Source organism: Loxodonta africana, chromosome 5 (assembly GCF_030014295.1).
Source record: "Loxodonta africana isolate mLoxAfr1 chromosome 5, mLoxAfr1.hap2, whole genome shotgun sequence".
NCBI classification, from domain to species: Eukaryota; Metazoa; Chordata; class Mammalia; order Proboscidea; family Elephantidae; genus Loxodonta; species Loxodonta africana.
This window is the reverse complement of record NC_087346.1, coordinates 63,330,343-64,483,775: the sequence shown is the minus strand read 5'-3', so window position 1 is coordinate 64,483,775 and position 1,153,433 is coordinate 63,330,343. Positions and strand designations below refer to the sequence as shown.

At 38.9% G+C, this 1,153,433-nt stretch overlaps 9 protein-coding genes and 1 long non-coding RNA gene across 47 annotated transcripts; 6 read left to right on the top strand and 4 right to left on the bottom strand.

The window, feature by feature from the left end:
• Positions 1 to 59,820: 59,820 nt before the first annotated feature.
• On the bottom strand, positions 59,821 to 90,343 carry PPM1K (protein phosphatase, Mg2+/Mn2+ dependent 1K). 3 transcript variants are annotated; one of them, XM_023553263.2, is made up of 8 exons: positions 90,007 to 90,343; positions 83,030 to 83,144; positions 82,007 to 82,522; positions 80,458 to 80,558; positions 72,536 to 72,701; positions 72,209 to 72,353; positions 70,708 to 70,842; positions 59,821 to 65,627 (listed from the first exon to the last, which is right to left on the bottom strand). In XM_023553263.2, exons 3-8 carry the CDS (start codon positions 82,444 to 82,446, stop codon positions 65,496 to 65,498), a joined length of 1,119 nt encoding a protein of 372 aa, XP_023409031.1. In that variant the 5' UTR covers positions 82,447 to 82,522; positions 83,030 to 83,144; positions 90,007 to 90,343; the 3' UTR covers positions 59,821 to 65,495. The 3 variants fall into 3 exon arrangements, with proteins under 3 accessions (XP_023409031.1, XP_064141647.1, XP_003414133.1); XM_064285577.1 differs by having other exon boundaries at positions 83,030 to 83,139; XM_003414085.4 differs by lacking the exon at positions 83,030 to 83,144.
• Positions 90,344 to 167,380: 77,037 nt separating this feature from the next.
• On the top strand, positions 167,381 to 238,610 carry HERC6 (HECT and RLD domain containing E3 ubiquitin protein ligase family member 6). Of its 5 annotated transcripts, XM_023553257.2 has the most exons (24): positions 167,381 to 167,742; positions 169,333 to 169,492; positions 170,515 to 170,591; positions 174,428 to 174,655; positions 175,193 to 175,287; positions 176,460 to 176,587; positions 177,797 to 177,933; positions 178,430 to 178,497; positions 188,144 to 188,262; positions 189,301 to 189,360; positions 189,850 to 189,943; positions 192,638 to 192,827; positions 195,420 to 195,574; positions 201,159 to 201,272; positions 201,591 to 201,698; positions 202,736 to 202,915; positions 214,999 to 215,169; positions 215,558 to 215,701; positions 225,844 to 226,010; positions 227,960 to 228,023; positions 228,967 to 229,037; positions 234,224 to 234,407; positions 234,492 to 234,594; positions 236,769 to 238,608. In XM_023553257.2, exons 1-24 carry the CDS (start codon positions 167,550 to 167,552, stop codon positions 236,993 to 236,995), a joined length of 3,237 nt encoding a protein of 1,078 aa, XP_023409025.1. In that variant the 5' UTR covers positions 167,381 to 167,549; the 3' UTR covers positions 236,996 to 238,608. The 5 variants fall into 5 exon arrangements, with proteins under 5 accessions (XP_023409025.1, XP_023409026.1, XP_023409028.1 ...); XM_023553258.2 differs by lacking the exon at positions 189,301 to 189,360 and having other exon boundaries at positions 236,769 to 238,609; XM_023553259.2 differs by lacking the exon at positions 202,736 to 202,915 and having other exon boundaries at positions 167,383 to 167,742; positions 236,769 to 238,605.
• A 12,565-nt stretch (positions 238,611 to 251,175) lies between these two features.
• Positions 251,176 to 299,462, top strand: HERC5 (HECT and RLD domain containing E3 ubiquitin protein ligase 5). Of its 3 annotated transcripts, XM_064285576.1 has the most exons (23): positions 251,176 to 251,702; positions 255,386 to 255,506; positions 256,425 to 256,501; positions 259,024 to 259,245; positions 260,289 to 260,380; positions 260,635 to 260,765; positions 263,289 to 263,434; positions 264,593 to 264,669; positions 265,638 to 265,741; positions 266,569 to 266,628; positions 268,186 to 268,279; positions 271,139 to 271,328; positions 273,190 to 273,344; positions 282,945 to 283,058; positions 284,386 to 284,496; positions 285,429 to 285,599; positions 288,570 to 288,713; positions 289,543 to 289,709; positions 292,151 to 292,217; positions 295,001 to 295,071; positions 297,542 to 297,725; positions 297,809 to 297,911; positions 299,193 to 299,462. In XM_064285576.1, exons 1-23 carry the CDS (start codon positions 251,414 to 251,416, stop codon positions 299,396 to 299,398), a joined length of 3,096 nt encoding a protein of 1,031 aa, XP_064141646.1. In that variant the 5' UTR covers positions 251,176 to 251,413; the 3' UTR covers positions 299,399 to 299,462. The 3 variants fall into 3 exon arrangements, 2 of the variants coding, with proteins under 2 accessions (XP_064141646.1, XP_064141645.1); XR_010322053.1 differs by lacking the exon at positions 299,193 to 299,462 and having other exon boundaries at positions 251,218 to 251,702; positions 297,594 to 297,725; XM_064285575.1 differs by lacking the exon at positions 284,386 to 284,496 and having other exon boundaries at positions 251,218 to 251,702.
• Positions 299,463 to 305,774: 6,312 nt separating this feature from the next.
• On the top strand, positions 305,775 to 307,734 carry PYURF (PIGY upstream open reading frame). Its single transcript, XM_003414185.4, has 2 exons — positions 305,775 to 306,208; positions 307,566 to 307,734. Exons 1-2 carry the CDS (start codon positions 305,790 to 305,792, stop codon positions 307,705 to 307,707), a joined length of 561 nt encoding a protein of 186 aa, XP_003414233.3. The 5' UTR covers positions 305,775 to 305,789; the 3' UTR covers positions 307,708 to 307,734.
• Positions 307,671 to 308,497, top strand: PIGY (phosphatidylinositol glycan anchor biosynthesis class Y). The gene has a single exon (XM_003414084.4). The coding sequence runs from the start codon at positions 307,802 to 307,804 to the stop codon at positions 308,015 to 308,017; it is 216 nt and encodes a 71-aa protein (XP_003414132.1). The 5' UTR covers positions 307,671 to 307,801; the 3' UTR covers positions 308,018 to 308,497.
• Positions 308,498 to 368,092: 59,595 nt separating this feature from the next.
• LOC135231433 (uncharacterized) lies at positions 368,093 to 373,507 on the bottom strand. The gene is made up of 2 exons (XR_010322054.1): positions 372,471 to 373,507; positions 368,093 to 370,745 (listed from the first exon to the last, which is right to left on the bottom strand). It is a non-coding gene; the product is annotated as an uncharacterized LOC135231433 (long non-coding RNA).
• Positions 373,508 to 373,680: 173 nt separating this feature from the next.
• Positions 373,681 to 509,704, top strand: HERC3 (HECT and RLD domain containing E3 ubiquitin protein ligase 3). 15 transcript variants are annotated; one of them, XM_064285562.1, is made up of 26 exons: positions 373,681 to 373,812; positions 376,398 to 376,466; positions 389,941 to 390,195; positions 430,059 to 430,218; positions 433,585 to 433,661; positions 434,500 to 434,721; positions 435,647 to 435,738; positions 436,754 to 436,884; positions 437,902 to 438,062; positions 441,886 to 441,962; positions 446,411 to 446,535; positions 448,155 to 448,214; positions 452,222 to 452,333; positions 452,761 to 452,950; positions 454,778 to 454,941; positions 455,074 to 455,187; positions 459,185 to 459,208; positions 459,476 to 459,565; positions 460,731 to 460,901; positions 463,817 to 463,960; positions 464,798 to 464,964; positions 469,647 to 469,713; positions 470,211 to 470,293; positions 485,395 to 485,578; positions 485,802 to 485,904; positions 487,732 to 509,704. In XM_064285562.1, the coding sequence occupies exons 3-26, from the start codon at positions 389,970 to 389,972 to the stop codon at positions 487,938 to 487,940; spliced, it is 3,153 nt and encodes a 1,050-aa protein (XP_064141632.1). In that variant the 5' UTR covers positions 373,681 to 373,812; positions 376,398 to 376,466; positions 389,941 to 389,969; the 3' UTR covers positions 487,941 to 509,704. The 15 variants fall into 15 exon arrangements, 13 of the variants coding, with proteins under 13 accessions (XP_064141632.1, XP_064141634.1, XP_064141640.1 ...); XR_010322051.1 differs by lacking the exon at positions 485,395 to 485,578 and having other exon boundaries at positions 487,732 to 487,845; XM_064285564.1 differs by lacking the exon at positions 459,185 to 459,208.
• A 58-nt stretch (positions 509,705 to 509,762) lies between these two features.
• FAM13A (family with sequence similarity 13 member A) lies at positions 509,763 to 873,591 on the bottom strand. 11 transcript variants are annotated; one of them, XM_064285550.1, is made up of 26 exons: positions 873,194 to 873,591; positions 828,207 to 828,304; positions 816,986 to 817,175; positions 809,083 to 809,292; positions 787,853 to 788,030; positions 727,510 to 727,663; positions 699,925 to 700,008; positions 645,500 to 645,660; positions 640,065 to 640,127; positions 602,451 to 602,492; positions 588,492 to 588,533; positions 585,474 to 585,653; positions 576,536 to 576,722; positions 562,448 to 562,524; positions 562,028 to 562,070; positions 550,661 to 550,808; positions 543,100 to 543,313; positions 542,420 to 542,558; positions 541,395 to 541,476; positions 540,309 to 540,529; positions 539,585 to 539,668; positions 526,710 to 526,805; positions 524,729 to 524,812; positions 515,272 to 515,468; positions 514,579 to 514,680; positions 509,763 to 511,941 (listed from the first exon to the last, which is right to left on the bottom strand). In XM_064285550.1, the coding sequence occupies exons 1-26, from the start codon at positions 873,366 to 873,368 to the stop codon at positions 511,815 to 511,817; spliced, it is 3,378 nt and encodes a 1,125-aa protein (XP_064141620.1). In that variant the 5' UTR covers positions 873,369 to 873,591; the 3' UTR covers positions 509,763 to 511,814. The 11 variants fall into 11 exon arrangements, with proteins under 11 accessions (XP_064141620.1, XP_064141621.1, XP_064141623.1 ...); XM_064285551.1 differs by lacking the exon at positions 602,451 to 602,492; XM_064285553.1 differs by lacking the exon at positions 828,207 to 828,304 and having other exon boundaries at positions 873,194 to 873,299.
• Positions 873,592 to 873,768: 177 nt separating this feature from the next.
• TIGD2 (tigger transposable element derived 2) lies at positions 873,769 to 889,133 on the top strand. Its single transcript, XM_064285549.1, has 2 exons — positions 873,769 to 874,080; positions 874,248 to 889,133. The coding sequence occupies exon 2, from the start codon at positions 875,280 to 875,282 to the stop codon at positions 876,855 to 876,857; it is 1,578 nt and encodes a 525-aa protein (XP_064141619.1). The 5' UTR covers positions 873,769 to 874,080; positions 874,248 to 875,279; the 3' UTR covers positions 876,858 to 889,133.
• Positions 889,134 to 1,048,735: 159,602 nt separating this feature from the next.
• Positions 1,048,736 to 1,123,140, bottom strand: GPRIN3 (GPRIN family member 3). 6 transcript variants are annotated; one of them, XM_023553249.2, is made up of 3 exons: positions 1,122,792 to 1,123,140; positions 1,118,659 to 1,118,869; positions 1,048,736 to 1,052,492 (listed from the first exon to the last, which is right to left on the bottom strand). In XM_023553249.2, exon 3 carries the CDS (start codon positions 1,052,377 to 1,052,379, stop codon positions 1,050,025 to 1,050,027), a length of 2,355 nt encoding a protein of 784 aa, XP_023409017.2. In that variant the 5' UTR covers positions 1,052,380 to 1,052,492; positions 1,118,659 to 1,118,869; positions 1,122,792 to 1,123,140; the 3' UTR covers positions 1,048,736 to 1,050,024. The 6 variants fall into 6 exon arrangements, with proteins under 6 accessions (XP_023409017.2, XP_023409016.2, XP_023409015.2 ...); XM_023553248.2 differs by lacking the exon at positions 1,122,792 to 1,123,140 and adding an exon at positions 1,122,541 to 1,122,784; XM_023553247.2 differs by lacking the exon at positions 1,118,659 to 1,118,869.
• Positions 1,123,141 to 1,153,433: the final 30,293 nt, after the last annotated feature.

Genomic DNA, 1,153,433 nt, shown 5'->3' with positions numbered 1-1,153,433 from the left:
CATTATATACATGGTTTCAGAGAACAGAGGATTATTTTCAAACCTTGAGAACAAATGCAATGTGTTCTGCTGACTTGCTTGGTGCCTATTATCCTTTCTTTCCCTCCAATTTCTCCCATTTGTAATGGAAATATCTACCTTGTGCCTGTTTCACCATTGTACTTGGGAAGCAGATATCTTGTACTCTAGATTTCATAGACGAAGAGGGATTTTTTTAGATTTTGGACTTGGAGTTGATTTAAGACTTTTGCTTTGATATGATGGGGTGAATGTGTTTTACATGTGGCAAGAACATGAATTTGGGGGCCCCAAAGTGTGGAATGTCATGGATTGAATTGTGCTCCCCAAATATCTGTCAACTTGACTAGGCCATGATTCCTAGTACTGTGATTGCCCATTTTGTCATCTGATGTGATTTTCCTATATGTTGTAAATCCTACATCTATGATGTTAATGAGGTGGAATTAGAGACAATTATGTTAATGAGGCAGGACTCAATCTACCAAATTAGGTTGTGTCTTAAACCAATCTCTTTGGAGATACAAAAGAGAGAAGCAAACAGAGAGACATGGAGACCTCATTACCACCAAGCAAGAAGAGCCAGGAGTACACATCTTTTGGACCCAGGGTCTCTGCCCTGAAAAGCTCCTAGACCAGGTGAAGAATGCTGACAACAACCTTCCTCCAGAGCCGCTAGAGAAAGAAAGCACTCCCCTGCAGCTGGCACCAAAAATTTGGACTTCCAGCCTACTAAACTATGAGAAAATAAATTTCTCTTTGTTGAAGCCATTCACTTGTGGTATTTCTGTTATAACAGCATTGGGTAACTAAGACAAGTGTCTGATTCAAAATGGCCAACATCAGTCCATTTCAGCTCGCTAATGCCTAGTATATAGGTGTTTATGCATTCTATTTAATTTTTGACAACTTCCAATTCCCCTAGATTCATAATTTGTACATTCAATGTTCTGATTATTAAAGGATGTTTGCCACTATTTCTTCTCATTTGAGTTACATCACATCAGCAAATGAAGGTCTCAGAAACCTTACTCCATTCACGTCATTAAGGTCAGCTCTACCTGAGGAGGCAGCTCTTCCCCAGTCATGTTTTGAGTACCTTCCAATCTTAGAGGCTCATCTTCCAGCACTATATCAGACAAGATTCTTTTGCTATTCATAAGGTTTTCACTGGCCTTTTTTTTTTCTTTAGAAGTAGACTGCCAGGTCCTTTTTCTTAGCCTGTCTTAATCTGGAAGCTCAGCTGAAACCTATCTGCCAAGGGTGACCCAGTTGGTATATGAAATGCTGGTGGCAAAGTTTCCAGTATCACAGCAACATAGAAGCCATCACAGTACGACAAAATGACTAACATGTGGGGTGGACCCATCTCCTTAAACCATACATAATCTCTAAATAAAGATAATTATAAAGTCATACTTGTGCCTGACATGATACAATTAACATGTGTACAACTGAAAACATGCTAGCCCTGTTTACATCTTATAGTTTATAAGTTACAAAAGCAAAAATATTTGATGCACACTTACAAGGAAGCAATACTCAAAACAGTTATAGTCCTCATTTCTGCAACTGGTCACGTGGTTGCAGCTGATATTTAGAACTACCTTCTTCCACCACGCATTCCTATTGCCTTTACCCTCAGTGTGCACCCCCGCTGGTCGTGGTCCTTTGCCTGGTGGGGTGACCCAAAACTTCATTCCTGAAAGTTCTGAGCCATGAGTAGTCATGTTGGAATTGGGCTGCTGTAGTTTTTCATTGATTTTAATTACAGGGCATGGTAGTACTAAGAGACGTCCTAAGAGATCTCCTGCATTCCAGACATACTCCATTATGTAATACCTCCATTATGTAATACCAACCTGATTTCCTCTTGGTAATAAGGATCAATCACATCACTATATGATAACTCCTTTCTTTGCCTTTTGATCCAGAGGCATAAGGAGTCCAAAGTGGCTGGGTGGCATTCTTAACTTCCAGTTCAGTGGAATCAGTGATATGTCTCCAGGTGGGAGCATTCCACCCTTTGGAACTAAGACCTCTGGGCCTGCAGTGCATAGGGTTTTGGGTAAAAGAAGAAAACATTTTGCAAGTGGGTGGCCAGGGGTAATAGTGAATGGTGCTACTCCCATTTCCACTCCTTGATTTCTGGATCCATGAATCTCGGCTATGAGAGAAAAAAAAAGAGCACCATATATTGGATACTCCTTTAGAGTATATACAGTTCCTGGAGAACAATGCCCCAATCCTGCAAGGTATTGCCACCTAGCTGGCACCGTAATTGTGTCTTTAGGAGGCTGTTCTATCATTCTATAAAGTCAGGTAAGACCAGTTGTCTTAGTCATCTAGTGCTGCTGTAACAGAAATACCACAAGTGGATGGCCTTAACAGTTTATTCTCTCACAATCTAGTAGGCTAGAAGTCCACATTCAGTGTGTCAGCTCCAGGGGAAAGTTTTCTCTGTCAGCTCTGAGAAGGGTCTTTGTCATCAATCTTCCCCTGGACTAGGAGCTTCTCTGCACAGGAACTCCAGATCCAAAGGATGTTCTCTGCTCCTGGCACTGCTTTCTTGGTGATGTGAGGTCCCCCGTCTCTCTGCTAGATTCTCTCTTTTTTATCTCAAAAGAGATTGACTCAAGACACAATCCAATCTTGTAGATTGAGTGCTGCCTCATTAACATAACAGCTGCCTGTCTTAGTCATGTAGTGCTGCTATAACAGAAATAGCAGTGGATGGCTTTAACAAAGAGAAATTTATTTTCTCATAGCAAAGTAGGCTAAAAGTCCAAACTCAGGCGTCAGCTCCAGAAGAAGTATTTTTTTCTCTCTGTCAGCTCTGGAGGAAGGTCCTTGTCATCCATCTTCCCTTGGTCTGGGAGCACCTCAGCGCAGGAACCTCAGGTCCAAAGGATGTGCTCTGCTCCTGGTGCTGCTTTCTTGGTGGTATGAGGTTCCCAACTCTCTACTTGCTTCCTTTTCTTCTTATCTCTTGAGAGATAAAATGAGGTGCAGGCCACACTCCAGGGAAACTCCCTTTACATTGGCTCTAGGATGTGGCCTGAGCAAAAGTGTTACATCCAACCCTAATCCTTTTTAAGGCAGCGATTATGATTTATAGCACATGGGAAAATCACAAAATGGAGGACAACCACACATGGACTAACCAAGTTGATGCATATTTTGGGGGGACACAATTCAATCCATTACACCTCCCATCCCACCTTTTTAACATCATAGAGATAGAATTTACAACACATAGGAAAATTACATCAGATGACAACATGGACAATCACACAATACTGGAAACCATGGCCTAGCCAAATTGATACACATATTTTTGGGGACACAATTCAATCCATGACACCAGTGAATTACATGAGTATGTGCCCACTGCCATACTTCATTTGCCGTGAAGTGAGTCCCTTGATCTGAGGTGATGCTGTGTGGGATATCATCAAGGCAGATAAGCCGTTCTGTAAGTTCATGGATGGTAGTTTCGGCAGAAGCATTGCGTGCAGGGAAGACAAGTCTGTATCCAGTGTAAGTGTCTATTCCAGTAAGAATAAAACATGTCCCTTTTCAGTGGTCCAATATAATCAGCATGCTACTGGGTAGCTGGCTGATCACCTCGAGGAGTAGTACCATATCAAGGACTCAGTGTTGGTCCCTGCTGCTGGCAGATTGGGCATTCCACAGTGGCGGTAGCCAAGTCAGTCTTGGTGAGTGAAAATCCATGTTGCTGAGCCCATGCATAAGCTCTATCCCTGCCGTCATGGCCACTTTGTTCATGAGCCCATTGGGCAATGATGGGAGTGGCTGAGGAAAGAGGATGACTGGTTCTACATAACATGTCATATTAGCGACTTGATTGTTAAAATCCTCCTCTGCCGAGATCACCCTTCCCTGAGCATTCACATGAGACACAAATACCTTCACTTCTTTGGCCCATTCAGAAAGGTGTATCCACATACCTCTTCCCCGTACTTCCTTGTCACCAATTTTGCAGTCACATTCCTTCCAGCACCCTGAGCCAAATCATCAGTATACAATCGCATATCTGGCCATTTCTCCTTCCAAGCAAAGTGAACAATCAGGTTCACTGCTCGAAGTTCTGCCCATTGGGAGAATCTCCCTTCACCATTGTCCTTCAGGGAGGTCCCAGAAAGGGGCTGTAAAGCTGCATATCATGCAGAACCATATGTAAACCAAGCAGTGGTCTTCTCTTTCTCAGTCAACTGATCATAAGGAACTCTCCATGAGGCCATAGGTGTAGACTGGGAGATGGGAACTAATGCAACAGAAGTGGAGACCATGGGCATTTGGGCCACTTCTTCATGCAACTTACTCATGCCTTCAGGTCCTGCTCAGGCCCAATCTTGTATATATCACTTTCATGTAATGATGGAGCCCTGCTGTGCACATCTGACTTTATGACTCTGTGGATTAGATACTACCCAGTTCATGATGGGCAGCTCAGTCCACATGGTGACTTGGTGGCCCCTTGGTTAAACCTTCAATCTCTACTAAGGCCCAGTAACAAGCCAAAAGCTGTTTCTCAAAAGGAGAGTAGTTATCTGCAGAGGATGGCAGGGCTTTGCTCCAAAATCCTAAGGGTCTGTGCTGTGATTCACCAATAGGGGCCTGCCAAAGAATTCAAACAGCATCTTTATCAGCCACTGACACTTCAAGCACTATTGGATCAGCTGAATCAAATGGCCCAAGTGGCAGAGCAGCTTGAGCTGTAGCCTGAACCTGTTGCAAAACTTTCCTTGTTCTGGGCCCCCACTCCAAATAGCAGTTTTTCAAGTCACTTGATAAATAGGCTGGAGTAGCACACCCAAATAAGGGATATGTTGCCTCCAAAATCCAAAGAGGCCCACCAGGTGTGGTGCCTTCTTTTCAGCTGCGGGAGGTGCCAGATATAATAACTTATCCTTCACTTGAAAGGAATATCTTGACATGCCCCACACCACTGGACCTCTAGCAATTTTACTGAGGTGGAAGGCGCCTGAATTTTTTTAGGATTAATTTCCCACCCTCTAGCATGCAAATGTTTTACCAATATATCCAGAGTCACTGCTACTTCTTCCTTACTAGGTCCAGTCAGCATAATGTCATCAATGTAATGGAACAGCATGATGCCTTGTGGAAGGGAAAGGTGATCAAGGTCACTGCAGACTAAATTATGACATAGGGCTGGCAAGCTGATATACCTCTGAGGTAGGACAATGAAGGTGTAATGCTGGCCTTGCTAGCTGAAGACATGTTGCCTCTGGTGGTCTGTCAAAACAGGTATGGAGAAAAAGGCATTAGCCATATCGATAGGTGTATACTAGGTACCAGGAGATACATTAATTTGCTCAAGCAAAGAAACCACATCTGGAACACTAGCTGCAATTCGAGTCACCATCTGGTTAAGTTTTCAATAATCCACTGTTATTCTCCAAGATCCATCTGTTTTTTGCACAAGCCAAATAGTTGATTTGAATGGGAATGTGGTGGGAATCCACCCCTGCATTCTTCAAGTCCTCGATGGTGGCAGTAATCTCTGAAATCCCTCAAGAACTGCGGTATTGTTTTGGGTTTACTATTTTCCTAGGCAGAGGCAGTTTTAATGGCTTTCACTTAGGCTTTTCTACTATAATAGCCCTTATTCCACATGTCAGAGATCCAATGTGTGTGTTCTGCCAGTTGCTGAATATATCTGTTCCATTTGTGCATTCTGGAGCTGGGGAAATCACTACAGGATGGATTCAGGGACCCACTGGACCCGCTGTGAGACAGACATCAGCTAACGTTGCATTAATAATCCGACCTCCAGTCTGGCTGGTGGGCCACAGTGACATTTGAGTCCCATGGAATTAGTGTCAGTTCAGAGCCAGCATGATCGTTAATGTTGTGTGTCAACTTGGCTAGGCCATGATTCAGATTTTTAGCAGCTACTGTAGTAGCCAGAAAGTCCACTTATATTGGATGCATACCACACCTCCAGGGAAACACCCTTTCAACTGATTGGCTACTCACAGCAGATCCCGTCATGGAGATTATCGCATTTTATGAAATCTCATCATGGAGGTGATTGCATCGTTACATGACTGCCAAACTACATCATAAATGCCAAACCACTGAGAATCATGGCTTCATCTGAGGCTCTGACAATAAGTTTTATCTAGAGCCTATTTTTTTCTATTAAATTGATCTTACCAAAAAATGCTATATACACTTTTAGAAACTAGGATCCCCCTATCCTTGTTTTGTGTGGTTTTGTTCGGTAAGTTTATGTCTCCTTTTGTTCTGAGAGCTTGCTTCTGGTGTACAGCATTGTATCTAACTTTCTGTCTTACCAGGTTAGAGGCTATGGCTGACAACTGCTGGTTTTTTAAGGCTGTTTTAGAACCTCAGTTATTTCATCTGTTTTATGATTCAGATTTTTAGTAGCTACTTGGAGAAACTTTGATATAAATTGGTCTCTTTGAAAAGTACGCCAAGATCTTTACGTCTGTATGTCAATCTTAGAACCAAAACCTAAGTAACTTAAGCTAGATGTTTTATGAAATGTGTTTTATTTAAAGAAAAAGGATAGTTCTGTCTTAAAGTAACAGTTACAGAACAGTAATAAGGGAAATTAGCTACATTTTGCCTTTCAAAATTCCTAGGTTGACTTAAACATACCTAAATGAATTAGAGTGACCTAATATTTTTTTAAATCTACCATGAGTTAAAAAGTAGGTAAGGGCAGGGCAAGATCAGGCCTTCTCAGCCCCCAGCCCTAGTCTCCAAGGTGGTATACTCCAGGGAAGCTTTTGAAAGACTGTTTAGAATTAGGTGGAGACCCTTGTAAGACAAAATATTAAAAAAAAAAAAAAAATGCTGCTTTGCTATAGTTATCAGAAATTGGGTGGATCCCAATCATAAAAGAACTGTAAACAATTTCTATTGTAGGAGGACTTTAAGAAGCCAAAAAAACAGAAATTGCAATAAGACATACCTGAAATGGCCTGGAAAAATATCTTCAACAGTAGCCAGACACTTAAGGTTATATCCAAATCAATGAATTAGTCAATAGAACAGAGACTTTGTGATTTCCAAAGCCAGTTGGTAAAATCTTTAAGGGTTAAAATTAGATTGGGAAATAGTAAAAGTTAAATGAAAACTTAGAATGTTTAAACAAAGTTTATTTCAATTAGTTATATTTTATGGTATAAGGGCTTAAAATAATTTCTAAGAACTTTTAGGTAGTTTATTGAGGTTAAATTGAGTTAATAGATATTCATCATAATTTAAGTCTACTTTTGCTTTTTATGCCTCAGGAGAAAAGATATATATATGTGTGTATATTTAAGTTTGCAAATGAGACTCTTCATTTTTGCCATTTAAAGGGATGTGCTATGAGAGACATGCAACAAAGACAACGCTTATGAGGTTTATTAAAAAACAATTTATTAGATGTGGTCAAAAGTTCTATCTGTCTGACTGAAGTTTATTGGTTTAATTTATGAGGTTTTTAGGAGCTTTAATGTTAAACAGCATATAAAACAAAGAACTAGGTTTCTAGGGGTTAAAATAACAAAATTTTCTTTGATTACTTAGTTCAAGAGTTCATCTATCCTTTGTGTAATTTGTCTTGAAAACAAAGGTTCAGCCTCTCAGAATGAGATTCCTGAATCGGAAACTAAGCCGCATGGCTTTAGGAAAAAAAAAGATAAGGTCTTTTTTTTTTTTTTAAAGATCTTTGGTTAAATAAAGTATTGTTTCTTGGTAACTTATGACAAACTCCTTACAAGTTTGAAAGCCATGAAAAAAATTTTTTATAGAGAAAAAGTGCTAAAAATGTTTATTTAACATGTTATAAATCACATGGAACACGTTAAAATCAAGAGAAATGCCTGATTCTTTTTGGGTTAAACTTTATGATAGTATTTCCACTTACATTTGCCTAATGCTAGACAGAAAATGCATAATACTATGTCATAATTTTATTATTTTATTGCTAACTTGGTCACGACTTTATTTTTTTGAAATGATCATCATCAAGCCCAATGTTTAACTGAAGAATTCACATCATTTATCTATGAAGTTTTTTTTTATTACTATTCAGGTATTTAGAGACTTGATGACCTTTATATATATACCCTTGGTATATCCTGACTATGGTATTTTGTCTCAAGATTATTATGTACTATATCGGAAGCTGTGAAAATACGGTTAATGGTTATATTTAAAAATATTTTTATCTAAAGTTTTTTTTAACTGATTTTATTTGGTTTTTATGTTATGCTTGTAATTAATTCCTATCAGGTCATTCATTACTAAGAATATTATTTTTATAAATCAACCATGGCTATATTAAGTTTTGCCATCTGCAGATAAGTTTTTACTTTGTTGATTTTCTGAAAATGCATTTGACAGGAATATCTCAATAACAAAAAAAGATGGACTATATTGGACTTATGAAAAGGACTGTGACTATACTCAATCAAGATTTCCAGAACTCCTATGCAGAAGTTAATGGGTTCGCAGACTGCACCCAGTACAGAATCACCTGAAGCAGAAATTAACGACACAAGACTGAGTAAATGAACCGATACTATGGGTTTTATGTGAGAATATTGCCAATGTTTTAAGGTCTTTCTATCTGGAAATAAGATATGCTTTAAGGTCCTACTTTCTGGACATAAGAAATAATTTTCCTCTTCTCCTAAATTATCAAACTAATGGGCTTAGTTATTTTAACTCTTGAGTTAGTAGTTCCTGTTGGTAAACTTAGCAAAGTTGTAAATATCATAGCCAGAGAAGTGCCTGAAATTTGAGCTATGATTTTACAAATTAGAATAGCATTTGCTTTCCTGTTAGTATCTCAAGGAACAGTTTGTGCCTTAGTAGATAAATGCTGCTGTATTTATATTAATATGCAATCTGAGGTTTTGCATAATGTAGTTGCTGCTGAGGCACGTGAAAAGCAGTTACTTACGCTGCTTATACGTAAACAAACTACTCATGAGATTTGTTTCCTGGTTCAAAGAACTTAGAGTCATGGTTTCATTGGTTATTTCAGACAGTCGGCCTAATATTATTGTTAGTATATCTATTCTACTTCCTAGCTCTCTGTATGGTGCCGGAAACACTGGTGTTGTAGTGGTTAAGTGCTATGGCTGCTATCTGAAAGGTTGGCAGTTCGAATCCACCAGATGCTCCTTGGAAACCCTGTGGGGCAGTTCTACTCTGTCCTGTAGGGTTGCTATGAGTCAGAATTGACTCAATGGCAGTGAGTTTTATATGGTGCCTGAGATCTTAAGAAACAGAGCCCAATTATCATTTATTGAGCAGTTTTGATCAAAGATTCTATAACAAGATCATGATCCAAAGGAGGGAACCATGAAATAGTTGTAATTCTCCCAGAATCCAGATTTCTGGCTTTCATGGCAGTTGGGGCAACCTACACCTTTGGGTGTCCTTTGGAACCTAGAGCTTTGAGAAAAAAAAGTGATTCCTGAAGCCACTTTGAGCCAAACGATAATCCAGATAAACTAGTAAAACTGTCTTGCTCTGGGCACTGTGCTTTTTTTTTTTTTTTAAGAAATTCAGTCTGTTTTGAGCAACTGACTCCAAAGATCGGACTGAGAGTTACATCTAGGGTAAATTGGTAAACAGGGTTATGTAATCATTTTAATCAGTCTTCAAGACAATGTTGTATGAAATACCTGTCTAATGTTTATAATCAAACTCTCGCCCTCATGCTATACAGAAAATTATGTATCTTACAGAAATCAGGTTTTCATAGGAGACGGACCTCATGGCTCAGATTCCATTTTGTCCTAGATTCCACTTCTGCTTCTGAGAAAGTAAACCATGACTGTTAACAAATAAACCAAGGATAGGCAACTTGCCCTCAGAGAGAACATGTAGTGTGTTTTAGACAGATTAACTGGAGACCTCCAACAGAAGTCCATCCTGTATTATCTTGCTAGTCATGTATTCTTTAATGGAAACTTGTTTGTTGTGTGTGAGTTTTTCAATACCTTCTGTTTTTTTTTCTGGACAAGCTTATAAATATATGCTTTTATGCGGTAGATCCAACTAAACTAATTTAGATGATCCCTTTCCAATTGACAGCGAATTTATGCAGGCAATTTCTTGTTTAGATTCCTGGCGAATGCGTGTACCATGCACTTTGGGAACTGTCTTAGTCATCTAGTGCTGCCACAACAGAAATACCCCAAGTGGATGGCTTTAACAAAGAGAAATTTATTTCCTCAAGGTCTAGTAGGTTACAAGTCCAAATTCTGGGCATCAGCTCCAGGGGAAGGCTTTCTCTCTCTGTTAGCTCTGGAAGAAGGTCTTTGTCCCTAATCTTCCCGTGGTCGAGGAGCTTCTCAGGTGCAGAGACCCTGGGTCCAAAGGACATGCTCTGCTCCTGGTACTGCTTTCTTGGTGGTGTGAGATCCCCAACTTTCGGCTTGCATCCCTTTCCTTTTATCTCTTGAGAGACAGAAGGTGGTCCAGGTCACACCCCAGGGAAACTCCCTTTACCTTGGATTAGGGAGGTGACCTGAATAAGGGTGGTGTTACAATCCCAGCCTAATTCTCTAAACATAAAATTACAACCACAAAATGGAGGACAACCACACGATGCTGGGAATCATGGTCTATCCAAGTTGATACACATTTTTGGAGGGACATAATTCAATCCATGACAGAAACCTTAGGATTACCTTTAGATATTCATAGTAATGATGCTAGGAAATATTGGAAAGGTAATGTTAAATTTTTACCCATTGTAAAATGAGAGTCAGAAGAAAGCCCATTGGTCCAATACTCAGGGTGTGGTTGGTAGCTTTAATTCCTACTTATGGTGTATTTGAACTGGACAAATCTTTAAAAATTTCTCAATTACTATAGGACAAACTGCTAGTGGGATGAAAACACAGCAGTGATCTCTGACCTCATAAACCAAGCTGAGATGAGATAACAGAATAATCTTAGATTTTTATTATCCCAAAAAATTATAGCCTGTGCTGTAACAAATGCCTTTTGTTAAATTTGGATAAATAATACAGGAGTAGAACAAGATATATATATAACATTAGACAGAAAACTACTTGGTTACACACTGTAACACCCTTACAAACACCAGATTTATTTGGTTGGTTACCATCAGGGATAGTCCTGATGGTATTAGGCATAATGAAATTTATCCTCTGTCTTACACACTTAAAAGGCAAAAGAAGGCCTCAGGCTAAAATGTTGATGTACGTTGAGTCTGCTCTCTTTAGCAATACAATTGATGAGAACTTTGCTCCTACTTAATAACCTGCTGAAGAACCAGATGGTAAACTAGCACTGCGTTTAAAGAGCCTGCAATGGCCACCATCTAGGAGCTCAACTAAGTCCAGGTATTGATCACTGATGTGCTATCTCCAATCTCTGATCAAAAGGGGGAATGATTTAGGAGATAATATTGGAGTCATCATTCTCTGTCCTTGAGCGTAGAGAAAGTAACTCAGCTGGAGCTGGGCTCACAAGGACTCATGTGCTTCTCTGTTTTCCCATTCTTGCTTATTCTGTAGTTCCTTGGACTCAGGCAAATGTGGCTGTGGCAGTATGTTTGTCCTTTTTCCCATTCTTGCCTATTCTGTAATATTCTCTGGACTTGGGCAGACATGGCTATGGCAGCACACTTGTCAGTTTTCCCATTCTTGCTTATTCTGTAATACTTCCTTGGACTCGGTCAGACATTAGCTCTGGCAGCATGCTTGTCTGCTTCCCACTTTTGTCTTTTTGAATATATGCTGAATAAAACTTTCTTTTTGCTTTACTAAACTTTGTAATGTTTTCTCCCCTACAACAAGGGGGATAGCCGATGGTGTTTTGAAGGAATAAGAGAACTGTGGTTGCTTTGGGGAAAAGAGAATTGATTATAGGATGGAGTGGAACTGCCCCCATAGGGTTTCCAAGGCTGTAAGTCCTTACAGAAGGAAGCTGTCACATTTTTCTCCCACAGAGCAGCTCGTGGGTTTGAACTGCCGACCTTTCGGTTAGCAGCCGAGTGCTTAGCTACTATACCAACAGGGCTCCCTGAGGATGCTTATGGAAGTATTTAATTCCATAGTAGAGTAGGTGGGTTCTACATGGAAGTGGACTTAAAACCAAGGTCTCAAGCTGCTAAAATACTTGTCTGTTATAAAATTATAAGTTACAAAACAAGTTCAAGAATTCCATAAAACAGGAAGACCAGGATGGCTTGAACAATGTTGCTTAGTCATTGGGAGTCGTAGTTTTGACATTGCTTTCTTAAAAGCTGCTTCCTTCTTGGCAAGGAGCTCACTGTTTATGCTGTCCTAAAGCATTTCTATCAGCAGGCATAAATTAGGAAATGTCCAAAGGATTCCTGTAGTTTTGTTTCCTCCAACCTTTAGAACTTGGCAGCCTGTCCTCTTCCCTGAAGCACAATCACCAAAGTCATTGAAAAGTCTCCCAAAGACTCCAGCAGATTGCAACATACCAGTTATCCCAGCATGCACATTACCTCTTCAGGTATGGACTGCTTTGAGTCCTCACAGGTTTATCTGGTAAACCCGAGATTTTAATCTTAAGACGTGGAAGCATTGAACACCTAGGATATATGTGCCTTTTAAGTTGCAAATTTCTCTTCTGTCTTGAAATTCTAGGGGTCTAAACTTTTCCTTTCACACTATCTTTCTATATACACATTGACTCCAACTCATCGGGTATTAAAAAAAAAAAAAAAAACTATAAATTGACCAACAGATGCATACTTCATTCTGAAAATTTATCCTCCTTTGCACTTTCATAAAGGTACTCTTATCTTTTGTATGTGGTCACCAGTCCTCTCAATTTGTCCTTTGGAATGTTAGAAAAATATTTCCAGAACCTCTGACCTCATCTTAGCCTTTTATCACTTGACATCTGAACTGTTTTCTAACTAGTCTGCCAACAACACTCCAGCCTCTATCTCGTTGTTGCTAGCTGCCATCCAGTAGATTCTGACTCCTGGTGACCCCATGTGTGCAGAGTAGGATTGCTTCATAGAGTTTTCAAGGCTCTGGCCTTTTGGAAGCAGATTGCCAGGCCTGCCTTCTGAGGTGACTCTGGGTGTGTTCGAATTTCCAGCCTTTCTGCTAGTAGCTAAGGGTTTAACTGTTTGGGCCACTCAGGGACTCCTCATCCAACCCAAGTTATTATAAACCTTGTCCCCAGTATAATCTTAATTTGAAAAAGACCAAACTCTTTCTTCATCTTATTGACTGTTGGAAAACCATTCGTTCTTCTCACGACTAAGAGAATCAAATCCAAACTCCTGAGTCTGAGAGCGTGGCCACCACATCTGGCAGCAACACAAAGGACCAACAAGCCATCACACAATCTTGCCTCTTGTTTTCTGACTTCTGTCCTTTGGCTCACACTCTTGCTTCTCATGCCTTTCCCCACTCTCATGCCTTCAAATCTGACATACTATTTAAGACCAAGATTCAGGTCAACCTTCTCCATGCAGCCTTCCTCTACCACTCTAGCCCACAGTTTTCTCACCCTGCTTTGAGTTCTTAACACTTCCATTTGTATGGCAACTTATCATTTACTGCCTCTTGTAAGTCTCCAAAATCACCATCTCATATTATCATTTAACTTTAGAGACATTTACAGCTTATCCCCTCGACTAGATCATGAGCTGTTCCATTCATTCAATAAATATATACTGGGTGCTAGGCTAGATATGGGGAGAAAGTCCCTGTTTTTTCCTTAAACTACAGTTGTCCAAAGCAGTATATGTATTATTATTTATGTATGACAAGTAGACTTCAGGCATGACTGCTCTGTTAGAGACCCCTGCCACACTCCTCATTATCTGATGGAGAAATCTGAAAAGGGCATTAGAGAATATTAATAGACTAAATTTTATTAACTTTCTGGAACTTTAACACCATAGAATTACCAGCTATTACATAAGTTCAATTAGCCTCCTTACTTGCTGGTGCTTTTGTGAAATCCATACTTTGACATCACTTTCAAAGGCAGGCTCTGTAGGATGGTGTGATACAGTTTACTGTCAGTTTTGAGTGGTATAAACAGGGCTGGATCCTGGACCCATTTTAAACTGAGATCTTAGTTATATGAAACTGTGGGTGACTTCAATTAATGCCCTTTTGCTACTGAGACTAGGAGAATAAGTAACCTGCTATGGGCTGGGTTTTACACTGGGTATGGGCTGATGAGATATATTAAAAAAAAAAAATTTTTTTTTTTAAATCTCCTAGAAGGAGGTTTTTGTGGGCTGAAAAGCCTGTTCCATGTTTACTTGGGTTTTCACAAATTTAATATTTAATGATTAAAGTTACAAAGCCAAGACTCTAGTTTTTGGGAAGCTTGTAAGTTCAGTTTACAAATCCTATTATTTTGTTTATAAGTCTAGTGAATTTTAATATTCACTTCTAAGGAATCATCAATACTGTTTGGCCTTATAAACTTAGTTAACTAAACACCTTTAAACACTTTAGGCTGCACTTGAAAGTTTAGTGTGTACACAGTGGTGCCCTAAACCACTCCCATGTTCTGAGAGTCATTGGTAGGAGTTATAGCACTCAGCATACAGTTTTATGCACGGCTAAAGATTTATTACAGTGATATAGTAAGGATACACAGCTGGTCATAAAGAAAAGAGATGCAACTGGAGCCTGAAGGAAACCACGTGAGCCTTCCCTATGTTCTGTCCCTCCCATGAGCAGTCACATGGAGCACACTCTTCCCTCAGAATAAAATTCAGCAACACGTATGCAGTATTTTCACCCGGGGAAGCCCATTAGAGGCTTAGTGCCCAAGGTTTTTATTTGGGGCTAGTCACGCAGGCACCTTCTGCCTAACCAGTTGCTGCGGAGTTGACTCCAACTCATGTGACTCCATGTGTATCATAATAGAACTGTGCTCCATAGGGTTTTCAATGGCTGATGTCCAGGCCTTTCTTCTGAGGCACTTCTGGGTAGACTCAAACCTCCAACCTTTTGGTTAGCGGTTGAGCTTTAACTTTTTGTACCAACCCCCAGGGACTCCACTCTCTTTCTAGCACATACCAAAATTCCAGACTCCCGGTAGGAAAGTAGGTGGTTAGCATAAGTAGTTGTTTGTGCAAACTCTCTAGATACAATGAACTATCCTTAATAGTTAATCCTGACTGGAAACACTGTCTCAGCTAAATTCTCAAATGTTAGCCAAAGACCAATCTTGCAAACAGGTCTTTCTAAGGAAAGCAGTCTTAGGCCTGCTATGTTAACTTTTTTCTACTCACTTACCAAAAAATCAAATACGTTACCATGGAGTCGATTCGACTCATGGCAACCCTATAGGACAGAGTAGAGCTGCCTCAGAGGGCTTCCAAGGAGCGGCTGGTAAATTCAAACTGCTAGCCTTTTGGTTAGCAGCCATAGCTCCTAACCACTGTGCCACCAGGGTTCCATACACTTGTTGCTAGGTGCCTTCTAGTCAGTTCTGACTCATAGCGACCCTATATACAACTGAATGAAATACCGGTCCTGCGCCATTCTCACAATCATTGCTATGCTTGAGCCCACTGTTGGAACCACTGTGTCAACCCATCTCATTGAGGGTCTTCCTCTTTTTTGCTGACTCTCTACTTTACCAAGCATGATGTCCTTCTCCAGAGACTGGTCCCTCCAGATAACATGTTCAAAGTACGTGAGACGAAGTCTCACCATCCTCACTTTTAAAGAGCATTCTGGCTGTACTTCTTCCAATACAGACTTGTTTGTTCTTTTGGCAGTCCATGGTATATTCAATATTTGCCAACACCACAACTCAAAGGCATCAATTCTTCTTTGGTCTTCCTTATTTGTTGTCCAGCTTTCACATGCATATGGAGCGATTGCAAACGCCATGGCTTGGGTCAGGCATACTTTAGTCCTTAAAGTGACATCTTTGCTTTTTAACACTTTAAAGAGATCTTTTGCAGAAGATTTGTCCAACGCAACATGTTGTTTGATTTCTTGACTACTGCTTCCATGGGTGTTGATTGTGGATCCAAGTAAAATGAAATCCTTTACAACTTCTACACACTTAGGTGCTTCTATTTCCTAATTTAAGTAAACCTTCCCAAGTACTCAAACAACATATGCTATGGATTGAATTATGTCCCCCCAAAATGTGTCAACTTGGCTAGGCCCTTGTTCCCAGTATTGTGTGATTGTTCACCATTTTGCATCTAATGTGATTTTTCTACCTCTTTTAATGCGGCAGGGTTAGAGTCAGTTATGTTACGAGGCTGGACTCAATCTACGAGATTAGATTGTATCTTGAGTCAACCTCTTTTGAGATATAAAAGACAGAAGCAGCAGAGAGACAGGGGGATCTCCTACCACCAAGAAAGCAAAGACTGGAGCATAGCGCTTCGTTTGGACCCTAAATTCCTGCACCAAGAAGCTCCTGGACTGGGGGGAGATTGATGACAAGGACCTTCACCCACAGCCAACAGAGAAAGACTTACCCTAGAACTGGCACCCTGAATTCAGGCTTCTAATCTCCTAATCTGTGAAAGAATAAATTTCTCTTTGTTAAAGCCATCCACTTGTGGTATTTCTGTTACAGCAGCACTAGATAACTCAGACAACATGTATAATTCAAACAAATTGAATCATAAATATGGTCAACCTTAGTTCTTTTAAATGTCCCAATGTTTTCTACAAACCTAGTAAGAATTCAAATCAAAAGCCTGAATTAATTACCTAATTACACATTTGAAACTGGATTTACAAAATTGGTCTCACCTTCTAATAGGCCAGATTCTATTAAACAATACAAATGCATAAAATAGGTAAAAATTCTTTAGTGTTAAAGTCTTAACATGGACTTGATTGCCCTAAACATCTTTCTGCTTAATTCAAATCTTCCCAGAACGAAGGGTGCTTTACCCACTAAGGAAGCTACGTGTCACTCCTAGCACTTTAGGTAGGTATCTTAGAAGCTCGTTTAGGTAGCACAACCTTGGATTTCTGCAGGGGTTGATTTCTTAACCTTACCCTGATTCTTGGTTGCTATCAGTGATTAGTTAACTTCCAAATAAGTTGCTGCAACCTTATGGCATTGAGGTTATATATTATCTAATTTTTAAAATTGCTGATAGAAGTCTGCAATTTACCCTAAATTACCCATCACCTGAATGCTGCCTTTTTTTTTTTTTTAATTGGGAGTAAGCTGTTAATGTAATTGTCATTTTGGTCTAAATTTAAAGCCTTTTGAACTTCATGGAATCCTTCATTCTTTCATATCCTCCCTACCTTTTAGGACTACACAAGTTTTTTTGAGGTAAAAATAATGTCCGATTGAATACCGGCTATGCATTTGTGGTTTTATCTATTTGGTCACAAATCTCAGGATCATTTTTTCACATCATTTTATTGTTCTAAGTGGCTTCAATATAGAGTTTTACTGTCTACTCGTTATCAGGAAGAGTTTTTTTTTTTTTTTAATTTGATTGTGGTGAAATACACATAACAAAATTTGCCATTTTAACCATTTTTAAGTGTGAATTTCTGTAGTGTTAATTACATTTCACAAGTGTGAAAATATCACTCACTGTCTACATCTCCAAAATTTTTTCATCACCTCAGACGTGCTGTGTAACCATTAGGCTATAACTTCTCATTTCCTTCTCCTCTCAACTTGTAATCTCTAATCTGCTTTCTGTATCGATGAACTTGCCTGTTCTAGATATTTAATGTGATGCATTGGTGTTTCAGTAGTAGAATTCTCATGTTCCGGGTAGGGGATCTGAGTTCGAGTCCTGACCAATGCACCTCACGTGCAGCTGCCACCTTCCTGTCAATGGAGGCTTGCATGTTGCTGTGATCCTGAGATTTCAGTGAAGCTTCCAGATTGAGACAAACTAGGAAGAAAGACCTGGCAATCTACTTCTGAAAATCAGCCATAGAAAACTGTGTGAATCACAGATGGTCTGATCCTCAACCAATCAAACCCAGGCAGCGTTTCATTTTGCTGTGTATGAGGTCACTATTAGTCAGGGGTCGCCATGAGTCAGGACCAACTAGATGGCAGCTAACAACAACAAATATTTCATGTAAATGGAATCATGCAATTTTGTCCTTTTGTGTCTGGTTTATCTCGCTTAGCATTATATTTCCAAGTTTCATTCATGCTGTACCATATATCAGAACTTCATTATTTTATATGCTTGAATAATTTTCCGTTGAATGTATATGCCACGTTTCGTTTATTCATCTGTTGGTGGACACTTGGGCTGTTTCTACCTTTTGGCTCTTGCAAACAATGCTGCTATGGACATCAGTGTACAAGTATCTGTTTGAATCCCTGTTTTCAATTTTTTCAGGTTTTTATAGTTAGGAGTGGAATTGCTAGGTCATATGGTAATTCGACTCGATGGCACTGGGTGGGTTATGGTAATTCTATGTTTAACCTTTTGAGAACACCCAAACTGTTTTCCACAGGAACAGTATTATTTTACATTCTCACCAGGAATGCATGAGGGTTCCAATTTCTCTACATCCAGGATGAGTTTGTAATATCAACTATTTCAAAATTAAAACTGTTATTTTAGGCATACTGTAAAATCCAATTGATTATATTTACCGTACCTGTTGCCATCAAGTAAATTCTGACTCATAGCGACCCAATAGGACAGAGTAGAACTGCCCCATAAAGTTTCCAAGGAGCACCTGGTGGATTTGAACTGTCGACCTTTTGGTTAGCAGCCGTAGCACTTAACCACTACACCACCAGGGTTTCCAAATGATTATACTTAGTAACTGAATAATATCAATTTAGTGTCTAGTTCCACTTAATATGTGGCATATTAACACGTCATGCATTTATTTATTTAGATATTCGTTTTGCAGTTCCTTCAGTCTTGAAGGAAGCTACAATGCTTTAAATTATAAGCCAAAACAGAGCATTATAGAGCTGTTTCTAGAAGGTTACACAGCCTACTTGAAAAAAAAAAAAAAAACATAAAATTGCCAGGCCCAAATCTCCTAACCTGTGTTCTTTGGCTCTTCTGGCAGGTTCTTGAATATAGGCACGCTAAGTTTAAGCTCATATAACTCATTTACAAAACCATTAACAGTTGGCTTAGGGTGCTTCAGAATCACACGAGGTACTTTTAAAAAATACAGATTCTTAAAAAATTCACCTCTCTCCCCCAAAAAGAGATTCCGATTCAACAGGTAAGAAGTAAAGCAGAAATCTGGATTTTAAAATAAGCACCACTAGGTGATTCTGTTTATGCAGGTAGCCTGTGGACCACACTTTGAGAAACACTGTGTATGGGGTAAGAAGGGAGACTTGATCGGTCTTTTTTTTTTTTTTTTTTTCCTCCTTTTCGTGCACTAAAATGGGCCCTAAATTGACTCCCAAGAAAAATACCTGACTTTGCCTTGCTTTAATATCCATAAAAGGATTTCAACATCAAAGAGTGAATATTTGTGGGCTACATATAAAGAGGAGAAGCAAAATTCACTCTTAACTAGGATGAGGAAAAGAGAAAAAAATCTGTCCGTGGGCTGAGGAGGGTGTAAGTAGGAAGCAGAGTGAATACACTACGTAGAGCGAATGTCAACTGTCATGGTTTTGTAAATGTGTTTATCAGTTTAAGCTTAGTTAGTGTGCTTATAAGGTCCCAGGTGGTGCAAGCAATTTGTGATTGACTACTAATCTAGGCTGGCAGTTCTAACCTACCCAGCAGTGCTGTGGGAGAAATACCTGGTGATCTGCTTCCTTAAAGATTAAAAAAACAGCGAAGGAAACCCTATGGAGCAGTTCTACTCTGTAATATGAGTCAGAATCAACCGCAACAGGGAAGTGTGCTTATAGCTACATTCAAAACCTGCCAGTTACCATTTCCCAAAGCATTTTGCCAGCTTGAAATGAAAACACAACTACTTGCAAGCAATTTTTAAAGCAAGCTTTTCCAATGATGTCTTCTACAGAAGAAGCTACTAATGAATGATTGCATTTGGTGATTGACTACATCAGCTTTTCAGTAATTATATGTAAATGCTATCTATATTTTTTTCTATTTAGGAGAGATGCCCCCATAAACTTTGTATCTCATTTCCATCATAACCCACTGTTAACTTAGGTTTGTCCTTGATAGTCTATAAACTATACTCCAGTTTAAAGCCCCTCTTAATTTAACAGGTTAAAATTCCTATTCTGAAAAGAAATATAACCAGTTTTGTACAAGTGGTTCTTAGAGAATCCTTCCCAAGTCATTGTTCTGGTCTTCATTTTACTATGTGCCCACAAATCCACAATCGTTTCACTAATTCATTTCAGAATTCTGAGAAGCCAAACTTGTCAGTGTCAGTTATGCTTCCTGGATCATGCACTCTTGGCTATTGGTATAGCTTGAAGTTCTCCAAAAAACATCAACTTTGGGATATAAAGGAGAACCCATGAATGGCGATTATCTGAATTTCACTGACTCATGCCTCTACCTCTATGACAAATTTTTTCTGGGATCGGATTCTCATGTTTGTCTTCCAATGCCCTTCTACTCTGTCCCACCAAGGTCAGCAGCCCATGATCACTGAAGGTGCTTCATTACTGCAGCTGACTTGCATGAAACTCTGACATTCCCTTGCAGGGGTTCTTGTGTTCTAGGGCTCCAAAATCTAAATCTAAAAAGACTCAAAGGCATCAAAACAGAGTCGCAATCTCTTCAGTCCTCACTGTGCCAGAACTCTATGTGGAGCACACAGGTGCAGCACACCTTGCTTCTGACCCCAAGTCTCACGTCTCACTCTTGAAAACAGACCGTCAACTTCTGTTTGCGGGTCCTCTTTCCCCAGGCTGCAGATCTAGTCTAGATCAACTGAGCTCCAGATACTATGCTGGAATTTCAGTTTTAACTCAGCTACTACACCAAGACACTTGTCCATGTTCAGTTTTCTAGTTTTTCTCCTGCTTTGTAGATTACTGATAAGGCCCTATTTAGTCCAGCAAACAGATAGGACTCAAAGAGGATGCAACCATGCGGGGAGGACAGAGCTAAGGCAAGAGGTTGATTAAGCCGAACAGAGTGCTACGTTGATAGATCACAAGCAGAGACAGCATTAACGGACAGGTAGTTTAGTCACACTAAACTAGGTTTTGGAACGCAGACATCTCATGGGGTTTTGAGTACAAGAGTTGAGACATTGAAGGGTAACAGGCAAATAGAGGCAGCTGAAGACTGATAGGTATCAGAACCAATACCCTGAACAAGGCAAACTGAAGCACAAGCTGAGATCCACAGAGACAAGCAGCAGGTAAAACCAAGCCAGGATCAGGCCTGAGGGTCTTATTTCTGAAACTGTTTTTTTTTTTGTGAAGGCCTTGACACCCAGTGGCTCTGCAAACATACAAGAAAATTATTTTGGCACCCTGGGATGTATTTATCTAATTAATCCATTAAGTCAACAAAAAAGTATTTCGAGTACAAAGCACTGGGTTAGGCACGGTGTGTCCTACATCTGTGGACTTAGCCGGTTCTTGCTATCAATGGATTTGTTAGCCAAAGAGAGAAGAGAGAAATGTGCGCAAAGATACTCTATAGAATATTTGCCTCATAAGTAACACACAGAAAGTTCAACAGGAGTTTAAAGGAAAAGAAATAGAAAACTTCATTGAAATACTATCCAATTTAACCCTCACAATTGCTGGGAAAGTTGAACGCTATTATTCCTATTTCACAGATGAAAAAACTGAGCATCAAGATGTTTAGTAAATTTCCCTAAGTCACACAGCTAAGAAGTAGGAAACTTTAAAGCTCTTGTTTCTCCCTCTCTCTTTCCACTTCAGCAAAGGTAAAGGGCTCACTGACGAGGCGACATTTAGGTGTGGAGATCCTAATCATTTTCAGCTTAGTGTACTCCTACTCTACCCTTTGCTACCTTGGTTTTCATCTCCTCATTATAATATTTATTTTTCCTTTTGATAGTTTGGAAATGTTTGTGCTTCCTGTGGCAGAAGCAAGGGACATGAATTGAGCCTTGATAAAAATCATTTACCGTATTTCACTGATTCTAAGATGTACATTTTTCTCCAATCTTAAATCACTAAAATCAGGATGAGTTTTTCAGTCAATGACATCTTACAACTAACTGCTGTTGGTCAGGTGGCAATCACAACAAATTGTTGTCATTGACTGTGCAGTCCTAAATATCAAAACATCAGAATCTTTCAGAACAGACATCAACCTCAATAATTCTCAGAAGGAGGTGAGGAGGTAAATATTTAGCAATGTTCCTGGACATTTAATGTAGGCCAGCTCTGCCTAACTTCAAACCCAGCTCAAGAACACAGCAAGAATAGATTTTAGTTCTTTTATGGATAATTTTAAGAAGTGGCAGTATCACCGATGTTCTCGAAGGCACAGAGGATGATACTGTGTTAAAAAAAAAGGACATCCATGACTAAGTCAAAAGCGATTCTAAAGACCACACGAACCACAGCCTCCCATAGCCTGATATGGCCCTAATACCTTACAGCATGTTTTCTCCTTTTCAAAATGGGCAGTTGAGAGCTTGACATAACTAACACCATAATGATTCTCTAACCTATAAGTTTTTTTAGCTGCACTGGTCCCTTTTCAAAGGATTGCGGGGCCTTTTTGGCTCTTGTGGCCTTGGTCTCCCTTTTCTTCTTTGTTCTCTTGGGAGATGGCCTTCAGCGTGCAAGGCGGAGGCTAGGAAGGCTACCTGGCACTTCTGATCTGCAACTTTGTTTCCTGCTCTTTATCTCAGTCAGAGTGAACTTGGCAGGCCAGTTCCACTAGAGATTCTTAGTTTTTGTTTTTTTGCCCATTATAAAGATTAGATCCAGATGTCTGGCATGCATATCGTTAGTTTAATGAAGAGTTTCTTGTAGTTGTGATATACAGTGTTCCAACTATGTGTGGGCTACATGCTTGAAGACATGTAATCCTTGCAAAAATGGTATGTAAGCGCTCATGTAAAAATTGCTTTTCGGGACTCCATAAAGAGAGCCTGCATTGCTGTCAGACTTTCCGTTGGTGTCACCTCCTAATAAACCTTTTCTCTCTTTCTGATTAGGACTATGTTTCATTTGACTACTGCAGGGCGTGGACCCCAATCAGGTAACACTGAGATCAGAAGAACTAGATGGTGCCTGGCTACCACTACTGACCACTCTGAGCAGGATCACAATAGTGGGCCCTGGACAGAGTGGGAGAAAAGTGTAGAACAAAATTCAAATTCATTAAAAAAAAAAAAAAAAAAGACCGGACTTACTGGTCTGAGATACTGGTAGAACTCCTGAGACTATGGTCCTTAGACACCCTTCATACTTGGAACCGAACCAATTCCTGGAGATTGCCTTTTTGCCAAACAATAGGCAGACCTATAGAGTGAGCAATAACACCAGCAAGGAATGATCTCCTCAGAACATTCAAATATACGAGACTAAAAGGACAGCATTTAATCAAAAACAAAGTTCAGAAGGCAAGAAGGGGCAGGGACACTGGACAAATGGAAATGGGGAAACCAGGATGGAAGTGGGGAGAGTGCTGATACATTGAGGGGATTGCAACCAATGTAACAAAAAATTTTTTAAAAGTCTGTTTATAAATTTTTGATTGGGAAACTGACTTGCTCTGTAAACTTTTACCTAAACCACAATAAAATATTCAAAAAGGAAAAGAAAGCCCCATGGAGCAAACAGAACAACCAGAAAGGAAATATAATAACAAAGTTCACTCATTGTGAAGAATATAACCAATGTCACTGAACAACTTGTGTAGAAATTGTTGAATGAGAATCAAAACTGCTGTGTAAACCTTCACTGGAAAGACATAAAATATTATTTTAAAAAAGTGATTCATAAGAGTTAGCTGAAGGTGAAGTTTTGGGAATAGCAACCAATTAGCTTTTCATTTTGTGTACGCACAAAAGTGGTGTATGATTAAAAAAATTCTCTAATCAAATTTCATAGAGCTCTTTAATAAGTAGAAATAAAAATTCTAAGTAAAAGGAAGGCACTTTTGTCAATTTAAATAGGGTATATTTTTCTTGTTTGTATATAAAATAATGGAATAACGGTGAATTTTAGACTCAAGGCAATATGGTATCAGCAATATACTGTGTCCATCTTGTCCAAAGATAACCTAAACACAAAACAAACAAACAAACACCTCTCTGGTGTTCACTGTTTTTCCCAATTGTCAGTTGCTTTTTGACTCAGTTTTAAAAGGACTGAATGCATTTCCCCTGTTTGTACCATAGCATTGTTGTTGTTAGTTGTGGTCCATTTGGCTCCAACTCATGGTCACCTTATGTAAAACAGAACAAAACATTGCCAGGTCCTGCACCATCTCCATAATCTTTGGTATGTTTGAGCCCGTTGTTAAGGCTATTGTGTCAATACATCTCACAGAAGATTTACCTTAGTAGTACAGACCTTTCCTTCCCTTAGTGGTGCCCTACCTTAGTGGTTGATCCCTCTTTATATACATCCTTTTGACACGTCTTTCTGAAAAATCTTAGTACCCTGTGTAGGAATATTACTTTGTGCGTGTTCAACACAGGCCTAGAACATTGCTAATCACATACAAGTTGGTCATTAAATATCTTTTGACTGAATTAGATAAGATTAGGGGAAACAGAAGGTCCCTAGGTGGTGGAAATGACCAGAATTGACAACAACGGATTTTTTTTTTTTTTTAACTAACCTAAATGTTAGCTGTCCAAACCTACCTAGTGGTGCTGTGGAAGAAAGGCTTGACAATCTGCTTTCATAAAGATTACAGCCAAGAAAACCCTATGCAGAAGTTCTATTCTGTAATACGTGGAATCGCCATGAATCGGAATCTACTCAATGGCAATGAGTTCTGGTTAGAGGAATGAATATAGGGAATCTAATATTTTTTATGTTAGTGGAAGAGAAAAAAAAGTATAAATCCATTTATAATTTATTTTGAAATACTCTCTCTAGCAGCCTTGCCTTACCACTTATTTTCTTGAGCTATTATTTACATTAGTCCCCATTTGCTGATGATGAAGGGTGCAGCTCCAAAGCAAAAAGAATGGTTGAAATAAGCCCCATAAGGTTGAGCATGCCACTGATAGCTATAAATACATGCATACGCATAGGCACATACTTGTACATACATACATGTTTTTAAATGGACAATATAAGAAAGAGTTATTTTATTTGCGCTTGTTAAGAAGACACAACAGTTTGGCTAATTAAGAAAGGAGAGAAAGTTATAAAGGACTTAAGAAGAGCCATTTTTAACATCTGTTTTTAAATACCCTCAACATATAAGCCATAGCTAAAAGAATAAATAAAACAAGTACAGAATAATATAGAAGACAAAAGATATACAGAAAAAGAACTGTGGAGATTTAGAGGATGATTTAGACTTTTTTTTTTTTTTTTTAGACTACTTTCAAGTGACCAAGATATTTTGGGATTAAGAACAATTCTCCTACTTGAAAATGTAGTCAAATTAGGATTGCAGTGAAAGGAAAAATGAGAGAGGCAATAAATCTGATGAAGGAGGAAGAGGAGAAGGTCTTTCTTGACCCTCTTTTCAAGATGAAAACCAGTTTGGCCATTTTTCCCTGTCTCAATTGTTTGTGTGTCAAAAGAATTTCTAGTGATTTTGGGAATCAGAGCTTTGGGCACAGCTAGCACATTGTTAACCCATTCTCATACTGTATAGGGTAGGATGTGAGCATACAACTCAGTTTGCTTGTGAAATTCCCAGGGTACACGTATTTTCCCAAAGTAATTATTAATAAAAAAAAAAAAAAAAAAAAAACTCTTTGCCGTGGAGTCGATTCCAACTCATGGTGACCCTATAGAGCAGAGTACAACTGCCCGATAGGGTTTCCAAAGAGCATCCGGTGGATTTTAACTGCGACCTTTTGATTAGCAGCCGAACTCTTAACCGCTGGTCCACCAAGGCTCCAATTATTAAGAGTTTACCCAAAACAAACAAATTGCCATCTAGTTGATTCCGACTCATAGTGAGACTACAAGACAGAGTAGAACTGCCCCAAAGAGTTTCCAAGGGGCGCCTTATGGATTTGAACTGCCATCCTTTTGGGTAGCAGCTGTAGCGCTTAACCACTATACCACCAGGGTTTCCTTATGGTTTGGTAAATACAGTTGTCCTAGCTATAGATGAAAAACAAAAACAATCCTTTGCTGGATTCTAGCGACCTCTTGTGATAAAAGCATGAAAAGTCTAAGGAAACAATTTTTCCTTGAGGTTAGTTACATTTGGGCATTTCACATTCTTAGATTGCTTATTCTGAGAAAGAAACCTCTGGAAAATACGAACATCCCAAAGTGGATCATCTACTAACTTCCTCCCAAAGCCCTTAGCTTTGAATTTCATGTCATCAGACTTTATATCACTATGCGTCATGGTTGCTATGCACACCAGGCACCCTGACCCATATTTATCAGTAATTTTTTTTTTTAGCTCCTAGCATACTGCTGCTCTCTCTAACACTATTTCTGTCTTAATTCTTGGTAAATTCAATATACACATAGATGATCTTTCCAACACCTTGGGCTCTGACTTCCTTGAACTTGTCTCTGCCCTACCCTAACCATGTACTCCAAGCCATGCCATAGATTGTCATTACCAATCACACTTTCTGGCCACCACATACCATTTTTCCACCTAAGAATTACTCTCTAGTAAAACCTTTGACCCCCCACAAGGACCTAGAATCCACTAATTATAGCAATGCTTCATTGTGTCTCAACCCCAAGTGTGTCCTTTAGTCCCCATATCAGCTTAAATTCCATGATCATGTACCACAATAATACCCTTGCAAACACTCTTCCTTTCTCCTTTGCTCCAATACTCTCTTGGCAAAAGCCACAAATCCTAACCAGTTAACGTGGAGTAGTTTCTGGCTCATGGCGACACCATGTGTTGCAGAGTGGAACTGCTCCATTGGGTTTTCAATGCTGTGACTTTTTGGAAGCAGAGCATCAGGCCTGTCTTTCCAGGTACCTCTGGTAGGAAACCCTGGTGGCATAGTAGTTAAGAGCTGTAGGCGCTAACCAAAAGATCAGCAGTCTGAATCTACCAGGCGCTCGTTGGAAACGCTACCGGGGAGTTCTACTCTGTCCTACAGGGTCACTAAGAGTCAGAATCAACTTGTTGGCAACAGTTTTCTCCGGCAGGGTTCAAGTCACCAACCAAAAGGTCAGTAGTCAAACACTTAACTGTTTGTGCTACCCAGGGACTCCTTCACAAACCCTAATTAAATTCAAATCTCACTCCACGCTGTGTACATCCCTGCAGCTGAAAGTGAGCTGGGAAAAACACATAAGAATAATGACTCATCTGATTTTAAATTCATGATGAAAAATCTCAGCGCTGGGACCCTCAACGGTGCCTGGCAATTCATAGTGTATTTCTCCAGCCAATTCACTCCTCTGTTTTCGCTTTTCAATATGTCACACTATCTTGTCTCTTCTCAGTGCCCTGTCCCGTGGTCATTCTTACTTGATAAACTTGTTTCCTACTTTATTAAGAAAACCAAAGTAATCCAAAGAGAGCTTCCAGATTCTCACTGTATATGTATCCACCCACCTACCAGCATGCTCTGCCTTCCTTTCTCCTACTCTGGTCTAGTTGAACTGTTCATTCTCCTAAGGCCAAGGACTCTACTTTACTAAGCCCCTCCCATACCCTCTTTCCCAACTCAAGGACAGTGCTCCTACAAATTTCCCCTCTCTTCTACATCATCATATATATATAGCCCTCTTTACCAGATCATTCCCAACAGTATAAAAAATGCAATTATTTTTCCCATCTTACATAGCATCTCTCTTCATTCCACATCACCCTCCAACTACGCTCTATTTCTCTGCTCTTTTTTACCCAAAAAAAAAAAAAAAGGCCTCAAAAAATTCTCTACATTTGCTTCTCCAATCCCTCCTCCATTCTCTCTCAAATCCATTCCAATCAGGCTTTTGCTCCAGCATTAAACAGTTTTGTAAAGACCAACAATGACCTCCACAATGCTAAATCCAATGGTCAATTCTCAGTCCTCACTTCTGTGACCTAGCAGCACTCAATCTATGTTGACAGCTAGATCCTAGAGGCATTTTATTCACTTGTTTTCCTGGACACTACACTTTTGGCCTATCTCGCTGGCTACTTCTCTGGCCCCATTTCTGGTTTCTTTCTTTTTTTTCCTTTAGATGAAAGTTTACAGAGCAAATTAGTTTCTCATTAAACAATTAATTCACAAATTGTTTTCTGACATGGGTTGCCAACCCCATGATATGTCAACACACTCCCTTTTTTGACCTCAGGATCCCAATTTCCATTTGTCCAGTTTTCCTGTCCCTTCCTGCCTTCTCGTCTTTGCTTTTGGGCTGATATGCTCATTTGGTCACGTATATGATTGAACTACATGTGTTATTGTTTCTTTTATAAAACCAAAAACCAAATCAGTTGCCATCAAGTTGATTCCAACTCATAGCAACCCTGTAGGACAGAATAGAACTGCCTCATAGGGTTTCCAAGGAGCAACTGGTGGATTTGAACTGCTAACCTTTTGGTTAACACCTGTGACTCTTAACCAGTATGTCACCAGGACTCCATTTGTTTTATAGGCCTGTCTAATCTTTGGCTGAAGGGCGAACTTCAGGAGTGGCTTCAGTACTGAGTTAAAAGAGTGTCTGGGGGCCATACTCTCTGGGTTTCTCCAGTCTCTGTCAGACCAGTAAGTCTGGGCTTTTTTGGAAATTTGAACTTTGTTCTACATTTTTTTCCAGCTCTGTTCAGGGTCCTCTATTGTGATCCCTGTCAGAGCAGTCAGTGGTGGTAGCCAGGCACCATCTAGTTGTTCCAGACTCAGTCTGGCAGAGGCTGTGATAGTTGTAGTCCATTAGTTCCTTGGACTAATCTTTCCCTTGTGTTTTTGGTTTTCTTCATTCTCTTTTGCTCTAAAAGGGGTGGGATCAGTAGATGTATTTTAGATGGCTGCTCATGAGCTGTTAAGATTCCAGATGCTACTCACCAAAGTAGAATGTAGAACATTTATAAACTATGTTATGCCAATTGTGTTAGATGTCCCCCCAAGACCATGGTCCCCACCCCTCAGCCGAGTAACTCAGTCTGTCAGGGAGTTTGGATGTGTCTTTGAAGCTTCTATGACTTTACCTTGGTCAAGTTGTGCTGACTTCCCCAGTATTGTGTACTGCCTTACCCTTCACCAAAGTTACCACTTGTCTATTGTCTAGTTAGTGTTTTCTCCCTTTTTCTGGTTTCTTCTCTTCTTACCCCAGGGCTTAATTCTTGGTTCTCATCTATTCAATGTCACAGTCACTCCCTTGGACACTTCATCTAAACTCATAACTTTAAATATAATCTCTATGCTCAAGACTTTTAAGTGATTTTATCAGTCCAGACTACTTCCTGAACTCCAAACTCCGCCCACCCAACATCTGCATTTGGAGGTCTAACAGACAACTCAAACTTAAAAGTCCAGAACTAAACCCCTGAGTGTACCCTCCCCCCAATTTGCTCTTCCCCTGTACACAGTTTTCCCAGTATTGTTAAGGACAACTCCATCACTACAGTTGCTTAGGTTGAATATCTTTGGTCATCCCTGACTCTTCTTTCTCATGCCCTACTTCCAAGACACTGCCAATGTTGTTTCTATTTTCAAAATATATCCAGAATCTGACCACTCTCACCACCGCTGCAGCTAACATCTTGGTTGAAACACTTTCATCTCTCATTTAAATTACAGCGGAAACCTCTCATCCAGTCTCCTCAATTCTACCTTTATCGCTTTATAACCTATCCTTGTGAGTCCTGGGGTGGTGCAAACAGTTCGGCAATCGACTACTAGCTGAAAATTTGGCACTTTGAACCTACCCAGAGGTGCTTCGGAAGACAGGATTGACAATCTGCTGAAAGGCCACAGCCTTGGAAATCCTATGAAGTGCTTCTACTCTGCATATATGGGCTTGTCGTGAGTCAGAGCCGACTCGACGATGACTAACAACAACTATAGTCTATTCTTAATGTAGCAGCCAGAGGGACCCTGTCAAGATATTCTAACAGCCCCTTCTGGCAGATATGCTCTTTAATCCGTCCAAATTTACTCTCTTCCCTTGGCAACCCCATGTATGTCAGATGAGCCCTGTGATTCATAGGGTATTCAGTGACAGATTTTTCAAAATTAGATCATCAGCCCCTTCTTCTGACATGCCTCTGGGTGGATTCAAACCTCCAACTTTTCAGTTAGCAGTGTAGTGTATTAACTATTTACACCACCCGGGAACTTCTTACCTTAGTATATATTTCTTTGTAGCTCTTCTGGCCTTTTAACATACTACATTAGTTTTTATGTTTATTGTTTATTTGTCTTCCCCCACTAGAAGATGAGTTTCACAAGAGCAGGATTTTCTATTTAGTCATTGCTCTGTTCCCAGTGTCTAAGGCAGTGCCTAAAACACAGTAGGTGCTCAGTAAGATTTCTTGATTAGCTTGAATGAATTACTTGAAGGTTGTTGGAGAAGAGTAAACAAATATTTCTAGTCTATTATTTTTATCTATATCAAGGGTTGGCAAAACTTTTCCTGCGAATGGCCAGATAGCAAATATTTTAGGTGCATGGGTCACACAGCCTTTGCTGCAACTACCTCACTCTGGGAATGTGAAAAAGCCATAGACAACAGGAAAATGAATGGGTATGGCTGTGTTCCAACAAAACTTCTTTACTAAAACAGGCAGTAGGCTGGATCCGACCCTTGAGGTGTAGTTTCCCCACCTCTGGTCTAGATGAACAGTTACCCAACTGTGAACAGTTTGATGCTGCAATTATGGGTGATACATGGAGAGGAAAGAGAAGAATTGCTGAGGTCCTGGGAACTGAGAGCCAGAGAAGGCAGCTGATACAGAAACCCAGTGAAGAGAACATATTTTACACAAATATGCCTGTTAAATTTCTTCTTCATTCTCTCTCACTCCACTATCACAGCTAATTTGCTAAAGGCAAATTTTCAGTTTGACTTTCACTTTTGAGTGTTATACATTTAAAACTCCCACAGAATGCATTTAGTGTTACAACCTCCAGGTGGAACCCTTTCTTTTTTTAAAAAAAAAATTTTTTTTTTTTAATTAATGAGCTGTTGTTTATTAGTTTATTCCACAAATATTTATTGGACATCTAATAGGTGCCAAGAACTGTTGAATTAGACAAGACCCTATTCTTAGAGCCCTTACATTCTAATGGAGAAGACAAATGATAAATACGTAAGATAATTTCAGACAGTGATGAGTTCTACAAGGAAATTACGTAATGGGAGTAATGGGAGGGCTCCTCTAAGGAGATAACACTTTCAGAGGAAAACCGATTAGGAGGATGAGTAGAAGCCAGTCATGCAAAGACCTGAGGGTAGAGTTTTAAATGCAGAGTTCACAGCAAGGGTAAAGAACCAGGGAAGAACTCAGCAAAATTCTTCTGTGAAGGACCAGACAATAAACATTTTGGGCTTTGCAGGCCCTGTGGTCCCTAGCAATTACTCTGCTATTTTAGCATGGAAGCAATTACGGACAAAATGCCAGCAAATGGGTGTGACTCTATTCAATACAATTTTTTTTATTATTATTCAATAATTGCAGGATCAGTTTGGCCTGAGGGTGGTAGTTTGCCAACTCCTGGACTAGAGATCATGAAGAAAACCATTGCACCATCCGAAAAACCAAACTCACTCCTGTCAAGTCAATTTCGACCCATAGTGACCCTATAGGACAGAGTAGAACTGTCCCACAGAGTTTCCAAGGAGCGCCTGGAGGATTCGAACAGCTGACCCTTTGGTTAGCAGCCATAGCACTTAACCACTCTGCCACCAGGGTTTCCATCATGAAGAAAGGGTATTGTAATAAGATCAAAGATGACAATGAAGGAAAATTAGGCTGGAGAGATAGGTGAGGGCTGAATCAGCAAAGCCTTGTAGATTGCAAGGAGCTGTTGATTTTTTTTTTCCTTCATTCATTAGCTCACCAAACATTTTATTAAGGGCTTCCTGCTGCAACGGTTGCTATGAATCGGAATCGACTCGACGGCAGTGGGTTTGATTTTTCGGATGGTGCAATGGTTAAGCACTTGGCTGCTAACCAAAAGATCAGTGGCTCAAATCCACCCAGTGTCCAGCTGTTCGTGTTAAGATTACAGCCTAGAAAACCCTATGGGCAGTTCTACTCTATCACATTGAGTTGCTATGAGACAGAATCAACTCGATGGCACACAATAACAAGGAGCTAGGGGCTGGAACTGCATAGAAGTTAGACTCAGTCCTAGACCTCATGGAGTTCTGATCCAGAGGACAAGAGGCTTACGCTAAGAAGTTTTAATACAATATCCTATTTCCTATCTGCAGTCCTTGGGTGGTGCAAATGGTTAAGTGCTCAGTTATTAATTGAAAGGTTAGAGGTCTGAGTCCTCCCAGAGGTGCCTCAGAAGAAAGGCCAGGCAATGTAACTTCAAAAGGTCATAACCATTGAAAACCCTATGGAGTACAATTCTACTCTGACACACATGAGGTTGCCATGAGTTGGAATTGACTCGATTGCTTTGGTTTTTATCTCCTACCTGAGTCACGCCATATCCTACATTCCATCACCTGAACCATGGGACCCCTGCTCAACACATAATCCTTATTGCCTCAGTTCAAGCCCTTATATCTCTCCAGGACTATTGTAACAGCCTCCAAACAGGTCTCTGCCTCTAACCTCATGTGCTTCTAAATTAACCTTAACACTGTGGTGAGAAACATTTCTAAATGTGATTTTTATTGTCACTCTCAGCTTTAAAAATACTTTGATGGCTTTAATCATGGTCAGAGTCAAGTCCAGGCTCCTTAGAATGGTATACAAGGCCTTGCCAACTTCTCCAGCCTTATCTGCTCTCTCTCAAGAGCCAGCTGACAGCTTAGGACATCTACTCCCCCTGACGCCCAGGCAAACATAAGAACATGTCTGACTAGTGGTTAATCCCTAGGGTAACATCTGCATCAGAGAAGAACACTGATATGCGAACAAACAGAAAAACTCACACTCTGTTTGAAATTAAAGCAAAGAGGTTTATTAAGGGAGAAAACAATTCACAAATTGGGGAACACAGGGTTGAGGGCTCTCAACACAGCGTTCCACCTGTCAGAGGCCACACAGGGCTTAAATATTAAGATATCAGGAACTAACAGTAAAAAACATTTTGATAGGCTAGCTAAAGTAAGTTCTTCTGATTGTCTATTTTACGTAAATCTTAAGGACACGCCCAGGCAAGTTTCCTGTGTAAGCGTCTTTCTGCATACTAATCTGTTTTCAATCACATTCTTCCTGAGGGCAACCTGCCCCATCCTGGGTTTAACCAGACTTGTTTAAAAATAGCCATATTTTTTGTTTAATTGTTGGTAAGCATTAGGGAAGTAACATAAAGAACTTCAAATGGAGTCTGAAGTTATAACAAGACTCAAAATGGAGTTCAGGCTCCAGCTATAGACTGCAGCCTTCCATAAACCAAGTGCTTTAGATTTTAGGCTGTCATACAGATATCTGGGCGAATTCTTGTTGTTGATGTTTCTGTTGTAAAGTATAGCTATGTATTGAATAAGACTGTAAGAATAACAACAACAAACACATAAAGGGATTATCTGTCTAAGGCACTGTTAGTCATTTAGTCCTTAGGACTGCTTTGTGAGTACGCATGCTCATAATTATCCTCATTTTACAGATTAGGAAACTGAGGTACAGATGGGCTACTTTCTTCAGGATCACACATTTGTACATCTGGTGAAATCAGTATTCAAACCCCAGCATTCTGGCTCTAGAGTTTATGTTCTTAAGCACTTTACAATTTTGCCTGCACAGGAGCCCTGGTGGCACAGTGGTTAAGAGCTCAGGCTGCTAACTAAAAGGTTGGCAGTTCAAATCCACCAGCTGCTCCTTGAAGACCCTATGGAGCAGTTCTACTCTGTCCTATGGGGTCGCTATGAGTTGGAACTGATGCAACTGGTATGGTAAGCCATAAATAAAGAAGTCCTGGTGATGCAACGGTTAAGTGCTTAGCTGCTAATCAAGTGTTTGGTGGTTCACACCCATCCAGCTGCTCCAAGGGGGAAAGCCCTGGCAATCTGCTCCTGTAAAGACTACGGTCTAGGAAACCCTATTGTAACCGAATGCCACTTGGGTTCTTGTCCTGTCTTATTAGCCGATTGAAATAAGACGGACACTGATTGCAAGGGAAATAGAATGTGGCAAGTTTGTTGTCTGCACATACAAGGAGTGCTTGGGGTCTTGTAACCAGAAGGCCACGTGTTCCCTGACTAAGGGGTCTGGGGAGCTTTTTGTTTCCAGTGGCATCAGGGGCTGGGTTTGGCACCCGGAACTTTCTGCCCTTAGCCCTCCCATACCCATATTTGGGGTCCAGGGGGGTCAGTTGAAGGATGCGATTTCTTCAATCTGTGCATGCTTCAAGGTGTTACTTGGGCTAGTTCAGCAGATGGAGGCACTGCCTGCTGCGACTTCCTGAAAAATGTTGCTCAAAACAAGCTTGTGGTTAGCAAGACAAAGAGAGGGGGGAAGGGGTGTTGATTGGGGTTTCCAATATGGCTGAGCAGTCTGTTTCACCATGAAGCAGTTGTATTCTGTCACATGGGGTAACTATGAGTCAAAAATCAACTCAATAGGACCTCAAAACAACAAATCATAAATGTACATTTTAAATACTGATGGAAGCAGTGCCTATAGTCTACTATCTGGTCTCTGGATGGTAGCTTTAAGATCACCTAGGAGCTTATCGGAAATGCGAATTCTCAGGCTTCGTCCCTTATATACTCAATCGGAATCTCTGGAGTTGGGGCCCAGGAATCTGAGCTTTAACAAGTTCCCAGGGGAGTTTTTAAGCATGATAAAGTTTGAAAAGCACTGCTCTAAAACATTTACTCCTGGAAAGTAACAGCCTTAATGGAACCAAAGCTTGATTAAGACAAGCACATGAATAACTTAACAAAAGAAGTAGAAATGGGATTCCTCTTAATGCAAAGGCAACAGGTACGACATTTCCAAAAACAAAAAACCAATTGCAGAAGAACATAGGTCATCATAGGCCTTGAGAAGATGCCGAAGCGATAAAAACCCAACACTCTGCCGTTGAGTCGATTCCGACTCATAGCGACCCTACAGGACAGAGTAGAACTGCCCCATAGAGTTTCCAAGGGGCGCCTGGCAGATTTGAACTGCCGACCTCTTGGTTAGCAGCCGTAGGACTTAACCACTACGCCGCCAGGGTTTCCCAAAGAGATAAAACTATGGGATAAAACTGAACTTAGAGCAAACAGGCCTGAGTTTAGATGCTGTCACTTCCACTAAACAGCTGTGTTCCTTTTGGCAAATTACTTAGCCTCCGTTCCTTCATTAAATGGTTAAAACAACAACTCCCTTGACACATAGCCCATGGCAGTTGTGAAAAAAAGTCAAGTGGAATAAGTTATATGACAACGCTTTATACAGTAGAATAACTCTGCCCAGAAGAATATATGTATTTTCCCTTTTCCTACTCAAAAGGATTAGGATTTTGAGTCTTGCCATATCTAAGTGTAGGTTGCAGGAGATAGACAGCTAGAATGATGGGTTGCTCTGGGGTTAAAACAGAGGGAAGTGGCCTAATGTGAGAGAACAGGCTAGAGAGTTTGCAGGTGCTGAGGGGAACAGGATTATATTAGTCTCTGAACTCATCTGTAGCTTTACAATTCTACTCTGACATACGTGGGGTTGCCATGAGTTGGAATTGACTCACTTGTTTTGGTTTTTATCTCCTACCTGAGTCACGCCATATTCTACATTCCATCACCTGAACCATGGGATCCCTGCTCAACACATAATCCCTATTGCCTCAGTTCAAGGCTTTATCTCTCCAGGACTATTGTAACAGCCTCCAAACAGGTCTCTGCCTCTGACCTCATGTACCTCCAAACTAACATTAACACTGTGGTGAGAAACATTTCTAAAATACGATTTTTATTGTCACTCTCAGCTTAAAAAATACGTTGATGGCTTAATCGCTGTCAGAGTCAAGTCCGGGCTCCTTAGAATGATATACAAGGCCTCGCCAACTTCTCCAGGGATAGTTTAGGCCAATATTCAGCCTAGTGCACTCTTAAAGTGTCCTATCATCTGGATACTGCTGTATAGGCTGTTCACAGCTAGCTTCTGCTCTGATTGGTCAATGTTGCGTCACATAGGCGGTTAAAATGTTTAATAACACTTCTGGTTATACCTTATAATGTAAGGGAACATTAAAGGCTTATTTTGAACAGAAGAGATTTCCATCTGTCTGGAACAGTTTAATGGGTTCATATGAGGTCTCACTTGGTCCATTCAGTCCAATAACAATTTGATTCTATTGTGTAGTCATTCTTCAACATAATGACAGATGGGTTCAGCATATCGTTAAAGCAACAAAATTTATAATTCACCTACTCTGTGTACAAGCACATTTCTCCGGCTGTAGAAGATGCAAGGTACTACTCTAGAAGAAAGGAGCCGTGGTGGTGCAATGGTTAAGTGCTTGGCTGCCAACCAAAAGGTAGGTGGTTGGAACCCACCAGCAGCTCCGTGGAAGAAAAGACCTAGGACTCTACTCCCAGAAAGATTACAGCCTAGAAAACCCTATGGAACAGTTGTATTCTCTTCTATAATGTCACTATGATTCATAATTGACTCTACGGCACACAACAACTCTAGAAGAACTTCCATAATGTGTGTGGGAAAGAATTCTACTTCTAGGTTAGGGTTTCTTTTATTCACTTTGTGAAGTTGTGACTCCTGTTGACCCCAGACACCACTCCTCATTCTTTCCCCTTTTCTCTCGCATTGCTATTTTCTCCCCTTAGCTGAGAGGACAGAATAGATACTGAGACAGTAGGGTTAACTGTGCTGGCAGAAAAAAGAGCTGTTAAAAGATTACCATCTAGAAGTTGAATAAACAGGAACCACACTCTGCCAATAAGGTTAAAACAACCCGTGAATTACTACCCCCTCCATAGTGTTTTTCTAGTCCCTTCCTGGATGGTTTTTTCCCCCTTTTTACTGGTTCCACAGGAACAGAAGAACATGTGACTGCTGTTTGGCTTTCCTTAGCCCACTGAAGAGGACCCCATCTTGAATATCAGCAGGGTTCCAGATGCACGGGGTGGGGCGGGCGGGGCCAGGGAGAACCTAAGTAGTATGCAGCACCATCCTGAGAAGTACCCATCCCCTGAACAAAACCCACTAAGTATTCATTATTCTATTGTCTCCAGCGAACCCATATAAGCCCTAGCCCTGCCCCCCTTTCTGAGACAGACTTCTGGAGCCTCATGAGCCCTCTCTGACTCCTTTTACGTGTCACAAGTAAAACAAACCTGTTAGAATTGAATCCAAAATTGTCTCCTCTGTGTATTCTTACAAGACACAGACAAGGACCGATCCATTGAGTCCCGAGAGCCTCCACGCCCTCAGCGGTAAGAGTACCAGTTGTTGTCAAGTCAGTTCTGAGTCATGGTGACCCCATACCTGTCAGAGTATAACTGTGCTCCATTGAGTTTTCAATGGCTGATTTTTCAGAAGTAGATTGCCAGGCCTTTCTTCCAAGCTGCCTCTGGGTGAGCTTAAACCTCTAACCTTTCGGTTAGCAGCCTAGCAGGTTAACCATTTGCACCTCCTGGGAACTCCAAGAATAGGTACACTTGTGATCTATTCATTTTCGGGGAGGAGTTTGGTTTATTTGTCTTTTGGATTAAAAGTGATTTTCAGATAAATGATGTACTATTTAAGACAGAGAGTGCACTCAGTTTAAAGAGGAGCATTCTCAGGCCTCTTACTAGCAAGATAAAATATATTTATTCCTTACTCAAAATGATTTTAAACAATGTCATAGATTCACATACTTTACAACCTTCAATTCCAAATGCTAGGAGTAAGAAGCCAGTTATTTTTCCAGTATGTATAATTGAAGTTGAAATGTTCAAAGTGACCATTAGCCATACCAGCTGAGGCATGATATGGACAGTTAATCTTAAGAATCCTTAAAAATTACAAAAGATTTCTGCCTGCTTAGAGTGGCCCTTGCATTCTAAGAGCAGTTCAACAAGTGACTTAGAACGACCTGGCTTACCACATCTAGGAACTATGTACCAGAAACCCCAAAACTTAAAGATAGTCCATCAAATTAGGCATGACCAGAACAAGAATGTGTTCTGATTTTCTTCTCAGTTGCTCTACTAAAGTCCTCTGCTCAGCTAACTGCACCTATTCCACCTGCATCCCTTAGTCCCTTTCAAAAAACCCCCAAATATAAAGGGTTTAAGCCTGTATCATTCGAGATGTGGTCCACGGACCAGCAGCACTGAGGTCACCTGAGAGCTCGACAGAAATGCGGAATCTCAGGCCCTATGCCATACCTACTGAATTTCAGAGCCTGCTTTTTAAAAAGATCTCCAGGTGATTCATACACATATCATGTAAGTTTGAGAAGTACCGGTTAAAGTGACACATTCATTGCTAAAGCACAAACCAAAAAAGAATCAAGAAAAAAAAAATTCAAGAGGTGATCTTCTACTCAGCATGAACACTTGAAAAACAAAAACAAACAAGCAACTCACTTGAATTACTAAGTGTCACATTGAAGGGAAAGCAGCCAAGTCTTAGGACAGAAGGCAGTGGTGATATCAAGATTTCTATGTTTGTTAGTTTTCCTATAGAGATTCAACCAAGATCCATTCCTATTAAACAGACAAATATAGTGAACCTGTGAGAGCAAGAACTCAACAGGACTGGCTTGTTTTTCTGGGTCTCGAAAGTTTTCCACCCGTGACAGCGTACAACCTCACCACTTTTCTATTGTTTGTCTTAGTGGAAAATATTTGAGTTTTCCTTTCCCTGACAGGTTTCCCCCTTGCCAGTTTCCAGCTTTTGCAGGTTTTTACTGTAGCTTTTCAAGGAGTTTCCCTTCCTGCCAGCTCTCAGAGGTCAGGAGAAAGGATCATAGAGGAAAACTCTCCAGCCTCCAGTGAGGTCCTGCAGCTTCCAGAAAGAGTTGAGGCTTTCTAAATAAATTAGCTCAGTGGGAATGTTCAGGGTGAAATCATTGTTATTAGGTTGGACTGACTGTTGAGTCAGTCCAATTCATAGCGACCCCATGTACAACAGAACAAAACGCTGCCCAGTCCTGTGCCATCCTCACAATCTTTGCTATGTTTGAGTCCATTGTTGCAGCCACTGTGTCAGTTCATCTCATTGAAGGCCTTCCTGTTTTTCGCTGAACTTCTCCTTTACTAAGCATGATGTCGTTGTCCAGGGACTGGTCCTTCCTGATAATATGTCCAAAGTATGTGAGATGAAGTCTCTCCGTCATTGTTTTTAAGGAGCATCCTGGCTGTACTTTTTCCAAGACAGGCTTGTTCATTCCTCTGGCAGTCCATGGTATATTCAATATTCTTCAGAGACACCATAATTCAAAGGCATCGATTCGTCTTTGGTCTCCCTTATTCATTGTCCAGCTTTCGCAGGCATATGAGGTGATTGAAAATATCATGGCTTGGGTTAGGGCACCTTAGTCCTTAAAGTGACATCTTTGCTTTTCAATACTTTAAAGTGGTCCTTTGCAGCAGATTTGCCCAGTGCAACGCATCTTTTGATTTCTTGACTGCTGCTTCCATGGGTGATGATTTGTGGATCCAAGTAAAATGAAATCCTTGACAACTTCAATCTTTTCTTTGCTTATCATCATGCTACTTATTTGTCCATTTGAGAGAGTTTTTTTTCTTTATGTTGAGGCGTAATCCACACTGGACACTGTGGCCTTTGACCTTCATCAGTAAGTGCTTCGTCTTCACTTTCAGCAAGCAAGGTTCCATCATCTGCATATTGCAGATTGTTAATGACTCTTTCTCCAATCCTGATGCCCCACTCTTCTTCATGTAGTCCAGCTTCTTGGATTATTTGCTCAGCATACAGATTGAATAGGTATGGCGAAAGATACAACCTTGATGCACACACCTTTCCTGATCTTAAATGACGCAGCAGCCCCTTGTTCTGTTTACTGACGGCCTGTTGGTTATGTACAGGTTCTGCACGAGCACAATTAAGTGTTCTGGAATTCCCATTCTTCACAATGTTATCCATAATTTGTTATGATCTACACATGTCTGTCAGTTTGTCGTACTGTGGGGGCTTGCATGTTGCTGTGTTGCTGGAAGCTATGCCACCAGTATTCAGATACCAGCAGGGTCACCCATGGAGGACAGGTTTCAGCTGAGCTTCCAGACTAAGACTAGGAAGAAAGACCCGGCAGTCTACTTCTGAAAAGCATTAGCCAGTGAAAACCTTAGGAATAGCAGTGGAACATTGTCTGATATAGTGCTGGAAGATCAGCCCCCAGGTTGGAAGGTACTCAAAAGATGACTGGGGAAGAGCTGCTTCCTCAAAGTAGAGTCGACCTTAATGACATGGATGCAGTAAAGTTTTCAGGACCTTCATTTGCTGATGTGGCACGACTCAAAATGAGAAGAAACAGCTGCAAACGTCCATTAATAATTGGAACCTGGAATGTACGAAGTATGAATCTAGGAAAATTGGAAATCGTCCAAAATGAAATGGAACGCACAAACATCTATATCCTAGGCATTAGTGAGCTGAAATGGACTGGTATTGGCCATTTTGAATCAGACAATCATATAGGCTATTATGCTGGGAATGACAACTTGAAGAGGAATGGTGTTGCATTCATCGTCGAAAAGAACATTTCAAGATCTATCCTGAAAGGAAACTCCCTTTCAACTGATTGGCTACTCATAACAGATCTAATCATGGATGTGATCACATTATATCAGATCTCATCAGGGAAGTGATTACATCATTGAACAAGTGCCAAACTACATCTTAACTGCCAACTAAGAATCATGGCCCATGTCAGTGATAGGATAATATCCACACACCTACAAGGAAGACCAGTTAATATGACTATTAATCAAATTTATGCACAAACCACTAAGGCCAAAGATGAAGAAATTCTAGATTTTTATCAGCTTTTGTAGTCTGAAATGATCAAACATGCAATCTGGATGTACTGATAATTACTGGTGATTGGAATGCAAAAGTTGGAAACAAAGAAGGATCGGTAGTTGAAAATATGGTCTTGGTGATAGAAACAATGCCAGAGATTGAATGATAGAATTTTGCAAGACCAACAAATTCTTCATTGCAAATACCTTTTTTCACCAACATAAATGGTGACTGTACACATGGACCTTGCCAGATGGAACACACAGGAATCAAATCAACTACATCTGTGAAAAGAGATGATGGAAAAGCTCAATATCATCAGTCAGAACAAGGCCAGGGCCCCAACTATGGAAGAGACTGTCAATTGCTCATTTGCAAGTTCAAGCTGAAACTGAAGAAACTCAGAGCAAGTCAACGAGAGCCAAAATACAACCTTGAGTATAACCCACCTGAATTTAGAGACCATCTCAAGAATAGATTTGATGCATTGAACACTAATGACTGAAGACCAGATGAGTCGTGGAATGACATCAAAGACATCATACATAAAGACAGCAAGAGGTCATTGAAAAGACAGGAAAGAAAGAAAGATCAAGGTGGATGTCAGAGGAGACTCTGAAACTTTCTCAAGAACATCTAGCAGCTAAAGAAAAAGGAAGAAATGATGAAGTAAAAGAACTGAACAGAAGACTTCAAAGGGCAGCTCAAGAAGACAAAGTAAAGTGTTAGAATGACATGTGCAAAGAGCTGGAGATAGAAAACCAAAAGGGAAGAACACGCTCGGTGTTTCTCAAGCTGAAAGAACTGAAGATAAAATTTAAGCCTCAAGTTGCAATAATGAAGAATCCTATGGGCAAAATATTAAATGATGCAGGAAGCATCAAAAGAAGATGGAAGGAATACACAGAGTCATTATACCGAAAAGAATTAGTCGACATTCAACCATTTCAAGAGGTAGCTTATAATTGGGAACCTATGGTACTGAAAGAAGAAGTCCAAGCTGCACTGAAGGCATTAGCGAAAAACAAGACTCCAGGAATTGAAAGAATATCAACTGATATTCTTTCAACAAATGGATGCAGCACTGGAAGCACTCACTCATCTATGCCAAGAAATTTGGGAGACCGCTACCTGGCCAACCGACTGGAAGAGATCCATATTTATGCCTATTCCCAAGACAGGTGATCCAACTGAACGTGGAAATTATCGAACAATATCATTAATATCACACTTAGCAAAATTTTGCTAAGGAACATTCTAAAGCAGCTGCAGCAATATATACACAGGGAACTGCCAGAAACTCAGGTCAGATTCAGAAGAGGACGTAGAACCAGGGATATCATTGCTGATATCAGATGGATGCTGGTTGAAAGCAGAGACTACCAGAATGATGTTTACCTGTATTTTATTGACTATGCAATTGTATTCGACTGTGGGGATCATAACAATTATGGATAACATTACGAAGAATGGGAATTCCAGAATACTTAATCTTGCACATGAGGAACCTGTACCTAGATCAAGAGGCAGTTATTCAGACAGAACAAAGGGATATTGAATGGTCTAAAGTCAGAAAAGGTATGTGTCAGGGTTGTATCCTTTCACCATACCTATTCAATCTGTATGCTGAGCAAATAATCTGAGAAACTGGACTATATGAAGAAGAATGGGGCATCAGGATTGGAGGAAGACTCATTAACAACCTGCATTATGCAGATGACCCAACCTTGCTTGCTGAAAGTGAAGAGGACTTGAAGCATTTACTGATGAAGATCAAAGACTACAGCCTTCAGTATGGATTACACTTCAACATGAACAAAACAAAAATCCTCACAACTGGACCAATGAGCAACATCATGATAAATGGAGAAAAGATTGAAGTTGTCAAGGATTTCATTTTACTTGGATCCACACTCAACAGCCATGGAAGTAGCAGTCAAGAAATCAAAAGACGCATTGCATTGGGCAAATCTGCTGCAAAGGACCTCTTTAAAGTGTTGAAAAGCAAAGATGTCACCTTGAAGACTAAGGTGCCCTGACCCAAACCATGGTATTTTCAATCGCATTATATGCTTGTGAAAGCTGGACAATGAATAAGGAAGACTGAAGAAGAATTGATGCCTTTGAATTGTGATGTTGGCAAGAATATTGAATACAGCACGGACTGCCAAAAAAGGAACAAATCTGTCTCAGAAGAAGTGCAACCAGAATGCTCCTTAGAAGCAAGGATGGCAAGACTGCATCTTACATACTTTGGACATATTATCAGGAGGTATCAGTCCGTGGAGAAGGACATCATGCTTGGTAAAGTACAGGGTCAGCGGAAAAGAGGAAGACCCTCAATGAGATGGATTGACACAGCAGCTGCAACAATGGGCTCAAGCCCATTGTATGGATGGCGCAGGACTGGACAGTGTTTCATTCTTGGTACATAGGGCCTCTATGAGTCGGAACCATACTTAACAACATCAACAACACACAGTTGAATGCCTTTGCATAATCAATAAAACATAGGTAAACAACCTTCTGGTATACTCTGCTTTCAGCCACGATCCATCTGACTTCAGCAATGGTATCCTTCATTCCACATCCTCTTCTGAATCTGAGTTGAATCTGTGGCAGTTCCTCATCCATGTACTGCTGCAGCCAGTTTTGAATGACCTTCAGGAAAACTTTACCTGGGTGTTGTCTTAATCATCCAGTGTTGCTATGACAGAATTACCACAAGTGGATGGCTTTAAGAAAGAAAAATTTATTCTCTTACAGCCTAGCAGGCCAGAAGTCCAAATTCAGGGCACCAGCCCCAGGGGAAGGCTTTTCCTTCTGTTGGCTCTGGAGGAAGGTCCTTGACATCAGTCTTCCCTTGGTCTGATAGCATCTCATTGCAGGAACTTCAGGTCCAAATGACACCCTCTGCTTCTGGCACTGCTTTCTTGGTGGTAAGAGGTCCCTTTCTCTCTCTGCTCACTTTTTCTTCTGTATCTCAAAAGAGATCGGCTTAAGACACTATCTAACCTTGTAGATCTCATCAGTATAACTGCCACTAATCCATCTTATTACATCATAGTGATAGGATTTACCGTACATGGGGAAATCACATCAGGTGATAAAATGGTAGACAATCACACAATACTGGAAGTCACCACCTAGCCAAGTTGACAGATATTTCTTGGGGACACAATTCATGACAGGTGTGATATTAATATTGTTCCATAATTTCTGCATTTCCATTTGATCACATTTCTTTGGAATGGGCACAAATACAGGTCTTTTCCAGTTGGTTGGCTAGGTAGCTGTCTTCCATATTTCTTGGCATGGATGAGTGGGTGCTTCCAGAGTTGCATCTGTTTGTTGAAATATCTCGATTGATATTCCATCAGTTCCTGGAGCCTTGTTTTTTGGCAATGCCTTTAAGTGCGGCTTGGATGTCTTCCCTCAGTATCATCAGTTTTTGATGATACACTACCTCTTGAAAGAGTGGAATGTCGACCAATTCTTTTTGGTACAATGACTGTGTGTTCATTCCATCTTCTTTTGATGCTTCCTATGTTGTTCAATATTTTGCCCATAGGATCCTCTAATATTGCAACTCAAGGCTTGTATTTTTTCTTCAGTTTTTTCGGGGTGAGATTAGCAGCTCTCATGTCTCTTTGAGTTCCATTTTACTCCACGATTTGCTGTTATTTCATTCTTGATTGCTGAAATTCCAGCTGAAGGCCTAACACCTCTGATCCTTTTTTGGCATTCTTGGCAAGATTATGGAAAAAGGAGGAAACTCACATGTCAGAGAAACATTTTTATACCTTTCTCATTGTGCAATAGAATCCTGGTAACAGCATCTCCAACACTAACAGCAGCTTTCGTTTAGAAACAAGAGGATCAAAACCAATTCTAGCAAATGGTTTTGCTCTGTATAAACTTCCTGTCTTCTGCTAGCTCTGACATAACAGGTATCTCCTTTCATCAAGCCTACCTTCTAGTAAAAAATACAAGCAGGAAGATGACACGGATTTGAAAAGGAAGCAAATGAAACCAAGGCAAAGACAGAGTTAAGTTTCACTGCAAAGACCTACCGGAGATTTAAAGGGGGCAGAGAAGTTATGCTTGGAACATGCTATCCTTCTAATGTGTTCCTTTCCTAAAGCAAAATTATAATAGGAGGTTAAAACTAGATTAAATATGCATTCCATATTTCTGAAAACGTGACAGATGATGAGTGAAATAATAAAACATTTATTAAGAGCTTCTGGTTCCACTTTTTACTAGGTTCAATAAGTTTTTAATCTGGGCCTCCCCAGCTGTCTTACTTTCTCAGTGCTGCTAAAACAGAAATGCCACAAGTGGGTGGCTTTAGTGAACAAATTTATTTTCTCACAGTTTAGGAGGCTGGAATTCTAAATTGAAAGGCACCGGCTCTAGTGGAAGGTGCTCTCTCTTAGTTGGCTCTGGGAAATTGTCTTCAGCTCTTTTCAGCTTCTCTTCCTAGGTTCCTTGGGGAACCTTCATGTGGTGTGGCATCTATCTCCCTCATCCGTGCTTCCTTCTTCTGTGCCTAATCTGCTTTTATATCTCAAAAGTGATTGGCTTAAAACATGCCCTATGCCATATGGCCTCATTAACATAACAAACAATACCCTATACCCAAATGGCATTACACTCACAAGCAGGGATTAGGATTTATAACACATATTTTTGGGGAATACAACTCAATCTATAATATCAACTATAAAATGGTGATAATAATAATGCCTTCAAAACAGTGTTGTTATGATAATTACATGAGATATATGAAATATAGATTACTGAATTTGCCATGTATAGTTTCTTGAGAAGTCACCATCCTGATTCTTCTCTCTGTAATGCAATACTGTCTTAGGCTGCGTTCTTTAAAGAAGCAAAACCAGTAAAGTGTATAAATACTTATAGAGATTTATATCAAGGAAAGGGCTCATGTGGTTGTAGAGGCTGGAAAGTCCCAAGTCCGTGAGTCAGGCTGGAGGCTTCTCCTGATTCATGTAGCCGCAGGGGCTGGCAAACCTAAGATCAGCAGGTCAGACAGCAGGTGTCTGGCTCACAGGCTGCAGAGACAGACGAATCCCAAGATCAGCTGACGAGATGGCAGGTAAGCTCCTAGCTCCAGTCCCAAGAACCGGAGGTCAGATGAACAGGAGCCAGCTGCAGAATCCAGCACGAGCAAAAAGGCCATGGGCTTTGCCAGAAAGTCTGTCTTTATTGCACACAGGTCACACCCCCAAGGAAACTCCCTTTCAACTGATTGGCTACTCACACCAGATCTCATCATGGAGATGATCACATTATATCAAATCTCATCAGGGAAGTGATTACATCATTGAACAAGTGCCAAACTACATCTTAACTGCCAAAGTACTAAGAATCATGGCCCAGCCAAGTTGATGCACAACCTTAACAATCATAAATACCTAGCACAAATTAGGCATCCAATAAATACTTATCAAAGTGAAATAAAAAATTTTAAAATCCTGAAGTTGTTAAAAAAAAATCCATCTCACTATTATACCTTGGGAAGAACAGATTTTGATATTGTAGAACAAGGACAGAGATATGTGAGACCGTAGTTTCCAGGGTTATTTTTATGTGAAGACCACTTCCCTCATCCATAGTACCAAGAATAACAGGCAATTCTTGAAAATAAGTTTACATTTTAGTTGTACAATACAAATCACTGTATATTTGAAATACCTCTGAGATTATTACCTATTCCAGCTAGAAACAAAATCCTAGCCTTAATAAGGCTCTTTATTTCCCTTTCTAAATGAAAGGGAAAGCAACTTGCATTGGCACTCACTGGGTACCAGCAAATATTCAAATCTCATCCCATTCTTAATCATAAATATGAGTAAGTATGAAAATTATTTACATGATATTATTGTGATCCTATGTGGTAATTTCCCTAGTTATTGCACAGCTGACCATTTCACTGTGACAAAAGCACGGACAAAGCAGAAGCACTTGCATTTAATTGATCAAGGTATATAGTATAATAGTGCAATTGTTTGTATACAAGCAAAGAGGGTGGGTGGGGAAAAAACCTAGACCAGCACAAAGCTACAAACTTCCTAATTAAGGACACATTTAAGGACGTTTAGAAACATACAGGGAGATGTATTTAAATTTTATTCGAAGTTTTATTCTAAACCAAATAAAGCTAACCTGGCAAATGCAGTTTTAAGAATAATTAAAACATATATTAAAAATAACCATGAGTGAATATCAAGAGAAAATTGTAAGGCATTGTCTTTTTCCTCTAGGGGCTGACGTTAATGTTGTGCGGACAAGACTAACACACATGACCTAACAACAGTGCTGGCTGAATGCCATTTGGTTTAGGCTATAACCAGTTAAGGAAAATAGAGCCCAGCATGGAATGAATCAGATCATGGGCCTTGGGCCCTCACTTTCTAGGATGTAGACCTCAGGCCGAGAGATGACTTGGCTGAGGTGACACAGTGATCTCCTAACAAAGTCTGAAGTAACTGGGCTCAGGCTTTCATGATTCCTATTTATTCCAGAACAGTAAATGTTAGATAAATCCTTACTTAAGATGTAACTGAAGCCTCTTTTCCTTTGGGGCAGTTTAGGAAAAACATATTGCTTTTCTGACAGAAGATAACACAAGCTATAATGACAGCAACAACAACAACAAAAAGTGTGTAGTTACATAGGTAGATATGTACATACATGTATATAGGAAGATATATGTGTGTATATACGGGTGCACATATAGGGCGAATCTGTAGGCATACATATATATACATGTATGTGTGTCCTGCATGTATATTCATATATATAATAAATCACGTAGGGGGCACAGTTATGGGTACTTCCTAGAAATAACCAAAAACTTCTTGGGATTCGTTTACTGGATTTGAAGGCTTAGGACCATATAGTCTCCTGGGACAACTTGGTCAATTGACATAACATAGTTCATAGAAACAATCTAAATGCCCATCAACAGGCGAATGCATCAACAAAATGTGGTACATACATAAAATGGAATACTACTCAACCAGTAGGAGAAATAAAGTTTTGATACGTGCTACAATATGGATGGAGCTTGAAGACATTACGTGGAGTAAAATAAGTCAATAATGAAATAAGTCAATATAAAAAGACAAGGCAAATGTATAGAGACCAAAGTTTATTAGTGGTTAGCGGGGGTGGACGGAGGGTGGAAAGGATCCTTAGGGGACGATGAGTTTATGTTAATGGGGGAGGAACAACTCAGAAAAGGAAGGTGAGAGTGATCATAGTACTCAAAGAATATAATTAATGTCACTGAGTTGAACACATAGAAACGGTTCAATTGGTGTATATTTTGCTGAGTATAATCTCAACAACAACAAAAAATCAACTTTTTGAGCCTAAACGGTCAACATTTACCCTAAAGCAAAGATGAGAAGGTAAAGGGGGGGTGCATCAGGGAAGCTAGATTAATAAAAATGGAACAACCCAAACAGAAATGAGAATGTTGACACATTATGAAAAATGTAATCAATGTCACTGAACAATATGTAGAAATTGTTATGCTGTGTAAACTTTCACCAAAAACACAATAAAATATTATAAAAAGGAAGATAACATGAGACTTAATTTTTTAATTTCCTGTAACATGTAATTTTATGTTTTTAAATATAATATTAAAGTAACAGTAATTAAACATGGAAATGAAAGAAGAAAAAAAAAAAGGGAGGAAACCCTAAATGTCTACCAGTAAAGGTGTGGTTAAAATGCGGCACATGCATACAATGGAGAATATCATGCAACGGTTTTTAAAAAATGCATTGACAAAGGTCTCCAAGACATATTAAGTGTAAAAAGCAAGTTGCTAATTAACATAGAGCATATAAGCACATTTGTGTTAAAAAATACAAAACCTGCACAGAACAAAAGTATGTAATTCTATATGTACCCATCTACGTAAAAACCTCTGGAAATACATGACCCCAAACTGCAGCTATCTCTGGGAAATGGTATGGAATTGGAAGGTGGCAGTGGTTTTTTGAAAATTTTGCTTAAAGACTTCCCAACATGTATTCATATATTTCCCCATTTTTCTTAGTGTAAAAGCCAGACTTTTACAATCTGCGTACCCCACCCCCACTTCTCTAATCTTTTTTTTATTATTATTAACTTTTATTGAGCTTCAAGTGAACGTTTACAAATCAAGTCAGTCTGTCACATATAAGTTAATATACATCTTACTCCTTACTGCCACTTGCTCTCCCTCTAATGAGTCAGTCTTTCCAGTCTCTCCTTTCGTGAAAACTTTGCCAGCCTCCAACTCTCTCTATCCTCCCATCCCTCCTCCAGACAGGAGATGCCAACACAGTCTCAAGTGTCCACCTGATATAATTAGCTCACTCTTCATCAGCATCTCTCTCCCACCCCACTGTCCAGTCCCTTTCATGTCTGATGACTTGTCTTCGGGGATGGTTCCCATCCTGGGCCAACAGAAGGTTTGGGGACCATGACCGCCGGGCTTCCTCTAGTCACAACCAGACCATTAAGTATGGTCTTTTTAAGAGAATTTGGGGTCTGCATCCTACTGATCTCCTGCTCCCTCAGGGGTTCTCTGTTGTGCTCCCTGTCAGGGCAGTCATCAATTGTGGCCGGGCACCAACTAGTTCTTCTGGTCTCAGGATGATGTAGGTCTCTGGTTCATGTGGCCCTTTCTGTCTCTTGGGCTCTTAGTTGTCGTGTGACCTTGGTGTTCTTCATTCTCCTTTGCTCCAGGTGGGTTGAGACCAATTGATGCATCTTAGATGGCCGCTTGTTAGCATTTAAGACCCCAGATGCCACATTTCAAAGTGGGATGCAGAATGTTTTCATAATAGAATTATTTTGCCAATTGACTTAGAAGTCCCCTTAACCCATGGTTCCCAAACCCCCACCCTCGCTCTGCTGACCTTTGAAGTATTCAGTTTATCCCAGAAACTTCCTTGCTTTTGGTCCAGTCCAGTCCAGTTGAGCTGACCTTCCATGTATTGAGTGTTGTCCTTCCCTTCACCTAAAGCAGTTCTTATCTGCTAATTAATCAGTAAAAAACCCTCTCCCTCCCTCCCTCCCTCCCCACTTCGTAACCACAAAAGTATGTGTTCTTCTCAGTTTATAATATTTCTCAAGATCTTATAATAGTGGTCTTATACAATATTTGTCCTTTTGCCTCTGATTAATTTCACTCAGCATAATGCCTTCCAGGTTCCTCCATGTTATGAAATGTTTCACAGATTCCTCACTGTTCTTTATCGATGCGTAGTATTCCATTGTGTGAATATACCACAATTTATTTACCCATTCATCCGTTGATGGACACCTTGGTTGCTTCCAGCTTTTTGCTATTGTAAACAGAGCTGCAATAAACATGGGTGTGCATATATCTGTTTGTGTGAAGGCTCTTGTTTCTCTAGGGTATATTCCAAGGAGTGGGATTTCTGGGTTGTATGGTAGTTCTATTTCTAACTGTTTAAGATAACGCCAGATAGATTTCCAAAGTGGTTGTACCATTTTACATTCCCACTAGCAGTGTATAAGAGTTCCAATCTCTCCGCAGCCTCTCCAACATTTATTATTTTGTGTTTTTTGGATTAATGCCAGCCTTGTTGGAGTGGGATGGAATCTCATCGTAGTTTTAATCTGCATTTCGCTAATGGCTAATGATCGGGAGCATTTTCTCATGTATCTGTTAGCTGCCTGAATATCTTCTTTAGTGAAGTGCGTGTTCATATCCTTTGCCCACTTCTTGATTGGGTTGTTTGTCTTTTTGTGGTTGAGTTTTGACAGAATCATGTAGATTTTAGAGATCAGGCGCTGGTCGGAGATGTCATAGCTGAAAATTCTTTCCCAGTCTGTAGGTGGTCTTTTTACTCTTTTGGTGAAGTCTTTAGATGAGCATAGGTGTTTGATTTTTAGGAGCTCCCAGTTATCTGGTTTCTCTTCGTCATTTTTGGTAATGTTTTGTATTCTGTTTATGCCTTGTATTAGGGCTCCTAAGGTTGTCCCTATTTTTTCTTCCATGATCTTTATCGTTTTAGTCTTTATGTTTAGGTCTTTGATCCACTTGGAGTTAGTTTTTGTGCATGGTGTGAGGTATGGGTCCTGTTTCATTCTTTTGCAAACGGATATCCAGTTATGCCAGCACCATTTGTTAAAAAGACTATCTTTTCCCCAATTAACTGACACTGGTCCTTTGTCAAATATCAGCTGCTCATACGTGGATGCATTTATATCTGGGTTCCCAATTCTGTTCCATTGGTCTATGTGCCTGTTGTTGTACCAGTACCAGGCTGTTTTGACTACTGTGGCTGTATAATAGCTTCTGAAATCAGGTAGAGTGAGGCCTCCCACTTTCTTCTTCTTTTTCAGTAATGCTTTGCTTATCCGAGGCTTCTTTCCCTTCCATATGAAGTTGGTGATTTGTTTCTCTATCACCTTAAAAAATAACATTGGAATTTGGATCGGAAGTGCATTGTATGTATACATGGCTTTTGGTAGAATAGACATTTTTACTATGTTAAGTCTTCCTATCCATGAGCAGGGTATGTTTTTCCACTTAAGTATGTCCTTTTGAATTTCTTATAGTAGAGCTTTGTAGTTTCCTTTGTATAGGTCTTTTACATCCTTGGTAAGATTTATTCCTAAGTATTTTATCTTCTTGGGGGCTACTGTGAATGGTATTGATTTGGTTATTTCCTCTTCGGTGTTCTTTTTGTTGATGTAGAGGAATCCAAGTGATTTTTGTATGTTTATCTTATAACCTGAGACTCTGCCAAACTCTTCTATTAGTTTCAGTAGTTTTCTGGAGGATTCCTTAGGGTTTTCTGTGTATAAGATCCTGTCATCTGCAAATAGAGATAATTTTACTTCCTCCTTGCCAATCCGGATGCCCTTTATTTCTTTGTCTAGCCTAATTGCCCTGGCTAGGACTTCTAGCACGATGTTGAATAAGAGCAGTGATAAAGGGCATCCTTGTCTGGTTCCCGTTCTCAAGGGAAATGCTTTCAGGTTCTCTCCATTTAGAGTGATGTTGGCTGTTGGCTTTGCATAGGTGCCCTTTATTATGTTGAGGAATTTTCCTTCAATTCCTATTTTGGTGAGAGTTGTTATCATAAATGGGTGTTGGACTTTGTCAAATGCCTTTCTGCATCAATTGATAAGATCATGTGGTTTTTGTCTTTTGTTATGTGGTGGATTACATTAATGGTTTTTCTGATATTAAACGTTTTTTTTTTTGCATACCTGGTATAAATCCCACTTGATTGTGGTGAATTATTTTTTTGATATGTTGTTGAATTCTGTTGGCTAGAATTTTGTTGAGGATTTTTGCATCTATGTTCATGAGGGATATAGGTCTGTAATTTTCTTTTTTTGTAATGTCTTTACCTGGTTTTGGTATCAGGGAGATGGTGGCTTCATAGAATGAGCTGGGTAGTATTCCGTCATTTTCTATGCTTTGAAATACCTTTAGTAGTAGTGGTGTTAACTCTTCTCTGAAAGTTTGGTAGAACTCTGCAGTGAAGCCATCCGGGCCAGGGCTTTTTTTTGTTGGGAGTTTTTTGATTACCGTTTCAATCTCTTTTTTTGTTATGGGTCTATTTAGTTGTTCTACTTCTGAATGTGTTAGTTTAGGTAGGTAGTGTTTTTCCAGGAATTCATCCATTTCTTCTAGGTTTGCAAATTTGTTAGAGTACAATTTTTCATAATAATCTGATATGATTCTTTTAATTTCAGTTGGGTCTGTTGTGATGTGGCCCTTCTTGTTTCTTATTCGGGTCATTTGTTTCCTTTCCTGTATTTCTTTAGTCAGTCTAGCCAATGGTTTATCAATTTTGTTAATTTTTTCAAAGAACCAGCTTTTGGCTTTGTTAATTCTTTCAATTGTTTTTCTGTTCTCTAATTCATTTAGTTCAGCTCTAATTTTTATTATTTGTTTTCTTCTGGTGCCTGATGGATTCTTTTGTTGCTCACTTTCTATTTGTTCAAGTTGTAGGGACAGTTCTCTGCTTTTGGCTCTTTCTTCTTTTTTATGTGCGCATTTATCGATATAAATTGGCCTCTGAGCACTGCTTTTGCTGTGTCCCAGAGGTTTTGATAGGAAGTATTTTCATTCTCGTTGCATTCTATGAATTTCCTTATTCCCTCCTTGATGTCTTCTATAACCCAGTCTTTTTTCAGGAGGGTATTGTTCAGTTTCCAAGTATTTGATTTCTTTTCCCTAGTTTTTCTGTTATTGATTTCTAGTTTTATTGCCTTGTGGTCTGAGAAGATGCTTTGTAATATTTCGATGTTTTGGATTCTGCAAAGGTTTGTTTTATGACCTACTATGTGGTCTATTCTAGAGAATGTTCCATGTGTGCTAGAAAAAAAAGTATACTTTGCAGCAGTTGGGTGGAGAGTTCTGTATAAGTCAATGAGGTCAAGTTGGTTGATTGTTGTAATTAGGTCTTCCGTGTCTCTATTGAGCTTCTTACTGGATGTCTTGTCCTTCTCCGAAAGTGGTGTGTTGAAGTCTACTATAATTGTGGAGGTGTCTATCTCACTTTTCAATTCTGTTAAAATTTGATTTATGTATCTTGCAGCCCTGTGATTGGGTGCCTAAATATTTAATATGGTTATGTCTTCCTGACCAATTGTCCCTTTTATCATTATGTAGTGTCCTTCTTTATCCTTTGTGGTGGATTTAAGTCTAAAGTCTATTTTGTCAGAAATTAATATTGCTACTCCTCTTCTTTTTTGCTTATTGTTTGCTTGATATATTTTTTTCCATCCTTTGAGTTTTAGTTTGTTTGTGTCTCTAAGTCTAAGGTGTGTCTCTTGTAGGCAGCATATAGATGGATCGTGTTTCTTTATCCAGTCTGTGACTCTCTGTCTCTTTATTGGTGCATTTAGTCCATTTACATTCAGGGTAATTATAGATAAATAAGTGTTTAGTGTTGTCATTTTGATGCCTTTTTATGTGTGTTGTTGACAATTTCATTTTCCACATACTTTTTTGTGCTGAGAGGTTTTTCTTAGTAAATTGTGAGATCCTCATTTTCGTAGTGTTTGACTTTATGTTTGTTGAGTTGTTACGTTTTTCTTGGCTTTTATCTTGAGTTATGGAGTTGTTATACCTTTTTGTGGTTACCTTATTATTTACCCCTATTTTTCTAAGTAAAAACCTAACTTGTATTGTTCTATATCGCCTTGTATCACTCTCCATATGGCAGTTCTATGCCATCTGTATTTAGTCCCTCTTTTTGATTATTGTGATCTTTTACATATTGACTTCAGTGATTTCCTGTTATGAGCATTTTTTTTTTTTTATTAATCTTAATTTGTTTTTGTGATTTCCCTATTTGAGTTGATATTAGGATGTTCTGTTTTGTGACCTTGTGTTGTGCTGGTACCTGATATTATTGGTTTTCAGACCAAACAATATCCTTTAGTATTTCTTGTAGCTTTGGTTTGGTTTTTGCAAATTCTCTAAACTTGCGTTTATCTGTAAATATCTTAATTTCTCCTTCATATTTCAGAGAGAGTTTTGCTGGATATATGATCCTTGGCTGGCAGTTTTTCTCCTTCAGTGCTCTGTATATGTCATCCCATTGCCTTCTTGCCTGCATGGTTTCTGCTGAGTAGTCTGAACTTATTCTTATTGATTCTCCCTTGTAGGAGACCTTTCTTTTATCCCTGGCTGCTTTTAAAATTTTCTGTTTATCTTTGGTTTTGGCAAGTTTGATGATAATATGTCTTGGTGATTTTCTTTTTGGATCAGTCTTAAATGGGGTTCGATGAGCATCTTGGATAGATATCCTTTCGTCTTTCTTGATGTCAGGGAAGTTTTCTGTCAGGAGTTCTTCAACTATTTTCTCTGTGTTTTCTGTCCTCCCTCCCTGTTCTGGGACTCCAATCACCCGCAAGTTATCCTTCCTGATAGAGTCCCACATGATTCTTAGGGTTTCTTCATTTTTTTTAATTCTTTTATCTGATTTTTTTTCAGCTATGTTGGTGTTGATTCCCTGGTTCTCCAGATGTCCCAGTCTGCATTCTAATTGCTCGAGTCTGCTCCTCTGACTTCCTATTGCGTTGTCTAATTCTGTAATTTTATTGTTAATCTTTTGGATTTCTACATGTTGTCTCTCTATGGATTCTTGCAACTTATTAATTTTCCCACTATGTTCTTGAATAATCTTTTTGAGTTCTTCCACTGTTTTATCAGTGTGTTCCTTGGCTTTTTCTGCAGTTTGCCTTATTTCGCTTCTGATGTCTTGAAGCATTCTGTAAATTAGTTTTTTATGTTCTGTATCTGATAATTCCAGGATTGTATCTTCATTTGGGAAAGATTTTGATTCTTTTGTTCGGGGGGTTGTAGAAGCTGTCATGGTCTGCTTCTTTATGTGGTTTGATATGGACTGCTGTCTCCGAGCCATCACTGGGAAACTAGTTTTTCCAGAAAATCCGCTGACTGGGACGCTGGCTCCAGGCTCCGAAAACAGTCGCTGCTTCCCTGTATTTGTTCATTTTCCGTCTCTAAATCTGTGTTTGTTGTTCAGGGTTAGTAGATTGTTATGTATGTGATTGATTCACTTGTTTTTCCGAGTCTTTGTTGCAAGAGGGATCCGAGGTAGCGTCTACCTAGTCCGCCATCTTGGCCCCGCCTCCTCTAATCTTTTTTAAAATAACTTTATTAAGATACATTTTATGTATTGTAAATTTCATCCTTTTCAAGTGTGCAATTTTTAGTTATTTTTTATCAAATGGCAAAGCCATTATCATAAATCAGTTTTAGAGCATTTTCATTCCCCTAAGGAAATCCGTGATATCCACTGATGTTAGCCTTTGCTCCAACCCCAGCTCCAGGCAATTACTAATCTACTTTCTATCTCTATAAATTTGTCTTTTTTGAACATTTCGTATAAATGGAATCATACAATATGTGGTCTCTGATGTCCAGCTCTTTTCATTTTGCTTAATGTTTTTGAGGTTCATCCATAATGTAGTATGAGTCAGTAGTTCGTTCCTTTTTGTTGTTGAATAAAATTCCAGTGTAAGGATATACCGTATTTTATTTATCTACTTATCACCTGAGAGCCCTGGTAGCACAGTGGTTAAGAGCTCGACTGTTAACCAAAAGCTCAGCTGTTGGAATCCACCAGCTCGTCCTTGGAAACCATGTGGGGCACTTTCCATTCTATCCTTACAGGATCTCTATGAGCTGGAATAGACACAATGGCAATGGGTTTTGGGTTACTCATCACTTGATGGACTTTTGGGTTGTCTGTACTCTTTGGCTATTATGAAAAATGCTGTTACGAACATTCATGTACAGATTTTTGTTTCCAATTCTCTTGGGTAAATACATAGGATTGGAATTGCTGAATCATACGGTAACTCTATGTTTAAGTTTTTGAGAAACTGTCAATCTGTTTGCCAAAGTGCCTGGACTATTTAAAATTCTTACTAGTCATGTATGAGTATTCTTGTTTCCCCATATCCTTAATTTAATGTAATTTTAATAAATTTAAATTTACGTAGCCAGACTAGTGGCTACTGTATTGGACAGCACAGCATCTAATGAGCATCATTGTGGAAAGGGAGGATGGATGGAACGATAGGCTGAAAGGACAGGGAGACTAGTTCGGAGGCAAAATGAACCTGATGGCATTCTCCAACTCTTCCAGCATCATTAACTGTAAAGAAGCGATAGCCACAACTCTCATCACCATTTCTCCAAATACCAGGAGTAAAGAAATAGCACAAACCACTGATATTGTAACCAACAGGGTTAAACTGTTCCCCTTCCTCCCATCACACCCAGGCTCTGAGTTCCTAATAAGGTATTTGGGCATTTTGCCCAAAGTCGTCTTACTTCTTCTTGGCTCAAGGCCGCTTCACTACTCACCAACCACCTCTCCATTTGAACATGACCAATAAGCCACAAAGTTGTCCTTAGATAAACTTTATGTGTCATACCCCCCCAAAAAACACAAGCCCCCAGCTGCCATATTGCACCTCCCCCCACTTCACCCATTGTTGTTGTTATTAGGTGCCATCGAGTTGGTTCCGACTCATCGCAATACTATGCACAACAGAATGAAACACTGCCTGGCCCTGCGCCATCCTTACAATCATTGCTATGCTTGAGCTCATTATTGCAGCCACTGTGTCAATCCACCTCGTTGAGGGTCTTCCTCTTTTCCGCTGACCTTGTACTTTGCCAAGCATAATGTCCTTCTCCAGGGACTAATCCCTCCTGACGACATGTCCAAAGTATGTAAGATGCAGTCTTGCCATCCTTGCTTCTAAGGAGCATTCTGGCTGTACCTCTTCTAAGACAGATTTGTTCATTCTTTTGGCAGTCCATTCAATGTTCTTCACCAACACCACAATTCAAAGGCATCAGTTTTTCTTCTATCTTCCTTATTCACTGTGCAGCTTTCACACGCATATGATGTGATTGAAAATACCATGGCTTGGGTCAGGCGCACTTTAGTCTTCAAGGTGACATCTTTGCTTTTCAACACTTTAAAGAGGTCCTTTGCAGCAGATTTGCCCAATGCAATGAGTCTTTTGATTTCTTGACTGCTGCTTCCATGGCTGTTGATTGTGGATCCAAGTAAAATGAAATCCTTAACAACTTCAATCTTTTCTCCATTTATCATGATGTTGCTCATTGGTCCAGTTGTGAGAATTTTTGTTTTCTTTATGTTGAGGTGCAGTCCATACTGAAGGCTGTGGTCTTTGATCTTCATCAGTAAGTGGTTCAAGTCCTCTTCACTTTCAGCAAGCAAGGTTGTGTCATCTGCATAACGCAGGTTGTTAATGAGTCTTCCTCCAATCCTGATGCCCCGTTCTTCTCCATATAGTCCAGCTTCTTGGATTATTTGCTCAGCATACAGATTCAATAGATATGGTGAAAGAATACAACCCTGACGCACACCTTTCCTGACTTTAAGCCAGTCAATATTCCCTTGTTCTGTCCGAACAACTGCCTCTTGATCTATGTAAAGGTTCCTCATGAGCTCAGTTAAGTGTTCTGGAATTCCCATTCTTCGCAATGTTATCCATAATTCGTTATGATCCACACAGTAGAATGCCTTTACATAGTCAATAAAACACAGATAAACATCCTTCTGGTATTCTCTGCTTTCAGTCAGGATCCATCTGACATCAGCAATGATATCCCTGGTTCCACGTCCTCTTCTGAAACTGGCCTGAATTTCTGGCAGTTCCCTGTCGATACACTGCTGCAGCCATATTTGAATGATCTTCAGCAAAATTTTGCTTGTGTGTGATATTAATGACATTGTTCTATAATTTCCACATTCGGTTGGATCACCTTTCTTGGGAATAGGCATAAATATGGGTCTCTTCCAGTCAGTTGGCCAGGAAGCTGTCTTCCATATTTCTTGGCATACACGAGTGAGCACGTCCAGTGCTGCCTCTGTTTGTTGAAACATCTCAGTTGATATTCCATCAATTCCTGGAGCTTTGTTTTTCACCAGTGCCTTAAGAGCAGCTTGGACTTCTTCCTTCGGTACCATTGGTTCCTGATCATATGCTACCTCTTGAAATGGTTGAACATTGACGAATTCTTTTTGGTATAATGGCTCTGTGTATTCCTTCCATCTTCTTTTGATGCTTCCTGTGTTGTTTAATATTTTCGCCATAGAATGCTTCACTATTGCAACTCAAGGCTTGAATTTTTTCTTCAGCCATTGGAGGAAATGCAAATCAAAACCACAGTAAATATCATCTCACCCTGACATTACTGGTATGAATAAAAAAAAAAACAGAAAATAACAAATGTTGGAAAGGCTGCAGGGAGATTGGAACTCTTTATGCACTGCTGGTGGGAATGCAAAATGGTACAATCATTCTGGAAAACAATATGGCACTTCCTTAAAAAAGCTAGAAATAGAAATACCATATGATCCAGCAATCCCACTCCTAGGAATATGTCCTAGAGAAATAAGAGCTGTCACACAAGTAGACATATACACACCCATGTTCATTGCAGCATTGTTCGCAATAGCAAAAAGATGGAAACAACCTAGGTGCCCAGCAACAGATGAATGGATTAAAAAAAAAACTATGGTACATACACACAATGGAATACCATGCAACGATAAAGAACAATGACAAACCTGCGAAGCATCTCACAACATGGATGAATCTGGAGGGCATTATGCTGAATGAAATAAGTCAATCACAAAAGGACAAATGTTGTATGAGACCACTACTATAAAAACTCATGATAAGGTTGACACCAAAAAGAAACAATCTTTGATGGTTATGAGGGAGGGCAGAGATGGGAGAGAAAAACACTAAATATACAATAGGTAACTTTGATGAAGGGTAAGACAGTAAAAAATACTGGGGAAGCCAGCTTAACTGGTACAAGGCAATGTCATGGAAGCTTCATAGACATATCCAAACTCCCTGAGGGACCAAATTATAGGGCTGAGGACTGTGGGGACCATGGTCTTGGGGAACATCTAGCTTAACTGGCATAACATAGTTTATGAAGAAAATGTTCTGCATTCTACTTTGGTGAGCAGGATCTGGGATCTTAAAAGCTTCACCCCATCTGGAGCAAGGGAAAGATTAGTCAAAAAGACTAATGGACCACATCTACCACAGCCTCCACCAGACTGAGTCCAGCATGTCCAGATGGTGCCTGGATACCACCACTGACTGCTGTGATAGGGAGAACAATAATGGTCCCAGATAGAGCTGGAGAAAAATGTAGAACAAAATTTTAACTCAAAAAAAAAAAAAAAGAGAGAGACCAGACTTACTGGTCTGACAGAGACTACAGAAACCCTTAGAGTATGGCCTTCCAACACCCTTATAGCTCAGCAATGAAGTCGCTCTTGAGGTTCACCCTTCAGCCAAAGATTAGACAGGGCCATAAAGCAAAACAAAACTAAATGGGCACACCAGCCCAGGGACAAGGAAGAGATGGCAGGAGTGGTCACGAAGCTGGTAATTGGGAACCCAAGGTTGAGAAGGGGAGAATGTTGACATGTTGTGGGGTTGGCAACCAATGTCACAAAACAATATGTGTATTGTTTAATAAGAAACTTGTTTGCTCTGTAAACCTTCATCTAAAGTACAAAAAAAGAAAAAACACACACAATAGCAACTGCAGAGCATTAAATATTTCATTATTAAATACATTTGGCTTAATATTTAAAATATTTCAATGCCTCCTTCCCCGCTAACATAAGCAAAAATTAATGAACATATACTTCAATGTATTAATTTACTCAAGAAATGTTAACAGTTGCTCCTTATTGTTAAACTATGGACAGCGTGCTAGGTACAGAGTTTGAACAAAAGAGAACAGACCTCTGCAGCCATGAAGCTTGCCATGCCACCTTTGGGGAAACACTCTAGAAGAGGTCCTTCTGCCAGTGGGATGTGAAATTATTACATATTATTCAATCAATGCCAAGACATTAGAAATTATCCTAGTTAACTGCACAATGAACTGAATTCCATAGTATCACTGCCAAACATCTATTTCTAGTTTTTAATGCAAGATTGTTGCAGGAAATATATCACAAAATTATTGAAACCATTGGCAAACCATTGTAGAACTCAGCATGGCCTTTTTTCTAAGGGACCAACGTACATTTAGGAGGAGGAAAATAAAAGAGAAGAATTTTGTTATAGATTGTGGCAAAAAGATTTAAATAGATAAATAAGCATATATGTATATATATACATGTTTTCAAACATTCAATTAATTTTGACAACAGCCATAATTTGGCTAGTAACAAATTTCCAACTGTTCTTTCACTTATCAAGTCGGTAGAAACTCCGGTGGCGTAGTGGTTAAGAGTTCAGCTGCTAACCCAAAGGCTGGCAGTTCAAATCCACCAGGCACTCCTTGGAAATCCTATGGGGCAGTTCTTCTCTGTCCTATAAGGTCGCTATGAGTCAGAACTGACTTGATGGCAATGGGTATTGTGTCAGTGTGCACAGGGTCTCATACATAATAAACGTTGGAAAGTTTTTTTTTTTTTTAATTTTAAATTGTGACTTTTATTCAACCGCACATAGCTTTAACTGAGAGGCATGAAGAAGATGGAGATCCCTGTCCCAGTTCTTAGAAATAGAAAACATCTAAAACAGTTCATCTTGGGTTTGTGCTTTGGTTTCATGGTTTTCATGAGGCTTGTTCAACACATGCCAGCAACATCTGGAACTGGGAGCGTTTCTGGTTCATTGCAGTAAAAGCTGGCTCACTTGGCTGGTTTCTCTGCAGGAAGAGGCCCAGGAGGCAGCACAGCAGAGTCTGCAAGTGCACCAGAGGCAGCAGCCCTGGGCCGGGAGTGACGTGCTTCTGCCTAATGAGAGAGCAGTCATTTGGTCTGATCAAGGCAGGACCCAGCAGGTAGAGAATCACCACCCAAGGACGGGAACTTCACACTGCTCTGCACCTTACTTTAGCCCAGCCAATTCCCTTTCTCTTTGTTGGTAAGTCTTGAAGCCAAATAACAGAGCTGGATAAAACAAACAATTAATTAATGCTTGTACTTTATTAAAGCAGTGTTTTGAACACTGACAAAAGTGATTTTAGTCTGCTCACAGTTACTTGAATACATACACTTAAAAACTGAGTGGCCAAGGCAGCAATTACATCAATTTGCTATAGGAAGAAAACACCTTACACCCAAGTAGTACTTTGGTAAATTATAAAACAAATGTACAAAAGAGCACTTCAGTAGAAATTATTTTGTGACATACTGAGCTGCTAAATTCTGTACTGGAGTCCAATGTCAGAAATCTGGAGGTTTGGGAAGAATTTCATGACTTCATAGCCCAGAACATTCAATACAGCCATCAGTGGACCATTCCAACCACCTAACAGCCAAAGGGAGCTTCTGAAGAGTCCGTCTGTCTCATCCCTGATGCCAAAAGCAACAGTCATCACTATTTGCTTTGTTTACTTTGTAATAGACATGACGTTTTATTTTTAAGTCATCCAGATTAAGTGAATCTAATAAATACAATAAGATGGAGCCCAACCAAAATTTCACATCACTTTTCACAGACATGAGAACCACTGAGGTGCTCAAGGAAAACACAAACACGCATTTGGCTATTCAACATTAAATGTGAATTATCCCATTCCCCGCCTCCCAACCCAGAGATTTTACTATCGCATTAATATGAAAATAAATCCACGCCTGTTCTTAGAAATGAAACCAATGTCCTGTCTTCTAAGAGGCAACATAGGCCTCTTCATTCTCTGCTGAGATTCTAAACAAGAAATCAAATTTCATTTTAATAGGCAGTATGTCTAGAAAAGAATTTCTATTTTTTAGATTATGTGCTGATAAGTTCTTCAAAATAAGTAATTAAAAAAAAAACTGTTAGAATTCAGAAAAAGTTCACATCAGAAGATAAAAAGAATGAAAACTGCTCCCTCCAAAATGGATTTTTCCAGAAAACGCATAAGATCTACTGACTTTGAAGAACTTAAGAAACATAGAGATCTGTAACAAAGGAACGGGTTATGGAAAGCGAGATTACATTTACTTTGGAATATATAAACTGCTTAAAAACCTACACTTGTGAAAAATCACAGTGCTTTTAAAAATATTCTGCCAAACACATTTTGGCAACACATATTAGAAAGATGATTCATACACTACACATAAATGAAAGGCAAATATAAATACAATTGATTTAAGTTTTATCATATCAATATAATTTATGCCATACCTACACTCACATGGCAATACCCACGTGGCAAATTCACAGTTATAACTAAGAAAACTATATTTAGAGCAGTCTTTGTTTTTTTCTCTTTTCACTACTATTTGCATAACTTTCAGTAATAAAAGCCTAATACAAGTATGCTTATCTTTTATGGATTAGAACAATCTCCATTTTAAGTTACTATTAACATTGTGGAAACCCTAGTGGTGTAGTAGTTAAGAGCTACAGCTGCTAACCAAAAGGTTGGCAGTTTGAATCCACCAGGCATTCCTTGGAAACCCTTTGGGGCAGTTCTACTCTGTCCTTTAGAGTCGCTATGAGTTGGAATCGACCCGATGGCAAAGGATTTGTTTTGTTTTGTTTTCCTTTTTTATTAACATTGTGGCTTGAAAAACATAAACACCAACATGTTTTATCCTGCGGTCAAATTTGGCTGGTTTAGGGTTTTAAAAAGTTTCCAGGTAAAGCGAAGTCCACTCCAGACCATAGAGCTACAAATTTCTCTTTGTCAAACCTGATAATCCACCTCAATCCATCAATGACTCTTAGGCTTTTGAATTTGATAGCATCTCTCCCTAACTTAGTTTTTAAAGTAATATAGGGAGGAAAGTAATATGAAGAATTTAAAACAAAAATGAAACCTGCATCTGTAAAATGTCATTTTTGTGCTTTAAGAGTTTTTGTTTGTCTGTTTATTGGAAATTCTCCATACTCCTAAATGAAGCTTCCATATTTCCTTGCCAGACCTATGGCAAGAGCAAGACCATTTGCCAGCTTTCTTAGTCTACCTTTGGTTCCTCATTTCTCAAACAATGAATAGGAGACTATATATAGTCTTTCCTGTAACATTCTTCCTTCTTTCATCTAACTTCCTTGGGGAAAAAAAATGAAGTATTTACTCAGCACTGCTTTTTTTTTTAAAGAACAATTCCTGAGTAATATAGGCAAGAAAACTCAAATTTTATTCTACTCCTGAGAAGGTGAACAAAAGATGTGAATATTTATCTTGGGCCCTCTTCCATCTTTTAAGTCTTAATATAAAGCTTAAAGGAGAAAAAAATCAACTCTGAAAACTGAGAGCTGAAGGTATATACTGCCTCAACATTTTCTTTTTGGTTTCTTTTTCTTTTATTTCTGCAACAAAATTCCATGCCATTTTTAATACTCAGTATGTTTTCACATCCTATTATTTTACATGCAAATTACCAAATAGCAAGGTAGCTTCAACGTGCTGACTCTGTTACTACGTTTTCCAGGTGAATTACCAACCCTAAAGTACTTTTCTACTGTCATTTTTAATCTGCTACCTTATCTGCCAATAACCACTGGTTCTGTACTATAAGAAAACTGTCCTCAGCTTCTCATATCAATAATTTAAAGCTAACTGGTGAAGGAGCTCTACAGGTTTGTTCCCTTTAATGTTATAATACTCCAAAATATCCATCTATACAAACAACCACGTATAATACACTTCCATACTATCAGGCAGAAACAAACTGCAGATAAAATTTCAAAAACACATTCAGAGATTCACATTTTAACAGCAAAAACATGCGGAAAAAAGAAGTATGATTTTGCATTGCTAAATTACATAGCAAACTGAAATATATAGAGAATGTTTTCATGCTTGCTTTAGATTTACTCTTTCTTGTAAGTCTTTGGAACGAGCAAAAAGAAGACATACATCAAGTTATGTCTATTAGCAATATCCTTCACTGTGGTATTATTATTCTTACTAACAAGAGATCCAACTTGCTTACTCTATACAAAAAGTGATATACACATAAAAAAATAACAAACACAACACATCAAGTTGGAGATAACAAATAAGAACTTTAAACAAAATACTTGATACCGTCAGTATTTAACCTTGTATTGCTTTGACCAAAGGACTCTTAAATGCTGCATTCTTTCTGACATTAAGAAATTAGTCGCATCTATGTAGTATTCGTGCCTACAGAAAAACAGGAACAAATGATGGCGAGGCCCTGGGGACACAGTTCACAGTTGAAATACACAAGTACAGTGTTCATAAGTATGTGTATCATTTAGCCATGCCACAGTATCTGCAATAATTTTTTTGCATTGTTACGTTTACCAGTAAGTGGTCTAGAATATAAAATTCAGTAACAGAAACCTCAGTTTTACGCTTAATCCCTGGTACAGATGTTCAGAATAAACATTTGCAGATAACACACTGAATAGTTGTCAAAATGCTGACTAATTTTGAAGAACTTGAAGACGAGAGCCTGTTCAAGTGAATAAAGAACAAAAACAACCAAAAGAAACCCACAGGTGCCTAGGAGTCTTAAAAATTAGAAATTTAACACTCTCATCAAGTGTATCAAAACCATTTCTCACTTGCTCATGAAACCCATTATTCACTCAACTTGGAGACTCACAATAGCTTAATTACACATATCTTTATACTAAGCATATTAAGCTGTACATACATACGATAGGTGTTTATGAAACACTACTGTGTAAGTAGTTACAAGCTTTACATTAACTTGTGGACTGACTTAGTCACAGGGTCACGCTGGTACAGGTGACTGTTTTGATCTTATCAGTTTCCTGACACGCTTAGTGAACGAACTACTGCACAGAAAATCTCAGTCCCAGCAAGCTCTCAGGCCCATCGTCCACTGGAGGCAAAGCTTCTGCTGAATGAGAAGTTGATTTCGGAGTTCTTATACTTTCCCCAGGCACCAAAAGGCACTACTACTGCAGTACTGTTATCTTCTGTGCCATACTGTATTGCCTACAAGGTTTGGCAGGAAGGAAGAGAAAAACATTGGAAATTAGAGTCTGTACGAAGAGAAATCTCATGGTGACCCCATATGCGCAGAGTAGAACTGTTCCATAGGGTTTTCAAGGCTGTGACCTTTCAGGAGCAGCTTGCCAGACCTTACTTCCAAGGCACCTCTGAGTGGGTTTGAACTGTCAACCTTTCAGTTAGTAGTCCAGTACTTAACCATTTGCTTCATTCAGGGACTCCCATATGGGGCTGCCATAAGTCAAGATCAACTCGACTGCAACTGCCAACAACACAAAGAGAAATCGCCTGTCCTCTGGAAGGTCAAACTCTTTTTACACACAGCTACTAACCTGATTATTTCACAATGGTTTGATTTTTTTAACCCTGTATTAATGCCTACATAGATTATTAGATTGCACAGGTAATAACCAATGACCTAAACAACCACATTAACTATCTTCAACAGTAGCAATTTTGGCAATAGGCACACCAGTGACTAAGGTACAGTGCAGCTCCTGAAGAAGAAAATGCACGCAAAGCACTTAGTGTAGGGCCTAATACATGGCAAGGGCTTGATAAATGTTGGCTTTTACCTAGCAATTCTGCTTCAGGAATTCGAACTAAAGAAATAATATCCTATGGGAATGGATGTGCATAAAGATACAACTATAAGAACGTTTATTATAACCAAAAAAAAAAAAAAACAAATCCACTGCCGCTGAGTCGATTCCGACTCATAGTGACGCTGACTATATTGTTCGCTATTTGAATTAGTTTCTAAAATTGATTTACAATTCTCCTAATGCAGGAAATTTAGTTAAACTCCTTACGAAAGGGAAAAGTGGGTATAAACTAAATTTCCTGCATATGAGATGTTTATTATTGTTGTTGTTAGGTGCTGTCAGGTCAGTTCCTACTTATAGCGATCCCGTGCACAACAGAACGAAACACCGCCTCGTCTTGCGCCATCCTCACAATCGTTATGCTTGAGCCCATTGCTGCAGCCATTGTGTCAATCCACCTCATTGAGGGTCTTCCTTTTTTTGGACGACTCTCTACTTTACCAAGCATGATGTCCTTATCCAGGGACTGGTTCCTCCTGACAACATGTCCAAAGTATGTGAGATGAAGTCTTGTCATCCTTGCTTCTAATGAGCACTTTGGCTGTACTCCTTCCAAGACAGATTTGTTCATTCTTCTGTCAGTCTATGGTATATTCAATGTTCTTCACCAACATCATAATAAAAAGGCATCAGATCTTTGGGTCTTCCTTATTCATTGTCCAACTTTCACATGATTTAAAACATCATCGCTTGGGTTGAGTGCACTTTAGTCGTTAAAGTGACATCTTTGTTTTTAACACTTTAAAGAGGTCTTTTGCAGCAGATTTGCCTAATGAAATGTGTCTTTTAATTTCTTGACTGCTGCTTCCATGGGCATTGATCAAGAATCCAAGTAAAATGAAATCCTTTACAACTTCAATATTTTCTCCATTTATCGTGATATTGCTTATTGGTCCAGTTGTGAAGATTTTTGTTCTCTATATGATGAGGTATAATCCATAGGGAAGGCGGTGGTCTTTGATCTCCATTTTATAAGGATGTTTATGATACTCCTTATAAAATGGAAAAGTGGGTATAAACCAAATTTCCTGCACGAGATGATGTTTATTATGTCCTTGTTGTTAGGTACCGTCAAGTAGGTTCTGACTCATAGTGAACCTATGCACAACAGAATGAAACACTACCCAGTCCTGCGCCATTCTCACAATTGTTGCTAAGCTTGAGCCCATTGTTTCAGCCACTGTGTCAATCCACCTCACTGAGGGTGTTCCTCTTTTTTACTGACCTTCTACTTTACCAAGCATGATATCCTCCAGGGACTGATCCCTCCTGAGAAAAAGTCCAAAGTATGTGAGATGTAGTTTTGCCATCCTTGCTTCTAGGGAGTATTCTGGTTGTACTTCTTTCAAGACAGATTTGTTCGTTCTTTTGGCAGTCCATGGTACATTCAATATTCTTCGCCAACACCACAATTCGACACACAATTCGAAATTGCCAATTCTTCTTTGGTCTTCCTTATTCATCATCCAGCTTTTGTATGCATATGTGGTGACTGAAAACACCATGGCTTGGGTCCGGCACAGCTTAGGCACAGCTTAGTCCTCAAGGTGACATCTTTGTTTTCAATATTTTAAAGAGGTCTTTTGCAGCAGATTTGCCCAATGCAAATTTGATTTCTTGACTACTGCTTCCATGGGTCTTGATTGTGGATCCAAGTAAACAAAATCCTTGACAATGTCAATCTTTTCTCCATTTATCATGATGTTGCTTAGTGGTTCAGTTGTGATGATTTTTGTCTTCTTCATGTTCAGTGGTCTCTGATCTTCATCAGTAAGTGCTTCAAGTCCTCTTCACTTTCAGCAAGAATGGTTGTGTCATCTGCATAATGCAGGTTGTTAATGAGTCTTCCTCCAATCCTGATGCCCCGTTCTTCTTCATATAGTCCACACAGAATACCAATTGAGATGTTTCAACAAATGGATGCAGCGCTGGAAGTGCTCACTTGTCTATGCCAAAAAATTTGGAAGACAGCTACCTGGCCAACTGACTGGAAGAGAGCCGTATATATGCCTATTCCAAAGAAAGGTGATCCAACCAAATGCAGAAATTATTGAACAATATCATTAATATCATACACAAGTAAAATTTTGCTGAAGATCATTCAAAAGCGGCTGCAGCAGTATATTGACAGGGAAATTCAAGCCAGATTAGAGGACATGGAAAAAGGGCTGTCATTGCTGATGTCAGACGAATCCTAGCTGAAAGCAGAGAATACCAGAAAGATACCTACCTGTGTTTTACTGACTATGCAAAGGCATTTGACTATGTGGAGCATAACAAATTATAAATAACATTGCCAAGAGTGGGAATTCCATAACACTTCATTGTGCTCATGCAGAAACTGTACATAGATAAGAGGCAGTCTTTTGAACAGAACATCAAGGTTGTATCCTTTCACAATACTTACTCAATGTTCATCATACTCCTTGTAAAATGGCAAAGTGGGAGTAAATGAAATTTCCTATGTTAGGATAATTGTAAATCAATTTTAGGAACTAATTCAAATAGCAAATGATATGGTCAACATTGTCAGAAGCACTTGGGATTGTACTTGACACCAAGTGAATTTTAAAACACCTCATAGTGTGGGGCTGCAATTGTGAAGTAAAGGTTGAGAAAAATATCTGATGAAAAAGGCTTGAATAAATTATAAAGTTTTACAAATAAATTGAAAGATTAAAAAAACTGACAATGTTGGACAAAGTACTAATGTACTTAATATATAGGAAATTCATACAATAAACATGAAAAGGATAAACGCATCAATAAATATCGTGCCAAGAGAAAAAAAAAAGCAAAACAGCAATCCATGAAGAAGAAATATAAATAGCTAACAAACCCATGCAGGGCAGTTAACTCCACTAACAAAGAAAAACACAAATTTAAATCAAACTTTAATTTTCTAACTATTGAATTGAAAAAAAAAAAAGAGTAGTTACGATAATCACAAACTTGGAGAATCACAAACTCTAAGACATGCTAAAAAAAAAGACATGCTAGTGAAGTATAAATTGATGTAATATTTCTGGAGGGCAATTTGGAAAACTTACCAAAAGCTTTAGAAAACTGTCTTTCTTTTGCCTAGCAATTTTACTTCTAGGAACTTAACCTAATAAAGTAATAACTGAAGGAAATAGATAAACACAAAGATATAGATACAGAAATGTTTATTACACTACAGTACTCGCTATAATATGGAAAAGTGAACATAAATGAAATTTGCTGACTGGTGGAACTTTTAAATAAATTATGGTACATAAATATGATGGAATACTACGTAATCATCGCAAATAGTGTCCTTGTAAATTACAACACACATATCCGCAAGACAAGTAGGTGAAATTGAGTAAGAAATGCTCATTCATGGAATCCGCCCATCTCCTTAATTTCATGGGCACCCTGTTGTGGAGCCCTGGTGGCGCAGTGGTTGAGAGCTTGTCTACTAACCAAAAAGTCAGCAGTTTGAATCCACCAGCTGCTCCTCGGAAACCCTATGGAGGCAGATCTACTCTCTCCTATAGGGTTACTGTGAGTTGGAATCGATTCGATGGCAACGGGTTTGGTTTTGGGTTTTCTGTTTAGCACAAATTAACGTATTTAACATAATAACCAAATGAAGAATTGTATTGACACATTGAAAGGGATATATTAGTGTTTACTATTATTATTATTAATTATTGTTTTTATTATCATTTCAAGGGGTGTGTAAAGTCATAAAATAATCATAGCACATCTCCTTGGCCTATTAATTGTGATGGTTAAGGTTATGTGTCAACTTGGCTAGGCCATGATTGTCAAGCATAGCCAAATGATGGTTTGGCAGGTATTATGCAATCATTCTCCATTTTGTGATCCGATGTCAGTTGAAAGGCCGGTCAGTTTCCTTAGGGGTGTGGCCTGCATCCAATGTATATGGATGTTCCGGCAAAGCTCGCCCTGTCTGGATCCTGCGCCTTTAACTCCTCATCCTCTGACCCCTGGTTCTTGGGACATGAGCCAGCAGCTTACCGCCTGACCTACAGACCTTGGGATTTGCCAGCTCTGCAACGCTGTGAGTCAGGAGAAGCCTCCAGCCTGATGCATGACCCATGGATTTGGGACTTGCCAGCCTCCACAACTGTGTGGACCATTTCCTTGAGGTAAATCTCTCTCTCTCTCTATATATACATATGTATATGTACACATATACATGCTTCACTGGTTTTTCTCCTTCAGAGAACCCGGCCTAAGACATTTATCTTAACTATTCAGGGGAATCCCAACAATTTTTAAATGGAAATATTATGGAATCAAATGTAAAGTTCACTGTAATATTGAAGCTAGAACATAAGACTTCAAAGAAATCTCAAGCCTGTAGTGGTTCAGGCTGCACCCGGACCACATGCCTCGGGCTGTCCTTTACTCTCCTCCCCCCTTGGAGCTTTTCTAGAGGCAAAGTAGGAGAAGCTCTGCTGTGTCACCTGTTCAGTCACCGCATGGGCTGCTTCAGTGGGATCATGGCACTGATTGACAAAGTCACAAATCTCTTGACTATTCACCATGAAGTTAATTCCATCTGTAGTGAGGACCAGGAAGCTGTCATCAGCATGATGGAGCTGCAATCAGAACCAAATGTGTATGATTACAAAGCAGACGCTCCCTTAGAATCTTTAGAATTCAAAGATTTTATCTGTTTTGCTGAATGGCTATCTCTATAATGGCCTGTAAGAACATCCAGCCAGCATAGCTATGCACTGTGAATAATTCATCTAACTCTACTAGGCTAACAAGAGTGGAAAAGGAAAGGTTGTATTTAGGGCAAAAGTAGTAACATTAGTATCAGCCACTGAGGACAAATGTAGTATTTACTTAGTAAGAGCACAACAGAATGCTGAGAGGCAACTCTATGCAGTGGTAGTGGTGAGGAGCACTGTCTTTGGAGCCAGGGGTCCTGGGTTTGAAGCCTAGCTCTATTATTCAGCTGGGAGAGAACAGAGGGGTTGACATCTTTATGCCCTAGATTTGTTTCCTCTGTAAAACGGGGATAGAACTACCTGTTTTGAACAGAGCCTGGTGCATAAAAAACAAAAAACGTTGCCGCCAAATTGATTCCAACTCATGGTGACCCCACGTGTTACAGAATAGAACTGATCTATAGGGTTTTCTTGGCTATAATCTTTACAGAAGCAGATTGCCAGGGCTTTCTTCCACAGTGCTGCTGGGTGGGTTTGAATTGCCAACCTTTAGGTTTGTAGTCCAGTGCAAACCCTTTCTGCTACCTAGAGACCTTACGGCAAGCCCTATGTCAGTACAGAAAATAAATATAAGTGGGATACTACAAAACACAAAATTCTTCATTCAATTAACAACACTGTCATGTTGAAAGCCTGCACTATGCTGCACCAGGTCTGACAGTAGGCTCAAGGATTTCAGAGAGGAAAGTGTCAGCTCATCAACTGACCGTGTATTGGGGCAGTTTAGGAAATGGGGGCATTGATTAGGAGAATACAAAAGGTGCCACGGAAATAGAGGGAGGGCATATATGTAGCCTGGTGAAGAAGTGAAGTCAGGGACAGCTTCCAAGAATAACTAACACTGGTTGATGAGGTGCAGGTGGGAAAAGGAAACAGAGGCGTTCTACCAAGAGAATTCCATAGCTGGGGTGAAACAAAAACCACTTGTTGTTATTGTTAGTTGCCATCTAGCTGGCTCTGACTCACGGAGACCTTACGTATAACAGAAAATGTTGCCTGGTCCTGTGCCATCTCCACAAATGTTGGTGTGTTTGAGTCCGTTGTTGCCGCTATTTCGTCAATCGTCACATCTTAGGCCAGGAAAATAGTCTTATTTTATCTATCCTTCCACAAATTACTCCCTCTTAAAAATCATTTTTGCTTCAACTGATGCTTCCAAGAAAGCTTCTAGCTGGAGACAAATTCTGCATTCATTCTTTGGACCAAGCGTTTGCAAGTCCCTTCTTACCTTAATCCTCTTCGTTTCAGGTTCTGCAATCACACCACTGGTTTTAAGATCCAAATCTCCAATACTCCTTGTCATTGCAAGTCTGCCATTTACGTGAGGCTGTCCCAAACTATTCCAAGCTACAAAGCCACCAGATTTCTTGATCCTGGTCCAGAAAAAGTTAAAAGGCTAAGATGTGATATGTATAAAACCGTAGCATTTGTACGAATATAAACTTAAGTCACTGTTAAACTTAAGCATTGGACCAGTTTAAAAATGCAAAATTACATTTCTATTTTGAACTATAAACACCATCCCCACAGAATAACTGATCAGTGGAGGTAATACCTTTCTTTTTCATCTTTCCTTTCTGGAGTATGGTCAATGGTCAGCTTCATAGATTTTCCTTTTCTACACAAAATAGCCCGGCTGTCCCCAACACTGGCTACAACCAATTCAATACCATCTCGCAATAGGGCTACCGTCGCAGTAGTGCCAGAGGTCAGAAGGGTTGCTACAAATATTATGAGAAAGTACACATTAGTGACAATCAAATGGCTGGATGTGTAATTTTTATCACAAAATAAACACAAGCATGATAAACTACTGTTGAAACGTATCATTCTAATTTAACTAGAGCTATGCAAATAAAATACAAATCAACAATGAAGTAAGAACATGCAGAGAAGGAAATAATTTAGTAACAAGGCTCCATGCAGACAGAAAAAGTTGCTGACCTACTTTGTTAAACAAGGCATCACTGCCTCCAAGTGGCATCTATTTATAAAAAGCAGATTTGACTTCAATTTGTAACTACATTGACACCTTTGAATGCCCATTGGATGTCAGGGCTAAAGGTATTAAAACTCAAGTAGATTGGCTAATGTGGCAGGATGACTTAGGTCTACTGAGCTCATTCAGGCAAGCAGACTTCTCTGTAATCTATGGACCCAGAAGGCTTTCCCTTCCATTTCTTACTCTCATTCTGTGAAAGTATTATCAGTTAGGCTATATGAGCTACGCCAAGGGCATCTCATTTGCTCTTCAAGTGTTATATATTCAATATTGTTCCCTTATACAACTGTTTTAATTTTACAAATTCACCAGAAAAAAAAAATCTTAAAATGGCTAAAGACGCACATTCTTTTCTGTTTATCTTTGTTCTCAAACAGGAAACAAAGTTACAGCCATCATTTTATCAGCAGAAAATGTTGAGTCATTCCAGTTTTCCACAGGCTTGATGTAGTTTAACTCCTAGCTTCAGAAGAATCTAAGAGAGTCTGCATCCAAATGCTGTACAGTACTGTCAAGTTCTACTCCTGTGGCTCTGCTTGGACCCAGAGCGCTCCAAGAATGTTTATTTTCTCTAATAACAAAATTAAATGTTACTGGGCTTGAGGTTGCCACTGCTTCTTCTATGCAAGTCAAAATGTATTACATATCCTTCTGTGATTTAGTCTAAGAGTGTCTGTCCTAAGTTCTCTGCCACCGGTTTAATATTTGGAAGTGCACTGAGCCTTGCCAAGAGTGAGCATACTGTGAAATGATAGGCTAAAAATAAATTGGAAGAAACTGAAAAGAGAATTTATTTAAAGCAGGTACTGTCTCCAGTAACATGGTTAATTCTTTAAAGCATCTAAAGAAAATACTCAGGTGCTCATCCAGAGGTTATTTTGACTTCAAGAATATATATACATATATATATATATTTTTTTTTTTTTTAGGAAAAATGAAATCCTATGTAGATTTGACTGGTCAAGGTTCAATCTTTCTAAAATTTTTTTTCAAAAGATAGTTACTTAAACTTCATCAATTGTTTTGGAGAGAAACATATATACGTAAAACATTTTTTTCCAATAAATATATGAAAATACCTGCTTTAACCAGAAAAGTAAAATGGAAAAATGAATAAACCCTGCACAATCTATATCCATGCCCAATTTACTTTGTTAAGGGAAAGTATTTATTGTTGCATTATCTTCCCATTTATCTCGATTTTGGAACTGTTGTGTCAAAGTAATAATATCTTTGCAGTTCTAAAATATCTCATATATTTGTCATAAATGTTTTAACATATGCATCGGTGATGTTTATATTAACAAATATTTATTTTTATTTAACTTAAATTATCAATTAAAAGATTTAACTTAAGGTCCCCAAAACAACTATATGACAGGATTCTTACAGTTTAACAACTGTGATATTTTCAAGTGACTTAACAGGCCAGGCAAGAGAATACAGGCATTTACTCAGATACTATCCGTCCAGGGAGTTTCAGTATTCTTCCTCTTGGTTTAAACTACGTCTCAGCAGCAGCTTTAAAAAAGCTGTTTGCAATTGGCTGCACCAAAAGCATTAAAAGTTCATACACGAAAATCTCAAGTTTAACTGTTCAGTCTCATAATTCATGGCCCTGCCACCTAGAAAGTTAAAACAGCTAGTGTTTTTACCAATTCAACTTCACAGTTCCAAAATCCTGGGATTTATGGGAAAGCTTTCAAACTAACTGTTGTTTCTAGTTTGCTAAGTGTCTAAGACTATAAACATTGGATCAGCATTTATTTCCATTTAACATTTAACATGGAAGTAAAAATTTTCATGTTTTACCCTAACAACAAAACTATAAAACTAAGACATCTTTCAATAAGTTCTTAACACTCACTGGACAATTTCTACTGCAAGTCATCTCAACTAATGGGACAAAGAGGATGTGAGAACCTTCCAGTAGTCCAGGCTAGGAACCGCTGGACTCCTTCACCTGGGACAAAATTAAGCAGATCTCTTTTTCCACTGAAGCCCAGCATATAGCGTCCACAGGCTCCAGATCTAGAGCTGCTGACCAGGCACAGTTCTCTGCCACAAATAACACGCACAGAGGCAAATAGGAAATTCACCCAGGAATTGTGCTCAAACATTACAAACCTGCAACACAGGGGAGGACAGAGAAAGAGCTGCAAAGTAAGGGGAAGGGTTTTTATTCTGGTGAAAATGTCACTGGCAAATTACATAATATTTCAGGAGATGCTAAATCAATGGTTCCAAGCTCAGTTTGCTCCATGATGGTATTCTGTAGTTTGAGCCTTTTTTTTCCTCCTCATCAGAGTAACATATCTTTCTTAGTTTTATGGCTTCTCAGGAAGAAAAAACTATATTCACATGCATCCACACCAAAACACGTATGTGGGGACGCTGACACACAAATGTACACTCATACGTGTATACTCACACTTACATATGAACACACACACTCCCTTAAACTCAACTTTATTGAGTTGCAAAACAAAATAAAACTTGTTGCCATCAGGTGGATTCTGACTCATAGCAACCCTATAGGACAGAGTAGAACTGCCCCATAGTGTTTCCAAGGAGTAGTTGGTGGATTCAAACTGCGAACCTCCTGGTTAGCAGTCGAGCTCTTAACCACTGTGCTACCAGGGTCTCAGTTGCAAAAAGGTGCTGTAACTTTGGTAGCAATATCAGAATTGTCCCAGTAACAAGAGGGAAAATTCACTAATTAATACCTGACGAGCAGTACATACTTACAGAGAATGCGAATGACAGTATGACACCAAATTACTGGAATTTAATTGTAAACCAAGAAGAAATCAAAGCATCTCTTATACCAGATATAAGGAGTAACACATTTTTTAATGGTGCTTAGAGGAGGAATTTCGTATCTAGGAGGCATTTTTCAAGTAGAATCACTGACTTAAAGTTATTCTTTAAATAAAGGCTAGTAAGGCTCTTGAGCTCTAAAGCATGTTTATAATTTTATATAATTCATAAAATGGGTATTTCTGCAGCTCTCTCTTTCCTCCAGTGTTGCAGGTAGACAGATCAAAAGAAAAATGATCAAGATTTTAAATGGTAACATAAAGAGTAAAAGCTGTACTTTTCAAAGTATAACGACCCCAGTCATATTCCATCTTAAATAAGAGATATGTATAAACTAATACAGTTTCAATACTTATTAAAAATGAGTGTTCTAGGCATGTACGGCTTATGAACACCAAAATCAAAGTAATGAGCTGAAGCAGTAACAGCACAATAATATTATCTCTTCAATGCTGTCCCTATTTATTTTTTTTCTTTTGGCTGCCCCCAGCATAAAAAGAGTACTCAAAAATGTTGCCTTTACAACACTGGTTATTTTGTAGCTTAATTCTTCCATAAAGAAAGCACATAATAGGATGAGCATGGAAAGTTTCCCATGAGACTCACAATGCTGCCATCAAGGTCTCCCACTGTGAGGGTCAGAGCAAGTCTTCTCTTTCAGATCCTTTTGTCTCTTGTTGCTTTCAAAGCTTAAGCAATCTAGAAACACTTTCAAGAGTTTATGGGACGTATAGGATTATGATCTAAGTTTTCTACCACCTGGTTTATTTTAAGTGGTTTTCTCTGTTCTTAAATAAACAATAGATGAATAAACAGGCTATCATTTGAATTTATTAGCAAGTTTCATTAACTATAAAAATACACATTATGGGTATAAATTGAATGAAAAAAATTCAAAGATAGTAACGGCATTAGCTATTTGTAAAAAAAAAAATATTTTTTTTTTGGTAAATAAGGGCAAATTCAAAATGCATTAACAACAAAACAATGAAATAGCTGGCAATTTCTTAAGGGCAATAAGGTGGCCTTATGCTTGCTGTTTCTTGGTAAGTGGCAATCCCATTTTGTTTCACTTCAAATTATCCCTGGGTTAAATTGAAAGGTTTTTTGTTAGTTGCTGTTGAGTCATTTCCGACTCATGGCAATCCCATGTGTGCAGAATAGAATGGCTCCACAGAGTTTTCAATTCTGTGAACTTTTGGAAGCAGATCACCAGGCCTGTCTTCCAACATACCTCTGGGTGGGTTTGAACCACCAACCTTCTGGCTAGCAGCCGAGCACTTAACCGTTTGCACCACCAGGGACCTAAATTTAAAGAGTGAATATTTTAAATACTAATGAGATAATTTGAAATGCTTTAAGCAGATGTGAGGGCTTTGGCACTAAAGCCTTGAAAGAACAAAAATTTCTTATTTTCACTTTCTTATTTCTCTTAAGAAAACTAACGTGGTTTGGTTGAGCGGTGCTCCTTCCATTTATACCTGAAATTTCACCATTAGTGATTCATCAGTATGGTTTAGCCAATCTCTTTTCACGATTCTGCTACTTAAGTTCAAATCCATCCAGGAGAGCCAACTCATAAAAACTCATTTGTTGTTGTTGTTGTTAGGTGCCGTCGAGTCGGTTCCAACTCATAGCGACTCTATGTACAACAGAAAGAAACACTGCCCGTTCCTACGTCATCCACACAGTCAAGCCCATTGTTGCAGCCACTGAGTCAATCCATCTGGTTGAGGGTCTTCCACTTTTCTGCTGACCCTCTACTTTACCAAGCATTATACATTACATAAATAATTTGGTTAAATCAGCTAATATGATATTCAAGAAACAAATTACAATAACTGTAGTGAGAAGAGTAGGCAGTAGAGATCAATTCAGTCCAAATAATTATTGATTATTGAGTACCTTTCAGATTCCATGCAAGTTGTTGAACACTGGAGATTGCTAAATAATTAAGGCATGGTGGTCCCTGCCCTCAAACTGCTCACAGGAAGGGTTGAACAGGAGGGAAAATGGGGCTGATAAGAAAAGGTCATCATGACGAGAAAAGGTGGAAGACACCTGGAGAGGGCAAACTGCACTTACTTTACAATTTTGTTTACCTAGCATTGGCCCTATTTATAACTATGCTGAAAAGAATACTATCCACTCTTATAATACTGATACTGCTTCAGTTCTTACTAAAAATTAGGGGGGAAAAGGAGACTATTTAAAATTTAGATAATAACTTGAAAATCTGAAATGGCATACATTTTTATTTTAATCCACATATTGAAAAGTTAAATGACATATAGAACTTGATCTTTAGTGGCTTTAATATATTTGATAAAACAAACAAACAAAAAAAACCCAAACCCACTGCCGTCGAGTCAATTCCAACTCATAGCCACCTTATAGGACAGAGTGGAACTGCCCCATAGCGTCTCCAAGGAGCACCTGGTGGATTCGAACTGCCTACCTTCTGGTTAGCAGCCATCACACTTAACCACTACACCACCAGGGTTTCCATTTGATAAAATAGGCCCCAAATATCAAAAGGTAATTTTTGCCATCTTTGAAAGCTTCAGCAACTTATTAAGAATAAATTTTAAATTGTTCCCAAAACAGTAACTAAAAAAACAAAAAACTGCAGCATAATTGACCTGTAAGAGTATACGCATAATAAGATTTCACAATAATAAAGTCATTATAGAACTTTTATTGTGCAGCAGCACAGTAAGCATCATTCTGTCTCGCTCCATTATGCTCACAAACTATGGCCACTAAGTGAAAAATATATATATTTTTAATCTCATGAAAGTTCCAGGAGCATTACTTCAAAACATATGATGAAGAAATTAAATAAATACATTTTAATTCCACTATTAGAAATGAATTAAATTTTTACCATTAATTTCTTTGCACAACTGTCTGTTTATGTGAGAAAGGCATCTTTACAAAGTTTCTTTTAAGGTAGGCAAGTTAAATCAATTTTCTCCCTAAGCTCAAAATTATCTTTAATTATAATTTATTATTTAATAAATGAAGGCCGTCCTCTCATAGTTTACCCTGATCGTTCCTACCATTGACTGTTTTAAGCATCTGGGCCCATTATAGTTTTTCAAATGGACTGACTGCACCCATGAAAGGTAAATGTTTTTGGTTGTTGGCCACACGCCCATGATAAACTTGAAGCTTCTCTTCTGAAAACCTTGCTGAATAAGCTGTACCTGCTGACAAAGCAGCTGTTTACACACCACCAGTGTAATAACCCACATACATGGTGTGAGATACAGCCGGACTCACAGCAACCTGGTTATCAATGAAATAAAGAGCATACCAAATTTGGAGAGCTATAAAAATAAACCTATAAGAAAGCGTTTTAATTTCCTTTTCCTCTCCATGTTTTATCTTGCCCTTTAGGAACAAGAGCGACATCTTATGCATAAAATTTACCCTCTCTCCCGGTTGAGAGGGGAAAAAAAATCCAAGGAAATGAAGAAGAGATAATGGGCCTGAATAATACACTAGAAAATAAATCCCTAAACAAAGGAAGAGCTGCTTTCCTGAGAAGTAGGGAGCAGGAAAAACCTCAAGATGGCGAATCTAGCCATCCCACAGTCCCCTTCTCCAATTCCTTAATTAAATATGCCAGTGGGAGAGGGTACACAGGGCACCAAAGACCCCATCCCTAACTCTGCTGCTGACCATTACCTCTCTTTGAGCTTCAGTTCCTTATCTAGGAAATGGGGAGAATTTCCATTCCTACCCATTCCAACAGAAATTTGTGAAAATGACATTTTTGTGGTACACTTTGACCTCCTTTAAAGAAAAGGATGAACCAAACACTGATTAACATTATTACACGGTTCCTTTTCAGATCAGGTCTCCATGCACACACTAATATGGTCACCGCAGAAATTTTAAGATTAACTTTATGACCAAAGATTTTGGGACCAGCTCACCAGAAAACATTAGCTGTATTTTCCTGAAATGCTTTTGATAAATTTAGTAAAAGCTAGAAACATTTTACTTTCAAAATTGAAGGAAATGTGGTACATTAATTTTTAAATTCAGCTGGTATGCCCTGTATTAACATATGAAAACAAAAGTATCACTGGCTAAAGGAAATCTGGAAGATCAAGCTTTTTTTAAGGATGGAAAATATCTTCTAATTGCAAATGAATGCATATTAGCCATTGGCCCTTTCTATTTAGGATGGATTAGCATTTTTCTTCTTGTCTGTGCCATTCCTGCCCTCTCTAGATAGGATAAGCCTATAGTTTATTTCAGCACTTTCTCACCGGGCTCATTTAGTAAAAATAAACCTTCTTGTAGTATGGCCATCTTGTCCACTAAAATAAGCAATCAAGCAGATTAAAATTTTCTTTAAATCCTTTTAAAATTATAATCCAATATCAAAGTAAATTATTTCAAAGAAGAGTTTCAGAGCTTATCTTTCTGAAAACTTCTCCAATATGTTTCATTTTAAAGTGAGGTACAGACATCAGTTTGGATTCCCAAAAAGCATTTAAAATAATTCTTCACATGAAATAATCATCTACATAAGTATCCTTACAATTAAGCACACATTAAAATTCCCAACCCAGCCTAAATTGTTTCCTTTTTACCCCGCCACTCCAAAAGGCCTTGAGAAATGTGATTGTTTTACATACCATCAGCAGACAGGTGGGCGTGCCTCGAAAAGGCTTTATCTATTTCTAGAAAAGCCATGGTCAGCAAAGATTCCAAGTTCTTCTCCTTAGGAAGCAAATCCCTTTGTGGGGAGGAAAAAAGAGTTCCAATCATTTACAATGCTTTTTTTCCACCTTCCTCATAGTTACTCTTACCTAGTTACTCTTACCTAGAGGAGTCATTCCACAGAATCCACAACTTGGCTTTCCTTTCAGGTGCTTAAGACCCACTGATTCAAGGCTTTTTATTGAGTACCTATCAGGCACTGTGATAAGCCTTTGTTGTTGTTAGCTGTCTTGAGTCAACCTCCTGACTCATGGTGACCCCATGCACAACATAGTTAAATGCTGCCTGGTCCTGTGCCATCCCTGTGATCAGTTTCAGTTCGGGCTGTTAAGACCCACCAGGTTTTCAATGACTGATTTTTGGAAGGAGATTGCCAGGCCTGTCTTCCTAGTCTGTCTAGGTCTGGCAGCTCTGTTGAAACCTGTCCAGTATCATAGCAGCATGCAAGCCTCTACTGACAGACAAGTGGTGGCTGTGCATAAGGCACACTGACTGGGAATCGAACCAATGTGTCCTCTATGCAACCCTGGAGCCCTGGTGGCACAGTGGTTTAAGAGCCTGGTTGCTAGCCAAAGGGTCAGCAGTTGGAATCCACCAGCCGCTCCTTGGAAATCCTATGGGGCAGTTCTACTCTGTCCTACAGGGACCCTATGAGGCAGAATCAACTTGATGGCAAAGAGTTTTTTTTTTTTTAATGACAGCGCTGGAACCCTAGTGGCACAATGGTTAAGAGCTCAGCTGTTAACCAAAAAGTCGACAGTTCAAATACACCAGCTGCTCCTTGGGAACCCTGTGCAGTTCTATTCCTCTGTCCTATAGGGTCGCTATGAGTTCAAATCGACTCAACAGCACACAACAACAACATAAATAATTAATACGAGGGAAGACAAGAAATGGTTACTTGGTCCAACTCTGTCACATATTTTCCCCCTCTTTGAATTCTAGCAGTAGGGTGATATATCAAAAATGCATTCATAATAATTGGAGTAAATAAATATTTAAAGTACTCCAAACCACCTGCATTAAACACATTTCTCCCACGCTAATGCCAGTTTAAAAAGTCAATTATTCAAAGCTATCCACACCACTGAAAGAATAATTACCGTTTATTAAAACACTATGTGTCCTGCACTGATAAGAGCAAATGCTTCTCCTACACTATCTCATGTACGTTATGTAATTTGCTTGAAATAATCACAAATCAAGTGCTGTAAATTCTGGTCCACACTTTCACCAGGGGAGTTGTTCAAAGGCACATTTCTGAAATGATCATTGCAAGTTAAAGCAGCTTCTCTTTTATCGTCAACAATAAGCTGGAAAATGGGATTTTTAAGCTACAGCTTGTTCATAAAGGGACAGTAGAAAACCACTCAAACAGCTACACTTCGAAGACTCAAAGTTGAAAGTTTACAACATAAGCATAAAGCAAACCACAAACTCCAGAGTGGAAGTCACTGTACGTACATAATGCATTTCTCCATGTGGGTGTGACAGAAATCAGCGGCTGCAGGTCCCCCATGCCCATCATACACTGCAAAGTACAGGACCTCCTCTGTTAACTGAGCAAAGCCAAAACGGTCTTCATTCTCTTTCCGTTTGCCAATCTGCGAGGCGCAGCCCACCTTTTCCAAGCTGATTTTGGGAATTGGCTTGCCATACTTAATGCTGGGTGGCAGCAGAATTGGTTCATCAATGCGGTTATCCCAGATCCCAAAACTGTCCCAGGTGGCTGGACGCCCACTACCGTCTGGGTCAAACCGAGAACTCCTGGGCTCTGAGGTGGAGCTGTGGCATGTGGGCGTCACCAGCCAGTCGTCCTGCAGCAGACGGGAGCTTAGCAGCACTCTCCTTCTCACCTGGTTACCGCCACTTCTAACCAAAGTAATTAAGGCAGCTGTTGACATAACTCAGCTCCAGTGGACTTAGTAATGGGGGAAAGGTCAGTAGAATAACGGAATCTCTTCAAGAAAGATGATGCAACTGGGTAAAAAAAGGAGGAAGGCTCGTCAGTAATTTGGCAGAAAGATGATGCAACTGGGCTCGTCAGTAATTTGGCGTAACTCATATGTCATTGTTATTAGTTGCAACTGAGTCGATTCCAACTCATGGCAACCCCATGTGGACAGAGTAGAGCCCCGTTCCACAGGGTTATCAAGGCTGTGACCTTTTGGAAGCAGACCACCAGGTCTGTCTTCTTAGGGTGGATTTAAATGGCCAACCTTTCAGCTAGTAGTCAAGCGCTTAACCGTTTTCAGCATCTGGGGATATTACCAAAAATGAAGGCTATAAAGGATCTGATATACTATGTGTTTAGCCAGTGTGGTTTTCAGCAGCCTACTTCTAAAAATAGTGGCTAGTATATGGATCAACTTACCTACCCCACTTTAAAAAAAAAAAAAAAACCACAGGGTTCAAATTCCATAAAAATTTGACACTGTGTTACATATCATATAGAACAGCACTTCTTAAACTTTAACATCCAATCACCTGGGGAATCTTGTTAAAATGCAGATTCCGATTCAGCAGGTCTGAGGTGGGGTCTGACTTTCTGATGTCTAATAAGCTTCCACGTGATGCCGAAGCTGCTGATCTGCAGGCTATACTTTGAGTAGCAAAAACAAAGAATGCAGGGGTAAACAAATATTCTTCCCCTCATTAAATCTATTGCTCTATAGAAAAGGTAAGGCCAAAATATAATAACAACAAACTCTCTTATGAGAGGTAGAAATAAAAGAAAGATAAATAAGTGGTTAATAGAATATTTATGATAGTCCTGATCACAAAGAATGGCCACGTTTCAGCAAAGACAGAATCTAGGATCTAAGCTTTTTGTTTGTTCTAAGATCTCTCAGCTTATTAAGAGTTTTACACACTAAATTACCACGGTTAAAAGAATGTGGTTCATGCAACATCCTCATAAGCATAGAGATAAGCCGGTTCTGATGTTTCTCTTTGTGGTAGACACACACGGACTTTTGGGAGGTGTGTGTGTGATTTCAGGAAATGAGTGGCACTCTTGTGTGTCAAGCAGCCCTGAGTTCCCCGTAACTGACCTATGCACTTACACTAACAGCTGCAGCTCCCCTCCTCCAACCCAGGAGCCCACCCACACCTCTCCCACCATCGCTGACATCTCCAGCAAAGACAGCATCGGAGCCTACACTTCTTTGAAACCATTACTCTGCAAAACTTGAAGTGAGAAAGGTGACTCTGCCATTCCCCAGCACCTCCACTTCCGGACTCCGCCCCAAAGCTCAACCCTAAAGCCTCCCCGGCAGTGTTGTCAGGGGGTTCCTATCCCCTGCAGGGTGGGCTGTGTTTCTGGCAGTTTTCCATACAAAGGTTTTAAGCACAAATTCATCTCCATAGTACTTTGTTTGCTTACATTAAGAATGAAACACCAACTTGAGAAGATGGCATAACGTTAAGATTTGAAAATGATGGTATAGAGGATATGTAGTCTTTGTTGGTGGTTAGTCTTTGTTGTTAGCTGCTATGGAGTAGCCTCAACTCATGGCCACCCTATGCACAATTGGATGGAATCATTGTGATCCATAGGGTTTTCACTGGCTGATTCAAGTGTTATATTATTTTCAATTCTACGTTTGAATTGAGGAGCAGTGGTTAAGTGCTCGGCTGCTAACCGAGAGGTTGGCAGTTCAAATTCACCAGCAACTCTGTGGGAGAAAAGACCTGGTGATCTGCTCCTGTAAAGATTACAGCCTAGGAAACCATATGGAGCAGTTCTACTCTGTCCCACAGAGTTGCTTATGAGTCAGAATCGACTCGACAGCAATGGATTTGGGTTTTTGGGGGTGTTATGTTTGAATTATTTCACAATAAAAAATAAGCTTGAAAAAATATATCCGCCCCCCTCTCCCGGCCAAAAAGCTCAAAAAGCCCAGATGGAGTATCTGTACGAGAAAATGCATTACAGATTTTAAGCGATCTTTTCAAATAAACTCTGGGAAATCAGTTTAGCTATGTGTATGGGTCACTACTCCTTCCAGTGGGTAAAGCAGCTGAAAAAGGGATGACGTTCCAAAGAATACCCTTAGTTAGATTATTTAAGCAATAAAACACATATTAGCCTTGCCATCAGGGAATTTAGAATAAAGGTAGTCCCACAAACAATGTATCGCAAAAGATTTAGGGGACCATCTTTTCTTGGCCTCTAAGATCAATCATAAAAGACTGAAATTCACTTCTTTTTAAAGACAATATCTGGGGGCTAAGGGAAGGGAAACAGCATCTCTGGTTACTGCTTTAAGTGAAACATCCAGTCAATTATCAAAAAGAAATAAAATGAGGTGTGTGCTCATCTACTTCTGATGGAAGGTTTTATTTTATTCAGCAACAATATGTCAACTGTAGGTAATTACCTATAGTGAAGTTTCAAACTGTAATATAATCTAACAAGTAATAGAAGTAAGTACTAATCATTGGTGGAGATAATTCACAAAGTAGCTTTATGCCATATAGATTTAAAAAAAAAAAGACTTTAAATAAAAATGTTTTTTAGAAAACACATTCGTATTTGAAGAGTGCAGCAGAGATAGCAAAGTAATACTCTTTTTTCCTGAGTCTGAAAGCATGCACCTACTTCAAACAAGAGTACTAGAATTACAAACAAATAAATATTAAGTAATTTTTTTCTGCAGCTCTTCTAGGATACTCTTGTCTTTTTTTTGTTTTTCTTTCTACCTTCTAAAAAAGTAGAACTGCATTCTTAGCACGGAGCAAATATCCACTGGAAATATTATCGAAGGATGAGATAAAATGCAAGTTGGGCAGTTTCTTTAAGCCTCTGTATACCAAAATCAATCATCAACCTGGCCTCCTTCCTCATTTCTTGCCTGTACAACCATCTCATAAAGTAACCAGAAGAGTCACAGGAAAACTACTTTAAGGCATGTTATTGGCAGAGATGAAATTCCAGCTAATTACACAGTCAATACTACGAAACTAGGTCAGCAAACTACGTCAGCACCACTTACGCCAGCTGGATTCAATCTCCTTTTCCATAGGCAATATCACTAACTCCTATTAATTGCCCTTCCCCCATATTCCCAAAGAAACTATTCAAACTTGACCTTTGTTCCCAAGTTAAATAACAACTTTAAGTTAAACCTCCACAGGAAGAAATTTTTTTTTTTTTTGAGGTTCAAACAAAACTGGCCATCACCTGGAATCACAGCCCCCCAGCTGCCCATGGAACACTAACTAGTGGGCAAAGGAAAAGAATCTGTGATGGAAAAAATGACAAAAACTTAAAAAAAAAAAAAAAAAAAGCAATCAGTGTTCTTGATAACAAAAAAGAGTGGACAGCAAACTGACAAAACACCTAAGAACTGTCTTTATTAACTGTTAGTTCAGCAATTATAAAGAGGGTGACTTTATCATTCCACAAACTGACAAACACAGTTATTCCGGAATCTTTTTGAGTAAGCAGGAGAGGCTTTATGGCACTCTCTCAATCTGAAATAAAGGTTAGCTTATTTTTATAAACTATTTTAACATTTATATCTGATCTTTGGAAGTCAAAGCCACCCAAAAGAGTCAAAGGGCATATATAATTGTGTTTGAAAGCCATTTGAAAACACAAAATATATCAAAAGTTAATGAACTAAGCACAAGAATACAGCATGCCATATAGCATATTCTAGTAGTGAAAATAAAATTTAAAGACCATGCTAAACAAGAAAGTAAAGATAAATAACTTGATTGGAATCCTAGCTACATAAAAACATAGCCTAGGTTATTTCTGTGTTGTTAGTTGCCGTCATGTCCACTCCAAATCAGGACAGCCCCAAGTGTGCAGAGCAGAACTGCTCTGTGAGTTTCCAAGGCTTTGACCTTTCGGAAGCAGACCATCAAGCCTGTCTTCTGAGGTACCTCTGGGTGGGCTTGAACCGCCAACCTTCCCACTAGCAGTCAAGTGCTTAACTCTTTGTACCACCCAGGGACTCCATGGTTATTTCTATAATCAGCTTAAAATATATTGAGTCAGTAGTCCGAAGGGAAAACAATGGACGATCATCTTCCACCTAGACTGAAACGTCTTCCATATTACTTTTTATTCCCCAATCAAAACAAAAATGCATGGGTCACAATGTACTTCGGCCACATGAATTTTTTAAAGGCATGTGTATGTTTATCCGTGTGTGCATACACACCCCCAAAACCTATGAAAATCTGACTCATGGCGACCCCATGCGTGTTTCAGTAGAACTGTGCCCCATAAGATTTTCAATGGCTGATTTTTGGGAAAAGGACAGCTAGGCTTTTCTTCCAAGTTACCTCTGGGTGGACACTGCCCACCTTTTGGTTAGCAGCCAAGAACTTAACCCTTTGCATCACCATGGAACTCCAGCTAAAACCTATATGTTCTATATATCGTCAATAGAGAAACATCTGAAAAAGAATTTCCTTTTCATCTTGATTTGTGTAACCAGGTCTTCCCCCCTCCTTCCCTCCTCGATGCTTTAACCAGTTAATCCCCTACTCTAAGGATCTGACACAGGATACAGGCAGTAGGACAGAGTTGATAATTCTGGTTTGATAATTCTGACTGGCAGGGTGATTCTCAGCACCCACAGTATGCACAGAGATTCTATGTGAGACTCTACATATAGTGAAACCCACATGCTGACACAGGAAATCTCAGGACATGGGCATTAGGAAGAAAGGGAATAAAACATTTCGTTTGTAGCAAATCATACTTAACTTGAAAGAAAAGGGAGAGAGGGGGAGAGGGAAAGACGGAGAATGGGAGAGAGGGAGAGAGAGAGGGAGAGTGGGAGAGAGGGAGAGAGAGAAAGAGAGGGGGAGAGAGAAAGAGAGGGAGAAAGAGAGAGAGAGAGAGAAAAGAGAGAGAGAGAAAGAGAGAGAAAGAGAAAGAGAGAAAGAAAGAAAGAAAGAAAGGTGGGGGGCTGACGCCATAGTTTACGGCTATAAGATCGCTATGCCAATTTTATTTTTTTATCTTACTCCATTTTATAATCCTTCCTTGGTTTAAACAGCTCAGAGCTCTCCAAATTTATTTTTAGAAAAATGAGGCATTGCCTCTGGCAGGAGGGTGGATTTGAGATTTCAGTCAAGCTGCTCTTGAGATGTTGAAAGCAGATCAAAAGGTCAGTTTATTGTTGCCATTTTAAGTACATGCCAAAATTATTAAAGAGAGTTCTACTTTGTCCTATAGGGTCGGCAACGGGTTTGGTTTTTTGGTTTTAAGGATCAGTACTACTGAAACTTGCTTAGATTCATCCCTCTAGCAAAACAAGTTTAAGAAAGTATTCCTACCTGCCCATTTTAAAATGGCACTCAGGTACCGTTACATGAAGAGCTTCCACATTGGAAATACAAGGGAATTTCTAAGAGTCTTGAACCAAATACCCCTGGTCTAAGAAATGAACTTCACAAATATTTCTCTACTGACACAAATGTTTCCCAATAAATCCAAATGATATGAAAACCTCCAGAACATATTTCAGTAAGTTTGGATCCCAATATCTTCTCTACCAGCGCTCTGCTGGGAGGAAGGGAAAGAAAATGTACTAGTCTCCCTGAGAGAAAACTGAAAACAAGCAGCATCAACAATCCCTGAGTGAAAAAAGAAAACAACAGCAAAACCCCAAGGGACTCGCCCTAGGTTTGATAGAGAAATGCTTTCTTTAATGTGAAAAGTATTCATTATTACAATTCTGTAGATATCTTTTAAAACATTTTAGTCAATGTGGACACAAGACATAGACCATATTCCAAACCTGTAACTTTATACTTGAGTGAATTATTTTCCCTTACATTCTATTCTACGTTACCAACACTCTCCTCTCTTCTTTTCATTTCACCACGACTCCAGTTGAGGGAGGTGTGTGTGTGTGTGGTGGTCGGTAGAAAGTGACGCTGGAAATTTATCACTCAAAAAATTATAACTAAGTTCTGCTTATGGTGATGGAAAATTTGTCAGTGACTATTGGTGATGATTGTACAAAATGATTAATATAACTGATGTCACCAAATTGCATGAAAAATGCTGAACTGGTAAATATTGGGTTATATATAATTTTACAATAAAAAAGTTAAAAAAAAAAAAAAAAACCCAGTGCTGTCGAGTCGATTCCGACTCACAGCGACACTGTAGGACAGAGTAGAACTGCCCCATAGAGTTTATACCTAAGTTATTTTATGATACAGTGGTGCATCTGTTCTTTTCCAGTTTTTATACATTTAAGCAGACACACATTGAAACACATTTACTCACACGCTTCACCCTTCCTTCTGCCACAGGAGCACGACTAGCATACCACAGCACCATTACAATCTGTCACTTCAGTCGCTTATTCTGAAGCCGCCTGACAACCTCATTCTTTCTACCTGCAGTGTTGGAGGGTGCAAAGAACTGTGGCCTTGTTGCACATTCCCAGTCTCAAGCTCAGAACGCCAGTGGAGCTTTAGACACTCGAAATTCCCTGGCTAGGTCCACCCGGAGCATCATCTTTGTCACCTGCTGTGAATTCTCTAATCTACAGAAAACAACTGCTAAAAAAAGACAGCGGCCACAAGGCCTTGTGATCACAGTTGCTCTCCTGGCAAAGCAAAACCCAAGCCCTCAGATCAAAGCCAACAAGGGCTCTGCATCCTTCTTTATACCGATCCCCTGAAAAGCCCATCCTCTGGGAGCTTCAGGATCCCGGGCTCGTGGCCGTAGATTCTGGCCGTGGCAGACGAGTGCGATGCAGGGCAGGAAAAACACCCTCCAGCCCGTGCAGCGCGCCACACTTGCAGACGGCTCGGTTCTCCCAGGACCTTCCGCCGCCGGGTCTCCGCCTCCCAAACTCTCGGTCTGCGCACAGATCCCGGGTGTCGCCACGTCTCCCTCGCTGGGGCGGCAGCTGCGGCGGCGCTGCAGCGCTGCTCCCGGCAGCATCCTCGCCTCCCGGGGCTTGGAGCAGGGCGCCCGCGGGGCCACGCTGGAGGAAACACAGGCGGGAGGGACCAGGCACCTCCTGCTTCCTTTCCATCCTCCTTGCCTCCCTCCCTCGGACTCCGGGAATCCCCGCCTCGCTTTCACCTTCCCGCTCTCATTCCCACCCCGGTCCACCCCACCTGCTCGGGTTGCACAGCGCGCACCTTCAAAAGCGGTCAAGTTCAAGGCCCAGCGCGGATCTCGGCAGGAAACGCCTTTTCCCGGCTGCACCGCCAGGGTGGGCCCCACCGCGACCGGCTGCTGTTGACTTCCGAGGGGGGAAGAGAGCGGCGCACAGAGAGCACGGAGAGCCTGACCGTGGGGCTTGCACCGATGGGTCTGGGAAAATTAAACCGTTACCCCTCCCCTTTCCCCGGAAACCTTTCTCCGTTTACTCTCCATTCCCGGGGCCGGGGCCAGTGAGATGCGACCCCAACAAATAACATCAACTGTTAACCAGAAATAAATGAATTAATTGCACTCTCTAGTCTCTTACCTCGTGATGGTTACGTTCCTGTAAAATTTTTAATAAGATAATGGAGGACAAGGGAGGGGCTTTCTTGATCGGTAAATATAATTGCCTTCTCCGATGTTTCTGACCTCTGGAGCAAGCAGCTAGAACCGCAACTGCCTTCTCTCCTGGAAATCCTCGAAAATTTTTCGGCGCAGTTGGCCAGATGGAGAAGGGAAGTCTGTTCCCGCTGACTGATAGCAACCCTCTCCAATCCGCGTTTGGCGGGTGGGCGCGGTGGCCTCTCTGGCCCTCGATCGCAGCAAATTACAGGCCCCGATGGAACGAGCCTCCTCGCAACTGCAATTTGACTTTGCAGACTTCTTTCACTGCAGAGCGACATCGACCTTGGCCAGTAGCAGCTGGCGGTGGCGCCCCTCCCTCCGGAGGGCCTGGGGACGCCGACCAATGAGCGGGTGGGCGGGTGGGACCGCCGACTTGGCGCTGCGCCTGGCGGTAGGTGAGGGGGTGTGTCACTGCGGCCGAGGGGGCGGGGTTGTGGTAACTAGGAAACCGAGAAGGGATTGCCAACCCTGGCCTGAGCTCGAAAAGGTTCTGGTTTCGTGCCCTTTGAAAAGTTCGCAGTCCAGCGTTTTCTTCAAGACTGAATAGGCATCTTGTGATCCCTTAGAAGTGTCTATTCATTAACTCGACAAGTGTTTCTATATTTATGGAGGACCTTTCACGTGCCAGACGCTGTACCAGGCACTGTTGTTGTTGTTAGGTACTGTGGAAAATTACAGCAACCCTATGTGCAAGAAAACAAAATACCGCCCGGTTCTGCGCCATCCTTACAATCGTTGTGAGTCCATTGTTGCAGCCACTGTGTCAATCCATCTTGTGGAGGAGCTTCCTTTTTTCGCTGACCCTCTACTTTACCAAGCCTTATGTCCTTTTCCAGGGACTGGTCCCTCCTGATAATATGTAGAAAGTATGTGAGACAAGTCTTACCAACCTTGCTTCTAAGGAGCATTCTGGCTCCACTTCTTCTAAGACAAATTTGTTCGTTCTTCTGACAGTCCATGATATATTCAATATTCATTGCCAATACCGTAATTCAAAGGCATCAGTCAAGAAGTGATGCCTTCGACTTTAGATAACCGAAAACCAAAACCAAACCCAGCGCCCTTTCCGACTCATAGCGACCCTATACTACAGAGCAGAACTGCCCCATAGAGCTTCCAAGGAGCGCCTGGCAGATTCGAACTGCCGACCCTTCGGTTAGTAGCCTGCGCACTTAACCACTATGCCACCAGACTTTAGATAGGAGTGTGAAATATACTTTTCTGACAATGCTTAGGGGACACTGCGATTCCGTTAAGAGTGATAGTAAAATTTGGGAATGGATAATGGTTAAGAACATGATGAATATAATTAATGTCACTGAACTGTACTGTTGAAATGTCAAATGTTTTTGTTAATATGTATTTACCACAATTTAAAAATGTGTGTATACCTTTGTGAGATGACATGTAAGCTGAGTCTCCAAGAGTGAGAGGGAAAACAGCCAGTTAGCCATGAAATGAGTAAAGAAATGAGTGTTCTGGGCAAGAGGGAACAATAGAGCAAAGGTCCTGAAGTAGGAGAGCTTGGCATTCTGGAAGAACAGAAGAAGGCCAGTGTGGCTCTAGCTTAGGGAGGGAGGGTGGAGCAGCATGACCTGAGGTAGCTGAGGTAGCCAGGGGCCAAACCGTGTAGCCATGCCTTGAACTTTGCGTTACATTTTAAATTTATTGGGAATGTACTGAGGCATTTTAAACAAAGGGGTGAAAAGACCTGGTTTAGGCTTTAAGCCACTTTAGTTAATGTGTGAAGAACTGGTAGAATGGTCTATTGGGAGATGAGTTAGGAGACTACAGCAGATGCAACTCAAAGTGGGAGATGACATGGCTTAAACTCTGGTGTTATCACGGGAGGTGGAGAAAAGCAGAGAGACTAGAGATTTTTAAGGTAAATGATTAGCTCGTTATGACATTTTAGGTATCCTTGTCCAAGAGCAGCTGTTCTGAATCCGGTTTATTGCACACTCTGATCAGTTCATCACACTGATGGCTCTCAAATTCAAATAATGACGTTGAGCATTATTATGTTGGATTGACATTTAAATTCTACGAGCTTCCTGGCATTCTTTAAAACGTTTTATGGAAGTATAATATACATACAGGAAAGCGCACATATCCTAAGGGTATACACCTCAATGAATTTTCACGATCTAAACACATCTGTGTAGCCAGAACCTAGGTCAAGAAACAACATTATTAGCATCCAGAAGCCCCTCTCATTCCCCCTCCAGTCACTGCCTCCTTCTAAAGGTAACCTTTATGCTTCTTTCTTTCTTTTTTTTTATTGTGTTTTAAATGTTAGTTTACAAATCAAATCAACCTCTCATTCAAAAACTTACATACACCTTGCTATACACTCGTAATTGCTCTCCCCCTAATGAGACAGCATGCTCCTCCTCTCCATCCTGTATTCCGCGTGTCCATTCAACTAGCTCCTGTCCCGCTCTGCTTTCTCATCTGGCCTCCAGACAGGAGCTGCCCACATAGTCTCATGTGTCTACTTGAGTCAAGAAACTCACTCCTCACCAGTATCATTTTCTATCTTACACTCCAGTCCAATCTCTGTCTGAAGACTTGACTTTGAGAATGGTTCCAGTCTTGGGCTAATAGAAGGTCTGGGAACCATGGCCTCCGGGGTCCTTCCAGTATTCACTCAGACCATTAAGTCTAGTCTTTTTACTAGAATTTGAGGTCTGCATCCCACTATTCTCCTGCTCCATCAGGGATTCTCTGCTGTGTTCCCTGTCAGGGCAGTCTTTGGTTGTAGCCAGGCACCATCTAGTTCTTCTTGTCTCAGGCTGATGTAGTCTCCGGCTTACGTGGTCCTTTCTGTCTCTTGGGCTCATAATTACTTTGTGTTTTTGGTGTTCTTCATTCTCCTTTGCTCCAGGTGGGTTGAGACAAATTGATGCATCTTAGGTGGCCACTCACCAAAGTGGGATGCAGAAGGTTTTCTTAATTTATTTTGTTATGCCAATTGACCTAGATGTCCCCGGAAACCATGGTCCCCAGACCCTGGCCCCTGCTACTCTGGCCCTCAAAGTTTTTGGCTGTATTCAGGAAACTTCTTTGCTTTTTGTTTAGCCCAGTTGTGCTGACCTCTCCTGTGTTGTGTGTTGTCTTTCCCTTTATCTAAAATAGTTCTTGTCTACTATCTAATTAGTGAATACCCCTCTCTTTCCCTCCCCACCCTCATAACCATCGAAGGATATTTTCTTCTCTGTTTAAACTATTCTTGAGTTCTTTTAATAGTGGTCTCATACAGTGTTTGTCCTTTGTAACTGGCTAATTTCACTTAGCATAACGCCTTCCAGATTCCTCCATGTTATGAGATGTTTCACGGATTCATCGTTGTTTTTTATCATTGTGTAATATTCCATTGTGTGACTATACCATAATTTATTTATCCATTCATCCGTTGATGGGCACATTGGTTGCTTCCATCTTTTTGCTATTGTAAACAGTGCTGCAGTGAACATGGGTGTACGTATATCTGTTCTTGTGAAGGCTCTTATTTCTCTAGGATATATCCCAAGGAATGGGAATGCTGGATGGTATGGTAGTTCTATTTCCATCTTTTTAAAGAAGTGCCAAATCAATTTCCAAAGTGGTTATACCATTTTACATTTCCATCAGTAGTGTATAAGTGTTCCAGTCTCTCCACAACCTCTCTAACATTTATCATTTTGTGTTTTTTTTTTTTTATTAATACTAGCCTTGTTTGAGTGAGATGGTATCTTATTGTAGTTTTGATTTGCATTTCTCTAATAGTTAATGATCGTGAACATTTCCTCATGTACCTGTTAGCTGCCAGATTGTCGTCTTTGATGAAGTGCCTGTTCATATCCTTTGCCCATTTTTTAATTGGGTAATTTGTCTTTGTGTTGTTGAGTTTTTGCAGTATCGTGTAGACTTTAGAGCTCAGATGCTGATCAGAATTGTCGTAGCTGAAAATTTTTTCCCAGTCTGTAGGTAATCTTTTTACTCTTTTGGTGAAGTCTTTGGAAGAGCATAAGTGTTTGATTTTTAGGAGCTCCCACTTATCTAGTTTCTCTTCTGGTGTTTGCGCATTGTTAGTAATGTTTTGTATACTGTTTACGCCAGGTATTAGGGCTTCTAGTGTTGTCCCTATTTTTTCTTCCATGATCTTTATCATTTAGATTTTATATTTAAGTCTTTGATCCATTTTGAGTTCGTTTTTCTGCATGGTGTGAGGTATGAGTCTTATTTCATTTTTTTTGCAGATGGGTATCCAGTTACACCAGCACCATTTTTTAAAGAGACTGTCTTTTCCCCATTTAACAGACTTTGGGCCTTTGTCAAATATCAGCTGTTCATATGGGGATGGATTTATGTCTGGATTCTCAATTCTGTTCCACTGGTCTATGTATCTTTTGTTGTACTAGTACCAGGCTGTTTTAACTACTGCGGCAGAATACTGTGTTCTAAAATCAGATAGTGTGAGGCCTCCCACTTTGTTCTTCTTTTTCCAGTAATGCTTTACTTATCTGGGGTCTCTTCCCCTTCCATATGAAGTTGGTGATTTGTTTCTCCATTTCATTAAAAAATGTCTTTGGAGTTTGGATTGGAACTGCATTGTATCTATAGACTACTTTGGGTAGAAGAGACATTTTTACAATGTTGAGTCTTCCTACCCATGAGCAAAGGCATGTTTTTCCACTTATGTTGATCTCTTTTGTTTTTTTGCAGTAGTGTCTTGTAGTTTTCTTTGTACAGGTCTTTTATGTCTCTGGTTAGATTTATTCTGAAGTATTTTATCTTCTTGGGGGCTATTGTAAATGGTATTGATTTGGTGATTTCATTTTCGACATTCTCTTTGTTGGTGTAGAGGAATCCAACAGACCTTTGTGTGTTTTAGCTTGTATCCTCATGCTCTGCTGAACTCTTCTGTTAGTTTCAGTAGTTTTCTTGAGGATTCCTTAGGTTTTTCGGTGCACAAAATCGTGTCATCTGCAAATAGAAATACTTTTACTTCTTTCTTACCAGTTTGGATTCCCTTTATTTCTTTATCTAGCCTAATTGCACTGTCTAGGACCTCCAGCACAATGTTGAATAAGAGTGGTGATAAAGGCATCCTTGTCTGGTTCCCGTTCTCAAGGGGAATGATTTCAGACTTTGTCCATTTAGGATGATGTTGGCTATTGGCTTTGTATAAATGCCCTTTATTATGTTGAGGAATTTCCCTTCTATTCCTATTTTGCTGAGAGTTTTTGTAATGAATGGGTGTTAGACTTTGTCAAAAGCCTTTTCTGCTAAAATTGTTAAGATCATGTGGTTCTTGTCTTTTGTTTTGTTTATGTGATGGATTACATTGTTTTTTTTTTTAATGTTGAACCATCCGTGCATACTTTGTATGAATCCCACTTGGTCATGGTGAGTTATTTTTTTTTGATATGTTATTGAATTCTATCGGCTAGAATTATGTTGAGGATTGTTGCATCTAAGTTCATGAGGGATATAGGTCTGTTGTTTTCTTTTTTTTGTGGTGCCTTTACCTGGTTTTAGTATTGGGGATATGCTGGCTTCATAGAATGAGTTTGAGAACATCCCATTCTTTTCTACGCCCTGAAATACCTTCAGTAGTAGTGGTGTTACCTCTTCTCTGAAAAAAAAAAAAAAAAGAAAGTTAGGTAGAATTCCCCAGTGAAGCTGTCAGGGCCAGAATTTTTTTTTTTTGGTTAGGATTTTTTTCATTACCTTTTCAATGTCTTTTTTTTGTTATGGATTTATTTAGCTGTTCTACCTCTGTGTTGTCCATTTCTACTAGGTTTTCAAATTTGTTCGAGTACAATTTTTCATAGTACTCTGATATGATTCTTTTAATTTCAATTGGATCTTTTGTGATATTGCCTATCTCATTTCTTATTTGGGTGATTTGCTTCCTCTCCTGTTTATCTTTTGTCAGTTTGGCCAGTGGTTTATAGATTTTGTTAATTTTCTCAAAGAACCAGCTTTTGGCCTTGTTAATTCTTTCAATTGTTTTTGTTTTCTATTTTGTTTAACTTTGCTCTAATTTTTATTATTTGCTTTCCTCTGGAGAGTGAGGATTTCTTTTGTTGTTCTCTTTCTATTTGTTCAAGTTATAGGGATAATTCTTTGATTTTGACCATTTCTCCATTTTGGATGTGTGCGTTTATTGATATAAATTGACCTCTGAGCACTGCTTCGCTGTATCTCAAAGGTTCTGGTAGGAAGTGTTTTCATTCTCATTGGATTCTATGAATTTCTTTATTCTGTCCTTAATTTCTTCTATAACCCAGTCATTTCTGAGCAAGGTGTTAGTCAGTTTCCAAGTGTTTCATTTCTTTTTCCTGCTCTTTCTGTTACTGATTTCTACTTTTATGGCTCTGTGGTCAGAGAAGATGCTTTGTAATATTTCAATGTTTTGGATTCTGTTAAGTCTTGCTTTATGACCTAATATGTGGTCTATTCTAGAGAATGTTCCATGTGCACTAGAAAAGAAAGTATACGTGGCTGCTGTTGGGTGGAGTGTTCTGTATATGTCTATGAGGTCAAGTTGGTTGACTGTGGCATTTAGATCTTCCATGTCTTTATTGAGCTTCTTTCTGGATGTTCTGTCCTTCACTGAAAGTGGTGTGTTGAAGTCTCCTAGTATTGTTGTGGAGCTGTCTATCTGACTTTTCTTCAATGTGTTAGAGTTTGTTTTATGTATCTTGAAGCCCTGTGGTTGGCAGTGTAAATATTTAATATGCTAATATCCTCTTGGTATATTGTCCCTTTAATCATGATACAGTGTCCTTCTTTATCCTTTGTGGTGGATTTTACTTTACCGTCTATTTTGTCAGAAACTAATATTGCCACTCCTGCTCTTTTTTGATTGTTGTTTGCTTGATATATTTTTTTCCATCCTTTGAGTTTTAGTTTGTTTGCATCTTTAAGTCTAAGGTGTGTCTCTCGTAGGCGGCATATAGACAGAGCGTGTTTTTTTATCCATTCTGCCACTCTGTCTCTTTATTGGTGCATTTAGACCATTTACATTCAGCATAATTGTGGGTAGGTTTTTTTTTTTTTTTTTATGAGTTTAATGCTGTCATTTTGATGTCTTTTTTTGTGTGTTGTTGACAATTTCTTTTTTCCACTTAATTTTTTTGCTGAGTAGTTTTTCTTTATATATTGTCTTTTCCTCTTTTTCATTGTTGTTGATTGTGTTTTTGCAGAGTCTTTATGTTTTTCTTGTATTTTATGTTGATGTATAGGATTGTTAGGCTCCTTTGTGGTTACCTTAATATTTACCCCAGTTTTTCTAAGTTTAAACCAGACTCTTGTTTCTTTATGTTGCCTTGACTTCCTCTCCATTCGAAAAACCTATAGCTACATTTTTTAGTCCCTCTTTATTGATTTAATGTTGTCATCTTTTACATTATGACATCGCTGTTTCCCTGTTTTTGGCATTTTTTTATCTTAATTTATTTTTGTGATTTCCCTATCTGGGTTGATATCTGGTTGCTCTGTCTTCTGTTCTAGTCTCAGGTTGATATTGATGTTATTGATTTTCTAACCAGAGAACTCCATTTAGTATTTCTTATAGTTTTGGATCGCTTTTTATGAATTCCTTAAACTTCTGTTTATCTCGAAATGTCCTAATTTTGCCTTCATATCTGAGAGACAGTTTTGCTGGATATATGATTCTTGGCTGGTAATTTTTTTCCTTCAATGCTTTCTATATGTCATCCCGTTGCTTTCTTGCCTGCCTACTTTCTGCTGAGTAGTCTGGGCTTATTCTTATTGACTCTCCTTTGTAGGTGACTTTTCGTTTATCCCTAGCTACTCTTAACATTCTCTTTATCTTTTTTTTGGCAAGTTTGATTATAGTATGTCCTGGTGAGGTTTGGGACCTACTTTATGTGGGATTTGATGAACATCTTGGATAGATATCTTCTTATCTTTCACAATATCTGGGAAGTTTTCTGCAAACAAATCTTCAACAATTCTCTCTGTATTTTCTGTTCTCCCTTCCTGTTCTGGTGTCCAATCACTCATAGTTTATTCCTCTTGATAGAGTCCCACATGATTCTTAGGGTTTCTTCATTTTTTAAAATTCTTTTATCTGATTTTTCTTTGAATATATTGGTGCCAAGTGTTCTATCTTCAATCTCAGTAATTCTGCCTTCCATTTCCTCACTTCTGCTCCTCTCACTTTCTATCGAATTGTCTACTTCTGAAATTTTGTTGCTAGTCTTCTGAGTTTCTGATTGCTGTTTCTCTATGGATTCTTGCAGCCTATTAAATTTTTCATAATGCTTTTGAATAACCTTCTTAATTTCCTCCACTGCTTTATCTGTGTGTTCCTTGTCTTGTTCTCCATTTTGCCTGATCTCTTTCCTTATCTTTTGAAGAGTTCTGTAAATTAATCTTTTGTATTCTGCCTCTCATAATTCTAGGAAAACATCTTAGTCCAGAAGATTCCTTGATTCTTTGTTTTGAGAGCTTTTTGAAGTGATCATGTTCTGCTTCTTTATGTGATTTCGTATTGACTGTCGTCTCTGAGCCATCTTTAAGTTATTGTATTAATTTATCTGTATCCTAGCTCCTTGCTTTGTTTCATTTTGATATGCCCAAATAGGCTGCTTGAGAGAGCTAGCTTATTTGTGCCTTTGAAACTCTAACATCCTGTCACCAGATGGCTAGAGCTGTCACCATGTATATGAGCCTAGAAGTCCATTTGCTTTTCTTGTATGGATTTACCTCAGGTGTCCAGGTGTTGGTCAATAAGTGTGAGGTCCAGGCTGTGTCTTAAAGTCTTATAGGGGCAGGGGTTATAGCTGTAGGCACAGGTGTCTAGTTGCAGCTGGGGGTCATGCTCTGAGCAAGGCAAGGGGCTGACAACCATCCCTTGAGTGTCTGTGAGAAAGGTGAATCCTTGTTCCCTAGAGTGCACAGGTGGCTTGGTTCTGCAGCTGGACCATGGGCACCCAGTGCTTTTGATTGCAAAGACTGGGAATCACCACTTATCCTTGGCCCCTGCTACGGATGGTTAGGTGGTATGGGTGGAGCCACCAGTACTCAGATCCTCATGAGTGAAGGTGAGGACCCTGTTTATTAGGCAGAGAGGTGTCAAATGTCAAAAACCTACCTCTTCATCATACAGCTGAAACAGTTGATGTCAGATCTCAGGCACACAGACCACTGTAGTCTGCCAACAAGGGCCTAAACTCCTGAAATGGGCCCTCACGGTTCCATGCAGGGGTGAAAGGCATTCAAAATCCGTGGACTTTTTGTGCCTGGACAGGAGCCATTTCTGCCCTGAGTTCCTAGCTTAGAGGAGCTGGCAGATTACTTTTCCCCCACTTTTTAATTTATTCCTTCTCCAAGGCTGGAAGAATGGCTCAGAGCACACAGCAGTACCTGTCTCAGGCCCAGGGAGATAGACAGCCACGGAAGCCAGCTTGGGGGCTGGAGACGAAGTAAACTATATATGCACTCATCTGTTGCCGAGAGTGCTGTTTTTCTCTGATTCTCGATGAGCGAGTAGACTGTGTGGTTCACTGTCTCTCCCTGAGGAACTCGTGTCCCAAACACCACCAGCCCCATTGCGGTCGTGCCAGTGGATCATGCCTGAGGGGCTCCGGTTCCTGCTAAATCAGGTCTGGCAACTTCTCACTGTTTCTGAACTGTCTCTCCCTCCCCCCACTGCTCAGTGCAATTTCCTAACTTTGCCTTTGATGTTCAGGGCTCCTAACTTGTCGTATATATAATTGCTGCACTCGTTTTTTTCAGGTCTTTGTTGTTAGAGGTATTGCTGGAAGTGTCTGACTGTTCTGCCGTCTTGGCCCCGCCTCCTCTATGCTGGCTTCTAACAACATAGATTAGTTTTGCCCATATCTGTACTTTATATATATAAAATCATAAAACATGCACTCTTTTGTGTTTGCCTTCTTTGACACAACATTATGCTTGTAAGATTCTTCCATGTTGTTATATATAGATCATTCATTTTATTCTTTGTGTGAATATATCATAATTTATGAATTCATTCATCTGATGAGGAAATTTGGGTAGTTTCCAGTTTAGGGTTATTATGAATAGTGCTATTATGAGCATTCTAGTACATGTCTTTTAGTGATGGCCTTTCCTGTTGGGGTGTTTTGATGACTGAGTTTTAAATACAGTTAAGTTATTTTTGAATCTGTTCATCAATTATGTAATGCCATTATTGCTATATGTCAAACATTTGGATCAAAGCTGGGCACAGATAATGAAGGACTTTCCTGCCATAAATGTGCAGGCTTTTGGCAACACCATGGAACTGGTAACGTGGGAACTTTTTTTTTTAATTGTACTTTAGATGAAGGTTTACAGAACAAACTAGCTTCTCATAAACAGTTAAGTACACATATTATTTTGTGACATTGGTTAACAACTGCGTGACAAATCAACACTCTCCCTTCTTGACCTTGAGTTCCCCTTTACCAGGTTTTCTGTCCCTTCCTGCCTTCTAGTCCTTGCCCCTTTAGTCTCATTTTTTTTTATAGGCCTGTCTAATCTTTGGCTGAAAGGTGAACCTCAGGAATGACTACATTACTGAGCTAAAAGAGTATCCATGAGTCGTACTCTTGGGGTTTCTCTAGTCTCTGTCAGACCAGTAAATCTGGCCTTTTTTTGTGAGTTAGAATTTTGTTCTGCATTTTTCTACAGCTCTGTCCAGTACCCTCTATTGTGATCCCTGCAGTATAGTCAGTGGTGGTAGCCAGGCACCATCTAGTTGTGCTGAACTCAGTCTGGTGGAGGTTGTGGTATTTGTGGTCCATTAGTCCTTTGGACTAATCTTTCCATTGTGTCTTAATTGTTCTTCATTCTCCCTGCTCCCGAAAGGGTGAGATGAGTGGAGTATCTTAGATGGCCCTCACAAGCTTTTAAGACTCTAGACGCTACTCACCAAAGTATAATGCAGAATATTTTCTTTGTAAACTATGTTATGTCAATTGACCTAGATGTTCCCCAAGACCATGGTCCCTGTGGCCCTCGGTCCTGTAATTCAGTCCCTCAGGGAGTTTGGATGTGTCTATGGAGATTATGTGATCTTGCCGTGTACAATTTGTGGCTTCCCCAGTACTGTGCACTGTCTCACCTTTCACCAAAGTTACCGCTTATCTATCGTCTATTTAGTTTTTTTCCCTCCCCATCCTTCCCCTTCCTTGTAATCACCAAAGATTATTTCTTTTTGAGTGTAAACCTTTTCATGAATGTTTGTAGTAGTGGTCTAATACAATATTTGTCTTTTTGTGGTTGCCTTATTTCACTGAGCATAATGCCCTCCAGACTCATCCATGTTGCGAGATGCTTTGCAGATTCATCATTGTTCTTTATCGTATGTAGTACTTCACTGTGTGTGTGTACCATAGTTTATCCATTCATCTGTTGATGGGCATCTAGGTTGTTTCCATCTTTTTGCTAATACGAACAACACTGCAATGAACATGAGTGTGCATATGTCTAGTCATATGACGACTCTTAGTTCTCTAGGATATATTCCTAGAAATGGAATTGCTGGATCATATGGTAGTTCTATTTCTAGCTTTCCAAGGAAGCGCTGTATTGTTTTCCAAAATGGTTGTGCCATTTTGCATTCTCACCAGCAGTACATAAGAGTTTCCATCTCCCTGCAGCCTCTCCAACGTTTGTTATTTTCTTTTTTTGATTGGTGCCAGTAATGCCAGGGTGAGATGGTATCTCATTGTGGTTTTGATTTGCATATCTCTAATGGCTTTTTTTTTTTTTTTTTTTTTTGAGCATTTCCTCATGTGTCTGCTGTCCACTTGAATGTCTTCTTTGGTGAAGTGTCTGTTCATTTTTTTGCCCATTTTTTAATTGGATTATTTGTCTTTTTGCTGTAGAGGTGTTGGATTTTCCTGTAGATTTTAGAGATTAGACCTTTGTCAGATTTGCTATAGCCAAAATTTTTTTCCCAGTCTGTGGGTTCTCTTTTTACACTTTTGGTGAAGCCTTTTGATGAGCATAATTGTTTAATTTTTATATGATCTCAGTTATCTAGTTTATCTCCTAGAGTCTGTGTGTTTTAAGTTATGGTTTGTATCCCGTTAATGCCGTGTATTATGGCCTCTAATGTTGATCCTATTTTTTCTTCTATGTTTTATAGTTTTGGGTTTTATATCTAGGTCTTTGATTCATTTTAAATTAGTTTTTGTATATGCCGTGAGGTATGGGTTCTGTTTCTTTTTTTTAGCAGATTTACATCCAGTTTTGCCAGCACCATTTGTTAAAAAGACTGACTTTTCCCCGTCTTATGGACTTTGGGCCCTTGTCAGAGATCAGGTGATCGTAACTGGATGGATTTACATCTGGGTTCTTAATTCTGTTCTGTTGGTCAATGTATCTGTTCCTGTACCAGTACCAGGTTCTTTTGACTACCATAGTTGTATAGTAGGTTCTCAGGTCAAGTAGTGCGAGTCCTCCTACTCTATTCTTCTTCAATAGCCCTTTACTTATCTGGGGCCTCTTGGCTTCCATATAAAGTTAATGATTAGTTTTTCTGTCTCATTAAAGAATGTTGTCGATATTTGAATCAGGATTGTATTGTATTTGTAGCTTGCTTTTGGTAGAATTGTCATTTTCACAGTGTTGAATCTACCTATCTAACACGGGAAATTTTAAGCTTGGAAGTCTAAAATATTTTGAATTAGCCCTGGAGCTTTGACCTTATTTTTAAGCCCTTGCAAACTGCATACCTAGCATTTTATAACATAGTGACTTTGCTACATCCTTTTACTGTAATAGACTCTAATACTCAGTCATATGCTAAGCAAGGTCATTTAGGCTGTTCTGAAGAACATGAACGTCTTCCATGCTAATACACTCCCTGGAATCACATTTGAAAACCATACTATCCCACATCCTACCGCAGTTGATTAAGAATAAAGCTATAAGTTTACTCCTTAAAAAGTTGAATGATCTTTTGACTTATATACTTCTGCTTTCCATTGGAAACCCTGGTGGTGTAGCGGTTAAGTGCTACAGCTGCTAACCAAAAGGTCAGCAGTTCAAATCTGCCAGGTGCTCCTTGGAAACTCCATGGGGCAGTTCTACTCTGTCCTATAGGGTCGCTATGAGTCGGAATCGACTCGACGGCAGTGGGTTTGGTTTTGGGTTTGGCTTTCCAATTTCTGAACCTTAGCTAAATATACTATAAAAAGAATTCACCTCAGGGGCTGACTCGATATTCAGATCACTGCATAATGTCCAAAAGAAGCAAGTAGATTCAAAACTCCATAACTTCTTGAAGGTGAGCTCCTTCCTTTTTCACTTTGTATTGGAAACAATTGAACTATTTGATGAAAACTAGCGGCCGTCAGGAAATTATGCCCAAGACAGATCATAAGGCTTTGGGTAGGTGGGTGGGGCTTTGTAAAATATGAAGTAAGCACCTATGAGTCTTCATAAGCCAGTTGAGATTTAAGCTAATGAACCACCAGAATTCTACCCACTTTCCTGAATGACTGCCAGTCCTACTGGGACTCCAATGCTGTGCAATCATGAGTTGATAATTTTATTAATATTCTAATGAATAATCAATTAATTTCTTGCTGAAAAATTAGAGATGGATATTTTTGTATATTTGTAATCAGCAATTTTCCAGGTAGCTATCTGTGTGCTACTTTTGGTCTCTTGCCTAAAACAACATAAAGCCTGAAATACCAGGATGTATTTTTCCACTGTTCAAGTTGCTCTGTCCTTAGTTGTTTCAAGTCCCTTCTCTGTGTCACCAGGACAATTGCCAAACACTGACACAAAGAATTTTTAAGTTGTGCCCTTGGATCCAATTAAAACTTGCATCAATGATTTTATTTTAAAATACAATTTTTCCCCTTTGTGTAATTTGTCTCCACAAATGTAGAATACATAAACTTTGTCCCGTACCAGTGGTACAGAAATTTAGATTATCATTCCATTTCCATCTCTGACTTTTGTATTTGACCATATTCGAGTATTTAATTTCATGTCTCAATTTCCCGTATAGAACTGTAACAAAGAGAACTGCATTTTGTAAGAAAGATTATTTTAAAATTGCATTTTACTTAAATCGCAAAAGCCTAAAATCAAGGAAATGAAATATGAAGTAATTATTTGCTAAATATTTCCCGCTTTCCACGTCCCAGGCATCTCCTGGCTCCCTTGTGGATAATATGGGGGCCTGGTGACTAGTTCTGTCCAGTGAATTGTGAGTCGAGGGAACAGAGTTATTTCTGAGTTGAATCATGTGCTGTTCCAAAGCAAACCCTCCAAGGCTCAATTTCCTCTGCCATTGTAACCAACAATGTTCCAGATAATGGCTGCTCTGTCAACCTGGGTCCCTGAATGACTATGAAAAACAGAGTCCCCCTGCCAATCCATGATGACCATGTAGCTATAGTGAAAAACAAACCTTTGTTGTTTTAGCCTCTGATAACTTGATGTTGCTTGCTACTACTATATCTTAACCTAACCTAACCTACTCTGGAGTCCCTGGGTGATGCAATTAGTTATGTGCGCAACTACTAACAGAAACGTCGGCGGTTCTAACTCACCCGAAGGTACCTCAAAAGAAAGTTCCGGCAATTTGCTTCTGAAAGATCACAGCTTTGAAAACCCTATGAAGTGCAGTTCTGCTCTGAAACACATAGGGTTGCCATGAGTCAGATTCTACTCAAGAGCAACTTGGCTGGTTTTTAATTTTTAACCTAGACGATCTCCACTGATGCAGGTATTAGCTCCAACTTAAAATAATTTGGTTGAGTTTTTCTTGGAGCAATTATTGTCTAAAAGAACTTTTCATTCTTTTAGTCAATTAATATTCATGAAGTTCCTACTATACAGCTGGTACTATGTTAACCAAAAACAAAACAAAACAAACCCGTTGCCATGGAGTTGATTCCTGCTCATAGTGACCCTATGGGACAGAGTAGAACTGCACCATAGGGTTTCCAATGAGCGGCTGGTGAGTGCAACCTACCAACCTTTTTGTTAGCAGCCAAGCTCTTAACTACTGTGCCACCAGTACTATGTTAAGCTCTGGGTTTATACCAACGAATAGGCAATATCAACATGGTCTCTGCTTCCTGAAAATTGAAAGAAGGCAGAGGGAGAATGTAGGCATGTATCTGAGTATAATGAATGCCACAATGGAAAAGTATACTGTTCCCTAAGTATTATCCAAGGAGCTCTGGTGGCACAGTGGTTAGGTGCTCGACTGCTTACTAAAAAATTTTGGCAGTTCAAACCCACCAGCTGCTCCTCTGCAGAAAAAATGTGGCTTTGGTGGAGATTTACAGCCTTGGAAACCCTGCAGGGCAGCTCTTGTAGAGTTGCTACAAATGGGCATCTACTCAATGGCAACAGTTTTTTTCTTTTTTTTTGGTAAGTACCAGCAGAGGATTCTTGTGACTCATCTCCCCTTCTTTGCCTCTCTTTTAGTTTAATTTAGGGGATTAATCAGTTGCTGAACATTACACAAGGCTACCTGGAACTAATGGGGCAAGAGAAAATAAGTTTCTAACACTTGAGAGGTATGTTGGAATCCTAGAAAATGTATTTTACTTAAGTCTGGAGCCCTGGCTGCCAACATTGCTTTTGTTCAAGATACAGCCTTAGGCAAGTAACTAACTTCCCTGTACCTCTGCTTCATTATCTGTAAAATGGGACTAAACATAGCCTGCCCTGGTTGACTTATTTTGCTGCAAGGATTAAATTAGGTAGAGAATGTAAATGTCCCATAAAAATAAGAAGGGTTATTATTACCTTTGAAGATTTTATAGTGCGTTTGAGGAGCTTGTAAATACCCAGTTTAAAAAAAAAAAAATGAAACAACTTGGAGCACAAGTAAAGCAATATATAAACAAATTTAAATTAATATTGTACTCTTCTAGCTGTAGGAAATAGTGTAGAATGACATAGTGAAAATTGTACCTTGAAGAATCTAAAATCCAGTGTTTATTGCCGAGTAATAGCTGCTAATGCACTGCTATTAGAATATGTCTGAAAAAGGTAAAAAATTCCCTTATAATCTTAAATAAAGAACATTAAATAAATACTTCTCTTGTTAATGGAATGGAAATGAATGTATGAATAACTAGTTTTGTGGAGATGGACAAACAATAGAAAATGCACACAGTATTAAGAAAAACTGCCATTATCTTTGAAATCTATAATGTCAGAAGCAGAACCTGTTGGAAATGATATCTAATTTTCTAAACTCATTTCCCTCTTCTGAGACTTATTTAGATTAGAGCTTAGAATCTCCAGGTAATACTGTAAGAGATGATGAAAGGCACATTTGTCACTGGTTGTCTGGCAACCAGAAGCATGAGTTATTGGCATGTGCAAGCACATTTCCTTGTTGTGTACATACAGTGGGTGTAGGTGCTAAACTGTGCTTCTATTGGCCAGTTTCTCATCCAATGACAGAAAATAGAGTATTATTTTTCTAGCAAATTAGCATACTCTGGGAAAAGAGCCAACGATACTTCTTTCCCCAGCAGTGTTAAATATAGACTTTAGGACCAAGGTTAGCATTTACCATTTTAAAAGTTATTTTGAAAAAACTAAAATGATAAAAAGTTATTTTAATATTGGGTGATCTAGATTTTATATACAAGAGTACTTCAGAATAAGTTTTTAAAATTCATTAAACTAATAGTAAATAATTGTTACGCTGTGTGTCTTAATTTCTTAGTGCTGCTATAACAGAAAAACCACAGATGGGTGGTTTTAAGGAACAAAAAAATTATTTTCTCACAGTTAAGGAGGCTAGAAGTCCGAATTCAAGGCGCTGGTGCTCGGGGAAGGCTCTCTGTCCACTCGGGGCCAAAATCCTTGTCTGTTTTGCCTTCTCTTCGTTGGTTCCTTAGTGATCTCCACATGGCATCAGTCTTTCATCGTTTGTGCTTCCTTGCTTTTGTGCCCAACCCGTTGTTTTTATACCTCAAAAGTGATTGGTTTAAAACACACCTACACTAATATGGCCTCATTGACATAACAATGAATAAACCTATTCCAAATGGCAAGTATAGGGATTAAGATTTACAGTACATATGGACATAATTCCGTCCGTAACACTGTGAGACAAGTGATGTCTGTGTTCTCGAAGGTGCTTTAATATAACAAAAATAAAAATCCACAGTCATCCTCCCAGGCTGAAACCAGAAAAACTTTCCCCAGGCCACAAAGGACAACAAAATGGTGTCCCCCACCCTCACCGCACCTTTGCACTGACCATAGAGAAGAAGCAAGAAGCTGGCACCTGGGAGAGAGGAGAGTTCCAGCAAAAAAAAAAAAAAAGAGGAAGGGGACCAAGGGCGGGACATCAGCCTGTGCATAGGAGGGGTCCCGGTATAGACTAAAATCTGACCCAGTGAAACCAGTAAGGAAGCACATGCTTAGTGCTCTTTCTGGCAACAGATTGTGTGTTGTTGCTGTTAGTTGCCATTGTGTTGATTCTGACTCATAGTGACCCTGTGTGCATAGTAGAACTGCTCCACAGAGTTTTCAAGGCTATGACGTTTTGGAAGCATATTGCCAGGGCTGTATTCCATGGCACCTCTGAGTAGGTTGGAACCACCAACCTTTTGGCTAGTAATAGAACACCAACCATCTGCACTGCCCAGGGACTCCTTAATGGGCTGTAATATAACTCGTTAAATAAAAATAAATAAATAAATCTAGACATTAATAGGAAGAAGCTTTATTCAGCAAGGAAAGGTGAACAGGGAAAGGGACTATGGTGGTAGTGGGGTGGGGGGGACCAACTACAATAAGGAGAACACCCCACCAGAGCTCAGCAAGTGTCCAAAGCGTTTAGGGAGAAAGCATTTTTCTTTTACAGAGACTGAGAGGAAACAAGGCTAGAAAAAACTCAGCTGTGGAGAAGTGGGACAAAAGGGTGATAGCATGTGATAGTAAGCCAGAATGTTTTATTCTGTGGTCAGCCTATTCTCTGGGAGGGGCCCTTAAAGAGAGGCAGTATATTCATTCAGGTTGAGGGTGGGCCAAAGTTTAGGAACTTGGGGAAAGGAGGGAAGCCTAACCAATGTTTGGCTAGCGAACATTTTGTTTCTGATTGTTCAGTGGAGGCAAGTAATTCAGTTACTCGTTCATGAGGCAAGGAATGGGAATTTGGAGGGTCTGTGTCTGGCCAACAAGGGGAATCATGAGTATTATCTAAGTCATATAGGAAGGGGTTGTTTGCAGTAAGCTGTTTTTCTGATCACAGAGGGTAGGGGGGACCTCCTTAACCATCACTATTTTCCAGTATCACAGAATTCAGGTAGAATTCAATATTAACATTCTTCCCTTTTGTTCGAGATGAATGATATTCATTTGTCTCTGAGCAAGCTAGAAGGATTATAGATTTCTTGATTGGAGCGTAGTTGGGTTTAAGAAATAGTCTCTTGAGAGAATCCCTGATGGAGCAGGAGAACAGTGGGATGCAGACCTTAAATTCTCATAAAAAGACTAGTCTTAATGGCCTGACTGAGACTGGAGGGACCCTTGAAGTCATGGTCCCCGGCCCCTTTGTTAGCCCAAGACTAGAACCATTCCCAAAGCCAGTTCTCCAGATAGGGATTGAACTGGACTATAAGATAGATAATGATACTGGTGAGGAGGGAGTTTCTTGGCTCACGTAGACGCGAGACTATGTGAGCAACTCCTGTCTGGAGGGGAGACAAGAAGGCAGAGGGAGACAGAAGCTGGTTGAACAGACACAGGGAATACAGGGTGGAGAGGAGAAGTGTGCTGTCTCATTAGGGGGAGAGCAGCTAGGAGTACATAGCAAGGTGTGTATAACTTTTTGTATGAGAGACCGACTTGATTTGTAAACTTTCACTTAAAGCACAACAGATTAATTAATTAAAAAAAAAAAAGAAACAGTCTCTTGAGGACTCTCGTTAGCATTGTGTCTGCAAAATCAGTTGAACCATCTGTAGAGAGGTGGTTTCAAGTCAGTTGTTTGAGGGTTAGGCATCTCAAAAGAGGGCTGTCTAAAATGCAAAAGAAAAATATTACTATAAAAGGTTGTATTAAAATCCAAGAGGTCAGTGGATGAAAATTGATTATGCGGCACAGCTCGTTGAGTTTCTTGAAGCTCAGGTGTTTAGAAGCCTTTGATGATGTTGTCCACTCCAGGTAACTGTCACAAGGACATGTGTGACCTGAGAATTTTACCAGACTTCATTAGGACCCAGTGGCTCGTCCAGAGAGAAACCTGGCCCACATGTGGTCTGTTGCAGTGGTGGGTCCTTTGAGGTATATCTCAAGTCATTGGGCTTCTTTAGGTCCCAGGGGAGGGGAGGAGGGTGCAGAATCCAGCTGCAAGACAAGCTAGAGTCTCAATGAGGATCTGTGCAGTCAGGTTTTAGTTCTTAGTGACTCCAAGTCAGGAGGGCAGGAGAAAAATTAGAAACTTTAGTTTGGAGAGTTGTAGCCAGATATTACAGGAAACTGGAAGACATGAAAATTTGACAAGGGCTGACAACGTGTGTAAGATGGCAGGATCCAGTCCAACTTAAAACTGATGCATAACAAAATCATCAATTATTTGCAGTTTACAAAGAGGTGGAAAATAACTCAAAGACAATGGACAGAACCAGAATCAGATAGTCCCACAAAACATGCTATAGTTTTTCTATTAAACCATAAAATGTTTTTCTAGTCACACCCCCCCCAACCTTTTTGATTAAATAAAAAAAAAAATCTCAAAGCAAGATCATTCTTAATCAGAAAATAAGGCTGATCTTTATTATTTACATAATAATTCTTGCAGCAAGAATTATAATTTACCATACAGGCCTTTTAAAGTTTGCTCTGCTAGAAGTTTACATAGGAATCTCAGACTGGACTTTGTAAAAAGCCTCTCTAGGCTTAGGCTTTTTTTTTTTTTAGGCTAGGAAGCCAAATCAACAACTTGCCACCAGATTTCACCTGTAGTAACTATGGATTTGGGTGAAGTTCTCTCTTCTTGAGGTCCCAAAATATCAGAAGTTTCTTGGGCCTTCCAGGAAGTGACCTTCTTTACACACCTGTAAGGCTGACTCCAAAACCAAACCAAACCCATTGCCGTTGATTCTGACTCCTAGCGACTGTATTGGACAGTAGACCTGCCCCATAGGGTTTCCAAGGCTGTAATCTTTACAAAACAGGCTGCCATATCTTTCTCTTGCAGAGAGGCTGGTGGGTTCGAACCACTGACCTTTCAGGTAGAAGTCCAATGCTTAACCGCTGTGCCATGTAAGGCTGGGAGCCCTGTCGACCAGGTACCAGGCCAGTTTTCCGGGGAGGGTTTTGTAAGCACTGACTCTATTAAGTCAGCGTTAGCTCCTTAAAAGGGCCTGGTCATACCTGATTCTGAGGATCGTTCTCAAATATTATGCTCCAGCCCAAGCGTTATTACTCAATAAAATTTTTCCAACTCTGGACGGATCAGGCAAAGAGAAAAACATATATGCTTAATTTTGTTTACAAAGGCATAGTTTGCTAAATTGAGTTACAGATAATAAATGCAGAAATTATCAAACAATATCATTAATATCACAGACAAAGTAAAATATTGCTGAAGATCTTTCAAAAGCGGCTGCAGCAGTACATCGATGGGGAACTGCCAGAAGTTGAAGCTGGATTCAGAAGAGGAAGTGGAATGAGGCATATCATTGTTCATGTCAGATGGACCCTGGCTGAAAGCAGAGAATACCAGAAGGATGTTTACCTGTGTTTTATTGACTATGCTAAGGCATTCGACTGTGTGGATCATAACAAATTATGGATAATATTGTGAAGAAGGGGGATTCCAGAACACTGTATCATTTCACTGTACTTATTGAATCTCTATGCTGAACAAATAATCCAAGAAGCTAGACTGTATGAAGAAGAATGGGGTTCAGGATTGGAGGAAGACTTACTAACAGCCTGCATTGTGCAGATGACACAAACCTGCTTGCTGAAAGTGAAGAGGACTTGAAGCACGTACTGATGAAGATCAAAAGCTACAACCTTCAGTATGGATTACACTTCAGCATAAAGAAAACAAAAATCCTCACAACTGGACCAATAAGCAACATTATGATAAACGGAGAAAAGATTGAAATCTTCAAGCATTTAATTTTACTTGGATCCACAGTCAATGCTCATGGAAGTGGCAGTCAAGAAATCAAAAGATGCTTTGCACTGGGCAAATCTGCTGGAAAAGACCTCTATAAAGTGTTGAAAAGCAAAGATGTCACCCTGAAGACTAAGGTATGTCTGACCCAAGCCATGGCATCTTCAATCACATCATGTGCATGTGAAAGCTGGACAATGAATAAGGAAGACCGAAGAAGAATTGATGCCTTTGAATTGTTGTGTTGGCGAAGAATATTGACTATACCGTGGACTGCCAAAAGAACGAACAAATCTGTCTTGGAAAAAGTACAGCCAGAATGCTCCTTAGAACCAAGGATGGCGAGACTGCGTCTTACATACTTTGGACATGTTGTCAGGAGGGATCAGTCCCTGGGGGGACACCATGCTTGGTAAAGTGCAGGGTCAGCGAAGAGCAGGAAGACCCTCAATGAGATGGATCAACACAGTGGCTGCAACAATGGGCTCAAGCATAACAATGACCATGAAGATGGTGCAAGACCGGGCAGTGTTTCGCTCTGTCGTACATAGGGTCGCTATGAGTTGGAAGAAACAAATGGCACCTAACAACAACAACAACATAGATAGCTTAAGAGAAAAGAAAAAGGGGTTCCTCATATCCAAAAAATTAAAGCATCAGCGGTATTCCAAACAAAACCCATAATCATCCTTCATCACTTCCTTTAGTCCTATATAGAGTGAAACCTGTGAGAGCCACAAGTCGACAAGACTGCCTTGTCTTCCTGAGTCTTGCAAGTTTTCTGCCTTTGACAGGATGCAGTATTATCACTTTTCTCTCTCTCTTTTAGTGGAAAATACTTGAGTTTTCCTTCTCTGAAAGCTTTCTACCTTACATAGGTTCCAGCTTTCATAGGTTTTACTGTACTTAATTTTTGTTCTGCTTGATCTTGGGTTAGCAGTCTCATGATCTCATCAGCTTCTCCACTAAACCAGTTGTTGTTGAGTCAATTCTGACTACTGGTGACTCCATGTGTTACAGAGTGTGTGTTCTATAGGGTTTTCTTGGCTGTAATTTTTTAAATTATGCTTTGTGTGAAACTTTGCAGAGCAAATTAGTTTCTCATTCAACAACTTAAATACAATTTTTTTTGTGACATTGGTTGCAGCCCTCACAATGTGTCGACACTCTCCTCTTCAACACTACAATTCCTCGTTTCTATCCGTCCATTATTCCTGCCCCTTCCTGCCTTCTGGTCATTTCTTTTGGGCAGGTCTTGCCCTTTTGGTTTCATACACGATTGAACTCGTTCCTCATGTGTGTTATTGTTCGTTTTATAGACCTGTCTAATCTTTGGCTGAAGGGTGAATTTCGGGAGTGGCTTCAGTTCTGAGTTTAAAGGATGTCTGAGGACCATAGTCTTGGGGGCCCTTCCAGTCTTTGTCAGATCAGTAAATTTTGTCTTTTTTGTGTGTGTGAATTTTGTTCTACGTTTTTCTCCCACTCTCTCCGGGATCCTCTATTGTGATTCCTGTCAGAGCAGTTGGTGGTGGTAGCCTGGCACCATCTAGTTCTTTGGGGGTCTATCTAGTGGAGGCTACGGTACTTGTGTTCCATTAGTCTTTGGACTGATATTTCCCCTATATCTTTGGTTTTCTTCATTCTCCTTTCCTCTGGATGGAATGAGACCAGTAGATGTATCTTAGATGGCTGCTTGCAAGCTTTTAAGACCCAGATGTTATTCACCAAAGATGGATGTAGAACGTTTTCTTTATGAAATTTGTTATGGCAGTTGACCTAGATGACTCCTTAGACCATGGTCCTCAGCCCTCAGCCCCAGTAACTCAGTCCCTTAGGGTGTTTGGATGTGTCTATGAAATTTCTACGACTTTGCCTTTGTCTGGTTGTGCTGACTTCCCTTGTATTGTGCACTGTCTTTCCCTTTACCACAGTTAACACTTATCTACTATCTGGCTAATTTGGCTGTAGTCTTTATGGAAGAAGATGGTCACGTCTTTCTTCTGTGGTGGCGCTGGGTGGGTTTGAATTGCCGAAATGTTAGTGGCTGAGTGCTTAACCATTTGGCCACCCAGAGACTTTTTGCTTCTCCACTAGAATTCTGGAAATTCTGATTCAGTCCAATGGTATGGTCTCAAAGTTATTTATGCAATGCCATCAGAAGCCTGTGCCCAGAATTCCTGGCATAGTCTTTTCCATGGGTGTCTGAGACAGTCCCTTTTTGTTGAACATGAAGTAGTCTGGTACTGATTCCAAGTGCTTTTGGAGAAGCACCAGAGTAAAACAAAAACTATTTATGGTTGATAAAAGACTTAACACAGCTGTACTTAACTTATTATTAATAATTTTTCAAAATGTAAAATCTAATAAGAATTCATTACAAAAATAATTCAACTGACAATGAAATCTACTTGTTTCTGTGGCAGGCAATATTTTTTTAAAAAGCTGAAATTATGATTGATAACATTATATTGTCTAATATCAGGCAAAGCAGCACTAGGACATCTTATGGCTAGTGAGGGCACTGACGAATCCCTAGGAACTTTACACAACTTCTGAAATATTTATACTAATGACATTTTTTTTCCTACAGATTTAACCCAGGGAAAGTTAAAGTTAAGCATCTCTTATTTGACAACACTTCCCATAGTTCAAACCAAAAAACCTGTTGATGTGGAGTCAATTTCCACTCATAGCAACCCCACAGGACAGAGTAGAACTGCCCCATAGGGTTAACAAAGGGGCAGCTGGTGAATTCCAACTGATGTGGCCTTTTGGTTAGCAGCCGTAGCTCTTAACCACTACGCCACCAGGGTTTCCATCATAGCGTGTTAAATAAGCCTAATTATTTCTAATATCTTTCTTTTTTACAAGGTAAAAGAACAAATCCTTTGTGATTTTCCAGCGGCTCTCTGGAAAATTCCCAAAGACAGTTTTAGGTATAAAAGATAACATCTAGAATTAGATTTGGGGAGGGCAAAGTATCAAAAGTTGTCAGGAGGTTTGAACACTTGGTTAAGTAGGATCATGGGTCACTGAGATGCAATATTTAGCCTACCATTTAAACAAAGTGACAATAAAAGATTTTAAAAGTAACATGACTTTTAAAACTTTAGCTCCTTTAAAAGTGAGAAAATTTGTTTCTCTTTATCAAGGATGTGATACAAGGCAGGGCAGGAGAGTTATTTCGTTAAGACAGAGAACCTTTGCCTTCTAGGCAGATTACTCAGAAGGTAAAAATCTTTTACAGCCTCTTACCAACAGCAAGCTAGAAATTCTGGAAATTTGTGTCATCTTAACAGAGCAAAATAGAGTCTAGTTTTGCATCAGTACACTATTTGATGCTAAAATCCCTTTAAAATCTTATAAATAGACATACCAAATCTTTGCCAACTTTGACCAAATAACTTGCCTGAGGTCACATAGCCTGTAAATGGTGGAACTGGGACTTGAATCATCAGTCTAGCTCCAGAATTTGTTCGTAACTACTTGCTATTTATCACTCAAAAAAAGAAAATAATAGTGGAACTCATTGATACCTTATAAATTCTTCCCATTGCCCTCCATAAAAAAATTAACATTGGTTGAACGCCAATTTTATATATAAACTTTACATATGCCCACACAACAACTCTTTGACATAGGTAGTGTTATCCCCATTTTAAGGAGCCCTGGTGGCGCAGTGATTAAAATGCTTGGCTGCTAACTGAAAGGCTCGCGATTCGAGCTCACCAGCCACTCTGCAGGAAAACAGGTTTTAAAAGCTGACCTGACGATCAGCTCCTATAGCCTAGGAAACCCTGTGGGGCAGTTCTACTCTGTTGTTTACTCAGTCATATACTCTGTCATATGCTTTGAATCAACTTGATGGCACACAACAACAAATCCCTGTTTTACAGATGAGCAGATTTTGAGGCACAGAGAGGTTAATGAACTTGGTCCGGACCACACAGTAGTGAGTAGAACATCAGGGATTTGAACACTGGCCCCTGTATCTCCAAAACACATCCTCTTATCACACTTTCTGTACGTAGTTCATCAGTATTAAATATTTTAAAGGTGTTCCTGCACATGTGTGTTCTAAAGCCCTTAAATTTCTTTATTGAAAGTTGGCTTTCTGTTTTGATGTGTTGCATAAGTGATGTACACTGTGTATATGAGCCTAAGTTTCTGACTGCTTCAGAAAAGAACATAGATTGTGGCTGAAGTATATGGGGGAGACAAAGGAAAGAGCATTTTTCTCTTTGCCAGGTAGAGGTCAGATAGTACCATATATTGGGGACTGCTCTGTTTGGAGAGTGGGAGCCCTGGCGGTACAGTTAGCAGACCTTGTCTGCTAACCAAAAGGTCAGCAGTTTGAGTCTACCAGTTACTCCCTGGAAACCCTATGGGGCAGTTCTGGCAATTTTTTTTTTTTCTTGGTGTTTGGAGAATGGGCAAGGGGAGACACATTACTCTCCCTGAAGCACTGAAGTTGGAGAAAAAGAGCAGTTAGGTTCAATCAGAGGAGAATATAAATTGAGCTTGATCGGTGAGTTTGCTCAAGACAAACTTTCTGGCAAGGGCTTCAGTTGAAAAAAAATCCATCATAGTCGAGTCAGTTCTGACTCATTGTGACCCGCACATGTGACAGAGTGCAACTGCTTCATAGGGTTTTTTGTTTGTTTGTTTGTTTGTTTACTGTACTCTTTACAGAAGTAGGTCGCCAGGCCTTACATTCATGGAGCTGTTGGGTGGGTTTGAGCATGCAACCTTTAGTCAAGCATAAACTGTTTGAGCCACCCAAACCAAACCTACTGCCTTTGAGTCTATTCCTACTCATAGTGACCTCACAGGGTTTCTAACTCTGTAAATCTTTACGGAGGCAGACTGCTACATCTTTCTCCTGTGGAGCCGCTGGTGGTTTTGAACTGGTGACCTTTTGGTTAGCAGTCGAGCACGTTAGCCACTGCGCCACCAGGGCTCCTTTTGAGCCACCTAGGTGCCTTTTAATTGAAAAAGAAAATATAAAACATAAATCACCCATTTTGCAAAGTCGGCTTGTCATATTGGAATTAGGTGAGCTTATTTTTAGATTTTTTTTGTGATAAAATATATATAGCAAACATTTGCCATTTCAACCTTTTTTTACATGTGCGATTCAGTGATATTAATTACATTCACCATGTTGTGCTACCATTATCACTATCCATTTTCAGCTTTTTTTTTTAACGGTCTTAACAAAAACTCAGTATTCCTCACTATGTGTGCTGCCAAAGTGAGCACTGAAACTCAGTACTCCTTAATCAATAACTCCCCATTTCCACCTCCCTCCTCCTCTGGTAAATACTAATAAACTTTGGTCTCTATACATTTGCCTATACTAGATATCTCATGAACCCCTGGTGGCTTAGTGGTTAAGAGCTCGGCTGCTAACCAAAAGGTCAGTAGTTTGAATCCACCAGACGCTCCTTGGAAACCCTACGGGCCAGTTCTACTCTGTGCTATAGGGTCGCTATGAATTGGAATCGACTAGACGGCAATGGGTTAATGGGCTTAGATATCTCATATAAGTGAAATCATACAATATTTGTCCCTTTGTGACTGACTTATTTTACTCAGTATAATGTTTTCAAGGTTCATCCATGTAGTAACATGTATCAGAATTTCATTTCTCTTTATGGCTGGTTAGTTTTCTACTGTATGTATAAACATTTTGTTTGTCCCTTCATCTGTTGATAGACTTTTGATTTGTTTCCACCTTTTTTGTATCATGAATATTGCTGCAAGAACACTGGTGTACAAGTATTTGTTTGAGTACCTGATTCCAAATCTTTTGGGTATATATCTAGGAGTAGGCTCGCTGGGCCATACGGTAATTCCATATTTAAGGAACACGAAACTGTTTTCCACATTGACTGTACCATTTTACAATCCCACCAGCAATGGATGAGGGTTCCAATTTCTCCACATCTTTTCCATCTGTTTTTTAAGTGACTGACGTAGAAAGTTTTATTCCAGAAGGGAGCTTGATTTCCTTATGGGGCCCATGAGAGGGCAAGGAATACTGTAGGTTTACTACAGATTTAAAAAAAAAAAAAGTTGCCGTTGATAAGGATCATACTAAAGCAGTGTTTGCTACCATATGACCTTCCACCTTCTCTTCTTGACTCTATCAAAATTTACAGCTTGGGAAGGGCAAGGCACAGAAGTTTTTATGCCTGTCCAGAAGTCAGTAAGATCAAAGAGTTTTACAGTTGGATGATATCTTTGAATTCATTTCCTTCTCTCCTTTCCCACTTCGTTTTGTAGAAAATTAAATGCAAAACATGATAGATGAAGAGATTTGCCCAAGGCTGGTTAACAGAGCTAGTTAACTGCAGCCAGGGATTATAGGCCAAATTCCTGGCATCCCAGGCAAATTCCACTTTTTCACACTGTATTCAATCACAACTCCTGAAAGCAGAACAGGTAAGAAACCCAGGATTCTACCAAGAAGGTGCCATTTTGTGGGAAATTTTTGTAAAATTAAATCTATTTCTTTGGAATACCTTAGGCTGTTTTAAGGTAGTATTGACTTTAGGCAATATTGTGAATTATTTGAATTCAGTGTCCTTAGACTTGCCTCTTCTGAGAGGTTATGAAATATAGTGGTTGACAGGGAACATCTAGTTCAATTGACATAATGGAGTTTATAAAGAAACTGTTCTACATCCTACTTTGGTGAGTAGCATCTGGGGTCTTAAAAGCTTGTGAGTGGCTATCTAAGATACTCCACTGGTTCCAACCCATCTGGAGAAAGGGAGAATGAAGAAAACCGAAGACACAAGGGAAAGATTAGTCCAAAGGACTAATGGACCACAACTACCACAGCTTCTACCAGACTAAGTCCAGCACAACTAGATGGTGCCCGGCTACCACCACAGACTCCTCTGACAGGGATCACAATAGAGGGTCCTGGGCAAAACTGGAGAAAAATGTAGAACAAAATTTTAATGCACAAAAACAGATCAGACTTACTGGTCTGACAGAGACTGGAGATACCCCAAGAGTATGGCCCCTGAACACCCTTTTAAATGAGTACTGAAGTCACTCCTGAGGGTCACCCTTCAGCCAAAGATTAGACAGGCCCATAAAACAAAACAATTCTAAATGAGCAACCCAACTTAGGGGCAAGGACAAGTAGGCAGGAGGGAACAGGAAAGCTGGTAATGGGGAATCCAGGGTCGAGAAGGGGAGAGTATTTACAAGTCCTAGGTGTGTCAACCAATATCACAAAACAATATATGTATTAATTGTTTAACAAGAAACTAATTTGCTCTATAAGCTTTCATGTATATGTGTGTGATTCTGGAGACAACCTACCTGTTTAAATACTGGCTCGACCATTTATAATCTGTGTGGTTGTCAGCAAGTTTCTTAAACCTTGTTATACCCAGATTCCTCATGTATAAATGGAGGTAGTACAGGTAGTCCCCGATTTACAACTGGGTTCCATTCCAACAACTCTGTAAGTTGGCCCTGATTTAAGTCAAATACTTCATTTTCTTTTTCTTTCTTAGTTTTCATTATTATTCGTTTTTATTATCAGTATCTTTATAAGTATGATCTATATTTGCCTTTGAGGATTGGAAAAATTACATATAGACTTACAAATATATTTTAATACATAAAAAAACCAAACCCATTGCCATCAATTCTGACTCACAGTGGCCCAATGGGACAGAGTAGAACTGCTCCATAGGATTTCCAAGGAGTGGCTGGTGGATTTGAACTGCTGACCTTTTGGTTAGCAGCCGAGCTCTTACAAAAATCATAAAAGTTTCTTCCAACAATGAAGAAGAGTTGGATGACGTTGGCGTTTTTGTCAGTCGTGGTAATAACTCCACTTGTAGAAGGTTCTGGATCGTCTGGATTATCCCTAGGAATATGGATGGCATTTTTAGTCAGAAAATTATTAAGAGTTGTCTGTATGGTCTTTTCCTTTTTTTCTGCATGTATTTCATGGTAACATTTCACTGCTTCCCGAATCTGCCTACAGATCAGAGATTGAGTTCGTATTTTCAAGCAACTTAAGGCCCTGATTTAGTTTAGAAAAAACTCCTGTTAATCTTTTCACTATAAAATTTTTTGACAACTTATCTTCTTCCTCTCCCAATTTGTCCAGCTCATCCTTGAATTTTTCAGCAGCTTCAACATCAGCACTTCCTGCGTCTCCAGTTATACATATCATGTAAGCCAAATCTGTGTTTGAAGTGATGAAACCAGCCCTTCCTGGCATGAAAGTACTGGTAGTCTTCTTGCTCTTCCTTCAGGTTTTCAAAATGGCTGGATGCTTTTGTCTGAATTGTCAGTAAACTCATAGGAATCATCTTCTGGATTTGGTCTTCTATCCAAATCATCAACAGCTTCTCCATCTGTTGGACTGACCCTTGCCTCTTCTTTATTCAGATTGTTGATTTTATGCCAATCACTCTTTCAACTGCCCCCAAAATCCTGTTCTTATCCTTAATGATTGTCAAAATGGTCAGATGAGAAAGTCCTTCCTCACATGCCATTTTGCTGACCTTCTTTCCATTATCGTAGTCTTAGGGATCTTCATCTTTATATCCATGTCTAGAGATTTTTTTCACCTTTTTGAATTAGAACTTCAGTGACATGGCTTCTTTTGCTAGACTTATTCGGGGTATAAGCAGTGCAGTTGTTACAGTTAAAGAAACTTGAACAACTCGGCTTCAAATTAGCAACCAATGCTTCTTATGGTATGAAACGCTGAATAAGATCACATTATAGGCCTAGTCTACAGTGAAGTCAGAGCCCTAGCAATGAAGTCAGAGTTGTAACAGCTGTTGGGTGTTTGCATGGTTCAATTGTTATATGTCATTAGAGCTGAACATTGCTCAACTTTCTATCTGTTATGACTCCTGACAGACACATATTTCATTGTAGAACAGGTCATAGCCTGCTATAGCAGTGTTTTGAACAGAAAATCATAAAATTGAACATCTGGGACTGAACACCTAAGAAGGATAACATTGTATGTAGTACATATTACTAATGATTAGATGCAGAAAAAAACAGATGATCATACATGCAGTTCATCATAACTCAAATATGTGTTAAGTCAGGGGCTACCTGTACTACTCAACTCATAGAGTTGCTGGAGCCCTGGTGGCATAGTGGTTAAGACTCAGCTGCTAACCAAAAGGTCAGCAGTTCAAATCTACAAGCTGTTCCTTGGAAACCCTATGAGGTAGTTCTCCTCTGTCCTATAGAGTCGCTATAACTCAACTACCCCTAACAAAGACAACAACATAGACTTGCTGGGAGGATTAAATGTGTTAACATGTGTAAGGTACCTAGAGCAATTCTTGGGTCTAGATAACCTAGCAAATGTTAGGAATTGTGATTCTCTGTCATTGCCCAGAACATCCTGCTTGTTCTAGGCTTGCTGGCCTCTGACATTGTTTCCTGCTCCCAAGATATCTCCCTTCTTCCTCCTTCCTCTATTAAAACTTTTTCTTCATTAATGTAGTAAATGACTTTTCACTTTCAAATTGTATTTATATAATACATGCTATGTTCCGGTAGGAAACCCTGGTGGCATAGTGGTTAAGTGTTATGGCTGCTAACCAAAGGGTCGGCAGTGCAAATCCACTAGGCGCTTCTTGGAAACTCTACGGGGTAGTTCTACTCTGTCCAATAGGGTTGCTATGAGTCAGAATCGACTTGACGGTACTGGGTTTGGTTTTTTGGTTGGTATGTTCCAGTAGGAAACTCTGGTGGCATAGTGGTTGTGCGCTACAGCTGCTAACCAAAAGATCAGCAGTTTGGATCTATCAGGCGCTCCTTGGAAACTCTGTGGGGCAATTCTACCCTCTCCTGTAGGGTTGCTATGAGTCGGAATCGACTCAACAGCAATGGGTTTGGCTTTTTTTTTTTTTTACGTGCCAGTACCACCACCCATCTGTCGGTTTGTTATACTGTGGTGACTTGTGTGGGGGTATGAGGTTGCATTCTATGCCACCAGAATTTCACATACCAGCCGGGTCACCCATGGTGGACAGGTTTCAGCAGAGCTTCCAAACTAAGACAGACTAGGAAGAAAGGCCTGGTGATTTACTTTTAAAAATTAGTCAGTGAAAACCTTATATATGAGGGTAAGTCAAAAAGTACTGCTACAAAACCACAGAAATCTTGATTAAACAAAAATGCCAAAATGTGAAGCTACTGTTTCTCGACATATCCTCCATCTAGGCCCATACACTTCTCAAGGTAGTGCTTCCATCTCTCTAGCCCTTCCCCGAAGAAGTCTGTGCTCTTTGATTTATACCACATGGTAATAGCAGTTTTGAAGAACATAGTTTTGACATCCTTGAGGGACACAGATCATGTTCCTTTTAAATGTTCTTTGAGTTTTGGGAACAAAACGAAGTTTGAAGGGGCAAGATCAGGGCTGTAGGGTGGATGGAGTAAAGGTTTCCAATGAAATTCTCCTAGGACAGCCCTTGCAGCCCTCTAGGAGCGAGCAGGTGCATTGTCACAATGCAAAACAAATTCCGCCACGCAATTTCCTGGCCTTTTTCTCACCAGTTTTCTTAAAACCCCTTCATGATAAGCCCCCATGATGGTTCTGTGTACCTTGAGAAAATCCTTCAAGACAGTAGCCATAACCTTCTGAGCGGCCTTCCCTCTCTTGGCTCATCTTTGAGGTCCTCCTGACCTTCCTTAAAATGCTTGATCCATCTAAAAACCGTTGTTTTATGTGGGGCAGCATTCCCATAAACTTGTTGCAAAGAAGATTAAGCTCTAAAGCTGTTGTTTTATGTGAGGCAGCATTTCCATAAACTTGTTGCAAAAAAGAGTAAGCACAAAGGCCCTGAAATAGCAGTGTGACAAGAAAGCCACAGTGATGAGAATATAGAGAGTAGGTGAAATTAAGAGGAAATGAGGTCAGAGAGATAACCAGGACTCAGATCCTGAAAGGCCTTAGAGGCCATGATAAGGAATTTGAATTTTATCTTCATTGTTGAGAAATCTTTGGGAGGGAAAACAGATGAGTGTCATAAACTGCTTTGTGTTTTAAAAGGATCACTCAAATTGCCGTGCAGAGACTACACAGCAAGGGGACAAGAGCAGCACCAAAGGGACAAGGCCAAACCGTTCTTGTCAAGGCAACTCCGACTCATGGTGACCCCAAGTGTGTCAGAGCAGAACTGCGCTCCATAGGGTTTTCTTTCTTTTTTTAGTTCTGCTGAAAATATACATAATGAAACATACGCCATCTCAATACTTTCAGCATGTACAGTTCGGTGGTATTGAGTACATTCTTCAAGTTGTGGACCCATTCTTGCTATCCTTTTCTAAATCATTCTACCACCATATGGTTTTCAGTGGCTGAATTTTTGGAAGTAGATCATCAAGGCTTTCTTCTGAGGTATTTTTGGGTAGACTTGAACCAACAATTTTTTTTCATTAGCAGTCCGACCCATTAAAGGCTGGCACCACACAGGGACTCCTAGAAAGTTGTTAAAATCCTTCAGGTGGAGTTTCATGAGAATTAAGAGTTTGGTTTTAGGTATGTTAAGCTTGTGATGCCTAGTAAATATACCATGAATATACATATACCAGTTGTTCCAGGGAGAAGACAAGGCTAGAGATACAAATTTGGGAGTCATGGGGGGAATAGAAGGAATGTGAAGCCGTGAGGATGAAATCACCTAGAGGGTAAGTATGAATGGAGAAAAGGGGAGACTGGAGGTCAGAGCCGGAGAACTTTCAGAATTTAGAGGTAGGAAAAAAAGAAAAGAATCAGGCAAAGAGACACAGGAGCAGTAACGAGGTAGGAGAAAAATCAATAAAAATGAAGGAAAGGTAGTAAAAGAAAATTTCAAGAAGAAGAATGTGAGAAGCTGTATCAAGTGTAGTTAGAGATTAAATAAGATAAGGTCTATGAATTGATCATTGGATTTGACCACATACAGATCATTGGAGACCTAGACAAGAGCAGTTTCCATGCAGTGGGGTATAAAAACCCATGATTGGCATTAGTTCAAGAGAGAATGAAAAGTGAGGAAATGGAATGAGGAAGCACTTGAGAGATTTGTATTAAGATAAGGGCATAAAAATAAGGCAGCAACGACGGGTGATTTTTTTTTTTTTTAAGATGGGCAATACTAAAGCATGTATGCCTGCTGATGAGAATAATTCTGAAAGGAGTGAAAGCTGAGATCACAAGAAACAGAGGGATAATTGCCAGATCAAAGTCCCCAAATAGGTGGGAGGGGATGGGATTCAAAGAACAAGTGGAGGAGTTGGACCTCCATCTGTTATAATAGGAGACAAAGCAGATTATATGAGCACAGACAAAGGTAGGATGGTGGATTTAGTGGTAGAAAAATAAAAAAAAAGTCCTCTATAGATTGCTTCTATTTTCTCAGTAAAGTAGGAACCAATGTTGTCAAATAAGATAGAGAAGGAGGTATGGATGTTTGAGGAGAGAAGAAAAAGGGCAAATTAGTCATCTAGAATAGAAGGAGAGTTAGCAGACGCAGGAGCTGCAACAAGAAAGCTGGACAGCTCTGAGATTCCATGTGAGGCTGGTGTTCATGAATTTAGAGTGAGACTGGTTAGCATGTGCTAATGTTTTTATCCAACCATGTTTAACTCCTTGTGTATAGATGCAGATTAGGTGAAGAGTTAGATTTATTTAACCAGGTTAAGGTTTAGCTAGGTGGGTATAACAAAGCAGGAGAGAGACAAGGGAGTTATAACAATGGACCGTGGAATCTAATTTGGGTAAATAAAGAAGTGAGAGCATGAGTGGTGCCATGGAAAGTAAAAAGGTGGTAGGATCAATGGTTTGAACAAAACCTAGGACAGCATCTTTTTTCCCAGAATGACTCTAAAATATGAATGACTGCCGAATGACATGCAAAGATAACTTTCCAAACATTTAACAAGAAGATTTGTTGTTGTCAAGTCGGCTCCAACCCATGGCGAACAACTTATGTATAACAGAATAAAACGCTGTCTGGTCCTGAGGCATCTTCACGATCATGGGCGTGTGTCCATTGTTGTGCTATTGTGTCGATCCATTTCATAGAGGGTTTCCCTTGTTTTCACTGATCCTCTGATTTACCAAACATAATGTTCTTTTCTTGTGATTGGTCTTTCCTGATGACATGTCCAAAGTAAGCTAGTAGAAATCTGTACATCTTCCCTTCTCAGGAACATTCTGTTAGTATTTCTTTTAAGACTGATTTGTTAGTTCTGACAGTCCACAATATTCTTTGCCAACACCACAGTTTGAACACATCAATTCTCCTCCTGTCTTGGCTTTTTTAATATCCAACTTTTGCAAGCATATGAAGCTATTGCAAAGACCGTGGCTTGACGCAGACACACCTTAGTCATCAAAGTGATGTGTTTGCTTTTTAAAACTTTAAAGAGGTCTTTTGCAATAGATTTGCTCAACATAATAGACCATTTGATTTCTTAACTGCTGCTGTCATGAACCCTGATTGTTGATCCAAGCAGAACTAGAAGATAGATGCTTCTTAACACAAAGTGACCTATTTCATTTTCTGTTTTATTGTACTTTAGATGAAGGTTTACAGAACAGTTTCTCATTACACAGTTAGTACACGTATCGTTTTATGACATTGGTTAACAACCCCATGACATGTCAACACTATCCCTTCTCAACCTTGGTTCCCTATTACCAGTTTTCCTGTCACCTCCTGCCTCTAGTCCTTACCCTTGGGCTATTGTGCCCCTTTAGTATAGTTTTGTTTTATGGGCCTTTCTAATCTTGCAGAAGGGTAAACCCCGGGCTTGACTTCATTACTGAGATAAAACGGTGTCTGGGGGCCATACTTTCAGGGTTTCTCCAGTCTCTGTCAGGCCAGTAAGTCCGGCCTTTTTTTTTTCTTTTTTTGTGAGTTACAGTTTTGGTCTACATTTTTCTCTAGCTCTGTCTGGGACCCTCTATTGTGAACCTGTCAGATTGGTCAATGGTGGTAACTGGGTACCACCTTGTTGTGCTGGACTTAGTCTGGTGGATGCCATGGTAGTTGCAATCCATTAGTCCTTTGGACTAATCTTTGCCTGTGTCTTCGATCTTCTTCATTCTTCCATGCTCCCAAAGGGGTAAGACCAGTGGAGTATCTTAGACGGCCACACACAGGCTTTAAGACCCCAGATGCTACTCGTCAAAGTAGAATGTAGAACATTTTCTTTATAAACTATGTTATGCCAATTGAGCTAGATGTTCCCAGAGACCGTGGTCCCCATAACCCTTAACTCAGTAATTTAGTCCCTCAGGAAGTTTGGATGTGTCTATGGAGCTTCCATGACCTTGCCTTGCACAAGTTGTGCTGGCTTTCCCAGAATTGTGTATTGTATTACCTTCACCAAAGTTACCACTTATCTATTATCTATTTAGTGTTTTCCCATTCCCACACCTCCCCTCCCTTGAAACCATCAAAGATTGTTTCTTTTTGTATGTAAACCTTTTCATGAGTTTTTACGGTAATGGTCTTATACAATATTTGTCCTTTTGTGATTGACTTATTTCACTCAGCATAACACTCTCCAGATTCATCTTTGTTATGAAAGGCTTTGCAGATTGATCATTGTTCTTCATCTTTTTGTAATACTCCATTGTGTGTATGTACCACATTTTGTTTATCCATTCATCTGTTGATGGGCATCTAGGTTGTTTCCATCTTTTTGTTATTGTGAACAATGCTGCACTGAACATGGGTGTGCATATGTCTATTCATGTGATAACTCTTATTTCTCTAGGATATATTTCCAAGAGCGGGATTGCTGGATCATATGATATTTCTATTTCTAGCTTTCTAAGGAAGCTTCATATCATTTTCCAAAATGGTCGTATCATTTTGCATTCCCACCAGCAGTGCATAAGAGTTCCAATCTCCCCACAGCCTCTCCAACATTTGTTATTTTCTGTTTCTTTGATTTGTGCCAGTAACACCAGGGTGAGATGCTATCTAATTGTGGTTTTGATTTGAGTTTCTCTAATGACTAGGGATCACGAGCATTTCCTCATGTGTCTGTTAGCCGCTTTAATGTCTTCTTTGGTGAAGCATCTGCTCATTTCCTTTGCCCATTTTATAATTGGGTTATTTGCCTTTTTGTTGTAGAGGTGCTGGATTTTCCTGTAGATTTTAGAGATTAGGTCTTTGTCTGAGGTAATAGCCAAACATTTTTTCCCAGTCTGTAGGTACTCTTTTTACTCTTTTGGTGAAATCTTTTGATGAGCATAAGTGTTTAATTTTTAGAAGATCCCAGTTGTCTAGCTTTTGGAGTTTGTGTGTTGTTGGTTATGGTTTGTATCCTGTTAATGCCGTGTATTAGGGTCTCTAGTGTTGATCCCATTTTTTCTTCTATGAACTTTATAGTTTTTGGCTTTATATTTAGGTCTTCAATCCATTTCAAATTAGTTTTTGTATATGGTGTGAGGTATGGGTCCTGTTTCTTTTTTTTTTTTTGCAGATGAATATCCAGTTTTGCCAGCACTATTTATTAAAAACACTATCTTTTCCCCATTCCATGGACTTTGGGCCCTTGTTAAATATCAGGTGAACATAGGTGGATGGGTTTACTTCTGGGTTCTCAATTCTGATCAATTGATCAAAGTATCTGTTATACCAGTACCAGGCTGTTTTGACTACTGTAGCTGTATAGTAGATTCTGAGGTCAGGTAGCGCAAGTCCTCCCACTTTATTCTTCTTCTTCAATAATGCTTTACTTATCTAGGGCCTCTTCCCTTTCTATATAAAGTTAATGATAATTTTTTCCATCTCTTTAAAGAATGTTGCTGGTATTTGGATTAGGATTGCATTGTATCTGTAAATTGCTTTGGGTAGAATTGTCATTTTCACAATGTTGAGTCTACTTATCCATGAGCATGGTATGTTTTTCCATTTATATAGATCTCTTTTGGTTTTGTTTTGTAGTTTTCTTATAGGTCTTTTAAATCACTGGTTGGATTTATTCCTAACTATCTTATATTTTTAGAGGCTTTTATAAATGGTATTGTTTTCCTGGTTTCCTTTTCATCATTCTCTTTATTGGTATATAGGAATCCATCTGCTTTTTGTATGTTGATTGTATATCCAGCTACTCTGCTGAATCCTTCTTTGAGTTCCAGTAGTTTTCTCATGGAGTCTTTTGGGTTTTCTATGTATAGAATCTTATCATCCACAAATAGGAACAGTTTTACTTCTTCATTACCAATTTGGATGCCTTTTATTTCCTTTTCTTGCCTTAATGCTATATCTAGGACTTTCAGCACATTGTTAAATGGAGTGATGATACAAGGCATCCTTGTCTGTTCCTCTTCTCAAGGGGAATGTTTTCAGCCTGTCTCCATTAAGAATGATGTTGGCTGTTGGTTTTGCATAGATGCCCTTGATTATGTTGAAAAATTTCCCTTCTATATTTATTTTATTGAGAGTTTTTATCAGGAATGGGTAATGGACTTTGTCAAATGCCTTTTCTGCATCAGTTGAGATGACGATGTGATTCTTTTCTTGCCTTTTATTTATGTGATTTACCATGTTGATTGATTTTCTAATGTTGAATGTTGAACCATCCTTGCATACCTGGTATGAAGCCTGCTTGGTTGTGGTGTATTATTTTTTCGACATGATGCAGAATTCTATGGACTAGAATTTTGTCAATAATTTTTGCTTCTATATTCATAAGAGGTATTGGTCTGTAATTTTCTTCTTTTGTGGTGTTTTTGCCTGGCTTTGGTATCAGAGTTATGCTGTCTTCATAGAATGAATTAGGAAGTATCCCTTCCTTTTCTATGTTCTGAAATAGTTTGAGTAGTACTGGTGTAAGCTCTTCTCTGAATGTTTGGTAGAATTCTCCAGTGATGCCATCTGGGCCAGGGCTTTTTTCTGTTGTTGGGAGTTTTTTAAATTACCTTTTCAATCTCTTCTTATGGGTCTGTTCAGATTTTCAACATCACTTTTTGTTAGTTTGGGTAAATAGTATGTTTCTAGAAATTTGTTGGAGTATAGTTTTTCATAAAACTCTGTCATGATTCTTTTTATTTCATTTCGGTCTGTTGTAATATTCCCCATTTCATTTCTTATTGGGGTAGTTTGTGTCCTTTCCTGTTTTCTTCTGTTAATTTGGCCCGCGGTTTGTTGATTTTGTTGATCCTTTCAATGAACCAAACTCTGGTTTTGTGGATTCTTTCTATTGTTTTTCTATTCTCTATTTCATTTATTTCTGCTCTGATCTTTATTATTTCCTTTCTTCTGGTGCCTGTGGGCTTCTTTTGGTGTTCTCTTTCTATTTGTTAGAGTCGTGTAGCTAATGTTTTGACTTTGTCCCTTTCTTCTTTTTTGATGTGCCCATCTATTGCTATAATTGACATTTGAGGACTTACTTTTCTGTGTCCCAGAGATTTTAGTATCATGTGTTTTCATTTTCCTTGATTCTAGGAATTTTTTGATTCCATCTCTGATTTCTTCTATTGCCCAGTCGTTTTTGAGAAGGGTGTTATTCAGTTGGCATGTAGTTGATTTTTTTTCCTTGCTCTTCCTGTTATTAATTTCTGCTTTGATGGTGTTGTGGTCAGAGAAGATACTTTGTATTATTTCAATGTCTTGGATTTTGCTGAGGGTTGCTCTGTGGCCTAAAAGGAGTTCTATTCTGGAGAATGTTCCATGTGCATTGGAAAAGAATATGTACTTTGCAGCTGTTGGGTGGAGTGTTCTATATATGTCTGTGAGGTCAGTTGGTTGATTGTGTCCTTTAGCTCCTCTGTATGTTTGTTGAGTTTCTTTCTAGATGTTCTATCTTTTACCGAGAGTAGTGTGTTGAAGTCTCTTACTATTATTGTAGAACTGTCAATTTCTCCTTTCAGTGCTGTTAGAGTTTGTTTTATGTACTTGAAGCCCTGTCACAGGGTGAATAGATGCTTATTATGATTGTGTTTTCATGATGGATCATCCCTTTAATTATTACATAGTGCCCTTCTTTGTCTTTTATGGTGGATTTTGTTTTAAAGTCTAATTTATCTGATATTAGTATTGCCACTCCTGCTCTTTTTTAGTAGCTGTTTGCTTGATATATTTTTTTCCATCCTTTGATTTTTAATAAATTTACATCTTCGTTTCTATGGTGTGTCTCTTGTGGACAGCATATTGATGGATACTTTTTTTTTTCTTTTTAATCCATTCTATCACTCTATGCCTCTTTATGGGTGCATTTAGGCCATTTGTATTCATTGTAATTATTGATAGGTGTGAGTTTATTGCTGTCATTTCATAGTGCCTTTTTTTTTTTTTTTTTTTTTGTGGTGCTGACATTTTCTTTGTTCCTCTTACTCTCCTGTGCTGAATTCCTCTTTTTGTAGATTTTTTTCATTTCTTTTGTTTTTGTAGATTTTGTTTTTACTGAAACTTTATGTTTTTCTTCTTTATTTTGATAAGTAGGTTTGTTAACTTTCTTTGTGGGTCACTTGAAATTTAACCTTATCCTCCTAGGTTTGAACTAGTCTATTATTACTTGGTATCCTCTTGCCTTCCTCTCCATTAGAAAGTTCTATACCTACACTGTTTATTTTCTCTTTTATTTTTCTGACATTGTTGTCATTTACAGATTAATCTCTCTGGTTTCCTGTTGTAATTCTTTTGGTTTTGGATAGTCCTCGAGACTTCATTTCCTAGGTTAGTATCTGCCTGGTACAATGTTGCATCCTAGATTCAGGCTGTGGCCTAATGTTGTTTGCTTTCAAACTGAAAGACGCCCTTGAATAATTCTTGTAAGTTTGGTTTGGTTTTTGGACATTCCCTTAATTTCTGTTTATCTGAAAATGTCCTAATTTCACCATCATATTTCAATGAGAGTTTTGCAGGATGTATTATTCTTGGTTGGCAATTTGTTTTCTTTCAAGGTTTTATATATGTCATCCCATTGCCTTCTTGCCTGTATGGTTTCTGCCAAATAATCCGTGCTTAGTCTTATTGTTTCCCTTCTGTATGTAATTTTTCATTTTTCGTGAGCTGCTTTCAGGATTCTTTCTTTGTCTTTGGCTTTAGCCAGTGTGATTATGACATGCCTTGGTGATTTTCTTTTGGGGTCTATCTCATATGGGGTTTGTTGAGCTTCTTGGATGGTCAGCTTTTCATCTTTCATGATATTAGGGAAGTTTTCTGTCAGCAATTCTTCAATGATCCTCTCTGTGTTTACTATTTACTCTCTCTGTTCTGGAACTCCAACCACTTGTGAATTTTTTCTTTTGATTGTATCCCACATAATTCTCAGGGTTTCTTCATTATTTTTTCTGATTTTTCCTAAAACAAAGATGTATCCAAATGTTTGTCTTCAGTTTCACTGACCCTGTCTTCCATTGTTTCAGGCCAGCCCCTCAGCCCTTTTATGGCTCTGTCTCTTTCTGAAATCTTTTTGTTTACCTTTTGGATTTCTAATTGTTGTTTTTGTATGATTTCTAGTTGTGAATTTTTTTTTTGGCGTTTTTTTTCCTGTATTATTTTCCCGAATTCTTACATTTTTTTTTGTCTGTATTTCCCATGAATTTGTCTGCCCTTTCCATGAATTTGTCTATTTTTTCCTCATTTTTGTCTGCTTATTGCTTCAACTCTTGGGTAGCTCTGAATATTAGAGATTTGAATTTCCTATGAGGAAGTTCTAGTACCTTTTCTTCTGGAAAGTCACCTGGTGTTTTATTTTGGATGCCTCCTGGAACCATCCTGTCCTGTTTTTTTTTTATGTTTTGATATTGTCTGCTGTCTTCAGAACATTCAGTAGTTATTTTCTCAGCTTATTGGTTGTATATTTGTTTGTTTTGTCCTGCTTTTTTGTTTTATTTTGTTATGACTGAGGAAGCAGACTGTGCTTTTTGTTGTTTGCTCACTTGTGGACATGATACTTTTCATGTCCTTGTGCAATAGGAAGAGCCAGTCATTCAGCTATGATGCAGCAGGGCAGGTGCAGCTGAAGAGAAGGAGCTGGGATGGGTTTTTTGTTGCTTGTACTAGGGCCTACAGGGTTGGCTGGGAGTCAGTGCAGGGCAGTTTCCAGTAGGCCATGACCATTCTGCACAGTTCAGGTATGTAGGAAGGGGATGGGGTTGTGGCATGTGGAGCTAAGATGGGTATAGAAAAGAAGATAAAGAGGAGTCAGGAGCCAAAAGACAAACAAACAGAGAGCTAAGGGAGCTTGCTGTTGAAGTGGAAAGATGAGAAAACAAGAAATGGAGTAAAACAAAAAGGAAAAGATAAAAAGAAGAAAAAAATGAAGATTAAAAGAAAAGAAAAAGTCTTAAGGATCTCGCTGGTGCAGTTGCGCAGACCAAGGCAGTGGCTCCCAAACTGTGCAGTGTAGTCTGGCTACAGGGGGCTCCCAAGCCATGTTAAGGAAAAGAAAACAAACAAATAAAACAAAACAGAATAGAACAGAACAAATAAAACACAGAGCAAAATAAATAAATAAATAAAGGCCCCAGGGTCCTACCAGTGTAGGAGGAGTAGTTCCTCAGCTGAGCGGTGCTTCACAGCCTTTCAAGATGAGGCAAAGCTGTCACATGGAGCCAGGTGTTCAAAGGAAAGGAGGGGGAGGAGGTGAGAGTCAGGGGAGAAACCAGAAGAAGCTGAGAAAAGCATCACCACCAACACAGAAATAGCACTGAGAAAGCCGGCCAGTGTCGGTAGGGTGAATCCAAGCAGCATAGAGCTGAAGCTCATACCTCCTGGCCAAGAGACGGACAGCAGGAAGCAGTGGGGGCCGAATGGGGAGGGAAGAAGGGTAGGTGGTGGGAAATTGTATATCGCTGGTTACCGGCTGCTCTGTCTCCTTTTGGGAGCTCTGTTGAGCTGCTTTCTTGTACCCTCCATCCTCCACTCTTTGATGGGAGCAGGGCAAATCCAAACAACGGCACAGAGTCTGCAGCTCCTCACTGGCCAAGCAACCTCTGACAGCTAGGAAGTTGTTGGGGCTGAGTAGGGCTGAAGGGAAAAGGATGGGGAGTGGGAACTCATATATCTCAAGTTACCAGGTGCTCTGTCTCCTGCTGGGAGTTTCATGAAGCTGCTTTCTCATGCTCCCTGTCCACCAATCTCTGACAGGAGTCCAAGATGGCAAATCTGTGCTGCGTTAGCTGATAGGGGACCTCTGCTAGTATCTCTCCTTGCTCTCTGTTCTCTGTCAGTTTCTTATTCCATTCAGTGCTTTGCTAGGTTCTTTATCTCTTCATGTGATGCTTAGGGTCCAAGGGTTGATGTTTGTCTCTGTTTTACTTAGTTTTTTGGGTCTTTGCTGTGGAGGGACAGCATGGTGCTTCTGTCTGCAGCACCATGTTCAAAGTAACCAATTTCTAATGAGAGGCTTTTAGGGATATTTGGCAAAGGAATGGGTAAATATTGAAGGATGTATCCTTAACAGTACTATTTAGGGACTTCCCCACTTGTCCTAAGTGTGAGGCTGGCAGTGCTGTATGAGTTGAAAAGAGTGGTGACCCATTGCTGTCTTAGTATCAGATGGGAGTTATTCATCAGCTAGAAGTCTAATGAGATGAGGAAGTAAGGATCCAGCCATGGATACAAGCATCACATTTTCTGGACCAGTTTCAATTTCATTATTTTCAATGATGGCAATTCATTAAAAGTCTAGCTAGTACTAGCTTAAAACATAAACCAAAACCAAACCAAACCCACTGCCATCAAGTCGATTCTGACTCATAGTGACCCTACAGGACAGAGTAGAACTGTCCCACCTGGCAGATTCAAACTGCCGACCTTTTGGTTAGCAGCTGTAGCACTTAACCACTATGCCACCAGGGTTTCCACTTAAAACATATTAGTTAATATATTTTAACTAATATCTAATATTAGTTAAAATACAACTAACAACAGCCAATAATCTTTTTATTTTATAAGACATTTTATAGAAGTAAATTCACACATAAGGATAAAAATCTTTGATGATTCATTTTTCCCAATTTTTGGCAGAGCGTTCTATGCCAACCACTGTGCCAGGTGTTGAGAATACAAACACAATTAGAACACAATCTCTGTGAAATACCAAGGCACGTTATACAAAAATATAAGAGTGGAATTTATATTGTCGTTGTTAGTTGAAGAGGAGCTAGCTGCAGGATCCAGAACAAGCAAAAGCCCCAGCAAGGAAAGGAAGAAGAGCTAGGTGGAGAAGTGAAGACTAAGGGGGATGGTGAGCCACCTCAGGCCCTGCCCCTGCCAGTACCAATTCACAGCAGATCTTATCATGGGGGTGATCAATCACATTTCACATCTCACCAGGGGAGTGATCACAACATTACACCACTGCCAAAACACTGAGAATCATGGCCCAGCCAAACTGACACACAATCTTGGCCATCACAGCAGGGTAGCCCTGTGTCTCACCACAGAATTACAGATTGACTGGATCAGCTCTGCTCTGTGTGTCTCTCGTTCTTGGAAAAGCGGGCTACCTAGGATATGTTCTTCTCATAATGCTGTCAAAAGTACAAGCCAGTGAGAGGAAATATTTAAGGCTTTTAAGGCCAGGAGGCCTGGTGACACAACAGTTAAGAGTTTGGCTACTAACTGAAAGGTTTGTGGTTCAAACCCACCCAGTGGCTCTACAGGAAAAGGATGTGCAGATCTGTTCCAGTAAAGATTACAACCTGGAAAACCATATGGGGAAGTTCTACTCTGTCACATATGGTTACTATGAGTTGAAAATTGACTCCATGACACCTAACAATAACAACGGCTATGGAACTGGCATATTGACACTGTTGACTACATACCATAGGCCAAGGTAAGTCACATGGTGTAGTAGATTCAATATGAGCACAAATTCTTTTCAGCTCTTCCCATCAAGAGGTAGATTTTATTCTCCACACATATTCCTCATCTCTTTGAATATGGGCTTGTGACTTGCTTCGACCAGTAGAATGTGGTAGAAGTGACATTTTACTACTTGTGTGCCCCAATTTACAAAGACCTCCAAGTTCTTTTCTTAACTCTCTTGGAATGATGCTGCCACAACAAGAGGAAACTCAGCTCATTCAGCCTTTTTGTGGATAAAGACTACATGCAAAGAGGCCCAGCCATCGCAACTGTCCCATGTTGGGACAGCCGATCCTCTAGATGAATGTAACTTCACGAGTGAGCCCCAGGGAAGACTAGCAAAAGAGCCTCCCATCCAACCCACAGAATTGTTACACAGTTGTTTTAACCCACGTAGACAATTCTTCAAAACAAAGAATTGCCCAATGCCTAAGGCAAAACGGTCTTCATTGAGCTACTTACTAGGCTATTGTTTGGGTGACTCTAGGAAACCAGCTTTTCAAAGCTCAAGGTTCAAAAAAGATCTCAGGGCAGTGTCTTGTGTGGGTCGCTCCAACTTCAGGGACCCCAGGAATCTGGATTCCAGGAGAATTAAAACTGTTTCTTATCACGCAGTACCTATCTGAACAGGCAACAAAAACCAAAAAACCAAACCCATTACCGTCAAGTCAATTCCAACTCATAGCGACCCTAAAGAGCAGAGTAGACGTGCTCCATGGGGTTTCCAAGGAGCAGGTGGTAGATTCAAACCACCAACCTTTTGGTTAGCAGCCAAGCTCTTAACCACTCTGCCACCAAGACTCTAAGCAAAGGGGCATGTATTTCAGAGTGAGCAGCCACTGAGGCAGTGGGAGCTTCACTCCTGAGGGTAAACCTGTAGATAAAGGAAGAGGAAGTCTGTAGTAATTTTCTAAGTCTTGGACACTGGTCTGAAATCTACTGTGGTTTCCCTAAATCTGGGCATCCACTGAAGTTTCCAACAAACTTTGATCCAAAATCAGGCCATCAAAGTATCTCAAAATTCAGAATCTTTCATCTCTTCAATTATTTTCTCACCAGGAACATCTCTCTCTCAACAGCTTTATTGAGATTGTAATTTATATACCATATAATTCACCCATTCGAGGTGTACCAGGCCTTTCTTCAGAGTCATCTCTTGCTGGACTTGAACCTCCAACCTTTCAGTTAGCAGCCAAGCGTGTTAACCATTTACACTACCTAGGTTCTTCTAAGGTCCCAAACTTAGTGAAGTTACATGTTTTGTTTTTCTTTCCCACAGAGATAATGAAAAGATAATCCCAAAACATTAACCAGGTTTGTATCTAACCTTGCAATCTTATTCTAACATTCCTTTGATAGATTACCCCTTTAGATTCCCTATAAACTAATTAGTTGAGTAAAACCCTTGACCTTTGTTTGTTATATATTTGTGTGAGAATCATCTTTTTAACTTTTGGAAAATTACTTTGATGTCCTCATGGAGCTTACATTCAGTTACATACTTTCCTTCTTTGCTTTCTTTTTACAGCTTGGGGTTCAAACCAGAGAGCTGAGATAAAATAATGCTCCCTATAAATTTTTCTCCTTCCTTTGGCTTTTTTTTGGATGGTAAAGAAGCATATCACCCTTACAGATCTCATTTTGACTCTGTCCCTGCAATGCAGATGACAAACAACTGTTGAAGCCCATGGTCATATAGCCTGATTGTAGGTAGGCATGCAAAGTTTGATTTTTACAGATCAGGCCTAGGACCAGACAAGGTGACTTCAGCAAGATCTTGAGTTTGTGAGCTATAGAAGAGGAAAGAGGCTTTCCTGGTTTTTCATGTCTTATTATTAAGTCACTCTGCCTCTGGACATTACCTTACCTTGAGCCGAGGCTGCAATGGAAAATTCAGCATCTCTTTCTCTCTCGTTGCCTTTAGAGAGAATATTCTAGCTAAGGTGAGCAGAGTTACACTTCACGTAAGGGTCAAATGGAAAAATTCAGGAACCTCAAGTGCACATTATTAATCCAGCACAGTGGACCTGAGGTGATGTAACCACTTTAAATGTAGTTTAGGCTAAATGCATGCCCACTTGCCCCTTGTAGGGGTTTTTCCCCTTCATTTTCTTCTCCTTTGTTCTCTTTTTCATTATCTCGACATTCATTTAACAAATCCATGTTAGATGATTATTCAATGTGGAGCACTGAGGTAGATGTTGGAAATTAAATGGTAGTCAAAACAAACACATCCCTATATGTCATGATGGGGTTTACAGTAATTCTCTCTCCATGAAAAACAACATCAACAATAGTGACAACTGATACATATAGAAGGAGCTCTGGTGGTGCAACAGTTAACCACTTAGCTGTTCACTGAAAAGTTGGTGGTTTGGACCCACCCAGAGGCTCCTGTGGAGAAAGACCTGGCAATTTGCTTCCGTAAAGATTACAGCCTAGAAAACCATATGGAGTAGTTCTATTCTGTCACATTGGGTCACTATGAATTGAAAATCGATTCAACCACACCTGACAACAACAACAATAGATATAGAGTGCTGACTATGTACCAGGCACTCTTCTAAGCACTTTACATGCATTAATGAATTTAATTCTCACACAACCATAAGGGGAGGAACTATTAGTGTTTCCAGTTTGTAAATAAGGAAACTGAGGCACAGAGAGTTTAAGTAACTTGCCCAAAGTCACATGGTAGAGCATATATACTATTTTCTCTTCTTTAATATATTAATTTCTTACCAATGTAGATGTTATCTGAGGTATTATACTAATCCATTCATTCACTAACTTACTCACCCATCATACAGGTATTGAATATCTTCGATGTGCCAAGATGTGGGCTGAGTAATGGGCAAACAAAGGGAGATAAGGCACTGTCCTTGTCATTAAGTAGATCACAGTCTGTTGTGAAGACAGTTTCATAAGCACATAATTCCAGCCCAACCTGTTCAGTGCAAAGGTAGGGCTATCTACCAAGTGAAATGAGAACAGAGAAGAGGAAGTGACTAACTTTCCCTGGGATTGTTGAGAAAGACTTCACAGAGGAGAAAAATTGTACCAGGGTGTCGAAGGTCAAATATCAATGCATTAGCTAAAGAATAATAGGAAGATCAATTGGGAGAGAGAGAGAGGAGAGACCTGGAGTCACGCCAGTGCAAGGGGCGCACTAACAATGATGACTACTGTTGAGTTTCTGTGTCTGGAGCATAAAGTAGGTAGAAGGAAATAGCAGGACTTGAGGATGAAAGGTTAGGTTGGAAACAGTGACTTTGATCATATGCAAGAGTTTGGCCTTAATTCGATCACTGAAGGCTTTTAAACTGGGCTTATTGCATAAGGATCTGTATTTTAGAGATAATCTTTCACATCTTTTTGAAAGACATCAAGGCTAGAAAATCTTGAAGGCAAGAAGAACAAATTGGTAGCTATTGCATCAGTCTAAGCAAGGGTTAATGAATAACTAAGGCATTTACTGGAGAGGAGAGAATGGACTTGACAAATGTTTAGGAGGATGAAGCAACAGGATTTGGTGACTGCTTAAGTTTTGGGAGGACAGGGTGATTTGGTGGCTCAATGCTTAGTGGTAACTACCAGAATAAGACAAACAAACAAAAAAATCTGTTGCTGTTGAGTCAATTCCGACTCATAGCGACCCTACAGGACAGTGTAGAACTGCCCCACAGAGTTTCCAAGGAACTCCTGGTGCCTTGGTGGATTCGTACTACTAACCTTTTGGTTAGCAGCTGTATTCTTAACCACTATGCCACCAGAGTTTCCAACAATTGGAATAGTACCTCAAATTCTGCAAAATTACTTTTGAACTGGATTCTGGTCAGGGTACATTCAAGCCGGTATCAGTTGTACCCTGAAGGCCCGGAAAAACAATAGCTAACTAAGACATAGCTGGTACAATCACTTCATATGCATTAATCAGTTGTATATCACTTCATATACATTAACTCGGTTAATCCACACAATCCCATAAAGCAGCATGGCCATATTCCCATTTTACAGATGAGGAAACCAGTGAACAGAGAGATAAGTTGACTTGCCCAGGCTACACAGCCCATAAGCAGTGGAGTCAGGTTTCAAACCCAGGCTGTCTGGTTTAATATTGCTTTGTTAGAGATTAGGGAGTAAATATGGAATGTTGTGCAGAGATTAGGGGTGGATGACGCAGCACATTAAAGGGCAAATTTTCCTAAAAATCCCTTTAAACATCTCTCCTTCTTCCAAAAGTTCTCACCTTAGATGCTAAAATAGCTCTTCCATGCTCCACAGGGCTTCTCGCTGCCACACTGCTATTAATGGGAGCTTCTTCCCTCTCCTGTCTGGCAGTTTATGCCTCTCTTAGTCCTCAGGTGGTGCAAACAGTTAATGATCTCACCTGCTAACCTAAAGTGTGGAGGTTTGAGTCCACCTAGAGGTGACTTGAAACAAAAGCCTGGCGATCTCCTTTGGTGTGTTATTGACAGTTTCTGTTTTCTACTTAATTTTTTGTGCTGAGTAGTTTTTCTTTATATATTGCCTTTGCCTCTTTTTCATTGTTGTTAATTTTGTTTTTGCTGAGTCTTTATATTTTTCTCGTATTTTCTTTTGATGTGTAGAATTGTTAGTCTCCCTTGTGGTTACCTTAATACTTACCCTTATTTTTTCTAAGTTTAAAACAAAATTTTATTCCTTTCTGTTGCCTTGACTTCCTCTCCATATGAAAGATCTATGACTACATTTTTTAGTCCCTCTTTATTGATTTAATGTTGTCATCTTTTACATAACGACATTGCTGTTTCCTTATTTTGAGTGTTTTTTTATATTGATTTATTTTTGTGATTTCCTTATCTGGGTTGACATCTGGTTGCTCTGTCCTGTATTCTAGTCTTGGGTTGATATCTGATGTTATTAATTTTCTAACCAGAGAACTCCCTTTAGTATACTTTGTAGTTTTGGTTTGGTTTTTGCAAATTCCCTAAACTTTTGTTTATCTGGAAATGTCCTAATTTCACCTTCATATCTGAGAAACAGTTTTGCTGAATATGATTCTTGGCTGGCAATTGTTTTCTTTCAGTGCTTTATATATGTCATCCCATTGCCTTCTTGCCTGCGTGGTTTCTGCATAGTAGTCCAAGCTTATTCTTATTGACTGTCCTTTGTGGGTGATTTTTCAATTATCCATAGCTGCTCTCAAAATTCTCTCTTCATCTTTGGTTTTGGCAAGTTTGACTGTGATATGTCTTGGTGACTTTCTTTTGGGATCTACCTAATGTGGGGTTCAATGAGCACCTTGGACAGCTATCTTTTCATCTTTTACAATATCAGGGACATTTTCTGCCAACAAATCATCAACAATTCTCTGTATTTTCTGTTCTGCCTTCCTGTTCTGGTACTCTAATAACTTTAAGGTTATTTCTCTTATTAGAGTCCTACATGATTCTTAGGGTTTCTTCATTTTTTAAAATTCTTTTATCTAACTTTTCTTTGAATATATTGGTACCAAGTATTTTATTTTCAGTCTCACTAATTCTGCCTTCCATTTCCTCACTTCTGATCCTCTGACTTTCTATTGGGTTGTCTACTTCTGAAATTTTGTAGTTGATCTTCTGAATTTCTGATAGCTATCTCTCTGTCCTATAGGGTTGCTATGAGTTGGAATCGACTCAACGGCACTGGGTTTTTGGTTTTATCTCTGTATGGATTCTTGCAGCCTATCAAATTTTTCATTATGCTCTTGAATAACCTTCTTAATTTCCTCTGCTTCTTTATCTGTGTGTCCCTTGGCTTGCTCTGCGTTTTGCCTGATCTCCTTCCTGGTCTCTTGAAGAGCTCTATAAATGAATCTTTTGTATTCTGCCTCTGGTAATTCCAGGAAGACCTCTTTGTCCAGAAGATTCCTTTATTCTTTGTTTTGAGAGCTTGTTGAAGTGATCATGGTCTGCTTCTTTACAGGATTTCATATTGACTGTTGTCTCTGAGCCATCTATTAGTTATCGTATTAATTTATTTTATGTTTGCTTCCTGTATTCTAGCTTCTTGCTTTGTTTTGTTTTGATATGCCCAAATAGGCTGCTTGAGAGAGCTAGCTTGATTATTTGTGCCTTTGAAGCTCTAACGTCCTGTCACCAGATGGCTAGAGCTGTTACCAGGTATATGAGCCTAGGAGTCCATTCACTTTTCTTGTGTGGATTCAGCTCAGGTGTCCAGGTAGTTGGTCACCAAGTGTGTGGTGCAGGCTCTGTCCTACAGTCTTAGAGGAGCAGGGGAAATTGATTTAGGCACAGGTTTTTTATCTTGTTGCAGCAGGGGGTCATGCTCTGAGCAAGGCAGGGAGCTAACAACTGTCTACCGAGTGTCTGTAAGGAAGGTGTATCCCTGTTCTCTAGAGCTCACAGGTGGGTGGTTTCTGCTGCCAGACCATGGGCACCCAATGCTTTTGGCTGTAAGGGTAGGGAGGCTTCACTTATCTGTGGATCCCTGTCATGGGTGGCTAGGTGGCACAGGTGGAGCCACCAGTCCTCAGGCCCCCGAAATGGGTAAGTGAGGACCCTGTTTAGTAGGCATGGCAATGTCAAACATCAAAAACCCACCTCTTCACCAGACAGCTGAACCAGTTGATGTCAGATCTCAGGCATATACATTGTTGCAGTCTGCCAACAAGCTCCCAAAATGGACCCACACAATCCATGCAGGGGTGAAAGGCATTCAAAGTCCATGGACTGTTTGTGCCTGTATAGGAGCCGCTTCTGCCCTGGGTTCCTAGCTTAGAGAAGCTGGCAGATTATCTTTTCCCCCAATTATTAATTTATTCCTTCTCCAAGGCCAGGAGAATGGGTCAGGCTGTGCAGCAGGACCTATTTCAGGCCCAGGGAAATCAACGGCCACTGAAGCTGGTTTAGGGGTTGGGGGCAAGGTAAATTAGATGAAAGTACGTAGCTTTTGCCAAGAGTGCTGTTGTTCTTTGGTTCCAGAGGCATAAGTAGACTGTGTGGCCTGCTGTCTCTCCCTGAGGAAGTCACTTCCTGAATGCTGCCAGCCCCACAGTGGTCTCGCCAGGGGGTTGTGCCTGGGGGCCTCCAGTTCCTGCCCAGTCAGTTCTAGCAACACCTCGCTGCTTCTTAACTGTCTCTCCCTACCCCTACTACTCAGTGCAATTTCTTAACTTTGCCTTTGATGTTTAGGGCTCCTAACTTGCCATATATATAATCACTTCACTTGTTTTTTTTGGTCTCTGTTGTAAGAGGGATCACTGGAAGCATCTGACTACTCTGCTGTCTTGGCCCCACCTCTCCTGGTGATCTACTTCTAAAAATTCAGCCACTGAAAACCCAATGGAGCCCAGTTCTACTCTGACACACTTGGGATCTCTATAAGTTGGAATTCCCTCAAGGACAACTGATGGCTCTGAAAATGTGACCCTCATAGCCTAGTGCTGTCCTAAGGGAAGTGAAGTCCCCTTCCAGAGATGTTTTTCTGGAGAGAATGAAGCCCTACCTTCAATTCCAGGGACAGATGGAAGGAGAAGTCTGGAAATGTGAAGGAGTTAAGGCAATGAATTTAATTTGGGGTTTGTTTTAATTTTGGTACCTCAGGGACATTCAAGTGAAGATGAGAAGAGAAACCACAGGAAGAAGAAAACAAGGTAGGCTTAAAATTCTGCTACTGAAATTACTCACCAATTATTTGGTTCCAGACACTTGACAGAAGTGTACAAACAGTATCTGCCTGGCTATTGTTGGTGAAATAAAATTAAAAACAAAAACAACTGACAACCCAGAAAACATCTCCACAAAATGGAAAAGAAAGAAAAGTTTTATTATTGAATAATCATTAAACCAGAATATGATGCATCACAAGCAATACGCTGAAAAGACTGCAAAGACAGAAAGAAACCTTACTCTTTGTATAGCTAAGTGGCTACAATCCATTGTAGTCCTGCTTTCAAGACAAAATTGCTAATTTTATGGTACCTTTATGGCAGGAGAAAACCCTGGTGGCGTAGTGAAGTGCTACAGCTGCTAACCAAGAGGTCGGCAGTTCAAATCTACCAGGTGCTCCTTGGAAACTCTATGGGGCAGTTCTACTCTGTCTTATAGGGTTGCTATGAGTCGGAATCGACTCAAAGGTAGTGGGTTTGGTTTTTTGGTTTGGTTTATGGCAGGATACCTGAAGTTATGCTAATCTCCTTCCAGGAAACTGGGAAGTAGGGGTGTGATCTTCCTTGAGGACTACATTTGAAAAGAGATGGCTCCTCATCTTTATGAGACCAAACAGTAAACAATTACTTTAAAACAAAGATGAAAATGCAAGGGGACAGGTGAACTAGATTAATGGAGATGAAGCAACCAGAATGGAAATAATGAGCATGTGCACAAGTTGTGAAGAATGTAACCAATGTCACTGAACAACCTGTGTTAGAAATTGTTCAATGGGAACCTAAAATGTTACGTGAACTTTCACTGAAAACACAAACAACACAATAAAATATTAAAAAAAAAAAAAACCCAAGGGACAGGGGAGATAGCTCCCAAGTCCTTGAGGAACCATCCTTCTCTTGTATACTTTTCAAAAAGACAGAGGAAAAAATTTACAATTATGTTTTCTAAAGTGAATTCTGAAAAAAAAAAAAAAAAGGACTGGGTGGAAGGGCGTCTCTTCTTTTATTTTCAACTATGAGTATTAAAAGCTCTTATTTTTTATTTGAAGGGAGAGTGGTGGTTCAGTGGCAGAATTCTCGCCTTTCCATGCAGGAGACCTGGTTATGATACCCAATCAGTATCTTTGGAGACTTGCATGTTGCTATTTTGCTGAACAGGTAACAGCAGAAATTCTAGACTGAGACAGACTAAGAAGAAGGGTCTGGTAATCTACTTCCAAAAACTTAGCCAATGAAAACCCTATGGATCACAATAAATTGATGCTATTGTACATGGGGTCACCATGAGTCAGGGGCCAAGTCAATAGCAGCTGACAACAAATTTTTAATTTGTATTTGCTTATACTTTTACTTACATTATTACTTCTAATATTTTGGAAAACAAGTTGCAAGTCTTATACACAGCTAAATAACTTTTCCAATTAACTTTGAAAAGGGAACTAAACCAATCATGTATCACTGGCCAAGTTCTTGAGTCCCTTTTTTTTTTCTTTTCTTTTCTTTTAATATAGGATTTGTTCTAAAGATAGTTAATGTAAAAAAAAAAAATTGAAAATAAGAAGTTTGAATTCTCTCTGTTGAAAATAATAGAAGACAGGAGAACTAGATGGTGCTCAGCTAACACCACTTGCTGCTCTGACAGGGATCACAATACAGGGTCCAGACACAGCTGGAGAAAAATAAAATTCAAATTCACACAAAAAGATCAGACTTACAGGTCTGACAGAGACTGGGAAAATCCCCCAGACTATGGCCCCTGGACACCCTGCTAACTCAGAACTGAAGCCACTCCCAAAGACCACTGCTTGAATTGTGTCCCACAAAAATGGGTGTCAACTTGGCTAGGCCATGATTCCCAGTATTGTGTGATTGTCCACCATTTTGTCACCTAATGTGATTGTCCTATGTATTGTAAATCCTACCTTTACGATGTTAGTGAGGCAGGATTAGAGGCAGGTATGTTAATGAGCCAGGACTCAATCTACAAGATTTGGATGTATTTTCAGTTAATGCCTTTTGAGATATGAAGAGAGAAGTGAGCAGAGAGACGGGGGGACCTCATGACACCAAGAATGAAGAACCAGGAGCATATGTGTCCTTTGGACCTGGGATGCCTGCACTGAGAAGCTCTTAGACCAGGGAAAGGTTGATGACAAGGACCTTCCTCCAGAGCCAACAGAGAGAGAAAGCCTTACCCTGAAGCTGATGGCCTGAATTCGGACTTCTAGCCTCCTGGACAGTGAGTGAATACATTTCTCTTTGTTAAAGCCATCCACTTGTGGTATTTCTGTTATAGCAGCATTAGATAAATGAGACACCCGCTTTTCAGCCAAAGATTAGACAGGCCTATAAAACAAATAGTAACACACTTGAGGAATGTACTTCCTAGTTCAATCAGGTGTACAAGACCAAACAGGCAGCTCCTGCCCAAAGGCAAGACGAAAAGGCAAGAAAGGACAGGAGAACTGGACGAATGTACACAGGAACCTGCGGTAGAAAGTGGGAGAGTGCTGACATATTACGGGGATTGCAACCAGCGTCACTGATGTCACACAACGATTTGTTTATATATTTTTGAATGAGAAACTAATTTGCACTGTAAACTTCCACATAAAGGACAATAAAAATTTTTAAAAAGGAGAAGAATATAATAGAGGAGAATTTCTTCTTCCCCTGTTCTTTCAGAATTAACTGCAGATAATTTGTAATGGTAGGATCTTTCTTTGTCTTTCTGAAGGGTAGGTAAATCAAGGGTGTTTCCTCAAGGACCCAGAGCCGTCTGATTTCAAATGTAATCATCAAGAAAGCTCACACTCCTACCTTCCAGTTTTCTGGAAATATTTGAAAATTAGCAATTTTATCTTAAACACAAATGCATAAATGAGTTGTATTTACTCAGTTATATGAAGGATAAGATTTCTTTCTATTTTTGCAATTTCATTTCAGGAGGTAGAATATGATCAAGAACCGATAATATTGAAGGAAGGAGTCCAAGCTGCACTTAAGACATTGGCAAAAACAAGGTTCCAGGAATTGACAGAATACCAACTGAGATGTTTCAGCAAATGGGTGTGGTGCCTGAGGTGCTCACTCATCTATGCCAGAAATTTGGAAGACCTGGCCAACCAACTGAAAGAGATCCGTATTTGTGCCCATTCCAAAGAAACGTGATGAACCCAATAAGGAAACTATAGAACAATATCGTTAATATCACACAAGTAAAATTTTGCTGAAGACCTTTCAAAAGCAGTTGTAGCAGTACACCCACAGGGGAACTGCTAGAAATTTAAGCCAGATTTAGAAGAAGACGTTAATAGGGGATATCATTGCTGATGGATCTTGGCTGAAAGCAGAGAATACCAGAAATATGTTTCCTTGTTTTATTGACTGTGCAAAGGCATTTGACAGTGTGGATCATAACAAATTATGGATAACATTGTGAAGAATGGGAATTCCAGAACACTTAATAGTACTCATGAGGAACCTGTACATAAACTAAGAGCTAGTCCTTTGAACAGGGCAAAGGGATACTGAATGGTTTAAAATCAAGAAAGTTGTGCATCAGGGTTGCATTCTTTCATCATACTTATTCTGTCTTATGCTGAGCAAACAATTGGAGAAGCTGGACTATATGAAGAAGAATGTGGCATCGGGATTGGAGGATGACTCATTAACAGCCTGCAATATGCACATGACACAACCTTGCTTGCTAAAAGTGAGGAGGACTTGAAGCACTTACTGATGAAGATCAAAGATCACAGCCTTCAGTATGGATTACACCTCAACATAAAGAAAACAAAAATCCTCACAACTAGACCAAGAAGTAACATCATGGTAAATGGAGAAAAGATTGAAGTTGTCAAGGATTTCATTTTACTTGGATCCACAATCAATGACCATGGAAGCAGCAGTCAGGAAATCAAACATTGGGCGAATCTGCTGCAAAAGACCTCTTTAAAGTATTAAAAAGCAAAGATGTCACTTTGAAGACTATGGTGTGCCTGACCGAAACCATGATATTTTCAATAGCCTCATATGCATATGCATGGAAAAGCTGGACAATGAGTAAGGAAGGCAGAAGAAGAATTGATGCCTTTGAACTGCAATCTCTTTAATGGATTGCCTCTGATGCATCACATTCTGGTTTAATGCTTACTCAATAATAAAATTTTCTTTTTCTTCTATTTTTATGGAGCCATTTTCTGGGTTGGGAGTAGATTTCATTTTTAGTAATTTTCTGCCAATATTTATGAATCTAATTCTGAAACTTGTCATCTACTCAATTTTACTCAGTTAATATTAATATTGTTGTTAGGTGCCATCCAGTCTGTTCCAACTCATAGCAACACTATGTACAACAGAACAAAACATTGCCTGGTCCTGTGCCATTCTCACAATCATTGCTATGTTTGAGTCCATTGTTGCAGCCATCGTGTCAATCCACTTCTTTAAGGATCTTCCTCTTTTTCATTGACCCTCTAATTTAACCAAGCATAATATTCTTCTCCAGGGACTGGCCCCTCGTGATAACATGTCCAAAGTAGTGAGACGAAGTCTCGCCATCCTTGCTTCTAAGGAGCATCCTGACTGTATTTTCTCCAAGACAGCTTTGTTCATTCTTCTGGCAGTCCACGGTATATTCAATATTCTTGGCCAACACCATAATTCAAAGGCATCAATTCTTCTTCAGTCTTCTTGTTCATTGTCCAGTTTTTGCACGCATTTGAGGCTGTTGAAAATACCATGGCTTGAGTCAGGTACACCTTAGTCCTCAAGGAGACATCTGTGCTTTTTAATACTTTTAAAGAGGTCTTCTGCAGCAGATTTGCCCAATGCAATGTGTCATTTGATTTCTTGATTGCTGCTTCCATGGGAATTGATTATAGATCCAAGTAAAATTAAATCCTTGACAACTTCAATCTTTTCTCCATTTATTTTTTTTATCATCATGTTGCTTATTTGTCCAGTTGTGAGGTTTTTGTTTTCTTTATTTTGAGGTGTAATGCATACTGAAGGCTTTAGTCTTTGATCTTCATCAGTAAATGCTTCAAGTCATCTTGGCTTTCAGCAACTAAGGTTGTCTCATCTGCATATCAGAGATTGTTAATGAATCTTCCACCAGTCCTGATGCTGTATTCCTGTTCATATAGTTCAGCTTCTCAAATTATTTGCTCAGCATACAGATCAAATAAGTATAGTGAAAGGATATAACCCTGACACACACACTTTTCCTGAATTTAAACCATGAAGTATTCCCTTGTTCTGTTCGAACAGCTGCCTTTTGGTTTAAGTACAGGTTCTGCACGAGCACAATTAAGTGTCCTAGGACTCCCACTCTTCAGAATGTTATCCATAATTTGCTATGATCCACACAGCTGAATGTGTTTGCATAGTCAATAAAACACAATTGAACATCTTTCTAATATTCACTGCTTTCAGCCAAGACACATCTGACATCAGCAATGACATCTCTTGTTCCATGTCCTCTTCTGAATCTGGTTTGAATTTCTAGCAGTTTCCTGTCAATGTACTGCTGTAACTGTTTTTGAATTACCTTCAGCATAATTTTACTTGCATGTGATATTAATGACATTGTTTGATAATTTCCTCATTGGGTTCACCGGCTTTCTTTGGAATGGGCACAAATATTGAACTCTTTCAGTCAGCCGGCCAGGTGGCTGTTTTTCAAATTTCTTGGCCTAGACAAGTGAGGGTTTCCAGGGTTGCATCTGTTTGTCGAAACATCTCAACTGGTTTTTGTCAATTCCTGGAGCCTTCTTTTGCATCAATGCCTTAAGTGCAGCTTGGACTTCTTCCTTTAATATTATTGGTTCTTGATCACATGCCGCCTCCTGAAATGGTTGAATGTTGACCAAATCTTTTTTGGTACAGTGACTGTGTATTCCTTCCATCTTCTTTTGATGCTTCCTGTGTTGTTCAATATTTTGCCCATAGAATCCTTCGGTATTGCAATTTGAGGCTTGAATTTTTTCTTCAGTTCTTTCGGCTTGAAAAATGCTGAGCGTATTCTTCCCTTTTGATTTTCTAACTGCAGTCTTTGCACATTTCATTATAATATCTATGGTGAAAGGATTCAACCCTGACACATACCTTTCCTGATTTGAAGCCATGCGATATCCCGTCAAACGATTGCCTCTTGGTCTATGTACAGGTTCTGCATGAGCCTGATATTAAGTGTTCTGGAATTTACATTCTTAGCAATGTTATCCATAATTTGTTATGATCCACACAGTCGAATGTCTTTGCTTAGTCGATAAAACAGATAAACACAGATAAAGCTTACAACCTTGGAAACCCTATGGGGCAGTTCAACTCTGTCCTATAGTGTTGGTATGAGTTGGAATGGACTCTATGGCAATGGAGTTTTGGAAATCTTTATGGAAGCCGATTGCCACACATCTTTCTCCTTAGTATTACACTATTTAGTTCAAATGAAGCTAAATCTACTCTCTGGCTCTAGAGGTGGGAATGTTATACATCCCAGTCTCAGGAGAGTAACAAATTCTCCTGTCCACAATGATTTGTTCAAAACTGATCACATAACCCATAGTAAGACAGAGCAGTTAACTCTGGCAGTAGAATAAGTTCTTTCTGTTGGGGTTGCTAAACTACAATCATGTAGCTTGAAAATACCACTCATTACCTGAGACTGAAACCAACGAAGAGGAAAATAAACCAGGACAGATGTAGTTGCGATTGAGCCAACTCCGACTCATAGTGGCAACCCTATGTAGAATTGTGCTCCATAGGGTTTTCGGTGGCAGATTTTTCAGAAGTAGATCACCAGGCCTTTCTTCCAAGGGGCCCTAGTGGACTTTCAGTTAGCAGCCAAGTGTATTATCCACTTGCACTGACCATGGACTCCAAGAGGAAAATGGAGCCTAGAAATGGGTCAAGAAAGACAATGTCTTGATGACATCATGTGAATCCCTGGATGAAGCTTTATCCCAGGTTTGTTCCTTGGTCTTCCAGCTATTGAGTCAATAAATCTCCTTTTAAATTTAAACTAATTTGAACTAATTTTTTTATTTACAACAGAAGGAATCCTGACATTTATCTTTTATGCTGCCCTTTATGATGGCAACTAACAACAGCCACCATTTGATTTTCTGAGTGAACAACTTTGAGTCTTGGGCCTTCCCTAGCTCTTTATGCCAATGTTAAGTGTGATTTCATAAATATATCTCAGGCCTGTTCAGACTTTCCTATTTCACAGAGGCCTTGTTCATGGGTATGATTTAAACATTTGTGCCTGACAGCATGTATATGGTTCTGTGCGTGAAATGAGTGCTCAACTAATTTAGATGAGGATATTCTAAATGTCATCTTTCCTAGAAAACTTCTCTGAGTCCCACACTTAGTTACAGCCCAGATTAAGAAGATCACACATAGCACTCTGTGCTTACCCTTAGTCTAGATTCTAGCCCTCTTATTCTATGTAATTTTTCCTATTTGCTTTCCAGAATGGATTATAAACTCTTTTTTTTTTTTTTGGTAATCTTCAATACTCAACCCCGTGCTTTACACAGAGAAGGCACTTGACATACAATTATTGAACAAATGGATAAACAGCTGCATGAAAAATTTATTAAAAAAACATGAATTAGGGAAAACTTCTCTTTTCCCATATCTTCTCCAAGAAGGCTGCAGAAAATCAGTGTCTGCATCCAAGAATTCTGCTCACTGATCTTGGTGCCTTATCTTCTGTTCTGTGAGTCACAGTGGGAGATGGATTTGACAAAGTAAATATTCAAAAGTTGGCAGTCAGGTGAAGGATTGAAAATTGTAGCAAATGAAGAACAATGTGACAGACGAAGGAACTGGAAGTTTAGCTTGAGAAAAGAAGATCTGGGGTGGGGAAGACATGTATCTTCAAATACTTAAAATAGGTGGGACGCAGGGCAAAAAATCAGGTCAATAAATTTAGACTGAGGTTCTTTGGCAATACAGAGCTCTCTAACACTTAGGACCATCTAAGTTTGCTGTTGTTGCTGTTTGTTTGTTTTTTACTTTGTCCACTGAACCTCTGTTTCTTGTTTAAGGAGATATTTGCAGATGAAAAATCCTGTCCACCGCTGCTCCATGCTATGCGGGTAGACAAGGCCACCATATAGATCAGAAGCATGGCTCAGGATTTTGTTAGAACAGGCTGGGACACGTGGGATTGCCCAACATATGCGCTACGTTCCGCTCAAACCTAGGCTTAGGGCTTTATTGGTGGAACATTTGCTCAAGTATGTGTCTGGTGTGTGTGTGTGTGTGTTTGTTTGGGGGTGTGTGTGTCGGTGTAATTCTTGCTTGTTGTCTTTAGGTGTTGGCTGATCAAATAAGTACACAGGCCCTTCCTATGAGAACCAATATTCCTGGGCCCCACTTGGGATTTACTAAATCAGATTCTCTGTGGGTCGGGCCCAGGAATCTGCATTTTCAAAAGCTCCCCCAGGTACTAGTAGTGGGCTCTAATGCTTGAGGATCATGACTTTAGGAGGTAGCAGGGTAGCAGTGAGGGGCTTGCTGAGCAAAAAAGTTATCGCTTTTGGGAAAACTGCTGACTTCCCAAATGTCAAGGGGCATACCCAGTTAAGGAATAGTTTAGCTGAAGTTTTTTCATTGCTAATTTCCTGAAAAAAAAAAGATATGCCTTTAATTCAAATGACAGACATAAAATTATATTTTTAATTGTTAAAGTGTTGGAAAGAGATTTTAAATTATAATTCTATAGTTTCTCATTTATTACAGAATATCTTTTGCTTAAAAAGAAATCAAAGGGGAAATTGGGCACTTGACATATTTAGAGTCTTCAAACAATATTATTAATTAATCTTTTCAAAAATCTTGCATTAAAATCATGAAGAATGAGAAATGTGAGGATATAAGTAAAAGTCTTACACCTACATGTCTATTGTATAGATGAAATGCAGTAAGTAAAGATTGAGAGAATTATAGTCAAACTCGTTTGATCCAACATACCAAAGGTGTAATGGAAAATTATATAATTCTTCCCATTTTATATTGACACATTGCCTCTCCAGACAGGCACTGTTCCAGGTCAGAGAAAGTAAGCTAAACTGTGTATGAAAGTGATTTCTAAGATTCACATTTTGTTTTAATTAGGACGTACTCACTTGTTCATCAGGAAATATCCCCTTTGAGTGGTGTTGGGAAGAAATTGCTACCCACAAACTGAGATATCCGACATACTCTGTCCAGTAATGACTGAAAATTAAAATGAGCAATGAAAAGCCTGGAACTTTAAACTAGAAGACCACTTCCACTGAGAAGACTGATATTCTTGCAACTTAGCTTTTTAATGAAGCACAGAACATGATCTAGCCAGTACCTCTGAACCTCGGGATTTTGTTTCAGATGCTCTCATGTTCTAGCTCTGGCTTTGGTTGCTGATATCTGACCAATATTTGATCTCACCGTGTCTCCACTTCCTATGTATCAAACAATGGCAGTTATGTTTATTGCTGTCTATGTTCTACGGTTGTTGTTGTGTGCCCTTGAGTAGATTCCAACTCACAGCAACCCTATAGGACAAGGTAGAACTGTCCCACAAGGTTTGGTTTCCAAGGAGTGGTTGGTGAATTCAAACTGCCAGACTTTTGGTTAGCAGCCTGAGCTCTTAACCACTTCACCACCAGGTCCTCCACTGGGAGAAATTTGCAAACAAAAAGTACTATAAAAATGACAAGTGGTAACGTAAGTAGGGGTAATTTTCCTTGTGTTTTCAAATAGCAGTTAGTCCCCAGTCTCAATCTATGTTTTGTTGTTTTATTTCTATTACTAGAAGTCATATGGGCTGAAGACTTATTCAGTGCCCTGTACTCGCTGACTGGAAAATTGTTGATCAAGATAGCATGTCCTGTACGTCCAATGACCACTGTTTTGAGTTGAACAGGCATTGATAGGTAGGCATGCTATGAGCTATTTTGTCATGGGGATTAAAAGTCAGGAATATCATGCTCTATTGTATTGATGAAATGCAAGAGGTAAATATTGAAAGAATATTTGATCCAACATACTTTAGGTATTTTTTTGTATATCATATTTTAATTTTCTCTATACATGCACATTGGTTGTGTATATTTAATCATAAATGTACAGTTCCATTTTTTATGCATGTGTACACCAAGGTAACCTCCATTCGGATCAAGATACAGAAAATTTTCAGCCCCCAGAAGTACAATTTTTATTGCATTTTAAAATAATATATTTAAATAATACTTAAAATACCTTAAGCGTATTTAAGTAACATGTTAAAATATTGAAGTAAAATGTGATCTAGTACTACAGAAATTTTATAAAAAATTCAGAGGAGAAAATCATCGTCCTTTTTTTTTTTTATTATTATTGCTTTACCACCAATTTTAATTCCTGATAATTCCCTTCAAGACTCTTTTCATATATATTTTTTAAAACTTGTGAGCAGAGTACCTAGAACATTTCGAATTCTGCTCTTTTCATCTAACATTATATCATCTGTATTTTCCATGTTGCCTCATCACTCCTTGTATTTATAATTATTTGACAATGCATGATATTGCATTGAATGAACATACTGTAATTCTCTTAACTATTCCCTTTTTGTTAGAAATGAAGTTTCTTCCAGAATTTTGGTCTTCCCTTTGATGAATATTTTTGTGTATGAAGATTTTTCAGTTTGGTAATGGGTTTTCAAATGTGCCTTTTACTAGAAACAAAACAAATAAAGAAACAGGTGTCTTTCTTTCAGTACCTGTGCCAAGACATTAACTTTACTTGACTTTCTATTCAGCAAATACAGGATCATAGCATACAGGTCTGGAGGGAACCTTAGAGTTCTCTTTCTAGGGTTTGTTATCCATTCTCTCACCTTGACCTTTCAGGTCTAGGCATAATAACAGCACTTATTCCTTGTGATTTTCCTACACTTTGGTAAATAGTCCCTATAATAAATCTATTTGACTATCCTAATTTGATTATACCATCTGCTTCCTGTTTCCTGCTGGGACGTGTCTGACTCATTCTAGACACACTCTTAACAAATGCAACACTTAATAAATGTAACCCAAACCAAAACAAACCTGCTGCCTTTGAGTATATTCTGGCATATTGCAACCCTATATGACAGAGTAAGCTTTCCAAGGAGTGGCTGGTGGATTCAAATTGCCAGATTTTTGGTTGCAGCTAAGCTCTTAACCACTGAGCCACTAGGACTCCAAATGTAGCCCAGATTGTCACAAAACAAGTTATAACTACTTGCTTTGTTGATACTGATGGCTGAAGTTTCCAGAAAAATATTGACATGGCTCACTCTGCTAGTGTATGTACTTCTTCATCTCTATGTCATCTCGTCAGAACGAGAAGAAACTTCACTAATGGACGCGGATGATAAAGCTCATCCTCAATGGCTTGTGAATGAAAAGACTTTCTTTTTGCTCTCCTTTAAATTCTAGATACTTATCTAGTGAAAATTCTCACGTTAGGTAAGTATCTGTGCCAGAGTTATTTTAATAATAACATAAATACATGGCGTAAAGCCTAGGTGTATATTTTTCCTTGATGAATGCTCACTGCCTAGCAGGCTATTGATGAAATAGTTACTTTGGTAATCACAACTTTAAAAGCAATAAAGATTCAAACTCTCTGAGTAGCCAGGTGGTTCCTTATCTCTGAGACAAAACCTAACTAAACCCGTTGCTGTTGAGTGGATTCCGACTCCTAGTGACCCTGTAGGACAGAATAGAACTGCACCATGGAGTTTCCAAGGACAGACTGAAGTAATTCTTTCAGGCCTTCCGGGCATTACTTGGCAAGTTACTTTCTGGGCGTGTACTTAGTCTAACTTTTCATTTTATAGGAAAAATGCTTTTTGAGTATTGAGGAGACACTAAAAGAACTAAGGCATCAAAGAATTGCCAGGCTAATTATTTACTTTAAGGAGGAATGCTTTAAACTCGAGACCTATCTGAGGCGAGGCTGTCCCAACGGTTAACTTAATCCATTACATCATTTGTTCTTATGTTAGTCCTTCTGACTTCTAGTTGGACTTGTTTTGCCCTTGACAGAGGAGAGGGTGTGGATCAGTGAGTGAAAAAAGAAGTGAAAGGTTGAATCACTGGGCTTTCTCACTCAGTGATGGAAAATCTCTTCTCACTACTCACTTTTCATACACAATCTCGTCTACTTCCACGCCTCCAGTTACCACTTATCACAGTCCACTTCCAAATTGGTAAAGGTAAAACTATTTCTCTTTGACAAGAATGGGTTAACAAATGCCTAGTTATCACTGACATATTTGAATTACTTATTGATATATTTATATTATCTGAACATTAAACCAGTCAGTATAGCCACCACTTTTTTAAAAAAAGAGTTAGAAATTTATAAGTTCAGTGTGAGAAAAATTTCTAACACTCAAAGTGACAAAACTTTTGCCACCTCTTTCTTCATCTCCATCAAGGGTGATAAAATTCATTCTTCTAAATAGCCTATATATAAACCAAGGGAATATAGCAGTGGTTATTTTAGGTGAGAATGGAAAATTCTCCTCTTCCCTGAAGGACCTGAACAGTACCCCTCAGGCATATTCATGGGATATTGCAAGATTGGTTGACAGGGATCCTGCACTGAGTCACACAGTGCACTAAATAAGGGGCAAATCCCACCTTCCTAGGCAGTGAAAGATACCCCCTCCAACCCTAGCCATCCAGAGGTGGTTCAAAGTTCACAAGCTAGACAAACATGGTTCTTTAGGCCAGCTGCCCATACAGAACTTCTCTGACCTTAGCCACCTGGAACTAGGTCAGAGCTGACAAGTTAAAATGACACCATCCTTCAGGCTGCCAAATAGGTAGACATGAGCCACAAGCTAGGGGAATCCACACACACAACATCCCAACCTTCCGCCCTACTGGCCACAGATTCGGGCCTGTTTTCTCACTTCCCACTTCTACCCCTTCAGGATGCCAGCCACAGGCTCAAGACTACACATGACACCCTTACTTTCTGACCTGCTGGTTCCCACTGCCTCTTTGAGTTAGGAAATTCACTGGAATGACTCACAGAATCCCACAGAGTGTATGCCACACTTGACACTGCAGATTTGCTACAGCCAAAAAAGATATAAAAGAAAAGACACATAGGATGATGTCTGGGAGGGTTTCCAAAGTAAATCTTCCATGCCCCAAGAGACAACACGCCCTCCTGAGACCAGATGTTCCTACCAATCAGGAAATCCCCTGAGCCTTCGTGCTCAGGGCTTTCATTGGCCAGTCCTCCAGGATAGGCTAAAGCATGCCTCCAGAGGCTAGGTGATATCAGCCTCCCAGGTGAATCTTTTCTGGTCTGGCTAGGCCCCCATAGCTTGAGATGTGGCCCAGCTGGAAAGAACTAAGAACAAAGGCTAAGCTGCTTTCTGCAAGGTGATTACACACCTCTCACAGAAGAGTCAGCAAGCCTTGCACCAGTTAGACCTGTTCTGGAAGCCCATCCAGTCAATGATCAGCCCAGCTTCACTTTGAGTCAATCAAAGCACTTATACATGTAAATTTAACCTAAATTCTTTACTTCCCAAAGCTCTAGGGAAGTACTGCCTTTTGCCTTGTTTGTTTTGGGAGGCAATTTTCTTCTTTTTATTTAATGAGCATGGGTTCTTTTGCAATGAAAAAGAAGACCTTATGGAAAAAAAAAATTTATAATGGCAATGACTTTCATCATTGCATGCTATGTGACCACTGCCTCAATATCAGTAAAATCTAAGACTTGACCAAGTGACACACAGTATACGATGTGTTCCACACCAACCTGCTCCACATTAAAGATACAAAGCAGTCAATATAACTTTCAGCCAAACGACAATTGCATTGCGAAGTCCCACAGCATCTCAGGCGCAGATCCCTTTCATATGAACTTGGAGAATTATCCTTTCCATTACTTTTATCTTTCTTACTGTGCCTGTCACACAGCCCCTCTGGGAGTATTGCTGAATGCATCCTTCATATTGTCATGTATTTTAATATGGGAGAGGAAAAGAAAAATAGATAAAGTATTTGGGGGGAGTGGAAAAGGACATATATCGATGATCCCTTGTGTGTAAAAAATGACCTGGATATTTTGATGGCGCAGGACGGGGCTGCGTTTTGTTCTGTTGTACATAGGGTGGCTGTGAGTGGGAACCGACTCCATGGCACCCAGTGACAACAGTATAGGCATAACATATGGGAGTGTTGGGAAGATACGTTCTTTGGAGAGGCTGCTGTTAGGGAAAAAGACTTGATTCTCTGTCAGACTGAAGACAGAAACCTTAGAATCAAGCCCAGTTTATTCTTCCTTCTTCACATCTACTTTACCCACAATACCTTTAGCTGCCTGGATGGAGCTAGTCAGGCAACCAGCTGTTACTTCGGACACCAGATTAAAACAAGCAGGGACAACAGGGAGGTTTAAAGTGAGGAGCTGTTAAAAAGTGTCAGCGAGCAGGCTGAAGGTTGTGTGACTAATACTTGGTGGAATCCACAAGAGGATATTGGATTGCAGTTGGATTACCTCAGCTCTGAATAGAAAGACGTGCACGATAAAGAAGCTAAGGAAAATAGAGAAAAGATTCATACTTTTTTAAGGCTAAACCCAGAGAAATAACTAATTTTTCTTTTCTGTAGGAATACCTATAGAACTGGCTCTTCAGATTAAAGTTGCCCTTGAAAAAGAAGGCAATTGATTTAGGATTTTTACTTCAGGTTAAGGATTACAAAAGGCAGGAAACATGAGTGTACAGGAAAACAGGTCCGAAGGGGCAGCTGTGAGAATTTTAACGTTTTGTACTCTGTATTTTTTGTTTAAGCAAGAAGCTTATTTGCTCACTGTTAGTTTTTTTAGTAGACATAATGCCTTAGAGCTTAAGACAGAACAAACCTGTTTCCTTTGGCACCACAAGTTCTACTGGTTCTGTTCAGTCAATAATCAAGGATTTACTGAGAGCCAGTCCTCTCCTAGGCACTGGCATTTCCCAGCAACAGAACAGATAGAAATCCCGCTTTGACAGAGCATGTAATTTGATGGGGAAGAGAAACCATAAACAAAGTAAATCAGTGAATTCTATAATATTTACCAGTTGTGTACAGTCAATTCCGATTTATGGCAACCCCATGTGTGCCAGAGAAGAGCTGCGCTCCATAGGGTTTTCAATGGCTGATCTTTTGGAAATAGATTGGGAGGCCTTTCTTCTGAAGCACCTCTGGGCGGACTGCAACCTCCAACCTTTTGGTTAATAGCTGAGTTCATTAACTGTTTCACCACCCAGGGACTTTGTATAAAATTTAGAGACTGATAAATGCAATGGACAAAATAAAACAGGGAAGGGGATGGCTGTGAAGAAGTAGGTATACTTTTTTTTTCTTTTTCTTTTTTGCAATGTACATTTATTTTCAACTCCTTTTGCTGTCTTCTGTGAAAAAAAGCTTTAAAAAATTTTTTTTGGTGAAAATATACACAACAAAACATATACCAATTTAATAATTTCTACAGTTCTAATAACAACTCAGTGACATTGGTTACATACTTCAAGTCGTGCCACCTTTCTTGATATCTTTTTCCAAATTATTTCACCATCATTAACATAAACCCATTGCCCCCCCCTAAGGTTCTTGTCTAACCTTTAGAGGTAGATTTAATTTTAAATAGTGTGGTCAGGAGAGGCTTCTCTGAGAAGATGATATATGAGCCAACTCTTGAAGGAGGTGAGGTGCAAACCATGTGTATCTTGAAGGACCAACATTTGAGATAGAGGGACCTACCGGTGCAAAGGGCCTGAGGTGATAGCATGTCCAGCATTTTGAAAGAACTGTAAAGAGTCCAGAGGGATTAGAGTGAAGCAAGCAAGGAGGAGAATGCTTAGGGATGGGGTCAAAGATTTAAGGAGATGGCGGCATTGACTTTTGGCAAAATGAGTGAATTTTCTCTTTTAAAGGGTATCTGAGACCCACTCCTATTCACTATACCTTCTGACACCCTGCTTTGTCCGTAATCTTCCCAACCCCTCTGCAATAGCACTGTAACATCCTACAGACCGCTCACCAGGGTCAGGATTAGGGTGAGGTGAGGGAAGCACTTGTTTCTCAGGCAAAATTTGAGGGGGTACCAAACATCTCAGTCATGACTGACTTATTCAGATTTTGGTATTTTTTTCCTCATGGATTTTTGCATTAATTTTTTAAAAAAATTATTTTATTGTGGTGAAAATATATATTTGGAGTTAATTTTGATTTTTTTTTTTTTTTTTTTTACAAATGCTACATTAAAGTATTATTTATTTTAACTATTGGGTTTTTTTTTTTTTATAGTGTCACTGTAAGTCAGAACCGACTCAATGGCGCTGGGTCTGATTTTTTGATTTGGTTTTCTTCACTTTTAAATTTTGTGCCCAAGACATGTGCCTCGCTTGCCTCACCTAAATTCTAGCCCTGATGCTGCCTCTTCTCCCTGTTCCCCCAGCATAGGTGTCAACCAGGGATCTGTGAAGGCAGGATAGCAAATTCTTGGCTTTGTAGGCCTTATAGTTTCTGTTACAACTACTCAACTCTGTGTTGCAGCCATCAAGTCACATTAAACCAATGTGACAGCTATTTCTCAAGTCATGTCTTTCATTACAGTCTCTGCTGGCACTGACCCAGTTCAGACCACTCCGTACCTCTCGGTCTTACTTTTGCAACAGTGTCTTACGGTCCTCATTCTCGGAGGCCAAAATCCACCTACCCATTTCTGTGGCATAGTGTGCATGCTACTCAGCAAGCGCTCCAGAATACCCTGTTCCTAGATCATCGTTGTAAGTTTCACAACAAGGCGTGGCATTGTTGTTGTGTGTAATGGTTTGAGACATGAGGATGTCTTACTGCCACGTTATCCAAGCATGACCAGGGATGCTCCGGCTGACCTGGCCAGTGAGGAGAGGAAATCAGCCTTCCTCCTTCACCACTCCATGCTCAGCCTCCCTGTTCTCAGTGGCCCTGAATGAGGGGCATGATTTAAAAGTGGTGGAAACATCAGCCAAATACTATAACCAGTATGAGTCGCTCAGAAACGAAGACAAGATTATTTATCGGTTGCCAAAAAAAAAAAAAAAAAAAATTCTATCGTCAATTCCAACTTATGGTGTCCTCGTGCTTCCGAGTAGAATTTCATTCCATGAGGTTTTCAGTGGCTGTGGTCCTTCTGAAGTAGATCGCCATGACTTTCTTCCAAGGTACCCAACACTTAATCATTAAAGAAACTTCTATTGGTTACAGTAGACAAAGAAAAAAGGAACAGCACCAAGTGTCTTTCCCTGAAATCTCCCATCCTGAGTGTCCTTAGCAGGGTGCTCTCAAGCTGTGGGCATTTGCCTTCAGAGAATGTGGCTGGAGACTAAGGAGCAGGGGGCAATGGCTCCTGTAGGATGACATTTGGGGGCACCGGTTCCTCCACCCTCTGCGCTAGTCCTGGCAGTGATTCGGTATCCCCTTGAGCCCCTCTGCCATTTCTGTGCACGTGGACTCCTGGGAACTTTCACTCTCAACACCCAGTACCTGCTTCACTGCATTGAGGAACTTCCCTCGGCTGCCAGAACATGTTCTGCTGGCCTGTAGGGACAGCTGAAGTGCCCGTGATTACATCCTCCAGGGGTAGCCCTTAGCCAGTGGATGCAGAGAAAAAATACTTCAGCTCCCTGATTCTGACTTGTGTGTCAGGGCAGAACTGTGCTATATAGGATTTTCAACAGCTGATTTTTCAGAAGTAAATCTCCAGACTTTTCTTTCCAGGTGCAGCCAATACCTGGTCAATACAACTCTGAGGATTCACCTAGGCCTGCTCTGTGTGATGATGTAGTCGCTAGCAGGACCGGGCAATGTTTGGTTCTGTTATAGGTAAGGTCGCTATGAGTCAGAGCCAACTCGATGGCACCTAACACCAACAGCCACACACACATGGTTACTGAGCACATGAAATGTGACTAGTCCTTACTGAGATGAGCTGTAAGGGTAAATTACACAGCAGATTTTAAGAATTCCTATGAACAAAAGGATATAAAAAAGACAAAAAGCCAGACCGGTTGCTGTCGAGTCGATTCCAACTTACCACTACCCTGTAATGCTGCAAGACAGAGTAGAACTGCCCCACGGGGTTTCCAAGGAGCAGCTGGTGGGTTTGAACTGTTGTGCTTTTAGTTAGCAGCCAAACATTTAACCACTGAGCCACCAGGGCTCCAAGAATGTAAAGTAGCTCGTTAATAATCTTATACTGATTATATGTTAAAATGATAATGCTTTCTTACATATTTGGTTAAATAAAGCATATTATTAAAATATATTAGGTAAGATTCAGTTTTCTGTAAAATTTAATTTTGTTGTCTATTTGTTAAATCTAACAGCTGCTTCTCTGTCCTTCCCTGTTGAAATTATGTACCACATTTAATTGTTATTGACTTGAGACCCTTTTGTCATGAAATTTGCTCTCCTGGCCACAAACCTCTTCTTTTCTCCTAATTCTCTGACTGTTATTAGTATCATGAGCATCCTCTCCTTCTACATTTTGCTCAATAAATGTAAGGATGACCTAAGGTTCTGTCTTTGAGTCCTTTTACATCTTACACTAATCTCCCTTGGGAATCTCATCCTCATCTGTCCCAGGGCTTCGAAGATCCCTAACTATACAGCAGAAACATTGAACTCTGGCCCATATGTCCAATGGTTTGTTGTATGTATCTACAGGGGTGTTCTGCCAAGCCGGTATCTTTAATATGTGGGAAGGGGGACTATCTGGAATATGAATTATTTACATAATAAACAAAGATTTAAACTAGAAGAAATGGAGATCGTTTAAATCACAAGTTTAAGATCCTTGCCCACCCAGAAGCCTAGAGGCTTGAGAACAAGTTTAGATTAAGTTGTAGAAAATCCAGGTTTTATTGCATAGTCTAACTGAATTATCAACCCTGTCCCAGAGCCAGCTACATAATTTATAGGACCCAGTATAAAATGAAAATATGGAGCTCCTTGTTCAAAATCAGGAAAGTATTACCATTAAAGGCACTAAATTTAAAGCTTTTTTTCTTTTCTTCTGTGGAAACCCTGGTAGTGCAGTGGTTAATTTCTACGGCTGCTAGCCAAAAGCTGGGTGCTCCTTGGAAACTCTGTGGGGCAGTTCTACTCTGTGCTATAGGGTCGCTAGGAGTCAGAATACACTTGACAGCAATCAGTTTGTTTTTTTTCCTTCTATGGTCTCTTTCAACTTGTCATGGTGCTTTTTATTCATTATTTAATGTTTTTTATTTTACTTCATTTGGGGGATTTTCTAAGTAAAAAAAAAAAATATTTAAGTTGTTAGCATGAATTTTACCATTCATCTCCATATTGTGCAATACCAGTTCTATATGCAATATAAGAGCATTTAACTCATATGCAGGATCACCAAAATTACATAATTGATATTTTGTAGCTCTTCGTATCCATGAGCCTCTTGGGGCAGTTCTACTCTGTCCTATAAGGTCGCTATGAGTCTGAATTGACTCAACGGTTTTTGGTTTTTCTTTCATATCTGTATGTATTTTGTTCTTACCAGAAGAGTAGAAACATGGCACAAAACTAACTCAACAATTTCTGCATCTACAATTTAGTGGCATTTATTACATTTTTGTAAAAGAAAGTTGTGCAACCTTTCTTTGTATCCTTTTCTAAATCATTCCACCATCATCAACTGGTTTTATTTCACTTTTTTGGGGGGGGGGGGTAAATTTTATTGTGGTAAAAATATCTATAACATAAAATTTGCTTTTTAACCGTTTTTAAGTGTACAACGCAGTGACATTAATTACATTTACAATGTTGTACAACCATCACGTCTATTTCCAAAACTTTCACCACCCCAAACGGAAACTTAATACTCATTAAGCAATAACTCTTCATTCTCTCCTTCCCCCAGTTTATTAGTAACCACAATTTCACATGGGCTTTGTGGTGAAAAACAGGTGAAATTGTGCACTACAGATTAATAAGTAAGCACAAGGAAGCCCGCGCATACCTTGTTTATTGGGAAGTCCGTCCTAGTGGACACTATATACAAAGGGGCAGCAAGGAAGGGCAGACATACCTCCTCTGCTCGCACACATGCTCTATTGTCCCATCAGACTTCACTTACAGTACACAAGTTCAAAGAAAAATTACGAAAAATTCCAAGATAGAGCAGAGTATGGAGCCCTTGTGAGATCCCGGTTCTGTGCAACTGCACAAGTGGCACGCCCCTGAAGGCAATTCCGATTTTCACACACGTTTGAACTAAGCATCTCAAATTACTTGCTGGCAGGTTGTAGAAAGGCTGCTTGTTGCCACCTAATAGCTATTTTCCCCTTCTTCCTTGGTAACAGAACCTTGATTTCATTTGGTATCACAATGTACTTAGCTAAAAACTGCATTTCCCAGCTTCTTCTGCCATTTGTATAGCTATATGAATAAGTTTTGGTTAATCAAATATAAGCAGAAGTGTTGTATGAGATTTCTGGGATAGTGGCTTCATTCGTTCTTCCAACTCTATAGAACAGAGTTGTGATAGCTTGAACTCCGGCAGCCATCTTGGAACATGAGGTGACCTTAGAACATAGGGATGGAAGTTAAGTTCTCAAATGAAACAGAGAGAAGGTTCCTGAGTTCCTGAAAAATCATGGAGTTGCCACACCAGCCCTTGGCTGCTTACTTCTGCATATTTTATGTGAGAGAGAAATAAACTTGTATATCTTTAAACCATCATTATTTGGGGGTTTTATTATATACAGCCAAAGCTAGACCTACCCAATTTACAAAGAAGGCTCTACTAGTTCACATAGGTTAATGAATTAAGTTAAATAGTGTTTTAAGTACAAATCTCAGGCGGTCCTCCATTTGCTGTTGGACAACATGTTTAGAAGCTTCAGCAGCAACAATTTCTAGGATTCAGAGGCCCTTTTTCTCTTTATTTTCAGTTCAGGACTAAGTTCTGGAGCTTTGAAATGGCTGGTAGGCTTTATATAAACGAGGTTTTATTATAATAACAACATGTGAATATAGCATTTTATATTTTTTTCTAGGTAAGTAACAAAACACTGCAATGGGCATGTGGAATAAAATCATAAAAATCAATATTGATAACCACAAGACTACCTATACAGAAAAGGCAGCACCATTAGTTTACCTACCAACCTGACAAAAATAGCTCTAGTTCTAAGATTGAAAAAAAACAAGTTGGCTCATACTGCCATCTAGAGCTAAAATTCAAAACTACCGTTTCCTGTCTACAAAACCCAGCCGCAGTTCCTTAAGTGAACTCCGACTCCCGGCCACCCCATGTGTGTCAGAGTAGAACTGTGCTCCATATAGTTTGCAATGGCTGATTTTTCTGAAGCAGATCACCAGGCCTTTCTTCCAGGCATCTGTGAATATACTTGAACCCCCAACCTTTCAGTTAGCAGTTGAGTTCTTTAACCATTTGCACCATCTAAGGACTCATTCTTGTCTGTTACGTTGTTGTTAGATGCTGTCGAATCCATTCCGACTCAGAGCAACCCTATGTACAACAGAACGAAACACTGCCTGGGCCTGCGCCAACCTCACAATTGTTATGCTTGAGCCCACTGTATCAATCCATCTCTTTGAGGGTCTTCCTCTTTTTTGCTGACCCTCTGTTCTACCAAACATGATGTCCTTGCCTAGGGACTGGTATCTCCTGATAACATGTCCAAAGTATATAAGATGGAGTCTCACCATCCTCCCTTCTGATGAGCGTTCTGGCTGTACTTCTTGTCTATACACACCACACACACCGTTGCTGTCGAGTCAATTCCAACTCATACCGACCCTACAGAACAGGGTAGAACTGCCCCATTGGGTTTCCAAGGAGTGCCTGGTGGATTCGAACTGTCAACCTTTTGGTTAGCAGCTGTAGCTTATAACTATCACCCCACAAGGATTTTCTCTTGTCTATAAGGAGAGTCAAAATGGGATTTTAGTAGGCTGTCCCCGGTCTTCTCCAACAATGACTTGTACTGGGCAACCTTGTCCATTTGTGAAGAAATATTTGATGACATTTGCCAAGGAGCCACTGGAGGTGATTGGAGTGGCAGTGGGAATGTAATCATAAACTATGCCAATATGTGCAATGTATCCCATTTTCCATTTGTCCTGTCTCAGGGCTGGGAGCAGTAGCACAGGCTTTGAACTTAGAACATTGGGGGTTAGAGTAAAAGAGAGAGTAAGTAGGAGGAGGAGGGCAGAGGAGAAGTGATGAAAACTTGCAAAGCCTCTACATCTTCTCAACTGTTCTCCTTCTAGCTGATCCTCAATGATTTACCTCAGACCTATTTTCTTCCCTCCTTACTGGTTTATTCTGTTTTTCCGCAGCCCTATCCACTCCATGACGACTTTTTGTAAGCTCATCCTCTCTCCCATCCCCTTCTTAACATCTTTCTCACCTCATTTTGAGTTAGTGCTGTTTGGTGGAAAGGTGAAGAAGGGAGATGTGGATTTGAATCTTATCTTTCCATTTTTGGAGGGGGAAGGGCAAGTCACTTAAATTTTCTGACTCTCAGGTGGTTCATCTTTATGGGGGTATATGTGGACCTTACAGCGCTGTTGCAAAGCTTAAGTGGGGAAATATATTGTGAAGGAAACTCGGCATGTGGCAGGTAGTTAGGAATTTTTATTACTTTATTTTCTTTCCCTTCTCTCCTTCACAAATCACTGTTAGGGGAAAATTAGTACAAAACAAACACCCCAAAAACTGTAGTATGAAATATTAAGTATAAATAATCTTCAGAATTTGATTTTAAATATATGATGACAATTCAGGTTGATTTCCTGTTTTTCATTTGAGTGTTCTCCGAGAAAGGGAAGCTCCTTAGGCTTGGCGGTGTATTGGGAAGAAAAAGCACTTATTCATTTGCAACCTGGGTAAAGTCACTCTTACTTCTCTGAGCCTAAGCTTTTTGTCTGTGAAACAAAGACAGTATCCTCTCTCATGCCTGCTTGCCCTGTAGTTATGAGGACTCATGAGGTAAAATAGCTACAGGGATTTTGTGAAGTCTAAAGTATGTATTAATGTGGGTCATCATTATAATCTTTTGTTTGTTCTCTGTTATACTCACAGTGGATATCCAGGACAGATTTTTTAAAAATTTATTAACCACAAATTTTAACTAATTAATTCACTGAATAGTCACTGAGTGCCTACTGAGTGCCAGGCACTGTATTTAGCACATATTATGTAACACGAAAAATACAGTGCCTGGCATTCAATAGGAACTCAATGCTATTTAGTGAATTAATTTACCATGTATTATGTAACAGAAAAAAAAGAGCCCTGGTGGCACTCAGCTGGAAGAACAGGGGAGGAGGGGAGCCGAATCTCTTAAACAGGGAGGCCTGGTGGCACAGTGGTTAAGTCCTCACCTGCTGACTGCAAGGTTGGTGGTTGAAACCCACTAGCTGCCCCACAGGAGGAAAGGCCTGGCGATCTACGCCCATAGAGATTCCAGGACAGGAAACCCTGCGGGGTAGGGCGGACCTGACAACACAGCGGTCCTACGGCTGCTCCACAAGAGGAAAGGCCTGGCGATCTGCGCCCATAGAGATTCCAGGACAGGAAACCCTGCGGGGTAGGGCGGACCTGACAACACAGGGGTCCTGTCCAAGGCAGACCATGAGGACGGCTGCAGAACTGGGAAGCATTTTACTCAACTGTGCATGGCATCGCCAGGATTCGGGCGAACTTGAGGGCAGTTAGCAACACCAATTTAAAATGTAGTGATAAAGAGAGAGGAGCTAATATGATAAATAATAAATCAATAGCACTGGCGATTGCTAACCTTGTCAAAGTTGCCAATAACCTTCCTCCATTTTGAAAAACCTAGAATCAATAACCTGTTGTCACCAGTTACTGTTGAGTTGATTCTGACTCATGGTGACCCCGTATACGTCAGAGTAGGACTGTTCCATAGGGTTTTCAATAGCAGCTTTTTCAGAAGTAGATCACCAACCCTTTTTCCAAAACACTTCTGGGTGGAGTTGAACCTCCAACTGTTTGCACCATGAGGAGACTCCATTCTCAATCTTTACTTGCATGACTCCTCAACAGCAGTAGACAGAGTCGATCGTTCCCTTGTTCTTCACTTGCTCTGTGCACTCCCCCTCCTCCTGGTTGTCCTCCTACCTCCCAGCAGCCCCTCTCTTCCACTGCTGAATGCCGTACTCCCCCAGGATCAGTCTTCTCACCTCTCCTTTTCTCATGGCACACCCATCCCCTGGTCATCTCATTCAGCCATCAGGCTTTAAACATCATCTCTGTGCTGATGACAGCCAGACTTCTCAAGTCCAGACTGATTTATCTATCGCCTACTTGCTGCACGTGCTTCTCAAATTTATCACAAAACTGGGTCCGGAACCTCAGCCCCAAACCTGTGCCCCCCTCAGGGTTCCCCATCCCAGTAAGGGCTACCATCCTTCGTGCGGTTGCTTAGGCCAACCTGAAATCCTTTCTTCTTTCCATCAGCAAATCTGTGGACTCTCACTTTCAAATACACCTTGAATCTGATAATTTCTCACCTTCTTCCCTCCAGGATAGCACCTCAGTTCAAGCATCATTCCACTCACCTAGGCTCCTACAGCAGCTTCCCCTAACCAACTTTCCTGCTTCCATTTTTGCTTTATTATTTTCCACCCTGCAGCCAGAGTGGTTGTTTTCAAATAAAAGTCAGATCACATCACTTCTCTGTTCCAAACCTTCCAATTACGTCCCTTTACCCTCTGCCCTTAGACATGAATGTGACTCTTTTCCTCATTCCCACCTTCCCTCAGTTCTCTGCTCAAATGTCTCTTCATCAGAGAGGCCTTCCCTGATGGAAGGGAACTATCGAAAGGATAGTTCCTTCGCAACTCTAGCCCTTTACTGCTTTCTTTTTCTTCACTTTGCTGCTTGGCATTATTAAAAAAAAAAAAAAAAAAACCCAAAAAAAACAGTTGCAGTAGAGTAGCGCAAGCCTATTGGTTAGTAGCCAGTGCTTAACCCCTTAACCCCTTTGCTGCCACTTAGGGACTCCTACTTGACATAAAACTAGTATTTGTCTTTTTATGTTCTCCCTCTTTTTTTTTCCTCCCTCAGGAGAATACGGATTTTCTTTTTTTTTTTTTCCCTGTACTGTATATCAAGTGCCAAACAACAGTGTCTGGAAGTAGGTAGGCATTCAGATGCTTTTATGACCACTCTAGGCATTATTCTAAAATAAATTATATATACATATATACACACACACTATTGGAAACCACGGTGGTGTAGTGATTAAGAGCTACGGCTACTAAGCAAAAAGTCAGCAGTTCAAATCCACCAGGCGCTCCTTGGAAACTCTGTGAGGCAGTTTTACTCTTTCTTACAGGGTGGCTATGAGTTGGAATCCACTCGTCGGCAGCAGGTTTTTTTTTTTTTTTTTGGTATATATACTATTAAGTTTTCCTAACATTGGATTTGCTGTATTACTGCCCACATTTCATAGATGTGGTAGCGGAGGCACAGAAACTTTAAGTAACTTGCCCAGCTGGCAAGTAGGTAAAAATAGCGAATGTAAATTTCTCCCTCCTTGCATATTTTTTTTTTTTTTTTTGCTCTTCAGCACTTAGATCGGGCTGGGCATCTGGAAGGTGCAGAGCGCTCCCGGGAACCAATTGGAAGGCAGGTTGAGACCTGATGCTGGCTGTGCACCCCACCTCCAGATTTCCGGAACATCACAGAAGTCTGTGGGAGCCTGTCCCGGGTGCAGTGGACCGCATCTTCCCAGGGCCCGGGCGCGGAGCGGGATGTACTTCTGCTGGGACGCGGGCTCCAGGGGTCGGCAGAGCCGGGAGGCGGCTGGGGGCGCCGAGCTGCGGCAGGCGGCCTCCGGGGAGCGCCACTCGCTGCTGCTGCTGAGCGATGGCACCGTCCACGCCTGCGGGGACAACAGCTGCGGCCAGCTGGGCCGGAGGGGCGTACCCCACAGGAAGCGGCCAGGTGAGCGCCAGGGTCCAGGTGCAGCGAGCGGGAGAGGGGAGCGTGGGGCCGGGGCGTCGGCGGGAAGGGGCAGGTGGGGATGTTGGGAAACTACCATCTGCACGGACAGTTGTGTGACCTCTAGGGGATGCCAACGCACAGCTACTCCATGGGAAAGAGAAGAACTGCCCCACAGGGTTTTCCAGGCTGTAATCTTTACCGGAGCAGATCGCCAGGTCTTTTCTCCCAGGGAGCGGCTGGTGGGTTCCAACAGCTGACCCTTCGGTTAGCAGCGCAGCGCTTAACCTTTGGCCCACCAGGCCTCCTTCGCTGAGCCAGAGGAGACGGGAAAACGGTGCTCGACTCTGCCCAAGTACAACTTAAGTTTCGTTTTCCAGACCCGCCTCCAGTTTGTTTCAGTTTCAAATGCATCTTTAAAGCGAAACTGAGAACCGAAACTGCTGCACGGCGCTCTTTTGGGCAGAGGTATAGTCCGTCCCGCTTGCCTCTCAGACCTCTCTCCTGGCTTGTGCGGAACTATCTGGGGAAGTTAGCCTGACTTTCCTAACGTGGTTTGTGGGCTGGACACTTGTAACTTCCTCAGAAATACCCAGTGGCATCAATTTCTTAAAAATTAAAAAAAATATAGCATTGTTACCATTACTGATTGTTGTAGAAAGTTGGAGAAAGAAATCACTTATAATTCCAACACCTATAAAGACAACTAATACTTTGACGCATTTCCTTTGTGTATTTTCTCCATGTATATGTTTAATCTTTATAAAAATCATGATCGGTTTTGTAGATAGTGTTAATACAACTGTGTGGATTGTTCCTTCACTACATATAATATGAACATAAAAACCAGAAAACCTAAACCCACTGCTGTCAAGTGGGTCTCATAGTGACCCCATAGGGCTCCAAAGGTGGAGCCATGGTTAAGCGCTGGCTGCTAGCCAAACGGTCGGGAGATCGAACCCACCCACTGGCTCTGTGGGAGAAAGACCTGGCAATCTGCTCCCATAAAGATTACAGCCTAGGAAACCCTATGGGGCAGTTCTACTCTGTCATGTACAGTCACTATGACTCGAATCCACTGGGCAGCACACAGCAACATCACAAAGAAATAGTCTGGTCAAATGTTATTGTGTTCAGAGGGTCCCTCCCTCCCCAATGCCCACCTGTTTAAATAGAAGGTATATTCCCATAAAGACTGTACTCCTACATTGAGCTTATTTCCTTCAGTCCTTTGGCATGGAGTTTATTTAAAAGCTCATTCATTGGAGGAGACGAGGAATCTGATGACCCTTCCTTCTGAAGGATAAAACAAAAACCAAAACTGTTGCTGTTGAATCTGTTGCAACTCAGGGTAACCCTGTGTGGTACAGAGTAGAACTGTTCCATGGGGCTTTCTTGACTGTAATCTTAATAGAAAGCAGATTGCCAGGCCTTTCTTCCAAGGTACCTCTGGGTGGGTTTGAACTGCCAATCTTTAGTTAGTAGTCCAGTGCAAGTTATTGTGTTACCTAGGGATTTTGAAGGATCGCACTGCCTTAAACTTATTAAATTAATAATCTTGGGCGGGCGGTTGTTTTGTTTTTCTTCTCAAAGGACTTATTCAGGCATTAGAAACCCTGAACGTCGATCTCCTGAGCTGTGGAAAGGAGCATTCCCTGGCAGTTTGTCATAAAGGAAGGGTCTTTGCTTGGGGAGCTGGTTCTGAAGGGCAGCTGGGGATTGGAGAATTTAAAGAACTAAATTTTACACCTATGTAAGTACTTCAATTCATTCAATATTTTTGAGTACCATGTGCCAGACACCATGCAAGATGCTAGGGTACAAAGATGTCTGTGGCAAACACAGTCCCTGACCAAAATGATTATAGCCCAGTGAGAGAAGGATGCAAGAAAAAGCCGTTAGCACTAATTATTACTTAATTAGAGTCCAGTGAAGGAAAAGAGTGGGGTGAAATGAGAGCACGTGACCCTTGGTCCTAATCTTACCTACTGGAATATGACCTTTTGGCCTGTCATAAACCACTGGGTTCTACTAGTTCAATTAATAAAATAAAAAAAAAAATCATGTATCTTCACAAACAGGGAAGGGGATATGACACTGAATTGTGTGTTCATGAATTACGTGCTTGGGGAATTTTTAAAACTACATTTTTTAATACTAGGAAGTTGCTTCTTGTTACCGCCTCTGGTCATTAAATCCTAAGAGAGATCTTTGTGGCTTGGGGGACTAAGCATTGAGCTTGGAATGAAAAGACCAGGGTTTGAGCCTACTTCCACACCTTGGTAGCTATCTGACCTCTCTGAGTTCTCTTAGGTTGAATCATATGAAACTGCTAATACTTGTCTACTTTTGATCCCAAAAATGGCAATTTTGTAGCATTCAACCTAATGGTTTCTTTATCTCACAGTGCTTAAATTAGGTCATATGGGTGACAGTATTCTATGAATTCTATGCTATATGTGTATGAAGAAAATTCTTTTTCTTTTAGGTTGTTAAGTATAGAATAAAAAGGAATGCATCGTATAAGGCATTAAAGCACCATTTTTGCATTATATACTGTTTTGGATTCGGTCCTGTACCTTGTTTTAGATTCAGTCCTGTCGACGTCCTCAAAACAGTTTGAGGGCTTTGGAATAAAAGTACTACAGAAATTCAAGAAAATAAAATGGTTTCCCTAGACCAGATGTATTACCTGTGATAGTCTTCCATATCTTAGTCCACTTGGTGACCCACCCTAAAGAAGGATTAATAGAGTTTGTCTCATTTTTATTATAGGAAAGTAAAAGCTCTGGCTGGTATAAAAATCATACAAGTTTCCTGTGGACATTATCACTCCCTGGCATTATCTCAAGGTAAAAAGTGACGATTTTGGAGTCTCCAGAGTGCCAATAAGAAGTCACTTTTTTTTTCAAAACTAAAGTACATAGTTTATTCAGATTCCCTTAGTTTTTTGTTGTTGTTGCTTGTTTGTGCGTTTTAGTGAAAGTATACACAGTACAAGATATACCATTTCAACAATTTCTACATGTACAATTCAGTGACATTGATGACATTCAAGTTGTGCCACCATTCTTGCTATCCTTTTCCAGATTATTCTACCACAGTTATCTGAAACTCACTGCCCCGTTAAGCTTTCCATCTAACCTTTTGAGTTGCTGTTGTCAATTTGGTCTCACAAAGATAATTCTTTAAAAGAGCACAACGCTCTAAGCAAATGTACTTTACAAATTAAAATAAACTAGTTTTTGGTTCAAAGAAGACTTTAGGGGATAGTTTTGGTATAAGATTTAAAGATTATCTCAGGGCAATAGTTTCAGGGGTTCATCCAGCCTCAATGGCTCCAGAAAGTCTGGAGTCCATTGAGAATTTAAAATTCTGTTCTGCAAGGACATGACTTTTTGAATACAAATGATAACTGGGGTTTGGAGTTCATTTTAATGCATTTAGAAGTTTTTAACTCCAGATTTTATTAAAAGTGTTGTTCTTTGTATTTTTTTCAATTTTGTTTGTTCTTATTATACTCTACATCGTTTTTAATTCATATCTCATTGCCATAAAGATCCCTCTCTATTCACATGACCTGACTGGTAGGCTCCCTGGGAATTTAGGAGCAGTTTTATTTCCAGCCCTTTGCCCTTTATGCTGAATGGTTTGCTCACACTGGCGAACCCAGACAGACTAAGGGCTGTTTGTCTCTTTGACTTAAATCAAAGAAAGAAAAGTCAAGATGTCAAAGTCATGACTCTACATTTTTTTCTACTAACCTCCACCTTCCTGTGCCCATCTTCAATCCAGGCTTCCAAATGGAGAGACACATAACACTTCTGTGTCCCTCAGGTGATGTCTTGTGCCTCAGTGCCTAGCTGAGTTATGAACAGCCAGCATTTTTTCATTGCTTTCTATGTGCCAGCTACTGAGTTAAATGCTTTATGTCTGTTATCCCTTGCAGTTGCCTCACAGACACAGTGGTCAGATATTATTCACATCCTCATTTCAGAAATGAGGAAATTTAGTCTTTGAGACTTTAAATAATTTGCCCAAGGTTACACTCTAAGAAACAGAGGTGGGAATTGAATGTAAACTTGTTTACATCCCAGCCCTAAGGTGTTAACCGTGCCCCATGCAGACTCTGAGACCAGAGTACCTCTCTTATGGCTGTGGTGTGATTCCTTCTACCTACCATTTCTTGCTGTTTCATCTTGGACAAGTCACTTAACCTTCTGGAGTCTCCATTTTCTCATCTGTAGGGATATTGATGCCTAACTTGCAGGTTGTTTAGAAGATTTAATGAGAGAGGGTATGTAATATTCTTTTGCACAGTCCTTAGCATAAAGTAAGGGTACAGTAAATACTGGTCTTTTCCCCTTTCCCACTTTCCTTTTTTTTAACTATCAAAAATTTTTTCTTGGGTATTGATTTGTTTTTATATTGTTCTGGACCACAAAGGGCTGTGTAGAGTCTAGGCATCTAGTACATTTGCCATAGTGAACTGTGAGTTCTTACAGCCCTCCGTGGAGTTTGACATTTTGCAGTGTGCCTTCGTAAATTCTTTCCGTCAGTAGAAATAACTTTAGAAGGGTTAATGATAAACATTGATATACCCAGTATACCCAGTGCGGTTGAGTCGATTCCTACTCATAGTGACTCTATAGGACAGAGTGGAGTTTCCAAGGAGCACCTGGCAGATTCGAACTGGCGACCCTTTGGTTAGCAGCCGTAGCACTTAACCACTATGCCACCAGGGTTTCCAACATTAATATAAGAACTTATAAAATCTAAGAAGTGTTGACTCTCTCTCAGTATAAATATTAAAAAAGCATGATTTTTAATCTGGTGTAAATTATCCATCCCTAGTCAAATTTTTAGTCAAATTTGGAAAACCTGGTGGCGTAGTGGTTAAGTGCTATGGTTGCTAACCAAATTGTCGGCAGTTGAAATCCACCAGGCGCACCTTGGAAACACTATGGGGGCAGTTCTACTCTGTCCTGTAGGATTGCTATGAGTCGAAATCGACTGGACGGTGACGGGTTTTGGGTTTAGTCAAATTCGACATAAAATCTTATTTTTTTTCCCCACTCATTCATTCCACAAATATTTATTGAGTGCCTACAACGTGCCAGGCAAAGAGTATATAGAAGTGAACAAGCCTAAGACCCTGCTTTCATGGAGCTCATTTTCTGGGGTGTAGCCGGGGAAGTGAGCCGATAACCACCTAGACAAATAGTTACATAGTATAACAGATAGAGATAAGATCTATAAAGAAAAGTAAGGCAGGATAAGGGGACATAGAGTAAGTGGCTGGGTGGAGGGAAGGGGTCTTTACATTTTATAAAGGAAGTTAGGAAAGATCTCTCATAAGGTGACACATGAGCAGAGACCTATAGGAAGGCAGGGAGGGAGCCCCAGTGCTAACTGGGGGAAGAGTGATCCAAACAAGGGGAATGGCAGATGCAAAGGCTATGAGGTAGGGGCATGTTCACATGAGCAAGAGGAAGAGGAGGTCCAAGAGGTGGTGGGGGGGAGTACTGGTAATATGAGGCTTATTAGCCATGGTAAGAATCAGCCCTCTATCTGATGAGATAGCAAGCTCCTGAAGGATTCGTTCTGATCACTCCGGGAAACATCCCAAGTATCCATCAACAGATGAATGGCTAAATAAATTATGATATATTCATACAATGGAATATTATTCAGCCATAAAAAGAAATGAAATTCTTATACATGCTACAATGTGGGTGAACCCTGAAAACGTTCTGAATGAAATAAGTCTGACACAAAAGGACAAATAATGTATGAGCCTACTTATATGAAATATCTAGAATAGGCAAATTCATGGAGACAGAAGTAGATTAGAGATTATCAAGGATGGGGGTAGGGAGGAATGGGGAGTTATTTCGCCTGATGGGTACAGAGTTTCTGTTTGGGGTGATGAAAATCTTTTGGCAATGGATAGCGATGAAGGTTGTACAGCATTATGAGTGTAATTAATGTCACCAAATTGTACACCTAAAAATAGTTAAAGGAAAGCTTTATGTTTATTTATTTTACCACAATAAAAATTTAAAAAGATAACTCTAGCTACCCTTTGGACTGATAGGGACAGAGGTGGACTCGGGGAGACCAGAGAGGGGATATTGTAATTTTCAAGGAGAAAAATATGGTGGCTTGGATTAGGTGGCAACCATGGAGAAGTGATAAGTGGTTGGATTCTCAGCAGATTTTGTTTTGTTTTTGCGTTTTTATTGCAGTGAAATACATGTAACAAAACATTTCAACCATTTTTTACCTGTAAAATTCAGTGACATTAATTACATTCACTATGTTGTGCAACAAAGATTCTTGATAGATTTTGAAGGTGGAAGCTTTAGGATTTGCAGGGTTGAGGAATGTGAAAGAAAGAGGAGTCAGGGATGACTCTGAGAATTTTTGGACTGAGCAACTGAAAGAACACAGTTGCCATTAGCTGGGAGGGAGAAGAGTGGGCATTGTGGAAAGGGCTTTGAAGTTGAGCTTGATCACCCCCCTTGCCTTCAATCAGAATACTTTAATCCTATTTTCCCTTTTATCTTTGATGTATTCTTTAAAAATTTGTAGTATTAGAGTGGTAGTTTCTACCTGAATTTAGTATTCAAATGTGTGTACAATTCTGAATTTCTCTCTCTCTCTTTCTCATTTTTTTTTTCCATAGATGGCCAAGTATTTTCATGGGGAAACAACAGTCATGGTCAGCTGGGCCTGGGGAAGGAGTTCCTCTCCCAAGAGAGCCCGCAAAGGGTGAAGTCCCTGGAGGGGATCCCGCTGGCCCAGGTGGCTGCAGGAGGGGCTCACAGCTTTGCCCTATCTCTCTCAGGCACTTCATTTGGCTGGGGAAGCAACAACGCAGGGCAGCTGGCCCTCAGTGGCAATAACGTCCCAGGTAACAAGATATTCTTGTTCTTCCAGTAAATAATTATTTCTTTCCAGTTGGAAATTCTCACAACTGGACAAATAAGCAACATCATGAAAAATGGAGAGGATACTGAACTTATCAAGGATTTCATTTTACTTGGATCCACAATCAATGACCATGGAAGCAGCAGCCACGAAATCAAATGATGTATTGCAATTGGGATAATTATCATTACGTATTTGCAAATACCTACTATGTGGCAGAAATGAGTATGACTCAATAGCAATAGTATTGGAGATGGGGGTCTTGAAGCTTAGCTTCAAGGCCAGTAACCTCAAGCACTCCCAAAGGTTAATAGCTTCCAGAAATAAATTCTAAATGACCAGATTTTTTTCTTTTCTAAAGCAGCGTTTCCCCTCTGATAATACTTCTGATTGTTCACATTTTAAAATTATTTTAAACACAATTGAGTTATAATTAAATATAAATATAAGGCATTTTATTAACAATAATGAAATCTGAGTTTGTTTCTCATGCTTTAGAAATTCTGCTTTCTTTCAACAGTGCAAAGTTACAAGCCTCGTTCCATTGGAGCACTGAAGGAACTAGGTGTGGTTTATATCAGCTGTGGTTCTGAGCACACTGCAGTGCTTACCCAGGTAATCCAAGATGTGTTGCTTTTTTTTTTTTTTTTTATAATCCCAGAGAAATATTACCACAAGGTTTATGTACTATTTATTGTTGAAGTCAAGATGTGGCTCAATATGTGGACATACAAATTCAATGAACAAATATCTAAAAAGGAAAGTTTAACCAAATATAAGCCATGTGATTTTCAAGATTCTTTACAAAAGCTAATTTCAGCTTTAGGGAATATTTTGATACATATTAAATTGGATTAATATAGGATCTAATCCTTTTAGCAATTATTCATTGATAATATAGCTTTGGAAACCCTGGTGGCATACTGGTTAAGTGCTACAGCTGCTAACCAAAGGGTCAGCAGTTCGAATCCACCAGACGCTCCTTGGAAACTCTATGGGGCAGTTCTACTCTGTCCTATAGGGTCGCTATGAGTCTGAATCGACGGCACTGGGTTTGGTTTTTTTTTTTTTTTTTTTTAAATATAGCTTTACAGATGAAAATTTTTATAGAAGCAAGGTAATTTTCACAGTTTTCAATAACTCATATTACAGACTAGCACATACTTTGTTCCATTTCTTGCTTGGCACAATCCTGAGCCAGCCTCCTGAATTTTTTCCTCCCTTGTATCAGCCATGCGATGTGTTCCAGCGGGATGGATTCTCTCCATAGTCGTAAAGAATAGATTTGAAAACTATTCGTGTGGTTAAAATGTTTATTTTAAAACTATATACCCCCCAAATTTTTATTCTTGGAAATGTATCGGTTAAATTAGGAAGCCCTCAATTGTTGGGATTATGTTTTTCTTAGGTGGCAGGAAAAAGCTAGATTTGTATTTAATCACCAAATCATCTTTTCAAAAGAGAATATATTCAGGAAAATGCTCAGATAAATAAAGCAATCCTATACTTAAATTTTGGCATTACTCTTGAACCAGTTATGTCTTTTCATTCATTCAATAAGCATTTATTACGTGCCAAGTTCTTAAGGGAATACCAATGATTTTTCATGTTTACTATGTTAACTCTGCATTCAGTATTAGCCGTAATAAATAAAGGACTCTTCCTGTTTATAGAGAGCTTATATTTCACATAATGCTATCATGTTAACTCTCTCTGATATTTAATCTTTAAGCTTTTAATTATGTTTTTTAGGCCAAAGTTAATCTGATTCCTCCTTTTTTAAACAGGATGGTAAAGTGTTCACATTTGGAGACAATAGCTCTGGACAGCTGGGACATGGTCCTACTGCTGAAAAGAGAGGCCCACAACTCGTGGAAGGAATTGATGGCCTAGTTTCACAGATAGATTGTGGAAGGTAACAGGGTTTATCACTTTACCATGGATAACCAGTAACCCTTTGCTGTCAAGTTGATTCTGACTCGTGGCGGCTCCATTTGTTTAGAGTAAAACTGTGCTCCATAGGGTTTTCAATTATTGTGATCTTTCAGAAGTGGATTGCCAGGCCTTTCTTCTGAGGTACCTCTGGGTGGATTTGAACCACCACCATTTCACTTAATAGCTGAATGTTTAAGTGTTTGCACCACCCAGGGACTCCTTTAGCATGGATAGAAAGGGTTATATTTTATTACTTAGAAATGACTCATATGGAATGTTATTAAACCCTAAAATACATAGCTGCTATTTTTATAGGTCCTTTTCTGAATATTTGTTTCTTTCAAATATAGTTTAGTTTTTCAGTTTTTTCTTCTTTACCCAAAACATTTAATTATTTAACAAGAATTAATTGCTAATCTACTGTATATACACCTTATTAGCCGCTGGGGTATGGGGAGATGGATTGATAACAGAAACAGTGGTGTTTGCCTGCTTGAGTTGATAGGACAAGATTAAACAGAACAATTTCATGTGTGTTGTTGTCACGTGCTGTAAATTTATGTTCACTTTATGTATAAGATAATGAAATGTGCCCAGACAATATCTTGTTGTTATCCGTAAGGTTTCATTGGCTAATTTTGGGGAGTAGATTGCCAGTCCTTTCTTCCTAGTCTGTCTTAGTCTGGAAGCTTTGCTGAAACCTGTGCACCATGGGTGACCCTGCTGGTATCTGAAATACCAGTGGTATACCATCCAGTATCATAGCAACAAGGAAGCGACCATAGTATGACAAACTGACAGGCAAATGGTAGACTGCCCATCTGTCATGTTTGTAGATGCTGTCTATTTGCATATATATTCAAACAACCTAATTATGAGGACTCTGAATAATATCTACCCAATTCATTTAAAAGAAAAAAAAATTGTATTTAAAACACAAGTGATAGAAACCAGATAGAGGCCTTTGTCCCCCATCAATAATATTCTGCCTTTAAAGTTAGTAGTAAGTTAATATTTATCTGTATTTGCATATCCACATTATTTAGTACCCCTCCTAGTCTAGCGTTGTGAAAGGAGATCTGGGTACTTTGTCTAAGATAAATTCATTATTTTGTGCTAGGAAACATTATTTTTCCCAAAAAACCACCAATGCGTCGGTCTTCACTGTAACTTTCTCTCTCTCCTGTAGTTATCACACCCTTGTGTATGTCTACACCACTCGTCAGGTGATATCTTTTGGTCGTGGACCAAGTGACACAACCAGCTCAACTCGTTCAGATGCCCTGACCAAGAACTCTGATGTTAGCTGCCTGATTTCGGCTGATGGTATAAGTGGTTCCATTGATTTATGATTTTGTGTTAATTGTTGCTACTGGTGGAGAAATATTATCCAGCTTTCTTCAGAGGACCCCACAGAAGTGTGGTTCTTCTAGCACTTTCATTTTAAATTTGTACTTTGTCTATTTTTTCTTATGCATGATTCCTGTAGTATCTGGTAATCATATTTAAAGATTAAGGTAATGCAAAAGAAGATGCTAAACCAGTCTTTTAAGCATCAGAACACTTATATATATATGTAGTCAAACCTCTCTAAAGCTTGTTAACCTGGCTTCATTATGCAAATGCATGAAAATTAAATTTTAAACTAAGTGATTTATATGATATGCTGTCTTATCAAAATTACTATTTTATGTTGTTTGTAACCAACATCCATTCATGGGTGTATACATTTCTAGTAAATAAGTAAATTTGACTTGGTAATGCAGCAGATATATTTTTTACTTCTAAAAACTCTAAGCATGGATTTATAACTTTCATTTAGACCTTGTGAATGTTCAAGTCAAACACATTTTTGCTGGAACCTATGCCAACTTTGTGACAACTTATCAGGTATTCTTGTTTCTTTAAGATTTTTTTTTTCCTCTAGATATCAAGGTGATACTTGAAACATTTTATCATTTGTATGTATTCAGATTCCTTACCATACTAGATTCCTAGGGCTTCCATAAAACACTACCACAGAGTGGCTTAAAACAATAAAAGTTTGTTTTCTCACAGCTCTAGAGGCTAGAAGTCCAAAGTCAAGGGGTCAGCAGGACTACTCTCCCTCTGAAGGCTCTAGGGAAGAGTATTCCCTTGTGGCTTTCTAGCTTCTGGTGGCTGCTGGCAATCCTAGGAAGTCTTGGTTTGTAGCTGCTTCATCCCAGTCTCTGTCTCTGTCTTCACGTGGCGTTCTCTCTGTGTGGCTGTCTCTGTGCCTCTTCTCTTCTTAGGAGGTTATCAGTCATACTGGGTTCAGGCTCATCCCAGTTGGGTATCACCTCATCTTGATTACATCTGCAAAGACCCCATTTCCAAATAAAGACACGTTTTGAGTTTCTGGATGGGCCTGAATTTTGGAGGGACACTATTCAAGCCACAATACTTCCTAAAATAATAAGACTCTCTGTTAGAATGTTTTTAAAAAATATTACATAATTCCCCCTTCTTTGTTTGCCTGGCTTCCTAACAGATTAGATTCCCAAACCCGAATTCATTGCTTTGACGCTAATTTTTTGTTAACAAATAACGCCAATGAGGATAATAATAGTAACAAGATTAATTGCAGTCACCAGGTGTCAGGTACCAGTCAAAGTGCTGCCAGTGGATCAACACGTTTAAACCTCACATCACCTCTAGTTGGTATTGTTTCCCTCATTTTACAGATGAAAAAACTGAGGCTTAGAGAGCTGAACTTTCCCAAATTGCATTGCTAGAAGTGGCAGAGCTGGATTCGAACTCAAGCAGTAAGGCCCCAAAGCTTGCAGCTTTGCCCACCGTGCTATACTGCCTTCTGCATTGCCAACATCACCACACCACCGGTTGCCGTTGAGTTGATTCCCACTCAGGGCTACCAGGGTTGGATTACCCAGTAAGCAAGGTAGCGGCTTTGCTCGTGCTTGCTTACTAACCTGTGGTGCACAGTTTCACATGGATTTATTTGCAGTTGTGCACTGCAGATTAGTAGGTAAGCACAAGTAAACCCATGCTTACCTTGCTTACTGGGTAATCCATCCCTGTCAGGGACTGTAAATTTGAAAAGAGGCTTTGATTCTGTAGGAAGATTCTGTGGTGTTGGGAGAGAGACAGATGGTAGCCATGCCTAGGAGCAGAATCTTTGATGTGGTGAAAAAATGTGAAATTGTTCACCACAGACGATCTGGTAAGCAAGGTAAGCACCATGCTTCCTCAGGTGCGGGAAAATCCAGCCCTGATAGTGACCCATGTGTGCAGTGTAGAGCTGCTCCGTAGAGTTTTAAAGGATGTAGTTTTTCAGAAGCAGATCACCAGGCCTTTCTTCTGAGGCACCTCTGGATGGGTTTGAACTCCCAGCTTCTCAGTTAGTAGTCGAGGGCTTAACCGTTTGTGCCACCCGGTGACTCCTATTGTTAAAACAGAGGATTTTATCATTATATTCCTGGATGAGTTCTGAAATGTTTGTATGGAGACAAAAGCTTACTTATTTTCCTAGTGGTGTAATTTTTTTCCATTATCAGGAATGTTTTAAACTTAACATCTGTAGAGACTCTGTCCATATTCTCTGGGACAGAAAATGGTCAGAGAGCAAGTTTTCTGTGCTGCTGGGGACAGTTAGGAGATTATACTTTGGTTGCCCTATCATAGCCATTCATTCAGCCAGTCGGTAAACACTTATTGAGTGCTTTCTGCCCTATTCTTGGTGCGGGGGATAAAAGTGAGTTATACAGACAAGGTTGCTCTCATTCATGGAGTTTGGATTCTAGAGGGAGTGATGGACAACAAACAGGTGAATACGAAAATAAATAAGATTGCGTGAGAAGTGCTCTGAAGAAAACAAAACAGGCTTCTTGGTCAGTGAAGGCCTCTTAGAGACTTAACTTTTGAGCAGAGACCGTACCTATGCTTAAATCCAGGAAAAGAGCATCCCAGGCTTAGGGAACAGCGTGCAGAAAGTCCCTCAGGCAAGAGCTTGGCACGTGTGAGGGACAGAAGAAAGGCCATTGAGGCAATGTACTGTCAGAGAGGATGAAGGAGAGGTATATGAGTTGGAGCCAGTTATGTGACGTGGAGTCAGTTTTCTTTTTTCAATAATTTGCTCTATTTTTGTTGTTGAACATGTATACATTAAAGCATACACCAGTTCAACAGTCTGTATATGTACAATTCAGTGACATTGATTGCGTTCAAGTTGTACAACCATTCTCACCCCCCTTTTCTGAGTTGTTTCCCCCCCATTAACATAGACTCCCTGCCACCTAAGGTTCCTCTCTAATCTTTCGAGTTTCTGTTGTCAATTTTTTTAATAAAATTGTATTTATTTTGTTGTTCTTGTTGAGAATATACCCAGCAAAACATACACCAATTGAACAGTTTCTCCATATGCTATTTAATGACATTGATTACATTCTTCAAGTTGTGTAACCATTCTCACCCTCCTTTTCTGAATTGTTTCTCCCTCATTAACATAAATTCACTGTCCCCTATGGTCCCTATCTTATCTATCAAATTGTTATTGTCAGTTTGATCCCATATAGATAGTTCTTAAAAGAGCATAATACTCAAGGCAGACATTTTTACTAATTAACCTAAATTATTTTTTGATTTTAAGAAGACTTCAGGGGGTATTTTCTTTCTTTCTTTTATTGTGATTTAGGTGAAAATTTACAGAACAAATTAGTTTCTCAATAAACAGTTAATACACAGATTGTTTTGTGACATTGGTTGCCAACCCCGTGATGTGTCAACACTCTCCCCTTCCCCACCCCTAGTTCCCTGTTTCCATTTGTCTAGTTTTCCTGTCCGTTCCTGCCTTCTTTGCTTTGCTTTTGGGCCATTGCGCTTATCAGTCTCATGTATATGATTGAACTCTGAAGCACGTCCCTCACACGTGTTGTTGTTGGCTCTATAGACCTGTCTAATCTTTGGCTGAAGGGTGAACCTCAGGAATGACTTCAGTACTGAGTTAAAAGGGTGTCTGGGGGCTGTACTCTCAGGGTTTCTCCAGCCTCTGTCAGACCAGCAAGTGTAGTCTTTTTTTTTTTTTGGTTAATTTGAATTTTGTTCTACATTTTTCTCCCACTCTGTCGGGGACCTTCTATTGTGATCCCTGCCAGAGCTGTCAGTGGTAGTAACCAGGCACCATCTAGTTGTTCTGGGCTCAGTCTGGTGAAGGCTGTGGTAGTTGTGGTCCATTAGTCCTTTGGACTAATCTTTCTCAGGGGATCTTTTCAATTTAAGATTTAAAGATTATCTCAGGGCAATAGTTTCAGGGGTTCATTCAGCCTCCATGGCTCCAGAAAGTCTGGATTCCATGATAATTTAAAATTCTGATCTATATTTTCCCCCTTTTGATCAGAATTCTTCCATAGAATCTTCTATCAAAATGTTCAGTAAGTGTAACCAGGCACCATCCAGTTCTTCTGATCTCATGGCAGAGGAGGCAGTTGTTCATGGAGGCAATTGGCCACACATTCCATATCCTCCTCCTATTCCTAACTGTCCTCCTTGCTCTGTTGCTCTAGGTGAATAGAAACCAGTTGTTGTACCTTGGGTGGCTACCTGCAAGCTTTTAAGACACAGGTTCAGTCTTCAATGTCTTTGGAGTCATCACTGGATATTTAAATCTGGAGCTCAGAGAAGATGTTGTCTAGAGATACAGACATGACGGTTACCATACTGTAGATGATATTTAAAGCCAGAGGCCTAGATAATAGTTCACCTAGAGATTGAGTAAACATGAGAAGAGTAGAAGGATAAAATCAAGCCTTGAGGGGCTTCTTTTTTTAGAGGTCAGGCATCGGAGGAAGAGTCAGAAAAGGAGACTGAGAAGGACCAGTCTCTGAAGTAGCAAAAAACCAGGAAAGGGTAGGTCATGAAGCTAAGAGAAGAAAGTATTTCTAGAAGGAGGACGTGACCAATTCTGTTAAATACTACTGAGAGATCAACACAAAGAGTTTCTTTTTTTCTTTCTTTTTTTTTTGATTTGGTAAGATGAGGTCATCTCAGCAGAGAGAGGATAAAAACATGACAGGAGTAGAACAAACAGAGAATAGGAGGGGAGCAAATAGAAGCAATGACTTTGACAACTCTGAGAAGTTTTGTTGTGAAGGAGCATAGAGAATCATGACAGAGTTTTGTTGTTGTTTAGAGAAGTAGTATTTTTTTAACAGCTTTATTGAGCTATAATTCACATACCATATAATTCACTGATTTAAAGTGTACGATTCATTGTTGTTTAGTATATTCACAATGTCGTGCAAGCAACATCAAATCTATCCCACTATTATTGATACTAAGTTTGATTCCTTGGTTAAGGTGGTAGCTACAAGAGAAAAGAGATATTTTAATTCTACAAATATTTTTGAGCTTAAAAAAAAAAAATTGCTCTCAAATCTATTCTGACTCATAGCGTTTCCAAGGCTGTAATCTTTACAGAGGAGCCCTGGTGGTGCAGTGGTTAAGAGCTATACCAGTTTGAAACCACCAGCCACTCCTTGGAAACCCTGTGGGGCAGTTCTACTCTGCCCTGTAAGGTCACTATGAGACGGAAGGGGCTTGACCGCAATGGCTTTGGGTTTTTTAATTTTATTTATTTATTTTTTAATCTTTACAGAAGCAGACTGCCACGTCTTTCTCCCTCAGAGCAGCTGGTGGGTTCAAACCACCTCCCTTTTGGTTAGCAGCCAAACATTTAGCCACTATGGCACCAGGGCTCCTTTTACTGAGTTTAAAGAGATAATATTAAGGCACGTTTATACACCTGTGAGAATGATCCATTTCAGTAGGAGAAAGGGATGGTGCATGTGAAAGAGGGAAAAATTGTAGCTGTGCCACTATAGCCGCTACTGGACAGATGACGGTTACAACTCGGCTGATAGCACTGCCGCCGCCACAGTTCCGGAATAGGATAGAACGAGTGGGAACCAGTGCAGACTTGAGGGGTTTAAACAGAATTTTCTGGCCCAAATTCCCTTTTGATAATTCTATGAAAAGAATTATCCGGACCAAAGCCCTAGTAGTGCCAAAGTTGAGAAAGCTTATCCAGGCAGAGGAAAAGAGTGGAGGTGAGATCAAGAACTGAGAGACCAAAATGGGAGACATAGGTTGTGTTCATCAATTGTGAAGTTGCCAAGAATGATGACAGAAGTGGCAGTGCTGAGGAAGATGAAAAGCCAAGTGCCAACACTTTCAAAGAATGAGGGGAGTGACCAGGACATTGGGAGGTGACTTTAAAAGGGGGAGGTAGATGATATAGCCTAATGTTGTATACTTAGTGGGGCTGGGGTTTTTTAAGAAGAAAGCAGAAGAAATGGTTTGTAAATACCAATAGGGAGAACCTCTTTATCCTAAGTTTCCTAGGATGTGTGAGAAAAGAAGACTTCCTTTTGATTGAACTGTAAGGGATCCCAGGACTCAGATCAAGAAGCTGAAGGGAACTTTGTGTGTGTGTGTGTGTGTGTGTGTGTGTGTGTGTGTGTGCATTAGGTGAAAGCTTACTGGGCAAATTAGTTCCCAATTCCATAGTTTGTACAAAAAGTATTTCATGGCCTTGGTTTCATTCCCCACAATGTGTCAGCACTCTCCCGTTTCTGCCCTGGGTTCCCCATTTGTTTTAGTCCTGATTTTCTACCCCTTCCTGCCTTCTCGTCTTTGCTTTTGGGCAGATATTACCTTTTTGATCTATAATTAGTTGTTCTAAGGAGTATTTTTCTCTCGGGCATTACTGTTTATCTTATGGGCTTGTCTCGTTTGGCTTGTCTTGTTTGGCTGGGAGGTGGCCTCCAAGAATGGCTTCCGTTCCAGGTCAGAAGGATGTCTTAGGGACATAGTCTTGGGGGTTCCTCCAGTCTCTGTCAGACCAGTAAGTCTGGTCTTTTTTTTAGTTTGATTTTTTTGTCCTGTCATTTTGCACTTGCTCTGGGACCCTCTGTTGTGACCCCAGTCAGAGCGGTCAATAGTGGTGGCCAGCCACCATCTAGTTTCTTCTGGCCTCAGAGTCATATAGACTATGGTTCACATGGAACATTAGTCCTTTGGACTAATATTTTCCCTGTGTCTTTGGTTTTCTTAATTCTCCTTTGCTGCGGATGGTAAAAGACCAATAGTTGTATCTTAGATGGCCACTCCAAAGCTTTTAAGACCCCAAACGCTACTCACTAAAAGTAGGATGCAGAACATTATCTTTATGAACTATGTTGTGCCAATTGATGTAGATGTCCCCCAAATCTATAGTTCTTTGTCTTCTAGCCTAGAACTTCATCCTGCAAGGTGTTTGCTTATGTCTAAGAGGTTTCCCTGACTGTACCCCTGTGTACTTTATATGAGTCATGTATGTGGATATATCCACCACCAAACCTGTATCTGGCAGTGGGTGTATTCCCTTACACCCTCCCACATCTCTTGGCTTGTCTATCTACTTATTTATCCATTCATAAATTATTACTTGTAAATACTATTGTTGCAGGTTTGTCTAAGCTATAGTTGTTACCGTAGTTGCCCTTTAGTCTTGCATTTCTCTCAGTGTCCTCTCTTGCCTTGGTCAGGCTGTGCTGACTTCCCTCATATTATATATTACCTTTCCCTTCACCACTATTAACATGTGTCCTCTATCTAATTGGTAATTTTCCCTCCATCCCCCCATCCCTGATAACATCAAAGAAACGTCTTTCTTTTTGTTTTTTCTCATGTGTGTAAACCTTTTGTTGTTACTTGATAATAGTGGTCTAATACAACATTTGTGCTTTTGTGATTGACTTATTTCACTCAGCATAATGTCCTCTAAATTCATCCATGTTGTGAGATGTTTTGTGGATTCGTATTATTCTTTATTGTTGTATAGTATTCCACTGTATGTATGTACAACAGTTTGTTAATCCATTCATCTGTTGAAGGGCACTTAGGTTGTTTCCATCTTTTTGCGACTGTGACTAATGCTGCAGTGAGCCTGGGTGTGCATATGTCTACTCATGCCAAGGCTCTTATTTCATTTAGTATATACCTGAAAGTGGAATTGCTGGATCATATGGTATTTCTAGCTTTTGAGGAAGTGCCATACTGTTTTCCATAGTGGCTTACCATTTTACATTCCCACCAACAGTGTATAAGAGTTCCAGTCTCCCCACAACCCCACCAACATTTATTTTCTGTTTTTTTTTGTTTGTTTTATTGCCAGTATTGTCAGGATGAGATGATACGTCATTGTAGTTTTGATTTGTATCTCTCTAATAGCTAATGAGGAAACCCTGATGGCATAGTGATTAGGTGCTACAGCTGCTAACCCAAGGGTCGGCAGTTCAAATCTGCCAGGTGCTCCTTGGAAACTCTACGGAGCAGTTCTACTCTGTCCTGTAGGGTCGCTATGAGTCGGAATCGACTCGATGGCACTGGGTTTGGTTTGGTTTGGAATAGCTAATGATAATAAGCATTTCTTCATATGTTTGTTAGCAGCCTGAATGTCTTCTTTGGTGAAGTATCTGTTCATATCCTTTGCTCATTGTTTGATTGGGTTGTCTTTTTATTGTTGAGCTGTTGAAGTTCTCTATAAATTTTAGAAATGAGTCCCTTGTCAGACATGTTATAGCCAAAAAATTTTTCCCAAACAGTAGGTTCTCTTTTGACTCTTTTGGAGAAGTCTTTTGTTGAGCATAAGTGTTTAATTTTAAGCGGTCCCATTTATCTAGTTCATCTTCTGCTCCGTGAGTGTTTTTGGTTATGTTTCATATTCTGTTTACGCCATGTATTAGGACCCCTAGCATTCTCCCAGTTTTTTCCCCCATGATCTTTATAGTTTGAGGTTTTACATTTAGGTCTTTGATCCATTTTGAGTAGTTTTTGTGTATGGTGTGAAGTATGGGTCCAGTTTTATTTTTTTATAGATAGACATCCAATTTTGCCAGCACCACTCATTGAAGAGACTGTCTTTTCACCCATTTAATGGTTTTAGCCCTTTGTCGAAGATCAGCTGACCATAGGTGGATGGATTTACATCTTGGTTCTCAATTCTGTTCTATGTCTCTGTTGTTATACCAATATCAGGCTGTTTTGACTACCCTGACTCTAGGTAGAAAGAGGCCTCCTACGAAGGGAACTTTAAGAGTCATGGTTACGCATCTTTTTCAAGAGGTCTTTATTTGAGCATTATGTAAAAATGACACAAGAGTTCCTGACTGATAATAAGTTCAATGGAGGTGTCATGGATTGGATTGTGTCCCCCCAAAATATCTATCGTTGCCTAGGTCATGATTCCCAGTATTGTGTGAGTTTCCACCATTTTGTCATCTGATGTGATTTTCCTTTGTGTTGTAAATTCCTACATCTGTAATGTTAATGAGATGAGATTAGCAGCAGTTATGTTAATGATTCCGGACTTAATTTACAAGATTAGGTCATATTTTAAGCCAGTATCTTTTGAGATGTAAAAGAGAAAAGCCAGCAGAGAGACAAAGGGACCTCATACCACCATGAAGCAAGAGCCAGGAGCATAGCAAGTCCTTTGGACCCAGAGTTCCCTCACTGAGAACCTCCTTGACCAGGGAAGATTGATGACAAGGACCTTTCCCCAGAGCCGACATAGAGAGAAAGACTTACCCTGGAGCTGATGCCCTGAATTCCGACTTCTGTCCTCCTAGACTGTAAGAGAATAAATTTCTCTTTGTTAAAGCCATCGACTTGTGGTATTTCTGTTATAGTAGCACTAGATGATTAAGTCAGGCAAACCCAGTGCCGTCGAGTTGATTCCAACTCATAGCGACCCTATAGGACAGAGTAGAACTGCCCCATAGACTTTCCAAGGAGCGCCTGGCAGATTCAAACTGCTGACCCTTTGGTTAGCAGCCATAGCACTTAACCACTACGTGGAGGCATAGGTATAATGTTTCGGAAAGCACTGTTGCCTTTGGAAAACTCTACTGAAGACAATTTTTCCTTTCAAGACCATGATTTTTTACACCTACATCTGGGTCATTTGGTTTCAGGTATTGCATAGACCATGGCTCTCAAAATGTGGTCCCCAAACCAGCAGCATCAGTATCACCTGGGAATTTGTTAGATGCAAATTCTTGAGCCCTCTCCACAGGTACTGAAACTCTGGTGATTGGGTGCAGCAATCTGTTCTTTAATAAGTTCAAAGTGATTCTGATGCATGCTAAAGTTTGAGAACCACTGATACAGAGGTAAAAATCTATGGATGATTAAAGATAGAAAGCTATGTTTTGAGCACCTTCTGTAACCCAAAGGCTTTGCATACCTGATATCATTTAATCTTTAGAAGAGTCCAGTGAGGCAGACACTGTTATCCCATTTCTTTTTAAACGATGAAACTAAAACTCAGATTCAACAAGGTGTCCAAGGCTAGAAAGTGGAACAGCTAGGCCCGTCTGAGGGCAAAACCCCTTCCACCAAGCACCACTGCCTGGGGCCAATCATTCACCAGTGCCATCTGCTTTTTCATGTTATTTATTACTCAGCATGTGTGTGTGTGTGTTTACCTGATCATTCTTTTTGCCTTTCTTCCTTGAAGGATGCTACTTCCACAAGTGTTTCCAGGAAAACCCTGCCAGAAATAAGCCGAATTAACCAGCCCCTCATAAAAAAATGGATAGCAGTGGAAAGAAGTACTGAACATGAAGTGGCTAAGAGGTTACTCTGTCTGATAAATTACAAATCACTTTTATTGGGTTCTGAAGCCTCGATCATTTTAAACTAGATATAAGAAAGAGGTTGTGGGCTTTGTTGTGAAGGCATTTGCCTTTCAACCACGATTCTCTTGCACTACCTACTAGTTTGAAGAATTCGTTGATGTATTATTCATTCATCTATTATTGAACAAAGACATAGTGAGGACGTACAACATCCCAGGTACCTTGCTGAGTGATGGAGATGAAGGAGTGAGTCAAAAAACTTTTTGTCTTCATAAGGCCTTTAATAAGGTGGAATCTTCGTAGTTTACTCTCTGGAGCGCCATACACTTCAGTTTTCAGTAGGATAATTTGTATTTAAATCTAGACGATTTGAATAAATCACCTTCGAAAAGAAGAGTTGTGATGAGATTTAACAATAGTAGGCACAAAGTACCCATCATTTGGGAGACCTTAGGAGATCTTAGTATCATTGATAATGACTGCATGTGGTAAGTTGGTCATACGTAAGAATAAAGGAGACATGCTTTTGGGTTGGGTTATTGTTAAATTTGTATTTTGCTCTCCAGACTTGCAGGAATTAAAAAACTCTTTGAAAGAGTTGAAGAGGATGCTTCTAACTGGGGGAGGGGGAGCCCCCCATTTCAAATCCTTGCCTTCTCAGGCTTCGTTGGTGTGCACAAAAGCGTTTCTCCTGGCATACAGCAAAATTTGTCTGCTTGCTCAGAAGTTTTAGTTCAGATATTAAACAGATCCTCTTAAAGAGATAAGTTTGAATGGTTAGGTGTACTGTATGTCTTGCTGTTACAGGACCTCAAAGTATATGCAAGGTGTTTTGTTTTGTTTCTCTCTCTCTGCTCTTTGCTTCCTATAAAAACTCTCACCTTGCATTTGTTCAGGGAAGTACCACCTAGTTTTTGCTAGGACTTACGCGTCTACCCATCAATCTTTTTGAAATAAACTCTGTAAAATTAACCTTGTCAGAATATATATTTTTAATGTAAGTGGTGATTTTACCTTTATGTTACTACTTTTGCAGTGAAATTAGAATGATATTTTCATCTCCTGCTTGTCTGACTGCAAGTTTTTTTAATAAAAGGTAATACTGACATGAGATTTACTTTCATTTAAAACTCTATAAAGATAATATATTGTTATTAAAAACCATTGCCATTGAGTGGATTCCAACTCATAGCGACCCAATAGGACAGAGTAGAACTGCCCCATAGGGTTTCCAGGGAGCAGCTGGTGGATTCAAACTGCTGACCTTTTGGTTAGCAGCCACAGCACTTAACCACTACACCACCAGGGTTTCCATATTGTTTTAGTACAGATATAATATCACGGTAGAGATAATAAATGTTACTAATGCTCTTTTAACAAGAGGATCATAAAATGTGTCATTCTGTGTGTGTGTGTGTGTGTGTGCGTGCCAAGTTGATTATTTTGAAAGGAGGTGAGCTTTAAGGAAAAATTTTATATTTGAAAGGTAATAAAGCAAAACAACAAATAGTGATATATGAAGTTCGGAAATATCCCTTTCGATCTGTTTATGTGTTTGTTTGTTTTTTATTTTTTGTATCCAAAGTGAAACTGGAGAAACTATTTCCATTGATATGGCCTTACAGATGGCAAGAAATACCTTCAAGAAGTTAACAAAAAAGGAATGGATTTCCTCCCTGGTAATAGTCAAGATTCACTTTAGAAATATAGCAATAGAATTTACTGGAGTTTAATTTTGTTGGGAGCTGGGTGAGAAGGGATTATGATTGGGACTAAGATGGCAAGCTAAAATTTGTTATGAGATGGCTATATTCCAGACATGATATTAGGTGGTGACTTTTGTTTTTTCACTGAACCCTTCAATATACAGTAGACATTAAGCTTAAATTTTCAATACAAGAAAACCAGTATTCAAGAGGTTAACAGCTTCTAGCATTACATATGAAAACAGTACTGGGTTGGCATCCATCCCAATCTTAGCCTTGTTAAAAATAAAATAAAATTTTTACTATATTAAATTTTGTGTATGAATTTATAAGCTTTATTTTTTAGTTCATGAATCAGGGAACATCTGGTCTGGAAGTCAGACAAGAGTTCTGGAGGGTGGTGCAAAGCACAGACACACAGGAACAAGGAAACTATACTGGGCAAATTTCAAATTGGCTAGTGGGCATTTTCTTTCCATATTTGGAATTAAGGGAAAATTTTGAACTAGGTTAAATTGGGCAAGTAAGTCCTAGTTGGCTAGCTTAGGTTTCTGAGACAGTCAGTAGATTGACTTGAGTTTTGGCTCCTGGTAAGGTCAGGCCTTTACCAGAAATAGAAACTTAGGTTTTGGTTTGCTGACCTGTGGCTTAGCACAAGCGACTCCATCTTTGGTCTAGTTTAGTCAGTTTAACATCCTGAATTGGGAGACGGAAAAGCCTGTTCTCAGTTCAAGCTCTGCTACTGATTTATCCCTTATCTACTTTGGGTTGTATTTCCTTTACCTATAAATTGAATTGATTTCATCTTCAAGGTCCATTTCAGTTTAATATTTTGTAACTCGTGGTTGGAAGGGAGAGGAGGGAAAATGTCCCCTAATTCATGACCAAATTATTTTTACACATGTCCCCTTCAGACAGCAGCACATACTATAAATGGGACATTAGCATCCCAAGAACAAAGAGGCAAAGAATTTAAGTGGGTCTTCTATGTCCCAGGAGTCACAAAAGGGTTTTAATGTGCAGTAGATGCCCTATTTTTATTTTCAAGTTAAAGAAATAAGAATGATAGAAATTATCGAGTATATTTTTAAAATGAGTTTATTTAGGTGGTGAGGGAGATAACTTGGGATGAATTTCCCAGTGAGTCCAGGGGACACTCATCTTTTAGAATGCTTCTTTAAAAAGGGTTCTTAGAGAAATAACTTTTGGAACTCCACATACTATTACCGAATCATGATGCACATTAACAAATTAAAGATTCTATAATGTCATACACCGAAAAAAATCTAACGTTTTTGACCCTGTTTTTCTCAAAGTTATTTGACTTTGTGACCCTATTTTCCCCTGCATAACATTTAGCATTCCACTGATACAGTGTCCTGCTGGACATGAGAAAAAAACACATAGTTGTGAGAATACTGATGTAGTAACAGCAACAACAATAGCAATAATATTAAGTATTTCACAGTTTATAAGGCACTGTTGCATATATCATTTTATTTAAACCTTACGACATATGGAGACAGGCAGTATAGTTAAAAGAATATTTATTAGAATAAATAAAACTTCCAAATCTTTGTGGCTTAATACAATAAAGACTTATTTCTCACATCATAGTCCAGTGAGGGTTGGAGGCAGGAAGCACTGCTGGGGGAAATCTTTGTGGGTGTAGCTGGGCTTCTCCCTTCTGGAGCCTCTGAGTCCTAGGGCCATGAGGTCCTCCATTGGATCTCTTGTGTCTGCTCAGCAGATGAGGAAAGAGTATGGAAGGTCACTTGAGAGGTTTTAGGGACCAGATCTGGAAGTGTTATATATCACCTTCACCCATGTTCCATTGGCTAGAATTCAGTCACATGGCCCCACGTAAGGGCAGGGGAGGCTGGGAAATGCTGTCTACCTGAGTACACACCCAAGAGGAAAGTGAAGCAAGATCAGTCAGGTGAACAAATGGCATTGTCTCTGCCACAGCAGATTTTAGATCAGATAAATCTGGCTATGGTCCCTCTCTCTGTCAGTTTCTGAGTGATCTCAGAGACTCCTTCCTCATCTGTAAAACCAAGGTAAAAAAAAAAAAAAAAAACTTTCTTACATGATTGTTAAGAAGATTAAATAAGAAATGATTTTCATGAGGTCACCTGGCACATGGTGGATATTCCATGAATGTTCAAACTAATGCAAATATAAGCTCATACAAATTCACGTTTTTATATGTGTTCTATTTTAAAAGTTTACCTCCTGGTGAGATGAATGGTATAAAAATTGAGAGCTGTTTTTCCTCTGAATAATTCCCTACTAATGTATGAGAAAAAAAGAAAAAAAAGGGTTGTGATTTGTGTGTGTGTGTGTGTGAGTAAGAGAGAGAGAGGCAGCTCTCCTTTAAAAAGGAGACACAGAAGTGTGACCTGTGTAAAATATTGCCATTGGAGGGCTTTGTGTTAGTTCTGAATCCACTATTCACTCAGTCACTTTTTTTTTTCATACACTCTGATATAAAATGGTGGGGGTTGTTGTCACATCAGGGGCCTTTGGGAGGCTAGGAGTGACAGCATGTAACCAATAGGTTTCCAAAAGACGAATTGATTATTCCAATTAGAACATGGTCCCGTAGTTTATTTCTCATGATATTCTGTATTCTGTGCCTTTTCCTTTTTCCTGTTTTGACCACAGATAACCACATGCCTCAGGGAGGATCTGCTCAGAAATCTTCCATTGCGTTCTCCACACCAAGAAGCTTTACAAGTTTTCCTCCTCCTCCCAGAATGTCCTGCGATGCAGGATTCTCGCAACTGGGAGAGCCTGGTGGTTCCATTTGCAGAGGCTGTTTGTAAAATGAGTGACCAGTCTTTACAAGTCCTGAGTAAGTTCGATTATATTTTATCCATACACAGAAACCCTGGTGGTGTAGTGGTTAAGTGCTATGGCTGCTAACCAAGAGGTCGGCAGTTTGAATCCTTCAGGCGTTCCTTGGAAACTCTATGGGGCGATTATACTCTGTCCTATAGGGTCGCTCTGAGTCGGAATCGACTCAACAGCAGTGGGTTTGGTTTTGTTTTGGTTTTTATCTGTACACATCCACTCCATGGCACTGGGTTTGGTTTTTTGTTTTGGTTGACCTGTACACATATGGTTGCCATGAGTTGGAACTGATTCAACAGTCATTTGTTTGATTTTTTATCTGTACACTTAAGAGAAAGTCACTGAAATAGAAATTGTAGTAAATTTAGGATAGATGTTTCTTATGTTTGAATACCTGGTCTGTGAATTATTCAAACGATTAACCTAAAGCTATTACAATCATTACTCTTATCGTACAAAGCAAGTATAATTCTTAGAACTGAACATGGCTTTGATATCGGAGTTTGATAACTATAGAGTATCCAGTCAAGATAAATCATACTCTAAAACTTTTTGTCCATGTTATTTTGAACTTCAGATATTTTGACCTGAGGTGATAATAAACAAATATTAAACTTTGAGTTATTATTATTTTATTTTATTCAGTGGTATGGAATGCACTGAACCTGATCATAACAGTGTCAAGCTAATGCTCAAGGCTCAAAGCTTGAAAGATGCAAAGTACATATACAGTGAAATATAAGCCACCGTCCCCAGTTCCCTTCTCAAAAAGTAGTTTTAGATTCTAGTTTCTTGTGTAGCCTTGGAAAGATTATTTCTCTATATGTATTCAAATATACCCTTTCTGTTTTTTAGTGGCAGCATACCATTCACACTCTTCAACAACTTGCCTCTTCCCACTTAACAGTATATCATGGAGATCATTCCATTATAGGACCTGTGAACTACCTCATTTTATTTAATGTCTGAATCGTGTTCTATTGGGAGGATATACTATAATTTATGTTTAACTAGTCTCTTATTAATAGAGAACTGTTTCCAATCTTTTGCTGTTATAACAATGCTAAAATGCATTTCTTTGTACACATAAATTTACAAATGTAGAAAAAAATTCCAGGAAGCAAAATTACTGGGTCAAATTACATATATGTGCATTTTAAATTTTAATATGTTTTACCAAATGGTCCTCCATACAGATCAGGACCATCATGTCACCTAACTCTAAGGGGGTGCTATTCACACTGTAGTCTATGTAAATTGTGCCCCTGTATTGGGTAACATGGCAACCCTGATAGAAGGTGCACCAATTTATACTTCTATAAAAAAATTGAGAGTTAGCCCACATACTTTTCAACACAGTGTTATTAAACTTTGAACTTTGCCATTCTGGAAATAAAAGCTAACAACTCTTACTTTTAGTTTGCATTTCACCTGTCCTGGATGAGGTTGTGCTGGTTTTCTCATATTTCAGATCTATTTTTATATCATGTTCTGTGAACTGTCGGTTCCTTCTTCTTGCTCATATTTTCATTAGTTGTTAGTATTTTTCTTTTTTATTTAGGAGTTCTTTATCAATAATATGAGTCGCAAATGTTTTTTCCTAATGTTATTTTTTAAATTTTTTTACTTTGTAGTGTTTTTTTCATAGATAATTATTTCAAAAAATTGTATGCAGCCTAATTTTATTAACATTTTCTTGCATGGTTTCTGGGTTTGAGATCATACTTAGGAAGGTGTACCTCATTTTCATTTTTTTTTTTTAAATATCTCATGCTCCTACTAGAATTTTTATTGTTTCATTTTTATGTTTAAATCTTTAATCCATACGAGTTTTTCTTGGATATACTTTATTTTTTCTGGATCCCATTCAGAATGTCTCAACATGTTTACTGAAAGATCTGTTTTGTTCCCACTACTCTGTAATGCCATCTTTAGCATATAATAAAGTCTCATGTGTAGTAGGTTCATTTCTGGAATCTCTAGTCTGTTACACTGACTTGCCTTTCATGCATCTGGGCCATACTATAATTACGTTAGCTTGATAATGTATTTTAACATTTCGTAGGTTTGTTTTCTGAGGGTTGCCCTTGGGTACAGAAATCCAGGTTGTAACCTCAGTAATATAAAAATATAATTATCAAACTCTTTTTATACACTGTATATATCCGTATATACCAGGTGTTTATTTTTTACAGATTGAAAAGGTTCTTCATGACATATGGATTTAGATATAGATATATAGATATTTGCCTATATTTCAGACTTCATAGGCACCCTGTAGAATTGTCAGTTTAAAAATTATGAAATCAATTAAGTAATCAAATGCAAATTTGAACTATCAACAAATTTCTTCAGAATCTTGAATCCAGCTTTTAATTGTAATGATAGTTAATCAGGGAAAACATTTGGTTTTCCTTATATGTGAGAAATAAGTGTTGTTGTGGATGATTTCCTTAGAAAAGTTATTTTATGAGTTATCCCATCAAAAATATCGTCTATTTCTTACATTAAAGAATTCAGTAAAAACTGAGGGATTTTTTTTTTCTTTTTTTTTTTGGCCCATATTTATTGTTGCCAATTTTACACCCCTTAGAGAAGTGTTGGGCATCTTTGCACAAATCCTCTCTCAACACACTGGTCCAGATGCTTAGAACAGCCATCGTTTCTCAACTGAGTTGTTGGGCTGAAACCAGCCAGAGTCACTGTAATGTTAAAGCTCTCCTAGGAATGATGAACAAATTGTATAAGGTAAGGGTTCACTTAAAGGAATGTATATACCATTTTGCTAAATCAAAATCTAGGTCTCAGCCAGTTGTCTTCTTAAGAATCATGATGAGTCAATTATTATGGAATATAAAGTAATTATATTAATTTGTAAAGTAATATATACAAGGGAAATGTTTGAAAGAAAATAATTGGAGATTTAAAAGCTGAGAAGCCTCACGAGAACTTAGGAAGATGCTTTGTAATGGACTTCTTTCATTAAGAAAAAGCACACTGGAGACAGTGCCAAATACAACAGGAATGAATCTGACCAACATAGTGATGAGCAAAAGATCACATATTCTATGATTTCATATATATGAATTTCAAAAACAGGCAAAGCTAATCTACAGTGATAGAAGTCAAACTAGTAGTTATCTCTTGGAAGGGTGATTGACTTTGAGGGAGGCTGAGGAAGCCTGCTAGATGCTGCTCAAAGTGTTCCATGCCTTGATCTGGGCAGTGCTTACACAGGTGTATATGTACGTAAAAACTCTTCAAACTGTACATTAAAGATTTATGTACTTTATAACTCTGCAAGAATTAAATAAAAAGAGAAGAAAAAAGGTTTGCAGAGGACTGTGGCCTGAACAAAGCAAGGGTCCGATGAATAATGCTAAATCTTGTGATTCTAACAGTCCATATTAGAATGTTTGTTAAACCCCACTGTGGATCAGGTGAGGCCATGAGGACTTGGTGTCCACATGCTGTGCAGCCCTGGGAACATTTGGGCCACTCAGAGCGCAAGGTCTGTTCTAGCAGGGATACCTGGAGTCAGTGGCATCCTAAGTCACAGGGCTTGATTATACCGTCTTCATTCTACTTTGGGTGATTGTCTCAGTGAAATAGGAATTAAATTGTGCTCTTAACCAGAGCTAAGAACATAATATTCCAGAGGAGTTGACTGAATTCCCACAAAGATCAGGGATTCCCAGAGGACCTCTTAAATTTCAGAGATAGAGACCAGGGGTAAAAAAAAAAAGGGGGTAAGCCTGGTTATATACTGACTGGCGCTGACGTCAAACGCATCTAGAGCAGCGCTTTTCGAAATTTAATATGCATACTAATTACCTGAAGATCTTGTTAAAATGCAGATTCTGGTCCAGTAAGCCTGTTGTGGGGCCTAAGATTCTGCATTTCTAACAAGTTCCCAGGTGATGTCAATGCTGCCGGTCAAAGGACTGCACTCTGAGTAGAAAAGGTCAGTGTATAGAAATGAAGTTAATTTTGTTTAACCTTGTTTTTAGCAATCTTGCTAAATTCACCTGTTTATACTTACCTATTGATTCCTTTGGATTTTTTATGCATACGGTAATATTAATTGAGAGTAATCACAGTTTTATTTCTTTCTTTTTCTTAACTTACTTCACTGGCTTGAACCTCCAGTACAATGTTTTATAATCTTGTTCTTGATCTCGAAGGGAGAACTGTAACATTAAGTTTTATGTTTGCTGTGGGGTTTTTTAGAAACCTTTTAATGGGTGAGGAAGTTTCATTTTATTCCTATTTTGCTAAGAGCTTTTTTTTTTCATGAATGAACACTGAATTTTATTAAATTAGTTTCTGTATACAGATGGATTTTCAACTGCTGAACTAACCTTGCCTCCTTAAATTAGTCCCCCTTGCTCATGATATATTATGTTTTTCATATATATCAACAGATTCAGTTTGCTAATATTTTGTTTTGGATATTTGTATCTATGTTCATGAGAAAAATTGGCCTGTTACTTTACTTTCTCATAATATCCCTCCTGGGTTTCTGGATCAAGCTATCATGAAATGATACGGGAGGTATACCTTCTTTTTCTATGCTATGGAAGAGATTGTGTAATGGTGACATGAGTTTTCCTTGGATAATTGGTAGAATTAGTCTGTGAACTCTTTTGAATCTGGAGATTTCTCTGTGGGAATGCTTAAAATTATGAGTTTAACTCATTTCATAACTGGAGAATTGTTCAGATTTTCTATTTCTTGTGTCTGTTTTATTTTTCTTGAAATTTGTTTACCTAGGTTCTCAAATTTTCTCCTTTTTTAAAATTTTTTATTATGTCTTAGGTAGAAGTCTACAGCACAAATTAGTTTCTTTTTTAAAAACCTACACACAAATTGCATTGTGACATTGGTTGCAATCCCTGCAATGTGTCAGCGCTCTCCCGATTTTCCTTTCTACCCTAGGTTCTCCCTGTCTATTCGTCCAGTTTTCTTGCCCCTTCCTGCCTTCTCTTTACTTTTGGGCAGGTGCTGCCCATTTGGTTTTGTATATTTGATTAAACTAAGAACCACATTCCATAAGTGTGTCATTATTTGTTTTATAGGCCTGTCTAACTTTGGCTGAAAGGTAGTCTTCAGTAGTGGCTTCTGTTCTGAGTTAGCAGGTGTCTGGGGGCCGTAGTTTCTGGGGTTCTTCCAGTTTCTGTCACAACATTAAGTCTGGTCTTTTTGTGTGTGAATTTTGTGATCCCTGTCAGAGAGGTGGTGGTGATAGCCAGGCACCACCAGTTCTTCTGGGACTAATCTTTCCCCGTGTCTTTGGTTTTCTTCATTCTCCTTTGCTCTGAATGTGATGGGACCGATAGATGTATCTTAGATGGCCACTTCCAAGCTTTTAAGACCCTAGACGTTACTCACCAAAGAAGGCTGGAGAACATTTTCTTTACGAAGTATGTTATGTCGATTGACCTAGATGTTCCTCGAGACCATGATCCCCAGCCCTCAGCCCCAGTAATTTGGTCCCTCAAGGTGTTTGGATGTGTCTAGGAAGCTTCTGTGACTTTGCCTTGGTCAGGTTGTGCTGACTTCCCCTATATTGTATGTTGTCTTTACCTTCACCAAAGTTAGCACTTGTCAACTGTCTAATTGGTGATTTCTCCTCCCTTCCTCATAACCATCGAAGATTGTTTTTTCCTGTGTGTAAATCTTTTCTTGGTTTTTATATAGTGGTCTCATACAATATTTGTCCTGTCGTGACTGACTTCTTTCACCCAGCATAATGCCCTCCAGATTAATCCATGTTGTGAGATGTTTCTCAGATTCATTGTTGTTCTTTATCCTTCCAAAGTATTCTATTGTGTGTATGTGCCATAACTGATCTATTCATCTATTGATGAGCACTGAGTTGTCTCCATCTTTTTACTATTGTGAATAATGCTGTAGTGAACATGGGTGTGTGTATGTCTATTTGTGTGATGGCTCTTATTTCTCTAGGATATAGTCCTAGGAGTGGAATTGGTGGATAGTATGGTATTTCTACTTCCAGTTCTTTAAGGAGACACCATATTATTTTCCATAGTGGTTGTACCATTTTACAATCCTGCCAACAGTGCCTAAGAGTTCCAAATCTCCCCGCAACCTCTCAACATTTGTTATGTTCTGTTTTTTTGATTAGTGCCAGTAATGCCGGTGTGAGATAGTATCTCATTGTAGTTGATTTGCATTTCTCTAATGGCTAAGGATCAAGAGTATTTCCTCAAGTGTCTGTTAGCTACTTGAATGTCTTCTTTGGTGAAGTGTCTGTTCATATCCTTTGCCCATTTTTTAATTGGGTTATTTGCATTTTTGCTGTTGAGATGTTGAAGTGTTCTATAGATTTTAGATATTAGAGCTTGAATACGTCATAGCCAAAATTTTTTCCACAGTCTGTAGGTTCTCTTTTTATTCTTTTGGAGAAGTCTTTTGATAAGCGTGTTTAATTTTTAGGAACTCCCAGTTATCTAGTTTATCTTCTGGTGTTTATGCCTTCTTAGTTACGGTTTGTTTTCTAATTATGCCATGTATTAGGGCCCTTAGCGTTGTTCCTATTTTTTTTCCATGATCTTTATAGGTTTAGGTTTTATATTTAGGTCTTTGATCCATTTTGAGTTAGTTTTTGTGTATGGTGTGAGGTATGGGTCTTTTCTCCATTTAATGGACTTTGATCCTTTATCAAAGATCAGCTGGTCATAGGTGGATGGATTTACCTCTGGGTTCTTGATTCTGTTCCATTGGTCTATGTGTCTGTCATTGTAACTGTATCAGGCTGTTTTGACTATGGTGGCTGAATACTAGGTTCTGAGATCAGGTAGTGGAATGCCTCCTACTTTGTTCTTTTTTCTTCAGTAATGCTTGGCTTATCTGGGGCCTCTTTCCTTTCCATATAAATTTGATGGTTAGTTTTTCCATCTCATTAAAGAATGCTCTTAGTATTTGGATCGAGATTACATTATATCTACGGAGTGCTTTGGGTAGAATTGTCATTTTCACAAGGTCGAGTCTTCCTCTCTGTGAGCATGGTATGTTTTTCCATTTATGCAGGTCTGTTTTGGTTTCTAAGTAGTGTTTTGTAGTTCTCTTTGTATAGGTCTTTTACATCCCTGGTTAGATTTATTCCTAAGTAGTTTATCCCTTTAGGGGCTATTATAAATAGCATTGTTTTCCTGATTTCCTTTTTGAAGCTCTCTTTGTTGGCGTATAGGAATCCAACTGATTTTTGTATGTTGAGCTTGTATCCTGCTACTCTGCTGAGTCTTTCTGTTAGTTCCAGTAATTTTCTTGTGGAATTTTTGGGGTTCTCTATGTATAGGATCGTATGTCTGTGAATGGGGATAGTTTTATTTCTTCCTTTCCAATTTGGTTGCCCGTTTTTTCTTTTTCTTGCCTTATTGCTCAAGCTAGGACTTTCAGCACAATGTTAAATAGGAGTGGTGATAGAGGGCATCTTTGTCTTGTTCCTGTTCGCAGAGGGAATGCTTTTAGCCTCTCTCCATTGAGAATGATGTTGACTGTTGGTTTTGTAGAGATGCCCTGCAAATTTTATCTTTCAATCTCATTACAATCTGTAGTTCCCCCTGCCATTGTCATTCCTGATGTTAGTAATTTTGCATTTTCTTTTCTCCCCTTCGATCAGTCTTACCAGAAAGGGGTTTTTTTTTATTCTTTTTTAAAGAGCCAGCCTTTTTGTTTGTCGAGCCCCTCTCCTGTTCATACGTTTTTTATTTCCTTAATTTATAGTTCTACCTTTCTTGTTTTCTACCTTATGTCTTTTGGATTAGTTTGTTGCAACAGAGGCTCAGATCATTGATTTTCAGCCATTACTTTCTCTGAGAAGCCTCCTTGAACCTCTTAAGTCCTTCCCCGTTTATAAGATTTCTCACATTCTACCCTAGATGCCCGTTTATTGTCATTATTACCCACTAGACCATGCGTTGGCAATCCATGAGCCAGTCTTTCGTTTTTTTAAGTAAAATTTCATTGGAATACATTTGTGCACATTTGCTTATGTATTGTCTATGGCTGCTTTTTTACTATTGTTGCAGAGTTGAAAGGTTGTGACAGAGACTATGTGGTCCTCAAGCCTAAAATATTTACTGTCTGACTGTTTAAGAAGATGTTTGCCAACACCTGCACTGAACAATAACTTGTGCAGGACCAGCTTAAGCTGGACAAGGACCATTATCTTATAGTTTGTCCCATGCCTGACAAATGTGCAAATTAATTAATACATATATAATGAATTAATAATGAATACATATATGTCATATATTAAATTACTTATTGATACAAAATGAAATTCACAGGTCACGTTTTTTTTAAGGTAAACAAAGCTAACACTCAACTGCCTGAAAATGCTTTCAACATAGATGAACTCACCAACTCGCTCGACTTTGTTGTAGATAGAGCCAGAGTATTCTTTCGGAGTAAAAACCTGGTAAGAATAACATTTGTACCTCAGAAAATTCTCATATTTTAAAAAGGACGCATTAGTAATTGTGCAGGTATCCCTCTGATAAATCAAGATTTGAAAAATTTCTCATTGCAATTCCAAATTTGCAAAATTAGATGATTGTTAAAAACTTGAACACCTTTCATTTGCAAAACAAATACATTTTTAAAGAAATTTGTTTCTTGGCAATTTGGATTCTTAAGAACAGATCCTGAAAGAGGGAACAAATTTTAGGTAATAAGGTAAAGGAATGATGTTTTCCTTTTTTAATTATCAAAACTATTGTGTCTGTTTATTTTTTAGGTACCTGCAGATAACATCAGTCCAGTTATTTTCAGTGACTTTCCATTTGTCTTTAATTTTCTCTCCAAGATGAAATTGTTCACAGCTGATTCATTTATAAAAATGCAGGTATGTGTGCCTACTTTCAACTTTTTTATTATGTAAAATTTCACACATACACAATGAACCCCAAGATTCAATAGTTATCAGTATTTTGCCACACTTGCTTCATCTTTCACTTTTGTTGTTTTGGTAGTTACTGTTTTTGAAGGATTTTAAAGTAACTCCCAGGCCCAATTTCTTTTCACCTCGCCACACTTCATTGCATTTTGTCTAGTTGTCCCACTCTTGTTCATACTGAGATTTATCAATAGATTCAGGTGGTGACCACAGGATTCTTCCATTGTAAAGTTTCCCATCAGCTTTTTATTTAATAATTTCATTCACTTATGAACTTTGCCTATATATAATCTTTTGTTAAGGTTTGCAAAGTAGCGATATTTCTAATCCTATCATTCCTTCCGAAATCATTAACCAGAGTTTTCTAAAGAACTGTTCGTCATAAGTCAGGGTTATTTGGTTACCCTGAAAAACCATTCACATAGGAAAGGTGGTGTAATGCTTAATCCTTTCCCTTTAGTTACCAGTTTTCATAGGGAGCAGTTGGTGTTGAAGTAACTTTTAATGGTGTTGAATAGGATTTTATTTCTCTTTATTTCTGAGTGTATCTTTATTTGAATATCAGTAAGGACTTGAGTATTTTTTAAAACTTGGCTGACTTTGTTTTTTTGTTTTGCTTTGTTTGTTTTTTGCTTTTGTTTCAAATGCTTAAATACCCTTTTGCCAATGCAAGCCCCTTCATCTGGTTCCCTTGTCTATAATTCTTCAAAAGCTTCCTTGTTTTCTGGCACAATAAGGTGTCCCAGCCTCATCTTATACAAGTTCTGTCCCGGAGCTGGAATTAGTTATTGCTGCAAGGAGCCCTGACTCCCTTTCAGAGGGAAAGGCATTTATAAGTCATGATCTAGTCACCATAATGCTCATTACAACTGAGTTGCCATTATTTCTAGGACATCTCAGTGGATAGAACTTGAACTTACATATTTTCATAAGTAGGAAAAAAATCATTACTTCTTAATAATTCCAATTCAAATTTAACATTACAGCCTCTGCTTCTGGCCTTAAAAGAGCAACTAGGAAACTTGCTCTTACACGAACAAACAAGCAACACTAGCAACGACAGTAAAAACAAAACAAGAAAATTGGATACTGTATGTGAAACAGCTGTTTTCAGATATTGGGACAATAGGCAGTTCATTATCCCCAAGAAAGGGAAGACAAACAAGGTAAATTCAATGATTGCCTTGGTTTCCTGCCTGGAGGCAATTTCTAGACCTCGGTACAGAGTGGGGAACTCAAGCAGAGTGTGGTTAAAAAACAAAACAAAACAAAACAAAACCATTGCCGTCAAATCAATTCTGACTAATAGTGACCCTACAGAACAGAGTAGAACTGCCTCGCAGGGTTTCCAAGGAGCGCCTTGTGGATTAGAACTGCCCATCTAGAGTATGGTAGCCTCCCTAAATTGAGTAGTCAAAGATCAGTGACTGGAGAAGCTGAGGTGGCAGAATTTGTGGAGCAAACTACAAGATGGAAGGGAACTATGTAGAGATAGCTCTAGAAATCTGAATGGGTGTACCCTGAATGTCTGCCTGAATAACAATCTGGGCATATAGAAGGCAAAACCCCACAAGGCTGGTCAAAGAACAACTGTCAGTAAGCTAATAACTGAGCAATTACCAGAGCTTGCACAGGCTGGGAGACACTGAAATTCAAAGCATCCATAGTAAAAGCACCTCACTGAACACTCAGGACAATCATAGAGACTCCAGAAGGGTCACACCTTTGCATTAAGGCTAAACTAGTCCTAGGGTCCTTGATGTCATTCCACAACCCTTCTGGCCTTTGGTTATTAGTGTTCAATGTGTCAAATCTATTCTTGAGATGGTCTCTAAATTCAAGTGGGATATACTCAAGGTCATACTTTGCCTCTCGTGAACTTGCTTTAATTTTCTTCAGCTTCAACTTGAACTTGCATATGGGCAGTTAATGGCCTGTTCTGCTGTCAGCCCCTGGCCTTGTTCTTACTGATGATATTGAGCTTCTCCATCACCTCTTTCCACAGATGTAGTCAATTTGATTCCTGTGTATTCACTCTGGTGAGGTCCATGTGTATAGTCACCATTTGTATTGTTGAGAAAGGTATTTCCAGCGAATAGGTTACTGGTCTTGCAAAATTCTATCATGCAATTTCCGGCATCGTTTCTATCAAACATAGCAATAATTGTGAGGATGGTGCAGAATGTGTTTCATTCTGTTGTACATAGGGTCGCTATGAGTCAAAACCAACTCAACAGCACCTAACAACAATATCAGTCCTATAGTAAAGGTTAATGTAGCTTTGCTCTAAAAAAGCATAAAATCAAGTCTGACTGAAAGCAATCTATGAATTCAATGCAATCCCCACCAAAATTCCAACGGCCTTCTTTACAGAAATAGAAAAGCCAATCCTCAAATTTATATGGAAGGTCAACGGACCTCTAATAGCTAAAGCAATCTTGAAGAAGAAGAATAAAGTAGGAGGACTCACACTTCGTGATTTCAAAACATACTATAAAGCCACAGTAATTAAAACAGCCTGGTACTGGTATAATAACAGACATCTAGACCAATGGAATGGAATTGAAAGTCCAGGAATAAGTCCATACATCTATGGTCAACTGATTTTCAGCAAGGGCGCTAAGTTCATGCAATGGGGAAAGAAGAATCTCTTTAATGAATGGTGCTGGGAAAATTGGATTCCAATATACACAAGAATGGATCAAGATGCATGCCTCACACCATACACAAAAACCAATTCAAAATGAATCAAGGACCTAAACATGAAAAAATAAAATCATGAAATTCTTAGAAGAAAATAGGGGGAAGTGGCTAAAGGGCCTAATTTTTTTATGATGGGTTATCAGATATGACAATAAAAGCACTAACAGCAAAAGACAGAATAGATAAATGAGACTTCTGAAAATTAAATAATTTTGTTCATCAAAGGACTAATCAAGAAGGTGAAAAGACAACATACAGATTAGGAGAAAATTCTCGGGAACCACATATCAGATAAGGGTCTAATATCCAAAATACATAAAATTCTTTTACAAATCATCAGCAGAAACACAACCGAATCAAAAATGGACTAAGGGCTTCAACAAACATATCACCAAAGAGGGTATTCAAATGGCCAACATGCATATGAAAAGATGCTCAACATCATTAGCTGTTACAAAGATGCAAATCAAAACTACAATGTGATATCAACTCACCCCCATTAGAATGGAAATGACAAAAAAAAAAAAAAAAAAAGGAAAACAGCAGGTGTTGATAAGGTTGTGGAGAAACCAGAACCTTCATCCACTTCTCCTGGGAATGTAAAATTGTACAGCCATTGTGGAAAACAGTTTGACAGTTCCTCAATAAGTTGAACATTGTTATATATTGAGTTATGTCCCCCAGAAATATGTGTCAACTTGGCTAGGCCATGATTCCCAGTATTGTGTGATTGTCCACCATTTTGTCATCTGATGTGATTTTCCTATGTGTTATAAATCCTACCCCTGTGATGTTAATGAGGCAGGATTAGAGGTAGTTATGTTAATGAGGCAGGACTCAATCTACAAGATTGGGTTGTATCTTGAGTCAATCTCTTTTGAGATAGAGAGAAGTGAGCAAAGAGACAGGGGACCTCATACTGCCAAGAAAGCAGAACCTGAAACAGAGCAAGTCCTTTGGACCCTGAGATCCCTGTGCAGAGAAGCTCCTAGACCAGGGGAGGACTGAAGATAAGGACCTTTCCCCAGAACAACAGAGAGAGAAAGTCTTCCTCCTGGAGCTAACACCCTGAATTGGGACTTCTAGACTGTGAGAGAATAAATTTCACTTTGTTAAAGTGGTCCATGTGTGGTATTTCTGTTACAGCAGCACTAGATAATTGAGACAAACATAGAACTACCATATAACCCAGTAACCCCAATGCTAGGTATATACACAGAAGAAGTGAAGGTAGGAACACAAACAGAACCCTGTACACCAATGTTCATTGCAGTATTTCTCACAATAGCCAAAAAATGTAAACAACCAAAATGTCCATCAACAGATGAATGGATAAATAAAATGTGGCATATGCAAACAAAAGAATATTATTTAACCATAAAGAGAAATGAATTTCTGATACATGCCACAACATGGATGAACCCAGAAAACATCATGCTGAGCTAAATAAGTCAGTCACAAAGGGACAACTATTGTATGGTCTTATATGAAATAAATATATAGAAACCAAAGATTATTAGTGGTTATTAGGGTGGGAATTTCCATTCTTCACAATGTTATCCATGATTTGTTATGATCCATGAAGTCAAATGCCTTTGCCTAATCAATAAAACACAAGTAAACATCTTTCTGGCATTCCTTGCTTTCAGCCAAGATCCATCTGCAATCAGCAATGATATCCCTCATTCTACATCCTCTTCTGAAGCTGGCTTGAATTTCTGGCAGTTCCCTGTCAATGTACTGCTGCAGCCATTTTTGAATTATCTTTAGCAAAATTTTACTTACATATGATATTAATGATATCGTTCAATAATTTCTGCGTTCCATTGGATCACCTTTCTTTGGAATGGGCACAAATAAGGATCTCTTCCAGTCAGTTGGCCAGGTAGATGTCTTCCAAATTTCTTGGCATTTCAAAGAATGGAAATTCCAGAACACTTCAGTGTGCTCCTGAGGAACCTGTTCATAGACCAAGAAGCAGTTCTAATAGAAGGGGATACTACGTAGTTTAAAATCAGAAGATGTGTGTGTCAAGGTTGTGTTCTTTCACCATATTTATTCAATCTGTATGCTGAGCTATTATCTGAGAAGCTGGACTATATGAAGAAGAATGTAACATCAGGACTGGAGGAAGAATTATTAACAACCTGCAATATGCAGATGACACAACCTTGATTGCTGAAAGTGAAAAGGACTTGAAGCACTTACTGATGAAGATCAAACACTACAGACTTCAGTTTGGATCATACCTCAACATAAAGAAAATAAAAATCCTCACATTTGGACCAATAAGCAACATCATGATAAACGGAGAAAATATCGAAGTTGTCATTTTACTTGGATCTACAATTAACGCCTGTGGAAACAGCAGTAAAGAAATCAAACAACGTCACCAGACTGAGTCCAGCACAACTAGATGGTGCCTGGCTGCCACCACCAACTGCTCTGGCAGGGATCACAATAGAGGTCCCGGACAGAGCTGTAGAAAAATGTAGAACAAAATTCTAACTCAAATAAAGAAGAAGAAAAAAAAAGACCAGACTTACTGGTCTGACAGAGGCTGGAGAAACACTGAGAGAGTGGCCCTGGACACCCTTTTAGCTCAGAAATCAAGTCATTCCTGATGTTTACTCTTCAGCTAAAGATTAGATAGGCCCATAAAACAAAGCGAGACTAAGTGGGCACACCAGCCCAGGGGCAAGGATGAGAAGGCAGGACGGGACAGGAAAGCTGGTAATGGGGGGATTAGCGGTCGAGAAGGGGAGAGTGTTGACATGCCGTGGGGTTGACAACCAATGTCACAAAACAGTATGTGTATTAATTGTTTAATGAGAAGCTAGTTCGCTCTGTAAACCTTCAACTAAAGTACAATTAAAAAAAAATCAAAGAACATAGTATTGCATTGAGCATATCTGCTGCAAAAGACCTCTGTGAAGTGTTAAAATGCAAAGTGTCACTTTGAGGACTAAGATGCGCTTGACTCAAGCCATGGTATTTTCAATCACCTCATATGTATGTGAAAGCTATACAATGAATAAGGAAGACCAAAAAATAATCAATGCCTTTGAATTATGGTGTTGACAATGAATATGGAATAGAATGAACAAATCTGTCTTGGAAGAAGTATAGCCAGAATGCTCCTTAAAAATGAGGATGGCAAGACTTCGTCTCATGTACTTTGGACATGTTATCAGGAGGGACCAGTCCCTGGAGAAGGACTTCATGCTTAGTAAAGTAAAGGGTCAGTGAAGAAGAGGAAGACCCTCAAAGAGATGAACTGACACAGTAGCTGCAACAATGGACTCAAAACATAGCAAAAATTATGGGGATAGCACAGAACCAGGCAGTATTTCCTTCTGTTGTACATAGAGTGGCTATGAATTGAAACTGACTTGAACTCCAAACACCTGGCAACAACAATAACAACCTGGGAAGAGAGGGTGGGAGAAAGGAAAAGTTTTTATGTAGGGGGCACTGAGTTTATGTTAATGGTTGGGATGGTTGAGGAAAGGATAGTGAGAATGGTTGTACAAGTTGAAGAGTGTAATCAATGTCACTGAATTGCACATGCAGAAGTTGTTGCGATGGTGTATGTTTTATTTATATTTTCACCACAATAAGAAAAAAAAAATGCAAGACTGAGATGGGTCAAGCTGATCTGCAAGTAATTCAGGTATTTGTCAGAACAAAATTCAGTACTCTTTAAAGGAAGACTACAAAATCTAAACACTCAGCTATGTAACTCTTCCATGTCTGGCAACCAATCAAAATTTACTAGACGTGCAAAGAAGCACAGAATGGGGAAAAAAGGAAGAGATGAACAGAAAGAAAAGCTGAAAGAAATAAACAGTGGGACGTTATTAAGGAGTCTATTGTTGTTAGTTGCCATCGGGTCAATTCTGACTCACAGAGACCCCTTCTGTGCAGAGTAAAACTGCACCGTAGAGTTTTCAAGGCTGTAACCTTTTGGAAGCAGATCACCAGGTCTGTCTTTTGAGGCACCTCTGGGTGGGTTTGAACTACTAACCTTTCAGCTAGCAGCCGAGTGCTGTAATGGTTAAGATTGTATGTCAGTTCAGCTGGGCCATGATTCTCAGTGTTTTTATGTGATCACTCCCATGATGGAATATGCTGTGAGTAGCCAAGCAGTTGAAAGGGAGTTTCCTTGAAGACATGGCCTGCATCTGAAAAATAAGCAGATGTTCTGGCCTTTTGCTTGCTCTGGATCCTGCAGGTGCCCCCTGTTTGTCTGACCTCTGGTTCTTGGGACTTGAGCTATCAGCTTATCTGTGCATCTTCGGATTCATCAATATTCACAACCTCTGAGTGGAGCCCTGCTGTCCAACCTGCTGATCTTGGGTTCTCCAGCCACTGTGGCTACATGAATCGGGAGAAGCCTCTATCCTAATCCATGGACTTGGGACATTCCAGCCATTTTTTTTGATATAAATCTCTCTCTGTATCTATATTTATACGCTTTACTGGTTTTGCTTTTCTAGAGAACCCAGCCTAAGATAAGTGCTTAACCGTTTGTGCTACCCAGGGACTCTTATTAGGTAGGCAGTATAACATGTTTCATTTAAAAGTCTCAAAAAGAGAGAGGTACTGTCTACCCACTCGAATGGCTATAGTTAAAATTTCTGACAATATCAAGTGTTTCCAAGGATTTAAAGCTAATGGAACTCTTGTGTGTTGCTTGCTGGTAGGAATAGAAAATGGTACAACTTTGTAAAACAGTCTGGTAGTTTCTTATCAAGTGAGACCTATATTTACCCCTTGTTGTGGTTGTTAGGTGCTGTGGAATACAATTTTTGACTCATAATGATACCACATGACAGAGTAGAACTGCCCCATAGGGTTTTCTTGGATATAATCTTTACGGAAGTAAATCCCCAAGTCTTTCTCCCAGGGATCCATTGGGTGGATTTGAACTGCCACCCTTTTGTATAGTAGCCAAACACTTAAATGTTGTGTCACCAGGGCTCCTCTATATTTACCTTATGACTCAGCAATTCCACTTCTAAATATTTACCCCAGAGATGTGAAAACTTGACCACACAAAGACCTGTACATGGATGTTCACAGAAGCTTTATTCATAATAGCTCTAATTTGGAAATAGTCCAAACGTCCATCAACAGATAAATGGATAAACAAACTGATATAACCATACGATGGAATTTATTCAGCAGTAAAGAGGTCCATGGATCGCCAACACATGGTCTAATGGGTAATAATGACAAGTAACCAGGTATCTGGCGTATAGTGTGAGAAATCTTGTGATTGGGGAAAAATTTAAGGGGTTCAAGAAGGCTTCACAGAAGAAGCAATTCCTGAAAATCCATGATCTAAGTCTCCATCACAACAGCTAAGTCACTGATATTTCAAACACCAGCAGGGACACCCATAGTGGACACATTGCAGTGGAGCTTTCCGAATAAGAGAGAATCTACTATCTACTTCTAAAAAAAAAAAAAAATTGGCTGGTGGAAACTTTATGAATAGCAGCAAAACATTGTCTGATATACTGCTGCAATATGAGCCCCTCAAGTTGGGAGGCACGCAAAATACAACTGGGGAAGACCTGCCTCCTCAAAGTAGAGTCGACTGTAATGATGTGGATGGCATTGAGCTTTCGAAGCCTTCATTTGCTGGTATGGCACTGAGAAGAAACAGCTGCAAACATCCATTAATAATAAGAACATGGAATGTATGAAGTATGAGTCTAGGAAAATTGGAAGTTGTTAAAAATGAAATGGAATGCATAAAGATCAATATCGTAGGCATTAGTGAGTTGAGATGGACTGGTATTGGTCATTTCGAATTGGACAATCATGTGTTCTACAATGCTGGGAATGACAAAATGAAGAGGAATGGCATTGCATTCATTGTCAAAAAGGACGTTTCAAGATCTATCCTGAAATACAACACTGTCAGTGATAAGATAATATCTATATGCCTACGGGAAGACCAGTTAATACAACTATTATTCTAATTTATGCACCAACAACTAATGTCAAAGATGAAGAAATCGAAGAGTCTTACCAATTTCTACAGTCTGAAATTAATCAAATACACAATCAAAATGCATTGATAATTGCTGGTGATGGGAATGGGAAAGTTGGAAACAAAGAAGGAACATCAGTGGTTAAAAAAACAGTGTTAGTGATAGAAACAACACCAGAGATCAAATGATAGAATTTTGCAAGACCAATGACTTATTCATTGGAAATACCATTTTTCAACAACATAAATAGCAACTATACACATAGACGTCACTGGATGAAATACACAGGAATCAAATTGACTACATCTGTGAAAAGAGACAACGGAGAAACTCAATATTATCAGCCAGAACAAGGCCATGGATTAACTTCAGAACAGACCGTCAATTGCTCATATGCAAGTTCAAGTTGAAGCTGAAGAAAATTAAAACAAGTGCACAAGAGCCAAAGTACAACCTTGAGTATATCCTACCTGAATTTAGAGACCATCTCAAGAGTAGATTTGACACATTGAACAGTAATGACCAAAGATTAGACTGATTGTGGGATGACATCAAGGATGTCACATGTGAAGAAAGCAAAAGGTCATTAAAAAGACAGGAAAGAAAGAAAAGAACAAAATGGATGTCAGAAGAGACTCTAAAACTTACTCTTGAATGTAGAGTAGCTAAAGCAAGTGGAAGAAATGACGAAGTAAAAGAGCTGAACAGAAGATTTCAAAGGGCAGCTGGAGAAGATAAAGTATTATAATGAAATGTGCAAAGGATTGGAGTTAGACAACCAAAAGGGAAGAAAATCCTCAGTATTTCTCAAGCTGAAAGAGCTGAAGAAAAGATTCCAGCCTTGATTTGCAATACTGAAGGATTCTACGGGGAAAATATTGAACTATGGAGGAAGCATCCAAAGAAGATGGAAGGAACAGAGTCACTACACAAAAAAGAATTGGTAGGCATTCAACCATTTCAGGAGGTAGCATAGGATCAGAAACTGCTGGTGCTGAAGGAAGAAGTCCAAGCTGCACTGAAGACATTGGCGAGAAACAAATGTCCAGGAGTTGATGGAATACCAATCAAGATGTTTCAACAAATGGATGCAACACTGGAAGCACTAAGTCATCTATGCCAGGAAATTTGGAATACTCTACCTGGCCAACTAACTGGAAGAGTTCCATATTTGTGTTCATTCCAAGGAAAGGTGATCCAACAGAAGGCACAAATAATCAATCAATATCATTAATATCACAAGCAAGTAAAACTTTGTGAAGATAATTCAAAAACAGTTGCAGCAGTGCATTGATAGGGAACTGCGAGAAATTCAAGCCAGATTCAGAAGAGAACATGGAAAGAGGGTTATCATTGCTGATGTGAGATGGATTTTGGCTGAAAGCAGAGAATACCAGAAAGATGTTTCCCTGTGTTTTATTGAATATGCAAAGGCATTCAACTGTGTGGATCATAACAAATTATGGATAACATCGTAAAAAATGGGAATTCCAGAACACTTAATTGTGCCCATGAGACACCTGTGCATAGACCAAGAGGCAGTCGTGCAGACAGAACAAGGGGATACTATGTGGTTTAAAGTCAGGAGTGGTTTGCATCAGGGTTGTATCCTTTCACTATACTTATTCAATCCGTGTGCTGAGTATTAATCGGAGAAGCTGGACTATATGAAGAACAGGGCATCAGGATTGGAGGAAGACTTATTAACAACCTGTGATATGCAGATGACACTACCTTGCTTGCAGAAAGTGAAGAGGACTTGAAGCACTCACTGATGGAGATCAAAGATCATAGCCTTCAGTATGGATTACGCATCAACATAAAACTAAAATCCTCGCAACTGGACCAGTAAGTGACATAACAATAAACAGAGAAAAGATTGTTGTGAAGAATTTCATTTTGCTTGGATCCATAGTCAACACCCATGGAAGCAGCAGTCAGGAAATCAAATGACTTATTGCATTGGGAAAAAAAAAAAAAAAAAAATTGCATTGGGCAAGCCTGATGCAAAAGAACTCTTTAAAGTGTTAAAAAGCAAAGACGTCATTTTGAGGACTAAGATGCGCCTGACCCAAACCATGGTGCTTTCAATCGCCTTACTTGCATGCAGAAGCTGGATGATGAATAAGGAAGACTGAAGAAGAATTTATGTCTTTGAATTATGGCATTGGCAATGAATATTGAATAGACCATGGACTGACAGAAGAACAAACAAATGTGTCTTGGAAGAAGTGCACCCAGAACACTCCTTAGAAGCGAGGATGGCAAGACTTCATCTCACATACTTTGGACATGCTATCAGGAGGGACCAGACCCTGGAGAAGGACAGCATGCTTAGTAAAGTAGAGGGTCAGCCAAAAAGAGGAAGACCCTCAATGAGATGGGCTGACACAGTGGCTGCAACAACGGGCTCAAACATAGCAATGATTGTGGGGGTAGCACAGGACCAGGCAGTGTTTCATTTTGTTGTAACTAGGGTCACTGTGAGTCAGAACCAACTTGACAGCACCTAACAACAATAACAAGAATTAAAATTTACCATTTTTTTCTACTTTATCTGTCTGAGATTATTAAATTCCCCTATTACTAATGTGACTTCTTCTGTTTTTCTTCCATCTGCTGTTATTCCTGTTCTGTGAACTTTACTGCTGTTATTTGGTTCATAACCCATTCCCGTCAAGTCAATTATTACTCATATTGACCCTATAGAACAGATTAGAACTGCCCCATACTGTTTGGATGGCTGTAGTTTTTAAGGAAGCAGATTGCCACATCTTTCTCCCTTAGAGCAGCTGGTGAGTTCGAACCACCTACCTTTCAGTTAGCAGCCATGTGCTTAATCACAGTGCCATTAAGCCTCCTTTATTTGGCACATAGACAGGTATTGATAATTGTTATATTTTCATTGTAATTTGTGAATTATCATTTACATTATAATTTAGTATTACACTGTGTTCCCTTCCCTTTTTAAATCTCTTTTTGACTTGACTGTCTGCTATCCAAATCTAATTTTGCATTTACATTATATACCATTGCCCTTTCCTTGCTTTGCTTTGGGTTGTGTTTAATATATGCACAAATCCTCAGTCTTTCTTAATGTAATTTATTTTATCTTCTTTCTCTCTTATTTTTTGTATTTCTTTTGGTATTTAGGGAGGTTTCCCTTTTGCCTAGCATTTGCCTTTAATCTAACACCTTTATGTAATCCAGTAGTCCTTACTTTCTTTACATACTATCTGTTGTTTTCCTACTATGAGCAATACTGAAATTATCTTTCTCCTTCCCTTGTCCTCCTTGATCCAGTTTTAGTTACTACTATGATGGCTCTGGGCTCTGGGTCTGGGTATGTGCTTAGTGTTAAAGTCTTTGGTTTTTTTGTCTCTGGTTAAGCAACAACTACTTGGTTTGTAAACTCCAACTGATAATTCTTTTATTCCCAGATGATGCCTATGAGTCAGTTAGTTAGTTTACTCTTTATTCCTCCTTCTGCTTATTTCCTGGGTAGATGTATTATTGCTGCATAACATTTACATACTATTTTGTCTTTCTGATCAGCGCTAGTTCTCAGGTAAGCATATATATTATGCTAAAGCTTTTCCAAACATTTTCTGATTGCTTGAAGCTAGGTCGTTCTTCAGGAAAGGTTCATGTCTATTTATTTATAACCTTTATACTTTGAAGAGTCACAGAAAATCAGAAATCACACCTGGTACTTTTTTTTTAATAATTCAAAGGATACAGGTCATCTGGGTGAAACGTGAAGGAGTCTGGGACATCATTTGCATAAAGTAGCCATTTCAGTTATAGAACATTTCCTCTTTATATCCTATTAATTACATCGCTTACATTATATTTTTACAATAAGCCATGCTGCAGAAATCCATAAATCCCAGGTTTATTTACAGTAAACAACCTGGACAGACCAGGTACATCTACTGATAGCATTGCATAGATAAGGACTCACCTTCTGGATAATATTAGTGTATTTTCCAGAAGTCTGTCATCAGTATGTTTACAAGGAGATCTATCTAGACCATCTTTCATTTTTAAGTCATCTCTTGCAAAGGGAGAAGATGGGTTGTGTCTATCCTTTTCAAATCTAAATTTCCCTTAAAGTTCCCTTTAAACAAGTCTCCCCCTCTATGGTATTCCCTTGTACAGCAATATTTCTCTCTGTCTTGAGTGGTGCAAATGATTAAGGACTCAACTGAAAAGGTGGAGGTTCAAACCCACTTTTCAAAGGGTACCTCAAAAGATGGGCCTGGCCATCTGATTCTGAAAGGTCACAGCCTTGAAAACCCTGTGAAGCGGTTCTACCCTGCATGCAAGGATAGGAATTGACTCAATGACAATTAACAAAAACAAATCTGCTACTCTGTTAGTGAGGGCTAGGTGGACAGTGGACTTAAGCAGGTTGCACACCATGAGGGATTAGGAAAGACTTGACCACAAGACTCTGTAAAATATTTAGTTGAAATATTAAATACTTCCTGGGAGGTAAGCTCAAAAGGAGAAACCAAGTAAAATATTTATTTTCCTAGGGTTCAAGAGAGAAATTTGAGCAGGAATTTATGCACATGGTTATACAGAGAAAGAGTGAATTTCCTTCACCTCCCCAGTTTAAGCTGAGAGTCAGACGGAATCACCTGGTTGAAGATGCTCTGCGACAATTAAGCCAAGCTGAAGTCAATGACCTAAGTAAAGAATTAGTGGTACAGTAAAAAGTCTCATTGGATATTTTATTGATGTGGGGGGTGGTAGCATTTACAGTGTAGCAAAGGCCTTCTTATAAGAATCTGCATTTGTAACTATAGTTATCAGTCTTATGATTTCAAAAATTCTCCTCTTATCCTTCAGAGAACAGGTTATGAGTCAACTATTAGTTACCTTTGGCTTTAAAAATGCTGCGTAATGACTCATTCCAAAGCTTAAAATAACAATCATTTATTTCACAAATGTGCAGTTCAGCTGAGGATCTGCTAATCTAGGCTGAACTCATCTGGGTTGCTTTGCAGATCTTAACTGAGTTCGCTTGCATGTCTAGGAGATCATGGCATTGTATTTTAAATCTGAACCTGGAAGTGCATTCTCTTTCCTCAGATTGAATTTATTGAAGAAATTACTTCTGTGGCTGGAGGAGTCAAGTCAGAATTCTTCCACTGTGTATTTGAAGAGATGACCAAACCAGAATATGGAATGTTCATGTATCCTGAAGATGGTGCCTACATGTGGTTTCCTGCCAAAGTAAGTTTTTATTTCTTTTCTTATGTTTTTTTTCAGGAAAAAACATAAGAAAAGGAAAGGTGTACCAGATACTGCAACATTCAAACTATAGAAAATACTGTAGCATTAGGCCATCTAGAACCTTGCTAGTCAAAATACGGTCCATAGACCAGCAACTACAGCATCACTTGGGAGGTATTAGAAATGCAGAATCTCAGGCTCGCCCCAGATCTGATGACTCATACCTATGTTTTAATAAGATCCTCAGGTGATTCAGATGCACATTGAATTTCTTAAACAACTTTACTGACATACAATAAACTGCATATATTTAAAGTATACACTTTTCTAAGTTTTCATGTACTTATACTCATGAAATTATCACCACAATCAAGATAATGAATGTATCCATCACCCCCAAAAAGTTTCCTCTTATCTCTTTCTAATTTCTCCCTCTTGCCCCTCCCCCCATGCTCAAGCAACAGCTGACCTGATTTCTGTCAATATGGCCTAGTCTGAATTTCCTAAAACCTAACATAATGGAATCATGTTGTCTTTTATATCTGCCTTCTTTCACTTGGAAACTCTGGTGGCATAGTAGTTAAGAGTTCAGCTGCTAACCAAAAGGTCTGCTGTTCATATCCACCGGGTGCTCCCTGGAGACCCTATGGAACAATTTTACTCTGTCCTATAGGGTCACTATGAGTCGGCATTGACTTGACAACAATGGGTTTTTATGAGTTCTTTCACTTAGCATAATTATGTTGAGATTCATCATGTTATGGCATATATCCATAGTTCACTTCTTTTTATTGCTGAGTAGTATACTATTGTGTAGACCAGGCAACGTTTAGTTAGGGTTGCCTTGAGTTGGAGCCCACTCCATGGCTACCAACAACAGCAACATCCGATTGTATGCATTTACTACAATTTGTGTACCCAGTCTCCTCTTGGTGAGTATTTTGGTTATTTCCCAAATTTTGAGAAGAACTAATCTTTTTTTTTTTTTTTTAATCTAGAGTGTTTCAAATTAGCAGAGAAATTATTAGTTGAGTCTTAGAGATAATTGCCAATTATAATAAGGAGATTAATTTCTTTAATGCTGTTTAATAAAGATCCCCAAAATATAAACATTTTAAAGTAGCAAAAGACTTGTCTTTATTTCCCTATTAGTAACACAGAACAAATAGTTCTAAAAAGAATCATATGTTGAGTTTGTTGATCCTCTTATTTATTGACGCCCTTATCCATAAACTTCCAAATGTTAGTCCAGATGACATGGGGAAGGTTTGGGACCCAGAAAAGACAAAGAAGGGAAGCAGAAAGATGAATGGGTATGAAAAAAATTGTGAAAGGTTCTTTGTATCATTTTGAGAAAGAATGAATCTCTGTCTTAGTTTCTCAGTGCTGCTATATCAGAAATACCACAAGTGGGTGCCTTTAACAAACAGAAAATTATTTTCTCACAGTTTAGGAGGCTAAAAGTCTGAACTGAGGGTGCTCGCTCCAGGGGAAGGCTCTCTCTGTCCGCTCTGGGGGAAAATTTTTGTCTCAACTTCTTTAGCATTCATCTCAGGTGTTCCTTGGAGAGCTACAGGTGGCATGAATCCTCCCGCATTTGTCCTTGCTTTCTTCTGTGCTTAATCTGCTCCTTTTATATCTCAAAAGTGATTGGCTTAGAACACACTCTATACTGGCATGGCCTCATTAACATAACAAAGAAAACCCTTTCCCAAATGAGATTATATCCACATATATAAGGGTTTGGATTTACAACACCCATTTTGGGGGAACACAATTCAATCCATAAGAATGTCTAAAAGGTAGGAAAGGTCCTCAGTATTGTGAAAATGTCAGTACTACTCAAAGTGACCTACAAATATAATGCAGTCCTGACCCAAATTCCAACAGCATTCTTTAAAGAGATGGAGAAACTAATACCAACTTTATATGGAAAGGGAAGAGGCCCCAGATAAGTAAAGCATTATTAAAGAAGAAGAACAAAGTGGGAGGCCCCACACTACCTGATCTTAGAACCTACTATACAGCCACAGTAGTCGAAACAGCCTGGTACTGATCCAACGACAGACACATAGACCAATGGAACAAAATCCGGAACCCAGATGTAAATCCATCCAGCTACAGGCAGCTGATATTTCACAAACAGCTGAAGTCCATTAAATGGGGAAAAGACAGTCCCATTTACAAATAATGCTGGCAAAACTGGATGCAAATATGTAAAAAAACAAAACAGGATCCATACTTCACAGCATACATAAAAACTAACTCAAAATGGATCAAAGACCTAAATAAAAGCAGAATAAAGATCATGGAAGAAAAAATAGGGACGACATAGGGGCCCTAATACACGGTATAAGTAGAATACAAACATGACTAACAATGCACAAACACCAGAAGATAAACTAGATAGCAGGGAGCACCTAAAAATTAAACACTTATGCTCATCAAAAGACTTCTCCAAAAGAGTAAAAAGAGAACCTACAGACTGGTAAAAAAAGTTTTGGCTATGATATATCCAACAAAGGTCTAACCTCTGAAATTTACAAAACACTTCAACACCTCAACAAAAAAAAGACAAATAGTCCAATTAAAAAATGGGCAAAGAATATGAACAGCTGCTTCACCAAAGAAGACATTCAGTCAGCTAACAGACACATAAGGAAATGCTCATGATCGTTAGCCATTAGAGAAATGTAAATCAAAACTACAATGAGATACCATCTTACACCAACATTACTGGCGCTAATTAAACAAACAGAAAATAACAAATATTAAGAGGTTGTGGGGAGATTAGAACTGTATGCATTGCTGATGGGAATGTAAAATGGTACAACCACTATGGAAAACGATATGGCGCCTCCTTAAAAAGTTAGAAATGAAATGCCATATGATCCATTAATCCTATTCTTAGAAATATATCCTAGAGAAATAAAAGCCATCAAACAAATAAACGTACGTACACCCATGTTCATTAAAGTGTTATCACAGTGGCAAAAAGATGGAAACAACTTAAGTGCCCATCAACAGATAAACGGGTAAATTATGGTGCATGCATACAATGGAATACTGCACAATGAAAAAGAACAATGATGAACCTGAGAAACATCTCACAACATGGATGAATCTGGAGGGCATTATGCTGAGTGAAATAGGTCAATCACAAAAGGACAAATATTGTATGAAATCACTATTACAAAAACTCAAGAAAAGGTTTACACACAGAAGGAAACATGATGGTATTATGGACTGAATTTTGTCCCCCCAAAATGTCTGTCAACTTGGCTAGGCCATGATGCCCAGTATTGTGTGGTTGTCCACCATCTTGTGATCTGATGTAATTATCCTATGTGTTTTAAATCCTACCTCTGTGATGTTAATGAGGCAGGATTAAAAGGTAGTTATGTTAATGAGGCAGGACTCAATCTACAGGATTAGATTGTATCTTGAGTCAATCTCTTTTGAGATATAAAAGAGTGAAACAAGCAGAGAAGAGAGGTACCCCATACCACCAGGAAAGAAGTGCTGGGAGCAGAGTGTCTCCTTCGGACCTGGGGTCCCTGTGCTGAGAAGCTCCCCCTGGACCACAGGAAGATTGATGACAAGGACCTTTACCCACAACCAACAGAGAGCTAAAGCACTACTCAGGAGCTGGCACCCTGAATTCAGAGTTCTAGCCTCCTAGCTGTAAGAGAATAAATTTATGTTAAAGCCACCCACTTGTGGTATTTCTGTTACAGCAGCACTAGATAACTAAGACAGGTGGTTACAAGGGAGTGGAGGGGTAAGGAGGGGGAAATTACTAACTAGATAGTAGACGAATGTTAACTTCGGTGAAGGGAAAGACGCTACACAATATAGAGGAAGTCCGCACAACTTGGTCAAGGCAAAGTCATAGAAGTTTCCTAGACATATCCAAATACCTTGAGGGACCAAGTTACTGGGGCTGAGGGCTGGGGACCATGATCTTGGGACATGTAGGTCAACTGGCATAATGTAGTTTATAAAGAAAATGTTGTACATCCTAATTCGGTGAGTAGCACCTGGCATCTCAAAAGCTTGTGAGTGGCCAACTAAGATACATCTATCGGTTCCATCCCGTTTGGAGCAAAGGAGAATAAAGAAAACCAAAGACACAAGCGAAATGTTAATCCAAAGGACTAACAGACCACATGAACTATAGCCTCTACCAGCCTAAGCCTAGAACACTAGATGGTGCGTGGCTACCACCACTAACTGCTCTGACAGCGATCACAAAGAGCATCCCAGACAGAGCAGGAGAAAAATATAGAACAAAATTCAAATTCATAAAACAAAAGACCAGACTTACTGGTTTGACAGAGACTGGAGGAACGCCAGACTATGGCCTCTGAACACCCTACTAACTCAGAACTGAGGCCACTCCCAAAGTCCACCTTTCAGTCAAAGATTAGATGGGCCTGTAAAACAAACAGTAAAGTGCTTCTTAGTTCAGTCAACTATATGAGACCAAATGGGCAACATCTGCCCAAAAGCAAAGAAGGCAGGAGGGGACAGGAAAACTGCATAGGGAACCCACAGTGGAAAGAGGGTGTGCTGACACATTGCAGGGATTGCAACCAAAGTGAAAAAACAATTTGTTGTAAATTCTTAAATGAGATAAACTAATGTGCGCTATAAACTTTCACCTAAAGCACAATAAATTAAAAAAACAAAAGAGAGATAAAGGCAATTTTACTTCCAGGATTGGAAAATGACAACAAAAATGATAGGAATGGCCAAGATGTTAAAGGTCAGATTTTTAGCAGTCAGTCAAGAAGCATTTATTGAATGTTTATGGAGGGTTCCATTTGTATTAAATATTGTGGGTGTTTCAAATCAGCATAAGATGCAATCCTTTTCCTTCTGCAGCTTTTTAAATATGTAGATAGAGTGATAAGACTTAAATACCAGAAACTATCAATTAGTTGTAAATTATGGATGCTTTCTACTAGCTTGTCTTACTGTGGTGCCTTGTGTGTTGCTGTAATACTGAAAGCTTTGCCAGCAGTATTTTAAATACCAGCAGGGTCACCTTTGGTGGACAGATTTCAGCAGAGCCTCCAGACTAAGGCAGACTAGGAAGAAGGACCTTGTAGTCTACATCTGAAATAATTGACCAGTGAAAACCTTATAAATAGTAGCAGAACATTTTCTGATGTAGTGCCAGAAGATGAGCCCCTCAGGTTGGAAGGCACTCAAAATTCGACTGGGGAAGAGCTGCCTCCTCAAAGTAGAGTCAACCTTAACGCTGTGGATGGAGTTGAGCTTTCAGGACCTCTGTTTGCTGATGTGGTACCCCTCAAAATGAGAAGAAACAGCTGCAAACATCCATTAATAATAAAAAAAAAAGAATGTGAAATGTACTATGAATCTAGGAAAACTGGAAGTTGTCAAAAATGAAATTGAACGCATAAAAACTGATATCCCAGGCATTGGTGAGCTGAAATAGACTGGTATTGGCCATTTTGAATCAGACAAACACATGGTCTACTATAACAGGAATGACAAAATGACGAGAAACGGAGTTGCCTTCATAGTCAAACAGAACATTTTAAGGTCTATCCTGAGGTACAATGCTGTCAGTAATAGGATAATATCCATATGTCTACAAAGAAAACCAGTTAATAGGACTGTTATTCAAATTTGCACCCCAACCACTAAGGCCAAAGGTGAAGAAATTGAAGATTTTTACCAACTTCTGCAGTCTGAAATTGACCAAATATGCAATCAAAATGAGTTGATAATTACTGGCGACTGGAATGAGAAGTTGGAAACAATGAAGAAGGATTGGTGGGTTGAAAATATGGCCTTGGTGATAGAACTGACATGGGAGATCTCATGATGTAAGTTTGCAAAACCAATGGCTTATTCACTGCAAATAACATTTTTCACCAACATAAATGCGACTATAAACATGGACCTCATCAAAAAGAATACATGTAAATCAAACTGACTCCATCTGTGGAAAGAGATGATGGAAACGTTCAATATCATCAGTCAGAAAAAGGCCAGAAGCCAACTGTGGAACAGACCATCAATTGCTCATATGCAAGTTGAAGCTGAAGAAAATTAGAACAAGTCCACAAGAGCCAAAGTATGACCTTGAGTGTATCTCACCTCAATGTAGAGACCATCTCAAGAACAGAGTTGATGCTTTGAACACTAATGGCCAGACGAGTTGTGGAATGACATCAAGGACACCATACATGAAGAAAGCAGGAGGTCGTTAAAAAGACAGGAAAGAAAAGACCAAAATGGATGTCAGAAGAGGCTCTGAATAATGGTCTTGAACACAGAGTAGCTAAAGCAAAAGGAAGAAACGATGAAATAAAAGAGCTGAAGAGAAGATTTCAAAGAGCGGCTCAAGGAGACAAAGTATTATAATGAAATGTACAAAGACCTGGAGTTAGAAAACCAAAAGGGAAGGACACACTCTGCATTTCTCAAGCTGAAAGAACTGTAGAGAAAATTCAAGCCTCCAGTTGTGATACTGAAGGATTCTACAGGGAAAATATTAAACGATATAGGAAGCATCAAAAGAAGATGGTACACTGAGTCACTGTACCAAAAAGAATTGGTCGACATTCAACCATTTCAGGAGGTAGCATACGATCAAGAATGGATGGTACTAAAGGAAGAAACCCAAGCTGCACTAAACGCATTGGTGAAGAACAAGGGTCTGGGAATTGATAGAATACCAATTGAAATGTTTCAGCAAACGAATGCAGTGCTGGAAGCGCTCACTTGTCTATGCCAAGGAATTTGGGAGACAGCTACCTGGCCAACGGACTGAAAGAGATCTGTACTTGTACCCATTCCAAAGAAAGGTAATACAACATAATGCGGAAATTATCGAACAATATCATTAGTATCACACACAAGTAAAATTTTGCTGAAGGTTATTCAAAAGCAGTTGCAACAGTACATCAACAGGGAACTGTCATACCAGAAAGACAATTACCTATGTTTTATTGACTATGCAAAGGCATTCGACTACGCAGATCATAACAAATTACGAATAATATTGCGAAGAATGGGAATTCCAGAACACTTAATTGTGCTTATGAGGAACCTGTACTTAGACCAAGAGGCAGTTGTTCAAACAGAGCAAGGTGATATGGTTTAAAATCAAGAGAGGTGTGTGTCAGGGCTGTATCCTTTCACCATACTTATTCAATCTGTATGCTGAGCAGTTAATCTGAGAAGCTGGAGTATATGAAGAAGAATGTGGCATCAGGATTGGAGGAAGACTTATTAATAACCTGCAATATGAAGATGACACAGCCTTGCTTGCTCAAAGTGAAGAGGACTTGAAACACTTACTGAACCAATAAGCAACAACATGATAAACAGAGGAAAGACTGAAGGTGTCAAGGATTTCATTTACTTGAATTCACAATCAATGCCCATAAAATCAGCAGCGTCAAAAAAAATCAAATGATGCATTGCATTGGACAAGTGTCCTGCAAAAGTCTTCTTCAAAGTGTTAAAAAAAGTAAAGATATCACTTTAAGAACTAAGGTGCACCTGACCCAAGCCATAGTATTTTCAATTACCTCATATGTGTATGAAAGCTGGATAGTGAGTAAGGAATACTGAAGAAGAATTGAGGCCTTTGAATTATGGTGTTGGCAAAGAATATTGAATATACCATGGGCTGCCAGAAGAACAAACAAATCTGTCTTGGAAGACGTGCAGCCGGAATACTTATTAGAAGCAGGGATGGTGAGACTCTGTCTCACATACTTTGGACATGTCATCAGGAGGGACCAGTCTCTGGAGAAGGACATCATGCTTGGTAAAGTAGAAAATAATCCAAAAAGAAGACCCTCAAGGAGGTGGATTGACACAGTAGCTGCAACAATGTGCTCAAGCATAACAGTGATTGTGAGGATGGTGCAAGACAGGGCAGTGTTTCATTCTGTTGGTGGCTGTAAGTCGGAAGGCTCCTAACAACAACAACTCTTTAAGTGTTATTGTTGTTGAGAAGCATGGCAGGCGAGGAAGGAAGCCCAGGTGTGGCATCATAATCCCAGGGTTCTAGTCTTGACTGATGATGGGCAGAATCATTTAGCCTCTGAATTTTTGGTTTGTTCACCTGTAAAATGGACATCATAGTTTTGCTCTGCATGCTTTAAGGCACTGTTGCGAGAATAAAGCAAGTTATGCGTAACTATGAAAACTTTAAAGGTGCTATACAAACTTAAAACAAAAAAGCCCTATTGCTGTCTCATAGAGACCCTATAGAACAGTGTAGACCTGCTTTTAGAGTTTCCAAGGAGTGACTGGCGGATTCGAACCGGTGACTTTTTTGTTAGCAGCCAAGCTCTTAACCCCGGCACCACCAGGGCTCCATACAAACTTAAGGGCTTCTTAATTAGCACAGAAAGAAATCAAAGAAGGATGGAAGTGGCTGTGGAAAGTGTCATAGAGAAGTTGAGACTTGAGGGTGATGTTGCAGGATAGATATGAAATGGATCCAAGAGATAGATGCAAGTGGAGGATGGAGAGAAGAAAAATAAACTTTACCTCAACCCTGTGAGGTAGGTAGTTTATTCCCATTTTACAGAGGAAGAAACAGAGGTTCAGAGAGATTAAATAAATTACCAAAGGACATACAATGAGCAAGTGATGAAGCCAGGACGTGATTTCAGGACTATATGCCTCCAAAACCCTTACTCTTAAACATTTTGCTACATTGCCGGATAGAAAACACAGAGATAAAAATTAGTCTGATTTGTTTAGGACTCAGTGAAAAGAAAGAAGTAACTGGAACTCAGGGGACACATTACAAATCACGGGAAATAAGACCGATTAGGTGAAGTACGGCCAGTTCTGGACATTACTTGCACTTTTGTTTTCGAAATCCAAATGTATTTTTACTGTGGTAAAATATATGTAACAAAGCACTTGCCAATTCAACAGTTTTTACATGTATAATTCAGCGACATCAAATGTATTTTAACATTTAGCCTTACAATCTCTCAGAAGTTAATAGGGCAAGTAGGTTGAGGCACAGAATGTATGTGAGTGGCCCACAGTCATGAGCTTACTAACAGTAAGGATGGTGCTGGAATCTAAGTCTTAGTATTTTCAGGCTAGTGATCCCTCCAGTGGGCCGCAGTGATGGCCTGGACAGATAAAGCCCGTCTTTTATCTAGGACAGCAGAGTATAGAGAGAAGTGAAGCCAACATTGTCAGTCTCTTTCCATCTTCCCCTCTTTTCTTCTACCCAGCTTCTTGGTCAGCAGCATCGGCTACCTTCCCTGACCCATACGCTTTGTCCTGGAAGCACACCTGGGCTGTGGACTGCATTGCTGAAGAAGACAGCCCCTCATGGCACTCACAGGACATGTTTGATGTCCAGTGAAAGTGTTTTAGTTTGCTAGTGGTGCTGTGATAGAAATACAGGAGAGTGACTTAAAAAAAAAAAAAAAAATCTCATAGTTCAGAAGGCCAGAAGTTCAAATTCAGGCTCTAGGGGAAGGCTGTGTCTCTGTAGGCCCCAGGGGGAAAACCTTATCAATTCCAGCATTCCTTAGTTCTTTACTGATCTTCACATGGTATGGCATCTATCTTCCCCAACTTGTGCTTACAAGTCTCTGTTTCTGTCTTTATATCACTTAGGAGTGATTAGATTTAGTTCACATGCTACACTGATATGGCCTCGTTAACATAACAAAAAAGTCTTATTCCCAAACACTATTACATCCACAGGTATAATAAGGGTCGGGACTGAAATACACATTTTGGGGGGACATAATTCAGTCCATAACTATGCTCCCTCCTTTGTTCAGTTTTGTCTTTCGACATGAATTTGAAAGCAAAGATTATAAAATTCAGTAGTGGAAGCTTCAGTACATAAGAATATCTGCATGTATTTTTTTTATTCCAGATCTGTTAGCAACAAAAAATAAATCTATTTAATCTTTGGAATCATTAATTTGTATTTAAAATTATTGAAGAAATTTAAATTGCATTATAGCCTGTATAAGAACTCCATTTTGTTTCTAACTTGTCACTTTTAAGAAAAGGGAATACAAAAATCTTACTAATCTAATTATCCCCTTCTATTATTGATTACTTATAATACATCAGCGATTTTTTTTCTCCTCCTTTTTCAGCCTAAATTTGAGAAGAATAGATATTTCCTCTTTGGGATACTGTGTGGCCTCTCCTTTTTCCATTTAAATGTTGCCAACATTCCTTTCCCACTGGCTCTGTTTAAGAAACTTTTGGGCCAAAAGCCATCACTGGAAGATTTAAAAGAACTTAGTCCTCTTTTTGAGAAGTAAGTAAATGCGATTGCTTTTCCTAGATTATATCTAGTAAATCTCAGTTGTTTAAGCACAAATAAATAATATTTTACATGCACACACACACACAGACAAGATTTTCAACTTCTATGAATGTATGCACTTTATGTGAATTTCTATTTTAGCATAACTTACAATACAGTAAACCTTCAAAAATGGAGAAAAGCCAAACGCTTTTCTAAGTATCAATCGGTACAATAAATCAGGAGACTCTAGGTGATGCAGACAGTTAACATGTTCATCTGCTAACTGAAAGGTTAGTGGTTTGAATCTACTTGGGGGCACCTCAGAAGAAAGGCCTGGTGATCTACTTCCAAAAAAGCAGCCATTGAAAACCCTCTGGAGCACAGTTCTACTCTGACACACATGGATGTCCATCGTGAGTCAGAGTCGATTCAATGGCAGCTGGTACTGTTGTGATAACCATAGCTTTGACCTTGTCCCTTCAAATTATTCCCATGGAAACAATTGCTTTGGATAGCATACAATATCCTGAGTGAGAATCACCCATGCTATATTTATCTTAAATATTTCAGCATGTCATAATTTATTTTTTAAGGGTAGAAAAATACCTGTTCTAAGTTAGAAGGCAAACTATACCCTGTGAGGAAAATACTGACAACATGTATGACAGATTCATGATGTATAAATATGTGTGTCGTCACACATAGCAATATATATACATATAGCTAAATAAATATATACAAAAAAAAACCCCAAACCCGTTGCTGTTGAGTTGATTTCAACTCACAGGGACCCTGTAGGACAGAGCAGAACTGTCCCATAGGGTTTCCAAGGAGCAGCTGGTAGATTCGAACTGCCAACCTCTGGGTAGCAGTTGAGCCACTGTGTGTGTATATTGTTACTGATGTTGTTAGTCGCTGTTGAGTCGAGATTTGTAAACTGCCAGTGGACATACAACTAGCAAGTGATGAAGCCAGGATGTGAATTCAGGACTGCCTGCCCCAAAGCCTTTACTCTGAAGTATTATGCTATACTGCTGGATAGAAAACACAGAGATGAAAATGAGTCTGATTTGTTTAGGACTCAGTGAAAAGACAAAACCTGGGCGGTGCAGACAGTTAAGGTCTAGCCAAGAGGTTGGTGGTTCGAACTTACCCAGAGGAGCCTTGGAAGACAGACCTGGTGATCTACATCCATAAAGCTACAGCCTTGAAAACCCTCAGCAAACATGGGGTCTTCATGACTTGAGGGCCACTAACAATATACATACATACATATGTATATAAAAAAATAGCTAATTAAAAAATAAAAATATGCTCAGCCTCACTAGAATTGAAGAAATGCAAATAAGAAGTCATTTTCTGCATACACATTGACAACTGTTAAAGATTTTTTTTAATAAAATATTGGGTTGACAGCAGAGTTGGGGAAAAAGATTCTCTGTTCTCATACGCTCTTAATAGAGGAATAAACTGGCTAGATTGACACTGTGTGCCCTGATAGTGTAGATCAGGATTAATCAACTTCAGCAATATTGGCATTTTGGACTGGATAATTCTTTGTAGTAGGGGGATGTCCTATGCATTGTAGGATGTTTAGCAGCACTGACACTAAATGCCAGTAGCAACCCTCCCCCAAATCATGACAACCGAAGACGTCTCCAGCCTTTGTTAAATGTCTCCTGGGGGGCAAAATCAGCACTGTTCGAGAATCACTAGTCCAGAGGAAGGGACACCTTTTTGTAACTCCCTCAGTGTCTGTGTGGCAGCAGTGGTCCAACAACTCAAACTGTAAACAGAGGTTAGCTCTAGGAAGAGGGATTGGGAATGTGGAAGAGAGGAAATTTACATTGCATTTTAGATATTTCTATATATTTTTCAATTTTTTTCCAATAAATCTTTATTACTTTTGAAATTTTTTGAGATCAGTAAAATAATTCTTAAACCAAAATTTTCATTAGGAATTTGCAAGAAGTTCTAAATGATGAAGCTGATGACCTTGAAGAACTTTACATTTTTTTTTCTGTGAGTACTAATGAAAGCCATATTATGGTTTAGGTTTAATCTGGTTCTTTGTGAATATGTATATATAACACAACATTTGCCAATTTAATGTTTTTCACATGTACAATTTAGTGACACCAATTACATTAATCATGGTTATTAAAATAATTTTTATTTTTATTTATTTAATAGCATCACATCTTGAATGGGGAGTCCCTGGGTAGTGCAAATGGTTAAACACTCAACTACTAGCCAGAAGGCTGGTGGTTCAAACCCATTGAAGGCATCGGAAGCAAGGCCTGGTGATCTGCTTCCAAAAGGTCACAGCCTTGAAAACCCTATGGAACAGTTCTACTCTGAACACTTAGGGTTGCCAAGAGTCGGAGTCGGTTCGGTGGCAACTAAGAACAACAACAATCTTGAATTGGAGATCCTTTTTTTAAAAAAAAATAATATTTTATTGTGTTTAAGGTGAAAGTTTACACAGCAAATTAAGTTCCCATTTTAATAATTTCTAAGCAAATTATTAAGTGATATTGGTTACATTTTCACAGTGTGTCATCATTATCATTCATTCCATTCTGGTTGTAGGGGTTCCTTTTTTGAAGGATGTTTTACTTCTGTACTACAGGACTTTCCTCCCACCCTCTCATTTAATACCTTATGTTTTTTTTTTATAGACTGCCAATAAAGTGAAGATGTAACAATTGTTCAATTAAAGGGAACAATGTAAACAAACAAATGGAATGACTTATGCTTAAAAGCATGTACAGCATGTTCTAGAATAGGATGACCTGACAATTTATTATTTTTTATGCTTATCTAAAATGTTGAACTGCACAAATAATTACTTAGTTTCAGTTATTTTAAAATGCTCTAAGGAAAAATGTACTGGCAATAATGGTATTACCGGCAGTTGATTTTGCAGACTTTCTTTCATGCTTTGAATACATTTTGGTTACAGATATATTGGGACAAAAATCGTGCTGATTTAATTCCAAATGGAATATCTATACCTGTGGACCAAACCAACAAGTAAGTTTTGAGACCTAGACTATCAGCTTTGAATACACGTAAAACATTTGTATCATTAGACTTTTAAAAGTGTATTTTCACTTCTTGAATTATCAGTTCAACTACTCATCATTCAGAAAGATTATAGAGTAAGAGAAGGGGAGAAAGGATTAAATATTTCCTTTGCAGCACTATTCATTGTTTATTCATTTAACAAATACTTTTGAGCCTCTTCTCTGGGCCAGGAGGAGCCCTGATGGTACAACGGTTAACTCAGCTGCTAACGGAAAGGTTGGCAGTTTGAACCTACCCAGTGGCTCCATGGGAGAAAGACCTGAGAGAGTACAGCCTAGAAAACCCTATGGGGCATTTCTACTCTGTCACGAGGGGTCGCTATCAGTCAGAATCAACTCCATGGCGCACAACAACAATAACTCTCTTCCAGACCCTATTCCAGATGCTAGAGATAGAACACTGGACAAGAGAGACAAAATCTGGAGCTTAAATTCCAGTGTGGCAGAATGTAATATGGTGTGAGATAAGGATGAGCCCTCTGAAAAAAATTAAAGCCAATTAAGAGACTAGAGAGCTACAAACTAATATGCTGGAAACAGTTGGTACCAGCTTGTGAAAGCTGATTGTTAAATTTTCACCAAAAATGCTGAGACCTGGTTGTTGAAGCATTACTAGCTTGAAATCTACTGCGGTGGGAATATTTACTCCAAAGAAATTGGCAAATACTGCAAACGAGGGCTGGCTCATTTGTGTGCACTCTTTCTCTCTTGCTTTCTCTTTTCTTTTCAGAGGCCCAGTTGAGTAGGGAGGGGTTGATATAAATAGGCCAGTCCAGTAAGAAGGAGCCCTGGTAGCACAACGGTTAAGCACTTGGCTGCTAATAAAAAGGTTGACAGTTCGAACTCCTCGGCAGAAAAGAACTGGCAATCTGTTCCCGTAAAGATTCCAAGCAACCCACTGCTTTCCAGTCGATTCCGACTCATAGTGACCCTGACTCATAGAGACCCTATAAGACAGAGTAGGCTGGTGGATTCCAACTGCCATCCTTTTGGTGAGCAGCCGAGCTCTTAACCACTGCACCACCAGGGTTCCCCCCCCCCCATAAAGATTACAGCCTAGGAAACCCAATGGGACAGTTCTACTCTGTCCTGTATGGTTGCTATGAGTCGGAATGGACTCGACGGCATACAACAACTACATATCCGGGATGGCCGCTCAAAGGGTAGGAGACAGTCATGCGAATATCTGGGGGAAATATTTCCAGGCAGGAGGATCAGCAAATGCAAAGATCCTGAGAGAAGGAACAATATAATGGTTTGTTTAATGGTGACCTTTTTTGAAAATCTCTATGGATCATGTTTATCATCTTCAACATTGTATCTCCAGCATCTAGCCCCAGCCTAGCATATTGTATAAATTGGTTGGTGAGTTGGGTGAATGAATAAATGGATGAAGAAGAAGGGAGAACAGGTGGAAGGAAGGAGGATACGAGGAATGGAAAGAGGACTATTATTCCTATTCCTGGTTTTTTGGTCTTCAGCCTACCTTGCCATACCTCCTTGAGTGCCAGGTCAGCAACTCCTAGCTACGTCAGAATGACAGATTCATGGATTCACGGTGTCTTAATTTCTTTGTGCTACTGTAACAGAAATACAAGTGAGTGGTTTTAACAAACAAATTTGTTTTCTCACAGCTTAGGAGGCTGGAGGTCTGAATTCAGGGTACTAGCACTAGGGGAAGATTTCTGTGTCCACTCTGGGGGAAAATACTTGTTTTTTTCAGATTCTCTTCCTTGGTTCCTTGGTGATATCCACATGGCATCAATCTTTCTTCATTTGTGCTTGTTTCTGTGCCTAAACCGTTCCTTTTATATCTGACATAGCCTTGTTAATATAACATAATACCGTATTCACTGATGAGATTATACTCACATGTATAGGGGTTAGGATTTACAACACATCTTTTGGGAGGACACAATTTAACCCGTAACACATGATTAGAGAGAAAGAGATTGATATCCAGAGTGAGCTTATATTTAAATGGAGGCAAGTACGTACGCATATAGAAAACTCATATCATTCCAGGTCACAGTAGCTTTCTGGGTCCAAACTTACGTGTTACTGTTGAAGCATCAGGAAAAAACAAGAGCCAGCTCAGTGTCTAGTACTAAGGGCTTAATGATTCCAGAGTAAATGTGGAAAACAGAGATAAATTACACTGTTTCCTGTTATATTGGGTTTTTTTAATCAAGTTTTTTTTTTTGTACATATATTGGTAACAAATCACTTGCCACTTCAACAGTCATCACACTCACAGTTCAGTGACATTAATTGCACCCACCATGTTGCTCAACAATCACCACCAGCCATTCCCAGTTTCCTCCACCATCCTCCACAGAAGCTCGGTGACCGCTAAGCATTGTGTCCTCCTTTCCCCGTCCCTCCTACCAGCCCCTGGCAACCACCAATGAACTTTCATCTCCATACACTTGTCTATTCCAGATATTTCATACAAGGGGAATCACACAATATTTGTCATTTTGTGACTAACTTATTTCACTCAGCACAATGTTCTCAAGGTTCATCCTTGCTGTAGCATATAGCAAGACCTCACTTCTCTTTATGACTGAGTAATACTCCATTCTGTATGCCACATTTTGTTTGTCCATTCATCTGCTGATGGCATTTAGACTATTTCCACCTTTGGCTATTGTGAATAGTGCTGCAATAAACATTGGTGTACAAGTACAAATTGTTTTTTGTTTGTTTGTTTGCTGTGATTGTCCCGATTCAGTGCGTGTTGAATTTATATGTTAACTGAACATATGAGAGCCTGTGAGATGACGAGTCCAGATTTTAAATGTTAGTTAAATAAGCTCTTCGGCAAGTTGTCTGTGTAAGTAGAGCTTATAATTTTCAGAATAGAACAAACCCGGGTGAAACCATTTTTTAACCAATGTTAAGGGCAGCCCTATAAATTAGGGCATCCTGGCTCTCTGCTTATCAAAGTATGTGGAGCTTCAGAGAGGAGGTTATTGTGATGTTCTGGCTGCCTAATAGTATGAGCTTTCACTCACTATACTCCGCTTGCTATATGGGTGACAGATTATGTGGGATATAGGAAATTTAATGTGATAAATGGCCTGGTGAGGTAGATAATTGTCATGAATTGAATTGTGTCCCCCCAAAACATGTGTCAACTTGGTTAGGCCACGATTCCCAGTATTGTGTGGTTGTCCTCCATTTTGTGATTGCAATTTTCCTATGTGCCGTAAATCCTAATCTCTGCCCATGGTTAATAAAGCAAGATTAAATTATGTTAAAGAAGATTAGGGTGGAATGTAACACTCTTGCTCAGGTCACATCCCTGATCCAGTGTAAAGAGAGTTTCCCTGGGGTGTGGCCTGCACTACCTTTTATCTTAATATCTTACAAGAGATAAAAGAAAAGGGAAGCAAGCAGAGAGGGGGGACCTTTTACCACCAAGAAAGAAGCACTGGGAGCAGAGCATGTCCTTTGGACCTGGGTTCCTGTGCAGAGTAGCTCCTAGTATAAGGGAAGATTGATGATAAGGACCTTCCTCCAGAGCTGACAGAGAGAGAAAGCCTTCCCCTGGAGCTGATGCCCTGAATTTGGACCTCTAGCCTACTGGAGTATGAGAGAATAAACTTCTATTTGTTGAAGCCATCCACTTGTGGTATTTCTGTTATAGCAGCACTAGGTAACTAAGACAATAGTCTTTCAGAATCGGGGTCAACCCAGGGACAGTTGTTGCTTGTCTTGTTCTGGGCATTCATTTGCACAATCATTTGTCTATTAAAGACATTTACTGTGGTTCTACTTTAGGCCTGGTAGTAGGTTAAATGGAAACCCTGGTGGCGTAGTGGTTAAGTGCTACAGCTGCTAACCAAAGGGTTGGCAGTTCAAATCCACCAGGTGCTCCTTGGAAACTCCATGGGGCAGTTCTACTCTGTCCTATAGTGTCTCTATGAGTCAGAATCGATTCGACGGCACTGGGTTTTTTTTTTTTTTAGTATGTTAGATATGTGGAATATGACGATACAGCCCCTGCCATCAGGAAATTCATCAGGTAGTGGAGGAGACAGGCCCTACAGATATAACTTCCAGAAAGTGATGTATGTTGTGACAGAGGTGGGGGAGAGGAACAGAAAGACCCACCTTGAGAAAGTCATGTTCATTCTGAGATCTGATGGATGGTAAAAGTTGCCGGGTGAAAAGGAAATAATATATACTGCTGCTAGTTGCAAAACAGAAACAGTAAGGTGATGAATTGAATGTTAAGTAAGTAAGTATGACTAAAGAAAGGAGCCCTCACGGCACAGTGGTTAAGCACTTAGCGCTAACTGAATGTTGGTGGTTCGAACTTACCAGCTGCTCCGAGGGAGAAAGATGTGACAGTCTGTTTCCGTAAAGATCATAGTTCAGGAAACCCTATGGGGCAGCCTACTCTGTCCCACAGGGTCACTGTGAATCGGAATTGACTCAACAGCAGTGGGTTTGGTTTTAGTTTGTGGCTAAGGAAAGAGCCTTGGTGGTGCAGTGGTTAAGCACTTGGCTGCTAACCTAAAGGTCAGCAGTTCGGAACCACCAGCCGCTCCATGGGAGAAAAATGTGGCAATCTGCTTTCTTAAAGATTACAGCCTTGGAAACCCTGGAGGACAGTTCTGCTCTGTGCTATAGGGTTGATATGAGTCGAAATTGACTCAATGGCAATAGGAGTTGGGGTTTATTAGAGGTTACCAGGATCAGGAAGGAGGGAAGGAAAAAAGGGGACTTGCTGCATGGGGGAGAGTGAGTTTCTATTAAGGGAGATGGGAAAATTTAGCAACATGATAAACGTAACTAATGTCACTGAATTGTACGCGTGAAGAATGTTGAAAAGGTTTGCTACATATGTATTTACCACAATTAAAAAAATAAAAAAAAACCCAAAACAGAAAAAAAATTAACCTGACTGCAGTGAGGAAAATGAGAACAAAACGAAGTCTTAATCCTTTTGTTTATAGTCTCTAAATTCCCTTCTAGCTGAAACCATATTGTACAGTGTTATGTACTATGCAAAAATAAATTTTCTTTCCTAATAGAAATGATAATAAAGGACAAAGTACAGACTATTTTAATCAGTGGTAAATTATGTCATTGGCCATTTTCTTTTTTTTGGCTTCCTTCAAGGAACGACTATGCTTCTAAATGTGTTGATTACATCTTCAACACCTCCGTAAAGGAAGTCTATGAAGAATTTCAGAGAGGATTTTACAGAGTCTGTGACAAGGAGATAATTCAGTATTTTCAGCCTGAAGAACTAATGTCAGCAATAGTTGGAAATACTGATTATGACTGGGAAGATTTTGAAAAGGTAAATGATACCAAAGTGCCTCACATTTTTCCAAACAACTTCTATATAATCTCCCCCAAAACTATTTTTCTCCTTCTTCTCAAGAATGCAACATATGATCAAGGATACTACAAATCACATCCTACTATTCAGATGTTCTGGAAAGCTTTCCACAAATTAACTTTGGATGAGAAGAGAAAATTCCTCTGTAAGTATTACATTGAAATATGAATCTGTAATTATATATATGTACATATATATATAAAATAAATATCTTATTTGTGATAAAGTCATTATTAATCATAAATTATAGATTAATGGCAAACTAACTGTTAGAACCCAGGTTCCCTGCCTTTTTTCTCTTACGCAAGCTGGTTTCCCACTAAGATAACAATAATAATAATACTAAATGGTATTTTACTGCCTTTTGTACTGATTCAAATCCCACCTGCAGTTTCTGATTGTATTTTCTTTCCTCACTCCAGTTGACTTTTTTAAATATATTTTTTTATTATTGTTGTTGTTGAGAATATACATAGCACAACATACACCAATTTAACAATTTCTGCATGTACAATTCAGTGACATTGATTACGTTCTTCAAATTGTACAACCATTCTCACCCTCCTTTTCCAAATTGTTCCTCCCCTATCAACATAAACTTACTGCCCCCTAAGCTTCCTATTTAATCTTTTGAGTTGCTGTTGTCAATTTAATCCCATATAGATAGTTCTTAAAAGAGCACAATGCTTAAGGGAGATATTCTTTCCTAGTTAAGCTAAACTATTGTTTGGTTTTAAGAAGACTTCAGGGGATACTTCTGGTTTAAGTTTTAAAGTTTATCTCTGGGTGATAATTTTGGGGGTTTATCCAACCTCTATGCCTCCAGAAAATCTGAATCGCATGAGAACCCTGTTGACTTTGTATCAAGCCTTTTATCTCACATGCCATCCTTCATTTAATTATCTGTGTCTCAGGACCATGGAAACTGTCTCTAATACTATTTTAGAAATAAAAATAGCAATAATAGCAGAGGATAATAATAACAACAACATTTCTTGCATGCTTATTTTGTGCCAGGCACTACTACACTGATTATAAGGTAGGTACCATTACTTTTTCCTCTTTCAGACAAGAGGAAAAAGAGGCTTGAAGCCTTTAGTACCTTGCCCATGTTCAGACAGCTGATTAGTGTCAGAATAGAATTAGAACCCAAAAGCCTGACTCCAAAGCCCAGACTCTTGACCACTAAACTATGTGACCTCATGGCATAAGAACTTCTCTTGGTGGGAACCCTAAGGCTTAAGACAGACTTAATGACTTACTCTCCTACCTTCTCATCCCATTTCGTCACTCTTAATTTTTTAGTGCTTTTATAATGGAAATATCATAAGTGGATGGCTTTAACAAACAGAAATTTATTTTCTCACAGTTTAGGAGGCTAGAAATCTGAATTAAGGGTGCTGGCTCTGGGGAAGTCTTTCTCTCTGTCAGCTCTAGGGGAAGGTCCTTGTCTCTTCAGCTTGTTTCCTGGTTGCTTGGAGATCTATCTCCATGTGGCTTGGCATGTATCTTTCCCCATCTCTGCTTACTAGTTTGCTTGTTTAATTTCTGTTATATCTCAAAAGAGATTGACTCCAGAACACCCTACACTAATCCTGCCTCATTAACATAACGAAGACAACCCATTCCCAAATGGGATTATAGGCACAGACACACAGGTTAGGATTTATAACACATATTTTGGGGGGACACAATTCAATCCATAATAATCATCTCTCCCTGAAATATACATTTTTCTTCTTGTTATTTTTGTTCCAACTTGTTCACAAGGCCAGGCTACCTTTCCAGTTTTCTCTGGTACATGAAACCTTTGCTTCAGCCCAGTGGTTCCACTGTCTACACATTCAGTGAGTTTACCTTACACCTTCCCACCTCTGGCTTTTTTTAATTTTTCTTTGAGCTTTTTCCTCTGACTTAAATGCTCATACTTCTCTCTGCCTCTCCAAATCCCTGTCTTCTTGAGAAACTAGCTAGTTATGATGTCTGTGAACGCTTGCTGATGGCCCCTGCCTGGCATCTCTCCCTCTACCCTCAATTCCGCCATCATATTCTTTATCTTCCTCTTGAGCCAAATCAAACTTGCTTGTATCTTGCTATTATCTTTTCCCTCAATGTATGTATTTCTCCTCCAACTAGACTGTGAATTCATGAAGACAGTGACCAAATGTCATGATTTTTCTACACTCTACATGGCCCTGTGTAGTTTTGTCTACACCAGGACTCAAATTATTTATTCAATGAAGTGATTCATTTTTTCCTTTTCATTTTGAATTTTGTTTTTCCTGTGAAAAATCTTAACCAGATTTTATTCCTTGCTAGTTTTTCTTACAGGAAGTGATAGGCTGCACGTAAAAGGTATAAGGAATATTGGAATAGTATTTCGCTGTCCTGAAACTTTCAGTGAAAACGATGGCCCAAGATCATTGACATGTTATAATATCCTGGACCTCCCTAAATATTCTACAATGGAAAGAGTGGAGGAAGCACTTCAAATAGCCATCAACAACTGCAGAGGATTTGGCCCACTCAAGATCACATTGCAATAATCATCTCTACAAGTCTCAGAGGGGCCTTTCATTCTCAGGCCCTCTTGCCACTGGATTTTCCTATTCTTCCTTAGATCTAATTAGTACACAAAGTTGACAGATTTTAGTTAGAATTAGTTGCCCAGCGCTGGAATAAACCATGAGTGATGAATCAAGGATAAGATTTTTAATCAAACAAAATTATGAAACAATTCTTGTGTTTCTAAACTTACTATTTAAAGTGTTTACTTTTTACTGAATTATTTCCTGAATAATTGTCATTTAAAAATTGTGACTGTTAAAGACTGATATTTTAAAAATATTATTGTACATCTAATAAACACTGCCTGCAAATATGAAAGACATGTTGAAATTTGAATGAAATACCAAAAATATAAACTAATTTAACATTTTAGCATATTTTTGAGGTTTGTAGATATACATTTTATATTTAAGAATGTCTCTAGAGCTCTGGTTTTAGCAAACTGCTTGATAATTTATTCGAAAAATCTAAATGGTAAGGGATTCATTAAGTAATTACTTATACTCTATAGTGTGTTCCAAGTATCATTATTTTGGTGAAACACTGAGCCTAGCCAGGAACTCCTATTTAATTTTAGTTGGAGAAATGTGAACAGGATAAAATATATCAACATCATGGCTATAGAGCATGATGGGAAATGACCAATGAATTTTGTGGAGCAATTATCTCTAATACTAAATTTTAAACTGTAAGCTATGTTATAAATGCCTGCTGTTATCCCAAACCATACCCAAGAGCCTTGTGTTAGTGGTGCTTTGGGGAATGAAGGAACACAGAGCAAGGTTCACCCTGTGCTGCTGATGTGGAAAGAGGACAGGAATCACATGAGGCAAGAATCACATAGAGTAGAGAATTTATGAGAACAAGGATGCTAGACTATGTGGTGGCCAGTAGAAACGTGAGCCCCAACAAATCCACAGAGTTATTTTGAACATACCTGTTTTCCATAATAAATGAAATGAAGGCCTGGATTTGTTTTATATGAATCTTAACGAAAGGGGGATCCTCAATCTTAGGCATCCATAGGCACCTGACTTTTAGGTTGTGCTCTTTAGGCCTTTCAGCTTCAGCATGAATTTTTCTAATGAAAATGGATGAATTCTACCAAACATTTAAGGAAGAAATAATGCTAATTCTGTACAAACTCTTTCAGAAAATAGAAGAGGTGGGAACACTTCCCAATTAATTCTATGAGGTCAGTACTATCCAGATACCAAAAACCAGGCAAAAAACATTACAGGAAAAGAAAACTATACAAAAATATCTCTTGTGAACATAGACATCAAAAAATCTCCACAGAATTTTAACATATCAAATCCAACAAAATATAAAAAGTATAATAGCTCACTTGTATCAGGTGGACACTTGAGACTGCATTGGCAACTCCTGTCTGGAGGGGAGATGGGAGGGTAGAGAGGGTTAGAAACTGGCAAAACGGTCATGAAAGGAGAGACTGGAAGGAGGGACCAGGTTGACTCATTAGGGGGAGAGTAAATGGGAGTATGTAGTAAAGTGTGTATAGGTTTATATGTGAGAGACTGACTTCATTTGTAAACTTTCACTTAAAGCACAATAAAAATTATTTAAAAAAAAAGTGTAATAGCTCATGACCAACTGCAATTTAGCCCAAGAATGTATTTGAAAATCAATTTTATTTTACCACATTAATAGGCAAAAAAGAAAAGCCATACACTTTCACAGATGCAGAAAAAAAACATCGGATTATTATTCATGAAATTTAAACTTGTTACCAGTAACCCCCATTTAAAGAAGGTCAGGAGGCTGTTTGCTCTGATTAGAAATGCGTTGGAGAGAACCTTGTTTGAAGACATCTATTTTGTGTCTAGTACAGCCAGATGAATTATGGGATGACATCAAGCACATCATAAATGAAGAAAGCAAGAAGTCATTAAAAAGACAGAAAATAAAGGAAAGACAAAAATGCATGTCAGAAGAGACTCTAAAACTTGCTCTTGAACATAGAATAGCTAAAACAAATGGGAGAAATGATGAAGTAAAAGAGGGGAAAAGAAGATTTCAAAGGGCAGCTGAAGAAGGTAAAGAAAAGTATTATAATGAAATGTGCAAAGACCTGGAGTTAGAAAACCAAAAGAAAGAACGCGCTTGGCATTTCTCAAGCTGAAAGAACTGAAGAAAAAAGCCAGCCTTGAGTTGTAATATTGAAGAATTCTATAGGCAAAATTTTGACTGATACAGGAAGCATCAAAAGAAGATGGTAGGAAAGACAGAGCCAACATGGCACCCTAGACAGATGCACCACACTATTCCTTTACAGCAAAGACCTGAAAACTAAGTAAAACAGATACAAATGTCAGTCCTAGAACCCTGAGCATCAAATGAAGGGATAATGAACTAAATCAAATATCAAATGGAAAAGGAAACTGATGGAAAATAGAGAATGAGGAGACATACAGAGTGGAGGTCTCCTGCCAACCAACACAGCACAACCTGGCTATTTTGAAATACAATCAGCAATGACCCTGGACATTGGGGAAAGACAACTTCATGGAGCTCCCATCAGGTGATAGAGCACCCAGTAATCAGAGAAACACACTTTCCCACCCCTCACCCTTCTGGTGAGTAGAAGCAAGAACCCCCCTATCCCAGCAGCCCCCACCACCAGAGTTCATGTGTCCCGCCAGCCACCCCAGCCCCTCTGACCGCACAGCTTTTTTCTTTCCTTTCTTTCTCCCTTCCACCTAACCCCATACACCACCTCCCCGCACCTGCCAGCCCCCATCACACTGCCACAGCTAGAGCACTACCAGTGCTCAAGCCCACCACTGCACTGGGTCTGCCCCACTCCCACCCACTCTCTCCTGATGCGCTGCCTTTTTTTTCCTTCTTCCTTCCCACCTAGCCCCATAAGCCACCTCTCATCCATTCCCACTGGACCCAGGGTTTGCTCTACCTCCTCTACCCAGTCCCCTACACCACCATTTTTTCCTTTCTACCTCCCATCTAGCCCTGTACTCCACCTTTCCCCTTCCTTTAGGCCCCCGCCACACCACTGCAGCTAGAGCACCATTAGCACATTGGCCCACAACCGCCCATGTCTGCTCTGCCCCCACCTGCTGGTTCCTGCTGCACCACCACTTTTTTTTGTTGTTGTTCTTTTCTTTCTCCCTCCCACCTAGACCTATAAGCCACTTCCCTCACTTCCCACCAGCCCCTGAGTCTGCCCTGCCCCCACTTGCTGGTCCCCACTGTGCCACCTCTTTTTTTCTTTTTCTCTTTTTTCTTTTTTTTCTCCCTCCCACCTAGCCCCATACTCCATCTCCTGTGTTTCCCATCGGCCCCCATTGCACTGCCATGGCTAGAGTACTGACAGTGCTCAGGTCACTCCCATCCATTGACCAGCTGCTGAATGGTGGGAAGCCAACCTGTAGCACTCTCCATCCAATACTCCCACCTATCTAGTAAGGAGCTGTGAACATTCCAACACAGCCGGACCATCAGCAGACAGATAGTATCCACCCAATAGGCCCTCAGCCACCTCACCAAAACAGTGTACAGTGAAGAAGGCTCTCCCTCTTTGCCACCGCCCTGCCTACCTAGATGAGGTGGTGACAGCTATTGTGCCCACAGATGAGCAAGCAGTAAAGCACACCCAGCACACTCATGCTGACATATCAAAACAAAACAAAAAAACAGGACAAAACAAATGAACATACAATCAAAAGTAAGAATATACCTTAATGTCTTGAAGGCAGCAGACAATACCAAAACATAAAAAACAGGACAAGATGACTCCAGCAAGTGACCAAAATAAAGAATAAGATGACCTTCCAGCAGAAGAAAAGGCAGTTGAACTACCTCACATGGAATTAAAAAAGACTAATATTTAGGGTGCTTCAAGAGATTAGGAATGAGATCAAAGAAAACACAGACAAAACCAAGGAAAAAATAGACAAAATCATGGAAAACACAGATAAAACCAATGAAAACATAGCAAAAATCAAGGAAAGCACAGACAAAGCTGTAGAAGAATTCAGGAAAATAGTGCAAGAACAAAATGTCAAAATAAACAAACAATTAGAAATCATACAAAACTAGCAACTAGAAATTCAAAAGGTAAGCAACAAATTTTCAGAACTGGACAACTCAATGGAAGGTTAAAGGAGCAAATTTGAAACAAGGGAAGACAGACTCAACATGATTGAAGACAAATCCATGAACACCACTTCCCTGGAGAAGGACATCATGCTTGCTAAAGTGAAAAGTCAGTGAAAAAGAGGAAGACCCTCAATGAGATGAACTGACACAGTGGCTGCAACAATGGGCTCAAACATAGCAATGATCATGAGGATGAGCAGGACAAAGCTTTGTTTCGTTCTGTTGTGAATCAGGTCACCGTGAGTTGGAACCAACTCCGCAGCACCTAACAACTACCAGGACAATTTTGGGTCTTGAGTTATCTCATCTGAACACATAATAAAAGTGCCATTATTCATCCTGAACTTGTAAAAGGTCCACAGGTTGTCCTCTGCCATTATCTAAAAATTTGACTGAAAACAAAGAAGTAGATATGATCATTGTGATCAGTATTTCTTTCTCCTAGTGATGAGTTTCCTTAGAATATCTTACCTTACTTTGGGTTCCCACAAAAGCAGAATCTGAAACAAGTTCAGGATGGAGAGACTATATTTGGGAAGTGATCCCAAGGAAGCAGGAGTGAAGGTATGGACAGGGAAGAGAAAGGAGACAACGAGTGTGTTACTGAGTTGGTTATTGCTATAGACAACTGTGCTGGATCCCACTGGCTGCTGTCTGAGATACTTCAGGGAACATGTCTCATTTTTGGCCCACTGGAGGCTGGGGTAGAGTCTGGGACATTTATCTACCAACTTCCCTTCCCCTTGATTAAAGGCTGCTCCGTAGACATTAGCTCCCCCTTCGCTTCCAAATAGGCCTTTTTGCTCCTGCAGTGCCAGAGATAGCCCTTGGGCAGAAAAGAGAAAAGCAAATGGCTGAGGTGGGAATAGCTACAGGGGGATTTTGTATGTGGTAGGACATAATGGTAAGTGGACCATAACTGTATTCGAAAGTATCTATTCCTTCACTGGCACTTCTATAAGGCTGATGGAATCAAGAAATCCTAAACTGAGGACTTTGAAGACCTTCTTGTTCAAGGGTCACAAATTCAAATACTGCCAAAGTGAGTGAAGCAGACAGGATGTGAAAAAAGCAACAGCATGATACCAATGATAAATGACAGTGACACATGTGGGTGGTAGTTAATTCCACTGAGGACTCTGGGAGCCAGTGTAGAATTCATGCTCAGAGTTATCTCACCTAAGGGGTGAGGCAACTGGAATATTTCCACATCAATTACCTTGTCAGTCACTGGTTGAGGGCAGTTCCTGGGAAGCATTAATTTCTAGGCACTTCTGACCTGCTGGGTAGTGGGACAAAGGGGTTTCTGGCCCCTAGTGGAAGCCCTCAGGAAAAGAGATGCAGATGCTGCCAGCTGGAAGCTAGGCCTGTAGGCACTATAATGGTAAGGCCTGAGGGGATATGGCTGGGCAGCTACAGAGCAGCTACCTCCCCTAACTTTTAGTATGTAGTCAGTATTAGGGCATATCATATTTTATCTTAATTCCCTGAGCAGTGCTTGGTACATAGTAATTGCTCAATAAATATTTGCTGAATGAATACTTCATCAATATGAACATCTCATCTGCTGGTATGCCAGAGGATAGAGACTGTAACTTTATTTACCCAATATGTGCTAGACAGATGCTAAGTGATATATAAACATTTGCTGAGTAAACAAAAAAATTAAATAAAACATTTGACAAAATTCAACATCCATTCATGATAAATATTCTTAGCAAACTAGGACTAGAAGGGGACTTCCTCAACCTGATAAAGAGCACCTACGGAAAGTCTACCAAATCAAAAACCAAGGAAGCTCCAATGAGTGTTCCATGAGTGCAGAATAGAACTCCACAGGATTTTCAAGGCTGAGTTTTTGGAAGCAGGCTTCAAGCCTTTCTGTCAACCTTTTGGTTAGTAGTCCAGCGCTTAACCGTTTTCTACTATGCGCTACCCAAAAAGTCTACAGATGCCTCAAACGTGTGAATACTTTTCCACTAAGTTTGGGAAAAGGCAAGGATGTCCACTTGCACCACTTTTATTCAACATTGTGCTAAAGGTACTAGTCCAACAATAAAGCAAGGAAAAGGGAGAAAAGACATACAGATTGGAAAGGAAGAAGTAAAACTGTATCTTATGTGCAGACAACATGATTATCTATGCAGAAAATTCAGAGGAATCTATAAGAAAAAAAAAGAAGAAAGAAACTACTAGACTTAAATGAGTATAAAATGATCTCAGTATACAAATCAATATAAAAAAATCAATTGTATTTACATATGCCAGTAATAAGCAACCACAAATTGAAAATTTAAAGAACATCATTCGCAAAACCATCAAAAATAAGTACTTAAGGATAAATTTAACAAAATAGCCTTTGTTGAAAGACATTACAGGAGCTTTAAATTAGCAGAGATACACTCATAGATCAGGAAACTCAATATTATTAAGATGACAATTCTTCCCAAATTGATTTTTAGGTTCAACGCAGTCCCCAAATTCCACCAGACTGTTTAGTAGAGATTGAAAAGTTGATCCTAAAATGTACATGGAAATGCAAATAGCCAAAACATTGTTGAAAAAGGACAATGTTTGAACACTTGTATGAATTGATTTTGTGACTTACTTTGAAGCCACAGTAGCCAAGACAGTATTGTATTAGAATAAAGGCCAATGGAACAGAACAGAATGTCCAGAAATAAATCCAATCATATATGGCCAAAATGAACCAAAAAAACGACCTTGAATATATCCCATCTGAATTCGGAGACCGTTTCAAGAACAGATTTGATGCATTGAACACTAATGATGAAAGACCAGACAGGTTATGGGATGACATCAGGGACATAATACATGAAGAAAACAAAAGGTCATTAAAAAGACAGGAAAGAAAGACAAGACCAAATTGGATGTCAGAAGAGACTCTGAAACTTGCTCTTGAATGTAGAACAGCTAAAGCAAATGGAAGAAATGATGAAGTAAAAGAGCTAAACAGAATGTTTCAAAGGATGGCTAGAGAAGACAAAGTATTATAATGAAATGTGCAAAGACCTGGAGTTAGAATATCAAAAGGGAAGAATGCACTCTGCATTTGTCGAGCTGAAAGAACTAAAGAAAAAACTGAAGCCTTAAGTTACAATATTGAAGGATTCTACGGGCAAAACATTGAATGACACAGGAGGCATCAAAAGAAAATGGAAGGGATACACAGAGTCACCGTACCAAAAAGAATTGGTTGACGTTCAACCATTTCAGGAGGTAACATATGATCAAGAACCTATGGTATTGAAGGAAGAGGTCCAAACCACACTGAAGGTATTGGTGAAACATGAGGCTCTAGGAATTGACGGAATACTAATTGAGATGTGTCAACAAATGGATGCAGCACTGGAAGTGCCCATTCATCTATGTCAAGAAATTTAGAAGACAGCTATCTGGCCAACTGACTGGAAGAGATCCATATTTGTGCTCATTCCAAAGAAAATTGATCCAACAGGGTGTGGAAATTATCAAACAATATCATATGCAAGCAAAATTTTGCTGAAGATAATTCAAAAGTGGTTGCAGCAGTACATCGATAGGGAACTGCCAGAAATTCAAGCCAGATTCAGAAGAGGATGTGGAAAGAGGGATATCATTGCTGATGTCAGATGGATCTTGGCTGAAAGCAGAGAATACCAAAAAGATGTTTACTTGTGTTTTATTGACTAGGCAAAGGCATTCGACTGTGTGTATCATAACAAATTATGGATAACATTGTGAAGAATGGGAAATCCAGAACCCTTAATTGTGCTCATGAGGAACCTGTACGTAGACCAAGAGGCAGTCGTTTGAGCAGAACAAAGGGATACTTACTGGTTTAAAATCAGGGAAGGTGTGTTTCAGGGCTGTATCCTTTCCCCATACTTATTCAATCTGTATGCTGAGTAAATAATCCAAGAAGCTAGACTCTATGAAGAACCTGGCATCAGAATTGGAGGAAGACTCATTAACGACCTGCTATATGCAGATGATACAACCTTGCTTGCTGAAAGTCAAGAGGACTTGAAGCACTTACTGATGAAGATCAAAGACTACAGCCTTCAGTATGGATTACACCTCAAAATAAAGAAAAGAAAAATTCTTACAACTGGACCATTGAAGTTGCAAATGATTTTATTTCACTTGGACTCACAATCAATGCCCTTGGAAGCAGCAGTCAAGAAATCAAATGACTCATTGCATTGGGCAAATCTGCTGCAAAAGACCTCTTTAAAGTGTTGAAAAGCAAAGATGTCACTTTGAGAACTAAGGTGCACCTGACCCAAGCCGTGATATTTTCAGTTGCCTCATATGCATACAAAAGCTGGACAATGAATAAGGAAGATTAAAGAAGAATTGACGCCTTTTTACTGTGGTGTTGGGGAAGAATATTGAATATACCACGGACTGCTAGAAGAACGAACAAGTTTGTCTCGGAAGAAGTATAGCCAGGGTGCTCCTTGGAAGCAAGGATGGTGAAATTTTGTCTTATGTACTTTGGACATATATCAGGAGGGATCAGTCCCTGGACAAGGCCATCATGCATGGTAAGGGAGAGTGTCAGTGAAAAAGAAGAAGACCCTCAATGAGATGGATTGACACAGTGGCTGCAACAATTGGCTCAAACATAGCAACAATTTTGTTTAAGAGTGAAAACTACGACATTTCTAGAATATAACATGAGAAAAATTTTATAAACTTGTGTCATGGATTGAATTGTGTCCCCCAAAAATATGCGTATCAATTTGGCTAGGCCATGATTCCCAGTATTGTGTGGTTGTCCTCCATTTTGTGATTGATGTAATTTTCCTATGTGTTGTAAATCCTAATCTCTGCCTGTGGTTAATGAGGCAGAATTGGGTTATGCTGAAGAGGATTAGGATGGAATGTAACACCTTTCTCAGATCACACCCCTGATCCAATGTAAAGGGAGTTTCCCTGGGGTGTGGCCTGCATCATCTTTTATTTTACAAGAGATTAAAGGAGACAGAAGCGAGCAAAGAGTTGGGAGCCTCAGACTACCAAGAAAGCAGCACGGGGAGAAGAGCATGTCCTTTGGACACAGGGCTCCTGCTTGGAGAAGCTCTGAGACAAAGGGAAGATTGATGACAAGGGCCTTCCTCTAGAGCCAACAGAGAAAGAAAGCCTTCCCCTGGAGCTGGTGCCCTGAATTCAGACTTCTAGCCTACTAGACTGTGAGAGAATAAACTTCTCCTTGCTAAAATCATCCACTTGTGATATTTCTGTTAGAGCAGCACTAGATAACTAAGACAACTTGGGTTAAACAAAAATATCTTAAATAGGACTAAAAATAAGCACAAATTATTTAGAAGAAAAATTTGATAAATTGGACTTCATTAAAATTAAAAAATTTAGCTCTTCAAAAACAGTAAAATGAAAATACAAGTTACAGACAGGGAGAAACTATTTCAAGATGGTAATAAAGAACTTGATATGTAATATGTAGTGAATTCAAATATAATATGTAAAGAACTCTTCAGGAATAAGATAAGTAACCCAATTTAAAAAATGAGCAAAAGATTTGAATAGACATGTTGCCCAAGAGTTATAGATAGGAAATAAATGCATGAAAAGATGCTGAACATCATTAGACATTAGGGAAATGTAAATTAAAACCACAATGTGATAACACTATAGAATATTACAATTGCTAAAATTAAAAAGACTGACAATACCAAATGTTAGCGAGGATAAGTAGCGAGTGGAGCTCTTATATGTGACTGGAGGGAATGCAAAACAGTCACTTTGGAAAACAATCTGTCAGTTTCTTATAACAGTATTCATATACTCACCGTATGACCAGGTCCCTGGGTAGCGCAAATGGTTTTCACTAGACTACTAACCTAAAAGACGGCGCAGTGTTTCATTTTCTTATACATAGGGTTGTTGTGAATCAGAACTGACTTGACGGCACCTAACAACAAAAACACTAACCTAATGTTTGGTAGTTCGAACTCAGTCACGCAGTAGGAGAAAGGCCTTGTGAAATCCTTTCACTTTTGCCAAGAAAACCCTATACTCTATAATACATGGGGTCTCTGTGAGTCAGACTCACAGACAACAGTCTTGGTTTCTACCATATGACACAGCAATTCCATTTCTAGGCATTTATTCAAAAGAAATAAAAATGTCCACTTGAGGACTTGTTCACAAATATTCATAGCAGCTCTATTCATTGTAGCCAAAAACTGGTGAATGAACAAAAAAAAAACTGGTGAATGAATAAACAAATTATGTCATATCCATATGTCTTCAGCTGGGTTCTCTAAAGAAGCAAACCCGGTGAAGCGTAGATATAAATATGTATAGAGAGATTTATCTCAGGGAGATAAAGCACATGGCTGTGGAGACTGGTAATTCCCAAATCCATGAGTCAGGCAAAAGGCTGGAGCCTTCTCCTGATTCTCATGGTTGCAGGGCCTGACGAACCCAAGATTGGCAGATTGGATGATAAGCTGTTGGTCCACAGGGCTGTGGAAGCTGATGAATCCCAGATTTGGCAGTCAGATGGCAGGCTGGCTCACAGGGCTGTGGAAGCTGATGAATCCCAAGAGCTGCAGGTCAGGTGGAAGTATGTTGACTCACGGGGTTGTGGGAGCTGATGAATTCCAAGATTTGCAGCTCAGGCAGCAGGCTGCTAGCTCACATCCCAAGAACCAGAGGTTAGAGGATGAAGAGTCAGATGCAGGATCCAGAGCAGGCAAGTGAGTTTTGCCAGAAAGTCCATATGTATATTGGATGCGGGGCATACCTCCAAGGAAACTCCCCTTACAACTGATTGGCAGATCACATCAGATCATGTCATGGAGGATGACTACATCATTACATAACCACCAAACCAGTAAGAATCATGGCCCAGCCAAATTGACATACAACCTTAACCACCACAGTCCACCCCTTGTCAATTTGGTACCTGTACATTATCTCCTTAAGCCATATACAATCTCTCACTAACAAAAACTCAGCGCCATCGAGTCGATTCCGACTCATAGCAACCCTAGAGGACAGAGCAGAACTGCCCCATAGTTTCCAAGGAGCGCCTGGCGGATTTGAACTGCTGACCCTTTGGTTGGCAGCCGTAGCACTTAACCACTACGCCACCAGGGTTTCCATACAATCTCTAAATAAAGACAATTACAAAGCCATACTTGCACCTAATGTGATACAACTAACATGAGTACAATAGAAAACACACTAGCCCTGTTTACATCTTCTATTTTATAAGAGAGGAAAGAAAGCAAAAATAATTGCTATATATACATGTGTATATATATATATATGTACACATATAATAAAACAAGGAAGAAATACTCATAACAATAATGATAGTGCAACTGGCCATGTGGTCGCAACTGGTATTTACAACTACCGTCTTCTACCACCCATTCCGTATTCCCTTTGCCCTCAGCAAGCACCTCAACCAGCCGTGGTTCTTTGCCTGGTGAGATGACCCAAACCTTCATTCCTGAAGGGTCTGGGCCATTAGTAGTCATGTCGGAATGGGGTTGCCATAGTTTTCCATTGACTTTAATCACAGGGTGTGGTAGTACTAAGAGATGTCCTAAAGGATCTCCTGTATTCCAGACATACTCTTCTTTACCTCTATTATGCAACATCAATCCAATTTCCTCTTAGTAACCAAATAAAAAAAAAAAAAACCCAAATTAATCATTGAGTCGATTCCAACTCATAGCAACCCTGTAGGTAGCCAGCTCAGGGTCAATCAAATCAGCCAATATTGTTAATCTTTCTCCCAACCTTCCCCAAAGGCATCTACGGCCTTTTATGAGGGTGACTGTTAATTGGGAAAAAGGAAATAATCAGACTTTTCAGGGATTATTGGATACTGGCTCTGAACTGATACTAATCCCAGGAGACCAAAACATTACTGTGGCCCACCAGTCAAAGCGGGGGGTGTATGGAGGTCAGGTTATTATTATTGGAGTCTTCACTCAGGTTCATCTCACAGTGGGTTCAGTGGGTCTCTGAATCCATCCTGTAGCAATTTTCCCAGTTCCAGAATGTATAACAGAAATACACTCAGCAACAGGAAGAACCTCCATATTGGATCCCTGATAAGGGGAGTAAGGGCTATTATGGTTGGAAAAGCCAAAAGGGAGCCATTAGAACTGCCCTACCTAGGAAAATTGTAAACCAAAAGCAGTACCACATTCCTGGAGGGGTTTCAGAGATTAGTGTCTCAGGGGTATAGCAACTCTCCAGCTCCATCATATTTTAGTCCATAAGCACCTTGATCGCCTTTCCTTTCCACAAGGTGTCACACTGGTCCATTACATTGATGACATTGTGCTGATTGGACCTAGTAAGGAAGAAGTGTCAATGACTCTGGACTTAATGGTAAAACATTTGTATGCTAGAGGGTGGGGAATTAATCCCACAAAAATTCAGGCACTTTCCACCGCAGTGAAATTTCTAGGAGTCCAGTGGTACCGGGCGTGTCGAGATAGTCCATCTAAAGTGAAGGATAAGTTGTTATATCTGGCCCCTCCTATGACCAAAAAGGAGGCACAATGCCTGGTAGGCCTCTTTGAATTTTGGAGGCAACATATTCTTTCTTTCCCTCCAATTTCTCCCATTTGTATTGGAAATGTCTGCCTTGTTCCCGTTCCGCCATTGCACTTTGGAGACAGATAACTTATAGCCTAGATTTCACAGGTTCACAGATGAAGAGGAATTTTGCCACAGGATGGAATATAGCAATATTTGATTTAGATGATTCAGAAGATGAGGTTCTGGACTTGGAGTTGATTTAAGACTTTTGGGATGATGTAATGATGGCAAGGACATGAATTTGGAGGGGTGAAGGGTGGAATGTTACAGATTGAATTGTGTCCCCCTCCCAAAATACGCGTCGTAAATCCTAACCTCCATGCCTGTGGTTATAATCTCATTTGGGAATAGGCTGTCTTTGTTATGTTAATGAGGCAGGATTAGTATAGGGAGTATTTTGAGTCAATCTCTTTTGAGATATAAAAGAGATTAAACAAGCAAACTAGCAAGCACAGGTGGGAGAAGATAGATGCCAAGCCATATGGAGATACTCAAGTGAACCATGAAACAAGCTGAAGAGACAAGGATTTCCCCCGGAGCCAAGACCCCTAGAGCTGGTGCCCTGCATTTGGACTTGAGACTCGTTAACTGTGAGATAATAAATTTCTGTTTGTTAAAGCTATCCACTTGTGGTATTTCTGTTAGAGCAGCGCCAGATTATTAAGCCACACCATATAATGGAATATCACTCAGTAATAACTAGAGGAATGTACTAATTAAAAAAAAAAAGTATGAATCTCAAAAGCATTATGCTAAGTTAACAAAGCCAGACACAAAAGACTACATACTGTATAATTCCATGTATATGAAATTCTGGAAAACTGTCGAAGCAAGTGTATAGAGACCCAAGTTTGTTAGACGTTGGGGCGGGGGAGGAGAATAGAGGGACTCACCGTTTAGAGGATACTGAGTTTCTGTTAAAGGTGATAGGAAAATTTGGACACAGATAATGGCAATTCATAGCACTGAATTGTACAACTGAAGAATGCTGATATGGCAAATGATTTGTTATGTATAAATTTATTACAATAAAAAATCAAACAATTAAAAAAAAAATCTGTTTTGACAGAAAGCAGATCACTGGCGCCACTGCCTGGTAACTCTCTTACCGCTATCCTGTGGCTTGAACCTGGAATACAATGCTTAACAAACTTTAAATTCGTTATCACAATATACTTTGGAAAATGGCCTCCAAGTGGAATTGCAGTGTTTCTTTCAAGGCCATTCAGTCCAGAAATTTAGGTAACCTCTGCTCGCCCGAGGAGAGCTTCTCACTCCTGTTCACCCATTTCATAACCCGCCACGGGTTTGTTTACTTCGGTCGCCTTCCAAGCCAGTTCTGAAATCATTTGAGTTTCCCTTTCGTTTTCCGTTCGGATTCCGCACTCTTGAAAACAAAATCAGTTTCGTTTCACTTGAATTGAGGCCCCGCCCCCAAACAGCAACTTAAAAGCCCGGCATCTGAGCAGAGAGGAAGTAGAAGCCTGCAGTCCCTCGACGTCGCCCGCACACTCCTGCTGTGCAACGCGACGCCTGGAGGCAGCGGTCGGACGCAGACGTTGTTCCTCTTGCCCTTCCCTGTGCCGGGTTGGCGGCTGCAGCTCCGTTTCCCCTCAGAGAGCCGGGGGGCGTTTCTGGAGCCCGGGAGAGCAGCGCCGGGTGCGATGAAGCGGATGCCACGAAGGAGGTCGCGGGGCCCCGAGCGCCCAGCGCCCAAGCCGAAACCCGCATCACGCCCCGGCGCGCGCAGCTCCGCAGCCTTTTCGGACCCGAGGGGCGCGCAGCTTTGGCTCTTCCCCAGCTCGGCAGGCCTCAGCCAAGCGTTGTCAGGGAGGTGCAAGAAGACGCGCCAGATCTGCTGCACGCAGGACCGGCTGGCGGTGCTGGAGCACGGCGGGGCCCGCGTCGAGGTTCACCAGCTGCCGGTGGGGAGCCACAGCGCCGGGAAGCCCAGTGAGTGGGGCGGCCAGCGCCGCTCGGCCTTCCAGCCTCGGGTCGGGGTGTGCAGGGTGGGCGGCTGAGGGCCCGTGCCTCAGCGTCTGCCTGGGCTGGGGCCGGCGCGGACCCTCCTTTTTATAAGCGTCCAGAGTTGGAGTGTGCGGTCCTGTTCTCTGAGCGGGAATGAGCGCTCCGAAGGGGACCAGGCGCTACAGCGGTCCTCGGCTGCCACAGAAACTTGCCGGGCTTCAGCCATTGTCCCGTTTCGCAAGTGCAGTGCACCTGAACTCTCCTTTATCCCTGTTCCCAGTTTGCGCAGTTTGCAGAAAGTTGCCGAGAAATAGATCGTCCCACCTGTAAGTTGATGAGGTGCGGAGGGAGTATGCAGGCAGCATCTTCATTTTTTCTTGGCCAGTGTTCTTGTATGATGTTTCTTTTTAGAGCCCCCCACCTCCTTACTCGGAAACTCTGGTGGCGTAGTGGTTAAATGCTATGGCTGCTAACCGAAGGTCAGCAGTTCAAATCCTTCCGGCGCTCCTTGGAAACTCTGGGGAAGTTCTTCTCTGTCCTGTAGGGTCGCAAAAGTCGGAATCGACTCGACGCAACGGGTTTGGTCACTCCTTCTTAGGACATACCTGCGTGGATTTCGTGAGCCTTTGGAGAATATAGTTAACTTGTTCTCAATTATATTACATTTGCGAGCAATTTAAAGAGTGCTTTCGGTTGCACCTCTCGAAATCCCCTGTCAGCAGAGATAAAGTCAGGTACTGTGGTTCGATTTTACAGGTAGTTGTGTGCCTTGAGGGGATTCCAACTGATAGCGACCCTATAGGACAGTAGAACTGCCCCATAGGGTTTCCAAGGCTTTAGGAAGCAGACCTCTACATCTTCCTCCCTCAGAGGAGCTGGAGAGTTCGACCAGCTGATCTTTTGATTACTTAACCACTGCGCCACCAGAGTTTCCTGATTTTACAGGTAAACGAAACCAAAACCTTGCCTCGAGTCAATTCGGACTCGTAGCTGCCCAATAGGACAGAGTAGACCGCCCCGTAGGGTTTCCAAGGAGTGGCTGGGGGCCGATGGATTTGTGTTGCTGACCTTTTGGCTCTTAAACCACCAGGGCTCCAACTTTACAGATGAGAGAAAGTAAACACCTGCTTTCTTCTAAGAGTTTTATGGTTTCAGTTCTCACATTTAGGTCTTTGATACATTTTGAGTTAGTTTTTGTATATGGGGTGAGGCATGGGTCCAGGTTCTTTGTTTCGCTTGTGGAAATCTGGTTGTCCTAGCACCATTTATTAAAGAGAAAATTCTTTCCCCATTGGATGGACTTACCACCCTTGTCTAAAATCAATTGACCGTGCACGTACAACACCCACATTTTTTTTATGTTAATGTTTATTGAGCTTCAAGTGAATGTTTACAAATCAAGTCAGACTGTCACATATAAGTTTATATACACCTTACTCCGTACTCCCACTTGGTCTCCCCCTAATGAGTCAGCCCTTCCAGTCTCTCCTTTCGTGACAATTTTGCCAGCTTCCAACTCTCTCTATCCTCCCATCCCCTCTCCAGACAGGAGATGCCAACACAGTCTCAAGTGATCCCTTGATATAATTAGCTCACTCTTCATCAGCATCTCTCACCTACCCACTGACCAGTCCCTTTCATGTCTGATGAGTTGTCTTTGGCGATGGTTCCTGTCCTGTGCCAGCAGAAGGTTTGGGGACCATGAACGCAGGGATTCCTCTAGTCTCAGTCAGACCATTAAGTATGGTCTTTTTATGAGAATTTGGGGTCTGCATCCCACTGATCTCGGGCTCCCTCAGGGGTTCTCTGTTGTGCTCCTTGTCAGGGCAGTCATCGATTGTGGCCGGGCACCAACTAGTTCTTCTGGTCTCAGGATGATGTAGGTCTCTGGTTCATGTGGCCCTTTCTGTCTCTTGGGCTCTTAGTTGTCGTGTGACCTTGGTGTTCTTCATTCTCCTTTGCTCCAGGTGGGTTGAGACCAATTGATGCATCTTAGATGGTCGCTTGTTAGCATTTAAGACCCCAGACGCCACATTTCAAAGTGGGATGCAGAATGTTTTTATAATAGAATTATTTTGCCAATTGACTTAGAAGTCCCCTTAAACCATGGTCCCCAAACCCCCGCCCTTGCTCTGCTGACCTTTGAAGCATTCATTTTTATCCCGGAAACTTCTTTGCTTTTGGTCCAGTCCAGTTGAGCTGACCTTCCATGTATTGAGTATTGTCCTTCCCTTCACCTAAAGCAGTTCTTACCTACCAATTAATCAGTAAAAAACCCTCTCCCACCCACCCTCCCTCCCTCCCCCCTCGTAACCACAAAAGTATGTGAACACCCACATTCTTAATCTTTGAAATTTGCTTAATTGGCATCTTTGAAAAAATGGAATCTTCCTGTTATTTGTTTTGCATTTTGAGTGCAATCGAGCATCTTTTCATTTTTTTATTGGTCATTTGCCTTACTTTTTGGTGAACTGCCGTTCATATATTTGCCTGGCTTTTAAAAACTTGGTTATTTTTTAAATTTTAATTTATTTTAAACAGTTGTTTGAATATTGACTAAGTTCAGCCTTTATCATATGTGTTGTAATATTTTTCCAAACTTACTTTTTTGTTGATGTTATTTTTTGTTGTGTGCAATTTAAATTTTTATATAGTCAGCTTTGTCAATCTTTCCTTTCAAGTCTTGTGGATTTTGTGTTAGGTAACAAAGCTATCCACACAAGAAGATTATTTTTTTTAATGTACCTATATTTTATAGTAATCTTAAGATTTTATTTTTAAAGTTAAAATTTTAGATACATTTAGAATATATTTTGATTTAAGGAGTGAGATAGAGGTCTAGGTTTATTTATTTTCTAACCGGCTAGCTGAATATCTAAATACCATTTCTTGAGTAACTTTTTTTCAACAAATTTGAAATGCTAAGTTTCTAGAAAACTTTAGTCTGTTGACCATTTCTTCTGTATTATGAAACTGTTTGGTTTCCTTAGCATTTGTAACATGAAATGGCTTGTGCTTTCAGGGTTTTATGTTAATGGAAGCTATTTCATTAGAACTGAAAAGTGAAAAAAAAAAAAAAGCTCCAAACTATCCTAGTTTAATTTTTGTGAACAAATTAAATGACATGAGAGTAAATAGTAACTAGTGGAAGGTTTTAAATCCCTTAGTTTTTAGAAAGGGCTAAATATCCACTAATACAACATTTTCCAAGGCATCCCTTTTAAAATAGTCCCCTTTAAGAATAAATCTTGACATCTAGTTGAAGCAGTCAAAATGGTTGATTATATTTGTTTTGTTTTCCTCAATGAAGTTATGTGTAGCTGTAGATCTTTTAACTTCTATCACGTCAAATTTACATTTCTCCGTTCCAGCTTATTAAATAGGAAATTAAAAGCAAATAACCAATTTGCTATTTTAAGCATATATCCCATTTAAAGCAAAATATTAATCAGTGCGTCCCCAAATTGAAAAAAAATCCTTTGTCAGGACAATAATCGTTCCTAGTTTGTATGCTTTTCCTACTTGAATTTTCTTGAAGACAAATTCTTGTTAAGTCAAAGGTTGTCTAGTTGAAAATTTTCCAGGCCTTGTAAGTGTATTATGGAATCAGTAATAGTAGTGGGTAATAATCAGAGTGATGATTGTTCCTGGTTGGATTTGCTCTTCAGAATATATGACATTAGAAAGAAAAATGATGATACATTCCATTGACCAAGGAGCAGAGCACATGCTGATTCTATCCTCGGATGGAAAACCATTTGAGTACAACTACGGTATAGAGCCTGCAAGGTAAGGAGCTGTTTTTTGTTAAAAACTATTTTAAATGGAACAAGCAGAATGGAAATAATGAGAATGTTTACACATTGTGAAGAATGTAACCTGTGTCACCAAACAGCCTGTGTAGAAATTGTTGAAAGGGAGCCTAAACTGCTGTGTAAACCTTCACCAAAAACGCAGTAACGTATTATTTTTTAAAAAAAAGTAAAAGCAGAGTCTGAGAAGGGCCAATAGCAGCACAGAAGGAAAATTTTTTTTTTTTTTTTACATTTTACTCAGAGGGCAGTAATCGTAATAATTTTTGTAGGAAAATGTTACTATATATGATCCTGTCCCTTGCCTTATGTAGTAGCATCTTAAGTAAACAATGAATTCTAAACTGACTAGTGAAATTCCTAGTAAACCAGAAACCATTTGATGTCTCCTAGGCAGGTGTCACGTGTTGCTTTGGCAACTAAAGGGAAATGATTGGTTAGTCTACCTGGCCCCAAATTAGACTTTCACTTTCATTAACTCATTTGATTCTCAAAATAGTTCTATAAGTTAGATTTCAAAAAATAAAAGTGTTTTTTTCCCAACTTAGAAGGAAAAAAATGCATTACTGTGGGATAATTTATGAGATTTTCCCAGTAGATTATATGAATTAGAATTTATTTTCATCTTGCATTGTTATTGCATCGTAAAGTTATTTTGCAAAAGAGTCTTTTGGAATCATTACAATTATATAATACACGTATTTTCCATCAATTAAAACATATGTTATTTTTTATAATAATTATTTTATATTTTAATAATTTTTGATGTATGAATGTGAGGCAGTATATTTAAATTTTTTCCTTGAATTTCAATCCTAATTAAATACATTTGATAGTTTTAACTTTGATAATTATGACTTTCATTTTGGTGACTGACATAAAATATTTTCTTCAGGTTTCAATGTGTTTTACGAGAAAAAATTATAATTCAAATCGCATGTGGAGATTATCATTCTCTTGCACTCTCCAAAGGTACTTTTCTGGAATAATAACTGTTTTTTAGAGGCTGTGAATCGTATGTGTCTATGTAGAGTTAGTAGAATGTATGTATTTCACCTTGTAACAGGATAGAAGTGTGGTTTTGAATTTGGTATGGTTTGGAGCACTGTTGAAGGAGATAAAAAATAAGAAATATTAAACCTGTAAAATCTTCAAGTTTCCGTGATTACTATCCATACATTTTTCAAATATGAAACAAAGAAAATTTTCTGCATAATCAAAATCATTCTGTCTGGAATGAGGACCCGGCCTGGGCCACTCTTTTCTACAACCTTTTTCCCTTTTCGTAGCGCTCTTCCAACTTCCACGGCAGGTGCTCAGAATCCCCCAGGTCAGCCTGTGATGTGTCTTAACAATCACCTTTTGAATTTAAGCGTTCTCCCAAGTGCTTTGTTATTTCCTATTTTATATTAAATTAAAAAATTAAAAAAAAAAACTTGAACCCTAAAGAAATTTGACTATGGAAAGAATAATTAAGACAAGAAATTGATAGAGGAGAATTCAGGGTTAAGGCATTTTTTTTAATATACGGGACAGACATGAACATGTTTATAAAATGAACGCAAGTTGAGATTACGGCACCACCCCAGTTGCTATCAAGTCGATTCTGACTCATGGCAACCCCGTGTGTGTCAGAATAGAACTGTGCCCTGCAGGGTTATGGATGGTTGATTTTTTGCATGTAGATCACCAGGTCCTTCTTTCGAGGCACCTCTCTGTGGACTCAGACCTCCAAGCTTTTGGTTGGTAGCTGAGTGTGTTAACCTTTGGCACCACCCAGGCATTCCTTACCCAAACCAAAACCCGTTGCCATTGAGTCGATTCCGACTCATAACAACCCTGTAGGACAGAATAGAACTGCCCCATAGGGTTTCCAAGGAGCGCCTCATGGATTTGAACTGCTGGCCTTTTGGTTAGCAGCTGTGGTTTGCCATAGCTCTTAACCACTGTGCCACCAGGGCATTCCTTATAAAGCAAAAAACCAAACCCATTGCCCTTGAGTCAATTCTGACTCATAGTGACCCTATAGGAAAGAGTAGAACTGCCCCATATGGTTTCCAAGGAGTGCCTGGTGGATTTGAACTGCCGACCTTTTGGTTAGCAGCTGTAGCACTTAACCACTGTGCCACCAGGGTTACCAGGGCATTCCTTAGGTGGAGTAAATAAGCAAATATTTGACCACTGAAAATCCCATTCAGGTTTAAGAGAGTGAATTTGTATTGGAAAAAATTGTCCTGTTCATTTGACTTCATCCATTCATGAATAAGTATTTCAGATTGAGTACCTACCATGTTTAGAATATTAAGATGAAACAGGCATTCCCTGCCTTCAAAAAGCCCACGGTCTAGTGGAGGGTGTGGGATCAGAAGGGAGAAGGGGATGTTCAGAGTTTATTATTGGTAAAGTGCAACCTGGGAAAAAGGGAAACTAGGAAGGGAGCTGATCATGCTCATCACCTCGTAGGTTCCTGGTGGCTGGTGAATTTTAGAAAACCAAGCCTGCTGCCGTGGAGTCAGTTCTGACTCACGGTGACCGCATGTGTTACAGAGTAGAACTGTGCCATAGGGCTTTCTTGGCTGTGATTTTTATGGAAATTGATCACCAGGCCTTTCTTCCGTCGTGCCTCTGGGTGGCTTCAGACTACCAATCTTTAGGTTAATTGAGTGTAAACTGTTTCCACCACCTAGGAACCTTGGTGGCTAGTAAACATGTTTGAAGGAAAGCTTTGTCTCCTACCAGATCCTGGACAGTAACTTGCAAAGAGATGTTTTGTAAACATTAATTCTCCGATACATTTTTTGGACTCCATGAGATATTGTTAACTCCATTAGAAAACATCTAAGCATCTTTTTAAAAATCTTCTCCCTGTGTTCTATTAATAGAAGAAGCTGATTTTTTTAAGATGCTGCTGCCATTTCAAATGGATTTTCAAGTTGCTTGTTTAGGATCTTTAGGGACATAAAAGGGGAGGAGAGAAAATAATAATAATAGATCATATTTTCCCAGATGTAGCATGTTTCTGTTTTTCATGACCCCATCCTGTGGGTAAAAAAAATTTTTTTCCTTGAATTTGATTGCGATACGTTCGAATAGCTTTAGCCTACCCTTTAAGGTGGGGGATAAGTATTAGGTATAACTGTTAACGGCTGAAGAGAAGATTCTTCTATGTTTTTCTGATTCAGACATACGGGATCTGAGAGTTCTACCATTTGAGCATATGATATTTTGATTTTATACTATGTATAAAAAACCCATTGCCGTCAAGTCGATTCCGACTCATCATGACCCTGAAGGACAGAATAGAACTGCCCACAGAGTATCCAGGGAGCACCTGGTGGATTCAAACTGCCAACCTTTTGGTTAGCAGCCTTAGCTCTTAACCACTACGCCATCAGGGTTTCCATACTATGTGTCCAACGTATGATACCCTAGGGTAATGTCTGCTACATTTTAAACTTAATAAATGAGGATTTTCTTTGTTGATTTTTGTCAAGGTGGTGAACTTTTTGCCTGGGGGCAGAACTTACATGGCCAGCTCGGAGTTGGAAGAATAGTTGACTCAACCCCTACACCACAGATTGTGGCGCATCTCTCAGGAGTCCCCTTGGCTCAGATATCTGCGGGAGAAGCCCACAGCATGGCCTTATCCATGTCTGGAAATGTGTACTCCTGGGGAAAAAACGATTTTGGACAGCTAGGCCTGGGCCACACTGACAGTATGGAAATATATTTTTCAAATCCATATTATCATTTAATGTATTTGTTAGATAAAAGATGGATTTAATATAGACCTAACGAAAATGATTCAAATCCTTGCTTTTCATATGCATTATTCTTCCTGATTATCTCTCTGTGTTTAAGGCAGAATCAGTCCAAGAGGCTGATGCATAGTGTGGAAGTTGTTACTGTAATTGAGACATATGTCAGGGGGATGTGGGGAAGGGGAAAAAGGATTGGACTGGAGATCAGAATACATGGGCTTTATAACTGTAGGGCCTTGCCGAGTCACTTAGTTTTCTTTAGACTTTTTTTTTCTTTGAAGTGACAAGTTTGGACAAGATGACCTCCAAGGTACCTTTGCATGTAAAAGTCTCTCAATAATATTTATTCCTGTTATTAAACTACCTCTGCAAAGCAGATGACAAAGTTTCTCATGATTCCAAACAACTTATTAGAATTTTCAGGTGTAATAAACTCTGCTGCTTTACCAAACTGTGATGCTAAACATGTCATGCCCTGCTCACTGGTCAAACACTGCATTTCTCATTAACATGGTCCAATGCTAGTTACACAGGATAACCCGTAAGTTAGTGTTAGAACAATTGTTAAAGAAGAGAAAGGAGCAAAGGGACAGTTCAACTATTTTTGCAGAATCTCATAAGAGGAAAATAATCGTGAAGGAACAAAGAGGTGGTGTGAAAAAAGATGATTCTAAATGAGAATTAGAAATATCCAGTAGGCTGCGATTAGCATTAGTCAAGTCAGGTTGAAACAGAACAGGTTGTGGGAAGTGGCTTGACCTTTTGTCAGGTGGGCCCTTCCAACTGTGGCCCTGTCAACCTCTGCACCACCCACACCTTTAGGCCTAGAACTTGGGCCTAAATATGCCAACATAGAGCCTTTCTTATCAGAAGGTGATGACAGCTGTTATTTCTGTTTTGAGGGGTGGCAGTACAGGTGTTTTACCAGTAGCATGTAACTCTACTGTGAAACCCAGCCTGTATTTTTGGTCTCTTCACCTATTCTTTCCCTTGCATAGGTAAAGATTCTCCTTCTCTTATTGAAGAACTAGACAATCAGGATGTTGAATTTCTCACTTGTGGTGGCTCTCACACTGCTCTGCTGACAAAGGTGGGTGTACCCTTGTATTTTTCTGACCGTCATTCTGCAAAAAATACTTTGTGGTGGGGAAAGCACTAGATTATCGAGGTGTGGGTTGTTAGCGTTTGCCAGAGAAGAAAGATCGCTTCCAGTGTACAGGACTTTGCCTCCTGATAATTTGGGGGCTTTGCTTTGACGATGCTTTTATTAATTATTCACTAATGCAGAGGCTGTTACTTCTCTGTCTCTTCTCTAGAATCTGATATGAGGTTTTCTTTCTTTAGGATGGGTTGGTGTTTACCTTTGGTGCTGGACAATATGGGCAACTTGGTCACAATTCAGCACAAAATGAGCCAAGGCCTCGTTTGGTGACTGAGCTCGTTGGGAATAGAGTGACCCAGATAGCATGTGGAAGGTAAGTTGTGAAGTGTCGACAAAAATTGACCAAATCAATGCAGTACATTTAAATAGGTAATTTAATAAAATTTCCATGAGTTTCTTTGACTGAGATATAAGTATCAAACATTATCAAATGGATGAAAAGCTTGATTTACATTAGATAATCATAATAAATCTTAATCTTAGTACACATGTTCCTTTTCATTGCTTTGTTTTTAATGAGGAAATACAATTAACTTTATATTGCCTTTTAATGAAATACTTTTGTAACTTTTCTGATACACCTTTATTTCTAAGAAAAGTTAGTATTTGTTTTATTTTGGAAGAGGGGTAATATATGAACACGAATCACAAAGGATTATTCATTGATACAGCCATCTTCTCTCACAACTCCTCCGGGCCTGCGTACTTTTTAGTTACCATAATTCTTTCAGAGTGACCTGCTCTGATCATAGTGAAATACAACGCAAAGGCATTGGTGGTTTAAATAGAATTTACTTTGCACAGATTTTTTTTTTTTTTTGAAGTGAAACAAAACAAAAAACTTGCTCCAATTCCTTGGCTTACTTAATTATTTTCTTCTTTGATGTTTAGATTCATTGGTCTACTGCTTATCAGTGCGATGCTGGGTCTTGGTAGGGTTAATACACTTCTTCCTGTGGGCAATTTTCCCCTCACTAAACACAAGCAAATCCATACTCTGTCTGAATATTGGGTTTACCCTTACTATAAAATAGTCAATAGCATGTTATGCATACTCTTTTGTGATGATGGAGTAAAATTATGTAAATGAATACGCTTATATTAGATTTTGTAATACTCTATGTTCTATATCTCTCTGTCAACCAAAGAAGCATTATCATCACTTTGGATTCTTCATAACACACTTTACCTTGCATAACATGTATTACGAGGAAAAGAGCCAAGTTAGAGATGTTAGAGATGCAAACCCTAGGCCATACCTCTACTGACACAGCAGAATGGCTGAGTCCCCTATGGAATTGCTTAGAGCCATCCGCCTAAATCTTCCCATTTCTTTGGAGTCTCTTGATTATCATTTAAAAATTCCAATTTTTCATACTACCTCAAAATATACCTGTTTCTCGTATTATAAAAAAAGTATATCATTTGCCAAGGAGCAAATAAAGTGGTAGCTCTTGTGCCCCAGTTTGAGAAATTCTGTCTCAGGAAGATTTACCGGGTGCCACCTTCCCACCTTACACGGGGACAGTCGGCAGTCTCTGGGTAGGGTTAAGCACACCTCAGGTGGTGATGCTCATTTTCACTGATCCAGAACTTTTTTCACAGCACCGGCAGTTGAGCCGTTTATAAAGGAATGGCATATTAACCAAACTACCAAGAAACTAGTATCATCTAGTATCCGCGTAGCCATACCAGTGAGGAAGAGTTTTCTTTCTGTTAACTAAGGAACTTGCGCCCCTAGTCTAGGGAACTTGGGAAACTGACTTAATCTTACTGTGTGCTATAGTTTGAGTAACTACCCTTGCCTCATGCCACATTCACCTTCACCAGAATGAGTGTCTGTTTAGGCTGGGAATTCAAAACATTGCTTGTTGCTAGCTCTTAGAACTCTGCTTTTCTAGATTGATAATGTGTTATTTGATGGTGGGTCAGCCTACCTCTGTTAAAATGTTACACCTTTCGTTAAGGTGCAGTAAAATTGATTGAGTTAAAGCTTTCTAGTTACAATCATATTCAAGCTGTGAGTCTAAACCTGGTCACCTTCATTTATACAACAAACTTATTATGTGTCCAAAGTCCGATGCTGTGCTAAGCCCTGAGAACAGAGACATAACTCACAGTCCCCACTTTCAGGAATTCCCAGTGTAGTGGGAAAGACCAACAAGCAAATCGGTAAGAAAACCAATGGAATGAAGGTCTTTGGAGAATTGAGTGGGAGCTCAGAGAGGGTCACTTAATTTAATCTTCCAGCATGAGGAGAGGAGGGACTCAGGGATGGTTCCTAAGAGGTAGTGACCCTCAATCTGAGACCTGAAGAAAGAGCAGGAGGCAAAAGGAGATGATTGTTCCTGACAGAGGGAACACCATTTGCAGCATCATGAAAAAGCCTGGAGCAGACCTAGACCACCGTTTGCCAGTAGAGTCAGCGCAGACCTACAACGTTGCCATGTGTGTCAGAGTACAGCTATGTGCCGTAGGGTTTTCAGTGGCCATTTTTCAGAAGTAATCCACCAGGCTGTTCTTCTGAAGCACCTCTGAGTGGACTCAAATCTCCAATCTCTCGGTTAGAGTAGACCTTTTTGTTGTTAGTTGCCATCGAGTCAGCTCTAATTCATGACCATCTGATGTATAACAGAACGAAAGACCTAGTGGTTCCAGAATCATCTCAGCCATACATTAACAATTTATTGGTTTCCAGACAGCTAATTTCACCCAGTGTGGGTTGGTTAACTATTTCCCTCTCACTGAGTAACCTAATTTCAGCACTTACCGTATTGCTACAACTGGCATCAGTATGGGTGATTGAAAATTGACCCTATGTTCTTTTATTTAATAGGGATCATACACTTGCCTATGTTTCTGATTTGGGAAAGGTCTTTTCTTTTGGTTCTGGAAAAGAAGGACAACTGGGAAATGGTGGAACACATAATCAGCTGATACCTCTTCCTATGAAATTGCCATCGCAAGAAGAGCTCAAATTTGGTAAATTCTGTAGAAGCACAGCATTTTGCATAAACACTATTTTAGAGAAACTAATTTTTCTAAGTGTGTAATGTAACAAGGGCAGCCCTGCATAAACAGGAAGGGAGTTCCTCTCGTCACTGATTTTATTCTTTTACTTGCAAACAATTTAAAGGAGCCAACTAACTGATAAGTCAAAATAACCGTTATTTTTTTACTTACCCCTTCAGATCAGGATTAAGGTGAACTCAAATGATACAAAATAAAAATAGCTTGTATGGATTCAGAGGCACTTGCTGCTCTCATTCCAGTTTGCCAGAGAGATTAATTCCATGGTATTCATTTCCCTACCTGGTTAAATTGACCCGTGATTGTGTAGAACGCTCGTGACGAAGAGCAGCTGACGTTGCCAGGCGCTGGAACTGACTGTGCTCAACACTTATATACGTTATCTCAACCAACCCTCATAACGATTTTGGGAGATATAGACTCATTTTCATTTTACTAGAGGATACAGAGGCTTGGAGAGCAAAGGAAGTTAGCCATGGTCTTGCAGCTAGTAAGTGATTTGGCTGGGTGTGAACCCTGTCCTGTGTAACCGCAGAGCCTGAACTCTGAAACACTACAATAGAAGTACTCTGAGCACTTTTGGTACTTTTTTCTGAAAGTTTAATGGTGACCTAAAATAACAGAATTCTCCCAGTTTTTCTGCAGAAATGAACAACAATTTCCCTAAGCAGTTCACATAGCATCTTTTTGGGGTTTCTTTGTAATCAGTTACATGAACTTGAAGTACTTGTTTATCGTTATCACAACCAACGATCACTGCTTAAATCTTCAGTTGTAAAACATGGTTTTCAGTAATGGAAGCTGAACTAAACTAAACTAGGGAACAATCAACCGATCAAATATTCGTTTGACTTGTTCTGTATGGAAGCATTTATGCTTATTTAACTGATGGTACATGTTTACATTGCGAATCACCTGTGTTTGCCAATTAGCCTTTACTCTGAAAGATATGTATTTCTGCTGCTTAATTGCTGGAAAATGTGCTGGTTCTTTGTGTGTTAAAAAGATAAAACCGCAAAGTTCAAGAAGAATCTGAAATTATTTAAATTGAGTGTGCACATTTGTGCCAGATGACTTCCTAAACTCTTACTTTTTATACATCCCTTGCAGAAAACTGCACCTCAAAAAAGGAGTTAATAATGATTGCCGGAGGGAATCAAAGCATTTTGCTGTGGATGGGAAAAGAGGTAAAAATATATCTCTAGATGCTCTATGAGGCAGCTGGGTCACACAGGCCGTTAGATGTTTGACTACTAGGTGAAGGGTTGGTGGCTCGGAACCACCCAGAAGTGCCTCAGGAGACAGGTCTGGCGATCTGCTTCCAAAAGGTCAGCCATGAAAACTCTATAGAGCAGTTCTGCTCTGCACACATGGGTCACTATGAGTCAGAATTGATTCAATGTCAACTAACAAAAACAAGAAGATGTTCTGTAACTTGGTATTTTAAACAAAATAAAAGGCTCCACAATCCAGGTTTGGTGAATTCTAGAGACATCAGGTTATGAGGCTGTGTCTTTAGAATAGCTGGTCATTCTCGATCCTTTATTATCTTATTATTTACCCACAAAAATCAGCACAGTTATCCCTAGTGGATGCTGAATCAGCGATTCCCTTACACTCTAATTTTTTTTTTTTATTTTTATTTTTTGCGGTGGGGGAGGGTACCTTACTGACGGCATTTAGTCGGTGTCCTAGAGAACCAACAGGAGGACAGATTCTAAAATGCCTTTGCCAGCCAGTACTAAAAAAAGGCCTGAGGTTCACTGGCTTTCTTATGAACAGTACATAACCTCCCTGCTCTGCCCTTCCAAGACAAAATCAGTTCCTTCCCCTTCTGTACAGAGCCCTCTTAGGATCTCACTGTCAGGACTGTCTAGTGTTCAATTTAATCTGATTTTACTTTGTTTAAAACAGTGAGTGTTAGGCCACTCAGAGAAATGATTTTGGGTCAGAGCAAGCTCTCTTGGATAAGAAATTGGCAACCAGGCAAATGATGAATTACTTCTTGGTAGGATCTCACTTTATGATTGCCGTAGAGCTGTATTACCCACACTTAAAAACAATGTTACCATGTATTCTTAGAATGGCCCAAAAGTTGGATACTTAGCTGTGTTGTGTTTACATTATTCTATTTTCCTTTTTTGCTTGTTTACAGAATTCCTATGTTAATCTGAGGAGGAAAATTCCTACATTGAAAGAAGGGACAGTAGAGAGATGGATTGCTGATGTGGGGACTAAACAGTGGCATAGTACACAAAGGTCCGTCCCATGCTTATGTGTCTCTCTAGTGTTTCTCAGACTGGTTCTGCAAAATACAGAGGTGTGAGATTCTGTGGTCTGCTAGCATGTAACTCCAAGAGTTCAGCTTTCTTTACTGCAGTACTTCTCTGGGCCTTTAGTATGTTCACGTGTATTGTGACTCTCTGAGCAGGAAACGTAGTCTACTGCGTTTCCAACCCTGTTTGACCGTGGACCTACTTATTTGTACATCTCCTGTTCACAGCTGAATAGTTTGGCCAACCTGCTTTAAACCATAGAATGCCTACCACTGGCAAAAATTATACTGATAAGCATCTTTTAGACATATACTTAGGTATGGCTTTCTAATTTTGGAAAGCAGCTGCACATTTTAATCTGCAGAGCATAAATGATCAAGAACTATCTGTAGAATTTACTTCTAAGATGAAACTGAATATAACCTATCCCTGTGTGTCCCTTGCTTAATTTATGTATTTTGTCGTTGTTGTTTCTACTTCAGTGCTACCAAACAGAAATAAATAGGGGCTGGGAAGTTTGATGGGTGGGAGGGTTTATTTGCCCACGAAAATGCTGACCCTAGGTCAAGCCGTTACTTCTCTCTCTGTGGCTTCTCTGAGTATATATTTTTATTTCTTGTATTTGCCACTGAAACTTTGAGATTTAGCAAATGAAATAGACGTTTTAGATGCCCACGGTACTATGTAAACAAATAGGAGACAGAAGTTTGGAAAACACTTACGAGATGTTTTATATATCATGTTTCACGGTATTAGGAGGCATACTGTGTGATTTGATTTGTTTTAACCACTGTCTAATTTCTTATGTAGGGAAATCAGAGAAATATTTTCGTCTCCTGCTTGTCTGACTGGAAGTTTTTTAAAGAAAAGGTAATACATACTATAAAATAAAATTCTACTGAAAATACAGTGAAAGACTTAACGTTTTACAAAAAAATGCTTCTATTTTTAGGTAATATGTTCAGTTCAGGGTATTATTTTTCAAGGGTAAAATAGCTTATCTCAATTTTTAAATCTGTTTTTTTTTTTTTTTTTAACAAAAGCAAATAGGTGGTCAAGGGAGAAAATGTGAAAATTAAATACATGCAACAAGAAGAAAGTGAAAATCCCTTAATCCATTACTTAAAGAATAATAGCTAGCATTTGTTTACATACCCTTTTTCTAGGTAAATATGTTGTTTTACAAAAAGTAGGACCATACTCTTTTATATCTTTATATTAATTATCCATTTTCCATATTATTCATCGTTTTAATGGCTACATGATATCCCATGGGAATGACATACCTTAATTTATTTAACTGTTTCCTAACTGCTAGATACTAAGGTTTCTTTCAATTTGATAGAAATATGAAAGAACTACAATGAAAGAACTATTTTGTATTTTTCCTAAAATTTTGCATAATATTATGTTTATTTTTTAAAAGAAAAAATTTTTCCTAGTTTTAGTCACTAAATATTTGTAGTTTTACAAAAATGTTTTTATTTTTAGATAATGAATATGTTCAGCATAAACACCATTCATAGTTTAAGATATTTTATATATTGCTTTAATAATTTTTTATTGGAATACTAAGAACTTATAATTCACTTTAACCTAGCTTGTGTCCTCTGAAGCCCTTTCTTTTGGTCCACACTTTCAATTCATGCAATTAGAAGAAATTGTCGTATTTTTTCAGAAAGGGGAAAAACCTTTAATTTTTCTTCCTGTGACAATTTCTTGTACTGGACAATAAATATTGATTATCCATTTTAGATAAGGCAATATCTGAGTTAAAGTCTGATGGTGTGTGTGTGTGTATATATATGTATGTGTGTGTGTATATATATATATATATATATATATATACACACACACCTCTCTATAGATACATGGAAACCCTGGTGGCCGTAGTGGCTAAGTGTTACAGCTGCTAACCAAAAGGTCGGCAGTTCGAATCTACCAGGAGCTCGTTGGAAACTATACAGGGCAGTTCTACTCTGTCCTATAGGGTCACTATGAGTCGGAATCGACTTGACAGCAGTGGGTTTGGCTTTGTTTTTTTTTTATAGATATATACGTATATCCCAAACCCATTTCCATCAAGTGGATTCTGACTCATAGCAACCCTATAGGACAGAGTGGAACTGCCCCATAGGGTTTCTGAGGAGCAGCTGGTGGATTTGAACTGTCGACCTTTTGGTTAGCAGTTGAGCTCTTAGCCACTGCACGACCAGGGCTCAGTATATATATTGTATTTTCAGCTGTATCAGTATTTGGCCAAATTATTATAGTTCCAGTAAAGTTGAGAGAAAGAGTAATTTTATTGAAATGATCAAGGTTTAGAAGAAATTTTGCATTTAGATAGATAAAATAATGTACTTAATTTAGAAGTGTTTGTTTTTATTTATTTATCTATCCACTTATATACTTGTCTTGTTTCTGCAGAATACCTGCGGAAACAATGTCTATTTCTTTGGACTTAAATAAAGCAAGAGACACCTTCAAGGAGTTAACCCAGAATGCTTGGATTGCTAACACGGTAATATTCTTTGCATTGTCATTTGGAGAAGAAAATACATTAGAACATTTCAGAAGAAATATTTTGTTTTGAGAGATTCTCTGAGACTCTGTAGCATATACAGATTAAGTAAAACTCATCATTCAGGAGTATACCCATAGGGCAAAAGAGTTGGTGCTATATTCGTATAGGTTACAAATAGTCTAAATAGTTCATTTGTACACACACATGCACACACATACATGCACACACACTACTAGCGGGAATCTTTTCAACTCAGGGCTTTAGGAAGACGATTAAAGGATTTGTTGAGATGGGCACAATAGAATAAGAACAACATTTTATATGCAATTATTTTAAGCATAAATATAGATTTGAAGACACTGTTTTTGATACAAACATCTCCCTCACTTAGGAACTGCCTGGATTCTTCCCATTGCACTTCTTCTTTTCTGTAGGTTCCAGAATGTTCTTGTCCTTTCTGGCACTATTGCTTCCTTGTTTCAGTAGCATTATTACTGTTTTTCAGTTTTATATCTGCAGATGCTCCAAACATGCTTTATTTATTAATGTAGTCTTTCTTAATACAACCCTTATTAATTTATTTCTCTATTGTGCTGCTGCTTCTAGGGATCGTACTTCCAGTGTTCTTCTCGCAATTTGTTTCTGGGTCTCACTCTGATACCTTATTTTTTTCTCTCTCTCATCCCCTACTTCCCTCCTCCTTACCTTGCCTCTCTTTTTATGTCATTCCCTCTGTTTCTATATCTCTCCTTTTCTTTCTTTCTCAGTCTTGCCCCTATCTCTCTCCCTGTCTTCTAACTCTTCCTCCTCTCAGCTCCCTCACTAGTTCTTCCCCTGTCTGCCATTATCAGCATTCTGTGTCTTAGCTGCAAGTTCTCTCTTTCACACATTCCTTTCTCTCAAGGAGAGATAGAAAATTCAATTCTGCTAACTTTGGCAGCACAGTTCAATGGGGACCTGAGGTTAAAGTGGACTCCTAATTACACAGTGTCCTGACACATTTAGATGAACACCTTCATCAGGACTCTGCAGCACTTAGTGCTGCCTATAACATAACCCAAGAGCTATCCTATGGACTGTTTCGTCAGCATTTGTTCTTGCTCATTTTCTACTGATCATTTAAAATCCTATCAAGGCCAGTTTTAACTTTCAGCAAGATTTTGAGTCATTGTTAAGGGTACAGCCATGGAAAGACCACTACAAATAGAAAGTCATTTCTACATTTATGAAGGGAAGAGGTTGGATCAGTTCATCAGTAAGGTCCCTTTCTGCTACTAATTTTATGTTGGTTGTGCCAGAAAAATAACATGTAACGTGCAAGTAACATAATCATAGGGCAATCTTCTATCATTTCAGAGGGGGATAGTTGGATTACAAGATATGGAAGGTTTCCTTCCACCTTGAGATTCTATGATATAGATTCACAGACTGGCATTCATTCATTTATTCAGCAAACATTTGAATACTCACTATACTCTGGGCACTGTAATGAAGACTCTTAATGAACAATGAAGGAGATATGCCCTGTCCTTTAGAAGCTCTTGGTTTAATAAGTTAAACAGACACATAAGTGCAGGTCTCAGTACAAGACAGGGTGTTTTACACTCTGCTGTTTTCCCTATTTCCTAGCTTAAAACTTATTAGGTATGCAATAAGAATTTTTGAATGAATAAATTCAGTCAGCATTAGGGCAATGAATGTCAGGTTTACCTAGCATACTCAGAGCGGGCTACTCAGAGGAAGTCGGAGTTTACCAAGTACCCACATGGGGAAGGACATTCTGGGCAGCCAGGAAATTGTGCACCAAGGCATAGTTGTGAAATAACAAAACTGGCTTGAAAGAATCACAGTATCACTAAAGGTTTTGGGAGTTAGGGGTGGGAAGTTTGGAGGTATAGCTAATGATGAGCAAAAAGGGCTGCATGCCACTGAGATGTGTTAAAATAGAGTGGTCAGATATATATAATTCCAAAGACTGAGCCTTGTAGTAGGAGCCCAATACAATGTTTTGATATTAAAAAAAAAATGAAAATTTATACATTTAGAGATATACCATTTAGCCAATATCCCATTATAATTTCCTGATGAAGAGTAGGCTTTAGAGTCAAATCCAGGGCTCCTACTCAGCTATGTGATCTTTAGCAGCTTACTTACTCTGAGGTGCAAATTCCTCATCTGTAAAATGGTGCTAATCATTTATATTATAAAGCCATAAATATAATCTAATGTGTGTAAGGAAACCCATAAATATATATAATCTAAGGTATGTAAGCAAACCCTGATGGTACAGTGGTTAAGTGTTCAGCTCCTAACCAAAAGGTTGGCAGTTCAAATCCACCAGGAGCTCCTTGGAAACCCTATGGGGCAGTTCTACTCTGTCCTGTAGGGGCACTGTGAGTCGGAATTGACTCAACGGCAACAAGTTTGGTTTGGTTCTAATATGTGTAAATCAGTTCAATAATTGACGAGTAATAAGTACTCCATAAATACTAGTTTATCTTCTTAGTGCATTTAAAAAAATATATTACTACTTATATGAGCACACAAACTAAAACCCACTGCCGTCAAGTCGATTCTGACTCATAGTGACCCTAAAGGATAGAATAAAATTGCCCCATAGGGTTTCCAAGGCTGTACTCTTCACAGAAGCAGATTGCCACATCTTTCTCCTATGGATCCACTAATGTTTTTGTTTTTTATTTTTTGTTCTGATACATTCTTCCTCTTAAAAATCATCAGGTGTGATAGTGCGAACTGGAGGGTAGAGTGTAGTAGTTAATATTGGGAGGACTATTTACTAGTTCTAAAAGCAGTCCAGTGTAATCCTTGCACATATGATTTCTTTTTTGACCGTAGATAACCACATGTCTCAGGGACAATCTGCTCGTAAATCTTCCATTGCATCCTCCACACCAAGAAGCTTTAGAAGTTTTCCTTCTGCTCCCAGAATGTCCTGTGATGCAGGATTCTAACAACTGGAAGAGCCTGATGGTTCCATTTGCAAAGGCTGTTTGTAAAATCAGCGACCAGTCTTCAGGGATTCTGGGTAAGTTTGATTATTTACATTTGAAAATATTTTGGAAAGACAGTTTACCTTGTAATAAAATTTATAGCAAAACTAACTTAAATGTAAATTCATTCATATTTTTAGTTCATATTCTTAGCATAGTCTAGAGATGCTATAATAATTACTGTGGTGATCTGAAATAGATTTAGTAATTTTTTAGAGTTCTTGGAATGATACATACATGGCTTGGTCAAGAGGGCTTTTGTCCCCATCTTTTCATTATGAAAAATTTCAAACACACAGAGAACTTGAAAAAATATTCCAGTGAATACCCATATACCCTCTGCCTTAGATTCAGGTAGCAACGTTGTCATATGTGCCTTGTCTCCCTTTGTGTATAGATTATATTTTATGTTTCCTGAACTATTTGGAAGTTGAAGATTTCACCCCTCATATTTCAGCATGCATCTCCTAAGGATATGGAATTGTACATTACCATGATATCATTACCATGCCTAAGAAAAGTAGCTGTAATTCCTTAATATTATCTCATATGCAGACCATACTCAGATTTCCTCATTTGTCTCAAAAAGTTTCTTGTAAGTTTTTTTTTTTTTAAAGAGTCCAGATCCATTGTCTTGTAGTATGTCCCAGATACATCCGTTTGTTTCTTCCATTACCTGTATTTGCAGTACACTGGAAATTCAGTCTCAGAGGCTTAATTAGATCATAAGTTTTTCACATACATAGCATATGTACCCCAAGGAAGCCCATTCTTAAGTTTTATTAAATCAAGATAGCATTGTAAGTGATGAAAAGCTATTTTAAAGTGTTTTTTGTTTTCGACAATGCTGAAAGATGATTTTTAAGAGTTAAATACTTAAGCTGGGAACACACACACAAAAAACAGTTAAAAACAATTCTTAATCTAGTTTGTAATACATTATGTTATCCCACCTGGACAAAGAATATGATTAATTTTGTCTTCGTATTTTCTTCACAGATCAATTAAATCAAGTTTGTGGGTCTATTAACTATTAAAAGTTTTTTTTTTCCCCCAGAACATTACATTCTAAACATTTAATTACAATTATATTTATTCACTAAAGAATTTATTACAAATGTGGTTTTTTAATTGTGATGTATGTTTTAAATATCTTTTCATTAATGGAAAATACCGATCTTTTTTTATCGTCAAGAATTTAACAGGAGAAAAATGTAGAATAAAATTCAAACTCGCTAAGAAAGACTAGACTTAGTGGTCTGAAAGAGACTGGAGGAACCCCCGAGACTGTGGCCTCTGGACACCCTGCTAACTCAGAACTGAAGCCACTCCCGAAGTCCACCTTTCAGCCAAAGATTAGACAGGCCTGTAAAACAAACAATAACACATGTGAGGAATGTGCTTCTTAGTTCAATCAAATGGACAACACCTGCCCAAAAGCAAAGATGAAAAGGCAGGGAGGGACAGGAAAACTGGACAAATGGACACGGAGAAACCAGGGTGGATAGGGAGAGAGAGTGATGACATGTTGCAGGGATTGCAGCCAATGTCATAGTACAATTTGTAAGTTTTTTAATGAGAAACTAATTTCTGCTGTAAACTTTCTCCTAAAACAGTAAATTTTTTTTTTTTTTTAAAAAGAGAAAATTTGAGAACCTAGATAAATTTCTAGGAAAATAAACTAGACGTAAGAAGAAATTTTTTAATGAGAAAGTAATTTGTGCTGTAAACTTAAACCCAAAACACAATAAAATTAAAAAAGTAGAGCATCTTTAAATATAAAAAATTATATATTAAATATTTGCTTTTCTTTAAAAAGAAAAAAAAGAATGTAAGAGAAACGACACAGTATGTATATTCCCTAGCAATTATACTGACCTCCTTTGTATTCCTCAGAAAACTATTGGGCATCTTTGGAAGAATCCACTTTTAGTAAACTGGTCCAGGTGCTTAAAGGAGCCATCGTCTCTCTAATGGATTATTGGACTGAGTCCCATGAGAATCACTGTCATATGCAAGTTCTCCTGAAAATGTTGAAAAAGCTGCACAGGGTAAGGGTTCATTTAGAAACTTATGTATCTTTATTTGGCAATAAAAATACCCTCTTTTAACTGGCCTGAATCTTATACAGACTCATATGAAACATTTCAAGTTTATATTGCAATTTTTAAATTTCGTGTTTTTTTTTAAATTATATGATGCATACAAAAGAGTGTATATAAAACCTATATACAATTTGAAGAAAAGTAATAACCATCAGTATACCTGATATGAAGAAAGCAAACATTTCTAGCACTTTAGAAACACCTGTGTGTCCCTCACAGGTTGCACCCCCTTCTCCTCTACCTTGATCCTGGATTTGGGGGTAATAATTCCCTTGCTCTTCTTTATGGTTTTAAGACTACATATATTTGTCACTAGATAATATGTTGTGCAGTTTAGTTGTTTTTGAATTTTATGTTAGTGGAATATTTGCATCTTACACTCAACATTTTGTTATATCACTTCATCCATATTAATGCATATAACTGTTTTCATTTCTGCGTGGTAGCCCACAGTGTGAATATACCATAATGTACTTATCTAGACCTCTGTTGATGTATGTGTGTGTTGTCCAAAGTTCTTGTTGCTTTGTTTTGTTTTGCTTTTTTTACCCCTGTACCAGAAAACATGCTGCTACAAACATCTGTGCACATACCTTTTGGTGCTCATGTATCAAGAGTTCATACCTGATTTTGGAGTTGATAGGCTGTAGGATGTGCATAGGTCCTTCTTTACTGGTAACAGTAAACTTTTCTGAAGTGGTTAGACCAATTTAAATCTCCTCCAGGAGCTGATGAGAGTTCCTGTTGCTCCACATCTGATTTTTAAAATTTTGGAAATATTTGAGGTGTGAAATGGTACCACATTATGATTTTAATTGTATTTCCTTGGTTCTAATGCATTCGGCCATCTCATACTGGTCATTGGAATACTTGATTCCTTTTCTGTGAAATGTCTGTACTTGACTTTTACCCGTTTTTAAATGGGTTGTTTGACTTTTTTTTATTGATTGTAGGACTTTTTTTTATTTTGGATACTAGTTCTTTATCAGTCACAACTGTTACAAATACTGGATTCCAGTGGGTAGCTTGTCTTTTCACTTCATGGTGTTTTTTTGATGAGCTCGTGTTCTTAATTTTAATGTAGATAAATTCATCAATCTGTTCATAATTTTTACTTTGTGCCTTATTTTAAACCTTTTTCTTGTTCCAAGGTTAAATTATTACCCTAGATCAGAGGTTGGCAGCTCTTGTTTTTGTTTTTTTTCCTGTGATGGGCCATTTAAGTAAAAATTTTAGGCTTTGAGCCGTATGATTTCTGTTCAACTCTGCTGTTGTAGTGTGAAAGCAGTCACAGGCAATATGTAAAGTAATGGTGTTGCTGTAGTCCAATAAAGCTTTATTTACAAAAATAGGAAGAGAACTTGATTTGTCCTGTAGGCTGTAGTTTGCCTCAGATAGTATTGTAAGAGGATTATAGCCAGGACTCAGAGCAAGAATTCAAATCGAGACCTGTATACATTATGTTTAATATTCGAAAGGTTAAAAATATAGGTAACAGACTGTAAAATAAAGTAAGATATACTCTATCCATCCTTCTTGACAAATAAGTCTTCATAATAACAGGGAGGCTAGGTTTGAATTCAGAAAACTTGAACTTCTGGTAGACCACTGAAAAACAGAGGCTTGGACAGAGCCCTTCCTGAATCTGGGGGCCTGTGCTCTTCTCTTTTCATCCTAGTTCTCTCCTATACAGGAAGGGGTGTCACATGTCCACACGTGAGTACACTAGCTCGTATGTCTGACTTCCACCCCCACCCCACAATAACCGCTCCTTAGCCATCTTTGGGGCCTAAGTATGTGCTCGTCTGTGGCACAGCCCACTTTCCAGATAGTAGGGAAGAGACCTGTGCAGTTGTGGAAGCTGGCTTGTGGCCATTTGAACAGGGTATTCCAGGCTTTGGGTATCTGGAACCCAGTCTAAAAGGGGATACGTGGGATACAAGTAGACATGTCATCTTGGTCCTGCAGACCTCTTCCCCTGTGGGAGGCAGTTGGTCGGAGAAGGGCCGGAGCAAGGACCTTTAAATCATGGTCCCACAGCAGAGGCATTCTTGTCTAGGTTTTAAAAAAACAAATAAAATAAATTTTAAAAAAATTAAAAAAAAAAAAAAAGGTTTAAAGGGAGTATTAATTTTAGCTTTGTCCTTCACAATTTGGTGGTTAATCCAACTGGGAATTTTATTTCAGTTTTTTTTCCCATGTGGAAAATAATTGGTGTTATTAGGTACCATTGAGTCGGTTCTGACTCATAGCAACACCAATGAAACACTGCCTGGTACTACACCGTCTTCACAATTGTTGCTACGTTTGAACCCATTGTTGAAGCTAGTGTGTCAGTCTGTCTCATTGAGGGTCTTCCTCTTTTTTATTGACCCTCTACTTTACCAAGCATGATGTCCTTCTGCAGGGACTGGTCCCTGTTGTTAACACGTCCAAAGTACATGAGATGAAGTCCCACCATCCTCGCTTCTAAGGAGCATTCCGGCAGTACTTCTTCCAAGACAGTTTTGTTCATTCTTCTGGCAGTCCATGGTATATTCAGTATTCTTCACTAACACCATAGTTCAAAGGCATCAATTCTTCTTTAGTCTTCCTTATTGATTGTCCAGCTTTTGATTCCTGTGTATTCCATCCGGCAAGGTCCGCGTGTATAGTCACTGTTCATGTTGTTGAAAAAAGTTATTTGCAGTGAATAAGCTGTTGGTCTTGAAAAATTCTGTCATGAGATATCCAGTGTCGTTTCTGTCACCAAAGCCATATTTTCCAACTACTGATTCTTCTTCGTTCCCAACTTTTGCATCCCAATCACCAGTAATTGTTAATACATCTTGATTGCATGTTTGATCAGTTTCAGACTGCAGCAGTTAGTAAAAACTTCGGTTTCTTCATTTTTGGCCTTAGTGGTTGGTGCATAAATTTGAATAATACTCGTATTGACTGGTCTTCCTTCTGGGCGTATGGATATTATCCTATCATTAACAGTGTTATACTTCAGGATAGACCTTGAAATGTTTTTTTGATGACGAATGCGACGCCATTCCTCGTCATTTTGTCATTCCTGGCATAGTAGACCATATGATTGTCTTATTCAAAATGGGCAGTACCAGTCCATTTCATCTCACTAATGCCTAGGATATGGATCTTCATGTGGTCCATTTCATTTTTGACAACTTACAGTTTTCCTTGATCCATACTTTGTACATTCTACTTTCTGATTATGAATGCATATTTGCAGATGTTTCTTCTCATTTTGAGTCATGCCACATCAACAAATGAAGGTCCTGAAAGCTTTACTCCATCCATACACGTTGTGAAGGTTGACTACTTTTAAGAGGCAGCTCTTCTTCAGTAGTAGTTTGAGTGCCTTCCAACCTGAGGGACTAGTATTCTGTCACTATATCAGACAGTGTTCCACTGCTATCCATAATGTTTTCACTGGTCAGTTTTTTCAGAAGTACATTGCTGGGTCCTTCTTCCCAGTCTGTCTTAGTCTGGAACCTCTGCTGAAATCTGTGCGCCTTGGGTGACCCTGGTGGTGTTTGAAACACAGGAGGCATAACTTTCCACACCACAGCAACGTGCATGCCACCACAGTGGTGGGAAATAATTACCCCTGCACTATTTACTAAAAATCTGTCTTTTTCCCAATAACACGCATTGCAAACTCCGTCATATATCAAGCTTCCATATTTAATTTCACTTCTGGGCTCCCTATTCTGTACTGTTGGTCATTCTGTATGATTCCAATACCACACTCCTTTAATTATTGTAGTTCTGTAATCATTACTTGTATCTAATAAGAGAAGTATGCCTACTGTTCGCTTGATGTGTATCTCAGCTATTTTTGGCACTTGGGTCTTCTATATAAATTTTAGAATTGGTCTGTCAAAAAAATTATTTTTAAATTTGAAATTGGATTTGGGATGCATTGACTCTACCCACGTTAAAAAGAATTGACTTCTTTACTATTTTGAATCTTGAAGGTGTATATTTCTCTATTTCTTAGGTCTTCTTTAAAGTCTGTTAATAAAGTTTTTGTTATTTTTCTATGAAAGCCATGGATATATTTAGTTAAGTGTATTTCCAGATACATACGTTTTTTAGGCTACTGGAAATGATAACTTTTAAAAATTATATTACCTGTTTGTTATTGGTTTGTAGGAATGCATTGATTTTTGAACATTGATTTTTCATTTTATCGAGATATAATTCACATAATTTATAATTTACCTATTTAAACTGTACAGTTCAATGGTTTTTAGTATGTTCACAGGTCTATGCAGCTGTCACGACAGTTGATTTTATAACATTTTCATCACTTCAGAGGGAAACCTCATACTGTTTAGCTATCTCCCCCATATCTCCCTGTCTCTCTCACTGCCATCCCTAAGCAGCCAGTGATCTACTGTCTGTCTCTATCGATTTCCCTGTTCTAGACCTTCATACGAATGCAATCATATAATATGTGGCCTTTTGTGACTAGCTTCTTTCTCTTAGCATAATGTTTTCAAGGTTCATCTATGCTGTAGCATGTATCAGTACTTCATTTCTTTTTTATGTCTGATTAAGATTTCATTGTATAGATTATCAAATTTTGTTCATCCATTCATGCACTGATGGACATTTGTGTTTTTCTACCTTTTGACTGTTATGACTAATGGCGCTTTAAACATTTATGTACAAATTCTTGTGTGGACATGTTTTCTTTTCTCTTGGGTGTGTACCTAGGAGTGGAATTGCTGGGTCATGTGGTACTGTTATGGATTGAATTGTGTCCGCCAAAAGTGTGTGTCAACTTGGTTAGGCCACGATTCCCAGTATTGTGTGATTGTTCACCATTTTGTCATCTGATGTGATTTCCCTATGTGTTATAAATCCTATCTTTATTAACGAAGTAGGATTAGCAGCACTTAAATTAATGAGGCAGGACTCAATCTACAAGATTAGGTTGTGTCTTAAACCAATCCCTTTTGAGATATAAAAGTGAGAAGTGAGCAGAGAGACATGGGGACCTCATACCACCAAGAAACAGGAGCCAGGAGAATAGTGTGTCCTTTGGACCCGAGATTCCTGCACTGAGAAGATTGATGACAAGGACCTTCCCCCAGAGCAGACACAGAAAGAGTTCCCCTGGAGCTGACACCCTGAATTTGGACTTCTAGCTTACTAGAGAGACTGTGAGAGAATAAACTTCTGTTTTGTTGAAGCCATCCACATGTGGTATTTCTGTTACAGCAGCACTAGATAACTAAGACCAGTACCTCTATGTTTAATTCTTTGAGGAACTGCCAGAGTTTTTTCCAAAAAAGCAGCTGCAAAATTTTACATTCCCACTAGCAGCATATGAGGATTTCAGTTTCTCCACATCCTCTAGAACACTAGTTATTGTCTGTCTCTTTTTATTATAAGCATCCTTGTAGGTATAAAACAGTATCTCATTGTGGTTTTGATTTGCATTTCTCTGATGCCTAATGGTATTGAGCATCTTGCATATGTTTATTGGCCAATTGTGTATCTTCTTTGGAGAAATGTCTATTCATATCCTTTGTCCATTTTTTAATTGAGTTTTCTTATTATTGAGTTATAAGAGTTCTTTATGTATCTCAGTACAAGTCCCTTATCGAATATATGATGTACAAATACCTTCTCCCATTCTATGGGCTTTCATTTCACTTTCCTGATGGTATTCCTTTAACACAAAAGTTTGGTGTGCTTTTGATGTAGCCCAATTTCTTTCTTTTTTCTTTTGTTGGTCATATTTTCGGTGTCATATCTAGGAATCCTTTGCCAAATCAGAGGTCATGAAAATTTACCCACATATTATCTTCTAAAGGTTTTATAGTTTTAGTTCTTACATTTAGGTCCTTGATTCATCTTGAGTTAATTTTTGTGTATGGTATGAGGTAAGAATGTAACGTTATTCTTTTGCATGTGCCTGTCCAGTTGTACCAGTGCTGTTCTTTCCCTGTTGTATCATCTTGGCACCCTTGTTGAAAATCAGTTGACCGTAGTGTATGGATTTATTTTGGAACTCTCAATTATTTTCCATTGATCTATATGTCTATACTTATATCAGTACCACATTGTCTTGATTACTGTTGCTTTGTAGTAAATTTTGAAATTGGGAAGCATGAGTCTTCCTATTTTGTTCTCTTCAAGATTATTTTGGATCCCATGCAATTACAGGTGAATTTTAGAATCAGCTTGTCAGTTTCTAAAAAGAAGTCAGCTAGGATTCTGATGGGCATTGGACTGAATCTGTAGATCAGTTTGGGAAGTATTTTCATCTTAACATTAAGTCTTCTGATCTATAGGCATGGGAGGTTTTTCCAGTTATTCAAATCTTCTCTAATTTCTTTCAACAATGTTTTATAGGTCAGAGTATAAGTTTTGTACTTCTTTTATTAAATTTATTCCCAGGTATTTTATTCTTTTTGATGCTACTCTAGATGGAATTGTTTTTAAATTTTATTTTCAGACTGTTCTTTATAAGTCAATAGAAATAGAATTGATTTTTGTATATTGATCTTACATGCTGCAACCTTGCTGAACTCATTTATTAGTTCTAATAGTTGTTTCGTGGATTTCTTATGATTTTCTATATACAAAATCACATCATCTGCAAATAGAGAATTTTACTTCTGCCTTCCCATTTTGGATGCCTTTTTTTTTTTTTTTTTCTTCTTGCCTAGTATCCTCCATTATAATGGCTAGAACCTCCAGTATAATATTGAATAGAAGTGGTGATAGTGGACATCCTTCTCTTACTCCTGGTCTTAGGGAAAGGCATCCAGTCTTTAACCATGAAATATTATTTTAGCTGTGGGCTTTTCATGCTTTTGTTGTTGTTAGGTGCCATTGAGTCGGCTCCAACTAATGGCAACTCCGTGTACAACAGAATGAAACACTGCTCAGTCCCGTGCCATCCTCACAGTCATTGCTATGATTGACCCCATTGTCGTAGCCACCGTGTCAGTTCACAGATGCCCTTAACTAGGTTGAGGAAGTTCTCCTCTATTTCTAAATAACTGAGTGTTTTTATCAGAAAAAGGTGTTGGATTTTGACAAATGCTCTTTCTGTGCCTATTGAAATAATTTTTGTTTTTAATTTTATTGTGGCAAAAATATACGTAACAAAAAATTTGCCATTTAACCATTTTTAAGCATACAATTCATGATATTACTTTTGCCATGTTGTACTACCAATACCACTATTTATTTCCAAAAGTTCTACATCACCCTAAACAGAAACTCAGTACCCCTTCACCAGGAATTCCCATTGCCTCCTACGCCATCCTCTGGTAACCACTAATAAACTTTGGTCTGTATGCATTTGCCTATTCTAAATATTTTATGTAAATACCTAGAATATTTAGATACATTCTGAATCATACAGTATTTGTCCTTTTGCGTATGACTTTTTTCACTCAGCATCATGTTTTCAGGGTTCACCCATGTCATAGTAGCATCTATCAGCACTTCATTTGCCTTTATAGCTGAATAATATTCCACTGTGTATATACCACGTTTTTTTAAACCCATTCTTCTGTTAATGAACACTGGGATTGTTTTCCACCTTTTGGCTATTGTGAATAATGATGTAATGAACATTGCTGTACACATATCTGTTTGAATCCCTGCTTTGAAGCCTCTTGGGTATATATCTAGGTGTGGAATTGCTGGACCATATGGTAATTCTCTAACTTTTTGAGGAACCAACAAACTGTTTTCCGTAGCAGAAACACTGTTTTACATTCCCAGCAGCAATGCGTGAGGGTTCCAGAGTCCCTACATCCTTACCAACACTTGTGATCATAGCCATAATAGCGGGTGTGAAGGTCCCTGGGTGGGGCAAGTGGTTTGCAATTGGCTGCTAACCTAAAAGTTGGCCATTTGAACCCACCCAGCAGCTCTACAGAAGAAAGGCCTGGCAATCTTCTACCATAAAGATTACAGGCAAGAAAACCATATGGAGAAGATCTACTTTATAACACATGGGGTTGTTGTGAGTCAGAATCGACTTGATGGCTACAAGAGTCAGGTATGAGGTGGTACCTCATTGTGGTTTTGATTTGCATTTCCTTAATGATGAATGACATTGAGCATTTCTTAATGTTATTTTTATTTTTTATTGTATTGATATGAGGTATTACACTGATTGGTTTTCTTATGTTGAACCAGCCTGTAACCCCTAGATAAGTCCCACTTGGTCGTGATGTATAGTTCTTTTTATATGTTGCTGGATTTGGTTTGTTCGTATCTTGTTGATGATTTTCGTGTCCATTTTCATAAGAGATATTGGTCTGTGGTTTCCTTTTCTTGGGTATCTTTGTCTGGTTCAGTATTGGGGTAATACTAGCCTCATAGAATGCTTGGGAAATGTTCCCTCCACTTCTGTGTTTTGGAAGAATTTGTGAAGAACTGCTATTAATTCTTCCTTAAGCATTTGGTGGAATTATGCTGTGAAATCATCTGTGGCTAGCTTTTCTTTGTGGGAAGTTTTTTTTTGTTTTTTATTACTATTTTAGTCCCTCATTTGTAATAGGTTTATTCAGATTATCTATTTCTTCCTAAGTTAGTTTCAGTAGTTTGTGTCTTCCCAGGAATTTGTCTATTTCTTCTAAGTTATCTATTTATTTGGCATACAGTTGTTCATAGTATTCTGTTATAATGCTTTTTATTTCTGTAGGATCAAGAGTAATGCCCCCTCTTTCATTTCTGATTTAGTAATTTGAGTCTTCTCTTTGCCAGTCTACCTAAAAGTATGTCAATTTTTTTGACCTATTCAAAGAACCAATCTTGGTTTCATTACTTTTTCTCTATTGTTTTTCTGTTCCTTATTTTATTAATTTTTACTCACCTTTATTATTTCCTTACATCTTGCTTTAGGATCAGTTTGCTCTTCTTTTCCCAGTGTCTTAAGGTAGAAGCTTAGGTTATTGACTTGGGATCTTTCGTCTTTCTTAATATATGGATTCACAGTTATAAATTTCCCTCTAAGCATTACTTTAGCTGTATTCCAAAAGATTTTGGTATATTGTGTCTTCATTTTCATTCATCTCAAATTATTTTCTGATTTCCGTTTTGATTTCTTCATTAACCCATTGGTTATTTAGGAGCATGTTGTTTAATTTCCACATATTTGTGGGATGAGGGGCTGGAAATTCCCTCATGGTTTGGGAGGGAAATATTTCACATATGCCTTGACAGAAGAAATATCTATAAATGACATATTGTTAAGCTTTGAAGATTAAGACATGGTGCCTAGAGTAGTTTGGATTCATATTGTACTGTTTTTATTCTTTGGACTTAAAATTCCCCAAAACGTTCCTGTTAATTTTTTCTTTTTTTAATCTACTGTTAAATCTTAGATATTCTTTATGTTCATGAAAATTTGAGGGTCAGGCAATTTAGGAATTGGATAGAACTTTATTCTGGTCATTAAAAGGAATGTTTAATTTTTGTTTATTCCGATAGTCTTATTAATGCATTAAGCCAAATTGTCTTTAAATATAAAACTTTCTCACAGGTCATATTTTATTTAAGGTAAACCAGGCTAAATGTCAGCTGCCTGAAAATACTTTCATCATAAATGAATTCTTGCATTGGCTCAATTTTTCTACTGAGGCATTAAGAAGAGCCCTCTGGAAAATGGACTTGGTAATTATTGCATTTTTAAAGGGGATATTAGTAATTAACCACTGAGTTAATATGGGCATTTCTGCTATAGCTTTCTATATGAGTATCTGAAAAACATCTCACTCTGCAGAATTGTGCAATAAAAATACCAGGGATTAAAGCAAAAGTAAGACCAATCAAAAAACCAAATCCATTGTTGTGGAGTCAATTCTGACTCATAGCGACCCTATAGGACAGAGTAGAACTTCCCCGTACAGTTTCCAAGGAGAGCCTGGTGGGGATTTGAACTGCCAACCTTTTGGTTAGCAGCCATAGCTCTTAACCACTATGCCACCAGGATTTTCAAAAGTAAGAGAGACCCCTCAAAACCTATGTAATTTTATAGCTAGAGTACTAATGGAAGGGATAATTGATACCTGGGGAGATAACTTGGGTCAACCAAGCAAGCAGCTCATGGAGACTGCCATGAGAATGTGAAAAATACACAAAGGCAAAACAATGAAAATCTATCCACATTTTAATTAGAAAAAGACTGATGGTAATGAGATAACACAGATGAAGGTGGAGCTCTGAGCCCATGGTGCTGCTGTTAATGTAAGCACAGAGGCAGCACGACTCCCCAGGAGCCAAGAACTGGCAATAGAGAGGTGCAGCTTTGAGGAAGGTGCTTTGAGTATAGGCACTTCCTTTTTATTTTCTTAAAATACAGCTAGAGCTCCTGCTGCCACTGCAGCAGCTGACCTGAAGTTTTTCCTTTTTCTCTGAAGGTTTTAATTCTACTCCTTCTAGCCCCTCAACCCCTTACCCAGCAAAAATCATGTATGAGCTAAATAGCTTTCTGAGTTACATCATTCCCTTACGCCAAACACATCTAAGCTCTTTCATATTATAGAAACACAGGTTGCAGCAGATCAGACTCTTTGAGAAAGTATTCAAAGTTTATAATTAATTACTAAATTAAATGGGCATTGAAAACATTAGGCTTATGTACCTTCCATTGATGACTATGAAACACATTTTCTTAGAATTCTATATACTTATATACCAAAAAACAAAAAACCCAAACCCATTGCTGTCAAGTCAATTCCGACTCATACTGACCCTACTGGACAGAGTAGAACTGCCCCATAGGGTTTCCAAGGAGCGGCTGGTGGATTTGAACTGCTGACCTTCTGGTTAGCAGCCAGGCTCTTAACTACTGCACAGCCAGGGCCCCATCTAAATACTATTGCCTGGCAATTTGGATTGCTTTGTTCTAGGGGTACTGAAACCTTAAACCACTTGGGTGTGAGGTAAGGTGTAAGATTTCTCTGCCCTTTATCAAAATTATTGACATTTCCATTTTTAGGAAACATCAGTAGACATCGAAGGTTTTGTGTTATTCAGTCACTTTCCATTTGTCTTGAATAGTCTGTCGAAAATTCGATTATTTCGTGCTGACTCAGCGTTAGAAATGGACGTATGTATGCCTATTTCCTTTTTTGTCTTAATTAACATAATTCACATGATAAATGTCATCTTATGCATGTGATATTTTAGCTATAAGGAAACTAGCCAGTGGTGAAACTAATGATCATAGATAGCATTCATGGAGCTTATACCCTAATGTAGAAGGCAAGGCAGACTTATAATTTGGGCTGGCTAGGCTTTGAAGCATATTAGGACCTCAGTAGCAAAGGATACAGCTTGGGCAAATGAGTTAGCTGTATTCTTTTACCTGAAATTGGTAGCTTGTAGTCTTTTGAATAGTACTCAAAGAAGCATAGCATACTTGGCCTAGATTGGGACTAGCATCAATATTTAAGGAGGTCCAATCTAATTAAAAGACACGGCAACAGGAATAGAGGTGGCAGAGGATTCTAGAAATCAGATGCAAAGACATTATGGCCTTTAGGTACACTAAGATTAAAAAAAAAGCCCGTTGCCATCGAGTCGATTCCAACTCATAGCGACCCTATAGGACAGAGTAGAACTACCCCATAGGGTTTCCAAGAAGCGCCTGGTGGATTTGAACTACTGGCCTTTTGGTTAGCAGCTATAGCTCTTAAACACTGCGCCACCAGGGTTTCCCATTAAGATTCCTCCTCCTCCGCAGTGCCATCGAGTCGATTCCGACTCATTAAGATTAGGGACCGCAATAAGTGGTTGGTATTCTGTGATGGTGCCATAATAAAGGTTTGTAAAAGGTGCCCCTTTTAATGTACTGTCACTGGATAAGTGGTCACTCAGTAAGTACTGAGTGTATAGCTTATCTGCAGAGGTGTCTATAAATTCCTTTTCATAAATGCTTCTGAAATGCATATGTAAACTGAACCAATTTATTCCACTTTATAAATTTCTACTTAGAGAAGATGAATGGAGAAATGAAATAAAACATTTCTGTTTTTCCAGGTGAAAAAGTTCATAGCTTTTATGCCGTTGAGTGAAACTGAAGCAGTAGGAGAGTCCAAATCACCTTTGGAGCCCAACTTTAATCTAACAGTCAGAAGGAGTCACTTGGTTGAAGATGTTTTTAATCAGCTACATCAGTCTGAGATTGAAGACTTGAGGAAGGAGTTATGGGTAAAGTATAATACTCAATATTTTTGTTTTTGAGAAAAGTAAAACAAAAAAATGTAACAAAGTGTTTCAGAGAGGGGAAGTTATCTTCCTTTTGCACTGAGGTTGCCTGTCTTGCCGTTCTCTTAATTCCCCAGTTAGTACATAGACCAAGAGGAATGCACTTTGGGCATGTTGTCAGGAGGGACCAGTCCCTGGGGAAGGACATCATGCTTAGTAAAGCACAGGGTCAGCAAAAAAGAGGAAGATGCTCAGCAAGATGATTAACACAGTGGCTCAAACATTAGCAACAATTCTGAGTATGGTACAGGACTGGGCAGTATTTCGTTCTGTTGTACATATGGTCACTGTGAGTTGGAACCGACTCGAAGGCACCTAACAACAACAGTCATGGGACGTCCAGACAGAAATGTGGGGCAGGCCTTTGGAAATATGTCTGTCAATCATGAGAGAAGAAAGAATGGGTATGAAGGTTCAGTGCCTGCAAGTGATAAGTGAAGTTTAAAAAGAAAAGATTCTGGGAAAGGGCAGAAAGAAAAGGCAGAAGTCTCAGGATAGAATCGCAGGATTAAGCCAGCAAGGAAAAGAAAGAAAGAAAAACTTGAATGTTACATCATAAGAGAAAACAGAACAAGGGGATACTTCACGGTTTAAAGTCAGGAAAGGTGTGCATCAGGGTTGTATTCTTTCACCATACTTTCTCAGTCTGTATGCTGAGCAAATAATCCGAGAAGCTGGACTATATGAAGAAGAACGGGGCATCAGGCTTGGAGGAAGACTCATTAACAACCTGCGTTATGCAGATGACACAACCTTGCTTGCTGAAAGTGAAGAGGACTTAAAACACTTACTTATGAAGATCAAAGACTACAGCCTTCAATATGGATTACACCGCAACATAAAGAAAACAAAAATCCACACAACTGGACCAATAAGCAACATCATGATAAACGGAGAAAAGATTGAAGTTGTCAAGGATTTCATTTTACCTGGATCCACAGTCAACACCCATGGAAGCAGCAGCCAAGAAATCAAATGAATCATTGCATCGGGCAAATTTGCTGCAAAAGACCTCTTTAAAGTGTTAAAAAGGAAAGATGTCACCTTGAAGAGTAAGGTATGCCTGACGCAAGCCATGGTGTTTTCAGTCACCTCATATGCATGCGAAAGCCGGACGATCCATAAGGAAGACCAAAGAAGAATTGACACCTTTGAATTATGGTGTTGGCAAAGAATATTGAATATACCATGGACTGCTAAAAGAAGGAACAAATTTGTCTTGGAAGGAGTACAGCCAAAATGTTCCTTAGAAGCAAGGATGACAAGACTGTGTCTTACATACTTTGGACATATTATGAGGAGGGATCAGCCCCTGGAGCAGGATATCATGCGTGGTAAAGTAGAGGGTCAGCGAAAAAGAGGAAGACCCTCAACGAGATGGCTGCAACAATGGGCTCAAGTAGAACAACCACCGTGAGAATGGAGCAGGACTAGGCAGTGTTTTGTTCTATTGTGCATAGGGTCACTATGAGTCAGAACCGATTGGACAGCACCTAACAACAATGACAACAAGAGAAAACAAGGGAGAAAAGAGTGCCAAGAAAGAGGGAATAGTAGTATAAAATGAGTTAGTGAAATCAATGAGATGAGACATGAGAAAAAGTCCTTGGAATTGGGGGTTTAGAGGTCATCTTACAGAGAACCATTTAAGTAGAGAAGTAGGTACATTCTTCTTTGAAGTTTGGCAACCTAGGGTTGAAGGAGCCTGTATTGTCTATATTAGAGACAATGGTGTTGAGCTTTGTTGTTATTGTTCTTTTTACTAAAGATAAAGGAGACTCCAACACTTTTGTAAACTGAAGTGAAGGATTCCAAAAAGGAAAGGCAGGAATGGGGGAGTAATTGAAGGACCAAAGATGGGTTAAGAAGGAATCATCTTGGGGAGGGATCGATGTCAATAGGTGGGATGCTACCTCTATCAGGAGTAAACAGCCAAGCTAGGAACTTGTCTTAGTCATCAAGTGCTGCTAAAACAGAAATACCACAAGTGAATGGCTTTAACAAAAAAGAAATTTATTCTCTCACAGTCTAGGAGGCTAGAAGTCCAAATTCAGGGTGCCAGCTCCAGGGGAAGCCTCTCTTTCTCTGTTGGCTCTGGGGAAGGTCCTTGTCATTAATCTTCCCCTGGTCTAAGAGCTTCTCAGCACAGGAACCTCGGGTCCAAAGGATAAGCTATTCTTCTGGCTCTTGTTTCTTGGTGGTATGAGGTCCCTCTGTTTCTCTGTTCACGTCTCTCTTTTATATCTCAAAAGAGATTGGCTCAAGACACAATCCAGTCTTGTAGATTGAGTCCTGCCTCATTAACATAACTCCCACTAATCTCAGCTCATTTGACATCATAGAGATAGGATTTACAACACACAGGCAAATCACATCAGATGACAAAATGGTGGACAATCAGACAGTACTGGGAATCATGGCCTAGCCAAATTGATAGACATGTTTTTGGGGGACACGATTCAATCCATGACAGAGCTCATATAAATACATTGTGCATTTTTATGAAAATCCTAATATTTATATCTCTCTATGTTTGAAAAAAAAATTTTTTTTTTTATGTTTATTCTCATTATACTTAATCTACTCTATGAGTATTATAGTGATACCATTTGAGGTCAATTTAGTAGTAAAGGCCTCAGGCTTTGGGGTTTGACAGACATAGGATTAAATCCAGGCTACATCACTTAGCTGTTGTATAACCTTGGGAAATTTATTTAAACTCTTTTGAAGCCTCATTAGCCTCATAGAATTGATGGGAAGATTAAATGTGGTAATACAAGTAAGATGCTTGCCATAATGCTGACCAGATATTTGTGGCCACAATTATGTTATCTTCTAGAGTTACTAAATGAGACTGAATACATAGCAATACAGAGCCCTGGAAGTAATGGATTATTTACTCTCTTTCCTCAGGTTTCATTTAGTGGAGAAATTAACTACGGCTTCGGAGGAGTCAGATTAGAGTTCTTCCACTGTATATTTGAAGAGATGACCCGGCCAGAATATGGGATGTTCATGTATCCTGAAGAGGCTTCCTATATGTGGTTTCCTGTCAGGGTAGGCCTTCTTTTCTTTGCTTATGGTGTTTTGTGACAGAAAAGGTGTGTCATAGAAAATTAGGTTGTCTAGAGTGTTTCATATTAGGAGAGCAGTTATTGATATAATTGTGGAGATAATCTTCAATTCTAATGAGGTGATTACTTTCTTTAAAATGGAGTCACCTTTCCCTGGGTTCTCATGTTTGCCACACAGAAGAATTTTGACCATTTATAGAATGTATAAGGTCCCTAGGTGTTGCAATGGTTTGTGCTCGACTGCTAACCTAAAGGTTAGTGGTTCAAACCCACCCAGCATTACCACAGTACCACAGAAGAAAGACCTGGAGATTTGCTTCCATAAGGATTACAGCCAAGGAAACCCTATGGAGCAGTTCTACACTGTAACACATTTAGGTCATTGTGAGTTGAAATCAACTCAACAGTAACGAGAGGTTTTTTTTTGGTTTCCCTTTTTTTTAATATATAGAATATATAGGTAAAAATGAACCCTTCCTTTCTCAGTTACTCATTTCTTGTTTCAGTTCCATTTTTTCCAGATGAATTTGAAGATGAAGGCTATGAAAATAAATTGTGAAAACTAGATTATAAGAATCCCTGGCCTAATGTGTTTCTATTCCTGTTGTGTTCTAGTAACCAAAACTGTAGCAGGGATTTAAATTGACTTAATGATTTAATATAAACCCTAAATATTCTAATCTCAAGCTTTCTGGTTTTGATTTGCAATTTCATTTTGAGAAAGGGTAAAATGGTTTACCTAATAAAAATGTTCCATGATATTGGCAAAAAATTCATAATATTTTTAAGAGTTTTTTCCCCTCTTTTTTCAGCCTAAATTTGAGGAGAAGAGATATTTCTTCTTTGGGGTACTATGTGGACTCTCCCTATTCAATTTCAGTGTTGCAAACATTCCTTTTCCTCTGGCACTGTTTAAGAAACTTCTGGACCAAACACCATCATTGGAAGACTTGAAAGAACTCAGTCCTGTTTTGGGAAAGTAAGCAAGCAAAGCATAGTTCCTTTTTCAGAACCCTGTCTAACAGATTCAGATAAATATTTAAACACACATGTACATCAATAATATTTTCATGTCCAACAGTAACATTCTAGACAATTAAATAGATTTTAACTGTGGCAAGAGTTTTTGTATAATTTAACTTCCTAAAATTAAGAATAGTTCCTATGACTAGTCTTTAGTGCTTGAATTAATCTTTGAACTTTTTATCTGTGTAGAGCAGCCCCAATGTGTAGAACACAGGTTACACCTTGGCGGGAAATCTGCAAGTGATGTTTATTCATTTATTTATTTTAAATAGATTTTATTTTTAGAGCAGTAGTGATGTTTGGAGCCCTGGTGGCACAATAGTTAAGAGCTACAGCTGCTAACCAAAAGGCTGGCGGTTCAAATCCACCAGCTGTTCCTTGTAAACCCCGTCGGGCAGTTCTACTCTGTCCTGTAGGGTCGCTATGAGTTGGAATTGACTCGACAGCAGTGAGTTTGGTGTTTGAGTGATGTTTATTTTAAATCTTGTTTCATGTCATCCCCTTCACCTATTAGATACCAAGAATAATTGTAAAGCAATATTAATTAGGACAGTTTGGTATTGGTACAGGTTTTCCAGTGCAGTAAAAGAGAGACTCAGAAACTGACCTGTGCTTATATGGGACTTTGTTAGAGGTGGCATAGTAGATCAGTAGAGACAGGAGGTACTGTTCAATAAATGGAGCTAGAAAATTTTGTTATCCACCTGGGAAAAAATGAAAGCAGATCATTACCTCATGCCATATGCAAAAAAACAATTCCATATAGATTAAGGATATAAATTTTAAATGCAAAGATGATGAAAATATGGGCTTTTCTAGAACTTTTCTAATATCTTTCTCACCTATGAAATTTTTCAAGCAAGACACAAAATACCATCTTTAAAGAAAAGACTGATGAATTTAATTGCAATAAGATTAAAGAACTTCTCTGTTCATCAAATAATACCTTAATGAAAGAGAACAGACAGCCCTCAAACTAATATATATAATACATTTTGGGGGTGGTAGAAGAATGGGATAGTAAAGTAAAGGGTTGTAGAAAATGAAGGAAACTCTCAATGAGATGGATTGACACAATAACCAAAACAATGAACTGAAACATACCCAATGATCATGAAATGACACAAGACTAGGCAGCATTTTGTTCTGTTATACATAAGGTCACCATGAGTCAGAACCAACTGTACGGCACCTGACAACAACAACAGAAAAATGGAATAGAGGAGTTATCATCTTTAGGCAGGCGTAAGATATTAGCAGTGTTTCAGCTCTATTTTGGGAGTTCATAGGTATTCATCATAAACATACACATAAATAGATAGGCAAATAAGCCAGATGTGGACAAGTGATGTCAGTGTATCCTGAACCAAGGGTTGTGATTAATCCAGTTCTGTCAGCTGAGTTCCCATTACCTTCCTCAAAAAAATCACAATGACTAAAACACGGTTTGTTTTATCCCAATCCATTAATAAAAAAATCCAGTGGATGGAGGGGAAACACCTTCCTCTGGAGACCTTCCCCAGTGACGTGTATTCCTTTGGAAAGAGTTAACCAAGCTCTTTTAAGCTGTACTTCTACCATTTACATATGTCACTGGCTGCACATACCTCACTGTACTATAGGTAAGACGCCTATCAGCCTATCTCACCTACTAGTCTGAGGATTTATTGACACTAATTTGTTAGTCTCCACTTTACATTCTTTATACCTGCCACCCTAGGTGCTTAATAAATGTTTACTGAGTTTATAAATGAGTGAATGAGTCAACAATACAATATGAGGCATCTTACATTAGATATTTCTATATATAAAGTACCATAGGGCTACAAAAGATAGAAATATAAAAAGGCTGGCTACTGTCCATTCTGATATAAGCTCTATTCTCACAGATGTCTTGAAATAATTAAGGTAGTCAAATTTCAAGTCTTTCTTATGCTTAATGATACTGGGACAAGTACAGAGGTCTTTTTGCTCATCTGCTCCTCAGATTTCCTCAGTGATACCTGATGTTTAATAAAAGACCTATTATTCTTTAAGTAAAAGTCAAAAGCTGGAATAAAAGTAAGACTAGTTTGAGTTTCCCTATCAATAAAAATATTATCAATCTTTTTATAAATAGAAATCTACAATCGCTGGGTAAAGGAAATTAGGGTTGAGGGAAGAGAGCTAAGAACCAAAAAAGACGCCTGCAGAATTGAAGATAAGCTTCTTCAAACTTACACGTTTGGCTGAGGTCTGCCCCTGTGTAGGTTTTCCGCACACACAGAAATGGTTGCTGTGAGCTATACCTGACCTGCCACCGTCAGAATAGCCATGCACTTGACATTGATTTAGATGGTGTTATCTAGTGATCATGATTATTTCCTTTTTAAAAACAAAAATTTTGTTCTTTAGGTGTTTGCAAACACTTCTAGATGATGAAGGCAAAGACTTTGGAGAAGTGTTTTATATCCGTTTTGATGTGAGTAACAATAAAAACCAGATCACAAATCAGCTTTAATCTGATTTACCTAAATACACGCCCTTTACTATTTAAAAAAAAAAAAAAACTTCTTAATTGAGCTAGAGAAAAAGTTTTTCTTTTTTTCCTTATGGTTTCATAAGCTGAGTGTACCAGTTAGATTTTACTATGTAACAAACAGCCCCAAAATTTAGTGGCTTAAAACAACAAACACATTTCTGTGGGTTTCTAGACTTGGCCAACTTGGTCTAGCTGGACGGTTTGCAGTGGCATCACATACCTGGCAGTTGGTTTATAGGTCATCATCTGAACAGCATGTCTCTGTTCCACATGGTCTCTTATTCCCTAGTAAACTAGCTGAGACTTGTTCATATGGTGGTCTTAGGGTTACGAAGAGTAGTAAGAGATAGCAAGCCCCAACACATAAGCATCTTTTCAAGCTTCTGCCTGTGTCAGATCCCATTGGCCAAAGTAATTCACATGGCCACACCCAGATTCAAGGGGTGAAAAATAAACTCCACAGATTGATGGGAGGTGTTGCAGAATCACGTTGCAAATGGACGTAAATAGCAGGATGGGAGGAATTTGTGGCCATTTTTGTTGTCTGCCATACTGGGTTTACACTGTATAAAGTGAATAGTAAGCAAGAGATCATTGAAAAGACCAAAATGAGTGTCATAAGAGACTCAAACTTGCTCTCGAATGTAGATCAGCTAAAGCAAATGGAAGAAATGATGAAGTAAAAGAGCTGAACAGAAGATTTCAAAGGGTGGCTTGAGAAGAGAGAGTAATGTATTATAATGAAATGTGCAAAAACCTGGAGTTAGAAAACCAAAAGAGAAGAAATGCTCGGCATTTCTCAAGCTGAACAAACTGAAAAAAATTTGCCTTAAGTTGTAATAGTGAGTGAAGGATTCTGTGGGCAAAATACTCAACGACACAGGAAGCATCAAAAGAAGATGGAAGGAATACACAGTCACTGCACCAAAAATAATTGGCCAATGTTCAGTCATTTTAAGAAGTAGCATTTGATCAGGAATCGATGCCATTGAAGGAAGAAGCCCAAGCTGCACTGAAGGCACTGGTGAAAAACAAGTCTCCAGGAATTGACAGAATACAAATTGAGATGTTTCAATAAATGGATGCAGTGCTGGAAGTGCTTACTTGTCTATGCCAAGAAATTTGGAAGTGAGCTACCTGGCCAACCGACTAGAAGAGATCTGTATCTATGCCTATTCCAAAGAAAGGTGATCCGACCAAATGTGGAAGTTATCAAACAATATCATTAGTATCACACACAAGTAGAATTTTGGTGAAGATCATTCCAAAGCAGTTGCAGCAGTACATGGACAGGGAACTGCAGAATTTCAAGCCAGGTTCAAGAAGAGGAAGTAGAACGAGTGATATCATTGCTGATGTCGGATCGTGGCTGAAAGCAGAGACTACCAGAAAGATGTTTGTCTGTGTTTTATTAACTATGCAAAGGCATTTGACTGTGGGGATCATAACAAATTATGGATAACATTGCAAAGAATGGAAATTTCAGAACACTTGTGCTGGTGAGGAACCTGTACATAAATGAAGAGGCAGTTGTTTGAACAGAACAAGGAGATACTGCATGGTTTAAAGTTAGGAAAGGTGTGTGTCAGGGTTGTAGCCTTTCAACATACTTACTCAGTCTGGATGCTGAGCAAATAATCCAAGAAGCTGGAATATGTGAAGAAGAACAGGGCATCAGGATTGGAGGAAGACTCACTAACACTCTGCGTTATGCAGATGACACAACTTTGCTTGCTGAAAGTGAAGAGGACTTGAAGCACTTACTGATGAAGATCAAAGACTACAGCCTTCAGTATGGATTACACCTCAACATAAAGAAAACAAAAATCCCCACAACCGGACCAATGAGCAACATCATGATAAATGGAGAAAAGATTGAAGTCGTCAAGGATTTCATTTTACCTGGATCCACAATCAACACCCATGGAAGCAGCAGTCTAGAAATCAAATGACGCATTGCATTGGGCAAATCTGCTGAAAAAGACATTTTTAAAGTGTTGAAAGGTGCCTGACCCAAGTCATGGTGTATTCAAGAGCTGAACAGTGAATAAGGAAGACTGAAGAAAAATTGACGCCTTTGAATTATGGTGTTGGTGAAGAATATTGAATATACCATAGACTGTCAAAAGAATGAACAAATCTGTCTTGGAAGAAGTACAGCCAGCATGCTTCTTAGAAGCAAGGATGGCCAGGCTTCGTCTCACATACTTTGGACATGTTATCAGGAGGGATTAGCCCCTGGAGAAGGACATCATGCTTGGTAAAGTAGAGGGACAGCGATAAAGTGGAAGACCCTCTACGAGGTAGATTGACACAGTGGCTGTGAAAATGGGCTCAAGAATAACGATCGTGAGGATAGCACAGAACAGGACAGTTTTCATTCTGTTGTACGTAGAGAGACTATGAATTGGAACCAACTTGACGGCACCTAAAAGCAACAGCCATACTGAGTTTACACTGTTTAAAGTAAATACTAAGATATGGCAATTTTCTGATTTCTTCAGTATGATCAGGATTTGAAAAAAATATTTTTCATTCTGCATGATAAGGTGGTCCTTTTTTTTATTGTCATTTTTTATACATTTCTGGCTAGTTCTATGACAAAAATGTTACATTATTACAAATTCTTTAGGAAAAGATAGTATGCTCCAAGGTGTTTTTGTTAATGATAGATTGTTCAGAATTATTTTGGAGATATTATCTGAGTTCATTTGTGGTTACAGGCCCATTGGGACAAAAATGAAGCAGAATTAATTCCAAATGGAAGTGACATAATGGTCGACCAGACTAACAAGTAAGTACAAAGAAATAAAATATTTGTTCTGCATATATTGTATTTCTTTCACTGGGTTCTAAAAGTTCCTTTTAGTTCTTATAATTTTGCATTCCCACTAATCATTTATTACTAAGGCAGAAAAGCTGATGTGTGTTGTGCATATGTGTGTGTGTGTGTCTCATGGAATTTATATTCTGCTAGCAAAAGGAAATGGCTTTCTTAGAAGGCCTTTCCTTATCCTTCTGTATAAAATCATACCACCAGCCTCTATCCTTTATCCACTTATCCTGCTTTGCTTTTTCTTTTCATATAACACATTATCTACCGTTAGGATTTATTTATCTGGCAATGAATTAATCAGTATTTCCCAACTGTAGTGATAACTTCAGGGTCTTGGTCTGTCTTGTTTACTACTGTACATCTGGTATGTAGTCTACAATAGTGCCTGGTACATAACAGGCACTTAGTAATTATTTGTTGAAGAGGTTACTGTGGTATCTGGACTTCTAATACCTAATACCTATGGGAAGCTATTTAGAGCCATTGAGTTTGGGATTATAGGACATTCTCTTGACAGTTGATCAAAGTGGCAAAGAGATATGTTGTGAGCATTCTGGCCTAAGCCAAATATGTTTCTTTAATTTTTGTAATTTTAGGTTTTCAAAAAAACTTAGAACATACAGAAAAGTGTACAAATCATAACTGTATAGTTCAGTGATTTCACAAAGTAAACACACCTGTGTAATTACTAACCAGATAAAAAAATAGAACATTTCCAGTTGTATAGTTTTTTTTCTTTTTTCTTTTTCTTTTCTAATGATCCTTTTTATTTCAGTTGGGTCTGTCGTAATGTCCCCCATTTCATTTCTTATTTGGGTTATCTGGGCCCCCTCTTGTTTTTCTTTTGTCAGTTTGGCCTGTGGTTTGTCAATTTTGTTGATCCTTTCAAAGAACCAACTTCTGGTTTCGTTGATTCTTTCTATTTTCTATTTCCTTTATTTCTGCTCGGATCTATAATATTTCCTTTCTTCTGGTGGCTGTGGGCTTCTTTTCCTGTTCTCATCCTATTTGTTCGAGTTGTGTAGCTAATGTTTTGATTTTGTCCCTTTCTCCTTTTTTTGATGTGTGCATCTATTGCTGTAAATTGACCTCTGAGCACTGCCTTTGCTGTGTCCCAAAGGTTTTAGTATGATGTGTTTTCATTCTCGTTTGATTCTAGGAATTTTTTGATTCCATCTTTGATTTCTTCCATCACCCAGTGGTTTTTAAGGAGGGTGTTACTCAGTTTACACGTATTTGATTTTTTTTTCTTGGTCTTCCGATTATTAATTTCTGCTTTTATGATGTTGTAATCAGAGAAGATACTTTATCTCAGTGTTTTTTATTTTGTTGAGGGTTGGTCTGTGGCCTGAGAAGTGGTCTATTCTGGAGAACATTCCATGTGTGCTGCAAAACAATGTGTACTTTGCAGCTGCTAGGTGGAGTGTTCTTACACGTGTCTGTGAGGTCTGGTTGGCTGACTGGCCTTTAGATCTTCTATATCTGTTGAGTTTCTTCCTAGATGTTCTGTCTTTTATGCAGAGTGGTATATTGAAGTCTCCTGCTATTACTGTGGACCTGTCAATTTCTCTTTTAAGTGCTTTTAGAGTTTGTTTTATGTATTTTGGAACCCTGTCATTGGGTGAAGAGGTATTTATTATGGTTATGTCTTCCTGATGAATTATCTTAGTTCTGCTTAGTTTCTTTCCTCTTCCTTGCATAGCTTAAGAATTTAGCAGATGCCTCACAAGGAAATTGGCAAGTGCCCTAAAGGGGAAAACAGCAAGGAAAATAGAGGGCTCACCTCAATGACATTGTCTTTTTCTTTCTGCAGTCTGGGCCTCTTGAGTTTTGGCTCATATCTGGAAGCCTTGAGCCAGATGTATTTGTGTTTTTATCTGGCTTTCCTAGTTCTTTTCAGTTGGAACATTTGTCTGCTAGATGTTACCCCATCATAGCTAGAAGTGGAGATCCCCTCTTTGTGTTTAACCACAAATACCATTCTTACTCACTGTGGCAAATTCAGACAATAGAGAAGAGTATAAAACAAAATGTGAAATTTCCCTTATCTTCCAAGCCCATTCCCCAGAGGTAATCACTGTGAGCAGGTCAGGTTTTATTCTTCCAGTCTTTCTCTCTTCTAACTTGTCTTGATTCTCTGGACTTTGTCGCCTTGAGCAATCATTTAACGTAACTTTCTTAGTTTCCTTTTCACTAAAATGTGCATAATACAAAAATCTGCCTCAGACAGTTGTTAAAACAAACCAGTGCCATCGAGTCGATTCTGACTCATAAGACAGTTGTTAGGGAGATTAAATTAGATAATAATATGAAAAATAACTATAAGTGGTCATAACTGTTAGGTGTTCTAATTTTTACATGTTATCCCCACCCCCAATTTTATTCAGAGTATTGCAGTATTTTGAAATAACTTTTTGTTTCATTAAAGGAGAGAATATGTTTCAAAGTATGTCGATTACATCTTTAATGTCTCTGTAAAGGGAGTTTATGAAGAATTTCAGAGAGGATTTTACAGTGTGTGTGACAAGGAGCTTATTGAAATTTTTCATCCTGAAGAACTAAAGGATGTGATTATTGGAAATACAGACTATGACTGGGAAACATTTGAAAAGGTACATAATAAAGGCCAAGTTATATAAATTTCATTTTCTTTTCTATTTCCTAAATAATTTTTTTTTTTTGTATTTTTCTCTAGAATGCATGTTATGAAGAAGGATATAGCAGTTCACATCCCACCATAGAGATGTTTTGGAAGGCTTTACACAAATTGACTTTGGAAGAAAAGAAAAAATTCCTTGGTACGTATTGTATCAAGGAGTAGACCTGTAATCTTAGAATGTATCTGTTTGTTTTAATGGCATAAAAATCTCATTTGTAATAGGGACCATGTGCAACATATTTGAAGTTATTAGTGTCAGAGACACTTCTAAATCCAATCAAATGTCCTCTATGCCAGATTGTCCCCCCAAATAAACAAATATTAATATAGGTGATCATTTTACCTGTGATTTCATCCTTGCCTCTTGCTTTATAAATTGTTTTCTCTTTTTCACCTAAGCTAAATATTATGCTTTCTTTCCATAGTCTCTGTCATCATTCAGTTCTCTAGGTCCTCTGGGATTAGTCAAACTGTATAATATCACTGACTCCAAGTCTTTTTTACTTCACATTCCAGTTTTTGATCTGTTTCATGCTTATCCAGTGGTTTTCCTGAGACTGGTTTAATGAAGTTCTCATTTTCTTACTCCATTTCTTTACTTTGAGGAAATACTTATCTTATTCTTGTTTGTGTGGATAGTATTTGTGTTAAATGATACTTAGACTTCTCCAAAAGTGCAACCTACCTTTCCAGTCTTACCTCTTCTAGGAAATCTTTCCTATGGCCTGACATTCCCGCTGTCTGTACATTCCAGAGCTCCCCTTGCACCTTCATACCTCCAGGCTTCTCTGAAGTTTCTTCCCAAACTGTTTTGAACTTTCACCCACTTCCTTATTGCCTCTCTAAACCTTTTCCCTTCTTAACCCCTTGCTGTCAAGTCGATTCTGACTCATAGCAACCCTATAGGACAGGGTAGATCTGCCCCATAGGGTTTCCAAGGAGCAGCTGGTGAATTCGAACTGCTCACCTTTTGGTTAGCAGCCATACCTCTTAACCACTATGCCATCAGAGCCCCTTTTCCCTTCTTAAAGGCCCAGGTTAATTGTAAACACTGGAAAGTCTCTCCAATAATCCCAGGCTGGCTCTTTTCTCCCCACTCTTTATCACAGCATTTACACTCAGGAGGTACTTAACTCCATGGTACCGTGTTTGGCTGCCTTATACCTTTTAAATTTTCTCTTGCTATTTGGCTATTTGTCTTTTTCTGCACAAGAATCTAATATTCCCAGCCAGACTATAGGCTGCTTGAGGGCAGTGACTGTGTGTCAGACTTTGTCCTGATACAATCCCCAATGCACTTATGAGTGTAGGATTCTGCACATGGGCCCTTAATAAATAGTTTTGAATAACAGATTTTTCTCTATAGAAAGATTTTATTCTCTGTGTGAAACGTATCTCCCAATTTTATTCCTCTTTTTAGTGTTTCTTACAGGAACTGACAGACTACAAATGGGAGGTCTTAAGAATATGAAAATAACATTTTGCTGCCCTGGAAATTTGAATGAAAAAGATCCCATAAGAGCACAGACGTGTTTAAGTATCATCTACCTCCCTAAATACTCAACAATGGAAAGGGTGGAAGAAGCACTTCATGTAGCAATCGACAGCCACAGAGGATTTGGCTGACCCTTTATCGCATTCATTACTTCTTTCTGTAAATATTTTAAAAATAAAATTAAGAACTCAAAAACTAGCATGTAAGTCTTGATTACTATTCAATGTTTACTGGTACAGCAGCAATTGGTGTTCAGTGTCTCTAAGCATACCCTTCAAGGAGGAATTTAAAAATTTATTTTGGCTGTTCTTTTCTTGAGGATTGGCTATTATTCCATTTTTGGTGCTTAGCTTAGTGAATGGTCAATTTCCAAAAGGTCCACCAGGAGTAAGACCTGCTTTCACCATTGCTAGTCAACATTGTGCTGAAAGTTCTAGCTAGGATAATTAGACAAGGAATATAAATAAAAGGCATCCAAATTGGAAACGAAAAAGTAAATGTATCTCTATATGTGTACACATTATAAATCAAAAACCAAACCCGTTGCCATTGAGTCGATTCTGACTCATAGCCACCCTGTAGGACAGAGTAGAACTGCCCTATAGGGTTTCCAAGGCTGTAATTTTTTCAGAAGCAGACTGCTACATCTTTCTCCCGTGAAGCAACTGGTGGGTTTGAAACGCCGACCTTTCAGTTAGCAGCTAAGTGCTTAACCACTGCGTCACTAGGACTCCTTATAGACATGATACTATATATAAAAAAGTCTTATACATAAAAAATCTTAACCCACAAAAAACTACTGGAACTAATAAAGCCAGCAAATTTGCAGGATACAAGATGAACGCACAAAATCAGTTGTGTTTCTATACACTGGCAATGAACAACCTGTAAAGAAAATTAAGAAAATAAACCCATTTACAATAGCATCCAAAAGAATAAAATATATAGGAATAAATTTATCCAAGGAGGCAGAAGACATGTACAGTAGAAACTACAGTAGGAACTATAAAATACTGCTGAAAGAATGTAAAGAGGACCTAAATGAATGGAGAGACATCGCATGTTCATGGACTGGAAGATTTAATATTGTTAAGATGGCAATACTGCCCAAAGCCATCTACAGATTGAATGCAATCCTTAAAAAATTCTAATGGCCTTTTTTACAGAAATGGAAAAGTCAATCCTTAAACTTACATGGGATTGCATGGGGCCCTAAATAATCAAAACAATTTTGAAAAAAAAGAACAAAGTTGGAGAGCTCACACTTCTTGATTGGAAAACTAACTACAAAGCTACAATAATCAGAACAGTGTGATACAGGCATAAGGCTAGTCACATAGACTAATGGAATAGAATTGTGAGTCCAGAGATAAACCCATACATCTATGGCCAATTGATTTTCACCAAAGGTGCTATGATAGTTTTTCATGGATAAGAAACAGCATAAAGCTGATTCCCAGAAGGCAGCAATCAATCATATCCTTGCCTTCCTTCTTCTCAATCATTCTGAGACCAACCGCCCATGTGGCAGACTCTCTCTGACCCTGGCCACGCAGAACTAAGGCAGATCTCACAGATTAAAAGTACCCTGTCTTTTCAGGCTGTCAAATAGGCAATGCCAGCTGCAAATTCGGGAGTACACACAGTACCTTCGCTTTTACTTGCCATCTCCCCCTTCTCCTTTGGGTTCGATAATTTGCTGGAACAACTCAAAGAACTCATGGAGAGCACTCTACGTTGACTACCAGTTTTACTATAGTAAAAGGATACAAATCTGGACAGTCATAAGCAAGAGGTGAATGAGCAAGATCTGGGAAAATTCCCAATGTGGAGCTGCCATGTCTCAGAGAGGGCACAGCACCCTCCCTTTGCTGACCAGGAAGCTTTCTGAGCTTTCCTGTTCTGTGCTTTTATTGCCCAGTCCTGCATGATAGGCTAAATCATGCCTCCCGAGGCTAGTTGATATTGGCCTCCCAGGTGAGTCTCTTCTGGTCTGACCAGCTCCCACTTGCCAGCACAAATCCTCAGATGCGATCTGAAAGCCCTAGATCAAGGCACCCCGATTACTTCAATGGTTAACTCTCTGGAGCCAAGAACAAAGGCCACTTTACTTACAGTAAAACTAAACCCTTTACCCCACAGGTGCCAAGACAATTCTATGAGAAAATAATAGTCTCTTTAACAAACAGTGCTGAGCTAATGCAAAAGAATGAATTTTGACCTCTACCTCCACCATATACAAAATGCTCAATATGGACCAAAGATCTAAATGTAAGAGCTAAAACTATACAACTCATAGAAAAAAAATATAGGAGCAAATCTTAATGACCTTAAATTTTACAACAGATTCTTATATATAACACTAAAAAGATGAACAACAAAAGAAATAGGTAGATAAATTGAACTTCATCGAAATTTAAAATTTGTGTATCAAAAGACATTATCAAGAAAGTGAAAAGACAGTCTACGGAATGGGAGAAAATATTTGCAAATCATATATCTGATAATCTCTTATCCATAGTATATAAAGAACTCTTGACAACTCAAAAAGAAAACCCAGTTAAGAAATGGGCAAAGGACTTGAATTGACATTTCTCCAAAGAAGATATACAAATGGCCAACAAGCACAAGAAAAGATGCTCAACCTATCAGTCATTAAGGCAATATAAATCAAAACCACAAGGAGATACCAATTCACACCCATTAACATCATAGAGGTTAGGATTTACAACATATAGGATAATTACAGCAGGTCACAAAATGGAGGAAAACCACACAATACTGGGAATCATGGCCTAGTGAAGTTCACACACATTTTGGCGGGGGCGGGGGGGGGCACAATTCAATTCATAACAAAGGTCTTCCTCTTTTTTGCTGACCCTCTACTTTACCAAGCATGATGTCCTTCTCCAGGGACTGGCCCCTCTGGATAACATGTCCAAAGTAAGCGAGATGAAGTCTCATCATCCTTGCTTCTAAGGAGCATTCTTCTGGCTGTACTTCTTCCAAGACAAATTTGTTCAGTCTTCTGGCAGTTTGAGGTATATTCAGTATTCTTTGCCAACACCATAATTCAAAGGCATCAATTTTTCAGTTTTCCTTATTCAATATCCAGCTTTTGCACACGTACGAGGTGATGGAAAATACCATGGCTTGGGTCAGGTGCACCTTATTCCTCCAGGTGACATCATTGTTTTTTAACCCTTTTGTAGCAGATTTGCCCAGTGAAATGCATCATTTGATTTCTGGACCACTGCTTCCATGAGCACTAATTGTGGACCCAAGTAAAATGAAATCCTTGACAACGTCAGTCTTTTCTCCATTTATCATGACGTTGCTTATTGGTCCAGTTTTGAGGATTTTTGTTTTCTTTATGTTGAGGTACAATCCATATGGAAGGCTATAGTCTCTGATCTTCATCAGTGAGTGCTTCAAGTCCTCTTCACTTTGAGCAAGCAAGGGTTGTGTCATCTGCATATCACAGGTTCTAAATGAGTATTCCTTCAGTCCTGATGCTGCCTTCTTCATGTAGTAGAGCTTCTTGGATTATTTGCTCAGCATATAGATTAAGTATGGTGAAAGGATACAACCCTGAGGCACACCTTTTCTGACTTTAAACCACACAGTATCCCCTTGTTCTGTTCAAACAACTGCCTCTTGGTCTATGTACAGATTCTGCATGAGCACAATTAAGTGTTCTAGAACTTCCCTTTCTGGGTGCCGTGGCAGAATGGGCCTGAGGTCTGGGTCAGGTCCCCTTGGGGACTGTGGGCTGCAGGGTGGGGTGGGGTGTGTCAAGGCAGAGGCAGAAGGGACTAGATGGAGGAGGGCAAGAGGGTGGGTTGGTACTCTGGTTCCTGGCTGTATGGGTTGCTAAGTGGTTATAGCCACTATTCACCAGAGGGGTGGGCGTTGTAGGAGCGTGCTCCTGTGGTTACCTGGTAAGACAGCCTGGGCTTCTCCGTGAGTTGCAGCCAGCAAATGTGGTCTTACTTAGTCCTGTGTGTCTGCACTGTACCTCTATCTATAGAAGTGCCTTTCTGTGTGCAGGGTTCTTGGCTTTATTCCAACATGGCAACACTGAGTCATGCTGTCTGGTCATGAACCTCCACTCTGTACCTCTATTCCTTCCCCATTTTCTATCAGTTTCTTCTCCTCAGTAACTTCCAATCTAATACTTTCCCCCTTCATTTAAGGCTTGGAGTTCTAGGACTGATGTCTGTATCTATTTTACTTGCTTTTGGGGTTTTTGCTGCTGGGATGGTTTAGTGCATCTGACTAGTCTGCCATCTTCTGGTGTGTACATTTGAATAATAGTTGTATTAGCTGGTCTTCCTTGTAGGCGTGTAGATATTATCCTTCACTGACAGTGTGGTACTTCAGGACGGATCTTGAAATGTTCTTCTTTGACGATGAATGTGATGCCGTTCCTTTTCAATTTATCATTCCTGGCATAGTAGGCCATATGATTGTCCAATTTAAAATGGCCAATACCAGTCCATTTCAGCTCACTAATGCCTAGGATATTGATCTTTATGCATTCCTTTTCATTTCTGAAAGATTTCCTAGATTCATACTTCGTACATTCCATGTTCCAGTTATTAATGGATGCTTGCAGCTGTGTCTTCTCATTTTGAGTTGTGCCACCTCAGCAAATGAAGGTTTTGAAAGCTTGATTTCATCCACGTAATTCAGGTCTTCTCTCCTTTGAGGAGGCAGCAATTCCCTAGTTGTATTTTAAATGCCTTTCAACCTGAGGGGCTCATTTTCTGGCACTATGTCAGACAATGTTACACTGCTATTCATAAGATTTTCACTGGCCAATGTTTTCAGAAGTAGACTGCCGGGTCCTTCTTCCTAGTCTTAGTCTGGAAGCTCCGCTGAAACCTGCCCACCAAGGGTGACCCTGCTGGTATTTGAAGTACTGGTGGCATAGCTTCCAGCATTACAGCAATATGCAAAACACCACAGTAGGACAAACTGACAGATGAGTGGTGGAAGAGGATACTGAGCGGTTTAAAACAACAAAAAAAGGTGTGCATCAGGGCTGTATCTTTTTGCCATACTTATTTAACCTGTATGCTGAGCAAATATTCTTAGAAACCAGACTATATGAAGAAGAACTCAGCAACAAGATTGGAAGAATACTCATTAACACTCTGTGATATGCAGATGACACAACCTTGTTAGCTGAAAAAGAAGAGAACTTGAAGCACTTAATAAGAGCAAATACTACAGCCTTAGGTAAAGAAAACAAAAACTTTCACAACTGGACCAATAAGTAACATCATAATAAAGGGAGAAAAGATTGAAGTTGTCAAGGATTTCATTTTACTTGGATCCACAGTCAATGCCCATGGACACAGCAGTTAAGAAATCAAAAGACTCATTGCACTGGGCAAATCTGCTGCAAAAAACCTCTTTAAAGTGTTAAAAAGCAAAGATGTCACCTTGAGGAATAAGGTGCACCTGACCCAAGTCACGGAATTTTCAATCACCTCATATGCGTGAGAAAGCTGGACAATGAATGAGGAAGACTGAAGAAGGACTGACACCTTTGAATTATGTTGGTGAAGAATACTGAATACACCATGGGCTGCCAGAAGAACAAATAAATCTGTCTTGGAAGAGAGTACAGCCAGAATGTTCCCTGGAAGTGAGGATGGTGAGACTTCGTCTCACATACTTTGGACATGTTATCAGGAGGGACCAGTCCCCAGAAAAGGACATCATGCTTGGAAAAGTTCAGGGTCAGCAAAAAAGAGGAAGACCCTCAAGGAGATAGGCTGACACAGTGTCTGCAATGCTCTTGGGTGCAAGTATAGCAACGGTTGTGAGGATGGGGCAGGACCAGGCAGTGTTTGTTCTGTTATACATAGGGTCACTATGAGTTGGGATGGATTGGAGGGCACCTAACAACAACAACATACAGACAAGGAAACAGCAATTATTTGTCAGAAGTCTTCCAGCTAGTTAACTAAGGAGCTGGAACCAAGCTGTACAGGTCTCAGAGCCTAATCTCTTGCTACACTCTAAGATCAAAACCTGCATCACTCCCTTGGACAGTCACAGGCAAACATGGGGTCTTAAATTCAATTAATGGACATCTGCCTAATTATACAATTATTTAAACTCCTCGCTGCCTCCAAGCGCAGTAAATTAGTTGTCATTTATTATGCAACTGAAATCACAATGCTTGAGTCATACAGGGTAAGAAATATGAAAACTCTGGATGTTTTGGAGGTTAAGAGGCTCAAGCCATTCTTTTCAGGTTCTTAAATTTTATTTTTTAATGAAGGGGAAAAAAAGGTCAAAACAGGGTTACAGAAATTCACATTAAACACTAAACGAATTAATGCTTTTAACAAAGAGCTTAAAGCTTCATTTGGAGATAACTGCGTATGTCCACGTCTAAAAAGCTGTGTGCATCTGAGACCCGGACACTGGCTTCCTGACAGCCCTGAAGAAAACTCAAGAGAGCCCGACTTAAGCATCGGTTTTGTCTGTGGTTGTGTAAATGCGATGGGTTGGGCACCCGCGGCCTCCGGCCCCAGGCAGTTACCTCAGCCGCAGGGCGGCGATACAGCCAAAGCAACTGGATCAAGAGCGCCTCCGGAACTAAAGCGTTGGCCTGTGTCTGCTCCAGGGCTCCGTTTCTCCGAGCACCGGGGGGCGGGGCCTGGCCAGTGGGGCTCGGCGGAGAGCAGCCCGGGCTGGCTGAGGGTGCAGCGAGGTGAGGTCGCCGGCTGCTGGACCATGCTGAGTGGCGCGTGCGGCAGGCTCGTCTCAGCGCCGCTGTCCGCCGTCGCCCGCAGGTGGCTGCACGCGTCGGTGCCTAGACTGTCAGCGGACCGGAGCGCGAAGGCGGGGGAGCAGCCCCGCGCCTTGGACCCGGCGCTGCTGGAGTTCCTGGTGTGCCCGCTCTCCAAGAAGCCGCTCAGGTGGGACTTGCCGGGCTCCGTTTTCCCTTCGCGGCCTCCTGTTGGGAGGAGAGGGCAGGTAGACCGCGCGGCCTCTCACAGCCTTTGGGCAGCTTTTCAGGTTCATATGTGGTCTCGGCGGCCATTTTGTGGGCCCAGGCCCTGCTGAGCGCCCACGCAGCTTCTCCTGCGACCTGAAGGGCGAAAGGAGACTTGAGGCGAGCCGAGCCCCAGGCCTCCCAAATTAGCCGCCGGCCCGCCGGAATGCATCGGAGCGTTGATAGGTGCCCTAAGGAATCACCAGGGTGCATTTGCGGGGCGGGGGGGAACCTTCTCTGGGTACCGACACGAGCGGACCGGGTCGGAATGCATGGGGGCGGGGCCTGGACGTTTGTTTTTCTGAAAAGGACCATGGATGATTCGTGAAGCGTTCAGATTTTAAACCCACGGTGATGAAAAATATGCTAGTATTTTATTTTTGTGAAATGGCCGTGTGCAGCTACTGCCTAACAGTATTTTAAACGTTTGAGCTTTGTTTGCTGCCCTTTGGCTCTTCGCTCTGAACTAACTGGTTATTGTAAATGCTTTCTTAACCTTTAACGTAGTCTTTGCTAAAGCGGCTGTACAGTTCCAGCTATTAAAACTGAACATTGACAACGGTAGTGTTACAAATTGCATAAACTAAACACCAAAATGTTAACAGTGATTATCTTTGGGTGCTAGATTGCCGGTAATTTTTATTTTCATCTTTTTGCATTTCTCTTTTATTAGTGTGCCCTATAATTAACATAACGGTCATTCAATTTTTTTTAAACCTTTAAATTATTGTTGGGTCTGTCTTTTAGCTAATTGTGTAACTCGCTCACTTTAGACTTGTTTCCAAAGTTTCCTCATTTCTGCCCTCCCATCGTTCTCAAACTTTTGTGTATTTTGATTTTTCAGCGATTTCCTTCTAGTGGATCAGTTAGGATACTTTATTGAGCATTTATTCTTAAGTCAGGAAATTGAATTTTTCTCTAGTTTCTGTTCCAGTAGTAAATGGATTGGGATGGTTTTGGGGTTAGCCAGAGGAATGAAGGGATGTCTGGATGAAAAGAGGAAATATTTTCTGAGCAGTATGAGAGAAAACTTTTAACTAAGGCATGACTTGGGAATACAGTAAAAAGAGAATTTGAGAGAAATTGATTAGAATGGGAACAATTACAGATTTTATAAGAGAAATGGTAATATTGGCTATTGCTGCTTTTGGAATTAAAGAATACAGTTCAGTGTTAACTCTGTCAAGAATTGGACAAATAGTATTATTTATTGAATATCAAGGTCTTCCAAGAATTTTGTTTTACAAAATTCGTTTTGTGATTCTTTTCTTTTTTCCTAGATACGAAGCATCGACAAATGAATTGATTAATGAAGAGTTGGGAATAGCATATCCAGTCATCGATGGCATTCCTAATATGATACCACAGGCAGCTAGGATGACACATCAAAATAAGAAGAAAGAAGAAATGGAGCAGCACTAAACCATAATTTTTTTAAAAAAAAGAAAACTGAATTCTCTTAATATCATTTATCTTTTAAAAAGTCAGAGTGGCGGGTAATAAGTGTGGAAGAAGAATGTTTCTGTCTCTTCCTACGTTGACTGTCCTTATTCCGCTGGTTTCTTTAGCAGGACTGTTCTACTCAGCCTCTGTGGAAGAAAACTTCCCTCAGGGCTGCACTAGCACAGCAAGCCTCTGCTTTTATAGTCTGCTCTTGCCGATTACCATACCGGTTTATGTGTTCTTCCACCTTTGGACTTGGATGGGTATTAAACTCTTCAGGCATAATTAATACAACCAGATCCAAGATGGTCTTGGGCCTTTCTCTGAAAGTTCAACCAGATTGAAATACTGGAACCCCGTTTAGTTTGCAGGAAAGGTACTTTGCCTTGCTTCTGTCAGAAGCTTAGGACTATGGGAGGCTTAAGCTGCAGGAGCTTCTTTTATTATACTCTTGTTCTGCCCTTATTTTTTCAAAGTTCTGATTTATAACAACTACTATATCAGAAGAAACATTTTGACAAGTGTCTTGGAAATTAATAGCCTCATCCATCAGCTGATAACTTTATACTTTATCCTACTCGTCTAAAAAGTTAGTCATTTGAAATGTTGTTTGGTTATTTAGATTTAAGCTGTTTAGTCAAGTCACATGCTAGGAACGATTGAAACAATTCCAGAGAAGCTGTGCTAGAAGAGTTCTAAAGAAATGCCTTTGAACTGGTGTGATATAAAACCTTACAATAAAATGGAAATTTCACATACTTAGAAAAAATCTTAGTTTGTAAAATTATCTTCATTTCTTTGGCATCACATGCTTACATTAATAATAATAAAATAAAATGTCCACACTTTCCCAAGTCGATTCTGACTTACAGGGTTGCTATGAGTCGGAATCCACTCGAAGGCAGTGCGTTTGGTTTTTTTGGGGGTGGGGGGGTGGGTAGTGCTTTTTGTCACAAGAGTGGTATAAAGGGAGAAAAATTGTAAAAATGTTCCAAATTTTAAAATGTAGGCTATGTTGAGAGACATGTACTTTGGACATGCTGTAACAAATACCACAAGTGGATGGCTTTAGCAAAGAGAAATTTTATTTTCTCACGGTCTAGTAGGCTACCTACCTGTTGCCATTGAGTGGATTCCGACTAGAAATCCAAATTCAGCTCGTCAGCTCCAGCTCCTTGTCATCAGTCTTCCCCTGCCTAGGAGCTTCTCCCCACAGAAACCCCTGGTCCAAAGGACACCCTCTGCTCCCAGCAGTGCTTTCTTGGTGGTATGAGGCCCTCAACTCTGCTTGCTTCTGTTTGTTTTATCTCTTGTAAGATAAAAGGTGGTACAGGCCATACCCCAGAGAAACTCGTGTTACATTGGATTAGAGATGTGACCTGAGTAGGGGTGTTCCATCCCACCCTAATCCTCTTTCACCACAGCAGAGATTATCATTTATAACACATAGGAAAACCACAAAATGGAAGACAACCACACAATACTGGGAATCATGGCCTAACCAAGTTGACATATTTTGGGGGGACACAATTCAATCTATGACAGTTGTTACGAGTTGGAAGTGACTCAAAGTTACCTAGCAACAATGTTTAGAGACACATTTAATACCTAAAATAGAAACATTTCCCAGGAAAAGAGCTCCACTTACCTTTGGGAGGACTTGCAAATAGCTGGTTATGCCTTGTTGAGCTTAGAGTTACTTTCAGTTTTATTTTCCTGACCTAATCAGAAGACCTGTTTAGCACTACTAAGGGTATGCACATTTGACACATTGATAGCTGGTGATTCTCCAGAAGTCTTTAAACAAGCCTGATTGAGTATGATACAATAACTATTTCAGAGGTGTAACAAATGTTTCAGTACTTATGCAAAAAAAAGAACAGTTTCATTAATTCTTAATAGAATCGTAAAGTAGTTTAACAGAAGCTTTGGATAGTGACATTCAAGGAAAAAACGAGATTAGATGCATTTTCTACTTCATTAAGTGTATACTGTAGTACAAATAACATTTTTAAATTACCCTATTATGACAATATACAAATAACCTGGAAGACTACAGAGGTTCCCAGTCATTTCCTGATGAGGACTTGTATTTAATTGACACTAAATCTCAAGATTAACCAACTTGTGAAGTGTGGTCACTGTAAATGAAACAATTTGCTGGCAAAACAAGCACTGTATTCTGAAAAATCAGAATTGCAAAGTTAAAAACCAGTTGTTGACAAGTTAATTCTGACTCATGGCAACCCCACGTGTTTCAGAGTAGACTGCATAAACAATTTGCAATGGCGGATTTTTTGGAAGTAGCTCACCATGCCTGTCTTCCAAGGACTCAAACCACTAATCTTTGGGTCAGCAGGGAGCACGTTATCCCTTTGCACCACCCAGGGACTCGTTTGCAAGTTAAGCATTTTGTTAGCATTGTGGAGGAAACTGATTAGCAAGCCCCTGGGGGAGTTCACTACTCAACTCCATCTTCCCACTAATAAAATTTAGTTAGCAAGTACTAGTACAATACAAACTACACCAGGTATGAACCAAAAATCTGTTGCCGTGGAGTTGATTCTGACTCATAGCAACTCTAGGTCTAAGCATATTACATGTATTAAAAAAAAAAACCAAACCAAACCCAGTGCCATCGAGTCGATTTCCGACTCATAGCAACCCTATAGGACAGGGTAGAACTGCCCCATAGAGTTTCCAAGGAGCACCTGGCAGACTTGAACTGCTGATCCTTTGGTTAGCAGCTGTAGCACTTAACCACTACGCCACCAGGGTTTCTATTACATGTATACTCCTTTATTTTTATCCTAAACCCTAAACCAAAGCCAAAGCAAACCCATTGTTGAGTTAATTCCTACTGAAAGTGACCCTATAAGAGATGAGGCGAGTACCATTAAACACGAGGAAACTAAAGCACAGAGAGATTAAGTGAATTACCCAAGGTCACACAGTTAGCAGTTGGACTGAGATTTAAATCCGAGGCTACCTGGCTTCAGTTTGTCTCCTTAACCACTTGTGCCTCTTTACTTTGAGTAAATTCATCTTTTCTCTACAAGAATAGAATTAGGAGTCAGAACGCTAGGATTCTATTTCCTACTCAAGACTGGATTAGGCGCCCCTCTGATTGTGTTCCCAAAGTACCATAATCTTTATTTCTATACTACCAAAACCCAGTGCCGTCGAGTCGATTCTGACTCATAGCAACCCTACAGGACAGAGTAGAACTGCCTCATAGAGTTTGCAAGGCACTTAGCAAACAAAAATAAAAGTGTTATGGTCGATTCACACTCAGTGACCCCATAGGACAGAGTAGAACTGCCCCATAGGGTTTCCAGGGAGCAGCTGATGGATTAGGACTGCTGACCTTTTGATTAACAGCCTGAACTCTAAACCACTGCACCACCAGGGTTCCTGTATAATTGCTTGTTTTTTGTCTCCTGTCTAGACAGTAAACTTGCTGAACATATTTGAGCTAATGTTTAGCAGACAGTAGGCAACCAGTAAGTACTTCCTGAGTGAAAATGACTCTGGTAGGTCCTAGAACTTTAGGCAAGTCAGAACGTCTCTGGTCCTTATCTTTAGGGCTAGAGGTTCCCTACTTTAATAAAGTTGTGAGGATTGAATTAGATTTTACATATCAAAGTATTTTGTAAAAAATTAAGTAATATCAACTTCCAAAATGGCAGCATAAAGAGCTCCAAGGACTTGTTCCCCAGCACAACAAGCATAACTGGTGAAAATTTTAAAACCATTTAAAGTCTGGAAATTGTTCTAAAGATACAGAACAAATGAAAAAGCATTTATTCAAGAAAGAACAGGGAATCTGGACCATGACCCACTCTCTCTCTCCTTCTGAGCTCAGATGACTGAAACTAGACTTCACGAGTGTGCAGCCAAGACACGGAATTCTTTCTTCTCCCAACTCCAGGTCAAGTGCTACAATATCTTCTCAAGAGGGGAAGTCTGCCAGCATTTCTCATCTGTCTCACCCACAGCCGTGTGTTGCAGAGGCTCAATTTCCAGGTGAGTAGAGCCCAGAAGTCAGGTTCTTTTCTTTTACTTAGCCCTTACTCATAGGGTAGAACTTCTACCTCTGGCATGACATGCTGGCAACCCTGAGGCCCAATTGACCTCACCCTAGGTTATTCATAGGGCAAAGGTTCTATATCAGGAGAGCCAAGAAAACAAGAGGCTGCCCCTTACCCCCTGCCCAGTGCCATGCTCTTAAGGCAAGGATGTCAGAGAAGCATGCCACTGTACTCACCCCCAGCTCTAGAGCCATAGCTCAGAGATTTTGTCCATGTGAGAGGAAGGCCGTAAAACAGAGTTCCAAAGCTACCCAACGGAACTGACTTTATTTGAAAAAGTGTGGGGAAGCTCAGGCCTAAGGATGCTCTAAAAATTAGTGGAGGTTTTAGTGGTAAGTAATTAAGAGGAGCTTGTTAGCTTCATGAGAGATATAAGCTAAATCATGGGCCAGCTAGTTTGCCAGAGAAAATCAAAGAAAGCTAAGAGCTTGTCTTGGGTCTGAACAAATCTCAAAGGCTGACATCAGAAACTACAAAGGAGCCTAATTTAATTATATGAGATTGTAGAGCAGTTTATGCCCCAGGGTATTGTTGAAAATAATAGAGAAGTCAACCAGCAGTTAGTGTAACCAGAGGGAAAGAGGAACCTTGGTGGCACAGTGGTTAAAGCACTTGGCTGCTAACTAAAGGTTGGCAGTTGGAACCCACCAGCTGCTTAGTGGGAGAAAGATGTGGCAGTCTGCTTCCATAAAGATTACAGCTTTGGAAACCCTATGGTGCAGTTCTACTCTGTCCTGTAGGGTCACTATGAGTTGGAATTGACTCAACAGCAATGGGTTTTGTTTTATAGCGAAAAAGACAGTCAAAGAGAGGTTGATAAAACCATTGTCACCCCAAAATGACTGTGTGCTTGCCCAAGCCTGTGCACTCAGTATCAATATAGGAGGCTTCACACTAGGGGCAAAGGGGGAATAAAAGTCACTAAAATAGTCCAGCCTGTCACTAAGTAAACAAACAAGCAAAAATAACAAGTCCAGGAGAGAAGAAGAGAATGAGTATCCAGAATTGCTGCAATATATTATCTGAAATGTCCAGTTTTCAACAAAAAATTACAAAGAAATAGAAAAGTGTGACTCATTCACAGGGAAAAAATGAGTCACCAGGAACTGCCAATGAAAGAGACTAGATGTTGGATTTAACAAAGACTTCAAAGTAGCCGTTATAAGTATGTTCAAAGGACTAAAGCAAACCATCTTTAAAGAAGTAATATAAGGTATGATGACGATGTCTCAATAAATAGAGAATGCCAAAAAGAGATACAAATTATAAAAAAGAACCAAATGCAAATTCTGGATTGGAAAGTACAATAACTAAAATGAAAACAGTCATTAGAGAGACTCAACAGTAGGTTTAAAGTAGCAGAAGAATTAGCAAACTTGATAATACATGGGTAGAGATTATGCAGTCCGAAGAATGAAGTGAGAAAAAACAATTGAAGAAAAATGAACAGAGCCTCAGAGAAATGTGGGACATCATTAAGCACACCAGCATATGTGTACTGGAAGTACCAGAAGGAGAGGATAGAACAAAAGGAGAAGAAAAAATATTTGAAGAAATAAGGGCTGAAAACCTTCCAACTTGACGAAAAACTTACACATCAGCTCAGCCAACTCCAAGTGTAATAGACAGAGACCCAGCACATCACAGTAAAAATGCTGAAAGCCAAGGACAGAAAAATCTTGCAAGCTGCAAGAGAAAAAGGGTCATTATATACTAGGAACTCCCTTTCCAATAAAATTAACGGCTAACTTTTCATTAGAATCAACAGAGGTGAAAGGCAATGGGATGCCACAGTAAAAGTGCTGAAACTAAAAAACCTGTCAACCAATAATCCTATATCCAGCAAAACTATCATTAGAAAATGAAGGCAAAATAACGGCATTCCAAGATAAACAAAAAATAAGAGTTCCCCTCCCACCCTTGGAAGATGACCTGCCTTACAAGAAATTCTAAAGGAAGTTCCACAGACTGAAAGTAAATGGCCCCAGACATCAATTCAAATCTACACACAAAAAAAAAGAACATTAATAAAGGTAATTATGTAATTATAAAATTTAGTATAAATGAATATTCTTGTAACTGACTTAAAGAGCAATTATATAAAGCAATATTTAACTGTCTTGCTGGATCTATGACATATGTAACATATTTACCATGAACAGCACAAAGAAAGTGGTTAGGAGCAAAGCTGTACTGGAATAAAAAATGATACCAGATGGCAAATCCATAGGAACAAATGAATCAGAAATGGTAAATAAGAATATTAATACAACAAACACTGTAAGTATATATTTGCTTACTTTTCTCAGCTTTAAGAGACATACAAAAAAATAACATAACTATTTAGCTGGGTTTGTAACATTTAGAAGTATATGTATAATAATACACAAAAAGAGAAGGAATAGAGCTATATACAAGTAATGTTTCTCTATCTCAATGGAATTAAGTTAGTATACATCTTAGGTAGATTTTGATAAGATATATATGGCAAGCCTTAAAAAACTACTAAGTAAACAAATGATTGTGTTGTTAGGTGCTGTTGTGTTGTTTCCAACCCATAGCTCCCCATGTGACAGGGTAGAACTGCCCCATATAGTTTTCTTGGCTGTAATCTTTATGGAAGCAGATCACCAGGTCTTTCTCCTGTGGATTAAAATGTTACAATAGAAAATATTCACTTATGTAAAAGAAAGCAGTAAAGGAGGAATAGAGGAACAAAAAAGACATGGGACATAGAAAACGAAAAGTAAAACGGCTTATATAAATCCAAGTATATCAATAATAACATTAATGTGGATGGATTAAACAATCCACTCAAAAGGCAGAGATTGTCAGAGTGGATAAAAAAAACAGGATTCAAATATATGCTTTCTATGGGAGACATTTTAGAGTCAAAGATAAAAATAAGTTGAAGGTAAAAGGATGGAAAAACATATGGAAATAGCAACATAAGAAAGATGGAGTGGCTATACAAATATCAGGCAAATTAGACTTTAAAATGATAAAAGGGTCAATCCCTCAGGAAGATAAAACAATTACAAACATGTGTACCTAACAACAGCGCACAAAAATACATGAAGCAAAAACTGACAAAAATGAAGAAAGACAATTCAACACTAATAGAGATTTCAATACCCCACTTCCAATAACAGATAAAACAACAAGGCAGAAGATCAACAAGGAGGTAGAAGACTTAAACAATACTAAATGGAAAGGCTAAATTTTAATATTGTTCATCATATTTAAAAAATATTACTACACTATTTGATGTACATTGCTCACTGATGCTCAAAAGATAAGGGAACTCCTTTTTCAGAGAGATCTTTAAGAGATAATGAAAGACTCCGATTATCAAGCCCTTCCTCTTTTCCCCCAAAAATCTTTCATAGAGCTTTCCATTATTAGAGTTACAAATGGACTAAGGCCTGGGGTGGTTGTCAGGAGTGTAGCTTCAAGAGAACTATCGTAAGGTTCTTTTGTTACCTTCACACTAGTTCCTACGAGGGCAGTAGCAGGAATTAATTTTTCACTTGAAGTTAGCTGATACTTTGGACCATAGAATAACAGCCGTGGCCGTGGAGCCAGTTCCAACTCAGGCTACCCTATAGGACAGAATAGAACAGTCCTATAGGTTTTCCAAGAAGTGGCTGGTAGATTCAAACTGCTGACCTTTTGATTAGCAGCCAAGCTGTTAACCATTGTACCACCAGGGCTCCTTGGGCCGTAGGAAGAGAGTGAACTAACAAAAAATATGTTTCAGCAAGGTATGGGGAAGCAGAGCTCGGCTGCCACCAGCCTTAAGTGAGTCCAGTCCAGGTTGAGCAGGTCCAGGGCCATAGCCACTGTGGGTTAGAGACAGGCAACCATACTTAAGGTCAACTTTGTTAGCCTCACCTAGCCTGGCTGATAGAGATCCCTATCAACTAGGTTTTGTAACCAGCCTATAAATAAGTTAGTTTCAGTTTGCCACTGTATAGAAGGTTTGAGGCAGATCAGCTTACTTGTATTTCATTATTTTCTTAGTTTTAGGGGAGAATGGGGAGTAACAGCAAAGTATGAAAATGTTCTTGAATTTATAACACCGAAAATCAACTAATATTTAAGAAACATCTGAGTGTGTGACTGTTATTGGTCCAAACCATGTAAATTTTAAGTTGCAAAATGTCAAAGCTACCAAAGTATTCTAAGTAGCACTCCGTAATTCAAGAATACATCATTTCTGCTTGTAGTACACTAAGCCAAAAAAAGATGACAGTGTAGAGCTGTAAAATCTCGGGACTGAAATCGATGTTTCAGAGGTTAGTCTTTTTTATTTTTACTGTTGGCATGACTATGTCCCGCTGCACAGTACTGTGCACACATGTAATGACATGATGTGCTTCACAGCCTGTTCAGCCACTGTATTAGCTGCGTGACCTAGGGGAAGTTACTTAAACTCTTTGCCTTAATCTTCTCGACTGTAAAATATGATAATAACGTATAAGCCCCAGCAAAACCTTTGTTTGGGGGAATGGAGGCTAGCATTGCCTGGTCCCTCTCTGTCCCCGCTCGCCAGCCTTTACTCTCTTTCTGCCACTAATAAACCTTTGTTCATGTGGAAAAAAAATAAAATAGGATAATAATAATACCTATCTTACAGTTAAAAGGTCCCTAGGTGGTGCAGTTTGCGATTGGCTACTAGCCTAAAGGTTGTCAGTTTGAACCCACCCAGCAGTGCCATGAAAGAAAGGCCTGGTGAGCTGCTTCCATAAAGATTATAGTCACAGGCAGATTAACCAGTAAGCACATATGCACTAGCTTACAGTAAGAAGGTACATGGACATGAAATTGTGTACTACAGATTAATAAGTAAACACAGCTAAGCCCATGCATACCTTGCTTATTGAGTAATCTGTCCCTGAAATTTATAGCCAAGAAAATCCTAGGCAGCAGTTCTACTCTGTAACATGTAGGGTTGCCATGAAGTCGGAATTGACAGCATCAACGGAGTGGGAAGAGGGAGGATTTTCTTACAGTAATTGAGAGGATAAAATAAAATAATGCAAGTAAAGCAGTTAGCATAGGGGCCTGGTACAGAGTATGCAGTCAGAGAATATTATCAGCAGCAGAATTACCTATTGTGATAGAATAATGCCCCCGCCCCACAGACATTCACACTCTAATCCCCTGTGAATATGTTCCCTTACATGGCAAAAAGGACTTTGGGAGGCAGGAGAGAGAGTCAGAGAAGGAGATGTGACCACGGAAGCCGAGGTCAGAGTATTGTGGAGCCATGAGCCAAGGAATGCAGGAAGCCTCCATAAGCTGGAAGAAGGCAAGGAAACAGACTGATTCTCCCCTAGAGTCTCCAGAAGAAATGCAGCCCTGCCCACCTATTTTAGACTTCTGATTTCCAGAAGAGAATAAATTTGTGTTGCTTGAAGCCACTAAGTTTGTGGTAATTTATTATAGCAGCAATAGAAAACTAACACACTTAAACAATAGCAAAGGATAAAGATATAGCAATTACATGCAGAAACAAGAATATGCAACAGGACATGAATTAGAACATAAAGAATGGAGAGCATTTGGAAAAAAATTGGTGAAAATTCTGATGAAAAGGAAAAGCACAGTGTACCCCTGGGGACCCTAATTTTAACTGAAATGACATTTTTATAGTTTCCAGTCTGGATCCTATTAAAACACAACTCTTGGGCAGTTATACACATAAAGTGAGTTAGAAATCTCCAAGCAGCAGAGTGGCTGGAATCTGTATTTTAACAAGTTCCCGTAAATACCAAATATTGGGATTGAAATTTAGGAAGCTTTGATTCGCAGGAAAAAAAAAAAAAAAAATGATTCGCAGAGGTAAGTTAAAATCAATTTTCCACTAGATGGCATCATCCAACATTTGTACTAACGTTTACACCTCCTTGTACTATATTTTTCTTTCTGTGATTTCGAAGATCTGTTTTTATTTTGCCGGTTGTTTCCTTAACTTGATGACATTTATTTTAGGAATAAAAATCACAAAATCCTTATTAATAAACTGCAATTGTAATGACTTCATTAAAATTAAGGTCCCTGGAGATCAATGGAATGAACCCTGGTTGGTAATGCAGTGGTTAAGCGCTCATCTGTTAACCAAAAGTTCAGTAGTTTGAACCCATCAGCCACTCCTAGGGAAAAAGATGTGGCGGTCTGCTTCCATAAAGATTACAGCCTTGGAAATCTTATGGGGCAGTTCTACTCTGTCATATAGGGTCGCTAGGAGTCGGAATCAACTTGATGGCAATGGGTTTCCTATATTCTCAATATTAAGTGAGGAGGTAAAAAGGAGGGGTGTAAAGATATTTAAGATGTGATGTCTATTTTCAAGAAGTTTTGACTCTTAAGTGAAGTAAACAGCACATGATAGAGTTAAATAAAAACCCAAGTTTATGTATGATCCATTCTTTTATTCACTCAACATTTATTAATCCTATATTGTATATCAGGTTCAGTAAGGAGGGAGTGATAGCTGTGTCTAGTAGAAGGGTCTGGGGATGTCAGTAAAATCTGGGTCATGAGGCGCTATCAAATTACTTAAGCTTCAGGAGACACCAATTTTATATTTTGTCTTCTTTTCTAATCTTTTTTAATCCATGAAAACAATTTTAATATTGCAAGTAGGCTATAGATATTGGCTAGGCAGAGATGACTATGAGGAACCGTCAGTACTATGTAGCAGCTCAGAGAAGATTAATAATGTGGTGTGGAGTGTACCTTGTAGGGCTACATATTAATATGTATTTTAAATGGCTTCGGTTTATAAGTGTCAGATTTCAAAACTGATCATTCAAATGATCACCATCATTAGGATAGAGATGTGAATGGAAAGAGGAAGAGTATTTCTTAAAGGGGCTCATTATGACTGTTTTGCTTTTTAAAATATTCCATTTATACATATTTTGGAGTACTTTAAAAATAAGAGGTCACAAACTATACATATATCAAAGTGAGGATATCTAGAAAAGCAATTCTTCATATTAATTTGTCTATTTAGAATAAAGGAGCCCTGGTGACGCAAATGGTTAAGACTTGGTTGCTAACCTAAAGGTTGGCAGTTCAAACCCATCCCATGGCTCTAAAAGAGAAAGACCTGGCAATCTGCTTCCATAAAGATTACAGCCAAGAAAACTCTATGGGGCAATTCTACTCTGTCACAAGGGGTCACTATGAATCGAAAATGACTCAACAGCACTTAACAACAACAATGTAGAATAAAGGAAATCAAGGAAAAATTGAAAGACGTTCTTTCCAAGTCTGTTGTAAAATAGGGATAATATTAGTACCCATCTGTGGCAGCTACGTTGGCTCTCTCAACTTTGATCCATGCTTCTTCTATTTGAAGACCTTGTAAAGTTTAAAAAGTATTTCCAGACTGTCTCACAATTAGGGTTCTAGATGTTAAATAACCAAAAGCAAACCAAACATCTCCCACGTGTCTGTCAGTTTGTCGTACTGTGGGGGCTTGTGTGTTGCTGTGATGCTGGAAGCTATGCCACCGGTATTCAGATACCAGCAGGGTCACCCATGGAGAACAGGCTTCAGCTGAGCTTCCAGACCAAGACAGACTAGGAAGAAGGACCCGGCAGTCTACTTCTGAAAAGCATTATCCAGTGAAAACCTTATGAATAGCAGCAGAACATTGCCTGACGTAGTGCTGGAAGATGAGCCCCCCAGGTTGCAAGGCACTCAAAAGATGACTGGGGAAGAGCTGCCTGCTCAAAGTAGAGTTGACCTTAATGACGTGGATGGAGTAAAGCTTTCGGGACCTTAATTTGCTGATGCGGCACGACTCAAAATGAGAAGAAACAGCTGCAAACATCCATTAATAATCGGAACCTGGAATGTACGAAGTATGAATCTAGGAAAATTGGAAATCATCAAAAATGAAATGCAATGCATAAACATCGATATCCTAGGCATTAGTGAGCTGAGATGGACTGGTATTGGCCATTTTGAATCAGACAATCATATGGTCTACTATGCTGGGAATGACAACTTGAAGAGGAATGGTGTTGCATTCATCGTCAAAAAGAACGTTTCAAGATCTATCCTGAAGTACAACGCTGTCAGTGATAGGATAATATCCATAAGCCTACAAGGAAGACCAGTTAATACGACTATTATTCAAATTTACGCACCAACCACTAGGGCCAAAGATGAAGAAATAGAAGTTTTTTATCAGCTGCTGCAGTCTGAAATTGATCAAACATGCAATCAAGATGCATTGATAATTACTGGCGATTAAAATGCTAAAGTTGGAAACAAGAAGGATCAGTAGTTGGAAAATATGGCCTTGGTGATAGAAACAATGCCGGAGATCGAATGATAGAATTTTGCAAGACCAAGGACTACTTCATTGCAAATACCTTCTTTCACCAACATAAACGGCAACTATACACATGGACCTTGCCAGATGGAACACACAGAAATCAAATTGACTACATCCGTGGAAAGTGACGATGGAAAAACTCAATATCATCAGTCAGAACAAGGCCAGGGGCCAACTGTGGAACAGACCATCAATTGCTCGTATGCAAGTTCAAGCTGAAACTGAAGAAACTCAGAGCAAGTCCACGATAGCCAAAATATGACCTTGAGTATATCCCACCTGAATTTAGAGACCATCTCAATAATAGATTTGATGCATTGAACACTAGGGACCACAGACCAGACGAGTTGTGGAATGATATCAAGGACATCATCCATGAAGAAAGCAAGAGGTCACTGAAAAGACAGGAAAGAAAGAAAAGACCAAGATGGATGTCAGAGGAAACTCTGAAACTTGCTCTTGAGCGTCGAGCAGCTAAAGCAAAAGGAAGAATTGATGAAGTAAAAGAACCGAACAGAAGATTTCAAGGGCCTCTTGAGAAGACAAAGTAAAGTATTATAATGACATCTGCAAAGAGCTGGAGATGGAAAACCAAAAGGGAAGAACATGCTCAGCGTTTCTCAAGCTGAAAGAACTGAAGAAAAAATTCAAGCCTCGAGTTGCAATAGTGAAGGATTCCATGGGGAAAATATTAAATGACGCAGGAAGCATCAAAAGAAGATGGAAGGAATACACAGAGTCATTATATCAAAAAGAATTAGTCGATATTCAACCATCTCAGGATGTGGCATATGATCAGGAACCGATGGCACTGAAGGAAGAAGTCCAAGCTGCTCTGAAGGCATTGGCAAAAAACAAGACTCCAGGAACTGATGGAATATCAATTGAGATGTTTCAACAAACAGATGCAGCGCTGGAGGTGCTCACTCGTCTATGCCAAGAAATATGGAAGGCAGCTTCCTGGCCAGCTGACTGGAAGAGATCCATATTTATGCCTATTCCCAGGAAAGGTGATCCAACTGAATGTGGAAATTATAGAACAATATCATTAAAATCACACACAAACAAAATTTTGCTGAACACCATTCAAAAATGGCTGCAGCAGTATATCGACAGGCAACTGCCAGAAATTCAGGCCAGTTTCAGAAGAGGACGTGGAACCAGGGATATCATTGCTGATGTCAGATGGATCCTGGCTGAAAGCAGAGAATACCAGAAGGATGTTTACCTGTGTTTTATTGACTATGCAAAGGCATTCAACTGTGTGGATCATGACAAACTATGGATAACGCTGTGGAGAATGGGAATTCCAGAACACTTAATTGTGCTCATGAGGAACCTTTGCGTAGATCAAGAGGCAGTTGTTCGGACAGAACAAGGGGATACTGATTGGTTTAGTCAGGAAGGGTGTGTGTCAGGGTTGTATTCTTTCACCATACCTATTTAATCTGTTTGCTGAACAAATAATCCGAGAAGCTGGACTATATGAAGAAGAACGGGGCATCAGGATTGGAAGAAGACTCATTAACACCCTGCTTTATGCAGATGACACAACCTTGCTTGCTGAAAGTGAAGAGGACTTGAAGTACTTACTAATGAAGATCAAAGACCACAGCCTTCAGTATGGATTACACCCGAACATAAAGAAAACAAAAATCCTCACAACTGGACCAATGAGCAACGTCATGATAAACGGAGAAAAGATTGAAGTTGTCAAGGATTTCATTTTACTTGGATCCACAATCAACACCCATGGAAGTAGCAGCCAAGAAATCAAAAGACACATTGCATCGGGCAAATCTGCTGCAAAGGACCTCTTCAAATTGTTGAAGAGCAAAGATGTCACCCTGAAGACTAAGGTGCGCCTGACCCAAGCCATGGTATTTTCAATCACATCATATGCATGTGAAAGCTGGACAATGAATAAGGAAGACCAAAGAAGAGTTGACGCCTTTGAATTGTGGTGTTGGCGAAGAATATTGAATATACCATGGACTGCCAAAAGAATGAACACATCTGTCTCAGAAGAAGTACAACCAGAATGTTCCTTAGAGGCAAGGATGGCGAGACTGTGTCTTACATACTTTGAACATGTTGTCAGGAGGAATCAGTCCCTGGAGAAGGACATCATGCTTGGCAGAGTACAAGGTCAGCGGAAAAGAGGAAGACCCTCAATGAGGTGGATTGACACAGTGGCTGCAACAATGAGCTCAAGCATAACAACGATTGTAAGGATGGCCGCAGGACCGGGCAGTGTTTCGTTCTGTTGTGCATAGGGTCGCTATGAGTCGGAACCAAGTCAACAGCACCTAAGAACAACAACAACAAACCAAACATGTTGCCATTGAGTCAATTCCAACTCATAGTGACCTTATAGAACAGAGTGGAACCACCCATAGGGTTTCTAAGGCTGTAATCTTTATAGAAACAGACTGCTACCTCTTTCTCCCACAGAGCAGCTGGTGGGTGTGAACTGCCAACCATTTGGTCAGCTGAGCTCTTAACAACTATCCCACCAGGGCTCCTTAGATGGGAATTAGACAGCCAATTAGACCCACTCACGTAAGATCTGAAAGGGAAGCAGAGGCCAGCTTCCTACAGCAGGGGAAGCTGACAAACAAGCTCCAGCAGACACAAGGTTGGCAGGGGTTGGATCCATGTTGCACTCTCTAGGTGCATCTTCTTGCATTTGAGGCAGCTGTGTCAGTGACAGCAGTGGTAGTTTCCTTGCACTCTGGATGACAACTATGAGGGTACGACCTTAACAGCAAAACTCCAGAGGAGCCCCCTATTTCTGCTTCTAGCCCTCCCAATGAATTTATAAAACCATTTCCCTCGATTAAATTCCTTCATGTTGGAAATACCTAGAGTAGTATCTTTTTCTTACACTGAAAATAAGCTACCAATGTGAGAATTAAAATAATTTATTTGAATCACTTAGAATAGTGCCTGACACTTAGAACTCAATACATGTTAGCTATTTTAATTTTTATTCAGGGGATAGGTTCAAGCTGTAAAGTCTTAAAAAAAAAAAAGCTAATGAGCACAGTTCTACTCTGACACACATGGGTGCCATGAGTCACAGTCTACTTCACAGCAACTGGTTAGTTTATATGCTTAAATACTAAGGGGGAAAATACTCTACATGAATATATTCTCCTGTAAATTTAAAACAAACAAACAGAAAGTATATTAAAAAAAAAAAAAGAACAACCTAGACCCGGGGTCAGCACACTATGATTTGTGAGCCAAATCCAGCTCCCTGCCTGTTCTTGTAAATAAAGTTTTATTGGAACCCAGTCACGCTCATTTATTTATATATTTTCTATGGCTTTTTTTTTTTTTATGGCTACAACACAGTTGTAACAGAGAGTACATGGGCTACAAAGTTGAAAATATTTCCTGTTGGCCCTTTACAGAAAAAGTTTGCCAATCCCTGATCTGAACTATTAGAAAGAATGAAGAGTATGAGTATTAGGAAGTACTAATGAAAATGATCAGCCTCTTGACAAAAATAATCAGCCTCTTTCTTACTCCAGACTTGTAATATTTAGGAAAAATATTTTGGGAAATTTTCTTTCTGTAAGCGTTCAAAGTAAAGCATTAGGGACAGAGGTAGTGGTGGGACAGCTTACTATACCATGCAAAATTCTGATTTTATAAATAAAACTGGAGAGATAAAAGGAGGTACAGTTGTCCCTTGGTATGCACAGGGAATTGGTTCCAGGACCCTGGTGGATACCAAAATTCAAGGATGCTCAAGTCCCTTATATAAAATGGCTTAGTATTTGCATGTAACCTACACACATCCACCTGTATACTTGAGATCATCTTAAGATTACTTATAATACCCTAATACAATGTAAATAGTTGTTATACTGTATTGTTTTGGGAATAATGATAAGAAAAAGTCTGTACATGTTCAGTACAGACCCAACCATCGTACACATCAGATGCCAGGTGAACAATGCTCAAAGGACGAGTGCTAGAGAGAGACTGAGGATTTGTAAAATGGCGGGAGGGTACAGCAGGGTGTGCCTACACGTTTTTTCCCCCCAAATATTTTTGATCTGTGGTTGGTTGAATCAACGGATGTGGAACCCATGAATATGGAGAGAAGACTGTATACTGATATCACCTGAGGCCTATGCAAGTAATCTGATGGTACTCATGGGATTTATCCCCCCTTTTTTTTTTTACATTTCCTAGGATTTCTTTGGGATAATGCAGCCTAGTCTAGAAGGTGACCATGTGAGAAACAGCCTACCAAGTCAATGCTATCTCTCTTTCACATCCAGCTGGTCACCATTTCTTATGATTCGTTTCTTCGTAAGTCTGTCTTTCACCTTCTTTGTTTGATCTTAGTAGTCACTGTTCTAATCTAGTCCTCAGTGATTTAAAATTCTGGCTAATTTAATATAGCCCTAACTTCCTTATAGGTCCCTGGATGGCACAAATGGTTTGTGCTCCTCTACTATAGAGCTTGGTGGTTGAAACTCATTCAGTGACACTGTGGAAGAAATCCCAATAATGAAAGGTTCTTCTCTAACTTCCTCACCGACAACTTAGTCAAAAATGTCACAAAAAGAAAAATTATGCTTGATTTTAAACTTTGATGTGTCATCAATTTTAACCAAGTTTCTTGGCTTTTTTATGTTTCTCTTTCTCCCTATCTCCCTCTTTCCACTGTCAACGCTTTTTTTCATTCTTCCCCACTCCCCTCCCACTGGTGGATAAATATGATCCCTATAATCTGACAGAGCTTTTCAAACTTGAATGTGCACATGACTCACTTGGGAATCTTGTTAAAATGTAAATTCTGATTCACTGTGTCTAGGATGAGGCTGGAGATTGTCATTTCTGACAAGCTTCCAGGTGATGCTGCTGAGCTGCAAATCACACTTTTAGCAACAAGGTTGTAGAACCAGTGTTCTCAAAATGGGGCAATTTTTCCCCCTTCTCCCCCCTCCAACCGCAGACATGTGGCAATGTCTGGAGACATTTTTGATTGTCATCACTGGAGAGGGGCTGCTGACATCTAGTGGGTAGAGGCAAGGGTGCTGCTAAACATCTCACTATGCTCAGAATAGCCTTCCACAACAAAGAAGCATCTGGCCCAAAAGTCAGTAGTGTTGAAGCTGAGAAATCCTGCTCTAGAATTATCTTAAACATTACAAATATCTAGTGGGTACCTTCTATAAGCCTAACAATTTTTTTTTTTTCTAGTTGGCTCACTTTCCAGGAAGTTGCTCATACTTCTTATCACTCTTCTTAACCAATTCCTGTGTCTAAAATGGTTTATTATCTCAAACAAGGAAGAGTTTTCTTCTTTCATAAGTCTACCCTTTGACCATATCCTTTCCCAGTTTATGAAACGAAAATTATGAATGGAATTTTTATGGCATTAACATGATTTTAAAAGCTCATACTCCTGGAAAAAAGATTAAAAATTAAGGTAGGAAGTTTACAGCCTTGAAATGTATGATCTTATATGATTTGGAGTTCCTGGGTGATGCAAATAGTTAAGTGCTTGACTACTAGCCATAAGGTTGGCAGTTGGAACTCACCCAGAGGTGCATTGGAAGAAAGTCCTGGTGATCTGCTTCTGAAAGGTCACAACCTTGAAAACACGTGGAGCAGCCCTCGTCTGCACACGTGGGGTCACTGTGAGTTGGAGTCAACCGGTTGGATTTGGTTGGTCTTACGTGACATTTATATCCAGGTTTATATTAGTGAATTATAGGGCCTTAGAAAACAACTGAAGTGATTCTCAAAATGATCATTAATAATTTATCCTGTGCATGTTTCCAATGAATCTTCAGACTGTATAAATGAAATAGTCCAAACCGTAAAAGGAAATGAACCTCTAAAAGAAGTCTTTCCGTGGACTCAGGTCAGATTTGAAGATGAGCTAGGCCAGAGGAAAATAGGGGACCGTCCCAAGAACTCTTCACTCTGATTGAAAAAGTTGTGTTTTCCATGGTTGAAGAGGTCCAGGAATTGTAAGGACAGTAAGCTGACTTGTCTCTCCAGTGATACGGTTTGCACAAAAGAATTATTGCATATGAAGAATAGGATGATTTCACCAAAATCATGATTAAGTGAAAAAGAAAATTGAGTCCTGAGTCTTTTTATTTAAACTATGTTCACAATTCCAAGTTTTTGAAAGTCTGCTTTTCATAATTTTCTAAGCCTGTCAGACACCTTTGGCTGACTCACAGCCCAGTTTTGGAGTTGGCACTTACCACCTGGCCTGCCTGCCCCTGGGGCACAGCCCTGTGCCTCACTCTACCCTGGTTTCATCTTGATTTCTTTGCAATGGAATAGTGATTCTTTGAGTTCTGCTTGGTCTAAGTCAACGAGGACTTTTACTTTTGATGTAATGATCTCATTGGAAAGAACTTTATTAACCAATTCATGGAATTCATAAACTGAAAAATGTCATAGGAGGTAATCAGCTCAGACAATCATCCTTTTAAAGTTGTAATCCACCTCACCTCTTTACTAGGTGTGGTAAATGATACCACTGAGTCACCTTGCCTCTGATCTGAAGTCATCCTAGCCTTCACCCTTCCTCTCACCTCCCACATCTGTTCAGTCATATGCATTCCCCATGGCTTCTGACTTAGTTTACGTCCTTATGACTTTTGTCCTTTCCTTCAACAATAGCCTTTCAGTCTTGATCTTTTCTAATTAAACCCCCACACTGCTGCCAGGGTACTCTTTAACTGTGGAAAACTAATCACAAAACTCACCAATTTAAAACACCTTTGCTTAAAACATAATTTCCAAACTCCTGAATGTGGCTGCTTTAAGGAATTAACCCTCCTGGCAGTCTCTGAATTTGCATGCTTTTAAATAAGAGAGTAAAAAAGGTTCAGAATCCTGAGATGGACAGACATTGGAAAGACTTTTTCATTAAGCCTTTTATTTTTACTCAAAATAATCTTAAGTAGTCAACATTTATTTCCTGCACTCACTCCTAGCCTTGTGATTGTAAGGTTCCTGTCTTTTATTGCTGAACTCTTTCAAAGTCCTGAGCAGAGATTTTAGACTCCCCTTGCCACCCTGACTCAGGAGGCCCAAGCCAAGCCCACTGCCGTCGAGTCAATTCTGACTCACAGCGACCCTATAGGACAGAGTAGAACTGCCCCATAGAGTTTCCACAGAGCACCTGGTGGATTCAAACTGCTGACCTTTTGGTTAGCAGGCATAGCACTTAACCACTACGCCAGTCAGGAGAGGCAAACAAAAAGGAATGCACCTAAGGTCAAGCACGGTGGTCTCCACGGGGCCTCGGCTTTTCTCCATTGAGTAACTTCAAAGTAATTGACAGTAGTGATATTCAATTACAATTTCAAAGTTCTCCTTCAGCACACTGAGAGTCAAACCTCCTCCATCCCTTAGAGATACTACAAAGTGGCAAGAATGCAAACATTTCTCATAACATCAGATGTAAAGATGAGAAAACATTCCATGCTGTGTTCCATTTCCATTTTATAATTAATTATAATTAATTAGTACAAATCACCTCAATGCACTTGCTTTGCCAGTGACAGCTTAACAAACCCGATATTCAGAAATGCAGAGAAGTGGTCAAGACTCCCCAACCCAGCTTCCACAGGACTGTGCAAAAAGTTCCGGGCACAATGGCTTATAAGCTTAGGAGGCCCTCAAGGAACTGGCCCCTGGCTCTCTCTTTCCAGCATCTTCTTCCACTGTGGCCACTTCCCATCTTGAATTCAGCCATTCTGAATTATTTGCCGTCCCTCTGATATTCTAGGCTGTTTCTTAACTCCATGTCTTTGCTCATGCCATTCTACCTGCTTGGAATACTCCTCCTAAGACAGGGAGCAAATGCCCTGAGTTCAGAGGGTGCCTGTTTGAGAAATAGCGAAGAGACTGGTGTGGTTAGAGGAGAAGCAAGTAAAAGAAATAGACTATACTATCAGGGAGGTAATAGGGGGTTGAGTGTGGAACCTAGAGACTTAGTAAGACAGAGAACAGAGAGGCCCCAAAATCTGCAAACGAAATAACAAGAAATGGGCCAGGGCGCAGAAACAAAGCCATTCCCCAGAACAATGGGGCAGGGTATCTAAAAACAGCACGCAAACTTCTTTAAAGTTGCCTTTCAGAAGCAGCTGGAGAAAACCAGGCCCAGGGACATGCACGGAACATCCACCTGTGGCCGCTGTGTGACCTTCCACCAGGGGCAGTGAGGGGAGCAAGAGACTGTGCAGGCACGACACCCTGTAATAAGTCCTGCTATGAATCTCAGAGACATCTGGGCCAGGAGCCATCTTGGAAAGCTGCCGCGCAAGCACCTTGGTTAACATATCCCCACTTGTGTCTATGAATAAACATGAATCTTTTCCCACCCAAGAACTTTTAAAAACTCAGGCGTCTTTTGTTCTGGGAGATGAGGGTAAGCATTGCTCTAGGCCCTCCTCATCTCCGCTTGCAAGCCTCTTCAATAAAGCTTTGCTCCTGTGGGAAACTACGTGGCCTTACCTGCCCATTTTTGACCAGTGAGAGGCAAGAGCCTTATTCCGGTAACACTCCTACTTGTCCATCTAAATCACTATTCATCTTTTAAGAGCCATTTCAAGTACAACCTGTCTTACAGAGATTTTCCTGACTCCCTCCTTTTCCCTGCCCTCTAGGAACTGGCCAATCCATCCTTGTGCACAGTGGCAGCCACATACACAAACCACGATTATTACAGCACCTATACTGTCTTATTGCAGTTATTCATTTACATACCTGTCTCACCTGGTAGTCTGTAAGCTCCTTTAGGTCACGTGTGTGTTTTCTTTATCATAGTGTCTAGCACAGTGACTGGTTCCTAATAGGTTTTTAATAAATGTTTGTAAGATGAATGTGATGTGCCCAGTAAAAAATGTTATTTGTTCTTCTTAACCTCAACAAAAAAAATTATTACTCAGTTATAGAACGTGCAAGGAATTTAACTACCAGTGAAAAGAACATCACAATAAACTTTCCTTTTTCAATTTAGAGAAATTTTACATATATAAGCTCTTTTTCCAGTCTGTTTATAATTTTGAACAACATATGTTAGGGTAGAGTTAACAGAAGTACTGTACCAGACCTAACTTCTAAATTCTTTCTTGATTGAGGTCATATATTTTGTAAACTTCCATCAAAGTTATAAAATAGAAGAATTTTTATATACTCTTATCCTGTTTCTCTTATGTTTTTTCTGTAGAACCATTTTTTCTATAGCTAGATTTTTAAAACCCATTAGAGAATAAGTTGCAGGTATAAGGCCCATTTATCCTTAAACACATTAAAAGCAAAAAAAAAAAAAGAAAGAAATTAAGGACATTCTCTTATATAATCATGGTACAATGATCAAGATCAGGAAATTAATATTGATACACAATCATTGTATAGCCTATTTACTTAAATGTCAGCAGTGCTCCTTGTCCCATAAATGTAGTTTTACAGCAAAAGAAAAAAACATTTCTGCACCAGGATCCCCTTCAGGATTGAGTATTGCATTTATTTGTCATGTCTTAGTCTTTTCACCCAAAACATTTCCTTGGTCTTTTTTTGTATTTCATGACCTTGACATTTTGAAGCATATAGGCCAGTTTTTTTTTACAGAAAATCCATCCTTTAATTTGGATTCATCTGATATTTTCTCATGATTAGATTCCACAGAAGTGACTGTGTCCTTCTCAGTGAATCATACCAGGAAGCATTCCTGGTGAAGCTAAGTCTGATCATTTTATTAAAATGGTGCCTATAAGTTGTCTCCATTGTAAATTACCGTTTTCTTCTAGGTAGTTTATAAGTATTATATGAGGATGAGGTAATAGTTTAAACTACGCCAAAGAGAGAACAAGCTCCCCTAAGTGATCTAATGGGAAATTGTTTAGCTGTGTTATTTGATCTTTCTAGAGGTTATATAAATTAGAAGACTGTTTAAAATGGTGATCTCCTGACACTTTCAGTACTTTAGGCCTCAAAATTATTTATAAAAACAAGACGTAGGTGTAAACTCAGGAGAACTGAATATTAAAGCACTATGTAAGTGGGAGTTCTGCATTCAGCAACTATCGGGGAATGAAAATTTGAATAGCAGCAGAAGAGCTGTTTTGACGATGCTCTGTGCATTTGGCCCCCTGTTGGATCACTCTTCAAAACCCTCTGACGGGAAGATAATGTCCTATGTTATTAGTCACAAGGAGTCTTGGTGGTGCAATACTTTACAATCAAAAGAACAGGTTTGTGTGGTATTAAAGCTATGACTCTTCTTTGTGTAACCTACATACCTTTTAAAGAGAACTATACTGAAATTGTACAGGTGATTTGATGCATGCTTACTTGCTTTCTTGAATTTTAAGTCTTGCATAATAGAGATGTTTTTAAACTCTTCTTTCAAGTGATTCTATGTAATACTAAGGAATCAGACAGTTCTGAGCGGAGCACTTCTTTTCCTCACTACACTCCAGCTAGAAGACCTTTGTCACGTTGAACACCCCTTGGAATGGCACTGTATAATATGAAGATAGTTTTTCCTCCAGTACCGCTGGCTTGGTACAAAAAGTTCTTTGCTATTCTGACAGCTTTACAAAATCTAAAGGACGGTATCAAATATTCTAAAGTCCCTTAATAGACTTCATAATACATATTTAAATTAGTTTAAATTGTTAAAGGAATTAATTCATTTGGAGAATTATCAATGATTAAGGAATTATGTACGAGAAACTTATTAATTTCTAAAGTAATGATTTCTCCAAGGACAATATCTGTATTCCTTTTTCATACACTCGAAGGTAACTTGACTATAAAGAGCTTTTGCGGTCTGAACTAAAAAAAAAAAAAAAATTTTTTTCGGGAAAAATTCTAAACTAAAGTCCAATGTAAACTTCCCCTGAGGTAAAGATGTAATGATTCAAGTGCTCACCATATCTCATACTCCCTTAATAGAGGTATAAATGTGAATCCTGATCAAATATCTTAGAAGGGACTTTCTTGCCCTTTGGGAAAGAATCAATTAGGATAGAAGGTTTATTTCTAAACACTTTTTATTCCATTCATCTTTATGTCTATCCTTATGCCAGAACCATACTGTGTTGTTGATTACTGAAACTTTATAGAAAGTTTTGAAATCAAGATGTGTGAGTTGTCCACTTTGTTATTTTTCAAGATTGTTTTTGCTATGTTAAACAAGGTCCCTTGAATTCTCATATGAATCTTAGGCTCCCCTTGTCAATTTCTGAAAAGAAGTCAGCGGGGATTTTGATAGGAAATATTGCCATCTTTACATATAAAGCCTTCTGATCCATGAACACAGGATGTATTTCCATTTGTTTAGGTCTTTAATTTCTTTAACATTGATTTATAGTTTTCAGAGTATAAGTTTCACACTTCTTTTGTTAAATTTATTCTTTAGTATTTTATTCTTTTTGATGCTATTATAAATCAAATTGCTTTCTTAGTTTCATTTTCAATTCATTGGTACTGTGTGGAAGTACAATTGATTTTTGTATAAGAATCTTTTATCCTGTGCCTTGCAGAACTTGTCTATTAGTTCAAACAGTTTTTTTTTTTTTTTTACTGTATTACTTAGGATTTTCTATATACAAGATCATGTTACCTGTAAATAGAGTTTTACTTCTTCATTTCCAAACCAGATGTTTATGTATTACCCAATTGCCCTAGCTAGAACCTCCAGTACAAAGTTGAACAGAAATGGTGAGAGTGGACATTCTTGTCTGGTTCCTGATCTTAGGAGGAAAGCATTCAGTCTTTCACCATTAAGTATGATAGTAGTGTGGGTTTTTTGGTAGATGGTATAAATGATCTTTTAAAGAATTTATAATTATTACATTATTCTTTTACGCAGTTGCATTACATATATGTAATAGCATTTTAGAATCTGATAAATTTGAGATAAACATTAAGCAAGGAGTAGGGTTACATCTTGTTGTCTCCTCTGTAACTACCGGCTGTCTTCATCTTTATGCTTGCCCTGTTCATACCCTCTGGAAAAGGAAACTGAACTACCAACAGATCTTGCTGACTCAGCAGCCATATTTGGTTTCATGATGATATCTTCCCCTTTTTTACCCCACCCCACCTCCACCACCATTTATTGGACTGGAATAACCACCTGACCCAAGAACAACTAATCCTTAAGTGAGGCAGTAAGCTTCACCCTCTAAGGCCAGATTATAAAAGATAAATTTGACCAAGTGAACTCTGTTTTGCATGAATTGAACCTAAGGAACTGAGAGAATTTGTCAGTTACTGGTGGAAGCTTTAACCGAAAAGTTATGAGACAGAATTGGACTTTGGGATGTCATGATAAACCATGTGCAAGCTAAAATTATGGGAAAGTAGAATGTATAAATAAGCAGAGGAAGCCTATCAGAGCAGGATAGAAAGATGTAGATACTTAAAGTAGAGAGGAATAACACTAACAACAGAGTACCAGAGGAAAGATTCTTGACCTCCAGCAGCTGAAGTTTCTGGAGTGAGCTTGAATCGAAAGCCAAACTCCTTGGTATCTTACATAGTTCTCGTTCTTGAACTTCCACAAAATCCTAGTCTCCTTAGTCCTCCACATGAGCTTACTTGAACGAGTATCTGTTGCTTGTAAATAAATGAAATAAATAAAAACACTCAGCATACACTCAGTCATTTTGACAATAATTTTGTTCTCAAGTGTCCTGAATTCTGAAGGGGAAGACATATGAAAAGAGAATGGAAATTATTTTGGAGGGAGGACAGGATGACATGCATGAATAGAACGAAGAATAAAGCAAATAGGAGAACCTTAGGGTCCTCGCCCTTAAGCAATCTATGCTGTTGTTGGTTGTTAGAAATGTGGTCAGTATTGACTAAACAGTTCCTATTAAGAAGAAAATATTTGGTAAGGTGGTAATGAAGAAATTGTTAAAATGATAATATTGTACTTGATAAATTCTTCAAGGATAAGACAGTTGGTAAGAAACCTTGTTAATGGCAAACATCCCCTAAGGATTTAAAATGGTATGCCAATTATGAATAATGTGAATGGCAAGAGGCATGTCTTGGCAGCTGATACATCATTTTGAGCAAAGAATACAGTAACTGTGAAGACGAGTTAAATGAAATAATTGATCTTAGTTAGAGTTGGACATTAAACAACAATGACTGCTGTTTAGTCTCCCTGAACAATTGAGGTGTAGGTTATAATTTTTCCCAGTTGAATTTGATTATGTCCTCTCAGCTGCCAAGTAAGTTAAGTAAGGACTTTGCTGATGGAAGAGCTAATGAAGGAGCGTTGGAATGTAATTGAGATGGGGGATATTTTTGCATGTTGGAGGCATATATGAGAATTAAATGGGATACCTTGGCACTTAATCTTGAAACAGATAAGGCCTAGCTCCATGGGTAGAGTCAAAATTATGGTGATTGAGGTGTGAAGCTTATACTACATTTATTGGCCGGTAATCATATCTAGAATTAAACCAAGTAAAAAATAATTGCACAGGTAAACTTTACTAAAGAAAATAGTGTGGTATAAATTGACATTTCGATAATTTAATTAACTGACTTCAGTGGAGTATGAGAGCATGAGGAGCCCTGCTGGCGCACTGGTTAAAACACTCGGCCTCTAACTGAAAAGTCAGCAGTTCAAACCCACCAGCCGCTCTGTGGGAGAAAGATGTGGCAGTCTGCTTTGATAAAGATTACAGCCTTGAAAACCCTATGGGGTAATTCTACTCTGTCCTACAGGGTCGCTGTGAGTCAGAATTGATGGCAGCGGGTTATGATAGCATGTTTGCATTCTTTCATACAGGTTTGAATCCTAAAATTTATTTGATCAAAGTAATTATTATTCACATTCACATTTATGATTATGCAGTTTAGTTATGTTAAAAACACATGATATACTTAAGGTGGAGAATGTTCATAGGTGGCTATTAGGTCAGAGGAGGTGGCTACTGGATATGTCACGAGTAGGTATTTGTTTATAAACATATGGGGTTATGTTTTTATGTGACTAATTTTTATTAATTTCGATAGAATTTGATATAAAATGCTCTCAAAAATGATATTTAGTGTATTTATTGAAAATATTGTCATACTCTACTAATAAAACATTTCAAGTGGGTAAGAAGGTTTTTTTTAAATAATCTGAAATACATTTAAATATTTACTGTTATGATAATGGGTGTTTAAGTAAGGATGAAGATAAATCTTATCAGTGTCAGAGATTGAGCAGGAATATTTTTGAGAAGATGAGGATAAGGAGAGAAGATAATGATAGTGAACAACGTTGATCTACAAGAGATTGTTGTTGTTAGGTGTGGTCAAGTTGGTTCTGACTAATAGCAACCTTATACGTAACAGAACAAAATGTTGCCTGGTCCTGTGCCTTTTTCACAATTGTTGCTGTGTTTGAGCCCATTGTAGTCACCTGTCAATACATCTCACTGAGGGTCTTGGTGCTGTTAAATGCCAATGAGAAGCATTTTAGTTTGGGAAACTTATCAGATTAGAGAATAGACTGACAAGTAATATGTAGTGAATATGAGTGTAAGCCTTCAATTCGTATCTATAATTGGGTAGAGTTTAGAGTGAGGGAACATGAGTTAAAAGTCAGAGTCAAATGGGGACTATGCTTTGAAATCGATGATGTTGGAAGTAGTAAATACATGAAAAAAAAAAAAAGATCCTTTGTTGATGCTAGCTATCCATGCTACAAATCCTTGGCATGATATATAAAATCTTTCTTGCCTTACCAAAGGTCTTGCCATTCTCCAATATCTTTTAATGAAAAATGAAGCAACCTGGGTAGGAGCAGCTGTGTTACATAGGAGGTGCACTGGCACTTCTAAACCACAAGTGACACTGTGAAAAGCAGTCATTTTGAATATTAGCACCTCTTTATTTTTCAGCAGCCCAAAAGCTTTGTGCAGACATTTGTAGTAGTGGACTAAAACATGAATCATACGGTAGTAAACCCTAATAGCTCTAAAACCACACTGTTTTGCAGCATTAATTGCAACAAATGCTCTTATTTTAGAAGAATTAGCTGGTTGAGACAAAACAGTTCAAAGGAAAAAAGCAATTTAATTACAACCCACAAACATTTATGAGTGTTTATTATGTGAAAATGATCTCTGTGATAAGGGCGGTAGAAGACACATTCTTCAGCTACTTCGTTTCCTAAAATCTCCCATCAGATTGGTCACAGGTACTATAAATTCTACTCCTCTCCTAGCCTTGATTTAGACCCTCACTTGCACTCATTATTGATCTAGCTGGCTCACCCTTCTGAAATCCATTCTCCACCCTGCCGCTACAACCATCTTTCTAAAATAGCAATTAGGTCCTGTTGTTTGTTTGCCCGCCTAAAATTCTTCAATGGTGCCCTACAGTCTTCAGAACTAATTTTAAACTCCTCTGCATGGTACAAAGCCTTATTATTCTCATCTTGGTTTCTCCAGCCTTATTTCTTACCATGCTGTCCTGTACCTTATGTTCAGGTATAGTAAGCTATTTATGTTGCTGTTGTTGTTAGGTGCCATCAAGTCGGTTCCAACTCATAGAGACCCTATAGGACAGAGTAGAACTGCCCCATAGGGTTTCCAAGGAGTGGCTGTTGGATTTGAACTGCTGACCTTTTGGTTAGCAGTTGAGCTCTTAACCACTACACCACCAGCCATTTATAGTCCTGCAAAATGACCATACATTTCCCCCTTCCCTCTACGCATCTCTTCCAGATTCATTTCATCTGGGAAACACCCACCTCTTCTTTCCCTCCCCTCCTTACCCTTCCTGTCTTCCTCTTCCCCAAAGTCTGAGCTAATCACTGCTTCCTGGGCTACCATAACACCCTATCATACCCTCATCATAATGCTTTCCATATTGATTTGTAATTGGTTTAACTGTTTGCATCCACCACTGGACTGGAAGTTACTTCAAAACAAGAGCAGTTTCTTTCCCTTCAGGATCCTCAGTATTAGCACAGTGCCTGGCTCATAGCATGGGCTCAGTAAGTAGTCATATTTGCAGTGAAATCTATTTTCTAAATACCTCTCATATGGGTTTCCTCTTCACTATCCTCAGTCACTGCCTTAACTCAGGTCCTCGTCATTTCCTGGGTTCCTAAAACAACCTCTGTCACCTCTGTTTTTAGTCCTTCTAGCTACTGGCCTTCTTCATACTGTCACCACTGATACATTTTGTACTGAGGTAAAATTTACATAACTCAACCATTTTAAAATGTGCAATTCAGTGGTATTTGGTATATTCACAATGTGTACAATCATCACCTCTATCTAGTTTTAAAACATTTTCCTCGTCCCAAAAGGAAACCCACCACTCATTTTCACTCTTTATTCTCCCCTCCTACCAGTCCCTGGCAACCTGGCAACTACTAATCTACTTTATGTCTTTATGTATTTTCCTATTCTGGATATTTTATAAAAATGGAATATGTGACCTTTTTGTCTGTCTTCTTTTACTTAGCATGTTGAGGTTAATCGATGTTGTAGCATATATCATTACTTCATTCCTTCTCCTGACTAATATTCATTGTATGTATACACCACATTTTTTTAATCCATTCATCAGTTGATGGACATTTGTGTTATTTCCACTTTTTGGCTATTGTGAATAGTGCTGCCATAAACATTTGTATACAAATTTTTGTTTGAATACCTCTTTTCAGTTTTCTTGGGTATATAACTAGTAGTAGAATTGCTGGGTCATATCGACAGCAGTGGGTTGTTTTGGTTATGGTAATTATATGTTTATCTTTTTTGTTTTCCGCAGAAGATAAACCATTTACATTCCTATCATCAACGTACCAGGGTTCTAATTCTCTACATCCTAACCAGCACTTGTTATTGTTCATCGTTTTAATTATAGCAGTCATAGTAGATGTGAAGTGGTATCTCATTGTGCTTTTGACTAAAGATGTTCAACACTCTTTCATGTGTTTATTGGCCATTTGTTTATCTTCTTTCTAGAAATGTCTATTCAAGTTATTTGTCCATTTCTTAATTGGGTTATCTTTCTGTTGTTGAGTTGTAAGGGTTCTTTATATATTCTAGATCCTAGACCCTTATCAGATATATGGTTTGCAGATTTTGCCTTCTATTCTGTAGGTTGTTTGTTCACTTTCTTGGTAGTGTCCTTTAATGCCCAAAAGTTTTTTAATTTTGAGTAAGTCCAATTTTTCTGTTTTTTTCTTTTATTGCTTGTGCTTTTGGTTTCATATCTAAGAATCCGTTGCCAAATATAAGGTCATAAAAATTTAACCCTATGTTTTCTTGTAAGAGTTTCATAGTTTTAGCTCTTACAGTTAAGTCTTTGATCTATTTTCTGTTTATTTTTGTGTATTTTTTGTGTAGTAGGGGGCCAAATTCATTCTTCTGTATGTGGATATCCAGTTGTTCCAGCACCAGGTATATATTGAATATGTAGATTGGATACTTTCCTTGCTGACTTAAAATCATCATGCATTTCTTCATTCCCTATGAATAAAGTCTAAATTTTTAGCAAAGCATCCAAAGGCTTTCAGGATATGAGTGTTGTCTCTCTTTCTAGTCCTGTCATCTACCATGACTCATAGTCATTGCACCTACATGCTGTGCTCTAAAAGTGCCTTGTTCTGTAGCCTCCTTTCCTTTGCATGCTTGGTTACCTCTGCCAGTACTCTCCTCCTCTTACTTCCCTACTGCTAACTCCTAACCATCCCTACACACATCCTCTCAGAATTATTTCCTGCCATGGCCCGCCCATCCTTGCACCCATGCCCACTGTAGTGTAATGGTTGTCTTTCTAGTCTTTCTTCCATATAACTTTTAAAGGGCAGGGGCTTTGACTTGCTAATTTCTCCAATTGTTGATCAATAAATATTTGTTGTACAAGTAAATGAAAGATATATTTGATACACCTAGGTATATTAAACTGGAATTTTATTTACTTGTTTCCAGTGGTATTTGCTTTAAAAACTTTTTGTTGATTTAAAACCCTGCCAATGGGTTTTAGGTTCAGAACAGAAGTGTCATATCAATTCCAAAAACATTTTTTGAATGCTACTACAAGGTCGCTATGAGTCAGAATCGACTAGATGGCAGTGGTGGTTTTTTTTTTTTTTTTTTACTATGTTCCAGCTAATACACTGTAATGCTATTGCTAGAGTTTATTTTCTTTTCCTTAACTATACAGCCTTGAAACTGTTCCTTTTCAACTTCTTTTGGTCATCTATTTATTAAATTAACTCTGAGTTAAAAAAAAAAACTAGCAACACTTTTCAATTTAGTATTAGCTACAGATCAAATCAAATAAGCATGCTCTCTACTCCACTTCCAGTTCAAGGGTAAAAATATTAAATGACACTAGCAAAGGAATGACGTCTGGCTATTGCCTTTTGATCCATCCCGACAGTCTAATAGTAAACCAGTGACATTTATTGTGCTTTCATTTTCAATCAGTTGTGTTTCTACTTAGTAATATTACTAATATTTTTTTTCTTAATAATAATTACATAATTTCCTACCAAAACCATACAGGATGTTTTCTTTGTTAGGAGTTGCTGGTCTACTGGAAGATGATGCTTAACTAGGAGATCTGTATCTATATTTCAAAGTAAGTGATGGTTTTCCTTTTTAATGGAAACTACTACTTACACTGACTGATGTTTTGATAATAAAGGTATAAGAAGATCTAGATTCTTGTTCAACTAAAATAAAATGATACTAATTTCTATCTTACTAAATATAATCAGCAATTTCTTCATTTCTATTTTGTTCATAGTCATTTTTCTTATTCATTAATGTAAGACACACATTTAGACATGGATCCAACAGCAATTTATCAAATTTACCAATTGCTTTATATATCTATAAAATAATTACATAATAACAAAATACATAGTATAACTGACTCAGAAATACTATAAAAATAAATGGATTTTGACAAAGGTGCCAAGACAATTCAATGGCAAAAGAATAGCCTATTCAAGAATGGTACTGGGAAAACTGGAAATCCACATACAAAAGAATGAAGCTTGCCATGGATTGAATTGTGTCCCCCCAAAGTATTTGTCAACTTAGCTGGGCCATGAGTCCCAGTATTGTGTGATTGTCCACCATTTTATGTGATTTCCCTATGTGTTGTAAATCCTATAACTATGATGAAATGAGATCTATTAGTGGCAGTTATATTGATGATATATACAAGATTAGATAGTGTCTCAAGCCAATCTTTTTGATATATAAAAGAGAGAAGTGAGCAGAGAGACAGGGGGGACCTTATACCACCAAGAAAACAGCACTGGGAGCAGAGCACGTCCTTTGGACCTAAGGTTCCTGTCCTGAGATGCTCCCAGACCAAGGGAAGACTGATGACAAGAACCTTCCCTCCAGAGCCAATAGAGCTAGAAAGCCTTCCCCTGAAGTCAGTGCCCTAAATTCGGATTTCTAGCTTACTGGACTGTGAGAGAATAAGCTTCCTTTGTTAAAGCCATCCACTTCTAGTATTTCTGTTAAGGCAGCACTAGATGACTAAGACAGAGCTGGTATCCTACCCCATACCATAAACAGAAATTAACTCAAAATGGATCACTGAACTAAATGTAGGCACTAAAATTATAAAACTTTTAGAATAAAATATGAGTAAATCATCATGACCTTAGGTTATGCAATGGTTTCTTAGATACAACACCAAAACTGCAAGCAACAAAAGAAAAAATAAACTGGACTACATCAAAACTAAAAACTTTTGTACTACAGACAATACCATCAGGAGAGTAAAAAGACAACCCACAGAATGGGAAAATATATTAGCAAACTAGGTGCTTATATCCAGAATATATAACAGATTCTGAAAACTGATAATTAAAAGACAAATAACCCGGTTAATAAACGGGCAAAGGACTTGAATAGTCATTTCTTCAAAGAAGATACACGGATGTCCAACAAGCCCATGAAAAGGTGCTCAATATTATTAGTCATTCAACCATTCATTAGGGAAATGCAAATCAAGACTACAATGAGATACCACTTCATATCTACTATATCTACTAGGATGGATAAAATACAAAGATAGACAATAGCAAGTATTGGAAGACTTGTATGTTGCTGGTGGGAATGTAAAATGGTATAACTGCTTTGGAAAATAGTCTGGTAGTTTTCCTCAAAAGTTTAGACATAGAGTTATCATTTGTCCCAACAACTTTACTACTAGGTATATATACCCAAGAGAAATGAAAGCATATGTCCACATAAAAACTTGTACCTCAGTGTTCATAGCAGCATTATTCATAATAGCCCAAAAGGGGAAACAACCCAAATATCCATCAACTGATGAATGAATAAACAAAATGTGGTAAACACACACAGTGGGGTATTATTTAGCCATAAAAAGGAATGAAATACTGACACATGCTATGATATGGATAAACCTTGAAAACATTATGGTAAGTGAAAGAAATAAGTTACAAAAGACCACATATTGTATGTTTCCATTTCTATGAAATATACAGATTAGGCAAACCCAAAGAGTGAGAAAATAGATTAGAGGTTACGAAGGTCCGGGGAAGGTTAGGAGGAGTACAGAGCGACAGCTAAGGGGTATGGAGTTTCTTTTAGGGAGGATAAAAAATCTCCTACAATTGATTGTGGTTATGGTTTCACAACCCTATGAACTTACTAAAAATCATGTACATTTAAATGGGTGAACTGCAAGCATGCTATGTGAATCATATCTCAATACAGTTGTTAAAAATATTAATGCGACAGCATTACCTAGTAGTCTTTAAGATGTAAATGTAAGTTCTTTCATTCATTGAACAAATTCTTATTGAACACCTACTTGATTCCCTGGGTGGTGCAAATAAATGGTTTAGCGCTTGTCTACTAACTGAAAGGTTGGCATTCTGAACCACTCAGAGGCATCTCAGAAGAAAGGCCTGGCGATCTGCTTCCAAACATCACAGCTGTGAAAACCCTGTGGGGCACAGTTCTACTCTGACACGCACGGGACCACCATGAGTTGGATTCGACTCCACTACAAAGGTTTTTTTTGTCTGTTTTGTTTTTGTTTTTACTATGCTCCTGGCATTATTTTAGTTCCTAGGGATACAGTGAGTGCTGAAGAAAATATTTAAAAGTCTTTGCCCTTATATGGCTTACAAACAAGTAAATATATATGACATAATGTTAATAATAAGTGCTATGAAGAAAAATAAAGCAAGATAAGGTGAGAGTAAAAGTTAGTGGTCACAAAAGGACAAAAACTGTATGTGACCACTATTATAAAAACTCATGAAAAGGGAGGGGAGGGATAGAGAGGAAAGCACACTAACTAGACAATAGATATGTGGGAACTTCGGTGAAGGTAAGACAGTATACAATACTGCGGAAGCTAGCACAACCTCACTAAGTCATGGAAGCTTCATAGACACATCCAGACTTCCTGAGAGACCGAATTACTGGGCTGAGAGCCAGGGACCATGGTGTCAGGGGACATCTAGCTCAATTGGCATAACATATTTTATAAAGAAAATGCTGTACATCCTACTTTGCTGAGTACCGTCTGGGGTCTTAAAACGCTTGTGAGTGGCCATCTAAGGTACTCCACTGGTCCCACCCTGTCTGGAACAAGGGATAATGAAGAAAACCAACGACACAAGCAAAAGGTTAGTCCAAAGGACTAATGGACCACAACTACCATAGCCTCCACCAGACTGGGACCAGCATGGCCAGATGGTGCCCAGATACCACCACTGACTGCTCTGACAGGGATCACAATAGAGGGCCCTGGACAGAGCTGGAGAAAAATGTAGAACAAAATTCTAACTCACACACACAAAAAAAGACCAGAGTTACAGATCTGACAGAGGCTGGAGAAACCCCAAGAGTATAGCCCCCGGACACCCTTTTAACTCAGTACTGAAGTCACTCCTGATGTTCACCCTTCTGCCATATATTAGACAGGCCCATAAAACAAAACAAAACTAAATGGTCACAACAGCCCAGGGGCAAGGACGAGAAGGAAGGAGAGGACAGGAGAGAACAGGGAAGCTGGTAAAGGGGAACCCAAGGTTGAGAAGGGGAGAGTGTTGACATGATGTGGGATTGGCAACCAATGTCACAAAACAATAAGTGTATTAATTGTTTAATGAGCAACTAATTTGCTCTACAAACCTTCATCTAAAGCACATACACATCACACACACAAAAAAAAACTTTTATCTAAAGCATTGCTATGAGTCAGAATCAACTAGACAGCAATGGGTTTTTTTTGTTTTGTTTTTTTTTAATCTAAAGCACAATTAAAACAAAAAACAAAAAACCTTGATCTAAAGCACACCAAAAAAAAAAGTTGGTGGTCAGGGAAGCTGTCTCTGAGGAAGTGTCATTTGAGCAGAAGCCTGGACAATGTGAGGGAGCAAGACAGGCACATATCTGCAAGAGGAATGCTCAAGGCAGAGGGCTCTTTCTAATATATAAAACAAATACACAAACAAGCAAGGCACAATTGTTCTCTATTCACCTAGAGCAACAGAGGAAGAAGGAGAGTATGGAATATGAGGAGGATATGGAGCATGTGGCTAATTGCCTCCAGAAACAACATGAGACTGGAAAAATTGGATGGTGCCCTGCTACAATTACTAAACATTATGATTAAAGATTCTATAGAAGAATCCCGATCAAAAGGAAAAATGCAGAACAGAATTTCAAATTCTCATGGACTCCAGACTTTCTGGAGCCATGGAGGCTGGATGAAACTATTGCCCTGAGATAACCTTTAAACCTTAAACCCAGAATATCCCCTGAAGTCTTAAAACCAAACAATAAAAACCAAACATAATTTAGCTTAATTAGTAAAAAAAAGGTCCGCCTTGAGCTTTACGTTCTTTTAAGAACTATCTATATGGGATCAAAGTGACATCAGCAACTGGAAAGATTAGACAGGAAACTCAGGGGGCAATGAGCTTATGGTAACGGGGAAGAACAGCTCAGTAAAGGAGGGCAAGAACGGTTTCGCAACTCGAAGAATGTAATCAGTGTCACTGAATTGTACATGTAGAAACTGTTGAATTGGTATATGTTTTGCTGTGTATATTCTCAACAACAAAATAAATAAAAATTAAAAAAAATCAAGCCAGCTTCCAGTAAGTCAATTACAACCCAGGGTGACCCCTTGTGGGGTAGTTCTACGCTGATCCTACAGGTTCAGTATGGGTCTGAAACCACTCGATGGCAACAGTTATGGGTGTAATTTTAAAGCTACAGTAGCAAGTTGTGCTCCTGGTAGCCCAGCTGTTTTCACTTTTTTCATGGCTACAGTCTGCTTTTGCTAATTAGTCACCCTGAGATGTGGGACACGGTTCACAAGGAAGCCAGTGAAAACGAGTGCAGATGGTTCCTCACCTGTCAGTCATCACCGCTGGAAGACACGAACTCCAAGGCCCCGCTCTACTTCACCAATGTCATCTTTACCTTTGAAGAACTCTATCATCATACTACCAACATAATAGTCTGAAATGACGTGCCGTCGGTGCTCCAAATTTACTGTTATGGAGTGATTTAAGTATTGGGAGGCCGACATTTATGACATCAAAATCAAAGATTCACAGAATCCTAGAACTTTGAGCTAGGAGGAACCCTAAACAGAAATTGGTTCAAAGTCCCACATACTGCACAGAAACTTCCACAGCATCTCGCAAATGTCATTTGTGCTATTTTTAAATATGAAGAAATCAGTTATACCTGACTCTGATAGAATATCAATAGGAAATACTAAGTGTAAAGACAAATTACGCTAATTTCCACACAAGTATTCGTTATTCATGCCTTCATTTCTTATAAAATTGAGAGTTTTGAATATTCCAGGCATCGTTCCAAATGCTAGGATACATTGAGCAAAATGGACACCAACTTGGTTCTCTCAGAGTTTGTCGTTCCTCAGGGAATGCACACTGAAGTTCAATAAAGTGTGAAAAGTGCTACAAATGGGGAAGTTAACAGGGTGACAGGAGCACATATAGCAGGGATCTTAAATTATTCTGATGTACGACCAGGCAAGCTTCCCTGAAAAAGTGATGTTTACCTCCAGACCACAAGGATGAGAAGGAGTCAAGCACTGGAAGGAGGAGAGAAAAGTATTCAAGCAAAAGCTGTAGGGTGCGTGAGTGCCTGGAGGTCAGAGAGAGCCTGGTAACAGTGATTCTTGCAAAGAATACAGCAAGTTATTCCACATTATATTTGCTGTACTTTCTCAACTGCAATGAGGCTAGTAGTCATGAATAGAGCTATAGAGATATAGAACACTTTCTCTTCAATGAATTAATTTGTGAATCATCATATATTCCTTTCCTTGTTTACACCTTTCTCTTTCCATCATCTCCATGAAATTTCTCAGTGAAAGTTCCTGGCTCAGGTTGGCTCAGTCAGTTCAGGGTTGGCTGTACTTAAAATTTCATTTATTTATTGAGTATGATACAGTATGCCTATATTACCCCATATAACTCTTACAACAATCTTGCAAGCAAGTAATATCATCTCCAACCTATAAATGGGGAAACGGAAGTCTCAAAGAAGTTACATAATATGTCCAAGGGCACACAGGGCCAAGATGCAAACGTCTGCCTGTCTGACGCCCTTGCCCATTCTCTTTCCACTCTGCTTTCTTATCTTGTTGTCGTTGTTAGCTGCTGTGGAGTTGGCCCCCAACTCATGGTGACCCCATGCACAACAGAAGGAAATGCTGTGTTGGTCCTGTACCGTCCTCATGATCAGTTGTGGTTTGGACTGTTGTGCTCCATAGGCTTTTCATTGGCTAATTTTTGGAAGTAGATCACCAGGTCTTTCTTGCTAGTCTGTCTTAGTCTGGCAGCTCTGCTGAAACCTGTTCAGCATCGTAGCATCATACAAGCCTCCACTGACAGGCAGGTCGTGGCTGTGCATGAACTGCAGTGGCTAGGAACCGAATCCAGGTCTCCCGCACAGGAGCTGACAATTCTGCCAGTGAACCAACCACCAGTGCCCCCCCGCACTCTTCTTTATTGCCTACCAATTGCATATTGGATTGCGAGAGGCCACATTTCAGAATACAAGGTCAACTTTTTCAAATGGAAAGTCTAACCATGAGACCCTTCCTTCCAGTAGGTCTTCCCTCCATTCTCTCATCTACATGACTGTCTTTGAAAAACTTTTCTCTCCTGAGGGAAGCTAGAGATTTCTTATATCCCCCAAATCCCCAAGTTACCAGTTCCAATATTTGAATATTCACACCATTGGGGAATTTATCCCTTGATGGAATTCGTTCCTTCATGCTTGAGTTTAAATCAAATGTCTTTATTAATGTGGTCAGTCGAAGGAAAAAAAGCAGAGATGAAACAGAACTACTGACTCAGAGCACCTGCGCCAGGAACTGTGCTAGACTTTCTCAAAATAGTAGCTCATTTAATCCTAAACATAATCTCTGGAGTAGATATTATAATTTCCATTTAACAAATGAGGAAACTGAGGCAGAGATGCTTCAGCTGCAGAACTGGGATTCGAACTGTAGTCTGTAAGTATTCAAAGTTCATGATTTTTCCACTATACAATGCTGATCACTCATTTATTTTCAAAATATTCATTGAGAGATTCTATGTGATAAGCACAGAGACTATTAAGATGAGAATTGAACCCAGTATTTTAACAAGAGCTGTATTTTTAAAACGGTTCTGTATTGCTGATTGGTAGTTTGTAGTATTAGTGCGTAACATAATAGGAACTTGAATAGTTGATGAATTACATTTATCTGATCTTTACCCCAGAATTTGATCATCTGTCACTTTGTATATGTATGCAGTTCACATCATTTAGTGTTTCCCCTGTGTATACTACTTTGGGAGGCAGTGGTGGTTCAGTAGTACAATTCCCCCCTTCCATGTGGGAGACCTGGGTTTAATTTCTGACCAATGCACGTTATGCGCAGCCACCAGCATCTATCGATGGAGGCTTTTGTGTTGCTCTAATGCTGAATAGGTTTCAGCAGAGCTTCCAACCAAGGGAGACTAGGAAGAAAGGCCTGGTGAGCTGTTTCTGAAAAATAGCCAATGAAAACCTTATGGATCACAACAGAACATTGCCCAATTCACTTGCTTTGAACATCAGGAGTATCAGATGCTAGATGAGGACATCATGTTTGGTGAAGTAGAGGACCAATGAGAGCATAAGAGACCCTTGGTGAGATGAATCAGCACAATAGCCGCAAGATGGACTTGAATATGCTGATGCTTGTGAGGCTGATGCAGTACTGGCAATATTTCATTTTGTTGCATATAAGGTCATTATGAATTGGAGTCAACAACATAATTAAAGTTACATTAATGAGGACATTTTAATTGTAAATCATACCATCCAAATAAGGCTGGTAATTTGATACTGTTATCTGAAAAATTGTATTTGGAGACACCCTTGGGTATCAGATGCAAAAAGTATGGGGCAAGACCATACAGGGAGAAAAAGAGCAGGAAGAAGCATTCACTGGATTTTAGTTAAAATGTTATTTGTTGAGTGTTGCATGTTTTTGGAGTGAAAGACATCTATATGTTATAAAAACTAATCAAGACTTTTTTGTTCACAAAGAGAAACAGCTGAGTTTTAACATCTGAGAGTATTCAAGATAAGTTTTCACTGACACAAAGAATATCCATAGTCATTTGGAGAAGAAAATGAAAATTCAGCTTACTCATCAGTCATTAAAAAACACTGCGTGCACATGGAACACAAAACTCATCCTGTTTAGAATCTAGTCACTATTCCCGTTATTATAAAGCTTGATCTCTTGATCCGATGCCATTTTTAGTTGAACATTTTAAACTTGAAATTAGAAATTTCCATAATATAACCATTTATTCACGCTGCTACCAGGCAGTGTCACTGGGCACCCATGCATGGCGGACCACATGCCTATTCAGACTTCTGGAATTTTGGAATAAGATGATAGGATAATGACCCAGACAGCTCAGAGCTTTCCTTTTGCCCCCTCTTTAGTACACTGACTTGAAATCTAATTCTAACTTATCAGGCTTGTGAGACTTGTTGGTCCCCAAATCTGCCATTTTTAGCAAGCAACATCTGAGAGTCTTTAAACAACCTTTGTCTTGGAATATGACTCTAATCTGGATATAATGAATCTGAGAAAAGGCTGATAGGTTCACTGATAGTCCCCAAAGCAATTCCTTTGCCTGAATCTGCCCTTTCCAAAATAAATCAGCAGAAGTAAAGAGAAAATAATATTTTTAAACTGCACTTAGCCTGCAGCTCTGACAGCATTTTCTAGGTGCTAACACTTAGGAATTATGATCACTTTTTCTCCTAGACCAGTGTTTCTTGACTAGCAGTGATTTTGCCCCTGACATTTGGCACTTGGCACTATATGGAGACTTTTTTATTTTTTGGTCACAGTATGTATGTATGTGTGTGTGTGTGTGTGTGTGTCCGCTACTGGCATCTAGTAGGTAGAGGCCAGAGATGCCGCTGAACATCCTTTGATACACAGGCCAATACCCTACAACAAAGAATTATTCCGCCCCAAATGTCAATAGTGCTGAGGCTGAGAAACTCTGACCCAGGCCACTGCTATTAACCAGCAAAATTTCATCTCCTGCAATTCTGAAGAAAGAATATGGTATATTCTCCTCCCCTCACTTTCCAGACCCCTAACACTCTAAAAGATGGAGTGCCCATTAAACTTCAGTCTCCAGTGTACACTGCCACATTTTCATTCCTTCCTAGATCCCGCCCAGTTGCTTTCAGGAAGTTCCAATTCTCAGATAGGTATTGATTGATTTGGGGGGTGGAGGTAGGTGGGACTAGGGAAGCCTGCACTCTGGCTGCCTCAGAAAATTGTACCCACACATTCAAGGTGTGGCATAGAGAAGCAAGACAGAGAGGGAGGATGAAGGATCTTTATATCTTCTTTCAACTGAGAAGGATCATTCTATTTTGGCAGCATAATATGGGTGGTCTGTCAGTTATTTTCCTTTTTCAATTGTATTTTGTTGCTTCATGGATGAAGGAAATTCTTTTTAGAGTCTGGCAATACACTGACCAATTCTACCATTTGGGGGAGAGAGAGTTTAAGGTTTTCATATTTTCTGGAAAATGCAATACCACTAGATGCCAGTAGTACCACTTCCCCTCAAGTTATGACAAACCAAAATGTCTCCAGACAATGCCAAATGTCAGGGGCAAAATCGCTCCTGGTCAAGAAACACTGATCTAGTTGAAGAAGTGATAATCAAAGGTACAATAGAAGAATAGATTGTTGAACAGAAAAAAAGACTTAGGTATGTAAATCAAAGTGGATCTCTGGGCTCTAGGCAAAATCTCTGGCGGCTGATATTTATTGAGAGCTCATTATATGCCAGGTACTGTTCTAAGTACTTTACCACATTATCTCATTTAACCTCACACCACCCCAAGAGGTGGATAGTATCACTCTCCGTTTCACAACTGAAACTGAGACAGAGAAAGATAATGCAGGGCCCCACTGTTAAGGGGCAAATCTGATTCAAACTCAGTCTGACTTCAGAGACAGATGTCTAATCATTGAGGTATAAAAATTTATAACTGTATACCAAGCCAAAAACCAAACCCATTGCCATCGAGTTGATTCTGACTCATAATGACCCTATAGGACAGAGTAGAACTGCCCCATGGAGCTTCCAAGAAGTGGCTGGTGGATTCGAACTGCCTACCTTTTAGTTAGCAGCTGAACTCTTAACCACTGCACCACCAGGGCTCCCCTCCAGGATAGCCCTTTATAATTTACAAGCCATTTTCACTGTTGGTTGGTGCCTCTCCCTCGAATTCCACCTATATTCCATGATGGTTTCCTCCTATAGGTTTAATCTCAGGCTGGTAAAGAGTCTGTTTCGACCATGGGAGGCAGTACAGTTGTAGTCCCAGACCCATCAGCTGTGGCCTGGCATTAATTTAAAGCTTTAAATCTAGAATCTGAAATACCTAAGTTGAGTCAGATCCTTCCTGTACTCCTTCTACATTGGCCTACACCCCTGTTTATGTCTCATTTTCTTCTACCATGTTCCAGGTAACCTGAACCCCATCCACTTGGATGAATTTTGTTATTGTTTTGCTGCTGTAGAGTCAGTCCCCAACTCATGAGGACCTCATGTACAATGGAATAAAATGCTGTCTGGTCCTGTGCCATCTCCACGAATGGTGGTGGATCAGACCATTGTGATCCATATGGTTTTCACTGGCTAATTTTTGAAAGTAGATCACCAGGCCTTTCTTCTTAGGCCAGCTTAGTCTGGAAGCTCCGCTGAAACCTGTTCAGCATCATAGCAACATGCAAGCCTCTACTTACAGACAAAGTGGTGGCTGCACATGAGGGGCACTGGCTGGGAACTGAACCCAGGTCTCTCGCATGGAAGTAGAGAACTCTACCACTGAACCACCAAGGCCTCAAACCAGTTGCTGTTGAGGTCTCAAACCAGTTGCCTGACTCATAGTGACCCCATGTGTGTAAGAGTAGAACTGTGCTCCATAAGGTTTTCAATGGCTGATATTTTCAGAAGTAGATTTCCAGACCTTTCTTTGAAGAGTGGACTCAAACTTCCAACCTTTGGGTTAGCAGCCAAGCATGTTCACCATTTTTGTACCGTCCAGGGAATCCCTGATCAACCTGCTTCTTGCCAATTGCCTCCCAAATAGTTGTTTTCTATATGCCATGCCTCCAGACAATGGATGGGAATATATGTTTTTTTTTTTTTTAATTGTGGTGAAAATATGCATAACAAAACATTCACCAACTTGACAAGTTATACATGTATAATTCAGTGGGAATGTACTTTTGAGGTCCTGCTTCCCTGGTGGGGCTGACTCTCCGTAGACAGTGACTCTGACCCTCATCAAGTCTGAAATTGTTATGTCCCTTGGCACACTATGTTTGGAGTTGTTACCACTGCCCTACCCTTCAGGTGAAAGCCTTACATATAGCCAGTTCCTCAGGTTCTGGTCCTTCCTTGACCAGGCTTCCACTCCTTCCCTAGGGCTCTGTCTTCAAGTTCATGTCTGCCTTCTTGCCAATCAAGGTAGGGGACTATTAACCTTCTTGTTTTGTTTTTTGTTGTTGTTATTTTGATCCTCAAAAGAATTTGTGTAGTAGGTAGGGTATATATTATGATCTTATTTGAGCAAACTAGTGTTTAAAGTAGCTGAATGACTTCACCTATTACCACAGTACTACTAAGTGGAAAAGCCAGGTCTTAAACCTGGGTCATGAAACCATAGCTTCTTAGAGCTTGAAATGCCTTTAAAAGACATCTAATCCAACCAAATAAACAAAGCTTGGATCTCCTCCACAACATCTCTGCCACGTGGCTGGTTAACTAGCCTTTGTTTGACCGACTTCCCTGGCATGACTCCTCAGTTTCATCTTTGGCTAGTTCTGGTAGTCATTTGTTTAATCGTTCTCACATTCCTTAATTCATTCAGCAAGTATTTCTGGGCCTAATATGTGTACCACCTGGTGCTGTGTGGCTATTGAAGTAATTTCTGGAAGTAACTTTGGCTAGAGGTAGAAAATGAAAAGTTCTACAAGTTAGGTACTGATAAAGTACTACAGGGAAACTGTCAGAAAGTTCTTCCTCTCACTGATCCAAAACCTGTCTGACTGTGTGGCTTCCAACTTTTGGTCTTCTATTTTTCCCAGCCATAAAGAAGCAAACTACCTTTTTTCATTACAGCTAGTCTGCTTCTTTCAGTTATTTCTCATAAGCTAATTCTCAGGTCTCTTTTTTCTCCTGATTGCTCCTCTCTGAACCCATTTCGGGTTGTCTACACTTCTCTGAAATGGTTTCCACATAGGTGAACAGAACTCTATACGGACTGCTCAGAACAGAAAAGAGGTGGACTGCCATTTTCTCAATCTAAACAAAATTATTCTATAGGTCATTTTTAGATTACATTTGCTTTTAGGTGACCACACTTGCTGGACTATTGCCTCAAATTGACCTTATTATTAACTGAAACCCACTGTGCCAGGCATTTCGAAGACATTGTTATGACTAGGATCTCACACTTAAGTGTCCTATGGCTGTCAGATTATTGTAATATTGCTCATATGATAGACCACTTACTACTTAAAGTTAAATAATAGTTAATTTTTAACTTTCAGAATATTAAAAAAAAAAGTTTTGCATGCTGTCTTAGTCATCTAGTGCTGCTATAACAGAAGTACCACGAGTGGATGGCTTTAACAAACAGAAATTTATTCTCTCACAGTTTAGGAGCTAGAAGTCCGAATTCAGGGTGCCAGCTCCAGGGGAAGGCTTTTTCTCTTTGTCAGCTCTGGGAGAAGGTCCTTATCTCCTTTCAACATCTGTGGGCCCAGCATCCCTTTGAGATTTCCATTTGTCTTGGCATCAATTTCCCTTAGGTCTAGGAGGTTCTCAGCTTAGGGTCTCTGGGTCCAAAGGACAAACACTGCTCCTGGCTCTCCTTACTTTGTGCTACTGAGTTTCCTCCCTTTCTGCTCTCTTCTCTCTCCTTTTATCTCTTGAAGATAAACGGCGGTGATGCAAGCAACACTCCAGGAAAACTCTCCTTACATCAGATTAGGACTATGGCTTGAATAAGGGTGTTGCATCCTACCCCTGTCCTCACTAACATGATCTAATACTGCTTCATTAATATAACAGATAGCTAACTCCCAAATGGGACCATAACCACAGGCATAGAGGTTAGGATTTATAACACATCACAAAATGGAGGACAACCACACAATACTGGGAATCATGGCCTAGCCAAGTTGACACCTGTTTGGGGTAGACACAATTCAATCCATGATACATGGCTATCCAAGGATTTTTTGTTTTGCTTTCTTTTGTTTTTAATTTCATACAGACAAGATACAAAACTTTAGCTCTGGATAAATTTAACTGAAACGGAGGTCTCTCTGATCAAATCGAGGAAACCCTGGTGGCATAGTGGTTAAGAGCTACAGCTACTAACCAAAATGTTGGCAGTACAAATCCACCAGGCGCTCCTTGGAAACCCTATGGGGCAGTTCTACTCTGTCCTATAGGGTCGCTATGAGTTGGAATCAACTTAATGGCAACTGGTTTGGGTTTGGTTTTCTGATCAAATCTGATTTTCAATGATACGCAGAGCCAACTTTTGAACAGCCTTTATTGCAATAGTATTTATTGCAATAGTAAAGACACTAGACACCAATTACCTATTGAAAAGTACTGGAGGAACGCTAATAAAGATACACCCTTGTATCCTTCAGTATGGGATTTCTCCTTTCACACAATGAAATCCACGTTCTAATAGAGATGGGACATGCAAAAAGCATATTGATGTGATTATGCTAAAGCCATGCTGCCCTCAGAGTTTAAAAGCTGAATATCGATCTGGTCTCATATCATTATAGGGCTTCTCCTTACCCTGTCACATCTGACAAGCATCAACAGCTGACACGATGTCACTTGCTCTCGTTTTCTCCTTGTGTACTGAAGGGCAGTGGTAAGTGCCTTTAAGTGGCAACTCTAAAGCAGTAGAATTGAAGAACTTCAAGCAATAATAAAGCCTTCATCTATAGTGAAATTTTTATAGTTTTTTTCCTTCCTGAAGGTAAATAGGTATATTTACAGCATCAGACATTTCATACAAAATGTTCCTTGGTTTACATAAGGCTCACGTGTGTAGAAGACATTAACTTCTCACTGTCACTCCATGCACAAGTAAAAAAAGGTGAATATATCCCACGTGCATTTAATATTTTATTTAAAATTACTGAATCCTCTTTTGCAAGAGGTGAATGGTCAGGACGTTACAGGGTTGTCATCAAACCTTCAATCAATATTCATTAATCCAGCAAACACTGCCTGTGTGCTAGATGCTGGGTGAATACGGACAAGCAAAGTATAAACATAGAACCTCCCTCAAGGATCTCACACTTTTAGAGGACACTTGATTTACATTCTAAAACTTGCTCCTCTCTCAATCTTCCTCACCTTAGTAGAGGGCATCACCATTTAGCCAGCTGCTCAAGTCAGAGATCTAGCTAGGACTTTGATTTATCCCTCTTCCTAACCCTCAATCCATCTCCCTTCTCTTCTACCTCTGAAACAGATCTTGACTCCATCTATTTCATCTGAACTCAAGCCACTACTATTTCTAGCCTAGATTAATAGTCTCAATGTGCTCCTGACTGGTCTCTCAAATTCTAACTTTGCTTCCTTCCCACTATACATCCAAGAACCTTCCAATGGCTTGGCGATCCACCCAGCAACATTGCAGCGGCTTCTCATTGTATTTACAGTAAAATCAAAACCCCTAAAAAGCTCTGCATAGTATGTCCCTGCCTTTTTCTCTAAATTTATCTCCTGCAACTCCTTTCCTTGTCCACTTGCTACAGCCACGCTGGTGATCTGACAATCAATCCTTTCAGTGTCTTGACAATGGCAAGCTCTTCCCAGGCTCAGAGCTTTCGCACATGCTGTTCCCTCTGCCAAGGATGCGCTTCCCCTACCTGGTATCTCTGCATCCTTACTGTTCAAGTTTAAATGTTTTCTCTTCAGGGAAGGATTCCCTGTAAATGCCAAATAGGTCTTCCCATTAATGTGTGTTGTGTGTTGTGTGGTGTGTGTGTGTGTGTGTGTTGCCTGTTCAAGACCTCTGACATTTTTTTGGTTGGAGTAATTTTTCTTATTCATTTGAAAAAGGCTTTGTTGTCTATAGTACAAATCTTTTCCCCAGCTGAATGTTGCCTTTTAACTTCTTTAAAGTTTAATTTTCTGCTTTAACTTTGAAGTAATAAAGTCCATCAATCTTTTCCATTTTGTTTCATAAGTATTCACTTAATTTTCTTCTGAAACTTTGGTACTATTTCTTAAAATCATCTGGAATTTGTTTTGTATATGGTATAAGGAGGAATTTATCTTTTTCCCCCTAAACTGTTGGCCACAGTAACTACTTCTCCCCTCCAGGGAGGAAGAACTGCTATGGATTGGTAATGTTAAAGAATACTAATGGGGCCATGCTTTCTCAGAGTAGAGTTTTTGTGGGAGGGGTATAAATAAGTTTGTAACAGGGATTAGAATACCAAGATCGAAGACTTGGATTTGAGCTATAAGGTGGAAGCAGAGGAAATATGCCTATTTTGGCTCTAGGTCTTTCAGGCTGATGAGGCTTAGGCAAAGGTACTTTTCCCACCTAAATTCTGAATTGGTGTCTGGGATTAAAGGTTGGCAGTTCGAACCCATCAGGCATTCCTTGGAAACTCTATGGGGCAGTTCTGCTCTGTCCTTTTGGGTTGCTATGCCTCGGAATCAATTCAAAGGCAATGGGTTTTTGGTACTAAAGCCTTATCTAGTAACAAATGTTATTTGGATTTGCTTCATCTTCTGTGCATATTTTCCCCTTTTGGGCCTGTAAAAATGGTGTGGGGGCAGTGTCTAACCTCCTCTAACATCCCAAAGGGAAAGGAGAATCAAGATCAACAGCCCAAGGCTGATTCCTAAGAGGTGGAGGTTAGACATGCCTCCTCTCTCCATTGTCTTTACCAATTCTGACATCAACTGTCCCTCCCACGGCTCTCTCTACTTCTCTGCGGCATTCAATAATTCCTTGCAATGGCCACACAGAATTTACAGACCATGCTAACATTACGGGGTTTATTAGTGAAGTAACAGGTTACAATTCGAGCTCAGGAACACTCAAGAATACAGTTCTTCCATCAGGATAGCCACTTCCCAGCTGTGCTCGCAGGCACGCCTTTCCCTGGCCCTGGGCCTCTATCCAAAGGCACTCAGCTTTCGCACTCCACAGGCCGGGAAGCCCCCATGCCATCTCTTGCTGCTGAGTCTCTGCTGCCAGGTCTTTCCTGCATTGCTTCTCACAGTCTTCAGGGTTACAGCTCACTCTCTCTCAGTCTCCTGCTTCTAGGAGCTTCTCAGCACAGGGATCCTGGGTCCAAAGGACATGCTGGCTCCTCTTCCTTGGTGGTCATGGTATCTTCTCTCTCCCACCTCTGAGGTGGCTCATTTCAAGCCCAGTGGGATGGCAAAACTGACCAATCCCTTTGGTGGGCCACGATTACCATATTTGCACAGCCCCACCCAATCACTTGGGTGGAAATTAAAAGATCATAGCTAGAAAGGCCACACAAAAGTGGTCCATCACACTGCAAGACCTTTATGAAAAAGGTTGCTGGCCTTATTCAAATATTTCTGGTCAAAGGCCATATTAATTACACCTCCCCATTTTCAACTTCAATTATACATTCGTCTTTGGAAGTGCATTTTATCATACTATCTTCAGTTAAACATTTATATGAATATTACATACGCATTCTGATTTTAAAAATTCTTTGCATTAGAACAAATGATATTTTATACTTACATATATGTAAAATAGGGTTGTAATACCAGAAACAGTTTCATATAATAGCTATTCGAGTAATAGCTACTGATTTAATTATACCTAGCAATTTTTTTTTTTTTTTTTAGCAATTAGTGGAAAAGAGTTTTCTGTCTCCATAAACAGATTTGGGTTATCATAAATTAGTACCACAGAATGGTGATGCCAAGTGGGAGCAGAGGTTCAGAAGATAATTCAAAAGCTAAGAAAGGGTTATTTATTGGTTAAGTTGGTTTCTGGCCCTATTCACAGAATTATAGAATTAATGAACTTTGGTGCTTCAAAGGACTTTAGGGAATTTCAAATACTGCCCCTTCATTGTTCAAAGATAAACTGGGGGAAAGGAGGTGACGTGATAGGCAGACTCTAGAACACTAGAAGATTCATTAATTCAGCTAATACTTGATGAAGGCCAACTATTTGCCAAGAAGTATCCTTAGGTGTTTCCAGAGTGAATCAAGCATAAATCTTCTCTAGACAGTTTAATAGAAATGTAAATACCTTAGTAGAAGTGCCAACTGTTAAATAGAAGAGAAGGTGTTCACTTGTATAAACAGGATGAGAAATAGAAAGTGTTAAGGACCAGATCGGTGCTCTGAAAACCATATCAGAATGTCCCTTTACATTATCATAATTATTATCAAAGCAACGATAGTGATAAAAGAAGCATTTATCGAGTCTACACTCTATATGGCATGATGTAATAGTCCTTCATAGAAATAGTTCTTGCCCTCAAGGAATATTTAATATATTTTTTTAAGGATATAGGCTATATACTGAATAAGATCAATAAGAAAACAGAGGAGGAGGTAACACTTATTGAAAACTATGTTAAGATTTTAAGCGCATTGCTATCTCTTTGAACCTCATAACAACCCTATAATTAGGGTGTGAATATTGTCAGTTTTACAAATGAAGGAAGGGAAAATGACTTGTTTAAAATCACATAGTGGGAAAATAATACAGTCGGGATCTATACCATCTAGCACATTGTAGTAAAAAGAGTTTATGTGGCCTTTTGCCTTGGTCATGTGGAAAAGAGAGAAAAAGAAAACAGCTTGGGAGATATTTTCCCCTGGGCCCTGAGGAGTTACAGTTGCCCTTATTATAGTTACCCAGGGGAGAAACCAGTCCCTGCTGATAGAAAATGTCAATTATTATGCAAATAGATGGGGCCACTTGAGAGGGGATTGGTCAGTTTAGTCCAGGAGGGGATTGGTCAGTTATTATGAAAATAAGGTGTATAAAATCCATCCAATAGGATTGAGCCACTTGCCTATATAGGCACCCATCCCACAGAGGTTGAAGGGGACCTCAGTATCACCAAGAAGAAGAGCCTGGAGCAAACCATGTCCTTTAGACCTCAGGTCGATGCACTGAGAACCTCCTAGACCCAGAAGACAGAGATAGCTATAACTTTGGAGTGGTGGCAGCAGAACCAGGAGACCAGTGTGAAACAGTGTGGTAGGCTTCCTGGCCCACAGAGTGAGGTGGCTACAGTGGGCATGCTGACTCATGGAGCAAGGGAGCTGAGCACCTTTGGGCAGGAAGTTTGTTGGCGAAATAGGGTGCTTCAGGTACTTCTTAACGGAGCTAAAGGAGCTTGCAGAGCCACTGAGGGACAGAGCTGAGGCCTTTGGGCAGGAGGCTTGCTGGTGGAGTGGGGTGCTCCTGGGCACTTGTTGATGGAGCTAAAAGAGCTGTAACACTTGCCCAAACAGGGCAGGGACCGCAAGAAGGCCTGTCCTAAGAGGGATGAGAGGAGACCTGTTCTCAGGGGCAAAAAGAATGCCTGTCCTCAGGGGCCCCAAAGAAGGCCTGCATGGCCAGCAGAGATAAAAAGAGAGACAGAGAGCTGACCTACACCTTCACTTTGGGGGAGTCTCCCAGACCTTGCCTGTGTGCTTCCTGACATTGATACTGTTCCTATTACTTCCAAGTTAATCCTGATCCCATGTTACTTCCCCTAAACTGTATAAATGTGAGTATGGTCTGAGTTCTGTGTGGCCATTGCAATGAATTATCGAATTCAGGAGAGTAGAAACAGTGCCGAGGGGAGGAGGGCTGGTGTCAGAATTGGTAAAAAGGTTGGAGAGTGGAGGTATGTCTGACTTCCACCTCATAGGAATCAGCTTTGGGCTGATCCTGGTGTTGATTCTCATTCTCCCTGAAGTTAGACGAGGCCCAACACTACCACTACCCCATTGCACATATAATAAGTGCCAGAGGAATCATCCCAACAAAAAGTGCTTTGGACAGTCAAAGCAGAAACTAGTGTGAGATGGAACTGTTCAGATGACTTCATGGAAGAAGTGGCACTTATGCCAGCCTTCGGCATAAATGGGAGAATTTGGGGGCGGGAATAGGAAGGAGTGATCTCAACAAAGCAGGAATAGCCTTGGTTTATGTAGGTAGAGAGACAGTGACAAGAGTGACCAATGCCAGGCCAAAGTAGACTAGGGTCAAAGCTTTGGAATGGGTGTGGGGAACAGGATGAAGAACTAAGTTTTGAGGATTATTTGTCACTGGTATGCAGAATGGACAGGGGATTGAGGTGAGAAGCTGGGGTCAGGAAAACTAGTTTGGGAAATGTTGAAATAGTCCAGGTATACAAGATAAGGACCAGAGCCGCAGATGAGGAAGCAGGGTGGTGGACTGAATAATGGCCCCCCAAAGATGTCAAAAGAAGAATGGAAGGAATACACAGAGTCACTATACCGAAAAGAATTGGTCAATGTTCAAACGTTTCAGGAGGCAGCATATGATCAGGAACCGATGGTACTGAAAGAAGAAGTCCAAATTGCACTGAAGGCATTGGCGAAAAACAAGGCTCCAGGAATTGATGGAATACCAATAGAGATGCTTCAACAAACGGATGCAGCACTGGAAGCGGTCACTTGTCTATGCCAAGAAATTGGGAAGACAGCTACTTGGCCAACCAACTGGAAGAGATCCATATTAATACCTATTCCCAAGACAGGCGATCCAACTGAATGTGGAAATTACCAAACAACAATAACATTAATAACACCTTGCAAGCAAAATTTTGCGGAAGAGCATTCAAAAGCAGCTGCAGCAGTACATCGACAGGGAACTGCCAGAAATTCCAGCCGGATTCAGAAGAGGATGTGGAACCAGGGATATCATTGCTGATGTCAGACGGATCCTGGCTGAAAGCAGAGAATACCAGAAAAATGTTTACCTGTGTTTTATTGACTATGCAAAGGCATTCGACTATGTGGATCATAACAAATTATGGATAACATTATGGAGAATGGGGATTCTAGGACACTTAACTGTGCTCATCAGAAATCTGTAGATAACCAAGAGGCAGTCAGTCAAACAGAACAAGGGGACGCTGCATGGTTTAAAGTCAGGAAAGGTGTGAGTCAGGGTTGTATCCTTTCACCGTAACTATTCAATCTGTACGCTGAGCAAATATCCGAGAATCTGGACTATAAGAAGAAGAACAGGGCATCAGGACTGGAGGAAGACTCATTAACAACCTGCATCATGCAGATGACACACCTTTGTTTGTTGAAAGTGAAGAGGACTTGAAACACTTACTGATGAAGATCGAAGGCCACAGCCTTCAGTATGGATTACACCTCAACGTAAACAAAACAAAAATTTTCACAACATCACAATAAATGGAGAAAAAATTGGCATTGTCAAGTATTTCATTTTACTTGGATCCACCATCAATGCCCAGAAAGCAGCAGTCAAGAAATCAAAGGACGCATCGCATTGGGCAAGTCTGCTGCAAAGGACCTCTTTAAAGTGTTAAAAAGTAAAGATGTCACTTTGAGGACTAAGGTGCATCTGACCCAAGCCATGGTGTTTTCAATCGCCTCATATGCATGCAAAAGCTGGACGATGAATAATGAAGACTGGAGAAGAACTGACGCCTTTGAATTGTGGTGTTGGTGAAAAATATTTACTATACCATGGACTGCCAAAATAACGAACAAATCTGTCTTGGAAGAAGTACAACCAGCATGCTCCTTAGAAGCCAGGATGGTGAGACTACGTCTCACATACTTTGGACATATTACAGGAGGGATCAGTCCCTGGAGAAGGACATCATACTTGGTAAAATAGAGGGTCAGCAAAAAAGAGGAAGACCCTCAACAACATGGATTGACACAGTGGCTGCGACAATGGGCTCAAGCATAGCAACAATTGTGAGGATGGCACAGGACCGGGCAGTGTTTCATTCCATTGTGCATGGGGTCGCTATAAGTCAGAACCAACTTGACAGCACCTAACAACAACAAAGATGTCTATGTCCTAATCTCCAGAACCTGTGAATATACTGCCTTATACAGGGTCTTAGTTATCTAGTGCTGCTATAACAGAAATACTACAAGTGGATGGCTTTAACAAAGAGAAATTTATTCTCTCACAGTCTAGTAGGCTAGAAGTCCGAATTCAGGCCATCAGCTTCAGGGTAAGGCTTTCTCTCTCTGTTGGCTCTGGAGGAAGGTCTCTGACGATCTTCCCCTGGTCTAGGAGCTTCCTGGCACCGAGACCCCAGGTCTAAAGGGCGCACTATTCTCCTGGCTCTTGTTTCTTGGTGGTATGAGGTCCCCCATCTCTCTGCTTGCTTCTCTCTTTTATATCTCGAAAGAGAATGGTTTAAGATGTAACCCAATCTTGTAGATTGAGTCCTGCCTCACTAACATTATAGAGGTAGGATTTACAACACATAGGTAAATCACTTCAGCTGACAAATGGAGGACTGTTGCACAATACTGGGAATCATAGCCTAGCCAAGTGGATACATATTTTGGGAGGACACAGTTCAATCCATGACATGCAGGAAAAGGGACTTTGCAGATATAACTGAATTAACGATCATCAGATGAGGACATTTTCCTGGATTATCTGGGTGGGTCCAGTGTAATCACAAGGCTTCTTATAAGAGGGAAGTAGGAGGGCCAAAGTTTGGAGAAGGCTTTGTGACTATAGAAGCAGAGACTGTAGCGATGCAGCCACAAGGCATGGAAGGCAGCCTCTAGAACCCAGAAAGACCCCAACGGCACTGTGGTTAAGTGCTCAGCTGCTAACCCAAAGGTTGGCGGTTCAAATCCACCAGCCACTCAAGGGAGAAAGATGTGACAGTCTGCTTTCATGAAGATTACAGCCTTGGAAACCCTATGGGGCAATTCTACTCTGACAGCCAAAGGGTTTGATTTTGGTTTCTAGAATCTAGAAGAGGCAATGAACAGATTCTCCTCTGTAGCCCCCAAAAGGAACCAGCCCTGCTGATCCCTTAATTTTAGCCTTGTAACACTCATTTCAGACTTCTGCCTTCAGAACTGTAACAGAATAAATTTGTGTTGTTTTAAGCCACTAAATGTGTGGTAATTTGTTGCAGCAACAATAGGAAACTAATTCATAGATGACGGGATGAATATGAAGGACATTACAAAGAAAAAGTGATGGCATTTGACCGCTGATTGGATGTGGGGAAGATGAGTTGAGAATCAAGATAATTCCAAGATTTTTAATTTAGATTACTAAGGCAACGAAAGAGTAATTAATTTTCTGGGCAAAAGATGAGCTCAATTTCATATATTTTGAGTTGAATTCGAGGGAAGATACTCAAAATCAAGCTTAATTTACGTGAGGGTTTCATTTTTGGGCTTTAGGAAGGCTCCATCCTGCAAAATGATACTTTCATTACACAGTTAGAGATGAAGTGACTACACTTAAAATTACCTTGTAGGAGAGGAACTGTCAAGTATAAAGCCTTATTGCACTTTAGTATGAATGAGCTTATCAGCTTCTTTTACTGAGAAATCTGGTAAGGGATTGAGGCAAAGCTTTGCAATAATGAAGAGGATACATAGGATGATCCATAGATGCAAAGAACCCACGAATACTCCTAGAATGGTATTCATAATTGTGTGGGCATATGCACTGTGTTCTGAGGAGAAAATGCAAACTTTCATCAGATCCTCAGAGGGTATAGGTGATTGTTATGGACTGAATTGTGTCTCCCAAAAATACGTGTTGAAATCCTAACTCCGGACCTGTGAATGTGATCCTGTTTGGAAACAGGGTTTTCTTTTGTTATGTTGCGTGATGGTTAAGATTGTGTGTCAACTTGGCTAGGCCATGATTCTCAGGGTTTTGGCAGTTGTATAATGTTGTGACCACTTCCCTGTTGAAATCTGATATGTGATCACCCCCATAGTGGAATCTGCTGAGTAGTACCAGCGGGGCTGGGGCCTGTGGAGGCTCACTGCCCTCTCAGCCTTCATCTCTCTGCCTTCTGCAGCCTACATGTTCTTTAAAATTCTGTTTTGGTATTTTATAACATATTTCATCTAAGTTTCATAATGGATTTTTCTAAATATTACAAATACTAATATGTCCACAAAAAACAAAACAAAACTTGTTGCCATTGAGTTGATTGCAACTCATAACAACCCTATAAGACACAGAGAAATGCCCCATAGAGTTTTCAAGGATGTGAACTGCTGATCTCTTGGTTAGCAGCTGAGTTCTTAATCACTATGCCACCGGGGCTCCAATTTCCACAAAGTGGGTATTAAACCAATAAGTAATTATGATTGGCAATCTCTTTTTAAAGAATAGATGAGACATAAAAAGCCTAGGTAGCCTCTGTTGTTGTTTTGTTGTTAGGTGTCATCGAGTTGGTTCTGACTCATATTGACCCTATGTACAAAGGAATGAAACACTGCCTGGTCCTGTGCCATCCTCACAATTGTTGCTATGTTTGAGCCCATTGTTGCAGCCACTGCGTCAATCCATGTTGTTGAGAGTCTTCCTCTTTTTTGCTGACCCTCTACTTTACCAAGCATGATGTCTTTCTCGAGGGACCAGACCCTCCTGATAACATGTCCATAATAAATCTCACTATCCTCCTCCCTTCTAATAAGCATTCTGGCTGTGCTTCTTCCAAGACAGATTTGTGCATTCTTCTGGCAGTCCATGACATAGTTAATATTCTTTGCCAACAGCATAATTCAAATGTATTAATTCTTCCGAGGCAACTGAAAATACCATGGCTTAGGTCCGGTGCACCGAAGTCTTCAAAGTGACATCTTTGCTTTTTAACATTTTAAAGAGGTCTTTCGCAGCAGATTTGGCCAGTGCGATGCGTCCTTTGATTTCTTGACTACTGCTTTCTAGATTTTGACTGCGGATTCAAGTAAAATGGAATCCTTGACAACTTCAATATTTTGTTTTCTTTATGTTGAGGTGTAATCCATACTGAAGGCTGTAGTCTTTGATCTTTATCAGGAAGCGCTTCAAGTCCTCTTCACTTTCAGCAAGTACGGTTGTGTCTTCTGTATAATGCAGGTCGTTAATGAGTCTTCCTCCAATTCTGATGCCCTGTTCTTCTTATAGTCCAGCTTCTCCTATTATTTGCTCAGCATACAGATTGAATAGCTATGGTGAAAGGATACAACCCTGATGCACACCTTTCCTAACTTTAAACCATGCAGTATCCCCTTGTTCTGTTTGAACAACTGCCTCTTGGTCCATGTATAGGTTCCTCATGAGCATAATTAAGTGTTCTGGAATTCCCATTTTTCAAAATTATGTTATCCATAATTTGTTATGATCCACACAGTCAAATGCCTTTGTATAGTCAATAAAACACAGGAAACACCTCTCTTTTGTTTCATTCAAGCTCCATCTGACATCAGCAATGATATCCCTCATTCCTTGTCCTCTTCTGAATCTGGCCTGAATTTCTGGCAGTTCCCTGCTGACGTATAACTGAAACAGCTTTTGAATCATCAAAATTTTGCTTTTCTGTGATATGAATAATATTTGATAATTTCCGCCTTCCATTGGATCACCTTTCTTTGGAACAGGCACACATATGGAACTCTTCTAGTCAGTTGGCCAGCTAACTGGCTTCCAAATTTCTTGGCATAGACAAGTAAGGGCTTCCAGCATTGAATCTGTTTGCTGAAATACCTAAGTTGGTATTCCGTTAATTCCTGGAGCCTTGTTTTTTGCCAGTGCCTTCAATGCAGCTTAGACTTCTAACTTTAGCACCACCAGTTCTTGATCATGGTCTATCTCCTGAAATGGCCAAATGTTGACCAAATCTTTTTGGTACGGTGACTCTGTGTATTCATCCCATCTTCTTTCAGTGCTTCCTGCATCAATATTGCAACTCAAAGCTTGAATTTTTTCTTAAGTCCAGCTTGAGAAATGCTGAGCTTGCTCTTCCCTTTTGGTTTTCTAACTCCAGATCTTTGCATATATCATTATAATACTTTGTTCTTGAGCCGCCCTTTGAAATTTGTTCAGCTCCTTTACTTCATTTCTTCCTTTCACTTTAGCTACTCTATGTTCAAAAGCAACTTTCAGAGTCTCTTCCAACATCCACTTTCATCTTTTTTTTTCTGTCTTTATAATTACCTTTTGCTTTCTTCATGTATGATGTCCTTGATGTCATCCCACAACTCACTTGGTCTTTGGTCATCAGTGTTCAATGCATCAAATCTATTCTTGACCTGGTCTTTAAATTCTGGTGGCATATACTCAAGATCATACTTTGGCTCTCATGGGATCGCTTTAATTTTCTTCAGCTTCACCTTGAACTTACATAGGAGCAATTGGTGGTCTGTTTTTCAGTCAGGCCCTGTCCTTGTCCTGACTGATCACACTGAGCTCCTCCGTTGTCTCTTTCCACAGATGTAGCCAGTTCGAATCTCTCATGCATCAGATGTCTGATAAGGTCCATTTGTAGAGCCGCCATTTAAGTTGTTCAAAAAAGTTATTTAGAATGAATAAGTTAGTTGTTCAATCTTGCAAAATTCTATCCTATAATCTCTGGCATTGTTTCTAACACCAAGGCCATATTTTCAAACTATTGACCCTTCTTCTTTGTTTCCAACTTTCACATTCCAATTACCAGTGCATTTTGATTGCATGGTTGATCAATTTCAGACTGCAGAAGTTGGTAAAAATCTTCATCTTTGGCATTAGTGGTTGGTGTGAAAATTTCAATACTAATCGTATTAACTGGTCTTCCTTGTAGGCATGTGGGTATTATCCTATCACTGACAGTATTGTATTTCAGGATAAATCTTGAAATGTTCTTTTTAACTATGAATGTGACACCATCCCTCTTCAATTTATCATTCCTGGCATAGTAGACCATATGATTGATTGTCTGACTCAAAATTGCTAGTACCAGTTCATTTCAGCACACTAATGACTAGGATAGTGATCTTTATGCATTCCATTTCATTTTGGCCACTTCCTATTTTCCTAGATTCATATTTTGTACGGTCCATATTCTGATTATTAATGAATGCTTGCAGCTATTTCTTCTCATTTTGAGTCATGCCACACCAGCAAATGAAGGCCCTGGAAGCTTGACTCCATCCACATCATTAAGGTTGACTCTACTTTGAGGAGGCAGCTCTTCCCCTGCCCTATTTTGAGTGCCTTCCAACCTGAGGGGCTCACCTTCTGGCACTATATCAGACAATGTTCTGCTGCTATTCATAAGATTTTCACTGACAAATTTTTTCAGGAGGACATTGCCAAGTCCTTCTTCCCAGTCTGTCTTAGTTTGGAAACTGCACTGAAAGCTGCCCACCTGCTGATATTTGAAATACTGGTGGCATACCTTCTAGCATCACAGCAACACATAAGCCACCACAGTATGGCAAACAGACAAGAGAAATGGAAGCCTATAATACATGCTTTTTTGTAGCATCGTACTTACCTTCCATGCCATTTAGCCTCAGAAACAGTAGTACAATTCATTAGAACACAATGCTAGTAAGGCCAAGGATGTGTGCTCATTTCAGGTACTGGGCAAGTCATTTTAACCGGTTCTAGGCAGACAGCTACAGTTACCTTGAAATTTTATCTAGCTAATCTAAAAGGGAACTGGGTAAAGAACTTGGAAGGAACATTTACATATCTACATCTAAAGTCTACAAAAGAACTGAAAGTACATTCCCATGAAAGTACAAAGCATGAAATTGGGACATACTGGTCCAGAAATCAAGGTGACTGATGGCATATGTGATTGGTCCACAATAGATGTTCTAAACCATAACACTCAATTTGCTTTTTGAGAAATAGACAATAAAATGTCTTCTCTGGCTAGGGTTTTATCACTGGATTTCATATATTTTGACACCCTGTCTGTTTTTTTTTTATGGAACTTGGTGCAACATCAACTCATTGTTATTGGCTTTTGATGTGTACTAAAGATAAAAATGACTAACAACAGTTTGAGTTTATACAGAACTTCCTTTTTAGAACCTTTTATTTTTAGCAGGTGTGTGGCAGGGCTAGGGAAATCACATGATCTCAAACAGAGATTCAGCAAGGGCTAACAATCAGTCATCAATTTTTATGTATTTAGGTAATTTTTGGTATGACTATTTAGAAACATCTTAAACCCAAACCAAACCTGTTGCTGTCGAGTGGATTCCAATTCATAGCAAGCCTATACTACAGAGTAGAACTGCCCCATGGAGTTTCCAAGGATGTCATCTTTACAAGAACAGACTGCCACATCTTTGTCACACAGAATGGTTGGTGAGTTCGAACCACTGACCTTTTGGTTAGCAGCTGAGTGCTTTAACTACTATACCACAGGGCTCCTTAGAACACATCTTACCTAAGCTGATTTTTAGATGTCTGCCACATTGCTTTTCACTTTACTAGATAGTTGTTTTGTTTTATTTTTATTTGTTTATATCCCTGATGTTTCTGCTAAGACTTGGCATGGCTTACAAAACTAATACAACAAAAAAGATAAAATAACATATCTGGTCATGGCGGTGGGCATACGCTACTTAGATATTGTTTGTGTTTGGCTAGTGCCATCATTTTCTAGTAGAGAAACTTGATGGTACATATTACAAAGCTTTAGGAGTCTGCACTCTCCCTTACCTGGCAATTCCTCTTTTCGGAATTTAAATTAAGGAAGTAATCAAGGTTGTACTCAAGGGTGGGATCCCCGGTGGCACTGTGGTTAAAGCATTTGACTGCTAACTGAAGGTTGGGGTTCAAATCCACCAGCCCCTCCTTGGAAATCCCATGGGGCAGCTCTAATCTGTCCTATGGGGTCACTGTGAGCTGAAATCAACTCGACGGCAACAGATTTAGTTTTTGGTTTAACCAAGGATGAAGGCAAAAATTTAGCTATGCTCACTGTATTTATGTTGCACCATTGAAACTGATTTGAACATGCAATGGGGGGAAACTGATTATAGTACATCTATTTTGTGGATACCACGCAATTGTTTAAAATGCTGTTGTAGAATGGTATTTAATTCTATTGAAGATATATATATAAATTCAGAAAGCAGAATGTTATGTATAAAATGAGTCTCTTTTTAAAGTGCATAAATACACATATGGGGAAATACTAAAATATTAAGAATTAAGTGTATGTGATGAAAGCAGATAATTTTTATTCTCTTCTTTTTTCTGTATGTATTTTATGCATTTTCCATAGTGAATGTGTATTACATTTGTGACAAGAAAATAGTATATATGTTTTTTAAAGTAGGCAAGGAAATGAGTACAGCATGAGTACAAAATGGTACAAATGACATAACCTGTTGCCGCTGAGTCAGTTCTGAGTATGGGTTTCCAAGGAGTGGCTGGTGGATTCAAACTGCTGACCTTTTGGCTAGCAGCCATAGTTCTTCACCACTGCGCCACCAGGGCTCCACAAACAACACAGCAGAATTAAAATGAATCTTGAAATGAATTTACTTCTCAAAACACATCCAATGAGGCTCTGTATAGGTGAGCCATACATTTTGCTCTAGGCTTTCAAGAGTCAATGGAAGAGAGACAGAATCAGGTATGTTATCCCCTGTATGTCTAAAATTAGAATAATCTGTTGGTCTGCAACTTTACAAGTAAATATAATGGCAGATATCATTGGGCTTTTACCTACATGCAGCCTGAAAACAAAATTCTGAAGGTCAATAGAAAGTTAAATATCCATTTATCAGTCTCTTTTATATTCAGGGCGATCATAAGGATGGAAACACAGACAATATTATTTTTTTACTGATTTATTTTAAATAAATTATATTATGTTGTAAATATTGAACCCCATTGATTACTACTTCTTCTGGGGTATGCTAAAGGTGTAGGTTTATTTAGTAAAAATCAGAGGGAAAAATCAACTGAGAAAACACATTACAGATATTTTGCTGGGACTGAGGAAGATGTGCTAATGCAATGCACCATGCTCATTGCAACATGAACTATGCATTACTACAAGGGGTAATACACTGAACACATCACATAATGTCACTGTACACATCATGTCTTGCAATGTAGTAACAATAATCCATTTATTATGTGTATTTGCCTGTGTTCCCACACTTTATGTCCCACCTGTAAAGCTGTCTAACGTTATTTTCATGCCCTTTTGAAATTTCACAGGCTCAGTTTAACTTTTCTAAGATACAATAAAATTCTTTAAATTCCATTTGAGCCAGATTTAAAAAACTTCTAAGAAAGGTTTTTTTTTTTTTTTTTTCAGTTTTGTATCCTGATTTGACACAAGTAAACTTTCAAAGAATACGCTTCTTTGCTTCTAGAAAAGGAACACGACTACCTAATTTTTGGCAGCTAAAATATGTACATACTATGTAGCGACAATGACAAATGTGATCTTTGCTGCATCCCCCTACGTACTTATTTTGTCAATCCAGTCACAGTGATAGGTTGGATGTCATTTCCAAGGGTACAGTTTTTGAGACCTTTTGAAAAGAGAAAGCTTCCACTTCCTAAAGGCTTTATTAAGTCCTGGTTGCACAATGCATAAGCATTCACCGGCTCGCAGTTTGAATCCACTTAGCGGCTCCGCAGGAAAAAGACCTGGCAATCTGCTTTCATAAAGATTATAGCCAAGAAAAGACCTGGTGATCTGCCAAGAAACCCTATGGAGCAGTTCTACTCTGTCAATGGGGTCGTTATGTGTCAAAATCGTCTGGATGGCACCTAACAACAACGACAATGGCTTTATTGCCTGAAATCTTCAGAGATAAGCCAATGCTCAAAGCTTTCTTAGAAAATGGTCAACCATCCAGTCCTGCTAATATTAATAAGTTTTAACTTATATACCGATGAGTTTCTTATATTTAAGTTTCTGTGCTTCATCCAAATAGCTTGATAAGAAAAAAGTACGCAAACTTAAACTACAAATAGTTACATGAAAAACAAAGAAATAATCGTAATGGCTGTAAGCTCTCTCTAGTCAGGAGTGAGGCTTCTTGTCTAGCAATACTCACTATAGAAGTCATTCAATAAATACTTGTTTAATGATTATATGATTGATGGCAACATTGATATCGTGATTTATCATGATATCTTTCTTCCAAATTATTTTTCATGTTAAATAAATGAATGCTGTGTGTTACAGGACAGTTGTCAATAAGTTTAGATAATATAGCCTGGATATATACAGGCCTCTTGGATAGACTGTATTCAACAACCAAAAACAATGAAAAAATGTGGCAAATGTTTTGTAAGCAATTTTTCCCTTGATTATCGGCTAGATAGGAAAAATGAGTAATTTTGGGGGAGTCAGAGGGCATGAACTCAAGAAACACATGGGTCATTCTTCAGCTATACAGGGTGCACATACTTTACCTGTCAAATAATCAGTTAGTACTTTTTCCTCCTAGAGGTGAAGAAACTTATTCTTCAAAAGTATACCCGTGAGACAGGATAGCACGGCTAGCTTGTTTTTCCCCCCAGGTTTGATCTGAGATATCAGAAGTGTATCTGTCTCTTTCTAAGCTTACCAAGTGTATGTTTTGTCTGCAAAGCAAGTAAGTTAAACACAGAGAAGAAAGAAAACCAATCACCATTAAACAGTATTTCTACTCAGTTGGAATTTTTTTCCAATTCAAAATAGGCGTCTGCATTTTAAGACGTGAGGGCGAAGGGTAGAGCAAGTCAGTACATGTTCAGGTGGAAGTGGAGCAGCCCAAGGAGTCACCCTTTTGTCACTGGGGATTCCTTATCTCTGAGGTGATGGGGATGGAGCCTGTGATTCCTTCTATCCGTCAAAGGTTATGGTTATTATTGTCAGTTGCCATGAATGGGCTCTGACTCATGGTGAGCTCATGAAATGCTGCCCGGATTTCCAGGATCAGTTGCAGATCAGATAGTGTTTTGTCAGTGGTGTCACTATGGGGGTGCGGGTGGTTTGGACCACACTGCGTGACATCGTTCGAGGAGGTGACACCAAAATTACTGTCTATAGAATTTCTGTACCGCGTTTCAGCAGAGATTTATTATTTCTTATAAAAATATTCCTGTAGTTATAACAAAAAATTTTTTTCATAAGCCCAGCTTACATATATCAATATACTTACAAGGCTAAAACTCTACACTGATTTACTTTTTGAACCTTCAAATGCACTCCGGTCAGAGCTGTCATTATTACCCAATTACAATGATCCTTCAAATCACGTGGTTTCATCTGCACGAGCTACAAGCACGCTGTTGTGTTCACTGCTGCTGTTTTTTTGTAGTTGCTGATTTTGGCAAATTATCTGGTGTTTTAGCTACAATATTGTGGTAATTAGCATGGGGGGATGACACCACGAGTTACCTTACTGGGTGACACCAACCTTAGTGACGCCACTGTGTTTTGTTATGATCCATAGGATTTTCACTGGCTGATTTTTGCAAGTAGATTGCTAGGATTTTCTTCTTACTGTATCTGAGTCTGGAAGGTCACTGAAGCTATCCAGCATCATAGCAACAAGAAAGTCACTACTGTATGAGAAACTGACAGATTGTAGTTGTTCCTGAGGTACACTGGCCAGGAATTGGATCTAGGTTTTTTTTTTTTTCTCCTGCATGGGAAGCATGAATACTACCACTGAATCACCGATGACTTATATAGGTTATGGTTAGAATTTATTAAACTTTTTATTTTTAACACAAATGTTTTTCTTTCGTAAAATGTATCTTGGTTAGCAATTACAATGATTATTTTGTTACTGCTTGCCTCCTTCACTAGACCGTAAACTTCATGGCAGCAGGAACTGTACTGTTTTCCTCATCAGTGTATCTCCAGGGTCTGGCATTATAGCAGATGCTCAATATACATTTGACAGAGAACATACGGGAAGTCTGAAAGAAATGGAAGGAATCCAGGGCTATAGAAATGGGAAGAAAAAGTAAACCATAGCCTCTTCAAACCACTTTAAAGATCTGCTATTATGACTATTGTTGGTGATGGGGCCACTTAAAACCATTTTGGTAAATAGAGCAGGAGCTGCTTGCCAAGGAAATTCCCATCTTACATTGGTTCAATTAAGAAAATTAAAATGAAGTATTGTGGGTATCCTCATTGCTATTCTATGTAAGAGTAAATTCCCAGGGTTCTGGCTGTTTATTTCGTAAGAAAGCTTATAGTATCTGTGGTGCAGTGAATTACTTAGTATGGCCCTTGTAGGCATAGCTTTGAACCCCCACCAAATGACTGGGTGAGAACTATGCAAATGAGATACTTGTCACCCACCAAGGGGATTGGATAGCTTGTTAACAATGTAAATAAGGCACATGGTACCCTTGTGGGGTGGGAGCATGCAAATAAGGGGTATGGAACCCTAACAACGAGATTGGTCAATTTTTCCATTCTGCTAGGCTTAAAGGGAGACATGCAAAGAGGAGTTGCAACACGGAAGACAGAGAGAGGTAGCAGAGGCAGCAGAACCAGGACAGAGAAGGAGAGCTGTAAAACTGGAGACTGCGAGAAACAGCAGCAGCGAAACGGTGGCAAGAGAACCAGGAGACCATCAGGAGACTGGCAGGAGATGGCTTGGTGGGCTACCTGGACCACAGAGAAAGCTGAGTGTCTTTGGGCAGGAGCCTTGCTGGCGGAGTAGGGTGCCTCAGGCACTTGGTGGAGCTAAGTTTGCTGACCCACAGAGCATGAGCTAAGTGCCCTGGAGCCTAGGCTTACTGATGGAGTGGGGTGCCTCTGGGTACTTATTGGCAGAGCTAAAAGAGCTTTGTAACATTTGCCCAAGCAGGGCAGAGGCCTGGCTAAGAGGGCAAGGGCCAGGGAGAGGCCTGCCTTCAGGCACGGTTGAGAAGAGGCTGCACTGATCGAAGGACTGTATCCTGAGCGTTCCTGAACCTGAATTGCAACCTGTTAACTTCCCTAATAAAACCCATAACTGTAAGTGTGATCTGTGAGTTCTGTGTGGCCACTACAACAAATTATCGAACCCAGCAGATAAGCAGAGAGTGCAGTGGGAGAGGCAGTTGGTGTCAGAATTGGTCAAATGGATGAAGGATGGAGGCATGTCTGTTCTCTGCCTCATAGGAATCCACTTTGGGCTGATGCTGATGGTGACTCTCTCTCCCCCCTCGTGATGTTAGAGGAGGTTACAGGCCCCACTGTGCCATTTTTACAGTATCTTAGTTTGTAATTTAGATACACTCCTGCCCCACCCTCCAGGCTTGAGTCTTTGATAACCAACCCTTTCTTCAGGACAAAATTTCATACTAAAAACTTGAGCCGAGCACTGATCGATTATAGACCCCTTATTTGACACAAAAAAATAAAAATCACACTTTCTCCTTCTTAAGTACCCCAACCCCCGCCCCCGCCTTCTGCCATGACTCCTCTTTGGCCATCCTTTCAGCTCATTTTGGTGATACCATCTCTCCCTAAATTAGGATTATGTCTTTTCAATAGCTTGAATTTTTGGGAAACTGACACATATCAGGAGCATAAGTAAATTCTGTTCATTTTGTCCTCAGTGTTTCTAAAAGGTGTCCTGTGTGATTCAAATTTCAAAGGTTTATATTATTTTTTTAGATTACCTCAGCTCTCTGATAACTCACCTTATGCTTTCTTATCTTCCTTGCCTCAGGAACATTTGTCAAACTGCCTATTTCACTGCAGGTTCATGTGCTAGCCAACACTGCCTCATCTCCAGTACAGGCCACTTCACAAAACTTTTTTTTTTTTTTTTCTGCTAGGTCAGTCTGTCTGTTAGCTTTTCAGAGCAGGTGATTGCCAACCTGAGGTGATTTGAAAGTCCTTGGGAAGAATCCTAGTCTCAAAGGACCTTCCCAGTTCAGATGCCAGAAATTCTGATTATAGAAATTCTTCCACAAGAAGAGTCATACCTTTGGGTTAAAGTGCTTTCCCAGAGTTCTACATTTCAGACATAAGTTAAAGGGGGCAGACGCACGAAGTCATCTTTATGCAAATGTTTTCTTCAGAAGATTATCTGTGGATCAGGTAAGGGCCAGGGGATGTCTGAAAGCACTTGTGACCTTGAGGAGGAAGCTCTGAGATTCAGGGCCAGGGTAAGTGGGGGACGACAAACTTCTTTATCCATTACTGGGTTTTAGGCCCCAGATTATCTTTCGGATCATAAAATTTAAGATCTCGTGCTCACTGACTCTTATTTTCGTGCTCCCCCGGCCACCACCCTCCAGTCTCCCCCGAGCCCTCTTTTCCTCTGCAGCACGGCTCTCCGACTTCCAACTCTCCAGAAGGGCCCTGACAGCGCAGCTGATGCACCGAACCTCCTCCTTCTCGCCGCCTCTCCCACCAGCATTTCGGCTCCGCGCTTCCCACAGTCCTCCCGCAGGCAAATAATACAGACCGCTCCTCCACTGTGAAATAAAACGCTCACAACCTACCCTCAATTGTCACCCTCTAGCATTCCGCCTCTGCCCAAGGCTTTTGGTCACCTCTGTATAAATAAGAACAGGAGCCAAGAACCTGAAAAATCAACCGCTGATCAGTCCCACTTGCTTCCCCGCCAGTGAAAAGCATTCTTATTCCGGCGCGGACGCTCTGCGTCCTGCTGTCCGATCTCGGCTGACACACGCCCAAGCCGCTGTCCCCTCGCCGGGCCCGCAGGTCCTGTCACCTCGCGCCGCCCCCGCCTCCCTCCCGGGCCTGGGCCTCTCCCCGCCCCTCTCCCGCGGACCCCATCGCCCCGCCCCCGGTCCCCTTCGCTGCCGTCGCCATTGGTGCTGGCCAGCGCCAGGGGGCCCCCCATTGGCCGGTTGGGAAGTCACTCACCTCGCGCATTCCACCGCCCTCAGGCTTGCGGGGAAACTTCCTTATTATTGTGACGCCGAAAGCAGAGAAACCCCGAGCCGGGCCCGGAGGGGCTGTCACAGACGGAATCCCGAGCGGCGGTTCTGCAGAGCAGCGGCGGCCAAGGTGCGTGGGGCGGGGGCCGGGGTTCCAAGGAGGAGGGGACTGCAGAGCTGCGGCCGCGCGGTCGCCGCGTCCCGCTGGGCATGGCTGTCAGCGCGGGGCTCCCGGAGGGGCTGCGGCGGCTCCGGCAGCTCGTGCGGCGGCGGCGGCTGCAGGGCGCTTTTTGCGACGACTTGGGGCAGGTCCCATGGGTGGTGAGGCAGGCGCGCGGGGCGGCCAGGGTGCGGTGCCTACTGAGCCTGCAGCTTCTGCAGCGCGCGGGGTGCGGGCGACGGGGCTGCGCGGGGACTCGGGTCTTGCGTCCGCCTCCCTGGAGTTCCCCGGGGCTAGCCCAATTTCCAAAAAGAGCCCCCGCGCCGGGACAGGCCGGAAGCAGCCTTAACAATCTGAGCGCCCCAGCTCCCCGCCCTGACTCTCCTGCCTGCAGACGGTGAGGAATTGCGACGCAGAAAGTCAAAAAGAGGACCCTCCCCTTCCTCCTCGCCAGCCCCTATTTAAATTCCGGGGAGTCGGGAGGTGACACCTCGTGGTGCGGTGAGCGAACGCTTCCGCGCGAAATGGGAGCCGGCAAGGCCACGCGCATTGCCGGTGCTCCAGCCAGGGTCTCTGTGTTTGGGGGTGGCTCGGCGGCGACCGCCGGGAGTTTGCGCTAACGACCTGGGTCTGGTGCCGGCGATGACAGCTCGGGTAGGGCTGCGGCGCGGGGCACCACCCACCTCGCGGAGGCCGTGCCCGGCTGGCTACCTCCGAGTCCACCTCCTGGGCGGGGTCGGGGCGGGGGAGAGAATGTGTGTGTGTGTGTGTGTGTGTGTGTGTGTGTGTGTGTGTGTGTGTGTACGCACGCAAGTGTGCAGACTGGAGAGGGGTGTCCGGAGCTTGAACGTTTGGGGGCAGATGGGACTTTGAGTCATTGTAAAAGTGTGGAGTGGGCAAACCAGGACAACCAGACAGGAGAGCATGTGTAACCGGAAAAGAACGAGCCGGGGAGTGCTATAGAGACAGTACAACTGTGCGTTGCTGCAGTGTGTGCAGCGTGGGCTCTAGGGAACATGTATTTGTACTTTGTTTTTGGTATATTACCGTTTTTATTTTCTTATTATATTTTACTCTAACTTTTAAAGCAGTCCCATTAGGAAGTACCTTAAATTCATAGCTAAGCCGTCCGTGATTCTGCTTGCATTCGTTACGCACGGAATGCTTTGAGAAAAATGATTTGAGAGTTCGCTTCCATTTTTGTGTATCTGGTCTGGCCCATTCCACAAATAGGAAGATATTTCTGTAACCTTCCATTTGATGATTTGATGACGTTGAGTGGATCGATTTTTAACTCTAGATTAGGGAGAAAAAAAATAAAATGAGGATTAACAACAGCCTTTTAAAAAACAGTGACCCCGTAGAGACAGATGTCATGTTTTAGTAGGCAGATTACTGTGAAGCTTTCTCCTTTTGTACTTTACTTTAAAAAAAAAAAAATTTTTTTTTTTTTTACTATGAGGGCGGGGGTAGTGGTGGTATTATAAATCGAGAAGGGGGAGTAGTACATTTAACTCCCCTTTAAAAAAAGCAAGATAGATGAATTACATATTCCACATCATTGTCTGACCCTAGTGGTCTGTAGAGGCTGGGAAACTTCTAGAGATAGTATAATGCAGGAATCAAGGAGACAGAGAGAAACCTCTTTGGCAAAACAACTCCTTTGGCTGGGAAAAAAGAAAAGAGAAACATGCTGTATCAGTGTCCAGCTCTACTTTTTCAGTAAGTAGTTGGATTTTGTTTTTGTTTTAAAAGAAACAGAGATTCCAAAATGCTCCAAATGGTGTGGTTGAAGCCATTGGTTATAGCATTTCATTCTGAGGAACAATTTCAAATTTCTTAAGATTTGCATAACCAATTTAAAAAAATTTTGGTACATAATGAGAGTAGTCCCTTACTGGAGACACAGACAGTTTTGTTTTAGTTTCAGAAATAAAAGCAATATTCTCCATATTGAAAGGGATTTTCTACGTAAGGAGGTAGGAATGAAGTTGTGATGATAATCTCTTAAAAATATTCAGGACTTTTTTCTTTTGAGAGGCTATAGGGTCGCTACAGATTAGAATCTACTCTAAGGGGCTTAACAACAAAGGTACCTCTCAGTCTCGTTCTGCATGGAAGAGGCTGTGGTGATGAGGAAGGACAGATAGGAGGAAATCGTCATAACAATTGTGGCAAAATCAGCTATAATGTGTGTGATACATGGAAATATCAAGGAAAATAACCCAAATCGGATTATTTTTCAAAACTTTGTAAACTAAATGAGAGATTTAAAAATAATTTCGTTCATATTCCTTCCTACCAAATGTCAGGCATTTTATAAGGTGATATCCATGCCTGCAGTTCAGTTTTAGAGGTGACATCTGCAGAGTTGTCTTGAGATTATTTTGTTTATATTTTGGTCAAATTCCGGTCTTCAGATATAATGTTTGGGAGAATGTTCAAACTTGAATAATTTCAAGAAAATTTCAGAAATTTGCTTCTGTCTTTTGGTTTTCAATAACATGAAAGCACTTTGCAGAATTCCATACTAATGGGAATTATTATTTCTTTAGCTTTCAGATCTGTAAGGTGAGGTGGAACAGTTCTGGCTTCTAGTCCCAATGCCAGTTGCGTGACCTGTGGTGAGTTACTTAATTTCTTTGAACCTGTTGACTCTTGTAAGTGGAGATAATAGCTAACTCACAGAATTGACAAGAGGATTAAATAAGATAATATATGCCAAGGACTCAGGGTAGTATCGGTTTCTAGAGAGAGACCTTAACAGCTTTTAATGCCTTCCTTCGGCTGTGATGTAGTGAAGAGAACAAGTTGACCCCAGGAGGTAGGAGACCTGATTTCCTTCCAGTCTCTGTTTCAACCACTTACTTCCCAGAGGACCTCTGAAGGTCTCAGCTGCCATTAAAATGAGGTTAGGAATGTGTGCCTCTTGCCTAGAGGTGTTGGGGAAAAGTTGCAAAAAACAAAATCTACTCCCAACCTAGAAAACTTCTCTATAAATATAAAAGGGAAAGAAGAGTTTTATTATTGAATAAGCATTAAACCAGAATGCGACGCATCACAGGCAATCCACTAAAGAGGTTGCAAAGACAGAAATGAATCTGACCTTTTGTGTAGCTAAGGGGATACAGCCCATTTTATTCGTGTTTTCAAGATAAAATTGTTGTTGTTAGTTGTATTCAGGTTGAATCTGACTCATGAGAACCCCTTGTGTGCAGAGTAGAACTACTCCATAGGGTTTTCAAGGCTGTGACCTTTTGGAAGCAGATGGCCAGGCTTGTCTTCCAAAGCACCTCTAAGTGAGTCCAAATCACCAACCTTTGGAGTTGGGCGCTTAACTGTATATACAACCCAGGGACTCCAAGAAAAAATACTAATATTCTAATATCTTTGTGGCAGATGCTTGAAGTAATGCTAATCTTCTTCCAGGACACTGGAAGGTGGGAATGTGATCTTCCTTGGTGATTACATTTGAAAAGAGATGGTTCCGAGGTCCTTGAAGAAACAGCCTCGATTTACATACTTTTTGAAGTGACAGAGAAAGAATTTACAATTACAAGTTATCTAAAGTGAATTTTGGAAGAACAGAAGAGGAGGGGGCCATTTTCCTTGTTTCCAACAGGGAAAATTAAAACCTGTGTTCAGTTTGTATTTGTCCTTCAGAAGCCCAAACCAAACCAAACCCATTACCATTGCATGGATTCTGACTCATAGTGACCCTATGGGACAGAATAGAACTGCCTCATCAGGCTTCCAGGGAGTGGCTGGAGGATTCAAACTGCTGACCTTTTGGTTAGCAGCCGAGTGCTTAATCACTGGGCCACTAGAGCTCTGTCAGAAGTTGGAACAAATGGACTTTTAAGACCTCTTTAATAAGACTATCCCTTTAATGACATAACTTTGCTCCCTTGGGGCATTTACTACGTTTAGACATAGTATTTGCTGGTTGTAGGCGCGTGTGTCTCTGTGTAAGTGAATTGGTTTTATTATAAGTGGAAGTGAATGTGGAGGAAACATCTGGTTCACTCTATTTAGATTACTTTGCTCACCCCTCCATTCTCTAACATGAGTCCCAATTGCTTGTAATCGTGACCATGATTAATTTACCTGACATCACCTCGCCTATTGCGTGCAACATCTTCTGTAAACTTTTATTTTCAAAATTGGAGAAGAGGGTGGCTTTGTTTTATCATCCTCTTCTCTGTTTAGTTGTCCTAGTTTGTCCACGCCACCCATTTACAAATGACTCAAAGTTCCACCTGTCCCCAAGTGTCCATGCTCTTAAGTGTACACACACACACACATCCACATACATCCACACACACATCAACTCTGGAGCCTAGTGGACTATATTTGAATCCTGCCTTTGAGGCTTACTAAGTAAGTTTCCATTTCAGCTACTTCCTTACATGTCCTTGGGCAAGTGACTTAACCTTGCCAAGCCTCAGGGTTATCATATAAAAAAAATAAGAATTTTTTTAATAATTCTTATTTATTTATTTATTTTTATATGATAGGGTAGGTGAAATAATCTGTGTGAAATATGGACAAGAATGCTAATTTAGGCATTGTTTGAAATAGAAAAAAACAAAAATGACCCAAATGCCCATCAATAGGCAAATGAATAAATAAATTACAGTACATGCATAAAGTAGAACAGAATTTTCAACAGTGAAAAATCAATTAACTTCAACAAGAAAACAAAATTAAAAAAAAAATCAACTACAAGCATCAGGCTAGCTAAATCTCTAAAACATTCTTGTACATAGTTCTTGGTGTGTATATTCATGAGTTTTTTTGCTGCACTATACAGTAAGATAGACGTTCCCATATGTGGCTACTTATATTAAAATTCAAAATAATTTAAAAATCCATAAAATATCAGTTTTTCATTTCAAGTGTTCATTATTCACCATGCAGGTAATGGCTTCCGAGCTCCTTTGAAAGAAAGCTTATCCCTGTTTTCAGTGAGATTAAAAGTCCTGCCTGAGTGTTATTTAGGTTTCAGTGACATTCACACAGAGGAATAAGATCGAGTGGTTAGACTGCTGTGTGTATGGCCTGATTATGAATATGAATTTCCAAGACAAAGTTTTGGAATTATAGCCTGTCTTTTAGCATTCATGGACTAGGACGACGGGTAAAAGAGATTTGTCTACCCCCTTGCCCTTCCCAGATTTTAAAAGAAAATACAGGCAGAAAACTTTTTCCTAGCAACCTCAAATTCCCTTCGTGAAAGTTGTGACAGCCGGCGGCAGTGCTGCCTTGCCGTGGTGCATATTTGGCACTGCTAATCACAAAAAAATCACAGTGGGAAGAGAGGACTCATGTCCTGCCTGCTGAGGGCTCACACCAGAGCACTAGAAGGAGGCCTAACAGTGACTATAAATCGATAAGAACCAAACTCCCTGCTGTCAAGTCAGTAGCGACCCCATGTGTTACAGAGCAGAACTGTTCCATAGGGTTTTCTTGGCTGCAGTCTTTCCGGGAGCAGATTGCTAGGCTTTTCTTCTGAGGTGCTGCTGGGCGGGTTCAAACCACCAATGTTTAGGCTAGTAGTTGAGTGCAAACCTAACTCTGACTATAACCAAAAACCAAACCAAACCCAGTGCCGTCGAGTGGATTCCGACTCATAGCGACCCTATAGGACAGGGTAGAACTGCCCCATAGAGTTTCCAAGGAGCGCCTGGTGGATTCGAACTGCCAACCCTTTGGTTAGCAGCCATAGCATTTAACCACTACGCCACCAGGGTTTCCACCGTGACTACAGCAACTAACATTTACTGGAAACTTATTACGTTATGAGCTCAGCTGCTAACCACAAGGTCGGCAGTTTGAATCTACCGTCCATTCCTTGGAAACCCTATGGGGCAGTTCTGCTCTATCCTGTAGGGTTTCTATGAGTCAGAATGAACTTGAGGGTGTAGGGTTTGTTTTGGTTTTTTTATTGCTGTATGCCAGGCACTGTGCTGAGCACTTTCTATGTCCAACATACACTCCTTAATTCTCACAGCAATCTTATTATTCTCTCCATTTTAGAGACTGGACAACAGGTTTAGAGTGGCTAAACATCTTCCCCAAGGTTTTACAGCTAGTATATGATAAATTCAGGGCCCAAACCTATAGTTCTTCTGAGCCCTAAGATGATCCTGAATCTTATACCAAGAATAGGTGAGAATAAGGACTGGGGAAAGTGGCAGGCGTGACAAGGAGAAGAAGCTGTCCGTCCTTTTGTGGTGGGGCAGGAAATGGAGGGGCTGAAACTGAGGTGGCGTGGGGCAGCTAAGGTGGCTGGTATGGGTGCTGAGCCAGAGGGAGCTGCAGTGCAGTCCTGTGTTCTTCTGCAGTGTCTTTTCATAACTGTGCATTTTGAAGGGAAATAAAAGATTCTACTCTTGTAGGAGAAAGGGAGAGACAGTGAGAGGAAAAATGGGTGGGAGGGCCTAGGGGATCACAATGTCCAGTGATGCCGAACATTGCTGAAGCTAGATCTACCAGATTTGGGGGTCTGACCAAAGCGTACTTTCATTTTTTCCCTCCAGAGTGTATTTTTAAGTGAAAGCTGTATGAATGGTTGGCTTCTCTTTGATGCACTGAATTTCTCCTCTAACAGCTAGATGATTCTGTTGCCTCCTGCTGTAGTTTTGGCAGAGCATCATGGTGACTAGACAGGCTCTCAAATTTGGGTTGATAATCCATTCATCCACGACTCGTCATTTTGTCGTACTGTGGTGGCCTGTGTGTTGCTGTGATGCTGGAAATTATGCCACTGATATTTCAAATACCAGCAGAGTCACCCATGATAGACAGGTTTCAGCAGAGCTTCCAGACTAAGACAGACTAGGAAGAAGCACCTGGTGATCTTCTTCTAAAAGAATTGGTCGGTGACGACTTTATGAATAACAGGGAAACACTGTCTGATATAGTGCCAGAAGATGAGCCCCTTAGGTTGATTGGAAGGCACTCAAAATACTACTGGGGAAGAGCTACTTCCTCAAAGTAGAGATGACCTTAATGATGTGGATGGAGTAAGGCTTTCGGGACCTTAATTTACCGATGTGTCACGACTCAAAATGAGAAGAAATAGCTGCAAACACCATTAATAATTAGAACATGAATGTATGTAGTATGAATTTGGGAAAATTGGAAGTTGTCCAAAATGAAACGGAACACTTTCAGATAGATATCCTAGACATTAGTAAGGTGAAATGGACTGATATTGGCTATTTTGAATTAGACAGTCATATAGTCTACTATGCTGGGGATGAGAGATTGAAGAGGAACAGTGTTGCATTCATTGTAAAAAAAGAACATTTCAAGATCTGTCCTCAAGTACAACACTGTCAGTGATAGGACAATATTCATACACCTACAAGAAAGACCAGTTAATCTATTTTTCAAGTTTATACACCAATCACTAATGCCAAAAAAAAAAAAAAAATGCCAAAGATGAAGAAATTGAAGATTTTTACCAAATTCTGCAGTCTGAAATTGATCAAACATGCAGTTAAGATGCGTTGATAACTACTGGTAATTGGAATGCGAAAGTTGGAAAGAAAGAAGGATCAGTAGTCAGAAAATGTAGGCTTAGTGATAAAAATGACTTTGGAGATGGCATGATAGAATTTTGCAAAACCAATACCTATTCATTGAAAATACCTTTTTCGACAACATAAATAGGGACTACACACGTAGACCTGGTCAGATGGAACACACAGAAATCAAATTGATTACATCTGTGGGAACAAGGCCAGGTGCCAACTGCGGAACAGATCATCAATTGCTTATTTGCAAGTTCAAGTTGAAGCTGAAGAAAATCAGAATAAGTCCCAGAGAGCTGAAGTTTGACCTTGAGTATATCCTACCTGAATTTAAAGACTGTCTCAAGAATAGATTTGACACGTTGAACTCTAATGACTGAAGACCAGACACGTTGTGGGGTTGCATCAAGGTCATTATACATTAAGAAAGCAAAAGGTCATTAAAACGACAAGAAAGAAAGAAAAGACCAAAATGGATGTCAGAAGAGACTCCGACACTTGCTTCTGAATGTAGAATAGCTAAAGTGAATGGAAAAATGATGAAGTAAAAGAGTTGAACAGAAGATTTCAAAGGGCAGCTTGAGAAGACAAAGTATTATAATGAAATGTGCAAGACCTGGAGTTAGAAAACCAAGAGAAGAACACACTTAGCATTTCTCAAGCTGAAAATACTGAAGAAAAATTCAAGCCTGTAGTTGCAGTATTGGATTCTATGGGCAAAATATTGAACGATGCAGGAAGCATTGAAAGAAGATGGAAAGAATACTCAGAGTCATCTGTACCAAAAAGAATTGGTCAAAGTTCAGCCATTTCAGGAGGTAGCATATGATCATGAATCGATGATGTTGAAGGAAGAAGTACAAACTGTATTGAAGGCATTGCTGAAAACAAGCCTCCAGGAATTGACAGAGTATCGATTGAGATGTTGAACAAACAGATGCGATGCTGGAAGCACTCACTCGTCTATGCCAAGAAATTTGGAAGACAGCTACTTGGCCAACTGACTGTAAGAGATCCATATTTGTGCCCATTCCAAAGAAAGGTGATCCAACAGAATGAGGGAATTACTGAACAATATCATTAATGTGACACACAAGTAAGATTTTGCTGAAGATCACTCAAAAGTGGTTGCACAGTACATCGACAGGGAACTGCCAGAAATTCAAGCCAGATTCAGAAGAGGACATGGGATTGAGATATCATTGCTGATGTCAGATGGATCTTGGCTGAATGCAGAGAATATCAGAAGGATATGTGTTTTATTGAGTGTGCAAAGGCATTCGACTGTGTGGATCATAACAAATTACGGATGACGTTGCGAGGAATGAGAATTCTAGAACATTTAATTGTGCTCATGAGGAACCTGTACTTAAACCAAGAGGCAGTTTTTCTAACAGAACTAGGGGATACTGCATGGTTTAAAGCCAGGAAAGGTGTGTGTCAGGATTGTATTGTTTCTCTGTACTTATTTGATCTATATGCTGAGCAAATAGTCCAAGAAGCTGGACTATATGAGGAAGAACATGACATTAGGATTGGAGGAAGACTCATTAACAACCTGCAATATGTAGATGACACAGCTTGCGTGCCAAAAGTGATGAAGACTTGAAGCACTTACTGATGAAGATCAAAGTCTACAGCCTTCAGTATGGATTACAACTCAACATAAGGAAAACAGAAGTCCTCACAACTGGACCAATAAGCAGCATCATGTTAAAAGGAGAAAAGATGGAATTTGTCAAGGATTTCATTTTACTTGGATCCACAAACAATACCCATGGAAGCAGCATCAAGAAATCAAACAACATATTGCATTAGGCGAATCTGCTGCAAAAGACCTCTTTAAAATGCTAATATAAGGCACTGATACCACTTTGAGGATTAAGGTGCACCTGACCCAAGCCATGGTATTTTCAGTCACCTCATATGCATGTGAAAGGTGGACAATGAATAAGGAAGACAAAAGAAGAATTGATGCATTTGAATTACGGTGTTGGATAAGAATACTTAATATACCATGGACTGCCAGGAGAACAACCAAACTTGTCTTCGAAGAAGTACAGCCAGAATGCTCCTTAACAAAACGAATGGCCAGACTTCGTCTCCTGTACTTTGTGTATATTATCAGGAAGGACCAGTCCCTGGAGAAGGACATCATGCTTGGTAAAGCCAATGGTCAGCAAAAAAGAGGAAGACCCTCAAAGAGATGGATTGACACAGTGGCTGCAGCAATGGGCTGAAACATAGTACAGATTGTGAGAATGGCGCAGGATTGGGCAGTGTTTTAGTTCTGTTGTACAGAGTTGGAACCAAGTCAACTGCACTAACAACAATAATTCATTCATAGGGACGAATCTTATCTGTGGTTGTTATTTAATTATTTCCCTTAATAAGTAGGTTTTAACTGATTTTTTTCAAGATACCATACTGTGACTTGGGTGGGAAAGGTTTGAATAGTCCTTTTCATTTTCTTTTTCATAAATGGTTTCTACTAGTTAATCAGAAATGAGGTCTTACCTCAGGCTGCTTACTTAGGATTGCCCAGTGGTATCATCTTTTTGGATTACAAAAACTAAATTCGTGCAAAGCATTTAGAGTTCAGCTGACTCTCAGGTACTGACTCACACTATACAAATTTATAAGAAACTGATAGATCCAGGATGCCACATTAATAATGAGAAGTAGAAGTGCCAAGAACACTTGGATGCTTTGGTCAGCTGATCAGCATGTTCTTTCCCTGTAGTAGGATTTACTTTGGAAACCAAGTTATTTAAGCTTACCTGTTAAGTATGGTATCTGTGCAAGGCAAGTGACCGAATGAACTTAATGACTAGTGTTGTGGAGTCTGATCCACTCGTCTTCACTACTGGAAATAATTACTAAGTAGATCAAATATTCAGGTTGACTGATAAGGATACCCTTTCTCTCTGGACAGTGCTACAGGTGGATTGGGAACTTCTGACCCTTTCATCTGCAAATTAGAAATACTAATAGCAGTATTTACCTCATAGAAAATGGAATGAGTTAGTATCTATGAAGCACATGGAAAAGTGCCAGACCTAGAGTAAGCTCAAGTTTAGTCTTACCTGCCATTATTAAAGGAGTTTTTTAGTGATGCGGTGGTTAAATGTTTGGCTGCTAACCAAAAGGTCAGCAGTTTGAATCCACTAGCCACTCCTTGGGAATCCTATGGGACAGTTCTACTCTGTCCTATAGGGTTGCTATGTATGAATCAGAATTGACTCAAAGGCAACGGATTTGTTTTTTTCTTTTTTGGTGCTATTATTAATAATGTAACTATTAATATTATCGGTCAATTTTTGATAAGTGACAGAAACTCAACTGAAACAAGCAAACAAATAAATGAAGAAGGGACTTATCAGACAACTAGTTAGAACAAGTGAAGATGGTGGTGCTGGCACCAGGTAAGAGAGGTGCAAGGCTCAGTCAATGTCACTGGGATTCATTCTGTCTCTTGCCTGTGATTCTCTATGGATAAAAAATCCGGATGGTGGCTTCATAATCTTTTATAGGTGTCCTCCATGTGTCAAAATAAGTAATTTCCCACAGCCTCAGTTATCCTTCAGAGACAAAGGCAATTTTCACTCACAGCTCCATGGAATATCCTGTGGGAGGACTCTGACCCAGTTGGGAGTATGAACCTATCCCTGTACCAGTCACTGTGCCTGACATTCTCTGATTGACTTGGCCTGAATCATGTTTTATGGCTTAGGGGTGGTGGTCTCTGGCTTGGCAGGGGTCATGTGCTCACCGCCGTGGACTTTGCCTCCAGATAAAGGGGAGCCTAGAGAAGTATTAGGCAGACAAAAGCAGTGGATAACACACATGAATTTTTTTTAAAGTTAATCTTCATTCTTCAGAAAAGTTGCACTAGGGTGCAGCTTTCTTATATATTAAGTTCATCCCAGTCGTGGCCCCCCCTCCTCATCTCTCCCCCCTGCCCTTTTAATTGATGAGTAGTGTTTTATTGTATGAATATAGCACAATCTGTTTATCCATTCTTCTACTGATGGGCATTTGAGTTGTTGCCATTTTTGGTTAGCATGAATAAGGCCACTGTGATACTCATTTACGGATCTTTGCCTGGACATCCAGCTATGTCTTCTTGATACCATATTTTTAGACACATTTGAATGTACTCGGCTGCTTAAGTGGGTGGCTTAACTCTATAGCTGCCTAATCTCATCTGCTTTCTTTTAATTCTGACTAATTTCAATCCCAGAAGGCAACTTTATTTTAAAGTTTTCAGGACACTGTATATACTGACTACATTCAGCAAAGATTTTTGTGTGTTTCTGGTCTTGTGAGTGTCATGTAAATCTACTTGGGTGGCAGTGTATTCCAGTGGATAAGAGTGTGGACTTTGACATCAGGCCTAGATTCATAGTTTGGCTCTGCCTCTTCAGCTGTGTGACCACGGGCATGCTTCTTAACCTCTCTGAGACTAGCTTCTTTATCTGAAAATGAGGCTAAAAATAATACTTATGCCACAGGGTTGTGTGTTAACATGAAATGAAATGATGATATAAAATGCTTAACACAGTGGCTGATGTGAGCCCTGTGATGTTACTTATATAATCATTGGTCAAGGAGATAAGCCAAACTCATGCAACATTAAAAATGAAGAAAGAAACTAGGATTTGAAAAGTTCAAAGAGTAAGTCAGATAGGACTACTGTAAGGGTGTTGTAAAATTAAGTTGTATGTACTATTTAATGTCATTGAGTTAGAGGCAAAATACTATAATTGTTGTTAAGAGTGGATGAAAGAATTTACTTCATCTGTGTTGGAATCTTTACTTTTTAACTCTTCAGCATGGTTTCACTTTGAGAGAAAGGAGTTTGTCATTTTAAAAGCTGAGTTTGCATAGAGTAGCCTGTTAGCTCTCTCCTTTGTACCTTTAGGTTCATAGACATTAATGAAAATTCTCTCCTATAGATTGGTTAGTAAGTTCAGCTATTAAGTGTTCTGCCCAGTGCCGTAATTCAAAGCAAGACTTTGCCATTTCATTAGAATCCTCCGTCTTTTTCATTTGCACATAAATGCTACAATGGATTAGGTAAGACACCTTTGGATGTCTGCTGTCTTTCTGTGAAATCCTTACACTTTGACCTGTAGAACCTATGACAGTGATTCTCAGTGTGGGGGGAATGGCACTTTAAGAAGTTAGAAAAGGATATTCACTATTACAATTAAAATTTATATTTGGAAAATCAAATGTAACCTGAATGTCCTCAAGATCAATCTCCTGGATGCTTTCCTTTAACATTGACATGAAGTGATTCAGGCCCAAGACCACACTTATCAGAGGTTTAACGTCCTCCCCAGATTTCTAAGAGTTCTTGAGGATAAGAAGGATGTTGCTCTATTATGGCTCACTCAAAATTCTTGCTCTTTGCTCCATCCTTTAGTCTTCATGAGGGCCTCCATGGCCTTTTTTCAAGGTCCTTTTGAATCTACAATGCTTTGCAGAGCACAACTGTTTTAAGAGTACTATCTTAACTTTTACATACGGTTTGGGATTTTGAAGAGTAACTACAGAACAGACAACAACTTCAAACTGAATGTCAGTCATTACTGTTCTTAAAATTCTGCCATTCCCTGCCACAGGCAATCTTCTAGTTATTGGCCATGCTCCAAGCTTGCAACCATATTATAGGCCTCAATCTCTCCCTCTTAATTTTGTATCTTAAACAAGAGCTTTTACTTTTCTGCAAGACTTAATTTTGATTTCTCCTGCATCCTTTCTTCTCTAAATCCTGGACCCTTCTTTTAAACCAAAGGAGCCCTGGTTGCACAGTGGTTAAGCACTTAGCTGCTAACTGAAAGGTTGGCAGTTTGAACCCACCAGCTGCTCTGTGGGAGAAAGATGTGGCAGTCTGCTTTTGTAACAGTTACAGCCTTGTAAACCCTATGGGACAATTCTACTCTCTCCTACAGGGTCAGTATGAGTCACAGTTGACTTAACAGCAATAGGTCCTCCTCCCCCCCCACCCCCTTTAAACCAGAAGGGCTCATTAGGTATTTTCCTGAACAGAAGGGCAATCAACTGGAGATTTCCAACTTCAGCAATAGAAAGAGAAGAACTTCTGAAGTTACAGGGGTTTTTTCTTTGTTTCTGATCAAAGCCTTAGGCAAAGTATTCCCTTCTCTTAAGTCTATGTAAGCAGAAAGCAGCAATAGAAAAGTGATACTTGCCTCCTTAAAAGCCATGGTAAATCTAGGGGTTGCTCTGTCCGCCTACCTTCTGTTCTAGGAAAATACTTCTGTTAAGCATTTTGTGCCTATTACTTTTGTAGTGAAATGTTCATTAATTAAACTCAACAAAGTATTGTTGGTTGCTGTGGACCCACAGAAGCATTGGACATGTATATTTAGCAAGAAAAAGAAGATTAGAAAAAAAATTTTTTTAAACATCTTTATCGAGATGCTGTCGACATACCATAAAATTACACATTTACGGTGTAAAATTTAGTAGTTTTTAGGATATTCATCAAGATGTACAGCCATCACCACAATCTAAGTTTAGGACATTTTCATCACCCCTTGAAAGACACAGGAGCAGTCATTCTCCACCTCCCCCAACCGCCAACACTGGGCAACCATTAATCTACTTTCTGTCTCTGTTTGCCTATTCTAGACATTTCATATAAATGGAATCATATAATATGTGGTCTTTTGTGACTGCTGTTTTCATTTAGCATAGTATTTTCAAGGTATATCCATGTTGTAGCCAAATAATATTCTACTGTATGGATATACCACGCTTTGTTTATTTATTGATCCTTTCATGGACATTTGGGTTGTTCCTTCCTTTTGGCTGTTATGAATAATGCCGCTGAAAACATTCATGTACAAGTTTTTATGTGGATGTATGTTTTCAATTTTGATGGGATGGAAATAAAACCAAACCTACTGTTGTCAAGTTAGCTATCACAGTGACCCTGTAGCAGAGAGTAGAACTGCCCCATAGGGTTTCCAAGGCTGTAACCTTTACAGAAGCAGACTGCTGCATCTTTCTCCCATGGAGCGCTGGTGGGTTCACACTGCTGACCTTTTGGTTAGCAGCCGAGTGCTTTAACTACTGTGCCACCAGAGCTCCCTGGGATCGAAATAGATTTGCTATATCGTATGGTAACTTTATGTTTTAACTTTTTGAAGAACTGCCAGCCAGACTCTTTCCCAAAGTAATTGCACTGTTTTACATTCCCACCGGCAATGCATGAGGGTGCCCGTTTCTCCATATCCTCACCAATACTTGTCATTTTCTGTCTTTTTTGATTATAGCCGTCCTAGTGGGTGGAAGGAAACCCTGGTGGCTTAGTGGTTAAGTGCTACGGCTGCTAACCAAAGGGCTGGCAGTTCAAATCCGCCAGGCACTCCTTGGAAACTCAATGGGGCAGTTTTACTCTGTCCTATAGGGTCGCTATGAGTTGGAATCAACTCGACGGCACTGGGTTTGGTTTTTTTTGTTTGGAGTGGGTGTAAAGGAGTCCCTGGGTTGCCGAAACCTTTAAGTCCTGGACTGCTAGCCAAAATTGGTTGTTGATTCAAACCCACCCAGGGGCACCTCAGAAGATTCGCCTGGCAACCTGCTTCCTAAAGATCACAGCCTTGAAAAAACTATGGAACACAGGCCTGTTCTGCACACATGTGGTCATCGTGAGTGGGAATCGACTCAACAGCAACTAACAGAGATTTTCCTTTTGTTGTTTATTTAAAAGGGGAGCATGAATTTTTAAGAGGTGGCTAAATTCTGGACTAGAGTCAGCAGTAATCAATCAGCCAAAAGTTGATAGAGAACCTGCTGAATAGAAGAGGTATAAGTTGTACTGTAGTGTCTATGTTTGAGGAGGTTAAAATCCAGCCGGGAAGTTGAGTTATAAAGATACAGAGAAAGCTACCAATCAAGGCAATATAGTCAATGTGTCAGAGGGATGCAGGCTGATTGTGGCAGGAATGGCCCCCAGAGGCTCTCGGCTAGGAACTGAACCTTGATTCAAATCTGGGTAAGAGGGAGTGACAGAGAAGCTAACTGTTTTTTTTTTCCATTTCCCATTTTCACTTCAGGTGGTGAAATACTACTGTTCGAGCTAACAATAGAATACCTAAAGGAATTAATTTGTTAAAAAAAAATAAACAGAAAACTCAAAGGAAAGGTACAGTGAGAAAGGCCAACATGAGATCATGAGAATAAGTTTCAGACTATTAACTGCCTTAATGATTTGCAGGGATTGTTTCAGCAAATTCCCAGTGCTCATCAATGATCTGAGAACCATGTTCTGTCTGAGTTTACGCCTAAGCCTATTGGGAAGACCAAATTTGTCTAAAAATACTTTTTAAAACTTATCCAGAAGTAAAATATCATTGTTATAACTCGTAACTACTTTCGACAATATCAATATTTGTTTTATTTTTAGATGCAAATTATATGAAGAATATTAGGACTATTTTAAAAATTGGTTACATTTATTAAAATTCATTTTCTCTGACCTTTTTATTTTTTTCTTTCTTTTTAAAAAATAACTCTCTTCTAGGCTACATGATTCCTTGAAGGATAAGAACAATGTTATGTTGGGGATATTGGTCTCTGGGCCAACCTGGTATCAGTACCAACCTGCAAGGGATTGTGGCTGAGCCGCAGGTGTGTGGATTCATATCTGACAGAAGCGTCAAGGAAGTCGCCTGTGGAGGAAACCACTCCGTTTTCCTGCTGGAGGATGGGGAAGTTTATACGTGTGGTTTGAACACCAAGGGACAGCTGGGCCATGAGAGGGAAGGAAACAAGCCAGGTGAGTGCACCTAGCCTGCATGATTTATCAGGGAGAATCAAAGGCAAAAGGGAGAGGGGCTGGCTGAAGTTTCCTCACCAAGTGGTTATCTTTCAGAGAGTCTCTTTGGAAAGGTGCAGTGATTCCCTACCGTTCAGAACCTTTGTGTCTAATGCAAGCCTTTTGATGGAAAAGCAGACTTTCCTTTTTCATTTTATTAAATACGACATGTAATATCATTTAGCGGGGGAGGGAAGATGACTAGTTAGTTCAGAGTTCGAGAGAGAGGATTTTCCCAGTAATCAAATGCAAAGACAGGCGACAGTTTTGTGTACAGATAACCCTTATATGATTAATATCATAAGTTTTTCTCCCTAATTACTTATTCATTCGTTTATTTATTTCTGCAGTGTGCTTTTGTTAAGCATTTTGTGTCAGGTGCAGTGCTTGGTGGTGTGAGTAGAAAGGTGAGGGAGATACAGTGTTTATGTGGCTCCAGCGATTTCCTGTGCCAAGTGCTACGATGGAAGGGCAGTAAGGTGAAGAATATGCTGGGGGGCAGGAGGGGTTTGTTCTGCCGTTGGGGGTTGAGAAGAAGGATGAGTAGAACTTCAGCAAGCATGTGTGCACATGTGTGCATGTGCGTGTGATAGGAACACCAAACCTATTTTGTCCTGAGTACACCCAGTGATAAACAAAGGCATGGATACGAAGGTACAACAGTTGTTGCAGGAATGTTGAAGAGTGTGGCGAGACTGGTGGTGAAGGGTAGTGAGAGAGGATAAAGTGGAAACCTCTCCCCCACAAAACAACCGACTAACCCAACCAGTTACTATGGAGCAGATTCCGATTTGTGTGACTCCATGTGTTGCGGAGTAGAACTGCGCTCCATGGAGTTTTCAATGGCCAACTTTTTGGAAGTAGATCTCCAGGTCTTTCTTCCGAGATGCCTCTCTGGGTGGATTCAAACCACCAACCTTTTCTGTTAGTAGTTGAAAGCTTAACCATTTCTACCACTTGGGGACTCCTATAAGCTGGAAATATTTTAGTACCTTTCATTTATTTATAACAGGCACTGTGCATATTTAGCCCGTAGGTTTGACTGTTTTTTTTTTTTAATTTCCACTTTTATTGTCTAAAGAATCTGAGTTTGACCTTAAGTATGTATGTAACATGGATTTATGAGGTACTTTCTCACCCTTAGACTTCAGCTACGTTTGGGGTAGGAGTGATGATATTTGAGTGAGTTCCTTTTAGTGAGTCATGATAGGGTAGTGCCTTGATGACTAGGACTATGTATTTGTCACACTAGCATGGGCGTGTGCCATTTTCTTTCTTGCCTGCTTCCCTTTTCACTTAATCAGATCAAACCCAGTAACCGAAGCTTTATTAAAGACTTGCTGTTTTCTCTAGGTTATTATTTTGTGTGTATGTGTTCATTTAGGCAAGTAAGATTGCCATCAGGATGAGATAAATTTCTTCTGTGACACTGTCTCCCTCATCCCTCTTTTACTTTGAAATAGCTCTATGGCTCATAAGACCTTTGCATATTAAAAAACAAACAAACACTATGCAGTAGTAAATGACAGTTACTTTTTTAATCAATTGAAACTACCCAGAGTATACATTTTTAAAACAAAAAATCCTACAGAACTGAAATTCTGAAATGAAATTATGACTTAGATACTATGACAAAATAGATAATTCTTTATAACACTCTCTCTTCTCCCTCCTGTATCCTTCCCATAGCAAGTGCCTGTGCTCTATAGTTTCCCTGTCCAAATGTCAGTATTAATTTATAATCATTAATTTTTATATTGACCTTTGGAAAAAAGGCTACAGGGCTGGTCTTAAGCAAAGCTATAAAGTATGTGAAATGTGCTTGGTAGGCTCCCACTTCTCCATGCTTTGCTCCCACATTCCCTCATTGGAGCCCTCCCTGGAACACCCCACCAGATCTGCTTACCTGTGAGCAATGCCCAGTGTTCTAGGCAGGGGTTTCCTAACCTGTGGGTCCTGAACTCTGCGGAGTTCAAGGAAGGGTTGGTAGCATTGTTTACGCACCAGCACCTTTATGTGTATAATGTGTCTGATACTACAGGTTATGAAAGGTCAGTAGATCCTGTTGTTTACTAAAATCAATTAAAAATCAATTAAAAGAGCCAAACCAAAAAACCAAACCTGTTACCATTAAGTCGATTCTAAATCATAGCAACCCTATAGGACAGAGTAGAATTGCCCCATAGGGTTTCTAAGGAGCAGCTGATGGATTTGAACTGCTGATCTTTTGGTTAGCAGCCATAGTTCTTAACCACTGCGCCACCCAAAACCCATTGCTGTCGAGTCGATTCCAACTCATAGGGACCCAATAGGACAGAGTAGAACTGCTCCATGGGGTTTCCAGGGATTGCCTGGTGGATTCGAACTGCTGACCTTTTGGTTAGCAGCTATAGCTCTTAACCACTATGCCACCAGGGTTTCCACTGCACCATCAGGGCTAATTAAAAGTGCCACTAATCCACGTATCGAATTAGTAAATTCTGTTCATTGCATGTTTTACCAGTGAATATGATATAAAAGTATAATATACACCTGTCATTGAGGTATCAGGATTGGAGGAAGACTCATTAACAACTGGCCAGATGCAGATGACACAACCTTGCTTGCTGAAAACAAAGAGGACTTGAAGCACTTAGTGATGAAGATCAAAGACTACAGCCTTCGGTATGGATTACACCTGAACATAAACAAAACAAAAATCCTCACAATTGGACCAATAAGCAACATCATGATAAATAGAGAAAAGATTGAAGCTGTCAAGGATTTCGTTTTATTTGGATCCACAATAGACGTCCATGGATGCAGCAGTCAAGAAATCAAATGACGTATTGCCTTGGGCAAATCTGCTGCAAAAGACCTCTTTAAAGTGTTAAAAAGGGAAGATGTCACTTTTAAGGACTAAGCCATGGTATTTCCAGTTGCTTCATAGGCATTTAAAAGTTGGACATTGAATAAGGAAGACCAAAGACGAATTGATGTGTTTGTATTGTGGTGTTGGTGAAGAATACTGAATATACCATGAACTGCCAGAAGAATGAACAAACCTGTCTTGGAAAAAGTACAACCAGAGTGCTCCTTAAAAGCGAGAATAGTGAGACTTTGTCTCATATCCTTTGGACATGTTATCAGGAGGGACCAATCTCTGGAGAAAGACATCATGCTGGATAAAGTGGAGGGTGAACAGAAAAGAGGGAGACCCTCAAGGAGGTAGATTGACACAGTGCCTCCAATAATGGGCTCAAACATTGCAATAATTGTGAGGTTGATGCAGGACCAGGCGGTATTTGGTTCTGTTGTATGTAGGGTCGCTATGAGTGGGAACCAACTCAACACCTAACAACAAGATTTATTATTAATTTTTGCTTCACAGTATCGTCTGTGAATAGAATAATACTTGTCCCCAGCACCCAGTCTGCTGACTGGACCTATTTCTATTCCTATTAGGGCCTTCTACCAGTATGGATGTGATTATCTAGCATAAGTCTAGTGGATTCATTTCTTTACCTGGAAATTTTGTTTCCTGATAAAATGCAAATAACCTTGGGGCCTGTACATAGTTCATTACTTGCTGAACGGAAGGAAACATGGTGGTGGACAACAGTAGGCACAAGGGTGGAATTCTTCTATTTGAACATTTACCTTGATTGTCTTTTGCCAGGTGTCAAATATTAGTTTATACTCTTTATCTCTGACTGGCACAATTGCAAGGTACATGAATTTATTTCTTTTGGAGGCATAATTATGTACATACCACACAGCAGTGGTGTAAAGAACTCCGCAGTGATTTTAAGGGTTTCTTTCTTCTTTTTTCCTCCGGGAGAATATCTGCTTCCTGGTGCTGTTGCTGCCCCTGAGGCTACTGTGTTTTCCTTGAATTCTCCCTCCTTTCTTTACCTCTCACATAAGTAATGCCCTGATGAGGCCAATTTTGTGTGTGTCTCTGTGTATGGTGGTGAGGGGCCCTCTCAAGGACATGTGAAATACTGAAACTCCCGGTTGTGTGGTCCAAAATATTTTTCCAGTGTGTCAGGAAGCACAGGGTTCTAGCTTAGGTGTGTCAGTGACTCACTCATTTGTGCACTGGCCAAGGGCAAAGAGGTCTATGATTCCAGAAGCATTTGTCATGAGCAGAATATTAAAGTCCCATCTAAACTCAGTGTCCAACTTTTTAAAAAAGTGTTGGATTATAACTCTTTGGCACATTCCTTTCCCATATAACTTTTCCCTCCTTCATTCTCTCCAGCACATTGTGGTATCAATCTCATCTCCTTTAAAAATCAGGGATATTTTTCAGTGTTTAGAAGCATTGTAGGACTGTTACTAATTTCTTCGTGTTTTTGTCCACTAACAGTTTCCTAAGGCACAGAGGTACAGAGCTGGCATTATAGGAAGACTTGTGTGCCCACTCTCCTTTTTTTTTTTAATAAACCCAAGCAAACAAAAATAACTCAAGTGTTTTTTTGAAATGGCGATATTTTCTGTAAGTGATTAATTTATGACTGGACATTAAGGCAATTCTTGAAATATTTTATTAAACTAAAATAGAAACTGGTTGCCCACAGAAAAAATTTTTTTAAATTTACCTCAGATGACCTTTCTTCTCTTATTTCCCCACAACCACAGTGTAAACACTACTCTTCAGTTAAATGGATGGCTCCCCTTTCCCCATAAATTCTCCTGATTTCCAGTATTTGGATTTTAGCGTAAACTAATCCTTGTGTTATTAGGGATATCTGAATATATGTAAACCTCCTCTAACATTTCTTCCTATGTTAAGTAGGCAAGAGCTGTGGTAGGCATGATTGTTTAACCTGAATTGAGTATGTGAAATTTTAAAAAAATTTTGCGTGGATGTCTTAGGAAATGTCCTAGTATACCCTAAGGGTCACAATTTATAAGCAGGCTCTGACATTTCTGTGCAGCCCTGTTTGATTCATATCTATGATTTGTTCCTTTTACTTCTCCCTGAGTTAATGTCTCTTTTTCTTCAGGTAATTTAATCCAATTCATATTCACATTTTGTATTCAGTCTAAGCATTTCCATGATGCCCATCACCGTATATAACAGCTCTTGTGCTGTTTGATGAATGAGGTTTATACAGAGAATGTCTCAAAAGCCTCAATTTCCAAAGCTGTGGTTGCTGCTAACCCTGGTAGAAAACACTTTCAACTCGCTTATCAGGTTGCTGTTGGGCATCTGAAGGACACAATAACTCTGTCACGTTAATCAGCTCTTGCCAAAAAGCACACTGGCTGAGCTGAAAGGAAATGGAAGAAATCCCGTAACAAGTTCCTATTATTGAAGTGCCTGTTTCCGTGGGCGTAACTCTGATATAAAGGCAGAAATTGCCATAGGGAATGTCCAGATCTCAACATGCCACTTGTTAGGTTCCTTCCTCGTTAGAATGGCACATGGCCCAGGAGACTGCACAACCCTTTTGACAATGATCACAACAGTAGTAATAAAGCTTCAAAGTATATACCCAAAAGAATCGAGTGTAGGAACAGAGACACATGTACAACAATGTAAATGGCAGCAAAGATGGAAACAACCTAAATGTCCATCAACAGATGAATAGCTAAATAAAATATAGTATATATATATATATACACGATGGGATATTACTCAGCTATAAAGAGAAATGAAGCCCTGATACATGCGACTACATGGATGAACCTTGAAAACATCATGCTGAGTGAAATAAGCCAGTCATAAAAAGGACATACGATTTCACTTATAAGAAATATCTAGAATAAGCAATTGTATACAGACCTAAATTTATTAGTGGTTACCAGGGGTGGATGAGAGGGAGGGGGAAAAGAAGGACTCATGACTTAGGGGACACTGAGCTTCTGTTAAGGGTGATAGAAAAATTTGGGAACGGGTAATGGTGATGATTGTACAACATGATGAACACACGTCTCTGAATTGTACACGTGTGGAATGTTGAGATGGCAGATGTTTCATTACATATGTACTTAGCACACACATACAAAGCTCAGGGAGAAAAAAAACAGAAAACCCCAATGGGATGTCTTGCCCTCTTTGATAGCTGGGTAGACAGCTTTTTGGTCCAGAGACTTAAGGATGAGAAGCAGATGTCATTTAATAATTTCATTTTCTGGTGTGGTTGATCAAATGTCATGTTTTTTGTCTATGTAGTCAGCTTACTTTCTTTAGTTAAAGATGTTTTAGAAGATATATACTTATTAATGAACATACTTGTTAATATGGGGAGTTATTTGTAACTCTAAAAAATTTTCAGTATTACTTTTAAGTAATTAACACAGTAGTTTGCATCTTGGTATGAGGCCGAGTTCATTTGTTAATTGCAAAAGTGGTTAACTATATATAGGTCTTCATCTCTGATACGCTTAGTGTTTTTTAACTGTTTAATCCTCATGATAGCCCTGTAAACTGGGTCAGTATTATTATTCAAGATTTATGTGAGGGGGTAAGGAAAGGGAGTTCAGTTTGAGCCTTGCTTGGGTACTGACAGTGTGGTTTTAACAATCCTAGAATTGTGTCTGTAAATATCTTTTTAACCTCTAGCTGATCAGGAAAGCCAGACAGGATTTTACTCGCCAACGTTTTTTCTTGTTTATGTTTAATTTCCATTCAGTCCTTATAGAAGAAATAAAAAGGATATAGACTTAGCCACCAAGAAACTTGTATTCTTTATTTTATGGGTTAAATATTAAATATGACCAAGGTGTTTTGGTAAAAGATACTGAGAAATCATTACCTTTCCATCTTTAAAATCATTAGGCAACTATTTGTCAGCCAGCTCTTTTATACTCTTTTGAGTACCAAATAATATGAGTATACATGATAATTTATATTTTAGACTGCTATATTTTGCCTTGCAATTTCCTTCTCTGTCTTTATTTCCTTGAACTATTTACTTCTCATCATTCAATTATTGATCTGGCAGATATTTTCTTAGTCACTAGACTGTTATGTTCCTGCTTTGTGCTAGATTACTGTCAGAACACAAAAAGCTTAGTGCAGATCCTACCCTTTGGTAGTTTACAGACCAGGTGGAAAGGCAAGATGTGTCCCTGTAAAGGTTACATAACGTTCATCACTAAAAAAGGTACTAAAAAAAAAAAACAAAACCGTTGCCGTCAAGTCAATTCTGACTCATAGTGACCCTATAGGACAGGGTAGAACTGCCCCATAGGGTTTCCAAGGAGTGCCTAGTGGATTTGAACTGCCAACCTTTTGGTTAGCAGCCTTAGCTGTTAACGGCTAGGCCACCAGGATTTCCAAAAAAGGTACTAAGTGGGTCTAAACGAGAGTTGTTTGTTGCAGTGAAGAGTTAGGTCTAGGAGAGGTTACCCACAGAGCTGAATTCTGGTTTCTAACAAATGTCATTTTTTATACCCACTAACTTGAAAGTTTGTCTTAGGTTTGTGAGGTTACTAGAGGAGCAAACTCTAGCAGTTCAGAGAAGCAGTAGCTTGGGTGATGGTTTCAGTGCTTTAGGGACTTTCCATCATTTTTGTGAGTAAGCCCACATTTATTTCTGAGGTCATTTGTGTTGTAACAGCGATTTTTTTTTTTTTGGGCAATTTTCATGATATCTTATCTTGGTTGATGATCTGTGCTCATGATAGATTTGGGGTGGGGAGAAAGTTTCTAAATTGTTTAGTCTAGGTGGGTGTATATCTAGTCAGCTGATATATTACAGCTGTTCAAAAGCTACTGGAATTCTCTGTAAGCCTTTTTCAATGAACTCCCGGTGGTAACGTGTGTCAGGCACCTAAATGCGCAGAGAAACACCAAAAATTAGTGTAACGAAATTTATTGTGAGTAGATATGATTCAAATCAGGCAGCGTCAACCCAAAGGCTGAAGAGGGGACAGTGAAAACAGGTTATAATAGGTGTAAAAACAGTATGGGGGCAGTGTCTGACCTCTTCTAACTTCACAAGGGGAAGAAGAATCAAGATCAATAGCCCAAGGTTGACTCCCATAAGGCAGAGGCCAGACAAACCTCCTCTCTCTGCCATCTTTACCAATTCTGACACCAATGGTCCCTCACACAGCAATCTCTACTCCTCTGCTAGGTTCAATAATTCATTGCAGTAGCCACACTGAACTCACAGACCACACTCATAATCATGGGGTTTACTATGGGAAGTAACACTCAGGGATACAGTTCTTCCATCAGGACAGCCTCTTCCCAGTCGTGCTTCCCAGCATGCCACTCCCTGGCCCTAGGCTCCTGCCCAAAGACACTCAGCTTTCTCTCTGCATGGGCTCACTGCACTATCTCCTGCCAGTTTCTCCTGCCACTGCTTCTCTTCCAGGAGCTTCTCAGCACAGGGATCTGGGTCCAAAGGATGCACTGGCTCTTTTTCCTTGGTGGTGGTAGGATTATCTTTTTCCAGCTTCTGGGGTGACTTATTTCAAGCCCAGCAGGATGACAAAACTGACCAGTCCCTTTGGTGGGCCACAATTACCCTATCAGTTATCTCGGTGGGAGTTACAAGACCATGGCGAAAAAGGCCACACAAAAGCAATCCATTACACTGTGATAGGTGGGGTCCTGGCAGGGTAGTCTCCTGAAGGTTATCGCAATACTCCGAAAGAGCCTGATGCCTGAAGTAGAATGTTCTCCACTAACCTGCTTACTAGGCTGTTGTTTGACTTGAAGGTGACTTTAGGAAAACAGTTTCTTAAAGGCTCAATGTTCAAAAGAACACTTAAGGGCAGATGGCCTGAGTGGGCTACCCCAACTCCATGGACCCAGAAATCTGGATTCCAGGAGAATTAAAATGGTTTCTCACGTGTAATGTTGGCATTTTTCTTTGATAACTTCTCTAACAGATATACAAATATCCTGGCAGATTTCAAATCATTTTTTCACTCATTATTAAAATATGTATTGGAATTTCTATTATAATTATTAAACTACTCAAAGTAATTGAAATCACTATTACAAATAATTTTAATTTAGAGAATAAACTGTGTTGCTGTTGTTGTTATATTCTGTCAAGTAGATTCCGACTAACAGTGACCCTGTAGGACAAAGTAGAGCTGCCCCGCAGGGTTTCCTAGGCTGTAATCTTTACAGAAGCAGACTGCCACACCTTTCTCCTATGGAGCGGCTGGTGGGTTTGAACCACCAACCTTTCTTTAGCAGCTGAGTGCTTAACCACTGCATCACCAGGGCTCTTTAAATTAATTATAGAGGCAGTTTAATTAATGGATTCTGGAGCCAGATTGCCAGGGTTGGAATTCTGGCGTTGCTACTTACTGACTGTGTGATTCTGGGAAGGTTCCTTAACCTGTCTAGGTCTCAGTGTTCTTAGTTGTAAAATGTGCAAAATAATATCTACGTATAATTTTGTTGTAAGGCTTTAATAACTTACACGTCAGGGGTTTGGAATAATGCCTGTCCCATAGTAAGCACTCAGTTAGTGCTAGCTATTATTGTTGTTGTCAATAGTAACTGTTGAGTCCATTCTGACTCACAGCAACCCTATAACGACAGGGTAGAACTGCCTCATAGGGTTTCCAAGAAGCACCTGGTGGATTTGAACTGCCAACCTTCTGGTTAGTAGCTGTAGCTCTTAACCACTATGCCACCAGGGTTTCCATCGTCAATAGCAGTAATAATAATTTGTGTTAACATCTTCTGTAGTCTAGCATCAGGGTCTGTCTACATTTAGGAGGAAGGATGAAAATCAAGATGGGCACAAAGCTGGTTCCTATGAGGTGGAGATGGGGCATACCTCTGCTCCCCACATTCTTGACCATTTTTGACACCAGCTATTTTATCCCCCCAGTGCCTTGTACTTCTCTGGTGAACTACTTCCCTAATAAACCCCATAATCATGAGTATTGTCTGCAAGTTCTGTGTGGCCATTGCAGTGAATTACGGAACTCAGCAGAGAAGTAGAGAGCACTGTGGGAGGGATGACGGGTATGAGAATTGATGAAAAGGTTGGAGAGTGGAGGCATGTCTGACCTCTGCCTCTTAGGTATCAGCCTTGGGCCGTTGATCCTGATTCTCCTCCCTCCTTTTGAAGTTAGAGGAGGTCAGATGCCATCCCCACACCATTTTTACACTATGCAATGTATACGCTGCCCTTGTTCTCTAAAAGGGAGATAGAGTTGCTAACAGGGCTTGGACCCATAATTTTTCCTGTTGCAGCTGTCTTTCCGGTTCACCATAACTTTAAAAATTTGGGTCTGTTTCAGTGATGCTTCCTTGGCCGTGACTTACCCAGGCAGAGCCAGTTCGAAGTCCTGCTCCTGCCGTTCTTCTGGTTCCCACTTCTTGTGTGGCTGCCACTGTTTCTCTGCCACTGGGCTCTGCTGTGCTTGCTGTTGTTTCTTGTCTTGTGCTGCCTTCATTTTTAAAGTTCTCCCTTCTGAGTCTTGGAGGTTCTCGGCACAGGGACCCTGGGTCCAAGGGATGCCCTTTGCTCTAGATTCTTCTTGATGTTAGTGAGATCTCCCTCAGCCTCTGTGGGATTTTATAAGGCATGGTCCTCTCAGCCAGACCATGAAGTGACCAAACCCCTTGGTAGACCATAAGTCACTCAATTTGCGTATTAATTGGCCAGTTCCTTGCCATATTTTGGCCCAGCCTATCATTTTTGGCAGAATTATAAACTCAGGGCCAGAAAGGCCATAAATAAGAGAAACCTGTTGCACTTCACCCTCCATTACAATTTTTTTATCTTGCTATTGTAGCTTATTAAAATTAATAAATTTATTGTTATTCTTTATAAATAATTGTGTTGGTCATTTTAATAGATTCCGTTGACACTGTAGGACCTGATGGTGGTATGGATATATTATGTTCATTTTTATATTTCGAGTTTTACAGGACAGTCTGTTTTCTTTTAAATTTTTAGGATCCTTTATTGTCCCCAAGAAAAGTACCTTGAACATATTGGGCACTGTCTGAAAACTGATTATATATACACAGATATGCAATTAAAAAAAAGCTGCCATCAAGTCAGTTCCGACTCCTGACGACTTCGTTTGTGTTAGGTAGAGCTGCATGCCATAGGGTTCTCAATGAATGCGATCTTTCAGAAATATCACCAGACCTTTCTTCCTAGGTGCTTCTGGATGGATTCGAACCACCAACCTTGCGCTTAATCATCTGTACCACCCAGGGACTCCTACAGACATGCATACGTATATTTTTATCTCTACATCATGGTTAACACTGCCTCTAGCCTTCTGCTCCAAAATTGCAAATATAGGGGAATTAAATTAGGCCACTGTGGGCATTATGGCACAGCAAGGACTACTTTGTGCTACTCCAAAGTGTCTAAAGTGGTTTGGCAACAGTTGGCCAGTTAACCTGACCTTGCCACAGGTTCAGAAAATGGAGTACAATCCACTGACACTGAGCGCACTTGAACTCTGTGGGTAATTATCTTAGGCTTCCAGTTAGCATTGACGGAAATGGATCTTTGGAGAAAGATTTAAATGACGTGAAAGAATGTTTCCCCTTTCTGCATTCTGCAGCTGTCTAAAAAGAGATCGCTCTGGAGGCAGAGTCTCTCTGATTCCTGTTTTTTTTTTTTTTTTTTTTTGAAATGGGCCTGTATCAGGATGCTTTCAGCTGCAAGTAACAATGCTAAACTAAATGTGACATCAATAATGTGTAAAATTTATTATCTCACATAAGAAGTCCATAGAGACATATTTATAAAAAAAAGAGGACCCGACAAATGGCACGTGATACCTTTCTCATCTCACTCTTCTGCCTGCCTCAGTTTTTGACATTCTTCCTTGGGCTTGTCCCTTCTTGGTCACAGGGTGACTGCCACAGCTCCAGACATTACATCCCTCACAGGGCTGTATCTAAAGGTGGAAAAGAAGGGGAAATTCTTCTTCCCTGTCTCCATTCATAATGAGAAAATTCTTCCCAGAAGCCCCCTAGCAAACATTCTCTTATGTCTCATTGGCCAGAGCTGGGTTGCATGTCTATCCTAGACCAGTCGCTGGTATGACTCAATACATAAAATGGGAATAATTTGATTGACATAGTCAAGGCTTATCTTCTAGACCTGGGGAGGGGATCAGCATACCTGAGGGTGCTGTTGCAAGGAAGAAGGGGGGAATTGTTGATGAGTAAGTTTCTTTTACAAGGCCGATTTCATATTATGTTCGAACTTGGGCCTTTGAACCTTGAAGCAGAATCATGGAGTCTTATTTTTGCTGCATATTGTGATCTGTAGTTCCTTTTGTGAACTCAATGTCTCTATGTCTGGTTTTAGAACAAAACTAATGGCTGTCATGATGAGGCAATGGCTTACTCTGAAGTGTGTATTACATGACCTATGGTGTGGAAATGTGTTTATTAAGAGATGGTATCTTATTCATCTTTGTGGAAGCAGTGTGGTAGGTACTTAGTGCAGGAAATGTTAAATAAATAAAACGCCTCAGAGGTGTTCTTATTTTCTTAATTTGCATTGTCCTATATGGACTCTATATAGGGTTGCTATGAGTCAGAATCGACTCAACATCAATTTTTTTTTTCTTTCTTGGTTTATATGGACTCTGGAAGAGTGCTGGGGTTAGGTCAACAAAGATCAGAGTGATCTGTGTTTAAAGAAAAATGCTAACTATTAAGCATGGAGCATAATAGAGGTCCTTGAATGGCAAAGATTTCAGTGTATTAGGATTAACAGAACTAAAAGAAGATGTGGTATCACATAGCGGAACTCCCCTAAAGTGAGCTGTAGTGGCCTTAGCAACTTCAGCTCAGTAAGCTTTACCATCAGTTATTACAGATGTCAAAGAAAAAAACACCAGACATCTTACACTGATTTTAAGGTTTCTTCTTACCCATAAAACCAAATATTAACTGTTAAAAAAAAAAAGAGAAAGGCCTGACCCAAAATGCAAAAGCATTGATTTCTTTTTGGCCAGGAACTGCTCTACAACAATGTAACTTTGTCTTTTCCTGCTGGAAACCAAACCCGTTGCCATGTGAGTCGATTCTGACTCATAGTGACCCTATAGGATACAGTAGAACTGCCCCATCAGGCTCAAGGAGCAGCTGGTGGTTTCAAACTGCCAACCATTTGGTTAGCAGCTGAGCTATTAACCACGGTGCCACCAGGGCCCTTCCCTGCTAGATGACAGCAGTAGATACAAAACCCTTACCCCATGATTTTCTGGACCCCATGATTTAATGAAAAAGACTGCAGGCTTACTTAATTTAAATTTCAAAAGGTCTCCTGGCTACAGCCAGACCAGAGACCACCCTGTGAACTGAAATGAATTGATCTCAGAAGGAGAGGACAGGGTTCAATCAGTCAGGTAAGGATTAGCCAGTGGTTGACCTTCTATTCTCCCTTGTCTTCTCTTTATAAGCTTCTTTGTAACTGGCCTATCTCGAGACATTTTACTTTTTTTAAAATCAGAATAGTCTCCCTATATGCATATAGAATAACTTGACTGCTAGGAGTAAACCTTGTGTTTCAATTTCTTAGGTTTTTGATTATTTTTAGCAACCAGTTTTAGAAAAATCACAAGTTTTAGAAAAACCACAAGATTATGAGAGTGGCCTGGGAACATTGCCTTTAACAGCGGTATTACTTGGTCCATACATTAGGCATTCATTTTTTAGTGCCCCCTCCAAACGAACTGTCAAACTAATCAAAATTGTGCAACAGAGCAGACCCCAAATTACAGTCTCTCCAATGCCTCCCATCTCTCTGCTACCATCCCTTCCCCCAGCAATAAATAAACTCTAAGTAAGTAAGGGTATCTATTTGTTAATATGTTAATATGATTGATACAAACATATGGATTTGTGGATGGATGAGGGTGGGAATTTTGTAGTGATGAAGAAGTTTATTCTTCCTGTCAATTCTCTAGTCCACTGAAATGGTTCTAAGATTTGCTGGGCTCCATTTAAAACCTTTCTTTATTCCTCAGGCCCTTTACCAACAGGGTCAGCCCTGCCACTATACTGTATCTTTTCAGATACCAGAATCAGCCAGTTATGTTGAAAGTTTTATTATTTGCTCCCTTGTGATATTTTTCTACTTTGATACTCTGTTAGCTAATGAAATGGAAACACTTGGAGTGGAATTTCAGAGTTTCAGAAGGAATGTGACTTACCTCATTAAAATTTGGGAGGGTCCAAAAACTTTGCCTGAGGTCTAGTCACAACAGAATCTCAGACTGTTGACTCTTTTTAGGGGTTGTTCATATGCTCTGAAGAGGGTTACGAGGCTCTGTCTCTTTTTCCACTTTTCAAAGTTATACTAATAAGAGCTTGCAGATAGTCCTTTAGCAATTTTAAAAACCTGTTCCCTTTTCAAATAAATTTTTGATAAATCAGTATACCTATCACTTGAAAGGACCCTTGTGTTTATTTTTTTAGAATTGGCCTAGCGCTATAGGTATAGTGTTGATCATGGTGAGATTAAGTAGACTTTAAGGTGAGGTGGAAACAAGGCACCAAGCAGATCTTGAATGTGGAAATCTTTTTTTTAAAGAAAATTTTGCTTTTTTAAAATACAAATGAGGAAGAGACTAATGTCATGAAACATAATACGAGTGGCTTTATTTCTAGCACGCTTTTAATTATTTAAAATTGGATAAACTTTTCACTTCTCTGTACTTCTTGCTTCCTCCCCCGCTCCACCACTTAATTTTACTGAAGGAAAAAAAGAAAATGTTCTTCGTCTTGCTCATAGCATGACTGTGCTGATTGAGAGAGACAGCAAGTTCTACATCTGTCTGTACACAGAGACTCTTAGGGGGACAGAGTCAGAAGAGGATCTCTGAGAGATGAGGACTGTTAATGCCCTTAGGCAGCGAGGCCTCTTTGGAGGCAGTTGGTTTCCTTCAAGGAGGGAGGGGTGGAGTGTCTAGATTGTGCTGGGTCTTTTCCAGGCCGTGCTGCAAGCAAGAATGTTGGGAGTGGAAAGGAGGAGAGAAAGGAAAGATAGGGAAAATGGAGATAGCAATCATGCTGAGCTTACCAGGAGGTGCCAGGTATGCACTGTTTTCCATTTAGTATAAAGGAAATAAGGTTGAATTAAGTATGGAGTATTTTGATTTACTGTGAGATTAGCATATGATGAGCCTATCTCAAACCAAGTTAGCCAGGGATGAGGAATTGGAAGTTTTTTTGCAGTGTCTGTATGAGTCGGAATTGACTCGACGGCAGTGGGTAGTGGGTGGGTATGAGTGCTAGCCCATGCTTCACCTTTCTTTCTGTTCATCCTTCACTAAGGGCAGCTCTTGAAGCGGAAAAACATTGGCAAATGCCTTTAGTATTTGCAATAAAGGAATGTTAGGAATGAACAATATATTGTCATTCAGGGTATTACTTGCTCTACCATTGGTCACTGGGAATATCATTCTCATTGACTAGTTGCCTGTCTCCTTTCTTTGCTATTCCAGTTTGTTCATAAAGCTTCTGTATGATGCTGAACAGGTTTCAGTGGGGGTTCCAGACCAACAACAGACGAGGAAGAAAGGCCTGGATATTGATTTGTGAAAATCAGCCAGTGAAAATCCTATGGATCCCCATGGTCCAATCTCCTGTGCATGAGGTTGCTATGACTTGGGGGCTGACTCAGTGGCAGCTAACAACAACAGCCCTCTTATATGGAGGAATATTTGCCTTTAGTTATGGTTTTATAAATAGCTACTTTTCATATTACTAAACTGACAGAATATGATTAGCAGTGGAAAGGGGCAGGGCAGTACAAAGAGAGAAATGGGATATTTCTCTTTTCATGTCTCTCTCTCTCACGTGCATACACACACACACACAAACACACAGCCATACAAACACTTCACCAGACTTAAAACGCTCAGCGGGGAAAGGGTGTCAGTACGTTTCACTCAGGGTTGGTTAGGGTCATTGGATCTATAAAATTCCTTTTCCTTAGCATTTTAGGAATTCAAGAAAAAAAAAAAAAGAAACAAAACAAACCCTTTTCTACCTCCTCACCACTATCCCTTGTTATATCACCTTATGAATTACTGTTTCACTTCCTTACTCTAGATATTTTGGGTCAGAAAGTAACTAACACTATTTCTGAGTTTGTCCACAGTTAAATGAGCCATTAACTTTGTCAGGCGATGAGGTCACACAAGTTCTAGCCAAACAGAGATGTCCAAAGACCTTAAAACTGACCCCTGTGTGTCCAGCCAGGGGGCATTCAGGCTGTAGTGCCTATCTGTGGGACCAACCAGTAAAAGCTTTGTGACAGGAAAGGAAGCCAGAGACTTCAGAGTACATGGATCGTTTTCTGTGTTGAGTTTGAGTGCCTACCCAGTCCCTCCTTCTAGGCTGGTCATCCCGGAGGGGCAGAGGTGCTAGCAGCACGCTGTTCCACAAGTTAAGGAGAAGCCACGCTTCTGTCTTCTTTCAGCTTTACTGTTGTTCCCTTTCTTTTAATGCACTTTTTTTCTCTTTAATGCATTCTTCACTCTGAATTTTGTTTGTCACTGCTGTGTGTAATTTGCATATTTATATAAAGTACTAGGGCACGTTGACTTAAGCTTTTATGCAGAATTTATTTCTGGTCAGGATTGCATGGCTGCACAAGTCAGTCAGGCATAGGGTAACTAGGACATCTCAGTGGGAAGAGGATGGCTTACTTAATAGATGGTGTTGGTATAATTGGGCCTCCATCTGGCAAACACAGCTAGACTTCCTAGTTCATATCATTTGTAATAGCACATTCCAGATGTATGAAAGATACAAATGTAAAAAATAAAACTGTAAAAATAATAGGAGACATTGGGGGAATGTGCTTAGAACTTGAGGGGTTTGAAAGCAAGACAGGTGGTCCAGAAGCCATAAAGGAAACGACTGGGAGATTTGACTGTGTGGAAATTAAAAATTTCTGTATGGCGTAAGATATCCATAAACAAAGATAAATGATGATAGAGAAATATTTACCACACATTGCCAGGTAAAGGCTTAGTATCTCTGACTGATACACTAGAACCAAAAAAAATCCAAACCTGTTACTGTCGAGTTGATTCCGACTCGTAACGACCCGTTAGGACAGAGTAGAACTGCCCCATAGAAATTGCAAGGAGTGCCTGGTAGATGTGAACTGCCAAACTTTTGATGAACAGCTGAGCTCTTAACCACTGTGCCACCAGGACTCCTAATATACTAGAGCACCCTCAAATTGATAAGAAAAAGATAGCAACAACCCCATAATAAAATGCACACTTTACAGGCAGGCACTTGCAAAAAGCCAATGAATATGTGCAGACATGTTCAGGGAAATGGAAATTAAAATGCAGTAATGTTTCATCATCCATTTGATTGGCAGAAATTTTAAAAGAGTAATAATGCCCAGTGCTCCCTGTGTAGGAAGATGAATGCTCTCATGCTCAAACAGAGGAAGTGTGAACTGCTACAATGTTTTTGTAGATCAACTGGCTACATTTAATGAACACTTTAGTGTTCATACCTTTTGAATGAGTAGTTCCATTTTTAGGAAGCTTCCTTATGCAGAAATGTGCACATGTAGCGTAAGGAGATAGGTCTAAGGATATGTATTGCAGCAGTATTTTTAATACCAAAATAATGGACAGAGCCTGCTCATCCTCTGGAGAATAAAAAATAGAGAATAGGTTGAATAAATATAGCAGATGGTCACAAGATAAAGCTTTAAACTATTGACTCAAATTATTTCTGTCCTCGACTAATCTGGTTCCTGACTTGATGTCCATTTTAAAATCTTCTCTTGGATGTCTAGTTGGTGTGTTAAACTTAACATATCCAAAGCAAAATGGATTTTCTCCCTTACACCTGTTCTTCATGCTGTTTTCGCCATCTCAGTAAATGGTATCTCCATTCTTCAGGGCATAAACCTTGGAGTTATTCCTGATTCCCCTCTGTCTCTCTTTACATTTCACATCTAGTTCATCAGCAAAGTCCTCCATATACATAGGAACTGTCTTGAGAATATATCCAGAATCTAATACCTCTTCCCACCTCCCTGCTGCCTCCAGGCCAAGTTATCATCATCTCTCTTCTGGATTATTGCAGTAGTCTAACTGTTCTGCCTGTTTCTGCCCTGACACTGCACCACACGGTCATGGGCATATTACTCGTCTCCTCAGAATCTTCCAGTGATTTCATGGTTTGTCTCTTATCACTCTTCCCCTCACCCGTTCTGTTCCAGTCACACTGGCCTCATTACCCTCTCCTGAGAATGTTTACACTTGTTAGTCCATAATCTTGGAATGTTCTTCCTCCAGTTTCTTTTTTTTTCTGTTAAGTTCTTATCTACTATCTAATTGGTGAATGCCCCTCTGCCACCCTCCCTCCCTCCCCCTTCTCGTAACCATGAATGAATGTTTTCTTCTCAGTTTAAACTATTTCTCAAGTTCTTATAATAGTGGTCTTATACAATATTTGTCCTTTTGCAACTGACTAATTTCACTCAGCCTAAAGCCTTCCAGGTTCCTCCATGTTATGAAATGTTTCACAGATCCCTCACTGCTCTTCATGGATGCATAGTATTCCATTGCATGAATACACCATAATTTATTTATCCATTCATCCATTGATGGGCACGTTGGTTGCTTCCATCTTTTTGCTATTGTAAACAGTGCTGCAATAAACATGGGTGTGTATATATCTGTTCATGTAAAGGCTCTTATTTCTCTAGGATATATTCCAAGGAGTGGGATTACTGGATCATATGGTAGTTCTATTTCTAGCTTTTTAAGGAAGCACCAAATCAATTTCCAAAGTGGTTGTACCATTTTACTTCCCACCAGCAGTGTATAAGTGTTCCAGTCTCTCCACAGCCTCTCCAACATTTATTATTATGTGTTTTTTGGATTAATGCCAGCATTGTTGGAGCGAGATGATATCTCATTGTAGTTTTGATCTGCACTTCTCTAATGGCTAATGATTGTGAACATTTCCTCATATATCTGTTAGCTACCTGAATGTCTTCTTTAGTGAAGTGTCTATTTATATCTTTCGCCCATTTTTTAATTGGGTTATTTGTCTTTTTGCAGTAGAGTTTTTGCAGTATCATGTAGATTTTGGAGATCAGGCACTGATCAGAAATGCCATAGGTAAAAACTTTTTCCCAGTCTGTAGGTAGTCTTTTTACTCTTTTAGTGAAGTCTTTGGATGAGCATAGGTGTTGGATTTTTAGGAGCTCCCAGTTATCTAGTTTTTCTTCTACATTCTTTATAATGTTTTGTATAGTGTTTATGCCATGTATTAGGGTTCCTAATTTCCATATTTTTTCTTCCATGATCTTTATCGTTTTAGATTTTATATTTAGGCCTTTGATCCATTTTGAGTTAGTTTTTGTGCATGGAGTGAGGTATGGGTCTTGTTTCATTTTTTTGCAGATGGATATCCAGTTACGCCAGCACCATTTGTTAAAAAGACTGTCTTTTCCCCATTTAACTGTTTTGGGGCCTTTGTCAAATATCAACTGCTCATATTGGAATGGATTTATGTCTGGATTCTCAATTCTGTTCCATTGGTCCACGTATCTGTTGTTGTACCAGTACCAGGCTGTTTTGACTGCTGTGGCGGTATAATAGGTTCTAAAATCAGGTAAAGTAAGGCCTTCCACTTTGTTCTTTTTCAGTAATGCCTTACTTATCCAGGGCCTCTTTCCCTTCTGTATGAAGATGGTGATTTGTTTCTCCATCTCATTAAAGAATGTCGTTGGGATTTGGATCGGAATTGCATTAAATGTATAGATCGCTTTTGGTAGAATAGACTTTTTTATAATGTTAAGTCTTCCTATCCACGAGCAAGGTATATTCTTCCACTTATGTAAGTCTCTTTTGGTTTCTTGCAGAAGTGTACTGTAGTTTTCTTTGTATAAGTCTTTTACATCTCTGGAAAGATTTTTTCCCAAGTATTTTATCTTCTTGGGGGCTACTGTAAGTGGCATTGATTTGGTGATTTCCTCTTCGATGTTCTTTTGGTTGGTGTAGAGGAATCCAACTGATTTTTGTATGTTTATCTTGTATCCCGATACTCTGCTGAACTCTTCTATTAGTTTCAGGAGTTTTCTTGAGGATTCCTTCGGGTTTTCTGTGTATAAGATCATGTCATCTGCAAATAGAGATACTTTTACTTCTTCCTTGCCAATCTGGATGCCCTTTATTTCTTTATCTAGCCTAATTGCTCTGGCTAGGACTTCCAGCACAATGCTGAATAAGAGTGGTGATAAAGGGCATCCTTGTCTGGTTCCCAGTCTCAATGGGAATGTTTTCAGGCTCTCTCCATTTAGAGTGATGTTGGCTGTTGGCTTTGTATAAATGCCCTTTATTATGTTGAGGAATTTTCCTTCTATTCCCTTTTTGCTGAGAGTTTTTATGATGAATGAGTGTTGAACTTGTCAAATACCTTTTCTGCATCTATTGATAAAATCATGTGATTCTTGTCTTTTGTTTTATTTATGTGGTGGATTACATTAATTGTTTTTCTAATGTTGAACCATCCCTGCATACCTGGTATGAATCCCACTTGGTCATGGTGAATTATTTTTTTGATATGTTGTTGAATTCTATTGGCTAGAATTTTGTTGAGGATTTTTGCATCTACATTCGTGAGGGATGTAGGTCTATAATTTTCTTTTCTTGTGGTGTCTTTACCTGGTTTTGGTATCAGGGATATGGTGGCTTCATAGAATGAGTTTGGTAGTATTCCGTCCTTTTCTATGCTCTGAAATACCTTTAGTAGTAGTGGTGTTAACTCTTCTCTGAAAGTTTGGTAGAACTCTGCAGTGAAGCCATCCGGACCAGGGCTTTTTTTTTTTGTTGGAAGTTTTTTGGTTACCTTTTCAATCTCTTCTTTTGTTATGGGTCTATTTAGTTGTTCTACCTCTGTTTGGTTTTCTTTTTTTTTTTTTTTACCTCTGTTTGTGTTAGTTTAGGTATGTAGTGTGTTTCTAGGAATTCATCCATTTCTTCTAGGTTTTCAAATTTGTTTGAGTATAGTTTTTCATAGTAATCTGATATGATTCTTTTAATTTCAGTTGGGTCTGTTGTAGTATCACCCATCTCATTTCTTATTTGGGTTATTTGCTTCCTCTCCTGTTTTTCTTTTGTCAGTTTGGCCAGTGATTTATCAATTTTGTTGCTTTTTTCAAAAAAACAGCTTTTGGTCTTGTTAATTCTTTCAATTGTTTTTCTGTTTTCTGTTTCATTTAGTTCAGCTCTAATTTTTATTATTTGTTTTCTTCTGGTGCCTGTGGGTTTCTTTTGTTGCTCTCTATTTGTTCAATTTGTAGGGATAATTCTTTGATTTTGTCCCTTTCTTCTTTTTAGATGTGTGCATTTATTGATATAAATTGGCCTCTGAGCACCGCTTTTGCTGTGTCCCAAAGGTTCTGATAGGAAGTGTTTTCATTCTCATTGGATTCTCTGAATTTCTTTATTCCATCCTTAATGGCTTCTATAATCCAGTCTTTTTTGAGCAGGTTATTGTTCAGTTTCCAAGTGTTTGATTTCTTTTCCTGTTATTGATTTCCACTTTTATGGCCTTATGGTCAGAGAAGATGCTTTGTAATATTTCAAAATTTTGGATTCTGCTAAGGCTTGCTTTATGACCTAATATGTGCTCTATTCTAAAGAATGTTCCCTGTGCACTAGAAAAGAAAGTATAGTTGGTTGCTGTTGAGTGGAGTGTTCTGTATATGTCTACAAGGTCAAGTTGGTTGATTATGGCATTTAGAGCTTCTGTGTCTTTATTGAGCTTCTTTCTGGATGTCCTGTCCTTCACCGAAAGTGGTGTGTTGAAGTCTCCTACTATTATTGTGGAGCTGTCTATCTCACTTTCAGTGCTGATAGAGTTTGTTTTATGTATCTTGCAGCCCTGTCATTGGGTGCATAAATATTTAATATGGTTATATCTTCTTGGTGTATTGTCCCTTTAATCATTATATAGTGTCCTTCCTTATCCTTTCTGATGGATTTGACTTTAATCTTTTTTTTTTTTTTTTAATGCCATTTAGGTGGAAGTGTACTGAGCAAATTAGTTTCTCATTAAACAGTTAATACACAAATTGTTTTGTAACATTGGTTACCAGCCCCACGATGTGTCAACACTCTCCCCTTCGCCACCCCTGGTTCCCTCTTTCCATTCGTACAGTTTTCTTGTCCTTTCCTGCCTGCGTTCTTGTGTTTGCTTTTGGGCTGATATGCCAATTAGTCTTGTATACATAATTGACCTATGAAGCATGTTCCTCTTGTGTGTTATCGTTGGCCTATAGACCTGTCTAATCTTTGGCTGAAGGGTGAAGCTAAGGAGTGACTTCAGTACTGAGTTAAAAGCGTGTCCAGGGGCCATACTCTTGGGGTTTCTCCAGTCTCTATCAGACCAGCAAGCCTAGTCTTTTTTTTTCAGAGACTTTGAATTTTGTTCTACATTTTTCTCCTGCTCTGCCCAGGACCCTCTATTGTGATCCCTGCCAGAGCAGTCAATGGTGGTAACCACGCACCATCTGTTTGTTCTGGGCTTCTTCCTCGATTTTCTATGTGGCTCATGCCCTCACTTCCTTCAGGTCTCTGCTCACATGTCTACTTATTAGAGATGCTTCCTTTCACTGCCCTGTGTATTTCCCACTCTTCCCATCACCCCCATCCCCTTCTCTATTTTATGTTTTCCTTCGTAGCATTTATCGCCATCTGACATATTACACACACATACACACACGTGCACACCAACTCTTTCTCTCTGCCTCTGTGTGTCTCTCTGTACTTCTGTGTCTCTGTCGCCAATACTTGTTTAAGACCCATAAGCTATATCCACAGTGCCTAGTACAATGTGTGGCACATAGTAAATGAAGCTTTCAGTGTAAGTATTCTTTTGAATACATGAATAATTATATTGAGAAAAGAAACAAACAAAAAAATTACTGATTAAAGGACGTAGAATCCCATTTTTATAAAAAATTAGCTCAAAACTCAATTTGATTTTTCCTTCCTATGGCTGTTGGGGAATTCATTTCAAGACAAGATCACACAGCTGTAACCGTCAGGTGTTTGCCTGCTGACTTGTAATGGCATACATGTCTTACAGAGGTGAAACCCTGAGAAAGAAAAAGGTCACCTCTAGAAATTCTGCCAGCACTCATACAACACGATTTGCCTAACTTTGCTTTTAGGGTCCTAAGTATTTGTGAGATCAACTGGAGGTATATAAACTTTTTGTGCTAGGGATCCTATATACGTTGAATATCTACATCCCACATTGTGTTAGTTGTCTTACCCAAATATGTGTGGAGTTTTTTTGTACTCCTAAAACTATAAGTATCTTAAAATAAATAAATAAATAAAGTAGCCCTGGTGGCTCAACAGTTAAGTGCTCAGCTGCTAACAGAAAGATTGATGGTTTGAAACCATCCAGTGCCTCTGAAGGAGAAAGACTTGGCAATCTGCTTCCATAAAGATTGAAAAGAGACACAGCCTAGAAAATCGTATAGGGCAGTTCTGCTTTGTCACATGGGGCAGCTATGAGTCAAAATCGACTCAAGGGCACCTAACAACAGCAGTCCAAAATTAGAACTTATATGACTGCATCTGCAGTAGATAATTGCACTTACATTGCCACGACAGCCTTCTAACTCGTGCTGTGACATGTTATTCGCCCTGAGATGTCTTTTTTATTTTACAACAACTTTATTGAGATGTAATTCACATGCCATATAATTCACTCATTTAAGGGGTACAATTCGGTGGTTTTTAGTATGCTCACAGGGTTGTACAACCATCACCACAGTCCATTTTAGGACGTTTTCATCAGCCTAAAAAGGAACCCTGCACCAGTTAGCAGTCATTCCCTGCTTCCCTCCTGCCTCTGCCCCCAGCCCTAGGCAACCACTAAATGACTTTCTGCCTCTAGTGATTTGTCTATTCTGGACATTTCATATAAACGGAGTCATACAATATGTGACCTTTTGTGACTGGCTTCTTTCCCTCAGCATGTTTTCAAGGTTCATTCATGTTGTAGCTTATTTAGTACTTAATTCCTTTTTATTGCTGAATAATATTCCATTGTATGGATATATCACATTTTGTCTTTTCATCAGTTGATGGCCATTTGGGTTGTTTGCACCTTTTGGCTATTATGAATAATGCTGTTATGAACATTTTTACACAATGTGGACCTATGTTTTAATTTCTCTTGGCTATATACCTTTTTTTTTTTTTTATATACCTAGAAAGTGGAATTTTGGGGTCATATGGTAACTCTGTGTTTAACCTTTTGAGAAGCTGTCAATTGCTTTTCCAAAACAATCGTACCATTTTACATTCTCACCAGGTGTGTATGAGGGCCTGAGAGATCTCTTAAAAATGCATATCTCTTCCTAAGAGTGCCTGCCTCATAGGGTTGTTGTGGGAGTAAATAAAATAAAACATAGAAAGCTTTTAAGACAGTGTGTGGTACATAGAAGTCACTAAGTGCTGGCTGTTATTATTATTGATATAGCAGGTTGCTGTATGTGTATAAAAAGTTCAAAATCAATGCAGTGTTTCTCAACATCAGAATCACCCGATCAACTTTTCCAAATACAGATGTCTGGTCTTCTTAAATTTTCTGATTCACATGGCTGGGATGGACCCCAGGTGCGTGTGTTTAGAACAAGTTCCTCGAGGAATCTAATGTCTGTTTTCTGTTGTGAATCACTGCTTTACAGACTCCACTCTGGGTGTTGACTCATCCTCTCTACAGTCATAATGTGCTATGTACAGTTTCGTCATTGGATTTTTCTCATAATGTAATCTTTAAATCTGTCTCCTGATACGTAGACTTTGAGTAACTTTGAACGAATGAGTAGATGGATGAATGAATAAATGAATAACCAGCGCGTATCTCTCAGAACACTTCTTGGACGCTACCTCTTCCAAGAAGCGTTTCCTAATACACACACACGTAGACGCTCTCTCTTTCCATCCACAGGCTGAGTCAGGTGCCGCTCACATGGGCTACTATTAACCATCCCACATTTCTTTCATCACACTGTGCTGTGACATCACTTCATATGCCTTGTTTGCTTCTTCAGTCAGAGGAAACTTGAATGCAGAACCCTGTCTTATTCTTTTAATCCCTACTATTTAAAGAGCCTTGTATATGATAAATTCACTCAGTTTTTTATGTGTATGTGAGCTGTATTTTATTATTTTTAAATCAGCTTTATTCAGATGTAATTTATAGCTACGATTCACTAATTTTAAGTATGCAATTTAATGAGTTATGACAATTGTAGAGTCAGCTAACTGCCACCACAATCATAGAGAACATTTCAATCACCCCAGAAACTTCTCATGTGCCCTCTTGTAGTCAATTCCATCTCCCTACCAACTGCTTTTTGTTATTCTTGCTTTGACTTCTCTAAAATTTTATGTAAATGGAATTGTATATTATGTACTGTCTTGCATCTGGCTTCTTAGAATAACGCTTCTGAGATTTATCCACATCGTTGTATATATCAGTAGTCAGCAGTGTTTTGTTTGAGTAGTATTCCTTTTTATGGATATAATACATTGTTTATCCATTCACCGGTTGATAAACATTTAGCTTTATTCTAGATTTGAGCAATTTTATGTAAAGCTCATATGAACATTTGAGTCTAAGACTGTAGAATCTATTACAATGATCATTTGGGTTTTCATTTTTCGTCTGTTAAGATGGTAGATTACATTGGTGACTTTTTAATATTAAACCAACTTTGCATTTCTGGGATAAATTCCACTTGGTAATTTTTATATATTGTTGCTTTTTGAGTTCAAAAATTTTGACAAGGATTTGTGCATTTATATTCATAAGGGTTATGGTTTTCTTATAATGCTTTTGGTTTTGTTATCAGAGTAATGCTGGCTTCATAAAATGAGTTGGAAAGTGTTCCCTCTTTTATTTTCTGAGAGTTTGTGTAGAATGGTTATTATTTCTTCCTTAAATGGTTGGTAGAATCACTAATGAAACCATCTGGGCCTACAGTGTTGTTTGTGGTAACATTTTAAACTATAGTTTCAAATTTTTTAAAAGATACAGAACTAGTCAAATTATCTATTAGGTGAGCTTTCATAACTTGCATCTTTCAAGGAATTTGTAGACTTCATCTGAGTTGTCAGATTTATTGGCATAAACTTGCCTGTAATATTTTATTATCCTTTTTATGTCTGTTAGGTCTATGTTTCTGAGATAGGTAATTTGTATCTTCTCTTTGTTTTCTGATTAGAAGTTTATCAATTTTATCGATCTTTTTTCAAAGAACAAGTTTTTGGTTTCAGTGATTGTTTTCATTCTTTTCGTTTTATCTTTTACTGATTTGTGCTCTTATATTATTTCTTTCCGTTCAGTTACTTTGAGCTTAATTTGCTATATGTTTTTGGTTTCTTAATGTGGAAACTTAAATCACTGCTTTTTGACTTTTCCTGTAATGAGTATTTCATGCTAAAAATTTACTTTAAGTTCTACTTTAGGTATATTTCACAAATTTTAATTTAATATATTTTATTTTTATTCAGTGAATACTTTGTAATAATAGCCTTTATGGTTTCTTCTTTGACCCATAGGTTATTTAGAAATGTGTTGTTTAATATTTATATGTATATATGAATTTTCCTGATCTCTTTCAGTAATTTATTTCTAGTTTAATTTTTCTGCGGTTAGAGTACATATTTTGTGTGATTTCAGCCCTCTTAATTTTCTGACACTTGTTTTATGGCCCAGAATATAGTCGGTCTTGGCAAATGCTCTGGTGTACTTGAAAAGAATGTGTTCCGTATTTTTACACGAATTACACACGCCTTTTGCATTTGTTTGTCAACCACACCATCCCCCGTCAAGTATTTTTGTAAGCATGCTATTGTAATTTTCTTTTTTACAACAACATGTAAAAAAAAAAAAAAATTGGCATAGTTCAGCTTATGAAAATACTTCACGGGGGAAGAGCAGAGTTGGCAAAGATAGAAGGCATGTACTGTGTAAAAATACGATATTCTTCTGTTGATGGGTTGAATGTGCTATAAATGTCAGTCAGGTCAAATTAGTTGATAGTATGGCTAAAAAAAAAAGTTTTTTTTTTTTTTTATGGCTACATGTATTTTGAAACTCTGTTATTAGCTGTGTACACATTTGATTGTTAGGTCTTCTTGATGAAAAGACCCTTTGAACATCATGAAAGGTTCTTTTTTATCCGAGATAATCTCCCTTGTTTTGAATCTGTTGTTGTTAGCTGTCATCGAGTCAATGTTGACTGGTGGTAACCCCAAGTGTCACAGGGTAGAACTACTCCATAGGTTTTTCTTGCCTGTAATCTTAATGGAAACAGATTTCCAAGTCTTTTTTCTGTGGTTCTTTTAGTTAATGTTAGCATTACGGATCTTTTTCCATCCTTTTACTTTTAGTATTTCTGTCTTCAGATTTAAAGTGGGTATCTTTTAGGGAGCATATAGTTGAGTGTTGCACATTAACTTACTAGCTCTGCCTTTTAATTGGGATTTTTAGATACATATTTTTAAAGAGAAAAATGGACAGATGACTACAATTCCAAAGGTAAAGTAGATGGATCCCAATGCAGGGATGTTTTACGTGATATTATAAAATTTTATCCACTTCTATAAAAATTAAGTAGGATTAACTATCTTCAGGAAACTCTTCCAGAAACATCACATCTTGTATAATAATCCACGGTGACATTACTCATAAGTAGCACCTGGGCTAAAATAATCAGTGAAATGCAATTTTCAGGCTTGGGAAGGATCTCTGGTTAAATTACATTCAATGAAGAAGGTTTGTGCTGTAGAAAACAAATTCGACTAGGAGAGGGAAATGGCAAGAAGTTCTTTAAAAACATTAAAAAAATTTTTTTTTGTATTACAAAAGTAATACATGTTTATTGCTCACAATTTATAGTATGCCCAAAAGCAAAAAGAAGCAAATAAAAAATATCTTTTAATTCTCCATCCTGAACAAAAAAATGTTGTTATCACTTTGATATATATCCTTCCAGTATTGTTTTTTACCATGAATGTAGTTTTAAAAACAGGGACGCACCACACATATTGCTTTGTAATTTTTTTTTCTGTTTAGCATCTCATAAATGTCTTAACATGATAATGATGGTAATCATGTTCATATTGATATCTATTATTTTTTAATGACTGCATATTTCATTTTAGAGTGTATAATCCCAATTTATTTCAAAATGTGTTTCCTGTTAGCAACAGTGCAATGTAAATTATATGTTTAGGATATATTCGTAGAAGTATAACCATTGGATCAAAGTTTATGCCTGCCTTAAAGTTTATACTAACGGGATACTAACTTTAGGTATTTATTATTTTGGGAGGTATAAGTTGGATTTGTATTATAACTTCAACTTGCTGGCTCTTCCTTCATTTTCTTCTGAAAGTTAATAATAAACTTGTATCTCGATGTTTTGATTTAATGGAAGATAATTTTTACATTTACCACAAATAGTTTAAGTGCTAAGTCAAAAATAGACTTTTTACACAGCCTGTTTGGAAAGAAGTAGAGTGACAAGTATTTTATTGTGATTTCGGTTAAAATATCTCAGCTTCACTTTGGTGAGTAGCATCTGGGTCTTAAAAGCCCATGAGTTGCCCTCTAAGATACTCCACTGGTCTCACCCCTTCGAGAGCAAGGGTGATAGAAGAAAACTAAAGACACAAGAACTAATGGATCGCAACTTCCACAGCCTCTACCAGACTGAGTCCAGCACAACTAGATGGTGCCCGGCTACCACCAATGACTGCTCTGACAGGGATCCCAAAGAGGGTCCCAGGCAGAGCTGGAGAAAAATGTAGAACAAAATTCTAACTCACAAAAAAAGATCAGACTTACTGGCCTGACAGAGACTGGAGAAACCCTGAGAGTATGGTCCCCGGACACCCTTTTAGCTCAGTAATGAAGTCACTCATGAAGTTCACCATTCAGCCAAAGATTAGACATGCCCATAAAACAAAACGAGACTAAAGGGGCACACCAGCCCAGGAACAGGGACTAGAAGGCAGGAGGGGACAGGAAAGCTGGTGATAGGGTATGCAAGGTCGAGAAGGGAGAGTGTTGTCATGTTGTGGGATTGTTAACCAATGTCATAAAACAATATGTGTACTGTTTAATGAGAACCTAGTTTGTCCTGTAAACCTTCATCTAAAGTAATATATATATATATACACACACACACACATATACATCTCAGCTTCTCAGTGTGTGTTCTGTGACTTGGTATAGAGGGCTTTTTATTCTCTTTTGGGTCAGTTTATGGGTATTGGCTGCTGTCTAAGAAGACCAAAGTTAAATTACTTAATCTCTAAGGAGGGAGAATAGTACTACTGGGTAATTGTGGCGTGTGGTGAAAATTAGGAGTCCTGGTGGTGTATTGGTTAAGAGCTTGGCTGCTAACCAAAAGGTCCGAAGTTCGAATCTACCAGCCACCACTCGGAAGCCCTATGAGGCAGTTCTGCTCTGTCCTATAGGGTCACTGTGAGTTAGAATCGACTCAACGGCAAAGGGTTTTTGTTTTTTGGTGAAAATTAGGGGAGTAGGTTTTTATTTTGAAAGAGGATTCATGTTCTGTTTTTGTTAGCGGATCTAGCAGAGATTGATTTATTTTCTAAATGGACCTGTCTTGGTTCTGTCACTTCTCTAATTCATATATCCTTTCTCCACTCTATTCCATTGCCCTCATAAAGGATGATGATGCTTTTAAATGTCCGTGAACTCCCCCAATCATTTTGAAACAACTACTGTATTTTTCACATAGTGCGCTCAACATGTAATAACTTGTAGAAACAATGAAGTTAAGTAAAACAGTTCTGGCATAGCAGTTGGCAAAAAACATATGATGCGTGCATCCATTTGCGTGAAATATAGTAGTTTATGTTTTCCTTTTCTTAAATATGTGTTATAACATTGTAATTTTTTTAATTAAAACTTTGGCAGTCATTTGAGACATTAGTCCCTGAACTGAGAAACACCACTCTGAACTCTTACCGTAAGTGATCTTTTTCTCTCTTTCTTTAGTTTAGAAGATTTGGTTTATTGATTTTTTTAAGTTGGGCAGTCATACGTGGGATTAAATAAATTGGTGCCGGGTATGCTCAGATAACTTCAATGACGCCTCAGCTCCTCAGAGATACTGCCTGCCTCCAGGAATCTAGTCCTTTACTGTGTAGGAAGGCTAAGTCCATTTTTAGTTCTTGCAGCATTCGTGGGAGAGCTGTGCCTTTGAATTTTTTTCACTTAGACACATTGAACGAAGACACACTGTGGACTTTTTCTGATTTAAAATATATATATATATATAGCAGGAAGAAAAAAATGTTATTTTTTTTAAACTGGCTCTGGAGTAAGATTGAGTAAGCATATTCCTTTTTTCTCTTCCACTGAATGCAACTATGAAACCTGGACAGAATGCATGGAGCAGCTATATAAGGACTCCGTCAGCAAATAGTGGCAGGTGGATTGAGAAAGAAGATGAGAATTCAAAGTACCATTGAACTGGCAGTGAGTTTACCATGTTTTTCTCTCCATTTCTCCTGCCATTTGGCCCCAGAGACAGGCACAGCTATGGCAGTGCATAGACTGGAGGACTAAAAAGGAGAGACCCCGTTAAGCACCTCAAAGGCCAAGACCTCCAAAAATGTTTAGCCCTAAGTAATTAACTAATTGGGATAAATTATTTTACAAATAAATAATTGGGATATGGCTTAGGAACGGGACCTTTCAGACACAGAATCAAAGAAAATGAGGGAGAGAGAGCCCAGTCACGTTGTGGCAGGCCAGGGGACCAGGAGAGGCAAGTTCTGGGAAGTTCTCAGGGCAGGGAATTGAGTAGATACAGTTATCTTCCTCATGCCGAACTTTCAGTAAAAGTCTGCTGTACCCTACAACCTGGATGGATGGTACTTTGCAGAAAAAATGGCTATTGGAGAGCAGAATACAGCAGCAGCAAGCAATATGTGAATGAAAGCGAGAGTTCAGTAGGAACAAGAAATCAGAACTGGGGGTGAATGTGAAGATTTGGAATCTACAGAAAGGCAGGGCAAATCTCTGTATTTCCCACAGCATGGCTCTGCCTTTTCCTTTTCTGATGTTAAAGGAAAGTGTAATCTTAGACAATTCGGGGAAACTCAGAAAGGAGACATCTAAGTGATGAAAGTTTAACCCCTTTGTCATACCAATTGCTGACGATTAATTTTGTTTTAGTTTTGTTAGTTAAAAATTTAGTACTAAATATTGTTCAACCTTTCACACATTTTGTATATGCTTTCCAACCAGCTGCCCATGTTATAAACTATAAGCCATTGGATATGTTTCTCATCTGAATAGACACTGAGGGAAAAGAGTCAATATCCTATTATTTATATGTAGACTCTTGACTCTGTAGGTTACTTTTGCCAATTTGAAATCTGTCTGGCCCTTCTCCGTGAGTAAAGACGTTGCAGGTATAGTGGGTTTGAAGCCAGACAGACCTGGATTCCAGCCCTACTTCTACCAGTATTAGCTGTGAACCTTGGCCAAACTACTTACGGTTTTGGAGCTGGTTCCAGTTATAGTGCCCTTGCCCCATAGGGGTTGTTGCAAGGGCTAGATACCACCATCATCTACCTACCCTCTAGGCTCATGTCATCCTTCTCTATTACCATCCTTTGGTGGTCTGGTGCAAAATTTACTATAAATTAAAAAAATTTAAAAATGATGATGAGCTCAGAAGCCAAGTAGAAATAATCCTAAAAACTAAGTCCAGTTGAACTGCTGACTTGCTCTAAGCAGCATCCACATTTGTTACTGTTCTGTCCTATTACCACGGCTTGTTCAGAGTTGATAACATTGCTAAAGACTTTAAGGTGTTGCTGTGAGAGGATCAGAGAGAAAATATACTTTTATCCTCTAAAAATGCCAAATGTTTCTTCAGTGTGTTTAATTATTTTAACGTGTGGGTTGAGGTTCTGTCATGATCTGCAAAATATAGCACTCAGTCTTGACAGAGTGAATCAGAAGAGACTGCATATGGAAATGTGCACCTCAGCCTGAATGTTCCCAACTGGGGCAGGGGAGTATTCAGTGAGAGGTGTGAATGGAGCATTCATCTGCATATTGGCCTGACCTAGGAGGAGATTGTGGAAATAGATTATGCTTCCACTGTGACAGATTCCTCAGCCTGAATCAGATGAGCTCAGGTTCCTAGGAAAAATAAAGTAAGTTGGACTTGATGCAGTCAGTGGTTTACCGTTCCACAAACCCTTACACATCTAACCAGTACCTCTGCCTTTTGGGCTGTATATTTTGTGGTGGTAGTGGTGATGGTTTGAGGTCTGTTTTTGTGGCTGATGTGTGATGGAACAGGAATTGGTTTGCAGATGGCTTGACCAGGCTGGGAATGACAGGTAACTGGAATCTAGCTTTGCTCATTTATCACTACTCAGCTGTGGTAAAGACAAGATTAAGAGGGATGCTATTGACAGATTTTGGGGTGAGGAAATACATGGAAAATTAGATAGATAGTGTCCTGTCAGGACACTGGAGAAACTTAGTAATGTCGTGTTAAACTTGTTGCCATTGAGTCGATTCTGACGCGTAGCAACCCTATAGGACAGACTAGAACTTCCCCATAGGGTTTCCAAGGAGTGGCTCGTGGATTTGAACTGCCAACTAAGACAGGGAGCAAAGGCCCTGAGATCGGAGGGTGCCTATTTGAGAAATAGCAAAGAGACTGGTGTGGTTAGAGAAGAAGCAAGTAAAAGAGAAATATACTATATTTTTTTTTATCAGGGAGGTAATAGGGCGTTGAGTGTGGAACCTAGAGACTTAGTAAGGCAGAGAACAGAGGGGCCCCCAAATCTGCAAACAAAGTAACAAGAAATAGGCCAGGGCACAGAAACAAAGCCATTCCCCAGAACAATGGGGCAGGGTATCTAAATAAAAATAGCACGCAAACTTCTTTAAAGTTGCCTTTCAGAAGCAACTGGAGAAAACCAGGCCCAGGTACATGCACAGAACATCCACCCATGACTGCTGTGTGACCTTCCATCAGGGGCAGTGAGGGGCTACCACCCCAGCGGGGGAATCGAACCCTGGGAGCAAAAGACTGCGCAGGCACCAACACCCCATGATAAGTCCTGCTACGAATCCCAGAGGCCTCCAGGATAGGAGCCATCTTGGAAAGCTGCTGCGCACCTTAGATAACATATCCCCACCTGTATCTATGAATAAACATGAATCTTTTCCTGCCTGAGAACTTTTAAAAACTCAGGCCCATCTTTTGTTCTGTGAGATGAGAGTAAGCATTGCTTTAGGCCCTTCACTTGTAAGCCTCTTCAATAAAACTTTGCTGGTGTGAAAAACTATGTGCCTTACCTGCTCATTCTTGACCAGTGAGAGGCAAGGACCTTATTCCGGTAACACAACCTTTTGGTTAGCAGTCGAGCTCTTAACCACTGCACACGCCATCAGTGCTCCAGTTTCATGTTAGGGTATGCCAGCTTTCACGCAGGCAAGGTTAATGGCTGGCATCAGAAAGTCGCGTATCGGGATTTAGGCCTCAGTCACAGGCCTGGTACCCAGGCCCGGAAGAACATAACGGTTGACCAAGTCCTGAAACTTGGTCCTGGAATTTGGCCTTTAGAGCACAGATAAGGATTTTGAGTCACCTGAGCTGCTTTTGTAGGAGTTCCTTAAACTTTTCCAAAGTAAAAACAGGATTGTTCTTAGTGTTTGGGGCAAGGCTGGGTTGAGAAGTGAGAATCTAGTAGCTAAGTAGAGAGAAAAAAGATGTAGTACAGCATCTTTCTCTTTATATGGAGTTTCCTCTGACGTGAGCATATTTTAAAAAAAAGTTTTATAGTTTTCAGATGATATGCTTATACTGTTAAACTCTGTTTAAGTCAAATAGCATTTCCCTTATCTCACCTACCCCCACTGTTGAGTGTCACTCCCAGAAACTCTCACTTTCAACTCCTACAGCTTTGTTTTGATATTTAGCTCCGTATTTTGAATAACATGCTTTTATAATGCTATTTCTTAATTTTTCAATGTTGGACATTATCTGGAGACTTGAGATTGGGGAAGATTAGAATTGAGTTCTCATATTCTCTACTTACTCTTTCCTCATCATTATCCCTAGATACATGATACCTCACCCATCTCAAAGAGTTGATTTTTTTTAATCAATTTTGAGAATTTAATTGCTAATTATTTTTAGCTACGTAAATTATATTTCTTTGGCTACTATGACTTGATGTGCCATGATTTCCTATATAGCATTTTGTTTCTCATGGAGTTAATAATATTTTTTTTCTTTTGCATAGTAACAATGAATAATTTACCTCTGTACTCTCTGACAGAAATCTCATGATACTGTAAAACTCATCAGGTAGTGCTTTGTTTTTCACCTTGGAGACCTTCCCTCAGCTGTGCACTCTGACCGGCTGCATAGCTGTCCTGGGAATGTTCTTTACCTCTTTCCTGGATCCTGAGTTTTCCTTTATTTTGAAGAAACGCATCTACCAGTAGCTTTTTGAGGAAGGTGACATGAGAGGTAAAATATTTTGAGAGCCTTGTTGTTAGGTGCACTCAAGTGGATTTTGACTGATACTAACCCCATGTGACAGAGTAGAACTGCCCAGTAGGTTTGTTGAGCCTGTAATCTTTCTTTCTTTATAATTTTTTTTTCTTTATTAACTTTTATTGAGCTTCAAGTGAACGTTTACAAATCAAGTCAGACTGTCACATATAAGTTTATATACATCTTACTCCGTACTCCCACTTGCTCTCCCCCTAATGAGTCAGCCCTTCCAGTCTCTCCTTTCGTGACAATTTTGCCAGCCTCCAACTCTCTCTATCCTCCCATCCCCCCTCCAGACAGGAGATGCCAACACAGTCTCAAGTGTCCACCTGATATAATTAGCTCACTCTTCATCAGCATCTCTCTCCTACCCACTGTCCAGTCCCTTTCATGTCTGTTGAGTTGTCTTCAGGGATGGTTCCTGTCCTGTGCCAACAGAAGGTTTGGGGGCCATGACCCCTGGGCTTCCTCTAGTCTCAGTCAGACCATTAAGTCTGGTCTTTTTATGAGAATTTGGGGTCTGCATCCCACTGATCTCCTGCTCCCGCAGGGATTCTCTGTTGTGCTCCCTGTCAGGGCAGTCATCGATTGTGGCCGAGCACCAACTAGTTCTTCTGGTCTCAGGATGATATAGGTCTCTGGTTCATGTGGCCCTTTTGTCTCTTGGACTCTTAGTTGTCGTGTGAACTTGGTGTTCTTCATTTTTTTTTATAATTTTTATTGTGCCTTAAGTGAAAGTTTACAAATCAAGTCAGTCTCTCACATAAAAACTTATATACACCTTGCTAAACCGAAAAAAAAAAAAAAACCCAAACCCAGTGCCGTCAAGTTGATTCCAACTCATAGTGACCCTATAGGACAGAGCAGAACTTCCCCATAGAGTTTCCAAGGAGCGCCTGGTGAATTTGAACTGCCGACCCTTTGGTTCGCAGCTATAATAGCACCTAACCACTATGCCACCAGGGTTTCTGTACACCTTGCTACATACTCCCAATTACCCTCCCCCTAATGAGACCGCCCTCTCTCTCCCTCCACTCTCTCTTTTCGTGTCCATTTCGCCAGCTTGTAATCCCCTCTACCCTCTCATGTCCTCTCCAGGCAGGAGATGCCAACATAGTCTCAAGTGTCCACCTGTTCTAAGAAGCTCACTCCTTACTAGCATCCCTCTCCTACCCATTGTCCAGTCCAGTCCATGTCTGAAGAGTTGGCTTTGGGAATGGTTCCTGTCCTGGGACAACAGAAGGTCTGGGGGCCATGACCACCGGGGTCATTCCAGTCTCAGTCAGGCCATTAAGTCTGGTCTTTTCATGAGAATTTGGGGTCTGCATCCCACTGCTCTCCTGCTCCCTCAGGGGTTCTCTGTTGTGTTCCCTGTCAGGGCAGTCATCGGTTGTAGCCGGACACCATCTAGTTCTTCTGGTCTTAGGCTGATGTAGTCTGTGGTTCATGTGGCCCTTTTTGTCTCTTCGACTCGTAATTACCTTGTGTCCTTGGTGTTCTTCATTCTCCTTTGATCCAGGTGGGTCGAGACCAATTGATGCATCTTAGATGGCTGTTTGCTAGCGTTTAAGACCCCAGACGCCACTCTTCAAAGTGGGATGCAGAACGTTTTCTTAATAGATTTCATTATGCCAATTGACTTAGATGTCCCCTGAAATCATGATCCCCAAACCCCTGCCCCTGCTATACTGTTGAGCCTATAATCTTTACGGGAGCAGATTGCCAGGTCTTTTCTCCTGTGGAGCTGCTGGGTGGGTTTGAACTACCAACCTTTGATTAGCAGCCTAGCATTCAACTGTTACATCACCGGGGTTCCTCTGGAGTGCCTTACATGTCTGAAAATTGTCCTTTTTTTCCTCTCCCCATATTTGATGCATCCAAAACCCAAAAACCCACTGCCGTGGATTCGATTCCGACTCATAGCTACCCTATAGGACAGAGTAGAACTGCCCGATAGAGTTTCCAAGGAGCGCCTGGCAGATTCAAACTGCCAACCTCTTGGTTAGCAGCTGTAGCACTTAACCACTATACCACCAGCATTTCCATTTGATACATAGTTGGCTTGAAATAGATGTCTCAGTTAGAAGTCATTTTCCCTCAGTTTCATGAAAGCGTCGGTCCATTGTCTTCTAGTTTCCAGTGTTGCTTCTGAGAAATCTAGTGTCTTTCTAATCTCTGTTCTGTAGTATATAAAGTTTTTTTCTTTCTTACAAACTTGAGAATCTGTCTTGGTGTTATGAAATTTCAAGATGAAGTGCTCTAAAGTGGGTCTCTTATTATTCATTGTTCTGGGTACTTAATTGGTCTTTTTAGTGTGAAACTCTTGTGCTTCAGTTCTGAAAAATTTCTTGTTTTTCTTTTTTTATGATTTTTCTGCCTTGTGTTTTCCCCATTCTCTGTTTTTGGAAGTCCTGTTTTTCAGATGTTAGACCTCTTTGAATAATCCTCTAATCTCTTATCTTTTCTCTCTGATTTTTTTTTTTTAATTTTTATTGTGCTGTAAGTGGAAGTTTACAAATCCAGTTGGACTCTCATACGAAAATTATAAACACCTTGCTAACTAATTGCTCTCCCCCAATGAGACACAATCCTCCCCTTCACCCTTTCTTTTTGTGTCTATTCCGCCAGCTTTTGACCCCCTCATCTCCCCTTCAGACAGGAGATGCCAACATAGCCTCATGTGTCTACTTGATGCAAGAAGCTCATTCTTTCCCGTAGTCCAGTCCAATCCCTGTCTGAAGAGTTGGCTTTGGGAATGGTTCCTGTCTTGGGCTAACAGAAGGTCTGGGGACCATGACCTCCAGGGTCCTTCTTGTCTCAGCCATACCATTAAGTCTGGTCTTTTACAAGAATTTGGTTTCTGCATCCCACTGCTGTCCTGCTCCCTCAGGGATTCTCTATTGTGTTCCCTGTCAGGGCAGTCATTGGTTGTAGCCAGGCACCATCTAGTTCTTCTGTTCTCAGGCTAATGTAGTCTCTGCTTTATGTGGCTGTTTCTGCCTCTTGGGCTCATAATTACCTCGTGTCCTTGATGTTCTTCATTCTCCTTTGATGCAGGTGGGTTGAGACCAATTGATGCATCTTAGATGGCCACTTGCTAGTGTTTAAGACCCCAGATGCCACTCTCCAAAGTGGGATGCAGAATGTTTTCTTAATAGATTTTATTATGCCAATTGACTTAGATGTCCCCTGAAACCATGGTCCCCAAACCCCTGCCCCTGCTATGCTGGCCTTCAAAGTATTTAGTTTATTCAGGAAACCTTTTTGCTTATGGTTTAGTCCAGTTGTGCTGACCTCCACTGTATTGTGTGTTGTCTTTCCCTTCACCTAAAAAGTACCTATCTACTACCTAATTAGTGAAAACCCTCTCCCTTCCTCCCTACCCCCTCTTGTAAGCATCAAAGAATATTCTCTTCTCTGTTCCTATAAGAATATTATCTTCTCGTATTCCTATAACTGTGGTCTTATACAATATTTGTCCTTTTGCAACTGACTAATTTTACGTAGCATAATGCCTTCCAGATTCCTCCATGTTATGAAATGTTTCAGGGATTCATCATTGTTCTTTATCGATGTGTAATATTCCATTGTGGGACTATGCCATAATTTATTTATCCATTCATCCGTTGATGGGCACCTTGGTTGCTTCCATCTTTTTGCTATTGTACACAGTGCTGCAGTGAACATGGGTGTGCATGTATCTGTTCATGTAAAGGCTCTTATTTCTCTAGGATATATTCCGAGGAGTGTGATTGCTGGATCATATGGTAGTTCTATTTCTAGTCTTTTAAGGAAGCACCAAATCGATTTCCAAAGTGGTTGTACCATTCTACATTCCCACCAGCAGTGTTTAAGTGTTTCAGTCTCTCCACAACCTCTCCAACATTTATTATTTTGTGTTTTTTGGATTAATGCCAGACTTGTTGGAGTGAGATGGAATCTCATTGTAGTTTTGATTTGCATTTCTCTAATGGCTGATGATTGTGGGCATTTCCTCATGTATCTATTAGCTATCTGAATATCTTCTTTAGTGAAGTGTCTGTTCATATCCTTTGCCCATTTTTTAATTGGGTTATTTGTCTTTTTGTAGTTGAGTTTTGCAGTATCATGTAGATTTTAGAGATCAGACGCTGGTCGGAAATGTCATAGCTGAAAACTTTTTCCCAGTCTGTAGGTAATCTTTTTACTCTTTTGGTGAAGTCTTTGGATGAGCATAGGTGTTTGATTTTTAGGAGCTCCCAGTTATCTGGTTTCTTCTTTGTCTTTTTGTTCTGTTTTCCAGAACATTTCTTCTACTCTAACTTCCCATTCTGCTTTTGAAGGTTTTTTTTTTTTTTTTTTTTAATTTACACTGCTGCACTTTGATTTCCAACATATTTTTGTTTGCTTGTTTTTTTGACTGTTGAATGCTCCTTTTCTATAGCACCTTCTTAGTTCATGAATTGAAATACCTTCTCTTATTTCTCTAAAGATTTTTTTTTTAAAAATCTTTGTTTCCTGTATGATCTGTTTCTTCAGAGTTCATTTTCTTCTGTTTATTTTGCTCTTTGTCTTTTATGTTAAAGTTTTTCTTTACATATATAGTGATCCTTGGCAGGCCTTTTATATTTAAGACTGAGTCACTAAAATCTGAATGGGGCTCTCTCTGTTTGTGAAAAAGACTTGTCGTCTGGTGGGAAACGGGGCATTTCATTGAGGAGACTCACAAATGTCAGTGTATCTTTGGGTCTTTTCTCTTGGGCCAATTTTCCCAGAGAGAAATCTTCCTATCTTCTGCTCTATGTGTGTAAGACTGACACAGTGTTTTGGAACTGATTGAGGTAAAGTGTGTGTGTGTGTGTGTGTGTGTGTGTGTGTGTGTTTAGAGGTATTTCATTGTTTGTAGGCAGAATTGCAGAATTTCACTCAGTCTCAATGCTTTTAGTAATTTGCCTTACTCCACTCTCACTTGGACCTCTCTGGTTCAACATCTCTAAATAGTAAACCTTTGGGTTTCTCCCGGGATTGCAGAGGGCCAAGCACATGGCTATACTGGTTGAGGGAGCACCTGGAATGTGTGTGCTAGTATAGACGTGTGCTACTCAGTGAAGCTTGGATCGAAATTGATAGCTTCTGAAATATATAAAATTTATAATCTCTATAGATTTTTTTTTTTTTTTTTGCTCTATATAAAAACCAAGCTGCCTGGGAAGACAATTCTATGTAAGAGTAGCACCATGCCTGTTTTCTGGACTGTACATTTTCCTCCTTTGGTTTGATCTCTTGCAGAGCAAATTGGAGCTTTGGCAGATCAGCATATTGTCCATGTGGCATGTGGCGAGTCCCACAGTCTGGCCCTCAGTGACCGGGGCCAGCTTTTTTCTTGGGGTGCAGGGAGCGATGGACAGCTAGGACTCATGACTACTGAGGACTCCGTGGCAGTACCCAGGTAAGAATTCACAGAGGGGAAAATCTGGGTTTTCAAATGTCAGCAATTGTTCTGAATATTATTTCTTGCTCTTGCTCTGTTAAACTCCTTGTTTTTGTTCTCTTTTCTTCATTTAATTCCTATTTTCTTTGTGCCACTTCTGTGCCTAATACTATTGAAGCACTTGACACAGACATTGTAATTATTTACACAACTGTCTGTTTCCTGTTCAAAAACATGAGTTTTTTGGGAACTGTACTTTATTTGTTCTGGTAGCCTGGTTGCTAGCAGAGTGCCTGGCACATAAGAAACAGTAAATGTTTGACTAAGAAAGGCATCCCTGCACATGTTAGGTTTATTAACCTGCCACTTAAAACCTCAAGTCTGAATCAATTACTCAATTAAGTACTTTAAAATAGAATCACAAGGCCAGCCTGTTACTCTGATAATAGGGGAAATTATCTGAAGCATTACCAACAGCTAAATAGCAAGTATGCATAGGTTCTTTAACACAAAAATACTAATATAATGGTTTCGAGTCTCTTAAATACTTATTTACTGACTTCTAAATCTTACATGATTTAACTAAATATTTAACAGATGTTCACTGCAAAGAAAACAATTATGTCATCATCTAAAATATTGAAGTGATTTTCAGGTGGAATTTTGGAGGGTGGCTTCTCAGATTGTTGAGAATTCTTGATCATCAAAGAGACCACTGGTTTATTTACTTCATTTAATTCCTGTTTCTTTATTTTACCCTACACTGCATATCCCTATTATAGTACTTGTCACATTCTTTGTAATTATGTAATGTCTGTTTTTTGTACAAAGCTGTGAGCTGTTGATGGCAGGAGAGCTAGATTATTCATTTTAGCTTCACCATAGCAAACGGTGCTCAGCACATACATTATTCAGTACAAGTTGGTTTAATAAATGGCCTCTCCTCCTCGGCCCAACTATCACTCCCTTTAAAAGACAGCACATTCTTCTTCTTCTTCTTCTTCCTTTTTGCCCTTCTTAGATTTTTGTCTCTTTAATCAAAAGCTTTTTTAAGGAAAAGGGGAACGTGGAGGTAAGGGTGATTTGATTCACTTCCTGATTTAGAACAGGTAATGTCTTAGATTTGTTCCTTCCAAAAATTAAATTTTGGGGGAGAGGGAGAGTGGCAGTAAGAAAAAAGGATGCTGTGTTTTAACGACATTGTGTATAATTTTAGGGAAAAGATTTATAACATTGATGACAAAAACATTTCGCTTGTTGATGACCCAAAATTCAGGTCAAAGTTTTTGATGACATTTCATTTCTAAAAATGAAGTGTATTCTGTGTTATAACAGCAATTTAATTTTTATTCGTCATGTATAAATTATGGATGATATCCAAGGCTTGGATTTGTGTACTAATTTAAATAAATCCACTAATTGATGTCTAAGTATTGTGGAAAGTAACACAGCTTTGAAGTCAAATATCCTCAGATTCTAGTTCTGGCTTTATTACTCATTAGGTGAGTGACCTTGGGCAAATCGTTTAACCCCTCTAAGCCTCAGTTTCCTAACTTAAAAATGGGGTTTTATATTGTATTATTGGGAGGATAGAGTGAGCTAAGTGCGTGAAACACAGCATATACTTGCACTAAAGACGTTCTCTCCTCAAGGTATAATTTTCCTGTTACTTGTCTGTCCTTTGATCTGCTTTCTTTCTGTAACTGTGATTGTGAAGGTTGTGACAAGGGTAATGGTGACCCACAAACAGAGCATTGCGGGGAACTGGAGTGGAAGCGGGCCAGGAAAAAAGGCTGCTGCTGTAGAGTGACTCCTGAAACACTGGCCTCCCAGGCAATAATGCATTTTCCAATTAAAAAAAAAATTGGGGGGCTCTACAAGCTATTGATACACACAATGGATGAATGTCCCGGGAATTATTATCCCAAAAGGCTACCTACTCTATGATTCCATTTCTATAACGTTTTTTGAAATGATAAGATTTTAGAAATGGAGGCCAGGTTAGTGGTTGCCAGGTATTAGGGCTAGGAGAGGAGAGAAAACAAGGGAGGTGGCTGTGGTTTATAAAAGCACAACTTGAGCAATGTTTGTGGTGTTGGAACCCTTTAGTATCTTCATTGTGGTAGTGGATACGTGAACCTTCACAGGTGATAAAATTGTATAGAACTGAATGTACTTACGCTCAAATGAATACAAATAAAATGGGAAATCTGAATAGGTTTGGTGGGCTGTATCAATGTCAGTATCCTGGTTATGATATTATACTATTGTTTTGTAAAATGTTAATCCTTTGGGGATCTGGACAAAGTGTATACAGGATCTCTCTATTATTTCTCACGAGTACATGGAATTCTGCAACTATCTCATTTAAGAAGTTAGTTGGGCTCTGTTTGGTATTAAAATGCATATGTAAACTCTTTCAACTTTTTTGTATCTGAGAAGATAAAACATTAACGAAAGTGTTATCTACCTGTTACTCTAATAATCCTTGCCCCCCACTGGACATCTGTCCTCCAAAATGTCCCTATTTTGATGGGGTGTCCATCTGACTCCTTTGTTCCCGTGGCATATTCTTAATGAAGATGAACATGACAACTTGTAAATTCCTGTTAAAATAGAGAGCAGGAGATACTCTCAGGCTGCCCGGCTCTGTTGGACAGCTCCTAGCATGTTACATGGATTTTCTTATTTAACTCTCACAGGTTCTCTTCTTATCTGTATGTTTCACACGGAAAGAGTGAGATTCAAAAAGAAATCATATGCTCCTCCTCTTTATAATCCTAAGGAATCGGGGTTTGGGCAGCATTGCCCTTATTTTGAAAGCCATTTAAACACCTGGCATATTCTTAGGGCTCTACTGTAGCTTACTCCATTTGTCCCTGAATTGAAGATGACAAGGTGGGAAGTAACATAAGATGGTAGTAATGGGTTGAAGTATGTAAGATTGTGTTGTTGTTGTTGTTAGGTTGCACTGGGTCAATTTCAGCCCATAGTTACCCTATAGGTTACAGTAGAACTGCCTTATAAGGTTTCCTAGGCTGAACTCCTTATGGAAGTAGATTGCTAGGTCTTTTCTCCTGTAGATCCACTAGAGGGCTCGAACCCCTGACCTTTCTATTAGCAGCCAGGCACTTAATCATTGTGGTGAAAATACTTTTAGAAAGGGGTGATGTCTTTTAGGAAAGATGATGTTATTTGTTACAACTGTTTTATTTAGCTGGGAGTATTTCTGATAGTTGTACTTGAGTATGAATATTCTTTTTAAGGAGAAAACCTTTTCCGTTTTAGGTTAATACAAAAATGTTCTTTTTAAGGAGAAAACCTTTTCTCTTTTAGGTTAATACAAAAATGTTCTTTTTAAGGAGAAAACCTTTTCTGTTTTAGGTTAATACAAAAGCTGAACCAGCAGACAATATTACAAGTTTCCTGTGGCAACTGGCATTGCTTGGCTCTTGCAGCTGGTAATGTTACATTAAATGTGTGCTAATGTTGTGTTAAGTTTGACAGCATTTCTCTTTGTATTTTTGTGTGTTGTTATCTAACTGGAAACCTTTACCTGGTTAGGGGCTGTGCGCTTCTGTTGGCCCGTGGCAGTTCTCAGGCAGCCCGGGGCATAGCTAGGTTGGGTGATGAAGGAAGTGGTTATACTGTTGTTCCGTTCTAACCTCTCACCCAAGGGAAGATGAATAGAGGCAGGACCTTACATAGGTGTTCTTGAGTCTATGGAAGATTGGGTTTTTTTAGCTACATCCCACTATCAAGCTGTATTTAACCTTTAAGCTCCCCCCAAAATAGAAAAGGAGCTATAGAAACCTAAGCCAGCAAATAGTACAGTACTTTATGTTAGAACAAATTCGGGGGAAGTCTGCACTTATATACTGTGTCAGATGCTCTGCAGTGTGCTCCAGGTCTTCACAGCTGAACCTCCTGAACTCCTGATCTTCATGGTTTTGGTGTGGTCAGAACAAGTTCAGCTTAGTGAATCCGAGCCTAGTATTGGCCTGTTCAAAACTAAATTGACTTAAACGTTTAATATTTTCTTTGCATAAACATTAATAGCCTTTGAAAGGGCAGTAAGACACAGCTTATGTCTCTGTTGTCCTGACAAGTAGGAGTTTTGATTTTGGCCATCGTACAGCATGAAGTGTCTCTGTTTCCTTGCTCTGAGGTGGGGCTCAGGGGGCGTGGGGCAACTAACAAATGACCCTACTGGGCAGCTGTATTGTTCTAACTAGATTATTTATGTGGATGGGATTTGTGCCAGTTCTGGTAATACCAGTTATCCTATTCTTATTTCAGATGGGCAGTTCTTCACATGGGGAAAGAACAGCCATGGTCAGCTGGGCCTGGGGAAGGAGTTCCCCTCCCAAGCCAGCCCGCAGAGGGTGAGGTCCCTGGAGGGGATCCCACTGGCCCAGGTGACTGCAGGAGGGGCTCACAGCTTTGCCCTGTCTCTCTCAGGAGCTGTTTTTGGCTGGGGGATGAATAATGCAGGGCAGCTAGGACTCAGTGATGAAAAAGGTAGGTGAATTCTTCGTATGTACCTCTTTGGTTTAAAAGCGCGTTCATTTGTTTAGCACATGTTTACTGAGTATCTATGCCAACCCTGTGTTAGGTACCGAGGGCGTAGCAGTGCACAGAACAGATAATATCCTTGGCTTTGTGGAGATTATATTCTAGTGGGCGGAGGAAAACAACAAACAAATATGTAGCATGTCAGAGGGTTTAAGAATAAAGCTTCCTGTTTTACGTGAGGCAGTTAAGGAGGGCCTTTTCTGATAAAAAAGATGTTTGAGCAGAGACCTGTAGGAAGTCAGGTAGGAAATGAGCCATGTCGATATCTGGGGGAAAAATGTTCCAGTCAAAGGGACCAGGATGTGCAAAGACTGCTGCAGGAAGTGGGGTGCTCAGGAGAGGAGTCAGCAAGGGGAAGAATAGCAGCACTGGGGGTCAGAGGGGCAGTGCGGGCCCAATATGGAGGGCCCTCTAGGCAAGTTACATTACTGGTTCGAGCTTCTTCTGTCAGTGAGAAGGAGAGATGCTGAAGGTTATGAGGAGAGGAGTGACCCACGTTTGGAGGTAGTGAGAGAGAGTAAAGTCAGATTCTGAATGTATCTGAAAGATGGAGCCAACTGGATTTGCTCATTGTTGAAGTAAAGAGAGGAAGAGTTGAAAGAATGAAGTTGATGTTTGTTAAAATGGGAAAATGTTGTTTGTGATGAAAGAGCAGAGTTGGAAGGTGTAAGGAAACCATGAGTTGGGTGTTAGATATACTAAATTTAAGATGTCTGTTAAACATTCAAATGGAGATGCAGGCCAGAATTTGAATATGTGAGTCAGGAATCCAAAATGGTCCTCCTCCCCAAAACTAAGATGGCTGGGTAATTCTGTCTCAAAGGCAGATGGTATTGACATTCTGACATTTTATTTATTTGTCTTATTCTAGATCGAGAGTCTCCTTGTCACGTGAAGCTCTTACGAACGCAGAAAGTGGTCTATATTAGTTGTGGGGAGGAACACACAGCAGTCCTCACAAAAGTAAGGGGCTCAGGATTCTCTGATTTGTTCTGTAGTGCTTTGGTGCTGGGTGTGAGACGGACGATTATCATTGCTTCATTATTTTCGATAGCATCTTTTAGAAAGAGTTGTGCTGGTGTTTATTAAAGTATTGTGTACAATACCTTAGCTTGATTGTTTTCCATAGGATTAGGAAAAGACTGGTTTTTTATGTGCTTGTGTTTACCTCTTTGGTAATATCTTGTAGATTCTCATAGTAACATTTAAAAATAATTCAATGTAAGTTATCTTTATATAGCATATAAAACATCATTCTATGTTAATTTAAATAGATAAAAAAGAGATGGCAGTATAATTGATGTTTTATAAATATCAACTTCTAAATATAGTTATATCTGAACAGAATGAAAATGTATTTTTGTAGTGAATGCTATTATAACCAAACCAAACTCATTGCCACTGAGTCAGTTCTGACTCACAGAGACCATATAGGACAAAGTAGAACTGCCCCACAGTGTTTCCAAGGAGTGGCTGGTGGATTCAAATTGCCGACCTTTTGGTTAGCAGCCAAGCTCTTAACCACTGTGCCACCAGGACTCCAAATACTGCTATAGAGTCACTTTAATAAAATGTCTACGGCTGTGTGTAAAAAAAAAAGTTGTATTTACCAAGGAATTTGGAATTTGTGAAATACATTGTGCAAAAACCATCTCATTTCATCTATCTCCTTGTTTCTCTCTCTCTCTTTTGCCTCTTAACACATCATTGTACTTTCAAACAATTTTTAAAATTTACAGATGGAACACATTTTCTTGAATAGTGTATCTTTGTTCCATAAAGATACAGTCTTAAATTCCTTTTTTATTACTCTTCTATTCAGCAAGTGTTCCAGAGAAGTGATTTGAGCTAAGTATCAGGTGAGCATAGTGAACTTGGACAGACCATTGTGATGTGAATTCTGTATACAGAAGGTTTTAGAGAAGTAAGTTCAAACTCAGAGATGCAGCAAACTCATGTGGTGTTTGTTCTTTGTTAGAATGGAGGTGTGTTTACCTTTGGTGCTGGTTCCTGCGGGCAACTTGGACATGACTCCATGAATGATGAGGTTAATCCAAGAAGAGTTCTAGAGCTGATGGGCAGTGAAGTAACTCAGATCGCTTGTGGCAGGTGAGTGCTTCTAAGAGTTTCCTGGTATCTACTATGACCCAGAAATAGATCTTGTCTTTGTAGTGATAGAGAATGTGGTTAGACCTGTTGTTGTGTGCCACTGAATTGATCCCGACTGATAGTGACCCTATAGGACAGAGTAGAACTGCTCCGTAGTGTTTCCAGGCTGTAATCTTTATGGAAACAGATTGCCATGTCTTTCTGCCATTGAGTAGCTGTTGGGTTTGAACTGCTGACCTTTCAGTTAGCACTCGAGTGATTAACCACTGTGCCACTGGGGTTCCTTAACCACCATCATTTTAAAGAAATCTTAGCCGCATGCACAACACCTATGTTTAAAGTTTGGAGAAAATCAAATCTGAGTAGGGTGTGGCATGGAAGGGTTTTAGATAAACCAAGCAGCATGAGGACATTAGGCTTCTTTTGGGATGGAGGATAACAGGATACGGAGAGGTAAAGAAAGGAAAACAAGAGCACCCCAAAGAACTTCTTGGAAATTTTGCCTGAGTCTACCCTGTTTCTCTCCACTCATTCCAAAGGCCAAAGGCAGCCGATCATTCAGCTGTTTCCAAGTCCCACTGTCCTACCCTCTGCCTAGCAGATAGTGTCGTGGAGAGCTAGCCACTGGAAGAGGAGATGGCCAACTCACCTACACTGTCCTACCCACTGCCTAGCGGATAGTGTCGTGGAGAGCTAGCCACTGGAAGAGAAGATAGCCAATTCACCTACACTGTCCTACCCACTGCCTAGCGGATAGTGTCGTGGAGAGCTAGCCACTGGAAGAGGAGATGGCCAACTCACCTACACTGTCCTACCCACTGCCTAGCGGATAGTGTCGTGGAGAGCTAGCCACTGGAAGAGGAGTTAGCCAATTCACCTGTAAAACTGGGGGAGGCCTTACCAGCACACACCTAAGAATTACTGTGCTCATGTGTAGAAACTAAAAGCCAGAGCCTGAGTGTAGATCCAGATTGGTAAAAACTGTGCTGACAAGTTAACTAAATTGTTTTTCCTCAGACAACACACGCTAGCCTTTGTGCCTTCTTCTGGACTCATCTATGCGTTTGGTTGTGGAGCAAGAGGTCAATTAGGAACTGGACACACTTGTAACGTTAAGTGCCCGTCTCCTGTGAAGGGGTACTGGGCTGCCCATAGTGGCCAGCTTTCAGCCAGAGCTGGTAAGAGGATTTTCATTGGAACTTAATGGTATTTATGATAAAACAACTGTTTATTATTCACCCTTGAGGCCTTTTGCAGGCAATGAATATGAGATATTTTTTTAAACATCAATCAATAAATATTTAATGAAGCTCTATAATTAAGATCCTAGAGGATAAGTAAAGCAGAAAGTATTATTTTGGCTCCCAGTTATCTTGGTAGTACTATATAAAATGTATTTATTATTATTTAACTTATTATTATAAATAATTATTGAATGCTTAATTAAGTTCCATTACTATGCTAAGCTATCACAATGACCTTAAGAACTAGTGGTTTTTATCCCTCTGTTAGAGATGAGGAAACTGAGTGCTAAAAAGGTTAAGAACTTGACCAAGATCACACACAACTCTTGGAGGTAGGATTTGAACCCAGGTCTGCCTCATTCTAAAGCTCATGCTCTTAATGCTTGTGCTATGCTACCTGCAGTTGGCCGTTACTGTTCTGGTCATAACATGATGTGATTTTTTTTTTTAAGCCATTTTTTTTCTTCTCAAAAAAATTGTTAAATAGCAGTGTCCATTTCATTAGAAATCAAAGAAAGGCTGACATGTTGGGTTACTGCCTCATCTTGAGGCATTAATCCTAGAGTCTGAAGTGGGGCTGGAGAATCGTTAAGAAGAATTGTGATTTAATGATTAATTTTTATCTTGAAGTCTTTAAAGTGATATACTTATGACCTGATCAGACTTTTTTTTTTTTTTTAAACAATAGCAATCATACGGTCCCTACTGGATTAGACAAAGCTTACGGACAGGGACTGAGTCTTTTCTTCTTTAGCATATAGCACAGAGCCTGGTACAAACTCGTAATTCAATAAATAGTTATGGGATGAATACATGAGCATCTAAAGACGCAGTGGAACTTACAGTATAAAATAAACATGGTTTTGTTACGGTGATTTTCCTAAAAACAAAACATGGCTTGGTCTTCTTCTCTGTGTTTTGTAAATTTCATTTTCTCCAAAGCATTTTAGTCACACTGAAAATATGTGTATTTAAGAAATATGTGTTATTGTTGGGTCATTTCCAACCCATAGCAATCCTGTGTACAACACAACGAAACACTGCCTGGTCCTGCGCCATCCTCACAATCATTGCTACGTTTGAGCCCATTGTTGCATCCCTGTGTCAGTCTGTCTCATTGAGGGTCTTCCTCATTTTTGATGACTCTCTACTAAGCATGATATCCTTCTCCAGGGTCTCTTCCAGTCTCTTCTGATAACACGACCCAAAGTAAGTGAAATGAAGTCTCACCAACCTTTCTTCCAAAGAGCATTCTGACAGTTCTTCTTCCAAGATGATTTGTTCATTTTTCTGGCAATCCATGGCATATTCAGTATTCTTTGCCATCACCATAATTCAAAGGCATCAATTTTTCTTCAGTCTTTCTTATTCATTGTCCTGCTTTCATATGCATATGAAGTGATTGAAAATACCATGGCTTGGGTCAAGCGCACCTTAGTCGTCAAAGTGACATCTTTGCTTTTTAACACTTTAAAGAGGTCTTTCGCAGCAGATTTGCCCAATGCAATACGTTATTTGGTTTCTTGACTGCTGCTTCCATGGGTGTTGATAGTGGATCTAATCTTTTCCCTGTTTATCATCATGTTGCTTATTGGTACAGTTGTGAGGACTTTGTTTTCTTTATGTTCAGGTGTAATCAATACTGAAGGTGGTAGTCATTGATCTTCGTCATAAGTGCTTTAAGTCCTCTTTATTTTCAGCAAGCAAGGTTTTGTCATCTGCGTATCACAGGTTCTTAATGAGTCTTCCTCTAATCCTGATATGGCATTCTTCTTCGTATAATTCAGCATCTCGGATTATTTGTTCAACATACAGATTGAGTATAGTGAAAGGATACAACCCTGACACACACCTTCCCTGACTTTAAATCACACAGTATCCTTTTGTTCTGTTCTAACAACTGCATCTTGGTCTGTGTACAGGTTTCGCATGAGCACTATTAAAAAAAAAAAAAAGTGTCCTGGAATTCCCATTCTTTACAATGTTATCCCTAATTTGTTATGGTCCACACATTCGAATACCTTTGCATAGTCAATAAAACACAGGTAAACATCTTTTTGATATTCTCGGCTTTCAGGCAGCATCCATCTGACATCAGCTATTACACCTTATTCCATGTCCTTTTCTGAATCCAGCTTGAATTTCTGGCAGTTTCAATACCAGATGTTGATGTACTGCGGCAACGTTTATGAATATTCTTAAGCAAAATTTTACTTGCATGTGATTTAATAGGAACCCTGGTGGCGCAATGGTTAAGTGCTTGGCTGCTATCCAAAAGGTCTGCAGTTCAAACCCACCAGCCCACTCCACAGGAGAAAGGTGTAGGAATCTGCTTCTGTAAAGATTTACAGCCTTGGAAACCCTATGGAGCAGTTCTGTTCTGTCCTATAGGGTTGGTATGAGTTGGAATCTACACTGTGACAGTGGTTTTTTTTGTGTGTGTGTGTGTGATATTAATGATGCTGTTCAATAATTTACACATTCTGCTGGATCACTTTTCTTTGGAATGGGTGCAAATATGGATCTCTTCTGGTCACTTGGCCAAGTAGCTGCCTTCCAAATTTCTTGGCATAGAGAAGTGAGCACTCTCAGTGTTGCATCCATTTGTTGAAACATTTCAATTGGTACTCCATCAATTCCTGGAGACTTGCTTTTTTTCCAGTGCATTCAGTGCAGCTTGGACTACTTTCTTCAGTAACACTGGTTCTTCATCATATGCTACCTCCTGAAATGGTTGAACGTTGACTGATTATTTTTGGTATAGTGACTGTGTGTATTCCTTCCATCTTCTTTTGATGCTTCCTGCCTCATTCAATATTTTGCCCAGAATCCTTCAAAGAAACATACCGCTTTTAGAACTCAAGTGTTTTATAGGTTAATTTAACATCGCAAATTTGTAAAGTTTAACTACAACTTATGTGATCATAAATTTGTGCTTGAATGTTTTTCAAATGATTTCATAACATAAGTAAATTAAAATATTATATGATAAATGCTGTGGTTTTAGGAACCAGCCTATATGGTAATGTGAGAGCCCAGAGGAAGGCATCAAGGAGTATGCTGGTGTGGAAGTTTGAGCTGGGTGTAAAAGGGTGATTTGGAGCCAGCTAGGTAGAGGAGGACCATGGGGGAGTGGGTGGTTGTGAGTAATACAGAGTTGCGCAATCCCAGAAACACCATTCAGTTTATTGTCCAGGAGGCACCATTCATAGGTTCCTGCTGGGGGTGGTACAGGGAAAAGGCAAGGAGGCATGAAGTATCGTGATGTATTAGAAATAAAAGTGGTTTGGATGCTATTAGAGTATTATGTGGACCCAAGTGTGCTGAGAAATAAAGCAGGGAATGGAGGCCCTCATATGGTAAGCCTTATCCTGAAGGGGCTAGGGATCACCACACTCAGATATTGAATTATTCGTTAAGCTTATGCTACCATTTATGGTAGTGCTCATTTTAGACTTCTGATCAGTGCGTACACAGAGTTAGAATGAAAAATAGGAACCAGGTTAGGATTAGGTGCAGGGCGAGGCAGTGGGTCAGGACAGAGGTAGAGTTATAGCAGAAGATACCATTTTATATGTTTATTTTTAACTGAAGTAGAAACATTGCTGGGCAAAGAGCCAGGAGAGGTTTCTTACTTCTTTGTCATAATTAAAATGAACAGGAAACCTTTCTCCAGTACAATTTAGAATATTAGAAAAAGGTATCAAGGAGAAACTTCAATTATTAAAAAACATACTCTTGAAAATTTTTTTGACAGATCGCTTTAAATATCATATTGTTAAGCAGATCTTCTCTGGAGGAGACCAAACTTTTGTACTTTGCTCCAAATATGAGGTAAAATTTTCTTTTGACTATTTTTTTGGAGTGGAATAATGGTGAACCAATATTTATTTTAACAAATACATCAGAGTAATGTTACTCTTTATTGCTGCCAATTTTGTCTTAATAAGCACACTAACCCTTGAAGACGTTATCTCCATTTTTCTCCCTTGAAGTGCTGATAATTTTCCTGGTATGTTAATGATAGAGTTCTAATTTATCATTTAAAGTTATTTATACCCATATTTGTTCCAAAAGAGATTTAAAGAGGCCTAGAGTATTTGTCCTTACTTTGGCATTATTAGTCTTTCCATTTTTTCCTTCCCTTTTCAGTAGCAACAAATGCTTAGGTATTTAAAAACTTAGTTTTTTTTGTTTGATGTGATTGATATAGAGAAGATATCACAATTTTCATGTCCTTTATTATGTATGATATGCTCATGGGACCACATTGCATTTGCAGCAGTTAAGAGCTATGGCTGCTAACAAAAAGGTTGGCAGTTCGAATCCACCAGCCACTCCTTGGAAACCATATGGGGCCAGTTCTGCTCTGTCCTGTAGGGTTGCTATGAGTAAGAATCCACTCGACTCCGTGTGTTATTGTCTCCTGCAGTACTATAGTGGGTAAGCCAGGAAGAACAAAGTTAAAGTATCTTTCAGGATTTAAGGAAGACTGAAATGCAAATCCAAGTATCTATGACAGAGCTTTAATTCGTCCACTCTTTCTGGGCAGAGGAAATCAGTCTAAAACTCCACAGGCTTTTTTTTTTTTTTTTAACCCCCTTTAATCTCCCTGCTCTTGTACCTTTTTTCTTCTCCTTTTCCTCCTCCTCTTTCCCCCTTACCCCCTCCATTTATTCAACAAGCATTTAAAAAGGATTAACTATAGATGGTGCATTGATCAGGAGCCCTGATGGCGCTTGACTGCTAACCAAGAAGTCAGTGTTTTGAAACCACCAGGGGTTACTCAGGAAAAAGATGTGGCAGTCTGCTTCCATAGAGATTTACAGCCTTGGAAACCCTGTGGAGAGACTGAGTCAGAGTCGACTCCACAGCATTGGGTTTGGGTTTCAGTTGGTGCGTTAATCCATTATCCTCTCCTGGAGTAGCATGAAGGGACCATTAGTGATTCTAAAGGACCCAGAATTGGCCAGGAAGGAAATGAGGAACTGTGGAAGCAGGGAGTCCTGGAAGCTCCCACCATGGTCCTGATACTTTGCTACCCTGAAATATATCAGTTTCTTCCTATTTGGTCAGTATTATTCTATGATTTGGTAGAAAAGGTTCTGATGTAGCTCGAGGCTGCAGTTGGACAGCTGAAACTGATGATGGGATAGTTTCTGGGTCAGGAGTCTGGATAAGGCTCTGTTTAGTGTAGCCATCTGGGGTGATTTGGAACTGTGCTTTAAATTTATTTTAGAACCAGCTTTAGACTTTCACAGAGAAATCCTGAGGAAAGCTGAGATTCTTTGTTTCTTCAAGATGCCAGTGCAATGAAATATGAAAAGCACTGAATCTCTGCAGGAAATAACTTTCCATCCATAAGTAATACAGTTGTAAGTATTCGTTTTCATAAAAGCTGCTTTGAGTATTATTACCTAGCTTTAATTTTCTCTTGAAATTCAAGTAGATAGAACATAAAACTTGGTTTCGGTCTTTAAATAAATATAGTATCTGGTGTGTGACATTGGATATTAAATTTATTGTAAATTTAGTGTTGGAACTGGAAAGCACTCGTTGGTGAGTAGGAAGTTGAGCAGTGTAGCATTAGAGAAACAGGGCAGGTTGAGGTTCAAACAACTGCGAAGAGTGGTATGCACGAAAAATGTAAGATAACAGAAAAAAGAAACGAAAAGTAGAATATTGCTTAGGAAGTTGTTGCTCTTTCTTTGTAAAACTGAAAACTAGACAAACGTTATATTAACTGTTAACCATAGATGTTTGTTTAGATATAGGCCCTGATCAAATCATATGTATTTATTAGCTCTTAAAGAGCCGCTTAAATAGCAAGGAAAAACTTCTGTGTAGACAAATCTAAAAGCCCATGGCCATTGAGTCAATTCTCACTCACAGTGACTGCATGGGACAGAGGAGAACTGCCCCATAGGATTTCCAAAGCTGAAATCTTGACGGAAGCAGACTGCCGTGTATTTCTCCCGTGGAACAACTGGTAGGCTTGAACTACCAACCTTTAGGTTAGCTAAGCACTTACTTAACCATTATGCCACCAGTTTCCTATCTAGACATACTCTGTTTTTGTAACCTGCCCACTCATTCATTAGTGCTAGACCTTCAAGTGGAAGAGGCAAGCAGAAGAATTATATTCAGATAATCTTTAAATACTCTCTGCATTTGATTCTAGGTCTTGACAAGTTAGTGAGTGTAAAGCATGATTTCTAGTTTTCCTTTTGTCTCTTTCCTTAGATAGATTGAAGAGGGAATGTGTGTGTGTTTGTTTGCATGTGTGTGTTTGTGTGCATGTGTGTCTGTCTGTTTCACATCCTACTAGGTGACCTTTTTTTCCTAGAACAGTGATACTCAACTTTGGTTGCCCATTGGAATCACTGACAGCTTTAAAAAGTAGATACCTCTAGAGGTTCTGATCAGGCTGGGTGTGACTTGACCATCAGGATTTTTGAAAATTCTCCTGGTGATCCAAAGTGCAACAGCAGTTCAGAAAAACTAACCTAGACCAATTTTTTTTTTTTTCTTTTTGGCTTGTATGTAATTAAACCCATAAGAAAATAAACCCATTGCCATCGAGTTGATTTGGACGCATAGCAAGCCTACAGGACAGAGTAGAACTGCTCCATACGGTTTCCAAGGCTGCAATGTTTACAGAAGCAGACTGCCACACCTTTCTCCCGTGGAGCAGCTGGTGGGTTTGAACCATTGACCTTTTAGTTGGCAGCTGAGCACTTAACCACTGTACCACCAGGGCTCCTCATGTTATTAGAAGGCACAGAAAAATGATGCTTTTTCTTGTTTTTTTAAATGACTCTGAGGTTCTGCTTCATTCAGGGCTCTCTGTGGCTCATTGGACATGCAATGAAGAAGAAGAAAATAGCTCCACGTCTATCTTTTATTGTAACTCTATGTTAGAGTCCATGTTCAGTTGCCCCTTTGAATGGGGAAGGTAATTAGACTTTATAAAACAGTAGTTTTAAAACCAGGTGGGAAAGAGGCAATCTTGCTCGCGTGTGCTCAGGCGTCCACTTTGGCTTACCAGCTTCCTCTATATAAGTCAAGGTGGCTTTTGTTCTCTCAGTAAACATCTGTGCCCACTTTTAGTAGACCCGTTATCAAGCACCAGATGATCAAAACCTTTGTCAAACATGTCTGATTTAATACATGCCCTCTTCCTTCCCACATTAACTCACAACTGTGGGAGAGTAAAGCAAGAAAATTTACTTTGCAAGTTATGTTTTTATATGTAGGTACAGAGGAGACAAAAAGAGATTATTTTATGAACTGATGGGTGAATGCTTTAATGTTGCCTTGTTCTTTGATATTAGTGTCAAGTGTAGGAGATAAAAAGCACTTCCAAGTTTTAGTTCTAGATCAAGAACAGGGTTTTAGGAAAATAAATTGAAAACAAGCAATTTAATAAAATGCAAGTACTTATGTGTTTTGCTTTTTAGTCTTAGAGTGAATAAAGCCTGTATAATGCTGGGCAGCATTTGGGACTTTCGAGGCCTTTACTAACATCCCCAATATGCATCTTTCTTACGAATTTATAACTATGTACTTAATGCAAGAAATTAAGAGGCAAATGAAGTTTTCATAGATTAAATGCAACATAGAGTATAACTGAACTCTGACTTTTATAATATATTTTGTTGGAGTTTGGCAAAGAGTTTTGGTAAATGATTAATAACTTAAAAACCTTGATGGTATGTTGATTCAGTGCAAAGGGGAAAGAAGTCTGGAAAAATTGTCTTGAGTTGAGTTCTCTAAAAAATAAACTCTGAGACCGAGATTCATGCTGAATAAGATTTTTGGGGAGTGCTCTCTAGGACAACATCTACTCAGGGATGAGGAAGGCAGGACTGGGCAGAGGAGGAAGTTGAACTGTAGTTCGGTGGTAACAGAGGTCTCAACCAATCCCTTGGGGAGCTCTGAAGTTGGGGTGACCCTTCAGCCAAGTCCTAAATCGAGGCAAGTGGGCTGGGCCTTTGTATCCCACCTTGATCTGCCATTGGTTTTGAAAAGGGTGAAGCAATAGTCAAATATGATTCCTGGAGAGCAGCCCAATGATGAGGTGTCAGGAGCTAACGCTCAGCATCTGGGGGAGTAATTGACTGCCCCCATTCTGGAGGGTGGGGGGGATCTAGGCGTTGCCCCACAGCGTCCACTACATAAGCGAAACACAAAATGGAGAATGTCAGGCGTTGGGGGGAGGAAAGGAGCCAAGACCCATGCTACATAATTTCTCTTTTTGATTGGTATATTTAATCCTCTAGAATTATTCTCCTGCTGTTGACTTCAGGACTATGAACCAAGCACATTACACCAGTTTAATAAATGATGAAACTATAGCAGTTTGGAGACAAAAACTCTCAGAACATAACAACGCAAATACAATCAAGTACGTGGCTGCTTGTCTTCATTTAATTTTTTCCGAAGCGTATTGGAACTTTTGTGCTTAGTGATTTTCCCTACTTCGCTATTGAAGTTGTGTGTGGATATAAATGAGTTTCACATTTTAGGGAATCTTTTTTTTTTTTTTTTTGCACACATTTATTCAGGCTTTGGTGCCCTGATCCCCAGCTAACATAGTGATGGTTTGTTCTGCCATTCTCAGTCAGAGTACATTCCTCAGCCTACCTTGTTCACTGAGATCTTACAAAATCCTGACTGATTAAGGCCTGAGTTAGCCTTTCTGCCAAGGGAGTTCAGTGGTATTGTTATTTAACCCCCATGAGTCCCTTCATAAGCGTGTTCCAAAGCATCCCAAATCTCAAGCAGTTATTATCTTGCCTAATCTGAAGACTTTCTTGCATTTCACCATTGAAAATGATTAGTTGAAATGGTAATCCAGAGTCAAGTAGAGAAAAAATATATAATAAAAAGGATTGAGAACTTTTATTAGGCTTATTTTATTAAAATATAACTTTTTCTGCTCATTTTAAAACATTTTCATTGACTTTCCTTAGTATTTCTATTTTTCTTCAGAGAACTTAATTCTTGGGAATGAATAAATCATGCTCTGTACTAAGCTACGGTCATTCTCAGAAATGTGCATAATGTATCTTGGTTTCTGACATAGATCGTAGTGGGGCAAATGGCCACTAAACTTTGTGATCTTCTGCAGTGGCAAGTTTTTGAGTAAGGGATCATTGGGAATGCCCAACAGCAGCACCATGGAAGTCCTCATAATCCCCACCTTAGGGGACTCTCCCCGAAGTTCAGACCAGAAGAGGACTAGATGGTAGTCAATAGGGTGAAATTTTACCCTTGCTGGAGACCTTGAGAAATTACCTCACTGTTAGTTCTCAGTTTTCTTATTTATAAAGTGAAGGGATGGAAGAAATGATCTTTAAAGATTGTTCCTGTCCTCAATTCTGTGATGAACAGGAATTACTGCAGTCCCTTCCCCAACCATGTATTTGTTTTATTCTTTCCCTTTTCCTTATAGTAAATGAGAGGGTCCAGGGTTCCTGACATGCAGTTTCACTCTGGGTCCCTGGAAATTAGCTATTATCCCAGAGCCCGTATAATCCGAGCACTATGAATAGACACTCATTTCACTTATTTTTAGTTTCTCAGATGGGCAACAAAATAAGGAGTACGTGGTTGTTCGGTTATTAATTTGCAAAGTTAATTTCTGTATTTGAGAAATAGCAGCTCAGGTTGTTTTTTGGTTTTATTTTGTGTTCATGTTTGGAGGTAAGGTGAGGAGTGTCTTACGTGGTTGGGGTAGAAGAATGTTCAAGATCATCATTAGGGGCAAGAGTTTCTCTTTCAGTGGCTTCGATACTCTTTTTATTCTTACACGACTTACAGAAAACTTAAGTTCTTATCCATTTTGAGATATGATGCAGTGTTTCTCCAAAGCAAATGTCCATTTTCCAAGACTGCATCTGGGTAAGAAAGAGCTGCTGTCAATGAAAACCTAGAGTAGATGGCTAAGCAATTTCTGATGCTTAAATATACCTTTAATTTATAATTTATTAAAGACTTCTTTCCCTTTTTATTTCTGGGCAGTGGTGTTGTTCAGATATTATCTTCTGCAGCCTGTTGGAATGGAAGTTTTCTTGAAAAAAAGTAAGTGACTTAAAATCTTAAAAAACCAACACGTGATGCAAGTACTTACTTATCAAAGGCTGTGAAAGACTTCCGTTCTCCTTGATGGTGGTTGGCCTTAATTTGGTGGATAAGCCAATGATTAGCACAAAAATCAGAATGCATAATAATGATGAATGAGGGGCCTTCAGGAAGGGCAATGCTGATTTATGCCTAGTTGGCAGAGAAGTCTGTTACCAAAGAGACGGACTATGTCTCAGAAACAGTTGGTGTAATCAAAAGTAAGATTTTTCCGGGTATTCTAAAATGTTACTCAGATTTTCAAATAAGCATGTGAAACTCTTCATATAGACTATATGAAACTTTTATCTCTACTTTTTAAGATTTAAGAGAAATCCATTGATATGTTAATTATATCAGCACCAACAGTGCGTGGACCTACACTTGACATCTCTATACAGATTAGACAAATATTAATTATATATAAAAACTAGTAGAAGCCTTTAATTTGCCATTATTGTTCTTGTTTTTAATGAAGATATAAGGTGCTTCACCTAATTTTCTTAAAATCATAAGCTGAAAGATCAAATAATATTCAATGTTTATTATGTTTTTATATAAACTCAATATGTCCCTGATTGTGTGTAGCAGTGATTCAGTTGACTTGATTTGATTGACAGACACATTGTTAAGTGTTGTGCAATGAATTTAACTTCCCAGATGGTCAGTAATCCATTGACAACAGCAATATGACTCCTTCAAACAGATTTGTACTGAACAACATTACAAGGCAAAAATATAAAACATCTCAAAAAAGTGTGATTCAAAAAATTAAAAAAATTCTTTATACCCCATTTTTCTACTCTCTACTCAGCTCCTCATCATGGTGACCCCAAGTGTTGTAGAGTAGAACCGGTTCATAGGGTTTTCAAGCTGTGACGTTTTAGAAGGTGACCTCTGGGTGGGTTTGAACTGCGAGCCTTTTGGTTAGAAGTTGAGTGTTTAACCATTTGCACCTTGGAAACTCTATGGGGCAGTTCTACTCTGTCCTATAGGGTCGCTATGAGTCGGAATCGAGTCAACAGCAGGGGGTTTGGAGTGGGTTATGGAGTAGTAGAATCAACTCAGTGGTAACTAACAACTCAGCTTCTCCTTCATTTCCCAATCAATGCTATTTAACAGTATTTTCTAGATTTTATTTGTTTGAGTAGTGATTCTCAAGCCTACAGGCCAATTCAGTATGGCCAAAGGTGTCTTGGGACATTATTGCAGCAGTCTGATTCCAACAAAATTCCCCAAGAAGAGAACCCATCTTTATTCTTCACTTCTGAGCCTGGAACATTTCTTAACCTGGTGTTAAGATTGTGGTTGCCAGTAGAAGGCAAAGAACATTGAATTACCTCAGAGTCTTCCTTCTCACCCTTTTTCCCACCTCTCATCCCTGTCCCTCCATCTGGCTCCATCCCACTCACTTTCAAGCCCCTATTCCACTTCGCTCTTTCTTCCTTTTCCCTCTGGTTCCCCGCTTCCTCCCATCCTTGCCCTCTCGCCCGCTTCAACAAGTATTATTGAGTGTTTACAATGCTCCAGGCACTGAGGATATGACTGTGAGCAAAACAAAACCTTGACTATTAATGAATTTACAGCAAAATCATTTGAGTACCACCTTTGCTCTTCTACCCCGTAGAATGCTAAATCAGATGATCACCAAAAACTGAAGTTTGTTTATCTTCCATTTTAGATTTATTTTAGGACCCCATATACTAGTGTGTTTTTAGAAAAGATGGTCTAGAATAAGCCATGATTCTTTTTATGCCACAAAATACCTAATCTCATTAAGTCTTCCTTATTTTTAAATTTTGGCAATTAATTGAACCACCCCAAACTTGACTCTTGGGGTGTTTTAGCCATGGAGGCCCAGTTTTGACCTCTGGGTAAATGACTTTCTTCAACAAGACTCAAGATGCCCCTCCTCACCAAGATGACATATTTTAGAATCTGATGCAATGGGGGCGACTTCTATTTAGATTGCTTTTCTCTTCTTTGTGGCTAGAGACTGGAATGGTAAAAAGGAAATGCCTCTTATTAGGCATCCTAATATTTTTTAATAGTAGTGCTTTGGAAACCCTGGTGGCATAGTGGTTGAGAGTTTGGCTGCTAACCAAAAGATAGGTGCTTTGAATCCATGAGGTGCTCCTTGAAAAACCTGTGGGACAGTTCTCCTTTGTTCTGTAGGGTTGCTATGAGTCAGAATGGACTCAATGGCAATGGGTTTTTTTTTTTTTTTTTTTTTTTGTAGTGCTTTAGACCTTGGGGGAGAAATTCTTTTCTCTTTTTTTCCTTAAGTTCTTTCTCATCGACCCTTCCTCCTTTGCTCCTGCCAATGTGTACAGAATTTGTGGTTAAATTCTTAATTCTTTAAAAACACCCTTCTTCGTTTACCTTCTCCCTTAGTTTTTCTTTTCTCAATAGGAATGAGCTTAGGTGGAAGTTCAGGGAGGCTTCCAAGGCTCCCTGAACTCAGGTCCAGCCTTGCTCACCAGGAAATTACATTTGGGTCTGAACTCCCAGGTAGTTTATAAAGTGTTCCTTTGCTTGGTTTATCCCTACTGCAAATATCCCTCTGGGAACCTCATGCAGGAGAGGGTCTTGTCATGAGTTTTGATCTTTGGCGATCCCAAGTCCAGACCACATCTCTCAGTCCTTTCTGCCAGTGACCAGGCTAATGAGATTTGGTCACAGAATGAAGACTTACTTACATTCAGTTTTGTGCGAATCCACCCCAACCATGCCCCCAACCCCCGCCCCCCCAAAAAAGTGTGTCTCTAACTGGGTTGTAAGAAGTCGTTTCAAGAGCTCTTTTCCGTTACAATTAGAGATTGCGGAGTCATTTACTTTAGAATGAACAACAGTAAAAGACTCAAAAACAAAGTATCTTCTCTTGATTTGACCGTTTGAGTTCCAATTTATATGATTTCTTTTTAATGTTAGAAGCTGTACTTACATTTTTATGAGTCATAACATTGTCAGGGTATTAAAAGTGCCACCATTACTCATAAATAGGAACTTCTTTTATAAATTAATAGATGTGCTATGTCCAAGAGTGGGAATTTAAAAGAGACATTTTTCTAAGTATTAAAAGACTAAGATTTTTTTTAAAGTTAGAAAAACGATTTAGTTGTTAGGAAGTAAAAGAGTAGGAGTGAAATTAGTTCTTGGGTGAGTGTAATTGTATCGCTTGTGTTAACTGAGATTCATTGTCTGTATGATTTTTATTTTAAATACTTTGTTGAGAAAGTTTTTTTTTTGTCTTTAATGTAGCAGGGATGGTTTTATTTTTTATAGTTTTTATTGTGCTTTAAGTGAAAGTTTACAAATCAAGTCAGTATCTCACATAAAAATTTATATGCACCTTGCTACATACTCCCAATTACTCTCCCCCTAATGAGACAGCCTGCTCTCTCCCTCCACTCTCTCTTTTCATGTCCATTTCGCCAGCTTCTAACCCCCTCTACCCTCTCATCTCCCCTCCAGGCAGGAGATGCCAGCATAGTCTCAAGTGTCCACCTGATCCAGAGAAAGGTTTTAACAAGGAAGTTCTACTTGCCATTTGTTGATGAGTGGGCCAGTTTGCTTAGAGGATCGGTTTTACACCAAGACACAGTGTCTACATCCACTCCAATGGGCCACAATTACAGAAAACCTAAAAAAATTCCAGAGTACAAGCAAGGAAATACACTCTGCTTATAAATTTCAAGAGAGCCTCAGCTTCAAAGGATGATCCTTGTACTTTGATTGACTTGAAGGAGAAAAGAGTTGAAAATTTTAAGATCATTTTGTAAAAGGAATTCCAGAGAGGATTATTCTGTTGGGCTTCTTCCAAGGATAGTAATTTTATAGATCTTGTCTGCTGGGTCAAATTTAAATCTCATCAGTATGGATAGACTATTTTGTTTACTTATCCATAATTCCTATCCTGGTGTTTTCTTTTTTTTTTTTACATACTTGGTTTGTTTTTGTTTGTTTAGAATTGATGAACATTTTAAAACAAGCCCCAAAATCCCTGGGATTGACCTGAACTCAACCAGAGTGTTATTTGAGAAGCTGATGAACTCTCAGCACTCCTTGATTCTAGAACAGGTATGTTCTTTACATTTCCAGAGTGCATGCTTAAAAAAGGATATTTTTTGCATTGTGATAATTCAGCTTTTAAGAGGAAAAGAGAAGAAAAAGCAGAAATCTTATAAAGATAAAAAAGGGAAACTCTAATACAAATCTTAACTTTATAAAATCTCCAGTTTGGGAATTTGACCTACCTTTAACTTCCTTTTTGGCTTTAATCTTTCTAAGGAAATGGCCCTCTAGAATATAAACTCTGCGTGGGCAGAGATCTTTGTCTTTTCATTAATGTGTCCTGAGAGCCTAGATCATTGTCTGGCACATACCAGGTGCTCAGTGAATACTTATTGAGAGTTTGAGAGTCTGTCAGATAGTTTATGAATTTAGAGAGAAGTTAATTAGATCTCAAGTACATTTGAATGTCTCAATCCCCTTTTCTCTCATTCAGATCTTAAACAGCTTTGAAAGTTGCCTGATTCCCCAGTTGTCGAGTTCACCACCAGATGTTGAAGCAATGAGAATCTATTTAATACTACCTGAGTTTCCCCTGCTCCAGGATTCCAAGTATTACATAACATTGACTATTCCTTTGGCTATGGCCATCCTACGGCTGGATGCAAACCCCAGCAAAGTATTAGGTGAATTTGCTAAACTCAGTACCAATGGGTTTGTGCTTATTTGTTTTGTTGGTGTGACCACTGGGATTGGGTCTCAGTGGATTGAGATCCAAGAATCAATTGTTGCTATTTAATATCTTTAACATTTAAACATTTCTTGCTTTGCTGTTTGTTTCTAGCTAACCATACTTACAGTTTGAGCAAACTGAACCATTATTTAGGTTATTTGAAATGATTCATGCCAGATTACACTTGATTTTCAAATATCCAGTTAGATTATTCAATTTTAATTTTTTTTGTTTTCTTTCCTCTCACACTTGCTAGTAGTTAATAGTGCTCAAAAATTAGTGTCCATCTGTCTTTTTCCTATACCTAATTTAGGGGGTGGGAGTAAAATGAACAGTTTTGGTGATACAGAGGTCTCCGAAAAAGGAGAGGAAGAAAATGACCTAGTGGGGACTTATCAAATGTTTGTTTTGCTTTTCTTTTTTAGGACAGTTGAGTCCACACTGATTTTTGCAGGCTACGGACACTTTGCTGAGATAAGAACCTTCCGTTCCTCAGTGAATTGGAGAGTATCTCTTATGGGAGTAGCACCTGAGGTGTTTTTATTAATCAAGTACAGAAAGTCTGTCAACTGGCTTATTTATTCATTTTTGGCCCTGGTAAATTTTTTTTTAGGTGTTCATTGCAACTCAGTAACTTCTGTGTTCCAGATGGACTGGGATGTTACTTGAGTGTGGTCTCTCCCTGAGTGAAGAAACCTGTGTTACTGAGGGTGGACTAGTGGCTTTCCCATATTGCTTCCACCTTTGTAGAAGATATAACAACAGAAATAATAATGAAAGCACTAGTATTATGTTAGTACTTTATTTTTTTTTTTTACAGATCAAAAGCCCTTTGGGGGAATATGATCTAAGGTGTTGTAATAGATTATGAGGTAGAGAGATGACAGTCTCTGGGGGAATTTTATCTGACTTTTAAGTTTGTTTTTTTTTTTCCTTTACTTTTTTCCAGATAGGGTACAGAAAGAAATCAGAATTGTTCGGGTTTATGCTTAAATTGTTTTTAACTTCGTATTATAGAACTTTAAGAGAATACTCCGAAGTAAAGAGAACACTACGTGTACCCATCACCCAAATCCGATTATCACTATTTTAACTATCCCTCCCACTACCACCACCTTTTAATTTTTACTGGAATAGTCTAAAGAACATCTCAGACATATTATTTCACCCTTTAAATATTTCAGGATGGATGAATTTATTTCTGACAGAATGGAAGCCAGTGGTATAATTGTTTTTTCTGATTATGAGAGAGTGTTGTCTTTAGGAAACAGAAATAGTAGTTTTTCAACTAATTATGCCCCTTGAAGGGAGGGAATAGCTGCCATATTGGTGCTGTTTCTAGGGCATATCATCATTCGCTTCCTTGGGGCAGGATTTGAGTGGTGGCTGAGAATAGGGCTGAAAGGCTGGGATATTTGAATGTTCTTTGGAGTAATACTGTGGACATCACTCTTGCCCAAAGTATGTGCCTTACCATCTTGTCCACATGTAACCTTGGAATAGAACTTTTAGGTTAGCATTCTGAATGAGCCTTTGAGGAAAAAAATCTGATCAAGCTTTACAAAAGAAAAAAAGAACTCCAGGGATTCTTATGCAGCTGCTGCTCTCTCCTGAAATGCTCTCTCCAATGCAAGCAGATGGGTTCTCTTGAAAGTTATTTCGGGGAATCTGTGTTTTAGACTAATGTTCATCTTGTAACCGGAGCAGTTGTTAGGTAGTAGTGAGAAGACATACACATTTCATAAACATGTTGAAATATGTCTTTTCTTTCTTTCTAAAGATAACTGGTGGTCTCAGGTATGCCCGAAATATTTCATGAAGCTGGTAAACCTCTATAAAGGTGCAGTCGTTTATCTCCTGAGGGGAAGAAAGACATTCTTAATTCCCGTACTGTTTAACAATTACATTACAGCAGCTCTTAAACTCTTGGAAAAGTTATATAAGGTGAGCACAGAGAGGAGCCAGTGGGGAGAGGGGTGTGTGGATGGTTAGGGGAAACATCCTGCTCAGGTGTTCTAAGGGAAGCCATTTTCGAGTTGTCTGGGTTTTAGTTGTCCTTATTTTGTTCTTCATCAGGTAAATCTTAAAGTGAAGCATGTGGAATATGATACGTTTTACATCCCTGAGATTTCTAATCTTGTGGACATTCAGGAAGACTACCTCATGTGGTTCTTGCATCAAGCAGGGATGGTAAGGATTCATTTAAAGCGCGCCTTAAAGCTTTAGTCTCAGTACAATTTGGGACAGGAAAAGCACACGTGAGCCCTATATAACTTGTTCTTTACTTTGGTGTTAACGTCACACCTGTATTTTATCCAGGTAGCTTTTGCATTCTTGAAAACTTTGAAGCATTTTGAGTAAATACATGGTGATAACGGTTCATAAACAGAATGTTATACATTTTTATTAGTTGCATTTAAAAATCAAGACATTACGCATAGAAAGAATGAATTTGCGGTTTTTCTTGAAAATTGGAAGATCTGGCAACTCTGGGCCTATCTTCCCAGGTAACATCAATAAGGTGGAGTTCAGTAGTAGCTCTTTAGATGAGGGTTATGTTTTTCACAATCCCCACCACAGCTTGATTTATCCATGACACTGAGGAAAGGATCTTTTGCTAATCATCATCTTCTAACAGCCAGTTAGTTATCTGTGTCAGTTGTTTATGTCAGCTGCCTAGACCCTGTAGGCCACCTCTGATTTAGGATTGCATGCCTGTGAAAATGTCACACATCCCAGGCCTAGGTCGTACTGTATGTTAGACATGCTATCCAAGGAACTGGGGATTTCTGCAGTCCCTGAGGCCCCTGGCTTGACAGGAACTGCTCAGTTTGATTGAGGACTGGCTTGAAATGCTCAAGACTCTTTAGGATCCCCCATCGGTGGAGTATGTGTAAATTTGAGTTATGTCAGAGGACAGAATGGTAACTTGGCTACTGCATGTAGTAAAGCCATGTGCAGCAGGTGCATTGAGGTGAGTCCTTGCCGGCTTAACAGATTCATCATCAACATTACAGTAGTGTTTTCCTGTGGGATTTTTGGAGGTCAGCAGTGGTTTCCATAAGCAAGGTATTTAAATAGGTTTCTTTAACTAAATAAGTAAGATTGTTTTCTTTGTCAAATAATAGATGACCAGTGCTAGACACAGCATTGTATTTTTTAATAAGACTTAATGGTTACCTTGAATAAACAAAATGCTTTTTAATGAAAATGATTTAGAGTCTGTCTTAGTCATCTAGTCCAGCTGTACCAGAAATACCACAAGTGGATGGCTTTAACAAAGAGAAATTTATTCTCTCACAATTTAGTAGGTTACAAGCCCAAATTTAGGGTGTCAGCTCCAGGGGACAGCTTTTTGTGTTGGCTCTGGAGGAAGATTCCTCGTCATCAATCTTCCCCTGCTTGAGGAGCTTCTCAGGCACAGGGACCCCAGGTCCAAAAGACATACTCTGCTCCCAATGCTGCTTTCTTGGTGGCCTGAGGTCCCCACTCTCTGCTAGCTTCCGTTTCCTTTTATCTCTTGAGAGAAAGAAAGTGGTGCAGGTCACACCCCAGGGAAACTCCCTGTACATTGGATCAGGGATGTGACTTGGTGAGGGTGTAACAATCCCACCCTAATCCTCTTTAACATAAAATTACAGTCACAAAATGGAGGACAACCACAAAATACTAGGAATCATGGCCTAACCAAGTTAATACATTTGTGGGGGGACATAATTCAATCCATGACATAGTTTTCCAAATAGGTTGACATGGGAAACTTAACATGTAGGCTAGCAATGAACTCTGCTTTTACCTGCTGATTTAGAAATTGTAAAAAGATAAACTTTTCTGTTTTATCAATTTGTGAATGATTATTCATTAAATAATAAAATATTAGAGTTTAAACAAGCCTTATGAATTACTTACACCAACTGCTTTGTATCCAGATGAGGAAATGGAGGCCCAAAACCCAAAAAAAACAAACCCATTGCCGTCGAGTCGATTCCTACTCATGGCGACCCTATAGGACAGAGTGGAACTGCCCCATAGAGTTTCCAAGGAGCTCCTGGCGAATTCAAACTGCTGACCTCTTGGTTAGCAGCCATAGCACTTAACCACCACGCCGCCAATGGAGGCCCAGAGAAGTTAAATAATTTTAGTACCAATTCAACTCTTATCAAAGCTAGTTCTTCTGACTTCTGGTTTACTTTTTGACTTGACGCTGAGTAAAATAATTCTTTTCGACCCTGAAAAAGAAGTTGCTAGTGTTAAAATCTAGATTATCATGATTGTAGTCTCTGAATTGAAGTGCATAAGTATGTAACTTTTACAGTTTTTCTGTATAGTTCTTTTCTTCAAAAATTTGATAAGCAAATTTAGAGGCTCATTTTCTCTTCAATTTAGTAATTAAGGTAGCAGTTACTGAAAGATAGAAAATGCAGTGATATCGCTGTGTGACATTTTGTGGTCTCTGTAGAATTTTTTTTTTTGAATGTGCTTTAAGTGAAAGTTTACAATTCAAGTCAGTTTCTCATAGCAAAACTTATACACCTATTGTTATGTGACCCTAGTTGCTCTCGCTACAATGTGACAGCACACTCCCTCTCTCCACCCTGTATTTGCCATGTCCACTCAACCAGCTCCTGTCCCCCTCTGCCTTCTCATTTTGGCTCCAGACAGGAGCTGCCTGCATAGTCTCAAGTATCTACTTAAGCTAAGAAACACACTCCTCACCAGTATCATTTTATGTCTTATTGTTCAGTCTAATCTTTGTCTGATGAGTTGGCTTCGAGAATGGTTTTAATTTTGGGCTGACAGAGTCTGGGGGCCATGACTTCTGGAGTCCCTTCAGTCTCAGTCAGACCATTAAGTCTGGTCTTTTTACTAGAATTGGAGGTCTGCATCCCACTTTTCTCCTGCTCCATCAGGGATTCTCTGTTGTGTTCCCTCTAAGGGTCTGTAGAATTTTTTCTGTTGTGTAAGGTACAATGCTATTAGGAACTGAAATTTACATTTCTCGGTATCTTGAATTTTAACTTAAAATGCTAAGCCATTGCATACATAAATTTATGTTTATTTTAATCACTTTTTAGTGGTATTAATACACAGTGAAGGAGCTCTGATGGAGCAACGGTTAAGCACTTGGCCGCTAACTGAAAGGTCAGTGGTTCGAACCCACTAGCAGCTCCACAGGAGAAAAGACCTGACGATTTGCTCCTGTAAAGATTTCAGCTAGGAAACCCTATGGAGGAGCTCTACTCTGTCCTATAGCGTCGCTGTGTGTTAGAATAGTGTATGATTCCACTTATGCCCCACAGGGTTTCCAAGAAGTACCTGGGGGATTCAAACTGCTGACCTTTTGGTTAGCAGCAGAACTCTTAACCACTATGGCACAAGAGTTTTCATATGAGATATCAATTGTAGGCAAATAAATAGAATTAAAATTTTATTAGTGGTTACCAGAGCCTGTGGAGAGGGAAAATGGAGTTATTGTTGAAGGGGTACTTAGTTTGATGAAAAACTTGTGGAAATGGATACCGGTGATAGTTATACAACGTGGTGAATGTAATTAACGTCACAGAATTGTACACTTAAAATGGTTAAAATGGCAAATTTTTTTGTTACATATAATTTACTACAATAATATATATATTTTTTAATATTCACACATTCATTAATATATTGGTGGAGTACCTTCTGTGGGCCCAACAGTGGCCTTACTGCTAAGCCAAGGATAGCTTATTTCATAAAGTGCTTTTAAAGAGCTCTTTGAAATACTTTCTAAATATTTGGCTTTTTCTAAGAGTTACAGTCTCTGTGTGTATAAAGGAAGATGTAGCATGCCAACAAATAAAATGTAATTTGCATTATCCATGTTACCCAACAAAATTAACCTCTGAAGTAAAGATTGTAAAGGCTCCTGTTTGGCATTAGGCTTCTTAATAAAAGAAAATTCCAGTGATGCTGTGAATTATGGAGAGTTGGTGAAAGGGTCTTTAAAGGTCATTTAAACATTTTTTATAATTGTTTTCGTCCTTTTTCTCAGTTTTTGTCCATCAAAACATCTGGTCTGTTAAGTCAGCAATCCAGCCGTTCGAATGGTGTTAGTTCGATGGCCAAATAGGCATTTCACATTTGTAGGGGGTAAAAAGCTCAGATTAAAAAAAAAATCTAAGTAACAGACTTTTTATTTTTCTTTACACAGAAAGCTAGACCATCTATAATACAGGTAAATAATTGTTTTTTAATATTTATATATGTATATATATATATTTCCAGAAACCCTGGTGGCGTAGCGGTTAAGTGCCACAGCTGCTAACCAAAAGGTTGGCAGTTCGAATCCACCCCTACTCTGTGGGGTAGTTCTACTCTGTCCTATAGGGTTGCTATGAGTCAGAGTCGACTCAACAGCAGTGGGTTTGGTTTTTTTATATATATTTCCAGCAGTATTCTCAGTGGAATACTACAGTTTTACCAGTAATATGTTTTATTCTAGGATGCTGTAACACTGTGTTCCTATCCTTTCATCTTTGATGCCCAAGCCAAGACCAAAATGTTACAGACTGATGCTGAACTACAGATGCAGGTATCACATATTAAAAATTATTTTCTCTTCTGTGTTTTTCTCATCCTAGACAATTGTAATTTTTCCTGATAGGAGGAAGTATATTTGGATCAAATTTCATTATATCTCTTAGTGCTATTCTAATTTTTTTCAGCAATTTTATGTTGAATATAACACATATATGTGACTCTGCATTTATGTAAATCCGGGGTTGGTGAACTTTTTCCATAAAGGTCCAGGTAGTAGATATTTGAAGCTTTGTGGTCCCTGTTTCAATTACTTACCTCTGTTGTAGCATAAAAGCCTCCATACATAATGTGTAAATGAATGAGTGTGGCTATGCTTTCATAAAACTGAAATTTGAATATAATCTTTACATGTCACAAAATATTCTTTTGATTTTTTTTCAACTATTTAAAAATATAAAAACCAGCTTTAGCTCAAGAGCTGTACAAAAACAGGCAGCCAGCTAGATTTAACTACAAAGCCAGTGGTAGGGGTACTGATGTAGAGAAAGAGAGTTAATTAAGTGGAGCTAATAATTATTTATTGAATAAAGAAAAAAATTAATAGAGATTTATTAATAGTGTATTTTAAACACACGTTTTTATTATAAAATAGATTTGATCTGACAAGCCTACAAAAAACATTCATGAAGTAGCAATCCAAATCCACCAATTCTGACCCTTGGTAGATATATAATGTCATTCATTTCTTCCTCTCTCTGCCTCACTCCAGCTTTCTCTGTATCCATTTATCTATACATATAACTATTTTCATGGTGATATATTTGCAATACTGACAATTCGAAGGTTTTCCAGAGAAGATTGACATTTTTCAAAGAATAAAAACCATTTAGCCAGCGCTTATCAGGTCTAGTTCCCTGCCATTTTGAAAGTCATGTTTCTTCAAGTACAGTCTTAATTTTAGTCTTAATCATTTTCCTGAAACTGGTTACGGATCATATGGTTCATAAATTGTTTCAATCAATCTCTTTGAGTTCAGATGAGAAAGATTTGTGTGGTATGTAAACATGAGTAATTTAGACAATCTGTGAAAGTTAGAGGGGAAAAAGGACAAGATGGAGGTGCTGCGAGTTCTCTCGGGTCCAGAAGCATAGCTGGCTGCTTTCTGGGGTGCACTCTAGTGCATGCTGAGTAATTATTCCTTGGGTGTGCCGTTCCAGGTGGCAGTCAACGGAGCCAATCTGCAGAATGTCTTCATGCTTCTCACCCTGGAGCCTCTGCTGGCCAGAAGCCCCTTCCTGGTCCTTCATGTTCGCAGGAACAACCTCGTTGGAGATGCGCTGAGAGAGCTGAGCATTCATTCTGATATTGATTTGAAAAAGCCTCTCAAAGTGAGCTCCACAGCATATTCCTCGAAGTATCCTTATAGATTTTCTTTACACAGTGTTGATGAAGCAGGAAAGATTTTATTGTAATTGTGGAGTACAGCCACTCATTATTACACTTTCATTCATTTTGTTATTTTTGTTTTTGTGTGCCGTTGAATCGATTGACTCTTAGTGACCCCAAAGTATAGGGTAGAACTGCCCCATAGAGTTTTCTAGGCTATGATCTTTACAGGAGCAGATCTCCAGGTCTTTTCTCCTGTAGGACAGCTGGTGGGTTCAAACTGCCGACTTTTCAGTTGGCAGTCGAGTGCTTAACTGTTGTGCCACCAGGGCTCCTTTCATCCAGCTTACAAGTATTTAAATACATCTTTCTGTCAAATCACCAAACAGAACATTTCAACAATGCCAGTGGGTTATTTGAGGGATCATGGGGTTTTCTTTGCTTCTGCTGCCGGTGGTGTACCTGCCACTTCCCTACCAAAAACAAGCAAAGAACATCAAAAACAAAAGCTTTACACAGAAATAATCAAGCCACCATCTAGGAAGATTTTGTTTGTCAAAGATTTACGAGAAAGAAGATAAAGCAAGAAAACAGAAAGGTAGTAAAATAGTCTGGGAAGCTGCTGACCTATTATGATAAAACAAAAAAACCCCAAACCTGTTGCTGTTTAGTTGATTCCAACTCATAGTGACCCTATAGGACAGAGTAGAACTGTCCCATAGTGTTTCCAAGGTGGGAATGTTTACGGAAGCAGACTGCCACACCTTGATCCCAAGGTGTGGCTGGTGGGTTCATATTGCCTACCTTTTAGTTCACAGCCAAGTGGTTAACCACTGCGCCACCAGGGCTCCTTAGACATGCTTCAAAAAACCAAACCAAATCCATTCCCACCAAGCCGATTCCAACTCATAGTGACCCTATGGGACAGAGTAGAGCTGTTCTGTAGGGTTTCCAAGGAGTGGCTGATTGATTTTAACTGCTGACATTTTGGTTAGCAGCCATAGCACACCGTAGCTCTTAACCAGTGCACCACCAGGGCCCCAGACATGCTTAACACCCTGAAATTATTAAATTAAGAAATTGTCTCTCCCCAAAGACTGTGTATGTTTATATTACTGTTTATTCCCAGGGCTTAACACAATGCTTGGTACACAGTAGATGTACAATAAATGATCAGTAAGTTATATGAAGGTGTTTGAAGTTATTCATCTTTTCCTTTAGACAACTTCCATATCTGTATTTCCAATCATGTTGTAGGCTCAGTCTTCAGAAACGTAATAGGCAAGAAACTAAACTGATCTCCTGCACAATATTGTCACCCTTTCCAGAATTTCCAACCAGTAGCATAAATCTGCCATCAATCTGCCTGAGAGTTCTTCCCTGAATTTCTGGGTTATATTTTGATATTGCTGTTCTCTTTGCCCCCATTCTCAATGATTAAGATGAGACAGCTCTTGCTTAGTCGCATGTCTGAGTTAAGTCTCTGTGTCGTATACTGGTAATCAAAGTCCAAGTGTCTGTCCCTGCATTGACTCTAGTCCTGTTCTAGTCATCCTTGAACATAGTGACAAGGATAAGCTTTCTTGAATACTGTTTTCAATTCTCTGCCTGAGCTCTTATCTGTAAAATAAAGATGGTAACAGTAATCCTTACACATAATGCTGTTCTGAGGATTGGTTAATAGAATTTATGTGCTTGCGCAAAGTAATTTCTCAACAAGTATTAATAATTGGCTTGTCATTGTTACTGTCGCAACCATTATGGGCTCAACCCACCTGTTCATAGCCCCTCACAGAGCCCGTTTCTATAGCTTCTTGGAATGTCGTCCTCCCTTCCACATGCATCAGTTGCTTCAAGAACCCCAGTGAATTCTTCCCAGAAATTTTTCTTGGCCCGTTAATAACTGCTTTTCTGTATGTGCAGGAACAGTTACCTCTCATTGTCTATTTGATTCTTTGAAAATAAAATGTATCCTCTAATTGCCTCTTTTATGTTTGTCTTATTGCCCCAAATAGATGATAAACTCTGACCTCCTTTGTATGTCTTGAAGCATCTAGTACAAATTTTGTGTCTGGAAGTGCTTTATTAAAAATTTATACTACCAGCGAGACAGAACACATACACCTTGCCGTTTCTGTTGTGTCTGTATATTCTCTGTTATGTCTTCCTTCCCTTGTCCTGACTTTGGAAAGAATCTGCTTAAAAAAGAAAAGATAAAACTTAACCAGTGTTGTTATTGTTATTGTTAGGTAGTGTCAAATCTGTTCCAACTCATAGCAACCCATGTACAACCACAAAACACTGCCTATTCTTGCACCATCTTCACAATCCTATGTTTGAGCCCATTGTTGCAGCTGTGTCACTCCATCTTGTTGAGGGTCTTCCTCTTTTTGCTGACCTTCTATGCTACCAAGTATGATGTCCTTCTTCAGGAACTAGTCTCTCCTGATAACATGTCCAAAGTGTGTGAGATGAAGTCTTGCTATCGCTTCTAAGGAGCATTCTGGATATACTTCCAAGACAGATTTGTTTGGTTTTCTGGCAGCCTGTCGTGTATCCAGCATTCTTCACCAACACCGTAATTCAAATGCATCAGTTCCTCTCTAGGCTTCCTTAGTCATTGTCCAGCTTTCGTATGCATATGAAGTGATTGAAGATACCATGGCTTGGGTCAGGTGCCTCTGAGTCCTCAAAGTGACAACTTTGCTTTTTTAACACTTTAAAGAGGTCTTTCGCAGCAGATTTGCCCAATGCAATACGTTGTTTGATTTCTTGCCTGCTACTTCTATGGGTGTTGATTGTGGATCCAAGTAAAATGAAATCCTGGACAACTTCAATATTTTCTCCATTAAAAGTTTAAATATTGAAAACTTAATAGATTTTCCCAAAGTATTAATTCTATTTTCATTTTTTTAAGGTAATCTTCGATGGTGAAGAAGCAGTGGATGCTGGTGGTGTTACAAAGGAGTTCTTTCTTTTGCTGTTAAAAGAACTTTTGAATCCCATCTATGGAATGTTTACCTATTACCAAGATTCAAATCTCTTATGGTTTTCAGATACAGTAAGTTAGTGATGTCAAAATTAAACACATGAATTAAATTAAACTGTGTTGTCAGACCAATCCTCTGACTTCTGACTTTGCTAAGGGGAGAATAACAAAGATAATACTTGAAAATGTCTGAATACTGTATCCAGTCTGCATTTTTTACTTGTTGCCAAGACTTCATAGTGCATTTTGTCAGCCATTAACCCCACGTCCATTTCTAAGGTCTTGTTATCCCTGAAAGGGTGAAAAGAACACAGCATGATAAAGACATTGATTTTATGACATGTGGAAAGTTGCTAGTCAAATATGTCTTATTTTAATAATGACAATGTATGTAATTTATTTTTTGAAAATTCAGTAGTAAAGCTAAGTTTTTAAAGGCATTCTAATTTCAACCAGACTATAGTTCTTTTTCTATCAGAGTTTTCTCCAGGTCTGCGCTGTCCCAGAAGGTAGTTACTAGCCCTATGCAGCTATTTAAATTCAAACTCATTAAAATTAAATAATAAATATTTATATCCTCAGTCATACTAGCCACATTTCTGCTTAGTAGATTCATGAAGCTGGGACAGCACAAAATAGAAAGTTGTCCATGTTTTATTGGACAGCAGTGTTTTATTATAAGTTGGCGTCTGTATCATGAGATGTGCTGTAAATGCTGAACTTTGTCTACATTGCATCTTTTGAGGGTAATTGAACTTTCGGCAAGGGTGTGTCTCTGCTTCAGAAGGCAGCTAAATATTAATCAGATGTTTATTCTTTTTATTGAAAATATGTTGAGGTAAATAGTAGAGTGTTTTAAAGGAACCAAACACTATTTCTTTTTAACACATTTGCATGTATTCTAAAAAGTGTTTTGTAGAGCATAACTGGTTTCACTTGATTGGCATAATCTGTGGACTAGCAATCTACAACTCCACCGTGGTTGATCTCCACTTCCCATTGGCTCTTTACAAGAAGTTACTGAATGTAAAGCCTGGTTTGGAAGACTTAAAGGAGCTGTCACCCACTGAAGGAAGGTACAAAGCAAAAAGATAGATCGGTGTGGGAAACTCTTCTGGCTGCCTATATAAAAAAAAAAATAGCACAGGAAAATACCATGTGTACAAGATTGAGTTTATTGAGCCATATGATTAAACTGTTGTATATGCTTTATCTAAGATGTAGCTACATAGCTACTTGCTTGAAGCATTGCCTATGTTACTGTAAGGGCAGAAGAAAAAAAAGAAGTAAAAAAGAGATTACAACTCAAAGATTCTGTAGAAGAATCCTGATCAACAGGGGGTAAAATGCAAACAGAAATTCATATCTTGGTGGAATCCAAACTTTATGGAGCCATTTAGGCTGGCTGAGCCCACAAATCTATTGCCCTAAGATATTCTTTGAACTCTAAACCTTAAACCAAGACTATCCCCTGAAGTCTTTTAATAAATAAAATATGTCTACTTTGAGCAGTATGTACTTTTCCAAAATTGACAACCACGACTCAAAAGGTTGGATGGGAAGCTTAGGAGGCAGTGAGTTTAAGGTAATGATGGTGGAATAATGTTGAAAAGAATACCGAGAATGGTTGCACATCTTGATGAATGTAACCATTGTCACTGAATTGTACATATAGAAATTGTTGAAATGGTATATCTTTGGCTGTGTATGCTTTCATCAAATAAAAAAATAAGTAAAAAGAGAGAGAGAGAGGAAACCCCTGCTTTCATTATCCTGAACAAAAAATGAGGACTATAGGACTTATGATGGTCCAAAGATACGGGCAGAAAGAGTATTGAAAGGGAAGCATGTTGATTTTTTTTTTTTTTAAACAATTCACCCATATAAAGCATGCAGCTCAATGACTTTTAGCATGTTCACAAAGTGGTGCACAATAATTTTAGAATATTTTCTTCATTCTAAAAAGTATGTCCCAGCCCTAGGTAACTGCTACTCTACTTTCTGTCTCTATATATTTGTCTGTTTGGGGCATTTCATATAAATGGAATCATATGGTTTTTGTTTTTTTTTGTGACTGGCTACTTTGACCCAGCATGATGTTTTCAGGATTCATCCATGTTATAGCATGGATCAGTACTTCATTCCTTTTCACTGCCAAATAATATTTTATTGTATGGATATACCACATTTTGTTTATCCTTTCATCAGTTGATGGACATTTGGGTTGTTTCCACCTTTTCGCTGTTATGAACGATGCTGCTATGAACATTTGTGTACAAGTGTTTTGTGGATGTAATTTTTTATTTTTGGGGGAATGTATAGGAATAGAATTGCTGGGTCATATAACTCTGTTTAGCTTTTTGAAGAATTACCAGACTATTTTCCAAAGCAGTGAAGCCATGTTTTTATGTTAGTCTCTTTCTGGCTCTCAAAACTCCTTTATTCTTGAGTTTCTTTGTATTGATTTTCAGTAGCATGAGATCAAGTGTATAAAAAGCACCATATTCTTGGCTTTCTATAAACAGTATAACTGTTTAGATGTCAACAGGAGAGAACATCCCCTTTTTATAGAGAAAAAGGTACTAATATTAAAATGGAGAAGAGGGCTAGTCTTGAAGGTACCCTCCAGAAATTAGACTATCACACATCCAGTATGGGATACCAGCACTGAGAAACCACAAAGGGTGGGAGAGATGGGAGCACAGAGAAAAGAAGAGAGAGTGTAGAAGAAATATTTTTAAAAATTGGCCAACCCTTCGGGAACAAGGAAGAATGAAGAAAACTAGACAAACAAGGGAAAGATTAGTCCAGAGGACTGTGGACCACATCTTCCACGGCCTCCACCAGACTGAGTCCAGTACAGTTAGATGGTACCTGGTGTCACCACTGACTGTTCTGTCAGGAATCACAGTAGAGGGTCCTGGACAGAGCTGGAGAAAAATGTAGAACAAAATTTTAACTCACAAAAAAAGACCACCCTTACTGGTCTGACAGAGACTGGAGAAACCCTGAGAGCATGGCCCCTGGACACCCTTTTAACTCAGTACTAAGTCACTCCTGAGGTTCACCCTTCAGCCAAAGATTAGGCCCCTAAAACAAAATGAGACTAAATGGGCACACCAGCCCAGGGACAAGGACTAGAAGGTAGGAGGGGACAGAAAAGCTGGTAATAGGGAACCCAAGGTCGAGAAGGAAAAGTGTTGACATGTCATGGGTTGTTAACCAATGTCATAAAACAATATGGGTACTAATAGTTTAATGAGAAGCTAGTTTGTTCTGTAAACCTTCATCTAAAGTACAATTAAAAAAAAAAAAATTGGCCAAGGAGAGCCAGACAGGAATAACTTTTTGCAACCGATAGAGAGGTCTATGGTATTTACTTTGCCAGCCTGGCCAAGGATTATGTATTTTATGTAGTGATTTTTGCTGGTTAACTGGTAGCAAATTTAAATTCTACTCTGGGAATTTTCTTCCTGGGCTACTCTTTTTTTTTTTTTTTTAATAATTTTTATTGTGCTTTAAGTGAAAGTTTACAAATCAAGTCAGTTTCTCACACAAAAACTTATGTAAACCTTGCTACATACTCCCAATTGCTCTCCCACTAATAAGACATCCCGCTCTCTCCCTCCACTCTCACTTTTCATGTCCATTTCGCCAGCTTCTAACCCCCTCTACCCACTCATCTCCCCTCTAGGCAGTAGATGCCAGCATAGTCTCAAGTGTCCACCTGATCCAAGAAGCTCACTCCTCACCAGTATCCCTCTCTAACCCATTGTCCAGCCCAATCCATGTCTGAAGAGTTGGCTTTGGGAATGGTTCCTGTCCTGGGCCAACAGAAGGTCTGGGGGCCATGACCACCAGGGTCCTTCTAGTCTCAGTCAGACCATTAAGTCTGGTCTTTTTATGAGAATTTGGGGTCTGCATCCCACTGCTCTCCTTCTCCCTCAGGGGTTCTCTGTTGTGTTCCCTGTCAGGGCAGTCTCAGTTGTAGCCGGACACCATCTAGTTCTTCTGGTCTCAGGATGATGTAGTCTCTGGTTCATGTGGCCCTTTCTGTCTCTTTGGCTTGTAATTACCTTGTGTCCTTGGCGTTCTTCATTCTCCTTTCATCCAGGTGGGTTGAGACCAATTGATGAATCTTAGATGGCTGCTTGCTAACGTTTAAGACCCCAGATGGCTCTCTTCAAAGTGGGATGCAGAATGTTTTCTTAATAGATTTTATTATGCCAATTGACTTAGATGTCCCCTGAAATCATGGTCCCCAAAGCCCTGCCCTTGCTACACTGGCCTTGGAAGCATTCAGTTTATTCAGGAAACTTCTTTGCTTATGGTTTAGTCCAGTTGTGCTGACCTTCACTGTATTGTGTGTTGTCTTTCCCTTCACCTAAAGTAGTTCTTATCTACCAACTGATTAGTGAATACCCCTCTATCACCCTCCCTCCTCTCGAAACCACAAAAGAATGTTTTCTTCTCAGTTTAAACTATTTCTCAAGTTCTTATAATAGTAGTCTTATAGAATATTTGTCCTTTTGCAGCTGACTAATTTCACTCAGCATAATGCTTTCCAGGTTCCTTCATGTTATGAAATGTTTCACAGATTCCTCACTGTTCTTTATCGATGCATAGTATTCCATTGTGTGAATATACCATAATTTATTTATCCATTCATCCGTTGAAGGGCACCTTGGTTGGTTCCATCTTTTTGCTATTGTAAACAGTGCTGCAGTAAACATGGGTGTGCATATATCTGTTCGCGTAAAGGCTCTTATTTCTCTAGAATATATTCCTAGGAGTGGGATTGCTGGATGGTATGGTAGTTCTATTTCTAGCTTTTTAAGGAAGCACCAAATCAATTTCCAAAGTGGTTGTACCATTTGACATTCCCAGCAGCAGTGTAGAAGTGTTCCAATCTCTCCACATCCTCTCCAGCATTTATTATTTTGTGTTTTTTTGGATTAATGCCAGCCTTGTTGGAGTGAGATGAAGTCTCATCGTAGTTTTGATTTGCATTTCTCTAGCGGCTAATGATCATGAACATTTCCTCATGTATATGTTCATGAACATTTCCTCATGTATATGTTAGCTACCTGAATGTCTTCTTTAGTGAGGTGTCTAGTCATATCTTTCGCCTGGGCAACTCTTCATGGACCTGCAAGATTCAGAGCTCACTTTAAAGAAGGCAGTATAACTGAGGTCTAGTTAGAGCTAGGAAATGATTGTTATTGGCATAAACATATTCTTCTTTTAAGAGAACATTTTCCAGTGTTCTTTAGTGTGAGAGATAATAGACTGTTTTACCATGCAAAGCCCTTTGCTTTAAAAACTTAGGCGTTAAGATTCCTAAGGGGATGAGACAACTTTGTAGTTTTATGGTGGAAAAATTATTCTACCAATGCATATGGATGAAGCTAGTCTGTAGGGCTGCTGCAGTACCATGTCATCATACATCTACTTCCAAGCATACCAGGATTAAGAGAAAACAAGTGTTCAGATACAAATCCAAGTTAAATTTTTTCATAAATCAAATAGGATTTGTAGGTAGGCAAAGGGAACAATTAATGAATGTGTTATGAATTTACTGCTGTAATTCTTTTCAGTGTGGAAATATATGTTTTTTTTGTCAGCCTGAATTTATGTTTAGTCTAGAACCATCTTTTATAGTTTTTTTCTTACAAACAATCTGGGCATATAACTGAAGTAGAACATTGTTGCAGTGTCTGACTTGCCTCTCTTGCTTTCTTGGTTGTTAAATGATTAGGAGTCTTCAAGAGCTTCTAGATTACCCTGGGGAAGATGTTGAGGAGATTTTCTGCCTCAACTTCACGGTAAGGATTGCTGCAATTTACTTATTATGATTGTGACCTTCCCTTGGATCATGCTTATAAGTTATAGTTGGCATTAGTTCTTATCTAAATTAAAAAACAAATTCAGGGACTTCTCTGAATCAAATTATTTTAGTCACAGTTTCTTGAGTGTTGTGGGAGTTCAATAAAATGTGTTGAATGAATAAATGAATGAGTAATCTATACAGTTAATAAAATTACTGAAGCATCAATTCCCTTTCCTCCTGTTACATATATTTCTTTTCTAGAGTTCTTGTCTTTTCTCCTTGATTGCATCTATTGGCAACTCCATGTCTTAAAACAAAAGTTGTCTTTTAGGTGCAGATGTTTTCTGACTCAGGTTCTTTTGCTTGCCCCAAGAATTTTATGTGGTAATGAGCAGTCATTAAGCTACATTTGTTCTTAAAACTCCCCTTATTCTGTTGAAGCACAAATGGTAAACAAAACTGAAATGTTTCTTTTTCCCCCCTTAAATATAGATCTGTCGCGAAAGCTATGGAGTGATTGAACAGAAGAAGCTGATACCTGGGGGAGAAAAAGTGACCGTGTGTAAGGATAACAGGTCAGTCCACACCTTTGGGCTGCAGATGTCACTAGTTCTTTGTTTCTTTGCTGTTTTACTTTTGAGACGAAGATTAAAGTTACATTTTAATCTCATTTGCAGAGAAAATGAAGGTGATAGAGCAAGATTTTGCAGATTTTAATGAATGTTTTATTGTGGAGCAAACACTGGACCTGGATTTAGATGACAGTTTTAGATCTAGACCTATGTCTTACTGGCTTGGTACTGCAAATCATGTAAACCGTTTGATCTCAGTTTTCTCATCTGTAAAATGGAGATAATAATAGCTACCCTGTCTGCCTCATGAGGTGGCTGGGAGAATACGGTGAGATAATTTATAGGACAGCATTTTGGAATGAATGAACTGCAGCATCCAGCGCAGTTTCTAGCATCTAGAAGAGTACAGCACAAAAATGATGAGGTATGTGTAGAATAAATGGATGTTATAAAGATGCTTACTCTTACTATTACTTTACTGCTGGAGGATTTGTAATATAAGTTTTAAGTTATTCTCTCTGTTCCATGAAAATTCAAGTACATCTAATTTTTCAGGACAGTTTCCAATATTTGTGTTATGTCTTTGGAGGAGAGAAAAATCTCAATTTTGCTTACTTTTGTATTAAATTATGAGTGAGATTGCTGGTAATCTGCATATTAGTTAATTCATTTACAGACACTGAGTGCCTACTGTGTGCCAGGCATGTTGCTGGTGTGGGAGGTGAATAACCTCTAACCTTGAGAAGCTCAAGATTGGATGGGAAGTGCCAGTATAAGTGAATGACTGCGATAGATTATAGTGAACATGAGAGAGTTATAGGCCAGGTATCATGGAACCAGGGGAAAGGCTAGGATACTTTTACTGGACATTGAAGAATGAAAGTGGGAGAAACATTTTAGGCACAGGGAATAATGTGAGTCAGGACTCTCAGAGAATGATGAGCATTTATGGGGTAGGGGTTCGCATATGGATGGAGGCTGGGTTTGATAGCATTACAGTGGAGGTTGTCAAGCCCTTGAGTAGAACTTGGATGAGGAAATGGTTGATCATTGTTTTAGAAAGATAATTCGGCCGCCGTATGGAAATAGACTTATGTTTAGGAAGCTCCATCAGGAGGCTCAGGGGAAGAGTGAAAGTGGTGAGGCCAGAATGAAGATCGTGGGAATAGAGTTGTCTATGTGTTAATTGTCTAATCAGCAGGCACTAGTGTCTGATTATATATGGGTGGTGTGAGCAAGATTTCTGATTTTGACACCTGACTGAGAGGGAACAGTCTACGGAGCAGGTTTGAAGGAAAAGGAGTTCCATTTTGGGTATGTTGATTTGAAGTGTCTGTATGATAATCCGGAAACCCTGGTGCCATAGTGGTTAAGTGCTACGGCTGCTAACCGAAGGGTCGGCAGTTGAAATCCGACAGGCACTCCTTGGAAACTCTATGGGACAGTTCTACTCTGTCCTATAGGGTCACTATGAGTCGAAATTGACTCGACAGCGCTGGGTTTGGTTTTTTTGGTTTTGTATGATATCCAGACTGTTACGTTTGGAGTTAGAAATTCACATGTATCTCAAGAGTGGAGACTTTGTATGAATATTTTATTTGCTTAGTTACTTACGTCACCTTAATCACTGGTGAACTTGAGGTTACTTACAACAAGAACCACAAAGAAGGAAGGGGTGAAATAAAGCAAAAAACTAGGACAGGGAAAATGTGCATTCTTAAAGAAACTATATAAATTAGGATAAAAGTTAGACTCTTGAAATGAGGATTTGGAGATCATTAGCATATAGGGTAGAGGTAGAACTTCTCGACTTGAAGATATAGTAGGTGGTTAGAAGATGGGAAAGATGAAAGAATGAGCAGTCTCCACTTGGAAGGCTATGAGTGAGGGAAGTCTTCACAGGGTAAAGCAAGGTTTCGTGTAAAGTATACAAAAAGTTGCAGACATAGAGAAGTTGAGTGCTGTTTGTAAGCATGTTGGGAAATTAAAACTAATTTGCTCTGGCCTTTAATTGGGTTATTACAGTAAATAGTTCTAAGAACAGAATGGGGCAGTGTCTGACCTCCTCCTAACCTCACAAGTGGGAAGGAGAATCAAGACCAACATTCCAAGGCTGATTCCCTATGAGACGGAGGTCAGACATGCCTCTGCTCTCTGCCATCTTTACCAACTCTGACACCAATAGTCCCTCCAACGGTGCTCTCTACTTCTCTGCTGGGTTCAGTAATTCATTGCAGTGGCCACACAGAACTGACAGACAATACTCATGCTTATGGGGCTTATTAGGGAAGTAACAGGTTACAGTTCAGGCTCAGGAACACTCATGATACAGTTCTTCCATCAAGACAACCTCTTTTCAGCTGTGCTCACAGACACACCTCTCTCTGGCCCTAGGCCTCTGCCCTGCTCAGACAAGTGTTACAAAGCTCTTTTAGCCCCTGCCGGTAAGTCCCCAGAGGCATCCCAGGAACGCAACTTTCTCACTCCCTGAGCCGGGAAGCCCACTGCACAGTCTCCTGCCAGTCTCTCCTGCCATCGCTTTTGATCATCTTCAGGGTTACAGCTCTCTGTCTCTTTCTCCCTCTCTCTCCCGTCTGTCTCCTGGTTCCAGGAGCTTCTTAGTGCAGGGATCCCAGCTCCAAAGGACATGCTCTCCACGCTTGGGTGTTCTACTTTGGTGGTGGTAGGATCCTCTTTTCCACCTCTGGGGTGGCTCATTTCAAGCACAGCAGGATGGCAAAAGCTGACCAAACCCTGTGGTGGGCCACAGTTACCCTATTTGCACAGTCCCACCCCATCACTTGGGTGGTAGTTATAAGACCGTGGCGAGAAAGGCCACACAAAAGCGAAAAATTGCACTCTAATAGTTCAAGGATCCAAACAGAGATCCTAGGAAAAATCCCCTCTAACCAAGTGATCTGCCTTGGCCTAGTTCCATAAACCTCCCTTTCTGAAAACGTTAAGGGTAGAATAACTGTCAGACCTCTTCTTCCATCCTTTACCATTTTTAGAGATGGCTAGATGCCAATGCGATCTAATACAACATTCAGTGACTTTGTCATATAAATCAACCAGACTTTTCAGCAAGCTCTTGAGTTTGGGGGCAGTGTGAGCTACAGTGGCAGGGTTAAATGAAATGTTGCAGAAGCCACTGAACATCCAAAGAAAACGCCTTCAGGTGATGAAATCATCTTGGCTTTAGAAACCTAATAAGGAGGTTATGTTGTCTCAAGTAGATGTTGCAATTAAAACCCTTACTTGATAAGATCTCTTAGAGCTAAAAGCAGTTTCCTTTCTTTATCTATAAAACATTGGTGCTTTTGTTAACAGCAAATGGTTTATTTTCAGGAAATATATATGCAGGCTTATAATTCCATACAGTCTGAAAATGTTTTTGGATTAAGAAGTTTGTAACAAAATGTAAAGTGAACTTTTTGGCCCAGGTTATTTCTCTTCGCTCCTACTTTCAATGATCACTTTTATAACATGTATGTATAGATGCATATCAGTGCATACATGGTGTCAGCCTTCAAAGGATGCCTTAACTTTTACATGAGGTTTCAGACTAAATAACGTAGGCATCACTCCTTAGAAGCTACCCCTGGGGATAGCCACGCAGCCTTAGAAAAAAAAAAAAGGGAAAATTCAGACTGTCTTCATCCTTTAGTGAGTCATCATGATGCTGTGTGTGTCTGGGGGAAAAGGTGATCTAGTGCAGGCATAGGTAGTTTCTGATGGGATCTGCAGCTGAGGAGGTTGTTGTAGGGACTTATAACTCTTTCGTATCTTTATAAAATTACACCCACTCCTCACGTATTGACGTGGTTAGGTTCCAAAGACTAGGTCGTTATGTGAAAATCAGCGTTATACAAAGATGAAGGTTTTTTTTTTTTTTAGACCATCCGTCTGATTTTTTTATTTAGAAAACACGGTCATAGAATAATAACAGCTAAGATATACTGATGTGCTCATCACTGTGATGAGTCCAGTTACGGATTATTCCTCTGTGGAGAAGGAGTTTTGGAGGGGACAAAGCTGGATAAAGCCTGGCTGTGTGACTGGAGGGCCCACAGCTTAACCACTTCACCTTCCTCCTGTGCTGGGTCAGAGCTTGCCTCACAGAGCTGCCTCCAGGGCTCCACTCCCACCCTTGCAAGCCCTGCATTCAGGATCCCAGAGCCTGCTCTGCTTTCAGAGCCTGGCAAGTCATCAAGACTCTGGAGCTTCCTGCAAGGACAATGGGAGCATGGCTGTGCATCCGGCCCCACCAAGGGGAGGCTTCAGGTTCAGTTTGCCTCACTTTGGGATGTCATTAAACTGCATATTTCTTTCAGACACCCCCTCCGACACTTCTTTCTTTCCTCCCTTCCCACCCCACAGCAATTTTGAGCTACAGGGCCTCAGGGTGCATAGAAGCTAGGAACCTGGAACAGGCTCCAGTTGACTTGATGCTGCCTGTGTGTCCTCCCACAGGCGGTGGCCAGGTTGGAGGCTGACCCCACGTGGCAGGATGCGTGCACCCTCGCCAGCAGGAGGGAGTGGAGAGTGCCGGGTAGTGCAGGTCAGCTTTCCGGAGGCCGCCTGGGGACCTTCCTCAAGGAAGGGAATGCTCCAAAGCCATTGCCACCATGCCTGCCGCCTTGTTAATGCACAAAATAGTCAGATAGTAGATTTTTTACTGTTAGTGTAAGCGCAAAATGTCAGATAATGGGATTGCCGGTAAATGAGGAGTAGGTCTGTTTCTCTTGGCATACTTTTTGTCTCTGTCTTTTTTGCTTTCTGTCTCTGTCCCTATGTGGATCTGAGTTTCACCATATTTTGCTGTTTCCCCATCCATTTCCAAAGGTTTTACATCACCCCAAACAGAAACTTAGTAACTCCCATTCTCTCCTTCTCTTAGCCCCTGGTGACCACTAATAATCATATGCCTCTTCTAGATATTTTGCAAGTAGGATCATACAATATTTGTCTTTTTGTATCTGACTTAATGTTTTTAAAGTTCACCTATGTTGTAGCATTATCAGAATTTCTTTTCTCGTTATGGTTGAATAATATTCCATTGTACATATATATCATATTTTATTTATCTATTCATCTGTTGATCAAGATTGAGAGTACCTATTTTGTCTTTACAAGCTCTGGGTAGTCTTTCCTTTTCAAAATAATCTTGCTAATTTAATAAGAAATTATATCTCATTTTTACCATTTGTATTTCTTTCACACATAGGTTACTTTATATGCCGTATACGACATTGACCCAAAATATTTTTGTTAAAAAAAAAAAAAGTGATGCGTGTGTGCGTGTGTGAATGTGTCTGTGTGTGTGCACACAGTGTAAACACTCAGGCAGGGAGGGCAACTGTGCGTGTTTGGACAGCAAGCATTAGCATGCTACAGTTTTCTGCAAATGCTCTTAGCCAATTGAGTGTGTAATATATTTTCTTTCTGCCAGTTACTTTGTGCTTCGTTGACTAAATTTGGCCTATAATAGATTAAAAATGATTTATGAGTGTTTGGCCTGCCTTGAAGAAACAAAGGGAGGGTATCCGGCTAGATGTTAACATGTGAGTTTTATGGCTGCCTGAGGAACTATCAAATGAGTAGTTCAGGAAACAGAGGGTCAAGATCAAGCCAGTTAGGAAATGGTGGAAATTGCTGGACATTATGAAGGGCATAGTAAATGCCCCTGTATTCTGGAAGGGGTGGCCAACAGTGGTACACTGGTAGCTGGAAAACTGTGACGTCTTACCATGAGCAGAAGATTGTTGGCTAGAGCCTGTGGCTGGGAACTTATCCTTAAGATGATATTTTCTAGACCTCCTCGCTACAGCCCTGGTACACCTTGTGCTGCCCCCTTCAGGAACATGTTTCCCCACTCCAGACTGTGTTGGCAGACATTTTTTCCTAATTTTGACATTCTCTGATGATGTCCTTTGCACAAATCTCTATTGGGACTAAATGATTTTCATATGATTTGTATGAACTCTTTATATTAAAATAGTAACCCATTGCCATCCATATTTATGGCAGATTTTATTCCCATTTTATTGTTTGCTTTTGAAGATGTGGAGTAGTGTATGTGTTTAAATCTTCATAAATTTTTTAATTTTTGTGTCATCATGTCTGTGGAATATTTCTTTGGGTCTTCTATCACTCTAAACTTAGCCTTTCCGTGTCCAGTAATTAATAAATATTTATTGCATTTTCTTGAATTAAAAAAAGTGTTTTTTGAGTCTGTAGTGGCGTAGTGGTTAAGTGCTATGGCTGCTAACCAAGAGGTCGGCAGTTCGAATCCACCGGGCACTCGTTGGAAACTCTATGGGGCAGTTCTACTCTGTCCTATAGGGTTGCTATGTGTTGGAACCGACTCAACGGCAGTGGGTTTAGTTTTTTGGTTTAGTCTGAGATAAAAATGTAAATTTTTTTTCCAAAATCCAGTTGGAGTTTTTATTTGAATTGTGCTGTCAACAAGTAATCTGGGAAGAATCAGTACTTTTGTGATATTCGATCTTACCATCCAAAGGCTTATTTTACATTTCTTTGTGAGGTGCTTTTTTTTTTCTTTCCATATAGGTTACACACATTTTTCATTAGAGATTTTTATAAATATTTTGGTTCCTTATTGCTACTATGAAGAGAGGTTTTCCCATTATATCTTGATTATTACTAGTGCCTGGCAGTAGTTACTGGATTTGGTATATTTAATGGATATCCAGTCAGTTCATTAGAGTTATTAAATCTAGTGGTTTTTCAGTTGGTTCTCTCAGGTTTTCTATGCATATAATCATGTATCTGCTGAAATTTTCCCTCCAATAATTATACTGCTTATTTCTGTTTCAGTCAATTTTGCTTTTACTGGACCTAGAAAAACATTAAATGACTCTTTCATTCCTAGATAGAAGAAATTAATATTGATTTTATTATTATTATTTTTTTTTTTTGCTTTTTGCTTCTATTTAGATAATCATATGATTAAAAAAATCATCTGACTTCTTATGTGGTATACAATTCCTATTCTTTCTTTTGACTGGCCTGGTCCTAAAACCCATTACCTTAGGGTTGTCTCTAGTCAACTAATGTCATCAGCCACAGGTCAGAGATGCCTTCCATCCCTCCAAATAAAACAGTCTAATTTTGCTTCAGGGAATTTTTAACTCTGAAGGGAAATGGAAGAAGATGGCATCTGAGTTCTCAAGTGTTTTTTTAAGGTCTTAATTATTTTATTCTTTTTTGTTTTTCTCATTCAGGATGTCCAGATGTGAAGTTGAAGTAACATTTTTTTACCCATTTTGTGAGGAAATCAAAACCTGCTTTTATATTGAGGAAACCAAAACAAGATAGCTTATTGATCTCCTGTGTTTCTGAATGAAAGGCCACGTCCTTCTCTGATAACAAGGAATCATAGGCTTAAGGACATAATACTAATACTGTCTGTTTTCTCCCTTTTGTAACTTAGAAGGGAAGGAGGACTGAGCTTCCAACCCATGTCTTCATCCTTTATATAATAATAATAATAATAGCTGAAACGTATTGAGCACTTACTGTGTATCAGACACCATTCTACAGGCTTTATGTGTATTAACTCAGTCTTCACAACAACCAATGAAGGGGGGACTATTATTATCCCCTTTTTATAGACGAGGAGAAGCTGATCACAGGGAGATTAACTGAATTGCCCAAGGTGCATGGCTTCTGGGAGGTAGAGCTGGGATTTGAATCCAGTTAGAGTGTAAGTCTTATTGAGGTAGAAACCAAGCATTCTGAAGTGTACAATTCAGTGCCATTTATTGCATTCACAATATTATGTAACCCTCACCTCTATCTAGTTCCAAAATACTTTATCACACCAAAAGGTAACCCTGTATCCATTAAGCAATCAGCCCTCATTGCCCCTTCCCCACAGACACTGGCAGCCACTAATCTGCCTTCTGTCTGCATGGATTTACCTATTCTGCATGTCATATATAAATGGAATAACAAAATATGTAAACATTTGTGTCTGGCTTCTTTCACTTAGTATAACTTGTTTAAGATCCTTCCAGGTTTTAGCAGGTATCAGTACTTAATTCCTTTCTATGGCTGAATTCCATTGTGTGGACATAAAATATTTTGTTTATTTATTCATCTGTTGGTGGACATTTGTTGGATTCTACCTTTCAGTTATTGTGAATAGTGCCTCTATGAACATTTGTGTATGAACATTTTCTTGGGAGCTGCATGTCTGACTGCAGCCTGTTTTCACTTTGTTCACCACTCGTACCCAGACATCTGTCTTCCCCTCTTTTGCATCTCCCCATAGCTGGGGTTGGTCTGCCTTGGTATTGTGTCTCTGGCTTATCCCGTGGAGTCTGATTTGATCACATCTCAGATTACTCTGAGTTTCTCTCCAGGAAGTAGAGGTGTTAGGGTACATGTGTAGACAGGGAAGCTTGCGTACCCAAGCTCTGTACCCATCTCCCACCCAACTGTTCTCCTTGTCCATTTCCCACATCTAGAGGTGTACACGCTCGTGGCAAGGTCTCACAGCAGGCTGAACGTTGGAAATGGTTTTGGAGTCCTTTGGGTAGGGAATTTCAGGTATCCTGGAATGCATTCTAGAAAGTCCTGAAGACTTCTAGGCCTTTAGGGAGAAGTGAAGCTGGTGGAAGTGCAAGGAAAAGTAGGGCCCTCTAAAGCATGGGGCCCAGGACAAGGGTGAAGGATGTATAGTACTGCACCTCAGTGGGGACAAACAGACACACATGTACACACATCAGTTTCCCCAAGGCACTCCGTAGCTCAGCATCTGCTCAGTGGTTCTTGCCTGTAATTTGTACTTGAGAATATAAAAAACCGTCTTAAATCGTGCACTCTTGTTCTCTAATAGCAAGCGCACAGAAATTTTATTTCCTTATCTTGTTTTTTAAACCCAAATTACAGCCTTATGAAAGACAAATGATCTTTCCAGAGAATCCTCAGGAATGTTTCCAAATTCAGCATTATTGATTTAAACTGCTTTTCTTACCCTGAATTGGGACTTGATGAAGCTTTTCCATTAAGCACTGTGAATCTTAAGAAATTATAACTTTCCAATGTACATTTGGTGCCATCTATTGGTTCTTGCAAATGTTGTTTGTTAACATTTGTAAAGCATTTCAGTAGTGCTGACACATAGTAAGTACTTGATAAATGTTATAATTTTTGTACAATAATTGCATTTATTAGTACACTATGATAACCTAAAGTAATATCCTCTCTTAGAAAAGAACATCTTTGTCCCCTTCCCCAAAGAAAGTAACTATTTACAAGGTTCCACGTATTCCCATTATCAAATATCTTAGCTTTTTTTCCGTTACCTTTTGTAATGAATGCGTTTTATCGTTAAATAAATTTCAATCTTAGCTTTGACTGAATTTGATGTAAAGATTGGCTGGCAGTGTACATAGCCTATGTTCTATATATTATACATGTATTATATATTTCATCTCTTTTGATGGTTAAACCACCTTGAAGTTAGGAATGGTTTTTCTCATTATACAGATAAGAAGCTTATAAGCAGAAAAAGAAAGTGAAATGAGTAGCCTGTTACTGAATGTATTCACTTGATGGTCAGAATCATGGGCAGAACCCAGGTCTTCTGACTACTACACCCATGTATCGTAGAGGGTGACTATCCACTTGACTATCCATTTTATCCATCTGACTAGCTTAACTTGCCTGAGACAACCAGTATATCCTCATCTTTCAGGATTTTTGTGTTCCCATCTTAAAAGATCTTAAAACTTGGTGTTAAGCTAGGCTACTTTTTCTAAAGCCAGTTTTATTTAGGCATAACTTATGTACAGTAAAGTTCACCGTTTTTGGTCTTAAATGCCACCAAGTAGCCATCTAAGATGCATAAATTGGTCTCAGCCCACCTGGAGTGAAGGAGAATAAAGAACACCAAAGACATAAGGTAAATATGAGCCGAAGAGACAGAAAGGGCCACATAAACCAGAGGCTCCATCAGCCTGAGACCAGAAGAACTAGATGGTGCCCGGCTACCACCAATGACTGCTCTGACAGGGAACACAACAGAGAATCCCTGATCAAGCAGGAGATCAGTGGGATGCAGATCTTAAATTCCTGTAAAAACACCAGGCTTAATGGTCTGACTGAGACTGGAGGGCCCTGACGGTCATGGTCTCCAGACCCTTTGATAGCCCAAGATTGGAAGCATTCCCAAAACCAACTCTACAGACAGGGATTGTCCTGAACTATAAGATAGACAGTGGTGCTGGTGAGGAGTGAACTTCATGGCTCAAGTAGGCACATGAGACTATGTGAGCAACTCCTGACTGGTGGTGAGATGAGAAGGAAAAGGGGGACAGGAGCTGGTTGAATGGACGCAGGGAATACAGGGTGGAGAGGAGAAATGTGCTGTCTCATTAAGGGGAGAGCAGCTGGGAGTGTACAGCGGGGTGTGTATGGATTTTTGTGTGAGAGATTGACTTGATTTGTGAACTTTCACCTAAAGCACAATAAATAAATTTTTTTTAAAAATTCACCCTTTTCAGTGTATTTTGACAGACAATACGGCCGTGTAATAACCACTGTAGTAACAAAGATACAGAACAGTTCCATCACCCAAAGATTCCTTCATGACCCTCCCTTATTCCCTGTCCTGGCGACTACTGATCTATTTTCTGTCTCAGTAATTCTTTTTCTCCAAAATATCATATAAATGGAATCATATATATTTAGCCTTTTGAGTATAACTTTTTCACTTAGCATAAAGCATTTGAGATTCATTCATGTTGTTGTGTATATTAGTTGTTCATCCCTTTTTATTGTTAAGTGATACTGCCATTTGGGGTGTTCCTGGTATTTGATGATTATGAATGATGCCACTGTGAAATCCATCTACAGATTTTGTGTAAATATAAGTTCTTATTTCTCTTGAAGTGGGAATGTTGGGTCATATAGTAAGTATATGTTTAACTTTAAAAGAAACTGCCAAGCTGTTTTCCACCATTCTGCTTTCTCACCAGCTATGAGGGAGAGTTGGCAGTTGCTTCTCATCCTCACCACCATTTGGTGTTGTCTTTTCTATTCTGATAGCTGGATAGTGGTATCCTTAATGACTAATGATAGTATCTTCTCGTGCTTATTTTCCATCTGTATGTCTTCACTGACGGAATGAATACATTTTTTTAATGTCTTCATTGATGAAGTGTTTGATCAGCTCTTTTTGCCCATTTCCAAATTGAGTTTTTTGTTTTCTTAATGAGTTTTAAGTGTTCTTTTTGTATTATGGATACAAATCCTTTATCCGATGTGTGTTTTACAAATATTTTTTACTAGTCCCGCTTTTCATTTTTTTAACAGTGTCTCCAAAGAATAGAAAATTTTAATTTTGATGAAGGCTGTTCTATTAGTATTTTTCTTTTATGGGTTGTGCTTTTGGTGTCATACCTAAGAAATCTTTGCCAAAGGCCACAAAAAAATTTTTTTAGAAGTTTTGTAATTTTAGGTTTTACGTTTAGGTCTATGGCTCATATTGAGTTAGTATGTGTAGGAGGTGTCTTAGTTATCTAGTGCTGCTAGAACAGAAATACCACAAGTAGATGGCTTAAACAAAGAGAAATTTATTCTCTCACAAGCTAGGAGGTTAGAAATCCAAATTTAGGATGCCAACTTCAGGGGAATGCTCTCTCTCTCTCTCTGTCAGCTGTAGGGGAAGGTCCTTGTCATCAGTCTTCTCCTGGTCTAGGAGCTTCTCAGCTCAAGGTCCCGGGGTTCAAAGGATGGGCTTCCTCCTGGCTCTTCATTCTTGGTGGTAGGAGGTCCCTTTCCTCTCTGCTGGAGTCTCTCTTTTATATCTCAAAAGAGATTGACTTAAGATACAACCTAATCCTGTAGATTGAATCCTACCTTATTAACATAACTGCCTCTAATCCTGCCTCGTTAACATCATAAGATTTGCAACACATAGGATAATCATGTCAGATCACCACATGGTGGACAGTCACACGATACTGGGAATCATGGCCCAGCCAAGTTGACACACATTTGAGAGACACATTCAGTCCATAACAGGAGGTATGGGCCAAGCTTCATTTTTTTTACGTATGGATGTCCTATCAATCCAGGGCCATTTTTGAAAACGCTATCCTTTCTGCAGTGAGTTGCCTTTGCATCTTTGTCGAAAATCACTTGACCATAAGTATGTGGGCCTATTTCTACACTCTGTTCTCTTCCATTGATTTATGTGTCTATCCTTTCACCATACCATACTTGATTTCTATAGCTTTATAGTATGTTTTGAAATCATGTGCTGTAAGTCCTTCAACTTTGTTCTTCTAGTTCAGAATCGTTTTGGCTACTCTAGTGCCTTTGCCTTTCTATATAAATATCAGAATCAACCTGACGAGCTAAGCTACTTTTTAAACAACCTTTACTGCAATGGCTTGGATGCAGACTGCTAAAAATAATTGGCAATGCATGTGTTACCTACTCCTTTAAATGTGTGTGTTTAAAAATCATATCGATTGATAAGAGTTGCCTCATTTTGTGGGCTTATGGAATCAAGTATATAACTGGGGATGCAATAAAACATATTTGTGAATAGTGTAGATGAATTACTGTGTCATGAAGTCTTTGTCTTGGGATACTGTAACTTCTCAAGTAGCCATTACATTAGAAATTAAAATAAGTAAGGTAAGGGGAAGGGAGGGCCCTTGGTGAGGTGGTTGAGGGCACAGGTTCTGTATTCAAACACCTGGGCTCCATTTCTGCCACTGCCCTTGCACTAGTTGTTTGTCCCAGACTCAGTTCTGAAACTGGAATAATGATGATACCAACTCCAAATGGTTGTTTTTTATTAATAGATTTTTTGTGTGTTTATGTATATTAGAATATAATTCTCATACCATAAGATTCACTCAGAGGGTTAGTTTTGAGTATTAACTGCGATAATATATATCCAAGAACTTATTGCAGTGGTTGGCACCCAATAAACACTTTGTAATGTTTAGCGGTCGTTAGTAAAGAATGTCCTGAAAGCAATGCTAATTGACACACAGATTAGAGTCTGTAATCAAAAGAGCATGTTGATGGTGCTTCTCTGGACAGGTATACCAGAAAAATATCGTTGGCTTTGGCTAATGGGTTTCAGGAATGTAGTGCATCATTTGCACTGTGAGAAACTTCCAGCATCAGTGGTCAAGATGTATAAGAATCTTTTCACATTAATGTTTTTTTTTTTAAAATGAACACTTAACTCATTTTAAAGGTGAAAAAAGAGAGGTTTAGTAGCTGATATACAGTGGCAGAGGGCCCTTGTGGTACAGTGGTTAAGTGCTACAGCTGCTAACCAAAAAGTGAGTAGTTCAAATCCACCAGCTGCTCCTTGGAAACCCTACAGGGCAATTCTGCTCAGTTGGAATCAGCTCCGTGGCAATGGAAAATCAGTGGCAGAGCCTGGATTTGAACCTGTCTGCCCAGCTCTAGAGCCCATGTGCTTATCCATTGTGTTATATACCACCTCTTGATTAGTGTGGATGGTGACCTTTTAAAAAGTGTCCCCTTGGAGGATAGTCAAGATGTTCAAGTCCAGTTTTATGAAGTATTATTACAGAAGTTGGTAGGTGGAAAGGACCTGTCTTCATAATGTCAATTTTTTTTAATATGAAAAAAATCTAAAATGGAGAAAAGTACAAAAAATAATATGATGGACATAACTGTATCTGTCATCCAGATAAAGAGATATTTGCTTTATATTTTTTAATAAAAGAAAAAAGGTTACCAATACCATTAAAGTTCTCTTTGTATCTCACCCCTCCCCTAGTCCCATTCACTTCTTCCAGCCCCCTTTCTTACCCAGACAGAATTCTTAGGAATTTGATTTGCATTCTTTCATGTTTTTATACTTTTATAATAAACGTGCGTATTAAGATAAAGATCCTTTTGCATTAATGGCCTTTATTTTTAAAACTGAGCACTTACTCATTTCATATCCAGAAACAAAATCTCACACCCATAAACGGTATGGTAATAGTAGCCAAAACTTAAAAAACAGTTACTCAGTTTCAAGCACTTTTCATGCATTAATTTGCTTAATTCTTACAACAATCCCATGAGTTATGTACTCTTATTATTTCCATTTTATAGCTGAAGAGACTGAGGCACAGAGAGGTTAAATAGCTTACCCCCAGATCACAAGCTGTAAGTGGAAGAGCCACTGACTCTTATACAGAGCATTGTTTTAAGTGTTAAAATCAGCTTAATATAGTAAATGTTATTCTGTTGTACTTGCTTTTTCACTCAACATCGTTCTTGACATCTATTCATTTTAATAAACATGTATCTAGTTAATTAGTAAGCTGTACTTTATAAATTCCATTATATGACTATATTATCTGTTCTTTGTCCATTCTCATATTAATGGATATTTAGTTTTTTTCTCCCCAGTTTCTCTACATTACGAGTAAATGCTACAGTGAACACCCTGTACTTGTCTTCTTTTGCACTCGTGTGAGAGTCTGTCTGGGTTACCCACCTGGCAGTAGAGTAATTGGGTCAAAGTTATTCTTTTCACACTTTCAACTCTTCTAGATATGACAAATTGTTCACCCAAGTGTTTATGTCTCAGATCACAGTTGACATTCCCACTAGCTGTACGAGATTTCCACCAGTTCACAGTGGGGAAAGTCCACCAGCTGCGTATGAGCTTCCCATTTCCCCTAGGACCAATATTTTAGACTTTTTCTATTAAGCAGGAAAGGTCTTTTATTTATTTATTTATTTTTAAACAGTTTGAAACAGGACCATAACTGGGACTCCTCAGGTAAGCCAGTCATATGGTTCTACCTCCCTGCCTTTCTCCTATTCCTACGTGGCCTCTCCTACCCCCAGATCACCTGGGACACCTTGATTGAATCCTAGGGTTTGGGGAGAAGTGGGGACCACAGAGTGGGAGAGTCATGAATCCTCCATAATGTTTTAAGATGCCCCTTGGTGTGAGAATTTAATGAAATTCCATTTTTTATCACTCGCGATCTCAACAATAATGGTATAGAAGGGTAACTTCATAAACTGTGTAAGACTTGGAGCTAAATATACTCCATTTCTCTGGTTTTTGTCAGGCAGGAATTTGTGGATGCTTATGTGAATTACGTCTTCCAAATCTCAGTTCATGAGTGGTACACAGCCTTCTCCAGTGGCTTCCTAAAGGTGTGTGGTGGCAAAGTACTTGAGCTCTTTCAGCCCTCAGAACTGAGGGCCATGATGGTGGGAAACAGCAACTACAACTGGGAGGAACTAGAAGAGGTAAGCACAAAAGGTGGCACCGTCCTAACTGTGGGGAAGCAGCAGTGCTCTGAGTAGGTGGCCCAGAGCCTGTCTCTTGAGAAGTGTACTCCAGTTGAGTATGATCTGGAGGCCTCCTGCATTTCAGTACATATTTCTTAGTCTCAAATACAAATGGTACACAAAAAGCCACTATTAATATTCTTCTTCTTCTGTAAAGTACCTTTTTTTCTTTTTTGGACAGACTGCCATCTACAAGGGTGATTACTCAGCTACACATCCCACTGTGAGACTATTTTGGGAAACATTTCATGAGTTTCCGCTGGAAAAGAAGAAGAAGTTTCTCTGTACGTATCGGTAATCTCTACTTGGTATTTCTCCACATTTCAGTCTTGAAGATGGTGTAGGTTCTACTCTTTTAAAATGGTAAAAAGTAAGTAAGTACATGTCATACTTTTTGTCTCAGTGAAATCTCAGGCACAACATATGTTGTTAATCCATATGGTTGCCTAACAGGAGGGAGGGATTATATGAAAGGAAGATTAGAAGTATTTTGCTGGTTTTCAGTTGCTCTAAAAATACTATTTTATATGTAAGTGATTTCTTTAAGTGTTTCATTTATAAAATCTCATTGTTTAGATCAACTTCCCTTCTCTCTCTAACCTTTTAAAAATATTAAATAAAGCATCCACTGCAGATGGAACTGGGGAGATGTGATTTATAAGAGCTTTACTGAGATATAATTCACATACTATATGATTCACCCATTTAAAGTGTACAATTCAGTGGATTTTCGTGTATTCACAGAGGTGTGCAGCCATCACCACAGTCAATTTTATAGTATGTCCATCACTCTAAAAGGGAACCCCATACCCATTAACATTTGTTCCCCATTTTCTCCCAACCCTTCCAGCCTTAGGCAACCAGGAATCTACTTTCTGTCGCTATGGTTTTGCCTGTTCTGGACATTTCATATAAATGGAACCATGTGGCGGCTGGGCATGATTGGCTGGCTAAAATTTGAGAAGGGTAATATATTTGGAAAAGAGAATGAAGTCTAGTTTTAAAATAGTTGAAATCTTTCTCTATTTTTGTCAGTGTATAACCAGGGTCGAAATTAGCCAGTGACTAGTGTCGAATTTTTAACCATATAAAACCATCAAACAGGACTTGAAAAGCAGCCTGTTCTGCTTTATAAGACAGAACATATATTAATATTAATGCAAGACTTACGCCTAGATGCTACCACTTACATGGAACAGAGATAAGAGGAAGTGCAGATCCAACATAAGAATTCCTGTGAAAAAGAACCCCACTCCCCCTCTGTCTAGTCACATGGGCTACTGAGAAGCCGTGGCTTATGAATGGAATGACAGGTCAGGATCTGCCAAATGAGCCTGTAGGGCTGTGGCAGTTAATTCAGAGAAGCCAGCTCCTGTTGTTGGGGATTTCCCTAGAAGTCATTTTTTTTTTTTTTTTCCCAATCCTGAAATCATTAGATTTATGGAGATTTTTTATTAACTCTAGAGATTTTGGCTAGAATGTTCACATGTGGTAGGCTTAGATAGTGACAGGTTATTGGAAAGTGCCGTGTCTCTCATGACTTCATTGTAGTAATTTCTAGCAGTTCAACAGTGGACTGTTACCTAGCACTAGAAAATGGAAAAATAGATAGGCTTTTTTTTTTTTTTTTGTCAAGTCACAGTGCATGTCACAAGAGTGAAGTGTGTAATACAGTGTCAACATCAGCTCTTCTGGTTTAAAAAAAGGGAGAGATGGGGAAAGGAGCACAAATAGCCCCCCAGTTGGGAATTCAGTTTGATGGTGCAAGCATCAAACGAGGCCTTGATATCTTATAGCTATTGGTCTTCTTCCTAGTTTTCCCCTTAGGTCAGCCCCTCTTTTCTTGTGTCTCAGTAATTCCTTTCCTTGTTGGTTTCATAAAACAAGGCTTTGAAAGCTCATAAAATTTATGAGGGCAAGAATTGATTGAAGGCATTTTTGATTTGAGAACATTTTGAGCATCATTCCATTGAATATATATTGACACACAAAAGTAATTGTACTTCTCATGCGAGCCACAGGGTGTCACTCATTCCTATCTGTTCCTAGGGGGACAGTGGAGAACACCTCCCCTTTGCTTAGCTGTTAATGCTGTCTCTATTTCTTGCCAGTGTTCCTGACGGGCAGCGACAGGATTCCCATCTACGGCATGGCGAGCCTGCAGATTGTCATCCAGTCCACAGCCAGCGGGGAGGAGTACTTGCCCGTGGCCCACACTTGCTACAACCTTCTTGACCTTCCCAAGTACAGCAGCAAAGAGATTCTGAACGCTCGGCTGACCCAGGCCCTTGACAACTATGAGGGGTTCAGTTTGGCCTGAGGTTCCGCAGCTTGCCCTGGATTTCCCTTCCTTCCTCAGTGTCTGCATTGACGCCTATACAGAAAATCTGGGGAGTGATTTCTATTTTTTTATTGTAGAAGTAGGTTGGGACTTTTGAATCCTGAGCCTGGTTGATGGTGGTTTCTGGGGTCGTAAGCAGTGAACAACCTTTGGGAAAAATCAGGCGTTGTGGATGGGGTGAAAAATTGGCTCTTGTATGGGAGTTGTTTGTTTTTTTGTTTTGTAACCAACTGCCCAGTGTTCTTTGCACTTGTGAATATGTTGCACTCTGCTGGATGAAATGGCAGTGGTTCCCCAAGCTCTCATTGCCCAGCCCTGACCTGGCCTCACAGTGCTTCCTTGCCCTCCTCTTGACTTCTTACTCCTCAGCAAGGATGATTCTGACTGATCCGTCCCTTCCTACTGCGCATGCAGAATTTCTGCTCTCTGCAGCCTTGGAAATGGCCTGGCTTGTTGCAGCCCTTCTCTAACCCAGAGGCGGCAAGGACTATTTCAGAACCTCCACTTCCAAAAGACTGAGTCTGGGTCCAGTATTTTAGTTGAACTTTGGAGAATTTATAGGAGGCTTTATGAACACAACTTGGTTTTTCGTTTTTTTTTTTTTTTTTAAAGGGTTCTTGAGGGAAAGCTAATCTTCCTCTGCCTATGCCTAGCTCCTGGACCTCCTTAAAGACGTGCAGAGCAGTTTAGAGTTGCAGCTGAGCCAAGTTGTGTTTTGTTGCTCGGCTGTGTCCCTTTGACAGTAAGGTAAAGCGACAGGCTCCTCCACCCCTTCCTTTATCTCTCTTTTGGAGCAAGTTGCATTGATTTTTTAAGAGTCTCTATCTTCTCCAAGAAAATTAGAAATGATAAATTTCTTGTCACTTTCCCTATCACCTTGTGTCTCCTACCACTTTCTCTTTTGTTCCTTCTGTTATTTTCTTCTCTTCCTGTTCTCTTTCCTCCCTTCCTCTGCTTTCCTCTTTTCTTTGCTTCATCCCCTTCTTTGCTACTTTACTGAATGTTCCTCCTTCTTCCCCTCGTGGATGCATGCCGTCTATTTTTTTTATTTCTATTTAAATTGCAAAATTTCTTCTCACCTCTTTTTTTTCCTCTTCCCTGATTGCTAAGACTTAAAAAAGGATATTCTTTATTATGGAAGTTTGTTTATCAGATTTGAAATGTTTGTTTACAATGGGATTTCAGGGGGGATTGTGTTTAAATCAAATATATGTATCTCTAAAATAATGACATGCTCAGCCTTCCTCATCATGGGATAAGAAAGTTCTACATGATCAAAGAACCCATGTTGGCCTAATTTTAAATTCCTAGCAACTAGAGAAAAGACTTATTTATATAAAATGAAGTATTTATGGACCGTGATACAGCATCAAATCTCAATGAAGCATTGTAGATTTTTGCTTTTTCTTTTTGTTTTTTAAACTTATTCCAATTGCTAAATTGGTAGTTTTTCAGTCTTTATAATACAAGATTAAAAAAAGATATACAGTTATATGAAATGTTTATTTTCTATGTGTGTGCAAATAGTTCAATATTATGCAATAAATTTGGTGTTTTAACTTTAAGCTAATTCCTGTTGTACTTGCAGAATGGGTAGCTTGCTTCCAGTAGAGGCATTAGGTCATATACCAAATATTCGAATACGAAAACCAAACCCATTGCCATCGAGTCGATTCCGACTCATAGCGACCCTATAGAACAGAGTAGAACTGCCCCGTAGAGTTTCCAAGGAGTGCCTGGTGGACTCGAACTGCTGACCTTTTGGGTAGCAGCTGTAGCACTTAACAGCTACGCCACCAGGGTTTCCAATATTTGAATAGAAAGTAAAATTAGGTTCCTGCCGTAAGAAGGTAGAACCAAGTGTGTAGAAATGGGGGAGAAAGCAAGGGTGGGAGCCAGGGTAAGGAGAGTAGATGGCCTTGTGGATGGGTAGGATTTCTAGAGGTTGTGATGGATGAAAAGGCATTTCCCATAGAAGGGGGCAGTCTTAGCCAACACATGAACCTGGGGCGTATTTAGGGAAGGGCCAGGAATAATTTGATGGGAGCATCAGAGGAAATAGGAGAGTGATGGTAAATAAAACTGGGAAGAAGGTAGGTTTGGGGCTGAGGAACCAGGATAAGCATTTGGAGCTTTAGTTGGTAGCCAGGGAAGAATTTTTTAAAACATTAAGCACCTTGGGATGGGGTAGGAAGTAGTGATATGACATGAACCTGGTTTTAAGAAGAAGTAAGTAGACAAGGCCCATTGGAGGGATTGGAGTGGGAAAGACTGAGTCTTGGATGGGGTACATAGGCAGAACTGGAGTGGAAAAGACTGAAGACAGTAACTCAAAGCTTAGGCTGGAAGCAGTGCCCATGGCAGCGGTGCAAGTAAAAAGTGCATGAAGTGAGAAATGGGGAGAAGGAAGCAGAAGCCTTCAAGAGCTGAAAGGGAAAAGGAGAAATTAAAGGTAATCAGAGACTTTTTAATCTAATGATTGATGCTGAGCCCAGTTATGCACACCAAAAGAGGGTGGGGAACACAGCTTAAAAATCTTTTCAATAAATTTGTAGAGCAAGTACAATGTATTATTTTGCCAGACTTAATAGATATTTTAAGGTGGTAAAGACAACAGTATCTTTCCGTTAATAAGTTTCATTTAACAAACATTTGGTAACCTACATATGTGCTGAGTTTGAAGGGGAAAATGCCATATTTTTTTGTCTTTTATTGTGGTGAAAACATATGTAGCAGCACTTACCATCTCATCCCAGCCACGTTTCATTTTGAGTAGAAGAAGCCAAGTTAGTTTACATTATTGGGTCTCAAAATCCTCATCCATGAAATAAAGGGATTGGATCAGCTAATTTCTGTGGTCCCCTTGAGCTCTAAAATTCCAGCACTGAGAACAGCACCTGGCACATAGAGGCACCCAATCCATATTTGTTGCATGAATGAGACGGTGCTGCTTCTAAAACACTGTGATTTTTCTGTGATAGTTTCCTTCTTTTGTCTTCATCACTTCTTTAGAAGATCCTGCTCTCCCAGATAGGCATTTATCTACCTACCTAACCTCCCCTGTCCCGCAGACCTTTGGAAGTTTCTTCACTGTTTCAGTCATCTACCAATTTAATGAAATCATTTAGCAGCTTTCTTTTGGTGGGTGGGGTTCAATGCAAGTGTGTGTAGACAGCTTAGCAAAACCTACTCCTCTGTGTGAAAGCCTTTTTGATGACATGAATGGCACTCTGGTAATAATCTAGGAGAGCAGGGAAGGGTTGTCCAATTAGGAAGCCCCCCCGCCCCGCCCCCCACCGGGGCTAAAATCGTTTTCACATTTTTAAAAGGGTTGAAAATTTAAAAAAAAAGGAAGAATACGTGACAAAGTCTGTAGGACCCACAAAGCCTGAAGTAATATTTGGCCTTTACAGAGAATGTTTGCTAACCCATGTGAGACCAGACTAGCAGGGATCACAGTAATAAAGTAGGTACTCACTGAAGTCGTATGAGGAACGTGGGTCAAATCTGATGCTGAACCAGAGAGAACAAGTGTGTGGGCTTTTCTGACACAGGGGTAAGAAAATCACGCTTCGTCTAGAAACAGGGTCCAGAAATGGGCCCCAGGGTTTTGACCACAATTTTCATTAACACTTACTGTGTGCTGTGTTGTATACCAGGCCCTGTGTCCAGCATCTGACGTGAACTTTATAGTTTAATTGCCATCAGAGTCTTCCTGGTTCTATACTTACTAGCTGTGCAGGCTTGGGCAGGTTTCTTAACCTCTCTGTGCCTCATTTTCTTTGTTTTGAAAATGGGGATTAAATAAATGAATTCACATTAAGCACATAGAACAGCGCCTAGCACATAAAAGCTCTTTGTAATGGCTCAGTGGTAGAATTTTGGTGTTCCATGCAGAGACCAGGGTCCGATTGCTGGCCAATGTACCTCCTGCAACCACCCACCTGTCAGTGGAGGCTTGCATGTTGCTTTGGTGCTGAACAGGTTCAGTGGAGCTTCCAGATTAAGACAGACTAGCAAGAAAGGCCTGGGGATCTGCTTCCTGCAGTCAGTCAGTGAAAACTCCATGGATCACAACAGTTTAATCTGCAACGAGTCGATCACGGCGTTGGCTCAGGACCAGGCAGCATTTCATTCTGTTTTGCGTGGGGTCACCATGAGATGGGGCCAACTTGACTGCAGCCCGCAGCTGTATTATACAAATTTTTCACGTGAAGAAATTAATGTTTAGAGAAAATAATTTGTCTACTAGCACATAAACAGCGGTGAGATCTAGAACTAACAATTAACCCATATTATGCCTTGCTGCTAGAGATGGGCAGCACATTTGACTGAGGCTGCTTAGTGGCCACATACAAAGGACAATCATGTGGCAGATGACTTCCATGAATCTGCAAAGACACCACAGGGAGTTTTGTTAGGCTGCCAGTGTATAGTCAGTAAAGGCAATTCTGTCATCATGGGGCTAAAATAACAATCCAGTTCTCATGTCATCTGCAATGGGTCTGAGGTAGAGCTGGGCTGTCACTGACTGGGGTTTTCTGTTGGCATTTAGTGGTCAGGACACCCTATGTTTAATGTCTTTCAGTAAGTCAGATACCCTAAAAAAGAAGAGAAAAAAAAACCTGTTGCAGTCAGGTTGATTCCGACTCCTAGTGACCTACAGCACAGAGTAGAACTGCCCCATAGGGCTTCCAAAGCTGTAACATTTATGGAAGCAGACTGCCACATCTTTCTCCCTCAGAGCAGCTGGTGGGTTTGAACCACTGACTTTTTGGTTAGCAGCCTTGTGCTTAACCACTGTGCTACCAGAGCTCCTTGTAAGATAGTCCCTCTTTATTCTGCCCAGAGTGCCAGTTGTGCCCTTTGCAAGGCATTGAGGGAGGGATGGGGACTTCATATCCTTCAGGTTATCCCTCCCTGCAGAATTTTTTTTCACAACAGGCTTTTTTTTTTTTTTAACAACTTTTTTTTTCCTGAATAATTTTTGATTTATAGAAAAGTAAATGTAGTACAGAGAATTCCCATATATCCCTCACTCAGTTTCCCCTACGTTAACATCTTACATTAGTACCTTTGTCAAAACTAAGAAACCAGTGTTGGTACATTGCTATTAACTAGTCTAGACTTTATTTGGATTTTTACCAGCTTTTCCACTTGTGTTCTTTTCTTGCTCCAAGGTCAAATCCAAGACACCTCATTGCATTTAATACAACTGGCTTTAAATAAAGGAGTCCTGGTGGCACAGTGGTTAAGAGCTCAGCTGTTAACCAAAAGGTTGGAGGTTGGAACCCACCAGCTGCTCTGCAGGAGAAAGATGTGTCAGCCTGCTTCTGTAAGGATTTACAGCCTTAGAAATCCCCTCCAGGACAGTTCTGTTCTGTCTTGTAGTGTCTCTATGAGTCGAAATCAACTTGACGGCAACGAGTATTTGGTTTAGCTTTTAATAAGTATTGGGCAGCAGAGCAAGGCTTTGCCTCAGGCTAGAACTTGGAGTGTAAATACGCTTTACAGTGTCAGGGGCAGAAGGTAAGTAAAGGTCCTTTTAGTAAAGACAGGCCATGAGGCCACTCCATGGGACCAGGGAGACCATCACCACACAAATGTTCCCTTCCTCAGAAATGGCTCCGTGTTCTCAGAAATAGGAATAAGTGGGCATTGAGGCCTTAGTAGCTGACAAAGGGCAGGGCAGCATTTCCTGTACTGCTATGAGAAAACACGTTTTATGAGGGCAAAAAAGGAAGTTTGTATTTATGTAAGTTTGGGTATCTCAGGCTTAAGGAAAGTTAAACCATATTGCAAGAATTCTTAGATAACTTCATGAATCCCTAAGGAGGACATAGAGTATGTAGCATTTCTCAAATTTAGGTTTCCACTGAATCTCCAATCTTTTGGCAAGGGGAAGGCTTAATACCTGTTACCTTCATCCAGAACCATAGTTGGGAATTAATAGACAGGAGTAGAGGTGGGATGAAAGGAGTGCATTTGATAGAAGAGAACAATGGATCTGAGGTGAAAGCTAGTCAGTAGAATACTTTGTGTTAGAGGCAAATAACTTAAAATCAAAGCAAATCTGTAGAATTTTATCATTTCCTTTTAAGAAACTTGCCTCTAGTTTTCTTTAGTTTTTAAAATGAAACCAAGCAGATCTTAAGCCAGTTCCTAAATCTCTAAAATGTGTAAGAACATGACGCTTATGGCCTCACAGAACCATGGTGACTGTCACCTTTAATAACCTTACCTTTCTTAAAGCCGAGGTTGCTTGAGTTACGAGCGTTCTGGTTTGTCAATGTCTTCATTTTTAAGAGACACCTTTGTGGAGCATTGTCATTGTTAGGTGCTGTTGGATCGATTTTTCGACTCACAGCAACCCCATGTGTCAGAGTAGAGCTGCCCCATAGGGTTTTCTAAATTTTGATCTTTATGGGAGCAGATCTCCAGGTCTTTCCCCAGTGGAGCCACTGGGTGGATTTGAACTGCCAACCTTCCATTAGCAGCTTAACATTTTCGCCATCAGGGCTCCTTTCTGAAGCATAGTAGGGAGCCACTGGTGGGCTCCACCTCCTGCCTTATCTTGGGAACAGGATCTCACAAACAGAGCAGAGGCATGTGGTAGACAGACAAAGAAGAAGAGAAAGAGACCAGTTCCTTGTGTCTTGAGAAAAGGTGAAAACTTTCATGTTGATTGGGCCAAGGGATTTCTCCAGTTGAAAGTGACATACCTCTGGACCTTTCCAACCCAGGTTTTTGATAAAAAGGGATTAACCCCTTGAGGGACTCCTTGGGTGGTGCAAATGGTTGATGCTTGGCTGTTAATGAAAGGTTGGAGATTTGAGCCCATGCAGAGCATCTAGAAAGAAAGGCCTGGTGACCTACTTCCAAAAAATCAGCCATTGAAAACCCTATGGAGCAGAGTTCTACTCTGATACACGTGGGGTCATCATGAGTCAGAATCAACTCCAGCACTACTGGTTTAACTTCCTTAGAGCAGAGCCCTGTGAAGCCTGTGGCAAATGTTGGTCTCTACCTCTCCATTTTGGGATGCTACGCCAGACTGGTTCCACTGTGGGGCTTGGGGGTGATGCTTGCTTACACTGAGTCAGACATGGATTTGGGTTTCCAAGGAAGCTCTGACGCGTCCTAATGCCCATTTACTTGTGCTGTGAGCTACTGAGAATATGCAACGGAGTAGGTGCTGGAAGAGGTGTCCGCCCCAGTGTGGGGAAAGCTCTTCGGATTTGTATTAAGAATGGCCTCTCCCACACATTAGCCAATCCAGGCTTTGGTGTTTTGTTTCCTTCCTTAAATAACGGAGTGTCTATCCCTTAGTTACATGTAGCACCAAGAAAATTAGTTCAGATGTCAGCTTTCTGTCTCAGAGTGACTGGAAGCTTGGCATGGTGCGCAATCACATGGTCTTCAGATCTTTTAAAAGCTGATTTTCCTGGGCCTAATCCCGTGGGAATTGGATACAATCTATAATTATTAATTCAGCTCCCATTGACGTTGAACTTCCTGAGAAACTTAAATTAAGAATTAAAACACACACACACACAACTCAGATGGAGCCAATCACTAAATCACATTGATCTTTCATGGTCACCTTTCTTTAGGATTAGGAGAAAAAGGAAAAGAGTGGGGTTGGAAATACAGGCAGTCCCTAGGTTATGAACAAGATCTGTTCCTAAGAGTGTCTAAGAATTTGTGGGTTAAATCGGAACAGGATCTTATTTAGCCTTACTTTAGCGCAGGAAAAGGCTCCAAGGCTTTTCAACGATTTAAAAGCTGCACGTGCAGAAAGTGAAGGTGAATGTAATGAAAAATTTGTTGTGAACAGGTGTTGGTTCAATCATTTCAAAGTGATGGCAAATCTACATAACATTACAGGGCAGAGTTGTCTGTAACCTGGGGACTTACTGTAACCCCATTTCCCACTGGGCCAAAAGAGGCTGAAGTAGTTGAGAGTGAAGGTCAACAGCAAATGCCAACTAGGTACTGGCTCGAGGTCCCAGGAGGCCTGGCTCATCACTGCCAAAGGCCACCTGACCTTTCATGCCTGGGCATTCTTGGGAGCTCAGATGTTTGTGAACCAGGCTCAAGGATTCTCAAGTTCACGTCACTGGCAGATGGTTTGGAGAGGAGACCTGGAGTTTCTGAAATTGCGAGGTAATCAGGGGAATAGGTCTGGTATAGGGAGCAAGGAGACTATAAAATCATTTGACTCTGAAAGTTTTACCTTTTCCCGATCTGAGAGCTAGCAAGGAACCAAAGCACTGGCACCTTCATTGGCCCCTGCCTGGCAACTTCATGAGGTTGTGGAGGGGACTCCAGGTACTATGTAGCCTCAGCCTTTGCCACAGGCTTGAGGAAATTTAGTATGCTAATTAGGAGCTTGCCAAAATCAGAGAAACTCCCCTCCCGGGGGTAGGCCTAATTTTTAGTTGTTTTAAAAATACCCCATTAGACAGAAATTTCAGGACACCAAGTGACCTAGAAATCAGTCCAAGGTTAATTCTCCTTCACTGCACAGGACTCAGACATTTTCATTTTGGTTCAGCTGCCATCTGAGGCAGTGCATTCTTTTTACATGTCTGAGCAGATTTGGGTTTCCCAAAATATTTTGGAATGAAGTAGAGGGGTTTGTCTTGCTTGGTGAGGGAAGGAATTTAGCAAGCACTGATCTTTCTGAGAAAGGGGTGCACACATGATTTACTTGAGAATATTAACAGTCACTATCTTTTCCCCAAGAGGAATGGGTCAATGTTTCCATACTCACCCTGTCAGCACTAATTTGAGCTTACAGTGCTAGAGGTACATTCTGTTTCTCACACACACAAGGCATTAGAGTGGGAGGAGGTGATGGGTGAGGGGAATGATACTGGGAAGTACAATTCCTTTTTTACAGAGATTCAAAATGTCTTGCTGGACTCAGTGTTGATTATAATGTCACCCCCACCGCTACCACAATCTTATATGGAGGATTTACTGGGAGCTCACTAACTAAATTCACCAATTAAACTCCCACGGTAATCCCAGGGCAGATTAACCAATAAACATGGTATGCACTGGCTCACATGGAGCAAGGTACACGTGGGCTTAATTGTATTTACTTGATAATCTGGTGAGCAGTTTCACATGGGTTTCACCACATCTTTGACATGGTGGTGGGCAGGTGAAATTGCGCACTGCAGATAGGTGGAAAGGCACAATTAGGCCCATGTGTACCTTGTTTACTGGGTGATCTGGCACTGGATCCCTATATTATAGGTATTGAAGATTTTTACCAACTTCTATAGTCTTTCTTGATGAAATATGCAATCAAGATGCATTGATAATTACTGGTGATTGGAAAACAAAAGTTGGAAATAAAGAAGAAGGATCAGTAGTTGTAAAATATGGTCTTGGTAGATGACAGAAACTATGATACAAACTATGCCAGAGATCACACTGTAGAATTTTGCAAGACCAACGATTTCTTCATTGCAAATCCCCTTTTTCCAACATAAACGGTGACTAAACACGTGGACCTCACCAGATGTAATACACAGGAATCAAATCAATTACATCAGTCAGAACAAGGCCAGGGGCTGACTTTGGAACAGTCCATCAATTGCTCACATGCAAGTTTAAGTTGAAGCTGAAGAAAATTAAAACAAGACCACCAGAACCAAAATACAACCTTGAGTATATTCCACCTGAATTTGAAGGCCATCTCAAGAATAGATTTGGCACATTCAACACCAATGACTGAAGACCAGACAAGTTGTGGAATGACATCAAGGGCATGATATAATGAAGAAAGCAAGAGGTCATTAAGAAGACAGGAAAGAAAGAAAAGACTAAAATGGATGTCAGAAAAGACTCTGAAACTTGCTCTTGAATGGCAAGTAGCTAAAACAAATGGAAGAAAGAATGAAGTAAAAGAGCTGAAGAGAAGATTTCAAAGGGCAACTTGAGGAGGCAAAGTATTATAATGATACGTGCAAAGACCTGGAGATAGAAAACCAAGAGGGAAGAAAACGCTTGGCATTTCTCAAGTTGAAAGAAATGAAGAAAAAAACTGAAGCCTTGAGTCGTGATTTTGAAGATGGTCAAAATATTAAACGATGCAGGAGGCATCAAAAGAAGATGGAAGGAATACAAAAAGAATTGGCTGGCACTCAACCATTTCAGGAGGCATCATACATATGATCAGGAACCAATGGTACTGAAGGAAGAAGCCCAAGCTGCACTGAAGGCATTGGCAAAAAACGAGACTCCAGGAACAGACATAATACCAATTGAAATGTTTCAACAAACACATGAGCTCTGGAGATGCTTACTTATCTCTGACAAGAAATTTGGAAGGCAACTACCTGGCCAACCAACTGGAAGACAGACATATTTGTGCCCATTCCAAATAATGTGATCCAAGAGAATACAGAAATTATCAAACAGTATCATTAATATCACACGCAAGGAAAATGTTGCTGAAGGTAACTCCAAGGCAGTTGCAGCAGTACATTCACAGGGAACTGCAAGAAATTCAAGCCGGATTCAGAAGAGGGCATGGAATGAGGGATATCATTGCTGACGTCTGATGGATCCTGCCTGAAAGCAGAGAATACCAGAAGGATGTTTACCTGTGTTTTATTGACTATGCTAAGGCATTCGACTGTGTGGATCATAATAAATTATGGATAACATTGCTAAGAATGGGAATTCCAGAACACTTAATTGTGCTCATGAGGAACCTGTACATAGACCCAGAGGCAGTCATTGAGCAGAACAAGGGGATACTGAGTGGTTTAAAGTCAGGAAAGGTGTGTGCCAGGGTTGTGTCCTTTCACCATACTTATTCAATTTGTAAAGATAAGCAAATAATCCGAGAAACTGGACTATATGAAGAAGAATGTGGCATCAGGACTGGTAGAAGCCTTATTAACAACCTGCGATATGCAGATGACACAAACTTGCTTCCTGAAAAGTGAAGAGGACTTGAAGCGCTTACTGATGAAGATCAAAGACTACCACCTTCAGTACTGATTAGACCTGAACATAAAGAAAACAAAAATCAACAAGCAACCAATAAGCAACATTGTAATAAGTGGAGAAAAGATTGAAGTTGTCAAAGATTCCATTTTACTGGGATCCACAATCAACTCTCATGGAAGCAGCAGTCAAGAGGTCAAACGATGTATTGTGCATCAGGCAAATCTGTGGCAAAAGACCTCTTTAAAGTGTTGAGAAGCAAAGATATCACCTTGAGGACTAAGGTGTGCCTGACCCAAGACATGATCTTTTCAATCACCTCGCGTGCATGTGAAAGCTGGACAATGAATAAGGAAGACAGAGGAAGAATTGATGCCTTTGAATTATGGTGTTGGCAAAGAACACTTAATATCCATGGACTGCCAGAAAAATGAACAAGGCTGTCTTGGAGAAACTACAGCCAAAGTGCTCCTTGGAAGTGAAAATGGAAAGACTTCATCTCACATACATTGGACATGTTATCAGGAGGGACCAATCCCTGGAGAAGAACATTAAGCTTGGTAAAGTGGAGGACCAGCAAAAACAGGAACACCCTCAATAAGATGGCTTGACCCAGTGGCTGCAACAATGAGCTTAACCAGCAGTGACCGTAAGAATGGTGCAGGACCAGGCAATTTTTTGTTGTTGTCCATAGGGTCGCTATGAGTTGGAACCAACTCAGTGGCACCTAACCACAATTATTACTCCCTGTAGTCCCTGGTTGGGCGCAAATGGTTAAGTGCTCAGCCACTAATTGAAAAGTTGGTGACTTAAATCCACCTAAAGGTTCTTCAGAAGAAAGGCCTGGTGATCTACTTCCGAAAGACCATAGTCGTTGAAAACCCGATGGAACACAGTTCTATTCTGACACACGGGGGTAGCCATGAGTCGCAATCAAATAGATAGCAACTGGTTTTTCAAATTTATTTATTTTAATGATTCCTGTTATTCAGATAAAGACATGGAGCTTTAGGGAGGGTAAGTAATGTGCCCAGATGGTACTGCTAAGCCATCTGGCTGCAGTCTGAGCCTTAAGCATCAAATAGTATTTGGCCTCTCTTGGAGTTGTCAAATGTGCCGGTCTAGATTTTTGTATTGATTGATGGAGCTGCTCATTTCCACGAATACCCAGGCATGCAGTCTGCACCCTCTTCTTGAAGTGAAGTCCTTGGACCAAAAGTCTGGCAGCCGGTGGCAACTTACCAGAAATGCAGAATGCAGGTCCTCCTGGAGTCACTGTATCACAACAGCCCCAGGCACTTGCCTGCATATTCAAGTTTGAGAAGCACTGCTCTTTGCTACCTAGAGGAATATATCCTTCACTCTGTTCTTCCTCTCCCCGTGTCTAATCTTGTCTAGTAATTTTAAGTTCTTTAAAAGTAACAATACCTCCAAATGTCTTACCAAGAAGTACTCAAAAGTGCAGAACTAGAAGCCTGACATAAGAATTTCTGGGCATCTTTGAATTTCTTAAGGAGAACTTGAAGCAAGCTCTAGGATCTAAAAGACCCCAAGTTTCAGAATTCACAGTAAGGTTAAGGAGCCCTGGTGGCACAATGGTTAAGCTCTCAGCTGCTAACCAAAAGGTTGCCTCTTTGAACCTACTCAGCAACTCTGTGGGAGAAAGATCTGGCAATCTCCTCCCGTAAAGATTACAGCCTAGAAAATCCTATGGGGCCATCCTACTCTGTTACATGGGGTCCCTATGAATCGAAATCGACTCGAGGCCACCTAACAACAACACAGTAATGTACAGCTTTTACATACATGGGCCCGACTGAGACCTGGGATTCAGAGCTGGCTCAGACACAGTTCACGCTTGGTCGCACTGGGCCCTGTTCCCCTGGGGCAGCGGCAGCACAACATGGAGCCATCCCTGTGGTATAAGCCTTGTTGATGGCAAGGAGAAGTGAGAACCAAGCTGTCAACAACCCTGGTTACTGCCAAGCCCTGTTTGTCTGCCTGCCAGCAGGAATCTAAAAATGCATTTAGGAATTTGGACGTTTGGCTTTTACTGAATATAAAACTCTGCTCTGTATATATAGCCTTGATGAGCTGACCCAGCTTGGGGATAACTGATTTTTTTTTTTTATTATTTTTATCGTGCTTTAATTGAAAGTTTACAAATCAAGTCAGTCTCAACAACTGATGTTTTTTGTCTTATAAGATTCAGACTCTATTTCTAGAAGAGGTAATAGTGAGGCCATTGAAAGTACTGCCTCTCCTACTCCTCAACTTTTGCCCCCCACTCCCGAGTGTAGGTCCCCATTCTGAAATCCCATTCAGGTAGTCCACAGTTCCGCACACTGTTATAGGATTAGAAGCTATAATACGAGGTAGGGGGATTCAGAGTAAAATCAGGCTTTCTGAGAGGTTGTAGAACCTGGGTGCCCTTGGAGTAACACAATTTTTTGGTCCCCCAAAGTGTCAGCTTCAAAATATTACGTAAGAAAATGGAGGATCACTGAATGCTGCCTGCTACTTCAGCCCAAATTCCATGACCTTGCATCCAGTGTTTCCAAATTTATTCTGGGTGAGCTTCAATTTTGGCAGAATGGCATTAAACTGCATCTATGTGAGCAGTAAAAAAGAGCTGTGGTGGCACAAAGGCTAAATGCTTGGCTATCAACCGAAAAGGTTGGTGGTTCAAACCCGTTCAGCAGTTCCATGAGAGAAAGACCTGGCAATCTGCCCCTGTAAAGCTTACATCCTAGAAAAACCTATAGGGCAGTGCTACTCTGTTACATGGGTCGCTATCAGTTGGAATCAACTTGATGGCACCCAGCAACAAGGTGAGCAGCACAGCATCCTTACTTGAGGCAGACAAATCTAGTTGTGAATCCTGGTGTGAGCACTAGGACAAGGCCCTTACTCCAAGCCTCCGTATATGTATGTTGTTGTTAGGGGCCATCAAATTGGCTCTGACTCATAGCGACCCTATGCACAACAGAATGAAACACTGCTTGGTCCTCTGCCATCCTCACAATCATTGTTATGCTTAAGCCCATTGTTGCAGCCACTGTGTCAATCCGTCTCATTGAGGGTTTTCCTCTTTTTCACTGACCCTCTACTTTACTAAGCATGACGTCCTTCTCCAAGGACTGATCCCTCCTGACAACATGTCCAAAGTATGTGAGACGTAGTCTCGCCATCCTTACTTCTAAGGAGCGTTCTGGTTGTACTTCTTCCAAGACAGATTTGTTTATTCTTTTGGCAGTCCATGATATAGTCAATATTCTTCTCCAACACCACAATTCAAAAGCATTCATTCTAATTCTTCAGTCTTCCTTATTAATCATCCAGCTTTCACATGCATAGGAGGTGATTGAAAATACCATAGCTTGGGCAGGTGCACCTTAGTCTTCAAGGTGACATTTTTGCTTTTCAAGACTTTAAAAAGGTCTTTTGCATCAGATTTGCCCAAAGCAATGTGTCTTTTAATTTCCCGACTGCTGCTTCCATGGGTGTTGATTGTAGATGCGAGTAAAATAAAATCCTTGACAACTTCAATCTTTTCCCTGTTTATCATGATGTTGCTCATTGGTCCAGTTGTGAGGATTTTTGTTTTCTTTATGTTCAGGTGTAATCCATACTGAAGGCTGTGGTCTTTGATCTTCATCAGTAAGTACTTCAAGTCCTTTTCACTTTCAGCAAGCAAGATTGTGTCATCTGCATAACGCAGGTTGTTAAAAAGTCTTCCACGAATCCAGATACCACATTCTTCTTCATATAGTCCAGATTCTCGGATTATTTGCTCAGCATACAGATTGAATAGGTATATTGAAAGGATACAACCCTAATGCACACCTCTCCTGACTTTAAACCCTACAGTATCCTCTTGTTCCGTTCAAACAACTGCCTCTTGATCTATGTACAGGTTCCTCATGAGCACAATTAAGTGTTCTGAAATTCTCATTCTTTGTAATGTTATCCATAATTTGTTATGATCCACACCGTTGAATGCCTTAGCATAGTCAATAAAACACAGGTAAACATCTTCCTGGTATCCTCTGCTTTCAGCCAGGATCCATCTGACATCAGCAATGATATCTGTGGTTCTGAATCCGGCTTGAATTTCTGGCAGTTACTAGTTTCACTAGTTGATATACTGCTTTTGAATGATCTTCAGCAAATTTTTTATTTGTGTATGATGTTAATGATATTGTTTGATAATTTCTGCATTCAGTGGGATCACCTTTTTTGGGAATAGGCATAAATATGGATCTCTTCCTGTCAGTTGGCCAGGTAGCTGTCTTCCAAATTTCTTGGCACAGACTAGCGAGCACTTCCAGTGCTGCACCTGTTTGTTGAAACATCTCAACTGGTATTCTGTCAATTCCTGGAGTCTTGTTTTTAATCAATGCCTTCAGTGCAGCTTGGACTTCTTCCTTCACTACCATTGTTTCCTGCTCATATGCACCTCCTGAAATGGTTGAATGTTGACCAATTCCTTTTGGTATAGTGACTCTGCATATTGCTTCCATCCTCTTTTGATGCTTTCTGAGTCGTTTAATATTTTCCTCATAGAGTCCTTCACTATTGCAACTCAAGGCTTGATTTTTTTCTTCAGTTCTTTCAGCTTGAGAAATACAGAGCATGTTCCTCCCTCTTGGTTTTCTATTTCCAGGTCTTTGCACATGTCATTATAATACTTTGTCTTCTCAAGCTGCGCTTTGAAATCTTCTGTTAAACTCTTTTAGTTCATCATTTCTTCCTTTCACTTTAGCTACTCAACATTCAAGATCAAGTTTCAGAGTCTCTTCTGACATCCATTTTGGTCTTTTCTGTCTTTTTAATGATCTCTTGCTTTCTTCATGTATGATGTCCTTGATGTCATTCCACAACTTGTCTGGTCCTTGGTTATTAGTGTTCAACACTTCAAATCTATTCTTGACATGGTCTGTAAATTCAGGTGGGATGTATTCAAGGCCATACTTTGGCTCTTGTGGATTTGAGCTAATTTTCTCCAGTTTCAACTTGAACTTGCATATGAGCAACTGATGGTCTGTTCCATAGTTGGCCCGTGGCCTTGTTCTGACTGTTGATATTGAGCTTTTCCATCGTCTCTTCCCACAGATGTAGTCTATTTGATTCCTGTGTATTCTACCTGCTGAGGTCCACATGCATAGTCGCTGTTTATGTTGGTGAAAAAAGTTATTTGCAAAATTCTATCATGCCATCTCCAGCATCGTTTATATCACCAAGGCCATATTTTCCAATTACCGATCTTTGTTTCCAACTTTCACATTCCAATCACCACTAATTATCAATGCATCCTAATTGTGTGGTCAATCAATTTCAGACTGCAGAAGTTGGTAAAAATCTTCAATTTCTTTAACTTTGACCTTAGTGGTTGGTGCATATATTCGAATAATAGTTGTATTAACTGGTCTTCCTTGTAGGCGTATGGATATTATCCTATCACTGACAGCATTATATTTCAGGATAGAAATTTTCTTTTTGCTGATGAATGCAATGCCATTCCTCTTCAAGTTGTCATTCCTGGCATAGTAGACTCTATGATTGCCCGATTCAAAATGGCCAATACCAGTCAATTTCAGCTCATTAATGCCTAGGATATCAATGTTTATGTGTTCCATTTCTTTTTTTTTTGAACATTTTTATGTGAAAATATTTCGTAAGACAGTTTCTCTCAGAAAGAAAAAGTAGGTCAGTTTTATCAATGTGAAAGATGATTTAAATCTGAATGCATTATTAACCTATCCTTGAACATGACAAAAACCTGCCTTTGTGTTTTCATATCCTTCAAATTAAATCCTATAAAAATCTAAGTTTCCAAAGGGGGAAAAATGCTCAGAAAGTTTTAATTAGGTTGAAATACTTCATTACTCCCTACCCACAATCAGGTAAATGCTATCAATTCAGACTGATGATGCAAAGCATTTCTCAGGCACTTATTATTTCAGTCACATTGCCTATTCATTTTTTTTTTTTTAAACTTAACAATTTTACCAGATCTTTTCTAAGGAATGCTGTCACCTTATACCTACTATAATTTTTAAAAAAGTTTTTGTTGTGCTTTAAGTGAAAGTTTACAAATCAAGTCAGTCTCTCATGCAAAAATTTATACACACCTTGCTATATACTCCTAATTGCTCTCCCCCTAGTGGGACAGCACACTCCTTCCCTCTGCTCTCTCTTTTTGTGTCCATTTGGCCAGCTCCTGACCCCCTCCGCCCTCCCATCTCCCCTTCGGACAGGAGATGCCAACATAGTCTCCTGTGTCTACTCGATCCAAGAAGCTCACCCTTTACCAGTTATCATTTACTATTCCATTGACCAGTCCAATCCCTGTCTGAAGAGTTGGCTTTGGGACTGGTTCCTGTCTTGGGCTAACTGAAGGTCTGGGAAACATGACCGCTGGGGTCCTTCTAGTCCCACACCATTAAGTCTGGTCTTTTTATGAGAATTTGGGGTCTGCATCCCACTGCTCTCCTGCTCCCTCAGGGGTTCTCTGTTGTGTTCCCTGTCAGGGGAGTCATCGGTTGTAGCCAGGCACCATCCAGTTCTTCTGGTCTCAGGTTGATGTAGTCTCTTGTTTATGTGGCCCTTTCTGTCTCTTGGGCTCATAAGTACTTTGTGTCCTTGGTGTTCTTCATTCTTTGCCCTAGGTGGGTTGAGACCAACTGATGCATCTTAGATGGCCGCTTGCTAGCATTTAAGACCCCAGACACCACTCTCCAAAGTGGGATGCAGAATGTTTTCTTAATAGATTTCATTACGCCAATTGACTTAGATGTCCCCTGAAACCATGGCCCCCAAACCCCCGCCCTTGCTACCCTGGCCTTTGAAGCGTACAGTTTATTCAGGAAACTGCTTTTGGTTTAGTCCACTTGTGCTGACCTCTTCTGTGTGTTGTCTGTTCCTTCACCTAAAATAGTTCTTATCCATTTCATTTCTGACAACTTCCAATTTTCCTAGGTTCATACTTCATACATTCCACGCTGTGATTATCAATGGAAATTTGCAGCTGCTTCTTCTCATTTTGAGTTGTGCCACATCAGCAAATGAAGGTCTCAAAAGCTTGACTCCATCCACATCATTAAGGTTGACTCTACTTTGAGGAGGCAGCTCTTCCCCAGTCCTTTTGAGTGCCTTCCAACTGGGGGGGGGGGGTTCATCTTGTGCATGTGGCCAAACAATGTTCTGCCACTATCATAAGGTTTCCACTGGGTAAATCTTTTCAGAAGTAGACTGCCGGGTCCTTCTTTCTAGTCTGTCTTAGTCTGGAAGCTCAGCTGAAACCTGTCTGCCATGGGTGACCCTGCTGGTATTTGAACACCAGTGGCATAGCTTCCAGCACCATAGCAACAAGTGAGCCCCCACAGTATGACAAACCACAGACTCATGGGCGTAATATAAATATGTATAAAAAAACCCACTGCCATCGAGTCGATTCCAACTCATAGTGACCCTATAGGGCAGAGTAGAACTACCCCATAGAGTTTCCAAGGAATGCCTGGCGGATTCGTTATGTATACAGGTTCAGTTTATTTTTGATGTTTACTTTCATCACTTGGTATACAAGTAACATGCAGTTTACAGAATTCCTGCATGGCTAACCACCACAGAGCTGCAGTTTTCTTGTCTGTAAGAAGGTACGTGAGGGCTGATACTGCACAACTCACCGGGCTGGTGCGAGGCTTGAGGGAGCACCTGGCAGGTACTTATCACTATGCCTGGTTTTATGAAGGCTACACAAAGGCTGGGGCACTCTCTTCACACCACTTAAATGTGCTCTTTCTTCTGAGTCAGTGTTTCAGTGGCTTTATTAGCTTCAGAATAGTAAAAGACTAATGTTATTTATCTGCGACGGTTTTATAGACTTTGGAAGTATACTTAAATTTTTAAATTTACTTTGATTCATTTGTTTCTACGAATTGTTTTAAAAGCAGCTGAATATAGAACACAGACACTCTTTTCTAGGTACAACCTCAGGTAAGCCTAGCTTGTACCCAGTTTCCTTCACCTTCCAGTGCCCTCCTGGAGACAGAGCAACAAAAACATCCACAGTTAAAAATATTTTATTTTCCTTAAATTTACACAAAATACAGTCATGTACAAAAAAATGTGCACATTTCTCAATTTACATTTTAAAAAAGGACAACGGCAATTTCAAATACTATCTACTTATATGTCATGTAAACATTGTTCTGGGCCCATGTTATTGACTAAAATTTTATCTCTTCTGAAACAGAGATGTACGTGACTTACAGTTGCTTTCAGTTTGAGAATTAGGTTTGTCAAACCGATTTCTCAAGCCATGAACGTGACCATGGCTGGCCTGATTCTAGGCAAAAATGAAATTCTTTCTAGACATGACTACGACTTCAGAGCAACAGAAGTTGTAACTGCACCTGGTTTCCATGTTACATACACATCTGTGTAACTGTTAAGTCTGAGCTTGACCTGTATACATCACACACGGAGTTGCCATCAGTTGGAATTGACTCGATGGCAATGGTTTTTTTGTTTGCTTGTTTATTATGAAGGATCATTTGTGGCAGCATACAGATACACGTGGAGGCACAGTCTCCTTTTGGGAAAGGCACCCATGTCACAGTGCAGTGCCAGACGCATGTATTAATCTTGTTTGGGGCTTGCCATGTTGGTCACCATTTGAAGAGGTGCCCATATGCACAATTTAAATACATAAAAATTTGAAAATATGTTTAGCTGGTCTGTTGACAAAATGTACTCTTTAGCCTGAGGGGCAAGTGGGGGGAAATAAAAGAAGGGAGTTTATAAAGGAAAAGGAAAGGAAAGCACATTCTGGGTTCTGTCAAATACATGGTCTTCAGAGAAAACACTGCTTCAACATGTTAGTTTTGTTTTCTCTCTCTCCTATGATTTAACCAAGTGGATAATGAAAAAGAACAGAGCAAAGGTGTTGATCTTGGCTCAGAAACCATCTCTCCCTACCTAGGTAAACAAACAAAAAACCCAGGAAGTAGTGGATCAGGAAGAACCTCTCTTGAAAGCAAAATAGAATTTAGACTACAGCTTGCTTTTCACAAAGCAGGTAATAATAGAGTTTTAACTCTAGAAATACCATCAAATGAGTAAGGTGTTATTACTTTTAAGAAAAATGGCATCTTCATGATTATAACCCAAATCTTAAAAAAAAATGAATCAACAAACTTTAAACTTTGGTTTTCATGTAAATCTGTGGTAAGTTCTGGACACTGGGCCCAATTCTATTGGGAATTAGGCAGCCCCCAGACAGAATCAACTCCAGTGACATCATGGCCACCCTCTCCTGCTGAAACCTAAATATTCATCTTACCAGGAATTCCAGGCTCAACCACGTTAGCAAATGCTCAGCCATCAGAGAGGCTCTAAGACTGAGGGCCCCAGGGCATCTCGGTGCAATATTTATGACAAAAGCACAGCCCTGAGCCATTTGTCCTGGGCCAGAAATGCCACAGCTAGGAGCAGACACACCCTGCAAGACGCTCTTTCACAGCCTCGCAAGCATTGCATCAGGAAACAAAGCAAGAATTATCCTGATGGTACAAATAGAGGCACTGGCTGATCCCTACCTTGGCAACGAATAATAATCTTTTGACTTCCAATCAGCAATGAAAGAGACAAATAGGAAATCTTATCTAATTATTAGTTCACAATGCCTTATAAAAACCAAAAAAAAAAACAAACCCAGTGCCGTCGAGTCGATTCCGACTCATAGCGACCCTATAGGACAGGGTAGAACTGCCCCAGAGACTTTCTAAGGAGCGCCTGGCCGATTTGAACTGCCGACCCTTTGGTTAGCAGCCGTAGCACAAAACCACTACGCCACCACGGTTTCCCAATGCGTTATAGCTAGCATTTAAAAACAATGAATTCAGTTCTTCAATTTGAAATTTGGTCTTTCATGAGAATTTTCACCTAGTATGGGAGCTTTCTTCTACCAGCACAGGACAGACTTTTGCTGTCTTGAGAAACTTCTAAGCAGGCCCTTACACTAAATCTTGCACATGCATGTCTTAGAAAGTGACACCCTAAGTGAACGATCCAAAGATGAAACGCAGTAATTATATCATCCTTAATATAAACATCTATTCCAATGTTTACTCCGAGTGGGTACAATAAAAGCAAGTGCCTGTGGAAATTACAAGCCTTTGCCATCTCTTAATTCTTAAAATCATACAATCAAGTGTATTCACGCTTAACCTTTACTTATCATTGTTATTAAATAACCCTTAACGTTTATTTTGTTGGCATGTGCTAATAAACACACATATTCCCAAGAGAGCAAAGGAAAACCCCAGTCCAAAGTATTCTGTGTGAAGCCAATTAAGAAACTTGCCTCCAGTATCTCGAGGTCTTAGGCAGCAGCCATGGTTGCCGTGGAAACAAATTTGCCTTGGCATTTCCAACTGAGCCAGAAGCTATTGAGCAACATGTCTTCAAACAGAACCTAGTGTAAACAGACTGCCCGCCCCCCAACCTGGGCTCCATTCTATGAAGTATACAGATGATTAAAAATTACAAAGGAAGACAGAACAATCCATACACGATTTATTTCACTATAACTGGGTGTTTTCTTTTATTCAATCATATAAATTTGAATGGGGATTCCTGAATATATCCTTTTAGTTAATTTACCTTTGGCAGAAACAACAGATTTCAAAACATTTAGTAATTGGTTTCTCCTACTACCTTAAAAAAAAAAAATCCCGCAGCATAATTTTCAAAACAATATTCTTAAACAGATGTGCTTTGAGAGTTAACTGGTAATGACTTGATTTACAATATAGCTTATTTAAGATAACAATTACTTCAAGAGGAAAGACTAGACATGTATCTCTTCTTAAAAAATACAATTTTTGGTCATGTGTGATTCACGTTCAGATTTCAAAAATAGAAAACGTCCTAAAGTGCATCATTTTATTTATAATATAACTCCTTGAAATTATAACGATCTGCAATGTAAACAGTAGAGCAAAGAATACCAAACTATATTTTCATGTACATTTAAATGTGTGGGCTTACGTACCGTCTTTAAGCGTGTGCATTATTAACACCAGGGCACTTCCAACACAGGGCTCATGCTTCTACATGATTATGTTCAAATGCAAACTTAAAGGCATTCTTTTTCCCCTAGACTTAAACAATTTTCAACTAACAGAGGAAAGCTGCCACCTCACTTCAGCAATGGAAAATGGTGCTGTAAATCCAACCTGACCACAGAGTTTCTTAAGAACCCATTTTGAAACTGACAACTCGTCAGTACAGTTTTAGGTTTTCTTTCTCTTTTCTTCTTTTTATTTGGAAAAAAGAAAAAAAATACACTTAACGAGGGTAACTCTCAAGATACATAGGAGGGCATCCCTGATGTTCCACACTCATCCTGCAACATTATCTTCAAAAGGCAGGACCTGCTGAAACACGGCTACCACGTGTAGACACCTCCGCTGGGACCCCGAATGGACACGCTGGACCAGAACCCAGCTTCTTCAGCGTATACACAAAAGGTTAAAAAGAAGCAACAGATCACAAAGCAATGCTAACACACTGAAGAGATGATTTGGTGTCTTAAATCCCCTGGTCCGCCCCAAAATGTCTAATATAGACAGCTTTGTAGTACAGTCTTTGAAAAAATTATCATAATTGGCCATTTACCATTCTTTCTTCTCTTTATGAATATTCAGCATCATCTTGAATATAGTGTAATTTAGATTTTACTGCCTTGGGCTGAGCTCTGAGGACTTATTTGCCCTTCAGTTTGGGGATTTTTAGTGCAGGGTTGCTTTTTTTCTTAAGTTCTGTAAGTACTCAGGAGGCTGAGAATTTAGGCTCCCTCTCTCCCATGATCCTCTACACTTAGGCTAAGAATTAAGCAAGACCGTTTATGTTTGGCTAGTGTCAAAATGAAACCGGGCCCTAAAAAGGTTGGCCTTGCTTAGTGTTTGATGTTAAATGTCTTTTAAACATCTGAGGCTGATGAGTGCAGTCAATGTTAAGGAAAGAATTTGCCAGGCTCTTCACCCTGTTTCCTGATTTAAAATCAATCATTATACAGCTGTTACTATAATCCCTCTGTCTGTTGCAGATAATCCAGTTCTAGTCAGGGACCAAAGTTTTTTGTCAGCTGAGGGCATCCTGAATAAACACACCATCGAATAAATGACTGCATTGCATTCTGGGCAGATGCAGCTTCCATCTACTGAGAGCGGAAGAGGAAAAACAGCAAATTCACACCAGTGGGAAAGGCGCAGCTCTGTGTGTAAAGGTTACTAGAATGGCCAAGGCAGCAAACAGGGGTCTCCAATGCAGGTCCACACTTAATGGGTCCAAGGAGAATACAAACCTCCACGGCAAGTTCGCTGTACAAAACGAAGTCCTGAGCTTGTTTTGATCACAGTTAGACAGAGAATGGTCTCATGTTTCCCAGTTCTCCAGGGAAAGAACAGTGTATATTCTCTGCAGATAAGTGTCTAAATGTAGTGATTCATCACTGGTAGTGTTAGTAAAGCTTTCACTACAGTGTTGTGTGTGTGTCTGCATGTGTGTGTGTGTGTGCGCGCGTGCATGCAGGAATCTTGATTTTCTCATTACAAAATTCCTAAGTCAGGTCAAGTTGCCTTTTCCCATCTAGGCACTCTCTCAGGCAGGCAATGCAAACAGGGGCTGGACCCAGTGGCATGGAGGCAGAAGGGCAGCATGCTTCGCAGGTCCAGGAAAGCCTTCCTTGTACTCTCCAATCCCAGCTCCAAGGTTGCCTTCCAGTTTCTACAGAGCTGCTATTTACCAGTGGAGGCAGCTGGTAATTCACCCTGCATCTGCTTGGCCACCTTTGCCAGGGCTGGGGCTGCCTCCTTACATGGATTTGGAAGCAGTGTCTCTCTTGCTGATGAGCACCTCCAAAAGCCTGAGTTTTGCCTTTATGTGCTTGTATTCGTTGTATTCTTCAGCCATAGGAGTGCGGTCTTCCTTCTGGACATTTCTAGTGGAAACAAAGGACAAAAGGGCAGAAGATCATTTTCTGTCTTTTTTAGACAATACTTTTCAACAGGTGAATTATCATCAGGGAACTTTGCAATTCATCACCCTTCAGAATCAGTGTTGCCAAACGTCACTTGGTATCAAGACTACAGCTGGATTGACAAGCAGTGAAAGATAACTTTCCCCAGAAGATACCATGTGACTGGGTTTCTATGTAGTTAATTTGACACTTTGTAGAATGATATGAAGGGCTAAGAAATGTGGAACTTTTCTCCCTCTGCTCTTAAGTATGAGTTCACATTAAGCATTTCCATATATTGAAATCTTTTATTCATCATTATAACTCAGTGCTTTTTCATTTTCATATATTTCATCTAATGAACCATTAAATTTCTAATGAGCAATTAGTATACCCACAATTTATACATTTTTAAAAAAGAGATAGCTGACACTCCTCATTATTATAAAATTAGTCTTGAAATTCAGCAGTTGTATCACGTAATACTAGTAAGTTTTGCCCTCATAGTTTACTAAGCAATTTTCTATGTATACTTTTTATATGAACCCCACTCATAGCGACCCTATAGGACAGAGTAGAACTGCTCCATAGGGTTTCCAAGGAGCAGCTAGTGGATTTGAACTGCTGACCTTTTGGTTAGCAGACAAGTTCTTAACCACTATGCCACCAGTGGTCCTTTATATGAACAATTATTAACTGAGGGTCAAGCACTGTGCCAAGCATGTTATATACATGATCTAACATAACCCTTACAACAACGTGATGAATATTTATTTCCCAATATTCTACACAAGATTCCCACCAGGACTGGAAGTCAGGTGGACTCATTGCAAAGCAACTGCTGTTAACCAGTACACAGTCCTGTGTCTCATTTCACTTTAAAATGCAAAAGTCAAACATTCTTATTGTTAAGGAGGAAATATGGGAAAGGTTTATTTAATTTGTTCAATGAACTAAACATAAATGGATTTTATTTGTGCCCTGCCTTGTTCTGGGAAAGAATTCTAGGTGGTTTTTCAGTAGGAGGCAGTGATAGGAACAGCAGATTAGGAATGCAAATATCTGGTGCCTAGTCCTCCTTGTGCTCTTTGTCCTCGTTGTGCTCTGAGGGGTTTCATTCTGCTCAGACATGGAGTACCATATTTTTACACAAATAACATGCACCTTCTACATTTGTCTGCCAATCAATCACTGCCCCCCCCACCCCCGTGAGGTATTTGCATAAGTGCACGATGCTGCTGTAAAAAAAGTAGCCTAGGGTGTTTACGAAAATACCTTGTGGGGGGAGCGAGCAGTTGGCAAACAAATGTAGGAGGCCTGCGTTATTTGTGTAAAATAAGATAATGGAACCGTATTATATGATATCTTTAGGCCCTTCCAGTTCCAAATATTTATGAGAATACCACCTATCAATTATACTTTCTTAAAAATTTTTTATACTTTTTCATAAAACTTGAGCTGGTTACATAATTAGATGTTGCTCGTGTATAGAATATCTATACATGATGTGACTATAATTATATGAAAAAAAGAAACAGACACAAACCAAAAATACGCTTACAAAAAGATTGGGAGGAAACATACCAAAACATTAATCATGGCTTGTCTCTGGATATTACTTCTTTGGGTATTATAATTATTTTCTCTTCCTTACCTGCTTATTTATGTTTTCTAAATATTCCATAATGTGTAGGAAAAGAAAAGCAAACATTTAGGTATAAAATCATATATAAATCTTTTGAAAGTCATTATAGGACAGATCTAAATAAGAAATTCTAAAAATAAATTTATACAATTGAAATAAACTGGAATTTAATGCACTTTAAATGCCAAAGTTAATTTTTATGGTGCATTTATTTCCCAATATTTTCCAGAAGTATAAAAGAGGACTTGAAAGAAACTATATTGACATAGTTTACACAATTTGGATTAAAATAAAATCAATTCAAAATGATAAAACTTAACTCTAATTCAAGAGGTACAAATCTGCTTCCTGTTCTATCCCTGGGCTTATGATGTGGTTTTGAGTACAGCATTCTGTGCAGTCACTTGCAAACACGGAATACTGTTTACTTCTCAGCATAATGATATATGAGGATGATTAAATTATACCGTAAAACTCACTTGAGAAAGGCAACCTATCAACCAGATGGACTCACTGCTTCTCATATATATCTCTCATTCAAACTTGGCACCTATCATCTTTGCTTTTAAAATAAGCTTAACAACTAGCAATACTTAAAGTCCCCTTTCCTTATCTCTCCCTCTAATTTTTGAAAGAAAAAAAAAAAAAAACCCAAAAAACCAACAGTGCTGTCAACTGGAGACTCAGCTTCAAGTTTTTCGTTTTAGGTTAAAATTTGACGTGACAGGTTAGTTTTAAAGTTGTTAGCTGAATCTGCATCAGTCTTGGACAGTATCCAAGGAGCATTTCTTCCTGAAGGATGGCAGAGGCCTCATCATTTCACAGGAAATCTCTAAGTGTTCCTGGGCACACACCCCTGGACTGAGCTGCAGGGAAGCTGCAGAGCAGTGCCCATTCTGGAGGTATTCCACAGATCTGATAGGAGAGAAAGGGGATGGGTGTGCACAGGGGAAGATGGGAAGCAAACACACTACCTTCCATTCTGTCTGAAAAAGTTGTCTTCAAAATCACGAAGTTTCTTTCTAATTCTTTTCTTTTCTTCTCTCATTTCCTGAAGGTGTTCTAAGAGTTCAGGTCTAATAGGGCAGAAAATGTCAAGAGAATTGTATTAAATCTAAAATGTTATAAATGTAATGAATGTGCAACTCAATGGGGTTGTGGAGAAAGGGGGAAACAGGTAAATGCAAAAATGCTGAGGGAAACTTTAGGGTCAGCAGAATGGATGTTTTCTATCTCTTGAAACCCCAAATGGCTGACAATAAAAATGGCTTCCACAGGCTTCTGCTACTTAGGAATTCTTAAGGCTTATGAAATCCCATGGCGCTTTGTCATACTTTGCTTTGCGAGAAAGAGATGACATCTGTGCTCAATGTGTGTTAAATTATGAGCTGTGGAGTACAGAATCACGAAATGCCATTTATAGAGACCTTCTGGTTGTTTAAGTAAGATCTCAAAAGCTCCCTCCAGTAATATAGGATGAGCAAATAAAAAACATTGAGCCAGGAAATTAAAAAAAAAAAAATTTATCCACATAAACAACCTCAGGTAATTCACTTGTATTTTTGTCAGCTAGTTTATTTAAACACAAAGGCTAAAAATAAAATTGAAGAAAGCTCTTTTCACTGGAACAGTTCAACAATGACAACAACAACAACAAAATGACATACATTGAAGCAGCATGGAGATTGGAAAGCCCTGTGTCCTGGCTGCACTTTGATGGCATTATATCATCCATTGGGGATATAAACCCATCAGCATCATCTTCAAGTTGGTCCAGAAAGCAACGTGCACTGAAATCAGTTTTCAGGGTGACTGTGAAGTCTGGCTTTGTGTTGGTATCGTCTTCTGAGCCCTCCTCTTCTTCCTGGAGATACACAGCAATCTCAATAAAAATCTGGTTATTTTTTCTGGCACTCTTTCATTTCGAGCATCATTTAACAATCATCTATAATTATCCAGACATCATATAAATGTATGTTTCTAGTTTCTTCTATATTTATACTCACTAATACATTTGGTGCATTATGGATATATTATTGAATATTTACATGTACCATTTAAATAATACACACACTAAACACACCCACTCAATAGGAATGGAGACTATAAAACATGTGTTCACAACATTTAGCTTATGGCACTATTAACACTTGTCAAGGCTGAGAGTAGGAAGAAACAACCATCAGAACTTTATATCCTAAATCAAATGAGCCAAAAAAGCCTATAAATTTCCAGTTCTGTGACAACACAACTCTGTGACAGCACTTAACAAAATCCATCACCACCAATCAGTGTCTTAAAGGCTCTATTACTTGTGTACCTCAAAATATCTCTTATTGAGCTATAAGCATTTTCAGAAATAGTCTTTCTAAAATATATTATTATAGATAAAAGTATATATTATAAATATTTCTACAATATTTTATGGTTGCTTGAAGCACAAAATTTTAGGAAGCTTTTGGGAAGATTAAAACATATAATTTATCTTCTCATTATTGGGATCACAAAATTCATAATCTTTTTCAAGGAACTTCCAAGGGTCACAACTGTATCTTTCAGCATTCAGGCTTCTAAGAAAAGTATGATATTCTCCATCAGCTCTGATGATAATGCAAACAGAAAAACAATGAAGTCAAACTAATTCTTAGTGCCAATTTGAAGCAATGTAAAGTCTAAGGAATAAATAACATCAGAGATTGAAAGAATTTGAACGGAGTCATTTACTGCCAAATGTACAGTCAGACCAGAAGAGAATATGTTAGTATCTTGAAAATTTAATAAACTGGTTAGGAATACAGCTACATGAGCAACAGACAGTACAGCATCAGTTGTTACAATAAAATCTAGCAGCTTCAAAGCCAAGGCAGTAAATCAATCTCAGGAGGCAGGAGTAGTCAACCAGCAAGTCAAGACCAAGTTTGCAAACTGCATGTGGTAGATTTTCTTATCATAAATTTTGGTATGTTTGTAATGGTGTCTCTGGAAAGAAATAATGTGAACAAACAAAACTAAAAAAGGATTATGTGACTACAGTGTAAGTCCCATTAAGAAGACGTGAAAATAAAACTGGCAAAAGCTAGGTGGCTTTTCCAAATTCTCTTAGCTCCAGATCTTCCATCTCTTTGCTTGGTCCATGGAAGTCGATATCTCATTAATAATTTTTTATATTGAAATTATTAAAATTTACATAGGGTAAAAATGACTTTTAAATTAATAATTCTTTACAATAAAGTTGCTCTTTTTTGGGAGCAGTAACAATTCCTATCTATGGAGTGTTCATAAGAATTAACTGAAATAACATGTGTAAAGTACCTAATAAGGTACCCGACACACAGGGAGTACAAATAAGTGTCCAGGCTTTCCCGTCCTTGGATGAGGAAGATAAGATAGAACTACCTGATTATAAACTCAGTGGAAGCAGGGATTTGGGATTGTTGGTTCACTACTGACCCCAGAGCTTGACTGATGTCTGCATATGGTATGTGCTCAATGACAGCTTCTTAAACAGTCTAGCAAGTCTGTTTTAAAAGATAAATACAAATAACTATTATTGTTGTTGTTGTTAGGTGCCATTGAGTCAGCTCCGGCTCACAGAGACCCTATGCACAACAGAACGAAACACTGCCCAGTCCTGCGCCATCCTTACAATCATTGTTATGCTTGAGCCCACTGTTGCAGCCACTATGTCAATCCACCTCATTGAGGGTCTTCCTCTTTTTCACTGATGCTGTACTTTGCCAAGCATGATGTCCTTCTCCAGAAACTGATCCCTCCTGACAACATGTCCAAAGTATGTAAGACGCAGTCTCGCCATCCTTGCTTCTAAGGAGCATTCTGGTTGTACTTCTTCTAAAACCCACCCAGTGCTGCCGAGTTGATTCCGACTCATAGCATAGTACTTCCTCTAAGACAGATTTATTTGTTCTTCTGGCAGTCCACGGTATATTCAATATTCTTCCCCAACACCACACTTCAAAGGCATCAATTCTTCTTCAATCTTCCCTATTCATTGTCCAGCTTTCACATGCATATGATGTGACTGAAAATACCATGGCTTGGGTCAGGTGCACCTTAGTCTTCAAGGTGACATCTTTGCTCTTCAACACTTTAAAGAGGTCCTTTGCAGCAGATTTACCCAATGCAATGCGTCTTTTGATTTCCTGACTGCTGCTTCCATGGCTTTGATTGTGGACCCAAGTAAAATGAAATCCTTGACAACTTCAATCTTTTCCCTGTTTATCATGATGTTGCTCACTGGTCCAGTTGTGAGGATTTTTGTTTTCTTTATGTTGAGGTGCAATCCATACTGAAGGCTGTGGTCTTTGATCTTCATAATAAGTGCTTCAAGTCCTCTTCACTTTCAGCAAGCAAGGTTGTGTCATCTGCATAACGCAGGTTGTTAATAAGTCTTCCTCCAATCCTGATGCCCAGTTCTTCTTCATATAGTCCAGCTTCTCAGATTATTTGCTCAGCATACAGATTGAACAGGTATGGTGAAAGGATACAACCCTAATGAACACCTTTCCTGACTTTAAACCAATCAGTGTCCCCTTGTTCTGTTCAAACAACTCTGTCTTGATCTATGTAAAGTTTCCTCATGAGCACAATTAAGTGCTCTGGAATTCCCACTCTTTGCAATGTTATCCATAATTTGTTATGATCCACTCAGTCGAATGCCTTTTCATAGTCAATAAAACACAGGTAAACATCCTTCTGGTATTCTCTGCTTTCAGCCAGGATCCATCTGACATCAGCAATGATATCCCTGGTTCCACATCCTCTTCTGAAACTGGCCTGAATTTCTGGCAGTTCCCTGTCGATATATTGCTGCAGCCGTTTTTGAATGATCTTCAGTAAAATTTTGCTTGCGTGTGATATTAATGATATTGTTCTATAATTTCCACATTTGGTTGGATCGCCTTTCTTGGGAATAGGCATAAATATGGATCTCTTCCAGTCAGTTGGCCAGGAAGTTGTCTTCCATATTTCTTGGCATAGACGAGTGAGTACCTCCAGTGCTGCATCCGTTTGTTGAAACATCTCAATTGATATTCCATCAATTCCTGGAGCCTTGTTTTTCGCCAATGCCTTGAGAGCAGCTTGGACTTCTTCCTTCAGTACCATCAGTTCCTGGTCATATGCTACCTCTTGAAGTGGTTGAGCATTGACTAATTCTTTTTGGTATAATGCCTGTGTATTCCTTCCATCTTCTTTTGATGCTTCCTGCATCATTTAATATATTCCCCACAGAATCCTTCACTACTGCAACTTGAAGCTTGAATTTTTTCTTCAGTTCTTTCAGCTTGAGAAACACTGAGCGTGCTCTTCTCTTTTGGTTTCCAGCTCCAGCTCTTTGCACGTGTCATTATAATACTTTACTTTGTCTTCTTGAGCTGCCCTTTGAAATCTTCAGTTCTTTTACTTCATCAATTCTTCCTTTTGCTTTAGCAGCTCGACGTTCAAGAGCAAGTTTCAGAGTCTCCTCCAACATCCATCTTGGTCTTTTCTTTCTTTCCTGTCTTTTCAATGACCTCTTGCTTTCTTCACGTATGATGTCCTTGATGTCATTCCACATCTTGTCCGGTTTTCGGTCACCAGTGTTCAATGCGTCAAATCTATTCTTGAGATGGTCTCTAAATTCGGGTGGGATATACTCAAGGTCATATTTTGGCTATCGTGGACTTGCTCTGATTTTCTTCAGTTTCAGCTTGAACTTGCACATGAGCATTTGATGGTCTGTTCCACAGTCGGCCCCTGGCCTTGTTCTGACTGATATTGAGCTTTTCCATCATCTCTTTCCACAGGTGTAGTCAATTTGATTTCTGTGTGTTCCATCTGGCGAGGTCCATGTGTACAGTCGCTGTTTATGTTGGTGAAAGAAGGTATTTGCAATGAAGAAGTCGTTGGCCTTGCAAAATTCTATCATTCCATCTCTGGCATTGTTTCTATCACCAAGGCCATATTTTCCAACTACTGATCCTCCTTCTTTGTTTCCAACTTTCGCATTCCAATCGCCAGTAATTATCAACGCATCTTGATTGCATGTTCGATCAATTTCAGACTGTAGCAGCTGATAAAAATCTTTTATTTCTTCATCTTTGGCCCTAGTGGTTGGTGCATAAATTTGAATAATAGTCGTATTAACTGGTCTTCCTTGTAGGCTTATGGATATTATCCTATCACTGACAGCGTTGTACTTCAGGATAGGTCTTGAAATGTTCTTTTTGACGGTGAATGCAACACCATTCCTCTTCAAGTTATCATTCCCAGCATAGTAGACTATATGATTATCCGATTCAAAATGGCCAATACCAGTCCATTTCAGCGCACTAATGCGTAAGATATTGATGTTTATGCGTTCCATTTCATTTTTGATGATTTCTAATTTTCCTAGATTCATACTTTGTATATTCCAGGTTCTGATTATTAATGGATATTTGCAGCTGTTTCTTCTCATTTTGAGTTGTGCCACATCAGCAAATGAAGGTTCTGAAAGCTTTACTCCATCCACGTCATTAAGGTCAGCTCTACTTTGAGGAGGCAGCTCTTCCCCAGTCATGTTTTGAGTGCCTTCCAACCTGGGGGGCTCCTCTTCCAGCACTATATCAGACAACGTTCCGCTGCTATTCATAAGGTTTTCACTGGCTAATGCTTTTCAGGAGTAGGTTGCCGGGTCCTTCTTCCTAGTCTGTATTTGTCTGGAAGCTCAGCTGAAACCTGTCCTCCATGGGTGACCCTGCTGGTATCCGAATACTGGTGGCACAGCTTCCAGCATCACAGCAACACGCAAGCCCCCATGGTAAGACAAACTGACAGAGAGTATTAAAGCCTAAGACAGGTCAGAAATAAAGTAACAGAGAAGCACCTAGCCACCCTTAATGAAGTCAGGTATTTCAGTCTTACCAAATTATCCCCCAGGGTCCTGAGAGAACTTAAAAAATGTGAACCATGCCATGCACATAGTGAGCACTCAGTGTTCTCTGAGATGAAGCTAAACAAAACTACTCAGTAACCTCTGAAAATCATGGGGAAAAAAATCTAAATAGATGGATCTTCAAATTTTAAGACCATCAGGTTGTTGTGAATATTGGGTATATTCTAGAAAGAATTAATACATAGATAATGTATGAGTAACAGGAGAAAAAAAAAAATCAGTGATCAACGATGACTAGTGCTGGTTCCTTAAAAGCAAGTCATGAAGACTAACCATTTTTCCTTTTAGACAGGATTGCTGGAATAGCTGGATTTCAGTAAGGAGAGAGGTGGGCCAAATCAACAAAAGGAAAGCTGACTGCCCAATTCTATGCAAAATGATGATGCAATGGTGATGTAAGCCTGGAGGGTAGCCTGTATCAGGCTCCTCATCTGACCCTGCCTTACTCAGTATCTTACCATTCACTTGGATAAAGACGTAAAAGGAATATTCACAAGATATGTAAATAATACAAATAGGTAGGGACATTTGGTATGGTAGAATACAAAACTTACATGTAATCTATCTCACAAGGCTGAAATAAGTAAAAAAAAAAAAAATTAGAAAACTGAAGGGCCTATAGTTGGGCAGGGGGAGGGGGTAGGAACTAGATACATAGACAATAAGCTATCGATGGAAAAGGAAACAGGTTGCACAAGACCATAGCTCAGCGTGAGCCAACAATGAGACATGGCCCTGGACCAGTGGTTCTTTACTGGGGACAATTTTACCCCTTAGGAGACATTTGGCAATGTTTTGGAGACATTTTTGGTTCTCACGACTGCATTGGGGAGGTGCTATTGGCATCTAGCAGGCAGAGGCCAGGGATGCCGGTAAATATCCTACAATCCACAAGGCAGCCCACCACAACAAAGAACTATCTGGCCTCAAATGTCAACAGTGTTGAGGTTGAGATGCCTTACCCTAGTGATTAAAATGAACTTACGATACACTGAGAGTTACATAGTCATGGATTCGTAGAACTGAAAGGGCCTTCGTTGTTCAGATCAAGGTCAGGCCTGGTCCTGTGGTCCACTATCCTGGTTAAATCATTTCTAGAAAATGCCCAGTTCTGGATTTCAGTTTTCAAGAGGGGCACACATAAACTGGTGTGTGTGTGAAAGGCCTGAAACCCATAACACATGAGGAAGAGTAAGGAGAACTTGGAAAAAAGATTTGTACAGGGCGTGGGTAGGAGTAGGCACGGCAGGTGACTATAAATACATGACATCCTTTCAGGGTAGAAGCAGTTTGCTTATTCCTTTTTGCTCCAGAAGTCAAAATTAAGCCCATTAAGTATAAAGTAATAAATTAACAAAACTATGGATATTATAATTTTCATTAATTGTGATATATATATTTATTGAAGTTATTATATATTCTTGAATTATATAATATATAAGTGTATTATATTTTATCACTTAAAATTATAAAATGATATAAGTTTTTAGCTATTATTGAAGCCCAGCCCACGTAATGAGCTTTTTTACTCTCCCTACGAACTTTTCAAGCTGAGGATGAAGTCTTTTCTTATGGACAGTGTCTCCATTCTGACAGAGAAGTTTTAGAAGAGAGTCTTAGATTAGACAGGAGAATTGGCTATTTACTAATAAAAAACCAAACCAAACCCACTGCCCTTGAGTTGATTCCGACTCATAGCGACCCTACAGGACAGAGTAGAACTGCCCGATAAGAGTTTCCAAGGAGCGCCTGGCAGATTCGAACTGCCGACCTCTTGGTTAGCATTTAACCACTATGCCACCAGGGTTTTTAAAAGATTTAATAATAGCTGATTCCTTCACATAAGCATTTAAAACCAGGGATGGTTTATAAAGAAAATAATTAAAATCTTCTTATTTGTACACACACCAAATTCTGAATTGTATCAGGATTGCCAAGAATTAGTACAATCCAAATACATGTTAATGAGTCTAGCCAATTGTAAGAAAGTGAAACAAAAGACATTACTATTTACAAAAGCAATGTAATCACTGCAAAATTATCTGAAATTCTGACCATTATGTGGTCCAGTATGAAAGCCACGGCCAAAACATACTTGTGAAAAAACAAACTAAGCCAAAGAATAAACACTGGAAGAATGTGCCCTTTTAAAAAGAGCGCTGTTAATATTTCTTCAATACATTTAATGAGGCGATTATTAAGTATCATATTTTAAAGTGTTAAAGAACACATTTTTATCTAGTAACAGTTCTATGGCATGCTCCTAACAGTAACACGCTAAATTTCATACACACCATTGGCCACATTTGTTCCATCACAGTGGTTTAATTTTTGTGTTGTCTTCTTTCATTAACATCAAGGCTTATTGTTAGAAAATAGCTCTGAATTTTTACGAAATAATATAGCATACTGGCCCGAATATTTCAATACTAAGTTTAGAGCATTTTCATAAAATAAGTTTTTTTAAAAAAAATACACATAGTGAGCATCATCCTTGCCTAATACCTTAAAATAAGGCAGATGAAGTATTTATGATGACTAAGAAGAAAAGGAATGGAGTAATAAATATGAGAGATTTTGTAGCTTATGGCACTTTACCACAATTATAATGACAAGAATCAGGCAAGAAAATGGAGAGGTTCTCAACTGATGTCTCTCAGTGGGAATAAAAAAACCCTCGATACTGTCGAGTCCATTCCAACTCACAGCGACCTCATAGGACAGAGTAGAACTGCCCCATAGGGTTTCCAAGGAGTGTCTGGGGGATTTGAACTGCTGACCTTTTGGTTTAGCACTTGTAGCTCTTAACCACTATGCTACCAGGGTTTCCCTTGGTGGGAAAGAGGCCCCATATTCTGAAATAATCATTTTTTAACTACAGTAAATAAATAACTAGCCAGCCAACTCGGAATTATCAGAGAAGAATGACGAACTAAACTCTTAAAACTCATTCTAGCTTTGGATTTAACTCCCCCTTAGGACTTCAAACAACTGCTAAAAAACAAAAACACTGATTTTAAAAACAATGACTGGCTGATTTTTCACCTCTGGAGTCCTGTATAAGGCAGTCCAGTTTCTTCAGTTCTCTGAAGAAAACAAAATGAAAGAGGCTGATCCTAGTGCAGACCAATTAGGTCCCTATAGAGAAACACTCTGGTCTGTGGCCACAGATTACACGTTCCATTGTAGCCAAAGTAGCCAAGGGCTAAAGGGATTATCTATACAAAATCCTTAATTACTGCTGGGAAAAAAATCAGAGCATATGTTCTAGTGTCTGCCGGTCATAAGCACCATGTTCACAGATAAACAGAGGATTATAAAATTAGTACTGAGGAGTAAATGTGCCAGAGTAAGGCAAGAGGGGGGAAGAACAGGTGTAATTTCACCAACAAATGTGTCAGAGAGAACTAAAATATTTGTCTATAAAATTATACTTTTTCATTGTGTGTGTGACATATATATCTATGTACATGTATATATATATCTATATACACGTCCACACACACACATATATATACCCGTTGCTATCAAGTCGATTCCGACTCATAGCAACACTACAGAACAGAGTAGAACTGCTCCACAGGGTTTCCAAGGCTGTAAATCTCTATGGAAGCACACTGCCACATCTTTCTCCTGAGAAATGGCTGGTGGGTTCTAACCACTGACCGTTTGGTTAAGCACTTAACAGCACTTAGTCAAGCACTTAACAGGCTTGGAAACCCTATTGTGTTGCTATGAGTCAGAATTGTCTCAAAAGCAGCGGATGGGATATATATATTGCTTCTGTTAATTTTGATTTTTTCTATAAACTCAGTAAATTTTTTTTTTTTTTAGTTTCCTAATGAGCTAATTTAACCAAATTTTGGAATAAAGAAAACCCATTCCCCAAATGGGTTAATTATAAAACATCAGTGTGAAAAAAGCAAAACAAAATAATGATCTCTGAAGCAATGTAAAAACAAACAACAAAAACAAAAACAAAAGAAGGGGAATGAAATGAAAATAATATAAATCAATAGGAACTGTTCAAAGCTGGTTATACGCAGCTACTGATCTTGAGACACTACAAGAAGCCATCACCAAAGGGCCCAATTACGACCTGTTTCCATTCACATGAGTGAGGGAGGAAGGAAGGAACTTAGGCAGATTTAGCAATGGCTTTTTTTTTTTTAGCAGCTGGAGGTCTTCACCTTTATCTCCTTGAAGAAGGAAGCAGTTTCGCCCTCGATAATTGGCTGCAGCAAAGGGCTTCTCCGCTTGCTGGAGGGGGAACCCTGTAACAGGCGTTAACAAGTAGGTTACACTGTGAATCCCTTCCCTTTTTCCTCAGCTCTCTCTGCCTCCTCTGACCTCACCAGTGTTTTATACCATCTTTTAAGTGAATACTCTAGCCCCTCCATAAATATGCCCAGGAAAATCTGAAACAATCAAAGTTCTTTTCTAAGCTGCTGTTTCAGTTCAAAGCCCACACAGAAACCAAGGAGTGTGTATTAGCACAAGAACAGCACATCAGTACCTTCACCATACACCGTGAAAAAACCTGTAGAGAAACACCTGCCTCCCACCCTCTTTCTTCCCCAATCACAAGTAACTACAAGAACACTTTAACTATAATAAACTGAGAATAATGTAAGCTGATCAAGCAACTCAAAGGTTATCTGATTTTGAACTGCTGACCCTTTGGTTAGCAGCCATAGCTCTTAACCACTGTACCACAAGGGTTCCTTTAAGAACACAAGGGCTCCTAACTGGAGAATGAAAAAGATTCCTTAAAGTGCTTAGCTTCTAATCAAAAGGTCAGCGGTTTGACCCCACGAGCTGCTCCAGGGAGAAAGATATGGTAGTCTGCTTCCGTAAAGATTTACAGCCTTGGAAGCCCTATATGGGGCATGCTCTGTCCTATAGGGTTGCAATGAGTCAGAATTGACTCAATGGCAGTGGGAATTTGTTAGTTTACTTATTAATTTATTCTGAAGGAAATTTTCGGAAGAGTTGCCTTCTTCAAATATACTTGCTTGAGGTCTCTGGACCCTCCCTCATTCATAAAAACAAGTACATGATTACAAGAAATAAAAATACCATATTTTAGGCTTAGAAATAAGGAAGGGCTAGGTAAAAGCAGCAGCTAAAATGGATATGCATCTCAATAAAGGTGAAGTTGTATCTATTTATTAAAAAGTGTAAAAGCCAGCAAAAGAAGTTCCAAGGCCCCTGGAGATGAGAGCACTGAAACAGGCAAATAATTTCCCAAGAGATGGTCAGGATGTTAACAGCCTGCTCATAAACCAGGGAGTGGAAAGGCCCAGGCTGATAAGTGATGACAGCACGCTGGCCAGAGCCTGAAACGCTATGCCAGAGCTGTAGGCAGGTTGCTGCTGCTTACTTTCAACAAAATAAAAACATAGGGGTCCCAGACCAGCTCTGTATGAGGCTGGTGGCCACTAAGAACAACTTCGCAATTATTAGATTCCCTTCCTTTTCTTTCCATTCCCTATACTTCTCCACATCCTCGAAGAAGAAGATGGGTATCTCTCTCTTGAATTTCTTAGTGGCTTTTCTTCCTTGATACGCTTCACATGGGGGTTATCCCTCTCTTGGAGGGGAGAGATGATTATTTATTAACAGAGGGCCCTTAGAATCAGAGAGGCATTCTTTGGAGTGGGAGAAGCCTGTAAATCACGGCCCCTGTACCCTTAGTGGAAACCCTGGTGGTGTAGTGGTTAGGTGCTAACCAAAAAGTAAGCAGTTGGAACCCACCAGGTGCTCCTTGGAAACTCTATGGGGCAGTTCTACTCTGTCCCATAGGGTCACCATGAGAAGGAATCAACTCGATGGCAACAGGTTTGGTTTGGTTTTGGTACTCTTGGTGTTCTGTTTTTGAGGAGAGGGTGAGGGGCTTGGTCTAATATATTTCAGGTGGATGTATACAGCCAATGTATGACTCCCAAAAGGGAAAAAAAATCCTTTCAGTTTCAGATTTGCTCATTTTCGGCAAATACTGCCTCAGGAGTCTTTGGTAAGTTCTTCATTCCTCAAGCTTGTGGGCCATAGAAATCAATGGCTGGTTCAACTATGATAGCCTATTCTTTAATGAGAAAGCAGGTTAGGGCCTATTAATACATCCAGGGCACATTCAACCAGGTAGTGAACAACAAAAAGTATTGTACTCACAATGATGGGTATGGTGTTGACTCGGGACAGGATCTGTTTGACCAGCCTGTACCGGTCATATAGCGGCTTCATCACCTGACGTTCATTCTTTGTTACCTGAAAAGCAAGAACAAAAGAGCTGAGAGGACTGCTCACAGTGCTCAAGCTTCCAGCTATGGGGCCTTGTGGTCCCAGAGAGAATACAGATGATTCAACTTAAGTCTTGCCATTCTTCCAATATTTATTTAATCTGACAGCATTATTTTGTCAATAAATATTTAAAATATCTACTTTAGCCACGAGATCGCTGGAAATCACTCCATCAGCAGTATTGCTTTTTCAAAAACAAAACTATGATCATTACTAGACCCCTACTTAAAACTACTCCAGGTTCAGAATTCCAAGACTATTATCTTCTGGTTCCAGGAAAGGAGAATGTGTGTATTTCTATTATAATCCTTATCCTGCAGTTCTGTAATCAATTAATTTACATGTCTTTCTACCTCATGAAATTGTTGTATACTTAAGGACGGGATTCTGGAAAACAGTATGTATTCAAGGAACATTTGATGACTGAATAAATGGATTGGCTCATCTCTGTATTCTAAAATCTGGCACAGGTTCAACAATTTTTGCTGAACTAAAGGACTGATTCCACAGGCAGTGGGGAGAAATCATGTCCAACTTCCTGGGGCAGTATTTAAAGCCGTTCATGGCCCTTGTCTAGCAAACCAACCTCATTATCTGCTGCTACTACTCTTCTTCATCATACTCAGGCTTTAGAAACAACAAACAAACTAGGCAGTTTCTTAGCTACTGGCCTCGTTCCTTCTGCTCTGGAATGGTCTCGTCTTTACTCTTTGGGCAAATTTCAGATCAAGAGCTTCTTCCCTGTGAAGCTTTCCTCCAACATCCCACATTCTGGAACACTTACTCATTCTGTCTTCTGTGTCACCACTGTCCCCTGTGAACACCTTGCAATTTCACTGACACTTTTACATTATATAAGTATTTGTTGACACACTTGTCTCCTCCTTTAGACTGTAAGCCCTTTGAGAGCAGGAGTCTATGTTTTTGTATCCCTAGTAGCTATTTCAGTGCCTGATATAATGGAAATATTCTATAAATATTTCTGAAATGACTGAGTGGATATTTCAAGCATAAATCCATCATTACCACCACCATCACCAGTTGCTGTTGACCACGACTCATGGCAATCCCATTTGTGTCAGAGTAGTACTGTGCTGAACAGGCAGATAGGCCTAACTCACAAATGAGCGTCTATTTCCGTTAGTTATTTAAATGGGGAATGAGAGGAAGTATCTTTGCTTTAAGTTTGCTGTTTGTCTTCTGCATTTTATTCCCATTCCACACATAACAAAGCAGGAGATACAGAGGTTAAAAAAAAAAAAGAGGGCAAATAGCACTGGCTTTGGCCATTTTTCTTATAGGCCTTTTGGGCTCTCAACTTTGAAGGCACAACCTTAGATTATGTACAAGTGGATTGCCATTGGCTGCCTTTTGTATTTGCCTGCCCCCATGTGTCTGTTTGTTGTACTGTGGGGGCTTGGGTGTTGCTGTGATGCTGCAAACTATGCCACTGGTATTCAAATACCAGCAGAGTCACCCATGCAGACAGGTTTCAGCTGAGCTTCTAGACTAAGACAGACCTGGAAGGATGGCCCAGCAGTTTACTTCTGAAAAGAATTAGCCAGTGAATAGCAGTGGAACATTGTCTGATACAGTGCTGGAAAATGAGCCCCCCAGGTTGGAAGGCACTCAAAATATGACTGGGGAAGAGCTGCCTCCTCAAAGTAGAGTTGACCTTAATGACACGGATGGAGTCAAGTTTTGGGGACCTTCATTTGCTGATGTGGCATGACTCAAAACGAGAAGGAACAGCTGAAAACATCCATTAATAATCAGAATGTGGAATATACGAAGTATGAATCTAGGAAAATCGGAAATCATCAAAAATGAAATGAACGCATAAACATCAATATCCTAGGCATTAGTGAGCTGAAATGGACTGGTATTGGCCATTTTGAATCGGACAATCACATGGTCTACTATGCCTGGAATGACAAATTGAAGAGGAATGGCATTGCACTCATTGTCAAAAAAAAAAACATTTCCAGATCCATCCTGAAGTACAATGAGTCTTCCTCCAATCCCGATGCCCTGTTCTTCTTCATAGAGTCTAGCTTCTCAAATTATTTGCTCAGCATACAGATTGAATATGTACGGTGAAAGGATATAACCCTGATATACACTTTTTCTGATTTTAAACCACGCAGTATCCCCTTGTTCTGTTCGAACGACTGCCTCTTGATCTATGTACAGGTTCCTCATGAGCACGATTAAGTGTTCTGGAATTCCCATTCTTTGCAGTGTTATCCATAATTTGTTATGATCCACACAGTCCTGTACCTTTGCATAGTCAATAAAACACAGGTAAACATCTTTCTGGTATTCTCTGCTTTCAGCTAGGATCCATCTGACATTAGCAATGATATCCCTGGTTCTACATCCTCTTCTGAATTTGGCTTGAATTTCTGGCAATTCTCTGTTGATATACTCCTGGAGCTGCTTTTGAATGATCTTGGCAAAATTTTATTTGCATGTGATAGTAACGATACTGTTCGATAATTTCTTCATTCGGTGGGATCACCCTTTTTGGGAATAGGCATAAATACACATCTCTTCTAGTCAGCTGGCTAGGTAGCTGTCTTCTAAATTTCTTGGCATAGACAAATGAGTACTTCCAGTGCTGCATCGATTTGTTCAAACATCTCAATTGTTATTTTGTCAATTCCTGGAGCCTTGTTTTTTTCCCAATGCCTTTAGTGCAGGTTGGATTTCTTCTTTCAGTACCATTGGTTCCTGCTCATATGGTACGTCCTGAAATGGCTGAATGCTGACCAATTCTTTTTGGTATAGTGACTCTGTGTATTCTTTTCATCTTCTTTTGATGGTCTATTATACCAGGAATGACAACTTGAAGAGGAATGGCATTGCATTCTTCATCAAAAAGAACATTTCAAGATCTATCCTGAAGTACAATGCTGTCAGTGATAGGATAATATCCATATGCCTACAAGGAAGACCAGTTAATATGACTGTTATTCAAATATATGCACCAACCACTAAGGCCAAAGATGAAGAAACTGAAGATGTTTACTAACAGTTGGAAACAAAGAAGAAGAATCGGTAGTTGGAAGATATGGCCTTGGTGATAGAAATGATGCCAGAGATCGCATGACAGAATTTTGCAAGACCAGCAACTTCTTCATTGCAAATACCTTTTTCCCACAACATAAATGGGGACTATACACGTGGATCTCGCCAGATGGAATACACATGAATCAAATCGACTACACCTGTGTGAAGAGATGATGGAAAAGCTCAATATCATCAGTCAGAACAAGGGCAGGGGCTGACTGCAGAACAGACTATCAATTGCTCATATGCAAGTTAAAGATGAAACTGAAGAAAATTAGAATAAGTCAAGGAGAGCCAAAGTATGACCTTGAGTATATCCCACCTCAATTTAGAGACCATCTCAAGAATAGATTTAATGCGTTGGACACTAATGACTGAAGAACAGATGAGCTGTGGAATGATATCAAGGACATCATACATGAAGAAAGCAAAAGGTCATTAAAAAGACAGGAAAGAAAGAAAAAACCAAAATGGATGTCAGAAGAAGCTTGGAAACTTGTTCTTGCACATTGAGTAGCTAAAGTGAAAGGAAGAAACGATGAAGTAAAAGAACTGAACAGAAGATTTCAAAGGGTGGATTGAGAAGACAAAGTAAACTATTATAACGACATGTGCAAAGACCTGGAGATGGAAAACTAAAAGGGAAGAACATGCTCTGCATTTCTTAAGCTGAAAGAATTGAAGAAAAAATTAAAACTTCTAGTCACAATACTGAAGGATTCTATGGGAAAAATACTAAATGACTCAGGAAGCATCAAAAGAAGATAGAAGGAATACACAGAGATAAAAATCAGAATCATGGAATATTAGAGCTAGAAGAGCCTTATTTTTTAGATGCTAAAACTAAGCACTGTAGAGGGCAATGATCTGCCCAAAGCAACAGAGCTGGGTTAAGAACCCAGGTCTCCTGTCATGAAGTCGAGTGGGCTGCTAATAGAGTGTCATGATATAGTGCTAATACAGTGTCATTACCCTCTAAGTAGGGTTTGATGAAGATGTCTCCTTAATATAAAGAATTTTGCCTTCCAAGGTGAAACATTTGCCTTTACTGATTTTACAACGCTCTCTGGTTATGAAGGAACCCTGGTAGAACAGTAGTTAAGAGCCTGGCTACCAATCAAAAGCTCGGCAGTTTGAAGCTGCTCCTTGGAAGCCCTACGGGGCAGCTCTACTCTGTCCTATAGAGTTGCTATGAGTTGGCATTGACTCGACGGCAACAGGTTTGATTTGGTTTTTGTGGTTATGAACAGTTGCACAGATGTACAACTTTGTGAGAAACGGTGGTATAGACAGACAAGATACTACACTGCCTCAAAATCTTAATAAAACAAAAACTAGTTCGAGTCTGTATATGGAAGGATACCGCTGAGTCATAAAACTGCTAGAAGGAAAAGACAAAATGGGATGGATTCTTATAACTGTTGTATTCTTGACCCATGCCCTGAGAAAACAGCAACTCTATCTTCTTTATTATCAGGTTATAACGGTAGGCTGTCTGTGACAAGATCAGATAATCCAAAATAGCAGACAACCAAACTGCAGTATTTATGTATGGCTTTAGAATTTATATTTGAACATGACTATGTTTACTGTCTTATTAGTTTCTAAGGTTTTAAAACACATGAATAAATGCCAGTGAGGAAGAGACTCAAAAAGAACCCAGAGGCTCTCATTAAGGGGCCTTTCTTTCCTCCTCTACATTTACTATCAAGGGGTTCTATTTAAAGAAGACAATGCAGTAAGCTGCAGTTATTTGTTTTATTTCTCTCTGTGATAAGACCTTTTGATGAGACTCTTAAGTGTTGAAAAGAACACGATTTAATAATAACAGAGAATTACGTCCCAGTGTCTAAATGAGTGTTTTTGTTTTTTATACACACGCCAATCTGTCATAGAGTGCCCTGTTAAAGTAAACAGCCTTGTTAAAAAATGTATGACTAGAAGCGGCAGGTAACTGCTCTGGCCTGTGATCTTAAAAGCATCTGTTTAAATCAGAATATGGAGACTCGGCAAAAACCCAGGAGCTCTGAATAATCGCTTTTCTGAAAAATTGGGGTTTGCAATTATAGGTTAGTTCTGGAGGCACTTATTTTTCTTCTTAGAAAAACTATTGCCCAAATGCTATTTAGAGTCCAGGGTCCATGGTAACACCATACATCTAAGAATTAAAAGGTCTCTTTTGGGTTTTCAGCTGGCCAGATATCAAGTGAACTCTGCTTTTCCTGAGGAGGTTGGTCCACCATGTTCCAGAGACAGGCAGAGAGCCTGGCCTGGGACCAGGAATAAAAGACACTCAACCTTCTTATTGCTCTATGAGATGCTGGAATCTGGAGTCAAAAAGATGTTCTTTCTTCAACTGAAAGAATGATGAAAGAAAAAGGAGTAATAAGGCAGGGTTAAGCCATGAGTTGCAGTCTACTTGACGGCAACTGGTTTGGAGTGAGTCCCTGGGTAGTGCAAATGGTTAATGTGCTTGTCTGCTTAAAAAAAGGTTGAAGGTTTGAGTCCACCCAGAGGTATCTCAGAAGAAAGGCCTGGTGATGTACTTCTGAAAAATTAGCCATTGAAAACCCTATGGAGCATAGTTCTACTCTGACACACATGGGGTTGCTATGAGTCAGAATTGAGTTCACAGCAACTGGTAGTGGTAAGAACTAGTATTTCATATTCCTAATGATAAGAGTGCTAAAAAAGGTACATTCTTTCTCCTGACTCAGTCATTTAATAAGAAGTAAGCCTCAAAGAGCAGAACATATAATTGTAACAGAAGTAAAAACTATCATTTACAGTGCAGCTCTCCACAGCCACCCGCCCCACCCTCTGTGTGCCAGACACCCAAGTTTTGAAACCTTGGGAACTAATAAGACAGAAAACATAGCCATGTGCAAATTCTAAAGCTACATCTAAATACTATCCTTGATTATCTGCTATTTTTTTTCTGATTTTATTATTTTTTTCATTTTTATTGTGCTTTAAGTGAAAGTTTACAAATCAAGTCAGTCTCTCACAAACTTATATACACCTTGCTACATACTCCCAATTGCTCTCCCCCTAATGAGACGGCCTGCTCCCTCCCTCCACTCTCTTTTCGTGCCCATTTCGCTAGCTTCTAATCCCCTCTACCCTCTCATCTCCCTTTTCTGCTGTTTTGGATTATCTGATCTTTGCACAATCTACTGTTACTACTAGATACTAAGGAAGATAGAGTTGTTTTTCTCAGGGCACGGGCCAAGAATGCAACAGTTATAAGAATCACCCCATTTTGTCTTCTCCTTCTAGCAGTTTTATGACTCAGAGGTACCCTTCAACACAAACACAAACTCAAACTCAAATATATATATATATATACACACATATGTTGTAAGGTGTTGTCAAGTCAGCCTGAAACTGGTGACCCCATGTACAGTGGAATGAAATGCTGTCTGATCCTGTGTCATCCCCATAGTGGAATGCAGATTGGACCATTGGGATCTACAGGTTTTCACTGGCTGATTTTTGGAAATAGATTGCCAGGCCCTTCTTTTTAGTCCATTTTAGTCTGGAAGCTCAGTTGAAGCTGTTTAGCTATCGTAGCAACATGTAAGCCTCCAATGACAGATGGGTGGTGGCTGCATATGAGATGCATTGGCTGGAATTGAAAATTGGTCTCCTACATGGAAGGTGAGAATTCTACCACTGAACCACCAACCACTATATATTAACCCATTGCTGCTGAGTTGATTCTGGGTAGAACTACCCCATATGGTCTCACAGGCTGTAATCCTTACAGAAACAGACTGCCATATTTTTCTCTGCAGCTGGTAGGTTCAACCCGCCGACCTTCTGTTTAGCAGCTGAGCATTTAACCATTGCACTACCAGGCTCCTTAGCAATATTATGATTGAAAGAGAAAACAATGAAGTTGTCAAAGATTTCATTTTATCTGAATCCACAATCAACATCCACGGAAACGGGAACCAAGAAATTAAGCGATGTATTGCATGAGGGGAAAGCTTGACAATGAATAAGGAAGATGGAAGAAGAATTGATGTCTTTGAATTATGGTGTTAGTGAAGAATAATGAATATACCTTGGGCTGCTAGAAGAATGAACAAATTCGTCTTGGAAGAAATACAGCCAGAATATTCCACAGAAGCAAGGATGGTGAGACTTCATCTCACGTACTTTGAACATGTTACCAGAAGGGTCCAGTCCCTGGAGAAGGACATCATGCTTGGTAAAGTAGGGGATAAGTGAAAAAGAGGAAGACCCTCAATAAGATGGACTGAAAAGTGGCTCCAACAACAGGCTCAAACATAGCAATAATTGTGAGGATGGCGCAGGATTGGGCAGTGTTTCACTTTGTTGTACACAAGGTCACTATGAGTCGGAAGTGACTCGACAGCATCTAACAATAACAACAATTGCACTGGGTAAATCTGCTGCGAAAGAGCTCGTTAAACTGTTAAAAAGCAAAGATGTCACTCTGAGGACTAAAGTGCACCTGACTCAAGCCATGGTATTTTCACTTGTTTCATACTCATGTGAAAGCTGGGCAATGAGTAAGACCAGGGAAGAATTGATGCATTTGGATTATGGTGTTCGTGAAGAATATTGAATATATCATGGACTACTAGAAGAACAAACAAATGTGTTTTGGAAGAAGTACAGCCAGAATGCTCCTTAGATGAGAGGATGGCTAGACTTCGTCTCACATACTTTGGACATGTTTTTGGAGGGACCAGTCCCTGGAGAAGGACATTAGGCTTGGTAAACTAGAGGGTCAGCGAAAAAGAGAAAGACCCTTTATGAGATAGACTGACACAGTGGCTGTAACAATGGGCTCAAACAAACCAACAATTGTGAGGATGGTGCAGGACTGGGCAGCGTTTCATTCTGTTGTAGACAGGGTCGCTATGAGTCGGAACCAACTCGACAGCACCTAACAACAACATTATATATAATGTGTGTGTATATGTATTTGTATATGTATATGTCGTTGTTGCTGTTAGCATCACCCATGGTGGACAGGTTTCAGCGGAGTTTCCAGACTAAGACAGACTAGGAAGAAGGACCTGGTGATCTACTTCTAAAAAAATTGGTCAGTAAAAATTTTTTGAATACCAGTGGTACATTGTATGATACAGTGCCGGAAGATAAGCCCCTCAGGCTGGAAGGCACTTAAAATACAACTGGGGAAGAGCTGCCTCCACAAAGTAGAGTTGACCTTAATGACACGGATGGAGTAAAGCTTTCGAGATGTTCATTTGCTGTTTTGGCACAACTCAAAATGAGAAGAGAAGGAACAGCTCCAAATATCCATTAATAATCAGATCGTGGAATATAAGAAGTATGAATTCAGGAAAATTGGAAGTTGTCAAAAATGAAATGTGTGTGGATACTGTCATTTAATTTCCATGACAACTTACAAAAGGCATCTATAATATAGATAAAACACTGAGACTTCAAGACAGTTTGGGTTGCTCAAGTAGTCCAAATCATGGCTTGTCTTTTTAGTGCTGGGCTGTGCATCTACGTCTGCCAATTGTAAGGTTCATGGTATCTGTACACTGCCATAGTCCAGACAGAATGAGAGAACCTGTGCCCAGCTCAGAGCAACAAATACTGCAGCCCACAAACCACTGAACTGGCAGTCATGCTAAGTCTATCCATGGAGCCCTGATGGTGCAATGGTAAGAGCTGTGACTGCTAACCAAAAGGTTGGCTGTTTGAATCTACCAGCAGCTCCTTAGAAACCCTGTGAGGCAGTTCTACTCTGTCCTATACGGTCGTTATGAGTCAGAATCAACTTGACAGCAATGGATTTGGTTTCTAAGTCTATCCTGAAAGCAGCTGTGAGCTCTTCTCACACCTGGTTAACTGGAGATCTCATGCAAGGAAGTCCTTCAACGGAACTGTCTGTGCCATAACCTGGATCCGCACATTGAAAAGAAGAAAATTTAAAGAAAGAAAACATGCAACTCTTGCCACCTCCATTGAGGCCTGCCTTGTGGTCATGAGGAGATCTCTACTTAGAGGCTGTGAGCCTACAGTGCAGGAGGGGTTTCTCCCTGTTAAAGTGGCTCAGCTCCACCTCTACAAGTTCTGACTACTCCAGTAGAGAAGGACAAAGTTTCACAACATATTTGAGCTCCAGTGCATTTACTATTTGGTTCAATGCCTTTACAAAATCCAAAACAAAACTTGGCTGAAACATGAACATTATCCCAGAGTGTCGGTATTTTTCCACTGCAGGGACAGGCCAGCAAAATCAATCATCATCAGCTCCAACTTTTTTTTTTTTTTTAATTTAAAACTGAGGTCAGAACCAAAATGCCATGGAGGATGCGTTTTCAGGTAGTTATTGGGCACATGCTATGTGTCAGGTCATATGCTGGATGATGAGAGTTAGATTCACCTTTAGGTGAACAAAACCGAGATCCCTGTCCTCACAGACCTTACAGTCTAGTGCATTGTTCCAGAAGCTTCTTTATCTAAGAGCCTATTTTTGATGAAAAGACTATAGCCACTCCATAGGTATGGTTGAGGCAGGAGAAAGACTTAAGCTTTCTGGCTGTATGAAAAGCCAGCTGTAAACCTAAACCTCAAGCTTCCTTAAACCTGTTCTTAAGGCCTTGTCTTCTTGGGTTCTTGACAACATTCCTGAATAAGAGGTTACTAAGAGTAACCAGCAAGAAAGATATCTGATTATAAGTTCCTCAAGGAAGAGCAGAAGCCTGTGTACTGTCTCTCCTACAGCTAACAATAAACATCCAATAAATGCTTACTGAATAACAAATTACCTTATATGCTTCCTGTTGTTATGAAAAAGCAAAGCCATATTTTGGATTCCTCACCCTTTTAGTTCTGAATGGCAACTGAAACTTCATTATGAACAAATATTGGTTGTAATTGCATTGCAGAGGGATTGAATTTTAGAGCAGATCATTTTATAGATAAGCAAACTGAAGGCCAGAGCAGCTGGATGACAGCTAATGGGGGAGACCTGGGGACAGAGCAGTCTCCTGACTCCAGTGCTCTGTGCACAGACTCATACCCTCTCTACCTTTTCTCCCCTGGAAACTGTGACACTAATGACTAATGACTAAATTCTAGTTCCAAACTAACTTTTCTTTGGAACACAATTAAATTCAGTATCTACTACTGAGTGGAAACCTCTTCATTATTGGCTAAGACATCAGAAAGCTTAGTTATGGTGAAAATATATAGTAATCTATCTTTGACAGAGTCAAAGTCCATTCAATGGGAAAGACACAGTCTCCTTAACAAACGGTGCTAGCAAAACTGGATATCCATTTGCAGAAAAATGAAACAGGATCCATATCTCACAGCATACACAAAAACTAATTCAAAATGGATCACATGCCTAAATGTTAAAGTTTCTGGAAGTTAAAGTTTCTGGAAGATGACATAGGGACAAAGCTAGACGTCCTAATTTTTGGCATAAATATACTATCAAACACAACTTAAATGCATGAACAACAGAAGTTAACTAGATAACTGGGACCTCCTAAAAATTAAATACTTATGTTCATCAAAAAGACCTTACCAAAAGAGTAAAAAGTGAACTTACAGGCTGGGAAAAAAATTTTGGTGATGACATATCTCTCAAGGGTCTAATCTCTAAAATATATAAAAACTTCAACAACTCAACAACAAAACAACAGACAATCCAATCCAAAAATGGGCAAAGGAATGAACAGACTTCATCAAAGAAGGCATTCAGGCTGCTAGTAAACTCATGAAAAGATGCTCATTATCATTAGCCATTAGACAAATGCAAATCAAAACCACAAGATACAATCTTACCCTTAAAAAATGGCATTGATCAAAACAAATAACAACAAAAACAGTAAACAACAAATACTAGTGAGGTTGTGGGAAGACTGGAACTCTTACACACTGCTGGTGGGACTGTAAAATGGTACAACCACCATGGAAAATGGCATGGTACTTTCTCAAAAAGCTAGAAATAGAAATACCTTGTGATCCAGCAATCCCACTCCTAGGTATATATCCTAGAGATATAAGAGCAGTGACAGGAATAGGCATATGTACACCCATGTTCATTGCAGCAGTATTCCCAATAGCAAAAAGATGCAAACAACCTAAATGCTTATCAATGGATGAATGGATAAACAAATTGTGGTACATACATACAATGGAATACTACCAACGATAAAGAATAATAATGAGTATTATAACATCTTATAACATTGATGAATCTGGAGGACATTATGCTGAGTGAAATAAGTCAAACACAAAAGGACAAATATTGCACGATACCTATTCTTTTATAAAAAGTCAAGAATAGGTATACGCACAGAAAGCAATGCTTTTTGATGGTTACTGAGGGTGGGATGGGGAAGAAGGGGGAATCACTTATTAGATAGGAGGCGTATGTTAATTCTGGTGATGGGAAAGGCAATACACAATACGGGGGTGGTTAGCACAACTTGACCAAGGTACATGAAGACACTGAGAGGTACACAAGAATAAAGGACAATTTATGGTAAATTCTGTAACATATACAACTTTGCAACAACAGCAATAACAAGAAAAAAATATGTGGGTGGTTACATAGGTAGATATGTATGCTATATGTGCATGGGAAAGCATATGGGGGTACATGTGTGTATATATAGATATATTTGTGGGCATATGTATACACATGTTTGTATGTGCTGCATATATATTCATATATACAAGACAGCACAAAGAGGGCACAGTTATGGATACTTCCTAAACATATTCAAACACTTTGTGGGATTGATTTACTGGGTTTGAAGGATCAGGACCAAAGTCTCATGGGACAACTAGGTCAATCAGTATAATTTAGTTCATAAAGACAATGTTCTAACTTCTAGTTTGATGAGTAGTGTATGGGGTCTTAAAAGCCATCTAAGATGCAATTACGGTATTGGTTACTCCCTGTCTGGAGCAAAGCGGAGTCATGGAAACCAAATACTCAAGGAAGAAATTAGTCCACAGGACTAACGGCCCATGTGAACCACAGCCTCTTCTAGGTTGAGAGCAGAAGGTCTAGATGGTGCCTGGCTACCAATACCGACCGTTATGACCAGGGACACAATAGAAGATTCTTGTTAGAATGGGAGAAAAATGTAGAACAAAACTCAAATTCATAAAAAAGACCAAGCTTACTGGACTAATTAGAGACTAGAGGAACCTCTGAGACTATCACCCTCAGACACCCTTTTAATCTGGAACTAAAGCCATTCCAGGAGGTCACCTTTCAGTCAAATAATAGACTGGCCTATAACATAAACAATAACATCCGTGAGGAATGTGCTCCTTTAATCAGTCAACTATACAAGAGCAAACAGCCAATATTTATCCAAGAGTTGTGAAGGCAAGGAGGGGCGGGGAAACTGGATGGAGGGAATGGGGTGGGTGGGGTGGAAATGGTGAGTGCTGACACATTGCAGGGACGGTATCCAATGTCATGGAACAATATGCGTATGAACTGTTGAATGAAATCTAATTTGCTGTGTAAACTTTCACCTAAAACACAATATTAAAAAATATAGATAGTAATCTCCTTTATTCTAAAGTAAACATTAGGGAACCCCATTCACAAGATACTGAACATAGAAGATCCATTTCTAAAGCCAGAAAATTTACTGCCAATCAGAAAATCCAACACATTTACATACCGGCCGTCCATGAATGCTTTCATAATACAACAGCGCTTTCTGGAGAGCCACTTTCTCATTAGCAATCTGGTCTTTGGTCATATCCTGTAAAAACACCAGGACACAGAAACGAAAGAGGAGAAAGCACCTGTTAATATTCCAGCTTTGTTATTCAAAGGAATTTACTAAAGAAAGGTTAAAAAGAATTCTCATATAACAGCTCTCTCCATTTATATCAAAAGCTCGCTGAGGAATTAGCTATTGCTGCCTCTTGCTCAAAATATGGACAGCGTAGCAGATCCTCATTAATTACCTGCATCTCCCACGCAGCAGCAAAGGCATGCTGGATAATGAGGTAAGCAAGGCTGCAACGCACATGGGGCTTAGGTTAATGGCCCAGGTAATGACTACAGTGTTGAGTTACTCAGTCCCAAAGGTTTCTCTGTAATCCTTCTACCTCAGAGACTCACCAAAACATCTATTAAACAAGTCCATTCTGCAGTATGGAGAATAGTTTTCTGCTTTCAATTTGCAGTCAAAAACCAAAGTACCCACAGTCAAAAGACTCTGAAGTTGTTTGATCTACTTCTCTAGGCATCTAAGAGTGTTGGGTTCAGGGTGTGGGAAGTTTCAAAGGTATCAGTGCTTCACCCTCCCCTTTGGGATTCATGTGGCATGGCCTAAGTGTCTACCATATTGGTTTAGGATCAGCGGTCAGCTGGGGTCCTTCACAGGCTCACCACACCTTAATGTCCTCTGGACGGCTGGTTTCTGCCCGCTTCTCCTGAAGCTTTCTCTGGATGGATTCCAGCGTGGCTTCGACACTAGGCTTGATTGCTTTTTCTACCAGTTCTTGCTTCTTCTCCTCATCTTTCTCAAGCTGGGAACCGAAACTCTTGGGGAGTGTGTTGCTCCGCTGCCGCATCCTGGGGGTAAGGTCCTCTTCAGATATCTTCAGTTTTGACTCTAGGTAAAAAGATTTGGGGGTAGAGATATATGAGAATTGATGTCTGCTAAACCCTAACTGTTTTCCTGTGGTGTCAATAATTGCTTAGCCTCACCCGTCTCTTCTTTTTCAGAGAGTATCTAATTATAATATTAGTGGAAATTCTCTGGGTATTACGTAAAACCTGAGATAATGATAATATCTTCTTGGACTTATCTGGTGTGTTTCCCTAACTCTAACTCCTAAGAAAGCTTTAGTTATTTTAGCATCCATCCTTGAGCCACACTAACCTGTTTGCTGTTCTCAGAATGTGACAGGTGTCTTCCTATGCTTGTTCCCTTAGTCTTTAAAGGTATTTATGAATCAGCTGCCCAACTTCTGGCCAACTTTCCCTGTATGACTTATATACCTTATTTTTAAATTATGTTCACTTTGGATTCTACTTAGTTGTTTCTATGATTCTATCCCCTAAAAGACAGCAAGCTCTTTGAGGGACAGGGACCAAGCAGTTTTTGGAATTTTCTCTGTATCTCTATGTCTTCTCCTCTTCTAACACCAAGCAAATGGAGCCTTGGATTAAACAGGTATTTAGGAAGTACTGAGTTGAAACCATCATCCTTCTGTTAGTGATTTAGGGAACTGTAGAGATGCTGTAGAATTTCATCTTACTTGATCTGAGTTACCCTGCAACTGAGACCAGGGGAAGGCATGGGCTGGGGTAGGTGGATGGTCACTCTGACAAGCTGAGAGCACTAAGAAGAATGTTAAAGGAATCCTTCTTTTCTGGAATATTTTAACAGTGGCCCTTGGTGTAGGGTGAGATGATGGATTTTGCACCTGGCTTACTGTAGAGAAACTGTGCCACAGGTCCAGAACTTTACCTACCTTTAAGCTGTTTCCGGAATCTGGCAAGGTCATTTGTCCATTTCAGGACCTCTGGATTGGCTGCTTTGTCACTGTGGGAAGGCTGAGAAAGGGAAGTCTAGAGTAAATATTTTGGAACTGGGGCAGGAAAGAGAAGTGTTTAATGATCATTTTCATTTTAAACAGGAGGAAAAAGTTGAGTCTCAGCTATCTGAATAGAAATGAACCATGATTAATTAGAGCAAACTTCACAGGTGTAATTCCAGTCCCAGGGTGGTAAAAACAGTTAAGTGCTTGACTACTAGCTGAAAGGTTGGCAGTTCAAACCCACCCAGAATCACCTCAGAAGACAGGCCTGGCAATTTACTTCCGAAAGGTGAGAGCCTTGAAAACCCTATGGAACAGTTCTACTCTGCACACATGGGGTTGCCATGAGTCAGAATTGACTGGATGGCAATTAACAAAAAACAACACTTCATAGCTAGCTAGTTTTGAAACTTTTAAAGAATTCCTCAGAGGCAAAATGCCGGGTTTTATAACCATGTTCTACTGTCAGGTTATCTGTGGAGTCTTTTTGATTATTTGTAGGGCTGAACTTGTAAAGCTAACTGAGTGGAAAGCAGAGGGATATGTTTTACACTGCAGTCACCATGAAAAACGTCTTTCTGCCACTCTTCTAAGGATAGAGCTGAAGGTAGCATGAGGTCAGTACTAACGACATTTTAGAAGAAGATAATCTTAATTAAGTTTTAACCAAACAGAAGGCTTTATTCAATGATCTTTCTCACTCTAGCTCACTGATAAATTTACATGGACTAAAACTTTCACTTTATTCATGAAGATTAACTCATAGAAGAAAAATGCTGATACATGTTTGGGATTTATCAGAGCTTACTACTTAATTTTTACTGCCTTTTTGTTTTGAAATTCCCTAGTGATTTCCCATACCCTGGCTGGTGACCTTTCATAATTTCTCTGTACTGTTGACACACCTGCGTGTCAGGGGAGAGGAGGGGGTGAGGAAAACTCTGTGAGGAAACACTTACTCTGTACTTCCTCTCTTCTTCAAATCTTTCTTCAAACTTTCTAATCTTCTTTTTAAGGCTCTGAATCCTCCGCGTGAGCTGAGCAGGTGTCAGGTCTTCTTGCTCATCATCGTAGGACCCCAGAGAGGAGCTCCGTCGCCTATGAGGGGCATGACTTGGGTCAGCTTCCCCATGAGCTGTCAATGCCTACTGACGTGGCTCTTGGGGATGTGAGATGCCATGTAGTAGGAAGGAGGGGAGTCAAAACGGTCTACATCCTCTTGAATAAGAGAAAGTTGACTAATTTTTAAAATCTGAATTTTAAAACTTAAAATTAATTTTGTGACTTTGAACTCTGTATTTCCCACCCATTAAATAGAACTAGCCTTTTGTAGCTCACTATTTTTTTTTTATTACAATTAGCGAAGGTCTGATAGGGTGCTCTGAAATGTGTGCCACAAGACCTAAAAGTTATATTTGAGAGAGCCTTGGAAAGAGGTGCTAATGGAAATTCTATATATGATGTTGCTGTTAGGCCATAGTTCAGCGGAAAAACACCACCACAACCTGTCAAATAGGATAGAGAACGTTCCTCCACAGACTGACACTTAAATGAAAAAAAGAAATTCCTAGTCACAGCACCATTCCTACTCTTTCTAACATAGTGGGATCGTGCCTTTCAGGAACACGAAGGAACACACCTCATGAAAGAATGGGCATTTGGTGGAGACGGAGGCACTTCTGTGTCATCCAAGTACTGCCTACTCTGCCCATAAGCGTAGAACCGCGGAGAGAGCATGGGGTCGCTGTCTTCATCCAGAAGCTGACGAATCAGGCGCCCCGCCTGCGGGGAGAGGCGGGCTTCGTCAGAGTCTACGCTCTCCCGCTGCCATGTGGAGAAAGTAGGGACGGGTTCTGGAAAACAGTGGTGGTTAGAGGTCACAATTGCTCGTTAAAGCACAACTGTTTCCCAAGTTTTCTGAATGCTTTCAGAGGCTGCCCGTTGGTTTCTCATTTTAAATTTAAGGTCCAGGCTAGGGACACTATGCCTCAATGTAAATCACCAATATATCTGACAGTCATCATATATCTTTCTATCTTCGTTCTCATTTGCCCTCCAGGGAAAAGCTGCAAGGGCTGCCCTGAAGAATAGCCTTGAAAAAGGAGAGCTAAAAGTGTAAGCTTCCAACGCTTCCAACAGGGCTTTAACACAGACTTCTCCATGTGAGGCCACTACTGAAAAGAAAAGCAAGTGAGGCAGGGAAGGAGATATCACCACTACATCCTGCATTGAAATGACTAACGGATCAAGCTAAGAAATCGTATTAATCTTATGAGTGCCTATCTCTTTATGAGTTCGCAACTTCCGTTTAGGTCATTCTGTAAGCTGGTTTGCGTGCTTCTGCTTAGTGCCTTGGGATTAGCACATTTAAGATGCATGCTTTGAACTTGAAACTTCAGAAACTGCTCAACACTGTAGTCAAAGTAAGATGAGTCTATACATTAGTCAAAAAAAAAAATTAAAAAGATAGCCTTACAAAGGACAAATCTGTACAAATTAGTTTAGACAAACTTTAAAGAATAAAACATACACGTCACAAAATTCTGATGTGTCATTTGGGGAGAGAAGAGGTGATATTTGCATTTACTACAAGATCCAATATATTCCTTTCCTCATAAAAACAAATAAAATTCTAGGTAACAGAATTTAATGATAGATCTCAAATGATATAGGGAATATGGTTTGTAATACCCTCTGCATAAAATAAACGTGCTTTACATTTACTTGTGGATGGTCACGATTTATGCCAGATTGGAGTTTGGTCATGATCTTCAATTTTGGAACTCCTGGAGTCTGACTCATGAACAGTTGCTCCTTTAGCTATCAAACTATAAAATTTACAAAATTATCTGAGAATAAGTGCTTACTCAGCATTTTATGTAAAAAGACCTTATTATAATTGTAGACCATTAGAGCCAGGTGAAACTTGGTGATCATCTAATCTAGTGATTCTCAACCCTGGCTGTACATTAGAATCATGCAGGGGGATTTAAATAACTACAAATACACAGGTTCTCATCCCACCCAACTGAACAGTATTTATGTGAGGGCACAGATATGCCACCCTCCAACCTCTCCTCTGCCCCCACACACATAAACACACATTTTAAAAAGCTGCCCAGGTGATTTTAATGTGCAGCCAGGTTTGAGAACCACTATTCCAATCCAGTAGATTATAGATAAGGAAACTAAAACCCAAGAACGTTTAGAGATTTGTCTAAGAATAAACACCTAATCAATGACGACAGTTGGAACTGGAGACTAAATCTCCTGACTTCCATGTCAGTGCTTCAATTCAATGCTCCAAGAACTCCAACAACAACGACTGTGTACAGTTTCTGAAGATGCCCCAAGTGTCACAGGAGACATAAGCATATACATTGAAAAAGATTAAACTCATGTGGAATGAGGTCCATAGATTTTCAAATTTTAAAGAAAACTAAATTACCTGGGAACAAAGACAATGACATATTTGGAAAACTGAAAGCAGTGTTAAAAACAAATTCTTATCAATTGAGACTCCAAAATTAACGGAGAATGTTGGTAGATATATTTGGCCAAAGCTGGAGATGAACCAGTGTCTCATTATTTGTACTAACACTACTGGCCTGCTCCACTTAAGTAGCAGGTTTCAGATATGAGCAGCATGAAACTGCAAACATAAAACTGGTGCAAACATAGAGGAGTAAAAAATGGTTTGAGAGATGAAGGAAAGGAAGGGTAAAGAGAAAGTAATCCCTAGAAAAATAGAAAAATTAAAAAAAAAAGTGCTAGGTTTCAGAAAATGGAACTAATAAACTGACCAGATTGCATCTTCTATTTCATATTTCCAAGAATAGCAGTAATTTTCTACAGGGACTAAAATTAATCAAGCCAGGACAGGAAAAGGGTTAAGATGGCTTAAACAGGGTGGCACATGAGCAAAACAACCAGGGGGATGGGCAAGAAGGTTTACTGAGGACAGAGGGCATCAGGAAAACAAAGTCTGATGTTGATATTGGCATACGGCTGTGCTGGCTAGTTTGACATTTTTATTCATCAAAAACTCATTTGACAAGGTGTTACTTTAGTCCAGAAGCTCTTTGTCTAGCAGAATATCTCTTAAAAATGTCACAATTAATCTCTAATTCAAGTTTTTAATCATGTGGTTTCTGTGTACAAAAAATTTTGCAAAAAGAATATGTTTGCGTGCCTGTGCCCATTAAGCAAACACAAATTATAATCTTGAATTAACTAAGGAACTAATTATGGTAATGTGATGCTTTGTGGCTGACACGGGGCCATCTGTAGGTTTTCCTTTCTGTTAACATAGCTGTATTTTTGTATTTTCTTGGCCAAGCGCTTCACTAACAGAAAGACCAAATGCATTGTGTTCCTAGTGTCACCACTGGTATACATGAAGTGCACGGCTGAATAAATTGTAGATAATGGGTGGCATTTTCTCATAAGGAGGCCTGGTGGTGCAGTGGTTAAGAGCTCAGCTGCTAGCCAAAAAGTCAGCAGTTCGAATCTACCACCCACTCCTTGGAAACCCTATGGAGCAATTCTACTCAGTCCTATAGGGTCGCTATGAGTTGGAATCAACTCAATGGCAACGAGTTTGGGTTTTTTTTGGTTATTTTCTCTTAAAGCATACTTAAAAATGAGAGATGTAAAGCCATCATTAATTTCAACTTTACCAAAATAAAAAGGAATCTGCATGTAGAAGAGAAGCGAAAGGTTTCTCTCCTATGCAACATGACATGCTTATATGATTTCTCCTTTTTTTTCTTTTTATTCTATACAGTCTTGCAATTGAAGGCTTAATCCAAGAGTTATAAAATTGTATGCAATACATAGTTCAATATAACTAAAGAACCAATAAAATCAACTCCTTGCCAGTTTTAGTTTGAAATGATCTAATATCACAAGCCTATCTCATGTTTTGGCACTTGACTAGAAAAACAAGAACAAAACAAGAACTATATAGGACACGTGACAGCATGTCCTAGTGCATTACCTGTAAAGAGAGCCAGTTTTTGTATTCACTGTATTCAGTGTATCCACTGACCACTCCCAATTGCTGGTTTGGGAAATATTTTCTATTTTAACCAGTAATTCTAGAGCAATGCAACAGACGAGGATATTGTAAGAAAATTATTCAAAGGGACAAGAGAACAGATTTGAATGTTCAAAATGAATTTTCATCTAAAAGCACCATATATCTAGACCAGAATTCCAGTACAGCGATTTTGATTTTAGCCCCGTGTCTTGTGACAAATAATTCTGTGTATACGTATGGCATGTATTCCTATTAAAAATTAATCCACCCAGGTCATTTGACATCACAGCAGGTCAGAAACAACAGATAAAACCTGTATGCTTGCTACCTAATAAGAAAGAATAGGTCCCAGGGGAGTTCCAATTCACACACTATATACACGTGGAAATAAAAGAAAATCACGGTAGGGAGAGGGCAGTAACTCTGCGTAATGCTAATGTGCTCATTGGGACTTAGCTATCCTCTATTTAGCTAGTTGTGTCTGTTTACTACACAAAACTGGCTACTCCGATGATTTATTTCTAAGAAATCTGCAGAAAATTAAGACAGCTGATGTTTTCCACATTTCATTTCCAACTATATATTATTTAGAGCCATTACTACTTGACATGATGTCATAACCATCTTTCAAGGAGGCCACTCAGGAGTGCTAGGAGGTATTTGCACATCCGGAAAGAAAGATGTAAGCCCCATGAGGGAGGGTCTTTACTGGGGAGAAAAACTGGGGAAGCTTTTTTATAAAAATTTCCTTAGCGCTCCAAAATTTAACCTCAGAACCTATTAAATTGTTCAAGTAGTCCTGCAAACTATCAGAGTTTAGAAGGAATCTTAGCAGTCAGCTTTATCAATCGACAATCTAATCCTTAAATTTCATATATCAGCTTTGCCTCATTTGCAAATTTAATAAGCAGGCCCTCAATAGCTTCATTTAAATCATTAATAAATACGTAGAACAGGATAGGGCTGAGGACCTTATCTAATAACAACATCCTCTTTAGAGCTGACTTTGATCCATTTATCTGCACATTTAAGTGCAGCTGCTCCATCAGTTACTAATTCATTCCCCTACCTGACCATCTTCTATCCCTTCCACATCTCTGACAAGCCTATCAAGTCAATGTCAAAGGCCCAGCTCAGGTCTTTTCAGATACACCATTTCCCTAATATAGAGTCTGGTAACACCATCAAAGAAAGAAGGGAGCTTGGTGTGAATCGATTGTTGTTGTCAGGTGCCCCTGAGTTCATTTTCAAATCATAGTGACCACCCCATGTCATAGAGCAGAACTGCCCCACAGAGTTTTCTAGCCTATAATCTTCACGAGAGCACATTGCCAGGTCTTTTTTTCTGTGGAGCCGCTGGATTGGTTTGATCTGCCAACCTTCCAATTAGCAGCTGAGTGCTTAACCATTGCGTACCTTGCGGATTGATTCAAAACTCGAGCCTAAGTGTTGAGTCAATTCTGACTCACTGCGATCCTACAGGACAGAGGGAAATTGTTCCATGGGGTTTCCAAGGCTGTGATCTTTAGAGAAACCGACTGCCACATCTTTCTCTCTCAGAGCGGCTGGTGGGTTTGAACCACCAACCTTTTGGTTAGCAGCTGAACTCTTAACCACTGTACTACCAAGGCTCCTTGTGAATTGATTAGTCCTTAGTAAATCCATGGAGCCTCAATAGACAGGCCTGGTGATCTGCTTCTGAAAGGCCATAGTCTTGAAAACCCTATGGAGCAGTTCTATTCTGTATACACGGGGTCACCATGAGTCAGAATCGACTCAATGGCAACCAACAACAATAAAATCTGTGGAGGACCTAGTAATTACTGATTCCTCTTCTGTGTGTTCAAAGCCACCCAACATTACTAGGTGGAGTTGGGCCTTGGTTTTAAAGAAGGCAAACTTAGGCTGATTTCTCCTGAAACTATACTTGGAAATATTTTATGGAAGATAACAACCACCACCAATCACATAGTACCCACTATATACCAGGCACTGCACTGAGCACTTTATAGGATACTAGCTCATTTAATCCTCATAACAAATTTACTGTTATGTCTATTATCTACTGCTGTTATCCCTATTTAAAGATGGGAAAATTGAGGCAGAAACTGAGAGTAAGGTTTACTAACTTGTCCACAAAGCTGGTAAGTAGCAGAGCCAGAACTGGAATCCAGAGAGTCTGGTTCTTAACCACTATGTTCCACTGCCCAGAATGCTATATCTCTGGCATTGCAAAAACATAACTTGGAAAGTGAAAATAAATATATAATAAAAAATGGCAACTGGGAGCAGGAACCAAATGATCAGAACAGATCTTGAAATGCATCCATGTAGATTTTTTAGCTATGCAAGTTCATTGACAAATGCAAATGTAGTAACTGGCAAAAAAAAAAAAAAAAGTCAAAGCAAGCTACTTTATAAATTATATGAATAATACAATTCACATTTCCAAAGCTATTGATATGCAATGTTTTTTTCTCCTAATAAACTTTTTTATTCCATCTACTTTCCCAATACAAAATAAAATTGTTGGTTTCTTGATATTAATTATTTATCTGGGAGGACATTCTTTACATTGAGTAATAAAATTGTTTTAAGGAGACTGTAAATTGACTTTTGATTCTCTAGAGAGAATTTTTCAGCTTTATATTAGCCTCTTTAAGTGTACTGGAAGAAACTATAAATTTATCATAAGCCAAAATAAAAATAATTAAACTGAGCTCATTTCAGGAGGAAGAAGAATTTACCCCAGCCTTTACTATATATAATGTGGGTAACATACATCTGACTAAAAAAGTCTTCATTTTTATCTAGAGCTTTATGTTAATTAATTATATGGGTATCTAACAACAACTTCATATTTTTGAAACCCAATTATAGCATTTATTTTGGTTACTGTTTTTTTCTTTTATCTGGGTAACAGTGACAACTGTGGGTCTTTTCTAGCTGTTTTGTTTTTAATGTATGATAAATGACTGACAACAAACGTGATTATTTCAAAGTGCACAAAACAAGAACACAAAAGACCAACCCAGGAATGTAACAGTCAAATTAAAAATAAACAAAAACCATACTTTCTTTGCACAATGGATTGTGAGAAGGGAAGATCTGACAAGATTTCAGATAGACTGCTTAATTATATGAAGAGAGCTTGAACACATTTCTTAAACTGCAAGGAAGGAGAACTAGAATAAAAAACTGTTCTCACTCACTAACGCCCTGTATGTGAGGTGCACAATGGAGTTACTTTTTTTCATCTTGTGGTCTTTTTAGCTCACTTGTGGTTCCTCATTTAAGATCATTAACATAACCAGTACTCTAGTTAAAAAAAAAAGGGAGGGATATAAGACAAGGAAAAACTCAGGAGATGATAAGGAATAATATTTAATAGTTGTGATTCTCTGCTAGTCACTGTGTTAAGTCATGCTAACGTACTGAAATCAGGAACACAATTTCTCTCTCTTTGTAGCCTTCAAATGTACATACTGTCTGTCACACACGAACTGCATGGCAGTCTGTAGAGGCAGATCGGCATTTATTTTGGATATGCATCAATATACACGTTTGGATGCAGACACATGGATAATGAAAGCACAAGCAGCTTGATGACTGCTTCCTGACATACAGTTTCAACAAGATAAGGACACCTTTTTTTTCTCCAACAGTGTATTTACAACGTTTTCACCAAGAATCTCTAGAAAAAACCTAAAGCACTGTATCATAGGTTTTCAAATAAGGGGCACTTTTATTCCATGTTCTCTGTGATAAACAAATCCCTAATGCTTGCTAAACTGGATTAAAAAAAAAAAAATCATCCAGTTCCATAACTCTGCTTGGTACTACTAGAAGGGAAACACACACACACCCATTGGCATTCCCAGTGAGTAAAAAAGAAAAAAAAAAAAAAAAGGACTACAAGGTGAAGCTTTGATAACAGACAAGCATTATTTTCTTTCCGAGATTGCAATTATTATTGGCAGTATTTTACATGACACATTCCTATATCAGGTAAAAGATTTTTGGCGATTTAGAAATAGTTACTTCTGCAAGCATAGCACTCACTTTCCCCCACGTGTACGTGCCCTTAGATGCCTCTCATTTACGATTATTTATCTATGTTTTTGCAATATTAAATTATCCAAGTATCGGACGACCTTACCTTCCCAGCTCTTCTCATCACACAATGCAGTCAGGTCCAACTGGGGCACTTCGGAGACAAAGCTCTCCTGCTGGTCATCAGTGTCTTGATTCCTCTGCAGCTTGGCGTCAGGTATGCTGGGATGCTCCTGAATCTTCATTGTGGAGCTCTGCAATAACAGTACAATGTCCCCAGATCTCCACTGCTCACCAAAACCCAAAAATGTCTACAGCAATTCTACTCCTGGACAAAACCTCCCAAGCCACAGCTGCTGATGCACCCAGCACAGAAATCAAAACCATGGCTTGATGTCCCCTGGATACTAGCTGGGCACTTGCATGCAAAAAGCGACTCTCCATCTGCTTTCTTTTAACTTCTCTGAGAAAGACAAGATGATTTCCTCAGGCTGCTCTTCCTGATAACTGCGGCCAGCTGACAGTTCTGATTATTATAGACTGGGGCAAGAAATAAGGGAAAGGAGTTTGTGTTGTTTCCTTAAAGGAGTATGGCTTTCCACGCTGTAAACAACAATAACACAAACCGATACTGCTGTTGCTAAGGCGGCAGTAGCAACATGGTGCCTTTCCCACGCAGGCAGACTTGGTTGCCCCTTAGGTAAACAGTCCTGCAAGGCGGCAAGCACAGGCAGTGTGTGTGCACGCTGCTCTCCCGCCAGCCCTGCAGGCTTAGATCAATTCAGTGGGGCTAGCTGCACATTCCCAGGTTGCCTGGGGTTGTTTTCTTGCTGAGTGTGGGGAGAACAGACTATTTATGGAGGAGCTCGAGGTATTAAAGCATTGTTGCGCAAATTCAAACAGAAGAGGGGTTTGGCATCTCATCTCAGCTAGCAGTAAGAAGCGGGGACTCTGGAAATGAGCCAAAATTACACAGAGAGCATGACTTTTTTTTTTTTTTCAGTGAAAAGCTCAGAGCTGGCAAGTCGGTGATGCGTAATTTATATCTTACAAATATCCAACTGTCACTTGCTTTCCTACTATTCATCTACTCTGAATATTCATTAAATACTCAGCTACCCTTAGCTTTGCTCACTGGCTCCACCTATATCAGGCTGGAACATCTGGGGGATGGGAGAACCCTCCCCCATAGGCTGATATTTTATTTAAGCAATTTTATATGTTTTTTTTTTTTTAAACAAAGCTTTGAAATGAATTCTATTACACTGAAAATCAATTTTTTTTTTAACCTTGATCTTTTGGCATCTTGTAAGCCCAACCGTTGTCACTTTTTCCTCTCACAAAATTATAAACAAGAGTGTTTACCAAAGTGTTTATATTTCTCAAGTACCACAGCTCTGTACAGAAGATTTTCTTTGAGAATAACTGGAAATCTATTCTAACAAATGTATTATCATTAAATGAAAAAACTAAAAACATCTGGAAATCAGTTTCACTAACATATGAGAAATGGCCTTATGCTGAAAATAAAACACTACTTAAGACTTCTAGCTACTTTTAACAGCTATCCAACCCATTTTGATATCATCAAGGGACTATACAAGGCTTTTACTAATATATTTCCATGAAATGACGCAAGAGGACCAGTTCCTTCCTTCTTCACTTTTGGGATAAAATGAAATACCATTAATCGGTTCATGATGAGCTACTAAAGTTAGATGGTAATGCCAAGTAAATCTGGAGCTTTAAAATGACCTTAAAAATGCTGTTTGTCTATTTGAAAAAAAAAAAAAAGATTATGCATTTATGTCACAAAAATTATTTGTCCCTTCAGCTGAATCCTAAGTGGGTTAGGATTGAACAGCCAAATCTGGTGCTCAGTTTTCTAAAAGCTACAGAGTCAATCTGTAATACAATCAATTGATGGTGTTAAAATATGCACACAGCAAATAAATATTTTCTTAATAAAGATTTACAACACTTTTTGGCATCTAGAGACACCAAAAAAAAACAGAAAACACAATACGCATAGTTTCATATTTTCAGTATGATATTTTCTTCAGGAGGAATATACATATCAAGTCATTTAAACCATAATGGAATGGAAAGGACATAGATTTTGCTTACAGGGAGACCTAGGCTTGAAGACTGATGCTGATATTTACTAGCCTGGTGCTCTGGCTGAGCTGCTCTATTTCCCTGGGCCTCCATTTCCTAATCTATAAGACGGCATCAATGATACCAATTTTGCGGGGTTGTTTTGAAGACCTGAAAGAACGTATGAAAAGCCTTTAGTATGGTGTCTGGAGCAGAAAAGCACACAAATGAAAGCGATCATGATTTTTATTATTATTAGGCACCATATGGAAACCCTGGTGGCATAGTGGTTAAGTGCTATGGCTGCTACCCACGAGGTTGGCAGTTCGAATCCACCAGGAGCTCCTCGGAAACTCTATGGGGTGGTTCAACTCTGTCCTATAGGGTCACTATGGGTCAGAATCGACTCGATGGCAGTGGGTTTTTACATGAAGGTGAGTAAAGCACTGACCCATCTTAAAATCACTAGAGAGGAGTTGGAGACAAGGCATAGAAACAACTGCAATTCAAGGTGAAAATGTGATACAACAAGGGCTGGTACAAAGGTTTATGTGCATTATGAAAAAATATTAAAGAGCCACTAACGTTCCCATCAAGCAGACTTGGTTGCACAATGGTTAAGCGCTTGGCTGCTAACCGAAAGTTTGGCATTTTGAACTTCCCTGCTGCTCTGCAGGACAAGGACCCGGCAATCTCCCCTTGTAAAGATTATAGTCTAGGAAACCCTATGGGGCACATCTACTCTGTCAAATAGGGTACCATGAGCTGAAAATCAACTTGATGGCACCTACCAACACAATACAATGTTCCCATCATGAATCGGCAACAGCAATTTTGACTTGGGGGTAAGGATGGATAAGGAAGAGTCAGTCTGAAAGGCAGAAGGGCGTGGGTCAGGGGAGCTAGAAGAGCAAGTGAAAAGACAGGCATGGCAGTGTGGTATGCTTGGCCACTTAGCAAGAGGAGTGGTTCCCGGCTGCCAGCCCTTAGGATAGAAAAGGAGGAGCTGCAGGAGATACCATTGTCAGATAAGCAGACACAGGAATGTGAAAGGCTAGCCTAAAGTTTGGGTTTTACCCTGTAGCAGATAATGGAAAGCCACTGAAGGATTCTGGCATCACAGAAACATGGACAAAATGTGTGCTTTCAAGGATGACTGGCTGGAGATGGAAATACATGATGGTGGGAAGAGCTACAGGCTAAGAGCTGTGCGCTGCCAGCAGCCTGTGTCCTTTCCTAACGCCAGTCTCTGGCTCTGCCCCCTGCTCTCCCAACCCCAGCCTCTGGCTCTGCCCCCTGCTCTCCCAACCCCAGACTCTGACTCTGCCCATACTCTCCCAACCCCAGTCTCTGGCTCTGCCCCTGCTCTCCCAACCACAGCCCCTGGCTCTGGCCCCTGCTCTCCCAACGCCAGCCTCTGGCTCTGCCCCTGCTCTCCCAACACCAGCCTCTGGCTCTGGCCCCTGCTCTCCCAACCCCAGCCCCTGGCTCTGCCCCCTGCTCTCCCAACCCCAGCCTCTGGCTCTGCCCCCTGCTCTCCCAACCCCAGCCTCTGGCTCTGCCCCCTGCTCTCTCAACCCCAGCCTCTGGCTCTGGCTCTGCCCCTGCTCTCCCGACGCCAGCCTCTGGCTCTGCCCCCTGCTCTCCAGACGCCAGCCTCTGGCTCTGCCCCCTGCTCTCCCGACGCCAGCCCCTGGCTATGCCCCCTGCTCTCCCGATGCCAGCCCCTGGCTCTGCCCCTTGCTCTCCCGACCCCAGCCTCTGGCTCTGGCCTCTGCTTTCCCGATCCCAGCCTCTGGCTCTGGCCCCTGCTCTCCCGACCCCAGCCTCTGGCTCTGGCCCCTGCTCTCTCAACCCCAGCATCTGGCTCTGGCTCTGCCCCTGCTCTCCTGACAACGCCAGCCTCTGGCTCTGCCCCCTGCTCTCCCAACGCCGGCATCTTGTTCAGTCCCCTGCGATGCCTGTTTCGCCTGCAGTGAGTGACGTGGCACAAATAAACTGAATTTACACACATACACAAACTAATTTAAAAATGTGTACTTTTAATAATTGCTACATCTGCATATCACCAATTTCAAAGTTTAAATTAGAAACATTTTTCTCTATTTTTTTTTCCTACCAAAGTGTATGGATTTATTAATTTCTTCAACAAAATTGTTTTGGTGCACCCACTCTGTGCTGGGCTCTGTATGAGACATGCAAGACCTCTGCACTCAGTGGACAGATATTTAGTGGAGAGGGGCTCCAGGGTATTCAACAGAGTTTAGACGACAGTACATCTGGGCACAATATGGCAATGGGCCACCTTGTATTCACAAATGAGCTGCCCTCCATAGTGTTCAAATGAAGCCTGGGAGTCAAAAATGTTGGAGATGGGGAAATTCTGACCCTGGGTAAAAAGCTGGAATGGATAACCTCTAAAATTCTACTTGGAGTTCCTCAGTGGTGTAAATGGTTAATGTGCTGAGCTGCTAATTGAAAGGCTGGAGGTTTGAGTCCGCCCAGAAGTACCTTGGAAGAAAGGTCTGGCAATCTACTTCCAAAAAATCAGCCATTGAAAAATCTATGCAGCACAGTTCTACTCTGACACACATGGGGTCACCATGAGTTGGAGCTGACTTGATGGCAACTGGTTAAAATTCTACTATTTAAAAAAAGAAAATCAGGTCAAAATTTTACTTGTTTATTCAAGAAACGTTTATGGGCTGCTTAATAAAAAAAAAAAATTTTATTACGTTAGGCAATGGAGATTCAAAGCAGATTCATTCAAGAAATATTTTTTGAGTACCTACCATGTGCTGGACAAATTTTTTAGATAATGGGGAAACTATACAGAAAAAAAATATAATCCCTCACCTCATGAATCTTACAGAAAAGAGAGAGTCAATGAACAAAAATATAAGATGTCAGGTAGTGATAAAGATTCTGGAGAAAAATGAAGCAGCATTAAGAGGACTATTGGTGGCAGGGGCTAGGATCTGTTAAAGTACACTGGGTAGTCAGGGATACCCTCTCTGACAAGGTGACATAGGAGCAGAGAAATGAAGTGAGGAAGCAAGCCACCTTTGGGCAGGATACTCCAAGAAAAAGGAAAGCAAATGCAAAAGCCCTGAGGCATGGCCATTTTTGTATGTTTGAGGAATAGCAAAGAGGCCATTGTATCTGGAGTCCAACAGAGACCACCACATATGGGTATTTAGGATGTGCACTGTGCAAAATACAATAAAGTACCACTTACACTACAGACCAATGTTAACTTATGTGAGTTTCTGAACTCCCTGGATGATTTCTGGGGCAGTGGTGGAGAGATTCAACCTCCCTAGAAAAACCCACACTAGCTTACACAGCCATGGATGCACGTGGCACACTAGCTTACACAGCCATGGACACACCTGGCACAGAAAACACTCACCAGCACATACGGGTACCAGCTCAACTCTGTCCTGAGTGCTCTGTTCAATCCCTAAGGTTGCTCTCTCACTTGTCTGCTGCTCAGGAAGGCCTTGCTGGTCTCTGAACCTGACACAGTTGCCTCACCTGGGGTTTCAGAGTGGGCTGCTGGTGGTGAGGACCCAGGGTTATAGATGCACACAGCCAGTGCTGCTGCCCTCGTGCTCTGGGAAGCTCCCCATGGGGAAACTCTTCAGGCTCTGTAGCAACATACTAGTATAAAAACTCACTCTTCCTTCAAATACAAATTAGCACGGTCTGGGTTAGGCACCTTTCCTGGTTGTTCACACACTCTCTATAATAGTGCTTATGTTATAGCATCACAGTTGTCTACTTACTTGTCTTTTCCCCTATTAGATCATTAAGGTTAAAATGCAAAGGGTATTCCAAATGCCAATATAGTTTTGGTTTCAACTTTGTTGCTTACATGTCTTACTTCTTCAGTTAAATCAGAGAGTAAATAAATCAATTCACAGTTTCCAACTTGGATACTTGTGCTGTGATGTCACATGCCAAACTCTTATCAAAAAGCTGACACCATATGAAAAACACACTAAGTATTTGTGTATTGAAATAAACTGTTTGGCTCTTGGGTGAGACAATATGATATGGCGATAGGGAATGGGTTTTGGATTTAGATACCTGAGATTAAATAACAGTTTACTAGCTGCACGATCTTCAGTGAGTAAACCTCTTTGTACCTTTGCTTCTTTTTCTCTAATGTGGAAACAAGACTTGATAAGGTTGTTGTGAGGATTAAATGAAAAACATGTATAATCACAGCTAGCACACAGTAATCATAAAAGAAATACTATCTCCATTTGTACTCTACATCCTTTTCATATTCTCTGGTTCACTAATTTGGCAAGTGTTTACTGACCACGTACTAAGTCCTAGGGACTGGAATTATAGGAATGAACAAGATACAGGATCAAGTGGAGAAGAGAAACACTGAAGATGTTAGTGCCAAGTATCAAGCATGCATGTTATAAAAGGAAAGCAGAGAGAGCAATGGGAACAAATACTGAGAGAACTCACCCTGCTTGTGGCCTCAGGCAACATTCCACATTCAGGTCAAGGAGCCATTAACTACTAGGCTATCAGTCTAATCTTTGCTAAGGCTTGTCTCCCATCTGGCTGGGTTTGGCTTTCTCTATCCCCAGACTCAACTGGCTGCAAATATAGTTAATGAATTTTTGTTCCATCCTTTCTCCCTACCTATGCAGGATATGGGTTAAGTGTATGGATAATGAACAGCTCACTAGAATGTGGTGTACTATCAGACAGTGTACTACATAACGCAGTTCGCACAGGAAGAAACCACTCAGTGTTAATAGAAAAACCACAGGGAACCATAACATTTACTGTTTTGCCTGACAATAAAGGAAAATGCCTTTCAAGATTGGATGGAACCGGAAGTAAATCTAAACAAATAACTGATATTAAAACCAATAACAAAATCCCGAAGCTTCCGTGAGATACGGTGACGTTGAAGTATCAGGCTCATCCATTTCATCAATACTTGTTGGTGGGAATAGTTCAGAAATCTCTAGCCTTCTCGGGGCAAGTGATCGCCTGCACTTGAGATCTTGTGATAACTGTTATCAATTTCTCAGTCTTGATTGGAAAGCCTTGTCTTCTTTTCTCTCTCTCCTCTCTTTGTCCTTTCTTCTGCTTTTGAAGCAGGGTAAGAAGAAGGAAAATAGCCTTTTTGTTTATTATGAATGTCTTGTTTGTTAACAATGGTATGCTTCTAAGCTCTCCTAAGCAGTAGGCTTAGAAAGCATAAAGAATGTAAAAATATCTTGAAAGAATTTAACACTTCATGGACCTTACAATTCTGACGTAAGATGATCTTTCTCAGAAATGTAATACAGGCAGTTCCCCTGGCTACAAACATCTGACTTACATACAACCCGTAGCTATGAACCAACACAGGTAAAATATTAAAAATTAGAGGTACATACAACGGTTTGTAATATCAAATCGGTGCTACTTTGCAACATCAAAACATTATTATTACTATATTATTACGTTAAAGATGTTCTAGTGTATCTCGAAGTGTTTCTTTAATCTTTTTATGCATAGGAAGGTACACTATATAATACATATTAAGACAAACATCTGACTGACGTTAGGCACCTAACCGTTCTTCTGACTTACGTACATATTCGACAGACAGACTTAGGAACGGAACTCCTTCGTAATCCAGCAACTGCCTGTACCTTCCGATTTAGCTCATAATTCTTACTTGTTTTGATTTCTTGACAAAGAGGTTCATTATAATATTATAGATTTAATATTCTGGATATCATATGGAAGCATAAAATATTTCACAACAGAAAATAACTTGGAAGAAATTAAAGCTTAAGGTATAAACTCCACTGTAATCAGAACTTCGAAAAATCTGTACCCTATAATGATATCTTTTAGAATCTAGAAATTGCTAATTTTAAAAATGACCTCTTTTGGCTACATCTAGGTGTTCACTGAGTTGAAAACAACCAAAAATATTCAGGGAGCGTGTATCTAATTTTTTATAGACCAAACTGGAAGATTACTTAAAATGTCAGCCTTCTCAAAACCTACTTGAAGAAATCCTACTTTAATTTTTGGCATTTTGAAGTGACTCTTTTTTATTGTCTGAGTTTCACCAATTTCTAATCCAAACCAAACATAACAAACTTAGATGCAATAGAAATGAGTAAACTCCACTGACCAATGCCCATGTGAGATCTCAGCAGACTCTCTGTTTGGGTAAGATCAATTGCACAATTCAGGAAGAGTAAAAGGACATTCGACAAAGAGATAAGCCCATGCTCACTTTTCAACACATTCATTCAAACAAAACATATTTAAGCCTGAAAATTGATTATTTAAAAAATAAAGTCACAGCTGTGCCTCTATTTGCCTTTGAGAAGCAGACTCTAAGATAAGTCTCTGCCTGTATGTCCCATAGGGAGCATCTCTGAGGTTGAAGGTTAATGTTCCTAACTCTAAAAGAAATACTAGCCAAAAAAAAAAAAAAAAAGAAAGGAAATAGCTGTCCTTTTTGTGTTACCCTATAGGAATCTGAGAGTTTCCAAGGAGAATTTGAAAGAACAATATCAACGAGGAGGGATCTGTCTTAATGGAAAATGAAACTGGGAACATTAGCATATCCACTCATGCTGGGTGTGTAAATTTTGGGATCGCAATCTGATGCTACAGGAGACTTGAAATAACATATTGGTAAAATATTAATTCTAGAAATTCTAAGAGGGGTGACCAAAGCCTAGAGTTATTTTTCATCTCTGAAATTTAGGGATTATTGCTGTATCACCAAAAAACCAGATTAACTATTTGGGTTGTATAATAAGTTCTTGAACCTGCCACATATATTCAAAATTAAGAATTGACGACACACTGGAAACTGGGGAGAGAGATTTAAAAATGGAAAACAGACCTTTTCACAGTCCTTCACTAAGAATGCTGCTGTTGTTGTTAGATGCCCTTGAGTCAGTTTCGACTCACAACAACCCTACGTACGTACAACAGAACAAAATGCTGCCTGGGTAATAAACTATACTTCTTTCAGTGAAAGAAACATATGCCTTCATGAGTGGGAAACAATCCTGATCTTCTTGTAGAGTGGTATCTTTTTTTCCCTTTGGTGCAGTTGTGAAAGAAAGGTAACATGGAGGGCTTAGTCTAGATTTTAACTCATAGTCTAATTTTATCTCCTAACTGAAATTGTTATGATGACCATGATTATTAATAATGAATGCTTAATGAGTGGCAACAGTAGGCTAGGTGCTATTGGTAGCTGCACAGGGGTGACACATATAAGAATAGGACCTGGCACATGGAGGAAGGGTTTTAGATTCTTTCCCCATGATTCACCCACTGCTATGGGAGCTGTCAACAAAAATATCAAGGCAAATTTAGTTTGGTGTGAATTTAGTTTAGGTACCACTTGGAATTTATGAGTTAATGTTATGAAATCCATCACAAAGGTTGCTCTATACCCTTTTATCTCATAAAGGATAACAGACATCAAAGTGAAGAATTGAGAAGACCTCTCCAGGAGGCTGGCAAAACAATTTCCTTTAAAATCACATTCAATGGCATGATGAGTAGGTGCTCGCTGTGAGCAGAGGGAAATGGCAGAGAAAAGATGAAAACAGGAGAAAAAAAATACTATCATGGTGAAACTGTGCTCTTAAGAAAGATACCCAGCGACAAGGAAAGAATGTCAGCTTGTTGTCTGAATCTCAAAGAGGGAAGCATAAATGAGTAGGAAGGAAATAAGAGATGAAAGAGTAGCTTAGAAGCTCTGACGTCAGAAAGAGGAAGAATTTCCCTCCTATTATTTGACTGGGTAATGAAGAAGTATAGATGAAAAGACTGAATAGAGGAAATATGAAGAGTCCATGGCTTTAGGGGGTGGCAGTGCCCACTGTTGTTGTTATTAGGTGCCATTGAGTTGGTTCCAACTCACAGAGACCCTGTGTACAGCAGAACAAAATACTGCCCTGTCCTATGCCATCCTCATAATCATTATTATGCTTGAGCCCATTGTTACAGTCACTCTGTCAATCCATCTCATTGAGGGTCTTCCTCTTTTTCCTGACCCTTTATTTTACCAAGCATGATGTCCTTTTCCAGGGACTGGTCCTTCCTGAGAATACGTCGAAAGTATGTGAGACAAAGTCTCTCCATCTTTGCTTCTAAGAAGCATTCTGGCTGTACTTCTTCCAAGACAGATTTGTTTGTTCTTTTGGGCAGTCCACAGTATATTCAATATTCTTCACCAATACCATTAATTCAAAGGCATTATTTCTTCATTTTTCCTTACTCATTGTCCATGCATATGAAAAAGGCAACTGAAAATACTGTGGCTTGGTTCAGGGATACCTTAGTCCTCAAAGTGACATCTTTGCTTTTTAACATTTTAAAGAGATCTTTTGCAACATATTTGCCTGGTGCAATACATCATCTGATTTCTTGACTGCTGCTTCCATGGGTGTTGATTGTGGATCCAAGTAAAATGAAATCCTTGACAACTTCAACTTTATGCAAAAAATCATGAGCCTGCGTTTTTCTAAGAAGAGGTTCCATAGCTTCCAGATTCTTAACCCGCTAGATTGTAAAACTCCAAGGGGGAAGGGATTGTGGCTGTCATTAGATCTCAGCTCTAAGAGGAATTAGGTCAGTCCCCATCAAGGATTAAAAATCACTGGGTTAGCGGAAGAGTTCTATAAATAATCTTCAAGAGTCAGAATCCAAGAACAGGTTGAGAAAAGCCTCTTGCCAAAAAGAAAACTGATAAAAAGATGGAAGGTGGAGTTGGAAGCATTTGGAAGTAGCAGATGGAATACACACATGAGTGAAAAATGAGGCTCAGCCCTCTAAATGAAAGCCAGAGTTGGAAGCAGGGAAAACCAAACTGTTGGGTCAGCATGTGGATGTGCTAAAAGGACAGAGGGAAAGTCAGGGAAGTAAATGAAACTTTAAGATACAGACAGGAATTCTCCATTGTTTATTTAAAATGAGGCACAAAACTCAGAAAAAGAATTAGATTAAGTAACTCAAACTGAATTTATGTGAATTTGAAAGATATTTCAATAGTCTCTGTGATGAATCTACTAACACTCACTATTTATTTCAATCATTAAAAAAATGCATCAAAAAACCCAGAAACTAGTAGCTTTGGCTTTTTTGTTTCATTTTGATTTTATGGATAACCTAAAGAGAAATCTCCATTCTGTTAAAGTTTACCTTCCCAAGCAAAATAATAGAGTTCTTACGATAGCTCAAGGAATCTTTAATCTCCAGAAATCACAGTCCTTTCACTTATCTCATTATCCCTAATTGAGGGATAATAATAATCAATAATGTATGAACAAACCCATCACAGTTACAATCTCATTTGTTAGCTACTCACCTCAGAATGCTGGGCATGTCCCCCATCTTTTTCATGTTCTTTGCTATAAACAACAGCAACAACAAAATATTATAAAACATCAATTTGTCTTGTAACAATTTTTTTATCCATTGACATTATGATTTCATTTATTTTAAAAATGGGCTGAGTAGTTCTAAACCAAATTCTTATAAAATTTAAAAACAAAATCAATAAAAATAAAACAAAAATCAGAAACATGTACAAGTAAGAATACAGTCATTTGTATTTAATTCCACCATGGTACATGTTCTAATCGTTTTCCTTGCTATAAAATACTGGTGGTAAACCTACAGTCTTTTAACTCTATTCTTCATAGTTGTCATAATGTATACAACTTAAGGGAAACAAAAATCTTTTCATCCTCTTGAAAAAGATGGGAGAAGGAAATTCTGAAACTACCTTTCATCAGACATCAGTTCAATATCATCAGGTCCAGTCCTCTCATGAGATCGTGTGGAATTGAGACTTTCCATATTCTGTAACAAAACAAATCATTGGCTGACCAGTAGGAATGGTAAGAAATATGCAACAGCAGACAACTCCTTTCTTTAAAATAGAAAAATCAGATAATATGCAGATAAAAACTGATTCCAGTCTACATTTTCTTTTTTAAAACTAGTGAATTTTGGGTTTATTACATACTTCTTCCATAAAATTGTACATGAGCTTTATCATCCCTTTAATAAAGATATTTGAAAACATCCTAGAAATGGTAGTTGTGCCCTATAATGTCTTTGCTATCTTTGTTAGGTATTATCCATAATTTATAGCTAAACATAGTGAAAACTCAGGTTTTCAGAGGCTCAGGATGGCGTCAGAACTAGAATTGAGGAATCGAATCAGAAACCTGTAATATCTGCTGCTTACTTAACATCTTTGAGGTATATATTACCAGTAAGATCTAGAGTAATATATAGCTTATACTTAAGCTATAAAACATCCATGAAAAAAAATGAAGTTAACGGAAAAAACATTTCTTTCTGAGATATTTAACGTTAATGTTTACATTAGCTAAAATGGAAAAAATATAAATAGGACACTTACTTTGAGTACGTATTTTAGGCTGACCCAGTGGGCTCAATGCTTATTAGGGGTTATATTTTAAAGATTATTTTTATGACTGCCTCTGTGTACATGGTCAGTGCCTTTTAAACACAATTCATGTGACTGAGCACGAAATAAGTAAGCAATAACTATGAAGGAAGATTACAAGTATGCAAACAACAGCACATTTAAATTCAGCAGACTCAAAAACATAGCTGTCTTGGAAAATGTGACCCTTAATTTCATTAAACTCAGTGACTCTTATCTGCATTGAAAGGAAATTAAATATAAGCTACCCACCCTGTATGGCTAAAAAAAAAAAAAAAACACGCATGGACTGAAGCAACGTGTTTATTTACATATCAGTAATCTTCCATTATGAAAAAAAATCCTTTACAAAGTAAATCTGATTGTTGTTGTTGTTAGGTGCTGTTGAGGCAGTTAAGACTCATAGTGACCCTATGCACAACAGAATGAAACACCGCCCGGTCCTGCATCATCCTCACAATCATTGCTACGTTTGAGCCCATTGTTGCAGCCACTGCGTCAATCTGGTTAAATTTAGCAATAGTCCCATGAACTCAACATGCACAAGCATCTCTATAAAATAAAGATATAATTTAAGTATAAAACTAATCTTTGCCTTGGTAGATAGATGGATTATTTCCATTTCCGTTGCTTTGGTGAATTTGTGTAGGATAAAGTTCGAAACCCTGAGTTCTGTCAAAGAATAGAGACAAAAGGGAAACGGCATAACATAAGGGTTCTGAAGGTGGCTCTGGAGTCAGAAGTCCAGGTTTAAATCCTAGCTTTATCATGTACCAGCCGTATGATCCTACTTGAATCTCAGTTTCCTCATCTGGAAATGGAGATAGCAACAATATGCAACATGAGGTTGTCGTCATTAGGGTTGAGACAATACATGGAAAGTACTAGAATTATGGTTGGTATATTTAGTGAATATTAGCTGTTGATGATGTTATTATTTCTAAAGCTATGAAATCTTCGAGGAAAAGATTTCACTTGCCCTTGTCCATAATTCAGACAGTGTCCCATAAAAGGGATACACAGTTTGAATAATGAATTCATTTGTATACTGAGCATCGATTTACACACTCAGATAATTTTAGAAAATAGCCCTGTGGAATAAAAAAAAAAAAAAAATTGTAACATTTTTATATCCCTCTGCATTTTTATACCTCTTAAGTTTGAGTTAAAAGAAGCCTCTATGAAATGGTTTCTATTAAGCCAAAGCATAATTGCTCTTATTATTCGGGTGTGAACTTCCTTAAAAAGAGGGATACATCTGCAACAAAGATTCCTTGTTTGTTCCCACTGGTGATTTTCAAAATTTTTAGTGTAAGATCTAGTGCAATAGTATTAAGTTTTCCTAAAGCTCTGAGATATGAATTCTTTTAAACTATTATTAGGGAAAACACAATCCTCTACTTTCAGATTGTTTTAAAACAATGACAGTGAAGAGATACACTTATAATGATATACAAACAACTATTTCAGAAGAAATAAGAATCTTCAGATTAGGGATACAAAACCTTCAGAAAGACTGTGAGAGGATAGAAAATAAAAATGGTTTTTTTTTAGCATGATATAAGTTTAGAGATATTTTAGTAAAGATGTTAGACACTTGATTTTTTTTTTTTTTTTCTAAACAGAAGGATCCAAACATAATTGATACAGGTTTTCCGAATTATAGAAAGAAGTCAAATTATACAATGGAAAACTTTATAAGAGAATGGTCAGCTGATCTCAGGGTTAAAACATGTAAGTAGTAATTTCTTAAACTTTTTTTTTTTAATGTTCGATTTATATTTTTAGAATTCTCCAAGAATACGGGTTTTTAGAGATGTAGTTCATAAAGGGTGACTTTCAATATTCACTATTCTTCTCTAAAGATTTAAAGTAATTCCAGTTGTCATGCTGTTCTTCACACATTGAGACTGTTGAATATTCATGGTCTTGTTTCATTAAAACAGCATGTAAGCACATAGTGTTCCTTTGCTAAAGTAGTTGAGTTGCACCTATAACCTTTTGGGAATAGGGAAGAGCTGAAGAATGTGCTACAACTAGCAAAATACCCCATTTTTTTCAGTGAAACTAACAAGGGTAGAAAAGACTTATGAGTACACTAACAAGGCTACCTGTTTTTATGGATACACCTTCTCCTCACTTACTGACTATCTCGTTATCTGACATTTTGTATTTATGATAATAGTAAAAAATCTACTATCTCACTTACCGGCACATTAATGACGTACATTTGGCAGTAACAAATGCTGAGGTGCAAGGTGAGAGCATCACTGATTTTGGTGGTTGTTATGTGTCAGCTTGGCTCAGCCATGATTCTCAGTGGTGTGGAACCATATTTTTATGCAAATAATGTATGCCTTCTGTGTTTGTTTGCCAACCTCTCCCTGCCCCCTGCAAGTGTTACTTGGGTAGAACTATGGTAATAATGTATTTTGGAGTTACATAATGATATACCCTTCCTCCATTTTGTGATCTGATACGGTTAGCCTCCATTTTTGCATAACGCCAATTTTGCATAATAACCTGGTCTTTGGAACCCAGCCATGTCAGTAAGTGAGGAGAGGGTGTAAAATATTTGAATTTTTTGTAAAATTCTAATTCCCATCCTTTGCCTAGTGTTTAAGGAGAGAAATGGATCAGTAATTCCCCTTCACTGAGATGGAGAAATGGGTAAATGTCAAAATACAGGTCAAAAACCTGCTGAAAAAAAAAAAAAAGAAACATAGCTTAACACTGAACTTTCAGTGTGTGCTACTGAACTTTCAGATGTGCAGTATTTTTTCACTGAAAAAATACTGACTCAATATCTTCTGAAAAGGTCTGAAATGTTTTGTGTACTAAACACTCCCCAGGTGTGGTAAAAGAGTAGCTTATTAATGCTTTTATTTATTAAAGGCTGAAGTAATAGAATTCTTAAAGAAATGTTTTATTGTAGTAACTTCAATTTTAATTACTCTTCTAATGTTAGGATCTTTTAAAGGTAGTGGGTTACTTAAAAAACAGAAAAGAGATTATGATTTTAAGTATAATTTAGTGAAAGCCCAGTTTATAATCCATAAAATTCTGACTCATATGTCTTTACTAGTGACTTTCAAAATAGATTTGCTATGATCCAATTTATTTTGACAATTTTTGAATGTCTGAAAAAAAAAATTTTTTTTTTTTTTTTTTGGGAGGGAAGTGAATTTTAAAAATCACCATCCTCAACTATAAAAATAATCTCAACTCTAAAGGAGCAAAAGCTTTGATAAAATTAGCTTTAGGTTGTGAAATTTACTTTCATTTTTTTTTTCTTCTGTGTTTTGGCACTGAAAGTTAGACTTAAAACCTGTTTGACTACTGAAGCCTTTGAAAACACTTCCAGCAAAAACAAATTTGTCTTTCAAAACTGTAAAATACTAACGAAGCTTTTATAGAGGGCACAAAAAATGTCCTCTTTCAATATACAAAACAACTCAATCTGAAGGCCGCCTGGACCACTGCTAGTCAAAACAGATTCATTAGAACACAGCAAGGTGTATATAAATTTTTGTATGAGAGACTGACTTGATCTGTAAACTTTCACTTAAAGCACAATTAAAAAAAAGAAAGAAGATTCTCAGGGACTCCCCCCTCCCCGCAAAAAAAAAAAAAAAAAAAAAAACAGGTTCATTATTCTAACCTTGAGCTCTAAGAGAATGAGAAAATTTGATATATTCTTATTAACAACGGATTAATGGCAGATTTGAATTTCCACTTGTACATATTAGTTCTTATTATTTAAAACTGTATAAACTAATCCATATTCAAAAAGAACAACTGGTACCATGAAAGAACACCTATGGAAGAGCCTGCTAGCTGTCCACCCAAACCCATTCTGCTTTTCTTCCACAGTAATGAAATAGCCATATGTCAAGAAACAATACATCTCCCAGCCTCTCTTGCAATTAAATATGGCCATGTGACTAGCATGTCTACAATAATGTGAGAAGTGATGTGTGTGGATTTCAGGCCTGGCCAATAAAATGCCCTACTAGGTACATTCCTCGATGCTCATTCCCTCTTTCTGTGAGCGGGAATGGAGATGGAAACCATGAGAGTACCCTGGAAGCTACTTACTGAAGATGGCAGAGATGTAGCAAGACCTCCACTCTTCTCCCCAACCCCTGAATTCTTGCTTCAGGTTGTCACATGAGAAAGAACTTACATTGTGTTCAAGCCTTTGTGTTTTCGGTCTTTTTGTTACACAGTGTACCCTAAACCATAAGGTGGCCATTCCTTCGTATTTGTTTTTAACACATTTTTAATGAGTGCTAAACTATGTTGGGCACTGGGGATACTATGGTGAATAGTGAACAAGACAGACATCAGTCCTTGCCATCATGACATTTACAGTTTGGTTACTGTTCTAGCTATAACTTGTTAAACTGTTTATATTACCTTCATTTTCATGATAGAGTCCATCTGAAGAGAAATAGTAAACATCAGTTGACAAAACATATAATTTAAAACTGCAGGTGCATTTTTCCTTTCCTGAATAGTATGTAAAGGAAAAGAATCCTACACATGTGTATAAATAAGGTGAGCTTGATTAAGAAAGTTAGAAGCGTATTCACTTTTCTTAGATAAAAGGTAGGTTGTGGTTAGAACACAAGGATGAACCTTAGATGTCATGCAAAGGGGGGAAATCGTTTAAGTTTTTGATGAGATGGTCTTGAGATCAAAATAATTTACGGTCAGATCCTCCACTTGTCTGCTAGGTCCCACGCCAACGCTTACTCAAGAACATTGTTCTTGGAATGGATCCCTCTCTCTCTTGCATCACCATTTCCCCATCTCTTAATTCTCTAGTATCACCTATATTTAAGAAACCATTCCTTAGTCTCATGTTCTCTCTAGCTGCTGCCTTATTTCTCTTCACATCTTTAGAGCACAACCCATGCAAAGACTTTCCATACTTGCAGTACTTAATTCACTTCCTCCTACTCTCTCTTGAACCCATTTAATCAAGCTTTTGCCTCCCCCTTTCCACCAAAATAGCTCTTGTCAAGGTAGATATATGAGCTACATGTTAGTGAGTGTTAGTTACTCACTCACTACTCTAGTTTTTCTCTTTTGACCCTCTCTTGACTTAAATGTAATGACACATGCCCCCACGATGCCACCAAAACTGCTAGCTGCTCCTCTTAGTCTCCTTTACCTATCGTCTAAATGTAGGTCTGTGCCAGGGCTCAGCCTATGAATCCCTTCTTTTTGCCCTCTATGCCTATTCCCTAGGTGTCAGTTCATTCAGGTTCAAGGCTTCAAACACCAACGCTGTGCAAAGACTTCCCAACTTATTTTGCCTCTCCCTTGAATGCCACATGCACATACCTAACTGCTTACCTAACTTCTTTACTTGGATATCTAATAAACATCTCATGCTTACCATGTTGAAACAGAACTTTTGACTTCCCCCCAACTACTCCTCCCTAGACTTTTCCCATCTTAGTAAATGACGATTCCATCCTTATAGTTACTCTGAAAGTCTTGGAGTCATTCTGCACCCCTACTTTCTTCACATTCCACATCTAATCCATCAGAAAATCCTTTTGGATTTGACTACTTCTTACCACCCCCAGGGCTATCACCCTGGTCTAAACTGATATTATCTCTTGCCTAGAATATGTCAATTATTTTGCTTCAGTCCTTGTCCATCCCTCACTGTACCAGGTTATTCTCAACATAGTTGCCAGAACAGTTCTTTCATAAGGTGTATCAAAAAATGTTTCTCCTCCCCTCTCAATTCTCTAATGGCTCCTCATTTCACTCAGGGTAAATGACCAAGTTCTAAAAATGCCCGCAAAGTCTTAAATAACCAGGACCCCTGCCATGTCTCTGACTTCTTCTTCTATAACTTTCCTCTCTTAACTCTATTCCAGCCATAGTGACCTCCCTGCTGCTTCCTTTGCCTGGAGAGTCTTTCCCTAGATACCCTGATGGCTTACTCCCTCACCTCCTTCAGGTTTCTTTGCAAATATCACTCTCTGAGGCCTGTCTTGATTATCCTGTGTATACTTCAATCCTATTCTCTTACCTCTTCCTAGCCTCCTTACCCTGCTTTATTTCTCTCCAGAGCATATATTGCCATCTGACTCTATATTTACTTGTTTCTTACCTGTCTCATCCTATGAGAACATAAATTCAAGGAAGGAAGAAAGTGTATCTGTTTTGATCACCACTGTATCCTTGCCACCTAAAATAGTACCTGTCATACATGTAATTGTTGTACGATTGAAGGAATGAGTAATTCTAAGTCAGTGACTCACAATGTTATGTTTTTTCACGTTATATTTGACACCAATCAGAGAATCTTCGTCACGTAGTTTTTGATAGAAGTTCCTGCTCAGATGTATTGCACTGAAAACAAGGGTTGAAAACTACTGCAGTAAGTAGATGATTGTTTTTCAGCAGCAGATAAGATGGTTCTGAGAGGGCAGAGAGTGGAGGCATGGAGACATACGGGGCATCTGTTTTGCTATTCTAGGCTAGTTATAAGAAGGGCCTCAGCTATGAGATGGCAATTCAAAGGGAAAAGGAAGACACACATAACATATTTTCTAAACACGGCCAGCTAAATTTGACAAATGATTGAAAACTTAGAAGAAAGGAGTGGGGTTAAGGAAAAGGAAATCACTTAGAAAATGACTAAGACGGTAATGAAGCGAATAAACCAGATGGGGATCTTGGGTGAAAAGGAAATCAAGGAGGAAAACATGATGAGTTTGCTTTTCACATGTCGACTCTGAAGAACTAAGGTGAATTTGCAGTAAGCACCAATCAAATATTGACTTGGAAATCATTTGTAGAGAGGTGGCATTTGCAAACCCGGAAGTGGAGAAGCTTTCAAAGAAAGTGCTGATGGAAAAGAGCTATGAGACAAAAACCCGTGTAACACCCACACAAAATCTGTGGAAGATTAGCTAGTGAAGGGTACAGGGAAGAAGAAAGAGAAGTAAGAGAACAAGAAGAAGTCAACACAGAGAACAACGGACAGAGAGTTCTGAGAAAGTATCGACCACCACGAGGACTTGATGCCAAGGACTAAGCAGATGTCATTTCACAGGGATCTGAAAAGACCAGTAATAACCTGGAAAAAGTGTAGAGAAGTGGGATAGAAAACGGACAGCAGCAGTTGATGAACAAGTGTGAAAAGAAGAGTTGGAGCTAAAATGTTCAGACTGTTCAAAATGTTTGATGGTAAGATGAGGGAAAGAAATTAGACATCAGAGTAGAGTTTGTATTTTATGCTAGACATTATGTTCAGTTTTACCTATTATGAAATGCAACATTTAGCTGTATTTAAAAATCATAAAAATGCAATAAGATATTAATACCCCCATTTCATAGTTATTAAGTGAAAGTTGGAAGTAAAATTCAGGTCTGTCTGTTGCCAAGACTTATGCTCTCTCCTTGAACCATGTCTGGGATTTTAGGGAATACACTGGTATTAAATGTTGGTTGTTTATAAATAAGAGAGCTACTAAACTACATTTTTGGTACAATAAAGTTTTCTTATATATTAAGTTTAATTATTGTTATATAATAAGCATAATCACCTAGGGACAATTTAGGAAAAAAGAAAAAACAAACAGTAACAATTGTTTCTACTACTGCCATAATATGACCATAAAACACTTCTAGGTATATCTGCCTTTAATTTTTTTTCCTAGAAGTAATTATTTCATATACGTATACACATACAAATATAAAAAAAAAAAAAAATTTTTTTTTTTGAATATACACATAAACAAATATACATACATAACTCAATACTAAAAAAAAAAAAAAACGTTGTCATTGAGTCAATTCCAACTCAGGGTGACCCATGTGTGTCAGAGCAGAACTGTGCTCCACGGGGTTTTCAATGGCTGATTTTTTTGAAGTAGATCACCAAGTCTTTCTTCCAAGGTGCCTCTGGGTGGTCTTGAACCACCCAAGGATTCCATCACCGTATACACACATACACACATACATATATACATATAAATATATATACACAGGTACGTGTGTGTATATATATATATACACACACATATATGTATGTGCATGCACTGTAGCTACTGTTTTATAACCTACCTTTAATGTTGAGAGACAGTATAGTGTTTAAAGGTGTGGACTCTAAAGCGAGACATACTAGTGAAATTTCACTCCATCACTTATGTATGACCTTGGGCAACTTGTTTAATCTCTCAGTACCTCATGTTTTGAATGGAGATAATAATAATAATAACACCTACCCTACAGATTACTGCAAGGATTAAAATTGATAATATATGAAAAGCACTTAAAATGATACTTGTGAAACATTTTCCATTTTATCACACAGTCTTCATAGCCGTACTTTTTAATTGTTGCATAGTATTTTATTGAATTGACATACAAATGTTACTTATCTGGTATCCTACTTTTGAATATTAAGTTCCTTCTAATTGTCCATGATTATGGACAGCATTTTAATGAACAAATTAGTACACATGGTCTTTTCTATATTTAAGATTATATCCTGAAAACTGAGTAGGATTAATGGATAAAATGCATGAGTGATTTATGGCTTTTGATTCAAAATGCTACATTGTGCCCTACAAAATTTTTAGAAATAAAGAGACCAATACATGGACCAATAAAGAAGTAATTAAAAATGCATGTGTGAGTATGTATGTATATGTGTTTGTATATATGGGATGTAGAGAGTCAGCAAAAAAAGGAAGACCCTCCACAAGACGGACTGACACAGTGGCTGCAACAATGGACTCAAACATAGCAACAACTGTGAGGATGGGGCAGGACCGGACAATGTTTTGTTCTGTCGTACCAGGGTTGCTATGAGTTGGAACCAACTCGATGGCACCTAACAACAACATGTATGGGATGAGGTTGGCAGATGGATATAGAAAACAGAATTTGCAAGGATTCTTCTTAACTTTAGAGGTTAACCTTAGAATTTAGGAAAATCATTTTATTGTCTGAGCAGGTGAAAAAACAAAACGAGTGGTTCTAGAGAAATTCTGAAGCAGGGGTGAGGACACTTGTTGAAACACAAGCTGGCTGTCTTAACTTGTCTAAGGAAAGCAGAGGATAAGGTTTTCTTCTGAAAGAGACACAGGCATGAGCTAGGAGTTTAGGGAGTGAGAGAAAAGCTGGGAACATGGCAATAATTAGAGATAAAAGACAGCAGTCTAATGCTGTGATTGGTACTTGGCTACCACCAATTTCTGAGCTTTGAATTATCTGTAGTTTCTCAGTCTCTGATGGTCTTATCTGTGAAAGGACAAATGGGAAAGTACCTGGACAGTTCCACTTTAGAGTTACCAAATCTGTAAGATATGTTTTTAGGTCTACATCATATTCTCCTCTCTGGATGTGTGTTGGGCTAGTGAGATCATTACAAAATTATTACTGTCTTCAGTTACTTTCCTTCCATTTACCCTTGAGAATGGCTTTTGCTCCCATTTCTCCAATAAAGCTGTACTTATTAAGATCACTAGTGACCTTCACCTTGATCCAATAGTCCAACCCCCAGTCTTCTATCTGATCTATCATCTGACTTCCCTCTCTATGTGGTTCACTTAGCTTCCTAGACACCAAACTTACCTGGCTTTTCTTCTACTTTTCTGGCTGCTCCTTCCTAGTCTTTTCTGCTGGAAGCTTTTCATCTCCCAATCCTCTAAATGTTGGTATGCCTCACTGCTCAGTCCCTGGACCACTTCTCTTCTCTATCCACACTCACTTCCCAGGTTATCTCACTCAGTGTCATGGCTTTAAATACCATCTGTGTGTTGATGACTTTCCATATTTATATCTCCAGTCTGAACATTTTCTGTAAACTCTAGAACTAGAAATCCAATAGTTTCCCTAATACTTTAGACTTCTACTGGCTGCTCAATCTCAACATGTCCAATACTGAACCAATGATATTACTCCCAAAACTTCTCCTCTCTGTCTTTCCCACTTTAGTAAATTGGCAGCATCAATCTTCTAGTTGTTCAGGCCAAAAACCTTGGTGTCATATTTGACTCCTCTATTTTTTTATTACTTTCATACCCCACAGCTAATCTTTCAGCCAATCCTGTCAATCCTATCATCAAAATATATTCAGAATCCATCCATTTCCCCCTACCTTATGACCACTGCAACGCACAATTTCAGGAAGGACCATCTGCATTTTTGTTGATGTAAACACTGCCCCCTGGAGGAGCAGTCTACAGCCTGTGAGGCCATATGTGCTGGTTCTGCTATCACCATAGTTCAAACCACCATCGTCTCAAACTGAGATGATCTCAATAGCTTCTTAACTGTCTGCCTGCTTCTGCCCTTGCCTGCTTACTGTCTATTTTCAACAGAGTAGTCAAACTGAATTTAAATAAGTCTGATCATGTCATTGCTCTACCTAGAACCCTTGGATGACTTTCCATCTAACCGAGAGTAAAAGCCAGAGTCCTTACAGTGATCTACAAGACCTATGTCATCTGCCTTCTTCTTCTCCATTACCTCTTTCACATTACTCACTCTCTACCAACCATACTCCTGTCACCGTGGTTCCTTGAAACATTCACTACAGATGAACACTTGCCTCAGGGCCTTTGCACTTGCTATTCTCTTTGTATGGCTCGCTCCCTCAGTTACTCTAGGCCTACACACTCAAATGCCAATTCTCAGTGAGGTCTTCTATGACCACTCCTATCTCCACAATTACTGTCCTCAAATCCCTCCCTGCCCCCCCAAACTGCTGTGAAGTCGATCTTGACTCATTGCAACCTATTTCCCCAGTCCCTGTTTTATGTTTCTTCCTAGTACTTATCACTATCTTATATAATTTGTTTTACTTACTTAACTTGTTTGTTATCTCTTTTCCCTACAGAATGTAAGCTTCACAAGGGCAGGATTTTTGCCTGTTTTTCTCATTGCTACATTCCCATGACCTAAAATATTTCGTGACACATAAAGAACACACATAATTATGTATAATTCTTCTCTTTTTTTTTCCAGCTATAGAAAGAAATGTTTGGTCACGGCGTAAAGAACTTGAAATAGGGTGGGGCAAGGTTTTGGAGGCGAGTTTGGGAAAGTAAAATTAGAAGGTTAACAATAAAAGGGAAGTTAAAAATAAGCTAAGGTGCACAACCTCACTTTCAGGATATAATCTAAAAACTAGTCGCTGTTATATTATTCCCCGGCTCTTTTCTTTGAGGCTACCTTGTGAAGATTAGATTTAAAAATTCATGGAATATAAAAGTTAGAAAACATCTTAGAGAACACCCTCACTTTACAGATGAGGAAGTTTTTCTTCTTTCTAAGTTGTGTTGGTAGAGTTTTAAATTATTCATTGCAATAAAGACACGGTCCAGTTAGCTCACTTGCGTTAACATGTGACATGTGCAATGCTGGAATGTGGAAGCTGGTGATTAAGGTGGGGCAAATCCTTTGACATAAAAAAAGACCAAAGTAGAATTAGGATCTCTCTTCCAAATGTTTTTAAATAAGACTACGTATAATTTTATCATTAAAACACATATTCTAAGGAATAGACGTACTTTTCTACTTCCATTAACTGTAAAACCAGTTGCCATTGCCATGACTCTGACTTATGTGTGTCAGAGTAGAAGTGCGCTCAGTAGGGTTTTCAACGGCTGATTAATCAGAAGGAGATCACCAGGGCTGTCTTCTGATGTGCCTCTCTGGGTGAATTCAAACCTCAAACCTGTCAGCTTGACAGCTAAGCACAGCAACTGTTGGCACCACTCAGAGACTCCTGTTAACTATTACCACCTAGTTAAGATATTACTCCTGGTGGGAAAAAATTTGATTTGTTAAGTTCATGTAAAATGGGATTTGAACTGAGAAGGATATTGTTTTCAAGCTATAAAACAGTATCTCAGACTGCTAGACACTGTAATTGTCTACTGCAGATACACAAATGATAGGCCACATAAAAAAAAAAAGAGCTAATGAAATTAGCATCATTTCTTTTATCTAAAAATTTACTTTCCCAATAAGACATATTAAATAATCAATGTTTAACAAAAAATAGTTCATGCCTAATGTTTCCAAAGAGCCCTGGAGGCATAGTGGTTAAGTGCTCTGCTGCTAACTGAAAGGTTGGCAGTTTGAACCCACCAGCTGGTCCATGGGAGAAAGATGTGGCAGTCTGCTTCTGTAAAGATGACAGCCTAGGAAACTCTATGGGGCTGTTCTACTCTGTTCTGTAGGGTCACTATGAGTCGGAATCACCTCCAGAGTAATGGGTTAACGGGCCCAAAGCTTATTAAGTCTTTAACTTTGTGAACTGTATCAGTTATGGGTCTGAGGGTTATTTCTGTCAGTTCCAGCAGATCAGTCTACTACCTGAAGCAAAGAAGCAGTATATTTTAGGGGGAAAAATCACATAAACATGTTTTTCTCTGGATTTGCATTTAAGTATATTTTATTTAGGGAAAAATCAGGGGTTTTACTTGAGTAGATACAGAAACTGACAATGAAAATAGATGGCCTGGAACTTTTGTTAAATGTATGGAAAACCTAGCATGGGGCTAAATTCTGTCAGAGATCAAGTAGATCAGAGAACTTACACACTGATCACTAAGAATGTATACTGCCTATTTTTACATGGTATATTATAAAATTTATCTTTAGTGGTTTTTTGTTAATTTTTAAAACTAAAAAGAATTAGAACACAGACGTTACCATGTGACATTTTACAATGAAACCGAAGCATACAAGAAAAGTGATGATGTCTATTAATACTTACACTGAATAAATATTTAGTTACTGACTAAAGGAGCTTACAAAAAATTACGTATCAAATTACCCATGATTCAGGTTTGAGGCAACTGTGCAGAGATTAATTTCTTTTTGTTTCTAATTAATTTGGAAGAAAATATTTTTTGGAGTAAAGAGTGAAGATTTGAAACTAAATTTCTGAACACATAGAGCTTGATTGCTGATCATCTTTCCCTCTGTATTTTTCTTTCACCTTGCTTTAAATTCATTCATTAAAACATACACATACATACATATATATAAAGTCACAGAGACAAGACTAGGATGGGGAAAAATATAAAAAAGGGCTTTACTAAAAATTTTATTCCAAAAATAAAATTCTAAAGTGCTTGAAAGCATGAGATGAAAATGAAACCAATTTAGAAAACATGGGAAGCAGTGTGTGCTATCTCTGGTTCCTCTGGTGGTACAGAATATTCCTCATCCTCTGTTTTTATATTTACTACGAAGAATACAAAGTATGTATACTTAGTGGCTCTAAAGTTTTATAATTCTATGAAACTCAAGACTATGAAATTATTTTTTGATTTTTTTTTTTCAAAGTAAGGAAAAGAGATGTGATATTCCCTAACTAATTTTCTACAAATATTCACTTACCACAAGACCATCTTGATTTTCATTGAGCTCAGAAAGTTTCGTACTGGATTTCTGACGTTTAGGTTTGCTCCTTTCACCACTATAACCAGAACAATTTTCATGTAATTTCTCGACTTCTTGAGCATTCAAAACACAGTCATCAAGGTCATTGAATCCAGAAGGAATATTTTCTTTGTTGACAAGTCCCCTTGTATAGAAAAAAAAAAAAATTACTTTATTTTAAAAGGTAAAAGGGACATTTAATAATACTGCCACAAAGCATATAAGAAGTCAGAAGAATGCCAAGAAATTCCAGTTTGCATCTTTGATCAAAGACTGAGTAAAGGATCACTCCTGAGACCACTTGATGCCAAATAAACCACATTAAAAGGGAAATTATTCCTAGGGGTAAATTGGCAAGGGTTATGTTCCCACCAATGAACAGCTTTTATATTGTACCAAAAGCAATTATATTCAAATAGGGAGACTAGTGCAACTTCACACAAAAATTCCCCATTATTCACAGTAGATTATTTTTAATCTTATAAATTAATATGTATGGAGAAAAATGTGAAAAAGAAATATAGTATCTTTTCTAGAATGGGACACGTTGATTCTCCCAAATGATAAAACATTTTAGCACAAGAGACATGCGTTAAATATATTTAAATCTCACTGAATGAAGTAATCTCGATCAAAATAGTACAAATTAACAAAAACTATAGACTACAACAATAGCATTTTAACTGAAATATGGATTTGTTAATTTCCAGTACCAGAAGTACCAGAATCTGAGTTTACAACATAGTGGTTCTTCATGACTTAGTTTTAGAAATAAATATGAATATCTTCATCATACAATTTTATTCATCCAATGGCAATGAAAGAGTGGTAAATACGTATGTAACAAAATATCTGCCATTTCAACATTTTTTACATGCGTAATTCAGTGACATTAATCACCTTCATCACATTGTGCAACCATCACCATTATCCATTTCCGAATTTTTCCATCACCTTTAACAAAAGTTCGGTGTCCCCTAAGCAATGACTGCCTCTTTCCCCCTCCCTCCTGCCCTTGGTAACTGCTAATAAACTTTAGGTGTCTGTGCATTTGCCTATTCTAGGTATTTCATATAAGGGGGATCATCAAACATTTGTCCTTTTAGCGAACTGTTGTTTTTACTGTAACACAGAACGAGTTAATCCGTCAGCGCAGCCCCCATCCATATTACTATGCCTTGGTAAGGGACAGATGAGGTCTGACTTTCTCACATGCTATGACTGAGTTAATGCACCTTCCCTGACATCTAAAGCTGTATGATGAAATAAATAAGCTCTAAAAAAAAAAAAAAGATGACCATAGTTTACCATCAACTCAACCATATCAAAAATCAAAGATAAATATTTATTCTGCAATCTAAATTCACAGCCTCTTAGACGGGCTATAATGGAGACAAAATTATGAATTAAATATTATAATGTATTCAAAGTTAGGCTATCTTTGGTAATTTTTAACAGTGGTTTATATTTAATTTAGTCTTACATTCTACAACTTTTAATGTAAAATATACATGGATTTAGTGAAATTACATAAAAGGTTTATGCAACATTTTAAAGAGCTCTCCTAAGTGTAAAATAACTGAAGACACGAGGAAAAGCTAAGAGAGGCCAACATGCGAACATACATACTCGGGCGAACACTCTTAAATCTCTCTCCGCCCCCTGAGAGCTGCGCTGCCCGCGATGGCTAGATGGCGCTCAGTCTCAAACTCAGAATTATTTGCTTTGCTATATATATTTTGTTTTCTTATCTCTTTTCATATTTTCCCTAACGCCTAGGCCATGTGTCCAATTATAAATTCTTTTAATGGAGGGGCTTCTATGTTTGAAAGCTAAAAATTATTTAAAAAACTTAAAAGACAAAGTTCATTTTCTAATCTCTTTGAATAGCGAACGAACTACTGAAATAAACCTTATCAAAATAAACACACAGGGCCCAACCCATGAGGGCTGGGAAGCAGCAGCAGTCATTTGCTAAAGGCAGTTGTTCCAGGCTCTTCTGTGTTTTTGCCGGCCAAAAAGTAAACTATTTTGAGCACTACAGTGGAGGAAATTCAGCCAGCCGATTGCAGAGCTCGGACTTCACTAAGGGCTTGTTTTTCTTCAGCTTTTACTTGAAGGTTGATGTGAGAGATGGATCTGGATGGAGAACTCCTGGCTGTTCTACCATCAGCTCTGCCTTGCAGTGTAGTTGTTAACTTTCCTCAGATCTGAAGTAGGCAAGTACAGGTAGCAGGCTTACAACTTTTGACCTCGACTGGTTTTTCTAGTTATTCTGTACAGTTTTTAGCAGCAAAAAAACCAAACTGGGTCTTCAGCTTTATCCCTGTTTCTTGCAAGGGAAGAGCCTTTATATAGTTGGACACATTTTGGTTTCTCCTCATTTTTGAGAATTTTAACCCTCTTTTGTATTGTTTCTACAGTAATTTGTAAACGTATTTATTTTTACCTGCCTTTTTTTTTTTTTACTTTTCAGGTCAAATTTTTTATACTACATTTACGTGTCAAAATATTCTCATGTAAATAAATAAACGCATAAAAATCTTATTGTGCAACTGTCTTCTGTGAAAATCCCATTCTCACCAAAGGTGTTTGCTTTAGTGCTGTCAATGTGTGTCAGCCCTAGTACCTATGTGCTTGTGGAACACATGTACACAATTCCTTCCTGTCACATCCTGACAGGTTTCAATCATGTTTGACATAACTTGGATTTGACTTCAACTTAGATCTCTGTGGCTTCTTGCTTTAATTACTTAGATTTTATTTTTAGTTTTCTTCCCCCCAACTTTTTTTTAGCGTTTCCTCTTCACCCCTACCTATACACTTAAAGTTATAGCAATACTAAACTACTTATAATTCCCTTAAGATAGCTTTCTTTTCTTTTTTACTCTGCAGTAGGAATTTAAAATACTATAACAAAGAAATGCTTTCTTTGTTACATAAATATAATTTTCCAGTTCATTATCTTTTGGAAGAATGAAACCATTTTCACTTAAATGATGCCTTGCAATTGAAAAAAAATTATTATGAAAAATTTCAAACACATAAAAGTGGAGAGACTATTAAAATAGGATCAACAGGATTCAACGATTATCAAACGCTTCCCATGTTTGCTTCATTCTTCCAGTTTATTCTTTTAATTTTTTAGAAAACATGTTATTATGAAAAATTTCAGACATAAAATAGAGAAGAGTGTGTACCTAAAAAAAAAGTACCTATCATCTCTTTAATAACCATCAACTTTCTGCCTTTAGTTTCAGAGTTTCCTTGTTTTCTTTTCTTTGCTTAAACACTTTAAAGCAAATTCCAGCCGCCATGTCATTTTATCCCATGTCAAAATACATCTCGAAAAATATGGCCATTTTCTTATTTAGCCGCAATGCCATCATCAAACATAATACCCAGTCCAAAATAAAACTTACTTGATGGTCTAAAAAACGTTGCTTTTGCAATTGATTTAACCATGACTTTGTATATGCTGGAGTTCTGGTGGCACAATAGTTAAGAGCTCAGCCGCTAACGGAAAGCTCAGCAGTTCGAATCTACCAGCTGCTCCTTGGAAACCCTAAGGGGCAATTCTACCCTGTCTTATAGGATTGCTGAGTTGGAATTGACTCCATAGCCACAGGTTTGTATATGCTTGCTCAGCAGTTCGAATCTACCAGCTGCTCCTTGGAAACCCTAAGGGGCAATTCTACCCTGTCCTATAGGATTGCTGAGTTGGAATTGACTCCATAGCCACAGGTTTGTATATGCTTGCCTCTCTACCTGTAACAATCCTCCTTATCTGTCTGCTTGGTAAAATACTATTTCATAATTTGAAACCCACCTCAGACATCAATTCCCCAAAGAACCCTTGATAGTGCCTCCCTCCCCTGGGTGTTAAACACTCCTTCCTCTATGCTACCTTTTATCTTGCATATACAGGCAGTGCTTCCTTTGCACAGTTCTGATACGCACAGATTTCAGTTACCATGGGTTACTTAAATAACACCAATCTCCCAACACCATGGTTTGAATTGCAGTTATCACTCTGTATTAACTATGAGTAATTGCATAAAGAACAGACGTTACTGTTAGCCCTTTAGTACAGAAATCAGTACATAAATAAAAGATGTGTACTATGATCAGTGACCAATCATGTCACTCCTTTCAAGTCTGTCAGTGATTGGTTACTGCCCCTCTGCTATTCAGTACAGCAAAGTGTGTACTTGTGTTACCTCTTTGTCTTCCACTGATCAAGTCACATGACATTTTTCAAAAAGGAATAATCAGAAGAAGGAATTACTCAACAAATATTAGAGTGCAGCAAAGAAGAAAAAAGCTGTAACTCTGGAAGTAAAATTCAAATGTAATGCAAATGGAATTATGGAAGAAAAAGCTGACTGTGGGAATGTTGACACAGCTGCTATTAAAGTGACTCTAGACAGACAGTCAGAGGAACTCAATGAAGGCAAGTTTACTGACCTAAGTGAGGAAAGGGACTATGATGAAATGGATGAAGAGGTCCCAGAGGAAGTGTCACTTCACATTTAAAAAATTCTCAGAGACATGTCACAACATTGAAAGTGCAAAGGATAAAAGGCTGGTAGCTGATCCATACTTAAAAAGGAGTATGACAATTTGCCAAGGCATAGAAAAGATGCTCATTCCATATCATAAGTCACAGAATAAAATGAAGGCAAACACTGTTCAAACTATTGATAAGTTTTTTACAAAGAAATAAAACACTTTAATTCTCAATGTTTCTAATGTTTTAAGCTACAGTTATGAAATAATTTTATGCTTTTTTCATTTTCCTATTCATTTATAAAGGACAGTAAGAATTTTTAAAGTTTTGACAAAAAATTTTAAAGGCCATGGAACAATCGTGACTTTTCCTACTGATTAAGATCACTTTGCACAGTTTTGGCTTGCACCGTCATTTTTACGGTTTCACATAGCCCTGTTAGTGATTGATTGGTCTGTTTCTCCTACTAGGACTTGACTAAGTTCTCTGCGGGCCAGGTCTTTCAGTGGTTAGGAGACCTGGCTCTACAGTCAAATTGCTCTAGTCTGAATCCAGCTAAATGACATTAAATGACGTCAGAGAATTTAATGTCTCTGTGCCTCAATTTGAATATCTAAAATCATAGGATTGTTTAGATAAATAACAAATCATTTGCAACAAAATAAAGTATTTATAGCCTTAGGCTAGGTTTGTACTGCCATGATAACTTTAGCAGAGATTGTACTGGCTCTTTAATCTCTCCTTGAAATAAACTCATCATTGGCTTCAAGGCTATTTTTTAGTTGGTTGCATTTCCAAGTTTTAGAGGCAAAATAATAGATAATACAAATGGATTTCTACTTTTCGAAACATTTTTAACCATTCTGTAGAGCTAATAATTTTGAGTAGAATACAACATACTTTAGTTTAACCTTTTCTTTTTTTAAAGCAAAGTCTGACTAAAATTTTAGATAACTGAATCAATTATATACAAGCATTAAACAAATAATTTCTTTTACAAGGACCAGCACAAAACTGGTTCCTATGAACGGGAGGTTAAAGATGTCCTAAATGTCCAACTTTTCCAAAATGCTATACCATTCCATCATCTCTAACATCAACCACTCCCTCTTCCCTCAGTACTCTCCCTCTTATCTTTGGTTCTACAATTCACTGCAACTTCTCAAAGAACTCATAAACCGTATAAAGGAAATGGCTCACGCGGTGGTGCAGGCTGGCAAGTCCCAAATCTCTGGGTCACGCATAGGCTTCTCCTGACCCACGGGGCTGCAGAGGCTGACAACCCACACCGGCAGTTCAGACCACAGGCTGCTGGCTCACAAGGCTGCGGAAACTGGCGAATCAGGTCAGATGATGGAGGCCAGCGAATGCCAGAATCAGCAGGCAAGACAGCAAGCCTCTGGCTCAAGTCCCAAGAACCGGAGGTCAATTGATCACAACCTGACGCAGGATCCAGATGCAGAGAGAGAGAGAGAGAGCTCCACCAGGACTTACACGCATATCCTTGATAAGGGCCACACCCCAGGGGAGGGTGTAACTTGAGTAAGGGTGGGGCTTGAGCCATACCCTCCTGCAAGCCTTCAACCCAAGACATGCCCTACACCAGTTCTGCATCATCAACATGTAGAGGTCAGGATCCACAACACATAAAATGGAGGATAACCATACAATATTGGGAACCATGGCCTAGTTGAGCTGACACATAACCTCAACCATTAGAGGTTCCATACACCTTATTTGCATAATCCCACTCAATCATTGAGTATGAATCACAAACACCACAGCTAGAAGGGCCGTATGAAGTAATTCATTACACTACAATCATATATCAAGAAAAACATGAATATCTACTATAGCCTATAACAGTGATTCTTAGCCTTCTTATACTGTGATAATCTCCTCAGGACATAATGGAGAGGACATTCATGGGGGCTTCTGAAGTCATTGAAAGGGGAGTGGTTAAGAGAGGGATCTGAAACTAAAGTGGACACATTGGAATAATCAGCCTGCTAGAAAAGTCTTAAAAGCATGGAGGTGAGCAGAAGGAAAAGAATAGAGCTGGAAAGTGACAAGACTGGAATGAGAGTCTTGGATCAAGGAAGGTGAGTAAAAGGATAAGGATACCCTGAATTAAGGCAAGGGGAGAAGGGCTTGGAGGAAAGGGTAACTGACTTACAGTCAAAGTTGAGTCAGGCAAAATGGTAGATCTGGGGCCCTGAGAGATAAGGAACTTGCCCTTCTACAGACGTAGAGATCAGAGAATCAGCTCGGTACGAGCTAGGGGTTGAAGAAGGAGGAATATCGAAACAGGATAGCGACCCAGAGCATAGGGTAGGAGAAGAATAGGGGGATGACGCTAACAAGGAACTTTTGAAAGAGACTTCTAAATGCTTAAACCATGTACCAAAAATCAAGAGTAAGCCAAGATTGTTTGCAAGTTACTGCAACTATATATAGTTTGTACCCCCAAGATTCCCTCACTTCATGCACAGCTAAGCATTTGACAAGAATCAGCGTCTTATAAAGCAGTGGACATAGTGGTGCAGAAAAATTAAGGGAACAGCTAGAGTTCCACGGTCAGTCTTTAGATGATTCGTCTCTGCCATTCTCCATTCCTTTTGTTCCCGATGTTGCCAATAAAAAATAATAAAGATAATTTACACTAGTAACATCCCTGGACTTCGGAAACTCTTTATATTTAAATTCTGCAGGAGAGGTTATCCTATGTTTTTTATTTCTCTGCCCTGTTTAGTGCTTGTCTACTTTTTATTCCCCCTCTCCCACCGCCTGTCTTCCCTCCCTGGCCCTAAAAGCCAGCATCACCACCACCAGGTCAATCTTTGTTCTATCATGCTCACTACCATTTCCAACCTTTACTTGCTGTCCGTCTGGCCAAAGTATGTGGAAAGCAGGATGTCCTGACACACAAAGGATATTTTAAAAATGTAAAATGTTGCCACAGACTATTTGAGGCAGAGGACAAGATCCATGTTCAACGAATAATTTGTACTTGCTGTATAACACAGTATAGGCAGTAAACAAACTAATTATACTCACTAAAAACCTTCTGTACAGCTCATTTGGTAGCTAATTTTAAATGTAAATATCTCCTCTGTTATAATTTTTTCTGTTTTCTAAATGGAATATTGCAACTCCCTCTCCTAGCTGCCAGCTCCAAGACAAATTTTTTTAAAAACTGCTACATAAGCTACTTAAAAAATTGGTTGGTTATATCACTGATACTGCTTTATTTTTATAATTACATTTGTTAATATAGCGTTTAAACATCTAAATGATATGCAGCATGGAACTTATTTATACTATTTATTTTTTATATCTTCAAGCAAAAGAAATTTCCTTTTTTTCATGAAGATTTTGATGTAGATGAAAAGTCCAGGTGAAAAAGAATGAGGGGGGTTACGGTCTGGTTTAGTCTTTGATATTTAATAAAGAGGTCAAAACAGTAACTTTATGAAGATTAAATGCTAAGGTAGATAAAAATAAACTTGGAACTTTTCAGAAAAATATGATATGACTACAGTCCATTATATATAATTATTTTCCTTGGTAATTTAAGCCATGATTATTAAATAATATGAGTGGTAACTGCTTATCTATATTTCATCAAATCCTTTAAAATGAAGAATAAAGCTCTCTATGCTAGAAATCTTAAAATTCTTCTTTAAGAAAGAACTTAAGCACTTCTTTTGACTAGAGTTAAATTCAACCTTTCTTATTCTAAAATGTAGCCAACAGTCAGAGTATTATAGTGATAAGCTAATACTTAATCTGGTCAATATACTACGGAAATATGCTGGTTCCTAAGCTGACCAACTCAATGTTGTCTAACGGGAAAAATCAACTTTGTTCCTGGAGAGGCACATGGTAGCTTCTTCCCCCATGGTTCAGGACCCCTCTGAATAAGATATTCTCGAGGAAGCTATAAAAAACCAAAACCAAACCCACTGCAGTTGAGTCAATTCTGACTCATAGCGACCCTATAGGACAGAGTAGAACTGCCCCATAGTTTCCAAGGAGCACCTGGTGGATTCAAACTGCCAACTTTTTTGGTTAACAGCTGTAGCTCTTAACCACTATGCCACCAGGGTTTCTTGAGGAAGCTATGAGAGCTGTTAAATCACAGGCTGCTTTCTACATCATTCCCAACATACAGAAGAAACTGAAATAATTATTAATTCATCTGTGAATTCCCAAATGTTAACTAAGCCTTGAATGGCCAAAACGAAAACTTTTAGTTTTAGCCTAAATACAGAAGTGGGAGAGGGCTAGGAGGTGTGATTATAACACACTGACTAGTTTAGGTGTATATTTAAAAAAAGAAGACAAAGAAAACTCAAGCAAGAAAAAGTACTAAAGCCAACTCACATGTCTCTAGCTCGTCGAATTTCCTCCTGTTCCCTGGACTGGCGTCGTCGCTGCCTGCTAGATGCTGTAGAAGGTGCAGATGATGTTCCAGGTGCTGAGTCCTCTGAACTTTGACCTCCTGAGCTATTAACATCAAAGAGATGCTGTTCTACAGCTGACCGGATGGTTCTTTCTAAGAGTCTGGCAAAAAAAAGAATACAGAGTCAATCAAGCAATCAAGTTTATCAATGACTGCCTTTAAATGTATGTGCTCATAATTTTGAAAATATCTTTATTGGGACCAATGGGAGATCTACTACATCTTGTTGAGCAAAGACAATGTACAAACCATTAAACTCTAAAATATTTCTATCATGAGCTAAAAATAAAACAAAACAAATTCCACCAAGTTGATAACTGTGTTTCCCATCTTCCTGAGTCCAGGATTACTGAAATGCTCAGGGCAAGTACAGCAGCAATTATAGGAGGCATTCGCTTAGTATAAAGAAGAATGAAGAAAGCTTTTTTTTTCCTCATAGAAAAATAATGAACCTATTCTTACAAGCACAAATTTCTTCCTAGCTCTGCAGAAGAAGACAGTCTGATTTGTAAAGCAAACTGGCAAAAATAATTTTATGGTGCCCATTATCTATTTAGAGTCCCTTTAAGATAAATTACATAGAGAATAATGGTATTAAAAATGAAACCTCATCAGGACAATTACTACTCATAATAGCATGGCATAATCTTTCCTCAACTCTGTTCTATTAGGTTGTGACCTATACAATTGCAGCTAGATTCACGCAAACACTCCAAAATATATTACTGAAGTTGTAAGAATAGATTTATTTTTTTCAACCTGAAGAAAACAGGTAAGCACAAAGGGCTAAAAAGCGTGCATGAGATGGAAGTGGTACCATTTTCAAAGTTGCATAATCCTTCGATGTATTTAAGACTTCTTTTATCACCACACTATTTAATTCTGAATAATCTGGCAAGGAAAATTCTGAACTTATACTTTTCAAAATAGGTTTTTCTTCACTTGAAAAAGACATATATATATATATATATATATATACTTGAAACGTTCAGGCTGAAAAGTAGCACTGACTTAAACTTTTTAAAAAAAATGAAAGAACTTTAGATTTTCCAAATGTGTTTTTACTTGAAACGTTCAGGCTGAAAAGTAGCACTGACTTAAACTTTTTAAAAAAAATGAGAGAACTTTAGATTTTCCAAATGCATTTTTACAATAGACTTATAGTAATTTTATTCAAAATTTTATAAAAAATATCTAAGATAATGAGCAAGTATAGTCTAATAATTTGATCATTAGAACTTTTATATTTAGGACTCCACGTCCCAAATGATTCAAGGTTACATAACAGTGGTATGGAGGAGTATGAGTAAATTAATATATATATATATACAGACCAATCCTATGACTTTTCCAAACTACACAGGACATATAAGAAGGAAAGGCTGTCAAGAAACAAAAAAACAAGAACTTTCCATCTTGGCATAGTCTGGGATCTCTATAAAATTCATAAAGCTAAGTGAGGTCAATCCTGCCCTCTAACTGCTTCCTCAGATGACAAAAAAAAAAAAAAAAAAAAATCCAAATTCACCATGTTTGACCCAAATTCATCCCAATTACTGCTGCTTCTCTCTTCCTCCCTATCACATCATATCCTCCCCACCTCATATAGCTGATCCCTGCTGATGAAGATGCTCCAGAAAGGCCTACACATGTCCCAGCAAGAAAGGACGAGAAGTAGGTATAATGGAAAAGTCTTTGGGCAACGCACTACTCATTAAAGTCATTCAACAAATATGTATTTAAAGTCCAATATATGCCAGACACTTTATCTAAGGGCTAGGGATACAACAAAGACCATGACAGACAAGGTCTCTATTTTCATGGAACTTACATTCTTGTGGGGCAAGACAGACAATAAGTAATGTAATTTCAGATAGTGACATATTCTCTACAAAATAATAAGATGGACAGTGACTATGGATAGTGAAGAATGGCTTCTCAGATGAGATGACATTTGAACAAAGAGGTGAGTGATAAGAAAGTGCTAACCAGACTAAGGAACAGCCAGTACAAAGGCCCTGAGGCAGGAACGAACCTCTTGCTGTCAAGTCAATTGTGACTCATGGTTCCCCATGTGTTACAGAGTAGAACTGTGCTCCATAGGGTTTTCTTGGCTGTAATCTTCACAGGAGATCCCCAGGCCCTTCTTCTGCAGTGTTGCTGGATGGGTTTGAACTTTCAACTTTTAGGTTAGTAGATACGTGTAAACCATTTGCATCACCTAGGGACCTCAAGGCAGGAGTTAAATTTGGCCTATTCCAGGAACAGAAAGGTCCTGTGACTGAAGTATAATGAGCAAGAGTTCAGAGAGGTAGGCAGGTGCAGATAACTGGAGTTTAGATTTTATTCCAAGTGCAAGTGATAGCCTTTGGAGGAAAAAGACATGTGATTGACATAATTAATAGGGCACTGCTGCTGCCCTGTGGAGAAAGGATTTGCTCCATCACTAATTTATTTTCCTTTTTGGGTTCCTACTAGACTGTAAAGTCTCTGAAGGCAGAGCCCAAGGCTTATTTGCCATTACATACCTAACACTATGCTTGGTGCATTGCAGGCACTCAAGAAATGTAGGCTAAATAAAATTAATGACATAGGAGGTAAGGACACAGTTAATGCTTCAGCCTTTACTGGTATCCTCCATTGCAAGATACCTCCCAAAGTACATAGACAGCATTGCAAATGCTAATTGACCCTGATGTTATTTTTATGAGGTAAACAAAAAGCTCATATTATCAAATGGTTGAGCTGTCTTTAGTCATATACCCAGACAAAAGCTCAAATAGGAGCTTCTTATTTAATCCTCCCCTCTGTGTAAAGTTACTCTAAAAGTGATCATTGATTGCTTAGTGTCTGAACCTTCCACTATTCTATGCCATTAGAATTGCTTTTCTCTGCTTTCACAAATGGCAAAGGGCAAAAACGAAGTCCAAAGAACTTACTCTCCAGTTGTTGAAACACTGCTGACTTGTGACACATGAGCACTGTGGAAAAGAAGCAAAGAAAAAGAAATTCAGATTAGACAGGGAGTCAGAGACCATGAACCAAGCATCTTGAAGGAATCATGGGATGAAGGAATTAGCTAGGCCTCAAGTGACCCTCATGTGATGTTTAACTGTCTACTGATGGATGCTGATTTTCACTTATTTCTAGAAACACAGATGGCCCTGGTTACTTGAGCAGTGAGTTTTTCTCATTTTAAAGGTGTCTCTTGTTGTTGGCCCCTGACTTAAGGGGACCCCATGTGTTACAGAGTAGAACTGACCCATAGGATTTTCTTGGCTGTAATCTTTACAGAAGCCGATCGCCAGGCCTCTTCTTCCACGGAGCTCCTGGGTGGGTTTGAATCACCAACCTTTCAGTTAGCAGACGACTGCAAACTACTTGAGCCACCAGGCTCCTTAGTGACAGGCAATTCCACAACCGACCGCAGAAAACTGTCTCTTCCTCTGATCCGCTACCACAGCCCTAGCTCAGGGTCTTTTCATTTTCCAAAAGGTTACTGTAATAGCTGCTGGCTGCCTTCCTGCCACCAACTCTCCCTATCCCTGCATCTCCCCAGCACAAATCCAACCCCCAGGCCTGCAGACAGAAGCATCTTTCTCAGGCTCATCCCTGAACACGCAGGGGGCAGGGATCATAGAGAAGAGAGAACAAGGAACCGATATTGTTTTCCACGTAACTATTTCTAAACCTTCTTTTCTAAGCCACCCTTTCATCGTAAATTCCTAAAGATGCAAAACATCTCAAGTTCTACAATATTTTGTCTTAACATCTAATTTACAGCCCTTTTTGAGCATTTATGAATTTTTGCTAGTTTCCTATTTTCTCTAAAGCTGAAATTATCTACAAATGCATAAAAAATCTGTCAACATCAATTTGAATGATGAAATTAGAAAGCATTATCTGATTACACTCTTCAGAAATTCCTTTCTTGCCTATGCTGTACGTGCATGTAACCACGATGAGGGCTGAGGGTGGGAGCTATCTTAACTGTATTAATATTGTTACTTTTGCACATTCTGCCCTCTAGTGCTTAGCTGGCTTCTAAATCAAGAGTCAAGATAGCTATGGTTACAAAGAAGATAAAATATTGAGCATATTTTAAAAAATCTTTAGCACAAATCAAACTATAGTTTTGCCCAATAGTTCCAATGCTTCTCTTTTACAAGACACTTACAGAAAATGAGAACTGTTAATCACCTATATTGATGGCTACATTTCGATCATTCCAAATATCCTGATTTATATTACATAATTTTCAGCATATGAAAATGTTGATTTGGCATCATCAGCTGTTTTTTTCTTCCATCTCTTTCAATTCAGAATTTAAGTGCCTCATGGGATTGTATGATTTTCCGTTATTGTACTCCCCACCGCAGCTACCATCATACCCAGAATAATACTCATTATCCCAGAGACGATCATCAAATGCTCTTTTAGCTCCACATTAAGTTCCTTTAGTTAAAAGTTGCAGCTCTTTGTCATGGCTATAGATCACAGCTACAGCCCAGGAAAACAACGTAAAATCCTGTTACTGTATATAAGAATCATATAAAAACAGTTTTTACAAACCCTAACATTTATTGAGTATTTACAGCATTCCAGACGCTGTGGAACATGTTGTTTTGGTTAGTTACCATCAAATCAGCCCCCAGCTCATGGCGATCACATTTGTTATGGAGTAGAACTGCTCCATGGGGTTTTTCTGGCTATAATCTTTACGGAAAGCAGATTGCCAGGCCTCTTCTTCCACGGTGCTGCTGGATGGGTTCAAACTGCCAATCTTTTGGTTAGCAATCCATCACAAACTGCTTGTACTACCCATACTCAGAAAACTAAACTCAGTACCGTCGAGTCAATTCCTACTCATAGTGACCCTATAGATCCTCTCATTTACTGTTTACAATAACCTGCGAGGTAGGTACTACTGTCTTCCGTAATTTTCAGATGAAAAGATTGGAGAGGGTAAGTAACTTGCCCACAATTATGGAGCCAAAAGTGGTTGAGCTGGGACTTGAACCCCGAAAGTTTTAGTCTAGAGTTTAAGCTCTTAATCACTACACTAGACTATCTTTTAATCCATCACTTACTACAGGAAAAACTCACTAGAGTCATCTTTGTATACAGAGGCCTGGACTTAGGTATTTTACTTTGTTTTTAATTACAACCATTTCTGCCTCACAATGCCTGTTATTCATAGTGGTTCCCAGGTTACATAACCAACAATAAATCCTTTGCTGTTCTGTTTACCCTTAACTGGAACAGGCAGTCCCTGCTTTTGAAGCTTTGCGGCTCACTCTCTGTAAATTCAACACTGTATAATTAACTCCTGTACCCCATTTCTCAATGTAGTTATACAACTCTGGCTTTGGGAGCAGGGACCAACGTGAACAATGTTTCAGGGAGAACCTGGAAGAGTCAAAAGGATGTGGATCTGCCAGATGCTAAAAAACATTCCAGACACAGTAGTATAGTTAGCCAATCAATTAGTCTACCATCTTAAGAACAGGTTTGACACACTGAACACTAATGACCAAAGAACAGATGAATTGTGGGGATGACATCAAGAACATCATACATGAAGAAAGAAAAAGGTCATTAAAAAGACAGGAAAGAAAAGACCAAAATGTATGTCAGAAGAAACTCTAAAACTTGCTCTTGAATGTAGAGTAGTTAAGCAACTGGAAGAAATGATTCAGTAAAAGAGCTGAACAGAAGGTTTCGAAGGGCAGCTCGAGAAGACAAAGTAACGTGTTACAACGAAATGCCAGGCGCTCCTTGGAAACTCTATGGGACAGTTCTTCTCTGTCTTATAGGGTCGCTATGAGTCGGAATTGACTTGACGGCACTGGGTTTGGTTTGTTTTTTTTTGATGGGCAAAATATTGAACAATGCAGGAAGCATTCAAAAAAGATGGAAGGAATACAGAACCACTGTACCAAAGAGAACTGGCCAACATTCTACCATTTCAGGAGGTAGCAGATGGTCACAAACCAACGGTACTGAAGGAGTAAGTCCAAGCTGCACTGAAGGAACTGGCAAAAAACAAGACTCCAGGAATTGATACGTTTCAACAAACAGATGCAATGCTGGACGCGCTCAGTTATCTATGCCAAAAAACTTGAAAGACAGCTACCTAGCCACCTGAATGGAAGAGACTCATATTTGTGCCCATTCCAAAAAAGATGATCCAACAGAATGTGGAAATTATCGAACAATATCATTAATATCACATGCAACAGAATTTTGCTGAAGATAATTCAAAAGCAGTTGCAGCAGTACATTGACACAGAACTGCCAGAAATTCAAGCCGGATTCAGAAGGGACCAAGGTCTTTACGAAGCAGCATCATGAAAGATAGTTCATAGTATAAACTGTACCATTTTACAGAGGAAGAAAGCAGGACTCAGAGAAGTTTCAGATCTCACCCAAATTTGCACAGCTCTGATTCTATGTCATGTAGTTTAGCTTTGGAGAGTATTCTTGATAAAAACACAATCCTTATTCTCAAATAATGCTATTTATATAAATTTTTGGCTATACTACTAGTTATTTCATTAGAATTAGAATATATTACTAAAAGTGGTATTACAGATTCAAATGGAATTTTCTTGTTCTCATAATTTATATATTCCAGAAAATTACTTATTTCACCTAGATTTTCACGTTTATTAGTATAAAATTGCATATAGTGGTCTCTAATAGTTTTAAGCCTCTAGAGATAGCTGAATAATTTTTATAAAGTGGCATGAATGCTTGAGCCCTATTTCTAGGGTGCAAGGTTTAATATGTGTATAAATATATGCTCATTTATTTAAATCTTTACTAATGATATCAAATTCCTGATGTCACGTATTTTGTAAATTTTGTTTGTTACAGATATAAAATTTTATGGTGAGTCCTATACTTTCAAACATGCTTTTCTGTTTATCCTTGCTAATTTAAGAGTTTATATAATTTGATGCTGTGTTATTTGACACATGCTTATTTGTAGCTTTTATATCCTCAGTATACATTTTTAGTAAAGGAAGTCTAGGTTTGTACTGTCTAATACTTTCGGCCTTGATTCTAGTTGCTCAGGTATTGATACTGCGATCTCTGCTTTCTTTTTGCTCATATTTATCAGATATACATATCTATCTTCTTATTATTAACGTTTCTCTGCCATTTTGTTTTAGGTGTGCCTCTTTTGAGCACAATTTAGTTCAAGAGTCAATTTCTGAGTATCCTTAGCTTTTATTAGGTAATTTAATCCATTTACATTTACCATAATGCTGATATTGTTGTGGTTGTTAGGTGCCATCAAGTCAGTTCTGACTCACAGAGACCCTTTATAAAACCAAACGAAACACTGCCCAGTCCTGCACCATCCTCACAATCGCTACTATGTTTGAGCCCACTGTTGCAGCCACTATGTCAATCCATCTTGTTTAGGGTCTTCCTCTTTTTCGATGTCCCTCTACCATGCTGATATATTTGTTCTAATTTTGTGTTGTTGCATTATAATTTTTTTAGAGCTTCCTTTTCCTCTGATTTCTGTCTTTGCTCTTATCTCCTGAGAGGATTTAGAATATAGGGTCCTACGCACAATTATGCTAGCAATTGCCTCTCATCCATTTTCCCAAATTATTTTAAAAAGTAATTTTTGACTCCTGCTCCTCCTCCCCTACCTTCCATGCAAGACAAGAAATTCACTTTCTTTGCTCCTGCACCAATGCTTATAAACGGGCCTCTACTTCTTGATTTAAAAAATATTTGTTTTAATCTCTCAGTTAGCTTGACATGCATTAACTTTGATTTCTACTTCTATTAATATGTTTTTTCCTTAGAATCAATTGTAATTTTTAGGTTAGGATTCTGATCTCTGACCTTTGTGTCTTACATTCTCTCTCATAGTTTTTATCTTTATCCGTTTCCTCCTCACTCTGAGAAGGCTTCTCAAGTTTCTCTCTCACCACATAATTCACTTATTTTTAATGATTTCTGCTTTATACTGCTTCCCACACAGTTTTTTTTTTTTTCATTTCTGTTAATACATTTCTGCATTCCTATTTCCCTGCTTTGTCTCTAGCCTTTTAATTCTAAACCTAATCTCCCCTTACAGCTTCCTACTGATGTTTCAAAGGGGTCAATCATGTCCTTTAGCATCTCTTGAGAAGACTGACAATATTACTTCCAAGTATTCCTTTGAATCATATAAAAAATAATCTCTGAAGACTGTTTTTATTCTGACTCCTCAGGGCAAATCATTCTTTCTCTTAGTTTGAAATTTCTCCTAATAAGTCCCCAAATAGTTTATTTCTGTTTAGCGGTTCTTGTGTTGTTAGTTGCTGTTGAGTCAATTCTAAATCATGGCGACCCCATGCGTACAGAGTAGAACTGCTTCATGATGATTCATAAGGGGGAACAATTAATCTAGACAGACTCATTACCAACAACCTGGGTGAGCAGATTGACCTTAGTAGATGATCCCCCACTTCCCAGTGAACACTCTATAATGCCTACCTAGGTGGATTTGCTGTTTGGTCCAATTTGATGACTAACTATAGAAACAGAGAAAAAAAACCAAAAAACAAAAAACTGCAGTCTGTCTTGTGCAATGTATACTTAAGAGTATGCATTAAATCCAATTATCTTACTGCTTTTAATCCTGAGCATCCCAAGGGGATTCTCTCCTCTTCATTGTTTTATATACTAAACGTTCTAGTTGTTGAATGGATATAGAAATAAAGAAGCTCATAGAGGAAGTGAAAGGAAAAAACACAAAACTCAGCTCTGGATGTCTCAGATAATAGGTTTCTGCTCATCTGGGGGAATGCTACTTGCTTTTCTGGTCAGTACAGTAGACATTAGAAGGACTCCAAGCCAGTTTTCCCTCCCATCCCCCATCTTCTCTCTTTGTGGCCACCTGTATCATTTAGATGGTAGAACATGAAGTCTGTTAGGCAAAAATATATTTCTCAGTCCATTCCAACTGGTGATGTGTCCTTTGACATATATGGCTACCATTAGCACTGTTACTGTGCTGTCTCTAGTGTTTACCTTTTGTATAATCATTGGAGCCCTGGTGGCACAGTGGTTGAATGCTCAGCTGCTAACCAAAAAAGTCAGCAGTTTATATTCACCAGCTGCTCTTCGGAAACCCTATGGGGCAGTTCTACTCTGTCCTATAGGGTTGCTAAGAGTCGGAATCGATTCAGCAGCAACAGGGTTTTGTTTTTTTTTAATATCGTCATTGGAATTTAAATGGTTAAGCTGCCAGGAGTCAAGCAAAGCTATCTGCTACTAACTTAAACTAGGAGTTAACATTTTCTTAGAACCTGAATTTTCCTCAAAGAGATGTCCATAGGAATGCAGGGAAACTAAGAAATGAACTAGCAAGACATCTAGGCAGAACGGATATAAAGGTGTCATTTTCTATAAATAATTTTCTTCTCTCGTTTTATTGTGCTGAGAAGACAAGAACAAAAGAGGCATTAAAAGTATAAAAATTTAAATAATTTACTTTCATTTCTTAGTATAGCCTAATACATCCAATAGTTCCCACTAATAGGCTAGAATTAATCCTAGAATTTATACTTATCTCTGACTAAACAAAAATATGACTAGTAATTCCCAGGAGTCAAAAACTCAATATTGAGGCCTTAAAGAATTGTATGATAAAGAGTAGTAATGACTATAAATATTACAAAAAAATTTATTTTATTTTTTTTATAAAATCAAGGAGTACTGATGGTAAAAATGGTTAAGCGCTCAGCTGCTAATCATAAAGTTTGGCAGTTCGAACCCACCCTGAGGCTCTTCAGGAGAAAGACCTGGCAATGTACTTCCATAAAGATTATAGCCAAGAAAACCCTATGGGACAGTTCTACTCTGTTGCATGGGGTCTCTATGAGTTTGAGTTAACTTGGCTGCTCCTAACAGTGTTTTTCAACTGGGGTGCGCATCAAAATCTCTGTAAGACTTTTGAAAATATAGACACTCAAGTCCTCCCTGAGGCTCAGAACCTGGCCAGGAAGATCCAGGCATTTTTAAAGACCTTCACAGTCAGAGGTGATATGCCTCCTTGCTTGAGAGGCACTATTCTACCTGAAAATGACGAACAAAATAAACAGTTTAACATAGTTATTTGTTTTTGATCCTAATATCTAGCTGACTTTGTCATCTTGGTAAAAAAAATAATCAAGTAGATAATTAGACAACTTGCTTGTTTATTCATTCCACTTATTAGTCAGTAGCCGGAAACACACCTATAAACAAATGTTTGGTATGCTAAATCTCTCCAACCTATTCTATCTGATAATAAGGAATTTTTGCTCATAAATGATTACTTAGCAAATACACATTACACTTCTTAGGAAGAAAAATAACCTATTAAAAATAAAATTAAGAAAGTATAACAAAAAATTATAAACAAATTTTAGCACAAGTTGGACAGATACTCTCAAAAAAGCTATCTAAAAATGCTTTAGAAAGAAATTTTCTATCAGGATAAAAGTGGTATGACATAATTTCTAGATCCCATTAAATTTCAGATACTATTTTAATTTGAATTTATCTTGTTTTTTCTTTGATATAAATTCTACAGCTAAAGAACTTTCATAAAATTGATGGTTCCTAGGTTTTAAATAAAAGAAGTTTTTTTTTTAGCTACCAAAAAAATGAGTTTGTATGCCAAACATCTAACAAGATATAAATTTGATATTCCTTTTAGGAAAATCAAAAAATGAATGAATGAAATACTTAAAGTGACCCTAAGCAATTCCAAATCTCCTAAAGAGTAATTTAGCTTCAATTTGCACTGTATCAAAACTAGGGCTGATACTGATAAAAACTGACAGTTTTTTTCTTGAGTTAAGATGGTGCAAAAAATAAGAGAAAGGAGAAAAGATCAGTGTAGCTGCTAGAAGACAGTGTTAGATAAGCCAGGAAGAAGGCCAGGTGAGTTGTTTAGAGCCTGATGAGTGAGGCTGGTTCCAAGTACAGGTATGTAGCCACTAACACACATATTTAGGGCTTTCATAAAAACCAGGCAAAGACGGTGTCTTAGGTTTTAAAGCTGTTATAACAGAAATACCACAAGTACGTGGCTTTAATGAACAGAACTTATGTTCTCACAGTTTAGAAGAATAAAAGTCTGAATTCAGGCTGCCAGCTCTAGAGGAAGCCTCTCCCTTTCTCTCTGCCGGCCTTTCAGCTTCTGTTCTGGGTTCTTCGGTGATCTTCATGTGGCCTGGCATCTATCCTTCCCCATCTGCTTCCTTGCTTCTGTGCCTAATCTGCTCATTTTATATCTCAAAAGTGATTAGTTTAAAGCACACCCTATACTGATACGTCCACATTAACATAACAAAGAAAATGCAGGTATAAACCCGTTGCCGTTGAGTCCATTCCGACTCACAGCGACCCTATAGGACAGAGTAGAACTGCCCCATAGGGCTTCCAAGGAGCATCTGGTGGATTCGAACTGCCACCCTTTTAGTTAGTAGCCATAGCTCTTAACCACTATGCCACCAGGGTTTCCTACACAGGTATACAGATTAGGATTTCAACACATATCAATCCATAGCAGACAGATGGGTTCTAGATAACAGGCTATACGCATAACCCCGGAATTTACAAAGGAGGATTTCAAGGGTAGAATTAAGACAAATTCAGATTTAGAGGCTGGGATCTGACCCTGGCCAAATGCAGCATGGAGGCGGCTGTATACTTGGGGTGGGGCAGGTAGGAACTGAAAGGAAAAAAGCGGATATTAAGAACCTTAGTCTCAGGGGAAGCAAACCACAGAAATCAAAACCTGGGTTTGCAGACACCCAAGACGCAGACAAATGTTAGTAGAACCAGCAACAGATCATTGCCTATCTGACTGGAAGCCAGGCAAAAGAATGTGGAGAGTAGGAGACTGGATGTGGCACAGAATACCAATAGCAAGTTGCTTGATGCCAAACTGAGCAATTGAGGCAGGGGCTCCTTTTCTTTGGATTCTAGCCTAGAACTTGAAAGAGACCAGTGTACAAATTCCTTGACAAGAATTTTTTTTCACCTCAAGTTTGCAGGTTCATGTTTATTTGTGACAATCTCACTCAGGGTTTGGGATAACTTGACCTTCCTTCCACTTTCTTAATCATTTCAAAGGGGGCAGGTAATCCCTGATGAGCAACTGGGGAACAATAACACCTACTGTTTGAGCTCCTGGAGCTCCAATAAACTTGCCACATGGGATGGCACAGGTGTAGATTTGTAGCTACTGTTTCTTTCCTTTGCAAAAAGGGAAAAAGGGCTCTGCGGTGAGTTAGCTTAGGTTGGAGAAGTACTGAAATTAGAGAAGACAGAGTTTTTATCACAGAAGACACTGAATCTAGAATGAAAATAGATGATTGTGTGTTTATTTAGAACAATTCTACCTAATTCCAAAAAGGACTGAAGGCAAATGAAATGTACAGTAGACCAACATGTGATTCAGCCAAGACAAAAGAGAATCTCAAGTGGAGCAAGGTGACTGAAATGAGCTATCTGGTTCCCTATTTCTGCATCCCACCCTCTTTCTCTAGCAACAGCTAGATCCTGGGACCTCCACTAGTGCAATCTGGCCTCTCTGAATGCTCTCCTTCTCTATCCACTACTCCAGCTATTGGCTCTGCCTTGTTATAAACAATCCATCTTGTCATATGCCTACGTTCTAATACTGGATCCCTGTCTGATCTCCCTATGCTTGAGTTCTTTTATGGATCATCTACTCTTCTTCCTCTGACAAAGAAACGGCCCTGCTTTGCTCTTATCCTCTCTCGGTTCCGATCTGTTCTCGCTGAAGATTGTCCACTCCCAGACTTGCAGTCACTGTGTTTGACATTCCACCTCATGCTGGACCTCGCAGAATCAGCCACCAAACTGACCAACTATCCCATCCGCATCCACTCTGGACTCCATTGCTACCCTCCTGGCTGCTTGTGTCTGTGTCTACCTCCGGCCTGTCTCATCTTTTGATTGGGTCTTTCCTCCATGGAGAGAAATCTGACCAGTCTCCATCGTCATAAACACAATATACAGCATTCAATACTCAATATTCCTGGTCAGGAAAAGATATCATTTGGCAATTACCAATCACTTTCTTTTTTTTTTTTTACTTTTCAGAGTTAATATTATTTTGGATTTAAAACAGCCAACTTAAAATTTTTTCTTGTGTTAACAAATCATCATGAAATTCCTAAGTCTTGTAATAGCTCCCTTTTATTAAGCACTGCAACAAAGGAGTCCTAAGCAATAAAAAAAAATAAAGTGGGAGGGAAATGAAGACAAAAAAGTTATAGATTTTTATTTAAATATATTTAAAACATTTAAGCATTTATTTGCTCTTACTGGAGGCTGTGCAAAAAAAATGTGCACCAGTTTATAAATTATTTATTACTGGATCTGTCATATTTCTAGTATAAAAATCTAGAAGAATTTAATCATTAATTAACCATGTTTTCTTTCTTCTTCATAAATACTATACATTGGAATAACATAAAAAAAGGTCTGTATCAAACCAGCCATGCAAATAATTGAAAAAAAAAAAGTTCATGTTTTACCAATCAATTCTCCCTGCTTCAAGTAAAAAAACCAGTTGCCATTAATTAGACTCTGACTCACGATGGCCTCATGTGTGTCAGGGCAGAACTGTGTTCCATAGGGTTTTTAATGGCTGATTTTTTTTTTTTTTTCAGAAGTAGATGACCAGGCCCTTCTTCTAAGGTATCTCTGTGAGGACTTGAACCTCCAATGTTTTGGTTAGCAGCCAAGTCCATTAATGGTTTGCATCACGCAGGGACAAAAATTAAATTACCTTGTGTCAGCCTAATTCTTACATAATTTGTAAGATTATCGTATAATGTTATTCAAAAAACAAATTACTTTTAAAAATGTTTTCATCTCAGGCTAATTATTATTTTTACACTTACGAAACGACTCTGCTTAATTTGAATTTCCATTATATGAAAAGAATGCCTGCTTGGCAACTTTTATTTTTTCTGCAACTTTAAACTCTACTATAAATGTTGGCTAGTGTGTGCATTCATTCTTTGTTCCCACTTCTATCATATTTTAGTTTTCATGGTCTTTGGAATTGAAAAGGTCGAATAGATCCTATTAAGAGTTCAGTAAATATACGATCAATTTTCTTTTATTCTACTTTCATTCTGTAAGCACAGAATTTATTTTTAAAGGCTACATTAGTTAGTCAAGTATTATAGTTTAGGTAAACCAAAAGAAACAAGTCCATTGCCGTCGAGTCGAGTCCAACTCACAGCGATCCTATATGACAGAGTAGAACTGCCCACATAGTTTCCAAGGAGGACCTGGTGGATTCGAACTGCTGACCTTTTGTTTAGCAGCAGCAGCTCTTAACCACTATGCCACCAGGGTTTCCATAGTCTAGGTAATTACAAAGCTCTCAAAGACACATAATTGTGTTTTATAGTATGATAATTCTTTTTTTTATAGTCTAGGTAATTACACACATTATCACACTATAAAACACAATTTTGTGTCACTGAGGGCTTAAGACCTATAAACGCATTCTCCCCACATGCTTTTTCAAATAGTAGTCAAAATAAAATTCACTATGATGTAAAACATGGATTGATGTGACCCAGACCAATAAAAATATAACAGACAGGGGAATGGTTCTCATTTGTTGGTATGATTCAGTGCTATAGTCTCTGGTACTGCGTAAAACTTAATTTTCACTAGTACATAATAATCGTTTGCTTGATATTACTGTGTGTATTTACAAAAAGGATACCAGAGTTACTATGTACTCAGCGACAACATCCTCATGTGTTTGCTGCAATTGCATAGCTGAGATAGCCTATGAACCAGAATATGCTGATTTGGTTGGCAGAAAACCAGGGTGAATAAAATAAACCACCATGTTGTCTCAAACTGAAACCTCAGATGTTCCCTCTTTTGCCACAAAGTGATTTTGCAATATGCTTCAAGTCTCTAAAGGGTAGAACATACTGAAAAGCTATTGCTTGTTTAAACCCAAAGCTCTGTGATACATTTCTGAACTACCAGTAGTTGAAATAAACTCTAAATCTGAGACCATAGCAACAAATCAGAGTAAAAAATAACTAAATAAACAAATTATGTATTTCATATCCCGACATTTTACATATCCTGACTTTTAAAAAGCAGTCAATTTCAAAGTTGAGGAATGACAAAACAAAAACTTCAACACTGTTTAATGTACATGGTTACATCATTTTGAAATATATTTTCTAAACTTTTCAAGTGGGTAGGTAGTGAGGAAAATAAGAAATAATAATAAGCAAAACATGGTTCTAGGTTATACGTAAATCAGACTGTTCACTGAAAAATCATATCAATACAGTAACTTTTTAGTCACTGGAGAGACAAGGTATTGAGAGAAGTCATCTTCACTAATGTCTACTTTAAATTCTACAAATGTACCTGTTTTAACATGTGCTATTCTGGCTCTACAGGCTTTACGGTGGCGAGTGGTTAAGAGCTCTGGCTGCTAATTAAAGAGTTGGCAGTTCGAATCTACCAGCCGCTCCTTGTAAACCCTATGGGGCAGTTCTACTCTGTCCTGTAGCATCGCTATGTGTAGGAATCGACTCAATAGCACACAACGACATTCTGGCTCTATAGGCTTTAGAGAGAAAACAATACTCAACGCCATGAACTTGCTAAATATTTAGTTTTATACTCTATTACTGTATTAGAAATAACAAAACACAACCCAAGCTTTCTCCAGTGAGTGAGTGCCTTCCTTTCCCCCTCATATGTATAAAATAGAGATTTTTATTTCAGGGTACTGCCTAATCATTGGGCAGGTTGTTTTGTTCTGTTTTGCTTTAAATTGTGCATTAGGTGAAAGTTTACAGAGAACAAATTACATTCCCATTCTATTGTTTTGTACATAAAGTGTTTCATGGTCTTGGTTTCATTCCCCACAATGTGACAGCACTCTTCCCAATTCCGCCCTCGGTTCCCCATTTCCTTTCTTCCTGATTTTATACTACTTCCTGCCTTCTCATCTTTGCTTTTGGGCAGATATTGCCCTTTTCATCTCATATAATTAATTGTTCTAAGGAGCGCATTCCTTTTGGGTATTATTGTTTATTTTATGGGCTTGTCTATTGTTTGGCTGGAAGGTGGTCTCTGGGAATGGCTTCAGTTCCAGGTCAGAAGGGTGTCTCTGGGGCATAGTCTCAGGGGTTCCTCTAGTCTCTGTCAGGCCAGTAAGTCTGGTCTTTTTTTGTGAATTTGATTTTTCGTTCTACATTTTTCTCTCACTCTGTCTGGGACTGCCTGTTGTGATCCCAGTCAGAGCGGTTGGCAGCGGTAGCCGGACACCATCTAGTTCTTTTGGTAAGCAAATCTATTGCCATAGAGTCAATTTCGACTCAAAGTGACCCTATGGGCAGTTTTTGAAATTAAAACGGCTACTCTGACACTGGAGCCCTGGTGGCACAGTGGTTAAGAGCTCAGCTGCTAACCAAGGGGTCTGTAGTTTGAATCTACCAGTTGCTCCTTGGAAATCTTAGGGGGCAGTTCTACACAGTCCTATAGGGTTGCTATGAGTCAGAGCTGACTTGATGGCAATGAGTTTGTTTTTTGGTTTTATCCTGACATTTGTGAATAAAAACAAAAAACTGAAAAACAAAAAACACCTTTTTTAGTCTTTTCAACTGTTAACTTTTTTTTTTTAAGCTTTTTTAAACTAGAGGGGAAAATACAACATGAACAATACGTTGAGAAGCTCCAGTAAATTTAGTCTGGCTACAATGTCGAATATTCTGTTGAAAAGGATTCAAACAAACAAATAAACTCAAAGAAGCTTTAACCCTCCTCCACTGCCCTGTAATGGACCAACAAAATCGAATAAATACCTCAAATAGAATGGTGATATAGGTCTTTCATCGTCCTCTGAACTAAAAGGAAAATAAGTTTTGAATTAATGTACATTTCTGTCACTAACATGTTAATTTTACCAAAACTTTTCCACCTGTCACAAATTTTGTTTTGACACATTAGACCTAATACTACCATGGAGTAAGATGAATAAAACACACTCTACTCTTTGGAAGTGCTCACCTAGCCAAGGGCAACTATTCAAGAGAGGTTTCTTCAAGATCAGGCCTAAGGCAAACGTCACTCACATCACACTTTCAAGGAGGAAACCTTTTACTACCTTATTCTACAGAAAGCCCAATCCAAGTAGTCATATATTACACATTTACCCTTAAAACGATTATATACTCAATTATCTCAATAAAGCTAATTATAGTCATTAACATGATGATGAAAACACTCTCATTAAGTGTTGTAAAAATGGCAAGGGGGGAGATGTCACACCTTCTTGTCTAACTTCACAAACCGGGGTGAGGAATCTTTATCAGCAGTAACAGCCCAAGGCTGATTCCTGCACAGCAGAGGTTAGACACACCTCTCTCCAATCTTTTTACCAATTCTGACACCAGGCATCCCTCCCGTAGCACTCTCTACTTCTCTGCTGGGTTTGATAAATCACTGCAATTGCCACACACAACTCGCAGACCATACTCACAGTTATGGGGTTTATTAGGGAAGTAACAGGTTACAACCGCATCAGGGATGACTCAGGAAACAGTTCTTCAATCAGGACAGCCTCTTATCAGCTGTGCCCATAGGCAGGCCTCTCTCTCTGGCCCTTGGCCTCTCGGCCCCTTGGGCCTGCCTGGCTTCTGCCCTGCTAGGGCAAGTGTTACAAAGCCCTTTAGCTCTACCAATAAGTGCCCAGAGACACGCCCCTCCACCAGTAAGCCTCAGCCCAAAGGTGCTCAGCTCTCTAGCTCTGTGGGTTGGCGAGCCTAGCTCTGCTGACAAGTGCCCAGAGGTACCCTACTCTGCCAGCAAACCTCCTGCCCAAAGGCGCTCAGCTTTCTTGCTCTGTGGGCTGAGAAGCCTGCCGCATCATCTCCTGTTCTCCTGGTTCTGCTGCTTCTGCTGCTGCTGTTGCTCTGCCACTGCTTCTCGCTGTCTTGTGCTGTCTCCAGTGTTACAGCTCTCTCTCTGCCTCCTGGATCTAGGAGGTTCTCAGCACAGGGATCCCGGGTCCAAAGGACACATTACACTCCTCGGTCTTGCTTCTTAGTGGTAGTGAGGTGCCCCCTTTCCATCTCTGGGACGGCTCATTTTAAGCCTAGCAGGATGGCCAAACTGACCGATCCTCTTGTTAGAGTTCCACATGCCTTATTTACATTAGCAGCAAGCTGTTCAATCCCCTTGGTGGGCCACAAGCACCTTATTTGGATAGTGCCACCCAGGCATTTGGTGGGAGTCACAAAGACTATGGCTATAAGGGTGATATTAAGTAATTCACTGCACTACAAGTGTGAACTACTTCAGGAATGATTTCCTAGCACATAGGTAAACACAATGCTCTTTGCCTCTCTGTATTACTCTAAGTATTAACTAGTATGGATAGCATAAAAGGACATAATAAAATTATAAGAATAGTTTAAGGTCCTCAAACAACATAGAAGCAATATGAAATATAACATAAAGGTATTTAATTTCTAAAACTGTAAAAAAAAAAACCAAACCCAGTGCCGTCGAGTCAATTCCGACTCATAGTGATCCTATAGGACAGAGTAGAACTGCCCCATGGAGTTTCTAAGGAGTGCCTGTTGGACTCGAACTGCCGATCCTTTGGTTAGCAGCCGTGGCACTTAGCCACTACGCCACCAGGGTTTTCAAAACTGTAAAGTACGTATTAAAATAAACTTTTTTCCTTTTCTTTAGCATATTTTTTTCTGATAAATGACCTCAAAGATAGAACAAATATCTCCCACTCAATGTCTACAGAAATGATCTTTGAACTTTTTTGATTATATACTCTTATAAAATTTGTTTTTAAGCAGCCACTTCCCTCAAATACATGACTTATTAAGTATTGCCTATTATCAGTTATATACATGATTAAACAGATAAAATAGAAAGTAAAAGTATTAGATAAAATTAAATAGAAGCACTTATATTTTCTTCTTGTACCACTATGGTTTATCTTATACACTACCTGACATATTCACCTTCCACCATTTGGGGAAGCAACTATTTAACTTTAGCTTACTCTTACTCTTTTTTTTTCTTTTTTCTTGTTTTATATTCTTAAGCATCATTGATGAAAAAAAGGTTTGCTGTAATTGGTAATATTACACTGGCAATCAATAAAATCTTCTTATAAGTTATTGCATAAAATCAAAACAAAATAAAACGAACACAAAAAAAGCAAGCAAAAACCTGTCTGGAAGTTAGAAAGGTCTTACATTCTAAATGGAAGATAACTAAACAAAACAAAACAAAAAACAAAACAAAAAAAAACCAAACCCACTGTCATTGAGTCAATTCTGACTAGTCAACCTATAGCTCATAAAATATGACATAACATTTTTCATTCTCTCATGATTTTGGTTTCCAATTTCAATATTGCATAGGTGTTCTAATGTCCACGTTGCCAAAGATTTTAATGTTATAATTTAGTGTACTAATTCAACCCATGTGAGGGGTACGTAACGGATCAGCTTAATTATAGGCTCTCTTGTGGATGGGCCGAGGGCAAAGCTTCCTGAGGCTGGAGAGTGAGAGAGAAGACACCACCTGGGACATGTCCAGGTGTCTTGGGAAGACACTGCTTGGAGCAGTGCTTTTACAAGGTGGTGAATACTTTAAGCCAACCTGATACAAGTAGTTTGCACATTTGGCTTCAAAATATTCCTAGGAAACAAGTAACAAAACAGATTATAAAAATGTTAGAACTGAGTTTGTTTCCTAATCAAGGATTCAGTGTCAAAAAAGTACTAATTATGACCAACACTATGCCAAAAAGTTGCAACTAAAAATCTAAGAAAAAGAAGACCGAAGAATCAATGCAGTTGAATAGTGGTGTGGCAAAGAATATTGAATATTCCATGGACTGCCTGAAGAACGAACAAATCTGTCTTGGAGGAAGTACAAGGAGAAAGCTCCCTGGAAGTGAAGATGTTGAGACTTTGCCTAGCTTACTTTGGACACATCATGAGGAGGGACCAATCACTGGAGAAAGGCATCGTGCTTGGTAGAGGGTCAGCTAAAAAGAGGGAGACCCTCAATGAGACGGACTGACACAGTGACTACAACAATGGGCTCAAATGTAGCAACTATTGTGAAGATGGTGCAGAACCAGGCAGTGTTTTGTTCTGTTCTGCTAATATGCAAGGTTGCTACAAGTCAGAGCCAACTTGATGGCACCTAACAACAATAACGATAGCAAAATTGTTTCCATATGGTATAAAATAGGCAATGTACTAAATACTTTGTTGCCCAGAAGAGTGCCTCAACTCTAACATATAACCAGTTTGAATAACAATTAAAATGCCTGATATAGCATACTTTAAAAACATTCAATTAGCAGTACACTTAGTTAGAATTTGAAAGTGCTTTTGGGAGATGACTTATATGGCACAGGATCTGAATACCGTTTTCAGTGTGTTTTGGCTAATGCTTTTTTTTCCTGTATTTCTTTGTTTAGAAGAATAAAGACAATCAAAATCCCTCCGTCCCTCCCTTCTTTCCTTTCTCTCTCCCTCTTACATTTACTAAGCTATTATGATTGAAGGCCAGATATTACCTGGTAAACAAAACACTCTACATTAATTATCTCATTTAGATTCGCACAAAGCCCTCCAAGGTACACGATCCTCCCTCCCTTGTTTTTTCAGATGAGAGGAAAGCAAGCTCAGTGTGGACACATAATTTATCCAGCTCACACAGCTAGTAATGTTTAAATTATTGCACCATGTGGACAGTCCACTTTTGTTGTTTATCGTCTTCTCTTCAATTTTAACCTATCAATATATGCTGGGATGATTAAGTCAGTAAACAGAAATCCACGAGATTCTCCAACAGACTTCAAGAGGACCTTGTGGACTTTAATATGTTCCTTGTCATGTTCCTATTATAGCATCTCTATACCTACCTCAGTCAAAGTCCAAATGTTCCTGATACAGCACGCTTACGGTGATTAATTTATTAACATGTACTGAATCGGGATCGACTCACTGTCAATGGGCTTGATTTTTATTTTGGCAGTATGTCCAGACTGTCTCTTGATAGAAACACAAGGTTTTAATCATGAACAAATATTTTTTAGGATGCATTTGCACAGAATAAATTTGTCAATGAAAGACAAACCCAGAAATTCTTAACTTGTTTATGTCCCTGAATTTTGACCAGTATCAAGTGTTCAAAAAAGTAAATCTAAGCACTGCCATTTAAATAAACACAGTGAAACAGACCCACTATTACATTTAGTCAATAATCAGTACCCAAGAAGAAGAATAAAATTTGAAAATAAAATGAGGGTAAATAAATCAAGTTTGATAGTTAATTGGCATACGTAAAAGTACCTTAGCCTGTGATTTTAATAATGTAATTTCAACAAAGGTGTAAATTCTGAAACAACTAAAGCGCATGCTTTTAAAGTCAATTTTAAGGAAAGATGGTCAAGAATTATGAAATTATGAAAAGAAACTTTTCCACAAAAAGAACTATGAATTATGAAAAAAATTAGAATTATGAAAAGAAACTTTTCCACAAAATTTATACATTAGAATGAAAAACATTTGAAAAAATTACCATACCTGTGCAAAATAGATATCATACTACTTATTTTTTCCCAGTTGCCATCAAGTCAATTCTGACTCTTCACAACCTCATCTGTATCAGAGTAGAATTGCGCTCCACAGGGTTTTCAATGGCTGATTTTTTGAAGGAGATTGCCAGGCCTTTCTTTCAAGGCACCTCAGGGTGGACTCGAACTTCCAACCTTTCAGTTAACAGCCGAGTGAATTAACCATTAACATCACCCAGGGACTCTATACTACTTTTTATAGATCTCCCCAACCATCTATTTATAAAGGCTGGTTTTGTGTCAATTTCAATCATGTTCAATGATATTAAATGAATCATAATTTTTTGCCTAAATCCTAAGCTAAGAATTTGATTCACTTCTAATTTTTAAACATAAGCACATGTATTATGAATGAAGAAGGGAGTGTGTGTCATAAAAATTGAGCCAATGACAAAATGTAACAACTTGGACTTCATTCAATTTCCTCATTGGTTACTAGTATTAACCCCATATTTCAATTATTTCCTATTTGCTGACTCACTCTGCATAATGGCCAAGCTTAAGCAACCAATCTGGGTTTTTGTTTAATTCAGTTATACATTGAGAAATTTGGACAATCATCTATGTCACGCAATCAATACTCAATGTCCTCAAATATGTGGTATTACACTCTCTCAAAACAACTGCATCTGGGAAGCACATTTATCTAACAGACCCATAAAACAGTCCAAATCTAAGAGGCTACAACTGAGAAGGCCAGTAACTTAGAATATTAGGGTTTTTTTCAGCAGAGTCCTATCTAGCTTGTTTTTTATATGGCTTGACATTGGTAACTGCACATAAACAAATGACCCTAGATTTATACTCTTCATGGGCTGCACTTGTTTCTAAATCGAAGCCGCAGAATGCAAGGCCTACCAATTTTATTATACAGCAAGCTAATTAAAAGTACGGAAAGCAACTGTTGGGAGGATTCCCAGAGTGAGGTATTTGGAATGGACCTCCAGTTACTGGATCAAATCACCATCCATTCAATTCCCTTCTTAACTGTTCTGATGAATGTTCCAATTAATTCAACTTTCTAACTAGTAAATGTGGCTGGCTACCAAAATAATTAACATAATTTGCATATTTAGCTACACACTTTAAATACACTTTCAAGGGACTTTAGTTAGAAGAAATAGTTGTCAGTGTTCTTTGGGTACTGAAAAGTATAGAAAAACAAGTAAATGCTAAGGATTAGTTCCCATTCATTAACAAAACTAGGAAAACCATTTATAGGAACTTAAAAAAAAAGAAAAGCAAAATGGAGAGAAGTGAGAGACAAGTAAGAGGAGAAAATTAAAAGCATTAAGTAAACGTTTTTTCTGGAACTCAGGCTTTTTCTTCACGTTGCTACAGAATGTCTAGGGGAGGTGATTGTAGCTGACAAATTTTCTTAGAGAATGATGAGGTCAGTGATTTTAGCACATTTTCCTTCATTTCTCTGCAAAATATAAAGTATGCTTACTTGAACACTTTCAACTTATTCTCAGTGTCGGGCATTAACCATGCCATACTCCAACTGAGCAGCAATGTGGCAACTGGTGTTCTGCTGGCCAGGTTATCAGTTTGGCCGTATTCTGGAACATGAGGGGAAAAAAAAAATTCCCCTATGCTTTTTGGAAAACAAACATAAAAGTTTTCAATCATTTCTTAGCTAAGTATGCTTTTGTAGCTGTAATTTTGGGGGCTACTTGTGCAGATTATCTATTATCCTGTATTGTAAACCTAGGCAGCTTTGTTTACATGGTTGTACTATTTGCACTTTGTGACTAAAAATGCAACACTTAAAAATGCAACACTTAGCCAGTAGAAATACAAATTATTTTAATTGAAGAGGAAACAGAATTTCCTGACCAAAAGATAAATGCAAAACTGTTACGACAGCTGAAGCTGTTAGTATGCATAATTTTTCATAGTATTCATAGAATATTTTGCCAATACTTGTTGTCATCGGGTGCCATCAAGTTGATTCCAATGCACAGCAACCCCACGAGACAGAGTAGAACTTCCCTATAAGGTTTTCTTAACTGTAATCTTTACGGAAGCAGATCGTCAGGTCTTTCTCCTGCAGAGCTGCTGGGTGGGTGCAAACCACCAACCTTTCAGTTAGCAGTTGAGGGCTTAACCGCTATGCCACCAATGCTCCAATGCTAAGAGGTATTATTTTGGGGGCTATATACTGAGAATCAGGGAAAAGGTTCAGACAAAACAAAAAGACTTTCAAAGATTTAAAATTTTTTTTTCAATAAGATAGGAAAAGTATTTCTACCATTTTCTGGGCTGCTGGTGAAAATTTGAAAACTAAAAAGTATTCAGAAATGAGAACCTGGTTAGTGAAGGTGCCTCCATCTTACGAAAAGGTCGTGCCCTGGAAGTTCATTTGTAAGAATGCTAAAATTAAAACATAAAAATTTAGTTCTCAGGCCTATACTCAAAAGCTCGCTAAAGCGTTCATTTGAATGAACTATATCCTCAATAAACAATCCAGATACAGTATTTTAAAAACTTTGACCATAATTCACAGTTAGGAACACCTTTTATACTGTGACAGTATACAGACACATAAAATGGACACAAATTTCATGAAATGATTCTTACTTTGGATATTTTTTTTATTGTTATATTCCTTTACATAAAATATTGGTCACACCCACTGAACTGGCTTTATGACCTATTATGGTCATGACCTGCAGTTGAAAACCACGGTTTTAAACATTATGTTAAATACGTATCTCCCTCGCTTGATGTATCCTGCACACTCAGTGAATGTTGCTGAATTAAGACCTCTGTTTCCCAGGACAGAGAGAAACACTCCTTTCTCTGTCCTACTGCCTGAGTCAGCTCTGGACCAGATTTTGCTGAGCCTGGGTGGCAGAGAAATGCAGAGAGATGAAGCGGGTCCAGATATTCCCAGCAGTGGTCATGAAGAGAGTATAGTTCTGGAGACCTGTGAGAGAGTTGGTAGAATATTTCCAAGTCTTTTAAAAATAAACTTTACCTGGCTGCACCAAAGGATGGTGCCCAGAATAAAACTGAAGGACAAGGTAAGGGATACCCTGTTACATAGAATATGACCTCTTTGGATTCCTCCTTACTTTATGGCTGTAGCATTCTTTATCACCTACATTCTGCCTTATAAACTGAGAGGACTACTACTTGGAAGAGAACTTGGGATCGTCTCATTCTACTTCCATGTCACCATTCAACTAGTTTCAATTCTGGATGTCCTTCTGATTAACAGCATGCAATCTCTAAGACACTGAAGGGAACGGTGGGCTGAGGGCATGTGCACCTAAGAGAAGAGGAGGACTGAAGTTCTTAAGCAGGGAGGGTCACTCTCCATACAGTTAGAAGGTCAAAAGTGAACCGTAACTACTTATTGATTGACCGAAGCACCAAGAGACTCACATTGTACTTCACAGGGAATCTTGGGCTCGAAACATGCTTAGAAATCACAAAATGGAATTCGCATTTATAATGTTTTTCTAGTTTCGCTTGCCATTGAGTGGATTCCAACTTATGGCGGCCCCATGTGTATCAAGGTAGAATTGCCCTCTGTAAGGTTTTCAATGGCTGATTTTTTGGAAGTAGATTCCCAGGCCTTTCTTCCGAGGTGCCTCTGGGAGGACTCGAACCTCCAACCTTTAGGTTAGCAGCCAAGCACATTAACTATTTACACCATAATTCACATTAAAAGCCAACCGTTTTCCTTATAAGCTTGTTCCTTACCCCCACATTGGCCAAGAACCAAATTATACTGATTCTATTCCAAAAGAAAATAAAGGATCTTGAATCTGATCTGTCCTCTATTTCTGCTGTGTGAATCTTTCACAGAGACAAGGTTCTCTTTCTCTGCCACATGCTGCAATTCATCTTTAATACTCCCATTAGATCCATCTTCCTAACTTAAAAACCTCTCCTGCTTCCCCATTTTCTTTAGGGTAAAATTTAAATGCCTAAGCCTAGCACACAAAGTCCCTCCCAGTCTAGACTGTAGACCTTTCACCTACTAATATACACTTCAACTGTACTGAACTTTCCAGTGATCCCTGTCTTGGTTATACAGTGCTGCTGTAACAGAAATACAAGTGCATGGCTTCAACAAACAGAAATTTATTTTCTCACAGGTTAGGAGGCTAGAAGTCTGAATTCAGAGGTTTTCTCTGTCTGTTGCTCTGGAGGAAGGTCTTGTCTCTCCAGGTTCTTCTTCCTGGTTTCTTGCTATGTGTCTTGGCATCTATCTTACCCCCATCTCTGTCTTCTTTTCTGGTTTAATCTCTTTCATATTTCAAAACAGATTGACTCAGATACACCCTACACTAACTCTGCCTCATTAACATAACAAAGACAACCCATTCTCAAATGGGATTATACATAACTACAGGCACAGAGGTTAGGATTTACAATGTATACTTTTGGGGGACATAATTCAATCCATAACATTCCTTGAAAATAAACTGCACTGTCCTAACTCTCTCCATTTGTATTTTCTGTTTCCTGTATCTTAAATGGCTCCTCCACCTCTCTGCCTGGTAAACACTTATTCATCTCTCAGCTCGAGTATCATCTAATCTGGGAAACCATTTCCGGCATCCTGGAGAGGGAGGTGATTCTTCCTACAGGCTCCAAGACCCTGTTGACATCTGTGGCACTGAAATTCCTGTGTTCAGACACTTGTCTCACCTCCTGGCTTTTGTCTTCTTTACCTTTGTACCATCAGCACCTAGCAAGGTATCTAGAACACTGCAGGTGCTCAGTAAAAGGCTGCTGAATAAAATTGGCATCATCAAAAAATTTGCTGAATGCTAACACCACTGTTTGATGAAACATGCACTGTTTATACTTTGTAAAATTAATTTTGCCAGCTAGAAGCATTCTCAGATATCTGTACATTGATTGTTTTAAAGTATCTCATTTCCTTCTATTCAAAAACTTAATGGACTTGCAGGATTGCCATGGGTTTTCTCCCATCCTCACTTAAAGAAAATAATTCCTCTACTCTGACTGCACAGTTAGGGGTGGGAGTTGTCATCATGCCAATAATGTAAACGCTGTACTCTGCCGTGTACAGACGACCCAGAAATGAGTATGTTCAGGCAAGGTAATGTTTGAGTATGGCCTGTTTGTTCTGGCTTGAGAGCAGGAAAAGAAAATTATTTCAACTCACTGCAAACCCAAAGGTTGTTCAGGGCTTAAAGAAATTTTTGGTTCTGTCATAAAACTATTTTCAAGGTGGCTGGAAGCTTTCATTTGTCTTTGAGATTCTTGCTCAGAAAAGTTATTTTTATAGTTATTATAGCTATACAAAGATTGTTTTAATGAGGCAGTAATAATATAAAATGTGGTACGCTTTCTTTTTTAGGGTTGACACTGATTAGAAAATATTTTTAGAACATTAGTAAATAACTTAGAATATTCTGGAATCTTTAATCACTAAAAATCAAAAGAATATGGGGCTAACTGGAGAAGGGAAGGAGATAGTAAATTATTTTTGCTAACTTCTTTCCATAATTCCTTTTATTACTAACATTATTAATGGTTTGTTAATACGGGTTTTATTTAACAGATACATGATTTCCCAAGCTGTTAACTCTGAAGGTGGAATTCTTGAGAATGACAAGAATGAGCATAAGACAATGCAAATTATCCCGTCATCCTCCCACTAACAAACCTCCATTCTACCAGAGGAGGACTCTGCAAAGAAAAAGGGGTCAAGAACTTGTTTCTGACATTGTCATGATTTTACACTGGTTTTTAGCATGATGAACTACTTGAGAGTATTTGAAGGCTTCACGTACACCTGTGGTTGCAATTTGGGAGCTTCCAAAAACACATGCAAGTGCTAATTCAGCAAACATTTTTTGAGTGTCTACTAATTACTAGAGCTCATGACAGGTGCTGGAGACATACAGGCTAGTAAGAGAGACTGCTAACCCTTACAGAATTTATAGGCTGGCAAAGAACAAAAGCTTGAACTTTGATAGTTATTATGAAAAAGGAATACACATCTAGCATTTATTGAGAGCTCACCGTAATAACCGGACTTTGTTGGAAGGGCCTCATACACATTATTTAATTTATTCCTCAAAGATGTGCTTTGAGGAAGGTATTACTAACCAGATTTTTCAGATAAGCAAAATGAGTCTTAGGTTAATTAACTGGCTCAAGGCCACAGAACCAGGCAGGGCTGAAATTCCAATCCAGGTTTGTTAGTGGTTGCCTAGGGCTGGGGGCTGGGGTAGAGGTGGGGGCTGGGAGGTGGTAGCTAAAGGGTATGGGTTTCTCTGGGGAGTGATTAAAATGTTCTAAAATTGATCATTGTCATGGTTGTACAACTCCATGAATGTAGTAAAAACCATTGAAAGGTTTACACTTTAAGTGGGTGAATTGTATGGTGTGTGAATTGTATCTCAATGAAGCTGTTACAAAAAGAGGTTATTTTTGGTTCTTCTCAAGGGAAGAGTAAAGAGTGCTTTATAAAAGCTTTGTACAGCACAGACTATTTCTTTGGTAAATCCTATCATAATATACAAATTCCTATCACCACAAGAAAAAAAAGTTTCGAGACTTTAAAAATATTTGATTCCATGGAATTTTCAATAGCACTTTCCCAAACCGTTCTTTAGGACTCTTTACAGTATTTATCTAACATAATGAAGTCCAATGACAGAGCACTGCCTAAACTGTGTTGAGCACTGTCTGCATTCGTGGAATTAAAAAGTATTGAATGTATAAAAATAACAAAATGAAAAGAGATATAATATACCCTTTAAATCTAAGTAGTTTTATCATTTGCAAACAATGTTCACATTCTTTAACTCCAAAATTTCCCCATAAAATAAGTACACTGGGTATTATTCTATTTTATAGATGAGGAAAAGAATTTGCTGAAATTCACATGGCTAACCAGGTGTCAGAATGAGCTCTGGTGGTGCAGTGGTTAAAGTGCTCAGGTGCAAATTGAAAGGCCAGCGGTTTTAACCCACCAGCTACTCCATGGAAGAAAGATGTGGCAGTCTGCTTCTTCAAAAATTACAGCCTTGGAAACCCTATCAGGCAGTTCTACTCTGTCCTACAGGGTAGCTATGAGTTGGAATCCACTTAATGGCAACAGGTTTTTTTTTTTTGGTTTATAGATAAGTAATTGAAAGGTGCCAGCACTACAAGCAGTAGAGGGCTCTCTAACACCACACAGGAGACTAACAAGTCAGGCCACAGTTACCTGGGTTGTTCCCTGGTTAACTCCCATATCATCCCCATGTTACCAACGTTTACACGTTTGCAAAGGGGTATTCTAAAGACCAATACTTAGAAATAATACATGAATTCTGCTCATAAGAAACTTCAGTGAAGTTTTTAGATGTTGGATAACTAGTATATGTTGACTGACCTGTTGCTTTAAGTATTCTTCTTTTGATTATTTACAAAAATTATGGTGAAATATATGTAACAAAACATTTGTCATTTCAATTAGTTTTACATGTACAATTCAGTGACACTAAGTTCATATGTTGTACAACCATCACCATTATGCATTCCAAAAGTTTTTATCGCCATTAATAGAAACTCAGTATACCTTAAAACTTTAAGTCTTCTTAGACCTAAATGTGAGACCTGAAACTACAAAGATCATGGAAGAAAAAATAGGGCCAAGACTAGGGGTCCTAATATATGGCATAAATAGAATACCAGACATAACCAAAAATGCACAAACACCAGAAAATAAACTAGATACCTAGGATCTCTTAAAAATTAAACACTTATATTCATCACAAGACTTCACCAAAAGGGTAAAAAGAAAACATACAGAGAGGGAAAAAAAATTTGGCTACAACACATCTGACAAGGGTCTAATCTCTAAAATTTATAGAAAACTTCAACACCTCAACAACAAAAACACAAGCAATCCAACTAATGGAAATGGGGAACCCAGGAGGAAACAGGGAGAGTGTTGACACATTGCAGAGATTGTGCTGGAAAAATCTGTGTAAGAATCAATGATTGGGAAACCAATTTGCTATGCAAACTTTCACCTAAAGCATAATAAAATGTTCTAAATAAACAAATAAAATGCAGTTTCTAAAAAAAAAGAAAAAAAGATTTAAGTCTTCTTTAAAAAGCCATTGCAGTTTGGAACCATGATGAGTTTCCCCATCATAAAATAAATATTCAATAACATATATATCATAATTTTCTAGATGAATTAATGGAAAAGAGAATTACATAGACATTATTAATCTCAGCTTCTCACTTTGGTAAATAAACCCAGGAAAGACTAGGAAGTTGTATATAAAATTGGATGTCAACGCATTAAAACCAAATGAATTGAAATTAATCATCAATGCTCTTAACTTTATCCTCCGTCATTATCATTTGTGGGTATAAATTAAGTTAGTGATTTTCAGAAAGTTAATTTAGCAAATCAAAATATTACTGTGAAAATTCAGAGCTTTGTCACAGACATCAGACTCGGAGTTAAGACCTTGTATCTTAGCCTGTAGAAGTCTTTCTACACATAAAATGGAGAGACTTACCCGCAGATGCATAATAGCTAAGGAAAAAAAAATTACAATGGAATATAAGTCATGCAAAGAGCCTGAGGGATAAGCTACATGGAATCTATCTGATAAAACATACTATCTCATTAGTGACCCACCCACTGCCGTAGAGTCGATTCCAACTCATAGCGACCCTAAAGGACAGAGTAGAACTGCCCCATAGAGTTTCCAAGGAGCAGCTGGCAGATTTGAACTGCCAACCTCTTGGTTAGCAGTTGTAGCACTTAACCACTACGCCACCAGGGTTTCCTCATTAGTGACAGAAGGTAAATTAATTTAGTCACCTGAGTGGGGGGGGTGGGGTGGGGAAACTTTACTTAAATTCTTAATGTAGTTTGTCCATTTACTTCTAACACTATTTCTACTTTGAGGGAACATTTTTCAGATGACAGGAATATCTGACAGTATGCTGAGTTTTATAATTAACTATAAGAAGTACTATGTAAATACTTCAGTATTTTAAAAAATAATTGGGACAACTGGCCCATCTCAATAGAAATGTAGTAAGATCCCATCTTTATGTCATTTAAAGTGAACTGTAAGAACTGAGTTCTTGACCTTACAGAAGGCCACATTTTAAACATTCAGCCTCTGCAAAACTTTTTCGAAAGATCATGAGTTTCTAAACATTAACTCCATCCTGGCAACTCTGTAAATTACACTCAGATTTTTTTTTTTTTAATAAAAAGATAATAAAAATATATTACAGGAAATCAAAGTATTTCATTCTTAGTTTTCTTTGTCATCTGTTATTCTCTGGTACAGATTAGCAATTACAAATTATGTTTACACACTTTCCCAATACGCAAAGAAAGGCTAAAAAGTCACTATGGAAATTACAACTAAGTAAATATTAGGGTATGAACAAACATGCTAATAAAATCATACACTTATGTGAGATTAAATAAACCACAGGGTAGTAATCCATCGTCTTCGAGTCGATTCCCACTCATAGAGACCCTATAAGAACAGAATAGAACTGCCCCATATGGTTTCCAAGGCTGTAATCTTTACAGAAGCAAATTGCCGTAGCTTCCTCTGGAGGAGCAGCTGGTGGGTTTGAACCACTGAACTTTCAGTTACCAGCCACCACCAGAGCTCCGTAGGGCAATATTATTCATTATATTCTAGGTATATCTTTATTATTATGCTAATCATATGGTCCATCATTGAATTCACAACATTGTATGGTAATTGTAATGTGTCTGCTTCCCTATTAGCCTGACCTCTCTGAAGCACAGCTTGAGTCTTAATTACCTCAGTATCAACAGCAGTATAGTCAAAGAGAAAATATTAAACAACCACGCAAGTATGTTTTGATTTAATAGATAAAACTGACAATCTCGTAAATGAAAGCATTAATTACGGAGGGAAAAAAAAAAACCTCCACAAGATCAGGATAGGAGCCCTGGTGACCCAAACAGTTAAGCCCGCGGCTGCTAACTGAAAGGCTGGAGATTTGGAGCCACCCAGCAGCCCTGTGGGAAAAAGACCTGGTGATCTGCTTTCACACAGATTGCAGCCAAGAAAGCCCTATGGGGGTGTCCCACTCTGTCCCATGGGGTCGTTATGAGTCGAAATCAACTTGTTGGTACCCAACCACAAGGTCATGATACTTAATATTCTCTTTAGGGATGTTGAGCAATATAGTGTTAAAAAAAAATCAGTTGCCCTTGAGACCATTCTGACACATGGCAACACCAGGTCCAGAGTAGAACTGCTCTATAGTGTTTTCAAGTGTATGACCTTTCGGAAGCACATTTCCAGATCTTTCTTATGAGGTGCCTCTGGGTAGGTCTGAACTGCTAACCTTTCAGTTAGTAGCTGCAATGCTTAACCGTCTGAGCCACACGGGGACAATACGTGTTAGATTTCTAAATACACACACACACACACATACACCTGCTGCTGATGGCTTTATACAAGCTATAATCATTAACTAGAGTTTAGACTAGTGTATCTCTACGTGATGACCATCTCCATCAGATTTGCTTTTAGAGGGCTTGTTAAAATGCAGGTACTTTCCCCACTACCCCCAGAGCTAGAATCCGTAAGTCTAAGGGAGGGCAGCAAGAAGAACTCTGATTGTAAAAATAAGCTCTTCAAGTAATTCCTCTCCACCTAAAAGGTGAGAAGTATTGACTGTGACCTCTCTGCTCGATACAAACACAGAGCTTGGATTTCTTTAAAAGGTTTTTAAAGCTTTTCTTTTATTCATTCTCTTTTAGTTGTTTCTAGCCCCTTGCTATTGTTTTTGGGTGCCATCAAGTCAATTCCCACTTACAGTGACCCCATGTCACAGAGCAGAACTGCCCTATAGGGTTTTCTTGGCTGTAATCTTTATGGGAAGTAAATCACCAGGTCTTTCTCCTGCAGAGCTGCTGGGTGTGTTTGAACCGCTAACTGCCAAGAGCTTAACCATTTTGCCACCATGATTCCTTCTAGCCCCTTAGGGCTCTTAAACAGAATGGACCTGCTTCAGGCAGGTCTCCACAGTATACTGGTGGGGGTGGTTGGCACAACTCATCATTGCCATGACAGTCATGGAAATCATTAGCCAAAGATATTGAACCACTATTTGAAGAAACAAATTTATAGAGGAGTTGGGAAGGTTTCTGCATAGGTGCTTATATTCACGAGGGACCTTTAATGAAGAGGACACACGATCCAGGTTCCTGCTTTCAGAAGGTTTATAATCAGAGGTAGGAAGAGGTCTGAAATGGAGACTGAAGGGAAAGCAATTAAATTAAACTTCTATGATCAAGGGGAACGTTGTGGTAGTGGACACACAGGACTGGGATCTAAAGGATGGAATACAAAGAAACAAAAGTATCAACTCAGCAATCTTGAATGCAAATTTAAATTATTCCTCTTGCATAGGTTTATTAGTAAGGACGGACAATGTCAAATAATTTTGCAGGAAATTATACGTTCTGATCAATTTAACTCCCTAAGCAATGTTTTAGCAGTATAATGATCTGCTTTATAGATAAAACACTAAGTAGCTCTAACAGAGTACAGTAAAATCCAACGTTCTTAACTAAAACACAACTTGCTTTAGACCCTGAAGAACTGATGGTAATAAAAGAAAAAAAGCCCCCAACTTTAAAGTTAGTAACCAAAACAAGACTCCAAGAAGTGTTCATTACTTTTGGTCTCTTGCCACGTTTCAAGGGTATGAACCATTTAACTGAGATAAAAAAGAAGCCATTGCTGTTGAGTCAATTCTGACTCATAGCGACCCTACAGGACAGAGTAGAACTGTCCCATAGAGTTTCCAAGGAACGCCTGGTGGATCTGAACTGCCAACCTTTTGTTAGCAGCCATAGCACTTAACCACTATGTCACCAGGGTTTTCTTTAACAGAGATAATACAGAAAATTTTCAGATCTATCACGAATTCAAGGAGCCTTGGTGGCTTTTTTTTGGTGGCACAGTGGATAAGTGCTTGGCTGCCAACTACCAGCCATTCCGCAGGATAAAGACATGGCAGTCGGCGTCTGTAAAGATTTACAGCCTTGGAAACCCTATGGGGCAGCTGTGCTCTGTCATATAGGGTCGCTGTGAGTTGGAATCAACTCAATGGCAACGGGTTTTGGTGATGACGAATTCACTTTCTGCTCTGCTGGATTATTGAATTTTAGAAGAGGAAATGTGTAGGACGCCCCCCTTCAAGTTCCCATTACAATGTACTTGTCAGTACAGTGAAATAAAATCTACACTGGTCTATCTCATAGTAAATATCTGTGTGCTATTTTGTAAATCAACTATTGGTTTTTAGCTTATCTTCTATTTTAAAATACGAACATTCAGTAAAATCTTGGCGGCAGGTAATTTTAAGTGAAACTAGTTTTTTTCTTAGATATTTTCAACCTTATGAATAATAAAACCATATTTATTATTTGATTTTTTAAATCATTTTCATGAAGAAAAAACCCTGTATAGTTTTCTTAAATGCAGCATTTATACGGAACTAAATGCTCCTGCCTGTAAAGCAGTTGAAGTTGAAATATGGTAACACAATTAGCGAGAGTAATTTTAAAAATCATAAAATGTTCCTTGGGCAACTCTCAGACTACCTCCATGCCAGTTTTCCCGCTGAAATCGGAGTACTGGATTCAGTCATTACTGAGGGGACTCCCAGCTTTAACATTCTAGGATGCGTTAACTTATTAGTTCACAAATAGTGTTTTATTTATTTAATAAACACTTTGTTTAAATTTACGTTTTGCAGTTTTGGTGTAACTATCCCCCCCCCCCACCCCCACCCAATCACAGCACAAATCTCTGTCATAATCATTAACAAAAACAGATCCTGTGCTCGGTCTTACATAGCAGTTTTTAAAAACTGTCATCTGTGCAATAAATCTATCTAGAAATATACATGGGGAAGTATTATCTTTAACAGTTATTCTCATTTATTAGAAAGTGCTTATTGATAGAAAACCCTTGCCCAGATGGGAACTGCAAAAGGGAAGGATCCTAAGATGCATTTTAAAAGGTCTTTCACCTATCAACATCCCTTAAAATGAGCTTATAGCTTACTACACCTTTACAACGTGGTTAAAAAGCAGTTTCAGTTTTCTTAGAAATCTGCTCAATGTATTTCTAAGTCTATGTTTTTCTTTGGGTTTCAAAGGGATTTTCTTACACTCCTTTTCATTTGAGAAAGGATATAAGTGAACACAATAACCAAGTGAAAAAGAAACTGAGCAAAACTGTCAGTAAAATAGCATATAATGTTTAAATTTTTTTTTGGTTCTAGGGAAGGGCATTATGTACAACGGACTCTACACAGTTTGCAGCACATTACTACGAGATGCCAAGTATTGGCAAAGTTATATATAGTATAACTATTCAGAAAAGAAACAGAACAGAATAAAATAGGAAAAATACTACCTTTGCAGAGGCATGATTTCACAAGCCATTCTTGTATGCAAATACACAAGAGAATTTCACGACTGTCTCTTCCACGACAAATTTGGTTGTCTGCACAGCGAATGCCTTCGTACAGTGGCTGAACCGGGCTTGGGGTGGGAGGCTGCGCCTCACAGTCGGAGGAGCAACTTGCCCTGCAGTTAGCCAGTATACTGCTGCTCTCAGCTTCCAAACTTCTTCAAGCAATGCTATTTTATTGGCTGTCTCTCTACATTTACACTGCAGTCCACTTTGACCTTTTGTTCCAGGGAAGCAGCTGAACAACTCAGCCAATCAGAGGAGCAGCTGCTGCAGTGCTACGGGCGCACCTCCTCCTCCTGCTCCGGCTCCTCAGTGGGCTTGCCTAGTTCTGGTAACTCGAAACTTCACTCCAAGCAGTTCCACAGACAGGCTTGTCAGTCTGGGAAAAACAGCCAATAACAGCAGCAAGAGTGAAGAGCCCCTTACTTCTCAACACTGCTTAGACTGCCAGCAAAGGAAATCCGTTTGTCAAGGAAAGACAGTGCCTCTGACACTGAAGGTTTCTGGGGCACAAGGCAAGAACTAAGTTCCGTCCCCTTCTTCTCTTAGAACAAAAACACACACACTAGCTTTGGAAGGCACGATACTTTTCTAGAAGGAAGGCGTGCTTCTTGACCCTTGCCCTACCCACATTTATTTCCTGCTGATGTTTGTTTACACTGCGGTGGTTCCTAGTCATTGGTGACATCACCCAAGGCACGTCGCTCCCGTTTCTGGGGAGAATACGTGCCCTAAGACTCTGCTCAAGTTCCTAAGGGTTTCAAGTATCTATTTGCATAGGTTCAGGTATTTGCACAGAAGTTATTTTAACTTATTATTTCTGTATTTCATTCTTATAAATTCAGTGTGTTTATTTACATAGTCAGTTTCCTTCAAGGAGGTCAAAAGAATCTGTAGCTTATTATTTATTTATTTTTATAATAAAATCAAATCAATTTTTCCATAAAGGCTAAATGCCTGTTAATTATTTAGCTTTCCCTTACAGTTTCTCCTTAAGGATTGAATACTAAAGTGTTATTTTTAGGAACATAATTGCTAATCCGTATATTTCATATACTGCAAGAACAATAAGTAGAAATATATTTAAATAAGATTTTTTTTTTAAACATTAGGAGTGTTACAGAGTTACAACACAGCCCAGAGCATTTATACAGACCCAGAGAGTCCATGACGTCCAGCAACAGTGAAGGCTTTTAGGTTCCTCCCTGTGTTTTTTCCCCAAAGTTTTTACAGACCACTCAATTCTGAATTTAGAATACCAAGTCCCACTGTGAGAGGCCTACTTTCCTTTGTTATATCTGCTAATAAATTTTTTTTTATCACTTGACTAAATCCTGTCATATTTTTGAAAAAGGATTAGTCATCCTGAAACTTAATATGATAGAATATCGATAACTAAAATCAGCCTTTTAAATCAACAGCTGATCTAAGTTAAAAAACTTATTTAAATTGAACCTGTTAGTATATTTTTTCTTTAATTCTAGATTTAGAAACCCTAATTTGATTCTCCAGTAGCAATAACTTAGTTCTACATATTTGCCTAAGCCTTTTGTTTTTCAAAATGCCTTTACATCTTGCTTAGCACATAACTATTAGATTACTTATAATAGCAATCCATAGATTGTATACTATATTATAATTATATATTGTAACATATCTACTTTAGTGATGAGTAAACATGATACTAGAAAAATTAAGTAATTTGTTCAAATTCACACGGAAAGTTAGTGGCAGAACAGAAACTGGACTCAGGTCTTCTCATACCTATTCCTGAAACTCTTTGCTATACATCATAGTGCTGATTCTATTTTATATAAATTAAAAAAAATTATTCTAAGATACAACTGTTTTTAAAAATAGCTAAGATTCCATTAACAGAAATGTTTTCTCTTTTCTGAATTTTGTGAACATGTCGATACTATATGGCTAAAGTAGACATAAAAGAAAATGATCAACAATTAAGGACCCAGTATTACAAAACATACATTAAATTGAACTATAATTTATATTCAATAAATAATAGAGGTACAATGCAGGTGAATAGGAACAGTCAAATTTTAACATCTGATTTCATATATATTTCTTGATAAATTAAGTCTTCCCATCAACATTCCTCTAACATACCATATTACATACTTACAATATTAATGGTTACTTTTTAAAAATCACCTACCACTATAACTCAATAATTTCATGCCTTTTCAAGTTTCTATTATTTATTTATAACAAACTATCCTTTTTTGATCTATTTTCTGGACATTACCTAGCAATCTTTTATAAATCTATACCTGGATTACAGTTCTTTCTCTCTACTCCACTCACTGCCAGAGCCCTTGGCCATTTGAAGACCTTTATGATTTCTGTTTCTAACATCCTTGCATCAATACCTCAGTCAGGTAGTCAGGAGCACCATTTCATAACTCTGCCAACTCTCAACTTCTCAAAATCTGATATTCTCTTCTTCTACTACATTTCCTCCTCACTAAACCTGCTAATATGTATCAGTCGTAACCGCTAATACTTCCGCCTCCCCAATTCCTCCACCTTTTCACTTAGTTCCCTATTTAGCCTCCACTCTTTTTCAATGCCTGCAGATGATAACCCGCACCCAAACCTGCAATGCAGCTTTGAAAGGCAGATTCCTGGCTTTCCTCAGCAATTAGTTATTTCTAAAATGGGTTCACTAGCATCAGTTGGTTTCCCTACTGCCAGGCTGCTAAATATTGCAAAAGATTGTCATATAACCCTGACAACTAGTTACACTAAAAATTTGTGCCTGAATTGCAATACTGTGTAGCAACATTTTTTGTTATCTTTGACTTTTCACAGAATACCCTCAGCAACTGTTGAAAATCTTCTCCCATGCCACAAACCTGAACCTCTCACAGTCACTAATTACTTCACATCCTCATTTATCCAGAAAGTCAACATCATCAAATGTGAGCCAGGCCTTTTAGTCTTTATTGTGCTACTTAAATCCCCCAACCTTCAATCGCACCTCAATCTTTTTGACTTCTTTCTTGTCTAGGGGCAAGTGTCCTCACTGGCAGGACTCAAGTCTCTCGTCTATGTATTTGATCGCATCATTTCCTGCTTCTTCTAGAAAAAGTCTGATCTCCCCTATATCTTAAATCTCTGCCTTTCTACCTACTTTTTCTACCTTCAAGACAGTCCTACCCTCTGGCACTGCAGAGCTATTTCCCTCCTCCTTCCACTGACAAACTTCCCCAAAGGCTACTTCAGCTGCCTGAATGTTACTTACTCCTCCACCCTATGCCAACAGACTTTTGACCTCATTACTCTTCTAAAACTGCTTTTTGAGATCATCAGTGCTCTTTTGGCTGTCAAATCTAAATGCTTTTTCTTAGATCCCCTCCTACTCTAACTTTTCTGAAACACCTACCTTCAATTTTCTGAAAAGTCTTTGGCTCTCTGTTATCTTGCTTGTGAATCCTCCAAACCCCTGATTGCTCATCCTCCTCTTATTCCATTTGTCTCTCCTCGTCTCCTACTCCACCGCCCCTCCCTTCCAACCCCATTAAACACAAGCTTTCTATTAGGGCTTAATAAATTGGGCTCTGGAATTACACCCCTGGGTACTGGATCCTGACTCCACCACTGATGGGCTATTGAAACTTGGGCAGTGGTTTAAAAGCTCTGAGGTTGCTCTGAGGAATAAATGAGATCAAACACATACAGTGAAAGCTGTGAGAACCGGAACTCAACAGGACTGCCTTGTTTTCTGGGTCTCACAAGTTTTCTGTCTTTGACAGGGTACAGTCTTACCACTTTTCTATCGCTTGTTTTAGTGGAAAATGTTTTGACGTTTTCCCTGACAGGTTTCTGCCTTACACAGGTTCTGGCTTTCACAGGTTTTACTGTAATAATTGCTCAATAATTATTAGTATTACCATCTTAATCAACATGTTGACATGCTGAAAACCTAATGCCATTCTCCTCCTCCTGGCTCCTTTTGTTAATGATGTTATTATTCTCTTTATGAATCAGATTCAAAACATGAGTCATCTTTTACTCCTTCCTCTCTCCTTCCCCTAACCAAATCTGCTGATTGCCCAGCCATGTCTCTTTAATCAGTCGACCATAGTCATCTGTGCTACTATAATAATCTTCAAAATGATCTTTCTGCCTCCATTTACCCTATTCCCAATGCATACGTTTCACTATTGGACTGAATTTCCTGCTGTGATCGTGATCTGGTCACTCAATCCTCTGCTCAAAAACTTCAGTAGCTTCCAACTACCTCTTAAACAGAGGGCAGTGGAGTTTCAGTGGTACAATTCCCGCCTTTCACGTGGCAGACCTGGGTTTGATCCCTGGCCAAAGAACCTCAAGCGCAGCCACCACATGTCTGTCAGTGGAGGCTTATGTGTTGCTGTAATGCTGAACAGAGCTTCCGGACAGAGAAGGACCAGGAAAAGGGGTCTGGCAATCTCCTTCCGTAAACCAGCTAATACAAGCCCTGTGGATCACACGGGTCCGATCTCCAACTGGTCATGAGGAGGCATAGGATTGGGTACTGTTTTGTTCTGTTGTGCACTGGGTTGCCCTAAGTTGGGGGCCCAATTTGATGGCAGCTAACAACTACAACACCTCTTAAATGATTCTTAATCCTTTTAGTATGACACTTAAGACTCTCCAAAGATTAACCCCAATTTACCTCTCCAGTTCAGCTGCTTATACCCCTTAAGGAAACCACTCAAGACATACCTGGTCACTATTTTCAAATATGCTCTGAACTTTTCTTCTCCAAACATTTGCTCATGCTGTTCCCTCTGTCTGAAATATTTTCCCAGTCCATTTTCTCCTGGCAAAATTCAACCCCTACTTAAGGCCTAGACCAGTTGGAAGAAATCTATCTCTTTTAACTCTGCTAGCTCTCAGCATCTCTTATAATATCTACCTCCCCCCTGCCAGAATTTTATTATTATTTGACTCTATGTATTATTTCCCTATTGGAATATAGGCGCCCCGGTGGCTAAGTGGTAAAGAGCTCTGTTGCTAACCAAAAGGTTGCCAGTTCAAATCCACCAGCTGCTCCTTGGAAACCCTATGGGGCAGTTCCACTCTGTCCTACAGGGTTGCTGTGGGTCAGAATTGACTCTACGGCAACGGGTTTGGGTTTGGCTTGGACTGGAATGTAAGCTTTCCAGGACAAGAACTACATCTTTCCTAAAGCCCTTACAAAGAGCAGATGCTCAGTAAGTGCTGAGTGGATTAATAAATCACTTCTCTAGAGAGTCTGAGGTCTAGTTCCTTTGGTTAAACTTGAATTTATCAAGCAATATGTCTACCTAACCCAGTGCCATCAAGTCGATTCCGACTCAATATACATTTTAAAATTTACCATTGTATTGCTACACTTAAGATAAACTAGGTGACTCACGTAGATTCAAATAAAGAATGCTAACCAACAACCAATTTAAGAAATAAACTATCTGGGTTATACATTGACGTGCAATCTCAAAAATCCATTGCCGTGGAGTTGATCCCAACTCATAGCAACCATATAGGACAGGGCAGAATCGCCCCATAAGGTTTCCAAGGCTGGACTCTTTATGGAAGCACACTGCCTCAACTTCCTCCTGCAGGCAGCTGGTGAGGTCAAACTGCCAATCTTTTGGTTAGCAGCCAAGCACTTTAACCACTGTGCTGCCAGGATTCCTTGATATGCAATCACAGAGATGTAAAAAGTAAGATCCTTTCCAAAACTTCTGAAATCTTTTAAGCATTCAAAATCATTCAATTTCTCTTAGGTTGTCTGTTTTCCTTTTCATGCTTTAGCTGGCTTGTAGATATCTAATTTTCTTACATAACGTCTTCAGCAGGCTCCAAGTGTTTAGTAATATGTTTGCCCTTGTGCTAGAGAGCAACAATTGTTCCAAAAATGATGTGGCTGCATTTGTTTTAATTTCAACATCAGTTAAAAACAACCAAAAGACCAACAACATTTCTTGGCCACATCCATTTTTGTTTTCTGATGTTGTTGTAAAATCTGATTTTATTTCCTAAGACAAAATGATATATTATTTCAGGACTAATTTCCTTTTTGAAAGGTTGGTGAGAAGGTGCTTCTCAGGCAAGTTTTCTTCTCCATATATTTATCAATCTTTGTAAAATGCACTAAGGAGCAATGCCTTCCACAAGAAACTCATATCGTATTTACAAATGGTAATGACTAAATCTGACATGAATTTTTTATAATCATGAAGTCAAGATTTTTAGGGCACAAATAATTTAGATATTCTGTTGCTGCTCCACGGGATCTTGATTAAACTAGCTCTCCGGTAATCTGTATTAGAGTGCTAGTTAATGAATTTCAGTGCTTCTCACGTGACAACAGCATCATCACCAGCAGCAGCAACAAAAAATTAAATAAAAGACTACAGAGAAAAGGAAGTGAAAGGGGTGATATATGTCAGGCAACTAGTATTTACTGAGAATCTATGCCATGCCCATTTTAATAGACGTGGAAATAAAGAAATTAATTAACCTCAGTACCCAGCTAATAAGTGGCTGAACTGAAGCCAGTGTGTGAATGACAATGCCTGTAGTTTTTCCACCATGCAATAGCCCTTAAAGATAATAAAGTGTTATACTTACACACTGATATACATATCACCAATTGGCTACAAAAAATAAAGAATCCTTTCTTCTCTTTGAGGCTTAAACTTAGATGAGTGTGTGTGCGCGCGCGCGTGCGCACGCGCGTGTGTGTGTATATTCTGTTGCCGTCAAGTTGATTCCGACTCATAGCAACCCTACAGGACAGACCAGAACTGCCCCATGGGGTTTCCAAGGAGCAGCTGGTGGATTCAAACTGTCGACCTTTTGGTTAGCCGCTGCATCTTAATCACTACGCCACCAGGGTTTGAACTGCAGACCTCTTGGTTAGCAGCTGTAGCACTTAACCACTATGCCGCCAGGGTTTCCAAACATATGTATATACATATATATGTCTGGAACACAAAGACATGCACTAGACCTGAACAAACCTCTTCTGCTAGTCTGAGTCAACAGTGTGTGTGTGTGCGTGTGTGTGTATTAACAGCTTAGTGGTAGAAGCCAGTGCAACAGGGGAAGGAAGTGGTTGGGGTAGGATGTCGAGGGAAAGAGGAAGATGGAAAGAGAAAGAGACGGAAAAATCAAGTTTCAAATCGTATTCTTAATTGTATTCTTCATATGAAGAAATTAAGAAGTGAGGGGTGTGAGTTATGTAAAGGAACTACAGTATTTCTTACCTCAAGGAATAACTGTAAAATCTTACGGAAGATTTATTTCAGGCAAAAAAAAAAAAAAGATACAACAGCCTTGTGCTAATAGGAATAAGGATTTTCCAGTTAGGTAAACTATTTTCTTCAGTAAAAGCAGAAGTAAATATGCTTACTTTTCTCAGGCACAAATAAAAGACAATTAATAAAATCAACATAATCAAAATATTTCCTCATTTATTACATTTATCTAGTCTATATCAGAAGGTTGCAGAAAAAGAAATCCCATGGGATAGAAATTATGTAACTGTTTTTCTAAAGACATATGTATTTAATTCTGATGATGTATGTTGCTTTTAAAACTATTATGGGCTTCTTTCATTTAACTGCATCTGACTAGGCTTGCTGGACTCCCAAATGGCTTACAGCGGTCATTTCTTTAGGGTGTCAAATCCTGCAGAGCTGCCAGTGAGGGGTAGAGGAGAATGATGCTGACAGTAAGGCAAGGTTGCAAGGCGTTAATGGTGAGAGATTCAGAGTTGGCTTCTTCATTCAACTGATGTCTCTGACTTCACTAACCGGTTCCAACATTTCCAATACAGAAAAGAAGATTCAAAGCATTGACCAAAAAGGCAGAGTAATGATTTCAAATCAAAAGACAAGTACTTATAACTCATGGTAAAGAAGGTAGCCCAGTTATTCAGAAATCCAGGCAGAACCTTTGTCTATTTTCTTTAAAGGGACTTTCTTATAAGAATTTCTCCATAAAAAAGTGGTTAAAAATAAATTCTTCGAGACGACTTACATAATTGTTCCCCAACTTCTGGGACAGGGAAAAATCCACATTTTTGCCAGATGGAATCTCTGTTAGTGATCACTGCCAATAAATAAGTACTGTGCACATTTTCCTGGAATGGGACTCCCTGGGCATTACTTTCTCCAAATCTCTCTTGGGAGCCCAGATAATAGTGTTTCTGTTCTCATAAAATAAGTCATGTCTCACACAACAGCTGCCGCCACACCTGAGATCAGCTGCCTTAAATTGTCCCAGTGACCTCTCACCCTGCTAAATGATATTTCCTGGCAGAGGAGAAGCAGACTTCAGCAGGGCTTCCTTAGAGAAATGTCAAAATTGTTTAGGATGATATGGTAACCAACCGGTTAATTATATATCCATAAAACATAAAATAAACTCTTCACATTTCTGGGACATGAAACACTGAATACAAGCAAAAAATCTCTCAGTGTCTACATACTGGCTAGTAAAATTAATTTAACTGAAAAAGGCATACTTTTCTTTGAACCAACCTAATAAATGAATAAAGGAAAATATATTTAAAAGGAATATAGGAGCAAGTAGCAATTACTTGTGTTACCAAGAATAGGTCACATTAAAAAAATGCACTGTTGTTATGACTCAAAGTGCCAGTAGACCTACTGCATTTTAAATGATGGGATCTTAAAAAAATTCCTTTTTAATTCAACTTCTCAGAGAATGTGACCCACTGCATTAAATAATTGTGTATATGTGTGTATCCTCTAGTTATAGTCACATGTAGTACATTATTAAAATTCACAATGAAACAAAAATTTTTTTCTCACTGAATTTTAGTGAGAAGAGATATACTTAAAAAAGAAATTTTCAAACAAATTAGGTAATAAACTTGGCTTATAAATAAAGCTAATACAAATAATAGACTCCAAAATAGGCAATGTAATTAATTCATTATTTAAATAAGGAAAATACATTGAAAAATGAATTATAATTCCACAATAACTTTGCAAAATACTATTTCAGGAAGATAACTCTAAAACATAAATCAATCCAATTTTAAAAGTCTAGAGCCTGGTGAATTATTTTTGAACAAATATCACCCTAGACTTCACTCACTCTATATCAGACTGATAAATAGTACAGAAACTAGCCAAGCCAAGTGGTAATTGCACACCTATTGTTGTTTTTAGGTGCCGTTGACTCATAGCGACCCCAATGTACAACAGAATGAAACACTGCCCAGTCCAGCACTATCCTCACAGTCTTTGCTATGCATGAGCCCACTGTTGCAGCCACTGTGTCAATCCATCGTGTTGAGGGTCTTCCTATTTTTCACTGACTCTCTACTTTACCAAGCATGATGTTCTTCTCCAGGGAATGGTCCCTCCTGATAACATGTCCAAAGTATGTGAGACAAAGTCTCATCATCTTTGCTTCTAAGGAGCATTCTGGCTGTACTTCTTCCAAGACAGATTTGTTCTTTACACCTACTCTTCATTTACTGCCTATCTCATTATGCAACATTTCACATTTACGACAATAGTAAAAAAACTACTATTTTGCATATTAGTCTGGCAGTAACGAATGCCAAGTTGCAAGGTGAGAGTAATCCTGGCTGTGATGGTTAGGGTTATGTGTCAACTTGGCTGAGCCATGATTCTCAGTGGTTTGACAGTTATGAAATGATGTAATTTGATAGTTACGTAATTGATGTAGTCATCCTCCATTGTGTAATCTGATGTGGTCATCCTCCCTTTCCGTATAATGCCAATTTTTGCATAACGACCTAGTGTTTGGAACCTAACCGTGTCCATAAGTGAGGATGGGTGTAAATGTACACTTGGTTAATAGGAAAAGTTTAAATTAGATAATATTGTCTCTCTCTTTCTTTTCTGTCCTTTGGTCCATTACCACTTGTTCTCTCTCCTTAACCCCCTTTCATGTTTAAATCTTTGTTACTTAACCTCTGGATTACAGCTTCTCCTCTCTCCCATAGGTTTTACTGATTTTGGTCTGTCCTACCCTAGATCCAGATTGTGCAGAACTGATCTTCCCAAATACTGCTTTAATGTCAAAACCCTTCAATTCCTCTTCATAGTCTAAAATTTAAATTCTATGTACACTCAACAGGAAGCACCCACTCTATTCCAGAAACACACATTATCACCCTCTTCCTCACATGAACTGTGGACTCAGGTCAGGCTAAGCTACTCATTGTACCCTGCCGTGCCCTCTGCTGTCCCACCACTTATTTCTGTTCAGGTATTTATCTAGCCTTGAATCCCCTCCCCATCTCATACATACCACCAAAACAAAACTCAGCCTTTCTCTGCTTTTCATATGCTGCCCTTTCTGATTCCCCCATGAAGGGATTTTATTCTCCTAAATGGGCGAAGTCATAATTGTTGTTTCCAGTTGCCATTGAGCTGATTCTGACTCCTGGTGACACCACGTCTGAGAGCAGAACTGCTCCACAGGGTTTTCAAGGCTTTTAGAGGCAGATTGCCAGGCCTGTTCTCCAAGGTGCCCTGGGTGGGCTTAATCACCAACCTTTTGGTTAGTTCAGTACTTAACCATTTGTGCCACCCAGGGACTCCAAAGTAAATCACCATCCTATTCTTTTCAATAAAACAGAATATATAAAACAAAGTCCATAAAGATGTATGCATATTCGTGTCAGTTTTCTTGAGTCCCTGGCTTTATTTTCCTTCACATCTTAAATATTGGGATTTTAATTATATGTGTAATGGTTTCATGTGTTGCCTGTCTTTTCCATTAAAGACAGTAGATCACTTGAAGGTAGGAAGTTTGTCTTGTTTACTGTTGAACTGTTGCACTTGGAAGAACATCAGACACATAAGCATTCAACAAGTATTTAAAAATGAATCAATGAAAAAAAGGGAAAATCTAAGCAGAGGATGACACACGGGCCACTGATCACATTCAAAGAAGGAGCATGATAAGTGAAGTAATCTAAGAAATGTGCCAAGGAAAAAGGCAGGGGAACAATTATTTCTGAGAGGCAAGATTTAGACAGATCTTCACAGAAAAAAAAAAAAAAATTGACCCTCAACGAAGTGGGAGAGAGCACTCCAGATAAAAGGAACATTAGCAAAGATACAGATGTATAAAGACACTGGGATACATTTGAAGTAATGTGGCTGCAATGTAGCCTGGGTAGAGAACAAATAACTGCAGAAGAGCAAGCTAGAAAAGACAGTTGATTTGAAAGACCCTGAATGTCATGCTAACAAGTTTGAATTTTACTCAATAAAAAGTCTTCTTTGCTTTCACAGCACCTCTATTATGCCACTTGCAAACCTCCTTCTATCATGTATTAGTGTTAACCATGTATGTAAGTTTGCCTCACTTAATGGACTGAGGGACCCTGAAGAGCAGAGACCTATTCTTGGTTCTCTCTGGCTCTCCTATGCCTAGGCTATAGTATACAGTGCATAGAATGTGCCCAGTTTAAGTTTGCTGACCTTAAATTACTAAAATAAATCCAGCTAAGACCACATAAGTCCAGATACACTCTAGTGATCTATATGCCACTAGAAATTACCTGAAAATATGATAATAAATTTTCTTAACGTTACTCATCTACTCTTTCATCAACAACTCATGCTGTAAACAGTAAAAAAAAAAAAAAAAAAAAAAAAATTAAATTGAAGTTTTGATACCAGTGAAATGTTAAAATTTAAGTAGCCATAGCAATTGGATAGTGGGAAGGATTGTGGTGAATGAGTACAGAACTATTTGTTCTTTAATAATCTAAACACTGAGAGAAATATCAGAAGCTTTCATTCTAAACTATAAGAAGAAAAGAAGACTAAAGTTAAACACTGGAGAATATTTTTTAATAGATATTCAGCTTATATGAAACAGTTTGTCTAAGAAGACCTTGGAATATTTATCATGGGAGTGGGTGGTTAAGAAGAGATTAGAAAAATATCTATACAGATAGATTAAGATATTTTTTTTCTAATCAAGTCTGTGACCTCGGAGTCCTTTTCAAATCTTCTTTTATATAAATATTTGTTGTGAAGGTCAGAAAGGGGGAACAACTAAGAAAATGGTAACTCCCTAGGGGAACTGTGTGGTATATTTCTCACAAGGTGGTCTCAAACACTCCTTGGCTCATATGGGAGCTATTGTAATAAACCCTGCATAGTCAGCAGCACAGCTATAATTTTTGGTAATTTTTCAAATTATATTGTACATCATATGGTTATGAATCTTGCAGCTAAATATCCTAATTTCATCTCAGTTTCCCTCGTCAGTTAAAAATTCTGAAACTTGGCTCTAAGTAGCTGAGAGTGAAACACTATAGGGAACAAACACATGTTCAGGAAGTAATTGGAGTATCCTTTATGAAGTACAAACACAGGATAGTTATGACTACTTTTTATTGCTGGCTGGACTTCAGAAGTGAAGAAAGTCACACTTAATTGCAGGGGTTAGTAAATTAGATAGTTTGAAGGGCAATGGGTACAGTTAATAGTATTGAAAGTTTTATTCTTATGAAATGTATTTTTTTTGTTGTTTAATTGTAATATATTACTACAACATGAAGTGTTCTTTGTTTGGCAAACGTCACAAGGGAAACACTTTCTGACACAAGGGCAGAGACTCGCACAGAGAGGTTATGAGCCTCAAAAAACAATGGGTTTCTCCCCTGTAAATAAGCAACACATTACTTGCTGATAGGAATGTGACATCAGGATCGGAGCCCCAGAGGGAGAGATAGCACAGAGGATGAGGGGGCACAGCTGTCCTCACTTCTGTGGCATCTCTAAGGGTGGACAGGATAGGACTCCCTTAGGTTAGCACTTTCAAGGGCCACAAAAGTGGAAAATGACACATAACTATTTTATAGTCAGACTTCAGCCTCTGAGAGGTGTAGGTCAGATACCAAAAAACCAAACTTTTTGATGTCGAGTCGATTCTGACTCATAGCAACCCTCCTGTAGGTCAGACAGATGAAGAGAAGTCGGTGCTCTTGTCTAAGAGTAAAATTTAAATCCAAATTTGGCACAGATAATAATATAACAGTAACAACTATGGCAACAACAACTAAGGACTTGCCTGCTAGGTACTACCCTGGGTGCAAACTAAATATTAACACATTGTTTCTCTCCTTCAGGAACTCACAATCAGGTTGAAAGAAAAGTATAAGCACATGAAAGGGTAAAGTAACTCAAGGTCAAAGACAGGCAGGAAATAATTGTAAAATGATTAGGAGACCTATATTTTATCTCAGCCTGTCAATTAAATATGTGATCTTGAATAACTCACCTAACTCAACAAATATTTGTGAAATGAACAGCCTTCTCAGAATCACAGTTTTTTCATTCAAGGTCACTTTTCAGGTCTGAAGGTCTTTTTACAGAGCTACCTGATAAAACTGTGATAGAATTAAAAAAAAAGCTGCATTACTGTAATTTTTACAGCAAGTATCAAGATAAAGATTTGATATCTGACCTGATCTTGAAGACAATACCCAAAATTAAGATCTTCCTGAAAAAATGTGGTGTATGGTAGCTGTAAATATGACAGAAAGGCAGGCATACAGTTGAGGGTAAGGAATGGTGCTAAAGAGGTATGTACGGGAAAGAGCAGCGTGTCCCTTGCAGGCCAGATGCAGTTAAGCCACAGAGGAGTTCTGAGCAGGAAAGTGATATGACTGTACCCGTCGGTGGTAGTGGGTGGGGGAGCAGTGGGTCCAAATAGAGACAGTGAAATTGTCAAAGGGCATCGTGCGATTGGTTGGCTGTGGAGGGATGACAGGAGTAGGGGACAGGGGGAAAAGTTGAGGTATCTGAAAGACTGGGAACACACGTCCCCTAGCTAGAGTAGACATGTGGGTATGGCTCAGCAGAGGACTCTGGACAGGAGATACAGATTTAGAAACTATGGAGTTAGCAGCTGAAGACAGAGAAAGCTTGTATGAAGAAAATGAATCTGGCAGGTTTAGTTGTTTTTGTTGTTGTTGTTAGGTACTATCGAGTGGTTCTGACTCATAGCCATCCTATGTACAACAGAATGAAACGCAGCCCAGTCCTGCGCCATCTTCACAATTGCTGTTAGGCTTAAGCCCGTTATTGCAGCCACTATGTCAATCCATCTCGTTGAGGGTCTTCCTCTTTTTTGCTGACCCTCTACTTTACCAAGCACGATGTCCTTCTCCAGGTAGGTTTTGTAGAGTGGGGAAAATGTAGTAATAATCCAATCATACGGTAATGGAGGCCCAAACTAGGGCTGAGATTTGTTGTTGTTAGTTGCCATTGAGTTGATTCTAATAGAGACACCGTGTGTGCAGAGTAGAACTGTTCCACAGGGTATTCAAGGCTGTGACCCTTCAGAAGTAGATCACCAGGCCTGTCTCCCAGGCAGCCTCTGGGTGGGTTCAAACCACCAACCTTTCAGCTAAGTAGTCGAGTGCTTAATAGCTTGCACCACCCATGAACCTGGAAGAAAATGAAGAAAGGGATGTAAAAGACACTAAAAAGGAAGTACAAGATTTACGGGCTGATTATATAAAGGTCTGGAGTCTGCTGGCTGGGAGAATGGAATGTGTAACAAAGTTGAGGGGGAAAGATGAGTTCTATTTGGAGACACTGAGTTTAAGGTAAACGTGGAAGGGGAGATGTCTGGTACGCACTGGAGACTTTGGGTTGTGTTCAGAGTCAAGAACTTGATTTGAAAATTATCATTCTGTGATACCAGATCAGCCACAGAGAGGACAGCAGTCAGAAGGGGACCAGGCAGCCAAGGAGGAGACTTGAAGAACACTGAATTTAGAGGCTGAAAGGAAAGGGAAGGAACATCACAGTAGGAGGAAGTAATATAGGCTTGCTGTTAGCTGTTGTTAAGTTGATTCCAACTCATGTTGACTCCATGTCTTGCAGAGTAGAACTGCTCCATAGGGTTTTCAAGGCTGTGGTCTTTCAGAAGCAGATCGCCAGGCCTTTCTTTCAAGGCACTTCTGGGTGGATTTAAACCACTAACCTTTTGGCTAATAGTGGAGTGCTTAACCTTTTGCACCACCCAGGGACTCTGTAATACAGATGATAAGGGAAAGTTTCAAGAATATGTGAAGCACCACAGTACATTCAGTATGGTAAAAAAAAAATTTTTTTTTTTTAATTTAAAATATGCACAACGTATCCTGTGTACATACAGAGAAATAAGTCTGGAAGAATATATAACTAAATCAATCACACATTTACTTCTGGGGGGAGAGGAGAGAATCAGAATTGTAAGGCAAGAGACTCAAAGAGAACTTTAGCTTTATTAGTAATGTTTTGAAAATTTTCAATAAATAAAAAGTATTGGAAAAAAAAAAGAACAGATAAGAAAGTACTTTTAGAGTAGAACAACTCCTTCAGGCAGTATGTGCTCTCCCAGGGAAAGACTTCTTTTTACACACTGAAGAGTGATTTACTGTAGTTCTTCCTCATCTGTTTGTTAAACTAAGAACACGTTTGCGACATAAGCAAAGATATTTTCTTTTATTCTATATTCTTCAACATATTATTTTAATTAAATAGAATAGTGATAGCTATTTATTCTAATTATGAAAGATGAAAGCATTTTAATTACTCTTAATGACTTGATCTCTTTATGTAAAAGGCAAGTACACAACTTTCATTAACTGTTAATGTCTACAGACTCTCACCTTGAAAAGCAACCGGACTTGTGTTGACACTCAGCCCTGAAGACAACTTCCCTAGAGTCACAAAGTTTACCTTAAGCATGGCAGCAAGCCAGCTGACTTTTCTGATCATAGACAATGAACCTTCAATTTTTTTGTGTAACTTCAAAGATGTTGGAGGTTTTTTCTTCTGTTTCCATCTCTCCCTTAAATACTAATCACTTCAACGGCTTTTGATTATAGCACTGTAAAAAACAAACTGGAATCCTTCCAAAAATTCACTGCCTTCGAGTCAATTCTGACTCACAGTGACCCTACAGGACAGAATGGAACTGCCCCATAGGGCTTCCAAAGGTGAAATTTTTATGGAAGCTGACTGCCACATCTTGTTCCTGTGGAACAGCTAGTGGGTTCGAACTTCTGACCTTTTGGTTAGCAGCTGAGTGCTTTAACCACTGTGCCACCAGGGCTCCTGGAATCCTTCTAGGGATGAGAAAACAAAGAGCTTCTCCCCCCTCACCCGCTTTTCCTGTCCTTCCTTATGAATCACCTTTTATGAGGACCTGACCTTTATTTCTACCACCATGCTCTGTTATATTCAAAGAAAAGTATGAAGGAAAAAACTCTCTTAAAATGTAACAAACCAACCTCTCTGCAGGTATCATTTACTTAAAACAACAGCTGTATTTCAGCAATTTGCAATCAAGTGACTTTCCTGTTACAGCATATCCATTCCTCTTCATCCTGGCTTTTTTTTTTGGTTTGTTTGTATCTGTATTTTTTTAAACAATATTATAATGTTATTGCTGGTATGGAGCCCTGGTGATGCAGTGGTTAAAAGCTCAGCTGCTAATCAAAAGGTGGGCAGTTTGAATGCACCAGCCACTTCTTGGAAACCCTAGGGGGCAGTTCTGCTCTGTCCTATGGGGTGACTATGAGTTGAAATCAACTTGACAGCAATGGGTTTGGTTTGGTTTTTATTGTGGCATAATTTACATGTCATAAAATCTATCCATTCTGAGCGCACGAGTCAATGATTTTTAGGGTTTTACGGAGTGGTGTGACCATTACCATAAGCCAGTTTCAGTACATCTTCATTCCCCCAATAAGATCCCTCAGCTTCATTTACGGTTAACCCATTACCACTTCTAGCCCCAGGCAACCACTAACCTATTTTCTGTCTCTATTCATTTGCTTTTTTTGGGCATTTCATATAAATACAATTATACAGTAGGTGGTCTATTGTGCCTTCATCTCGACTTTATAGAAGAAAACCAGAAATTTTCCCTTGGCCTCTAGGAAAATCACATGTAAATATAGCAATGAGCCTCTAAAAGCACACATTTAAAGGAATACATTACCTTTCAAATAAAACATTACAATAAGACAATTTAACATCCAAAATACTAAAAATATTAACCCTGTTCACTATTTAAGTTCTAAAATAATAAGGGCGAGAAAAAATGAAAATATGATCATTTATCTATTTCACATGTTGAAACAGGTAAGATAGCTATGCCTGAAGCTTCAGTAATTTCTGTTCAAATCATTTTAAAATCTCAAATTTTAAATGTCACACAGTTCTACCTTTTACTTTTTGGGGGTGGATATTTAACTTTCTCTTCCTGAAAAATTTTTAAGTAGACTTTCTTAACATACTAGTTAATACCTGCAGTTTTGTTCTTATTTTTTCCCCAGTATTTTTAAAAGGAATAAGATAATATTATATGTAGTGAGGGACTGAAATGTTTAAGCTTTGCTTAAGGTATGTATCTGTCCAATGCTGTCGTTTTTGTTAGCTGCCATCAAGTCTATTCCAACTTTTGGTGACCCCATGTGTGTAGAGTAGAACTGCTCCATAGCATCTTCCAGGCCATGACCTTTCAGAAGCAGATTGCCAGGCCTGTCTTCTGAGGTGTCTCTGGGTGGGTTTGAACCACCAACCTTTTGGCTAGTAGTTGAGTGCTTAACTTTTTGTGCCACCCAGTGACTGACTCACCAAATGTGAATGTTATACTGTAGAGAAAGACAGGCATGTACTCTTTTATAGTAGGTATGTCGAATTATAAATTATGCTTTTCAATCTATTGTGAATTTTAGTACCATGGACATCATTATTACAAAAGAGAATTCTTACAGTATTTTAGGAATGGCTACTGTGGATTTTATGAGGGTATCAAAAAAACCAGTTGCCACTTAGCAGATTCTGACTCAAGGTGACCCCATGTGTGCCAAAGCGGTACTGGGCTCCACAGAGTTCTAATGACTGATTTTTTTTTTTTATGGAAGTAGATCGCCAGGCCTTTCTTTGCAGGTGCCTCTGGGTGGACTCAAATTGCCAACTGTTTGGCTAACAGATGCTAACTAACTGTTAGTATTAACTGTTAGTACCACTTACCACTTAGGGACTCCTTAGATAATACAGAGATTCTACTAATGCTTTCACTGAATGATATGAACACGTCTCTAAGCACTTCTCCTTGGCTTTGTATTCAGTAAAAAACAGATCATTCTACTGAGCTCTAACATAATAAAGAGATATTTATAATTAAGCTTTCCTATTGAAGCAATGCAAGAGAAAGGTTCTATGAAGACTAGAAAATGATTGTTGTTTACATGATTATATCTTCAACAAATAAAATATCCTTAAATTATGCTTAAGATGGAAGTAATTACTAAATCTACATAGTTCATTTTCTCAACATACTCTAGCAATCATATTCAATTATATACAAAAAGCATAAAAACATTTTTTGCTCAATCGTTAGAAAAGAAAATGTCCTTTGGTGAAGATATACCGAGATATAAGAATTTATTACCTAGATCAGCTTCACAGATGACTAAGACACAGGTCACAGATTTTTAGACTATTGTATAGATCCAATAATGAACTTTCATGTTTTAAAGGAGCTAAAATCACAGCTTTTTATAAAGTATATTGAAAATATATTTAATACTTAAAGTCCCTATATTTTTAGGGTACTAGGAATGGTTTCTTATATATGTTATCCTGATTTTACCAGGTTCAATAATAATTCCACTGAAAAACATATAAAGTAAAATAAAGCTAATGATTAATCTTATTAAACAACAAAGAAATCTGGTAATGGACATAAAATGTACTTCAAAACATTCTTCTAATTCACAAAATTCTGTAAAGCTAATGAATGCTTTAAAAGGCAAATAGCCAAAGCCAAAGTGATAACGTGAGCTGAAAACATGGATTTTTCTTTCTAAGGAAACTAAAAGATATAAAAGAATCAACTATATCTAATACGAAGCAATTAATATGTTAACTTTTTTGTCAAAGATAAAATATTTTTCTAAAAACAACCATCTTTACCAAGTTATAAGGAATTATTACTACTTTTCAGAGAAATTAATCACAATTCTTACAAGAAAGACAGGAATAAACCCACCTCTTACATGCCAATTTAGATAACAATAGAAATACGAATAATAATATATATATATTTTGTATTTCTATTATACATACCAAGACAGAAATCAGCCAGTAAGTAATAACCCTTCTTTGGCTTTTCAAAACATCAAATTTTAAAATGCTTTACTCCTCTAAGATTTTATTTTTTGTTGCTACTATCTGAAGAGTAGAGAAGTAACAGACACTTACTGGTAACAATTCGCATTTCCATAACATCTCAAGAAGCAATGGGATTCTGTATTGGATTTGAAACTGAGAAGTAAAAAAGATCAAAGTGAGTTAGCCTGGAAAAAATAATGCAACAGGTCTAAACCTTAAAAATTCAGAGTGATCAAAAACAGACTGTTAAAAGTCTAAAATCGCCTCTCAAAAGCCATAGAGATTTTTTTACCACTTTGTTAAAAGTAACAGGGCACTTTCTTCATCATTCTGGAAATCTCAGTGCCTAAAGTTTTTTCTTTGTTTTTACCTTTGTGGTCAACTGATACAGTAACTCTGCCAAAAACCAAAGTGTTAAGTATAAATGTGTTGCACTGATTTTAACACTTGCAAACAGAATGATTTTACTTTCTCTGTTTGCGGAATAAATCAGACTTACCGATTACAGGCCAAACATGAATAGGTTTTGCCGAATTGTTTTTGTTCATTTGTCACTGAGCAACTAAAAAAATTTTAATACTAGGAAAAACCCATCTAAAATCCTCTTCACAATTCCTTGAAAAAAAAAAAGTTGGTAAGCCAAAGCAAATAGTTTATCAGAGAACAAAGGTATAAAGATGTATTCAGTACACACTGCCAACCTTTGTGTTTAAGACTGGGGTAACTAATAAATTGATAAGGAGAAACGTGGAAACTTCCCTAAACATACACACACACACACACATTCATTCATTCGTTTTAAATTTCTGAGCTAACCAATAACTTGTTCTGGCAAGTAACTGCAAATGAAAACAGATTTCTAAGTTCACTTTTGAAATGGATACTGGTGTAATACCTATTGTTATTTCAAAGATAAATAAAGTACTTTTAATTTCTTTATTAATTTAATAAAATTAAATTTATTTTAATTACCTCAATTGTATTTTAATAATTTGTCTCACAAATACTGTTCACAATAATTATTCAAAAAAAATTGTCTCATGGTACTGCTAGGTAGTACATAATAAGGAAAAAGGCGAAATCTCTATGCAGATATAGTGAATTTATGGCTTGGGACAGGAAGCTGAATGAATTCCCTCTTGATAAGGATTAGCAAGACTCATTCATGGATGATGTTTTTCTACCTGCACCTTTAAAGTTGCCAAGTATGAAGGAGTCCCAGTTCTTCAAAGCTGTACTTTAAAAAAACTGGAACGTACATAAGAAATTTATAAATAATAAAACATCTTTTAACCGGGGATATAACATGCTCAATAGAGGAAAAAGCGGTAGCTAGAGCAAAGGTTAGCTATGTCTTGCCTTTATAATCTCAATTCTTGATTCTACCTCAGAAATACAAATTCATTCTCCAAACAGCAAGCTCTTTTCCTGTTACCTTTAGAAGCAGGAAACATTTTTTGATTGGATCAATAAAAGTGATATCAATAACAAACACCTGAATCATTCTTTCATTATTCCCTTTAAGGCATTCTTGGCAGAATTCTTTACACAGTAATTTGGTAAAATAGCATTGACTAGCTCGTGTCATCCCAGCCACGTGACCCAAGTGTTTAGTGTTTCTCCTACCCCCATGAATGGTTTGTACCTGTGCTCTTCATTCTTTCATTAACATTTCTGCACTGACCAAGGTGGATTCCTCTATGGATTCTGACCTTCACATGGGCTGTGCAGGCTGTGCCCTGAGCAATGCCGGGGCAGCACGTGTACACTGCTATCACAGGAAGAGTGCCCTGCGGTTGTGTTCTGCCCAACGTGCCTCCCAGGGTGCCCTGCTACCTGCTCTGACTTCCCCCTGGAGGTCCTTGTTCTATTGGCTCCTGGCTTATAACAGCAGCTGCTTCCTCTCTAGTGCCCCTGTACATTGAGAATACAACCTGCTTACATTTTATGCATTAGAATATTGTAATACAATGAAACAAAAAAACTCAACCCTTTCTGGACTAATTCCTCCCTAGCTACAGTCTATTCTCTTCTTTCCCTCCAAAGAACAAAGATTTGCTCATGCCTCCTCATTCTCTGACAATTTAATGGACACACTCACCCTGCACTGGACTACCCCAACAGTTTTCCTTGGAGGGCTCCCAGCTCCTCTTACTGTCTGTCCTCCTTTATTCTTTTCTCCTGCATTGGTGCCACAGGATCATTTATAAAACAGAACTCTGTTTATATCATTTTCCTGCTTGTATTCCTGCAATCGCCCCAATCATTTTTAAGAGAAAATCTAAACTCCTTACTATGGGAGTGTGCTGACCTATTCAGCTGAGTTTCTTAGCCTACCTTCATCCTTTCCTATTCATTCTAAACTCCAGATAAACTGAATCAATTGCACTTGCAGTTCTCCACGTTGTCCTCACTGCTCTGGATGTACTTGCACGTGTTGTTTTGATCCCAGGAGCACCTTATCTCTATTTCCTTGAGCAGCAAACTACTTCTCCTAGTAGCCCTAGTTCAAAAGTCTCCTCGTTTCCAACACCTTCTCCGACCCTTATCTCCCTCCACGACTCCACAACCTTTCTCTGTCCTCACACAGTACCCTGTCAACTTGCATTTTAAGCTTCTTGTGTGGAGCACCTGAAGCTTATTTATGTTTTTATCATCAGCCTGTTTCACAGTGCATGGTACATTGCAGGGACTTATGATAATTATTGAATTTTTAACCACTTTTCTTCTGTCTCCCTAAGTGCAGGACTTATGTCTCTCATCTCTGAATCCCTAGCACCCAGCAAGTAAATGCCACATAATTAGAGCTCAATAAAGATTACTGTGTGTTAATATACCATAACTGCCTCCAACACTATACACGTATTCCACACTTATTAATTCATTATCTGACATTTTGCATTTATGACAATAGTAAAAAATCTACTACTTTACTATTTCGAGCATTAGCAATGTATGTCTGATAATGATGAACGCCGAGGTGCAGGAAAGAATAACACTGGCTGTGATGGTTATGTGTCAACTTGGCTGGGCCACGATTCTCAGTGGTTTGGCAGTTGTGTAATGATATAATTTGGCAGTTATGTAATGATGTAGTCACCTCCCATTCTGTGATCTGATGTGGTCATTCTCCATTTTCACATAATGCCATTTTCACAAGGTGTCAGCACTCTTCTCCTTTCCCATTACATTCTGGGTTCCCCATGTCCATTTGTTCAGGTTTCCTGTCCTTTTCTGCCTTTTCCGCTTTGCTTTTGGGCAGGTGTTACCCATTAGGTTTCCTATACTTGATTGAACTAAGATGCACATTGCTCACATGTATTATTGTTTGTTTTATAGGCCTGCCTAATTTTGGCTGAAAGGTAGATTTTGGAGTGGCTTCAGTTCTGAGTTAGTAGATTGTCCAGGGCCATAGTTTCAGGTGTCCCTCGAGTCTCTGTCAGACTAGTAAGTCTGGTCTTTTTTGGTGAGTTTGAATTTTTTTCTACATTTTGCTCCCACTCTATTTGTAATGCTCTATTGTGATTCCTATCAGAATGGGCAGTGGTGGTTGCTGGGGACCACCTACTTTTTCTGGGCTCAGGCTGGTGGAGGCTGTGGTTCATGTGGTCCATTAGTTCTTTGGACCAATATTTTTGTCGCGTCTATGGTTTTCCTCATTCTCCTTTGCTCTGGATGTGATGGGACCAATAGATGTATTTTAGATGGCTACTTGCAAGCTTCTAAGACCTCAAACACTAATGACCAAAGTAGGATGTAGAACATTTTCTTTAGAACTATGTTATGCCAGTTGACCTAGATGTCCCCTGCGACCATGGTCCCCAGCCCTCAGCCCAGTAAGTTGGTCCTTCAAGATGTTTGGATGTGTCTATGAAGCTTCCATGGCTTTGCCTTGGTCAAGCTGTGTTCACTTTTCCTATACTGTGTGTGGTGTTTCCTTTCACCAAAGTTAGAACTTGTCTTACTATTCTAGTTAGTGATCTCCCCTCCTTACCCTTCCTCTCCCTCATAATGATCAAAGATTGATTTTAGTGTGTAAACCTTTTCTAGAGTTTTTATAATAGTGGTCTCATACAATATTTGTTCTTTTGTACCTTAGTTATCTTACATTTGCTATAACCCCTGCCTAGAAGGCTCTTTCCTTGGTATTCACAAAGCTCTTTCCTTTTCCTCCTATATGTCTCAACTCTGGCCTTCTCTGACCACTCAAGCTAAAACTGTCTTGGAGTCACTGTACTACATTAACTTGTTTTAATTTCTTAATAATCCTCATTCATTACAGCTGAAATTATTTTCTTTGTAGTTTTTTTTATTTGTGTCTCTCCATTGCCTCTCCATTAACATGTAAGGTCCATGAACACAGGCTCCTGGTCTGCTTTGTTCTCATCTGCATCCCCCTTATTAAAGCAGTTCCAAAAACACAGATGTGAACTGCCAAACATTTGTTCAATGAATGATGGACTTAACGTAAAAGTACTTTAGCCTGGCATTCAAGGTCCACAAAGGTCTGGCCTCACTCCACCTTTCTAGACTTATCTTCAACTGATTCCTTATATGACACTTCTTTAATAACAACATACATTTGTTTGCTATTTCCAAGATATTCATTATGCCTCCTGACTATGCCTATCTAGAATGTCCTTGCCTTCTTTCTCTTCCTCCTTAAATTATCTTCTTTTAAAATCCCACTCAAATTCCATCTCTTCTATAAGGTAACCCAAAGTGGTAAGCTCCTTTACTATACTATTTATATATTTAATATCATAAATATCTTTCAATTCCTGAATACTCTGCCTAATACTTGGAATAGAATATTTCTTCTCTTAGAAACAGGTTATGATAAAAGATAAAAAAGCCTTAAAGGGAAAAATTCTATATGCTAAAAGGAAATAAGATTCAAACACCATTTTACCTATTTTAAGAAAATTATATGCCTTTTCTTCAAGTATACCAGAGACGTTTGGAGCTTTCAGGTATAATGTGCAACATTCGAACTTTGAGAGAGTTGGTTATAGTTTAAAAACTCTGATTTCTACTATAAATCGTGTATGTTTGCCACTAAAGAAACTACGAAATGGCATCCCAAAAGTAACTTCTCCAGGCTTAACAGTGAGTCCAGCAAACCAAAAACCAAAACCCACCGCTGTCGAGTCGATTCCGACTCATAGCGACCCTATAGCACAGAGTAGAACTGCCCTGTAGAGTTTCCAAGGAGCACCGGGTGGATCTGAACTGCCGACCTTTTGGTTAGCAGCCGTAGCATTTAATCGCTATGCCACCAGGGTTTCCGAGTCCAGCATAGTACTGATTAAATAACTTGTTTTAATCCAGAAAACAAAACAAAACAGCAATACTACTACGATAAGAACTATTAGAAAATTCTCAAAACTTAGACTGGATTTGAAATATTTTTACTATTGCAAACATACCTACACACGTGTGCATATATGGATATATATACATGTGCACACACATCAGAGCGGACAGCAGAACATGTAGTATGTAGACAAAGGAAACATGCCAACCTGGGCACTAAGTTAGCACTACTGGCTTCCTCTGCTAAATTCATGTCATCCAAGCAGGGTTTTCTACGGGTTAGCAGGCTGACCTGGGGAATGCCATCAGATAGCTTGGGCTGTGGTACCCTGTGCGTCTGAATAGATCCCTCACTCCTGGACTTTGGGATCTAGAAAAGAAAATTGGGGGGGGGGGTGGGGGAAGGATAAATTTAAAGGTATTTAAAATTTATTCAAGAAGATAATTTATTCTAATTTATTAATAATCTAATGCATTAGTAACACTGCAGAAAATATTAAGATAGGCACGGAATTTAAAATACAGATAAAAATTCTTATATAGGGAGATGGAACCAACATGGCACTATAGACAGAAGCACCATGCTATCCCTCTGCAGCAAAGACTGGAAAAACTAAGTAAAAGAGATACAAACATCAATCTTGGAATCCTAACCATCAAATGAAAAGATTTAGAGCAGGAAACCAGAGACATCAATCTACAAATGACAACAATGTCAGAACAATAAAGGGGGAATAAACGGTGTGTAGATACAGAACTTTCAAATGGAGAGGGAGTCAAGGTGATATCAAGTAATAAAAGACTGGTTCAAACTTAGGAGGATATGGTAACTTTCAAAGTAACCACAAAGAAAGTTAACAAACCTACTCACCAAAATGAAGAAAAACATAAAGTCTCAGTAAAAACAAAATCTACAAAAATTAAAGAAACAAATAGACAATACACAAACAAAAGGAAGTTGGCACAAGAGAGTAAGAGGAACAAAGAAAACATCAGCAACACACAAAAAAGCACTGCAAAATGACAGCAACAAACTCACACCTATCAATAATCATGCTGAACGTAAATGGCTTAAACGTACCCATAAAGAGACAGAGAGTGATAGAGTGGATTAAAAAAAAAAAAAATGACCCATCAATATGCTGTCTACAAGAGACACACTTTAGAAATGAAGACATAAATATACTAACAATCAAAAGATGGAAAACAATATATCAAGCAAGCAGCAACCAAGAAAGAGCAAGAGTGGCAATACTAATCTCAGATAAAATAGACTTTAAGGCAAAATCTACCATAAAAGAAAGGAAGGACATTACACAATGATTAAAGGGACAACACACCATGATGACATAACCAAAATAAATATCTATACACCTAATAATAAGGCTCCAAAATACATAAAACAAATTCTAACAGCACTGAAAAGAGAAATTAATAGTTACACAATAGTAGTAGGAGACTTTAACACACCACCCTTGGTAAAGCACAGAACATCGATAAAGAAACTCAACAAAGATACAGATGACTTAGAGGTCATAATCAACCAACTTGACCTCATAGACATATACAGAACACTCTACCCAACAGGAGCAAAGTATACATTCTTTTCCAATGCACTTGAAACGCTCCACAGAATTGACCCTATCTTAGGCCACAAGGCAACCCTTGACAAAATCCAAAACAATGAGATAATACAAAGCATCTTCTCTGATTACAAAGCCATAAAAGTAGAACTTAATAACAGGAAGAGCAAGGGAAAAAAGTTAAAAACATGTAAATTGGATAATGCCTTGCTTAAAAACCACTGGGTAATAGGAGAAATCAAAGATGGAAAAAAAAATTCCTAGAATCAAACAAGAATGAAAACGCATCATATCAAAACCTTTGGAACAGAGCAAAGGCGGTGCTCAGAGGTCAATTTATAGTAATAGATGCACACATCAAAAAAGAAGAAAGGGACAAAATCAAAACAGCTACACAACTCAAATAGGAAGAGAACAGCAAAAGCAGCCCACAGCCACTGGAAGAAAGGAAATAATAAAGACCAGAGCAGAAATATATGAAATAGAGAATACAAAAACAATAGAAAGAATCAACACAAAACGAAAAGTTCGTTTTTTGAAAGGATCAACAAAATCAACAAACCATTCATCATAGACAAAAGAAAACCAAAATAACAAAAGAAAAATAACCCAAATAAGAAATGAAACAGGAGACATTACAACAGACCCAACCGAAATAAAAAGGATCATAACAGAGCACTGTGAAAAAGTATATTCCAACAAATTTGAAAACCTAGAGGAAATGGGCAATTTTCTACAAATACACTACCTACCTAAACTAACACAAACTGAGTTTAAAAATCTAAAAAGACCAGTAACAAAAGAAGAGATTGAAAACATAAAAAAACAAAAAACTCCCAACAACATAAAGAATGTCCTGGCCCAGATAGAGAATTCCCACTGGAGAATTCTACCAAACATTCAGAGAAGAGCTCAAATCAGTACTATTCAAACTATTTCAGAATATAGACAATGAAGGGATACTTCTAAATTTATTCTATGAAGCCAGCATAATCCTGGTACAAAACCATACAAAGATACCATAAAAAAAGAAAATTATGGACCAGTATCTCTCATGAATACAGGTGTAAAAATTCTCAACAAAATTCTAGCCAATAGAATTCAGTATCATATAATAATATACCACTACCAAGTGGGATTCATGCCAGGTACACAAGGATGGTTCAACACTAGAAAATCAATCAACATAATCTACCACATAAATAAAAGAATCACATAATCATCTCAACCAATGCAGAAAACGCATTCAATAAAGTCTAATACCCATTCCTGATAAAAACTCTCAATAAAATAGCAACGGAAGGGAAATTCCTCAACATAATAAAGGGCATCTCTACAAAACCAACAGCCAACATCACTGTCTTATTTAACGTTGTGCTGGCAGTCCTAATTAGAGCAATAAAAGCAAGAAAAACAAATAAATAGCACCCAAATTGGTAAGGAATAAGTAAAACTATCCCTATGTGCATATGATATGATACTATACATAAAGAACCCTAAAGACTCAGAAGAAAACTACTGGAACTAAGCAATTTAGCAGAGTAGTACAACACAGGATAAACATACTAAATCATTTGGATTCCTATACACCAATAAAGACAGCTATGAAAAGGACCAGGAACGCAATACCATTCATAATAGCCCCTAAAAAAAATAAAATACTTAGGAATAAATCACACCACGGATATAAAAGACTAATACAAAGAAAACTACAGAATACTACTGCAAGAAATGAAAAGAGAGCTATATAAATGAAAAACATACCATGCTCACGAATAGGTACACTCAACAGTATAAAAATGCCAATTCTACCCAAAGTAATCTACAAATACCAAGCAATCCCAATCCAAATACCAACAGCATTCTTTAACAAGATGGAAAAACTGATCATTAACTTTATATGGAAAAGGAAGAGGACACGAACAAGTAAAGCATTATCGAAGAAGAACAAAGTAGGAAGCCTCACACTATTGGACCTCAGAACTTACTATACAGTCAAAACAGAACCTACTATAGTAGTCAAAACAGCTTGGTACTGGTACAACAACAGACACGTTGACTGTCATGGATTGAACTGTGTCCCCCCAAAATGTGTGTCAACTTGGTTAGGCCATGATTCCCAGTATTTTGTGGCTGTCCTCCATTTTGTGATTGTGATTTTATGTTAAAAAGGATTACGGTGGGATTGTAACACCCTTACTAAGGTTCCACCCTCGATCTCATGTCAAGGGAGTTTCCCTGGAGTGTGGCTTGTACCACCTTTTATCTTTCAAGAGATAAAAAGGAAAGGGAAGCAAACAGAGAGGGGGGACCTCATATCACCAAGAAAGCAGTGCTAGGAGCAGAGTGTATCCTATGGACCTGGGGTTCCTTCATGGAGAAGCTCCTAGTCCAGGGGAAGATTGACGAGAAAGACCTCCCTCCTGAGTGGACGGAGAGAGAAAGCCTTCCCCTGGAGCTGATGCCCTGAATTTCAACTTCTAGCCTACTAAACTGTGAGAAAATAAATTTCTCTGTGTTAAAGCCATCCACTTGTGGTATTTCTGTTATAGTAGCACTAGATAACTAAGACATTTACCAATGGAACAGAATGGAGAACCCATACGTAAATTCATCCACCTACCGTCACCTGATATTTGACAAAGGACCAAAGTCCATTAAATGGGGAAAAGGCAGTCTTTTCAACAAATAATGGTGGCAAAACTGGATGTCCATCTGTAAAAAAATGAAACAGGGCTCATACCTCATACCATTCACAAAAACTAATTCAAAATGGATCAAAAACCTAAATATAAAACACAAAACTATAAAGATCATAGAAGAAAAAACAGGCTCAACACAAGAGGCCTACTTTTATAGGCCTAATATACAGCATAAATAGGATACAAACCATAACTAGAAATACACAAATGCCAGAAGATAAGCTAGATAACTGGGATCTTCTAAAATCTAAACACTATGCTCATCAAGAGTTCCTTTAAAAAGGCTAGGAAAAATTTTTTAACTATGACATATCTGACAAAGGTCTAATCTCTAAAATCTATAGGAAAATTTGACAGCTCTATGATAAAAAGTTTAATATTAAATGACACAGAGTCATTATACCAAAAAGAATTAGTCGATGTTCAACCATTTCAACAGGTGGCATATGATAAGGAACCGATGGTACTGAAGGAAGAAGTCCAAGCTGCTCTAAAGGCATTGGCGAAAAACAAGGCTCCAGGAATTGATGGAATATCAATTGAGATGTTTCAACAAACGGATGCAGCACTGGAGGTGCTCACTTGTTTATGCCAAGAAATATGGAAGACAGCTTCCTGGCCAACTGACTGGAAGAGATCCATATTTATGCCTATTCCCAAGAAAGGTGATCCAACTGAATGTGGAAGTTATAGAACAATATCATTAATATCACATGCAAGCAAAATTTTGCTGAAGATCATTCAAAAGTGGCTGTAGCGGTACATCCACAAGGAACTGCTAGAAATTCAGGTCGGTTTCAGAAGAGGATGTGGAACCAGGGATATCATTGCTGATGTCAGATGGATCCTGGCTGAGAGCAGAGAATACCAGAAGGATGTTTACCTGTGTTTTATTGACTATGCAAAGGCATTTGACTGCGTGGATCATAACAAATTATGGATAACATTGTAAAGAATGGGAATTCCAGAACACTTAATTGTGCTCATGAGGAACCTTTACAGAGATCAAGAGGCAGTTGTTCAGACAGAACAAGGGGATACTGACTGGTTTCAAGTAAGGAAAGGTGTGCCTCAGGGTTGTATTCTTTCACCATACCTACCAATCTGTATGCTGAGCAAACAATACGAGAAGCTGTACTGTATGAAGAACGGGGCAATCAGGATTGAAGGAAGACTCATTAACAACCTGCACTATGCAGATGACACAACCTTGCTTGCTGAAAGCGAAGAGGACTTGAACCACTTACTACTGAAGATCAAAGACCACAGCCTTCAGTATGGATTGCACCTCAACAAAGAAAACAAAAATCCTTACAACTGGACCAATGAGCAACATCATGATAAACAGAGAAAAGGCTGAAGTTGTCAAGGATTTCATTTTACTTGGATCCACAATCAATAGCCATGGAAGCAGCAGCCAAGGAATCAAAAGATGCTTTGCATTGGGCAAATCTGCTGCAAAGGACCTCTTTAAAGTGTTGAAGAGCAAAGACGTCACCCTGAAGACTAATGTGCGCCCAACCCAAGCCATGGTATTTTCAATCACGTCATATGCATGTGAAAGCTGGACGATGAATAAGGAAGACTGAAGAGCTGACGCTTCTGAATTATGGTGTTGGCAAAGAATACTGAATATACCGTGGACTGCCAAAAGAACGAACAAATCTGCCTTAGAAGAAGTACAATCAGAATGCTCCTTAGAAGCAAGGATGGCGAGACTGCATCTTACATACTTCGGACATGTTGTCAGGAGGGATCAGCCCCTGGAGAAAGACACCATGCTTGGCAGAGTACAGGGTCAGTGGAAAAGAGGAAGACCCTCAATGAGGTGGATTCACACAGTGGCTGCAACAACGAGCTCAAGCGTAACAACTGTAAGGATGGCTCAGGATCGAGCAGTGTTTCGTTCTGTTGTGCACAGGGTCGCTATGAGCTGGAACCAACTCGACGGCACCTAACAACAACAACATGATAAAAAGACAACCCAATTAAAATATGGGCAACAGATATGAAAGACACTTCACCAAAGAAGACATTCTGACTGTGAACAGACACATGAGGAAATGCTCGCAATCACTAGCCATTAGAGAAACGCAAATCAAAACTACAATGAGATACAATCTCATTCCAACATTATTGGAGCAAATCAAAAAAACAGAGAATAAGAAACATCCCAGAGGCTAAGGGGAGACTGGATCTCTTATGCACTGCTGGTGGGAATGCAAAATGGTATAACGTTTTTGAAAAACAATACGGCACTTCCTTAAAAAGCTAGAAATAGAAATATCATACAATCAGCAATCCCACTCCTAGGAATATTTCCTAGAGAAATAAGAGCTGTCACACAAATAGACACATGCACACCGATGATCACTGCAGCATTATTTACAATAGCAAAAAGATAGAAACTGCCAAAGTGCCATCAACAAATAATCGGATAAACAAACTATGGTACATACACACAGTGGTATACTACACATTGAAAAAGGACAAATGATGAATCTGGGAAGCAGCTAACAACATGGATGAATCTGGATGGCAGTATGCTGAGCAAAGTGAGTCAATCACAAAAGGACAAGTACTGTATGAGACCACTACTATAAAAACTTATAAAAAGGTTTACACACAGAAAGTAACAATCTTTGACGGTTATGAAGAAGGGGAATGGCAGGGAAGGAAAACCACTAACTAGACAATAGATAAGTGGTAATTTTGGGGAAGGGTAAGACAGTACACAATACTGGGGAAACCAGCATAACTTGACCAAGGCAAAGTCATAAAAGCTTCATAGGCACATCCAAACTCCTGGGGGACAGAGTTACTGGGCTTAGGGCTGGGGACCATGGTCTCAGGGGATATCTATCTCAATTGGCATAACATAGTTTATAAAGAAAATGTTTTACATCCTACTTTGGTGAGTAGCATCTGGGGTCTCAACAGCTTGTGAGCGGCCATCCAACATATGTCTACTGGTTGCACCATCCGGAGTAAGGGAGAATGAAGAAAACCAAAGACACAAGGAAAAGACTAGTCCAAAGGACTAATGGACCACAACTACCACAGTTTCTATCAGACTGAGGCCAGCACAACTGAGAGTGCCCACCTACCACCACTGACTGCTCTGACAGGGGGAGAAATACGTAGAACAAAATTCAAACTCACGTACACATATACACACAAAAACCAGACTTAGTGGTCTGACAGAGACTGGAGAAACCCCAAGAGTATGGCCCCCAGCCACTGTTTTAACTCAGTACTGAAGTCACCCCTGAAGTTCAGCCAAAGATTACCATGCTCAGGGCTCTGAGTCAAAGATGAGATAGGCCTAAAACACAAAAGGAGGCCTGGTGGTATAGTGGTTAAGAGCTCGGCTGCTAACCAAAAGGCTGGCAGTTCAAATACACCATGTGCTCCTTGGAAACCCCATAAGGCAGTTCTACTCTGTTGTACAGGGTCCCTATGAGTTGGAACTGACTTGACGAGTCAGAACTGACTTGATGGCACCGACAAACAACAATAACATACGTACTTCGACCATGTGTATGAGACTAAATGGGCATACCAGCCCAAAAGCAAAGATCAGAAGGCAGGAAGGGACAGGAAAGCTGGACAAATGGAAATGGGGAACCCAAGGTCAAGAAGGGGAGAATGTTGACATATCGTGTGGTTGGCAGGCAATGTCACAAAACAATACGGGTACTAATTGTTTAATAAGAAACTAATTTGCTCTGTAAACTTTCACCTAAAGCACAATTAGGAAAAAAAATTCTTAGATAGGAAAGGGCATGGAGTTCCCGGGTGGTGTAAATGGTTAAGTGCTTGGCTACTAACTGAAAGGTTGACAGTCTAAATCCAACCAGAGGCACCTTGGAAGAAAGTCCTGGTGACCAACCTCTGAAAGGCCACAGACATCAAAAACCCTATGGAGCACAGTTCTAAAATGAAACCCACGGGCTACCATGAATCGGAATGGACTCAACAGCAAGTTTTTTGGTTTGGTTAACAAAAGCACAGGGATGGAGAGTATAAGAATGGTGTGGAGGCGGTGTCTGACCTCTTCTAACTTCGCAAGATGGAAGGAGAATCCAGATCAACAGCCCAATGCCGATTCCTAAGAGGCGGAGGTGAGATAGGCCTCCTCTCTCCACCATCTTTACCAATTCCGACACCAACTGTCCCTCTCACGCGCTCTACTTCTCTGCTGGGTTCAATAATTTATTGAATGGCCACACAGAACTCACAGACAATACTCATGATTATGGGGTTTACTACGGAAGTGACAGTCACAATTCAGGCTCAGGAACACTCAGGATACAGTTCTTCCATCAGGACAGCCTCTTCCCAGCTGCGCTCGCAGGCACGCCTCTCCCTGGCTCTCGGCCTCTGCCAAAGCCACTCGGCTTTCTCTCTCTGTGGGCCAGGAAGCCCACCACACTGTTTCCTGCCGCTGGGTCTCTGTTGCGGCTTCTTGCTGCCTTCAGTGTTACAACTCTCTCTCTCTCTCTCCTGGTTGCAGGAGCTTTTCAGTGGAGGGGTCCCGGGTCCAAAGGACACATCCTCTGCTCCTAGCTGTTCTTCCATAGTGGTGGTGGGAATCATGTCTTTCCCCACCTCTCATGTGGCTCATTTCAAGCCCAACAGGATGGCAAAACTGACCGGTCCCCTTGGTGGGCTACAATTATCCTATCTGCACAGTCCAGCCCAATTGCCTGGGTGGGAATTACAAGACTAGGGGGAGAAAGCTCACACTAAAGCAAACCATCACACTGCAGGGAGATACCAATATTTCCAAAGGGAACTTTTTCAAACCTACATGGCCCACACACCTCTTTGCAATACTGATACAAATCTTCCCTAGGTCCACCTCTCTAAATAATCACTATATGTAATGAGAGATGATGGGAGTATATCATACTGGCAACTCGGAGTAAAGGAAAGAAGTAGTTGGGGAAAAAAGGACTGAAAACCATTGAAATATAGAATGTCAGTGTCAGAAACGCATCCAGAAATATTTACTACTAACAACAAAACACACACCAGTTTGCTGATAGTTTCTATTGTAATCCTTTCTTATAGGACAGATTATGGTTTAACTGATTTTTGGTTAAGGCAATAAACAGAAAAAACACGAACCTTTTAGTTCTCTTACATTTCTGAAAACACTGGAAATGCAAGTGTCAAGTGAATACCTGGTGTACTGACTATTCAGATTATAGCTCAGGTTATGGTTCCTCCAAACCCAGAAATATCTTTATGTTCTCTTTAGAACAGAAAGAATGTGAATACAACTAATATCCTTTCCCTGAAAAATGTTAAAAACCATGATGTCAAAATTACAGGAAAATATAACACTTGAGCCAATGGTATTTGTTCTATTGGAAACTTTTTCTCATCTCTGAGACTTTCTTCATGCTTGTCCTTTCACCTGGAATGTCATCTGTTCATCGCTGGCCACTCATCAACTGCCTAAGACCAAACCAAACTCTAACTTCCTTTGAGGCTAAGGACCCATTGCCCATGGAGTCTTTTCTAGTTAACCTTAGATCTTAATGATCTTTTCCAATTCTGAATTTTTGTAATACACCACTACACAATCTACACTTGATTTTATGTTGCCTGATATGTGAATCTTAGTTGTCTCATGGTTCTATGTCATATGGCCTCAACCAGATCTCCAGACATAGAGATTAGGGCCTCCTCTTCTTCCTATTTCTTCCCTTACCCCTCTTCCTATTATTATTATTTTTTCTTCTTCCTATTTCTTCCCTTATCCCTCTTCCTATTATTATTATTATTGTATCTATTTTTACCATAAAGTCTAATCAAGTTTTGAATGCATTAACAAATACTGTCAGACAACACGCTTTTCAACTACATGATGTTTCTAGACACTACCTGATCCAGAGACAAGGATAAGCAATAAGGAAAAAATTAATATGGGGACAATTACAAACATATTTAGTAAATTTATGTCTCTATGAAGAATACATACAATATGAAAATAATTTAGCAAAGAGTTACATTTAGCACAAAGTAAACACTCAATAAAAGCTAGCTTTTATTACTATTGTTATTATGTAAAGTTTGCCCAAATCTGATGATTGTCAATTAATTGTTCATGGTATTTCCCTGTATTGCATTTATAAAAAACAAAATCATTTGCCTCATGAAAACCAAGGAAAGCAAGAAAAAAAATTAAAAACTGAACTTACAAAAATATTTCTATGGTCCATAGAAATATTTGCCAAGATTAAAAAGAAATATTCAAATAAATAGCAAGTAATATGAAAAGGCGAAATATATATTTCATACAGGGTCTCATTTTTTAAATTTTTTATTGTGCTGTAGGTGAAAGTTTATAGCTCAATTCAATTTCTCATACAAAACCTTATATACTTATTGTTATGTGACATTAGTTGCAATCCCCACTATGTGACAGCACTCTCCCCTTTTCCACCCCGGGTTTCCCGTGTCCATTGGATCAGTTTCTGTCCCTTCCTGCCTTCTCATCTTGCCTCTGGACAGGAGCCGCCTATTTGGTCTCATGTATCTGGCTGAACTAAGAAGCACACTCTTCTTGAGTATTATTTTATGTTTTATAGTCCAGTCTAATCTTTGTCTGAAGAGTGGGCTTCGGGAACCCAGAGCTGGAGGGTCTCATATTAAATGCGATTATTTTTCATTGAGTAGACATGAAAAATGAATAAAAGCACTAAAAAAAGGCAACAGGATTTCAAACTACCTAGCTTAAAATCTTACATACAGACTTAATTCTCTCAATATAAAGCAAATACAAGAGGAGTTGTTTGGCAACTTTTCATGGTGTTAAAATAAGGACATAATATTTTAGTCTCAGTGATAATTTTTGGATTCAAATTCCATTCAACAATTTATGCAAAGGTAAAATATTCTAGAGTTAAAAAGGATAATATACCACTTATTCCATCTATCAGTTCTACATTTAAGCAGACTGTAAAACACAAATTACTTAGAACTCAGATACCAGCAACTACATAAGCTATATTTCGTCTAAGTGCATTTTTGTGATGAACTAATTTCTATAGAAACATAGACTAGGTTATCATTACCAACAAACTTTAAAATAAAAACTCATTATTAGTACATGTTAAAGTAGTACAAAGAATTGTCCGTGTACATACAACATGAAAATACCTCACGTAGTTTATGAGAAAACAGAACTGTCTGGAAAAAAAGGTAGCCCACTAAACTACTAAAACGGTGAAATACATATGCATATTTCAAGAAGAATGCAAGTTTTAAAGATGACTAGTAGTATCTACTTGAAGATATTATCTTGAAGACTACATATTTTCACTAGCAGGTATCATGACTATAGGAGAAATGAAAATAGTGTGATAATTTTTAAAACCTGCTGTGTTACTGATGTGATTAATTTTAGTTCAAATGTATTAACTTTCAGGAAAAGGAAGAGACAGTTTCTTTACTTCAGCTGGAATAGAGCTATTTAGGAACGCATGATTTGGGCCAATTTAAATTTACACTACTCTTGGTCTTATACTGTAGGTACAGGGGATAGTTTTATTTTTATGTTTTCGGTTGTCCATTTCAGGTTCTATATAATTTAGTGTTGGCACACACTCTAACTCTGAGGCAGCACTCATGGCCCCTTTTCACGACTGAATTCTCTGAGGAGAAGCATGATAACAATCAGCCAAGGCCAAGGATACAGTGGGCCTTACTATCACAGCCTGGCTTTTAGAGCATCCAGGCCGATTTTATCTGGAACCATTTTTGGTTGCCACGACAGGAGTGGGGGATGTTACTGGAAACTAGTCGTATAGGCTAGGGCTGCTGCTAAACATTCTGCAATGCACAGGACAGCCCACCACAACGAAGAATTATCTGGTCCAAATTCTCAATAGTGCTGAGGCTGAGAAGCCCTGCTGTAGAGGGAAGAGTAAGAAGAGTTCTGTATTGAGGCAACTTCTCTTTTTATACACTTTTCTTTAGGTTCCATCCTTCCTTTTTTGTCACTGGCATCCTAAGCCATAATGTGCCAGGATCAGCTATGAGTTTAATGGAAATGGGCCAAGATGGCTTTTTAGGCCTGTCTTTTTAAGGCAAGAGTATCCAATGCCTCCAGGAGGTTTAGCCAAGCTCTGCTGGGCAGGGACTCTGTGTAGGGAGTTAGGGCAGAGAGCCTTACTGTAAGAAACAGAGTTAATGTGCCTAGAGAGACCCAGCTGCAGCCTCCCTCATTACGTGTTTCTACAATAGGAAATTGGCCAAGCAAGGGTTTGGGATAATTTCTCTTTCTACTGGAGACATAACTGATATCCACTAGTTCATACCACGGTTCACTTCTTTATTTCAGTCTTTTCTTCATTATAACTTTTGTACTTGAAGGCAAAAACTATAAAAGTCACCAAACCATCTATGCAAAACACTTTGCTCATCAGATTTCTGCCCCTGGCTATTTAAGATAAGGATCTATGCACACGCTGTGTGATTTATGTGTACAACAAAAATACAAACAATTTCAGGAATCTTAAAAGGAATCCATCCCATGCATGTATTTGCAGGTATGGAGGAGTCTAACTGTCTGAGAAGCAGTTCGAGCTACCTTAGTGTTTAAGATGCCATGGGACTAGAAACATAAAAATGTCCTTTGAGGATGTAATATTAGGGAACATTCTCTTAATTACCCCTACTGTTACTGTTAAAACAAGTATTTATTATTTTGTGCTAGGTTCTAAGAGATTTACATAAATTAACCCCATTAATTCTCATAACAATCCAAGGAGATAGGAACTATTAACATTCCCATTTCACAGGTGAAGAAACTGAGGCACAAAAAGTTTATTTGCCCCAGTGACTAAGTGGTAGAGCTACAGGTAGAACTCAGGCTAACCAAAAGGTTGGCAGTTCAAATCCACCAGGCGCTCCTTGGAAACTCTATGGGGCAGTTCTACTCTGTCCAGTAGGGTCGCTATGAGTTGGAACTGATTCGACAGCAATGGGTTTGCTTTTTTGTTTGTTTACTATGAAGTAAAAAAAAAAAAAAGTAGTATTAATAAATAATTTTTTAAGTTTAAGTATAATAAACTAATGCTTGGGTCTTAGAAATAGTTCTAAGCACTGCTGGGCACACGTTTTGAAATTACCAAAATTGTCAGTTTTTTTTTTTAGACTCTATCTACATCATCAGGTACTTCGAGAGGTCATTAGAACAGGACAGAAACTGCTTTAAAAGGCTCAAATAACGAGGGAAGATTGTGTTAGAAGGAAGAAAGCAGCAGAGTTAATTGTAAACGTTTAGACTTTCTAAATAAACTTCACTACCTTCTCATTATCCTTGAACTTTTCTCCCCTCCATTTGTCATGTGTGCATTAGAGGGCAAGGCCTCTTGGTTTTCCTTCACACTTAATAAATTTATAATCTTTTATCAAAACTAATGATGAAATAACAAAGTACTAGAATATAGATGTTTAGCTTTGAAATTTTTAAGGAAAAAAAGGGACGTTTTCAGTTTAAAAAAAAAAAAGTAAAAACCAAAACCAAACTCGCTGCCTGTTGGGTCGATTCTGACTCATAGCAACCCTATAGGACAGGGTAGAACAGCCCCATAGGGTTTCCAAGCAGTGGCTGGTGGATTTGAACTGCTGACCTTTTTTTTAGCAGCCAAGCTCTTAACCACTGTGCTACCAGGGCTCTTAAAAACAACCCTCTTTATTAGTAAAAAAGCCTTTGTATTTGCTTAGAAATATTTATTTTTGCTTTCTAAAAATGAGATTTGTTTGCTACACCGCTGCAATTCTGATAAACGCTTTGATGAATCAATTGTGTGCCAGCCGCAGTGCTAGCTAATTAATGCCCCAGGTCTTTCTTCCGTAAAAGCCATGAACATGCTTTGGGGAATTTGGGATTAGGGTGGAGGCGCAGTTTCTTGCATATACTTTTCTTTCTTTAATAAAAATGGGTCAATGTTAGAGTTATAACTAGTTAAAAATCTCATCTTGATATAGTTTTACAGCAAATCTGTACTTCAGCAAAAAACCAATTTCACTTAGTGTCTTAGTCATCTAGTGCTGCTAAAACAGAAATACCACAAGTGGATGGCTTAAACAAATAGAAATTTATTTTCTCACAGTCTAGTAGGCTAGAAGGCTTTCTTTCTCTGTCAGCTCTGGAGGAAGGTCCTTGTCATCAATCTTCCCCTGGCCTAGGAGCTTCATCACGCAGGGACCCTGAGCCCAAAGGATGTGCTCTGCTCCTGGTACTGCTTTCTTGGTGGTATGAGGTCCCTACTCTCCGCTTGCTTCCCTTCCCTTCCCTTTTATCTCTTATAAGATAAAAGATGGCACAGGTCACACTCTAGGGAAACTCACTTTACACTAGATCAGGGATTTGACCTTAGTAAGAGTGTTATAATCCCACCCTAATCTTCTTTAACATAAAATTACAAGCACAAAATGGAGGACGACCACACAATATTGGGAATCGTGGCCTAACCAAGTTGACACATATTTTGGGGGGACACAATTCAACCCATGACACTTGGTTTATTAGAAAAATTACTCACATGCAGAAAGACAGAAATTTCACAGTTTTAAAAACACTCATCTTGAAATATAAGAAAGACCAAAAATTACAGTTCCATGTTTAGATCAATCACAGATTCATAGTGTGGCCCAGGCAATGAAAAAACTTGGAGTTGAGTATAGGCCTGAACTAAAAATATAGATTTGGGAGTCATCCATATGTAGGTAGTATCTAAAACCAAGTAACTGGAAGAGTTTACCTAGAAATGAATCCAGATAGAGAAGAGAACTAAGAACAGATCCCCAGAGCACTCCAAGAATTTAGAGAGGACCCAGTTAAAGAATGCGAAGGAGTGGAGAGCGACATAGAGGGAAAACCAAGAGAGCATCCAGAAAGGCAAGGGAAGAAAGTGCTTCAGAAGGAAGGAGTAAAAAAGGAGTTACTATATGAGCTAGAAACATACCTAGGTACATACTCAAAAGAACTGAAACATACCTCCCCCAAACACTTGTACCTTAATGTTCACACTAACATAATTCACAATAACCCAAAAGTAGGAACAACCTAAATGTCCATTAACTGATGAATAAAAAAACAACCAAACAAAACCCGTTGCCGTTGAGTTGATTCCAGCTCACAGCGACCCTAGAGGACAGAGTAGAACTGCCCCATAGAGTCTGTCTCCAAGTAGTGACTAGTGGATTTAACTACTGACATTTTGGTTAGCAGCCATAGCACTTAACCACTATGCCACCAGCGTTTCCAGCTGATGAATGGATAAACAAAACATGGTGTAGCCATACAATGGAATATTATTTAATTATAAAAAGGAATGAAGGACTGATTCATGTTTTAAGATGGATAAACTCTGAAAAACATTGTGCAAAGTGGAAGAAGCCAGACACAAAACGACACAGATTGTATGATTTCATTACATTTATATGAAATGCCCAGAATAGGCAAATTCACAGAGATAGAAAATAGATTAATGGTTGCCAGGGGCTTGGGGGTGAGATAGGGGATGGTGCAGGGAAATGGGGAGTGACTGCTAATGGGTATAGGTTTCTCCTTAGGGTGATGAAATGTACTGGAATTAGACAGTGGTGATAGATGCACAGATCTGTGAATGTACTAAAAAACCACTGAGTTGTAACTTGAAAAGGTGGAACTTTTTGGTATACGCATTATATCTCAAAAAGCTGTTAAAAAAAAAAAGTGTGTCAGATGCTGCTGACAGGGTCAATAAAATGAAAATTGAAAATCAACTGTTGAGTTTAGCCATGCGGAGTCACTGGCGACCATGTCAAGAGCTGTTTCATTTTGTAGTGAAGACTGACTCCAGAGCGTTCCATAGGGAACAGAGAAGAGGAAGTGAAAACAGTAATGTTATACAAATCTTTTGTGGAGTTTTGTTGTGAAGAATAGCAGAAGACTGTGCTGATTGCCAAAGCGGACTGTGCAGGCACGGTGTGGTAAAATAAGTTCCTTCATGTGGCCTTTTGCTTTGGCTCTTCAGAAAAATACCATGAGAGATTTTCCCTCTAAGCCCTGAGGAGTTACCTTTGTCCTAGTTTTCTACCCCAGAGGGTTTGTTACTTTTGTCCAGGATGATTGACATTTCCTGGATAAACTGTAAACAACTTGGTTTGATACTTTTTGTGTACATCTGTGTAAGCTGCTTATATCTTGCAGCTGCTTCTGTTTGGTTTTTGACTTCTTTAAAAAAATTTTTTATTGTGCTTTAAGTGAAAGTTTACAAACCAAGTCAGTCTCTCATACAAAAACTTCTATACACTTTGCTATGTACTCCTAGCTGCTCTCCTTCTAATGAGACAGCACAGTCCTTCCCTCCACTCTCTATTTAGGTGTCCATTCCGTTAGCTTCTGTCCCCCTCCGCCCTCTCATCTCCTCTCCAGACAGGAGCTGTCCACATAGTCTAATGTGTCTACTTGATCTAAGAAGCTCACTCTTTACCAGTATCATTTTCTATCGCACAGTCCAGTCCAATCCCTGTGTGAGGAGTTGGCTTTGGGAATGGTTCCCGTCTTGGGCTAACAGAAGGTCTGGGGACCATGACCTCTGGGGTCCTTCTGGTCTCAGTTAGACCAGTAAGTCTGGTCTTTTTACAAGAATTTGGGGTCTGCAACCCACTGCTCTCCTGCTCCCTCAGGGTTTCTCTGTTGTGTTCCCTGTCAGGGCAGACATTGGTTGTGTTCAGGCACCATCTAGTTCTTCTGGTCTCAGGCTGATGTAGTCTCTGGTTTATGCGGCCCTTTCTGTCTCTTGGGCTCATAATTACCATGTGTCTTCGGTGTTCTTCATTCTCCTTTGCTCCAGGTGGTTTGAGATCAATTGATGCATCTTAGATGGCTGCTTGCTAGCGTTTAAGACCCCAGACGCCACTCTCCAAAGTGCGATGCAGAATGTTTTCTTAATAGATTTTATTATGCCAATTGACTTAGATGTCCCCTGAAACCATGGCCCCCAAACCCCCGCCCCTGCTACATGGTTTTATACTTTTTATCTGGTCCTGGGCTGGAGTCCTGTCCTGTGATTAGTATGCACCTTGCAGGGATTGGTAATAGACTATGCAAATGAAGTACCTGTGGCCTACTGAGAGTGGACTGGTCAGTTCGGAGCCCTGGTGGGAGGGCTGCACCTTGATATTGATGAGGAGCTTGTATATATAAACAGCCAACCCCACAGAGGTTTTTTGAGATAGAAAGAAAGCAGGAAGAAAAGCAGCATGAAGAAGCAGAAGGAAGAAAGAAGACAGAAGAAGCAGACAGAGAGAGGCAAGGAACCTCTTAAACACCTGTAACCTGAGCCAAGGGCTGTAACACTGAAGAGAGTGAGAAGCCTGGAAGGGGCCCAGTGGCAGAGATGGTGGTGACAGATGGCAGGGCCAAGAAGAGCCTGTCCTAAGGGGGACGAGAGGAGCCTGTTCTGAAGGGGCCAAGAGAGGCTGTCCTCAGGCAGCTGAGAGGAAGCCTCCTCAGGGTGCTGAGAGGAGGCCTGCACAGCAAAGAGAAGGACCTGTTTGCCTGCATGGCTGAGAGGAGCTGAGAAATCTGTGCTTCACTGAAGAGGAAGGGGATGTGCTTTGGGGGAACCTTCCAGACCTTGCCTACACGCTTCCTGCTCTTGATCCTGAGTTGGACCCTGTTGATTCTGATCCTGAACTGTACCTGCTTACTTCCTCAGTAAACCACTAACTATAAGTATGGCCTGTGAGTTCAATGTGGCCATTGCATATTGAATCCAGCAGAGAAGTAGAGAGTGCCATAGGAGGAACCCGGGTGCCAGAATTTGTAAAAAGATTAGAGAATGGAGGTATGTCTGACCTCTACCCCATGGGAATCAGATTTGGGCTGATCCTGGACACTATCCTCCCTGAAGTTAGACAGGCTCTGATGCTATTTCTACTCCTACCATTTTACACAAGAGATAACTTTTTAAAAATAAGATGAGAAATATTATAGTGTATTTGTATGCTAATGGGAATGATTCAGTAGACAGATGAAAAACTCATGACTCAGGACAGGGAGGAAAGAATCTGGGGAGCAGAGTCCTTGAGTCGGTCAGTGGGATGGGTCCTGGTACTCAGTGGAGGGGCAGATCTTAGCACTTCCAATGTGACTGAAAGGAAGGAGACCACGCGGCACAGATGCAGGTGGTGGATGGATGTGAGAATGGGAGCAGGTGGACGTTCTCTCCTAATGTTCTTGGAGAAGTAGGGTCATCATCTCAAAGTAAAGGGGCAAAAGAAGTGGTATTGGAGATTTAAGGATTAAAGAGACGGTATGAAACAGTTGTTTAAAAGCGGGGAAGGGTGAGAGGGCTGGAGAAAAGCAGCAGGACCGCCAGGCAGCACAAAGGGCCCAGCTGAGGTTGGTAGACATGTATTTAACGTGAGACATTGCTTAGTTTTGTGGATTTCTTCAGCTATGTTCAGGGTAGACAAGAAGTAGGTAGAGTGTTGGTTTTAGATAAGATTGGGACTTTAGGATAACAGGTATTAGGTTCTTCACACTTGTGTTGTAATTGTTTGCTTACATGCTGTCATCCTAATTGGATGGAGAGACGCCCGAGTGTTTGTCTTTCTCATCTTTGTCTCCCCTGCCTATAGTGTCTCTGACATATAAGAGGTGATTAATAAATATAAAATATAATATTTTCCTTAGAAAAGCAAGTTTATTAATTACTTCATTGGTTATTTCTCCCCAAAACATATAACTGATTAGTTAGACAGATCTACTTACAAACTATGTATTATAAAGCTATTTATAATTACTTTTCCCCTACAGGTCCTTTATATTTAAATGGAGCAAAATAATCAACAAGTTCATCAAAGTACTAATCAACATGGAAACATCTTTTGAAATGTCTTTCATGAGTTCTTAAAAATATTGTCTTATTCTTCCATGCGGGGATGTGGGGTGGGGGGAATAAAGCAGCCCAGGTTTTTCCAAAAAAATGAGTTTACTCCCAGGGAAAAACAAGTACATTCTGCACTCCATGTTGTAAGATTTTTCATACTGTTCAGCAGCAGCTGAGCTGCTTCCTCTGGAAAATATCTAGAAATTATTCTTTCATCTCTGACTGTGAATAATAACTATCACTATTATTTGATCTGTTTGCATTTTTATAATAAATCCATAAGTGAAGGTACACTTTTCAAGGGGAAAAATCACCTCCAACGTCAAAAATAATGAAAGGATACTGTGTTTAAAGCTCTTTCCGAAGGTGCCATTTTGGGAAGCTGGACAGTATAATTTATATCTGCAGGTATTCGTCAACACATGTTCTGAGCATGCCTGCCAAAGAGTGATTAAAGGGTTACAAGTAACAAATGCTATTTATAATCCAAGCTTTCTTTTAATGTAGTCCTTAATATAAACAAGGAAAGCTGATGGAATGTTTTACGCTCCTTTTGCCAAACTCTGAACCTAACCAACTCTTGTCCACAAAGCAGAATGGAATTCGAACACTAGAGTTAGCATAAGGAATGAGGTCTCCTCCATTTAGGGCACTGCTCAATGTCACAAAGCCATGGGGTGTTATAGGTTGTCTTAGTCAGGGTTCTTTAGTGAAGCAGAATCAGTAAGATATGTGTATGCGTGGGTGTGGGTATGGGTATACACGTACATGTATCTCCAAAACCAATTGCAGCTGAGTTGGTTCCAACTCATGGTGACAGCATGTGTGTCACAGAACTGTGTGCTATAAGGTTTTCAATGGCTGTAATCTTTCAGATACGGAAAACCTGGTGGTGTAGTGGTTAAGTGCTACGGCTGCTAGCCAAGAGGTCGGCAGTTCGAATCCGCCAGGCGCTCCTTAGAAACTCTATCAGGCAGTTCTACTCCATCCTATAGGGTCGTTATGAGTTGGAATCCACTCGACGGCAGTGGGTTTGGTTTTGGTTAATCTTTCAGATGTAGATCACCAGGTCCTTGTTCTGTGGTAGATTCTGAACACCAACCTTCTGGTTAGTAGCTAAGTGTTTAACTGCTTGAGCTACCCAGGCACATACATATATGGACTCAGAGTGAAAGAGACGGGTAGATTGATTTTTAAGAAATTGGCTCATGTGGTTGTAGGGGCTGGCAAGCAAATTCTATGAATGAAACCATGCTAAAGAGGATAAATGTGCCTCATCTCCTTAGAGAAGATTATGTGAATGACAACAACTTGGAATTTTACCAAAAGAGCTTATCATAAAATTTGAGTGGCGCAGTGGTTAAAGCACATGGTTGCTAACCAAAAGGTCAATGGTTCAAACCCACCAGATGCTCTGTGGGAGAAAGGTGTGGCAGTCTGCTTCCATAAAGATTAAAGCTTTGGAAACCCTATGAGGCAGTTCTACTCTGTCCTATACGGTCGCTACGAGTAGAAATCAACTTGGCAGCAGCGAGTTTGGCTTTTTTTGGTTTTAGTCTATCCATCAGACGTCAACGTCTGTTAAACGTTTAATGCTGTTAAATGTTTGCTTTAAAAGGCTGATGGACAAAAGGAAGAACAATTTAAAAAATTATCTGAAGATAAGAAAGGGAATGAAGAGGTTAGAGGTGAAATAGTCTGCAAACTGAGTAAGCAACTTTCTAGTCTGATAATTCACAGCTTGAAAATGAGATGCAGAAGCTTCGGATGAAACTTGAAATACTGACTCATCTTCATAAATAATATGTAATGCAACCTCAGAGAAACTCAATGGAGGTGGAAAGTTACTGCTTTGAAATAGAAATTTTCCAACGTGTGTAGAAACATTAGAAGTACAACCTCTACAGGGAGATGATCGAACACTTGGACACAGAATTGGCAAGGACCACTTCCTTTTATCAAAACCAGATTCTCTTCCATAAGCCCAGGAAAGTTGGCTGGCAGCTGTATCAACTGAGACAAAGCTCAACAAGCTTAGTTAAGAAAATGACTACTACAGACAAATTTGGGCTCCAGTGGAAGTTCCATCTTTTCCCAAGTGGCTCTTTTGCCCCCTGCTGTTCTAGACACAACTCACAGAGGCTCGAAAGTATAGAGGATCCCTGAATCAAAAGGTCCTCAAGAAAGGAAGAGAGTTAAGTGGCCCAAAGGTGAAATGTAGGCTTGATTCAGCTTGCATAGCAGCAGACCCCTGAACATCCACAATCACAGCAAAACATCTGTCTGTGGATTATCTCTTTATAAGTCATTTTGATTTATTTCGTGTTCATTTAACTGCTATTTAGTTGATGCTACAATTGCTCCAAGGTGGTGCAAATGGTGAACTGCATTAAGTACTAGACTACTAGCCAAAAGGTTGGCATTTGGAACTCACCCAGAGACACCTTGGAAGATAGGTCTGGTGATCTGCTTCTGAAAGGTCGCATCCTTGAGACCCTACAAAGTGTGGTTCTACTCTGCATATGTGAGGTTGCCATGAGTCAGAATTGGCTCAATGGCAACTTATAACAACAATAATGATATAAATTTTGACAGTGTTACAATAACTTAGATAGTATTTTCCAAACATAGGTTTCTTTAATATAATTCTTAACACATTATTTCTTCTCAGGGCTTCCAACCGGTTCATTCCCAGGAAGTTATACATAAGAATCACCTGGGAATCTTGTTAAACTGTAGATTCTGATTCAGTATATCTAGGGGTGGAAATGCAAATTCTCAGCAGGGAGCTTTTTAGAAATGCAAATTCTCAGCAGGGGTTCGAACAAGAATGAATTAGTTTGAAGCCCTGTTTCTACTTCACAGAAACTTTCAGAATTAGATGCTAAAAGTATTGTATTTTGTATTTTGGTTGAAATAAAAGGTCCACCATTAGTTAAACCATCATTGAAATTTTACATGGATGGATGTTTAAAAAAATAGAGACCATTTTTGCACATTATTGTGGTGAAATGAGTTCCTTTATGTGGCTACCTGGCCAACCAACTGGAAGATATCCATATTTATGCCTATTCCAAAGAAAGGTGATCCAACTGAATGCAGAAATTAACAAACAATACCATTAATATCATGCACAAGTAAAATTTTGCTCAAGATCATTCAAAAGTGGCTACAGCAGTATATCAACAGAATTGGCAGAAATTCAAGCTGGATTCAGAAGAGGATGTGGAACCAGGTATCTCATAGCTGATGTCAGATAGCTCCTGGCTGAAAGCACAGAATACCAGAAAGATGTTTACTTCTGTTTTATTGACTATGCAAAGGCATTCGACTGTGTGGATCATAACAAATTTTGGACATTTCGAAGAATGGGAATTCCAGGACACTTAATTGTGCTCATGAGGAACCTGTACATAGACCAAGAGGCAGTTGTTCGAACAGAACAAAGGAATATCGCGTGGTTTAAAGTCAGGAAAGGTGTGCGTCAGCATTGTATCCTTTCACCATACTTATTCGATCTGTATGCTGAACAAATAGCCTGAGAAGCTGAACTAGATGAAGATGAACAGGGCATCAGGACTGGAAGAAGACTCATTAATAACCTGCAATATGGAGATGACACAACTTTGCTTGCTGAAAGTGAAGAGGACTTGAAGCACTTTCTGATGAAGATCAAAGACCACAGCCTTCAGTATGGAGTACACCTCAACATAAAGAAAACAAAAATCCTCACAACTGGACCAATAAACATCATGATAAATAGAGAAAAGATCAAAGTTGTCAAGGATTTCATTTTACTTGGATCCACAATCAACACACACGGAAGCAACAGTCAAAAAATCAAAAAGATGCATTGCATTGGGCAAATCTGCTGCATAAGACCTCTTTAAAAGTATTAAAATGCAAAGATGTCGCCTTGAAGACTAAGGTGTGCCTGACCCAAGCCATGGTATTTTCAATCGCCTCATATGCATGCAAAAGCTGGACAATGAATAATGAAGATTGAAGAATTGATGTTTTCGAATTGTAATGCTGGCGAAGAATACTGAATACATCATGGACTGCCAAAAGAATGAACAAATCTGTCTCGGAGGAAGTACAACCAGAATGCTCCTTAGAAGCAAGGATGGTGAGACTATGCCTCAAGTACGATGGACATGTTATCTGGATGGATCAGTCCCTAGAGAAGGATATCATGCTTGGTAAATTAGAGGATCAGCAAAAAAGAGAAAGATCCTCAATGAGATGAATTGACACAGTGGATGCAACAATGGGCTCAAGCATAACAAAGATTGTGAGGATGGCAAAGGACTGGGCAGTGTTTTGTTCTGTTGTACATAGGGTTGCTATGTGTCAGAATGGACTCTATAGTACCTAACAACAACTTGAGGCCTTTTGTCTTTGTTCTTTGGAAAAACAGTTTGAGAGATTTTCCATTGAGAAGTTAAGCCTTGAGAAGTTATCTTTGTCCTAGTTTTCTACCCCAGAGGGTTTGTTACTTTTGTCCATGTTGATTGACATCTCCTGAGTAAGCTGTGAACAACTTGGTTTGATGCTTTTTATCTGGTCCTGGAATGCAGCCTGCCCTGTGATTAGTATGCACTGTGCAGGGATTGGTCAACAGACTATGCAAATGAGGGGAGTTGTAGCCTAGCCCTGTCTACTATGCAAATGAAATGTCTATGGCCTACCAAGGGGGATTGGTCAGTTTGAAACTGACAGGAGTTGTGTGTATATATATACACGCAGCCAGCCCCACAGAGGCTTAGCAGACAGAAAGAAGCAGGAAGAGAAACAATAGGAAGAAGTAGAAGGAAGAGAGAAGCATAGAGAGAAAGGAGGCAAGGAACTTCCTAAAAGAGCTGCATCAGAGAAAACTGGAAGGGAACCAGCAGCAGAGCATGTCCTGAGGAGCTGAGAGAGCTATCCTGCACTAAAGAAGGGAAACTCTGCCTACATGCTTCCTGATCCTGATTCCTTAGTTGTGCCCTGTTACTTAATAAACCACTTAACTGCAAGTACAGTTCCTGAGTTCTGTGATACTCTGCAGCGTACTGCCGAACCCAAACGGGATGGTAAAGTGCTGAGGGGAGAGAGAGTGGCTGGTGTCAGAGATGCAGTGGTACAGCAGCTTGGAGGATGTGGAAATCTGGGATAATTTGACCTCTGCCTCATAGAAGTGGCTTTGTTATATTTGAAGTTATTCATACAGTTATGAACTGTTACAAAAAATAGAAGGGTAACATAGTATTTAGCTCAAAAAATTTTAATTGACTTTGAGAAAAATTACCAAAAAAAAAAAAAAAAAAAAAACTCCTGCTAAATACCACCACAATTAGTCAAACTTAATATTTTTATTAGTTTAGCCCTAAAATCATAGGTTATTTAGGGGAGTTGACATTTGGCAACCATTTGTTTGGCGTTTATTTAATCTTAAAGTTTTTTTTTTTTTTTTTATTTTGTTTAGGATATTCTTTGTTGTTCAAATGTTTCTACATTTTATGCAGTCAAAATAAAAATTTTCCCTTTATGGCAAAACAAACAAACAAAAATCCTACAAAGCAAAAAAGTAACGGGGGGAGGGAGGAGGGGAGAAGAAACAAACAAAACCCCTCTAGACTCACAGCATTTCCTAATACTCAGAACTCTGCAGTATACTCTAAAGATTGCTCTGAAAAAAATACTTAAACTTTACTTCAATCATGAAGTTTCATTTTTAAAAAATACATCTGGGACATTTTCGCTAGTGATACAGCAAAGGTCAGCAGCACCAGTTTTCCTTGGTTTGTAGTGAGCACATCATAAAGTCCTTCATCTACAGGGAAAGCTAAGCTCTCTCACAAAACCACTATCATGTCTCCGATAGTTCCTTGAGCATCTACAGAAGATCTTTAAGAAAGGGTGGCATTTGGTGTGTATTAATTTCTTCTTGAGGAGATGAGCTATTAAGAATACCAGACTTTTCTGGAAAACAGACCACTGAGGATGGGAGGTTACATTAATTATTTAAGTCTACCCACACACCATATTTTTCTAACCTTAAAAAAATTAATTAACTAAATAAATAATTACAGAATTGTGAAATGGACACTAATACTTTGAATTGCCCAACTGTTAAATATTCTCAGGGTTTTTAGGTCATAATTGGGGTGCAAAAGAAGTGTTCCTACTTTCCCCTTTTGAAGTTTCTGGGTGATGTCAGGGGTATCTAAATTTGAGGATCTCTAGTTTGAAATGTCTTACTGAAAGACAAACACTGTCTTAACAGAATTCAAAACAAAAATACATATCTGTTTATGCTTTTTTGTAGCAGATATCCTAAAGCAAAAGGCCAAAGAACAGGCAAGGGAAAATTAGAGGTCAATATACCTCAAATAAGGCGATTTTACACATAGGTACTGATCTTAAAGATTATTGTCTAATCACTATGGGCTGCCAGGGTTGACAGTACGGTGGACACTAAAAATGACCAATGCCCAAGACCAGACAGAAGACTCCAAATCCTAACAGGATATTAGAGAACAAAGTAAAAATCCCGCTGTCCTGTAAACTAAGGGCTGACCCTTGTAGGAGGATAAAAAGCTACGGCTGAAAACTAAAGAGAGTTTTCGGTCAGTCTACACAAATGGCATGGAGATTCCTGTCCAGTTACTAAAGTACCATATCAATGATGAGTAATCAATTAGTAGACGTTTTAGAAAAGCAATCTGTCCCTGTGGGTAAGTATCTGAAGGTCTCGAAGTCAGAGTCAACTGACAGTCATCCCTGATGTGAGGTACAAAAATGTAAGAAAAGGGATCCTGCTAAAGGGTTAAAATATTTTTTAAAGGTGTTTTTGATATCGTTGCTATTGTTAGGTGCTGTTGTGTTGGAACTGACTCATTGATACCCCATGGACAACAGAAAGAAACACTGCCCTATCCTGTGCCATCCTCACAAACGTTGCTATGTTTGAGCCCATTGTTGCAGCCAGTGTGTTAATTCATCTCCTTGAGGGTCTTCCGCTTTTTTGCTGATTCTCTAATTTACCAATCGTGATGTCTTTCTCCAGGGACTGGTCCCTCCTGATAACATGTCCGAAGTCCATGGGATGAAATCTTGCCATCCTTGCTTCTAAGGAGCATTCTGGCTGTACTTCTTTCAAGACAGATTTGTTCGTTCTTCTGGCAGTCCACAGTATATTCAATATTCTTCGCCAAGACCATAATTCAAAGGCATCTAATCTTCTTTGGTCTTACTTATTCACTGTCTGGCTTTCACATACATATAAGGTGATTGAAAATACCATGCCTTGGGTCAGGTGCACTTTAGTCCTCAAGGTGACATCTCTGCTTTCTAACACTTTAAAGAGGACTTTTGCAGCTGATTTGCCCCATGCAATATGTCATTCGATTTTTGACTGCTGCTTCCATGGGTGTTGATTGTGGATCCAAGTAAAATGAAATCCTTGACAACTTCAATCTTTTCTCTGTTAATCATGATGTTGCTTATCAGTGCATTGTGAGCATTTCTGTTTTTTTTTTTTTTTTTAATGTTGAGATGCAATCCATATTGAAGGCCATTGTCTTTGATCTTCATCAGTAAATGCTTCAAGTCCACTTCGTTTTCAACAAGGTTATGTCATTTGTATATAGCAGGGTGTTGATGAGTCTTCCTTCAATCCTGATGCCGTGTTCTTCTTCATACAGTCTAATTTCTTGGATATTTGTTCAGCATACAGATTGAATAAATATGGTGAAAAGATACAACCCTGATGCATACCTTTCCTGACTTTAAAACACTCAGTATCCCCGTGCTTTGTTCAAATGACTGCCTCTTGGTCTATGTACAGGTTCTGCATGAGCATAATTAAGTGTACTGAAATTCCCATTCTTCACAATATTATCCCTAATTTGTTATGATCAAAAGTTGAATGCCTTTGTAGTCAACAAATCATAAGTAAACATCTCCCGGTATTCTCTGTTTTCAGCTAAGATCCATCTGACATCAGCAATGATATCCCTGGTTCCAGGTCCTCTTCTGAATCCGGCTTGAACTTCTGGCAGTTTCCTTTTGATGTAGTGCTGCAACCATTTTTTAATTATCTCCAGCAAAATTTTACTTGCGTGTGATATTAATGATGTCGTTCGATAATTTCCACATTCTGTTGGATCACCTTTCTTTGGAATGGGCACAAATATGGATCTCTTCCAGATGGTTAGCCAGGCAGCTTTCTTCCAAATTTCTTGGCACAGATGAGTGAGTGCCTCCACCATTACAACTGTTTGTTGAAACATCTTAGTTGATATTCCCTTAAATCTTAGACCCTTATTTTTCACCAGTGCCTTCAGCACAGCATAGACCTCTTCATTCAGTGCCACTGGTTCTTGATCATATGCTACCTCCTGAAATGACTGAATGTCAACCAACAAGACCAGTTAATATGACTATTATTCAAATTTATGCACCAACCACACTGCCAAAGATTAAAAAACTGAAGATTTCCACCTTGAACATGTAATCAAGATGCATTGATAATTACCGGTGATTGGAATGAGAAAGTTGGAAATGAAGAAGAAAGATCAGTAGTTGGAAAAAATGGCCTTGGTGATAGAAATAGTGCTGGAGATTGCATGATAGAATTTTGCAAGACCAATGACTTATTCATTGCAAATACCTTTTTTCAACAACATAAATGGTGACTATACACATGGATTTCACCAGATGGAACACACAGGAATCAAACAGACTACATTTGTCAAAAGAGATGATGGAGCTTGTATAATGGACAATTGCTGGTTTGCCTTTCCAGTGCTCATCTCTCTCCTTTCCAATGGGCTTCATAGGGTTGTCCAAGAAGTGACTCCTCTCACGGCTACAGGGGTGAACTCTTTGACCTGGGGCAAGCCAATTAGTATATTCCTGCCTGCTAGCACAGTAATTTGTTCAGAGGGTGAATTTCAATAATTCTCCTGAGTACACTAGGACAAAAGGTCCTCTCTTGTTCCTGTGAAGAAGGTAGTGCTGGGAGAAAATTCTCTGTGGGTATTACACATTTCGGCATACCTTTTGATCAGAGGTACTGATTGCCTCTGTTCTGGATTATCTTTTTAAGGATGTTTATATAGTGAACAGCCTTGGAAGACAAAATAATCTTTCCCTCAGGAGCAAAAGGCCAGTTTGCTTATAGCCTTGAAAGACAGAGATAGTACGTCCCTTTGGAATAAAACACAGTCATGCTTACTGTGCATTATGAAAAATTAAGGTTTCCTAGGTCCAGGATTTCTCTACTGTAATGTATTTATTACCTGCATAGGTTTTACCAGATCCTGTTCCCATTACTCTATGAGAATTAGGGCTTGGAGAACCAGTACAAGAAAATGCTGGCTGTTGCTACTGCTGTGAGTAATAAATTGTCCTTTGTTTCTTATCCAAGAGTCTCGTGTCTTATACCAGCATTCGTGAAACTGTGGCAGGCTAACTTGTCAGCTTGCGAGTAGGGTAAAATCTCAGACCCTTTACAGTTCCTGACAGGAAGTACGTAGCCCTAGTAGCCACTGGGAGCCATCTTAGGACTATAAGAGAGGTTTGGTCCAAAGATGAACCTGACACTATGGAATTCAAAGTAAAAAGATAGAAATTAGGTCCTTTGTGGACGTCATTAAGCTATATGATAATGCCCTGTCGAAAGCTCATAGAATTTCTAGAATTTTTCATATATGAGCCAATAAACTCCCTTTGTTGCTTAAATAAATTGAAATTGTGCTTTTCTGCAATTTGAAACCAAAGGTATTACTGATTCCATGTGAAACTACATTTTTAATTAGCAAATATATCTGATTCAAATGCAACTCAAACTAACTCTGGCATAATCACATGGTATGTGGTTGCTGAAAGCTACAGTATTATCAACTTAATGGTCATCAATTAATATGAGTGTTTGGCAGAACTGATATATGACAAGGTCACTTTGTATAAGGGCTCCATAGTAAAAAAGACTCCAAAAATTTTTTGGGATGTGAGAACACTACTAGTTAAAACTTGTTTTAAAATTGAACTGTGCTTTCCTGTTTTAAATGGTTTAGCAGGTCTAGCAGAAAGTATGAATTCCATTTAAATGGTTGGGGTTGATTTAAGAGCTACGCTAATATTTTTTTTTTTTTAGGTAGCAGTCTTTGTTATTCCATATAAAATAAGATAGTCACGAAGAGAGACTTCTGACTTGGGGACATGATACGAATAAGTAACTATGCTTTTCTTTCTTTCTTCTCTCATTTAGCCAAAGAAAAGATGGGATAAAGGGATTTGAATTTCCTGGTTACAGGATGGATAAATAAAAAAAGGGTAAAAAAAAAAAATTTTTTTTTTTTTTTTTAAGAATTTTAACATGAAGCAGAGGACAAGTACAAATTTCCTTGCTGTTCCTGCATCCTGAAATGTTAGTCTAAAGAAAAGAATCAGACAGTGTTGTATTTAGGATCAAAAGGTAAACAAAAAGTTGGAATATATTGCGATAACAAAATTAGATAGTGAGAATAAATCATTCATTCAGTCAACAAACATTTATTCACTGTTGATGCCAGATAATATGTCAGAATCTAGGTACACAGAATGGACACCAAGCAGCCTTATTCTGAAAGAGCTCATACTCAACTGAATGACAGACAGAAAAGTAATCAAACGAATTTCATACTGATATTGGACAAAATAGGATATTCATTTCCATCAGGGAAAAGGGTGCCAGTAAGGGCAGCGAAGAGTCATTTGTAAGATTAGTGTTTGACAGGCAGGTGTGGATGTTGGTGGAGGTTCAAATACATTTCTTTAATCTTTTCTCTAAATTGTACCTTTCCTTAAAAACAAAAACAAAAGCCTGTTGCCGTTGAGGCGATTCTGACTCACAGTGACCCTACAGACAGAGTAGAACTGCCCCATAGGGTTTCCAAGGAGTGGATGGTGGATTTGAACTGCCAACCTTTTGGTTAGCAGCCGAACATCTAACCACTGTGCCATTAGGGCTCCATACCTTTACCTTTCCTTAAGAGTGATTAAACCAAGATAAAACAAGATTCATTGTGTTTGTGATATTTTAACAAGGGTTGCTATGAATCAGAATTGACTCAACAGAAATGGGTTACCTATGCTTATGCACTAACTCTGATTTCCTTTATAAAGAGCATATACTTTTGTCTTACAAAAATTCTATTTTATTTTAAAAATACAGCAAATGAAATGCGGCTTTCTCTGTCATTCATAGCTATAAGTTAAGTAATCAAATTGAAAGGGAGAACTACTACAACTCCAGGCATAAAATCTATGAGGAAATAAGTAGTATGTGCTCCCAAATGTCCAGAGCTATTACTTGACTATAGAACATCACCAGATATTTCAAGGGAGCAACCCATAATTTGTGATAAATATCAGGAACACTTTTTTATGTGCAGCCTCTCAAAGAGAAAGATATCTGTGAAGAGATATAACTGAGCTTCTGGGGACATAGCCTAGATTAAGCAAATATAGGTCAGGAATAAAGTAAAACCAGAAGGAACCCAATGAGAATATAGTAAATTTTTGAACATTTGTTTTTGCCATCTACATGATTGATTATTATTTTTGTCTTAGCTTGTTTCTCAGTAGCAGACTTGCTACTGAGATCAAAATGGGTCAAAATGATTGACCCTAAAAGTGACTCATCAGATGGAAAGATAAAGGAAGAATCAGGGTGATTTCTTAATTATAAGAGTAATATTTCCCCATCTGCTAGGCACAATTACAAGAAAGGAAAAATACTAAAAAATAAGAAATATGATTTAAAAGAAAAATAATAAATTCATCTGCTTGCCTCTAGTAAATAATTTACACCATACAGTCATTGTGTTAAGTTTTAAAATGACAATAAGTTGTAAAATAGGCCCAAAAGATACAAGAAAATATTCAACCATATAATTCTGAGTTTTAGTATCTGGTAATGGCAATAGCAACTGACAAAATTTAGTACTAATCTGAATAATTCAGATGTTATATTGGTAAGATGGCAGTTACGCTTCTATACTGGGAGCTGGCAAATTTTTTCTGTAAAGGTCCTATGGGGACATATGGTCTCTGCTGAAACAATTCAGCTCTGTCGTTTCAAGTGCCTGTTGGGAGTGTGAAGGCAACCATAGACAATATGTAAACAACGGGCATGGCTATGTTCCAACAAAGCTTTGTTTATTAAAACAGGTGGTGGGTTGGGTTTGTGCAGTGGGCTGTAATTTGCTGACCCATGTTCTACCCCATTTATTTTTTTCTGTCTTTTTTATTGTCTCTATTCTTGCAGATATTCACACAACAAGGTCCAATATTGTGTATAAATTTTTATGTTGGATTATTGAAAAACATTTTATTTGATGTGATTTTTCCGTAATTAAACTTCAAATTATAACTATGAATAACCTAGAACAAACGAAACATTTTCAGTTCTATGGAAATCAGGAAAATGGCATTTTACTTCCCAGAAAGATACCACTTCACATCTATCACGTTAAAACAGTTAAGTCTAAAAATGTCCATGTTTGGCAGTTTGTGCAGCAAGTGGAACACCCAGAAACTGTTGGTTGGAAGTACGAGTTAGTACAACTATTTTAGAGAACAATATGGCAACACCTAGTCTCACTGAAAAAGCGTAGAAACTTTAATATTTTATTTGTAGCTACACACCCTGATGAAATACATTAATACAAAAACATTTTTACAGCAATACTTGTAGTTAAATTTTGAAATTAACCTAAATATGGACTTTTTTTTTTTTTTATGGACAATGGATAAGTAAAACATAGAACTGTCATACAATGGAGTACCACAAAGGAGTTAAATAAATATATTTACATGTATTTACATGTATCAACATACACCTATCTCAAAAAATATTAAGTGGGAAAATCAAGTTGAAGAAGAACACGTACAATGTAATACTTTAAACAAATTTATACATAATATTTACAGGTATATGCAAATGTAGTAGAAGTATAAAAACTTGTATGAGGCTGATAAATACCACCTTTAGGATAGAGATTACTACTAGGGATGAGAGAGGATAATGGTACTAGAGAAAAATACACACAGGATTTCAAGTCCATATGTAAATGTTTATTTAAATAAAATGCATTAGAAGCAACTACACACATGGCAAACAGTTAAAATGTGACAAAATTAAAGATGTGAGTACACCAAATGTTTACTACTATATATTATTCTATATAATTTTATACATGATTAAATACTTATCAACAATAATGATAATAGAATTTAACAGTTGATTCTAATGAGGCTTTTCTCATGTCTTGTCAATGTGAGAACCATTGCTTTTAACTCTTCTCTACAAACTCAGATCATATTTCAATCTGTACTATTTCTTAGAACATTAGTGCTGTAAAAGATCATGTAGTCCCTACTTTCAGACAGAAAGTTTCTATGAATCAGAGGCTATCTTCTACTTTTAATCACTGGGCATAGCTGTGATAACAAAGTTTGTTTTTGTGGAATGAGACTACGTTTGAATTATTTCCCTTCATTTTACTATTTGCAATTTTTCTAAAACAAAAAGTACTAGAACCATATCAATTAATACTCTGACAATATTTTCAACTTGAAAAGGCTTGAAAGGGTCTGAAAAGCCCATCCAGCCTTCTCACAGACAATAATTACAAGCTTAGGGAAAAAATATTAAAAAATAACTACCAGAAGATATTGAAGAGTGTCCAAATTCAGGCAGAAATTAGAAGGAAGGGAGTTGTCATCAGGTAGAAGGGGTTGATACCGGATGAGTTTACTGTTCATTACAGATTTTTAGACTGAGGATTGGTTATAGACAGTGTCATATGGTATGGATAAAACTTGATAGAAAATAGTTTTACAATGGAGAAATTTGGCGAGGCCCATCTTAATCAAGTGATCAAACTTAGCAGTATTGACTAATGAACCAAATTAAAAAAAAAAACAAAAACAAACAGTGCCGTCGAGTCGATTCCAACTCATAGCGACCCTATAGGACAGAGTAGAACTGCCCCATAGAGTTTCCAGGGAGCGCCTGTAGGATTCAAACTCCTGACCCTTTGGTTAGCAGCCGTAGCACTTAACCGCTACGCCACCAGGGTTTCCAAATAATGAACAGATTGACATTATATCTCTTCTGATGTAATGCAATGGGGAGCACACAACAAAAAGTTTAACTTCAATTTACTAATGAAGAAGCAATCACATAAATCAGATAAACTGTAGGACATTCCACAGCAGAGACTAGCAAATTTTTTCTGTACAGGGCCAAACAGTAAATATTTTATGCTTTATAAGCTGTAAGGTCTCTGTTACAACTACTACACCTTGTGTTGTGATGTGAATGGCTATGGTTGTGTCCCAATAAAACTTTATCTACAAAAACAGCCACAGTTTTTCGATCCCTGTGTTACAAGATAACTCTCCAAGATTCTTCAAAAAATGTCAATGTCATGAAAGGGGGAAAAAAAAGGCAGTGACTGTTTTAGATTAAAGGATTCTAAAACTACATGGTAATCAAATCCAGTATCTGATCCTTGACTAGATACTAGACTTAAAAGAAAGCCTTAATGGATATTTTTGGGAAAAATGGAGAATTTGAATAATATTTGTTATATCCACATTAAGTTCCTTAAGTGATAAAACGGAATTAGACTGGGAAAACTGGATTTCCACATGCAAAAGAAAATTAATTTAAAATGGATCAAAGACTTAAATGTGTGAAATAAAACCACAAAACTCTTAGAATTTTCAAAAATATAACAGTATTGCTTCAGGACCTAGTGTTAACAATGGATTCTTAGATAAGACATTGAAAGCACAAATTATCAAAACACAAAACAGGTAATTGGGGCATAAATAAAAAACTTTTCTTTATCAAAGGGTTTTATCGACAAAATGAAAATACAATCTGGGAGACTGGGAGAAACTTTTTGGAAACCATATATTTGATAAGGGTTTAATATCCAGAATATAAAGAATTCTTACAACTTAACAAAAAAAGGAAAAACAACCCAATTGAAAAATGGCCAAAGGACTTGAATAGATATTGCATCAAAAAGGACATACAAATGGCCAACAAACACATAAAAAGATGCTCAACATCATTAGTCATTAAAAAAAATTAGGGAGATGCAAATCAAACCCACAATGAGGTATCACCTCACTGTTACTAAATAGGTATGATAAAAAAATAAAAATAACAGCTCTTGGTGAGGGTGTGGAGAAATTGGAATCCTCATCCACTGTTGGTGGGAATGCAAAAACAGTATAGCAGCTGTGGAAAGCAGTTTGGCGGTTCCTCAAAAAGTAGAACATGGATTACAATAGCAAAAAGATGGAAACAACCTAGGTGCTCATCAGTGGATGGAGGGATAAACAAATGATGGTATATCCACACAGTGGAATACTGTGCAACAATAAAGAACAAAGATGAATCCACGAAACATCTCAACATGGGTGAATCTGGAAGACATTATGCTAAGTGAAATCAGTCAGTTGTAAAAAGACAAATATTTTATGAGGCCACTATTATAAGAACTCAGGAAAAGGTTTAAACACAGAAGTAAACATTCTTTGATGGTTGTGAGGGTGGGGAGGGAAGGAGAGAGGAATTCACTAACTAGATAAAAAAACGAGCCAAGAATTATCTTTGGTGAAGGGAAGGACAACACACAATATAAGGGAAGTCAGCGCAACCTGACTAAATGAAAAACTAAGAAATTTCCTGAATACAACCAAACACTTCGAGGGATAGAGCAGCAGGGGTAGGGTTCTGGAGACCAGGGTTTCAGGGGACATCTAGGCCAAATGGCATAACAAATTTCATTAAGAAAATGTTCTGCATCCCACTTTGGTGAGTGGTGTCTGGGGTATTAAAAGCTATGGAGAGGTCGTCTAAGATGCATCATTTGGTCCCAACCCCCCAGAAGCAAAGGAGAATGAAGAACACCAAAGACACAAGGAAAATATTAGCCCAAGAGACAAAAAGGGCCACTTAAACCAGAGACTCCATCAGCCTGAGACCAGAAGAACTAGATGGTGCCTGACTACCACCAATGATTGCCTTGACAGGGAACACAACAGGAAGCCCCTGACAGAGCAGGAGAAAAGTGGGGTGGAGAACTCAAATTCTAGTAAAAAGACCAGACTTAATGGTCTGGCTGAGACTAGAGGAACCCCAGAAGACATGGCCCCCGGACTCTCCGTTAGCTCAAAACTAAAACCATTCCTAAAGCCAATTCTTCAGACAATGATTAGACTGGACTATATGACATAAAATAATACTCATGAAGAGTGTGTTTCTTAGTTCAAGTAGATACATGAGACTAAATGGGCAGCTCCTAACCAGAGGCAAGATGAGGAGGCAGAAAGAGATAGGAGCTGGTTGAATGGACACAGGAAATCTAGGTGGAAAGGAAGAGGGTGCTATCATGTTATAGGGATAGCAACTAGGGTCTCATAACAATGTGTGTATAAATTTTTGAATGAGAACCTTCACTTGAGCTGTAAACTTTCACTTAAAGCACAGTAAAAATATAAAACGTTGAACACGGAACTACCATACGACTTAGCAATCCCAATCCTAGGTATATACCCAAAAGAAGTGAAAGCAGGGACACAAACAGAAACTTGCACACCAGTGTTCATTGCAGCACTATTCACAATAGCCAAAAGGGGGAAACAACCCAAATGTCCATCAACATGTGAATGGTTAAACAAAATATGGCACATGGATACAACAGAATATTCTCAGCCATAAAGAGAAATGAAGTCCTGAGGTATGCCATATCATAGATGAATGCTGAAAATACTACGCTGAGTTACAAGTCAGTCACAAAAGGACAGATACTATATGGTCCCACTTACATGAAAGAGGAAAATGTATAGTGACCCAAGCTTATTACCAGGACTGAGAGGACAAGGAAAAGAGAGTCCCTGCTTAGGGGGCAACTGAGTTTCTGTGAATGATTGTGAAATAATTTGAAAAAGGACAAGCAGTGATGATCGCACAACATGGTAAACGTAATCAATGTCACTGAATGGTACATGCAAAAATTGTTGAATTAGCAAATGTTTTGTTACACATGTTTTTAGCACAATAAAAAAAGAAAAAATGGAATTAGAAACATTGTAAGAAAATGTTCTTGTTTTTAGGCGGTATATGCTAAAAACTTGGTGTCTGAAAATTATTTTCAAAAAAGAATTAAGTAAATGTGGGAAAAATGTTAAAAAAAATCTACTAATCTGTGTTCATCAATAAACTGAGTACATAGGGTAAAAACAAACAAGCAAGCAAACAAACCAGAAGAGCAATTCATTGACAAGAAAACTGATGGCTCAAAGTACAGCACATAATGGTAACTTCCTTGCAAACTGTAACTGCTTTTTGAACCTTCAAAGAATATAATTTTTTGTTTAAATAATATTTTACTGCATTTTAGGTGAAAGTTTACACAGCATATTAGGTTTCCCTTCAATAATTTTTATACAAATTATTCTGTGCCATGGTTACAATTTTTACAATGTGTCAGCATTCTCATTATTTCCATTCTGTACTTGTTTCCATTTATCTAGCTTCTCTTCCCCTTCTTGCCTTCTCATCTTTGCTTGACCATTTGGTCTCATACAGTTAATTGTTTAAGGGAGCACATAACTCACGGGTGATATTGTTTATATTATAAGCCAATCTATTATTTGGCTGGAAGGTGACCTGTAGAAACAGCTTCAATTATAAGTTTGAAGGTTATCTTAGGGCGATAGTCTCGGGGGTTCCTTTAGTCTCCATCAGTCTAGTCGCTCTGGCCTTTTTTAGGAATTTGAGTTTTGTTCTACATTTTTCTCCCATTCTGTCTGGGACCTTCTATTGTGTCCCTGGTCAGAACGTTGGTAGTGGTAGCCGGGCACTGGTTCTTCTGGTCTCAGGTTAGATGAGGCTGTGGTTCATGTGGGCTATTAGTATCATGGACTAGTTTCTTCTTTGAGCCTTGGATTTCCTTTAGTCTCTTTTGCTCCGTATGAATGTAGACCAATAGTTGTATCTTATATGGCAGCTTGCAAGCTTTTAAGACCCCAGATGCTACTCACCAAACTAGGATGTAGAGCAGTATCTCTGTGAACTACCACTACCCACTGCCGTCAAACTATGTTATGACAATTGACTAAACCGTCTCCCCAAACTATGGTCCCAAGCCTTTTAATCCAGTAAACCAATCCCATGAGCTGTTTAGATAGGTCTTGGAAGGCACCGTAACTGTGCTCCCTACGTGACTTGTAACATATGTGGATATATGCAGCACCCGGAAACCCTGGTGGCATAGTGGTTAAGTGCTATAGCTGCTAACCAAAGGGTCGGCAGTTCGAATCTGCCAGGTGCTCTTTGGAAACTCTATGGGGCAGTTCTACCCTGTCCTATAGGGTCACTATGAGTCGGACTTGACGGCACTGGATTTGGTTTAGTTTTCTGGTATGCAGCACCCACAAACGTGTATATACATATGCCTACAGATACACTTATGCATTCATGTGCATTCACTTGCATATTCCTTCCTAAAACATATATGCACCCATATCTACTTACATAATCCTACATATATTTTTACTGTTGTTGCAAAATTGTATATGTTATAGCATTTACCGAAATTGTCCCTTCTTCTTGTGTACTTCTTAGTGTCTTTATTTACCTTGGTCAAGTTGTGCTAACTTCACCCATATTTGGGATTGCCTTTCCCATCACCAAAAGTAACAAGTGTCTACTATCTAGAAAGTGATTCCTTCTCCTTCTCCCTCCCATTCCTGGTAACCATCTAAGAACTTTGCTTTCTGTGCGTATATCTATTCTTGAATTTTTGTGATAGTGGGACCATACAATATATGTCTTTTTCTAATTGACTTATGTCACTTAGTATAATATCCTCCACATTTATCTACACTATAAGATGTTTCACAGATCCCTCATTATTCTTTATGGTTGTGTAGTATTCCATTGTAGGTATGTACTACAGCTTGTTTATCCACTCATCCACTGATGGACACTTAGGTTGTTTCCATCTTTTTATTATTGTGAATAATGCTGCAATGAACATCCGATGTGCATATATCTATTCGTGTCACTGCTCTTATGTCTCTGGGATGTATACCGAGGAGTGGGACTGTGGAATCATAAGGCATTTATTTCTATTTCTAGCTTTTTGAGGAAGTGCCATACTGTTTTCCACAGTGATTGCACCATTTTACAATCTCACTAGCAATGTCTAAGAGTTCCAATTCCCCCACAACCTCACCAGCATTTATTTTTTGATTATTGCCATTTTTTGTAGGCATGAGATGGTATCTCATTGTAGTTTTGATTTGCAGCTCTCTAATAGCTAATGATCGTGAGCATCTTTTCATGTATTTGTTGGCCTTTAAACGTCCTCTTTGGCGAATCAAGGAATGTAATTTTGCTGTACCAAGAACCAATTCTAGAATTTCCAAATCATAGAAAATAAGACCTATTCTGCCAACGATGTTAAAACACAAATACCAAACTGCCTGTCTTGTCTTCATTTTCTGACCTTGAAAAAAGAATGATTTTTTTTTATTGTGCTTTAAGTGAAAGTTTATAAATCAAGTCAGTCTCTCACACAAAAACTTATACACACCTTGCTACACACTCCCAGTTGCTCTCCCCCTGATGAGACAGCCCACTCCATCCCTCCACTCTCTCTTTTCGTGTCCACTTGGCCAGCTTCTAACCCCCTCTACCCTCTCATCTCCCCTCTAGGCAGGAGATGCCAACATAGTCTCAAGTGTCCACCTGATCCAAGAAGCTCACTCTTCACCAGCATCCCTCTCCATCCCATTGTCCAGTCCAATCCATGTCTGAAGAGTTGGCTTTGGGAATGGGTCATGTCTTGGGCCAACAAAAGGTCTGGGGGCCATGACCACCAGGGTCTTTCTACTCTCAGTCAGACCATTAAGTCTGGTCTTTTTATGAGAATTTGGGGTCTGCATCCCACCGCTCTTCTGCTCCCTCAGGGGTTCTCTGTTGTGTTCCCTGACAGGGCAGTTGTCAGTTGTCACTGGGCACCATCTAGCTCTTCTGGTCTCAGGATGATATAGTCTCTGGTTTATGTGGCCCTTTCTGTCTCTTGGGCTCGTAATTCCCTGTCCTTGGCGTTCTTCATTCTCCTTTGCTCCAGGTGGGTTGAGATCAATTGATGCATCTTAGATGGCCACTTGCTAGCATTTAAGATGCCAGACGCCACTCTCCAAAGCAGGATACAGAATGTTTTCTTAACAGATTTTATTATGCCCATTGACTTAGATGTCCCCTGAAACCATGGTCCCCAAACCCCCATCCCTGCTACGCTGGCCTTCGAAGCATTCAGTTTATTCAGAAAACCTCTTTGCTTTTGGTTTAGTCCAGTTCTGCTGACCTCGCCTGTGTTGTGTTGTCTTTCCCGTCGATTTTTGCTTTTAATTTTTAATTTTTGCTAAAGTCTAATCAATACCCACGCTGCTGTGCTTTTATCTCTCCTGTCAAAGTCTATAATGAATGTTCAGTTGAAATATTTTTATGTTGGTCTTAGCACTTTATAAGAGACACTCCCTACATGTCCCCAAAATACTGCAAACTCCACATGTCACAAACTAAACTAATCCTCTACCTAGACGTCAAATAAGAGGGCTTATTTTTCCTTTGTTTCCTTGCCTTGATGAACACAACCATCCACCCACCTAGACCTGGAAGTCATCCCTCTATGTTTCCTTGCCACTAAGTCTCAAGGCTTTTATCTATTTATTCTCCTTCCCTACCTATCACTTTAGTATAGGCCCTTTTCATTTGGATTATAACTTCCTAACTGGTCTCCTTTTTAATCTACTCTCCCTACTACCAGGAGTTATCTGGTCTTATTCCCTAATTAAAATTGTTCACTGGCTTTCTACTTTTTATAATCTATAATCTGAACTCTTTGATGTCTCATAAAACATACCATAGATTTGTCCAAAGTACTTCTGCAGGTTCATTTCCTGCCACTTCCCTAGATACACTGCACCGAGCACAGATCAAGATTTTTGCAATTCTATAAACATGCACGTTCTCTCATATACCTCCTGCCCTTTGATGCCATTCCCTCTGCAGCACACGCTCTGACAACACTTACAAATCTATCTTGGCTACTCACTACATACATGATTTCTCTATGACTTTAACACAGCCTTCTTAGTTTGCATATTATAATGCAGAGAAGAGTATTACTCCTTATTTATGTACCAACTCCATCTTATGCAAATGATTCTTAAATGTATATCCTAAGTCCTCTTAACCTATATCCAAACCTATATCCAGCATGAGCTTAATGGAACATCTCCATTTGGAATATGGTGAAACTAAAGCATAGAGATGTTCACACAGCACACAGCAGAGCCAGGGTTCAAACCATGAGGCAAATGGTCTCCAGCCAGCTAATTACCCACACCAAGAACCCAAAAGTCATCCTTGACACTTTTCCTTTCTTTTATCTCCCATGCCAAATCTATCACCAAGTTCTAATTCCATCATTAATAACTATCTCAAATAATCTACTTTTCTTCATCTCCACCAAGTCCAGGCTTCCCTAAATTATCACTTGGCCAACTCCAATTGCTTCCTAATTTGACCACTTCCACTTTTGCTCCCTCTTCACTATATTCAACACATAGGAGTCAGACTTATATTTTCCAAACACAAATTTGGTTATAATTTTCCTTAAGTAAAATTTGCCAACGGTTTTCCATTTCACTTTGGGGAAATTCTCAAATTCTTAGCATCCTACAAGGTCCTTCTCCAGCTTTATGTGGAGGTGCATTTCTACTTGTAGTGGCCTCCTTTCAGGGCCTTCCCACATGCTTCTCCAACATTTGAAATGCTCTCCCCCCCATTTCCTCACCTAAGCTCACTTATTTTTGGTCTCAGTAGAAATGTAAAGACCTCCAAGAGGCCCGCCCTGATGCATCAGCTTAAATCAGGTACTCATTACATGCTGTCAGTGCACTCTGTTTTTCCTTCATGGCAATGTGCACGATGTGTAACTAAATATTTGTGTATTAGTCTATATTTCTCGTTAGACTGAACGCCCAGCTTCTAGTTCAGTGCCTGGCATGTGATAGACAAGTATTTTAAAAAAATAAATTAACATTTAAATGTCTGGTTAGGCAAAGAGAAGAAATAATCAAAACAGACTCGACTCAGCAGGATACGACCAAAAACAACTAACATCAGAACAATACTCAGAATAGGCAAGCAGAATCACTATGAGCCCAGATGAAACAGAACTAATAGCATGATATGTGTAACTTGTGTATAATTTCCATGCTCTCTAATTATGCCAACTTTCAAAACCCAAGATTAAAACTAAACTGCGACTTTGGCAATCCAAATTTAACTTATGTTTCTATTCGGAGCCTATGACCTAAACAAAAAATGTATTTCTCTGTTCTTCATTCTTCCTTAAGGACAGCTAACATTTCTGCTGTGAAATCGAAGAGTAATGATTAAATATCGCTTAAAACTTTAAGAAAAAATAGTTTGCAAAAAGTACAGTATTAGTACTCTATAGTATCAATGGAATACAGTAATAAAAAACAGCTGTACGGCATTTAACAAATATCATAATAAAAAATAATGCAATGAAAATTTTTCTTATTGTTTATTCTGTTCTAAAATCTACTTAGTAGACCACAAACAGATTAGTTTTCTTAATATATACCTACTCTTTGGTCATTTCATTTCTTTACTCAAAAACTTTAACTGCCAATATTTTAAATACAGAATTAATCCGGACAGATACTTAAGAAAAACGTTAAAACTGCAGTTAAGAGTTAAACGGGAAAAGCACATGGAATTGAAAGACAAATTATAAAAGAGAAAATATAAAGAATAAGCCATTATCAGAATACATGGTATTTCACTAGCAATAAATAAAATATGCACTTTATTTTAAGTCCTTTTTGATCATAAACAAGGATTAAATTATAATACCTAATGCTGGTGAGGGTATTTTTAACTGTCACTCTTCATACTTGCTAGTGGTTGTGTAAATTTTTATAGTTCTTTAGCAAAAATTTAATTTAGCAATGGGGCCACAAAAACGTTTATACCTTTTGAACTAGTGAATTCACTTCTAACAATTGAGCTTAAGGAAATAAACCTTACGGTGGAATATGTTTAACCAAACAGTGTTATAATGTTGAATTATATAACTCTGAAAACATCTGAAATATACAACAAAACGAGAATAATCATTATTATGAAGTTTGAGATAACAGGAATTGCTTATAATAACACATCAAGGAGGAAAAGCAGAAAATAACTGCTCATAAAATATGAACATACCTTTCTCAAAAACATCCACATATATGTAGGAAAAGAGGCTAAATACTATACATAAGAATGCCAATGTAAACTTTCACCTAAAACACAATAAAATATTACTTAAAAAATATTTTTTAAAGGAACAACAAGAAAAAAGCTAATAGTGATTATATTAAAAGAGGTAAAAAAGGGGGAGCTGGCTTTTTGCTTCTTTCCTCCATTTCCCAATTTTTTGTAATGTTATTTGACTTTCATAATTAAGAAAAGTTAACCAACAAAATCTTCAATTGCTTCCAACTGTCTATTTAACTGGAAACCCTGGTGGTTCAGTGGTTAATAGTTCAGCTGCTAACCAAAAGCTCCACAGTTCAAATCCACCAGGTGTTCCCTGGAAACCCTATGGGGCAGTTCTACTCTGCCCTATAGGGTCACTCTAAGTCGGAATTGACTCAACAGCAATTTTTTTTTTAAAGGGTCTATTTAATAAGTTTTGAATTTATGAGTGTACCACTGAGACCTTGGGAAAACTCTCCTCAGTTTACAACCACTTTCCCTTCCACTTTTATCTTACTGTTCTCATTCCTTATACACCGTTTAGCCAGGCCCCTCATAAAGGAGCTCACTCCCTGTTTATTTAGTTGAATAATGAATTCTATCTCATTTGGTACACTTGCCGACCCTTTCCATCCTGAGATATATTTTAGTTGTAGCAATCTGGAACTTTTAGGAGAGATTATATTTCCATAAAGAGAGTATTTATAAGAGTAGTAATCTGTTTAATTTGGAAATAGGAACTAGACAAAGTCAGTGGGGCACTAGAGCAGTAATATGTTTTTTTTCTTACAGACACAGACTAATTAACTTCCTTTATTTTCTACTTATCATATGTCTCTTAAAATAGAAAGTACAGTCACTTCCATAAATCAGTTTAAGGGGGCCAAGTAATATTCCATATTTGGAACTTTGTTTAAAATTTATTTTGTTAACATTTGAGATGCAAAGTAAACTTAAACATTCTCAGTAATATTGATTTTCAATACATTACTAGGTAAAGCTAATGACTTAGGATTGCAAGAGTCAAGGTGATATTTAGTGATGTTTTAAGAATTTTTCTAGCATTTACAAGTTATTTAATGCCCATAAATTCTGAGTACAAGCAGTATCTAACAAACAAGTAGATCTTGTAACTGTACCTGACAGTGTGGGCGCTGAATAAATATCTGTTGTCATACTGAATAATAAGTTCAAACTTACATAAACTGATAATGTGAAACTTAACCTGTAATTTTCCATAGCAGTGTCTACATTGTAGGTTAAGGTGTTAGATTCCTAAGATATCCAACTAAAGTCTATTTGGCTTATTATATTGAGAGTTTGGCAGGCTGGCCTGATAGGGCCCTGTGTTCTCAACAGTTTGGTTGACATACAAAACACTTTTCAGAGTAGATGAGAGGAATACAAAGCTGTGTGCAATCAGAAGCCTTTATATATAAAACTAGTCTAATATTAACCAAGGATAGCTGCTGCTATCATTATGGACAGCAATACACAATCACTATAAAAGCAGTTCAGAGCTCTGGCACTTAGAAAGGCTGAGTCATGGGTTAAGAAGTAACATAAAACAGAAAGGATAACTTTCACCAGGCTGTACACACATACTATGTACCAGGCAGTATGCCAATTATTTAAATATATTCCTTTTAATCCTTACAAAATTTCTGCAAAGCAGGCAGTACAACATACTATCGTATATAAACCAAAAAAACCCACTGCCATCATAGCAACCCTACAGGACAGAGTAAAACTGCCCTATAGGGTTTGCAAGGAGTGGCTAGTGGATTTGAACTGCTGATGCTTTGGTTAGCGGCTAAATGCTTAACCACTGGGCCAATGGGGCCCCAGTGTAGTATATAGTACTACAGAAAGGGAAGGCAATATGATGGTAAAAAGTTTGAGCTTCCAGATAAAATATACCTGGCATTTATTATCCATACGACCTTGAGAAAGTTAACTAGCTTCTATTTTCTCATCTGTTAAAACAAAACCAACCAACCAACCAGCCAACAAAAAAAATAAACAATTCAAAACTCAAGGAAAACATGACAGAAAATTACTTCTGTTTACCAAATATTGGTAAAGTTGTCCTTCCTTCCAAGCCCATGATAAAATTGTGATTAGTTCTGGCCAATGAGTTATGAGCAAATGTATGGCGGTACTTCTGGGCTAGAACATTAATTGTCATAGCAAGATCCTACAGAACTCATTCTTTTTCCTCTGGTATAGTAACTGTTCACATTTGAGATAACCTGTTCTTTCGGTTTGGGTCCCTGGGTGACCAGTATAAGCAGAGCCCGCTTGCCAACCTGAAATGGATATGCAGCATGAGTGAGAAAGAAGTGTTTGTTGTCTTAAGCCACTAAGATTCTGAGACTGCTTATTGCCAAAGCATAATCAAGGTTATACTGACTAGTAGGGATAATCTCTATTCCACAGTATTACGGATTCCATGAAGTAACATGAGAAGTATTTTTCACAGTGTCTAGCATATAGTAAATACTGAATAAGTGGTACATACATCTATCATTATTATGCCATTATCTCCCTTCTATAAATTAGAATATACCCTCTCCTCACTTTTCAACATGGTTACGTTCCAAAGACCAGGTCATTATGCAAAATTGGTGTTCTGTGAAAATGGAAGTTGACCACGTAAGATCACAAAATGGAGGATAACTACATACATCATTATGTAAAAAGTTACATTATTACATAACTGCCAAATTATATTATTACATAACTGCCAAACCACTGAGAATCACGGCCCAGCCAAACTGACATATAGCCGTAACCATCACAGCCAAAGTTGCTCTCACCTCACAACTTAGCATTTGTTACTGCCAGATGTACGTCATTTTGTGCAAAATACCCAAGTAGTAGATTTTTTCTATTGCCATAAATGCGAAATATTGGATAAAGACATAGTCGGTAAGTGAGGAAAGGATGTATTCAGATTGCAAAATATTCTGTAATGTGCCCAATGACATGCTATAATTAGGTGACATCTGATCTACCAAAAATAAAAACCCTCTAAAAATTCCTACCCTTTTGTTAATGTATTTGCCTTTTTCTGTTGTTCTAAAATTCCATTTCTGAGACAGGAAAATGAATTTCCTTTTATTCTTTGAATTTGTTTTCTGTTATCTGTTTGGAGTTTATTTTGTTTAATAAATTGTGTCACAATCAAACCTTCTACCCATGCTAGTCTGGTCTATAAACTCTCATTGAAATGAAAAATGTTCATTTTATCCTTCAAATCTTTGCTTACGCCATTTTAACAAGAATTCTCTCTTCTATCCAATTTTCTAATTTTTTTATTTTCTTTTAATTCAGGGGCATCAAGAGACATAAACTCTGGACATGACATCCCAGAATCCCTTCCCAAGAAGGCATTCGCTAGATTCTCTCAATGAATGACATTCCCATGAGATGTAAAAGGTAGAAGAGACGAAGATACTATTTGGTATGATAACTTGCACATGGATCTAACTGGAAGGAAATAGATCAGCAGTTAATTACATTTTTGAAAGAACTTATTGTCAACTCCCTCCAAACCACAACAAACAACCTAACAAAAACATCTGCCCTGACAAAAAAAAAAAAAAAAAAAAAATCTCTGAATGTTCAAGACTTAAAATAATCCCTAAGTTGTCAAACTTTCATGAACAGGAATCAAGCTACACAGTTTAACAAAGGCACATTCTCTACACCCACTTCAAGGAGAACAATGACCAGGAGGGGCTTTCCAAGCCAGAGAGAACAAGAACAATGGAGTTTCTTGCAAAAAGCAGAATCTAGGCCTAATCAAATAAACTCCACTGCTTCTATATACATGATTTGTGTATGTTGGGGTGCATATAAGAGGCAGTCTTCACAATATCTGCCCAGGAGGATTTCAAAATTGCTATGGACCAGTGACTGCTATGTATTTCTCATTCTTCCCCTTTCTGAATGGGGTTGTTTGTGTAGTTATACTGTTCCATTTGCATTGGTATGTATGTGTGTGTGTGTGTATCATTTGTCTTTTTATCTCATAGATTATCAGACCAAGAGAAACCACATATAAACAGATGGAATACTTATACATCACCCAGAAATTCTGGAGCTTCAGCTGGCTGTAATGACTGGTGGGGGTCTTTGGATTTTCACCCTTGGGGAGAGAATGAGTTATGTTTTCTAAATGGGAAGAAAAACAGAAAAGTACATTAGATGAACAGAAAGGTGGGCTGTGGCAGCAATGATGCTGCTATATATTCACCACCTCTCATTTCATTTTTCTCTTCCTAGGCACACTGGCAAACTTTATTCCTCAGGCTCCCATGAATGTTACTGAATTCTGAAATATGGGTAGAAAGGACAAGCATCACTTCTGTGCTGAAGCGGTTAAGTGTTCCTGAACTTTGTACAGGCTTTCCTTCTTTGTTTTCAGTGGTGATCTTTAGAAGCCACATTTTTTTAGATGATACAGTTAGAAGACGGAGGCAGTGTGTGACCTGAATCACGTTTGGAAACTTGCTGACTAAAAATCCCACCCAACCTGCATCAGACTGCGAGATGAGTAAGAAATAAGCTTTTTGAACAAAGCCAATGTAGGGAATGCTTGTTACAGCAGCTAGCACTAACGAGCTTGACTAGGCTTTGGCCCTAGTTGTAGAATAGGACAAACCAGAGGAAATGGGAACCAAAGAGTCAGACAGATCTTTAGGGACAGTGAAAAATCATGGCAACCAGGCTAACTGTTGGTTATTTGCAAAACAGGATGGTAAACTCAAATGTAGATTTGAAATCAGAGAATGTAATGTTTTAATTTAGCTGTCTGCATATATGTTTGATACTCTGCTTAACCTAGTTCCTTGAGGTCAGAGACAGTATCTTTTCAACTGCATCCTCAGCACCTGGCACAGGACAGCTGTGACATAAGTACCACTGATGAAATGTCCAAACCGAGCCTAAACTTAAGGGTGTTTATCAAAGCAGGGCAGATATGCAAGAGGAGATGCCTCAGGCCACAGAAGGTCAGCCGTCAGGTATTTAAATCCCCTCTATTAAAAAAAAAAAAAATTTTTTTTTTTTTTTTTAATTAGGAAGTCTGATATTCAGGACCAGTGAGTCCATGTTCGATAGGCACTGGGTTCCACAGCAGTGCTAACCTAGAGATACTCTCATGGAATTCCTTCTGCTCCTTGACCTAGGGTTACAATTGCTTACAGCATCTGAAAAGAGGCTATATATAGAGCCAGGAGTTAAATGAGCCAAATTATTAAAATTAAGAGATTAGGCAGGTCCACGTACCATCATATATTACTATTTTAAATTCTTATTTAACCCTGTATTAATTATTCGCTTGACAGTATATATGCACGTATGGTATAAAATATCACAAAATTCAGGAAAATATCATCCTAATAATTGAATGTACTTTTCATTAACGCTAGACATATTCCAGTAATTATTCAAATAAACTAGTGTTGACTCAGGAAACCAAATAAAGAATATGCTTATAATAAATAAAAATCTTAGTCATTGGTATGACTCCAATGATAAATGAACAAAGAATTTTTTTTTTTTAATCCTTATGCCACTAAATACTGGAGATAACTTTGCAAAAGTGATTTTTTTAAATAATGGAAGAGGCAAAAAAGAAACAGAATTTTATTATCTAGTACCTGCCCAGTGTGAAAGGATGTCCTGCCGCCAGCATGGCTGACCCGTGTGCCTTAAGGGCTGCGTGTGACTGACTGCCGAGGGGGGCAGACCCGGAGGGCGTCTGTGCTACCTCAGTGAGAGTTATGCGTGCACCCACAGGTGACATGGGGGCAGCGAATATGAGTAGGGGCACGTGTGCCTGACAGCATTAGTCCCTCCCAGGCTGAGGCGACCCTCGCACCGGGCCAGGGCGGGCTGAGACGCCACCGGGAGGACACCAGCACCTTCTGCCAGCCTTGCAAGGGAGAGGCGGAGCCTAAGGAACGGCCTCTCAGCCCTGGGCCAGCGATAAGCAGTGACCTTGGGCCTAAGAGGAGAGCTCCCTTCCAGGGTCACAGTCCTTCGCCAAGAGAGGAGCTGCAAGCAGGAGGCAGCTGGGCCAGCGATAAGCAGTGACCTTGGGCCTAAGAGGAGAGCTCCCTTCCAGGGTCACAGTCCTTCGCCAAGAGAGGAGCTGCAAGCAGGAGGCAGCTGGGGCAGGAATGAGTTTCCTAAAGCCATGTCTCAGCCGTATATGCAGCCCTAGTGGTGCAATGGTTAAGCACTCAGCCGCTAACTCAAAGGCTGGTGGTTCAAACCCACCCAGTGGCTCCTCCGGAGAAAGATCTGGTGATCCACTCCCCAAAAGATTACAGCCTAGGAAACCCTATGGGGCTTCCCAGTACATGGGGACACCATGTGCTCTGTCACGTGGGGTTGCCATGACTTGGAATAGACTAGATCAGCACCGACAACCCCAGCACCTGCAAGAGAGATACCAAAAGGCATACTTTTCTATTTCTACTAAGAGATGGAGCATTATTTACCCAGTGAAATAAACATACATTCACATATACACACACACACACACACACACACACACACACACACACACACACACACACAGGGGCTGAAAAAGCAAATAGGAAATTGCAGCAAGAAAAGCTCAGAGAAGATGTCTTGGTTATTAAGTGTTGCTGTAACAGAAATACCGCAAGTGGATGGCTTTAACAAACGGAAATTTCTTTTCTCACAGTTTACAAGGCTAGAAGTCTGAATACAGGGTACCAGCTCAAGGGGAAGGCTTTCTTTCTGTGTCAGCTCTGGGAGAAGGTTCTTGCCTCATTTCAACATCTGTGGGGTGGGCTTTCCTTGGAAATCTCCATGTGTCTTGGCATCAATCTTCCCCCTGGGTCTAGAAGGTTCTCAGCACAGGGACCTTGGGTCCAAAGGATGTGCTCCGTTCTCGGCTCTTACTTCTGGGTGGAGCTACGGCCCTCTCCTTCTGCTCCATGCGCTCCCCTTTTATCTCTTGTTTTTTTTTTTTAACATAAAAGGTATGCAGATCACACCCCAGGGAAACTCTCCTTATCAGATCAGGGCTGCCACCTGAGTAAGGATGTTGCATCCCATTCTAATCTTCTTTACTAAAACCTAATCTTGCCTCATTAGCCCCTGGCAGAGATTAGGATTTACAACACATAGAACAATTATGTCAGATCACAAAATGGTGGGCACTCACACAATATTGGGAATCACGGCCTAGCCAAGTTAACATATTTTGGGGGGACACAAGTCAATCCATAACAGAAAGCAAATCGGAAAAAGACAAACACATAAAGGCAAATCTTAAATTCTGGATATAATTACGTATTTAATCATTATTAAATCCTTTTTAAAAAGAAAAATATAATAAATTCAACTAGATACTTACTAGAGCACAATCTCTATAACCACATACACACCCACACCCACTAACTACTGTGATATAGAATAAAAGAAGAAATTGATTCACTCATTTGTTCATTCTCAGAGATTTATTGAGGGCTTCCTAGGTGTATGGCATGTGAAAGAATTAAAAAAAAAAAAAAGGAAATGCCATGGTGCCAAAAACTAACTCTTAAACTGAACATAACTAAGGATACTCAATACATCAAAAGAGGCTTTTGGTAAACAGAGCAAATAAGCTCAAAAAACTGATCATCAAGAATCAAGCTACAGTCTCATATCATACACAAACCATCTATGAAGGAGAAACTAACTGGAATTTGGAAAAAAAAGGTCTACTACATTTATGTAACAGATATAGGAAAAAAGGAAACAATGATCAGACACCAGTGGAACAGGAAACAAAGATACAAGAGATAATCGGTGTAATCAAAAGCTGGTTCTTTGAAAAGGCTAAAAAAATAGACAAACCTCTCACAAGTCTAATCAAGTACAAAAAAAAGAAGATTCGAAAAAATATCAGAAATGAAGAAAAATAAGTTTATAATCACAGATACAATAGAGATTTTAAAAACATTTTAATATTTTATGCTGATAATTTTAGTTAAAAAATAATTTCCTAAAAAAAGTAACATATCAAAACAAATTTAGAAGAAATATGAAAATGAATAAAACTATAGGCATTGAAGAAATTGAACCAGTAGTTAAAAATTAATTCACCAAAACAAATAAACAAAAAAACCAACCCCCCCCAATTAAAACAAATAAAGCAATAAACCCCACCAGACACAGTTTTATAGGTATGTTCTAACAAATATTTAAGGGACTGATAATCCCTATCTTAAACTGTTTCAGAGATTAAAGAAGAGGGACTCTCCTCCCCAGCTCACTGTATTACACTCGTATAACCTTGATACCAAAAGTACGTAGAACAAAACGTACTTATAAATATGGATCCAAAAATATTAAATGGAATATTAGCCATCTAAAACTTATGAGATATTTAAAACCATGTACCAAAGCCAAGTTCAGAACTGGCTTATTCCAGAGATGTTGTGTTGGTTTAAAGTTAGAAACTCTATTAGTATAGCTCCCCACAATAAAATAAAAGAGTAAAGGAGAAAGACCACACAATCATTTTGACAGATGCAGAAGAAAATATTTGATAACTCTTAGCAAACTAAAAATGTAAAGGAATCTCTTTAAACTTATAAAGCATGCATAACTACCAAACATCTACAGCAAATATCATGAATCTATTAATAAGAATATGTGTATATATACTTTATTTACACACAGACATGCACATACAATATTTTCATATGACATGAAAGAAACAACTGATTCATTCATTTGTTCATTTTTAAATGTTTGTTGCGAGTCCACTGTACGCTTGGGAATGTGAAAAAATTACAAAACAAACAAAAAAGGAATACTGCATGATCATATTTAAGTGTCAAATGTAAAAACCTTCCCTTAAAATCAAGAAGCAAGTCAAGGAGGGATGCTATTATCACTTCTGTCTAACCTTATGCTGGAAGTCCTACCAACATAGTAAGACAAGGAAGAAGAAATTAAAAGATAAAAAAGCTTCAAAGGAAATAAACGTTGCTCATCATACCCAGATGAAATGACTGTTTACATAGGAGATCAAAAAGAACTGATCAACAAAATATTATTGCTAAGAAGAGAATCTGGCAAGGTTTCTAGATACAAGATCAATAAATAAAAATCATTTTGAAAAGGTAATAAGTATTCTATTTATAATATCTATAAAATGTGAGCTACCTGCGACATTAAAGAAGAAAATTATAAATTTTTTTTTTTAATTGAGACATCAGAAAGGACCTGAATAAATGGAGATTTATACAATGGACAAGGATAAGATGCCAATTCTCATGAAATTAATGTATAAATTCAAAGTAAATTCTAATTAAAATTTCTTGTGAAACATGCTGATACTTAATTGCAAAAGCAAAATACCAAGAATAGCCAAGATAATTTTCAAGGGAGAAAAAATAAAATGATGGGACTTGTCCTAGCAAATATCACTAATTAAGACATTACTGTAGTGACGCAAGCTAATACACAACGGAACAGATAATACAGTCCAATAACAAACATATGGAAACTTTGTAATAGAAACGACATTTCAAAATGTGAGGAAATGAACTATCGAATAACTGTGCTAAGTTGATTGATTTTCATGTATAAAATTAGATTCCTACTTAACGCTTTACAAATAATTCTTTTTTAAATAGATTAAGACATACATGTCTATTCAAAGCAAAATTTAAAAACTTTCTACATTCTCCGGTTCCTTATCTAAAAATCTCTTTGGTGTTCTCTTCTGTGTCACGTATTCCAATTATTTGTTTACATATAAGGTCTACACAGTATTAGGCATGAGGCAGTTATACGAGTGTGTCCTTGAGCTAGGGGTATTACAGATCCAGGAAGTGTCCTGGCACTGTGTAATGGAGGTATCATTTTTTTCAAAGCTTGGGTGCAAATCAAAAAGTGGCTTTCCTACCTAAGAAGAGAAATATAATCCTTCCCATTGCCCAAGAGCAGAGACAACAGCTGGCAGAAAGAACACAGATGGGGACAGATGGCTTAGACTAGAGAGACATCTCCAAAGCCAATGGACTTATGCCATTTCTGAATACCATGTTACATCTCTAGCCCATGCGGGGATCAAAAATACTTAGCTGTCCAAGGCAAATATGGCAGTAACTAGAGATGTCTGAGAAAGACAGCTATGGAGGCCAAATGGAGTAACATTAATACCAAGGATACACATCATTCTCATTGCTTACTAGGTCACTCTAGGAAGGACACACGAACCACAGTTTGTAGAGGTTCTCCGCTTTAGCATTCAAAGACCAAGTAGAGGAAAAAAAGATCTTAAGATAAAGTCACCGTGACAGATTTAGTGTCTTAATAATTTCTTGTGGCTTACATGCTCTGCCTCATTTCTGGGATTTGAAATTACAAAGGCTGTAATCACCCCTACACTAACTAGGGCTTAGTTTGCTCATGTCAGCTTAAAGTTGCATGAAGCCACAAAGAAGCTAAAGTCACAAATGTTGGCTTAACCAATGAAGTAATTCCTGTATTGAATTAACTTGGTCATAAACCATACAGCTAGTGAGACAGAGGACAATAAAGGCACATTTATTATCGACTTTGTATATGCTTGATATATTCCAAATGGGATTAATTTTATGAGTATTGGAATTTCTTCAAACAATTTTTATGACAGGTTTCAAGATTTGCTTTCATTTTAGAAGCAATTCACCTAGGGTGTCATCACCTAAAAGTAGACAGACCAATATAAACAGAGGGAATAAACAAATGCTACCTCAGAAATAGTCTCCAAATTCTACAACACTGTTTTTTTCCCCAACACATTTGTTTGAGGGCTGTTTTTTCACACTGAATTTTTACTAGATGTAAATGTAAACAAAAGTTCTACTATACATTTAAATTAATCATCAGTAAGTCTGTACACACAAATATTTCAGTTAAAAAAACAAAATATAGTTTGGATCTGGAAAGGAAAGCATGATATATAGCTGAAGTAATTTTCCAGAAAATAGTCAAGGCAGAATAAGTTATATAAAGGAAAACATATTTACTTCTCTTAAAAATAAGCTTTAAAAATTACTACCATAAATAAAACAGTAATAGCTCAGTATTTCACTTGATTTGCCTTTGAAAATAAAGCCACGATATTTTCATAACAACTGGCAATTAAAATCTGAGAAGAGAATTCTTTTAAATTTTGCTACTATGCATTCAAGAAAAATCTAGAGAATATTTTGTTTTTGAACCGGCAAAAAAAAGTAGTTCTATAAATTTCCTAGTGGTGAGCAGAAGTTCCACTCAAAAGAGAAGATTAAGGATCGAGAAAGTAGGGAGCTATAAGACTAGTATGATCACTTTTCTGGCTGAATAAACAAATGATCAAATTCTCATGATACACTTTGTGTTAAAGGAGTCTCCCTTCTCACTGGGAAATCGATTTGTGCATTCTGGATTTTCTTAGTTAAGAAAACAAAATTTTATACATTAAACCCTTTATTCTGTCGTATCTGTGACAGTTTTTATATTCTCATTAAAATGTTTAAATACTTTCCATTGATCATGGGTTACTTTTATAACTATGGAAAATCAACAATGCAGGTTCTATTTCTGACAAAAATTACAGTTGGACATTTTATTTTACCCCTAGGGGGAAAATGTATTTCATTCATTTCTATCATGCTTAAAAGTAACCTGGGATAGATCTTCTACACTTGATTATTTCTTATGCCAGGCGGAAAACAATTCTGATTGAAGTAAAAACACCTACTGCCTTAAAAAAAATGCCACTAAAAGCAAAACACTACGTAAGTTAAATAAATAGAAGAATCCAGACAATTTGTGCATAAGTATTAACCTTAGATTAAATTTACTAAACGAGAAGTGCCTTTTATACTCTCAGATTATGGAAAAAAAAATTGCTGAGGGAAACGCAAGCAACAGAACAGAGCATGGAAACATGAGAGCATGAAGAGCCATGGTGGTAAGGGTTTCATAGGGTAGCCCGAGGAACAGATGCGTTTTAAAATAACTTACCTTAGTTCTTGGAGCTGGTTTTTGCACGTCTCTCTCTAAGCCTTTTGTTAGAATGATGGGTAGAGAGTTCTTACAACTGGCCTCCTAAAAAAGGAGTATAAAAAGTTAGGGAGTAAAGAAGATTACCCTAACTGGAAATTAGAAGGTAGCAAAGGCAATTTTCAAGGAAGACAAGACATTTCTGGATTGAGTCGCTCACATCAGACACTCGTGAGTCTGTAGGGAGGTGTCAAGCCGCTTCTTCTTTTATCACATACAACAGTGAAGTATGATAAGCTGGTGACAGAGTAGGTATGGGACATACAGGAAAGATGTATTCAGAGACAATCATAAAAATCTCATCTATATCATGTCCCTCTTTATCACACATATATCCACTAGAAGCAGCTTGACTTTCCTTTTGAGAACTGAATAGTTAATTCCAAGACCTCAACCCACAAACTTAAAGACGCTAACTTTCCCCACAGTATTTTACAAACAGGTTAACAAACAGGTTACGACTCTGTAAATACTTTACCTTAAACAAATGCCTTTACACAGTTTACCAAACCATTATTGCACAGTAATACTTTCATACCAATACTCTAAATAAGGAAAAAAAAAATTCCGAGTATCTCTTTACAAAATAATTAATCTTCTAAGTTCTTGGTTCACACCAAAACAATCCTTGCAACAATAACGGCAGAACTTATAAGGAAGCAGGGTAGGTGAAGTTGTATAGATTTACTATTTGTTTCTATGTAAGTATAAACAGAAACAATAATAATCCTGATTTTTTCCCTAGTAATGTAGTGCCTCATTTCTAAATATTCATTAACTTGGATAAGTTTTTCGTAGATGATTCCATCTCCAAATTGAGATGTGAAAAAAGAAAGATTACAGATGGCAAAAAAGTTGAGGAGAAAAAGACAGATAGATTTTCTTCACTTCGTCCATATCCTTCCCCTCTGCATCCCGCTTCTTCCCCCTCATGCCCAGCATTCAACCATGTAACTAATGCTTTTGATTTTCATTTCAGTTTACTTCAGGATCAATTAATTATACTCTTTTAAACAAAATTTTAATCTATATACTTTATAATATATTAAAACTTATTGGAATTTTATTCATTTATTTGTAAAAGGAACTACATATTTTTAGGATAAAATATGCCTAAAGAAAATAACAACACTACTTACTACTAAGAAATATTTATTAAATGTTATGATGTATCAGGCATCGTGCTAAACACTTTGCATCCATAATATCATTTTATCCCCTCCAAGAACCTTATGAGACAGGCACTATTGCCATCATCACCATTTTAGGGACGAGGTAGAGAAGGCATACAAAATATCAGTAACTTGCCCAAGGTCACACAGGAATCAAAGACAGGTCTATGAAACTTTAAGGCTGAACTCTTATCTGAGCTCTCATCTTCATATACTGCTTCTCATCTCCCATATATTTGACATCTTAAACCAGGTTGTCATTTTAAACCTTAAACTAGTTTGCAGAGCCATAGCATCTTAAAGCCAAAGAGTTTTTTAAAGGTCAACAGTCTAACTCCCTAATTTTGCAGATGAGGGACTTTGATCCTGGTAGGTGGTGTGCTCAGTATCACATAGAGAATGGAAAGGCTAACACACACGCTTCAGCTCCTGGACTGGAGGGCCTTGCATGCACCTGTTCTTGGCTTGGTGAGAGGGAGTAATATTCCCAGATGCACAGGAGATTGAGAGCCTCTTCTAAGCTTGGAAGTAGCTGTGAGTGCTGCCAACACTCTCAGCTGCCTGTGGCCTCACGTACAGCCTTATGCAAGGACCAAACAGGACATTTCTCAGATCTCCAAGTAAGTGTACATTCCGGCCTACCCTTTCCCACCAGTCACGACATCGGCTGGTGGGAAGTCACTTAGGGAAACAGTCAGTGAACCGATTCTCAATTCTGACTCACTGTGAGAGGGATAAACTATATTTGGCATGACATTTAGAAGATCCAAGTGATTGACTACATACTCCATTGTGTAATTTACTACACTTGGATAATATAATTATGCTTAATCTTTGTACCCCTTTTTTAAACTACTGGTATGTAAATGTTAGAATGTGATGAGAAGGAAAAAAGCCAACTCTTAAGGGACATTCATGGCTGCCCTTTGTTTACAACTGTCTGAGTGTTTACAAATGCCAGAAGTCTTTCTAACTGATAAGTGATACCAACCAAAAACCAAGTGCCGTCGAGTCGATTCCGACTCATAGCGACTCTATAGGACAGAGTAGAACTGCCCCATAGAGTTTCCAGGGAGCGCCTGGTGGATTCGAACTCCTGACCTCTCGGTTAGCAGCCACAGCACTTAACCACTACGCCACCAAGGTTTCCTGATACGTGATAGTATTTATTTATTACTCCTATTTTCTCTCCCTGCTCCTGCGAATTAATGAGCACAAGGCTGATATGCAGTCAGCGTTTTCCTCTCAAAGCATTTTCTGTAAAAACTTATCTGAAGTACTACCTACATAAATTATATTTATTTTTTGCTTTATGCTTCAAACTTGGCCAACACAGACAAACTGTGAGTCAGGAGGCCTGGCTTCTCATTCTAGTTTCCCAACAATCTGTAGTACCTTGGACAAGAACATTAACCTCTTGGACCTCCCTTAGTTCAAGGATCTATAAAACAATGGGACTGGGTTAGATGAACGCCAAGATTTTATGATTCAACTATTTTCCAGAAAGAAGCAATGTTTACTGACAAAAAGAAACACTCTTGCCTGTTCAGAGTTCCTTTCGCAATACCCTGCGAGAAGGCTGCTGTAACAGTGGCAGCCATCCAAGCAGCCTAGCGCTTAACTAGAGGTTTGAACCACCAGCAGCTCCATGGGAGAAAGACCTAATGATCTGCTTCCATAAATACCATAGCCTCGAAAACCCTATAGGGGCAGTTCTACTCTGTCACACGAGGTCACTATGAGTCGAAACTGACTAGACAGCACCGAACAACACCCACACCCAAGCAGCAGTGAGCCTGGGGCTCCAGATGCCTCAGAACACAGGGAACAGCTTCCTGCAGGGCCACAGTTACTCGAAGATTCCTGGAGGAAAGTGAAATAACTAGTAGCGTAAATAAATATCTGGTAATAATCTAAAGTATTCTTTTAAAACAACATATTACGGAGTTAAATGTGAAATATACAAGCATTTTTATGATAAAACTTTTAAAACATTTAAAAACCATTAAAAAAAAGAAAAAGCCATTTAATCCAAAAAACTCAAAATAATAAATGTTGGAGAGGATGCGGAGAGATTGGAACTCTTATACACTGCTGGTGGGAATGTAAAACAGTACAACCACTTTGGAAATCTATCTGGCGTTATCTTAAACAGTTAGAAATAGAACTACCATACAACACAGAAATCCCACTCCTCGGACTATACCCTAGAGAAACAAGAGCCTTCACACAAACAGATATATGCACACCCATGTTTATTGCAGCTCTGTTTACAATAGCAAAAAGCTGGAAGCAACCAAGGTGTCCATCAACGGATGAATGGGTAAATAAATTGTGGTATATTCACACAATGGAATACTACACATCGATAAGAACAGTGATGAATCTGTGAAACATTTCATAACATGGAGGAACCTGGAAGACATTATGCTGAGTGAAATTAGTCAGAGGCAAAAGGACAAATATTGTATAAGACCACTATTATAAGATCTTGAGAAATAGTATAAACTGAGAAGAACACATACTTTTGTGGTTACGAGGGGGGGAGGGAGGGAGGGAGGGAGGGAGAGGGTTTTTTACTGATGAATTAGTAGATAAGAACTGCTTTAGGTGAAGGGAAGGACAACACTCAATACATGGAAGGTCAGCTCAATTGGACTGGACCAAAAGCAAAGAAGTTTCCAGGATAAACCAAATGCTTCGAAGGTCAGCGGAGCAAGGGCGGGGGTTTGGGGACCATGGTTTAAGGGGACTTCTAAGTCAATTGGCAAAATAATTCTATTATGAAAACATTCTGCATCCCACTTTGAAATGTGGCGTCTGGGGTCTTAAATGCTAACAAGTGGCCATCTAAGATGCATCAATTGGTCTCAACCCACCTGGAGCAAAGGAGCATGAAGAACACCAAGGTCACACGACAACTAAGAGCCCAAGAGACAGAAAGGGCCACATGAACCAGAGACCTACATCATCCTGAGACCAGAAGAACTAGATGGTGCCCGGCCACAATCGATGACTGCCCTGACAGGGAGCACAACAGAGAACCCCTGAGGGAGCAGGAGATCAGTGGGATGCAGACCCCAAATTCTCATAAAAAGACCATACTTAATGGTCTGACTGAGACTAGAGGAATCCCGGTGGTCATGGTCCCCAAACCTTCTGTTGGCACAGGACGGGAACCATCCCTGAAGACAACTCATCAGACATGAGAGGGACTGGACAGTGGGTAGGAGAGAGATGCTGATGAAGAGTGAGCTAATTATATCAGGTGGACACTTGAGACTGTGTTGGCATCTCCTGTCTGGAGGGGGGATGGGAGGATACAGAGAGTTGGAAGCTGGCAAAAATGTCATGAAAGGAGAGACTGGAAGGGCTAACTCATTAGGGGGAGAGCAAGTGGGTGTACGGAGTAAGATGTATATAAACTTATATGTGACAGTCTGACTTGATTTGTAAACGTTCACTTGAAGCTCAATAAAAGTTAATAAAAAAAAAAATAAAAAAAAAAAAAGCCATTTACTCTCCTAAGCAGGTACCCAAGAGAAATAACTTACTTCCACACATAACCTGTACATGAATGCTCATCACAGCATTATCTGTAACAGTCAAAACGTAGCAACAGCCCAAATATCCAATAGTTTAAAAATGAATAAACAAAATGTGGTATATCCATACAGTGGAACATTATTCAGCCATAAAAAGAAATGAAGTAATAATACATGCTACAACATAGATGAACTTTGAAACGGCAAGTCAAAGAAACCAGTCAAAAAAGGCCATATACTGTATCATTCCATCTATTTGAATGTCCAGAATAGGCAAATACACAGTGACAGGATGTAGGTTAGAGGTTGTCAAGGACTGGGGGGAGAGGGGGTAAGGAATGAATTCTAATGGTAGGAAGTGACTTTTTGAAGTGATGAAAATGTTCTAAAATTAGATAGTAGTGATGGTTGCACAATTTTGTGTGAATATAATAAAACCCAGTCAACTGTATAGTTTAAAGGGGTGAATTTTATGTTATGTGAATTATATATCAATTAAAAAAAGAAAAAGGCCATTTAAAACAAGTTCCCATGTCCCAAGCACAAAGGAAAGAGGTCTTGGGTTTGTGTTCAAACTGTCCTTCCCTTAGTAGCATGTCTTTGTAATGGTATGAGGGGAATGTTTTGTGTTTGTAACTGTTAAACTGCATGTGGACATAACAATTCATTCAACAAATACTAACTGAACCTTATCACATGGGGCATTCCAATGCTGAATATTGGAGAACGGAGTGATAAACAAATTAGACTTGCACAGTTATTTGAAACATTTGGTCGACTTGAATGAGACTTTTGACTGAACTCACTCCAATGACTTTTGTGCAACAACCAGTTGCTTAAATTTGCTGCTTCCCTTGGGTAACATGAAAACATCATTTAAAAATACAATAGGGAAAGAAAAACAATCTTGTTTAATCACGCCATTGTTGGTCCTAATAGTCAACCACTAATGACATGAAAAAACAGAAAAGCACTCATTGTTCTCTCAGCTCAGTGCACCACTCCCACAGTTACTCAGAGGGTTGCGCCCTCTCTTTATCCAGGTCTTTGCTCCATTTTACCAGAGAGGACTCCCTTCCATGGACACTACCTAAATCACCACTGCTCTCTCCCCCACTTGTTGCTCTGTATCCCCCTACTCTCTTTATATTTCTTTAGAGCCTTTAGCAGTATCTGACTTTTTAAATTATACTTATTAGTTTTAATTTTTTATTGTCCATCTCACCTTACCAGAATATAAACTCTGTAAGAGGACTTGGTTGTTTATGCACATGAATATATCCACAGGTCTAAAACAGTTTTTGGCAAAAAACAGGTGCTCAACTATTGAATCAATGAATAAACCAGATGAATGAACGATGTCTCTTCTCTAAGCTTCTACAACCCTCCATGTATACCTCCTGCTTTTCATTCCCTTCTTATCCAGCTTCATCCTTCCTGTCTCCAATTATTGCATTCAAAGAAAGGTTTGATCTGAAGAAGTGAGCAAATGAATTCCAATTTAGTGCTACCTCTGAGTTCACAGATGCTCAAAATTATAACATAGAGATGTTGGTGGGTACAGGTTAGTCACTCTTGCTATGTGTGTTTACCCACCCAAAAAGATGAGACAACACAATCAACTAACAAACAAGCAAACAAAAACAAAGAAAAACCCAAAACTACAACCTCTAGTGAATCCAACCATATGCCTTCTCTGTGCTGGGAATGTGGCTGGAAAAAAAAAATAATAGTAACCTGAATCTCTTGCTGTTTGTGTTAGTTACTTGTGTTCTTGTCCCATTTTCTCATCATTAATTTTGGATACCTTAAAAGGCTCTTCAATCTTTTTTGCCTCCTTAGAGTATGAAAGTGGACTACTGATGTTTTTGCATGTCCAGCATCCGTTCTCGCTTCTTTAGGGGAAGATTTAGCTTTAGGGAATAGTCTTTCTCCTATTGGATAGTCTTGCAATAGAAGTGTGCCTTGGAACAAAGGTTGGGCACAATTACATTTCCAGTCTCCCTTGCAGTTGGGTGGGGAGTCACGTAACTGAGTCTGATCAATGAAACGTGCACAGAAGTGTTTTACACTGCTCCATGGTATTCCCAACCCTCTGCTTCCCTGCTGAGACAATCTTGGAGAACAGCTAGAATAAGATAGAAAAGGGCCACCCAGTCCACTGGACTGTGAAGTGAGTGAGAAATAAACTTCAATTGTGTTAGGTCACTACCTTTCAAAGTCTGTCTGTTATAGAGGCTGGGATGAAATATTCTAGCACTGATTTCCCAGAAATACCTGTATTTTTGCATTCACTTTGTACTTGTTTAATTAAATTATGTAAGTATCATAGCAAACAACCAGCACAAACAGATTTGGAAACAAGCGCAATTGACTCTTGGTTAGCTCTGGTAAAGCTGATAACAAACAGGTGCTTAAGAGAGAAGCCTGTTAGCAACAAGTATTCAGAGTACTGTGGACAAGAGTCAGTATGTTTTAAAAAGGAATGTATTAAATTGATTATTCCAGCAAATTAGTTAGGTGGAGGTCTGTTCAGCAAGATTTTATTGTATGTTCTAGAAATGTGTATAATTATTAATGCCTAGAATAGCTACCATGACTTCCCTGAAGGAAATTCGAGCTAACTTTTATTTAGACAAATATGGTACAATTCAATGACACTTTTGAATAAATGTAAGGAATCAGAATACACATTTTGCAAGACTGAAAAATGTATGAGTTGCTCCACAACTTTTAGGGTAAAGACAATGTATAAGTAAATATGAGATATTGTTCTTACCCTTGGAGAACTTATAATACCATATAAAAGAAAAAATAACAACTCACCCAGGGCAGAATGTAAGACTTGTTCTATGGAAGGAGAAACAGAATGTCATAAGACAACAGAGGAGATGCGAATTGACTGTACCTGGAGGATGACAGTAGGCTTCACAAAGGGAGTGGAGTTTAAGACACCTTAATTGGACCCCCACCCACCCGCCCACCCAGAGGCAGATCCTGTGGCAAGGACTAAGTAGTTCACTTGGTGGTCCGGCAATAGAATGTAGTGATAATAGTGGCAAGAAGGTAGCCAATAACAGTTATCATTAAGTTTCTACAGTGGTTTTGAAGCTTAACCTTGCAGGAAAGTTCTGGGAAACGGTGTAAAACAAAACCCGTGGAACTATTCCAACCAACGAGTAAGGGAGTTGGGTGTTTATATTCCTACATTCCTCTGTCATTGGTTAACAGGATTCAGTTCTAAAGCATATAATTAATCTTGGAAAATCCACAAATATTCACTCATTTACCATTTACTGAGTGCCTTACTCCAGTGTGCCAGATACACAAGCAGGCAACTTATGAGGTATCAGTGCCAAAGCATTGTCATATCAATGGAAATAGTTTAAAGGTCACAGCATAATGTTTTCATGAGCGCAAGCAAACAGCCTGTGATCTGTTAAATATTCTTCATAACAGGAAAGAAGCAATTTAAAATATGGCATATATCTACTCTAAGGATTCCTAGTAGACATATGATCTTCTAGTGTTTATCTGTAATCACTCTATAAAAACATCTGAGAAGAAATTAGCAGAAATCTGAATTGTGAATATCTAACTATGCTCCGAAAATGAGGGCCATGGGAGCACTCCAAGCTAAGCAATAACCTTTATTACTTAATGCTTTACACTTATTGTTAATCTAATCAGTTTCCATTACCAGAAAATGACCATTCGAGTCAGGCAAGCAAACAACACCTTATCATGCCGTTTTACCTTTGCTTTTCCTGACCATCACTGAATATCCTTTAAACTCTGTCTAAAAGGTTTAACTCACTATCCAAAGATTTGATCTGAAGAAGTGAGCAAATGAATTCTAATTTAGTGCTTCCTCTGAGTCCACAGATGTTCAAAATGATAACAGATGTGGGTGAGTACAGGTTAGTCACTCTTGCTATGTACATTTACTCACCCAAAAAGATGAGACAACACAATCAAAAAACAAACAAGCAAACAAAAACAATGAAAATCCAAAACATCTTTTGTTTCCTATTACTTCACTACTGTCCAGGCATTTGGAGCCCTGATGGTGCAGTGGTTAAGACCTCAGCTGCTAACCAAAAAGGTCAGCAGTTTGAATACACCAGCCACCCCTTGGAAACGATATGGGGCAGTTCTATTGTGACCTATGGAGTTGTTATGAGTTGGAATCAACTTGAAGGCAATGGGTTTGGTTTGGTTTTTTGGTCCAGAAGTCTGGAGTATTCTTAAGAGATGACAGTAGAGACTAGAGCAGTAGAGGCATTTAGGATGTAGAGTCAGAAGAATGGGGTTCAAGTTGTTCCCTGACACTAAGTAGCTACAATACATGTGCACCGAATAAATAAATGTATAATTTCTTGTGACACTGGTGTTCGAATTTAAAACTCCAAGACTGGTTACTTCTATACTTGGCCTCTAATCAGTACTTTGAGTTCAAAACCAAGTTTTACTATTTACTGCTATGTGATCTTGAACAATTTTCTCTTAGATTTCCTCATCTGCAAAGTGGAATTAAGATCACCTACTTCACAGGGCTACTGAGAGAAGTAAATGAGATAATATGTAAAGAACTTAACACAGTATCTGGCATGAAGTCCTCTCTTTCCTTGTACCTGCTGTTCCTGCACTGGAAACCCTGGTAGTGGTTAAGAGCTACGGCTGCTAACTAAAAGGTCGGCAGTTCAAATCCACCAGGTGCTCCTTGGAAACCCTATGGTGCAGTTCTACTCTGTCTTATAGGTCACTACGAGTTGGAATCGATGAAAAGGGTTTGGTTTTTTGGTTGGTTCCCACACTGATTTTGTTTGTCTGTTGTAGGGAAAGGGACCACAGTTTATTTATTTTCTTAAAGATTCCCAGTACTTATCCCAGAGCTTTGCAAAGAACAGGCATTAAATAAGTAAGTAAATAAATAGATAACAAGGAAATGTTTTAGGATATTTTTATGATATATCAATTTACGTGGTATAGGAATATGACTGAAATTTATAATCAAATTTACCATACCATATATTGATAAGGGAGTACTTCCCTCAACTGATTGATTTTGGAAAGCTATTAATATTTTGGTTTTGCTCAAAGCATTTAAAAATAACTGTTTTGATGGTTTGCTTATTTGTCACACAAGAAAAATCAGTATCATTATTTTATAGCCAGATTTCAATTTTAAACCCAAAGGCTAACATTCAATTGCCAGTCCCCAACTTGGTGAGCTGCCATGGCTCAAAATAACTTGATTATTTCTGAAAATCAAACTAAGCATTAAAGTACAAAGGTTTCCCACACCCAATAATATACAGAAGAATACGACATATGAATGACATATACGTTCTGCAGACAATTAAGTTAAAATGTTCACAAAGATAAAGTGAGCAACAGCACTAATGTCTAATATAGATAGAGTCCCAAGGTATTTATTTGGGTTTGGGTAATACACATGTAGATACTTGTAGATATTCAGCAACTTATTAATCATATTATTTTATGGTGTGTACATGTACTCAAAGCTCTACATGAGCCCTATTAAGTACATATAATATGTGTTAATACACAGAGTGGACAACTAGGCAGACTAAGCTCACAGTTTTGCTATCTACCTCAGTATCTGCTATCCTCCTGGGTGAATTCAGCATCAATATGGACAAATCCATCTATATTTTTATTCCAAATTCCTTACAGTTTGGATTGAATTGTGTCCCTCCAAAATATGTGCTGTAAATTCTAACCTTTTTGCCTGTGGTACCCTGGTGGTGCACCGGTTAAGAGCTCAGGCTGCTAATCAAAAGGTCAGCAGTTCAAATCCATCAGCCATTCCTTGGAAAACCTATGGGGGAGTTCTACCCTGTTCCGTGGAGTCTCTATGCATTAGAATCAACTCAGTGGCAATGGGTTTGGTTTGGTTTGGTTAATGGTGAAAGCTTAGATTGTCTTGAACAGACTGTTGGTAGAATTATGGATGTCAAAGGTGATTCTGATGAGGGCTCCGAAAAAAGTGAGGAGAGCTACAGAGAAAGTCTCTATTGTCTTAGAGAATGCTGACGGCATCAGCAACAGGATGATGCTAGAAATGTGGACACTAAATGTGCTTCTGGCAAGGCTTTAAAAGAAAATGATGAACATGTGACTGGACAATGGAGAAGGGTGATGCTTTTCATGCTGTGGCAAAGAGCACATCTGAATTATGTTCAAATGTTTGGTGGAAGGTGGAACCTGTAAGTGAACTTGGATATCTGGTTGAGGAGATTTCTAAGCAAGATCTTAAAGGGGCCACGTGGTTTCGACTTGCTGCTTATAGTAAAATGTGAGGAAAGAGATGGACTTAAAAATGAACTGTGCAAAATGACAACAGAACTTAGAGCTGGAAAATTCCGTTGTACAAACTAAGTACACATGTCCTAAAATGTTCACCAAGGACGTGGCTACACAATCTTTTGTTAAAGAGATTAAGCCTGTGACTGATGGATCTAATCAACTACCACAGCAGAAAACTGATCAACTTAGACAGAAGGGGACAGAGAAGGAATGAAAGGAAAGAAAGCTCTCTCCCTCTTGGAATTCTACAGGCAAGAAACAGGTCAAAGGAGCTACATCTGTTGTCCCCTAAGAAAAAAGATCATCCCTGGAGCAGCTCAGCGATCAGCAGAACTGTTAGAATGAGTATGGGAAGCAAGGCCTTCTCAGTCTCAAAGGGTAGGGCCACAGCTTCCTAGGCTTCAAAGAGTCAAATCTTTGCCAACTTGGTTCCAGAGTGTGGGGCTGCCCTTAAGGTGTAGCAGGGGGATGAGGCTGTCACCCAAAGCTGAGGGGGCAGAGCCGCCATGCCCAAGGGACAGAAGAACAGTGCCTGCCAGGGCCAAGGGGGTTGGGCTGTCACGTAGATGGACTAGGAGAATGGGACTGCCTAAAGCCAAGGGAGCAGAGTTGCCATCCCAGAGGGCCTGGAAGGCGGAGCTAAAGCCCAGGGCCAAAGGGCCTCCATCTAGAATTCAAAGGGTAAGGTCATTGCCCAGATGGCCACAGAGAAGAGAGGATTATTTTCAAGCCTTAAAGAGCTAATGTACTTCCTTCTGGTGGGTTTTGGACTTCCTTGGTGCCTGTTATCCCTTCTTTCCCTCCAATTTCTCCCATTTGAAATGGAAATGTCTACTTGTCCCTGTTCCACCACTGTAATTTGGAAGCAGATAAATTATATTCTAGATTTCACAGGTTTACAGATGAAGAGGAATTTTGCCCCAGGATGGAATTCGAACTTGGAGTTGATTTAAGACTTTTGGGATGATGTGATGGGGTGAATGTATTTTGCATATGGCAACAACATGAATTTTGGGGGGACAAAGGGTGGAATGTTATGGATTGAACTGCATCCCCCCAAAATATGTGTTGTAATTCCTAACCTCTACGCCTGTGATTATAATCCCATTTAGGAATGGGCTGTCTTCGTTATGTTAACGAGACAGGATTAGTGTAAGGTGTGTTTTGAGCCAATGTCTTTAGAGAAATAAAAGAGATTAAACAAGCAAGCAAGAGAAGAAGAGGAGGGGGGAAGAGAGATGCCAAGCCACATGAAGATCAGTCGCTCAGGTGCAGAAGCTCAAAGAGACAAGGACATTTCTCCAGAGCTAAGAAAGAAAGCCTTCCCCTAGAACTAGCACCCTGAATTCACACTTCTAGCCTCCTGAACTGTGAGAAAATAAATTTCTGTATATTAAAGCCATCCACTTGTGATATTTCTCTTATAATAGCACTCGATAACTAAGATACTTACCTATCTCCTTTCCAGTAACTTTCTCTTCTCTTTCACTTCAGTCACCTATTCCCAAAAACACAACCTTCTAAACTTTATCCTGGCCCCAGACTGTTCTACCTCCAAAATCGGTAATGCAAACATTGCACTGTCTGTTCACAGCTCCCTATTGTTTTAGCTTGCTTCTCATCTACTTCCACCTCAAACATTCTTTAGCCTGGTTGGGATCTCTAGTCCCTCCTGTCCTATTATTCTTTCATATCTTCACTTACCTTAGTTTTTCTCATCACCTTCACTACTGTCACCCTGGTCCAAGTCACCATTCTTTTACCTAGATTATTGCGATAAACTTGCAATGTGTCTCCCTGTTTCTGCCTAGCCCTGCCAACAGTCTATTCTCTGCCTAACTGTCAGAATATTACCTTTAATATATGTGAGATCATGGAACTCTTCTGCTCCATACTAACGGCTTCACTCAGAGCAAAATTCAAAGTCCTTACAATGACTCTTCAGAGTGTACAGAATCTGGTCCATTGTTACCTCTGTGACTTTATTTCATTTTTACTTTCCCCCTTGCTCATTGTAATCCAGCCATACTGGATTTATTTTTCTCCACGGTACACATCACCATCCGACATACCATATTTTCTTAATTATTTGTGTACTCTCTGTTCTTTATTGTCTCCCCATTAGAATAACCAAACCCAAACCCACTTCCATCGAGGTGATTCTAACAGATAGCAACTCTATAGGACACAGTAGAGCTTCCCATAGGGTTTCCAAAATCTTTACAGAAGCAGGCTGACACATCTTTCTTCCTCAGAGTGGCTGGTGGGTGCTTTTCGGTTAGTAGCCGGAAACTTTTAACCACTGTGCCACTAAAGCTCCTTTCCTAGAATAAAGTCCATAAAAGCAAAGATTTTGTCTATTGTTTATTGCTTTATACCCTATGCTTAGAGCAATGCTTTGCACAGAGTAGACACCCAATAACTAGTGAATTCAGCTTAGGTTCTATGGTCCAATATTTCACCAAGCATTTGTTATCGAATTTTGTGTATATAAACATCTGGGTGATTAAGTTAATTCTCAGTGGATTTGAGGGAACTACGTCACTGAAATCTGGATATACATCACCTTCTAGAAAGAAAGTCTAGAATTATTCTGCAGCTGGCGAAATTAAACTGTTGTGTGGCTGTTTACATCGCACATGCAGGTTGTCTTAAAGGCTGTCTCCGGATCCCAAGCAGCCACCAGAACACTAGAATGAGAATTCCACCCAGTGGCACCAACCACTCCATGGGTGTTACGTCCATTTAGCTTGATCCAGTCATACAAGAGACACATAACATGGTTTTGGCAATAGTAAAAGCTGTTTTAATTATTCACAGAAAACAGACAGTATGCAACAGGAGAAGTTCTATGATGAGTGGTCAAAAGCTGTCTGGGTGGAGACACAAAACTCTTTCATGGGTGCCCCTCAGGCCAGGTAGGCTTTGTTAGGTGGGCTGGAACTTCTGCTCCACTCTATCCAGTACCATAGCTGAGGGGACAGAGAAAGTTCCTCCCCCAGCTGTTTTTATACCCCAAAGCCTATGTGACCTCTTACATGCCCACCTGACCACCTAAGGAGTGCGTGGTCAGATATCTTGGCACCTAGCCCAGAACTGTATCTCTTCATCCTGCTGACATTTAGAGTAACCATGAATTAGGTTTTGGGGGTGGAGCGGGGGGGGGGGGGAGAGGGGTATGTATGTGCAGCGGTTTGTTCCTGAAACCCAAAGATGCCAGCAGGGCGAGGAACAAGGACGACATAGCTGCTGGGCTTATCTGCAGCACTGCCTCCTCACAATGTTAGATGCCTACTTGAAAGATGTGCTTGTCCTAACCCAGTTCTTTGCTGTTTATTCAGAAATACAGCCTTGACTATACAGTTGGGCAAAGGTGTTTCTATTTACTCTCCTTCCTTGACACTGATAAAGACGAGAAAATTATCAAAACGAGAAAAAGTGAAGCAAAAATGGTCATACCTGTAGACCATCAACTATGAAGACTATCTGTCAAAGTCAATAAAATGTGAACCAAAATGCCAAGAGCCAACAAATACATTCTCAGGCCTCTGGCAGAAGACAGAGTTCTCCAGATATCACAGTCTTAAAAGGCTTATTCAAAAATTCTTTGGAGCAACTAGGTCTGGTGGACATGGCCAGATCACTGAAGAATTTGGAAAAGTCCTGTAGGGACCCAGGTTCATTATCAAAGGATGGCAGGGAAAGTATAGTTAAGATGGCACACCTTTATTCTTATCTTTGATCTGCCTCCTAGAAGAAGAAGGCTGTCTGGAGGTGAGGCTGATGCATGACTTGGAGAAGCCACCACCAACTTTGTATTACTGACCAGAATCAGTGGAGCAGAAAAAGACATTAGGTTATTCCTGACAGCCTATGACATAAACAGTTTCGCTGTAAATCATACCACTTCCAGCCTGCCCCAAAGGATAAAGTAAACATCTAAAGTACAACTTAAATTATATCCATTCTGATCATTCTCTCATTCCTACAAGATAATTCTTAACTCCACAGCCTCTGGTATTTAGCTCTCTCGTTACTTCCTATGGTTCAGCCAGAAATGTCTGCTCACCACTCCACAAAAATTCCATGCCTTAAAGCACACTCTTCTGCCTGGAAGGCTTCTTGCTCCACTCTACTTCCTCTTCTCAGAAACTTGTTGAAATCCTAAGTCATTTTTCACAGAGTCATTTAAATATTCTAGTCTTCCTCAAAACATCCACTTAAATGAGTTCATTTTTTATTTCTTAGCTCCATAGCACCTGGTGATTTTTTATGGTGTCAGTAACATTTGGCTTTATGTTACCTTGAGTATAAGGCAGAATAAAAGGCAGCACGGCAGCGGCAAACACTGAGTTAAAAAAACATGGCTTCAAATACTATCCATCTGAAATGCTCTTTCTTCTCTCCTATAAAGTGCATCTAGGGCGGGGCCAAGATGGCTGACTAGGTAGAAGCTACCTTGGATCCCTCTTGCAACAAAGACTGGGAAAAACAAGTGAATTGATCACATACATGATAATCTACGAACCCTGACCATCAAACACAGATCTAAAGAGTTGACTGGAGTGACAGAGACTGAGAACGAACAACCAAGGGGAAGCAGTGACTGTTTTTGGAGCCTGGAGCCAGCGTCCCAGTCAGGTAACCTTGGCGCTGGGCTTTGGACCGGGCGCAGGGGAGCTCAGCACAGCATCCTGAGATGGCGCAAACACGGGAGGCAGCCTAGGCCCCAGAAGTGACCTCGGGGGAAGCCCAGCCAGTGCATGCAGGCAGCACAGTGACGCGGATGACAGGAGGATAAGTCACCAGGAGGCAGTGACTGGTTTTGGAGCCTGGAGTGTGGTGTCCCAGCCGGGGAACCTTGGCACTGGGCTTTGGACTGGGAGCGGAGGAACTAACCACGGCTTCTAAGACAGTGCAAGCACAGGACGCGGGCCTGACCCTCGGGGGCAATCTCTACCCAGTCAGCGCACATAGTCGATGCACCCCTCGGGAATCTAAGATAAAAAAGTCATCCCAAGCAAGATAAGTAACTTTGTCTATATTCCGGGGTGCTACTCTCTCCTATTTATCTGAACCCTCCCCTCCCCTTCCCAGGCGGCTTCATTAACATTGGAATTTCCTGAGCCAGAGAGAGAACAGGGTGGCGGTTTTTCTTTCTTTTTTTTTGGTCTTTTCCTAACCCATTCTCCTGGCCTGAGAGGAGCAGCTACAAAAAACCCAGGGACCAAAAATCCTTCCCTAATTGTACTAAAAATACAGAACCAGCTCCAGCCAAGCATATATGATCCACAGTCTTGGGCTTTCATCCCTACAGGGAACAAGGTGGCTATTATAATACAAAGGCAATTCTGATAGGGATCTGACTGTAATTGTTTTAGAGGATTACTTTACTGGAAAGACAAGTTTCCCAGGTCTGATATCTCTGCGTATTCATACTCAACAGAGTCCTCACTGACCCACAACAGGGAACTGAGGGCTGAAGCTCCCCCCAGACCATCTAGCCTCCTGCCTTAGGGGTCTAAGGAGGGTGACACCTACCAATCTGCAGAGGTACTTGCATTGGGGGCCTAAGGTCCAGCTGCAGAGCCCAATCACCAAAGTGCTTCAGGAATAGAGACACACCTACCTCACTGGCACTTGGGGGAAGCCTGTCAGTATCCTGCTAGCCCCTGCTGCTGTTGTGAACCCCTGCTGATACTAGAATCTGGTGCACACAACTATCACCACTACTTCTCTAGGTGGATAGGTGACAGTCTGCACCACACAATTGATGACCCAAAATCAGATTCTACTCAAGAACAGTGAATGGACTGTTCGGCTTATATATCTGGTAACAGCCCAAACCAGCTGGTAATAGGACATAAGTGAGTCAAGGGCTACAACAATCAAGACAGCTCAATCTAGTAGCCCATCTATGTATATTGAAAGAAAACAAAACAAGATAAGACTCAGTGAGCAAATATAGAATAAATCACTACAGTATCTTAGAGATGGCTCAGAGACAGCAGTCGATATCAAACCACATAAAGAAGCAGACCATGATTGCTTCTACAACTCCCCAAACTAAAGAATCAAAATCTTTCCCAAATGAAGATACAATCCTGGAATTGCCAGATGCAGAATATAAAAAACTAATTTTCAGAATGCTTCAAGACATCAGGGATGACCTCAGAAATGATAAGGCAATCTACAGAAAAAGCCAAGGAACACACTGATAAAACTGGTGAAGAACTCAAAAAGATTATTCAAGAACATAGTGGAAAAATTAATAAGCTGCAAGAATCCAAAGAGAAACAGCATTCAGAAATCCAAAAGATTAACAGTAAAATTACAGAATTAGACAACTCAATAGGAAGCCAGAGGAGCAGACTGGAATGCAGCGTCGGGGATCTGGAGGACAAGGGAATTGACACCAATATAGCTGGAAAAAAAGCAGATAAAAGAATTAAAAAAAATGAAGAAACCCTAAGAATCATGTGGGACTCTATCAAGAAGGATAACTTGCGTGTGATTGGAGTCCCAGAACAGGGAGGGATAACAGAAAATACAGAGAGGATAGCTGAAGATCTGTTGGCAGAAAACTTCCCTGATATCATGAAAGATGAAAGAATATCTATCCAAGATGCTCACTGGACCCCATTTAAGACTGATCCAAAAAGAAAATCACCAAGACATATTATCATCAAACTTGCCAAAACCAAAGATAAAGAGAAAATTTTAAAAGCAGCCAAGGATAAAAGAAAGGTCTCCTACAAAGGAGAATCAATAAGAATAAGTTCAGACTACTCGGCAGAAACCATGCACGCAAGAAGGCAATGGGATGACACATACAGAGCACTGAAGGAGAAAAACTGCCAGCCAAGGATCATTTATCCAGCAAAACTCTCTCTCAAATATAAAGGCGAAATTAAAACATTTACAGAAAAACACAAGCTTAGAGAATTTGCAAAAACCAAACCAAAGCTACAAGAAATACTAAAGGAAATTGTTTGGTCAGAAAACCAATAATATCAGATACCAGTACAACACAAGGTCACAGAACAGAACATCCTGATATCAGCTCAAATAGAGAAATCACAAAAAAAAAATTAAGATTAATTTTAAAAAGAAAAAAAACGCTCAAAACAGGGAATCATGGAAGTCAGTACGTAAAAGATCACAATAATCAAAAAGAGGGACTAAATACAGGTGGCATAGAACTGCCATATGGAGAGGGAAACAAGGCGATATAGGACAATACAAGTTAGGTTTTCACTTAGAAAAATAGGGGTAAATATTAAGGTAACCACAAAGAGGTATAACAACTCCATAACTCAAAATGAAAACCAAGAAAAACATAATGACTCAGCAAACATAAAGTCAACTACTATGAAAATGAGGAACACACAATTTACAAAGAAAAACGTCTCAGTACAAAAAAGTAAGTAGAAAAATGAAATTGTCAACAACACACAAAGGCATCAAAATGACAGCACTAAACTCAAAATAAAAACCAAGAAAAACATAACAACTCAGCAAACTTAAAGTCAAATACAATGAAAATGAGGAACACGCAATTTACAAAGAAAAACGTCTCAGCACAAAAAAGTAAGTGGAAAAATGAAATTGTCAACAACACACACAAAAAGGCACCAAAATGACAACACTAAACACATACTTATCTATAATTACGCTGAATGTAAATGGACTAAATGCACCAATAAAGAGACAGAGAGTCTCAGACTGGATAAAGAAACACGATCTGTCTATATGCTGCCTACAAGAGACACACCTTAGACTTAAATACACAAACAAACTAAAATGCAAAGGATGGAAAAAATATATCAAGCAAACAATAAGCAAAAAAGAGCAGGAGTAGCAATATTAATTTCTGACAAAATAGACTTTAAACTTAAATCCACCACAAAAGATAAAGAAGGACACTATATAATGATAAAAGGGACAATTGACCAGGAAGATATAACCATATTAAATATTTATTCACCCAATGACAGGGCTGCAAGATACATAAATCAAATTTTAACAGAACTGAAAAGTGAGATAGACACCTCCACAATTATAGTAGGAGACTTCAACACACCACTTTCGGAGAAGGACAGGACATCCAGTAAGAAGCTCAAAAGAGACACGGAAGACCTACTTACAACAATCAACCAACTTGACCTCATTGACTTATACAGAACTCTCCACCCAACTGCTACAAAGTATACTTTTTTTTCTAGCGCACATGGAACATTCTCTAGAATAGACCACATAGTAGGTCATAAAACAAACCTTTGCAGAATCCAAAACATCAAAATATTACAAAGCATCTTCTCAGACCACAAGGCAATAAAACTAGAGATCAATAACAGAAAAACTAGGGAAAAGAAATCAAATACTTGGAAAATGAACAATACCCTCCTGAAAAAAGACTGGGTTATAGAAGACATTAAGGAGGGAATAAGGAAATTCATAGAATGCAACAAGAATGAAAATACTTCCTATCAAAACCTCTGGGACAAGAGCAAAAGCAGTGCTCAGAGGCCAATTTATATCAATAAATGCACACATACAAAAAGAAGAAAGATCCAAAATCAGAGAACTGTGCCTACAACTTGAACAAATAGGAAGTGAGCAACAAAAGAATCCATCAGGCACGAGAAGAAAACAAATAATCAAAATTAGAGCTGAACTAAATGAATTAGAGAACAGAAAAACAATTGAAAGAATTAACAAAGCCAAAAGCTGGTTCTTCGAAAAAATTAACAAAATTGATAAACCACTGGCCAGACTGACTAAAGAAATACAGGAAAGGAAACAAATAGCCCGAATAAGAAACAAGATGGGCCACATCACAACAGACCCAACTGAAATTAAAAGAATCATATCAGATTATTATGAAAAATTGTACTCTAACAAATTTGCAAACCTAGAAGAAATGGATGAATTCCTAGAAAAACACTACCTACCTAAACGAACACAATCAGAAGTAGAACAACTAAATAGACCCATAACAAAAAAAGAGATTCAAACGGTAATCAAAAAACTCCCAACAAAAAAAAGCCCTTGCCTGGATGGCTTTACTGCAGAGTTCTACCAAACTTTCAGAGAAGAGTTAACACCACTACTACTAAAGGTATTTTAAAGCATAGAAAATGACGGAATACTACCTAACTCATTCTATGAAGCCACCATATCCCTGATACCAAAACCAGGTAAAGACATGACAAAAAAAGAAAATTACAGACCTATATCCCTCATGAACATAGATGTAAAAATCCTCAACAAAATTCTAGCCAATAGAATTCAACAACATATCAAAAAATGAATCCACCATGACCAAGTGGGATTTATACCAGGTGTGCAAGGCTGGTTTAATATTTGAAAAACCATTAATGTAATCCACCATATAAATAAAACAAAAGACAAAAACCACATGATCTTATCAATTGATGCAGAAAAGGCATTTGACAAAGTCTAACACCCATTCATGATAAAAACTCTCAGCAAAATAGGAATTGAAGGAAAATTCCTCAACATAATAATTTTTTTTTTTTTATGCAAAACCAACAGCCAACATCACTCTAAATGGAGAGAGCCTGAAAGCATTTCCCTTGAGAACGGGAACCAGAGAAGGATGCCCTTTATCACCGCTCTTATTCAACATTGTGCTAGAGGACCTAGCCAGAGCAATTAGGCTAGACAAAGAAATAAAGGGCATCTGGATTGGCAAGGAGGAAGTCAAATTATCTCTATTTGCAGATGACATGATCTTATACACAGAAAAACCTAAGGAATCCTCCAGAAAACTACTAAAACTAACAGAGTTTGGCAGAGTCTCAGGTTATAAGATAAACTTACAAAAATCACTTGGATTCCTCTACATCAACAAAAAGGACATCGAAGAGGAAATCACCAAATCAATACCATTCACAATAGCCCCCAAGAAGATAAAATACTTAGCAATAAATCTTACCAAAGATGTAAAAGACCTATACAAAGAAAACTACGAAGTACTAGTGCAAGACACTAAAAAGGACCCACTTAAGTGGAAAAACATACCTTGCTCATGGATAGGAAGACTTAACATAGTAAAAATGTCTATTCTACCAAAAGCCATCTATACATACAATGCACTTACGATCCAAATTCCAATCACATTTTTTAATGTGATGGAGAAACAAATCACCAACTTCATATGGAAGGGAAAGAAGCCCCGGATAAGTAAAGCATTACTGAAAAAGAAGAAGAAAGTGGGAGGCCTCACTCTACCTGATTTTAGAGCATATTATACAGCCACAGTAGTCAAAACAGCCTGGTACTGGTACAACAACAGGCACATAGACCAATCGAACAGAATTGAGAACCCAGATATAAATCCATCCACATATGAGCAGCTGATATTTGACAAAGGCCCAGTGTCAGTTAATTGGCAAAAAGATAGTCTTTTTAACAAATGGTGCTGGCATAACTGGATATCTATTTGCAAAAAAATGAAACAGGACCCATACCTCACACCATGCACAAAAACTAACTCCAAGTGGATCAAAGACCTACACATAAAGACTAAAACGATAAAGATCATGGAAGAAAAAATAGGGACAACATTAAGAGCCCTAATACAAGGCATAAACAGAATACAAAACATTACCAAAAATGACAAAGAGAAACCAGATAACTGGGAGCTCCTAAAAATCAAACACCTATGCTCATCTAAAGACTTCACCAAAAGAGTAAAAAGACCACCTACATATTGGGAAAGAATTTTCAGCTATGACATCTCCGACCACCGCCTGATCTCTAAAATCTATATGATTCTGTTAAAACTCAACCACAAAAAGATAAACAACCCAATCAAAAAGTGGGCAAAGGATATGAACACACACTTCACTACAGAAGATATTCAGGCAGCTAACAGATACATGAGAAAATACTCTCGATCATTAGCCATTAGAGAAATGCAAATTAAAACCATGATGAGATTCCATCTCACTCCAACAAGGCTGGCATTAATTCAAAAAACACAAAATAATAAATGTTGGAGAGGATGTGGAGAGATTGGAACTCTTATACACTTCTGGTGGGAATGTAAAATGGTACAAGCACTTTGGAAATCTATCTGGCGTTTTCTTAAAAAGATAGAAATAGAACTACCATACAACCCAGAAATCCCACTCCTTGGAATATACCCTAGAGAAATAAGAGCCTTTACACGAACAGATATATGCACACCCATGTTTATTGCAGCTCTGTTTACAATAGCAAAAAGCTGGAAGCAACCAAGGTGTCCATCAATGGATGAATGGTTAAATAAATTATGGTATATTCACACAATGGAATACTAAGCATTGATAAAGAACAGTGATGAATCTGTGAAACATTTCATAACATGGAGGAATCTTGAAGGCATTATGCTGAGCGAAATTAGTCAGAGGCAAAAGGACAAATATTGTATAAGATCACTATTATAAGATCTTGAGAAATAGTATAAACTGAGAAGAACACATACTTTTGTGGTTACAAGGGGGGGAGGGAGGGAGGGTGGGGGAGGGAGGGAGGGTGGGAGAGGGTTTTTTACTGATTAGTTAGTAGATAAGAACTACTTTAGGTGAAGGGAAGGACAATACTCAATACACGGAAGGTCAGCTCAACTGGACTGGACCAAAAGCAAAGAAGTTTCCAGGATAAACCAAATGCTTCGAAGGTCAGCGGAGCAAGGGTTGGGGTTTGGGGACTATGGCTTAAGGGGACTTCTAAGTCAATTGGCAAAATAATTCTATTATGAAAACATTCTGCATCCCACTTTGAAATGTGGCGTCTGGGGTCTTAAATGCTAACAAGCGGCCATCTAAGATGCATCAATTCGTCTCAACCCACCTGGAGCAAAGGAGAATGAAGAACACCAAGGTCACACGACAACTAAGAGCCCAAGAGACAGAAAGGGCCACATGAACCAGAGACCTACATCATCCTGAGACCAGAAGAACAAGTTGGTGCCCGGCCACAATCGATGACTGCCCTGACAGGGAGCACAACAGAGAACCCCTGAGGGAGCAGGAGATCAGTGGGATGCAGACCCCAAATTCTCATAAAAAGACCATACTTAATGGTCTGACTGAGACTAGAGAAATCCCGGCAGTCATGGTCCCCAAACCTTCTGTTAGCCCAGGACAGGAACCATTCCTGAAGACAACTCATCAGACATGGAAGGGACTGGACAATGGGTTGCAGAGAGATGCTGACGAAGTGAGCTACTTGTATCAGGTGGACACCTGAGATTGTGTTGGCATCTCCTGTCTGGAGCGGAGATAAGGAGGGTAGAGAGGGTTAGAAACTGGCGAAATTGTCACGAAAGGAGAGACTGGAAGGAGGGTACGGGCTGACTCCTTAGGGGGAGAGTAAGTGGGAGTATGGAGTAAGGTGTATATAAGCTTACATGTGACAGACTGACTTGATTTGTAAATGTTCACTTAAAGCACAATAAAAATTATTTGAAAAAAAAATGCATCTAATAATAATATGTATGCCATGAAACCAAAACCAAACCAAACCTGTTGCCGTTGAGTCCATTCCGACTCATAGCGACCCTCCAGGAAAGAAGAGAACTGCCCCATACAGTTTCCAAGGAGCGGCTGGTGGATTCGAACTGCAGACATTTTGGTTAGCAGACGTAGCTCTCAACCACTACACGTCTATCTCATGAGGTTATTTTAAAAATTAAAGAAGATTTCAAAAGAATCACGCTGACATGTGAAACCAACTGTGAAAAACCAAAATTACTTCATATATATATATACACATATACGTATTTTTTTAAATAACAAAAGAGAATTATATTCATTTTTGGAAAGCAGATTCTGGTTAGACATATAAATACTAAAATCACACCCTTCTGTCCATTAAAGGCCCAGTCAGGTTTTTGTACTTCCCAAGACAGAAAGGATATTTAATTTAATCACATTAACAAAACCAGAATACTGAATTAATAGGAAAAAACATCTAGAAGCAGTAGCTCTTCTTTCATGAGTAATGTATCTTTACTGGCAACTTTGTTTTTGACTCTCAGTTTTTCTTCTATTATCAAGCCTGATTCCCTTTAAAAAGATAAAGTAAGATGATATCCTAGAAGTGATGTGACTCTAATTATTACTTTATTTTAAAGCTAAAATTTATTAAAAACTTGCCAGCATTGTCTGATTTCATCTCTCACAAAAAAACTCTGCAGATTTGTTACTGATATTTTTCCTATTTTACAAATGAGAAAATCAGAATTGAGGGAGAGATTAAATAATTTGCCCAGGGTCACAATACTTGGAAATTCCAACCCAGTTTGATTCCAGAGCTGGAGGTCTTAACTGTGTGCTCAATGCTTACTCATCTACTGAAGTATGTCTCTAAGCAGGTCATTTCACAGTAAGCGAAAGCCAATCCTTAGTAGCTCGAGGATTTCACTGTATGTTATCACTCAAAGGAAAAATATTTCATACCTTAAATATCTATAATATTTAACTGGTTTTGAAAACACTTTCACAAGCATTAATGGTTTCAATCCACAATAAATCCACAGTGTTTTCCCCATTTTAATTGAGAATAAATATGGACAAAGATATTATAAGTTGTGCACAGTTACACTGCTAAGCTGAGTAGCCAGATTACAGATATAGGTGGTTAAGTGAGTGGCTGCTAACCAGAAGGCTGGCAGTTTGAATCCATCAGCCACTCCTTAGAAACCCTATGCGGCAGTTCTACTCTGTCCTATAGTGTCACTATGAATTGGAATTGACTGAACAGGAATTTTTTTTTTTTTAACCCTAATATCAGTGCTCCTTCCACTATTCTATGTTAAATAAATAAATAAGGTCCAGATTGATTTGAAGGAATTTTCAGTGCCAGATTGGAGGTGATGTTTTGGGTGCTGTAATTTAAGGCACTAGCATGGTTTTTTATAGGTAATGAGGAATATGGCTCTGCTGCTCTTAAGAAGTACTGAGATCATCAAGGATTTCATTTTACTTGGATCTTCAATCAACACCCACAGAAACAGCAGTCAAGAAATCAAACGACGTACTGCATTGGGCAAATGTGCTGCAAAAGACCTCTTTAAGGTGTTAAAAAGCAAAGATGTCACTCTGAGAACTAAGGCATGCCTGACCTAAGCCATGGTCTTTTCCATCACCTCACGTGCACGCGAACGCTGGACAACAGATAAGCACGACAGAAGAAGAATTGAAGGATTTGAATTACGGTGTTGGTGAAGAATATTGAATATACCATGGACTTCCAAAAGAATGAACAAATCTGTCTTGGAAGAAGTACAGCCAGAATGCTCCTTAGAAACGAAGATGGCAAGACTTTGTCTCATGTAATTTGGACATGTAATCAGGAGGGACCAGTCCCTGGAGACAGACATCATGCTTGGCAAAGTAGAGGGTCGGCAAAAAAGAGGAAGGCCCTTAATGAGTTGGATTGACACAGTGGCTGCAACGATGGGCTCAAACATAGCAATGACTGTGCGGGTGGCACAGGACTGCATGGCATTTCATTCTGTTGTACACAGGGTGACTATGAGTTGGAAACAACTCTACAGCATCTAACAACAACAAAAACATTGCTTTTCAGATAGGCTGGGGCTGGAGTTATAACTGAGAAGCCATCAACCGTATGGTAACTGAAGTAAAAGGCAGTCACCCAGGCAAATACATATTTAGTTAGAATAAATGAAGACCAGTGGTGATTGTCTAGGGAGTCAGAATGTAGTGCTCAGAATCAAGTGTCATACTGTAGATACTGCCTGATGTACTTCAGTGCAGGAACCCTGGTGGTGCAGTATATTACGAGACTGGCTGTCATATTCTTTACCCACCTAAGATATCTGGCTCCCATGATATTATCTATTTATGTGTCCCATCTTGTACTCTCAGGCTATATTCTCCACCATGCTTAAACTTAGTAGCTCAAGGATTTCAAATCAGGGCACTCTAGCACATATCACAAAAGGTGTATTTTACTTGTATAGCATGGTACCACTCCTTGCTGTGTTCCAGTGACTATATCTCAGCAAGTCTGTCCTGCCTATGAGATCATACTTACCTATTTCCATTAAATTTTAGGTTTATCTTATTGTCTTATCAGCCCTTATAAAAAGGCATGAGTATTAAAAGGAAAGTCAATAGCCTTTCAATATTTTTTAAAATAGAGATTTAAAAAGAGATTCTTTGTAAAGGAACCAGAGGACAAACTCAAGGGAGATTGTTTTTCTGTTTAAAAATAATTTAATTTTTTATAGCAAAACCGAAATGTTTTTCCCTACTATTTTTTCTTGTGAATTACTGACACATCTCAGCTACCATGTTACCCTCATCCCAGGTTATACTTGTTTTTCTCAAAAGTATCTCATTTTATCATTTTATTTGAGCATTGTTCTCCCGTTTCCTCAAATTTCAGTTTAAAATTCATTTTATCTGTTTGGCAAGAGTCCTGCTAAATGTATTCCTCTCAGTTCTCAAGAGATTGCTCTGTCCCTTATAAGGAGTCTGCTGTGTTAATAGTTTAAGTCCCAGTCAAGAAAACCTACTTTTGGTCTTTTGCTGCTTTTGTAGGATGTTACTTGATACCTATTACCTTTTTCAAAGTCATGGCCTCAACTGGAAGAAGAGATGAAACACCCCTTCAATGCCCAAACCAAGTGCTTCTGGTTTTATCGTTCATCACCATACAAATCAACAAAAGTAGATTTCAGACTGAAAATTTGATAAGTCTCAGGAAACCTACTGAGGAACTGCCTTCTATCAACTCCATCACAATTCACCTCCCTGTAAACGGAAAAGAAAAAACATGCTTTCCCTCTTCTCCCACATCTTAAGGGTTTGATTTTGATGCTTTATCCTTTGATTCTCAGTTGTAGTTAGAGATCTACACAAATTTTCCTAATTAGAAAGGGATTTGCTATAAATTATCAGTTAGTATATAAAACTTAAATAGTATTGTCAAGGACTCCTTTACGTGTTTTTAAAATACTCTGCTTTACTGATGATGGTTCCCAAGGACTGCACATATGGAATTTAAAATCTGAGGTGGGAGATGGAAAATGTGCTACACATAGGAGTGACATAAAGACTCACAGCAATATTGTTTTCAGGAATTTACAGTCGAGTTAGTAAGCTAGCACTCCTGTACTAAAACACACGCACACGGTTGCTCTAACAGCAGGCCTCCATAAAAGAGGGTGCTAAGGTCCATTGGCCAGAGTACTGAACTCACGTAAGTGCTTTTGAGATGTTTGACTGCAGCAAGGAAACGTAAAATCACTATCGTTCTGCAATCTTAGAAGAATATGTATCAGTTTAATAAACACTTGATAGAAGAGACTGCATGAACAGAATCCAACACACAGACGCACAATAACCTGAAGCTATAGCCACACGGACTTTTTGTGACAGAAAACGATTTAAAGAAAACACCTTTAATCCAGGTGATAACAATACTGAAAATTAAACACCAAAGTTACTTACCTTTACTATGATAAGCCTAGCCAGGTTTTCACACCTCTGGTTATCATTTTCTGTACACTCTACTTCAAACAGGGTACGATAATTTTCTAGTATCTTAGCCATTATCTTGTTGCAGAGGTCCTGTTCTTTCATGCCTTCAAGCCCAGGTGGCACACTAAAAAAAAAAAAAAAAAAAAGAGGAATTACTTTGCAAAATGTAGCTGACTGGGACTTTTATTTTGATATCTTCTGAACGATCAACCTTCTTATAAGAGCATGTTCAACAAGCTCTATGGTAACATGCATGACATGGCTGGGACAATGGTGAGTTCCCAAGAATCTATACCTTGTGCTAAACAAGAAAAGTACAGGCTGTTCAGGAAGATGATACAGACTACCACAGGGTTATGATTTAATTGTGTACCCTCAAGATTTGTGTTGTAAATTCTAACCTCTGCGTCTGTGGTTATAATCCCACTTGTGAATGGGTTGTCTTTGTTACGTTAATGAGACAGGATTAGCATAGGGTGTATCTTAAATCAATCTCTTTTGAGATATAAAAGAAATTAAACAAGCAAGCTAGAGAAGCAGAGATAGAGGAAGAGAGATGCCAAGCAACATGAAGATCACTCAGGAGCAGAAGCTCACAGAGACAAGGACCTTCCTCAGAGCTGACAGAATTCAGACTTCTAGCCGCCTAAACTGGGAGAAAATAAATTTGTTTGTTCAAGTCATCCACTTGTGGTATTTCTGGTATAACAGCACTAGATAACTAAGACACATGGGTAGAGAGATATATTAAAACTTGGATATATTAAAAACAAAAACTGTTACACATAAAACGACATTTATATAAACGTGAAAAAGAACCAGTTATCATGACAGAAATACCTGGCCTCACAAATAATAGCAACACAACCTTTATTTAACAATTTTTTAGATAACACACAAAAAAGTACAAGCCCTGAAGGATAAGAAGAATACTCCTGGGAAAAAATATTGCTAATTGTTGAAATTGAGTAATGGGTATGTCATGGATTGAACTGTGTCCCCCCAAAATATCTGTCAACTTAGCTGGGCCATAATTCTCAGTATTGTGTGATCATCTACCATTTTATGTCATTTTCCTATGTGTTGTAAATACTATCACTATGATGTAATAAAATGGATTAGCGGCAGTTATACTGATGAGGTCTACAAGATTAGGTAGTGTCTTGGGTCAATGTCTTTTGAGATAAAAAAGAGAGAAGCAAGCAGAGAGACATGAGGACTTTATACCACCAAGAAGGCAGCTCCGAGAGCACAGTGCATCCTTTGGACCTGGGATTCCTGTGCTGAGATGCTCTCAGACCAAATGAAGACTGAGGACAAGGACCTTCCTCCAGAGCTGACAGAGAAAGCCTTCCCCTGGAGCTGGTGCCCTGAATTCGTACTTCTAGCCTACTAGACTATGCGAGAATAAACCTCTTTTTGTTAAAGCCACCTGCTTGTGGTATTTCTGCTATAACAGCACTAGATGACTAAGACAGGTACATGGAAGATTTATTATACTAGACTCTCTTCTTCTGGGTGTGTTTAAAATTCCCCATAATAAAAAAAATTTGAAAAAAGTCTTCTGAGTGCAGAAGACACCATAAATGAGGTTAAAAAAAAACAAGCTATAGTGTAGAGGAATATAAACATCTTCAGTGGCACATATTACTCACAAAGGATTAGTAGTTGAACTATGTAAAGAACTCCAACTAATCAATAAAAAGCAATAAAAAAAGAGAACCAAATCTAAAGAATAACAGACAAAGGACATGAGCTGGAAAAGTCAAGAAGAAAACACCTAATAGATTAATAATCTTACGAAAAGATACTAAGCCTCATTGTGTAAGTAATCAGTGAAATCTATTAAAAAAGCAACATGAGGTATGATTTTATACCCATCTGTATTAGTTTCCTGTGGCTGCTATAACAAATTACCACACACTGGCTAATTTATTCTCTCATAGTTCTGATGGCCAGAAGATTGAAATCAGTATTACTGGGCCAAAATCAAGGAGCCCTGGTGCTGCAGTGGTTAAGCAATTGGCTGCTAACTGATAAGTCAGCAGTTTGAACCTACCAGCTACTCTGCAGGAGAAAGAGCTGGCAATTTGCTTCTATAAGGATTTACAGCTTTGGAAACCTGATGGGGCAGTTCTACCCTGTCCTTTAGGGTTGCTATGAGTCAGAAGTGACTCAGTGGCAACGGTTTGTTTTGGGGGGGTGGGAGGGAGGGGATAAAAATCAAGGCGTCAGCAGGGTGGTACTTCCCCTGCAGGCGCTATGAGAGAATATGTTCTAGTGACTGCTGGCCATTCTTTGGTTTATGGCTGCATCACTCCAATCTTCAAGGCCAGCATCTTCAAATCTCTCTGTTCTGTCACATGCCAATCTTTTCTACATATGTCTTGTCTTCCTCTTACAAGGATACATATGATTGAATATACAGTTCGCCTGGATAATCCAGGATACTTTTCTTATCTCACGATCCTTAATTTAATAATATCTGCAAAGAAACTTTTTTTCAAATAAGATAAAATTATTACAGGGATGAGGACCTAATATCTTTGGGGAACAATATTCAGTTTACTACATTATCTGTGGGGTACATACCCAGAGGTAACTCTCAATGAGTCCCACCCTTGTATATTCCCTTCCTCTCAGATGCAGGCAGAACCTGCAACTTGCTTCTGACCAGTAAGACACAGCAAAGGTGAGAGGATGGCATTCCCACAATTATGTTAACATCATATGAGGCTCATTCTCATCAGAGTGGAGCGATATTCTGCTCCTGGCCTTGAAGAAGTAAACTGCCATGTTATAAGAAGGTGTATAAGGGGCCACATGGCAGGAAACTACGGGGACCCAAAGGTGACCTATAGATGATCGCCAGTAAGAAGTTGGAGCCCTCAGAAATGCAGCTACAAGGAAATGAGTTCCACCAACAACCTATATGAGCTTGGAAGTAGATTCTTCCCTAAAATCAAGCCTTCAGATGAAAATGCAACCCAGAGGAAACCTTAATTTAAGTTTTGTATTATACAAAAAGTAGAAAACCCACCAAAGTTGTACCTGAACTCCTGACCCAAGGGAACTGTGAGGTAGTAAACATTTGTTGTTTTAAAATACCAAGCCCGTGGCTATTTGTTATGTAGCAATACAACATCAATACAAAGTTTGGTACCAGGAAGTGAGGCACTGCTATAATAAACACCTAAAATGTGAGAGTAGCTTTGGAACTTTGTAGTGGGGAAAAATGAAAGAATTTGGGTAGCATGACAGAGAAAGCCTAAAATTCCTTGAACAGACTGCAAGTAGAAACCTGGACTTTAAGGATGCTGTTGATGAGGGCTTAGAAGGAAGTGAGGAGCATGTTATTGGAAATTAAAACAAGGAAGATCCTTGTTAAGTTGGCAGAAAGCTTAGTAAAATTGTACCCTGTAGCTATGTGGAAAGCAGAACTTGAAAGAAATAAACTTGGATATTAAAGAAATTTTCAAGCTGGTTTCTTCTTTCCACTTATATTAAAATGTAAGAGGAGAGAGATCACTTGAGGAAAGAGCTGTTCAAATGGAAACAGGGCTTGATGATTTTTAAAATTCTCAGCTTCTCCAGATGGCAAAAAGACAATAAAATCAAGGGATTCACTGTAAGGAAAGCAGGATCTACGGAAAAGATCAAGAGTATGACTATACAACCTTTTGCTAATATCTCAGAAAGGTCAAAAGTTCAGATTATTCAATCACAAAAAGGACCCTTTCAAGAAATTAAGGTGTGCCTCACAGATACTTCATTATCAAACCAGAGGGCCTCTAGGAACTTAAAGGTGTTGTCCCTCAGCAATCTCAGCATGAGCCAAGTTGAAAAGTGATTATTCTGAAAAAAACTCTGGATGTGACTTTTTACTAATGGAGTGAATCCCTGTTAAACACATACAAGATTCACAAAGTTTTCGAAAAATTTATTTCCACAGAAACATTACCAACTTCATCTGAAAGGGACAGACAAGTCACAAAAGGAAAGGAGACGGTTGGACTCCCAAAATTCTGCTAGCAGGAAGCAGGCTGATAAAACCACTTGGCTGCAAATATGTGCTGTGTTTCATTAAAGAGGAAGGATGACTCAGCAGGCAGAACCAAGAATCCAGAGGATAAAACTGAGAGCCATGGAGACTTATTCCCAAGCAACTCAGTTAAGAAAGGACAGTCTTTTCAACAAATGGTACTGAAATAATTGGATATCCGTAATAATAAAAAAAAGACAAGAAACTTCAATCTATACCACATGCCGTACACAAAAATTAACTAAAATGGATCACAGAGTTAAACCTAAAAACTAAGACCTAAAACTACAAAACTTATAAAGGAAAATCTTTGTGCCCTTGGGTTAGGCAAACATTTTCTTAGACAAAATAACAAAGTAAAACAAAAAAGAAAAAAAAATTGGTAACTGGAGTTCATCAAAATTAAAATTTTTTGTTCTTTAAAAGATAGCCTGTCATAACCCAACATCCCATTTAAATATTTGAAAAGAGCACTAATACTTCTCTTAACGCCCTTCTTTCAAGACTAAAACCTTCATTAAAAAGAAGTTTCCGTTAGGTCTTAAAAGTTTGTGAGCAGCCATCTAAGATACTCTACTGGTCCCACCTTGTCTGGAGCAAAGGAGAATGAAAAAAACCAAACACACAAGGGAAAGATTAGTCCAAAGGACTAATGGACCACAACTACCACAGCCCCCACCAGACTGAGTCCAGTACTAGTTGGTGCCCGGCTACCACCACTGACTGCTCTGACAGGAATCACAACAGAGGGTCCCAGGTAGAGCTGGAGAAAATGTACAACAAAATTCTAACTCACAAAAAAAGACCACCCTTACTGGTCTGACAGAGACTGGAGAAACCCTGAGGGCATGGCCCCCGGACACCCTTTTAACTCAGTACTAAGTCACTCCTGAGGTTTACCCTTCAGCCAAAGATTAGGCCCATAAAACAAAACGAAACTAAACTGGCACATCAGCACAGGCATAAGGACAAGAAGGCAGGAGGAGACAGGAAAGCTGGTAATAGGGAAACCAAGGTCGAGAAGGAGAGAGTGTTGACATGTCGTAGGGTCGGCAACCACTGTCACAAAAACAATGTGTATTAATTCTTTAATGAGAAACTACTTTACTCAGTAAATCTTCACCTAGAGTACAACTAAAAAAAAAAAAGTTTGCAAGCAGCCATTCAGGGCACAGTAATTGGTCTCTACTGGCCTGTAGCAACAGAGGAAGGAGAAATGGGAAAAGTAGGAGGAAATGGAATGCATGGCTAATTGCCTCCAGGAACAACTGCCTCCTTTGCACCAGACCAGAAGAATCGGATGGTGCTCAGCTACCATTACTGAATACTTTGATCAAAGATTCTGCAGAAGAATCCTGATCAAAAGAGGAAAAATGCAGAACAGAATTTCAAGTTCTCATTGTACCTAGAGCTTTTGGAACCATGGAGGCTGGATGAACCCCTGAAACTACTACCCTGGGATAATCTTTAAACTAAAAATATCCCCTAAAGTCTTTTTAAAACCAAACAATAGTTTAGCTTAACTAATAAGGAATGCCTGCCTTGAGCATTGTGCTCTTTTAAGAACTGTCTATATGGGATCAAATTGACAACAGCAACTGGAAAGATAAGACAGGAAACTAAGGAGGCAGGGAGTTCATGTTAATAGGGGAGGGGCAAATCAGAAAAGGAGAGTGAGAACAGTTACACAACCTGAAGAATACAATCAGTGTCACTGAACTGCACATGTAGAAACTGTTGAACTGATGTATGTTTTGCTGTATATATTAACAACAACAAATACAACTTAAAAAAAGAAGTGAAAAAAAAAAGTTTCCCTTATAAGATCTTCTAAGTGCTTCATGTCCTCTTCACATTTTCCACCCTGAGTACCAACTTTTCTCAACCGGAGTCACAGTCAGTTGTATGTTGCCATTATTTGTTATAATAAAGTAGAAAATTTTGCACATTTTTGCTTATTTGGATATTAAATTAGATTTGAGGTATTCTATATAATAGAGCCCTGCTACTAGTGGTTAAGAGCTCTGCTACCAACCAGAAGGTCAGTAGTTCAAATCTACTAGCCACTCCTTGGAAACCCTATAGGGCAGTTCTACTCTGTCCTATATGATCCCAATAAGTTGGAATCAGCTTGATGGTAATGGGTTTATATAATAAAAGGGGGAGTAATGATGGTCCAGTGGGTTTGATTGAGCCCAGGTTTGACTCCCAGCAATGCACCTTGTGATTGTTAAGACTGGTTTTGTTTCTCTAGAGAACCCAACAGCCTAAGACACAACTCATGTGTAGCCACCATCTGTCAGTGGAGGTTTGTGTGTTGCTATGATGCTGAACAGGGCTTCAGCAGAGCTTCTAAACTAAGACAGACTAGGAAGAAAGGCCTGGTGATCTACTTCCAACAATCAGCCATGAAAACATTCTATATGACAACTCTCTAGTTCCCTGCCGATCATGAGGACAGTGCAGGCCAGGCAGCATTTCGTTCTGCTGTGTATGGGGTTACCTCAAGTTGGGGGCTGGCTTTACGGCAGCTAACAACAACATATAATGAAGTTACTTTCGATCATTTGTATTACAATGTATTCAGGCAGGTGAAAGGGTTGAGTTTCACCTGAGTGATGGGAACCAGGCACTATCTAAGACATCTTTCATTAATGATGCAGCAGTGTGCTAAAAACAGCTGTAGCAATTATATAACTAACCGTGATATTATAGCTATTTCCATTTATAAATATTTGCCAATTTTAAATTCACTAATTTTTAAACAACAAAAAGGAAAGAATAAAAAAAACTAAGAAGCACATATTCTACATTTTGGACATAAGGCAACTGGTAACATCAACATCTGTTGTTGTGAGTCTTGAGTTATGACTACCTGATGAAAGTCAGGTAAAGTGATAGACCAAAAAAACTCACTGCTGTCGAGTCGATTCTGACTCATAGTGGCCCTACAGGACACAGTAGAACTGTCCCATAGAGTTTTCAAGGAGTGCCTGGTGGATTCAAACTGTTGACGTTTTGTTTAGCAGCTGAAGCTCTTAACCACTATGCCACCAGAGTTTACTTACCTACACATTCTTTAAATGCTTTCATGAACAGCGCATCATCTATTTTCTGTACAGTTTTTAGAGTGTCATAAAAATTTGGATATAACCTTGAATGTCTCTCACAGGCACTCATGGTTCATGTATGCCCGATGGGACAGTGGTTGACAAACATTGCTTTAAGCCAAGCATTCTCAATGGGGGCAATATTGACCCCAAGTGAATGAAACTTGGTTCTCAGGGAGTGAAAAAATCTTACTCTTTTTATTTATGACAGATATAACCCAGTGCCCTCGAGTCGATTCCGACTCATAGCGACCCTATATATACAGTATATATATCAGTATATAGAGTATACGTATGGTGATTAGACAAAAACAAACAAAAAAAGTCTAAAAAGTCTCCTTAAGGGGACAATAATGATAAAAAGGTTGAGAAACACAGTCCCTCCAGTACGTTACTGTGAACGTTAAACCTTGGCTCTTTTTTTTTTTTTTTTTCCCTAGGATGGGATCCACCTGGAGGTGGTAGAACAAGCCAGAGAAGAGTGGGGCTTTTGGAGCAAAGGGCTTGGTGAAAGGGTCATGGGAGCTAGAAAATGAGGGTTCAGGTCCTGGCTCCACTACTTGTATAGAGTAGCTTTTGGAAACTTGTTTAACTTTGAATCCTAGTTTCTTCATCTATAAAATGGAGACATTGATAATAATGTTAATATAGGGATCTTACGAGAACTAAATGAAAAAAATTATGTGAAAACGCTTTGCAAAATGATGGAGTCAGAAAAAAGCCAGTGGTTGCTAGAGAGTGGGGTGAGGGGAGGGGCTGACTAAAAGAGACAAGAGGGAACTCTTTGGGGTGATAGAAATGTCCAATATCTTGATTGTGATAGTGGTTCTACACCTGTACTAGTTTATGAAAACTCATAGAATGCTACAGTAAAAAGGGTGTATTTTATAATATGTAAATTATACGCAGTATCAGGATTAGAGGAAAACTCATTAACAACCTACGATATGCAGATGACACAACCTTGCTTGCTGAAAGCAAAGAGGACTTAAAGCACTTAGTGATGAAGATCAAAGGTTACCACCTTCAGTAAGGACTACACCTCAATATAAAGAAAAAAAAAAATCCTCACAACTGGACCAATAAACACCACCTTGATAAATTATGGAGAAAAGACTGAAGATGTCAAAGATTTCATTTTACTTGGATCTATAAGAAACCCTGGTGGCGTAGTGGTTAAGTGCTGCAGCTGCTAACCAAAAGGTTGGCGATTCAAATCCACCAGGAGCTCCTTGGAAACTCTGTGGGGCAGTTCTACTCTGTCCTATAGGGTTGTTATGAGTTGGGATCGACTTGACAGCAACTGGTTTGGTTTACGGGTATAATCGACACATATGGAAGCAGCAGTTACAAATCAAACGACATATTGCATTGGGCAAATCAGGCGCAAAAGGCCTCTTTGAAGTGTTAAAAAGCAAAGATGTCACTTTGAGGACTAAGGTGCACCTGACCCAAGCCATGGTGTTTTCAATTGCCTCATATGCATGTGAAAGTTGGACAATGAATAAGAAAGACCAAAGAAGAATTGCCTTGGAATTATGGTGCTGGTGAAGAATATTGGATATACCATGGACTGCCGGAAGAACGAACAAATCTGCCTTGGAAGAAGTACAGCCAGAATGTTCCTCAGAAGTGAAGATGGTGAGACTTTGCCTATGTACTCTGGACATGTTATCAGGAGGGACCAGTCCCTGCAGAAGTACATCATGCTTGGTAAAGTAGAGGGTAAGCAAAAAAAAAAGGAAGACCCTCAATGGGATGGATTGATACAGTGGCTGCAACTATGGGCTCAAACACAGCAAAGACTGCGAGGATGGCGCAGGATAGGGCAGTGTTTCATTCTGTTGTACTAGGGTCATTATGAGTTGGAATCAACTCTATAGGACCTAACAACAGCAACAAATTATACCTCAGTAAACTTGAATTTAAAAATAAAGTGCCTATAATCATATTAAATATTTTTATTATGCAGTGTAAGATTCCAGCTTTGACATTAATGCTGTTGGTGTGCACTGAACTTGCAAGTGGGTGAAATCCTCTAGTCTTTTTCATAGAAATTTCAATTAAACTAGGTCTTCCTAGTCCTGACTGCTTTTGAGGATCAAAGTTCAAGATGTGACATTTATTCTCTGTGAATGTCTACTTGCTAAGTGTTTCTCCCTTTTTTCTACTTGTTACAAAATTGGAAACAACAAACATTTTTGTAGTCATCATCAGTATTTTATTTCTAACCTAGCTATTCAACAGATTACCTATTCCCCTGAGCTTTGTTTCACTGACATTTTAACATGTATGAGGTCTCCTACTATCTTAATCTAAGTCACTAATAAATATCCTTAAAAGGCTTCATTTTCCACCTCTCTTCGATTCATCCACACCCTTTGAATACAATTGTTCGACCAGGACTGAATGTACCTAACTGCATTATCACTGAATCACATTTCCCAGTCTTGACCACACAAATGCCACGAAAATGTTAAGTACTTATTATTTTGCAATTAAAAAATACTGGCATGCTGAGACATTCTCTTTATGTAATTTCTTTCAAAAAAAATCTATCCTTGAAAGGAATCTCTGTAGGTCAAGTTTAAAGGCAATTTTAAAAGGTACAAAAGGTTCCAAGGGTGTACTACCCTGGTTCGGAATCTACTGTGATGTACCTCTATCACTTATATGTTATGAATGAAAATTTAGTATAAATTAAGGGCTGGAAGATTTTCTTAAAAGGTAACGTTCAATAGTAAAGTTCCTAAAGTTTCTTGGAATTGAGGTGAGGCAGTGGAAACTAAAAAGTTCAGAATTGTTTTTGTACCTGGCTCCACCCTTGGCAATGACTTCCTTCTCAAGAACTATTGCCATTGGTGTTTCCAGGTACAATTTACATGATATCAGCATTCATTTTTTTCCTTCACTTTACAGATTTTATAAGCAGTGCTACTTATCCAAGTGATGAGCTAATTTGTCCTTTATTTCCAAATGCAGTAACAGAACATAAAACTTCATAATGGAAAGCTCTAGGCTCCTACATCCCAAATCACCTAGCCATGTCTATACAATAATCAGTATTTTGATAGATTGGAAAATTTTGTATTAATAATATATTTTAAAATATCCAGATGTTTGACATTTAGTGACCAATCATTTGGGTAAATAAATAACATTTTTCAATTTTATACTGGATAACTGGATATGTTTCAATCTATTTTAGATACATGGTTTCATCCAAAATAGAGAATTAACTGATTACTATTCCTAAATGTAATTACTAGAACCTAAAACGATAAAAATCAGATAGAATTTAATTGATGAACCTGAGTACATGAAAACTGAGATGCCATTATTGTCATTTTCAAGGGCACTCAAAATATTTGCCATGCTTCATGGCAACAAAATCTCTCTTTAAAGTTTCTTATAGAAAAGCCATCAATAGTTTAGAGGCAAGAAGAATACTGAGGTAAAGGGGTGATGGTTTTTTATTTTTTCTTAACCACTAACAGAATTAAGAGACATTGGGAGTGTCAGTGTTTCTAAGATATATACTGTTTATTTGAAAAGGGTCACAATTAGAAATGATTTAACACAATCTGAGTGAAGAGGAGTATCTCAATTTAAAATGTGAGTGAAATCTGTTTTCCATAATTTCCATATTTACACAAGACTGTTTTTTTTTGTGGCTAATGGTAAAACACTAAGTTAAGTGTTGGGTCAGTAACTATGGTGGTCATCCTAGAATACTGAGTAGTTAGGGGTTCTGGGATGGCCTTCAGTTCTCATTTAATTGTGACACCCAGAAGCAGCCAGGGCACTAAGGGGGTTTCAGATAACCTGTATTAGACAGAGCAACTAAAACATGATAAGGAAAGACATGTAAAGAAAACTGGGCTCATGTATGAAGTATAACACCCTTTGTCATTCCCTCTGTTGTGCCGTGGACTGGGGAGAACAGTGGACTTTCCCAGTGATAAGGAATTCTCACTGGTGCCCTGTGCTGGTCCTGCCATTTGCAACACTTTTCACCCTGGGCACTTGGCCTCTCTGGACAGTTTCTCATGTTCAAAATCAGGGCTTTGTCCTTAATGGTATCTTGAATCTCTTCCATTTCTGTAATTCTACTTTTCTGAAAAAGTAGAGGGAACGGTGAGGGGTGGGTACTATTAAAAAGTGGACACTAATATCTTCAGAGCACCAGTTATTGAATAAGAGAGTAGGTGACTCTCTCTCTCTCTCTATTACTAACTTCAGCAAATAAAAAACTTCGTAAAAGCTCAACTTTAGATCAGAACAACTTCTCATTTTGAAGCAGAAGAGGAAAAGCCTCCTTTTTCATTTAAAGGACTTATTTAAGGGCCTTTCCTATCAAGGCTTTCCTGTCTTATCATTCTTCGTACTGATAAACTTTACACCCATCAAAAGTGATTAGGGTAAGATTGTTGGCAGTTTGATTCATTCCCTCAAGTAATGTGTAGTTTCACTCTTCATCATTTTATCCCCTGCACCTGAGTTTTTTTTTTTTACCCGAGGGTACAGGGAAACAACAATACATCTTCAAGCCTACGGCTTCTACTCACGCTGTTCTTCCCCCTCCCCCCTCCACCCCGGAATATGTTTCCTCTTCTTCTTCACTTATTAAATTCTACTCATCTTCAAAGTTCAACCAAGTTGTCCCCCACCCTGCCAGAATTAATTGCTCCTTCCTGAATACGGAATTGCCACAGATTTCATTTAGTCTTCTATCACAGCATTTACTAGAATCTGTTTCCTATCATAATTCGTTGTGACGGTATTTGTCTCCATTACAGTGTGTGTATGTTAAGGGCAGGGAGTCTGTCTAATTCATCTTTGTGTCTCCAAACAGAGCCTAGTACTACGCATGACTTAAAGGAAACTGAAAATTAGAAACATAACTTACCCTTACAGTTCTTTTCAATTCAATCAAAAGTTACCTTCCTCTTTGAATATAAATGGAACAGATGCTACTACTATAACATGACTAGTGTAAAGAATTTACACAGCATTCTTACCATCACAGTAAACAGCTTATATAACACATATATAACACACACACTCCATCTCCAATAGGAAGAAAAATTTCCCAAATCAGCAACTTAATAGACAAAACCAGCCATCTTTGATCTAAGCAACTCTTAAGATGGAATGATTAGAACGCTTCCACATGGGCTAAAGAAAGAGTGCCAAGGGTTTCAGAAGAAATAAATATCAAGAAATACATGATCTTGGTCAAGAGCTCAGCCTGTAATGGTACTGAAAATAAAGAGAAAACTTGGATCCTTCATTGCTATAGTGTCGGTCCATTTTTCTTTCCTTGTGGGGATGCATAATGGTGCCTATCAAAACTAAGAAAAAAGCTCAGTGTCTCAAAATCATCTTTGTAACAGTTTGAAAGAAACTATTTTCATGCCATGACCCAGCTTCATGGTATCTGAGAGCATTCTGGCTATAAACCAGCAAGAGACTCGCATATCTTACTTATAACATGATACAAATATAAAGCAAAAGATGACCACCTGACTTTCTCTCTTTGTATTATGTGTAGGTACATGTACTTTATTCTAAACTTTGGTCTACTAAATTTCACGGAAAAGCTTCTTAAAGGAGGAAGCTTGACTAACTAGCATTTCAGCTTATTGCCTCATATGGAAGTGTTAAATAGTAAACGAATGTGTAAATGGCAGGACAAGAAAGAATGGAATGAGAACAATGCAAAAATTCTAAAGTCTGCCCTTACCCAGCTGAAATGATATAAACTGTTTGAAAATGACATAAATATTTAGTGAAGTCGTCTAACTCTGAGGGGAAAAAAAAGGCATATAATGTTCAGCTTCCTGAATTCAGTTGGTCTGCCTACAGTTAAGACAAGACAGGTCTTGAGATAATTCAAAATAAGTCAGTTTAATTTGGAAAACCCACCACTGGTTTGACACTTTGTTACTGTGGTGGCTTGATGTTGCTGTGATGCAGGAAGCTATGCCACCAGTATATCATATGCCAGCAGGGTCGCCCAGGGTAGATAGGTTTCAGCAAAGCTTCTAGACTAAGACAGACTGGGGAGAAAAACTTGAGGATCTACTTCTAAAAAACTGGCCAATTATGAATATCAGTGAAACATTGTCTGCTATTGTGCCAGAAGATGAGCTCCTCAGGTTGAAAGGCATTCAAAATACAACTGGGAAAGACTGATACAGTAGGCAGTAGAGGCCATTTTGAATCAGACAATCATATGGTCTACTATGGTAGGAATGACATTCAAGAGGAATGGCATCGGATTCATTGTCAAAAGTAGAAGCTATCCTGAAATACAACGCTGTCAGTGATAGCATAATATCCATACGCCTACAAGGAAAACCACTTATACGCACCAACCACTAATGCCAAAGATGAAGAAATTGAAGATTTTTCACCAACTTCTGCAGCCTGAAATTGCTCAAACATGAAATCAGGATGCACTGATAATTACAGGTGATTGGAATTAGACAGCTGGAAACCAAGAAGAAAGATTGGTGGTTGGAAAACATGGCCTTGGTGATAGAAACCATGCAGAAGATTACATGACAGAATTTGGCAAGACCAGAGACTTATTCATTAGAAACACCTTTTTCACCAACATAAACAGCAACTATACACATGGACCTTGCCAGATGGAATAAACTAGAATCAAACTGACTACTGTGGAAAGAGATGATGGAGAAACTCAATATAATCAGTCAGAACAAGCCCAGGGCCTGACTGTGGAACAGACCATCGACTGCTCATATACAAGTTCAAGTTGAAGCTAAAGAAAATTAAAACAAGTCCACGAGAGCCAAAGTACGACCTTCAGTATATCCCACTGGAATTTAGAGACCATCTCAAGAATAGATTTGACACATTGAACACTAACGACTGAAGCCCAAGACGAATTGTGGAATGACATCAAAGACATCATACATGAAGAAAGCAAATGGTCATTAAAAGAACACCGAAGGGGGGAAAAAAAAAGACCAAAATGGATGTCGGAAGAGACTCTGAAACTAGCTCTTGAATGCAGAATAGCTAAAGAGAAAGGAAGAAATGATGAAGTAAAGGAGCCAAATAAAAGATTTCAAAGTATGATACCAGGAGATAAAATAAAGTATTATAATGAAATGTGCAAAGACCTCGAGTTAGAAAACATAAAAGGAAGAACATACTTGGCATAGCTCAACCTGAAGGGACTGAAGAAAAACTTCAAGCCACAAGTTGCAATACTGAAGGACTCTATGGGCAAAATATTGAATGATGAAAAAGGAGATGGAAGGAATACACAGAGTCACTGTACCAAAAAACTGGTCCATGTTCATTCATTTCAGGAGATAGTATACGATCAAGAACTGATGGTACTGAAGGAAGAAGTCCAAGCTGCACTGATGACATTGACAAAAAACAAGGCAACTGACGGAATACCAATTGAGATGTTTCAACAAACAGATGCAATGCTGGAAGTGCTCACTCGTCTACGCCAAGAAATTTATTAGAAGACAGCTACCTGGCCAACCAAAAGAGATCCATATTCGTGCCCATTCCAAAGAAAGGTGATTCGACGGAATGTGGAAGTTATTGAACAATTACATTAATATCACATGCAAGTAAAATTATGCTGAAGATACTTCAAAAAGGGTTGTAGCAGTTCATCAACAGGGAACTGCCAGAAATTCAAGCCAGATTCAGAAGAGAATGTGGAACAGGAGATATCACTGCTGATGTCAGATGAATCTTGGCTGAAAGCAGAGAATATCAGAAAGATATTTTATTGACTATCCAAAGGCATTTGGCCATGTGGATCATAACAAATTATGGATAACATTGCGAAGATTTTGAATTCCTGAACCCTTAATTGTCCTCATGTGGAATCTGTCCATAGACCAAGAGGCAGTCATTTAAACAGAACAAGAGGATAGTGCACGGTTTAAAATTAGGAAAGGTGTGGGTCAGGGTTGTATCCCTTCACCATACTTATTCAGTCTGTATGCTGACCAAATAATCCTAGAAGCTGGACTGTATGAAGAAAAATACAGCATCGGGATTGGAGGAAGACTCATTAATGATCTGTATTATGCAGATGGCACAATCTTTCCTGCTGAAAGTGAAGAGAAGTTGAAGCACTTACTGATGAAGATCAAAGGTTATAGCCTTCAGCACTGATTACATCTTAACATAAGGAAAACAAAAATCATCACAACTGGACCAATAAGCAACATCATGGAGAAAAGACTGAAGTTGTCAAGGATTTCATTTTACTTAGAGCCATTATCAATGCCCATGGAAGCAGCAGTCAAGAAATAAAAGGATGTATTGCAAAAGCAAAGATGTCTCCTTGAGAACTAAGCTGCACCTGACCCAAGCCATGGTATTTTCAATCACCTCATATATATGTGATTGCTGAACAATGAATAAAGAAAAGTTAGGAAGAATTGGCAGATCTGAATTGCAGAGCTGGTGAAGAATACTGAATATACCATGGACTGCCAGAAAACGAACAAATACGTCTTGGAAGAAGTATAAGCAAGGATGGTGAGACTTTGCACCATGTGCTTTGGACATATTATCAGAAGGGACTAGTCCCTGGAGAATGACATCATGCTTGGTAAAGTTGAGGGTCAGTGAAAAAGAGGAAGACCCTCAATGAGGTGAACTGACACAGTGGCTGCAACAATGGGTTCAAACATACCAAGGATTGTGAGGATGGCACAGGGCTGGGCAGGGTTTCCTTCCATTGTGCATGGTATTGGTATGAGTTGGAACTGACTCAATGGCACCTAACAACAACAACAACTACCGCAACAGTAGTATATTACATTGTGTGTTAAAATATATTTTCATGAATTTGCTCAGGAACCTGAAGAAAAAGTAACAAAAATAATAGTGGGTAGAAGAAAGAGAAAACGATCATTTATTGAGTACTTGCTATATGTTGGACACTATGCTTTTTTGTTGTTGTTAGGTGCCACTGAGTCAATTTCAACTCATAGCGACCGCATGTGTGCAGAGTAGAACTTCTCCATAACGTTTTCAAGTCTGTGACCTTTTAGAAGCAGATCACTAGGCCTGACTTCCCAGGAGCCACTGGGTGGGTCTGAATCACCAACCTTTGGGCTAGTAGTCTCGTACTTAACCATTTGCACCACCCAGGGACTACAGACACTATGCTAAACACTTTGAATTCATGCTTTCGTTTAATCTTCGAGATGATCTTAGCAAGAAGGTACTGTTAGCATTGTTTCTGTCAAAGATGAAGAAACATTATACTAACTGAAAGAAACCAGATACAAGAGATCACATACTATAGGATTCTATTTATATAAAAATTCCAGACAAGACAAATTTATAGAGACAGAAAGTAGATGAATGAGTACTTGAGGATGAGACTATATGAAATGGGCATGAGAAGTCTTATTTGGGGGTCAGAGGTTGAAAATGTTCTAAAACCAAGTTGGTGGTGGGCGTATCACTCAATAATGTTGCTAAAAATCATCAAATTTTATACTTGAAATGGGTGAATTTTATGATATGTTAAATACACCTCAATAAATCTGTTTAAAAAAAGGATGAAGAAACAAAGGCACAGGTGTTAAGCAACTTACCCTCACTCACTGTGTTAGTTTCTTATTGCTGCTATAACAAATTACTACAAACTTAGTGGCTTAAAACAATACATATCTTTATCTTACAGTTTTAGAGGTCAGAAGTCCAAAATGAGTTGTGCTGGGCTAAAATCAAATTGGATGCAAGGCTGTAGTGGGTGAAAGAGTATCCCCCAAGTACTCATGCCCATCCCGAACCTCAGAATGTGAACTTATTTGAAAATAGGGTCTTCGCATATGTAATAAAGTTAAAGATCTTGAGATGAGATCAACCAGGATTTAGGATAGAACCTAAACCCAATAACTGGTGTGCTAACAGCAATAGGAGAGGGCACACAGAGACACAAAGAAGGGGACCCATGTGAAGACAGTGGCAGATACTGGAGCGATGCTGCCATAAGCCAAGGAATGCCAGGAGTCACCAGAAGCTGGAAGAGGCAAGGAAGAATTCTCCCCTAGAGCCTTTGGAGGGTGTGCGGTCCTGCTGACACCTTGATTTTGGCCTCATGGGCTCCATAAGGGTAAAAGAATAAATTTCTCTTGTTTTAAGCTATCAAGTTTGCGGTGATTTGTGGTGATAGGCCTAGGAAACTAATACAGTAGGCTCTAAGGGAGAACTGGTTTGCTTTTCTAGCCTCTAGAGGCTGCCTGAATTCCTTGGCTCATGGCCTCTTCTTGCTTTACTCTGACCTCTCCTTCTATCATCACATCTTTTTCTCTGACTCTGATCCTCCTGCCTCCCTCTTATAAGGATTCTTATGATTACATTGAGCCTACCTGGAAAATCCAGCATACTCTTCCCATCTAAAGATACTTAATTACATCTGTAAAGCACCTTTTACCATGTAAGGTAACATAGTCCAGGTTCCAGGGATTTCCTTATGGACATCATTTAGTACAATTATTCTGCTACCACAGCTATTTTTCTAGGCAAGCTTAAAACCAAAGCCCAACCAGGACAGTCTGAGTACTCGCATGCTTAACTAGTACTTTCCTATTCTCCCACAGCACAGAGTCGGAGTGGCCCTGGCCCACAGCAAGAATGTTGTGAGATAGCTCTGAAAATGTCTTCTCTCCCCCATTTTTGCAAAACACACTAGATAGTCAGAAAGAAAGGATTCTGGAGGCTTAAAAACACATTTTAACTCTCTAGAGTTCTAGTAGCTGCTTCAAATTCAAAATGCTGCTCGTTAGGCAATTCACATATGCAGAGATATCTACTACTAAGACAGGAGCAACTTCCCACCTTTCTGCCAGACACAAATAAAAATGGTACAGGAAACTCTTTATAAAAATAATCTAAGTCAGTGTCTTGGTCATCTAGTCTTGCTATAACAGAAATACCACAAGTGGATGGCTTTAACAAAGAGAAGTTTATATTCTCAGTCTAGTCTGCTAGAAGTCCAAATTCAGAGCGCCAGCTCCAGGGGAAGGCTTTCTCTCTCTGTTGGCTCCGGAGGAAGGTCTTTGTGAAGCATTAGTCTTCCCTTGGTCTGGGAGCATCCTAGCACAGGACCTAAGGTCCAAAGGACTCAATCTGCTCCTGGCACTGCTCTCTCAGTGGTATGAGGTCCCCCCATCTCTCTGCTTGCTTCTCTCTTTTATATTTCAAAAGAGATTGGCTTAAGACACCATCTAGTCTTGTAGATCTCCTCAACATAACTGCCACTAGTCCATCTCATTAATATCATAATGATAGGATTTACAACACATAGGAAAATCACATCAGATGACAAAATGGTAGACAGTCATACAATACTGGGAATCAGGACCTAGCCAAGCTGACAGATGTTTCTGAGGGACACAATTCAATTCATGACATTCCACCCTTTGGTCTCCCAAAATTCACATCCTTGCCACATGTAAAACACATTTACCCCATCATATCATGGCAAAAATCTTAAATCAACTCCAAGTCCAAAGTCCAAAAAATTCCTCTTCATCTGTGAGATCTAGAATGTAAGTTATCTGCTTCCATAGTACAATGGCATTACAGGCACAAGCTACACATTTCCATTACAAATGGGAGAAACTGGAGGGAAAGAAGGCATGACAGACACAAGTAAGTTAGCAGAATGTATGACATTAGCCCTCAAGGCTTTGAAAATAACCCTCTGTTCTCTGAGGCAATCTGCACAATGGCCCTGCCCTCCAGAGTCTAGGTATTGGCCACACTCTCTGGATTCTAAATGGAGGCCCTTCAGCCCTGGGCTTCAGCTCCGCCTTCCAGGCCCACTGGGACAGCAACTCCACTCCCTCGGCTTTAGGCATACCGTTCTCCTAGTCCATCTGAGTGGAAACACCAGAGGCGATGGCTCCACCCTTTCAAACCTGAAACCTAAGCCAAGGCTGAGGCAGCTTGGCTTCCTGTGTTCCTTGTCTCTTCAGCCTCTGCTTTCTGGTTCCTTGGTCTCTCAGCCCTCTGGCCTCATACCCACATACGCCCTGCTGGGGCAAGTGTTCCAAAGCTCTGTAGCTCCACCAATAAGTGCCTGGAGGCACCCCACTCCACCAGGAAGCCTCCTGTGCAAAGGCACTCAACTCTCTTGCCCCGTGGATTGGCTCTAGCACCATATGACGCTGGTCTCTTGGTTCTGTTGCTGCCAGTCCTCTGCTGCTGCCGGTCCTCTGCTGCTTCTTCTGACCATCTGTGCTGTCTCTGGTGTTAACAGTTCTCCTTATTTCCTTCTTAGTCCTCTGTCCATTCGCAGTTTCAAAACCCTTCTGCATCTTAGGTATCTGATACAGCAGCACCCCACTCCTGGTACCAAATTCTGTCTTAGTCCTAGTACTGCTATAACAGAAATTCAGGGAGTTGGCTCCAGGAGAAGTCTTTCTCTGTTGGCTCTAGAAGAAGGTCCTTGTCATCAGTCTTCCCTTGGTCTGGGACATTCTCTGCTCCTGGTGCTGCTTTCCTAGTGGTATGAGGTCCCCATATCTCTCTGCTTGGTTCCATATTTGTATCTCAAGGCACTATCTAATCTTGTAGATCTCATCAATATAACTGACAATAATCCACTGCATTACATCATAGTAATAGGATATACAACACACAGGGGAATCACATCAGATGACAAAATGGTAGACAATCATATAAAACTGGGAATCATGACCTAACGAAGTTGACAGATATTTTTGGGAGACACAATCCAATCCATGACAGTCAGTATCTTTCGTTTTTTCTTTGCCTGCTTTTTAAATAAACAATTAATGCAATGAAATTTGTCAGCATCCCGAGGCCTATTATTTTTGGTGAAAATGGCAGCTTAATAATGTTTACCTTAGTTCTAAGTGAGATATAAATGAAGATGTGATAAAAATTGATGGTTGAGTTCAACTATAAAAAAACAAAAAACCAAACCCGCTGCTGTCCTGTTGGTTCCAACTCATAGGGACCCTAGAGAGAACTGCCTCATAGGGTTTCTAAGGAGCAGCTGGTGGAGTCAAACTGTCAACCTTTTGGTTAGCAGCGGTAGCTCTTAACCACTATGCCACCAGCATTTCTGAGTTCAACTATAAAACAACAGAAATAGAAAAACAAGGGGATAGAAGAAGACAGGCTGCCCAAATAATTAGAAACAACCTCTTGATTCTATTCCCTTAAAATCAACTGCCTCAAAGAAAGGGAAAATATGCAAAAGAGCAAAAGAATAACAAAATTTATTTTATTTTATTTTTTGCTTTCTATAACAACAAAGCTTCAGTTGAGGTATTAAGATGATTAATGGGCATGCCTATGGAAAGAGAAATGGATGAAGGAAACACCAGCTACAAAGAAAACACATAGGAGTATCTTCACCCTTTACCCTTTATAACTATAACCCAAATGTAGGGTTTTGTTCTGTTATTGGTATTGTCTTTTGTAAATATGGCAACATTTGCAAAAGAGTTTCCCGAAAAAAAAACTGTACAAGATTGTAAAGCACATATGTAACAGTTTACACCTGCACAGCAGAAACTCTGTGCAAGCTGGAACACGGGGAACAGCTCATAACAGGGAAATACAAACTCCAATGAGAGGAAAATTCATGAAGTTTTAGCCAAATTATAATTTTTGTGGAAAATAATGAAATGGCTCCTTAAGAAGCATAAAAAGTCCATCTGCAGTAATTCTTAACACTTCTCTAAGGAGGTCCCCCTCGTGCAGACAGCTTGTTTTTCAAAAGTTCATTTTTACATCATTGACTAGAACTCAGAAGGTCCTTTCTGATAAAAATAGTGATTAAATTCCAAGGTGAGCCTACAGTAATCAATATAATTCATAAAAGTTTTGAAATACCATACATTTGACATGAAAAAAAGCAGAAAACAACATAAGTTGCAATGAAAGCTTTAAAGGAAAACACCCATTAAAAAATAAAAATCAGTTACATTTTACTTTAAATTCACTCATTTATTTAACAAATAGTACCTACACCAGCAAGAACAGGAGACATCAGAACAAAGAGTATACATCAAAACAAATCCCTGTATTTATGGAACTTGTCTTTTAGTCCTGTGGGGAAGAGACAATGTGGAACGTAGGAATAAATAATGTTACATCAGATGTTGCATGTAGCCCATATACAGGTGCTCGAAGTGCTAAAATCAGTAGAAACTTTTTGGATCAGTCCATTTTAAAGGGCTACAAAAATAGCATTTTATTCAAATGCTGCTTAGTTTCACTTCAGAATTTATGCATTCTTCTTCTCCTCTTTACAGTAGGTTATTTTATCAAGCCATGGAAAATAAAGGGGGAAGAAGAGTGGGGGTGGGTGAGGGAAAAGAAGAGAACCAAGGGAGAGAAAGTGAAAGAGGGAAGGCCTGAAAATGAGGCACCTGGATAAGATGGGAAAAGAGAAGAAAAGGATGAAAGACATTTGAAAGATTCTGAACAAGAATTTATATGATAAAGAGTTTTCTAAAGGAGAACAAAGCAATTCATGGCCTGTGAAGTCAACGGGTAAGAGGAGGAACTGGCATTTGCAGGATTCTTCAGAGGGGAAAGAAAGGAGGTAGGGAAGACACTGGGAATCAGGGAGTTCTCCAGCAGAATTGGGCTGCAATTTGTGTAAGGAATAACCTGCTGGGGAAGGGGGAGGGCCTCCAGAGTGGTGGGAGGGAGAAGGTCCTGGGTTTGACACTTAGGAGTTGCTGCTCTTCAAGGATATATATGTCAATTATGCAACAGTCATCTAATAAACCTTATGTTGTTGCTGATGTTAGGTGCCATCAAGTCGATCTTTGACTCACAGCAACCCATACAACAGCACAGAACTGCCTCAAAGGGTTTTCTAGGCTGCTACAAATTTTTTTTTTTTAATCTTTAGCAGATCGCCAGGTCTTTCTCCTGCAGAGCTGCTAGGTAGGTTTGAGCCATCAACCTTTTGGTTAACAGCTGAGCTCTTAACCATTGCCCCAACAGGGCTCCTTAATAGTGTATAGACTTTCATTTTATAACTAGAAGTCAGTGAAATATTTATAGGCTGTGCACCACTCACTCAGAGTACCCATCAACCTTTCTGGACTTTCTGGTCACTGAAAATGTCAGTGGAAAAATATTCCAAAACTGAAAACAATCCAAATGTTCATCAAGAGGGATTTATTATAAAAACCAAAACCAAACAAACAAAAAAACCCGCTGCCATCGAGTGGATTCCAACTTACAGCGACCCTAAAAGACAGAGTAGAACTGCCTCATAGGGTTTCCAAGGCTATAAATCTTTACAGAAGCAGACTGCCACATCTTTCTCCTGCAGGGTGGCTGGTGAGTTCGAACCACCGATCTTTCAGTTAGCAGATGAGCACTTTAACCATTGTGCCATCAGGACTTCTGCATAATATATAAAGGAATACTATAAAACCACTACAACAGTGGTGTATAGATTAATGTCTGCTGATACACAGAAATATTTATAACATATTATTTAATGATAAATCCAGCAACAGAGTAACATGTATATTTCTTTTATGTAAAAATATATTTATATTTCTGTGTAGAGATTTGTAAAATGATGTTTTTTAAAATGTTAATAGTAATGGGTCATTGGGTGATGTTTTTTGCTTTTTCCTAGGTACAAATAATATTTTTATGAAACTAATAATGCTACTTAAAAATTTTTTTTAATGACGTTAGTATATGTTTCTGTTAGGCTTAACAATCTGATAATGGTATCATTACCTCACCCAGACTAAACGGATAAACAAACAACTTCTAGTAAAATGTTCCTTTGCACTACAACAGTTGGCTACCCAGGGAGAGATTACTAACACTCTAACAGTTTCATTTGAAGCCTTTTCAGTAAGGATGAGTTAATTATTTCACCTTGGCGTTACTTTTGGCAATATAATTTTCATTAGTAGAAAGGAACTAAAAACAAAACAAAACACCACCAAAAAAAACCCAGCTGCCCATCAAGTTGATTCCAACTCATGGTGACCCCATGTGCTGCAGAGTAGAACTACTCCATATGGTTTTCAAGACTATGACCTTTTGGAGGCAGATTGCCAGGCCTTTCTTCCAGATGCCTCTGGGTGGTAATCGAGTGCTTAACCGTCTGCATCACCCAAACCAAAAGCCAAACCTGTCGTTGTTCAGTAGATTCCTATACAGAGTGACTCTACTGGACAGTGCAGAATTGCCCCATAGGGTTTCCAAGCTTGCAATCTTTAAGGAAGCTGATTGATATGGCATGACTCAAAATGAGAAGAAACAGCTGCAAATATTCATTAATAATCAGAACAGGGAATGCACTAAGTATGAATCTAGGAAAATTGGAAGTTGTCAAAAATGAAGTGGAACACTTGAAGATAGATATTCTAAGCATTAGTGAGCTGAAATGGACTGGTATTGGCCATCTTGAATCAAACAATCACATGGTCTACTATGCTGGGAATGACAAACTGAAAAGGAAGAGTGCCACATTCATTGTCAAAAAGGACATTTCAAGGTCTATCCTGAAATATAATGCTGTCAGTGATAGGATAATAGCCATACTCATACAGGGAAGATCAGTTAATGTTATTATTCTAATTTATGCACCAACCACTAATGCCAAAGATGAAGAATTGAAGATTTTTACCAACTTCTGCAGTCTGAACTTATCAAACATGCAATCAGGATGCAGTGATAATTACCGGTGACTGAAGCACAAAAGTTGGAAACAAAGAAGGATCAATTGTTGGAAAATATGGCCTTGGTGATAGAAATGATGGGGAAGTCACATGATAGAATTTTGCAAGATCAATGACTTCATTACAAATACCTTTTTTCAACAACATAAACAGAAACTATACACATGGACTGTGCCAGATGGAATACACAGGAGTCAAATCGACTACATCTGTGAAAAGAAATGATGGAGATCCTCAATATCATCAGTCAGGACAAGGCCAAGGGCCGGCTGTGGAACAGACGGTCAATTGTTCATATGCAAGTTCAAGCTGAAGCTGAAGAAAATCAAAACAAGTCTACGAGAGTCAAAGTACGACCTTCAGTATATCCCACCTGAATTTAGAGACCATCTCAAGAATATATTTGACGCCGTGAACACTAAGGACTGAAGACCAGATGAGCTGTGGGATAACATCAAGGACCTCATACGTGAAGAAAGCAAAAGGTCATTAAAAAGTCAGAAAAGAAAGAAAAGACCAAAATAAATGTTGAAACATAATTATATTTCATAGCTCCTTGTTATTATATTTGAGGATCTAGGTAGTCTATTACTTGTGCTAGAATTTATATATGATATGGCAAGATACCTAAATCATTTGAAACACACTGTACCCACATTAAGGTTGTTTCCAACTTGCAGATATTAACATTTACTTAACAGGTACAAGGGGTAAATGAGTCATCTGATGGGTGTGCCACTGAAGAAATACACAGTGTAATTGTGTTTGAGGTACAGTACACTCCTCAGGCAGGCCCCATTGAACAACAGCACTAATGAAAAAGAAAAATTGTAAACAACTTCGCATGTGCCAGAAAACCCAACAGGTCTGACTTCCATTTAACACAAACAAAAACTTTCTGAACAGTCAACAAGAAATTAAAGTAGTTGAAATCTGCCTAGCTGGGTTAGCTAACAGCATACAGTGATAGGGTTCGCATGCTTTTTATATTACTGAGAATAACTAGCACAGTTAATTTAATTTATATGAAACACTCTGCTCAATGCCACCCAACAAATATTTAGTAAGCACCTATTGTTTTCTCCGCTGGTGCTAACAGCTTCAGAGAATACAAAGAGTAAGGGCAAGTAAGCCCCTGCCCTAAAGGAGCTTATATTATGGAGAAGGGAAAGTAAGAAAATTATATAATTAATGGTAGAATATGTCCATAAAGAAAGTCCAACAGGTACAAAGTAGGCCAAATGAGTTACAAAGCACATGTACTTTTTTGGGCAGTTTGTCATTTCTTTGCTTTGAGATTGAACAGTATCAGGAAAGGCCTTCTGGAGCAGGTGATATCTGAGATAGGACTTAAGCATTAGGTAACGTACATAACTGAAATACATTCTTCTGGAGTCTTTAAAACAATACCAACTAGCAGGCAAAGTGAAACACCTAACAGATATGCCTCCTTCCCTTTTCAATAAGACAAAATACATGACACAAAATCCACAAAACTGTAATTGCATGCTAGTATCCATTTTCTTGAATCCCTGGGTGGCACAAAGGGTTAAGTGTCCGACTACTAGCTGAAAGGCTGGCGGTTCCAACCCACCCAGAGGTGCCTTGGAAGAAAGGCTTCGTGATCTGTTCCTGAAAAGTCACAGCCTTAAAATCCCTGTGGAGCACAGTGCTACTTGGAATTGACTCGATGGCAACTGGTTTGGTGGTTTTTCTTTAAATCAGTTTTCTTACTGCTTCTGACATATGGGGAAAATCCTATAGTACAGCTCTATTACTGCTACGACTTCTTTGCTTTTATAACTGAACAGGCAAAACTAAGGGTACTTTAGACCTTGCATTGGACCGTAGTAATAAATGCTACAATCTGAGCAGTTGTAGCAATCCTGTTCTTAAACACGATAAGAATTAGGCCATTCCTCACCAGTCATGGGAAAAAGTGTCTTTCACTGAGGAGAGAACTGTAAAAACAAAAGACATCTGCTGAGTATTCATGAACAATGAGGTGATCAAATGTGGACTCTAGGTTTCCTCCCTGTGCACACAATGTCCCTAGCCCCAGTGTTCCTCTATCATAAAGAATACACTAAATTTCTCTATCAATTAAATAAAATATTCCTCTTTACATTATAAAGGTCAGACATTGGGGCAGAATGAAAACTGTCAGCCCATTTGAAACATTATGAGGGAAAAATGATCAAATTTTGTGCCTATGTAAAACACTGGAAAGAAAGCTAAATATAGGTGAAACTATTTTATGTGAGGAAATCCTGGTGGCATAGTGGTTAAGAGCTACAGCTGCTAATCAAAAGGTCAGCAGTTCAAATCCATCAGACACTCCTTGGGAACTCTATGGTGCAGTTCTACTCTATCCTATAAGGTCACTATGAGCCTGAATTGACTGGATGGCAATGGGTACACTATCTTATGTGAACACCTACTTTTTAATCACTAACATGGTCTCCAGACTGGATTCCAATTAGTTAAATTCTAATTACACAGAGTAGTAGTACAGGATAGATTAATTCTGGGTAATTGCTTTTCCCAAAACAATTAACCATTTGACCCTTATGGGCTATATCCCTCCTTCTTTTTCCTATAATATTAGAAGCAAAATCAATCCATCTGCCCTTCCTTCCTTCCTCCATTACTCCCTCCCGCTTTCAAAAATGCACAACCTTGTGATATACTAAAAACCACTGAATTGCACACTTTAAAACGGTGAATTTGATGTCATGTGAAATTTTGTTACATAATTATATCTCAATAAAATTAAATCATTATATAGATTAAAAAATCATAAAATTAAAAACCAAATAACAAACTAGGGAACTAAGAAATACAACATATGACAGACAAGGTCATAAATAAAAAATTTACAGTAGAAAAGTACATATAGTCAATACATAAAAATTTTCACCATCACTAGTAATGAAAATTAAAACAATGAAAAAAAAAAACATGTACTGAGAGTCTACTACGTATTAGATACTGTGTGCTAGGCATTGGCACCAGAAAAACAAAGCAAAGAAGTAAAGTTTTCACCTGTTACCTCTGGCCTTATTTCTGTTAATGGTCAAGGAATGACAGCACTGGGATATGTGTATATAGGGGCATGGTTAACCCTTCTGCTTAGGGCTCAGCTATCCCTCAACATGTCCACCAGAAAGCTATTTATTTTATTCTTCCATGTCATCTATTATCTACTTTATTATTCATTAATTCTAAGAAGTAGGTACAACTAAAATTAAATCCCTAGGATGATTTTCATCACTTGTAGTCCATCTCAGCTTCTATTCTACATTAAGAGGCATAAACAGAGAAAAAAAGAAAAAAGGTAATCATAAATATTATATTGAATTAAGCACCACTTGCTTGTCCAGACTTAACGCAAGACTAAATACTCATTATTAAATGGAATCTAGTCATTTAATCTGCTAGAAAATTGTTATCTTTTCTTACTAGTAATCTCTGCTTCAACACTTTATTTACTCTATTTTACTTGTTTTCTTTTATAATTATAGTGCAGAAGTCAAGAATTCAGGCTCTGAGGCTTCTATCCAGGTTCAAATCTTGGCTCTTTATATTAATGGCCACATGACATTGTACAAGTTACTTAACCTGTATGTGCCTATTTCTTCATTTATAAATTTGGGATAATAACAGTACCTAACTCACTACGTTGTTGTGAGTTTTAAATGAGTTAACACATTTAATTTGTTTAGAACAGTGCCTGGCACCTAATAAACACTCAATAAGTATTACCTGTGATTATTATTGTTATTTATTTGTATAGTGTTCTTATCTGTCTTCCTCCACAAAAACTTAAGCTCCCTGAGGGCAGGGAACATATCTCTCCAGTCATCCAATACATATTTGGTGCACAGTAAGGTCACAGCCTTGAAAAATCTCTGGAGCAGTTCTACTCTCACACTCATGGAGCTGCCATGAGTTGGAATTGACTTGATGGCAACTAACAACAACAACATGGTGTCTGTGACATAGCATTTGTTCAATAAAAGTGTCAGTGAATGAAAAATTTCATGCCCCTCCAAAATCTTATTTGTAAGTGGTTCTTTTATGGGCATTTTTCTCAATACCGCTAGTATTTCATATGGGATCATCTTTAGAAAGAATATAACAAATTCCTTTATTATTGCTTTTAATAGTAAGTTTTATGTCCAACATTTTAACTATCCTAGAGAGTCAGCTATGAATTTGTCGGGGTCTTCACATTTACCTAACTTACAGAGAGCCTGTCATGGATTATGTCCCCCTCAAAATGTGTGTTATCAATTTGGCTGGGCCACGTTCCTGGCACTGTGTGGTTGCTCTCCATTTTGTGATTGTAATTTTGTGTTAAAGAGGATTCCGGTGGGATTGTAATGCCCTTACTAAGGTCACATCCCTGATCCAATGTAAAGGGAGTTTCCCTTGGGTGTGGCCTGCACCACCTGTTATCTAAGAAGAGATAAAAGGAAAGAAAAGCAGGCAGAGAGTTGGGGACCTCATACCACCAAGAAAGCAGTGCCTGGAGCAGAAACTGTCCTTTGGACCTGGGGGCCCTGTGATGAGAAAAGCTCCTAGTCCAGAGGAAGACTGATGAGAAGGCTGACAGAGAGAGAAAGTCCGTCCCTGGAGCTGATGCCCTAAATTTGGACTTCTAGCTTACTAAACTGTGAGAAAATAAATTTCTCTTTGTTAAAGCCATCCACTTGTGACAGTTCTGTTATAGCGGCATTAGATGACTAAGACAAGCCCTTTGTGGGATAAAGCTTAAAGAATAAGCCTTATCTTTGCTTGTTACAGAAATGAGAGACCTTTCCATCTGACTTGTAACACAGAAGAATGGCTTGGCAGAGCCATGTGAAGAAATATCCGTGTGCATCAAACTCTGATCAACAGTTGTTTATCCCCACTGTGGGCACGGGATGGGTAATGGGGGAGAAAGTGAAGGGAAATTCTTTGGGAAACACATCAGTGGATACTTGGTTGTTACCAGGAGTTTTATGCATATCTTTTCTAGTACCATGTTCCTGAACAGGACCTAGTGCTACCACACAGACAGGACTGACTGAAAGACAGAGGCTGAGAAGGTGTGTCTGTGTTTACTCTCACAATAACAGTCCACTATCATACGTACTTCTCCTGTTCATTCCTTTCCACAGAGAACCTGCAATACTGCCCAGGGCCTATTGAGCGTTTGCTGACTGAAGGCATGTTGACTAAAGGTGGGAGGCTGATAAAGCCTCTGGGTCCAATGGCCAAGGAAGGTAAATAGTAAGAACTATTTGCATTATCTTTGATACAAAGCACTATCATCAGGTCCTCAAATACCCTAGTTATTAAAATTGCATTCCACTCTTTGCCACATCACCCACCTGTAAGCAAAGGTCATCACCTAGTTAAGAAGTTATTTTTCTCCTGTCTGCTCATTCAGAAAGTACCTTTCTAAGTTTCACCTTTGTACCACTTAGATTCTGAAGATTTGCGGCCTGGGGACAACACATGTTTCCTAATACCTTCTTTTTCTATTCTGTTTGTACTCTCTCCTTTAGTGATCTCTTCTATTCCCAGCAAGTGTAAAAATACTAGGATCAACAGCAAGGTAAGATTGATTCTTGAAAAAAGCTTTCAAATTTCCACAAGGCCCTGACCTAGAATCCAGCTTTGTAGCGAGGACACAATAATGACTTACTCCACAATAAAACATTTTGTTTCCCGTTTACTACACTTGGCAGTTGTTCTAAATATTTTTTTCTGCCCTACATGCCCTGCAGGGATATGCCTATTCCTGCTTAACGCCAGGGAATCACTGACTTCATAAATCCTAAAAGTATTTCAGAGGTTTGTATCCTGTCCCCTCTTTTATCCCACCTTAATTATTTTTTAAAATATTTCTTACTTCATATTCCTGCCCTTTTCACTCTACCCAGAAAAAGTGAGTATCTAAATCCAGGGCATAAAAGCTAAATAACTGCATTAATTTTTTTCAAAGGACCAACTGGCACTTACGGTACCTCTGCAGCCTCATTTATTCAACAAAACCGCCTGTGTCATTAATAACACTGTTAGGGGCATAAAAACACACAACTAGCTACTTCTACTAAAGGAACATACATTTTTAACTACAGGGACGTGAGATATGCGTGAGAACATTAAATAATAATGTCAACATATAAAGAATGTTCCAAGGAGGTCATATGATTGAATGCAGCAAGTTGTTAGTGACAGTAGTAACTAACATTCAAAGATTCAAAATTTCCACATTAGCTCATTTGATTTCATCCTTTACATTTCATAATTTCCATATAAAATATAAGGAAACTGTGGAGCTGAACAATTAAGCGACTTGTCTAGGTGTCACAGTTTTTAAGTGACAAAGATGGGACGTCCCCCCAGGCCTTTTAATTTCAGGCCCTAGTTCGTTTTCTAATACAGGATGGAGAGCTCATGGGCAGAAGCAAGGAGAAGCTTCCTGGAGGATGCTGGGAAACAATTTGTCTCCAGAAGATGGCCACCAGATAGACGCATAGAAAATTCAGGTAGAGTATGGGGATGGGAAAATAAGGGCACCTGGAAGAAAGGTATGAACAAAGCATGTAAGCAGGAACATAATGGGACACTTTACCTGGAGGAGAAAGGTCAAGGGAGGAACAGTAAGACATGTAAGATGGAGCCAGACTGGGAAAGGTCTTGCCTTCCAGGGTCATACCTCTTCCTAGGCAGTATCAGGTTTTGAATGGAGGAGTCACACGACAAAGGCTGCATTTTAGGTGGATTAATATCAGGGTTGTAGAAGCCAGAGGCAGTTACAGTGTAAGAGAAGCACCACTGGATGTGGAGTCAGAGGCCCCACAGTTGGCCTCTCCCACTTATTAGTTATGTGATCTTGGGGAATTCACAGCCCTTCACTGCCACAGCTTAAAGAAAACAAAAATTATCACAACTGGACCAATAAGCAACATCATGATAAATGAGTATAGAAACAATTTGGGGGTAGTGTCTGACCCCCTCTAACTTTACCAGGAGGGGAGGAGAACCAAGATCAACAGCCCAAGGCTGATTTCTATGAGGCAGAGGTCAAATATACCTCCTCTCTCTGCCATCTTTACCAATTCTGACACCAACTGTTCCTTCCACAGCACTCTCTATTCTGCTAGATTTGATAATTCCTTGCAATGGCCACACAGAACTCAAAGACAATACTCACAATTATGGGGTTTATTAGGGAAGTAACAGGCTCAGGAACACTCGGGATACAGTTCTTCCATCAGGACACCCTCTTCCCAGCTGTGCTTGCAGGCACGCCTCTTCCTGACCCTAGACCTCTGCCCAAAGGTACTCAGGCTTCTCTCTCTGGGCCAGGAAACCCACCAAGCTATATTTGCTGCCTGATCTCTGCTGCTGGGTCCCTTCTGCTACTTCCTCTCACTGTCTTCAGGGTTACAGCTTTTTCTCTCTTTTGGTCTCTTGCTTCCAAGAGTTTCCCTGTGCAGGGATCCCAGGTCCAAAAGACAGGCTGGCCCCTGGCTGTTCTTCTTTGGTGGTGGTGGGGGGATTCTCTCTTTTCCATCTCTGGGGTGGCTCATTTTAAACCTAGCAGAATGGCAAAACTGACCAATCTCATTGGTGGGGCACAATTACCGTATCATACAATCCTGTCCAATCACCTGGGTGGGAGTTACAAGACCATGGTAAGAAAAGTCTCACAAAAGCAATCCATTATACTGCAGTGAGGAAAGACTGATGTCAAGGATTTCATTTTACTTGGATCTACAATCAAAGCCCATGGAAGCAGCAGTCAAAAAATCAAACGATGTATTGCATTGGGCAAATCTGCTGCAAAAGACCTCTTTAAAGTGTTAAAAAGCAAAGATGTCACTTTGAGGACTGAGGTGCACCTGACCCAAGCCATGGTGCTTTCAATCACCTAATACGAATGTGAAAGCTGGACAATGAATAAGGAAGACCGAAGAACTGATGCCTTTGAATTCTGGTATTGGCAAAGAATACTGAATATACCATGGACTGTCAGCAGAACGAACAAATCTGTCTTGGAAGAAGTACAGCCAGAATGCTTCTCAGAAGCAAGTAAAAAGACTTTGTCTCACATACTTTGGACAGGTTATCAGGAGGGACCTGTCCCTGGAGAAGGACATCATGCTTGGTAAAGTAGAGGGTCAGTGAAAAAGAGGAAGACCCTCAATGAGATGGACTGACATAGCGGCTGTTAAGGATGGGCTTAAACGTAGCAATGATTATGAGGATGGCACAGTACGGGGCAGTGTTTCGTTCCTATTGTACATAGGGTCACTATAAGTCAGAACAGACTTGATGGCATCTAACAACAATAATAATCAGTATCTTTGTAAATCTGATCTTTGTCTTTGGGGACTAGAAACATTATATATAAACATTTGCAAGTGAACATCTGAGAATGAAAACATCAGCAAACTATGCACTGCGACACCGTATGCATTACAAAAAAAACCCAAAAAACAGACATTCATAAGGGCTGTTTGTCATAAATCGAATATGTTATAAGTCAGGGACTACCTGTATTTGGTTCCTGAAAATTTTCTTCCAACCGACAGGATGTTTTTTTACTTTGTTGACAAAGTCCTTTGATGAAGAGAAGTATTTAATTTTTATGATGGCCCACTGATATATTTTGTATTTTGCCATCTATGCTTTTGTTGTCTTATCTGCTAGATAATCCATCATTAAAACCTTGGTCCTGCAGCCGTGCCCCTATATTTTCTTCTAAGAATTTTATGGTTTTAATTTTTCACATTACGGTCCTCGATCTACTTTGGTTTTGTGTTTGGTGTCAGGTATGAATCCTGATTCATTCTTCTGCATGTTGAAATCCAATTTTCCCAGCACCACTTATTGAAGAGATTCTTCCTTTCCCATTGGATGGGCTTAGCACCCTTGTCAAAAATCAGTTGATCATAGATGTGTGATTTAGTTCCGGACACTCAATTCTATTCTGTTGATCTCTCTGTCTATATTATACCAGTACCAGGTTGTTTTAATTTCAGTGTCTTTATAGTATGTTTTGAAATCAGGCCGTGTGAGATCTCCTACTTTATTCTTCTTCGAGATTGCTTTAGCTATTTGTGGTCCCCTGACCTTCCATATAAATTTGCGGTTTGGATTTTCCATTTCTACAAAGGCTGTTGGAATTTTGGTGGGGATTGCATTGAATTTATAGACTGCTTTGGGTAGTATGAAACTCTACCAGGCAGTTCTACTCTGTCCTAGAGGGCTGCTGCGAGTCAGAATTGACTTGATGACAACAGGTTTGGTTTGTTTTTTGTTGGGTAGTATTTACATCTTAACTATATGAAACTTCCAATCCACATACACAGTATGTCCGTCCATTTATTTAGATCTTATTTGACTTCTTTTAGTAATGTCATATAGTTTTCTGTGTTCAAGTCCTTCATCTTCCAAGTAAAATTTATTTCTAGGTACTTTATTCTTTTACATGCTATTGTAAATGGTAATGTTTCACTGATTTCCTTTGCCACTCATTGCTGATATATAGAAACCCAAAATTACAGTTTTATATTAGAAATTAATATCATAATTGAATCTAGGAAAAACAGTGCCCAACATTTTACATACACCTGGAGTTACTAAAGTGTAACAACTCTGTAATACAGTTACTATTATTATTATATAGACGAATGACTGAAGCATTGACAGGTTAAACAATTTGTCCAAGATCACACTCTTAGAAAGTAGTGGGGCTAGGTTAGAACAAAAGCAATCCAGCTATACTGTCTTTCTGTACAAAATTATATAAAACCTGAACAATAATCTCATTGCATCTTGATTTACTACCAAATTGTTCCCATGACTCACCAAGGTAATTCCTTAGGCTCATCGTTTTTGTGTGCCATTGAGTCGAACCTACTCACAGCAACCCTATAGGACAGGGCAAAATTGCACCATAGGGTTTCCTACATGGTAGTCCTTAAGGGAACAGTTTGCCAGGTCTTCCTCCCACAGAGCAGCTGGTGAGTTTGAACTGCCAACCTTTTGGTTGTCAGCCCAGCTCTTAACCACTGTACCACCAGGACTCCTTCTAGGCTCATTAGAAGGGATGAATACTTGCTTATTAGGAGCATCAAAACACACACACACACACACACACAAAATCCAGTGCCATCGAGTAGGTTCTGGCTCCTAGTGACCCTACAAGACAGAGTAGAACTGCCCCATAGAGTTTCCAAGGCGCACCTGATGGATTTGAACTGCCAACTTTTTGGTTAGCAGCCATAGCTCTTAACCACTATGCCACCAGCACCATCAAGGAGTAGAAGATATCATATGACCAGACTGCCTTTCTTTACATATTATATTAGTCTTTATTGAATGGGCTCCCTGTTATTTCCACTTATCATAGTTAATTCTTTAATAACTAAAGTCATTTAACCTTCTATCTGAGCCAAATCCAACATAAAAATATTCCAATTAACTATGTATGTAGTAAACATGTTATTTAATGTTGAATTACAAACATTTGAGAACTCAGCAAAATTCAAGTCCTCATTCATTTGCATTCAACTTTGGGAATCTAAATCAGAAAATAAACCTACCTGCATTTTTTCCCTCTCGTTTGTTTTCTAATGGAGAACTTAGAGGAGGTATAACAAATTTTATAAAGACTGAACATGTTGGTAAAAAATTCAGAACTTTGTGCTAAATACTGAGTTAGCCGCAATGTATATTAATACGTTTTAAAATGAGTACTAATTCTAGAAACAGAGGTTTCTTTTCCAGTCCCATAAATAGAGCCATTTTTTCAAGTAATATTATGTTTCTCATAATATTTTCTTAATAAGAGCTATTCAGAAACTTGTTCTTTTGGAAACATTATGAAGTGTCATTATGCGTCTACAATCATTCATTCAAACCAAAACCAAACCCAGTGCCGTTGAGTTGATTCCGACTCATAGCGACCCTATAGGACAGAATAGAACTGCCCCATAGAGTTTCCAAGGAGCGCCTGGTGGATTTGAACTGCCAACCCTTTGGTTAGCAGCCATAGCACTTAACCACCACACCACCAGGGTTTCCCATTCATTCAAAGGATCCCTAAATCCACAAATCCAGAAATACTTTTCTCAGTTCTCTTTTTCCTTGATCTCTCTCTATAGTCTGTCCACCTTTCCTGAAATTAAATTTTTTTGGCTCTGGTGACACTATACTAGCTTATCTTACTCTAATCTTCTGATGGCTGCTTTCTATCACATAGCCAAGGACACTCCCCCAGAGGCAACTGTTCTTGGAGAGCTTATCCATCTTGTTTTCAAGTAGAAAATAAGAATAAATGACTTCCAAACTCTAGTTCAGCCCCCAGATTTTTCTTTCATCGAATTACAGTTGCCTGTCTCTAGATCCGATACCTGATGGGTAGCTCTTGGAAGCAGTAGAAGAGATAAGGATACACAAGAAATTATGCATCAAATAAAAAAAGCTTTGAATGCTGTGGTAGGGAAAAGCAGTATCTTTGGGAGGGTTGGAAAGCAAGAAAGAGATATGATCTGATTTGTGTTTTAAACAGGCAATTTTAGCAATTAGGTAGATTTGAGCTGGAGTGGGTGAGACCAAAGAAGGGAAATCATTTAAGAAGTTATCAAAACAAGATAAAGAAAGGATGAAGAGAACTTGGCGGATGGAGAGTGCGCTAAAATGGAGAGAGAGCTCTTTGTCAATTATGTTTGAATGAACCACAAGCCACTTCTCTGATAAACACACTCATATATTCGCATGATGAAGATCTTTATTATAAGCCCCATTGCAGCACTTATCACAACTGTAATTCAGTATTTATTCAAGGAGTCAATCTCAGTCTTGCGCCACTCCTCCTCCCCACTTCTCTCTTGCTCTCCTGTTCCCCTCCCTCCCCACATAGGAGTATGATTTCCCTGAGGCATCTGGCACACTGCCTACTGGCATATAGTATGTGCTCAAAAAACATGTGGTAAATTAATAAATTTATCAAACAAATTAATAAAACTACTGAAAAACAAAATCAGATAACTGATCTAGTAGAAAAGAGAGGGTTAGAAAAACTTACTTGCTTAAAGTCACAAAGCTGGTTAAACATAAAAAACATACGAGGTAGTAAAATCACCTCCCCAATTCTGAGTCTCTATAGTAACCCCATGGGAGAAAATAAAAGACAACTGTGTATGCAGAAGGTAGCTATGGGGGTGTTAAGATAACAATTATGAAGATTATTATATAAATGTACATACACACTTCCACATATAACGTTGAGAGTATAATTTGCTACTGGATTGCTCACACAGCTAACAAACATCTTTCCCTATATATACATACGTATATATACATACACACATACGTAAACCAAAGCCAAACCCACTGCCATCGAGTTGATTTCAACTCATAACTTAAACTTGCTGCTTGTCATCACTTGATGACATTGCAAGAGCTTAAAAGTTCAACAGCTATTTAGCTATTTTCAAGATTATACTTGTACAAAACATACGGCACTATTTTTCATTATGAAGTCTCATAGGCAGCCACCACACTGCATTAGTAAAACAACTTTTCTTTCATTTTGAATCTTGTTTTAGAGGAATGAAAAGTAAGAAAATCAGTGTTATCAAAATCTGAATTGTCTTTTTCCCTAAGAGAAAGAGCATTTGTTCTAAACATTCTTCTCAACTTTTACAAGTCATATTTCATTTACCAACTGACTTTATACACATATGGGCCAAATCAAGGCAACTGATACAATAAATGTTATTAATCCCACAAATAACCCAAGACGGTCAAAATAAACTATAGTAAATACAACATCTATGTATTATCTTGAGAAAATATGTGGCCTAGTAGAAAAACAATAGACTAAAAGGCAGAAGATAGGCTATTTGTAGTCTTCCCACTTACTAGGGTATAAACTGTGGCCAGTCATTGGCATCTACACACTCATCCCATGAAGACTCATTTCAGCCTCTGTAAGATGCAGTCTTCTGCTCTACCATCCTCCTTCTAAGACTGATATAAGGAATTAACAAGATAATAAATGTAGAAGCTTTTGAAAGTATGTTTGAAGAGCAACATTATGCAATTTCATGTTTTGTTGTTGTTGTTTGTTTTTTTAGCAGTGCTTTTTAATAGTACCTATGTCTTCTTGCTGAGCAGTTTTCTTTAATAAATAACTGACTGACTTAAAGGGCCTTGAATTGATGCTGGACCATCTATTTCTCCAGATGATCATTAACTGCCAGGCAGACGTCGTTGCCTGATCACCGCATTCTTGCAGGGATTTACGGGCTCGGGGGATTATTTTTAAAAAGATAAGAAACCTCTGACTCTGGTTCCCATCATTAATGTTCGACCACTAAGCCCGGTTATTCTTGAGAGAGGCATACTCCAGAGAAGAGTTCACAAATTGCATCGCATCAATGGTGTAAAAGACCTGCAAACCATTTATTACACCCATCAGTCAGCCAAACCAAAAAACAAAACAAAACCTGTTGCCTTCAAGATGATTCTGACTCAAAGTGACCCTATAAGACAGAGTAGAACTGTCCCATAGGGTTTCCAAGGAGTGAGTGGTTGGTGGAATTGGTGACTTTTTGGTTAGCTGCCAAACGCTTAACCAGTGCACCACCATTTACGCCTAAGGTTGCTAAAAAAAATCACTGTTCTTTGTAATACAGCAAAGAAAATTATTATTTCACAGAAGAAATACTGTAATTGCACTGTATGTTTTTCAATGCATTGGCTTGCTTAATTACGTTACCAAGAAGCAATCAACCTGCTAAACCACCATTTGCAGAATGCACCAACGTAAGTTCAAATAAGAACCTCAGGAACCTGTTGCAGTTGTTAGGCGCTGTAGAGTCGGTTCCAACTCACAGCGACCCTGTGTACAACAGAACCAAACACTGTCTGGTCCTGCAACATCTTCATAAAATCGTTGTTATGCTTGAACTCATTGATGCAGTCACTGTGTCAATCCATCTCACTGAGGTTCTTCCTCTTTTTCGCTGACCCTCTACTTCACCAAGCATGATGTCCTTCTTCAAGGACTGGTCTGTTCAGATAACATGTCCAAAGTATGTGAGACAGAGTCTAATCATCCTCACCATAAGGAGCATTCTGGCTGTACTTCTTCCAAAACAGATTTGTTCATTCTTCTGGGAGTCCATGGTATATTAAATATTCTCTGACACCACCATAAATTCAAAGGCATCAATTCTTCTTTTTTCTTCCTTATTCATTGTTTTGCATGCGTATGATTTTGCATGCATGTGAGGTGACTGAAAACACTATGGCTTGGGTCAGGTGCACCTAAGTCATTTTACTTTTTAATACTTTAAAGGGGTCTTTTGCAGCAAATTTGCCCAATGCAAAACATTGTTTGATTTCTTGACTGCTGCTAACATGGGCATTGATCTTGGATCCAAGTAAAATGAAATTCCTGACAATTTCAATCTTTTCTCCATTGATCATGATGTTGCTTATTGATCCAGTTGTGAGGTTTTTTGTTTTCTGTTAAGTTGAGGTGTAACCTATACTGAAAGCTGTACTCTTTGATCTTCATCAGTAAGTGCTTCAAGTCCTCTTCACTTTCAGCAAGCAAGGTTGTGTCATCTGCATAATGCAGGTTGTTAATGAATCTTCCTCTAATCCTGATACCCCATTCTTTTTCATACAGTCAAGCTTCTTGGATTATTGCTCAGCATACAGACTGAATAAGTATGGTGGAAAGATACAACTCTGACACACACTTTTCCTGACTTTAAACCACGCACTATCCCCTTATTCTGTTTGAATGACTGTCTCTTGGTCTATATACAGGTTCCTCATAAGCAGCACACTTAACTGTTCTGGAATTTCAACTCTTCTCAATGTTATCCATAATTTGTTATGATCCACACAGTGGATTTCATTTTGCTTAGATCCGCAATCAACATCCATGGAAGCAGCAATCAAGAAATCAAATGACGCATTGCAAGACCGCTTTAAAGTGTTAAAAAGCAAAGATGTCACTTTGAAGACTAAGGTGTGCCTGACCCAAGGTGTTTCCAATCACCTCATAAGCATGAGAAAGCTGGATGATGAATAAGGAAGACTGAGGAATTGATACTTTGGCAAAGAATATTGAATATACCACGGACTGCCAAAAGAATGAACCAATCTGTCTTGGAAGAAGTACAGCCAGAATGTTCCTCAGAAGCAAGGATGGCAAGACTTCATGTCACATACTTCGGACATGTCATCAAGAGGGACCAATCCTTGGAGAAGGACATCATGCTTAGTAAAGCAGAGGGTCATCAAAAAACAGGAAGGCTCGCAATCAGACGGACTGACATAGTGGCTGCTGCAACAATGGGCTCAAGCATAACAATGATTGTGACCATGGTGCAGGACTGGGCAGTGTTTTGTTCTGTTGTACACAGGGTTGCTATGAGTTGGAGATGACTCGACAGCACCTAACAACAACAAGCAAACACAGTGGAATGCCTTTGTACAGGTAAACGTCTCTCTGGTATTCTCTGCACTCAGCCAAGATCCATCTGACATCAGCAATGATATCCCTTGTTCCATGTTGTCTTCAGAATCCAGGTTGAATTTCTGGTATTTCTTCATCGATGCACTGCTGCAGCTGTTTTTGAATGATCTTCAGCAAAATTTTATTTGTGGAGGGCGGAGCCAAGATGGCGGACTAGGCAGACACTACCTCGGATCCCTCTTGCAACAAAGACACGGAAAAACAAGTGAATCGATCACATACATAACAATCTACGAACCCTGAACAACAAACACAGATTTAGAGACGGAAAACGAACTAATACGGGGAAGCAGCGACTGTTTCCACAGCCAGGAGCCAGCGTACCACTCAGGTATGGCACAAGCACAGAGACCTGCTCCACCCCCCTGAACTAACCCCGGGAGGGGGACCAGCCGGTTCCACAGGCGGCGTGGGACGCAGCCGGTAGGAGAAGTCCCCGGGAGGCAGTGACTGGTCTTGGAGCAGAAAGAGCAGCATCCGAGCCGGGGAACCGTCCCGCAGCGATTTGGACTGGACGCAGATACGCCATAAACACGGAGAGTTGCTCCACCCCCCTGAACTAACCCCGGGAAGGGGACCAGCCGGGTCGCACGGGCGGCGTGGGACGCAGCCGGTAGGAGAAGTCCCCGGGAGGCAGCGACTGGTATTGGAGCGGGGAGAACAGCATCCCAGCCGGGACACTCGGTTACGGCACAAGCATGGGGAGCTGCTCCACCCATCTGAACTAACCCCGGGAGGAGGCCCAACTGGTTCTCGGAGGCAACACGGCCACGCGGCTGGAGGGACGAGAAGTCCCCGGGAGGCAGCGACTGATTTTGGAGTCGAGAGTGCACCGTCCCAGTAGGGGAGCCTTGACGCTGGGCGTGGGGCTGGAAGCGGAGGATCTGACCGTGACTCCAGCGGGCCAGACCCCCCGGGGGCAATCTCCACACAGCCAGCACACATAGGCAACGCACCCGCGGGAATCTCAGATATAATAGTCATTCCAAGCAAGACAAGCAACTCTGGCTATATTCTGAGGTGCTACTCTCCTATCTCTCTATTCCCTCCCCCACCCTCCCCAGGCGGCTTCATTAACATCTGGATAGCCTGAGCAAGAGGGAGAACTCTGATAGGGATCTGACTGCATTTTTTTTTAGCGGATTTTCTGGAAAAACTTGTTTCCCAGTGATGGCTCGGAGACAACAATCCATATCAAACCACTTAAACAAGCAGACCGTGACAGCTTCTCCAACCCCCCAAACAAAAGAATCAAAATCTTTCCCAAATGAAGATACAATCTTGGAATTATCAGATACAGAATATAAAAAACTAATTTACAGAATGCTTAATGATATCACAAATGAAATTAGGATAACTGCAGAAAAAGCCAAGGAACACACTGATAAAACTGTTGAAGAACTCAAAATGATTATTCAAGAACATACTGGAAAAATTAATAAGTTGCAAGAATCCATAGAGAGACAACATGTAGAAATCCAAAAGATTAACAATAAAATAACAGAATTAGACAATGCACTAGGAAGTCAGAGGAGCAGACTCGAGCAATTAGAATGCAGACTGGGACATCTGGAGGACCAGGGAATCAACACCAACATAGCTGAAAAAAAATCAGATAAAAGAATTAAAAAAAATGAAGAAACCCTAAGAATTATGTGGGACTCTATCAAGAAGGATAACCTGCGGGTGATTGGAGTCCCAGAACAGGGAGGGGGGACAGAAAACACAGAGAAAATAGTTGAAGAACTCCTGACAGAAAACTTCCCTGACATCATGAAAGACGAAAGGATAGCTATCCAAGATGCTCATCGAACCCCATTTAAGATTGATACAAAAAGAAAAACACCAAGACATATTATCATCAAACTCACCAAAACCAAAGATAAACAGAAAATTTTAAAAGCAGCCAGGGAGAAAAGAAAGGTTTCCTTCAAGGGAGAATCAATAAGAATATGTTCTGACTACTCAGCAGAAACCATGCAGGCAAGAAGGGAATGGGACGACATATACAGAACACTGAAGGAGAAAAACTGCCAGCCAAGGATCATATATCCAGCAAAACTCTCTCTGAAATATGAAGGCGAAATTAAGATATTTACAGACAAACACAAGTTTAGAGAATTTGCAAAAACCAAACCAAAGCTACAAGAAATACTAAAGGATATTGTTTGGTCAGAGAACCAATAATATCAGATATCAGCACAACACAAGGTCACAAAACAGAACGTCCTGATATCAACTCAAATAGGGAAATCACAAAAACAAACAAATTAAGATTAATTAAAAAAAAAAATACACATAACAGGGAATCGTGGAAGTCAATAGGTAAAAGATCACAATAATCAAAAAGAGGGACTAAATACAGGAGGCATTGAACTGCCATATGGAGAGTGATACAAGGCGATATAGAACAATACAAGTTAGGTTTTTACTTAGAAAAATAGGGGTAAATAATAAGGTAACCACAAAAAGGTATAACAACTCTATAACTCAAGATAAAAACCAAGAAAAACGTAACGACTCAACTAACATAAGGTCAAGCACTATGAAAATGAGGATCTCACAATTTACTAAGAAAAACGCCTCAGCACAAAAAAGTATGTGGAAAAATGAAATTGTCAACAACACACATAAAAAGGCATCAAAATGACAACACTAAAAACTTATTTATCTATAATTACCCTGAATGTAAATGGACTAAATGTACCAATAAAGAGACAGAGAGTCACAGACTGGATAAAGAAACACGATCCATCTATATGCTGCCTACAAGAGACACACCTTAGACTTAGAGACACAAACAAACTAAAACTCAAAGGATGGAAAAAAGTATATCAAGCAAACAATAAGCAAAAAAGAAGAGGAGTAGCAATATTAATTTCTGACAAAATAGACTTTAGACTTAAATCCACCACAAAGGATAAAGAAGGACACTATATAATGATAAAAGGGACAATTGATCAGGAAGACATAACCATATTAAATATATATGCACCCAATGACAGGGCTGCAAGATACATAAATCAAATTTTAACAGAATTGAAAAGCGAGATAGATACCTCCACAATTATAGTAGGAGACTTCAACACACCACTTTCGGAGGACAGGACATCCAGTAAGAAGCTCAACAGAGACACGGAAGACCTGCTTACAACAATCAACCAACTTGACCTCATTGACTTATACAGAACTCTCCACCCAACTGCTGCAAAATATACTTTTTTTTCTAGCGCACATGGAACATTCTCTAGAATAGACCACATAGTAGGTCATAAAACAAACCTTTGCAGAGTCCAAAACATCGAAATATTACAAAGCATCTTCTCAGACCACAAGGCAATAAAACTAGAGATCAATAACAGAAAAACGAGGGAAAAGAAATCAAATACTTGGAAAATGAACAATACCCTCCTGAAAAAAGACTGGGTTATAGAAGACATCAAGGAGGGAATAAGGAAATTCATAGAAAGCAACGAGAATGAAAATACTTCCTATCAAAACCTCTGGGACACAGCAAAACCAGTGCTCAGAGGCCAATTTATATCCATAAATGCACACATACAAAAAGAAGAAAGAGCCAAAATCAGAGAACTGTCCCTACAACTTGAACAAATAGAAAGTGAGCAACAAAAGAATCCATCAGGCACCAGAAGAAAACAAATAATCAAAATTAGAGCTGAACTAAATGAATTAGAGAACAGAAAAACAATTGAAAGAATTAACAAAGCCAAAAGCTGGTTCTTTGAAAAAAATAACAAAATTGATAAACCATTGGCTAGACTGACTAAAGAAATACAGCAAAGGAAACAAATAACCCAAATAAGAAATGAGAAGGACTACATCACAACAGAACCAAATGAAATTAAAAGAATCATTTCAGATTATTATGAAAAATTGTACTCTAACAAATTTGAAAACCTAGAAGAAATGGATGAATTCCTGGAAAAACACTACCTACGTAAACTAACACAATCAGAAGTAGAACAACTAAATAGACCCATAACAAAAAAAGAGATTCAAACGGTAATAAAAAAACTCCCAACAAAAAAAAGCCCTGGCCCGGACGGCTTCACTGCAGAGTTCTACCCAACTTTCAGAGAAGAGTTAACACCACTACTACTAAAGGTATTCCAAAGCATAGAAAATGACGGAATACTACCCAACTCATTCTATGAAGCCACCATCTCCCTGATACCAAAACCAGGTAAAGACATTACAAAAAAAGAAAATTATAGACCTATATCCCTCATGAACATTGATGCAAAAATCCTCAACAAAATTCTAGCCGATAGAATCCAACAACACATCAAAAAAATAATTCACCCTGATCAAGTGGGATTTATACCAGGTATGCAAGGCTGGTTTAATATCAGAAAAACCATTAATGTAATCCATCACATAAATAAAACAAAAGACAAAAACCACATGATCTTATCAATTGATGCAGAAAAGGCATTTGACAAAGTCCAACACCCATTCATGATAAAAACTCTTACCAAAATAGGAATTGAAGGAAAATTCCTCAACATAATAAAGGGCATCTATGCAAAGCCAACAGCCAATATCACTCTAAATGGAGAGAACCTGAAAGCATTTCCCTTCAGAACGGGAACCAGACAAGGATGCCCTTTATCACCGCTCTTATTCAACATCGTGTTGGAAGTCTTAGCCAGGGCAATTAGGCTAGACAAAGAAATAAAAGGTATCCGGATTGGCAAGGAAGAAGTAAAGTTATCACTATTTGCAGATGACATGATTATATACACAGAAAACCCTAAGGAATCCTCCAGAAAACTACTGAAACTAATAGAAGAGTTTGGCAGAGTCTCAGGTTATAAAATAAACATACAAAAATCACTTGGATTCCTCTACATCAACAAAAAGAACACTGAAGAGGAAATAACCAAATCAATACCATTCACAGTAGCCCCCAAGAAGATAAGATACTTAGGAATAAATCTTACCAAGGATGTAAAAGACCTATACAAAGAAAACTACAAAGCTCTACTACAAGAAATTCAAAAGGACATACTTAAGCGGAAAAACATACCCTGCTCATGGATAGGAAGACTTAACATAGTAAAAATGTCTCTTCTACCAAAAGCCATCTATACATTTAACGCACTTCCGATCCAAATTCCAGTGTCATATTTTAAGGGGATAGAGAAACAAATCACCAATTTCATATGGAAGGGAAAGAAGCCCCGGATAAGCAAAGCACTACTGAAAAAGAAGAAGAAAGTGGGAGGCCTCACCTTACCTGACTTCAGAACCTATTATACAGCCACAGTAGTCAAAACAGCCTGGTATTGGTAGAACAACAGACACATAGACCAATGGAACAGAATTGAGAACCCAGACATAGATCCATCCACGTATGAGCAGCTGATATTTGACAAAGGACCAGTGTCAATTAACTGGGGAAAAGATAGCCTTTTTAACAAATGGTGCTGGCATAACTAGATATCCATTTGCAAAAAAATGAAACAGGACCCATACCTCACACCACGCACAAAAACTAACTCCAAGTGGATCAAAGACCTAAACATAAAGACTAAAACGATAAAGATCATGGAAGAAAAAATTGGGACAACCCTAGGAGCCCTAATACAAGGTATAAACAGAATACAAAACATTACCAAAAATGATGAAGAGAAACCCGATAACTGGGAGCTCCTAAAAATCAAACACCTATGCTCATCTAAAGACTTCACCAAAAGAGTAAAAAGACCACCTACAGACTGGGAAAGAATTTTCAGCTATGACATCTCCGACCAGCGCCTGATCTCTAAAATCTACATGATTCTGTCAAAACTCAACCACAAAAAGACAAACAATCCAATCAAGAAGTGGGCAAAGGATATGAACACACATTTCACTAAAGAAGATATTCAGGCAGCCAACAGATACATGAGAAAATGCTCTCGATCATTAGCCATTAGAGAAATGCAAATTAAAACTACGATGAGATTCCATCTCACACCAGCAAGGCTGGCATTAATCCAAAAAACACAAAATAATAAATGTTGGAGAGGCTGCGGAGAGACTGGAACTCTCATACACTGCTGGTGGGAATGTAAAATGGTACAACCACTTTGGAAATCTATATGGCGTTATCTTAAACAGTTAGAAATAGAACTACCATACAACACAGAAATCCCACTCCTAGGAATATACCCTAGAGATACAAGAGCCTTCATACAAACAGATATATGCACACCCATGTTTATTGCAGCTCTGTTTACAATAGCAAAAAGTTGGAAGCAACCAAGGTGTCCATCAACGGATGAATGGGTAAATAAATTGTGGTATATTCACACAATGGAATACTACGCATCGATAAAGAACAGTGAGGAATCTGTGAAACATTTCATAACATGGAGCAACCTGGAAGGCATTATGCTGAGCGAAATTACTCAGAGGCAAAAGGACAAATATTGTATAAGACCACTATTATAAGATCTTGAGAAATAGTAAACCTGAGAAGAACACATACTTTTGTGGTTACGAGGTGGGGAGGGAGGGAGGGTGGGAGAGGGTTTTTTATTGATTAATCAGTAGATAAGAACTGCTTTAGGTGAAGGGAAAGACAACACTCAATACATGGAAGGTCAGCTCAATTGGACTGGACCAAAAGCAAAGAAGTTTCCGGGATAAAATGAATGCTTCAAAGGTCAGCGGAGCAAGCGCGGGGGTCTGGGGAACATGGTTTGTGGGGACTTCTAAGTCAATTGGCAAAATAATTCTATTATGAAATCATTCTGCATCCCACTTTGAAATGTGGCGTCTGGGGTCTTAAATGCTAACAAGCGGCCACCTAAGATGCAGCAATTGGTCTCAACCCACCTGGAGCAAAGGAAAATGAAGAATACCAAGCTCACACGGCAACGAAGAACCCAAGAGACAGAAAGGGCCACGTGAACCAGAGACCTACATCATCCTGAGACCAGAAGAACTAGTTGGTGCCCGGCCACAATCGATGACTGCCCTGACAGGGAGCACAGCAGAGGACCCCTGAGGCAGCAGGAGATCAGTGGGATGCAGACCCCGAATCTCATAAAAAGACCAAACTTAATGGTCTGACTGAGACTGGAGGAATCCCGGCAGCGATGCTCCCCAGACCTTCTGTTGACACAGGACAGGAACCATCCCCGAAGACAACTCATCAGAAATGAAAGGGACTGGTCAGCGGGTGGGAGAGAGACGCTGATGAAGAGTGAGCTAATTATATCAGGTGGACACTTGAGATTGTGTTGGCAACTCTTGTCTGGAGGGGGGATGGGAGGATAGAGAGAGAGGGAAGCAGGCAAAATTGTCAAGAAAGGAGAGACTGAAGGGGCTGACTCAAGAGGGGGAGAGTAAGTGGGAGTAGGGAGTGAGATGTATGGAAACTTATATGTGACAGACTGATTGGATTTGTAAACGTTCACTTGAAGCTTAATAAAAGTTATTAAAAAAAAAAAAAGAGGCAACGTAAAGCAAAAAAAAATTTATTTGTGTATGGTATTAATGATATTGTTCAATAATTTCCACACTCTGTTGGATCACCTTTCTTTGGAATAGGAGTAAATATGGATCTCTTCCAGTCGGTTGGCCATGTAGCTGTCTTCCAAATTTCCTGGCATAGATGAGCGGGCATCTCCAGCGCTGTATCCGTTTCTTGAAAAATCTCAGTTGGTATTCCATCAACAATTCCTGGTAACTTGTTTTTGCCATTCCCTTCAGTGAAGCTTAGACTTCTTCCTTCAGTGCCATCAGTTCCTGATCATGCGCTACCTTTTGAAACGGTTGAACACCTACCAATTCTTTTTGGTACAGTGACTCATCCTTCCATCTTCTTTTGATGCCTCCTGCATCATTCAGTATTTTGCCCACAGAATCCTTCAATACTGCAACGCAAGGCTTGAATTTTTTCTTCAGTTCTTTCAGCTTGAGAAATGCCATACATGTTCCTCCCTTTTGGTTTTCTAATCCTAGGTCTTTGCACATGTCATTATAATACTTTACTTTGTCTTCTCAAGCCACCCTTTGAAACTTTTTATTCAGCTCTTTTGCTTCATCATTTCTTCCCTTCACTTCAGCTACTCTGTGTTCAAGAGCAAGTTTCAGAGCCTCTTCCGACATTCATTTTGGCCTTTTCTTTCTTTTCTGTCCTTTTAACGATCTCTTACTTTCTTCATGTATGATGTCCTTAATGTCATCTCACAACTTGTCTGGTCTTCTGTCATTAGTGTTCAATGTACATGTTACTGACTTACAAATTCAACTTAAAAGCACAGTTAAAAACTGATCTTGTTCATAACCTAGAGACTGCATGTAATAAAATTTACTTCAGTGTTCATATACAATATCTGGAAAAGTATTGTTGGTTTAGTAGAAAGTTAGAAACTATCATGATTCCTGGGGAAAAAATAAGCAAATGGATCTGTAATGGAGGTTCTGTAGTATCTTCTTCAATAACGATATTTAATTTCTCATGTGCTACAAACTCATACTTTTGGCTGAGCCCAAGCAATAATAGGCTTGAGCTTACTATTAGATTCAAATATATGAAACTGTGGTATTGAGCAGTTTGAACCAGGAAAATGGCAGTTTTATATGGTTCAACCTGATATCTCTATCTATCTGAAATCTTTCTGCACCGATCTGGCTTTTTTTCAACCTACAAAGCAACTGATTTATCTCTTGCCTCAATCAGACTTTCAACTGGAACAGTCTAAAATACATACTGTTAGTTCCATTTACACTCTGTAATCTTAAAAAAAGTTTTCTCTACACTCAGCTTTCTAAGCCATAAAAATATGCCAGCAACAACTATGCTTATTGATTCACCCCAAGGAATAGATGATTGAAGACCAACCTTTTGTATGCACATATAATCTAACGTAAGCAGATCTATTTTCTAGGTGGCTACATATAAGAAGTCTTGGTTATAGCAAATAAAAATGATATAAACTAAAGGCATTAAATGACATGAGAAAGGTTTATAATTTAATGTTTTACAAAAAAGTAGAATTAAAAAGATATATAGAATATAACATTAATAATTTTTTTTAAAGAATGCATACACAGAGAAAAGTTAAAAGGAAATAAATCAAATTTTTAAAAGTTATTATTTCCGAGTAATAGGATTAGTGGATAATTTTTACTTCACATGTCATAATTTTCTATACTTTTCAAGCTCCTACAATTTCAGAAAACAAAAATACAGTAAGTAAAAACTGGAGTAGGTAGGGAGATACATCATTTTATCAGATGAAAGGCTCAATATTAAAGATTTCAATTACCTCCAGGTAAACCTAAAAATTTAACAGGAATTTTTAATTGTAGGAAAAAAAATTCTGAAGTTTCTCTGGGAGAACAATTGCAATTATTCAGGAAAGTTCTGAGAAAGAATTACGTGGACGAATGGCACTCCTGACATTAAACTAGAAAAGGTATGATATTAGCTGCATAAAAGTATAAAGGTAAGTGTAGTAAAGAGCCCAGAAAAAGCCAAAATATATTTAAGAATATAATGATAAAAATGACATTTCAAATCACTTGATAAAGTATGAATTTTTCTTTAGATGTTGTTTGGTTAGCAGGCTAATTATTTGAGTGAAAAATTAAATCCTTAAATCATACCTTATTAAAGAAAATTGTACTTGAATTCAGGATTTAAAAGTTTAAAAATAAAACTATAAATATGCTAAAAGAAAATACAACTGGATATTTAAGAGCTTTTAGATTTCCAAATCACACCTTTTCTAGCATAATTTCCATAAGTACTCAAGATTTAAATAATAAAAAATGAAACTACAAGAAATACTAAGAGAAAATATAAATGCATATTTTTATAACCTTGAGGTAGAAGGCCTTTCAAAGATGACATTAAACCCACACAACACAAGATGATATCTAGAATTAATAAAAAATTTTAAACTTCTTTGTGGCAAAAAATAAGAATTCTGAGGTTCAGAGGTTCAAAGGTGAATTTAATTACAAGCTCAGAGAAATATTTCCAATACAAAACAAAAGATTACTATTTGTACTACAAAAGGAACTCTTACAATAATAAAACATTGAGTACCAGTTTAGAAAAACTGAACACGAGAGTAAAAAGGCAATTTACAAAAGAATAACTATATGGGAAAATATGCTTTTAAAGGTGTTAAACCTCACGATAATCAAATAAATGAAAATATTCAAAGAAATCACTTACTATGTTGGCAAATGTTAAGAACAATGATAAAACCAGTGTTAGAGAAGCAGTAGGAAAGGGAATATATTCATATTTTGTTGTTCACAGCATGAACTGGGACAGCCTTTCTGGGGTACACATTTGATGGTATGCATATTCTTTGACCAAGCAATTCTACTTCTAAAAGTACATCCAAAGAAAATAATCAGTGAAGTGTGAAAAAATCTATGTTCAAGAATAGTCATTGCAATGTTGTTTATAGGAGAAACATTTATAGAGAGGTGATTAAGAGCTTGGAGCTGAGGAGACAGCCTGTCTGGGTTCAGAATCCTGACACTAACCTCTTACTAGCCAAGTGACCTTGAACAAGTTAAACTTTCTGTGCTTCAATTTCCTCATGGGTAAAGTAGAGATAATAATAGTACCCACCTCATAAGGTTTTAAAGATAAACCAAGGAAATATGTTTCAACCTAATAAAGTCCCTAGAACACTGCCAGGAACTTAGTAAGCACTCAATAAATATTACCTATTATTATTGCCAAAAAAAAAAGGAGAAAAATCTTGAAATGCCATTTATAAAGGTGGCTTAAATAAATGATACTGATTAGCATATCGGAATGTAATACCACCACTAAACATGATGATATAGGCTTATATTTATAAGCACAGAAAAATGTCATGACAGATGATATTAAGTTCTTAAATAAAGGCTATGAAATACTATTATTTTATCATCCCATGTTTGATCAAACATAAATATAAATACATACGTAAGCATGCAGAGAAAGGAATACAGACATAGATAAGCTGAAGTGTGAACACTGATTGCACCTGGATAGGATAGTTATGAATGATTTTCACTTTCACCTTTATTCTTTATAATTTTGTCTGGAAAAAATTTTTTTGCAATGAGTATATGTTATTTTTATAACAAAAAATAAACTTACGGCAATTTTGAAGAACCAAACAAACAAAATGAAGGCCATAGGAAAGCCAATTATCATAGCCACAAGTGGGTAACACAGGACTATAGATAAGGAAGTAACCACTGCACAGGTTTAGGCGAAGAAAGACCAAACTTCCTACCACTCATTCTTCAACATGCCAAAAAAAGTCTATGAAAGATGATGATAATAAATATGTTAACAAGTGAACAACCAGAGTTTTATAAATAGATATGCTAACAGGTTAAAAATGTATGAATACGTATAACTAGGGCTAGGGCTTAATTAAGAACAAAATTTCAACTACCTACTCTTTAAATTCAATTAAATAACTTTTCAAAAGTAACATTTGGGCTTCAAGGTAAACAAAGGTGCTCAGTAACAGTTAGCAGATGATGGCAATACTGCAGGCTTATCTGGTTACACACCCTGGTTTGTGCCTACAGATTCAGCTGATCTCACCTAACATTTAGTAACGTTGTCCAAATACCTACTCACACACACATATACATACGAAGATCATTCAACTGCAGTTTATAAATTGGTAATGTGGTACCACTAACTTATTGTGTGTGTGTGTGTGTTTTTTTTTTTCTGCAAGATTTGAAGTTGTAAGATCTTTTTGGTGCTGCCACTAAGCAAAAATGTAACTTCTTGGAAAGAAGTGTATGTAGAAAAGCTTGTCGCTAAAAATCTGAAATAGATCTACCTCTCTAAGCTTAGGAACCTACAACATTTCTGATTACTGATGAACATTGTGACACCTGTTTCATGAAATAGGATTACTTTATAGAACTATAAACAAAAGGCAAAAGAAGCAAAAAAAAAAAAAAAAAATCTGATCAAATGGCTCACTTATAGGTACCAATTAGCAGATTTGTTTTAATAACTGGAGGCTAAAGACATTGATACTATTAAATCATGAAAACTAATTAAAGGTGCACACTGGATTTAATACAAAGTGTCACAAATATTAATAACCAACCAACCAAAAAAAAAATTTTTTTCCCCCACTTCTTAGCTAAAGATTGTTAGGGAATGCTTGCTTCATCTATTCACCAATATCACTTAAAAAGTAGATTTTAAAATTTACATAAAAAAATTTAAACAACAGTAAATACAAATATTTACATTTTCCTGATATTATTAATTTTAGCCTTGAGTATTTTTTTTTGCCAAAGCAAAGCATCAAATTCAAAGGAATCATAAAATAATAGTAACCAAAACCCACTGCCGTCAAGTTAATTCCAACTTATAGCGACCCCTACAGGACAGAGTAGAACTACCCTGTGGAATTTCTGAACAGCGACTGGTGGATTTGAATCACTGACCTTTTGGTTAGCAGCCATAGCTTTTAATCACTGTACCACCAGGGAGTATAATATTTAAAATGAAGTTGCTGTCTGTGAGTTTATGAAAAGATTAGGTTCCAAAAATCAGCATGCAAACAAAAAATCACGTATAGGCAAAGCTATCCTTTAAAATTCCTAAAGTATGAATTTTGTCTTAAGAAAATAGGTTTTCCTCCTATATTGGAACAGTCTGCTGTGTCACTAATCGTACAGTGCCTTAGAGCAGATTCTGAAGAAAATAGGAACTAAGGCAACAATGAGAATGTTGGTGCTTTATTTTGGGAGGAGGGCAGCATGGGTAGGAAAAGAGGCAAGGAGAAATGTGAAAAAATGTAAAATGTGTGCAGCTATTTCACAAAGAACCAGGAATACACACAAGTTTACTTGCCAGATGCTTTGTTTGGCACTCTGGACTTCCCTAACTGGGCTGCAAGAAGCAGCTCTGGGATGGAGATTGCATGGGAGAGAAGGAAGGGGTCATGTATCTACTTAGTTTCCTCCTGATCCCTGTTTCCAGTTGCTAAGGTTCACCCAATAGGATTGAACTACATCACAGTGCAACTTCTCTTTCTGCCCAATCATGTTTCCCTCTATTCCTTACAGGTATGGTTCCACAGAGTACTACCCAATAAACCTCCTGCTTGAAATCTGAGGAAGAGTTTGTATCTCAGAGAACCCAATCCATAACAAAAAATAATACAAGCTGAATAAAATGTTGTGCAAACTGATAATGAGAGGAAAAGTAGAGCTTTGAGTGTGTTTAACAGTGAAAAAGAGATTAAAAATAGATATTCAAATAGAAAAATAAAAGCCTGAGAGCCTGATAGGAAAATGGGAAGAGACATGAACAAACATATCAACAGAAAGAAAGACAAATGACCCTTAAATATAAGTGAAGATGTTCGGCCTCATTCATAACATAGTAAGTGCAAATTAAAGCTATACTGGCACTAACAATGAAAAATCTGAAAAGAAAATTAAGAAAACAATTGCATTTAGAATAGCATCAAAAAGAATAAAATACTTATGAATAAATTTAACAAAAGAAGCACAAAATATGTATGGCGAAAATGATAAAACGCTGTTGAAAGAAATTAAAGAAGTAAATGGAAAGACAATCCATGTTCATGGATTGGAAGATTTAAAAGGTCATGATGGCAACACCCCTCAAAGTGATCCACAGAGTCAACACAATTCCCATCAAAACACTAGCAGACCTTTTTTGCAGAAATTCATAAACTGATGCTAAAATTTATATGGAAATGCAAAGTACACAGAATAGCGAAAGCAATCTTGAAAAAAAAAAATAAAGCTGGAGAACTGACATTGTGATCTCAAAAAAATGACTAAAAAGCTACAGTAATCACTTATAACAGAAATGTTCATAGCAATGTCCTTTATAATAGACAAAAGCTGGAAACGGCCCATAATGTCCATCAAATGATGAATGGATAAACAAAAATTCCATTCAATGGGACACTATTCTGCCATAAAAAGGAATGAAACACCAATACATACTACAACATGGATGAACCTTGAAAACATATTGCTATATTGCTATTTACATGAAATGGTCAGAATAGGCAAATCTATAGAGACAAGAAGTAGGTTAGTAGTTTATGAAGGCTGGGCGGGATATTCTGAGGGAAAGTGGAAAGCGACTGCTAATGGGTACAGGGTTTTTGGGGAGGATAATATAAATGTAAGGAGTCTCGGTGGTGCAGTGGTTAAGCACTCAGCTAACTAAGAGGTTGGTGATTTGAATCCACCAGCTGCTCTGCGGGAGAAAGATGTGGCTGTCTGCTTCTGTAAAGATTTACAGCCTTGGAAACCATATGGGTCATTTCTATTCTGTCCTACAGGGTCGCTATGAGTCAGAATTGACTCAACAGCAATGGGTTTGGTTTTAGATATAAATGTTCTAAAACCAACTGGGGTGATGGTTGCGTAACTCTGGGAACATGCTAAAAAAACGCTGAATTGTATACTCTAAACGGGTGAATTATATGGCATGTAGATGATATCTCAATAAAAGTTTTAAAAACTACACTGGGATACTCATCTCACTTATCCGAGTGGCGAACCTCCAAAACTCTGGCAAAACATTACTGCTAAGACTGTGGAAAAACAAGCACTGCTATTGGAAATGTAACGCTGGTTCATCGTCAATGAAGAGGAACTTGGGAATATCTAGTGAAACCACAGATGCACTTACCCCTTGATCTGACAATCTCATGTCTAGGAGTTAATTCTGGTGATACATACGCACAAGTTTATTTGCTGTGGCATCATCCTAACAGCAAAATATTGGAAACAACTTAAATGGCCATCAGAAAAGTACTGTTGAGTAAACTTTACTTCATCCAAACAATGAAGTAATATGCAGGCATAGAAAAAGAATGTAAAGAATAAACTGATTTGGAGTGATCTCTAAGATCTCCAGAAAAAAGCAAAGTGACAAACAGAATAAGGAAGATGAGAAAGAATACACACATGTACATAAACACACTCACATCACATATGTATGAAACATACCCGTATATACACACATACTTTTACTAAAAGAAACACTGGAAGGATAAATTAGAAACTAATAAAAATGTTCCTCAAAGACAGTTAATGGGTGAACGGGGTAGAGTGAAAGCAAAACTTCTCTGAGTATACCTTTTCATATAAATTTTACTTTTAAGCCATGTAAATGTTTTACATATTTAAAAAATAATTAAAACAAACAAACCCTACTTTCCAAAACTGAAAATAAACTCTAACGAACAATGAGCCTAGCTATAGATCAAACTGGTATACTACACTTTGTGTACTCTTAGCAAGATATATTCTAAGGACAATAAGAACTGCAATGATGTCATAAACATTACTGAGTAATTCAATTAGTGCTGTGACATTTTATTTGTATTTGAACATAAAGTATGCATCTTATCTACATTGTGGAGGAAAGCAAATAAATAAAGATGCTTATTTTTTAGGAAGCAAGATTTTCATTTTCAGAGAAAAGATATGCAAATATAAAATGAAAGAAGTTAAGAAAAAACCCTGAGATGGTAAAATTGGATTGAAATATCAATATAAATCCATGATATTTTTCACTCACTCATTCACTCATTCATTCCCTGGCTCTGGAAGACATGAAGTCCTAGAAGCAATGAACTTCTTTAGTACCGAGTGTGGCTTCTAAACACTATTCTTCAATAAAAGAACCAAGGCTCTTTGGAGAAACACGTGATTCCATACTGAGACATTCTCTTTAGCCAGAAAAGTAGAAAACCCTCTCTAATGGGGTCATGTCAAAAGGACAGAGTAGCCAGCTTAAAGGTGCTCCCATAGCTGGTCAACTGTGGAAGCATCTGAACATTCAAATTTAATGTTGTTCATTTCCAAATGATGAGGTAAAGCTCTTCTTTATAGAAGAGTACTAACTAAAACTGGACAAAAGAATAGTAGAATTAGAAAATTACAATCCTGTTACCCAAGAATAACTGACTCAGGATAAGAAAACCAGGAGATAATCAAACCATTAGTGAAAAGTTTGGGGAACATATATTTGCATGATGCTAAAGTATCAACCAACAGATTATCTGCTAATGCCAAAAGGAAAACCATACCTTTACAATAGTGAGATTTGGGGGTGGTGTCCTTTACTAAGATGTTGAGCTAAGCATCACTGAGTGTGGGACAACCTAACATTATGTGACTCCTAATAGGATGCAATATAAAGTACAAAATGTCATTAATCAAGTATTTTTTACAAAAAAATTACCTTGAATCTAACCAAGGCTACATCTAAGTTTATAGCAAATCAGGAGATAGAAGAACAATATAAGCTGCACCACTATGAAATAAACAGACAAATCCAGAATGTGGGAAATTCCACAAGATGACGTCTGATTTCTTAAAAAAAAAAAAAAAAGCTAATGTGGTTAAATAAAAAAACAAAGCAATAGTATCCATGCACACTGCACACACATGGAGGATAGACTGTTCTACATTATGAGATACTAAAGATATCTAACAAGCAAATACAACATGTGAGCCACTGGATCCGGTACAGAGAAGAACAGCATTAAAAGACATTATTGCAACAAACTGGGAACATTTGAATATGGACTATTCAGATAATAATGTGGAACTGTCAATTTTCTCAGCTGTGATAAGTATATTATGGTTATGCAGCAAAATGTCCTTATTTTTAAGACATACAAGATTAAGTATTTAGCAGTAAAATACCATGAGGTTACAACTTATTTTCAAATGGTTCAACAACAATTTATAGACATACAGAGATAAAGTACACTATTCAGTTAATGAGAAAATGGATGATTATTATAACCGTCCTTTCAAACTGTGAGTGAATGATTATTGTACTATTATTTGAAATTATTTGTATGATTGACATTTTTCATAATAAAAAATTGGGGGAAAGCTTGAAAAACAAGTAAATAAATTTAAATTAATAAAGATAAAAGTAAAAAAATTCCAAATAATTTTTAAAAACGAAAATTAACACGGAGATTCCAAAATTCCACTGGAAAAGAAAATGTAACAGAAAATGGAGGAGGAGAGAAGGAAGGGCCATTACAGAAACCAGAAACAGACATATATATGTTGGAAGTTAATATGTGATAAAGTTGGTATTACCAATTAGCAGGTAGATATATTATTCAATGAATAGCTTGGCAATAATTGGCTATGTATTTAAAGAAAAATCAAATTGTATCCATATGTCCGTATGTCCTATCACATACAAAAGTAAATTCTGGATAAAGTAAAAAGCTAATCATAGAAAGGCTATAAATATTTTTAAAATGTGTATTTTAATACCTTTATGGTTGGGAATTATTAAGCAAGACATAAACCCCAGAAATAAAAAGGAAAGTGAGTTCATACATTTGAGTAAATTAAAAATTTAATAAAGCACCATAAATAAAATTAAAAGACAAATAGGAGGAAATTTTTGCAAGATGTGTAACAGACAAAAGATTAATTTCCATTATATCTGCAAAACTCTTATAAAGCAGTAAGAAAGAGCCAAAAATAAGTATTAAAAGAAAACAAAAAATAAGCATGGAATATACACAAAGGATAGACACTCAAATATTAGTAGCCCCCCAAATATACTCAATTTCACGTGCAATCAGGATGCCATTTTTCCCATTAAATCAAGAAGAATTTAAATATGTGATAACCCTCAACATGGCAAAGCTACAGGGAAACAGATATTCTTAAACACTGATGGTAGAAATTATTGTTATAGCCTTTACGAAGGGCACTACACATTAATTTTGAAATATGTAAATCCCTCAGCTAAACAATTCTGCTTCTAGTTTATTTTGAAGAAATAGTTGCAAATGTATATAAAGAAGCATACTCAGGATGTTCACTGTAACTGTTTTAACATAGAAAGATGAAACTCTCAATGCTCATCAATAGTTGGATGGTTAAGTGAATTATGGCGACGGTTAAAAAGAATGAAGCATATAAATATACTGACAAAGAAAGTTCTAGTATTGCTGTAAAAAGAATCCAGCTTTACAAAATGTGCGTAATGATCCCACTTATATTTAAGAATCGACTATAGATGGATGGATATACATTTACTGGAAACTTTTTATCTCTAGGGAGGAAGGATAGAATGGGAAGGGGTAACAGAGGGTATTTGCTTTATATACCTCTATATTGCTTGAATTTTTTACAAGGACACTGTATTACTCAATCATTTCAATTTAATAAACCCATAACTGGAGGAAGTACATGTTGAAAATCTGGTAATTAAGAGCACCTATGTTTGTATAAGCCCAGCATCCAGAACACCAAACAACCATAAACCTGTTGGTGTATTTTCTTCTAATTTTTATGATTATATAGTTCACAGTCAATATCATTCCATACACAACATTTTGTATACTTTTTAGAAATTAACATTATTTCATGAGCTTTTCCCCATATTATTAAAAAATTCTTCCTCGTCTATTAACCATACAATGTATTTACCTTAGTTATTAAGGAAAGCATTTCCTTTGCCTTGCCCTTCAGTGATTCATGGTTGAGACAATTATCCTTGAATGACAGTTTTCCACCTATTGTCTTTGTAACATTTATAGACTAATTGTAGTCACTGGAGTTGAACTGTCTACTTTTTCTTGACGTAGATAGAGTAACTTCAGTGACAAAATAAATTACTCTGCCTCTTTAGAACTCAATGAGGTAAATGATACAGTATAGTACCTGGTAACCAAAACAAAACCAAACCCACTGCTGGTGAGTCGATTCTGACTCATAGCGACCCTACAGGGTTTCCAAGGCTGTAAATCTTTACAGGAGCAAGCTGCTGCATCTTTCTTCCTCAGAGCTGCTGGTGTTTTGAAACGCTCACCTTTCGGTTAGCAGTGGATTGCTTTACCCACTGTGCCACCAGGGCTTGGTAAGTGTCCAATAAACACTCTGTTATAACAATTATACTTTACTTCAATGAGAAAGTACTTAGCAATGATTTTTTATATTCATAGATTTAAAACCAAACCCATAGATTTAGTAATACATATTATTAAATAGTAGAGCCTAAAAGAAAAACTCGCCATTTGTTGATATTTGGTTGACTAATTGAAGTAGGTTACCAGGAATTTCAGGTCAAGCCCAATTTACAAGTCAGCAATGAAATACGTATCTGCTTATTACTAAATAAGCATCTACTTATGAATCCATTTTTACCTCTCATTGAATCTAAGGTTTCGAACTTATTGACTAGTTTTCTATTGACACATTTACTTCTCACATGTAGGTCAGCAAACGACGGTTTACTGTGCAACAAAAAAAACCAAACCCAGTGCCGATTCCAACTCAGAGGACAGAGTAGAACCGCCCCATAGAGTTTCGGTGGATTCGAACTGCCATCCCTTTGGTTAGCAACCGTAGCACTTAACCACTACACCACCAGGGTTTCCACTCTGCAGACAGGAGTAAAAAGAACCGACACAGACATTTTACAACCACAGAGCTCCTGACTAAGACAAGAAATCTTAGAGCCTGTGTTTGATACATTTATTCACAAGACTTTAACATTTCCTATGAAATGCCATTATTTAAAATTTAGTATCTCTAAAGCTACGATGGGGATAGTTATTAATGCAGAACTTCTCCCCATATTAGACCTGGAACCCTGCAGTCACTATGATCTAAGCCAGGATCTATATTTAGACAGTCATTCTGAGGACTCTAATGCTACTACTTCTGGGCAGCTGAATGAGCCTGCAGATTAATTGAGCATATAAGTAGATGCAGTACCAAAAAAAAAACCCAAAAAAACCAAACTTTCTAAGAGTTTTTAAAATGTGAGTGTTCTCTCTCTTTAGTAGCATGTTTGATAACAGAAAGGATTAACAGGAGAGTTACATGCAAAATTCCTGGATTGCTAGATTATGTTTCATATACCAACAATTAAAGGGCTTTAGAAAGTAACAGGGGCTATAACTCAAAAATAAAACTTTACAACATTTCTTGTGGCTAGTGATATAACATCTATCAAAGCAAACTATTGATTTCTAGTCTAGTTTATTAATAAAAAAAAGTTTAACAATAAAGTCGAGGTTATATCTTTCTGTACTGACATATTCTGGTTCCGACGTTCCATTCGCCATGACTTAAGCTTTATCACTAGTACTTACTACGGGTAGTCCCTGACTTACGATGGGGCTCCATTCCAATGACTCTACTGTAAACTGGTTCTGACGTAAATCGAATATCCCTCCCTTTTTTTTTTTTTTTTTTAGCTTTCATTATAATTACCTTTTACTGTCCGTATCTTTATAAATCTGACCTTTATTTGTCTTTGGAGACTGGAAACATTAAGTATAAACATTCGGGAGCAAACATCTGAGAATGATGACATCAGCAAATTATGGGCTGCAACACTGTATGCAGTATGTATTACTGACAATAAAATGTATCAAGGGAAAAAACAACAACAACACTGAGGTTGTCCTAAGTGCGGTTCATCACAACTGAGTATGTCATAAGTTAGGGACTGCCAGTATATCATACTTCTACCCTTTCTGTCAATCAACGTTTCAGATAACAATTTTTTAAAAATGAGCTTTTTAGTGCAAAGAGAACTTAATTCCAGAATTTTAAATGAGATTGAATTATTGCAAATTATTGTTTCATAAAAAGGCATATCTGCTGCCTTCAAAATTGGGATGAAAACCAAGATTACGATGCCTGAGAGCAAGATGGAATTTCTCCAACATTAATTTATGCCAACTGGTTCAATTTTGAAATTGAAATATGCTTCTATATCCCAATAATTTTAGGCAGTAGTAAAGGAAAAGCAGCACAGGATAATATTAAAAGCAAAACTCCACTAACTTACTGAAAGCAATTTGGCCCAAATACAGTGGCGAGATTGTGAACATTCATGCGGTTCTGCACGTGATGCTTGGCTACTTTCGTCAAAAACTGGCATAGATACTTCAGGAGGCAGTAGTGGGCGTCTGGCAGCTCTTTTATTAAGTCTCTTAAGCTGTTTTCCTGAGCATCATTTCCACCATCTGGAAAGACAAAGAATAAAAAATGTTCTTAAGTATATTTCATAGTAACAACAACAAAAACACCCATCTGTAATAAATTCTAACATTTTACTCAGAAAAAAATTCCTCAGAGACTGAGATAGGCCATCAATCAATCAATAAAAGGCATTTCTGCCATGTTTTGATCCTCGAGCATTTGATTTTTGTTTTAATTATGTTAAAAAAATTAATAATCTTGGAAATGATGAGCCTTATTCAGTGTATAAAATGGGTTCAATATTTCAATTTTATGGGGCTTTCCCCCCAAATTAAAATAATGGTTAGGTTTTCATCCAAAGCAGAATCTACCATTTAATTCTGGTCTTCAAGTTTGTTAAAACAAGGATATTTTGCTTTAATAAAATTTAACACTAGAGATCTACATACGGTTTTTTCATTTCTCACATGCCCTACAGTTTAGAATTCTATGTTTCTTTCACACAAAAGCTTAATAACCTTGCATCTGGCCAAATATGTCTGATGATGTGCCAAAATTCACAGGTATACATAGGAAAAATTTCCCTCACTTCTTTTTTTTTAAATTGTGCTTTAAGTGAAAGTTTACAGTTCAAGTTAATTTCTCATACAAAAATTGTTACTTGACCCTAGTTGCAATCCCTATAATGTGACAGCACGCTCCCCCTTTCCACCCTGCTTTTCCCATGTCCATCCACCAGCTCCTATTCCTTTCTATCTTCTCATCCCGTCTCCAGACAGGAGCTGCCCATTTAGTCTCCTGTATCTACTTGAAGAAGCACAATCTTCACGACTATTATTTCATGTTTTATAGCCCAGTCTAATCTTTATCTAAAGAGTTGGCTTTGGGAATGGTTTTAGTTCTGGGTTAACAGAAGAGTCCAGGGGCCATGTCTGCCTGGGTTACTCTAGTCTCAGTCAGATCATTAAGTCTGGTCTTACTACCAGAATTTGAGTTCTGCACACTTTTCTCCTGCTCACTCAGGGACTCTCTGTTGTGTTCTGTGTCAGGGAGTTCATTGATGGTAGTCAGCCACCATCTAGATCTTGTGGTCTTAGGCTGATAGAGTCTCTGGTTTATGTAGCCCATTTGTCTCTTGGGCCTAATATTTTCCTGTGTCTCTCTGGTGTTCTTCATTCTCCTTTGTTCCAGGTGAGTTGGGACCAACTGATACATCTTAGATGGCCGCTTGCTAGCTTTCGAGGCCCCAGATGCCACTCACTAAAGTGGGATGCAGAACATTTCCTTAATAAACTTCGTTATGTCAACTGACCTAGATGTCCCATTGTCCCCAGACCCCTGCCCTTCCTACTCTGTCCTTCGAAGCGTTTGTTTGTGTTCAGGAAACTTCTTAGCTTTTGGTTTAGTCCAGTTGTGCTGCCTTCCCCTGTATTGTATGTTGTCCTTCCCTTCACCTAAGATAATTCTTGTCTACTATCTAGTTAGTGAATTCCCCTCTCCCTCCCTCCCTACCCTCATAACCAAAAGAGAATTTTCTTATGTGTTTAAACCTTTTCTTGAGTTCTTATAATAGTGGTCTCATACAATATTTGTCCTTTCGCAACTGACTAATTTCACTCAGCATAATGCCTTCCACATTCATTCATGTTGTGAGATGCTTCATGGATTCATTATTGTTCTTTAATGTTGCGTAGTATTCCGCTGTGTGAATACACCATTATTTGTTTATCCATTCTTCTATTGATGAGCAACTAGATTGTTTCCATCTTTTTGCTATTGTGAACAGTGCTGCAATGAACATGGGTGTGCACATGTCTATTTGTGTGATGGCTCTTGTTTCTCTAGGATATATTTCAAGGATTAGAATCACCTCTAGTTGTTCTACCCATTTGTATTAGTTTAAGTAGGTACTGTGTTTCCAGAAATTTGTCCATTTTCTCTAGGTTTTCAAATTTGTTGGAGTATAATTTTTCATAGTATTCTGATTCTTTTAATTTCAGTTGGGTCTGTTGTGATATCACCCATCTCATTTCTTATTTGGGTTATTTGCTTCCTCTCCTGTTTTTCTTTTGTCAGTTTGGGCAATGGTTTATCAACTTTATTGATCTTTTCAAAGAACCAGCTTTTGGTCTCGTTAACTCTTTCAATTGTTTTTCCATTTCATTTATTTCTGCTTTAATTTTTATTATTCCCTTTCTTCTGGTGCCTGTGGGATTCTTTTGCTGCTCTCTTTCTATTTGTTTGAGTTGTAGGGTTAATGTTTTCATTTTGGCCCTTCCTTTTCTGGATGTGTCCATTTATTGTTATAAATTAATCTCTGAGCACAGCTTTTGTTGTGTCCCAAAGGTTCTGGTAGGATGTATTTTCATTCTTGTTTGATTCTGTGAATTTCTTTATTCTGTCCTTGATTTCTTCTATAACCCAGTAGTTTTTGAGCAAGTTGTTCAGTTTCCATGTATTTGATTTTTCCCTTGCATTTTCTGTTATCGATTTCTACTTTCATGACTTCACGGTCAGAAAGGATGCTTTGAAATATTTCGATGCTTTAGATTCCATTAAGGCTTGCTTTGTGGCCTAATATGTGGTCTATTCTAGAGAACATTCTATGTGCATTAGAAAAGAAAGCATACTTAGCTGCTGTTGGGTGGAGTGTTCTGTATACATCTATGAGATCAAGTTGGTTGACTGTGGCATTTCGATCTTTCGTGTCTTTACAAGCTGCTTTCTGGATGTTCTGTCCTTCACTGAAAGTGGGGTGTTTAAGTCTGTTACCGTTATTGTGGGGCTATCTATTTCTCTTTTCAATGATGTCAGAGTTTGTTTTATGTATTTTGGAGCCCTGTGGTTGGGCGTGTAAATACTTATTACGGTTACATCCTCCTGGTGTATTGATCCTTTAATCATTATAGAGTGTCCTTCCTTATCCTTTGTGGTAAATTTCGCTTTAAAGTCTATTTTGTCAGAAATTAATACTGCCACTCCTGATCTGTTTTGATTGTTGTTTGCTTGACATATATTTTTTTCATCCTTTGAGTTTTAGTTTGTATCTCTGAGTTTAAGGTTTGTCTCTTGTAGGTAGCATATAGACTGATCGTGTTTTTCTTTTTTGATCGATTCTGCCACTGTCTCTTTATAGGTGCATTAGGCCATTTACATTCAGCATAATTATTGATAGGTATAAAAAAAATTTTTTTTGTTTTTTATGAGTTTAGTGCTGTCATTTTGGTGTCTTTTTTTGTGTGTTGTTGACAATTTCCTTGTTCCACTTAATTTTCTGTGCTGAGTCATTTTTATGTATTTTCTTTTCATCTTTTTTCATTGTTGTTGATTTTGTATCTGCCAAGTCTTATGTTTTTCTCCTTCTATATTTTGATGTGCACGATTGTTAGTTTTCTTTGTGGTTACCTTAGCATTTACCTCTATTTTTCTAAGTTTAAACCAATCTCCTATTTCTTGATACTGCCTTGACTTCTTCTCCATATGAAAGTTCTATGACTACATTATTTAGTCCCTCTTTTTTGTTTTAATGTTGTCATCTGTTACATATTGATGTCTCTGATTCCCTATTTTCAGTGTTTTAGCTTTCATTTATTTTTGTGACTTCCCTATATGAGTTGACATCTGGTTGTTTTGTCCTGTGTTCTAGCCTTGGGTTGTTACCTGATGTTATTAATTTTCTAACCAGAGGACTCCCTTTAGTATTTTCCATAATTTGAAAAACAGTAAATAAATTTTCCAAAAAAAAAAAAAAAAAAAGACAAGTAATGGGGAGGGAGACAGATATATGTGGAGAATTTCAAGTTTAACAAAATAACATTAAGTCCTTTATGGTATGAATGTACAAATCACTAAATATGTTCTCAAAAGGCAAAAGTAGGTGAAGAAAAAAGATCTTATACCTATCTCGTTCTACCAAAAAGAATTTGTTTTTATAATGGAAGGTGGATTCACTGATTCACTCATTGGGCGAGTACTTGAATGTCCTCTACATTAGCTACTTTGCCAGTAGCACATCCGTTTTTGAACCTTAAGTATTCATATCACCCTTTCAAATTTTTGTTGAACTAGATTGACAGTGCAATAAAGATCTTAATTTATTAGCATGACATTTCTTCTCATCTCTTTTCACACGGATTAATTATGTACTAACAATATATCTATGAGGCAGTTAATTATGTACTAACATATCTGTGAGGCAGTTCTACTCCGTCGTATAGGGTTGCTATGAGTCAGAATCGACTCGACTGCACTGGGTTTTTTTTTAACAATATATCTTAGAGGCACAGCCAGAACACTCCTTAAAAGTGAGCATGGTGAGACTTGTTTCACTTACTATGGATATGTTATTAGGAGGAACCAATTCCTGGAGAAGGACATCACGCTTGGTTAAGTAGAGGGTCAGCAAAAAAGAGGAAGACCCTCAACAAGATAAGGCTGACACAGTGGCTGCAACAAAGAGCTCAAACACAGCAACGGTCTGTGAGGATGGCACAGGACCAGTCAATGTTTTGTTCTGTTAGACATAAGATCACTATGAGTCACAGCCACTCGACAGCACCCAAAAACATACTGAGAATCTGCAATTTGCATTGCTATTCCAGAAATATGCGGTATCACCATTACTGCCAGCCTGCAGCAATCCTACATTCAAGATTTCCCACAAATGATAATAGTAATTGCTCGACACCTTCACAGGAGGTTTGTGGAAGCACTGAGGTGTAGCAGTGGTACAAACGTGTCCATTAAGAAAATGCCTTTCAATGCTTTTGAGATTCAAAGTCCATAATAATTACTTTATTATTGCTTACTTTATTTTTTGATCTGTAGATATTCAAATATAATAAGTGGAATAAACACTACCTTATTTATTCATATTCTTACATTTATATTGATAATTAAAATGGCTCCCTCAAGACCTCACAACATGATAAAAGAGAGTTATCAACGCTTCTATTTTGGTGTACTTTTATTCATAATATAAATTTACCAAACACTATGTGTGATATAGGCAGCCCTCGTGGTAGAATGGTTAAAGCACTCGACTGATAACCAAAAAGCTGGCAGTTTGCATCCACCAGCCACTCCTTGGAAATCCTACGGCGCAGTTCTACTTCGTCCTACAGGGTCGCTATAAGTCAGAATTGACTCAAACGCAATGGGTGGTGGTGGTAGATGTGTGATATCGAGAGCCCTGGTGGTGCAGTGGTTAAAGCAATTGGCTTCTAACCAAAAGGTCAGTGGTTTGAACTCATCAGTTGCTCCACAGGAGAAAGATGTGGCAGTCTGCTTCTGTAAAGACTACAGCCTTGGAAACCCTATGGGGCAGTTCTACTCTGTCCTACAGGATTCTCTGAGTCAGAATCACCTAGATGGCAGTGGGTAGGGTAGGTATGTGTGGTATTTATCACACACATTCTATATGTCTGACATTAACCCTAGGGGATACAGCACTGAACAAAACAAAGTCCATGCTTTTATGAAATTTATATTCTAATGAGGGCCACAGACAATAAAAATACTTATGTCAAGTTTTGTAATAAGTGCTATGAAGAAAAATAAAGCCAGGTAAGGGGGAGTAAAGGAGGGTGATGTAGGGGTGGAGGGTGTTATTTTTCATTCAACTTGAAAAACACATTCATGAAATATTCATTCAATCATTCAACATGTATTTATTCAATACCTGCTCTGTGCTAGGCACAGTTCTAAGCATTGGGGATACATCAGTAAACAAAACAAAAACCCCTACTCTCATGGAGCTTAAGGGACAATGGGGTGAGAGGGAGACAGAAATTAAACAATACATACACTCACAGTCTTATCAGGAATTGGGAGTACTGTCTCTAGGTTAGGGATAGTGACTGTAATAACTGTATATAATATTGTTAGGAAGACCTCCTTGAGAAGGTAATTGATGTCTGCAAGGCAGATAAAGTAAAGAATTCACAAACTGGCAGATGTTAAGACTGCTCAGGTTTGAGAGCTGGATTTTAAAAATATTTAAATCGCTTAATATCTTGCATATAAAAAGTGACAGAAAATAGCTTTAATAGATTTTAAGACACACAGAAAATAAGTAGGACAAACTAGCAAAGGAACGAAGAGAAATCTATGGAGGCCTTGGGTGGTACAAATGGTTAATTAATGTGCTCACCTGCTAATAAAAAGGTTGGTGGTTTGCGTCCACTCACAAGTGCCTTGGGAGAAAAGGCCTGGTGATCTACTTCTGAAAAATCAGCCATTGAAACCTCTATGGACTATGGTTCTATCCTGACACAAATGGGGTCATCATGAGTTTGAACTGACTTGATGACAACTGGACTTTTTTTTTTTTTGTATTCCTCAAATATATTTTAAAGAAGTGTGAAATAATTTTGCCCATTTACAGAACTAGGTTGGATGAAGCGTCATGTAGGAACCAGATTAGAGACCATTTAAATAAGGAAAGGCTCATTTGCAACCATCTAGGACACTCCACTGGTCTCACCCCTTCAGGAACAAGGAAGAATGAAGAAAACTAAAGACATAAGGGAAAGATTAGTCCAAAGGACTAATGGACCACGTCTACCATGGCCTCTACCAGACTGAGTCCAGTACAAATAGATGGTGCCTGGCTACCACCACTGACTGCTCTGGCAGGGATCACAATAGAGGGTCCTGGACAGAGCTGTAGAAAAATGTAGAACAAAATTCTAACTCAAAAAGAAAAACCACACATGCTGGCCTGGCAGAGACTGGAGAAACCGTGAGAGTATGGCCCCCGGACACCCTTTCATCTCAGTAATGAGGCCATTCCTGAGGTTCACCCTTCAGCCAAAGATTGTACAAGCCTAAGGAACAAAATGACTAAAGGGGTGCACCAGCCCTGGGGCAGGGACTGAAAAATAGGAGAGAACAGGAAAGCTGGGAATAGGGAACCCAGGGTTGAGAAGGGAGAGTGTTGACATGTAGTAGGGTTGTTAACCAATGTCATACAACAATGTGTATACTATTTGATGAGAAACTAGTTTGTTCTATAAACCTTCACCTAAAGTTCAATAAAAATAAAAAGGTAAAAAAAAAAAAAAAAAGAGAGAAGGCTCATTTGATGGTCAGAGGGTAAGAATACTCAGCAATGCAATTCCACAGAAGGGTCTCAGGAATAGAAATAAAACATACCTCTGCAGATGTATTAAAATATTTCAATTGTTTTAAATTTAAGTTAGTTCTAGAATTAAGTTGGGATAAAAACTAGAATAATTCATTAAAATTTCTGAATCCAAAAGTTTTAAGAAAACTAAAGGTTAATAACTGAAATAGCCACCATTTTCTTTAAGTCTTTTCTCAAGACAAGAACTCTTTCCATTACTAATAATTTGAAAGTGCCATTTCAAATTACTCACGTCTTCTGTTTAAATCTGACCCATTTCTCAAGCTAAAAGTAAAAAACACGCAACTAGCAGAATGTACAGAGAAAATTAGTCAGCATTTAAAGACTGTACCATAAATACTTTGGTTCCAGATAAAGCAGCAAACATTGAACCATGTGACAAATATTTGCTCTCATTAAAAAAAAGATTATGATCATAATCAGCAATGTCATATCGATATAACACAAGAGATATGGATGGCACCCAACTCTTTAATCTAGACATTCGGCCTAGTGTTTGTCACATGCCTCACTTTTTAATGGCCATGAGGTTACACCATAGTTACATTTTCGGCCTCTAGGAGGTAAAACATAAAAACTAACAACAGGCAAAATGCTAATCTCAACCATGCTATATCTCAGAGCCATGAGAAGGTCAGCCATTAAAACAATAAAAATATTCAGCCTTGTGGTTCCAGATTTATCGAAGTAGATCTGTATTTCCTCATTAAGCCTCACAAAAGAATTTATAGAAACTTGTTAATCTATCAGATAGAAAAATGAGCTGCTGCCGATTTTAAAGCTGAAGGAAAGTCACAAGCCATAGAATGTAGGTAGCCTCTAGAAACCAAGAATGATCCCAGCCAATAGCCAGCAAGGAAATGGCGACTTCAATCTTATACCACATGGCACTCAGATCTGCCTTCACTGAGCCTGGAAGCAGATTGGCCCCCCGGGCCTCCAGATAAGAGTCCAGGCTGGCTGATACCTTGATAGTGGCCTTGTGGGACCTGGAGCAGAGAAACCAGCTGGGCCCACACAGCCTTCTCACCCACAGAACTTGAGATAAGAAATTTGTGTTGTTTTAAGCTACTAAATTTGTAGTCATCTGTTACAGCAGAATTGAAAATATACACATTGCCATTTAGGGATGACTAGACAAAAACAGAGAATGATTAATTAACTTGTTCATGTTCAACAGCTGCCAAGTAGCCCAGCTGCAATTCAATCTGGACAGCATGACCTCAAAGTACATGCTTTAAATGGTGCATTCTAACAAAGTTGGCTATTATTATTATCATTATTACAGAGCACTTCACATGGTGTCTCACACATGTATTTAGGAAATGTTTCCTGAACCAATAAATAAATAAGCAGAATTGGTGAGGGGGTGGGGACCTTAATCCATTTATGATAGGTTACAGAGTCTTAGTCTTGGGGGAAGAGAGAAGCCACATTTTAATTAAAGCCTACAAGAATGTCTGGGTACAAAATGTTTTAAAAATACATGAGAATAAACAAAATATAAACTATATTTCTCTCTAAACATCCATTTACAGAAGAATGAGAAAATAATCATAAAAATCCAGTGGTACTGGATTAGAGTAGGTTTTACCTCTGTATTTCATTCTCCAGAAGTCTTTGCAGAATCATTTCTTTAGTGATGAGAAGCTTATGTAGACAACACTAATTAACTACATGTGATGGTTAATGGAATTGGTATGTTTCTATGACAAAGGAGAAGTTATGTTTTTACAGTTCTCTTGCAACCTTTGGCCACCACAAAGTTCTCAAAGACCTCACACAACTTTCGCAAAGGGCAGGATGAAAAAAAAAAAAAAAAGTGACTAATAAAAATTAATAAATTACAGTTTATTATCAGACATTATTAATGAAATGGAAGATCACTCTGCTTAGATTCTGCACGATGCAGAGGTATATTTATTGCCAAGTTAACCCATACTACATTAACATTCCTGTTACCGCGATGAACCTACACGTTAAAGCAAAGGCAAAAGCCTGTAGAAAAAACAAAGAATTAAGTAATAGTTTACATTTCAGTCCTATACGCAAAAATCAACCACTGATTACACCTAAATAGTAGGTTAGCAAATTTATTTATTTTGTGGGCATTTATGGATGCTGAATGCTTGCAAGTTGGGGGCAGGTGGGGTAGGTCAAAACACAGTAGGACCTCCCTATCCTTGGGTTCTGCATCCTTGAATTCAACCAACCATGGATAGAAAATATTTGGGGGGGAAAAAAGTTCCAAAAACCAAAACTTAATTTTGTGGCATGCTGAGCACTACACTTAATCCACGTGACTGAAATGATGTGTAGGCACACCCTTCTGTAGCTTCACGCCATGTCACAGACCCTCAGTCTCTCTCCAGCACTTGTTATTTGAGCATTGTTTGCCTAGAGTTTTTTTTGTCATTATTCCCTAAAAAATCCAGTATCAACAACAATTTACATAGCATTTACATTACATTAGGTCTCTGGAGCAGGACATCATGCTTGGTAAAGTACAAGGTCAGCGAAAAACAGGAGTACGTTCGGTAAGATGGACTGATACCGTAGCTACAACAATGGGCTCAAACATAACAGTAATTGTGAGGATGTCACAGGACCGGGCAGTGTTTTGTTCTGTTGTACATAGGTTCACTGTGAATTACAAGCGATTCGACAGCACCTAACAACTGATTAAATCCTCACCTGTATAAGGACTAGTTTGGTGTTGTATGAGTTAAATCACCATCGCCAGAGTTATTTAGGCCTATTTAAATTTTTTTTTAATTTTATTTTGTATGTGTCCTCATTCTCCCTTAAAGCCCTCAAATTGTTTTTGGACTCAGTGTAAAAGGCTGATTATTTCCCTGGGTTCAGTAAAGCAGGTGTTCAGAATACTGCTTTGAGTTAGGGCAGAGCTATATGTGGTTAGCAAACTATTTGGCACCTCTCTAAATTGATACTTTTTTTTTTAATTTTATTGTGTTTTAGGTGAAAGTTTACAGTGCAAATTAGCCTCTCATTCAAAAATTTGTACACAAATTGTTTTGTGACATTGATTGCAATGCCTGCAATGTGTCAGTGCTCGCCCACTTTTCCTTTATACCCTGGGTTTCTCGTGCCCATTCATCCAGGTTTCCTGTCCCTTCCCGCCTTCTTGTCTTTGCTTTTGGGCTGGTGTGCCCATTGCCTAGTTGACTGAACTAAGAAGCACATTCCTCACGTGTTATTATTTCTTTTATAGGCCTGTCTAATCTTTGGCTGAAATGTGGACTTCAGGAGTGGCTTCAGCTCTGAGTTAGCAGGGTATCTGGAAGCCATAGTCTTAGGGGTTCCTCCAGTCTCTGTCAGACCAGTAAGTTTGATCTTTTGAATTTAATTTTTTTCTTAATTTTCTCACACTCTGACTGGAAACCTCTATTGTGATCCTTGTTAAAGCAATTGGTGGTGGTAGCCGGGTACCATCTGGCTCTTCTGGGCTCAGGGTGGTGAAGGCTGTGGTTCATGTGGTCCATTAGTCCTTTCTTTGCACTAGTATTTTCCTTGTGTTTTTGGTTTTCTTCATTCTCCTTTCCCCCAAGCTTGATGGGACCAATAAATGCATATTAGATGGCTGCTCGCAAGCTTTTAAGACTTCAGGTGCTACTCACAAAAGTAGGATGTAGAATATTTTCTTTATGAACTACATAATGACAGTTGACCTAGGTGTCACCCAAGACCACAGTCTCCAGCCCTCAGCCCCAGTAACTCTGTCGCTCAAAGTTTTTGAATGTGTCTGGGAAACTTCTATGGCTTTGCCTCGGTCAAGTTGTGATGACTGCCCCTATATTGTGTGCTGTCTTTCCTTTAAGCAAAGTTAACAGTTGTCTATTAACTAGGCAAAACCACTCAGCTAAACTCAAACAATACAAATGGATAAAAGACACAGAGTCACCTACTGAGCTCCCTGTGTAATGAAGATGAATGGGACCCTAGGTTCTAGTGTAGGGTAGTTTATTAAATTAGATTTCTGTACAATTAGCTACTGCACTAACTAAAACTGCCCTATAATTAGGGTGGTTTTGAAAAGAAAAACAGTTGCTGTCTATGATGGATTGAATGTATTCCGCCAAAAATTACACTGAAGTCCTAATCCCTGTATCTCTGAATATGACTCTGTTTGGGAATAGGGGCTTTCTTTTTTATGCGATTGAGGTCATGTCAGAGTAGGGTGGGTCATAAATATAATCACTGCTGAGAGATACCTTATAAAAAGTAGAATAGGCAGAGAGACACACATGGGGTAGCAAGATGGTATGTGATGATGGAGGCAGATTAACACAAGCCCAGGAACCTTAAGGACTGCCATCAGCTAACAGAAGTTGAAACAGACATAGGAGGACTTTCCCCTTCAGTTATTCTCTGAATTGGGAATTCTAACCATCCGAAGTGTGGAAAAATAAGTTTCTGTTCTCTAAAGCCACCCACCTTGTGGGATTTTGTTAGACAGCCTTAGAAGAGCCTCAATGAGATGGAATGACACAGTGGCTGCAACAATGGGCTCAAATATAGCAACAAATGTGAGGATGGCACAGAACCAGGCAGTGTTTCATTCTGTTGTACAGAGGGTCACTATGAGTTGGAACAGACTCAATGGCACCTAACAACAACAACAATAAAAAACTAAGGAGTCCTGAGTGGTGTCAACATTTAACGCACTCAGCTGTCAACTGAAAGGTTGGAGGTGCAAAAACTAAGACACTGTCTGATCATTAAAGTTGTGTGTCAACTTGGCTGGGCCATGATTCTCAGTGGTTTGGCAGCTGTGATGTAGTTTGTCAGTTGTATGATGATGTGATCACTTCCATTATGAGATTTGATATAATGTGATCACCTCCGTGATGGGATCTGCTGTGAGTAGCCAATCAGTTGAAAGGGAGTTTCCTTGGGTGTGTGGCCTGCATCCAATATAGTGGACACTCTGGGAAGGCTCTTGGGCTTTTGGTTGCTCTGGATCCTACAGCTGGCTCCTGTTTGTCTGATCTCCAGTTCTTGGGACTTGAATTAGCAGCTTACCTGCTGTCTGGCCTGCTGATCTTGGGATCTGTCAGTCTTCACAGCCTATGAGCAAGAGCCTTGCTGTCTAGCCTGCCAATCTTGGGTTTGCCAGCCCCTGTGGCTATGTGAATCAGGAGACCCTCCAGCCTGACCTGTAGGCTAGGGGCATTCCAGCCTCTACAACCACGTAAGTCATTTCTTTGATATAAATATCTCCATGTTTTTACATGCTTTACTGGTTTTTCTTCTCTACAGAATGCAGCCTAAGACACTGTCTAAATTATCAAAGGGCACTAATGCTCATAAGCTAAAATTCACAGGCACTTAACTCTCACACTTATTTGCACAGCTGCTATTACAATATTATTTTCCATACAAAATCAAGTATGAAAAAAAGGCAAATGAGAACTTCCACTTAAAGATGATGGATTGATCACAAGCTTATCTAATCTTCTTCCCAAGACTCTACTGAAATGCCAGTAAAATAATTTTTTAAAAAGTATAAGCACTCAAGGACAAAAAGAACGGAGAAGAGAGAGGCGATGGGACTTCAATGACGTTTAGAAGTGAGGCAAGTGACTGAAAACCAGCAGACTGTTCAAAAGCCTACAGATAGGTGTAAGGCTCCAAGAAGGCCTCCATCATCACATACACCTCGGCAAGCATGTGCTCGGGCAGGAGGGCTGAGGCTTAGTCCCTTGATAGTAGCAAAGAATTCTTGGACACCCAGGATAGTTAAGGGATGGAGTGAAGAATATAGTTGAAATTGTGAGGATTAGTGAAAGTTTGCAAAGAAACATGGGCCTGTCAGCATACTTCCCACCTCCCTGCTACCCTTGCTCCTGAGAACTGAATGGCTGATGAGAAAAATGTGTCCACATATTGACATTTGTGGGTTCCCAAACAGAACAGCTAGATTTCTCCCTCCCGCTACTTATTTGTTCTACAGTAAAGTTCACCACTAGACAAATACCAGTCCCCATATACAAAGCATTATTCTGAAATAAAAACAACCAAGTATCATGATGCATTTGAATAAAGAGAGATAAAAAGGAAACCCAGAAACAAACAAACAGAAATAATATAGGGAACAGAAGAAAAAATGTTTTTTTAAATTCTCTTGTTATTATCCTCAAACAGAAGAAATAAGAATAAAATGGTATAAAACATGGATAGAGTGCTTCGAAAAAGGAAGAGAGAGCAAGAATATATTGGATTTTAAATCAAAGCTAAAATTTAAAAAAACAAGTTTTGGAAAATAAAGTTGAAAAAATTTCACAGAAAAAAGAATTTAAGAAGAATGCTTTTTAAAAAAATAACATAGGAAACATAATATAGGAAAATTTTTCAGACCAAAAGACACTATTTTCCACATTAAAGGAGCTCACTCAGTGTCCGACACAATGGATTAAAAAAAGGTTCATACAAAGGGAAATTATTGTGAAGTTTCAGAAAATCAGGAATGAAAAGAAGATCCTAAAATCATCCGGAGAAAACCAAGAGGTTACATACCAAGGAAGAAGAAAAATCAGGGTAGCGATGGACTCTCAGGGGCATCATAGGATACTGCTGACAGTGGAGTAGTGCCTTCTAAATTCTTGGAGATGATTTTCTAATAAACTCCTAAACCTAGCCAAACTATCAACCAAATGTTAAGATAAAAATAAATATTTTTAGATAGGAAATATGCCTCCCATAAACCCCTTCTCCAAAAACTACTAGATGAGGTCCTTCAAAAAAATGAGTGAACAACCCAAGAAAGGGGAAGGCACAAAAACTCAAACCAAACCCATTGCCATGGTGTTGATTCTGACGCATAGTGTGACCATTAGAGGACAGAGTAGAACTGCCCTATAGGGTTTCCAAGCCTGTAAGGCTTAACAGAAGCAGACTGCCATATCTTTCTCCCGTGAAGCTGCTGGTAAGATCAAACTGCCAACCTTTTGATTTGCAGCTGAGTGTTTAACCACTGTGCCACCAGGGCTCCTCCTGGAGGAAGACATAGATCTAGGAAACGAAGACACAGATCTAGGAAACAGCAGGTCCAGAAAAAGAGGCTATAAGGGAAAGAACAGGATGACAGCCGTAGCCAATCTAGGTTAGAGCAGAAGAAAGAAGGGCCTCAAGAGGAACTACCCAGAAATAAAGAATCTGTAAATCAAATAATTTTGGGGGGTTGAAAAAAAAAAAAGTTAATGTGAGATCCGTTGGAGTAGTTTCAAGAATGCAGATAGGTTTATAGGAAATTATGTAAATGGGAAAAAAAAGACAAATATTAGCATCAGGAAACATACCCCCCAACACACACGCATTCTCACATACAAACCGGGCACACTTAAATAGCCATAACAATTTAACTATTAATTATGAATTTAACTAAATTAATTATTAATTTAACAACACTGGAAAGAACTGTCTGGAAGAAGGGACAGTTTAATAGATCTAATGTCACATATTTCATAAGCAGAAGCAATGAGATTGTATCTAGAAAGTGAAAAACCAAGATACAACACTGTAAGCATATTATTAAATGGAGGCAAGTATCAAAAGCAACAGCCAACTGAGTTAAAACTGATTTCCTCTGGGAAATAACTGACAGCTGTCAAAAGGTGTGATGGGGTCTGCAGGTTTTCCTTACAAAGCTTTCTATTTTGCTTATTAAAAAAAAAGGTAAAACAACTATATTTATGTATTAATTTGATTAAAAAAACATTCTTTAAATAAAGGAAAACAAGTCCAAGGCAATGAGAATGATGAATTTTATTAAGGGTAATAAAATAACTTAGGAATGTGCCACTCAGTATTTAGCTAATAATTTTACTAAAAGATCACCAAACCCAATTACATCCACAGCCTACACACACACTACACTCACCGTTCCAATCAGGTGCCTGTGTTTTCCCAATTCCTTTGTTCATATAATCTCTGCCTGAAGTGCCCATGATCTGTGGAAACAGTACTACTCCTCCAATGTCCAGCTCAAATACTACCTTTTTTTTCCATAAAACTTCTATGATCATCTGACTTAGAAATGATTCCTCCTCTCCCTCAATTCCACTTTATTCTGTGCCTCATGTCTCCTTGTATAAGTGTTCTATTTTCATAACAAAACTGGCATACTGTTGGTAAGACAATGTCCTAATTTTCTATTGAGCACTAAAGAACAAAACCTAATGCCTTCACCTATATTCCACAACTGAAAAGTAATTCATCAATCACATAATTAACACATTAAAAGGAATCCTATGCTATATGTAACATATATGTAGCAAATACTTGTGGGCTCACACTTTCACTAAAATTACATGAAACACAGAAACTAAAAACTATAGCTAATTGGCAGTCAACCCAAATATTTTGCCAGAAGAATTTATAAGAGGTTAGGTCCACCTTGCGCTATTTACCATCTGAACCCACAATCAAAAGTTCAAGTTGAGTTTCACTTTAACTTAGGTAAGAATATTGAAATCTTACCTTCAAATTGAAACCCATGTTTTTCCCGTTTTCCTTCCTAATCATTACAACAACAACAACAAAAAAAAAACTACTGTTGTTGAGTCAAATCGATTCCTACTCACAGCAACCCTACAGGACAGAGTAGAACTGCCCCACAGGGTTTCCAGGGACTGCCTGGTGGATTCAAACTGCTGACCTTTTGGTTAGCAGCTGAACTCTTAACCACTGTGCCTAATCTTAGGCAGAGTTATCTTCCATAACTCTTCCGTAATTTTTGTAGAGACAGAGAAGTTAGAGAGTAAGGGTAAAGAGACAGACTTTAAGGTTGAAAGCAAAAAAAAAAAAAAAGGGTTGCAGGAACTTATACTAAATGGCCTGTATTCTTATAACCAAGAAAACAAAGGGACAGGAATGAGGGCTGAGTTTGGCTGAGTACATAGCATGGGGGAAAGAGACTGCATTACAAGTACTGATGCCTGCCTCCCATCCCTAGAGATGATAATTTAATTGGTCTGGGGTGTGTCTTGGTCTCTGGAATTTTTCAAAGCTTCCCAGGTGATTCTAATGGGCTACTAAGGTTGAGAAGTCCTGGCTTACCATTTATTAAATATTTATTATATGACAGGCATTGTTTTAAGTGCTTTAGATGGATAAATTCTTTTAATATCTACTATCTCCTCAGGAAGTAGGTACTACTATTATTTCCATTTAACAGTTAGGAAAATTAACTGAGGTGGATTTTCTAATTTTTAATAATTTATTTTATTTTTGTTATTGTCGAAAATACACATAGTAGAAGACAAACCAATTCAACGATTTCTACAGGTACTATTCAGGGACAGTGATTACATTCTTCAAGTTGTACAACCATTCTTACTCTCCTTTCACAAATTGTTTCTCCCCCATTAACATAAACTCACTATCTCCTGAGCTTCCTATCCAACCTGTCAAGTTGCTAATGTAAATTTGATCCCATATAGATAGTTCTTTAAAAGGGTACAATGTTCTAGTCAGACATTCTTTACTAATAAAGTTGAACTATTGTTTGGTTTGAAGAAGACTTTAAGGTATATTTTTTATTTAAGGTTTAAAGATTATCTCAGGGCAATAGTTTTGGGGGTTCATCCAGCCTCAATGGCTCCAGAAAGTCTGGATTCTGTAAGAATTTGAAATTCTGTTCTACATTTTACCCCTTTTGATCAGGATTCTTCTATAGAATCTCTGATCTAAATGTTCAGTAATAGTACCTGGGTCTCATCCAGTCCTTCTGGTATCATGGCAAAGGAAGTAAGTCATTCATGTAGGCAATTAGCCATGCATTCCATTTCCTCCTCCTACTCCTGACTCTCCTTCTTTCTCTGTTGCTCTAGGCAAATAGAGACCAATTGCTGTTTGCAAGCTTTTAAGAACCCCGGTACTATGCAACAAAGACGTAGAAGAAAAACACTAAAAATGATATTATGCCAATTAATTGGGATGTCCCATGAATCCATGACCCTAAACCACCAAACCAAGAAACCAAATCCCATGAGCTGTTTGGTTGCACATAAGCAGGCTAAGAAGCTGCTCCTTTGTTGCTGTTGTTGTCATAAGTGAGGTGGTTTTAGTTTTAAAGCATCTGCAATGCTTGACATTTTCCTTCAAAAGATGCAGCCCAATTCCCCTTCCCATGAATGTGCGCCAGATTAACGACTTACCCCAATGAACAGATTCTGGTAGAAGTGATGCTGTCTGACTTTTAGGGCTAGATCAGAATTTCTCTCTTGGATTGCTTGCTCTGGGAGAAGCCAGCTACTGTAAGAGCATTCAAGCAGCCAGCCGTCTAGAGAGGCCCATATGCCAAGGACCTGAAGCCCCTTGCCAAGAGCCAGCACCACTCGCCAGCCTTGTGAGTGAGCCACTTTGAAAGCATATTTTCCAGCCCCAGTCAAGCCTTCAGATAACTACAACTCTGGCCAACGCCTTGAATGCAGCTTCCTGAAAGGCCCTGAACCAGAACCACTCAATTAAACCATCTCCTAATTCCTGACCCACAGAACCTGTGAGAGATAATAAATGTTCATTGTTGTTTTAAGACACTAAATTTTGAAATAATTTTTATACAGCAATAGATAACTAATATACTAAGGCACAAGAAAGTTAACTTACCCAAGCTAATGCAGCTTGCAAATGGCAAAATGAGATTTGAAACCAGCCAGAACAGACCCAGAGCCCATACCCTAAGCCACATACTAATTCTTTTCTTTGAAATGTAGGTTTTACTGACTAGATCTCATTAGAGCTGATGCTGGGATTAAAAGAAAGTATATACATAAAACATCTGCTAGTTTTTTTTTTTTAGGTATTATACTAAACAGTAGGTAGTCACTAAGTAGCAAATGCATTATTATCATCGTTAAAAGGAAAAATTCTTAAAAAAAAATCATCTATACAGATAATGGAAAAACACACCCTAGTACCATTTTTTCCCATGGTACAGCATTTAAAAAAAATGCATTCCTTCCTCCTTCCTAGCTAGTCATTAAAAATTTCCAAGATAAAACACATCATTTTGATAATACGCTGGACGAGTCACAGAGTCTCATGGACAATATACTGTACTTACAACTACAAATTTATCACAACCAAAAAGGATACTAAGGAAGAGATGCATAGGATAAGGTCTGGAAGGGGTCCCAGCACGGAGCTTCCATGCCCCAAAGAAGGACATGCCAACCTTTTCCTTTGCATGATCACCAACTAGGAAGCTCCTCTTGGCCTTAAGGTTCAGGGCTCTTATTGGCCTCCCCACATGGTCATGGTAAATTATATCACACCTCCTGTGGCACAGCAACATCAAGCCCCTAGATGGTCCCTCTTGGTCTGGTCAGCCCCCACTCATTAGCCTCAGGTGTGGTCCAGCTCTCAGGAACCAAGACCAAAAGCCAAACTGCTTTCCAGGTGACCACTGTTTCACGACAGAGTTTATAATGGCTGATTTTCTGGCAGTAGATTGCCAGGCCTTTCTTCAGATCAGGGCTTCAAATCAGTTTGAACTCGTGTCGTGGCCAATGAAGCAAAACCAGAACAGACCTAAATAAAAAAAAAGCCCGTTGCCATCGAGTGGATTCCGACTCACAGTGACCCTATAGGACAGAGCAGAACTGCCTCACAGAGTTTTCAAGCAGTGCCTGGTGGAGTCGAACTCCCAACCTTTCGGTTAGTAGTTGTAGCACTTAACCACTATGCCACCAGTGTTTCCAGAACAGACCTGAATTATTACAATGTGGGTAATCTGGAACAATAACCAGAAGGGGAAAAATTATGGGTCAAAGCCCCGAAAAAAGCACTGTGAGCCCTTTCAGGAGCCTGATGCATGAGACTGGATTATTGGCAGGACTGTGGTGAGCATTACACATTGAAAGCGGCATGGTCAGCCGCAATATTTGAGTAGGGTGCCGCTGTTTCCAGCTGTTCAAAATCTGACAGGCAAGAGATTTGGTTGCTATGGTATGCTTATGCTGCCTTTGTTTTCTAAGAGGGAGATTAGGTTTCTAGCAGGGCCTCAACCCATAATTTTTGCCATTCCGGTTATCATTCTGGTTCACCCAAATTTTAAAAATTTTTAAAAGTTTGGGTCTGTTCTGGTTTCACTTCCTCAGCTATGACTGAACTGGGAAGAATCATTCGAAGGCCTGCTTCGGAGGCACTTCTGGGTGGACTCGAATTTCCAACCCTTCATTTTTAATTCCATTTCATAATGTTAGCAGCCAAGCACATTAACTGTTTGCATACCCAGGGACTCCCAACAGAGTACAACATATTATTCAATAGTTTTTTTCTATATTATTATATCATGCCTTAAAAAAAATGATTTGAGTGGCTAAATAAGATCACAAACAAAACAGTAAAAAAAAAAAAAAAGCAAAAAATGGGTAAGGCTTATGGAATTTTTGCTGGTGTGTCACTTTTAGGGTGGGGCCTCAAAGGTGAAAACAACTGTTGTGATGGGCCCACCCATTCTAAGGAGAGGTGCCATGTCATCCATGTAGGACTTCCTCAGGTAAAGACCCCAAAAACACATCTGGCCAGTCTCAGACCATCATCTACCTCAAAAGACTGTGAAGTGGAAACTTGAAACTTTAAGTTAAGGATTAGAGAGTGAGGACTCCTTTAAAGGAAGAGTTGTTAGAGAGACCGAATACTTCCCTCACCTTTCCCCAAGTCAAGTGAGAGGAGCATCAGAAAATCATTAGAAAGTTTGCAATGTGTCCTCTGGAGCCCAGGGGACATATGGACTGGGTCTTGATTCACATCTGCAAAAGTCTGATGCAGAAAATGCTGGTTGGTGGTGCCTTGGGTAGCGGGATCAAAAGGCCAGGCTCTCCCCTGGTTCTGGCCACCACTTTCAGAACTTGGCAAAAATGTGCATGAGTTTCCTGAGGACCACATGAGAACTCTGAAGAAGGGAGCAAGAGGTAGGTCATCTTCCAAGAGGACTGTCAGTAAGTTCCCACAGTGATCCAGGGACTGTGGAAGATGATAAGAGGCCAGGGTGAGGAGGCATTGCTGGCATTAGGCCTTAGGAAGCTACACATGAATCTCCCTCCCTAATGGATGGATGGCTTGGCCGGGTGGTTAGAGTGGTCTCCCAATACAACCTCACCAGTCACCTTAATCTAGTATTTGAAAATGGTCTTTAAGAGGGTAAAAATACTTCTGGAGCCTTCTTATTCATCCTATCTGGACTTCTCGCTTACTCCATTCTTTAGTATACTGCATGCTTTAGTATACTACATGTTTTAAAATTGCTTTAAAGGAATATGGCTTTAAATAATATCCTTCCTGATCTGGCAATGAACACTCTTATCAATACATTTCTCCCCTTTTCACTGTAACTTGGCAACAATAAGAAATGGCTTTCAAGAATAAAACATTTTTCTTACTGTATTTAGGAGGGAAAATTTAATAACAATCATTCCTATAGTTATTACATTTTAAAATGGAAATTTTTCCATTTAAAATCATCTTATCCTATAATCAAAAACTTATTTTTATCTTATAAAATGAACATAATTATTTTAGGACTCCATCTTACTTATAGGAAAAAGAAAGCATACCAATGAGTTTTCTGTCTCAAAAGTCACTGACCAAATACAATTTAACTAATATTTTTCTATACGGAATTTAATACCTTATTCTCATTCTTTCTATGGCAGTCACTAGTCAGAAAAGGATTTCTTTGGCCCCACGGCCTCAGGTCTTTTCAGGACTATGTTACTGAAGTGTTCATATGCTAATGATCTTAGAAATTTCATTGAATAATATATTTCACAGTCAGTTTAGTATGGCTTTACGACTAAAGATGAAGGCATGGAATAAAATAGCAAGATGTGGTTGTAGAAAAACCATAAATATTTAAGAGCAAAACTTAGTTTTTACTGAAAAATAAAACTTCTCTAACTTCTAAAAGGAATTACTCTACTAACCCTGAAACAGCTGAAGGAATCGGGGATGTAAGGCTGAGGTAATCACTCTCTCTGGCAGCTCCCTCAGGAAAAGCTTCAACAGACTGGCTGCAGAGCAAACATCGCCATCTTTCCCGAGCTCCACGTGCACTCCACTCTCGTACTTCAGCCGAAGCTGTTCCACCACCTTCAAATTACCATTCACCCTAAAAAGGCCTTCCTGGGTAAGTCCTGGAACAGCAACATACACATACAGAATAGAGGTCCTCACAAATAGATACAAAATCTAAAGAACAACAAGAATAAATAAATTCCAACGCTGGATTCTCTGACTACTATAATTAGCAAGCATTGGAAGATTTTCACATTTTATAAAAATATTTCCTAGAATAATAAATGTCCATATCTACTACATATCAACTAAAAAGCATTTAGATATGACTGTCATAAAATCTGACTCTACAAATAAGCTTATAACATGTACAAATATATAATAATATAATACCATGCAAAGAAATTTCATTCATATAATATCATATGGCATATAACAGAAACTTACCCTGGGTTCCAATTAGCAGCTTTGCATTTCGTGTGCAATTATTTGAAAAATGGTATGTACATAAGAAACTTCTGAACTATATGCAATTATCTTTGTAATAATTTAATTAAGAAATAGGCAATGTTTCTTCAGTAGTCACTAAATTCAATGGGCAAAACTCTTTGAGAATATAAAGCAGTATAAGATAAGACTCTTACCTTAATTTACGGGGAATCCAGTATAGGCTGAGGTTAACAATTCATGGTGAAGGTAAACCTTAATCTTTGGCTAAAGCACAGGCAAGACGGAAGGGCTGACGCTGATTTACTGTGAAGCTAATGAAGCTTAAGCTTCAGGGACCCTTATTTGCTTGGGCCCTTTCCAAGGCTCTGTCTCTAATTCTGTGTTCTTAATTATGTATTCTCTTTTTTTTTTTTAAAGAAGGTCCTAAAAGGATTAAGCTTCCAGACCCATAAAACCTTGCTCTACCACTAACAAAGAAGAACAAAAATATAAATTGATAGGTAGAGATAGGATAGCATAAAGAAAGCAAGGCAGTTAAAAACATGGGAGTTATTTAGGTCAAAGAATGATACGGTAATAAAATGGAAGAAACCGGATAGGGCCATGAATGTTAAGTTGAAGAATGAAGACTTTATCACTGGAGCATTAAGTGGGAGAAAAACACAATATAATCGGATTTCAGGAAGCTTTAGCTAAGAAGCAGAGAATGGAAAGGGCAGAGAGCTTTCTTTAGGGAAGCTACACTTTATTGTAAGGCAGTAAAACTAAGATTATGGTGGAAAAGGAAATGAAAAAGAACATAAACATGATTTGGCAACAGTATATAAAAGAGAAGTAAGGGAAAGGAAGAGGTGAAAGGTAATTTTAAGGTTTGAAAACTGGGAACCCAGCAAAAAACAGTGTTTGAGGTATGATGAAGTCAGGAGGGCTAGCTGGCACAGGGTAGAAGGTAATGATTTCCAGCTCCATGTGCTGGGTTTAAGGAGACAGCACACCCACATAAGCAAGTATGGCAGACAGTGGAGGACTGCTGAAGGTATCAAGTGAACACTTGTTCACTGACGGTGAACAATCTTTCTAAGAAAGAGTGAGCCAAAAATTCAACTCGTTGCTCATTTTTTGAAAGCCTAATGGTGAATTTTAGCAATGACATAAGCATTGAAGCTTATTAGATTTAGATCTGCTTTTGCTTCTTTTTCTTACCTGCTAAATGTATTGTTCTTTTTAAAGAAAAAGAAAGTTAATTCTCTTCTCATTTGTAATTTGAATAGAACATTTTATGAATCCTTTAATTCAACAAATATTTAATCAGTGCCTGGCACTATGTTAGGTACTAAAAAAAAAATCGTGAGAAAAAAGCTCAGCATTATTATTACCCTTGTGGAGTTTGTAGTCTGATAAGATGTTGGGGTTCTCACACATATGCATATTATTTGGTGTAAAGAACATTAATAATATAAAAAGTTGACATGGATTTTAGTTTCCAATTCTGACAAAAATTATTTGTGAAACCAGGGATGATATGGAGCCCTGGTGGCCTAATGGTTAAGAGCTTGACTGCTAACCAAAAGGTCGGCAGTTTGAATTCACCAAGCACTCCTTGGAAACACTGTGGGGGTGGTTCTATTCTGTCCTATAGGGTTGCTACGAGTCAAAATTGCCTGGACAGCAATGGGTTTTTGGTATGGTAGGGCGCCATCCAATCAGAAGAGATACTAATCATGATGTGTTGCTGGCAGCTTCTATAACGGCCCCAATGATTTCCACCTCCTGGTATTCATGCCCTTGTATGAATCCCTCCCCCTGAGCATGGGCTGGACCTAGTGACTTGCTTCTAACCAACAGAATACAGCTAAAGTGATGCGATGTTACTTCTGAGATCAGGTTATTAAAGACTGTGATGTCTGCCTTGCTTACACTCTCTCTCTCTCTCTGGCTCTTCTTGTTTTCTTGCTCTGATAAAACAGCAGCTACTTATTTTGTGAGCTATCCTATGGAACAGTCCACGTGGCAAGAAACTGAGGGCAGTCTCTGGCCAACAGCCAGTGAGTAACTGAGGGCCTCAGTTCAACAGCCCACAAGGAACTGAAACCTACGAATGACCATGTGAGTGAGCTTAGAAATGGATCCTTCTCCAGTCAAGTCCTGAGATGACTGTAGCCTTGGCTTACACCACGATTGTAGTCTTGGAAAAGAGACCCTAAGACAAGAAGACAGAACTAAGCTATGCCCTGATTCCAGAAACTGTGAGATAATAATAAATACCATTGTTTTAGTCTACTATGTTTTGGGGTAATTTGTTAGGCTGTGTTACTGGAGGCTCAAAGATAGAATTCTCACCTTCCACGCAGGAGAAAATAAAAAAATAAAAAAAAAAAATTTTTTTTTTTTTTTTTATGCAGGAGACCCGGGTTCAATTCTGGCCAATGAGCCTCATGCACAACCACCACCTGTTTGTCAGTGGATGCTTGCATGTTGCTATGGTGCTAAACAGGTTTCAGCAGAGTTTCCAGACTAAGATGGACTAGGAAAAAAAGGTCTGGGTATTTACTTATGAACAACAGCCAATGAAAACTCATCAACAGTCCAATGTGCAACCTATCACATGGATGGTGCAGGCCTAGGCAGCATTTCATTCTTTCGTGCATGGGGTCCCCATGAGTCCGGGGCTGACTCATCGGCAGCTAACAACAACAACAGTTTGTTAAGAAGCAATAGATAACCATTCCTTTAAGCGCCTGCAGAGTAACAGGTATTAAAGTCAGCAGTTTGAATCTACCAGCTGCTCCTTAGAAATTCTATGGGGGCAGTTCTACTCTGTCCTATAGGGTTGCTATGAGTTGGCACTGACTCAATGGCAATGGGTTTGGTTTTGGTTTATTGGGAGACTTCAGCTAATCATTTCAAATTGTTTCTCTACAGTACAAGGTTCATCTTTACCTTCATAATATCTATCCTGCCATTAAGCAACTAGCACCTAATAAAAGAGAATACCATCCCTGTTAAGGTCCAAATCCTGAAAATTTCAAATTTTTGTGTCCTCCTATATTTACCCAGCTCCTGAGCCTAAAATTGCCTCCTGTTTTTGGCCCAGCAAATTCCTTTTGGATCTGATTTCACATAGTCTTTTTCTAGCTTTGACCTCAAGCTTTCTCTTCCAACAAGGTTTTTTTTTTTTTTTTTGAAACTTCCTTCAATAAATATAGTTCCCACCATTCCAAAATAACCCAGTTCCAAGAACTAGCTGTGGTCTTCCAGGCTCCTGATCACACTGGGCCACATCAGTGGAAAGATAAGATGTAAACAGAAGTTATGGATGCTTATGCTTCTCATTCATTTTTTTCTGCCTCTGTTCCATTTATTTGAGTAACTCTCCTATCTCAGGAACATCTCCACTCAAAACAGCTCTCATTATACTTAGTGATTTTCAATCAGGGGGTGTATAACCCTGGACATGTACTTAACACACTCTAGGAAAAAAAATCCATACAGTTTGAAAAAACCCTTAAGAGCTTATAATACCTCCAATATCTCTATGAGGCTTGCTCCTCAAACTATATAATCTCTAAGGCCTCTGTGGTTCATTTTACTTGGATCCACAACCAACAGCCATGGAAGCAGCAGTCAAGAAATCAAAAGACGCGTTGCATTGGGTAAATCTGCTGCAAAGGACCTCTTCAAAGTGTCGAAGAGCAATGATGTCACCTTGAACACTAAGGTGTGCCTGACCCAAGCCATGGTATTTTCAGTCGCATCATATGCATGTGAAAGCTGGACAAAGAATAAGGAAGACTGAAGAAGAACTGATGCCTTTGGATTGTGGTGCTGGCGAAGAATACTGAATATACCGTGGACTGCCAGAAGAACGAATAAATCTGTCTTAGAAGAAGTACAACCAGAATGCTCCTTAGAGGCAAGGATGGCAAGACTGAGTCTTACATACTTTGGACATGTTGTCAGGAGGGATCAGTCTCCGGAGAAGGACATCATACTTGGCAAAGTACAGTGTCAGCGGAAAAGAGGAAGACCCTCAACGAGGTGGATTGACACAGTGGTTGCAACAATGGGCTCAAGCATAACCACGATTGTAAGGTTGGCATGGGACCGGGCAGTGTTTCGTTCTGTTGTGCACAGGGTCGCTATGAGTTGGAACCGACTCGACGGCACCTAACAATAACACAAGGCCTCTGGCTATTTTAAATTTCTAAGGATTTATGATTACCATGGGAAAACTCAAAGGAAGGAAATACTGAGAAAGCTTCATGGAGTGGAGTTACTCATACATTTCAGAAATTCATGAGTTAATTATCATAAAATCATGGTTTACAATGAAAGAACAATTATATAAGTTAAATAATGCCTACATATCGACAGTTACTTTTTTGTACAACTGAAATATTTATTTCAAAATAGTATGAATACATCATTTGAAATGAAATATGCCAGAAATCAGAATTTCATTTTGCCCCAGAAAGTAGTATAACTACCTGTAAGCATCCTCTGACACCTAGTGGTGACTGAGGAATCCTACACTATTTAAAACCCCATAAGCAACCGTACCTTAGTATTTTTACGATAAAGGGAAAGAGTCCATTAACACTGTCAGCAAAAAATCTTGCTTTTTTTAGATATTTTAAAATAGTATAAAGATGATATGACTCCTCACTTATAATAATATTTTCCTCTGAAATGAAAAACAACTCTGTGTGTGTGTGTTTTAAGGAAAAAGTGAAGTTTATTAAAGGCCTTGATATAGGTAGTGATTCAAAACCTTTCTCTCCTAAAATTGTTTTTATAATGATAGTTTTCCCTCATGTCAAGTTGTTAAATACCTGAATTTGCATTAAAAAAAAAAAGTAAAGTATGATCAAAATGTCTACCTCTAGTTAAATTAAATGACTTAGATGAAATAATATATACACACATATATGGAAACAGAGTGCAGGGCTGGGGAGAATGAAAAATGAGTAAAGCTCTTTATATGATGCGAAACAATCTTCGAAATAATACTGTTAAGTGATTTTTTAAAAAAGCAAGATTCAGAACAGTGTGCATGGTGTGCTATATTTGTATTTGTGAAAAAGTACATATATATATGCACCAAGCATGTTTGTAAGGATATACCCAAGAACAAGTATAGTTTACATTCTTTCTGGGGAAGGGAAATGAATGGTCACGAGACAAGATTTGGAGGGCAAGATTTTTTACTGTATACCCTCCAGTACTTTGAATCACATGAGTGTATTAACTATTCAAAATATATATAATTAAAAAAATAAAATTTAAAATATGAAATGATTTTGCATGATAGAAATAATCTCAAGAGTCTATCAGCCAATCATTGTTGGGGAAAAGGTCAGAAAACTGACCACCCTAAGACCAAAATACTATTTAAATGGTCACATTTTGGCATCTAAATGAATAATAATGAACAGCCCTATTTAACACATTAAGTGAAATACCTAGAGATCCATTTTCAACTAAGTCAGTAGGATGCAGTTTTACTCAATATTGAGTGCGTAAATAAGTTCGATGAAAGATATAACTTAATAACATCTGGTCAAGACCTTATAGGCCAAGGTCCCATCTTCCTGCCTTACTGTGTACAGCATTGTGTTTAATTGTTTAAAGCATTTGAACAAATCCAGAGTCGTTCTCTAGAAATCTGGCCCTTCTGCAGATTACCTTCCTCCAAAAATAAGGAGATAACTTCTATAAAGAATATAAACCTGGCTCTTCAGTTTTCAAAACAAAATATGATTTTGTCATCTATATCCTTGGTAACTAGAAACATACAGACCCCCTTTTTTTAATTAATGAAAAATACCTAAACTTCTGAGGTCTAGACTATTTTCAGTATAGTCTTTCCATACAGTCTCTATACAGGAACACATGGACAATGCTTCTCACACATTTCCAATGAAGGATTCTTACTGTCAAAGGGAATGGATTTGTAATCGTGGAAAGATATGGGGCCTGAAGGAAAGTGAGCCAAGTACAGAGTTTCTTTGAAGTCTCAAGTCCTTTCTTTGGAAAATCCCCACAATTTTTAATTTCTACTCTGCAATGAATCCATGTTTGTTTTAGCACATGAATGATGAAAATTTCGAACTTTTCCCTCAGAATATTTCCCTCCCAGATCTTTTGAAGTTGTTTGATTTTTTTTTTTTAAATATAGTTTGGAGTTCTCCCATCATACTGCCCTACTTTGAAAAGTACAGATTTGGGGACAGGTAATCATTCTCCCAAATTATCCAGGTTTAAGTCCTATTTCAAATAAAATGATCAAAAAGCTGCATACCTAGATCATATCACTCTGTTCCTCTGCAGAATTACCTCTGTACAACTATGCCTTAACATCTTGCTCTTCGAAGTTACCAATGGCCAACGGAAGAAAAAGCTGTATGTAGATTGTTTAAAAACTTTTAAATAAAATAAAAATCACCATTGAATACAGAGATCAAGGCCCATTACATAACAGACTGGTAACCAATTCATTCTACAAATCAGAGCAAGAAGAAAAAGAAAAAAAGAAAGGAAGGGTACCTCTCTCACACTCAATGACTTAGTAGACTACATAGCTGTCATACAGATAGCCAAACCTGTTGCTGTTGAGTCGATTCCAATGTAGAGTAGATATAATTTATCTTTTTATTATAAAGTGTACAATATTACTCTCCTATTATTTTGCATGCTGATTTTTATCACTCCAAAAGTAAATGCCCCTCCCAGTGGTAACCTTATTGAGCTTATGAACATGATCAAAGCATCCAGTAAGTTCATGATTGACCTCAGCTGAAAGAAACCCCCAAAAATGTTCCGTTAAGTTAAAAATTATTGACTATCAACTGGAATTCAGTTAATCAAGAGAACTCACTATTAATATTAGAAAAATATTTGTATTTTAGCACCTAAAACCATGAATCATTCCAAACTAGAAACCTCAATAACTAATGTGCTGTTTTATGGTTAATCAAATTAAACCCACTGCCGTTGAGTTAATTCCAACTCATAGCAACCCTATAGGGCAGAGTAGAGCTGCCCCATAGGGTTTCCAAGGAGCGTCTGGTGGACTTGAACTGCCAACCTTTTGGTTAGCAGACGTATCTCTTAACCACTCTGCCACCAGGGCTAACACAGGGCCAACTAGCACTGTTAAAATAATGGTACAAAGAATTAATGCTTTTAATAGCCTTTTTTTTTTTTTTTTTTTAAGGGAAAATACATTGCTCAGTAACTTGATATTTTAATTAAGATGTTTTAGGGAATAGTCTAGTCATATCGTATGAAGCAATTAACACAAAAACATTTTCTCTGCATGTGAAAAACTGAAAAAACACACAGAATTAAAACATAACTTACCATGCTGTGTCAAATACTCCACTATGTTCCACACTATAGCTGGAATGCCATTCTCGGTGAGCCCCTGCTGATGAAGTTCTTGGAGACTGACTCCAAATAACTTTGTATAGGTAGGATCCCTCTGCTCGTTTAGTGGCACTGCCACTATCTTTTTCATGTCTTCTTTCAGCCGAACTGCTGCTTTACTTTGCTTAAAAGTGCGTAAGAAGAAAGAGCAGTCAGTCATATTTACCACAGGAGGTTGCATGGTTACAACAAAAACACTTCAATTAAATTTAAGTGTTTGCAGATGTATAGTAATGATCCCCACTTATTTTTTGCTTTGACTCAAGTCAAAATCTCTAATAACATGTTGCTCAGTGTTATAAAATAGTGCACACTGATATAATGGTTAAAAGGATTGAAAAATAATGAGAAACCTAAAGCCACAACTTAACTGTAGCTAAGTGATGGAGCAATACACTGCAGTATCTAAGATATATTACTACAGTAACCAAGGGGTGTGACCCACAAGTACCTGGTTAACAGGAAAAGAAACCATTAACGCCTCAGGAAGATCCTGAAGCAACAAGTTCCAAAAGATGAAAAATTATCTAGATGTCATTTTTAGGGTAGCTTTAATCTTAAGTGTCAGAAATAAAAATGTAGTCAATATTTTATTTCTGATTTGATTAAATCTATAAATAACTCTAATTATTTGGCATATTAAATCCACTGAGGTTCAAAATGCTGTTTCTCTGAAACAACAACATTTCAGGTAATCACAATATACAATTTTTCAACAAAACTGTATATATTGTTAAAACTGCAATTTACATTCCATTAATTTAAGTTACCACCACGACAAAGTATCCATACAAGCTTGTTCCATCATTGTATTAGAAACTTGTACCTGAGGAAAATTTTATAAAAGATAAATTTTAATATGGTTTAATATAACTAAATGATTCTTTAAAAGCATGTGTCCTATATAAATGTTGTATGTGTTTATGTTCAAACACTGAAAAGAAATTTGGCAAAGTTCAGACAATTTTATTTGAGGACAGAGGCAACAGGACTGGGGAAAACATTTGTTTTGAAGTGTGAAGGTAGCAACTGATATTTACAAAAGTGTTCCTAAGTGCAAGATCATTTGGCTATTATTGTATCCCAAGAATATGAATAATTACCTCCACTTTTTTGGAGTAAGAAATTTCTAACAGCTAAGCACTTTTTTCTTTGGGTATAAAAACATATCAATTTCCTTCAACTGAATATATAGGACATTTTAGCCAACCAGGTATATCTGGTGGGCAAGCAGACAAAAAAATTACAATAATGAAACTCTGAAAACAGTTTCAACTGCAGTATTAAAAACAGCTGACAATATGAGGTTCAATTATACAAATTTTAGTTAATTTTTATCTTTTTAAAGAGGTAATACAGTATAGTGGTTTAGAGCATGGATTATGGAATCAGACCGCCTGGAATGACTCTCATTCTAATTCTTATTAGCTGTGTAACCTTGGGCAAGTCACTTTCCTCATATGTAAAATGTGCCTTAGTTTACTCATATGTAAAATGGAAATACTAAAAGGTTCTACCTCATAGGAAAGTACAAGGATGAAACAAACTCATAAAGAATGAGAACAGTGCCTGGTACACTCACTAAGCTGTGATTATTATATAGTCATCATCATTCTCCTGGAAATCGTTCTGATATCGTCTAAAAATAATGGAGAGCTACTTAACCATTCCTATGTTAAACCCCTGTTGCACATTTAAAGTTGTTGATTAAGAAAGACATCATGGTCGAGGCATGTTTGGTTGGTGAACTGTCTAAGGACCTAATTACTCTTCTCCATATATGTCTAATCTCCTAAAACATATATATATGATCTTTGAATGACAAAGATAAAATAATTTTATAAATGGTTCTCAAAATTCCTATTTTCCTAGAAATTCTCAAGGTTTTATTTGAAATGTCTACATTTGAGTTTAAAACCTTGAATTAATATTCTTTCTGCTAATAACCCCGTTCTTTATTTTGCCCGTGAGTCATAATTACAGACGGTGTATGTTGTATCTCCTGTTAACACACAGAGTAAATAAGCAGTCTTGGCATTGTGGCTCAGAAAGGTTTCAGATTAAGAGATGTGCAATTAACATCACACATTTTGAAGTGTCTGCAAATTAAACTACCTGTTTACTCAAAATATAGCCATATTACATAGCATATTTACATATAATCATGGTAAGAAAGGAAGCTCTGATTATTGTTTTTAATTGGTAATCTAATTCAGGCTAACAATTTTACAAAAGTAAATATTGTTTAAAAATCAAGGAAGCAGCAATTATACTTTCCTAATAATAAAGGAAGATCTGATTATACTTTTTAATTGGTAGTCTAATTTAGGCTAACACTTTTTAAAAGGTAAATATTATTTAAAAGACAACAATGAAACATAACAGTTATACTTTCTGAGGCATCCCAAATAATCCTTCAGTGACCATAAACACATATTATAAGGTTATGCTCATCTGACCTAGTAGGTGAAAGGGTCAGGTAACAGGCAGTAAAAAGGAAATATAACTAGTACTTGATATATAAACGACTGAAGTACTTTAGTATTTTATTGTAAGACTATACAACAACACAGAGCAAGTATAAAATATCCTTTCTGATAAGTAATAAAAAAAATACTCAACAGTCCCTTGTTGTTAGGTGCCGTCGAGTTGGTTCCAACTCATAGTGACCCTATGTACAACAGAACAAACACTGCCCGGCCCTGCGCCATCCTCACAATCGTTGCTATGCTAGAGTCCACTGTTGCAGCCACTGTGTCAATCCATCTCATTGAGGGTCTTTCTCTCTTCGTTGACCCCTTGCTTTACCAAGCACAGTGTCCTTTTCTAGGGCCCAGTACCTACTGATAACATGTCCAAAGTATGTGAGATGAAATCTCGCCATCGTTGCTACCAAGGAGCATTCTGGCTGTACTGCTTCCAAGACAGACTTGTTCATTCTTCTGGCAGTCCATGGTATATTCAATATTCTTTGCCAACATCATAATTCAAAGGCGTCACTTCTTCTTCGGTCTCCCTTATTCACTGTCCAGCTTTCACACGCATGTGAAGCAACTGAAAACACCATGGCTTGGGTCAGATAAACTTAGTCCTCAAAGTGACACCTTTGCTTTTTAATACTTGAAAGAGGTCTTTCACAGCAGATTTGCCAATGCAGTATATCATGTGATTCTTGACTGCTGCTTCCATAGGCGTTGATTGTGGATTGAAGTAAAACAAAATCCTTTACAACTTCAATATTTTCTCCATTTATCATGATGTGGCTTATTGGTACAGCAAACAGTGCTCAGAGGCCAATTTATAGCAATAAATGCACACATCAAAAAAGAAGGGCAAAAATCAAAATATTAACCCTACAACTCGAACAATTAGAGAGTAGCAAAAGAAGCCGACAGTCACCAGAAATATGAAAAAATATAAATTAGAGCAGAAATAAATGGAACAGAGAACAGAAAAGCAATAGAAAGAATAAACAAGACTAAAAGCTAGTTCTTTTAAAGAATCAATAGAATGGAGAAACCGCTGGCAAACTGACAAAAGAAAAACAGGAGAAGATGCAAATAATTCAAATAAGAAATGAGACGGGTGACATTTACAACAACACCAACTGAAATAAAAAGGATCATAACAGAATACTACAAAAAATTGTACTCCAACAAATGTGAAAATAGAGAGGAAATGGACGAATTTCTAGAAACACACTACCTGCCTAAACCAATACAAACTGAGGTAGAAAATTTAAATAGATCCACAATAAAAGAATAAATTAAAGAAGTCATTAAAAAAAAACACCTCCCAACAAAAAAAAAAGTCCCGGCCCAGACAGCTTCACTAGAGAATTCTACTAAACATACAAAGAAAAGCTGACATCAATTCTACTCATACCATTCCAGAACAGAGAAAAAGAAGGAATATTCCCAGATTCATTCTATGAAGTCAGCATAACCCTGATACCAAAGCCAGGCAAAGACATCACTAAAAAGGAAAACTATAGACCAATATCCCTCATGAATGCAGAGGTAATAATTCTCAACAAAATCCTAGCCAACAGAATTCAACAGCGTATCAAAAAATAATACATCATGACCAAGTAGGATTCATACCAGGCATGCAAAGATGGTTCAACATTAGAAAATCAACCAACCAGCATAATCCATCACATACATAAAACAAAGGAAAAGAGCCACATGATCATCTAAATCAATGCAGGAAAGGCATCTGATAAAGTCCAACACCCATTCCCGATAAAAACTCTCAGCAAAATAGAGGGGAAATTTCTCAACATACTAAAGGCATTTATACAAAAACAATGGTCAACATTATCCTCAGTGGAGAGAGACTGAAAGCATTCCCCTTGAGAACGGGAACCAGACAAACCCCTTTATCACCACTTCTACTCAACACTGCACTGGAATTCTTAGCTAGATCAATAAGGCAAGAAAAGGAAATAAAGGACATTCAGACTGGTATGGAAGAAGTCAAACTACCCCTATTTACAGATGATATGACTCTATACATAGAAAATTCCAAAGAGTCCACAAGAAAGCTACTGTAACTAATAGAAGGTTTCAGCAGAGTGGCAGGATACAAGATGAACATACAAAAATCAGGTGGATTCTTCTACATCAACAAGAGAAATTTGAAAGGGAAATCAGGAAAACAATACTATTTACAGCAGTCTCTAAAAAGATAAAATACTTAGGAATAAATCTAACCAAGGATATAAAAGACATATACAAAGAAAACTAGAGAACACTATTGACAAGAAACCAAAAGAGAACTACATAAATGGAAAAACATGTCATGCTCTTGGATAACATTGTGAAAATATTAATAGTACCCAAAGCAATATACAGATATAATGCAATCCCAATTCAAATTCCAACAGCATTCTTCAACAAGATGGAAAAACTAATCACTAACTTTATATGAAGGGAAGGAGGCCTTGAATAAGTAAAGCATTACTGAAGAAGAACAACAAAGTGGGAGGCCTCACATTTCCTGACTTCAGAACCTACTACACAGCCACAGTAGCCGAAACAGTCTGGTACTGGTACAACGACCAATGGGACAGAATTCAGAACCCAAAGTAAATCCATCCACCGATGGACAGCTGATCTTTGATAAAGGGCTAACATCTATAATGGTGAAGAGAAAGTCTCTCTAACAAATGGTGCTGGCAAAACTGGTATCTGTCTACAGAAAAATGAAAAAAAGCCCATGCCTCACCCCATATACAAAAAACAATTCAACATAGATCAAAGACCTAAATGTTAATGCTAAAACCATAAAGATTATGGAAGAAAAACTGAGACAATGCTAGGAGCCCTAATACATAGCATAAATATCATACCAAACATAATTAAAAATGCACAAACAGCAGAAGATAAACTAAAAATTAAACACTTATATACAACAAAAGACTTCTCCAAAACAGTAAAAAGAGAACCTACAGACTGGGAAAACATTTTTAACTAGCATATATCCAACAAGGGTCTAATCTCTAAAATTTATAGAAAACTTCAATACCTTAACAACAAAAAGACAATCCAACTAAAAACTGGGCAAAGGATATGAACTGACACTTCACCAAAGAAGACATTCAAGTGGCAAACACACACATGAAGAAAAGCTTCTGATTATTACCCATCCCAAAAACCCACCAATGTAAATCAAAACTACAATGAGATACCATCTCACCCCAACAATAATAGCATTAATTTAAAAAAAAAAAAAAAGAAAACAACAAATGCTGGCAAAGCTGTGGGCAGACTGCTACTCTTATACACTGCTGGTGGGAATGTAAAATGGTACAATCACTATGTAAAATGGTGAGTGCTTCCTCAAACACCTAGAAATAGAAATACCGTATGATCCAGCATTCCCACTCCTAGGTATATACCCCTAAGGAAATAACAGCCATGACATGAATAGACATACTGACTTCCATGTTCATTGCAGCACCATTCACAATAGCCAAAAGCTGGAAACAACCCATCAATGAATGAATGGATAAACAAACTGGTACATACACACAAAAGAATAGCATACGACAATAAAGAACAATGATAAATCCGCAAAACATCTCACAGCATGGATAAACTTGGAGGACATTATGCTGAATGAAATAAGTCAACAAATGTTGTATAAGACTGTTACTATAAAAAACCAAGAAAAGAGTTACACACACACACAAATATTCTTTGATGGTTACCAAGGACGTGGGGTGGGGGAGGGAAAATCCCCAACTAAAAAGAAGACATATGTTAATATCGGTGATGGGAAAGACATTACACAGCAAAAGAGAAGTCAACACAACTGGATCAAGGCAAAGGAAGGCACTGAGAGGAACGCAAGAATGCAGGGCAATCACAGTAGTTACCATAACACAGACTACCCTAGAACAATAAAAAAAAAAAAGAACAATAGTATTAACAAATTATCTACGCACGCCTACACGGGTAAAGAGGTATCTTAAAAAGAGGTAGGAGGGTGCAAAGAAGTACACCCACTTGCAGATATAGGTTTGGTTACAGATGTTACTACACACACATTTGTAGATGCTGCATGTATATTAACATAGAGAAGAGAACACACAAGGGACAAAATCATTACTTCCTAGATACAACCAAACACCTTGCAGGGTCAAGTTACTTGGCTTGAAGGCTAAGGACTATAGACTTGGGGGGCATCTGCATCAATAGGCATAATATAGTTCATAAACACAATATTAAGCATTCTACTTTAGTGAGTAGCATCTGGGGTCTTAAAAGTTTGTGAGCAGCCATCTGTGATATAACTACTGGTCTCATCCTGTCCAGATCAAAGGAAAGTGGAGAAAACCAAAGACACAAGGGAACAATTACTCTAAAGGACTAACGGACCACATGAACTATAGCCTACATGACTCCGAGACACAGAAGAACTAGATGGTAACCAGCCAACACTACTGATCCCTCTGACCAGGATCACAATAAAGAGTCCTGGGCAGAGCAGATAAAAATGTACAACAAAAATCAAATCCATAAAAAAGACTGGACTTGGACTTCTGGTCTGTCAGAGACTGGAGGAACCCCCAAGACTATAGCTCTAAGACATTCTCTGACCTGGAACTGAAGGCATTCCTGGAGACCACCTTTCAGGCAAACTATAGACAGGCCTACACTATAAAATAAACTGTAACACCCAAGAGGAAGGAGTTCCTTAGAATAGTTAATTACATGAGATCAAAAGGGCAAAATCTGCCCAAAAGGAAAGACGAGAAGGCAGGAAGCGGCAGAAAAACCGGATGAAAGGTAACAGGGAACCCAGGGCAGAAGTGAGGACAGTGCTGACACATTGAGGGGACTGAGACCAATTATCCTAGAACATTCTGGGTACGAACTGTTGAATAGGAAACTTTTGCTCTGTAAACTTTCACCTAAAGCACAACAAAATATTTAAAAAAGGAAAAGTGTTACAAATTAAGAAAAAAAAAAAGAATGAAAGTAAATTAACTGCTTACTATAAGACAATTTCATTCTAAAATGTTCCTTAGGAGTATAACTGTTTTTCTTCCAGTGTATTTTTTTCACTGATGCTATCCACATTTTTCCTAGAGAAAACTGTACTGAGTTCCACAGTGCAATTTTAAGTCATTTATACATTTTTCATACACTGAAACAGTAAAAATTAAACAATTCTGTAGAACTATTCTAATTCCCTCATTTAAAAAATCTCTATTATTCTCACTTTATGATTTGTCAAAATATTAACTTGAAGAAGATGCCATAAAAATAATTGCTATGATGTGCACTTGAAATGGAATAAATTATTGAATTTGAAGAAAAATTGATAAAAGCTAGTAAGACTCCATTTACCAATTAAAATACGACTCTCTCTCAATGATCTATGTTTATCATTAAGATTATGGAATTCTGCCTTCAGCCTTGGCTTATCTTCCAGTCCTCCAGGTAACTGAAGCAAGTACAACGGAAAATAGAGCCATGTGTTAAATTTCCAACAGTTTGACAGACGAAAAAGTACAACTGGCAAATGACAACAAATTCTGGGAAGTACATAATGATTCAGAGAATTCTGGAACACTACAAGGGCATCTCACCATATATATAACTCTAATTCCATGACAGATGCCTCTATAAATCCTCCCATGATGATTCAGCCTTCTCTTTCACACTTTTGATGATGGGGTGCTGACTAGGTCATAGACAACCAGATCGATTTTTAGACATTTGAATCTTCAGACATTTCTTTCTATTGGTCTGAAACTGCCTCATTACATTCTATCCAGCTTTAGGTCAGCTCTATGAAATCTGCAAGGAAAGTTTATTTTCTTTTATATATTGAAATTACTTCAAATAATTTAAGATATCATTCATGATGCCTGCTCAGCCTTCTATTTTGTCCTTGCAATCTAGTATCATTGCTGTTTTAGCAACATTCAAAAATTATTCAAATTATTAATTCATTTTAAACTTTCATATTAAAAAACTTCAAACATTTATAAAAACAGAATGGTTTAACAAACCCAATTTACCTATTACTCAGTTTCAAAAATTATCAATACACAGCCAATCTTGTTTCATCTAAACTTTTTCCATGGCCCCCAATTATTCTAAAAACAAGCAAAAAAAAAAAACAAACAAAACCCCAGACATCACGGTATTTAATCTGTTTACATTTTAGTAGTGTTTATACTTAATCTGTTTATATAAGACAAGTACTCTACATGTGCAAATTTAATATTCATTGCCTTTATGTTTGTAAACCAATGTTTATTTCATCCAGATAGGCCTTGTTCTTTGAGTAGTCCTTATTTTTACTAATTTAAATATAACAAAATACATACACTTGGTCAAAACTCAAATAGTGAAGAGTTTAAATGGAAAAGTCTCCCTATGCCATCCCCTCTGCCATAGCCCCAAGAGTTCTTGTATACCCTTTCAGAGTTTTTCCATAATTAAATAATAGAAATTTTCTATAATTAAGTGTATATATGCGTATCCAACAGAATCTGGAAATTATCAAACAATATCATACACAAGTAAAATTTTGCTGAAGGAAACTCAAAAGCAATTTCAGAGTACATAGACAGGAAACTGTCAGAAATACAAGCTGGATTCAGAAGAGGATGTGAAACCAGGGAAATCATTGGTGTTGTCAGATAGATCTTACCTGAAAACAGAGAATACCAGAAAGATGTTTACCTGTGTTTTATTTACTATGCAAAGGCATTCAACTGCGTGGACCATAACAAATTAAGAATAACATTGTGAAGAATGGGAATTCCACACCACCTAATTATGTTCATGAGGAACCTTTACATATAACAAGAGGCAGTTGTTTGAACAGAATGAGGGGATACTGCATGGTTCAAAAGCAGGAAAGGTGTGTGCCAGGGTTGTATACTTTCACCATACTTATTCAATCTGTATGTTGAGTAAATAATCTGAGAAACTGGACTATCTGAATGTGGCATCTAGACTGGTGAAGGACTCATTAACAACCTGTGATATGCAGATGACACAACCTTGCTTGCTCAAAATGGAAAGGACTTGAAGCACTTACTGATGAAAATCAAATACTATAGCCTTCAGTATGGATTACGCTTCAACATAAAGAAAACAAAAATTCTCACAAATGGACCAATAAGCAACATCATGATAAATGGAGAAAATATTGAAGTTGTCAAGGATTTCATTTTACTTGGATCCACAATCAATGCCCATGGAAGCAGCAGTCGAGAAATCATACAAAAAGATGGCTAACTAGGCAGAAGCTTCCACTGAACCCTCTTGCAGCAAAGACCCGAAAAAACAAGTGAAACAATTACATATATGACAATCTATGAACCCTGACCATCAACACAGAACTAAGGAATCGACCTGAGTGAGAGGGGAGCGAAAGACCACGCAGAAGCAGCAACGAGTTGCCGAGCCAGCGCAGCACCTCAGTTCCGATTCCTGGGTGCCATTCTTTGGTGTGCATGCGGTGGGGCTGATGGTTGTTTCCTGAGATATGGCAACCACGGGACTTAGCCCTAACCCCATGGGGCAATCTTGGCGGGGACCCAGCCAGTGCCCACAGGCTACACACCAACCTGAATGACAGGGGAGCGAGAGACCGCACAGAAGCAGCAACGAATTGCCAAGCCTGCACAGTGCCTCAGCTATGATTTTTTGGTGCTGTTCTTTGGTGTGAATATGGTGGGGCTGATGGTAGTTTCCTGAGACACGGCAAGCACGGGACGTAGCCCTAACCCCCTGGGGCAATCTCAGCGGGGACCCAGTCAGCGCACACTGGATACACATGCCTCTGGAATCTGAGATAAAACAGCGCTCTCGACACAAGATAAGAGATTTTGTCTATTTTACTGCACAGATCTAATAGCTCCTTCTGAAAGCACTCTTTCCTATCTATCTGACCCTTCCTCTCTCTGCCTCAGCCGTCATTTGAAGTCCCTGCCTGGGCCTGAGATAGAAGTGCCCTGCTTTTTCTGACCCATTCTCCTGGCCTGGGAGAATGAACAAATTGACAAACAGGGGAGAAATACTTTCCTCGGCTCCTCTAAACTGGAAGATCAGAACAGAAGCAGCTCCAGTCCAGGCGTAAGAAATCTACAGATTTTGGCTTTCACCTCTGCATGGAACCAGGTGGCTATTATAATGCAAAGGCAAATATGTTAGAGGTCTGACTGTAATTGTTTCAGCTATGCAGTGGAGAGGCAGGTTTTGGAGGTCTGATACCACTCTACCTATTAAACAGAGCCCTCACCTACCCACGGTAGGGACTTGAGGGCTGAGGCTCCATACGCCACCCATCCACCTGCGAAAGGGGTCTGTGGACAGTGGTACCTACAGGTCTTTACAGGTATAAGCACCAGGTGCCTAAGGTACAGCTGCAGAGCCCGCCCACCAGAGTGTTCTAGAGAACAGAGATGCTCCTTTCTCACCAACACCTGGGGGATGGCTCTCAGCACCCTGCCCTCCTCAGACTATGACCCTCTGCTGCTACCAGAAGCTAGTGCATACAACCATCACCGCTACTCCTCTAAGATAGCAGGTGAGAGCCTACACCACACACTAGGTGACTGACTACCAGGACACCTGAGCTGATCCTATTCAAGAAGAGTGAATGGACTCACAGGCTCTTATACCTGGTAACAGTTAGCTCTAATCACCCGGTAACAGGACATTAGCACTTCAAAGGCTCCAATGATCAAGTTACTGCACTCTAGTAGCGTATCTGGGTATACTGAAACAAAACAAAAAGAAAGGACACAGTGAGCAAATGGAAAATAAATTATTACACTAACTTACAGATGGCTTGGAGACAGCAGTCAATATCAAATCACATAAAGAAGCAGACCATGATTGTTTCTACAACCCCCCAAAACAGAGAATCGAGGTCTCTCCCAGATGAAGCTGTATTCCTGGAATTGCCAGATTTAAAATACAAAAAATTAATATACAGAACTCTTCAAGACATCAGAGATGACATCAGGAATGAAATAAGGCAATGTACAGAAAAAGCCAGGGAACACACAGATAAAATGGTTGGAGAAATTAAAAAGATTATTGAAGAACATAATGAAAATTTTAATAAGCTGGAAGGATCCAAAGAGAGGGAGCATTCAGAAATTCAAAAGATTAACAATAAAATTACAGAATTAGACAACTCAATGGGAAGTCAAAGGAGCAGAATTGAGGAATGGGAATGCAGAATTTGGGAGATGGAGGATAAGGCACTTGACACCAATATATTTGAAGAAAAATTAGATAAAAGAATTTTTAAAAAACGAAGGAACCCTAAGAATCATCTGGGACTCTATCAAGAAGAATAACTTCTGTGTAATTGGAATTCCATAACAGGGAGGTCTAACAGAAGATACAGAGAGAATTGTTGAAGATTTGCTGGTAGAAAACTTCCCTGACATTGTGGAAGATGAAAGGATATCTATCCAAGATGCTCATCGAACCCCATATAAGGTAGATCCCAAAAGAAAATCGCCAAGACAAGTTATCATCAAACTTGCCAAAACCAAAGATAAAGAGAAAATTTTAAGAGCAGCCAGGGAAAAACAAAAAGTCACCTACAAAGGAGAATCAATAAATTTGGACTACTCGGCAGAAACCATGCAGGCAAGAGGACTGAAGGAGAAAACCTGCCAGCCAAAAATCATATATCCAGCAAAACTCTCCCTCAAATATGAAAGTGAAATTAAGTCATTTACAGATAAACACAAGCTTAGAGAATTTGCAAAAACCAAACCAAAACTACAAGAAATACTAAAGGGAATTCTCTGGTTAGAAAATCAATAATATCAGATATCAACACAACACAAGGACACAGAACAGAGCATCCTGATATCAACTCAGATAGGGAAATCACAAAAATAAGATTAAAAAAAAAATACTCAAAACAGGGAATCACTGATGTTATTATGTAAAAGATGACAATAATCAATAAAAAGGGACTAAATACAGTAGGCACAGATCTTCCATACGGAAAGGAAATCAAGGCAATGTAGGGAGATAAAAGTTAGGTTTATACTTAGAAAAATAGGGGTAAATATTAAGGTACCCTCAAAGAAGACTAATGACCCCATATTTCAAAATAAAAATCAAGATAAACAAACTCAGCAAAAAACAAGTTCAACTACAATGAAAAAGAGGAACACACAATTTACAAAGAAAAACTTCTCAGCACAAAAAAGTAAGTGGAAAAATGAAATTGTCAACAACACACACAAAAAGGCATCAAAATGACAGTACTAAACTCATACATATCTATAATTGCACTGAATGTAAATGGACTAAATGCACCAATAAAGAGACAGAGTTGTAGACTGGATACAACAACGTAATCCAGCTATATAATGCCTCCAAGAGACACACCTTAAAAAAACAAACTAACACTCAAAGGATAGAAAAAATATATCAACCAAACAACAACCAAAAACGAACAGGCGTGGCAATATTAATTTCTGACAAAATAGACTTTAAAGTTAAATCCACCACAAATAAAAAAGGACACTATATATTGACTAAAGGGACAATTAACTAGGAAGATATAACCATATTAAATATTTATGAATCCAATGACAGGGCTGCAAGATACATAAAACAAACTCTAACAGCACTGAAAAGTGAGATAGACAGCTCCACAATAATAGTAGGAGACTTCAACACACCACTTTCAGTGAAGTACAGAACATCCAGTAAGAAGCTCAATAAAGACACAGAAGATCTAAACGTCGCAATCACCAACTTGACCTCATAGACATACACAGAACACTCTACCCAAAGCTGCAAAGTACACTTTCTTTTCTAGTGCACACAGAACATTCTCTGGAAAAGACCATATATTAGGTTATAAAGCAAGCCTTTGCAGAATCCAAAACATCGAAATATTACAAAGCATCTTCTTTGACCATGAGGCTGTAAAAGTAGAAATCAATAACAGAAAAACCAGGAAAAAGAACTCAAATACTTGGAAACTGAACAATACTCTGCTCAAAAAAGACTGGGTTATAAAAGACATTAGGGAGGAAATAAAGAAATTCATTGAATCCAATGAGAATGAAAACGCTTCCTTATCAGAACCCTTGGGACACAGCGAAAGCAGTGCTCAGAGGTCAATTTATATGAATAAACGCACACATACAAAAAGAATAAAGAGCCAAAATAAAAGAACTGTCCCTACAACTTGAACAAGTAGAAAGAGAGCAACAAAAGAAATCCTCACGTGCCAGAAGAAAACAAATAATAAAAATTAGAGCAGAATTAAATGAATCAGAGAACAGGAAAACAATTGAGTTAATAAGACCAAAAGCTGGTTCTTTGAAAAAATTAACAAAATCGATAAACCATTGGCCAGACTGACAAAAGAAAAACAGGAAAGGAAACAAATAACCCAAATAAGAAATGAGATGGGTGATGATATTACAACAGACCCAACAGAAATTAAAGGAATCATGACATTTCTACAAAAAATTGTAGTCTAACAAATTTGAAAACCTAGAAGAAATGGATGAATTCCTAGAAACACACTACCTACCTAAACTAACAAAATCAGAGGTAGAACAACTAAATAGACCCGTAACAAAAGAAGAGATTGAAAAGGTAATCAAAACACCCCCAACAGAAAAAAGCCCAGGCCTTGATAGCTTCATTGTTGAGTTTTACCAGACTTTCAGAGAAGTGGTAACAACACAACTACTAAAGGTATTTCAGAGTATAGAAAGGGATGGAATACTCCCAAACTCATTCTATTAAGCCACCATATTCCTGATACCAAAACCAGGTAAAGACACCACAAGAAAAGAAAATTATAGACCTGTATCCCTCATGAACATAGACGCAAAAATCCTCAACAAAATTCTAGCCATTAGAACTCAACAAAATATCAAAAAAATAATTCACCATGACCAAGTGGGATTCACACCAGGTATGCAGGGATGGTTCAACATTAGAAAAACAATTAATGTACTCCACTATATAAATAAAACAAAAGAGCTACATGATTTTATCAATTGATGCAGAAAAGACATTTAACAATTTCCAACACCCATTCATGATAAAAGCTCTCAGCAAAATAGGAATAGAAGGAAAATTCCTCAACATAATAAAGGGCATTTATAAAAAGCCAACAGACAACATCATCCTAAACGGAGAGATTCTGAAAGCATTCCCCTTGAGATCGGGAACCAGACAAGGATGCCCCTTATCATCACTCTTATTCAAAATTGTGCTGGAGGTCCTAGCCAGAGCAATTAGGCCAGATAAAGAAATAAAGGGTATCCAGATTGGTAACGAAGGAGTAAAAGTATGTCTATTTGCAGACGACATGATCTTATATACAGAAAACTCTAAAGAATCCTCAAAAAAAACTACTGAAACTAATAGAAGACTTGAGCAGAGTATCGGGATGCAAGACAAACATACAAAAATCAGTTGGATTCCTCTACACCAACAAAAAGAACATTGGTAAGAGGAAATCATCAAGTCCGTACCATTTACAGTAGCCCCCAAGTTGATAAAATACTTAGGAATAAATCTTACCAGAGACCTAAGAGACCCATACAAAGAAAACTACAAGACACTACTGCAAGAAACCAAAAGGGACCTACATAGCTGCTGGAAAAACATACCTTGCTCATAGATAGAAAGACTTAACATTGTAAAAATGTCTATTCTACCAGAAACCATTTATAGATAGAAAGCAATTCCAATCCAAATTTCAACGACATTTTTTAATGAGATGGAGAAACAAATCACCAACTTCGTACGGAAGGTCAAGAAACCCTGGATAAGTAAAGCATTACCGAAAAAGAACAACAAAGTGGGAGGCCTCACTCTACCTGATTTTAGAGCCTGAAACAGTAGTCAAAACAACATGGTACTGGTACAACAACAGATACACAGATCAAAGGAACAGAATTGAGAATCCAGACATAAATCCATCCACGCATGAGCAGCTGATATTTGACAAAGGCCCAAAGTCAGTTAACTGGGGAAAAGGGTCTTTTTAACAAACGGTGCTGGCATAACTGGATATCCATCAGCAAAAAAACGAAACAAGACCTATATCTCACTCCATGCACAAAAACTAACTCAAAATGGATCAAAGACCTAAATATAAAATCTAAAACAGTAAAGTTCATGGAAGAAAAAATAGGGACAATGCTAGGAGCCCTAATACGTGGCATAAACAGTATACAAAACATTACTAAAAATGCAGAAGAGAAACCAGATAAATGGGAGCTCCTAAAAATCAAATACCTATGCTCATCCAAAGACTTCACCAAAAGAGTAAAAAGACTACCTACACACTGGGAATAAGTTTTTAGCTATGACACTTTCGATCAGCACCTGATCTCTAAAATCTACATGATTCCACAGAAACCCAACTACAAAAAGACAACCCAATTAAAAAACGGGCAAAGGATATGAATAAGCACTTCACTAAAGAAGGCATTCAGGCTGCTAACAGATACACGAGGAAATGCTCACGGTTGTTAGCCATTAGAGAAATGCAAGTAAAAACTACAATGAGATTCCATCTCACTCCAACAAGGCTGGCATTAATCCAAAAAACACATAATAATAAATGTTGGAAAGGTTGTGGAGAGACTGGAACATTTATGTACTGCTGCTTTGGAAATCAATTTGGCACTTCCTTAAAAAACTAGAAATAGAACTACCATATGATCCGGCAATCTCACTCCTTGTAATATATCCTTGAGAAATAAGAGCCTTTACACAAACAGAAATATGCACATCCATGTTCACTGCAGCACTGTTTATAATAGCAAAAAGTTGGGAGCAACCAAGATGCCCGTCAACACATGAATGGATAAATTATGGTATATTCACACACTGGAATACTATGCATCGATAAAGAACAGTGAGGAATCTGTGAAACATTTCATAACATGGAGGAATCTGGAAGGCATTATGCTGAGTGAAATTAGTCAGTTGCAAAAGGGCAAATATTGTATAAGACCACTATTATAAGAACTTGAGAAACAGTTTAAACAGATAAGAAAATATTCTTTGATGGTTACGAGAGAGGGGAGGGAGGGAGGGCAGGAGGGAGAAGATTATTCACTAATTAGATAGTAGTTGAGATTTATTTTAGGTGAAGGGAAAGACAACACACAATACAGGAGAAGTCAACACAACTGGACTAAAGCAAAAGCAAAGAAGTTTCCTGAATAAACTGAATGTTTCAAAGGCCAGCGTAGCAAGGGCGGGGTTTGGGGACCATGGTTTCAGGGGACATCTAAGTCAATTGGCGTAATAAAATCTGTTAAGAAAACATTCTGCATCCCACTTTGGAGAGTGGCATCTGGGGTCTTAAATGCTAGCAAGTGGCCATCTAAGATGCATCAATTGGTCCCAACACACCTGGAGCAAGGAAAACTGAAGAACACCAAAGACACAAGGTATATTATGAGCCTAAGAGATAGAAAGGACCACATAAACCAGAGAGTACCTCAGTCTGAGACCAGAAGAACTAGATGGTACCTGGCCACAACTGATGACTGCCCTGACAAGGAACACAACAGAGAACTTCTGAGGGAGCAGGAGAGCAGTGGGATGCAGTCCCCAAATTCTCATAGAAAGACCAGACTTAATGGTCAGACACGGACTATAAGGACCCCGGAGGCCATGGTCCCCAGACTTTCTGTTAGCCCAAGACAGGAACCATTCCCAAAGCCAACTCTTCACACAGGGATTCGACTGGAACTTGGGATGGAAAATGATACTGGTGAAGAATGAGCTTCTTGGATCAAGTAGACACATGAGACTATGTTGGCATCTCTTGTTTGGAGGTGAGATGAGAGGGCAGAGGGGGCCAGAAGCTGCCCGAATGGACCTGAGGAAAGAGAGTGGGGGGAAGGACTGTGCTATCTCATTAAGGGGAGAGCAATTAGGAGTGTATAGCAAGGTGAATGTAAATTTTTGTATGAGAGACTAACCTGATTTGTGAACTTTCACTTAAAGCACAATAAAAATTAATTAAAAAAAAAAGAAATCATATGATGTATTGCATTCGGCAGATATGCTGCAAAAGACCTCTTTAAAGCGCTGAAAAGCAAAGATATCACTTTGAGGACTAAGGTACATCTTACCCAAACCATATTTTCAATAGCCCCATATGCATGCGAAAGTTGAACTATGAATAAGGAAGACTGAAGAAGAATTGATGGCTTTGACTTATGATGTTGGAGAAGAAGTCTGAATATACCACGGAGTGCCAGAAGAACAAACAAGTCTGTCTCGGAAGAAGAACAGCTACAGGGCTCCTTGGAAGTGCTCATGTACTTTGGACATATCTGAGGGACCAATCCCTGGAGAAAGACACCATGCTTGGTAACACAGAGCGTCAGTGAAAAAGAGGAAGGCCCTTGACAAGATGGACTTACACAGTGGCTGCAACAATGAGCTCAAATATAGCAATGACTGTGAGGATGGCATAGGGTTGGGCAGTGTTTCATTCTGTTGCACAAAGGGTGACTATGAGCCAAACTGACTGGACGGCACCTAACAACATGTATATCCTTTTAAAAAAGATAAATGCAAAAGACTATGTGTATTGTTATACACCTTGCTTTTCCTTTTATCACTTAATCTATTTTGGAGGTCTTTCCATATTAACATATACAGCTGTTTAATATTCCATTATAGCAATATACTATAATTGATTTAATTAATGTCTTATTTACAAATGGTTAGTTACTGAACAGTTATTGCTATTACAGATATTGTAGAAATAAACATCCTTGTGCTCGTACTTATAAAATAAATTCCTAAAAGTAAAATTGCTAAATCAACAAGCATATTAATTATAAATTTTGATATACCGCCATATTGCCTGTCTTGGCCGTCTAGTGTTGCCGTAACAGAGATACTACAAGTAGATGGCTTTAACAAAGAGAAATTTATTTTCTCACAGTCTAGTAGGTTACAAGTCCAAATTTAGAGCACCGGCTCCAGAGGAAGGCTTTCTCTCTCTGTCAGCACTGGAGGAAGGTTCTTGTCCTCAATCTTCCTTCCCCTGGTAGAGGAGCTTCTCAGGGGCAGCAACCCTGTGTCCAAAGGACACACTCTGCTCCTGGTGCTGCTTTCTTGGTGCTATGAGGTCCCCAACTCTCTGCTTGCTTCCCTTTCCTTTAATCTCTTGAGAGATAAATGGTGGTGCAGGCCATACCCCAGAGAAACACCCTCTACACTGGATCAGGGATGTGACCTGGGTAAAGGTGGTGTTACAATCCCGCCCTAATCCTTTTAACAAAATATTACAATCACAAAATGGAAGACAACCACAAAATACTGGAAATCATGACCTAACCAAGTCAATACACACCTTTTTGGGGGGACATAATTCAATTCATGACATTCCACCCTTTGGCCCCCCCAAAATCACAGTTTTGTAACATGCAAAACATATTCATCCCATCATAGCATAGCAAAAATCTTAACTCTTTAAGCCCCAAATCCAAAAACTCCTCTTCATCTAAAACCTAGAATACAAGTTATCTGCTTCCAAGGGTGCAGTGGCAGAAACTGGAAGGAAAAGAAGGCATAACAGGCACCAAACAAGTCAGCAGAACACATTACATTAGCCCCCAAGGCTTTGAAACCAATCCTCTGTTTTCTGAGACAATTTACACAACGGCCCTACTCTCCAGACTCTAGGTATTGGCCACACTCTCCAGATTCTGAGTGGAGGCCCTTCTGCCCCGGGCTTCAGCTCTGCGTTCTAGGCCCACTAGGACAGCAACTCTGCTCCCTCAGTTTTAGGTGCACAGTTCTCCTAGTCCATCTGAGTGGCGACTCCACCCTTAGAAACACCAGAGGCCATGGCTCTACTCTTTGAAACCCCTGAGGTCCCAGCCATACTTTTCGAGACTGAGGCAGCTTGGCTTCTTGTGTTTCCTGTCTCTTTAGCTTCTGTTTTCTCATTTCTTGGCCTCTCAGCTCTTCGGGCCTCATGCCCATATCTGCCCTGCTGGGGCACGTCTTCCAAAGCTTAGTAGCCCACCCATAAGTGCCTGGAGGCACCCCACGCCACCAGGAAGCCTCCTACACACAGGCACTCAGCTCTCTGGCTCCGTGGGTCAGCAAGCCTAGCTCCACTGATAAGTGCCTGGAAGCACCCCACTCTGCCAGGAAGCCTCCTGTGCACAGGCACTCAGCTCTCTCGCTCTATGGGTCAGCTCCAGTGGCATGTTGTATTGGTCTCCTGGTTCTGCTGCTGTTAATTCTCTGCTGTGCTGGTACTCTGCTGCTGTTGCAATGCTATCCATTCACAGTTTCAAAACTGCTTCCGTGTTTTAGGTATCTGTTACAGCAGCACCCCACTCTCAGTACCAAATTCTGTCTTAGTCATCTAGTGCCACCATAACAGAGATACCATAAGTGGACGGCTTTAACAAAGAGAAATTTATTTTCTCACAGTCTAGTAGGTTACAAGTTCAAATTCAGGGCATCAGCTCCAGGGGAAGGCTTTCTATCTCTGTTGGCTCTGGAGGAAGGTCCTTGTCCTCAATCTTCCCCCAGTCAAGGGGCTTCTAAGGTGCAGGGACCCCGTGTCCAAAGGACACGCTCTGTTCCTGGTGCTGCTTTCTTGGTGGTGTAAGGTCCCCAACTCTCTGCTTGCTTCACTTTCATCTCTTGAGATAGAAGGTGAAAAGGTGGTGCAGGCCATACTCCAGGGAAACACCCTTTACATTGGATCAGGGATGTGACCTGGGTAAGGGTGATGTTACAATCCCACCTTAATCCTTTTAACAAAAAATTACAACCACAGAATACCGAAATCATGGCCTAACCAAGTTGATACACACTTTTTTGGGGGGACACAATTCAACTCAAGACATTGCCCAACAAAGATGCTTCGACAGTTTGTGGTTTGATCAAGAGCATGGGAGCATGCCTGTTTCCCATTCTCTTGTCAACCCTATTATAAAATTTTTAATTCATCCATGATTAAATATTCACAAAATTGATGAAACCGAGCAATTTTCATATGCTTATTAGTACTTGTATTTCTTATTTGTGACTTCTTTATTATAAGATTGGTCATTTTTTAATTGGGTAGTTTCTTTTTTCTTACTGATTTGTAGAAATTTTTTATATACCGAGGAGTCCCGGTGCTACAGTGGTGCCACCAGCTGCTCCTTGGAAACCCTATGAGGGAGTTTTACTCTGTCCTACAGGGTTGTTGTGAGTTGGAATCAACTCGACGGCAATGGGTTTGGTTTGGTCTTACATACTGAAATCATTAATCTTTCTTAGTCATGTGTTACTAGTATCTGTCCTAACTGGCTTTTGGTATTTTAACTTATGATAATTGGGATTGTGCAGATATTTTTATTTGGTAGAAAAAAAATCATCAATCTTTAGGGCTTCTAGACTTGGGTCTTATTTTCAAAGACATTCCTCAATCCAAAATTATTTTTTTAATTCATACATATATCTTCTAGTATTTTTATGGTTTCGTTTTGGTATTTACACCCTTGATCCATCTATAGTTATTTTAAAGAGTAAGGAAAAAAATCTAGCCAAGTATTTTTCTCCAGGTGGCTAACCATTGCTAAAATGTTTTAATTTCTGTCTTTTAATACCTTGTAGTGTAGCCTTCCAAATTTAACATTCTTGAAGGAGTAGCTGAAATAATTCAAAAGTGGAATAAAATAAAACCTTATAGAATCTTTTTCCATACACCAGTCATTCTGAATGATAAACACAAAAAAATGCCTGAGGGTTATTTATATAAACTTATAAATACTATAATAACTTATAAAGACTAAAGTAAGCTATTACTTGCAGCAGTACCACTTTGTAAATCACGTAAATTCATGGATATAGATAACAGCTGAACTATGCTCGCTGTTCTTATTTCCTGTCCCAAGAACTACTAGTCACAAGCTTCTTCCTCGTCTTTGGAATTTCCCTAAATCAATTTTAAGATTTAGATCTGAATTAATTTAACTCTTGTCACCTTAGCAAGGTCTTCTCTATCTGATTATCCCATTCTCTCACTTTAAATGCTGCTTCACGCTGGCTTGTACTTTCCACCACTGTCACTAAAGTTTACTTATGATCTCCCGCACATGAACATTAAACCAATTCACATGACTAAGTATGAACATTAAACCAATGCATGTGATTAACTATGCTTCAAAACAAACTCTTAATAAATAACCTAGACTGTAGCGAGTTTACCCACACTCTAATAGTCTCAGCGCTAATCTGTAACTGTGTTAGTGACCGTGGTTTGGTTTTTTAATTCTCTATAGCAGAGATCTACTTGCATTAAAAAAATCTGCAAAACGAATATACATAATGCCCTTGTTTATCTATTACTAATCTAGTTTTTCTCCCACATTTCACTGTCAGTTTATTGTGGGGAAAAAAAACAAAACTAAATTCTGTTTAAAACCTGGGTCATCTGAATCCGGTAACAGAAACAGTCCCTTCAGATTTTACAGTTCCTTTTATTTAAAATAAAGTAGAATCCTCCTATAAAGACAGCATTAAGGAAACCATCTTAAGGCAAGACACAAAAGCCATTACAATGCTGAAAATGATGTAGCCTTCCATATAATAAAAGCGACATTTTTATGATGCTATATAGTTTGCAACGTGTTTTCATATTATTGTTGGATTTGATTCTCACAGTGACCTATTACAGGCTGTTAACTATCCCTATGTGTTAGGTGAGGACTCTGAGGCTTGAGATGTTAGTATCTTGCACAAGATCATACAGCCAGCAAGTGGCAGAGCCTGGAATCAAAGCTATGTCTCCTGCCTTCAAGTCCTGCCTCATTCCATTTCATGACATGGTTTCTCAAAACCTACAAGAAAGACACTGCATGATGAGGTGTACCAATTAAGATGTTTCTGACTGCAAGTAACTGAAGTTCCAGCTAAATCTGGCTAAAATCATAAGGACATTCCTGATGACATTATAATAATAATAATAATAAGGCCTTTTTGGAAAAGGAAGATTCTAATTTGGCTGATTCACAGTGGCTCACAAATGTTACTGTTCCCTCTTGATCCACAGATTAGATGTCTGCCAGTAGCACATAGAAAACCCAAAACCAAACCCATTGCCTTCAAGTTGATTCCAGCTCACAGCGACCACGTAGGACAAGCAGAACTGGCTCAGAGGCTTTCCAAGGAGCAGCTGTTGGATTCGAACTGCTGACCTTTTGATAGCAGCTTAACACTTAACCACTGTGCCACCAAGGCTCCGCAAGTAGCACATGGGGCATATAATTCCTTGTTTACATGGAACATATGTCCTTCTCTTGTCTCATTTAATAATTTAGGTTATGGGCCAGAGGCAATGTTTACAAAATATTCCATAGGTTATTTCCTACATTTCCAGATACCTTTGCATTTAGGTGAGAACATGTGATTAGTTTAAAGCAATGATTTGTGCAGAAAAGAGAAGTGATTCCATCTAGGAAGAGGCAGATAAAGCCATGTGTGCTTCCTCCATGTTTTTCTTTCTCTGGTGTAACCTTGGGGGTTACATGATCACATGTCAAGACAGCAACTACGTCACAGGATGGAGGGCTCCTCGATATCATAATCATAGGATGAAGAAGAGGGTCTGTCAACCTACATTAAGATCTATAAATAAATCTTTGTTTCCTTGAACTACTGAGATTTGAGGGTTTGTCTGTTGGGGCCTCTAGCATTAATTATCCTAATGTAGACTCTCTGCTCACTGAGGGAAAACCACGCACTAAGCAGCCTACAATTACCATCTGAGATGGACTAGATGTGTGGGGTCACCTGCATTGACTGCATCCAATTTTACAGTATATATATAAAAAAAAATCAGTACAAAATATTACATTTATACTGCTAACTCTTGCTAGATGGAAAATTGTGTAATTTTTGCAAAATGCACCAGCAAATGATAGAATGCTTTTGAAACATGCCCTTGGCTTCTTGAGGGTATTCAAAATATCTATTTAATAATAAAATATACATAGATAAAACTGCAAATCATACTCTTATTTATTCTGTTCTGTCTAAAAATTTATTAACAACTACTACTGGCTAGCCCTGAGGTAAGATACAAGAAATACAAAAATCACCCATTCTGTTGAAAGTTTACAGTTTAGTGGTGAGACAGACAAACAGGTAATGTCAAGGATGTTCAACAGATGTTCAAGTAGTCCCCCAAATCTACTGCTGTACACACAGGTTTGTCCTTAACTGCTCTCACAATCTCTATAGCTGCTAATGGGAAAAATAGCCACTAACAGACAAAAAGTATGGACAGTATGACTGTCCTCTGAGATACCCAAAACATTTACTATTTTATTTTAGTGGGGTAAAGGAGGAAGGACTATTCGCTGACACCATCAAGTCTAGAATAGTCGATCAGGAGATGGTCACCCACTCAGGGGCAATGAGTAATGTCCACTGGCCATGGGGGGGGGTTCCCCATTTATTACCCTTTTCCCTTTTTATTACCTTTGTCCTCTACTCTCTTTCCGTACATGCTGTTTGGCACACAGTCATTGCAGGTGGCTACTACATTAACCTTAGGAGAAAGGGATTTTGGGAGTCTTCTCCCATGATGTGAAGTGGGGCACACTTGCAGGTCATTGTAAATACCACATTCTAGACAGGTGCATAACTTCAGTGAACCTTGGCTGATGGGTACAGTTCTACACATCCTGTCTTGTTTATTTTGTGAGTAATAATGCCTGTTCATCAGACCATTAGAATAGTGTCTGATCTGTGTTGTGCTCCAAACAGTCCTTCACACTAAGAATCTGTAATTCGATACACTGCTTATTAATGTCTAAGGTCAGAGTGTAGTAAGTGACAGAACCAGGGTCTAAATACAGATTTGCCAGATTCAAAATAAAGCTCACACTCTTTCTAAAACTCCAAATAAAAAGCAACAGGTTTTTTTTTTTTAAATCAAGACACTCATCATGTTGTTTTAGAAACCTAACTGCAGTCTCTGTGGGGTAACTTTGACACCAAACATCAAACTAGAAACTGCAAAGGAAATGACCACGATCGTTTCAGAATCTGAACATGTGCATAGTATTTGTTTGTTGTAATAGTTTAGAAAATTCAGTTCTGCTAAATAGAAAACAAGAGAAATAAACAATGCGGAAGACATACAACTAAGCAGAGATAATATACAAGAAAGCAGTTTGGAAAACAGTAGACATAAATAATTAAGTAGCAATGGAAGAACCAAATAAACATCCAACACTTATGAGGCACCAAATATTTACACCTTAAATGAGCTACCCATTGAATATGCCCATTCTGGCCCAGTGGGTTCTCTGCCTGAGACACACAGGTAAAAATCCACAGCTGTTCAGTAGTTTATTCAGTAGTTTACTGGCAAGTTACAGCTATGTACTTGCCCCTGAAAACATTATTCTAAGTGAAATAAGCCAGGCACAAAAAGGGTAAATGTTGTATGATCCCAGTTAAAAGAAATATCTAGAACAAGCAAATACATAAAGACAAAAGTATAGATTAATGATTACTGGGGGCTATGGAGAAGGAAGAGCCCTGGTGGCGCAGTAGTTATGAGCTTGGCTGTTAACCAAAAGGTCAGCAGTTCAAATCAATCAGTTGTTCCTTAGAAACCCTATAGGGCAGTTCTACTCTGTCCTATAGAGTCACTATGACTTGCAATCGACTTGAAAGCAACGGGTTTCGTGTTTTTTTTTTTTTTTTTTTCAGGGAAGAGGAAAGGGAAGTTATTGCTTGATGGGTACAGAGTTTGTTTCAAGTTATGAGTTCTAGAAATGAACAATCAGCGATGGTTGCACAATATTGTGAATATAATTAATGCCACTAAATTGTACACTTAATAATGGTTAAAATGGCAAATTTAAAATTTTCCCATGATTAGGGAAGTCTCTCATACAGCAGACAGTGAGAAAGAGGGAGAGACAGACAGTTTCAGGACATAAGAACATTGTATAACACAGGGTCCAAAAAGTATGTCCTTTCATCTCACTTTTAGCCTTTCTGAGTAGGTAAACACACCTCATCTTTTCCCCTTAGCTTCTTTGCATGTTTTAAGTTGATTCAGCAAATCATGTGACTGGGGTACTTAGTCTGGTCTGTGAGTCTTTCTGAACTGTGACCATAGTTCCTACCTGTACTATAGGGTATGTAGAGGTGGCTGATGGTGACTTCCACATATCCTGCAGTATAGGTGGTAAGGCTATAGGAGATGAGGTCTCTAAATTAAGGACAAAAGCTACAAGGGTGAGGATGCCCTTCGGATTGCCACCAGCACCAGGAAGGGTTGGGGCTAAGTCAGGCGTAATGGTCCACTGGTTCCTGATAAGACCAAGGGAACTGACGCACAAGTTCCCTAATCACAGATTTGATCCCTGACCTCACCCAGAAGTCAGATGACCCAGATTATAAGAATCTACATACATGCATTCTAGCCCCCGTCCTTCTTCATGCACTAGCATATACAAACGACAACTCTCAAACCACTACTCAACAGGCCCAGATTCCATCTTGCACAGAACAGGAAGAGGGGTAGGAAATCTGAAAGATTTAGGATTTACCTGCAAGAGGCTGAGTCATCCAAAAGTGATTTTAAAACTGATTTTAAAGTGTCTTCTAGACACTGAAATAACATTAATTGGCACGTATAAAGTTGCCCAATCTGCTTGGGGCTATGTGGGTGGGCTACTGAGGAAAAAAAGATTTGCTATAGTAAAGAATCAGCATCTTCTTTGCACATACAAGCAGACATGTGAATAAATTTATGAACCCACTGCAGTGTCACGAACAACAAAATCCCGTAACACAACCCGTATAGATGAGAAATCAATAAGTAGGAGAGTAAATTGACACACAGAAACTAGGTATTTTGAACCAGTCTGTGTTCCACTTTGAGAATCCATAAAACACACATGAAGTTAAGTATCTGATACACTATTATATTGCCCGAAAAATGACTATTTTCAGTAGCAGGACACTCCAGCAGTCGCCATACATAAGTGAGGTCTAAACTTACAAACTAAAAAGAAGTGTATAAGCCCATATTAGGAAATAGTTTTAATACTCCTAGAATCCAGATTTCTGGGCTCCATGTCCTGAGACCTTCTACTGAACTCTGAACCTTTAGAAAACTGCTTTCCTAAAGTCATCTTTAAGTCAAACAACAGCCTAGTTAAGTAGCTTAGTGGAGACCGTTTTGCCTTAGGTATTGGGCTCTTTTGAAGGATTATCTATATGCAGTAGTTTTGAGGAACAGAAACTCTAAAGTCAGACTAGAAGCTGTGTTTTAGGGTAAACTGTTATTATATAAACACTGTTTCTGTCCTTTTCTATGGCAATGTTGATAAAATGGGGTATAAGAATTTTTGGAAGTTCTTTCATTTTTGGAACATTTTCAAATCCCTAGTCAAAATACAGGAAACCCTGGTGGCGTAGTGGTTAAGTGCTACAGCTGCTAACCAAAGGGTCAGCAGTTGGAATCCACCAGGCGCTCCTTGGAAACTCTATGGGGCGGTTCTACTCTGTCCCATAGGGTCGCCATGAGTTGGAATCGACTAGACGGCACTGGGTTTGGTTTGGTTGTTTGGTTTAGTCAAAATATATGTGATTTGCAAATCATATGCTCAATAAACTTCAATCACTTTCTTTACTGGCTTAATATGGTTTTTGTTTTAACAATATACTGTTGTTGAGTTGATTCCAACTCATAGCGACCCTATAGGACAGAAGAGAACTGCCGTATCTTTCTCCCACGGAGTGGCTGGAGGGGTTAAACCAATGACCTCTCAATTAACAGCAGAGCACTTTAACTACTACACCACCAGGGCCCCTTTTAACAATAAAATGAAAAAAAAACAAACCTGTTGCCATCAAGTTGATTCCAACTCATAGTGACCCTACAGGACAGAGGACAACTGTCCCATAGGGCTTCCAAGGGGTGTCTGGTGGATTCGAACTGCTGACCTTTTGGTTAGCAGCCATAGCTCTTAACCACTACGCCACCAGGGTTTCCCTTTTAACAATATGCATGTATATATCTGTGACATAGTTCTCACTTTTCTGCCACAAAAATTTAAAAAATTTCTTTATTCCCCAATAGCTATATTTTTCCCAGACATACTAAAAACATAGTTATGGATAACACTGTGAAGAATGGGAATTCCAGAACTCTTAACTGTGCTCATGCAGAACCTGTACATAGACCAAGAGGCAGTTGTTCAAAAAGAACAAGGGGATACTACATGGTTTAAAGTCAGGAAAAGTGTGTGTCTGGGTTGTATCCTTTCACCATACTTATTCAAATTCTATGCTAAGCAAATAAACCAAGAAGGTGGACTATATGAAGAAGAATCTGGTATCAGGTTTGGAGGAAGACTCATTAACAACCTGCGATATGCAGATGACACAACCTTGCTTGCCCAAAGTGAAGAGGACTTGAGGCACTTACTGATAAAGGGCAAAGACTACAGCCTTCAATATGGATTACACCTCAACATAAAGAAAACAAAAATGGTCAAAAATGGGCCAATAAACAACAAAATGATAAACAGAGTAAAGGCTGACGTTGTCAAGGATTTCATTTTACTGAGATCCACAATCAAGTCCATGGAAGCAGCAGTCAAGAAATCAAAAGATGCGTTGAATTGGGCAAATCTGCTGCAAAAGACCTCTTTCAAGTGCAAAAAAGGAAAGATGTTACCTTGAAGACTAAGGTGCGCCTGACCCAAGCCGTGGTGTTTTCAATCACCTCATCTGCATGCAAAAGCTGGACATGAAGAAAGAAGACCAAAGATGAATTGATGCCTTTGAATTATGGTGTTGGAGAAGAATATTGCACGTACCATGGACTCCAGAAACAAACAAATCTGTCTTGGAAGAAATACAGCCAGAATGTTCCTTAGAAGTGAGGATGGCAAGACTTCGTCTCACTTACTTTGGATATGTTATCAGGAGGGACTATTCCCTGGAGAAGGACATCATGCTTGGTAAAGGGTCAGTGAAAAAGAGGAAGACCCTCAACAAGGTGGACTGACACAGTGGTTGCCAACAACGGGCTCAAACACAGCAGTGACCACGAGGCTGGTGAAGGATGGGGCAGTGTTTCATTCAGTTATACAGAGGGTCGCTGAGTCAGAACAGACTCGATGGCAGCTAACAACAATAAAATGCCTCATTCTGCACAGTTCCAGTTCTAAAGTTTTTCTTTTATAAAGTTGGGAAAATAGAACAACTGTCTCTATAGTAATTGGTAAAATAAAAGCTTAGTATTTTACAAAGATAAATAAAATTTTGAAGAAAATTCTCCGGCGTGATATTAAAAAAAAAAAACGCTGCCGTTGAGCAGACTCTGACTCATAATGACACTGTAGGACACAGCAGAACTGCCTCACAGGGTTTCCAAGATGGTATATTTGTACAGAAGCAGGCTGCCACATCTTTCTCCCGCAGAGCAGCTAGTGGGTTCAAACAGCTGACTTTTTGGTTGGTTAGCAGCTGAGTGCTTAACTACTGTGCCACCAGGGCTCCATGATGGAAATATAACTACCTGGATACTTGGACGCTATAAGCTTTAAGAAAGAGAGCAAGAAGGACAGACAGGCTCGTAGACAAACTGACACAAAGATAAACTGACACACAGGATGCTGAAAAGTTCCAAATATGGGAGCAAGGACATCAAGCTATGGTTTTACCAGGAAAATCAATCTGTGGGGCTAGTACACCATCTGGTGACCGCTCAGAGCCTGTGTGTCCAGAACTGCACAGATGTTTTTGCATACTTCAGGATACCATCACAACCTACAATAAATTTCAACTCTCTGAAGTTAAAAAAAATAGTGTCTAACCTAAATGTAATTTAAAAAAAAATGAGTAACAATTAAGTTGACAATAAAGAATATGACATTTCTCATTTGGTATCTCTAAGGACAATTAAAAGGCAATTTAAGCCCCTTTGGAATACAATACCAGTTTGAAAATAAATATGTATTATATTCATAATATATGCCCATATGTGCATTTTATCTAAATTGAAATAAAATTTTAAATTATGGCATTCTGTAAATTATAAAATCAACAATATTTGATCACTGCAAAAGGTTAGGTATCAACAGATTTGCTTATGAAATTCATAAATTTCAGTCCTAGAAATGTACACATTTTCTACTGATTTTATGACAGTGTTATTCATTGAAGCTACTATATATTTTAAGAACCAGAAGTTTCTTAAGTTGATTTTAGGAATTCACAAGCATTTACCAAACTAGTTTTCTCACCATCACTTTCAGCAACTATGCTGAAACAGGAATTCCAGAGTTACTAAATAAAGATAAGAATGTGAGATAGAAAATATCATACACGTACATGAATACATTAATTCTTTCTCGATCTAGCCACAAGATTTTTCAAATAACTACAATCCAACATTGATATTTAACTCTTTAGGAACAAGAAAGTCTAAAGTTCTTGAGAGTGCTTTACACTGAACCAAGCTGACTTTACCAAATAAACTTAGTCTGTGTATTCCTTTACCTTTTTTAGAAAGGAAAGAGGATAAAAATCCTGAATGCCACCCAAAAGACTGTTTAATAACCATTTGAATAGGCAGGAATTTAAGTAACAAATCTTCCCTCACCGCCCCCAGGAGGGAAAAACAAAGTTACTCAAACATCTGCTCAAAACTAGGAAGGCGAAGGCTTAATAGCAGTGTATCCACATAAGGAAGGCTGAAAAAGGCCTGTACTTACACAGATGGCTAGTGCTCCTGCCCCCATTCTCTCAGGAAGTGTCTGGAAGAACTAATGAAGACCAGATGAAAACATTTAAAATAACAGCAAAATGCTAAAATTCCACTCAGTAGATATGCTTTGATTTAAAAAACGGCTCCCAATCCAAAGGCCCCACGGTAAGTGGAGAGCAGTTCCTAACAGTTTAGGAAGTGAGGCTGTGCTTCTCATTCGGCTAAACCCACACGGCTGGGATGACTGCCTGGAGTTGAAATTTGATCCAGAGCATCTAGAATTGGCAAGCAGAGGGAGTCACGTGACACGGGTCTTAAGTCACTGACATCTTTTTCATAAACCTGACTCGCTACATACCACACACAGATTTCTTCAGTTCTGAAAACTGCCTATGACTTGGTAACCAAAAAAAAAAAAAAAAACAAACCCACTGCCCTCAAGTCGATTCCGACTCACAGCGACCCTACAGAACAAAGTAGAACTGCCCCATATAGTTTCCAAGGAGCGCCTGACGGATTCAAACTGCTGACCTCTTGGTTAGCAGCCTAGCACTTAACCACTATACCACCAGGGTTTCCTTGGCCTGGTAGTATTCATTAACGACAGAGTTTAAAGCAACAACACAAACTTTTTCTTACCATTACTTAGCTCTAAGAGAAATTCACATATTCACATGTAGGTTTAAGTATACAGGCCATTACTTATTTTTCTGAAGTAGTTTTCACTGCTATTGCCCCTAGAAACCATCTACATTCTACCAAATTGTTCTTCTTTTCCCCCTCATTCAATCATAAATGTTCTAAATGAAAATGCTCTATTTTTATGTATCTGTTACTGCTTCTAATTACTTTTGATTTATTTTATTCACATATACTGGTAATTTAACAACAAACTTCTAGACATCCATAAATCTGCACATTGTGATTTGCTGACCAGAAAATTTGCCTCTAGCATATTTTTCAGTAACTTCCTACTCCTTATGCTGTGCCACTAGGAAATCTGGTAGATTCTAAAATTTCCAAATATTTGAATTCATAATTAAAATATTCATTTTCTATAAAGCAGAAGGAAACTGTCCTATTTTTATTTTTATTACTTTTCTGTCAGGTCTTTTTGTATATATCTGGCATGCTTACAGAATGCCGACTAATATTACATGTGAAGTTCTACCTGACTCAACTTTAAAAAACTTAAATTGCACCAGTAACAACCACTAGAATAACTACGGTTATTTTGGAATAACTAGACAATAACCAAAAAACCAAACCCACTACCGTCGAGTGGATTCCGACTCATAGCGATCCTACAGGACAAAGTAGAACTGCCCCATAGAGTTTCCAAGGAGTGCCTGGCAGATTTGAACCGCTGACCCTCTGGTTAGCAGCCATAACACTTAACCACTACGTCACCAGGGTTTCTAACTAGACAATAGGTATGCTTAAGTTAAGGGATTATAATTATCAATGCAGTGACTTATTACCAATAATAACGTCCCAACAAAACTCTCTCATAGCTTTATATCCACTCCCACACTCTCCCCATCCACAATTCCTAATCCCTGGCAACCACCAACCTGTTCGACATCTCTATAATACTTAAGTTTTTTTTTTAGTTTAAAAATAATCATCACTGAGGTTTTGTAGTTTTCTTCATGTGGATCTTATTTTTCCTGTTATTCCTGGATATCTTATGATTTTATTAACCGATGATACAATGGAGCCCTGGTGGCACCGCGGTAAAGAACTCAGTTGCTGACCAAAAGGTCTGCAGTTTGAAGTGTTTCCAGTATATGTATTCTTAAACTGGCTACCAGAACAATGTAATTTATTAATTAATTTTATTTTTTTTATATCTAGTCACTCTACTGAGCTCCTTTAATAATTTTAAGCTTTTATATGAATGTGGTATGTGTGTGTATTTATGTATATGTGTGTGTTTAAAAATTATTCTGATTGATCTAGGTTTCCAATCAAATTGCCTTCAAATGAAGATTATCATTACACCACTAGTTACTGTTTCTAACACGTGTGCGTGTGTTCATACATATACATATTATTTCTATTTTGGATATCACTGCAATAGTCAGAACTTCTAGGACAATGCTGGAAAATTGGAATAAGGTTATTTTTCTTTTGTTTCCAACTTTAATGGAATTATTTCTAGTATTCTAACATTTAAAATAATAACTATTTAAGATAGATTTTCTGTGCCATATTATAGAATATCCCTCTATACTAATTTCATAGGTTTAAAGGTGTTTGTATTGAATTTTATTTAATTCATTTTTGGCATTTATTAAGATTATTTTCTCTGTTCTAATCAGATTTCCTAATAGCATCCCATTTACACATTCCTAAGATAAATACTATTTACTATGTTTTATTTAAAATAAATTTGATTTTGAATTGCTAAAATTGTATCCACATTTTAACTATATCCATAATGAGATTGGTCTGCATTTTTTAAATGTGTTTACGTGTGTACTTTTCATCTTTGTTACTGTTTTTAAGAATCGATGCTACTGATCTATAAATCCAACACAAATCCTATCAAAAATCTGTTGGCTTTTTTTTTTTTTTTGCAGAAATTGATAAACTGAACCTAAAATTCAGATTCAAATGCCAAGGACCCAGTTGAAATGATTTCAAAATAGAAGAACAAAGTCGGAAGACTTACATTTCCTGATTTTAAAATCTGATCCAGACCCACAGTCATCAAGAGAGTTTGGCACTGGAATACAGATAGACATGTTGATCAATGGAACAGAATTAAGAGTTCAGAAATAAACCCTTACATTTATGGTCAATTGATTTTTCACAAAGATGCCAAGACAACATATTTGAGAAAGGGAAGTTTTTTCAACAAATAATGCTGGGATAATTGGATACCCACAGGCAAAAATAACTCAAAATGGATTACAGATCTAGATGTAAGCGCTAAACCAACAAAACTCTTAGAAAAAAATCATAGGAATAAATCTTCCTGACCTTGGGTTATTCAAAGATTTCTTAGACATGGCACTGAAAGAAAAAGAGATAAAAGAAAAAAATTGATAAATCAAGACTTCATCAAAATAAAAGCTTTAGCTCTTCAAAAAAAAAATTATTAAGGGGAAAGTAAAAAAAAAAAAAAGCAAGTTACAAACTAGGAAAAAATATGTGCATATCATATATCTAATAAGGACTTGTGTCTAGGAGATATATACATATCATTTACATATTATTATTATTATTATTGAGTTATATATATGCACATATTTATAAAATAAGGAAACAGAGACAAAAAACTTAATTAAAACTGTACAAAATATGTAAATAGATATTTTTCTAAAGAAGATACATGAACAACCAGGAGACACACAAGATGCTCAACATCGATAGTTATCAATAGGGAATCATCAATAAGAAAATGCAAATTAAACCCACAATGAGATTCTACTTCATACCTACAAGAGAAGAATAAAAAGCACAAATAAGAGATGTAGAGAACTGGAATCCTCAGGTATTGCTGGTGGGAATGTAGAACAGTAAAGCTACTTTGGGAAAAAGTTTGATAGTCTCATAAAATATTAAGCATAAAATTAAAATATGATTCAGCAATTCCACTTCTAAGAGAAATAAATGAAAACATGTTCACAGGAATGTTCATATCAGCATTATCCATAACAGCAATAAAGAGGAAACAATCCAAATCTCCATTAACCAATGAATAGAAAAGCAAAATTATATACTGATACAATGGAACATTATTCGGCAATAAAAGGTAATAAAGTATTGTTACGCTACAACATGGATGAAACTCCATGATAATTAAAAGTCAGAAACAGACACTAAAAAACTCACATATTATACATTTCACTTACATGAAAGCACCAGAAAAGGCCAATCTAAAGAGAAATAATGTAATTAATAGTTGTCTGGAGCTGGAAATGGTACCAGGCAGGGACTACAAGTTTCTTTTGGGGGCAATGGAAATATAAGAAAATTAGACTGCAGTATGGTTTTGTTGTTGTTGTTGTTGTTCTTAGGTGCTGTTGAGTTGACCCCAACTCATACTCATAGCAACCCTATTTATGAGAACGTTGCCTGGTCCTGTACCATCTTCACAATAGTAGGTATGTTTGTACCCACTGTTCCAGCCACTGTATTAACCCATCTCATTGAGGGTCTTCCTCTTTTAAAATGACCCTCCATTTGACCAAGCATTATGTCCTTCTCCAGGCAATCGTTCATCGTGATAACATGTCCAAAGTAAGTGAGATAAAGTCTCGTCATCTTTGCTTAAGCAGCATTCTGGCTGTATTTCTTCCCAGATAGATTTGTTTGTTCTTCTGGAGTCCATAGTACATGTAATATTCTTTGCTAGCAGCATAATTCAAAGGCATCAATTCTTCTTTGGTCTTCCCTATTCATGTCCTGCTTTAGCATGAAGATGAAATGATTGAAGATACCATGGCTTGGGTCAGGCGTACCTTAGTCCTCGAAATGACAACTTCATTTTTTTGCACTTTAAAAGAGGTCTGTTGCAGCAGATTTGCCCAATGCAACAAGTCATTTAATTTGTTGACCGCTGCTTTCATGGGCACTGATAGTTGATTCAAGAAGAATGAAATCTCTGGTAACTTTAATTTCTTTGTCATTTATCACGATGTTGTTTACTGGTCCAGTAGTAAGGATTTTCATTTTCTTTGTAGTCCATACTGAAGGCTGTGGTCTTTGATCTTCATCAGTGTAAGTGCTTCAAGCTCTCTTCACTTTTGCCAAGCAAGGTTGTGTCATCTGCACACCGCAGTTGATAATATCTTTCTCCAATCTCGATGCCGCATTCTCCTTCATCGAGTCCAGCTTCTCAGATTATTTGCTCAGCATACAGTCTGACACAACCCTGGCACACACCTTTTCTGATTTTAAGCCATGCAGTAGTCCCTTGTTCTGCTCAAACGAATGCTTCCTGATCTATGTACAAGTTCTGCATCCTTTGCAATGTTATCCATAACTTGTCATGATCTACACAGTCGAATGCCTTTACATAGTCAATAAAACACAGGTAAACATCCTTCTAGTATTCTCCGATTTCAGCCCAGATGCAACAGACATCAGCAATGATATACCTTGTTCCAAGTCCTCTTCTGGATCTGGCTTGAATTTCTGTCGTCAGTTCCCTGTCAATGTACTGCTGGAGCCACTTTTGAATTATCTTCAGCAAAATTTTACTTGCATGTAATATTAATGATATTGTTTGATATTTTCCACATTCTATTGGATCACCTTTCTTTGGAATGGGCACAAGTATGATCTCTTCCAATTGGTTGCCCAGGTAGCTGTCTTCCAGATTTCTTGGCATAGACGAGTGAGCGCTTCCCGTGCTGCATATGTTTGTTGAAACATCTCAATTGGTATTCTATCAGTTCCCAGAACCTTGTTTCTCACCAATGCCTTCAGTGCAGCTTGAACTTCTTCCTTCAATGCCATTGGTTCTTGATCATATGCTACCTCCTGAAATGGCTGAACATCGACCAATACTTTTTGGTACAGCGACTTTGTGTATTCCTTCCATCTTCTTTTGATGCTTCCTGCGTGGTCCAATGTTTTGCCCATAGAATCCCTGAACATTGCAACTCAAGGCTTGAATATTTTCTTCAGTTCTTTCAGCTTGAGAAATGCTGAGCATGTCCTTCCCTTTTGGTTTTTTAACTCTAGGTCTTTACACATTTCATTATAATATTTTACTTTGTTTTTTCAAGCTGACCTTTGAAATCTTCTATTCAGTTCTTCTACTTCATCATTTCTCTCCACTCAGGTGTGAGCTTCAGTCTCTTCTCACATCCATTTTGGTTTTTCTTTCTGTCCTGTCTGTTTTGCTTTCTTTATGTATGATTTCCTTGATGTCATCCCACGACTTTTCTGGTCATCAATGTTCAGTGCATCAAATCTATTCTTCACATGGTCTCTAAATTCAGGTGATACACTCAAAGTTGTACTTTGGCTTTCATGGACTCGTTTTCATTTTCTTCATCTTCAACTTGATCTTGTATATGAGCAATTAATGGTCTGTTCAGCAACTGGCCCCTGGTCTTGTCCTGACAGACGATATTGAGATTCTCCAGTGTCTCTTTCTACAGATGTAGTCGATATGATTCCTGTATTCCATTCAACAAAGTCCATGTGTATCGTCATCATTTGTGTTGTAGACAAAGGTACTTCTGATGAATACATCATTGGTCTTTCGGAATTCTATCATGTGATCTCCTGCATCATTCCTATGAAAAGGAGTAGCTTCCCCAAAGATCCTGATTCCAGGGCTCCTTTTCACTAACTCTCCCAACTCTGCTACGTCTTCCTCCAGCATTTTTTAAAAAATAATCAAATACTGCAGTACTGATTTAATCAGTATAAAACTGACAGAGCTTCAGATCTGTAATAAAAATTCAAATTTGGGGAAGGGCAAACTTTAAAACAGCAGCCAAAATCTTCCAGCATTTTTTATGGCTTTGGGTAAATGCGGAAACCCCGGAGGAGTAGTGGTTAAGTGCTACGGCTACTAACCAAGAGGTTGGCAGTTCGAATCCACCAGGTGCTCCTTGGAAACTCTATGGGGCAGTTCTACTCTGTCCTATAGGGTCGCTATGAGTCGGAATTGACTCAACAGCAGTGGTTTTTTTGGTTGGTTTTGGGGGTAAATGGAAGGTTCTTGCATCTCTAACCTTTTGATTTTTGCACAGCGTCTAGTAAACAGTGACTGGACTAAAATACACTAAGTTCAAGTAAACCTGGTCCAGAAGCTAGTGGACAGATGAATGAATGGACAGATGTGCATTACTGCCGCTATCAGAGCTTAGGTGAAAAGCAATAGGTATATGGGCATGGAGGGAGCAGAGCAGGTAAAGCAAGAAGAAAGTTATGCAGAAACTGCAGCTTTTAGGAGGCAAAATCTCAGAAAGCAGGCAGTAGACTGCTGCAAATGTGATCACTACCCTTCTCATTTAAAGAGGAAGCATGTCATCTACAAAGACATAAGGATGAAAAAAGTCTAGTCTTACTTTTCTTTACTGCCTGTATACCACTGCAAAATAAAAACAGACTTGTGCCTAACAAAGTTTTATCCTTAGATATTCTTTCCTGTGATGGCTAGAGTTCACTTGCAAGAAAGAAACTCTGAATAGGGCATTTAACAAAAAGCACTAAAAAATATTTCTCACTTCAAACTACGTTCATTTGTATTATCTCCATATGTGCCTAAAATTAGATTCTGAAAATAAAACTGTTTTCCTGATGCTAAAACAGACCCAAATGATATTAGGACCCAGTTAGGTACAGAAAAGTCTCTTAGCTGTCACACATATTATTTATTCCTGACTACTGATTTATAAAGATTTTTTTTTCTCCACCGATTTATAAAGATTTATAAAGAACCTTAAGATATGCAAGCCACAGCTAAGAGAAGACTGTTGATGTAAAATATGAGCTATTATCTTTCCCCAGAAAGGATAAAGGAGAATTTAAAAGTGCTCTTCTGAACAGCCCATTATAATTCCATGACGACTACCAGAAATTCTGAAATACCATGGCAGGACAAAGGATGCCCTAGTTTCACAAAGATCCTTTGGTATCCTGGCGGATGTAAAGCTGTGACTTCATGACTGATAGTTAAGTCCCAGGGTGCTGTCACTAAAAACTACTCTCTGACCTGGCAAAACTAAGCCGAATGTTTCTTGATGGAGGAAGCTAAAAGGTCCAGTGTTATTTATGAATTGAATTGTGTTCTCCCAAAAGATACACTGAAGTTCAAATCTCTCCCGCCCCCCGCCCCTGCCTCCCCGTACCTATGAATGTGACTTTGTTTGGAAAGTAGATATTTGAAGACGTTATCAGTTAACAAAAGGGGTCCCTGGGTGGTGCAAATGGTTAAGCACTTAACTACTAGCTGGAAAGATTTGATTTGAATCCACCCAGAGGTGTCTCAGAAGAAAGGTCTAGCAATCTGCTTCTGAAAGGTTACAGCCTTAAAACCCCTAAGGAGCAGTTCTACTCTGTACAAATGGGGTTGCCAAGAATCAGAATCAACTTGACAGCAATTAACAACAATCAGTTAACAGGAGGTCATAGTGGAGTAGGTGGACCCCTAATCCAATATAACTGCTGTCCTTATAAAAAGAAAAGAGACAGACACAGAGGGAAGACTGCCATGTGATGGCAAAGGCAGGGATTGTAAGAGGCAGAGTTGTAAGCAAAGGAATGTGAAGGATTTGTGGAAACCACCAGAAGCTAAGAGAGAGGCTTAGAACACATTCTCCCTCAGAGCCCTCAGAAGGAATCAATATGGTCAACACCCTGATTTCGGACTTCTACCCTCCAGAACTGTGGAACGGTAAGTTTCTGTTCTTGTAAGTGACCCAGTTTGTGGTACTCCGTTATAGAAACCCTAGAAAATTATACAGCCAGGTGATCTGCTGAACTCCAAAATAGCTAAAAATGTTTCAAAGCCAAGGCCTCTTATGTTAGCTAGCAGAGCTATCTAACAAAAAAGGACAAATTATTTTCAGCTGGAGTGAAAATAACAGTTGTTCTCAGAAGAACAGCAATAGGTGGAGGCACAGAACTTATGGTCATGTAGCAGGCACCAGCAAGCATCATGGGGTAGTGGTGGTGGGTGGCAGCAACCACATGAACTACCTAAGGCCCACTGGAAATGGGGCATCGGAGGCTGTTCCCTCCAAAACCAGCCTCTACCTCAGCTTAGCTTCATCTCAGCTGTTTCTCAATGAGTATTCCGGTCTGGACCAGAACCAATGGCATCCAACCTAACAGGATATCAGATGTTAGTCAGTCAACAACTATTATGTATGTACTTTCACTTGACCAGCCAAAGGGATTCAATGGTTTCAGTTTTTATATCCCTAGCAGTAGATGCATCTGAAAAATTGCATACCCTAGGCCAGAGGTCAGTTTTAATCCTTCAATTGCAAGTAAAACACACTAAATTATAAAATCAAATTTAAAATTTATGCTTTTAGTACTTGAGAATTAGAAGACAAAAAGTGACAGTAGCTAGAGCTGCAAGAAGGCAAGTGTTAAGCTGACTTACAAGGAGGTTTAGATGACAGAGAAGGGAGAGGCCACTCCAATGCGAACATGTGTGACAAGCATAGAGAAATACATCAGCATGTAAAGCAAGAGACCTTAAATAGTAGAATAAGAAACCTGGGCTGGACCTGATATACAAGAAGGAACCACTTTATGTTCTTTAATAGGATGAGTAACTTGATAAAACTAGTGCTAGATTAATCTTAAAGTCTGACTGGAATATGCTAGAATAAGAGAATGTATTTCAGATAAATGGACCTGTCAGAAACAATCCGGCCAAGATAAAAATGGCTTGAATTTAGATACTGGAAAATAAATCAGAGAAACTTTGAAGGAAGAACTCATAAAATTAGTAACTGACTTTATTTAAAAGACAAAAGAGGTACCATGCAAATCAAGGAAGGAGAATCATGAAAGATGATTCTAAAGTTTTTGTCTAAGACACTACAGTAGTGTCTAATAACTAGATACCCTGAACTCTACTCTGCCTGAGAAAGTTCCAATTTATGCTTGTTGACTCCAGTGTAGTTATTAATAGTGCTGCTTTCATTCTTAAAAGGGTCCGGCATGAGCTGAGGCCAGGTGAGGCACGAGTAAAAGCTACTGACAGACTCTGAGAAGGATCCCCTTTACAGGATTCTGGGAAGGCAGGAATCAAGACGTGCATCTGGACAGGTGGATCTGGACACCACAAAGAACATGTCTGAAGTCTAGTGCAACATAACACTGAAGTCTAGTTGCAGTAGGGAAGAGCTCAAGTTTGGGCTATTTAAGTTCTCAGGATGGAAAGCATACAATAAAAAAAAAAAAAAATTGGAGATACGTGAAGAAGCAGGAAACTGTGACTTATAATCAAGAAAAAACAATCAGTAGAAGCAGACCTGGTTATAAGAATCGGCAAACACAGACTTTAAAACAGCTTTTATACTTAACGAGAAAATCTAATCAAAAAATGGGAAAAGGATCTGGACAGACAGATCACCAAAGAAGTTATTCAAATAGCCAACAAGCACATGAAAACATGCTCCAAATCATTAGCCCCTAAAACCAAAAAACCAAACTCATTGCCGTCGAGTCGATTCTGACTCATAGCAACTCTATAGGACAGAGCAGAACTGCCCCATAGAGTTTCCAAGGAGTGCCTGGTGGGGCTGAACTGCTGACCTTTTGGTTAGCAGCCGTACCTCTTAACCACTACACTACTAGGGTTTCCCATTAGCCCCTAGGGAGATGCAAATCAAAACGAAAATGAGATACCATCTCACCCCCCATTAGAATGGCAATGATTGAAAAAAAAGGAAAACAACAGATGTTGGCAAGGCTGTAAGAAATTGGAACCCTTATCACTGCTGGTGGGAATGTAAAATTGTGTGGCTTCTGTGGAAATCCGTTTAGTGGTTCCTTGAAAACTTGACCACAGAACTACCATATGACCCAGCAATCCCAAACCTACGTATACACCCAGAAATGAAGGCAGGAATGTAACGGAAATCTGAACACCAATGTTCATTGCAGCACTTTTCACAATAGCAAAAAGATGGAAGCAACCCAAATTTCCCTTACAGATGAATGGATAAACATAGTGTAATACATACATATAATGGAATATTACACAGCTGTAAAGAGAAATAAAGTTCTGATGCATGCCACAACATGAACCTTGAAAACATGCTGAGCAAAATAAGTCAGTTACAAAAGGACAAATACTATCTATCTCACTTATATGAAATAAGCAAATATATAAAAACAATTATTAATGGTTACCAGGTGTGGGAGGGAGGCATAAAGGTAGTGGTTTTGTTTGAACAGCAGTGAGTTTGTATTAATGGTGATGGAATTTTTTGGCAAAGGATAGTGATAATGGTGGCACAACATGAAAAATGTAATCAATGTCACTGAACCATAAATGTGGAAGTTGTACTGGTGAATGTTTTGGTGTGTAGATTTTCATCACAATTAAAAAAAAACGCTATTATAAATACCTTTAGGAATTTATACAAAAAGATGGAACAGTTAGTAAAGATATGGAGTATTTTATGAAAGAAACAGAAATGTTTTAAAAAGCAAAAAAAAATTCTAGAGCTGAAAATTATGTACAATCAAAACTCCTTCAAGGTTTAACAGCAGATGACGTCAGCCACATGGTGGGGAAAAAAATTCAGTAGGGAGCTGGACAGAAGGCTCGCCTTCATGTAAATCTTCTAAAAGTTTGTTGCAGCACTCTTTGCTTTCTTTAACTCCTACCCAGAAAATCATCAAGGCTTATTTATTCAGCCTCTGAAATTTTCTCAAATCTATTCCTCTTTGTTCCCACTGCCACTTTTTAAAATTCAGAACCTCACAGTATTCCTCTGGTACAACTACGCTGCTCCATTTCTGAAACTCAGATATAATTACGTTATTCCCTTGCTCATTCCCTTTCTCTCTAGGTCTGGGGTTCCCATGGATGGGCTTCAGGGGATCTGTGACCACCCATGAAATTACATTTGAAATTTTGTGCATATGTGCACCGAAGTCAGCAGTCATCTTAATCGCTTTATACTTTTTTAAGAATAAAAACTGCTGGTTTATACATTAAATTCCAAACTCCTGTCTAATATTTTGAGTTGCTATTGTCAATTTGATGCTATACAGATAGTTCTTAAAAGAGCACAATGCTCAAGGCAGACACTCTTTACTAGTGAAGCTATTATTTGGTTTTAAGAAGACTTAAGGGAAATAGTTTCAGGGTTTCATCCAGGTTCCATGGCTCTGGATTCCATGGGAATTTGAAATTCTGTTCTACATTTTCTCCCTTTTGATCATCATTCTTCTATAGAATCTTTGATTGAAATGTTCACTAATAACAAATGAGCACCACCCACTTTTTTAGATCTCATGGCAAAGGAGGCAGTTGTTTGTGGAGGCAATTAGCCACACATTCCATTTCTTCCTCCTTTTACTGACTCTCCTTCCTCTGTTGCTCTAGGTGAATAGAGACCAATTGTAACTTGGATGGCTGCTTGCAAGCTACATGGGATCAAATTAACAACATCAACTTGAAAGAGTAGATAGGAAATCTGGGGGGGGAGGGTGAGTTTATGTCAATGGGGGAGGAACAATTCAGAAGAGGAAGGTGAGAATGGTTCCACAACTTGAAAAATGTAATCAATGTCACTGAATTGTACATGTGGAAATTGTTGAATCTTTGTATGTTCTACCGCGTATATTCTCAACAACAAAAAATAAACTACAAAAAAAAGAAAATCCCGAACTCTTTAGCATGACTTACAAGGTTTTCTGAATCTAATACCATACTAGCCTTATTTCCATATCTTAAATTCTAGCCCTTCTTGGTTGCAGTAGATTAAACAATCCCCTCACGCCCCCCGACCCCATCCTAATCCTCAAACTAAAAATAAAACAAAAATCAAACTCTTTGCCCTTGACTCTCATAGCAACCCTACAGGACAGAGTAGAACTGGCCCACGGGGTTCCCAAGGAGTGGCTGATGGATTCAAACTGCTGATCTTTTGGCTAGCAGCTGTAGCTCCTAACCTCTGCGCCACCAGGGCTCCTAATCTTCCCCGTTCCCCCGCCCTCGCCAAAAAAAAAAAAAACAATCTCATTATCGTGGAGTTGATTCAAACTCATAGCGACCCTATAAGACCCAAGGACCACCTGGTGGATTCGAACTCTGACCTTTTGGTTAGTAGCCTTAGCTCTTAACCGCTATGCCACCAGTACCTGTGAATATGCTACTTTACATGACAAAGGGACTTTGCAGATGTGATTAACTAAAGGATCTTCAGATGGGATTATGTATCCTGGCTTATGTGGGTCAATCAAACTAACACATACGTTCTTATGGGGGGGGGCCATGAGGGTTAGAGTCAGAGAAGAAGGTGTGAGGATGGAGGCAGGGGTCATAGTGAGAAGGATTCAAAGATGCTGTGATCCTGGCTTGAAGGTATAGGAAGGAGCCATGAGTCAAGGATGCAAGTGGCCTCTAGACACTGAAAAAGGCAAGGCTCCCAGAAAAGCCTCAAGAAGGACCTTGATTTTAGCCAAATGAAACTGATTTCAGACTTGTGACCTCCAAAAGTGTAATAAATATGTGTGTCTCATGCCACTAAACTTGTAGCGATCCTTATGCTCATCAAAAGACTTCACCAAGAGTAAAAAGAGATGCTACAGACTGAAAAAAAATTTTTGGCTATTACAAATCAAAGGTCTAATCTCTAAAATCTACAAGAAAACCAACAGCTCTACAACAAAAAGACAAATAATCCAATTAAAAAATAGACAAAGGAAATGAACAAACACTTCACCAAAGAAGACATTCAAGTGGCCAACAGACACACAAGGAAATGCTTGCCATCTCTAGCCATTAAAAAAAAAAAAAAAAATTTTTTTTTTTTTTTTTTAGCCATTAGAGCAATGCAAATCAAAACCACAATGAGATACCATCTCACCCTGGCATTACTGGCATGAATCAATAAAACAGAAAATAACAAACGTTGGAGAGGCTGCGGGCAGAACAGAACTCTTATGCACTGCTGGTGGGAATGCAAAATGATACAATCATTTTGGAACACAGTATCGCACCTCCTTAGAAAGCTAGAAATAGAAATACTGCATGATCCAGCCATCCCACTCCTAGGAATATATCCTAGAAAAATAAAAGTCATCACATGAATAGATATACACACACCCATGTTCACTGCAGCATTGTTCACAACAGCACAAAGATGGAAACAACCGAGATGCCCATCAACAGATGAATGGATAAACAAACTGTGGTCCATATATACAATGAGTATTACACAATGATGGATCTGTGAAGCATCTCATAACATGGATGCATCTGAAGGACATTATGCTGAGTGAAGTAAGTCAATCACAAAAGGAAAAATATTGTATGAGACCACTACTGTAAAAAAATCATGAAAAGGTTTACATACAAAAAGAAACAATATTTGATAGTTACAAGGGAAGAGAGTGGTGGGGATGGAAAAACACTTAATAGACAATAGATAAGCGGTAACTTTGGTGAAAGGTAAGACAGTACACAATACTGGGGAAGCCAGCATAACCTGTATAAGGCAAGGCTCCATAGACACATCCAAAATCCCTGAGAGACCGAATTGCAGGGCTGAGGGCTGTGGGGACCATGGTCTCAGGGAACATCTAGCTCAACTGGCATAACAGAGTTTATAAAGAAAATGTGCTACATTCCACTTTGGTGAGTAGCGTCTCAAGTATTAAAAGCCCGTGAGCGGCCATCTAGGATAACCCACTGGTTTCACCCCTTCGGGAGCAGGGAGGAATGAAGAAAACTAAAGACACAAGGGAAAGATTAGTCCAAAGGTCTAATGGACCACATCTACCACAGACTCCACCAGGCTGAGTCCTGTAAAACTAGATGGTGCCTGGCTACCACCACTGACTGCTCTGACAGGAATCACAATAGAGGGTCCTGGACAGCTGGTGAAAAATGTAGAAGAAAATTCTAACTCAAAAAGAAAGACCAGACTTGCTGGCCTGACAGAGACTGGAGAAACCCTGAGAGTATGGCCCCCGGACACCCTTTCAGCTCAGTAAGGAGGCCACTCCTGAGGTTCACCCTTCAGCCAAAGATTGAATAGGCCCATGGAACAAAACAAGACTAAAGGGGCGTACCAGCCCTGGGGCAGGGACTGGAAGGTAGGAGAGAACAGGAAAGCTTGAAGGGAGAGTGCTGACAGGTCATGAGGTTGTTAACCAATGTCATACAATGTATGTACTATTTGATAAGAAACTAGTTTGTTCTGTAAACCTTCATGTAAAGTTCAATTAAAAAAAAAAAAGAATGCAAAAAAAAACAAAACATTTTTTTTGTACTGATCTGTTAAGAGTAGCCATAGGTGACAAATACATTGCTGTTCCACAAATTATCAAGGTATGCTTTTTCCCTTTTCAGAACCTTTGTGCATGATCTCTTATTCTCCAGAAATTTCCTTCTCAACTTTTTCTACTCAGGGAGCTCACGCACACATTTTAATGCCCAGTACCAGTGATGCTAGCATTTCTGACCAACCCTGCCCCTCTGTGTGCACATGTTCCTGGTTTAAACCACTAATATAACTTTCACAGACTGCATGGTTATTGTTTGTAAACCTGTCTTTCTGAATTGTGAACTCCTTGAGGGACATGGGCAATATCTTATTCTTTTTTGATGACACCAGTAAGCTTTCTAACACAAATATTTGTACAATTAATACATTAAATATGTGGTAATAAATCCTTGGGTTGCTCCTGGAAACACTCTGAGACCCATTTAAACCAAGACTAGAAATAGGGATTACATGAGTGCCATCAGAAAAAGAGCTGAAAAGTATAAGCAAGGAATGATTTCTAATGGATTTTAGAAAAAATAGTTCAGAGTTGTGAAAAAGGAAGAAGAGTCAAGAATAATAAACAAAAGAGAAACCCGTAGGACAGGCCATTTTCCAGATGTGAAATATTTTACATAACCAGTCCGAGGCTGCATGCTTGGGGGGTAGCAGAGTCAGAAGCACAGCCCAGAGACTGTGGTTCCAGAACATGAAATGTTTATCACCAAGATGTACAGCCTATCTGGGCTCTTGATTTTATTCTTTATCTTACCTGCTTCCAAAGCAATGGTTGAGGTAACTATATTATAAAGACAGAGTTACCATTAAAATATCAAATTAAAATAGAGTCCAATCAATGGATAAGAAAAACAAAAGTACTAGGTATTTAAAAATTAATTCTTTACAGCAATTAAGCACAAAGTTAAGCACAGAGTTTTGTGGAAGCCAAAGCTAAAACGGGCATATCTAGTTCTTGTGTCCGATAAAAGGACGTGACATTCCAACTAGAAACCATCCTTTCTGCTGACATTACATATGTCCAGCATTTATCACATGAATCCTTAAGGTGACAGAGCACCATGAGCAGTATCTTCAACATCAGTCGGGCTAAACAAAAAGATTCTTCAGAGAAGGTTATTTCTCACGTCTAACCTAGGACTCGACTGCAGAAGGTGTGATGCAAGAGTCGGTGGCAGAACATCAAACGAGAGCATTAAATTCTAACTCTGTTATGTTGTTGTTAGTTGCCTTAGAGTTGATTCTGATTCATGGCGACCCCGTGTGTGCAGAGCAGAACCGCTCCACAGAGTTTTCAAGGCTGTGACCTCTCAGAAGCAGATCACCAGGCCTGTTTTCTGAGGTGCCTCTGGGTGGATCTGAACTGCCAACCTCTCTGTTAGTAGCCCAGAGCTTAACCATTTGCACTACCCAGGGTTCCTGACTCTGTTATAACTCAATTAAAAAGTGGGCAAAGGATCTGAATAGATACTTATTCAAAGCAGATACGCAAATGTCCAATAAGCACATGGGAAGATCACAACACCATCAGCCATCAGGGAGCTGCACATCGAAACCACAATAAGATACCCCTTCACATCCACTAGGATGCTACAATCAAAGATACAGATAATAACAAGTGTTGGTGAGGATATGGAGAAACTGGAGCCCTAATACACGGTTTGTGGAAAGGTAAAAATCGTGCAGCCACTTTAGAAACCAATTTTGCAGTTCCTCAAAAGTTAAACATAAAAATATCACATGACCCAACTTATTTATATACCTAAGAGGAATGAAAACATATGACCACACTTTATGTGTATATGGATGTTCATAGCAGTATTATTTATAATAATCAAATAGAGGAAACAACTCAAATGCCCATTAACAGATGAATGGATAAATAAAATCTGGTATATTCATATGATGCAACATTATTCAGCAATAAAAGGATGAAATACTGATAGATGCTACAATATGATGAACCTTGAAAACATGAAAAATGAAAGAAGCCAGTTACAAAGGACCACATATTACATGATCCCACTTATATGCAATGTGTAGAAAGAAACCAGTTACAAAGGACCACATATCATATGATTCCACTTATATGAAATGTCTAGAAGAGGCAAATTCACAGAGGTAGAAAGTAAATTAGTGATTATCAAGGGCTAGATATGGGGCCTGGAGGAAACGAGAATGACTGCTAATGGTATGGGATTTCTTTTGGGGGCAATGAAAGCTTTCTAAATTTAACTGAAGCTGAGTTTGAGAAACAGTATCATGAGGCACTATAGGGATTATTCTGCTCAAGCAGCATTTATGCTGGCTGAAAGTGAAGAGGATTTGAAGTGCTTACTGATGAAGATCAAAGACCACAGCCTTCAGTATGGACTGTACCTCAACATAAAGAAAACAAAAATCCTCACAACTGGACCAATAAGCAACATCATGATAAACGGAGAAAAGATTGGTGTTGTCAAGGATTTCATTTTACTTGGATCCACAATCCACACCCACGGAAGCAGCAATCAAGAATTCAAAAGACGCATTGCCTTGGGCAATTCTGCTGCAAAGGATCTTTTTAAAGTGTTGAAAAGCAAAGATGTCACCTTGAAGACTAAGGTGCACCTGACCCAAGCCATGGTATTTTCAATCCCATCATATGCATGTGGAAGCTGGACAACAAATAAGGAAAATCGAAAAATAACTGATACCTTTGAATTGTGGTGTTGGCGAATAATATTGAATATACCATGGACTGCCAAAAGAATGAACAAATCTGTCTTGGAAGAAGTAGGGCCAGAATGGTCCTTAGAAGCAACCATGGCGAGACTGTGTCTTATATACTTTGGACATGTTGTCAGGAGGGATCAGTCCCTGGAGAAGGACATCATACTTGGCAAAGTATAGGGTCAGCAGAAAAGAAGAAGACCCTCAACGAGATGGACTGGCACAGTGGCTCAACAATGGGCTCAAGCATAACAATGATTGTAAGGATGGTGCACGACCGGGCAGTGTTTTGTTCTGTGGTACCTAGGGTCGCTATGAATCGGAACCGACTTGATGGCACCTAATAACAAGAGCAGCATTTAATGCAGGTGTTAACGATTGACTTTTTCAACCATAAAGGAATCTCACTAAGGTAGAACTGCATCATGATATACCTACCTAGATGAATGTGGGACAGCTTCAAGGACTACCATTGGTTAGCTGAATGAATTAATCTATCAATGATTATTACTGATGGTTGTACAACTGTGACTATACAAAAAATCATGGAACTGCGAATGGGTGAATTGTATCTGAATAAAGATGTCATAAAGAAACTGTAATTCTATGAAAATATTTCTTCCAGCAGTAAACAAGGACCTGAAATAATGCTTTCTACTACTCAAAATTTGAGGCTGTTGTCCTTAGATCATCTTTATAATGACAAGCATCTCAACTGTGTTCTGACAAGTCTGGACAGCAGTCACTACATGATTGAACTGGAGAACCTGAAGAGCTGATATTCCAAGTCACTGATCAGAAATACTGAATGTGCAAGGCTGACATTAGCTGGTAGGATCATCCAAACAGAGGTAAGGAAACTAGAAAATGTTGCCACTGGAAACAATCTTTGGAAAATAGTTTAGTGAAGGAGGAATTAAAATCATTAATAAAATTGGGCTTGTGACTTCTCGTGTGTTTTAATTTTCAAGTTCCCCAGCTTACATTTTTCTATAGATTTAATTAACGAAAGCAGAAACTCTGCTTTTTGCTTTATATTTCATGAATTAGTTTCCTTCCTTCCTCTTCATCTAATTCTTTGCAGTAGCATCTGTTTCTTAGAATTAAAGGTAGACTAATTTTGACTGTTAGTAGTAACAGTGGAAGCTAAACCTATGGGTGAAGTAAAATTTCTTTTCTCATCAAGACTTTTGAGCTCATTCCAACATCTGGACAGAGAGATACCACGTAAAGAAATGTGTACTCACGAGAAGCTCACCAAGACAAATATTTACTTAAGCAATTAAGGTCTTACTATATGAAAATGTTGGATTATCATGATGAAAAAGTCTCTTTATAAGTGGAGAAATAATTTTTCTATATAATCACAAAGTAAAGAAATATTCCAAAAATTTTAAACTGCCAAGATATTCCGTAGGACTGTGAAGTCTGAAAAATACAGTCATAAGGCATTGAAGGGATTATTTTGTTCTTAAAATATTTAAGCCATAACAATCAACAATTGGCTTCTTCAGCTATAAGAGAATCTCATTAAGGTAGAACTGCACTTTTTTTTTTTTTATTGTACTTTAGATGGAGGTTTACAGAACAAACTAGTTTTTCATCAAATAATATACACGTTATTCTATGACGCTGGTTAACAACCCCATGACATGTCAACACTCTCCCTTCTCAAACCTGGGTTCCCTATTACCAGCTTTCCTGTTCCCTCCTGCCTTCCAGTCCCTGCCCCAGGGCTAGTGCACCCCTTTAGTCTTGTTTTGGGTAGAAATGCATTTTAATATATCCATCCAGATCAGTTAGGGATACTTCAAGGACTGAAGTATCATTTAGCTGAATGAGTTAATCTGTCAATGATTATTATTTAAACCTTTTTGAATCACAGACCCTTAGAGAATGTGCTGAAAGCTATGAACAAGCCGGTCATCGTGTTACCGTCCTGAACCTAAATAATTTCACAGAATATCATTACCAGAGGAAGACCCTGCGACTGTGGTAAAACAAGAATAAATAACATCATTTCATAAAATTCCTGGGCAGAAATTTAAAAATGGGGGGTGGGGAGGATATCATGGAACCACAAAAATGACCAAAGATCCTCCTCTCCTGGTAACACTAGTGACTACTGCTTCTTCTCCAATGACAATTCTAATCTTTTTTCACTCCTCCAGTTTCCTAGAAAAAAATTAAGATACTCAATAACCAAAATGTCCCTGCTGCTTGAGAGCACCCAATCCAAAACAGACCACCCACTTTCTTTAACCCTCCCTAAAATCACCTTTCACATGCCCAAATCCTATAAGCCTTTCCTGACTTCCTCGGAGACACCCCACGGTTCTTCAAGGTATGGGTCTCCATTGCTGTAGTAATTAGCCCAATTTTGACTGTAAGTGTGTTCTTGGTGCTATTTGGCTGCTTAGAATCAACAAACATAATAAAATACTTATAAAATGTTAGTAAGTAAAAACATGTATAAAATATTGTGTGATCCCATGTTCGCATTTTTAAAAACTGTCTATGTATGTATAGAATATTTACATCCATACAAGAAAAACAACCAAAACATTAAGGGTAATTATTTCTGAATGCTGGGGTTACTGATTATTTTCCTTGTTGCTATTCCATATTTCATATTTTCCTTCAAAGAATGTGTACAATTTAACAATAAGAAAAAGAAGGGAGGGGGGCAGAAGTAGGAAGAAGAAAAACTCCATCCTAAAAGAATATGCTATGAGGGAAGACTCACATTCAAAACAGTTGTCAATCATATAAACTTTTCAAGCCTTAACATTTAGAAACACTTGAGGGTACTCACTGAAAATAAAGGTTCCTGGCCTTCACCCCAGGAACTGGCCCCAGAAATCTACATTTTGGACTGCAAATGATTGTGACCCATAGGGTATGAAGCACAACCTTGAGAAATGCAGCTTTTTGAACAAACTAGGACTTGAATGGGAAACCCTGGACTTGAACGATGTACAGATTTACAGAGGAAGGAGAAAGACTTTCCAGGCTAAAGGTGATGCATAAAGATTCTAAAAGCATGAAGCTGTGTGTGCTGAGGACAGGGAGAAGGATCTGATGCATTGTAGACTCTTAAACCAGTTGCCCTCGGGTTGATTCTGACTCATGGAGATTCAATGTGTGTCAAAGTAGAATTGTGCTCCACAGGGTTTTCAACAGCTGGTTTTTCAAAAGTAGCTTGCCCAGCCTTACTTCTGAGGTGCCTCTGGGTTAGCAGCCAAGTACATTAACCTTTGCATCACCCAGGGACTCCCACCCACTGCTGCTAAATCAGTTCCTACTCATAGCGACCCCACAGGGTTTCCAAGGCTGTAAATCTCTATAGAGGCAGACTGCCACATCTTTCTCCCACAGAGTCGCTGGTGGTTTCAAACCACCGACCTTTCGGTTAGCAGTCAAATGGCTTTACTGTGCCACCAGGGCTCCTTCCAGGAACTCAAAAAAAAAAAAAAAAAAACACCCAAAACTAAACCCGTTGCGGTCAAGTTGATTCCAACTCACAGCAACCCTATAGGATAGAGTAGAACTGCCCTTTAGGGTTTCTAAGGAGCAGCTGGTAGAGTCAAACTGCCAACCTTTTAGTTAGCACCCAAGCTCTTAACAACTATACCACCAGAGCTCCCCCAGGGACTTCAGCAGGGCCTCAATAAACCTGATTTGACCAAGCTGACAGAACTTAAGGCTCTTCTAGAGAACAGCTGGAAATTAGGTGGGTTTGGAAAGGTTAGGTGGGTATATAAGTTTCACTCAAGGTTCCTATACACATCTCTGACATCAATCAGCCAATTCAATGGTTTCTTCAATTTACATGCACAGGTTTTTCAGGAAGCAAGTTGTCTTAGACATCTAGCGCTGCTATAATAGAAATACCACAAGTCGATGGCTTTAACAGAGAAATTTATTCTCTCACAGCCCAGTAGGCTAGAAGTTTGAATTCAGGGCACCAGCTCCAGGGGAAGGCTTTCTCTATGCTGGCTCTGGAGGAAGGTCCTTGTCATCAGTCTTCCCTTGGTCTAGAAGCATCTCAGCACAGGAACCACAGGTCCAAAGGACGCACTCTGCTCCCAGTGCTTCTTTCTTGGTGGTAAGAATCCCCACTCTCTGCTAGGTTCCGTTTCCACACCCCAGGGAAACTCCCTTTATATTGAGATCAGGGATGTGACCTGGTAAGGGTGTTACAATCCCACCCTTATCCTCTTTTAACATAAAATTACAATCACAAAATGAAGGACAACCACAGAATACTGGGAATCATGTCCTAATGTGGTTGATACTTATTTTGGGGGAACACAATTCAATCCATTACACAAGTCTAACTTTTCCTTAAGCATTTCCACAATAAATTTTCATCTTTGACCCCAATAAATATATTCTATCATCCTAGGAACTCATTCTCTTATTTTTGCCTACACTGCAGAAAAAAAAAAAAAAAAAAGCCTTGTGAAAATTTACCACCAGTCAACGAAGAAACATAGGCAACAAGATTAAGTTTAAAAGTCCCCTAGAGGGCATCTGTATGACTCAAGAGTTTAAGAACTCACTGTCTTACCATATGATAAATTACCAACTTGAAAAAAAAAAAAAGATCTTGGATTTTCCAATGAGTAGTACCGAAGCCCTGGTGGCATCGTGGTTAAGTGCTACAGCTGCTAACCAAAAGGTTGGCAGCTCAAATCCACCAGGTGCTTCTTGGAAACTCCATGGGACAGTTTTACTCTGTCACTGTGAGTGGGAATCAACTCTACGGCAATGCGTTTGTTTTTTGGTATAATATGACCCTTTACTTATGTCCAGAGATTTTCAAGTGGAAAAGTGTTTCTACCTTTAACTATACAAAAGGAAAATTTTTATGTTAAAAATGAATAATTTGGGGATTTGTCTACAATACAAAATAAAATAACAATAGAGCTGAAAGAGACTTCAGAGAATAAGCTTTCATTTTACTGACGAGGACCGTTTCACATCCTGTTTGCCCTAACACACACACACACACCCTAAAAGAAAAATAAATTATATTTTAGCTGGAAAATTCCCCTCAATATTTTATGTTCCTTCAGGTAGGTGACAGTAAAAAAATTTTTTTGTGCAAATCACTGCTTTTCAATTGGCAGTAAATATTTATTATTAATAGAGGTAAAAAAAATACTACCTGATATTAAATAGCTTTAATACATATGGAATAATACTAGTATTATGATAAAAAAAATTTCATGACCTCATATTAAGCTTACTGGAGTAGGTAATTCAGGTATCATAAAAAATTTGTGGTTAAACTTCCCACTTGAGAAGAAATAAAGTAAATGGAAACCAAAACAAGGAAAATAAATAAAAATAGAAAAGCAGCTCCTTAAAAATTAAGAATTTACACTCCTTAGAAATGTCCTAAGGAGCCCTGGTGGCACAGTGGTTAAGTGCTCGGCTGTTAAGCAAAAGGTCAGTGGTTCGATCCCACCAGTCGCTCCCAGGAGAAAGATGAGGCAGTCGGCTTCCCCTTCTGTAAAGATTTACAGCCTTGGAAACTCTATAGGGTAGTTCTACTCTGTCCTGTAGGGTCACTATGAATTGGAATTTGACCTGATGGCAATGGTTTTGTTTTTTCTACTTATTCAAAATTATTATTCACAATAAGTCCTACTTATTTGGAATTATTATTCATAAAAAACATTACTGAAAATGAGACCATGTAATGCACTTGCATTTATATTTTTCCAGCAGAAAAGCAAATTTAGGGTTATAACAATTTGAAACATCGGCAACTTGGAGTAATTTTCAAAAAACCCTCATTCTAATGAACCAAATGCTACGCGTGATCAACGCTGCTGCAGGCTTGCAGAGAGCCGCAGACTTAGAGTTCTCGCTACTAGAATGCCTTTTTGGTGGCTAAGACCAAATATTCTATTCCAATAAATGACAACATTAATTACTGTGAGAATAAATAATCACAACGTACTTCTTTTTAGATCTTTGAGTTAAATATTCTGTTGTGATAGTGTAGTGGACAGAGTACAGTACTTTAAAGTGAGATGTATCTGGGCTTAAATCTCCATTCTACCACCTACTATTTGATAGATTAATGTACTTTTTTAGGCTTTTTTTTTTCTCAGAAATAAACTAGAGGTAACATTTACCTCATAGTACTGCTCTGAGGATTAAGAGTAGTAGTATATAAGGAGAAGAAAACCTGGCAGCAGAATTTGCCAGAGTGAAATGTCTTTTGATTACAGACCGATTCACCTCAGTGAATGGTAAAGGACAGTTAGAAATAAGAGAAAGTATAAAATTGTTCTGCATAATCATATAAAAAGAATCATAAGTTTTCACAAGCAGCTGATAGGGAAAGAGAAAGGAGAAAGGGAGCCTTGAGATATGAAAATACCAGAGAAGGGGAAGGTGAGAATAGCATAGCACGAACAAGCAGAGTCCAAACCAAATCAAACTTGTTGCCATCGAGTTGATTCCGACTCACAGCGGCCCTATAGGACAGAGGAGAACTGCCCTACATGGTTTCAGATTTGAACTGCTGACCTTTTAGTTAGCAGCTGTAGCTCTGAACTGCTGCACCACCAGGGTTTTCAAGCAAAGAGTAGAACTGACAATAAGAAGTTCCCTGTGGTCAACAACTCTTAATAAAACAATGTCCAACATTCTATTTTAAGGTCCTGCCCCTCAAGGTTATGCTAATACATCTACCGTAATCAGTGATCCCTTCCCCATCAAAGGAAACCTTGGTGGCATAGGGGTTAAGAGCTACGGCTGCTAACCCAAAGGCCAGCAGTTCGAATCTACCAGGCGCTTCTTAGAAACCCTATGGGGCAGTTCTACTCTGTCCTATAGGATTGCTATGAGTCAGAATTCACTCGATAGCAATGGGTATATACCAATTAGTGTGAAAGCCATTGCCAAACCCACTGCATCTAACCACTGTGCCACCGCAGCCCCATTAGTGTGAAGAAGAGGTGCTTTTAAAATAAAAATCAGGGGTGCAGGAAAAATTATCTGGATTGTATATAAATGCTTTTGGTGAGACCAACACGATACAAGAGCACTTATAGCTGGCTTATCTAAGTAGACATATAAATTTCCAAACTATTCCAAGGTCAAGTTCACAAAATCAGCAGTGGGCGGTTAAGGTCAAAAGTTCCAGGTAAATATCAAGACTAAATCAAGTACACTCAAGTCCAACTACAGGGAAAACAGGTATTTATTTAAAGCCACTATAATCTCAGGTATTTATTTAAAACCACTATAACCTATGAGACAAGTCAAAGAATCTGCATCCTGCCAGATACTGAAAGGCTGCAATTCTGAGGAAGGCCGTTTAGCAGCTTTGGTGGGGAAACCTGACAGGAAGTTCAGACTCAACAACTGTTTTCTGCAGTACGAATGCTCAGGTTGACTCCCCTCTCTGAATTTCCAAAATATCCAAGCAACAACATAAGCCTTGTCAAATAAAGGATGAATTACTACGCTAGTCAGTGTTAAGGAAGATGGATTAAACATTTATGTACAGATATCAGGGAAATTTAACAAAAGCCCTTTCCCATTCTTCAAATTACTGTTATACATAAGGAGTAGAAAGAAACAACGGGAGAAATACAGTCCAGTCTTGTTTCCTCGGCAATTAGGTGCTGCAACAGACGCAGCCTCTACCGTCTCCAGGGTAGGGTCTCAGGGTTCTGGAGGGAACAGAGTTCGAGAACCGGAACCCAAAGGCACGGTTCGTCTTTGGCAGTGATTAGTGCACAGGTGCCAGCATTTACTCCACTTTTTAAAAATAGAAAAAAAATTAAAATAGAAATTTATAGTATCTGTTTGAAAAAAAAATGAGCTTTTGTCAAACTTCAATTCCCTTATTACTACAGAGAAGCAGTGGGCGTAAAGGGGCGGCAGGAAGTTCACGACGGTTCCTCCCACAGGTTCACGCGTCTCCCAGGTGAGGCGGATTTGCAGAGTCCGTTCGGTGACTTAAGCCCTCTCACCCCCACCCCTCAAGCATCAACACCAGGGAAGAGAAACCCGATACCCAGCTTGACCACCTTTCGGCTGCGCCCCATCCACCCAGGGTTTGCTTGGGTGGGTGTTGCAGAATGTAGCCATCAGCTCCTCCCCTGACCCACGTACCCACGGTGAGCCTGCCTGCCCGCAGCCAGACGACGCCTCCGCTCGCTCCTACCTTGGCGAATGATCCTTGCTGCGGTTCGTCCAGTCCAAACGGGCAGCCCCGGGAGCGAGCGGGCGCGGGACTCCCGGGAACCGGAGCAAGGAGGCGCGAGCGACGTGCTAGCCTCCGCGCCGCAGTAGCGGCCGCTGTTTGTAAACAAGCTCCACGTGCGCTCGCCCTGCCCCATTCGCAGCTTGCTCCTGGCACCCGAGGATGCGTAGCTTCCTCGCGAGCCCTCAGAGGGTGCAATTTTTATTCTCCCTGGAAGAGGAGGAAGCCTGGCACAGAGAAGTCTCCCCACAGGCAGAAGGGCCAAGACGGGGTGAGCTCGTGCTGCCCCCTGCTGGCCAGCAAAGCAGTCCGCAGCCCAGAGCAATGGGGCGATTAGTCGAACCCACACGACGCCCAGAGACGCCGTAGCGGCGGCGCGGCGCCGGGCCCCGCCCCTCCCACACACTCGCCAGAGTCCCCGCCCCCGGCTGAGCGCGTGCTCGCCCGCGCAGGCCCCGCCCCCTCGCCGACACAACGCTCCTGCGGGGGCGCGCGCGTGCTCCCTAATCCCCCGCCTTCCGGGTCCGGCAGCGGCGCTCGTCCATCGCAGCCTCTCGCCACCTCTGTGCCGCGAGTGTCAGCCTCCCGCGGGAGCCTCCATTTGCTCTCAGTGCGGTCTGGACGCTGTGCAGGCAGGCGGAGAGCGATGCCCCGGCCCGCGGGACGGCGTCCTCTGCGCCAGGCGGCCGCTCGATCGCTCGCTGGCAGCGGCGGTGACACCTCGTAGCCGCCGTGCATAGGAACTGGGCTCCCTCCGCGTGAGGAAAGGCGCCCCGCGCTCCGGAGCTCGCGTTGCGGGGAGAGGCCCTCGCTAACACGGTTTCTCTCTGACCTCTTAATTTCGGGAGGTAGGCAATTCAGGTCCCTCTCTCTGTCATCCCAGATAACGTGGAATGTTTTTAGCTATCAAATTAATATTAGGTGTTAGTTTTCTCAAGATAGTTGCAGGATAAATGTGGTAATGCCACAGACCCTGATAATTGAAAAAAAAAACATTTTTCGTATTTTCCTTTAGGTTTCGGAGGCACCGAGTTCCTATATAGCCCCCACAGTGAACAACTTCTGTTGAGTCATCGAGGATCATCTTTTACCGGGATTATTGTAACACGATCTTCACTAAGCCTTCCACCCTGTAACCTCTGCCATGGGTCCTGATTGCCACCAATGAAGTTTTTTTTTGATGCTTTATTGATCATGTGACACCTCCTCTTGTCCACCTTTCGTCTTTCCAATCGCTAAATACATTAGGTATAAGTTTGTGACCTGATAAAGTACAGAGTTTGCTCGACCACTTTCATCTTATTTTTACAGCTCACTTCTGTCCAAGTCTCCTTACCTTGTTCATATGACTCTCTTAGCCATTCATCTGCTAACCTATAACAATCTTGGCTTAGAAGAGCCAGCATTCATTCCATGCCACGCACTGTCTGACAGACAACATAGTCAGGGAGTGGAACATAGAGTCTGCAAGTCTCTTCTTGAATTAAGTTGTGTATTTCCTAACACATTTCCTAGAATATTCCCACCTGAGTTTTTATGGCTTTAGCAAAACACCTGCAATGATGACGAAGAGAATAGAATATTCGACAGGACTGTTTTAGAGAACAGTATTGGTTAAATTTCTAACCCCCATTGAAATTGCAGTTCATAAACTAAATTCATAAATGTAGTTTACCTTAAACTAAATAAGGAGGAAGAAGGACATAAGATAGAGTTAATTGAAACTCATCCTTGTTTTAAAACAGTCCTAGCTGTTTTGTGTGTCTCTTCTGTGCCTGAGTTTCATTGTGTGTTAATAAAGAATCATGCACACTATAAAAATGCACACTATAGACGCTAATAAATGCTACTTAAATTGAATTTTTATGACTTTAAAACAGTCCTGACTGTTTTAAAACAGCAAGTGAAGAGACTCAGATGTAAACCTTGCCTGTCCTGGGGGGCAAGAGGCAGACCTGAAGACCCCATTTTCTAGTCTTTTTTGTATTAAAATACTAAGCTGTTGAATATCTTGTTCTAGTAATTGCCGAAATATTAGGCACTTAAAATGTTGGGCAAACGAAAGCGAGTGGTGTTGACAATTAAAGACAAGCTTGATATTATTAAGAAACTTGAAGAAGGTATCTCTTTCAAAAAACTTTCTGTGGTGTATGGAATTGGTGAATCTACAGTTCGTGATATTAAAAAGAACAAAGAAAGGATCATAAACTATGCAAACAGTTCAGATCCTACAAGCGGTGTATCCAAACGTAAATCCATGAAATCGTCAACATATGAGGAACTTGACAGAGTTATGATAGAGTGGTTTAATCAACAGAAGACAGATGGCATTCCAGTGTCTGGAACAATTTGTGCAAAACAAGCCAAGTTCTTTTTTGATGCTTTAGGGATGGAAGGTGATTTTAATGCATCATCTGGCTGGTTAACTCGATTTAAGCAGCGCCATGGTATTCCAAAGGCTGCTGGTAAAGGAACAAAATTAAAAGGAGATGAAACTGCTGCCAGTGAATTTTGTGGTAACTTTCAGGAATTTGTTGAGAAGGAGAATCTACAACCAGAGCAAATTTATGGTGCTGACCAAACTGGATTGTTCTGGAAATGTCTACCGTCAAGGACATTAGCTCTTGAAAGTGAGCAAAGTACTTCTGGGTACAGGTCAAGCAGAGAGAGAATCATTATTATGTGTTGTGCCAATGCCACAGGCTTACACAAACTTAATCTTTGTGTTGTGGGGAAAGCAAAAAAACCCCGTGCATTCAAAGGAACTGACCTTTCTAACCTTCCTGTAACTTATTTCAGTCAAAAGGGTGCGTGGATAGAACATTCTGTTTTCAGACAGTGGTTTGAAAAATACTTTGTGCCGCAGGTACAGAAGCATTTGAAATCCAAGGGGCTTTTAGAAAAAGCGGTGCTTCTTTTGGATTTTCCCCCAGCACATCCAAATGAACAACTGCTTAGTTCAGGTGATGGCAGAATAATTGTGAAATATTTGCCACCTAATGTCACAAGTCTAATTCAACCTATGAGCCAGGGAGTTCTAGCCACAGTGAAAAGATACTACAGAGCAGGACTTCTCCAGAAATACATGGATGAAGGAATTGACTCAAAAATGTTTTGGAAGAACTTGACGGTGTTGGATGCAGTTTATGAAGTATCAAGAGCTTGGAATATGGTAAAATCAAGTACCATAACCAAAGCATGGAAAAAACTTTTCCCTGGCAATGGAGAGAATTCGGGTGTGAACACGGATGAAGGAGCCATTTTAGCAACCAATTTAGCAACAGTTTTACAGAATACAGAAGATTGTGAACATGTTGACATTGAGAGTATCGATCAGTGGTTTGACTCTCAGAGTAATGACTCAAGCTGTCAGGTGCTAACTGACAATGAAGGTGCTGAGGACCGTTCCAAGCCTGCTGAGCAAAAACCTTCCAGTAAGACTAGAAAAACAGAACTGAATCCGGAAAAGCATATTAGTCATAAAGCTGCACTTGAATGGACTGAAAATTTACTAGATTATTTAGAACAACAAGATGACATGCTTCTGTCTGATAAATTGGTATTGCGGAGACTTCGAACGATAATAAGAAGAAAACAGAAGATCCAAAATAGCAAAAATCATTGATAGGGCTCTTGAATTTTTCATTGTATTTGTATCTTTGTGACTGTTTATCTGCAGTGGAACTTAATTATCCTGTTTGAAGTGCTGTGGATTCCAAGGCCAAATATGTTCTATAAATGATTTTAGGATTAGCTGCTATTTTGAATTACTTAAACAACAACTCTGTGATATTGATGCTACTAATTGAATGTTGACATGTAACTTGTCTGTCAGTTGTTTCTAATCTGTATCATACAAATTAGATCATAAGGTACCTGAGGTCAGGGATTGTGTGTCTCTTCTGTGCCTGAATTTCATTGTGTGTAGTAGAGAATCATTCACACTATTGGCACTCAATAAATCCTACTTACATTGAATTTTTATGACCTTCTGAACTTCAATTTCCCAACTGAAATATGATGGGGTAAGTTTCCATTTCCATTACTTTTCCACTGCTGAAAAACTTAAAAGAGCCCACCAAAGATTGTACAGTAGTCCCCCCTTATCTGCAGGGGATATGTTTTAAGACCCCCCAGGTAGCCCCATGGATGCCTGAAATCACGGATACTACTGAACCCTATGTAAGACTATACTTTGTCATGTGCACACATAGCTATGGTAAAGTTTAATTTACAGATTAGGCATAGTAAGAGATTAACCACAATAATAATAAAATAGAACAACTATAATAATATACTGTAATAAAAATTACGTGAAGGACAGTGGGACTGTGAGATTTCATCATGCTACATACTTATTTAACATTTTCAAGCCTCAGTTGACTGAGGAAAGCAAAACCTCGGGTAAGGGGGGGACTACCTATACTTAAAGTATTTCACTGTGACTACAGGAAACTGAAGAAAATAGTCTAGAATCTTAAATATGCCATTTCTGTACTAACAGTGTTTGGGCAATCAGCAATTCAGATTGGCTATCTCTGAGTGTAGTGAAGACAGAACGAGGTTAAAGTGTCCCTAGGGAAAGGGCTTTTCCATCTTACCAATAAGGAGAGTTTCTTCATAGTTGTGGAGAGAATGACATTTCACTTTAGGAAAATAGATCTAAGTTCCCAAACCATTGAGGTCAGAAGAGGTAAGGGTTAAATTTTTTTTTGTCATTTCAGTTCTTTTATAGTGTGGGTTTATCAACAGTTTTTCTCTTTAATAAGTTACTTGACATTTATCTGAGGTCCTTGTGGTGCAGTGGTTAAGAGCTTGCCTTAAGAACTTGGCTGTTAACCAAAAGGTTGGCAGTTCAAACCCACCAGTCGCTCCTTGGAAACCCTATGGGGCAGTTCTCTTCTGTCCTATACGGTCACTATGAGTCAGGTTTGAGTTTTTTTGTTTTGATATTTATGTAAATCTTTAAAACAACCAAGTATGTCATATGACTTCATATAGCATATTTTTCAGTGAAAGCCAGCACTGAAGAGCATACATGTAATTTGTGGAACCAGCACATGAACTCTGGACTAACATTAACTAGAGCGTGGGAGAGGCCCTATAGAAGAGCACAGACAGACACTTGAGCCAGACTGCAGTGTGACCCTAGGCAAGTTCCTTAACCCATTTGTTAAACAGGTCGTATCTGCCTCACAGGGTTTTTGTAAGGGGTAAATAAGTTGATACATGGACTTTAAATTACATGTGCTGAGAAGGTCTGGTTCAGAATAAACCTTTGAGTGTTGTTGTTAGTTGCCATTGAGTTGATCCTGACTCATGGCCACCCCATGTGTGCAGAGTAGAACTGCTCCATAGGGTTTTCAAGGCTGTGACATTTTGGAAGCAGATCACCAGGCCTGTCTTCCGAGGCTTCTCTGGGTTCAAACCGTCAACCTTTTGGCTAGTAGTCAAGTGCTTAACTGTTTGCATCACCCAGGGACTCCTTTGAGTGTTAGCTAGTGTTAAGATGTTGTAGAAATTATGAGTTTTTGGAAGTATGCTGAACAGATCCATTGTGTGACTCAAAGTGATGCTGCTACATTGGGAAACCCCTTATAAGGTATCTGTTTTCCTGAGGTAAGAGAGAGATGGCTAACTAGTATCAGCTGAAATTGAGTAGTAATTTATCTCAGTGAAAACAGAGGTTAATCCAATTTATAAACTATTTATTGACCATCTCTTGCTAAGCACAATGAGATATACATGGACGTTTAAGACATTTTAGGTTGAATTATAACAGAAAAGGGGAATAGAATTGTAATTTCTTTGCTCCAGGCCTGTTAAAAAAATTTTTTTTTTTTTTTAGCACTCTGCTAATAAACAGATGTGGGCCTTGTGTATAGAAGAAAATCTATGTTAATAATATTGGCATGTTTCACTGAGGTAATAAAATATCCTTAAAAAAGGTAAGGGTAAGCGGGGCACTTGGAATATTTTACTAAACTAAAGTAGTACTGGACCAATAGAAAATTAGACCAAAAAGGGTTATAGGAGACCCAATTATGGTAATTAGGCCCAGCCCTCTATATGCAGTAATGGGTTTTTTCGTTGTGTTTTTTTTTTTTTCCGGAAGTAACCAAATCACAACTAGTTTCTTTTAGGGCCCTTATCTGATCGTTTTTCCTTCATGGGGCTGTTGTAAGCACTCAGAATTTTGCCTTTTGAGCTGAGGCTTTGGGTTTCAGGGTGGCCTTTTCAGAAGACATCTAAAAATCCACTGTATTTGGGGGAGTTCATACATTATTATTAACACATCTTCCTCGTTCACTTACCAGATAGGCCTAAGAAAATGGGACTCTACACAGATAAGCCCTGAGGCTCTGGCTTCCTGTAGACCAAGAGATTCTGAAACTTGATGGTGGTGGTGATGTTATTTGTCGCTTGCAGTAATGCTTTACATTTTATCATGGTGCTCTTTGCTAACGCTACTTCTCAAACTTCTTTTAATCTGGTATTAAAATTACTTAATCTTGTGTTTTATCATAAATGTTTATATAAATTGTGCATTCTAATTCCATATCTGTTGTAAAATAAAAATCTCCTTCCAAATACTGTATTAGATCTCTCAGAAGATAGCTCATGGCCATCTTGGATAACCACATTCCCCTCGTAGTTACGTCTGCTCAGTTTGAGAAGTTCAGGCATTTGTGCTCTCATTTAACTCTGTGTACCTTTAAGAGATTTAACAGAACTCAGACTAAATGGAAAAGTGGAAACTAAGAGAATACTTGTTTGGCATAATTTGGGAAGCCAGGAAAAAAAGGTATTCTAAGTGCATAATGAAATGCGTAAAATATACTGTCAGCTCCCGCATTTGTGGCCAATCTAAAGACGGATTTCAGCATATTTAGTGTAGCTTCTTTATGGAGCTTTCTTTGAGTGTGATTTATGAATATCCCTAGAACTTTGAATACAGACCTTTGGGAATTTTCAAAGTGATTTTTAATGAGATTATCAGCTATTACCACTATAATTAATTAAATCACAGGGGAATATGATATTTTAGAGTTACTTATTCAGATTTTAGAAACCCTAGTGGCTTTTTTTTTTTGTGGTTGAGAGCTATGGCTGCTAACCAAAAGGTTGACAGTTCGAATCCACCAGCCACTCCTTGGAAACTGGGGGGGTGGTTCTTCTCTGTCCTGTAGGGTGGCTATGAGTAGAAATTGACTTGATGGCAACGGGCTTTTATCTGGATATTTGGCTTGATGGCAATGGGTTTGGTTTTTTGGATCTGAATATTGGACAGTGGTTAAGAGCTCAGCTTCGAACCAAAAGGTCAGCAGTTCGAATCCACCAGCCACTCCTTGGAAACCCTATGGGGCAGTTCTACTCTGTCCTGTAGGGTTTCTATGAGTCAGAATCAACTCGACAGCAACAGGTTTTGGTTTTTTGATTTTATCCCGATATTAAAGAAAATTAGTAAGATTTTGGAATGTTCAACTTTTTTTCTTTTATTAGAAAAGTTGACCGAGGAACTCAGCCCCATTAACCTGTGAAGTAACCTCCACCAAAGATGCTCTTGTTGTCAAGGGAAATCTGTTAATAACCGCTGAACTTGTAATGGAATCACATCCAGTTTCCTCTAAAGTCAACAAAAATGATTTATAAAGAAAACAAAATTACCTTTCTGCCTAAAAAAAAAGACAAAGTAAACTTGACAAACATTAGTTTTTCTCATCTACCCAAGCAATTAACATATTTTCAAAAGTCATAGAATAAAGCTTTAAAGGTACTTTTTTTTCTTAATTGGAAGTATTTGAGATTACACACATAAGCTTGGGGTATTAATTTAAGATGATGACAGAGAACATAAATTTTTTAAGTTCCCTTTTTTGGCATTAAAAAGTTAATTCAGAAGCTGTGTTCAGGAGGAATTTAGATAATCTGTGTTCTCTAATCCAAACTAGTTTGCTTTAAGTCTATCTCAGTATAATAATCAAAACAGTATGGTTGTATTTTTTCAAGTTACTGTTGTTAGGAGAAAGGTGCCATCAGGTTGATTTTCAATTCATCGTGACCCCATGTGACAGAGTAGAACTGCCCCGTACAGTTTTCTGGGCTCTAATCTTTATAGGAGCAGGTTGACTGATCACAGCTGGGTGGGTTCGAACTGCCCACCTTTGGGTTAGCGGACTAGGGCTTAGCATTTTGCCACCAGGACTCCGTAAGTTATTGTTAATTGTGGGATAATATGCAGGGGTAGCCTTTCGGTTTTCTGTTAGCTTTGGGAAGGCACCTGCTGCTTTACTCTAACATTTGGGGGAGTTTGTGTTCCCTCCGTGTCTGAATAAGTATCACTTATAGGATAAAATACCTAAATTACTTTTCTGTGAAAACTAGGCAGTGCATGGGTTTTTTTTCCCTGTGCTATGCAAGTATTCAGTGCTGTAAATTCGACACATTGGTTAAATTACCACCATGTACAAAAAAAAAAAGATTGTTATGACAAAAAATAGTGCTAAAGATGTGTATTTTTTCACAATTGAGTATCTGTGAGATCAGGATGCTACCTACAATCATAATGGACAGCATTTTTGTCTGTCCTGATGGTATAAAATGATGTCATCTAGGTTCCGTAAAATATGACAATGAAGAATTTTGTGTAAATCTTACCTTCCTTTTGAAATGAGGACTAGAAACTTCATGTTGCTATACACAAAACCTGTCCATCTAGTAGATTTATGTTTAGGAGTTTCTAGGTGGTGCATATAGTTAAGCACTTGGCTGCTAACTGACAGGTAGGTGGTTTGAGCCCACCCAGAGTCCCCTCAGAAGTCAGGCCTGGCAGTCTGCTTCTGAAAGTCACAGCCCTGAACACCCTAGGGAGCAGTTCTCCTCTGCATACCATGGGGTCGCCAGGAGTTAGAATACACATGAACAGCAACTGGTTTGGTTTTTGGTTAGGTTTATATTCATAAAAGTGTAATTATATATTACATGTGAATATGCAAAAGTTAGGTATCTCTTTTTAACATGTAATCCATCTTCAGAAATCTTATAATACCATTAATTACATACATGCTTTACTAATTTAGAAGAAAAGGTAGAGTAACCATATTAAATTACTGAAAAAAAAATTTTTTTCGGCATGCATTATTTCTTTTGAATATATATATTTGAATATATAAAATAACGATCTAACAAAGTGTAGCCAAATAGTGATTTTACTGACCTTACCGCTAATGATTTATATGTGAATTAATTTTGGTATGAAGTTTCTAAATTATTCAAGAATAGCTTCCTTACGTTGTTTATATGTTACATCCCTATAACAATGGTCCATAAGCTAAGAATAAGTTACCATAATGGGGTTTTGTGTTGCTCGTTTTAACTGAAGTCTCTATTCAGATTTCCGTAGTTTTTTACCTAATGTCCGTTTCGTGTTTAAGGGTTCTGTTTATGATATCACATTCTATTTAGTCATCATGTCCTTAGGCTCCTCTTGGCTGTGACAGTTTCTGACTTTCCTTGGTTTTGGTGACTGGTCAGTTTTGAGATGCACTATCAGGTATTTTGTAGAATGTTTCTTGTACATATTTTTTTTCCTCTTTGCATTCCTTGCCCACTCCAACACAAGCCGGATTGTGAAAGTGATAATGAAAGATACATTATATGAAAGTATGAGGAAAGAAAGATAAATTCTGTTGAGGGTCTGGGAAGACTTCTCATCACAAATAGGATTTAAGCTTGTTGCAGTTAAAAGCTACTGCTCTTAACCAAAAGGTAAGCAGTTCGAATCCACTAGCTGCTCTTTAGAAACCCTATGGGGCAGTTTTACCCTGTCCTGTAGAGTTGCTATGAGTCAGAATTGACTCAAAGGCATGCATTTTGGGTTGATTTTTTGAAGAAATTGGTTCTGTTTCTGTGTTTTTGGGTGGGATGGAGGGTATAGCATGAATATGGGAAATATAGGTCATATTCTGGTAATAAACTGACCAAGATGATTGCAGCATGAAGTTTACTAATGGTAGAATTAGAATTGAAGGTATTAACTTTGCTGGAACCGAATTGTAGAGAGCTTATCAAGGTGAGGATTTGGGGCCTTTTCCATAGCCATTTTTTAATAGTGAAATACTCAAATTTGAATTTTGAGAAAAATTATGCAGTAATTTATGGAAATGGAGAAGGAAGAAGGATTTAAAGCTATAGACATAGAAACTACTTAAGAGCTAATGTGATTAGAAAATAGACAAGAATGAAAGTATCTTCTGGGGTCATAGGGGTGTTTATAGTAAGAAAAGAATGAATGGTAATGGCATAGACTTTGACAGCAGACCTGATGTCAGACTGTAAGGAAGGAGTCAAACAGATTTGAGACATAAAATTGAATAGTAAACCCAAAAAAAAAAAAAAAAAAAACCAACCCTGTTGCCATTGAGTCAATTTCGTTTCATAGTGACCCTATAGGGCAGAGTAGAGCTGCTCCATAGAGTTTCCAAGGAGCGCATGGTTGATTCGAACTGCCGACCTTTTGGTTAACAGCCATAGTTCTTAACCACTGTGCCACTAGGGTTTCCAAGTGTACAGTAGGATAGTGATAATGATGTCAAATCATAAACTATGGTATTCAGATCCCTGGCAGATACAGCACAAGGAATACTCCTGCCAGGTATTACACACCTTTTCTTTAGAGTGATTTGTAATTTCTCGGGGCCTCCTTGTCCCTTGAAATTTGGGTGAAATTGCCTCTATGTCGTACACACACACCACCCCCCGCAGCATGGCCTGTGAGAGTTCCAAAGCCCTTCGAAGGATGGCTCTGATTTTCCAGGGAGCTTATATTCTGCCCTTTGTTACAATGTGTGATTTCTTTGTACCACAGTGACCCCACATGACCCCATTCTTTGATTTCTGTTGGCTGATGTGCAGAAATGTAACTTTATTGTTCCTTGACTAAAGTCAGCTTTTTCATTTTTTTCTGCTGATGGTAAGTAAAAGAAAAACAAAACCAAACCAAAAAAAGAAAAAAAATAAATTTTATCAGCCACTTCTGATTTCAGACTTATTGCCTTTAAGTAAATATTCATTCACATTCAAATAGTTGAAAATTCAAGCTCTATATGATGTTGGCTCCTCTCTCAAGGGTTTTCTCCTTTTTCCCCACTCCCAGGATGCCATCTAGACTGGGGGGTGGGGAGGGAGGATTTATGTAACTTTTGACCTCTAAGAAGAGGCCTCTGGTGCATGTCCTTTCTCTGCTAGCTCCTATGCTTTAGGGGTAACTCCTTCCTTTGATTTATTTGGCATTGACCCTCTGTCCTCACCAAATTCCACCGAAGTGAAAACTGGTATACTTCATGGTCTGTAGTCTCAGCATGGTCCATGCCAGTGAGGAGAATTACTGTGATTTCATCCCAACTTTATGCTCAGACCAAGCCATATACCCTATTTGGGTTGTCTTTGGCTCTCTATCCCACTGCCTCTCTGATTAGGGCCCCTTGTTTCCATGTTGACAACTCCCAGCAACCCGCTGACCCTCAACACTCAAGTACTTTCCTTCTTCCTCTGGGACATGCAGGAACTTCTGGATCTCCCCATGCCACAGATAGGCCATGGGTGAATAGGGAGTGTTGTGGGGTGTATTTTGGGCCCTGTCTGCAGAAATAAAACATTACTGTTTTTACTTCTATATTGCTGACCTGGGTTGAGACCAGTCCACCACCCTTATTCCCAAGCAAGAGGGGCTCCAACCTGAGCTCCATGCTTTGCAGAGCCCTATTATGGCCCTCTTTGGGTGGTATCCTGATCCACATGGCAAAGCCTTTGTAGTATTAAAGGGGATGAGTCTACCAGGAGCCTGTGCACCACTCCCCCTCCTTGGAGACCATGCTCTGGGTACTTGGGAACCTGAGATTCCTGTCCATATAGCTGTGAACCTGCTTCCAGCGACTGGAAAGACCTCTTCCTGGGTTGGTCCTGAGAGCAGCCTGTGACACCAGTATGCAGACTTCGAGGCCCAAGCAGTAGTCATGGATGATTTTATGTGAGAGCGTGGACAGGGCTTGTATATGCAGGTCAAGACTTTGGGGTGGGAAGAAAAGGGGAGGCCAAGTCACTTTCCCATCAAACTCCAAAAAGCCCAAAAATTCAAAATTTGTACCTAGCATTTCAGGGCATTTTGATGGTATATTCGTAAGGTAGGAGAGAAGAACTTGATTTATAACTTAAATATTTGAGCACCTGATACAGGGCCTGCATTTGGAATCTTGTCCCAAGCCTGGCAAATGTTAGGAGTGTGTCTTATTAGCTAGCATAGGGGAATCTGTGAGATAATCTAACATTCTGACCAGGAATGTAGAAACACTTTGCTCTGGGCCTTCCCAAACCTATCTGAGGTCACTATTTCGTGTCCTCTGGAATTCAACCCTTAGTAGTTGGATCCATGGATCAGGCCCCACATTCATATCTAAACTATATGGCTCTTCTCTCTAGGGCAAGGAACATCTTACGTAATTATTACTCCATGGATGGAAGCTTACTCTGCCAAACTTTGACTTCTTAGAATCAAAGATCTTTGGTTTGGTTGGTTTTTTTCTTTCCTTTCTCAACTAGTCTGGCTTGTGCAAGAGGAAATCTTAGTTCCAGATTACTTCTACTGTGCTATCTCGTTTTTCCTAAAGTCTATTTTGAAAGTAAAAGCTGAGCAAGGTCTTCTTTGTTCTCCATTGTATTTGCATTTCCCCTGAAGCACTGAAAGTGCAGAACAAGAATTACTGATAATGAAGTGTGTTGGTTATTAATTTTAAGGTACTAGTCTTCATTTTAACTCCAGAAAAAATGTCCTACATTTTTTGAATTTGGGTCTCAAAGGAAAAGTTCTATCACAGAGCGTAGAGCCTTCTGTCATTTCAGGGGTAATCCCTTCTGCTTTCTTGCCCCCTCAATTTCAGGAACAAGACAAGTTCTACTCCTTGTCTCATGCACACTGATTTCACTATCATCTTTTTTAATGCTTGAGCCAGCAACCTTTGTATCTTACCCTCTACCCAAGGTGGTTTATGAAAGATATTTTCCTTGACAAAGACTTTCCTCTTAAAGAAGAATTCCAGTGCTAGCTGTTAAACTTGTTATTCACCACCTTATACCTGTCTGCTGTCCTGCCTCAGGAAATAGGGAAAGCCTCAGGGCCCCGTCACACTAGACACGCCAGCCAGCACAGAGTTGTTGAAAGAAAAAGAAAGGGTTGCCTTTACCCTCTTTAAAGTATAAGTAGCATTGTGAGTGGAAATGCTCTCAGGCAAAGAAATCCTGGTGTGCTTTCTTTCTTAGTAGGCACAGAAAAGGATAAAAGCTCAGAACAGCTCTTCAAAAAGTACAATATATCTATAAACCATTTCAAAGAGGATAGAAAATATCTCCATTAATTCCAGTGCAAATGATGCTGAATTGAGACATGCAGTGCCATCTGATTTAGACTAGCAGTATCTTCAAGAAAGTAGATAAGGAGTTAAACTCACCTCCTGATCTTCCCTTAACTCAGAGATGCAGAAGTCAGAAAATGGGACTGTATCCCATGTGTGGAGTATTGCCTTTGGTGGCAGGAAGATATGAGCCCACTCTTCCCTACCACTAGGGCCAGATCCATTGGCATGGGATAGAGCCGTCACACAGAACCCGTGTTCAGAAGGTCCCCACACTCGGAGTTTAATGCCCAGTGGCCAACACCTTGAAATTCTTAATAATTTTATCTTTGAATATGTGTTTTGTAAATGAAGTCTGAAGAGACAATGGCACATGCACTTGGGGGCTTGCAGCCTCAGCTCAAATGGTCCCTCCTCTTGCCACCTTCCAGGGCAGATACTTGACTGCCAGCTCCCTTTAGCAGCCCACACTGTGCCTGGCTTGTTTTCCCACTCCCTCCCAACAACCACTGCCATCTTCCTACCTTGGCAGATGCCTAGGGTTGGGAACTTTGCCCAGTGGCATTTTGAGTAGGGTATGACAGCAGCCCTTCTGCCCCAGGATGGCAGTGCATTTGGTGGGCAAGTTGGCTGGGGTGAGCCTCTTACCCACTCCAGACCCAGGTACTGAGCCCCCCTCAGCAGGTGGAATCCCTTGGGGGTCACACATCACTGTGGTTTGGGTTGCTCATTTAACAGATTAATGGATAAATGTATATATTAAATGTAAAACACGTGGACTCTGTGAAACAGTATCAGAGATATACATTCTTCAGACGGAGATGGTGAGTTGACCAAAATTAACAATTTTCCAGGAAAGTAAAAATACAATATCAGAATTTAAGTCTTCATTGGAGATTGTGAAGAGCAGAACTGACATTCTAAAATGTTAAATTGTAATTTTCATGATAAACTTCAGACATTTTCCCAGAATACTGAACAGAATGTCACAGGATGAAAGTGGTGAGATGACAGAAAGTAAAAACCCAAACTTTAAAATTGCAATGATCAGAATTAAATTCTGTCCCAATACATCTATGGCAGTTGATTTTTAATGAGGGTGCTAAGTTCATCCAATGAGGAAAGAAGTCTCTTCAACAAATGATTCTGGGACAACTGGACCTCCACACACAAAAGAATGAAGTTGGGCTCGTATCTCACACCGTACATGAAAATTAACTCAAAATACATCAAAGACCCAGTTTTCAACAATGAATTCATGGTTATGGTACCAAAAGTATGAGTAACAAAAGACAACATAGATAAGTTTGGACTTCATCAAAATTAAAAAACTTTTGTGTATCAAAGGACTTTATCAACAAAATGCAGAGATAATCTACAGAGTGGGAGAAAATATTTGGGAACATGTATCTATCTGATAAGGGTTTAATATCCAGAATATATAAAGAACTTCAACTCTACAGGAAAAAGACCAAAAAAAAACAAATTAAAAAACATGCCAAGTACTTGAATAGACACTTTATCAAAAAAAAGATATACAAACAGCCAGTAAGCACATGAAAAGATGCTCAGTGTCATTAATCATTAGGAAAATGCAAATCAAAACCACAGTGAGATACTATTTCACATAACTGGGATGAGTATTGTCAGAAACGCGGAAAATAACAAGAGTTGGTGAGGATGTGGATAAATCAGAACCTCCGTCTACCTATTGCTGGTGAGATTGTAAAATGGTGCAGCTGCTGTGGAGAACAGTTTGACAGTACCTCAAAAAGTTAAACATAGAACTACCTTATGACCCAGCAATTCCACGTCTAGGTATATACTCAAAAGAATTGAAAACAGGGACTCAGATACTTGTACATCAGGGTTCATTGTAACATTATTCACAATAGCCAAAAGGTAGAAACAACCAAAGTGTCCATCAATAGACAAATAGATGAATAAAATCTGGTATATACATGGAGCCCTGGTGACACAGTGGTTAAGAGCTCAGCTGCTAACCAGAAGGTCGGCAGTTCGAAACCACCAACTGCTCCTTGGAAACTCAAGGGGGTAGCTCTACTCTGTCCTATAGGGTTGCTATGAGTCAGAATTGACTCCATGGCAACAGGTTGTAGACATGCAAGCAAACTCGTCCCGGGCAGATGGGACTAGAGAGATACTAAAGAACGCATTGGCCAGATTTAACGCAACGTAATGGGTGCTCAGGTCTCTACAAAATTTTTCTAACAAGGAAGTTGTGTTCAGGACAGTAGCATGTATAGGAGGGATCACCTTGTTAAGGTCCCTGTAGTTCATGGTCATACGCCAGGTCCCATCTGGTGTCTTCACAGGCCACACAACTGTTAAGCACTGTGGGCTTCCTGGAGGATACTCTTTTTAATTACGAAATAGTTTCACGAATTTCTTTATGTCCTCTGGGCAACTAATATTGCTTGATGTCTACCACCCTTCATGGTGGGGCAAGGTCACTGATTCCTATGCCACATTCCCGCTCAGGACTATCTTTACTTCCCTCACTTGCAGTCGGAATTCTCCCACAAACATGGTCAAAGTTAACCCCATGATCAAAGTTAGCCATTAGAATGTTTTCTGGTATTGGAGAAATATAAACTTGATATGTTTTAGGAGGAGTGTACCCTACTTGCAGGGTCAGAAGTACCTGGTGTACATGAATGAACTCTCTGCCGTACTGACCTATTGCCAAGGGGGGTCTTTGAAACTGCTCAGGGTTCCCAAAGATAAGGGTGCATCCTGCCCTGGTATCAACAAGAGCTAGCACCTACTGCTTGTTTGTTCTTGACCAATGTATTGTGACCTCTACATGGAGTCTCTGGTTCCCCTGAACTGTGGTGACCTTGTCTCTAAGTCCATAAGGATGGCAGGGTCCACCCAAGGGAAGGGGTACTTCCTTATGAGGGGTAGTAGGACCCAGAGGGCGATATTGTTGCTCTGGCTTTAGATCCTTCCAAAGGCTAACCAAAACTGCATTTGGTTGTTTATCTGCCTTGTCCACTGCTGTTCTGGCAGCAAGTAGGTCCACCCACATCTGCCTTCAGGTCACTTTCAAGGGGCCCTTGTATGGTCGGTTGTCTCACAGGTTTTTTATTCTTTCTCTTTTCCCGTGGGTCATACTCCCTTCTCTGTAGCCTCAATTTCACCCAAATCAGCTACTGCTTGTCCCATCTGGTACACTGTCTGCCAACTAAGGGACTGATGGTAGCCACCAGCGTGCTCTACCAGGAAAGCAGAGCCACCTGAAGGATTCTTGCTTTCATTCTTGCAGTAAAAAGTTCATTGTCAAGCCCCTAAAGTGCTTGTCGTAAATGGTGTGGCACGTACCTGACTCCCAGATTAACTGCTGTAACACCTTTACAGAAGACCATTCCCAGCCTTGCCTGGAAGATGCCACTTATTTGGCCACACCTTTCTACAATGCCAAATAATCCAATCTGTGAGGGCATGTGTGATGGTTAATGTTGTGTGTCAACTTGGCTGGGCCATGATCCTTAGTGGTTTGACAGTTACGATATAGTTTGGCAACTTTCTAATGATGTAATCACCTCCATAATGAGATCTGATATAATGTGATCACCTCCATGATGAGATCTGTTGTAAGCAGCCAATCAGCAGTTTGAAAGGGAGTTTCCATGGAGGGGTGACCTGCATCCAACATAGGTGGGTTTTCTGGCAAAGCTCACTGGCTTTGCTTGCTCTGAATCCTGCAGCTGGTTCCTGTTCCTCTGACCTCTGATTCTTCAGACTTGAGCTAGCAGCTTACGTGCCATCTTACCTGCGGATCTTGGATTCATTGGCGTCCATAGCCTGTGAACCAGAGGCCTGCTCTCTGACCTTCCGATCTTGGATTTGCCAGCACAACATGAGTCAGGAGAAGCCTCCAGCCTGACCCATGGACTTAGGACTTACCAGCCTCTACAACCACATGAGCCATTTTCTTTATAATAAATCTCTTTCCGTATATATTTAGGCACTGCACTGGTTTTGCTTCTCTAGAAAACCCAATTTAAGACAGCATGTATGCTCTCTGTGTCCCACCCAAAACCCAGTGCCGTCGAGTCAACTCCGACTTATAGCGACCCTATAGGAGAGAGTAGAACTGCCCCATAGAGTTTCCAGGGAGCACCTAGCAGACTCGAACTGCAGACCCCTTGGTTAGCAGCCGCAGCAATCAACCACTATGCCACCAGGGTTTCCAAGCTGTGTGTAAACACTGCGAGAAGACAGGGTGGGTGGTTATATTGCTTATTTTCTCTGTCTCAGTTCTATTTGAAAAGACCCCATCTTTCCCAATATCCCACAGAAGTAGTAACCAAGCTGCAATAGTTTCCTTCCCTTTCTGCTGAAATTTCCCACCCAACTCTATCAGCTCAGTGGGGGTATATTCCACATTGTCATGGAGCTAGCTGGCTGGCAGGATTTCTTGTCTGGGGTCATCAGACTCCCAGGTAGCTTTCATCTTATGAGTAATGAGTGGCTGTGCTTAGAGAGGCCACTTTGCACAGTCAGACTCCTCTTCCACTATCACTCCATATCCGATTCACTACTTGATCCACTCTCCCACAGATTCCACATGTTCACATCCCAGTCACCTCTCATGAACACTGCCTTAATCCTTGCCTTTGGTACTTTCCTTCCCCCCATCTTTACAAACCTGCAGGTGAGCATCTCTAATTACTCCTCCTGCTCTCAGACACAGCTGCTTAATATGTCAGTCATGGTCACACACTACCAGCGCACATCTCTTTCTAACTGCAGCTGTTCCTGCAGATTCTTATGCACACTCCAGCAGCTAGCTGGGCATTGGTGGCCAGCCAGACTGCCTAGAGCAGTGGCTATTCTACGGCCGCTACTGCTCTCCTAGCTTCTTTTCCACATATATGAAGGCATACATCTTCCCACAACTGTGCTATGCTTCTTGGCATTTTTGTGGCATCCCCATACTCACATGGCAGACTGCACTCATCAAGCATATGAGCCAAACCTCCCCAGATGGAGATCACTGGCCAGCCCAAGATTTTCTCTGCAGATGTCTCATTCCCACTTGCCATTTCCTCAGTCTCCCGGCTGGTTCACCAATCTTCCAGGTGTGGACCAGTAGCTTGAAATTTGCCTCACAGATTGGAGGATGCTGGGAAACTGAAGAAAGAGGTGGGCAAATCCAGTGTGGCAGTGAGGTTTATTAGGGAGGCTTAAGTATGAAGCAGTCCTTGGCAGCTGCAGGACCAAAGAGATCTCCATGCTCCACAGTGGGAGGGCAGATGTTTTAAAGTGGTTAAGGACAATAGTGGCTACATGCAAGGGATGTTACATAAGGCTGCCTTAGCAAGGTTACATAACAGAGGCTTGGAAAACAGCAGTGAACTAACAGAAACAGCAGTGAACTAACGGAAAGTGTGAGGGCAGCCATGTTTGGCCTCACAAAGCCTGTTTTCCCCTTCCATTGGAAGTCATCAAAAATGAAATGGGACACGTGAAGATCGATATCCTAAGGCATTAGTAAGCTGAAATGGACTGGTATTGGCCATTTTGAATTGGAGAATCATAGAATCTACTATGCCGGAATGACAAATTGAAGAGGAATGGCATCGCATTCATCATCAAAAAGAACATTCCAAGATCTTTCCTGAAGTACAACATTGTTAGTGGTAGCATAATATCCATATGCCTATGAGGAATGCCAGTTAATGTGGATATTATTCAAATTTATGCACCAACCACTAATGCCAAAGATGAAGTAATTGAAGGTTTTTACCAACTTCTGCAGTCTGAAATTGATCAAACATGCAATAAAGATGCATTGATAATGACTGATTATTGGAATTTGAAAATTGGAAACAAAGAAGGATCAGTAGATGGAAAATACAGCCTTGGTGATAGAAATAATGCTGGAAATCCCATGACAGAATTTTGCAAGGCCAAGGACTTATTCATTGCAAATACTATTTTTTGACAACGTTAGATGATGACTATATACTTGGACCTCATTGGATGGGATGCACAGGAATCAAATCCGCTACATCTGTGGAAAGAGATGATAGAGAAGTTCAAAGATACAGAACAGACTGGGGAAAGTAAAAATATGATAGTATTTTTAATGAGTATAGGAACATTTAAACAAAAAGTTAAGGTCTTTATTTGGAATTAATTCAAACAAAAGCAGCTATATGTTGTTTCCAAGAAACATATAAGGAACAAAATGTCACAGAAAAATTGAAAGAACAAAGAAAGTTAGGAGTGGCAATGTACTGACAAAGTAGGATTTTAGGAAAATTCAAGTCAAAAGTGGTAATTTTATATTAATGACAGAATTAATAATAGTAATAAAGCTATGTTATAAATAACCTAGCACTTAGAAAGCAAAAATTATTAGACAAGCAAAGACAAATTGATAGAAACAAATATAATCAAATTATTTAGCTTATTCTCAGTCTTTGACAGATCAGGAAGGTAAAAAATAAGTTACAGAGGGTGCTTTAATGATAACTTGCTTGCTGAAAGCAAAGAGGACTTGAAGCACTTGCTGATGAAAATCAAAGACCACAGCTTTCAGTATGGATTATACCTCAACATAAAGATAACAAAAATCCTCACAACTGGACCAATAAACAACATCATGATAAACAGAGAAAATATTGAAGTTGTCAAGGATTCCATTTTACTTGGACCCACAATCGATATTCATGGAAGCAGCGGTCAAGAAATCAAACGATGTACTGCATTAGGTAAATCTACTGATGTTAATTTGAGGACTGAGGTGTTCCTGACCCAAGCCATGGTATTTTCAGTAGCCTTTTAAATATGTGAAAGCTGGCAATGAATAAGGAAAACTGAAGAAGAATTGAGGCCTTTGAATTATGGTGTTGGCAAACAGTATTGAATATTCCATGGGCTGCCAGAAGAATGAACTAATCTGTCTTGGAAGATGTATATCCAGAATGCTCCTTAGAAGCGAGGATGGCAAGACTTGGTCTCATGTACTTTGGACATGTTACCAGGAGGTACCAGCCCCCAAAGAAGGACATCATGTTCAGTAACGTAGAGGATCAATGAAAAAGAGGAAGACCCTCAATGAGATGAATTAATATAGTGGCTGCAACAGTGGGCTCAAGCATAGCAAAGATTGGGAGGATGGTGCAGGACTGGGCAGTGTTTCATTCTGTTGTACATAGAGTTGCTATAAATCAGAACCAACTTGACGGCATCTAATAACAGTTTGAATAATAAATATAGTGAAGTCATGAATCTTAATTCATACTACAACTTAGATACATGAAGGGAAATGTAATTCTTAAATTTTGTCTAAGACTAATCGGGCTTCCTGAGACCCAACCATCTGGTTTGTAGTTGAGGAAGAAGTTTAAATATCTAATCTCTCTTAAATTTGGTACAATCTGGTAATTTAAATAGCTCTTTAAGTTGGTGTTCAGCCTCTCTGATAAAAATGCTTGATCTCTCAAATGGCTTGCCTATTCCCCTGATTCTTGCCTTGTAGTAGGAGGCAGCTATGAGGGGAAGGTGTGTACAGATTTCTCAGTGTCTCATTATTACCAAGAGGGTGAAATCCTCAAGTGCTACCCTTGAACTCTCCTCTGTCATCTCTGGTCTTTGGAGCAATGTCTGTGGTCTACCTGACTTTGTACTTGCCCTGCTGACCTCTTTTTTAAAATTGTGGTGAAAATATACACAACAAAATATACAGCAATTCAACAATTTCTATATGTACAATTTAGTGACACTGATTTACCTTCTTCCCTGCTGAACTTTACCCCGAATATAAATCTGGTGTCAGAAGTTGGCGGAGTTCTTCCCACCTTGCTCATGGCCCATTAGTGACTCTTTTTGGGGTTTAGCCCATACAGCCTCAACTGGCTCTCATTTGTGCTATAAGCACCTCACAGGTCTGACCTTGACTCCCATTTGGCCCCATCTTGGGTGTACAGTCTTTGTATACCCAAAATACCCTTGCAAATCCTGTAACAAGTTCCCACCCTCATTTAATTTTGTGTAGAGAAGCTAAACTGTATGACCTTCCTGCCTGCCTTTTCTAGGTCAGTTTGTTAAGAATCAACTAGACAAATGATTAATTTTCCAAATTTATTTACCTAACACTTGTTTCATTGTCCTAGTTCAAATGGTTATCGCAAAAACTTTAGAAAGTTTCTAAGAAGTTTTAATTGGCAGGCCTACATTTTATCTTTATAGCATTTTAAGGAACAACCAGTTTGTTGAAACCCAAGGGCTATAAGGTGGTTTAGTGGATATATTAAATATTCAGGAAAGTTTATTTCAATAACAGCAAACAATTTTAGCACTTTCAGGTATTTTTCTGTTTATACTGATTATCTTTAAGATTTTTTTAAGCATAATTTTCTACCTTTAAACAATTTTACTGTTTTTTCACCTATTTTTTCACTTAGCTTTCAGTCTTAGAATAACAAAACCATGTATTGTAATGATAGCGCTATAAGTGCTCCTGTCACTTCCTCAAACAAAAAAACCAAATTCATCGCTGTCAAGTTGATTCTGACTCACAGTCACCTATCTTACCCATTAAAATTTTTTTAAACCATTAAATTTTTATCTTTCCTGTATGATTTTATATTTATGCTGAATATATCTCAGAGTTGAGGCTTTACTTCCTTTCAGCTACTGTCAAAATCACCATCATCAAATCACCATCAGTCAATTTATCCTAATTGTTCCTTTGGAAACAAAAATTTCCACTACTTTGTATGTTACAGGATCGTTTTAACTATTTTTTGATAATTTGAATGCTTCTGAATGTCATTTTCTGTTTTTTCACTCTTCATCTATTTTTTGCATTATTTTGCCAAATCTTTGAATTGCATATTAGCTCTGCTTTTGTATTTTGGTAGTTAATAGCTACAATTTTGTCATTTCATGTTTCTGTAGTATACTAGATCTTTTCTCATTTTAGCATTTTTAAGAATTAGGGCCAATTTTTCTCTTATCCTTTCTCAGTAATTTTATATTTATGGTGAATAAATACTAGATTTGGGTGACCAATCTTAAAATGAGGCTCATTTAACAAAAGCTTTTATTTTACTTGTTCACTTTAATAATTTCCAACAGTTTTGCAATACACACTGCAAGTATCAACAGAGTAGTTTTTCTTTTTATTATTTTTTGTTGTTTTTCTTCAGATGAAGGTTTATGGAACAAATTAGTTTCTCATTAAACAATTACTACACATACTGTTTTGTGATGTTGGTTGCCAACCCCACAACACATCAACACTCTCCACCGCTCACCCTTGAGTTCTCTGTTACCAGTTTCCCTGTCCCTCTGCCCTCTCATTCTTGCCCCTGAGCTGGTGTATTCATTTAGTCTCATTTTATTTTATGGGCCTGTCTAATCTTTGGCTGAAGGGTGAACCTCAGGAGCGACTTCAGTACTGAGTTAAAAGGGTGTCTGGGGGCCATACTCGGGGTTTCTCCAGTCTCTGTCAGACTGATAAGTCTGGTCTTAATTTGTGATTTAGAATTTTGTTCTACATTTTTCTCCAGCTCTGTCTGGGACCCTCTATTGCGATCCCTGTCAGAGCAGTCGGTGGTAATAGCCAGGCACCATCTATTTGTGCTGAGCTCAGTCTGGTGGAGACTGTCTATTAGTCCTTTGGACTAATTTTTCCCTTGTGGCTTTGGTTTTCTTCATTTTCCCTTGCTCCAGATGGGGTGGGACCAGTGGAGTATCTGAGATGGTCACTCACAAGCTTTTAAGACCCCAGACACTATTCACCAAAGTAGGATGCAGAACATTTTCTTTATAAAGTATGTTATGCCAAGTGCATGTTCCACTGCTATTGATAAGGTTTTCACCGGCTAATGCTTTCCAGAAGTAGACTGCCGGATCCTTCTTCCTGGAGGGAGAACAACATGCTTGGCAGAGTACAGGGTCAGCGGAAAAGAGGAAGACCCTCAACGAGGTGGATTGACACAGTGGCTGCAACAATGAGCTCAAGCATAACGATTGTAAGGATGGCTCAGGACCGGGCAGTGTTTCGTTCTGTTGTGCATAGGGTCACTATGAGTCGGAACCGATTTGACGGCACCTAACAACAACAACAACAACATGCCAATTGAGCTAGATGTACCCTGAGACCATGATCCCCAGCTCTCAGCCCAGTAATTCAGTCTCTCAGGAAGTCTGGATGTGTCTGGGGAGCGTCCATGACCTTGCCTTGGTCAAGTTGTACTGGCTTCCCCAGTATTGTGTACTGTCTTACCCTTCACCAAAGTTACCTCCCCTCATTAGTAACCACCAAAGATTGTTTCTTTCTCAATAGAGAAATTTTAATAATCAGCCTCCCTTTAAGGGTTTTTTAAAAGCCAAAGAAAGCTTTGGCTATCATGGCTGTCATTGGTCAAAACAAACACAAAGTAGGTAAAAGTATGAACTTTTATGAGTTTTTGACTAAAGCAATGCACTTTTTAAAGCCACTGATATTTATTTTTCAAGTTCTATGTGGTAATATGGTGGGGGGGATAGGAATGCAGATGATGAGAATGCCAGCCTTTGTCTACTGCCAGCATGATCTTTGGCACAAAGAAAAGGGCCATCTACCTAGTAAAATGGTGGTGAGAAAGCTGAAGTGCTATCAACTTTTATGATGTTATTTGGAGAATTGGAATTCAACCAGTACTTTAAGTGGCTCATAAAGTACTGATAAGGTAATTTACTAAAAGTGAAAGAAAGGCTGGAGCTGCAAATATATATTTAGAAGTCAGCCACCTAGAGTTGTTAGTTTAAATCATGAAATTGGACATGATCACTAAGGAAAAATGTAAGACATGAAAAGTCAAGATTTGAACTTTCAATACTTGCAATTAAGGAGTCAACCAAGACAGGTAAAGGCACATGGAAGATGGAAGTGGGGAGAATGGGGAGAATATAGATAGGGAAATAAGATGAGAAAGATGCCTCAGAAAACCTGGAGAATGAGAAGACAGACTTAAATGGAGATTCAAAGGTATAGATGTTTGAAGAAGTAAGAATAAAAGAAGGAGATTGAAATGCAGAGTTGAGCAGCTCACTCTCCTTTGAGGGTGAAGCTCAGAGAAAGATAGTGTCCTTGTCATCATCTTAACTCATTTGCCAATACTCTTAAATGGCATACAAATAGGAAGCTGTGATAAAAAGCAAGGCATTCAAGAATAATTCAAGTGTTGTTGGAGATTATTTAGTTTCCTATTTCTAGACTTCTGTTGGAGCCCAGGTGCCACAGTGGTTAAAAGCTCGGTGGCTAACCAAAATGTAGGCAGTTTGAATCCACCAGCTGCTCCTTGGAAACCCTGTGGGGCATTTTTATTCTGCCCTATATTTTTTTTTTTATACCCTGTAGGGTTGCTATGAGTCCTGAATAGATTCAACTACAATGAGTTTGTTTTTTGTTTGTTTGTTTATTCAGACATTTCTATTCCAGTTAATTGAGTCAGGTTATTCTGATCTGGGACCCTAACACTCTAAATATGGATTTAGTTCTAGAATGCCCTCCTTAGGCAGCTAATTTTAACTCAAGTCTCTTAAGATTATTTTAATTGCTGTTTTTCTAAATGTAACCTTACCCAATTTTGTGGCTGACAATTTTCCTCTTTTCGTTTTTCCTTTCACTATTCTTTATTGAATCATTCATTTGTTTGACTAACAGTTTATATATTTATTTATTTATTTGAATATGTACAATGTGCCCTAGGGAGTTTAAGCTCCAGGTGAGCAGAGACCTTAAATGCATCAACCATTTTTGTATATCCAGTCCCTGAATTATCTTAGCATACAGAACATGTTCAGTAAATACTGGTTGGCTGAATGAATTGGTACCATGTTGGGCACTGTATATATGATTAAGATAAAAGTTCTATTCTCAAGAATTTTATAATATAGGAGGAAGAGAACATCATTTATTCAAATCATAGTAAAGACTTGCTTAATAAAAGCCAGACAAGTAGGAGAAAATCTAGGAGTGTAGTATCACAAGCAAGGGAGGAAGAGCACTTTAAGAAAAAGAACTGATAAACAGCAAATAGGAGGAGGGCTAAAAAGAGTCCGTTGGATCTCACAGTGAAAAAGTCATTGATCCACCAGCAGAGGAGATTAGATTCCTTGAATGACACCTGTGCTGAATACAACTAAAAATACTAGAGTACAAGAAAACCCTTTCATTTCAAATGCATCACTGAACTGGCATAAAAGTTTCGAATCTGCACAGTTCAGATATCAAATAAAAGTCAGAATTCATGCCACTTATATAAAATACAGAAACAGACTAAACTAATCTCTGTTGTTAGAAGTCAGAGTATGATTAGCCTTGGAGAGTTAGTGGCTGCAAAGGAGATTGAAAGGGGTTTCCGGGACAGGGTGTGGAGGGCTCATAATATTCTGTTTCTGGTTACAAAAGTATGTTCAGTTTGTGAAAAATTCATTGAGTTCAAACTTACATTTGGGATCTTCGTGCTTCTCTGTAATTTTTTTTCAGTAAAAAGTTTGCTTTATTATTTCTTAAAAGTAAAACAACAATCAAAAAAAAAAAAAATGTGGGAATCCTAGAACGTAATACATACTTAAACTGACTTTTGACTGGAGGGTATCTGTCTAATCCTGGTAATTTTTAGATTCTTTTTTTTTTTTAAATCTTATTTTGCAGTTGTTGAGAATATACATGGCAAAACATACAACAATTAGCTGTTTCCACACGTATGATTCAGTGGCGTTAATTACATTCTTTGAGTTGTTCAACCATTTCACCCTCCTTTTCTGAGTTGTTCCTCCCCTATTAACATAAACTCACTGCCCTGTAAGGTTCCTGTATAATTTTTCCAGTTGCTGTTGTTCCTTTGACCTGGTATGGGTAGATCTTAAAAGAGCATAATGCTCAAGGGAGACATTTTTTATGAGTTAAACTAAATTATTGTTTGGTTTAAGAAGACTTCAGGGGATATTTTTGGTTCAAGTTTTCAAGATTATTTCAGAGTAATAGTTTCAGGGGTTCATCCAGCCCCCTTTGTTCCAGAAAGTCTGGATTCCATGAGAACTTGAAAATTTATACTGCATTTTCCCCCTTTTGATTAGAATCTATCTACAGAATTTTGATCAAAATGTTCAGTAATGGTAGCCAGGCACTACCCAATTCTTCCGGTCTCATGGTAAAGGAAGCAGTTGTTCACTGAGATAATTAGCCACACATTCCATATCCTCTTCCTATGCCTGACTCTCCTTCCTCTGTTGCTCCAGGCAGATAGAGACCAATTGTTGTGCCTTGAATTGCTGCTTGCAAGCTTTTAAAAAGACTGCAAGTATTGTGTGCTGAACTAGAAAGTAGAACAGAAGCACCAAACACATTATTAGGTCAGTAAACTGGGATGTCCCATGAAAACAGGACCCTAAACCTTCAAACCAAGGAACTGAGTTCCATGAGGCTTTTGGCTGTATGTAAGCAGCCTCGGAAGCTTTTTTTTTTTCGGATCATTGTTGTAAATATATCTATCACACAACCTTTGCTAGTTCAACTTTTTACAGGTGTACAACTTATTGAACAGCAATTACAATAACAGGCTGTGCAAGCCTACCTTTAATAAATGTGATTTTTCCATCACCATTAATCCCTGTTTTCCCCTTCCTCCTGCCCCTGGTACCCACTAGTAAACTGTGGTCCATATACATTTGCCTTTCTTGTCCTTTTATATAAGTGAGGCCACACAATATTTGTCCCTCTGTGACTGACTTATTTCACTCCGCGTAATGTCTTCAAGTTTTATCCATATTATAAAATTATAGCATGTATCAAAACTTCTTTTCTTCTACTGCCTGAGTAGTGTGCCATTGTACATATGTACCATATTTTGTTTACTCATTCATCTGTCGATGGGCATTTAGGTTGTTTCCACCTTTTAGCTATTGTGAATAGTGCCGCAATGAACACTGGTATACAAATCTGAGTCTCTGCTTTCAAATCTGTTGAGTGTATACTTAGGAGTGGAATTGCTGGGTCTAGATTGTGTTTTGATGGCTGTGAGAGTTACAGAGAAGCTATAACCTAGAGCCTTCCATGGTGGTGAGTCTAATAGCAGATTTCTGATAAAGTAGGTACCTCAAAAGACTACATCTTAAAAAAAAATTTTTTTTTCTTAGGTGAAAGAAAATTAGACATAAACTTGCAGCAGAGGAGGATAGAATGAAAACTTTCCTAACTTGGCCTTAGCATTGGGTGGAAAGCATAAAAAATCTTTCCTAAGAATTCATAAACACAAGCCTGAACTCACATAGGTTTGCAATATGAAGTTAGTCTGTGTCATCCAAAACCCATCAAACTGAGAATTTAATTTAAATTGATAGTGCTTGCCATAGTAGACACAAATACTCTCTGACAGAATACAGCTTCAACACAGACCTCCAAGGATTTCCATGGATAAAGCTCCTAAAAGCAAGAGCTCACGTAAGAAAACAGACACCATGAGTAAGAGCAGTAGAAACAACCGAGAGCAGAATCACACCCACTCTAACTTCAGTTATTGGAATTATTAGGTGCAATGAATGTAAAAGCAAAGTTTAGTTTATTAAAAGAGAGACTTTAAAACGTGAGCAAGGAATACAAGATAAAAGAAAAATGAAGGAGATTTGAAAAAGAAACTATACAATACAATAATACAATTAAGTCATCGAGACTTTTGTCAAAGCAGGGTCAGTGGATAGATGGAGACAGAATCAAGAGAACAACTGAAGAATTAATGACAGTAAATAAACTGTGCATACTCGTTTTATGAGCTTTTCTATATTAATATCAGATTTTACAATTTTTAAAAATTAAATAGATGATAATGATATATGAGGAGGATGAGTGTAGACTATTTCTAGTAGCCTTCTGTGGTGACAATATAATAATGGTGATGAGGAAATGTCTTCCTCCATTATTGTATCTACTACTCCCAGGTACCAATTTGGCTTATTGTTTTTTCCCTTTCCTTAACAAAAGGAAAGGGGAGATGGAGGGAAGGGAAGGAGAGTGGGAACATGAGGGCAAAGAGAAAGAGAATATCAGCAAAAATGAACAGGGAATTGAAACGGAAAAGGACAGAGAGAAAACCCTCATGGCTACATTGAGCAATCCTCTTGCCCCTGTACCGGACTTTAGCTATGGCAATGGAGAAAAATAAAATTGCGGGACAGAAATGGGGAACATGTGAGACACATACGTCATCAATCACTTTGAAAATTAACATCATATTGTGATTTAATTTTTCTTATTGTATATTATAAATAAATTTATTCTTTTTAAATTTTAATACTAACTTAACTTCCTCTAATTTCATTTTCATCTAGAGTAATTGGATTTGAACCTGACCAAAAGTGACAAGCCGCATCCTGCAAACCTTGAAATATCACTACCTCTTAAAAATAAAAAGTATAAAATAGGACTCTCAGTGTCAGCTTGAATTATTTTTACATAGTTTAGGCCTCTCAGAGAGCTAAGCCTAGGGCAAGGAGAGCAAGGGAAAGGGAATGAAAACCACTATTGGAGTTCATAGATCTACGGAAACATGATTCATTTTCTTGACTTTGTTGTGTAAAGGATTAAACATTTATGCTATTCACTTTGAATGTAGTTCAAAGTCAGGTAATTTTGTAAAGGCGCAATACAATTTTTAGACCAAAATTGAACAAGTATATTATTTTTGTTATTTTCAAACAGCAAGTCAAGGCATTTCAAATAAAACTATAACAAAATTATGTAATTAGAAGCTGTAATTCTCAATTCTAGAGATTGCTCTGCATCTTATTTTACAAAATACTTTTGAATGACCACCATATTTTCTCCACATCATACTTCTGCTTGAAAATTTTATAATTCAGATGTCAAAATCGAACCCACACTGGCCCAAAAAGAATGAGATAATTTATTGAGCTTAAGATTCAATAGCCCAGGAATAAACCTGGCTTTAGGTGGAGCTTGATTCAGTACTCTAACCATGTTCCTAGGATCCATCTTTGGGGTCAGCATTCCCCTGCATATCAGCTTCACCTCAGGCTGGATCCTATCAGCGTGAAGAGTATTATAGAGCTCCAAGACCCATGTTCTCAAACTATCAAACCCACCTCCAGCAAATGTCTCCTTGTACCTTATTGGCTGTGATTGCTTATGTGAGTGCCTAAGCCAAAACTGTGGCCAGTAGGAGACAGCCATAGCTCTCAAGCTTAGGGCAGGGACAGTCCCCTCTAAACAGCATGGCTGAGAATGAGAAAGGGGTGGTTTTAAAAGAAAATTTTAGCTGCTATTACCTCATATGTTAGTGGGAGGAATGAATGCTTGGTGGCAAACAATAGATGGTGTAGGCAAGTATTGGCCAAAGCTGGCTTTATAAAAAATATGGAAAAAGTAAAGTTTGATATTTGCTTTCATTTTGAGATCTTTCTCTTTCATACCATTTTCCCCCTTTTAGGTTATATTGCGCTCAAGCATAGCCTGTTTTTAAAGCAAAGGGCCATTTTAAATGTATGATTGGCTTAGACCTACAATGGCTAATATATTGTCAATCAGTGACTATCAATGAGGACCAAGGATTGAGCTCTTACTTTGACCTTTTAGTTTATATTGACCCTAAAATTTTGGAAGAAAATAGCATTTATTTAATATAAAAGTGTAGATAGGATAATACTGACTGAAGTAAAATGTTACTTAATATAAAGTGCTAGAGCACAAAAAAGCTTTCATTATTCATTAATTAATACAGATATATACAAACTTTTCATGTTCATTCCTGTTCTATTCCCCTAAAATGGAAAACAGGCATTTGGAATCTAATGTCATGTACCAGGATTTTGTTCTTACATAAAACTGTTCATAAGGTAATAAACAAAATACAATTAAAATATACAAGCATACTTTGTGTATTTTGATCTAGACACAATAGCTTATTTCTCCCTTCCCTTTACCATTCTCCTGTTACTTATTAATTCAGCAATTATTGAGTACCTCCTATGTACCACAGGTTTAGGAATTGAAAATGTAAGATTAATACTTTATTGGATCACTCACAATGGCAGCCCAATCATATACCCACAATAAAAATAATATTGTTTTGAGTGATTATAATTATAGAGGAACCATATGTATTTGAAGAAATGTGAAATTTTGACTATTTCCAGTGTAGCAGGGATAATTTTCTGGCTTCCAGAAGGAAGAATTAATTTTATTTAGACACAAAATCTCAGTCTGAATGGAAAGCTTTTCTGTTTGATACCACGCTTGAGCTCAAGGCTTTCTCCCACCGTCCTTTACCCCCAGTGGCAATTTCCCAAACCACTAGTTGAAAGAAAGAGGATATGGGACATCCAAAAAGTTTTCCTAAAATATGAAATAGATTTTTAACTTAAGTAAAAAAGATTTCTTACTGCTGTTATTTATAGTTCAACCTTAACTGTCAAAAAAAAAAAAGTTCACATGTGAAAACATTTTAATATAAATGAAAAGGGAAATATATACTTGAGGTTATAAAACCAGGGCCTGGGAAAACCAGATTTTAACTAAATTCATACAACAGGATGTTGAGAAGCCTTGTTGCTTCAGAGGAAGCAAAACAACATCTGATTGGCAAGTGGCCACTTTGGCTTTTCTTTGGCCTGAATCCTACATTTAGTTTTCACAGTGTTCTGTCCCATGTAATCCTTGTGTTATAGAAAAGCAGAATAGTGAAGTGGTAAAGAACGTGGACTACGGATTCTGACTGCCTGGGCTGGAATTCTGGCTCTGCCACATGTTGACTGTGTGGTCTTACTCTCCACCTCTGTTTCTTCATCTGTAAAGCGAGGGTAATAATAAGACCTACCTCATAGGATTGCTATGAGGGTTATGTGAATTAATATATGTAAAATGCTTAGAACCAGGCTTGGCATAGTAAATAATATGTGGTTGGTTAAATACATATACTATTATAGTAATTTCTCATATTTTATGTAATCACATTGGGATAATGACTTTATAATTCCCTTATATCAGTATAAGGAAATATTTCATTATCTGAATTAGCTTATTCGTTGAGGATTATTAAAACTTAAAGGATAAGGCTGAACTTTCTAACTCTTCCATTTAAGATATGTCAGAACAATTTTTTTTTTTATCCACAAGCAGCATTAAAGTAAAAGGGAATATAAAATAGTCTGTTTTTAGTGAAACTTCCCAGTGGTGTTCATTTTTCATTTCTGAACACATGTTGGCAATGGGACTATAAACACCAGAAGACAGCTCTTTGTCTTATCTTAAAAAAAAAAAAAAAAAAAAAGCCACAGGATACTTAGGAAATTAAGAAGAGAAAGAAGAACGTCATAGAACATCTGGGAGACGTGTTCCTCATCGTTTGCTCCTAATGCATGAACTTCTGAAATATATGTTATTTCTCAACCAGGGGCAATACTGTCTTCCTAGAAGGCATTTAAGGATTTGTGGGTGCTAAGACATTTAATGGGCTTGGAATAGGAACGCTAAAGTCCTGCAAAGGGTGGGGAGTCCTGTAGCATGAAAAATTGAAATACTAAAATGCCATATGCATGCGAAAGCTGGACAATGAATAAAGAAAGCTGAAGGAGAATTGACGCCTTTGAATTGCAGTGTTGGTGAAGAATATTGAGTATACCATGGACTGCCAAAAGAATGAACAAATCTGTCTTAGAAGAAGTACAGCCAGAATGCTCCTTAGATGCAAGGATGGCGAGACTACATCTCATATACTTTGGACATGTTATCAGGAGGAATCAGTCCCTGGAGAAGGACATCATGCTTGGTAAAGGAGAAGGTCAGAGAAAAAGCAAAAGATCCTCAATGAGACGGATTGACACGTTGGCTGCAACAACGGGCTCAAACACAGCAACGATTGTAAGGATGCTGCAGGACTAGGCATTGTTTCATTCTGTTGTACATAGGGTCACTATGATACCTAACAACAACAACAAAATGCCAATAGCACCTGCTGTTCCTGCAATGAGGAAACAGAGATTGCTGTAAGAGAAACGACTCTGGCCTGGCGTACAGGAGACACACATTGTAGTCCTACTTTAATCCCTAACTAGCTATATGATTGTGAGGGAGTCCTGGAATCTCTCTGGATTTCATTTTCCTCACTCATAAGTAAATGTCAGAAGTTCCTTTCACCTCTACTTCTTTGACTTAAAAGCCTACAGAAAGTTACTTTGCTTTTTTGTTTAGCAATAGCTTATCTTTTCAGCAATATCCTCTCCATGTGACATAGTGACATGAAGCCAGTTCATTTAAGTCACAACTGTGCACAAATATTATCCTGAAAATATTTAAATAAATCTTTAACGAAAACATTTAGTTCTGATGGAAGTAACAATATTAAACAAACTTGAGATTCAATTTCAGGATGAAGATATTATTGTTTTCTAATTTAATAGATGTCATGTTATATTTCAATTTAGTCCTATTCGCAGCCACTACAGAAAGCTACTTCTATAAGAGCACATAAAAATTCAGTTCTAATTCATATTCTCATTATATTTATTCTTTTCATAAATAAATAATGCACATGATAAAAAAAAAGGCCTCTTTGACATGAAAAGCTAATGCTCTCCTTTGCAAAGGCTTATATCAGCAAATTCTGACCATATTTAGAGTTGATCGATTTTATTGTTTGTGCACTGAACGTAATAATAAATTTAACTCAGCCAAAATTATTATGTTAAATCTGTAGCTTCTAATAAAAGGTTAACTGATACTGAGGTATTCTCTTTACATATACATTGTGACTACCTAAAAGTTAAGGGATCAATTCTTTCATTTTTATTACAATTCTACAGTTTTTATGGTATAACTAAACACTTATTCTTCTTAAAGCAAATATTTATTAAATACCTGATGCTAAAGTAGAAAGAAAGAAATCCAGTACAATATACTCTCTTTTTGCTTTGCTGATACCCAAGGATGAAAATTTTCCCACAGAGTATTTTTCTGGGTTTTTTTGGGTAAGGAGAAAAGCAGTTTGGGCAATATTATGCAAGCCCCTGCATGAAAATGGAGTTGACGTGTGCTGTCGAGACCAGGTTCCTTGCACAAATATTTTATCCATTTCGAGTTGGGAGAGGTGCTATTTAATTGTTTTTGCACACAGGAGCATTCAATCCATTTTGACAGGTTCACTACTCTGTCCTAGCTTTGCAGTTTCGTTTTGCAACCCAGAATAAAGTACATAAACCCATTAAAAAAAATTTACTGTACAAAATTGGCAAACTCCAGACCCAAAATAGAGTTCTGAAAAAACTCCCTTAATATTTGAGCTCCTGATTGGAACAATAACAAAAAAATACTTAAAGTAAGTTTTTGTGGCAAAACGAATTAATTAGAATAGTTTCTTCACATTCCAATGGCCTTTTTTGTCCAAGTTATTGTTTAAATATACGCTTAAGTAAGAGGGAAAAGAATGCATGGGAGGCTTCTTTTTGTTTATTTGTTTTATTTACTTTTTTGGACAATAAATTACTGTTTATTTGAAGTAAAATGTCTTTTTCTCATAAATTTTATAAAACTCTAACCTCTAAGTAATCATTTAGTTATTGCTAAGAACTGATAATATCGGGCACATCCTTTGTTGAAAAGACTAAATGGTTTTATTTTTAATCTTTTCCCAGAAAACATTCTAGTAGTATGTAGCTCTCTTAGCTTTTAAATTACTTTTTATATGACAGATACGAACACATGGTTACTATTAACACAGTGAACTGATTCATTTATTAAAAGTTAAAAATTATGTATTTTAAAAACAGTTAATTTTTCCCATTTTAGAATGATTGTGTGCTTTTTGTAAAATCTTGGATACAATGAAAGTGAAATATATGTATATCTATATCCATAGCCACTTAAAGATAATTCTGGTTAACATTTGGGTATTTCTAATGTTTTTAAATTAAAATTTTGTATATGCAAATTGATTAAATAAATATACAAACTATATTATGCAAAGTAAAACATAGACATAGTTTTAAAATCAGAGTACTACCAAGTTTGTAACAGCAATTCCCTCCCTATTTTATCCCATCCCTAGGTCTCTGGCTAAGATACAATTATTTTCAACACTTTTAGCTGGTTTCCAATACTTTCTCCACATAATAATCCCCAGAACCTGTAGTGTATTCATTTCTTAGGGCCGCCATAGCCAACTACCACAAAACGAGTGGCTTAAAATGACAGAAACTTATTGTCTCACAGTTCTGGAGGCTAGAAGTCCAAATTCTGAGTGTCTTCAGGGTCATGCTCCTTCTCCAAAGGATCTGGGAAAGGCCTTTTCTTGTCTCTCCCAGCTCCTGGTAGCCCCAGGTGTTCCTTGGTTTGCAGCTGAAGCAATCTCTGCCTCCATTGTCATATGGTGTTTTTCCCTCTGTGAGTGTGTCTCTTCTCTTTTATAAGGACACCATTCATATTAAATTAGGACCAACCCTAACCTAGTATGACCTCATGTTAACTGATAACGCCTTCAAAGACCCTATTTCCAAACAAGGTCACCTTCACAGGTACTGGATGTTAAGGTACCTCAGAAGACCCAGAAACCCATTGGCAACAAGTGGATTCCTCCTCATAGTGACCCCATAAGACAGAGTAGAACTGTCCCATGGGCTTCCAAGGAGCGGCTTATGGATTTGAACTGCCGACATTTTGGTTAGCAGACAATCTCTTAACCATTGTGCCACTAGGCCTGGTCATAGGCTTCTGAAGGGTCACAGTCTTGAAAACCCTATGGAGCAGTTTTATTCTGCACACATGGGGTTGTCGTGAGTCGGAACTGACTTGACAGCAACTAATAACAGCAACATTCAGTCTTTACGCATGGTAAAAGGGACTTTGCAGGTGTGATTAAGTTATGGCTCTTGGAATAGGGCGAGTTTCCTGATGGGCACAATCTCATTACAAGGATCTGTATCAGAAGGAGGCAGGAGGATCAGAGTCAGTAGTAGGAAATGTGAGGATGAAAGCAGGAAGCTGGAATGATGCAAGGAAGGAATCATGACCCCAGAAAGGAGGCAGCCTTTATAAGCTGAAAAAGGCAAGAAAATGAATTCTTCCCTCAGAGCTTCCAGAAAGACCCAGCCCTATGTACATCTTGACTTTATCCCAGCAAGACTGATTTTGGACTTCTGACTTCCAGAACTGCAAGAGCGGATGGTAGATTCGAATTGCTGACCTTTTTGTTAGCAGCCAAGCTCTTAACCACTGCGCCACATTGTTTGGAGCCTTGGTGGTGCTGTGGTTAGGCGTTCAGCTGCTAACCAAAACACTGGCAGTTCAAATCCACCAGCCGCTCCTTAGAAACCCTATGGGGCAGTTCTACTCTGTCCTATAGGGTCGCTATAAGTTGGAATCTACTGCATGGAAACAGGTTTGGTTTTTGTTCTTTTTATACATATTGTTCAGTGACATTAGTTACATTTTCCACATTGTGTCAACATTCTCTGTTCCATTTCTATTATTCTCTCTGGGACCATCTATTGCGGCCTAGGAGACACCTATTCTTACTTCATTACTGTATCATCTCTCTGAGGATATGCCTTTTTTAAAATCAAGTGTTCTCCTATTCTGAGTATTATCTCTGATTCTTCTGGGTCCTTTTTTCTGATTTGTTTTCCTCATTCAATTGTTTTATAATATTGGATAGCTATTTATATTTAATAGTAAAAGGCAATCGAATCTTGTAGATTGAGTATACATAACTGCTGTCTATCTTACCTCATAAACATCATAGAGGTAGAATTTACAACATATAGGAAAATCACATCAGGTGACAAAATGGTGTAAAATCACACAATTCTGGGAATCATGGCCTAGCCAAATTGATATGCATATTTTTGGGGGGACACAATTCAATCCATGACATCAAATAATCTGAGAAGCTTCGCTATATAAAGAGCACTGCTTAAAGATAGGAGGAAGACTAAATAACAACCTGCGGTATGCAAATAACACATCCTTACTTGCTGAAAGTGAAGAGAACTTGAAGCACTTACTGAGGAAGATCAAAGACTACAGCTTCAGTATGGATTACACTTCAGCATAAAAAAAAAAAATCCTCAAAACTGGACCAATAATCCACATCATGATAAACAGAGAAAAGATTGCAGTTGTCAAGGATTTCATTTCACTTGGATGCACAATCAACACCCAGGAAAGCAGCAGTTAAGAAATCAAAAGATGTAAGGCATTGGGAAAATCTGTGGCAAAAAGACTTTTTAAAGTTTTAAAAAGCAAAGATATCACTTTGAGGACTAAGGTGCACCTGACCCAAGTGTTTTCAATCTCATCATATATATGGGAAAGCTGAACAATGAAAAAGGAAGACCAAAGAAGAATTGATGCCTTTGAATTATGATGTTGGTGAAGAATATTGACTATACCACAGACTTGCAGAAGACTGGACAAATTTGTCTTGGATGAAGTACAGCCAGAATACTCCTTAAGAGCGAGGATGGCGAGACTTTGTCTCACTTACTTTGGACAAGTTATCAGGAGGGACCAGTCCCTGGAGAAGGACATCATGCTTAGTAAATTAGAGTGTGAGCGAAAAAGAGTAAGAGCCTCAACAAGCTGGGCTGACACATTGGCTGCAACAATGGGCTCAAACATAGCAAGGATTGTGAGGATGGCTCCCGACTGACCGGTTTTTTGTTCTGCTGTACGTAGGATTGCTATGTGTTGAAACTGACTTGACAGTACCTAACAACAACAGATATGTAGAAACACAACTAAAATTTTATATTGATTTGTATCCTACAACCTTGCTAAACTCGCTTCAAGCTAAGTAACTTTTTTGTCAAGTCCATCGGGTTTTCTATATAGGCAACCATGTCATCTGTGAATAAAGAGTTTTCCTTCTCTTTCCAATCTGGATGCTTTGTATTTCTTTTCTTTGCCTGATTGCACTGACTAGAACCTCCAGTACAATGTTGAATAGAAGTGGTGAGAGCAGACATCCTTGTCTTCTCTCTGAGTTTAGGGAAAAAGTATTCTGTCTTTTACCACTAAGGTATGATATTAGCTGTAGGATTTTGTACGTGCCCCTAATCAGTTTGTGAAATTTCCCTTATATTCTTAGTTTGCTCATGGTTTGTTTTTTTCTTTTTATCAGAATCCATGTTGGATTTTGTCAATGATTTTCTGTGTCTGTTGAGATTGTCATTTTTTTTCTTTTTTAGTTTGTTTTTATGGTGTTTTATATTGATTGATTTCAAATGTTAAAACAATCTTGCATTCCAAGGATAAATCTCACTTGGCTATGAAATATTATAGTTTTCATATGTTGTTGTATTTGATTTGCTAAAATTTTGATTAGAATTTTTACATTTATGTTTATGAGGGATATTGGTCTCTAGTTTTATTAAAAGCCTTTGTCCTTTTTAAAAATAATTTTATTGTGCTTTAGGTAGAAGTTTACAGCTCAAATTCGTTTCTCATTAAAAAATATATACACAAATTGTTTTGTGACATTGGTTGCAATCCCTGCAATGTGTCAGCACTCTCCCCTTTTCCCTTTACACCCTGGGTTCCCATGTCCATTCGTCCAGTTCTTCTGTCTGTTCCTGCCTTCTGGTCTTTGCTTTTGGGCAGGTATTGACCATTTGGCCTTGTATATTTGATTGACTAAGAAGCATTTTCCTCACATGTGTTACTGTTTGTTTTACAGTCCTGTCTAATCTTTGGCTGAAAGACAGATTTTGGAAGTGGCTTCATTTCTGAGTTAGCAGAGTGTTTGGGGGCCGTAGTCTCAGGGGTTCCTCCAGTCTCTCTTAGACCAGTAAACCTGGTCTTTTTTTTGGTATGAATTTGAATTTTGTTCTACATTTTTCTCCCACTTTTTCTAGGACCCTATATTATGATTCTTCTCACAGCCATCAGTGGTGGTAGATGGGCACCATTCAGTTCTTTAAGCTATGGAGGCCGTAGTTCATGTGGTCCATTAGTCCTTTGGAATAATATTTTACTTGTGTCTTTGGTTTTCTTCATCCTCCTTGCTCCAAATGGAATGAAACCAGTAGATGTATCATAGATGGCTGCTCACAAACTTTTAAGACCCCCAGATGCTACTCACCAAAGTAGGGTGTAGAGCATTTTCTTTATGAACTATGTTATGCCAATTGACCTACATGTTCCCTGAGACCATGGTCCCCAACCCTCAGCCAAATAACTGGGTCCCTCAAGGTGTTTGGATGTGTCTAGGAAGCTTCTATGACTTTGCCTTGGTCAAGTTCTACTGACTTCCCCTATATTATGTGTTATCTTTCCCTTCACCAAAGTTAACACGTGCCTACTATCTAGTTAGTGATTTCACTTTCCCAACCCTCCTCTCCCTCAAAAACATCAAAGATTTTATTTTTTCTGTATATAAACCTTTTCTTGGGTTTTATAATAGCAGTCTCATACAATATTTGTCCTTTTGTGATTGACTTATTTCACTCAGCATTCTGCCCTCCAGATTTATTGATGTTGTGAGATGTTTCATGGATTCATCATTGTTCTTTATTGCATGGTATTCCATCGTGTGTATGTACCATCATTTGTTTCTCCATTCATCAGTTGATGGGCACTTTGGGTGTTGCCATCTTTTTGCTATTGTAAATAATGCTGCAGTGAATGTGAGTGTGTATGTGTCTATTCATATTGATGACTCTTTTATCTCTAGGATATATTCCTAGGAATGGGATTGCTGGATGTTGTGATATTTCTAAGTTTTTAAGGGGTGCCATATCATTTTCCATAGTGGTTGTACCATTTTATATTCCCACCAGCAGTGCATAAGAGTTCTAAAATCCCCACAACCTCTCCGACATTTGTTATTTTCTGTTTTTTTTAATTTGTGCCGGTAGTGTCGGGGTGAGATGGTTTCTCATTGTAGTTTTAATTTACATTTCTCTAGTGGCTAATGATTGTGAGCATTTTCTCATGTGTCTGTTAGCTGCCTGAATATCTTTTTTGGTTAAGTGTCTTTTCATATCTTTCTTCCATTTTTTAATTGGATTATTTGCCTTTTTGTTATTGAGGTATTGAAGTATTCTATAGATTTTAGAGATTAGACCTTTGTCAAATATGTTGTAGCGAAATTTTTTTCCCAATGCCTAGGCTCTTTTTACCCTTTTGGTGAAGTCTTTTTTTTTTTTTAATTTTAATTTTATTGTGCTTTAAGTGAAAGTTTACAAATCAAGTCAGTCTCTCACACAAAAACTTATATACACCTTGCTACACACTCCCAATTTTTCTCCCCCTAATAAGACAGCCCACTCCCTCCCTCCACTCTCTCTTTTTGTGTCCATTTTGCCAGCTTCTAACCCCCTCTACCCTCTCATCTGCCCTCCAGGGAGGAGATGCCAACATAGTCTCAAGTGTCCACCTGATCCAAGAAGCTCACTCCTCACCAGCATCCCTCTCCAACCCATTTTCAAATCCAATCCATATCTGAAGAGTTGGCTTTGGGAATGGTTCCTATCCTATCCCCAGACCTTCTGTTGGCTGTGACAACCAGGGTCCTTCTAGCCACAGTCAGACCATTAAGTCTGGTCTTTTTATGAGAATTTGGGGTCTGCATCCCACTGCTCTCCTGCTCCCTCGGGGGTTCTCTGTTGTGTTCCTGTCAGGGCAGTCATCAGTTTCTTTTGATGATGTCTTTTGATGAGCATTAAGTTTTTAATTTTTAGGAGCTCCCAGTTATCTAGTATATCTTCTGGTATGTATGCATTGTTAGTTGTGTTTTGTATTCTATTTATGCCATGTGTTAGGGTCCCTAGCATTGTTCCTTTTTTTCTCTTCCATGATCTTTATCATTTTAGGTTTTATATTTAGGTCTTTGATCCATTTTGAGTTAGTTTTTGTATATAGTGTGAGGTATGGGTCTTGTTTCATTTTTTTACAGGTGGACTTCCAGCTTTGCCAGCTGTATTTGTTAACACACAGAGTCATTATACCAAAAAGAATTAGTCGATGTTCAACCATTTCAAGAGGTGGCATATGATCAGGAACTGATGGTACTGAAGGAAGAAGTCCAAGCTGCTCTCAAGGCATTGGCAAAAAACAAGGCTCGAGGAATTGATGGAATATCAATTGAGATGTTTCAACAAACAGATGCAGCGCTGGAGGTGCTCACTCATCTATGCCAAGACATATGGAAGACAGCTTCCCGGACAACTGACTGGATGAGATCCATATTTATGCCTAGTCCCAAGAAAGGTGATCCAACCGAATGTGGAAATTATAGAACAATATCATTAATATCAAACACAAGCAAAATTTTGCTGAAGATCATTCAAAAACAGCTGTAGCAGTATATCGACAGGGAACTGCCAGAAATTCAGGCTGGTTTCGGAAGAGGATGTGGAACCAGGGATATCACTGCTGTTGTCAGATGGATCCTGGCTGAAAGCAGAGAATACCAGAAGGATGTTTACCTGTGTTTTATTGACTATGCAAAGATATTCGACTGTGTGGATCATAACAAATTATGGATAACGCTGCAAAGAATGGGAATTCCGGAACACTTAATATTGCTCGTGAGGAACCTTTACATAGATCAAGAGGCAGTTGTTCGGACAGAACAAAGGGATACTGATTGGTTTCAAGTCAGGAAAGGTGTGCACTGGGGTTGTATCCTTTCACCATACCTATTCAATCTATATGCTGGGCAAATAATCCGAGAAGCTGTACTGTATGAAGAAGAACGGGGCATCAGGTTTGGAGGAAGATTCATTAACAACCTACATTATGCAAATGACACAACCTTGCTTGCTGAAAGTGAAGAGGACTTGAAGCACTTACTACTGAAGATCAGTATGGATTACACCTCAACATAAAGAAAACAAAAATCCTCACCACTGGATCAACGTGCAACATCATGATAAACGGAGAAAAGATTGAAGTTGTCAAGGATTCCATTTTACTTGGATCCACAATCAACAGCCATGGAAGCAGCAGTCAAGAAATCAAAAGATGCATTGCATTGGGTAAATCTGCTGCAATGGACCTCTTTAAAGTGTTGAAGAGCAAAGATGTCACCTTGAAGACTAGGGTGCGCCTGACCCAAGCCATGGTATTTCCAATTGCATCATATCCATGTGAAAGCTGGATAATGAATAAGGAAGACTGAAGAGGAATTGGTGCCTTTGAATTGTGGTATTGGTGAAGAATATTGAATATACCATGGACTGCCAAAAGAATGAACAAATCTGTCTTAGAAGAAGTACAACCAGAATGCTCCTTAGAAGCAAGGATGGCAAGACTGTGTCTTACATATTTTGGACACGTTGTCAGGAAGGATCAGTCCCTGGAGAAAGACATCATGTTTGGCAGAGTACAGGGTCAGTGGAGAAGAAGAAGACCCTCAACGAGGTGGATTGACACAGTGGCTGCAACAATGAGGTCAACATAACAACGATTGTAAGGATGGCTCAGGACCAGGCAGTGTTTCGTTCTGTTGTGCATAGGGTTGCTATGAGTCGGAGCCAACTCTATGGCACCTAACAACAACAACAGGAGGGACATCATATAGATTTATCCACTTTTTTTTTTCACACTTAACTGAAAACTGAAGAGGCTACAATTAATGTTTCTTTTTTCCTTGAGGATCATGCACTGTGGATTTGAAGAAATGTATACATAATTTCCAGATTAAAGGGAACTAATGAGATTATTTTTGATTGGTGAGTGAAAACAGGCTGGAGTGATTTACAAATGTCAGAACAAGGTGCTTAGGCCTGGATTTTCTTCATCTTATATCTTCTTGCTGATATATTTTCTAAGGCTGTCCTTGTTAGTGTCTTTATTTTTTCAGCAACCAAATGCTATCTTTTAAAATGCCTATTTTCATATTCTAGGAACAAACACACATGTTTGTCTTCAGGTCCTTAGGTGTCCACCAGAGTCACAGAATCACCCAGTGGCTGATTTAGTAGGGAACAAACCAATCAGATGGTTTAAGCGCTTTATTTCTCAGAGGAGGAAACTGGTTAAGTTTCCTGGTTAAGTAATTTAGTCTCCTGATGCATAGTCTAAAGATTGTATTGATAGCCTTCCTTTCTGGATCACAGCACTATGGATTTCAACATGTTTTAAATGTCTAGTGGCATCAGATTTTCTAGATCTTTTATATATCCTTCACATAGTACTAACTGAAGGATCGGCAGTTCTAAACCACTAGTGGCTCCATGGGAGAAAGATATGGCAGTTTGCTTCCATAAAGATTTACAGCCTTGGAAACCCTATGGAGTCACTATGAGTCAGAATCGACTTGATGGCGGTAGGTTTATTTTCCTCGTAGCTAGTAGCGTAATGGCCTATTAAGAGTAAGTGATAAATAAGAATATTTATTATTCGCCAGTTACCTTGAAGCTGTAAGCACATTTGCTATTAATAGCTATGTAGAATGTGGTTCCATATGACTTACCTGTCCTTATTAAAGGTATAATGTCATGAAGCAGGTTCACGTGAAATCTACCCTGCCTTCTCAAAGGCAGAAGCCTTCCTCAGGGTGGTTGTGTGGTTAAGGCAGAGGAGCTATTTCTAAGTCAGGGATCAAGTAGAGGCTGGTCCTGAATTTTAGGAGCACATAGACGTTTTTTACCATGTCCTTATATCCCACCATAGCTGACTTTAGAAGTACAGGGTGAGGAGGTCATGAGAAAGGTCAACAAACAAAAATAAAAAAGGAATCTAAGAAACACTGCCAAGATTCATAAAAGATAAAAAGCAGATCTTTAATAAATGACTGTATAGGGCTATTAGTCAATTTGTAGTTGGCAGACTCTTCCTGATAGTAGCTTCATTGAGATCTACTTATCTACGGTTACTTAGAGATCTCTCTTCATCTTCAAATAATATTGTTAAATCTAATTTCTGCCAGGGATTGTGCTAAGCACTTTACAGACTTCTTTTTTAATACAACAAAATTTTAAGAAACTTTAATTACTATCCTCATTTTACAGATAATGAATATTAGTTTAAGCAACTTGCCTGATGTTGCGCTGCTACCAAATGTTTGGGCCAGGATTTAGACTAAGATCTATGTGACTCCAATGGACATTTTCATTCATTATCTAATCATAGGGTTGACAGAATCCCTGACTGGACATCTTTCCAGTCTCCCTGCTGTTAGGGAACATACGGGCCTTCCTGATACTTAAGCACTTCGGTCACCTTCTTCGTCTGGAGTCAGCTTTCAGTGTAATCCTTTCTTCTGCAAGCCCTAGAGATTTGCTCTGATCACCTTACTTCTTTCCAGTTGTCACTACCAATTCTCCCTCCTGTGGTTCATCTCCTACTAGGACTCTGCAGCAGGATATAGATTCCCTTCTTTTTCTGTTCCTGTTATTTCTGATTTAAAAAATTCTTTATTTTTTAATGAGATTCTCTCTAATCACTTCAAGTTGTAATATAATAATATTAGCAATTGCTACTGTGCATCACTAGTAAAAAAATACTTTGGCTATTGCTGTTAAATTTGCTATTCATGGTCATATTTGCACATGTTCTTAGAACCTAATATGGCAATGAGTAGAATTTTAGTTTAACTTACTGGCTTATCATTTATTAGCCTCTACCCTTTCTGCAGACTTGCAACTGCCCTGATTTATCTTGCTATACTTGAAATATAACAAAAGATTATTGGAGATAACACATATCAAGATGTACATTTTAAGAAATAGCTAAAGAAGAGAGACCTGAATATTAGAAATTCCAGGGAAAAAAAATAACCTCCTAATATTTGCTAGGGGCAGTGGTTGTTCAGTGGTGGAACTCTCGCCTTCCTTGAGGGAGACCTGGATTCGATTTCCAGCCAATGTACCTCAAGCACAGCCACTACCCTTCTGTCAGTGGAGGCTTGTGTGTTGTTGTGATGTTGAATAGGCTTCAGTGGAGCTTTCAGACCAAGGCAGACTAGGAAGAAAGGCTTATTGATCTACGTTAAAAAAAAAAAAAAAAATCAGCCAATGGAAACCCTGTGGATCACAATGGTCCAATCCTATTGTACATGGGATTTCCATGAGTCAGAAGCCACTCTATGGCAGCCAACCACAATAATATTAGCCAACCTTGTATTTAGTGAGGATAGTTAATATTTATTGAGTACTTAATATTCCAAATGCTTTCCATATAAAAAATCATGATTATTGCCCACATTTTTTACCTATGGAGAATTTGACAAACACTGGACAAAACCTGTCCGAGTATCCTAGTAAGTGATAGACCAAAGATTCAAACGCATGATTGTATGAACAGATTCATTAAGTTCCTTGCAAATGTAGCATATGAAAACACAACGTGAGTATTATGTAAACAATAAATTGCATTTTCTATATCATTTACCTTGTAATTTCCTTGAATCTTATTAATTTGTTTTCACATTTGTAGTATTGCTTCATGTTTTTGAAAAATGGATCCCATTTCACTTTAAGAACTCTACAGTTAAATAATAGATGAACCACTTTATAAATGCAACTTTTTTTTTAGCTGGGTCATTGTGGAGCTAGTTGGTTCGATAACTCCTTTGAGGTCATTGGTTTAAATTAGAGTTTCAAAATTTAAACTCTGAAAACTTACATTTGCCAATTTATCTTCTGGATTCCTTGATAAACACAAGTAGATTACACATATATGATAACACTTCAGTTACACCATTGATTTTACAATTCTTTCTTCATATAAACTTTACTAGTTGAAACCTTCTTACTGCAGTTAAATGTCTTTTCTGTGAATTAAGCCCCTAAAAGACATCAAGAATCCTGAATAAATTACTCTTTTCTGTAGAGTTTTTTTGTTGTTGTTGTTGCTCTCTTTTTTGAGGCAAAGAGCAAAAATGGCCCCCCCCATAACCCATGAAACAAAATTAGCATTGACTTGAGAACCCATTATTTGTCTTTAGTAGAGAGTTTTGTGGAAATGTATTTAGTACATTATACATAATTCTTTTAAGAGAATAGCTCTACATTCTTAGGAAATTTTTTTCAGAATGAGTGAACATGAAGATTATTTATCCTACAATAGCATATTCCCTTTATTATTTTATACATTAAATTAAATACATTATACATTATTCTGCATAAATTGTCTATGAAATTAGAGTCATAAATTTTCTTTAAAAAAATCTTATTACTTTATGATATAAGTGACATAAGTGTGATTGGCTTATCTTTTATCCCATTTCATCAGATTCTTTAGAAAATAAAAAAAAGGGTTTAAAAAAATGGAACAAAACATATAATAAATGAATGGGAATTTTTTTTTAATATTAAAAAGCTTTTTTATTATTTTACTTGAGATGAAGGTTTACAGAACTATCTTCTCATTAGACAATTAGTACACATATTATTTTGTGACATTGGTTACCAACTCCATGACGTGTCAACACTGTCCCTTCTTAACCTTGGGTTCCCTATTACCAGGTTTCCTGACCCCTCCTGCCTTCTAGTCCTTGCCCTTGGGCTGGTGTGGCCCTTTGGTCTCCTTTTGTTTTATGGGCCTGTCTAATCTTTGGTCGAAGGGTGAACCTCAGGAGCAACTCCATTACTGAGTTAAAGTGGTGTCCAGGGGCCATACTGTAGGGGTTTCTTCAGTCTCTGTCAGGCCAGTAACTCTGGTCTTTTTTTGTGATTTAGAATTTTGTTCTACATTTTTCTCCAGCTCTGTCTAGGACCCTCTATTTTGATCTCTGTCAGAGCAGTCAGTGGTGGTAGCCAGGCACCATCTAGTTATGCTGGTCTCAGTCTGGTGGAGGCTGTGGTAGTTGTGGCCCATTAGTCCTTTGGACTGATCTTTCCCTTGTGTCTTTTGTTTTCTTCATTCTCCCTTGCTCCCGATGGGGTGAGAACTGTGGAGTATCTTAGATGGCTACTCACAGGCTTTTAAGACTGAATGGGAAACATTTTAAAGTTCGTCAATAACAACCAAAAATCAATGATGCTATTGGGCTCCAAGGCCATTAGTTTTTAACAAAAAGATTATCTTATCAATATCTGTTCCCGAATGACATTATTTTCCTCTGCTCTCTGAAGTCAGTTTAGGTTTACAAAGCTGGCTTTTACAGAGAAGCCAATAAAGCTTTCTCTGTGGCAGTTTCAAAATAGTTGTAAAAAACTCAAAAGTCATGATACAGGTTACCTCCTGTAGAGGTGTCTGCATAATGCCAAACAGAGCTGTACTGACCACATTTGACTATTTAAATTTAAATTAGTTAAAATTAAATAATATTAGAAATGCATTTCCTTGATCACACCAGCCACTTTTCAAGTTCATGCACTTGTTGCAGAAAGTTCAGTCCAGCAGGACAGCACTGATCCACAAGGTCAGAAATGGTAATGAACATTTTAATTGTTAGATAGATTCTCAGTTTTCATCCAGATATTGGTATCACATGAAAGTAAAAATGAGTTATTTTCCCCCAACATGGCACATTTAGAGATGATAACAATACCTTGTAAAAATTCATTCAACAAAAAGTTTAATGAATGTCTTCGGTATGGTAGGCCCTAGTTAGGCAAAGATGAATAAAGTGCGATTTCTGACCTTGAGCAGGTTGCAGTCTTGAGGGTGAGCTGGAGAAGCACACAATCATTGTATAATGTGTTGTTTGCTACAGGGATGTTATACATTAAACAGAGGAGAATACACTAGCTCTGTCTGGAGGAACTGAAGAAGACCTCAAGTAGGAGGTGGTAGGTGAGCTATTAATAATTAACAAAGCTATTTTTTAGGATATGCAGTAGTAAAACAAAATAAAAAGGCTTAGTCTTCCCTGGTACTTTGTAAGTTATGTAATGCTAAATTGAATGTTATGTAATATAAAATTTCACAGCCACATAGACTTGGCCTCTACCTTCTTGGGGATAAAAATCACAAAATTCAATTTCTATTTCTTCATAAGTATGCAAAAATTAATGGGGAGAGAAAAACCAACTAGATAAAATTCTTAAGTATTTATTAATGTGTACCCATGAGGTTGAGAAACCCTTCTATGTATGAAAATCATTGTGAACCACATAAATATACTTACTAAACTCAAACTAAATGTACCCGCCAACTCAACTTTTCTTTAGCAGGGTCCAAAAAATGCCTGTTGTTATTAGGTGGCGTTGAGTTGATTCTGACTATAGCAACCCCACGTACAATACGACAAAACACCTCCCAGTCCTGCACCATCCTCGCAGTCATCGCTATGTTTGAGCTCATTGTTGCAGCCACTGTGTCAATCCATCTCCTTGAGGGTCTTCCTCTCTTTTGCTGACTCTCTGCTTTACAAGCATGATGTCCTTCTCCAAGTTCTGGTCCCTTCTGAGAACATGTCCAAAGCATGTAAGACGAAGTCTCACCATCCTCCCTTCTAAGGAACATTCTGGCTATACTTCTTCCAAGACAGACTAGTTCATTCTTCTGGTAGTCCATGATATATTCAATAGTCTTTGCCAACACCGTAATTCAAATGCATCAATTCTTCTTTGGTCTTCCCTATTCATCGTCTAGCTTTTGTATGCATGTGAGGTGATTGAAAATATCATGGCTTGGGTCGGGCGCACCTTAGTCCTCAAAAGAGCACTAGAAGCAGTGAACATGAGGGAAAAGGGTAGTTGAGAGACATAGTGATCCTAACTGACTGTGGTTAAAATTTCTGACTTTTGCAAATTTTACAAAATCATAAAAACATTTGAACCCATTGCCTAGTCCCCCTGGAAGAAGCTGGTGCAAGTGAAGTACTTTGCAGCTTAAGCTCCTTCAGCTGTATGGTAAATCTGCCTCTGGAGCTTGTTACTGATTATGAGATGCCTGAGATCACTATTCACAGTGTTTAGCACAGTTATTAAGGGATATTCATCTATCTGTCATTAAATGTTTGTTGAAGGAAGAATGAAAGAGAGGAGATGGGGGAAGAGAGAAAGGGAGAGAGGAAGAGGAAAAAGAAAGAGGGAGAGAGAGACACACACAAAGAAACAGAGAGAGATACAGAAAGATAGAGAAGATGATGATGGTGGTGACAAAGAATAAGAAAACAGAGGAGAAGGAGAAGAAGAAAGGGAGAAAGAAAGCAGAGAAGAAATGAAGGTAGGAAAGGAGGAAAAGAAAGAGAAGAGGGAGGGGATGAAGACTAAAGTCCTTCAGGCAAGCCAAATGGCCATAATTTTCTCTGCTCCTCTCTCTGCTGGCATCTTTAGGCCTCAGAACAAACAACCCCCTATCCCCCAGTGAGGCCTGATGCTTTTAAGCTGGGTTAAAAAGATAGAATTCTGGGCTACCCTCCCACCCCCACTCCCACCCCCACCCCCAGGAAACCAGGAGGCCATGATGCAGCAGGATGTTTGTTACCAGAGCTAAAAAGATACAATTTGTCACATAGGTTGGGGGTATAAAATATCTGGGAAAGGAAGCTTTCCGAGTCCCCTCAGCTATGGTGCAGGTAGGCACACATAGCATAAGCTTACAGTGTACGGAAATAGACCTACCTGGCCAGGAGGAGACTAGCAACAGGTAGGCTCTCATTTAAGCCCCTCACCGATGGCGCGAAGTGGGGTGTGCAAGGAAAAGTCATCATCGCTGCCCAGACAGCTTTTGAGGGTGAACTGCCTCGTGATGGAACTTTTCCCGGTTGTATGCTGTCTGATTCTTGTAAGTAATTAAAGCTACTTTCCATGTGCTAACCTGTGTTCAGGCTCTGATTGGTAGGACGAGATGTTTATGAAGAAATCCATGTTATCGGTGCCCTTTTTCTAATGGCCTCCTGGCTTTGTAGAAATCGGGTACCACTTGTGAGCACCATGCTGATTTGGAGTGTTGTCTTACAGTTTGGCTTTGTAGAAATCGGGTACCACTTGTGAGCACCATGCTGATTTGGAGTGTTGTCTTACAGTTACGGTGCAGTGGAGCAGGACATGTCCTACAGAGAGGAAGGAGAGGAACCTATCAGGTCACTCAGTCAATGAAGGACAAGTTTTGGACTAGAATCTAGGAATATAGTCAGTTCCTTAAGAAATCCAGCAGAACTACACATGTATTTTGTAGGCCTACACTTGGTAGTTCATGATTATAAAAGTATCAGAAACATCCAATATCGTATAACTGTTTATTATAGCATGAAGTAGAGGAGTAGTAGTTGTGAGAGAAAAATTGGTGCTTTGTTCTTTAAAAATACCTAATTCAAAGAACATTTCCATGGGTTGGTTTTTCCATGGGTGTTCATTTTTAAAAGTTTTGATGTTTAATTTTTGTTTAGTGATAAAACATAAACCACATTGGGGCTCAGGAATGATTAATATGAAATCTCTGGATCCCAAGGGGATCTATGGCTAGAACTCAGGTGGTCCATGAACTTAAATGGGAAAAAAATAACACTTTCCCCACTGACTTCTATCTGTAATTTAGCATTTCCTTCCATTATGAATGTAGCTAACAAACCACAATAGTATTAGCCTGTGGCATGTATTTTCATATCACATTACTGTTGTTGCAGATATTTCAAAATATATTTGCGTTACTTACTAATTTGAAATCATAGTAGTTATTAGACTCAACGCTAGATTTTGTTATTTAATGTGTTGATTAAGAAACATATATCAACACAAATGAAAAGATACACTTATATTAATTTATCACAAATTTGTCATTTCAAATCTTTTCATAACTGTATTTTGATATAGTTTCCTTTCTAATCCTAGTATTTTATTTTATGCAATTAAAAATATTATTATGAAAAGTGGCCCATAGATTCCCAAAGAGTCTTGCCTTTTATAAGGACAAAATGTCTCCCTTTGTTGCAGTATATTTTCTGACTAGTATTCTACAATGTTAATAGAAAGTAATGGTTTTTACAGGCATAGCACACAAGGTGGCAGCACATCATAGTTTAAAATCCAAAAATCAAACTCCCTCATTTCTGGGCCTATCTTGCTAAGTGTAAACTGTGAGATAATTGGAATGTAATACATTTTCAGGAAAGAACTTTTGATAAATTTCAACATTCTAGTTGATATTATTACTATGTTCTTTTCTGTGTCACATCCAGCACACGTAAAAAAGTTTCTTGGCTCAAGAGACACAATAAGAAGTTTAAGTTAAATTATTTTCAGAGATTTCTCTAAAAAAAAAAAAAATTCTTTTTTAAAGGTTTTTATGAAGAGTTTTTTCTACTGTAGACACTATGACCTCATTTACACAAACATGGTCTTTGTGATCAAAGTGTAATTTGTGAATTACATAAAATTTTTTTTCCCCAACATATACCACCTACTCTCTCTAAGATTTGTGCAAAAGTAGAGATGGCAAGGTGGAGGTGACAAAAAGATCTTTGGTGCAGTAGACACAGCTACTGCACAATGCAAAATAGCTATAGTTCTTCATTCCTGTGATGGTAAGACAGAGTCTATTTCTCTGCCTTTTGAATTTAAACTGCTCTTGTGATTTGCCTTGGCCAATAGAACGTGGTAGAAGCATAACATGCCACCTCTGAGCCTAGGTTTCAGAACACCTTGAGTGTTTCCTTTTCCTTTCTGCTTCCAGGAGTGGGCACTGGGCTTGCTTGCACTTGCACCTCATGAGAACATGCCTGGGCTAGTCGGCTGGAAGGATGTGAGAGACATATGGAGAACTAGATCTATGGAGCAGAGCTTGTCATACCAGATGAATTCCAGAAAAGCCAGGCCCTAACCAACAGCCGAGCTACTCTAAGACAAACAAGAGGGCGCAGTTGAGGCAAGGAGAAATAAATCTCTGACCTGTAGCTGACTTCAGATGCATGAGCATTACTTTTTTTTTGAATGTTTTCTTTTTATTACTATTATTATTATGATTGTACTTTAGATGAAGGTTTATAGAACAAACTAGCTTCTCATTAAACAATTAGTACACATATTGTTTTGTGACATTAGTTATCAACCCTACAACATGTCAGCATTCTCTCCTTCTAGACTTTAGTTTCTCTATTACAAGTTTTCCTGTCCCCTCCTGCCTTTGAGTCTTTGCGCCTGGACTGGTGTGCTGCTTTAGTCTCGTTTTGTTTTATAGGCCTGTCTAATTAATCATTTTGGCTGAAGGGTGAACCTCAGGAGTGACTTCATTACTGAGTTAAAAGGGTGTCCAGGGACCGTACTCTCACAATTTCTCCAGTCTCTGTCAAGCCAGTAAGTCTGGTCTTTTTCTGTGAGTTAGAGTTTTGTTCTACATTTTTCTCCAGCTCTGTGTAGGACCCTCTATTGTGATCCCTGTCAGAGCAGTCAGTGGTGGTAACTGGGCACTACGTAGTTGTGCCAGTCTCAGTCCATTGTGTGTATGTACTATGGTTTGTTTATCCATTCATCTGTTGATATTGTTTATCCATTCATCTGTTGATAGGCATCTAGATTATTCCCATCTTTTTGCTATTGTGAACAATGTTACAGTGAACATGGGTGTGCATATGTCTATTCATGCGATGGCTCTTATTTCTCTAGGATATATTCCTAGGAGTGGTATTGCTGGATCATATGGTATGTCTACTTCTAGCTTTCTAAGGAAGCCCCATATTATTTTCCAAAATGGTTGTATCATTTTTCATTGCCACCAGCACTAATGCTTATTATTTTTAACCACTGAGTTTTGGAACATTGAGTCCCTGGCTGGTGCTAATAGTTAACACATTTGGCTGCTAACTGAAAGGTTGGAAGTTTGAGTCTGCCCAGAGTCACCTCAGAAAAAAAGCCTGGTGATCTACTAAAAAATCAGCCATTGAAAACCCTATGGAGCACAGTTCTACTCTGACACATACGTGGTTACCATGAGTTGAAACAACTTGATGGCAACTGATTTTACTGGCTTATGAAGCAATATTTGTGGAAGAAGTTGGCTGGTAGTATAAATGAACGTTTGGTAGTTTGAATCTACCCAGCAGTGCTGTGGAGTAAAGACCTGGAGACCTACTTCTGTAAGATTACAATCACTGAAACCCTATGGAGTGCAGTTCTACTCCGGAACATGTGGAATCTCCATGAGTCAGAAGTGACTCGACAACAACGGTTTTTGTGTGTGTTTGTGTGTATATGTGGAATAGATAACTGTTACACGTAGCTTTTCAACTTATTCAAAATTTACCTGTATTTTTTAAAACCCAAACTATTCTTTATAACTAACTGTAGAAAAACTCATGAACAATCCAGATGATATCTTTTAACAAAATATGGAAGCTGCAGGGTATCTGTAACCTAGAGTTCCGTTGCCTCAGATATTTTGGTCTGCTTAAAAAAAAAAAAATTTTTTTTTTTTTGCAATTTACTGAGTATTTCTAGCCATTTAGTAAATTGAGTTTTGACTTTATGTAAAAGAAGTTGGGGTAAAGAAGAAATTGGGCATCAGGGGGATGAAAAGGCAAAACAGAGAAAAAAATAATGATAACTAATGACGGTTGAATGCTTTCTAGCATTCTAAGGACTTGCATGTGTAATTTCATCTAATCAAGACAATTCAGTGAGGCTAGTAATGTACTATTACTAGCGTCCTCATTTGATTTACAAAAGAGAAAACTAAGGCAAAAAAAGTTTTAAGCAGCATTCTTAATAAGTGGCAGAGTCAGAATTTGAATCAAAGATGTTATCTCTAAAAGCTATGCTCTGAATTGCTGCTTTACGCTGCTAAGAAAAGAGCAGTGGCAAATGAAGTCAGGAAAAGAAAGGAAAAAGAAAACGATTTACACGGTGCCTGCTTTGTTGGTGTTTGGAGTCTGTTGTTTTCTCTCAGGGCAGCTTCTGCAGGACTCAGTTTACTCCTGAGAGATGCTTCTCAAAGCTGGTGGGTCCCCAGAGGCACAACTCATTCTGAGATATTGAACGTGGAGATCTGCACGTGACTTTTAAGTGTGTCTCCCCCACCCCCTTTTTTTCCTCTTCCCTTTTTTCATAGCCTGAATTTCTAAACCTTTTCAGCACTTTCTGGACCCCCAGTTCTGAAAGCTGGTATTATGTAGAAACAGTCAGGTAGGCGCTGCCAAATACGATTAATGCTAACGGTCTGATACATTATACACTGCCCCATATGGCATACCGTTTTGTTGAAATTATCAGTCTGCATGTTTTACTTTAATTGAGCAAAAATCTACGTACATTTGTAGCCACGAATAATAAGAAGATATTTTAAAACATTTATCCAGAATTGTTTAACATATTGTTGTTAGCTGCTGTCGAGTCAGCCCCTGACTCATGGCAAACTCACACAGTGGTGGTTCAGAGGTAGAATTGTTGCCTTCCATACAGAAGACCCCAGTTCGATTCCAGGCCAATGTACCTCAAGTGCAGCCACCACCCATCTGTCAGTGGAGGCTTGCATGTTGCTGAACAGGTTTCAGCAGAGCTTCCAGACTATGATAGACTAGGAAGAAAGGCCTGGTGATTACCTCTGAAAAATCAGCCAATAAAAACCTTATGGATCACAACAGCCTGATCCTGTTGTGCATGGGGTTGCAATTGAATACACAGAGGATGCTTTTACAAATTGCCCACATTATTAATTCTACCTGTAAGGTGCCAGATTAACTTAATGATGATTGGGTCTTCCATAACTAACCAGGTATGACAACTGAAATATGGAAAAAAATTCTTTTCATATTTCTCATACTTCCTCCTGGCCAGAGGAGTTCTTGCTGTCTTCATATAAGCAAAGAAATACTCTAAAATTCTGCAGCACAGGTTAGCAAGAAAAGAGTGGACTCACTGAGCAAGTTAGCACCCTCCAAATACCTCTCAGATCCAGAGGAATGTCGAAGACATGCAAGAAAATTTCCATGGCTTATTGAGAAGTGTGAGAAAGGTCTGAAAACTGAGAACCACTGTGCCTGCCAGAGATTTCCTGTCTTCAAGGAGTGAATGGATGCAGTTGTTGGTCCTGCAAGGTTACCTGATAATGAGTCAAGGGCAAGAGCAAGGTGGGGCAATGCAGAAAGTGGGGAGACTAGGAACTGACTATGCAAGAGAATAGTCCTGTAGTTACACCGGCCTAGGGCACTTTGGTGGCACAAATGTTTAACTGCTCAGCTCCTAACCGAAAGGCTGGCTGTTGAAACCCACCCAGCTGCTGTGTGGAAGAAAGACCTGGCAATCTGCTTCTGTAAAGATTATAGCCAAGAAAACCTTTTGGGGAAGTTTTACTTTGTCAGAAGGGGTTGCTATGAGTAGGAATTGACAAAACAGCACCTAACAACAATAACAGGGTGCTTTACAGCCAATGCAGTGAGGACAGAGAATACCCCAAGATGAAGTAGGACAAGCTGCAGCGTAGAGAAGACCAGTAAAGATGAGAGGTCAATACACAGATCAGATGCTCCCTCCACCCTCATTTCAAAACATTATGTAAGCTTCTCCCTGGACCCGTATCCTCTTTTGGGGAGAATGAGGGAAGGGGAAAACATGTAAGAGTGAATGATGTCCTCATATGGAGTTTGAATGGAGAATTCCCAAAAGAGACTAAGAGTGACACAGGAAATAAAGGCAATATAGATTGCCTTTAATTGACTGACTAGTGTCAACAAGCTTCATTTCCTGTATCTCCTCCCCAGTAACCAATAAGTGAAATGAAAAATGCATAAGCAAGCTGAGCTAGTTACAGACTCAAGAAATTTTTGTCCTTATGAGTTGTGATTATAAAAAAGCCACTACATATCCAAAAACACAAGCCACTTTCCATCCAATAATTCAGTCTGCTACTCACCCTGCAATATTAATCTGTTTCCTTTGTTGTCACAAATTCTCTCTGATGTCCACATTGCACAATTTCAAAACAGGGTTTCCTGTCAGAGGAAAAAGAGTGTTGAGACAGGTATATGTACTTCTCAATCAATATTATAAAATGATATAATAGATATACATTATAGGCATGAAGAAGCATTTTTCTCAAATGCAATAGGATACTGAATGTTTGATACATTTGTACTAGTTATCTGTTGCTGCATAATAAATCAGTAAAAACTTAATGTGTTCAAACAACAATAATTATTTATTATCTCATGTTTTCTGTGGATCAAGAATTCAGAGGGGGCATACTTTGGCCTTAGCTGAAAGTCTTGAAGGCTGAAGGGCTGAATCATCAAAAGCTTGACTGGAGCTGAAGGATACACCTCCGAAGTGGTTCGCTACAGGGCTGGCAAGTTGGTTCCTCCACTGGGCTGCCTGAGTATCCTGATGACATGGCATCTGACTTTCCTCAAACTGAGCAATACAAGGGTTTAAAGAAGAAGGCGCAATATCTCTTAGAACCGAGCTTCAGAAGCTTCACACTATCCTATCATTTCTGCAGTACTCTGCTGGTCACAGTGGGAGGGGACTATGCAAGGATGTATTAGTTATCCATTTCTGTGATACAAATTATCCTGAAACTTAGCAGACCAAAATGATAACTGTTTATTACCTCACAGTTTGTCTAGGTCAGGCATCCAGGAGTGGCTTAGCTGCACAGCTCTGGCTCAGGGTCTCTCATGAAGTGGCTGTTCATTAGTCAGCTGGGGCTAGAGTCATCTGAGGCTCAACTGGTACTAAAAAATCTGCTTCCAAGCCCACTCACTTGTTGGTAGGCTTTAGTTTCTCATCACGTGGGCTGCTCCATAAACTGCTTGGGTGTCTTTATGACATGGTAGCTGGGTTTCCCCAGAGTGAGTGATACAACAGATGGGAAAAGAAAGTGAGAACCCAAGATGAAAGTCATAGTCTTTAATAATCTAATCTTGGAAGTGACATACTTTATTACCTTCCTATTGCTAATGTAACAAATTACCATGAATTTAGTGGCTTAAACAACACAAATTCATTATTTCACAGCTGTGTAGATCAGAAATCCCAAATGGGTTTCATTGGGTGAAAATCAAGTTGTTGACAGGGCTGTATCCCCTCTGGAGGCTTTAGGAAAGGATCTGTTTCTTTATTTTTTCCAGTTTATAGAGGCTGCCTTCATTCCTTGGCCTGTGGCCCCTTCCTCTATCTTCAAAGCCAGCAACATAGAATTTTCAAACCTCTCTATGATCCTTGTCCATCTTTTAAGGACACTTTTGATTACATTGGGACTGCCCAAATAGTCTCTCCACCTTAAATCCTTAAAATAATCAGATTTGCAAAATCATTTTTACCATGTGAGATAACATATTCACAGGTACTGTGGATCAGGACATGGACAAATTTGGGGGGCCATTATTCTGCCTACCACACATACCATCACTTTTCTCATATTCTGTTGGTCCCATAAACCAACCTTGGTATAATGGGGAGAGGAGACTACACAAGGCCGTGAATAACACAATGTGGGAATTATTGGGGTCATCCTGGAGGCTTGGTACCACATTTATGTATACATAACTTGAACTTTGAAAATTGTTAATGAATGCTTCAAAATTTAATACTGAAGGCAAAACATTTTCCAATTATTAACATTTTGTTTTTATTGCTGTTGTTAGTTGCCTTTGACTTAATTATGACTCAAGGTGATCCCATGTGAGAATAATCATAATAATGATAAAATAACAACACTACCTTTTATAGGGAGCTCTGGTGGCACAGTGATTAAAAGCCCAGCTACTAACCAGGAGGTTGGCAGTTTGAATCTACCAGTCACTCCTTGGAAATCCTGTGTGGTAATTCTACTCTGTCCTATAGGGTTGCTCTGAGTTGGAACTGCCTCAACAGCAACAGGTTTGGAAACAGATTTTATGATTTATAAAGTGCCTAATATGTGTCGGACAACTTATCTCTTTACATAAGTTATCTCTAATTCTTAAATACTGAAAGATACAGGCAGAGAAGTTAAATCATTTGAATAAGTTTAAACAACAGTAGTAGGTAGAATCAGGGTGATGATACAGGCCAATCATTTCTGACATGTGGGCTCCAGTCCTTCTTTGCTACTAACTACTTATGATCTTGTGTAAATAAGTTCAATGCTCATGGCCAAGTTTTCCTCATTGCCATTAGCTGGGCTACGGGTTCTTTACTATATAATCCTGAAAGAGTAAAGAATCACAGCTATTCATGTAATATATAATCACCCTATAGATGGCACTTTTTTGCAATTAAAGGCTCAACACATGAGTAGTAGTTCAATTTCTTAACTTATGCCAAAGACAATAATATCAGAAAATTAAGTCCTTACACATTTAAACAGCATACCACTGTTCTTGATTATATCAAAGTAAAAGGAGAGAAATAGCCTCATGTAAAGAAGAAGAAGATGAGCCCCTCAGGTTGGAAGGCACTCAAAAGACAAATGGGAAAGAGCTGCCTCCTCAAAGTACAGTCGACCTTAATGATGGGTATGGAGTCAAGCTTTTGGAACCTTCATTTGCTGATGTGGCGTGACACAAAATGAGAAGAAACATCTGCAAACATCCATTAATAATAGGAACATAGAACGTACAAAGTATGAATCTAGGAAAAAATGAAATGGAATGTATAAATGTTGATATCCTAGGCATTAGTGAGCTGAAATGGACTGGTATTGACTATTTTGAATCAGAAAATGATATGATCTACTATGCTGGGATGACAACTTGTGGAGGAATGGCCCTGCATTCATCATCAAAAGAAAATTTTAAGATCTATCCTGAAGTACCATGCTGTCCGTGATAGAATAATATCCATTTGTCTACATGGAAGACAAGTTAATACCAATGTTATTCAAATTTGCACATCAACCACTAAGGCCAAAGATGAAGAAATTGAAGATTTTTACCAACTTCTGCAGTCTGAAATTGATCAAACATGCCATCAGGGTGTGTTGATAATTACTGAAGATTGGAATACGATAGTTGGAAACAAAGAAGAAGGATTGGTAGTTGGAAAATATGGCCTTGGTGATAGAAATGATGTCAGAGATTGCATGACAGAATTTTGCAAGACTAAGGACGTGTTCATTGCAAATATCTCCTTTAACCAACATAAACGGTGACTATACACGTGGGCCTCATCAGATGGAATATGCAGGAATGAAATTAGCTACATCTGTGGAAAGAGACAATGAAAAAGCTCAATATCATTAGTCAGAATAAGGCCAGGGGCCAACTGCGAAACAGACGATCAATTGCTCCTATGCAAGTTCAAGTTGAAGTTGAAAAAAAATTAGAACAAGTCTACAAGAGCCAAAGTATGACCTTGAGCATATCCCATCTGAATTTAGAGACCATCTCAAGAAAAGATTTGATGCATTGAACACTAATGACAGAAGACCACACAAGTTGTGGAATGACATCAAAGGCATCACACATTAAGAAAGCAAGAGGTCATTAAAAAGAGAGAAAGGAAAGAAGAGACCAAACTGGATGTCAGAAGAGACTCTGAAACTTGCTCTTGAATGTTGAGTAGCTAAAGCAAAAGGAAGAGATGATGAAGTAAAAGAGCTGAACAGAAGATCTCGAAGAGTGGCTCGAGAAGACAAAGTATTATAATGACATGTGCAAAGAACTGGAGATAGAAAACCAAAAGGGAAGAACATGCTTGGCGTTTCTCAAGCTGAAAGAACTGAAGAAAAAGTTTAGGCCTTGAGTTGCAATACTGAAGGATTACATGAGGAAAATATTAAATGACGCAGGAAGCATCAAAAGAAGATGAAAGAAATACACAGAGTCACTATACCAAAAAGAATCGGTCGACATTAAACCATTTCGGGAGGTAGCATATGGTCAGGAACCGATGGTACTGAAGGAACAAAGTACAACCTGCACTGAAGGCGTTGGTGAAAAACAAGGCTGCAGGACGTGATGGAATACCAATTGAGATCTTTAAACAAACGGATGCAGCACTTGAAGTGCTCACTTGTCTGTGCCAAGAAATTTGGGAGACAGCGAACTGACTGGGAAAAAAAAAAAGAGATCCATAATTATGCCTATTCCCAAGAAAGGTGATCCAACCTAATGTGGAAATTATCGAACAATATTGTTAATATCACATGCAAGTAAAATTTTGCTGAAGATCATTCAAAAGTGGCTGCAGCAGTACATTGACAGGAAACTGCCAGAAATTCAAGCCGGATTCAGAAGAGGACATGTAATGAAGGATATCATTACTTATGTCAGAAGGATCTTGGCTGAAAGCAGAGAATACTGGAATGATATTTACCTGTGTTTTATTGACTAAGCAAAGGCATTTGACTGTGTGGATCATAACAAATTATGGATAACCTTGTAAAGAATGGGAATTCCACAACACTTAATTGTGCTCATGAGGAACCTGTACATAGACCAAGAGATAGTCGTTTGAACAAAACAGGGGGCTATTGCATGGTTTAAAGCCAGGAAAGGTGCACATCATGTTGTATCTTTACACCATACTTATTCAATCTGTATGCAGAGCAAATAATCCAAGAAGCTAGACTGTATGAAGAAGAACAGAGCATCAAGATTAGAGGGACACTTGTTAATAACCTGCATTTTTCAGGTGACACAACCTTGATGGCTGAAAGTGAAGACGACTTGAAGCACTTACTGAAGAAGATCAAAGACTAAAGCCTTCAATATGGATTATGCCTCAATACAAAGAACAATCCTCACAACTGGACCAATAAGCAACATCCTGATAAACAGAGGAACGATTGAAGTTGTCAAGGACTTCATTTTACTTGGATCTACAATCAACACCCATGGAAGCAGCACTCAAGAAATCAATAGACACATTGCATTTGGCAGATCTGCTGCAAAAGACTCCTTTAAAGTGTTAAAGAGCCAAGATGTCACCTTGAAGATTAAGGTGCTGCTGACCCAAGCCATGATGTTTTCAATTGCCTGATGTGCTTGGGAAAGCTGGATGATGAATAAGGAAGATAGGAGAAGAATTGATGCTTTTGAATTCTGGTGTTGGAGAAGGATATTGAATATACCATGGACTACCAAAAGAACGAATAAGTCTGTCTTGGAGGAAGTTCAACCAGAATGCTCTTTAGAAGCAAGGATGGTGAGACTATGTCTCACATACTTTGGACATTTTATCAAGATGGATCAGTCCCTGGAGAAGGACGTCATGCTTGGTAAAGTAGAGGGTCAGCAAAAAATAGGAAAACCGTCAAGGAGATGAATTGACACAGTAGCTGCAACAATGGACTCAAGCATAACAACGTTTGTGAAGATGGTGCAGGACTGGCAATGTTTCTTTCTTTTTTACATAAGTTTGCTATGAGTTGAAACTGACTCAATGGCGTCTTACAACAACAACAACAAAGATTTTCTAAAAGATTTCTAATCTAGTCAGACAAGACACTCACTGAGACAACATAAAAATGATCCTTTATACTTAAAAAAAATTTTTTTTTCATGTCCTTAATTTACCAAACATCTAGAAAAATCTATTTTGTGAGATAACAAAGTTCTATCCAAGGGCAAGAGATAGGAATCCTTATCCCAATCCTTATCCCCCTGTTCCCTGCCTATTCTTTAGATGTACAGTCTTTTCAATAACAAATATTCACCTTTTTTTTTTTAATTGACTATCTTGTATAACTCATTGGGAGAACACAGCTGGAGAGTTATTTTAATTTTAAGTGGCCTTATTTAGAGTGGCCCATTTTTTTTTTTTTATCTCTAAGTAAGGCAGTACCAGGTGGCTCAGGAAGATGTAGTCGAAGGCATTCTGGAAAGATTGCTATAGAGAAGAGGGTGCCCAGAGTTAATCATTTTCACTTGGTCCCAAAGAAGGAAATTGATCTGCATCATAGGGGGAGGAATTAATACTACTTATTTTTCTTACAAAGGGTATCATTAAGCAATACATCAATTAATAATATTTTACTGGGAAAAGAAGTACCCTGTCCAGCAAATTTTAAAGCAAACTTCACAGACAGTACCTGCTCTTCCCTACTCTTTACTTCTTTAGCTTTTGCCAGTCCATTTAGCAGATACTGGTTTAAAGGATCTATATTTCACTTTTGTCCATATGCGTGTATTCATCAGTCTTTCTTGTCGAACTGTCACTTTCAGGCACAGATTTGTTCATTTGTATGTTTACTTATTCACTCAAGAAATAAATAGTGAAGACCTACTACATACGAAGAGTAAGGTTAGGTATTGGTGCAAGGCCAGGGCTTCAAAGATTAATTTAGCCTAATTCCATTTCCTCAGAGGTCCATAACAAAGATGGCTAATTTGTGACATGAGTGCCATCTTTCCCTTTCCCTTTTGTGCCCATGGTGAAACTGAACCATAGAACTTTTTCCAATGACTTCCAGAATCCTTCAAAGCATGGTACACCTAGCAGCTACTATCAAAAAGTTTTAGAGAAGACAAGAGAGAAACATTCAGATAGTTACCATCTGATAGTGCTAAGAGCACCACACTATCTTTGAGAAAAAACATAGTCCTCATGATCTTCTGGCTCTATACAAGAGCCAGGGTTTCTGTTCTTGAAGCGTGGGAGAGCTCAGTAAGAGGAAATATAATATGCTCACATGAAGGAGAAAGCTTTAAGAACACTAATATTAAGAGAGGCAAGAAAGTTCAAAGGAATAAATGCTTTATTTGTCTCATACTCAGCAGAAGAGATAAGAAAGGGACTTAAAACCTGATGGGTAAGTAGAATACACCAGCACTGTGTTAGATTTTTTTACATAAATTATATCACTTAATCCTCTCAGTAACCATGTGAGGTTGGTATTAATATCCCTCAAACAGGTTAGGTAACTTGATCCTACTACACATTTAACAAATTATGAGTGTTGGATTTCAGCCCCAGTCCTGGATAAGTCTGCTTCATTGTACTACGCTGAGCATTCACATTAATCAGGCAAGCTTTCTAGTCATAGAAATGGGAGAAGCACAGTTTAGGTTGGAAAAACATAATCCACAAACACATTTGTTCAGGTGATAGAGAAGTAGAGTTTCAGTGTTAACGGTTTTTCAGCTATGTTCCTTGAGTGAAAATGTGTATCCAAGGTCTACCCCGGATCCACTGGTTTCTGTCCAGGGACTCATATTAACAATACACATTTATTCCAGCACTGAAATTTATATGATTTACCAAAAATCTGGTTCTCGAAAGAGATGCGTAATTTAAACTTCTTCTATGCTAAAATTTTAGAGACATAGTGTAGTTGCAATACTGAAGGATTCTACGGGCAAAATATTGAACGATGCAGGAAGCATCAAAAGAAGATGGAAGGAGTAAACAGAGTCACTATATCAAAAAGAATTGGTCAGCATTGAACCATTTTAGCAGGTAGCATATGATCAAGAACTGATGGTATTGAAGGAAGAAGTTCAAGCTGCACTGAAGGTATTGGTGAAAAACAAGACTCCAGGAATTGAGGGAATACATATTGAGATGGATTATGCCTCAACACAAAGGAAACAAAAATCCTCACAACTAGTCCAATAAGCAATATCATGATAAACAGAGAAAATATAGAAGTCATCCTGGATTTCATTTTGCTTGGAGCCACAATCAATATCCTTGGATGCAGCACTCAAGAAATCAAAAGACACACTGAATTGGGCAAATCTGCTGCAAAAGACCCCTTTCAAGTATTAAGAAGCAAGAATGTCACTTTGAGGACTAAGGTGCTCCTAACCCAAGCCATGATATTTTCATATACATGTGAAAGCTGGACAATGAATAAAGAAGACTAAAGAATTGATGACTTTGAGTTATGGTATTGGTGAAGACTATTTAAAATACCATGGACTGCCAAAAGAAGGAAAAAATCTGTCTTGGAAGAGGTACAGCCAGAATGCTCCTTAGAAGCAAGGATGGCAAGACTTTGTCTCACTTACTTTGAACATGTTATCAGGAGGGACCAGTCCCTGGAGAAAAACATCATGCTTAGGAAAGTAGAGGGTTAGCAAAAATGAGGAAGACCTTCAGTGAGATGGACTGACACAGTAGCTGCAAAAATGGGCTTAAACACAGCAAAGATTGTGAGGATGGCATAGGAATAGGCAGTGTTTAGTTCTGTTGTACGTAGGGTCACTATGAGTCGGAACCGACTCAGCAGCACCTAACAACAACAGCGTAGTTTAATAGGGGAGAAGGCCATGGTATTGAAATCAGATAAAATCTTCCTTAACCACTGCTAACTGTGGGAGATTAGAGAAATCATTTAGTATGTTGGAAAAAAGGACGAATAAAGCCTGTGTTTTCCTACCACTCAGAAGATATTTTCTCATCTCTTTGTTATTTGAAAGTGAAGGAGGACATTTGAGCTGACACCTAAGGGAAAGGAAAGGAATGAGAAGCCAAACATTTATTAATTCACTCACTTATTCACTCACTCACTCGCTAATTTGCTCACTTGCTCAGCGGTTATTTATTGAGCTCTAATAAAGTGCCAGCCACTGTGGTAACTGCTTTCACATATGTTATCTCATTTAATTCTTACAGAAGCCGTTGGGAAAAGTTTTTTTTTTTTTTAATTTAATTTTTGGTGAAAATATACACAGCAAATCCTGTTCCCATTTCACAATTTCTAGACATAATGTTTACTGACATTGGTTACATTTCTCACATTGTGTCAACCTTATCATTATTTCTGTTCTAGTTCTTTCACTTCCATTTATTTAATCTCTCAGGCCCCCAACCTTCTCTTCTATGCTTTAAAATAGCTATGGCTCTTTGGTCTTATATAGATTTTTTTTTTTTAATAAACTCAATATTTAAGGGTGACAATCACTGCTCTCTGGGCTAAATTGTTATTTAATTTAAAGTTGACTTCAAGGGATAGTTTCAGTTCAAGGTTTGAAGAACAACTGTCTGATTCCTGGGTTTCCTTCCTTCTCTTTTGTTCTAAATGAATAAAGACCAATAGTTGTATCTTAGACGGCCGCTCAAAAGCTTTTAAGGCCTCATACGCTGTTTGCTGTACTGGGAGGTAGAAGATAAACTCTGGGGTTGTTATTGTTGTGTAATCACCCACCGTTTGCCCATTCACCCTTTTTACCTGTGTACAGCTTATGGACGTCAACTCTACCAGTCATGCTGTGCAAACTTCACTCACATTTGATGCCACTTTTCCCATTTCTGTAAACAAAAAGTGACCACTACCTAGGCAGCACTTCTCCCTCTTTCTCCCTCCGCCCCACCCCCTGGAAACCACTAATGAATATTAGTTTTTATACATTTACTTGTTCATGTCATTTCATAAAAGTGAGAAAATACAAATTTTTTTGTGTGCGTGTGATTGACTTATTTCTTTCACCATAATGTCCTCCAGGTTCATCCATGTTGTAAGATGCTTCAGGAACTCATTTTTCTTTATTGTTGAGTAGTATTCCATTGTACGTATATACATACCAATTTTATTTATCCACTGTTCTATTGGTGGGCACTTAGGTTGTTTCCATCTTTCTGCTATCATGAATAATGCTGTGATGAACATTGTTGTGCATATGTTTTTTCATGTCACTTCTATTAGATCCTTACGGTGTGTACCTAGAGGTGGAATTGCTGGGCCTAGTTTTTTGAGGAACCACCAGGCTGTTTTCCACAACGTTTATACCATTTTGCATTCCCACAAGCAATGGATGAGGGTTCAAATTTCTCCACATCCCCTCCCACACTTGCTATTTTCCATTTTTTAAATCTTGTTGTTGTTGTTAGGTGCTGCCATCGAGTCCTGAGTCACAGCGACCCTATGCACAACAGAAAAAAACACTACCTAGTCCTGCACCATCCTCACATTGTTGCTATGCTTGAGTCCATTGTTGCAGCCAATGTATCAATCCATTTCTTTGAGGGTCTTCCTCTTTTTCACTGACCCTGTATTTTACCAAGCATGATGTCCTTCTCCGGGGACTGATCCCTCCTGATAACATGGCCAAAATATGTGAGGATGTAGTCTCATCATCCTTGCTTCTAAGGAGCATTCTGGCTGTACTGCTTCCAGGACAAATTTGTTCATTCTTTTGGCAGCCCATGGTATATTCAATATTCTTCTCCAACACCACAATTCAAAGACATGAGTTCTTCTTCAGTGTTTCTTATTCATTGTCCAGCTTTCTCATGTATATAAGGTGATTGAAAACACCATGGCTGAAGTCAGTTACACCTTAGTCCTCAAAGTGACATCTTTGCTTTTTAACACTTTAAAGAAGTCTTTTGCAGCCAGTTTTCCCAATGCAATGTGTCTTTAGATTTCTTGACTGCTGCTTCCATGGGTGTTGATTGTGGATCCAAGTAAAATGAAATCCTTGACCACCTCAATCTTTTCTCTATTACCATGATGTTGCTTGTTGGTCCAGTTGTGAGAATTTTTGTTTTCCTTATGTTGAGTTGTAATTCGTACTGAAGTCTATGGTCTTTAATCTTCATCAGTAAGTGCTTCAAGTCCTCTTTATTTTCAGCAAGCAAGGTTGTATCATCTGCATAATGCAGGTTGTTAATGAGTCTTCCTCCAAACCTGATGCTCCACTCTTCTTCATATAGTCCAGCTTCTCAGATTATTTGCTCAACATACAGATTGAATAGGTATGGTGAAAGGCTACAACCCTGATGCACTCCTTTCTTGACTTTAAACCATGCAGTATCCCCTTGTTCAGTTTGAATGACTGCTTCTTGATCCACGTACAGATTCCTCAAGAGCACAGTTAAGTGTTCTGCAATTCCCATTCTCCATAACTTTATCCATAATTTGTTATGATCCACCCAGTGGAATGCCTTAGCATATTCAATAAAACAGAGGTAAACATATTTCTGGTATTCTCTGCTTTTAGCCAGGATCCATCTGACATCAGCGATGCTATCCCTGGTTCTTTGTCCTCTTCTAAATTTGGCTTGATATTCTTTAATCTTAGCCATCCTAAAAACAAACAAACAAAAAAACCTTGCCGTTGAGTTGATTCCAACTTATACTGACCTTATGCGAGAGAGGAAAACTGCCCCACACTGTTTCCAAGGAGCAACTGGTAGATTCGTACTGCCAGCCTTTATAGTTAGCAGCCAAGCTCTTTAGCCATTGAGCCACCAGGGCTCCTTAGCCATCCTAGTGGGAGTTAAATGGTATCTCATTGTGGTTTTGATTTGCATTCATCCGATGGCTAATGACATTGATCATCTTTTCATGTGTCTTTTGGCTGTATGAATATCTTCCTTGTTGAAATGCCTGTTCACGTCCTTTGCCTGGGTTTTGATTGGGTTGTCTTTTGTTGTTAAGATATAGAAAGTTCACATGCATTTTATATATTAGGCCTTTATTGGTTATATTGTTCCTGAAGATTTTTTCCCAGCATGTAGGTTGTCTCTTTACTCTTGATAAAGTCTTTTGATGAATGTAAGTATTTAACTTTTATGAGGTCCCACTTATCTGTTTTCTTTTCTGTTGCTCATGCATTCATTGTTGTGTTTGATAATCTAATCTATCATTGAAAAAAATTAGGTCCCAAAGCTTTTTTCTTATATTTTGGGAAAAGTATTTTTATCCTCATATGTGAGAAAATAGAGGGTCAAAAAGTTTCATTGATGGTGGAGCAGAAAAAGTATTGGATTCTGTGACTAGTTTCTTCTTTTAGAGAAAAGAGACCTGAAACTTCTAACCTTCAGGGTTACATAGGTCCTTTTCTACTACTTGAGTCATGAGTTTGATTTCTGAATTTTCCTCTAAATTTTGCTTTTTTCCCTTACATTTAAATCATATTCTTTTTTCTCCCATTTCATATTACTATTGTCATCGCTAGTGGATTAGCCTAATCTGATTTTTTTGACTAGTGGTAATAAATCTAGATCTTAGAAAAGGTCTCATTATCTCTGGGCTGGAATGAAAATATATTCTAGGTAGGTACGTATCTTATGTTTAGCCTCAGGTACCCCTTTAGCAGTGGTGCTCTTATGGCTGCTGGTGCTAAATTTTGGGAGAACTATGCCTGATAAAACAAAACAAACAAACAAAAAAACCAGTTGCCGCTGAGTTGATTCTGACTCACAGCCACCCTATCGGACAGAGTAGAACTGACGCATAGTGTTTCCACAGAGTGGCTAGTGGATTTGAACTGCTGACGTCTTGGTTAGCAGCCAAGTTCTTAACCACTGCAGCACCAGGGCTCCATGCCTGAACTAGATTAATTTGAGATTTTAAATTAATCTAGTTTAGGGAAAAATTCTTTTCCTCATGTAAATTACTGGATTGAAAATAGGAATCAAATGGATAATCATTAATAGTATTTCAGAAATGGGTGTGAGAATAGCCTCATTTACTATATTACTGTATGTATTTTGGGAAGCCCTGGTGACATAGTGGTTAAGTGCTGTGGCTGCTAACCAAAAGATAAGCAGTTTGAATCCATCAGGTGCTCCTTGGAAACTCTATGGGGCAGTTCTACTCGGCCCCATAGGGTCACCATGAGTCGGAATCGACTCGAAGGCAGCGGGTTTTGTTTTTTCTTTATATGTATCTTATAACGTCTAACAACAACAGCAAACATAAAATTCACCTGTTAAAAGTGTACAATTCAGTTTTTAGTGTACCCTACTTTTATGAAAATAACCTGTGCCTTCTATGTTTGTTTGCCAACTGCACCTTCCTCCATGAGGTATTTTTTAAGCACCTCTATGCCATTTTTTTTCACATGTTGCTGTAAAAAATTTTTTGCATAGCATGCTTACAAAAATACCTCACGGGGGAGGGTGTGGTTGGCAAACAAACGTAAGAGGCATGCATTATTTGAGTAAAAATACAGTATTCACAGAGTTGCACAACCATCACCACTTATAATTTTAGAACATTTTGATCCCACCAACAAGCACTCCATATCCATTAGCGGTCATTTCCTATTTTCCTCCTCCAACTGTGGCAAACACTAGTCTACTTTCTGTTTCTATTGACTTGCCTCTTCTGGACTTCTATAAATGAATTAATAATATGGTCTTTTGTGAATAACTTCTTTAACTCAGCATAATGGTTTTAAGATACTTTGATGTTGTGGCATGTATCGTTACATCGTTTCTTTTTATGGCTGAGTGGCGTTCTGTTTATGCATGTAACACATTTTGTTAATCCATTCATTAGCTGATAGGCATTTGGATTATTTTTACTTTTCGGCTATGCTACTATGAACAGTCGCGTACCCTTTTATGTGTGTATGTGTGTACATATGTTTCAATTCTTTTAAGTATATGCCTATGAGTAGAATTGCTAGGTCACAGGTAAAACTCTATGTTAACATGTTTGAAAAGCTGTTGAACTGCTTTCCAAACTGGCTGCTAAAGAGACGTTCAGTGCTTTGAGCCCACCAGCCACTTTGCAGCAGAAAGATGTGGCAGTCTCCTTCTATAAAGATTACACCCTTGGAAACCCTATGAGATAGTGCTACTCTGTCCTATAGGTTCGCTAGGAGTCAGAACAGACTCCATGGAATGGGTTTAGTGGTTGTGAAGTGGTATCTCATTGTGGTTTTGATTTGCATTTCCCTAATGGTCTAATGGTGTTGAGCATCTTTTCATGTGCTTATTGGACATTTTTATATCTTCTTTGGAGTAATGTCTATTCAAATCATTCTCCATTCTCAATTTTGGTTGTTTTTTTTATTATTCAGTTATAAAAGTTCTTCGTATATTCTGGATTCAAGTCACTTATTAGACATATAATTTGCAAATATTTTCTCCCAGTCTGTGGGTTGTCTTTTCACTTTCTTTATGGTGTCCTTTTTCAGTTTGCAATTGGCTGGTAACCCAAAAGTTGGCAGTTCGAACCCACCCAGTGGCTCCATGGAAGAAAGGCCTAGCAATCTGCTTCCATAAAGATTATAGCCAAGAAAACCCTGTGGAGCAGTTCTACTTTAACACATGGGGTCTTCTTGAGTCAGGGACCAAATCAATGGCAACTAACAACAACAACAAAGCAAGTAACTTAGAGAGGTAGAATACAAGGAATTTACAAAGTTTCCAAATGATATTAAAGCTTGTTGTTGTTGTTTTTAGGTGCCTTCTAGTCAGTTCCAACTCATAGCAACCCTATGCACAACAGAAGGAAACACTGCCCGGTCCTGAGCCATCCTTACAATCGTTGGTATGCTTGAGATCATTGTTGCAGCCACTGTGTCAATCCACCTCATTGAGGGTCTTCCTCTTTTCCGCTGACCCTGTACTCTGCGAAGCATGATGACCTTCTCCAGGGACTGATCCCTCCGGACAACATGTCCAAAGTATGTAAGACGCAGTCTCACCATCCTTGCTTCTAAGGAGCGTTCTGGTTGTACGTCTTCTAAGACAGATTTGTTCATTCTTTTGGCAGCCCATGGTATATTCAATATTCTTCACCAACACCACAATTCAAAGGCATCAACTCTTCTTCCGTCTTCTTTATTCATCGTCCAGCTTTCCCATGCATATAATGTGATTGAAAATACCATGGCTTGGGTCAGGAGCACCTTAGTCTTCAGGGTGACATCTTTGCTCTTCAACGCTTTGAAGAGGTCCTTTGCAGCAGATTTACCCAATGCAATGCGTCTTTTGATTTCTTGACTGCTGCTTCCATGGCTGTTGATTGTGGATCCAAGTAAAATGAAATCCTTGACAACTTCAATCTTTTCTCCATTTATCATGATGTTGCTCATTGGTCCAGTTGTGAGAATTTTTGTTTTCTTTATGTTGAGGTGCAATCCATAGTGAAGGCTGTGGTCTTTGATCTTCATTAGTAAGTGCTTCAAGTCCTCTTCACTTTCAGCAAGCAAGGTTGTGTCATCTGCATAACTCAGGCTGCTAATGAGTCTTCCTCCAATCCTGATGCCCCATTCTTCTTCACACTGTCGAGCTTCTCGTATTATTTGCTCAGCATACAGGTTGAATTGGTATGGTGAAAGAATACAACTCTGAAGCACACCTGTCCGAACAACCGCCTCTTGATCTATGTAAAGGTTCCTCATGAGCACAATTAAGTGTTCTGGAATTCCCATTCTTCACAATGTTATCCATAATTTGTTGAGATTCACACAGTCGAATGCCTTTGTATAGTCAATAAAACACAGGTAAATATCCTTCTGGTATACTCTGCTTTCAGCCAGGATCCATCTGACATCAGCAATGATATCGCTGGTTCTGTGGCCTCTTCTGAAACCGGCCTGAATTTCTGGCAGTTCCCTGTTGATATACTGCTACAGCCGTTTTTGAATGACCTTCAGCAAAATTTTGCTTGTGTGTGATATTAACGATATCGTTCTATAATTTCCACATTTGGTTGGATCACCTTTCTTGGGACTAGGCATAAATATGGATCTCTTCCAGTCAGTTGGCCAGGAAGCTGTCTTCCATATTTCTTGGCATAGGCAAGTGAGCACCTCCAACATTGCATCCGTTTGTTGAAACATCTCAATGGATATTCCATCAATTCCTGGAGCCTTGTTTTTCGCCAATGCATTAAGAGCAGCTTGGACTTCTTCCTTCAGTACCATTGGTTCCTGATCATATGCCACCTCTTGAAATGGTCGAACATTGACTAAATCTTTTTGGTATAATGAGTCTGTGTATTCCTTCCATCTTCTTTTGATGCTTCCTGCGTCATTTAATATTTTCCCCATGGAACCCTTCACTATTGCAACTCGAGATTTGAATTTTTCCTTCAGTTCTTTCAGCTTGAGAAACACCGAGCGTGTTCTTCCCTTTTGGTTTTCCATCTCCAGCTCTTTACACATGTCATTGTAATACTTTGTCTTCTTGAGCCGCCGTTTGAAATCTTCTGTTCAGTTCTTTTACTTCATGAATTTTTCCTTTTGCTTTAGCTGCTAGATGTTCGAGAGCAAGTTTCAGAGTCTCCTCTGACACCCATCGTGGTCTTTTCTTTCTTTCCTATCTTTCAATGACCTCTTGCTTTCTTCATGGATGATGTCCTTGATGTCATTCCACAACTTGTCTGGTCTTCGGTCACTAGTGTTCAATGCATCAAATACGTTCTTCAGATGGTCTCTAAATTCAGGTGGGACATACTCAGGGCCATATTTTGGCTCTCATGGACTTGTTCTGATTTTCTTCAGTTTCAGCTTGAACTTGCATATGAGCAATTGATGGTCTGTTCCACAGTCGGCCCCTGGCCTTGTTCTGACTGATGATATTGAGCTTTTCCATCGTCTCTTTCCACAGATGTAGTCAATTTGATTTCTGTGTATTCCATCTGGCGAGATCCATGTGTATAGTCACTGTTTATGTTGGTGAAAGAAGGTATTTGCAATGAAGAAGTCGTTGGTCTTGCAAAATTCTATCATTCGATCTCTCGCATTGTTTCCATCACCAAGGCCATATTTTCCAACTATTAATCCTTCTTCTTTGTTTCCAATTTTCTCATTCCAATGGCCAGTAATTATCAATGCATCTTGCTTGCATGTTCGATTAATTTCAGACTGTAGCAGCTGATAAAAATCTTCTGTTTTTTCATCTTTGGCCCTAGTGTTTGGTGCATAAGTTTGAATAATAGTCGCATTAACTGGTCTTCCTTGCAGGTGTATGGGTATTATCCTATCACTGACAGCTTTGTACTTCAGGATACATCTTGAAATATTCTTTTTGAACATGAACGCAACACCATTCCTCTTCGAGTTGTCATTCCCAGCATAGTAGACTATATGATTGTCCGATTCAAAATGGCCAATACCAGTCCATTTCAGCTCACTAATACCCAGGATATTGATGTTTATGCGTTCCATTTCATTTTTGACAATTTTCAATTTTCCTAGATTCATACTTTGTACATTCCAGGTTCTGATTATTTATGGATGTTTGCAGCTGTTTCTTCTCATTTTGAGTCATGCCACATCAGCAAATGAAGGTCCCGAAAGCTTTACTCCATCCACATCATTAAGGTTGACTCTACTTTGAGAAGGCATCTCTTCTCCAGTCATCTTTTGAGTGCCTTCCAACCCGGGCGGCTCATCTTCCAGGACTATATCAGACAATGTTCCGGTGCTATTCATAAGGTTTTCACTGTCTAATGCTTTTTAGAAGTAGACTGCTGGGTCCTTCTTCCTAGCTTGTCTTAGTCTGGAAGCTCAACTGAAACCTGTCCTCCATGGGTGAACCTGCTGATATCTGAATACCAGTGGCATAGCTTCCAGCATCACAGCAACATGCAAGCCCCCACAGTATGACAAACTGACAAATACGTGGGGGTTTAAAGCTTATGAGGAGTGAAATGTAAAGGAATGGAGAAAGCTATAAGAAGATTTGCTAAGCTCTGTAAGTGGGCAGCAGATCAGCAGACCAATATCAATATTAAGTAAAATATATCTAGGGAAAGCCACTCAGATTATAAGTGAATGTAATAGCTATTAGGTAGAGGAGCCAGTACTCCATCACACTAAATCTTCAGTTTCAGGGACTGCTGTCAGTGGTGTACACAGTATCTATTTCATGGTCCAGATGGATATTTTGCTCCTTAATGTATGAAAATACTGCAGCCTGGAAAGATAAAGGCAGCAAGAAAATATAATCATATATGTAAAGTCATGAAAGATGAAATTATGGTAAATCTTTACTTGTTTAAAAAATTCTAGAATGTAGGAAATAGGGAGCTCCTTAATGGTGAAGAAAATAGTTTAAGTACAAATAAAAGAAATCTTGTATTTAATAATAATAATGATAAAAAAAACCCCAGCTGATAGTAACCATATAGAACTTGTTACAACTGTTGTTGTTAGGTGCTATTGAGTCAGTTCTGACTCATAGTGACCCTATGTACAACAGAATGAAACATTGTCCAGTCCCACCATCCTCACAATTGTTGGTATGCTTGAGTCCATTGTCGTAACCACTGCATCAATCCATTTCGTAGAGGGTCTACCTTTTTTTTTGATGACTCTCTATTTTACCAAACACCATGGCCTTCTCCAGGAACCCATCCCTCCTGATAGCCTGTCCAAAATATGAGATGTAGTCTTGCCATCCTTGCTTCTAAGGAGCATTCTGGTTGTACTTCTTCCAAACAGATTTGGTCATTCTTACAGCAGTCCACGGTATATTCAATATTCTTCTCCAGCATCACAATTCAAAGGTGTCAATTCTTCTTCACTCTTCCTTGTTCGTTGTCCAGCTTTTCCATGCACATGAGACAATTGAAAACACCATGGCTTGGGTCAGGTGCACCTTATTCTTCAAGGTGACATCTTTGCTTTTCAATGCTTTAAAGAAGTCTTTTGCAGCAGATTTGCCCAATGCAAGGTGTCTATTGATTTCTTGACTGCTGCTTTCATGGGTGTTGAATGTGGATTCAGGTAAAATGAAATCCTTGACAATTTCAATCTTTTCTCTGTTTATCAAGATGTTGCTTATTGGTCCAGTTAAGAGGAGTTTTATTTTCTTGATGTTGAAGTGTAATCCATACTGAAGGCTATGGTCTTTGATCTTCATCAGTAAGTGCTTCAAGTCCTCTTCCTTTTCAGCAAGCAAGGTTGTATCATCTGCATATCTCTGGTTGTTAATGTATCTTCCTCCAGCCTTGATGCTCCATTCTTCTTCATAGAGTCCAGTGTCTTGGATTATTTGCTCAGCATACAGATTGAATAGGTATGGTGAAAGGATACAACTCTGACTCACACCTTTCCTGACTTTAAACCACTTGTTCTGTTTGAACAACTGCCTCTTGATCTGTGTACAGGTTCCTCATGAACACAGTTAAGTGTTCTCGAACTCCCATTCTTTGCAATGTTATCCATAATTTGTTATGGTTTACGCAGTCAAATGGCTTAGCATAGTCAATAAAACACAGGTAAACATCTTTCTGGTATTCTCTCCTTTCAGCCAGGATCCATCTGACATCAGCAATGCTATCCCTGGTTCCATCCATGTCCTCTTCTGAATTCTGCTTGAATTTCTGGCAGTTCTCTGTAGATATACTGCTGCAGCCACTTTTGAATGATCTTGAGGAAAAATTTACTTGCCTCTGATATTAATCACATTGCTTGATAATTTCCGCACTTAGTTGCTTTCTTGGGAATAGGCATAAATATGGGCCTTTTCCAGTCAGTTGGTCAGCTGTCTTCCAAATTTCTTGGTATAGACGAGTGAGCACTTCCAGTGCTGCATCTGTTTGTTGAAACATCTCAACTACTATTCTGTCAATTCCTGGAGTCTTGTTTTTTGTCAATGCCTTCAGTGCAGCTTGGACCTCTTCCTTCAGTACCATCAGTTCTTCTCCCATATGCTACCTCCTGAAATGGTTGAATGTCAACCAATTCTATTTGGTATAATGACTCTGTATATTCCTTCCATCTTCTTTTGATGCTTGCTGTGTTGTTTAATATTTTCCCCATAGAATCCTTCAATATTGCAACTCGAGGCTAGAAGTTTCTCTTCAGTTCTTTCAGCTTGAGAAATATTGAGCATGTTCTCCCTTTTTGGTTTTCTATCTCCAGGTCTTTTCACATGTTATTATAATACTTTACTTTGTCTTCTCAAGCCACCCTTTGAAATCTTCTGTTCAGCTCTTTTACTTCATTTCTTCTTTTTGCTTTAGCTAGTGGATGTTCAAGACCCAGTTTCAGAGTCTCTTCTAACATCCATTTTTGTCTTTTATTTCTTTCCTGTCTTTTTAATGACCTCTTGCTTTCTTCATGTATGATGTCCTTGATGTCATTCCACAACTCGTCTGGTCTTCTGTCATTGGCGTTCAATGCAGCAAATCTATTCTTGATGTGGTGTCTAAATTGAGGTGGGGTATGTTCAAGGCTATACTTTGGCTCTCATGGACTTATTATAATTTTCTTTAGTTTCAAGTTGAACTTGCATATGAGCAATTGATGGCCTGTTCCACAGTCGGCACCTGGCCTTGTTCTGACTGATGATATCGACCTTTTCCATTGTCTTTTTCCCCAGATGTAGCCTATTTGATTCCTGTGTATTCTCCCACATGTCTGTCAGTTTGTGCATTGGTGTGATGCTGGAAGCTATGCCACCAGTATTCAAATACCAGCAGGGCCACCCATGGTGGACAGGTTTCAGCTGAGCTTCCAGACTAATACAGACTAGGAAGAAGGATCTAGCAGTCTACTTCTGAAAAGAATTAGCCAGTGAAAACCTTATGGATAGCAGTGGAACATTGTCTGATATAATGCTGGAAGATGAGCCCCTCAGGTTGAAAGGCACTCAAGAGATGGCTGAGGAAGAGCTGCCTCCTCAAAGTTGAGTCGACCTTAATGATGTGGATGGAGTCAAGCTCTCAGGACCTTCATTTGCTGATGTGGCACAACTCAAAATGAGAAGAAACATCCATTAATAATCAGATGATCGAATGTACAAAGTATGAATCTAGGAAAATTGGAAATCATCAAAAATGAAACAGAACACATAAACATCGATATCCTCGGCATTAATGAGCTGAAATAGACTGGTATTGGCTATTTTGAATTGGACAATCATATAGTCTACTATGCTGGGAATGACAATTTGAAGAGGATTGGCATTGCACTGATTGTCAAAAAGAACATTTCAAGATGTATCCTGAAGTACAACCCTGTCAGTGACAGGATAAGGAAAACCAGTTAATACAATATTATTCAAATTTACACACCAACAGATAATGCCAAAGATGAAGAAATTGAAGATTTTTGCCAACTTCTTCAGTCTAAGATTGATCGAACATGCAATCAGGATGCATTGATAATTACTAGAGATTGGAATGTGAAAGTTGGAAACAAAGAAGGATCAACTATTGGAAAATATGGCCTTGGTGATAGAAACGATGCTGGAGGTCACATGATAGGATTTTGTAAGTCCATGAACTTCTTCATTGCAAATACCTTATTTCACCAATATAAATGGCGAATATACATGTGGATCTCTCCAGATAGAATACACAGGAATCAAGTCAACTATATCTGTGGAAAGAGAAAATGGAAAGCTCAATATCATCAGTGAGAACAAGGCCAGGTGCTGACTTGTTACAACTAGAACTTATAAATTTTAGAAATAAAATGTAGTATAAAAACCTTTTAGAAAAGTTTATATAGATTCATGGATGATAGCTTTTTAATATGTTAAAACATCTCTAATCCCTGAGCATGGTGTCATAGATCAGAGGTACTATAGCTTCTTCAATAGCTTTTGGAGCTACTGTCACAAACAAAATTCAATGCAGAATGGATCACATTTGATCCAACCCCAAGAGGTATTTTTTATTTTCTTATAAACAGGTGATGTATGTATCTAATTTGTTTCAATTTGCAGACTTTTCCCAATTTTTCTTTAATTTAGAACTATTTACCTTTATTCTAAAAAACAAATAAACAAACCCATTGCTGTTGAGTAAATTCTGACTCATGCCTTTTTCAGCTTCTTATGAGGAAGCAGGAACCTTGGTGGTGTAGTGGTTAAGAGCTATGGCTGCTAACCAAATAGTCGGCAGTTCAAATCCACCAGCCACTCATTGGAAACCCTCTGGGACAGTTCTGCTCTGCCCTATGGGGTCACTATGAATCAGAATTGATTCAATGGCAAAAGCCTGGGGTTATCTTTCTGATGAGGAAGAGAGCTAGGGGAAGAGGATTGTAAGTTTGGAAGATATGGCCAAAATTTTTAAAAACTTTTCTTAGTCTAATGAAATATGGCATTTTGGGGTTATTTGAATTCTAGGTTTTATAACAATATTGCAAACAACATTTTTTTCATATTTTTATTCTGACACCCCTCCCCAACAACGAAAGTCAACTAATTAAGCAGAAAACTAATTTGTACCTTGAAAAGGCCACTGAATTTGGAGTCAGAAGACTTGTATTTGAAGTTCTTTAACGTTAGTATATACTATGTACATATGACTTTAACCCAGTAACTTGGTTTTCACATCATTTCAACTGGGAATGAAAAACTTACCTCATAGAGTTATTTTGAGAATGCAATTAGGCTAATGTCTATAAAAAGTGCATTATGAATATTAGTTACTCAGTTGTTAATTTCATATATTAATGACCAATAATGTTATGGAAAAACATTTATCCCGCAGGCCTCATGGAGGAATTACTCTATCCTTTTGCCAACCCTTACCTTCAACACAAAAGAGTGAATTACTGGATTGGTTGATAATGTCTATTGGTTCTTGTTGCTCAGTTTAGTAGGCATGGAGCTAATCTATTAAAAGACTATAAGGTTCTAGTTTTAGTCTCAGTCTCTTCTTCCCTACCCATCCTGGACTTTGAGGATGCATAAAAATCTCTTTTGCATAGTAAAACTTTTTCTTAGGAGGCCTATACCAAGATCTAGACTGGGTAGACTGATGCACAGAGAGAGTTATTGAAGCCATTTAAGTTTATACCATAGCCACATTATTCATTCCACCTACGTGATTCCTGTGTCTCGTAGTTGGTTCCAACCCCTTAATAAATAACATTAATTCACACTCAATTAATAATAACCTTAGGATAGCAAACCAAAGCATTTTAATATAGTTTACTAAATATATATTATGATGACTGATAAAGATTTGGAATGGTTATGGTGTTTTATGTTATACTTAAAGATATAACTATGCATAATGATGAAAGACAGTGTTGTGACGCAGAAAATTGATATTGGTAAAACAGATTTGAGAACAGGTCAATACAGTCATTCTTTATCGAGATACCAAAAGATACCTTTAGAATTTGGACTGAAAATTAAGAAAACATCAAAAGTGGTTTTTATAAACATTAGCACTTTTATTTTTTTTTTTTTTGGTGTCTGCAGAGATGCCCTATCCTGAGATGTGATTCATAACTATATTACTGAAAGATTTGGGAATAAGCAGATCAATTTAAGGAAATTTTAAGACTGTACCAGCACACCCACACATACTCACAGACATATTCAATAAAAACAAACCAAAAGCTCAAAGCTAACAAAGCAGTTTATAACCAGTCTATCCACAGAATTGTGTTAATGTGAAAGTTTTTTAATATTCAGAAAAAAAGAGAGTCAAAGTTGAAAATTATGTTAGAGTTTTACCAGTTTTATTCAAGGAAGAATTTTCTTTACTGACAGATACATGCTCCAGACTCCTTGGCAAGTATTATTCTTGTAGTAAATTATACTTTTAATTTATAGATTAACAATGAGCATCCAGTGAGTTTATATAACACCAAGTCAATCTCCTTAGGTTCAGTAACAATTCCCAATGAACTGGAAAGATTGAGTTTTGATCCTAGAAAGCAGAAGGCCACATCTTGGACCCATGGTTACCAAAGTACTCTCTTCCCTCTGTGAGCAGAGGAGATATTCAAAATATCCAGTATGGCATGGGCACTGACCAGTCAGAATGGAATCATGACTGAATCAAAGAGTCCTTGGCAGTGAACCCCCAATGCACCTGTGCCAGCAAGTATCTCAACTGCCTGCAAACAGTGATCAAGGAGTCAGCTGGCCTCTCTTTACATTTGATCCTTTTAACCCACAGTGGTTATTTTTCTGAATGTGTGAGATTCACAAAGAAAACCAACATTGGTAAGTTCTATGTCCAGAAAGTAGTTGTTAGAGAGGACAACACCCTATTGTTTAGAATCTTTGTAGCCTGGGCAAAAAATTAATTTCAAGAAATAATAATCCTCTGAAAATTCATGGCAACTGGAACCTATAAAGTTGAAAAAAAAAAAAAAAGGAGCTAGTAAACGCCAATTCATATGAAGGGAGGACAATGTGGTAAATAATTTTATTATTTTTTTCTCTTTTAAATTTTATATACTATGAAATTTGATAATTGAATCTCAGGACATACATTTTAGTGAAAACACTGTTATTCCATAAATTATTAAACTATCAAATTTTTATTAAATGCTATTACATTCAAGGCTTTCTCCTTTGTGTTTACATATACTATATAATTCACATAATCACTGAATTATGAATAAAGTTGAATTTTGAAAATAAGAGAAATTGAGAAAAGCACTTTATATAGTAAATTTTATATACTATACTAGTGTTTTCATTTATGTGACCTGTTTTTCCATACCAATAACCATCAAATTTATGTATGTTATCTGGTTTGTATTTTTACTGATAATGTATATCTAAATATAACTACCTAAAACCCGGTGCCATTGAGTGGATTCCGATATATGGAAAATTTATTACCTTGGAAGAGGAAGGGTCTTTCTAACTATGATTCACAATCTAAATAAAATAAAAGATTCAGAAGCATAACTATACACAAATAATTTTTTTTGCATGGCGAAATATCATGAGCAGAATGAAAAGCCAAATGCCAAAATGAAGGAAAAATATAAGTCATATTACAGAGAGAGGGGTAATTTTCCTACTAGTTAAAGAATTCCTAGAGATAGATAAGAAAAAGGGGAAAAAATCCATTAGAAAAATGGACAAAAGATTTAAACATGGAGGTCACAGGAAAATAAATACAAACAGCTTTTAAACGTGAAAATATGCTCAACTTCACACATTCATAATGAAAGAAATGCAAATTAAACCAAGCCAATACCATTATTCCCATCTATCCTATCTGAATATTTCATAGCACAGTGTGTATATCCTTAGACCCCATGAAGGGCAACTTGGTAATGTGTATCTAAATTACAAATGTAATCCTTTGACCCAGAGATTCTACATCTAGCAATATATCCTTCAAATTTATATGCACACACTGAAATAGACATATGCAAAATTATTCACTGCAGAATATTTGTAAAAGCAAAAGATTGGGAAGAGTCTAAATGTCCATCAAGAGGACACCAGTTAGATAAATTATGCTAATTCACATCATAAAATATTACAAAGCTTCAAAAAAGAGGAGAAGCCCATTGAATGTTGAAAAGGAAAGATCTCTAAGGTGAAGTGTGGAATGCTATGTACTGAATGCCATTTTTGTGTAAAAGGGGAAGTATGACCATATTTGTACTTTCTTGTTTGTGCATAAAGATATTCTGACAACATATACAATAAGCTTTTAACAGAGGTGGTGAATTGGTTGGATGAGGGCAGGGATGGGAGAAAAACTTTTCATTATTTATTATATATAATGTAATTTAAAAAATCATATGTGTATAATTCAAGTGTTAATCTATGGTTTCCTTGTTTTCTAAATTTAGCTTTTGAAAGGTATAATCTTTCAGTTGCATCTTCTAGTCATAGTAGAGAGATTCAATGAGCAAAATCCAAGATAAGTATAGAAATGCCACGGAAAGTACCACTCCTTACAAACTCTACTCACAGGACTATTCTGAGTTTAGCAGGCAGAACTGAAAATCCACAGGCTTAAAAACTGAACCAAGTCCATAGGGACTTACCTACTCTGACAGGAAGAGACAGAAGCTAGAAGACGCCAGGGAAGTGTGTATGATGGTTGTCTTCATAACATCTGAGAGCCACAATCATATCTTACACTTAAAAATCTACTAAGAATCTGGATTAGAACTCTCTCCTCATATCTTCAGGCCTGAGTCTTTTTTCCCTGCCATATTTACTATTAATTCCATGCACCATATACCAAGAAAACCCAAACCACTTGTCATAAAGTCGATTCCAGCTCATGGTGATCCCGTGTGTGGAGAGTAGAACTTCTCCTTAGAGTTGTCAAGGCTGTGACATTTCAGAAGCAGATTGCAAGAGGTGCCTCGGGGTGATTTTGAACTGCCAACTTTTTGATTAGTAGTCCAGAGCTTAACTGTTTGCATTGCCCAGGGACACCTATGTACAATACAGCTCAGGAGAATTCAAAAGAAATAAACTTTAGAAACAGCAAAATTGCTTCCTTTTATAACAGAACATACAAAACAAAAAATCGGGGACAGAAAAATCAGCTTTTGTTACCTTCAGAAGCCTGATGACAGATTTTGGAATGATGCAGTAACATAAAATAGATACTTCTTATGTCCTTCAATTGACTTTGCCTCGTCTAGAAATATGTCCAGTATGAACTCTTTGATACAAGTCCACTATCAAACAGATGGTTTCAAACTGCTCTTTTGGTCTTGAAACTGGCAATTATTTTGTCCCTGTGTGCTTGAGGCTTGGACAGGAATGATTCAAGCACAGCATGAATGAGCAGAGGCTTTCATTTACTGGAAATAGACAGCAAGGGTAGAACTCTCTATTTCACATATTTCAATGTTGTAATATAAAACAATGTTTCTTTTATCAGCAAGTGGTTTATAAATGTTGACAGCATGGCAAAACAAACAGCCTGTTTTATAATAACATATTTGGTGATGTTTTCAATTTATAATACTTGGATGCCAGGCTTAAAGAATAATGTTTATGTTTCAAGCCAGCAGTTTAATGAAAGCTTAGACTAGGGTCTCCAGAGATTTAATAGCAATGCCTTATATTAAAAACAAGGCAATGAGTCTTTTTTTCTAATTAGTTAAGTATGGCCTCCCTAAGCTAGATAAATAGAAGTATATGGAATCTTTTCTGATATTATAGCTCTCGCATTCTGAAAACCTTGTGTAAATACTGATGCAAAATCACAAAATGAACCACATTTTGTATTTATTTATTCATTTATTTAATCAACAACAGATATTCCTAAGTTTGAATTCAGTTCTGCTGCTTAGTAGCATTTTGTGCTCTCTGAGCTTCAGTTTCTTCAACTGCTGAAATAGGGATAGTATCACTTAGCTCATGAAGCTGATGTGGATGGAGTTTAATTGAGAGAACATGTGAAAAACCACAGTGCCCAGTGCATGGCTGGTGACAATAAATCATACTTGCTCTTTCTCATCTCATTTCAGTAGCACACACACGTAAACTCAGACATACTCACACAGATGTCATTAGAAGTCAAGGAGCTTGGGGGGAAAAAAAATGAACATGTGCACCTAAAAAGAGCAAGAAACTTTACTTCAGCGTCAGCCTCCATACGGGCCAAATCTAACAGGGTAGGAAGAGTATTTAGTCAGACATAAAAGCCTTCAGTAACCACGGCTTTGGAAACCATTCTGAAATACCTATATAATACCAAGGAGATACTGAGAGTTCAACACTATTTTATGTAGTTCTTGAATCTGATAGTCATATTCAACAAATTGTGAAGCCTTGCCAGTTCATATTTTAATTTCTTTCTTTTGAAAAAGGAAGTTGCTGTGTGAGAAAATGACACATTTTACTACTAAAATCCCTTCTTATAGTGCTAATATGTTATTTGTCCCCGGGTGGCACAAACAGTTAAGCAAAAGGTTGGTGGCTCTAAACTCAACCAGAAGCACCTTGGAAGACAGGCTGGAGATCTGCTTCCAAAAGGTCACAGCCTTAAAAACCCTGAGGAGCAGTTCTACCCTGCACACATGGGGTTGCCATGGGTCAGAATCGACTCGATGGCAACTAACAACAACGACAAAATCTATGTTATTTAATTACATTCTACTTACAGATAATATGTTTGAGAATAATGTGTTTGGGATAAGTTGAATGTTTGAATCTTGTCCTGCTACTTATTAACTGTATATGACCACGATGAACAAAAGGCAGCCTCTGTAACATGACATACCTACCTGATAGCATTGTGAGGATTAAATGAAATAATGTTTGTAAAACTGTCATCTCGCTGACTTTGACACAGTAAGTACAAAAGGAACCAAGACCAGAACAGTTGTGGAGTTGATTACGACTCCTGGAGACCCCGTGTATGCCAGAATAGACCTGCGCTCCACAGGGTTTTCCACAGCTAATTTTTTGGAAGCAGATCACCAGGCCTTTCTTCCAAGGCACCTCTAGGTGTACTCAAACCAAGCAGCTGAACACATTAACCGTTTGCAACACCAGGGAGTCCAGATACCAAAAGGAAAGGGGCTATTATCCTTAAGTATTACAGACATTAGTTTTAGTGTAAGTTTCTGCCTGTTGGCTATTCTTTTCCAGTGCTGTAGCTTCAAAGTAAACTAAGACGATCATTTGTTGAATACTATACCAATTAAGGAGCCTTGGTGGTGGAGTGGTTACGTGCTTGTCTGCTAACCAAAAGGTCAGTGGTTCAAACCCATGAGCTGCTTTTTGGGAGAAAGATATGGCAGTCAGCTTCCGTAAAGCTTTATAGCCTTGAAAACTCTATGGGGTCAGTTCCACTCTGTCCTGTACAGTTGCTATGAGTCAGAATTGACTCGATGGCAGTGGGTATATACCAATTAGTGTGAAACCCATTGCCAAACCCATTGCACTTAACCACTGCACCACCAGGGCGCCATTAGTGTGAAGGAGAGGTCCTTTTAAAATAAAAATTAGGGGTGCAGGAAAAATTATCCAGCTTGTATATAAATGCTCTTAGTAAGAGCAACACGACAAAAGAGCACCTAAAACTGGTTTATCTAAATAGACAAAATCAATTTCCAAACTATTCCAAGGTCAAGTTCAGAAAGTCAGCAGTGGGCGGTTGAGGTTAGAAGTTCCATGTGAATATTAAGAATAAATCAAGTACACTCACCTTTTTGAAAGCTGGGAGAGAAAGTACAAGAGGCCTTTGTTAATCAGACAGGAAAAATCATAGCCTGAAAATGCTGACAATGACATTTCAAGAGTCTCGGTTCTTTAGTAATAGCAAGAACATGTGAAGGGGGGGAAAAATCCCCTGAAGTTATAAAAAGAATTTTAAAAAAAAAACCTACAAAATATCTGTTATATATGAGAAATTTATTTTGCAAGGTTACCTCAGTTCACATCTCCTAAATGGGGGCACCTCTGCACAAGGAACACAAGGCTCCTCTTGGGAGGCACTTTGCAGGTAATTTGTGACCCTGATAAATGCCGTCTGATGGGCAGCCCTGCCTAGCGCCTTTAGGCAAAGACACACTGAAGACAGAATCATCCAAAGCCAAAGTTCACTGGTAAAATGCCTGAGGGAACAGGGTCCCTCATGCTCTCCAGCTCCCCTTGCTTCTCACGCTGTAAGAGAGGCCCAGGGGAGACTTGTGTCACTGAGATCCAAAACACGGAGGGGGACCAGCCAGCATTCCAGGTATATCCTAGACACAGAAGCAGCTAAGATCCGAATTAGCCTTGAGGAGAGACCTGATGGAGCCCTGGTGGTGCAATGCTTAAGAGCTCAGCCGCTAACCAGAAGGTCAGCAGTTCGAATCCACTAGCTGTTCCTTGGAAACCCTATGGGGTACTTCCACTCTGTTCTCTAGGGTTGCTATGAGTCAGAGTCAACAGCAACGAGGTCTGATGCCTTCTATCCCCACTCGCTCCTTTCTTGTTGACCAACCACTCTATTTCTTTTTTCTTTTCCATCTTCTACTACCTGTCCACAACACCTCTGAAGACCTAATAACTGAGTCCCTTGCACTGAGAAGGAGCCCCTCGGAGGCGTAAATGGTTAAGCATTCTACTGCTAACCGGAAGGTTGGCAGTTCGAAACCACCCAGAAGTGCCTTAGAAGAAAGGCCTTGTGATCTGCTTCTGGAGATTGGAATCCACTCAATAGCAACTGGTTTGACTTGGTTTTGCACAGAGAAATTCCTCCTATTTAACCACCCATTCTCTTCCCCAACCCCACCCCCTTCCTCTAGGATCTGAATCATAAGTAAGTAAGCTGTCTGTCAGTTTGACAGCTGGGAATGCAGTCGGTGAAATACCATATTGGCTCTAGCTGTGATTTCCCCCAAGCTATAAAAAGAAGCTCCACTAATACATTCACAATAAAAACTGCACATGAAAAGAAGTGCTGGTCTATATTTTTATATCTTAAGAAAGAAAATCAGCTAAGTGATCAGGTAGTTGACCTGGGAGAACTCTGTCTCTACTGTTACAGTTGCAATAGATGAAGGATTGTTAATTTTGTTGTCATTGTTTTATACCTTTATTTCCTGCTGAAGTATCAGAGAAAGCTCCAGGCTGAGAAAAGGAGCAGACTGCTTCCCCATCCACTCTTCCCACCTGACAAGAATGCTGGGTTAAGGTAGGGAAGAACATGAGGCAACAATCCCAGAATCACAAAGGATACATGGGGGAAGTAGAGACTTGAGAGGTGTGCTGGAAATTGGCTCCAAAAGTAGCTTGGGTCACAGGATGAATGGAAAGAATAGGATAATTGTCTCAAATTAAAAGCTCTTTTCTTCCTTTGTTGAATTAAAAATCAAAACTAAAAGCAATGAGGATTTATTGGCCTTTGTTTAAGGCTAATGTCTTTTTATCTTTGTTAAAAAGCCTTTTTCAATAAAACAATACCTTTAAAGAAGAATAGAACTGCACTTGAGTTAAAAAAAAAAAATCCAAAAAGAGACATTATAAAGCAGGAAAAAGTGTCTGTAAATATAAATTTTTTAATCCAATCACTGAAAATGTTTCAGCAAGCATGACTAAAATGACCTTTAAATAACCATAATACAGCCAAAAAAAGACAATTGCAGCAAAGAGGGAGACTTGCTGAGTGCCACAGAGATAGCAAAATATCTTAGAAATAGATACAATTGTATCCATTTATACAAGCTACTATATGAATTTGGATGCATCATGTAGAAAAAATGCCATGGAATTTTGGAACAAAGCTTGAGCTGGGAGTGATTCTAGCCTTACACCTCTGAGATTTTGAGAGTTATTTAACCTTTCTGAGCCTTGGGTCCTCATCAGTAAAAAAGAGGGGGATAGGGCTTAGATGATCTTACTTACTTCTTACTCTAAAAATACTTCATTGTCAGGATTTATAGAGAAAGCATCTTAAAGTTTGGACGTTTCTCATGTCTCTTCATACCTCATCAAGGGATTCCTTGGTTCCTTTATTAAAGCTGAATGGTGCATGGCTACAATTACTAAACATTTTGATCAAAGATTCTATAGAATAATCCTGATGAAAAGGGGGGAAATGCAGAACAGAATTTCAAATCCTTTTGGAATCCAGATTTTCTGGAACTATGAAGGCTAGATGAATTCCTGAAACTATTGCCTGGAGCTAATGTTTAAATCTTAAACCAAAAATATCCCCTGAAGTCTTAAAACCAAACAATAGTTTAGCTTAACTAGTAAAGAATGTCTGCCTTGAGCATTATGCTCTTTTAAGATCTACCTATATGGGATCAGATTGACAACAGCAACATGAAAGATCATAAAGGAACCTTAGGGGCCAGTAAGTTAATGTTATTAATGGGGACGAACAACTCAGAAAAGGAGGGTGAGAATGGTTGCACAATTCGAAGAATGTAATCAACATTACCAGAAACTTGAATTGGTGTATATTTTTGCTGTGTATATTCTCAACAACAACAAATAAATTATATATATACATATATATAAATATTAGTAGCAAAACACTTTAGTGGAGTTGTTATATTGTGTCCTTTGGACACAGACTGACCTGGGGTAGGTCTAAGCTCTGTTGCTCACTGGCAGTGTGACTGTGAACAAAGGTCTATGCCTCTCTGAGCCTATTTCCTCATCAGAAAAAAGTAATACTTATCTAATAGGGTTGATAGGAATCAAATGGCATCAACCATGTAAAAAGGTTAGTGTACCACATAATGGATAAATGCACGGGATTTGGGATCTGGAGTCAGATGTTCTGAATTGAATTGTGTCCCCCCAAAAGATATGTTAAGTCCTCACCCCTAGTACCTGTGAACATGACCTTGTTTGGAAACAGAGTCTTTGAAGATATGATCAGTTAACACGAGGTCATCCTGGAGAAGGGTAGGTCCTCATCTAATCTGAGTGGTGTCTTTATAAAAGATGAAAAGAGACAAAATCAAAACAAAACAAAACAAAACAAAAATACAAACCGAAGAAAGAAGGTTATATAAAGATGCATCTGTAAGCCACGGAATGCCTGGGGCTACCAGAAGCTGGAAAAGACAAGAATGATGGCCAGGCTCACAAGGTTGATGTGGACTTCTAGCCTCCGGAACTGTTAGATGATAACTTTCTGTTCTTATAAGCCACCCAGTTTGTGGAATTTTGTTGCGGAAGTCCCAGAAAATGAATATATCAATCAGACTTTCTGAGTTCAAATCCTCCTCTGTCATTTCCTAGCTATGTGGCCTTGGATGGGTTACTTAAATTCTCACTGGCTTATTTTCTTAATTTGTAATATGGAGATCATAATAATGGTTTATCAAATAGGGTTGTTGTGAGGTGTAAATGAGTTAACCTTCAAGGTCTTAGAACAGCGTTCAGCTTTATTGCTAAACCAGTTACCCTTTAGCCTATTGTGACTCACAGGAACCTCATGTGTGAAAGGCCTGGTGATCAATCTACTTCTGAAAAATCAACCACGGAAAAGCCTAAGGAGCACAATTCTACTCTGACACCCATAATGCCATAAATTCTGTTGTTGTTGATAGTTGCTATTGGTCTCATGGCGACCCTGTGTGTGCAAAGTAGAACTGCTTCATAGGGTTTTCAAGGCTGTGACCTCTCAGGAGCAGGTCACCAGGCTTGTCTTCAAGGAGCTTTTGGGTGGGGTTTGAACCTCCAACCTTTAGTAGTGAGGGTTTAACTGTATGTGCCACCCGTGGACTCCTAAACTCTATTACTAACTAAAAAAAAAAAAAAAGGTGCTACTAAATAAAACACTCAGATGACTTTTAAAAAAAATATATTTTATTGTTTTAGGTGAAAGTTTACACAGCAAATTAGGTTCCCATTTAACAATCTTTATACAATTTACTCAATGCCATTGCTTACAATTTTCACAATGTGTCAACATTCTCATTATTTCCATTCTGTCTGATCTGTTTCCATTGATCTGGCTTCCCTTCCCTCCTTGCCTTCTCATCTATGCTTTTGGGCAAATGTTGACTGTTTGGTCTCATACAGTTAATTGTTTAAGGGAGCATAGTATTTACAAGTGTTATAAACCAATCTATTATTTGGATTGAAGTGTGACCTCCAGAACTAGCTTCAGTTCCAAGTTCAGAGGATATCTTAGGGCAACAGTCAGGCGGGTTCCTCTAGTCTCCATCGATACAGTAGGTCTGGCATTTTTTAGGAATCTGAATTTTGTTCTACATTTTTCTCCAATTTTATCTGGGACCTTCTTTGTGTCCCCGGTCAGAACAGCCAGTAGGGGTAGCAGGCATCATCTAGTTCTACTGGTCTCAGGTTAGAAGAGGCTGTGGTTCATGGGAGCTATTGCCCTGTGTCAGATTACCTTTTAATTAAAAAAAAAAAAAAAATTAGAGTCTATAAATTCAGAACACATTAAAGATAAAATTAAAAAAAAGTATTTAGGGGCCTAAAATTTAATCACTTGTATTTGCTTTAGGTACCACTTCCTGCTTAAAACCTCTCAAACAACTATTTGTCTGTCTTTTAGAAGGGAATCTGAATACTATCATAATTGGGCTTGGTGGGAATGGTGGCTCCTTAGGAAGTTCTTCCTCTAAGTCCCGTCAGAGATCACTGGTTCTGAACTCCTGGCTGACAAGTTTAATCCCTAATTAATATGCATCCTTTCCAGCATGACATTAGAAACCATGAAATGAAATCAGCTGCTTTTGTATTACTAACATAATAAGTAAAATATTATAGCAAATGAATTTTGTGACCTTTTGCAGTTTTGGGACTCAGGGTTTTAAAATGAGGCTCTGACCTTTCCCTGTTGCATCTCCTCAGAGATGCCCTTGATTTTCCATTTTGAGAGTGCACGTGACTCCCACAAGCCAACAGTGCTCTATGCTGGTTATCTGATCCTGTTTTATGGTTGAGTTTTTTTTTTTTTTTTTAGAACAATAAGTTAGCTCTATTTAGTATAAGACCAGGCTTTTGGTGAAGAACGTTAAATTTGAGTATCACTGATTAGTGAAATACAATAGAGATTTTAATAAATGTGATCTCAGGGAGATGGAGATCCATAATATTGATTAAAAAGTTGGATGTCTTCTGTGATATAACTTATTTGTATGCATTTATCTGAAGTTATAGACAATGATGTCACACTTATGTAAAAGAGTTTCCAGTTAATGGACAATGACGTTATGAGGCATCATTTCTTAAATTATAGGAGCATCCTGAAAACTGCCCCAAGAAGCAGATTTTACTGTGAGAGTAATAAATGTGTGAAAATTCATTTTGCTAATGTATGCTCTCGGTGTGTTTTCAGGAGGGAAGAATGTCAATCATAATCAATTACTTTGATCTCTAAGGTCCTTTTCAGCTGTAAAATTCTGACTCTTTGATTTATTGAACACCCACATTGTGTTAGACATTTTACCCAATGTTGGCATTTATACCAAATACTGAGACAGGCTCTGGAATCTCTCTGGGGATCTTCTTCCACACAAGAATGCATACTCTCTCCAGTCACTGGAGTATTCTTCAAGTAACCCATTGTGACTTCAGTGACAAATGACTCATTATTAAGTTGCTATTGAAATGTAAAAAATTTCTTAAAATGTTCACTGCTACTCCTCTTAACCTCCACAAATCTTGGGAGAGCCTCTTTTGCTGAATCCTTTTCTTGTACCTACTTTATTATCAACCATTTAAAAATTCAGAGCTGTCTCCACACCATTTAAACCATCAGATATAGCAAGTAGATTGATGGTTACCTTAAGAAATATTTAAGTGACTCAGTCGTTGTTTTTGTTAGCTGCCCCACGCATGTTAACTCCCTGCACAACAGAAGGAAAAGCTGCGTGGTCCTGGACCGTCTCTGTGATCAGTTGTGGATTGGACCATTGTGATCCATAGTGTTTTCACTGGATATTTTTAGGAAATAGATCACCAGGCCTTTCATCTAAGTCTATTTGAATCTAGTAGTTGGCATAGCTTCCAGCATCATAGCAACATTTAAGCCACCACAGTATATACATCACACATACTTTTTTAAGCGGTTTAACTCCTGGGTGGGCAGAGTTTTTCTTTAGGAGCCCCCTGGGGTCTTATATAAATCAGTGAATCAAAATTGTAAGTCAGAAGGACATTGATATTTCACCTTACATTATTCAACAGAGTCATTTGAATGCCAATTTCTGTTGGCCAAGAAAACCAGGTCCACAATGAACATGAACAGCTCTCTCCTGCCACCAGAGTTCCATCCTAAGGATCCGAAGTTGTGTCTAGCAATATAATATCAGACGGACCAGTTGCATTCTATTAAGTATTATTCCATCCAAAGATGCGTGTGTATTTTAATCTTCAGGGATAGGAATGTATACTAAATTAATGATGGCATAATTATGTATCCATCTGGAAGAAAATAAAATTGGACTTATATCTCCCATCATACATAAACATAAACACCAGATCAAGTAATGACTTAAATGTGAAAAAAAAAGAGAGACTAAAAGTCTTAGAAGAAGAATTTGAGATTATACATATAACACAGAAGTTGAAAAAACAGGGAAGCCATATAGTTTAGTGATTAAAAAGCATAGGATTTGGAATCGCTTCAGGGATCTGGGTTTACATTCTTACTATTTCCTTTACAAGTGGTTCAAGAGACAAGTTAATGAAACTCTTGCAACTATTTCTCATCCAAAAATGAGAACAATCATACCTACTTTGTGAAGTTATATAAGTTAGCTCATGGATACTAAGCTCTTAGGGTAGAAATGTAAATATTTAATACATTTTTCTACCACTCATCTGTCAGTTTGTTGTACTTTGGTGACTTGCATGTTGCTGTGATGCTGGAAGCTATACCTCCACTATTTCAAATAGTAGTAGGGTCATTCATGGTGGACAAGTTTCAGCGGAGCTTCCAGACTAAGACAGACTAGGAAGAAGAACCTGGCAGTCTACTGCTGAAAAAATAGGCCAGTGAAAACAATATGAATAGCAGCAGAACGTTGTCTGGTACAGTGCTGGAAGATGAGCCCCTTGGGTTAGAAGGCACTCAAAATATGACTGCGGGAGAGCTACTTCCTCAAAGTAGAGTTGACCTTAATAACATTGATGGAGTAAAGCTTTTGGGACATTCATTTGCTGATGTGGCACGACTCAAAATGAGAAGAAAAAGCTGCAAACATCCATTAATGATCAGAATGTGGGATGTATGAATTACAGCTATCATATAGGACAGAGAATTTCCCATTTGGTTTCCAAAATGCTGCTGGTGGATTCAAACTGCTGACCTTTTGGTTAGCAGCCAAACGCTTAACCACTTCGCCACCAGGTCTCCATATGAAGTGTGAATCAAGGAAAATTGGAAGTCGTCAAAAATGAAATGGAAAGCATAAAGATCAATATCCTAGGCATTGGCTAGTACTGGCCATTTTGAATTGTATAATCATATGGTCAGCTATGCCAGGAATGACAAATTGAAGAGGAATAGCATAGTATTCATTATCAAAAAGAACATTTCAAAATCTAACCTGAAGTACAATGTGATCGATAATACGATAATATCCATAGGCCTACAAAAAAGACTAGTTAAAATGACTATTATTAAAACTTATGCACCAACTGCTAATGCAAAAGAAGATGAAATTGAAGATTTTTAACAACTTCTGCAGTCTGAAATTGATCAAATATGCAATCAAGATGTACTGATAATTCCTGGTGATTGAAACACAAAAGTTGGAAACAAAGAAGAATCAGTAGGTGGCAAGTATGGCCTTGGTAATGGAAATGACACCGGAGGTCTTGTGACAGAATTTTGCAAGACCAACTACTTATTCATTGCAAATACATTTTTTCAGCAACATAAACAGTGACAGTATTTGTGGACCTTACTGGATGGAATACACAGGAATCAAATAGACTGCATCTGTGGAATGAGACAACAGAGAAACTCAGTATCACCAGTCAGAACAAGGCTGGGTGCTGACTGCAGAACAGACCATAGATTTCTCATATGCAAGTCCAAGCTGAAGCTGAAGAACATGAAAACAAGTGTACGATAGCCAAAGTACTACCTTGAGTATATCCCTCCTGAATTTAGAGACCATCTCAAGAATAGATTTGATGCATTGAGCATTAATGACTGAAGACCAGACAAGGGGTGAAATGACATCAAGGACATCATACATAAAGAAAGCAAAAGGTCATTAAAAAGACAAGAATGAAAGGAAAGAACAAAATGAATGTCAGAAGAGGCTGTGAAACTTGCTCTTGACCATAGATAATGAAGTAAAAGGGATAAACAGAAGATTTCAAAAGGAGGCTTAAGAAGACAAAGTAAATTATTGTAATGAAATGTGCAAAGTCCTGGAGTTAGAAAACCAAAAGGGAAGAACATGTTCAGGATTTCTCAAGCCGAAAGAACTGAAGAAAAATTCAAGCCTTGAGTTGCAATATTGAAGGATTCTACAGACAAAATATTGAATGACGCAGGAAGCATCGAAAGAAGATGGAAGGAATACACAGAGTCAATGTAACAAAAAGAGTTGGTCAACATTCAGGCATTTCAGAAGGTAGCATATGATCCAGAATCAATGGTATTGAAGGAAGAGGTCCAAGCTGCACTGAAGGTATTGTCAAAAAACAAGGCTCTATGAATCGATGGGATACCAATTGAAATGTTTCAACAAACAGATGCAGTGCTGGAGGTTCTCACTCCCATCTATGCCCAAAAATTTGGAAGGCAGCTACCTGGCCAAACAACTGGAAGAGATCAATATTTGTGCCCATTCCAAAGAAGGTGATTCAACAGAATGCATAAATTATCGAACAACATCATTAATATCACACACAAGCAAAATTTTGCTGAAGATAATTCAGAAGTGGTTGTAGCAATGCATTGATATGGAGCTGGCAGAAATTCAAGACTGAATCAGAAGAGAACCTGGAAGGAAGGATATCATTGCTGATGTCAGAAGGGTCTTGGCTGAAAGCAGAGAATACCAGAAAGATGTTTCTCTGTATTTTATTGACTATGAAAAGGCATTCGACTGTGTAGATCATAACAAATTATGCATCACATTTCAAAGAATGGGAATTCCAGAACACTTAATTGTGCTCATGAGGAACCTGTACTTAAACCAAGAGGCAGCTGTTTGAACAGAACAAGGGGATACTTCGTGGTTTAAAATCAGGAAAGATGTGTGTCAGCGTTGTATCCTTTCACCATACTTATTCAATATGTATGCTGAGCAAATAATCTGAGAAGCTGGACAATATGAAGAAGAACCCAGCATCAAACCTGGAAGAAGACTCCCTAACAACCAGCGATATGCAACCTTTCTCGGGGAAAGTTAAGAGAACTTAAAACACTTACTGATGAAGGTCAAAGACTACAGCCTTTAGTATAGATTACACCTCAACATAAAGAAAATAAAAATCCTCACAACTGGACTGATAAATAACATCATGATAAACAGAGAAAAGATTAAAGTTGCCAAAGATTTCATTTTACTTGGATCCACAGTCAACGGAAGCAGCAGTGAAGAAATCAAAAGACGTATTGCATTGGATGAATCTGCTGCAAAAGACCTCTTTAAGTGTTAAAAAGCTAAGATGTCACTTTGAGGACTAAGGTGCGCCTCACCCAAGACGTGGTATATGTGTGCCAAAGCTGGACAATGAATATGGAAGACTGAAGAATTGATGGCTGTGAATTATGGTGTTGGCAAAGAATATAGAATATACCACAGACTTCCAGAAGAACAAACAAATCTGTCCTGGAAGAAGTACAGCTAGAATGCTCCTTAAAAGCATGGATGAAGAAACTTCTCAGCTACTTTGGACTTGTTATCAGGAGGGACCAGTCCCTGGAGAAGGACATCATGGTTGGTAAAGTAGAGGGTCAGTGAAAAAGAGACGGATTGACACAGTGGCTACAAGGATGGGTTCATGCATAGCAATAATTGTGAGGCTGGTGCAGGACCAGGCTCTGTTTCGTTCTGTTGTTCATAGGGTCGCCGTGAGTTGGAACCAACTCAATGGCACTTAATGACAACAACCATGTATTTTTGATATTTCTCTTATTGCTTGCTGTTGGTGTTGTTAGTTGCCGTCGAGTTGGCTCTGACTCATGATGACCTCAGGTATAACACAAGGAAATGCCACTTGATCCTGTGCCATCTTCACAAATGTTATTATGCTCCAGTCCATTGCTTTAACCACTGTGTTTTGAGTGTCTTCCAACTTTGAGGGCTCATCTTCCAGTACTGTATTGCGCAATATTCTGTTGTGATCCGTAAGTTTTTCATTGGTTAATTTTCGGAAATACATCACCTGTCCTTTCTTCCTAGTCCATCTTAATTTAGTAGTTGGCATAGCTTCCAGCATCATAGCAACAAGTAAGCCACCACAGTACAACAAACTGACAGTCTAGTGTGGTGATCTATTATGAGTTCTAAGAAAAATGTACCAGAAGCCAGTGTATAGAAACTGTATTGTGTTTTGTAGGATAATCCCAAAGAAAGTACTGCACTTTTTTAATGTGTTGGGTTACTTTTTAAAATGTTCTGGAATATAACAAATTTCATCTCAAACCTTTGTAGTGGAAATTTAGCTGTCAACTTCAGCTAAGACTGGGCTAGAGTGAGGAATGTCAACTTCAGCTAAGACTGGGCTAGAGTGAGGAATGTCACCTTCAGCTAAGACTGGGCTAGAGTGAAGAGGAAATTGTGAATGGTTGGATACCAAAATGTAAGGCGATGCCCTATGGATAACAGCCTTGGCCACAGTCCAAGGTACAGTCCAGGTACTAAGTCCAAAAGAGAGAAAGTGATTTTAAAAGCTTCAACAAGATTGTACAAACATGTAACTTGGAAAAATTCAGCATAATCTTATTAATTTAACAGCATAAAATACCTACCCAATTTCATGTATTGTTTTTAAAATCCCCTCACATTCTTAAAATGTTACACAATATGAAGTTTAGAAATTCTCCCTTTAGTTATTCATCTCTATATTAAAACAAAAGTATAGCTTTCATATGAGGGAAAACAGATCGTTTTACTTAAGGGGGTGGGTAGGTTATACACATTTTTTTTTTCTTTTAGGAGAAATTAACATCTTCTGAATTCTTACCCTGTATAAACTTTCTATGCTTTAGGTGAGTAACTTTTTCTTAAAATCTCTTCTTAGGAAAAAATCTTTTACTTGAAACCTCAATTAATTTTAATATTTAAGACATTTTTTATGCACTCTGAGTCAAACAAAAACCGACTTACATTAAAAACACTTACTGTGAGTGGCTGTTGAGTAGACATCAACTCCTGGTGACCCCATGGACAACTAATGAAACGCTGCTGGCTCTGTGTCATCCCCAAGATAGGTTGTGATCCACAGAGTTTTTATTGTCTGATTTTCAAAAAGTAGATAGTTGGCCCTTTCTTCCTGGTCTGTCTTAAAGCTCCACTGAAGCTTGTTCAGCATCACAGCAACACGTAAGCCTCTGATGAATCCTATTAAAAAGTGTTAGAGAAGAGCTGAAAGAGCAAACAGAGGAAGGTGAAGCAACCTTTACATTCATGACTGTGGGAAGCTACCAGCAACCCTAGGGCTGGATGGGATAATGGGAAAGGGTGGTTTAATCAGAACTCAGGCCAGCATCTGGAACTCCCTGTTGGGAAGGTCATCTACCCTTTCTATTCTTTCACCTTTCAATCTTCCCTCAGCGTCTTCCAGAGTCTGAAAATAGTAGCCAGTTCACAAGGGAATCTGGGAAATGTAGTTTGCAGGGGCTTGCTTCCTGTGATACAGAGCAGAGGTAGGGAGGAGGTGAATGGATCTGAGGGCAAACAGGTAAATAACTGGCACAGTCATCTAACACATAAAATACAGAAGAGTTCTTAAAAATGCAAAGAAATGCTTTTTAAGTCAAGAGAGGGTATTCAATGAAACTCTTTATGAAGTAAATTTCTCATAACCTAATTGGGTGTTTTTCAGGATTTTCCTGCATTAGATAATTACTTCATAAATGCTAATTCTTTTAATCCTTGAGAAGGATTTAGGTATTATTAATCATATAAAGCAGATAAAGTGAGGATTAGAGAGATTAAGTAATTTTTTCAAAATTATTTAGTCAAGCAGCAGAACTGAGATTTGAATCCAGCTCCGCCAGACTCCCCTGCTCTTTCAACTACACTGGGACATGAAAATAATTCAAAAACTACTAAATAAAGGAATTATGCCAGTCATAAAAAGTGTGTATCCTGAGAAGTTTGAGGCAGGGATCCAATTCGTGCTTGGTCACCTAAAAAATTATAATTTACTTAATCTGAACAAGACAAAACCAATATAAATCCAAGATGTTGGTCTCAGTTTCATGCTTTTTTTTCCCCCCACACTTAATCCTTGAATCACCATAGGGAAACCCTGGTGGCATAGTGGTTAAGTGCTACAGCTGCTAACCAAGAGGTCGGCAGTTTGAATCCGCCAGGAGCTCCTTGGAAACTCTATGAGGCAGTTCTACTCTGTCCTATAGGGTCGCTATGAGTTGTAATCGACTCCATGGCAGTGGGTGTGGTTTGAATTTGGAATCACCCTAGGAGGCAACTGCTATTATTATTTCACTTGATAAATGAGGGAACTGAGGTCAGAGAGCCTAAGTAACTTGCCGAAGTAACGCAATTGGTAAGTGGAGGTAAAAAGATTTGAACTCAGATGATCTGCCTCCAAAACCCTTATTTTACCACTAACTGCAGACAGTTTTACTCCTGAAATAGAAGAGATGGGAGGAGAGAAGGCTTCCTCAAATGTTACTCAACAAATCCTATCAGAGAATTCTGTCCTGTGACTAAGGGTTCCCAGAATAATGTACTCAGTCTTCACTCTTCCCTATGCACTGGCAAAAACGTCTCCCTGCTTAGAGAAATGTGGCCAGCAGCCCACTCAGCAGATAAATGGATCAGGTGCAATCTTTGGTGGCATTTCTAAAGCGGCATTGGAACAGGAAATCTCAAATAATCTTTCAAGGAATTAATTCATACCGTTTTCAATTTCTTTGTAACCTAGCTCTACCTTTTATTCAAGGAGCCCTGATGGCTTAGGGGTTAAGAGCTTGACTGCTAACTGAAAGGTCTTCGGTTTAAACTCACTAGCCACTCCATGGAAGAAAAGATGTGGCAGTCTGCTTCTGTAAAGATTACAGCCTTGGTACAGCCTTGGAAACCCTTTGAGGCAGTTCTACTCTGTCCTATAGGGTCTCTTTAAGTCAGGACTGGATCAACAGCACCTAACAACAACAACAAGGCAAATCACAAATTCTCTGACTCTCAGAGTCCTCAGTTGTAAACAGGGATTTATCCCTACCCGTTAGCATCGTTATGACAACTTAAGATAACGTTTTGAAACTCCTGTCATAGTGCTGGCATGTAAGGAGGGCACTTGGAAACAGTGGCCTGTCTAGGGCCAGTATCTGGCCTGTGCTGTCTGAGGTGTAAGGAAGCCAGAAGGAACGTTTCCATTTAATCTCTAAATAAGCACCTAAATGTTATACCCTCAGGGAGCCAAATCATTTACATATGTCCTTCCTCTTGCTGCCCATAGCAGACATATGACTAAAAGAAGATGGTTGTAGGGTGCAGTACAGTGAATTGCTTTAATTTGACCCTTCTAGCCATGCTCTCGTAACTCTTGAAAAATAATTGGGTAGGACTATGTAAATAAGGTGCTTGTGGCCCACCAAGGGGATTAGACAGTTTTGCTAATGCAAATAAGGTGCATAGAACCCTTGCAAGGATGTTGCTGTTAGGTGCCCTTGAGTTAGTGACTCATAGTGACTCTATGTACAACAGAATGAAATGCTGCCCAGTCCTGCACCATCCTCACATCATTGCTATGTTTAAGCCCATTGTTCCAGCCACTGTGTCAATCCATCTAGTTGAGGGTCTTCCTCTTTTTCTATGACCCTCTGCTTTACCAAGCATGATGTCCTTCTCCAGGGACTAGTCCCTTCTAATAACATGTCCAAAGTAAGTCTTGCCATCCTTGCTTCTAAGGAGCATTTCGGCTGTATTTCTTCCAAGGCAGATTTGATCATTCTTCTGTCAGTCCATGCTATACTAATACTCTTCACCAACACCATAATTCAAATGCATCAATCCTTCTTCAGTCTTCCTTGTTGATTGTCTAGCTTTCTCATGCCTATAAGGCAATTGAAAATACCATGGCTTGGGTCAGGCACATTTTAGTTCTCAAAGTGACATCTTTGCTTTTTAACACTTTAAAGAGGTATTTTGCAGCAGATTTGCCCAATGGAATGCGTCATTTGATTTCTTGACTGCTGCTTCCATGGGCGTTGATTGTGGATCCAGGTAAAATGAAATCCTTGAAAATTTCAATGTTTTCTCTGTTTATCATGATGTTGTTTAGTGGTCCAATCATGTAAACTTCTGTTATCTTTAGGTTGAGGTGTAATCCATACTGAAGGCTGTAGTCTTTGATCTTCATCAGTAAGTGCTTCAAGCCCTCTTCACTTTCAGCAAGCAAGGTTGTTATCTTCTGCATATCACAGGTTATTAATGAGTCTTCCTCCTTCATTCTTCTTCATATAGTCTAGCTTCTTGGATTATTTGTTCAGCATACAGATTGAATAAGTATACTTATTGAGGGGCTGGGATGATGCAAATAAGTTTCATTAAACTATTGTAGGGGATTGGTCAATTTTGTCACCCTGCTAGGCTTAAAGGGGGCCAATCCCAGAGGTTGGAGGAAAATCTCACTACCAACAAGAAGAGCTGAGGGTGGAGCTTGTCATTTGGATCCAGTATCCCTGAGCTGTGAACCTCATGGACTTAGGAGAAAGAGAGAATTAGACACAAGTCAGTGAGCAGTGGTGGAGTCCAACAGCTGAAGAATGGCAGCAGCAGAACCAGGAGACAGGTGTGACATGGAGCAGTGAGCTTCCTGGCCCTCTGAATGAGGCAGCTATAGTGGGTGTACCAACCCATGGAGCGAGAGAGCTTATTGCCCTCAGGCAGGAGGCTTGCTGATGGAGCGGGGTATCTCGGGGCACTTATTGGCAGAGGTAAAACACTTTGTAACACTTGCCCAAGCAGGGCAGAGGGCAGGGTTGAGTGGGGCTCAGGCCAAGTGCAAGGGCCCAGGCCAAACTGGAGGGCTCAGGTTGAGTGAAAGAGGCCAGGTAGAGCAGGACCTGGTAGCAAAAGCCTGCCTGTGGGCACAGCTGGAGAAGACACTGTCCCGATAGAAGAACTATATCCTAAGTTTTTCCTGTTACTTCCAAATTGATCCTGATCCTGCTTTGCAACTTTTTACTTCCCTAATAAACCCCTTAATAGTGAGTGTGGTCTGTGAGTTCTGTGTGACCACCGAAACTGATTATGGAATTCAGCAGAGAAAGAGAGTGTCATGGGATGGATGACTGGTATCAGAACTGATAAAAAGTTTGGTGAGTGGAAGTATATCTGGCCTTTACCTCACAGAAATCAGCTTTGAGCTGATACTGCTGATCTTCATTCTCTGCCCCCCTAATGAAGTTAGAGGAGGAGGTCTGACATCATGCCACTTTTACACAGGGGCTGCTGGGCTCAACAGGAAGTCAAAGACACTCTAGTTTGAAACGAACACACATACATTTACCTTTGCAAATGTGCTGCTCGTGCACCTCTGAGATGCCCATGTACGCTTGATCCTCTGTGTAAGAGTGGACATAGCCCAAAAACTCTATGCCTGGAGTTCCTGATGCTCGGAGGCTCATTCAAAAGGGATCTACCTGGTCCATGTACCTTCGAGTACAGCTGAAGCACTGCCTTTTAAAGGGACTCTGCACCTGATCCTTCATGCAACCTTCAATCACATAGAAAGATGCCTCTGCTGGCATCACCGTCATTGACCAGAACAAAAACGTGTCACCAAAATTTCCAAATAAGGCCTGATGCTAGCCCAAATGAGATCTCTCTTTAATTCTTTCTTTTCTTTTAAATTAATACTTTTGCATGTACTGAGACAATCACTACAGATAATATGCATTGGTTCATAATAAGACTAATTTTATTTTCTAAAATAAGTTTCTTCGTTCTTCCCCCCTTCCTCCCTCCTCCCCCCTTCCTCCCACCCCTCATTCTTTTCTCCTTCAGCCCCTGGTAACCACCAGTCTTCGTTTTGATGAATTTGCCAATTCTAGATGTTTCGTAAAAGTTGATCATACAATATTTGTTCTTTTTTTTTGTCTGACTTATTTCACTGAGCATGTTTTCAAGGTTCATGCCTTTGGTGCCATGCATCGGAACCTTGTTTCTCCTTAAGGGTGAATAATACTACATTGTATGTATAGGTCAGATCTTGTTTATCTCTTGATGAACACTTGGGTTATTTCCACCTTTTGGCTATTGTGGAAAGTGTTGCAAAGAATACTGTGTACATGCATCTGTTTGGGTCTCTGCATATATTGTGTATATTGGTTCACTTAATGGTGTCTGTGGAAAACTTAGTTTGGCCTGTGTCTCTGGTTTCCTAAAAATAATTCCTGAAATTTGCCAGCAATTTAAGAGCCTTTATGTGGAAATGCAGTGGGAGCCCCAAAGACCACACCTAGGATTAAATTCAGGAAGGGCGGGGCACATGATGTAATCAATCACACACATTCATTGCATGCATATGTAATGAGGCCCTGATCATTGACTATGCATAAGCCAATAAATGCTTGTTGTTGTTGTTGTTAGGTGCCCATTAAATTGATTGACTTGTAGAGACCCATGTGATAGAGTAGAACTGCCCCCATAGAGTTTTCTAGGCTGTAATCTTTAAGGGAACAGATCACCTGGTCTTTCTCCCACGGGGCCGCTGGCTGGGTTTGAACTGCCAAACTTTGGTTGGCAGCTGAGTGCTTAACTGCTGCACCATCAGCTTCAGGATTGATGATGCATGTGGTAGGACTGCATGTCTCTGGGGCCATGAAGCTCCATGTGGAGACCTCCCTCCCATCCTCGCTTGTGCATCTCTTCGTGTATATCCTTTCTCAGACAAAGTAGATAGCCCTTTTGAAACAAATTATCATGGTGCAATGGTTAAAGCGCTTAGCTACTAATAAGGTGGTCTAAAGTGAAGGGAGTCACATGAACTCCCTAATTTGTGACTAGTCTGAAGTAGGGGGAGTAATGTGAACCTCCTAACTTGCAGGTGGTACCTGCTGAATTAGCCCCGAGTGGGCTGTATGAAGCAGCTGGGGTCTGAAATGACTAGAGAAGGGAGGCTGAGATTCTCCCTTGACATGTTCAATGCCACAGATTGGTGTCAATAAAAGTGGCATCCAATGCAATGACTCCCGACTCAGGGAAGCATGGGGTTTTGGAGGAGAAAAGATAAATGGGTGAGGGATTCTGGATGGTTACTTTGGTGTTTTATTTCTGGATGTTTACTTTGGTCAATGTTTTCTATAAATAAAAACAAACTACTTTCTATAAATAATCAGCTTTTATTTGTCAATACTTTGCATGTGTCTCATGTGTGTGGCTCTATCAGACTAGACGGACGTGCACCCACGGAGTGACTGATGGCCCTGTGGAATCCACAACTAGCAGTCTTATGGCTGGTTGGAATTTTGAGGCAACCTGCATGTGTAATGCAGTGTCCCCCAGATCTCTTATGCTCAGCTCACTTGTCTTTAGTCTTGTCTTTTCTGCTCCTCAGCCTGAATCATTTCAATTTCTCTGTCTTCAAGTTCTTAGATTCCTTTTTCTGCCAGTTCAAATTCTCTGTTGAATCTCTCCAGCAAATTTTTAGTTTCAATTATTGTGATTTTTATGCTTTTATAGTTACCAAACCAGAATTTATATTTGATTTCTCTTTATAATTTCTTCCTCTTTGTTAATATTCTCACTTTATTCATACATCATTTTCTTGATTTCTTTTAGATTTTATCCGTGTTTTCCTTGGGGTCTTTGAACATATTGGAAACAATTGTTTTTTAAAATCTGTATCTAGTACATCCAGCGTCTGTTCTTCCTCAAAGATGGTTTCTGTTGGCTCAATTTGTTCCTTTGAATGGAACATCCTTTCTTCTTATTCTTTTTTTTTGTATATCTTGTGATTTTTTGTTTTTACAATCGATCCCTTGACTACTCATCAGAGTTCTGACAAGACTACCCAGTATTATCATTTTATTCTTTCTTTCTTTTTTTTTTTTAACTTTGTTGTGGGAAGACAGGAATATGGAGCTTTTTAATCTGCCCTCTTGGTTCTGGTATCTTTGCTTTTTTCCTATACCAATGTTTCTCAGCATGCTATCTAAATTCTTTTGGAAAGCTTGTTATAAATTTAAATTTCTAAGCCTCATTTCAGGCATTTTTTTAAAAATAATTTTTATCGTGCTTTAAATGAAAATTTACAAATCAAGGCAGTCTCTCACACAAAAACTTATTTACACCTTGTTACACACTCCCAATTACTCTCCCCCTAGTGAGACAGCCTGCTCTCTCCTTCCACTCTCTCTTTTCGTGTCCGTGCCTCCGGCTTCTAACCCCATCCACCCTCTCATCTCCCCTCCAGGTAGGAGATGCCAACATAGTCTCAAGTGTCCACCTGATCCAAGAAGCTCACTCCTCACCAGCATCCCTCTCCAACCCATTGTCCAGTCCAATCCATGTCTGAAGAGTTGGCTTCGGGAATGGTTCCTGTCCTGTGCCAACAGAAGGTCTGGGGGCCATGACCACCGGGGTCCTTCTAGTCTCAGTCAGACCATTAAGTCTGGTCTTTTTATGAGAATTTGGTGTTTGCATCCCACTGCTCTCTAATTTCAGGTATTTTGAGTAAGATTCTCTGGGAGAAGTGTCTGGGAATATGCATTTAAAACAAGGTTCTCAGTGCATTCCTAGATACATTAAAGTTTGACAAACTGTATTTACTCATCTCTTTTTTTTTTTACTAATAAAAGTTATTTTTTTAAAAGGCTTTCCTTAAGAAAAAAACAAAAGAATTACAACAACAATAAAACCAAAACAAACAAACCAAATGAACAAAGAAACAAAAAAAACCTTTCTTTGCTTTTTAGAAACTTAATTCAATGATGATGAGGCCTATCTACTTCAGCTTGGGAGTATATTTAAAGAGTAACATGCAAGATACATAATTTAGACATTTGACTTCTGATATACTTGGCTGAGTTACAAATATCCCAAGCTACTCAGTAACACCAAAATTCAATAATACAATTTTTTATCATTATGTGACTCCAAGTTTCAATATTTTAGTGAGCAATTTAAACTCTTCTTAAAGAGTCATAACCATCACCAACTGCTAATAATCTCATAGGATGCCTTATTGCCATCAACAGCAATGCACACGTAGTTCCATTTTCATTAAAAGTATTGTTAATAATAATTAAAAATGAATAAAATAATAAATACTGACTTATTAAAATTTTGTTATCCAAGTAAAGTTTGCTGTTATTGAATCTAATACTTTGATTCTATCCATTATATGGAAAAATGGGACTTTAATTGTCTCACATTTCATCTTTAGTCTTTTAATTTCTGAGGAAATATCTATCAGATAGCAAGTAAACTGGTTTTGTAATATGGAATCATATCGGACTTACAGTGGATCTTGAGAAGTTAATATATATATACAGTCTGCCAGGCAATGTCCTAGGCTCATGGAATACATCAATGAACAAATCTAAGATCCCTGCTCTAGTAAAGTTTACATTCTAGCAGATGGCAACAATAAACAATAAGCATATTAAATAACTAAACTGTAGAGTGTGTAAGAAGATAATAAATGTTATGGAGAAAAGAAAATACAGAACAGAAAAAGAGAGATGGGGTGGGTTGTAGTTTTTAATTAGAGTGGTCGATGTAGGTCTCATTTGAGCAAAGTTTTGAAGAAGGTGAAAATAATTAAGTTATTTTAGTTTTTATAAACATGATCATATGTAATAATTAACTATAACCCTTATTTCTATTGAATACGCTGTTCCATATTCATTTTTTAAGAGCAGTTAATTATCTTTTATTATTTAAGTGCCTTCTCTTTTCTTAGGCTCTGATCTCTTTGAGGGCAAGAACAGAGTCTTATTCATCTTTTTTTCTCCAAGCCCGTAGAACTGTGTTTGGTACAATATTTGGAGACTTATGAATTGAATTTTTTAATAAGATACATTTAGAAACCGAAACTGTTCCTGAGAGTGATGATAAAGGGATTTTAATAATAGGAATTAAAGCACTGCTATTATTCTTGCACTTGTTTATTTTTATTTTTTTTATTATTTTTGCACTTGTTTATTAACACTCCCCATAAACCATATCTGGAGTCCTGGTGGCGCAGTGGTTAAGAGCTTCGGTGCTATGCAAAAGGTCGGCAGTTGGAATTCACCAGGCCCTCCTTGGAAACCCTGTGGGGCAGTTCTACTCTGTCCTTTAGGGTCTCTGTGAACTGGAATCGACTTGACGGCAATGAGTTCAGTTTTTTATAAGCCATAGCCAGTGAATTCCCAATATTACCATTTTTTGAGAACTGGAAGAAAAAGTGCCAATAGTGGAGTCCCAGAATACACGGAGAGAAATTGAATAATTCCTAATTTTGTTTTTTATCTCAAGTAACAATTTAAAAATATGTCAGCACACATAGCCTACTAATGTGGGCGTGGAAAAGTTTAGTAAAAGTCTAGAATCTCCAACAAATCCAACTTTTTAATAGTTTAAGTTAGATTCCATGGTTTTGGATAGTAGGGCTTAATTTTTGGGTGTTTGGATACTTAGTAAACTCCTCCAGTGTAGGCCCCTTATTACCTTCTGAAGAGAGAGAGAGAGAAACACAGACGGTGAGAGAAAGATAAAGAGAAAATATTTCTGGGTAATAGCCTGTTATGATTTGAGCTGTGTCCCCCAAAAGTATGTTATAAATCTTAACCCCTATACCTGTAATCTCACTTAGGAAGAGGATTTTCCTTGTATGTTAATAAGGTCATATCAGTGTAGCGCATCTTTTAAGCCAATCACTTTTTGTGACATAAAAGAGCAGATTAGGTATAGAAGTGAAGAAGCACAGATGAGGGCAGGTGGGCTCCATGCCACGTGAGGATCACCAAGGAGCAGAGGAACAGAAGATGAAAAGAGACAAGAACCTTTTCCCAGAGCCAACAGAGAGAGAAAGGCTTCTCCTATAGCCGATATCCTGAATTTCGACTCCTAGCTTCCTGTTGTTGTTGTGTACCATCAAGGAGATTTCTGTTCACAGCAAGTAGAACTGCCAATAGGGTTTCCTAGGCTATAACCTTTACAGGAAGGAGTCCTGTCTACTCTGTCCTATAGGGTCGTATGGATCAGAATCGACTCAGCAGCACATAAAACAGCAACAATCTTTTCTGGAACAGATCACCAGGTCTTTTTTTGTCACAGAGCCACTGGTGGGTTCAAACCATAGACCTTCTGGTTAGCAGCCCAGCACTTTACCATCGCATCACCAGGGCTCCTTTCTAGCCTCGTAAACTGTGAGAAAATAAATTTGTGTTCATTAAAGCCACCAACTTATGGTGTTTCTATTATAGCAGCACTAAGAAACTAAGACATAGTCGTAATCAGAACATTTCAGAAAAGAAAATCAAATGTCTTTGAAGGCTGAATTGATAAAATGAACTTTGAGCAACTGCAGTCAGAGAGATGCAAAGAAATGATCATTCCAACAATAGGCATTGTGGTCTATGAACAACAGTCACGAGACAGAGAAGAGCATTAGTAAAAAATTGATATCTATATGTATATCTGTATCCATATCTGTATCTGCGTCACATTCATATCAATATCTGGATAAGATCTGGACATAAACAAATCTCTGTCCTAATCCTTGTTCTCAAAGGATTCCTCCAGCATCCTTGAGATACAGGATTGGAAATTAATACCAGAGGTATACGGCATTATAATCTGAGAAGCTGGACGATATGAAGAGGAACGTTGCCTCAGGATTGGAGGAAGACTTATTAACAACCTGAGATATGCAGATGACACAGCCTCATTTGCTGAAAGTGAAGAGGACTTATTGATGCAGATAAAAGACCACAGCTTTCAGCATGGATTACAACTCAACATAAAGGAAACAAAAGTCCTCACAACTGGGCCACTGAGCAACACTATGATAGATGGAGAAAAATTGAAGTTGTCAAGGATTTCATTTTGCTTGGATCCACAATCAACGCCCATGGAAGCAGCAGTCAAGAAATCAGACAACGCATTGCATTGGGCAAATTTGCTGCAAGAGACCTCTTTCAAGTTTTGAAAAACAAAGGACTAAAGTGTGACTGACTCAAGCCATGGTGTTTTCAATCTCCTCATATGTATATGAAAGCTGGGCAATCAATAAGGAAGATCAAAGAAGAAGTGATGCCTTCAAATTATGGTGTTGGTGAAGAATATTGACTATACCATGGACTGCCAGAAGGACAAACAAATCTGTATTGGAAGAAGTACAGCCAGAATGCTCCTTAGAAGCAAAGTTGGTGAGACTTCGTCTCACATACTTTGGACATGTTATCAAGAGGAGCCAGTCCCTGGAGAAGGACATCATGCGTGGTAGAGGGTCAGCAAAAAAGAGGAAGACCTTCAACGAGATGGATTGACACAGTGGCTGCAGCAATTGGGCTCAAACATAGCAACGATTGTGAGGATGGCTCAGGACGGGACAGTGTTTCCTTCTGTTGTACACAGGGTCTCTGAGTCAGAGTCAGCTTTATGGCACCTAACAACAACAACAACACTACATTATTTGTTTATGATACATACATCTGAAATTAATTTCATAAAAAGTTGTATAAAGTTCATTGCTATTATAGCAATTCTTAACTAATAGTCACTTTCATTTAATTTTTCTGTCTTTATAGTATCTGTAGTTAAAAAAAATCTGTTAAAAAATTAAAGACAAATATTGGAACCTTTTTTTTTTTTTAATAGTATCCTAAGTTTAAAAAATCTGTTAAAAAATTAAAGACAAATATTGGAACCGGCTGGAGCCAACTGAACGCGACTATCACAGTTTTTTTATCCAGAGATGATAGTTCAGTTAAGCATTACTACCCCTTATAGAATGTTACATCTACAAGTTGTATTACTCCTGGGGTGTTATGTATTTTTTAAGTATTGATTTTTTTAAAAAAGATTTTTAGTGAATTCCCTCAAACTAAGTCGCCAAATTACAAATAACAACAAAAACCAGAAATTCTTTCTCAAAGGGTATTTATTAGTAATTTCTTTCTTGGCATAAATTTGGGCCTTAGCCCAAGAGTAGTCTTGAAAGCTGGTAAGTCCTTATTAATTTTGTATTTGGTTTTCCATTTGTGAGAATGCTAAGAGGGAGATTACAGTTAAAAAGGTGCTAGGGAAGTTGCTAAGTACTTTTGGTACAAGTGCTGTGTAGCATCAACAGGAACTAATCTGATCTTCTGGATGTGTTTGAAAGCAAGTATTGGAACATGGACCAGGCATTTCTGAGAAATTTGTAGGCAATGCCTTGTTTAACAATTGCCATCTTTGCTCGCCAATCAGGAGCAGCTACAGAAATGACAAACCCTCTCTGGTGCCACCTAGAAGAACTCCAGCGATTTCAGGGGAGCCAATAGAAAAGGAATTTTCCTGCTCAGACTGGAACAGAATTCATGGAAAGGAGTAACAACCAATGAACAACATAAACATGGTATTTAACGGCTTTCTACAAAGTAAGTATACATGAAAGGAGAATTCAAAGAGCATTGATCTAGTTTTCTTCTTAGTCATTAGTTTTTTTTTTTAATATATAAAGTTTTTCAAATTTCATTTTAACTCTTTTAAAAAATGAGTATTCATTATTTATTGTTGTTAGGCGCTGTTGAGTTTGTTCTGACTTATAGTGATACTATGTACAACAGAAGGTAACACTGCCCAATCCTGTGCCATCCTCACAATCATTTTTATTAGTTAGAAATGGGAATGATAGAAACAGCTACCACTAGCCTGGAACCATTCCATATCTTTTTTTTCCCTCTCTCTTAGTACGTAAACACAACGTTTCCTATTGATTCCACAGGGCACTGATTCAATTCTGCTGGATTTAACTGTTCTGCTCAAGGTCACATGGCTAGTGAATGATGAAGCCTGGATTGAAACACAGATAGCCTGGTTCTAGAACCCATATTATTAACCACTACAAATATGACCACTTTAACAGAAACACCCTATAATTCTTAGAAGGTGTGGCTGTACGGTGCTCCTGTTCGTCTGGACCTAGGTATCCACCCTCCCAGGCTTGCAATATCCCTACAACTGGACTTGGCACAGAAATGCCAGAGCTTCCTGTTTTCAAAAGACCAAAGGATGGAATGGTTTTATGTGGGGTTATGATGTTATTGTTGTTGTTAGCTGCCATTGAGTCAGCCCCCCGACTCATGGTGACCCCATGTGTTACAGAGTAGAACTGCTTTATAGGCTTTTCTTCGCTGTAATCTTTTCAGAAGCTGTTCTCCAGGCCCTTCTCCTGCAGAGCCGCTAGGTGGATTTGAAATGCCAACCTTTAGGTTAGCAGCCAATTGCAAACCACTCGTGCCACCCAGGCTCCTTTTTGGTTTGTGATTGCAGCAGTAAAGATAGGCTGAAGAGTAGAGAGACTGTTCCCCCATTTTCCAGGCATCGCATAAACCTCCCAGATTTTTAAGTGACCCCAAGGAGAAGTCCTTCAGTAATATCTCAGACTGAATTTCCTAGTAAGTCTGGAAACACTGGATTTTGTATATAATTTAATTCAATTTAAAGATGATAAAGATATATATATATTTTAAATTATTATACAAGTATAACCAAGTATAGAGCATTTTTATAGAGCATTCGATGTAGTGCCTGGAAAATACTGAACACTTAATAAGTGATACATTTTTATTACTTTAATCCTGTTAAAGGATTAGCTGGAAACCCTGGTGGCCTAGTGGTTAAGAGCTACATCTGCTAACCAAAAGGTCACCAGTTTGAGTCCACCGGGCGCTCCTTGGAAACCCTATGGGGCAGTTCTACTCTGTCCTACAGGGTCACTATGAGTCGGAATTGACTCGAAAGCAATGGGATTTTTGTGTTTAAAGTATTAGCTGTTTGGAAATGTCCTTAAAATTTCTGTGCTACGTTAACCACCAATATCTGAATAGTTCATATGCTTTGACGTGTTATATAATGGAAATTTTCAGCAACATCCAGGTTGCTGCACAGGAAGAATGTAAAAAGTATCACGTCCAGTTGAAATCAGATATTTAAGTAGATTAAGCTGTGGAATGAAAATTGTCAAATATCTGGAGCTATCACTCCATTGTCAGCTAAGCTTCCAGTTCATGTGCTAATATTAATGAGTTAGAGTTCTTCTGAAAATTCAAGGGCAAGGCAGTTAATAAACCTGTGTTTTTCTCTCTCCCTCTCTGACCCTGTAACTGACCTTTGAGGTCCTGTGCTGGAACAGAAGTTGTTATCTGTGTGAAATGGAATAAATCCCCAGGGGTTCTAACCAAGCCCGATAATCAGGAAAGCTCACTAAACATGTAGGATTTTGGATTAGCTCCTGGCGAGCTCCTTTTCCTGAGGGTTGTACTGTCAGCAGTCATCTTTGACCTGCGCCTATGGAAGAAAGCTCTGACGGGTATACAAGAAGGAGCAAGGAACAAAGAAGAGGAATTATGTTGGCTGCTGGCACCACTGACATGGAAGCTCTCACAGTTCAAACATCAGAATTCTCAAAAAGAAAAACATAAAAACCCTATCCCCATTATTGCTCAAACTGAGTATCTTTCAACTCTTAAGTGTTTCCCTATTGAACCCAATTAAAGTCCTAAGAAATGTCATTTTTCCAAATGTTTTGATTTGTACATCTTTTGAAATGAACATTCGGAAAGTTTCATGTTAAACTAAAATTCATATTTCTTCTGTAGAAAAACCAGTTGCCACTTACGGCAATATCATTTTTGTTAGAGTAGAACTGTGCTCCACAGAGTTTTTAATGGCTGATCTCTCAGAAGTAGATCACCAGGTCTTTCTTCCAGGGCATCTCTGAGGACTCAAACCTCCAGCCTTTCAGGTAGCCGTTGAGTGAGTTAACCACTCAGATTCCTCTTCTGCAGAAGCGTGCTTTAATTTAAGAAAATCCAGCCTGGGAAAATCAGGATTGAATTAAAAAAATGAGAAAATAGACACACAGAGAGATGAAGTCATTTGCCCAAGGTCATATGGTTAAACACTGGCAAAGTTCATGTTTGGATCCAGACAGTCTGGCACCAGAGTCTGTGTGCTTGACCTCTGTCCTATATATTCATTTGATTGTTATTAGTATTTCTCTTTTTCTGAGTTACTTATTTATGTCCTTCGCCCATTGTTCTCCTTTCCTCGATAATATGTAAGAATTCTTGCTATGTTAAACTTCTGCCATATATTTGTTGTGAATATTTCCCACAGTATATTCTTTATCTTTTACATTATTTATGTTTTTTTTAAGGATTTAAAAAGTTGTTATTTTTGTTTTTTATTTTTGACTCAACTTTTATCAATCTTTTGACACATTTAAAAAACATTTTATGCTGAGTGAAATAAATCAATCACAAAAGGACAAATACTGTATGAGACCACTCTTACAAAAACACAGGAAAATGTTTCCACACAGAAAGAAACAATCTTTGATGGTTACAAGAGGAGGGCGAGTTGGGTGGGGGAAACACTAACTAGATAGATAAGTGGTTAACTTTGGTGAAGGGTAAGACAGCACATAATGCTGGGCAAGTCAGCACAGCTTGACCAGGGCAAAGTCATAGAAGCTTCACAGACAAGCTCAAATGTCCTAAGAGACCAAGCTGCTGGGCTGAGGGCTAGGGACCATGGTCTCGGGAGACATCTAGCTCAGCTGGCATAACATGGTCTATAAAGAAATTGTTCTACGTCCAACTGTGGTGAGTAGATTCTGGGGTCTAAAAAGCCTGTGAGAAGCCATCTAAGATACATTTACTTGTCCCAGTAAATGCATAGAAGACTAATGGGCACACCAGCCCTAAAGCAAAGATGAGAGAGCTGGAAGGGTCAGGAAAACTGGGTGAATGGAAATAGGGAACCCGGGGGTGTAGAAGGGGAGAGTGTTGACACATTGAGGGGTTGGCAACAAACATCACAAAACAATTTGTGTATTAAATGTTTAATTAGAAACTAATTTGCTCTGTAAACTTGCACCCAAACACAATTAAAAAAAAAAAAAAGGCAAGTAAAAATGTCACCCTTGAGTACTAAACTCTTTTAAAAAATTATCTGTATGTGACCAAATGGTCAACAGTTACCCTAAAGAATAGATGAGAAGGCTGGCGGAGCAGTAAGACTAAGATGATGGGAATGGAACAGCTAGAATGGAAATAACGAGAATGTTGACACAATGTGAAGAATGTAGCCAATGTCACCAAACAATGTGTGTAGAAATTGTTGAATAAGAACTTGTTTTGCTGTGTATATGTTCATCAAAAATACAATAAAATATATTTTTTAAAAAAAGCATTTTAACCACCCTTAACCAAAAAACCAAATCCACTGCCGTTGAGTCGATTCCAACTCATAGTGACCCTATAGGACAGAGTAGAACTGCCCCGTAGAGTTTCCAAGGAGTGCCTGGTGGGTTCGAACTGCCGACCTCTTGGTTAGCAGCTGTAGCACTTAGCCACTATGCCACCAGGGTTTCCTAACCACCCTTAGATTATAAAAAACATTTATGTTTGCCGTTTACTTATATGTGTATTTTACTTTCTCTAATTTCTCTGGAATTCGTTTTTGTATGAGATACAGTTCTAATGAAATTATTTTTTTTTCAAATAGCTAGGCAGTTATCAAAAAGTAGTTTATTGATTAACAAATCTTTTACAACTGACTTAAAATGCAACTTTTATTTGTATATTAAATTCTCATATATAATTGAGTCTCTTTTCATACTTTTTCTCTGACTAAACTTGTACCAATACTACATTGTTTTATGATTTTATTTTTATTTGTTGTAATATCTGGTATGAAAAGTCTCTACCACATTATCCTTTTTCAGAAATAAGCTACCCTTCCTGTAAGTTTACTATTGAAGAATAACTTTACCAATACTCCGCAAACCCATTCCAAACTCATTGCCATTGAGTGGATTCTGACTCATAGAGATCTTATAAGACAGAGCAGAACTGCCCCATAGGGTTCCCAAGGCTGTAATCTTTACAGAAGCAGACTGCCACATCTTTCTTCTGCGGAGTGGTTGGTGGTTTCAAACTGCACACCTTCTGGTTAACAGCTGAGTGCTTAACCACTGTGCCACCAGGGCTCATTTCAATGTCTCCTATCCCCCCTTGCCCTAAATTCCATTGGAATTTTTATAGGGATTGCAACAATTTTGTAGATTAGTTGGGGAGAAATCATCAAATTATGAAGTTTTGCCATCTAAGAACATAGGTCTCTGTCTTCATTCAAGTCCTTTAATAGATGCCTTAGTCACCTTTTTTTTTTTTTTTAGTCACCTAGTGCTGCCATAACAGAAATACCACAAGTGGATGGCCTTAACAAAGAGAAATTTATTTTCTCACAGTCTAGTAGGTTACAAGTCCAAGTTTAGGGCATTGGCTCCAGGGGAATGCTTTCTCTCTCTATCGGCTCTGAAGGAAGGTCTATGTTCTCAATCTCCTTCTAGTCAAGGAGGTTTTCAGGCACAGGGACCCCGAATCCAAAGGATGTGTTCTGCTCCTGGTGCTGCTTTCTTGGTGTTGTGAGGTCCCCAACTCTCTGCTTGCTTCCCTTTCCTTTTGTCTCTAGGAGATAAAAGGTGGTGCAGGCCACACCCGGGGGAAATTCCCTTTACCTTGGATCCTGGAGGTGACTTGGATAAGGGTGGTGTTACAATTCCACTCTAATCCTCTTTAACATAAAATTGCAATCACAAAATGGAAGACAACCACAGAATATTGGAAATCATGACCTAACCAAGTTAATAACACACATTTTTGGAGGGACATAATTCAATTCATGACAATAGAGTTTTAGAGTTTTTAATCATATAAGGGTTATACATTTCTTACTACATTTATTTATAGATATTGTTTTGTGCTGTTGTGAACAGGATCCTTTCTTTTTCTTTATATTTTCTAACTGATTGGTGTTTGTACAAAGATAAGTTATTGATTTTACATATATATGCATATATATATATATATATAGAAACCCTGGTGGTATAGTGGTTAAGAGCTACGTCTGGTAACCAAAAGGTCGACAGTTGGAATTCACCAGGCACTTCTTGGAAACTCTATAGGGCAGTTCTACTCTGTCCTAGAGGGTTGCTATGAGTTGGAATCGACTCCACGGCAACGGGTATATATATATATATATATATATATATATATTTAGCTGTGTTGCTAAACCTCCTTTTTTTTCCTAATAGCTTTTCAGTAGCTTTCTTTGGTTTTTCAGGTAGACAACCATATTACTTACAGAAAATGATAATTTGCTGCACATATATGTGTGTGTATTTGCGTATATGGGGCCCTATAGGGTCTCTATGAGTAGGAATCAACTGGAAAGCAAAGGATTTGGTTTTTGTTGGTTGGTGGTGCAGAGTTTTTTTTGGAAATTGTGTTGGCTAGCATTTCCAAGTCTATCATAAATGAGCAGACTTGTCTTTGTCCTGATTTTAATAAAATTTTATCATGGTAGCATTTTTCAATCTTTTAAAAGCAATAGCCCCTAAACACTTTATCATTCTATCTTTTGCTTATATCCCATAGTGAAGAAAATACTGTCAAATTCTGGTTTCTAATGCCATTTTTAAATTATGAAAATGATATATCAAACTGTATCTCCTTACCATCCATCCCCATCCTCATCTTAAATAGTCTGGTAGACTGGCGTGGAAGCTGTTAAGAATCACTGTTCCAGCTTTCTAGTTTTTTTTTTTTTTGAATCTGTGTGTAACAACATGCATATTTTAGGTATTTTGAAAAACCTAGGCTTAATAGGAGTCCTAGTGGTACGATAGTTAAGAGCTTGGCTTCTAACCTAAAAGTTGGCATTTCAAACCCACCCGGTGGCTCCAAGGGGAAAGACCTGGCCATCCACCTCTGCTCCTATAAAGATTACAGTCTAGAAAACCTTATGGGGCAGTTCTGCTCTGTCACATGGGGTGGCTATGAGTCTAAATAGACTCCACAGTACCTAACAAAAATAGAGAGTCCCTGAGTGGTGGAAATGGCTAATGTTCTTGGCTACTAACTGAAAGGTTAGATGTTAGAGTCCCGCCCAGAGGCATCTCGGAAGAAAGGCCTGGTAATTACTTCAAAAAAATCCGCCACAGAATATCCTATGGAGCACTGTTCTGCTCTGACACACACCGGGTGCTATGAGTCAGAGTGAACTTGATGGCAACTGGGTTTTTTCCCCCAGTCTAATAACAACTTTATTCTTTGTCTCTTTATCTGTTAAACCCAGCCAGCATCTCTTTTGGTCTCAGAAGAATCTCAATTCAGTGATTAAGATGTTTATTCTGTTGTAACAGGCTACCATAACTCAGATGCCGGTTCTAAGTTAAAGCTTCTCCCCTCTCCCCAGATGGGCTTTACTAAAGGCTTGAGGCCTACAGGGCTGCTTCTTTTCCTATGCTGCCTGGTTCTTTTGCTCCTGCTTCACCACTCGCTGGCTGCTGCTTTCTTCCTGGGTTTGAATCCTGACCTGGCAGCTTTACTACTTATATGATGTTAGGAAAGTTACTTAATCTCTCTGTGTCACAGTTTCCTCATCTCTAAAATTTGGATTATAATAGTACCTACCACATAGAGTTAAGAAGCCCTGGTTAAAGTACTCGACTGCCAACTAAAAGATCAGCGGTTAGAACCCACCAGCTGCTCTGAGAGGGGAAAGATGTGGCAATCTGCTAATGAAAAGATTTACAGCCATAGAAACCCTATGGGGGTAGTTTTACTCTGTCCTATAGGATTGTGAGCCAGAATCGACTCGATGGCAATGGGTAAAAACCAAAACCAAACCCAGTGCCGTCGAGTCGATTCCGACTCATAGCGACCCTATAGGACAGAGTAGAACTGCCCCATTGAGTTTCCAAGGAGCGGCTGGCAGATTCGAACTGCCGACCTTTTGGTTAGCAGCTGTAGCATTTAACCACTACGCCCCGCAGGGTTTCCTGGCAATGGGTACTACATAGTTATTTAAGAATTTAAAGGAGTTAAGGTAGTAAAGCACTTAAAGCAGTGTCTAAGTAATACTCGATAAATGCAGTAACACTTGGTAAGTGTTAGTGATTATTATTCTTTGAATCTACTATACGATAAGTTATATTAATACATCTTAAAATGTTGAATTATCAATTACTGGAATGAACCCCACAGTGACATGATACACTGTTCTTTTAATACAGTATGAAGTTTAAGGGTTTTACTTTAAGAAATTTTCTGTAGATACTTTCAACATTTAACAAATCATAAACATCTTAACACAATGGTTTCAGGCAAAGTAATTTTAATAATCAATTAGATACCTCTGTCAAAGTTTGATCAATCAGAACTGAAAGGCAGGAAGTATGAAATTATAAGTGAAAAGGAAACCTGATTTACAGAAATCTGATCTCCATGCATTTCCTATGTTTTAAACAGCTTTGAATGAAACTATTTAGGGACTAATTCCCTGAAGTAAATGCTTTGATGAGTCCTAGCAACGAGACACCCAGAAGTATAAAATGGTTAAGTTTACTGAGCCTTCAACCATCAGAAGAACAAGCACAGTTAAAGCTGCTTTATTCCAGCAATAATTCTGTTTTATAAAGAAAATAAAAATAAGACCTAGCATCCGCTTGGATAAGTGAAAATTTTATGGACATTTTCTTAACCTCTTAACTGTTGCTGTAAGTCAGTCATTCCAGCGGGCTTTCAGCCACCTTGGCATAATAAAGACTGAGTTACAAATTCATCAAAAAGATCAGGCTTACTGGTCTGATAAGATACTGGAGCAACTCCCAAGGCTATGTCTTTTAGACACCCTTCTAACTTTGAGCTGAAGCTACTCTTGGAGATAACCTTCCACCCAAATAATAGAAAGGCCTATAAAATAAACAATAACACCATGAGGAAAGTAATCCTTAGAACAATCATCTATATGAGACCCAAAGGACAGTATCTTCCCAAAAGCAAAGATGAGAAGGCAGGAGGAGGCAGGAAAACTGGATGAACGGAAACGGGGAACTCAGGTAATGAGAAGAGTGCTGACACATTGCGAGGATTGCAACCAGCGTCACAGAACAGCTCGTATATCATTATTGAACGGGAGACTAATTTGCTCTGTAAACCTACATCTAAAACACAATAAAATGTTCAAAATAAATAAATAAAGACTGAGTCAGCCAGCACTTTCTGGTGAGATACCACTTGTGGTTGTCTTTTACTGATGACTCATACAAACTCTAAGTCTAGCTTAGTTATCTAAATCAGCTGAACTAGTTGGAATACATTTGTCAGATTATCCTGTTACAGCCCCTGGCCGGAGGACTTATTTTTTCTCTGTTGTGGGAAGGAGGAGGAGTGAGCAGGTGGAGAAGCAGAGTAAGTTAAGAAATACTGAAAATCAAAACAAACCAGCTGTCATCCATTCCAACGCATGGTGACCCCTTACGTGCAGAGTAGAGCTGTGCTCCGTAAGGTTTTTAAGGACTGTGACCCTTCAGAAGTAGGCCACCACGACTTTCTTCCTAGATACCTCTGGGTGGATTCGAACCCCCAACCTTTCGGTTAGTAGCTGAGCACTTAACTGTTTGCTCCACCCGGGGACTCCAAGAAATATTTAGAGCAGTACTTTTTGGGAAACTGACAATTAATTACCTGGATAAACAGCTGTCTTTCCTTGTTTGAAAGAAAACCAAACCAAAAAACCAAAAGCAAGTAAAAAAATAATATGAAATAGTGACCATCAGTTAACACAGTTTAGTGAAGGTTTTTGAAGAGCCAGTATACTTATGCCAAAGAAGAGGGCGTTTGCCTGTTTTTGATCCATGAACATGCATTGAAGGGGATGCTGCAGAACTCCCAGCTGGCACTTAAATTTATTTCAGCTAGAAAAATAAGGAAGTGTGTGTGGCTTCCTCTTCGCATGACGGGAGGGTGGTGTTATGATCCCCTGGTGCGATGGTACTAGTACAATTTTAGTTAACGTAGTAGAAAAAGTATATGAAGAGGGAAGGAAAAAAGTCAAAAAAGAGGAAGGAATAAAACCGTGAGAAATGCTTTTCATAATGCTGTAATTATAGGAGAACTTAAAAAATCATTGCTTTAAAATACATTAAAATTGTTTTAAAAATCTCTTGTTGGAAACAAAGTGTTTACTTATCTGAGTTAAAAGTGATAAAACATAACACTCTGAAAAACAAGTGATAAGAAGCCACACTTCATTGCATATTCCTTTTTCTCTTGATGTAATTCCATTTAGTGGTTGATTGCTGTTCTGAATCTGGCATTGGTCGTGCACCAATTAACGTCATGGAGAGGGAGGGGCCAACGTGACACCATCATAGCAGAGTCACCACGAGTGTTAGAGAATGACTATGGTGCCAGACTAGGTTTTCCAAGATTCCATCTCATTAAGCCGAAGAAATCTTTTCTCAGTGGAGAAGAGGCAGAGGATGCTGAGGCTTCAATACTTTGTAGAAGGAAGTTCAACCTTAGATCTATAGTCAACTTGGAGACGTATCGGTGGTGAGGTGGCTTGCACATGTCAGTTCAAATTGCAGGGTTCCCTTGATACCTTTACATCTAACTTGTTTTTGTCAGCTGTCATTAAGTCAGTACCCGACTCATGATGCCACTATGCATAAATGGGATTGGGGGATTGTGGGTCATAGGGTTTTTACTGGCTGATTTTCAGAAGTAGATCACCAGGCCTTTTTTCCTAGTCTTAGTCTGGAAGCTTCACTGAAGCCTGTTCAGCATCAAAACAACTTGAAAGTCTCCACTGACAGGTAAGTGATGGCTATGCATTAGGTGCATTGGCCAGAAACTGAACCTGGGTCTCCCACATGGAAGGCTTGAGACTCCTACCACTGAATCACAATTTCCATCCTCACGTCTAACTAAGCAATCAACCACCAACCCGTTGCCATTGTGTCTATTCTGACTCATAGAGACAGAGTAGAACTGCCTTCGTAAGTTTTCCAAGCAGTGGCTGGTGGATTTGAACTGCCAGCCTTTTGGTTAGCAGGCAAGCTCTTAACCACTGCGCCATCAGGGGTCCCACATCTAACCAGAGCTCTTGAAACTTAAAACTCCTCTAAGAGAAACATCCCTCATCTACACCCCAGTATCAAGATAGAATGCATAAGAAAGCAGAATAGAGCAGTGGTGGGAAATGAGGAGGGGAGGAGGGTAGAGAGGCCAGTACACTGCTTTCAGGACAAGAGATGTGGGGCAAGAAAATGACATGCTCAGGTTTACATCTTATATATATTACTCTGCTAGCTACACAGAGGGGGAATTTTAGAAGGACAAGTAGGGCAACTAGTGAAGAGATCCAGGTAAGGCACAACTAAGGCCAAAATTATGAAACGACATTACAAAAAGAGACCTAAAAACTATGTTGTTGTTGTTAGGTTCCATTGAGTTGATTCCAACTCATAGCAGCCCTATATACAACAGAACAAAACACTGCCGGTCCAGTACTATCCTCACAGTTGTTGTTATGCTTCAGCCCATTGTTGCAGCCACTGTGTCTTCTATCTTCTTGAGGGTCTTCCTGTCTTTTGCTGACCCTCTACTTTATCAAGCACAATGTCCTTCTCCAGGGCCTGAGCCCTCCTGATAACATGCCCAAAGTATGTGAGACTAGTCTCGCCGTCTTTGCCTCTAAGGAGTATTCTGGTTATACTTCTTCCAAGACAGGTTTGTTCGTTCTTTTGGCAGTCCATGGTGTATTCAATATTCTTCTCCAACACTATAGTTCAAAGACATCAATTCTTCTTCCATCTTCCTTACTCATCATCGAGCTTTTGCATGCATATAAGGTGATTGAAAGTACCATGGCTTGGGTCAGGCACACCTTAGTCTTCAAGGTGACATCTTTGCTTTTCAATACTTTAAAGAGGTCTTTTGCAGCAGATTTGCCCAATGCAATGCGTCTTTTGATTTCTTGACTGCTGCTTCCATGGGTGTTGATTGTGGATCAAGTAAAATGAAATCCATGATCACCTTAACCTTTTCTCCATTTATCATGATGTCGCTTATTGGTCTAGTTGTGAGGATTTTCGTTTTGGTCTATGTTCAACCGTTTCAGGAGATAGCATATGAACAGGAACCAATGGTACTGAAGGAAGGAGTCCAAGCTGCACTGAAGGCATTGACAAAAAACAAGACTCTGGGAACTGATACAATATCAACTGAGGTGTTTCAACAAACAGATGCAGTGTTGGAAGTGCTTACTTGTCTAAGCCAAGATATTTGGAAGATAGCCACCTGGCCAACTGACTGGAAGAGACCCATATTTATGCCTATTCCCAAGAAAAGTGATCCAACCTAATGTGGAAATTATCGAACAATATTATTAAAATCACACACTAGTACAATTTTGCTGAAGATCATTCAAAAGTGGCTGCAGCAGTATATCAACAGGGAACTGTCAGAAATTCAAGCCAGGTTCAGAAGAGGACATGGAACTGAGACAGGGGCAGAAGGCTGGAGAGCCTCAAGGCCAGAATAACAGGCCCCTTGATCTGGGACTCTATCATGTGGGGGATGTTACAAGACAACCCACACATGCAGAGTGTGATGCACAAAGTATTACATATCTTTCTCCCAAGTTGCTTTTCAGGACCCCACTATAAAGGTGGAATCTTACACATCTCTCTCAAGTTGTTTTTCAGGACCCTACTATGGGGGTGGCGTCCTGCATCTCTCTCTTGTAAATTATTTTTCAAGAACCCACCAAAGGGGGAGGTGTTACAAGATAACCCACATCCTGGACCCTGACACATCAAGTTCTCTGTATCTTCCCTATAAGCTGCTGTCCAAACACGAACAGAATCAGCTGATCCCCGGGACATGCGCAGTGAGAATGGGTGCGACCTTATAGTCTTGTCAAGTGGCCATTGAGACTGCACAGTGCTGAAGTGACATTGTCCAAACTGACTCCATCTTGGAGTCCAGATGTAAAAGCACCTAATTTCTTAGCCCCTCTATTTCTCAGAAAGCCCCGCTTTTTTTCCCAGAAAGCAGTGAATAAAACATGAGATCCTTCTTGCCTAAAACCCCTTATAAATTCCAAGAAAACCTCCACTCAGGGAGAGACTGGAGGCTAGCGTAGGCAGAAGCCCCTATCCATCCCTCCCTCGCAAGCTTTTGCTTCTTTTTTTTCTCTGTCACTAATAAACCTAAAGGAAGAAGTCCAAGCTGCCCTGAAGGCATTGGCGAAAAATAAGGCTCCAGGAATTGATGGAATATCAATGGAGATGTTTCAACAAACAGATGCAGCGCTGGAGGTGCTCACTCATCTATGCCAAGACGTATAGAAGACAGCTTCCTGGCCAACTGACTGGAAGAGATCCATATTTATGCCTAGTCCCAAGAAAGGTGATCCAACCAAATGTGGAAATTATAGAACAATATCATTGATATCACACAAAAGCAAAATTTTGCTGAAGGTCATTCAAAAACGGCTGTAGCGGTATATCAACAGGGAACTGCCAGAAATTCAGGCCGGTTTCAGAAGAGGCCGTAGAATCAGCGATATCATTGCTGATGTCAGATGGATCCTGGCTGAAAGCAGAGAATACCAGAAGGATATTTACCTGTGTTTTATTGACTATGCAAAGGCATTCGACTGTGTGGATCATAACAATATGGATAAAATTGTGAAGAATGGGAATTCCAGAACACTCAATTGTGTTCATGAGAACCTTTACAGAGATCAAGAGGCAGTTGTTAGGACAGAACAAGGGGATACTGATCAGTTTAAAGTCAGGAAAGGTGTGTGCCAGGGTTGTATTCTTTCACCATACCTATTCAATCTATATGATGAGCAAATAATCTGAGAAGCTGGACTATATAAAGAAGAACAGAGCATCAGGATTGGAGAGAGACTCACCGACAACCTGCGTTATGCGGAAGACACAACCTTGCTTGCTGAAAGCGAAGAGGATTTGAAACACTTACTAATGAAGATCAAAGACTTCAGTTTGGATTGCACCTCAACATAAAGAAAACAAAAATCCTCACCACTGGGCCAATAAGCAACATCATGATAAACGGAGAAAAGATTGAAGTTGTCAGGGATTCCATTTTACTTGGATCCACAATCAACAGCCATGGAAGCAGCAGTCAAGAAACCAAAAGATGCATTGCACTGGGTAAATCTGCTGCAAAGGACCTCTTTAAAGTGTTGAAGAGCAAAGATGCCACCTTGAAGACTAAGGTGCGCCTGACCCAAGCCATGGTATTTTCAGTTGCATCATATGCATGTGAAAGCTGGACAACAAATAAGGAAGACTGAAGAAGAATTGATGCCTTTAAATTGTGGTGTTGGCGAAGAATATTGAATATACCATGGACTGCCAAAAGAATGAACAAATCTGTCTTAGAAGAAGTACAACCAGAATGCTCCTTAGAAGCAAGGATGGCAAGACTGCGTCTTATATACTTTGGACCTGTTGTCAGGAGGGATCAGTCCCCGCAGAAGGACATCATGCTTGGCAGAGTCCAGGGTCAGCGGAAAAGAGGAAGACCCTCAACAAGGTGGATTGACACAGTGGCTGCAACAATGAGCTCAAGCACAACAACGGTTATAAGGATGGCGCAGGACGGGGCAGTGTTTCGTTCTGTTGTGCATAGGGTTGCTATGAGTTGGGACCGACTAGACGGCACCTAACAACAACAACAACAACAACAATAAACCCTTGTTTGTGTGGAACTTCAAGCCTCTCCTGGTCATTCTTGGTCAGTAGAAGGCAAGAACCTAAACAGGACTTGGTCCCAAGCCTGGAAGCCTTGCACCGCAACAGAACCAGGGATAGTATTGCTGATGTCAGATGGATCCTGGCTGAAAGGAGAGAATATCAGAAAGATGTTTACCTGTGTTTTACTGACTATGCAAAGACATTTGACTGTGTGGATCATAACAAATTATGGATAACATTGTGAAGAATGGGAATTCCAGAACACTTAATTGTGCTCATGAGGAACTTGTACATGGATCAAGAGGCAGTCGTTCGAGCAGAACAAGGGAACACTGCATGGTCTAAAGTCAGGAAAGGTGTGTGTCAGGGTTGTATCCTTTTACCATACCTATTCACTCTGTATGCTGAGCAAATAATCCAAGAAGCTGGACTATATGAAGAAGAATGTGGCATCAAGATTGGAGGAAGTCTCGTTAGCAAACTGTGTTATGCAGAAGACACAGCTTTGCTTGCTGAAAGTGAAGAGGACTTGAAGCACTTACTAATGAAGATTAAAGATCACTGCCTTCAGTATGGATTGTACCTCAACATAAAGAAAATAAAAATCCTCATAACTGGATCAAAAACTATGTAGTAAGTTATAATAGATGAACTTGGGTATTGTTTGAATATAGGGAGGAAGGTAGAAGGAGAAATCTCTCGAACAGGTAGGTGGAGATTAATACCCACTGAGCCAGAAAATAAAGTAATAGCTGTAGGTTTCAGAGGAAATATCATGAGTTCAGTTTGGAACACATTATATTTGAGATGAGATGCCTGTGGCATGTTCAGGTAGATATAATTGCACTGGGCCACCTGGCCCAGGATGAGAATGCGTGACAATGATGAATTGGACTCATTCAAGGTTGCTTTTACTTTGGCTTAGTCCTGAAACAGCCAAGAAGCAATGCAAAGATCAGGATGCATATGGCTGGATGCAGTTCCCCATTGCCTCCTTTCTATCTTAAGGAGATGCATTGCAAATACATTTGGTTTTAGCAGTCTGCATGGAAATTTGGCCACCAGAACAAAAGAATTATAGATTTTACTTTTGTACTCCCAGTCATGCCAGCACTGGTAATTTCTGATAACATTTGAAGCCACATTCTGCTATTCTACAAAACACTCACACAGGCCTAATGGGTTCTAAGCCTTGAAATCCTTACTGTGTTAGCATTTTGACAAACTTGATTACCTACTCAAGTCGATTTGGTCGTGCACAACTCTTAGGTTCTTCTTGTTATAGCTCAGTAGCTAATAATATTTAGAGATAGATTGGTAAGTATTAAACCTCAAAATTTCAATATCAGGTTGAAAAGATATCAAATCTCAGACCAAATTCAGCCACACAGATAGGCATTTATCAGTGTTCCAGTTATATATTCTGTTTAACAAACCACCCTAAAACTCAGTGGGTTGAAATAACAATTGCATTGTTATCTCTCAGGGTTCTGAGTTATGACTGATCGAGATGGGTGGTTTTCTCTTGGAGTCTCTTAGAAGTCATGTCATCTGGGGTTCAGGAAGATAAATTGCATTGAACATCCAATATGGCTACTCATGTGGCTGGCATTTGATGCTGGCTGTTGCCTGGGAGCTCAAATAGGGCTAGAATACCCACATATCCTCTTCATGGCTTGGGCATTTGTTGTAGGTGAGGAACACATTTATACTCAGAAATCCCTAAGTAGACATATAAGGCAAATTCCTAGTCTTCTTTTATTATGCCTGCATATAACTTTAAAATACTATCTCATAGTTAGTGTGACAGTATGTATATGCTGGATATATTAGAGAGATTCACCAACCTTCTACACATAGAGTATAAGAGTTTAATGAGTCCAGTAGGCAGTAATCTTTGGAATGGTGTTCTAAACTTGCCACAGCTCGTACAGATTCTTTAACATTATATGGCAGAAAAAAAATTAGCCAAACTCTACCACTGGATTTGTATCATATTTGTTTTAAGTGAAACTTTTAATAATGGAAAGCATTTTAGCCGCGTGACAGCTGGAAGTAGAAACTGCCAAGTCAGTTAAGGAGGGCTTTGCTCAGAACTGGCATAGTGCCATTTCTGCAACGTTCTATCACCAGTGAGTCCGAAGTCCTCTCCAGAGTCAAGGGGGTAAAGAAATAAACTCCCATGTTTTGATGGAAGAGCAACAAGGCCACATTGCAGATCACTTTAACCAACAAGGTCACATTGCAGATCATTTAGTTTTCTGTGGAAAGTACAATCTGTACTGTCTATCTGTGGAAAACACAATCTGCCACAATTAGCAAGCAGACACAACACAGTCATGCAACCTGTTCTTTAAGAATGATGATGCCTTTGTCCTTTTTGCTGCTCCAAAAAATGTTTTTCATAAAAAGTTTCACTTGCAGTAAATATGATACTATTTCAGTGGTAGACCTTGACTGACTAATCATTTTATTTTTTTACCATATCGTGTTGAAGAGTCTGGGCTAGCTGTGGCCCATGAAACACTTTAGGAATCCAGCTTAGGATACCATTCCAAAGATTATATACTATAGGACTCATTAAACTCTTATATTCTATGTATAGAAGGTTGGTGAATATCTCTAAAATATTCAGTGCATATATACTATTACACTAACTATGAGTTATTTTAAAGTCATGTGCAGACATAATAAAAGTTGACTGGGAATTTGCCTTGCATGTCTACTTAGGGGTTTCTGAGAGTAAATTTGTTCCTCACCTACAACAAATGCCCAGAAGACAATTCGATATCAATGTCTGAGCCTTTGCGGAGAGCTCAGGGCTGGAGATTTTGATTTAGTAGACACCTACATATAAATGCCAAAACTATTTTTTGCCTATTTAAAAATATTAGAGTGGATGAAATCACCCAGGAAGAGTGAGTACACTGAGAAAAGCAGTGATTTTTGGTCAAACTATGAAAATCACCAACGTCTAAAGAGTCCACAGAGGATGAGCCCTTGGAGGAGTCAGAGAAAGAAGATTCATAGATATAAGAAGAAACAGTACAGACAATTTCCAGAAACTTCAAATACAGAGGGGAATCTAGTCAAATCAGAATTAAACTGCTTTCCTGGAATTGACAACTGGAAGTCACAAGTAACCTTGACAAATGCGCTTTCAGTGAATTGTGGTCACAAGAAAGTGCTGGGGCTTGAGGAGTGAAGGCAAAATGAGGAAAGTAAGACTCACCCTTTGAGGATGCTTCAATAGGAAAAACCAAACCCATTGCTGTCGAGTCAATTCCAACTCATAATAACCCTACAGGAGAGTATAGAACTGCCCTACAGAGTTTCCAAGGAGTGCCTAGTGGATTCATACTGCTGACCTTTTGGTTAGCAGCCGTAGCTCTTAACCACTATGCCGCCAGGGTTTCCTAGATAAGTAGGGGAAGAGATAAATGATCAGTACTCAGGCGGACATGGGGCAAAAGGACACATTTTAGACAGGGAGAGAATTGAGGGCAGGTTTCCAGAGTGGTATAGTGGTTAAGAGCTACAGCTACTAACCGAAAGGTCAGCAGTTCAAATCCACCAGACACTCCTCGGAAACTCTATAGGGTAGTTCTACTCTGTCCTATAGGGTCACTATGAGTCGGAATCAACTTGATGGCAATAGGGTTGGTTTTTGGTTTTGGTTTTCCAGGGTGAAGAAAAGAAGAGAGAGAAATGTTGAAGATGCTATGAAACAGAAGACATTCCTTTTCAAGGTTTCGGAGGAGAAAGGAAGGGAAGAGACAGAGATTATGGTTGAAGTACTGCATGAAACCTAAAAAACAAACAGACAAACGAAAAAAACAGAAGGATGGAGGCAGATGCAATTAAGAATGGGAAAATAAGATACTGAGTTATAAATCTGGGTTTTGTTCTTACTAAATTTTTCTCTCCATTCCAATGAGGTATTCAGGCATTCATGTTCCCTTCCTCAAGGGCATTTGCTGAGTAGAGGCAGAAAGCAGAAGTTTCTTTTTAAAAAAATTTTTTTTTATTGTACTTTGGATGAAGGTTTACAGAACAAACTAGTTTCTCAATGTTTTGTGACATTGCATACCAACCCCACGACACGTCAACACTCTCCTTTCTCAGCCTCAGATTCCCAATTACCAGCTTTCCCGTTTCCTCCTGCCTTCTAGTCCTTGCTGCTCAGCTGGTGTGCCCCTTTAGTCCCGTTTTGTTTTATGGGCCCGTCTAATCTTTGGCTGAAGAGTGAACATCAGGAGTGACTTCTTTACTGAGCTAAAAGGGTGTCTAGGCGGTCATGCTCTCGGGGTTTCTCTAGTCTGTGTCAGGCCAGTACATTTGGTATTTTTGTGAGTTAGAATTTTTTTCTACATTTTCCTCCAGCTCTATCTGGGACCCTTTATTGTGATCCCTGCAAGAGTGGTCAGTGGTGGTAGCCAGGCATCATCTAGTTGTGCTGGACTTAGTCTGGGGAGGCTGTGGTAGTTGTGGTCCATTAGTCCTTTGGACTAATTTTTCCCTCGTGTCTTTGGTTTTCTTCATTCTCCTTTGCTCCCAACACAGTGAGACCAGTGAAATATTTTAGGCAGCCACTCACAAGCTGTTAAAACCCCAGATGCTACTCACCAAAGTAGAATGTAGAACATTGTCTTTATAAACTGTTGTGCCAATTAAGCTAGATGTTCCTGGAGACCATGGTCCCCACAGCTCTTGGCCCAGTAATTCAGTCCCTCAGGGAGTTTGGATGTGTCTATCGAGCTTCCATGACCTTGCCTTGGACAAGTTGTGCTGGCTTCCCCAGTATTGTGTACTTTCTTACCCTTCACCAAAGCTACCACTTATCTATTGTTTATTTAGTGTTTTTCAATCCCTACCCCGCCCCGCCCCCGTAACTATCAAAGATTGTTTCTTTTTGTGTGTAAAACTTTTCATGGGTTTTTACAGTAGTGGTCTCATACAATATTTGTCCTTTTGTGATTGAATTACCCCATTCAGCATAATGCCCTCCAGATTCATCCATGTTGTGAGATGCTTCGTAGATTTATCATTGTTCTTTATCGTTGTGTAGTACTCCATTGTGTATATGTACCATAGATTGTTTCTCCGTTCATCTGTTGATGGCCATCTAGGTTGTTTTCATCTTTTTGCTATTGTAAACAGTGCTCCAGTGAACATGGGTATCCATATGTCTATTCGTGTGAAGGCTTTCATTTCTCTAGGATATATTCCTAGGAGTGGGACTGATGGATCATATGGAACTTCTATTTCTAGCTTTCTAAGGAAACCCTGGTGACATAGTGGTTAAATGCTACGGCTGCTAGCCAAAAGGTCAGCAGTTGAAATCTGCCAGGAGCTCCTTGGAAACTCTATGGGGCAATTCTAATCTGTCCTGTGGGGTTACTATGAGTCGGAATCAAATCAACGGCGCTGGGTTTGGGTTTTTTTTTTTTTTTTTTTTGGTTTTAAGGAAGTGCCATATCGTTTTCCAGACTGGTTGTACCACTCTGCATTCCTATCAGCAGTAAAAAGCAGAAGGTTCTTGAAGACAGAATGCCTCTAGGTTCTTATGTTTGAAAGCTGAAACTTAATGAGGGAATTTTGCTAGGACATCCCTTTTTGGGAGTGCAGACAGAATTGAGTATCTTTTAAGAAGAGAGACTGACGTAGTAAAAAAAAGGAGATAGAATTTCTGTAAGCTAGGATGGCATGAAGGCTTGGATATGCTCTGGGAAAAGCAGAGACCAGGTTCCCCACTCTCTGAAAGCATCCAAAGAGACTGCCGAGACTCAGAGGGAAATGAGGTGTGGGGCGTATAGAAAGGCTGGACACCAGGCACAAAGGCACTCCACCTTTAAGAAGCAGGAATAGGCACAAGGGAATGGAGATGCCATACCTCAGATGTGCCCCACAGCTTTGAACCCTTAAAATATCAATAGCAACCTTAACCGACAAGAATTCAGAGGCCTTTACCTCTTACGCCAGGCCCCATACAAACTCTCTGGACTCTTGTACAACCTTAAGACAAAAAAGAAACTGAATTTCTTACAACCCAGTGAATGGGGGCTCAAAGGCAGGTTTAAATTTTAATTTAACTTAGGAGAAAAATGTAAAGTTGGAAAACTGTACTTTCTACCCACACAATCATTTTGAGTTCTATCTGTGAATTTACAGTTAGAGGAAGTTAGAGGGAGATTATTTCTAGGGATTGTCTTTTCTGTAAAGAAAGTAAAGTATCTGCTAAGATTATAGCCAAGAAAACCCTATGAAGCTCAGTTCTGCTTTGTAACATGGGGTTGCCGTGAGTTGGAATAGACTAGACGGCAATGGGTTTCTTGTTTTTGTTTTCAGTTAGGAAGATAGAATGGGTTAGAACCAGAAAAATATTAATTTAAATCCTAGTTCTACCATCCTTAGACAAATGATTTAATCTCCCTGAGTCTTAGTTTCTTCATCTAAAAAACAAGAATAATAATGACAACTATCATAAATTATTGAGAAGATTAGATGAGATTATATGCATAAAGATTTTTGGACAATGCCTGGCACTAACTAATAAGTGGTCAAAACATATATTTATGTTATTGTTTCCATTATCACTAATAATAGGCTTTAAGTTTCTTGGTGTCAGGGACTTTCTTGTATAGTGAACATATAATATTGACTTATCAATAGCACTGGGAATGAGGACATAAGAATTTCTAAGGTGAAGCAAGTCCAAGCAATGATAAAGTACACAGGAAGGTTTTAAGGATATTGGAAGAATGAAGTTTAAGGTTATTGAGAGAATTAAGGGCTAAATTGTTGGATGGGTAGCTGTATTGGATACTGTCATGTGCCACCTAGTTTCTGTTTCAGGACTGAAGGATTCCCCTGGCTGCTGAGAGACAACCCTCAGCTGTAAGCTCTCTTGGGAATTTCCTAGGATGAAGAGAGTCAGCTCTCCAAGTCAAAGTTTCTTTTCCTGGGGAATCCACATCCTGTGACTGATTGTATAAAACAGAGTTGTATAAAAGCCTGGCTGTCTTGCCTTAACATAGAACAACTCTGAAGGACCATCCTAGCATCTGAGCTCTCTATGGAATTGGCAATGCCTTCATTGAGACAGCATCACAACTCAGCTTCCCCCTTTGCCAAATGCACCTTCCTTCCTTTCCCTTCCACAAGTTGTGATACCAAAAGCAATTCCTAATAAGCCTCCTGTATGCTAATCTCCATTGCAGAATCTACTTCTTGGGAAACCCAACTTACAACAAAAAATCAGGACTTCTTCTATAGCAGAGCATTTAAGAAAGCATGGCATCTTTCTAAGCATGGAGCTCAGTGTCACTGTACAGGTCACACTCCTACGAAGCTGGCCCTAAAATATTCTATATATACTTTGAACTTTCCAGTTGCAGAAGTTGGGGTGGATGGATTCCAAGATGGCTAATACAGAAGGCAAAGAGATCAGAGCATCAGGTCACTGATAGAAAAGGGATTTTGAAGGCTCTAGCTAGGTGCCTAAGCCTCACAGTGGTAGAATAGCCAAGTTCTGGAAGCAACGGAAAGCCAGGGGAATGGGAGGCCCACTCATGACCATTTGACATATGAAATCAAGGAGAACAAGTTTCAGCAGACAGAGCAGAGTCCTGTGTCAAGGATCAAATATCAGTCAAGACAATGAGAAGGAAAGAACCCTCCGATTAACAGTTATGTGCATTTTTTATAGACATAAAAAAAAGACGCAAAGCACTTGTAAAATAACAGCTAAAGTGCAGTTAATTTTGTTCAGTTACATGGTGTCTGTTTCCAACATTGGTATGCCAGTATAATCATTGCAATGGGTTTCTCTCAAAGCCCGCAGACACCTGGGACTATGAGAATATTTACTCTAATAGACTTTGATCCATTCAGTTTATAAACTACTCTTGTACAAAAGGCCAGTCAATTTTTCTAAGTAAAAAGGGACTTCATTTTAATTACAGGATTGTATTTAAGATGGTGGGCTTTTAATTGCAGGGGAGGTTTTGAAGATAAGTATTTTATCTGCTCTCAATGATGCACTTGTCTCACCTCATCTGTTTACTTTTTAGTAAATGTACAATATATCAAAATTGCAGCTTCTAAGGAACGCTGCTAAGCTAATTATGAAAAGTCTGTGTAATTCCAGAGTGCTCCCTCCCTGTGTCTTCCATTTAAATTGCAATATTGATACTACTTGGAATGCCTTCAGCTGGTCCAGACCACCAGTACTTTTGTGAGAAGGATGAGGTGAGCTGCAACATGATTTTTCATTATTCTGAAGATAAAACAAGGCAACCAACAACTAAATAACTTGGCCAAAGGCAGTAATGACAGGAATTACTACAGTGCTCAGAATCTCAAATTTACAGTTCTCCTAGCTAACATCTAGAGTGATGGCCCAACAAACCTTTTACTTTCTCTTCTACCAGAAGGGAAGGAAGGGAAAACAATTTATTTTTGCAAAAGGAAAGACTTATTTTCTAAATATGCTATCTAAAATTTATGCAAGTTTTTTTTTTTTTTAATTGATAACATAGAAGTCATTGGTAACTTTCATACACTGCGGGATGTGAGACCCTGTAAACTGCACTCTTGCTAACTCTGGAATTAGCTTTGATTCTTTTTTTTAAATTTGGGACGAAGTGACATTATGTGCTACCTGACATGACACACTGAGGATGCAATGCCAATTATTTATTGTTCCTGCCCAAAATGGTTAACCTGAATATAATGATAAAGAACAATCAGACAAACCCTAACAGAGATATTTTGCAGTGTAACTGGCCTGGACTTTCAGAAATGCCAATGTTTTGAAAGAGGGAGGGAAAAAAAAAAAGGTAGGGGATGCTGAGGAATTGTTTTAGATTAAAGGAGAACAAAGAGACCTGACCAGTAAATGCAAGGCATGACCTTGGTTAGATATTGGATTAAAAAAAAAAAAATCCTGATAAAGAACATGGTTAGGGTAATTAGGAAGGTAATTAGGAAGGTTTGAATAGGGACCATATATTACACAGCAGTATTATAGTAATGATAAATTATCTGAGTGTATTGATTGAATTGTGATTCTATAGGGGAATTTCCTTTCTCTTAAGAGATACAAGCCAAAGTATTTAAGGGCGAAGTGCCATATGTCCACAACAAGCTCTCAGATGGTACAAATACAGAAAGAGAGAGAGAAAGCAAATTTTGCAAAATTTTAGCAAAAGCAAATCCAGCTGAAAGCTACATGGGTATTATTGTACTATTCTTATTTCTTTAACTTTCATACTAAAAATAATGTTTTAAAAGGTGCCAAAATGCTGTTATGTAAATTTGCATTTCTAACATTAGTGAGGTTGCATATGTTTTCAGATTTTTCTCGGGCATTCATTTTCCCTCCTCTGTTATCTGTCTGTCCATGTTAGAGTACTAATTCCTTCATTAAAAAAAAATGTATTGAGAGCTTACCACAAGCCAAGAACTGTTCTATGCATTGAGGCTTCTTCAGTAAACAAAATAAAAACTGACATTGCCCTCAAAGACCTTACTTTCTAGTGGAGGGGCAGACAGCATACAAATGCATACAAATACATTTGTAATATCCATGTCGTTGTTCAACAAGCATGTTTTCAATACCTGTCTGCACTAGGCACTGAGGATACATAGGGAATAAACCCCATTCCTACCCTGGTGGGGCTATTTTAGTCTGGGGAGGGGGGAATGTAGATAATAAAGAGACAAAAAATATACATATACCAGATGGTAATGCGTGCTATGGAGAAAAAAAAAAAGTAAAGAAAAATAGGAAGCACCTGTTGGAAGGATGGGAGGAAGTATGTGCTCTGGAGGAGGGGGTAGTGGGGAAGAGTTTGCTATTTTTAGTTCATGCTCTGGGAAGTTCTCATTCCTGAGTGGTACAAAGAGTTTGCTCTTGTCTACTAACCTAAAGGTTGGTGGTTTGAACCCACCCAGAAGCATTGCAGAAAAAAGTCCTGGAAATCTTCTTCCATAAAGAGTACAGCCAAGAAAACACTCTGGAGCCGTTCTACTCTGTTATACATGGGGTCACCCTAAGTCGAAATCAACTCCACGGCAACAGGTTTGAGATGGCCTTTCTAATAAAATGACATTTCAGTGCTATTTAAACCCTGTGGATAAAGGAAGGGCGTTACAAATAAAGGAAACAGCAAATGCAAGGTCCTGAGGTGGGTCATCTCTGATATGTTCTAGAAGCAGCAAGGAAATCAATGTGGCTTGAGCAAAGAGAGGGTAGTGGTGAGGCATTGGTGATGAGGTAAGAGAGGAGGGGGGGAAGGGGAAGGGCACAGATTGTGTAGGACCTGGAAACCATTTTAATGAGTTAGCTTTTACTCTAACTGAGATGGGTTAAAAAAAAAAATGTACCGAAAGATTGCAATTTTTAAACATTTTAGTCTTTTCCTTTGGACTGCATAAATTAGGGAATAGGTTAAATGGCCTTAACAAAGAGGCCAAAACATCTAGCTGCTCAAATAAGACAGATGTTTACTTCTTCCCAGGTCCCTGGGTGACACAAACGATTTGCACTCCACTTTTTTTACTGACCTAAAGGAAACCCTGGTGGTGTAGTGGTTAAGTGCTACATCTGCTAACCAAAGGGTCGAATCCGCCAGGCGCTCCTTGGAAACTCTATGGGGCAGTTCTGCTCCATCCTATAGGGTCGCAATGAGTCGGAATTGACTCGAGGGCACTGGGTGGACTAACCTAAAGGTTGGCAGTTTGAACGCAGCAGTGCCATAGAAGGAAGGCCTGGTGATCTGCTTCTGTAAAGATTACAGCCAAGAAAGTCCTCTGGAGCAGTTCTATTCTGTAACACATGGAGTCACCATGAGTCAGAATTGACTTAACAGCAGCGAGTTTTTGGTTGGTTTTTATTTCTTCCCAGTGTTAATAGTGTTAACAGCCCAAAGAAGAATGGTTCTGGGCTGGCTCATACTTAATACAGCTCTTCCATCTCTGGAGCAAGGCAGCTGTCCCAGGTGTAACTATTTTCAAGTCAGTGACAAGAGAGAAAGAGGACGTGTAGGACAAAGAGCTTCCTATTTAGGGATGTGACCCTTTCTAAAGATGTGACACATCACTTCCATTCCCGTTGTTTTGACTAGAACTTAGTCACATGGCCATTTCTTACAGCAAGGGAAGCTAGGCAAAGTAATCTCTAGCTAGGTGGCTGTATGACTTGCTAAAGCTCCTAGAGGTTTTATTTCTTAAAGAATGTGGGAGAAAATATTTGCAAGGGGAAATTTTCATCTCCGCTAAAATATCCTTGCGTTGCTTTTATGCAAATATTTCTTTAAAAGATCAGAAAATATTCACCCGAGTATTCTTCTTGCTTTTCAATCATGTATTTTTATATTTAACTCCTTGACCCAACTAGGTATGTGTATATAAGTATTTTAAAAATTGAGGATAGAAATTGATTTCACCCCCAAAATTGCCAGTTGTCATCATATAGCCTCACTTACTGTTATAATTTTTCATATTATAGATTTTTTCTTATAAGAATAGTATTTTAAACTGGCTATTTCCTGAGCATGTGGGACTGCCTCTTCTTCAAGGACATTCAACAAAAAGTTTTTGAGTGCCTACTTTGTACAAGGTACGGTACTAAAAAAAAAAAAAAAAAAACGGTACTAGAGACAGGGAAATAAACCACGTATGTCAGCATGCAGGGGATACTGTTATCTACCATCACAGAGTTGCTCTTTCTGGTCTCAGATGGCCTATGCTCCACCATATACAGTCATCCCTCAGTATCTGCAGAGGATTCATTCCAAGAAACCCCGGAGGAACCCAAAATCCGTGGATACTCAAATCCCTTATATAAAATGGCATAGTATTTGTATATAACCTATGCACATTCTCCCATATACTTTAAATCATCTCTAGATTACTTATAATACTTAATAAAATGTAAATGCTATGTAAATAGTTGTTAAACAGTACTGTATTGTTTAGGGAATAATGACAAGAGCCAGTGGAACAATGCTCAAACAATAAGTGCTGGAGAAAGACTGAACATCTGTGAAATGATGGGAGGCTACAGCAGGGGGTGGCCTACACAGCACTTCATTACTGTGAATTCAGTACAGTGCTCGGTGAGCAGCAAATTCAAGTTTTGCTCTTTGGAACTTTTTTTTCTCTGCATATTTTTGACCTGTGGTTTGTTGAATCTGCAGATACAGAACCCATAGATAAGGAGGCTTGACTCTACCTAGATTTTGGTGTAATTAGGTAGACAGATTGATCGATCGTGGTTGGATGGATGGATGGATGGATGGATGGATGGGTGGGTGGGTGGGTGGGTGCGTGGGTGGATGGATGGATGGATGGATGGATGGGTGGGTGGGTGGGTGGGTGGGTGGATGGATGGATGGATGGATAGGTGGATGGATGGATGAATAGGTGGGTGGGTGAATGGGTAGGTGGGTGGATGTGTAGATGGATTGATAGATAAGTGACTGCTCAGATCTGTCTTCAAAGATTCATTACATTTCAAATATTTTTCATTTTATGTTACCCTTCTTCAAAAGTAAAATTCCTCTAACATAAAATATATCATATCTTTAAAATCCCAACTCCTAGTCACAACTATAATCCAAGATTAAACACTGATAAAATCTAAGCAGACATCTCTATTTAAATGTATTTTGGTGAGTTCATGCTGCTAGAAACAGTCTCAGACCCTTGCATGTCCCTGAGAATCAGTCAAAAATTGATCGGTTCCCAGAACATGTCAAAGGAAATAGAAAGTCCATACTAAAAGCAAACCCTGAGACCTATACAGTCCTGTTAAAAAATCTAGTGTCCTCTCCAGCTTTTTTAGGTCATTTCTTCAAAGAACACTTTATTGTCTTGGCATTGTTTCTTCCCTGTAGTGACAATGGCAGAAGGAAAACAGATCAATTCATTTCAAAACCATTTAGTTTAAATATTAAGCCAAAGAGTTAAATAATTCTAAATTAGATGGCAGTTGTCCTAAACATTTGAAACACTTCCTGGGGCTAAAAACAATTACTGGCTAAATCAAAATAGACTAATTGCTGTGACAACCCCCAAATCTCAGTAGCTTACCACAATAGACATTTATTTATTGTACACACACACAGTATGAATGTAGATATTCCTAGCTATCTTGCTTTCCTAGGTGGCTGTACTTCAAGCGGTGACTCAGGGATCTAGGCTTCTTTTATAAAGTTCCTTCACCATTGCGTAGTGCTTTATTTCCAGATATGTGGACAGGAAAAGATAAGAGTGAAAGATTGCACAAGATATTATGCAGCCAGGCCTAGAAGTAGCAGAAATCACTTCTGCCTACCTTTCTTTGGCCATAACTCAGTCACATGCTCACAATTAGTAGCAAGAAAGGCTGTAAATGGAGTCTTCTTGTGCACAAAAATGGAGAATTAAGTGAATTGGTGGACATATAGTGCTGTCTCTGTCATAATTTCCTATTTTGGTCTTTAACATATTTTCATTTAACTTTTCTCCTGAGTCCAAAGCTCTTTACTTACCAACTCTGGACTTGTTATTAAGGATCATGAAGGTAGGCAACCCAACATACCTAACTTGCTCTTTCTGAAATTTTGTAAAAGAAACTAAGAAAACATTTAGACTAGCTTTGGAAATCCCCTTCCATTTCCAGCACCTACACCTTCAGCTCTAAGTCCCCCAGCTCCTCACAAAATGCCTGGAAACTAAAATGCCAGTGCCCCCCAAAAATTTCAGTGAAGGTCTTTGGAGACTTTCTTTGTAAGAACTAGAATATTGGAAGGTCTCTGACATGACATGATGTGAGGCAAAATGATAAGTGGTTAACACAGAGCCAGACCGAGACGAAAGGGCATTGTGGGAACACCTTCAAACCAATATTCTTTTCTCCGAATGCTTTATGTTGAAATATTTCAGACAAATAAAAAATTATAGAGAATAATATAATAAACTCCCCTTTATCCACTACCTAGTTTAAGAAATAGTTTATTACAGTATGACCAATACTGTCTATGGACCCCTCCCTAATTGCATTCCCTTCTCTGCACCCTTACCTCACTGCTGCTCACTCCTAGAGCTAGCACTGTCCTAAATTTGCCATACCCATGAATGACTTTCTACTTTCACCATTTGCATATGTGCCTGTAAACAATATGTAATGTTTTATAATTATGAATTTATATAAATGGTAAGATGCTATATGTATATATCTCCTTGCAATTTGTTTTCAATTTTTTTGGAAATGTGTACATGTGTAAATATAGATCATTTATTTTATTTGCTGTTATGCTCTAGTGTCTGAATATAAGTTATATATTGGAAATTGGATATTGGAAATAACCTGTTTATCAGAAGAATGATGGAGATTATATATATGAACCACTAACCAAATCTGCTGCCATCAAATTGATTCCGCTTCATAGCAACCTTATAGGAGAGAGTAGGACTTCCCCATAGGATTTTCAAGGCTGTAATCTTCACAGAAGCAGACTGTCACATCTTTCTCCCACAGAGCCGCTAGTGGGTTTGAACCACCAACCTTTTGGTTAGCAGTTGAGTGCTTAAGCACTGTGCTACTAGGGCTCCTTTTATATATACGTGTGTGTGTGTATCCATTGTATGATATATTACACATTATATATCCGCTGTATAATATATGTCCACTGTACATTATACATCTGCTGTATAATATATATCCATTGTGTATTATATATACATTGTATAACACATCCATTGTTTGCTGATGGACATTTAGGTTATTTCCAATATTTCATTCTATTACAGATCACATTGTAATGATCATTTTTATATACATTTCTTTATGTACATGTATGAGTGTCTCTCTAGGGTATATCCCTAAGAGTGGAACTGCTAGGTCACAAGATCTGTATTGCTTCAACTCTACTATATTTTGCTAAATTTATCTCCAAAGTACTTCTTTCAATTTACAGCCCTATCACCAAAGCAAAAGAATTGCTTTTTCTCTACATTCTCATCACAAAAAGTTAGGTATGATGAGCATGAAACAACAGCCCTGCCATTTTAATGGGCATTTCTCTGATGATCAGTGAAATTGAACATCCTTTTTGTATATTCATTTGCCATTTGGGTTCCCTGTTCTATAATCTGCCAATTCATATCCTTTCCTCTTTTTTTTTTTTTACTGGGGTTTATATGTTTTTTTGTATTAATTTACAGTCATACTGATAATTTGAAGAATTCATCTAACATTTATTTTGAAAAAAATGCTAAAAGCTGCATGGAGAACAGGTGGCGATGTGGCACTGCTGCAGACCAGCCTTTCTCTCATGGTCTCTAGCAATTCAGCTCTGGCCCCAAACTCACGTACTTCACTCAGCAGAATAAAACCCTGCGTACACTCAGGACCACTATTCTGAAAGGCAGCCTGACAATTGTAATAGCGTTGCTGCTGGAGACTGCAATAACAAAGTAATTCATCCAACTGCAAAGAGAACAATCCCTGGGAGGAATTTTGATGAATGTAATTTTCTGTATTTCAGTACATTTTCAGTGAAATTGTAATGCACCAATGACATTTCAATATCCATTATAGACTGTCATTTAATGGACACTTAGATGTCCATTACAGGCTAGCAACTGGTCAGAACCTTAATCCCAATTTGTTACCAAAATCAAAGCTTGTGTGAGGAAGCACAAAAAATAGTGCTAGAAACATGAAAATATGTGAACAAAAAAGGGATGTCCTGGGCTGCCTTTTACTGGTGATCTTGCTGCATTGCCTGGTAAGGTGGTTGCATATTGGGGATCACTGTTTGCAAAAGTGTTAATAAAATGTAAGTAGAAAGCTCCTTTTACTCCAAATTCACAATTCCAATTAAGAGAGATAGAGAAATTCATTTATTTTTAAGGCATTGGCTCATTAAATTGTCATGACTGGTAGGTTCAAAATCCATAGGTCAAGTGGCAGACTGCAAACTCTGTGCCAGACAGGCTGGAAACTCTAGCAGAACATCTATGTTGTAGTCTTGAGGCTGAATTCTTCTTCCTCGGAAAACCTCAGTTTTTACTCTGCAGTCCTTCAGCTGATTGAATGAGGCCCGCTCACGTTATGGAGGATAATCTGCTTTATTTAAAGTCAACTGATTATGTTTATCACATGTAAATACCTTCATAGCAACATCTAGACTAGTGTTTGACCACATGACTGGGTACCATAGCCTAACCAAATTGACGTATAAAATTAACCATCATGAGGCTTAAAGAGTCACATGCTTATGTTTGATTAACGCTGTTGGAAGCCATAGCTGCCCAGATTTCTTCATCCAAGAATGCAAAGAAGGCAGATGACACAGAATTCTTGATAAACTAGCTTTGTTTTCCCTTTCATATCCACAGACACCCATTTTATACTTGCCTTTCAGCATGAGCAGAAAATACAGTAACATATTTGCGTCAGGTCAAGTAACTTGTCTAATGAGACAAACTTGTACTTGGCAGATCATTGAAGGTCACACCATGTTAGCCACATTGCAAAAATTCTGTTTGCACAAAGAAAAAGCTTCAATTTTGACAGAAAAATATTTAAGCAGATGCATAGCAGGATCAGAGGAAGATAATAATCATTTCCTACAGCTACCAATCTGATAAAGTTGTCTAAGGCAGCACAATAAAACACGCTCAATTTACCTCAAGCCATTTTGCCTCTGATGGTGCCATCGGAAAGAAGGAAGGAACATGGATGAAACCAGTGCCCTTGCTCAGTTGTGTGCAGCTGACAGGGCTGATTACCCAATAAACAAGGCACACATGGGCTTTGTTGTGTGTACTTAATAATATGTAGTGAACAATTTCACCTGTTTTTCACCACATCAAAGAGGTAGTGAAACCCATGTGAAATTGTTTAACTCAGATTAGTAAGTAGACACAAGTAAGCCCTTAATATAAGCTGATATGTACCTTGTTTACTGGTTAATCTGCTCCTGTAAGGGGCCCCTGCTCAAAATTCACTGTGCTTGCACTGTATTTGCTAGTATCTTCATTCCAAAATCATAAAACAAACTTTATGTATTCTAATCCTATTCATGCCTCTGTGCTTTGGGACTTACAAAAAATGGATAGCCCTGGAGTAAAATAAGATAATATTTTATTTACTTTATATGAATATTCTGAAAATGTTTATTAGCATAAATTTAATTGTTCTCTCACTTATTCATTGTTTCCTAAAGGGTGGTTAAATGCTTAGTACTTGCCAGCCACTTAGCTAAATCCTGGAAATACAAACTTGAAAAAAAATACCTGCACTAAACAAGGGCATATCTTCTAGGAAGACAAACTTGTAAACAGCTCATTACAATGCACTGTCGAATGTGCTGTAATAGAAATGTTACAGAATATAATGGGAACGTGGAAGGGCATTTCAATCTGAGGAGGGGAGGGGTGTCACATCAGACAAGACATCCTTGGAGAGATGATTACTAAACTGACTTGAAATCAGTGTTCTCACCCTTAGCTGACATGGAAATCACCAGGAGGAGCATTAAAAAGTACTGATTTCTGGGTGCATTCACATAAATTCTGTTGTAATTGGCCTGGGGTATTGCCTAGGCAACAGAATTTTTAAAGCTCTATTGTTCTAAAGGATGAGTAGAAATTAGCCAGGCTGGGGACAAAGATGGCAGGGAAGGGAATGGAGAGAGGGTACACCAAGTGGAGAACAGCATGAGAAAAGGCACGGAGGCAAGAAAGGGCTTTATGTGTGATGAGTAAAATGAGTGTTTCATTGGTGTAAACAGGGACAGACTATCCAATAGGCAAGGTATCATCTGTAGTGAGCAATCTCACATTTTTTCACCACATCAAAGATTCTGCTTCTAGGTATGGCTGGCATCTGTCTCTCTTCCAACTCCAGAGCACTTTCCGACAGAATCAGAGCTTTTTTTCAAATATACAATTTCTGACAGGGATGGATTACACTCTAAGCAACATGAGCTGGCAGTGGGGGGTAAAGTCCTGCTCTTTAAAAAATGTATTTATTGTACTTTAGATGAAGGTTTACAGAGCAAACAAATTTCTCATTAAACAATTAATGCACATATTGTTTTGTGACATTGGTTGCCAACCTCACAACACAACACTCTCTCCTTCTCAACCTTGGCTTCCCTATTACCAGCTTTCCTGTCTCCTCCTACCTTTGCGTTATTTCACCTGACTTGGTGTGCCCATTTAGTTTTATGGGCCTCTCTAATCTTTGCCTGAAGGGTGAAACTCAGGAGTGACTTTGTTACTGAGCTATAAGGGTGTCCAGCGACCATACTCTTAGGGTTTCTCCAGGCACTGTCAGACCAGTAAGTTTGGTCCTTTTTTTTTTTTTTTAAATGAGTAAGAATTTTGTTCTACATTTTTCTCCAGCTCTGTCTGGGACCTTCTATTGTGATCCCTGTCAGGGCAGTCAGTGGTGATAGCTGGGCACCATCTAGTTGTGCTGGACTCAGCCTGGTGGAGGCTGTGGTAGTTGTGGCCCATTAGTCCTTTGGGCTAATCTTTCCCTTGTGTCTTCAGTTTTCTTCTTTCTCCCTTGCTCCAGATGAAGTGAGACCAGTGGAGTATCTTAGGTGGCCACTCACAAGCTTTTGATACCCCAGACAGTATTCACCAAAGTAGAATGTAGAACATTTTCTTTAGAAACTATGTTATGCCAATCGAGCTAGATGTTCCCCGAGACCATGGTCCTCACAGCCCTCAGCCCAGTAATTCTGTCCCTCGGGGAGTTTGGATGTGTCCATGGAGTTTCCATGACCTTGCCCTGGACAAGTTGTGCTGGCTTTACCAGTGTTGTGTACTGTCTTACCCTTCCTCAGTTACCGCTCATCTATTGCCTATTAAGTGTTTTTTTCCTTCCCACCTCTCTTCTCTCTCATAACCATCAAAGATTGTTACTTTTTGTATTTAAATCTTTCCATGAGGTTTTAAAGTAGTGGTCTTATACAATATTTGTCCTTTTGTGATTGACTTATTTCACTCAGCGTAATACCCTCCAGATTCATCCATGTTGTGAGATACTTCACAGATTCATCATTGGTCTTTATCATTGCGTAGTATTCCATTGTGTGTATGTACCATACTTTGTTTATCCATTCATTTGTTGATGGGCACCTAGGTTGTTTCCATCTTTTTGCTATTGTGAACAATGCTGCAATGAATATGAGTGTGACGGCTCATTTCCCTAGGATATATTCCTAGGAATGGGATTGCTAGGTCATACGGTATTTCTATTTCTAGCTTTCTAAGGAAGTGCCATATTGTTTTCCAAAAGGATTGTACCATTTTGCATTTCCACCAACAGTGCAAAAGAGTTCCAATCTTCCCACAGCATCTCTGACATTTGTTATTTTCTGATTTTTTTGATTTGTGCCGGTAATGTCGGGGTGATATTATACCTCATTGTGGTTTTGATTTGCGTTTCTCCAATGGCTAGCGATCTTGAGCATTTCCTTATGTATCTGTCAGCCGTTTGAACGTCCTGTCTGGTGAAGTGTCTGTTCAGATTCTTTACCCATTTATTAGTTAGATTATTGATCTTTTTTTTGTAGAGGTGTGGGATTTGCCTGCAGATTTTAGAGATTAGGCCTTTATTGGATTTGTCATAGCCAAAATTTTTTTCTGAGACCATAGGTCTCTTTTTACTCTTTTGGTGAAGTTTTTTGATGAGCCTAAGTGTTTAATTCCTGTTATCTAGTTTATCTATATAATTCCAGTTATCTGGTTTATCTTCTTTTTACTCTTTTGGTGAAGTTTTTGATGACCATACGTATTTAATTCCAGTTATCTAATTTATCTAGAAGATTTCAAGTTATCTAGTTTATCTTCTGGTGTTTGTATATTGTTAGTTATGGTTTATATCCTGTTAATACTGTGTATTAGGGCCTCTAGCATTTATCCTATTTTTCCTTCTATGATCTTTGTAGTTTTTGGTTTTATATTTAGGCCTTTGATCCATTTTGGATTAGTTTTTTGTGTGCTGTGAGGTATGGATCATGTTTCATTTTTTTGCAGCTGGACATCCAGTTTTGCCAGCACCATTTGTTAAAAAGATTATCTTTCCCCCATTTGATGGACTTTGGGCCTTTGTGGAAGATCAGGTGACCATAGATGAGTGGATTTACATCTGGGTTCCCAATTCTGTTTCATTGGTCAATGTGTCTGTCATTGTACCAGTACCAGGCTGTTTTGACTACCACAGCTGTATAGTAGGTTCTGAGGTCAAGTAGTGCAAGTCCTCCTACTTTATCCTTCTTCTTCAATAGTGCTTTACTTATAAGGGGCCTCTTTCCTTTCCATATAAAGTTAACAATTAGTTTTTCCATCACCTTAAAGAATGTTGTTGGTATTTGGGATGAGATTGCTTTGTATTTGTAGATTATTTTGGGTAGAATTGACGTTTTCACAATGTCGAGTGTACCTATCCATGAGCATCGTATGTTTTTCCATTTACAGAGGTCTCCTTTGGCTTCTTTCAGTAGTATTGTGTAGTTTTCTTTGTATAGGTCTTTTACATCCCTGGTTAGATTTATTTCTAAGTACTTTATTTTTTTAGGGGCTATTTTAAGTGGTATTGTTTCCCTGATTTCCTTTTTGTAGTTCTCTTTATTGGTGTATAGGAATCCAACTGATTTTTGTATGTTTATCTTGCACCCTGCTACTCTGTTGAATCTTTCTATTAGTTCCAGTAGTTTTCCCATGGAGTCTTTTGGGTTTTCCATGTATAGTATCATATCATCTTCAATTAGGGACAGTTTTACTTCTTAATGACCAATTTGGATGCTCTTTATATCTTTTTTCTTGCCTTATTGCTCTAGCTAGGACTTCCAGCACAATGTTAAATAGGAGTGGTGATAAAGGGCATCCTTGTCTTGTTCCTCTCTCCATTAAGAATGGTGTTGGCTGTTGATTTTGTATAGATGCCCTTAATATGTTGAGGAATTTCCCTTCTATACCTATTTTATTGAGAGTTTTTATCAGGAATGGGTGTTAGACTTTGTTGAATGGCTTTTCTGTGTCAGTTAAGATGAGCATGTGATTCTTTTCTTTGTGTGATGGATTATGTTGACTGATTTTCTAATGTTGAACCATTCTTGCATACCTAGTATGATTCCCACTTTGTCATGGTGTATTGTTTTTTGATATGGTGCTGAATTCTATTGGCTAGTATTTTGGTGAGAATTTTTTTTTATCTATGTCCATGAGAAATATTGGTCTGTAATTTTCCTTTTGTGTAGTGTCCTTGCCTGGTTTTGGTATCAGGGTTATGTTGGCCTCATAGAATGAATTTGAAAGTGTCGCTTCCTTTTCTATGTTCTGAAATAGTTTGAGTAGTACAGGTGTAAACTCTTTTCTGAATGTTTGGTAGAATTCTCCAATGAAGCCATCTGGGCCAGGGCATTTATTTGTTGGGAGTTTTTAAAATTACCTTTTCAATCTCTTTTCTTGTTATGGGTCTGTTCAGACTTTCAACATCATTTTGTGTTAGTTTGGATAGATAGTGTGTTTCTAGAAATTTGTCCATTTCCTCTAGGTTTTCAAATTTGGTGGTGTATAGGTTTTCATAGTACTCTGTCATGATCCATTTTATTTCAGCTGGGTCTGTTGTAAAGTCCCCCATTCTATTTCTTATTTGGGTTATTTGCTCCCTCTCCTTTTTTGTCTTTTGTCCATTGGCCAGTGGTTTGTCGATTTTGTTGATCCTTTCAAAGGACCAACTTTTGGTGTTGTTGATTCTTTCCATTATTTTTCTATTCTGTTTCGTTTATTTCTGCTCTGGTCTTTATTATTTCCTTTCTTCTGGTGGCTGTGGGCTTCTTTTGCTGTTCTCTTTCTATTTGTTCTAGTTGCATAGCTAATATTTTGATTTTGTCCCTTTCTTCTTTTTTGATGTGTACATCTAGTGTTATAAATTGACCTCTGAGGACTGCCTTTGCTGTGTCCCAAAGGTTTTGGTATGATGTGTTTTCATTTTTGTTTGATTCTAGGAATTTTTTAATTCCATCTTTGATTTTTTCCATTACCTAGTGGTTTTTAAGGAGGGCGCCATTCAGTTTCCATGTATTTGATTTTTTTTTCCTTGCTCTTCCTGTTGTTGATTTCTGCCTTGATAGAGTTGTGATCAGGAAGATACTTTGTATTATCTCTGTGTTTTGGATTTTGTTGAAGTTTGCTTTGTGGCCTAAGGTGTGGTATTTTCTAGAGGACATTCCATGTGTGTTAGGAAAGAATGTGTATTTTGTTGCTGTTGGGTGGAGGTTCTATATATGTCTATGAAGTCAAGTTTGTTGATTGTGGCATTTAGATCTTCTGTATCTTTGTTCAATTTCTTTCTAGGTGTTTTGCCCTTTATTGAGAGTAGTGTGTTGAATTCTCCCACTATTATTGTAGAACTATCAATTTCTCTTTTCAGTGCTTTTAGAATTTATTTATTTTGGAATCTTATCATTTGGTGTGTAGATATTTATTATGATTATGTCATCAAGGTGGATTATTCCTTTAATCATTATATAACGCTCTACTTTGTCTTTTATGGTAGATTTTGTTTTAAAGTCTATTTTATCTGAGATTAGTATTGACACTCCTGCTCTTTTTTGGTAGCTGTTTGCTTGGTATGTTTTTTTTCCATCCTTTGATTTTTAGTAAACTCATGTCTTTATTTCTAAGGTGTGTCTCTTATAGACAGCATATTGATGGGTCCTGCTTTTTTATCCATTCGTTGCTCTCTGTCTATAGGTGCATTTAAGCCGTTTACATTCAGTGTGATTATTGATAGGTATGAGTTTATCGCTGTCATTTTGTAGTGCTTTTTTTTTTTTTTTGTGGTGCTGATGTTTTCTTTGTTCTTCATACTCTCCTGTGCTGAATTTCTTTTGTTCGTGTATTCTTTTTCAGTTTTTTCATTGTTGTAGATTTTGTGTTTACTGAGACTCTATTTTTTTTCTTTATTTTGATGAATAGGTTTGTTAACTTCCTTTGTGTTTACCTTGAAATTTACTCATATCTTCCTAAGTTTAAACCAGTCTTTTATTACTTGAAAACACCTTGACTTCCTCTCCATTTGAAAGTTCTATACTTATACCATTAAAGTCCTGCTTTAAAGACACAAGTAGGAAAGGAAAGCATTTAAGGTTTTCTTAATAACTTTGCAGAGGAAAAAAAAAACTTAGGGAAAAAAATTAAGAAACTCTCCTAATTTACAGTAAGTTGACAAGAAACTTCAGATGAGTTGGCCTATATACAATAGAACATAAGTGTGGGATTTCGAGAACTGGAAATGCTGTAATGAGGACAATAATAATTTAGGGCAAAGTGTGTGAGAAAAATGAGAATGTTACACAAACATATAGACCTGAAAAGCCACACTCTGAACCACTTCAATTCACTAACCCATTTTTGATCATACACATTTTTAAGTTTCTGTGAAACTGACGAGAAAGTCCCTGATACCAAGAAACTTAACGCTTAATAATAATGATAATGGGAGCAATAATATAAATGTATGTTGTGAGTGCTTACTATTGCCAGGCATTATCCAAAGATCTTTATGCATATAAGCCCATCTAACCTTCTTAATAATTAATGGTAGTTATTATTATCCTCACTTAAAAAACACTATTGTGTTTTTTGTGGAAGTTTACACAGCAAATTAGGTTACCATTTAACCATTACTACACAATCGTTCAGTGGCATTGGTTGTATTTTCCACAATGTGTCAACATTCCATTAATTCAGTCTTGGATGTTTTGTTTCCAGTAATCTGGTTTCCCTGTCCCCTTACCCTTTCATCTTTGCTTTGGTGTAATTGTTGACCATTTGGCCTCATACAGATAATTTTTTAAAGGTTTGCAGTACTCATGGGTAATGAGTTAATCTGTTGTTTAGTTAAAAGGTGACCTCAGGGTAGTTATGGTTCAAAGTATAAGGAGTATCTCAGGGTAATAGTCTTGGGGAGTCCTCTAGTCTCAACTGGTCCAGTAAATTTAACCTTTTTATGAATTTGAGCTCTGTTCCACATTTTTCTCCCATTCTATGAAGATCCATCTATTGAGGCCCTGATCAGAACTGCCATTAGTGGTAACTGGGCACCATCTATTTCTTCTGGTCTCAGAGTACATAAGGCTGTGGTATATGTAGACTGTTAGTCCTGTAGACTAGTTTCTTCTCAGAGCCTTTGGTTTCCTTCTTTGTTTTTTGCTTCAGATGAGAAGAGACTGATAGTTGTATTTTAGATGGCCATTTGCAAGCTCTTAAGATCCCAGATGCTACTTACCAAACTAGAATGTAGAACATAAACTTTATGAACTATATTATGCCAATAGACTGAATTTTCCCATGAGTCTGTGGTCCTAAGTCTTCAAATCCAGCAGACCAATCCCGCAAGGTGTTTGGTTATGCCTAAGAAGTATTACTGACTGTGCCTCCTATGTGGTTTATTATATACATAGATATACATGTGTGCACACATATGTATATACACGTAATATAAGAAAAAGCCATTGCCTTCGAGTTGATTCCAACTTATAGCAACCCTATAGGACAGAGTAGAACTGCCCCATAGTGTTTCCAAGGCTGGTGGATTCAAACTGCTGATCTTTTGGTTAGCAGCTGTAGCTCCTAAACACTATGCCACCAGGGCTTCCACACATAATATAGCTACATCTATGTGTGCACACATATGTATACACACATACATATCCATACTCATAGATGTGTGTATACATACATATGTAACCACACACATAGTTTTTTTGCAAGATTATATGTGTCATATTCTTTATCAAAAATGCCCTTTTCTCGTTTGTACTTCTTAGTGACATCATTTACCTTGGTCAAGCTGTGCGCTCTTCACCCACATTTGGTGCCTCCTTTTCCACCCTTTCCTGAAAACAACAACAAAAACAAAACAGAAAGAAAAAATAACAGGTGTCTACTACAGAGTGATTTTCCCACCAACCCCCCTTCTTCCCTGGTAACCACTAATGAACATTGGTCTCTGTCTTCATTTCTTTTTAGATGAAAAAACTAAGTCTCAAGGAGATTAAGTCATTTGCCCACATTGGCAGAACTAGCATTTAAATTCATATTTTTTCTGGTGATTTGTACTGTAAGAAAAGTATAAACAAAAGGCCAAGGGAGTATAGGATATACTTCTCAATAGGGGAATGAGGGCAGGTATCATGGGGAAGGTAATATCTGACAGGAGACTTATGTGAGGAGTAGAATTTTTTTGTTGTTGTTCTGAATTTGGTAACTCTCTTGAATTTTTTTCTTTAGTAGTTTTATTTTCAAATGCTTTTAGATTTAACAAAGAGTTCTAAAGATAGAACAGAGAGGTTCCATAAACACTAAACCCAATTTCCCTCACAGTAACACCTTGCATACCCTTGGCACAATTATCAAAACTAGTAAATTAGCATTGATATAATATTATACACTAAACTATAAAAAAAAGACTTGGTTAATATTTCTCCATTTTTTCCCACTAGTGTCCTATTTCTCTTCCAGAAGGAACAGGCTCTGAGGAGTAGAATTTTATTAGGAGAAGATGAGAGAGGAAGATATCCCAGGAAAAGGGAACTACCAGAGCAAAAACAAAAAACAAAACAAAAAACACTATAGTCCAGGGTACTTAGAAGATAATCAATACATTTATTAAATCTGAATTACTCTATTAGCAAATGGAATAATCTCCATTGCTGTTTTCGTTTCTGTCAGTCAGCTCTGTCAGGTTGAACACAAAGAAGGAAATGTTTCATTTGTGCCCTTGCTGCTGTGCTGCATTTTCCTACTGCACCACCAGTAACAGAAAATTAGGCTCTGAGCCTTTTGGTACTAACACATTCTCCATGGGTTTCCTGTCTTGTTCTGGACTGTTTGCAGAATACCATTGATAGCAGAAAAATTTGCAAGTATATGCTGTGTTTCCCCAAATAACTTTTTCATTTTGCAGGAGAGAAAGAACCTTTGATAATCTGTTTTGCCAAAAGGATAAACAAAGCCATTAAGTTCATCCTAAGCCTTCTTTCTAGAAGCCTTTCAAAAAAGTCCTATAAAAATAACAACAACGACAGGATGGTTATGATAAAAAAAAAAGACAGACAATAACAAGTGTGGAAGGTGTGGAGAAACTGGAACATTCATGTGGGAATGTAAAGTGGTATAGCCACTTTGGAAAACAGCTTCGCAGTTTCTTAAAAAGTTAAAACACACTTACTATAAACCCAAACACATTGCTGTCGAGTTGATTCCGACTCCTAGAGACCCTGTAGGACAAAGCAGAACTGCCACATAGGGTTTCCAAGGAGCAGACGATGAATTTGAACAGCTGACTTTTTGATGTAGCTCTTTTCACTGGAACACCAGGACTCCAGACTTACCATAACCCAGTGCCCTCGAGTCAATTCTGACTCATATGAGACTTACCATATGACCTAGCAATTGCACTCTTAAGTATCTACCCAAGAGAAATGAAAACATGTGAGTGTCCATCAACTGGTGGATAGATAAGCAAAGTGTATTAGTTCCACAGAGTGGATAACTCTTCAGCAATGAAAAGGAATGAAGCATTGACAAATGCTGCAATATGAATGAGCCTCAAAAACATTATGCTCATTCAAACACAAAAGAACACCTACTATATGCATCCATTTATAGGAAATGGCTGATGAAGGCAAATAGAGACAAAAAGTAAATTAGTGGAGTTAATAAATAGTGGAGTTAGGAATAAGGAATTACTGACTGTAAGTATCTTTTTAGGGTGATGAAAATATTCTAAAATTAGATTGTGGTGATGATTCATTCAATGTACCCTTGAAATGGGTGGATTTTATGGCATGTAATTATATCTTAATAAAGCTGTTGTTTTTTTTTAAATAACAAATTTCAACTCTTTTAGTTTCATTGCCACATCTCCAAAAAAAAAAATCACATACTAACATTTCGGTAGTCTACCCACATTACTCAAAGTCCTCGTGAAGTTTTTCTTACTTGAGGCAACACAAGATAATGGCTATGATGTTCATCTCCTAGCTTGCATAACTGTCAGGTGGAAAGGAGAGGCTTAATTACCCACAAATTGCTCTCATTATCATTTCTATCAATTTAAGCAACCACAGCGTGGCTATGAGTAATGTCACTAAAAATGTGCCAGTTTGCAGTCCCAGGAACAACAGAAAACAGTGAGGACTGGTGATCTTTGAGTCATTGTCCAAGATAACATGGGCACGTCTAGTTTGCAGCGCTGCCTCCTAATTGAATTATGCCAGAATGCATCCATGTTTTCTTATCTTAAATTCAAAGAAAGCTGACAGTAGTTCATTAAAAAAAAAAAAATCAATCAACTTTTCTTGATTTATATATATTTTTTAATATATATATGATGCATTTACAGGGAAAGATGGAAAAATGGATTAACATGGCAGAACAATATCAAATTCAGTAAGAAAAAAAAATAATAACTTGGAGACATATTTGCTATTCCTCTGTGAAAATACTCATTTGGTTCCTGACATGGAACCTGACAAGGCTGAATGAAGACTTCTATCATGTGTAGCCTGGCAGAGGCTCAGGTGGATGTTTTTGCCTTAGTTGTTTTTAAGGGAGATGTACTTTTCACTGAGCCCTGGTTGCGCAGTGTTTAAGCATTAGGCTGCTAACTGGAAAGTCGGCGGTTCAAATCACCGGCTGCTCCTTGGAAACCGTATGGGGCTGTTCTACGCTGTCCTGTAGGGCTCCTGTGAGTCAGAATCCACTTGATGGCAATGGGTTCATTTTGTTGTTGTTGTTTGTACTCTTCACATTTAAATCTAGTATACTATTGCTCTATGGAGCTTATGGGGTTATTTTTATAGAACTTTTTTGAAAGGCTTCTAGAAGAAGGCTTAGAATGAACTTAATGGCTTTGTTTATCCTTTTGGCAAAACAGGTTATCAAAGGTTCTTTCTCCCCTGCAAAATGAAAAAGTTATTTGGGGAAACACAGCATATACTTGCAAATTTTTCTCCTATCAGTGGTATGCTGCAAAGAGTCCATAACAAGGCAGGAAAGCCATGGAGAGTGCGTTAGTACCGAAAGGCTCAGAGCCTGATTTTCTGTTACTGGTGGTGCAGTAGGAAAATGCAGCACAGCAGCAAGGGCACAAATGAAATATTTCCCTCTTTGTGGAAAACAGATAATCTAGAATTGTGATTAAGATTAAACTGAAGAGGCTCTGATTAATAGTCTGAGGGATTTTCCGATGGATGAATTAATGGGCTTTTTGTTCATGGGCTTTATGACATTTATTTTGGTTTCATAGAGGCCTCTTTTTTCTTTTTTCCTTATTCTCAGCTTTGCTCTGAGCAGAAAATTAAGAGTATATGCTTGAAGACAGGCAGGTTTGGCTTTGAATTCCTGCTCTGCCATTTTGTTGACTCAGAACAAATTACTTCTTTTTGTTTATCTTCTAGATGGGAAGAGCAATGAATTTATCACAGTGTGACATAAAATAAGATGACATCACTGAAGCACTTAGTATAAGCACTCAATAAATTGTTGTTATGTTGTAATGTGCTGTTGAGTTAGTTCTGACTCATAGTGACCCTCTGGGACAGAGTAGAACTGCCTCCACAGGGTTTCCGAGAAGCAGCTGGTGGATTTCAACTGCTCACCTTCTGCTTAAGCAACCAAGTTCTTAAGCATTACGCCACTAGGGCTCCCAATTAATTGTAGCTACTATTATTCTTATATATTACATAAACAGCTTTATCAATACCAAGCTTTCAAATTGCTCTTTGGTGACATCTGAGAGTAAGAAAAATAAAAACACTGTAGACAATAAAGCTTGTATTTCATATTTAAAACCCTCCTAGATAAGATATGTAATGCTTGTCATACAGGACAAGAAGGAAAAGAGTTGAGAAAAAGTATTAGATTTGTGGGAGGTGGTAGTGGTGGGAACGGTGATAGGGAGAAAACATTCTAGGAATACCAGCAGGGCTGCATTGTCAAGAGAGTAAGTTCTGGCAGGAAGCTTAAGTGTTATCCAGCTCAGGGTTCTCAAATTTGTTCGTTGCTAAGGCTTTCTTTTATTACTTTTCCTCCACTCACTCCGTTAAATGACTGTCTACCAAGAAACCTGATCTGTCAGTGAGTTAACTCATCTGTGTGGGAGAATGGAGTCTGAGGGGAGAAAGGCTTTCCCCCGCTCTTTGTCCTCTTCAGAGAGTGAAGTGAGGATGGGGCAGGGCAGTAGAGACAGTAAGATAGAGGTTGAGAGCATGTGGCCTCTTCTCTAGGTCTCAACTAGGCCTAGGCCCATGGGCTCTGTCTGAGCTGTATGTAGAGAAGCCATTCTCCCTCATTCTGTCCTGAATCTGGCTTAGTTTAAGTTACCACACTGGGTGACACCAACCCTAGCAACACCAGTGTATAAATGACAGCAGATCAAGGTGATCACCCACATTTCAAAGTCCCTGGAGTCTCTCTTCAGGCAGTTCCTGGGTTTTTGTGGAAATATTTGACTCTTCCAATAACCAATCCTTTCAGTTCCTTAAATCAAGGAGACAGGAGGGAAAGAAAAGGATTTCACTGGTTTGTGGTATTTGCTTAAAGTAACCCAGGCATTTTCAAAAGGGACTGTGGGAAACTTGATTAAGGAGATAGCTGATCGTTATACATATGAGGGTATGAATCAGATTTTGGCTTAAATGATAATGTAAACTTATTCAAATCCACAAACGTAATGTCTCAAAACCTTTGAATTACGTAAATAATAATTTATTTTCCAAAATGTATTAACCTAGGACAAAATTAATTATAATTACAGCCTTTAGAAATATGCAATTTTAGTTAGCATACACATTGTCATTTTTGCCGTTGAGTCAATTTCAACTCCTCGTGACCCCATGTGTTGCAGGGTAGAACTGTGTTCCATAGGATTTTCATGGCTGTGACCTTTCAGAGACAAATTGCTAGGCCTTTCTTCTGAGGTGCCTCTGGGTGGTTTTGAACCACTAAACTTTTGGTTAGTAGCCATTTGGTTAAGCCATTTGTGCCACCCAGAGACTCCCCATTCATGCATTCCCACTACCATTGAGATGATTCCAACTCAAAGCAGCCCTATAGGATAGAGTAGAACTGCCCCAAAGGGTTTCCAAGGCTGTAAATCTTTATGAAAGCAGACTGCCACATCTTTGTGCCTCGGAGTTGCTGGTGGTTTTGAACCTCTGACCTTTTGGTTAGCAGCCAAGTACTTTAACCATTGAGCCACCGGGGCTCATGCACAGGCTTCTTGAAATAAGTAGTTCATAGATCCTTTCTATGAAGGATCCATTCTAGAATTTCTAGGAATCTAAGAAGAACCTTAAATTGAGAATTGTGATATAGTTCAACTCTTTCCATTCAGATATGGATAAATGAATTGTGGAGTTACAAAGCTAGAATTAGAACTCAGTTCTCATTTTATAGCACAATGTTTTTCTATTCTTGTACTCTACTTTTTCTCATCATTTTTGAAGTTGATAGTCCATAGCTGTGTGTCACAAGAAGAAAATATAATTTAAGCAAAAATAGGCTCAGCAAATGTACAGAGTAATTAGTGGATCGCAGAGCAGCCTGCTACACAGTAGCCCATTTCATCCTTTTCAGCTCTAAAGATGAAAGTACCTTTGATATTAGGTGCAACTGGGGGACAGAGATGTCTCGGGCTTGTGGCAAAATGTCACCTTGGTTATAATCAGGGAAAGCGAAGGCCCAGGACTGAGACTGCATAAGAAGGCACAGTACAGACCTCAGGAGAATAAAGAACTAACATGGCAGGCAAGTCGGAGCAGGGAGAATGAAGGCTGTAATAAGTAGCCCAAAGAGAGCATTTCTGGGCTTAGTTGGCAGGAGGGATAGTAGAAGGGAACTGACCTCTGGTCCTAGTGTCTCAGAGGCTGGTCATTCAGACCTCTCCAGCAGAGGGCAGTCTGTTGTTGGTTTTGCTCACTGGGTTTCAGGGCCAGGTTAGGGCTAATTTGGGGGTTCCAAGGTTTTAAGGTTTGGGGTAGGCCAGCTCTCACTCTTTTGCAGGGAGATTTTCACCTAGGTGGAGAGGGAAAAGGCCTTTACCGAAGTCCCAATTACAGAGAGACTATTGGTGGAAGTGTTACGTTTTCTTTTTTCTTCTGTGCTCTCAAGTTTGATCAGCTCTCTCTGGAATATGTCTGTCTCAGAATTCAGTATGATTTAGACAATGGCTTGAATGAACTTAGGTCTGCTTAACTAAAATTTCTTGCAAGAGAGAAAACAATAGAGATATTTGAAGGTGGGAAATATAAAATATTAAGATATTTAAAATACTTATGAGGAAAAAATACATTTTAAAGGGATTTTTTTTTTCAAACATCTATAAGGCATTCATTATTCAAATAAATATTTCTCTAGAATTCTTGATAATTCACTAAAATCCACAGTCTACACTCTTTATTAATCAGCTTTGTATTTATTTAAAAAATAAGGAGTGAAATGTCTTTAACGAAAGGACTTGTGATTTTATGCTATTCTTACCAACAATGGGAATCCCTGTGTGGTACAAGTGGTTAATGGTCTTAGGTCCTAGGTGAATGGCTGGAAGTTTTAGTCCACCCGGAGTCACTTCAGAAGAAAGGCCTGGGAATCTGCTTTTGAAAAACCAGCATTGAAAACTCTATGGAGCACAGTTCTAGTCTGGCACACCTGGGATCGCCACCGGTTGGAATTGACTCAGTGGCAACTGGTTTTACCAACAACTAGGTTTTAGATGATAATGGTGTATGCATGATGTCAATTGCTTTGTTTTTTTTCCCTTCTCTTTTTAATTTAGAATTCAGTGTTTATTTTAGCCAAATTATTCAAACTTTTCACATTCCAATAGGAATGTTAATTCAAGAGACTTACCTCCAAATAAACTGCCCACAGACTGTTTATCATAGTCTGATAGAGTGCATTCTTAATTGGGTACATTTAAATATTATTTCTTGATTGAAGTAAAGTTACAATTTATTGATATTACAATTGAATAAAGGAACCCTTTGGTTCCAAATTGTAAAATAGCTCAATCAGAAACCCTGGTGGCGTAGTGGTTAAGTGCTACGGCTGCTAACCAAAGGGTCAGCAGTTCAAATCCGCTAGGCGCTCCTTGGAAACTCTATGGGGCCATTCTACTCTACCCTATAGGGTCGCTATGAGTCGGAATCGACTCGATAGCACCAGGTTACTGGGTTAAGAAACCTGAGTTGAGAATGTCTCCTGCCTCTGATGATTCCTGACACTAAGCCTCTGCTTAAAGATTCTTACTGGCTGATTGATTTGGCAAAATAAATTAGTAAATAAATTTATACCCTTAAACCAAAAAAAAAAAAAACCAAACCTACTGCCATGGAGTTGATTCCAACTCACAGCGATCCTATGAGGCAGAGTAGAAATGCCCCATAGGGTTTCCAAGGAGCAGCTGGTAGATTTGAACTGCTGACCTTTTGGTTAGCAGCCGAGCTCTTAACCACTGGGACACCAGCGGTCTTTTTTAGCAAGATATAAATATACAATTTTCATTTGTTTTTTCTGCTTTAGAGGAAACATTGTGTTCATTCTTGTAAGATGAAGAATAAGAGTATTTCCCCTGCCCTTGAGCCAGGAGAAAAAGGCTATGAAACTTCTAAGAATTATGGCTTCCTTACCTTGGAGGGAAAGAGACCTGGTGGGAAAGACCTGGTAGCACTGTGGTTAAAGCACTCAGCTGATAACTGAAAGATGAGGAGTTTGAACCCACCTGTGGTTCTTTGTGAGAAAGATGTGGCTGTCTTCTGTAAAGATTACAACCTCAAAAATCTTGTGGGGCAGGTCTACTTTTTCCTATAGGGTTGCTCAAAACCGACTCAATGATAATGGATTTAGTTTGGTTTGGTGGCTTGGAGGGAGGGTATAGCTGACTGCAGGTTGTATGTTCTAAAGATGGCTGTACCAATAAATTTATCCAAGCTCACATGGTGTTTTTTTTTTTTTTTACAGTGTAATTGACATTCTTCTCAGTGTGGTCTGTGTTCCCTGCCCTTAAATTTGGACAGAATCTGTGACTGCTTTGACTAATGGAGTATAGCAAAAGCAATGCTCTGTGATTTCCAAAGCTAGGTTATAGTAAGGATACAGTTTCTTCATCTTTGTCTCTCTCTCAGTGTTTGCCTTTGGAATCCCGTTACCATGCTGTGAGGAAGCTCAAGTCTCATGGGGAGGCTGCTATGCAGGAGCTTCATAGAAAAGTAACATACCTTGATAAAGCTGCAAATATATCCTTGGAGGTATTGTGATAACTGCATCTATAGTTTTTTTCTATTGCCCCTGCTTTGGCTCCCACCAGCATTATTTTTGTCATAATTCTTGGTGATTTCAATGTCAGTGCTGATGCTAGCTTTTGGCTGAGATTTTAGCTGGTAATGACAATACGTTTGGTAAAGTAGAGAGTCAGTGAAAAAGAGGAAGACCTTCAATGAGATGGATTGATACAGTGGCTGCAATAATGGGCTCAAGAATAACAATGATCATGAGAATGGCACAGGACTGGGCTGTGTTTTGTTCTGTTGTACATAGCCTCACTATGAGTTAGAACTGATTCGATAGCACCTAACAACAACAAAATGATAATATCTAGGAGATGACATACGTTTCAGTAGCTGAGATAGGCTGGAGGCCAGGATCATTGGAAGATATTCGGTTAAGGAACTGAAAGGATAGGTTATTGGAAGAGTCAAATATTTCCACAAAAACCCATGAACTGCCTGAAGAGAGACTCCAGGGACTCTGAAATGTGGGTAATCACCTTGATCTACTATCACTTATATGGTGTGTTGTTAGGGTTGGTGACACCCCCTTAGGTGGGGCCAGCTGGTGAACAGCACTTCCCTGGTGGGCAGAGCAGCCCAGCCGTGCTCCAACACCACACAGGGCCTAGTGCAGAGCCCTGCAGCTCCATCCCACCAGGTCCCACCCCTGTGGCTCCCCAAGGCTCCTTCCCTCTTCCAGTGGCCAAGGCGGAGGCTCTCTACTCCTACCAATGGAAGGTGACATGACACAGCTGCCTGCACTCTGACTGCTGGGTGGCAGGGGTGTGTGTGTCAGTGATGGCACACTTGGTGACACCAACTCTAGTGACTGGCGGGTGACTGGGGAGGAGTGATGAGTTACTGTACTGGGTGATGGGTGACACCAATCCTAGTGATGCCACTGCTTTGACGGCTGCTGTCCCAGCAGTGCTAGCCTGCCCACTGTCGCCACTGAGACCACCGGAGCCAGGGCTCATTTTGATGTCAACCCCTCTGATGGTGTCACACCCTCTCCCCTCCCCCACACACCCCTAGTGATGCCACTGCATTTATATGCATTTAGAAGGTCTTTGACTAGAAAGAGAATTTAACCCCAGTAGCTCAGAGGTCAGTGGGAACACACTATAGGAAACTCAAGAATTGGCTCAAGAGCTAGAATGTTAACTTTTGTCCAGGCTTCATCATAACAATATTAAATAAAAAATAGGTTCATATTTATTGAGCATTTACTACATACCAAACACTGAGTTCAATGTTTTATACTTAATATTTCTCTAAATCCTCATAATAACCATACAAGATAAAAAAAAAAAAATAGACATTATTATTATCTCCATTTTACAGATGAAGAAACAAAGGCTTGGAAGGGGTAAGCAACCTGCCAAAGATCACACAGTAATTCCAACCGAGGTAATCTGGCTCCAGAGACAAGGGTTTTAACTCCTTCGTTACTGACACTGGGACCAGTAGGGCTTAGAGTAGAGGGAGCAGCAAAGAAACAAGACATTTGGGTTCAGTGGTCCCAGATGGTGGGTTGTGGTGCCCATTGATTTAAAGCATTCTGTGAGAGACATCTGAGATCACTCATTTTGTGAGTGAGTTGAACTGGACCCTTGAGGCTTGCTTAGGATTTCCTGAAGGAGTGTAAGGATTGTATGCTAGATGCAGTAGGGATCCTAGGAGGAACGGAGCTGATGGCTACAAACTTCAGCACGTTTAAAGTGCTAACTTACACTATGAAGCGTTGGTGGTTCCGTGCTAGAATTCTGGCCTTCCATGTGGGAGACCAGAGTGTGATTCCCTGCCAATGCACTGCTTGCACTGTTACCACCCACCTGTCAGTGGAGGCTTTGGTGTTGCTATGATGCTGAACATGTTTAGCAGAGCTTCCAGATGAAGACTAGGAAGAAAGGCCTGGTAATCTACTTCTGAAAATCAACCAGTGAAAACCCTATGGATCACAACAGTTCTATCAACAACTGATCATGAATATGGTACAGAACCAGTCAGCATAATGTTCTGTTGTCGATGGGGTCCTTGTGAGTCAGGGGCTCAGTGTCAGCTAAGAACAATGGCAATTTATATTCTAGGCAATATGTGGGATCAGAAGACTGAGATATTAATCCTATTCATGTTATGGGACAGAAGTTCTCTGAAATTGAGAGCCTGAATAGTCAATTAGTCAAAAAAAGTAGGTTTCTGGACACCAGCCCAGGGGTAAGGATGAGAAGGCAGGAGGGGACAGGAAAGCTGGTAATGGGGAACCCAGGGTCAAGAAGGGGGAGTGCTGACATGCTGTGGGGTTGGCAGCCAATGTCACAAAACAATATGTGCATTAATTGTTTAATGAGAAACTAATTTGCTCTGTAAACCTTCATCTAAAGCACAATTAAAAAAAAAGTTTCTTTGAGAAGAAAAAGTAAATAAATCCCTATCTCTTCTGCCTAAAAAAATAAAAAAAGTAGGTTTCTTCCTCCCTGGCCCTTTTATATTAAACTGAGAAAGTTTTAGTTTTGAAAATACTTCATAATTTCAAGAATGGAAGTAGGGACTGAAAAAGAAAACCCAGGGCACGGTAACCTTGCTTTTCTCCATGACTAAGATGTGTGTTATACTCAAGATAAGAATTATGAAATAGAACTGCACAACTTTCGACCCTTAAGGACAAGGTTAGAAAATAACTCTGCCTTCTCTCAAGAATTTGAAAGAACATATTAGAGAGTTTTTGATTAATGGCATACTTGGTGTTCATTCCTATTGCCTCTTTACATGCTCATTTTAATGTGCATTAAAAATCAGGCAGGACATAAACAGTGTGGACCCCAGTCCGCTGAACAGGGCTTCTTCCATGTCCCACATCTGCCTGTTTCATAGGTAAAATCATTGTATTGCTTCTGCCTCAAGTCCTCACATAGAAAAGTTCTGGCTGCTCCATGAGAACACTTCCTCTTCCCTCTTCTCAAATGTAATTCCTAAGATGGATACCGGTACCTCAGGGAGAACCATATTAGAAAACCCCATGCTGAGGACGATGGAAAGAAGACATTCCTGTTTCACACCAATTTTGTGCTGACCAACATGACTCCCCCATTCAGGAATATCATGTGATTTATTGTTTTTGTATTAACAAACATTGAGCACTGGTAGATCTTTGTTTTTTTGCACTCACATCTGGCATTCTTTGTTCTGCTTATGTGCCAGAGATCACAAACACAATAGGTAACAGTGAAAGAATATAATGGTTCCTCATGTTTTATAGAAAAATAAACAAGCTGTCTTAAAAAATATTTTGGATCTGATTTTTTTTAATCTCTTCCCTGACTATTGTTTGCAAACATGATTTTAGGGTCCCTGATTCATGGGGGTTTATCTCTTCATATCATATCATAATATCACATTATAGTCTCATGTTTTACACACACATACTATATGTCTATCCATAATATTTACACTTTTTTTTTCAGTGTTCATTCAAACAATAATTTTCTGTGATCCTACCCAGTTAAAACTATCTCATTTCTTACCAATTAATGTGTGACTAAAAGCAAGTACCAAAAAAACCCAAAAAAACCCCAAAGTCATTGCTATCTGGTCAATTCCAACTCATAGAGGCCCTACAGGACAGAGTAGAACAGCCCCATAGGGTTTCCAAGGCTCTAATCTTTACGAAAGCAGATTGCCACATTTTCTTCAAGAAGGGGCTGGTAGGTTTGAACCCCTGATCTACTGGTTCAGCAGCTGCGTGCTTAACCGCTGTGCCATCAGAGCTTCAAAAGCAAGTACATTAGTTAAATTTATCAGTGTGGTGATATTATATGTCTAGTGACAAGTGATTTATAGCATTACAACACAAGATACTATAAATACAAAGGAGTGCAAATATGTACTCAGATATTCTATGCCCTGTGTTTTTCTATTTCTATCCTTTATCTTCTTGACTGATCTTTATAGGTAGATGTCAGTACTGCGTCTTCTGGGCTTCTGTAGTAACTGATAATAGCTCTATTGTGACCCTTCTCATATTGTAGTGTTTAGCTGTTGACATATCTGAGAGCCTCTGGAGGGTGAGAGCTATGGGTCATTCACATTTCTAGCACCTGTGTGTTGCGTATGTGTCTGCAGCAGGTGCTTAATATGCGTCTACTGAATGAAAGAATGGTTTCCTCTTATGTCATTTTGTTTGAACTCTGTTTTTCATCTTAGCACTCAGAGGTGGGTGATATTTGATCCAATTTAGAAAAATTCTCCCAGCAATTAGCTTAACTGGTTACTATTCCCTGGAAAGTTCCCAGAAGGAGATACGATCTGTTCCTGCTTTTACAAAATTGAGAATTTAGCTTCCAAGTCATCTGTGTCAGTGCTTATTTCTTTATTAGTTCTAATATTTTTTCCCAGTCACAGAAGGACTATTAATACATTGTGTTTGTGACTTTCTGTCTTCATCCATGTCAAACATGTTGATGGGTCTTTTCAGCCACAATATATATAACTCCTTGGAAGACAAATAAAAGCTTTCTCAAAATGAAACGATTGCATCATTTATTAATACATAAATACCTTAATACCTTACTCCATATGTTTGGCCAGTGGATTAGGATCTTTGGATGATCCATTCACCTTCAGAGAAAAAAAAGTTACGTCAGGCTCTGCTTTTTCATCGAGAAGGCTGGTAATATAATTTAAAATTTATCCCTTCCAATAATTTTATTAATTATTTTAAAATATGCTCAAGGCCTATTCATAAATTTTATGAATGGCATTTGTAAAGTTCATAAAAATTTAACTTAATTAATTATGAAAATACTAGTGAGGATAGAAAAGCAATCTCATTGCCGCAAGAGAAAACAAACAGTTTTTAGTCAATTTGTGCAATCGTACTTCAGACTGCACATAAAATAATGCCATCACACACTTGGTTCCTCCTGCCCCCAGAAAAGGGCAAGTAAATATACTCCTATGCAAATAAAGAAGATCTATTAGTTATTTAAAATTTTTTTTTTTTAGTCTAGGCATACAATTAATCGTTATTGTGAATGTGAGATTTGCATAGAGTATGAATGGTTATTTTGATACCTTTGTTTTTTTTCTCTTCCTCTTTTGAATACTATTTACAGGAAATATTTTTATGTGAGTCTCACATAAGCTATAGAATTGTTCCGTTTTTTACACTCTGTCCCTGATGATTTTGGGCAGATTTATCACTTAATTAGTGATGTATCAAATAATATAATACCCTAGTAGCCTGAATTAGTAAAATCTTGTAATGGCCAGTAAGAGAACAAATGAGGTTGTAAGGAGGAAACCATTAGGTTTCATTCAAGTAATATATAATGTCTTGATAATGACTCTTATTAGTCATCAGCGTTTTAGTGGCAGTAATGCAGCTATGGGAACCTTGGTGGTACAGTGGTTAAGCACTCTGCTGCTAACCTAAAGGTCGGCGGTTCGAGCCCACCGGCAGTTCTGTGAGAGAAAGATGTGATGGTTTGCTTCCATAATGATTATAGCTTTGGAATTCTTATGGGGCAGTTCTACTCTGTCCTATTTGGTTGGTATAAGTGTCAGAATCAATTCAACAGCAACTAGTTTAACTGGTAAAGGCAGCTGTGAGATCCATGGGTGGTGCAGATGATTTGCTCTCAGCTCTGAGTCTGGTAAGGGAAACTGATCAGCCTGAGTTTGGAGCCCTGGTGGCCCAGTGGTTTAAGTGAAAGGCCGCTAACTAAAATGTTGGCAGTTCAAATCAACCAGCTGCTCCTTGGAAATCCTATGGGGCACTTCTACTCTGTCCGATAGGGTCCCTGTGAGTTGGAATCTACTCAGTGGCAATGGGTTTGGTTTTGGTTTTGCTATCCTAAGGTTGGTGGTTCAAACCCACCCAGTGGCACCTTGGAAGGAAGGCCTGGCAACCGGCCTCCATAAATATTACAGCCAAGAAAACCCTGCGGAACATTTCAACTGTATAACATGTGGGGTCGCCATGAGTTGGAATCAACTCGACAGCAATGGGTAAGGCAGCCATAGTGAACTATTTATGAGAGCGGATGATGACAGCAGTCTTGCATGGGTTGGTGTCTTGGCACCACTGCTAACTATGCACTTAACCTCTTTGTATTTCAGCTTTTCATCTGTAAAATGGACATGATAATAATAATAATACCTATATCATAGGGTTATTGTGAGAAGAAATAATGTATATAAGAAGCTTAGAATAATGCCCAGTATATAGTAAACACTCAAAATAGCTATTATTATTAACAGTAACGGTCTGAAAAATATACTAAAGTATAATAATTTATATGTGAATTTTAGTTGTGAGTCAGGAACAAATAGTGTCAATTGTCCCATTTTGTGAATGGGGAAATCAGGCGTATAACTTCATTAAATGTCTATCCTAAAAGCACTGAGATAAATGCTAGTACCTGAAGACATCATCTTACAACCTAGTGCTGATTTCACACTGGTAGGCTTCTCCTTCACTGAAAAAGACACTTTATCATACAGTAAGGAAAATTTTACACACACCTGATCTACGTTATTTACACACACACACAAAATGCTTTTCAAAGTTTCTACAGTATTGTTCCTAAAGGTCCAAAGCAAAAACCAAACCCAGCACTGTCGAGTCGATACCGACTCATAGAGACCTTATAGGACAAGTAGAACTGCCCTGTAGAGTTTCCAAGGAGCGCCTGGCGGATTCCAACTGCTGACCCTTTTTGTGCCTGGCGGATTCCAACTGCTGACACTTTGGTTGGTAGCTGTAGCACTTAATCACTACGCCACCAGGGTTTCCATCCCTAAAGGTAAGTGAGAATAAAAACTAATAATACTGGAGAGTGAAAGGACAGCTGGAAAAAGCCAGCCAAAAGGGGGAAATTTACGTGAAGTGTCAAGTTTTTCATTTAAGAATTGTGAATTTGTCTTTTGAATACTGAATTAGTCAGATTCTGGCAGGAAACAGTTGGCATTTTCAAAAAGGATAATTGAAGAGAGTTGTATCAAGGGAGTATTATTACAGGTGTCATCAGGTTTTAGGGTAACCACAGAGTAGTAGTACAGTACCCTGGGTCTAGCCAAAAGTTAGGGTCAAGGATTACATTTAGGCCTGAGGAGTCAAAGAGAGGGAGAAGTTACCAGGGCCTAACTTAATGGACATGTCTGTCTGGCAGGAGTTCTGGCTTTCTTTAGGGTGGCATAGACAAAGTGGGCACTCCATAGGGAGGCATCCAGGAAATAAATGCTCCAACCTTATTCCTCTCCCAACTACCCATCTCTAGCTAGCACCTCAAATTGGCTGAATGCAATGGGAAGCAGGATGGCAAGGAAGCCAGTTGAATTCGTCCGTATAAGCCAGACTCTAAGTGCACAGAGCAGGATAAATAAGGTATAGGAGTTGATATGAACAAAAGTTTTTAATTTTTATAAGGTTCCATTTATTTATTTTGTCTTTTGCTATTTGTGCTTTTATTATTATATTAGAAAATCCATTGTTAAAATCTAGGCCTGACAGCATTACCCCTGCATTTTCTTCTTAGAATTTTATGGTTTTAATTTGTGCATTTAGGTCCTTAATCCATTTCGAATTTGTTTTTGTGTATTGTGTGAGGCATGGTTACTGTTTCATTTTTCTGGATGTGGAAATCCAATTTTCCCAACACTATGTATTGAAGAAACTCTTCTTTCCCCATCAAATGAACTTAGCACCTTTGTCAAAAATCAGTTGACCATAGATCTGTGGGTTTATTTCTGGATTCTCAATTCTATTTCATTGGTCTAATGTGTTTATTGTTATACCAGTACCAGGCTGTTTTGATTACTGTAGCTGTATAGTATGTTTTAAAATCAGAAGTGTGAGTTCTCCTACTTTGTTCTTCTTTTTCAACATTGCTTTATCTATTTGGGGCCTCTTGCCATATAAAGTTGAGGATTTGTCTTAGTTATCTAGTGCTGCTATAACAGAAATACCTCAAGTGGATGGCTTTAACAGAGAGAAATTTGTTTCTTCACAGTAAAGTAGGCTAAAAGTCCAAATTCAGGGTATCAGTTACAGGGGAAGGCTTTCTCCCCCAGCCTAGGAGTTTCTCAGCACAGGGATCCTGGGTCCAAAGGACCTGCTCTGCTCATGGCACTGCTTTCTTGGTGGTTTGAGGTCCCCAACTCTCTGCTTTCTTCCTTTTTCTTTTACTTTTTGGAAGATAAAAGGTGGTGTAGGCCACACCCCAGGGAAATTCCATTTACGTTGGATCAGGGATGTGACCTTAGTAAGGGTGTTACAATCCCACCCTAATCCTCTTTAACATAAAATTACAATCACAAAATGGAGGACAACCACCCAATACTGGGAGTCATGGCCCAGCCAAATTGATACACACGTTTTTGGGGGGACATAATTCAATCCATGACAGAAGGATAGAGATAGTGCCCTGTGGAACAAACGGCATCCATGCCTACTGCTCATTATAAAATTTCAGATTTCCTGAATTCAAGGTTCCTCTCTATAACACAGCCCACTGAGTGTGCAGGCATCCATCTGGGCTCATCTGTGTTACCACCACTGGCCTTGAAACAAGGGGAACTGAAGCAAATATGCTGATGCTCATGATGCTTGCTGTGCTGCGAATGATAAAGTCCTTTGCCTCTGACCCAGGAGTCTCATGTCTCTTGTCCGTAGCCATGAAACTATTTAAGGCTAACTAGATAATTTGCAAGTAGGATAAAATTTTAGTCCTTACGGTCCTGAGAGTAAGAAGAGTTAAATTCTGGATATATTTTGAAGGTGGAGCTAGGATTTCAGATGTATTGTGCACGGGAGTATGAAATAAAATTAATGTGATAAATTTGGAAGAAGGAATGCTCCAATCTGCAAAATCATTATTCACAGAGATTTGCAGCTCAAAGGGGCCATTAGAGTGGTGGAATCCCAAATCTACTAGTACGTTCATACATGTACCTCTCCCCAGCCAGGGGAATCCCTTTTGGAATTTATGAGATGGGCCAATTTCTACTATGTATTTACATGCAAAGGCAACAATAACAATATATTTCATGCCCATAGGACTCTAGGCAAAAGGTCACTTTATTTTATATTTACCACTGTAAGCATTTTTGTTAAATTCAGGCACCCGGACCCACATGGGACTGTGTAGGGTGCTGACATGGGTGACTGTAGTAAACAGAACTATAAAATGTTGAGTCCTTTACTCCTCAGTGTTTCCTAGGATGCCAGGATGAGAGTATATGGCCTTGGCCCCTTTGGAAGAAGGAGACCTTGGTCTCACCCCTAATCATCTTTTTCCTGAGATCAGTGTGGAAGGCATAGGAGGGAGCAGGGGACATGAAAGGAAAGAGTGACTGTGCCAGTAAGCAGGGTATATTTATTTTTGGTTTTAAGAAGAATGGTGGTTACTCATGGCTCAGTATAAGAACTTCCAGTATTTGCCATCACCCAAACCTTCGTCAGGTGGCAAAATCATCATTAGTGACATCATCCATTACAGTTGGGGGACCCGCTTGATTCAGTAGCCACAGGTCATTCAAAATTTAAATGCAGTCTCAATTCAGACTTAAAATGCCCAGTCTCATGTACTAACTGTAACTTGAGAGTTCTCCCCTCACCAACCCTACAGACTTACATAGAGAAGGGGATAGTGATTTGGATTCTTTCCTTTTTTCCCTCTTATAGATTCTATGCCTGCCAAACATCCTGGTCCAAGACCAGAGAGAGAAAGAGAAGGAAAGGGGACTTGGGAAGTTCATACTCGACTGACGCTTTCCTGAGTGTTGCAGTCTTCGGATGTGTGGAAAGTGTTTAAATCTGACTTATTCTTGTGGACTTTGTGAAGACTCTCCCAGCTTCTGCGGTCCCCATTCTCTTGTGTGCACGCGCGTGTACACACACACACCCATCACTAGGGATCTCCGATTTGCAGATCTCTTAATGAAGATGAAATAGTTTCCTAACAACTCTTGGACATAAATCTCCTACCTCAGCTCCTGGGAATGTGGACTCTGACCTCCAGCAGCAGTCAGCTGTGGGGGATAGCAATCTGTGAGTCAGCTGAGCATACTTTCATATGTTTGTGATGCTTACTTAAATAGTTTGACCAATCTCTCTCTTCTGTTGTCTTTTTGTAACTGATCTGTAGGCATTCTTCATACTTTCCAGATTTTGTCAGTTATATGATTTCTCTTCTAATGTGCACATGGAATCTATTATAATATCTAAGTTTAAATCTTAAATGCAGTTAAACTTACCAAGTATTTCCTTTTTTCTTTCCTCCCTTTATGAATTGCTAATATTTTATTAGTATTGAACTATGTATTTTTAAAATCACACTTTATGTGACAAGGCTAAGCTTAATCAAAATCAGTTCCCAATTCTAAACACCTGACAACTCTAGGTGCATCAATATATTGTCCTCATGTTTTAAACAAAAAAGAGAAATACTTTTAAAATCATAATGTACCTCCTAGTCATATTTAAAACTATTCTTAGTATTTATCTAGACTTATAAAAAGTTTATTAAATGGAAGAAAATAGCAAAATTCCAGACTTTTAATAATAGATTGATAAAGTTTTAAGGAGGAAAAACTCAAAGGAGTAGAGAAAGGAACTAAAATGTTTCTCCTGTGTTATCCCCAGAATTTTGCAAACTATGCGTTGTTTCCTCAGTTTACAGATGACAGCACTGAGCTTTAAAGAGATTAAATGTCTTGGCCAAGGTATTTTGCTTGCTTGAATAAAGGCTGAGATTTTAAACCAGGTTCTTTTGTTTCAAGTCTGGGTATTTACTATATCACTTTAAACATCCAACTTTAGAACTCTGTAAATTAGCTGACAGATAGCGTTGGGTGGTGTTGAGGAAAGCTGAAAATGTTGATATTTATGAGTTCATTGAGAATATATGGAAGATTGAAAGGGATCTCATACCATTTATAAAAGGCAGACCCTTCACAAGAAGCAAGAAGTTATTTGAGTCCACAATCAGTCCAATGGAGCCAGACTGATGCTAAGAAAGCTCCTCTTCTGTCTACTGCTCCATGTTGAGGGTGTGGCTGAGTGAGAACAGTTGGCTGGAAATGGAAGTTCATAAGACAAACACCTGCTGGTGGGATATAAAGAGTTACAGGCATAAAACAGAACTATCTCAGCCACACTGAGGACTGTTGCACCATCTAACTTCTCCATGAATAGCATTTATATCTTTGGAAACACATAAGATTTAACCTTGCCAAGAATGAACGTCTAAGTATTCGGTAGAGGTAGATAATGGCAGCTTCAGGGCATCATTTTAGGTTGAAACAGTGTGTGTATGCACAGAGTAGTTGGAGGGAGAGTATGTACCTTGGAGATTTTGAACCAGTTACTGTCTAAAGTTCAGGGAAAATTCATTAAATTTTTTTTTTTTAAGATTTGAGGTTTGTAAATTGTGCACCCCTCCTTCTCTACTCTTCCTTGATGAACTAAAGACAGATTCAAGGAGGCCAAAAAGAATCAAACTGTAGTATTAGTTTTATTAATGGTCAAGCGGGATGGGAGGACATGGCAGGGCTGCCTAACTCCTTGAAGGAATTAAGACTGCATGACCTGGCCATACTCTACCAGGACTAGGCAGAGAGGCTAGAACTACACAGCAGAGCCCTGGATGGCCCTGGGCAAAAGGCAGCTAAGGCTGGTGTCATGGATTGAATTATGTCTCTCCAAAAATGTGTTTATCAATTTGGCTGGGCCATGATTCCAGGTATTATGTGATTTTCATATATGTTGTAAATCCTACCTCTATGATGTCAATGAAGGAGGATGGGTGGCAGTTACATTAGTGAGGCAGGACTCAGTCTACAACACTGGATTGCATCTTGAGGCAATCTCTCGAGATAGAAAAGAAAGAAGAGAGTAGAGAGACAGGGGGACCTCTTACCACCAAGAAAGCAGTGCCAGAAGCAGTGCCTTTGGACCCGGGGTCCCTTGTGCCTGAGAAGCTCCTCGACCAGGGGAAGATAGAGGACAAGTGGGTTTTTTACCTTCCTCCAGAGCCAACAGAGAAAGCCTTCCCCTGGAGCTGATGCCCTGAATTTGGACTTATAGCCTACTTTACTGTGAAGAAATTAATTTCTCTTTGTTAAAGCCATCCATTTGTGGTATTTCTGTTATAGCAGCACTAGATGACTACGGCAGCTGGACACAGGCAAACTAAGCCTGAATAATGGTAGTCCAAGAGGCCACCAGAGGAGATGTGCTCATATCTCATGCCCACTTATATTTCCGGGAATGTCAACTCTCCTCACTCCGACCAAACGTGAGCAAACACACACATACACACACACACACACACACACACACACTGTTGTTCAACCAAGAGCAGGTAAAACTGCTGCTTCTGGTGACCTGAAGGTATTGCTGATTCTATGGGAATTCTGTTTTAATTACAGAAAAATACTTCCATTGTAAACAATTTTAGCTCCCTTATAGATTCCTGGTAGAAGTATGTCCCACTGAAAATCAACTGATTGTAAACACCCAGGGCTAAAAGAACAACTTTGACAGTGGTGGCAGCAGCAACAATAACAACAACAAAGACAATAACTTTTATTCTACATTTCATTTATTATGGAAAGTGAGATGCAAAAATTATATATTTAAGGGTAAAACTAAGTCATCAGTTGAATTTCAGTATCACTAAATATCCATTCAAAAATCAATTCAAAGTGAAGATGGAAGTATATGCATTCCAAAATTTTGATCTATCCTTCTACAAATCAAAACATTGCATCTTTTTTCTAGTAAACGATGTTTCATTGGCAGGTCAATATCCAGAGGATGGAAACTTTCTCATATAAGCCATTTTGTGAACTTTGTATATCCATATCACGAAAAGTCATAACTTTAGGTTCCAATATTGTTACATTCATAAATAAACTTTCCATTTTGAGTATTACTGTTTTTTCTGTGATTTAATATTACGCTAAATTTTTTATCTTTTTAAACTGAGTATTTACAAACATAAATGACTCTCATATTGACAGTTACAATTTTTCTAGGTGACACTTTAATACAAATCTTCCAAAAATAAGTACATAAATTAATCTTTAAAATAACAGTAGATATTAACAACCATCACATTTCAGGTATTCTGCACTTAGAAACTGTTTTTAGTAGTTAAAAACCACCGCCAGCTATAGTCATAATTGTAGCATTTTTATGGTTGGCAAACCTTTTATTTTTATCTAAGATACAAAGATGGCACATTCATCCTCTAAAACACTTGTTTTATTCTTAACTTTTTATTAAGAAGTAGTTATATTTGCACTTTGCATTGGAATTTTCTGTTAGAGGGCAATTCTAGTATTTTCTTCCATATCTTAATCTAATGCCAGCCAATATCATTTTTAGTGTCAAGAAATCAGGGACAAATCATATTAGTTTTTTTGAATTCTCTAATAGAGAACTCTAAAAGGGAATTCTCTATTAGGAATTAGTCGTAACCTAATAACAACAACAACAAAAAAACCCTAACCCCTTGCCATCAAATCAATTCTGACTGATAGCGACTCCACAGGACAGAATAGAACTGCCCCAAAGAATTTCCAAGGAGCGGCTGTTGGATTTAAACTGCCAACCTTTTGGTTAAGAGCATAAGCTCTTAATCACTTCACTGATAATTTCTAACAGAGAATTCCCTTTTAGAAGAAATGACAGAAACTCAAACAACATGAATACACCGATTGAAACTGATAAGCTGACAAATCTTGTCCAGTGTTGATACTTCTTAGCTGATGACTTTAAGCCTGTTATCTATTTTATACAGCATCACTTGTATCAATAAGAGTAATTTCTTTTTTGAGTTCATTTTAAAGGACTCCCAGTTACTAGGACCCTATTATTCTACCAACACCATCTCTACTTTTTTTTTTTTAATTTTAATCTGACTTCTCTTTGATGTTGCTAAACATTGTTCTATGATCTCAAGAGAAGAAAGCCTGTGACCATTTTCCACTTTGTGTGATTACACATTCTTTTGAAATCTAGGGATATATCTCTTAAAAATGTAGAGGTTTTATCAGCCTATGCAAAAAAACTCCACTAATATCTAAATGGAGTCTAAAAAACCCAGTTGGTTTTCCCTGATGCTTTCCATTTCCAGATGAGAAATTAGGTGCTTAAAGAACTGCGTTAGAACTTTAAAGCTGCTCTTTAAAGATGTCCTCGGTAGGATGCTAACTAGATTTTTGTAGTCAAGGGAACTGGGCTCTCCTAAGCACAAAATCTGCTACTTGGCACTAGCATCATTAATGAGAAGTATCTGATTCAATACTAACATTTGTGAAACAGAACAGTCATGGAAAGATGTAGTTATTTCCATTTGTGATTGATTTAAATATCAGTATGAATAGAATGCATTTATATGTGCATCTCTATGTGGGTGAGCTATTTACAGTTATGCTATGTATACATTTTTATGTGTGGAGGGTGAAAATACATATTGATTAGCCCTTCTGAGGCTTTTGAACAACTGTTTCTTTTTCCTGCTTTCCTGAAACTGCTTGGAGGATTTAGATAATTCATACAAGGTATGTACACAATCACACCCATAGTATGTACATCCTAGTCACACACTTAACACAGAGGATGTGTGAGGAATGTAAATCATTCCGGTGGTCAAACAACTGACCTTACCTGTGACTAATGGCGTGGTTAAGTAGCCTTGGCATGCTTAGTAACATACCAATGTGCTGTTTGCTATATTCAGCCTTTGTGATAATTATGTTATCTACTCTTGGAGATGATTGGAAAAAAAAAAAAAAAGCCCTTTCTGACATACAAAAATGAAAGAACAAATTCTTTTGCCGGATACACATGCACACTTTTGTTGGCTTTATTCACTTGCATACATGTGCCTACCTGATGACTGAACTTGGCCTTAAAATGGGGTATAGTAAGTTATTTTTTTTTCCTGCACATGAAAAATAGAAAATCAATCACTCACAGACTGTACACATTTATAGAATGTATTGACATACCACAACCAACTACAGTATTATGCACAACATATTGTTTATACATAGTACAGCAGAATAAATACATTTAGAAATTCGGTAATTGTTAGAATATTTCTTTCAGAGTTTTCAGGCCCTGCTGACCTTTCTGTACTTCAATACAAAGTGTCTCCACATGCCCTTAAAACAAGAATTAGTCTCTCCCCTCCTCTAGAGTTTGGGAAGTATGACTATAATACTGTAATTTCTTGATTTACAAATGTTATTTTAAAGACATGATGGAAAACATTATAAAAATTTACTTGAAGATTTGGTCTAAATTAAAAGCTAAGGAAAGCTAAGGAATCTAAGCTAAAATCATTGAGATGCTGATAAACCTAAGTAAGCTCCTTCTACTCTTTCAATTTTGTTTTCTCTAGACACAGCCTTTACGTGTTATTAAAAACAATGATTTGCATAAAAAAATTGTTTAACTGCTTAAATATTTGCTAAAGAACAATCTAATTTTTATATTGACGAAGAGTAATATTAGCAGCAATGTCAAAAAGCAAGCTATAATTTTCACCCCAGAAAAAAAAAAGGATGACCTCCCCACAGTTTAAGCGATCAAGAAAGAAGTCAGTATTTCTTTCCCATTTAATTCCCCTTAACACCCTTATGTCACTAGGTTATCTCATAATTATCACCATGCTGGTTGATCATCAGTACTTTTTTCTGAAGTGTAAACTTCATTACTTTTATTCCTATTGTTTTGCAATCAATTTTGAGCTAGAACCCATAAAGATACTCGATGAAGAATTAATATTTAGAAACGCCCATCTGTAGCATTATGTTCTGTAAGGCATTATATGATCCCCCTTTTTGAGTACTCATGTTTGAATGGTTCTACGTTTGGGAACCCATTTTTCATAACTAAGGCTGCAATCCTCTGGGCAGAGTTAACTGGATTGCTTTTCTACATGATTGCTAGTGTAGACTAGAGGAGTAAGTCCTGTATGCTTAACCTTCCATTTCTGCAAAGTTTCTGGTTAGAGTTGTCTCGAATTTTAAGTCAGCATGACTTTTGGAGGCTTCTTCTTGGCTAGCATAAAAAACAGAGATGTTAACCGTATCTCTTCTAATGCTCACTAGTGCTGTACCTCTTTATGGAACAAGTCTTTTCCAACGAGAAAGCAGAAATTACGTCTTCACTTATTTTATCTTCTGGGTTACAGTCTTTAGGGAGCAAACCATAATCATATAATGGTTTGTCCATAGTAGATGCACTTGCTGGTATAACTGCCTCTATTTGGCACATTATTGCTTGGCTTTAATTTCATATTCAACAGTCTTTTTTCTCATGATTAGCATCTGCGATATCTGGGTCTTAAAAAAAAACTTGTACATTACATCTCGTTGCACCATTCTGGTCCCCACAGTCTGGTCATCAAGGCCCATGGTTACTTGAGTGTCCTTTATAATTATCATTACCTTGATTTACCTAATACCAAACACTAGTTTTTCAGGATTCCTTCGTTGTTTTTATCTACATATATATACAGATGTATTGGATTTACTTTGAAAGAGGTTATTTGGTTGTGGCAAGTGAGTAGTTTAGCTGGTGAGTGTTCACAGTTAAAAGCAGCTATAATGACCTCTGGCAGATGTCGCTGATTATCTGTGAGACAATTTTTCCACCACAATCCATCTTCATTTATGTCCTTGGTCATTGCAAATGAAGCTCATTTGATTTCTGGAGACAAGGAGAATTTTTTTTTGAAAGTAGGATAAAGTTCAGGGTAATCTTGTGTCAGTATTTACAAGACTATTTTTCTCCCTTTGCAAAAATGGCTAACATTTTGTAGACATCATTAAGCCCGAGTGTCTGTGCAGATGACATCTCTAATTACTCAGCCAGTTAAAGAATTCCGCAATGAAGATTTAGTTACCATGATGGACAGGAGATTCAGCATCATCACCTGCTATTTGCCAGGTGGCAGCAGCTGACCCACATTTGGAGAGAAATAACCAAAAGAGCCACACAGGACAGCAAGGAAATGGCTAACAGAAAACAAAACTCTCAGATCTTAGTAGAAAATTGGCAAACACTGAAGCAGACACGGGTAAGACTTCTGATTCACTGTGTAGACAAAACAGGGGTGGGGAAAAAGGTGGGCAGCTTGCTAATGTAAGACACTGTTCATTGTATTATTATCACAAAGGGAAATTCGCAGGCTTCAATTTTCAAACACCACTTAGGACAAAGCAGGAGAGAGTAAGCAACTTCATCTCCATGGCAGCATTGTAGACAATTAGTATATCAGGTAAGTAGAGGCCTACACAAGGCTACATGTGCCAGTTTTTAGCAAAAACTCATATACATATATGCAAACCTTATCTTAATGTATTATTTTTATTTATGCTAATTTTTAAAAAAGTGGTCAAGGAATATGGTGAATTATGGGGTACCATAAGTGGAAAACTTTTTTAACACTTGCACACTATGTAGGAAGAAGAGAAGACAATTTCTCACATTTTGGGAGCAAAACAGTAACTGAGTGCATACAGCAAAGGCCAAACAATTCCCATTAACAGCACATTTGTTGTATATAACCTCTGCAAACAAATTTAAAGTCACAGGATATTGTATTCTTGGTGAGGTACATAGAAATTTCCAGAATGGTAGGAAAACCCAGAAATGAGAGGAATAACTTAGAATAAGCTAGAAAACAGTAAACCCTCAACATTCGGGGATGTAACTAATGCCATTTTTCTTTTCTTCTTTCTACCTTAAAACTACAAGCTTCTATAAAGACTTGGTTCCAAAATCCACCTCTAGGATATACCATGCATACATATTCAGTCTAATTTCTTTCAATTTTGATGCTTAACATATAACATGTAAAACACTGATATCCAAAATAATAAATTTTAGAACACTCTTGAGATTCAAAAACATCAAAGATCAAATTATAGTCAGTATAGTTGAGCTCGTCAAGGTAGAAAAACATACTAATGCATTTTATAGATATTTCACTTTGGATGAAAACAAAAACATTCCTGGGTAACCTTGACTTAAGAAATGTTTAACTTAGGCCACTGATCTCAAACACTACAGTTAATCAGGATTTTACTGTATATAAAGTAGTTGGTCTACAGCATCAAAAGCCAACAACCCAGAAAAAGGTAATTAGAAAAGCATACAGGATAAATACATGGAAACTTATAGTATGATAGCTGAAGCTATGAGTTTTTTTCTTTTTTTTGGACTGTGGTCATGAAAATAGAAAAGTCCATATTTAAATTAAAGCTTCTAGAATTTACTTGGTAAGTGATACAGCAACATATTAAATGTTTAATAATCTTTTAGATACTGTGTTCTAATTCACCCCTTTTACTACTGGTTTAAGATACATTTTATATTTGTTGATTTAATAAAACATTTCCTCCATATATTTCAAATACTAAAATGCATTAAGAATGACCACAACACATCTAAAAGAAATTAAGGGCAAAAACAAACAACTATCAGCCCAGTGTGTGTCGTGAAGATAAAGGAAGGAATAACTGAGCAAGTTCAAAGAGTCTGCCAGGGAAATTGTCTTGCTACTTTATTTGCTGAATGAACTCAAGGCGTCACTCATGGTGCACTAAATGTCTATGCTGTATCTCAGATTGAAGTAAAGGAAAATTTTCAAACAGATTTTATTGTGAGAGTTAGTAACTTATGGTATACTTCCAGTATTGCTTTTGAAAGCTGTTAGCTCTGTAGGATTTGATAAGCAACAAAACAAGAAAGGTTTGTAATATTTTGTGGCCATGCCTAGAGCACCGCAGAAGTAAAGAATTCAGTTCTAGTGCAAAGGAAAACCAGTTAAAATGACTACATCGAAGAGTTTTTCTTAAAGCTTTAATTTGAGAGACACAACTACAACAGTAAATTTAGCAGTTCCAGTTTATTTAATTTAGGACAGGTGCCTACAATTCTCCTGGGTCTCTGCTTCATTTAACTATTTATAAATCATGTAATTACTTAGAACTCATGAAAATAAATATTGTTGGTGGATGCTGAATTATTTCTTCTCTCCTGTTTTAATGTAGGAACAGCCTGTTCTAGCTGTTTCATGCAGAGGATTACCCAGGGTTTACCCATCTGGAGTGGCTGCTGTTTTCAGCGGCTACCGTGTACACAGGGTGCGTTCTGCGTGTATAGTATGTACGCCTGTGTGAGAAAGACAGCCAGGGAGAGGGAGATAGGAGAGAGATTACATCCTGGCAAAGGCATCTGAGACAACAAACACAGCGTAATCACTACAAAAATGGGTAATCCAGGCCAAAAGAGAAAGAGTTTTAGATTAAATCTCTGATCATTAATAACATAAGTTGTAATTTCTACTTTATCTTCCATAATATAGGTCAAGAGGTAAGAAACTGAAAAAAAGTGCCTTATTGAAAAAGTCATTTAAATTTCTAATTACAACAACTGTAATTATCATTCTCAGGGAATGTGTGTTGGAGAATTAAAAACTCAAGGTTTCATATGCAATTAAATTTTTTGAAAGAAATTGATGGCTTTTTACTAATTTAGGTGTCCAGTGTAGCTTGTGGTGTTAACGTTCAGGTATTTTTCCCCCTATATGCCTATGTTTAGAGTTTGCAAAATTGAATTAAAAATAACAGAACAATAGATATTGTGAATTTATTGTACAAATGGCATTTATGAATCTCTGGATAGATAACACACGGTCAGTCTTTTCTGTCTCACTGGGGGAGTGAATTCAGAGAAGGCAACCAGCACCCCCTGACATCTGATTTTTTCAACGTAAGATGGAGACCGATTCTCTCCCTACAACGAGTACAGGAAGGGAAACCTTCTCAGGGCACTAGTTCATTCCTCTGTTTGTACTATCCCAACCCTACAGCCGCAACTGATCTCTGTAGGTAGGGCTGTGTCTTCATCTGGGAACAGGTATATGCTAAGTTTAAACAGGTGTTTTCTCCCAAGGAACATAGCGTACCCAAAGCTCAAACCATTATTGGTTTTAAAGCATGAGATATGATAGTAGTCCTCTTAAAATAAATAAGTTTGCAGGGGTTGCCTTTTTACTAAAGCTATAAACTTAAGCAATTTGATGATATTAGTCTCATATAAATACTGTAATGAAGCTTGTGTTTTATTACGTATTGATTATAGTTTCTATTAGAAGCTACTGAACCAAAGAAAAAGAAAAACATAAATTGCATTGTTTTTGTTACTCACGGGGCTTTCCCCCTTTTTTTTTTTTTTTTTTTTTAATACAGAAGAGAGAGTGTTTGGTAGTTGCCTATTTATAATTCCTTACCAGAACCTTAACATTCTCAATAGAATGTTACTGGAAAATAATCATATAACATAAAAATTAGTATTCTCACCAACTTGATCACTCTTTTCAAAAATTCAGTCCCATGCGCTTCCTATAGAGTAATAAAAAAACAAGTCAAAATCACAGAGATGCACCTTGCCTTAAATGGAGAAAGATCTGTATCTATAAATCTGTGTTTTATAGAGGTGGTATTCATATTCAAAAGCTTAGCTAATTTTTATAATATAGCTTTCTTGTATTTGTTAATGGATATAACAAGGTCTTTATGAGTTGGAATTGACAACTGTGGGTTTGGTTGGTTTTTATTATAATAAGGTTTGTAAAAAGGGTTATCTGCAGGTTTACAAATTATTAATTGATATTTGGCATTTTATTCATCTAAATGCTTTTATTTAATGTCATTTCACCCAGAAATGAGTCAAATTTGTTTTGATTTTTTACATTTTATCCTTATTGTCTACTTGAATTTTGTGCAGTAATAACATTCTTATTGTAATAAAGCAAAAACAGAAAAAAAGAAAAAGCCAACAACATCAACAACAAAAAAACACCAAACCCATTGCCAGCCAGTTGATTCGACTCATGGTGACCCTATAGGACAGAGCAGAACTGCCCCATAGAGTTTCCAAGGCTGTAATCTTTCCAGAAACAGACTGCCACATCTTTCTCCCTCGGAGCTGCTGGTGGGCTTGAACTGCTGACTTTTCAGTTAACCACTGTGCCACCAGGGCTCCCTTATTGCAATAGGACTAGAAATTTTAACAGTGTTTTGCTAATAGTGTTGTTGCTATTTCTAATATAAAGCAAGGATTTTAATGGAAATACCATAGTGTGATGAATTGAGGCAGTAATACAAAATGACGCATGTATGATAATGCTATTTCTATAAGCAGTATCATATTAAAAAAACCCAAAAACCCAGTGAATATTATTTCCACATAATTAAGTCTGTAAACAGCCAGTGAAACTTGCTTCTCTTCTCTCTTTCTTTCAAATTCAAATGACATTTTGATTTATGGGGTCCCAGACGAAGGGACGTAAATTTCTTAATAGCAATTTCCTGTATTTAATACTTGTTTTCTATTCATAGGTTCTTCCTCTTTCAGGTCGCTCAGAAAAACAATATAAGTAAGCTTTCAAGCAGATCAACACTTATGAATACCCTAAATGTATACATGGGCTCCCATGTGCCTTCCCTTTCAATCTAACACAGATGAAGGGGCAGGGCGAACGCAGCAGTTGGGGCGTCGAAAGTTCTGCAGCATGGACTGGAAAACGCTGTGCTGCCTTCCTTTGAGCTTTTTATTTGAAGAAGTGTCTGAGGAAATGGATCTCCGGGACTGGCTGCTTTGTGCTTTGATTAATTTCTCATGTTCCCTGATTTGCCTTTGTAAGTGGTTCTGGATCGCGATACCCAAGGACTCCGGGTCCAAGGAAGCACCATACACCTCCCAGGTCATGCCCTGCTCATCCCACACCACATCTCGGACACGTTTGGACTGTTTCAACTGGAGCTTGGAGTCGGCGCCAAGCTGCTTTTTCTTCTCTCCTGGGGTGAGTCCTACCTGAGCAGCAGCTGCTGTCACGTTTAACTTTTGCTCTTTGAGGAACTCACTGACACGGCTGGCCCGGCGGGGGCTGGCTTTGACGGAGCGAGAAGGGGTCCTCTTGCCAGAACCTGGGCTGGAGTCTCCCATGGAATCAGAAGGCAGACTCAGGCTTGTGGCTGCCTTGGTTTGTTTATTTTCTTCTAAGGCGCTCTCCTGGCTCTTTCTCAGGGAGGAGGGAGTGGGATTAGCAGCTGATCCTGTGTCTCCATTTTCTTGAGGTTTGGGATTGAGCAGTAGGGTTTTGGCCTCTGCCTTTTCCTTTTCACCCAGGGTATCAGTGCCAGCAGACTCTGGTTGTTTTACTGTCTGAGGAGACGAAGGTTTTCGCTCCCCTGCACCTCCTTTCTCAGCAGGATCCAAGCTCTCAGGCTGCTCAGCTTTGCTGGCTGGGACACAGGAGTTGGGTAGTTTACAATCTGCATCTGCTTGGGGGTCATTGATGGTTTTCACAGTAAACTCAGATGGCTTGGCTTCAGATTTCTGCAATCCATGACTTATTTCATCTTGACTACCTGTACAGATAGAAATCTGGTTGATAGGGCTAGCTTTCAGGGAGCTAGAATTAGTACCTGAAAGTTGTTTAGAGATTGGATCTTTCCTCTCTGGAGTCATTCCTGCTGACTTCCCATCTACTTTACTTGTATCTTGAGCATTATTGGATGCCACACTGATTGGTGAGGCTTGAAGGACCTTGTCTGGTAAGCTCATCAATTTACTTTCCCTTTGCAAAGCTGTGGAACCAGCTGCAGCTGCCTGGATGTGTACCTCTGGCACAATGCCACAGCTCTGACTCACCTCCTGGGGGGCTAGTATGCTGTCAGACAGCTCCAATGTGTGGCTCCCGCTGCCACTGCCATGGCAGATGACACGCAGCTGCTCTTGTTCAAAACGCTTAGGAGTAGGGTTTTCTTTTAAGAATGCAGCAAGGATGCTGGGGCTGGTGGAGACTGATCTGCTCTTGACACTTGCCACTGCCTGCACCTCCGCATCTTGCCAAGTCCTGTTGGTAGTGTCCTTGATCTCGCTTTCAGCTTGGTTGGTCATTGTGCTTGCCTCTTTGAACCTTGACCTCTGATGCTTTGCTGGCAGCAGCAACTTCTCTGGGTCTGGAGGAAATGTTGAACTTTCGCTGGAGAGGTGGAATGGCTGAGGCGTCACAGAAGACACGACCAGGGGGTCTGAGGCAATGAGAAAGGGCTGTTTGTTTTCTGAACACCCGAATTCCCTAGCAGGAGATTCACAAGACCTTGGCTCAGAGTCACAACTGGCTTGCTGCCTCTTCCCTTCAGGTTCACTTACAGGAGAGGCTGAGTGACTGCACACTGGGGTTGCGGCATTTGGAGTTTGCACCGTTCCCTGGATTGTTTCTTGAGAAGGAAAATCATAGGGCACTTGATCTTTGCTGCTGCCAGGGCTGTCTTCCGCAGGACATCCTGACTTCTCAAGTTGCTCTCCACCTGAGGTTCTCTGTGACTTCACTTGGGGGTGTTCAGGTACAGATGAGAGGCTGGCCTGGAGCTGGTCAGCCAAGGTGGCCTGGTTGGTGCACTGATTGGCTGGCATGGTAAATGACACCTGTGTAAGATCCTTTCCTGCTGTGGAACTGAGGGCTGGTGCTGTGGGCATGCTGCTTCCTGGCTGCTGGGGGTTACCAGGAGAGTTGAGTGTAGGAAGCGCTTTCTCCACCTCACTGAAGACACAAGGAGCAGACATGTCTGGCTGGGTGGTCTCATGCTCACAAGCCTGCATTAGGGCCTCAGCCACTGCCCTGGGACTGAGGACTGCTTCTGCAGGAGCCCCTGAAAGGCCATTGGTATTCTTACACAGGAGAGCTGGTCTGTGCTGAGATGCTGCAGATCTCACCTCTCCTAGGTCCTCTTCTTTTCCAGAAGCAGCAATCAGGGAAGTTTTAGCCGATCTCAGAGGGTCAGGTACAGTCCCCATGGAATTTCTCTTTAGGAAAACTGCAGAGTTTTCCCTCGAATTGTGTGGAACTAGGAAACAGTTGTAGCTCGCAATGAAGACACAGTCAGGGATGATTCCCCGGAAGAATCAATCTGTGTGAATCAAGCAAGGAAACAGTGCCATTAGTACATCATTTAAGGATTAAAAAAATACATAACTAATTGTCATTTATAAAAGACCTCATAAGCACAGTAAATATTTTATTTCCATGTTTGTTTTATATAAACATAGATCTTGAAAAGATTTTGGAAAGAAGAATTTTAATTACATAGGTACTATTTCAATGTATTAATTTTTGCTTGCTGGTTTTTAATGCATTTACCTAAACATTTGATAACTACCTCTGAGGTCATTTGTATAATCTGCCTTACCAGATATCAGAAAATTCTATAAAGCAACTGTAATCAAATCAATAAGTATTGAAATAGGAATAAACAAAGATGTATGCGATAAAGAATACCTAGAAGTAGATCCAAATACAAATGAAGATTTAATACATGACCAAGAAGATATTTTAATTTAGTGGCAAAAGGATAGATTATTTAATATAATGAATCTGACAAACTGTTTATTCATCTGGAAGTAAAGAAAACTAGATCTTTATCGTACACCGTTTCCAAAAATAAACTCTAGATGGATTTAGAAGGATTAAAGTTTAAAATGTAAAATAAATAAATAAGTAAATATCCTGTAAGAAAATCTCAGGGATCATAAATATAATCTAGGGGCAGAGAAGGGTAGGCTCCTAGGTAAGGCAGAAAACATAGACATTACTAGAGAGAACATAAACACAGATGACTATATAAAACTAAAAACTTTTGTCTGGCAAAACTTACCATAAACAAATACAATAGATTTAAAAAATATATTTTCAACCCTAGAGGAGAGGCAAAAATATCTGTATCAGGAGCTCTTAAAAACTGATGAGACAAAATAGTCCATTGACAAAATGAATAAAGAATATGAAAGCACAATTTATAAAAGAAGAAATCCAAATGGCCAATAAACTTATGAAAAGTTCCTCTAATTCCTTTGTAGTCAAAGAAGTGCAAATAAAGTAACACTAAGACTTTACATTACACCAATTTTTGTAAAAAAAAAGTTATAATGCTATGGTCTATGAGGATCTAGGTAAAGGATGTATTTTCATTAATCGTTGGTGCAAATGTGTAATGTTACAGCTTTCTTGGCAAAGCGGTTTGGCAATAGTTTTTGGAACTAAAAATACACATGTCCTTTGACCCAGTGATCCCACCCTTGGAACTCTATCCCACAGAAATAAAATCACCAGCATGTATGGATATAGGTACAAATATGTTTACTTAAGCACCATTTGGAAAGGTAAAAAATCCTGGGACCCCATGAGTAGGGGAGGTAGTAGAATAAGTCATGATATATCCCTACTATGGAGTACTATGTAACCATTAAAAGAAAGAATTAATTAGGCTAGAATCTTTCACTCGTGAGGGACTTTCCCATGGTATGTTCAAATGAGAAAAGCAAAAATAAAGATTGTACACATTTTCACTTTGTAATGAAACACCACATTATGTATGTGTTTATATATGCTTATACAAATTGTGAAAATAATTAGAACGAGATGTATTACGTATGAATAGAGGAGGAATGATGATTTGGAGACAGGGAGGGGTGATGGAGGGTAACCAAAGGAGAGGAAAGACTGAATTTCAAAAAGTACACCTGATCTTATCTAAGGTATACAGCTATGTAAAGTTATAATTTATGTTTATATGTGTTTTAGAGGAGTAACTAGGAACTAGGTGATGTGATGATCAGAAATTAATGAACAATTATGCTTTAATATTATCTCTATCGCTAAGAGTCCGCATGACTCAGGCTAATCACTTAATTTCTCTAGACACCAAATTAACTCACCGGCAGTATAAATTATATATTTCCAAGGGCCCTTCCAGCTCCAAATTCAAGGCCGTGACTTTGTTTCATATGACTGATGATAAATCAAACAGCACAATCTTCACTTAGGCTACCACCAAAAAAAACTGCCAAAATAAGTCAAAGGCAAATCTGAGTGGGCTCAGATTTCTAAAATATAGAGTTTTATCTTTTGGTACACTGTCATTTGGCTGTTGTACATATGAAATTTAACAATAAACTGAACTTCTTTTCTTTTCTTACTTCTAAGTTCATTATTTGTATTAATGGAGTGAATACTTTCCTATCCCTGGTCTTGACTGCTTTCTGCTCATTCAAGCCACTTCTCCAGGTTTATATTCCATTTCTTTCTTATTTGAGTTTTCTTGCTGTACCTCACTCAAACCCATCTTTCTCTCTCCTTTTGCATCTGTGTTCATTATACCTTTTTTCTTACTCTCTGCCTTCCTCAACCTCAAAAAGCCTACCCATTCTTCAAGGTCCCACTTAAATTTCATTTCCTTTCTGAAGATCTCTAAAACTTTCAAATCATAAAGCCTCTCTCTTTTTTGAATCTTGTATAGCTATGGTCTTCTGTGTCATTTGTATCATGTTTTTTATCCACCATTTTTGTACCATTGTTACCTACATAAATGTCATATATTGCCGACAGTATTTCAGTCCCTAGGAGGGAAGGAGATAAGCTTATCGATTCTTTTCTGTTCACTTCACATGACAGAGTGTAGGTCCTTTGTTAAGGAAAAATTTACAGGAAAACCTTGTTAATTGATCCTGTTTTCCACCCAAATGACCCTTATTAGCAAAACAATAAAATTTTAGAGCCCTGCCAAATTTCAAATAATAAGGAATTTTAACCCATGGGATAAAATATTGGTGAAAAGACAATTAAAAAGAACATTATCCTTGGAAATAAAATGGTTGTATCTTGTTTACGTATTTGTACTTTGGATTTAGACAATTAAAGCCCAGAACACTGATAAAAAAAAAGCAATTACCTGCTACAAAATGCTGGAAGGTCTCCTAAAGCCAGAAGTACAGAACGTCTTCTGTGTTGTATGGCTGGAGCCAAGAAACCTGGCTTGCCAAAGAGGGTTGTAAAATATGAACAGCTCAAAGTTCAGCTGAGATAAAGAGGGGGGACTTCATAAAACTCTCAGAAGTCATCGTGTTTACTTCCATTTCTCACAGACAGTTGATGTTATTAGTTTATCTTTGAAAGCACATTTTCATTTGTTTGCTTTGCTGATAGAGAGTAAATTATCAATAAATTCAAGAATCAAGAGGAAAAGTAAGATTGTAGGGATTGGAGGATGAGCCCATTTAAGACTGACATATGCCTGGTTAACATCTGTAATTTGAAAGCTCTTGATTTATTGGTAGATAAGAAATCAACTCTACTCTCAACCATATGTGGTAAGGACATTGTTGCAGCATCTCCATGAGCCCAGAAGAGACTTGCCCATGTTCTGAAACAACTCCTCCATTCTCCTGTTCCCTCCGCCACCAAATGGTGCAAAATACATGGTCTCCAATGGGCTTTTTTTTAAAAAAGACGTTTTGACAGTGTAAGCACTTGCTGGTTTAGAGTAAGGAGTATGTGTCTTTATCATCAACAAGAGTCCATTATGTTAAGATTTAATGACCTCCAAGAACAAGGTTGCAAACAAGGAGCCCACGGGCTGAATGAATCCCTCTGTAAGTGTGCATGTATGTGCATATATAAGTACACGTGCATACATGGAAGTGTGGAAGAGACAAAGAGAAAGAGATGGCATTAACACCAACTACAATGACATTCGTCACTGGTCACCTGATGAAAAGCCCTGGCTCGCTGAAAGCTGACACTGCCCTTGCTCCTTTGGAAATTGGTGGGTTCTACTACGATGCCATGCTGCCTGTTTTCATAACAAATGTTCACGCTTAAAAAGACAGGCAGCAGGGAATCTCTCAGCCCTTTGTAACTTCCTCCAAAGCTGTTCTGGTAGAAAGAACGTTAGACAGAAAGAATGGAGAGAGCCTTGGCGGCCTACACGTCAGCAGGATGCTGATGTACTGCAGGTATTTTGATAATCCTGTGGGCAGCAATTACCTTTGCCCACTTCAGAATTGCCACATTGCTAGAACAAGGGCTCCAGGATGTTATCACATCTCTTTAGTGATATTACAAAAGTGTTACAGGGACCTCCGTGAGCACCTCTTTCTACAGCAGATTTTAGTCTTCTGACCCTTAGAGAACAGTGAGGTAAGAGATTATTAATTCTCAAGGAAAGGTTAAGGAAAAGAAATGTCATCTGGCATTCTACTCAATCTGATTCTACTTGCTCTCTTTAAAGGGGGAGCTTTGCCTGCATCATTTGCATTCTGGACTCAGTAGATCCTGCCAGTGCACAGTATCAAGAAGAGATGATTCAGTCCCAGGTAACATACACAGACTGGGAAAAGCAGCTCTGTTTTCCTTCTTAAAAAAAAAAAAAGAAAGAAATCATACTCTGTTACTGACAGCTGCTTGAAATACAGTTTTCAAAGATACTAGCTGAAAAATTGTGTTTTCCCTTCAAACTGTAGCTGGAGCAAACCAGAATGGCTGAGAAGAAAAGGTTGCTTTGCTTAGTGCCACTAACAGTGTCGTGTGGACTTCTGGTTATAATGGGTGCTTTAATCAAGCCTCCCTATCCAGTTCTTTTGTTCAACACTGTTCTAGAAAAACAAATGCGTGGCCTGTTATCTCACCGAGTTCCATTATTTGTAAGCAGAACTGGACAAAAACCAAGAGGTAAAAAGGAACTCTAAAAAGCTGATTATTATTGTTCTGACTCATGGCGACCTATGTGCAACAGAACAAAATGTTGCCCAGTTCTGCACCGTCTTCATGATCACTGGTAAGCTCAAGTCCATTGTTGCGGCTACTGTGTATTTTGAGTGCCTTCTAAGCTAGGTGCTCACCTTTGAGCACTATGTCGAACAATATTCTGTTGTGATCCACAGAGTTTTCACTGGCTACTTTTCAGAAGTAAATCACCAGGCCTTTCTTCCTCGTCTGCCTTAGTCTGGAAGCTCTCCTGAAACCTGTTCAGCATCATAGCAATATGCAAGCCTGCACTGACAGATGGGTGGTGGCTGTATATGAGATGCATTGGCTGGGAATCAAACTTAGGTCTCCCACATGGAATGTGAGAATTCTGCCACTGAACCACCAATGTGTCAAAAACAATTTGAGCAGATGGTTCTAAACCCACAGCAGATTAGAATCATATAATGCAGTAAGCACTTATCTGTTTTCTATATTCCAGGCGCTAATTTACTTAATCTTCAGAAGTCTATGAGGCTGGTTCTATTATTATCTCCACTTTGCACATCTGGAAACTGAGGCAGTTACACAATAAGTAAGTGGTGGAGTCCAGAATTAAATCCAGACCATCTGGCTTCAGAGTCCACATTGTTAACCACAGTTTTACACAGGCCTGAGGCATCTTTTTATGGAGGCAAGCTCAAAGCCTGTAAAGAATTGTCATTAGACAACAAGCAAAAATAAAAAAAAAAAAAGAAGGAGAAAATTCAAAAAGCAGAACAATATAGGAACACATAGCCCTTAAATTATATTACTACTTCAAGGTCACAGAGGTACACTAAGCAATGCAGAAATACCTGCTCTTCGTAATGATTAATCTAATTTGGATGTTTCAACTCATAGCCTCATAGCTATCCTACAGGATAGAGTAGAACAGCCCCATAGGGTTTCCAAGGAGTGGCCAGTGAATTCGAATTGCTGAACTTTTAATTAGCAGCCTGAGTTCTTAACCACTGTGCCACCAGGGCCCCTATGACCGGATGGCAACAGTTTTTTTTTTTTTTGGTGTTTGGATGTTTCAAGGGCTATGGAAGGATCCCTGGTGGAGCAATGGTTAAGTGCTCGGCTGCTCACTGAAAGGTGGGTGGTTCGAACCCCCTAGCCGCTCGCTCGGTGGGAGAAAAGACCTGGTGATTTGTTCCTGTTAAGATTACAGCCTAGGAAACCCTATGGGGCAGTTCTACCCTGTCCTAGAGGGTTGATATGAGTCAGAATCGACTTGATGACATACAACAACAAAGGCCACAGACTTCTCTGAGAAGCTGATAAAAACCATGGCCTCTCTCTTTAGAGACACACATACACACACACACACACACATTTGGACATAATTTTAGGAGGTTCATACCTGGGAACCTTTTCAAAGAGTGCACATTAACAACCTTTTTCTAAGGCCTCAGAAAAATGCCTCAGAATGGAATTTACCTCCCTCAAAGTGTTATTACAGAGTTTAACAAGAAACCAAACCTGTTGTAATCCAGTCACTCCAACTCATGGTGACCCTGTGTGTTACAGAGTAGAACTGAGTTTCATAGGGTTTTTTTGGCTATAATCTTTACGGCAGCAGATTCCCAGGCCTTTCTTTTGCAGCACCACTGGGTGGGTTTGAACCGCCAACTTTCTGGTTAGTAGTTGAGCACAAACCGTTTGCACCACCTAGGGACATTTTCATGAACTAATGTAAGTTAAACACTTGGCGTGGTTCTTGGAAGATAACAGATACTTAATCATGAGTTATTACTGTTTTAAAAAATTATTATTTTGGCATCATTATCTAAGAAGGCAGAATTTTTGCTTTATATATTCTAGAGAGTCCATCTTAAATGGTCCAACATTTAAATTAGTTTTCTATATATGTCCCCCAATGCCCAGTCTAAAGACGATCATTTAAAGAAGTAACTTTTAGTTAACTTGAAAATTAACATAAAAACAAGCTCTCTTCTTTTTAGAAGATCTTGGGAGAGATGTGGATTTTTGGGTTCTCTCTCTGGTAAATTAATGATTCAGAAATTAACCCTTTAAGAACTCAATTTCCCCATCTGTGGAGATAATTCATGGCCAAACGTCAAAGCTGCGGCTGAAAAATTCCTAAAATAAGTTTTCTTTTCTTTTTTTTTAATTTGAGGCCTTCTGGAGAGAAAATGCCTTTGGAATGTTTAGGTTTTGTTATTTTTACCTTCTCTCATCAAGCTGGTTCCTATCATCTACTTGCCTTGCCAGACAGATAATTAAAGCTGAATATTTTCTTCCCTTTACTGCTGGGCTTTGAAGGATTTCAATTGCAAGCTTATTTTAAATGCAAAGAGAATGCAAAAGAATCTGAGGGCTAAATGGTGGTTAAACAACAAGCTAATAGAGGTAAACTAAGTAGTTCATTGGCATTTTTTTTTTTTACATTTGCATTTTAAAATTCTGTGTTAGCTATGATTAAAGCTTGCCTGCATCCCAATTTTCTGCAGGGTATTTTTTTTATATTTAGCACCAAATTAGTCTTACAGGCAAGTATTCTTGTCCTTGCTTAGTTCCTCCCTGACCTTGCTGATCCTGTTGCTTCCCCCAAAACCCCTTCTGGTTTCTCCTTAAAACCAGGCCTCCACTCCACCTGCTTTCTCCTGGCAGAGGCAGTTCACAGCTGTGGAGGTTGGCACCTAAGTTGGAGACTCTTGCTACCCAGCAGGAGGCTGAAAGCTTATTAGTGATTTCTGCTTTTTGCTCATGTCGGAAACCAGTAAGAATTCTCTCCTCTGGTTCCCACACCTAAGGCTTTAATCATACTGAATGATGGGAAAGCATCTGGTGGTGGTATTTGTGGTTGATGGAAGGATATGAAAAGGGAGCAGTGGTCAGTTGGGCTCTTCTGCTCCTAGGGAGCACAGAGAAAGTTGGGAAAAGGCAAAGTTATGAAGTAAACTTCTAGGATCTTGTGATCTATATCTTCTGTTGTGCCACACTTTTGCTATTTTAAGGAGGAACTGAACTCCTCAGAGAATTTAGGGTGCTCTGCTCCCTGGTGGCACAGTGGTTAAGAGCTCAAGCTGCTAGCCAAAGGGCCAGCAGTTTGAATCCACCAGCAGCTCCTTGGAAGCCCTATGGGGCAGTTCTACTCTGTCGCATAGGGTCGCTGTGAGTTGGAATCAGCTAGAAGGCAATGCATTATTATTATTATTATTTTTAGGCTCTTGAGAATGAGCAGTTCCTTTGCTGAGGTCAAGATCTCCTTTCAATTTCACCTGTGAGTTATGATAAAAAAGAATGAGAATCAAACAACCTGTCACTGCTTTGCTTTACAGTCTGCAAAACGTTAAGTTATGCACCGTGAGGTACATAAAAGCTTTGATTAGATTTTCAATCCATTTGAGGAGACAAGATGAATTCAATAAGAAGGTATAAGTGAATGAGATAGTATATAATTAAGTGCCTAACGCTGTGGTAATAAACTACTCTTTAAAGAAGTTTCAGTCAGGGGGAAGGCCGATATTTCTTATTCAATTGACATTTCCTTGTACAACAGTTTTGTAGGCTAGAAAAATTGCCTTTGTAAGTCTAAAGAAAAATGGACATTTGAAATTATAAGTGAAGCAAATAAGAGTAAAAAAGAATTGTCTTTGATTTAAAATAAATAATCCCTTAAATCACACATGGACAATTACAAACTACTGTTAACATCTATTCATTCATTTAATAAGCTGGTGCCTTCTTTGTTCCAGATACATGGGATACAGTATAAATAAGACACATTCATGTCCTTGAGGAGCTCCAGCAAATCATTAATTTCATCTTCCTCCCCTCCAGTTTTACAATCAAACATGTCTGCAGACATTGCTCAATATTTCCAAGGGGAGGCGGGAGGTGGCTTGCCCCCAGTTGAGAACCACTGATCTACAGTATTCATCTTTAATAAAAAGAAACATCCTTAGAATGAAAGCAATTCCTTTTGTTATAATTTCAATGAACTCAGTGTTATAATTTCTTCCTTTTAATTCTGACCACACCAAAGCAAATACCCTACAGATATGGCATTCTGCTCTCAAGTCAAGGAGAGTGCATCTCATACTTTACCTATGAGAGTGCAAATTTGTACAACTTCTACAGAGAACCCCCTCAGGTAGGAAGTCACTCAAAATACAACTGGGGAAGAGCTGCCTCCTCAAAGTACAGCTGACCTTAATGACATGGATGAAATAAAGCTTTCAGGAACACCATTTGCTGATGTGGCACAACTTAAAATGAGAAGAAACAGCTATAAACATCCACTAATAACAGGAATGTGGAATGTACAAAGTGTGAATCTAGGACAATTGGAAGTCATCAAAAATGAAATAAAACACATAAAGATCAATATCCCAGGCATTAGTGAGTTGAAATGGACTTGTATTGGTTATTCTGAATTGAACAATCACATGGTTTACTATGCCAGGAATGACAAGTTGAAGAAGAATGGTGTTGCATTTGTCACCAAAAAGAACATTTCAAGATCTATCCTGAAGTACAATTCTGTCAGAAACATCCATATGCCTATAAAACCCAAAATTAATATGAATGATTATTATTTAAATTTACTCACCAACCACTAAGGCCAAAGATGAAGAAATTGAAGATATTTATCAGCTTCTGCAGTCTCAAATTGATCTAACATGCAACCATGATGCATTGATAATTACTGGCAATTGGAATGGAAAAGTTGGAAACAAAGAAGAAGGATGAGTAGTTGGAAAATACGGCCTTGTTGACAGAATCAATGCCGGAGAGCCCATGATAGAATTTTACAAGACCAGCGACTTATTCATTGTAAATACATTTTTTCAACAACGTAAATGGCAACTACACACATGGACCTCACCAGATGGAATACACAGGAATCAAATTGACTACATTTGTGGAAAGAAACAATGGAGAAGCTCAATATCATCAGTCAGAACAAGGCCACGGGCTGACTGCGGAACAGACCATCATTGCTCATATGCAAGCTCAAGTTGAAGCTGAAGAAAATTACAAGTTCACGAGAGTCCATCTATGACTTTGGGTATATCCCACCTGAATTTAGAGACCATCTCAAGTACAGATTTGATGCACTGAACACTAATGACTGAAGACCAGGTAAGTTGTGGGAAGACATCAAAGACATCACATATGAAGAAAGCAAAGGTCATTAAAAAGGTAGGAAAGAAAGAAAAGACCGAAATGGATGTCAGAAGAGACTCTGAAACTTGCCCTTGAACGTAGAGTAGCTGTAGTGAACAAAAGAAATGATGAAGTAAAAGAGACGAACAGAAGATTTCAAAGAGCAGCTTGCAAAGACAAAATAAAGTATTATAATGAAATGTACAAAGACTTGGAGTTAGAAAACCAAAAGGGAAGAACGGGCTCAGCAATTCTCAAGGTGAAAAAACTGAAGAAAAAATTCATGCCTTGAGTTGAAATATTGAAGGATTCTATAGGGAAAATATTAAATGACCCAGGAAGCATCAAAAGAAGATGGAAGGAATTCAGAGTCACTGTGCCATGACTTGAGGGCACTGGTGGGGGTTGGTTGGGTACCAAAAAGAATTGGTGGGTGTTCAGCCATTTCAGGAGGTGGCATGGGATCAAAAATCAATAGTATTGAAGGAAGAACTTCAAGCTTCACTGAAGGCATTGGTGAAAAACAAGGCTCCAGGAATTAATGAAATATCAATTGAGATGTTTCAACAAACAGATGCTAGGGCTGGTAGTGCTTACTTGTCTATGCCAAAAATTTTGGAAGACAACTACCTGGCCAACTGGCTGGAAGAGATCCATATTTGTGCCCATTCCAAAGAAAGGTGATCCAACAGAATGCAGATATTATCAAACAATATCATTAATATCTCACGCAAGTAAAATTTTGTGGTTATAGCATACAGCGAGAGGGAACTGTCATTGACTATGCAAAGGCATTAGACTGTGTGGATCATAAAAAATTGTGGATAACATTCTTAAGAATGGGAATTCCAGAATACTTAATTGTGTTCATGAGGAACCTGTACATAGACCTAGAGGCAGTTGTTAGAACAAGAGGATACTGCGTGATTTAAAATCAGGAAAGGTGTGCGTCAGGGTTGTATCCTTTCACCACACTTATTTAAACTGTATGCTGACCAGTCAGAGCCGCGGATCTATGTGAAGAAGAATGGGGCATCAGGACTGAAGGAAGACTCATAACAACCTGGGATTTGCAGATGACACAACCTTGCTTGCTGAAAGTGAAAGGGACTTGAAGCACTTACTGACGAAGACTAAAGAATATATCCTTCAGCGTGGATTACACCTCAGCATAAAGAAAACAAAAAATTCTCACAATTGGACCAATAGGGCAACATCATGATAGGTGGAGAAAATATTGAGGTTTACAAGAATTTCATTTTACTTGGATCCACAATCAATAACCATGGAAGCAGCAGTCAAGAAATCAAATGATGTATTGCATTGGGCAAATCTGCTGCAAAAGACCTCTTTAAGTTGTTAAAAAGCAAAGATGTCACTTTGAGGGCTAAGGAGCACCTGACCAAGCCATAGTATTTTCAATTGCCTCATATGCATGCAAAAGCTGGAAAATGAAAAAGGAAGATTCAAGAATTGATGCCTTTGAATTATGGTGTTGGTGAAGAATATTGAATACACCATGGACTGCCAGAAGAATGAAAAAAATCTGTCTTTGAAGAAGTACAGCCAGAATGATCCTTAGGAGCAAGGATGGTGAGACTTTGCTCCACATACTTTGGACACGTTATCAGGAGGGACCAGTCCCTGGAGAAGGACATCATGCTTGATAAAGTAGAGGGTCAGCGAAGAAGAGGAAGATCCTTAAATAGATGGATTGACACAGTGGCTGCAACAATGGGCTCAGGCAAAACGACGACTGTGAGGATGGCGCAGCACCGGGCAATGTTTTGTTCTGTTGTTCGTGGAGGTGCTATGACTTGAACTATCTGGACGGCACTTAACAAAACAACTATAGAAGACAATTTGTCAATACATGTCAAAAATAGAAGATCACATATTCTTTGACTCAGCTATTGGCCAGATTGTGTATATTATTTATTTAGGTATTAACCTTATGAATAAATCTATATAAGTGCTAATTACAAGGTTTTTCATTGCAGCATGATTAAAATAACAAAAGGTTAGAAGCATTCTCAAGACCCGTTGATAGGAGTTTAGTTAAAACAATTATTGTACATCTATACCGTGGAACTCACAGCGACCCTATAGAATAGAGTAGAACTGCCCCATAGGGTTTCCAAGGTAGATTCAAACGGCTGAACTTTTTGGTTAGCAGCCAGGCTCTTAACCACTGTGCCACTAGGGTTGCTACAAAATTGTTAGTAGTCAGAAGTGACTCGATGGCGATGGGATTAGTTTTGTGGATTATACCGTGGAATACTGTTGTTGTTGTTAGATGCCATCAAGTCAGTTCTGACACGTGGTGACCCCGTGTGTTACGGAGTAGAGCTGTGCTCCGTAGGGTTTTCTCAGCTGTAATCTTTAGAGAAGGAGACCACCAGGACTTTTCTTCTGCAGTACCACTGGGTGGGTTCGAAGCACCAAACTTTAGGTTAGCAGTAGAGCACAAACTGTGCCATTGGCAGCCATAATTATTAATGAGGATGTTCTTTATGTATTGCTATGGAGTCATCTTTAAAATATATTAAGTGAAAGAAGAACAACAACAAAAAACATGCAAAGCAGTGTGTGTAGTATGCTAATATTTGCATTAAAAAGGGAAAAATGTATCTTTTGCTGCATATGCATAAAGTAACTCTGCAAGGATAAATAAGAAATTGCTACTGGGGGGAACCGGGCTGTCTGTGGGACAGGATGAATGAGTGATTTTCATTCCATATTCTTTTGTGCTTTTTTGAATTTTAAACTCTTTGAATGTGTTACCTACTGAAAAATAATAAAAATTTAAAAGCTGGTGCTTCTCACCTAGGCAAAATTGATCGTACACCCTGAAGCTTTTTTATCAGTGATGATGAATTTGGCCACACTCTTTCCATCTGCTCTTCGCTACAGAAGTAGGTCAGCCTGGCTGTGCAACAAGTTAAAGGAAACCATAATTTCCTTATCCATCTTGGCTGTCTACAAGCTCCAAAGTAGGCAAAGTAATTATTTTTCAAAGTCAACAGCTGAGAAATACTTTTAAAGTGCTGCCTGTTAGGCCAAAAAATAAAGTTTACTTAAGTTACATTTTCCAGACTCTCTGACTCCTGTTTTTCAGTTGATTTCTTTTTTTTTCTTCCCCTCTTTCCTATTCCTTGTAGCTTTAGAAACTGGTCCTTATACAACATACCGCTCAAACAATAAATCTAAGGATACCTAAAGCCAAACCCTATGAAACTGGGTCAAAATGTCAATAAAAATGATTAAGAAATATTCATTTATTTCTATTTTTCTGTCTACATTTCAGGAATTGACTGAATATGAAGATAGAAAGTTAAAAAAAACATCTTTTAATTGTCAACTCTCAAATCCACTTCTATAACCACCAGACTTAACAATTTATCACATCTCACAACAAAGCAACATTGTCCTCACTGGTCTCTATCAGTCAATTCCCAAAATTTATCCCCCGCTTGCTGCTGATGTTATTTTCCCAACACATATATGACATGTCTCTGTGTAAAAAAAAAAAAAACCCAAAATTATACAACATATATATGGTTCCCCATTAGCTATAAAATTAAGATACATCCTCCTCAGTACAGTTTAAAAAATGTCCTTCACTATCTGATGCACTTTAAAGACTGGTATCCTCTCTCATTATCATTTGCCAGATCCTGTATATTATTTATTTATCTTACTACAAGCTTCAAAGAAAGATTATTTTCTTCATTTTTACAGATGAGGAAACTGAGCCTCAGAAAAATCCAGTTGCACATTTAGTAAGTGGCAGACTTGGAACTAAAACCAAGTCAGTCTGATGCCAAAGCTCGTGTTCTTAACCACTATTGCCTCCAAGAGCACAGACAGAGAGAAAAATGAACTAATGCTGTATGTAGATAAAAGAAGAGATAGCAAGAGGGGTGAATTTGAAAAGCATTTTCAAAAGATAATTCCTTTGTAAAACTTTTTCTAATAACTTCAACCCAAAGCAATTATTCCATCTCTCCTCCCAGTAGCAGTTTATTGTTTGTATCAGCCTCAAGGCACTTTCCACATTTCGCTTTATACTTTGCTCGTTTTTGTCCACTTTTTCACCCCTGCATGCTTGGGGAAGAGAGTCCCAGGCAGAGGGCACAGCTAGTACAAAGGCCCTGCGGCAGGAGCTTGCAGGGAAGAGCAAAGAGGGCAGGGCGGCAGGTGGAGCTGAGTGAGTGAAGAGAGGAGGGGCCACCACAGAGGTTAAGGTGGAGGAGTCATTAGATCTTTGCTCATGTGTTACCTTCTCAATGAGCCCCTCCTCCCACACCAGTGTTTTTTTTTTTCTTCACTGATTGTTATGAATTGAATTGTGCCCTTCAAAAAGATATGCTGAAATCCTAACCCCCGGTACCTGTGAACCTGAACCTTGGAAATAGGGTCTTTGAAGATGTCATCAGTTAACATGGGGTCATATGGGAGCAGGGTAGATCCTGATCCATTCTGAGTCATGCCTTTATAAAAGAGAAGAGACAGATAGAGGGAAGATGTGAGGATGAAGTTATGCTGTATCTGCTAGTCAAGGAGAACCTAGGGCTACTGGAAACTGAGAGAGACAAGAAAGGCTCTTCCCCTAGAGCCTTCAGAGACAGCATGGCCCTGCCAGCACTATGAATTCAGATGACTAGCCCCCAGAACTGTGAGACAATAATGTTCTGTTCTTATAGGCCACTCAGCTTGTGATATCTGTTACAGCCGCCCTAAGAAACTAATACGCTTTTGTTCCCCATGTGCCTAGAGCAGTGCTCAGCCCATTCATTATAAGCTCTCAACAAACATTTGTTAAATGAAATGAATATTGCCTTTTTTGTTTTAGTCTACCCTGATAGTATGCATTTGAGGAAAGGTTTTCCTTGAGGATATATACAGGAGATGTAATCATACATCCTGGATGTTTTGGGGATAATTGCAGTTCAAAATACTGAATTATATCACCACCATAAATGTTCTTATACTCGCCTTACTTTTCACTTAAAAAGACATGTTCTTAAAATAAAGGAACCCAAATATACTTTATCAGTGTTCTTTTTGAGCTGACTCCTCTAAAGAGTCCTGGGTGCTTGGTTGGTAACCAAAAGGTTGGAAGTTTGAGTCCACCCAGAGGTACCTTAGAAGAAAGGCCTGGCTAAGTCTACTTCCTTAAAAGCAGCCCCTGAAAACACTAAGGAGCACAGCTCTACTCTGATGTACACGGGGTCGCCACGAGTCAGGGCTGACTTGGCAGTGACTGTTTTTTGTTTTTAAAGATACCTGCTCTGAAGACAGGCAATTTCTAATTCTGTCCCTAGATATGGAATACATCTTATTTGGGGGCTTGCAAGTAACTGATTGCAATACTTCAAATACTTTTGGGGAAAATGTAATACATAATTAAATTCATAAAAAATACAGGAATTTAAACAATATCCTTTCAGATTTGTCTTTCCAACCTAGGGAATACTTATAACTATATTTGCTTCTGAGATCTTTTTGGAAAATTTAAAACTTTGTGATGAATTCACTAAGGTAATAGTGTCTAGGAATACATGTTAACCTGTGTTAAAATTGCAGATTGCTATGATTTTGTACAGGCTAAAGGTTAAAATGTTCTTTGATTTCAATAACATTTCAGTTTATATTTATTTACTACACTCTTTTTGGGTCTTCCTTCTTTCCTTCCTTCCTCCCTTCTTGTCTCCCACCCTCCCTTCCTTTCCTTTCCTTTCTTTCCCTTCTTTTTTGGTAGGGTGGGCAAAGGCCTAATATAATTCATCTATATTTTATAATAGATTATAAAGTAAGATACAAATCAACATTCTGTTCTTTATTTTTTTTAATACACTTTGTAGTTAAAATTACACCATACCAAAATTTTTAAGACGCTTCGTAGGTGATGTTGATATGCATGCACGATTGAGAACCACTATATTATATAACATCACATTTAGGTAAAACCAAACACCATGTTTTTGGTTATTTACAGTGTTAAAAAGAAAAGGTGTCACTTTGAGGACTAAGGTATGCCTGACCCAAGCCATGGTATTTCCAATCACCTCATATGCATAGGAATGCTGGACAACGAATAAGGAAGCCTGAACAAGAACTGATGCACTTGAATTACGGTGTTGGTGAATAATGCTGAATATACCATGGACTGCCAGAAGAAGGAACAAATCTGTCTTGGAAAAAGTATAGTCAGAATGCTCCTTAGAAGCTAGGACGGGGGACTTCATCTCACGTACTTTGGACATGTTATCAGGAGGGACCAGTCCCTGGAGAAGGATATCATGCTTGGTAAAGTAGAGGGTCTGTGAAAAACAGGACAACCCTCAAGGAGATGGACTGACACAGTGGCTGCAACAATAGGCTCCAACATAGCAACAGTTGTGAGGATGGTGAAGGACCAGGGAGTGGTTCCTTTTGTTGTACATAGTGTTACTATGAGTTAGAACTGACGTGACAGCAACCAAAAACAGCAACAACAATTGGCAAAGATTAAACATGTTCAATGGTGGCAAGAGTGGAGTGAAAATGGTATTCTCAGTCTTGCTTATGGGAGCACAAATTGACGGATTAAGGAAATTATAAATATCTATACCCTTTTAACCAATAATTCTACTTCCGGGAATTGAGTCTAAGAAAAGTAAACAAAATAGCTGGTAAGGTTTTACGAACAAAGATGTTCATAGTAGGGTTATACAGTAGAAGCTCTCCAAATAACCTCTTAACCGGCTAGCTTTCCATTTCCAGTGTAAGATTTATTGATGAGTCTCACAACACATGGAACTTTAGCAGCTGGTAGACCCTTCTCTGGTGTGCCTGCCTGGTTCTGCTCCCATCACTTATGTTGTATGAAAACCAAGAGTCAGTGGAGACTATTCTGAAACTTGTTCATGCCATTTCTTCTTGTTCTTGTCATCACATAATTTGACTACAATCATATTACATAAAAGAATGAAGTGTGAGTGCAAAAAAGTTTTTATTTTTCTGAAACTAAGCTGAATGCTTTGCAAAGACTTGACAAAGATGAGTCCCTAAAAAAGCTGCTATTGATTTAAGAGTGAGTGAGACAGCTTTTAAAATTTGGAAAATAATCATAAACACTTAACTTTTTTATTCTTCATCCAGATTGCTTTGCTTCATTGTGACAAAATTAAAACAGAAAAATATTGAAGGTGCAGTATGAGCTCATGTAAAAAAAAAAGAAGATATAAAACTCCAAACAGTAGATCCATTCTCAAAGAAAACATCTGGTTGGTTCTATATCAAAAGGCTAGCGAGTAATATAACTTCAAATGTTTTAAGTTGAAAGAAAAATCTAAGGAATATATGTATCATTTTTATAATTCTTCATTTATATAATCTAATATACTATACAGAGAAAATATTAGAAGGAAATACACTAAAATAATAGTGGATTAATATATGGTAGTATTATGAGTGATTTTAAAACTTTATTCTTTTCTATTTTAAAACCCTCTAAACATTTGGAGCCCTGGTGGAGCAGTGGTTAAAAGTTCAGCTGCTAAACAAAAGGTCGGCAGTTTGAATCTACCATCTGCTTCTTGAAAACGCTGTAAGGCAATTCTACTCTGTCCTGTAGGGTCACTATGAGTTGGAATTGACTCGGCGACAATGGGTTTCATTTCTAAACACAGTATTATTTCAACTGCGTAAAATGTACCAGAAAATATAAAGAAGAGTAAGAATGAAGAAACAAGATTAATACTAAATCCAAACCCACAGCCCCACCACTGCCCACTGCCGTCTATAATCCATACTAAATCTTTGAGTTTCCCATTGCTAAGAATATTCATGGTGCATAAATAGGATGGGTGTTTTTCTCTGAAGTTCACCTTTAGATTTTGTTTTATGTCAATGCACTATCTGGGTTTTCAGATATTATACCAGCTCTTTACCTTAACTAAACCGGTTCTACACACGATTCTTTATAATATAATTAGACTCCACTAGAAAGCTGGGAAGAAATCTGGGCTTAAATCTGCCCAGCTGAGGTAGTTTTACATGCTGTTGCTTCATAGTATTTGCTGTTGTTGTTAGTTGCTGTGCAACTGGCGTCCACTCCAGGCGGCCTTATATATACAGAACGATGCATTGCCCAGTCCTGCGCCATCTTCATGACTCTTGATCTGTTTGAGCCTGTGGCTGGGAACTGTTGTGGCAATCCATCTCACTGAGAAGTTCCCTTGTTTTCACTAACCATCTACTTTACCAAGCGTGATGTCCTTTTCTAGCAACTGGTCTTTCCTGATGACATGTCCATAGTAAGTGGGCTGAAGTCTCACCATCCTTGCTTCTAAGGGACACTCTGGTTGTATTCCTTTTAAGTCTGGTTTGTTCATTCTTCTGTAGTGACGGTATATTCAATATTCTTCATCAACACCACAGTTTGAATGTATCAATTCTTTTTCTGTCTCCCTTTTTCATTGTCCAGCTTTCGCATACATATGAGGCTATTGAAAAGACCATGGCTTGGGTCAGACACACATTAGTCATCAAAATGACATCATTGCTTTTTAAAACTTTAAAGAGGTCTTTTGCAGCAGATTTTTCCAATGCAATGTATGGTTTGATTTCTTAAAGTGACATCATTGCTTGTTAAAACTTTAAATTGAAGAGGTCTTTTGCAGCAGATTTCCCCAATGCAATATGTGGTTCGATTTCTTTACTACTGCTTCCATGAATGTTGACTGTTGATTCAAGTAGAATGGAATCCCTGGGTGGTGTGAACAGTTAATGTACTTGGCTGCTAACTGAAAGGTTGGCTGTTCGAGTCTGGCTGGAGGAGCCTACAAAGAAAGCCCTGGTGATCTACTTCCAGAAAATCAGCCATTGAAAACATTATGGGGCACAGTTCTACTCTGACACAGATGGGGTCATCACAAGTCAGAATCGACAGCAACTGGTCATAGTACTTAGCCAGCTTTAAAAGGCTGGTGATCACCCTGACATCAAGACATGTGAAGACTCTGGTTCAAAAGCATTAAAATGCCTTTTCTAGGAGTTGCTTATCAGTGCTTCTCACTGATCCTTGATATTCTTTCCTGTCTGGGCCTTGGTCAGAGTTTGGCTTCTAGTCTAAACCATGCAGATGCCACAATCGTTTCTCTTTACTTCCAATTTTAGGAAGTATTACGTCCTCTTTCTTTAATGTCTACAAGTGCTACATGAAGGTAGGTAAGGTTTCAACTCTATAGAAAGGAGGGCTTCAGAGGAACCCATAGAAAAGTGCAGATATGGGGGGAACATTCTATTTATTCAGGGAATGGTGGGTTGCTCTGAAAGTTTACACAGACTGTACTCAGAAGCAAGGGTGTCATTAAAAATCATTATCAGATTTTTTATGCCCTGGATGTGTCTGACTTATCAGACTGGATGGTAGTTGTAAAGTGATGATACTGGTATGTAGTTGCCCCAGATTGGCTATTGGAGATAAAAGCTGAGATGCTCCATTGGCTGGGACTGTGGAAGTCTTCATGGCTTTGTTAAGGAATTTGGGCTTTTCTGATAGGCATTAGGCAGGTACTATTGCTATTGTTAGCTGCTGAGCAGCATTATCCTCATGATGGGTTGGGGATCAGACTGCTGTGATCTGTAGGGTTCTCACTGGCTGATTTTTGGAAGTAGATACCCAGGTCTTTCCTAGTCCAACTTAGTCTCAAAACTCTGCTGAGGCCTGTTCAGCATCACAGCAACATGCAAGCCTCTGTGACAGACCAGTGGTGGCTGTGCAGGAGGTCCATTGGCTGGGAATCAAACCTCTGTCTCTACAATGGAAGGTGAGAATTCTATCACTGAATCACCACTGCCTTCTAGGTAGCTACTAAAGGTTTTTAAACAGGACAGGGAAGCAATTAGAAAGTTTACAAAAGAAGCAGATTTACAAATGCACTGACTAGCAAGGAAGAATCCACAGGTAGGGAAATCATTAAGAGGCTCTTGCCAAACAAGAGGTAAGGAGGAATCCATCAATGTAGTTAGTATTAAGAGTATAAAGAGAAAAGGGATATGAAATCTATTGTAGAGGTGGCACTGGCAGCATTTAATGACTGGTGGTATGTAGCAGGCAAGGCTAGGGAAGGAGTCAAGGAGGAGTCTGAGGTTTCATACCAAAGTGATCAGGAAAATGTTGGGGAGTTGCCGAGATGACTTAAGCACAGGGAAGGGGCACATTAGAAGACTTCTAATGAGTGGCTGTGCCAAGGATGGATGGTGGCTTGGCTGTGGATGCTTTAGCTACTCTAACCACTGCTATTTCTCTCCATCCAACCAACTCTTTCCAAATAAATAATTCAGGAAAAAGAGTGTGCTTATATGCAGCCAACCCCTTTCAACTATGTTGGTTCTCCAGTCACCTTTAATATAGAAATTCAAAAGCCAACACTAAGGTATATAAAAACCCAAACCTATTGCCATTGGGCCGATTCTAACTCATAGCGACCCCATGTGACAGTAGAACTTCTCCATAGGGTTTCCTAGGCTATAATCATTACAGAAGCAGACTGCCACATCTTTCCCCCGCAGAGTGGCTGGTGGGTTCGAACCACCAACCTTTCAGTTAGCAGCTGAGCACTTAACCACTAAGCAACCAGGAGTCCTTACTAAGGCATATACCACAAACCCACTGCCGTTGAGTCGATTCCAACTCATAGAGACCCTATAGGACAGAGTAGAACTGCCCCATAGAGTTTCCAAGGAGCGCCTGGTGGATTCGAACTGCTGACCTCTTGGTTAGCAGCCGTAGCACTTAACCACTGAGGCATATAAAAAAAGGCATATGGGGTGAAAAATGGGAAGATCAGGCCTACAGATGGTGGTGTCCTGGAGTCAGCTCACAGGAGCTCTTCCTAACTCCATGACCAGTGAGAACACACAGGTAGCTTGAAATTGGTCATGGTGGGGATATTTACTACGGAAATTGGCAAACTCTACAAATTAAGAATTTCCCCCCAGACAGCCCATTGGTAAACATTTTTACCTCTCTAAAGAAACCAGCTGTGAAGAAAGAATAGGGAAGTTTCATATAAGCACTTGAGTGATTGTAAGGAAAAGTTTAAAAATATCATTTGGGAGGAGAAAAAGAGGAGCACATACGATTTAGAGGTATGCTGGGAATACGTGGGTATGAAAACTCACAGAAGGTAAGATGGCAAGATTTATTTCCACCCACAAAAACCCTCTAAATATTCTAGATGAGTCATTGGTTCCTTAAGGGACAAAATGCTTCTGTTCATCTAAACAGTAGCTAATACTCTGGTACAAATTATGTTTTCCAAAGATGATCATTGTAGCTGATTCCTGCTTCTTGTTCTTCCTGTTGAAATGGATATCTTCTGCAAGTTAGATTAACACTTAATTGAGCAATAATGAGTTTACTCAGCAGGCTAGTGTGCTGAATGTATGAAGCAGTCATGAAAGAGATAGAAAATCACCACAATAGTTTACTCTATCACTAAACTTTACTTTTAGGGCACCTTTCTGGAACTAGGTTTGTTCAACAGTGTCAGCCCCATCCCCTCTACAAACCCATATGCCAGGTATTTCTCCTATCTCCTCAACTATGAAATTTATTATAAAGTTGTTCCCCAGAAAAGGGAAGATACAAGAGATGATTATGCCTAAATGGCAGTTTGGTTGGATTAAAGTTAAGGTGCTCATTATTTCTAACCATGTTCTCTTGTACAGGACAAAACGTGGTTCTTCAAGCCTATTCAGGTATTGAAAAAAATGATAGATTATACAGCAGGCACCTCCATTTTACTCTCAAGAAAACAATCAAGCCCTTCAAAAGAATCCAGTCTTTTGCTACATGATTTGACACATAATTAGTGCTTGAAAATGTTTGCAGAAAGGATGGAATATTTTTCTGTAACAATAGAGTTCCAATGCACTGTGCTTTAAATCAAATATTTTAAGAACTAAGGGAGCAAATTTCACTTTCACGTAAAATATTGTTTTTGAAGTGTCAGGTTACTGTACTTTGAAGTGTCAGATTACTGTACTTGATCTATACCACGTAAATCTTGAACATTTGTTAATTCTTTTAGTCAGCTTGAATATCTTTAATCTCATTTTGGGAGGAAATACTTCACAGACCTGTTGGTTAATAATCACTTTAACATTACCAAAACAGAATACATAGTGATGTTAGAAAATATAAACAAAGTGAGAAAAGGGATGAGGTAAATTTATTCACCAAGAAAAGGGTAAAGGGAATAGGAGAAATAGGATAAAAAAGGGCTTCCTTTTATCTGGTGGTGGCAGTACGGCTTCTGAGGAATGAAGAAGGTGGATTAACATTGATAGTTTCTGAGGTCTATAAAGTCGGTGACTAAATAAGTCTCCCTGCAATTCTCTTTGATGCTAAGACGACAAAGGTGAGTTCACTGCAGTCAGCTTATCAAAGTTACCAGACAACTGTAGTACCTTGCTGAGTGTGGAAATACAAATGGCACATCTATTTCTTATTCTTTCAAACTTATTATTTTTTCCCATATGTGCTTCACCATAGTTGGTATTTTACTTTTTTTTGTTTACTGTGCTGCCTCTCCTACTAATCTCATGCATAAAGATACACATAGGAGATACACATAGATTTTTAAGGGTCAAGTGAATGAAAGCAAACTAGAAGTACTATGCAGAATCTGGAATTTGGTGCAGGCTAGAAGGATGAGTATGCATTGTAGAAGTGGCAACTGGGGGAGAAGATGTAAACATTTCAGAGGCTACAATGCGCAGAGACAGGCTGTGAAGTAGGACGATCTGGTTAATCTTGTGAATACAATATGCCAGATTATAGAAAGTTGAACAGTAGTCTGAAAAGTGTATGCCCCACCCTGTAGGTTAGCAATGCATTATGTTGTCAGACGAGATACAACCAGAATGCTCCTTAGAAACGAGTATGGCAAGACTTCACTAACTTACTTTGGACAGGTCATCATGAAAGACCAATCTCTAGGAAAGGACATTATGCTTGGTAAAGGAGATGGTCAACAAAAACAAGGGAAACCCTCAATAAGAGGGTTGACAATAGCAATAACTATGGACAATAGCAATAACTATGGACTCAAACATACCGGTGATCGAGAAGATGGTACAGGACTAAGCAAAGTTTCGTTCTGTTACACAGAAGGTCACCATGAGTCAGAGCCGACTGAAAGGCAACTAACAAGAGCAACATGGTGCTGAAAAATATTGAGTAGTTGCTATGCTCTTATGTCCTAAAGGCTTCATAAACATTATCTCATTTAAACTTCACAAAACCCTATAGATATTACTCATTAACTCACATTTTATAGTTGATGGAACCGAAGCTCAGAAAATTTAATTAACTTGGCAAAGTCAAATAGATATTAAGCCGTAAGAGCTCAGTTCAAAGCCTGCCTCCTTTATCACCTGATTGAAGTGCTTTAGATATAGAAATGGTAAGCTCAAAGACCAGTTGGAACTATGTAGGATATACTGTGGGGAGTGGAGTAAAGCAGATGGACAGGTAGTTAAAACAATAGTCTGGGCAAGCGGTGAGAAGGGAACTGGAAAGAGAAAAGCATGAACACAATACATCTTTTGAAGAAAAAATTAGCATACTTGCATTCTAGCTGGTTAGGGAGTACGATGGAGAAAACAAAAACCTGGAAACTAGGCCTGTATCTTCTTGGTGGGAAGGCTGTAAAAATTGGGTTTCTAATTTTTTTCTTAATACAAGACTTTAGGAAGTGGGTGGAAAGGGGGAGGCAATAGAATCACCACACACAGCTCTGCTGACACCGTAAGGAATTTCCTTTTAGAGTTTCATAGTCAGTCATGCCATTATGATGGTTATGATTGTCATAGCACTTACTACTTTTTAAATATTTTATTGTGTTTTAGGTGAAAGTTTACACAGCAAATTAGGTTCTCATTTAACAATTTTTATACAAATTGTTCTGGGAAATTGGTTACAATTTTACAGTGTGTCAGCATTCTCATTACTTCCATTCTGTTTATTCTGTTTCCATTTATCTAGCTTCCCTGCCCCTCCTTGCCTTCTCATTTTTGCTTTTGGGTAAATGTTGACCGTTTGGTCTCGTACAGTTGATTAAGGGAGCACATTATTCGCAGGTGATATTGTTTATTTTATAAGCCAATCTACAATTTGGCTGGAAGGTGACCTCCAGAAATAGCTTCAGTTCCAAGTTCAAAGGGTATCTTAGAGCAATGGTCTCCGGGGTTCCTTAGTTTCTATCAGTCCAGTAGATTTGATCTTTTATAGGGATTTGAATTTGTTCTAGGTTTTTCTCCCATTCTATCTGGGACCTTCTATTGTGCCCTGGTCAGAACAATCACTAGCGGTAGCTGGGCACCATGTAGTTCTTCTGGTCTCAGGTTAGAAAAGGCTTTGATTCGCGTGGGATATTAGTTCTATGGACTGGTTTCTTCTTTGAGCCTTTGATTTCTTTCCCTCTCCTTTGCTCCATACAAGTGGAGACCAAAAGTTGTATCTTAGATGGCCACTGGCAAGCTTTTAAGACTCCATATGCTACTCTTCAAACTAGGGTGTAGAATATTATCTTTATAAACTTTGTTATGCCAACTGACTAAGCTGCCTCCTGAGACTATGGTCCTAAGACTTTTAACCCAGTAAACCAATCCTGCAAGTTGTTTGGATATGTCTAGGAGACTCCCTAACTGTGTCCCTATGTGGTTTGTTATATATATGGATATATATGCAGCACACACAAATGTATGCAGACATATGCCTACAGATACATAGGAGCCCTGGTGGTGCAGTGGTTAAGAGCCTGGCTGCTAACCAAAAGGTTGGCAGTTTGAATCCACCAGCTGCTCCTTGGAAACTCTGTGGCGCAGTTCTACTCTGTCCTATAGGGTCGTTAGGAGTCACAACTGACTCAACGGCACTGGGTACGGACACACCTATACCTGCACGTGAATTTATTTGCATATGCCTTCCTATTCACATATAAAACCCAGTGCCGTCAAGTCAATTCCGACTCGTAGTGACACTATAGGACAGAGTGGAACTGACCCATAGAGTTTCCAAGGAGCGCCTGGTGGATTTGAACTGCTGACCTTTTGTTTAGCAGCCATAGCACTCAACCACTATACCACCAGGGTTGCCATTCACATATAGGCATACATATACACCTATGCAACCACACACACACTTTTTTTTTTTTTGGCTTTAACAAAGAGAAATTTATTTCCTCCCAGTAAAGCAGGCTAAAAGTCCAAATTCAAGGCGTCAGCTCCAGGGGAAAGCTTTCTCTCTCTCTAGGGGCTCTGGAACAAGGTCCTTGTCTTCAATCTTCCCATGGTCGAGAAGCTTCTCAGGCACAGGGACCCTGGGTCCAAAGGATGCGCTCAGCTCCTGATGCTGCTTTCTTAGTTGTATGAGGTCCCCAACACTCTGCTTGCTTCTCTTTCCTTTTATCTCTCTTTTTTAAATATAATTTTTATTGTGCTTTAAGTGAAAGTTTACAAATCAAGTCAGTCTTTCACACAAAAACTTATATACACCTTGCTACACACTCCCAATTACTCACCCCCTAATGAGACACCCTGCTCTCTCCCTCCACTCTCTCTTTTCGTGTCCATTTCGCCAGCTTGTAATCCCCTCTACCCTCTCATCTCCTCTCCAGGCAGGAGATGCCAACATAGTCTCAAGTGTCCACCTGATCCAAGAAGCTCACTCCTCACCAGCATCCCTCTCTAACCCATTGTCCAGTCCAATCCCTGTCTGAAGAATTGGCTTCGGGAATGGTTCCTGTCCTGGGCCAACAGAAGGTCTGGGGGCCATGACCACCGGGGTCCTTCTAGTCTCAGTCAGACCATTAAGTCTGGTCTTTTTACGAGAATTTGGGGTCTGCATCCCACTGCTCTCCTGCTCCCTCAGGGGTTCTCTGTTGTGTTCCCTGTCAGGGCAGTCATCGGTTGTAGCCAGGCACCATCTAGTTCTTCTGGTCTCAGGATGATGTAATCTCTGGTTTATGTGGCCCTTTCTGTTTCTTGGCCTTGTAATTACCTTGTGTCCTTGGTGTTTTTCATTCTCCTTTGATCCAGCGGGTTGAGACCAATTGATGTATCTTAGATGGCTGCTTGCTAGCGTTTAAGACCCCAGACGCCACTCTTCAAGGTGGGATGCAGAATGTTTTGTTAATAGATTTTATTATCCCAACTGACTTAGATGACCCCTGAAACCATGGTCCCCAAACCCCTGTCCCTGCTATACTGGCCTTCGAAGCATTCAGTTTATTCAGGAAACTTCTTTGCTTTTGGTTTAGTCCAGTTATGCTGACCTCCCCTGTATTGTGTGCTGTCTTTCCCTTCACTTAAAGTAGTTCTTATCTACTATCTAATTAGTGAATGCCCCTCTCCCACCCTCGCTCCCTCCCCCTTCTCGTAACCACAAAAGAATGTTTTCTTCTCAGTTTACACTATTTCTCAAGTTCTAATACTAGTGGTCTTATACAATATTTGTCCTTCTGAAACTAATTTCACTCAGCATAATGCCTTCCAGGTTCCTCCGTGTTATGAAATGTTTCACAGATTCCTCACTGTTCTTTATCAATGCATCATAGTATTCTATTGCACACACATACTTTTTGATTGCTATTACTATTGTTGCAAAATTGGATATGTTACAGCATTTACCAAAATTGTCCTTTCTTGGTATTTTTTAGTGTCTTTGTTTACCTTGGTCAAGTTGTGCTGACTTCACCCATATCTGGTATTGCCTTTTTCACCACCAAAAATAACAAGTGTCTATTATCTAGAAAGCACAGGATGTACTATTTTAAGACTTACAGAAATGGAACTCTCTTTTCAAAATTTCAATTACTCTTTGGGCTTTGAACTCATGCTTCCATTTCCCCTGAATTTCTTTGGTACATTTCTGATAGTGTGTTTCTAATTGTTTTAAAACAATTGTGGTTAATGGGACTTTTGCCTCCATAGAGTACTGGAATATCATAAATTTTCCCTGTCAAAATATAGCTATACCAGTGGCCCTTCAAACATTTTTGACACAATCCAGTGTAAAAAAAAAAAAAATTTTACATCACAACCCAGTGCATACCTTCATATCCAACTTTTCATCTATTTCACTGAAATAAAATTTTAACAAAAATATTTATCTTCTGATAATTACTATTCCATTTCATTTCATTAAAAACGCTGACTGCAACCCACCAAATTGATATCCGTAGTAACCTACAGATTGAAAAACACTGAGCTTGACTCTGAGCTCCATGAAAGTAGGCAACCATGTGGCCTTCAGTTCTTGGACCTCATTCAGTATCTAACACAGAAAGCTTTATAAATGCTGAGAGCAAGAAAATGGGAGTGCGTCACATATTCCTAGCAGATCATTTATTTTTATCAATTTAAGATTCTGTAAATTCATTATATGTCGGTCTCACCCAGTTTATGCCATCTGCAAACTTAGCAAATCTGTTCACAAGTCATAAATTCAAATTATTGATAATCCCTACCACAGCACTGGAAACCCTGGTGGCATAGTGGTTAAGTGCTACGGTTGCTAGCCAAAAGGTCGGCAGTTCGAATCCACCAGGTGCTCCTTGGAAACTCTATAGGGCAGTTCTACTCTGTCCCATAGGGCTGCTATGAGTCGGGATCAACTCAACGGCAACGGGTTTCCGATTTATCACAGCATTAATCCAATAATCATGACATTTTGGAGTTTAAACCTCCTGAGGGTCACATTCATCTAATGAGTATACTGCATTGATTCAGAGATTTTTATTAAGTTGCTGGAAAAGTTAATATGCAGGAAAATATATTGCCACTGAGTTGGTTCCAATTCATGGGGATCCCATGCACAACAGCAGGAAACATTGTTGGATCCTGTGCCATTGTCATGAACATTGGTATGCTCAAGTCCATTGTTTTGGCCACTGTGTATTTTGAGTGCCTTCCAACCTAGGGGGCTGTCTTCCAGCACTATATGGAACAATATTCCGTTATCCATAGTTTTCATTGGCTAATTTGAGAAGTAGATCACTGCACTTCTTTTCCAAGCCTGTCTTAGTCTTGAAGTTCTGCTGAAACCTGTTTATCATAGGTGACCTTGGTGGTATTTGAAATACCGGTGTCAGAGCTTACAGCAGTGTAACAACACACAAGCCAAACAATATGACAAACTGAAAGACAAGTGGTGGGCTAGAACATACAGTGATTTTAAAAAGCTTGCCTAATTAATTTGGGTTAATTATGACAGAAATATTTTTTTCAGACAGACTATTCTAGTAAGCAAATCTGTTATATGCCCTGAAGACCACCTGTGTGTATAATATCCATGACTTTATATATGTGCCCTTTCTAAATGACATATCTTCCTTCCTGCTATATCTAATTTCAGTTTAATTCAGTTCAACTAATTAAACACCAATAATGTACTAAGTGGGAACCCTGGTGGCATAGCGGTTAAGTGCTATGGCTGCTAACCAAAGGGTCAGCAGTTTGAATCTGCCAGGCGCTCCTTGGAAACTCTATGAGGCAGTTCTACTCCGTCCTATAGGGTCGCTATGAGTTGGAATCGACTCGACGGCACTGGGTTTGGTTTTTGGTTTTGATTTGATGTACTAAATACTAAATTAGACACTGAGGACTCATAATGAATAAACATGGACTCAGCCCTCAACAAGTTCATTATGGAGGAAGAAAGACAGATGTCTGAACAAATGATTATTACAGAGTGGGAAAGGCAGACAACGGAGCAACTCATCACCTCCATGAAGGGGGAAATGAAATAAGTGGGAGAGGTGTGTTTGAACAAGATAGACAAAGACCCTGCCCAAAGGACTGTGCAACTTCCCTGCGACCCCAGGGAACCTAATGCCTGATGAATAAGTCAGCATGATGAATAAGTGACAGAGATGGAAAAAAAAAATACCCCAAAATCTTAACAAAATACTACACTGTGAAGGTAAAGCATGCTGATGTTTAATTTGCTTGTTGAAAGGAAGCTTACTGATTTTTGCTTATTGAAATGAAGCATGTTTATTTTTGCATGTAGTACCTATTCTTATTGTGATATGGGATAAGAGCAAGAATAGATTAATTCAGAAATTCTCAAAGGGTATCCTATGATCCCCCATAGGTCTCCAGGACCCTTTCAAACTGCTTTCACAATAGTGCTAAGAAACTATTTGCCTTTTTGCCTATGTTGATATTTTGACTGAAGGTATAAAATCATAATTATTTGATAGTAATTATGTTGATTTTCATGGTGTCACTGAAAGCACTTCCTAAAAAGAATTTGTAGGAGGGTAGCACGGAACAGTAAGAAAAATGTTGTTACTTAGAAGGCATGAGACTTGATCTTCTGAAGCCTCAGGGTCGTTGTCTGTGAAATGAGAGGGCTGGCCTAGACTAGCAGATCTCAGACTTGGCTGTGCATCAGAGTTATCTGAAAAACTTAAAAAAAAATTATAGACTCAGCTCTACAGGGTCAATCTACTTGTTAATTAAGCACAGCTCCACACAAAAGCCAGCCAAGGTGGAGGTGGAGTTTACACCCATTATGAAATTTCAGGTGGTCCCCTTGCCTGGATAGCAGGCCTTCTCTCACCTGCTAAAGACACTTCCCATTGACCGGGCCAAAATTGTCTTCAGGAAACTACTCTGGCTCTGTTCCAAATGTCCTAGGCCATAAAGTATGGCTGCAATAGTTTAATCCTGGAAAAAAAAAGTGTTAAGTAGGTATTATCTAACACCCACTTGATATGTATATAATTAATATATATTATGTTGCCACTTTTTTTTTTACTGTTGTGTGCCATTGAGTTGATGCCAACTCATAGCGACCCCATGTGAATACTAGACAGCAATGGGTTCGATTTTTTTTTTTAATCTTTATGGGAGCAGATTGCCAGGTCTTTTCTCCCACAGAGCCGCTGGTGGGTTTGAGCTGCCAACCTTTTGATTAGCCGTCAAATACTTAACTATTGTGGCACTGGGGCTCCAAATATATATTATACATATACATATGTGATATTTATTAAGATACAATCTCAGTAAAACACTCATAGGACACCTAATATTAACAACGTTAGCTGAACATGTCTCAGGTAACTTAGTGAGTTGGCTTCCTGTGTCAGGGATTTTTGGAAGTAAATCACTAGGCCTTTTTTTCCTAGTCCATCTCAGTCTGGAATCTCTGCTGAAACCTGTTTAGTATCATAGCAACAAGCAAGCCTGCACTGACTGATGGCGGCTGTGTCTGAGGTGCACTGGCTGGGAAATGAACTCGGGTCTCCAGGATGAAGGTGTGAATTCTACCACTGAACCACCACACCCACCACGTTGATGCTGTTGTGTGCCACTGAGTCGATACCAACTCATCGCGACCCTCTCTGACTGAGCAGAACTGCCCTATAGGTTTTCCTAGGCTGTGGTCTTTACAGGAGCAAATCTCCAGGTCTTCTCTCCCGTGGAGCTGCTGGTGGGTTCGAATCACTGGCATGAGATATAAATGGCCTGAGGAGCTTCAGTGGCTTTAGCACGCAGCATGTTCCGGTGGCCACTACCTTGCCCAGTAAAGGGTCAGTCAAACTGTGTGTGTGTGTGTGTGTGTGCTTGAGTGTGTGTGTGTGTGTGAGTTTGCGTAGGGGGTGGTTGGGAGACAGTTACTCGTAAAGAACAGTGCCTTTATCTGAGAAGAGGGCTCAAGTACAAGACAGGTTTGGCCCTGTGATTTGATTTAAATAGAGTACAAAAGCTGCATACCAAAAACAAACCAAACCCAGTGCCGTCGAGTCGATTCCAACTCATAGCGACCCTATAGAACAGAGTAGAGCTGCCCCATAGAGCTTCCAAGGAGCGCCTGGTGGATTTGAACTGCTGACCCTTTGGTTAGCAGCTGTAGCACTTAACCACTACGCCACCAGGGTTTCCAAAAGCTGCATACCCAATTTTAAATTTTTGATGTTTACAATTTGCTATTTAAGATAGCCTGATCAATAATAAAATAATAGTTCCCTGCGTAGAGCACAGCAGCCACTCAGTGCTGGATGGACTTAGCACATTCTTTGACCTTAGGTGGTACATGGGTATCTTGGAATCAGTGGAAGAAAAGAATCAAAAACAGAGACGAAAAACAAAAGGATTGCTTTTTATCCCCTTCTTCAGATCAATTCCTGGTCAGGTCCAGGAGTCATTCTGAAGCACTGACTAATACAACAATAATTGCATCCATTCTTGGAGGAGGAGTCAAACACAGCCCTCCTTCCTCATCAGCCATTTCCTAGCAGCCTTGAAAGAAAGATGCAGAAAAAATCATTGTGCAAACCCTTCCGTGGTTATTTTTTTCCTTTGCTTAGTGAAGTAGACCTTTGTTTGCCTCCTCATCTACGTCACCAGCAATGACGAACGCAGAGAGCACAGTTACTGTAATGCAATCTGGGATCCCGATCAGATGGGTTAATATTTGCTGGCACACTTCATAAAGAAGAAAGAAAAACACAACATCTATCTGCCTGACCGATCTTAACAGTGGGTCAGTTTTATGTGGCGCTCTCAGTTCCATAATGAGTAACGTCTACAATGAACCTAGGCCAAGCAGACCTAATTTCAAGGAAAGGCTCTCTGGGCCTTACCTGCCCAAGAGAATTGAATTCCAGGAAACTCTTGCTTTAATTAGCAGAACAGGGATAAACAGTATGACCTTTCTCTGAGCTCAGAGCTTTCTTGCCCCTCCGCCACACAGATTTTTGGAACTCAACAACCACTTGACTACACTAGCTGCTCTTTCACAAACACTTATTGAGTATCTGTTGTCTACCAGGTCTAATCAGGTATAATTTGGTTTCATATAAATTTTACTTCTGTTCTTATTTATTCTACAAATTGTCTACACACTGATCTTTAGGCCCCTTTTGGAATGTGTATTTTAATAAGATTATTATAGCTTTTGTAAATGCTCTTCTGGAGTCCCTGGGTGGTACAAATGGTTAAGTGCCGGACTACTAGCCTAAATGCTGGCGATGTGAACCCACCCACAGGTGCCTCAGAAGACAGGTCTGGCAATCTGCTTCCAAAGGATCACAGCCTGGAAAACCCTATCGAGCATTTCTATTCTGTGTACATGGGTTCGCCACGAGTTGGAATCAACTTGATGGGAACTAACAAGAACAACAATGCTCTTTTAATTCATATTTTATGCAATCTTTCTTAAATATATACTCCTTTCATTAATTACTATTGTACTAGTCGCTTTGATTATTACCTAGATTTTGGATTTTCCCTCTGCTTATTATTTACATATGCGGGCAGACAAGCTAAAAAAGACACCATCAGCAGTCACTTTCCTTTGAAAAACCTGACATCTCTCTTAATGCCCATCTCTGGAAATTACACCCTCACTTCCACCTCAAAGGTTTGAAAGGGATAAAACGACTACTTTGGAACTGTAAAGAAATGTAAACAAACAAAACAAAACCCTAACAAGGTATTATTATTGTCAAGCATATTAGCACAGTGCACTCTTTGCTAATCTCTCTCCCTGTGTCCCCCGTGAGGAGAGTGCAAAGCCGGTGAGGCCATTTCTCTTGCTCTCACTTTTGAGGTGGGCACGTTGACTGGCTGGTGCTCTGCCTGCTGAGAATCCAGCAAGAGGTGATGGGCACCTGCAGCTCTAGCTGAAACCCAAAACTGATCTTTCCATGGAGGAGGACTAGAGAGGATGTGTTCTATGCAATGATAACTCATACGAGTATCAAATGTGTCAAATATGTTGTTTTGACCTGACTTAAAGTCTTTGCTATCCTTTACAACAATTTTAGGAGCCTTGGTGGCACACTGGTTAAGTGCTTAGCTGTTAACTAAAAGGTGGGTGGTTCGAACCCACCAGCTGCTCCAAGGGAGAAAGATGAGGCAGCCTTCTTCCGTAAAGTTTACAGCCTTGGAAATCCTATAGGGTTCCTATGAGTTGGAATCAACTCGACAGCAATGGTTTTTTGTAACAATTTAAAAATGGGAAAATGAATTCTACATACCAAGCAAAAATATTTAGAAAACTCAACTTTTAAAATCTTTTACAAGATGAGTACTACCTGTATAAGTGGTAGGACCCCTAGATTTTAAAACTGTGAGGGGCTTGGTTGTCATGTAGCAGAGTCCCCCATTTTGTGGTTTAAAAAAGTAGGATTGATAATAAAACCAGTCCAGTTGCCATTGAGTCAATTTGGACTCATGGCACCCCATGTGTGTCAGAGCAGAACTGTGCTCCGTAGAGTTTTTGGTGGCTAATTTTTTGGAAGTAGATTGCCAGCCCTTCTTCCAAGGCACCTCTGGGTGGGTTTGAACCATCAGTCTTTAGTTAGTAGCACCCAGTGACTTCAGGTTTCATAATTGCAATTAATATTAACTCCTACCATCTCTGTGTGCTTTTCCATTTACAATGCATTTTATCTACCCCATCTCATTTAGGCTCCATAAAGTACCATTACTACTATTTTTTGAGTGAGGAAATTGAGGCTTATTGAGAAAAATTAACTTCTTCTAAAGGACACAAGTGATTGAGCTTCCAAATCTGATTCCCAGTGTACTGCCTTTCCCATTGTATTATGAACTTATTAAAGAAAGGAATATCGTATCAGTCTCATTTCTATCAACAGTCAATGGAATTATCATTTTTCAAAATAATTAAAAACAAACTCCCATATTTTGTTGTTGTTAGTTGCTGCTGAGTTGCACAACCCCATGTGTGTAGAGTAGAATGGCTCCATTGGTTTTTCAAGGTGGTGGCCTTTTGGAAGCAGATTGCCAGGACTGTCTTTTGAGGAGCTTCTGGGTAGCGTAGAACTTCCAACCTTTTTGGCTAGTAACCGAGTGCTAAACCATATGTGTCACCCAGGGACTCCTTTCTATATTTTAGCTCTCCAAAATTCTGTACGAATATACCATTAATATCTCTTGTTAGCCTCCTTTATTTGATTCTTAAATACAAGCTTTTATCTATTTGCAACTATGACAACGGCATATTCAAATTCTCCTTCTCTCTCTAAACGTCCATAAATGGGCAGTGCCTATGAAATTATGTCTGCATTTTCAATTTCAGTATAATAAAACGTTATTAATTCAGAATAAAAGAGGTATCTATTAAGATTCTTTGGTGGCAAATAGCAGCAAATGATCCAGGAGAGGTATTTATTGGAATTATAATAACAAACACATATAGCACTTACTTAGAGCCCGGGTGGCACAGTGGTTAAGTGTTGGGCTGCTAACCAACTTTAGAAACTCTATGGGGCAGCTCTACTCTGTCCTACAGGGTCTCTGTGAGTTGCAATTGACTTGACGGTAACTTTTTTTTGTTTTTTTTTTTAATAGCACTTACTTAGATCAAGCGCCATTCTAAGCATTAGACCCATTAATTCTTAGAACCACCTATATGGTAGATACTGTTACTAGCTCCACTTTACAGATGAGGAAACCAAGGCACAGAGAAGTTAAGTAACTTGCTTCAGATCATGCAGTTAAGATGTTGGGCCAAATCTGAGTTTGAACCCAAGCTTTCTGGCTCCACGGTCTTTGGCACTACACATCCTGTCCAAGGATATGGGGTAGCTCATAGAATTGAGGGGAAGACTAAAGGAGTAGGTTCATAAAAGGGTAGAAACTAGGACATAGCAGAAATTAGGGCCACTATATGAGTTGGAATTGACTTAATGGCAATGGGTTTGGATTTTAGTTTTGGAATAAATTAACTATAATCACTCCCACCCCATCCACCAAGCCACTGTATCAGTTTGAAGATTTCAAGATTCAAATTTCTGAGAGGCTCACCTGGCCTTTGACTAGAAGAGGGCAGGACACCTCGACTTGGTGGACCAGAGTCTGACCAAGGCTGCATGCAGAGGAAAAGAATCACTTCCCAGAGGAAAACTGGAGTATTGTCGTAAAAAGAAAGGGAAGCACATTTCAGGAGGGGCAGTAGCAAAGAAGTGGCCATTACATGGAGCATCAAAGAAAGATGGTTTTTATTCATATAAACAAAAAGCTCACAATGGAAGTCATTTGAGAAATCCCTCAACTACCTTAAGAATATGTTCTCAGTACACTCCTTTATTTGGAAAAGATGTCTCTACTTCTCCTCCTCCCCACCCTCCCCACCAGACCACTCTTAGAGCCCATGCTTTCCTACTTCAGTTAGATCACAGCATACTCAAGTCTCTATCATCGAGGAAAAAAATTATCCTTAATCCATGTAGCTATTGATTTCCTCATAATCTAACTTCTCAGAAAGATAGTCTATAATCCCTATGCTCTTCTCTTCCTGTACCAAAAAATCCCAAACAAACCCTCTGCTTTTGAGTCAATTCTGACTCATGGTGACTCCATGAATTACAGAGTAGAACTGCCCCACAGGATTTTCTTGGCTGTAATCTTTATGGGAGCAGATTGCCAGGCCTTCCTTCTGCATCACTGCTAGGTGAATTTGAACAGCCAGTGTTTAGGTACTGGCTACCCAGTGACCTTCTTCTTGTACCAAAAACAAAACAAAACAAAAACAAAAACCCAAACCCATTGTTGTCAAGTTGATTCCAACTCATAGTGGCCCTATGGTGATGCTATAGGACAGGGTAGAACTGCCCCCCATAGGGTTTCCAAGGAGCACCTGGTAGATTCATACTGTGACCTTTTGGTTAGCAGCCGTAGCTCTTAACCACTATGCCACCAGGGTTTCCTCTTCTTGCACAGTCATTCTCAAATCTACTATACTTTTCCTTCTTTGTCATTCTACCAAAACTGCCCTTGATATGGTTACCAATGACTGGGACCTTTCCAAAACAAAGCAAAATTTTTTACTCCCTATCTCTGTTGACAGTCTTGCAGCATTTGACATTTTGACCACTCTGTCCTTCTTGAAGCTCTCTTATCTGTGATATGCTCTTACTTGGTTTTCTTCTTTTCTCTACAGAAATCTCCTTCTTGACTCCATTCTTTGGTTCTTTTTCCCTCAGTTCATTTCCTAAATACTGGTATTTCCTGTCCTCCTGTTCTTCTCACTCTATACCCTCTCCTTGGGAGACTCAATTATTTATATGTTCATGAATCTCAAATATATCTCCAGCAAGATCTTCCCATTGATCTCCAAAATAAAACTCTCCACTTAGAAGTCTTATTTATACTTCAAATTAAACATGTCCCAAAACTCCTCCCCACCTTTACCTCTAAGCATGTTCTTCCTTCTTAATTATCTCAGCGGATGCCACCGTCATCTCCTTATGCAAGCCTGAACTTCAAAGCCACTCTTGACTCTTTTCCCATTCCTCACATCCAACCAATAACCGAACCACCAATAGATCCTTCCTTTTGAATATTTCCTGTATCTATCTACCTCAGTCCAGACTCCCTTCTGCTGATTTAACGTAAGTTCTTAGCATTTCTTGGCAGAATTATTTCAAGAACTTACTAAATAATCTCCTGCTTGAATCTGTCCTTTTTTCAATCAGTTCTCCACACTGTTACAGAGAGATTTCTTTAAAAAAAAAAAAAAAAAAAATGCAAACATGATCATGTTACTCCCATAATTAAAATCCTTCAATGGGTCCCCACATATTTCATGAAGGAGCTCAAGTTCCTGAGCCTGGCACACAAGGTTCTTTGCAATGAGGCTCTTAATACCTCTTAAGCTTTATACTTCTTGTTAGGGCCCTCAAAGCCCTTCAAAAGAACCATTGAGAAGAATCTGAGGTTGCTCAGACCTGTCCAGGCCTCTCTGCCTGCATCCATGCTGCTTCTTGTTTCTTGATTGCCCTGCCTACTCTTTATTCCCTTGCTAATCTCAACACAGGCCAACATCACCTCCTTCTTTGAGCTATCCTATCCCCACGCCATTTCCAGACCCTGACTTAATGCTTCTCCTCTGTTCTCCATCTATGCACATGTCTACTGTAGTTCATTGTTATGCTGTCCTCATTTGTTTTTTTTCCTTTGTCTCCCTATTAGCCGGTAAGCTCCAGGAAGTTAAGAGGGTGTCTACCGGGTAGTACCAGTTGCCTGTGTAGTACTGGCAAGAAAAAAAAAAAAAAGAGTTCAGTTAACATTTAGTGTGTGAAAAACAAATGTTAACAAGCCTCAAAAGAAGTGTGGTTGTATTTCTTTCAAATGGAACACTACAAGTTATTAAGGAGATTGGATAAGTCAGTGGCAAAAATACGATCTCACATTAAGCCAACAATGTGTAATACATTACCGACACAATTACTTTAACATAAAGGAATAGCTATTTATATTACTGAAGTTGATTTTTCTTTTGACAATGATGAGGATGACGTTCATGTTATCCCGAACCATGAATTACTGGCTTTGAATTGATAGGATTCTACTGCTTCAATTAGCAGTTTATAACATAAATAAACATCAGATAAAAACCTAAATAACATAAAATTTTAAATAGTATTTATTCAATTATAGTACAGTATTACTATTATAGTACATTACAATAATGTAATATTTCAAGTAAGATATATGGAAGATAGGAATGTTAAAACATGCCTTGCTAGCCTGATTGGTCAGGAGTTACAATCTCTCGCTTGTTTGAATGGTGTGCATTCTTGGTTGGGATAAGCCCGCAGGTTTATAAAAGCTCATTAAGAAAAGATTAATCAAAAATGTGTAGAATTATAGCCTAAGAAATCACTTGTCAGAAGTATGGGCACTTTACTCACTAAAAATTACCTCTTCAGGGCCCCAGGGGACTTACGGGCTATCCTCACTTTGCTATCATGGGAGTTATGAATCACAGTCTCAGAGTTTAAAGACCTCACAAACCTGCATAAATTTTCCTAATAAAGATATAGCAAGCTGGACTTACTTACTTTTAATAATTCATTAATCTGATTATTTTCCATAAATGCAATTATAATGGAGGTAATTTTTTCTAAAGGTGATAAGAACATTATCCACATATGGTCTGTACTAAGAAGATCACCTGTTACTAAGACTTAGCGGTTAAACAAGGGCTTTAGTATTTGGCTTGTAAAAGTGCTTGCTTAATTGGGGCTATGTGATGAGACAAAGCAGGGCCTTTACAGTAATTATTTTCCTTATTCATTCACCTCTTATGCAGCTAAACAAAGGGTCTGCTATATAAAAAATAAATTTAAAAAAATTTTTTGGGTCTGCTATACTAAATAATAAATGTATTATTTTGGGGGGCTTTCCCCAACTACTAAATATACGCTATGTGTCAGGCCTGTGGTTGGCACTAGAGAGCCACAAAGATGACCAAGATGCAACCCTTGTCTTCAGGGTCTCACATCTGCTGGGGGAAGAAGGTCATTTCAGTGCCAGAGACTTAAACAGTAACATAAGAAACAAATGACTAATTCCAATTTGTGTAATTAGAAAAGGCTTCCTGGGAAGTCCATGGAGATAGGCTGCAATACTGGGAAGGAATAGATAGCAGAAACCATATAAATAAACTCATAGAACATGGTACATACAAGGTGGTCTTGGGGGATAGCTCCAAGGTGAATGAAGAGTGAGAGGGAAGAAGAAATTGTTAAGGCATCAGTCCTGACAGGTGAAAATAATGTTTATATATGTATTTTAACATGTATAATAACTCATTAATTGAACATTAAACATTTATTGAATGGTTGCTATGTCCCAGGTACTGTGCTAAGCACTGAGAATATAAGGGTGAACATACCACTGCCCTGGTGGCACAGTTGTTACAGCACTTGGCTGCCAACTGAAAGGTTGGTGGTTAAAATTTACCAGCCACTCCTCTGAAGAAAGATGTGGCAGTCTGCTTCTGTAAAGATTACAGCCTTGGAAACCATATGGGGCAGCTCTACTCTGTCCTATAGGGTCCCTAAGAGTCGGAATCAACTGGATGGCAGTAGGTTTGTTTTTTGTTTGTTTTTATGCTAATCTTTGCCTTCGGGAGATACTTATTTGGTAGGGGAGTGAGAAACATAAAGGGGTGATTGGAATATGATGTAGTGAGTGCCTTGACAGAATTAGGCACAGGCTGTTGATGACAGCACACTAGAAGTGGATCTGAGACGGGGACACCCAGGACCTTGGAGCATAAGTGACAGCCAAGCTGCCTGAAAAACTGAGCAATAGTTTCCAGAGGGCATTTCAGGTGCACATGGACAAAGCATGAACAGATGTACAAACAGATGTGACAGACGGCAGTTGGGAGGAGTAGTTGGGGATGGGGTGTGGTTGGGACAATAAGTAGTTGGGCAAATGCTAGGCTGGTGGTGTAAGGCCGCCATCTGTCAAGAGATGGGGCTAAAGGGAGAGTAAGGTGAAAAGGCGAGACTGCTGAAGGTCTTGTATACCTTAACCTCTGGTCATGGGCAGTCACTATGGGCTTGATGGGGTGGATGTGTGCGGACTGAGGCAGAGGGGTGCTCCAGAGGGCTAGTGCAGAAGATACTGTGACAACTAGGGTGGTGGTAACAGGAATGGGGAGAAATAGTTGGATTCTAAAATACTGAAGAAGTCACATCAGTTGTGCCTGGTGATTGATTGAATGTGAAGGGTGAGAGTGTGAGAGAATCTAAGGTTTTTAAGATGAGAAAGAAAGGTAACAAAATGCTGTGGTAAATGCTACATTTGATGTATTCACTGAGTACCCATTATCTCTGAGGTAAGGGCCTGAGCCTACCCTGAGGAGGGTTCTGGGAAGGTTTGCTGAGAAGGATGACACCTGAGCTGAGATCTGAAGGATGAAAAGTTCACCAGGTAAAGGAGAGTGAGAGCAGAAGGAGGTCACCCAAGGCAAAAGAAACAGCATGAGTAGTCTGGAGGCTGAAAACAACACAGAGAACTAAAAGCAGTTCAGAATTACTATGTCTCTTACCTTCTGGAAACATTTCTCAGTGTGGGAGGCTATATTAGCAAGGTAGTTAAGAGTGTACTTTCTCTATGGTCAGATTATTTCGTTTCATACCCAGTTTTCCACTTACAAGCTGTGTAGCATTGGTCAAATTACTTAACTCTTCATGGTCTATGTCTCCTTACCTGTAACATGAGGATGAAGATAGCATCTACCTCATAGCATTGTTTTGAGCTCTTAGAAGAGAGCTTGGCACACACTCAACAAGTGTTAGCTAGTAGTAGCAGCAGCAGTAGTAGTATTAATGATTAATGGTGGTAGAAAGGTAGTAGAAATGTTGTTGTTAGGTGCTGTCACCTTGGATCTGACTCGTAGCGACCCTACGTACAACAGAACGAAATCCTGCCTGGTCCTGTGCCATCCTTACAATTGTTGCTATGTTTGAGCCCATTATTGCAGCCACTGCATCAGTCCCTCCCATTGAGCGTCTTCCTCTCTTTTGCTGACCTTCTACTTTACCAAGCATGATGTCCTTCTCCAAGGACTAGTCCCTCCTGATAACATGTTCAAAGTAAGAGAGACGAAGTCTCACTATTCTTCTTCTAAGGAGCGTTCTGGCTGTACATCTTCCGAGACAGGTTTGTTCCTTTTTCATGGTGTATTCAATATTCTTCACCAGCACCATAATTCAAAGGACTCAATTCTTCTTCGGGCTTCCTTGTTCATTGTCCAGCTTTTGCATGCATATGAGGTGATTGAAAATACCATGGCACACCTTAGTTCTCAATATGATATCTTTGCTTTTTAACACTTTAAAGAGGTCTTTTGCAACAGATTTGCCCAATGCAATACGTCGTTTGATTTCTTGACTGCTGCTCCCATGGGCATTGATTGTGGATCCAAGTAAATTGAAATCCAATATTTTCTCCACTTATCATGATGTTGCTTATTGGTCGAGTTGTAAGGACTTTTGTTTTCTTTATGTTGAGGTGTAATCCATAATTATGGCTGTAGTCTTTGATTTTCATCAGTAAGTGCTTCACGTCCTCTTCACTTTCAGCAAGCAAGCTTGTGTCATCTGCATATTGCAGGTTGTTAATGAGACTTCTACCAATCTTGATGCGGCATTCTTCTTCATACAGTCCAGCTTCTTGGATTATTTGCTCATTATGCAGATTGAATAAGTATGGTGAAAAGATACAACCCTGATGCACACCTCTCCTGATTTTACACCATGCAGTATCCCCTTGTTCTGTTTGAATGACTGCCTCTTGGTCTATGTAAAGTTTCCTCATGAGCACAATTAAATGTTCTGGAATTTCCATTCTTGGCAACGTTATCGTAATTTATTATGATCCACACAGTTGAATGCCTTTACATAGTCAATAAAATACAGGTAAACATCTTTCTGGTATTCTCTGCTTTCAGCCAAGGTCTATCTGATATCAGCAATGACATCCCTCATTCCATCTCCTCTTCTGAATCCAGCTTGAATTTCTGGCAATTCCCTGTCAAAGTACTGCTGCAACCATTTTTGAATTCTCTTCAGCATAATTTTACTTGTATGTGATATTAATGATCTTGTTCATTAACTTCCACATTCTACTCTATCACCTTTCTTTGGAATAGGCATGAATATGGATCTTTTCCACTTGGATGGCCAGGTAGCTCTCCTCTAAATTTCTTGGCATAGACACGTGAGCATTTCCAGCATTGTATCCTTAGTAGTAGAAACACCTGGTAATGCTAATGGTAGTAAAATTACTTCAGCTTTCTTATTAATATGAACTAACTACCAGATCTGTCTTATAAGTCCACCGCCTCTTCCTCATCTCCCTTTTCTTACCCCCATACCCATTGCCTTCAAGTCGATTGCGACCCACAGCAACCCTATAGGACAGAGTAGAACTGCCCCATAGGGTTTCCAAAACTGTAATCTTTATGCAAGCAGACTGCTACATCTTTCTCCAGCAGAGCGGCTAGTGGGTTTCAACTGCGGACCATTTGGTTAGCATTTGAGTGCTTAACCACTGCACCACAAGGGTTCCTTTTTCTTATCCAGTCTGTTGCATAATTACAGAGCTCATGATCCATAAGTCAACATTTTAATTCTGAAAATGTGTTGGGAACCTCAGACTGCAATGCAAAAATCTCTACTCCCTGCTTAGTCATCTAATTCACTCTTTTATACTTCTCCCAAATCTTAATATTGCTTTTCTCCATAGTTACCCATAAAAGAAATTGCTCAATATTCACTTATATGCAAACAGAAATTAACACCAATGGGGAAGAGGCATATAAAGTAAGTCAGCATATCTAAGAACTGGTGGAGGAACTGGCATTTGGGAGGGAATTACTATGCACAAGTAGCTTGTTAGGATGTTAAATTTTTTTGCCTAAATCTATCACTCTGCTACTGTGATTACTCATTTTATCCTGGAAAAGTGGAAAAAGACTATTGGAAAAAAAAAAAAGCAACCACTTAGATTAATCATTTTCTAGCTTAACTTCATCACTTGCTCATATTCTTAGCTTTCTCCCTTTTTCTTTTGTGGAGCGTATCGTTTCCCTCAGCTTTCAGATATTTTCCTTTTTATAGGGGTTGCTCAATCACAGGCAAGAATTTATTTTTCCCTTAAAAAGAACCACTGGCTATGATGAATATATATATGTATAAAACAAACAAACAAACAAAAAGCAAACCCGTTGCCGGCCTTTTGGTTAGCAGCCATGTTACTTAACCACTGCATGACCAGGGCTTCATGATATATATATAACAACATATAATATACACATACATATATATATGTTGGTGTTATTGTTAAGTGCCTTCAAGTTGGTTCCTACTCATAGTGAATAGTGACCCTATGTACAACAGAACAACACACTGCTCAGTCCTGTGCCATCCTCACAATTGTTGCTGTGCTTGAGCCCATCGTTGCAACCACAGTGTCAATCCATCTCATTGAGGGTCTTTCTCTCTTTCCCTGACCTTCTACTTTACCAAGCGTGATGCCCTTCTCTAGGGACTGGTCCCTCCTGATAACATGTCCAAAGTAAGTGAGATGAAGACTCACCATCCTTACTTCTAAGGAGCATTCTGACGGTACTTCTTCCAAGACAGAACTGTTCATTCTTCTGGCAGTCCGTGGTATATTCAATATTCTTCACCTATATCATAATTCAAAAACATTCTTTTTCGGTCTTCCTAATTCACTGTCCATTTTTCACATGCATATGAGGCCACTGAAAATATCACAGCTTGGGTCAGGTGCACCTTAGTCCTCGAAATGTTATCTCTGCTTTTTAACACTTGAGGTCTTTTTGCAGCAAATTTTCCCAATGCCATATGTCGTCTGACTTTTTGACTGCTGCTTCCATGGGCATTGATTGTGGATCCAAGTAAAATGAAATCCTTGACAATATCAATATTTTCACCATTTATCATGATGTTGCTTATTGGTCCAGTTGTGAGGATTTTGGTTTCTTTATGTTGACATGTAATCTATACTGAAGGCTGTAGTCTTTGATCCTCATCAATAAGTGCTTCAAGCTCTCTGCACTTTCAACAAGCAAGGTTGTGTCATCTACACAGTGCAGGTAGTCAGTGAGTTGTCCTCCAGTCCTAATGCTGTGTTCTTCTTCGTACAGTCCAGGTTCTCAGACTGTTTGCTCAGCATACAGATTGAGTAAGTAGGGTGAAAGGATCCAACCCTGATGCCTACCTCCTCTAATTTTATATAATGATGATTGAGTGGCTCTTATATTCTATGAATGTTATAACAAAGGAAATAGAAGTCAGGAGGGACACCAATTTACAAAATATGAAAATGTTCATTTAGAAATTACGGTTTTTGCTGATCGTCTTGTTAAAGACACACAGATCCTATCATCCGGTGGGTGATGCTCGTTATAACCACTGTGTGAGGATCGTCCCCAGAATCTTCTGCTCCACTTCTGATTCCTCATTTCTGTCTGGGGCTTGCTTCAGAACAGCTTTGCTATTTCCCTCCCAACCAAATTCACCTTTCATTAGTGCCTTCCTTTAGTCTGTCTTTATCACATCAGATAAGCTTTTCATTTGAGAATCTACCTCATCTTCAGAAAACTTAATTAACAACAAAAAAAGTTCTAATTCTTGTCATTTTTGCTCATGTTTTTAAAATGTGATTTCAATGTAGTTCCAGTTCTTAGGTATACACCTCTCATACTTTAATTTGCTATTTTTCTTTTATTCCACATTACTGATTTGCTGAGCTTCTCAACTCTCAGAATGAGTGGAAAACAAAAATCTTAAAAAAGAAAAATCATCAAGTAAGACAGGAGAAAAAATATGGCCTCTCATTACAATAAAGATACCCAGACACTTAAAGAAAAACAAAAACAAATTCAACAACTTTTAATCTTATAAGGATTTGGAAAGGAGTACCACAAAAATACTTACGAAGTGAATTGTTTTTTAAAAACTCCTACTCCTGCCTCAGACTCTTGAAGAATCCAGTACTGAACTCAATGGAAAATTGAGCTGAATTCAATAAACATTTACTGAAACTTCCTTTGTGTCGGGCATTGTGCTAAGTTCTAGGGGTTCTACAAAGATAAACAAAAGATACATAAGGATAAATAAAAGCTGAATGCTACCCTCTAAAATTGAACATCTTGGGGAAGAAATACCCCTAAAAATAACTTTTCTACTAGACATGTAGTGCAAAGTGCTGTGGGAGTGTAGGACAGCAAATGTTTAATTAACATTGGAGTGCGCTTAAAAGGCTTTTGGAGGTGTTGGTAATCTGAAGGACATTATGCTAAGTTAAATAACTCAGTCACAAAAAGATAAATATTGTATGAAGCCGCTATTATAAGAACTTGAGAAAAGGTTTACACACACAAAAAAGATTCTTTGATGATTATGAGGGTGGAGAGGGAGAGGAAATCACTAACTAGGTAGTACACAAGTGTAAACTTAGGTGAAGGGAAGGACAACACACAATACAAGGGAAGTCAGCACAACTGACCAAAGCAAAAGCATAGAAGTTTCCTAGACACATTCAAACACTTGAAGGGACCGAGCAGCTGGGGCTGCGGCCTGGGGACCACAGCCTTGGGGGACATCTAGGTCAACTGGCATAGCAAAGTTTATAAAGAAAATGTTCTACATTCCACTTTGGTGAGTAGTGTCTAGGGTCTTAAAAGCCTGTGAGCACCCATCTAAGATACATCTATTGGTCCCATCCCCAAAAAGAATAAAGAAAACCAGAGACGCAGGGAAAATACTAGCCCAAAGGACTAAACATCCACATGAACCAGAGGCTCCACCAGCCTGAGACCAGAACAAATAAATGGTGCCTGGCTACCACTAAAGACACCCCTGACAGGGATCACGGCAGAGAGTCCCAGACGGAGCAGGAGAAATATATGGAACAGAATTAAAATTCACATAAAAAGATTAGACTTACTGGTCTGACAGAGACTGGAGGAAGCCTCAAAACTATGGCCCCTGGACACTCTGCTAACCTAGAACTAAAACCATTCCCGAAGCCCACTTTTCAGACAAAGATCAGAAAGGTCTGTGAAACAAACAACAACACACATGAGGAACTCAGTCAAATATATGAGACCAAATGGACAGCTGTCCAAAAGCAAAGATGAGAAGGCAGGAAGGGGTAGGAACTGGACGAAGGGACACAGCGAACCTGGGATAGAAAAGGGGAGTGTGCTATCACAGTGTGGGAATTGCAACCTATGTCACACAACAATATGTGTATAAACTTTTGGATAAAAAATTAGCTTGAGCTGTAAATTTCACCTAAAGCAAAAGAAAAAAAAAGATTTTTAAAATACATGCGTATACTTTTATTTCATTAAATCACTGACATTTTAGGACTGTATGGTTTTTTTGGATGTTACAGAAGTTAGTCTTCTGTGATTAATACATCTAAACTCTGACCAAATTGGACTGTGTGCTATTCCCTAGCACAGGGATTTGGTAAAGATTTGTTATGGGTTGAATTGTGTCCCTCAGAAAGATACATTTAAGTCCTAATCATTGATATCTGCAAATGTGACCTTGTTTGGAAATAAGGTCTCTGTAGATGTAATTAGTTAAATTAATATGAGGTCATACTGGACCAAGGTGGGTCCTAATGTTTGGTGTCCTTATAAAAAGAGAAGAGACACAAAGAGACGTAGAGAGAAGACAGCCATGGGAAGACAGAGGCAGAGAGAAACTACACATCTATAAGCCAAGAGATGTCGAGGATTGCTAAGAATCACCGGAAGCTAGGAAGAAACAAGGAAAGGTCTTCCCCTAAAGACTTCAGAGACAGCATGACCCTGCTAACACCTTGATGTCAGACTTCTACCCTATGTGGCAGTTCTACTCTGTCCTATAGGGCTGCCATGAGTCAAAATTGATTCAACAGCAGTGAGTGGTGGTGTGGTGTAGCCTCCAGAACTGTGAGGTAATATATTTCTGTTGTTTTAAGCTACCCAGTTTGTGGAACTTTGTTATGGTAGCCCTAGGAAATGAATTCAGGTTTTGAGAGCTGAGATTTGGAGGCAGAGGGAAGAGCCTCAACAAAGATTCAAGGACAGGAAATACAGGCTTCCTGTGGTCTGTCCTGCCTGGAATGTATTAGGAAAGAGAGCTGGGGTAGAGGTGTAAAGGGGCTCTGTGGTTGGGGTCCTCAGTGCGAAGCATGGCTGTAGGCACCAGTCTATGATGAATAGATGTCAATGCGAGTCTAAGAGTTCTACATTTTATTCCGTAAATTGTTTCAAGGTTCTATGACTCAAAATGAGTAAAAACTTAATGAAGACATTAACTGAGATATGGATCAAAACAGAAGAAAGAAATGTTGGGGGTGTTTAGAAGTATTTTTGAATATTAGGAAAACACAATAAACCCTAAGGTTAAGAATGACTGATAGCCTGATTCCACGATAATCTTGATTTTAACTGACTTCAGCAAATATAGAACATTTGGCCTTAGTTCCAGTGTCAAGTCAGCAAACCCATATCAAATAATGACAGTGAAGGTTTTTTATCAATTTCCTTGAGAGTTCTCATGATGTTTGAAGGGTTAATCATTTTGAACTCGTGGAAAAATGTACCATCAGATGTCAGAGGCATGAGGTTCCTTAAAGATCACAGAATCCTGCCTCTTGCATCGGACGGTTTTTCCCAGAGTAACTACAGATGTCCCTGAGCCTTTTCTGCTTTCTCACTGCATCTCCTTAATTGCAAACATTTTCAAGGTGGCTGATTTGAGGTGAGATGCAGCATGTTATCCTGCAAGAGAGTTTTGTTGCCTTTTTCTTTTTTGCAAAACAAACTGGTTCTTGCATGAATCAAAGTAGAGACATTCAGCTTCTTATGTCAAAACCAAAGAATAATCAACATGATACAAATGGATCTGACAATTTTTCTCTGCTGTCTTGGTCACACATTTATAAGATAATGTGAAAGGGTGTGTATGGACATTCTCTTTAATTTTTTTCTCCTTCACTAAAGATTTACTGGGTCAATTAGGTTTTCACAAAAACATCTCATTGCCACCTATGTACCTGGAAAAAATTCAACCTCATCTTAGATGGGGGAAATTTGTTTTTCCACCCAGACCACCCTCATGAGAGTTAGGAAAAAAAAAAACTCTTGTCAAGACTGTATGAAGCCCTTCTAAAACCGGAGTTGAACGATGTTTTACCCTTTAAAGGTCAGGAGATGTTATTATGCAGCAAATTTAGTCTACGATTTAGCTTTAAAAAAAAGAGAACATCACACACATACAAATTTCACAAGGTCTGGATATCATTTTTCAAAGTTCCTAAAGTCTGCTGAAAATGAGAATATTTTTCAATAATAATAACAACTATTTTTAAATCTACTATTACAGGATATTGCACTAAGTGTTGTCTGTTATTCTCCACAACAAGCCAGCTAGGAAGGCATTATTTTCTCGATTTTAAAATGAGGAAACTGAACCTTATTCTTCGAGCTCCTGTCATCATTTTTCACCACTGGTCACCTTTGGGAAGGAGCCCTCATGGTGCGGTGGTTAATCGCTCGGCTGCTAACCGAAAGCTCGGCCATTCAAACCCACTAGCCGCTCTGCGGAAGAAAGATGTGGCAGTCTGCTTCCGTAAGTAAAGATTACAGCCTTGGAAACACTTCAGAGCAGTTCTGCTCTGTCCTATAGGGTCACTACGAGTCAGAAGGAACTCAGAGGACAACAGGTTGATCACCTTTGAGGCTCTTCTTTTTTGACACTTCTTTCTACTTTCCGATGGGTTCCTTTGTAGCCTTTGTTCAAATGTATTTCTTCCCTGATCCCCTAAATACAAGCTTCACCAGGGATTCTCCTCTTCCATCCTCGTTTTTACTGTCCTTGATAATCTCTTTCACGCTTGCAATATCTAACGGTGCTGGCTCTAATAGCTGTAATTCCAGGTATCACCCTTCTCTCCACATCCTCTGGTCCTCCTCCATTTTATAACTGCATGCCAGAAATCTGATCTGAATATTGTTCAAGGGTCCCAAACTCAATGTACAACACTGGGTTTGACATCAATCTGCCCAAATAAACTTTTCCTCCTGACATCTCTATTTAGATACTCTCCCAGTCAACCAGTCAAATCTTAAAATCCTGGCGTCATTTGAAAGGCTTCTGCTCCCTCACCCTCTACATTCACAGTCACCAATTTCCATCACATCTCTACCAGAAGTATTTGCAACTTTCTTTCCAATAGCCAATATTCAAAGCAATGCCCCCATATATTTATGGTGTTGATGTTAATTGCCATCAAGTTGGCTCAGACTCATGGTGACCTTATGTATAACAGACAAAACGCTGCCTGGTTCTGTGCCATGGTCACGATGTTTGATTATCCATAAAATCTAGGAAGCTACCACAGATAATATTTCTTACAATTTTCACAATAACTTCACAGATACAAAACCTGAGGCTTCAGAAACTTACAGGATTTGCTCCACAGTTTAGAAGCAGAGTTAGGATTTGATCCCAGGTCTTCTGATTCCTGTTTTCCAGGTGCGAGATTCCAACAACTGCCTTTACCAAGTCATGCTGAGCTAGTACAGCTGCCTCAGAAATGGCCTGTCTACTTTGCTCCAGTACGGTTTATATAATCACTAATCGTCACTGTCTAATAATCACTGTCAAATGACATCTTTTAAAACACAGATCTGATTCCAACACTCCCAGCTCAAAATCCTTCAGTGGTTCCTATACTGAAAATGTTCAAATTAAGTGCTGCAGTACCTGCTGTGAGGGTACTGAGAGTCCCTATTCAATATGGAGCTTATAACCAAGTATGAGAGCTAAGCCTGAGACTGAAGACCCTCCCGAGCATGTTTCCAACAGTCTTGTAACATTATTCCTTACAGTCCCCCACACTCCAACCAAATGGAACTTCTTGGAGTTTCTCAAACATGCTTGAAGCATTTGCCCGCATTCCTCTGCTTAAGCGAAGGCCCCTGGGAAGTGCTCACTGCCTCTGAAAATATGAAAACCCTAATGAGGGCAGTTCTACTCTGAAACATGTGGAGTCGCCATGAATGGAATAGACTGGATGGCAACCGGTTTGGTTTCACTGGTTTTTCTTTCTTTCATTAATTAGCTCCAAGATATTGACTGCGTACCAATAGTGTATCAGAGACTAGGCTGCATAAGGGGATAAACCAGTGAATAAGACAGAAAAGATCCATTTCTCAAAGAGCTTAGGATCTACTGGAATCTTAAACATTTCAGGAAAAATGCCACACTCTCCATAAAATAAGCCTTTCCTGATATTTTTGGCAGGAAGTGATGAGGTCCTTCTCTCATCAGCCATAGTACTGTGTGGATGCCTCTATTACAGGATTTGCTATAATCTGACTGAACTACAGTTCTTGGGAGCCATGTTTTATCTCTCACACTAGGCTATAAGCTCCACTTGGACAGAAACTCTATGTGGCTCGATATTTAGCCTTCACAGCATGTAGCGCATCACTACTCATATAACGAGACCTCAATAAATGATATTTGAATACATTTTTCTCAGAGCCTGTGGATTCTGAGATTGAGGAGAGAGAGTGGCGTGCCCCATTCGTGCACAGACAGTAAAGGACGCAGCAAATACAAACTACTCCCGCACACACTCACCAGACAGTTAACTTAACATTAGTTTATAACATTATTTTGGGCAACCAAATTGTCAGCGGATAGCCAGCATTCCATCATACTTATCTCCACCCATTTCAAGAGAGTTTTGAGATAGAAACTAACCCAGGATTTCTGGACATCGGAGTGAAAAATCTGTTCAGGCTGCACATTTTTCTCTGTCAATAAACAGGAAACAGGATTAGCAGCTTCTCCATATGGCCTGCTTTTCTGACCCAAGAACCAGGAGGATGCTCTACTGTAGACTTTGCTTCTGAGATGAAATTTCTTAAAAAATAATTTAAAAAATTTACATACAGTTGATACTTTTTGGGTGCAATTCTATGAGATTTTGACAAATGCACTACAATCAAGATACAGAATGGTTCCATCACTCCCCAAATAAGTTCCTTTGTGCTATCTCTTTATATCCAAACTTTCTTTGCCGTTAACCAGTGATTTGTTCTCCATTCCATAGCTTGGCTTTTTCCAGCATGCCATATAACGTATAACATGAAAGTACACAGCTGTTTGAGTCTGGCTTCTTTTATCAGCATGATGTATTTGAGATTCGTAGTCCCTGGGTGGTGCAAATGGTTAATGTGTTTCGCTACTAACACAAAGGCCAGCGTTTCGAGTCCACACAGAGGCATCTCGGAAGAAAGGACTGGCAATCTACTTCTGAAAAAGCAGCCATTGAAAACCCTATGGAGGACAGTTTTACTCTGACACACATGGGATCAACATGAGTTAGAACAGGCTCAGTGCCAACTGGTTTTATTTCAGTTTCATCCATTTTCTATGTCTCATTAGTTCGTTCCTTTTTATTTTATTCTGCTGCATGATTGCACCATTGTTTATGTACATTTGGCAAGTGAATGTTTAAATTTGAAAGAAATAGCCAAACTACATCCATGGTGGCTGTATCATGTTGTATCTCCACTAGTAACATATGAGAATTACAGGTGCTCACATCCTTGCCAAAACTTAGGTTTTTTTTTTTTTTTTTTAACTCCGTGCTAGCTGTGTAGTGTGAGAGGGTATTTTTTTAAAAGATTCTATTTTTTAGAGAAATTTTAGGTTTATAGAAAAATTATGCATGAAATACAGAGGACTCCATATACCTCCTCTCCCTACCAGAATACTGTTTATTCTATTATCACCACCTTGCATTTGTGTGGTACATTTGTCATAACTGATGAACCAATATTGGTATATTATTATTAACTAAGGTCCATAGTTTACATTAGGGTTCACTCTATGTATTGTAAATCCTGTGGATTTTGACAAATGCATGTCATGTGTCCACCATTATATCACACAGAACTTTATCATACAGATACATTCACCAGGTATATCATACAGAATAGTTTCACTGCCATAAAGATGCCATGTGCTCCACCTATTCATCCCTTTTCCCCTCCTCTCTGAGCCCCTGGCAACCACTCAACTTTTTACCCTCTCAATAGTTTTGCCTTTTCCAGAATGTCATATAGTTGGAATCATAGGTTTTTCAGACTGGTTTCTTTAACTTAGTAATATGCATTTAAGAGTCTCCCATGTCTTTTCAGAGCTTGATAGCTCATTTCTTTTTTATCACTGAATATTTCTCCATTGTGCAGAGATGTCCCAGTGTGTTTAACCCTTCACCCATTGAAGGATATCCTGTTTCCAATTTTTGGCAATTATGAATAAAGCTGTTATAAACATTTGTGTGCATATTTTTATGTAGACATAAGTTTTCAACTCATTTAGGTAAATACCTAGACGCGTAAGCCTATGCAAATGGTGTTTTAAAATTTGTTTTTTAGAACCCTAATGTTTCCACTTCTGCATTAAGCCAACACTCAATACTTCTCTCCCTCCCTTCATTTGTCTTATCTGTATTATCTCTCTACTGGATTACAGTTTCCTTTGTGGGTAAGGAACAAATTTTACTCATCTTTGTACATTTGCTACACTGCCACTCTATCTCAAATGCAGAGATTTGCAACAATAGGCAAATAAGATGTTGCTACTTAAATAAACACTTTCATACATGCTAATCCAACAAACACACACAAGGACACAATTAATGCGTCAAAAGCCTAATACAATATTTTCTAATTTTGTCAGCTGTCGTATGCCATCAACTGTGAATTTTAATAAAACTGTGCATTCTCCCCATTCCACGGATTTTTCTACTTGCCTCTGAATTTTGGGATACTCTTCTAATTGGATTCCTGTGTTCTTGTTTTGGAAAATATGGTTTGAAAAATAAGGTTGGAATGGTGGCATACTTGAATAACAGATTTCTTGTGCTTATGTAAAAGGCAAGCAAGACTGTTGATTCTGGCAAAGGCAAACAATGCCAAAAGTGATTTTTCTTACCAGACCCTAAGTAAGAGATTTTGGATTATTGTTATTTTTTTCTTACAAATTAGGTCACTAACTTGCATTTCAATGTGCTCTTTTGGTGAGAGAGAGAAAATTAGATTACGGGGGAAGCCTCACTGCTTAAATATTATTTATTAAATGAGGTGAGGCAAAAAAGAGAGGTTAGGAGTGTCACTGATAAAGAATAACAGAATCTTGAAAGCTGAATGATCCTCAGATGATCCATAAGCCAACCTCCCACTCATTTCAGGACTCCTGGCTACAGTATTTGGTTGAATACCTCCACTGTTGGTAAGCTCACCACTTCACAAGGCAATGCCACTGCATATGTCCTTAGAAGAAAAATAGCCTCAAAACAAAAAAATTATAAAAAAAAGAAAAAAAAGAAACACGTGAAGGAAGCTTCTTTCCAACATAAGTTTTGTGTTTCTGGAACATTATATTATATGAGCCTTCTGTGGCACCTACGGAAATCTAAAAATGGAGTTCGGAATCTATTGTGGTAGAAAATATGTTCATCACTACGTCTCTCAGCCATGTGCTGATTTAATTTCATTACCTTTTATGTTCCAGGATGATACATATTTTGAAAAGATGAGCTCAGGAGCTTAAATGACTGAAACTTAAAACTTCTTTACAGTTCCCTCCTTCTGAAACTTCAGTTTTTGAATGGAAATAAGCCAACAACTTACAGTTTTCTATACAAGAAAATTTGTAGGTGTCTATAGAAGACAACTTCTTCAGCATAATCTATGAGCTGACTGTATTTGAATACCTCCATAGAAAGGCTTCTTTTAGAACTCAAAAACAAGGGAGTATCTATCTAGCCTTAAACATTTCTCTTTTTATTGTCTAGCTTCTGTGGTGGTTTTGAACTAGGTGTCAACTTAGCTCAGATGGACACCAGTTTCCCAGAATTCCCTTCCCTAGGTAGTTCATGATTGCAGTTGGCTGCAAGAGTAATTTATGTGAGCTTTGGAAGGTAGAAGTGAAGCAGCAGCGTTATTATACTTTGAAGGTTGGTGTGGTACAACATTTTGCTGCTTGCTTATCTCCTGGGTCACCTTGTGGATGTCAGGAAGCAACCAGACTGCAGGTCCTCTAACTCTCATCAGAGCCCTAGGCTTCTGGGTGAGGTGCAAGGACAGTTCTGCAGTGCAGGATACTGTGCTCTTCTCACTTCTTCCAATTCTTTGACTTTAGATGAGGTATGAGTGAAACACAAGTTCCAGTTGGTCTTCATGGATTTCAGTTTGTCTTGCAGGGTCCAGTTTGTCCTTGTTCAGCATCACTTGAGCTTTTCTTCCACATGGCCAGGCCTGCAAACCTATGACAACTTGAGGGTCAACACCAGATGCAAAAGCAACTGTTTTTCATAGATTTCTTTATCAGCGCCCATATGCTCTAACACTTACAACAAATCCATTACTCCATATCACTCACCAGGGTTCTGCTTCCCTAACTGATGTGGCTTCCTTTACATTTTTTTTCTATTTATAATATGTACTTAGTTACAAATATTCTTTTGTGCATACCTTTCTGTTTTATTTTGATAATATCAAGTAATAGTAAAGATTTATTAAGCCTAAATAGATCCTTTCATTTTACCTCATTTTTGAGATGTTGTTGGTTGCCATTGACTTGATACTTGTGTGGTGCAAACAGTTAACATAGTCTGCTGCTAGCCAAAAGGTTGAAGGTTTCAGTCTACTCAGGGGCACCTCTAAAGAAAGGCCTGGAGACCTATTTCTGAAAAATCATCGATTGAAAACCCTGTGGAGCACAGTTCTACTGTCATACACGTGGGGTGGCCAAGAGTCAGAATCAACTCAACAACAACCGATCATTTTTAAGATGGGGTTAAGAATTTGCTCTTCTGCCCAAGATCCCTCAAAACTAATGCGCTGGGGTATTGAGAGTTTTGTCCATGACTAGAGTACAGAGAAAAACTAACAAACTTGATGCAATAATTAGAGTTAAAAACTGACTGAGCTAGCTGTAGCTTCAAAATATGTTTTAATGTAATGTTATTCTTGGGAAGTTTTATCTACTTTTGGCAAAATTTAAACATTAAAATTTTGGAAATTATTTCAAAAAATTTATTTCATCACAATGTATGTGCACTGAAAGTAGATACAGGCTGTCATGAGCACATCGATTTCTTTACTTCAGTCTTTCTCAAGACTTTCTGGCTTGTTAAAGGCAGGAATGCATCTTTTCATCTTTACATCCCTCCCATGCTGGCACTCAGATAAGTCCTTATTAAGCATCAATTGAACTAAGTAAAGAACAAATTTCAGCTTCCTGTTTTTCACAAAAAAGCAAAGTATGAGCAAACAACCAAACCCAACTGCATCCTCTGCGCTTGTTTCACTATTATATAGAAACTCCGGCAGGAAACCACAGACATATCCTTTTCACCACTAGAGAACAATCTCCTGAATTGTTGCAAGCACAAAACACTATTGACATTACACAGATGCTTGCGACAATGTATACCCACCACATTCACGTGTTTTAAAACATTCACGTACCACTTCTCAAGGACTAATTCTCAAGGACAAATAGTGACGATAGTTACCTCTTGATCACTTATTTGTTGCTGTTGTTGGGTGCCATCCGTCAATTTTTGACTCATATATAGAAAAACATTAAAAAAAAAAACCCTGACAAATCTTAAAATTCCTGATTTGACTCAGACATGTAAAAATGTCTAACTGACCAAAGATGCATTTTCTCTACCCCCAAATCATGAAAGTACTAATTTTCCGCCTGAACATTCAAAATGACCTAATAATTAAACTTTTCTAGCTATGAAACATAGAAACCTCTTTTGCCCATTCTCACATATAAGCCTATTCAAGATATTCAGTAACACATGTTTTACATTTGTAATACAAGCTCTGATAATTCATTTTATCAATGAAGGGACTTTCCACTGAAGAGCTCTTAGTCTTCCAGGAAGTACAAAGAAAAGATTATGGCAGAAGTCCAGGGCTTTCAAGGGCTTCAACTTCAATGGGGATTACAGACACGTATGCTCATTTAACACAGACGTCAGCAGTATAGAGCATGCCCACATTGCATAGTACCAAAGCTCTCTGTGGGAAGTTTGTTTAATGAGTACATTGGTGATGATAGGGAGGGAGAAATGAGAAGGGTCTAAGTTCTGAAAGGCTGAAGAGACCAAAAACTCAGAAAATGGGCCCAAGAATGAAGGAAAAAATGCAAGACTGGGGGAAAAAAGGGGGGTGGGGTGGGGTGGGCACTGGAACAGCTAGAATTCATCTTAGGGATTTCTGGACCAACCCTCTCATTTCTAGAGACAACTTGAGATGATTTTGTGTATGGTATCACTTCACAGATTGTGATATTTGTGGACCGCTTTCACGATATTTGCCTCATGTGATTCTTAACTAAACCGTATTTTACTTAATATTTTTCATTAAATTGACTTTGGTGCACCAGCTGAAAATATTGGCTTGGCCCTAAGAAATATCAGAGGCGGGGCAGTGGTGGTTTAGTGGTAGAATTATCCACTTCAATGCTGGAGACCCCGGTTTGATTCCTGGCCAACATACCTCATGAACAGCCACTGCCTGTCTGTTGGTGGAGGCTTGCGTGTTGCTACGATGCTGAGCAGGTCTCAGCACAGCTACCAGACTAAGACAGACTATGAAGAAAGGCCTGGCAATCTATTTCTGAAAATTAGCCAGTGAAAACCCTATGAATCACAATGATCCAATCCACAGCTGATCATGGGGATGGCTCAGGATCAGACAGTGTTTTGTTCCACTGCGAATGAGGTTGGCGTGAGTCAAGGGCTGACCTGATGGCAGCTAACAATGACAAAGAAATATCTGTGAAATCACAGGTGTGATATACTGGCATATATTTTTCATATGAGTTGGAATTTACTTGACAGCAACTGGTTTTTTGTGTGTGTATGTGTGGATTTTTAAAAGTGTGTTAAGATTTATTCTTAATATATTTTTATATTAAAATAAGTTCATAACCATTAAAATAAGAACTAAATCTGTATACTATTTAAAATCATCTCATATGTTGCTGATGGAAACCTACCGCCCTATGAAAAGCAGTGCACTCTACTGTGCTACCTCCCGGAACAAAGAGTTGGGATTTTGAAAACATACAAGGTGATAAAAACATCCCAGGTTGATGAAAAAGGTTCAATAATAAGACTAAAGTTTGTAGCTGTGTTCTGTCAATTTTTTAATTAGAAAAATATCAACTTCTTATTAAAGTTGTTGTTGCTGAGTGCCGTGGAACTGATTCCAACTCTTGGTGACCCCAGGTGACAGAGTAGAACTGCCTCACAGGGTTTTCTAGGCAGTAATCTTTACAGCACACTTCATTGTGCTCACGTGGAACCTCAATATAGACCAAGAGGTAGTCATTCAAACAGAACAAGGGAATACTACGTGGCTTAAAGTCAGGAAAGGTGTGTTTCAGGGTTGTATCCTTTCACCATACTTATTCAATCTGTATGCTGAGCAAATAATCCAAGAAGCTGGCCTATATGAAAAGGAACGCGAATTCAGGATTGGAAGAAGACTCACGAACAACCTCCAATATACAGACTAATGGGGATCAAAGGCTACAGCCTTTAGTAGGGATTACACCTCAACATAAAGAAAACAAAATCCTCACAACTGGACCAAGAAGCAACATTATGATAAATAGAAAAAATATTGAAGTTGTCAAAGATTTCATTTTACTTGGATCTGCAAATAACGCCCATGGAAACAGCAGTCAAGAAAACAAATGAAGGATTGCATTGGGCAAATCTGCTGCAAAAGACCACTTTAAAGTGGCAAAAAGCACAGATGCCACCTTGAAGACTAAGGTGCACCTGACATTTTCAGTCGCATCATATGCATGTGAAAGCTGGGCAATGAATATGCAAGACCGAAGAATTGATGCCTTTAAATTACGGTGCAGGTGAAGAACATTGAATACACCCTGGACTGCCAAAAGAACAAACAAATCTGTCTTGGAAGGACAGCCAGAATTGCTCCTTAGAAACGAGGATGGCAAGACTTGATCTCGAGTACTTTGGATATGTTATCAGGAGGGGCCAGTCTCTGGAGAAAGACATCATGCTTGGTAGAGTAGACAATCAGTGAAAAAGAGGAAGACACAGTGGCTGCAACAGTGGACTCAAACATAGCAATGATTAATAAGTATGGAGAAGGATGGGGCAGGGTTTCCTTCTGTTGTACATAGGGTCGCTGTGGGTCAGAACCGACTCAGCAGCACCTGACAACAACAAACCTTTACAGAAGAAGATTGCAAGATCTTTTTCCAGCAGAGCGGCTAGGTGGGTTCGAACTGCCAACCTTTTGGTTAGCAGCTGAGTGCTTAACTGTTTGTACCACCAGGTCTCCTAGTGCTTACTCCCAAACCCATCCAGTTACTAAGGAGCTAAAAAGAAAAAAAAAAAAAAGGCAGAAGTCATGGTTTTAAAAACAATTAGTGGATTTTACTGACAAAATGAACAGATATGTATATTCATTCTCCTGTTAAGTGCCGTTAGTTTCATTAGCACTATCGTTTTAAGAAAGAACTTTTCTCATATGGGCCTCCTATACATAGATTACTTTTGTTTCTGTCTTCAATTTGTAACTAGGGCGCTTAGCTGTAAACCATAATAAGGAATTGCTCAACTTTCATAAGTAAACGAATGTCTATGATTAAAATATCAATCATGGAAATACTATTTCTATAAATAGCTTCTAAGTCCGAAGTCCATAGGTAGGGCCAAACAAAGACACATGCTTGCTTTTTCTCGTTCTGTGTGTGTATGTGTGAGCGCGTGCCTGTGTGTGTGTGTGTGTATACACACGTGACTATGTAAAATGTATTTGGTTTTTCTTTTTAGCAACAAAGAAATGTTGTTTGCTGAACATATGTGTCACCCAGATATTTTGATGAAAAAAAATATGTTTGCCAATTTTATCACCTATACAGTGATTTATAGTTTAAGCTAAATGTCTGTCCTTGAACTCACCCTGCTTGTTCCAAAATGACTCATCACTAATTTAGCAGCTTCCACGTTTTGTTTTAAGCAACATAAAACGAAATCCAAGATAGAAGAAATCAGTCCATGAACACTGAGCCTTCTCCTCATATTTTGACCCAGTATTAATAGTTTCTTCGAAATCATCAACAGAATATTGCAGGGTAGCATAGTATAGGTAGCACACAATTAAAATACTGAACACGTGCTTTGAAGTTGGACGAATTGGAAATTACATTCCATCTTAGTCTATTATTATCTGTGAGACCTTGGGCAAGTTATTTCATCTGTGTTTTCTCATCTCTAAAATGGGGAAAACAATAGCACAAACCACATACATTTGTTTAAATGAAAAATCGGTTCAGCACAATGCCACTGGCAGAAAAGTCTACACTAAGTTTTGAAAAAGCTGAAGTTCATATGCAGATTTGTAGTCTATCCATTAGTGCATCACCCATTTCCTTACATTGGAAAGTAGATGCATAAAGATGAATGTAATAGGGCTCTCTTATGCCCTGGAACCAACATGGCAAAAAGCCCCCGGGTGACTGATTTTAGTCTCTTACTCCCTGTGTATCCCATTTTACTCCCTCTCCCCTCATGCATTTGGTTGATCTTCATGCTTCTCCATTTATCATTAGCTGTACAAGGGAGGTGTTCTCCTCCTCTCACTTCTTCTACACCACTGCTTTCTAGGCAAGGAGGCTCCCCACCCAGTAGGGATAAATAAACAAGATGGAATTCCAGAGACAGGAATCACCACTTGAGGTTCCAGGGTGCTAGTCCTAGAAAGGAAGGCCAGAGAAGAGTGATAAGAGCCACGATGACATGGGGTATTCCACAGAGCAGCTATAAAAACAGCTAGATATGTTCAGTTCCCTGAAATGGGTGTATTACCCAATACTGAGCTGATTCAAGATCATTGCCCAAGGGCGGAGGTGCTTCCTAAGAGTCTATGAAATCCTCTAAAACAGTGGCCCTTAATCTGTGTTAAAACACACTAGTGTATCACAAGCAATTTATAAGTAATGATAAAGGACCAATGATAGAAAATGATTAAAAAAATAATTTAGTGCAGTTTTCTCTAATGTCATTTATACTAATCCTGATGATAAAGTTATTTCTATAATAATGTCACTCTCATTGCACTTGCATTTGGAGATAATTTTTTGAGAAGAAATTAAAAGAGGAGGAATTGCATTGAGGTTCTGGTATACTCATGGGGAAGAAATTTCTTTTTAGTACATGGAATAGACACTGGCAGAATATTATAAGATTTAACTCTTGTATGTGCTCGATGACAATGGTTTCTTTCTTTTTTTTTTGGTTTATTTCTTAGTTGGTTTTAGCAGAATAAAGTTCAAAACACATGCACCTATGTTTTTATTTTTAATGACATTAAGTAAGTATAGTGTGGGAATGACTTTCTCTAGCTTTCCAGTTGGCCTGGCTGGGAAGAACCCAGGTGTGGTGAATAGGTGGTGAAGCTGTGAAAAGGAACGGAAATTAAGCTGAATTGCTGGGGCCCACAGGAAGGAAGAAAGAGGTGCAGGGGGTGCTTGCTTGGGACAAAGAGACCCTGGTGCTAGGCTACTAGGGGAATTCCCTGAGATTATATGATGAGAAAGAGTACACCCTAGCTTTGCTGGAACCACATTTGATGATAAATTTATCTATTCCAGTATTTGACAGTTTGGTCTATGTTTTATTCAACTTTGAATTCCTAGCACATAGATAAGGTCTAACCAGGGCCAGATTACCCAGTAAGTAAGGTAAGCACCTGCTTAGGGCATCAGCAAAATAGGGGCACCAGTTCATCTCATTCTGCTAAAATGGCATAGGCCACTTTTGTGTTCAATTGCTAATATTGCTAATATTACAGTTGCATTTAAAAAGAAGTTACATCATGAATAGCAAAGACACACACACACGTGTATATATATATCCCACATACTCCATCTGAATGTGTGAGTAGACAGAGGAGGGGGCACAACAGATTATCAATGCTTAGGGCCACCACATGCCCTAATTCAGCCCTGGGTCTAACATATATTTGATGTGCTCAATATAGATTTATTAAATGATCCAAGAAATCCACTTTTCTTAAATCAGGGCTTTCTCCCAACCCTGCTTCACACACTATACCTCATTTCCTAAAGAAATTCTTATTTCCCGTTTGAGGGATGCTTTTATTTGATTTGCATAGCCAGTCGTAATTGATATAACCCTAAATCTAGCCCAACTCAGTTATTAACTTTTACCATCTCTCCTGGAGATTTAGACTCACCACCCAAAAGCTACAAACCCCTAAGGGATGATCTTTGAGAAACCCATCATTCCAGTTTTAAACATCAAAATAACCCCCAAAAGAAAGGAGAATAGTGTCTTCGTAAAAGAGCACGGAAGTTTCAGACTAACTAAATTTTTATTATTTAAAACCATTAAGCAGAAAATAACTTTATCCCTAAAGAATTTAATGCCTATGATCTCTTATGTATTATCGATACATTTCAGGTGACATCGTTCTCCAAGAAAATGCCACTCTCTACAGAGAAAGCACCCAGGGTCGATGTAGCACCGTGTCCTCTGTTGGCTTCAACTGGTACTATTCTCAGCACTGTCTTCTTGGAGTGAAGCTGCTGGAGCACCAACACTTTTGGATTAATAATTAGATGAGAGGATGTTTTTAGCAGTAAAGTAGGAGGCACGATGTGGGGGTGGAAATGCAGTGAAGTGTGCACGAGGAAGGAAAGTGGCAGCAAAAGTTGAGGAAGAACTAGGGAGCTCAGAGAGCTGTTAAGACGGCTTTTTCTACTCAAGAGCTCTGACTGAGGTTTCCATATTGCTGTCTCAAAAGGGCATTTTCTTTATTTGAAAAACGAATAAATCGACCCTGACACAATCACTGCCTTTTCAGCCATCCTAACAGAGCAGCTCCACACGCTCAAGTGTCCAAACCGTGCAGTGATCTGACAGGCTTCAGAGATGGGCTGAGAGCACCATCAACTGCCACCATTCGATGGCATTTCCCAGCTGTACAGACACAGCCACAAATTGGGATATGAGTTGATAGCACTCCTCACAGTTTATGTCAACTGCCAGGTCTACTAAATAGAATGCACTGTTACTTAAAAGATTAGGATATATTTTGTGCTTTCAGGAGCCCTGGTGGCAAAGTGGTTAAGCACTTAGCTGCTATCTGAAAGGTTGGCGGTTGGAACTTAGCAGCTGCTCTGCAGGAGAAAGATATGGCAGTCTGCTTCCATAAAGATTTACAGCTTTGGAAACCCTATGGGGCAGTTCTACTCAGTCCTATAGGGTTGCTATGAGTCAGAACTGACTCGATGGCAGTGGGTTTGGTTTGGTTTGATTTGTTTTTTTGTGTGTTTTCAGGTGGCTATGCAAATTTGGCATAGCTGCTAAGGCTGCTAACCAAGAGGTCAGCAGTTCGAATCCGCCAGGTGCTCCTGGGAAACTCTACGGGGCAGTTCTACTCTGTTCTATAGGGTCACTATGAGTCGGATTCGAGTCGACGGCAGTGGGTTTGGTATTTGTTTTTTATGCAAATTTGGTGTATACGTAAAGAGTAGTATATGAGATAAAGATGTTGTTAGTTGTCGTTGAGTCAATTCTGACTCATAGCAATCGCATGTGTTGCAGAGTAGAACGACATTCCATACGGTTTTCAAGGCTGTGACCTTTTGGAAGCAGATCACTAGGCCTGTCTTCTGAGGTGCATCTAGGTGGGTTCGACCTGTCAACTTTTCAGCTAGCTGTTGAGCACTTAACTGTTCGCACAACCCAGGGACTCCTTCAGATAAAAAAAAAAGCTACATTAAAAATATATAAAACAATTCAATATATTAGTCATTGATCTATAAGGTAAAGAAAAAATTTAAACTACTGTTAAAACTTAGTATTTTCTGTTTGCCACATGTGGTACAGGAAAACAGCAAGCAAGCAAGCAAGCAAACAAAAAACTCCACTATTCTCTTACTAACAGACCAGGTCAACTCAGTTTATATTCATTAAACTTTCACTGAATCTATGTATTTTGATGATGGAAATTTTCTAGAGTCTTACTATGGCTCAGAGATGGCTGTATTCAGTGTTTCTCTGCTTTGCAGAGAAACATTATTTCATGCGCAGAGCCATAACATTTCAGAGCCCAGACTTCACAAACTCATACATATACAGGTTCTAGGTAACACAGTTAGGTGAAGCTCTTGAGTACAGGTGACATGTATGAAGTCTCAATGTCTGAGAGACACTAGGACATAGTGAGAACTTTAGTAAAATAGAGAGGAAGCATATACCACTATTTAGCTCCAAATTAGAGAATGTGGGTCCAGTGTCCAGTGTTTCATTTTTTACGACAGATCTTCTAATTCTTAAATATTGGCTCAATCAAAAATAAATTCCCTGCAGGCCAAATGAAACATGGTCTTCCTGCTGGGCCCACAGACTGCCAGTTTTAAATTTCTGATCCAGTACACACATCCTCAAACCCGAGGCTGGAAAAAGCTAAGTCAAGTGTACCAGGTCTCTCAAATGCTCATAACGGAGCATTCTTCTGCTCTGAGAATCTACGTGCATAGTTGAGAAATCATCCCCTGTGTGGGAGGAGATTGCACAGGCATTTTCCACCACTTTAATCAGAGCTCTGCCCCTGCCCCTGACAGATTTCTGCTCTCTGACTGCTTTCAGAACTTGTTCAATATGAAAACAAGACCAATCCTCCACACTACTTTCTCGTAATCAGTTTATATTCACTTAATTATTCAGGGGAAAATGTACGTTGATTGTGCTAACTTTGATTAAAATTCTTACAAGCATTAAAATTTCTAGTTGCTTCATTTTTACCTGCATTTTTCATGAAGAAATAATTTATACAAGATTTCCAAGAAAGTATGCTTTGAGAATAATACAAAGCAAGAGATCTAGAGAACAAGTATTAAAAAAAAAAATTGTGGTGTGTATAAAACAAAAGTTAGAAACTGGTCTTAACAATTTCAAAGGGTTTGCTGAGATAATAGAGCTTCAGGCCATGTTTTGGGGGGATTTAGAAATTAATTAAGTGTGAAGAAACAAGCATCCCAAAATGATGTAACAGCAAAGACCAAAGTCCAACAAAGTGGAACCTACAATGAATCAAATGCCTTTTACATTTTTGAACGACATTTCTTTTCTCTTTTTTAAAGTATATTATGAGCACACTTTTGTATCATGCTCATATCAGGGTACAAAGGCAGAAAAAAAAGAAAAAACCTTCCACCTTACATTCAGCAGCTCTTTCGCTGTCCTACACGGACACACTTCAGAATTATAACCTGGAGGCAATGCAAAATTCTGAATCCTGATGCTATCTGGCATATTGCACCTATTAAGGCCAACACGTTGAAACAGGCTATTACATTTTAGAAGAACTGTCAACAAGAACTAGAACAAAAAGATGCCCTGATTACTCAGAAAAATATAGTTAACGTGGACACGCGCCTCCTCAAGCGCCGCATTTAACCAAGGTTTTACATTACAAAGAAATAGAACTGTCTCTCTAAAATTATTTTAATTTTAGACAATTTAGAAATCAATATCCCTGAAAAATCAGTTGAGAATCTACCCTTATAGAACATCCTGATTATTCTCCCCAAACCAGGTCTCCAACTTTAAGGGACTATTTGCAACTCGTGCTTAAAAAAGGATTTTCTAGAACTCCTTTTCCTTCAGAAAACTAGCAGATGCAAATGTGATTTTTTAAGGAGCTTCGGAAATCTCTGTCCAGCTGTCCCTTACAGAATAAGGAATAATGCTTAGGTCCCTGGAGACGCCTGTGACTTTGTGGAGTTTTACTCTCCTGCCTCCAGTTCTTTTCAGGGTTCGTTTGGTCCTGCAAGTGTCACATGGATGTGAATGCAGAAGAAGGCACTGTTCCTAGAGATGACCTGGGTGTCTACTCTGTTTAACCCACTGTCAAACCAAACCCACTGCCGTGGAGTCGATTCCGACTCATAGCGACCCTATAGGACAGAGGAGAACTGCCCCATGGAGTTTCCAAGGGGCACCTGGAGGATTTGAGCTGTCGACCTCTTGGTTATCAGCCATAGCACTTAACCACTACGCCACCAGGGTTTCCCTACTCTGTTTAAACCCAAAACCAAACCCACTGCCGTTGAGTCAATTCCGACTCGTGGTGACCCTATACTCTGTTTAAATCCAAAAATGAGAATTTTTTAAATTGAGTTTGATGTGTAAAGCCAAGAAACACTTTTACCTCAGATTACACAGCTGATCCCCACAGTTTTCCTGCCACATCAGACCCTTGGGATTGAGGTCACTCCTGTCATTAAGAAGGGCTCGCTGCACTGCCTCTCCATTTCGGAGGATTCTCCTGTCCCTACCCACTCAGGGGACTCTGGGACATTCTCTTCGGGTCATGCCCCTCCTCCCCTCCAGCCAGAGAATTAGTGGTGTGTTGGAGAGAGGAGTTCTGGATTTTAGCCCCAGCTCTAATAGTGACTTAGGGCAAATTATTTAACTTCTCTGGGACTCATCTGTAACATTTTATTTCCTTATAAATAAAGGGTTGGCCTAAGCAGTGGTGACAAAGCCTGGCTATTGGGATCCTTTTGGAAACTTTATAAAAATACAGATTTCTAAGTTCCCGCTCCAGATTCTGATTCTATAGGCCAGAGCATTTAAACCTCTAGCCAAAAGTTAGTGATATCGCCTGGTAATAACAATTTGGGCCCCAAATTATGCTGCGAACTTCAGACATGAACAGTTAGAAAGCAGTTGCTGTGTTGCCAACTCCAACTTGCCCAGGTAACAGGCTATGAAAAATGTTCTCATCTGCATTCAAGACAGGAAATAATCTGAGTTGTAAAAACATACATTTTTCCCCATGAAATTCAATAAATGTTTTTTCATTTCAAATTCAATGTTAGAATAATGCTTTTATTGTTCAAAATAAATTTAATAATAATACACACATATACTTATAATAAACATTTTTATTATTCCTGACTTGACTCTTAGGCGAAAACGTTAGATTATCACTAAAGACTGATGCAGTGGCGAAAGATGAGAGAGAAGTCCAAGACATCTATATACAAAAAAGGTGAATATTCGTATTTGATTTCACTCCAAATTGACTGCAGATGAGTGTATATTTTAACTAGCACTGTTCTTCTGGTTAAAGGCATAGCTTTATTCAAAAAGCTATGTATATCATAACTTTTTTTTATCCCACAGGAAAGACAGCAAGAGCTGAAAAAGCCCATTAAAAAAACTCTTAGAGACACAGTCTTTTTCTTCTCTGACTTTTTGTTTTCTCAAAATAACTATTAACCCAGCGCCGTCGAGTCGATTCCGACTCAAAAATAGCTATTAGACTACAACAAAATACTCTAATGCTAATTTCGAGAAATGCATACAAATGTATTTAAACACAGGTATCTCCCACTTTTCAAAAGTTCGCTGTACGCCACTTCGCTTTTACGAAAGACTACGAAAGACCTGCATTAGTACCTGTTTTCGCTAACTGAAAGAAATTCGAAGAGGATTTTCGCTTTTACAAAAAGGGTGAAAAGTGGCAATAGTGTTCAACGTTTGTCTTGGAACGCGCACCCACCCTAAGCAGTGAGAGCGGTACCGCCAAGCTCCTTCCCCAGAACTACACTCAGCATCTCAGCATTAAGCCGCCATAGCTTTATTAGTGTTACTTTAGGTTTTATGTGTAATTTGATATGATTTGGTAGGTTATTTTTTGGGTCTGGGAACATTAAAAAATTTTTCCTGTATAAATTAATGGTAATTGCTTCTTTGCTTTATGTCATTTCGGCTTATAAATGGTTTCACAGGAATGCTCTACTTTCGGGTAGTGGGGAAACCTGTAAAATAAGATGATGGTAAATCATAGAAAAGCTGAAAAAAGGAAAACATACCCAACAGCAGAAGGTACTCTCCAAGAAAGGAGGCTTGTTGAAGAGAAGGGTTTGCTGGGTTTATGATAATCACCTCAGCACCCTTGCCTCTGTGTCAATGACTGAGCTGTGTTCTGAGAAATGAAATAATCCTCCGGCATTGTGGTGTATCATGTAATTTCAATAGTTTAACCATCAAATTCAGTTGAAACGGGGCCCAGCCAGTAAATTACTGCAAAAGAAATAAAAAGATGGCAGGAAATGGCTGATTTATAATGTTATGGTCATTCTGGCTAGATTTTCTTAAAGTAGCAGGATCAGGAAAATAAATCTTAGATATAAAACACTCTTGAGTAGTATTTCAGCCTAAACAGAAATTTTGCTGCAATTCTCTCCCCCCAACTTGATATTCCTGTTTTCTTTTCTAAATGAATCTTAACTATAACTCACATTACCCCAACTGTATTCTTTACTTCCTCATTCTATATCACCACTCCTTCCTCACTGCCCACCAGATCCTATCCATTTTTCAGAAATTAGCTCAAGTTCCATCTCCTCCTTGAAGCCTTTCTAGACTAACCCAGGCCCTAAGAATCTCCCTCTCCTCTAATTTTCCTGCCACTTACTTGGTAAGTCATAATATCTTTCCTATCTCAATAAGCTGCCATTGAAATATTGCATATATGCTTGTATATCAGATCAAGATGACTGTGGGGTCTTGCAAACATCTCTTACACTTTTCTGTATCCCTTCAAGCAGGGGCTTTGGGGCTTTTGGGGAAACGATGCACAGTAAGATAAACATTTTACGTCATAACCCAGTATGTACTTACATGTAAATATATATATATTAAAAGTTCCAAGAACAATACTTATACTTCTAGTCTGTTCTACTTTCTTTTACTTTTTGGGGGGAAAAAAAAAATAGCAGACCACCAAAGTGATTTCACAATGAATGGTGACTTGTGGTTTGAAAAGCACAGTTTTAGAAGTGCACTTATTGATCACCATGAGATTATTATAAATATTTTTCTCATTAAAAAAAATTTTTTTTTTAAATGTGGATACTGCCCTTGGGTTCTCTTTAGGCCATGTTCCTGAGTTGGTTGGTTGGTTGGTTATTCAGTTTTTCACACCATCATACCTTTGCCCTTTTGTTGCTATCTGGGATAATTACACCTTGAAATATACGGTATTTTCCATCCTTTTGCTCTAAACACCGTTGTCATAGAAAATAAGATACCCTGCATTACAACAGAACTCATTTCTATAAAACTCAACCTCCACTTTCTCATTCTTTCTTTTATTTTCACAATATGCAAAGTAGGTGATAGACATTCCATGGATGAAGAAATTGAGGAACAGGAAATTATGACCGTCTCAAGGACGCTTCTCCCTTTTAAGTAGCCTATGGTAAATTAACGTACATATGGTTTCTAGATATTTGAGGATAAGAACTTGGGAAATGTGAACAACACAGAGCCTGAGTATGAATGCATTTACCTAATTTACTCAGATTAAATGGCTTACTGACCAGATGAGTTAGAAGCTCTCCTGGACTTCATTTGTGGATGGATCCTGCTTCCTTCTCCAGCCTCATCTTTCCATCTTTATTTACTTGTACACTGTTTTCTAACCAACAGCTAGAGATACTTGTTCTTCTGGGACCTCTGCATATGGTGGTCCTTGTCCAAGAATGCCTTTCCCTCTCTTCTTTACCAGGTTAATTATCACCCTCAGTTCTCTGGGAAACTCTCCTTATCCCCTCCGCCTCCACAGCCTGGCTTCCATACCACCCTCTGCTCATCCTGTCATAGCACTTAATGGGCTGTTACTGTCAGTCTCCCTCCCAAGTTTTGCCATGTAAGACTGCATCTCATTCACTCTTCTAGCCCACAATCGAGGACCATGTCTACTTCTGGATAAATATATGTTGAATGCATGAATGAACAAGTGGATAAATAAATAAACAAATGAATGCATGAGCAGATACAGTAGCCACTGAAAAAGCTCAAGTATGAGCTGGGACTAGAATTATGTGTCCTGACTCTCTGATGCCAGTATTTTATGATTCTGTGATTCCATGACTGGTATTTTATAGTGCTTGCCAATAGGCTGCAGATTTTTGACTGGAAATTCAAACAGTGAAGCATAGCTGTATCCAAATATATTCTTTCAAGCGTATTTGTGGCATAATCAAGGAAATGTTATAGGGATAAATAAGTGTATTGGGCACGTCTTTTGAAGCAATTAAAAAAAAAAATCCCACAAATTTTCAAAGAGCTTGTGAGAACCCACTTCACCTTCCAGTTGAGACCGATCTGATTCCTATAATGCTTCAGTCCTCCCCTTCCCATTGAAGCTGATGCACCTGCTATTTTGTTCTAATCATTGTCATAAAAGCCTAATTAGTGATTAGGCAAAACCTTACCACTTATTCCACTACATTCCTAAATGTGCCCTAAAAACATAGAAAAGAACACTGAAAGCACATGGCTGTCCATGAGTTCCTCTGCTCTGTTTCCAAAATAAATTTATATGATATGATAGCTAGATTTGAAATGGCAATTACTACTTTTTTTTTTTTTTTTTCCTGTTTGTGAGTCAACAGCCTATTCTTCCCACTAAAGGGGAAAAGCTTGAAAAACCTCCAGGATTCTATATCAAAAGAATATTCTCTAATACAAACTCCTGCCTTTTGCATATAGCAACAAAGAAGCTTTTTTTCTTTATGCTGTGACTAATGTATCTTTATCCCCACAGTTGTTACTTAGGGCAGGCCGATGGCGAACACAATGGAAAAGAAAGACTAGTTTATAACTAGAAAATAAGCACATTCAGGAGAAGTACACTCAAAGCATTATCAAAGTAAGATATGCAGCAGCACCAACAAGAGCAAACAAAAGCCCACGCAAGACATGTGTAAATACTTCAGGAACCTAAGCCTTAATCAACTCTCTTTCCAAATCTTGCTGGTACTGTAAACACTTCAGTTTCTTCCATTCCTACCATGATCCAGATTTCCTGCAAAAACTAAACCAGAACACCGACCAATGGGTCTTTGACAAATGTGTTGTGAAAAATATTGAGATGGAGCCTGTCCCAGTACTGCTTTAACAGGAGGAAGAAGATACTCTAACAAAGGTGGGTGCTTCTTCGGTGACTCCTCAGGGCTCTGTTTCTGCCCTCCACCTCCAACCTTTGCCTTTTCCCATTTCCTCTCTTGCTTTCTGGACATTCTCATCATTTTAACCTTGAACTGACTCCAACCCAAGCAGAGATTTCTCCCAGTGCCTTTCCAGGCTCTTTAAATCTCTCCATGGGTTTCCTGCCTTACCCACCACCAAAAACTCACTTCCCAGTGTCTGTTAAGTACCCCTCCTTTCCCCACTCTTTCACCGCCCATTGTTGTGCCCATTGTTGCGCCTGAAATTTTCCCTACATCTTTTCCATCTGCCTGGAGAGGATGAAGATTTGCTGTGTGTATTCGCTGGCAAGCCTCTTCAGGGCTTTTCAAAAATCCATTTCTAAAGAACCGTTCATATGTAGTCTCTACCCTGATTTAATGTGGTTCCAAAGTTCACCTCCAGACACTGAACAGGTCTCTACAGTGATTTCCCCTTATCAGCCTCTGCCCGCCCTTCTTCTGCTCCCTCCTCCCACCTCAAGAGAAACTATACATATGTATATATATGTATGTGTGTATAAATTACACATACATAGACACATACACACATAATATTATGCCTACAGTGTTTTGACCTTAAGGGGGTTAAGCGCAGGAAAATGCCGGTGAAGTCAAACACACACACACACACACCCCTATTTGAATGTGCACAAGTGTGCAGACCCAACTGATTAAAAATCCCAGCCCAAAGAACAGCAGGCGAGTTCTTCCATTTACCTTCAAAGCCAGAGTCTAAGGAAGCAATGACCTTGCAGAGAAATTCATCATCACCTGCGAGGAAGACGGCCCCTCCTGGACTGCAGGATTGGATGGGGACAGGAGCAACAGGCAAAGAATCACAGAGCAAAATGTGGGACTGAATCCATTCCCCCTCAGTACAGAGCACACCAGAGCTCCCGGCCCCTGGGGTTGGACGCCGGGCGGGGATGGCGCGGGGGGCGTCTCCTCCGTGGCCACCGGTCGCCTACCTGCTCTTGCTCAGCTCTCCCCGGCGCGGCGGGGCCACTGCCTGCGCTGTGGCGGGTGCTTCCAGTCTCATAGCCCAGCCACGGGCTCTCGGCGCCACACCGATGGCGAGCTGGTGCGTGCCGGAACTGAAATCGCTATGCAAAGCGCAGAGGCTGCGTTTAGGAGCCGGGCGGAGACCACAGGGCTGCCCCCACCGCGGGGCTGCGGTAGCCACCGCCTCCAGGCACAGAGCCAACCTGGAGGTGGGAGTTCACGTGCCCGACCGTTCATCCGTCAGGCCCGAGGTGCGCCCGTCTGTCCACCCGGGGCAGCGCTGCGCTGCATGAGCATCCGAGGAAGGGGCAGCAGTTTTGCAGGCGGCGGCGGTGGCAGCAGCGGCAGCGACAGCGACAGCAGCAGGACGCCGAGCTCCGCCCCCACGAACCCCCTCCCCCGCCTTCCCGATCCCGGGGGAAAATGTTGCAGCCGCGGTTGCTGCGCGCCAGACTGGGGGAACTGGGCAGGGCTGGCAGGTTGTGGTTCTGCTGCAAGGAGACCAGTGGCAGATGGAAAGTTAAGAAAGGGATTAAGGAAGAGGGCTGGGCCCCACGAACGACTCAGCAGGCATCCTGGCTCTTGCTCCCTCCCACAGGTTACTAGACTCCATGGCTGAGACTAGGCTCCAGCAGACGGTCTATAATAAAACCACGTGCAGCGAAGACCTGAAAGCAAGGAGCCCACCCGACGTTTAATGTGTGTTGTCAAATGTACACCACCCTGCGTTTTTGGAGATGGCACTGCCGGCAGTGTTCCTTCCCACCCCCCTTCGGCTCCCCCATGGGCGTGGACGGCTTTGGCAAACGTCCCTGCTGAGACTCCAGCAAAACTGAATGGATGTGTAGTAAGGTTAGCGGTTGCAGATGGTGCAAAATGATAGAATAAAAAGAACTGTTATTAAGTGAGTATTATCGGCAGGCACTCTGCAAAATGCCATATTTGTTGTTACTCTAGTGATTCTTGAAACCACCGGATGAGGTAGGTTTAAGTCCCCACTTCACAGATGAGGAAAGTGAGTTGGTTTAGAGACTTTGCCAGTGGTAACCTATACAACTAGGATTCAAACCAGTCTAAAATATATTCTCTAAAATAGCAAACTGACTGCCTTGGGATCTTGTTAAAATGTGGATTCATGCCAGTATAGTTGATTGATAGCAACTTCCTGGAGGTGAGTTAAGAAGGATTCTGAGATTATGTCTTGGCTCTTGGTCAAAGAATGTTGCAATTTATTACCCATGTTGTGGAGGGGAGGTTGTGACACATGTGTTGGGTGGCCATCCCTGCACTAGGTCACTTCTAAAACAATATGTTCGTTACAGGAGTGCTTACAGTGTAATATTAAGCCTTTCAGATGTTATTTCAGCTCTCCTCTTTGTCGAAAAACCCTTAAAGTTTTACACTTTACATTTCTATAGCATAAAACACTTTACCAAGTGCTTTCATGAATAATTTCATCTGTCTTCATAACAACACTGTAAGGCAAGTGTGATCTCACTTTACAGGAAAGGAAAGCAAGGTAGAGTGATTTTTCTAAGATTAAAAATTAGGATGCATGTGTTAGGGGTTGGATTGTGATAGATTTCTAGTTCAGGACAGTTTTTCTATACCAGTGTATTAGTTTCCTATTGCTGCTATAACAATTACCACAACCATAGTAGCTTAATATAATACAAATTTGTTATCTTTCAGTTCTGAAAGTCAGAAGTCTGAAAATGGACCTTTTAGGGCTAAAATCAAAGTATCAGCAAGGTGCCATTTCCCTTCTGGAGACTCTGGTGGAAGACCCTGTTCCTAGCCTTTTCCAGCTTCCAAGGCTGCCAGTACTTTTGGACTTGTGACCACATCACTCCAGCCTCTACTGGCATCTCACCTCCTTCTCTGACTCTGTCCTTCCTGCCTCCCTCTTATTAGGACCCTCGTGATTATATTGAGCCCACCCAAATAATCCAGCATTATCTCCCCACCTCAAGATCCTTGAGTTAATCACATCTAGAAAGTCTTTTTTGCCACGTAAGGTAACATTCACAGGTTACAGTGACTAGGACATGGGCATCTTTAGAGACAGAATATCACACTTTGTGCATATCCTCTGGTTTCTACTATACCACACTCATCCTTCTCTTTTGCTTGATTTCTCAGACTTCTGGGAAGTTCTTTCAAATTCATGTAAAAATATTCAACAGACAGCAATAACAAATGTGTACTGCCAAGAAATACTCCAATGTCTTGAAAAGGCTAAGGGGCACATAGGATTATGAGCTGGTGATTGTTCTGATCAATGCTGAGGTAATCCTTAAGGGAAGTTGTAAGCACAGTTAATGGCCTTACCTCTTTAGCAATACGGAATTTTTCAAAATTCTTTACCTCAAACAATATACTGTTCCCTGGTAAATAAGGCAATTCAAAACTCATGTAAAGTTGAGTATAGCCTTAATTTCCAAACACAGTGATGGTTTTCAGAGTGATGATAAGCCTTAAACCAGTATGTCAAATGAAATCAATAAATACTATTGAACATCTTTGATGCTCGAGGCATTTATGTAAAGGCGCTGGCATATAGAAGTTTATCATTTCATTGGGGGACGCAAAATTTATGAAAACTGAAAAAATAAAAGATTTAAATAGAAAAAACAATGGAAGCATTGTGAGATGGTGAACGATGAATTGCCAAGTGAATTAGACAAACTGAAAATTTTATTTGGAAGTCTGGTGTATACAGGCGAGTAGAGGTAAAACTGGAAAGGTAGGTTGGAAGATTGTGTTGTGAAGGATCTTAAAAGTCAGGCTAAGGAGTTTAGACTTGATCCTCAACAATAAAAAACTTGATCCTCAACAATAGCAATAATAAAAATAACTTATTTTTGCATAGTGTGAAAATTTTACCGAGCACATTTGGCTTCCTCTCCTTTTTCCCCAGACGAGCAGGCCATGTGTGTGCAAACTCTCTCTCTCCCTCTCTCACACACACACATCCCATAACACACAGAGAAGGAAATATAAGCAGCAAAGAGACCTTCTTGGGCAGTCTGTAGAGAACAGCAGCTCCCTTCCCCACTCATCCGCCATATGTTCTGTTTTCCTTACCGTAATTAATGTTTCTCCATGGCACTTAGTATTTCTACCTTGGTACAGTATGTATTTATTTATTGTATGTCTGCTTTCTATGAAGGCAGGGGCTTTATCTCTTTTGTTCATTGCTGTATCCCTATTACCTGGAACAGTCCAAAACTTATGAAGTGTTCAGTAAATATTTGTCAAATGAATCATTATCCCCAATTTACAAATTAGGAATCCAAGATTTGAGGTGTTTAAGTGACTTTTCCAATGTCCCACAGCTGTTGAGTGGATTTAGTAATACTAAAACCCAACGTTCCACCCAGTACATTTTTGGTACTGTTTTTCCGTTCTAAACGGAAGCCATTAAAACCAGTGAGTTGATTCCCACTCATGTGTGACAGAGCAGAGCTGCTCCATAGGTTTCTTGTCTGTAATCTTTATGGAAGCAGATCACCAGGACTTTCTTCCATGGTGCTGCTAGGTGGGTTTGAACTGCCAATCTTTAGGTTAGGCGTTGAGGGCAAACCATTTGCACCACCAAACAGGAACAGCAATGTATTTAAGAAATCTAAGAATTTGAGACTAGAATCTTCTCTAAATGTCACATCTTTCCTAAAAACTTCATCAGTTTAGCTGGATTGGCAAAAACATTGGCAGGACAAAATTACTAACAGTGGGTTCTGGACAGCTGCCATCAGTTCTATGTTATTTGGCACTGGGTAATACCGTAAGTTGCTTCGTAAGGCTCTCAAGTTAATTCATGTGTGCATGTCTTGACACCCTGTATTATAGGCTCCTTGAGCTCAAGAACCATAGCTTCTATTTCTTTTATATCCCTGCATTCTGCCCACTACTGAGCTCTAAATAGGCTTGTCACTGCATGGTTATAAGATGGCCGCCATCTCTTCAAAAATCTTATCCTTACAAACCACACGCAAGACAGGAAGAAAAGAGTCCCAGTGGGAAAGGGAACTTCTATTTATTTATTTATTTATTATAAAGAAAAAATATTTCACAGAATTTGCTCCTCTACCCCCAAGTCGTTGGCCAAAATTCCATCACCATATCAGCCAGACAGACTGCGAAAGTGAGCATCTAAGGTTAGACATGTTGCTGCTGTAATAGAAACTGAGGTTCCGTTAGGAAGGGAGAAAGGAAGAAGGCTGTAGAATTATTCCCTTAACAGTGCCTTTCACAGAGAATCAGTGGAGAAACACTGAAGATTTATATTTAGGTTTGGCTGTCATACTTTGGACACCTCATCAGAAAAGATCAATCACTAGAAAAGACATGATGTTTGGTAAAGTAGAGGGTCAGTGAAAACAAGGGAAACCCCCAATGAGGTGGAGCGATACAATAGCCATAACAATGGACCCAGACATAGCAACGATGCTTAAGATGGAGCAGGACCTGAAGATGTTTCGTTCCGTGGCATATAAGATTGGCCTGAGTTGGAGCCTACTTGAAGCAACTAACAACAACTACTGCATTTGGATTTCTGGAAGACCGAGGTAAGCCATATAGATCAGACCTCTGCTTATTTTTTTCCTTCCTTCTTTCCTTTCTTCTTTTTTTCCTCTCTCCCTCCCTTCCTCCTTTCTTACCCCCTTTCTAGTTCTTCCTTCCTTCCTCTCTTCCAACTAGTCTTTTCCAGCATCATTTTTGGTCTTATTTAGTATTTCATTGTATATCTAACGAATGCCCTATGGTTGAAGATTTAGATTATCTCCAGCTAAAATACCTTTAAGCTAAAAACACAGATCCAGTGCCGTCGAGTCGATTCCGACTCATAGCGACCCTGTAGGACAGAGTAGAACTGCCCCGTAGAGTTTCCAAGGAGCGCCTGGTGGATTTGAACTGCCAACCTTCTGGTTAGCAGCTGTAGCACTTAACCACTACGCCACCAGGGTTTCCAACCTTTAAGCTAGGCTTGTTCAATTGATTAGAAAAAGAGACATTCAATTCACTGTTTGTCCTACCAGCTATATCTCTTGCAGCTCCCAAACACACTTTCCATTCTGCAGTAGTAGTTTCACAGCACCGTGAATTTGCTTTTATTTGCCCCTCTGCCTGAAATGCCCTTTCCTCATGTCCATTATCAAATTCTTAAATATACCTTAAAATTCTTCTTCAGTGTCACTCTGCCAGGAACCTTGCCTGAACCTCTCATTCCCATATTTAATTACTTCTTCCTCTGTGATGCGTCTGTTCTGGTGTTGATTCCTGTGACGGTAGTTAAATCACTGCTTAATAATTTGTGTTTTGAAACATTTGTCTCCTTTAATAAACTCTGAGCTCCATGAGGGCACAGTCTTTGTATTATATTATTTTCTGTAATCCTCAAACTTGGTACAATGCCTGTTGATTAGCATTTGTAGAATATAAAGCAAACTCGATTTTTTAGGGCGTACTCTGCTTCAGTTATACTGTTGGAGTCATTTAAAAATCTATGATTTTATTTCAGTGAGAGAAGATGGGGCGATGATTTTATAAAAGAGATATTCAGCTAAATTTGAGAGAATGGACGAACCCTAAATTGTTCCAAAAACTGTGATTGTGTTTGGACTGTCTTTATGGGTCTGCAATATAGAAGTGTTTGGTTTTTATATTTGGCCGTTAGAGCCACATACACTTGCATATAGTCATCTCCTTCTAATTAATCTGTGTGTCATACAATGTAAAATGTATTTTACATGGGACTGCTTTTCATATAATTATTTTTACTAGGTTCTTTTAGCCTATGAGGAGCAAAAACATGTTTAGATGATCCCAGCTATTGAGGGTTTATTAGAAGGTCACAGGGAAGTAAGGAAACTGGGGAACCGTTTATGGTAGACAGCTGCTGTTTCTGTCTTCTCAGTATCTTAGTTTTCCTTCCGAGAACCACACTTCAGGCCATGTGGTTAAGTAGGGCAGACTAAGGGCTGAGCATGTGATCCAGGACAAGGTGATAGGAGTACCACATAGCCCTGGCCACAGTGATTGGTTTATGTATGGATGCAAGACCAAGCTATTGCTGGAACTCTTGGGAAAGAGGGGATCTCCTGACTGCTAGGTTGTAAAACTGGAGCTGCTAGTGGTGACCACATAAAGCAAGTTCGTGTGAGGACAATGACAATGGAAAGGAAAGCAAAGCTGACACGTGGCGAGAGTGGGACAGAGCTCTTGTGATGTAGCTTAAACCACAAGATTTAGCCATGCTTGAATGTGAATTTGTTGAGTTTTACCACTGAATTTTACATTGCTTAAGCATTTCTGAATTGGGTTGTCTCCTACAAATGAGGAGTTCTGACTAATAGGCTATTACAGTAGCCTCCTCAAAGACTTCCTGTGGCTCTTAGAGTACAGTGGCAGATCCTGTTACTCAACAGTAATGCTTATGGTCTAATGGCAGGCTGTGGTGTTTTGGTCATACCATTCTTTTAGAATCAACCTCCTTTTTCTGAATCCTCTCAAGAGCCTTGTAACTGTACTTCTTTCTGCTTCTCTGTTAACACTATTATCACTTGAACTCTTCTTTTTCTTTGCACAACTTGCACTCAAACTTCCCAGGAAAGATAATTTGATTGGCTGCTTGATATATTCCCTTAAACGTATCATGCTCCTTCTTGCAGGGTATTCTGTTTGTCTGGCATGATTTCCTGCCTGTCTTAGTTTCCTGGGGCTGCTGTAACAAAATAACTCAATGGGGGTGACTTTAAAGAGCAGAAATTTATTTTTTCACAGCCTGGAGGCTAGAAGGCCTAATTCAGGAAATCAGCAGGTCTGTGCCCTGTCTCGCTCTCTCTCTCAGCTTTAGGGGAAGATCCTTCCTTGTCTCGCTCAGTTTCTGGTCGCCTTGGGCATTTCTTGGCGTTCCTGGGTTTGTAGGAGTCCTCATATGCTATCTTCTCTCTGTGTGGGATTCTATTTCCTTGTCTGTCCTTCTCTTTTATAAGAAAAAAAAAAGAAAAAAAATTTTTTTTTTTTTTTTATAAGAAGCTGCTCTTATCTTACTCTGGGGTGATTTTCTTAACTTCAGTGATAACATCTTCAAAGAAAAACTATTTTCCCAAGCAAGGTCACATTCCCTGTTGCAGGGGTGAGAACTTCTATGTATATTTTGGGGGGACGCAGTTCAGTTTATAACACTGCCTCACATGTGCTTCCTTCCTTTGGCTGATGCCTACAGGTCTTCCGGGTCTCAGCTTACATGCCATTTCCTCTGGAAAGGCTACTTGAGACTCAGACTGGGTGCTGCTCCTTTGTGTTACTAAAGCACCTTCTTATTTATCACTTGGTATTATATCGCCTATATTCCTGTCTGTCTCCTCACTACCACCAGACTATAATTTCTTTGAGGACAGAATTTTTTAATTCCTGGCTTATGTTTAAAAAAAGAAAAAAAAAAAAAAAAAAACCTGCTGCCATCAAGTCGATTCTGACTCATAGTGACCCTAGAGGACAGAGTAGAACTGCCCCATAGGGTTTCCAAGGAGCAGCTGGTGGATTTGAACTGCCAACCTTTTGGTTAGCAGCCAAGCTCTTAACCACTGCACCTCGAGGGCTCTGGTTTATGTTTACCACCTGGCAAATTATCTAACACATAGTAGATACTCAACAATAATAGTGGTTAACTATAGAATAAATTAGGTGCTGCTCAGATTACGGTGCTTTCCAAGTCCATCAATAGTGTCATATACCAAAGCAGAAAGAGGTCTCCAGGGTTAACTCACTGAAAGATTCTCACTGGCCAGAGCATAACTTCAGGGGAAAAGATTGGAATATAACTGATATAAAGAAAGCCATAGAATCAATGGCAAATTTTCAAATGCACATTTAATTTATGTAAATACAAGTACATCAGATAGGCAAGGGGTAGATGCGAGAAATACAGAAATAATTCAAATAGTGCAGGAATTTTGATGTGCTGTTCCAACATTAAGCATTTCATCCGAGGTAAACATGGGATAAGAGCCAAAAACCTGCTTTTCCCTCAGTAGGAGCTCATAGCCAGACAAGCTGGGGATGATTCTTGTGTTTAAAGATAGATTTTTTCACACAATATGGCCCCTAAACACAAATCAACTACTTCATCTGGTGTTCCAATGCTCAAAGGAAGGGTCCTTAGGAGGACTTTGTACTTTCTTCCAACGAGGGAAATACACACACACACATATGCATACTCACATTAAATATATATATATTTTTATATGTATATTCAAACCAGACCCATTGACATTGAGTCAATTTCTACTCATAGCAACCCTACGGGACAGAGTAGAACTGCCCCATAGGGTTTTTAAGGCTGTAATCTTTACGAAAGCAGACTGCCACATCTTTCTCCCAGAGAGGCTGCTGGGTTTGAACTGCCAACCTTTTGGTTAGAAGCTGACCGCTTAACCACTCTGTCATCAGGGCTCCTTAAAATACACACACACACACACACACACACACACACACGTATATATGTTATACATTGCCTCTGGGTCGATCCCAGCTCATGGTGACTTTATGCGTGTCAGAGTAGAACTGTGCTCCATAGGGTATTCGATGGCTAAGTTTTTAGAAGTAGATCACTAGGTCTTTCTTCTCAGGCACCTCTGGGTGGACTTGAACCTCCAACCTTTCAGTTAGCAGCCAAGTAAGTTAAATGTTTGTATCACCCAGGGACTTCACACACACACACAAACATGCACACGCACACACAGACACTGATGGATAGATAGATACATAGATACAAAGATAGATGCAAAGATACGTAAACTACCTCTACTTCAACTGAAGAGGCTAGGCCACCCCTGCCTTTCTTTTGTTTCATGTCACTATAGGCCTCAGGCTTTTTTGACCATGTATACTCAAGCTTTTCTGTCCCTGAGCCAGACCTGACTGAGACAAGACAGTAGGCTTGCACCCTCCAGCTGGAGGAACGTGGGAATAATCTCACTTTCCAAACTGTGAATTTGTAGTGACTGGGGTGGCGCTTAGCCACCATATCTGTAATGATCAACCTTCCTCTCTGCTCCCCACTGTGTTTTTCTGCTCCATGTGATCCAGCTTTGCCTTGTTTCTGAGCAATACTTCATCTTTTGGTATTGCAGCCTGCCCCCAGAGTCCTGACTGCTTGTTTGAATCTGACCCTTCTTGGCCATTTAGCACTCTTTTTTTCCAAGGGTAATGGCTGACGGTACCTTGTGCAACTCCCTCCAGTAGTTGGGTGGAGTCCAACTCTACACTGGATGTACCTCATGGAAAGAAAGTGCAACTAGCACTTGGCTTCAAGTATAAACACTACCTAGAACCTTCTGCGATGCTTCACTCACCTTTCAGACTGCTCCATGTTCTCCTCAACTTAGATAAGCATGCTAGCTTTTCACTATAAAATTTTCTCCATCCCTTCAGACACTATTACTTTTCTTTGGGTAAGGCCTATAAACCCAGTTAGTTCCTCTAGTACCAACTTCCCCCCTTTCCTATCCTGCTGAGATCCACAACACTTCCCATAGAAATACAAAAATTATTTGATGGATACGTACAATGTGGTCTATCCATGTAATATAATATTATTTGGCAATAAAACAAATAAAAAATACTGGTATATGCTCCAATTTAAAAAGGAAAAAGACCTGAATAGGCATTTCTTCAAAGAAGATATACAAATGACCAGCAAGCACATGAAAAGATGCTAAATATCATTAGCCATCAGGAAAATGCACATCGAAACCACAATGTGATACCACATAATGTCCACTAGGATGGTGAAAACAAAAGCAAAAAAAAGCAGACAATAACAAGTGTTAGTGACAATGTTGGTGGGAATTCAAAATAGTGCAGTGCTTTGGAAAACAGTCTGGCAGCTCCTCAATAGATTTAACATAGAGTTGCCATATGACCAAGAAATTCCATCCTATGTATACACCCAAAAGGAATGAAAACATGTCCACATACAAACTTGTACACAAATATTCATATTAGCCTTATTCTTAATAGCCAAAGAAGCAAGCAACTCAAATGTCTATCAACTGATAAATGGGTAAGTAAACTGTGGTATACCCATACAACAGAATGTTATTCAGCCATAAAAAGAAATGAAGCACTAATATATGCTGCAACATGGATGAACCTTGAAAACATTATGCTGAGCGAAAGAAGGCAGTCACAAAAAATCACATATGGTATGATTCCATTTACATAAATTAACCAGAAGAGGCAAACTCACAGAGCCAGATAGTAGATTAGTAGTTGCGTAGGTCCTGTTGGACTTGGGGTAGGGGAAAATGGAGAGTGGCTAAAAATGGGCTGGGAGTTTCTTTTTGGGGTGGTAAAAATATTCTAATATTAGATTGTGGTGATGTTTGCACAACCTTGTGAATATACTAACAACATTTAATTGTACACTTATATTGGGTGAATTGTAGGGTCTGTGAATTATATCTCAACAAGAAGTTTAAAAAATATTACTTGAACAAGTAGTGTAGCCTGATGAAATACTTTTTTTAAGAATTTTTAGCTTCCATTATTCTGAGCCCTGGTGGTGCAGTGGTTAAGTGCTTGGCTGGTTACCTAAATGTTGGCAGTTTGAACCTGCCGGTCACTCAGCAGGAGAAAAATGTGGCCATCAGCTGTCATAAAGATTACAGCCTTGGAAATCCCATGGGGGATTTCTGTTCTGTCCTATAGGGCTGCTATGAGTAAAAATTGACTCATGGCAATGGATGGGTTATTCTAAGGCTGAGCTCACCAACACCTTTTTTATTTATAATTCAGTTTTCTTGATGCATTGACCCAATGGTAGGTTATCCTGATAAATAACACATAAAATTATGAAAATAAACTGATTCTGTCTTGTGAGTTTGTCAAGTCCCAATAATTTCCCCAGTGTTTGATCACAGTTAGAGTGAACTGATAAAAGTAATTTCAGCAAACTGCAAAGCTGAACACCTGACTCGTGTTAATCCCATACAGGTACTACATTCCAAAAAGACCCCTCTTAAAGTAGCCAGCCAGTCAGCCATTCGGCCTCTTGCTCTTTCTGTCAGGTCTAACCTACAATATATTGGACTGAGTTATTTTTTCTATACAGAACTATAAAGGTTTCTGGTAGAAAAGTGCAGTGTTATATCACAAAAGAAAAACATACCAAAATACGTTAAATGTAAGATGCAGTTCCCAGATTTGTTTTCTGTAAGGGTTGTGAAAACATTCAAGAATAGTGATTTGGCTTTCAGCACCAGTGATCAGTAAGGACTGAATTAATGAATGAATAAGATCATGCCATAGACACATTGTTCATGAATTGATGAATGGGATCACCTTGTCCCAGGTTGGTTGAGTTTATATAGTGACCATGGAATTGCACAACTCAAGGAATATAATTTACATAATAGTCTGTGTAATGATACCTTCCGGATTTGTACTAGAATGGTAAGGGAAACTGGATCTCAAAGAGAAATGGCTTTCCATACCCGATCCTTCCCCTTACATCACCCCAGCATAGATTTGTAGCAGGATCTCACTTTGCTTTTTGAATTCCGGAGTCATTGCATCATTCACTATCAGGGCTGATGTCTATTTAAGCTATACATTGGTTCTCATGGAATTATAGATTCATAGGTTCTGATGACTGTATCAACACTGTGAAGTCCAGTTGACCCAGTTTTCTGTGGCTGGTCTTCCCCATGATGCTGCAGCTGAGAAATTACTAACTTGCAGGTAGTTGTTGCTGTTAGGTGTCATGGAGTTGGTTCTGACTCATAGCGACCCTGTTTACTACAGAATGAAACACTGCCCGGTCCTGTACCATCCTCGCAATCGTTATGCTTGATTGTTGCAGCTACTGGGTCAATCCATCTCATTGAGGGTCTTCTTTTTCACTGACCCTCTCCTTTATCAAACATGATGTCCTTCTCCGGGGACTTTCAAATATAAATGAGTCAGATGCATTTTGTGAAACTCACTTCCAGTTTGGCTTCCACATTTTAATAAGCCCATTCTCTTGGCATGGGTGAGGACAGAGCCCAGCATCTAACCAGTCCATAATGTGCAAGTGATATGCTGGAACAAAATTTCTAAGAGACATAATTCCCTACGCTGGGAGACATGTTATCAACCATGCTAAATATGAAGAGCTAAAGAAAATATATGTATTGCATGACAAATATATACACGGACATAAACAAAAGCGAATTGCCATTCCTGACCCATGGCAACTCTGACTCCTGGTGAACCCATGTATGTCACAGTAGAACCATGCTCCATAGGGTTTCCAATGGCTGATTTTTCAGAAATAGATCACCAGACCTTTCTCCCAATGTGCTTTGGGTAGACTCGAACCTTCAAACTTGTGGTTAGCAGCTGAGCTCGTTAACTGTTTATACGACTCAGGGACTCCCAACACGTACATAGGGGATTAATAAAATACAGAAGCACAGATATGTTTCATTTTTTATAGATTGAATGTATCTTTGACAAGATTATGTTAATTTGTCCATATTTCCAAATTTTATGAAAACCTTTTGCACATGTGAAAGATGAATGCAAAAAGACTTCTCTAGTTAATAAAAATACTTAATCTTCCTAATTACCTAAAAGGTAATTGTTTGTATTTGTTATTTCCAGGAATAACATGTCTCCTTAATTATCCACTTTATTATAGAGAATCTCTTGATTCTCTACAAGACGTTTCTAGAAGTTACATCATATAACATATCAGCGTGAAGTGGATCTTTTTTCCCTGTAGTAATAATGTTATAATTACGCCTTGCTTCTCTGATCATTATTTCAACTACAAAATGAATCAGAGCTCTAAAACTATTTTACAGAAACAAACAGTAAAATCTCTACAGTCATTTAAGATAAGATTATGTTCTAAATCCTATTAAATGACATAAACAGACTGTGTACATCAATTATTCAGGCAGTACCAATGTACCACAATGTGCATATGTATCACTTAACCATTATAACTGTACTGTATCACAATGACACCTCTGAAAGAAATAATCCAGCTAATGAACATTGCATTAATTATATATGATTTCAGGAATAATTTTGTTTGCATTCTTACAACACAGAAGGGGTTGAAAGGGATACTTTTGCCAAATTCTTATTAAAACTGCTTAAGGAATTTTAAGTCAATGATTTTTTTTTTCTCTTGATGAGTTTTCCTGCAGCAAGAGAAGCCTTCAAAATCTTTGAAGAGTTCTGATTAGCAGACATTTGTAAGGTCCTACTATGTGCCAGGGAAACCCTGGTGGTGTAGTGGTTAAGTGCTTTGGCTGCTAACCAAAAGGTCGGCAGTTCAAATTGACCAGGCGCTCCTTGGAAACTTGATGGGGCGATTCTACTCTGTCCTATAGGGTCACTAGGAGTCGGAATTGACTCAATGGCAATGGGTGTTTGTGTTTTACTATATGCCAGACACTATATAAACAATGAGGGCACAGAGCTGAATAACATACTGCCCTGCCCAGGACAGTTAACTGTTCTATGGGAAATACAAACCTCCTTACTTCCTGGAGTCAGGAAAGAAGTAAAACTTGTATTATTTAGTTTGGTTTTATTTTCACAATATTTTAGAGTTATAAAACTTCTTTTGAGGGAAGGTTGGGTTGGAGTGTTACAGAAGTTGTTTTAAAAGGAATGATCTAATTTTCTTTCTCACAGATTCTAAGTAGCTGACTTGTGGTTTCCATTGTACCAGGCAGCCGGAAGTTCAGAGACTAAGCTCTATCACTTTCTATCCATGTAATCTTGAGCAAGTGAACTTCTGTGATACTTCATTACTAAAATGGGGATGATAATGACACCTCTGTGAATTGCTGTTGTGAGGACGAAATTGAGAGTACTGTAAAATGCAATGGCATATTTTAGGCCAGGTTTCTCAACTTCTGGTACACAGACTTCCAGAGGATTCTTAGAAAGCATTCAGTGATTTTTGATGCTCTGGAATTATATGCAAATTTTTGTTTGTATGTATAAAAAAAACATTTTGGAGGGGATAATATCTATTTTCATTACATTTTCTAAGGATACATACTCCTTCCAAATAATAAAACTCATTGTACTAAGTAGTCAATAATGATTTTTCCCTTTCTCTTCTACTGTCTTCAGGAGTGAAAGCCATCAAAGCCACAATATTGATGTGAATATAAACTCTTTTGAGTGGATACCAATAAGCAGCAGCAACAGTCACGCTCCCTTTTCTTTTTTTATAATGGTGATCTCCAACACACACAACTTAGCCTGTCTAAAGGCCACTTACAATAGACAATTAAAAAAAAAAAAGTCATTGAGTCAATTCCGACTCATAGCAACCTTGTAGAAAAGAGTAGGGTTTCCAAGGAGCAGCTGGTGGATTAGAACTGCCAACCTTTTGGTTAGCAGCTGAGCTCTTAACAGCTGTGGCCCCAGAGCTCCTCAGTAGATGATATCCTTACATAAGACATCAATCTCCTCATGATATTTTTTTCTCTTAAAGTCCAAACTCTACAATGCTATTTAGGAATAAACATCACTTCAGCTGCTGTTAACAATTTAGCTTTGATGTGTCTGGATTTTTTTTACATTTTCATCCACATGATTCAAAACTCGTGTTTGCAAACACTGACAACTTTTTTCCACTTGTCCCTCTCAGCCCAAACCCTGGTAGGATACTGGTTAAGAGCCTGACTGCTAACTAAAAAGTCTGCAGTTCAAATCCACCAGGCGCTCCTTGGAAACCCTATGGTTTTCTCTCAGCCCAGCTCACTGAACCATAAGTATATTTTGTGGACTAAAGAGCTTTGAATGAAGGTCCTTACTTGTGCATGGCTTACTTATTGCATTGTACAATACTTCCCTAAAGTCTTGTCTTCAAGATATGATATTATAGGCTGTGGGTTCCTTGATAGTGGAGTCATATTTTCTCCATTTCCTTATCCCTAACACTCAATAGGTCTGTGGGTGGCACAAGCAGTTTGCACTCCACTACAAACCTAAAGGCTGGCAGTTTGAACCCACCCAGCAGCACCACAGAAATAAGGCTTGGTGATCTGCTTCAGTAAAGATCACAGACAAGAAAACTCTAACAAGCAGTCCTACTCTGTAATGCATGGGGTCACCATGAGTCAGAGTTGACTCAACCACAGTGGGTTTGGTTTGGCTTATCACTGAATACCATACCTGGAACATAGTAAATTTTCAGAAAATATCTGCCATATGAAATCACATATTTATTAATATCAAATCCATTGCTTTTTTTTCTCATAAAACCTTTTTTTTCTTCCTATTCTCGTCTCTAATAATGGTATCGCCCTCTAAACATACATCCAAGTATCAAACTGTGATAACTTTTGTCAGGGGTCTGCAAACTATGACCCACAGGCTGAATCCAGTGGCCACTTGTTTTTGTAAATAAAACTTTATTGGAATAAAGCCATGCCTATTTTTAGTATTTTCTGTGATTGCTTTCTTGGGTGGCACTAATGGTTTGAGCTCATCTACCAACCTAAAGCTTGACTGTTTAAACCTACCAAGCAGTACCACAGAGGAAAGGCCAGGTGATCTGCCTCTGTGAAGATTACAGCCAAGAAATCTCTACGAAGCAGTTCTGTTCTGTAACACACAGAGTGGTCATGAGTTGAAATCGACTCAAAGTCAATGGGAAATGGTTCCTTTAAATGGCAGCTTTGAGTATTGTGATAGAGACTCTATGGCCTGTAAAGCCTGAAATAGTTTCTCTCTGGCCTTTTACAAAAAATGTTTGCCAACTGCTGATGTATCCTATAATGCTCAAAAAACTTATCTCCCAGAATGGAAAACAATTCTGTCCATATTGCTTTCTTAAATATAGACTCCTCTTCCTGATTCTTCCCAAAATCTTACTTAGTTCCCTCTTACACTAACTACAACCTCATTGTTGAACTCTTCATAAGTCCAGAATAATAGCTGTGACCCCAAGAAGGCAGGAATTATGTCATATTTATCTTGTATCTTCAACTGAACTCAATAACTGTGGCTTGTATGAAGCAAATTCTTCTCCAAAAATCTAATCAATTATATTCCTATTTCTGGTCATCTCCAGGCTCTCCTATAGGCATTTCAGGTAGAGTGTAAGATTCTTTAGAAGATATTTACTTTCGTCTTGATGCAGCTTCTGCACAAGTAGATCCTTCAGGGCTCATTAAAGGAGAATCTTCCTAGCAGGCAAAACGTCCAGAAATGGAATGGTGGAAAACGCAATCAGAAAATTATGTTGTTTTTCAGTGCCATTGAGTTGCTTCTGACTCATAGTGACCCCATGAACAACAAAATGAAATACTGCCCAGTCTTGTGCCATCTTCACAATCATCTCTATATTTGAGCCCATTGTTACAGCCACTGTGTTGATCTATCTTGTTGAGGGCCTTCCTCTTTTTTGCTGACCCTATACCAAGCATGAAATCCTTCTTCAGGGTCTGGTCCCTCCTGTTAACATGTCCAAAGTACATAAGACAAAGTCTTGTCATCCTCCCTTCTAAGGAACATTCTGGCTGTACTTCTTCCAAGACAGGTTTGTTCGTTCTTTTGGCAGTCTATGGTGTATTCAATATTCTTTGCTAACACTGTAATTGAAAAGCATCAGTTCTTCTTCAGTCTTTCTTATTCATGTCCAGCTTTCACATACATATGAGGTGATTGAAAATACCATGGCTTGGGCCAGGTGCACCTTAGTCTTCAAAGTGACATCTTTACTTCTTCACACTTTAAAATGGTCTTTTGCAGCAAATTTGCCCAATGCAATATGACATTTGATTTCTTGACTGTTGCTGTCATGGGTGCTGATGGTGAATCCAAGTAAAATAAAATCCTTGACGACTTCAATGTTTTCTTCATTTATCATGATGTTGCTTATTGGTCCAGTTGTGAGGACTTTCTTTATGTTGAGGTGTAATGCATACTGAAGGCTATAGTCTTTGATCTTCATCAGTAAGTACTTCAAGTATTCTTAGGTTTCTACAAACAAGAGTATGTCATCTGCATATTTAAGGTTGTTAATGAGCCTTCTTCTAATCCTGATGCCCCATTCTTCTTCACATCATCCAGTTTCTTAGATTATTTGGTCAGCATACAATTGACTAAGTATGGTGAAAGGACTCAACCCTGATACACACCTTCCCTGATTTTAAACCACGTAGTATTTCAGTATCCCCTTGTTCTGCCTCTTGATCTATGTACAGGTTCCCCATGAGCACAATTAAGTGTTTTGGAATTCCCATTTTTCACAATGTTAGCCGTAATTTGTTATGATCCACACAGTCAAATGCCTTTACTTAGTCAATGAAACACAGGTAAACATCTTTCTGGTATTCTCTGCTTTCAGCCAAGGATACCATCAGCAATGATATCCCTTGTTTTACATCCACTTCTGAATCCAGCTTGAATTTCTGGCAGTTTCCTGTTGATATACTACTGAAACAGTTTTTGAATGATCTTCAGCAAAATTTTACTTGTGTGTGATATTAATGGTAATGTTCGCTAATTTCCTCATTTGTTGGATCACCTTTCTTCAGAAAGAGCACAAATATGGATCTCTTCTGGTCAGTTGGCCACGCAACTGTCTTCCAAATTTCTTGACATAGATGAGTGAGTGCTTCTAGCATTGCATTCGTTTGTTGAAAAATCTCAGTTGGTATTCTGTCAATTCCTGGAGCCTTGTTTTTCACCAATGCCTTTAGTGAAGCTTAGGCTTCCTCCTTCAGTGCCATCAGTTCTTGATCATATGCTACCTTCTGAAATGATTGAATATTGACTAGTTATTTTTGGTACAGTGACTCTGTGTATTCTTTCTGTCTTCTTTTGATGCTTCCCGCATTGTTCAATATTTTCCCCATAAAATTGGTTGCCATAAAGTAGATTACAACTCATGGCAACCCTATAGGACAGAGTAGAACTGCCCCCTAGGGTTTCCAAGGAGCAGCTGGTGGAATCGAACTGTGGACTTTTTAGTTAGCAGCTGTAGCTCTTAACCATTGCTCTATCAGGGTTCCAATTTTGCCTATAGAATTCTTAAATATTGCAACTCAAGTCTTGAATTTTTATTTCAGTTCTTTCAGCTGAAGAAATTCTTCCCTTTTGTTTTTCTAACTCCAGGTCTTTGAAATTTTGTTATAATACTTTATTTTGTCTCCTCAAGATGCCCTTTGAAATACTCTGTTCAACTCTTTTACTTCATCATTTCTTCCATTCACTTTATCTACTCTATGTTCAAGAGCAAGTTTCACTGTCTTTTCTGACATCCATTTTGGTCTTTTCTTTCCTTTCTTTTTAATGACCTTTTGCTTTCTTCATGTATGATGTCCTTGATGTCATTTCACAACTTGTCTGGTCTTTGGTCATTAGTGTACAATGGGCCAAATCTATTCTTGAGATGGTCTCCAAATTCAGGTGGGATATACTCAAGGTCGTACTTTGGGTACTGTAGCCTTGTTTTTATTTTCTTCAGCTTCAATTTGAACTTACATATAAGCAATTGATGGTCTGTTCTGTAGTCAATTCCTGGCCCCTGGCCATGTTTTGACCAAATTAAGTTAAGGGGTAAGAATAAAACATCCAGTGATTTTCTATTGCATTTTTTATGACTTTAGATTGTGTTGCCTAGCAACAAAATAATGATAGGTACTTTATGTTTCATCTTTTATCTAAGCAATACAAAATAATACCCCCACAGCCCCCCCCCAAAAAAAACCAAACCTATTGCCGTCAGGTTGATTTTAACTCATAGTGACCCTATAGGACGGGGTAGAACTGCCCCATAGAATTTCCAAGGAGCAGCTGGTGAATTCAAACTGCCGACATTTTGGTTAGCAGCCTTAGCTAAGTTAATATACAATTAATACATAATAAACTTACTAGTAATGTAAAGAATGGTATATCTTATTTTTGACTGGTTGAGTTACGGAGGTTACAATAGTTGAAACAAAGATTTTTAAACAATTCTCTTTTAGGACCCTTCCCAGATTTTAGCCATGGGAATGGTTGGTCTCCTCTATTTTGTCAGGAGAGGAAATCTTAAAACTGGAAGCCTATTTCCTCAGATATTCTACTGATCTCACAGCAGAGAAATCTACACTTCCATCAGGCTTCCTGTAGTGTAAAGAGACTTCTTTAATGCTAAAATTTGGAAGTTTGTGCATACACATGGAAACCTTTGGGACAAGTGGGCCACGTTTCTGTTATCACTCTATGGCTATAAGATAGCTTTTAAAATTATCAGATGCATGTAGAGAAATGGACTTATCCCAAACCTGAGCTGACTGCTACACCACCACTAAAAAAAAAAAAACTCTGCTGTCGAGTCGATTCCAACTCATAGTGACCCTATAGGACAGAGTAGAACTGCCCCATAGAGTTTCCAAGCAAACTCACAAGGACTGCTACACAAAGTGGTGAAAAAACAGTAAAAGTTACCTCAGAGTAGGGACTGTCAGTGGGAATGGAGAGGTATGGGGCAAGAGTATTAGTTTCTTTCTTTTTTCTTTTGTATTTGTTCCCTGATTGTGGCATCAGAGATTAATTTTGTAATTTACAAGAGATTTGAATAGCAAAAAATAAAAACAGAAAAGGACACTTAATAGGCAAATGTAAGTGAAGGATATTTAATCATTTCAAAATCTAGAAATATTCTAGTTGGCTAAAATTTGATCAAAATAACACAGTATCCATATAACACACACACACACACGCATGCATGTATCTGCCTATCTATCTATGTATTATAAATGTAAATTTTCAGAACAATTATTTCCTATGATGCATAATTATAAAATATAATTGCAATCGTAACAAGGCGTCTAAAGCTAGGGTTGTAAGTTAGGGAGATAGTTTCTTCAGATGAGTGGTGACAACATTTCTGCTTTTATATGTTTCCTGAAAGCTGGGTCCTAATATAGATAACACATTTTTCACTCATAGATTGCAACACATGTTGTCTTCGCTTTTTAGTCCATTGTAGTTTATTATTGGATTTGAGGTTAAATAAGTCCACTCCCAGCACGGTAAAGATGAGAGTTTAATTCATCACTAGACTAGGAGAAAGACTGGATTCAGAACACCTTTTTTGTATAAATTTAATATATGAATGAATACAATCATTAGTTTCACCAAAAAACTAAAGCCTGATTCCTCATGGGCTCATTGAACTGTAGTAATATTGTTGAATAACCCTGGACAAGATTCAATTTCCATGTTAATATGAAGGATAGGTCAATTTTTATTGTGGGGGAAGTCAATGTAATTATATAATATTTTACAAGGAGTTAGGATACAATAATAAATCTCTGATTCTTTGAAAAAAAAAAAAAAGAGTCCCTGTATATACGTTATTCTAACCTAGAAACGACTCCTCTGACAGCTCACTTTTAAATCTTATTAGCTATACACTTAAAATTATACCAAAACTCCACCCCTGCCAACCACACTATCATCCTCATCACCTCCTACATTCCTTCTATCTTACTTAGTATTTCTAAAACCTTTTTAATCTTATTGTTTCCTTCTCCCACTCTATCCCGTAGTTAGTACTTATTTTTGCTCCACTTTTTGGATTTGAATATTATTCTGATTAAGAAGTGTCAAGCTTCAATCTCCAAGTTTTCCTTTGCTCAAATATCTTAAACCCACTCAAATGCTTATCTCACCAAGGTCCCCAAATGCCCCGTCAAGTTCAAGAGTCTAGTAATGTGGATTTCACTACTAATCCTTTTGAAAACTATAGGTTAAGTAAAAAGCAAAATGAAAATGACAATCTCATTGTTGCCTTCCCTGGCTCTTCTTTTTCTATTGAGACCCTAGAAATGGAAGACAAACAAGCCATTCCCATTTCCAGAGCAATGACAACCTTTCTGTGGGTGGGAACCCTTTCCAATCCCTCCCAATGCAGATAGAGGCTGGGCATTATAAACCAGAACAAAGTTAGAAGAGATTAGGACTCTGTAAAGAACAACTGAGTTGGTTGAGATGCAGTGGAAGTCATCTCTGTTGGTAACTTACCTGTTTGACTTTGGGCAAATTCTGGTCTTTTCAGGCTCATCATCTGTAAAGTGAGCATCTTAACATCTATCTTGTATGTTTGTTGTGAGACTGACCACAATGTACTTAAAGCACATAGCACAGTGCCTGGCACATAGGTGAAACTCATTTAAAGGCAATTATTATCATTCTTCACTTCAGGGAGAGCAGAACTTGTAAATGCGTTGAGAAAGAATTAAGTTTTCCCGAGGCAGTTTGATAAATATATACTTATGCTGGTGTATCAAATAAGTATGGAAGGGAGTCCAAAGAGCTTGGTTGTGACAAGAGTTGTCTTGAGCACCCACTTAGAAAGCTATCGCCACTAAACCCATTCAAATCCTTATATCCTCAAGGACTCCAAATGCCCTATCAAGTTTGACGGTCTAATACTGTGGGTTTCACTACTCTTCCTATTAAAAATACAGATTACATAAAAAAAAAAAGTAACCTACAATCTATATTAAAAATATAGATTATAGGTTACACAAAAAGCACAACTAAAATCAACCGAACCAAACACTAAAAACAACCGACTGCTCTCTTGATTCATTAAACACTACCCCTCCCTTAGGATCTGTTTTCTCTTTTTGCTAAAATGTGGCATATTGGAGCCCTGCTCAATGACACCCGATAACCCCAACCTTCTGTTGGAGTGTCCAGAATAACTAGGATGTTCAGCCCAAGTTAGTGAAAAAGGTACTCAGTTCATTCATGTACAACAAGGAGGAAGAGGTAAAAAAAAAAAAAAAAAAGCAGGTTACTCTGTTTCCTTTCAAAGGCCAATTGCATGACATTATTGTTGTTAGTTGCAGTCAAGTCAGCTCCAACTCACAGTGACCCATGTACAACAGAACACAGTCTTGCCTGGTCCTGTCCCATCTTCGTGATTATTAGTATATCTGAGTCCCTTTTTGCAGTAATTCTGTATTTTGAGTGCCTTCCAAAGTAGAGGACTGATCTTACAGCACTATATTGGACAATATTGTATTGTGATTCATAGTGTTTTCACTGGCTAATTTCGCTAGGCCTTTCCTCCTAGTGGAAACCCTGGTGGCATAGTGGTTAAGTGCTATGGCTTTTAACCAAGAGGTTTGGCAGTTCGAATCCGCCAGGCGCTCCTTGGAAACTCTATGGGGCAGTTCTACTATGTCCTATAGGGTTGCTATGAGTCGGAAACAACTTGACGGCAGTAGGTTTGGTTTTTGGTTTTGGTTTTCCTCCTAGTCTGTCTTAGTCTGGATGCTCTGCTGAAACCTGTCCACCATGGGTGGTCCTGCTGGTATTTGAAATATCAGAGGCATAGCTTTTAGCATGAGAGCAGCATGCAAGCCACCACAGTACTACAAACTGGCAGGTTGCTGTTGTTGAGTTGATTCTGACTCATAGTGACCCCATGTGTGCAGAATAGAACAGCTCTATAGAGCTGTCAAGGCTACAACTTTTCAGAAGCAGGTCATCAGACTTGTCTTCTCAGGTGCTTCTGGGTGTGTTCAAATGGTCACCTTTGCAGCTAATAGTCAAGCTCTTAACTGTTGCACCATCCAGGAAACCATTATGGCACTATTAAACCAAGGTATTTATGGGTGTATTGATGATTTTATTATTTTGGAATTTGAAATATTTTTTCTCACCCCATTCAGAGACCATTACCTACACAGGGCTTCTGTATGAGAGATAAGGAGATGGGAGAGGCAGTGAGGTCTCAGGAACTGGCCTCACTTTTCCAGGTGAAGAAGAGCTCTTCCAACATGGGGACAGCGTGTTGACTCCTGGTTGTGGTGCTGGGGCAACAGCACTGGGTTCTGGTCGGCTTTTCCTCTGACAATGCACATGACCTCAGATAACTCACAATCTGTCTGGGTTTCATACTTTTCACTCAAAAAATATGGGAGTTGGACTAGATGAATGCATTCCTGCTAGCCCTAACATCATATCGACATCATTACTTGCCCTGTTGTTCTGACCCTTCACATCCTCCAAGGACCCTGGACGCAAGAAATAAAAACTGGACAGGAAGTTAGGAGTCCTGAGGTCTTAACGACTAGTGGAGTGATAATGTTTACTTCACACTCCCGAAACCTCAGCTTCCTCCTCTGCTACAGGGCTCCGTGGAGAGCAAACTAGGCATATTCGCTACCCAGAGAGCAGGGCTGAAGGGTGAGTGAGACAGAACATGAAGCTAAATAATGCCAAAGGTTCCTTCCACTTCTTAAATTTTATGAATCACCTTAAGCACTTTGTCCTCCATTTTGCAATGAAAGCGGAAATAAAAGAGGATTTCATGGACTCTAAATTCCTGTTTGTTTATTTTTTGGTAGGTGCTCTTGGCAAGCAGAGAAAAAACTGGCTAGTAAGGAGAACACAACCCCTAAACATATTTTGAAAAGCCAGTCTACTGATATTATATGGAATGACTTCTTGTAAATTCAGAAATCTAAATAATTCATAGAAAAACAGGGCTTAGCCACAAAATTGTTGTTTATTTTGTTGAGTGTGTAAGCTTAATGACATTAACAACATCAGTCTAAGCTTTTGCCATTGTTTGTTAAGACAAAGAGCAGCAAAACTCACAATGTGTTACTCTATTTTATTAACCTTATAGATTGACATTTCTCAGAATTACAGAGAACAATTGATCTTAATGATTAAAGAAAGGTAGTGCATTGCACTTTGCCATGGAGTAATTTATTTGGGTACAATTGACTACTCTTCCCAGCTCAGAGTATCTTGGAGGTTCAAAAAGACAAGCTGCTGTTTTCTGTTTAGTAGCCAGAGTTTTGTAAACAAAAAAATCAGATTATTTTATGCTCACATTTTAATTAAGCGGCCAGGAAGATAAACAAATAAGACTAAATATAGCTCTACAGACCAAAAAAACAGAAAACAAAAAAACCTTTTCAGTTGTCTTTAAAACTTCCCAAGCTCAGACTACTATAGGAAATATGAACCAGAATTCCGTCTTCCTTGTTGTGTATGTTGAGAGACCGCTAGTCTTCATCTTGTAGACTCTCTTGGATCAATTCAATTGATTTATTGATGGGTAAAGACATTGTAGCTATGTATGAATAAATATGGTGACCCTGTTGTGTGTCAGAGTAGAACTGTGCTCCACAGGTTTTCAATGGCTAATTTTTTTTTTTTTTTGAAGTACACTACCAGGTCTTTCTTCTGAGGTTCTTCTGTATGAACTCAAACTTCTAACCTTTGAGTTAGCAGCTGAACGTGTTAACCATTTAAAACCCAGAAAACCAGTGCCGTCGAGTCGATTCCGACTCATAGCGACCCCGTAGGACAGAGTAGAACTGCCCTACAGAGTTTCCGAGGAGCGCCTGGCAGATTCGAACTGCCGACCTCTTGGTTAGCAGCTGTAGCACTTAACCACTATGCCGCTAGGGTTTCCATTTACACCATTTACACCACCTAAATACTGGGTCACCTTGAGTTGAAGGTGACTTGACTGCAACTGTTTTTTTTTTTTTTTTTAAAGAATAAATAAATAGATAAAACTAATAGCTATCAATTTTTAAAATATACTATTTATTCCTTTTAAGTTCTTTGTTATTTATAACTCCTCGGCCCAGAGTAAGCTTAGGCCTTAATGAAGTCTTGCTGCTGCTGTTATTACTATTATTAATTTCTTTGTTGTTTTTGCCTTGACCCATGTGATATTAAAACCTGAATAGCCATAAAGAGAAACGAAAAACATGTTGAGTGAAATAAGCAAGTTACAAGAAGACAAGTACTATATGATTCCACTTATATGAAATATAGGATAGGCAAGTATATAGAGACCAAAGTTCATTAGTAGTTACCAGAGGTGGAGAGAGGGGGAAAAGTGGAGTCATGGCTTAGAGGACAAGCAGTTTCCGTTAAGGGTAATAGAAATATTTGGAAAAGGATAGTGGTCATGGTTGTACAACATGATAAACATAATCAATGTCATTTAATTGCACACATGAAAAGTATTGAAATGACAATTTTTTTCTGTATATATTTACCTCAATAAAAAAATCCAAGAAGCTAGATAAAAAACCAAAAAACCAAACCCTTTGCCATCGAGTCGATTCTGAATCACAGCGACCCTACAGGACAGAGTAGAACTGCTCCATGGGGTTTCCAAGGAGCAGATGGTGGATTTGAACTGCCAAACATTTGGTTAGTAACCATAGCTCTTAACCACTGCACCACCAGGGCTCCAACAGATAGAAAGAGTTCATTAAATGGGGTTCTCATGTTTTTAAAAAGCTAAATGAATAATTTAGATGTTCTTAGGATTAGAATTTTTTTAGGTGCATTGATTAGGAATTAAACGTGAGTCTCCTACATGTAAGGTGGGACTTCTACCACTGAACCACCAATGCACCCTTGGGGACACACAAGACTTGTACAATAATTGTAATAGTATTGTCTTGAACCTCTGCTCCCTGCACTCTCACTGGGATTCCAGCATTCCCCTTTCTTTCCTCTTTCACCCTTAGGGACCTGGGGATTTTATGTTCTTTCTTAGTAGCTGCTACTGCTTTGCTGCTGTCAAAGCCTAGATGATTCCTGGACTATAGCTATTATTGCTGTTGCAACTCTCATTCAATATCCTTGATTGTCTCTTTTCCCATCACTCCTTCCCCTTCTTTCATAACTTTTGTCATTGGCACTAACAGCATTGGTCGGGCATAGGTCCATCACTTATTAATACTCTCTAGGCCTCAAAGGCTAGATTTTTCTGCTTCCTCTATACTGATGTCATTTCAGAAAATTTGAACATGATTTCCAAGGCCCAAGGGTAGCACAATTATATCGTTACTAGTGATTGCTCAGTGCCACAAAATGAGGCACACATTTTGTGTGTTATGTTACCCTAAGATCTCAGTCCTCTCCTATGTTATACTTCTGAGGCTTCTCCTCTTGCCGTGCTAGCAGGGCAATGTTGATTCTCATTCTTCGTATGGGAATGCTAACCATAATCAGCCTGAAGTCTAGGCCCAAAGTTTCTTCCTTCCAAACTCAGAGAATCTTGCTAGTAGGACTTATGGTGGCATGGTCTGATTCTCCAGACTTTCCAAGGCAAAGAGTGATTGGAATCTGTGTTAATTTTCTATTGCTGCTGTCACAAATTACAACAAACTACTGAAGACCGAAGAAGAATTGATACCTTTGAATTGTGGTATTGGAGGAGAACATTGAATATACCGTGGACTGCCAAATGAATGAACAAATCTGTCTTGGAAGAAGTATAACTAGAATGCTCCTTAGAAGCAAAGATGGTGAGACTATGTCTCACATACTTTGGACATGTTTTCAGGAGGGATCAGTCCCTGGAAAGGGACCTCATGCTTGGTAAAGTAGAGGGTCAGTGAAAAAGATAAAGACTCTCAACAAGATGGATTGACACTGTGGCTGCAACAATGGACTCAAGCATAACAATGATTGTGAGGATGGTTCAAGACCAGGCAGTGTTTCGTTTCATTGTACATAGGGTCGCTATGAGTTGGAACCAACTCAAGGGCACCTAACAACAACAGCAAGCTACTTAAAACAACATAAGTTTATTACGTTACAGTTCTATAGGTCAAAAATCTGGTAGGAGTCTCCATGGTCTAAATCAAGGTATCATCAGGATGTTTCTTTCTGGAGGTACTAGGGGAGAGTCTGTTTCCTTTTTATTCTGGTTGTTGGTAGAAATCAGTTCTTTGTGGTTGTAGGGTTTAGGTCATTGTTTCCTTGCCGGCTGCTGAGGGCCGTTCCCAGCTTCTAGAAGACACTATATTACTTGGCTCCTGGCCCCCTTCCTCCGTCCCTAAATCCAGTAATGGCAGCTGAAGTCGCTCTCATACTTAGAATCTCTCCTTCTTCTTCTGTCTCATTTCTTAATCTTCTCTTATACCTCCCTCATCTGCTTTTAAGGACTTAAGTGATTAGATTGGACTCACCCAAATAACCCAGGACACCCGCCCATCTCAAGGTCCTTATCCTTAATCACATACACAAAGATCTTTTTGCCATGTAAGGTAACATATTCACAGGTTCCAGGGATTAAGACATGGACATTTTTGGGGGGCTTTATAGTCCTACCCCAGAATTCTCTAAGGTGGTGTCCTAGTGTTTCCAAAAGCATATGACTAGAAACTAATAGAAAAATACAGAGGAATATTTTGCTCTGTACTAGTAGTTTTTTAGTTTTTTTTGTTTGTTTGTTTTAGTAGTTTTTTGATTGCATTAAGAAATTGATATAAGGAAACAAAAAAGGGTATTTATTAGGTCATTAACCTGAGAAGTTGAGATTGCTTCAGGTACTGATGGGTCCAAGCACTCAAACAACATCTTTAGGAATTTGTCTCTCTTCATCACTTGGCTCTCCTTTCCTCTAAGTTGATTATAAACTCAGGCAGGTTGTTTCTTTGTCTCTAGGCTTCTGCTTATCATTTTAGTAACTCCAGTGGAAAGTTTAGAGGATGATTCTCCTTGGGCCTACTTGGTCATGTGTCCTTTTGGGAAGCAATCAACCTGTCGCGAGGGTGATGCAGTGCTCTGATTGGAGCTAGGAGATGGGGTCATAACCACAGACATGGATTGAGAGTGGATAGAGATTTTCTTACCTGAAGTAGGCGTGAATGCTGGGCAGGCAGAAACAGCAGTTGCCTACCATTGTTTCTCAGAAGACTGAGGAAACGCTGCATACAGATTTAGTATGTAAAGTTACAAATATAAGTTGCAGAAGGAAAGGGAAAACATGAGTAGGTAGTCTACATAAAGTACATTATAGAATGTTTGTGTGAATAAAGCAAAGTAACTTTTTTATCTTCCGTGTAAACAATGCACATTTAGGTGCATTCTTCTATGCACTATCTATGTGCTTTGAAGCAGGTTACAAATTTCTCACACATAATCTAAATGTAATAGTACTTACCTTTCAACTTTGTTGCAGGGACTAAAGATAATCTGTATGAACCCACCATAGATGGTATTCAATGAATGGCAGCCACTGTTATCACTGTCATTATTATTATTTTCATAAAACTCAGAAGAACGGTTTATAACTTAGAGCAGTTCTACATCAAAGTTTTCCTTAAGGGCAAGTAAGCTATTTGTAATGTTTTGTTTTAAATGTCAGATTTGAAGTTTTGAGCAATTTGTTCTGAAGCCATTTAGCTTTTTTTTTTTTTTTTTTTAAGATTCAGCTCTGAGGAAAACTCTTACAGTTTTAAATGTATTGATGCTGTTTGAGGGTAATTTTAACATAAAGGCAAAGTGAGGTTGGACAAGTAATATTGCCACGATGAGATTCATATCCTTCCTAAAAGTTCTTTCATTGCTGCTCTCCATTAAATTGAGTTTCGCTTTATTAGCCAAGGAGATGATGCTGAACTATATATCTTTCTCAACTGCACTTCTTATAGAGGGCTATCTCCTACTGATAAGTAGAATTGCCTGTAAGCTCCGTAATGGCAGAGAATATTTCTTATTAACTGTTTAATCTGTCCAGGAGCCCTTTGCCAAGCCTACAATTCTATGCTCAGTAAGAATTTCTTGGATCGATACTTATTTAGAAATCAAAATGCAGAATGTGTGCGTATTTGTTGGTGTGAGTCATTTGCTTATTACAAACTTAGGGGGGAAGTATAAGTGAGAGAAAAATGAAGAAAAATAGAGGATGATACCAGAAAAAAAAAAAATGGAAATGTTTTTTAACTGACAACAAAGAATTAACTTGGGGTCCACAGCAATTTCAAGGATGCTAAAAAAAAAAAAAAAATTTTTTTTTTTTTTTTTTGAGCCTTCTAAGATTCTGTGCAAAACTTGAGCATATGTTTGTATGAGTGTTTTCTGAGAGAGGATTTTCATGAGCGTCTAAGTTATCCAGGAGATTTTCTTTCTCTGGCGTTAATGGGCAGAGTGTGAGGATGTATCAGTGAGTCATGCTGGCAAGTTAAAGATAATTTGTATTGTTACTCAGGATTTTTTAAAAGGCTGGAGAACAGCGGAGATTCTCCTGCACCTTAACAATTCCCTGCCCCCTCCAAAGATTGCAGCCGTGTTAGATCTATCCCGTGTTCCCTAAGTATGTTGGAATGTCCTAGCACACGCATTAAACATGAAATGTGAGGCAGTCAATAGTTTGTGCCTCAGCAATCAAATCCTGTGCTCAAGGCCCTAAATCTGAGAGTCCAGACCAGCTGTGCCATCCAGGACCAGCCTTTTTAATGAAGGGCGTAGAGGAGCATTCTACCTACATATGAGGTGTGGGCAGTGTGCAGGTGGCGAACAAAGGTGTTTATTTATTTATTTAAATATTTTATTGTGTTTTTGGCAAAAGTTTACACAGCAAATTGGGTTCCTGTTTAACAATTTCTATACATATTGTTCAGTGACATTGGTTACATTTTCCACATTGTGTCAACATTTTTATTATTTCCCTTCTGGTTGTTCCATTTCCATTAATCTAGCTTCCCTGACCCTTCTACCTCCTTCCCACAAACTTCTTATCTTAGCTTTAGGGTAAATATTGACCATTCAGTCTCATATAGATTTTTTTTTTTAAAGGACCACAGTACTCATTGGTGATATTGTTTATTTTATGATATGAGCCAACTGTTATTTAACTGAAAGGTGACCTCAGGGAGTGGTTTCAGTTCAAAGTTTAAAAGGTATCTCAGGGCAATAGTCTCAGGTTTTCTCTAGTTTCTACTGGTCCAGTAAGTCTGGCTTTGCTTTAAGAATTTGAGTTTTATTCTATAATTTTCTCTCATTCTATCTGGGACTGTCTACTGTGTCCCTAGTCCAAACAGTTGATAGTGGTTATTGGGCACCATTTAGTTCTTCTGGTCTCAGGATAGGTGAGGCTGTAGTTCATGTAGGCAGTGGATTCTGTGGACTAGTTTCTTCCTTGAGTCTTTGGTTTCCTTCTTTCTCTTTTGCTCCAGTTGTATCTTAGGTGGCTGCTCGCAAGCTTTTACGATCCCAGGTGCTACTTACCAAACTAAGATGTAGAACATAAACTTTATGGACTATGTTGTGCCAATTGACCAAGTTGTCCCATAAGACTATGGTCTTAAGTCTTCAAACCCAGTAAACCAATCCTGTGAGGTGTTTGGTTATGTCTGGAAAATATCCAAGATTCTGCCCCCTGTGTGCTTTATTATATATATAAATGTATGTGCAGGACCCACAAACGTGTATATGCATATGCCTACAGATACACCTATACATGGAACAGAGGTGTTTAGAATAGATGGAAACTAGGCCTAGCCTGGAGACTCTGGGTGATGCATATGGTTAATGTGCTTGGCTGCTAACCAAAAGGTTGGAGGATTGGGTTCACCCAGAGCCGCCTGGGAAGAAAAGCCTAGCCATTTGCTTCCAAAAAAAATCAGCCATTGAAAACCATATGGAGCACTTTTCTATTCTGATGCACATGGCGTTGCCATGAGTTGGAATCAACTTGACATTAACTGGATTGGTGGGGCCTGACTTAGCTGAGGATTTGATTGTAGCCAAAGGGGTATGGAGGCTGAAAGAAATTAACCTGGTCTTTATACGGAGCA

What these genes read in the sequence shown, in the direction of transcription:
- PPM1K (XM_023553263.2), bottom strand. Translation starts at nt 82,446, where the DNA reads ATGTCAACAGCTGCCTTAATTACTTTGGTTAGAAGTGGCGGTAACCAG. An exon ending in AGGAAAGATGAAAAAGAAAG is followed by an intron (nt 72,354 to 72,535) that starts GTATTACCTCCA and finishes TTTCTGGACCAG; the next exon opens with GATCAAGAAATCTGGTGGCT. An exon ending in CTGAAACGAAGAGGATTAAG is followed by an intron (nt 70,843 to 72,208) that starts GTAAGAAGGGAC and finishes TTCTGATTGCAG; the next exon opens with CTCCATCATGCTGATGACAG.
- HERC6 (XM_023553257.2), top strand. Translation starts at nt 167,550, where the DNA reads ATGTACTTCTGCTGGGACGCGGGCTCCAGGGGTCGGCAGAGCCGGGAG. An exon ending in ACCCCACAGGAAGCGGCCAG is followed by an intron (nt 167,743 to 169,332) that starts GTGAGCGCCAGG and finishes TTCTTCTCAAAG; the next exon opens with GACTTATTCAGGCATTAGAA. An exon ending in TGAGAAGAGAAAATTCCTCT is followed by an intron (nt 234,595 to 236,768) that starts GTAAGTATTACA and finishes ATTCCTTGCTAG; the next exon opens with TTTTTCTTACAGGAAGTGAT.
- HERC5 (XM_064285576.1), top strand. Translation starts at nt 251,414, where the DNA reads ATGAAGCGGATGCCACGAAGGAGGTCGCGGGGCCCCGAGCGCCCAGCG. An exon ending in AGGCCTGGGCCACACTGACA is followed by an intron (nt 259,246 to 260,288) that starts GTATGGAAATAT and finishes TCCCTTGCATAG; the next exon opens with GTAAAGATTCTCCTTCTCTT. An exon ending in CTCAGTCCTGTTTTGGGAAA is followed by an intron (nt 289,710 to 292,150) that starts GTAAGCAAGCAA and finishes TTTGTTCTTTAG; the next exon opens with GTGTTTGCAAACACTTCTAG.
- PYURF (XM_003414185.4), top strand. Translation starts at nt 305,790, where the DNA reads ATGGGTTGGGCACCCGCGGCCTCCGGCCCCAGGCAGTTACCTCAGCCG. An exon ending in CTCTCCAAGAAGCCGCTCAG is followed by an intron (nt 306,209 to 307,565) that starts GTGGGACTTGCC and finishes CTTTTTTCCTAG; the next exon opens with ATACGAAGCATCGACAAATG.
- PIGY (XM_003414084.4), top strand. Translation starts at nt 307,802, where the DNA reads ATGTTTCTGTCTCTTCCTACGTTGACTGTCCTTATTCCGCTGGTTTCT.
- HERC3 (XM_064285562.1), top strand. Translation starts at nt 389,970, where the DNA reads ATGTTATGTTGGGGATATTGGTCTCTGGGCCAACCTGGTATCAGTACC. An exon ending in AGGACTCAGTGATGAAAAAG is followed by an intron (nt 434,722 to 435,646) that starts GTAGGTGAATTC and finishes GTCTTATTCTAG; the next exon opens with ATCGAGAGTCTCCTTGTCAC. An exon ending in ACTCCTTGATTCTAGAACAG is followed by an intron (nt 452,334 to 452,760) that starts GTATGTTCTTTA and finishes TCTCTCATTCAG; the next exon opens with ATCTTAAACAGCTTTGAAAG.
- FAM13A (XM_064285550.1), bottom strand. Translation starts at nt 873,368, where the DNA reads ATGGGGCAGGGCGAGCGCACGTGGAGCTTGTTTACAAACAGCGGCCGC. An exon ending in GGAGTATTTGACACAGCATG is followed by an intron (nt 809,293 to 816,985) that starts GTAAGTTATGTT and finishes TTGCTGTTCCAG; the next exon opens with GACTTACCCAGGAAGGCCTT. An exon ending in CCTTCTTCAAGGAGATAAAG is followed by an intron (nt 515,469 to 524,728) that starts GTGAAGACCTCC and finishes GTGTATCTCCAG; the next exon opens with GAAGAAGAGGAGGGCTCAGA.
- TIGD2 (XM_064285549.1), top strand. Translation starts at nt 875,280, where the DNA reads ATGTTGGGCAAACGAAAGCGAGTGGTGTTGACAATTAAAGACAAGCTT.
- GPRIN3 (XM_023553249.2), bottom strand. Translation starts at nt 1,052,379, where the DNA reads ATGGGGACTGTACCTGACCCTCTGAGATCGGCTAAAACTTCCCTGATT.